Source organism: Elgaria multicarinata, chromosome 9, assembly GCF_023053635.1.
Source record: "Elgaria multicarinata webbii isolate HBS135686 ecotype San Diego chromosome 9, rElgMul1.1.pri, whole genome shotgun sequence".
Classification (NCBI taxonomy): Eukaryota; Metazoa; Chordata; class Lepidosauria; order Squamata; family Anguidae; genus Elgaria; species Elgaria multicarinata.
Genome location: NC_086179.1, coordinates 5,227,242 through 6,108,389, shown reverse-complemented (window position 1 = coordinate 6,108,389; position 881,148 = coordinate 5,227,242). Strand labels below are relative to the sequence as shown.

Here is an 881,148-nt window from a genome sequence, read left to right as displayed (position 1 = left end):
GGGGAGGGGGGAGAACTACGAGTCCCAGAATGCACTGGGGGCAAGGGAAAATGGGAGCCGCCCGCCGCAAGGCAAGCCGGGTAATGTGGTCTCGACAGAAGTACCGCGGAGACGCTGGGCCGTGGAGACCGCGTTGCATTCTGGGTCGTGTGTTTAGAACGTGTGAATGCAGTTCCTGGCACGCACGAAGGCGGCGGCCCTCATAGCACCCGTGTACACGGGAGTAAGCCCCATTAAGTTCAATAGCACTTACTTCCGAGTATTCATAGGATCGTGCTGCAAGGGTGCATTTCTGAACATACAGGGGCAGGGGGAAGGGAACCCTGTGGTCCTCCAGATAATAAAATTATATATATATAAATCACAATTTATTTCTTACCCACCTCTCCCTCTGGATCGAGGCGGGGAACAACGCAGAGTACAAAAATATTATAAAATACATAAAACTGATTAAAACTTCTAAAACTAATACATTATTAAAATAACAGCCAGACATGTTGTGAACTCTAACTCCCATCAGCCCCTGCCAGCACGATGGAAGTTGGAGTCCAACAACATCTAGAGCGGCACAGATTCTGCACTAGTAAACAGCACTGGCGAAAGTGTGGGACTTGCTTGGAGTAAACGTGCTTAAATTTGGGCTGTTCCTCTGGGATTCCCGGCACACTTTACATGGGAGTAAATACCTATGAATCCTCTGGAAGGGACTTATTATTAAGCGTATTTAACCATGCTGCAGATGGTCCAAAAGCCTCATCCATCAAAAACCACTTTAGAGTGTATTTGGGGGAAATCAGCAGGCTGCATGTTTATTCAGAAGTAATCCTACTTTGTTCAATGGTATTGACTTCCCAATAAATGTGCATAGATTGCAGCCTACAGATGCAGTCTTATGAACACGTCCTGAGAATAAGTCCTGTTTAACACAATGGGACAAGTAAATATGCTGAGGTCCGGGCTGCCCTAAATGCTTTTTGACACTGCAAAGTTTCTCCATATGCCTGCTGCAAAAGAGCCAGTGGTTCACCAGCAATGCGTTCGCATAACAGTGTCTAGCAGCAATTTAAAGACCTAACACATTTACTGTGGATTTTGATGCATGAAGAGAAGCCTGCATTACAATGAGCAGCACATGGACAGCACATAGCTCACTTGGTCTCAGAGCACACGGAAACAGAGGGCTTCTATCACTGACTGTACAAGGCCATTGTGCAGCGATTCCACCTACTTTTCCTTAACAGATTTTTTTCCCCTGGTAAGAAAAAAGACAGAAGATGTGGTAGGAAAATATGCACCGCTTAAAAATGTATTTAATTATTTATTATTGCATTTATATCCCGGCTTTTTTCCTCCAAGGAACCCAAGGTGGCATTCATAATCCTCCTCTCCCTTTTATCCTCAACAACAACAACCCTGTGAGGTAGGTGGGGCTGAGAGTTTGTGACTGGTCCAAAGTCACCCAGTGAGTTTCCATGGCCGAGTGGGGACTAGAACCCAGAACTCCTGACTCCCAGTCTGACACTCTAGTCACTACACCACACAGGCTCTACACCACACTTGACCTAGATGATGTGACAAAGTAATGGAGGCAGTAGTATTTTAGACTAGAACCCGAATCTCCTGACTCCCAATTCTACACTCCACCCATTTCCTCTCCCCCCGCTGTAGCCTGCTGCATGGTTACGATGGTGACAGTTGAAGGAGGCACCTGATGGCATGAGCTGGTGGAATAGTTCCGCTTCTGCTTCTACAGAGGAATTTCTAAACTTTTCATTATCTTACTTAATTAGTTGCATTAACTGAGTGGCATTTGAGTATTGCATCCAGTTCTGGGCACCACACTTCAAGAAGGATGCAGACAAGCTGGAGGGGGTTCAGAGGAGGGCAACAAGGATGATCGGGGGTCTGGAAACAAAGCCCTGTGAGGACAGACTGAAAGAACTGGGGCTGTTTAGCCTGGAGAAGAGAAGTTTGAGGGGAGACATGATCGCACTCTTCAAATACTTGAAAGGTTGTCACACAGAGGAGGGCCAAGATCTCTTCTCGATCCTCCTAGAGTCCAGGACATGGAATAATGGGCTCAAGTTCAGGAAGAATCAGGAAGCCAGATTCCGGCTGGACATCAGGAAAAACTTCCTGACTGTTAGAGCAGTACGACAATGGAACCCATGACCTAGGGAAGTTGTGGGCTCTCCCACAGTAGAGGCCTTCAAGAGGCAGCTGGACAGCCATCTGCCAGGGATGGTTTAGGGTGGATTCCTGCATTGAGCAGGGGGTTGGACTCGATGGCCTAATAGTCCCCTTCCAACTCTACAATTCTATGATTCTACTTATTGATTTAATATCTTGCCTTTCCACCCAAAAATGGCACTCAAAGTCTTTAACAATAATAAAATACAGCCGAAACCAAAATCTTAGTTGAAACATTGCATAAACGCAAATTAAAAACACAACAATGAAAGAAATAGTTGGCCCACAAATAAAAAAAAATCCCTTTAGCAACAGACCTGCTTACACGCCAAAGGCCAGCCTGAATAAAAAGGTCTTTGCCCCCTCAGCAGGGACCTCCAGAGCTTGGGAGCACTCTCACATCCCCACCAAACATGCCTCCAGAGCCAGTAGGACTAAGAAAAATGCCTCCCCAAAGATCTCAAATCCTGGGGGAAGGTAGTCTTTCACATAACCTGGTCCCAAGTAGCTTTTAAGCAACCTTAAAAGAAAAAGAAAGAAAAAAACAGTGGAGAATTTGCCTGAATCTTGAAGAGGTAAAACATTAACAATTTACTCAGTGTTCGAAGTGGCGGCAAATACATTTATTTTATTTTATTTATTTATTTAGAATATTTATATACCGCTCCCCATTGAAAAATTTTGGAGCGGTGTACAAGGTATAAAAATAAAAACAGAATAAAACAGTTAAAACAAAATTTAAAAGAAGCAAAAACAGAAATCCAAGGCTGCATGTTAAAGAAAGGCTTCTTGGAATAAAGATGTTTTCAGGAGGCGCCTGCCTGACCTCCAGAGGCGGGGAGTTCTACAGGAGGGGGGCCACCACGCTGAAGGCTCTTCCCCTGGTGGATTCCAATCAGAGGATGGGTCTAGGTGGAACCACCAGGAGCAGGCCCTCGGATGACCTCAGTGACCGGGCAGGTTGGTAAGGGAGAAGGCGCTCTCTCAGGTATCCTGGTCCCAAATTGTTTAGGGCTTTGTACACAAGTACAAGAACCTTCAACCTGGCCCGGTAGCGAATAGGCAGCCAGTGCAGCTCCCTCAGTAGAGGAGTTCCATGCTGGAAAGGGGCTGCTCCAGACAACAGCCGAGCTGCAGCATTCTGCACTAGCTCCAGCTTCCGGAGCAGCTTCAAGGGCAGCCCCACATAGAGCGCGTTGCAGTAATCCAACCTTGAGGTTACCAATGCCTGTACCACCGTGGCCAAGCTATCCCTGTCATATACTTACCATGTTAAGTATATGAAAAGAAATACTTGCTTTGTCATTAAAATTGTGTGTGTATGGCTATCTCAGGGTTAAACAGAGAAAGTCTATCTGTGGGCAATTACCTTGAGATAGAGGCTGTTCTGGGAACCTTGCCAAGATTCTAAGTTAGCCTCATCACAGCTGTATGTAATGTAGATAAGAATTGTGTAAGATGTGTATATAGTTTCTCACTTGTGTAAAATGGAACTGATCACTGCTTACTGATCACTGCTCTCTGATCACTGCTCTCTGTGTATGCCTCAGTGTGCTGATCTGAACTGAACTGCACAGAAGCCTGAAGGAAATAAACCAGCTCTGCTGTGTAAGACCTGCGTGATGTGTGTTTGTTCCTGAGCACAAACAGAGTTCCAGAGAGAGAAAAGTTCTGGCACAATAACCCAACAAAGGTTATGGGCCCAGTCCAGTCCAGGCAGCCTAGAGCCAGTCTAGCCTAGACCAGCCTACGCCAGCCTAATCCAGGCAGAAGAACCAGAACTTGATGGGAACGGTGCAGTGTCAGAACCAGGAGTCTGCTAAAACAGAAAACTGTTGATGAAGGAAGACATCAAGCTAAAGCCAGTGCTGCAAAGTGAGGAAAAATCTCAGTCGGCTGACTCTGAGGGGGACTCTGAGCAGGAGGACGGTGAGATACCAATTCCTAAAAAAGAGGAAATGGCAGGAGCTAATATGTCTGGTTTGCATCAATTGTTAGAAAAGCTGAATGACTCTAACTATGCATTATGGTCTTACAAAATGCAAATGTATCTGATTCAGGCTGAACTGTGGTATGTAGTCACAGAGGATCCACCAGATAGAGCAGATCCACAGAATGCTAAATGGTTTAAGGACGATGCAAAAGCAATGGCAGTTATTGCATTAGCTGTGGAAGACTCTCAAATTTCCTTCATTCAGTTTTTGAATACATCAAAAGAGTGCTGGAATGTGCTACAAGCTGTATATCAAAGAGAAACAGCGGGCAGTAAAGTAATTCTAACCCGGAAACTGTATGGAATGAAGCTGAAACCAGGGGAGTCTATGTCAAACCATTTGAAAAGCATGAGAGAAATCTTCAATCAACTCAGGGCACGAGGGATGGAGTTTACAACTATACACCAAGTCTATGTGATTTTGTCAAGTCTTGATTCATCGTACGACGCGGTTGTCACCATGATGGAAAGTCAAGAGGAGAAAAATTTAACCCTCGAGTATGTAGCTGGAAAACTACTGGAAACCTATGAAAGAAGGCAAGCTTCAAAACAACAGAGCTTTAAACTTCCTGTGGCTGAATTTCAACAAAGCCATAAATCTTCTGACGTGGTGGCTGCATTAAAGGCAAGGAAATGCTTTAATTGTGGTTCCACAGAACATTTACGGCGGGATTGCAACAACAACAAGAAGAAAAAGCAGTTGACAGCAAAGTGGAGAGAAGAAAACAAAATGAATGAAGCTGAATCAACAAAGAAGTGTCTTCTAGCAAGAGTCAAAGAGACAATGAATCCTTGGTTTTTGGACTCTGGGGCTTCAATAAGTATGGCAAAAGACAAACTTTCATTTGTAACCTTGGAAACTTCTACTTCAGAGCAAAAGTGTGTTACCCTTGCAAATGGAACAAAAATCCAGATTTGTGGTGTGGGTAATGTATATTTTGATTGTCTGGGAGTTGAACTACAAAGTGTTTTATATGTACCAGAATTAGAAACAAACCTTCTAAGTGTGTTTCAGTTAACAGAAATGGGGTATGAGGTTTGTTTTACTGAAGAAAATTGTACTATAAAACAGGGAAACAAGGTGTGTGTGCAGGGAATAATGAAAGAATCTTTGTATGTGATTAATACTTGTACAAAAAATGAAGTTGTAGCCAGCAAAGTCACAACAAAAACAATAGCCAATTGCAAACCACACCAAGAGTGTATCCATTTAACTCATAAAAGGTTTGGTCACGCCAACTATAAAATAATTTCTAAGATTCCAGAATTGTGTGAAGGGGTGAAAATCAAACCATGTTCTAACTATGTAGAATGTAATGTATGCAGTGAAACCAAGTGTCATAAGTCAAACATTCCAAAACATAGTGAGAGAACAACAAAAAGAATTTTTGAATTAATTCATGCAGATCTTGCAGGTCCTTTTGAGACAAGTCAAGGAGGAAACAGATTTTTCTTGTCTATTGTTGATGATTACAGTAGATTTGGATTTGTGTATGTGTTAAAACAGAAGAGTGAAACTTTTGGAAAGTTTAAAGCCTTTGTTAAGTGGAGTAAAAATAGATTTAAAGAACCTATAGCTAATCTAAGAACGGACCGGGGAGGTGAATTTCTTAGCAACCAATTAAAAAAATTCCTCAGTGATGAGGGTATACAACATGACCTTACTGCTCCATATTCACCATTTCAAAATGGAGTTGCAGAAAGGAAAAACAGGACCTTGCAGAACATGTTAAGAGCTCTATTGAAAGAGTCAGGATTGTCTAACCTGTTCTGGGCAGAAGCTTTGTCCACCTCAAATTATTTGTTAAACAGGCTTTACCACTCTGTACATGAAAAAACTCCATATGAAATGTTTTACAAAAGAAAACCTAGAGTGTCACATATACGGGTTTTTGGAAGTAAATGTTTTGCTCATATTCAGAAAGAAAACAGACCAGGAAAGCTAGCTCAAAGAGGTTTGGAATGTAAACTGTTGGGATATGATACACAAACAAAAGGCTATCGTTTGTGGTCTCCATATCACAAAAGTGTAATTGTGAGCAGAGATGTAGTTTTTCATGAACAAATGCAGGAAACAAAACAGTATGTAAGTTTGCCTGTAGAACAGAAAGCTGTAGAAACAGAAGAAATTCCTGAACAATCTCAGCAAGAGAGGGAGGGGGAAGAAACTGTGGAGGAGGAAACTATGCCTGTAACTATGCCAAGACGATCAGAAAGGGAACGCAAAGCTCCAATTCGTTATTCAGATGAATACCAAAGCAAACAGGTTTCTCATAGAGCATTACTAATAGCCTATGAACCTACTTCATTTGAGGAAATTCAGGAAATGGAACCTACAGAAGCTCAGGGCTGGCATGAAGCAATGTCAGAGGAAATCAGAGCAATGGAAAAAAATGAAACGTGGAAGCTAGTACCTTTACCTGAAGGTCGTAAATCCATTACCTGAAAATGGGTATTCAAAGTAAAACAAAATGAGAAAGGACAGGTGGAACGTTACAAGAAAACAAAATTGTGTAACAACCTCTAGTGCAGAAGCAGAATATATCAGCTTATCTCTGGCTTGTAATGAGATTGAGTGGTATAAACAATTATTTGCTGATCTAAGGTTGGAAATTGAGACACCAGTAACCATATTTGAGGATAATCAGGCATGTATTAGTATGGCTACATCTGAAAAGTGTAAACCAAGAACTAAACATGTGGATGTTCGTTATTCTCATGTGAAAGATATAATTCAGAAGGGCTGGATTAAGCTTGAATATTGTCCATCTGAAATGATGTTGGCTGATTTATTCACAAAACCAGTATCAATGGTAAAACACAAAGAGATGCTTTTAAAGCTGGGTCTCAGATTGTAACACAATTTAAACAACATGCGCAAGAGGAGGACTGTTAAGTATATGAAAAGAAATACTTGCTTAGTCATTAAAATTGTGTGTGTATGGCTATCTCAGGGTTAAACAGAGAAAGTCTATCTGTGGGCAATTACCTTGAGATAGAGGCTGTTCTGGGAACCTTGCCAAGATTCTAAGTTAGCCTCATCACAGCTGTATGTAATGTAGATAAGAATTGTGTAAGATGTGTATATAGTTTCTCACTTGTGTAAAATGGAACTGATCACTGCTTACTGATCACTGCTCTCTGATCACTGCTCTCTGTGTATGCCTCAGTGTGCTGATCTGAACTGAACTGCACAGAAGCCTGAAGGAAATAAACCAGCTCTGCTGTGTAAGACCTGCGTGATGTGTGTTTGTTTCTGAGCACAAACAGAGTTCCAGAGAGAGAAAAGTTCTGGCACAATAACCCAACATGCTCCAGACAACAGCCGAGCTGCAGCATTCTGCACTAGCTCCAGCTTCCGGAGCAGCTTCAAGGGCAGCCCCACATAGAGCGCGTTGCAGTAATCCAACCTTGAGGTTACCAATGCCTGTACCACCGTGGCCAAGCTATCCCTGTCCAGGAGAGGCCGTAGGTGGCGAACCAACCGAAGAGGCACTCCAAGCCGTGGTGGCTACTTAAGCCTCCAACGACAGAAATGGGTCTAGGAGTACCCCCAAACTACGAACCTCTTCTTTCAGAGGCAGGGCCACCCCATCCAGAACAGGCCATGAGCCTGTCTCCCGGACTCGGGAACCACTCACCCACAGGGCTTCCGTCTTGCCAGGATTCAGTCTCAGTTTATTGGCCCTCATCCAGCCCATTTCTGAGTCTAGGCACTGGTCCAGGACCTGCACAGCCTCACCTGATTCAGTTGTCACAGGGAGATAGAGCTGCGTGTCCTCAGCGTATTGATGGAATTTAGCTCCAAATCCCCTAATGACCGCTCCCAACGGCTTCATATAGATGTCAATGTCATCATAGAAGCCTAAAAGGGAAGTTTTAGGCAGAAGAAGGAGAAGGACATGCCAGCCCCTTAGCCTCAGATACCCACCCCAAGCATTTGCAATAAGAGTTAACAATACTGGCCTATTGGCTTCGGAAACTATAAAGCTCTATTTGCATGTTCAGCCTTCCCCAACCTGGTGCCTTCCAGATGCAGAGCTGGCTGGGGGATTCTGGGAGTTGTAGTCCAACAAATCTGGTGGATACCAGGTTGGGACCAGCCAACCTACATATTATTTAGAGCTCCGGCTATTGGGCGGTATAGAAAAGTAATTAATAAATAAATAATAAATAAATAAATTTACCAACAGCTTAGCTCTGAAACACAACTGAAAACCACCCCATCTACAGAAACGTTTTACTGATATATTTTCCCCTTTATCATAATTAATTGTTTCCTCTTGCCCCAACAGGCCCACTTCCATGAAAATCTCACATCCCTTGCCCCCAACAGAACTGCCCATGCATCCTTGATACATTTTCAAGCCATTTGCATTTAGATGCAGGATGCCCTAGCACAGCCTTCCTCAACCTGGGGCGCTCCAGATGTGTTGGACTGCATCTCCCAGAATGCCCCAGCCAGCAGAGCTGGCTGGGGCATTCTGGGAGTTGTAGTCCAACACATCTGGAGCGCCCCAGATTGAGGAAGGCTGTGCCTAGCGGATGGCTCTTCAGCAAACTTACCTTCCTTGGAGTTTTAAGGCATCACGGAATCACTAGAACGCTTGACTGTCAAGTTACAAGTGTCTTCTTCAGAACATAGCAAGGATGTGCAGGCAGCCTTTGCGTGATGTCAACTAGAAGCTGCCCTTCAATGGAAGCTTCCGCTCATGCCAAATACAGCCAAATGCCTTCTGATTCAGGTGGGCAGCCAAACTCACATTGCACTGGCAGTCTACCATCTGCAGTGACTTTCCCCATTCTTCCCCATAGCAGGCTGAAAGGATATTGACAGGGGTGGATGGGTAAAGAAGATGTCTATCAGAAGAGCAGAGACCTGAAGTAAGAGCAGTTTGGTCAACTGTGTGTTACAAGGAAGGAAGCCTTTGCACCGTTTGACTGCGAACCATTAAAACACACACACACACACACACACACACACACACACACACACACACACACATTCCCAGCACTGCAGAGAGACATCCAATTTGCAAAACACAAGGGGGTCTTTTTTGGCATCCTGTACAAATTGACGCATGAAGTTGAAAATCAGACACGCCGTAGCATTAAGCACCGAAAACACCAGGTGGAAGAGATAAGGTTCAAAAGCAGCTCAAGGGGAAGAAGCTATTAGTGGTGGGTTCTGGCATTGTCTCTCCCTCATTTGCCACAAACAGAAAACCAACTTCCGATTTAATTTGAGCCCGTTTCCTCTGCTAAGAACCTCTTTGGGATTTGAAGGCTACGTACAAACATACATCAAAACAGCAATTGCTGCGGGTGTTTCTTTCTGTCTTTCTTTCTCGGAGACATGAACGCTCACAAAAATAATTGTTGTAGTTTAGGCTCGAATTAAGACTTGTTTTCCCAGGCTGCCTCCTATACATCATTTTCCTAGACCAAAAAAAAAAAGGGGGGGGGAAGCAGAAGCCAAAGAGAAAAGGATACTCCCTTCCTCAACCATGAGGCAGTTCCTGGAGAAAGGCAGCCCACCTTCTTAGGCATAGAATCGTGGAATAGCAGAGTTGGAAAGGGGCCTTCAAGGCCATCGAGTCCAACCCCCTGCTCAATGCAGGAATGCACCATAAAGCATCCCTGCCAGATGGTTGTCCATCTGCCTCTTGAAGGCCTCTAGTGTGGGAGAGCCCACCACCTCCCTAGGTCACTGGTTCCATTGTCGCACTGCTCTAACAGTCAGGAAGTTTTTCCTGATGTCCAGCCAGAATCTGGCTTCCTGTCACTTGAGCCCGTTATTCCGTGTCCTGCACTCTGGGAGGATCAAGAAGAGATCCTGGCCCTCCTCTGTGTGACAACCTTTCAAGTATTTGAAGAGTGCTATCATGTCTCCCTCCCACAGATTATTTAAAGATGCCCAGATTCAGTCCAGTAGAAGCTGGTGGCTCCGATGTCAGTGAGGCTGCGAATCCATTCCAGGTTTCAGTCAGAACTCTAAACGAGCTATCCAAGGTGTTCCTTGGATAGTCCTTTAGAGTTCTGACTGGAACCCAGAGCAGATTCACTGCCCCACTGATGTCATAGATACCAGTCCCCACTGCCATTAATATGTAAAGTGTGGAAGAGCTTTAAGACCAAAAGGCCCAGAGTCTAAAGGAGCCCATAGCCCTGGCTATGGGGGGCGGCATATAAGTGTAATAAATAAATACATACATACATACATACATACATACATACATACATACATGCATAAAATGCCCCAACCGTACCACTGCTCTGGAAGACCACCAGGGCAAGCGCCCGGCTTTTAAGAGCCTTTGGGCCAGACCCCCTCCATGGACTCCCTCCTCAGTGAGTCTACCATCTCACCACCGTTGTCACCAGCTGCTTTCACTCCTCCTCCTCCTCCTCCTCTTTCTTAACATGGCTACCACTTGCTCGCTTGACAGGCAGAGAGCAAAGGAGCAAGTAGGCCGTGGTGGCATCTCCGGAAGCTGGAGCTAGTGCAGAAAGCTGCAGCTCGGCTGTTGTCTGGAGCTGCCCCTTCCCAGCATGTAACTCCTCCTATTCGCTACCGGGCCAGGTTTAAGGTTCTTGTACTTGTGTACAAAGCCCTAAACAACTTGGGACCAGGATACCTGAGAGAGCGCCTTCTCCCTTACCGTCCTGCCCGGTCACTGAGGTCATCCGAGGGCCTGCTCCTGGTGGTTCCACATAAACCCACCCTCTGATTGGAGTCCACCAGGGGAAGAGCCTTCAGCGTGGTGGCCCCCCTCCTATGGAACTCCCTGCCTCTGGAGGTCAGGCAGGCGTTCCAGGACGCCTTTCCTTAATGACCAGCCATGGTTCACAGTCCACTATTCCCTTTTCATTTTACTTCTTTTAAAAATCTATTTTGCATTTTATTCTATATGGGTTTTTTAAATTTTATTTTATCTTGTACACCGCTCCAAAATTTTAAATGGGGAGTGGTATATAAATGTTGTAAATCAATCAATCAATCAATCTACTGCTTTTCCTTCTCTCGACCACTGTGAACAAGAAGGTTGCCATGGTGAAAAGGAGGAGCTTCTCCCGGGGGCTCTGTTCAGTGGGGCATTGTTGGTGCGGGGGCCCTCAGCCAGGGCCTGGCCATGTTTACCTTCGATGGACCAGTGCCAGTGATGAAGAGGGAATAGTGGGCCAAAATGAATAGAAAGGCTGGCCTGGTATAAAGGCACCTTCCTAAGGTCCAACGTTTCAAAGTCCTGCAAAAACTTCATTTTCCAGCTGCCTCGTTGCTTGGAAACACGCACATATGTATCCTTCCCTTTTGTGAATTGAAATCTGTCGCCCAGCAGCAGACAGCTCCAAATCCGTCTCACCTTTTACTGCCTGCTTGTCACTGGGGTGTTGGACGGGCTCTTTCACACAGGTGTTGTGGCTCTGCAGGTCACCAATTCAAAAGTCCTGTAGGCAGAGGAGGTGACATTCACACTTGAATGCTCTTGAGTGATTGGTGGATTTTCCATGGTCTCCCTCATTGGCTGGCTTTGAAGTCCTTGGCTTCATCGATTGGAGGCGTTCTCAGTCTCCCTGGGAGATTAAAACAGGGGGCGGGGGCTTCTTTAGTATGAACCCCAATTCTTCAAGTATAGGTTAATTCCCATTTTCTCTGTGCCTGTTTGCTCTGGGGCTGTATATCTTGGGTTCCATTTGAGAAATATGGTGAACAGAGGTCTCTTTGTCATAACCAGAGAGCTTCGGCTATTGGGCTGTATAAAAATGTAATAAATAAATTAAATAAATAAATAAACTAATCCCATACATACTTTCCTGGGAGTAAGCCCCTTTGAATTCAATGGTGCTCACTTCTGAATAGACACACAGAGACTTATTATTCTTTATTTTTTTATTACATTTCTATACCGCCCCATAACCAAAGCTGTCTGGATTACTTGCAAAAGATTAAAGCATTAAAAATGATGTACAAAATTTTAAACCATGAAAACATAAGGCAACATAATTTAAAAACAACTTTGAGCTCTCAGCCAAACCAAAAAAAAATAAAAAATAGATCTGGGATCAATTAAAAACAACATATGCTGCTAAATCCCTGGGAGAAGAGAAAAGTCTGGACCTGGTGCTGAAAAGATAACAATGTTGGTGCCAGGCAGGACTCGTCGGGGAGATCGTTCCACAGTTGGGGGGGGCACCACTGAAAAGGCCCTCTCCGTTATTGCCATAGGTAAATCTGAGCATCTTTTTTGGTCAAATATCATACATCAGGTACTGTAGGAAGCTTATATTGTTATGCTTGTATTGCCATTTTTAGAAGCTTTCTTTACTTTTAATACCATGTAAAGTCTATATATTTTCTTAAATATATTTTATTTTCTTTATACCTATAAATCCATGTGTCAGGATCATTCTCCCCTCCAGACTTCCGCCAAACTGTTGCCCTGTATATGTGTTGGACTACACCTCCCATTATTCCCACCCAGCATGACCAATGGGCATGCTGGCTGGGGATAATGGGAGTTGTAGTCCAACACATCAGCAAGGCGAGAGCGTGGGGAAGGCTCATGCTACTCTTTGGCCTAATATTCCCAATTAATATTTGCAGCTTTCATTAGAAGGTTTGAAGGTTTTTCCAGCTGTCCATTTAAACGTTGGACTAGAGGCAGCTAATGGGAGCTCTTTGGGTCTTTTGTTAGGGCTGTGACAACTTAGGAAATAGCTAGAATTTAACCGCACAGCTTGTCACAACATGGAATGGAACTGAGTTTTCAATAGAATTTAAGAGTTCATGTCCAGAGATTTTTTGTATTTGATTGTTGGCAACCAACTTAGAATTTGATAGCATTTGATAGGTGACATGCAATAGTATTTTACATTAACAATTTATGTATTTATTCATTACATTCATGCCTACCCATACTTCAAGGAGATCTGGGCAGCATACATGGTTCACTCCCTACCAGTTTATCCACAACAATCCTGCAAGGTAGGCTTAATCTAGTGAGAGCTGGTGACTGCCCCAAGATCACCAAGTGACCTTCATGGGTGAGTAAGGATCGGAACATGATTCTCCCCAATTCTAGTTTGATATTCTAACCATATACCATGAAGGGGCTCAACAACATTTAGAATTAAATGATACTTAATAATTGGTTGGTATTTTGTACTGACACTGTCTAATAGTTGGTACACAATGGTATTTTGTCTGGTAATTGGCATGCAATGGTACTTAGAATTTCAAAGAATGTGATACTTGCAATAGTATTTTGAATTTGATACTTGGTGTGCAATGGTAGCCATACTTGATAGTTGGCATATGGTGTTATTTTGTATCTGACAGGTGAGATATGAAACATCAAATATTTTATACTTGCCACAACCAAGGAAAGCCAACAAATCCCAAACACTGAAATTTCAAAGGCCCAGGTTAAAATCTGATGTGAAATTTGGAACACTTACAACTAATAGAAATGTGCCATTTCACCTCTTGGCACGAGGCAGGCATACAGAAGGATTAGACCGTATCATTAAGTTGACTCATAATGAAGACATCTCATTAGATATTCTCTCGGCACTCGGAAGCCCAAAAGCCTGTTTTAAAAAAGAAAGGAAAGATGGATTTCATCAATAGTCAAATTCAGGCCTGGATATTAGAAACTAGACTGTATTCCGAAATTGTAGGACCTCTTTCTTGAAATATACACTAACCCTTTCATTCCAGAAATGGTCTGAGAGATGCAAGTAAAGGGAAAGGCTGGAATCCATATTGCCATTCACAAAACAGAGAGTCCAAGGGAGCGGGGACAGAACCACTGGCGATATTAAGACTCCAAAGCTTGATGGTCTGATGCCCCGCCCTTTTAGGCAGCCATTTTGTATTCATTTTGCTTCAGTTGTGAAATACACAACTAACATTCCTCTACCCCCGACCCCACCCCACCCCTTGCCATTCCGTGTTTTACAACTACATCCCTGACCCATTGGAGGAATAAAACCCTGTTTGCCAGCCCTGATGAAAAAGATATACCCTGAGCAAGTGCAGGTTCCCATTTTAAAGGCGCTTAATTCATAGCACCGGCGTGGCTGTGGGAATAAAATGAAGTCTGCTGCCCTGATGCAAAATGCATTAAGCTGGTGATAAGAATCGTTTTGTTGAAAAGTATAATATGTTGTCCATGTAAAAATTAAGAAAAGAGACATCTGAAGGCATGTGCGTGCCTGGCTGGACATCTCTTAATTTTATTTATTTATTGCACTTATATACCGCTCCCATAGCCTGGGCAGTTTACAGAAATTCTAAAATTAAGATAAAAACAAGTATACAAAATTTAAAATTCTAAAACACAGAACATGCACACATAAAGCATTAAAAACTTTTTTTAAAAAAACTAAACATGTGGGTGATTAAGATGTGCCGCTATATGCCTGGGCAAAGAGGAAAGTCTTAACCTGGTGCCGGAAAGATAGCAGCGTTGGTGCCAGATGAGCCTCGTCAGGGAGATCATTCCAGAGTATGGGGGCCACCACTGAAAAGGCCCTGTCCCTCATTGCCACACTCCGAGCCTCTCTCGGAGTAGGCATCCGGAGGAGGACCTTAGATGTTGAACGTAGTGACCGGGTATATTCACGTCGGGAGAGGCGTTCCATCAGGTATTATGGTCCCAAGCCATGTAAGGCTTTATAGGTCAAAATGTCTTTTGAGGAAGAGAGGCTGCTGAGGTAAGCAGTGTCAGCCTCACCAGTCCCCAGCCCATCTATGGTAGCCCAGCTGCCAACGCCAGCCCATTTGGCCACTGCTCCCATTACCTGCCATTCTCTGTGAGGTCATTTGTGGGACCCTGGATACTGGCCCTGAAGTCCGTCCCTAGCTGCACCATTGGCTAGACCCACCCAGGATCCACCTCCTATGAGAGTCACATGGCTACTGAAGGCTGGACTTGGCTAGCGGTGGGATCATAGAATCATAGAATAGCAGAGTTGGAAGGGGCCTACAAGGACATCGAGTCCAACCCCCTGATCAATGCAGGAATCCACCCTAAAGCATCCCTGACAGATGGTTGTCCAGCTGCCTCTTGAAGGCCTCTAGGGTGGGAGACGCCACAACCTCACCAGGCAACTGATTCCATTGTCATACTGCTCTAACAGTCAGGAAGTTTTTCCTGATGTCTAGCTGGAATCTGGCTTTCTTTAACTTGAGCCCGTTATTCCGTGTCCTGCACTCTGGGAGAATCGAGAAGAGATCCTGGCCCTCCTCTGTGTGACAACCTTTTAAGTATTTGAAGAGTGCTATCATGTCTCCCCTCCGTCTTCTCTTCTCCAGGCTCAACATGCCCAGTTCTTTCAGTCTCTCTTCATAGGGTTTTGTTTCCAGACCTCTGATCATCCTGGTTGCCCTCCTCTGAACACGCTCCAGCTTGTCTGCATCCTTCTTGAATTGTGGAGCCCAGAACTGGACGCAATACTCTAGATGAGGCCTAACCAGGGCCGAATAGAGAGGAACCAGTACCTCACCTAATCGTTCCAACCGTGTTTGCTGCACCACAGTCGGTTTAGTAAATAACCCACCACCAACCCGGCTGAGCGAGGCAAAGCAGCCCAGAGCCGTCTTGCCACTTCAGAGTACAAAGCAAAAGGGGATGTAGCATTTAACATCAATGTCAGCAGAAATGTTTCTTGACCTTCAACAGGCCTCCTGTTCCCTGCAGAGTTATTCATCACCAAAAAGAAAATAAAAACCACACACACACAAAAACCATGACCAAGCTGTAGCATCATCTCAGACACGTTTGAGAGCCCTCCCGCGGAGAGCATCAAGGGCTGGCAGCTCGAGCAGTGATTATCCTCTCCAGCCGAAGCTGCAAGGATGCTCTCGATGCGTTTGATCAGACCATTCCGTTCTGTCTTGGGGGTGAGGGGTGGGGGAAGCGAAGGGCCTTTCCTGATGATTCAAAACACACACACACCATGGAGTTTTAGTGGTCGTCTCCCTGGAAACTCTCCATGGTCCTGAAACCCCTCTGTTTGACTCTCCTTGTTCTCCAGTCTATGATTTTGGACGTTAGGGTTGATACAGACCCTGCCTGTGTGTTGATTACTCCCACCCTCAACTCGAGACACTTGGCAGACTTCCCTTGTTCCTCCCAACACTTCAGCAGGCTTGGCCAAGCCAGAACCGGATGCTTCTTCTCAGGAGCTATGCTTCACTTAGCTGGGCAAATCAGACTTCAGTGCCATGGACTCCTCCCAAGATGTATCATGGGGTGGGGAGGAGAGAGGGGGTAGCTTACTAGCCCCAGCATGGATTGCTCAAAGCCCTGAGTTGCATCCTGCTCTATAGATCCTTACCTGTTGGGTGCACCACACACAGTGCTGAGCCTTAGAGAGTCTGTGTGTTCCCTTTGAATAGATGCCCACCTGTCTGTTACCTGTTTGCATGTGGCAAGGCCATGGGAGAGGTTTCCCCAGGTTACAATAGGCTGTGAAGCAGCTGCACTCTGGCAGCCTCTGTGACATCACAATAAACCTCTCGCGTGTGTCATGCAGAGGAGCTGGTGCTGCAAAGTGCCTTGAGTCAGCTACAAACAGGGCTGTCTCATCTTATCATCAGGAGCAGGGCATGGGGTCCCTACCGTTGAGAACGGAGTTTGACAAAGTGTCTCTGCAGAGTTCTGAATATCAGCCCTGTTATCAGATTTGCAACTTCAGGATGTAGAAGCATCTCAGAAGACAATCAAATGGGAACCCGAACTGTTAACCAAGCTATGAAGCAGGAACATATTTATTTATTTATTACCCTATTTCTTCAATTCTAAGACACACTTTTTTCCCCATATAAACATCTCTAAAAATGGGGTGCTTCTTAGAATCGCGGGTGTGTCTTAGGGGTTTTTTTTTTTCTGTTGGTGGTACTGAAATTAGTGTGTGTCTTACAATCAATGGCGTCTTACAATCAAAGAAATACGGTATTGCATTTATATCCTGCCCTTTTTCCTGCAAGGAACCCAAGGTTGTGTACATAATCCTCCTCTCCTTTTTATCCTCTCAACAACAACCCTGTGAGGTAGGTTAGGCTGAGAGTCTGTGACTGGCCCAAAGTCACCCAGTGGGTTTCCATGGCTGGGTGAGGACTAGAACCCGAATCTCTCAACTCCCAGTCCGACACTTTAGCTACTACACCATACTGTCTCTATTGTATTCCTAAAGCTGCCTTCCTCCAACCAGGTGCCCTCCAGATGTGCTGGACTGCAACTCTCATCATTCCCAGCTTGCATGCAGGCTGGGGATGATGGAAGTTGCAGTCCAGCACATATTTATGTATTTATTTTATTTTATTTAAGCATTTTTATGCCGCCATTCAGCCAAAAAAGGCTCTCACGGCAGCTTACAAAATATTTCTTGACAGTCCCTGCCCACAGGCTTACAATCTAAAAGACATGACACAAAAGGAAAGGGGATTGGGAGGGAGGAGGAGGAGGGGGGACACTTACAGCACATCTGGAGGGCACCAGGTTAGGGAAAGTTAACTTAGAGGCATCTGGGTAGACAATGTCGCAAAATGGAGATTGGAAGAGGTATTTTTGAACTGATCCAGCCATGTTTTTCTCATGTTCTTGTGTCTCTGCCACTGGATGTGCGAACTCACCAGCTCGTGGTGGGCAGAGCAGAGGAGTTGGTCTCAACCATATGCAGAGTTCCGCCATTTTAAACCATTCCAGGTTAAATCCAGGATCTCGAATGTTGGTGGAAACACGCTAGAGCCGATCTTCCCAGTTTGACAACCCCCAGACTCATTGGACCACAACTCCCATAACCCACAGCCAGGGCACCCTGGGTGGCTGGGGATGATAGAGGCTGTAGTTCAACACGTCTGCAAAATACCAGGGTGAGAAAGGCTGCACTACAGAATGAGAGACCAGATGCTAAAGCGTTGTTACTGTACACTTTATATAGCAACCCGCTACACAGCGGTTGTACTTGCTTCCAGGAGCAGCCGTTTCTGCAGTGCTGCCTTCTGACCCACTGGGGTTCTCACGTTTGTGCTGACTGCATCTTAGCTGCCCCAGGTGTAATTCCAGCAGTTTTATCGGCTTCCACTCCACGTTCAGTTAACTGCTTGCATGTGCAGAAACAAGCCAATGCTATACTTCTTGCCTACGGGAAGTTCAAGGTTTGCCAATTCCCCCGCGAAATAGCAAATTGATTAATTGTATGCGACTAGAGCAGATTATTTACTCAGTCAGGGGCCAACGTGATGATCTCTCTCCCTTTCTGCAGCTCCGTTGGTTAAGTCTGTTTGATTTGGCACTTCGATAAACAACAGGTTAATACAATTTCAGAATATTAAGCTCATGCAACGGTGACAGTCAGTCAGACAAAAGAGGGAGCAGATGGCACCTTTCTCTTAACCGCCCTTGCAGGCAAGAAAATTGTAAATGGACAAGGAAACAATAGTGACCTTTTATATATAACTATTTGGTTTAGAGGGGGAAATAGGACAAGTCAAGCTTTAAAAAGCTACAGTCGGGCACCGCTTGCTCCCTCAGTGGGGGTTGGGAAGCTGCCATAGTGCGATTCCAACCATAGAATCATAGAATCATAGAGTTGGAAGGGGCCTCTAACGCCATCAGTTTAAGCGGGTGTTGGTGGGCACATTTTGAATTTTGTGACAGTGTCACGGGCGCTCTCACAAAATGGTTGCCATGGTGGGCATGGCTGGTTGCAAGACACTCATTTCCCAGAAGGCAAACTCTTGAGAGCATAAGGGCACAATCCTATCAATGGGGCCTTCGGTGAGCGGAAGCCCCCGAAGCTAGAAGCTTCTGGTCTTCAAGGGCAGGTTGGGAGGAGCAGCAGAAGACGGCCATCTTTGTCTCCCTACAGATTTTGCTATGTGGACTTTATAGCACACTTTAGTGACACCACTTTGGAAGGGGAGGGAAAGTGTCTGGAAGGATAACTTGTCTCCACCCCTCCTTGCCCATCAGAATGCCCCCTTTTCCCTGTCTCCAAGCAATTTTCCAGCCTCAGAGGAGAGCCGGTGTGGTTTTTTCCATACCAGCTGGGAGGATGTGGACAAGGGGACAGGTCAAATCTCCAACTCCCCCTTCTGAGGTCACAGCCTACCCCTGACCTCGGAAGGGGAACGGCGGACAATCCTATGGTCCCTGGGAGGTTCGCCCAGGGACCGCAGAATGGCTCCCTAAGAAAAGTAACTTGATCAATAGCCTAAGTACGAGGCAGAAGTGAAGTCTGAATCCCATCTTTGACTTCACAAACCACAACAACATACCCATTTTACAGACGTCTGTGATGCTCAGAGAAACACAAGAACACACACACACACACACAAGGCAAAAATGCACTCAGCACAGGCAAAACACCCCATCTAGCTGCCAGGACACTTCCGACCAACCCCACTCACCTTTTATTTATTTTCTCTGGGTGGCTGGGAACCATTTTTATTTTCTAAGAATGCTTTCTAAGTGGGCAATCCTATGGTCCCTGGGTGAGTCTTGTAAAATTGACTTTGGAGATGGGAGGAAAGGGGGCATTCTGGTGGGCAGGGAGGGGAGGCAGCTGAAGAGGCCAGGATGCGAGTTATCCTGAGCCTCTTACAGCCTCCTTCCCTCAACGGACCCACAAGCATTCTTGGAGATCATCTCAGGTAGACTTTGCCATTTGAGCAAGACTCAGCTGGAAACGGAAGTCCCCCATGCACCCTTCTGCCCGGGAAGAGCCAATGATCTACCTGCCCAGGCAGGTGCAGCCAGATGAGATCTAGAAGGGGCTTCCTTGAAAGGCTGAATTTACATGGTTCACCACATGGGGCAGTGCTCAGTAGTTCCTGACACAGGTTTACTAGCCTCTTCCATCTGGCATCTCCCTGGATCCTGCACCCTTTCCTTCACACAGATACCTTGGCTTTGAGTGTACACAGTGAATGAGTTGGTTTTAGACCAAGCAATCCCTTTCTTCACATTGCCCTTAGCCTAAAACATATAGTTTCCAACAGATTTTGTTCAGTCCATTTCTTTGTGTTCTATAACACTGGCAGGAGAGAGGGGGGGCACATGTGCTCCCAGCAATGGAGGAAGTCAGAGAGGGGGGGAAGGGGAGGAAGAGGAGAAGCAGGAAACCACATCATAGGCTGCTAGCTGTGCCCAAATTCCCATGAGCAACACTGCAACACTGCCCCCTTCCTGTAATGTGAAGACAAAGTTGCAATGTTCCCAACATGGGCCCAACCCTGCAATACCCCTGATGCCACCCCTGCCACCCAAGGAAGGACATCTTGTCCAAGGGCCGTCCAGAACATGGAGTCCATACCAGAGCCACAAAGGCCATCAAAGCAGTGATCTATTGGTGGACCATGATAAGACCTCTGACCAAAAGGCATTGTAAGAATGAGTCCTGCTTTCAAAAGTCTTGCCGCGCACCTTGGTCCTGCTTTTTACCTGGGCGACTTTCCCTTCTGCTGGAGTCCAAGCTATTGGACTACCTCTCTACATGGACTTGCCTGCTGACCTTCTGCTTCTGTTGTTGCCCACTGGGACACCTTCTCTCAGCCACTCAACCGACCCTGACCTCTGCTTGCAGGCTTTCTACTGAGGAATGCTTCCGTCCACTGAAGTTCGGGGTCCCCCATTGACTCACTTGGATGTTTTCCTGGAGAGACAGAGCCGACAAGGAATTCTGGTGTTTTCACAATTCAAAGAAGGGAACAGATTTCTACATAGGCGGGACTCGGGGGTCCAGTAAGAAGGCATTGTTTTCTCCTCCATTGTGTAACGGATGCCCAGAGAGATCTCCATCACGAAGGTCTGTAGAGATTCCAGAGCCAGACTTTATGTAAATTCCGTTTCTATTTTAATACTTTTGAGGTAGCCATCAGCAGATGGTGTGCTGAAACACTCATAATTTTAGCCAGTAGAATTGCAATCACCAACTGTCCACTTTAGCATGCCGCAATTAGAGATATTGCTATTAATAATCCTCCAATAATGAAATGAGATGTCCGGTGCCTTCAGCCCCTGGTTCTACCAGGAGAATGGACATGCAGTGTTGCTATTCTCCCTGGTTACACATCTTGCACTGGCCAAGAATTTGTATGCATCCACCAGTTGATTTAATAGCTGGTTTTTTTAGCTTGGTGGAACACGGGAAAGAAGGAACCAATGATTACCATGAAATGTAGTGACGGCCACCCATTTGGATGTCTTTAAAAGGGGGTGTCACGACACAGGCCTCACACACCAGGCCTTGATGCACACAAACCCTCCTCAAGCCAAGCGCCACCACTTGAACAACCTGAGGGTAGGGTAAAACTAAGGTGACCATATGGAAAGGAGGACAGGGCTCCTGTATCTTTAACAGCTATACTGAAAAGAGAATTTCAGCAGGTGTCATTTGTATGCACACAGCACCTGGTGAAATCCCCCCTTTGTCACAACAGTTAAAGCTGCTAAAATATAGCTAGAGTTACCAGATACAAAAGAGGCAGGGCTCCTGCAGCTTTAACTGGTGTGATGAAGAGGAAATTTCACCAGGTTCTCCATATATACAAATGACACCTGCTGAAATTCCCCTTTCAATACAACTGTTAAAGATACAGGAGCCCCGTCCTCCTTTCCATATGGTCACCCTAGTAAAACGTGACCTTTCCCTCCTATGAGAGGGTAAAGGCTAGAATCTGAAAAGGTTTTACTGTGTATGTAATAAGTTAAAGGTTATATATAAAGTGTTTACGATAGTAACTGTTGAGCAGGTGATAAAGCCAGGCAGACACGTGGTTTGAGGTAACAAAACAAAATGTTTATTTTACTTAAAACTCAAGTTAACCTGCTTAATCTACTAGTTTTAATAATAACAGTAATCTTAAATCTCTTAAAATCTTATCTCCTTTCACTCTCCACACCACTGACAATCCTAACTGACACTCCCCACTGCCAACCAACTAACCAATAACCAACGCTCTAGACTCCCCCATTTATACTCCTCCCCCTTTCACAGCATCATCAGCCACACCCACTCTGTCCAACATTCTACGCTCACTAGACATACAAAGCCCAGACATACCTAAGGGAACAAAACTGTGGGGTAATGCCACAGGGGATTAGACAAATTGCTGGAAGAGAAAGCTCTCAATGGCTACTAGTCCTAATGGCTATGTGCTACCTCCATTATCAGAGGCAGTATGTCTAGGTACACTAGTTGTTAGGGAACGTGAGCAGGAGGTGCTGTTGCTTGTGGGTTTCCTGTTGGCAACTGGGTTTTTAAAATGTATTTATTCATTACATTTATATCCCAGCTTTTTCCCTCCTTAAGAACCCAAGGTGACGTGCATAATCCTCCTCCTCTCCCCTTTATCCTTACAACAACAACCCTATGAGGTAGGTTGGGCTGAGAGTCTGTGACTGCCCCAAAGTCACCCAATGAGCTTCCATGGCTAAGTGGAGATTAGAACCCAGCCCTTCCAACTCCTAGTCCAACACTCTAACCACTACATCACAATGGCCACTGTGTGAACAGAATCCGGGACTAGATGGACCCTTGGTCTGATCTGGCGTCAGGGCTCTTCTGATGTTCTTATGAACTTCCATTGCACTGTTTCCAGTCGCTGCCCAGCATGGCCCAAACTAGAAAAGAGGAAGCCATGGCTCCGTGCACAATTGCCTCAGGCGGTGAGCTAGGGTGACCATATGAAAAGGAGGACAGGGCTCCTGTATCTTTAACAGTTGCATAGAAAAGGGAATTTTAGCAGGTGCCATTTGTATATATAGAGAAGCTGGTGAAATTCCTTCTTCATCACAACAGTTAGAGCTGCAGGAGCTATACTAGAGTGACCAGATTTAAAAGAGGGCAGGGCACCTGCAGCTTTAACTGCTGTGATGAGGAGGGAATTTCACCAGGTTTCCCATATATACAAATGACCCCTGCTGAAATTCCCTTTTCAATGCAACTGTTAAAGATACAGGAGCCCTGTCCTCCTTTTCATAGGGTCACCGTAGGTGAGCTACTTTGGCCACCACAGGTTGGAGCTTTACCCTGAAGACTAAAGGGTTCCCTGTGTCCTGATCCTCCTCCTAAGCAGCAACTTGTACCCTGATTCCAACCAAGATGGAGAAGGGCCAGCCAGATCATCCATACCAGCAGCACTGGAGGAAGAGGTCCTAGTTATTTATCCCAGCCCCAATACCAGGCCTGATCAGTCAGCCAGAGCTCCCTCAAGCCAGTGTCCCCACCACAGAACCTCTAGAGACAGTGAACCCCAAGCCTCCCCCTCCCCCTCCCCCTCCCAATGAACTGCCCCCATCCATGCCCATCAGAGCCAGCAATGGGTCCAGAGGGAACTAAGAGAGAAGGTGGTTTGCAGGTTGGAGAACTAAGAAATGTAGTTTGGCTGAAGACATTTTGTGGGTGCCATGCCTCTCTCTCCGGGATCTGAGGTGGGGTAGTGGATCCAGTGACTTGTAGGGTTATCTACTACAACTGGGGTGTTGAACCCCTTTCAGCCCAAGGGCCAAATTCTCTTTTGGAGAAGATCTCGGGGGCCACATTCCAGTGGTGGGCGGGACTGTAGGCGAAGGGGGCATGGCCCAAAATCCTGGCATATGTCAGTTTCAAGCTCTTCCTGCCTGTCACTACTCCTTAGGAGAAGCATTTCAACCTTTTAGAATGGAGGGGAAATGGCACAAAAGTTTGGAAACCGCCAGTGATTGGAGTTTGAGGGGAAAGGGGTGGTGCCCGGGGAAGGGGGCATACAGTAGCTATCTGGGGAACCAGATCAAGGGCCAGATCGAGACCCCAGGTGGGCTGGATGGTGACCCGGACCTGAAGATCTTAGGGTGTCCCTATGGAAAGGAGGACTGGGCTCCTGTATCTTTAACAGTTGTGTAGAAAAGAGAATTTCAGCAGGTGTTATTTGCATGCAGGCAGCACCCAGTGAAATTCCCTCTTCATCACAACATTTAAAGCTGCAGGAGCCCTGTCACGCTAGTATAGCTCCTGCAGCTTTAATTGTTGTGACGAAGGGGGAATTTACCAGGTGCTGGCTGCAAACAAATGACCCCTGCTGAAATTCCCTTTTCTATGCAACTGCTAAAGACACAGGAGCCCAGTCCTCCTTTCCATAGGGTCACCCTGGAAGAACTGCACCACTGTGATCCAAGGAAGAGGGGAACCTATGACCCTCCAGATGTCGTTGAGTCCCAGCTCCCCTAGACAGCATGGGCAATAGTCAGGGATGATGGGGGTTGTAATCCCACAACACCTGGAGGGTCACCAGTTGTCCACCCCAAGGATTGGAAGGCTTTAAAGCAGCCTTCCTCAACCTGGGGCGCTCCAGATGTATTGGACTGCATCTCCCAGAATGCCCCAGCCAGCTCGTGCTCTTCGCTCCTCTGATGCCATGTTTCTCGCCTGCCCAAGGGCCTCTACTTCCCTTGCTCGGCTCCGTCCATTTTCTTCTGCTGCCCCTTACGCCTGGAACGCTCTTCCAGAACATTTGAGAACTACAAGTTCAATCACAGCTTTTAAAGCTCAACTAAAAACTTTTCTTTTTCCTAAAGCTTTTAAAACTTGATGTTGTGCAGACTTTATACTGTTAGTTTTACCCTACCCTGTGCCTGCTTACCCTACCCTGTGCCTGTTTGCATTCTCTTCCCCTCCTTATTGTTTTACTAGGATTTTATTAGATTGTAAGCCTATGCGGAAGAGTCTTGCTATTTACTGTTTTACTCTGTACAGCACCATGTACATTGATGGTGCTATATAAATAAATAAATAATAATAATAATAATAATAATAATAATAATAATAATAATAATAAAGGCACAGCTTTCTGACCTGCAGCCTAGCACCCCTATTGTTTGCCCTCGCTTGTGCTCTTCCTGTATATTTGTAAATAATGCAAATATCACTCTTACATCTCCAGTGCTCTGTGCTCCAACAGATGCTAAATCCTGCACCACCAGCCCTACCTCTTCCCAATACGTGGAAGCAGTAACAGCTGCGTGGAGCATTGTGCGTGGTTGCCTCGCCTCACTTCCAAGAGGTTGGCTTGCAGCCACTTGCCTGGCCGTTGGTGCCACCATTCATCTGTCAATACAGCAAGCAAGAGGGGAGAGTAGAACCAGGGCTCAAGCCCCGAGACATTGACCTGCGTCGAGATCCTTATCATCAGCATTTTGGATCAGAATTTCCCAAGAGGAAAAGCAGCAAACATGAGTCACCAAGGCAAACTGATTTGTATTCCACGTGGCGTTTTCAGTCGAGAGTCGGAGGTAATGATAATCTCGGATGAGAGATGCTTCTTCTTTTTTAATGTGTTTCTCTCTCTCTCTCTCTCTCTCTCTCTCCATCACTTCAAGAGATTTTAATTAAGTCAACACCTGATTATGACTTTGGCAGCCAAATTATAGTTTGCAGGGCTTTATCACCAAAAGTGATTGTTCTCCAGGACTGGCAGGATTTCTAAATCTATTCATCAGTATTGCTCACTGCTAAAATCTAAGTGACAGACATGTGTTTAATATCATGTGCACATAAGGCGGGGAGGGTTTCTTTTTAAAGATCTTTGGATGAGTTTAGCTTGATTTATTGGTAGCTTTCCCTCCTCAATGAATTTTACTTTATTTATTTGCCATATGTGAATACTGTCTCTTGTCTGATTAATTTTACTGTAACACTCTTTCCTCTTCCCTTAACTGTGGAGAATTTAGGGTGACCATATGAAAAGGAGGACAGGGCTCCTGTATCTTTAACAGTTGTATTGAAAAGCAAATTTCAGCAGGTGTCATTTGTATGTATGGAGAACCTGGGGAAATTCGCTCTTCATCACAACAGTTAAAGCTGCAGGTGCCCTGCCCTCTTTTAAATCTGGTCAGTCTAGTCTAGCTCCTGTACCTTTAACTGTTGTGATGAAGAGGGAATTTCACCAGGTTCTCCATATATACAAATGACACCTGCTGAAATTCCCTTTTCTATGCAACTGTTAAAGATACAGGAGCCCTGTCCTCCTTTTCATATGGTCACCCTAGTGGAGATCAACGTCTCCACACATGCAGACATTGTCACCCCAACAGGCAGGTAAGCTCTTTCATGGGTGTCCACAGAGGGGCACAAAGGGGAGTGTTCCCCTCCCCCAGGATCCTAAATGTTATCTAGGGAGGTTGTGGGCTCTCCCACACTAGAGGCCTTCAAGAGGCAGCTGGACAACCATCTGTCAGGGATGCTTTAGGGTGGATTCCTGCATTGAGCAGGGGGCTGGACTCGATGGCCTTGTAGGCCCCTTCCAACTCTACTATTTATTTATTTTATTTATTACATTTTTATACCACCCAATAGCCGAAGCTCTCTGGGCGGTTCACAAAAATTCTATGATTCTATGTATTTATTTATACGATCACATCCTACTTCATTGTAACTTTTATCAAAACCTTAGATCTTTTCTTATAACCCCACTCATACAAAAAAATCCAGATAGGCCGGATGAATTTTACCTAGAGTATCTCTTGTCAGACCGGAACTTTCAGGTCACAGCTAAAATGGCTCGATTTTGTGCGGCAGCCATAAACTGTCATAGAGAGGTGACAAATTAACATTGTTAAACGTTCTACAGATGGGTTTCTCCTGTTTCTCCTGTTGATGCTTGTATATTTTGACTTTTAATCTCTCAATTTTAACTCTATTTTGTTGTTGTTTTTAAACTGTATTTTATTATTCATTTGTTCTGATATGCTGCCTGTTTGCCGTAATAAACTTGATTGATTGATATTTATTTATTTATTTTAATGTACAGACGCACGCATCAACATGCTGCTCATCAACAAGGTGCAATCCTATGCCGGTTTAGACAATTTGTATATTCTTTCTATCTCCACTTATCACCTTTGTGGAATCAATAAACTGTTAAACTTGATCCATTTGAGATTCTGTATCACTTTAACAGATATGAATCAGGTTTAATTGGGACTGAAGTAAATCAGGACACCAAAATCAATACAGCACCCACCAGTACTGTAGAACTTGAATGCCAGGAAAAGCTAGTTATAGGGAACCATGTATCAAAGCCAAATCCTCTAACAAATGTGATAACATTTGAGCTGCTTATATAATGCTGGACCCCTACAGAAAGATACAACTTCAGGCATGACAATATGGGTCCAAGAGCTTTTCACTATGCATGGATTTCTAAATATTCTCCTTGGTTAGTATGTTGTTTATTCGTTCAGTCACTTCCGACTCTTCGTGACTTCATGGACCAGCCCATGCCAGAGCTTTCTGCCGGCTGTCGCCACCCCCAGCTCCCCCAAGGTCAAGTCTGTCACCTCCAGAATATCATCCATTCATCTTGCCCTTGGTCGGCCCCTCTTCCTTTTGCCTTCCACTTTCCCTAGCATCAGCCTCTTCTCCAGTCTTCTCCTGTCTTCTCATTATGTGGCCAAAGTACTTCAGTTTTGCCTTTAATATCATTCCCTCAAGTGAGCAGTCTGGCTTTATTTCCTGGAGTCTGGCCTGGTTTGATCTTCTTGCAGTCCAAGGCACTCTCAGAATTTTCCTCCAACACCACAGTTCAAAAGCATCTCTCTTCCTTCGCTCACTCTAACATAAAAACATTAGAAGAGACATGCTGGATTAGACCAAGGGTCCATCTAGTCCAGCACTCTGTTCGCACAGTGGCCAACCAGCTGTCAACCAGAAATCCACAAGCAGGACATGGTGCAACAGCACCCTCCCACCCATGTTCCCCAGCGACTGGTGCATACAGGCGCCTTTGATACTGTAAATTCTAATTAGCCATCCGGACTAGTAGCCCTTGATAGCCTTCTCTTCCAGGAATTTTCCAACCCTCTTTTAAAGCCATCCAAATTGGTGGCCAGCACCGCATCTTGTGATAGCGGATTCCATAGTTTTATTGTGCACTTTGTGAAGAAGTTCTTCCATTTTTCTGTCCTGAATCAGCCACCCATCAGCTTCATGGGATGACCCCAGGTTCTAGTATTACGGGAGAGGGGGGAAATGTCTCCCTATCCACATTCTCCACACCATGCATGATTTTGTACACCTCTGCTGTTTTGAAAGGACCTGGATGTCATTTATCACATTTTATTTCCCCAGGGCACATTCATTACCAAACTTTGTACCAAGTACAAAGACGTCAATGAAGCTGCAAGAGAGCACTCAAAAAGTGGATAGCAGAGGGGTTCACATGAAGCCCGGCTTCTAACTTCCTTTCTGTCACTTACAGGAAAAATATAATTTTTCTATAAATTATTTTCTATAATTTCAAACATTGTGTATTGTGGGTCACATGAGCTTGCTCTTCGTGGTAAGACCAGTACCACACGATAGACCTTTATTTTTGTGTTGAGCCAGGGGATGAAGCACACCTCTTCAAAAATGCAGAATGGATCAAGAAGCCATAGTTTTAAGGGAAGATATTGTTGTATAGGCTAAAGTTTCCATGAGATCCTCAGCTTCAGCAGATGAAACAGCAGATTTTTCTGGCAGATATTTCACTAGGTGTAAGATGTGATGTGTTCAGAGGAGGGCAACTAGAATGATCAGGGGTCTGGAAACAAAGCCCTATGAAGAGAGACTGAAAGAACTGGGCATGTTTAGCCTGGGGAAGAGAAGATTGAGGGGAGACATGAGAGCACTCTTCAAAGACTTGAAAGGTTGTCACACAGAGGAAGGCCAGGATCTCTTCCTGATCCTCCCAGAGTGCAGGACACGGAATAACGGGCTCAAGATAAAGGAAGCCAGATTCCAGCTGGACATCAGGAAAAACTTCCTGACTGTTAGAGCAGTACGACAATGGAATCAGTTACCTAGGGAGGTTGTGGGCTCTCCCACACTAGAGGCCTTCAAAAGGCAGCTGGACAACCATCTGTCAGGGATGCTTTAGGGTGGACTCCTGCATTGAGCAGGGGGTTGGACTCGATGGCCTTGGAGGCCCCTTCCAACTCTGCTATTCTATGATTTTATGATTCTATGATTCTAATAGTTTTAATATAAGAAACTCCCTCAGGGCAGTGGGATGGAGGCGGCTATGAATTAAAGGCTTCAGTCTTAAACACCAGCCTTGTTTTGGACTACAACTCCTATCAATCCCAGCCACCTGGCTATGGGTGATGGGTGTTGTAGTCTAACACATCCAGAAGATGCTGGGTTGGAGGATGCTAGTATACATTTCACGGGCATGTTGGGCTTTGAGAAACTGGCTCTTCTATGTCTTACATAGATATTATGCTTCAGGCGTCTGATACAGGGTTGCAGCAATTTCTGTATATCCATTAGAGTGACACAGGCACATATTATTTTCCTTTCTCCTGATAAGGAGAACCAGGCTGCGCAAGGCTTCTGCATCTGGGTTTTTAATGAGTTGGTTCTGATGCTGCCCCTGCGTTTGCGGTTTTGTGATTTATTAGGGCTGTTTAAAATGAGATTAGTTTGATGTTTTATTATACGTTTTCTAAATGCCGCTAACATTTATTGGATATAGTTTTACAGAAAATCAGGATAAAAATAAGTTAGACAAATAAATAAAAAATAAGTTATGGATGGATACGGGATCTGAGCACGTTCAGACTTGAAGATGAAGGGTTGGTGTCCCTGCTTTTTTGTGAGTAGGAGCCAAGAATATATGGTTCCCCCATAAGAAGGGCAAAATCAGACAATACAGCATTTTCTTTTCCCTGATGTGGAGAATTAGATTATATGCAGGCAGCAATTATGAGCAAGAAGGGCCTTAGATCATGTCAGAAATCCTATTTTTTCCAACGCCTGATCTGCAGAAGTCGGTACTGCTCCAAGTTTCAGATCTAGATTTGTGCAACATGTCTTGCCTAACATTAAGAATAACCTCATGGTACATCATGTCTTTTCCCCAGTGTGGAGCATGAAAGAATAAATGAACAGAGGATACTGGCAGGTAACACTTTAAGAACCCCAGCTATCCTTTTCTCCTGTGCCTAGGTCCGAAAAGCAAGTAGTGCCCAACACAGGAAAACTTTTATTTTTCTCGATGATGCCAAATAAATGCTTCTAATAACAAACTTATTAGGTGAGTGTGGCATTACACCCCACAAGTCAGTTCCCTAATGCATGTCTAGCATTAGTAAGTCTGTGGTGCTTAGAATGTTGACCTGAGTGGGTGGAGTTAGAATGTGTGGTTTTTTTGGGGGGGGGAGTGATATATAAGGGAATGACTGAGGGGATTGAGGGAGACTTTTTAGATACTCTTAGGCCATAGCTAGACCTAAGGTTTATCCCTGGACCGTCCAGGGGTCAAACCTGTTCATCTAGGTGACACACAGGGGATCCAGTGCTCAGGCAGGGGCGAACCCCGGATGATCCCAGGAGAAACCTTAGGTCTAGCTGTGGCCTTAGAGTCTTTAGCCTTTAGCTCTCTCTGTGTTAGCTCTATATATTAGCTCTTGGTGTGTAGAGTACTTGAGTTCTGGAGAATTTGAGGTTCAGTGCAGAGAGTAGTGTCTTTTGAAGGTGGTGTGCAGATAGTCGGTGTATATTAATCAGTACTGATAATAAAGCAAGTTCAAGAGTGAATGTGTGGGAGAAAGGAAAGCGTGTATGAGAAGAGTGAAAGGATTGGATGAGAGGTTTTAAAAAGTTTTTTTTTTTTAAAAAAAAAAAAGAGGGGGGTTATTATGAAACAAAGCTTGTGAACTTTTAAAATAAAATTTTAATCAGTTTCTTTTAACTACCGCAAAAATCCCACGTGTCTGTTTGGCAATTATCACCTGCAGTAATTTACATTTAACACCCACTCTGACAATAATTCACCCAAACCATTTAGGGCTTTAAAGGTAATGACCAACACTTTGTACTTTGCCCGGAAACTAATTGGCAGCCAGTGGAGTGGCTTTAATGTTGTAGTAATATGCTCACCCCTAGATGTACTGGTGACCAACCTGGCTGCCATATTTTGAACTAGTTGAAGTTTCCGAACTAGGTACAATGGTAGCCCTAGGGAGAACACATTGCAGAAGTCAAGCCTTGAGGTTACCAGCGCATGCACTACTGTCTTTAGGTCTTCTGACTCTAAGAAGGGGCGCAGCTGGCGTATCAGCCGAAGCTGATAGTAGGCACTCCTGGCCGTCGCGTCTATCTGGGCTGTCATTTGGAGCGACGGATCCAGGAGCACCCCCAAACTGCGAACACAGTCTTTCAGGGGGAGTGTAGCCCCATCCAGAACTGGTTGACACACCTCCAAACCTAGGTCAGAGCCCTTGACAGCAAGCACCTCTGTTTTGTCTGGATTCAGCTTCAGTTTGTTTTTCCTCATCCAGCCCATTACAGCCTCCAAGCAAGCAGGAATTTAACCCCTTTCTCCATTATTATTTATTTATTTATTTATTTATTTATTTATTTATATAGCACCATCAGTGTACATGGTGCTGTACAGAGTAAAACAGTAAATAGCAAGACCCTGCCGCATAGGCTTACATTCTAATAAAATCATAGTAAAGCAATAAGGAGGGGAAGAGAATGCAAACAGGCGCTGGGTAGAGTAAACAGGCACAGGGTAGGGTAAAACTAACAGTATAGAGTCCAAACAACATCAGGTTTTAAAAGCTTTAGGAAAAAGAAAAGTTTTTAGCTGAGCTTTAAAAGCTGCGATTGAACTTGTGGATCTCAGATGTTCTGGAAGAGCGTTCCAGGCGTAAGGGACAGCAGAAGAAAATGGACGAAGCCAAGCAAGGGAAATAGAGACCCGTGGGCAGGTGAGAAACACGGCATCAGAGGAGCGAAGAGCACGAGCGGGGCAATAGTATGAGATGAGAGAGGAGAGATAGGAAGGAGCTAGACAGTGAAAAGCTTTGAAAAGCTTTCTCCACATAGTTTGGAGAAAGGCAGTGGTTGTCCCTCGCCTCAGGCTCCTCAAGTGGTGGGGCTTAGCTTGAGCAGGGAGTGTCCACAGCCAGGCCTGTTGTTCAGAGCCTGTGTCATGGCAGTGAGTGCCAAAAGGAGTGTGTGTACACACACACACACACACACACACACACACACACACACACACACGGAGGAAGGTATGAAGTAGCCTGAAAAATGGTACAGATGGTCGAACACTGAAAAGAAGTGTCCCCATAACTTTTTGCTTCTGGTCCCATTTCCTTCATCTAAAGCAGAACTGAAGTTTCCTCCTCAGGCCATCACTCTTTTTTGTGAGGTGAAAATTTCTCACAGAAGATCCTGTATCCGTGATGGATGTCGTCAAACCCTCCCTCCCCCCCATGTCCACCTCTGTACGGAACTAAGCCTTAAACCAACTGGTGGTCCATTCCTTTGTTAAGCAGATTCCAGGTTTACTTAATAGCCCACAAGAGCTGGCTGATGGGAAATGAGTAGGCCAGGAGGGGATCTCTCTACGATTTAATTTAGTGTGATATTCATCATCATGGCTTGTGGAAGGAGGCCCTTGAAGTTGAAGGGTGCGGAGGCAGTTGTAAGGTGGAGGTGAGTGAGTGAGTGGGAAGGAAGGAAGGAGAGCGTGTTTGGAAGAGACGGAGAGAGAAAGCCAGGAATTGGCTTATATCATTAACAGCAGCAGCTTGGGAGTAGCACAGCCTCCCTCTGGGGGTCTGATGAGAAGTAGCAAACCTCACATCTCGCAGAGTGCACACTCTTTGTCTCCACTTATGCTCTGCTTGTGTATTTGTAATAAAGCTTATATTTGTGTGTTCCTCCATGTGTGTACACACCAAACCTCTCATCATATATACCCTCGACCAGTTTACAATGAACACTGAAATCAAAACACCAAGAATAAAATATAGACAACTAGGGATGTTGAAGAAATCTGCAACGGATTCAAATGAATTTGGATTTCTATGAATCCGACCTGTGGATTCTGCAGACTTGCGGACCAGTTTTTCAGTTTGGGGGGAATTTTTCACTAACTCACTTTGGGGAAAGTATTTTCACTAATACAGCAGCTTCCTATGTTCACATGCGTATTTGAGCATTTGCAACAAGTGCACATTGGCACAAATGCACACCTGCTCTAATATGCTGATATGAATCAGTGCTAATGCAAATTAGCACAAGCAGACCTACATTCTTGTTTAAATTCTGATTCCGCCAATGAGCGGACAAAAGACGCCTGACATTCTGCAAAACATAGACCAATCTGATTTAACAAAATCCATACATCCCTATATACAAGAAAACTATTATGAATAACACAAATATCTATTAAAACAAGACGATGAAAACTTTGTTTCCAGTGGTCCGATACCTTCCTGACAAAACACTAAAAAAACCAGAGGGAATAAATGTGCCTTAACCAGATGCCTAAGAGAGAATCCCATGAGCGCTAGGCAGGTCACCTTGGGGACAGATTTCCAAGACTGGGCCAGCACCACAGATGAAGGTGCCCTTCTCCTTTGTTGCCACCCACTTCACCTCTGGTGGCCGCAGTGACGGTGGTGACACTCACAGAGGAGCCTCAGTGGGTGATCTTCATGTTTAGGCAGGTTAATAGGCAGGGAACGCTTATCAAATTTGCAGATGACACCAAATTGGGTGGGATAGCTAATACCCTGGAAGACAGAAACAAACTTCAAAGTGATCTTGATAGGCTGGAGTGCTGGGCTGAAAACAACAGAATGAAATTTAATAGGGATAAATGCCAAGTTCTACATCTACGAAGTAGAAACCAAATGCACAGTTACAAGATGGAAGATACTTGGCTCAGCAATACTACAAACGAGAAGGATCTTGGATTGTTGTAGATCACAAGCTGAATATGAGCCAACAGTGCGATATGGCTGCAAGAAAGGCAAATGCTATTTTGAGCTGCATTAATAGAAGTAGAGCTTCCAAATCACGTGAGGTACTGGTTCCTCTCTATTCGGCACTGGTTAGGCCTCATCTAGAGTATGGTGTCTAGATCTGGGCTCCACAATTCAAGAAGGACACAGAAAAGCTGGAGCGTGTTCAGAGGAGGGCAACCAGGATGATCAGGGGTCTGGAAACAAAGCCCTATGAAGAGAGATTGAAACAACTGGGCATTTTGAGCCTGGATAAGAGAAGATTGAGGGAAGACATGACAGCACTCTTCAAATACTTAAAAGGTTGTTACACAGAGGAGAGCCAGGATCTCTTCTTGATCCTCCCAGAGTGCAGGACATGGAATAACGGGTTCAAGTTAAAGGAAGCCAGATTCCAGCTGGACATCAGGAAAAACTTCCTGACTGTTAGAGCAGTATGACAATGGAACCAGTTCCCTAGGGAGGTTGTGGGCTCTCCCACACTACAGGCCTTCAAGAGGCAGCTGGACAACCATCTGTCAGGGATGCTTTAGGGTGGATTCCTGCATTGAGCAGGGAGTTGGACTGGATGTCCTTGTAGGCCCCTTCCAACTCTGCTATTCTATGATTCTATGATATGTGAGAAGGCAGTCCTTAAAGGTACTGCAAAATGTAGCAAAGGTCTTCCCAATGCTCTCTCATCAAAGGAAACCAACGCTGAAACTTCTCAGTGCCCATGGAAAGGGTGGTGGTGTTGGCAACAATATATTTACAGTGCAATGTGGGGAGGGTTTCTTTTGGCCTCTATCCCTGCAAATCCCTTGTACGTGGCTAACCAAAAAAGCAAGGCAATTTCCAGTTTCTCACACGCGTTGCCTGTGAAGCAACATACACTTCTCACCCGAAAGCCGCAACAATTCCATATTAAAGTGATAAATTAATGCCATTAAACATTTAAGGAATGATGGGACAGGAAAGTGGGGGGAAGCAGTTTTTTTTAAAAAAAAACACCATTAAACATTTACTGTATACATTGGAATTAAAATACTACATTAACCGCAGTGATTTCCCCATTTGCAAGAAGGCAGCACAATTGCCCTATACATTAAAGAGCCTCCGTTCCGACACACTTGTTCCATCGGCATGGTCTTCCCTTGACTTTTATGGCACTGTGAGTTTGTCAGCGCTTCAGAGTACGCAATATTTAATTTTTATCTCACAGCCCTCGAACCCTGCTCTTCTGATAAACTGCCTGTCTTGCTGGGTTTTGTGTTGTTTGAATGCCTTTTAGAAAGCCTACAAAATCCAAAGACGCCCAACAGGGCATGCCAGCTACTAGACTCCAGGAAGCCTGGAAAAAATGGACTAGGATCCCAGGGGCTGCTCTTTCAGCCCATTAACCTGAGGATCTGCAGCATGGTATAAGAGACTGAGGCCATAGCTAGACCTAAGCTTTATCCCTGGATCGTCCAGGGGTCAAACCTGTCCATCTAGGTGACACACAGGGGATCCAGTGCTCAGGCAGGGGCGAACCCTGGATGATCCCAGAATAAACCTTAGGTCTAGCTGTGGCCTCCGTCAGGTAGGACCTACTCAAAAGTAAATCACCCACCACCAGCAGCTTCCAGTGTGTACTGGAACCAGGAGAAATGCCGTTCCCTGACTGGAGGCTCAGACAGGACACCCACTCTTTGACCCTGTCTATTCCAGGGATATTCCCCTTGTCCCATGCCTGGGCCTCCCCCTTTGCCACAGGACTTCCTGCAACAACCTCCCCTAGATCCCAAGAAAAAAGGTGCTAGCAAACCTGGACTTAGGTCACCATTAGAAAGCCAAGAGCTCTCCTGTCCGCATGAGGCTTCCTGTCTCCTCTCCAACCCTTGCTCCAGCAAATTCCACTGATAGAAGTGCTTCCAGAATCAGAACCTCCCCTGATATGCCAGGAAGGTGGGCACCTTGTGGCCCTCCAGATGCTTGTTGGGCTGCAGCTTTCATTGGCCCCAGCCAACATAGCCAATGGTCATGGGTGATGGGAATTGTACTTGACCAACATCTGGAGGTTCACAAGTAGCCCATCCCTGTGCTGTAAAAACCCTTGATGGCTGCCTGGCTGGTGCTAGCACAGTGTCAATTCTGCCTAGTTCTTTGTCTCATGGACAAGGTCCCAGACTGGTTTCCAGAAACGGTGTCCTAGATGGTGGTTCCACATCTAGCCATTCTTCCCAGTTCGACAGCTCCTGTATCTTGCTTGCAAATCTGTCTCTGTAGTCCAGGGATGGGCAAGAAATGATTGGCAGAAGGGAGAAAGGGGGCAGGGCCAGGGGAAGGGGAAAGGGGTGGGGCCATCTGTCAGACTAATCTCTGTCAGTCAAGGGCACCTCCTTAGTTCAGTAATGGTATGAATAAGCTGACCTCAGGACCCATGAGGGCCTATAAAGCCCACACATCCAAGCTAGTTCCTTAATCTGAGCATTTGGAGAAACCGAGGAACAGCTTTGCTGTGTCCTTTCTCCTTGTCTACCTGCGCCGTAATCTGGCCACTGGCCTTTCTTGGACCACATCTTCTGCCTTTAAGCCCAGCCTACCTAGTTATTGTGGAATAACTAGGTTTTCATGGAATAAATTGTTTTCAGTGGTGGATCACCCTTGTCAATGGCAGCAGTGTGTTTTCTGCAGGGTGGGTTATTGTGTGTTGTCTGAACTCAGAGTGTTTTCTGCAGGGTGGTTTATTTTCCTCGAACAAGCCACCTTGCGTACCCATGGCATGTTGTTGGGTTGTTCAGGGTGGCTAACAAGCCACGTTGCTTGGTTAATGAGCAACCCTGCGGAAAACACGCTGTGTTCAGAAAACGCAATAACCCATGGTTCAACAATAACCCACACAGGATGGGTTTCTTTTCAATGCCGAGTGAAGACCTTTTAATTTCTCCAAGCTTTTAAGTTCTTCCATTTGTTCTTAAATGTGTTGTTGCATTTTTAGATATTTCCCTGCTTCTGGTTTTTATTCTAGTTTGATTCTGTTTTAAACCTTTAAAGACTTTATATTATGTTTTATCATGTCGTATTTTAGGGTTTGAACCCCCAAGAACCATCCAGAGAGCTTTGGTTACCAGGTGGTATAGAAATGTAATAAATAATATAAAATATTATCTTGGAGTCTAAGTATGAACCTTTTACTTGTGTGATGTTAACAGAAAATTATAGATCTACTTAGGACACAATCCTATGCATATTTAAGAAAAAAAGTCTTACAAATCCCAGCACTCCCCAGCCTCGCAGTTGTAGGAATTTTTCTGTCTAGACAGGCATAGGATTGCACTCTTAGAAAATATAATTCCACTCGTGTATTCCATCTGTGAAATGGGCATATTTTTCTAGCTTCTCTTCTAAAGCATGTTGTTACACATGCTTCATTCATTGATCATACGCTGCATGTTAGCTTCTGCCCTGAAAGGCAACCAAGAAATGTTATAAATAAATAAATAAATAAATAAATAAATAAATAAATTTTGTGACTTGATGTGTGGTCTGCAGATGAGACTACGCACCTTATGGTCTTTGTGCACACTTCCAGTTCTTATTTGATGCTTGTGCACGTAGCAGTAGTTGCGTTCCATCGGTGGGAGGCCTTTTCTTCATGAGTCAGAATTCCACCGCTGACCTCATCCCTTGCTTTATCAGAATGTTTAAAGATACATGCATATTCTTCAGGTTGCAGCCTAGCAACCCTGCTTGGGAGATTCACAACAGCCAGCGAAATGGACCAATTCTCTGACTCCGTATAAAGCTACTCCTTATTCTTGCTGTAGTTTAATATAATTAGGAAAGGAGAAACCATTCCAACAGTACTCAGACTTATTTTCTCTCTCCCCCGCCCCCCACCCCGACATGGTCCCCTGCTAGTATTTTCTCCTGCTTTTGAACTTCACCACTTTGCACCCTATCAAGCTCAGTACGTACCTTTAAATGTAATAATGCAGGCTGCGTGAATTCATTTTCCACAGAGGTCAGGTTGATAAGATTGTATGGGCGGTGAATATACGCAGAGTTTTTATTAAAGAAATTTTTTTTAAAGTCTACCTGTGTTAGATTAATTAAAGATCTGTTGTAAAGAAACATCCAAAAGAGTGTGGAATTTTTCCCAGTGCAGGCAGGCTAATAGCTGAACCTCCTACAAGATTAACAGGCAGATGCTGCTGGCCGAACAATATACAGATTCCTCTCGGAGAAATCGCAGCAGCAGGCAGTGCTGTTTGCAGGCACAAAGGTCACGTTGTCCTTTCCCTGTTTCAAGGAGAAGTCGCTGTGAGAAATAAACAAGCTCTGGAACAGTACGGCCACTTACCTGACTAATTTTTTTATTGGAACTTAACAGGGTAGCGCAACGGTTGGAGGAAAATTGGCTGGAAATGCTTGGTCCTTTCTGAGTTTCTTCTGAAATTTTGACAATGATGCATAATTATGCACACACAAAAGTATCTTATTTCTCAAGGACAGACTCCCAAACTGTATTATCCAAGTCTCACTTTTGAATTCTACTAGCCCAAGACGTAATACAGACTGGGCTCACTAGGGCTTGTCCCCAAAACCTATTCATCCCCCCTCTCTCTTTTCCTAGCACTGCTCCTGTTCCATTAACAGCAGCTAGACAGACAGACATTAGGCAGGGTGGGGTCCTCCCATCCCTTTCTCACGATAGCAGGAATGTCTGTGTCAGGCTGCTGTTAGGCACAGGAGCACAGTAAATAACCCAAATGTGGCAACCTTAACATCAGTGCTGTGGAATAACTTAACTTAACTTTCTTTATTGCGATCTATAGATCCATAAAAAGAAAAGAAACAAACAACAAACAACCAAACACAAGAATCAGACATGAAATCATACAGTTAGAGCTATTATCAACTTTAGTCTAATACACAAAGAGCTCTGATCTTGGCCGCCACTGTAAGAAATTTAGCAACAGCCAAAGTTACACTTGAGGACTTATCTTCCAACAGAAACTTAACATAAAATTTGCCTGAAGTTCTGGGCAGTTTGCTCAACAATGGGGTAATCATAAGATGGCGGGCCTGATTATAAAAGCTACAGGACAGAAGGATATGCTCCATCGTCTCCACTTCCGTATTCCTACAGGGGCACCGTCGTTCCTGATAAGGGATACCAGCATATCTGCCCTGAAGTAATTCAATAGAATAAACATTGCATCTGGCCTTGGAGAAGGCAATACGATATTTAGCGACCGACAAGTTCTTTAGATAGTCAGCCAGCTGAAGAGGCCCAACGTAATGAACGTGCAATGCACTGGGAGAGCAAGAGCGAGAGCGTAAGTCGCAGAAGGCTATATCCCACAGTCTTTGTTTGATAGCTTTAAAAGCAAAATTCAAGCCCAGATTAAGGAGGAGGGAAGAGGAGAGACCGATTGAAGCTGCCTTCCTGGCAAGAAGCTTGGACCAGCTGTTCACGTAGTTGTCCTGAGCCAGACAGGGAAGCAGACCTGAGCCCCTCCCAAAAAGTCTAACTTCCATCCAAAATAACCCAAATGTGGCAACCTTAACATCAGTGCTGTGGAATAACGCTGCTGAGTATTTTCCCTACGCTATGCCGAGTCCACAGGGAGAACTGGGAAGGCAAAGCATGAATTCAAACGAGGAAACAGGACCATGGAGAGCGCTAAGTGAAGCTGAGCAGCAACAATAATGTAAGGATACAGACCTTCAGGAGCAACAGGCTGAAGATGTTGCTTCAGCAAAGGGCTGATGCTAAATGAGGGCTGAGGAACGCCAAGCTGGAGCAGGGGAACATAAGGCAAAGCAAGAGCAAAGCAATCCAATCATGAAGCCTCCTTCTAGGGGAACTGCACCCAACCAAACTCCTTGACAGCTCGCTCTTCAACTGTGCCCAGATTTTTCTAGCAACAACAGCTCTCTTAGCATTCTCTGCTGTTACAAGAAGAAGTTGTGTGTCCAGAGGGGGTTTCTACTAGTGTCTAAGGCAGCTATTGGAACTAATAGCTGCTACAGTCAACCAGAAACTTCTGGCCACATGAAGGCTGAGTTGAGGGCCCCTATGTGACCTGTTTCTTGAAAATAATATCAGGGGAAATAATATCAGGGATAATGGCACAGTGGAGGGCTGAGGGAATAGGTGCAAAACAACCCAGGAGGAACTTTTCTTGGGACCAACAGCAAACAGCTCAAGAAAGATAAGACGATTAAGAAGCTGGCTGGCTACAGTGATAAATTCTGTGGACAGAATCTTTGCTTTGGGTATCCAGGGTGGCCCAGACTAAAGCCAGGATATTATACCATTATGTTTCCTTAGGAAGGCTTGGGTAGCATATTTTGCTCAAGGTAAAACTCTGCCTGATCTCCATATAGAGAAAGAATGTCCCTCCCCCTCAGGGTGAGTATTGGGCCAGACTACACAAGCAATGGTTGGGATGGAAATCTGGTTGGGGTGAAGGCATCCGTGAAGCAGTGAAGCAGGATCCCAGAATGCAGAATTCTGCCCTTTTTGGTCCACAATTTGGATTTCCTGAGCACTGGTTAAGAACTTGGAAGTGGGGGGGGGGAGCCCCGCTGGATCAGACTCAGGGGATCCATTTAATGTCTTTGGGCAGCCCACAAGCAGAACTTTGATTAATTCATTTATTTATTATTGTATTTCTGAAGCCAACAAAGGCCCTTTTAGGAAAGATTTTAGAAACTTAAAAATCCCAATCAAATAAAAAACATAGTGAAACATTAAGAACCATCTTTAAAATACATTAAAAAAAATGAACAACAATTTCAAAAGCCAAGTTAAAAAGATGTGAACCCAGAGAGAGTAGGGAATGGTTGTAGCTCCGAAGGGAGTGCATTTCAGAGTCTCGGAGCAACACAGGAGAAAGCCCTTTCCTGCAGGTCAGACATGTGGGCCTCTGCAAGCAAGAGTGTCTTCAAAACGACAAAAGGGAAATTGCCAGATTCCAGCTGGACATCAGGAAAAACTTCCTGGCTGTTAGAGCAGTACAACAATGGAACCCATGACCTAAGGAGGTTGTGGGCTCTCCCACCCTAGAGGCCTTCAAGAGGTAGCTGGACAACCATCTGTCAGGTATGCTTTAGGGTGGATTCCTGCATTGAGCAGGGGGTTGGACTCGATGGCCTCATAGGCCCCTTCCGGCTCTACTATTCTATGATTTTATGATTCTATGACTCCCCAGTAACTGCTATTCAGGGACATACTGCTTCTGATCCTGGATGTTGGATATAGCTATCATGATTCTATAGATAGCTCTGGAACTCCCTTCCCAGGGAGGCTTAAAGCTCCATCACACCTAGGTAGAAACGTGCAGCTCTTGTCACTCCGATGTTGCTTCCTGAAAACAGGAAGTAACGAGGCCCATTCAGTCTGGCAGGAGAGAACAGCAACTGGACATTTTCGGGGGTGGGTGGGTTGTTGCGGTGCAAGGAAGGCCAGAAGGGGCAGAAGACACACGAGAGGCAGGCGATGTCATGAGAGCAATCCCTGAGTGCCCAGTAACGAGGGTCCAGTAAAACGCTCGTCGGATGGAGCTTTTAGACTGACTCCCTCCTTGCTAGTCTGGACCTCTGTTTATGCAATGGATTTTTTTATTTTCATTTGTGTTTTAAATGTTTTAATATTACAACAGGGTTGTAATATTATATTTGTAACTTTTGTATATTTCCATTTATATTTTTTAACTGTATATGTTTTAATTTTGTAAAACTGTGTTGTGTCCCAGTATTGGGAAAAAGGCGGGTTACAATACTACTACTAATAATAATACTAATAATACTAATAATAATAACAACAACCACGTAATCCTCCATAAAGTCTATCAATGCCTAGTATAGCCTTGCTTCGTTGTTTCCTGTTTCTGTTTTTATCACAGGGCGCATGCAGTCCTGAGAATACACAATGCTGCATATGACTCTCTAGCCTCCGTGGATGCAGGTGATGCACATCAAAGCAGAATGCAAGCGTTTCCTTTCGGCGTCTGCTTCCAGAATATCAAACAGTGCTGGTTCCAGGCGCACCCCTACAGAATCTACCGTGCTCCATGGGGCCCTTCTAACAGAAATGCTCTCGAGCGATTAGAGCGGCTGGCTCAGTGGGGAAGGGATTGCGCAAATCACAGAAAACCAGATTTGAGGCGGAGAGAGAATTCCTCACCGTGTCAGTTTAAAATGATAATTAAGGAACAATGCAACACTTTGCAGAGGCCCAAGGCTAGCAATACCACATGGTTACACTGCAGAATAATGCGGCTTTTGTACAGGCATCGCTAATTAATTGAAACAAATATTTGTTGTATTATGTCTAATGTGAGCATGTGATGCGAGAAAAGGCGTCTCACAGCTGGAAAGCCGGCTAAGAATATTGTGGCTGCTTTAAGGAGCATCTGCTAAGGGAGAAACAAAAAGGGGGGGGGGTATTGAAGCAATTGTTAATAAACAATAACACCCCTGTTCTGTGTAGAAATATTGCTTATCTTTTAGGATACTAGCAGCGCAATCCTATATATGTTTGCTCAGGAGTTAAGTCCCAGTACGTTCAGTGTTTTTGTTGTTTATTCGTTCAGTCGCTTCCGACTCTTCGTGACTTCATGGACCAGCCCACGCCAGAGCTTTCTGTCGGCCGTCGCCACCCCCAGCTCCCCCAAGGTCAAGTCTGTCACCTCCAGAATATCATCCCTCCATCTTGCCCTTGGTCGGCCCCTCTTCCTTTTGCCTTCCACTTTCCCTAGCATCAGCCTCTTCTCCAGGGTGTCCTGTCTTCTCATTATGTGGCCAAAGTACTTCAGTTTTGCCTTTAATACCATTCTCTCAAGTGAGCAGTCTGGCTTTATTTCCTGGAGTATGGCCTGGTTTGATCTTCTTGCAGTCCAAGGCACTCTCAGAATTTTCCTCCAACACCACAGTTCAAAAGCATCTATCTTCCTTCGCTCAGCTTTCCTTATGGTCCAGCTCTCGCAGCCATAGGTTACTACGGGGAATACCATTGCTTTAACTATGCAGACCTTTGTTGTCAGTGTGGAGTCTCTGCTCTTAACTGTTTCATCAAGATTTGTCATTGCTCTCCTCCCAAGAAGTAAATGTCTTCTGATTTCCTGGCTGCAGTCAGCGTCTGCAGTAATCTTTGCGCCCAGAAATACAAAGTCTGTCACTGCCTCCACGTTTTCTCCCTCTATTTGCCAGTTATCAATCAAGCTGGTTGCCATAATCTTGGTTTTTTTGAGGTTTAACTGCAACCCAGCTTTTGCACTTTCTTCTTTCACCTTTGTCATAAGGCTCCTCCTCGCTTTCAGCCATCAAAGTGGTGTCATCTGCATATCTGAGATTGTTAATGTTTCTTCCTGCGATTTTAACTCCAGCCTTGGATTCGCCAAGCCCAGCACATCGCATGATGTGTTCTGCGTACAAGTTGAATAGGTAAGGTGAGAGTATACAACCCTGCCGTACTCCTTTCCCAATCTTAAACCAGTCTGTTGTTCCGTGGTCTGTTCTTACCGTTGCTACTTGTTCGTTATACAGATTCCTCAGGAGGCAGACCAGATGACTTGGTATCCCCATACCACCAAGAACTTGCCACAGTTTGTTATGATCCACACAGTCAAAGGCTTTAGAATAGTCAATAAAACAGGAATAGATGTTTTTCTGGAACTCCCTGGCTTTCTCCATTATCCAGCGGATATTGGCAATTTGGTCTCTAGTTCCTCTGCCTTTTCTAAACCCAGCTTGTACATCTGGCAAATGGCATGCATCACCTTGACAGCATCATCTTGCAATATTTTAAACAGTTCAGCTGGGATACCGTCATCTCCTGCTGCCTTGTTATTAGCAATGCTTCTTAAGGCCCATTCAACCTCACTCTTCAGGATGTCTGGCTCTAACTCACTGACCACACCATCTGAGCTATCCCCGATATTATTATCCTTCCTATACAGATCTTCCGTATATTCTTGCCACCTTTTCTTGATCTCTTCTGTTTCTGTTGTTCAGTGTACATCAAGGCAAATAGCCCAAGGCTGCAATTCTATGTGTGCTGACTTGGAAACTACCCCACTGTAGTTCCATTAACAGCCACTGCACTAGCATGCTTAGAATTGGGTGGCAATAATTCTTCAACACATAGAATCATAGGGCAGCATCCAACGGTAACATTCTGCAAACTGAAATTGAGTTAGCGGAGCGCTGCTGAACCTTTCCGTTGCGCAAGTAGCTGTCCATTCCTCTCGTGCAACCAGTTATGCAAGTAGCCATGCAGCCAGTTGAACCACTAGTTGCACTACTGGTGCAAAACAGTTCTGCAACCAGTTGCACATCAGGTGCAACCAGTTGCATAACCCAAGCGGAATGCACACAACAGGTTGCAGAATGGTTGCGCAAATGTAACTTTAGGCAGGCTCTTCTCTTGCGCATCGTTCAGAACCTAGTTTCCTCTAGCACAATGTCATTTGCACTAATGGAAGGATACATGTAGAAGCCGCCCATGGAGTCAGAAAGGGCCTCAAAGGTCATCTAATTCAACCCCCTGTCAACGCAGGTAATCTGGTGCTACAGTATCCCTGATAGGTGGCCATCCAGTCCTGGCTTAAAAGTCTCTAATGGAGAGGCCATCAGTCTGCTAATGTTGAACAGCTGGTACCACCATGAGGATGTTCCAGAGATAATCCAGGTCCTGGGGTGGGGAGATGACATGATCTTTGTCCACTCTTCCTGCATCCCAGCCCCCCTACATAAATGCTGTCAAATACATAGCATAGCATAGTTAAGTACATGGCATATCAACATTATTTATTTATTTATTTAGAATATTTATATACCGCTCCCCATTGAAAAATTTCGGAGCGGTGTACAAGGTAAAATGAAAATAAAAACAGAATAAAACAGTTAAAACAAAATTTTAAAGAAGCAAGGCTGCATGTTAAAGAAAGGCTTTATGGAATAAAGATGTTTTCAGGAGGTGCCGAAAGGAGTACAAGGTTGGCGCCTGCCTGACCTCCAGAGGCGGGGAATTCCACAGGAGGGGGGCCACCACGCTGAAGGCTCTTCCCTGGTGGATTCCAATCAGAGGATGGATCTATGTGGAACCACCAGGAGCAGGCCCTCGGATGACCTCAGTGACCGGGCAGGTTGGTAGGGGAGAAGGCGCTCTCTCAGGTATCCTGGTCCCAAGTTGTTTAGGGCTTTGTACACAAGTACAAGAACCTTAAACCTGGCCCGGTAGCGAATAGGCAGCCAGTGCAGTTCCCTCAGCAGAGGAGTTACATGCATTACATGTAATAAATGCATTACACTGGTCAGCATATTGTTTTTAATGAAGATAAATTCATTAATACTTTATTTATTTATTTATTTATTTATTTATCTTCCTTTTATCCAAAATCTCTGACCATTGGGATAATTGTCCCCATCCACATTCTCCTCACTGAGCCTAATTTTATACCTCTCTATCATGCTGCCCCTTTCTCATCCTTGCCCCCTCCTAACCCTAATCTAGGTTGGTGGAGAATATCTCTTGCTCTGCTCCTGTTAATTTCTGTTGGCCCTGCAGCTCCCATCGTGCTCTTGAGTTTTTGGTTCATTTCAGAAGCTGCATGGTGAACATTATAGAATCATAGAATCATAGAATAGCAGAGTTGGAAGGGGCCTAAAGGCCATTGAGTCCAACCCCCTGATCAATGCAGGAATCCACCCTAAAGCATCCCTGACAGATGGTTGTCCAGCTGCCTCTTGAAGGCCTCTAGTGTGGGAGAGCCCACCACCTCCCTAGGTAACTGATTCCATTGTCGTACTGCTCTAACACTCAAGAGTGAGTATAGGGACAAAGTATCTGCCCAGTGCACTTCACAACATGCAACTATCTCCTGACATGGAAAATAACCCATTGCACGATGACCACCAGTCAGGGGAGGCATCACAGGTAGGCACCATTGGGCACGCGATGAGGGCCACACCTGCAGGGGCCCATTGCCAAAGCCCCAGTTCTCCTGGTTTCTGCTGCTGTTGCTTGTCCTTGCTGTCTTTGACCATTGACCTGCCATCTCTGAGCAGGCGAACAGTGGCAAGAGTAAAAAGACAGAGTGCCTTCAGTCAGTTGCCTTGTCCTCTCTCTCTCTGGACAGTGATACAGGCGGATTCCAGAAGGAGGCAAATAAAAGGAAGGACTTCTTCACACAGCGCATAGTTAAATTATGAAACTCACTAACACAAGATGTGGTGATGGCCACCAATTTGGATGGCTTCAAAAGGGGGTTGGATCAATTCCTGGAGGCGAAGGCTATCAAGGGCTACTAGCTCTGATGGTTGTGTGCTATCTCCAGTGTTCGAGACAATACGCCTGTGTGCACCAGTTGCTGGGGAACATGGGTGGGAGGGTGCTGTTGCACCGTGTCCTGCTTGTTCATCCCTGGCTGATGGCTGGTTGGCCATTGTGTGAACAGAGTGCTGGAGCAAATGGACCCTTGGACTCATCCAGCATGGCACTTCCTATGTTCTTATGTTCTTATGAGAGGTCAAGTGAACAGGCAGTGAGAACAGAAAGGAGGAGGAGGTGAACCCACTCAGGGAGGGGGCCCATTGACCTCCCCCCCAAAAAACCTGAAGTCTGCCCTGGCATCAATAATGGCTGATATGTGGCACTTAAAACCAAACAGAGGCAAAATGAAGATGGCAGGAAAACCGTATCTGTGCCAGGAAACAGAAAGCTATGGATGGTGGACAAATTGAAACCACAAGGACACTTGAGCATGCTGTGGACTGAGGCAAGGCGCTAAATAGTCCTGATTTAACTGGAGTTGCCAGTATATCCGACTCAAAAATACATGATTGTAACTGCTCCTTGGTGTGTCTTTCCATTTCCATTGGAAAGAAGGATGGAAGATAATAAACCACAGCAACATCCCATGAGCTCAGAGGGTTTAATGAAGAATTAAGGCAGTTGTAGCCGCACAGCTGAAATAATAGGAAGGAAATTGAATTATGCTCCCCATATTAAATGCATATATTCTTGAGCGATTCTGCCAAAATTACTTTGCTAACCCCTGGTGTGAAATATAGCCTGTTTTCACTGGGGTGCATTAAACAATGATGCCCTGCTTTCCTGCAATGGATTTGCAGGGGATGGAGGGGTAGTGGAGGAGGAGGAGGACGACGACGACGACGAAGACAGGGGTGCTGCACTCAGGTTGAAGAAGCGTACCCAGCTTATGGGGATATCAGCTCTAAATCGTCTCACAGCTGTTTCTGGCTCCATTAGACGGGAGACTGGGTAATTTATGGAAGTCATTTTAAACTATTTGATTGTTGGTATATATCTGCTGAATTGATTGGCTGGGGAGACAGATCTTTATTTTTATAATAGCAATAACATCCTTCGCACATTACTGCTCAATTTATCCCTGATGTTAACAGCACCAGCCTGCACCTATCAATTTATATGGGGGGTTGGGGGGGTTGATATGCTGCTATTTCTTAATTAGCAGTCTAATTGTGAGAGAGGAAAACCCAGCACACCAGCAGAAGAGCTCGGCTGGACACACAAAACTCCCAAGTCCGTAGGTCAGTCTTACCCACCTGGTGCTTCCAGATGTGCTGGACTGCAACCCCCACCATTCCCAGACAGCATGAAGACAGAATCAGACTGTGCAGGGGCACCATGGCTGATTTTCCTTCTTCTCCCATCTCTAGATGCCTTTAAAGTGGTCTGCAACTCTGTGGGCCTTGGAGGACACCTGCCTTGCTTGCCATTTTGTTTTTTGAAATCTACCAAGAATGGCCTCTTAATTAGGGCTGTGCACAGACCCCCCAAACCACTTTGGGTCGATCCGACCCTCCCCCGTGAGATCCAGAGGGGCGGATTGAGATTTTGCCCCCCTTCCCTACTTACTTGCCTCTGCAGCGGGCAGCGGAGGCAGGTAAGTGGGGAAGGGGGGACAAAATGGGGGCTGAATAAGCCCCCTCCCCCTTACTTGGCTCTGCCACCATCACCGCATGGACTGCAGCGGCGCCGGCACCAGGTGAGCCCCCCTCGCCCAACACTTACCTGCGTTCGGAGCTCCAGATGGAGGCGAACCACTTCGCCTCGATCCACAGCTCCCCCGACTCGATTCGGATCTGCCTTTGGTGGAGGCAAATCGGGCTGCTCTGCTCCTGTTTCTACGACCCAAAACAGAGCGGATCACAGCCCTACTCTTAATGATACCAGCCACATGTCCGATTCACACCACAAAAGCATTATGAGACACAAACACACACACCCTCATGGCTCACCTCCCCACCCTACCCCCAATACAAACTGCTCATTTGTTCCAATCCAAGCATGGGTACCGTCTGCAAGGCATGGCTCTTTGTATGTACCGTGGAGCTTAAAGTGTGAGGAAATTTCAACAATATTTTTTAATATAATGAAAATCCTCAGGGCTTCAGGATGGAGGAGGCTATGAATTAAAGGTTGCAATCTTATACACTATCCTTCCATGCCCTGGTGCCCTCCGGATGTGTCAGAATAGAACTCCCATCACCCCAGCCATCTGGCTGGGGATGATGGGTACTGTAGTCCAACACATCATGCAGTGCATAGTTAAACTATGGAATTGGTTACCCCAAGATGTAGGGATGGTCACCAATTCGGATGGCTTTAAAAGGGGGTTACACAAGTTCCTGGAGGAGAAGGTTATAAAGGGCTGCTGGTCCTGATGGTTATGTGCTACGTCCATTATCAGAGGCAGTATGTCTAGGTACACTATTTGTTAGGGAACGTGAGCAGGAGGGTGTGGGTTTCCTGTTGACAGCTGAGGCAGTAAGCCTATATACACCAGTTGCTGAGAAACATGGGTAGAAGGTCCTGTTGCACACATGCCCTGCTTGTGGGTCCCTGGCCAACATCTGGTTGGCCATGGTGTGAACAGAACGTTGGGCTAGATGGACCCTTCGTTTGATCCAGCAGGGCTCTTCTTATGTTCTTATGTAGGCACCAGCGTAGGCAAAGCATATGCCAGTGGGTTCAAAGCATAAGCCAGTGGGTTTCTTGCAGAGTTTATCAGTGTTCCTCAATGAGAAAATCAGTAATGGCAAGGAAGCATCTCACATAAGGCAGCTTATCCACTGTTCCTCATCTCCCCCTACCATGTGCAACCACCTCCTGATTCATCATAGCAAGCTCTATCACCATGAGAAGGAGGCGTCCCAAACAAGTGTGCAGAGAAGCAGGCTCAAGACTGTCCAAGCCAGCTTAGTGCTGCCATGACGTCAGACCCCAGATAGGACCAAGGGGATGGGGCCACAGCCAACCACCCTGCAGCTAACAATAAGAGGGATTAGTTGACCAAGCAACACTAGCTTGTTGCAACAGCCAGAGTTTTATAATCTGGTTTGAGGATCTGGGGGTGTCTCTACATTAAGGGAAATTGTGTTGTTTACCAAGGGCTTTTGTGCTTTCTGGTTCTTTGGCACAATTATTATGGGCTGCATTGCACGGGAGAAGAGGGTTGACAAGGGGTTTGAATTGAATACTTCCCCTTGGTTCAGTTCCATTGAGTTCTATTGAGACAGCACCATCTAGTGGCTGCCCAGAAGGTTTGACCATATAACACCTGCTCTGGTCCACTTGCACTGGCTGCCTGTATGTTTCCGAGCCCAATTCATGGTGCTGGTTTTGACCTATAAAGCCTTACACGGCTTGGGACCACAATACCTGACGGAATGCCTCTCCCGACGTGAATATACCCAGTCGCTACGTTCAACATCTAAGGTCCTTCTCCAGGTGCCTACTCCGAGAGAGGCTCGGAGTGTGGCAACGAGGGACAGGGCCTTTTCGATGGTGGCCCCCAGACTCTGGAATGATCTCCCTGACGAGGCTCGCCTGGCGCCAATGCTGCTATCTTTCCAGCGCCAGGTTAAGACTTTCCTCTTTGCCCAGGCATATGGCGGCACATCTTAATCACCCACATGTTTAGTTTTTAACGGTTTTAATGCTTTACATGTGTATGTTCTGTGTTTTAGAATTTTAAATTTTGTATACTCATTTTAATCTTAATTTTAGAATTTCTGTAAACCGCTCAGAGAGCCCTGGCTATGGGAGCGGTATGTAAGTGCAATAAATAAATAAATAAATAAATAGTGGCAGGGGATCTTGCTGTTTCCCTGTTATCACCACTATAAAAGTGGTTTATTTTATCCCAGAATTTCCAGAGGACTCCGTGGGAGACATCCTGGTTGTTGATGACATCATGAAATTGACCCCAAAACTTCTGTGAGTGGCCAGTCACGAGTGTGCAACAAATCACTCGTTTAGAGGAGCCCTAGAGCAGCCCAAGGGCTGAATTCAATTTCAGAGCAGCTCTCGGGGTGGAGGTGCACATTCCAGGGATGGACAGGGCCAAAGGAAAAAGGGGAGGGCCAAATACTAGTATATTGTAGCTGAAGGCTCTTCCTGCCAGCAATTAAGCCATAAGAGAGGCATTTGGGAAGCTGCCACATGATCATGGCTGGGGTGGGGGAAGAGTGGGGCCAGGGGAAAGGTGTGTGGTCATATGGGAACCCCAGAGGCTGGATTGGATCTCAGGAAGCCTGGATTTGGCCCCTGGTCTGAGCTCCAACAGCCGTGATCTAGACAGAAACCTCACCTCCTGAGTGCTGGCACATGCCCGGTGAAGGATTGTTGTCCTTTGGTCTAGCTGTTGGCTCCTTCTAGGTGGCAACGTTCAGGACTTGCAGGGACTTCACCATCTGATGCTCTGCAGGGCTTCCTTTATCCTCTGAGGTTTACCTAGTCCATTCTCCAGAGTCCATAGGCAAAGGTATTTCTCAGGGGTTCGTTGGGGGGTAAGTATGGAATCTGATGCTCGTAGTTCTACTTAGAATGGGACACGGAGTGGATCCATCTCCTCTCTGGGGCTACTACTATTGCTTGGGCACTCTGAGTGCAAGGGCTAAGAAACTGAGGCCATGACAAGCCATAGGACAGCGTTAGAGGAATTCTACACCACATTCAGTCAACGCAGGGTGACAATGAGGTACAACAGACCTAGCCAGCCATGGGTGACCTAAGCGTGTACCCTGTAAGAGAGACTTCCAAACGTCCTACCTTCAGAGAATCCTTTCTGCAGAGGCTTGTCGGCTGGGGAACCTCTGGGCATTTGTCATGGGACCTTCTGCATGCTGTATGTTCTAGGACTCATACTTGGTACAACTCTGCGATTTCTCGGAACATCATTTGACAACGAATGCCTTGTCCTAGAGACCATTGTTTCCCATGGAGCCTTGAGTGCGGAATTCAAGCTCCATGCCTGTTTTTACACGATGTTTTTTTTTTTAAATCAAATGTGAGAAAAAGAGATTCATCCAGCCAAGCCCAGAGCTTTGAGTCCTTCACTCTTAGATGTGTGGGTTTGAATCCCTGGTATTCAACCACGTTTATGGGACTGGATTTAGGATCACCATCTTTTCACCTCATCTTTAACAGCTACAGTACATGCAGGCAGTATCACCATGATCCTCTCCATGCTGGGAATCACCGTACCTAATGAGTTTGGCCAGTGCAGATTGGTAAGTATTTCATGTTAGTTTTTTTTCTTTGTTTGTTTTTAAAATAAGAACTTAGCAAAATCCACAAATTCCTTTATATGTGGGGCAGAACGAACTTGAGAGTTAAACCATCCAAATATGGGAGAAAGCAAAACTGACACTCTTCTGTCCCTCATTTAAATTCATAAGCCCTGCCAAACTGGCAAAGTTATTCCCAATTAGTGTTGCAACTTTTCTCCTGAGCGATGGTAATACCAGCCCCTGAATATGGAGATTGGGGTGCGCAGTCCTGGGACTTGTCAGGACAAATCGGAAGCAGCCGACCTTCAGCGTTGCAATGTGCGGGTTGTTAAGAAACTCTCAAATCTAATTTATTAAGAACACATTTGTCTTTGAGAGTACGAGACCCCTGATTAATTTCCAGCATCCAGCCTTATTTAATGCCACAGGTTGGATTGTCATTTTTGATCTTCCAAAGAATGCCTGATTGATAGGAGCGATTGTGAAGATGCTCCTTGGGTGTATTGTTCTTTTCAAAGAACCACGTATTGATGAAAATGGAGCAGCGTCTTTTATATCAGGCGAAGTCGTCATATTAATAGATCATGAGTAGTGGGTGGGTGCGGGCGGCACGTGTGTAAGTTAATGGCAACTAAGTAAATCACACACCGTGTTATTATTGCGTAAGAGATAACGATGAGCAATTTAACTGCAATATTCATTTCGCAGTTGGCACCATTACCAATTCATTTTTTTGCCCACCCCTCCAATGAAGTGACTCAGATCTCAATCGCCGTTGGCTGGTCACACTGTTCTGCTTCATGCATCATCTTGTTGAATGGCTGGGATGTAAATCAATGTAAATGAAGCTTTGCACTTGAAAAACAACACTCTCTCTCTCCTCCCCAACCCCTTAAAAGGAATTATATATTATTTATTTATTGATTGATTGATTGATTGCATTTCTATACCGCCCAACAGCCAAAGCTCCCTGGGCGGTTTACAGAAACTAAAAACATTCAAAGTATAAAATAAACAGTATAAAAACATGATATAAAATACATGTTAAGAAGTGATTAAAAACGTACCACGCATGATTAAAACATCTTTAAAACATCCTTAAAATGTTCTAAAATTTCACTGGATAGGCCAGTGAACAGCTCACTACTGGTCATATAACCTGGATTGAAAACCTTGCACTCATTTCAGGGTGCTTCCAGATAAGGAAGATAGTTCGCCATTGCTCTGCCTGATTCATGGATGTTTATGGAGGCTCTAGATGTCATCATCTTCTACTTGTGACCAGGGATGTTGGAAAAATCCAAAATGGATTCAAATGAGTTCAGATTCCTATGAATCTGACTGGCAGATTCCACAGCAGACTGAGGCCAAAGCTAGACAGGGTGAAATCCTGGGGCAATTCCCAGGATCATAGAATCATAGAATCATAGAATAGCAGAGTTGGAAGGGGCCTACAAGGCCATCGAGTCCAAGCCCCTGCTCAATGCAGGAATCCACCCTAAAGCATCCCTGACAGATGCTTGTCCAGCTGCCTCTTGAAGGCCTCTAGGGTGGGAGAGCCCACAACCTCCCTAGGTTATTGGTTCCATTGTCGTACTGCTCTAACAGTCAGGAAGTTTTTCCTGATGTCCAGCTGGAATCTGGCTTCCTTTAACTTGAGCCCGTTATTCCGTGTCCTGCACTCTGGGAGGATCGAGAAGAGATCCTGGCTCTCCTCTGTGTGACCACCTTTCAAGTCCTTGAAGAGTGCTCTCATGTCTCCCCTCAATCTTCTCTTCTCCAGGCTAAACATGCCCAGTTCTTTCAGTCTCTCTTCATAGGGCTTTGTTTCCAGACCCCTGATCGTCCCTGTGCGTTCATGTGATACACAGGGTATAGAATCATAGAATCACAGAATAGCAGAGTTGCAAGGGACCTACAAGGCCATCGAGTCCAACCCCCTGCTCAATGCAGGTATCCCAGGATCAGGGAGGGATGATCCCCCCCTTTGCCCCGGGATCTCGCCCTACCCTTTGAGCCCAGTTTTTTTGCGGTCCTGGGCTGAGCCCGAGAACGTGGAATGTGTGACCGGGCATCGCAGTTTGTCCCAGTTCCTCACAAGAAGCCGGGACCTGCGCACAGGGCCCGGAGCTCCTCAGGAGCACTGCGCCCATTGGAGGTGGGGTAGGGGGAGCGGGGAAAATACTTTTAAAAAAAAAAACCTTACATTTTGCGCATGAGCGCTCGTGCACATCTTCCCCTATGAACCGCCCAGAGAGCTTCAGCTATTGGGCGGTATAAAAATGTAATAAATAAAATAAATAAATAAATAAATAAATATAAGAAAAATAACACAAAATGGCGGGTGCAACGCCTCTCCCTCTGACGTTGTTGCGTGCTGCGTGTGAACAGAGGGAGATATCTCACGATAAAAATATCACCGGATCTTCACCCCTCCGTCATGCTAGACCGCTAGGTCTAGCTGAGGCCACAGTTTTCAAAGTGTTAGATCCCGCTTGGTGTATCTCTGGCTGTGGATCTCCCCATTCAGGCACCTGGTTGGCTCCTGTGGGAAGCAGGATGTTGTCCTACATGGACCTTTGAGGTCTGATCCAGCAGGGCTCCTCCGATGTAATCTCAAGACTCAGCTTGATGGGACTTGCTACTTATTTCCCTGTATGTGAAGGTCGGAAACACCTGAAGGTGAACTGGAAGAGATTTATCTCAGGAGCACAGTCTAGCGATGTGTTTGATAGCAGAGGAAATAGCCTATGCATAGAAATAGGCATGCTTACCAGTAATCAGCGAGTAGAATCCTGATGAGTCACAGAAGTTAACGTTCTCCCCCCGGTAGAGGATCCCAGCGGTTTGCAGAGCCTGTGGCGCGAACTTGGTAATGACAGAACACGATGCTTGAAGAGTCCTGAATTCCTAGAATTTTATAGCCAAGACCCCTGTGCCAAATGAACTCTGCAAATTGATAGAATTAATGCAAATGCCTTGATTTGCATAAGCTTTTCCTTCATTTGCACATCTTAACTTTTTCAGAGATGTATTCTCTCTCTCTCTCTCTCTCTCTCTCTCTCTCTCTCTCTCTCTCTCTCTCACCAGGTAGTGTTTTAGTTTAAATCAGGGAAGCGCTAATGAAATAAGACTGTCCCAAGACATTTTGGTGCCTAAACTGGAGTATCAAAATGGCACCTTCACAGGAGAAATGATTTACTGTTTGGGCTGGCCCAAGGTATTTTGCTGTCTGAGACAGAAGTCAAAATGGGCACCCCTTTTTATTCCACATGTGAGGTCGGTGCCGTCACAGTGACCTAAGTGTACGGGAAGATTGATGTTGGATCAGGCACTCCGACAGGTATTTGAGTTCCAACCCTTGTAGGGCCATTGAAGAGTCGACCTGCCAAGAGACACCACTCTCATCTTGGTTCTCACCTGGTGCAGAGACCTTCAACCTGGCCTGACTATGCAGTCAGGACACACCCCAGAAACCTCTGTAAACTGGGCCGGTGCAACCATAGAGGCCACTCAGGCGGCCGCCTAGAGTGCTAAGGTAAGGGGGGCGACGAACACCACACCTGGAAGCCGCTCTCTCACAGCGGCTCTGAGAGGGCGGCTTCCGGGCACGCCGTTCCGAAGCCGCCCGCCCACCCCAGCGTCCAGGCTTTGCTTCGGCTAGGCGCCCACCCAGCCGAAGTGAAGCTGCCCCCGACCCCCCACCCCAGCGTCCTGGCTTCGCTTCGGCTGGGCGCCCACTCAGCCGAAGTGAAGCCATGCCCGCCCCCACCCCACCCCAGCATCCTGGTTTCGCTTCGGCTGGGTGGGTGCCCAGCCAAAGCAAAGCCAGGACGCTGAGGCGGGCGGCTTTGGAATGGAGCGGCGGGAAGTCACTCTCCCAGAGCGGCTTCCAGCTGGGCGCACCGTTCCGAAGCCGCCGCCCCCCCCAACCCCAGCATCCTGACTTCGCTTTGGCTGGGCGGGCATGATGGCGCCCAGCACCCAGGTACACTGGGGTGGGGGTGGGTTGAAAGCAGTTCACCTGCCTAGGGCGCAAAATAGTCTGGCACCGGCCCTGTCTGTAAAGGCCTAAAAGATTCTGTAGCATTCTCAATTACTTTGAGCACCCTAGAAACTACGTTTCCCATCAGGACAGTTTTAGGATTTTTTTATTCACTCAGTATTTTAACACTTAATTTTAACTTAAATTTAAATTATACTGTTTTAACTCTGTATTTTAACCTTATATCGATTTTGCTGCATGGTTTTATCTTGGTTGTGCTTTTTATATTGTATTTTGTATTTGTGTTTTTAACTTGTTGGTTGTTCTATGATGGTTTTAATTTTTGTGAACCGCCCAGAGAGCTTCGGCTATTGGGCGGTATAAAAATGTAATAAATAAATAAATAAATAAATAGGATCATCACAGATCAATGCTGCCAAAGGTCCCTCAATTTGTTGGAGCCCCACTTCAACAAAGGGTCTCATTTATTTGAACCCCTTCTCCAAATCCTAATTTTCCCAGAGTGAATAGGAAAGGAAAGGAACCTCTCGTGCAAGCACTGAGTCATTGCTGACACTTGGAGGGACGCCAGCTTTCACTGACGTTTTCTTGGCAGGCCTTATAGCAGGGTGGTTTGCCGTTGCCTTCCCCGGCCATTATTACCTTTCCCCCAGCTAACTGGGTACTCATTTTACCGACCTTGGGAGGATGGAAGGCTGAGTCAACCCGAGCTGGCTGCCTGAGAACCGGCTTCCACTGGGATCGAACCCAGGCCATGGGATCAATAAAAGAAGAAAGTTCAAGTTACTAAAAGTGGGGCGAGGAGGATGGAAACACCGCTTTTATTTTAAATCAGTTGATTTTCTGGCATACAACACTCAGGTTCACTATTAACGTTAGATTAGATGGTTCAATCAGTTAATTATGTAATATACACAGATCACTCCATGTACAGCAAGCAGACTTGACAAGGAAGGGCCACTTGGCTACATGTAGCGGAGCAAACGACTTTCAAATGTGAGTAATTCTGGAATTCTGGCAATGTTTGATTCATTCAGATGTTGGCCTGCATCCAATAGCCTGCTCTTTGCATTAGCCAACATCCAATATCCTGCAGAAATATAAGAAATATCTCAGGAAAGCTGGGCAACATTTTCAAAACTCTCAGGCAGGCTAGGGTGAAAATATCAAAATGATATTATTATTATTATTATTATTATTATTATTATTATTATTATTATTATTAAAGAAAAAGTTCTTTACTGATGCAAAGAACCTACCTTGGATTATCCAAGCGCTCATTCACAGAACTGCAGTTTTAACACAGCAAAGTTAACACAAGTTGACGTTTTCAGTGGTTTCAATGTGCAGAACGGATCCTGTGAATGCTTCCAAGCATGTTCAGATTTGTCTTTGAGACGCTTGATTCAGAGAGAGGAAGTGTGTTGTGTACATCTAAAATCACTAGCGTCAACCAGCCTGCAATCAAATCAAACCACAACAGCAATGTTGTAATTAAGATTTTGTTTTTAGCTGTATTTTATTATTGTTACAGACTTTGAGTGCCATTTTTGGGTGGAAAGGCAGGGTATTAAATCAATAAGTAGAATCATAGAATCGTAGAGTTGGAAGGGGCCTCTGAGGTCATCGAATCCAACCCACTACTCAATGTAGGAATCCACCTTAAAGCATCCCTGACAGCTGCCTGTCCAGCTGCCTCTTGAATGCCTAGTGTGGGAGAGACCACAACCTCCCTAGGTCATTGGTTCCATTGTCACACTGCTCTATCAGTCAGGAAGTTTTTCCTGATGTTCAGCTGGAATTGGGCTTCCTGTAACTTGAGCCCATGATTCCGTGTCCTGCACTCTGGGAGGATCGAGAAGAGATCCTGGCCCTCCTCTGTGTGACAACCTTTCAAGTATTTGAAGAGTGCTATCAAGTCTCCCCTCAACCTTCTCTTCTCAATCCACAAACAGGACATAAGTGCAACAGCATGCTCCCACCCATGTTCCCCAACAAGTGGTGTTCAAAGGCGCACTGCCTCTGATACTGGAGGTAGCACATAGCCATCAGGACTAGAAGCCATTGATTGCCTTCGCCTCCACGAATTTGTCCAAACCCCTCCCCCCCCTTTAAAGCTATCCAAAGTGTTGGCCATCACTGAATCTTGAATGGACAATTAAGATCTGTAAGCTTTTCAAAAGAGCCACTCCTGGGGGGAGGTGAAAACTACTAGGACTGGTTTGTTGATATGGATCAACACAGCAGCCTGAGTTTTGGCGCTTTCCTTGAATAGGGGCGTGGCTATGGGGACTGTCACGAGGAACATTTGCACTTTAAACAACCAGGATGATCAGGGGTCAGGGATGATCAGGGGTCTGGAAACAAAGCCCTATGAAGAGAGACTGAAAGAACTGGGCCTGTTTAGCCTGGAGAAGAGAAGATTGAGCGGAGACAGGATAGCACTCTTCAAATACTTAAAAGGTTGTCACACAGAGGAGGGCCAGGATCTCTTCTCGATCCTCCCAGAGCGCAGAACACAGAATAATGGGCTCAAGTTACAGGAAGCCAGAGTCCAGCTGGACATCAGGAGAAACTTCCTGACTGTTAGAGCAGTACGACAATGGAACCAGTTACCCAGGGAGGTTGTGGGCTCTCCCACACTAGAGGCATTCAAGAGACAGCTGGACAAGCATCTGTCAGGGATGCTTTAGGGTGGATTCCTGCATTGAGCAGGGGGTTGGACTCGATGCCTTGTAGGCCCCTTCCAACTCTGCTATTCTATGATTCTATGATCTCCACTACATCACTGTTTCTCATCTCGTTCTTAAAACCTTTGTCCATTCACCAGCACCCTCTCTGCCTACAGTTACCCAAATCACTTAATATTCCAGGATTTATGGCCATTGTTTTAATCTATGATCTTTCTTCAAATTCCATCAGGTCTCAGATTTAAAAAGGATCTTGTTTATGTTGCATTAGCTTTCTGATTTTCCTTTTTAAACAGATCAAGATTACCTGTTTGATCAAAAGATGACTATGAATTCATAAACTTGTGCTGCGCTCTAAGCTTTATCGGCTTCAGATATAGATTTTTAATATGCAAAGGCATAAGCAGGGTGCACATTTCAAAAACCAGAAGGAACTCAATTAGGTCAATCTGTTCTTCAGATGGCAACTTATGGACTTATGGCTCGATTGGAACCCTCCAGGAGAAGAGCCTTTAGTGTGGTGGCCCCTTCTCTGTGGAACTCCCTGCCCCTGGAGGTCAGGCAGGCACCAAGACTAAGTTGCTTCCAGCACCTCCGGAAAACAACTCTGTTTTGAGAAGCCTTCTCCAACTGACTAGCCGCTGTTTTTTCTGGCTCCTTTCTTTTTAAATTGAATAATTTTAATTTGCTTTTTTAATCGTCTTTCTTTTACTGTTTACCTTTGTTCACCGCTCTGGAATCTGTGTTAGATAATTGATAATACTAACAACAAGAAGTATCATACTGTATCGTAACAGTATCATACTGCCCTTATACAATCTACGGTGAGACCACACTTAGAATATTGTGTACAGTTCTGCTCACCACACCTAAAAAAGGGCAACTAAAATGTTTAAGGGGCTGGAGCACCTCCCCTATGAGGGAAGGTTACATCAACTGGGATTGTGGAAAAAAGGAGGCTAAGGGGAGACCTGATAGAGGTGTACAAAACTATGCATGGTGTGAAGAATGTGGATCGGGAGACATTTTTCACCCTCTCTCAAAATACTAGAACCTGGGTTATCCCATGAAACTGATTGCTGGAAGATCCAGGACAAATAAAAGGAAGAACTTCTTTATACAGCACATAGTTAAATTATGGAACTCACTACCACAAGATGTAGTGACGGCCACCAATCTGGATGGCTTCAAAAGGGGGTTGGATAAATTCCTGGAGGTGAAGGCTATCAAGGGCTACTAGCCCTGATGGTTGTGTGCTATCTCCAGTATCAGAGGCAATAAGCCCGTGTGCCCCAGTTGCTGGGGAACATGGGCGGGAGGGTGCTGTTGCACCATGTCCTGCTTGGTCTGATCCAGCATGGCACTTATGTTCTTAACAACAACAACGAAGTTCTTTGCGTTCCCCCTAAAGAATCCTGGAGTGTATACTTTGGGGAAGATGCTGACATTTCTGTGTCTAGAATCTTTAGCCCCTTCAAAGAAATACAGTTCCAGTAGCTAATATACAACTAGAGAACTCAGTAGCTGCACAGCAATAAAATCTTGGCAGCTAGATTCACTTGTAACAAGAACATGTCTTACACTTTTGGTTTTTTTGAAAACACACACACGTTTTTCTCCCCTTTGGAATATTGAATAGCTTTACAAATAAACAAATGCCTATTAAAATTAATTTCTCATGAATTGAAAAATAATAATAATAATAAGAGAGACTAACCAGTTAGATATTATCCTTTGTGTTGCTTTTTTTAAAACAGTCAAATGCTGCCTGCGTCCCTTTGCCAACACTTCAGCTGCAAATTTACACTTCCACAGAACTGTGAAAGGAAACAAATCTCATTATTATTTCCCCCTTTTTCCTTTCAAAGCTATCGGTCTGCCATTGTGCCAGCTCACCTGGTACACAAATGCAATTTTTAAAATCCCTGCTGCAGCACCCCGTGGAGTGAACATATGCCACAGTCTCCGAATGTGATGCCAGCAGCTGTGAAGCAGATCGAAATAAAGTCCAGATATGCCAAAAAAATCATCTGACAAACAAGCCATTAAGAGATCTTTTTTGAAAACCCACTAAATACTAAATTGCAATGAGGTTTAATGACAGCAACGAACGTCTGCCCAAGTGCTGCCCTGATGCAAAGGCAGGGTGTTGGAGAAGAGGAGAGGCGTGTGGTTCTGCACTGCGGCATTCTGGGATTGCTGTGTTTCTGTTTTGTCAAAAGGATGCAAAGGCATGAAGGTTGGTCACTACGAGCGTAAGAAGAGCCCTGCTGGATCAGACCAAGGGTCCATCTAGTCCAGCATTCTGTTCACAAGAGGCCAACCAGCTGCTCACGGGAAACCCACAAGCAGAACATGAGTTCAACAGCACCCTCCCGCTCATGTTCCCTAGCAACTGGAGCACATGGACATTCTGCCTCCGATTTCTGGAGGTAGCATGGAGGCCTCAGCAGGACTAGTATTCAGCGATAGCCTTCTCCTCCAGGAATTTTGCTTGCCTAATCTCTCACTCTGAAGACTCTCCGTCGATCGGGTGGGCTGTCTGGCTGTCTGAGCTGGATAAGCCCAAATGCCGTGTCCTAAGGGGCCTTTCCTTAAAGCGAGGCATTCTGGGTGAGGTGTCTATGAAATTCGCCTGTGCTGCCATGGCACAGGATATCTCCAGGGCCCCTTGACAAGAATGCCTCACTTTAAGAAAAGGGCCCTCAAAGTCTGGCATAGAAGGGGAGGCAGGCACCAGGGAGATTAAAGAAGAGGAAGAGGAGGGCAGGGGAAATCGTAGCAAGGGTGGCAGTGGCCAGTGTGGGGCATAAGAGAGGGGCATGGCTAGGCGATGAGGCAGAGAGAAGTGAGGGGGCAGTGGAGGCTTGTCACAGCCCATGGCGCCCCCTGATTGGTCACCATGAGCTGGAAAAGGAATGGGGCGGACCTCAGGAGAGGCCTGTGCCCTGTGGAAAATGAAAATAACAACAACAACAACAACAACGGGGAGTAGGAAGAGGAGAGGAACAGGGCCCATTCCTCCCTCCTTTTTAATTGTTATTGTCTGTATCTGCGCAGCTGCATAGTTACAGATGATTAAAAAAAAAGGAGGGGAGAAGGAATGGACAGCCAGACAGAGGTCAAGGGCAGGAGAGGTAGTTTGGGCACCCGGTGTCCCTCTCCTCGTCCTCCTGGCTGCTTTGTTCCTGCTCCCTCATTCCTTTCCCCCTCAGTGCTGCGGTGAAAGTTCGCACTCACGTTTCTTCCTGCGCACATGCCGGGAAGGAATGCAAGTGTGGGAGCCAGATGCCTCACGGGCCTGTTGTCAACCAATGGGCAGCACCCAATGGGGCTGCTCTACCTTCACTGGTTCCATTGCACTCACAGGACCCACATGAATGTTTCTGCTCACCTTGAGTTATTTTTTGAAGCATAAAAGCCCTGTTGCCCAAGTGGAAGGTCCCGCAAGTTCACAGCCACAATAGGATACTACCCAGTGAGTGGAAGTTTCATAAAAATGACATTGTAGGAAACTGACTTCTACTGAATCCAAACATTGGTCCAGCTACTTGTTGTGTCTCTCAGTTGCTCATGCTTTCAATGGGAGGAGAAATGAGGAAACTTGCTAAGTGATCTACAAAGCTTTATTTCAAGCAACAAGCTTTTCTTTAACTTGTCTAGATGCCACTGCTGGCACACGACCCCCTAGGCAAAACTATGCAAACTAAGCAAGACAATTGTCCGTTCAAAAAGAAAAGAAATAGCGTCTCAAATGTCCATAACTTCAAAGTGGCTGGTGCGGTGGTAGTTTCTGGTGTAATCTCTCCAACTTTCTCACGGCCTCTGTCCGCGCTGAGCGTTTTAGCTTCCGGCAGACCCTAGCATCAGCATGTCGGAATGCTCACCCCCGGAAGCTCCCTCCCTTTCCACTGAGCTTGTAGGATTTGGCCTTGAAGAGATAAGCTCTGGAGGGGGGTGATTTCCAGCTGAGGCCTCTCCCATGAGAGCTTTCTCCCCCACTGGTACAGGCTGGCTGGTGTCTGGCACTGCGTCTTCTAGTTCAGAATCTGATTCTGATTGATTACCTGAAACACCTTCTCCCGACACAGGGGCATTAGGGTTAGACATGACACTACTCAATATTTATTTATTTATTTATTGCATTTTTATACCACCCAATAGCCGAAGCCCTCCAGGCAGTTCACAAAAATTAAAACCATAATAAAACAACCAACAGGTTAAAAACACAAATACAGAATACAGTATAAAAGCTATTGTTGACATTGACTTGCAGCGGCCTTCTCCAAGGGTTCAGGCAGGAGTTTTTCCATCCATAACCTGGAGATGCTGGGGATTATTTATTTATTTATTTATTTATTTATTTATTTATTTATGTAGCACCATCTGTGTACATGGTGCTGTACAGAGTAAAACAATAAAATAGCAAAACCCTGCCACATAGGCTTACATTCTAATAAAATCATAATAAAACAATAAGAAGGGGAAGAGAATGAATGCACCAAACAGGCACAGGGTAGAGTAAAACTAACAGTATAAAAGTCAGATCAAAATCAAGTTTTAAAAGCTTTAGAAAAAAGAAAAGTTTTTAGCTGAGCTTTAAAAACTGCAATTGAACTTGTAGTTCGCAAATGTTCTGGAAGAGCGTTCCAGGCGTAAGGGGCAGCGGAAGAGAATGGACGAAGCCGAGCAAGGGAAGGAGAGACCCTTGGGCAGGTAAGAAACATGGCATCAGAGGAGTGAAGAGCACGAGCGGGCAATAGTGTGAGATGAGAGAGGAAAGATAGGAAGGAGCTAGACTGTGAAAAGCTTTGTAGGTCAACAGGAGAAGTTTATATTGGATTCTGAGGTGAATTGGAAGCCACTGAAGAGATTTCAGAAGTGGAGTAACATGGTCAGAGCGGCGAGCCAAGAAGATGATCTTAGCAGCAGAGTGGTGAACAGAAACCAACGAACTGATGTGAGAAGAAGGAAGGCCAGTGAGAAGAAGGTTGCAATAGTCCAACCGAGAAATAACCAATGCATGAACAAGAGTTGAACCTGGGACGTTCTGCGTACAAAACAAATGCTCTACCACTGAACTACAGCCCTTCTTAAGGAGGAAATGTTGCTTTTGTTCAAGATACTCAAATACTATTGCCAGTCTGTACCCTCCCACACAGCTACGAGGAAGCCACATTGTATGGTTCTGGGCCCTTGATTGACTTTTTTTTCTTTCCAGTTTAGAAGTTTCAGGTTTTGCTCTGGCCATCCTATTGTAGCAAAAAGAAATTGCATTGATGTGAAAGTGCTGCTGGATCTTGTGTGTTTGTGTGTGCGTGTTTCCACCTGAAAGTTAATCCAATTAAAACAAAACGACCAACCAGGCACTATACTGTGCCTCCCCCATGGTTTGAATGTCAAGGATTTCATTTTGCATTCCTGATTGTTTTGGCATTGAGATTGCTTACAAATGCCCTTGTTTCAAAGGGACGGAAGCCCAGCGTCAGCGCTGAGGTGCTAAGTAGCCAGGTCAATGACACGCTATGGTAACTTTAATTATTATTAAGCTTACTGAGCCCATATGCTTTGGATCAACAAACAAGGTCAGTGGGTCACATGTCCTGACCGCTTAAACTGATTATTATTATTATTTTAATCTCTCGGCAGATGGTATTAGAGTCAGAGGACTGATTAACCTACTCTCTTAGTTCTTGGCATGGCAAATTGGAGGCTGGAGCATTCCTCACCTCGTTCAGCTTTGGCCTGCACAGATCTCAGCTGAGCCATACCAGTGGCATAGTAGCAAATTTTGAAGTGCAGACACTCATCATTATAATCCCATAACTACGCCCCCTTGGAGAGTCCAAAAAATGGAGGCAATTGTCGAATGCCCTCCCCTTGGAGGCCCGACTGGCGCCAACGCTGATTTTATTCCGGCGCCAAGTGAAAACATGGCTTTTTAACAAAGCCTTTAATGGTTAAAAAAGCCACGTGTGGCGCAAAGCGGTAAAGCAGCAGTTTCTGCAGCCGAAACTCTCCCCACGGCCTGAGTTCGATCCCAGTGGAAGCTGGTTCTCAGGCAGCCGGCTCGGGTCGACTCAGCCTTCCATCCTCCCGAGGTCAGTAAAATGAGTCCCCAGTTAGCTGGGGGAAAGGTAATCACGGCCGGGGAAGGCAACAGCAAACCACCCCGCTATAAGGCCTGCCGAGAAAAAGCTGGCGTCCCTCCAAGAGTCAGTAATGACTCAGTGCTTGCACGAGAGGTTCCTTTCCTTTCCTTAATGGTTAAATTCACTAAGATGGCACATTAACTGTTTTAATTGTTTTTACAGCTTTTAAATTACATATTGTTTTAACTTGGTTCATGGTTTAATTTATTTTTAGCTGTGTATATTTATTGTTTTATACTGTATGTTTTTATCTGTATGCCGCCCTGAGATCTTAATGATATAGGGCGGGATACCGATGTTTTAAATAAATAAATTGTGTTGATGCATACCAGCAAACCAGATCTATCAGTTTTCATCTTTACTAGGAGCATCCTTTTGGAAAGCTAATGAATCTTCAGGCGTAATCCTATGCATGTTTAGACGGGGGGGGGGGAAGTCCTACAGCTCCCAGCAGGCTGGGAATTGTAGGACTTTTTTTCTGTCTAAACATGCATAGGATTGTGCCCTAAGAGAGCAATCTTGTAGCCCCTAAATACAGCATCTAGGGGGCCATAGGGTACTTCAGATTCCCGGATGCGAGGTTGGAGACACTGCTCTGACCTCGGAGACAAGAATCCACTCTCCCTGCCCCTCTCACAGCTGACATGGAAAGAATTGCACTGGCTGCCCTTCTGAGGTTGCAAGAGTGAAGAGGGGATAGAGGGGTGTTCTGGAGTGTGGGGAGGGGAGAGGTTGGATACGAGCTAAGCAGCAACATAAACTGCTGCAGGGTAAAAAAAAGGGGGGGGTACAAGGAAGGCAAGAGCAACAGTATTTTACAAAGGTTTCTACTTGGTTCATAATGTCTGCAGCCGATTGACGAAGACGCGATTGAACGATCAAAGAGATGTTCATAACCCAGGGCTATACACTTATTGCTTTTTCCCTTAGAAAATAAAAGTCAATATAGCTTTTATTACATCCTCTCCAGTCCTTCTTCTCTTCACTCAGTGCGAAGGGGGTGCAAAATCACACTGACAGTCGTGTTATTCACCCCTGTGTTTCTATTGATTATTTCCTGTTTATCTTCTTGGATTCATGGTCTGTTATGAATCCTGCTTATCTGATCCGTTGCTTGTCTCAGTGCCCACACATGGCTTGCAGGGAAGGCTCATAGCAATGGATCCTTTCCTCTCACATGGCAGTTCATTGCTAAGGATGTCACACTTGAGCCACGAGCCTAGCCCACAACTTTAGATTGATAACCCCATCTCTGAAGTGGGTGGGTGCAATTTGCCACTTCACTGCTTGTGCAAAGCAAATAGCAAGCGGCCATCGAGTGAACATGGGAGGGGGGGGAGTGAACCTATGCAGCAGTCCATCGAAAGTGATGGACTGCAAGTCCCATTGTTCCAGTAGCCCTGCTGACTGAGAATGATGGGAATTACATCTCAACACATCTGGAGGGCATAAGGTTGGGGAAAGTTTCTGGATAGCAGAGGTGGGCAGAAGATAGTTTATTTATTTATTTATTACATTTTTATACCGCCCAATAGCCGAAGCTCTCTGGGCGGTTCACAAAAATTAAAACCACAGTAAAACACCCAACAGGTTAAAACACAATTACGAAATACAGTATAAAAAGCGCAACCAGGATAAAACCACACAGCAAAGTTGATATAAGATTAAAATACAGAGTTAAAACAGTAAAATTTAAATTTAAGTTAAAATTAAGTGTTAAAATACTGAGTGAATAAAAAGGTCTTCAGCTGGCGACGAAAGCAGTACAGTGTAGGCGCCAGGCGGACCTCTCTGGGGAGCTCATTCCACAGCCGGGGTGCCACAGCGGAGAAGGCCCTCCTCCTCGTAGCCAGTTTTGGATCTATTGAAGATCCCTGGGTGATTGGCAATAGATCAGCAAGAGTTTTTGACTCCCAGTTGTTTTAACAACAGCAACAACAAAAGGTCCATTTTCACCTAAATGAGGCTGCTGAAATAGGAACCAGGAATGGACTTTTATGTGAAAGGATGGTCTATGCGCTCTGTTCACTTCTGGTAGAAAAAAATCAAATGCCAAAGCTCAGAGGCGCCCGGTTTTCTAGCGGTATATCTTTTGCACCAGGTTGATGGATCTTCAGATTCCTATAAAAACAACAAGTAGATCCAGCTACCCTGAAGTCTGCCCACATTTGCTGTATAGCAGCAGTGTGCTGTGGCTCTGTTTAGCGTGGCTCTGTATAGCAGAGCCAGTGTGGAGTAGTGGTTAGCGTGTCAGACTAGGGCAAGAGAAACCCAGGTTCAAGTCCCCACTCAGCCAGGAACCTCACTGGGTGACTTCAGGGCAGTCATCCACTTGCAATGAAACTTACCACACAGGTTGTTGTGAGGTTTAACCAGGGTGGACAGAATTATCTGTCTGGTCACTGAGGTCATCAGAGGTCATGCTCCTGGTGGTTCCACACAGACCTATGGCCCGATTGGAGTCCACCAGGAGAAGACCCTTGTGTTTTAATGCATTTGTTTTATTCTCATTTTAATCAAGTTTTATTTGTGTATGATTGTAAGCTGCCATGAGTACTATTTCTTCGGCAAATAGGCTACAAATCACATAAAGAAAGAAAGGAATAAAAATGTCATTACCGTATTTCTTCGATTGTAAGACACCATCGATTGTAAGACGCATACTAATTTCAGTACCACCAACAGAAAAAAAAAAAACCTAAGACACACCCGCGATTCTAAGACGCACCCCATTTTTAGAGATGTTTATATGGGGGGAAAAGTTGTCTTAGAATCGAAGAAATAGGGTATTAAACTATTATTTGTGACTGGTTGCAAAATCTGAAGCTGTATACATGTTGGTTGCATCCCTGAAGAATTTTGCAACCCCAGTCTCTAAGACAGGATCTATACCAGTAGGGTGCCCATATGAAAAGGAGGACAGGGCTCCTGTATCTTTAACAGTTGTATTGAAAAGGAAATTTCAGCAGGTGTCATTTGTATATATGGGGAACCTGGTGAAATTCCCTCTTCGTCACAACAGTTAAAGCTGCAGGTGCCCTGCCCTCTTAAATCTGGTCACTCTAGTATAGCTCCTGCAGCTTTAACTGTTGTGATGAAGAGGGGATTTCACCAGGTTCTCCATATCTACAAATGACACCTGCTGAAATTTCCTTTTCTATGCAACTGTTAAAGATACAGGAGCCCTGTCCTCCTTTTCATATGGTCACCCTAATACCAGTGCTTTAAAACTGTTTATAACAGGAGTAGTACAACTGTTGGGGCCCAGGACACACTCCATAGACAGTTTCCAAACTGTAGATTTGGCTGCCCAATGGCCAAATTCATTTTCAAAGAAGCTCTTGTGACCCCCATTCAGTGGTGGGTGGGACAAAAGGCAAAGGGGAGGAGCCTAATGCAAAGGTGTTTTAAAAATACCTAAAATACCAGCATATTTTAGCTTAAAGCTTTAGTGTGGGTGACTAAGGCCACAGCTAGACCTAAGGTTCATCCTGGGATCATCCAGGGTTCACCCCTGCCTGAGCACTGGATCCCCTGTGTGTCACCTAGATGAACAGGTTTGACCCCTGGATAATCCAGGGATAAACCTTAGGTCTAGCTATGGCCTAAGACATAGGAGGGGTATTTCAACCCTCTAGAACAGGGAAACACACAGGGCTCATCTACACCAAGCAGGATATTCCACTATGAAAGTGGTATATAAAAGGCAGGAGCCACACCACTGCTTTATAGCGGTATAACCAGTTACCTAGGGAGGTTGTGGGCTCTCCCACACTAGAGGCATTCAAGAGGCAGCTGGACAACCATTTGTAAGGGATGCTTTAGGGTGGATTCCTGCATTGAGCAGGGGTTGGACTCAATGGCCTTATAGGCCCCTTCCAACTCTACTATTTTATGATTCTAAGTGCACTGCAAGATCTACACTACTGCTTTATAGTGGTACTGAAGTGTACCTACAACTGTTGGGGCCCATGACTCATCTACACTAAGCTAGGGTGACCACATTTGGGAAACCAAAAAAGAGGACACCTAGTGTGTGTGTGTGGAAGCAGCTTTCTGAGTCCTGCAGAAAGTACGTTATTCCCCCGCCACCTTAAAGAACTCGATTGGAGTGGAGGAGGGGAAGGATTTCATTCTGCACCACCACCATCCACTCCAATTGGGGCCTTTTCTATAATGTCCACGAATGGCCCACTTTCCCCTTTAAGACCTCAATTGGAGCTCGGGGTGGGGGAATGATGTGCCTCAAGAAAGCATGTCATTCCCTCCTGCCATGCTAATGGCAGCCTTAAAGGGGAAGGTGTGTCATTCCAGGAGATAATTGAAAATTATAGAAAATCCCCCCTGACACCATGGAAAGAACAAAAACCAGGACAAATCCGGGGAAATCCTGACAGTTGGTCACCCTACACTAAGCAGGATATAATGCTATGAACATGGTATATGGCCTGTGTCAATGGGCCCCAGCAGTTGTCAGTGCACTTCAATACCGCTATAAAGCAGTAGCGTGGCTCCTGCCTTTTATATACCACTTTCATAGTGGAATATCCTGCTCATCAGAACATTCCGATGAGCCCACAGAAAAGCTGGAAAACCACTAAACAATCTGCAGTTGAGGGAAAGGGGACGTGGCCATCTGGCCTTGGCTTATGGGCCTGAGTTTCAACACCCCTCCTCTAATTCATAAATGGAAGGGGTAATCCAGAGAACCTATAACCTAACGCAGGCAGATGGTCTGGTGGAACCCATAGCCCATTGACACTCACTGTTGCCCTGGACCAGGGGGTGCAAAATCTGATGGGGCAACCTGTTGGAATTTGCAGTCCGCTTCTCTGATTAATTGGTTAATGTAACTTCCTTCTGACACATACAAGAGCAATATAAACAGAAGTCCCAAAGCAGTCAAAACCCACTAAAAGCAACATGGAAGGCAACAAGTGAATCCTTACAACTTTTTAGGTGATTGTGCAGGCCATCCTGTTTACCATTTCTGCTGTGACATCTCTCTGGACAGGAAACTCCGCAGTGCCTTCATATCAAGGAAGGTTCAGCCTCTTGTTCTTAACCGTGTTCTGTTCATAAAGAGACGTGGAGCAAGACCTCTCCTGATGACCCTAACACTGACCCATCTTTTAAGTAGTGAGGGCCTCATGCTAGGGAGCTCTGCTGACATCACAATGAACCAATAGTAGTATTGTGACTCCAAAGGCCCATGTCCAACATTCAAGCTTACAAACCTGCTTGAATTAGACTTGGCAGCACTTCATCTAAAGTACTGGTAGCTCAGGAATCACAGTTGAACAAGGATGATGTCAACCTGGAGATGTTTCAAAGAAGCTGCTACAAGAATAAAAGGTCTAAAATGTGAGTCATAAGAGAACATAAGAAGCGCCATGCTGGGTCCATCTAGACCAGCACTCTGTTCACACAACCAGCCATTGGCCAGGAATGAACAAGCAGGACATGGTGCAACAGCACCCTCCCACCCATGTTCCCCAGCAACTGGTGCACACAGGCTTATTGCCTCGAATACTGGAGATAGCACATAGCTATCAGGGCTAGTAGCCATTGATAGCCTTCACCTCCAGGAATGTATCCAACCCCCTTTTAAAGCCATCCAAATTGGTGGCCATCACTACTTCTTGTACTACTGAGTTCCATAATTTAACTATGCACTGTGTGAAGAAGTCCTTCCTTTTATTTGTCTTGGATCTCCCACCCATCAGCTTCATGGGATGACCCCAGGTTCTAGTATTTTGAGAGAGGGAGAAAAATGTCTCCCTCTCCACATTCTCCATACCATGCAATTAATTGTAATATTAATAATTTTTATTATTTACATAGAGCCATCAGTGTACATGTTATTTTATGGAGTCATGTAATCAAAATATTATAGATCCCTGCTCCGTGGAGGGGCCATGGCTCAGTGGTAGAGCATTTCCTTTGTATGCAGAAGGTCCCAGGTTCAATCCGTGGCAGCATCTCCAACTAGGGCAGGAAAAATTCCTGCCTGGGGAGCTGCTGCCAGTCAGTGTTGACAATACACAGCTAGATGGACCAATGGTTTGATTTAGAATAAGGCAACTTCTTATCTTCCTAACCTACGGCATAAATGTTGATGGGGTTGGATATTTACACTGGAAAGGTCAGTAAGGGCGAAATGAACAATGGATGACTGTGAGCACATAGCACAAATAGTACTTTTGCTTCCTTTCAGCTGATAAGTTTTATTTTTATTTTTTTAAAAAATTAGGTTTAGGCTGCTGTAGATCAAGATTGTATCCCTTGGGAATAAATCCAACTGACCTTACTAGGAGTTACTCTGAGTAAACATGCAAATCAACTCTCTCTCTCTCTCTTATGATGATGTCATCAACATTATGATGTCATCAACAATCCCATTTTAAAATCCCGCTTTCCCTGAAAGCAACACAGCCCCTTATGGAGCAATCATATGCTGCTACTCAGAAGCAACTCCTATTGAGTTGAATTGGGCTTACTCTCAGGTAAGTGGGTTTAGGATCGCAGTCTTAATCCTCTTCACATACCCCATTGTAAGTAAGAGGGCCTAAGTATGTGTAACTACAATAAATACATATTGCTTCCCAGCTACCATTTCCTTCCACTTTCTCTGTTATTTCCCCTGTGCTGAATTTTAGATTATATGCTCATTGGGACAGTTAACTCTGAAAAGCACAAATTGCACATTGATGGCTTATGCTTATTATTATTATTATTTGAAGTAACAGCAGTCATAGTAGTAATCAGAGTTAACTTCCTCTTTTTTAAGGATGGATTTATAAATCAAGTTGACGGGACTGTGAGATTCACTTTGCTCATAAACTTCTGGAATAATAACTTTGAAGATAAGTTGCAAAAGTATGTTGCTTTGTTTTCTTTTCATATGATGATTATGAAGGGTTCCTTTTTTCTGTGTTTATGAGTATATTTTGTAATTATCAATTTCATACAAAACTCATCATCATCCTATCCTCACCACACAAAAACAGTAAATAACATTATTATTATTATTATTATTATTATTATTATTATTATTATTATTATTATTATTATTATTTGTATCCCGCCATTTGCCCAATGCTGGGCCTCAAGGCAGCCTTACAAAGTTTAAAACATACATGGGGGGAGGGAAACAAAACCATAAACATTTAAAATACACAACAAAATTATAAGACATTAACATAGATGGAGGGCCAGATTATTCTCCAAAGGCCTGCTGGAACAAAGAAGTTTTAGCCTGCTTCCAAAAGTCCATCAAGGAGGGAGCCAGCCTAGCTTCCCCGGGAAGAGAGTTCCAGAGCACTGGAGCAGCCACCAAGAAGGCCCTCTCCCATGTCCCCACCAGGCGCGCCTGTGAAGATGGTGGGACTGAAAGAAGGGCCTCTCCAGTAGGGTGACCATATGAAAAGGAGGACAGGGCTTCTGTATCTTTAAAACAGTTGTATTGAAAAAGGAATTTCAGCAGGTGTCATTTGTATATATGGAGAACCTGGGGAAATTTCCTTTGCATCCAACAGTTAAAGCTGCAGGTGCCCTGCCCTCTTTTAAATCTGGTCACAGTATATCTGCAGTATAGCTCCTGCAGCTGTGATGAAGAGGAAATGTCACCAGGTGTGACATGCATACAAATGACACCTGCTGAAATTCCCTTTTCTATGCAACTGTTAAAGATACAGGAGCCCTGTCCTCCTTTTCATATGGTCACCCTACCAGAGGATCTCAAAGCACAGGCAGGCTCATTTTATTTTATTTATTTATTTTATTTAGAATATCTATATACCGCTCCCCATTGAAAAATTTCGGAGCGGTGTACAAGGTAAAATGAAAATAAAAACAGAATAAAACAGTTAAAACAAAATTTAAAAAGAAGCAAAAACAACAACAACACAGAAATCCAAGGCTGCATGTTATAGAAAGGCTTCTTGGAATAAAGATGTTTTCAGGAGGCGCCAAAAGGAGTACAAGGTTGGAGCCTGCCTGACCTCCAGAGGCAGGGAGTTCCACAGGAGGGGCGCCACCACGCTGAAGGCTCTTCCCCTGGTGGATTCCAATCGGAGGATGGATCTAGGTGGAACCACCAGGAGCAGGCTCTCGGATGACCTCAGTGACCGGGCAGGTTGGTAAGGGAGAAGGCGCTCTCTCAGGTATAAGGGAGAGGCTCATAAGGGAGAATATGGTCTTTCAAATAACCTGGACCCTAGGGTGACCATATGAAAAGGCGGACAGGGCTCCTGTATCTTTAACAGTTGTATTGTTAAAGCAATGTCCTCCTTTTCATATGGTCACCCTAGTGTAACCCCATCCAGCACAAGCTGAATCCTTATTCCCTGATCTGCCTTTCGACTGACCAGGAGCACCTCTGGCTTATCTGGATTAAGCTTCAATTTGTGAACACAATAATATGAACACGAATGCTGTTTGGCATAGCTCCATCAACAGAAATGGGCTCAAGTTTATTACTCGCTTCCCTAGAGCCTGTTGGCGCTCCGCTGCCTAATTCTCGCATCTCTTTCACCTGACAGCCCTCACCTGCCAGGCCCCTGGAAACTACAAGTCCCAGAATGCCCAGCGCCGGGAGGCTCGGCGGCAGGGCGACGTTTCCCCGCCCCTCGGCTGCCGCGATAGGGCGATCTTTGTCCGGCCCGCCCGCGGATTGGCCAAGAGGCGGCGAACGGGGCGTTCCCCGAGCCTTGTCACTCAGGCTGAGCCCAAGATGGCGGCGTCTGAGGCGACTGGCCGATACAGGAGCACTATGAGCAAAAGCAAGGACCCCTCCGGCCTGCTCATCTCCGTCATCAGGTAGGGGGCGGCGTCACCCCTCCGGGGCTCGAGGGGCGGCCTCTCTCTCCCCCCACACGCCCGCCTGTGAGGAGGCCTTGGCGTTGCCCCCCTCAAGCAGGGGGGCAGAGAGAGAAGGGGACCACTCCCCTGCGCCCCAGTGGCTGTGCCTTCATGGCTGCCCCTGGGAGTGTGGGTCAGTAGCCACGGCAGCCCCTTTCCCAGGCCCCTGCCATGGTTGTGGTGCTGGCTTCTGGTTGTGGCCCTAGAGATACCTTGGGGTGTGTGTGGCCATTTTGGGGGTGCTTGCAGCCAAAAGGTACAGAAAGGGGCCACTGAAGTGATTTAGGGGCTGGAGCAACTCCCCTATGAGGGTGGGTTATAATTAGGGTGACCCTAAGGCAGCGGTTCTCAACCTGTGGGTCAGGACCCCTTTGGGGGTCGAATGACCCTTTCACAGGGGTCGCCTAAGACCATCGGAAAACACATATTTCCGATGGTCTTAGGAAACTGTATTGACTGAACTATGTCATGTATCATCTTTTGTATTATTAAAGCTATTGTTATGTATTATTTTCATTAGCAAACCATCCCATGACAATGGATCGTTTAGAGAAGAACGAAAATAATTTTATGGTTGGGGGTCACCACAACATGAGGAACTGTATTAAAGGGTTGCGGCATTAGGAAGGTTGAGAACCACTGCCCTAAGGAAAGGAGGACAGGGCCCCTCATTATCATTATTTATTTATATAGCACCATCAGTGTACATGGTGCTGTACAGTGTAAAACAGTAAATAGCAAGACCCTGCCGCATAGGCTTACATTCTAATAAAATCATAGTAAAGCAATAAGGAGGGGAAGAGAATGCATACAGGCGCTGGGTAGGGTAAACAGGCACAGGGTAGGGTAAAACTAACAGTATTAAGTCCAAACAACATCAGGTTTTAAAAGCTTTAGGAAAAAGAAAAGTTTTTAGCTGAGCTTTAAAAGCTGCGATTGAACTTGTAGATCTCAGATGTTCTGGAAGAGTGTTCCAGGCCCTGTATCTTTAACAGTTGTATTGAAAAGGGCATTTCAGCAGGTGTCATTGGTATGCATGCAGCACCTGGTGAAATTCCCTCTTCGTCACAACAGTTAAAGCTGCAGGAGCCCTGTCCTCTTGACCAAATACAAAAGGGGGAAGGGCTGCTGCAGCTTTAACTGTTGTGATGAAGAAGGAATTTCACCAGGTGCTGCATGTATACCAATGATACCTGCTGGATTTCCCTTTTCTGTACAACTGTTAAAGTTACAGGAGCCTGGTCCTCCTTTCCATAAGGTCACCCTGGTTATAACAGCAAGGGATGTTTAGCTTGGGGGGGGAAAGGAGGCTAAGGGGGGACCTGATTGGGGTGTACAAAATTATGCGTGGGGTGGAGAACGTGGATGGGGAGACATTTTCCTCCCTCTCCCATAATACTGGAACCCAATGGGGTTATCCCATGAAACCGGGATATTTTTATTTTTTATTTTATTTTATTACATTTTTATACCGCCCAATAGCTGATAGCAATGCCATCACCACCACCCATCTCCTGTACTTGTGAATTACTGTGGGCGTAATGGATATAAGACCTCCTCATTGGGGAGGTGCAGAGAAGTAGTGAGGCAAGACTTGAGACCACATTGAAAGGGAGCAAAGGGGCGTAGCGGTGTGGTAGAGCACGTGCACAGCTGGGGAGTTGGCTTTGTCCAGTGGCCTAGAAATACCCTGGTGTGGCTTTGGGGGGGGGGTCCTTGCAGCTGCAGGCTGCCTTGACCCACAGCTGCCTCCCCTATATTCTCTTGCATCTTTCACATTGCCTCTTGTATCCACAAGTGCTGAATGTAGTGGGTGATGTGAAGCCAGGATAGCACCACCACCTTATCTTATGTACTTGCAAATTGCTGGGGGTGCAATGAATTTTAAACCTCCCCAGAGATGCAGAGATGACCCGAGGCAGCCTAGAGCAGTAGAGCACTTGTTTTTTTGCAAGCACCTTGATACCTTTATCCAGAGCTGGGAAAGTCCTCTGCCCCATCTGTCCCATGCCCCTGGTCTGATATCCTGGAGAACTACAGCCAGTCAGTGTAGACAAGGAGTCGGCAACTTGTAGCAGCTGTTTTGACCCACAACTCTCATCAACCCTAGCCAGCAAAGCTGGTGGTGAGGGATCCTGGGAGTTGTAGGCCCAAACTTCTGGAGAGCCACATTGCCCACCACTGGACTGTAGACAATGCTGAGCTAGATGGACCAAGGTTTGACTCAGTAAAAGGCAGCTTTCTGGTTCCCTATGAGGCAAAGAGGGGAGCAAGATGCATATATTCTGTGTGGGGTGATCCATTCCTTTAATCACACTCCTTAGAATTGAATATGGTTGGGGTGGAAAGGCAGCTCTCCCTCATACCGCTGCATCCCTTATTCCTATGCTAAGGACCTCTCTTCCCCAAAATGTATTGCCTTCCTTTATACAGATGTTTATGGTTGGCAATGCCAGGGGTGTAAGGTCTTCCTGCCCACAGTTCCTATACTCCATATTCCTATGCAAAGACACCCCACAATCTACAGTTTTCTTTCAGCCTGTGTGTGGTTGAGAATGCCAGTGGAATAAGTCTTCCCTCACTCTGCATCTTCATTCCTATATATAAATGGAGATGAGAAGGCAGCCTCCTTTTTCCTGACCTCTTGTATCCTATTTAGTTGAGGTTACTGAGAGCATCTGCCAGTCTTATCACCCTTAAATAGTTCTCCCTAGGTATGGTTGGAGGTGTCAAATCCTCAGGCTCCCACATATGACTTCTTTTAATTGTTGTTATTTTATGTTTTATTTATTTTAGTAATATCACTAGCTAGCTTTTGAGTCCACCTGCAGCTCCTGGGAAGAGCCTGGAACTTGGACTGTATCACCAATTACCATTGCAATTTGGAGTGCTGTTTACCAACTTCAGAGAGCCTCGTGTGGCGCAGAGTGGTAAAGCAGCAGTTTCTGCAGCTGAAACTCCCCCTGGCCTGAGTTCGATCCCAGCGGAAGCTGGTTTCAGGCAGCCGTCTCGGGTCGACTCAGCCTTCCATCCTCCCGAGGTCGTTAAAATGAGTACCCAGTTAGCTGGGGGAAAGGTAATAACGTCCGGGGAAGGCAACGGCAAACCACCCGGCTATGAGGCCTGCCAAGAAAACGTCAGCGTAAGCTGGCGTCCCTCCAAGAGTCAGTAATGACTCAGTGCTTGCACGAGAGGTTCCTTTCCTTTCCTTTTACCAACTTCAGCTGGTTTGTCAACTATGGCCTCTCCTAGACAGAGATAGCTTGGCTATAATGGTACAGGTGCTAGTAACCTTAAGACTTGATTACTGCAATGTGTTCTTCGTAGAGCTGCCCTTAAGGCTGCTCTGGAAGCTGGAGCTAGTGCAGAATGCAGCAGCTCAGCTGTTGTCGGGAGCTGCCCCTTCTCAGCGGGCAACTCCTTTGCTGAAGGAACTGTACTGGCTGCATATTCGCTACTGGGCCAGGTTTAAGGTTTTGGAACTAGTGTACAAAACCCCCAAAAAGTGGAACCAGGATTCCTGAGAAAGCACCTTCTCCCTTCCCAACCTGTCCTATCACTGAGATCTGAGGACATGCTCCTGTTGGTTCCACATGAACCTATGGCCCGATTGGAGCCCACCAGGAGAAGAGCCTTCAGCATGGTGGCCCCCTTTCTCTGGAACTCCCCAGCGCCTCCTGAAAACAGCTCTATTTCAGGAAGCATTCGTTAAATGACAACCACGATATTTATTAGCATTCCGGTTTTTTAATTTTTTAATAATTTTAATGATGTTTTAAACTTTGTATCTTTTACTGTTTTACTTCTTATGTTCACCGCTCCGGAATCTGTTTCAGATGTGGAGTGGTATACAAGTTTTGTAAATTTATATGTATGTTAAGCATAGTGTATGGGTAGGTTCATGTTGGGAGAGGCGTTCCATCAGGTATTGTGGTCCCAAGCTGTGTAAGGCTTTATAGGTTTAAACCAGCACTTTGAATTGGGCTTGGAAATGTAAGTGGGCCAATGCAAGTGGGCCAGAGTTGGTCTGATATGCTCGAACCTTCTGTTTCCAGTTATCAATCTGGCTGTTAAATTTAGCACATGCTGCAGCTTCCGAACCGTCTTCAAAGGCAGCCCCATGTAGAGTGCATTGCAGTAATCTAATTTGGAGGTTACGAGAGCATGGACGACTGAAGCTAGGTTATCCCTGTCCAGATAGGGGCGTAGCTGAACCATCAACTGAAGCTGGTAGAAGGTATTCCGTGCCACCGAGGCCACCTGAGCCTCAAGTGACAGAGATGGTTCTAGGAGAGCCACCAAGCTACAAACCTGCTCCTTCAGATGGAGAGCAACCCCATTCAAAACAGGTTGAGCACCCACTATCCAGTCAGAAGAACCACCCACTAACAGCATCTCAGTCTTGTCTGGATAGAGTTTCAGTTTATTAGCCCTCATCCAGTCCATTGTCGCAGCCACATCCACAGCTGAAGATGAGAAGAGAAATAGAGCTGCGTGTCATCAGCATACTGATGACAATGCACTCCAAAACTCCAGATGACCACACCCAATGGTTTCATGTAAATGTTAAACAGCATGGTGGACAAGACTGACTCCTGCGGAACCCCATACTGGAGAATCCACAGAGCTGAGCAATTGTTCCCCAAGCACCATCTTCTGGAGCTGACCAGCCAAGTAGGAGCAGAACCACTACAATGCAGTACCTCCTACTCCTAACTCAGCCATTCGTTCCAGAAGGATACCATGGTCGATGGTATCCCTTTGGATCTCCCTTTGGATTGAGGCGGGGAACAACATTAAATACAAAAATACCGTGAAATGCATAAAACTGATTAAAAACATATTTACTGTTTTACTCTGTACAGCACCATGTACATTGATGGTGCTATATAAATAAATAATAATAATAATAATAATAATAATAATAATAATAATAATAATAAAACTGATTAAAAACATATAGAACTGATACAATATTAAAATAACCGCACATGTGGGTTGCCCTGCTGGAAGAGATCAGTCTTTACGGCTTTCTTAAATTCGGACTATTAAGTTGATGAATCTCTTCCGGCAGGCCGTTCCACAATCTGGGAGCGGTAGAAGAGAAAGTCCTCTGGGTAACACTTGTCAGCCTAGTTTTGGCTGACTGGAGTAAATTTTGTGTGGGATGGATTGTATGGGAGAAGGCGATCTCGCAGGTAACCTGGACTCAAACCATGTAGGGCTTTAAAGGTAATAACCAACACTTTAAACGCCAAGTGGTGGGGTCTCAGCCTTGGTAACCTACTTGGCATACTTTCAGGCTAAATGAATATTGTGTAGGGCTTTGAGGCCTGTACTGTCACGAATCCTATGTTTTTGGATGAATGCCCACAATGACTGGAAGGGGTCTTATATGGCTGAGTTGTGACTCAAGGGCAGGGAATTTCCTGCTTCCCTTTACAGTGCCAAGAGACAGTGAATTACATCCTGAAGTTTAGCTTGTTGTTGAGTGGCCACTGTAGCCAGGTTTGTCTATTCTTTGCATTTTAAAATAAATATAAACCTGGAAAACCTTCACTGGCTGTGTTTCTGCCCTTTCTACAAGTCCCTTAAGAAAAGCAGTCTTGCAGATAGTGCTTGTGCAGATCAAGGTTCTGAATCGAAAGCAGAGAGGCCATAGCCCTGTAGAAGTTATAGGAGAGTTTAAGGAGCCTGGTGGAAGGGACCAGAGGTTCTCCCAGGACTACATTTGAGGGAGCCTCTATTCAGAGCCAGCTGTGGAGCATATGAAATAATCGCAAAAATGCTACGCATTTCAAAAATGAAACAAGGAGAGGTTGTAGCTCAGTGGTGGACCACTTGCTTTGCAAGCAGAAGCCTGGAGAACTGCTGCCAGCCAGTGTTGACAATTCTGGGCTTAAATGGACCAGTGGTCCAACTCAGTATAAGGCAGCTCCCTATATTCTTATTTACTGAACATGCTCAGAGTGCCTTTCTTGGATCGCAAAGTATCCACAGCCTACTCCCAAATATCTGGCATTAGGAGGAAGAGGTATAATTTGCAAGCAACAATACATTTAAGAGATGTACCCTTTTGAGCCTGTCGGATTTCTTTGTGTTTGATTTTTCTTTTACCACTTTGGAGGAAATCTGATGATAGCAGATTTCATCTGTCCTGCCTATGTCTTGTGAGTAGGCTGGCTGGAACCTTCCCACATAGTTGGTTTCTGATATCAGCATTTTCCCACATTTGTTGTTTGGCAGTGTTCTAATTTGCTGCTCCTGCCCACTCGTGGTGTATTGTGACTTTCCATCTACGCGGAGTAGCTGTCGTGCTAACATTGCTTTATAAAACGTTGGTGGATGGGTGGCACTTGTGATCACACACTTCGTTGGAATAAAATCATGTCATCCTGTATTTATATAGAATCTCTTTGTTATGAATGCAAATGGACTGCTTTAGCATTTCAGTTGCAGTTGAGAAGTTCGTCTTTGCTTAATTATGGGACCAAGTAAAGGAGGGATCTTACAGCACCATGTACATCGATGGTGCTATATAAATAAATAATAATAATAATAATAATAATAATAAATTTATGTATCTTAATGAATGTAGCCCATCCTATCCCAAAGTTTAGAGGCAGGTACCTATAGGTTTTTTAAAAAAAATCCTGTCAAATCAAGATTCAGCTGGACAGGTCAATATTCCAAGTATGTTAATCTGAGTAATCTACTAAACTGTGGCCTCACAAATAGGAAAACAAATCTGATTTCATTTCTGTCATTAGCTAGGGTGCAAAAGAAGGTAGTTCGAGGCAGCCACAATGGGACTTAATATATAGGATTTGAGGGATAAAACAGAGGAAAATCTGGCTGCATGCAGAGCCAATATTCATTCCAGGCATAGGTACAGACAGTGATGCAGAAAAGGAGTGAGGGAAGACTCTAAGCCACTTGGAAATGGACCTTAAGAAATGTAAACAGCATTGGAGTATAGCAGTTTGCAAGCTTCCCCCCTCATGAAAGAGATGTGGATAAGCAAAAGTATAAGCTCTGATGAAAATGTCCACCCAGTGTGCAGCAGCTGTAAAGAAGGCAAACTCCATGTTAGGCATTATAAGAAAAGGAATTGAGAATAAAACTGCCTTTATACAAATCTATAGTGCGACCAGACTTAAAATACTGTGTACAGTTCTGGTCACCACACCTATTAGAGAACTGGAAAAAGCGCAGAAATGGGCAACTAAAATGATTAAGGGTCTGCAGCATCTCTCCTATGAAGGAAGGTTACAACAGCTGGGATTGTTTAGCTTGGAAAAAAGGAGGTTAAGGGGAGACCTGATAGAGGTGTACAAAAGCATGCATGGTGTGGAGAATGTGGACAGGGAGACATTTTTCTCCCTCTCTCAAAATACTAGAACCCAGTGGGGTCATCCCATGAAGCTGATTGGTGGGAGATTCAGGACAAATAAAATGAAGTATTTCTTCACACAGCACATAGTTAAATTATGGAATTCACTACCATCAGAGGCTATGTATTCAAAATGGCAGTTGTTAACCCATGATTTCCCACTGTTATGTGCAAATGGGGCCACAGCTGAACTTGAACCTGGACTTCCATGCTAAAAACTGATGCTCATGTTTCTTCATACCTTTGGTTTTGGAGAAGTGGGAAAATGCTTGCTCATTCCTCATGTGCAAAATATCAGCCCATGGTTCAGCAGTCATATGGTGAGTCATGAAGTGGATGCATGGATAAATTCTCCTGCATTTGTTTATTTTATTTTAAAATGCTTCCATATTTTGGATGTGGTTTTAGAGACCTAATCTAAGGTGATTCATATCCGTAACTTAGGTTGGAAATGTAAGTTAAAACATTACACAACAGAACTGTTAATGAAAACTGATCTCATGAGTGCTGACATTTAGGGTACAAAAGAAATCAATTGAAATAGTTGTTATGTGGGCACTGGAAGCTTGCTCCCGCGGTGTTTGCTATCGAGGCATTGCGATGCCGAACTACAGGATGAGATTTTGAAAGTGAAATTGACTGGAAATGAAAGCTGACCTATTAATTTTATTGTCCAAGCTGACTGCAAAAAGTAAATGGCACAAAGGAAATTAAAGTGGATGTTCTTTTACCAGGAGTGTGGGTAAAAAAGAAAACAAAAGGGAACATACTGAGCGATAGACACCATTTCCCCTTCCTGTTATGAAATTCTTAGAAAATAAGTTCTCGTTCATGATGACTGGATTCTGTGATGGAGCTGAAATAACTTATTTGCAGTGGATGGCCACATTGAAAACCTATCGTGTCTAGAGTCCTGGGGTTGATGCACTTTTTGCTAAAATGTGCTGAAAATTGGATGCATAGATAGGACAGATGCCACTGCATCCTCAAAATGGGCCGCTTTTTGCCTTGCCCGGCATTTCATTTATTTAAACAATTTCTGACTTGTTGCAAAGAATAACGGGTTCATTTCTCCAGCTGAGTCTTCAAGTCATTTCAGATGGTGCCGTTCCCTTATATTGGAAGGAATGTCTGAAGAAGAAGAGAGAAGCAATGTAGTTGAATGGGGAAAGTTGCTTAATGCAGGTGTGGGCAGAAAGTAGAGCAGAATCTACTGGGTTGATCTCTGGGTGATTTGTAGTAGATTGGCAATGATTTGCAACTTTCAGTGGTTTAACAGTAGCCCATTTTCTTCTTAAACAAGGCTATCAAAATCAAGGAGGCTTGGAGGAGAAATGGGAGTAGATCTGTGTGTGAACTGTAGTTCTGGTACTGAAATGAATTCCTAGGCTTAGTATGGGCTCTAAGGCACCTTATACTGCAATTTGATGTCTGCCTTCTTGAGCAACTTGTTTTCACCTGGCTCTGGTGGGTGAACCTCAGATTTCTAGTGAAAAAATGAAGTATATCCTCAAAGCCTAAAGTCCCCCTCCTTCTGACTTAATGTATAACTTTGTAGTGATCCAGCTTTTGTTTCAGGAATGACATAGTGCTGCAGTTCTTACTGTGCTGTATAGTACTTCTACTTCTGTCCACCCTAATTGCTTTGGTGACCTGGTGAGACCTGGGGACATGCATATAGGTGATCTTTCTCTTGTAATTAGGCCCATGGTCTCTCCTGCTCCTGACCAAGTGTTTCATGACACGCAGGCCCCCTCCCTACCCTGCTCCCATGTTGTCTATGTCATTTCTAGTACCCATGCTGCAGGTTGGCTTCCATTGATGTACTTGTAGTCCTGATTATATCATCATAGGAGGGCAACCAGGATGATCAGGGGTCTGGAAACAAAGCCCTATTTATTTATTTATTTATTTATTTATTTATTACATTTTTATACCGCCCAATAGCCGAAGCTCTCTGGGTGGTTCACAAATGAAGAGAGACTGAAAGAACTGGGCATGTTTAGCCTGGAGAAGAGAAGATTGAGGGGAGACATGATAGCACTCTTCAAATCCTTAAAAGGTTGTCACACAGAGGAGGGCCAAGATCTCTTCTCGATCCTCCCAGAGTACAGAACATGGAATAACGGGCTCAAGTTAAAGGAAGCCAGATTCCAGCTGGACATCAGGAAAAACTTCCTGACTGCTAGAGCAGTACAACAATGGAATCAGTTTTCTGGTGAGGTTGTGGGCTCTCCCACGCTAGAGGCCTTCAAGAGGCAGCTGGACAACCATCTGTCAGGGATGCTTTAGGGTGGATTCCTGCATTGAGCAGGGGGTTGGACTGGATGGCCTTGTAGGCCCCTTCCAACTCTGCTATTCTATGATTCTATGATTTGATCAGTGTTCTAGCAGGTCTATTCCTAATGGGTGAAAATTAAATTGAAGATTGTACATATTGTGAGAAAGAATGTGCTGCATAGCACATGATTTAAAGAAAAGCATCTGGAGCAATTGAATGTATGGCCAACCTGTTGATCTTTCAGAGATGAAGAGTACATGGGGATCTGATGTGCAGAGGTCTACACATATCAGCTTGACTTCTTAGCCACACACCTATCCATCCTTGCTACCAATTCTACCCCCACCCTTCTTCCAAGCACAGAGGGCTTGGGAAAGAAATGGGCATTTTTTCATCTGCAGGAAGCTTTAGAGAAGAACAGAAGCAAATATTTCTTCCAGTGTTTTGATTTTTCTCCAAAGCTTCATGAAAGGGAGAAAAGAACCCGTCTTGCCCTCTAGCAGGAACAGTGGGCATCAGGGAAGCCTGGAGACGTGCCTAATTTGTAGGGAGCATTGGTAGCAGAAAGAAACAGCAGGCTTATTTCCTGTTTCTGTCCTCCGAAGTTTTTTGCAAGTCAGGGAAGGCTCTTTTTCTCTCTCACCAGCCCTCTGACAAGCATGGAGGGTTTGAGGGATGGATGGGGTCTTTCCAGCTGTTTCTTTCTGTTGCCATTGCCTCCCGCAAGATTGGGAACAGACAAAAGGAAGTTCTTCACACACTGCATAACTCATTTATGGTATTCATTGCCATAAGATATGATGATGGCCACTAGCTTAGATGGCTTTAAAACGGATTAGACAAATTAATGGAAGAAAAAAACTGTCATTGGCTTTTAGTCATGGTGCCTGATGATTATATGTCACCGCCACATTTCAGTGGTAGAATGTCTTTTTAGCACCTGTCGCTGGGGAGTAATAATGAGAGAGAGCGTGAGTGAGTTATGGCTTTCTTGTCCTGCTGCTGTGCTTCCAAGAGGCCAATTGGGAAACAGAATGGCCATACTTTATTGGAGCAGCTTTTGTTTTCTGAAACAAAGACTAGATGGATCTTTGGTCCAATCCTGCAGGCCCCCTTCTAATGCACAGGGAGCGCATGCGCTACCACTGAGCCATAGGTCCTTCCTCTAAAAGGCTCTTTGCTGCCTTTGAGGCTCAAAATCTGAACGTTCAAATTATGAGATTGATACCTACTGGTACAGACCCTCCTGTACAAGAAAATGGAGGCCGACAGTGTGTTGATACCTGTATTCGGGATGAGAAAGAGAATTCCCCTTCTTGCAGCAAATTTCCTAGTAGCTTTTGAGTGCAGTTTGGTTTCTGGTGTTTGTGGCTTTGCTCCCAAGCTTGACTCATCTGACACAACCTGTTTTGCAGGCATCATTGGCATGATACATCTCGTCAGCTCCTACTCTCACTGCTTGTGGCACACAATGTCTGGATGATGCAAGATCGCTCAGAATGTGGGGTGGTCGTGGTTAATTTGTAAAAAGTCACACCGTGGAATCGGTGTTGAATTAGCTGAACCTTGCATCTTGCTGCGTTAGCAACCTATGGGGAATTCATAAGCTTGTCTTTAAAGACATGCTGTGAATTAGGAATCATAAGTTCTGGGGAAATGGCATTTGGGTTCGTTTACCTTTCAATCCCCATGGCTTACAAATGGCTTCCCTTTTCAAGCCTAGCTCTGTGCCCATAAAGTGCTAGTGAATCATCCAGTGACCATTTCTTTCTTTTTCTGTTATAGTCTCACAATTTCTCTGCATTTTATATTCTCCACACAGACTTGCAGTGGGGCAAAAATGTGCTGGGAATAGTTTCAAAGCCATGGATGACAGCTACCTAATAGGTGTTAAAAGCCTAAAGGCCATTGTTGTAGCTGCTGTCCAGAATCCTCTTGGTAGACTGAATGTTGGAGATGCAACTTGATTTGGATTTATGTCTTTGAAATGTAGTGCACTGGATGGAGAATTCCTGCCAACTGATGGACAATTTGGAGAATATTGTCTTCTAGGGGGTTTCGGTACTTCTATTGATTCCTCCCCTAACCTTTTGTTTTGTCCATACTTGATTGGAGCAGCTTTTGTTTTCTGAAACAAGCTAGTTGGCATTTAGCAAATGCTATTTCTTGGTGAGAGCTTGTCAGATTTTATTTTTAAATTGCTGAATGTAACTTCCTTTTATTTATTGTTAGGAGTTTCTCTGTCCAATTAAGGCTACAGTCTTATTCACACTTACTTTGGAGTAAACCCAACTGGATGCAGTGGGATTTACTTCTGAGTAAACGTGCATAAGAATGGGCTGTAAAGGTTCCTTTAACAACAGTAATGCTCTTGATTGCCTTATTTAATTGGATAAAACAAACTTTAGCTAAAACGTAATGAGACCGGTTTTGAAACTATAGTGCTATCAGCAAGGCAGTTGAGGTAAGCATCATGGCGAGGCAGAAGCTCCCAAATGATGTTCTTCATTAGGTTGTGAGTGACTCCCCCCCCCCCCGGTCCTTGGCTTGAACTCACCTGGAGATTACCAAATATTCCCTTTCCTATCTTCCATGGATGTTGCATGACCATGTTGCATGACTATGTTGAGCTGCACAATTGGGTAAGGACAAGGATTTCAGGTGCCCTAACCCCAAAATTCAACCAGCCAGCTGTGTATTTGTATGTTTTATGTATAGTCAGTCCAGTCAGTTTGTACTTGGTGTGGTGTGTTCAAGGCCTGAGCTAGGAACTCTCTAGTTCAAATATATCTCCAGCCATAAGTTAACTATGTGGCCTTAGGGAAGCCTTTGTCTCTCAGTTCCAGCGACTGACTTCCCTCACTTCTTAGTCTGTTCTACCTGACTGTCTGTCCTGACTGTTAGAACAGTACGACAATGGAATCAGTTACCTAGGGAGGTTGTGGGCTCTCCCACACAAGAGGCAGCTGGACAACCATCTGTCAGGGATGCCTTAGGGTGGATTCCTGCATTGAGCAGGGGGTTGGACTCGATGGCCTTGTAGGCCCCTTCCAACTCTGCTATTCTAGGATTCTAGGGCTGCTGTAAGAAGTACCGAGATAATATATGTGAAGCATGTGCACTTGAAAGGTACTACCCAAATGCTTTGAATTGGAATTACTATTATTGGCTATGGTGATAATAACACTCTCGTTTCAAATGTTCACATTCCTAACCCTCCCAATACTGAAGATGCTGAGGTGATGGTTGGGGATGGGCTGAGATTGAGAGAAGAACTGCTTTCCTAAGGCCACCTATGGTGTTGACAGCTAAGCTGTGCATTCTCTGGCAGGACAATGCTCTACAATAGAACTCAAAATACAAAACCGCCTTCTGGTGAATCACCCTCCGTTTTTGAGCCTGATGCAAGGGAACGGTGAGCTTTCCGTTCTGGCAATGTGATAACAGTTGACAGCGCATCCTCCTCCCTGGGAATGGGAACTGTATCGCAAACTCCACTGAGGAAGGGATTTCAGTTGTCTCCATTGATACACCTAGTTCTCACAGTCCATCTCTATTAACAGGTACAAACTGATATTCCTTCTAGCACATGCCTGGTTCCCCAAGGTGCATATTTTATCTCCCAGACATTTTAATCTGTAGCCTTTCAAGATGCTCTCTCCTTTTTTCCATGCCTGCACTCCCCACGAATTCTTTTTTAAATAGCTTTGCTAAATGAAATTGGAGAAATAATAATGAGATAATGTGTTGTGTGTGTTTGGTTAAATCACCAAATAACTGCATTCCCTTTATCTTGGGTATCCTTTAGCTTATCCCCTCTCCTCCGATGATTGTAATTGCTTCAATGGGATTTCAGAATATAAGATTTGTATTTTGAGGTTAAGTACTGCCAGAAGCAGTAGATAATTTCACTTGGGACTTATTCTTAAAAATAACTTTTCAATTATAAAATTCAAATAAGATTTCTGCATTTTGAAAGTGGTGCAGAATACATACAGCGGGGCACAGTGTTAGTAGAATATTCACCACCTGAGCTTCACAAGATGATGTTGTGAAGATGTAGCTCTTTTGGGGCACAAGAGTGGCTGTGGTGGAATTGGATTGATGATCAAGTTCACCGTTATCTTTTAGGGATGATAGGCAGCGTGAAGCACCCTCCCACCCAAAAAAAGTGGTCATGAAGCTTAACACTTCACCTATGCAGACTACATCTGTCAACACCACATCCACAACCCAAGCTACTGTCACCCATTCTGTCCCCTCTATTATTCTTATTGGTAAAATGTATTGCCAAATTAGCATAAATAAATGTATAGCTAACATGTGTTTCTAAAGATGTAATCCTTAGAAGGTTCCATTACACTCCACTGACTCATTTCTGTGGCCATTGACCATTTTTCCAATTCTTGGCTTTCTTAAAAACAATACCAAAGGTGCTGTTGAAATATTCTCTTAATATTTAAGAGATTGCAGTTGGGAAGAAAGGCTTGAAAATGTGGGACTTGCAGCAAAACCTTGCAGTGTATCTTACCTCCCCCCTCCATTCACCCACACACTAAAAGGGGTACTTCCATTCAGGGTTTCATCCAGCTTGGAACGCAAGTCTTGTGCTCTGAGCGAGGGGCGAATCTCAAGAGTGAGGAAAGCCCTTCTTTTTTCTCTCCCTCCCACCCTCCAAGGCCTTATCTTTTCCCTCCCCAGTGTGATCAGTTTGAATTTCCCCCTTTTGAATAACTGTGGGCTTTAGGGAGAAAAGTACCCATTGATGGGGTGGGTCCCATGGCCCTGTCTCTGAAGGCTCATTGTCTCCCCAAAGAGGGTACTGGTTGTCCTGCTTCAGGGAGGACCCTTAGGAACCCAAGAATTTGGCCCTCCCATTAGCCTCAGCCTCCAAAATGATTTCCCCAAAGCCTCTCAGATCCCTTCTATAAGAGGATAAGGGTATAGAAATGAGCATGCAGTCAATGTCCAATGAGAGGTGCAGCTTCTGAGGGACCTGAGCTGACTGGCCTACTTCAGCCCTCAACTCCTGATAAAGTCGCTTGCTCGAACAACAGCCCATAGCCTACCAGCTCCTGCAGAGTGCTGTCCATGGTGCTATTAGTCTTTGCCTTGCTGTGCTCATGTTTACCCAGCATAACCTGGTCTGGCCAGTTGTAGTTTCCTTCTACCAGAGCCTACTCTAGTACTAGATAGACCCCGGGGCCCCAATCCTAGCCACAACAGGGAGTGGAGTTTGTTCTAATTGTGCTGTAATTAGGAGGAAGGATCATCCCTCCCCCCACGTGCCTGTAATTTACTAAGAAAACAGACAACAGATTCACAGCGGCATGCTGCGTATCTAGAGAAGGTCTGTGTTGGCCCTTACTATAAACCGCTGGGTCCTTGAGGTCAATTGAGGGCAACCAGGATGATCAGGGGTCTGGAAACAAAGCCCTATGAAGAGAGACTGAAACAACTGGGCATGTTTAGCCTGGAGAAGAGAAGATTGAGGGGAGACATGATAGCACTCGTCAAATACTTAAAAGGTTGTCACACAGAGAAGGGCCAGGATCTCTTCTCGATAATCCCAGAGTGCAAGACACGGAATAATGGGCTCAAGTTCAGGAAGAATCAGGAAGCCAGATTTCGGCTGGACATCAGGAAAAACTTCCTGACTGTTAGAGCAGTATGACAATGGAACCAGTTACCTAGGAAGGTTGTGGTCTCTCCCACACTAGAGGCATTCAAGAGGCAGCTGGACAACCATCTGTCAGGGATGCTTTAGGGTGAATTCCTTCATTGAGCAGGGGATTGGACTCCATGGCCTTGTAGGCCCCTTCCAACTGTGCTATTCTATGATTCTAATTCTCTTCCTCTGTTCTCTCCCCCTCCACTTCGCAGCTAACATATGAACAGTACTAGTTCAGGATTTGTTTGAAATGAAAAGCAGCATAAATATTGCTAAGAAACATGCTGTGTCTCAACAGCTATCATAGACTTGTTGGTAGATTCATATAGTCTGCCTGACATCTGGTTTCTTTAGCCCTTTCTCTCTTTGTCTCTGTAAATTCAGCTGCCATCTATATTTTGTAAGGTCACAGGTTCCATCAGGCTTCAGGTTTTTTTTAAAAAAATATTTTATTTCCATCACAAACCTATGTACCTCTCCATACATAGGATGTCACCCCACATATGCAGAAGCCCTTATATTATTCTTTTGAGTTGTCCCTTTTTGCTTCCAAGCTGATAGGTACTCAGTCACCTGAGTTTGGTACTAGAGGGAGTGACAGGTTTAGGGAGTCCTCAGTTCAATGCATTTCTCCCATCTTATAGGCAATGAAAATACCATGAATAAACTTGTTAATTATTGTTCAAAAGCTTTTAAAGGAAATACTGGGGATGATTAGAAAAGGCCTACAATGTATTCATTAATTCAGATGCATCTATGTTGTTTTTAGCATTGCTCTGTCACCTTATGGAAAAAGAAATGATGTAGAATGTGTTATCATTTTCTGTCCCCCCTCCACCCTCTTTTACACTTGAGAGACTTGATGTATAAGACACATGACCTGGAACTCACCCCTTCTTCCTTGATCTTGTTTGTAGGCTGGAAGCTAGAGAAAGCCCTGTCCTGTTTTTTCAACTTCTTGTCAATTTCTCGGCCTTTGAATGAATTGGCCGAGATGAAAAGTGTACACACTTCAGTGCTTCTTAAAAACACTTAGTAGTCAACTGGCAACATGGCTGCTTCCATCCTTTTTACATTTCAATTAAAAATAACATCATACTTTTTAAACATGGCATCTTGGTGCCATTATTGAGTTTGTAGTGTTGTCCCCCCCTTTGTTTCTTTATTTAAAAATGTATAATCCACTTTTCAACCAAGTCTTCAAAGTATTTAAAATAATCATAATCTACACAGATAATAAATACACTAAGAACACAGAGTTGATCCAATATACGCTCTGATGAAATAGGAGATGAAGAGAGACTGAAAGAACTGGGCATGTTTAGCCTGGAGAAGAGAAGATGGAGGGGAGACATGATAGCACTCTTCAAATACTTAAAAGGTTGTCACACAGAGGAGGGCCAGGATCTCTTCTCGATCCTCCCAGAGTGCAGGACACGGAATAACGGTCTCAAGTTAAAGGAAGCCAGATTCCAGCTGGACATCAGGAAAAACTTCCTGACTGTTAGAGCAGTACGACAATGGAATCAGTTACCTGGGGAGGTTGTAGGCTCTCCCACACTAGAGGCCTTCAAGAGGCGGCTGGACAGCCATCTGTCAGGGATGCTTTAGGGTGGATTCCTGCATTGAGCAGGGGGTTGGACTCGATGGCCTTGTAGGCCCCTTCCAACTCTGCTATTCTATGATTCTATGAGATATAACCCAAAGCTGCTTTTTATAAAGATTATCTTTAAAGAATATCAATAATTAAAGATCAAGTCTTGCCTAAACAGAAAAGTCTTAAACTGTCTTCCTAAATGGAACCAGCTTGCAGATCTGTGCAATGTTCTAACAAAGCACTGTATATTTCATTTTTTAAAAGATAATAATTTTATGAGTCGCATTTCAGCCCAGATAAGGCTCCCAAGGAGACTTACAGTTAACATCAAGTACACAATCCAGTTAAGACTTGACTAGATTATGCTGGTAGTTTTGAAACAGAAAGGTGAAAATGTGTTCCTGAAATATCAGTTCTAGGGTTCACCCAGGTTGGTTAATATTTGGATGGTGAACAGTCTGCGTGTTATGTTGCTTTGTTTTTCTCAACAAATCTGCTAGTCTGAGATAGGCAGGCTTAGTATGCACACAGATATTCACTCAGAAGGGGCTACAGGTGGCCTTGTAGGAAGTGAGCTACTGTTTTGGAAAAGAGACACTTACTAAAGCAAATCAGCCTTACTGCAGAATACCCCCATTAAGTATCCCACAAGTGCTTCATGCACTGTGCAAATATATATATGATCTAGATAATTCATAAATTCCAGTACAATAATTTCTGAGGCATTTAGTTACCAGCAAATCATCAAGTTTAAGTATACATCAGCATTTAAATATTAATGTATTTATTATCTTGTCTTCTGTTTCAGAAGTTTGAAAGCAGAAAAGTTTTCTTCCCAGAGCAAACACTTGATTTCAACACCCCCCCCCTGCCAATTTGCATGCACTTTGTTGACTTTCCTCCAACCAACATTTTAGTGGGACTGCAGTGAGTGTTCAGATTCCCTTCATTTATTTCTCTGCAGTGTCAGCAGGAATGTGTGTACAGTCCTGAGAATATTAAGTATCTCTTGCCTTGTTTGCATGGAATGACAACTCAGGTTTTTCTTCTTTTAAGGCCCTGGATTGTCATGAATGAGACAGTGGGCTAATGCATAATATCCGATTGCTCCCACTGGAAGCAGGAGCAGCTAAAGAAACAAGGGTTTAACCTGAGGTTCCCTTGAGAAGCCAGAGTTCCTGGTTCACACATCATGCTAAACTATCCCGGGGTTGTGTAGCTGTTCCCGCTGCAAGTATTCTCATTAATTTCCAACAACCCAGGGTTAAAAACAAAACAAAACAGGGTTACTGTGACATGTGAACAGGGACAGTTTTTACATCTGCCTAGTTCAGACACTTCTGGTGATTTGGGGAGGATTTTGCAAGACTGATTTTAAAAGGTGGGGAACTCAGTTACATTACCTTGGAGTGATGTTCTAGGGGTCAGAGCTGGCAGATGGTGGGGCTGGAGTCCTCCTCCTTTCCCTCCTAAGAATCGTGTGTGTGTATAATGGTGATGATGACAGTCTAGTGTCTCTTGCTGATAATATCCATTGTCCTGATACTTTTCAAACTGAAGAGTGCTTCCTAGTGTTCTAAAATACCAGGGACATGCAGAATGCAGATAGTATTTGGTTGGTCAACAGCTTGTGAGTGACATTGCTTTGGTTTTTAGAGAGGTAGTGTGCCAGATTCGGTTGTGCTGTCTGCTGCATCCAGCCTGTGGTTCAGTGGCTCCCTGCTCTTTTATTAGAGTATAATAACAGGCTAGAGGTGAAGAAAGCCTTCTGTATTTACAAAATAAAATAAAAACAGAAGCGTTTTAAAAAGAAATCTTATTCCCGGATAGTTTGAGATAGGATCTTATCCTGGACCAAAAAATGATTCTTAGTATAGTTTTAATTTTGTTGTCGATTAATAAAAACCAAGTAGGGGGCTTTGAAAATCTTTCATAGTTCAAAGGGATCAGTGGTGGAAATTGGACTGAAAGAGTGCATGTGTCCCCTTAGGTCAGCCTTCCCTAACCTAACTTGGTGCCCTTGGTGTTTTGGACTTCGATTCCCATCAGTGCCAAGCCAGGGTGCACACAAGCTTACTTCCTCCAGTATCTGTGGCTGTAAGCCTGTGTGCACCAGTTGCTGGGGAACATGGGTATGAGGCTGCTGTTGCACCATGTCCTGCTTTGTTGGTCCCTGGCTGACAGCTGGTTGGCCACTGTGTGAACAGAGTGCTGGACTACATGGACCCTCAGTCTGATCCAGCATGGCACTTCTTATGTTCTTATGCTCATACCCAGTGACCAGGAATCCTGCTACTTGTAGTAAAAAAAACAAACATCTGGAGGTCACCAGGTTGGGGAAGGCTGTCCTAGGTCAATTCATCTTTCCCACGCTGTCCCTTTTGCTATGAAGGGGCTTTCCTCCCTTGCAGTTGGAGAGAAGAGTTGGATTTGAGTCCCTCTTCTCAAGCTTTCTGAGCTAAACAAAACAGAAAAATGGGTGATCAGGAAGGTTCTATTGGCTTATGTTGGTGGGTGCTTCAGCTCCCATCTGTCTTGAAGGCTGCCTGTTCCTTTACATGCTACCATGAAAAGTCAATGAAGAGCAAGCAACCTCTTGAAAGTGCCCTCCCTCTGTCAAAAATGGTCACCTAGCTAGGCATTTCTTCGTTTACAACTTCATTGTGAATGGCTGAGATATTTTATTCTATTCAGCAATATATAAATGCCACAAACAATTTAAAAAATGCAATGTCGTGATTCCCTTTTGAAGGCTTGCTAAAACTCGGAACATCTTTCAGAGGTGTTCCTCCTATTTAGTGGCATTTGGTGGAACAGGTTAAGTGGTTATTTAAATTGGCATCTTTAATGTTCTTCGATTAATCTTATCTCATAAATGTTGTGCAATGTTGTGTAAATAATGGTTTAAAAAATCACTTTGAAAGATAGACTGCTGCACTTCTTCAGCATAAGGAGGTCTTTCATTCTGCCGTCATTCTTATTCCTAATGTCTGTAATGAACTCTTTGGGCTACGCTTGAAAAACTATGTCTTCCCTGTTTTCTCAACTGTAGGCCCCTTGCCATCCACTCAGTACTGCTGGTGCTGTTATTTCAAAAAAACCGGGCTTGTCATTTGACCGCAATTGGTTCCCACTTTCTTTGATATGTCACCATTGCAGCCCACTGTTAGCTTGACATAGTTTCTGTTGTTTTAACAGGTCCAGAAACTAAGCCAAATTGTATAGGAGTTGAGACCTTCAGTGATTTTCTCGTCAAACCCCTTGACCTATTTGCGCAAAACTACGTATCTGACTGAGAGGATCTTGGAAAGGAAATAGAGAGACACTTTTGCTCCTGCACATGAATCATAGAATAGCAGAGTTGGAAGGGGCCTGCAAGGCCATCGAGTCCTTGGGTTATTGGCAGGTCAGAGAGGTGATAGCCATTCTCTTGTTCTTGATGATCACTCTTAAATACCCTTCAGTGGTATAATCCCTTCCAATACTGTACAGTACTGTACAATAAAAAGCACACAGGACACTGAAAGGTCTTGAGACGTACAGCCATACTTTGAGGAGAATGCATGCTTATGGCTTGCCGTTCATGGCTTTGTTATCCTTTGAGATCCTGAGAAGTTCATGCATGGATGTTTTTTCTATGAGGGTTATGTCAATGCCATTTGTTTATGCACAAATGCAGGTTTGCTATATAAAAAAAGAAAGAAAGCCTGGGAGAGAATACTAGCCATCCAGAGAAGCTGAGACCTGCTGCTGTTATTGGCTCCCAAAGTTCAGAATCATACTTCAGGGGTTGAAAAATAATAATGAGATCAGGTTAGAAATAACAAGATTCTGTAACAGAACCTTTCCCACCTGAGTGCTTCCACATATGTAGGCTGCTGTAACACATAGACAACAAGATAACCCATGGTGGGTTAACCCATCATGGATTTTTAAACTCATTGTGGGTTATCATGTTGTCTGTTGGGAATTTTTAAACCACGATGGGTTATTTGCTTGAAATAACGCATCGTGATAACCCATGGTCTGTAGTAGTGGTTATCTAATCCACAGTCTGTAGTAATGGGTTATCGTGTCATCTGTTGGGACATTTGTGTGCTTGTGTGCACCAGTTGCTGGGGAACATGAGTGGGAGGGTGCTGTTGCACCAAGTCCTGCTTGTTCATCCCTGGCCATTGGCTGGTTGGCCACTGTGTGAATAGACTGCTGGCCTTGGTCTGATCCAGCATGGAACTTACCTTCTTATGTTCTTATCTTGAGTTCATGGGATGGAACTGGATAAAAATATGTAAAATATAATCAGAAGCCCACAGGTAATAATGGTGGGAAGTCCTTTCTGATCTGATGGTAGCTAAAGCTCATTTGTCCCTTTTGTATGGCACCTAACAAGAATTTCTAAGGGAGCACTAGATCATGCAGTGTGTGGTGGTGGTAGGTCTGGATGCAGGTCTGTGTTGTTGTGCAATATAATTCTCAGTGAACGATAAAGAGCAATAAAGTAGTGGCAGCTTTCCAAGCTGGAAAACGTCCCAAAATTCTGTCCCGTGAAGCCGATTCTTCAGTTGCTTTTCCTCTCCTTGTTCTTTAGGACATTGTCCACCAGCGATGACGTTGAGGACCGGGAGAATGAGAAGGGTCGCCTGGAAGAGGCGTATGAAAAGTGCGATCATGGTTTGGATGAGCTGATTGTTCAGCACTACACTGAGCTCACGACTGCTATCCGCACCTACCAGAGCATCACGGAGCGCATCACCAACTCCCGCAACAAGATCAAGCAGGTGAAGGGGCACTGCAGAGCAGAAAGTGCCTGCTGCCAATGTGCACTTGGCTTTTCCTACGCAATGCAAGCCTTTGTTTATATACTTACTGAGCTTACTATTACCTGCTTTCCTACTTTAAAAGTACCAGTGTGGCGTAGTGGCTAAAGTGTTGGACTGGGAGTCAGGAGATCTGGATTCGAGTCCCCACTCGGCTATGGAAACCCATTGGGTGACTTTGGGCCAGTCACAGACTGTCAGCCCAACCTACCTCACAGGGTTGTTGTTATGAACCGCCCAGAGAGCTTCAGCTATTGGGCTGTATAAAAATGTAATAAATAAATAAATAAATGAAGATAAAATAGGGAGGAGGATTATGTGTGATGCTTTGGTATTCCTTGGAGGAAAAAGGCAGGTTATAAATGCTATAAATACAAATACATACCCCAAAAATTATTGTTCAAGTAAAGCATTTAATTGATTACAATGAAATCAACACACTTCCTCCTTCTGTTTTGAAATTTCAGGTGTGAGTGCCGATCTTTGATTATGTAGCCAAAATGGCACAATCCAGACACAAGAGTAGACCTATTAGCATGTTTGGGAGTTACTCCAAATCTTTCAGACGTATATAAATGTTTTTTTTAAAATGTGGTGGCAACTCCCCACAAACAGAAAAACAATGACTGCGTAAGTGTTCAATTACAGAGAAGCAAAGAGAAGGAGTTTAGAGAGATTACATACCCTGTAGCTTCCCTATCTGTGAAGGGGGAACTTTGAAGGTGTGGATTGCGATGCCTGACAGTCTGCACCTTCAAGGGCTCCAAACTGAGAAATTCCACAAGGTAGGTGCCATGAACGAAAAGGCCCTGCTCTTCACCATTGCAGATAAAACACGTAACTCAGTGTAGAGGCTCTCCAGCAGAAATCCTTGAATAAGAAAGAAGCCTTCTCTTTTGTTCTCTAAGTGCTGGGGGTAAAGTTATAATGACTGAGAAATTTGGGCTGGATTAATTGTTTACTGAAACAAGGCTTCGAAATTAATTTGAATTTAATAGCTAAGAATTATACTGAAAATGTGAAAAAGGAACTAGTCTGCATCGCAAAGTCATGTTTGGGCAGTGGTTTCTGAACTGAGATCCTTCACAGACTAATGGACAAGGATTAATTTATTGTCTGTGTTTCTTGAGTTTCTAGCATACCTGGAAGCTGTGCTCCCTAATTAGATATTCAGGTGGGCTGTGGCTATTTGGTAGTGAGGAGAAGAGACTGCACACATGTTCAGAGTTACCCATATGTTTATTACTTCACTTGTCTTTGGGTGAGCCTTGGGATTCAGAAGAGGAAAGCAGTCCTGCCTCACTTGGCTAGAGTGTACCTTGCATCCATAACATCCTGGACTCAGTTCTCAACACCAAATTAAAAGGATAGTAGTTAGCAGGGCTGGGAAAAGACCTCTCCTTGAGTTCTTTGACAACAGCTTCCAGTATGTGTAAACCAGGAATGGGGAATGTGTGGACTGCAACTCCCACCATCCTTCCTGATTGACTATGCTGTCGAGGGCTGATGGGAGTTCCAGTCCAACAACATCTAGAAGACCACGTGTTCCCCACCCCTGGCGTGAGTATTTGGCTAAGTGGACCAGTCATCCAGTTCAATATAAGGCAGACATAAGGCAAACTTCCTGACTGTTAGAGCAGTATGACAATGGAATCAGTTGTCTGGTGAAGTTGTGGGCTCTCCCACACTAGAGGCCTTCAAGAGGCAGCTGGACAACCATCTGTCAGGGATGCTTTAGGGTGGATTCCTGCATTGAGCAGGGGGTTGGACTCAATGGCCTTGTAGGCCCCTTCCAACTCTGCTATTCTATGATTCTATGCGTTCAAGAAGCACTGGGCTCATAGCTGGTGCATCCTGACTCTTAAGTCCTGCTGTTAGGGCCTGTGCAAACTGGGGAGGAGAGGTGGGTGCCCGGGGAAAATGAAATGCAGGCTGTAGGAAAGGTATGTGTATTTGCCCCCAAAGTTAGGGAGCCCTGGCCTTCTGTTCAGGTACCTGGTTATCCAGCAGCCTAACCAGGCTCTTTGAAATTTAGAATTATTTATTCAGCCTGACTAGGGCTGATGAATAAAAATATGGAATTCTCTAGTTAAATAGTGATCTTGGTGGTGGAAATAATTTTCCAGCCCTGCCTGGATGCTTGATGTGTGCATTGCGTATATGCACAGAAAGTCAATAAACCTGTCAGTAGAATATAGATGGGGATCTGTGGTGACATGGAAGGTAGGTGGATCTGAGTAAACTTTATCCGGAGCCAAAGGCATGCAAAGTGGAGTACCTGAGCAAATACCAACTGGTCTGGACATTCTGTGAGCAGAATGGAACAATCTGCTTCCCCAGGAAGAAAAGAGGGCTTCTTTCAGATTGGCATTCTGTGAACAGAAGGGCATCACCCCTCTTGAGACCATGCACAGTCACCCCTTTGAACTTCCAAATTCATTTAGTATTTTCAAAGGGGAGTAAGGCTAGTCTGATCCCTTCCAAGGGTAGGAGTTCATTTCAGGGATTTATGTACAAAGCTCAACTCTCTGTGAAGGGAGAGATCAATTACACGAAATTTGAAATAAACTATAGCTCAAGCTTACTCAATACAATTAAGCTCTGCGCAGGTCAAAAGCAAATGTATAGGCGTAGTGACCTTGAGATACCACCTTAAAATAAGCACAGAGGATGAAGGACCTTTTGGTATTTACTGTTCCTGATTAGATTCAGTCAACATGTATTGAAGGGGCTTTTCTTTAACCTCTTGGGAAGTGACAGACAGCATATTAGGTCTGTTTTCTTTTCTTCTTTCTTTTCCTCCCAATCGGTCTGTTAAATTAGCAGCCTTTCCATTTCTGTGTCCTCATCCTCTCCCCCATCCCCACCCACTATAAGAAAATAGATTTTACCGACCAGGAGAAAGTTTTTGCACTATATATATATAGTTCAATCTTCTTTCCCTGTGTCCTTGGAGTAGTGGGGAGCTTAGACAATTGCTCTGGTGTTTACTTTGTCTGTGCTTTTGAATTTTCTTAGTATTACGCACTACTTTATCCCACAAAAGTCATTGTGAGTTATCAGTTTCTCCTACATTATCGTTCCTATCAGCCCCAAGAATTAGGTAGGGGTGTGTGTGTGTGTGCGTGTGCAAAAGGGGGAGAGAAACCACGACAGTGCTTTTATAGCACCATCACTTTGCCTTGATCACAGAAATAAATTTCTGGGTTGTGTGTGTCCAGATTCCATTGTCTCCCATTCTTAAACTTCCCATGTTTTGTCACTGCTTTACAATTGCTGCACAATTGCTTCTAATTGGCAGCACAAGGAGCCCTCTGACTAGAAAAAACTGTCTGCCAAACTCAATGCGCTGTCCGTAGCATAATGCTCGAATCATCCTCTACTTTCTTAATTTTAGAATCACGAAAAAAAAACACATTCACCTGTGAATGGATTAAATTATTAGATTAATAGCAATTAGTTTGCCATTATTATAGGGTGTCTGTTTCTTCTGCACAGAAATCAGAATTTTTGGTTGTCCTGGTCACCAGTTGAGCCATCTGAATTTTACAGTCTATATTCCTATTCAGAACTCAAGTGTATGCTGGAAGGAGTTTGTGGGGGCTGCCCCGCAACTATGGAAATCCTTTCTCCTGAACACCTTTGGGTAGGCTAGAGGCAATGCCACTCAGAGATTTGGGAGCTGCATAGGTCCTATAGCGAACAGCTGATTGGCACACTCTTCGGATTTGATTTGAGTTACCTTTGTCAGTGGCCAGCACTAATTTAAGATTTCTCTCCATACTTGTGGCTATCATTTGCAAACCACTTGGGGAGTGATTGCATTTGTGGAACTGGCCACCCAATCAGATGAATACGCAATGGCTGGGGTGTAAAAACATTTATAAAACTTTTGAGGCAGTTGGGAGGGGGTGCGAAGGGACCTGCTTCTTCTTTCTGCAGCTACCAAAGGGCTGTCTACTAGGCCGGCTTGCTTTTTTAGGTATTGGTAGCCTTCTTTATGCTTGGATTTTCACACACCCCGTTGCATAGATGTGGTTCGTGTCAATGATGCTATAGCAGTGTACTGTAAGCCCAGTGGCTGGCATCGAAAGAGCTACTTTAGGTATCCCCCACCCAAACTGCAGAGCCCTGTACCATGTATAGAGCCCTATACCAGGCAAATGCTATTTTGGGCTGCATTAATAGAAGTATAGCTTCCAAATCACGTGAGGTCCTGGTTCCTCTCTATTTGGCCCTGGTTAGGCCTCATCTAGAGTATTGCGTCCAGTTCTGGGCTCCACAATTCAAGAAGGACTCAGACAAGCTGGAGCGTGTTCAGAGGAGGGCAACCAGGATGATCAGGGGTCTGGAAACAAAGCCCTATGAAGAGAGACTGAAAGAACTGGGCATGTTTAGCCTGGAGAAGAGAAGATGGAGGGGAGACATGATAGCACTCTTCAAATACTTAAAAGGTTGTCACACAGAGGAGGGCCAGGATCTTTTCTCAATCCTCCCAGAGTGGGAGGATTGAGGGCTCAAGTTACAGGAAGCCAGATGGCACTGTAAATAAACTTTTGTAAATATTTCGTTTTGAAGATTGCCTGGTTCTACCTTTGCCTTTGGCTTCTTTTTACTCCCACACAGAGGAGGGCCAGGATCTCTTCTCGATCCTCCCAGAGTGCAGGACACGGAATAACGGGCTCAAGTTAAAGGAAGCCAGATTCCAGCTGGACATCAGGAAAAACTTCCTGACTGTTAGAGCAGTTCGACAATGGAATCAGTTGCCTGGTGAGGTTGTGGCCTCTCCCACACTAGAGGCTTTCAAGAGGCAGCTGGACACCCATCTGTCAGGGATGCTTTAGGGTGGATTCCTGCATTGAGCAGGGGGTTGGACTTGATGGCCTTGTAGGCCCCTTCCAACTCTGCTATTCTATGATTCTATGATTCTGTGTAACAAACTGCATTTGAAAGTTCCCTCGGCACACCTTGACAGCACACCTCTTGGCAGGTGTGGAGCTAGCTGTGTTGTTCTTTGGATCCTGGCCAATGTAAGGAAAAGCTTTCTTTTCATTGCTGGCCTTTTCAACTGGAAGCAAACTACATTTTGCAAGATTTCATAGCAGCCGCAGTGTGGAGGTGTACAAGATCAAGACCCTCGGAACACATTTTCATGCATTTGTCGTGTCTCCATATTTGAGCTTCAACCTATTTCATTTCCCACTGCCTGATAATGACCCCACCAGGGAGGTGTTGCTTGCCTGTCAGCCACCTGTTAACGGGGCTGGTGTGTGTCTGTATCGGCAGGAAGAGAAATCTGCATTTTAGACAAGGACTGAGGGAGGAGAACAGTTGCCAGCCTGCAGATCACAGCGTTTTGGAGTAAGAGTTAAGGTATTGGGCACAATCCAACAAAAGTTAGTGCAATCAATAGGGTTTCAGTTAGTTATGGCTAAATTCCATTCTCAAGCAGCATATACACAACCCAGTATCCGTGGTGTTAACTCTTATTTTTATTTTTAAAAGTCCTCCTGTTGGAAACTTGCCAGAGCCTAAATGTAAGCCCCTCTTCGTGGACTGGTTTTAGGAGAAGGGGGAAGCCAGCAGAGAGTGAGGAGTTTTAACATAATGTGTTTTTAGAGTTTTTTTTTAATGAGTGGGGGGCTTTCAGCCAAAGATGTGGGTAGTTACTTTAAACTGACACATAATTCCTTGCTTCCGAATCTATCTCCTCTTCCCATTCTAACTTTGTTTTCTTTCTACTCCTCTCCGAATCCTCCTTCTGGCCTTTTATCTTTATTTTTATTATGAGAAATGAAACCTCCAGTTTTCAGAACTACTTTCTAAGTTCCTACCCCTCATTTTCCTACGTCCTCATTTTCTGAAGTCTGGTTCTACAGATCAACCATATTGCCTTCACATCCCAACCAGGTGGGATCTGCAACAATATGTTGCAGTTTTGAGTGCTTCTTTTTCAATGTTCCAGTCAGCTAGCCGTGCTCCCCTCCATGACACTCCATTCCATTCTGCCTCTCAATTGGTTTCCTGGTTTCCTCCCAACAGCCAGTCAGAATCTGTGGCCACTGAGCATGCACAATCCTCATTCAGTCTCTGTGGGGGGGTCTCCTCCTTAGGGTCTCTCCCCCCCCCTAAGGTTTTGTTGTACTTCTGCAAACCTTGGGGTTTCCCCAGCCTGCTGATACCTCTTTCTTGTGTGTGGATGCTGCTGTTTGGCTAAACAAGCAATGGCACTCAAAGCCTGAACATTGGAAATAGAAGGAAGGAAGATAATATATACCTTAAGATCATCTACAGGGGCCCTTCCCCATGACCCCTGCCAAAGGAAGTGAGGCAGGTGGCTATTAGGAGCGGGGCTTTCTCTGCTGTGGCACCCCGGCTGTGGAATGAGCTCCCCAGAGAGGTCCGCCTGGCGCCTACACTGTACTCTTTTCATCGCCAGCTGAAGACCTTTTTTATTCTCTCAGTATTTTAACACTTAATTTTAACTTAAATTTAAATTTTACTGTTCTAACTCTGTATTTTAATCTTGTATCAGTTTCTGCTGCGTGGTTTTATCCCGGTGGTGCCTTTTATACTGCATTTTGTACTTGTGTTTTTAACCTGTCGGTTGTTTTATTATGGTTTTAATTTTTGTGAACCGCCCAGAGAGCTTCGGCTATTGGGCGGTATAAAAACGTAATAAATAAGATAAATGAAATAAACATCCTGGTTTGACATGGGCAGGGAGGCGGTGCAGGCTGGCTCTAGCGCTGAAGCTGTCACACTGTTCCGTGTTGCCCTTTGCAGGTCAAGGAGAACCTGGTGTCCTGTAAAATGCTTCTGCACTGCAAACGGGACGAGCTGCGCAAGCTGTGGATCGAAGGCATCGAACACAAGCACGTCTTGAATTTGCTGGACGAGATTGAGAACATCAAGCAGGTGCCCCAGAAGCTGCAGCAGTGCATGGCCAGCAAGCACTACCTCACTGCCACGGATATGCTGGTAAGAGGTGATAGCCGGTGCTTGACAGACAGCTGTCCGATAAGTGTCCACTAGATCTGCTATCTGGGCCTGAGTAATTAGATCTGCCATTTACTCCCTTGCTGTATTGTTCTCCTTGCCTGTCTCTTTTGCCCTCTTCTGTCACTCTCTCCTTTTTTTTTTTTGGTCTTCAGTCTATTAACCTCTTTGGCTGCTTTGAAAGCTCTGCTGACTTTGACCTTGTGTTCTTAACCTCCATCCCTGTCCTTCCGTGTGTAGTTCCACGTCTGGCTTTTCCTCCTCCTCCTCCTTTCCAGTGTTTCATGTCTCTGTTACTATGCTCTTTCCTCCATGGAACCTGCCTGCTCTCTTGTCCATGTTTCGCGCATCACTCTTTCAGACTACGGCACACTCCTCACTGCTAACACTTCCCTCTAGTTACCCCTCTCTTTGCCAGTCAATTCACAGTTGGTCTTTCTCTACCATTGCAGGGATCACACCTCTATTTATTTATTTATTTATTTATTTATTACATTTTTATACCGCCCAATAGCTGAAGCTCTCTGGACGGTTCACAAAAATAAAAACCATAATAAAACAACCAACAGGTTAAAAGCACAAATACAAAATACAGTATAAAAAGCACAACCAGGATAAAACCACGCAGCAAAATTGATATAAGATTAAAATACAGAATTAGAATAGTAAAATTTAAATTTAAGTTAAAATTAAGTGTTAAAATACTGAGAGAATAAAAAGGTCTTCAGCTGGCGATGAAAGGAGTACAGTGTAGGCACCAGGTCTCTGGGGAGCTCATTCCACAACTGGGGTCATTTGTCTTTGCACTGTCCTCCCTTGCTCTTCACATTTGTCCCAAACTCCTAGTTCCAACATGGTAAAGATCTCAATCCCTTGGCCTTTAATGTTGGATAAATTCAGTGAATGAGTTTTCCATGATGATGTTGCCTTCCGTGTGTTACTGATGAATGTGAGAGGAATCTTAGGGCATTGCAGAAAACTTAGATAGTTGTTGCTGATCAAAAACCTGTTTCTCACAAAGATCCATTGAGTGTTGAAACTTTATTGATGATCTCGCTTTACTAAAGATGCTCTTGTGCAAGGGGGGAAAGCACTAATTTGAGTGTACCACACACCTTTTTGTCCACTTCTTCATTCTGAAATTTGCCTCCATGGCCTCATCTACACCAAGCAGGACATTGCACTATGGAAGTGGTATATAAAAGGCAGGAGCCACACTACTGCTTTATAGCAGTACTGAAGTGCACTGATAACTGTTGGGGCCCATTGACACTTACCATATACCGCTTTCATAGTGCTATATCCTGCTTGGTGTGGCTCCTGCCTTTTATATTGTTCTGAACCAGTGCCTGGGCACGGTAATGGACTGGATGAGGGCTAACAAACTGAGACTCAATCCAGACAAGACGGAGGTACTGTTAGCGGGTGGTTCATCTGTCCGGCGAGGTGATGTTTGCCCTGTCCTGGATGGGGTTGCACTCTCCCTAAAGGATCGGGTCTGTAGTTTGGGGGTGCTCTTGGATCCAGAACTGTCACTTGAGGCACAGGTGAACTCAGTGGCAAAGAGTACTTTTTATCAGCTTAGGTTGATATACCAACTACGCCCTTATCTGGACAGAGATAGCCTAGCTACAGTTATCCATGCTCTGATAACCTCTCGTTTGGATTACTGCAGTGCGTTATACATGGGGCTTTCTTTGAAAACGGTCCGGAAGCTTCAGCTGGTACAAAACAGAGCAGCCCGTTTACTAACAGGGTCCTTCTCCGTGAGCCCCTGCCAAAGGAAGTGAGGCAGGTGGCTACTAGGAGGAGGGCTTTCTCCGCTGTGGCACCCCGGTTGTGGAATGAGCTCCCCAGAGAGGTCCGCCTGGTGCCTACACTGTACTCCTTTCGTCGCCAGCTGAAGACCTTTTTATTCTCTCAGTGTTTTAACGCTTAATTTTAACTTAAATTTAAATTTTACTGTTTTCACTCTGTATTTTAATCTTATATCAATTTTGCTGCGTGGTTTTATCCTGGTTGTGCTTTTTATACTGTATTTTGTATTTGTGCTTTTAACCTGTTGGTAGTTTTATTATGGTTTTAATTTTTGTGAACCGCCCAGAGAGCTTCGGCTATTGGGCGGTATAGAAATGTAATAAATAAATAAATAAATACTGCTTTCATACCGTGTTCTTAGTGCAATATCCTCCTTGGTGTAAATTAGGCCTGTGTGTTCTGTTCTTCTATAGTCTTGCATCCTCTCATGATCCCATATTCCCCTTTCTGCAGTGTTTTTATTTATTTATTTTGTTTATTTATCATATTTATACCCCGCTCCTCAGCCAAAAAAGGCTCTCAGAGCAGCTTACACTTAGCAAAAAAGACACAGTGTAAGTAAGTGTTAACTTACCCTTTCCTCTTAATTCTTTCTCAAAGCCCACTAAGAATTATGCTCAGTGAAAGAAACCTCTGCTTATCCGAACTCTTTCAGTCCCTTCAGTGTTTATCGCTCTTCATATTGTGATTAGACGTTGCACACATTTAGTCTGTTTAAAATTAGGTCTGAAGAACTCCCAGCTGACTGGTAGAGGGGAACCGTAGTACTGTTAGCTTTTGGCATTTGAGGAAGGACTGTATAATATCTCAAAATACCAGAGGGACAGGACATTGCCTCAAAGTTTGGTGAAAGTAATAAAAGGTATCCAGGAAATTACAGGCCAGTTAGCTTGAGGTGTTTCAACATGTATATTAATGTCAACTTAGTGAACAGATGAACTGGTTAAAAGTCAGATGGATAAGAAGCCACCAACCAGTTGACAGCCTCAGTTTACTATGCAGCACTTTTTAATTTGTAAGTTGCTTTAAAAATGTTACTGTTTTGCATCATTATTCCGATTTGGGGGGACCTTGTTGTGGAGAGTCTTGTGCTGAATCTCACAGTGGTTCTCCATAGCCAGCAGTGGAATTTGAATTTCCAAATCACGTGATGTACTGGTTCCTCTCTATTTGGCCCTGGTTAGGCCTCATCTAGAGTATTGCGTCCAGTTCTGGGCTCCACACTTCAAGAAGGATGCAGACAAGCTGGAGCGGGTTCAGAGGAGGGCAACCAGGATGATCAGGGGTCTGGAAACAAAGCCCTATGAGGAGAGACTGAAAGAACTGGGCATGTTTAGCCTGGAGAAGAGAAGATTGAGGGGAGACATGATAGCACTCTTCAAATACTTAAAAGGTTGTCACACAGAGGAGGGCCAGGATCTCTTCTCGATCCTCCCAGAGTGCAGGACACGGAATAACGGGCTCAAGTTAAAGGAAGCCAGATTCCAGCTGGACATCAGGAAAAACCTCTTGACTGTTAGAGCAGTACGACAATGGAATCAGTTACCTAGGGAGGTTGTGGGCTCTCCCACACTAGAGTCATTCAAGAGGCAGCTGGACAACCATCTGTCAGGGATGCTTTAGGGTGGATTCCTGCATTGAGCAGGGGGTTGGACTTGATGGCCTTGTAGACCCCTTCCAACTCTGCTATTCTATGATTCTATGCAGGTGTTCCACACCCAAGCCTGTCTCTCTATCCACTGATATGAATAACTATGCACCACTGTAGCTATATGGTTTAAAGGGAAAATACCTGAGATTACTTCATTCCTTTGAGCTGTAGTGGATTGACTTAAAATCAGACTCCTCTCTGTTTTGTGTGAATGCAGCCCTCTATATATATATCCCCCAGGATGGTCTTGCAATTCCCTTTATATATATCCTTTCCCCCACTATAGCAGGAAGTTAAAGGCATCAAGAATAGAGCTCCTTGGCTTCAGCTTTCTTTAGCTTGCCTCTATCTCCACAGCAGAACGATGCTATAATTGTGCTCTTGCTTTTGGGTAATTCCATTCTCCTTCATTGTATCATCTGAGTAGTGTGTAAAATAATTATTAAACTGTCAGGGATGCATAATGTTTCTGGATCTCCTTGTCCTTTGTCCTCAAGGTAAACAGCTGTTGGCTTATCAAAAGCCAAAAATGATCCGACAAAGACGCCGATATCTCTCATGTTGAAATGAGAGAACTGATAAATATTGTTGCCTGTAGCTTTGTGATATGTACAGTCTAAATTAGACCTTTGCAGTCATTGTGTGGGCTTGATGCAAGCGCATTAATGGCATAATTTCTGGTTGCTGCATCGCATTTTTGCAGTCTGTTCTTTGTATTCCACTCACATTAATTGAAGTAATTTTGCCACTGAAGCGTGTTTCCAACCTCTGCATTTAAATTGAAATTTTAATTCCCTTATTGTTTGGCAAAGACGTCTGAAGATGGCTTGTTACAGGTTTCATTATCACTCAAAACACTCCAGCTGGTTCTAATGTACAATGATTAATTCTGGGAAGACTTACTAATGTAAGAAAGACAACCTTTCCCCAGAAGCAGGAGCAAAGAAGCAAAGGTATTTGATGATGGCTGGTATTTATATGAAGCTAAGTGAAGAAAATAGTTGTTTGTAGCTGGCAGCTGGCAGTCTAAAACTTGCAGAGGTGAGCTTTCCAAATTATTTGGAGAAAGTTGTGTATTCATTTCATGAATGAATCCAGCAAGAGTATTAGGCTGACCATATGGAAAGGAGGACAGGGCTCCTGCATCTTTAACAGTTGTATTGAAAAGGGCATTTCAGCAGGTGTCATTGGTATATATGGAGAACCTAGTGAAATTCCTTCTTTATCACAGCAGTTAAAGCTGCAGGAGCTATACTAGAGTGACCAGATTTAAAAGAGGGCAGGGCACCTGCAGCTTTAACTGCTGTGATGAAGAGGGAATTTCACCAGGTTCCCCATATATACAAATGAGACCTGCTGAAATGCCCTTTTCAATAGGGTCACCCTAAAGAGTATGCTTACAATGCTACGGCAAGTTGCCAGTCATGCACAAAAATGATGCAAGTCCCATTAGCTAATTGGATGCTTATATAGGGAAAGAAGCCCTTTGATTAAACATATTGGGAGAAAATTGTAAAGTATTCTGTTCCTAAGGATTGCCTTGTTTAGGGTGACCATATGAAAAGGAGGACAGGGCTCCTGTATCTTTAACAGTTGTATTGAAAAGGGAATTTCAGCGGGTGTCATTTGTATATATGGGGAACCTGGTGAAATTCCCTCTTCGTCACAACAGTTAAAGCTGCAGGTGCCCTGCCCTCTTTTAAATCTGGTCACTGTAGTATAGCTCCTGCACCTTTAACTGTTGTAATGAAGAGGAAGTTTCACCAGGTTTTCCATATATACAAATGACACCTGCTGAAATTCCCTTTTCTATGCAACTGTTAAAGATACAGGAGCCCTGTCCTCCTTTTCATATGGTCACCCTAGCCTTGCTACAAAGCCAGACCATTGACCCATCTAGTTCAGTAGATTGGCTGAACAGCCAATGTTGTTGTCAGTTGCGTCAACAAGGGCGTTTTATTTACAAGCCCAGTTCATACACAACAATGGCCCTGTTGGGACGATTGCAGTGGGGGAATTAAGCCGCCATGACTTATTTTCCTGCTGTGCATGCTGGTCACATGCTAGGGGGTTGGGTGGGGGCTAGGAGGGACTAGCATAATTTCCCTTGGCAGCACAGCTTCCCATTTCATGTGAACCTGGCAAGGGTGGCTTGTTGCCATGCTTAACAAGCAACCCCAGAGCCCTACAGCAGCCCGTGGGTTCTGGGTGGCTTGTTAACCATGGCAACAAGCTACCCTGGCCGGGTTTGCATGACATGGGAATCTGCACTGCCAAGGTTCATCATGTTAACCCCCTCCCCAACATATGACTGGCATGTATGCAGGATGGTCAACAACCCACGGTGGCTTATTCACCCTGTGATTGTGCAAACCAAGTCAGTGCCTTCAATCCATAGTTGGTATGCACAACAAGGTATATGACAATGTCTAAGAATCATGCATGCCCTGCCTCTCCCTGTGCATGTACTGAACTATGTGATCTGCTTGTACATCTTTGCATGTGTATAACATCCCACTTTTGGACTTTGCCTGTTTGTATGAAGGCTTAAACTGGGTAGGAGGGACAAGGCCATTCATGTCTTTGCAAGGAGAACTCTCTGCATGATCAGGGCCCCTGCTATTAGTGTTTGTTTGTTTATTTATTTATTACATTGACATACCGCCCCACAGCTGAAGCTCTCTGGGCGGTTCACAAAAGTTAAAACCGTAAACATTAAAAAGTATACAAAATTTAAAAACCATCAGAAACATAAAAACAACAGTATAAAAACAACAGTATCCATTTAAAAGACAACAGTTCTGGGGTCCATTTAAAAACAAACTTAGCATTGTTAAAAGCTGTTAAATGCCTGGGAGAAGAGAAAAGTCTTGACCTGGTGCCTGAAAGATAACAGTGTTGGTGCCAGGCGAGCCTCATCAGGGAGATCATTCCACAGTTGGGGGCCCACCACTGAAAAGGCCCTCTCCCTTGTTGCCATCCTCCGAGCCTCCCTCGGAGTAGGCACTTGGAGGAGGACCTTACATGTTGAGCGCAGTGTATGGGTAGGTTTGTGCTGGGAGAGGCGTTCCATGAGGTATTGCGGTCCCAAGCCATGTAGAGCTTTATAGGTTAAGACCAGCACCTTGAATTGGGCTTGGAAACATATAGGCAGCCAATGCAAGCGGGCCAGAATCGGTGTTATATGCTCAAACCTCCCTGCTCCAGCTATCAATCTGGCCGCTGCATTCTGCACAAGCTCAGCTTCCGAACTGTCTTCAAAGGCTGCCCCATGTAGAGGGCATTGCAGTAATCTAATTTGGAGGTTACCAGAATATGGACAACTGAAGCTAGGTTATCCCTGTCCAGATAGTGGCGTAGTGGTAGAAAGCACTCCATGTCACCGAGGCCACCTGAGCCTCAAATGACAGAGATAGTTCTAGGAGAACCCCCAAGCTACGAACCTGCTCCTTCAGGGGGAGTGCAACCCCATCCAGAACCGGTTGAACACCCCCCATCCGGTCAGAAGAACCACCCACCACCAGCATCTCAGTCTTGTCTGGATTGAGTTTCAGTTTATTAGCCCTCATCCAGTCCGTTGTCGCAGCCAGGCACCAGTTCAGCACATCCACAGCCTCACCTGATAAAGATGAAAAGGAGAAATAGTGCTGTGTGTAGAATGCCCCTTCAGACTTCCCTTCTTCATGCATTGAGGTTGGGAACAGAGGGGGTAAGGGCTGGAGTTCAGGTTGGGGGGACATAGGGGCTCTGTTCTCCTGCCTAGTTGAAACTGGCACATATTCAGATGAAATACCTGAACAGGGCTAACCTACCTGCACTATCTGATTACTGCAAAATAGGGGAGATGGATAGCACGGGTGCACAATGGAACGCTCTTCCTGGAACGCTCTTCCAGAACATTTGAGAACTACAAGTTCAATCGCAGCTTTTAAAGCTCAGCTAAAAACTTTTCTTTTTCCTAAAGCTTTTAAAACTTGATTTTGTTCTGACTTTATACTGTTAGTTTTACCCTACCCAGTGCCTGCTTACCCTACCCTGTGCCTGTTTGCATTCTCTTCCCCTCCTTATTGTTTTATTATGATTTTATTAGAATGTAAGCCTATGCGGCAGGGTCTTGCTATTTACTGTTTTACTCTGTACAGCACCATGTACATTGATGGCGCTATATAAATAATAATAATAATAATAATAATAATAATAATAATAATAATAATGTTTTATATAGGGAAGTGCTCCTTACCCCACTGCACATACGGTCTGCATGATCAGGGTGTGGGGGAAAGGGGCACTATATAAACTGTCTCCAGGACTTGGGTGAGACGTGTTCTTTTTGGGTGCTTTTGTTCAAGAAAGCTTTGAACGATGGGAAGGAGGAATTCAGAGTTGAGCAGCAAAGGCGAGAAAGGGTCTAAGTCATGTGTGGAATTTCTAACATAACCAGGATATGCCTGGTCTGTGTCCACAAAATAAACATGAAAAGCAAAAATTCGCTGCCGCATTTACACAGATTTTGGACCAAGAAAAGCTAAGTTTGGTGATTGTATAAGCTAAGCAGACCAAAATACAGTTTGCACAATTCTGCTGCTTCTATTGGGAAAGAGAGGCAAGGAGTTATTTCATAGATTGAATCCTTGTATTGCTCACTCTCGGCTGCATTTATCTTTGGTGAATGAGATTCTGGCCCGTTCCTCAGCTGTGTGGCATTAAGCACCATTGTTGTGGCTTTTCTGCAGCTGTTAAAGAGCACGCAGTTCTTTATTTCTGCTTCCAAAGGTGAATAATAGCATTTAAAGTTCCCCCTGAGCTACATTTTTGCTTTTTGGACCAAAGCCTACATTGCTGCCACCTTCTGTTTCATTTCTGGAACTGAGCAGGTGGAGCCATCTCTTTGCTGTTGTGTTCGATTGGAATGTGTTCAGCCTAAGATAATTTGTTCAGAACAGGAGCCTGCTTGCTTGCAGTCACATTCGCTCGTTTTGTATTGTTGTCCTGACACACCAAGTCTTAAGCATGGCAAGTTTTCCCGCTGCACCTTTTTGTTGGCAATATCTGAATCTTGGCTTTAAAGTCTACCTTATTAACTGTGAGATTGTTTTACCCATTTCTGGCAGACTGCATCTCTTTTCTTGGTGCCATGGCTAAGAAATTAGATATTGGCCGGATTGTCCAGGAGCCTTTACTCATTCTTAACGGCAAAGCAGATCCTCTCTTGGACAGAGGCAAACGGTGTGCCCATATAGCTAGTGGTCAGGTTCTGGACCAGATCAGGTTCAGGCTAGAGGCAGATTACATGGGCTGGTGGTCAGATTCTGGAGTGGGCAGTGAAGGGGGCAAGTTAAGGCAAGAGGAGGTGGTTGCTACCCTCTCTCATAGTTGAGTAGCTCAAACTGGGATGCACAGCCTAGTAAGTCCTTTTGTAAGATCAACATGGCCGCTTAAGCTCCCCAGGTCACCTAAATCCTCTGTGGCTACAATCTCACTTCCCACCACTGTCATGGATTGTCAGGGTTCCTTTATGATCTGGACTCCTTGAACAACTCTATAAGGATCTATGCCTCATTAGGACTCACGCCTTTCTTCTTTTTACCTTCCCCTTCCCAGTAACATGTAGTTTAAGCTGTAGACATGGGGTGATTGGCACACCAGACTCTTGAGGATTTATACAACAGTTTTCTTAGTATATTAGCTGTACCTGGCGTAACATACGCTATTGTAGCATATCTTAAAGTTTATTAATTAAATATCATCACATTTTATTTATTTATTCATTCGCAGCAGGCGAGCGGCCAGCCACCAAGGGCCCCGGTCGTGCCTTGCTCATGCTCTGGACCGTGGCGTTGGCCGCGAAGAGGCAGAAAGGGGGGTAGGATTACCTTGGAAAGCCTGGAGTCAGAAGGGCTGGAGGGGGGTGCGGGCTGCTTGGAGGCCGCCGATACAGCGCCGTCTGGCAGACCTGGGGGACAGGGAGGTCACAGGGAGGGGGAGCAGGTGTCCCCCTCTCCCCGGGGTTCCTGTCAGCCTTGGGCCGCCCACCCAGCTCACATGAGATTAGGCCGGGGTCTTGGCTCGCAGCAGGCGAGCGGCCTCCCACCCGGCCACCAAGGGCCCCGGCCGTGCCTCGCTCATGCTCCGGACCGTGGCTCTGTCCCCTTTGTGGGGGGGGGAGCAAAGAGGCAGAAAGGGGGGGTAGGATTACCTTGGAAAGCCCGGAGGAGTCGGGTGAGGGGCTTAGCAACCTGTATCAGCTGATGTTACACGTTGTTACTGTTGTTTAGCAACCTGTATCAGCTGAAGCTATTCTAGAATTCCTGAAGGCAAAGTGGGCGTGGCAAAACGGTAGCACACCTAAGCGTTTTATATATATAGATAAATTAAATCAAGCAGATTACAATTAACGGTATTTAGTCAATAGGGCTGAATGTAAACACTGAAAAGAAATGGTAACAACTTATGCAGGTCCCAGAAAGCCTACTGCAGGTAAGAGATTGGCCACTATTAGGTTTGCACCGGCCCCAGATAAAAACCACTTTTGCCAGATTCTCTTCTTAGCAGCCAGCTTATTAAAAAATTGGGCAAAATGATATCTTGCCTCTAGATGTGACATGAGGTATTCATAGAAATTCTCTGCATTATGGGAAAGTTCTATGTGTCATCAGACATAGAAGCGTTAAAGTAGCCTTCCCCCAGCCTGGTGCCCTCCAGATGTGTTGGACTGCAACTCACATCATTCACATCCAACATGGCCATTGGAAAGCACCAGGTTGGCGAAGGCTGCATTAAGGCTTCACTCTGCAGCAACAAAGCTTATTCCCGTTGTGGCTGACAATTTTATGAATCCTTAAGATTCAGATGATACATAGATCATCCTCTTGCTCCCCCGCCCTTGCAGAGAAGTGCCTGCATTTACAAAAAGGACAGAAATGTGCTTTAAAAACACACACTATAGATTTTCAATATTGTAGAACACGCCAGATTGCTGCACTAGAAGCTAGACTCTGCTGTTTGTGATGTATTCACTAGGAGCCCGTTTTCTGGGCTTTTCAACAAGTGAAGAGACTTCTTTTTTTTATTTGGGTGCAGGGATGTGGTCAAGGCCACTTCTGACAAGGCTTTTTAGCTACGTGGAGGATAAGCTGTGCAGAGGGATATGCGTGTGGGCACCATGATACTTGCCACAGTGTTGCGGAGTTTAATTGAGACAGGAATGAGGTACAAGGGATTGGGGAAAGATCCTTCTTGACACAGATGTGGGGAATGGGAGATAGACCCCCACCCCACCCCACCCCACCCCCCGTTCATCAAGGAAATAAGACCTTGTGATCTGTACAGGTTGTTCTGCTCAAACGAGGCTGGAGTGAGATGTGAATACCTAGCTGTGGTACTAGTATACAAAGCCCTAAACAACTTGGGACCAGGATACTTAAGAGAGAGCCTTCTCCCTTACCAACCTGCCCAATCACTGAGGTCGTTGGAGGGCATGCCCCCGATGGTTCCACATGGACCTGTGGCCCGATTGGAATCCACTAGGAGAAGAACCTTCAGTGTAGTGGCCCCTTCTCTGAGGAACTCTCTGCCCCTGGAGGTCAGGCAGGCACCAACCCTAGGCTGCTTCCAGCGTCTCCTGAAAACATCTCCGTTTTGAGAAGTCCTCTCCAACTGACTAGGCGCTGTTTTTACTGGCTGATTTGTTTTTAAATTGAATAATTTTAATTTGCTTTTTTAATCTTCTTTCTCTTACTATTTATATCTATGTTCACTACTCCGGAATCTGTGTTATATAATTGAGTGGAATAATAATAATAATAATAATAATAATAATAATAATAATAATAATAATAATAATACCTCCCCACACCTTTACTCAGTGGCCCTTGTTGGCTCATATAGGCACAGCTGTGGGGAGGAGATTTATTTATTTATTGCACTTATATACCGCTCCCATAGCCAGGGCTCTCTGGGCGGTTTACAGAAATTCTAAAATTAAGATTAAAACAAGTATGCAAAATTTAAAATTCTAAAACACAGAACATACACACAAAAAGCATTAAAAACCATTAAAAAACTAAACATGTGGGTGATTAAGATGTGCCGCCATATGCCTGGGCAAGGAGGAAAGTCTTAACCTGGCGCTGGGAAGATAGCAGCGTTGGCGCCAGGTGAGCCTCGTCAGGGAGATCATTCCATAGTCTGGGGGCCACCACCGAAAAGGCTCTGTCCCTCGTTGCCACACTCCGAGCCTCTCTCGGAGTAGGCACCTGGAGGAGGACCTTAAATGTTGAACGTAGTGACCGGGTATATTCATGTCGGGAGAGGTGTTTCATCAGGTATTGTGGTCCTAAGCCGTGTAAGGCTTTATAGGTCAAAACCAGCACCTTGAAATGGGCTCGGAAACATACAGGCAGCCAGTGCAAGCGGACCAGAGCAGGTGTTACATGGTCGAACCTTCTGGTTCCCGAAATCAATCTGGCCACTGCATTTTGCACGAGTTGCAGCTTCCGAACCATCTTCAAAGGCAGCCCTATGTAGAGTGCATTGCAATAATCTAACTTGGAGGTTACCAACTTGAAGGCTAACTTGGAGATTGGGTGTACACTGCTTTACTGTTTCCCTCCCTGGCTCACATAGTTCTTTCCTGCTTTTCTCTCAACCGTGGATCCCCGTCTGGTCTCTGGTCCTCACATGTCTGCTTCTCTTTTCACATAGCTGCGTCTTTTTAGTGTCTCCGACCCTCAGCAACCTTCCTCTCCCCACATCCCAAACCTTCTTCCCTGAACTGGGCAATTTCCACTTGTTGTTGTTTATTTGTTCAGTCGTTTCCGACTCTTCGTGACTTCATGGACCAGCTCACGCCAGAGCTTTCTGTCGGCCGTTGCTACCCCTAGCTCCCCCAAGGTCAAGTCTGTCACCTCCAGAATATCATCCATCCATCTTGCCCTTGGTCGGCCCCTCTTCCTTTTGCCTTCCACTTTCCCTAGCATCAGCCTCTTCTCCAGGGTATCCTGTCTTCTCATTATGTGGCCAAAGTACTTCAGTTTTGCCTTGAATACCATTCCCTCAAGTGAGCAGTCTGGCTTTATTTCCTGGAGTCTGGCCTGGTTTGATCTTCTTGCAGTCCAAGGCACTCTCAGAATTTTCCTCCAACACCACAGTTCAAAAGCATCTCTCTTCCTTCGCTCAGCTTTCCTTATGGTCCAGCTCTCGCAGCCATAGGTTACTACGGGGAATACCGTTGCTTTAACTATGCGGACGTTTGTTGTCAGTGTGGTGTCTCTGCTCTTAACTATTTTATCAAGATTTGTCATTGCTCTCCTCCCAAGAAGTCAACATCTTCTGATTTCCTGGCTGCAGTCAGCGTCTGCAGTAATCTTTGCTCCCAGAAATACAAAGTCTGTCACTGCCTCCACGTTTTCTCCCTCCATTTGCCAGTTACCAATCAAGCTGGTTGCCATAATCTTGGTTTTTTTTGAGGTTTAACTGCAACCCAGCTTTTGCACTTTCTTCTTTCACCTTTGTCATAAGGCTCCTCAGCTACTGTCCTCTAATTTCCTTGCTGGATCTAGAGTCCTGGGAAACTTTCCTATCACATTGGAGCAACATGAGTGGAGCCCAGTTCAAGGGAGGTGGTCTTAAAAAATATAAGGCACATCTTATGATTCATACCATCGGCACTGCAGAATGGTGGCAAATCCTTAAATCAGCCTTCCCCGACTTGGTGCCCTCCAGATGTTTTGGACCGCAACTCCCATTATTTCCAGCTAGCATGACTATCGGGAATTGTGCTCCAACACATCTGGAGGGCACCAGGTTGGGGAAAGCTTCCTTAACTGAACATTTCATTCACACAGCTTTCATTCCCTGGCTTCAGTGTTGTCCTGCCACGGCAGTCCCATCCTGGAATGAAAATAATATTTAAGTTGCACTCATTTTAGCAGTATAAAATGAGATTTTGGTGAATCTGGATGTGTGAGGTTTAAGATCGCAGAATAACCTGGAAATTGTATGTATCATCTGTATGCCGATGATACACAATTATATCTTTCGTCTCCGGAACTTTCTCCTGATGTTCATGATCGTATCTCAGCATGTCTTTCAGATATCTCAGCTTGGTTGCTCCATCGTCGTTTGAAACTTAATATGGCAAAGACTGAATTGCTTGTTTTTCCTTCTAAACCTTCTCCTCATCTCTCATTCTCTCTTACTGTCAATGATGTTACACTTACTCCAGTCAAGGAAGCTCGTAGGCTTGGCTTTTTATTTGACTCCTCGCTCTCCTTTATTCCTCATATTGAGGCAGTAGCTAAATCCTGTCGTTTTTTCCTGTATAATATTGCCAGGATTCAATCATTTTTGTCTGTCTCTTCTGCCAAGACTCTTGTTCATGCCTTGGCTCTTTCTCGGTTGGACTACTGCAACCTTCTTCTCACTGGCCTTCCTTCTTCTCACATCAGTTCGCTGGTTTCTGTTCACCACTCTGCTGCTAAGATCATCTTCTTGGCTCGACGCTCTGACCATGTTACTCCACTTCTGAAATCTCTTCATTGGCTTCCAATTCACCTCAGAATCCAATATAAACTTCTCCTGTTGACCTACAAAGCTTTTCACAGTCTAGCTCCTTCCTATCTTTCCTCTCTCATCTCACACTCTTGCCCGCTCGTGCTCTTTGCTCCTCTGATGCCATGTTTCTCACCTGCCCAAGGGTCTCTCCTTCCCTTGCTCGGCTTCGTCCATTTTCTTCCACTGCCCCTTACGCCTGGAACGCTCTTCCAGAACATTTGCGAACTACGAGTTCAATCGCAGTTTTTAAAGCTCAGCTAAAACCTTTTCTTTTTTCTAAAGCTTTTAAAACTTGATTTTGATCTTGCTTTTATACTGTTAGTTTTACTCTACCCTGTGCCTGTTTGCATTCTCTTCCCCTCCTTATTGTTTTATTATGATTTTATTAGAATGTAAGCCTATGCGGCAGGCTTTTGCTATTTGATTGTTTTACTCTGTACAGCACCATGTACATTGATGGCGCTAAATAAATAAATAAATAAATAATAATAATAATTGGCTGATACTCCCCCTGCCTTTGCTGCTACTTTAATGCAAACAACTTTTCACATAGGTATCCTCAGTTTTCCCCATATGCTAAATGGGGATAGTTCTGAACGAAACCCTCTAAATGTTCAAATGACAAGCAGCAAGAGACTCCTTCTGAGCATGTGGTGCAAAATATATCTTAGAAGTGCTCAGCATTAAACTCAGCCGGCTTTTTCATTATTGCTTCTAATCCCATTTTCTGATCCTCTTCAAGTTTTGTTTTGTTAATTCCATCATCAAGATGTAAAGATATTTTGAAAGCAGAAACGCATGAGTGGAGGATTTTTTCGCCTTTGTAACATCTTATCGCCTCCTCTGCCTTTAATATACTTATCAATAACTTCATCTCTTTCCTTTTAATCTTGTAAATTCCATTATCAGAGGCATTCTGTTGCATTAAACGGCTAGTGCCTCCCATTGCCTCATTTGCATTGACACGTGCTTGACCTCGCCCCCGCTCCTCTTTTCGTTAATGCATCAACAAGCACTGATATCTCTCTGGAGCATTATCATTTGGCTGTTAGCTCAACTAATAACAACCATTCATTTAAGCTGATGAAGGTTTATTAAATAAAAATGGGCGGTAATGAAGGTGGTGGAGTAGTGATAGCTAACATGCTCATTTTTTTTTCATGGCAAGGATGTACACAGTCTCCATAAAGTGAATCGGCTTCAGAGTGGAAGTTGATGGGGGGATGCCAAGATAGGTATAACTGTATTGTGGAGCCAGGCTAAGGCGGAACTAGGTGTGACACTGATCATAGGGTTGCTCCCAACGGCAGTAATCTCGCAGCTAGCTCTCCTTGTATGAGTAAGGGGCATGTGTTTTTCTGGCTATCTACCCAACCCAGCAGCAGCCAGTGTGAAGAGACAGGCAAAGAAAAATACAGTGTGATGCTGTCATGTCATGCATTTCTCTTTATACCATTATGAGGAAAGACGGGGAATAGAATTTGAGTTTGTTTCCTTTTGAAGACAGTGCTGTGATAAGCATCACACTGAGTTCTGCTGTATCTGGTGGCTATACCTCAATTAGGAGGCTGACTGGGTTGATTTTTAAAAATCTTTTAACATGCCTGACGACGAGGTATCTTTTAACCTCCCCTTACAGTCTGTGAGATGGATCCAGTGGTGTCATTCTGCTGACAGAACTGCTTATGCCGCTGGAACTGGGGACATAGCTAGACAGGGCTTTATCCCAGGGTGATCCCTGGGATCGTCCCTGTGTATTCACATGACGCACAGGGGATCCCAGGATCAGGGAGGGATGGTTCCTCCCTTGCCCTGGGATATGGCCCTACACTTTAGGCCTGCTTTTTCCATGGTCTAGGGCTGATCACGAGACCACGGAATGTGTGGGCAGCTGTCCCGGTTTGTCCTGGCTCCTCGTGGTTACTCACGAGGAGCTGGGACCCGCCCATGGGGCGCAGTGGGGGGAGCAGTTTTTTAAATTTTTTTTTAAAAAAACACCTTTTGTGCACTAGCACTCGTGCGCTCCTTCCTCTTTAAAACACACACCACCAAAATGGCGGGTGCAACATCCTCTCCCTCTGAGGTTGTCGCGTGCTGCGTGTAAACAGATGGGGAGATCTCGCGATAAAAGTATCGCGAGATCTTCACTCCTCCGTCCTGCTAGACCAGTAGGTCTAGCTGAGGCCTGGGAGGGAGGACAATTTCCCCGCCCTCTGGAACCTCTCATGCGCTTTCAAAATGTGCTCCAGAGTGTTGGGGACTCTTTGGAGCAGATCTTCAGGTGGTATGGAGGAGAGAAGGAGAAATTCCTGTTATTCTGGTTGTTTTCTGTTAACGTGATGATGAATTTAACCCTATGAGTTTGGTTCCATTTTTGGTAAAGAAAAAAAAAGGGTAATTTGAAAGAACAGTTTTGCTGCCAGCAGAGTTGGATATATTTTTGATATTGTTGTGATGAAGACGATGATGATGTTATTATTATTAAATTTATATCCAATGCAGTTTAGTACAGCTCAGTATGGCTCACAAAAAAGTTTCATTACATTACAACAGTTAAAAAAAAAAATCCAACAGCAGTAAACCTTGAACTGCTTCCAGATATTAGTTAGTATTAGCTAGTTACAGCCTTCTTCAACCTGGGGCGCTCCAGATGTGTTGGACTGCACTTCCCATAATGCCCCAGCCAGCCGAGCTGGCTGGGGTATTCTGGGAGTTGTAGTCCAACACATCTGGAGCGCCCCAGGTTGAGGAAGGCTGAGCTAGTACAAGCTAGTTTCCGTTTGGTGCCCATGTGTTCCAGATGCTAACATACGGCTGGCCATTGTGGTACAGAGGTCTTTACTATACTGGCTGGAAGGTTCATAACTGGTGATGACTTGCATTTTAGTTCAGCAGGAAGATGTCAGATTTGTAGCCAGCATCATCTATAAGAAAAATAATAATAATGAAAAGCCACCTTCTGCCACAGGGACTTCTGAGAGATTTTATTATGAGGCTAATTTGTTAAGGCTTCTGTTATGAGACATCTCATTTGTAACTACTTCAATTTCTCCTAGAGTGCAGCTGCGAAAACATTTTCTGGAACTCTGATGTTATTTTGATTGTTTCTCAAGCTCTGATTTACGGGGTTATAATTTTGTCCGAGTAAACGAATGGAACTCATAGAAAGGGACAGGAAATGCTCATGATCTTGGGAATAACGGAGAAACAAAGTACAAAAATCTGCCAGAGAAACTAGATTGCCTTTTTAAATTTAAAATTGCACAGTTGTTTAAACCCCTCAAAGGACTTGGAGAAAAAAATGGTAGTTGGATTGTATAAAGGGATGTATAGAATCGGAGTTGGAAGGAAGATTTGGTGTGTCACCTTTTGCAGCCCCATGTTTTAAGACAGAGTAACTTCAAATTGACCCTGGAAATGGTTGAAAACAGAGTTTTCAATCTCTGTTCTTACAATGAGGAAGAATTTAGTTTGTTACATCATCACCCTGATAAGAGCATTATGACTTTTTCTAATGCTGATCTACTCTTACGGTCAGAAATAACTTCTTAATGTTTAGCATGTTTAGACCCTCACATACATTTTCAGACTTGTATTTTTAGAATATCTTTCTAGCCATCCCTTCTTCACTTTCCCCCCTCTTTTAATTCATACTGCTACTTCTCATATGTAAATGTACTCTTATGCATACCATCAACATACCCCACATCACAAATGTACACTGATAGTGCTATCTGTCCTGTGCTGAACTCATTCTCACAAGTTGTGCATAGCCCTCTCAATGCCTAGACCTTGTGTGCTCAGTTTTAAAGCTCTCACAATGTTGGAATGTTTATAAACATTCCATAACACCCACAGCAACTGAGCCAATGGTTAGGATAATCACATTTCACTCTACTAAAGCCACAGCTCTTGCAGCTCTTCCAAAGACCAATCTGTGTTTTACCTCATTGCATCCCCCACCCCACTTTATGTTAAGGTTATCTGCTGCGTGTGTTGGCGGAGGGCAGGAATTGTTCAGCCAGCTGTGTGGTCATCTGTGTGTCCTGTTCTTAAATCTGATACATCATTCATCTCTCTGTGACCATGGCAAGTGCTCTAAAAGATCTCCAAAGCTGGTTATCTACCTTCCTCTAATTTTAAACCTATTCCTTGTCTTTTTTTGGATCATTGATTTATTTAGTACATTAATATCCTGCTTTAGCTTCATCATGCTGTATATAGTTAGTCAGGTTACTCTTAAATGTCCTCCTATGGGCAGTTGCTGCAAATCTGTCACAAATATATCTTCAGTCTGTAGAAAGAAGATTTTGCATGGTACTTGTGGGTTCTTTCTCTCTATTGCCATGGACCTGTCTGTTCTGGCCCAGAGTTTTTCCTTCTATGGGTCCCAATATCATTCCATTTCCTCCTTTCCTATACTAGACTGATTGCCCGGCACTCTGTGTATGTCATTCTCTTCTGTTCTTGTGGATTTTCTATGCCTTGCTTTCGAGGTGTGACTCTCTCGTCCTAACTTAGGAAGGAGCCTGCTGTGCTTCCTAGCCCCTGCCCTCCCTTCCACGAATAAAGTTTTATTCGGAGGGATCTTTTAAAGAAGGCAAAGCAAGAGAAACTGGGAAGTTTTAATGAAGTTTTAATGAAGGCAAAGCAAGAGAAATGGAGACTCTGCATTCTGTAGATTTCTAACTGGGCGACTGATTAAGCAGATCGTCTGGTCGTTCAGTGGAACAGCTCCGGTTTTGCCCAACAAAAGCACGCCCTTGACAGCCCATGCAGGGCCTCGCTGCTCCGGAACCAACGGTATGTTTCAACTCGTCACAGGACAAGCAGTTCAATGCACATTCTTTTTGGTATTTCGAGTAGAAGAACGGGGAATCCTGAAAGGACAAACTTTAAAAAGTATTCTTCCTGGAAGTTTATGTCTCTGTGTTTGCACAGCAGATTGCTCTCAGATAGTTATTTATTTATTTATTTTACTGAACAAACGCCCAGAGAGCTCCGGCTATTGGGTGGTATAGAAATGTAATAAATAAATAAATAAATACCGCCCCATAGCCGAAGCTCTCTGGGCGGTTTACAGAAGTTAAAACAGTGAACATTAAAAAGTACACAATTTTAAACCATCAAAAAATATAAAAACAACAGTATCCATTTAATCAAGAACAGTTCTGGGGTCCATTAAAAACAAACTTAGCATATGTTGTTACATGCTGTTAAATGCCTGGGAGAAGAGAAAGGTCTTGACCTGGCGCCGAAAAGATAACAATGTTGGTGCCAGGCAAGCCTCATTGGGGAGATCATTCTATAATTGGGGGGCCACCACTGAAAAGGCCCTCTCCCTTATCTCTTAGAACTTGCTGCACTGTAAATGGGATACCACAGCTGATTCCTAGATCTTGATAAACTCACAAAAAAGCATAACTAGCCATGATTTCATCACGTGATAATTAGGAGGAATAGAACCGTGATGCCCTTTTAAGCCTATAAATTAGGTGGCCACACGAGTGGAAATATCGTAGGCTTCAGAAATTGCCGTATTTAGATCCGTCAACTTCGTCACGATGGCCTCGGTTCCTGAAGTGGTCTTGGCTTTCTTTCCAGGCCTTGGATGTTGTCTCAGTAGGACTGTTCTGCTTTAGAGATAAGTGTCTTGGTAATGGATAGTAATGAAGAATGAAATACGCGGGGGAGGGGGGTGCGAAGACTGTTTAAACGGCGTTTGTCGAAGCGTAACTCTGGCTCTTAAGCGCGAAGCCTGTGAACGTTGCACCTTGGCTATGCTGTTTACCTCAAGAATTCAATCACTCTAAAAGCGGCATTACCAAGGCCATAACTCCCCAGCTTGTGTCTCTGCAAATATGAAGTGTCACACAGGCAATTTTTTTAGAAAAAAGATGGCTGCGTTTTCTACCGAAGAAGAAAATTAAAGCTCCGTTGGCTTCTTCACCCCTCCTTTTAATACTACAGTAAGTGATTGACTCTTCTGTTTTCTTTTTCTCAAGGCTTGCTTGAGAGCTTTATGTTGATATAATAGTTTAGTGTTTGTACAGAGCCATTCCTTTAAAACATGGAAACCAAATGGGGGACAAAACCCTTGCGAAGAGAGTGAAAAACGACATTAGCCACAGCTTCGGTGGCAGACCTGGGAACTCCCTCGCCCTTCCAAGCCCCGTTTAACTCTCACCTTCCAGAGCCTCGGAGTTTTGTTCTCATGGATTCTCAGGATCACTGTCAGTAAATTTAATTGAACCCAACTAGGAGGAACAAGCAGGAATGAATAAGTAAAGGAGTTCAGACACTATAGTAGCCCATTCCCAGCCTACCCGGACCTTAAGATCATCTACAGGGGCCCTTCTCCATGAGCCCCTGCCAAAGGAAGTGAGGCACGTGGCTACTAGGAGGAGGGCTTTCTCTGCTGTGGCACCCCGGTTGTGGAACGAGCTCCCCAGAGAGGTCCGCCTGGCGCCTACACTGTACTGCTTTCGTCGCCAGCTGAAGACCTTTTTATTCACTCAGTATTTTAACACTTAATTTTAACTTAGATTTAAATTTTACTGTTTTAACTCTGTATTTTAATCTTATATCAACTTTGCTGTGTGGTTTTATCCTGGTTGCGCTTTTTATACTGTATTTCGTAATTGTGTTTTAACCTGTTGGGTGTTTTACTGTGGTTTTAATTTTTGTGAACCGCCCAGAGAGCTTCGGCTATTGGGCGGTATAAAAATGTAATAAATAAATAAATAAATAAATAAATAAGAATGCCTGTGTTTAAAGTCTGCCCTAATTCAGAGAGTTTGTATTGTGGCCAAAGGAGGCTGGCTTGAAGGCTACTGGAAACCTGAATAAAACCTGGTCCTAGCATAGGATGTTAGAGCTTCTTGCATCGTTGAACTCCTTGGTCTATGGTAAATATTTATTTATTTATTTATTTATTACATTTTTATGCCGCCCAATAGCCGAAGCTCTCTGGGCGGTTCACCAAAATTAAAACCATTAAGAACACAATAAAACATCCAACAATCTAAAAACCCAAATACAAATCCAATATAAAAAGCACAACCAGGATAAAACCACACAGCAGAAATTGATATAGGATTAAAATACAGAATTAAAACAGCAAAGTTTAAATTTAGGTGTTAAAATACTGAGAGAATAAAAAGGTCTTCAGCTGGCGACGAAAAGAATACAGTGTAGGCGCCAGGCGGACCTCTCTGGGGAGCTCATTCCACAGCCAGGGTGCCACAGCAGAGAAGGCCCTCCTCCTAGTAGCCACCTGCCTCACTTCCTTCGGCAGGGGCTCACGGAGAAGGACCCCTGTGGATGATCTTAAGGTCCGGGCAGGTACATCTGGGAGGAGGCGTTCCTTCAAATAACCTGGCCTCAAGCCGTTTAGGGCTTTGTATGTTAGTACCAGCACTTAGTACTAACTTAGTTTGAACTAGGACTTGTTCTCCATGGCAGGCTCAGCTTTGGGATATATTTCCATGTTACATAAAGTAATGAATTGTCCCTCTGAGCATATGTAGATGAAATATCTGCAACTTTCACTTCTGGCTGAGTAACCACAGCCAACCCCAACACGTCTGGGATTATAGAGCAAGTATTTTTGTTAAAACCGGCAGTTTCAAGACAGACTTTAGCTTCAATACCTCTTTTTAGAACTCATTATTAAAGCAATGAGTCCCTGGGTAAATGCCTCTGAGTCCAGATTTTGGTAACTGCTTCCATCATCCTTGAAGCCTATGACTCTTAGTGAACTTAAAACTGTGTGTCAAAATGAAGTTTATTTCTCATACTAATGACGCCTTGGATTATTAAATGAAATACCGTTTAATTTGCTACAAGCTATTTATGCTTACAGCTTACCTTTTTTTGCATTTCTTAAGGCATGAACATTGAATTCCTACAAAATGAGATTTTCTTTTCTGTTGCCGGTCACCTTTGTTTTAATTGCTTCATGATGAAGTATTTCCAGTGCTGCAGGGGAATAGTTACACCCCACAAGTCAGTTCCCTAATGTAGGGCTCCCCAACTCCCGGGCCACGGACTGGTACCGGTCCGTGGCCTGTTAGGAACCGGGCCGCGCAGGTGAGCTGCTTTCAACCAACCCCACCCCCTCACCCCCACCCCAGCGTACCTGGGCACGGGGCGCCATCTTGCCTGCCCAGCCGAAGCGAAGCCAGAATGCTGGAGTGGTGTGGGGCAGCTTCGGAACGGTGCACCCGGTCAGAAGCTGCTCTGGGAGAGTGACTTCTGGGTGCACCGTTCCGAAGCCGCCCACCCGCCCCAGCGTCCTGGTTTCGCTTCAGCTGGGCGCCCACCCAGCTGAAGCGAAGCCAGGACGCTAGAGTGGGGGAGCGGGGGGGGCTTCCCAAAACCATCCCCTCAAACCACCACCACCCCGGTCTGTGGAAAAATTGTCTTCCACGAAACCGGTCCCTGGTGCCAGAAAGGTTGGGGAGCGCTGCCCTAATGCATGTCTAGCATTTGTAAGTCTGAAATGTAATTCTTACATTTGTAAGAATGTTGACCTGAGTGGGTGGAGTCAGAATGTCTTGGGAGTGGGAGGAGTGATATATAAGGGAATGACTGGGGGGATTTTGAGCTCTCTGTGTGTTAGCTCTCTGTGTGTAGAGTACTTGAGTTCTGGAGAATTTGAGGTTCAGTGTAGAGAGTGGTGTCTTTTGAGGGTGGTGTGCTGATAGTCAGTTGCTGTATATTAATCAATACTGATAATAAAGAAAGTTCAAGAGTGAATGTGTGAGAGAAAGGAAAGTGTGTATGAGAAGAGTGAAAGGATTGGATGAGAGGTTTTAAAAAGTTTTTTTAAAAAAACTTTTATTACGAAACAAAGCTTGTGAACTTTTAAAATAAAATTTTAATCAGTTTGTTTTAACTACCACAAAAATTCCATGTGTCTGTTTGGCAATTATCATCTGCAGTTATTTACATTTGACACCCACTCTGACAATAATTCACCTCAATACATATAATTCACAGCACTTTAATTTATTACTGAAATCCTCCCAATTTAACCCCTTTCTCCACATAGTTTGGAGAAAGGCGATGGTTGTCCCTCACCTTTCTCCCTCGCCTCAGGCTCCTCAAGTGGTGGGGCTTAGTTTGAGCAGGGAGTGTCTGTTAGCCAATTCTCCTCTGTCCATGTCTGACACGTAGGCCACGTCCTCCACGCTCCGGTTGCAATCTTGCCAAGTCCAGAAACATGATTACAAAGCTTTTAACCCTTTACAATCATTTAAACCTCTGTGGGTAAAATTCTACTCAACAGTTCAGAGCCTGTGTCATGGCAACTACATCCTCAAAAACCACTTCTTCTGTGAAGCCTTTTGACTTACGTAGCTTCTTGGCCCTTGCCTCTTACTGAAGCTTAGGCGAAGTATCTGTAAACAAATTGAACACATATTCTTCTCATTACCCTCCTGTCCTCATCTCAGCTCTTCTAGATTACCAGCTCCTTGGGGCAGGGACCTGTCTTCTGGTTTGTTACTCTGGAAAATCTCATGCTCATTGATGCTGTTGTCATAATAGTATGACCTAGGTAAAAACTGTAAGCTAAGTGAAGCATTGGGCCGTGGGAATTTTAAGAAGTAGTTAAAACATACCATAAATATTCTTCACAGGTCTCGGCAGTTGATTCCCTAGAGGGACCCCTCCTTCAAGTGGAGGGACTAAGCGATCTGAGATTGGAGCTTCACAGCAAGAAGATGAATATGCATTTGGTTCTGATAGATGAACTGCACCGCCATCTTTACATCAAATCCACTAGTAGGGTTGGACAGCGGAACAAAGAAAAAGGGAAAATAAGGTTGGTCTGAAGATGATTCTAATGCAATAAAGAAAGACTCATTCTTATGATGAGAAAGACATTCTTTTAGAAAGTGCTGGGCAGACTAAGTCAATCCTGAGTGAACATTTGGTTGCTCAGAGGAAAAGTTGAGCCTGCTACTATGAGTCTAATTTCCTCTTTCTAGATGTCATGTAGGCATTTTTGGAGTTTGTCCATAGGTGCTTGTTGTCTGTAGCTGGTGGTTAACCATTAACTTGCTACGCAAAAATTCAGAGCCCAGGTGGCTTTCAGAAGTGCTTGTAGGGCCATTTATAAGATATTAGGCCTACCTGGCCCAGTAATGTCAATATAAACCATCAGAGGTTCTCCAGGGTTAGGGTTAGAGTTTCGCCTAAAATATGCTGGTATTTTGCCCCCGCCCTTTGCCTTTTTGTGTTTAGGCCTGCCTAGCCCTGTAATGCTCGGGTCCAGGTTATCTGAAAGACTGTATTCTCCCTTATGAGCCTGCCCATGCTTTGAGATCTTCTGGAGAAGCCCCTCTTTCAGTCCCACCGTCTTCACAGGCCTGCTTGGTGGGAACACGGGAGAGGGCCTTCTCGGTGGCTGCTCCTGTGCTTTGGAACTCTCTTCCTGGGGAAGCTAGACTGGCTCCCTCCTTGATGGGCTTTTGGAAGCAGGCAAAAACTTGTTTGTTCCAGCAGGCCTTTGGAGAATAATCTGGTTCTCCATCTATGTTAAGGACTTGTAAAGTTTATGTTTTAATATTGTAATTTTTTTGTATATTTCTTTTCCTAGGTTTGAAATGTATATGTTTTAAATTTTGTAAGGCTGCCTTGAGGCCCAGTATTGGGTAAAAGGCGGGATACAAATAAATATAATAATAATAATAATAATAATAATAATAATAATAATAATAATAAATGTGCCCCCTTAGAACTTCTCCTAAATAGAATTTGGACCTCATTCTGAAGAGGTTCAACAACCCTGTTTTAGGCTATGCAGAACTTAGTTGCTTCTTTGAAAGAAAACTCCAAGCAATGCACCTTCATATTTTTTTAATGGTGGTTGTGTGGTTAGAGGCATGAAAATGGCACCCCCAATAGATTCTGCTACTTGAAGTGGCTGCTTCATGACATAATGCATAATGGAGCTTTGCATAATGGAGCTTTGTGGCTGAAGAGGTGTCAAGTTATGTTCCATTTGTTTTCACTGCAGTTCACTTGTGAAGGATGTCTCTCCTGTGCCTCTTCTCGATGTAACTAACTTGACCACTCCTCGTAAGTTCCTGGACTCCTCTCAGTTCAGCACTCCAGGAAACTCCAGTGGTGAGTTGTGAAATAATAACAGTTATTTTCATATGTCCCTTTTTGTTATGCTTGTGCATGGCTTTATCCAGCTAGATAGGTTTTGAAGATTGTTTGAGGGGCTGGGAGACCTTTGGGCTGAGAAGTGTAACAACTGTTACCCAGAGGACCTTCTCTTCTGCTGTTCCCAGACTGTGGAACGGCCTGCCGGAGGAAATAGTCAACTTGACGGTCTTTTAGAATTTAAAAAAGCAATAAAGACTGATCTATTCCAGCAGGCCTATCCAGTGAAATTTTAGAATGTTTTAAAAATGTTTTAATGTTTTAAAGATATTTTAATAATGTATGGTATGTTTTTAATCAGTTTTTAATGTGTATTTTATATCATGTTTTTATACTGTTTGTTTTATTCTTTGAATGGTTTTAGTTTTTGTGAACCGCCCAGGGAGCTTCGGCTGTTGGGCGGTATAAAAATGCAATAAATCATCGTCATCATCATCATCATCATCTTAGCTAGAGTTAGAGTTAATTTTTCCCCCAGGGCTGTTTTCAGTGCAGCCCGTACAACAGAGGCTGGTGACATATGATGTACAAATTTGTGTATTGGAGACCCAACCCGTTTTGTATTTGTTGAACTATGTATTGGAGGCATGTGTGAGGTGGAGATGCAGTAGCAGGGGAAAGTGAGTTTTGCTTGCATAATTCAGGTTGTGGAATTAAGATTTTCTAATGAGAAGATGGTGGGCTCCATCCGACGGGCGTTTTATTGCGTGCTGGTTACTGGGCACTTACTGATTTTTCGCAGGTCCCTCATATGACGTTGTCTGCCTCCTGCGCGCCTTCCATCCCTTCTGGCTTTCCTTGCACCACAAGAAAAAAACAACAAAGTCTGAAGTACTTTTAAAACCGGAAGTTGCTGCTCTCTCCTGCTGTGTGCAGGAGAAGCAGCGTGATTAGAACGCCCGACTGAATGGGCCTCGTGCTCGTTGTTTACTTCCTGTTTTGAAACAGGAAGTAACTGAGCAACGAAAACAGGAGCGGAGAAGCAACGGTAGGGAGTGTGTTTTCCCAAGTGTGATGAAGATCGGTATTTTGTGTGTTTAGTGAAACATAAATGCACCCCTGGTTATAGTAAGGACTTGGTGGCTGGGCCGCTTGGCCTGGCTTTCTCTCTTGGCTGGTGCCCTAGCAAGGATTTTGCATTTGCTGCCCAACAAGGGGGCAAATAGGAGGTTGTCTGTGTGTAACAACCTGTTCCCTCCAACTATGAAAATGACACTGGCCCAGCAGAAGATGCTGTCTGTCACCATTTTGAAAGAAGCACTCTCTGCTGCCCACCCACCCGCCCCGGCACCCTTTCTTGGTAGTGTTTTGAGAGTTTGTTTCTTCTATGGTGTCATATCCTGAAGGCTTCCCTAGCTGGTCACCACATTTAAACTTATGGTTGCTACTGGCAACCATATATGTGGATCGCTGTTCCTTGCACTGTGGTATCATTAGTTGCATATGTGTAGCAGGAAAATCCATGATAGCTAACGGCAGAGGATGAAGAACCCAACAAGAATCCTGCTGGAACAGATCAAAAGTCCATTAAGTCCAGTATCCTGTTCCCAGCAGTAGCCAGCCAGATGCCTCCAAGAAGCCCCTAAGCCAGGGTATAATGGCAAAAACCTTCTGCTACTGTTTGCCCTCTAGAACCTGATATTATGCGTTGTGTGAAGGGCTTGGTTTTGTCTGACCTGCATTTACTGCCAATGCATTTCATTTTGGAGTTCTAGTGTGAGAGAGGAAGGAAATTCTTGATGCATAATTTTATCAACTTCTATAATGTCCTCACCTTAGTCATTTTTTTCTAAACCAAAAGCCCCCTTTCCAGCATGTAACTCCTCTGCTGAGGGAACTGCACTGGCTACCTAAAGAGCTTCGGCTATTGGGTGGTATATAAATGTAATAAATAATAATAACAACAACAACAACAACTACCAGGCCAGGTTTAAGGTTCTTGTACTTGTGTACAAAGCCCTAAACAACTTAGGACCAGGATACCTGAGAGAGCGCCTTCTCCCTTACCAACCTGCCTGGTCATTGAGGTCATCCGAGGGCATGTTCCTGGTGGTTCCACATAGACCCATCCTCTGATTGGAGTCCACCAGGGGAAGAGCCTTCAGCGTGGTGGCCCCCTTCCTGTAGAATTCCCTGCCTCTGGAGGTCAGGCAGGCGCCAACTTTGTATTCCTTTCGGCACCTCCTGAAAACATCATTATTCCAGAAAGCCTTTCCTTAATGACTAGCCACAGTTTACTGTACATTTTTCTTCTTTTAAAAATCTATTTTAAAGTGTTTTATTCTGTTTTTATTTTATTTTATCTTGTACACTGCTCTGAAATTTTCAATGAGGAAATTGAAGCGGTATATAAATATTATAAATAAATAAATAAATAAATAAATGCTTTAGATTGACATAAGGCATAATGTCGCTGTATCATTTCCATCCCCTTTTCTAATAATCTGTAGCATGGATTCTGTCCTTCTCACTGCCATTTCAGCTGATTTGATATTTTTGAGTGAGTTTGCCATTTGCAACCAAAAGATCTCTTTCCTAATTAGTCATTGACACTATCATCCTATCAGCTGCCTTGAATGCCATTTTTTGGGGGACAGAAAGGCGGAGTATAAAATCAGCCAGTCAATCAATCTACCAATCAGCCAGTCAATCAATCAGCCAGTCAATCAATCAGTCAATCAATCAATCAGTCAGTCAGTCAGTCAATCAATCAATCAATCAATCAGCCAGTCAATCAATCAATCAATCAATCAGTTAAAAAATCAGCCAGTCAATTAATCTACCAATGTGCATGTGAAATTAGGATTTTCCCCTCATTGAAGCTCCTTTTCTGTTTTGCTATTCTGGGTTAGGTGGGTGTTCGGGAGTTGGCTCCAACTTCTGTGTTCCACGTATCAGAATTTGTGGGAAATTCTTGAATACGATCATGTTCGGAGCACCGCTTAGAAGTGGAGAGGGGCAGGAAATCGTTCGGACGCTTTGAAGCGCCCATTCCATTTGTTGCTTATTGGCAGTGCATCTGGGCATGGGTAGAAGTTCAGCAATGGAAATTATGCTGGCAAAGGGCTTTTTGAGAACTCTCAAAGTAGACCGGTGGGGCCCCATGAACCTCTGTCCTTCTAGATAAAAAGATCCGGTGGAAGCAGGGGCATAATCTGAGAAAGCATAAATTATGCAGAGTATGGCATAAAATTTTACTAGCTGCTCGTAAAAAGGAGACAGCTAGTGAAATGCACTCTGATAAATAGTAGCAAAATTTGATCATCCGCACGACTGTAAAAAACAAAAAAACAAAAACCAAGACCCAAGAGGGTGTTCCTTATCTGATATGTTCTTGATGTTGTTTTGGGCTGGAGGGCAGGACTTTGGCAGTTTTATTACTGCCATGTCCCTCCCTGTTTAAATGCTGTATCATGCAGATTAGTCTGGCATTGAGATAGGAAATCTACTTTTATGGGATGGATCATCAGTGTCAGAAAGGAGTAGGGGAAATTGTTAGAGAGTGAAGAATTCATTGATTTCTAGAGAGTTTGAACACAGTGTAAATACATCCTTGGTTCAGATTTTTGTTTTGTTTGTGCCATGAAGTTATCAGAACTGTGATTTTTGTCCGGGATCTGTGTGTATTAAGTCAGGAATATGCAAACTTAGTCTGTAGGTTGTATCTAGGATCCTGCACTACTGTTAGATCTCCAATGGGCCATAAATACCTGTGAGTGTAGGACAATTCCAATCCTGCACTAAGAGGGGCTGTAGCTCAGTGGTAGAGCTGTTGCTTTGATGGAGAAGGTCCCAGGCTCAGTCCCTGGCTTCTCCGGGTAGAGTCCTGCTTGGGACCCTGAAGAGTTACTGCCAGTCAGTGTCGACTAGGGATGTGGTCCGCTTCTTCTCAGACCGGAGAAGCAGGAGCGGATCGGGGGGCTTCGCCTCCCCTTAAGGCGGAGGTGAAGAGGATCGGGGGAGCTGCGGAGCGTTGCAGAGCGGATCGAGGTGAAGGCGGATCCTTCGCCTCGATCCGGAGCTCCGCAAAAAAGGTAAGTGGGGTTTACTTGGCCCTGCCGCTGTCGCTACTGCCCATGTGGCGACAGCGGCAGGGCCAGGTAACCCCCCCTCCCTCCTCTCCCTTACCTGCGTCCGTCCGCGGTCCCGCGGCTGCTTCAATTGAGCCCGAGGCTCAACCAGGAAGTGTAGGCCGCAATCGGAGCCTACAGTTCCTGGTTGAGCCGTGGGCTCTAGTGAAGCTGGGACACAGGTAAGGGGGAGGAGGGAGGGGGGCCTTACCTGACGCCACTCCCCACCACTGCGGAGCTCCGATTCGGAGTCGGAGCTCCGCAGCGGAGCGGAGTGGCCCCCAGGTGGATCGAGGCGGGGCGGAGCGGGCCTGATCCGCAATTTGCGGATCGGGCACGAAGAGGATCGGGGGGGGGTCCGTGCACACCCCTAGTGTCGACAGTACTGGGATAGAAGGACCAAGGGTCTGACTCGGTATAAGGTAGCTCTCTATGTTCTTATGTCCACTGTCAGGATCCAAAGAACCGTGGGTCTTGTTCCACCAGCACCTGATGTCTTTGGCCTTGATTTTTTTTCAAAGTGCAGTCCACTTTGAAACTGAGCAAACTTCCACAAAGCAGTTTATGATAGAGCATAGAGGCCTGCTATTCAAAGAACAAAAGCCCTTGGGCATACCTAAAGCAGCTCTTTATTTTTATGTTTCAGGGAGAGATATCAGCTTGATGGAAATCAAGGAAGACTTAGATCTGGATCCTGAGGAGAACAGCTCTGTCTTTATGGGCATCCTCATCAAAGGCCTGGCCAAGCTGCGGAAGATTCCAGAGACAGTGAAGGCCATTCAGGATCGGCTGGAGCAGGAACTGAAGCAAATTGTTAAGAGATCTACCACTCAGGTGGCAGACAGTGGCTACCAGAGGGGAGAGAACGTAGTCCAGGAAAACCAGCCTCGGTAAGAGCATTGCATTTAACAAGGCCTCAGAAAGAAACAGCACACCTGGCAGGAATAGGAACCTTTGGGCTGTGAGAACATTTCTCTGCCTTGTATTTGGCACAGAAATGTTAATCCACACCACCATTTTGTGCATCTGTTCTTGTAATCCTCGTCAATATGATCTGCGCTGCTGAGCATTTATAGTATCTTGTAGAAATGACCTCTCTCTCTCTCTCTCTCTGTTGTCCTTTTGAAGCTCTGCTACCTGGTTGAATATTTCCAGGCCAAAGTTAGCAGGGATCATTGGACTTCAGCGCTGTAGAGCAGGTGTGAAGAATGCCGCTTGATCTTTGGTTTGGCATATGAATTGCACCTTTGCCATACTCTCAATTGACCTTGGCGAAGGATGCCACAAAAAGAAAATGTGTCTCGTTCTCCAGATTTCAGGAGAAATATTGGGGGGAAAGTGATGGTTTAATATATGATTGAAAGCAAGAAGTCCAAAGTTCATTTTGACTATTCACATTCAAAGGTAACAATTTCAGAATACAAATATATGCTAATGCCGCATGGCCATAAATGGTAGTTTCAATATAAACGGAGGCAGTGGTTGAAGCAACAAGACACGAAAAGAGTGTGCAGCACTCAACCACATGTAAACCAAACAGACAACATTATGTGTCGTCAACTTTTTCATCAGAATTTTTCACTTCGTAAAGATCGCATTCAAATATTTCTTAAACGTAGATAAGTTCTTCACAATATGGATATTTATCCAGCGTATATATATTTTCCAAACAGACAACACTTATAATGTATCCACAACTTATTCACACATTTTCTTCAACATAGGTCATATCTTCACTATACAGATATTTATCCAGTATATATCTGTATTGTCTATATAGATATTTACCCAGTGCATATATATTTTAACAGGTGACCAGATACATAAATCCTGTTTTCGCATCCGCTTTGTCAGAAAAAACGCTGCAATAAAATAGATAATATTGAAGGTTATCCTAGTGTAAGGGTCATTATTCAATATAATGAATGAAAGAAATAGAACAAACATCCCCACCTCTTTTCGGGCTAAAGCCGTGGATCTATAAACAGGGTCATATCCTCCAGATAAAACAGTCTGTAACAAAATACACTTGCGCACTCTTTTCGTGTCCCATTAATAGTAGCTTGGCATCTGCCACGTTCATGGAAATGATGTGCAAATCATGTTAATGGCATACTTACACAGTGCAAATTCCCCGTAACATTGTGCCATGTGTGTAATTTCTGATAGTGCCCCAGAGCCCACAGTTCTTCTTCGTGGTCTCTGTGCATCACACATATGGGCTCTGCGCCTGCGCGAAGCCCCGCTTTGGGAAATTTCGATAGCTAAGAGCCATTTTGGGCGGGAACCCTCCCGTCTCCATTGCGCATGCGCAGGAGGGTTCCCACCCAGATCCCCAGTTCTTCTTCGACTGTCTTCATGACTGCCTCGTCGGGAACTCTCTCTCTGTAAAAAAAAGACAAAACAGCTAAGACTTAGCTTATTCGTTCATGGAAATGATGTGCAAATCATGTTAATGGCATACTTACATAGTGCAAATTCCCCGTAACATTGTGCCATGTGTGTAATTTCTGATAGTGCCCCAGAGCCCACAGTTTCTCCTTTTCTTTTTAAAGAAAAGGTGACTGATAGGTTGCAGAGAAGTCCTTCCAGATGGAAAGTGTGAGTGAAGCAGAGCTGACGGTCTGAGTTAACGGGAAGCGTGAAGCTGTTGACACTGAAATGGGGTCTGTCTCGTTTAATTCCAAGAAGTGCTTCTTCAGGTGCCAAGGATGGTACTTTTAAGGGTCTATGCTGCTGTCGGTCTTGCTCATTGTCAAGGCATGTATCAATGCAGAGGGGCAGCTCTTAGACATTGGCCAGTTGGAGGCTTAGGAAATCAGGAGAAAGACTTGTCAAGTTTCCCCAAATGTAACAAAAATGCAAACTAAGTTATCCTGTTGTTTGTTTATTTGTTTAAAGCATTTTTATGCAGCTGAAAAGACTCTCAGAGCAGCTCACATAAATCAATAAAACGAGAGAGTTCCTGCCTGCAGGCTCACAATCTAAGATACCTCTCAGAAGGGGAAAGGAAAGAGGGGAAAAGCAAATGGTTATGAAATAGTTAAATAGTACTTATAATGACCAGCTGGAATAGAAACAGGGAGTGGAGGAGCCCAGTGGAGCTGATCTTTCAGCGATGCTGATGGAATGGCCCTACTTCCCATCTCCTCGTTCTGTAGCTTGGTGGAATGTCAGGAAGGGTCTCTACCCTTTTATAGCAACTGTCTTTGGCTTCCCATCTCACATTTTGACAATTCTAGACCTGTAAGAAGAGGAATCTGACTCTTAATGCCTATCTGTCCTTCAAAAGGCCTGGCTTTTGTAAACTATTCAAAGCTAGCCAAGAGCCTTGGAAATACATATATATATATATATATATATATATATTTTAAAAATGTGCCTTATTCCCCCCACTCCCTGTGTCCTCCATCTGCCATTTTTCCCTTTCCAGCTGCTGCAATGTTGCTCTTTCCTGGAGCAGAAGATGTGTCATGGTTCTATCAGTGTGGCTGTTCTTTGGCCAGAAGAGGCAGCTGTGATGCGTGCTTTTAGCCCTAACATAAATGTTTCCTAGGAAATATAGGGAAATGTGTGAGGACTCAGTGTTCGGAAAAGATGTTCTGAACTTTCAACAACAAGAAATAATCAAAATATCTTGTGTGTGTTAACTTCTTGCTAGAAAAAAACACGCGCCTTGATAACATGACTAGATAAAAAGGCTTAAAAGGGTAAGAAAACAAAAAGATAAAGATTAGTTTCCTAGCAGAGCAAGAAACTCATGATAAATGGGGCATTATTCCATGGACCTCCAAGACAATCAATCAGTACAAAGGAGGGCCAAATATATTTATACCTTGTATGCTGAATCACAAGATAGCAATCAAACTATTCAATAATGTATTTCCTGCCCTTGGCTTACATACAAACAGTTAAGGAAAAGCAACTGGGATGTAGTCATGTGAGTAGCTGACCTACAAGGACCTCATGTGACCTTGCCAGCTGACCTTCAGAAGCATCATGTGGGTGGGCCGTGAGTATGGAAGGGACAGAGCTGGATAAAGGATATAAAATATGAAATTCTTATATGAGAAGTTTGTGCTCAGGGAAGGAGTTTGTTCCTGTTGGAAGATGCTGTAGGCAAGAGGTAAGGTTTGTAAGCTGAGAGAGCTTTAGGGCAAGCATTACAGCCTCCAAGAGAAGCAAAGTGATTACTCTTGGAATCAAATGTCAGACGAATGAAGTTAACACCAAGGAGTTCCTGTTTCCCCAGTGGAAGCTAAATTCAATATGTTAATGTTACAAATTCATTAAGTTAAAACTTGAGCAGGGTGAACTTCTGACAAGACTGCTTAAATTTTTAACAAGGTTTTTTTTTTGGGGGGGGGGGGGCGTTGGTTGGCCCTCGTATCTTATGACCTCAAGACTTGGCAAGGGTTTGGTTTTAGCTCATCTCAGCCCCAGCATCCTGCCTAACAGCTCTGGATCTTTTTCAGTCACTGAGCACATTGTCTGTCTGGCTACTGTACTTAAAAACATAAAAATATTATTGCTGCCCAATAAAATGACTAATAAAAAGTGACAGTCCCAAAGGGATCTTATCACCTTGCTGTGCTAAATCCCAGGCAGCTTGTTAGCAGCAAGTATCCGTTCAACTGGAGCAAACTCAGCAGTGCTATTTCAGCAGGGTTGGTGTGTTGCTTTTTTGATACCCCGGGAACCTGTTTGGAAAGCCTCCAAAGAAGGTCTCCATTGTTTTCAGGAGAGGGCTGTGTTTTAAAGAAAACAATTCGCCTTCCTGACTTCTAACCAGGGCTCTTAAGGGATCACATCATTTCCTGTTGCAACGGTATAGTGCCTGCATGGAGACTAATAAGAAAATGCCTTTTGATTGCCGCCCCTGAAAATGCAAGGAGTTACACCAGCCTTCTCCAACCTGGCTCCCTCCAGATGTGCAGGACTGCACTCTATGATTCCCTACTGGCCAGGCTAGCTGGTTATTATAAGAGTTCCAGTCCCAACACCTCTGGGGGGCATCAGACTGGGGAAGGCTAGGTTACACCATCAAAGGGAGGGCTTATGAACCTGAATTTACCATGGGGAATACTGGTTGGCCAGTGGTTTTGAACACCAGCCCCACAAACCTGTTCCTGGCAGTTTGTGCTGATGATTGGGTAGCTCCTACTCTCTCGTTCTTCTGGCAGCAAACCTGCTTGTCTACTCGGTAGTCAGCTCACTCTGGTATGGCTAGGGCTTTTAAAATTAATAATAAAAGATTCCTCCTGTGCTGTTTCATGAGACCCTAGTAGGTGAATGTAGATTTCTGTTTGTCTGATTTGGTCCAGCATCATGAAGTGGTGGAGCATATCTGTTGAGGACTTTTATTTATGGTTTGACTGATCCTACCTGTTCTCTTATTCTATGTTTGGGGCTCCGAAGTCCTATACCAGCAGTTCTGCATTGTTTATGTTATGGTTTTTGGGAAGTCATTTCAGCATTGATTTTCAGACTTCTTCTTAGTAGGTCTTAAAACAATTTTATGAGCCCAGTTTCCCATTTTATTGGCTTGCAATATGAAGGGACAGTAGTTTATAAAGTTCACAGTGTCAAAAATCAATTGCATATCTTTGTTTCTCTATCAGTCTAACTGTTGTTGGGTTTTTACAAATAATGGCGAGGCTTCGCCCAAAGCCACTTGTGAACAGTTCTTGCCCAGTTTAAGTCAGTACTTTCACCTCTGAACGTGTGATGCTACAAAGGAAATACAATGAATGTTTCCTCTCAGCAAGTGTAATTATCCTGCCTGATTTAGTTCAAGGCACCCAGAGTTGCTATTATTATTATTATTATTATTATTATTATTTATATAGCACCATCTATGTACATGATGCTGTACAGAGTAAAACAGTAAATAGCAAGACCCTGCCGCATAGGCTTACATTCTATTAAAATCATAGTAAAGCGATAAGGAGGGAAAGAGAATGCAAACAGGCACTGGGTAGGGTAAACAGGCACAGAGTAGTGTAAAACTAACAGTATAAAGTCCAAACAGCATCAAGTTTTAAAAGCTTTAGGAAAAAGAAAAGTTTTTAGCTGAGCTTTAAAAGCTGCGATTGAACTTGTGGATCTCAGATGTTCTGGAAGAGCGTTCCAGGCGTAAGGGGCAGCGGAAGAAAATGGACGAAGCCGAGCAAGGGAAGTAGAGACCCTTGGGCAGGCGAGAAACATGGCGTCAGAGGAGCGAAGAGCACGAGTGGGGCAATAGTGTGAGATGAGAGAGGAGAGATAGGAAGGAGCTAGACCGTGAAAAGCTTTGAAGGTCAACAGGAGAAGTTTATATTGGATTCTGAAGTGAATTGGAAGCCAGTGAAGAGATTTCAGAAGTGGAGTAACATGGTCAGAGCGGCGAGCCAAGAAGATGATCTTAGCGGCAGAGTGGTGGACAGAAACCAACGGACTGATGTGAGAAGAAGGAAGGCCAGAGAGAAGAAGGTTGCAGTAGTCCAACCGAGAAATAACCAGTGCATGAACAAGCATCTTGGCAGAAGAGACAGACAAAAATGATCGAATCCTGGCAATATTATACAGGAAAAAACGACAGGATTTAGCTACTGCCTCAATATGAGGAATAAAGGAGAGCGAGGAATCAAATATAAAGCCAAGACTACGAACTTCCTTGACCGGAGTAAGCGTAACATCATTGACAGTAAGAGAGAATGGGAGATGAGGAGAAGGTTTAGGAGGAAAAACAAGCAGTTCAGTCTTTGCCATATTAAGTTTCAAGCGACGATGAAGCAGCCAAGCTGAGATATCTGAAAGACATGCCGAGATACGATCGTGAACATCAGGAGAAAGTTCCGGAGATGAGAGATATAATTGTGTATCATCGGCATACAGATGATATTGGAGGCCATGAGATTGAATAAGCTTGCCCAAGGGCAACATGTATAAGGAAAACAACAACGGGCCAAGCACCGAGCCTTGCGGAACCCCTACTGAAAGGGGAAAGGAGGAAGACGAGCTGCCATTAGCCAACACGCTGAAAGAGTGACCCGCTAGATAGGAGGCAAACCAGTTATAGACAGAGCCACAAAGTCCAAGGTCATGAAGGGAATCTAAGAGAAGATCGTGATCAACCGTGTCAAAGGCTGCAGTTAGATCAAGGAGAATAAGAGCGGAATAAAGGCCTTTAGACTTGGCAGTAAGGAGATCATTGGTGATCTTAGTAAGGGCTGTTTCAGTGGAATGCAAAGGACGGAATCCAGATTGAAAAGGATCCAGAGCAGAGTTACTAGAAAGAAAGTCAAGACAACGAGAGTAGACCACACGCTCCAGGATCTTTGAAACAAAAGGCAACAAAGAGACAGGTTGGTAGTTAGACAGAGATAGCCTATCAAGAGTAGGTTTCTTGAGGATGGGAGAGATTGTAGCATGTTTAAAAGCAGAAGGAAATGAACCAGAGGACAGAGAAAAATTAATAATATGAAGCAAGGAAGGGAGGATAGCGGGAATAAGATTTATAAAGACGCGAGAAGGAATCGGATCACGAGAACAAGTGGAAGGCTTCGAAGAGCGCAGTACTGTAGACAGTTCATCAGCTGAAACCGAAGGAAACGCAGAGAAATTTGCAGGAGGAACTGACAGAAGAGGAACAGGAACTGGAAGAGGAGCAGAGCTGGCCAGATCAGAGCGAATAGTTTGGATTTTAGCATTGAAAAAAGAGGCAAAGTTATTAGCAGACAGAGAGGCGGGGAGAGGCATGCACAGCATGTACAGCAAGGCATGTACTGGCAAGGATTTGGCAAGTCGGTTCAGTTCAGTTCAAATCCAGCTCAGTCAAGTCAGGTCAAAGTGGATCCAGTACTTTTTTTCTCTCAAGAGAGAGTTACTTCGTAACAGGAAGTTACCTTACGTGAGTCAGGCCATTGGTCCATCCAACACAGTATTGTCAACACTGACTGGCAATAGCTCTCCATGGTTTCAGAAAGGTTTTTTCCCTGCCCTACATGGAGATGCTGGTGGTTGAACTAGGAACCTTCTGCATAGAAAATGTGCTCTATCATTGAGGTATGGTGCAGAGGTGTGGCTTGGGAATTCACCTGGATCTGGCATTGTTTCTGGATACATAGGGTGGTAAGTAGTGCGTTTACCCAGTTTGGGCTAGTGTATCATCTATAGTCTTTCCAGAAGAAGGCAGACCTTGCCACTGTTACCTGTTTTCTACATCCAAACTGAAGTCCTGCAATGCACTCCACTTGGAGTTGCCTTTGTGAATCTTCTGAAACTTCACCTGCTGCAGGTTGTTGCAGCCAATTTGCTGACAGGAGTCTGATCTACAATTATTTAACACCTTTATTGTACCATTTTTGTTGGCTCCACATGTGTTTCTGAGCCAATGTCAAAGTGCTGGCATTGGTCTTTAAAGTTCTAAATACTTCATGACCAGGATACCTGAAGGACGACCTGCTTCCATATGAGCCAACCGAACTGTGATTTTCAGCCTGTTCCTTCTGTGGTTCCTTGAGGCTCACAGTAGATACTGGAAGATAAGGCAAGAAGAAAACAAGACATTGGATAGCTCCAATTTGGTCCTTCTGGTTGGAATTTTCTCCTACTAGAAGAATAACAGAATATTGTCTCAGCGGGGAACTAAAGCCAACTTGAACCCTCATGTAGGCTGCCAAGACCTGTGGTGTGGTCAGGTCTACCCCTCCTGGAGGAGATGCCTGGATTGCTTTTGAGTTCTCCAGAACTCTTCATCAGGCAAGATGGTAAACAAAGCCAAATAGATGGTCGTGGTGTCTTGATATTCAGGCCTAGGAGTCTGCCTTTGGTTACAGTCTTAAGATGGAAAGTGGGAGGAGACTGCAGACATTCAGATTAGGCACTACCAGGTACAAAGATGGGTTCTGGTTGCTCTGGGAGGTTCTCGAATATTGCTTGGAAGAAGAAGCAACAATAATAATTCATCACCAATTCTAAAAATATAAATTCAGCTGTTACTCAATTATAAACACAATAAAATAATTGAGATGCACAGGAATTTTGTTCTTGTTCACAAATCATGCAAACACATCCCATTTGTAAGCCCAGATGCAAACATGAGCAGGAACAAAAAACTGTCTTTTTTGCTAAGTGTAAGCCGCTCCAAGAGCCTTTTTTGGCTGAGGAGCGGGGTATAAATATGATAAATAAAAATAAAATAAATAAACTTAATTCTTGGGATTTTATTTTTTTTGGCCATTTATTGAACTTGCATTTGCTTTCGAAGGTGTATACTCATGCATGTTGTGCACTGGGGCAGATCGCCCAATTTTTGATCGTGAAAAATGTGGATTTTCGATTGGGAAAAATTGTGCCCTTGTGAAAATGTTTTCCTGTTCGAAAAATGCACATTTTTCCTGATTGAAACAAAAAGATGCTCACATTTGGGAACTCAAAAGAGGCAAAACAAGCTTCGAGGAAGAATTCAGAAAACCTCAACGAAGTTGAACATTGCATGTTTGCGCATCCCTAAATAATAATTCATGATAATACACTTTTGTTAATGACAAGCATAAAAGCAATCAATCATCCTTATCCATATGATTAATTTTGACTTGCCAGACATATTTCAACCATATGGTCTCCTTTGTTGCCTCATATTTACTTAGGGGAAAATTGTATAGCTTTAAGCTGAAGCAAAGAGCCGGAGTGGAAGAAGGTTCAAGGCCCAGGAATAACTTTGATGGATGGGCATAGCAGAATGCATCAGAAGAAGATGGATAAAAGAAAGATGCTAAGGAGCCTGGCCTGGATGTGTCATAAGTGTAAATGTAAATTGTTTCAGAGCATAATCTTCCTACTTCTATATGAAGCTAATGATCTTTTGTAAACTGTCATGGAAGAGTTTTGCCCTGAAAAGCAGCACATAAGTACTTCCAATAACTAAATACTTTGTGATTAAAAAGGAATGAGACAAATTCTTGGTGGATAAGGCTATCAATGGCTAGTCGTCCTCATTGCTATGTGCTGCCCTCCAGTATCGGAGGCAGTATGCCTATATACACCAGTTGCTGCAGATCATGGGCGGGAGGGTGCTGTTGCACCAAGTCCTGCTTGTGAGTTCCTGGTTGACGGTTGGCCACTGTGTGAACCGAACACTGGACTAGATGGACCTTTGGTCTGATTCAACATGGCCCTTCTTATGTTCTTATAATTGCAGTTTATGTAGACAACTTCAGAGTCTTCCTTAGGCCCAGTTAAGCATTCTTGAGTCCCGTTCCATCCCCCACCCTGACATTCAGAATGTGCTTAACTTCCTTATAAAAAAAAAAATCAATGGAAAATTAAGCATGTGCTGAAATCTCTCTTATTGAAACCAGTGGAACTTAATGCATAACTTTGTGCCCTGCATGTCTTTAAACATACTATTAAGACAAAAATTCTTTTATTGCAAAATGCTCTTACAAAAAAGGCTGAAGATCTTGTGTTCGAAATTCTGTTCCTGGAACTTAAGGAAAGTAATAAACACATACAGTGACAATTAAATGTTATACAGGAAAATAAAAAATATAAAATATTTCTCAGTACTAAAAAGATCTAGTTTGCAATATTAATTTTAAAGCAGTTTTTGTAATGTCGGTATTGTATGTTCAGTTGCAGGATGTAAATACAGACATGTGAGGGAACATCTGCGGAGTATTATACATGATTTCAGCTGCACTGTTAACAGATCTGGGGTATAAAGCTAAAAAAAAAAAATGCAATGTGAAGCAGTCCTCACAATGGTCTAGGTTATGCAGTTGGTTGCATCCAGAAAGACAGGATGAAGTCATAAGTGTGTGTAGACTGAAGGGGTTGGAGATGAATTGGATACGCATCTCCTGTGCCCTGTAAATCACTATATAGATGGACCTGAGTTCACTCCATGGCATCCTTTTAAAACTGTAGATCAGTTCCAGTCTGTGCTCAAATGCTAACCATCATTCAGGTACATTGATCAAACCCTTTGCAACTTTTTGTTACTTAGTCAATTTGAGTTCCATGCCCTTTCCAGCTCATGCTGAGGAAGGTTAGCCTGGTCCAGAAAAGCATGTTGACGATTGCAAAGTGCGTGAATCACCATTGGTGACCTTGTTCGGGTATCAGCAGTCATGTTGCATCAAGTTATGCCCATTTATTGCCCAAACATGTGGAGCAGCCTCAGGGCGGGTGTCACTTTCTGTCGACATATTTACTGTGTTTTTGTGGCAATGCTATGAACTTGGACTGTCAAACTGCCCAAGTGGACCTTTGTCAGTGTAGATGGATGCTCTATGGAGGTCACTTGTCCTTAAAAGAAACAAAACAAGTGTCATCATTCAGGCACAAGAGAGAGAGAAATATTCCTTTTTGCAGCAGTCTTTGGTTCCTTTGGTTTTGGGTCATCTTGTCTCCAAATTTTAGGAAAGTTCCAGAAAAAAAAAAACCAGCTGCAGGGATGCTAAGAGGATTTAGGGGTGCTTCACTGTGAAGAGTATGAAGAGATAAAGGGAGCATTTTTAGATTGACAGAGAAGGAGGATATTTAATCAAGAGTAATTACTGTAATAGAGTGTCACTTGAGAACTGCTATTCAACTCATCCCGTAGCAGGATGAGAAAATTGTGCCCGAGAAAATAGGCACAATATGATATATTTAAATAACTTGGGGGTGGGCATTAGTGGTGGAGACTTTCAGCCATGTGTTTGGAGAGTTATTTCTAATGGGTATGTGAAGTCTAGCTGCGCCCCTTCATAGAATAGTAGAGTTGGAAGGGGCCTATAGAATCATAGAATCATAGAATAGCAGAGTTGGAAGGGGCCTACAAGGCCATCGAGTCCAACCCCCTGCTCAATGCAGGAATCCACCCTAAAGCATCCCCGACAGATGGTTGTCCAGCTGCCTCTTGAATGCCTCTAGTGTGGGAGAGTCCACAACCTCCCTAGGTAACTGATTCCATTGTCGTACTGCTCTAACAGTCAGGAAGTTTTTCCTGATGTCCAGCTGGAATCTGGCTTCCTTTAACTTGAGTCCATTATTCCTTGTCCTGCACTCTGGGAGGATCGAGAAGAGATCCTGGCCCTCCTCTGTGTGACAACCTTTTAAGTATTTGAAGAGTGCTCTCATGTCTCCCCTCAATCTTCTCTTCTCCAGGCTAAACATGCCCAGTTCTTTCAGTCTCTCTTCATAGGGCTTTGTCTCCAGACCCCTGATCATCCTGGTTGCCCTCCTCTGAACACAAACATAAGGCCATCGAGTCCAACTTCACTTAACTCTCCATCCTCTTCTTCTTCTTCTTCTTCTTCTTCTTCTTCTTCTTCTTCTTATTATTATTATTATTATTATTATTATTATTTATTTATATAGCACCATCAATGTACATGGTGCTTCTTCCTGACAACACAAAATTCTTCCTGTTTTTAGACACAATTTGAGGGTTTCCCCCAAACCTAACCCTGGAAGGCCAGATTCTGGCCAGCAGAGGGCTGGATTTGGCCCCCTGTGTTGAGGTTCTGCACATGTGTGCTTTGCGATGGGATGTTGGATTTGGATATAGGGAACCAGGGTTGGAAACTGTGTTGAAATACCTGCTCATCCAAGAAATCCAGCGTGTGGCATTGAGTCTCTCTCCTTGCCCTCACTCACATGCACATGCGCACCACCTCCCCTTTACTAGTGACCTGCCTGGGGCCACCCACCTCTCTGGGATATCTGGATCGCCAAGATCCCAATCCCAACCTTCTATTTCACTGGAATCCTTGGGTTCTGTAGTCTCTCATTGTTTATATTTCCATCTTTATCTATTAAAAAATCCAAAAAGATATGATTAGTGACAGATCTCATAGAGTCTGTAGCTCTGAGGATGAATGAGATTGCTAAGCTCTAATATTGTACTAATAAATAACTTCAAGAATAAAAAGAACAATAAAAAGAAAATAGCAGTTCAGAGCTCCGGGACTTAGGGTAATAAACGGCTGACCTTCCCAAATGGCACAAGCACCATTACGATATCTAAGGGAATCTGCCTGTTTCTTGCGAAAGATTCCAAGACCACCCAGCCAATCTGCACTGGCAGGGTAGTGCTTGGCATGAATACAGCTCTTGTAGGCCTTGGAATGTAAAACCAGACTCTTCCCATTCCTCCGAAACAGCCATCTGTGTGGCCAAGGTTTATGTTGCCTTCTCTGACAACACAGGCTGTGGCATGGGCAGCTGACTTACTTGCAAATGTAATAAAGGCCCTAATGTGACATCAAGGGGCTACTGCAGGCAGAAGATGAATGGAAATAGCTGATGGAAATAGCAATCAGGATGATTAGGGATCTGGAAACAAAGCCCTATGAAGAGAGGCTGAAACAACTGGGTCTGTTGCTTTGCTCCCAGAAATGCTGTGCTATTATAATCCCCTCTCTGGCCTCGGCACGGGGCTCAATGGGATGGGGCGGGGGGGAGGTATCTATGGACAGACAAGCTGGATGCAGACACGCTGGAGCGTGTTCAGAGGAGGGCAACCAGGATGATCAGGGGTCTGGAAACAAAGCCCTATGAAGAGAGACTGAAAGAACTGGGCATGTTGAGCCTGGAGAAGAGAAGACGGAGGGGAGACATGACAGCACTCTTCAAATACTTAAAAGGTTGTCACACAGAGGAGGGCCAGGATCTCTTCTCGATCCTCCCAGAGTGCAAGACACGGAATAACGGGCTCAAGTTAAAGGAAGCCAGATTCCAGCTGGACATCAGGAAAAACTTCCTGACTGTTAGAGCAGTATGACAATGGAATCAGTTACCTAGGGAGGTTGTGGACTCTCCCACACTAGAGGCCTTCAAGAGGCAGCTGGACAAGCATCTGTCAGGGATGCTTTAGGGTGGATTCCTGCATTGAGCAGGGGGTTGGACTCAATGGCCTTGTAGGCCCCTTCCAACTCTGCTATTCTATGATTCTATGATTTAATTGCCTTTTGGAATTCAGCTGGCCGAAAGGACGAGTGAAAAGGGCAAGTTCACAGAGCAGACAGAGAGGGAGGCAGGTAGCACAGGCCTACTCTGCTGGTAAGCCTATGCTCATAAAGAGTTTGTGGCTCTCAGGCTTCAGGTGTGCTGAGCAGTTATGATATGGCAGCCACTCCTAGGTTTCTGGTTTGGCTAATAATATGAGCATTGTGTGCTCCATAGCCCAACCCATGGTGGTGAATGTCTGTGTAACATGCTTTCAGAAACCATGTTCTACAAGGTCAGTGTACATTTTGCTACTTAAAGTAAAACGATATCTAGAGCAGCCCTCCAAATCAAAATTATAGTTCCGAAGACTCATTTTGACTTATTGTATCATTGGGGTCAATAGAAGCAAGGCACTCTGTTTATCTATGACGCTTTTGACATCAGTACCTTGAAATATTTACATTTACTCCTCCATGGTGGAGTTCATCTTCATTCCTATACCTAGCTATATACACAATTATCCACAGTAATCCTGAAGTTAAGTTATTCCCTAGTTGTCTGACGTCCCATTGATGTCAAAACTATTCCTGTAAGCTCGCATCTGTCTGTTTAATGAAGAAAACAGCAATAGGCACAGGAAAATTTTCAAAGTAATGGTAAATTTCCAGTGTGGCAAGTTGCTGCCTGACCAAAAAATAGGGTTTTGCATGGTACATTAATTACAATAATTGAGCTCTTAAAAAGGCATAGGGACAGCTAATGAGAGAGACATTTTGATGAGGATATAGCAATAAACACCTGATGTATAATAGTAAAATCTTGGTAATTGGTACAGCTGATGAGCCTTGAGACTTCTGGTCTTGCGTTTTAAGCCCCTTCTCCAAACATTGCAAACAAATAGGGTTTCTTTAATTCTAATGAAAGAACATTATATACTTTTAAATGTTGCCTCTTTCTCATTAAATCTAAAGCATAACATCTATTGTATTTGACTAACTTCTCTTGGCTAAAAATGCTTTTGTGGTTTGCGAACGTTCTTCAGATAGAATGAAACAACATTAAGTTGTATATACAGCCAGCGATATGAAGGCCCAGAAAAATGGTGTGTGTGTGTGTGTGTGTGTGTGTGTGTGTGTGTGTGTGCTTTTCTTATTTTTTTCCCCAGTGGAACAATGGGAAGTTTGGAGGGAAATAAAAAAACAACAACAATTTTTATTTCAGTTTATTGGATTAAACTTCAGACTATATCAATATGCACACAGTTTTAGAAACAACACATAATTATAAACTTCTACTAAAACATAAAAAATCCATATTTAAAATTCAAATCACTAAAAGAACAAATCACACAGGCATTAGAACACCTCTTATGGACTATTTTCTCTTTTAGAGTGATGTGCGAAATGTTTTCTTAAGGCAAGTTTCTAAAATATTGTTAGCACAATGCTAACAATACTTTTTAATAATTATGTACAATAGTCTACTGCAGCCTTCGCCAACGTGTTGACCTCCAGATGTGCTGGAGTGCAATTGACTGGGAATTATTGGAGTTGTAGTCCAACACACCTGGAGGGCAACACGTTGGGGAAGGCTGATCTACCATTTCAGTCAGGTACAATTACCATATACTATAAACATGTATTACTCTCATTTTGCCTGGTTAAGGTTCCTCCATCTTCTGCACCATGTGAAAGAAACTGATCTTTTCTTGGAAAAACATGTAAAAGAGTAGAGAAGCATATTTCAATCCACGCAGACCTTCAGTTCTTGAGGTTCATGGAAATATAAATGAAAATGAATCGGTCTTTCAAAAGACTGAGAAAAAGAGTGTGAGATGGTAGAATTTTCAAGGGTATATAATTATTTGACACTGTGGATTTTATACTTGGCTCACTTCTGGTAAAGAGGTGTTGCAGTGTTTTGTACTGTGTCTTCTGTTTCTGGGTAATGTTGACAACACGGAGAGCCATTGTTAGACTGGAACTTGGGAGATCCTCGTTCTGGTTATTACTCGACCGACGACTGTAAATCTCACTGGGTGACTTTGGGCCAGTCATTGACTCTCAGCTTATCTTCACAGGCTGTTAAGATGATAAAATGGAGAGGAGGTGGATCATGTATGCCACCTTGGGTCCCTTGGAAGAGGAAAAAAGGAGGGATATAAATACAATAATAAATGAATGATTAAATAAATAGAGAGGAATCTATTTCCAAGTTAAGATGGTTTCTATATTCAATTCTTCCCCCATGCCCAATTTTCCAAAAGGGCAAAACCTAAGGTATTACTTTATATCTTGCCTTTCTTCCATGGAATTCAAAGCTGTGCACACAGGTTTCATCCAGGCTCTGTTCGAACTGAGAGCTTCAGCAAGCTTGATGTATCATGTTCTTTCATACAATATTTTCAGTTATGCTTAGGTACCTTAGGGTTGCTGCTTCCTGCTCCATGTCTGACACTGAGTATACGAATAAAACTAAAGCATTTCAGAAATATACCAAAGATGACATTTTACCTACAATGTGTAGCATGTTCATAAGGCAGCCAATTAAGTTTAGATCCCAAAATAAACATTGCATACTTTCAGTTCTTCCCAAAATTTCCAGTTCTGTTTTCTGGCGGCCAGGAGCAGGGTGCTGAAAAAGGTTGAAAACATTCAGCCTCAAAATTCTGGAAATCTTTTACATTTTGACATACAACAGAAACTGGACAGTCTGGTAATATACATTACTTCCTGTTTTCCTTCAGACTGGTTTTGTTAAAAAACACTTAGGACTTCCAGTGGAATATGAGCCAGAAAGGAAGGAACAGGCCACATAAAGGAACCCAGTGCATCCCCCCCCCCCATATTTGTGTGTTTATTTTTCAGATAGTGCTCCGGGAGTTGGAAATGTGTATTTTGTCTCAGAAACTGACTCCATTACAAGTGGCCAGGCTCTTTGATACAGTTGGCATCATTTGGTAGTCAGGGCTTCACAGTTATGGAGTGCATATGTTCAAGCATTACATAGAATACCCAGAGAAAGATGGCACCACTGAATTCTCTTACCTTACGATTCCATTTTTCCTCCTGACTCGGTGGCTCCTTACCTGCTATGTTAGTGGCTAGGTTCATTGCTTGGGGTCCTGGAAGGACTGTTGCAATGCTGCTCTGTTAACTTAGTACCCTTGAAATGAATGCAGAATTAAGTGATGAAACACTTACTTCCTTCTCAAAATGATTTTTAGGTTACTCCTGGAGCTTCTGGAACTTCTCTTTGACAAATTCAATGCTGTCGCTGCTGCTCACGCCGTTGTCCTGGGGCATCTTCAGCAGACTGTTGCTTCTCCCTCCAGTCAGTATGATGGGGACATAAAGTTATATGACATGGCAGACGTGTGGGTGAAGATTCAGGATGTCTTGCAGGTAAGAAAGTCAAAAACACACACAGTTCGCAGTGCTACCTCCCACCCACCCCCTTCTTTCTAACACAAGCTTTGGAAGTCCATGATCTGCCTGTAATTTGGGACATTTGGCTCCTAGTCAGTATTCAAGGTACAGCAGTAGAGGTTTACTGGATTTTAGGTAACAGTGAGTACATAGAGTTTGAGATGCCATGTAAAACAGAGTTCTCATTTTCCCCTCCCAGAAAGATTTAGGAAAACTTGTGCTGCAACGTGATGCCATCTGGTAGTGAATTTTGCTGCCCCCGTTCCTCAGGTTTGGCTGCTGTGGGTTAAGGACAAGGAAATGGGATGTGACTCTCTTTCATGTATCCTAGTGGCACTTTTAATGTGTGGACTGTAATTTAAGATGTGCTAACAAACTACAATAATGCAATATATGTGAAAGATACAAAGATTACAGGAAAAAAATACAATTGTAAAGCCACAGAATGACCTGAATCTCCCAAAAGATTCCTAAGTAACAGGAATCACATACAGTTTATGTGGTGACCTGGTATGGGTGGAATCCTCAGTGTGTCCGGACTGTAGGAGCTGAAGGAGCATTGGACACCATCTTCTGTGTGGACACTTGCTCTCTGCTGCCTCATATGGTGTGACTTGCATTCACCAAACAGTGTAAATGTGCACAATGCAGAATTTATACTTCTGTTCTCAGGTTTTCCAGAGACTGCGTGTGTAAAACTCTCCTTGACAGTACTGTATGGATTTGCATTCAGAGCACGAAATCTTTTGTGTGTCTTTCTGAAACATCATTTAGTATATGGAGGGTTCTGTCTTGTTTGAAACTTACTGAGGCCTCGAGGGTATTAATGCCCTCAGCAGCAGCATCCTTTGCTTTGTACTAATAGAATCTGAAGAGGTAGAGGGGTGTGCTTGCTCAGTTATCGAAAGATGCATCAGCAGATTTCAACCTGGCTGTTCTTGACGTTAGGACTTCCTCTTGTCTCTTATGAGAATGCTAGAGCTTTAAAACACTTGTCTTTCCTGTCATCATGCTTCGGTTATAGCTGCTGGATAGATGCATGCTGAGATCTCCGGCAGAGAATTGATTTTTGGCTCTTTTCCGAAATATTTAATGTGGAGCTGCTCTATGGTTCTGGCCAGTCTCTTTCTTAAATATCACTGCATAGCTGAACCCGGACAACAAAGGGACAAACAACCAAATATCCCAATGGGCGATATCCAGTATTGGTGTCATTGTTCCTTCCATGAACAGCTAGTGAATAGCTCTCAAAATATGAAGTGGGTTTGATAACGGGAGCTTGGACAATTGGATATTGTGAGCTCCCTTCTATATACCACATCCATTTAATTTTTAAGTTGTTGCAGGCTGCTGGCTTATGCATTCATCCAAATCAGCAGGTCAAGCATTTCTTGGCCAACAGCCACTTCTGGCTAGATTTGAGGGTTTGAATGTTCCCTCAAACATAGGGTGGAACTCCCTGTAGAAAGCCTGCATGCTAGGGACAGTCTAAGCTAGATCCTTGTCCCCAAAGGATGGTGCACACAGGCTTACTGCCTCGGGTACTGTGCTACCTCTGGTATCTGAGGCAGGAAGCCTGCGCGCATCAGTTGCTGGGGTACATGGGTGGGAGGGTGCTGTTGCACCATGTCCTGCTTTGTTGGTCCCTGGTCAACAGCTGGTTGTGAACAGAGTGCTGGACTAGATGGACCTTAGGTCTGATCCAGCATGGTGCTTCTTATGATCTTCTGATGTTCATGTACATTCAGGGATGTAGGCCAGCCTCTCCCAACTTGTTGCCCTCCAGATGTTTTGGAGTATAACTCCCACCATTCCTGACCATTGACCATGGCTTGGGCTGATGCCAGTTGAAGTCCAAAACGTTTGTAGGCCACCAGGTTGGGGAAGGCTGACGTTAGGCCATTTAAATTAAGGTTCCATATGGCACTTTTTTTTTTAACCTTTTCAAGGGAAACCGTGGTTAAGACAAACAAAATGAGTCTTTGCCCAGAAGCAGAATCCAGTCTGCACCAAGAAAACGGTCTGTATGTAGGACCGGAAATTCTGGTTAACTCTCTGCCTGTTATTTGACGGTGTCTACCGTATTTCTTCGATTCTAAGACGCCATCGATTCTAAGGCGCACCCCATTTTTAGAGATGTTAATTTGGGGGGGAAAGGGCATCTTAGAATCAAAGAAATACTTCCCTCACCGCCCAGCCAACCTCCTCCCCCCCCTCCACGCTTTCTTCTAATGGTCGTGTCCTTTTCTTTTTTCCCTCTGTGAGAGAAGAAACTGCCGTTTGCGCGGGAAGAAGGGGGGGGCGTTGAAACAAAGAGTAAACTTAACTCTCCAGTCCCGCTCTTTACTTGTCTCTGCACCAGGGGACGACGACACGCGAGTAAGTCCCATGGAAATCGATGGGACTTACGAATAAATTTGCCTAACAAAAAACCAGGCGCTTACCCAACCAGCTCCTCGCTCGCATGGCTCAAGGCTGCTGCAGGAGCTCCCTCTTTTCCTCTTACCGTATTTCTTCGATTCTAAGACGCCATCGATTCTAAGACGCAGTCCATTTTTAGAGCTGTTAATTTAGGGGAAAAAGTGCGTCTTAGAATCGAAGAAATACGATAGTATTGGCAGGAATGGGGGCTCCTTGCCCCCTCCCTATCTCTGCAGGTTCCCTTCTCCCTATTTCTGTAAACCGCCCAGAGAGCCCTGGCTATGGGAGCGGTATATAAGTGCAATAAATAAATAAATAAAATAAAATACCTGCTACATCAGCCTTCCCCCATTTGGAGCCCACCTCCCAGCATAGCCTAGCCAGCATGACAGTTGTAGTTCAACACACCTGGAGAGCGCCAGGTTGGAGAAGCCTGCTTTACTATCTCAATTGTAAGCTCTTCACAGCAGGGACTTGTTGTTTGCTGACGTTACCCTGTAAATAGCCATAAACATTGATACCACATTTCTTCGATTGTAAGATGCCATCGATTGTAAGACGCACACTAATTTCACTACCACCAACAGAAAAAAAAAACCCTAAGACACACCCGCGATTCTAAGACGCACCCCATTTTTAGAGATGTTTATATGGGGGGAAAAGTGCGTCTTCGAATCGAAGAAATAGGGTATTATTGTTCATATAAATGCCTCCTATACAAATCATAGAAATAGAGTTCAGGAGGAAGCATGAAACAAACTCCTGCAAGCTGTCATCACAAGAGCCCAGGAATCAAGAGCATCCTAACGTATGTTACATTTGTGATTGGGAAAATGAGCCTCCGTGTTGCATGGCCCAGTGCTTTTAAAAGCTTGCAGGAAGCACTAGGCTCTAGAGAAATTTAAAAGGCTATACTTTTAATAATTAGCACATTTCTCTCTTTTATTAAAGTAATGCTTCCAGAGTATGACTTGACGTTATTTGACTGATTATTGACTGGTCAATTGACCAAGTTTTTAGTGCCTGCTCAAAAGCTCCCTAGAATTCCTCTGTCATCCTAGCTAGCAATTCAGAATAATAACCCCAAGAATAATAACCCCAACTGCAGAATATTGGTTGTGAATGCTGTCATAGAATCATAGAATAGCAGAGTTGGAAGGGGCCTACAAGGCCATCGAGTCCAACCCCCTGCTCAGTGCAGGAATCCACCCTAAAGCATCCCTGACAGATGGCTGTCCAGCTGCCTCTTGAAGGCCTCTAGTGTGGGAGAGCCCACAACCTCCCTAGGGAACTGATTCCATTATCGTACTGCTCTAACAGTCAGGAAGTTTTTCCTGATGTCCAGCTGGAATCTGGCTTCCTTTAACTTGAGCCCGTTATTCCGTGTCTTGCACTCTGGGAGGATCGAGAAGAGATCCTGGCCCTCCTCTGTGTGACAACCTTTTAAGTATTTGAAGAGTGCTCTCATGTCTCCCCTCCGTCTTCTCTTCTCCAGGCTCAACATGCCCAGTTCTTTCAGTCTCTCTTCATAGGGCTTTGTTTCCAGACCCCTGATCATCCTGGTTGCCCTCCTCTGAACACGCTCCAGCTTGTCTGCGTCCAGCTTGTCTGTCCATAGATACCTCCCCCCCGCCCCATCCCATTGAGCCCCGTGCCGAGGCCAGAGAGGGGATTATAATAGCACAGCATTTCTGGGAGCAAAGCAACTTACTATTTTTTGATGTTTTTCTTATACTGAATTGTTATCAGCTTCATCTTGAGTGCTCATAATTCGAGGATAACCTTAACACTTTTGGAAGAGCGCACCGTGCAGCATAGCTCTGACAGGTGGGATTGGCTTTGTGGGTGTCTGAATCTTTCCTAAACATTGATGTGTTGATGCATTTGTGAGCAGATGGGAGTGGTGGGCAGGAAACGGGTGAAGAAGCAATTGTCAAGATTAGTGCGATCACGCCTACGTGGCATGCCGTGTGCTTTACCTCACGGATGTGTTCCTTCAGCTTAGAGATCGTATGTTTCAAAAGAAAACTCTCAACCTATTAATACCCATCATTTTTTTGAAACCGTTTATTTGGATTTTTAAGTGGTGGGTCTTGGGTAAGGGAAGGAACCTTGGAATATAATCAAATTAAATAAATAACGATGGGTTTAACTGAGTAACAGATGGGGGAAAGAATACGAGGGCGACGGAAAGGGAGACCAAGGTATAGATGGCCGAAGTCTGCTAGGAATGAACAAAACCTTTCAGTTCGCTTCCTCTTTGCACTTTTGTCTTCTTCGTAAATGTGCCTTCCTGCCCCACTTCGTAGGTGTCGTTATTTTAGATTGAAAACATGTAGGGCAGGGCTTGTTTATAAGATTTTAGTTTTATATGGTGCTTAGCTAATGTTGAGGTGCTTTCTGGAGCTGGCACATTGGTGTGCCTCCTTGTTGAGGTTTGGGAAGGTTTGCAATACCCATTTTTAAAGCAAGCATTTGAGAAATCATCTGTTACTTCTTTTTATTGTAGATCTGCCCTTGTTTTTCTTGTTTTGAAATGAGTTTTTATTTTATAGCTGCAGACAGATGGATTTGGGGGCAAGATGTAACCAAAGCTAAACACTTTTAAGTCACATTGATTTCAAGGATCTAATCATATGACACATCTTAGATTTTAAAATGCTTTTGAAAACTCATCTGTTTTCCATAGCTTTTGGTATTTTAGCCTGATTTACTGTTCTCATTGCTATGGTTATTCCCTTATTTCTGTTTTGTGTAACCTCTTCCCCCTTCTTTTATTAGAATGTAAGCCTATGTAGCAGGGTCTTGCTATTTACTGTTTTCCTCTGTACAGCACCATGTACATTGATGGTGCTACATAAATAAATAAATAAATAATAATAATAATATGCTTTAATGTGATTTTACACTGTAAGCCTCTAGGCAGGATATTGCTGTTTTATTTGTATATTCTGTACAGCACCAAGTTCATTGTTGGTGCTATATAAATAAAATAAATAAATAAATAAATAAATAAATAATAGCAGGCGTGGTGCCACAACCGAAAAAGCTCTGCTGCCTGCCTGCCATGCTTCTGTCAGATGCAGTATTTTGTTCTCAGCTGTTGTTCAACCAAGTGCAAGAATATATTTCATAGGAAGTGACTCCCTGGAAGAGAGTCAACTTCACCTGATAGGGCTTTCTCTTGGGATTTACATTGTGACTCGCTGCAGATAATTTACTTTGCTCTGCTTAACACCTCCGCAAGTTCACTTACCTTTATTCTGAGCAAATGTTCTTCCGTGTTTGTGGCAGCCTCCCAGATGGATCTCTGCTTCTGCACCCTCTAGTAACAGAGATATTAGATTTTTCTCTCTGACATTTTAGGCATGTTGCTAATTTAGTTCTTTAATTTAGCAGTTCGTTGAGAGCATAATTACTGCAGTACTAAATATTTGATTGAAAAGAACAATAAGACACCTCCAGTTAAAGATGTAATAGCATGGATAAGCTGTTTCAGGATAATATGATTAATGGAGTTGCAGGCTCTTCTGATACAATTAAGATGCTTCTCTGAAATCCTCACATACCAAGTTGTAGAAAGTGTTGCCATTTCATTGAGGGGTTCTGGGAATAAGGTTTGAATGGAGCACAGATCTAGATTCATGCTAAAACACTCTGGTTCCGTTTCGAGCATTCTAGGGCCTCTCCGTATCACATTATTTTGCTGTGTACCTAAAGTGCTTTAAGCATACAGTGTGGATGTGACCAATACACATATACTTGTCAGTGAACCAGGATTGGCTGCAGCTCTGTGTGGATTGTATACTTGGTAGCAAACCCAGATTTGTTTGGTATAAAATGTGAAATGGCCCTTAACCAAGTCCTTATTTTGTCTTTATTATTTATTTATGCATTTCATTTCTATACCGCTCCATAGCCGAAGCTCTGTGGGTGGTTTACAACAATTCATTAAAATAAGAAATACATTTTTAACAAAGAAAAATTAAAACAATGTAAAAGGCTAAAGACAATTTAAATAAACAGTGTTTGGAGTATTTTACTGTGACATAGAGTCGCATCTGCAAGACCTTGAAGACTTTAGCCTGTATAGTGAAGACAATACACTGTCCGTTGGGTTACATGTTCTGTGGTGTTGTTAGTGGCTTAGAAATGGATTACAGCCCTACGTCAATAGATATCACTACTCCTTCCTCTTTGCAAAGTGGAGAATAGTATCATTTCATCCCTTGTCCTTTCCTTCTCTCCAACTCTCCCCTGACAGTTCATTAAGATCATAGCTTTATATGGAACACGAAAGGCTGGACCAGAAGAGGGTATTGGAGTGGGTTGCTGGCCAGAGAGTGGAGCCAGCTTGGTATCTTATCAAGTCAATATGTCAGGTCCATTGCTCAATAATCTAATACTGGAGTACAACATTGCTCACAAGCAGTGGAAGGTTAGAGAGAAGTGGTTGTGGTGTTAACGAGAGTGCAGTCAGGCAGGGGTTAGTCAGGTGTATGTATTTTAACTTTTTCCAAGAGAGTTCTGATCAAGAGAGGAATTTGGTGGCAACTTCTGATTGGTGACTACATCCACCTGATTCATTGCTTCAGCAAGTCCCTTGGTTTTATTTCACATTCTGCCAGATCAAATGCAATTCCCTGATCCGGCTTAGAGATATAGTTTGTAGGAACCCTCCTTTCTACTACTACTACTACAACAACAACAACAACAATCATAATAATAAAACATAGCAATACCGAATGACAAAAATGTTGTTGAAAAGGAAGAGGAAAAGAGAGAAGAATATACACCACTGGCCATGGAAGTCAAATAATAATAAATTTATTTATTGCTCACCCGCCTCTCCCTCTGGATCGAGGCGGGGAACAACATTAAATACAACGTAATAGATAAAACTAGTTAAAAGAGCATATAAAACCAATACAATACTAAAATAACAATCACAACATCTTAACATTCGTTTAAAATTCATCTGGGTAGGCCAATAATAAGAGTTTGTGTCCCTGTAGTGCCTGACTCGGTAATTTTGGTATTGGGCAGTTACAGCTGTGTGATTAACATGTTTGATGTGCAGGCATCCCGTTGCCTGTGCTATGCACAGGGCCAAGAAAAGCTCTTGCAAAACCACAGGTACGTCCACCACCTGTAGTATCTGGGACTTGTTCAAGGTCACTATGTTTACCTGAAAAGTATTGGAAAGTGGAGATTGCTGGGGTTGGTGTAGGAGTGAGATGAGCTGGCAGGGGTTGCAGTTGGGCTCCACTAATTTTAGAGGGGACTCTGGCTGTCGCTTTTAATATTACTCCTAATATACAGGTCTACAACATTCCAGCAACGTAAATGTATTTCATCCCCATGTTGTATTAAGCTTAAGAGCAATATAATATTGTGACTCATGCTATGGGGGTTCTCTTGATTCAAGAACAGAATAAACTTTATTCCACAGAAATCTGTGGCATTGAAGATTCCTCCAAAATGGAAGTGATCTTCTTCTCTCGATTTAAGAACAGAATAAACTTTATTCTTTAGGCCACAGAAATCTGTGGCATTGAAGATTCCTCCAAAATGGAAGTGATCTTCTTCTCTGTTGCCTTCCACATGGCCTCAAGTGTGCTGCATTGGTGCCCTTGAAATCCTGAATGCTGTGGTCTCATTAACATTATTCTTCCATTTAATTGAGAGGGAAGCTGGTTGATGGTGATTGACAGTTGCTGCAGTTGAGGAATGCAGCAGAAGGCAGGGATGAGAACAAAACAATACCCCTGAGGCCATTCGGCACTTTAAAGTGAGACTTCCAAACTTTTAGCCCTGGCCTCTTTGATATTTTTTGTTTCATTTCTCAAAAGAACACGTTTGCCTCTCTTTAGCATTGCTTTAGCAAACTAACACAGTGATACTTAAAGCAATGACTTCCTTAGATGATGTGACTTTAAGGTGTTCTTTGCAGAAAAGTTAAAATGGGACAAGTTAGACAATGACCTTTAAGAATGGTATAACCTTCCTGAATCTAAGAAATACAAGTTCCCTTTAAAGGAAGATTAAAACAAATCTGGGCTTTCCATTTTTCTTTCTAAAATGTTACTGATTAAGGCTAGAATATGCAGAGTGATTCTTCATTTGGCTCCTCCTTATTACTCCCAAGCTGTTGACTGTGGTGACCTACCAACAGAATTATCTTTGACACACACAGAATTCTGTCCTGTTCCTTGAATCCAGAGCTGGTTGGTCCAAAAGCTTTTTAGGCTAACGTTTTGTCCTGTCACCTGGTGCTCCCAGGTCCTTGTTTTGGGGATCACCTACAAACTATTTCTCTCTCTCTCTCTCAAAAGGATATCCTCTGCCAGCCTGACATTTTGGCTTTGAACAAATGTATATGAGTTTATGGAGACATGCAAAAAGACCTTTCCAAGGAATGAGTTTTGGAGAGGGGTTGTAGCTCTGTGCTGGGGCAGGTGCTTTGCATACAGAAGGACCCACATTCAAACCGTAGCATCTCCAGGGGGAAAGTATCTGGTAGTGGTTGAGGGCGCAAAACACTGCTGGCGATGTTGGAGAGATGATGATGTGACTAATGGAATAATTGTGACCTTTTCCTGTTGCCATAGTTCTTTGACTTCCATGTCCAGTGGTGTATATTTTTCTCTCTTTTCCTCTTCCTTTTCAACAAAATTTTTGTCATTCAGTATTGCTATGTCGATGAGGTATATGTGTTTTTCTTTTTTGTCTATGACCGTTATGTCTGGTCAGTTTCAAGGTATTGTTTTGACAGTATGAATTGTTCTGTCCCAGTATATTTTATGATCTGCATTTTCCAAGATGGTTTCGGGTGGGTATGTATAGTATGGTGTAGGTTGTTTGATAAGGTTGAATTTGATGCCCAGTTGTTGGTGAATTATTTTTGCAGCTGTATTGTGTTTCTCCAGATAGTTGTTGTTGATGATGATTTGTAGCCTGCGTTTTTCTCAATACTGGGACTCAAGACAATTTTACAGTTAACATACACAATTAAAACATATAAATAGAAATATACAACAGTTAAAAAATTAATTAAACCTGTTGTACTATTAAAGCAAAAATAATTAAAACAACAACACCTAAGCAGAGGCCCAGACTATTCCCCAAAGGCCTGCTGGAACAAAAACGTTTTTGCTTATCTTTGGAAGTATAGCAAGGAGGGAGCCAGTCTAACTTCCCTGGAAAGGGCGTTCCAGAGCCCTGGAGCAGCCACTGAGAAGGCCCTTTCCCGCGTTCCTACCAGGCATGCCCGTGATGGTGGTGAGACCGAGAGAAGGGCTTCCCCTGAAGATCTCAGAGCACGGGCAGGCTTGTAAGGGAGAATATGGCGGGGGTGGACGGTACATCAACAGAATCCCTATTCTGTCCCGGGCACTGACCTTCAGGTACACACACTCAAACCTAGCAGACTGTGGGATAGGGCACCTCATCAGGGGGATGGAATCCTGATGGACCTCCCTGCCCCCCAGACCTTGCCTGCTGCTGGACAGAGGACCTTGGTGGGCAATGCTGAGAGAGATTTTCCCCCATCCCCAGCTTCGTCCAACTAGGTCCCTGTGATACAGGCCAACTTGCTGTGCTCATCCAGGATCAAGACCTGGATAGCTGTTGTTTTACCATTCACTGACCTGGCATTCACCATCAGCAATTTCAACCCAGGGAGCTGAAATTGCTGTTGCCAGGGCCATCCAGGTTATTTGAGTTGGGAGACAGTTTGGGGACAGCCAGATGTTGCCACTTGGAGCAGACCAGCCTTCCCCAGCTGGGTGCTGGCTGGGAATAATGGGAGTTGTAGTGCAACTCCCATTTGGAGGATGCCCAGTTGGAGAAGACTAGAGTAGACAACACCAGAATAGATGGATTCATGGTCTGACTTGGTACAACATTATGTCATAATTTTCAAATGGCCTTATGCGAACTCTCAATTCAGCTGGCTTTAGGAATGATTTTCAGAAGCCTGTCCAGATGAGACTCTCACCCTTACCTTAGACTGAATCTCCAGTTGTCAAAATCCTTTAATATACGAGGCTGTTAATCTGCTATATCTACTTTCAGTTCCATCACAGAATTGAGATCTGAGCATTATATGAAGAGCATTTCCTTTCTTGCTTTTCCATTATATAAGCTCTAGGTGGCACTGTGATATAGCAGAATAGTGCTAATACACAAGTGAAAAAGTGCTTTGTTTCACTTTCACAAATACCACATTTTCCCTGCTTTCTTTCTTTTTTTTAACCTCTCAGAAAGTGCTCTTTACACACATAAAACTGTAAGTTCTCATTGTTATCTAAAGAACTGGTAAATAACCATGCATGGAGAATGATGAGTGCATAACAAATGCCTCATATAGAAAACCTCAATGATTCAGTGACTAACTACTGCCTGAAAGCAGTGTGTATATTAGTTAAGTCCAAGTTCTGCAAAACTGAAGTAAAACTGCTTAAAGTTCTTATGAAGCATTCTGTGATATAAAAGTATTGCTGCTAAAAAAAAAGCAATAAGATGAAACAAATTCCCCTGTCAACTTGTGGTGTCAACCGGATGTTCTTGTATAAACCATTATCCCAGCCAGTTTCTGTTTTTTAAAAAGTGTGGATAGAAAAATAAATATGGTACAAAAGCTTTTTGCACATTAGGAGCGCTATATAAATGATTGATAATAATAGAAGTCCCTTGTTCCTTTTCATTCGAAAAGCATGATGTAGATACGAAATGATTAACTTTTTTGGTCCATTTGTAGAACCTCTCCCTCATCACGAGGGCGTCGGTGTACCATCTATGCCTTGAACGCAAAAGTCATATTAATTTTAAGCTCCATTAGAGATGCAAGAAGGAAAAGAAAGATGTTCATCAAATGGGAAAGGACTAAATTAGTAAGGGATTTTTTTAATTTCAAGGTTCAGGAGAGTAGTACAAATAATGGAGTTCTTCTTTGTTTTGTTTAGGAGGAAAAAAGCTCCATCAAAACTTGTATTTTTCGTCCTTGTAAATTGAAGCTCATTTATATTACTGCCGTGCCTACAACTCGCATCCAAGATCAAGGCTGTAGAAGCCCATAGTAAGAAATACTTTTCTCCCTGAAGAGTTTACAATATTAGAGGGGAAAACACAGAACTAGATTGGTAGGGGGAAATGGCAATTTATCAGCTAATGAGATCAACGGAACCAACTTCTCTTCCGCCCTTAGAATCAGAGAATTGGAAAGGGCCTGTAAGGCCATTGAGTTGAACCCATTGCTCAGTGCAGGAATCCACCCTAAAGCATACCTGACAGATGGTTGTCCAGCCGCCTCTTGAAAGCCTCTAGGGTGGGAGAGCCCATCACCTCCCTAGGTCATTGGTTCCATTGTCATACTGCTCTAACAGTCAGGAAGTTTTTCCTGATGTCCATCCGGAATCTGGCGTCCTGTCACTTGAGCCCATTATTCCGTGTCCTGCACTCTGGGATGATTGAGAAGAGATCCTGGCCCTCCTCTGTGTGACAACCTTTTAAGTATTGAAGAGAGCTATCATGTCTCCCCTCAACCTTCTCCAGGCTAAACATGCCCAGTTCTTTCAGTCTCTCCTCATAGGGCTTTGTTTCCAGACCCCTGATCATCCTCGTTGCCCTCCTCTGAACCCCCTCCATTTTGACTGCATCCTTCTTGAAGTGTGGTGCCCAGAACTGGGCACAATACTCAAGATGAGGCCTGACCAGTGCTGAGTAGAGGGGAACCAGTACCTCATGCGATTTAGAAGTTATATTTCTATTAATGGGCTCTCTCTATATTCTGCAGATAATGGAGTGCAACCATGGAATCTGATTTGGTCACAGAACTCAAGAGTTCTGAAAATCTCAACTTTCATTTAAAAAAAACCCACCCGCCCTCACATGCATCCGAAGCATATTAATGTTGCAATAGTTTTGAAAATGTGTGCCTGAGGAGAAAGGTGGATTATAAACTTTAACCAAATAAACCAACAGAGTGGTGGGCAACGCAAGGAACTCCAAGGATCAAAGGATGGGGCTTCAGTGTCTTGTTCCCTTTGCATCTCCACAGCTGTCAGAAGTAGACTACATTATACAAAGCAAACTACTATGGCAACCATGCATATATGACAAACTACAATGGCAATTGTGAGGCAATATTCAGGTTGCAGAATATACACGTTACAGTTTTGGGACTCTTATTTATGTGCAAGGTATACAAAACCCTGATTTTGCATATTGTTTGTGTATTGTTAGTTGCTCTTTGAAGAACAAGCAGTAGTTTCCGGTTTGTCAGGGGAAGGGGTCAGGCTCCCATCTGACCCAAGCCTAGAGGAGACCTCTTCGGAGGAGGAGGAGGAGGATTTTGATCCCTCACTACACCCAAGGAACCCATTCGACCTTAGCTGTGCTATGATTCCTCACGCTCCTCCTTCATCCCATGGCTCACTGGTGGTCATGGACCAGGTAGGACACTCAGAGGCAGAAGATAATTTAGGCAAGGCATTGAGCAATTCTTCCACATTTGTGGTCAGGGTTTATTAGGATAGTAAACTCTCAGTCATTTTGGAGGTCTGACCTAATTTGTGCTTTGGCTGTTGGTGATGAGATTGAGAGGTGATGAGATCTATACTTCCTGGCATCTGAAACAGCGCACTTGAAATGAAGGGAGTCGTGCTGACCGTTTCCATGTTGCTGTGAGCCTAACTGGCCATGTGAGCTTGATGACCAAGCATGAGGGGTATGGATTGGATCTAAATCAGAGTTTGGGGACCTGTGGCCCTCCAGAGGTTGGATTCCAACTCCCATCACCCCCAGCCTGTGTTGCCAATGGTTAAGGATGACGGGGCTTGAGAATTCAGCAGCATCTTGAGTGCCACAGGTTCTGTAGCCCTGATAATCCAAATCATAAATCTTGCCTTCCAGTTTGAGATTGGTTTCTGTTGTGACCCTTCTTGTTTAATATTTTGCCTCCCGTAGCCTAAAACGGGAATGGCGTTTAGGATTTCCCGAAATACTTTAATCTCAGAAGAGCACGATTAGAATTAGAATTGTGGCCTTGAAATTACTGAGGGAGCTTATTGGCTGCAAGAGCTGGTTTCACAACAGCTGGAGGACCTCGGAGTTCACGGAACAAAAATTGGTATGACTGCAATAGCAAATCTGACTTTTGAACAACTGTGAGATATTTATACTCCCCCTTGTACCTCATTCCCAAGAGACAGTGTTATTTCACACATGCGTGTTCATCAAGGCATGTCTTTCGTGTATGGGTAAACCATCACACACCGAACACCACAAATGCAACTTTTACATCAACGTGCATCACCTTGATATGATGGGCTTTTTCAGACTGTTAATCAAGGTTCAAATTTGCATTCTAGTGGATAAAGCCAGTGAAGATCAGTGACTCCAGATAATAATTGAAATTAATTAAACGGCTTATTGATACACAATACAAGAGCAGATTTATTATTGTAGCCCCAAATTAACTAGTCAGGAACGTCAAGGGAAAGCCCATCTAGGGCAGTGCGATGTGATAATCAACAGCATACAGAAACGGTGAACAAATGAGGAAATGATATTGTATTAATGTGAATAAAGAAATGAGAATATAATAATACTCTGTTCTCAATAGGCCCTGCACTGCATCTTGCTACAGCCTCCATTAGCCCATCTAGTTAAAAGCTTCCTAAATTCTCTAGTTATTCCTAATTGCATAGCTTTATAGCATTGTGTTCAAGAGAAATTCATAGCTACCGATACAGTGATGTGAGTCAGAGGGCCCAAGGATTCCTTAATCTCCAATGGAACCGTGCAAAGCAGGAGCAACAAAAAAAGAAAGAGCAGAAAGAAAAGAGAACGGGAAAGCAATAGATAGTCCAGCATGGTGTTATTCCACTAGTCTTGAAAAAAGGGAACATTTCAATGCATGGGGAATGGGACCAGATCTTTAAATCAATCTGGAACGGAACCTAGCGGTGGACACTAGAACTTCTCCACCTTCATACATGCTCAGAATTTTGCAGGGAAAGTGTAACTAGCATCCCTACAATAAACGTATTGTCACAAGTCACAGACACGTTTCATGCCAGCATCTTCTCAAAATAAAAACCAAGTTTATCATGGTTTCCCCATTTACTGTGCTGCCTCACAAAGTTCTTCTCAGCCTCTTAGCAGGTACAGTGTTTTTCTCATTCCTCTTGTTAATCTGGGTGCCAAGGTCTCACCCTGGCCACCTCGTTGCCTCAGCAGCTGGTGCAGAGCTGTTATCCTGTTCAGCTCAACATGGCAGCTCAGGTGTTTGCTGAATTCAGTGATTCCTTGGGCATAGTAGGACCATATTAGTAGACACGAAATACCAAACCATGGTTTGCCTTGTACTTGCCCACTCCAGTTCAGTTAGTTGTCTCCCCTTGGCTGCAAATCCTAGGGGTTTTATCCAAATTTAGTCATGACTAAACTTGAGTCCCATTACTTTCAGTAGGTCTACCCTAACAACAGATATAATCCATACCTTCTCAATATGTTTGAACTGGCAAACTGCAAGTTGCACTTGTGTGCCAAACCAGGATTGGAACCTCCTTTCAGTCATGGTTTGCAATTAGGCTTTGGAGAGCAAATGAAAAACATAATTCATCACTTTGGATATATTGGCAAGTTCTGGTTTTGTGCTAAAGTAATGTATGGCAGGGGAGGATAAACTCCAGCTTGTGGGCCTAATCCAGCCTGTACGGGGGCCTAATCCAACCCGCAGAGGGTTGAGTATCCTCCATGGCTTTTGCCCCCTGTCCTCCCAAAGCCCCTCCCCACATTCTGGCTGGACATCAGGAAAAACGTCCTGACTATTAGTACGACAATGGAACCAATTATCGAGGGAGGTGGTGGGCTCTCCCACACTAGAGGCCTTCAAGATGCAGCTGGACAACCATCTGTCAGGGATGCTTTGAGGTGGATTCCTGCATTGAACAGGGGGTTGGACTCGATGGCCTTACAGGCTCCTTCCAACTCTACCATTCTATGATTCCACTAGCTCAGCCCTATGGCAGAGAGGAGCCCCCATGCTATCTCCTATTGGAGATATCAAAGGGATCCCCCTTTATGCTGCTGCTCCTCCATCAGAAGACAAGTCTTTTCTCATAGTATTCCGCTTTGGCCAGCGCTTGCAGGAGCCAGCTCCTTTCCACCTGGGCTGAGTTGACTCTTCCCATTCAGATTGTGCCCCAATTGGGATGCAGATGGGAAGGAGCCACTTGACTTGGCTGGTGCTTGCAGGAACCGGCTCCTGCAAGCGTGCTGCTGGCTGAATCCTTTCCTACCACCACCACCCCGGCAAGCACCAGTCAGTCACTTTCCATGCTGAGAGACACACAGAGCTCCATGCCTCTTTCTGCATGTAAAAACAACTGGGTAACAACTGGTGCCAATGATGTCATTGGATGGAGAGGAGCCCGGCCCCCTTGATGTCATCTGGGCTGCCAGGCTTGGTCCAGGGAGCAATCCGGGCCCTGGATCAAAAGAGGACACACACCCCACAACACATGGGGAGGGGTTGGATGGGAACTGAGCACACGGTTTGTTCGCATAGTGTGAAACCAGGATTCGGCATCACATCTGGATCAAGCGGGTGCCCTTTGTTTGAACCAGGCCGTTGGTTCACATGCATTCATGCATCCTTTGTTGCTTTACAGCCTCAGTATTTTGAAGATAAAATCCACCATTAACAAAAAGCATAGTCATTTTTGGAGCTGATGGAAACCGATAAGTATGAACACCCTTGTTTTGTTCTGTTTACTCAAAACATCCCAGTGTGTTTTCTTCAGTATTTCTGACAGGGTGCTTTTGTGCTTTAATTAATAGCTGCTGTGTTTGTCTTGGATGAAACATTTAAATTACTGTTATTTTTAAGGCAAATAACTTTGGGAGAGGACAATCACAGTGATAGTAATGAGCGCTACAGTGGACATGGTTTTACCCAAAGGTGAGGGGTGGGCAGGGAATTACTTAATTAAATGTGAACTGAATGATGTAACTGGTAATTAAATCCCTTGCAAGGCTTTATTGAGATGCAGGGTTACCAGGAAAGGGTGGTAGGACACCCTAATTTATTAGCAATAGTCTTAGAAAGGATCAGTGAAGCAGTGAGTTGGAATCTTGTCTTTTTTTTAAGTCAAGAATGAGTTGGCAAAGTACTATTTACTTCCAATTATAATAGGAGCTGTGCTCTGTTCTTAACTCAGACCATATCTCAGGGGCCATAAAGGTGTCAAAACTTAATCAGCATACTTAAAAAAATAAAATAAGGATAGTGTTCCTTTTCTTTTTAATTCCATTTACCTTCCATTCTGTTGCTATGGCTCCCATGATTTTACTCTGAATGTTCCCTAATTATATTCAATTACTTCTTGGGCGAAATATAGACAAATATTTATGCATATGAGGCTAACGGTAGTAGGTAACTGGGATTGTGCTTGGCCAGTAGTGCACCTGTCTGATCTCTGGGTCTACTGGATTACCATGCATTGGATATGACACTTGCATAGGACCTGTGTATTTGGAGTCTTCTATGACATCCCACCCCCTAAGGCAAGCTTTTTCTCCTGGGGACCAGCATGGGCTGGTTTGCGTGTGCATGTGCAAATGAACCTGTGCTCCCTGCCTTAATTCTTGGTTACAGATGTGGAGCACAGATGTTCATCTTCATGAAAGCCCCTCCTTGATACTTCATGACAACCCTAATTGACATTTTAATGGTTTCAGTGGGCTAGGCTTAAGGGGTCTGGAAACAAAGCCCTATGAAGAGAGACTGAAAGAACTGGGCATATTTAGCCTGGAGAAGAGAAGATTGAGGGGAGACATGATAGCACTCTTCAAATACTTAAAAGGTTGTCACACAGAGGAGGGCCAGGATCTCTTCTCGATCCTCCCAGAATGCAGGACAAGGAATAACAGGCTCAAGTTAAAGGAAGCCAGATTCCAGCTGGACATCAGGAAAAACTTCCTGACTGTTAGAGCAGTACGACAATGGAATCAGTTACCCAGGGAGGTTGTGGGCTCTCCCACCCTAGAGGCCTTCAAGAGGCAGCTGGACAACCATCTGTCAGGGATGCTTTAGGGTGGATTCCTGCATTGAGCAGGGGGTTGGACTCGATGGCCTTGTAGGCCCCTTCCAACTCTGCTATTCTATGATATGGCTAATTCTACATGTGCTTATGGGGCATAATATTGGCCGGATCGTGCCCTGTGTTCAGTCAGAAGCATTGTTACTGGCCCTAAACCTTTGGGACAGGTCCCTGTAGAAATGTAAACAAATACCATGTTGAAGGTGATGTGTACGCAGAAGGGAGGGGGGAGAGTGGAATAAGGGTGAAATCTGCCAGAGTCTAGCCAATTGATTGCTTTGTCACAAATTTTAATCTTTTCAGTATATTTGCCCTCTTACCTTAAGCTCTGGTGGGGTTTCTGCATGTGAAACCTTTGTATAATCCAAATCAGATACAGCTTCCCAGCAGGTTGGTAAATAGATAAATCATTCTTTTCCCTTAAGCATAATATTCTAAGTCTTCCCCTATTGCCCACAAAAGGCCATAAAAAATGAACCATCAGTTTTACAAATGATTAGCTGGGACACAATAAATGGATGATCTCACTTTATTACAGTGATTTGGTGCTGCATTTCCTTGCCGTTTAATCAGAATGTCACATGTCTGATACCACGTTAGAAAAATTGCGTTTCCTACTCGCAATAGCTGCCAAAATGATAAATGATGGCGCACTTGAAATTGTTCTCCCTTGTGAGCTGCTCATGATAACTTACCTTTATTGGTAGTGATGTCTTTTCCTTACAACCCAGGGTGTCCCGTTGTTAGAATGAATAAGCTCTTATAATTTGGGGCCACTTTCAACTTTGTGGTGGTAGGTATAATGAGTGTATCTCGGGCTCTACATGTGTGAGGACACGGGGAATAAAATGGCCTCTTCTCAGCCAATGCTCTGCTAGCAATTCCATCTATGTGCTATTCAAATTGCTGTACCCACCCGAGGCTGTCTATATCTTCCATTTTATCAATGATCTTTTAAAAAAGTGTCTAGCCTTTTCACTTACGGAGGGATAAGGAAGAAGAAAAAACAGGTCACTTCTTTTGATGGTGCCCCCCTTCCCCCCTGCCTTTTGCAAGTTGTTATATTAAGAGTAATAACCTGTGAAAATGACCCGGGTTCAGGCAACACAGTAACTCACAGTTCAACAAACAACCCACAGTTCAACAATAACTCACACTCAACCACTTAGGGTCATTGGGTCTGTTCAGACAACACACTAAGCCATGTTTAGGCTACTAACCCTTTTTCAGCAAGTGGTTAGTGAGCATGTTTAAACCATGTTTATTTAGGCACCATGGTTAGTAATGGGTCACATGACACAGTAAGTCATGGTTTACATGACTCTCTAAGCCATAGTTTAATTCAAAATGCTTAACCATCATGTCTAGTGTGTCATCTGAACAGGGTCAATGTGTGTTCAGGACAATGGTCCTCAGAAGTGGATATATAATTTTTACGTGATTAGGATTTTTCATATAGATTGTATACATGCTGGCTGGCAACCCAGCATCAGTTCCCCATTCAAAGTATTGACAGTCTCGCTACTGCCAGTGATGTGTTTTTCCCACAAAATTTTCTGATGCCCTAAACCTATTGCGATCTGGTTTAGCATGTTTACTTGACTTATTTCATAAACCATACTAAAAGTATGCTATTCTGTTTATGTGCTGTATAAATATCTCTCACACCACCCTCCAAAAGTAGTTGAACTGAATTATTTGGGTGGGAAAGTTCAGTGAAGTGCACTTAATGTGATTTAATTCAACCAAATGCAAAGCTTTACTTGTAAATGTATTTTTATGGCATTGCTTTAAAATAATTTAAGATGACAACTCAGTAGCATAAGCTTTCCTTACATGTTTAAATTATAAGTGGGAGACATTTAAAACTGTTCACATACTAATTTTAGCTTGCCCAAAGAGCCGTGTGATATGTCATTAATGGGTAAAATCCAGCGTAAGTCCTGCTTAGAGGAGACCCATGGTAATAAATGAGACTTCAGCTAGCTGTGACTAACTCAGATCACATTCATTTTGGTGAGTCTACTCTACATAGGGTTTAGGTTGGATTTTACCCTTTGTCGCCTAGCTCTGCTTGTGACTGATTCAAGTTTAACAATTAAACTGCCTAATTTGACTAGTAGCATACTTGCTCAGTATGTTATTGATTAATTTTATGACATAACACATTTTAAAAAATGGCGGAAAACTTTCTGCCTCACATCCCTGATTATCAAATATGTTGATTAAACATCTGAACATTCTGTGAAATTGGTGTCGAGTCCAATCCTATACATGTTTACTCAGAAGTAAGCCCCACTGAGTTCAAATAGGGAAACTATATTTATTTATTGGGTTGCAACCCTACTTCTGCAATATCACATTTGCCCCCATGAAACTGTGAAAACTGATCACATCCACGTACATTGTGCTGGCAGCCTGGCTAGCTTCAAGAGCAGAGTACCGTTTTTATTGTGGAACATTTCAGCTTTCGACGAAATGGAGTGGGTACATGTGAGGCAATCAGATGATGCTGTTTGTGGGTCATATACTTACAGTAGCAGCAGTGTCATAGGAACATGGAGCTTGGACAGGTCCGTGCAACCACCTCTGCTCTGGATCCTTGCCCCTCTTGGCTAATAAAAGCTAGTAGGGATGGAACAGCCGGCTGGGCCAAGGAGGGGATTAATGCCTCTCTACGAGAGGGAGTGGTCCCAGACCGTCTGAAAGAGGCGGTAGTGAGACCACTCCTAAAGAAAACTTCCTTGGACCCGGAAAATCTTAGTAATTACAGGCCGGTAGCAAATGTTCCATTCCTGGGCAAGGTCCTTGAGCGGGTGGTGGCGGGACAGCTCCAGACACTTTTGGATGAGACTGATTATCTGGATCCATTTCAGTCGGGTTTCAGGCCTGGTTTTGGCACGGAAACAGCCTTGGTCGCCCTGTATGATGACCTATGTTGGGAGAAAGACAGCGGGAGTGTGACTCTGTTGATTCTCCTTGATCTCTCAGCGGCTTTCGATACCATCGACCATGGTATCCTTCTGGAACGTCTGGCTGAGCTGGGAGTGGGGGGCACTGCATTGCAGTGGTTCCGCTCCTACTTAGCAGGACAGCTCCAGAAGGTGGTGCTTGGGGGACATTGCTCGGCCCCGTGGACTCTTCGGTATGGGGTTCCACAGGGGTCGGTCTTGTCCCCCATGCTGTTTAACATGTACATGAAACCGTTGGGTGCGGTCATCCGGAGTTTTGGAGTGCGCTGTCATCAGTACGCTGACAACACGCAGCTCTACTGCTCCTTTTCAACTTCATCAGGTGTGGCTGTGGATGTGCTGAACCGGTGCTTGGCTGTGACAATGGACTGGGTGAGGGCTAATAAACTGAAACTCAATCCAGACAAGACTGAGATGCTGCTGGTGGGTGGTTCCTCTGATCGGATGGGGGGTGTTCAACCGGTTCTGGATGGGGTTGCACTCCCCCTGAAGGAGCAGGTTCGTAGCTTGGGGGTTCTCCTAGAACCATCTTTGTCACTTGAGGCACAGGTGGTCTTGATGGCACGGAGTGCCTTCTACCAACTTCGGTTGGTGGCCCAGCTACGCCCCTATCTGGACAGGGATAACCTAGCTTCAGTTGTCCATACTTTGGTAACTTCCAAATTAGATTACTGCAACGCCCTCTACATGGGGCAGCCTTTGAAGACGGTCCGGAAACTGCAGCTTGTGCAAAATGTGGCGGCCAGATTGATAGCTGGAACAGGAAGATTTGAGCATATAACACCGATTCTGGCCCGCTTGCATTGGCTGCCTATATGTTTCCGAGCCCAATTCAAGGTGCTGGTTTTAACCTATAAAGCCCTACATGGCTTGGGACCACAATACCTGATGGAACGCCTCTCTCGACATGAACCTACCCGTACACTGCGCTCAACATCTAAGGTCCTCCTCCGCGTGCCTACTCCGAGGGAAGCTCGGAGGATGGCAACAAGGGAGAGGGCCTTTTCAGTGGTTGCCCCCCGACTGTGGAATGATCTTCCCGATGAGGCTCGCCTGGAGCCAACGTTGTTATCTTTTCGGCGCCAGGTCAAGACCTTTCTCTTCTCCCAGGCATTTTAAGCAGCATTTAATAACGTTAAGTTTGTTTTTAATGGACCCCAGAATTGTTGTTTTAAGTGGATACTGTTGTTGTTTTTACACTGTTTTTATGTTTTTTAAAATTTTTGTGTACTTTTAATGTTTACTATTTTTAATTGTTGTAAACCGCCCAGAGAGCTTCGGCTGGGGGGCGGTATATAAATGTAATAAAATAAATAAATAAATAACATAGGGAGCTGTCTTGTATTGTATCAGACCATTGGTCCATCTACTCCAGTATTGTCAACTCTGATGGGCAGCAACATTTCATGCAGGAGTTTTTCCAGCCAGATGTCAAGGATTGAACCATGCAGCACAGCTAAACTATGGCCGCTTCCCTGTAATCTCAATATATTCAGCATAGCGACATGAAGGCCTGGCCCAAGTCATGGAAGTTAATAGGGTGTTGTGCCAGTAGTGAAACTGGCAAGCTTACAGGAGCTGATGGTGGAGATATAGCCTAAGAGTGCTTTAAGCCTATGCGGCAGGGTCTTGCTATTTACTGTTTTACTCTGTACAGCACCATGTACATTGATGGTGCTATATAAATAAATAAATAAATAAATATAATAATAATAATAATAATAATAATAATAATAATAATAATAATAATACACTACTGGGTTCCAGCCTGATCTAAGGTGGGTTGCAGTAGCAGCAGCACTTCCATCATACAAATATTTAGAAAAGAATGAAGAAGTTGGTCTGCAAATGCATGTTTGGAGTAAAGGTGGGTCCCAGGTCTGAAAAGGTTGAAAACTCTTGTACCAAGAACATCTCAGTCAGTGCCTGAACAACAGGCTGGTCACAGTGAGAAGTCAGGCCATAATAAGCGGCTTTATGGGAAGAGATTGAATCGCATTGACCCCTTGTGTCACTTGAGTATGTGCAATGCCACACTCTGGCCGTCTCCCGTCAGTGGTACTGAAGTGTAGCCAAAAGCAGGGGCATCAACCCTTTCTAGGGTTGGGGGAGAAACTCATTCAGTTTGCATTTTAATGCTAACTTAGCTAATTTTGCACTTTTAAACCACTATATGAACCAAAACTCAGACGTTTTCAGCACTTGTCTGGGTTTGCAATGGATTTCTCCAATCAAATCTGTATATTAGGAAAAAATAACTTTCAAAACTGCATTATATTGAGAAAATTGCTCGCCAAAATGTGGGTATTAGGCAAAAATGGACGTAAAATTACATGTATTCAGAGAGATGTGCAAAAATTCTTATTAATGTTTATGCAAACTTTTTCTAAAAAGAATCCTCAAAGTTTGAGATTATGAACCAAATTTAAGACTGGAAAAATGTGAAACAGAGAAAACAAGATAGGCAGATTCATCCATTCCCTGTTCCTCTTCCTCTGGTAAGACATTACTATTAGAGTCCCAGGTTTGACACCCTGACGCCTTCTGTGGAGTGCCCAAACTGGAACACAGCATTACAAATAAAACTTTAACTAGGCAAAGTACATCATAAGTACGGATGGAAGTAACTGTTTTCCTAACCGAGCAGATTTTCCTTGAATAGTATACTAGCTGTTTAATAGAATAAGTCAAAGCACTAGTAGCAGCAGAAACTTATGGGAAAGTACTGAGAAAGCCTTCTGCACAAGCTGCGAGTCATAAATATGAACTGCGGAGGTTGGTTGTGCAGGAGCGATTCACTGCAGATTGCATCGTTTTTGTGTATGAGCCACAAGAAGAGAAAATGCCATCACGCGCACAGATAGTATCCCGGAACTTCTGCTTTTTCACTGGCAGCATTAGCCTGTTTATTCAGGAAGCAGTAGGAAAGCATTTTTCTATTCATGCTCTTGAAAAACAACAATGAAGGCCATTCGTTACAGGTTGGAGGTCTTGTTGGACATTTTTTCTCTCTCTTTTGTGTTTGGGCTTTTCCACTGACAGTGTAATTAACAACCCCCTTGGAGATCTGAGTGATAGTTCCGCCCGCATTAACTGAAGCAACAGAAATCTGGTCCTTCAATTGTGTATTCATCATGTCCTTTAGATTACAGTATGATCTATTTACTCCGGATGTGTCACACACCTGTCACATTAATAATCCCCTGAATTTCTATTTCTCATCCTGAAGCACTCTATAAATTCAACCCACAGGCATACATGGATCCCTGTAAAAACCAAAGAAATTTGTAGCTGCCTGCAAGCTGTTTAACAGTCCAGTGTTGAACAGGCTGCTTGCACAGGACACAAAGAATTATTGTCGATGGTTAAAAACTGTTTATACGTGCATGCATACATGTGTGTGTATGTGTATTTATATTGATATGTTGTTTGTAAGTGGTTTTTATATTATGCGGCTATGTTGAATTTTTAAGGTATGTTTAGAGAAATTTGTAGGATTTCTCAACAGGAATCCCTAAGAGTTGAGCAATGGGGAGGTGTCAGAAGTGCCCCACCCTCTCCCTCCCACACGCTCATGAGAAACACAAAGATGACAAAAGGAAAGCTGCAAGTCATATGATTGTTCCAATTCCTAGACGCTCAAGGTCCTTGCAGCAAGAGACAGCACTCTCGAAACAATGAAATAAGAAGCTTTGGCTTAATGCATACTTATTGCATCATGACTGACTAAAATCCCTTTGATTTTAATGGGTCTGCTCTTAACTACGACTAAGTCTGTATCCACCCTAATGCAGTTTTCAACACCATTACAACTATTGTTAATGTACCTCACCACTGGCAGTACAAGTGAACGTTCAATTTCATCTGCTACTCAAAGGCCTTTTTTTTTTTAGCATCCTGCTTCCCCTGTTTACATAAAGATCTCATGGTTATTTTACTTTGACTTTGTTCTCCAAATAAGAATGGAGTTTTTTTGTGATGATCAGCTCCGGTTTGTTGAAAGAAATCTTTAAATAAAGTGCAGTCTTCTGCTTTTCTTCTGCAGATAATCTTGTTATCCATACCCCATAAGTTCGGTCTGAAGATGTGTGTGCTTGAGTAGCTGACCTCTTTCAGCAAAAGATGCTAAGAATGTATTTGGGTGCTTTTATTATTGTGAACTGCCCAGACAGCTTCGGCTATTGGGCAGTATAAAAATGTAATAAATAAAATAAATAATAATGACTTGTAGAAGCAGATGGTTCAGGATGGAATGGAAGTGATACCCATGTTTTCATTTGAATGACAGTCACTAGATGTTTGGGTATTTAACGTGAATGAGCCATCATGTCTTTGTGAATAGATATGGTGTTAAATTGGAGCATTTTTGGTTCACCAGTTGCTGTCTCCACCAACTTGGGCTCTTCTGGTGAAGGTGTGAAGTTTTACAACAACTTTAGGTGGAGGGAGAGCCGTTTTTGGAGGCTGCCCTCTTCTTTCTCATTGTTCTGCCCAGAATGAACTGTTGGATTAGGGGTGGGTGGAGATCATCTTTGTACTGGCACAGGGAAAACTGAATGCCAGTGCTAAACCTCATTTCTTCTGCATCAAAGCTAAATCAATGCTGGTTAGAGGTGTGTTGTTGTTGTTTTTAAAAATACCTATTGCACATTTTCATTTTCAATAACAATTACATAAAGACAATATTTTAAAATAAGTACATACGCTTAAATAACGGGCAGCTCCGCGAGCCCCTGCCGAAGGAAGTGAGGCAGGTGGCTACCAGGAGGAGGGCCTTCTCTGCTGTGGCACCCCGGCTGTGGAATGAGCTCCCTAAGGAGGTTTGCCTGGCACCTACATTATATGCTTTTAGATGCTAGGTGAAGACCTTTTTATTCTCCCAGCATTTTAACAGCCTATAAGTAAATTTTAACTTGGTGTTTTAAATTCGTAATTTTGGATTGCTGCTGTTTTGATCTGGTTGAGCTTTTATAGTGTATTTTATATTATGGTTTTATACTTTGAATGTTTTTAATTTTTGTGAACCGCCTAGGGAGCTCCAGCTATTGGGCGGTATAGAAATGTAATAAATAAATAAATAAGCAGAAAAGGAGAGAGAGAGAGAGAGAGAGAGAGACCCATCACCATTACTACCAACAGCAATAAAAATAACTATATCCAATAATTACGCTATACAACTTAAACTAATGATAATACTAGTCTTGGTTCTGCTTATTCATACAATGCTGGTTGTATCCAATATTACCAGCAGCCCTAGTGGCTTATTGACACGGCTTCCGTGGCCCGCTGGTGAGTCCCAGCCCACGTGTTAGAATTTGCTACTGTTGTACTTTGTGTTGTAGGTGTTGATTCATGCTTGCACTGGATACATGGGTTGGGTGTTTCCAGCAGATCTACTTCTGTGTTCCCTTTTGGGAATATCATTTAATGACTGCTTCCCCCCCCCTCCCTCCATTATGATTATGCAGATAGGAAGGTCTGATTATGTTGCTCTTTATGTTGATTACTGGCATTATAAGAATTTTTTTTTAATTTATTTTTTTGCATATAGCACTATCAAGTACTTACCACCTGCCAAGTGTCAGCACTCGGCGCGGCGTGGAGGATTAACTTTAGAAGGAAAGCGTCAATTCAAGGCAAAAAACAATTTGTGTAAATTATTTTTTATGTGACGCCAGTGCAAGCTAGAGACCCATCCAATCTGACTGATTGTTTTCATCACGGGTATAGTGGGCCTGTAGACAATTATCCCCACCAGGTCAGCGCCAAAGGGTAATTTTTATACAAATGTAGATTTAAATCTGATTGAGTGTGTGGGAGATGTGAGCCCCGCCAATCAAGGCAAAGTGAGAGGTGGAATGTTTTAAAAGTCTCAAGGGCCAGAGTGTATGGTCTGTTGTTAAAATATCCCTCATCGAGGCAGTGCAGGAAAATAATGATTAGTACCCGGCTTGGCCTACTTAATCTATTTCCTTTTCAAGGGCTCCTCTCCTATGGTGGTTTGTGATGAGAAATATTTGGCACTGAGGCTTAAGCTTGCTTGGAGGCTTCAGCCTCTGACCTGGAAGATTACTAATCTTAGATAAGCAGGGGCTGGTTTTAATTTCTCACCGATAACGGAAGGTGTTCTGCGCGTTATTAAAATAATCTCTCGCCCTGTTGTTCCAGGGATGCGTGCTGCTAGCGAACCTGAAATTAAACTGAGATGAAGCAATTTGTTAAACTTTTTTCCTTCATTCATTTAAAAGATTTTTTTTTTTTGGCCACCCTTCAGCAAATCTGTCAGGGCGCTACAGCAAGAATGAAAATATCAGTACGAAATCACAGTTAAAACCAAACACACTGTAAAACGGACACAGGCAACACTTTTTGTGAACCGCCCAGAGAGCTTCGGCTATTGGGCGGTATAAAAATGTAATAAATAAATAAAAATAAATAAATAAATAAACACTGCCACGGACCAGAAATAGACTGATCCACAAATCCCTATTTGAGGCTGTGGCCGACTGTGAGTGGAGGGGCGGGTGGGGTGGGGGGAGAGGAATCATTAATTTAAATGGATGTTGTTGTTTTTATGCTTTTGATGGTTTTAAATTTTTGTATATTTGTTTTTAATGTTCACTGTTTTTAACTTTTGTAAACCTCTCAGAGAGCTTCGGCTGGGGGGAGCGGTATATAAATGTAATAAATAAATAAATGAGAGAGGCCGAATTCATGTACTTACTTGGCAGGTGGTCAAAACACTTTTGCGGAACCACAATAAATGCAGTCTTCCCTTTTCTTTTTTATAAATGTTAAGAACCGTGCAAACGGGAGTAGTGTGCACCGCACACATATTTGTTCAGTTCAGACTACATGTTTCTCAACGGTGCTTTTAGAACTCCACAGTGGAGTTTTTACACCACCGTTGAGAAATGTATTGTCTGGCGGGAAAGCTCCACCCCACAGTGGAGTTTTTTTGGAAAGCACTCCGCACTGAATATCCACGCTGTGCAGAGGGGGGGTTCCTGCACAACCAGTGTGTTGAGTGTTGTATGGAGGGCTTCATAGAGTTTTCTGTTGAGTTGACTTTTCCCACTGGCTACAAAGTTCCATGGCAAGAGTGGCGAAAGGAGGGCGTGCCGCTCTAGGAGAGCTTCCAGGATTCTTTTCCCCCCCAGCAATGGGTGATGGGATACCATCAGGAGGACCAGGGGAGGAGAGAGGGTGGAGGAACTATTTTTTTTTTAATTTAAGGTTGTTAAAACACAAAGGGATTATGAAGAGCTCCAAAAGTTTCTCTCCAAGCTGGGAGGGTGGGCGTCCAAATGGCAGATGCGGTTCAATGTGAGCAAGTGTAAGGTGATGCACGTTGGGGCAAAAAAACCCAACTTCAAGTATAACCCAATGGGATCTGAGCTGTCAGTGACCGAACAAGAAAGAGATCTTGGGGTTGTGGTGGACAGCTCGGTGAAAATGTCCACCCATTGTGCGGCCGCTGTAAAGAAGGCAAACTCCATGTTACGCATTATAAGAAAAGGAATTGAGAATAAAAGGCCAGTATCGTACTGCCCTTATACAAATCTATGGCGCGACCACACTTAGAATACTGTGTGCAGTTCTGGTCAACACACCTCAAAAAGGATATTATAGAGCCGGAAAAGTGCAGAAAAGGGCAACTAAAACGATTAAGGGGCTGGAGCATCTCCCCTATGTGGGAATGTTATATCAACTGGGATTGTTTAGTTTGGAAAAAAGGAGACTAAGGGGAGACATGATAGAGGTGTACAAAATTATGCATGGTATCGAGAATGTGGACAGGGAGACATTTTTCTCCCTCTCTCAAAATACTCGAACCGGGGTTAATTTGGTTGGCTTTAAAAGGGAGTTGGATAAATTCCTGGAGGCGAAGGCTATCAATGGCTACTAGCCCTGATGGTTTGTGCTATCTCCAGTATCTGAGGCAGTAAGCCTATGTGCCCCAGTTGCTGGGGAACATGGGTGGGAGGGTGCTGTTGCACCATGTCCTGCTTGTTCATCCCTGGCTGATGGCTGGTTGGCCACTGAACAGAGTGCTGGACTAGATGGACCCTTGGTCTGATCCAGCATGGCTCTTCTTATGTTCCTATTTTCTATGAAGTGTCAATCAAACTTCACAATGGATTTTACTCAACTCCACGGTAGCCCACAGTCACACAACGGTGGCGTTAGAACATGTTGTGTGGGGAATACTTCCTAGAAACTTAACCGCTGCATGGAGTTTTTACACTAACATGTCTGAACTGAGCCATTGATACGTTTCATGGTGGAGGAGAAAGGCCCACACCCATTCCTGCATCAGATGAAGAGGATGGCCATCCCTGTAAGTGTATGAAGCAAAATATTCTCTCTTTGGTTGCGATACTATACATAAATATGGACTCATCTAAACATTTCCTTCTGCTTCTGTCAATCTGGTATTAATTTCTTGTTTCTTTGGAAAGAAAGGAAGTCCTATTTCATTTCCTGTTGTCATTTGCTTAGAAAACACAGAGGTCTCACTGTTTTTGTTTTTAAATTTGGTGGTGGGGAGGGCCATAAGGCGTCTTATCCACAGTATTTGAATAATGCTTCCCAACCCCCCCCCCCACACACACTTCCAGTAATTTAATTACCCTCTTTCCCTACCCAGCATTCTGAGCTTGGATCTTTCTTTGTCAGTACATTACTCTTCAGAAGATACACTTATCGATTCCTTTATAGGCTAATTCCTCAGAAACATCATGATTATTTTGAGAATAAAAAAAGCAGGTTAGCTGATTGAGGTCTTTGATTCTGAAAGCTTGACTAATTGTTTTGAAATAGCATATATGTATGTATGTATGTACCTGGCGTAAGATACACTGACAGATGTTTGTCCAGCTGCCTCTTGAAGGCCTCTAGTGTAGGAGAGCCCACAACCTCCCTAGGTAACTGATTCCATTGTCGCACTGCTCTAACAGTCAGGAAGTTTTTCCTGATGTCCAGATGGAATCTGGCTTCCTTTAACTTGAGCCCGTTATTCCGTCTCCTGCACTCTGGGAGGATTGAGAAGAGATCTTGGCCCTCCTCTGTGTGACAACCTTTTAAGTATTTGAAGAGTGCTATCATGTCTCCCTTCCATCTTCTCTTCTCCAGGCTAAACATGCCCAGTTCTTCCAGTCTGTCTTCATAGGGCTTTGTTTCCAGACCCCTGATCATCCTGGTTGCCCTCCTCTGAACACGCTCCAGCTTGTCTGCATCCTTCTTGAATTATGGAGCCCAGAACTGGACGCAATACTCTAGATGGGGCCTAACCAGGGCCGAATAGAGAGGAACCAGTACCTCACGTACTGCCAGTTATTTGCCAGTTATCAATCAAGCTGGTTGCCATAATCTTGGTTTTTTTGATGTTTAACTGCAACCCAGCTTTTGCACTTTCTTCTTTCACCTTCGTCATAAGGCTCCTCAGCTCCTCCTCACTTTCAGCCATCAAAGTGGTATCATCTGCATATCTGAGATTGTTAATGTTTCTTCCCACGATTTTAACTCCAGCCTTGGATTTATCAAACCCAGCACGTCACATGATGTGTTCTGCGTACAAGTTGAATAGGTAGGGTGAGAGTATAAACCCTGCCGTACTCCTTTCCCAATCTTAAACCAGTCTGTTGTTCCGTGGTCTGTTCTTACCGTTGCTACTTGGTCATTATACAGATTCCTCAGGAGGCACTTAACCTCTTGCCAATGTACATTCTCTGCTTTATAATGTAAGGCAAAGACCAAGATTTACAATCAAGATCATTGAACATCATGTAAATGGGGACTCAGACACATAAAGGCAGCTTAGTAAAACAAATTCCCTTTCAGAAGGAAGAAGTTTTTGATGGAAATGGGTAAGTGGAGTAGGATTTTGAGATGTCAGATTGAGGCTCTAACACAGTGTTTCAACATTTGGATAGATTTATCCATGACGGGTTGTTGGTCCTGAAAATGTAAGGGACAGACAGAAGTAATTGAAGGGGGAAATGGTGTGGTGGATAAAGGAGGAGGCAGCTAATAGAAGAACCATGTTTATATTTATAGCCCATCCTATTTGAAGCAAACCCAAGGGGAGGCTTTTGAGCCAGCGTGGCAACTTGTGGTTTCCTCCCTGCCCTCATGGTGGAGTCATCCACGGACTATTAAATCAATTAAATGAAATGAAGAAATAAGGAAGTGCTTCTCAGCTCCTGGGGTTGTTATAGAGGCGAGGTTTCAGGGGATGACAATTACACTTGTGCTTTGATTGGGGTGGACATTTTAACAGGTAGAGAGGCATTGCCTCAGCGCAGTGGTTCATAATGTCAGGTCGCTAGGTGCTATGGCAGGGGGTGCTAAACTGCTTTCAATCCAAGGGCCAAATTCCATTTTGGAGAAGCTCTCGGGGACCGCATTCCAGTGGTGGGCGGGGCTGAAGGCAAAAGCGACGGGGCCAATATTACTGGCAGAATTTAGCTTAAATCTTTTACTGCCAATAACTAAGATTAAGGAGAATCATTTCAACCTTTTAGAATGTGGAAAAACTGCACAAAGGCCGATGAACCATTAAATCAGTGGTTCCCAAACTTTTTCAGGTAACCACCCCCTTGGTTCCACAAACTCACGCCCAGTGCCCCCTGCACACAGCCCCTTTAAATGGGAAGCACCCGCCACAGGTTTGGCGAGGGAGGGAGGGAAAAGAGAGCGAACGCCTCTGTTTTGCAGCCGGCATGGCGGGGCACGCCAAGCAGGGTATGTCTCTTCATTAGCGTTTTGGTGCTTTTGAAACATTTCAATTCACCGTTAAAAGGACTCTTCTTAAACAGTATTAATACATGTGTGGATTCTTCCCCTATATGGCTTGGGACCAAACTACCTTCTCCCATAAAAATGTCCCTGGGTCTTAAGACCTACTGGAGAGGCACTTCTCGGAAAAGACCACCTCAAGCGCCCCCCTGCCAGCCACCCCTTTGCCTCTTAGCACCCCCCTATGCAATGCCACCGCCCCCAAGGGGGCAGTACCACCCACTTTGGGAACCACTGCATTAAATGATCGGTGGTTGGAGGAATGGGGGAAACCTATCTGTCTCTCAGGTGGGCCAGTTTTGACCAACTCCTTCCCCAGCCTGAGATTCTGCATCCCTGTGCTATGATATGTAAAACTGGAAAGCTGCAAATGGAACAGTCCCTGTTTCTACTGCAAAGAACACTTCTCTCCCCCCCCCCCCACCCCCGGTTTTAATAAACCAACATTAAACCAGGATTCCCTCTTTTGTATGTAATGGGGATCTTCGGTTTAAACAGATCAGGATTGCAGCACCACATCTGTGAGGGAGCGGTAGGACAGGGAAGGGGTGAGGGAGAAGTTTGCGGACCTGATGTTCCCAGGGCCAGGATTGGTACGTCTGAAAGGACCCATTGTTTCGCTCTTCCATCGCTTCTCTTGTAAGAAGAGAGACTCATTGGTTATAGGAAGTTTTATGGAGGATAGTCCAGTATCAGCTTAAGCACTGAGAGTACCATTTATTTCAGTGGAAGTGTTATGCACATGATTACAATTATCCCACTGAAATCAGTGGATCTAAACAGGATCAGTTTGATGACTGGTGCATTTGCAATATCTGTTCATACAAATATACATATGCAGGCAGGGGAGCAGTCAGTCAGAAATAGGGTTAGTCTTCATAGAATCATAGAATAGCAGAGTTGGAAGGGGCCTACAAGGCCATCGAGTCCAACCCCCTGCTCAATGCAGGAATCCACCCTAAAGCATCCCTGACAGATGGTTGTCCAGCTGCCTCTTGAATGCCTCTACTGTGGGAGAGCCCACAACCTCACCAGGCAACTGGTTCCATTGTCGTACTGCTCTAACAGTCAGGAAGCTTTTCCTGATGTCCAGCTGGAATCTGGCTTCCTTTAACTTGAGCCTGTTCAAAGTAGCATCGGTTCTCCAAGAAGCACAGCAGTACAGTGTAGGGCTGGGAGCCAGGAGATCCGGGTTCTAATTCCCACTCGGCCATGGAAACCCACTTGATGACTTTGGGCTAGTCACAGACTCTCAGCCCAGCCCTACTTCACAGGATTGTTGCTGTGAGGATGAAATGGAAAAGAGGAGGAGGATTATGTACGCCGCCTTGGGTTCCTTGGAGGAAAAAAAGTGAGATATAAATGTAATAAAATAAATAAATATGATGCAGCCTTCCCAGATGCAGAGACTTCTGTAAAGTTTCCTTCAAAACTGCCAACTCCCTTTCTCCTGCCACAGACAAGCAGAACGCTGGTCTCGGCGCCACCTTTCCCCACTGGTTGGTGTAACTTTGTTTGACTCTGGAACATACATTGAGAATTAGTATTCTTTAATCAAGCTCTGTGTCTTTTGCAGAGAAAATACACATTGTTAGTAATGACATTTTTTTTTTTTTTAAAAAAAAGACCTTGTTCCTTCAGCAAAGAATACATTTGGATCATTGAGGTCATGCAGGGTGCAGGAATTGTGCTGAGCTAGGTTGACACACTTCAAGAAGTGCGTGTGTGTGTGTGTGTGTGTGTGTGTGTATTAAACAAAGAGATGACTTTGAACACCTCATAAGCAGGAGTAAAATGACTGAAATGAGTATTTTGCTGAGATTGTGCACTGGAATGTAAGTAGCAATTAAAGAAGGCAGGAGACACATTCTTTCTAATAAAACCAGAGATAAGATGACGGACTGACCTGACACATGCAGGCAGCAGTGAGAAGGATCCTCTGTTGGCCGCCTCTTTTTTTTTTCTTTTTTTCAGAAAGAAGTAAGACAAGTTTAACAAAAGACTTTTAACATGAACAATGCATCTCTACAAATATAACTCAGGGGTAGTCTCTGAAATGGAGCAGGGTATTAATAAGAGAAATGGGGAAATCGAAATGGCGTTGGTGTCTTTGCAAAGAGATATGTAGTGGAATCACACCTTGGAAGAAGCATGGGGACCTGCAGAAATTGGGATTGCTCTCTCTCTCTCTCTCTCTCTCTCTCTCTCCCCTTCACCCTGGGTAATGTGGAGGGAAACTCTCTTCTGCCCTCCATTTTTGTGATTTTCTTGCTTTTTTATGGAGCAGCCAAGGAAGGGATTACATCACTGTTTTTAACTTTTGAAAACAGCCCAGAGAGCTTCGGTTATGGGGCGGTATATAAATGTTAATAATAATAATAATTACTAGTCAGGGTGAGTTTTACTACATCTTACCGAGGGTGCAGTCATTCCACCTATAGGCACTGGATGAGAGCATGGGAGGGGGCAGTGGGCATAGACTACCAATTTTATTATATTCCTGTAGTCTGCAACAGATTGTGTATTTAAGATGTTTTTGATTGTCTATGTTAGAGAAAGAAAGAAAAACCCTTCTGCCTGCAAGGAAATGGTGTGTGCATTCATTGATTTGCACGCATTTTTTTTATTTTTATCTTTGGGATTCATTATTCAACATTCAGAGATTTGTTTTTGGTCAGTGAGAAATAAATTATGAAGCAATGTGCTTCTGGCACTGGATGGTACACAGGACTGGTCAAAGGTTGGATATAGAGTAGGAGAGCCGAGCAAGAAGCAGTGAAACCATTTCCAGGAAGAGATGAGGAATTGCAGCTGGAAATGAACTCCATCCAGACCAGATCCATCATTTCTCGACATGATCATTTCTGTTTTCTGTAGGTCGGCTGCCATCCTAGTCATTATGTGCTTCAATATAATTTGGGGTAAGCTAGCCTACACCTGACTTACTGACCTGAGAACGTCATTCCTCCTGCCTAGTAGATGCAGGAATTGCTGCTCAGTAACATAAAACAATGTTGTACCAGTGGGGAACGGTGCAAGGCGCAATAGCAATAAACATTGGAGGAGCAGAGACAAAGGCTGTTTCTACATCTGCCTTTTCCCACAGGATCATCCTGGGATCATCCCTATGCATCCAAATGCCACACAGGGGATCCCAGGAGCAGGCGGGGACGACCCCTCCATTTGCCTGGGATAATCCTTAGGTGTAGAAAGGGCCACAGAGCCAAGCTACACATCCAGGACGATCGCGTGGTGCAGCTCCTCTGTGACCAAATCACTTGGGAATGCGAGACGGTTTAGAACTTACACGTTTGCATATGTTTCCATGTAAGAAGACGCCTTGCCTCTAGAAAACTAGTGTATTAGGGAGCAGGTCTGATTGTATCCTTCTGTGATATCCTTGCAGGTGGTTCAGGCAGTTGGGAGGAATAGAAATGTAATAACTACTTAATAATTAAATAAGGTTTTCACAGGTTTCAGCACAGTTTTTGCTTTCACAGCAGCAATCTCCATGCTTGGAAGCACCCAGATAATTTCTGTCTGTGCCCCCACCCCTGTCCACCCTTTTCTCTGCCAGACGATTTTTTTTTTTTTTTTAACCTTTGGCGGTGCACAGAGGCAGAATGTGGCTAGGGGGCAGACATAAAGACTTGGCTGGTCAGTGTCATTTGAAACTGACCTATGGTGTTAAAGTGCACCTAAGCGATGTTTACCTGAAGTTAGGTGCTGCTGGAGCTGTGGGAGGGAAAACAGTGGGGAATGGCTGGGCGAGGAAATGGACATATCAGGGGATCACTCCAGGTGAATTTACACAACACTGTCTGTAGTTGTTATAATTTTTCTAACATTTTAATGTTTTTTTAAAAAACATGCTCACCTTTCAGCCAGGTTTGATTTTGGAATCTGACTTTCCCCCAGATAAGGCAAGCTTAAAAAACAAACATGCTTGTATATAGATCGCAAGCTGAATATGAGCCAACAGTGCGATATGGCTGCAAGAAAGGCAAATGCTATTTTGGGCTGCATTAATAAAAGTATAGCTTCCAAATCACGTGAGGTACTGGTTCCCCTCTATTCGGCCCTGGTTAGGCCTCATCTAGAGTATTGCGTCCAGTTCTGGGCTCCACAATTCAAGAAGGACGCAGACAAACTGGAGTGTGTTCAGAGGAGGGCAACCAGGATGATCAGGGGTCTGGAAGCAAAGCCCTATGAAGAGAGACTGAAAGAACTGGGCATGTTTAGCCTGGAGAAGAGAAGATTGAGGGGAGACATGATAGCACTCTTCAAATACTTAAAAGGTTGTGACACAGAGGAGGGCCAGGATCTCTTCTCGATCCTCCCAGAGTGCAGGACATGGTATAACTGGCTCAAGTTAAAGGAAGCCAGATTCCAGCTGAACATCAGGAAAAACTTCCTGACTGTTAGAGCAGTACGACAATGGAATCAGTTCCCTAGGGAGGTTGTGGGCTCTCCCACACTAGAGGCCTTCAAGAGGCAGCTGGACAACCATCTGTCAGGGATGCTTTAGGGTGGATTCCTGCATTGAGCAGAGGGTTGGACTCAATGGCCTTGTAGGCCCCTTCCAACTCTGCTATTCTATGATTCTATGATACCTATGTGGGGGGCGGGAGGAATTCCCCCCTTTAGCCTAAGGCAGTGGGTGATTGGGCTGCCACACAAGATGAAGGTTGTGGGCTCTCCCACACTAGAGGCATTCAAGGGGCAGCTGGACAACCATCTGTCAGGGATGCTTTAGGGTGGATTCCTGCATTGAGCATGGGGTTGGACTCGATGGCCTTTTAGGCCCCTTCCAACTCTACTATTCTATGATTCTAAGATTCTAAGGGTGAGTGCAGCTACTATGAATGCTCAGGGAAGAGAGTGCTGCACTAGAATGTAAGAGTGCTGGAATTAAGTCAGGGAGATCTGGGTTCAAATCCAATCAGGGAGATCTCCTTACTATTTGACAGAGCATATTGGGAGACGTTGGGCCAATTGCTGTCACTAAGCCTGGTTTACCCTTACAGGGTTGTTGTGAGGATTAAAAGAAGTGGGGGGACTGTGCTTGCTCTTCTGAGCTCTTTCAGTGAAGAGTGGGATAAATATACCGCCCTGGTCTGGCCTTGTTTCCTCCCAAGGAGCAGCAGGATGTGGAAGAGAAAAGAGAGGGGGATAGGTGAGCAGTGAGTGATAATGGCGACTCCCTCTTCCCTTTTGCCTGGCCTCTGGAAATTCAGAGATGGGGGGAGGGCAGTGAAAGCAAGGGGGAGGGAGGGGGAGGTGAATGGACCATGGAGGATGTAGGTCTTTTTAAAAAAAGAAAAAGTTGTGGCTATGCCAGCTTTTTTGTTGCTGTTGTTCTGAGTGCATTTGGAACTTAGCACACCAACACCTGCGATTTCTCAGCTTATGACTGAAAGGTGGGAATGAAGGAAACTCCTCCGAGCTGTAATGTAAGTGAACAGAGAAGCATTCAAAAAGTTGCTGGTTCATGCTGACACTGATTTGTGTCAGTACAGCTAAGATTGAAAACGTGTCCATTATATTTCCCCTTTTCTAGGGCAAAACCCCCGCCACTTGCCAATGGGGCCCTGAAAATAATGTGGATGGGATGGACCATATTTCTTGATTTAGAGTTAACAAAACTGCCTGCTGCCTGGGATGGTGACTCCTCCCCTCCCCCATCAGCCATTGGCTGAGCCTTTCCGATACTCTATGGAATGCTCATGAACATTCTCACTGCTGAGGAGAAAGCGTATGCCATGTTGACAAATGATGCAGAACTGTTACTGTGGGGGAAGGTTTGCTTGGCTAAAGGGCTTTGGTGCAGGAGAGTCCAGATTCAGAGTCGTAGATGATTGAATTCCAGATAATGTGGACCAAGCATGGGGGACTGTGGCTTCATGCTGTGGGTGTGGGTTTCCCAGAAGCACCCGTGTGGACACAGTTGGAAGAAAGCCTAAAAGGACTCTTGGTCTGGTTCAGCAGGGCTCATTCTTCAAACACGTGTGCTGGCTGATACGTATGTGGCCAGTTAGATGTTCTTCCTGAAAGCGGGGAAGGGGGAGCTCTTTGAGTCACTAAGTACTACTGAAAATAGGCACCGGTTCAGCTGTTAGGGTTTAGGCATTTGGAAACGCTTAGGCTATGGATGGTTGGCAAAAAGGTAGGAGAAGATAAACTGAAGAGAGGGTAGCTAGGTGCAGAGGGAGCCTAGGAGGAAGGCCGACTGAAGGAAGAAGGACCGGGTCAGCAGCGGGCTCAGTAGGAGGATGAGAAGAGGCTGAGGGGTCATGGAGGCAAGAGGAGGGGGCTGTTGCTCTCATGTCCTGCTTGTGGGTTTCCCACAGGGGGCTGGACTAGAGGCACCCTTGGTCTGATCCAGCGTGGCTCTGATGTTCTTAGAAGAAGGGTTCCAGTAGACTAAGTCTAGGCCAGCCTTTCCCCATCTAATGCCTTCCAGATGTGTTGTAGGACAACTTGCACCATCCCCAACAAGCATGTTCATTGGCCAGGCTGGCTCTGGATTGTGGGAGTTGTAGTCCAACACATTGGATGTGCACTAGGCCTAGGAAATGAGTAGTTGGGAAGGTCAAGGGGGCTGAAGTAGACAGGAGGAATTGCATACCTTTGTTTTACCACAATCTGTTGCAGGATTGTACTAAATGCATACTTGAGAGTACAGTTGCTATCAAAAGTCTTAATGCCAGCAACCATCTTGGAGCCGTACATCTTGTCCTTGTCTATCAGCTCAGCATCCTTGTGTCCGGTTCGAGCTATTAGTTCTGCTCTTGGGTTGTGGGGCACCTTTGCCAGGTAACAGAGTGTTCTCTCAACAACAGAGAGTTCAGTTGTTGTTTCCAAGGCTGTTTTGTTCTGTTTGAGTAATTTACACTTTTTGCTCCTTGAAGGCTGCTCCCCCAAACTGGTGTCTGCCTGTGTGTTTCACCAGTTTAAATAGCTATGTTTTCTCCACTGGAGATAAATGGCTGTCACATCAATAAACAGGCAGTGCTCATGGCTGCCAGCCTTATTAGATGGAGGAAGACAATAAATTCACAGACTCCCTCGTGAGTCACAAATGTCTGGAAAAAACACACTTGCCAGTAATTATATAAAGCAGAGACAAGTTAATGCAAGTTTTGCTACCTATTCATTTTTTCAACAGTTCTAATCACCATTCTGCTCTATATGGTTTGGACTTCAACTTCAATTAGCTGCTACCACGATGGCCAGTGGTCAGGAATCCTGCAAGTGGTCATAGAATCATAGAATAGCAGAGTTGGAAGGGGCCTGCAAGGCCATCAAGTCCAACCCCCTGCTCAATGCAGGAATCCACCCTAAAGCATCCCTGACAGATGGTTGTCCAGCTGCCTCTTGAAGGCCTCTAGTGTGGGAGAGCCCACAACCTCCCTAGGTAACTGGTTCCATTGTCGTACTGCTCTAACAGTCAGGAAGTTTTTCCTGATGTCCAGCTGGAATCTGGCTTCCTTTAACTTGAGCCCATTATTCTGTGTCCTGCACTCTGGGAGGATCAAGAAGAGATCCTGGCCCTCCTCTGTGTGACAACCTTTTAAGTATTTGAAGAGTGCTATCATGTCATCTAAAACATTGGAAGGGCACTAGGTTGGGGAAGGCTGCTTTAGTGGCATACATACAATATTTTCCTGGGCTAGCCATGAATAATTTTCAACAAGAGCCATAAGAAAATTTGAGGGCGTGATTGTACAGGAGCTTTCCAGTCTGAGTTGGTGCAGGGGACCTGCTTTGCGTGTAAAAGGTTCCAGGCCATTCCCTGGTTTCTTCAGTTAAAAAGGATCTCAGGTAGGAGATCTTTGGAATCAGTTACCTAGGGAGGTTGTGGGCTCTCCCACACTAGAGGCCTTCAAGAGGCAGCTGGACAACCATCTGTCAGGGATGCTTTAGGGTGGATTCCTGCATTGAGCAGGGGGTTGGACTCGATGGCCTTGTAGGTCCCTTCCAACTCTGTTATTCTATGATTCTAAGGTTATATGATTCTATGATCTAGGGGCAGTGACCGTAAAAGGCCATTGCCAGTTAGAATAGGTAGTAACAGGTGTTAGATGTACCAATGGCTTGTCTCAGTATAGGAAGGACGAAGTGTATTCTGATGCAAAACTGCATAATTTCCCTTATTTTGTATACTTTATTCTCTTATATACATTATTTTGTATATTTCTGATTTTGCTAGTTATGGGGTTGGGGAGGGTTTAGGCAGGATACTAAAGCTCTGCCCCCAACTGCTGGTAATCATGTTCAGCAACCTTTCTACTTTCTGGATTTCAGCATATACTTGTTAGATTTTCAAGCCTATTCAACCCTAGGGACTAGATTTTTTAAAAACGAAACCTGAATTCATTCTTCAACCTGTACCATATTCTGCAGGCATCCTCCGTTCCTTTGGAGACACGGCATACACACAGTCCTGATCCAGCAGAGCTGTTCTTTTGAGCAGATTTGTGCTCAAAGTGTGTACCAGTGTCCTACCTTCACCCTTTCCCATACCTCACCAGCTTCACATAGTCTTCCTGGAAAGCCACATGAATGTATTTATTTTTCTGTTGATCCAGAGGGCAGGCCTAGAACCATTAGGTGGAAGTTACAGAGAAACAGACTTTGGCTAAACTTTAGGAGAAACTTCCTAATTGATGAGAGCCGTTTGACATTGGAAGGGACTGCTTTGGGAGTTGGTGAGTTCTTTGTCGCTGGAGATATTTAAGCAGAGCCTTGACAGCCATCTATCAGGGATGCTGGAGCTGCACCCAGCCTCGTGCAGCGGGGTTGATTGGATGACCTCCGTTCTCCCTTCCCGCTCTGTGATTCTAAGTATGTAGGCTCCTGGCTTCAAATGTTAAAACCAGTACTTTGAATTGAGCCTGGATGCTAACTGGCAGCCAGTACATCTGCCTCTTCATATCCTCCAGGAGATAGAAAACCATGTTTTGTACCAGCTGAAGCCTCAGAGATTTCTTCAAGGGCAGCCCTGCCATTGAGTGTGTTGCTGTAGTCAAGTGGAGAGGTTGCAAAGGCCTTTATGACTTGCTGTGATCTCTTAGTCATGGTTGAGCTGGAACCAATGTTATGTCTGCACTGGTCCTTTGGAGCATGCTCAGATATGGCTTTGGTTGAACTTTTGATGGAAGAGTTTCAAAACAGGAGAGGAATATCAAGAATGTCCATGTACGTGGCCTTGTGGCTTGCATTTCCAGCATGTAATATACTATCAGGTAGCAGATCTCTGCTAACTGTAGAATGTGATAGGGCATTGCCAAGGAGAGTCTTAAAATGCAGAGTGCTGTGTTGACCCATATCAACTAAACAGTTCTAGAAGTTCTCATCTCCACCCCAAGCAGGTCTTTCGTAAAGCTAATGGGTCTTAATTGCCCATTCAAGACCAAACCAATACGTAATTATTATTTATTGTTATTAACGATATATTGTTGCTGGGAAAATTCATTTCTCACCAGATACTCTGAAGATTGCAGCTAAGGTCAGAGGGGACAGAGAAGCCTGAAGGGCGGTCGGAGAGGGTGTTGGCATTCCTGTTACGAAAAAGTCCTGGTTCTGAATCCCTGTGAGCCCCTGTGCCTGACTCCACTACGCCACTGGTCAGCGTTCTTCATTCTCCAGTGCCACAGCGTCCATTTCTCTCTCATGGCAGCTCAGCACTGCACCCGTACCATTTCAGCCATTGCAGGGGCTCCATCTTCTGGTGGGTCTGTGGCGGAAAAGCTGCACGGAACTTGCTGATCCATTGCCTGTCCCCTTCATTTTACTGAAATATATTAAGATCTAGGCCTCACCCATGTATAATATGGGCATAAACTTGGAGTGCACAAACAGCTGGATAATTGTCTGGCTGCACCCATCCTGCCGGTCGTTCACAATAACCATGCACCCAATCGGTTTTAACCTTTTTTTTTTTTATCTCAGGCTCCCGTGATTCCCTTGTTTGAATAAAGCAGTACAGCTATGCTCCAGGAATTCAGCGGCTCCTTTCAGACTGGCACGTCTATCTTTTTATGGCAGGTCTGTTTAAAAGCACAAAGCGAGGACTGCAGGCAAGGCTGCACACACCACCTTGAAACTAATGACAACGGCGCTTTGCCTAATCCCATTATGGGGCCCCCCAGTATCATTAGATGTAAGCGGCGCTGTTTAGCTTCACTTGATAAGTTGATGAAAGGCAGGCTGGCGAAAGGGCTCCCTGATGCAGAAACGCACTTACGCTCCTGCTGTAATGGAGCATGTTTGGAAACATTATAATCCGCTTAACGGTGGCATTTGGGTAGCCCAGTGTTGTGCTTTTCATAGCAGAGTGTAAATGACAAAAGAAGTGTGGGGTGGAGCACGAATGGTTCGTGTATGTTGTGCAACTTCATACAATGATATCTCTCCCCCCACTTTTAAAGCAAGTGTCTTGTGAATCTTCTCTTTGCTGTGAGCTCCCCCCTCTGGCATTAGTTTCCTATTTTGTTTAAGAAAAAAATCTAATAAAGCACGTAAATGCTTCTCTAGCCAGCATGAATTCGAGGTGGGCATGTTTTTGGAAGAGATGGGAAGACGTTTTTCCTGCTGTCCTTAAATGCAGCTGGCATCTGTGCAACAGGCTTGGACTTAGCAATAACTTAAGAGTGAAGGAGGCTTAGAAAATTGTCTGCTAAACAGCTCTGTCTTTATGCAACTTCTGTTTGTTTTGAAGAAGGTGGTGGTGGAGGGGAGATTCCTGGTAGATGATGCCCTAGCAGTGCAGTGTTAATTTGTGACTTTATCTGGCTGACGGTTTCCTGAAAGTTGGCTCCATTTGTGCGGCTGCTGTAAAGAAGGCAAACTCCATGTTAGGCGTTATAAGAAAAGGAATTGAGAATAAAACGGCCACTATCATACTGCCCTTATACAAATCTATGGTGTGACCACACTTAGGATATTGTGTGCAGTTCTGGTCATCACACCTAAAAAAGGATATTATAGAGCTAGAAAAAGTGCAGAAAAGGGCAACTAAAATGACCAAGGGGCTGGACATGGTGCAACATTCCCCTATGGGGGAAGGTTACATCAACTGGGATTGTTTAGCTTGGAAAAAAGGAGGCTAAGGGGAGACCTAATAGAAGTGGACAAAATCATGCATGGTGTGGAGAATGTGGAGAAGAAGACATTTTTCTCCCTTTCTCAAAATACTAGAACCCAGTGGGGTCATCCCATGAAGCTGATTGGTGGGAGATCCAGGACAAATAAAAGGAAGGACTTCTTCACAAAGGCGCATAGTTAAATTATGGAACTCACTACGACAAGATGTAGTGATGGCCCCCAATTTGGGTGGCTTTAAAAGGGGATTGGATAAATTCCTGGAGGTGAAGGCTATCCATGGCTACTAGCCCTGATGGTTGCGTGCTATCTCCAGTATCCGAGGCAGTAAGCCTGTGTGCCCCAGTTGCTGGGGAACATGGGTGGGAGGGTGCTGTTGTACCATGTCCTGCTTGTTCATCCCTGGTCAATGGCTGGTTGGCCACTGTATGAACAGAGTGCTGGACAAGATGGTCCCTTTGTCTGATCCAGCAGGGCTCCTCTGATGTTCTTGCTGTAGGGCCTTTCCTTCGTTCTGTTGAATATCCAGGTGTGTCTTGGATATTACATTAGCATCTCACTCTTCTTCTGGGGCAATCCTCTGGGTAGCATACATGGGGATTTCTTATTTTATCCTAGCAACTAGCATGCGTGAGGTAACTAGACTGAGAGCTGCTTACAGGCTCAAAGTCATCCCATGAATTTGAGCAGGTATTTGAAGGGAAGCACATTGTGCCCATTATCCGAAGGTCCAGCATTTCAGATTGTGCTGTTTTAATACCCATAATTCAGTGGGATAGATCCTAGTTGACCTGGATCTGATCCAGTTGAAAATCCATTAGAGAAAATTACCGGAGGCTATAAACCATCAGATGGAAACCATCGTTCAAGCTGGTCAGAGACCTCTGAATTTGTTAAAATTCTACTGAAGGAATTCTGGGAGATGCTTTCAATATGATATCCTGGTTTAAGCCTTTAATTATATTATTCATGTCTATCCTTATCATAGTATCTATCTATATTCAAGCCTTTTAGAAAACATCATCGTATTAGAATTTCACATTGATATTGGACAAGGTGTCATGTTTGACCCTTCACCTAACCTCCTTCAACCCCAGTAACACGTTTTAGGCTAACGCAAAGTAGCCTCGGAGAAAATTCTTGTCACATATATTTTTGAAGGATTTAGGGAAAGTGGTTTAGTCATAACATGGATCTGTATTCCAAGAGATAGATAAGACTGGTTGCTAGGAGACCATAGGGCAGGTTGACTTTTTCAGTGGGAAAGGAAAAATCCTTAAAGAGGGCCTCGTCAAGGACAGGAGTCGGTGGGTGAACTTGCCTGCCTGCTTTTGGGGACAGACTTGTCCCCCAGTTCTGTACTAGTGAGATTTAAATAGAGAGTGAAAGAAACAAGGCGCCATACTGTTTCATTCATTTTATCCTTTGTTTTAATATTCATTTTACCTTTTATTCATATTTGCTATTTATTATTATATTCTATATATAAGGTTAAATGAAGGGAAAGGATTCGTGTGTATATTTAAAGTCTGGACAATTTATATTTATTTATTTGTTACATTTATATACCGCCCCATAGCCAAAGCTCTCTGGGCAGTTTACAAAAGTTAAAAGCAGTAAACATTTAAAAAAGTATAAAAGCAACAGTATAAAAACAACAGTATCCATTTAAAAGCAACAGTTCTGGGGTCTGTTAAAAAACAAACTTAGCGTTGTTAAATGCCTGGGAGAAGAGAAAAGTCTTGACCTGGCATCTGAAAGATAACAACGTTGACGCCAGGCGAGCCTCATTGGGGAGATCATTCCACAGTCGGGGGGCCACCACCGAAAAGGCCCTCTCCCTTACTGTTCTGTAAAGGTGGCTCATTCCAACAGAGGATCTATCAGTCCCAAATAAGGGAGGATTGTTCCCTTCGTATTTTGAGAGATAGGCTATTGTTGATACATCAGAAGTGGCCCGAACCTATGAGAGGGGCTGTGCCACCTGCCCCCTCCCCCATGGCAAGAGGGGCAGGCAGGAGCAGTTTGGCCCCATCCATCAGCCAGAGCAGGAGCGGCTGCAGGGAGCTGTTTACAGGGAACAGTGTGACACCGTTGTTACAACAGTGTCACTGGCTACCAGTCTGTCTCCAGGCACAATTCAAAGTGCTGATTATGAGCTATAAAGCCTTATATGGCTTGGCACCCAGCTAACTGAAAGGCTGCCCTCTCTTATAGGAGCCTGACCAGGTCTTAAGATCTTCAGGGCAGGTCCTTCTCTTAGTACTGCCACCATCAGTGGCATCTTTGGTGGGGAAACGAGAGGGCCTTCTTGGTGGCTGCTCCCTGGCTTTGGAACTTGGATGGCTCCCTCTTGGCTCTCCTTCCTAGTAAGAAAATACATTTTTATTCAAGGATGCCTTTGGCATATAAACTGACCTGTTGGGTTTGGTGCTGCTTTTATTCTGTTATTGTTATGTTAATTTAATTGTATTTTTAATGTATTTTTAAATAGTTTTAACTACATTTTTATTTTCATTCTAAACATTTGTTTGAGTTCCATTTCTTTGGTAGAAAGGCAGGATCTAAATCCATCAGACCAACAAAGAAACCTAGGTAAAGGGGTCATATTGGAGAGTTTGGGTCCTCATTCTGAGCTGACCAGACTGACCAGTTCTTGAATGCCCATCCTGGCTTGAAAACTCGTGTTTGTCTTTGGTGGCTTCCTTGCATCATCTGGAGCTGTTGGTACTTCCTGAGGTTACCCCTGTTTTTGTCATGTCATCAGGATTCTGCAGGTTAAGCTGTGGAAGCTGGTAGGGCCCAAACTTAGGGTAGGATATGAGTTAATACATTAAAGAATCTGCAAAATATTTCATAGAATCATAGAATAGTAGAGTTGGAAGGGACCTGTAAGGCCATCAAGTCCAACCCCCTGCTCAATGCAGGAATCTACCCTAAAACATCCCTGACAGATGGTTGTCCAGCTGCCTCTTGAAGGCCTCCAGTGTGGGAGAGCCCACCACCTCCCTAGGTCATTGGTTCCATTGTCGTACTGCTCTAATAGTCAGGAAGTTTTTCCTGATATTTTGTCATACTGCTCTAACAGTCAGGAAGTTTTTCCTGATCATAGAATAGCATAGAATTTGATCTTTTACTTCCATCTTTCTTTTTCGTCAATCGGGAGAGTCGTTCTAAGCTATATCCTCTTCTGAAGGATATCAACCCAGTGTTGAATCTTACTGGCAGTGGGTTCTTCGCCTTTTGCCAAGCTGATGTTCTGCTAAATCCCCCATTTTCAGCAGTTCATTCAGTGCCACCCAGAAGTGCTAGACTCACAGTGAAAGATTTCCCCACCCCCTTTTTTTTGATGGATTTGTAAAAGAAAAAAAAGCCTGCTGGGGGATACTGGAAGTCGTAGTCCAAAACATCTGGAGGACATCAGGTTGGGCAAGACTACTCTTCATGGTAACTGATGACAGAGGTCTCCAGGAAACATACATCTGTTTGAATCAAACTTATGAAGGCTCTTGCTTTTCATTCATTGACGTGCCAAAAAGACAGTAAGGCCTCACTTGTTGATGAAAATGTTGTAGTGTCTGGAAAATTGAATAGCAGCGATACCCCAAAGGTGTAAGTAACCCAGCTGTGGACATCTGGTTGGTGGAGGAGAAAGGGTGTGTTTTAGCAGGTGCTGCAGAGTGTTTCTTACAAGGAAGGAAGAGATTTCTAAGGAGAAGCAAAGAGGCGGAAAGTCCCAAGGCACTTCCTTCCCGTCCTCTTTGCCATAGGAATATTGCGCATTTTTATTCAAGTGCCTGATTAAATTTGACATTTGAAAATAGAACTTTATGGAGAAACGAGTACTGTACTTCTCACATTTTAATTAAGATGTTTAGTTCCTGTCAAAGCTTGATAGTTCTCTCTGCTTCTCTCCCTCCACCCCCCTCCAACCTCCGGTTTTAAGGGCAATACGTCTTCAACTTCTGAAATTTCCGAAACCTGTACTTAACCTTTAATTGTCATTCCATTTACATAGGAGTCTGATTAACAACTTTTTAAAGTTCAGGAGATTGGAGTAAATGCAACTAAGCCCTTTTTTTGGAGTCTGTTATTAAGCAGTGGCATTTTAATGAAGACTAAGGGCATATATTGTTACTGTCTCGGCTGTAGTGGGCTGTCTTAAGCAATTAGTAAGAAGGATGAAGAACATGAAATAGACTGTATTATCCAAGAGTTAACATGCTTGGTATTTAAACAGTGTGCTCCCTCCATCCCTCCCTGCAACTGAGTTGTAAGTACCAGTTTCTGAATCATGTACCTGTACTAATATCACCTTGGCTCAGTCCACTGCAATGAGTTATGTTCCATGCTTTGAGCAACATGTGATCTATTGTACAGCCACACTCTTCGGGGCGTAACACCTCCATAAGGAAGGGGGTTCCTAAGAGGGACATGCACGACTCTGCACATGCCTTCCCCATTAGTGTGGATTGGCTGCTCAAGAGACCATTGAGCCAATCTCTTCTTTTTGGCAGGTTTTTTACCCATTTTGTAGGGCTCTACCAAACCCAGGTGTGCCACTGGGTATACACTCAATAGGGAGCTGCAAATAATCCTGGCTTCTTGAGGAAGATACTGACAGCACAAATTTGATAACACCAGCACCCTCTTGCTGAGAGAGGGCACAGAAGAAGACCCCGCCCAGGTAGACTATATGTGAGCTTTAACACCATGCTTCCTCATTTCTTCTACCTGTGGCTGCCCCAGAAAGACTTTTTGGGGCCAGAAAACACTGCCTTTTCACAGGCCTGGATCCCTGCCTTTGTACTCTCTTCAAGAGACCTTCTACCAGTTTCAAGAGGTTGGATCAGCTCCTGTACTTGGTGCATAAAAAGCAGGGCAGCCTGGAAGCAGGCATCAAATGGGGTCACCCCCTTTAGAGGTGAACGGGAGCAAGGCCAGCCAGTCTGTTGGACAGAGGGGAGGGACTGTACACCTGCCTTCATGTGAAAACGTAGCTGTGTTAGACGTACAATTATTGCCTCTTTGCAGGAGAAATGTGTTTTTAAAAGGCACAGAGAGGTGGAGGGCTACAGGGAACACCTATTGGAACAGTAGAGGGCAGAGGGAGGTATGGTAGCTGGGTCATTATGGGGGCATGGAATACAACAGGGTTTTGGTTGCTCCCAAGCTGTCTCCCATATCAGAGAGCCTAGGTAGCCCTGGTGCCAGTTCCCCTGGGTTGCAGGTACTGCTGTTGAATGCCAGCTCCGTGAATGGGAAATCAACCGCCATCCAGGACCTGATCCTGGATGTGCGGGCTGAGCTGGCCAGTGTCACAGAGACCTGGTTGGATGAAAATGGAGGAGTAAATTTCTCCCAGCTTTGCCCACCCGGTTCTCCATGTTACAGCAGGCAAGACCGGAAGTAGAGTTGCATTGGTTTGTTGTGATTCTATCCCCCTGTCCTGGTGCCCCCTGCCGCGGCCTTCCAAGTTTGAGTGTGTATTTGAAGCTGCGTGTTCGGGACAAGATTTGCCTGTCTCTCCTGCTTGTTCTCTTGAGATTCATTTTGGTCCGCTTGATATGATCATGTGGTAAAGGCTGTATTGCTTCAGGCTGCAGGGAGTAAACGTTTCTCAGGTGGAGAATAGGTCTGGTAATATTTCATTATATATATAGGGCCTAGTACTCATTCTAACCTGTACAGAAACATGTTTGTGGGAAGGTAGAGCAGCACCTGTTGATTGGAACTCTTGTTCCATATTGTACTACTTGTCAACAGCGATAGAAAAATAATATAACTACAACTTTGTCAACTCTTGGTCGTGATTTTATATATATATAGGAAGAGGAAAAGGGACTTGCCTGGCTGATTCCCCTCCTCCCCCTCCCTCAAATTGCAGTACTCCTTGGCTTTGCAGATTTGCCGAAACATGGCATACATCCGATTTTTCCAACATAAGTAATATCAGTGTAGGAAATCATAGTGCATAAGCCGTGCTCATTTGTGGGTGTTGGCATTAACAATTCATCTGGTTCTTAATTTGGTGGCTTTTTTTAAAAAAAAAAAAGATTGAAATTTATTTAACGATCGACTCGTTGTTGTTTTTTAAAAACACACTGTAATGGATTATTTGTCATTATATATCTTTGAGGGAAGTGGATGGGTGGTGTTTTTTTTTACTTGCTTTAAGTCCCTGTGCTTTTCTTTCATTTCTGCCTCCAACTGCTTTTAAAGTGTTTGCGACCAACACGCTACAAAGGACACAGTCATAATTAATTATTGTACTCCTGGGTTGTATTTCTTAAAAGACTTGCATTTGGTAATACACTTGAAGGGATGTTTTGATGGGGAAGGCTTTGAAGAGTGACAGCTGACAGATGTCTGGAGCTGTCTCTCTCAAGTTCTTATCCATTATCAGTTCACGTCTTCCTCTTCTCCCTGCCCATTACATACAGAGTAAAAGATTGTGTACTTCACATTCCACAGTTTGGGAGGCTTTTTGTATTCAACATGTATACCTTCTGCGGTTAGTGAAATAGATCAACTAGGTTGTGCTACTTGCTTAGGGTTGATGCAAGTTGTTGTTGTTGTTGTTGTTGTTGTTGTTGTTGTTATTATTATTATTATTATTATTATTATTATTATTATTATTATATTTATATCCTGCCTTTTTCCCAGTACTGGGACTCAAGATGGCTTACAAGATTAAAACATGTACAATTAAAATATAAATTTACAAAAGTTAAAATAGAATTAAATGTGCAGTAAAATTAAAAACATGTTAAAAAGTTTTAAAACAGTAAAAAAAAAAAAAAAACCCAATACATTAACACAGGTCCAGAACAGTTCCAAAAGCCGGCCGGAACAAAAAAGTCTTTGCCTGCATCCTAAAGCACATCAAAGAGGGAGCCAGCCAGTCTAGCTTCCCTGGGAAGAGAGTTCTAGAACCTTGGAGCAGCTACTGAGAAGGCCCTCTCCCGCGTTCCCACCAGGCGTGCTTGAGATGGTGGTGGGACCAAGAGAACGGCCTTCCTAGAAGATCTCAGAGCATGAGCAGGCTCGTATGGGAGAATACGGTCTTTCAGATAACTTGGACCCAAACTGTAGAGGGCTTTATAGGTGATAACCAACACTTTGAATTGCGCCTGGAAACAGACCGGAAGCCAGTTAAACTGTTTTAACAGGGGAGTTGTATGCTCCCTGTTACTATCCCGGGTCAACACTCTGGCTGTAGCTCTTTGAACCAGCTGAAGTTTCCAAACACTTTTCAAAGGCAGCCCCACGTAGAGCGTGTTACAGTAATCCAAACAGGATGTATCTAAGGCATGTGTCACTGTGGCCAGGTCAGACATCTCAAGGAACAGGTGCAGCTGGTGCACTAGCTTTAACTATGCAAATGCACTCCTGGCCACCGCCGAAACCTGGGCACCTGTACTAGACAGATAATTAGAGCTGCAAGCTTTCTTCAACAGATTAATCAACTAAGACTTCAGTTGGTTAATTGAGGAAGGAAAATTCTCAACTGAGGGCCTGAGAGCTAAGGAGCTGAGAGTTGTTTCTTTATGTTTTAAAGCTAGTTTGGTTCCGGCAAGGAAATTTTCAAAAAAGAAACAGAAAATGTTCCAGATGGCCTTTTCTTTCAAGGGCAATGTAGCATATTTGAATGAACTGGGTGTACGTTATCTCATACTTCCATTTTTCAAGAAGGCACCTATGTTGTGGCTTTAGCAATCAGCAAATTTATTGAAATTTATTTGATTAATTTGGTTAAAAGCCAGAACATTAACTAAACTTAATGAGCTGTTTGACAGTCCTACTGATGATGCTTAATTTTGTGTATGGTGTATCAAGGGTGCAACCCTAGTAACATTTTAGAGGTGCAGATATTGCTGGATTTGCTACTACTTGCCAGGTGTTTGCACTGTCCCAGTGGTAGCTTACTTCTTAATAAAGTTACCAGCAAAATGTGCCTAACGGGAAGTTCAAAGTGAATTCTGTATGTCCTGCCTAAGAAAACTATAGAACATGCATGCACACTTAGCTTGTCTATGTCTGGTTTCAGGGACATATCAAGGTATATTGCTGACCAAGGCAAAATTAATTTATTGCTCCCCCTTCATTTTCCTGTTTGCAGTTCTTTTCCCCTGTCACAGGGTAGAGACAGCAATGGGGAAATCCATACTAGCCCAGTACTTTGAATTCCAGTAACTGATGTAGCTGTCTGTACTATATACCGCAGGAGTGGGGAACTTCTGAATTGCCCCCCCACCAGGCCCCCTGCTCGTTGTGCCTTTTTCCATTCTGGACCTGTTTGAATGAGGCCCTGGTTAGGCCTCATCTAGAGTATTGTGTCCAGTTCTGGGCTCCACAATTCAAGAAGGATGCAGACAAGCTGGAGCGGGTTCAGAGGAGGGCAACCAGGATGATCAGGGGTCTGGAAACAAAGCCCTGTGAAGGGAGACTGAAAGAACTGGGCATGTTTAGCCTGGAGAAGAGAAGATTGAGGGGAGACATGATAGTACTCTTCAAATACTTAAAAGGTTGTCACACACAGGAGGGCCAGGATCTCTTCTCGATCATCCCAGAGTGCAGGACACGGAATAAAGGGCTCAAGTTACAGGAAGCCAGATTCCGGCTGTATATCAAAAAAAAACTTCCTGACTGTTAGAGCAGGACGACAATGGAACCAGTTACCTAGGGAGGTTGTGATCTCTCCCACACTAGAGGCCTTCAAGAGGCAGCTGGACAACCATCTGTCGGGGATGCTTTAGGGTGGATTCCTGCATTCAGCAGGGGGTTGGACTCGATGGCCTTGTAGGCCCCTTCCAACTCTACTATTCTGTGATTCTATGAATGTCAATACTGCCAACCCATGAATCACAGGAATACTGCTAACCCCTTCCAAAGCTCAGGAATTCCCCACCAGCATCATCAGTGTTCACCCCTGTGCTTGACCACCACCTCCAAACATTGGATTAGGACAGCGATGACAGCTCCTTGGATGCCTTTGTAAAGATATATAGAGCTGTGTGTCATCAGCATATTGATGACACACAAGCCCAAAGCTCCAGATGATCTCTGACACAGGCTTCGTATATACATTGAACAACATCAGATGATCAGGAAAGTGGTGGTGTTGCAACTCCTGATGCATCTTGATGAAACTGATTATTTTGACCCATTTCATTTGGGTTTTGAGACTGAGACTGAGATGGCTTTGGTCACCTTCATGGATGACCCACACTGGGAACTGGATGTGGGGAGTGCAACCCTATTCATTTCTTGGACTTCTCAATACCATAATGGCCATGATAAAACGCAGGGCTGGCTGGCTTACTTAAGTGAACTTTTTTGGGAGTTCCATTGAAATCACAATTATTCTGCCAAATAGGTTGCAACAGAACTGTTTAGATCACTATAGATCAATAAGAGTACTTCAGTACATAGCTTTCAAAGTGAGTTCTAAGGAATCTAAAGCATCCCTCCGGAACTTTTCAGAGGTTCTTTGACAATTAGAAGAGAAGGGATGGGCACATGGCTCAAAAGATGGCTTTACCTGCCCTTGAGCACACCTGGCACTCCTCTTCAGGCAGATGTATCACAGGTAAGGCATGCTCTCAGTTCACGTGGAACAGTGATGAGTTCTAACTGGTGTCTACCTTGCAACACTTCTGAGCGTTCTTTGCATCATGCAAGAATTCTTTGCCAACAAGCCCGTGTGGAAAGGGTTCCTCAAGGTAAAAATTCAAAAAAACTATTGGAGTACCTCAGTCAAAATAGGAGCACTTAAGTTACTGCCTCATCACCTCTGTATTCCTCTAATTGCTGTGATTTTGTGACAGTGTTGCTCTAAATACAGTGAAATATGAGATTCTTTCATTTCCTTAGCAGTTGTACTTCCAGAGGGGCAACACCCAACCACAGCAGGATTTTACAGAGGGAAGGATATCATCCCTTACCTACATATCTTGCATTTGGAGAATTACTCCTGTCTCCCACTTTGCAGAACAGAGATGTTTGCAGGTCTATGCTAATCGAGCAATTAGTATTGACAATGAATACAGCGGGATTGGTATTCCTTCCATTAGCCAAGCATTTCTTTGTTTAATTTCTGTTACTCTACTTGAAAATATTGCTTAGTCCTGGTATGATAATGGGCTCTGAACAGTGCATTACAGATGACAGCACTTGAGGATCTTTCCTTTTCTTTTCCTTTTTTAAAATGTAGCTTTAAAATTGAATTCCTGGAAAATGTGAAATTGCACGTATCCACAGGCTCCTCGTGGAAATAATAAACCTTTCACGTGCAGCACTGCGTGGCACTCTGGTGCAAGTCCCAGCTTTGGCCTGGGAGGATCTTTCTCACATGAGGGTTTTCCCTCCCTCCTGTTGAAGCTAAGGATGTCAGAGGAATCCAGTTGTGGGGTGGAGCTCAAGGAGCTTTCATTGCACCCCACCCCACCCCACCCCCGGACTCTGTTTTGTCTTTTGCTAGCTGGCCTGACTCAGTCTGCATCAAATTGGACTAGTTAGTGGATTTTTGGTGGTTTGGAATTTACATAAATTACAGCCAATTTGCACACATTTTGTTCGTAATTTGCACAACACTATTTGCGCAAATTATGGCCAAGATCCTCCCCACCCCACAAATTACATTAAAAGTCCCTGGAATTTGGGGAAACTGCTCTGCTTGGTTTGCAGAAGCAAGGAGAGTCAGCCATGCTGTGGACATGCAGCAGGCCCACAAAGGGCCGGATTTCCCGATGGCAGACAATTCCTAGTTGAAGGGGGCCAGAGCAGGCACCCAGTGCCCAGGACATGAGGCTTCTGTCCCCCCCCCCCAAAAAAAATGCACTTTACATTACTTCCTCATGGCTACCTTTCCTTGTTCTCTAACACCTCCAGGACACCACAGCCTTTCTCCAGCTAACACTGTAGGCCAAGATGTGGGGCAGATTTTTCCCCCATTTTAAAACTTTGTTAGTAAAAATCAATGTGTGCCAATTGCAAATACATTAGTAGGCAAACTTGGCTTCTCAAAGTTGTAATTAATGTTTTTCAGGTGATTAACCTTAGCAAGTATGTGAGAGAATACATGTACATCATTCAAATCCATATGTGTCTCCGTGTGAAATATAACTAATAGAACAAACAATTAACATGGGGGTACTTTTAAAAGCTTTTGTTTACTAAAGGCAAGTAAAATAAACATGCTAAATTGAATCTCTCTAGGGCAGGGGTGGGGAACTTGTGGCACTCCAGATGTTTTAGCCTATGGCTCCAAACAGCTCTAGCCAGCATAGCCAATGGTGAGAGTTAATGGGAGATGCAGGTCAAAACACCCCCTGCTCTAAGGCATCAGAACATTTTTGTGAACTGCCCAGAGAGCTTCGGCTATTGGGCGGTATAGAAATGTAATAAATAAATAAATAAATAAAACATTTTCCGATGCAAAAAAAAAAAAAAAAAGCCTATGCAAATGAACCTAATTTGCATTGGAAAAGTTTCTGAGACACACCAAAAAAATTCGTATGCAAATAATTGTATGAATAGACATATTTTGAATTGGAAAATTCCCCCCCCCCAAAATAAAATCGAATTCAAAATTCTCCAGAAAACCTGCATCACTGCCTGTAGGTGTTGATAGTGTATGGTTTGATTGCCACAGAGGTGGGCTCTCCCCAGGGAGTCCCCACCCTCTTGAAGTAAGGCACAGGTGACAGCTGGGGAGAGGATCATTTTCTCTGTGGTGCCCTGTTTATGTAACACTCCCCGGTGAGGCTTTGGCACCAAATGGCCTTTTTTATTTTCTCAGGCCTTTTACAGTGCAATCCCATGCATGGCATGGTCCCATTGAATTCATTGTGTCTTACTCTCCGTCAAGTGCATATCGGATTGCAACTTTGGACTGCTGTCGAATTGATTTTATTGGACATTCTTCCTTTGCTGTGTTTTTGTCATGACCCTCAGGCCTCGGATCTTCCAGTGTGCAGCAGTGGATGCTGATGATGGTGAGGCACAGGCTACATCCTTGGGGATAGGCCAGTCAGTGACTTATTCAGGGCCCTCCCGTCCAGAGGACACAGCCCTGCCATGAGTCCCCAGCAGAACCTTGATCTCCCCAGCCTTGCAGAAGTGTCAGGCTACAAAATCAGGCAAGGGGCCATTAACAATCACCAGCTCCTCTAGGAAGCGGCAGAACTGACCACGCTATAGGTACTGTCAGCCTACACAATGGCTCCTTTGGCTTTAGCTCCCTGCTGAGACAACAGCCTGCTGTTGTAGTAGGAGAGAATTTCAGCTATCAGGACTCATTCGGAGCTATCCAGGGTCCTATTTTCTTCCTGTCTTGAGCTTGCTACTGGTTTCCTCTGCCAGCCCCAAGGGATCATGGAACGGGATAGTTTTTAGATGTTTGCTTTGATACGGCTGCTATTATGTTTAACCTTGTGGGCTGTCCTAGAAACTCATGTGTTGAGAGATGGAATACAAATTTGATCAAATCAATAAAATAAATACATACCACAATTGGATTCCTCCCATTTTTTCTCTTGCTATGATCAGTATTGTTGCTAATTAGTAATTATAGAGTAATTGTAAAATTTGGCAAAATTTTAATGTGGCGAATTATTTTGCATTGTTATAAAGCGGGTTGATGGCTAGGATGGTTAAGAAACAATTTGGTCAAGATAAAAGAAAACAGATTGCTGGGAAATGCTTTGGAACTGTGAGGGAACACTTGGGCAATGGAAGTTCTCTAGGAAGATGTGACACAATTTTATCTATTTTTGAAACGCTCTTCCACTAGAGGTACTCAACATGGCTAACAATAACATAGAAAGAGAAAATAAAGAAGACAGTATCAAAACCAGCATTATAAAATACTGCAGTAATTGAATCAGCAGTTAGAATAGCAGTTTGGTTCAACTTCCAGAGCCAGGTTTTCACCAGACACCTATAGGCGTCTCAGTGGAGAGCATTCCAAAATGTCGGTGCCACACCCAACAAGGTCCTGTCTCTTGTGCCCATCTGTCCAACCTCAAGTCAACAGAAGTCCTGAAGCAAGACATCAGACGTCGCAGGGGGTGTATCGAAGTGAAATGTTCCTTTTGGTACCTAGGTCTCAATCTGTTTAGGGCTGCCTGTTCTGTAGTGACTTTTCAGAAGAAGGTGGATGATATGTGTTTACATTTTTGTATCAAGGACAGTCCAAACCTCTTAGATCCAAATGAAAATGCTATAGAAATTACATGAATATTTTTTATTTGATTGGTAGTTCGCTTTCTCCCCAAAAAATTGTGCTCAAGGCCACGCAAGCAGCCATGCGATAAGCAGCAGAAACGGGCTTTCTTCATGCTATATGGTATATGCCAACCTTTTCAGAACCAGGACTCACCTTTAACTCCAACCTGCAACACTGGCTTCTTTCTTGCTCTCTGTGCTAGTGTAAAGCCCATGTTGACATGGGTGCTAGTAGTTTGAGGGCAAAACATACTGTTCCGCGATTCCTACTACCGTATTTCTTCGATTCTAAGATGCCATCGATTGTAAGACAGACGCACACTAATTTCAGTACCACCAACAGAAAAAAAATGCTTTGATTCTAAGAAATAATAAAAGCACCTGCGATTCTAAGACGCACCCATTTTTAGAGATGTTTATATGGGGGGGGGGAAGTGCATCTTAGAATCGAAGAAATAGGGTATGTCACAGTCCTCCAGAAGCTGCAGGGAGGTTGCTTTTGTTCAACTCAACCAAGGACTTTTGGCTCTCATTTCCTCACACCCGTTGCTGCTGAACAACGGTCACTTTCGCTTCTCAGGGCTCAAATCCACCTCCTTCCCTCTTCTCCCACATTTTAAAATCCGGCTGCCACCAATATGGCCACTCCGAGCGCGGGCACGACTCCCAAAGCCCTCCCTCTGTTCCCGCCTTTGTGCAGAGCTCAACTGCCTCTTGCTCCTGGCCAGGGCGTGGAAACATACTCTTTGACTATTAAAGCTTGAGCTTTGCGTTTTTGCAATCCTTCAAATTTTCCCGCATGTCTACACTGCTCAAGCTTTAGTTTTAAAAAATGAGCAAAATTGGTCTGGTAGATCTCTAGTAATAATGCATATAACAATATGTGAATGTATTCTTGTATCGATGCCTGTCTTTCTCCCCTTTTTAGGGTGACCAGGTGCAAACGAAGACAGCCGGGGTTGGGAAGCCTCTAATAATTCAAATCATTGTGTAGAAGAGGGAATTTAAGTGGGTGCAGCTTTTCTTACTCCTCCATGACAAGCTGAACCTACTGGAAGTTCACTGTTCTGCATAAATGTTCTTCATGAGGTAGCACAGCCCTGCTGTTTCTGTTCTTTTAAAACATAGAATAGCAGAGTTGGAAGGGGCCTACAAGGCCATCGAGTCCAACCCCCAGCTCAATGCAGGAATCCACCCTAAAGCATCCCTGACAGAGGGTTGTCCAGCTGCTTCTTGAAGACCTCTAGTGTGGGAGAGCCCACAACCTCACCAGGCAACTGATTCCATTGTCGTACTGCTCTAATAATAATAATAATAATAATAATAATAATAATAATAATTCCTCTAAACATATAGAAGCCCCCTCTTGTGTGTTTCAGCCCGCCATTAGAAGCCCAAAGTCATAGGCCATAGAAACTGGTATTCTTCAACTGGTAGGTTTCTGCCTCTAGTTAGAATTGGTCTAAGAAGGTAGACTCTGTTTCAGTGCTATGCTTCCCCCCCCCTTGTGCTGTCAGCCTTCCCCAACTTGGCAACCCTCCAATGTGCTCCATGATGCAAACGCCGCCATGCCCAGCCAGCATGACACACGCTGGCTGGGGGGGTGATGGGAGTTGTAGTCCATCACATTTGAAGGACTACAGCTTGGGGACGTCTGGGCTGAGTTTACTCGGATTGATTGAACACGTGTATTTGCTTGCTATCAGTATGTGTTCATTTTTGTAGTTTCCCCTTGCAAAACACTCCCTCTCAGACCCATATATCCACACACCCAGCACCTCCACACCCAGTTCAAGCCTCTCTTAAAGTAAGGCTCTCTTATGGTAAGTTGCACCACAATAAAGGTGTTAGATTTTAAAGTGCCATGCTGCATTCTCTAGTTTTTGCTGCAATAGACTTAACAGCTATTCTTCTAGAATACATGGGTTTTAATCTTGATTTTTGAAGAAGAAAATTTATTTTTTTAATTTTTTTAATTAATTTTCTGTGCTGCCCAATAGTCGATGCAGTCTGCACAGTTCACAACAGAAGCCTCCAAACTTGGAGACTTATGTGTATCCGATGCAAAGGTGCCTCCTGCACTGCATTTAAGCTAGCGGAGGCTTTGGGGAGGTAGGGATGGGCAATAGGAAAAGGCCTCCCCACCCCCAGGAATGCCCCCTTTCCTCTGTGTCCACGCTCCATTTACTCAGCGCGGAGAGGTAGCCGGCACAGTTATCTTCCCACTGGCTACGAGGGGGAAAGGGAGAGGCTGGAGAACGTGGTTTCCTAGCTCTGAGTCTAGGGGACATAGGATTGCTCTCTAAAACCACAAAGTACAACATGATAAAATACAATATTTTATTTATAAAATCAAAAACAAAAAAAAAACGTAGCGGCAGTTCAAAGATTAAAACATAGTAACAAATTTAAAACAACAGAAACTGAAAAATAATAATTATGCCTTAGGTCTCTGGACTGTCTTGTCCAGATTTGTTTGCCATTAGTGTCTAATACACGGATGGCTAAATTCAACCTCTGTTGAACAGGAAGTCAGAAGTCCTTGTTATAGATGGATGGGATGCTTCAGACTGTACAGTCACTCATAAATCTTGCTCTTTATGCATTTGATTAACGTCTAACAAGGATTTTGATGGATGGCTTTGCAACGAATAATTAAACATTGCAGGACCAAACACTCACGGCCTTACTTCATCCTCAGGCAAATATGCCTAATCACTTCAGTGAGCAGAAAAAATGGGATTGTATAGTTTCACACATGCAGCCACACACGCCCGTCAAATTCTGGCTGTAAAATATAAGTCTAATAACTGCTGTTGCTTTTTAACTAGATATATGATGTCTATTGTTTCATATAATTTTATATAATAAAACCATTAGAAAACTTCTAAATGAGGACAGAGCAGCTGGAACGGCTGGGGTTGAGGATGGGTTGAGTGCTTAGAATAGCTAGAAGGTTGCTAGAAGAAAAATCCACAATTGGGTATTACCTTTACTAGCACCAACCAAAATGCCAAGAAAGGTTGTGCAAGCTTTTGAGTTGCCCAGAACTTTTCATCAGGTGGGATCGTACAAAAAAAATCAGACAATGGGGGAAGAACAGAAAAGTCTAAAATTTTAGGCATTTTGTAGGCGATAAACACAACAACAACTATTGCTCTCTGGACCTGGTACCACAGGGTGGTAATCAAGCAAATTCTGCAGTATTTGTTTTAAAAGACTTCCTAACTGTATAAAGATTCCAACTCAGCTTGTCTTCCTATCTGTGTTACATTTTCAGTGACCTCCTCCCCATTTCAGGTGCTGTAAACTAAGCCCTTTGAATACCACCCTTAGCTCCTTAGAAGACAAAAGGCATACTTCTCCAACAAATACAATGAATCAGAAATATAAACAGGAGCTGAACTGGAGTCTTTTTCCTCCGCTCCTTCCCCAACCCTTTATAGCAGCAGTCCCCATCCTTTTTGGCACCAGGGACCGGTTTCGTGGAAGACTATTTTTCCACGGACCGGGGGGGGGGGTTGAGGGGATGGTTTTGGGAAGCCCCCCCTGCTTCCCCACTCCAGCGTCCTGGCTTCGCTTCAGCTGGGTGGGCCCAGCCGAAGCGAAGCCAGGACGCTGGGGTGGGCAGGCGTCTTCAGAACGGCGCGCCCGGAAGTCGCTCTCCTGGGTGGCTTCCGGCTGGGCGTGCCATTCCGAAGCTGCCCCACCCCACCCCAGCGTCCTGGCTTTGCTTCGGCTGGGCAGGCAAGATGGTGCCCCCCGCGCCCAGGTATGCTGGGGTGTGGGTGTGGGTGAGTGAAAGCAGCTCGCCTGTGCGGCCCGGTTCCTAACAGGCCACGAACCGGTACAGGTCCGTGGCCCGGGGGTTGGGGACCCCTGCCCACAAGTCATTTTGAGTTTAGGTGCCAGATGCTTCGGCTATTGGGCGGTATAAAAATGAAATAAATAAATAAATAAATAAATAAATAAATAAATGTTTGTGATGGGCCGTGTGTGTGCCCAACTACCTGCCCGTGAACCTATCTAGGACATGGCTTGTCCTTATTAAATCTGTATGCCTGAGGAAGTAACTTTGGAATAACCAACCAGTAAAGTATTCCTGGTAACTCTTGGGAGGAGAAACGAACGTTTATGGCTGAGGCAGCCGAGAGTACCATGTGCCTGGCTAGCTTGCCTCCCTGATGCTCCCACTGTAGAACAGCTCAGTGATTATGATGCTTAGTTTCCTTTGCATGGATTGGGTCCAGCGCCTATTCAGCTACATCAGCCTATTATCTGATGGACGCTGTTAGCCTTTCCTTTGAATATAGCTATCCCCCCCCCCTTTCACCTTTGTGGTGATTGCTTTGTTCCTGCTGTGCTGTACATTACCCAGAAGATTGCAGTCATACTGAATATAAATGGATATCATTCTCTCCCCCACCCCACCCCCATGCAAGACTTTTCTTTCAAAAGAATACTCTACTAGTAAGACTAAGTGCCATTCCGTGCATTACAGAGTAGTATTACAGGAGCCACAGCCAATCCTAACTCTCAGCAATTCTGCCTTTAAAAGTGAATCAAGCAAGTAGGTAATTTGCCGTGAAAAATAGCCACATGCTGTACTTTCCTTGCCCTGGAATGAGGATGCATTAGAAGCCTCTTTGCTGGTGCTGTTCTAATTGAGATATTTAGGGATAGCAATCAGGTTATCTTTATTTAATTCTCAGTTGTGTCTAATTAGCAGCTTAGTACCATTGGCCTGGTTGTTATTTTATGGTAATTTGTTTAAATAAGATCCTCGCTTCACTGATATATTCCGCTTGTTACCTACAGTGCTCTTCTGTGAGGTTAGGCAGCCTCCTAGCAGGGTGAGAAATGGTAACCAATAATCGCACTGTGTTCCCCGGAGCCCCAGGTGTTGTCAGTGCCCTAATGTTTGTTGATCATCTTTCACTGGGCTAACATGGCTGAATGAGAGTAATAGACTCCTCTCTCTTGCCATCGACTGGATGGGTTAATCATAGTGACGGAGCCAGTCAGTTATATCTTAGGCCCTGTCTACACAACAAAATATAGGATTTATACTGCTTTAATTGTCATGGCCTTCCCAAGGAATTCTGGGAATTTGTCATGTCTAGCCCTGCTCCCCTTGGGCTGGGGGAAGGAGTTTCAGGCGTTCAAGTCCGAATCAGATTCTGAAGTTGGAGGCACGGCGCCAGAAACATACCCAGTGGGGGAGGCAGGTCTCATGGGCTCTTCACCAGCTGGGAATGAACCTTCTCCTAAGCTCATCTCCTCAAGTGTAAACAACACACAGTCAGTAGGAAATCAGCCTTCTTCCAAGGGGGAGGGCACTGAGAGGCTATCCTATCCTAGAGTACGCTGCAGACTAAAACAGGCAGAACTAAAGGAAGGTGAGAGAAAGTCAGCCCGTCTGGCATCTCGTCAGAAGCTGCATCAGAACCAGTCTCCCTGAAGTTAAAGCGTGCTGGGAAAAGGCTTTCCATTCTTCTTGAAAGGACATTTGTCTCGCTTAGTTTGCATAGTTTTGCCTAGAGGAAAATTCCTAGAGGTTAGACTCTCTTCAGGTGGGAAGGGATGTTTATTGCTTGAATAAAGCTTTGTGGATTATTCCGGCAGATCTCTTCATTGTCTCCCAATAAGGCGGGGGTTCTTGGGAAACACAACAGCATTGTACTTTTAAGAGAATCCCTCCTCCAAAACCACAATTTGCAAAAGAGGGAATGATGGTTGATTTAATCTAGGTTTGTAGTGTGACAATGCCCTGCTAGTCATCTGAAGACAGCAGTACAGCATTTGACCCAACACAACAGGCTGTCTTCAGATACACGGCAGCAAATTTTTTTTTAAGAGAACAGCAGGAAATCCCTGCATGTTTGGGAGTTTAGCAGAACCTTTTACTACATTCATACTGAGTTCTTTGAATTTCCCACTTGGAGTGTCTTCTACAAGGTGATTTCAGCACACGTGAAACTGGTAATGTTGGCACCTACAATATCAAACGGCTGATCGGTATTAGAAATTTACCTGTTTTATCAGTGAAGCTAAAGGTCTTCTGCCAAAAAGACTTTAATGTGGCGGTAAACTTTTGTGCAAACTGTCTATGTGTATGTGTTTGCTTTACGATGTCCCCCCTAAACTTAACTTGAGGCCTGTTTGCAAAACCTTTTGAAAATGTTTCTTGAAATACCATTGCTTTTTCCTTTTCTCTGCAGATGCTGCTCACGGAGTACTTGGATATGAAAAATACACGGACATCTTCAGAGCCGTCAGCTCAGCTTAGTTACGCCAGCTCTGGGAGGGAATTTGCGGCATTCTTTGCAAAAAAGAAACCTCAGAGGCCTAAAACGTCTCTGTTCAAGTAAGCTGCTCCGCCTCACTTTCCTAAACTGTACTTTGTGTTGCGATGGGCCAGCCCAGGAGTCTTCAGCAGTGCCCTGTGCTTGGGAGTAACCCAATATTTTGCTAGTCTTACTTTAGGCGAGAGTGCCACAGACACTCTTGTTGTGTGGAAGTCTTCCTGGCCTGAGATTTCCAGGGTCAGGATTGGTGGCAATCCTGGCTTAGAAGTGCTCAGGGAAGAGGGGAAGGCCTGAGTGCTGATGCTTCTGTGAGACCCAATCCAGCTCTTGGCTTTCCCCCTGCTTTCTCATTCTTCATATACTGGGGGCTGTAGTAGAGGGGCTGGCCAAGCTCCTTGCATAGGAGGGAAGAGCTGCTGGTTCCTGCTCTTAGCAGAAGAAATAATTGGGGTTGTCTGGGCTCCACCCCTGAAGCCCAGGTTTCTTTCGCTCTCACAAAGCTATTGAAGGACAAGGGCAAAATTGTATCTCTGTTGGCAGCTGTGCTTCCAGGCTCTTCTGATTTACCCAAGAATTTTGCCCTTGGCCCCATTGTCTTTTGATGCACTTGATCACTGCTGTTTTACACAGATCAGTCTCAGATTCATCTTTCCTGCTCCTGGCTTCTAGCCTTCATCCAGCCTTCCATTTCTAACTCCCCTTGACAGAATAGAACCCATTAGCAGAAAGTGGGATATCCATGTTTTAAATAATAGCAATAAAACTATGGAGTATGGTGCTGGTTTTAACCTATAAAGCCCTACATGGCTTGGGACCGCAATACCTGATGGAACGCCTCTCCTAACCTGAACCTACCCGTACACTGCGCTCAACATCTAAGGTCCTCCTCCGAGTGCCTACTCCGAGGGAAGCTTGGAGGATGGCAACAAGGGAGAGGGCCTTTTCAGTGGTGGCCCCCCGACTGTGCAATGATCTCCCCGATGAGGCTCGCCTGGCACCAACATTGTTATCTTTCAGGCGCCAGGTCAAGACTTTCCTCTTCTCCCAGGCATTGAACGGCATTGAACGCTAAGTTTGTTTTTTAATGGACCCCAGAATTGTTGTTTTAAATGGATACTTCTGTTTTTATACTGTTGTTTTTATGTCTCTGATGGTTTTTAAATTTCATATACTTTTAATGTTTACTATTTTTAGCTTTTGTGAATTGCCCAGAGAGCTTCGGCTGTGGGGCGGTATATAAATGTAAATAAATAAATAAATAAATATTTCTTTATTTAAATTCCTTCAAATGCCTCACAGGTGTTGTACAGAATAGCCTTCCCAATCACTCAAAACCTAGAACAGAGTCTTTTAAATGCAATCAACACATAGCAGAATACTATCGAATATACCTTAGATTACGAAACCTAAAAATCAGTTAAGAGGAACAGGAATTAAAACACGAGGGATGAAAATGGAGATCTTAAAAAGCCGGGGGGAGGGGGAACAGAAAATTCTGTTTAAATCCTGACCCAATTCTGGCTTAATACAAGCTTTGCGCAAGTCTTGTGGCCCTCGCATGCAGCCTCTTTGCTGCCGCATATTTGCACAAGTGGTGAAACAAGCCAGGAAACTGCAGTTAAATAGTTTCCCATTACATCTGAACCAGGACCTATGGTTAATGGGCTTCCAAACAAGCCAGAATCTGGAAGCCCAAGTTTTAAAAGCTCTATTAGAGTGCTCTCCTTCCTGCATCCCACCCACCCAGTGACTTGAACTGAAGTGAATTGATTAAAATTAGATTTCACGGGAAGCTAATATTCCGAAGTGGTCAGCGAGAGCCAATTATGGGTGGGTTCAAGCCTTGCTTGCCACTTCCATCAGTGCTCTTGCAAAGGGATGCGGAGCTGAGACCTTTTTTCCTGCCTAGATGTTTTCTGGGAAGAAATACTGTTTGCTGGCAAATGTGCCATGCGTTCGCCAGTGGTGTAACATCGCCAGCGGCCTGCCACTTCCCACTCAACATCTGTGGACTAGCCTCTGGGATGGGGACACCTTTCTGAGATTCCCTCGCAAGTTACCCAGAAGGTTTGAAGTACTGTAGTCCTTGTGGTCCCAGGTTACTCCTGTCCTCTGCCTCCTGTAGCTTGGCATGCTAACACATCAGCTTCATTGCTGTAGCCCCATGCGCTCGTTTCTGCCTGACGAAAATGAAGTATGGCATAATTGCTTAATAAGAAGAGCATGTCCCTTGCTGCTCATTCTCTCGTCATCGCTCTCACCGCAGTGACAACCATACTTGCTGGGATCTCTGGTTGCATTATCTCTCAGCTGTCATTACGTCCGTGGAGATCTCCGTTGAAATGGCATTCCTCATCCTGCTGAGAGATGTAGACATTTGATAATGCCTCCACCGTGCTGTGTGTTCTTTCTTCAGTGTTTGCCTCACCAGACAAGAGTAGCTGTCTCCCTTCTTCCTTCTCCATTTAGAGGGCCATCCACCTGTCGATAATACATCTGCATTTAAGATTGCCCCACTTGAGAAATAATCCAGACAGAATCATGGGTTCTCCTGCCCGGCAGTCTTAGGCAGCCAGGGCAGTATTTTTGCTGCAATCATTTTGGGAGGAATGCCCTTTTCAGTGCTGCTGATTGCATGAAGGCCCGAAGTGGGCCATGGACCTGGATTACAAATCTCACAGAAACTACTCTGCATAGTTTACCATAGCCAGGCAGATTCAGATTCTTAAAAGGAGTTGTGGTTTGGGAGGTGACCGTACACTTGGAGCGGTAAATGGCATCAGGGTCAGGGCGGGGGATAGAAATGGCTTTGTTCAATAGAGTTGGCTGGGAAATACCCATTGGTGAGAGCTTTCTATAATACCCAAGCATGTCTAAGAATTTATGCTCACCAAATATCCAAATATGTGGATCCGTGCCTGGATCCAGCTCCAGCTGAGAGCCCCCTCCCTCCTGCTACCAACTGTCTCTGGAGAGGCCACCAGTGAGGGAGGAAGCAGCAACCAGGCACCTCTCCACCGTGCCTGGGTCCAGCTCCAGCTGAGAGCCCCCTCCCTCCTGCTGTCACCTGTCTCTGGAGAGGCCACCAGTGAGGGAGAAAGCAGCAACCAGGCACCTCTCCACCGTGCCTGGGTCCAGCTCCAGCTGAGAGCCCCCTCCCTCCTGCTGTCACCTGTCTCTGGAGAGGCCACCAGTGAGGGAGGAAGCAGCAACCAGGCACCTCTCCACCGTGCCTGGGTCCAGCTCCAACTGAGAGCCCCCTCCCTCCTGCTGTCACCTGTAACTGCTGAACTTTCCAACTAAGATTGTAGTGCCTGAGTTTGCTTTCCTTTTCCCCCTCCTCCTCCCCCCTCCCAGTCCCCTTTCCTTTTGTGTCATGTCTTTTAGATTGTAAGCCTGTGAGCAGGGACTGTCAAGAAATACTTTTGTAAGCTGCCGTGAGAGCCTTTTTTGGCTGAATGGCGGCATAAAAATCCTTAAATAAATAAATAAATAAATAAATAAAAATATGTGTCTGGAGACTGCTGTTGTAATAATGGCAATAAGGTCCTCAGTCCATTGATGAACTGATGGCATGGACTTGCTCCCAGTTTTGAGTGCTCTCCAAATTCACTTTTGTTGGCCATCTGATTGGTCGCAGAGCACAGGAACATAGTTTGAAAAGTTTCTTATCTTAGAGTCAGACTTACGTGATGGACATAACTGCATCTGTCTGCCCTGTGGTAGTCATGGTCTACTTTCACATGAAAATGTCAGTGTGCCTAAGGGGAACAGAGCCTTGCTTCCCTGTGCTCCATCACGTGAAATAGTTTTTTCTGTAGATTGGCTTGCTTCTGATGGAGCTGGAATCCTTGGGCAGCAGAGTGTGGAAGGCAAGACAATGGTGCTGTTCGCACGTAACGACAACCCTTTAAGAACCAATGGGTTGTCATGCACAAGTGGGGGAAAGTGGGTGTGCTACCTGCAGTGCATCTGCCTCATCCACTCTTACTCAGCAACCCAAGAACAAACCATGGGTTAACCACTGGATTGTTTAGCTCTAAAAACTGTGGTCTGGGTTTGGATGTCACGCTTAGAAGGAGCTGATTGTGGGTTGCTGAGCTGATTGTGGGTTTCTGAGTAAAACCGCCCACTCTCTCCTGCTTGGGCACAACCTGCTTGGTTTTTAAACTGATGTGTTGTCATTACAAGTGAAACCAGGTCCGTAAGTTCAGCTCCCCTTTTGGGGCAAAAAAGCAAATCTTCTGCTTTCTGTGCAAATTGGGCAAACGATCATAGCTTTCCTCAGCCCATCTGGCTTGAGCCTTAGCTGTAGAATTAATTGTACAAAATGATAACATCTCTCCACAATACCGGGTCATTGTCAGTGATCCACAGAAGGATGAAGTTGGTTGGCTTTGGAAGGTCACTGCCAGTGGCCACACTCCCTCTTAAAAGGCTCCTGTCAATATACGATGCATTCCTTCCTGGAGCTGGCCTTGACTTGGGTTATCTAGAGGGAAAGGCTCTTGTGTCCACCGTCTATTCATAATTCGTGTTGATGTGCTGCGCTTCTTGTTTCAGGTTTGAGTCATCTTCCCATGCTATTAGCATGAGTGCCTATTTGCGGGAACAGCGGAGGGAGCTCTACAGCAGGAGTGGTGAACTTCAAGGTAGGCCAAGCTAAATAGCACATTTGATTTCAAATGAGCCACTTGAAAATGTCTGTCACTTTTACACCACCCGTTGGAAGCCGCTATCATCTAAGAAATAAATCTGAAATAAATCAGAACTCATTTGAAATCAATCTTCAAAGCGTTGGCTTAAAATTTCAAATGTAGGTATCAAAACTTTAGGTTCTGAGATGCGGAATGCCATGATGGATTTTGTGTTAGGCTCACTGAACATGGCTGACAGATTTCAATAGTAGTTGTTGTACCAAATTGCGAATGTTATTATGTTTGAATTTCACAGCCGAGCTCTCTCTCTCTCTCTCTCTCTCTCTCTCTCTCTCTCTCTCTCTCTCTGTGTGTGTGTGTGTGTGCTTTCAAACAAGTTTTCCTGGTAAAACTTGCTTTCATGATGATATTAGATTTGGTTGAAATTTTTCAGTTGTATGGTTCTGTATGTGTATGTGTCTTCTGCGATGCCAGTCTAACAGATGGTTCTGATGTAATGTCAATTTGGTGGCATGTGAACTAGTGGTGCAGAAGCTTCTGGCTTCCTCCCTCTTCCCCCCACCTTTCTTGACTTGAAGCAAATCATAGTTGGCTAATTTGGGTGAAGTGGCAAACTGTGGCTTGCCTCCGACCACAGAAGGGGTTAGAAGAAGATGGGGAAGACAAGACAGAAGGAAGAAAAACAGCTGGAGTCAGCTGGGAAATTGGCAGCTGACTCCAGCACACTCTTGAAGGATACTGATTATCTAGGCCCATTCCAGTCTGAGTTTCGATCTGGTTGCAGGACTGAATCAGCCTTGGCCACCCTGATGGATGACCTTTATCAACGGGGGAGTAAAACCCTGTTAATTCTGCTTGATCTCTCATCGGCTTTTGATGCCATCAACCATGGTATCCTCCGTGGGATGGGCATTGTAGGCATTGTGTTACAGTGGTTCTGGTCCTACCTGTGGGACCGTTTTCACAGAGTAACATTGGGTAACTATTCCTCAGCCCCTTGGCAATTAAGCTATGGGGATCCATGGGGCACCATCTTGTCCCCAATGTTGTTTATCTATAAGAAGCCACTGGGAGCAGTCTTGGAGTCAAATGCCATCAATAAGCCGATGACACGCAGCTCTATCTCCCTGTGACATCTGAATCAGGTGAGGCTGTGCAGGTCCTGGACCAGTGCCTATATTCAGTAATGGGCTGGATGAGGGCCAATAAACTGAAACTGAATCCTGGCAAAATGGAGGCCCTGTGGGTGAGTGGTTCTCAAGTCCAGGAGACAGGTTCATTGTCTGTTCTGGATGGGGTTGCAGTCCCTCTGGAAGATCAGGTTCGTAGTTTGGGGGTACTCTTAGATAGAGCTCTGTCGCTGCAGGCCCAAGTGGCCATGGTAGCTCGGAGTGTGTTTTACCAGCTTCGCCAGCTACGGCCTCTCCTGGACAAGGATAGTTTCACCACAGTGGTTCAGGCATTAGTAACCTCAAGGCTGGATTAATGCAATGTGCTCTATGTGGAGCTGCCCTTAAAGCTGCTCCGGAAGCTGGAGCTAGTGCAGAATGCTGCAGCTCGGCTGTTGTCTGGAGCTGCCCCTATTCAGCATTCAACTCCTTTTCTGAGGGAACTGCACTGGTTCCCTATTCACTACCAAGGCAGGTTTAAGGTTCTTGTACTAGTGTACAAAGCCCTAAACAGCTTGGGACCAGGATACCTGAGAGAGCGCCTTCGCCCCTCAACCTGAGGTCATCTGAGGGCCTGCTCCTGGTGGTTCCACATGGACCTATGGTCCGATTGGAGTCCACCAGGAGAAGAGCCTTCAGTGTGGGGGCCTCCTTCCTATGGAACTCCCTGCCTCTGGAAGTCAGGCAGGTGCCAACTTTGTATTTCTTCCAGCGCCTCCTGAAAATGTAGTTGTTCCAAGGTGCCTCCCCTTAATGACCAGTTGCCATTTTATCTGCACTTCGTTTCTTTAAAAAAAATGTACTTGTAATGTTTTTTTTAGTTCTGTTTTATTCTATTTGTTCACTGCTCTGAAATTCTTGAATGGGGAGTGATATATAAACATTGTAAATAAATAAATAAATATGAGAGGAAATGCCAACTGAGAGCATTTATTAAATGCCATAGGCCCAGCCCAAGAAACGGGTAGTACTGGCCAGGGGTAGTACTGGCCAAACAAGAAATCCTTTCTGTTTGTACAACAACAGGAAATATTTGAAGATATTTACATGTTGTCCCATAACTATACATCTGCTTTCCTCCCCTCTTTTATCTTCTCCTCTGCTACATGTCACTGTCATTTGTGAATTAATATTGAACTTTATTGAGGTTGTCTCTCTTGTGATATACTGGTGGTGGTGACTGCACACGCATCCTGTGATATTTATTAAAATTCTGTAACTGTTCATCCCACATGTGTATAATTGAATCTGCTAGTCAAGAAGCATAATATGGGCCTAAAAATATGTTTTTTAGAAAAATAATAATGGAGCTGTTGCCCTCTGCTGTCAAGCAGACAATTATAAAAAGGAATCCAGCCCCCAATCCTGCCCCCTCACTCCGTTCGTCTGCAGTCCATCGGGGGTAGAGACTGTGGAAAGTGACGGCACGTGGTGGAGCTGCACGACACACCTTTGTGGAGCGTGTTAAACAGGGCAGTAAGTGTTCCCTTCAGTAGCTAGCTGGTGTTTGCAGGCCACTGCCGAAAGACCTGATAGCTGTTGTGCGGCAGTTCTTGATAATCAATGTAGAGGTGAAGGCACCTGTCTTTAAGCTCCTGGTGTCACACTTAGGAAGTGTTTCATCGTTCGTCTTAGGAGCAGGAACTGTCAGCTGTAGGGACCTGGCGCATCTTTTTTCTTTTCTTTTTTTGTATCCAGGTCTTAAGGTGAGCCCGGCTTGTTGTCAGAATTTGTTTTGCGTGACATCCCTTGCAATTTCCGCTTCATTTCTTCTTCCACTTCTCCACTTCAATGCTCTTTTTGAGCCCAGTCAGCATGAAACTGGCTGTTGTGTCCTGGGATAGGTGAGGAGCTAGTAAAGAATGGTTCCTCTGAACGTGTGCAGAGTGCCATTCTATCCATCCCTGTACATGTGAAATAACAGAGCAGGAATATCTTGGCATATATGATTATATTTCTTGGCAGGCTTGAGCCCCAAGCCCTTCCCTTTTAGCCATTAGGCCGGGATTATTATTATTATTATTATTATTATTATTATTATTATTATTATTATTATTATTATTTCACCTTTTTTCCTCCAAGGAACCTAAGCTGGTGTACATAATCCCCCCCTCTCCATTTTATCCTTACAACAACAACCCTGTGAGGTGGGTTGGACTGAGAGTGTGTGACTGGCCCAAAGTCACCCAGTGGGTTTCCATGGCTGAGTGGGGACTAGAACCTGGATCTCCTGACTCCCAGTCCAACACTTTAGCCACTACACCACACTGGCTTTGTGGTGTAGACATGGGGAGGCATGTGGGGTGGTGGTGGTCTTATGATATCTCAGGGAGGAATCACAGCTAAATTGCAGAGCAGAAGGACTGGGCCTTAATCTCTAGTTTAATGACTCAGGTAGCAGATGCTGGGAACAGCCTGGACCTGGGAAACTGCTCCACTTCACTAAATGGTGAGCTAGAGGGACCAGCAGTCTGAGCTGGTATAAGGAAGCTTCCAGTGTTCACTTGAACATCTGTTATAATTTATATAGAGCAATCAATGTCCATTGCACTTTAAAGCAGCAGCGTCATGATGATGATAATGATAATAATGAGGAGAAGAAGAAGAATTAGTAGTAGTAGTTGTCTCCATTTTGAAAGCAGAGGCACGATTGGATTGGGAAAGGCAAGGGTAACAAGGGATGAAGGTGAGCAAATGCAATTACAGTTATTCATTGTGGCTGAGGTGTGTGCGTTAATGTCAAGGAAGGGGTGAGCTGCAATTAGAGCATCATCTTAATAGGGATAGGTGAGACCTTGCCTTTTCTTTGATAAAAGTGTGTAGTGTGTGTGTGTGTGTGTGCGTGTGTTCGCATATTTTAAAAATGTTGTATTCAAATGAATTTACCATTAGATCTCTAATAGCTTCCCTATTCGTTACACTAATAGTATAGTTAATTCCACCAAGCAGCATGGTCTTCAAAGAGCTGCGCTGCACAGCCGTCACCTTTCTTGTAATTAATGAGGTGCCCTTTGCATGGCAGAGACTATAGGATTTAATTACTGTTGCTACCAATGCCCCCTGCTGATTCTGACACTGCCGTAGAACGCAGAGCCAAAGTGACTTGGAGGTGGATGCGCAGAGCTTTTAGAGAAACAGCCACTGCTGCTCTCTTGCCAGCCAACCAGAGCTTCCTGCGTTTAGGAGAGCGCCGGGGAGCTCAGCGTTCGCACCAGAGCGCCAGCCTTGGTTTGCCAAGCGAACTTTGCTTGAGGCGATGTTCATTCTCTAAGGTTCCTCATGGGTTGTTGCAAGGTAGTAAAGTAGATGCTGCAGCAGCAGTTATTTCAATTCAATAAAATGTACAATAAGCCCTGTGGGTGGTGTCCAGGGAGGGAGGTCTATCCATTACCATAATGGCTGATTCACACATGATATCATCATCATCATCATCATCATCATCATCATCATCATCATCTATTTATTTCATTTCATTTAGGGTTGCCATATTCTGAATCCACAAAACCGGGACAATTTTTGGGGAGTGGGGTGGGGGCCTAGGATTTTTTTTTTAAAAAAACTGAGCAATATGTAAAGGTCTAGGGAAAGAAAGCAATCTAAGCTTTAGTTATCTAACACTGCAATCCTATGTGTGTCTACTCAGAAACAAATCCTATTAAGTTAAATAGGACTTATTCCCGGGTAAGTATGCATAGGATTGCAGCCTAAAGTACTTAAGCGCCTGCAAATAAATAATAGGCAAAGAACAGTTTAAGCAAACAAACAGGAAAAAAATATGACATTAAATTGCATTCCTCCACTAGTTCTCAAAAGCTAGAGGAGACTTCAGTGTGGAGACTGACACTCCACTGAGCAGGCTCAAGGCACCATTTTGGAGGTTGGAATTTCTCCGGTCGGCTGGAACAGGAATCTGGGATTCTTGACTGACTGGCTGGGACATTTTGGAAGTGCTTGGAAACCGTGACATTCCCGGTTTTCCAGAACATATGGCAACCCTAATTTCATTTCATTTCTAAAGCATTTAGAAGCCATTCATTTCTTAAGCTCTCTGGGCGGTTTATAACAATTCAATGAGAACAAAATACAGCATCAAAGGGCAGTACAGAATACAGCATAAAACTCCCCCACATTTTATTTATTTATTTAAGCTGCTTCTGTACCTCTTCACACCCCCAGATTTCCAAGTGGTTTACATAAAAGCACATGCAAGACGATATAAAAACCAATTTAAAACAGCCTAAAACAATAACTACCTTAAAAATATTACAACAAAGCAGTAAAATAAAGCAGCGTCATGATTGTTTACACGTCAGGGAAAGCCTCGGTGAGCAAATGCGCCAACAAGAAGCCTCAGAGAGGACAAATCCATGGTGGATCACTAGTCTTTGGTGTACGTATCTCTCTCCACAAACATTCACTTGTTACATTTGTAATGTGTGAAGCCTAAAACACGATGAGTCCCATCTTCCTTTTGCGTGGATGTGTGTGCGCACGCAGCAAGGAATATATTAGGGGCTTGCTTCACAAGAAATACTTGAATGCAGAATGATGGTGTATAGCATGGGAGGGGAGCCTCCAGCTTGGGGGCCTAGTTCAGCCCCGGAGGTACCCAACCAATTTGCAGAACCTCCTGGGATTCCTCCAGGGGATGGAGTTTGGTCTCCATGCTGAGAGAACCAAAGATCTTTGTGCCTCCTCCGGAGTGGAAGAAGGTACACCCACTGCCTCAGCACGGAGAAAGGTCACTGATGTAGTGTTCAGAGGAGCGTGTTCAGAGGAGGGCAACCAGGATGATCAGGGGTCTGGAAACAAAGCCCTATGAAGAGAGACTGAAAGAACTGGGCATGTTTAGCCTGGAGAAGAGAAGATTGAGGCGAGACATGAGAGCACTCTTCAAATACTTAAAAGGTTGTGACACAGAGGAGGGCCAGGATCTCTTCTCGATCCTCCCAGAGTGCAGGACACGGAATAACGGGCTCAAGTTAAAGGAAGTCAGATTCCAGCTGGACATCAGGAAAAACTTCCTGACTGTTAGAGCAGTACGACAATGGAATCAGTTGCCTGGTGAGGTTGTGGCCTTTTTTTTTGACCAACAATAAATGTGTACCGTATTCTTCTTCATGGAAAAATAAGACATCCCCTGAAAATAAGACCTAGTGCATCTTTGGGAGCAAAAATTAATATAAGACACTGTCTTATTTTCGAGGAAACACAGTAGCTTTCTTTATGTTCAGGGAATTTTTGAAGAGCATGGAGAAATTTAACTGCTTGCATCTGCGAGGGGTACAGTCCAATGGTATAGTCCAGGACAGACTCTCTGATTTTGCCGATTATTGTTTATAGATCAGGGAAGAAGTTCACAGCAGGAGAACTTCATAGCAAGGCCACGATCCATTGTGGCTTGTGCAATGTGGGTTAACACCTCCAATGAAAAGGCTGCCTGGGCCGACCCTTCTGCGTTCCCTGGTGACGCAAACTTAACTTGACGTTTGGAGTAATGAAAATGCAGCTCAACGTGCTTTAGAGTTGCGGTTTGATAATGCGTTGTCATTCAGAGGTGATAGGGAGGGGGGAAGGAAGAACCGGGAGGCATTCTTGTCTCATTTGAAAAGATGCGTTGTGACAGGTGGACGTCCCCGACCCCCCCCCATTTGAAAAAGGAACAAAATGGCAGAACAATCTGAAACGAAGAGCTGTTTCCACCTTGAGGAATGTAGAGATGGGACCTTGTGTTCTGTTAGGTGGCTTCGATGTCCCTCTCTGTGAAAATTGGAGTTTGATTTGAGGTTGGGGCAGAGCAATCGCTCTTCCTCGCCTTGACTGCGTTAATGCAATCATCTCATTCAGACCTTATAAGTCCACTTATTATTTCCTCTGCGTGTGGTTTTTCTGGTTTAGCGGATTAGCAGCAACCGTCTCTTCAAAGGCTATCCAATCAAGAAGGGGTTATTAAAACCAGGATGCTTTATGACTGAGAATTAATTAGAGCAGCATTTTCATGCAAAACATCCAATTTTTTGATTAGCAATGGAGCAGGGTCACAATTAACACTCTAGGAAGCTTAAATTTCCGGTATTTTGATTTTCAGGAAATGAGATTATCAAGCAGAGGTCAGATAACTTGACAGCAAAGAAAAGGGGCTGGGGGGTTAGGAAGGGAAAATCTATGTGTAAGAAAATAACTTGTTTATCCTTGTGCTTTAGACACTGCTGGTATGTTTGCAGAGAATACTGCCTCCGTGAAGGAGGACATCTATGGATGGCGTAGCTCCTCCTTTCCACATCTGGAGGCGGAGCTTTGCAGACTCGAAGCCTAACACAGGCATCTTCTGGTGGAAGGAACCCCACACAGTTTCTGTTCTGCCTTCACCAGTAGGACTAGGCTTTCTGTTCGGCTCCAGCTTGGAGACTTGTCTTTCCTATATCTTTCTCGCTGCCTTCCATTTCTTAGCTAAAGGCTGGAAAGCAAGTAGGCAAGAAAGCTAAGAACATAGGAACATAATATGAATATGTTCATATTATGAATATGAGCCAACAGTGCGATATGGCTGCAAGAAAGGCAAATACTATTTTCGGCTGCATTAATAGAAGTATAGCTTCCAAATCACGCGAGGTACTGGTTCCTCTCTATTCGGCCCAGGTTAGGCCTCATCTAGAGTATTGCACCCAGTCCTGGGCTCCACAATTCAAGAAGGATGCAGACAAGCTGGAGTGTGTTCAGAGGAGGGCAACCAGGATGATCAGGGGTCTGGAAACAAAGCCCTATGAAGAGAGACTGAAAGAACTGGGCATGTTTAGCCTGGAGAAGAGAAGATTGAAGGGAGACATGATAGCACTCTTCAAATACTGGAAAGGTTGTCAAACAGAGGAGGGCCAGGATCTCTTCTCGATCCTCCCAGAGTGCAGGACACGGAATAACGGGCTCAAGTTAAAGGAAGCCAGATTCTGGCTGGACATCAGGAAAAACTTCCTAACTGTTAGAGCAGTGCGACGGTGGAATCAGTTCCCTAGGGAGGCTGTGGGCTCTCCCACACTAGAGGCCTTCAAGAGGCAGCTGGACAACTATCTGTCGGGGATGCTTTAGGGTGGATTTCTGCCTTGAGCAGGGGGTTGGACTCGATGGCCTTGGAGGCCCCTTCCAACTCTGCTATTCTATGATTCTATGAATGGGACCCACCATTGCCACAATGAATCTTTGTCAGGAGGTGTTTTCTTCCCTTTCAGCCCTTGCTGAGCTAAGATATGGGAAGCAGTGCTAAATACCATGCCCCACTCTCCCTCTTGGTCAGTGGACACAAGTGCAACGACCATTCTGAATCTTTTAATTGATTGATTGATTGCATTTCTATACCGCCCAATAGCCAAAGCACGTGGGCTTCTCCCTGGGTGATTGCGTTTCGCCACTACTCTGAAGCCAGAGAGTTAGCTGAGCCCAGGATGTGAGGGAGTGAATCACTCCCAAAATCCTCCTCTGAAAGCATTGAATGGGGCTTTCGGTAGACATTTCTGGAGCAGTGCCAAGTAGGAGGAGATTGCAGACCAGAAGGTGGGTTTGCCATGTGCAGGGGAGGTTGTCAGAGCCTCCAAAATAAAATCACAACATCCATTGTACAGATCATTGCTACCTGAGCGGCACTGAGTATTTATCCACCATAACAAGACATTTGTACAGCTGCTGCCTGTAGGTTACCCTTCATCTTCAGGTGCAGGTACAAGGTGGGTGAATGTGCATTTGTAGAAACAGTTGTTTGTAGCTGGTTCCCACAACACGTTATGGAGAACGTGTTGTCCAGGGAGCAAATGGCACGGCCATTGCACATCCCACCCAAGGATGTAAGAGAGAAATGTTGGAAAAAGAAAAACTTTTCTTTCTTTTCTAAAGCTTTTAAATCTTGATTTTGATCTGACTTTTATACTGTTAGTTTTACTCCACCCTGTGCCTGTTTGGTGCATTCTCTTCCCCTTCTTATTGTTTTATTATGATTCTATTAGAATGTAAGCCTATGCAGCAGGCTTTTGCTATTTTATTGTTTTACTCTGTACAGCACCATGTACACTGATGGTGCTATATAAATTATTATTATTATTATTATTATTATTAATAATAATAATAATAATAATAATAATAATAATGTGTTTACCTTTAGCGGATTGAGGATACCCTGTCACTCACAGAGTTATTTGCTTCTTGTGAAAGGTTGACTAACTGATTTCTTCAGGACCCAAGAGAACCCCGGTTCCTATTTGTGTTCTTGGGGCAGGTCAGCTGTGGATTCTCTTTCCTATCTGCTTTCCTTCCTTGCTGCATTTTTCTCTTCTTCGTTTGGGCTCCACAGTTGTTTCCCAATAGTTCGATTTTTTAGAGTATCGGTCTTCAAAATGTAGCCAGAGGGGAACTAGCTTTTCTGTTTTGCATACCTGCTCCACCCCAAGGTGTGGGTGGGAAGAGCTCATCCATCCAAAGTTATGCACCGTGCAGAATGAATGTTCACCATCAGTCATTCCTTTCTCAGTATAAATTGCGTCGGGAGGGCACCTGCTTTCAGAATGGCTACAGAGCAGTCACCCCTTGCTTCATTAGTGTCCTGCTTGATAAGCAAAGCATCTTCTGCATTTTTAGCATTTAAATTACAGCAGCGCCTTATTAGTCTGCAGTGGCTGTTCTGCATTTTCCAGTAGACACCTTTGATCATGATTCCTCCTCCTAAAAGCTCAAAATATTGGTAACCTATTGGGAACAAGGAGCTTTTCTGTCAACGCACAGCTTATTCTCTGCCGCGCAAAGTGTGTCTATACTGTGTCTCTTCTTTTGTATCGTCAACCGTTTTTTTGATCTGCACTTGCTGTGTGGAACTGTTGCTCATTAAAAACAAACACAAGCGAACTCTTTCTTGGGCTTACGTGGCCCTGATAAGAAGCAGGTCATCATTATCTCTGCTGTGTAAAATAGTGAGCTGGCTTCATCGTTGTCATCAGGTGCAAGGACTAGAAAATCTGGCTTTGAGGGCTTCACAATATTTTGGGGGAGTTCTGCTGGTGTCTCACCCTCAGAAAGTACTGTATAGGGCAGATACCAATTCCATATGGGGCTACTAAGAAGTGCTGTCAATAAGGCCTCCCCCCCCCCCCTCCATATTGCCAGAAATGTGATGTCTGAGATGGGAAGGTACACTGTTTTAATTTGGAAAAGCCAGTGGAGTGGCTAAGAGACTGAGCTGTGAATCACAAATTTCTTGGTTCAAGTCTAGTCTCTGCCATGAACCTCACATAAGCCACTTGGAGGATGCCGCGCGTGGATGGTGGTGGTGAGTTCCTAAACAAGAGATCTTGGGGTTGTGGTGGGCAGCTGGATGAAAATGTCGACCCAATGTGCAGCTGCTGTAAAGAAGACAAACTCCATTTTAGGCGTTGTTAGGATTGAGAATAAAACTGCCAGGTCATACTGTCTTTACACAAATCTATGGTGCGACCACACTTAGAATACTGTGGACAGTTCTGGCCACCACACCTACAAAAAATATTGTAGAGCTGGAAAAAGTGCAGAAAGGGCTGGATCATCTTTACTATGAAGAAAGGTTACAACAGCTGGGACTGTTTAGCTTGAAAAAAGGGAGGCTAAGGGGACACCTGATACAGGTGTATAAAATGATGATTGGTGTGAAGAATGTGGAGAGGGAGATATTTTTCTCCCTCTCCCATAATACTAGAACTCACTGGGGTCATCCCATGAAGCTGATTGGTGGGAGATTCAGAACAGGTAAAGCGAAGGACTTCTTCACACAGCGCATAGAATTCACTACCACAAGATGTAGTGGTGGCCACCAATTTGGACGGTTTTAAAAGGGGGTTGGATCAATTCCTGGAGAACGCTATCAGTGGCTAACTAGTCCTGTGGCTATGTGCTACTCCCAGGATCAGAGGCAGTAAGCCTATATACACCACTTGCTAGGGAACATGGGTAGGGAACATGGGTGGGAGGGTGTTGTTGCACCATGTCCTGCTTGTAGGTCCCTGGTCAACAGCTGGTTGGACTAGATGGTATGAACCAGCAAGGTTCTTCATATGTGCTTATTAAGACCAAGTATCGTGTAGCCTCTGGTCTGCGCAAATGTAACAAGGGTTGGAAGGGGTTTTACACAGGAAGAGTCTCTGTGAGACGGTTCTTTTTTTTTAAAAAAAAAAGGCCCTCTCCTCTGAGTTGCAAGTTCTTTGTCCCAGTTTTAGCACCTGGTCCATCTGCATATAAGACACCCACTTTACAAATAGCTGTGTTTGTGGGTGACTTATATAAGACCATCATCATACATGATGCTTTCCAAAGTAACGTAGACAGGAAGGACAGGCCCAGGGCCCTGCCCCGAGGAACTTAAAAATCTAAATTTAGACAAGGGGGGAGGGGGGGAAAGGAAAGGAGAGATTGGGGACAGGTGAGGAGAAGCAAGGGATGAATGTGAGCAAATGAAGTTCTCCGTTTGTATCCATTGGGAATGAGGACTGAGGGACTGAGTTTTCATAAGAGAGTTGGGTTTTGAGGAGGGATTTGGATGGCTTGATGGAGGTGGGACTTGAGATTCTTTTGGGGCAGGCGATTTCAATTTCATTTCCCCTATGCCTGTAGAAAGCATATATGTTAAATAATGTTGAATAATCACATTTGCAAGATGTGACAGTGGTATTTTGAGGTTCTTGGAAACAGCACACTTCCTTTCTTCATCCCATCTCTGCTTAAATTGTGGGCCCCTGATATGAATCGATGGATCTAGAAGTGTGCTGTATTTAACCATAAACATCTTTGTCAAAGTTCTCTTTTCAAACATGTACCTTCCTGTCATGCTGTGCAGGAATCTCTGGCTGCAATCTGCTCCTCTTTGAAATACTCACCATCCATTTGATTTGTCGTTTTTAAAATGCTTTCTGATTATTTTCAGGTGTGTATAGCAATTTATCCAGAGTAGAATATTAGACCTTCTGCCTCGCTCAAGTGCAGAAAAATGAAGATATTTCCCTCTGTGCAGCGTGCCTTTCTTATCTCTGCCATGCCTCGTGTTGCAATTTGAAACACGTCCTTGGCCTTCTGGCCTCGTGGGATTTAATTTTTCTTAATTAACCTCAAGGACTTGCCATGCACCACCTCTGGAGTTTATCCATGTGCCTGTCTCCTTACGTGTTTGGGTGAACCGTTTTGCATTATCCTGACTAAGAAAAACATCAATGATTAGTCAACCCAGGGTGCTTTTTCATTCCCATTGACAACATGCACAATGCATGAATTACCCTTTTCTCTATCTTTACAAATCTCTTGTTTCATGGATGAAAAGTGACCATGGCCTATCTGATTTCATTAGCTGACGTGACCAGCCCATTTTCTGGCTGATGTTTCAAGTCCAACTTGTATGTGTAATAAGCAATTTCTAGTTGCATTTTCCTGTTTCCAACACCGGCCATTAAGTTTGTCTTCCTGCTTCTGCCCTCTCTCTCTCTCTCTCTCTCCCTCTCCCTCTCTCTCTCTCTCTTAGTTGCCTTTCCAGTGAAAGTTGTCCATGTTATTATAGAAAATGAGAGAGCTAGAGAAAGAGACCAAGTCTAAACGTTCACTTATGCCAAACTTATAAAAAGTAAAATAATCTGCATAACTCATTTCCACAAAATATAAATAATTATTATGCAGCTTTCAGAACCTAAATTATTAGAAACAATTTTAAAAAACCCACAAGAGCATAACAAAACAAACCACAAGATCATAATATAAGGGTTATATCCAATGTTATTCTAGCTTGTCCCATTCATTTCAATGGATCTACTCTAAGTAGGACTAATATTGGATATTATTAATTTAGTTCATTTCTATCCTGCCTGATAGCCGAAACTCTCTGAGTGGTTTACAGAAATATAACCCATTAAGTTCATGGTAATAACATAAAAGAATATATAAAAATGGGTATACAAATTATAGCATCAAAGGTCGGTGGAGCACCGTCTTCCATTGTTTGTGGCTGCCACAGAGAAAGATGCTACTGTACTTCTGATTTCAGTGTTGCCTAAAATAAAGGCAATTTTTGAAGGAATACACATGCTACTGAGATGATTTAAGGTTGACAAAAATAGTTTAGACCTGCCCTCACATTTTGATACTTGCCTGTTTTGACATCGTACATTTGCACTGATCTGTATCTTATAAAAGTGAGTGGCCCGTTACAGCGCCATCATGGTTACCACATGTTCTGGGTAACATGTGCATGGTCTTTGGAACGTGTACCCTGGTCATGCATAAAGGTTCTTTTAATACTGGGTGCTACTAGAAATAGGCACCTGGGTGTTAGAGGAATCAGGAAAGGGGAGAAAAGGATTGCAAAGGATTTATTTATTTATTTATTACATTTTTATACCACCCAATAGCCGAAGCTCTCTGGGCGGTTCACAAAATTGCTTATTGAAATTTAAAACATAGAAAAATTTAGGCAGATTATTTGAAAGCATTTAAATGAGAGCCGGCATTTACCAAGTTAACTACAGCTCTCCATAGCCTATTGAGCAGGTATAAATGATGGTGAAAAAGAAGTATAACGGGCACTCTACAATTTCCTAATGAGTGGAGGGAGAGACTATTTTCTTGCAGCATGCAATGAGGTTTCTTTCTGGAATAAAACATTCTTAAGGTTCAGTGGCCCCTCCTAGCTCCACCTTTTATCCCTAGGCCTGAGATTAATAATTAAGACAAAGGCAATGAGGATATCTCCACTCCTACTGTCTCATTGGATCTGAGCATAGAATGTTAAAAGGGTTAAGATGTGGGTGGGTAAAACTGACTCAGTGACTTTTTCAATTAAATTTTGATGAGGCTGGGGAGAGAAGTCCCGATTAACATACAAGTGAATTCATTCCTTGTGGATCACTTCTCCTGGAGGGCACCTGGAGCACCTTGCAACTTTTTAGAGGTGATAGGGAGAGAAGAAGAACAGGATCTCGTAGATTAAGTCGAGATGACAACCAAAGACTGAGCCAGAGGTTATGACACCCCTTGAAATGATGTGTTGTGTCTGGACCTCTGCTATGGTGGACTAATTTTTAGCTCTCTTCCTGAGCTTGAAAATGAGCCTTCTATCCCAGGTCTGTTCTGACATATCATTGGGGTTTAGGCATTTCGCAACATTACTTTCACCTTTCCCATCCATTTTAAAATCCAGAAGGTGCATGCATGACTACAGTGTAGTTACGATAAATATGGCAACCAGGACTGGATAGCAGGCAGAAGCAAGAACATAGATCAGCATGGATGGGGATAATGGGGCATGTTTAGCCTGGAGAAGATTGAGAGGAGACATGATAGCACTCTTCAAATACTTGAAAGGTTGTCACACAGAGGAGGACCGGGATCTCTTATCGATCATTTCAGAGTTCAAGACACGGAATAATGGGCTCAAGTTACAGGAAGCCAGATTCCGGCTGAACATCAGGAAAAACTTCCTGACTGTTATAGCAGTACGACAATGGAACCAGTTACCTAGGGAGATTGTGGGCTCTCCCACACTAGAGGCCTTCAAGAGGCAGCTGGACAGCCATCTGCCAGGGATGCTTTAAGGTGGATTCCTGCGTTGAGTAGGGGGTTAAACTCGATGGCCTTGTAGGCCTCTTCCAACTCTACAATTTTATGATTCTATGTTTCTATGATTCTAAGGATGGAAAACTATGTAAATCTGCTCGGCAGCCAATCACATTGGACTTAGTGGAACTAATATCTGCATAAGCATGCATTGGCTGTCTTGCTTGCTAGGCTAAAATAAAGACATCATGCTTGTACAAGCCTTACATGAGGCAGGCAGTCTCCTTGGGCATCTCGTTTTAATGTTGTATTGCATATTGTGCTCTTGTTTGTACTTTGCATTCCATTGTTGATCTTGGTGAACTTGGCTTGCATTAGAAGTAATCTAAACACTCAAGAGATGCCCTTTGCCAGGGTTGGATCGTACTTCTTTGTCGAGTTTCTCCGCACCAACCACCACTTCTGTAGCTATTCAGTGACCCCGTGAAGAGTGTGTTTTTCCTACTTGGTGAAGCTCAAGAAACGTTGAGAAATGTTTTTCTACATTGGCTGTTTGCATTTGTTGTGAGTGTTCCTTGGAGAGTTCAGGCAGAGGGTGTTTTTTTTTTTTACTTTGTTTTATTTTAATATAGCACATTTTAGTTTACAAATTGCTTCACAAGGACGGTCTCATTTAGCTACACAATAAACCTGTGAGGAAGGATGTTACTTACTTCCATTGCAAAATGGGGGAACTGAGGTTAGAAGATTTGTGTCACTAATTGGCAGACATCACGTGGTTAGCATTCTGCAGATGTGGGTGACAAGAAAGCCTGGGCAGGAGAAACAATGTGGTAGTGGGGTCTTTCAGTACTGTCTTTGTCAGCTCTTGAGGTTCAACCAGCTCAGAGCAGTTGGAGCAGTGCTGAGAGAAGCCACAAGTCCTTTCATGGCTACTGCTCCTACCAGTAGCTCCTCCAGCTTTCTTCCAGCTTCAACTTACTGAAAGTCTTCTGTTCTCTTCTTTGGCTCCACTCATTCTCCATATGTATAGAACTACCACTCTGAATATGTACATCAGAGGTGTGGAATCTCAGGCCTGGAGAACAAATCTGGACCATGCCTGTTCCCCCAGTCACCAATCGTTTGGTCATTTCCCAGCTTTTAGGCTGATTCTCTCCCTCCCACCCCATTCTAAAAGAATGAAATGGCCTCTCTTCAGCCTTAGTTACTGGCAGTAAGAGCTTTAAGCTACAATATGCTAGCATTTTTTACTCTATCCTATTTGGTTTTGGCCCCATCCAACGCTGGAATGCAGCCTCTCCCAGAGCTTCTCCAAACCAACCCACGGACCAAAAGATGCACATTGTGGCACTTTTCTTCTTTCCTTTAAATTCCTCCTCCAAACCCGCCATCCCTGCATGGCCTTCGGCTTGTCAACTTGAACCTCATTCGAAACCATAACCAAACCTTAAGTATGTGTAATGTCCAAAACATTGGCTTAACCTCAGTCAATTACTGGCATAAATGTCCATTTTCTTTCCCTTTCCGCCTTGATTTCATTCACTTATTACATTTCTATACCGCCCAATAACCAAAAGCTTTCTGGGTGGTTTTCAAAGATTAAAACCTTAAAAATACAATATGGTCACATGATATATAAAAAAGAACATGTTATTCTATATACATATAGAATTTTAACAACCATAAGAAATCCCAGGACCTGTTAAAAACCCTATCATATGTCTGAGAATATAGGAAGGTCTTTGTCGTGACTAGGCCTGTTCCCCTTAGGTGGGGGTGTTAGAAGGAGTTTCAGGCGATCAATTGGAATCAGATTCTGAAGCAGAAGAGACCGTGCCAAAAATGTACCTGCCTACAAGGGAAGTGGGGGAGGTGATTCTCACTGGCTCTTCACCAGCTGGGGATGAACCTTCGCCAGACCTTATCACTGAAAACATTAACAACACACAGTCTGTGGGAAATCAGTATTTTTCAGAGGGGGAGGGCACTTCAGGGCTAGCTGGTCCCAAAGTCCACCGCAGACTTAAATTGGCAGAGCTAAAGGAAGACGAGGGAAGGTCTGCCCGGCTAGCTTCTCGCCAACGGCTTCTTCAGAACCAGCCTCCTTGAAGTTAAAGCATTCTGGGAAAAGGCTTTCGCTTAGTTCTCATAGTTTTGCCTAGAGAAAAGTTCCTAGAGTTTAGACTCCCTTCAGGTGGGAAGAGATGTTTATGGCCTGAATAAAGCTTTGTGGATTACGTGACAGTCCTTCTTTATTGTTTGGGAAACACGACCGTCTTCACCCTGCTGAACTTCGCCTCTCCTGTCCTATTCCTTTGCCTTCCCTGCTCATCTGTTTGCTGTTGCGTGGAACCCTTAGTCGACAACAGAGTTTTGCTACTGTTCAGCATGGAAACTTGTGAAACAATAAATAAGTATAGCTAATGCCATTTGTGCGCCATCTTCCCTCCCATAAGAACATAAGAAGAGCCCTGCTGGATCAGACCGAGGGTCCATCTAGTCCAGCACTCTGTTCACACAGGGGCCAACTAGCTGTCGACCAGGGACCCACAAAGCAGGTCATGGTGCAACAGCACCCTCCCTCCCATGTTCCTCAGCAACTGGTGCACACAAGCTTACTGCCTCGGATGCTGGAGGTAGCGCATAACCATCAGGGCTAGGAGCCATTGATAGCCTTCTCCTCTCTCTGTTGTTTTCCCCTTTAATTGAGATTTAAGCTCCTTGGAATCGGGGACTTATCTGACTTGCCTATGAAACTGTGTAAAGGCGTCAGCGTATGCTGATGGTGTGGTATGTATAGATCAACCCATGCCACCTACAGCCTGCTCCCAATGCCCCATTGCTGTACCTTCCCTTGTCTGTTCTTCAGCCAGTCTTGAAAGCTGAAAGGCTTATCAGGGTAACAGGGTCTTTCATAATCCAGCCTTTTTGGTTTCACTGCTGGAGTCAAAGCCAGCAAGGGCTCTGAGCAAGTAGCATCTTTGTGAGCCCTTCTTAGGGCTAGTGACAGGGACCATTATGATAAGCTCCCAGTAAGTGATGTCACAATTGTCCAGTCAGTAAGATACAGCTATCGGTGAACATGCTGTTGAGCTTGTCCTAGACCCTGGGTAATGTAATCTGGAAGGTGGTTTAAAAATCCTCCTCCTCCTTATTCTTAAACGTCCATCACCTCTACTGCTCAGTCGCTCCAATTTCTGGTCTTGCTGGCTGATTAATGAGTCCCCTGCTCTTTGCCTCCAGTCCTTGATTCTCATTAATACATTTGTTACCAATGTATCACTTCACTCTAACCTTTTCTACTGCTTTCCTTTCTCCTTCTTAGTCTCCCTCTTCGCTTGTGGCGCTCACACTATGAGTTTGTCAGTTGAAATTTTCTCAGGAGCACATGATCTCCGCTAGTCGTGATGTAAATGAGACAAAACAGGGTAGATAATGTGCAGAGGTGTGAGATTCCCACCCTATCCTCCCTTGCTGTCTTCGCAAGGGAGATTAGGGGAATGGGATCACTAGGATGAGGAAGTTTAAAGCATCCCCCCAACACACACACACACACACACACACACACACACACACACATGCACTCCTAATACAGAGTCTAAAATATAGGCTGGAAGCCAATTATCCTGTGTATTCTTTCTATTTTCCATATGACTGTTGAACTCTAATCAACAATGCCTTGCAGCACACTGTTTTGCTAAATAAATGTTTAGCAGTGAGAGCGAGTCCCCATGGGCATAACAGTAGAACATGTAAGAGACACGGCAGAGGAGGGCAGCCTTTTTGCCCCCGAGGTCTTGTTGCCGCAGTGTGTAGGGTCTGGACTCCTCCTCCCCTTTCTCGCACACATACTGTCACTCCCTCCTCCCTCCATGCCTGCACATGGGGGTTTAAACCTCCAAACTCCCTTGTGTGCCTCCCCCTCTCTGTGCTGCCTAGCTGATTTTAACGTGGTTTCTTAAAACGCACCCACCCAACATTCTGCCTGCTGTCCTGTGCAGACTGCAGATGTGTGAGACATTCATTCTGTTGAATTTTGTTTTGTACAAATCTACCCAATTCACATTTCTCATATATTTCTGGCTGGCAATGTGTTGTGCAAAACAAAACACACAAAAAAGTACAACAACATGCATACATTTGAAAAATGCGCAAACACACTTTTGTTAGTGGCATGTGTGTGTGTGTGTGTATTTTTGTGCACGCAAAAATGAGCACGCAAAAAATGTATATTTGGGTGGGCAATGGGCCCATGGATTTCTGTGCTAGGGTGTGTGCTTGTGGGGTTGGTGAGGACATTGTACGGAGCAAGCTTGGCGGTAGAAAAATGAGAACTTTGACAGGATAGGGAATTGCAGATCTGTCCATCCCTGGAGCAGACCCCCAGTTGCTCCACTTTACGTTATTGACAGTATTTTTTGGAAGTGATGGGCTTTTGGGAGCTCCTAGTTGGCCACAGCTACCTGGCATTTGTGTAAGACTTGCAAGTGTGTGAAAGGGTGGGTTGCATGGTGTCTGCTTGTCCAGCTTTTGGCAGATCTACTCTTAACGCGTTAGCATGTGACAAAGTGGACCTTGGGTGTGCGTTCCTTCTATGTTGGGCTATTTTCATTTTGATTGGTTTGCCCTCTCTGCGTATAAGCTTAACAGCCATCAACAAATGACTTATTCATATGCCTATTTCTCCCTTCTTGGGTGCATAGGACCAGTACAGGCTTCAAGACCAATATTAGTTTGTCTTAGGGGCTGACTGTTCACATTAATTGTCCAGTGCGACTGCATTTCGGGCTAGATCAAGAGCAAGACTCAAGCTCACACACTCCCGCTATCGTTCCCTGTTTCCTTCAGTGCACTTAGAAGTTGCCAAGTGAACCTCGTCTCTCTGTGTGTATTTGAATGTAGGATCAAATACTTCCTGACTGGTTGCCCTCCTCTGAATAACCAGTTAACTAGGGAGGTTGTGGGCTCCCACACTAGAGGCCTTCAAGAGGCAGCTGGACAGCCATCTGTCAGGGATGCTGTAGGGTGGATTCCTGCATTGAGCAGGGGGTTGGACTCGATGGCCTTATGGGCCCCTTCCAACTCTACAATTCTATGATTCTATGATCTCCTGGTTCTGTTGAAAACTTTTGCCTGCTTTGCACAGGAGTATGTAAGTCCATGGCCCCCTTTGTTTTCATCCACAACACAACCCCATGATGAGTAAACAGGCCCTTAGTGGCTATTGTGTAATCTCCAGCAGTGTGTTTTGTTGCAGTTTCCTTGTTTTAAAAAATGCTTCCTAAACCCGGGAGTGCTCCAGCTTCCTGCAAACCCTCCATAACTCTCCTACACGAGGGCCACTGGAGAGCGTTGACTCTGTGTGTCTACTGTCACGAGTCAACTAGAAAACGCTCTGTCTCATTTCCTCTCCACTGAGCCATCCAGCCATTTTTGCCTTTCGAAAAATTTGTCGTGGGATGGCACCAGATGTTTCTGCATCATTTTTTTAGTAAAAATGCCTTCCGCCAGCTCATCTTATGTCCATTTATCCTGAGGGATTTGCAAGGGCCTTTGCTAGTTAGGTTGTGTAATGGGAAGAGCTTAAGTACTTTCTGCAGTACTCATTAATGTTTTTGGATTCTGGGGTAATTACTTGACAATGTTATAATAAAGACTTGATGGTCTGAAGCTTGGAATTTCAAGAATAATATCAAAAGTATTGTAAACGATTAGGAGCTTGGATTACTTCCCATCTTCATCTCTGGGAGTTTTAATTGCTGTGAATCAGGCAGTTGTGTTTGGCTTAATTGTCATCTTCAGCTACTGCTGAGTGTCCCCAATGTAAAAGCTGCATATTTGTTGCAACCAATACCTGTCAGCCAGTGTAACTGAATGATACTTTAATGAATATATAAAGGCTTTTGCAAGGCCCTGTTTCCTAGGCTTACAACTACCTTTTTCCTGTGATGGGAGAGTAGTTAATATATTAAAGTAAAATCCACGGGTAGGCAAAATGCCTTTTTATATCAAAAAGAGTACCCCCTTATTGATGAGGCTCCATCGCCTCATTAGTATACAGTTACCCCAAAATTCTGTTGGTTCTTTGTTCAGAATATGCTATGTAGCAGAACTACCATTTTCTTCTTCTGCTGCTGCTGCTAATTACATTTATTCAACATGTTGGTCTGGAAAAAAAAACACCTTAAAGCATCTTACAACAATAATTAAAGGATATAGCAATTCAAAACAATTTTAAGTAGCTGAAAACAATTAATAAAATGCCCAAACTGGATAAAATAACTAAATTAAAAAGTCTCATCGTATGCCTGGGACTAGAGGAGAATCTTAACATGGCATCAAAAAGATGACAGTGTTTGGGCCAGGTGGATGCTTTGAAATGGCATAATAATGCAGTTAAGCTTTTATCGCTGGAATACTCCTAGCTTAGTTTCATAAAATCATAGAATAGTAAAGTTGGAAGGGGCCTATAAAGCCATCGAGTCCAGCCCCCTGCTCAATGCAGGAATCCACCCTAAAGCATACCTAACAGATGGTTGTCCAGCTGCCTCTTGAATGACTCTAGTGTGGGAGAGCCCACCATCTACCTAGGTAACTGATACCATTGTCGTACTGCTCTAACAGTCAGGAAGTTTTCCCCGATGTCCAGCCAGAATCTGGCTTCCTGTAACTTGAGCCCATTATTCTGTGTTCTGCACTCTGGGAGGATCAAGAAGAGATCCTGGCCCTCCTCTGTGTGACAACTTTTCAAGTATTTGAAGAGTGCTATCATGTCTCTGCTCAAGTCAGTGGGCAATAGAAAGATTGGCTATCATTATAATTGGAGGCCTGGGTGGGTATGCAGGATTGGGGCCAGGAAGGGAAATATTGGTCAGGTGAATCTTGAATCTTCATCCTTCATCATCAAGGCTAAGGTGTGAAACCTCTTGTGGGACAAACAAGTCTGGAAGCTTCTGACTGATTTAACATCTTCCGGATGCACGACTGCGGACCACTCTCTCTGTATTCCCTTCCCGGTGGGACTCACCATCTTCTCCCATCATATAATAATGCCTTGCTGAGACATACTGCACATCCAGAAACATATTGCTTTACCCCACCCCAGCACACACACACACACACACTCATTCTGAAGGCCCTGTCAGTATAGTTCAGGCCTCTGGCTGTAAGGGCAGGTTTTCCCCTCAGTGTGATGTTTATTTTATTCCCCCCTGTAAGGATAATTGTTTGTTAATCGTCTACACTGGGAAAAGTTAAAGTCTGCACTTGGTGACACCATTGAGGCAGCTCCAAGCGTGTAAGTTTTTGCCCCCTTTCAACTGTCTCCTTGATTGCACCCTGTTTATTCTATCCCATAAAATTTAATGGCGCCATGAAAAAATGAGCCCCTTCCAGGCAGTATAGCACCACTCCTTCATTTGCAGTTTCCTGGGTAGGTTCTCTTGCTCAAATGCAAAGCGAGAAATGATTTCTGCTGAGATTTATTTAATGCTGTCTCTCAGAAAGTTGCATCCCATATGGGATAATCTCTGATCCTTGCTCATTTTATGCTTGTCGCAAAGCAACATGGGACTTTTGAGGTTATGATTCAGGGCAGAACGACAGGTTGCCCAAAAATATGGGGTGGCAATCCAGAACCTGCAGTTTCTGAACATTTTTTTCCAAAGTCAGCCCCGTGTGGGGCTGCCTTTGAAAAACATTGTCATAAAATGTGGACGCGGTTCTGAGGATACTTCTTTGACAGGTAGACTGAACCCATAGGATCAGACTGCAAGTTAAAGCACCTCATTTTTTAAACTGCCAATTACCCTTCAGGTATATAGGTAGGTAGGCAGGTAGGTAGGTAGGTAGGTGGGGTGTTCCTGTTCTTTCAGTTGCCCTCTTTCTTTGCTGCGTGTCTCCTGAATTAACAACAGTGCTGATGCACCTCCATGCAGACGCACCGTGGAGCTTCATTATGGTGAAGTAATGCCACATGATTGAATTACACGCAGAGAGACTATTCTGGGCCCTTTCCCCTTCTCCCTCGTAATAAGAAGTCGGATGCAAATGGTAGCGGCTAAGCAAATTCTAATACATTTTAATGAAAGTGTGTGGAGTTGGAATGATGGGGTTTGATTGTCTGTATTGGGAGTTAATGACGCAGTTGCAGAAAGTCAATGTGGTGGAGAGTGGAGCGGCAGTCGGAATGCCGGTGAAATTAAACTGGCTAATTTTCAGGCCTGGACTCAAGGTTTTATTTATTTTTAGCTATGGAGTTCTGCAAAAGAGTTATATTACAGGCTTAACTCTTTGGGCATAACAGAGAATTAAATAGCTTGTGGATATGTGCTCACCTACGGCAAGTAAAAATAACCTCCAGGTGAGCAGGCAGCGGAAGCTTTTACAAGCTAGAAGTCACTTTTTCTTTCCTTTCAAACTGTCTGATGTGCCACAAATGACCCACAGAGGGTATATTTCTGGGCTACCAACCTATATCAATAGGAATGAAATCCACAGGCATCTGGTGTCTGGTGCATTATGAACCAAGTTGTCCCTTCCTTCAGCAATTCTAAGGCTACTTGAGGGAGCTCTTTTCTTTCTTTCCCTTCTAATACCTTAAATAAGGGAAGAAGAATAACTAGTTCTTCATAAAGTGACTGTGGAATACATTGGGTTTTTTGAGACTTTGGGGTCTTACCCCTCGCCATACTGTTGCAGTTTGCCAGAAGAGAGGCCCACTGGTGCCTAAAAACATAGGAAGAACCCTGCTGCATCAGACCAAAGGCCTATCTAGTCCAGCATTCTGCTCGCATAGTGGTCAGCCAGATCATAGAATCATAGAATAGCAGAGTTGGAAGGGGCCTACAAGGCCATCGAGTCCAACCCCCTGCTCAATGCAGGAATCCACCCTAAAGCATCCCTGACAGATGGTTGTCCAGCTGCCTCTTGAAGGCCTCTAGTGTGGGAGAGCCCACAACCACCCTAGGTCACAGGTTCCATTGTCGTACTGCTCTAACAGTCAGGAAGTTTTTCCTGATGTCCAGCCTGAATGTCCGGGAAAGCTGCCAGATGGCTTGACAAAGACAAACGAGCACAGTTGGTATCTTAGCAACCAGGAATTTATTGCAGTTACAGACTTGGGAAGCAAGTGCAGGGAAAAAGGGCTTGAAAGGCAAAAGCCAAAAGACAGACGTCGTCAGACAAGGTGCAGGCTTACAGAGAGGTCAATGTCCGGTCCGAGGTTCAAGGAGCGTGGCAAAGCAGAGGTACCGTGATTCCGTCCGAAGTCAAGCACAGCCGACAGTCAGCAAGGTCCAGAGAGGCAGTCCAAAGGTCACAGGAGTAGGCACGGGCAAAACGTAGTCAAAAGGCAGTCCAAGGTCACAATAGGATTCCAGAAGTCGTCAGGCGTGGTCACGGGGTCCGGGAGTCAAGGCTGGGTTCAGGAACTCGGTATCTGGAGCAAGGTGCGTGGTCAAGAGGTCTGAGAGCCAAAGCTTCCGCCGAAGAACTCAGATAATCTCTGACAATTTGGCAGGGCTCCCGGCTGCTCTTTTATCCTCAGTCAGAGTGCTGAGTCAGCGTTCTGCAGCTGATCTCTGATTGCTTGGCGTTTCTGTTGGAGACGGCTAGACCGGCGTCGGGTGGCCTTCTCCGCCCGTAACTGGCTGAAACCGGGCTTGTCTGTCTCCTCCTCAGATCCCTGCGGCTCTTCCAGAGTCTTTGCCGGCATCAGGCCCTCAGAGCTGGCAGAGGTTCCTGCTGGCCTTGGCTCCTCTCCCTGAGGCTCTGCCACAGCCTCTGCCAGTCCATTCTCCTCTCCTGAGCCAGGCCCCTCTGCACTGGGTCCAGCCTCTGCCAACTCCCCCTCATCTCCCGACTCCGGTTCCATGCAGGGCATGACACTGAATCTGGCTTCCCATGGGAAGCCCACAAGCAGGAGATGAGGGCAATGGTCTTCTTCTACTTATGTTCCCCAGCAACTGGTGAGCAGAGGCATGCTGCCTCTCATACTGGAGGCAATATATAGCCATCATGTCTAATAGCCTTATCCTCTACAAATTTGTTAATGCGCCGCTTAAAGCTGTCTCAGTTGGCAGCCACCAGCACACCTTGTGGTGCTGGATGCCATAGTTTGAATATGTGCTTAAGCCAGCTCTTGAGCACTGCTGGTGCAGTTGGCCAGAAGGATGGCAGAGTCACCACTAGGTCTGCAGAACTTTCCTCTGACCAGGAAGGTCAAGATCCAGGGTCACGATGCAGTCTCCGGGCAGACTCTGCATTTGGTCAGGTGACTCAAGTGGCCAATGGCTTTCACCTTCTGCCCTTTAAATATCCCAAAATTTGTTTGTTTATTTATTTATTTATTTATTACATTTTTATACCGCCCAATAGCCGAAGCTCTCTGGGCGGTTCACAAAAATTAAAACCATGAAGAGCATAAAAACAACCAACAAATTTAAAACACAAATACAAAATACAATATAAAAAGCACAACCAGAACAAAACCACACAGCAAAAATTAATATAGGTTAAAATATGAGATCAAAACAGCAAAGTTTAAATTTAAGTTAAATTAGGTGTAAAAAATACTGAGAAAATAAAAAGGTCTTCAGCTGGCGACGAAAAGAAAACAATGTAGGTGCCAAGCGAACCTCTCTGGGGAGCTCGTTCCACAACCGGGGTGCCACAGCAGAGAAGGCCCTCCTCCTAGTAGCCACCTGCCTCACTTCTTTTGGCAGGGGCTCACGGAGAAGAGCCCCTGTGGATGATCTTAAGGTCTGGGCAGAAAGAAGGAAGGAGCTGCTGCCTGATTGATGTTATCTCCTCTATGCTGATGTATTGGCCTGCCCTATACCTTGCCTTGCTTGCCATCTGGAAACTCTGATTGGCTACGACCTGCTGGCTGTCTCTCGGATGACACCTTGCCTCTGGCTTCACCTTGCCGTTCTGAGAACAGAACCATCTGTTGCCCAGAACTCCATAAAAGTATAGTTTTATGCAAAAAAAAAAAAAAAAAACTTACGTGTTTTTAAACAGATGATTTCTACTCCTCAGGAAGGCAGAGATGAGTTTGAAGACATGCCACTGTTAGACGCTGCCCACAGGCTCTGCGCAGCAGTGCCAGTACCTTTCATGTATCAACTTGGCATTGGTATACATTCATTGTGGACGTATCCTGGTGGCACACAAAGAGACTCAAGTGCATTTCAAGTGGTGAAAATGCTGGCATTTCCCCACTGCACTCTGCTGTGCTTTAAAATACACAACGTTCACTGCTGCCCTGTTTCCCGGTGTGCCCCAGCAGCTCCACTGGGAGACGCCTAAGGCGCAGGGGGCAATTTGAGCCTGGAGTAAGACTGAAGCGTTGGGCTGTAATAGCCTCCCTGCGTTCTTGATGTTGCTCAGCGTTACCCTAATAGCGCTTGCCTGTTTGCTTTCTAATGTTACCAAGGGAACGGATCAGAATCATCCCTGGTTAAATTTGTGCAGCGTTGTTAGCTGCAAATAAACAAGGTTCTGTGTTAAGGCGATAGAGTGTAAAGACTGGGGAGTGTATGGGGTAGGGGTGGGGTGTAGTGGGGAGGGAGTGGACGGTTTCTCCTTCTAGCCCTGTGTTGAGGCAGGCAACTCGGAACAGGTGCTGAGGATGATAGACCTGCAGAACCTAGAGGAGAGAGGCTCCACCCAATACAGGAGTGCAGCCCTTGAGAGCTTCTCTGAAATTGAATTTGTCCTTCAGGCGGAAAGAAAGAGGTTCCCCAGACTCTGCTTACATTGAGTTTGAACATCAGGAAAAATGTCCCTGCTGAAAAATCTCATCGGGAACTAGTGGCCTGGGTATATTGTGGAACCTCATCCTTGAAATATTAGAAGACGCTGCTGTGTGCTTTCTGGTGGGAGGCTGGATGTGGGGAGACCATTTTTGTTTATTCATTCAGTCGCTTCCGACCCTTCGTGACTTCATGGACCAGCCCACGCCAGAGCTTTCTGTTGGCCGTCGCCACCCCCAGCTCCCCCAAGGTCAAGTCTGTCACCTCCAGAATATCATCCATCCATCTTGCCCTTGGTCGGCCCCTCTTCCTTTTGAACTTATCCTCTGTTCCTCCCCAGTAGCATTTTGACTATCTTCCGACCTGGGAGTCCCATCTTCCGATGGTATACCGACAGCTTCGGCTGGGGGGCGGTATATAAATGTAATAAAATAAATAAATAAATAAATAAATATCTCTGGTTGTACTGATCCATTTAGTTTTCACGGCAAGAATACTGGGGTGGGTTGAAAAATTGCAATTTCCCGTCCCATGAGGTTGCACTAAATGTCTTTCTAGTATCCTTCCTTGATCTATGTCTTCGCGATGTAAGCATGATTAATGAGGGTTAAGCTTTGACACATTTTAATTCTCTTCTTTGTCTATACAAACAAGGTGCTCAAGCCAAGTTTTCTCCATGATTAGATCATGGGGGTTGTTGCAGTAGAACCCTGCACACCTTTCCTTAGGGGACTTTAAAATGCATCTAAACGCACAACAAACCAAGAAGCATCCCCTGCAAGAGACCAAAGATTTTAAAACGACAACAACGTACAACCCACAGCAGCAGGCTGCAAGTTCTAGTCCAACCTTCCCCAGTCTGGGTCTCTTTAGATTACAAGGCCCATCAGCCCCAGCCAGCATGACCAATTGTTGGGGATGATGGGAGTTGTAGGGGTTTTTTTTTAAAAAAATTGTATACTTTTAATGTTTACTGTTTTTAACTTTTGTAAACCGCCCAGAGAGCTAATAAATAAATAAACTTGGTCCCTCCCTGCTCTTAACCTTGGTGGGAGACTATGCTGGCATACGGTGAGTTTAGCAATGGTGTAGGGGCACTGTGCTCATAGCCAGTTAGGAATCCATCCGTTATGCTGAATCACTGCTTGGTTTCTGGACAGGGTGCTTGGATGATCTTTTAGTACAAGTGGGCTGAGCCGGGAGAAGAAGAGGAAAGGGGTGCGTGCTTTCCTCACATTGTTTAAAGCCAGTGGAGGCTGGTGGCTCCGATGTCAATGGGGGCAGTGAATCCACTCCGGCTTTCAGTCAGAACTCCCTTTAGAAGAGCTATCCAGGGTTCTGACTGAAATCTGGAATAGATTCTCCGCGCCACTGACATTGGTGCGACCAGCTTCCACTGGCTTTAAGGCAGGGGAGGGCTACCTAATGCCCACCTGATGTCTTGGACTACAACTCCCATTATCCATGACCACTGGCCATGCTGGTTGGGGCCAATGAGAGTTGGAGTCCAAAACATCTGGAGCTCACCCGTTTTCTTACCTTTGCTGTAGGACCATACGCCTTGGCTCCCAAGAAAAGTGAGTTGTATAGAGAAGGGCCAGAGGCAGTGATAGTGGCCAGGAAACAGGGCTGAGGGGTTTTCTACAAGGCTGAAGAAGGACACACACACACACACACACACTGAATGCTGTACCAAACCAAAGCCACCAGTGATAAACCACTGCAATTATACTTGAATATAAAGATAACAGGAATTAAATTGTTAGGATTTTTTTAGCATATAAGGTAAACATGGTTTTGGCTTTGTTGCAGTAATTTGTAAAGCTGGGGGTGATGAATACTGCACACAGTCAGTTAAATGTACAAAGCAGAAAATCCCCCACAATCAATTAAGAATTTTACACAAGTTTGTTTTTTTGGGTTGCCGTTCTTCCCTTTCTTTTTGGGTTGGTATTTCACTGTCACTGAGATGATAAAAAAGAGGGTGAGTATACAGTAGTTGAAGGTGTGGCTGTGTAGGAATGGATTTACTGCTCTATGTAATTCGACTGTGTGGCAAAACCTTTGCGTTGTTATTTACTTCCTCCTGCTGCGTTTGCCGCCCCTCTGCATCACTTCCATCCCATCACCTTAAAAGAGACATAAAACACTGCAACTGATATTAAATGTAGTATAAAATAAGGAGTAGAAGGGACGAAAGCCGTCTTCTTCACTTATCTGTTGATGGGGTTTAATGGTTCCTGGCCTTCCAAAGCAAGACTTGTTTTTGTGTGAACGTCGTAGGAAGCTTACCGGACACACCGTGTGCCGTGGCAATGTCCAAGGCAAATTCAGAGTCAGGAAATACTAGGAAAATAAAACTGGAAAAATACTGTCGTGTCATGATATAAATCTGCTATGCCAGCCTTTCCCAAGCTGGTGCCCTTCATAGCTGTTGAATTACTCACAGACAGGATTGTCCCAACACTGGCTTCTGCTAGGCTAACTGATCGGATGGTTCTGTGTTTGGAGGAAGGGCTGTTTCCCCACCCCCCCTCCAATGGTGGGTGGCCAGCCAGGTTCTCAAGGAAAGCCCCCAAGGAAGGCTGCAGCCTTCCGTTAGAGGAAAAAAATACCCGACTAGGTAGACCTTTTGGTCTTGCACCAGCATGGCAATTCGTACTGTTTAAAAGTTCAGCATTTAAAATGCTTTCCTGAAAAAGCCATTTTATATAATGGCTGATGCTGGTTAAAGCTGTCCTTGAGAAAGAATAATAAGTATCTGTTGCAGCGCTGAGAATACATTGGAGGGTCAAGGCTATGAGATGGATCATTGCTTTAACTTAAATCAAGATATAATTTTGCTTCTTCTGCTGCCAGTTGGGGAAAAAAAAACTAGTCTTGGCTTGCATAGACTTGGGAAGGGATTAAAGGGGCGAAATCCCTCACTGGATCTCTGTGGGCTGTTGAACGTACCCCTGCCCATGTCTATTTATTGGCTGGACTGCTCAGAAATTACAGGGAGGTTTCACAGTCTTACGATGCTGTTACCCACAGCTTAATCCTTGGCTTGTTCAGTTGTGTCAACTTCTGTATGCCATATGTGAGGACATCTGGAGGTTGATCAACAAAGCCAGACGGTGGGGTAGGGAAGTAGGAGTAGATGCAGGAATAAGAAATTCAAGGCTAATAGGTGAAGAAGTTGGAAAAAATGAGCCTCAGAAATTGTAGCTCTGTGAGTAGACGAGGGATCTAATATTTTTATTTATTCATTTATTTATTACATTTATATACTGCCCCGTAGCCGAAGCTCTCTGAGCGGTTTACAAAAGTTAAAAACAGTAAACATTTAAAATATACAAAATTTAAAACCATCAAAAACATAAAAACAACAGTATCCATTTAAAAACAGTTCTTGCAGGTGTCTCTGGCGTAAATTTTAATAGCATCTCTACTTTTGGAACAGATATAATGTGCAAGCAGACTCATAGGAAATGTTCATACAACCAGTTATCCTTTAAACATATGGATAATATATGAAGAATTCATCTGAGGCCTTGCTTCATGTCCCACCACCACCGGAGGTGTAGTTAGTAGGGACAGGGTCCCTTTTGGTGGTGGCCCCTACGTTGTGGAGCTCTTTCCCTGTGGAGACTCATGTGATTGCTATAATGCAAGTTTTGAGGTGAGATGTAAATACCATTTTGTTTCACTAGGCCTTGACCTTGATTTATATTTGTAATACTGTGAAACACTCTCATAGTTTGACAGTTGGTTGTGCTACTGCTTCCATTTGTCATTTTTATTTTACTGTTTTATTATGCTTTTGTATGTCATTGTTTTTTTAGACTGTAACCCACTTTTAAGTCCTTTCGAGGGGGGAGCAGCCTAGAAATATGAATATACATAAGTAAATACACATGAATATATGGAACTTGAGTAAAACCACTGAACCATCTAGCCCAGAGACTAGATTTGAACAGGGCCTTATAAAAAGGACAGGCTATATCCTGTTATCCATGGCAGCATAGGAATTCAGTGTTTTGTCATCAGTTGTCTTATGACATCATGCCTTTACCTCACAGTGGGAGCCTAAGCAAGTTGACTGTCTTCTGCTGCACCAAAGGGGAGATATGATAGCACTCTTCAAATACTTAAAAGGTTGCCACACAGAGGAGGGCCAGGATCTCTTCTCAATCCTTCCAGAGTGCAGGACACAGAATAACAAGCTCAAGTTAAAGGAAGCCAGATTCTGGCTGGACATCAGGAAAAACTTCCTGACTATTAGAGCAGTATGACAATGGAATCAGTTACCTAGGGAGGTTGTGGGCTCTCCCACACTAGAGGCCTTCAAGAGGCAGCTGGTCAACCATCTGTCAGGGATGCTTTAGGGTGGATTCCTGTATTGAGCAGGGGGTTGGACTCGATGGTCTTGTAGGCCCCTTCCAACTCTGCTATTCTATGATTCTATGAAAGTGATTCCTTTTGTGAGCTTTGAATTTGTGAGGTTTGCCAGAGAGAGGATACATGAACACAGCCAGGAGATAAAGCTGGAGAGAAAAGCTTGCCTGTAAGAACTAGCTGCCTCATGGAACAAATTCCCAAAGAAGCTGATGGAATTGATCTTGAGTTAGGTGAGTGTATGTCAGGGATGGCTTAAGTATAATCAGTACGGGGTTAAGTAGCCCAGGGGGATGGAGGAGCTATTAGTAAGCCTTGCCTAATATTCTACGTTTTTGATCTTTTCCCTGAAAAATAATGTAGCCTCTCTTGTTGGGCAGCTAATTTTCATATGTAACTTCTGAAAATTCTCCCTTTATGTACTGTGTAAAGGCTGGGATGCAGTTGAGAATTCAGATAATCATCATCATCGTCATCATCATCATCATTTATTTATTACCCGCCAGAGATAATAAATAAGAGGATCGAGGCAGGGAACAACATAAAATACAAAATATTGTACAATATATAAAACTGATTAAAACATATAAAAACTAATACATTATTAAAATAACAGCAAGACATCTTAAAATTCGACTGGGTAGGCCTGCCTGAAGAGACCAGTCTTTATTGCTTTTTTATATTCAGAAAGACTATTGAGTTGGCGGATATCTCCTGGCAGGTCATTCCACAGCAGCGAAGGTCCTCTGGGTAACAGTTGCTAGATGAAGTAGATTTTTCCCAGAGGACCTGACTGTGGGGGGTGGATTGTACGGGAGAAGGTGATCCCGCAGGTAGCTTGGACCCAAACATGTAGGGCTTTAAAGGTAATAACCAACACTTTATACTTCACCCGGAAACTAATTGGCAACCTTTACACGGACTAAAATTCCTCCAATGTTTCTGTTGAATATTTATTTAAACAGAGGTAGATAGATTCTGGTTCTATGAGCTTCTGTCTTTCATCTTAAGGTCAAAGGAGAGATGTCCCCACCCCTTTCAAGAAGCAAAACACTTTCCACGGTAATTGTATTAGTTTGTCTAGATTTTTGTTGCAAAAACATGAAATTTGGGGAGGTCCGTAACTTGTCCATACTTTCTACGGTTGAAATGGTTCATGTTACTTATTCCGCAGGTAATTTTGAATCTCAATTTTAAGCAATCGTATCATCTCCTTTCTACTTTTTTTAAAACTATTAGTTAATTATTTTGGCACGCTAAGCAAGGTAATCTTTGCTCCCTTCCTCTGTGTGCAATGTGTGGGTTGCTAGGCATGCAAATATTTATTTATTATTTCAGAATTTGTTTATCACACCTTTCCCTTCCAAAGAAGGAGTTGCCCAAAGAAGCTTAAAAATATAAATGCGTAAAATCAATGATAGTGAAAAAGCATTGAGAAGCTCAGGTCCCAGCTTAAGTCTGGGACCCTCTTTGCATTCACATGTGGGAAGCTGGATGAGGAGGAAGACACCACTGTGCATCTGGGGCTGCACGGCTGTCTCATAGACTACACGGAAGTTCTGGGATGCCATACAGAGCTTCTATGAGCAGGGAGTTTTGAAGAAGACAATCAGTGTCGCTGATAGGCAAAATCCTGGGAGGAGGATCGGAGAAAGGACGCCTCTTCTCTGGACCGCTCCCACAGAAGAAAAGGCAAGCGTCTGCATGGCTCCCAGCAGAAGAGACCCACCCTCTCAGAAATGGTTTCACTGCCATTGACTATCAGTTAGGAACCTTGGAAGCTGCCTTATACTGAGACCATGGGTCCATCTAGCCTACTGTTGTTGACACCGGCTAGCAGTGGCTTGCCAGGGTTTCAGGTGGGATTCTTTCCTTGCCTTACCTGGAGAAGCCAGGGATCGAACTTGGGGCTCTATCACACTGGGCTATGGCCACTCCCTGTTAGCTGCTGGTCGACAGGGCTGGGAAGGAATTTTACTAGGGGTGTGCAATCGGCAACTGCACACACACACACACACGGGCAAAGAATCGGTTACCCAGAAGCCTCTGAGTTTGGAGGCTTCCATCTTCCAGGGGCACAACCTCGTAGGCTTGCATGCTCAATAAAATTAAAACGCAGCAGCGTCGACTGCTTTTTCAAAGAGAAATGCAGCCCCTGACAGCTTATGGCCAAGGGAATGAGAACCACGGTCCTGCCAGAGGTCATGTCACATAGACCATTCTGCTTTGAGTGCCAGGCTTTGCTTTTAAGATGGCACACTCCTTCTGTGCTTTCCCAAGCAGGAATGAACTCTCCTTTTCCTTGCCAAAAATAACAGAACATTGGAGTGTCTGGCAAGTAGGATTGGGCAAACGAGTGATGTTTTAGCTCACCAAGATTTACTGCTTGTCTCTCCTCAGTTTGTTCTTGTGTTTGCCATTGCTGTTTGTTTTGCACAACCGGGAAAATTGCACGAAACAAACAGCTATTGAACCTGAAAGCTGCGTAGGCAAATTCCAAGATTTGCACAAATCCCCTCCGTAGATTAAAGTATAGGTGACTTAAAAGTGTTGCTGCATTTTGATAAACCCGCACATTTTCAAGTACATGTTTTGTGAACACTAACACAAGTTCGGGAATTTGCAAACTTTTTCCCCCCAGAGAAAATGCACTCCCATTCACATTCAGGATTCCATACAGGTCAGCTTTGAGTGATTTGCAAACTAAAATGACATTCTCATACATCCTTACTGGCAGCATCACCTTGGGCACCTCCGATATCTTGATCATAGAAATGATGCTGACATCAGCCTTTCCCAGTGATTGGATGGGCAATTCAGGCTTAGTTCTGTGATAGGTGAACAGGCAAATTTGTAATCATTGTCAAGAAGTCGAAATTGCGGGGTAAATAAAATGCCAGGAAATAAAAGGACCATTCCCACTTCACAAAGTAAAAGTAACAAACCATTCTTTTGCCAGAGCTTAGATTTTCGTTATTTATTTATTTACAATATTTATATACCGCTCCTCATTGAAAATTTCGGATTGGTGGACAAGATAAAATGAAAATGAAAACAGAATAAAACACTTAAAACAGATTTTAAAAGAAGCAAATACAGTGACTCATGGCTGGACATTAAGGAAAGGCTTCCTGGAATAAAGATGTTTTCAGGAGGTGCCGAAAGGAGTACAAAGTTGGCACCTGCCTGACCTCCAGAGGCAGGGAATTCCACAGGAGGGGAGCCACCACGCTGAAGACTCTTCTCCTGGTGGACTCCAGTTGGAGGATGGATCTATGTGGGACTGCCAGAAGCAGACCCTTGGATGACCTCAGTGACTGGGCAGGTTGGTAGGGGAGAAGGCGCTCTCTCAGGCCACTGCCAGAGCAAGCTTTCCTTGAGTTCAGTTTTCCCAGATTCTTAACTTATTTATTTATTTATTTATTTATTACATTTTTATACCGCCCAATAGCCAAAGCTCTCTCGTCTTTCTAGGAAGCTGGTTTTGTTAAAACAGCATAACCAAACCCCAGCTCTGCTTAACTCGCATTTTATTACCTCTGACTTGAAGAGAGCTGCTATTTTCCTGCTGCTTAACCCATAGAATTTACCCGGCTGTGCGACAGGGCCTCCTGAAATTACCACCCAGCTGCAAATTAGTTGGAATGGCCTTAAACCATCCAAAGTTGCTTGTTCCTTTTATAAACAAAATATCCCTTTGTTCGTAATATAATTTTCTAGATTAGCCATTATTAACATTCTCTCTCAAAACTGAATTTACATCTGAATTATCTCATTACTTCCCAACCAGCCAATTATTGTCTCTAGTGAACAAAATAATTATACTGGTGCCTACTGCTCTCAGGGTTTTCCTCTGAGATCCTTAAACATTGACAGCTCCCGAATGTTCTGGCTACACAGGTTCCAACACGTGCCTACAACTGTGTGAACGGACATGCCAGTGTACTCGGAAGGGGTGACAGAAGGAATTCCTTTTAGGTAATTCGCACACATAAGCAATTACCGGAACATGATATTGGCTTATTGAAAATAACCTAAGCTGCTTCACCAACCTGCATACCAAGTGAGGGGAATTTGAGTGGTTCTATTCCGCCCTCTTCTCCCTGTCGTAATGCTGTCAGGCAGACTACAGTTTAAACTGGGAACCTTGTGGTATAAGGCTGCAAGCTCAGTGGATCCACTCTTTTTTACTCAAGCCCCAGAAGGGAATCAAAATGTGAAACATCAAAATGTGAGATGAGCAGTCCTTTGGATAGACTAACTGTTAAAAGCCTGGTATCTGGTCCTTCCCTTGTCTGTCTCTTCCCTGATGTGGGTCAGGATTTGGCACAACCCCCCAGCTAAAGCAATTGACTGCAAAGTTGAAGAATACACATCTCCCCACCCGGTTTCGAGTGTGCTTAGTCCCACCAGCATCCAAGCTCTACCAGCCTCGTCTGCGGGCACAGATTACTCTCTCTACCTTGTAAAAAACACATTCTTGTGTTGAGCAGCTAGTGAAGAAGACTCACGTTCGACCATTTGAAGCTTGTGGTCAACCCAAGCCTAGCAAATCTTGCTTCTCCAGATCTCACTTGCTTGTCATTCCTTGTTTGTCCATATGCTGCATGCCTCTGCCATGTGTTTCGAGATGAGGATATATTATGGGGAAATCTGCCAAGCCCAACCTCTCAACCAGTATGCATTAAATTGTTGGTTAGCCCCATCCTCTGTGGTTCCAACAACTACTATTATTATTATAATTCGCATTTTCATACTGCCCAATAGCCGAAGCTCTCTGGGCGGTTCACAAAAACTAAAACAATTCAAAGTGTAAAACAAACAGTATAAAAATATGATATAAAATACGATCTATACATCATCTTATAATTTTTTCCTTTAGTCTTGTACTTAATGTGTAATTTAAACTTTTTGTCCACATATTTTTCCATAATTCATTTGGAATTTTATGCCCCACATTGTTTTCCCATCTGACCATACAGTCCTTCATTTGTTCTTTCTCCCCCTCCAGCTGTAATAACAGTTTATATACTTTACCAATAAGATGTTCATCATTAGTACATAATACTTCTTCAAACAATTGTTTTTAAAGTTGTTATAGTGGTTTTAAATGTATGTGTATTTTGCTTGTTTTTGTGGTTTTTAATCTTTGTATATTGTTTTTAAGTGTTTTATCTTATGTGAACCGCCCAGAGAGCTTCGGCTATGGGGTGGTATACAAATGCAATAAATAATAATAATAATAATAATAATAATAAACAACAACAACAACAACAACAACAATAATAATAATAAGGTCAAGGAGGGCTGGGGTTGCTGTGGACCTCAGAAGTTAGGCCTCATTAGGCTTCTTGTCCATTCATGTGCCAGTCTTGAGTGTTTGTATCTTAAGTTGACTGCCCAGGACAGGTCAGGGGTTCTACTGGTGTACCACCCACCCTACTACCCATCAGTCTCCCTGTCTGGGCTGACAGAGGTGGTCTCAGATTTGGTGTTGAGGATGATGGTTCTGAGGGATCTCCATGTTGTACTCTTTTCGGCACCTTTTTGCTTTCCTAGGCATTTTAGTTTTTCATGTTTTGTTTTGCTACTGTACCTTTAAACTGTTAAATTGTATTTTATCATGTTGTGTTTTATGGTTTTAATTGTTGTGAACCAACCAGAGAGCTTTAGCTATTTGGAGGTACAGAAATGTAATAAATAAATAAATAAATGATGCAATATTCTATGTGCTATTGGAGAACATGCTTCCAGATCCATAAATCTACTGGGTTAACAGGAAGCGTGTTTTTACACAGGAGAGAGAGAGAGAGAGAGAAGCATAAATGAGTAGGGTTATGCACATGGCTTCTCCTGGTGCAACTCATACAACTATGTTTTGGCTTTAGACAGAAAGAGAATAATGTAGAGGTCTTGCAGGGGAGTAATATGCACAAATGCCTTAATTGCCTTCCTTTTCCTATGATGAGTAAATACATATTGCTCTTTTTGCCTAGATTGTAAGGTTGAAGGCTGGGCTCCCATCTCTTCATTTTTGTAGCCCTCCACAGGAAAAAAAGCAGGGGTGTGTGTGCTAATTTTAATCAAGCCTCAGCCTGTCATTTTGGCTTATCATTGTCAAACGGCTGCATCTTTCTTGTTCATCAATGTCCTGTTAGGAGTGAATCTGAACTCTTTGATTATTAAAGTGGATAGAAAATAACAGCTCTGTGTGTGGCCAAATAGCTACTCATCAGCTGGATTTTTTGATGGGTCCTGATGGTTTAATGCAAACCTTAATCAAGGGCTCAAAGTTGTTGTTTTTTCTGCTGCCTTTTAACTTCATGGTTGGAATTACTTTCATTCTCATTCTTATTCTCTCTCTCTCTCTCTCTCTCTCTCTCTCTCTCTCTCTCTCTCACACACACACACACACACACACACACACAGAGAGAGAGAGAGAGAGAGAGAGAGAGATGTACGTAATTTCACTTACACGCACTGGCCAAGCACTGGCATTCAAAAATCACAAAATTCCAGAGCAGTAGCCATGTTGTTCTGTGGCAGTCAAAACAACCAAGTACCTTAAAGCAGCCTACCCAACCTGGTGCCCTATTGATGTGTTGCACTGCAGCTTCCAGTATCCCCTGCCAGCATGGCCCTGCCAGCTTCTGGAGGGCACCAGGTTGGGTAAGGCTGTTCTAGTCAGTGTCGATTTTGCTAATGATTTCGGAGTTGGACAAACTTCAGGTCTGCTTCAGAATATCCTAGAAGAGTAAAGGGCTTTCCCACTGGTTTCTGACAGTTACCATTTTTAATATCTGCCTCCAAAATGATGCTTATATTCATTTTTTGTTTATAGCAGTAATGTTTGTGTGCTAGGAGAAAGAAATCTTTGAATCAAAATCCTATTTGGTAGAGTTGCTGCCAATGACTCCAGACAATGGATTGGATCCAGATTAAATTCCCTTGATTTCAGTAGCTCTACTCTCATTATGACTAAATCTGGATCCAACCGATTGGATGCAGGCAGTTCTTAAGATGAAATTCTGAAATAAATATTGATTTTTTTCTACAGAAAACATATATAGAAATGATAATAAATATTATAACTGTCTTTTCTTTCTCCTGATCCCCTTTTCTATCATGTTTTTTAGATTGCGAGCCTAAGGCAGGAAACGTTTCTATGGAATTTATTTAAGCCACTTTTACTATAGCAGGGTAAAAATGCTTCCAATAAACATCTACAACTACTACTACTTCTTCTACTTCTTCTTCTTCTTCTTCTTCTTCTTCTTCTTCTTCTTCTTCTTCTTCTTCTTCTTCTTCTCCCATTCTTCTCGTGCATCCTAAAACACCTTGAGCTTCATGAGCAAGGTTGTGAAGCATGCATTATGCTGTGAATTACTGTGTCATAACCTATTACATTCAACCATATGGGCTTCCTGTGAGGCCATTCTACTTTGGACCAGTATTCCCCAAATGTTGGTCATTATCATTTTATAGAATAATAGAATAGCAGAGTTGGAAGGAGCCTACAAGGCCATCGAGCCCAACCCCCTGCTCAATGCAGGAATCCACCCTAAAGCATCCCTGACAGATGGTTGTCCAGCTGCTTCTTGAATGCCTCTAGTGTGGGAGAGCCCACGACCTCCCTAGGTAACTGGTTCCATTGTCGTACTGCTCTAACAGTCAGGACGTTTTTCCTGATGTCCAGCTGGAATCTGGCTTCCTTTAACTTGAGTCCGTTATTCTGTGTCCTGCACTCTGGGAGGATCGAGAAGAGATCCTGGCCCTCCTCTGTGTGACAACCTTTTAAGTATTTGAAGAGTATATATTATATAGGAAATATATATATATATTTGCTGCAGTTTGCAGTTTGCAACTTGAAGAGGAGAAGCAACTTAGCTCTCTGAGAAGCCATTGAGCAACATTGACTAACTGCCATTGTTCTGTTTGAATTGCAGCTTCTGCTCCTCCCCCCTCCTTTTCAGGTCCTTCAAGCCTCCAGTTTGCTGGAGGCGCGAGCCGAAGGGCGAGAGCACAAGGGCTCTCGGCCTGTGGCTCTCAGCCGTGGGGCGAAGCCGGTCAAGCGGATCCTCTACTCTGGAGGAAAAACCCCAGCCACGGTCCGGTCGCTGCCTCTTTCTGATTCAGGTCACGATCTTCTCATTGTCTCCTCTCAGTTCTTTTCTCCTCATATCTGTTCCTTATGGCTCGTTCCAATCTCGTCTCTCCTAACTTAGTTCCTATCCGGTGTCTCCCCTCTTCTCAGCTGCCTTTTTCGTGTTCCTTATGGAACTGTCGCTCTCTTGCTTCTAAGGCCCCTGTCATCCAGGACTTGTTTATCTCTAGGTCTCTCCACCTCCTTGCTCTTACTGAAACCTGGCTTCCTGCCCATGATACTGCCATCTCTGCTGCCCTCTCTCTTGGAGGACTCTCTTTCTCTCACACTAGTCGCCCAGAGGGTCGGGGTGGTGGTGTGGGTCTTTTATTATCTAGTTTGTGCCAGTTCCAGCCTCTTTCCATTCCACCTTCACATTGCTTCTCCTCCTTTGAGGTACATGTGGTGAGGCTCTTCGCTCCACTGCGACTGCGGGTTGCAGTTCTGTACCGCCCCCCAGGCTCGTCCTCAAAATTTATCTCTGATTTTGATTCGTGGCTGTCCTTTTTCCTCTCTGACAACTGTCCTACTCTTATCCTGGGTGATTTCAACATTCATGTGGATGACCCTCAAGATGCTGCAGCTCTACGATTTCGCTCATTATCTTCCTCTTATGATCTTAAGCTTTGGTCTGATGCACCCACACATTCCCTTGGACACTGTCTGGATCTTGTTCTCACTCGGAATTGCTCTGTGTTGGACTTTTCTACTGCTCACTTTCCGCTGTCAGATCATCACCTAGTTTCTTTCAATATTACTCATAATCCTCCTCCTTCACGTCCCGCTTCTCGCTCTTGTCGTGACTTGCAATCTATCAATTACGAGGCTTTTTCCCAGTCCCTAGCCTCCTCCCTTCCTTCTGTCTGTTCGGCTGTCTCCTTGGACTCAGCTGTCTCCTTCTTTAATTCCTCCTTATCTTCAACTCTTGATAATCTTGCTCCATCTACAACTCGGATAGTTCGCCCTTCTCAACCCCAACCGTGGCTCACCTCTTCCCTCCGCTACCTTCGCTCTTGTTCCCGGGCAGCTGAACGCCTTTGGCGTAAGACCAGGGACCGGGCAGACTTTGTCCATTACAAATTTGTACTTTCCTCTTTCTCTTCTGCCATCTCACTGGCCAAACAGCAGTACTACTCAACGCTGATCCAGTCAAATGCTAGGCATCCTCAGCGGCTCTTTGCATCCTTCAATTCTCTTCTGAAGCCTAATCCGCCATCTCTCCCCGCCTCTCTGTCTGCTAACAACTTTGCCTCTTTTTTCAATGCTAAAATCCAAACTATCCGCTCTGATCTGGCCAGCTCTGCTCCTCTTCCAGTTCCTGTTCCTCATCTGTCAGCTCCTCTTGCAAATTTCTCTGCGTTTCCTTCGGTCTCTGCGGATGAACTGTCTACAATACTGCGCTCTTCGAAGCCTTCCACTTGTTCTCGTGATCCGATTCCTTCTCGCGTCTTTATTAATCTTATTCCTGCTATCCTCCCTTCCTTGCTACATATTATTAATCTTTCTCTGTCCTCTGGTTCATTTCCTTCTGCTTTTAAACATGCTACAGTCTCTCCCATTCTCAAGAAACCTACTCTTGATAGGCTATCTCTGTCTAACTACCGACCTGTCTCTTTGTTGCCGTTTGTTTCAAAGATCCTGGAGCGTGCGGTCTACTCTCGCTGTCTTGACTTTCTTTCTAGTAACTCTGCTTTGGATCCATTTCAATCTGGATTCCGTCCTCTGCATTCCACCGAAACAGCCCTTACTAAGATCACCAATGATCTCCTTACTGCCAAGTCTAAAGGCCATTATTCCGTTCTTATTCTCCTTGATCTAACTGCAGCCTTTGACACGGTTGATCATGATCTTCTCTTAGATTCCCTTCATGACCTTGGATTTTGTGGCTCTGTCTATAACTGGTTTGCCTCCTATCTAGCGGGTCGCTCTTTCAGCGTGTTGACTAATGGCAGCTCGTCTTCCTCCTTTCCCCTTTCAGTAGGGGTTCCACAAGGCTCGGTGCTTGGCCCGTTGTTGTTTTCCTTATACATGTTGCCCTTGGGCAAGCTTATTCAATCTCATGGTCTCCAATATCATCTGTACGCCGATGATACACAACTATATCTGTCATCTCCGGAACTTTCTCCTGATGTTCACGATCGTATCTCGGCATGTCTTTCAGATATCTCAGCTTGGCTGCTTCATCGTCGCTTGAAGCTTAACATGGCAAAGACTGAATTGCTTGTTTTTCCTCCTAAACCTTCTCCTCATCTCTCATTCTCTCTTACTGTCAATGATGTTACGCTTACTCCGGTCAAGGAAGCTCGTAGCCTTGGCTTTATCTTCGACTCCTCGCTCTCCTTTATTCCTCATATTGAGGCAGTAGCTAAATCTTGTCGATTTTTCCTGTATAATATTGCCAGGATTCGATCATTTTTGTCTGTCTCTTCTGCCAAGACGCTTGTTCATGCACTGGTTATTTCACGGTTGGACTACTGCAACCTTCTTCTCTCTGGCCTTCCTTCTTCTCACATCAGCCCGTTGGTTTCTGTTCACCACTCTGCCGCAAAGATCATCTTCTTAGCACGCCGCTCCGACCATGTTACTCCGCTTCTGAAATCTCTTCATTGGCTTCCAATTCACTTCAGAATCCAATATAAACTTCTCCTGTTAACCTTCAAAGCTTTTCACGGTCTAGCTCCTTCCTATCTCTCCTCTCTCATCTCACACTATTGCCCCGCTCGTGCTCTTCGCTCCTCTGATGCCATGTTTCTCGCCTGCCCAAGGGCCTCTACTTCCCTTGCTCGGCTTCGTCCATTTTCGTCTGCTGCCCCTTACGCCTGGAACGCTCTTCCAGAACATTTGAGAACTACAAGTTCAACCACAGCTTTTAAAGCTCAACTAAAAACTTTTCTTTTTCCTAAAGCTTTTAAAACTTGATGTTGTGCAGACTTCTACTGTTACTTTCTACTGTTAGTTTTTCCCTACCCTGTGCCTGCTTACCCTTCCCTGTACCTGTTGGCATTCTCTTCCCCTCCTTATTGTTTTACTATGATTTTATTAGATTGTAAGCCTATGCGGCAGAGTCTTGCTATTTACTGTTTTACTCTGTACAGCACCATGTACATTGATGGTGCTATATAAATAAATAATAATAATAATAATAATAATAATTATATAGGAAATATAGTTTCCTATATAAGGTGAAGGAAATCCAAATTAGCTGTATTTTTCTCCCCCGCCCCCTATTTTGGCTTTTTGAACTGGTCTTTTGAGTGTTCCAAGATGTGGTCCCTAGATCACAGCTCACCATCTTTGGACAGTGTTCTAAGAGCAGGTTGCACCTGGCCACCATGAGCTACAGTGAGATATTTCTTGCAGGATTCACAATTCTTCAGTGTACAGACATGAACTTGGTATGCCTAAGAACAGTTGTGCAATTCTGCCCTCTATGTCGTTGAACAGGGTAGTTTGGGATGAGTATTGGTATGCTTTTGCTGAAGTAGCTGTTCACCCTGACATCTTTTCTAGCCAATTAATTCCCGTTCTGGTGTTTGAACAACCAACCATTCTTGGGGTTGAGCAAGTATTTTTGTCATATTTTATGGAGCTGTGGTTTCCTGAAATCGTTTTTGCTTTAAAAGGAAAAGTTTATCAGATGTCCTTAAGGCCTGCTTGACAATTGAATTTCCACATCCTGGAACTAAACCAAATTGCCTGCAGGTATATCTGCCCTTGCTGGGTTAGAGGCTCTTTGCATTACATTTGCATGCCTGTTCAAAAGCTTGAGTGGACCAATTTGAGATCAGCCCTTCTAACCTCAGCACTAATCTCTTGTCATCCTCAAGCACTGGGTTTCCCAGGCCGGTGAGAAATCTTAAGGTGGAAACAAAGATCATGTCTTCATTCGGTAATTTCATGAGTGAGCTGGCAATGAGATGGATTTTTGCCCTTTGGGGTGCTTCCAGCAGCAGGGTATTTGAATGCACGTGGTGAGACGAAGGTGATGGGATGAAGGAATTTGATGGGGTTGTGAGGGTGTGAAGAAGTTGATGGGGTGTGAAGGTCTTCACAAGTGGCACGTTATAGCGAAAACTGCTGCTGCAGAGTGTTGATACTTGGACATGGTGCACCCTTCTGCCCTGAAAAACATGCAAATTCCATCTCCCTATTTCAGGAATGGACTAGTGGTAACCAAATGCCAGCTTTGTTAAAGAAATCTCCATAAATGACAAAATTAAGCCATAGTCGCTACAACCAAAGCAGAATGAATTCTTGAGTAGATTGTGAGCTTTAAATTAGAGTGGAATGGCTGGTGATCACGTTTAGCATTTTCCTGCAGTCATTGTGAAAACATTTGCGTCTTTGTTTTCACTGCCCTTACTTACTCTCCCTCAGTGATGTCATAATGTAGTCAAATTTGATTGGTTAAGTAGTACTGTGACATCCCATTCATTTCCTGATTCCTGATTGGATAACTAGTCCTGGGAGGAGGAAAGCACAGTCGGAGGGTGGTGTGGTGCAGAAGAAGAAGTCTCCCGAGGGATTGAGCTCAATTGGAAGGGGTGCATATTTGCACAAGCTAAGTGATTTTCAAGACAACTTAAATCCCAGTGAAATTGTTAGTTTCTACCTGAAAATTCAGTGCAGCTGTACTATTAAGTGGTTACAAACAATATACATAGATACATTAAATAGATTAAGCAATTAAGCAGACTCCCAGGAGAGAGGATGAGGCAGGCAGGCAAAGATAGCTGATGGCACACCTTTCCCAACATGAACCGAACCTGTACACTATACTCAACATCTAAGGTCCTCCTCTAGGTGCCTACTCCAAGGGAGGCTCAGAAGACCGCAACGAGGGAGAGGGGCTTAGCCCTGGTGGCCCCCCAATTATGGAACGATTTCCTGGACGAGGCCTGCGTGGAGCCAACACTGCTGTCTTTTTGGCGCCAGGTCAAGACTTTTCTCTTCTCCCAGCTACACCGATCCCGGATCTAATTTTAGGATTGGCGAACAGCTTAAACTTGTTTATAGGTGTTTTTAGATGTATGTTTTTGTGTATGCTGCATGTTTTTATGGTTTTAAATTTTGTATATCATTTATTATTATTATTATTATTATTATTATTATTATTATTATTTATATAGCACCATCAATGTACATGGTGCTGTACAGAGTAAAACAGTAAATCGCAAGACCCTGCCGCATAGGCTTACAATCTAATAAATCATAGTAAAGCAATAAGGAGGGGAAGAGAATGTAAACAGGCACTGGGTAGGGTAAACAGGCACAGGGTAGGGTAAAACTAACAGTATAAAGTCCAAACAGCATCAAGTTTTAAAAGCTTTAGGAAAAAGAAAAGTTTTTAGCTGAGCTTTAAAAGCTGCAATTGAACTTGTGGATCTCAGATGTTCTGGAAGAGCGTTCCAGGTAAATAATTACATAAGATAACTAAATATAGTTAATAGAACAGAAAAGAAGGCTGGGAGATATGCTAGAGAAAAGAGGATTAGTCATTTATCTATTTATTTATTACATTTTATGCCGCCCAATAGCCGAAGCTCTCTGGGCGGTTCACAAAAATTAAAATCATGAAGAGCATAAAAACAACCAACAATCTAACAACACAAATACAAAATACAATATAAAAAGCACAACCAGGATAAAACCACACAGCAAAAATTAATAAAGGTTAAAATATGGAATTAAAACAGCGAAGTTTAGGTTAAATTAAGTGTTAAAATACTGAGAAAATAAAAAGATCTTCAGCTGGCGACGAAAGGAGTACACTGTAGGAGCCAAGCAAACCTCTCTGGGGAGCTCGTTCCACAGCCGGGGTGCCACAGCGGAGAAGGCCCTTCTCCTCCTAGTAGCCACCGGCCTCACTTCCTTTGGCAGGGGCTCACGGAGAAGGACCCCTGTGGTCATGTGGTCAAATGGTACCAGGTGAAGAGAATGAATAAGCGAAGGGTATCATTGCTCCTTTCCCAAGAGTCCCTACTTTCTCCGAGGCTGGTTTTCACAGGCCTCTAAAATTTCCTCTGACATCTTGAATGATAAATGCCCGCTCATCTTCTTATAAGTGTCAGCTTATGTTCAGATACTGGCATTTTCAAAAAATCCCCCCCAAATGCCATTCATACTACAACCCCTTTTGGCCAACTGAGCCTGCTTCATTTCTTGCATGTAATTTTGCTAACCTAAGCAATACTCACATTTGCAAAAAGTGAGTCAAACAAGTAACTTTTTCAGATTCCTTGTCATGGTCGATAATGCTGACAAATTAATGTTCCCAGTCTTATAGTTAACCTAACGTATGCTGGGTTAAAATTAGAGCACAATACTTCATCCCTCGGTTCTGTTTAATTCTTGCTTTTTGCTAAATATCACAGGTAGAGGGTTTGGGTACTTATAAACTTACATCAGTTGCTGTTGGGATCCTGTAGTTAAAAATGTGCTACATGCCTGGAATGCTGCAGATGGTCAACAGATGATGCTCTAAGAATGATAGCCTTATTGCTCATTAAAATATGCTATGCAAGTTAAAATGTGTATATCACTGACTTCTTGCAGAGAATTTCATTGGCAGACCATAACCAGCCTTCCCCAACCTGATGCCCTCCACAGTAGCATCCTGTATGAAGCACATGAGATACATGAAAGTTGCCTAAATGCTTACAATATAATTATTACCTACTTGCTGTCATAAAGGGACTGGTTTACATCAGGCCTACACAACTTAAGACCTGTCAGGCACTTGACAGTTCTCTTTTTGCCATCCTGGGCAGACAGCAAAAAAGTTCATGAGGTTCATGAAGCCTTTAGCAGTGGGACATTGTACATTGTACATAGTTAAATTATGGAACTCGCTACCACAAGATGTAGTGATGGCCACCAATCTGGATGGCTTTAAAAAGGGGGTTGGATCAATTCCTGGAGGCAAAGGCTATCCATGGCTACTAGCCCTGATGGTTGTGTGCTATCTCCAGTATCCGAGGCAATAAACCTGTGTGCACCAGTTGCTGGGGAACGTGGGCGGGAGGGTGTTGTTGCACCATGTCTTGCTTGTTCATCCCTGGCCGATGGCTGGTTGGCCACTGTGTGAACAGAGTGCAGGACTAGATGGACCCTTCGTCTGATCCAGCATGGCACTTCTGATGTTCTTACAGTAATTTTTGCAGGCCTGCGGAGTGGGGCAGGGTGTTGACATCAACAGAACTGGACCCATGGAAGCAGAGCACCCCCCACAAAATGGCATAAATTGTTTTGAGTTCTGTCCCTCTTCTCCAGCCAGGGCCAGCTCACATATGAGACATGGTGAGACTCCTGTCTCAGGTGGCAGATCTGGGGCGGGGACAATTGACACCTCCTCTGGCCTGCCCACTGTTTGCTGACTCCAGCCAATAGCATTCAGGACCACCAACCAACCAACCAACCCCAGTTTTGCTCTCTGCCGCTGCTCCCCCTGCTGCCCCCTCTGGCTCTAGCCGCTTCCTCTCCACTTCCTCTTCCCCCCTGCAGAGAGCGCTTCACAGACAGGTGCCACCACATCCGTGGCACAAAAGCTCTTTGTGTAAGATCTTAATTCTGAACATTTGCCATTTTGGAAACGTTTATCCTTTATCATTCACAACAATTATTTACCTCCCTTCTTCCTCTCTGCTGTGTTAATTTTGGAATACCGTGTCTTAGCAGTGTTCGGTTTTCAACTTGTTCCAAAATTGTGAAGTGCATAATTTTGCTTTCATTGGGACAATTCTGTAGCATCCAGATAAAATTAGCAAATATGACTGCATTTAAATCTTTTGTCTAGTGCAAGCAAAATTAACATCCCCCTAAAGCAGCCTTTCTCAACCTGGGGCACTCCAGATGTGTTGGACTGCATATCCCAGAATGCCCCAGCCAGCAGAGCTGGCTGGGGCATTCTGGGAGTTGTAGTCCAACACATCTGGAGCGCCCCAGGTTGAGAAAGGCTGCCCTAAAGGATAAGCTAAAGGATACTGAGCAACCGGGTAGTGTAGCTTTTAGGGGGGGGGGAATTATCTTCTGGGTTTATTTTTCTCTCTCTCTGACAGCTTATGCTTTAGTTCTTTGCACTTAACAGTGTGAAAGAAGATGGAGATCTGGTTTGGGTTATTAGGAAGGCAACTTTTGCCCTTCATTCTCTTCGCTGTGATTTCCCCTTATAATACCGATAAAAGCTTTGGGATCTGAGGCTGAGCTTGGCTTGGAAGTTTCCAGCCTCTGAAAAGGTTCTTGTTAAATGTCTATTTTGGATTAAAGTGAGATGCACAAAAAGGAATTTATTTTTTAAAAGTTGAATATGTGCGTATTGCGGCTTCTGTTGGTTTCTCTGGTGCTGAATTAAAGAGAAATAATTTTGGCACAATCCACCTGAAGCTGCTTCTGTGAAATGCACACAAATTGTGAGAGAACGTGCTGATCATCTTGGTGAACATCCATTAATTTCAGTGGGGGTTTGTTTACACAATAGAGGATACAACAACGCTCACATCAACAAGAGGAGAAAGAGGTGTTATTTCTCGCTAAAGTCTGATTGGTGTTTAAGCTGAGAACAAACACAATTATATATCAGTCAAAATGTATTATGACGTTCTATTTATTCGTTCTATAAATTTATATTCTGTCTTTCCACTGGGGAGATCAAGACAGCATATGTGACCATATCCTATTTTAATCCTCATAACCCTGTGAGGTAGGTTAGGCTGAAAGTCAATGGCTGGCCTAAGTTCACCCAGTGGGCTTTATGGTATGCAGAACACATCATGCGACATGCTGGGCTTGACGAATCCAAGGCTGGAGTTAAAATCGCAGGAAGAAACATTAACAATCTCAGATATGCAGATGACACCACTTTGATGGCTGAAAGCGAGGAGGAGCTGAGGAGCCTTATGACAAAGGTGAAAGAAGAAAGTGAAAAAGCTGGGTTGCAGTTAAACCTCAAAAAAACCAAGATTATGGCAACCAGCTTGATTGATAACTGGCAAATAGAGGGAGAAAATGTGGAGGCAGTGACAGACTTTGTATTTCTGGGTGCAAAGATTACTGCAGACGCTGACTGCAGCCAGGAAATCAGAAGACGTTTACTTCTTGGGAGGAGAGCAATGACAAATCTTGATAAAATAGTTAAGAGCAGAGACACCACACTGACAACAAAGGTCCGCATAGTTAAAGCAATGGTATTCCCCGTAGTAACCTATGGCTGCGAGAGCTGGACCATAAGGAAAGCTGAACGAAGGAAGATAGATGCTTTTGAACTGTGGTGTTGGAGGAAAATTCTGAGAGTGCCTTGGACTGCAAGAAGATCAAACCATACTCCAGGAAATAAAGCCAGACTGCTCACTTGAGGGAATGGTATTAAAGGCAAAACTGAAGTACTTTGGCCACATAATGAGAAGACCGGATACCCTAGAGAAGAGGCTGATGCTAGGGAAAGTGGAAGGCAAAAGGAAGAGGGGCCGACCAAGGGCAAGATGGAGGGATGATATTCTGGAGGTGACAGACCTGACCTTGGGGGAGCTAGGGGTGGCAACGGCCGACAGAAAGTTCTGGCGTGGGCTGTTCCATGAAGTCATGAAGAGTCGGAAGCGACTGAACGAATAAACAACAAAGAGGACTTGAACCAGATCTCCAAAGCCTTCGTTTGACACTCTAACCGAGCTTCCCCCCCCCGGATGGGAGGGGCTCGGAGTTGTAGCCCAACACATCTGGAGAACACCAGTTTGGAGAAGGCTGCTCTAACCACTCCACATTTCCAAAAATATTGGAATTTATACATAAATCTTAAGATCAGGTGTTTTTTGGTTTTTTTTTTAAAGATCCTTCCGTCTATCTTGTCAACATATTTTGAAAGTTGATCCTGCCCGAGCATTAACTCATTTTATTTGATCTGTTTATCTGTCTTTCTTTGATTTATACCCTGCCTGCCAACAGGTCCTCAGGGTCACTTACAAAAAAAAAAAAAAAAAAAAAATCAGTATAAAACATTTAATTTTAGTGTATCACCCAGACAATTTTGGCTATTGGGCAGTATGGAAATAAATTAATAGCCAAACAAATGTTAAAATGCCACAATATAAAAGTAGTTTGAAGTTTCAAAGACAACACACACACACACACACCAGTGACATACAATTAATGTACAGAGGATTAAAAAGCCTGGGAAAATTAAAAAAAAATGTCTTGGCTTGCCACTGAAATGACATCAAAACAGAAACCCCCCAGGCAAGCCTTCTGTGGGGAGGGAACATTGCTCTGTCCTGATGCCACCATTGACTAGATCCTTTGCTCTGTAGCCACCCGCCGCATCACAGATGACAAGGACACCCAAAGAAAGGCCTCTGCTGAAGGTCTTAGTATCCAGGCAGGCACATTTGGATCAAAGCGGTCCTCCAGGTATCCTGGTTTCAAGCCAGGAAGGGCTTCAAAGGTCAAAACCAGTACTCTGAACTGGGAGCCAATGAGTGCAGTTGGAATAGCACAGGCACAATATGATCCTAATACCTTGTACTAGTTAAGAGTCTCGCAGCTGTATTTTGGACTAAATTCAGTTTCTGAACTGTCTTCAACTGCAGCCCCAGGTATAATGCAGTACAGTAGTCTAATGTGGAGGTTACCAGGGCATAGCTCATTGATGTCAGCCTAGGGTCATGGCTTATGCACCAGCTGAAGCTGCTGGAAGATGCTTCCAGATCAATCACAAAAACTAAATATCAAGTTTCAGAGATAACTCCTCTGAAATTTAATTTCTGTGTGAAGATTAGAAAGAATGTGGAAACAGTTTCCCCAACCCTTTCTGTTGCTTCCAACAGAATTGAATTTCCCTACCCTGGAGATCTTTTAAAAACCAACCAGCCAACCACTTTTACCAGTTCAGAAAGGGCAACTCTCATGACATACAATTAGGTGCATGAGACGTTGAGTCATCCTCATTCCTGAAGTGTTCCTTCTCACTGTTAAAATGGAAGATAATAACTGGGATGCGTTAAAGCCACTGAATAATAGCTAAATGAACATGAGAAATCAAGGATGGCTTTCCTGAGTAATGTGGTGTACTGGGACTCTGATTTAAGGACCTCAGAGGCATGGCTCCGTGTTGCTTCCATTCGTGAAGCAGAGGCGGGTAGATGGTGGATCTATCTTTGAGTGTTCCCTACATAAAAATCAATAATAATAATAATAATAATAATAATAATAATGCTTCTTCTTCTTCTTCTTCTTCTTCTTCTTCTTCTTCTTCTTCTTCTTCTTCTTCTTCTTCTTCTTCTTCTTCTTCTCCTCCTCCTCCTCCTCCTCCTCCTCCTCCTCCTCCTCCTTATTATTTCTTACCCGCCTCTCTGTTTGGATTGAGTCGTGGAACAACAATAAATATAAAATACATAAAAACATAGTATACATTATAAAAACATTCTAAAATTCCGCTGGATAGTCCTGCCGGAATAGATCAGTCTTTATAGCTTTCTTGAATGCTAGTAGACTGTTAAGTTGATGAATCTCCTCCAGCAGGCCATTCCACAGTCTGGGAGCAGCAGAAGAGAAGGTCCTCTGGGTAATGGTTGTCAGCCTAATTTTGGCAGACTGGAGTAGATTCTTCCCAGAAGACCTGATTGTGTGGGGTGGATTGTACGGGAGAAGGAGTACAAGTTGAGTGCGTTGGAGAAAAACTTAGAGGTGAGCTTCTTCCCTGCATGCTAACTTTATACTTGGCAGGGGCTTTTGTTTTTTCTTTGTGTGTGTGTGTGTGTGTGTGTGTAGAATTAAAATGGTTTCTGCTGGTACAGGTCTATTACAACATTTGATTCTGCAATCTTATTCTACTGCTTATGTCGACCAGGCCTGGCAGATTGCCAAGGGAAAATCTTGTTGCTTGCTAGATACAGCCTAGAATGCCACGCAGTAAAAATGTATAGGAAGTGGGCTGAAACCTGCACATAATAGGTGCATTGCCCATTAGTGAGTAAAAGAAACCTTCCTGTTGCATAGATGTAGTGGCCAGACGGCGGGGGACCAAGGTGTGCCCAGGAGCTGCCAAGAGGACTAACAAGTGCTCAGTGCAGCATTGCATTTAGGACAAGAGGGACTATGACAAGCACACGGAGTAGGTATGAGTGCCACTTGTTACAACTTCTAAAAGCCTAACTGTGGACAAAATCTTAAGATGCTGAAGTTCGTTGAAGTTGGATTTTGTCAACCGTCAGTGAGCTTTGGATGCGTTCATATCCCAGGGTTCTCTCAAATAGGGATTCAGAGCCAAAGCATAAGGATCTACATACGGTGTCCCTTTCTGGATTTATTCTATCCAAAGTTGAGTTTGTTTTATTTAAAAATAAATAAATCACAAAGCCTGCGGAAGGGAGGGGGAGACAGGAGAAAATAAGTATTGTAATGAAAATTAGGCAGCACTGTTCAGCTACTGACAATTTGATGAGAGTTACCTTTATTACAGCCGTTACTACAGAGGGAGAGGAAGTACTTAACCAGCACAGCATTAACACACAACCTATTGCCTCTCCTGGCATCCTGTTAGATACCATTTATCTCTTAGAAGAGCTGGAAATCCATTTGGTTTTGAGTTGAGTTTGGGGTTTACCTTATTTTGAACAGCTTTAAAGGTAACAAAAGGGCTAATGTAGCCTTGGAGACAAGCATACAAAAGGTACAAGTCTGAAAATAATTTTTACAAGTGTTGTGAGGGTTGGCAGAAGAGGAACATAGAGATTTATTTCTCTTCTAGTGACTACTGCATGTCCACACTGGGCATGGGGCAGTGTCCTGGCCTACTGCCCCCCCCTGCCACTGGGCATGGGAGGGTGCTGTTGCACCATGTCCTGCTTGGTCATCTCTGGCCGATGGCTGGTTGGCCACTGTGACAACAGAGTGCTGGACTAGATGGACCCTTGGTCTGATCCAGCATCAGGGCACTTCTTATGTTCTTATGTCCTGCTATGGCTGGGTCACTCTCAGCCTTAGAACAAACTAAGGGCCAAATTCCATGGCAAGTCAGTAAAGGGACAAAAGGTGAATGTCCAGCAACAGGGCAGTTCAAGGCAAGAGCAGTTAGTAAAGAGCTAAGAGTCAAAGATTCAGTAATACCAAGCAAGAAGGCGAATTCCAAGAGAAAGGACTGAGGCATGGCCAAGGTCCAAGCACAGGTAAGCAGTCAAACACATATGCAGTCCAAGAAGTAGAGTCAAGCAGGACTTCAAAGGTCATCAGCACAGAGGTTCAGCTAGAGAAACAGATACTAGAAGCTGAGGTAAGGTGTGGTTCCAGCGGCTAGTAGGTCTCCACTCTAATCTTATACTTTGGAGCTGCAGAGCTCCACCTAGGATTCTGCTGTATTACATCAGATGTTTGTGTGAAGAGGGCCCTACTCATGAGCAGCCCTCTTTGGTGGTGCTCTCCTTTACCTAGCCACTGTCCACGCCTGCATCTTAAAGGTGCCAGGATTCTCCTGGGCTAGGTAGTGGGCTCAGCATTCCCCTCTGCCTCAGAAGCTGAGCTCTCTGTCCCTTGAAGAGGCAGATTTGATGATATCACCCCTGAAGTCTCAGGGCCATCTTGGGTAGTGCCAGTGTCCTCTGAGGCAACCTGTTCCCTGGGGAAATCTGGCTCCAAAGGGTCAAGGCCTTACCTCCCAGGGGAGTCATGACAGGGAGGGACTCTCCTCCTGGAGCAGCCCACTTGATAGCTACACTGGGCGCCCAGGACACACACAATACTCTGTTCCTTCCCTGCTCAGTCTGTTTGCTTGTTTGCATGCAATTCCGTTCACATGTTCAGGCAAGCCTTCATTGCCAATGTCGGCCTCCTCAGTCTCCAACTCAGTCTCCTCCAGATGTCTTGGAGTACAACTCCCAGCATTTCCAGCCAGTCCATCACGTCTGGAAGGCACCAGCTTGGGCTGTGGCTTCCAGGTCATAGAATCGTAGAGTTGGAAGGGGCCTCTAAGGCCATGAGTCCAAACTCCCTGGTCAATGCAGGAACCCACCTTAAAGCATCCCTGACAGGTGGCTGTCCAGCTGCCTCTTGAAGGCCTCTACTGTGGGTTCCATTGTCATACTGCTTAAATACAAACCTGGAATGGATTTAAGCACAATTCCATGGATCAGGAAGAACGTTGTTATCAAAGATAAGCTGCGTTTTGGGGTTTCCTTGTTCCCTCACCCCCACCCTTCTTAAATAAACGATGGCAAGCTGATTTGTTCATCCCTGGCTGCACTCCTGTATGGTTTGCTTTTGTTTATTTTACTAGATCTGTGTTTTTCAAACTTCTTGCTCTCTTTTAAGTCACCCTTTCTGCATGACTTGTGCCGTACACTCTCTCACAGGACGTCTGAGCCCTCCTCCCGGACCGTGGCAGTTCTTTCTGCTAAAACCTCAAATTAAGCATTGCTACAATACAAATGAAAAACTAGAAAATGGTTTGAATCTTATTCGGGGCGGTGGTGGTTGGGGGCTGGCTAGTACTGTGCTTTTAGCATCTCGATAGTGCTTCTATATCCATCTGGCGATCTTGAGTGTTTTAAAGTATATGCTAGTGTTTAATAGGTGGTTTGGAAATGCATAATAGGCAGGCAGTGTTCTGAGGATTTCTTAATAATAGCCAGCAGAAGGCTGTGCTTTTCTATGCTATTAAGAGAGGGATGCATTAATAGAAGTATAGCTTCCAAATCACGTGAGGTACTGGTTCCTCTCTATTCTGCCCTGGTTAGGCCTCATCTAGAGTATTGCATCCAGTTCTGGGCTCCACAATTCAAGAAGGACGCAGACAAGCTGGAGCGTGTTCAGAGGAGGGCAACCAGGATGATCAGGGGTCTGGAAACAAAGCCCTATGAAGAGAGACTGAAAGAACTGGGCATTTTGAGCCTGGAGAAGAGAAGATTGAGAGGAGACATGAGAGCACTCTTCAAGTACTTAAAAGGTTGTCACCCAGAGGAGGGCCAGGGTCTCTTCTCGATCCTCCCAGAGTGCAGGACACGGAATAACAGGCTCAAGTTAAAGGAAGCCAGATTCCAGCTGGACATCAGGAAAAAACTTCCTGACTGTTAGAGCAGTACAACAGTGGAATCAGTTGCCTGGTGAGGTTGTGGGCTCTCCTACACTAGAGGCCTTCAAGAAGCAGCTGGACAACCATCTGTCAGAGATGCTTTAGGTGGATTCCTGCATTGAGCAGGGGGTTGGACTCGATGGCCTTGTAGGCCCCTTCCAACTCTGCTATTCTATGATTCTATGATTCTATGATGCAGAGTGTTAAAAGCATATACGCTAACAGGAGTTTTTTTCCCCTAGAAAGAAAGGTAATGCCTTTATACTATACATGATTGTGTTTACATTTGTGTAAAAGAAACTGTAAATATCAACCACGACTGCTTACATGGTTTTTAACATAGATTTTCTTTCTTACTGTCAGGTATTAATGTTGTCATATACACTTATGAAGGCTTGAGAACACTTACTCAGCCAAGGGATTGGCTGACCATAGTAGACTAGAGACACTGCAGTGATTAGTGAGCTCCAAAGGTTGATTCTAACCCTCCTCCTGAGTTGGTCAGGAAAGATGGGGATCTCTGGAACTGCCTGATGATGTATTTACTCCTTTGATTCCAAGATACAGTCCATTTCTTCTGCAATCTTTAGCACAGCAAAGAACACAGTCAAATCTGTTAATTATTTCTTGGGAATAGTTTTAACCCAGAGTTCTCAAAATGGTGCAATGTAAGTAATCACAATGGGTTCGGTCCAGGCTTTGTCATGCTCAGAATAGCTCCATTGAAGTAAATGGGACTTTAGCTATGGTTATCTTCTCCCACTGATTTCAGTGTGTCTACTCTGAGCGTGGTAAAGCCCGGCCCCAACCCAGTGCAAATAAAACACCTGCCGCAGTTTGATCCATGAAACTCTTTCCAATCATCCTGTGCTTGTTGAGGGATCTTCATATGCTTCTCTTTTCAGCAGTGCTGCTGCCAGTTCAATTTACTTTCTTTTCGATTGCCGTCAGAGAAGCTGTTGTACAGACAGCTACCTTCAGGGTCCTGTAATTTAAGATGACAGTTCTTCTGGCTGAAAGGGGGGAGGGTAAGCCAAAGCAACTGTTGAAGCTCCTGGATGATAGATAGAGCCAGGCTGGTCTCCTTCCTCTCCTCCCCCCCCCCCCCAATCACTGGATCCTCCGTTTTGAATGAGAAAGGGCCATGGCTCAGTGTGAGAACACACGCTTTGCATGCAGAAGGTCTCAAGTTCAATCCCCAGCATCTCCAGTAGAGATGAAAAAACAGCTGCTTGAAACCCTGGAGAGCCACTGCCAGTCGGTGTCAACAATACTGGGCTAGATGGACCAATGGATAATGCAGTTCCTATGAATGTCTTGCCAGTGTTCTGGGCAGCAAGGAAATGGCTGGATCATAACAAACTGTGGCAAGTTCTTGGTGGTATGGGGATACCAAGTCATCTTGTCTGCCTCCTGAGGAATCTATATAACGAACAAGTAGCAACGGTAAGAACAGACCATGGAACAACGGACTGGTTTAAGATTGGGAAAGGATTACGGCAGGGTTGTATACTCTCACCCTACCTATTCAACTTGTACGCAGAACACATCATGCGACGTGCTGGGCTTGACGAATCCAAGGCTGGAGTTAAAATCGCAGGAAGAAACATTAACAATCTCAGATATGCAGATGACACCACTTTGATGGCTGAAAGCGAGGAGGAGCTGAGGAGCCTTATGACAAAGGTGAAAGAAGAAAGTGCAAAAGCTGGGTTGCAGTTAAACCTAAAAAAAAACAAGATTATGGCAACCAGCTTGATTGATAACTGGCAAATGGAGGGAGAAAACGTGGAGGCAGTGACAGACTTTGTATTTCTGGGCGCAAAGATTACTGCAGACGCTGACTGCAGCCAGGAAATCAGAAGACGTTTACTTCTTGGGAGGAGAGCAATGACAAATCTCGATAAAATAGTTAAGAGCAGAGACACTACACTGACAACAAAGGTCCGCATAGTTAAAGCAATGGTATTCCCCGTAGTAGCCTATGGCTGCGAGAGCTGGACCATAAGGAAAGCTGAGCGAAGGAAGAGAGATGCTTTTGAACTGTGGTGTTGGAGGAAAATTCTGAGATTGCCTTGGACTGCAAGAAGATCCAACCAGTCCATATTCCAGGAAATAAAGCCAGACTGCTCACTTGAGGGAATGGTATTAAAGGCAAAACTGAAGTACTTTGGCCACATAATGAGAAGACAGGATACCCTGGAGAAGATGCTGATGCTAGGGAAAGTGGAAGGCAAAAGGAAGAGGGGCCGACCAAGGGCAAGATGGAGGGATGATATTCTGGAGGTGACAGACTTGACCTTGGGGGAGCTGGGGGTGGCAATGGCCGACAGAAAGCTCTGGCGTGGGCTGGTCCATGAAGTCACGAAGAGTCGGAAGCGACTAAACGAATAAACAACAACTAGTTGGCCAACTGGGCGTGTAATACCACAGCTCTTTAGAGCTGCCTCCAGGGCCAAACTCCGTTCCCGATATGTAGGCTTTCAGTATGGCAGGCTTATTCATCCAGGTTAAAAACACACACGCACAATGGATAGGCCCTAATCACTTTGAATTGTGGACAATTATCTGTTGCACCTGACTTATTACACACATCACATTACCTGTATCTTCTTTTTTTTTTCTCTTCCTTCCTGCTGAATCTGTGTTTTATTATATTATGTCTTAAACATCGATGCTATACAAAGCAGGCTGCTCTGTTTGTCAAAGTGAAGACCTCTGCATAACATGGAAGTATGGTTCATTCTGTGAATTTTAGTCACAAAGCTGAACAGGCTGAAATATGCTTCTGGCTGCTAAGCTAAGCAGAAGAGACAGTCCTCTGGAGAACAAAAATAACAAGGCGATTTTGGGTCTCATTATCCAAAAGGCGCTTGCTTCACAATGAGAGATTTTTCACAGTGGGATCCATGTTAGATTGATGTCAAGGCACCTTGGATAGAGAGAAGAATGCAGTCCAGGCCTGGGATCTGAGGTTAAGACAAATATGTGCTACTTTTCTTCTATTTCTGCTGTCATTCACTGTTGATAAGCTTTCAGATCTATTGTGCAAAGTGTGTTTATCTCTCCTGTATTTATTGCATTTACTTATTTAAAATATGTATATGCTATCTTTCTACCAAAATGGTATTCAAAGCAGCAAATGAAATCAAGTAAAAAAATACATTTAAAAAATAACTATTTCAGAACACCATTACAACAGATATAAAACAGGTCAAAATAGTTTGAACTAGAAACTGTTCAGAGTAATTACAGCACTTCAAAACCATTTGAATATGTATTTATTCATTTTAGAATATTTATATAATGTTTCCTATTTTAAAAAAGCCCGAAGCGGTTTACAACAAATTGTAAAACAATACAATATCATAAAAGCACAATAGAGGACAACCACTGCCACAGTTACAACAATACACAAGCGAGTTATACAAAGCCAAGGAAAAGGAAAGGAAACTCTTGTGCAAGCACTGAGTCATTACTGACTCTTGGAGGGACGCCAACTTTCGCTGACGTTTTCTTGGCAGGCCTTATAGTGGGGTGGTTTGCCGTTGCCTTCCCCGGCCGTGATTACCTTTCCCTGGATGCTAACTGGATGCTCATTTTACCGACCTTGGGAGGATGGAAGGCTGAGTCGACCCGAGCTAGCTGCCAGAAACCAGCTTCCGCTGGGATTGAACTCAGGCCGTGGGGAGAGTTTCAGCTACAGAAACTGCTGCTTTACCATTCTGCGCCACACAAGGCTCTTATACAAAGGCAAACCAGATGGATTTTACAGATGGGGGCACTGAGGCTGAGAGAATGGTGTGACTCGGGGCTAGTAAAGAGAAAACAAGACATGGCGAGGCCAGGGATTGGAGAACGAGTGTGCAGTTGTGGCAAACCAAGGATGGAGGAAGGACTTAGGAGGCAGGTGGTGGTGGTCTTGAAATGGATGTGGAGACAGCTTGATGAAGAGAAGGGGCATGACCAATGCTTATAGGAGCGTTTGCTAGGTCACATCCCAAAAGTCCTCTGGTAATGCTTTTCCCAGCTCACGACTGTGCTAGAATAGCCCTGTGAATCAGCCTTGAGGAATTGTCCATAATCTACATGCCAATCTCTCAGGGAAGTTTATTATTATTATTAATATTATTATTATTATTATTATTATTATATAGCGCTTTATTACAAAGCGCTGTACATAAAATAAAGTAAGTCACCAGTTTACAATACAATAAAAACAACAATCCATTCAACTATCTACTAAACGGAAGTTTACAGCAGAAATACCACAAAAACATTCAGCAATACACTACAACAGTATTTAACAATGTACTAAACAATATCACCACCATATTCGAAAATATACTAAATACAAGTTTACAGCAAAACAGAACAGATAAGAAAAAATAACTTGGTTGGAATAGCATCTCTCCTTCTGAAGCAGGGCCTCCGAAACTGCAGGTCTAGCCTTGCTTTTGAAGTCTCCAGGTGGGGTTGGGGCGGGGGAAGCAGATGGAATAGCTCACCTTTGATGGCACAGCACCTCTCCCCCTGAAGCAGCGCCTCTTTGATGTTAAGCAAAGAGAATCCAACTGGACGCCAGATTGTTAGACTAGAGAAGCCTTCCCCTCTCTGGTACCCTTCCAGATGTGTTGGACTGCAACTCCCAGGATTCCCAGCCTACATGGCCATTAAGAACATAAGAAAAGCCCTGATGCTGGATCAGACCAAGGGTCCATCTAGTCCAGCACTCTGTTCACACAGTGGCCAACAAGCCATCGGCCAGGGACCAAGCAAGACATGGTGCGACAGTACCCTCCCATGTTCCCCAGTAACTGGTGCACACAGGCTTACTGCCTCGAATACTGGAGATAGCACACAACCATCAGGGCTAGTACCTATTGATAGCCTTTGCCTCCAGGAATTGATCCAACCCCCTTTTAAAGCCATCCAAATTGGTGGCCATCTCCACATCTTATAGAATCATAGAATCATAGAATAGCAGAGTTGGAAGGGGCCTACAAGGCCATCGAGTCCAACCCCCTGCTCAATGCAGGAATCCACCCTAAAGCATCCCTGACAGATGGTTGTCCAGCTGCCTCTTGAATGCCTCTAGTGTGGGAGAGCCCACAACCTCCCTAGGTAGCTGATTCCATTGTCGCACTGCTCTTACAGTCAGGAAGTTTTTCCTGATGTCCAGCCGGAATCTGGCTTCCTTTAACTTGAGCCCGTTATTCCGTGTCCTGCACTCTGGGAGGATCGAGAAGAGATCCTGGCCCTCCTCTGTGTGACAACCTTTTAAGTATTTGAAGAGTGCTATCATGTCTCCCCTCAATCTTCTCTTCTCCAGGCTAAACATGCCCAGTTCTTTCAGTCTCTCTTCATAGGGCTTTGTTTCTAGACCTCTGATCATCCTGGTTGCCCTCTTCTGAACACGCTCCAGCTTGTCTGCATCCTTCTTGAATTGTGAAGCCCAGAACTGGACGCAATACTCTAGCTGAGGCCTAACCAGGGCCGAATAGAGAGGAACCAGTACCTCACGTGATTTGGAAGCTATACTTCTATTAATGCAGCCCAAAATAGCATTTGCCTTTCTTGCAGCCATATCGCACTGTTGGCTCATATTCAGCTTGTGATCTACAACAATTCCAAGATCTTTCTCGTTTGTAGTATATCTTGTGTATATCTTGTGGTAGTGAGTTCCATATTTTAACTATGCGCTGTGTGAAGATGTCCATGCTGGCTGAGAACCATGAGAGTTGCAGTCAAATGCATCTGGAGGGGTACCAGGTTGGGGAAGGTCGGACAAGAGGGAATACAATTATATTTTGTCTTTCAGAATTGCATCACTCATTGCTTTGCTGCTCCATTTCCCGCAATGTCTCTAGGCCAGTTAGCACTTTCTGTTTTCGCCTATAAGAACAGCATTTTAATGAGCATGAGATGGTTTAAAGAATGACAAGGCTGTTTGTTTAATAAAGGGACTGTAACGAACAATCCAAATTGCTCCTTTGCGGGGGGGGGGGGAACCTAAGTGTGCAAATGAGAGTTGGACCACGTCAGGGCAGAGCACAGACCAGTGTTGTCTTCCTACGACGTGTTTGATGGTGGAGTTTATTTTCTTACAGCTGCACATCATTGAATCATTTAAGACACAGCAGCCTCCCAGTACCTGTGACCAGATACATTGCTAAATGGATCGTTGTACCTTTAATGAAAGCTGCTTTGGCTGAATCACTAAACTTGCCTTTCCCCCCCTGGAATGTTCGTTATTGGGACCTGACGGATCACCTCTGCTTTGCTTCCAGACGGCCCGGCTGTCTAATTCTTCTCCATAACGAGTTTTGTGCTGCATGATAAAATATTCATGTTCAAATAAGTTCTAAACTAATTATCTGCAGCCAGAAGTTGCCTCTGCAGTCATTTGCTGTGAGCTTGGCTCAAGTTAATGGCTTATATTTCAGTTTCAAACAGGCCCTCCTGACTGTTCCCTGCCTCTGATTCTTATCCTAAATGAAATTTCCACACACATCTAGCACTAATTTTTCTGGTTCCAAAAGAGGTTTTACTTCTTTGCAAATTCTGAAGTTTAGTCCGTGCTATGTTGGTTTTCACGCAGTGTCTGTAAAAACATATTGCTCTGAAACAAGTGCTCAAGAGGTCACTGTTTGCCTTCAGTGTGCTATATTTTAAACCGCCATATTCCTGGAACAGACTTTCCACCCAATAGATATCACTGACCTATATACAAAACAAGTCTGACCTTTTCCTTTTTTACATATGCAAGCTCTTTCTCTATCTCTCAGAGATGGGGAGGAGAAAGAAAGAAAGAAAAAAAGAGAAAGAACCTAATTTAGAAAGTTAAGTCAAAGAAATTATCTTTAGTAATTTCAACAGTGGAAGGGTATTTAATTTATTTTTTTAAAAAAACCCATTAGAAAAACCGCTGATGATTTTTTAAAAAAATAGAAACTTAATTGTATAGCATCAAAAAAAAGTTTTAACAACTTTTCTATTGTTCTTGTTAGGCATATTAAAGTACAAGTACTATAGCTATAAAACCTGATGAATATAGGTTTGCATGCTGTTTGTTTGTTCCTTTATTTGGGCTACTGTTAATATAACACGGAACCATATTTAAATAAAGTTACAGCAAAGGTTTGCTGTAACAACTATGAAACATTTCTTTGAAATGTAACAGAGAGCTGTAAAATATAATATGAAAAAGGTAACCTGTAAGATATCCAAAATAAAAATAACCCTGTGGCTGAGCGTTGTATCTGAAGAATAAGATCTTGACAAAATTTCAGGGGGTGCAGAGACACTCCCAATCTGTATCTCCCTCACATGGTAGCACCCAGTAAAAGAAACTCTTATGTGACTTTGCATTTGTGTCCATGGATACCCTTCATTGGTTGATCCTTGCAGGGTTTGGGGAAACGTTGACTGCAATATTGTCATATCACTCTTCTGATGATGATGAACATAAGAAGTGCCATGGTGGATCAGACCAAGGGTCCATCTAGACCAGCACTCTGTTCACACAGTGGACAACCAGCCATCGACCAGGGATGAACAAGCAGGACATGGTGCAACAGCAGCCTCCCACCCATGTTCCCCAGCAACTGGTGCACACAGGCTTGCTGCCTCAAATACTGGAGCTGGCACACAACCATCAGGGCTTGTAGCCATGGATAGCCTTTGCCTCCAGGAATTTATCCAACCTCCTTTTGAAGCCATCCAGATTGGTGGCCATCACTACATCTTGTGGTAGTGAGTTCCATAATTTAACTATGCGCTGTGTGAAGAAATACTTCCTTTTAACTGTCCTGGATCTCTCACCCATCAGTTTCATGGGGTGACCCCGGGTTCTAGTATTTTGAGAGAGGGAGAAAAATGTCTTCCTATCCACATTCCCCATACCGTGCATAATTTTGTACACCTCTATCATGTTGTTGTTGTTGTTGTTGTTGTTGTTGTTGTTATTATTATTTCTTACCAAGGAGTTGTTTGCTGCTATAATGTTTATTTAGATTCTAACATTATTTTTTAAATTGTGGTATTTTTAAAATATATATATATATATATATATATATATACACACACACACACACACACACACACACACACACACACCATTAAATAAATACCCGGAACTGGGGTTACATCCATCAAAAAGCCCTGTACCAAAAGTGGGAAATGTATTTCAGTCTTAGGGCTGAATTCAATTTCAGAGAAGTTCTCGGGGCCGTGTTCCAGTGATGGCCAGGGCTGAAAGCAAAGGGGGTGGAGCCAAAGGCAAAAGGGGTGGGACAAAACACAAACTTATACTAGCATACCTATATCTATAAAACGCTAAAATGATGCCTGGCACGGAACTTTGTATGCTGGAGGTTCTGAGCTATGAGAAGAACTTTGTGTTGCTAAGCAACATAATATATAAACACTGCTGATTCAGCTGGCATTGAAACATATCATTGCTGAACCAGCAGTAGGGTGGGTGTGGGTGGGGGGTGGCTGTCCAATGGACTCCTGGTAGGCCTCCTGGCTTGACGTGCGTGGAGGCCTCAGGGTGGATTCCTGCAATGAGCAGGGGGTTGGACTCGATGGCCTTGTAGGCCCCTTACAACTCTGCTATTCTATGATTCTATGAAGTCAGTGGGTCAGCTGGCGAGTGGTGTTGGGGAGCCCAGAGAGGAGGCCGAGGTGTGTGTGCTACTGAGCAATAAAGTACTAGCACGCAGATGGTTTGCACGAGTCAGGCTAGTTATAGCTTAAAGCTCGGACTTCCAGTGAGGCATTTGAGCCTTTCAGAATGGGGGGAAAGGTGCACAAAAGCTTGAAAACCACCCAGTGATCAGTGGTTGGTTGGGTAGAAAGGGGGTGGGGCCACAGGAAATGAGTGGGGCCATAGATTTGGCCTTTGGGCCCAAGGTTCCCCACTTCTGCCCTACATCTATACCTAGTTCTATTTATTTTTTTCTGACTGTTTTATCTATTCCTTTGCTTGGTTTGGTATGGTATTTTATACCATGTTTGGTATGGTATTGTATTCTTTTGTATTTTTAACTGATCGCATTTGAGTCGTAATTGTTATAGTCTGGCCAGAGAATGTTGCTTATTGGGTGGATTAAAAATACAAGAAATAAATAATTATTCCATATATAATAATATATATAATAATTCTTGATGAACACCTGCTTCATCTGGATTAATGTTATTTTAGTACACCAGGAATGCTCCTCAACTGTCGCAATGTGTAGTGTGTTTGTAGTCCCATATTCTTTTTCTTGTGGCTTATTTTTAATCTTACCAAAGGTTGCCAAGTACTGCTCTAACTTCCTGACTGTTAGAGCAGTACGACAATGGAACCAGTGACCTAGGGAGGTGGTGGACTCTCCCACACTAGAGGCATTCAAGAGGCAGCTGGACAACCATCTGTCAGGGATGCTTTAGGGTGGATTCCTGCATTGAGCAGGGGGTTGGACTCGATGGCCTTGTAGGCCCCTTCCAACTCTGCTATTTATTTATTTATTTATTTATTTATTACATTTCTATACCGCCCAATAGCCGGAGTTCTCTGGGTGGTTCACAAAAATTAAAACCATTCAAAGTATAAAACAACAGTATAAAATCATAATATAAAATACAATATAAAAGCTCAACCAGATAAAAACAGCAGCAATGCAAAATTACAAATTTAAAACCATGTTATTTAAAATTTATAGATTGTTAAAATGTTGGGAGAATAAAAAGGTCTTCACCTGGCGTCTAAAAGCATATAATGTAGGTGCCAAGCGAACCTCCTTAGGGAGCTCATTCCACAGCCGGGGTGCCACAGCAGAGAATCCAAAATGGATTCACCTAAGCACTCGGCCTAAAGCACAAACTAGAGTGACATCCTTCGTGGCTTGGAGTCAGGACTGCATTGTCGATCCAAGTGGCCTGCCGCTTTCCCCTTCCGCTCCTTTGCTTCAAGCTTTGGATTATATCTACTTTTAGTCCTACTTAGAGTAAGAACATAAGAAGAGCCAAGTTGGATTATATTATTATTATTATTATTATTATTATTATTATTATTATTATTATTATTATTTTTATATACCGCCCCATAGCCGAAGCTCTCAGGGCAGTTTACAAAGATTAAAAACAGTGATCACACAAAAACACTGTCTCATCCTGCATTCTGTTCATACACTGTGGGAAAACCTTCAGAAGGGTATAAGCACAATAGCCCCCTATTTATTTATTTATTATTTCATTATATCCCGCCTTTTTTCCTCCAAGGAACCCAAGGCGGCGTACATAATCCTATCCATTTTATCCTCACAACAACAACCCTGTGAGGTAGGTTGGGCTGAGGGTCTGTGACTGGCCCAAAGTCACCCAGTGGGGTTCCATGGCCGAGTGGGGACTAGAACCCGGATCTCCCAATTCCCAGTCCAACGCTCTAACCACTACATCACACAGTCTCTCGTGTTCCCCAGCAACTGGTACACAAAGGCATACTGCCTCTGACACTGGAGGTAACCATCAGAATTGGTAGCCATTGACAACTATCTATCAATTTAGACCCATTGAAATGAATGGGACTTGAGTTAGGCTTGTCTTCCCTAACCTGGTGCCCTCCAGATATGTTGGACTACTAAAATCCCAAAATGGGATTCTGAGAGCCGTAGTCTAGCACATGTGAAGGACGCTAGATTGGAGAAGGCTTTATTTGTTTGTTTGTTTGTTTGTTTGTTTGTTTTAAAGGCGAACATTGTTTGTTTTAAAGGCGAACACTTAATGCTCAATCATTAAGGACATTATTTTTATTCATTTACTCATTAAACATTGTAGACCCTGATGCCTTACTTCACATTTGGCTTGCCTGACCGTTGGAGGCCGTTGCAGGAGGGGTGGGGATGAGGGGACACTCCTTAAACCCCAGCATTGGTGGGGCTTTGTGGTGACACTGGCCGGAGGAGGGGCTTAAGAGGCGATATTAGCCTTTGAGGTCTCTTTGACGTTCGGCTCCCATCAGAGAGGTGCCCAGCAGAGAGATTCCTTTTTACTTCTGCTGCCAGGAGCAACAGCACATTGTTGTGGGTTAGGGTGGCAGCGGAGCAGCCGGAGGGCCATTACTCCCACATGGATGACATTTCATAGAATCATAGAATAGCAGAGTTGGAAGGGGCCTACAAGGCCATTGAGTCCAACCCCCTGCTCAATGCAGGAATCCACCCTAAAGCATCCCTGACAGATGATTGTCCAGCTGCCTCTTGAAGGCCTCTAGTGTGGGAGAGCCCACAACCTCCCTAGGTAACTGATTCCATTGTCGTACTGTTCTAACAGTCAGGAAGTTTTTTCCTGATGTCCAGCTGGAATCTGGCTTCCTTTAACTTGAGCCCGTTATTCCGTGTGCTGCACTCTGGGAGGATCGAGAAGAGATCCTGGCCCTCCTCTGTGTGACAACCTTTTAAGCATTTGAAGAGCGCTATCATCTCTCCCCTCCATCTTCTCTTCTCCAGGCTAAACATGCCCAGTTCTTTCAGTCTCTCTTCATAGGGCTTTGTTTCCAGACCCCTGATCATCCTGATTCAGCATGTCGTGTGCCCGGTATCATTTACACATGCCTCTGTTGGCACAAGGTCAGTCAGCACAGCCGCTCCAGCACAGCCCGAGAAGGCGCAACTGCCAGTTTCTTCTCTCTCCTGCTGTTGGGACCAACAGTGCTCTCTTGGAGGTAGTGGTTCTTCAATGTGGCAGCAGAGCAGCTGGAGGGCAGCTGGAGCTCCCCTCAATTCAGCATTTATTGCTTGAGGCATTAGGGTGTGCCTGGGCACACCTGGCAGACCCCTTGTGCACACCTATGCAAGAAGATAGAGGCTGGAAGTCCTCTGTAGCTCTGTGATTCAGAGCCAGAAGCTGAATGCCCTTCAGCTTTTTAAGTATTGGCATAATACTGCCAATAAGTATTTTAAGTACTGGCATATTTAAGTACTGGCAGAAGTATTGTCGGGAAAGTATTTCTGATTTCCCCACAGCCCCTGTTATTTCGGTGGGGGTGTATTCTGTGACACAAAGAAAAAGTGCTCTTTAATCTTCCTGCCACTTAATACGAGCTTTTAACTTTCATTTCCCAAGTCATCACATTTTTGTTGCTTTGCTAGCCCCCTGTGGCCAAAGCAAATACCTCCCTAATTAATTTTAATAATAGAGAGGCTCATTAGCGACATGTGCCGGTCTGCTGGGAGAGGCCATGATTGATATTGATACAAATGGGTTTTGGTGTTTCACTGGGGCCTCTTCCGGAAAAAAGAGGGCATGGCAGATCAGAAGGCATATTGGGGCGGGGAGGCGTGACGAGACATGTATATGCCATGCTATAGATGCTATGAAAGGGTTAACACTGGCATTAACCAGAGAAAAAAGGCCACTCCTAATTAGATAAATACTCTAAATTCTCTCTCTATATATGGTTTTAAACCTGTCTTTTAAAGCCTGTTGTACGTTAGATGGATTTTTTCATAAAACGGGACTACTATATCCAAGGTGTGAATGCTGCTTCGCCTGTAAACATTAACACCTGATCTCTAGCTGATGTTCGTTTATGGGATTTGGGAGGCATGTTCCTTCCCTCACCTCCCCGCTATTTTTCTGTTTCACTTGGTATTGCATATGCTGCTTCTTGTTCGTGCTGGAACTTTCCTGAAGTAATTAAAACAACCTCTCAATTCCCCTCCAGAAATGTGCTTTAGGTTCCTTCTTCTTTTGCAAACACCTGTTTGAGGCTGCTTTTAATTGGGCTGCAGCTGGTACAGAATCCACACAGGGAGGCCTTTGAAGGGCTGGTTCCTTCAGTCTCCTTTTGCACACGCCTGCTCCCCTCCCGATTATGGACATTAGTTATGGCATTCAGAGTCAATGCTCTGGTCCTTCCCTGAAGAACTAGGAACCCGGGCAATCTTTATGAGATGCTTATCTTATGGATGAATGGATGTGGAGCAAGTGTGGATTTTTCAAGCAGTGTGGGATACAATTAGCAATGTTAATTGTTCCTCTAAGTTGGGACGGGACGATCTGCCAGGTCCATTTTCACAGGTTTCCTCCATTTCCCATCTCCAAGTCTGTTCCATGCAGATTTTTTTTTTAAATGGGAAAATGTATGTTCTTTTTCTGGGCATTTTTTTTATTTTCTGAAGTTTTCTACACACCCATCCCCTGACTTAAGCATATTTGTACACGTTTTTGAAATTTTGCATCTTTCCTTTCATACACTTTTTACAGAAATGTGCACATTTTATCGGAAATGTGTTTCTTGTTCTGTGGAACGCATCGCAAGGCCTGAAATGTACCGATCCACAAATGCACAATGCATCTGTCTCCTGGCGATGCTGATTGGAGAAATCTGCCCCCAACTCTGCCATCTGAGCAGCTGCCTCACACATCTCTTTCTCTAACACCTTTCAGGATTTAAAGAGTTTCCCAGTCCTGAACCTTGCAGCAATCCTCTGGTGTTCTACTTCTAAATCTAGCCAGGGTTTGTCCCCTAAGCTGCCTAAATGAAGGTTCATATGCAAGCTGTTCTGTACTCTGTGGAGGAAGCAATTGCGGCCACGGGGTGTTTCCCCAAATGGAAGAGCCAGTATTGCTCTCCCAAGGGGGTGGGAGAGCAAGGCACCACTGCCTCATGCACTCCCTCCTGCTGTTCCCTCGTGTGTGGGGAACGTACTCTACCGATACCTCCTGCTGCTGGAAAATAAAGGGTTCCATGGCCACAACCTTCTCCTGTCTCAGATAGTAGGCTGCAGGGAGCATTGCCCAGGAGAAGGAGGAAGCAGTGATGGAGTAGCCAACCATGTAGATACAGCTTAGCAGTTTTCCATTTGCTGCAATGCTGTAGCTGTTTTACATTTCTAAATGATCCCAAAGTACGTGCCCGGCCACACTCTGAGACTCTCTTTGGTGTACATAGGTCTTTACCCAGTGTAATAGATAAATTGCCCACAGTCGCAAGTTGAATGGTCAAACACAGCGGTAGCAGGATTTGTTTGCTAACTGAACCCAGACATTTGTCACCCTGGCTGTGGAATTGAGATTGTATTGTGCCAATACCGCGACAGGTTTCAGAACCACTTCAGCATCCCATGGTCAGAGGAGTTGCTTGTGTGCAACTCCCATCACATATCATGCATCCAGACAGAGTTTGATCATCTGAGAATGAGTTCAGGCTTTGTGTGACTCCTTTGAAGAAGGCTTGTTCCATAGATTAGGCCCCTGCTGGCAGGAAGCCGTGGGATTTTTGTGTGTGGCCCAACTGTATAAGGAGAAGATAGCTATCCAGTGTAGTCTCTGGCTTGCCTTTTTATGGTGAAATGTTCTGGGTCTCGGGTTAGGGCCATGGAGCCTTGGATTCAATTCACCATTCAGCCATGAAGCTCTCTGGGACAGTCACATTCTCTCACCTTAACCCACCTCATTGGGTGGTTGTGCAGATAAAATGGGGTAGAGGGAGAATCATGTATTCCTGGGCTTCTCGAAGAAAGGGCAGAATAAAAAGGGATTGTAATCCAACATAATAATGATGTAACAGTTCCCGTGTTCCTCTTGGGTAAAGAGATGATCCATGCACTCCTAAGATTTTCAAAGAATATACAATTATAAACTTTCATTTATGTTGGGTTTGCTCATCCATCAAAGCTTTCCTTATGCCACATGCAGCCTCCTTTCCCCCTCTTCTCTCCCCCCTCTCATTATGGGCATGTCTAGACCAGGGGAGGGAGGGAGGAGGATCTTGCGATATGCTGATCGCGAGATCCTCCCCCTGGATTCACACACAGCGTGCGACATTCAGGGAGGAAGCAGGACGTCGCACCCGCCATTTTGTTTTTTAAAGAAACAGGAGCTGGAGTGCACCTGCGCTCCAGTGAAAAAGGACGTGGTGGTGTTTTTTTTCAAAGCTCCAACCCCGCTCCCCCCAGTCCCCGATGGCCCTGGACTCCCCCCAGCCCGGGTCCTTCCCTCTGATGACCCCCTCCACACCACCCTTGATCCTTGGGATCACCCCAGGACCGCGGGGAAAAACGCAAAAAAAGTGTATGTCGATATCCCAGGGAAATGGAGAGATCATCCCTTCCTGCTCCCGGGATCCCCTGTGCATCATCTGGATGCACAGGGACAATCCCGGAACAATCCCCAGGATAACACCTGGTCTAGACATGCCCCATGACTCCACTGTTTAGACCTCACGGCTTCCAAGACTGTTGAGTGATTATTTGGAGAAGACATATTTAACTCTTTAACAGTATACACATCAGCTCAAGCTTTGCAGAGCAAAGAAGCAATTAGCCAGCTGATTTTAGGGCGGCTGGGGTGGGTGGGGGCAGGATGGCACTCTGTAGAATCAGCACTTGCTCTAAGGAGTCTGCCAATGAAGTAACAGCACCCAAATGAAAAGTGAATGTATTTGCAGCATGTTGCAGTTCCTTCTCCTATTAAATTATTAGTGTGGCTGTTGCCTGGGTCTGCAGTCCTGGCAAAATGCATTCCACCAATCTGTCTGATATAAAACTCCGGAGCTGATGTGCTCACCCTTGATTTGAAGTACTTTTCTCAGTGAAGTACTTGGTTTGCAAGACAAACTTTTTGCAGATGCATTCTTCATCAGCGATGAGCGCTTAGGCACTCCAGTTGGTGCTAATACTTGTTCAGCACCTTTTCATTTGATCAGTGAAGGCCTTGTACAGAATCCTCATCTTGCAAAATCATAGAATCATAGAATAGCAGAGTGGAAGGGGCCTACAAGGCCATCAAGTCCAACCCCCTGCTCAATGCAGGAATCCACCCTAAAGCATCCCTGACAGGTGGTTGTCCAGCTGCCTCTTGAATGCCTCTAGTGTGGGAGAGCTCACAGAGGAACTGCTGTGATGAGCAAAGATTTTAGCTAAATGGATCCTGTTTTCCAAGGTGGCTTCAAAGGAGCCTTTTACATCACTGTTTCAGCCTCTTCCTCTATGGGCTGGGCACATCCCTCACACCAGGGGAGATCCTTTTCAGTAATGTATTTTCCTCTTTATGGGTTCAGAATAGGCTGCAGAAAATGTATTTTTCGTGCCATATGAAATGGGAATTTCAAAGTTAGGTTAAGAGTCAATACAGCAGAAGGTGTGTGTATGTAAAGATATGAAATATTTTTCTGTTCAGTCAGTGCTGTTCTTCTACTGCCAGTTGCACCTCACCATATAGAACAATCAAGAAAAACAAGAATGAGAGGTTCTTTCTTTCTTTCTTTCTTTCTTTCTTTCTTTCTTTCTTTCTTTCTTTCTTTCTCCCTGTTCCTGCTTTTTGATTATAGGTTTCCCAAGGCCTTCACAGTCCCTGCATTCTCCTGAACCTGACAGTCTTCGTACTTGATAAATGGGGGAACTGAATTGTCCAAGTTCCTCTAACAGCTGGGCATGCATTTTCGACGGAAAGTTCATTGGTGCTAGCAGCCTAGTAGTGATACAGATAGACATAATGTTGGCTCCCCTTTAATTGTGGTTAAGCAATTGGAAGTCAGCTGGGGTGGGGGTGGTACATGCACTCCCCGCTCTCCTTGCACAGTCAAATTCTCCTCTCCTGCCTTAACTGTGGTTAAGAGATATGGCAGCACTGAAGTTAGCCTTGCTTTAGATTAACCAGGGTTCCCATTTAACTAGAAATTGAAGTTTAATAGGCATTCAGTGGGGACCTGGTTAGCTTTAACTATGGCTAATGTCATAGAATCATAGAATAGTGGAGTTGGAAGAGGACTATATAAGGCCATTGAGTCCAATGCTAAGGAGCCTTTGTGGCCTCAGGCTTAATGGTAAAGCACATGATTCACATGTGCACCTTCATAGAATCATACAATAGCAGAGTTGGAAGGGGCCTACAAGGCCATCGAGTCCAACCCCCTGCTCAATGCAGGAATCCACCCTAAAGCATCCCTGACAGATGGTTGTCCAGCTGCCTCTTGAAGGCCTCTAGTGTGGGAGAGCCCACCACCTCCCTAGGTAACTGGTTCCATTGTCATACTGCTCTAACAGTCAGGAAGTTTTTCCTGATGTCCAGCCAGAATCTGGCTTCCTTTATCTTGAGCCTGTTATTCTGTGTCCTGCACTCTGGAAGGATTGAGAAGAGATCCTGGCCCTCCTCTGTGTGGCAACCTTTTAAGTATTTGAAGAGTGCTATCATATCTCCCCTTTGGTGCAGCAGAAGACAGTCAACTTGCTTAGGCTCCCACTGTGAGGTAAAGGCATGATGTCATAAGACAACTGATGACAAAACACTGAATTCCTATGCTGCCATGGATAACAGGATATAGCCTGTCCTTTTTATAAGGCCCTGTTCAAATCTAGTCTCTGGGCTAGATGGTTCAGTGGTTTTACTCAAGTTCCATATATTCATGTGTATTTACTTATGTATATTCATATTTCTAGGCTGCTCCCCCCTCGAAAGGACTTAAAAGTGGGTTACAGTCTAAAAACACAATGACATACAAAAGCATAATAAAACAGTAAAATAAAAATGACAAATGGAAGCAGTAGCACAACCAACTGTCAAACTATGAGAGTGTTTCACAGTATTAAAAATATAAATCAAGGTCAAGGCCTAGTGAAACAAAATGGTATTTACATCTCACCTCAAAACTTGCATTATAGCAATCACATGAGTCTCCACAGGGAAAGAGCTCCACAACGTAGGGGCCACCACCAAAAGGGACCCTGTCCCTACTAACTACACCTCCGGTGGTGGTGAGACATGAAGCAAGGCCTCAGATGAATTCTTCATATATTATCCATATGTTTAAAGGATAACTGGTTGTATGAACATTGTATGAAATGCTAAGGAGCCTTTGCGGCCTCAGGCTTAATGGTAAAGCACATGATTCACATGTGCACCTTCATAGAATCATAGAATAGCAGAGTTGGAAGGGGCCTACAAGGGCATGGAGTCCAACCCCCTGCTCAATGCAGAAATCCACCCTAAAGCATCCCCGACAGATGCTTGTCCAGCTGCCTCTTGAAGGCCTCTAGTGTGGGAGAGCCCACAACCTCCCTAGGTTTCTCCAGAAACCACCTTCTCCAGATGGGGCTAGGAAAAAACCCTGCCCCCAACCCTGGAGAGCTGCTGCCAACCATTGTTGACAATAGAGGGCTAGATGGACCAGTGCTCTGACTCAGTATAATCCAATGTTAAAGTGGGGAGGAGGAATTTGCTCCCAGCAGAGAGGAGGTTTCACCTACACCCACAGATGGCTCCTGATCCCTTAACCATGATTTAGAGCAGCCTTCCTCAACCTGGGGCGCTCCAGAAGTGTTGGACTACAACTCCCAGAATGCCCCAGCCCTTCTTTTTACTCCCCTCCAAACCAGGAATTTGGGGAAGGAGACGATGGGGAGCATTCTCCTTCCCCAACAGCCACCAAAAATATAAAACAAAACAATTTGAAAGAGAATTGTATATTTCCTTTTCAATTTTGAGGAACGGAGCGAAGTTACATTTGGAAAATCAAACCTGTCCCATGTCTTAGCAATAGGGAGAGGAGTTGAAGAAAGAACTGGAACCTCCCACCTGTGCCTGCTAAATTTGATGGGCCTTTTGCTAGCAATTAATAGGAAAAAAAAGTGCAAGCCATGTTTCTGCTTACCTGAAATGGTTTGTTGATTCAAGCTTTGCCTTATGTTTCTGCATCCTTCACAGCAGGCATGCTGGTTGATAGCTTCTGACAGTGGTTTTTCTCTCCCCCCCCCACCACCCTTTTTGTGTGTGGTAGTTTTAAAAACATATAAGTCAAAAAACCTTCTTCCTTTTTGTCACCTGCATCACAAAATGACGGACTGCCCCTGGGAGCCAAGGCTGTTTGGGATGACAGTCGCCTGGCAAATCCTCCCCATTCACCTGCTCAGGTGGACTGATCCCTACTCCCAGAAGACCGATCTGCTTTCATATTCTTTGGCCTGATGCCTCTTGGCAACGAGACAGGCTGTGGTTGACGGCTTACGTCTGAAAAGGGCTTCGATAATTGCTCGTTCTGTTCGGCGACTTTGTCAGTGACAGATGGTCACACTGAATGTTTAAAATGTTCAGGACCTCTGGATGCTCCTTATGCTTCGGAGTGCCAAGCTTTGCCAACATTTTTTAGCTGGGCGCAGGCAGGGGGGCTGGATCTCCACATTGCTATTCTTCCCCTTTCCTCCAGCCCCCCCCCCCCGGCCATCGGACAAGCTCCATTCGGAAGTGTTTTTCTTCAGCGAATTGTCATTTCTTTCTTTCCTTGGTCTCTCCCTCCTTTCCTTCCTTAAAGAAAGTATCAATATGTTAGTGCAGACGGGCATAGAACGAGTGCCAACTCCTCTTGTAGATGTGTTAATGGAATTACTTTCTCTTCTTCCTTTTTTTTGCCTAGTAACTGCACATATGGCCTGGAGTGAGAACGCTGGCCAGCAGGGAGCTGAGCCGACATTTTAGCAAGGCTATTTAAAACCCATTTTATTTTTTGAGTTATCGGGAAATGTATTTTACCCTCTGTGCACACGATGCCCCCTCCTCTTTAGCTTAAACCCAGACATACTGTGCCCTCAGTCATGAAATTAACAGACCACTTTGGAAACATATCAGGGTACAGGATTAATCGCAATGAAATGGAAACTATGCCAGTTAGGTGAAGCCACACGACTAGCTCACAGGCTATATTCCTGGAAGGCTGCTACGTGAGGATCTCTATCCCCAGAAAAGTAAACGAAACAAGCAGGCTTTATCTAGATACTGTATTAAAACAAATAGATTCAGAGTAGATCAAACAGGCAGGTATCTTAATGAGTCTATGGGGTAATGTGAACACCCTAAAGATGAATTTCACGCAACGGTGGAGCGTTTTGGGAAAACACTCCACACCGAATATCCACGCTGTACAGAGGAGAGTTCCTGCACAACCGTTGTGTTGCGTGTTGTGTGGCGGGCTCCGTGGAGTTCTCCGTTGCCTTGAGCTGAACTTTTGCCACTGGCTACAGGGTTCCTTGGCAAGAGCGGTGAAAGGCGTGAGTGCTGCTCTAGGAAAGCCACCTGGATTGGGGTTTTTCCCAGAAATTTATTTATTTATTTATTTAAAATATTTGTATCCCGCCCTATATCACTAAGATCTCAGGGCGGCATACAGATAAAAACATACAGTATAAAACAATAAATATACACAGTTAAAAACAAATTAAACCATAATCCAAGTTAAAACAATATATAATTTAAAAGCAATAGATGCAGTTAAAACAGTTAAAACAATGTGCCAGGGAGTTTAACCATCAAAGGCTTTGTTAAAAAGCCATGTTTTGACTTGGCGTCGAAATGCAATCAATGTTGGCGCCTATCGGGCCTCCAAGGGGAGGGCATTCCGCAGTCGGGGTGCCACCACAGAGAAGGCCCTCTCCCTTGTCCCATCATAGCGTATATGTTGCGTTGGTGGGATGCGGAGAAGGGCTCCTCCAACAGATCTAAGGTCTCGGGCAGGCATATATAAGGAGAGGCGCTCTCTCAAGTATCAAGGTCCCAAGCCGTTTAGGGCTTTAAACGTCTTTGCCAGCACCTTGAATTCCGACCGGAAGCGTATAGGCAGCCAGTGCAGTTCCTTTAAAACTGGTGTTATGTGGGCTCTGTAAGATGTACCCGCCAGCAGTCTAGCTGCTGCATTTTGCACTAGCTGCAATTTCCGCGTCGTGTTCAAGGGCAGCCCCACGTAGAGTGCATTGCAGTAGTCTAATCTGGAAGTTACCAGCGAATGCACTACTGTGGCTAAGCTGACCCCAAGTACTCCATCCCATCAGCCACAGTAATGGCTGATGGGATACCATTGGGAGGACTGGGGGAGGAGGGAGGGCAGAGGAACTGTCAATCAAACATTGTGATGGATTTTACTCAACTCCCCGGTAGCCCACAGTCACACAGCGGTGGAGTTAGAACATGTTGTGTGGGGAGTATGCCCTAAAAACTCAAACGTTGAGTGAAGTTTTCACACTGCGTTGACTAATGTGTTGCCTGAACTGAGCCATAGACTCCTTCACATCTTTTCAAGTCAAACTGAATTTGACTTGCCACATGACATTTGCATGGCAATTCAAGCCACTGTCAATATGTATAAACTTGGATTTTACATTACACAGATGGGCACTGAAGCTGTATCGTTTTGAAGCCATTTTGCTCTGTTATGTAGATTCCATATTACAGATTTTACAAAAGGATGGCTTTCTAACTATTTTGAAGTAGATGAATTATATGAGATCATGTTGATTTTCCCCTGTAGTGAAGCTGTGTGTTGGACTTAAGGGTGGGTTCAATTTGTTTTATGTTTTTTATTGATATATATATATATATATATATATATATATATATATATATATTATATATATATATCACCCTGGGACCCTAAGGCTATAAAGCCAGGCTATAAATTTAAATAATAAGTAATAATAATCAATAAATTATTAGCAGCAGCTTTTGTCATACGCATGGATTGCAGCGATTTGCGTCCAGTCGTACATTGAAGCTGTAGTTGTGGAAGAAATCAGGTGGGTAACAAAAAAAAAATGTAAAAGAAAAATGTGAAAGCTTGGTTTGACATTGTTGCCTTTTGTGTGTTGTGGTAATGGCTAATTCCAGGAGATGCAGGTAGGAAAAAAATTTCATAATGACCTTATTCATTCAAGCATACAAGGCACTGTATACATGGGTGTGTGTTTCCTAATATATAGTTACTGTTACAAATCAAAGTAATATAGAATTTAAGAAGTTGGCACTTCGATCCATCACATCAAGCAATCCATTTTTGCTTTTGCTGAAGCCTTCTTGGGGCCTGAAAATGATGAAAACTTTAATAACTTTTGCCTGCGCGCATTCTCCCCCTGGGCTTGTGGTAAATATCAGGTACTAAAGATACTGTTGAAATTAACTTGAAAACATAAAAATGTAAGGCGTCCCTCCCCCATTCCTGCCATCTTCAATGTCACGGAAAAGGTATGACTTCATGACACTCTTCATAATAACGGTGCTCCCCCCAAACTCAGAAAATGCCAGCTGCCTTGAAAAGTGCTCTTGTTAATCTGAAAATAAACCGGAAGGATTACATAAATAATGAAAGAGCTAAAAATGCTGTAGTTTTGTAATGTAGATGAAGGCAAGGTGTCATGTCAGGATCACATTTGCATACTGGAATGATTTAGTTATCATGCTGTCTATTCTAAAGAAGCCAAAATGGCTATGAATATTCATAGGTTTCAATTAAAATATTAATGACACGCCAGTACTTTTGTGGACTCTGAGCGTCCATAAATAGTTTTGTTCGGAACAATGGAAGGATCAGGTGGGAAGGAAACAGCAGAATAGCACACCTATAGATGGGATGGCAGTTTGTATTTCTCCCGGAAACAAGATACGGGCAGTTATTTGTTATACATCAGTTAAACACTTGCAAATGTTGCCCACCCAGGATTTCTAAATAGGCTGTTAAGGTGTGTGTGTGTGTGTTTTATTGAAGACAGGACATAATCACAAGGTGCCCTTGACGTTTGCATTCCCATTTCACATATGGTTTAGGGACATAGTGGACACTCCATCTATGCGAAAATGTACATTTGTTACTTCCTCTAGAAGAGAAGTAGGCAGTGGTTTCATAGAATCATAGCGTTGGAAGGGGCCTAGCAAGGCCATCGAGTCCAACCCCTTGCTCAATGCAGGAATCAATGTAAATGGGGTTCCCTGGTAGTCCCCCTTCCAGAAACTGCCCAGGTCTAGACCTGCTTAGCTTCATCAAGGTTGCAGCATCCCATGCCATTGTTAGAAAAAAAGAGCTATGTTAGCCAAAGTGAAGCCATTTCAGAAAAGAAGTAGAATTGCAGCCATTTCACAGCAAGCGAGAAGTCACGTCTATCCATAGGTGTCAGCTTGTTTCCCCCTTTATCTAACAAAAACAGTTACTCCTAGCTCCGGCCTGGAAGGTCATTGTTGATGTAGAACAAAGGAACAGTGTTGGTTGTTGTAAGACGAAAGGAATACAGAGCAAGATAACTGTTATGCTAAACTCTATGTTCTGATTGGCTAACACTGTCACTGGGCAAAGCCCAGACACTAACTATATAAGAGTACTTAACTTTCGTTTTCTCTGTCTGACCACTCGCCTTTTAGAGCTCAGATCTTGATTTAAATCAATAAAGCGCTTTTTGAACCCTCTGTCGTTATGAAAGTAGAGTCGTGCTTTGGGGCTAATTAGATCTCGCCCCTGGGCAAAAGAACCTTTGTCTAACACCATCACACCAGTGTTCCCTTGGGCACCACTGTGCCCCAGCACCTTTTTTGAACTCCTCCAAGGTGCCCTACTCTCACTTTTTAAAAAAAACACACTTTTTTTTTTTACTGGAAGTTGGGGTTGCTGAGAATTAGGTTTCGGTTGCTGCTAAAACCATTGTTTGTTTAGTGTGCTGGGGCTCAGAACCCACTTCTGCCTTGTAACTCCATCTTCCTTTGCCACTGAGACAACCATTTTCTCGGTTTCTCAAATTTCTTACCTCTGCTCTAGCGTGTAATTCCCAAAATGTCAACCTGAGAATTTTCTGACTTCAGCCACTCTTAAGTAGCGATGCGTGAGAATTTCAGTTCTCAAACCACTTTAAAATGCCCCATTCACAATGGCAAATGGGTGCTCAGTTTCTCAAAAAACGCCCACAAATTCATGAACTTGCGTATACATTCGCAAAATCTTTACTTGAAAAATGCGTAACTTTCTCAAAATGCGCAAATTCTGAAAAATGCATAGCTTTCACAAACTGCACAATTTTCTCAAAATGCACAATTTTTAAATCACTTACACTTTATGGGGCAAATTTGGGATTATTTTGCACACCTTTCGTGTTCAATAGCTGTTTGTTTTGCACAATTTTCCCATTCACAGAAAATGAACAGCAGTCACAAATGTGAGCACAAATTGAGGAGAGATGAATAGTGAGCTGAAGTTTGAAGAATCTTGGCAAGCTCAGACATCGCTTCTTCACTCATCCCTAGGTGACAGGCAGGCTTCTCTTTGCCTGCCATTTGCCCTGCCTCAGTTTCCCTAAGTCAAATGCATAGCACACATATTCTAAACGCCTTGATAGCCTCCTGAAATATTTCGGATGCATTGATTGAAGGTGCCCAGAAGTATCTAGCGCTCCATAATTCGATACCTCTTCAATCACACAAGCTTTTGCAGGCCAATCTTTGGTAAAACAAGATAGAAGATTATCAGGGTTGATAACCAGAAGGTCAGGACAAGATAAGACAGAAGCAATGTTGATTTTGCAGAAAATAAGATCCATCATATGTTTAGTCTGTGCTTCATGATTTACTCCAAAAGGTTATAGTCTTTCCCCCTACACGTATGGCTAATAATTCAGGCCTAGACACATATTCTCTATGTAGCTCAGTAGAGCTTTCCTTTATTGTGAACACATCACCAAATGATGAATATTCTCACAATGGGGCCCCCTCCCCACCTTCATGAGTGCCCCATATGACTTCTTTAGTCTCTCTTGATGGACGATTCCCCACCTCTAACAAGCTCTCAAAAATGCGTAGTACAGTTGCATTTCTCCTAGTTGGGCAGCCCATAATTTTGGGGAAAGTGTCAAGATGGAAAGGGGAATTGTGCTGTTCAAGGTAGAAACTCACCAACCACAGCATTCCAAATCCCTCCAAATAATTCCAGATAATTCCAAACAATGATCTTGCTTCTGATTTTGAGGCTATATGGAGACGAAGGAGTGATCATCTTTTGCAACACAGCAAACAGAAGGCAGAAGAAAAGGTATCCCAATTGCTGGGATCAGGAAATTGAGCTGCAGAGGCCGGGTCTTTCCTCTGTGTGGCAGTCTAATGGCAAACCTTGCTGCATTGGATCAGCCCTTGTTCCTGCTAACCTCACACAGCTTTGCCTGCCTGTCTTGGGTCATCCTCAGATGGATCCCCAGAGAGTCTTTGCCCTGGATTCACCCTCTGTTTGGGTCACTCTTTTTCCTGTTTGGGAATTCTTGCCAGGCTCTGACATTCAGGTAGCTGATGGAAGCCTCTGTAGACCTGTCTATCCTGACCGTCAGCCTCTCATCAATATCTCAGGAAGAACTTTCTCTGCTGGTTTGTAGCTCCTCTTGCCTTGTTTCCCACATTTGATTGCACTCTTTTTTCATTTCATTCGAACAGGATTTTTTTAAAAGACACCCCTACAAAAATACACTCCCTCTCCCCATAAAGCATGAACATGTGCATTTTTTAAAATGTGCATTTTTCCTACCGTGAACTGGGAATTTGCAAACATTTTCAGAGAACATGTTTTCCTACTTGCATTTGTGGTTGCGAACGAGACACGTTCTTAGGATTTGCAAAGATAAATTCTCGTCCATTTCTAGGTGCAAGTTTGCCTACCCCTGGTATAGACAATGGGCCTGTTCAGACGACACCTCAGGCTTTCTGGTTAGTGAAACTGTGGTTCTCTGGGTTTAGTACTAACCACAAGCCATGCTGCCGCACACATCACCTTAAGCCATGGTTAGAGCCGCTAACTCTTCCGCAGATGGTCCGCCTTGGGTTAGTGAGTGAGCAGGGTTTAGCAAAGCACATTGCACAGGACACCTTAAAGGCTTTTGCTTAACCAAAAGCCTTAACCAGCAGGGGTTTAAGGTGTCTTCTGAACAGGCCCACATTGACCTAGATCAACCTTCCTCAACCTGGGGCGCTCCAGGAAGGCTGACCTAGATGGATCATTACACCAGCTTGATATAAAGCAGCTTCTTATGCCACAGGCAAAGCATGTGCTTCTACCATTGACTCTGTTTTCTCCATGAGACACCATACTTCTTGACTCCATTTTGATGCCGAATGCTTGTATCCCATTTTCCACTGTCAAGCCACAATTCAAATAGTTGTGCCTTGAGTAGCATTTTCAATAATATGTTAACCTTTAGATAACATTCATGGTGTGACTTTGGTGAAGTGGGCCTGAAGCAGCAGACAGGATTTTACTCCAAATCCAAATCCTCCACTCATAGCCAATGGAAGCCATATTATATAAATACAAAGGATTGGGAGAATAAGATTGAGGTTGATTTGGGGCTCACAGAAAAAAGGTTGGTCTTGATCATGGTGGACAATTTGGGACAACTGACTGGAAATGTAAATTTTCTAGACTGCTGAAACAGCTGCCCATAATTAATTGATAAATGCTTTTTTTTAGTTCTATCCAAACGTTTATTGCTCAATCCACAGATCATTACAACACAAACAAACTTAAAAATTTACAATACTGTTATACAATATCAAAAGTTACACATAAGGTTAAAACAACAGAGCTATGAAGTACATAAAATTCTTAGCTGTAATGATGGTAAGGTGGGTGAACGACAAACATACAAAACCCTTTAATAACCAATCAGTCAAATTATATTCATATCTCTGAATCTTTATAACGCTTCAAACCAATAGTATGCAAAAACTTTGTTCTACATCTAGTAGCTTTCACTGGAAATAGTATACCCCTCTGTATCACGTATGGGTTGGCTGAATGTAATAAATATCTTAGTATCTCAAAAGGGGGTTGGATAAATTCCTGGAGGCAAAGGCTATCAATGGCTACTAGCCCTGATGGTTGTGTGCTGTCTCCAGTATTTGAGGCAATAAGCCTTGTGCACCAGTTGCTGGGGAACATGGGTGGAAGGGTGCTGTTGCACCATGTCCTGCTTATTCATCCCTGGCCAATGGCTGGTTGGCCACTGTGTGAAGAGCATGCTGGACTAGATGGACCCTTGGTCTGATCCAGCATGGCACTTCTGATGTTCTTATCTCCTTAACACTCCTATATATCACTCTCTTTAAAAGGGGTTCTAAATATTTTTTTTCTTATATCTGTATATAATGGGCAGTCATGCGGCAGGGCCTTGCTATTTACTGTTTTACTCTGTACAGCACCATGTACATTGATGGTGCTATATAAATAAATAATAATAATAATTATAATAATAATAATAATAATAATAATAAGTACGTAATGTGTCATGTCCTCTACAACTGGATCTCCACAAACACACAACCTGTCTTCTGGTATGCCGTAAAATCTCCCCCATTTTGTCATAGTTTCCATTTGTTCAAATCTTAGACGTGTAAGGGCTTTCCAGTGTTCAGTTTTCATGGGCACAGATAAATATTTCTCAAATTGGTGCAGCTTTCCCTCCCATGAGTTGTCAAAGACTGAACAATCACAAATTCAATAGAGTACAATATTATGGCCAGACTTCAGTGAAATTACTCCCATTGTTCAGTGTGATATGGCCAAGTTGCTGCAGTATCGTAATACCCTATATCTATCTGGCTTGCTTACCTACTGCAAAGGACTAGACAATTTTTAAGATCTTTCCAGTTCTGAGATCCTCTTCCTTGGTTGTATTATTAAGCTCCTCATATGCAGTTGATGTTGTTCTGGACACCAGCAAAGTAGCATAATTGAAATCCTGTTTCCCTTAATAAAATTAAAGTGTTCCTTTAAAGGTTATCCTGGGTTGAGCAGCTGACTGATACCTCTTATGAAGGATGCACAGACTGCTGGTGAATGGAAAACTTGCATTGGGCATGTCACATTTTTGGCTGCGGAAACCTAAGAATCTGAGTAGCCTAAAACCCCAAAGAAGTTGTGTTCCTTGTGGATCTTTTTTTATTGGGACCAACCACCAGACATTTCCATTGACTGCACCAATTTACAGGAAAGAAATAAAAATATTCGTGAAGGCAGAATGGAAACTGAGCAGCAGATGGTCCAGCAAATGTCAATGAGGCATACAGATTGAAATTTTTAAGAGAAAAGGTCAACTCGCTAAGAAAAAGACGAATAGGAGTCTAACACAGGAGAAGGGGCACAGAAGTCAAACCATTATTTTCCATCTTTCGTAGCAATTTCTGAAGAAGAAATGGGTGCTATCCGCTTGCATAAAAATGGATAGGAATCTCTCCCAAATTAAATTGCGTGGTGAATAATGTAGAAGCCTTTACATTGCCCTGGGATAATCCGGAAATAATGTCTAACTGAAACAAGATGGTGTGTTGCCCTTTTCCCGTACTGGCTAGTAGTATCCTTATGGTAGACCACGTTCCTCGCGCTAGAGACAAGAACTCACTTCTCTTCTGCCTTCAAACCTGCATGCTAAATTGGCAGCCATGTTTATACTGAATACTGCTCCGTTGTCTCCAATTAAGGCCTGACCTGAAATTTCAGAACTCAGGAAGGGGGGAAATACTTCGTTTGTTCACTGCAGGGAGCACCAGAGGGTGTGGGGGGGACAGCTCCCTGCCAGGCTAGTGCCTTGCCTCCTGCCCCAATTGCTGGATTCCTGTGGTTACTTTCTTTTTTAACATTAATACTTTTATTACATTTCCACACAAACAGAACACACAAGGAAAGGTAAAACAGCAATACAAACTATACAAATAACATCACAACATAAAGAGCTACTAAAATGGTCACAAATACATAAGGCTATATTCCATTTAAAGCGATCTTCATGTCAGACGGCAAATATCATATTTCTAGTTTACCAGATCTGGATTTCATAAGAGCAAGCAAGTATATTTATCAAATGCAAGAATACAAGTTATATATAAAATCCACATACAAATAAATCATCCTTTTGCAGTTCTTTTATATATTCAATAAAAGGTTTCCAGTCCATTACATATGAAGCTATTGTTCTTTCTTTTACTAACGCCGTTAATTTTGCCACCTCCGCCAATTCCAACACCTTGAGGAGCCATGCTTCCGTTGATGGTACTTGTGGTTTTTTCCCAATATTGCGCATATAACAATCTTGCCGCCGTTGTCATATATTGGAATAACAATCTTTTCTCTTTTAATTGATCATCCATCAGTCCAAGCAAAAACATTTCTAGTTTCATTTCTACATTTACTTTTAAGCTGTTTTGCATTAATGCATGTATTTTAACCCAGTATGCCTTTGCCCTTTTACAAGACCACCACATGCAGTAAAATATTCCTTCTTGCTCTTCACACTTCTAACAGTCCCCCAAACAACCACTATACATTTTTTGCTAATTTTGAGGGGGACATATACCATCTATACATCATCTTATAAAAGTTCTCATTTAATCTGGTACTTAGTGTATACTTTACACTAAGTGTAAAGTGTATACTTTAAAGCTTTTGTGTATACTTTAAACCTCCCTGCTGTGGAATGAGCTCCCTAAGGAGGTTCGCTTGGCACCTATGTTAAATGCTCAAGTTAAAGGAAGCCAGATTCTGGCTGGACATCAGGAAAAACTTCCTGACTGTTAGAGCAGTATGACAATGGAATCAGTTACCTAGGGAGGTTGTGGGCTCTCACACACTAGAGGCATTCAAGAGGCAGCTGGACAACCATCTGTCAGGGATGCTTTAGGGTGGATTCCTGCATTGAGCAGGGGGTTGGACTCGATGGCCTTGTAGGCCCCTTCCAACTCTGCTATTCTATGATTCTATGAAATGACACACAGAGGATCCTGGGAGCAGGCAGGGACGACCCTTGGACAATCCCGGGATAAACCTTAGGTCTAGCTAAGGCCTCTGTGTGTGTGTGTGTGTGTGTGTGTGTGTGTGTGTGTGTGTGTAGATAGGTAAAATTAGCTTTAAAGTGACATTTCCAGCAGCTATCAAGTCAAGCTTACAAGAAGACATTATTGCATTTATTTCAAGCTTAAAGAAGAAGAAGAAAGCAAGACAACAGTTTGATTAGTTTGAGCAGCGTCCCCCCTAAGGGCTGAATGAGGAATGAAACTTCATTATAAAATATAGTGCCTGGACTTCAGTTTGACTCAGGGTTGCTGTGTCTGCCTGCCAGTCCTTTGGGGAATTGACATTTCTTCACGCACAAATCTCTCCCGACCAAGCTCTCCTTCCGATCTTAGACTAGCTTATTACCCCTAAACAAAATTGTAAATTTTACTTCCTTGCAGCCAGAGATGGCCCAGGCTAGCTTAAATGGGCTCAGTAGGTAGAAAGGAAAGACAGATCATTAAGCAACAATGGCACCCCAGGAAACAGTTAGTTCCGGCAAGATGATTCTGTAATCAGTTTAAACTGATATTTCCTTGAAATGCGGTTGGGTTTTGAAGAATAAATACTGGTATTGTAGGAGGCTCTTAGGGATTTGCTGAAGACATGAAATGTTCATCACAGCTACATCATCTCCATTTTGGTAATAAGGATTTTGTGTGGTTTCTGTAGCATCTAGTTTTTAGAATAATAACCCTGAAAATCGGGGGCTCTAATCAGGCAGTGGCCTGTAACAAGAAAATGCCTACATTTTTGTGTGATTCCTTGAAGTGTCTGGCCATTGTTTATCTCTGTTGAATCTACCACTACAGACTATCTGGGCTAGCAGTCTTGAGTGGTTTTGTACCAGTCCCCCAGCGTTTCGCTCATTAGCCTCCCTCCCACCAGCTCTCTGGCTTGTGAATGCGTCTGTTACTATCTTTACATTTATTTGATGGTCCCAGCAGCATGCAAAGTGTTGGATGGAATGCAAAGAGACACAGGCCCTACTCGAAAAGACAAAAGCCTTAGCTAGACCTAAGGCTTATCCCAGGTAAATGGAGGGGTCGTCCCTGCTTGCTTCCGGGATCCCCTGTGTGTCATTTGGATGCACAGGGATGATCCCGGGATATAGGCCTGGTCTAGCCATGGCCTAACAGCCAAATAAAATGGCTGTTATTCTCTTCAAGGGTGGGGACCTAATAAGGTAGGAGTCCACCCCCAGAGATGAATGGATTCCAGAGGGCTTGGTGTGTGTGTGTGTGTGTTCTGACTGGTATGGTTGGTGATCATGTTGACGCTGTTGTTGATTTGGACAATGCAGACAATACCCGGGAGATTAGCACGATCAATTCCAAGCAGCCTTGTGAGTTGGGGGTGAAGCAAGTTGCAAGATGTCTAGAACCCAAGTAGAGGAAATGTCAGAGCGAATACAAGCATGACACTAGTATGAGTTTGTTATTAAGTCTGTGCAGTGACAGTTACGGTGTGTCAAGAAAGCGAGTTTTCACCACCGTTGCATCTTCTCAGTGCTTTTCCACGCGGTCCAAGGCATTTTAACATCTGGCCCCAGTGGTGATGTAAAGAAGCCCTCCGTGGCAGGCTTGTGATAGTTTTGCAAGATCTTTTGAGGGTAATATTGCTTTGAGGGTACAACAGCTTAGACTCTGCAGTTGGTACACATCACTCTGGGGAAGGGATCTAGAAGGATCTCAGGTGGCTTCTGTGGCACTGAGTGCCTTTTACCAGCTTCTTCTTCTTCTTCTTCTTCTTCTTCTTCTTCTTCTTCTTCTTCTTCTTCTTCTTCTTCTTCTTCTTCTTCTTCATTTGTATCCTGCCCCTTACAAAGTTTAAAATATACATGGGGGGGGGGGGAAACAAAACCATAAACATTTAAAATACACAACAAAATTATATTAACATAGATGGAGGGCCAGACTATTCTCCAAAGGCCTGCTTGAACAAAAAAGTTTTAGCCTGCTTCCGAAAGCCCATCAAGGAGGGAGCCAGCCTAGCTTCCCCGGGAAGAGAGTTCCAGAGCACCGGAGCAGCCACCGAGAAGGCCCTCTCCCATGTTCCCACCAAGCGTGCCTGTGAAGAAGGTGGGACTGAAAGAAGGGCCTCTCCAGAAGATCTCAAAGCATGGGCAGGCTTATAAAGGAGAATATGTTCTTTCAAATAACCTGGACCCGAACCATATAGGGTAGGGTGACCATATGAAAAGGAGGACAGGGCTCCTGTATCTTTAACAGGAATGTAGAAAAGGGAATTTCAGCAGGTGTCAATTGAAGAGGGTGAACTTCCCTCTTCATCATAACAGTTAAAGCTACACTAGCTATAGTAGAGTGACCAGATACAAAAGAGGGCAGGGCTTCTGCAGCTTGAACTGTTGTGATGAAGAGGGAATTTCACCCTCTTCAATTGACACCTGCTGAAATTCCCTTTTCTACATTACTGTTAAAAATACAGGAGCCCTGTCCTCCTTTTCATATGGTCACCCTAATATAGGGCTTAGGCTGGCTTCCCAAACACAACCCTATCTGGTAGTGGATAACCTGGCTGCAGTGATCCATACTTTGGTAACCTCCAATTTGGATTACTGTAACACGTTCTACATGGGGACGCCTTTGAAAATGGTTCAGAAACTTCAGCTGGTGTAAAATATGGTAGTGAGAATTTTAACTAGGCCCTGTCTTGCCGGCACTGGCTTCAGATTCATTTCCGAGCCTGTAAAACCCTACGTTGCTTGGTACTTTGGTACCTGAAGGGATGCCAGGTTAAGAAATCATGGTTCTCCCAAGCTTTTAAAGAACTGTTATTTTAAGCCATGTGGCATGTTTGTGGGTTTGGCTCCTGCATTTATTGGTTGATTTCATATCTTTGATTTGTATTGTATTCAACGTGTTGGTTTTACTGTTTTTATAGTCTTAGATTTTTGTTAAGTTTTATTGTGTTTTTCTCTTTTAAAGTGATTGTACAGTGCCTAGGGGAATGTGTTTTATAGGCCTCTCTTAAATACAAATAATAAAATGAAATAAATAAACTTGAAGTCAACAGTTTGCTTCTGATCCTTTAAACATGTTTAAGAGATTGGCAGTGTTACAGCTACAGCGGGTCCTTAGACAATCACATTACCCGTCTCCTGTTGAATCCAGGGTAGCAGTAAATATCACTGGATATTGACTGTATGTTCGGAATATAGTAGCTTGAACCAACCATCAGTGAGTCCAGCCCAGAGCAGGAGTTCGAGGCCTGAAAAACAAGCGTCCACTGCTCAGTCTAGAGTCCTGCTATCAGAAAGATGCTTTCAGCTTCAAGCAGCGTGTTTAATACACAAAAACACGCTGTCACAGGGCTGGTTCAGTTGCTTTCGGACACTTGTTGGTTAAGAGTTTCAAATCTTTCAAAACCAGCTTTTGTCAGCCGAGACAGAGAGAGACTGGCTTCTTTTGTGAAACTAAGCTTCTGTTTCCATGTGCCATTTTTTCACGCCCCCTTTTTTCCCCTTGTTGCTTTATATTCAGCGCCAGAATAAGCAACAAAATTATTACTTCCTGCTCTGGCTGACATGGAGTTCTCTGCCCTTCTCCTTGAAACATCGCAAGGGGAGAAAAATAGCAAAAGAGGGTGGGGGATTAGATCGTTGTTGTTTTCTAGAGGACGGTGTTATATACGAGCTGCGTTCCCAATGTAGGAGCGGTGTTTTGTTGCCTTTGGTATATTTCACCCAGAAATCTGCAGAAAAGTAAACTTTTTCCTTTCCCCCAAGAGTTTACTAAATTAGGGTTCAGCATGTTTCTGACACAGTGACTTTTATGAAATTGGTTTTTATTAAAGTCTGCAGGTTGCTCTGGTTCCCGCCATGGCTTTGATTAAGCATGGTATTAGGATCATATCCTAGACTAACACAATTTCCACATCCCTGGCTGTGTTTTCAAAGAATTGTGATTAAAGTTCTGGCTGCTTTCCCACAATTGCTAATATCTGTTGAGGAGTTGAGGAGCCATCTTGGTTATTGGTGCTCAGGTTTCTTTTACAAATGGGCCTCTCTCTGCTTCCTCACCAATATCAGTAAGCTGCGTCTTTAGGGGTGAGCTACTTCTGCATTGAAATGCAAGGATTAAAGCTGTAACCAAATTAACACCGGGGTCTAGGGAACCAGAGTGTTGGATGCTTTCGAATGCCTAATGCACCTTTGATTGAATCTTGGGCAAAACAAAGCGACAAAATGAGGAGGTGGGGAAAAGCCCATCTGAAAAAGATTATGGATGAACAGGTTGAGTAATGCCATCTGACAGCTCAAATTCTGAACAATCTGATCATTTCTGCTGCAGATGGGAGTTGAAGCTTTGTACTTTGTGCTTCGCTGGCATACACAATCCATTTAGGGTGCCCTCTGGGAAAAGCCCGTATTATTACCCAGATTCTATGTACACATTACTTGATAATGAATTAATTCAGACCCCCTTTGTGTTCATGGAAATAATGGCCGTCTCCCACCCACCCCCTTGTTGTTGCAGATTGATAGAGATATCACAGCTCAGAATAGCCAAGCAGGATTTTCTCTTGTTTGAGCTTTGATGTAACAGATTTCAAGCCAGGCCGGTAATGCTTTCTTAGCCTGTTGAGGACCCAGCAAGTTTACCAGCATCGGGACCAATTTGTTAAACTTGCCCCTGGAGGGTTCCATAGTCCCTGTGACCCTGGAGCTGGCAAAATCTTTAATCTTTGGGCATTGTTCCAATCCCATAGCTGCCATTTTTAATCAACCTAAGATTATCTGCGTAACAGGACACACGGCGTATGGGTTTTATTGACCCGGATTGCATGATTAGGATAACAGATAATAGATTTGCTGATTTAAGATTACTATTCTGACGAGGGGGAGAATCCATCCTGTCTACACCAACAAGAACTTACAGATTCTTCAGTGACACTGCATAACTGTTTCTGGTCGTCCTCAGGTCATTTTGTGTTTGGTGAGAATTCTGCCATTTTTGCATACCAGAAAATAGACACCCTTTAAGGTACAACAGAACAATGTAGTCTTTCCTCCTAGCCCACAGGTCATCTGCCTCAGTGTCCTGCTAAAGCCAGGTCAAAACCCCTTGGGCAGAGAGGGGCAAATTCACATACCAAGGTTTGGGAGCAGGCTGAGGACAGAAACATGTCCAGAAGTAGGGATAGTCCCAAAAGCAACTTCAAGGTCTAACTATAGTGAAGCAGTCCAGAAGCGAGCATACTCTGGAAAGCAAGGTCTTAAGCAGAGGTTCAAAAGTTAGTAGCATAAGAGAGAGGTCAAGAAGCAGAGCACAGAGGACAAACCAGGTAAGCTGTTTTGCAAAAGGCTAAGAGCTGAAAGACATTTGTCATTTCAGCAGCTACCTGACCTCAACCGAGGGAGTCTGGTCTCCTGGACCCCAGCTGTAAGCACTCAGCTCTGCTCTCAAATGGACCTTTATTCACAAGGAGATCTGATACCTTGGGATTTCATGCTCCTTTGCCAGATTGTCATTTGAGCCTGCACTTTTTGGCATGACTTTTATTTTCTGGGGCCAGGAGGCAATTTACCCCCTTCCCTCTCGACTAGGAAAGGGGTTCTTTTGGCACTGGTGAGCTGGGCACCCGCCCCAGGGTTCTTTTCAGAATATCCTCTGCAGAGAGGACAGATTAGGTCTGTCCTTGGATACTGAGATCTTCTTGATCAGAGTATTGGATCTTGAGCAAATCATCTTTCTGCAGTGTTTGTGCCTTCTGCCTTTGTTTGATATTTCATATCTTCATCATCATCGGCTATTGGGTGGTATAGAAATGCAGTCAATAAATAAATAAATAGCTATACCAGCCAATAACCGAAGCTCTCTGGGCGGTTTACAACATTACATAAGATAATAACCACCCAGGGAGCAATAAATAAATAAATAATACCAGGAGGAGGGCCTTCTCTGCTGTGGCACCCCGGCTGTGGAATGAGCTCCCTAAGGAGGTTCGCTTGGCACCTACATTATATGTTTTTAGATGCCAGGTGAAGACCTTTTTATTCTCCCAGCATTTTAACAATCTATAAATACATTTTAACTTGGTGTTTTAAATTTGTAATTTTGCATTGCTGCTGTTTTGATCTGGTTGAGCTTTTATATTGTATTTTATATTATGCTTTTATACTGTTGTTTTATACTTTGAATGGTTTTAATTTTTGTGAACCGCCCAGAGAGCTCCGGCTATTGGGCGGTATAGAAATGTAATAAATAAATAAATAAATAAATGAATAATAAAATACAGCATATAAATACGGCATAGAATACAGCATAAAAATGTAAACATACAAATTATAAAACACTTCAGACAGCTAAAACGGTTTCAATAAAATACTAGATCTTTTTAGATGACTAGTATAAATGCCCCATCATAAGACCTTCATGTTCAAGCGCATTACAGTCATTGCCTTGTGCATACCCACAATGCACCCTTTGGTCCAGCTCATTATTACGGACATTTCTTCTCTTCCCAATGGCAAACTGAGACTGAGAGAATAAGGGCCAAAGGTTCTTCCAGAAGGAGAGCTCCTAGCCCTACCAGTTAAAAGACAACGTGGAGCTTTTCCATCTTTCCTCCCTTAGTGGGTTTTCTATGGTAAGAAAAAAGGTGGAAAAACCAGTGAGGGCTATAAATGGAAGATGGCATCAGCTGAACACCCACCCACCCCCGGGGCAGGGGCACAATTGCACACAAGCAGCACAATACACAGCTGATTGCACAGTAAAAAAAACACGCTTCTCTAGAAGCACCCCAAAAGACCATAAGTTACAACCCTTTGTCTGAAGTCAGGACCAGCCAAGAACCAATCAACCCAGCCATGGGTCATTCCATTTAGTCTATTTTGACTGTGATCCTAAACTCATTTACCAGAGAGCACGCGCCTTTGAGCACAGTGGGGATTACTTCTGAATAAGCGTGCATAGGATTGTACTGTTAGTTCAGTGTGCTTCTTTCCCAGTGGATCAGGCTGGGCAGTAAGAATATAAGAAACAAATAAAATATTCAGTTTAAAACGTGAGAGAGAGCGAGAGAGAGAGAGACTTGTTGCTATGAGGATACGTTGGCGAAAATACTGAAAAAGTAAATCATAGAATCATAGAAATAGAATAGCAGAGTTGGAAGGGGCCTACAAGGCCATCGAGTCCAACCCCCTGCTCAATGCAGGAATCCACCCTAAAAGCATCCCTGACAGATGGTTGTCCAGCTGCCTTTTGAAGGCCTCTAGGGTGGGAGAGCCCACAACCTGCCTACGTAACTGGTTCCATTGTCGTACTGCTCTAACAGTCAGGAAGTTTTTCCTGATGTCCATCTGGAATCTGGCTTCCTTTAACTTGAGCTCGTTATTCCGTGTCCTGCATTATGGGAGGATCGAGAAGAGATCCTGGCCCTCCTCTGTGTGACAACCTTTCAAGTATTTTAAGAGTGCTCTCATGTCTCCCCTCAATCTTCTCTTCTCCAGGCTAAACATGCCCAGTTCTTTCAGTCTCTCTTCATAGGGCTTTGTTTCCAGACCCCTGATCATCCTGGTTGGATGGAGGAATGGATAAAGAAACTGGGATCTATTACATTTAAGAACAATAATTCCAAGTATTCGGAGCGGGGGACTTTTACTTTGTTCTGGAATGGCAGCAGGCCAGACGCTAATCTAAAATGAGAAGTGCTACTCATGACCTAACAGCATGCGGCGTTTATGTCCAATTTACATCAGGACTAAAAGTACTGCTACGTTCTTCCAGTTGAGTTTGTGGTGAGGTGAGGGATTATGCTACAGCCGTGCTGTGCTATGGCATTTCCCCCTACGTGTGAATTCAGTGTACATTGGGATTTTAGGGAGCCCAAACAAAGCAATAAATATGAGAAATGACAAATACATTAATCATTCCTCCTCCTGCTGGATCCTGGGTCAGAAGAAAAGCTTGAATTTTAAACAGATTATAGAGCTGAAAGGAGGTTTTCTATATGTGCCTGATGTTCTGATCAAATGATAAAGTACAGTCATACTGAACTTCAACCTTTTGTACAGCCTACACAAGTGAAGGCACACACCGCAGCAATTCAACCCCCCGCTCATTTTTTGAAGCAGATGGAGTGAGAGTATCTAATAAATCAGGTTTTGAAATATTAAGCAGCAGCTTATTGGAATTCACGTGGGGGGTGAATCTGAGATGATGGCAGCTTTGGGGAGCAGCACTACAGTTGCAGGATGGAGATATTGGCAGAGCCATCTCTGCGCGTTGAGGGCATGACCAACTTTGCATACATTATATGCTATAATGCTCAGGAATCTAATCAATGGAGGGTAATCTGTTTGTTGCAATAAGCGTGGGATGGACAACCTGTGGTCCTCATCCTTATTTCAAAAGCCCTCTGCTTTTGATCAGTTTAGACCTCTGGCAAGACCATTCTGTCCCTCCACAGGAAGCCCACTGGCTGGGGTGAGAGAGAGAGAGAGTGAGAGAGAGAGAGAGGTGCCAGAAAGAGAAAAGGGGTGACTCCCCCAGTTTTGACTCTAAGGGTTCATCTACACCAAGCAGATATTCCACTACGAAAGTGGTATGAAAGCAGTATATAAAAGGTAGGAGCCACACTACTGCTTTATACTGGTATTGAAGTGCACTGACAACTGTTGGGGCCCGTTGACACGTACCATATACCACTTTCATACCACTTTCATAGAGTTATATCCTGCTTGGTGTAGATGTGTCATGGGCCCCAACAGTTGTCAGTGCACTTCATTACCACTGTAAGGCAGTAGTGTAGATCCTGCAGTGCAATTCAATACCACTATAGAGCAGTAGTGTGGCTCCTGCCACACTTTCATATACCACTTTCATACCACTTTCATAGTGGAATGTCCTGCCTGGTGTAGATGAGCCCTAACTCTGTCCACGTCTGGCTACAGCCCTGCCTACGATGAACAAATTACCCATGAAGAAATGTGGCCCTCAGCTGAAAAGAGGTTGTCCACAACTGCATTAACCACTGGAGCACCACTAGCTTGCCAATATGTGCATGAGATGACATGATAGAGGTGTACAAAATCATGCAGGGTATGGAGAATGTGGATAGGGAGACATTTTTCTCCCTCTCTCAAAATACTAGAACCCAATTGGAGGCTGATTGGTGGGAGATCCAGGACAAATAAAAGGAAAGACTTCTTCACACAATGCATAGTTAAATTATGGAACTCACTACCACAAGATGTAGTGATGGCCACCAATTTGGATGGCTTCAAAAGGCGGTTGGATCAATTCCTGGAGGCAAAGGCTATCAAGGGCTACTAGCCCTGATGGTTGTGTGCTGTCTCCAGTATTTGAGGCAGTAAGCCTGTGTGCCCCAGTTGCTGGGGAACATGGGCAGGAGGGTGCTGTTGCACCATGTCCTGCTTGTTCATCCCTGGCCGATGGCTGTTCGGCCACTGTGTGTGAACAGAGTGCTGGACTAGATGGACCCTTGGTCTGATCCTGCAGGGCTCTTCTGATGTTCTTATGAGATGTGATGAATTGAAACAAGCTGTTTTAATTCCAGTTTCGCATATTGATAATTCCAAGTGTTTAAGTCAGGACCCCAGGTAACTGGATTTTGGGGTCCTGTTGATGAATTTCTGAACATTTGACTGCTGATAGAGCCTACTGCATTTCAGGGTCAGCAAGAGCAGCCATGTTGAGTAGGGGCCATAGCTCAGCGACGGAGCACGTGCATTGCATGCAGAAGGTCTCAGCTTAATCCCTTTCATTTTATTGTTCGTGATTTTTAATTTTTGCTCTCCATTGTAGGCCACCAAGAGAACCTTTCTTATTAGGCAAACTATTAATAATCCAAATAAATAAAACCTCCAGTTTAAAGGATCACGTACTTGGTTAAAAAAAAACACCTTTCTTCTGCTTGAGACCCTGGGTGTTGCCACTGCCTGTCAGAGTTGACAATATTGGGCATCCTGGGCAAGTTGCTTTCCCGGGGGCGCTCCCCAAAGCCCCCCTCAGCCCTCCCTCCCTTTCCCCTTGTTAAAATGTATCCCGTAGTGGTGGGGATGGCAGTGGAGGTGGTGCCACCTTCGCCTCCTCTGCCACTTCCACCCTGCCCACACTGGAAATGCCTTTTTCAGACGCTCAGCTGATCCTGCAGCCAGGGTCAGTCCAGGAGGAAGGAGAGGGAGGAGGACCCACCATTCGCAATTCCAGGGGGTCATTTGGGGGCCCTCAAAACCCCGGAGCCCGGAACTTGCACCGTTGACTGGGCTAGATGGACAAAGAGTCTGTCCTGGCGTGAAGCAGCATCCTATGCTCTGTGTTCCTTGGCGGAGGGTGGGGGTGGGAAGAGTATATGGCCTACGCTCCTTGGCATTCTCAGGTCCTCATTGTATTTTGAGGAATGATGCAAAACCATTTTATTGGTTTCCTTGTTTGTTATAAAAATATTTATACGCCAGCTTTTGGCCCTAAAAAAAGCGCACCCCCCCAAGGTTGTTTACAAGCATTCAAATATGTTACAATTAAATCCTTGTACAAATTATACTTCTGTATTAAGCATCAAAAGCTTTTGCATGTCATGTAAATGAGCGTTGCTCCTGGACAGAGAGCCTCCCTTCCAGGTAAGGCATGACAAAGATGAAGGGAGGAAACTATAGGATAAATATGGAGGCCAGTGGGGACAGTTAATGGAGAACAATTAACACTGACATAGATGCATGAAGAGCAGGAGGAACCTCAGCGGGTTGCTATTTTAGGGGTCACCAATGAAGCAATATACAATTTCAGTGTTTTGACAGAGCATCTTCTGGGACTTGGAGTGAGATTGTAGGACATCATCCTTGGATTATCCAGTGTAGCTGCTTGAGGTAGCAAAATGTCTGGGATGTGCAGAAATTCCTGGATCCAAGCAAGATGGTTCAGAGATTTCGGGGTGGGGTGGGGACGGGGTGGGGACATTTCCAGTTTTAATTTATTTATTTTTGTAGCATACCCCTGCCATATCTTAAAATCCAAGACCACTTTTGACAGTAGTAAAACAAGGTCAAAAAAAGAGGACACGTAGAAGCATCGGTAGAATATTCCGCGTCCTTCTGCTTCAGTTGTGTTTAAGAGAGACGATCTCCAGCTTAATATGAGGCACATTTATTCTTTATTGACACTAAAATTTACAGCTCCTCTTTCTGCAAATGCACAGCACTCAAGGCGGCTCACAAATTAAAATGACATTAAAATGACAATAAAACTGCAGCAAACTCAAAACACGACATCATAAAAACAGATGCCAAGGTGGGCTGTTTTTCTTTATTGTTATCCCAACTGTATACTGGGCTTCATACTAGCTGGATTTATAGAAGGTGGGAAGCAGGCATGACTGCAAATGGGGAGACCTGGCACTGCCTCCTTCTCAGTGGGATGTCTGGCTGGAATGTCTGTAAAGCCAGGGTTTTTTGGAGTAAGGATGCAGCCTTCCTAATATGTCACAAAAGATGCATGCTCCTTAGAATCTCTCTCTGCCTGAGACTTTGGAGAGCCACTGCCAATCAGGGTTGACCATCCTAGGCTAGATGAGGCAGCCATTTGACTCAACACAAGGCATATTCATATGAGAGAAAGACTTAGGCCCTAGCTAGATCTAAGGTTTATCCCGGGATTGTCCCGGGGTCATCCCTGTTCATGTAAATGACACACAGGATATCCCAGGAGCAGGCAGAGATGACCCTGGATGATCCTGGAATAAACCTTAGGTCTAGCTAAGGCCTCAGTTGGGTTCAGAAGAAGTGTGACAACATATTTTTATGTATGTATTTTTATTCTCTGGAGAGGCCACCAGTGAGGGAGGAAGCAGCAGCCAGGCACCTCTCCACCGTGCCTGGGTCCAGCTCCAGCTGAGAGCCCCCTCCCTCCTGCCACCAACTGTCTCTGCAGAGGCCACCAGTGAGGGAGGAAGCAGCAGCCAGGCACCTCTCCACCTTGCCTGGGTCCAACTCCAGCTGAGAGCCCCCTCCCTCCTGCTGTCAACTGTAACTGCTGAACTTTGCAACTAAGATTGTAGTGCCTGAATTTGCTTTCCTTTCCCCCCTCCTCCTCCTCCCTCCCAATCCCCTTTCTTTTTGTGTCATGTCTTTTAGATTGTAAGCCTGTGGGCAGGGACTGTCAAGAAATACTTTTGTAAGCCGCCGTGAGAGCCTTTTTTGGCTGAATGGCGGCATAAAAATCCTTAAATAAAATAAAAATAAATATGTAGCTTAGAGCTCAGACTTCAAGGTGGTTTGCACAATTTGTGATAGGAAAGGTGATGGTCCCAGCAGAGGTGGTGTCCTGTGCCCATCCTTTGGCGCAAGCAAATTCTGGCAAGTTGACACAAAACAGCAGCAACAGTGAGAACTTTTATTGGAAACAAATCAGGTTTCATAGACGAGCTTCTTGGCTCCCGCAGCAAAAGCTGAATGATTGCAACTCTCCACAAATTATATAACTGATGGCAATTAGCTATAGGCTCAATACCGAATTCAAAGAACAGTCCGAAGCAAATAACTATAACCGGGTCAGAGATCCATACAACTTGGTTTCCCCATTGCAATTTCCCTGGTTCAGAATACAGGGAAAAGTGCTCGAATAATTCCTGACCTAAACCATTCCAGGCAGACAAAGGCAGTGGTTCTAGAGAAAGACCTAAGTAAAGCCACACATGCAGAGGTTTAGTCCAGCCATGAAAGTTGGGCAATGTGTGGCCCTCCAGATGTCTTTGGCCTACAACCCCCATCAGCCCTAGGCAGCACAGCCCACGCTGAGGGATGATGGGAGCTGTAGGCAAAAACACCTGGGCGGTAACACGTCGTTCAACCTGTACAAAAGGGAAGGCCGCTTAAGCCTCACTCTGTGTGTGTATTCTGTTTTGTTCTCTTTGGAACGTGACAAAGATTTTTCGAATGCTTGCCCCAAACTTTGATTTCTGAAAGGGGAGGTGGCTGTAGCACCTGAGAAGAGCACATCCTTTCATGTAGAAAGTCTGAGTCACAGTCCTTGCATCCCCAGCCAAAATAATCTGAGGTTGTAGGTTTAGGAAAGGCTTCGCTCTACTTGCTGTCCTGAAACGCTGTAGGTGGTACGGGGTTAGATAGATCGGTGATCTGACTCAGTGTAATGCAACTTTTTGTGTCCTTTAGTGAGTCAAGGACAGTTTTACAAGGAAGCCTCATACACTGACATCCTCTACTTTTTGCTAGTATTCAGTCCAAATGGTTGTAGTGCACCGGACCATGTCAGACATTGTCATATGTGTGGATGTGCACTTACTTTTCTTCTTCGTGATCTCTGTGCATTCACACATATGGGCTCTGTGCCTGTGCAGAGCCTCGTCTGAGAAACTTAGAATCATAGAATCATAGAATAGTAGAGTTGGAAGGGGCCTATAAGGCCATCGAGTCCAACCCCCTGCTCAGTGCAGGAATCCTCCTTAATGATAAACATAAAAAGACGAACATCAAATAATGAACATCAAATGACAAACATCTGGAAGTTCTCTAAATCTACAGTGGTTGAAAGTGACGGCCTGCCCACATTATGCCTTTTAAATGTAATGTTTGCTCCAAGGATTATTCAGATCCTTCTCAATAACTGCAGCCATTTCTCTACTGATGATTCTGCAATGCCAGACAGCCTCTACATTAAAACTTGTTTCCCTCTTCCATTTGTTCATGCATCTTCCTGTTGTTCTTTTCCTAGCTAGTGAAAGGCTACCTACTAACTTTGGCCTGAGCTATACCACTGAAAATGTCCTCAGGGTAAAGCATGCCCAAAAGCAACAATGGCTTTCTGTTTATTAATTTGATAACCAAAAGAAGGGAAGAAAGAAAGAAGGAAAGAAGTTATAGAGAATACAATTTCACACTATCATTTCCAAAAGTAAATAAAGAAGATCTCATATTAAAGAAACCTATGCTTGATTAACACAGATGTGCACAAGTACAATTTATTTATTCATGGTATTTATGTACCACTGAATATATTAAAACCCCTCAGCATACATTTAGATATAGTATTAAAAACACAACATCAAAAGAGAGCTCCGGCTATTGGGCGGTATAGAGATAAAATAAATAAATAAATAAATAAATAAATAAATAAATAACTTCCACAGCTGAGGTGTTTTAGGCGGGAACCCTTCCCCCCACTTCCCACTGCGCATGTGCTAACAGGTTCCTGCCTAATACCTCAGTTCTCTTTCGTACGCCATTGTGGCAACCTCATGGAGAACTTTGTTCAGGTTTGGAAAAAAATGTCGACTCCTGTGACGTTATTCTCATCGTGTCTCTTTTCTATCCTAGCTAGTACTTTCTGCCTTTTAAAGTACCACCTTTTTAAATTATTTTTTATTTATTTTTTGCCATCTTTGATCGCCCTACGGGGGGCACATGGCCCTCAGGACTCCATTCCGCAAGTGCTCAAAGTCCGGGAGTTAATTACCACCTTCCGAAGGAGGACGTTCTCTGTGCCTTCTTTGTCAAGGAGAAGGCCACGTAGTGGTCATTTTCCTTTCTAGCTAATGTGGTTGGTTCATGTATCATACCACCTCTGCCGTATTGTTTGCATAATAATTACTTCATAGAATCATAGAATAACAGAGTTGGAAGGGGCCTACAAGGCCATCGAGTTCAACCCCCTGCTCAGTGCAGGAATCCACCCTAAACATCCCTGACAGGTGGTTGTCCAGCTGCCTCTTGAAGGCCTCTAGTGTGGGAGAGCCCACAACTTCCCTAGGGAACTGGTTCCATTGTCGTACTGCTCTAACAGTCAGGAAGTTTTTCCTGATGTCCAGCTGGAATCTGGCTTCCTTTAACTTGAGCCCGTTATTCCGTATCCTGCACTCTGGGAGGATCGAGAAGAGATCCTGGCCCTCCTCTGTGTGACAACCTTTTAAGGATTTGAAGAGTGCTCTCATGTCTCCGCTCATGGAGGGGAGTGAGAGTGAATTGAGTTAAAAGCTCCTGATCTTACCATGGATTGTTGATTATCGTTTAGCTCACCTGAAGCTCTGATTAATACCTTCAGTGTATTTTTTACAAACAAAAGCAGTTGAAGTGTCAACAAGCATGTGAATGGAGAAGTTCCAGTAGATATTGTGTACTTTGACTTTCAAGAAGCTTTTGACAAAATCCCTCCTATCACTTATGGGATAAAAGGACAGGATCCGTAACTGGTTTACACAGCAGGAAGCTGAGAGTAGGAATAAAGGCAAAGTTCTCAAAAGGAAGAAGCACTTTTTAATGTGGTCATAAATGATCCGGGAGTTAGGGGTGAGCAATGAGTTGGCCAGGTTTGCTAATTATTCAGGAAGGTCTAATTATTCTTAGAGCCTCGTGTGGCACAGAGTGGTCAGCGGCAGTTACTGCAGCCGAAACTCTCCCCATGGCCTGAGTTCGATCCCAGTGGAAGCTGGTTCTCAGGCAGGCAGCCAGCTCAGGTCGACTCAGCCTTCCATCCTTCCGAGGTCGGTAAAATGAGTACCCAACTAGCTGGAAGAAAAGTAACTGCGACTGGGGAAGGCAATGGCAAACCACCCCGCTACAAAGCCTGCCAAGAAAATGTCAGCGAAAGCAGGCGTCCCTCTAGGAGTCAGCAATGACTCAAGTGCTCGCACGAGAGGTTCCTTTCCTTTTCTAATTATTCAGGAAGGTAAAAAGAAAATGGGATTGCGAAGAACTCAGATATGATCTATCTGGACTGGGTGAATGGGTATTAAAATAGTAGGGTGACCATATGAAAAGGAGGACAGGGCTCCTGTATCTTTAACAGTTGCATAGAAAAGGAATTTCAGCAGGTATCATTTGTATTTATGGAGAACCTGGTGAAATTCCCTCTTCATCACAGCAGTTAAAGTGTTAAGAAACATGTCAGTGAGGATAAAAGAGAATTATTATAAGATTATATGGAGGTGATATCTAACCCCGGTGAGATTAAATAAAATAAATAAGCGGAACTCAGCAAATTGCTGGAGAGGATGTCAAAAAAAAGGAACGTATTTACATATGTGGTGGGAATGTGAATTTGTTCAAAAATTGTGGAAAATGGTATTTAAAGAGATAAAAGATATTGTTGGAATGGAGATTGAAGAGACACCTATAGTGGCATTGCTATCATTATATGGAGAATTAAATTGTAATAAAGAAACAAAAGAACTGATAACGAATTTGCTGACAGCAGCAAGGTTGATCATATCTAGGACCTAGAAGATACAAGGAGATTATCATGTCGAAGATTGGTATAAAGAGATTTGGGATATTGCTATAAATGATAAATTGACATGTAATATAAAAGTAAGAAGAGGGATAACAAAAACGAATGATTTTGAGGGAATTTGGCATCAGTACCTAGAATATGTATTATCTAAGGGGAGTGGAAAACCACCTCCAGAAGAAACAATGAGATTTTGGAAACAGGAATAGATCCCGGGGTGGGGGTGGGGTGCACTTTATGTTATGGGATGATGTGAAAATATTAAATTAGAGATGTTATAAGGTCATTCAATTCTATGCATTATGATTTTAATTTGTAAAAAAAAAAAATTTTTTTACTGTATTGGTGTATGTTTAAGTTTAATAAAATATATAATTTTTTTTTAAAAAAGCTGCAGGAGCTATACTAGAGTGACCAGATTTAAAAGAGGGCAGGGCACCTGCAGCTTTAACTGTTGTGATGAAGAGGAAATTTCACCAGGTTCCCCATATACAAATGACACCTGCTGAAATTTCCTTTTCAGTACAACTGTTAAAGATACAGGAGCCCGGTCCTCCTTCCCATAGGGTCACCCTAAAAATAGTAAATGCTGTTCAATGTCAGTAACTGTAAAGTGAACTATCAGTGACTGACCAGCAAAAGGGATCTTGGTGTTGAGGTGGACAGCTTGATGAAAATAAGAGCAGTGGCTATGGAAAAGGAATTACGTTAGCGAGTATCAGTAATGGAATAGAAAATGAAATTGCCAACATTGTAACTCCTGTTTTTACAAATCTGTGGTGCAACCACACCTGGAATAGTGTGTACAGTTCCGATCACTGACTCTCAAACAGGATATTGTAGAGCTGAAGAAACGGCAGCGAAGGCTAACCAAAACGACCAGGGGGTGTATCAACACTTCTGTGAGAAAAAGATACAACGTTTGAGGTTCTTTTGTTTAAAAACATATAATTAAGGGGTTGGACATGATGGTGCAGAGTACAGAATTATGCATGATGTGGAGAAAGTAGACAGTTTTTCTCCCTCTCAAACGCTACTAGAATCTAGGGGCCAGCCAGTGTTCAGGACAGATCAAAGGAAGGACTCCTTCACGCAGCACATAGTTAAAATATGGTATTTGCTACCACAAGACATAGTGATGGCCACCAATTTGGAATGGAGAAATGGCCCAGGAGGCTGACACAATTTTTCCTGAGGGCCCTCACTCTCTTTGTTGAGTCAAATGACCTCTCTGCTTTTCCCCCCGAGGTTCTTAGGATAATAAAATGTGTAGGATGACAGCTAGAGTGACCTTGGTGAAAGACTAAGGACAAGCCTGAGTAAACATGAGCCATGGGCTATTTCAGGGCTTGTTCCATGGCAACGATGATGGCAAATAAATACATATTTCTTATCTGGTACCATTGTGTCTGCACAGAGACACCCAGCAGACCTTTTCTGGGGAGTCTGCATGGTCTCAAAATCGGTGGAGTGGGGTGGGGTGCATCTTCAAAGAAGAATAGAAGCCCCGTGGCTCTTGTGTCGGCTTTCTTAGTTAAAGTTATGGCTCTTTTGCCAGCAACAATACTCGTTTCACTGTTTTATCCAGATATCATTAGAGAACTGTTGCAAGATTCCCACTCCTCTATTTTTCAATTGAAATATTTAGATCCTCCACTGAGTAGAAATTTCTTCCAATTATTACAGCCAGCAGGATATGCATGGGAATGGTTTGGGCAGGTTTTAAAATTAGAAGCATCTATATCCTTGCTGAGAGAGGGCAACAGAGATGTGTAACATGATTGCCTGGACCAGTTCCCCTTGAACTCTAAAACAGCATCTGTTCAAGCTTAGGATTTTATGCAGCAACATTTTATTCCCTTCTCCACAAGCAATTCTGTTGTTCAACTTTGTCCCAGATACCCACGTTTTCTGCATCTCCACAAGTGGTTGGCTACAGTATGAACAGAGTGCTGAACTAGATGGGCACTTCGTATGTTCTTAAGGGTTATTTTATGTTGGGACTTGCAATATGTTCACTACAAAGCCTGTTTTCAGTGGCTGGGCTGACCCCTCTTGTCAGGGTTGCTCTAAGGATAACCGAGTGTATATGAATATGAATGACTCTGAACACTTGAAATGTGCTATAGTTGTTGTCAAACATTCCCAGCTTTGTTTTGTTTATTAATACGATATTTATGCCTTTCTAAAATCAGACATTTTTTGCTGCTTGCTTAAAAGCGAGCTGTGAAGAGCTTGGGCATGTTCCAAATTTAGGACTCCACAGCTGGAAAGGCACCATCACTGGTACCAACCTGCTGCACTTAAGGCAGTGACAGGACCCTAAGAAGGGCCTCAGAAGACGAATGAAGCCCTAGTGTGAATGAAGCAGTTTCTTTTCAGGCTTAAAATTAGTGGTCCACTGCACTCTTACACCACCACGCCAATTCAAATTAGTGGTACACTGCACTCGTACACCACCACCACGCAGTGCTGGCATGCCTGCTGTGCATGTCGAAGGTCGCAGATTCAATTCTTGGCATCTCCAGTTAAAAGCATGAACCAGCAGGTGATGAAGAAGTCCTCTCTCTCTTGAGAAGCTAGAGAGCTTCAGCTAGCTGGAGTTGGAAATACTGGGTAGATGGACCAATGGTCCTGACCTGGCATAAGGTAGTTCCAAGTCTCCTTAACAGTGACCCACTCTGAATATTTCTGTATGAGTTACTGATCCGGACTTGCCCTCTAACAGAAGCAAGCAAGCCGAGAACAGTGGCATGTAGAGATTCAGTGAGCAGCTTCTCCTGACAGTGGGCAATTCGGCAAGAAGTCTCCACATTAGATGCAATTAGATCATTCAGTCCTGCCCAATGCATGTAAAGTAGCAGAAATTGGCCTATTCTATGGAGCTCAAGAGAGGAATTGTTCTTTGGAAACAGGGATGTATAAAATCTGTTCCACTTTTCGTAGATTCTCTGGCGATTTTCATCCCATTGTCCACTCATTTGGCATGTCTACACCAGGGAAGGGGAGGAGAAGGATCTCATGATAGGCTAATTGCGAGATCCTCCCCCTGGGTTCACACATGGTGTGCAATATCCAGGGAGGAAGGGGGATGTCACGCCCACCATTTTTTTTTTTTTAAGAAGAAGACAGGAGCTGGAGCGCACCTGCACTCCAGCGAAAAAGTAAGTTCAAAAGAAGAAGCCCTGACCCCACTCTCCACCCATCCCTGATGGGCCTGGATTCCCCCTGTCCAGCTCCTTTCCTCTGATGACCCCCACTACTCGCGGGGAGGAGAGAAAAAGCCAGGATGGGTGGCCACACCACCGGCGGGCCTCGGGATTGTGCCAGGACCGCGGGAAAAAAGTGTATGGCAATATCCCAGGGAAATGGAGGGATCATCCCTCCCTGCTCCTGGTATCCCCTGTGTGTCATGCGGAAGCACAGGGACAATCCCAGGATGATCCCTGGGACATTGCCTGGTGGAGACATGCCCATTGATGGAATTGGATTTTTTTTTAATTAGAATGTCGTTCAAATTGTGTCAATTCACATTAGCAAAGAATCACATTAGCACTAATGTTTTTTTGTTTTGTTTTTTCATTTTACCTTGTACACCGCTCCGGAATTTTTCAATGGGGAGCAGTATATAAATATTCTAAATAAATAAATAAATATTAATGTACACTTGCGCAAATCCCCCTTAGAAGTAAAAAAGACTGGCCTTCAAGTCTGCAGAATCCACGTGACATGGAAAAGGCCGGTCCACTGTGGAATCCACAGGCCAGATTCAAAGAAATCTGTATTCATTTGAATCGGTTGCGGATTTCTCCAACGTCCCTATCTGGAAGTATTGGGGATCTTGCTCGTATATATATCTGCTGTTTATATGTGCAGTGGTGGTGCTGTTTATATATCTGCAGTGGTGGTGCTGAGTCTACAAGCTTTTGACCCTAGCACAGCACTGACATTACAGGCTCCATTACGGAAATGTACAGCTATATTACTAATGGCCCCCCATCCAGGGCCGGCGCTACCATAGAGGCCACTCAGGCAGCCACCTAGAACACCAAGGTAAGGGGGGCGCCGAACGCCACACCCGGAAGCCGCTCTCCCACAGCAGCTCTGAGAGGGCGTCTTCCAGGCGTGCCGTTCCGAAGCCGTCTGCCCCAGCGTCCTGGCTTTGCTTCGGCTGGGCGCCCCCCAGCCGAAGTGAAGCCTCGCCCGCCCCATCCCACCCCAGCATCCTGGCTTCGCTTCGGCTGGGTGGGTGCCCAGCTGAAGCGAAACCAGAACGCTGGGGTGGGGGCGGGCGGCCTCGGAACGGCACGCCCCGAAGTCATTCTCCCAGAGCGGCTTCCGGCCGTGTGCGCCATTCCGAAGGCGCCCCCTGGGGGTGGGGGTGGGTGGGTGAAAGCAGCTCACCTGCCTAGGGCGCAAAATAGTCTGGCACCGGCCCTGCCCCCATCACTTGACTCACAAAGATAGTCAGGTAGGCACACTTGCCTGAGAGCGCACCACAGGGAAGCTATCCTTGAATCTGTAATAATTTTTTGCTTTACCTTCTGCCCCTCCTACTCCCCAATAAGAAACCTTGTCATTTATTACCAGTCAAATTAAATCAGCAAGCACTCTTCCTTTATACAGCAGCTGGAAAACATTTAAGGTCTTCTTTTTTTCTTTTTTGCTTGCTATGAAAAGGAAACCATAATCCATTTTGAGCCATAAAGACATGAAAAATAAAATAATTGTTGTTACGCATAAGAGATTTCTAGGAATGGTGAGAAGGCTGCAAAAGCCGCAGCTCCTGGAATTTGTTGGACGGACGACATCCCTGGGAGTTGTAGTCAAGCACACCTGGAGGGCACCATTATTATTATTTATTTATTTATTTATTTATTTATTTATTTAGCACCATCAATGTACATGGTGCTGTACAGAGTAAAACAGTAAATAGCAAGACCCTGCCGCAAAGGCTTACATTCTAATAAAATCATGATAAAACAATAAGGAGGGGAAGAGAATGCACCAAACAGGCAGTATAAAAGTCAGAACAAAATCAAGTTTTAAAAGCTTTAGGAAAAAGAAAAGTTTTTAGCTGAGCTTTAAAAGCTGCGATTGAACTTGTAGTTCTCAGATGTTCTGGAAGAGCGTTCCAGGCGTAAGGGGCAGCCGATGTAGGCCTGATTTGAGGTTTCTGGGAGCGTGATTCTACCTGCAAACAAGGCACACATTCCTTGCAAGATCACTACACCTTTTGCTTTTGCAGTTTCAGCAAATTCAGCGGGGGCAGGAGACCTGCAAAAATGGCCAGGGAAGCTGCATGTGACTGGCGAGTGGCATGTTACCCACCCCTGATGCAGGACTCTCTCTCTCTCTCTCTCTTGCTTCTCCATGGGGTTTTTAAGGTTGTTTTTAATGTTTTTATTTGAGTATGGTTATTATTTTCTGATTTTTTTGTAAACGGTCTTTGTTGGCTTCAGAAAGGGGGTGTACAATCAACCAGTGTTGTGCCTTAGAATCATAGAATCATAGAAAAGCAGAGTTGGAAGGGGCCTACAAGGCCATCGAGTGCAACCCTCTGCTCAATGCAGGCATCCCTGACAGATGGTTGTCCAGCTGCCTCTTGAAGGCCTCTAGGGTGGGAGAGCCCACAACCTCCCTAGGTAACTGATTCCATTGTCGTACTGCTCTATGGAATCAGTTACCTAGGGAGGCTGTGGGCTCTCCCACACTAGAGGCCTTCAAGAGGCAGCTGGAGAAGAACACCCTTCTGCATAAGTTGGGTTGTGACTGGGATGGGTGGAGTGCATTTCCTGGTAGCAAGTGGCTCACCCGTGTAGTCTTGCAAATAAATCCATAAACATTGCTAGTCCGTGTGCCTACACATATCAACGTCCCAAAAGTTGCGTACTGGTGGGAAATCCGATTTTTAAAAAGGTACATTCTGATCCTGTTAGGCAGGAAAGTGCGCCGTGCCAGAAAATAATCATGTTGTTGTTTTGTGTGTGCTTCTTTTTAAGGAGGACCTGATGACAACTTGATAGAAGGTGGTGGGACAAAGTTTGTCTGCAAGCCGGGAGCCCGAAATATCACGGTCATCTTTCATCCACTTCTGAGGTACCCTTCTGTTTCGTATAGTGTGTGTGCGTGTGTGTGTGTGTGTTTGGCTATGTAAAATACAGAGCCATTGTATTATTTCTTGGGCTGTGTTCATACCTTCAGTTTGTTGCAACAAAATTTAAGTCTGTTCACACAAACACAACGTAACCATGGTGTTGTGCATAGAATCCAGTATCTTAAGATCCTCTTCTTCCATTAGAAAGAAACAGCCAGGTTTCCAGCCATTATTATTATTCAGCATTTTAATCCCACTGTTAAACTGCAGATGTCTCCCCGAATGACTTATTTATTTATTTAAAACATTTGTATCCCACCCTATATCATTAAGATCTCAGGGCGGTGTATTAACTTACAAAGGTTAATATTAAGACTGCCTCTGCCACGAGGCGTATGCTCTAAAAGGCATGACACAAAAGGAAAAAGGATTAGGAGGGAGAAAGACGTTGGGAAAGTCAAACTGAGCCACTAGTTCTTAGTTTAAAAGGTTTAATACAGTGGTTCCTAAAGTGGGCAGTACCGCCCCCTTGGGGGCAGTGGGATTGCATAGGGGGCGCTAAGAGGCAAAGGGGCGGCAGAGAGGTGCTTGAGGTGGTCTTTTCCGAGAAGCGCCTCTCCAGAAGTTCTTAAAACCCAGGGACATTATTTTGGGAGAAGGTAGTTTGGTCCCAAGCCATCTAGGGGAAGAATCCACACATGTATTAATACCGTTTAAGAAGAGTCCTTTTAACGGTGAATTGAAATGTTTCAAAAGCACCAAAATGCTAATAAAGAGACATACCCTACTTAGTGTGCCCTGCCACGCTGGCTGCAAAACAGAGGCGTTCGCTCTCTTTTCCCTCCCTCCCTCGGCAAGCCTGCGGCAGGTGCTTCGGCTTTTGAATAAATATTCAATTAATTGTTACTGTTTTGAATTTTATTGTTATTATCTTCCTTAGTGGGTCGTTGAGAACCACTATTCTGAATAATGATTTTTATAGGGTTGGGGGCACTGAGTTTGTGGAACCAAGGGGGCGGTTACCTGAAAAAGTTTGGGAACCACTGCTCTAATAAGTCTTAAGCCTGTGAACAATGGCCGGCTGGGATATGGCCGGCTGGGATATGGCAATATGGAGGATACTGGATTAAGGAAAGCTGTCCTTGCCCTTCAGTAAAAAGGGGCAAGCAATAAATATAGTGCACTGGCTACTCAAGAGTGCAACTGTTCCCCAATTGCCATTTCTTCACTTCAGCTAGCCCATTCCTCCGCCCGCCCCCACGCCAAGAATTTCTCTTTGAACGAGAGTGTTTAAAATTGTTTCATTTGCGTTGCTATACAGTACATGAGTGAACGCTGAAACCAAGCCCAGCCTTACATTTCTTGCCAAAAGAGTCATAGGCATATGTGAAGTTAAAGCTTTCTCCATTTGTGATGTATTCACCTCTTTGTAGCGACATGTTCACGCTTCTGTCGTATATAGTTGTGTCGCTTTCCTGATAACCTTGCTTCAAATGCAGTTTCTTGGCTTCTTAAAAACTCAATAGCTCTCTTGCTGAGTTTATTTGTCTTTTTGACCCCCTTTGGCAGCAAACAATGTAATTTATTATTGATCAGGAGTGGGGAAAAGTTTAGTTGTGGCTCATAGCAAATTGTTTCTCATTCACTGCCAGTTATGATTAATAAGCAGCGAGTGAACGTTGCAGCCGCTGCAAGGTAAGCTGATTTCTTGATAAACAGGTTTCAACTTTACAGGGCTGCAAATGAAGGCCCCTCTGCCTTCGGAAGCAGAGTGTCAATTATTAAAATACATTAGAAATTCTCAGCTGGAAACTCAACAGGGGCTGCTAGAACTTGCAAATACCTGAGCTGAGTAAGGTGGAAATGGGAAGCTTATTAGAGCGCTATTCGGTTTTAATCTCCCTACTTCTACCTTCCAGTTTGATGATTAATTTTCTTTTTAACATCAGTGTCTAAGCAGCAGAAAGCGTGTTTTCGTGCTCAGTGCGTAATAGGTTTTGCCTTCTTTCTGACGTCCATGTGCTTCCCCAGTTTAATTTATACATTTAGTTTCTAACATTACGTATTATATTGGCATGGGTCTTAAGATCTGTTTTGAGTACCGCTCTTGAAAACATTAGATTTGGCTGAAATGTTCTTCTAGCAACTAGTCCTGGTTTCTATATTTGGGCACAGGTATTGGGCTGAAAGAGAGAGAGAGAGATTTTGTTGAAGCCATTTATAAACAATAAAAAATGCCTCCTATCACACCATAAGTGTTAAACCAGTGGTCTTCAACCGGTGGGTCATGACCCAAAAGTGGGTCGCAAAATCAGTCCAGATGGGTCGTAGTAAAACTGTGGCTGCCATGTTGGGCAATTGTGAAATTGTAAAAGTGAGTCTCGTGTTGCAGGTTGGGAGTCTAAGGTGGGTCTTAGATCTGGACCAGTTGAAAACCACCGTGTTAAACAGTTTATATAATCATAGAATCATAGAATAGCAGAGTTGGAAGGGGCTACAAGGCCATCGAGTCCAACCCCCTGCTCAATGCAGGAATCCACCCTAAAGCATCCCTGACAGATGGTTGTCCAGCTGCCTCTTGAAGGCCTCTAGGGTGGGAGAGCCCACAACCTCCCTAGGTAACTGATTCCATTGTTGTACTGCTCTAACAGTCAGGAAGTTTTTCCTGATGTCCAGCTGGAATCTGACTTCCTTTAACTTGAGCCCGTTATTCCGTGTATCAATGCAATATCAATACAAAGGAATCCATATGTCACCCATTGTAAATGGCCACTGTTAATGAGCTAAATTATATATATATATATATTTATTTATTGTTGTTCTGCTAGTGCAGACAATCATTTTGAACTTTTTTTCATACAACAAGACCAATGCAATATACATACACCGTAATCAATAAAACACCCCTTCTCTCAGTCACTTAAATAAGGTAGTTTCCACACTCATTTACATGCATTTTATGTTTCTTATACAGGATCCAAAATTACCAATAAAGAATTTTCTCTTCTTTATATACCAAACAGATTGGATAAATAACTAAATCAAGTGGTTGAAAAACAGAATTGAATATTTGGATATATTGGTTTACTTCTACAAAAATTAATAAAATGTCCAAATTTTGGTGAATTTGTCTCCTCTTTGTCTTTTTCTGGTGTTCTGATATAATGACCCTGTTCAGATGACATGTTAAGCCATAGTGGTTAAGCATTTTGACCTAAACATAGGGCCTGTTCATCATGCTAAGCCATGGTTAGGCTGCTAATCCTTTTGCAGCAAATGGTTAGTGAGAGTATTTAAACCGTGGTTATGTAGACACCATGATTAGGAACGGTTCACCCGACATGCTAAGCTCAAAATGCTTAGCCACCATGACTTAGTGTGTTGTCTGAACAGGGTCATTATGGCTTAACATGTCGTGAGAACCATGACTTAGCTTGTCACATGGATCATTCCTAACCATGGTGGCTACATAACCATGGTGGCTACATAACCATGGTTTAAAGGAGTAGTGTACAGCAGCCCTGCAATCTAATCCACTGTTAATAGTGCAGGTCAGAGGTGGGGCTGCTTAAATTTTCCCCTCTGACCTCCTCGGAGGCCAGATCACGCACTCATTTGCATTGCAGGATTCTCGTGCTCCGCTGACTTGCATGCAGACTGGTTGCACTTTTAAATCTTCAAAAACTAAGAAATAAATTTTGCATGTGAAGCAAGACCCAAGTTAGAGCCGGTCTCGTGCCTTTGATGCTAACGTGTGTTTGTGTTTTCCAACGCCCTCACCCGCAGGCTCAGGTAACACAGGCACACTGAGGATACGCTGCAACATTTTATTGTGGCAACCCTACTTGTTACCCTCTAATTGCAGACTGGGAGTGAGGCTGAGCTTACAGCTGCTTGTCTACAGCCAGCGAGCGAGTTCATGGCAGAGATGTGCGCTAGGGAATTCCTGGCCCACGCAGGGTCGCTGCTACAATAAAGTTGTCAGGGATGCTTTAGGGTGGATTCCTGCATTGAGCAGGGGGTTGGACTCGATGGCCTTGTGGGCCCCTTCCAACTCTGCTATTCTATGATTCTATGATTCTAAGTGGGCCTATTGTGTAGGTCTTATCAATGCATGAATTAGACCAGCCTTCCCCAACCTGGTGCCCTCCAGATGTGTTGGACTGCATCTCCATCATTCCAAGCTAGCATGAAGACAGAATGGTTGAGTCTCCTTCTTCTCTCACCCACCACTTGATGCCCTTAAAGTGAAAGCAATGTTGATTTGGGAACCTGCGGGGCCTTGCTTTTTTGGTTTCAGGTTTGTTTGTTTTAAATTGGTCGACAGGCGATTTGTTTAGATTCTTTGCGTTTGTGAAGTACTCGCAGCTAATGACTGCAATGTCAATGGACTCTTGCCGGCTTGGAGCGTATTTCATGCCATCGTCAACCGCCGCGTTGTGACAGGGAAGACGACAGTTAGGGAAACGCTTTTTTCCGAAGTGACCGCTTTGCCGCGGCATGTAGTCCTGGCTGTTCATCTTTAGCGTCTCTGTCAGCTTGTCACGGGCAATCAGAGATTATCTTCATTGCTGACATTCAACAAGCGTGTCAGACATAATGAAAACTTCCTATTCCGCCCCCACCCACCCCGTTTCTTTCCCCTCCCCGCTACGCGCCCCAGCCTGTGTCGAACACAGATGACACATTTTGAATAGCAATTTTCATGACACACGTTGGTTTCATTTCCAGCTTGATGGGTAGGCAGTGGAAATAATGCATGTCACAAAAACGGTTAGGGCAAGATTTACGACGGAAAGATCTCCTCCACATTGTACAACGTGCTTGTCATACAGGGGAAGGGGGGGGGAGATGGCATTTGCTACATCTTAACCTACTTTTCTTTTCTATTATTATTATTGCGAAGTAGCACATCAATAACTGCTAGTGAGAGAGGAAAAATGGTTTCGCGACAGAAATCCTCGTACTCCAGCATGCCGTGTTGTGGAGGCAGAAGGGCCTGAGAAAGGAAAACGGGCTTGGGCTATGAATGTTTGTTGAGTGTGATGCTACCAGCGGTATCTCTCAAGATGGTAGATCAGTTTGCAAGAAACCTGGTTTGGTTTTGTGGCTGCAGCAGCTGCAATACCGTGCTATGACGGCCAAGTGGTTCATCATCAGAAAGGCTGGGGGTTTGCAGAATTTGAGGTTGAGGGCAACGGGTCGGAAAACAACGCCACCCACCACCCATCTTTCTCGGTGCCTGCCAAGATGCCCTTATACGTTTTCCTAGCGCCAGCTGGGATTGCTGTGAAATATGTTTCTGTTGGTGCTGAAAACTGTGGAGTTATTTAGTGCATCGGGGGCTCAGAACGTATCTCTGCCTTATGATGAGTCTTTTGGGTGGCTTACTTGTTCTTTGTTTTTTGTTTTTACCCTGCCTGTAATAGCAGCCATTTTGTAGTGGTACCCAGGATACTCTCTTCAAATACCAAAGGTGCTCATGACTTGAAAAGATTGCCAATTGCTGCTTTACAGGGCTCTAAAGGAGAATGTATTTATTTATTTATTTATTACATTTCTATACTGCCCAATAGCCGGAGCTCTCTGGGCGGTTCAGAGACTTGTGGGTCTCTGGAAGACTCACAAGTATGTGACTTGTGGGTCTTCAAAGGCTTGTTGACAGAACCAAAGCCCTATAAAGAGAGACTAAAAGAACTGGGCATGTTTAGCCTGGAGAAGAGAAGATGGAGGGGAGACATGATAGCACTCTTCAAATACTGAAAAGGTTGTGCTGTTAATGAGATACTTGCTGTGCATCTCAGAATGGATTGAACTCCACCCCCACACGCCAGACACGTATTACACCCTGCAACAACGGATTGCGTATAGGTGATAAGGGATAAAGTTAACCCAAGCATTCTCATCTGCAAAAATGTAAATGAACCTGAAGAGTTGCATCCGTATCTCTCAATGTTTCATTGAGAATAGCAAACCAGAAATGGGAAATGGAGAAGGCCGTGTTGGCCCTGGGGTGGCCAACCTAATTTCCAGCAGGACAAACGTAATGCACGAAGGCCCAGATTAATTACCAGTACTAAATGGGACTCACTTGCATATAATAAATGAGTTGTGGATATTATTTTCTAGCTAGCAAGTGGTTCTTTGAAAAGAGTTGATTCCTGGGAATAGGTTTTTTGGTGTTTTTTTTTTACAAAGTCATGAAAAGCTAATTAGACATACAGCCTGACGACAAGTATGCGCACATGATTTTCCCTTGATTGGATATTGTGGGAGGTACTGAAGTATGAAAATTAGGACTACGAAAGAAGTCTGGTGGCTGCCGCTGTTGTCCATTGATAACCAACATCTGCTCAGATACTGATATTTCAGGCGGGAGGCGGTGTTGATCGACGGTTGTCATTTCCAGTGGTGGGAAGGAGATGGGATTGACCCAAATGTGTAAGCTGGTGGGTGTATTAAGGCAACTCAGCCTGGCCAACAAGCCTCGTGTAATATTTGTTCAACATCGATGAGTTTTTCTTTTGTTGCTTTCAGCTGGCGTTTGAAAGACACTTGGCTCTTCAGGGTAATAATAATTTTACATATGCTTTATGGAGTATGTTTATTACCAGACAATTGGATAACAGATGTCTGCAGTCTTGAGGCTGGTGGAGGGAAGGCAGTGAAGGAGCTGAAGTCAGGAGGGAAAGAGACAGGAGACCGTGATGTTTCAGGCGGCAGAAATGTTATTATTCCTAATCCTTTTGAATGCTGGGTGCCAAGGCCGCTAGGATGGTATCAGCCACACTTCATTAATATCAGGCAGCAATTAAAAATTGTTGCAGTGAAGGAGCAGAGAGAAAAGGGGTTCATTGGCCGGAAAGGAGAAGTCCTATCGAAATCATTTTGAACGTATGTCACAGAAAAGGTGGAGAAGTTAAACTATCCTGGCACCTCCGCTTTCCTCTCTCTGTCTTGGAGGATGCAGCATCTGTCAGGCAATGGACTGCCTGGATGGAAAGCTGACAGAGGTACATTCTTCAGTAATTCTTGGGTTGCTACCTCTGATTTAGTGAGGGAAGGCTAAATTGCCACTGAAATCTTCTCTTGGATAAACTCAATAACTGGCCAAAAGCTGCCATCCTCAGTCATGTAAACCATTTGGATGTAGCAAAGAATGCCTCTTGAAGCTGAAAAAAGAAGAAGCAAATTTTCAGACCAGGCCTGTTCTCCCTAGTATGGGGAAAAGGTCAATCAGATTCAGAATCTGAAGAAGAAGCAGGACTAGAAATTTAGCCGAGACAGTAAGTGGGGGAAGAGATCCTCCAAGACTCTTCGGGAGTCAAGGAGGAATCTTCCCAGGAGCTTATCGGAGAGAATGCCAATGACTCAGAGCCCATCCTTCCTCTAGTCCCTGGGAACTCAGCCTCTCTCTTGGAGGGGGAGGGGACTTCAGAGCTGACAGATCCCAGAGTCCACCGCAGGGTCACGCGGGCAGAGTTGTGAGCAGGTAAGAGGAAGTCTATCAGTCTGGCCACATGCCAAAGGCTTCTCGAGAAAGACCCTCCCTGAGCTAAAGTGGTTCTTGGATTGGACTGTGTGGGGAAACTCTCCCGTTTAGCTGAAAGGGCAACTGCCTAATTAAGCTTCAACAATAGCTCCTAGCATTTTCACTTTCTTCAGGTATGAAGAGGCATCTATTTACTGAATAAAGCTTTGTGGATTACATGGCAGGCCTCTTTATTGTCTCACATCATAGCGGGAGGGCTTGGAATCACGCTAACAAATCGGAGAAGGCTTTTGCTCTCTTGCTTTGAAACCCGCACTTGTAATGACACACAACTATTTTTGGGGTGTCAGTTTCACAGTGTCAGTCCCTATTCCCCTCTTTCTCCATTAATTGTTGATGCACGTTGTAGCTCTTTTGTCCTCCTTCTCTTCTTGTTTGAAGAAAGATCAGGGACAGACTCCATTACATCTTTCTGATGCAATAGCTAAAGGTATTACCCATGGAAGATGAGGTAATTTCGAAAATGGAAAGCCATTAGCAGTAGCCACAGATATATAAACCATTAGGAAGTGATCAATGCCAAATCATACAAGCACGGTTCACAGTCATATAAATACATTCATGAGCTGAAATCAACCTTATTTCTTCATTTCTAAATGTTTTATTAGTACCTTGCTAAGCTGCATCTTGGATGGTGATAAGTCCAGCTACTTTTGTATGTAGTTTTAATTCTCCTAATGGAAACAGTAATGGACAGTTGTTTGCCATTAATCAAGAAATGAAATGTTATAATAATAATAATAATAATAATAATAATAATAATAATAATTTCACCTAAGTCAGGTGGACAACTTGTAGCCCTCTAGATCAGTAGTTCCCAAAGTGGGCGGTACTGCCCTCTTGTGGGCGGTGGGATTGCATGGGGGGCATTAAGAGGCAAAGGGGCGGCAGGGGGGAACTTGAGGTGGTCTTTTCCGAGAAGCGCCTTTCCAGAAGGTCTTAAAACCCAGGGACATTTCCATGGGAGAACGTAGTTTGGTCCCAAGCCATATAGGGGAAGAAACCACACGTGTATGAATACCGTTTAATAAGAGTCCTTTTAATGGTGAATTGAAATGTTTCAAAAGCAACAAAACGCTAATGAAGAGACATACTCTGCTTTGTGTGCCCCGCCACGCTGGCTACAAAACAGAGGCATTCACTCTCTTTTCCCTCCCTCCCTCCCTCCGCAAGCCTGCGGCGGGTGCTGCAGATTTTGAATAAATATTCAATTAATTCTTACTGTTTTGAATTTTATTGTTATTATCGTCCTTAGTGGGTCATTGAAAACTGCTATTCTGAATAATGATTTTTATAGTGTAGGGTAGGGGGTGCTGGGCATAAGTTTGTGGAACCAAGGGGGCGGTTACCTGAAAAAGTTTGGGAACCACTGCTCTAGATGTTTTGGCCTACAATTCCCTTCATCCCTCTGCTACCTAGAGCTATTGGGAGTTGTGACCCTGAAGATAATACTGGTCAATCTCTTCCTCTCTGCACATCATTTTGCAGTGCACACGGTGATAAATAGAACCTAGTAGACTTTTCAGCTATATCATTGCTTCCCACACTATGTCATTGAAGATGAAGCAGGGCAGATTTGGATTGCAGAGGTCTCAGAAGGGTATAAACTCAAAGCAAACCATGAGTGTCTTCCATTGAGGACTCCTTGGCTGTTGATATTAAACACTTTATTTAACAAGCAGAAGTTTATTCTGTTCGCTGACACATCCTGTCACACAAATAAACAAATGCACACTTGCACACAGTATAGACACACACACATAGCAAATCATGTGGAGGCACCAAGTGTACAAATCAATACCTCCATATGGTGCCCATACAAGATACATGATCACAGCAGTGCAAAAAGCAAATTGTTGCCGTGATCACATCAATTGAGGTTGGCTGTATGTATAGGGATGAATTCTGTTCTGGATGGGGTTGCACTCGCCCTGAAGGAGCAGGTTTGTAGCTTGGGGGTTCTCCTAGAACCATCTCTGCCACTTGAGGCCCAGGTGGCCTCGGTGGCATGGACTGCCTTCTACCAGCTTTGGTGGGTGACCCAGCTACGCTGTTATTTGGACTGGGATAACCTGCCTCCAGTTGGCTATGCTGTGGTAACCTCCAAGTTAGATTACTGCACTGTGCTCTACGTGGGACGGCCTTTGAAGACGGGTCGGAAGCTGCAGCTTGTACAAAATGCAGCGGCCAGATTGATAACCGCAACTACAAGGTTCAAACATATAAGACCGATTCTGGCACGCTTGCATTGGCTGCCTGTACGTTTCCGAGCCCAATTCAAGGTGCTGGTTTTAACCTATAAAGCCTTACATGGCTTGGGACCACAATACCTGACAGAACGCCTCTCCCGACATGAACCTACCCGTACACTTCGCTCAACATGTAAGGTCCTTCTCCAGGTGCCTACTCCGAGGGAAGCTCAGAGGATGGCAACAAGGGAGAGAGCCTTTTCAGTGGTGGCCCCCTAGTTATGGAATGATCTCCCTGATGTGGCTCGCCTGGTGCCAAGATTGTTATGTTTTCGGCGCCAGGTCAAGGCTTTTCTCTTCTCCCAGGCATTTAACAGCATATGCTGAGTTTTTTTTTTAACTGACCCCAGAATAGTTGTTTTAAACAGATATTGTCTGTCTGTTTGTATTTTATGCTTTTTATGGTTTAAAATTTTGTATATTTATTTTTAATGTTCATTGTTTTTAACTTTTATAAACCGCCCAGAGAGCTTCGGCTATGTTTCTATGGGGCTGTCTGGCTGTGGGAGAGGTTTAGAACCGTCTCTCTCTTCCATTCCCTTACTAATCCGTCCTTCTGGGTCTCCAAGTGCCTGGGTGTACGTAGCTGAATCGTAAAAGCACATTTAAATTTAAAAGCAAAAGCAAAAAACACACACACATGAGTTGTTTTGACATTGCTAAGAGGTTATGAAACAGGTCATTATAGAAGCAGTGTATATCTATGGTGAGGTTCATTTCTGTGCCATTGTTAATGCTTTATGAGAGCTGACAATCTTGCCGCACAGGCCTTATTAGAGGTGACAGCTTATGAAAATCCTTCAGGTGAGGCTGTTCATTTCCTCCCACAGCCAATAAAGCTCTCCTTCCTCTTACTGACACGCAAAGCACCTGGAAGCTGCAGAAACAAAATCCCCTTTCCTGCGTGAGGCATTTGTCTTGTTCCCCCATCTTGTCAAGGAAGACGCTACATCTGATCAGTCAACTTTGGATTTTGCAAAGATGTTTTGCCGGCGCTATAAATCAAGACAGCCTGTCATGGTTTCCCTCTCTCTCTCTCTCTCTCTCTCTCTCTCTCTCTCTCTCTTTCCCCAAAACAAACTTGGCGCAAGACTAAATAATATACACATTTTGACACATCTTGTAATATGTGTGCCTGACAGTCATACGCGGTGTTCAAAGTCTTCACTGGTGGCCCAGAATTGCAAGGTTGCCTGACGTGCTCTTACCAACGGAAAACGATTGAGGTTGAGGGTTTTGGCTAGTTTTTCTTCCCAAACTATTTTGCCGAACAAACTTTGAGCTTAACCATTTTGAGCCCACATGAAAAAGAAAGAAATGAAAGGGGGGGGGGAGAGAGAGAGGGAGCAAAAGAAAAGAACCCCCCTGATTCTGGTGGGAAATCTGAGGCACAAAGTTTGACTAGGAAACCTTTGACTTTTCGTGCCAACTTTGTGGTACGACACTATGATACAAAATGTGCAGAGGTTGTAGGTAAGCACATCTGGGTGTATAGAGGGCCAGAACAAAGCAACTATCCTGTTTGTTCACTGCTCGGAAATCTTTGGATAGGGAATGGTATATAAATATTGTGAATAAATAACTGAATTAAATTAATAAATAAATAAATAGCCTCTCGTTCTTTCAGGGTGTCAGATGCTGTAGACTTGGGGCTTGTTTACCCACTACTGTGGCAGGCCTTTACCTGTGATGGGGTGTGGGAGTGAGCCTTGGGTTGGTGCGCCCTCTGGCACCACTACAGAACCTTCAGGGTGGCTGTCTGGCAGTCCCTTGCTCCTTCAGTGGAAAGTGGAAAGCTTTTGTGTTTATTCTTGTTATATTATGAGCCTAAATTTGAATCCCTTACTGGAGTGACAAAGGACCGGTTAGTGTCTTCAAGTGGAACTGGAGGCTACATGTTTCTGACCCCTAGGACAAAGAAACAGAATACGGTGAAAACCTTGTCCCAACGACTGCAGGTCTTTTGCTTTTGAAGGCCCTTTTTCACATGCTCCTTTCCCAACATATCAGGGCCAAACATGTGCATACTTCAGTATGATTTCTTATAGAATCATAGAATAGCAGAGTTGGAAGGGGCCTACAAGGCCATTGAGTCCAACCCCCTGCTCAATGCAGGAATCCACCCTAAAGCATCCCTGACAGAGGGTTGTCCAGCAGCCTCTTGAAGGCCTCTAGTGTGGGAGAGCCCACAACCTCCCTAGGTAACTGATTCCATTGTTGTACTGCTCTAACAGTCAGGAAGTTTTTCCTGATGTCCAGCTGGAATCTGGTTTCCTGTAACTTGAGCCCGTAATTCCGTGTTCTGCACTCTGGGAGGATCGAGAAGAGATCCTGGCCCTATTTGAAGAGTGCTGTCATGTCTCCCCTCAATCTTCTCTTCTCCAGGCTAAACATGCCCAGTTCTTTCAGTCTCTCTTCATAGGGCTTTGTTTCCAGACCCCTGATCATCCTGGTTGCCCTCCTCTGAACACGTTCCAGCTTGACTGCGTCCTTCTTGAATTGTGGGTCCCAGAATTGGACGCAATACTCTAGATGAGGCCTAACCAGGGCCGAATAGAGAGGAACCAGTACCTCACGTGATTTGGAAGCTATTATGAACCGCCCAGAGAGCTTCGGTTATTGGGCGGTATAAAAATGTAATTAATAAATAAATAAATAAATAAATAAATAAATAAATAAATAAATAAATACTAATGCAGCCCAAAATAGCATTTGCCTTTCTTGCAGCCATATCACACTGTTGGCTCATATTGAGGGGCTTCTAGGGCTCGCCATGTCACCCTATCTGTGGTGCAACCGATGAAAAACCAGGGATGTATCGTCTGACAGTTTATTGCATGTATATCCCGTGGAGCTCAACATAGCAGACCTTCTTCCATTTTATCTTCACAAGGTGTTTTAGGCACACACAGAGAGACTGGCTAGTCACCCAGCAAGTTTCATCTTAACCAGTGGGTTAAGCAGGGGAAAGACCAATCCAGTGGAAATTCCCTCTGCATGAGAACAAAAAGAGTCCATGAATGATAGAATCATAGAAAAGCAGAGTTGGAAGGGGCCTACAAGGTCATCGAGTCCAACCCCTTGCTCAATGCAGGAATCCACCCTAAAGCATCCCTGACAGATGGTTGTCCAGCTGCCTCTTGAAGGCCTCTAGTGGTTCCATTGTCATACTGCTCTAACAGTCAGGAAGTTTTTCCTGATGTCCAGCTGGAATCTGGCTTCCTTTAACTTGAGCCTGTTATTCCGTGTCCTGCACTCTGGGAGGATTGAGAAGAGATCCAGCCTGCTGGAAGAGGGGGACAGTCATCTTGCTTGGGAAATGAAATGAATCATGGAATCTTTTTTTCCCTAGAGATGCCAATGCTGGGGCATTATCGAAAGTGAGAAAGCACCTGAGTGGTGGGGAACTTCAGACCCTCCTCATTTCAGCTCCCACTTCCATCATCCCTGGCCATTGGCCATGCTATCTGAGCTGATGGGAATTGTCATCCAAAACAGCTGGAAGGGAGTAGGTGGCTTACCCTCAAAGTAGAGTACTCGGAGCTGTAGTTTTAGGCGCTTGCTGTCCGTAGAGGCGGCTTCGCAACCAGCCACTTTTCAACTTATCTTCATGGGCTGTGTGCCCAGACTGGGAAGACCGCCAGGTACCAGCAAACACACCAAATGAAGAGATAACACTTAATTTGTATTTCTCACACAGTTCAAAACATAAAGAAACAGAACCGTCTTTCTGTGCTTACGCCGAAGTCAAAGCCAGTCCATAAATCCATCCAGTTGTCATAAAGGGTCCGGGAGAGAGGGTCACGAAAGTCCACAAAGCCAGTCCGAGTTCCAAAGGGCAGGAGAGAGTCACAGAGTCCAAGAAGTCCGTAGTCCAACCGGTATAGCAGAAACACGACAAGGCCAAGGTTTCAAGGTCCAGAGCTTTCTCAGGCAAACCAGATTAAGTCTGACAAGATCCTGGCCTGCGCACTGTTACTTAAATACCCAAGCCCAGAATCACAGCTGTTCCCTGTTTATCTGGCGTTTAGTAGCAATACGCTTAGATCTGCGTAACACCTCCTTCTCCGCCCTTTGTTGTTTGAACGATGGCACCGGTAAGATGTTTGTTTGCTCTTCCTCTAAGGCTGAGCTGGAGGGAGCCTCTGCTAGCTGCTGCCCAGCCATGCTGGTACTGGGTCCAGCCTGCGGCTCTTCATCCCCAGACTCCTCATCGTCAGATACCTCACAGTTTCTAACACTTGCGTCCCACTTTTCCTCACTGTTCTCTTAAATTCGCTAAAACATTTGTTTCACTCTTAGTTGGCCTGAAGTATTGTGTTTAAAGAGTGAAGAACTGAGAGTGGACGAATGCAGCCTTTGGCTTTTGTCCCAGGCACGCCTCTGGCTCCCCAAAGAGTAGAAGCCAGGCTGGTGGAGACCTAGAGGAACTCGCTTGTACTTCAGAGTAGCTGTGATCAAAGGCAGTGGGAGTGATGGCTAGGAGAGGGTGAGTGGAAGCTCACTGTGGTTTAGGGAGCTGCAGGGCTTGCCTGGACTTGGGGCTAATAATAATAATAATAATAATAATAATAATAATAATAATAATAATAATAATAATAATATTACATTTATTTATTTATTACATTTATAAACCGCCCCATAGCCGAAGCTCTCTGGGCGGTTTACAAAAGTTAAAAATAGTAAACATTAAAAACAAATATACAAAAATTTAAAACCATCAAAAGTTTAAAAACAACAATACCCATTTAAAACAAAAACTATTCTGGGGTCAGTTAAAAGAGAAAACTCAGCATATGTTGTTAACTGCCTGGGAGAAGAGAAAAGTCTTGACCTGGCGCTGAAAAGATAACAATGTTGGCACCAGGTGAGCCTCGTCGGGGAGATCATTGCAGAATTGAGGGGCCACCACTGGAAAGGCCCTCTCGTTGCCATCCTCCGAGCTTCCCTAGGCACTCGGAGGAAGACCTTAGATGTTGAGCGTAGTGTACGTGTAGGTTCATGTCGGGAGAGGCAGTCCGTCAGGTATTGTGGTATTTAAATAAATAAATACCGCCAGGTATTTGTTTCTTACTTGCCTCTCCCTTTAAATCGAGGCAGGGAACAACATTAGTACAACAAATCAACACATCTTAAAAATTCTTGGTTTCACATTCATTTGGGTAGGCCTGCTAGTCTTTAAAGCTGTGTTAAGTTGAGAGAGAGAATTAAGTTTACGAATCTCCTCCAGCAGGCCATTCTACAGCCTGGGGGCGACAGAAGGAAAGGTCCTCTGGGTAACCGTGGTCAGCCTAAGTTTGGCTGACTGAAGTAAGTTCTCCCCAGAGGACCTGAGTGTGCGGGGCAGATTGTATGGGAGAAGGCGATCTCACAGGTAACCTGGACCCAAACCATGTAGGGCTTTAAAGATAATGACCAAGACTTTATACTTCTCCCAGAAACTAACTGGCAGCCAGTGGAGTGATTTTAATGTTGGGGTAATATGGTCACCCCTAGATGTACCGGTGACCAACCTGGCTGCCATATTTTGAACTAATTGAAGTTTCCGAACTAGGTGCAATGGTAGTCCTATGTGCTGCGCATTGCAGAAGTCGAGCCTTGAGGTTAATAAAGGGGCGTGTTTGTTACCCTTGAAGGTAACAGGGTTGGACTCGATGGCCTTGTAGGCCCCTTCCAACTCTGCTATTTTATGATTCTATGATATGCAACAGGAAGCTGTTGCATTTATTAGCTGCACAGTTTGTGTATCCAGCCTGGAAAACATACTTGCACTCATGTCACCCTTACATTATCAGGTAGATGCTTTATGTTGAGAGGACGTAACGTGTAGTAATGTCCTTATTTCTAGCAGAAGCATGTGGTTATTGAATGTCCCTTTCCTCCTTGGCTGCAGTTGTTCCAAAAATTAGAGCTAGACTTTTCCAGGTAGTTCTTTGCCCTAATCTAAGTATCCAGCAGGGTATATCAGTCATACCGGTTTGTTGATCCAGACACAATTGGCACCAATTAAGTTGCCAGTTGAGGGCAGAAGTTTTACCATATCTTAAACATATTAAGTGAAATGCAAGCATCCTTGGACACCTGCTGTGGAAGCATCTGGTGTCTCTCTGAAACTCTTCTGAATTGCTTATTGTAATCAGATGGATCAGATCATTAATGAAAGCAAAAGAACAACATTGTCTGTGTTGCCAGATTTGACAGGGAGGAGGAAACAGCCCTTGCATTTGGGCATGTTTAGCCTGGAGAAGAGAAGATTGATGGGAGACATGAGAGCACTCTTCAAATACTTAAAAGGTTGTCACACAGAGGAGGGCCAGGATCTCTTCTCGATCCTCCCAGAGTGCAGGACACGGAATAACGGGCTCAAGTTACAGGAAGTCAGATTCCAGCTGGACTTCAGGAAAAACCTCCTGACTGTTAGAGCAGTACGACAGTGGAATCAGTTCCCTAGGGAGGTTGTAGGCTCCCCCACACTAGAGGCCTTCAAGAGGCAGCTGGACAACCACCTGTCAGGGATGCTTTAGGGTGGATTCCTGCATTGAGCAGGGGGTTGGACTCGATGGCCTTTTAGGCCCCTTCCAACTCTGCTATTCTATGATTCTATGATTCCTATCATGGTTCAAGTGTGCTTGGTCAGACCACATGTAGCCAAGCCTCAAAATGTAGCATTGTATTTTATTTTGTTCACAGAGATGGTGATGGAGCGAGTTTCCTTCTGTCGTCGTCTGCTTACAGAGTAGCTGGTTGTAATGGCCTTTGTGACAGGAGGGGGGCCCTTTCCTCTGCTTGGGGGAGCAGCAGCAACTGGAGGAGGGAGAAATGGCAGTATATATGAGTACAGGATGCAACCGACCAAGGATTAGATCAAAATTAGGGTGATGAGGCTGCCAGGGACCAACATTTAAAGTCCTGGCTTCAGCTTTTCCTCCTTACTATGTGGTTCTTTCTTGAGTTCGTAGCTCTCAAAACTACGCTTTGTAGGGTTGAACTAAAAATACCCTCTGTTCTGTTAGAACGCAAAGTCACAACTGAAACTGGGCAGAGATTTCCAAATCTGGTATAATGAACAATCAACAGTTGTTTTATAGGCTTACAATTAGAGCTGCACCAAATGTTCATAATCTGTTTGATTTTAATGCGAAAGTTGCCATTTCACAGGTGGGGAACCATTTGCTGAAAGACCAACTACACTATATCGATATCTATATCGATATCGATATCGATATCGATATAGATATAGATATAGATATAGATATATTATAGTTAGCCCAAACCCACCCTGTCATGCATTGATTACTCCTAGTTAAGATGCATAGGTATCTCTTGGCACTGCAATTACCACAGTGGTCCAGGTTTTCAGCATGAGCTTCTATTATCATGATGTCGCTCTGTGAGAATGCAATTCATTTAAAACTATGCAAAGAAAGGTTTTGCCTTTAAAAAACAACAACTCGGATGTGTTCAGTGCATGCAAACTTTCGTGTGTATGTTTTTGTTCACAGAGAGGGCTAGGTGAACTTGAACCCAAGGTTTCTCCCACCTTTTTGGTGTGGAAAGCAGTCTGTGGTTCAAAGGATCCATTTCAGGTGCATCTTTTCCCCCATTTACCTGACTTAACTCTGTTCCTGAATATTTGCAGATAGGGTTTGTTGTTGCAGGTAGCGGTGGCATTTTCAGTGCAATTGACCAGAAACATTTTCTTCCTTTTTCAACCCCTGCCTCCTCAATGTAAAGTGAGGGACACATGCAGGACAGTGTAAACATGTTCTCGAAAATTGGTCCTGTGTCACGTAAGCTTTATTTACAGCTCCATCTCATGATAACCTTGCTTCTTTTTTTCAACCATTGCCCATTGAATGTAAATACATGTACACATAAAGGTTTTAACGACTGACAGTGACACATCTACGTTATACTCCAAATTTGCAGTCGGGCAGTGCCTCTATTGTGGGTTGGGTCCAGGTTATCTGAAAGACCGTATTCTCCCTTATGAGCCTGCCCGTGCTTTGAGATCTTCTGGAGAGGCCCTTCTTTCAGTCCCACCATCTTCACAGGCGTGCCTGGTGGGAACATGGGAGAGGGCCTTCTCGGTGGCTGCTCCAGTGCTCTGGAACTCTCTTCCCGGGGGAAGCTAGACTGGCTCCCTCCTTGATGGGCTTTCGGAAGCAGGCAAAGACTTCTTTGTTCCAGCAGGCCTTTGGCCAATAATCCGGGCCTCCGTCTATGTTAAGGACTTTTAAAATTGCCATGTATTTTAAATGTTTAATGTTTTAATATTGTAATATATTTAATATATTGTTAACTTTTGTATATTTCTTTTCATAGGTTTTAAAATATGTATGTTTTAAATTTTGTAAGACCGCCTTGAGGCCCAGTATTTGGCAAAAGATGGGATACTACTACTACTACTACTACTACTACTACTACTAATAGCCAGAATGTCACAAAATAGTGAGCAAGCTGTGAATTTCTTCAGAACTCTGAGACTGGCTGTTAAGCAAAGCAGGGGGCACAGGGGAGATGAAAAAAGCTCTCTAAATCCACAGCCTGCATTTAGTCACGGTCTTAAAATGGAGTGTAAGAGGAGACTGAAGACTCAATTGGATTAGGCTATATGCCGGTTTCAGATTGCCAGGCCAAAGAATCACATAGTGGCTGGTTCCCCCATGTTTCAAAATATAAAAGCCAGCTGTTACCCAGATCTGTCTTCCGCTTTTAGTGAAACGAGCAGGTTCCTTGTTAGCTAGAGAACAGAAATAATGAGCAGCACGGCGGTTTTAATAGTAAGAAAGCTGGAGATTAATTTTAGATGGTATACTAAAATTCTGCTATTTTTCTCTCTCTACGTTCGCCATTGGCTAACATCTTAATATTGTTTTCTTTCCTTCACATTGGACCGTTAGGTACCGCTCTCAATGTTCTCTGACAAATTTATTTATTTATTTATTTATTTAAGGATTTTTATGCCGCCATTCAGCCAAAAAAGGCTCTCATGGCGGCTTACAAAAGTATTTCTTGACAGGAAATCTAATAGGATAGGAGAGATACAGATGTGGGAGAGCTTTCCTGGGCAATGTAGGGACTGGCTGGCGAGATCACATCACGCCAGTCCTTCTCCAGCTTCATTGGCTGCCAGTCCAGGTCCGGGCCCAATTCAAAGTGCTGGTATTGACATTTAAAGCCCTAAACGGTTTGGGGCCAGGTTATCTGAAGGAACGCCTCCTCCCGTATGTACCTGCCCAGACTTTAAGATCATCTACAGGGGCCCTTCTCCGTGAGGCCCTGCCAAAGGAAGTGAGGCAGGTGGCTACCAGGAGCAGGGCCTTCTCCGCTGTGGCACCCCGGTTGTGGAACGAGCTCCCCAGAGAGGTCCGCCTGGCGCCTACACTGTACTGCTTTCGTCGCCAGCTGAAGACCTTTTTATTCACTCAGTATTTTAACACTTAATTTTAACTTAAATTTAAATTTTACTGTTTTCACTCTGTATTTTAATCTTATATCAACTTTGCTGTGTGGTTTTACCCTGGTTGCGCTTTTTATACTGTATTTCGTAATTGTGTTTTAACCTGTTGGGTGTTTTATTGTGGTTTTAATTTTTGTGAACCGCCCAGAGAGCTTCGGCTATTGGGCGGTATAAAAGTGTAATAAATAAATAAATAAATAAATGTATGGTGAGCAGGGAAATTGGCACAAGCAAGCAGTGAGTAGGGTGTCTTCTGGTCGCTCAGTTCCAGTGACTGAGCACAATGCAGCAGCATATTGCATTGCTGAACAGCTCTTTTGACTCCAGAAAGTCTTCCTAATGTTGAACTGAATTTGCTTCCCTGCAGTTTGAAAACGGCACCTTTGTTTCCTCAGTTGAAAGGGTGACTACTAATTGGTCTCATCTCTTCAATCGTTAGCCGTAGCAAAGAAGCTAACCTGTACTTTATGTAGCTGGGTCGCAAAGCATTTATGTGCCCAGCGTGATGTTAGCAGCTGCGTGCTGTGATGGTGTTTTGACACCTTTCATCTCATCTTAAAGCCACTTGGATGCATTCAATAATTAAGATTTAATTCAGTAGTATTGTGCAACATCCACCGTTGACCCACCCCACAGGCTGTAATGGCTATTCGTCTAATCCTGAAGGTGCCAGAAAGACTCTTTGTAAATCTTGCTATTTTCTACATGTAGATATTGTATAATTTCAGATATGTGAGAGCAGAGGTCAGCCCTGCAAAGGTAGTGTGGTAGCATATGTTTAAAACTGAAGAATGAAAACGTTAATCAGTTAAACATTTCTTTTGAAGAGGTTTTTTTTAAAAGAATTTTGAAATGGAATGAATTTCATGAGGAAATGAAGCAGATCCCTGCAGACGCATAGGAATTGTTGAGGATCTGGCAGGCAGGAGAGCACTTAATAGGGCATAGCTAGGACATCTATCTGACTTTCTGTGCCAGGAAGACCTAAACCCATCTCTCAAAGTTAGAGCTTGACTATGCAAAACTTTGCTTTGGGACTGGAGATTGCAGCCCTAACTGGAGGTGTTTCCGAAATTACAAGCCCTTTGATTAAGGTACGGAGCGTATTCCATGCTATTTACGAAAATGATTCCTTCAGCTGGCCTGTTGACCATGTGCTCTGTTGTGGGTCCCAAAGTCAGGACAAGTTGAGGACTTGGCTCATTATGTTCTTCACTGCCACCTTTATAAATCACCACGGACCAAATTCATTCTCCCCATTCTAAACTTCCTTGAAGGCCACACGGAAGAGTTCAAAATCAGGTGGTTGCTGGCAGACACAGACAACTTTGTAAGCTACAGGGTGGCCCTATTTGCCCTAGCAGCATTAAAGTTAAGGAGAGCTTTTGTGGCAGGTCTGGATTCTGACCTTGGGTAAGGTAGACAATAACACAAAGAGTATGGCATTGATTTAAGATAACGTGTTTTATTGCTGCTCTATTTTGCTTAATGTGTTAACTTGTCCTACCTTTTCAACAGTTTTAATCAGATTAATGTTTTAATGTTTTTAATGTTTTTAATGTTTTAATGTTTTATGATGTTGTGATGGCCATTGGCTACAAACAATAAAGAATGATTGATTGAATTCACAAGCGGGTCCCAAAGCACACACATACACACACACACACACACACACACACACACACACACACAGAAGAAACACCACTGTGGGTGTGTTTATTAAAATAAAAGTTATTGTCTGGATTGTAAGTGAAACATTCTTTTATGGAAACTCATTTAGTGGTTGTGTGTTGTTGGAAATCGTTTGTGTATGTGTATTTAATAGCACATCTCATCTGAAAGGCTTGGGGACAGGCAGCATGTTAACGTAGCTAAGATCTTGTAGACAACAACTGGGCAAACATTCGGATTTTTCTGTTTCTTCTCTCCATCCCTTGCTTTTTGTACCACCTAGCCCGATGAAGAGTTCTGTTGGACTTGAAAGCTTGTACATTTTTGTGGAATTGTGGTTGATCCTAATAAAGGTATTGCCTTAATAAAGGTATTGGAAAGCCATCTGAAATAAAAAATTATACCACTTTCGGAAGACACACAGTTCCAGACTTGGCCAGACTATAGGCTATTCTATACATAAAGGAAAACACTATATCCCTCAAACACTCACACTCCTGAGATGCGTCCATCCAATTCACCAAAGCTGGAGCCTCTGTATTTGAGACCTCTGTTTGGGGGATAATTTTTGGTAGCCACTTTAAAGCTGGGAGTTGAGTGACGCATCTACTTTAGTTCTATTGTCTGTTTGAATTAGATTTATCATTGGATACTTCATGTATATATGTGTAGTTAATAGTAACATATCCCTGTTGCTGGGATGGAATTGTCTATTAATTTAAATAAATGCATTTCTTTCATGCTGATCGAATGAGAGAGACCACCCTGGCTTTTGCTTTTTCCATAATGTGAGCAGGGGGGAAAGTTGGAACTCTAGAGAATAAAAATGTGTTGGTTTTTTGTTAAACCTTCGTAGGATTGTAGGATTGTAGGATCAAGCTAGCAGGGGATTCTGCTGTTCTTCTGAATTCTCCTGTTGGAGAAACAGAGCGTAATTCACCAAGAATGTCTCCTGTGTAGGCACTGAAATAAATGAATTAATTAACATGCCCGTTGCCCCTGCTCTGATTCATTTCCATGGGGCTCATGCCAGCGGTGTTCCAGATGGGCTTCACCCTATCTCTTGTTCTTTCTTAACTTTCTGATCAAAGTGACGGCTTCTTTGAGTCTGAAAGACTTTTTACAGGGAAACATTCCCAGTGAATCACAGCTTACGTGGCGAACCGTGATTACCAATAAACAGTTTTAGCTTCTATAGGAAGCCTGGCCGGTACAGTACAGCCAGGATTTAATTTGTGAAATGAACCTTTAAATTCAATTGTGCCAGTTGATAGTGGAAACGGTGTGTTGTAAAAGCCAAGGAGCACAGTTTAATGTCACTGAGTTAGACTTATTTATCTCATTTGGGTTGCTGTATTGCTTTTGAGTTTTTACTCCCTGCAAATACTGTGAAATAAATGGCACAGAGGAATGCAAGAGCATTACCTTTTTCTTTTTAAAAATGACATCTTATGTGCTACTTCGTAGAACAGCACTTAGAACTAATGAAGTGGGTTCTCTGTGATGCCTTTTAGACTATGGAAGAGCATCTTCTAATAAGTTTTTATAATGGCTTTCCTCAAATGGGCTGCTATAGAATGAGAGTCCTGCTGGGGAATAAAACGCCAGAAGTGGTATTTATACTGTGACTGTTGGCCTGCAGAAATAACTATCCCCCCCCCCCCCACCCATATCCCAACCACTAGCAACGCATCAATGACTGCTACACATGGAATTATTCACACAATGGGCATGTCTAGACCTGCCGATATCTCGGGGATCATCCCTGGATCATCCCTGTGCATCCACATGACGCACATGGGATCCCGGGAGCAGGGAGGGATGATCCCTCCCATTCCCTGGGATATTGGGCACCCCCTTTAATCCTGACTTTTCCCACAGTCTTGGGCTCGTCCTGAGTCCATGGGATGTGTGGCTGGGCGTCCTGTTTGCATCCCGGCTCCTCGCGAGACGCCGTCGCGCGCCGTGTGTAGACTGAGGGAGAAGATCTCACGGTCATCGTATCGCGAGATCATCCCCCTCCAGTCCACCCCCCTCGTCTAACCATGCCCTTTGTGTCTGTGGAGGATCATTTGACCAGATGAGATCTGGCTGCAGCCCCAATATCTGCCTAATTGTTTGGAGTCAATATACATGCGATTCAAGCCCTGCGACATTCTCAGCTCCCCCTGTCCCTTGTATAGCTCAATCCCCCTCGGCTCCCACACCCGCGCCAGCATGAGGTCTGCCTCTCCGCTCCTTCTTACATTCTTGGCCTCTCCTCCTTCCAGCTGACGGCCATATCTTTCCTCTACTCTATTTGTAGATCCATGCTTCTTTTCCCGCTGTCTACTCTGCTGCCCTTTCTTCTGCCATAAAATGGCTCACGTTTCTGGCTTTGTCATTCTTATTTATTTATTTTATTTATTTATTACATTTATATATCGCCCCATACCCAAAGCTCCCTGGGCGGGTTACAATAGTTAAAAAACCTGAACATTAACAAGAGATAGAGCGTCAAAAGTATCCAGGAAATCTAATCTGCAGAGATAGGAACCGTCAGTCGAATACTTTGTTATGTCTATGTGTGGGTTAAAGAAGGCAAAATTTTGATGTTCTTTCTAAGGGACTGATGAAAAGGTGATGTGGCATCAAAAGGAGTCTTGAAGGTTGCAACTAATTTTACTAAATACAGAAACGCAACTCACTTTCTTGTACTACACACGGCAGTTTTCTCAAGTATCAACACAGAAACAATCGTTTGGGACTGAGCTCTAAAATGATATTCCATTGTTTGAAACATGAACCTTGGAGGCTTCGTGTAATGCTCAACCTTATCTGAGGTTGAGTATTACAACCACATAGCTTGTCCTCTGACTCAAATTGTATTTTGGGCTAGAAAAGGATGCCTAGTTTCCATCCACCCCAACTCACTCACTCCTCTGCTAGGCTATGGTGGCAATGAGTAATGATAGTGATAATAATAATAAATTTATTTATTACCCACCTCTCCCACTGGATCGAGGTGGGGTACAACACCAAACACAATATAATACATAAAATTAGTTAAAAGAACATATAAAACCAATACAATATTAAAATAACAATCACAACATCTTAAAATTCTTAGGAATAAAATTCATCTGGGTAGGCCTACCGGAAGAGACTAGTCTTTACAGCTGTCTTAAACTCAGAGAGAGCTTTAAGCTGATGTATCTCCTCTGGAAGGCCATTCCACAGTCTGGGGGCAGCAGAAGAAAAGGTCCTCTGAGTAACAGTTGCCAGCCTAGTTGTGGCTGACTGGAGTAAACCCTTCCCAGAGGATGTGAGTGTGTGGGGTGGATTGTACAGGAGAAGGCAATCTCGCAGGTAACCTGGACCCAAACCATGTAGGGCTTTAAAGGTAATAACCAACCCTTTATACTTCGCCCAGTAACTAACTGGCATCCAGTGAAGTGATTTTAAAGTTGGGGTAATATGGTCACCCCCAAGCTGTGAACGCAGTATTCCAGAGAGAGTGTAACCCCACCCAGAACCGGTTGACACACCTCCAAACCCAGGTTGCAGCTTTTGACAGCGAGCACCTCCATCTTGTCTGGATTCAGCTTCCGTTTGTTTTTCCTCATCCAGCCCGTTACCGCCTCCAAGGATTCATTCAGAGGAGGCACACTATCCTTAGCTGACGCTGTTGTTGAAGGCATAGAGAAATATATTTGGGTGTCATCAGCATACTGATAGCACCCCGCCCCATGCCCCCGGATGATCTCTCCCAGCGGTTTCATGTAGATGTTGAACGGCATTGGGGATAGGATGGCGCCTTGTGGTACGCCATACAACAGCTCCTTCTTTGAGGAGCAGCTATCTTATGTTTAGAGTTGATGGGTCCCTTCTTCCTTTCCCGTCTCTGGCACATATACTGGAGATTGCTGCTAAAGCAGCACAGACATGGAGAAAATGTTGAAACTTTAAACAAGTTAAGAGTTCGAGCTTTGGGCAGCTCGGCAAGGGAGAAGAGAGAGGGCTTGAGGCAAAGGGGAAGTTAATGGGTATGCTCCACACTGTGCATATAATGTAACATGTGACACCGTGTGTGTGTCTGCACGTGTAATAATGCTCCCTCCTGTGAGATCTTAGAGTGCTGGGCCAATGGAACGACAGGCACAGAACGTTGGGGAATGGGCAGAAGAAAAGTCAGTGGGTGGTAGTTAGAGGAGGAGGAAGAGAAGCTGAGTAGGAAGAACTGAAAGGACACCGGAGGGAGAAGAGAGAGAGAGAGAGAGAGAGAGAGAGAAAATACATCATGTGTTTTCGACCTCAAGCTTCAAGAAATGGTAAACAGTCTTTTTAAACTGGCCCACTTGCATTGGCTGCCTGTACGTTTCCGAGCCCGGTTCAAGGTGCTGGTTTTTGTGAAGGACATTGACCTGGGTTCTGCTTTAATTCGCGGTTGCCTTTTTGTGCCTGCCAGAATGTATACATTATTGTGTTCTGAGTTTCGCTGTCCCCGGCTCGGGTGGGAGGGAAGGAGCTGGGCGCGCCTACCAAGGTCATTTTTGCCTGGAAGTTCCAACTCCCCCTGTAGCACCTGGAAATTAGCAGAAGTGCTTAGAACAGCCTTCCTCAACCTGGGGCGCTCCAGATGTGTTGGACTACAACTTCCAGAATGCCCCAGCGGGGCATTCTGGGAGATGCAGTCCAACACATCTGGAGCGCCCCAGGTTGAGGAAGGCTGGCTTAGAAGCTAACTCGCTTCACCTGTGGGAAAGAATGTGGGTCTCGCTCCTGTTGGGAGGGGTCATCCGGCGCCCAGGAAGGGCAGTGGTTGGTTGGTGTGGATCATGGGGCCAGGTGGCCGAAAAGGGATAAAAGAGTTTAGTGCTGGAGGGTGGCCATCTCCTTTGCTGGATGACACGCGTGTCAAGGGAAGATCAGGTCCAAGCAGTCAGGGGGGATTGCTTGGAGTTAGTTAGGTTTTTCTTATGTTTTAAGTGTTGGGGTATCTTGGACAAGGTCAGCCGCCGCTGCGGCTGGGTGGTGGAATGACTGATGGTTTTATTGGGGTAATTGCTAGCTTCCTTTCCTCAACTTCGTTTCTCACCCCCTTTCCCCCACACCCTTCCCCAACCTTTTCTCTTCCCCTTTTGCTTAGCTGTTACCGACCAAGGCCTTACATGTTAGTCTTAGTGGTGTTAATAAACCTGATTTGGTCCCTAGTGTGTGTTTGTGCTTTATTCTTGGAACATCTGGCTCATCCTGGTTGTGGAAACGGCTAGGGAGGCAGGTTGCCTTGGAGTCTAGGACATTTGGTCCAGGAGCCTACCTTGCAGAGATGTCGGGTGGACCCTGACTTCCGTTACAGTTTTAACCTATGAAGCCTTACACTGCTTGGGAGCACAACGCCTCTCCCAACATGAACCTACCTGAACACTACGTTCAACATCTAAGGTCCTCCTCCAGGTGCCTACTCCAAGGGAAGCTCGGAGGGTGGTAACAAGAGAGAGAGAGCCTTCTCTGTGGCAGCCCCCCAACTGTGGAACAATCTCCCTGACGAGGCCCACCTGGCGCTGACATTGTCATCTTTTCGGCGCCAGGTCAAGACTTTTCTCTTCTCCCAGGCATTTAGCAATATGTAATGAGCCTGGGTTTGTTTTCTGGCTCATCGTTTTTAAAGTTGTTATAGTGGTTTTAAACGTATGTGCATAATGCATGTTTTTGTGGTTTTTAATTTTTGTGATTGTTTTTAAGTGTTTTTATCTTATGTGAACCGCCCAGAGAGCTTCGGCTATGGGGCGGTATACAAATGCCCAAAACAAAACAAAACAAATAATAAATAAAATGAACATCTCTTCGTTTGTTTTTCACCTTTGCACATTTATTTTAAAAGTGTAAAGTTGTTCAAGCTGTAAGGGAAACGGGCAAACATATTTTTATCCAATCATTCTCAGACTACTAGGATACGTGGTGACATGGGATTCAGGCTAATAATAACAATAATAATAATAATAATAATAATAATAATAATTTCAGGTGTTTTTTTAATCAAAAATCAATAATCTCCTCCTCCTCCTCTTCCTGGTAGGTTGACTGTCCTGCCTTGACCCACTGGTGAATTTAAACTTGACAATGTGCCCTACATTGCAAGGTAAAAATCATTGCTCCTGTTAGCAATGATACAGCATTGTTGAGTAATGAGGCCAGCTCTGGCCTTGGTTTCTAGGAAATCTTCAATATCCTTGCAGTGCTGAAATTATGGATGAAATGAAGGAGAGTGTTCTGTCAATATCATTAGTGTGATTATGAGAAACCACTTTGAAGCCTTCTGGAAGTCACACCAAATGTTGTGAGAACGAAGAAAAGATCCAAAGAATTGCCAAGTCCAGTTTTCCTCTAATAGGTCTCCAGAGCTCCAGGTAAAACTCGCCCTTCTGCCAGTTTTCATTTTGATGAAAGCAGCTGGCTGCGTTTTTTCCGAGAGCCCGGGTCTAGTTAGGGCCCAGGCAGCAAAGGATCACAGCGGCACAGATCAAAACACCCTGGTGCACAATGGGAAAGTTTTGAAATTTACCCAAGTTTTGAAAAGGTTTGTGGAAGGCGGAGGAAGCCGAAGCAGGGAGGGGAAAATGTCCTCCTTGCACTTCACCTCCACGGAAAGGCCGCACTTCAGTCCAGAAGCAAGTTTTCCGCTCTTTATTTATCATATGCTGCCAGCTAGGCTTCGCTTTCCCTCGCGTCTTTCCAAGTTTACGTTTCACACAATAAGAGATGGTTGCCTTGAATGGAAAGTTGTCTTCGGAGGAAATTCATTTAAAAGGCTGCACTCGGGACCTTTCCAGACAATGAGGAGGAAAGAGATTGATTCTCTGCACTAACAATGGATTGGGTGCTACAGCAAAATATCCAGTCCTCATGCAGTGTATTTAGGAGTTTGCTATGGAGAAGGAGCCTTAGGACGACAGGATAACATTTGCTGCTTTGCTCTCCATTTTTATTAATTATTTTAATATCATATTCTCTGTCCCCTTCTCTCATTCTCCAGTCTTTCTAACTTCTTCTTTTTTTTATGTAGATGCAAATGTTCTTGTTAAACCTTGCCTTCTCTCACTTCTTTCCCACATCTGTCTGTTTTTCAATTCTGGCACCTTACCCCCTGGAATTCCACACTGCTTCATCTACTTTTAAAAATAAAATAAATTCCTTAAACAACTTTTCTCTCACACTTTTTAAAATTGAATTTTTCTTCAACAACTCCATCTTCACTTTTCGGAAACACAACTGACCTATAGCTGAGATGCCTAGGTGATTTTTTTTTTTAAGCGTGCAACACTGAGAGCATCATCAGATGAATGTTTTATTACACACTCATTACTCGCCACTTACGCATGTTCGCGGGTCCTTTTGATGACCACGTCTGCCTCCCATGCCTCTGCTCCTACTTTTCGCCTTCTTTCTGTCACAAAATAGACCCCTTTAAATCCGATTTTTTTTAAAAAATGGAATGTGATGCCATTTCCTGCTGTGTGCAGGAAAAGCGGCGCAGTAAAAACAGCCATTGAATGGGCCATGTGGACATTGTTTAGTTCCTCTTTCTTCCCCTGTGTGAAGAAAGCGGAAGTATCATGGGACAGAAGTGGCAGGAAAGTGATGGTAAGGAAATGTGATTCCCCACCACCACCACCGTCTGATGATGTTCTGAGTCCGTTCTAGAATTGTGAAATCCTTTTCTGTGCCTCACTCCCCACTTACTTTTGAACCTGGGAAAACAAGGACTTAACATTATATGTTTGTATGGAGCCTAATGGGCACAAAGCCCTCTCCAGCTGATGCAGGCATGTGGGCACCATCTAAGGGCCATGTCAGTGTCACCTGAGGACATTTGTGATGGCCTGCTCTGTGTTTCGTGGCAAATCCCAGCAGCTCAAGGCTGAAGAAAAGTCAAGCTGTCAGAACTGTGTGGGATTGTCACTTCAGAGGCCTCCAGGAAGTCACCCTTGTGGAATGCCCGTCTTCGTCTCCTTGAAGTAACTAGGACAATCAACTCTAGCGTCTCGGTAAGTGCAGCTGCATGTCTGTGGCTCTGAAGGTTTCATTTTGCCAACAGTGGCAAAAGAAATTGCATTTCCTAGTTAGGATGTTTGATGTCACTTTTCTGAATTGAATTGAATAAGTAGAATCATAGAATCATAGAATAGTAGAGTTGGAAGGGGCCTATAAGGCCATCGAATCCAACCCCCCTCTCAGTGCAGGAATCCACCCTAAAATGTATTGTTGGTACATTTTAAGGAGTTGCCTTTCGACTGTTTCATTTGGGATCAGATCCTCAGTACCTATGGGCATACCTCTGTGGAGAACGTCTTGTTACGGTGGCCTACTCTAACCCCTTATTAGCTTTCTGGTTACAGTCCAGTGATAGCCAGGCCTTGTTCTGTGAGTAAAGAAAAACCCGCGAAATGGTGTGACCCACTCTATTTTGCTCTTCCCTTTCTGTGATCTTTTCCAGTGCTATCAGGTGGACATTTTCCATTTTCTGGCTGTCTCAGAGAACCACAGTTCAGAGTTCGAACACTGGCTGTACACACAGAAAGGTCAATTCCTGGCATCTCTCTGCCTGAGACAATGTAGAGTAAAGCCATGCTAACTGGGAATTATGGGAATTGGAGGGGGCCCTGTTGGGGAAGACTGCTGTAGAGCCAATGCCGTCTGAGAACAGATGAAACGGCCCATGGCCTGAGCTGGTGTAAGACCATTTCCTGGGTCTCTGGACTACTCAGCCCTGCACCTGCTTAGCTTCTGCCATGCTACAGCATCAGGTTCTCTCAGACCATTCATGGCCCATACAACATCAGGTTTTAACTGAATTCAGGGACCTCTGAAGGCAAACATGGCTCTGTCACCCTCTTCCATTGCCATCTTCCTGGTTACTTTCCTGCCTGTAGTTTAGACTGAAAGAACTGGGCATGTTTAGCCTGGAGAAGAGAAGATTGAGGGGAGACATGATAGCACTCATCAAATACTTAAAAGGTTGTCACACAGAGGAGGGCCAGGATCTCTTCTCGATCCTCCTAGAGTGCAGGACACGGAATAACGGGGTCAAGTGACAGGAAGCCAGGTTCCGTCTGGACATCAGGAAAAACTTCCTGACTGTTAGAGCAGTACGACAATGGAATCCGTTACCGAGGGAGGTGGTGGGCTCTCCCACACTAGAGGCCTTCAAGAGGCAGCTGGACAGCCATCTGTCAGGGATGCTTTAGGGTGGATTCCTGCATTGAGCAGGGGGTTGGACTCGATGGCCTTGTAGGTCCCTTCCAACCCTACTATTCTATGATTCTATGATCCTTTAGAAACAGGAGGAGCGCTAAGCTAAATCTGATGAAGGGGAACAGAGAGAAATCAGAGCATGCAGATAACTTTGAAGTTGACCTTGGAGAGATTTGGTTTTACTGTACTTTTTTTTTCAATAAAAAAAAATCCTGTTCATCTCTGAAAGGGTGAGGGGCACGTTCTCCCTGCACATGAGACTCCTCTGTGCGCAGGCCGCGTGTCACAGGCCATTAGTGGACCTGATTTTGTAACTCAACCTGTCACTTCTCCTCCCTTTGGCGAGCTCGACAGAGATCCCTCTTGCAAAAGGGAGCATTGGAGGGGAAGGGCCACTGTGAGCCTTTGCGGCTAGAGGCACTGTCGGTTGAGCAGCATGCTGCGGTGGTCATTGGCCCCGAGGGGCTTCGCACTGGGCAGCTGGAAAGCCTTGCGTGGCGACACTTTGGGAGTGGGTGTCATTCAGAGATGCACGGAAGCCTTGCTCCGAGCGCAGCCCTTCAAAGCAGGAGTGTGGTCAGTTCATGCGGCAGGAGAAGAGAGAGGCCCCCGTGCCGTCCGAAGGCCATTTGTCAAGTGCAGCTGCTGTACGTGCCAGAGAGATGGTCAACTGTGCATTGCCGCCTCCCGGGGCTTTTGAGTGACTTCATTTCAAGTTCCTCTCTCCTCCTTCTCCAGCTGAGTGCTTGTCCATGTATAAAACAGCACATCGAATCCAAAAGTGACGTTCGCTGCCCAGCTATGTCTCCCCACCCCGGTATCTTGCACATACTGTTTCACCAACTGCCTGAAAGAATGTATTCAATTCTTAAATATGAATAATAATGGAAAGCAAAAGGGAGAAACAGAAATGCTTTTTATACGTGTCCTGCATGAAGCTTTGGATGGCTTTAAAAGGGGGTTGGATAAATTCCTGGAGGCGAAGGCTATCAATGGCTACTAGCCCTGATGGTTGTGTGCTGCCTCCAGTATCCGAGACAGTAAGCCTGTGTGCACCAGTTGCTGGGGAACATGGGTGGGAGGGTGCTGTTGCACCATGTCCTGCTTGTTCATCCCTGGCCGATGATGGCTGGTTGGCCACTGTGCGAACACAGTACTGGACTAGATGGACCCTTGGTCTGGCTCTTCTTATGTTCAAGGCATCTGGTGTCCTTTGGGCCGGCGAGAGCCATTCCCAAGCAGTCAGTGTCGCAGGTCAGTTTTGCACAGCTTCTGCATTGCCGTGGCTTATATGTTTGATTATTTTTGTAAACCTCATTTTTCGTTTCCCTGCTTAGATGAATCCGTTAAGCCCTCAAATTTAAAGTTAAACCGCACAGACTTGATGTTCTTGCTGCTTTAGTTCCTGTTGGGTTGGACTGCAGCTTCCCAGTGCACTAGTTTGTAGGCTGATGCAGAGGGGCTGCTGCAGCAGCCTTCGCCAACCTGGTGCCCTCCAGGTGTTTTGTACTACAGTTTCCATCAGCCCTCACCAGCATCTTCAGGAATGCTGACAGTAGTGGTTTAAACATCCGGAGACCCCCAGGTTGGGGAAGGCCTGGCTGCTGGTAGGTCTGTCCTCCATCTTTGACAGTTGTGTTCTTCTGAAAGCTGTGCACCCGCTGGCTGTCTCTGCTCTTCTTTCTATAGTCACCATCTTTTCCCTCTAGTGGCTGTATCCTAGCTGTTCTCCCTGTACTGGGTTGTTTCAGTTTCAATTGATCGCTCATAGTCAGTTACAGATCGATCTCTTTGTCCTCTCTTTCACCCCCACCCACCCACCCACCCTTCACTGCTGCACTCCTCTAACAGAAGTCCCACCCTCAGTTTCTGGTGATACTGGTGCACTGAGACCTTTGGGTTAGGGTTCCATTCCTTTTTCGAACATTAAGAGTTAGACCATCAACACTTTGGTCATGCCTCTCTTTCTCTGCCCAACTCTACTATTTATTTATTTATTTATTTATTTATTTATTTATTTATTTCACTTATATACCGCCCCCATAGCCAGAGCTCTCTGGGCGGTTTACAGAAATTCTAAAATTGAGATAAAAACAAGTATAGAAAATTTAAAATTTTAAAACACAGAACACACACACATAAAGCATTAAAAACCGTCAAAAAAATAAACACGTGGGTGATTAAGATGTGCTGCCATATGCCTGGGCAAAGAGGAAAGTCTTAACCTGGCGCTGGAAAGATAGCAGCGTTGGCACCACGCAAGCCTCGTCAGGGAGACCGTTCCATAGTCTGGGGGCCACCACCGAAAAGGCCCTGTCCCTCGTTGCCACACTCCGAGCCTCTCTCGGAGTAGGCACCCGGAGGAGGACCTTAAATGTTGAACGTAGTGACTGGGTATATTCACGTCGGGAGAGACGTTCCATCAGGTATTGTGGTCCCAAGCCGTGTAAGGCTTTATAGATCAAAACCAGCACCTTGAATTGGGCTCTGAAACATACAGGCAGCCAGTGCAAGCGGACCAGAGCAGGTGTTATATGGTCGAACCTTCTGGTTCCCGAAATCAATCTGGCCGCTGCATTTTGCACGAGCTGCAGCTTTCGAACCGGAAGCTTCCAAACTATTCTATGATTCTATGGTGTTCCTCTACTACGCAAGGGTAAAGTGGCCCCATAACAAGGCTACATTTTCCAGCTGCCCCAAGAGCATGGGTGGGCAATTCGTGGCCCTCCAAATCTTTTGGCCTCCACTCCCATCAGCGGTAGCCAGCAATAGCGAATGGTGAGGGACGATGGAGTTGTTGACAAAACATCTGAAGGGCCACATGTTGACCTCCCCTGCCCTTGAGTGTGTGGCTTAAATCACTAGCTTGTGTTATCTGGAGCAAAGTATTCTGAAAGCATCTTTATGGGATGCATCTTCTGCTGCTCCATGTTTTGGAGAGCTTCTGATGTGCAAATGAGCCCATAGCTTTAGAACTGTAGTTGTACAGCTGAAGTAAAGTCTCCCATCTTGATAGTGAAGTGCTGAGCAACAGTATCCCTTGATCTCAAGACTTGTTTCATTCCTCCAAGAAGAGTGAGGTGCTAGGCTTCTTTCAGAGGGAATACGGAACTGTGGGTTATCCAAAATCATCACCTTGCCAAGAAATGACATTTGTCGCTATGAAGCTTTCCATGTGCCCTCCAGATATCTCTGACACAAAGTAGTGAACATGATGTTCCTTTTGAAAAGGTCAAAAATGACATTGTTCTTTGACATTAAACTGCACCTTTAGATTCGTGTTCAGACAGTTAAGTGACAACCCTTTAACTGCCAGAGGCTGGGTGCTGGCAGATGGGAAATTGCACCACAATTGACCTATTTCTTGTACTTTCACTCTGAACCTTCTGATGTTGGCCAGTGCTAGTTGCATGATGTGGGACTAAACTGACCGTTTGTCTGGCCAAGAATACCTTTCTTAGTAAGGAGGCTTATGTTAGAGTATAAAAAGGGAGGCTTGTAGTAAGCACTGCTAACAGTGGGATAGAGGCTCAAGGCATCTTTTATGAGGATTGGCTATCCACAGAGATTAAGTCAGTGCATGTACTCAAAGATGCTGTAGGTTGCAAAACAGTTCTTGAATACAGATAATTCCCATGTTTGCACTTCCTTGAACAAGAGAGTCAGTGTGGTGTAGTGGCTAGAGTGTCAGACTGGGAGTTGGGAGATCCGGGTTCTAGACCCCACTCAGCCATGGAAACCCACTGGGTGACTTTGGGCCAGTCACAGACTCTCAGCCCAACCCAGCTCACAGGGTTGTTGTTGTGAGGATAAAGTGGAGAGAAGGAGGATTATGTACACTGCCTTGGGTTCCTTGCAGGAAAAAAGCCAGGATATAAATATAACAACAACAACAACAACAACAACACTTGATTAACATATTGTTACTAGATAAATTTATAAAGCATAGGACTATCAATGTCTTGAATCCAGATAAAGCAACCTAGTGCTTTAGTCCAAATGTTTTGGATGAAATCCCCAGAATCCCTGGATATTGGCCATTCTGGCTTGGACTTCTGGGAGTGGTAATCCAAAACATCTTGAAGGGATCTGGTTGCTCACTCCTGGTTAAAGCCATAACTGGTTAACACAACCTCCCATTTTCACAATATCTTACAAAACTGACTTTAGAGTGAGCTACGGTAGAGTAGTTCGCATAACATTGCTACTATAGTCTGCTGCATAGAAAGCTGATTGGAGCTTATAGCTTAAGTTTCAAATGAACCATCAATATATTAGTTGAGCTTGAGCAAACGATTGTCTTCCAACCGTTTCAGCTCTCTGTAAAATCAACAGTCGTGACACCTTAAAGGCTAAGAAATTTGGCATGATGTAAGATTTCACAGGTCAAAGCCAACTTCATCAGAGGTACCTGTACACTTTTATGATGGTTTTGGAAGGCTGGCTCACACATTGGCAAATTTAGCAGTTCCGTACAGACTGTTGCTTACGGACCAACTTTGGGGAGTGTGTGTGTCAATGGATTTATGCATACAGTTCAGCCCACTATGTACAATCTCAACTGCATAGTGGTGGAAGGAGATGTGGCACTATGTGTATATGACTGAAGGAATCCCCAACATGTAAACTTACCCCGAGAGGGGGAGTATTGAATTCCATCCTCTCTTCACATGATGGTGTTAGCCTTCAGAGATCTCAGGTCAAGGCAATATAAAGTATCAGAAGGATATCGGGGTTCTATTGATTAATTAAAAGGGATTAGCTTAGTGCAGCTCCTGATCTTGGGGACCCTCAGGCAAGGCAGTGGGTCCGATTAACCTAGAGGAGATGTGGCATGGAAACAGAGGATTCTCTAATGATGCATCTGAACACCTTGTGTGTCCCATGCACAGCGAGGATAGTATCACTGTTGAGACAATACCTGGCTTGCCACCCTCTGGAGATGGTCCTTGGCCAGCTGGCTTGCCATTAATCGTCTCTCTAAAGTCACCTTCACATGGGCTGTTTGGTAGAGTTAATAATGGGAACTTTGCTCCTTATTGTGTTTGTAAGTCTGGAATTGCTTTGCAATTCCAGACTTACAGGGGGTTGGACTCGATGGCCTTGTAGGCCCCTTCCAACTCTGCTATTCTATGATTCTATGATATCAGATGGAGGGACAATCCAGCGAATAGCAACATTCTTGGTGAGATTCTGTACACCAAGAGATACTGGCATGAATTTGCATGCTACCTTCTGAATTGCATACAAAGCAGGGAGCGTGATCTGAGACATTCCTTAATAAAACAAATGTTGGAAAGGACATGACCCAATTATCTTCTTTTCCCCCCTCAGCTCGATGAGGCTTTGGGCCATATAGTTTTTACATACACACACACACACATTCAATTTTGCCATTCATCTCAGAAATTTCCATAGTTTCAACATTCACAGGAGGAGGCTAGGAAATGCGTCTGTAGCTCATAATTATCTGATGATATGCAAATGACATCTCCCAGGTAGAAAGTCAAAGCTTCACTCAGGAGGCTCGGCTGATATTGATAAATCTTAAGAAAACTTTGGTTAACCTAACACTGTGCAGGTCCCTAGATAGGTAGTAATAACTTGTGAAACATTAATAGATATTTAGCTTTGACTTCAAACTTATTAATCCCAGTCCCCCTCTCACTCACAGTATTATTATTTTTTGCCGCTGTGTAAAGTTGATGCCTTTTAGTTCAAGGGCAAAAATGGAAGCAGAAAAAGATTGTGATGAGTTAATCTGAACTGAATTTGAAAAAAATAGACTTGAAATGTTAATTGCATGCAAAGGAGAGTTGGAAGTAAGTCAGAAGAATTTGGGAAACAAGTTAGAGGAGCTATTCTTCCTCCCACCCACAACAAACAATGAGCTTAGATTTATTTTAGCAAGTTATGAAGCTTCCATAGAATCACAGAATTATAGAATAGTAGAGTTGGAAGGGACCTACAAGGCCATCGAGTCCAACCCCCTGCTCAATGCAGGATTCCACCCTAAAGCATACCTCACAGATGGTTGTCCAGCTGCCTCTTGAATGCCTCTAGGGTGGGAGAGCCCACAACCTCCTTAGGTAACTGGTTCCATTGTTGTACTACTCTAACAGTCAGGACGTTTTTCCTGATGTCCAGCCGGAATCTGGCTTCCTGTAACTTGAGCCTGTTATTCCGTGTCCTGCACTCTGGGAGTATTGAGAAGAGATCCTGGCCCTCCTCTGTGTGACAACCTTTTAAGTATTTGAAGAGTGCTATCATGTCTCCTCTCCATCTTCTCTTCTCCAGGCTAAACATGCCTAGTTTTTTCAGTCTCTCTTCATAAGGCTTTGTTTCCAGACCCCTGATCATCCTGAATATGCTGTGAACATGTATGTTGATCCGAATGCATTGCCTAGATAATGCAACACAGTTGATAGTATTATATTTTCTTAAAAAGTAAAACAAATGTAAAGTGTTACTTTACCTTGTGGCTGGCTGGGATCTGCTTAAAACAACAAAATACAATCGCTGGAAGTAGTCGTCATCTGTTTCCTATATTGCTGCCCTCAAGAGCAAACCAAATTAAGTTTGCAAGGTTTCCAAACAATGTTGAGGGCTCAGCAAATTTCCAAGGGTTAGGAAGTTTCACAGTGAGCTGGCTTGGCGTAGTGGCTAAGAGGGGAAAAGTAGTCAGCTGGAAAGTCCCCACTTCCCAGCTGACTGCTTGGCCATGAATTCACCAGGTGGCTTTCCATCAGCCACTCTCTTGCTCGTTCCATAAAGCCTATTATATAGAGATGCTGTGAACATTAAGGGAAGCGCCTTGAAAGTCCCATTGTTGTGAGTGCCATCTGAGAGCCTTGAGGTGGGGGAGCAAAAGGTGGTGTTGATATTAGCAAACATTCGTTGTGGGTCAATCACATGGAACCCCTGTCTGACTGCTCTTGTTGATTTAATATGGTGCCCAGGTGCTAGTGTTAAGAACATACCCTTCTCTGATCTTACAACTCACAATGGGAGTAAGGGGGCAGAGATGTTCTCTTAAAGTTCTCTTAGATCAGGGCCGGACCTGTGGTATCTAACCCCGGTGAGATTAAATAAAATAAATAAGTTGCATTCAGCAAATTGTTGAAGAGGTTGTCAAAAAAAAAAAGGAACGTATTTACATATGTGGTGGGAGTGCGAATTTGTACAAAAATTATGGAAATGGTGTTTAATGAGATAAAAGAAATTTTAGGAATGGAGATTGAAGAGACACCTATAGTGGCATTGTTATCAGTATATGGAGAATTAAATTGTAGTAAAGAGACAAAAGAATTGATAACGAATTTGTTAACAGCAGCAAGGTTAATGATATCTAGGAACTGGAAGGTTCAAGGGGATTATCATATAGAAGATTGGTATAAAGAAATATGGGAGATTGCTATTAACGATTAATTAACATGTAATATAAAAGTTAGACGAGGAATGATAAAAACGAATGATTTTGAGGGAATATGGAAACAGTTCCTAGAATTTGTATTATCTAAGGGGAGTGGGAAAGCACCTCCAGAAGAAGCAATGAGTTTTTGGAAACAGGAATAAGATCCCGTGCCGGGGGTGCACTTTTATGTTAAGTATGATTATGTTAATAGAATAAGCTAGAATATATGCTATCAAATGTTACCTAATAATTTATGTATTATGTAGTATTGTTTTTATTGTATTGATGTAAGTTGAAGTATTAAATAATTTTAAAAAAAAATAGATCAGGGCTAGATCTTTTGGAGCTTCGTAGATAAAGAACACTTTGAAGCACTTTTCAGTATGCTTTGAGGAGGAAACGAATCCAGTGCAGATGTTGTTGGAACACTGATTTAGGCTGCAGTTCTATCCCCGCTCAACTGGGAGCCTAAGTTGCATTGAGCCTAAAAGGACTTACGATGGATTAGATATGTATAGTTTGAACCCCTAATGTGTTTCAAGCATCCTGTTCCCATCAAATGGTACTCCTTAATATCTTTGCTGGTTGTTAATGTCTGGACAGTCATCAAGGGGTACCCCCTGTAGTCTGTATTGCAGTAGTCTTAGCCCCTAAGGTTTCAAACGTATGAACACAAGTTACTGGATCCACATCCCAAAAGTAGGGTTAGAATCTTCTCAACAAGTGGAGATGGCCGAAGGTGCTCCTGACCATGTCCTCATCCTGGAATTCTCTGTGCAGTGCTGGATTTAACATTTCAGGGGTGTGAGCCTGAGTGATTAGGAGAGGCTCAACCCCAGCAGTTACCAAGTGCCCCTCTACCTTTCCTCCAGTGTTGGGTGTCTCCCAATCAAACAGGCTAAATCCCCTTCCTAATCCAGGCCTTTACGAGTTGCGACATCCCCAGACACAGTGCATCAAACGCAGTCTGAGTGTGGCACCCCATCAGGGACTTGATAAAAACTTCTTTCTTTGCAATCTGCTCTCTGTGGACGATTAAGGAGGACAGTTTAACACTGTTTAACATTTTATGTTAATGGAATGACTGATGCTTCTCTGAAGCTGTGTAATAATATAATGTAGAAGCCATGTCATTGTTCCTGTTGTGTGTGCGTCCTCACCGACATATAAACAGTATCTTATGTGAGGCTACCGAAAGTTATTCTCAGACTTGGTCCAGCTTAGATGCTTGTTATGACCTTGAAAGTGCTTTCGCAAAAGTACTCAAGAAAGGCCAGCTGCTTGATGCTTCCAAAAGTAAAGAACGCTCTGGCCGGTATATCTTAGTCTTCCCAGAGTGCCTGCTGAAGACCAGGTTCTTTCTGTTACTAACTTCTGTGATTACTTTGGAATTTCACCACCACACTTCCTACCTGCCATGTGCGAAGTGTCAGACGAAATTAAAGTGCTCCGGAGTTTAATTATTTGCTTTCATATGGCTGAGACACACTGAATGAATGTCTCTTGACATATGATTTGTTCAGTGTGTGTGTGTGTGTGTGTGTGTGTGTGTGTGTGCATGTGTGTTGTGGAGTGTGGGACGGGACGGGGGTAGATTGGCAACTCTTTGTTTGTTATGACATTTGAAAGCCTGTATTTAGTGATGGCAGCATTGAAAACTCCAGACAGCACAACTATGGAACTCTTATCCCCTCGGAGGTGTGCCAAATTTCCATCACTACATACAGATTCCAGTAAGACATTTTAATAAAGAGGAGCTTGATCTGTTTTGAGTCAGTGCCTTGGTGACCTAGCTGAGATAAACCTGGTCCGTGTAGCTTGACCCTTTGCCTCCCATCCCAAGGTTGATCAGGTCCTCCACAGGGTTATACAGTGTCTAGAAACTGCACTTCCTGGCCTCTGAAAATCCTCCATTAACCTCTGGATTGTGATCAGTTCATACCTGTTGGTGCTTTATTTTCCTTGCATCAATAAGTACTAGAAACTTGCTTTATTATCCTGTTTGAGTAGGCAGTTAGGCCAGATCACATGTGACAATTTGTATAATGAATTACATTTGTATACTGGATTCCATGCACACAATGCAGGCATAAAAATCATAGCCTGGCTTGAATTTTTTCAGAGATTCCACGGAAAGGAATCAAGCAACCCTTGACCCAAAAGCCTTCCTATATGAAGGTGTAGTGAGAATGCCAAGGCCGACGACATGGGCTGCTAAAATATCCCTCCTTTCTGTTGTGCATTATGAAGGATTAATTGAGTGGGGATATGAATTGTTTTCGTGCCCCCCCCCCCAAAAGAGAAGTATTTTGGAGGACGGGGATGAGTATTATTGTTTCGTTCCCTCTCGCAGCAATGCCTCAAGGTCTCTAAGCAATACTGATTTTAAAGGCACACACAGCTAAGTAATGATTTAAATTTAACATTTTCAAAATGACAGCTGCCAAGAATTTATCAAAGCCAGGGTGTTGCGCGGCTGGGAGGTTACATCAGCAGGCTCGGATGTCAGACGTACGACGGTAACACGGGCTCACATGCAAAACATGCACTCCCACAGAGGCGCTGCTGGTATTCCAGCTGCCTTGTTTGATCACATCTATATTAGGATTACCGTGTCTTCCTCGCCCCCAACACACACACATCCCAGTCTTTTATGGAGTGCCGATTAAGAGCATTTGCCAGAGTTAAAGGAACAACTGCAGTCTCGGAACACAATTCATTTTGAGGAAGACATTTGATGCCATTTATTTACTCAGCACTATAAAACCTTAATGCAATAAATAATGGGCCCCACTGGGGCGTGGAAGGGTAAAGCTAGTTATCTTCTTCTCTGCAGGCAGGCGAACACGGCTCAAGCAGAGAAATAATGACCCAAATCTGCTCCCGAGGATGCCACTTACATTCCTGATGGCAGGTGCAAATGCAGGGCTCAATGGCGGGATCTGGGCGTAATGAGGCAGAGAGGAGGAGGAGGAGGAGGAGGAGGAGGAGGAGGAGGCGGCGGCACAGTGACTTTGGGGGAATCGGTATTTGTCACACCAGAGGGCTCCATGTCAGTTGCTTACCTGTATAGGTGGGGTAACCTTTCCCATGCACTTTGCCCCTGTAGACACAGTTGTCTCTTCACACTCCACAGCTCAGACTGTGGAGTGTGAAGCCTCATCTGTAAGGAAGGGAAGGTGCATGAAGCCAGGCTGGCCCAAGGTATTTTAGGTCCTGATGTGGAAAATCCAACCAGCACCCCGGTCCCTTTTGCTAATTAACAACCGGCATAATCCGCTGGCAAGTTCTCCTGCACAAGCCACACGGAACCATGCACAAACTTGCTCTCACGCAGCTCCGATTCATTTCACTGGGGTTTGCAGACAACTTGCCAATGGATTGTGCCCCTTTGGGTTTAGCTCCGCTTGGTTGCCTCGTCTGTCGCCCTTCATTGTCCCTCAAATCTGATGCTCAAAAGGCCTTGCCTTGTGCTGGAGCTGTCTCTAGCATGTGGCGGGAAAAACTGTGCAAGAGGTGGGGGCAACAGGCCTTTCTCTTTTCTATATTTCAGGTGCTTCCAAATGAGGATCTTATTGTGCAATCGCTCTACCTCGGTCACGGGGTTTTGCACAGGGTCCAGACATTGTCATCATCAAAGCTAAAGCTCAGCTAAAAACTTTTCTTTTTCCTAAAGCTTTTAAAACCTGATGTTGTTTGGACTCTATACTGTTAGTTTTACCCTACCCTGTGCCTGTTTACCCTACCCAGTGCCTGTTTGCATTCTCTTCCCCTCCTTATTGCTTTACTATGATTTTATTAGATTGTAAGCCTATGCGGCAGGGTCTTGCTATTTACTGTTTTACTCTGTACAGCACCATGTACATTGATGGTGCTATATAAAATAATAATAATAATAATAATAATAATAATAATAATAATAATAATAATAATAATAAAAAAGTGTAACCTCCAGTGTTTTTCCACCATCATGCTGAGCATTCAGGATAAGTCAGGATATATGTCCCCCTGTTTATTTGCCATAGGCCCTTTCTACGCCTAAGGATTATTCTAGGAAAACGGAGGGATCGTCCCTGCCTGCTCTTGGGATCCCCTGTGTGTCATTTGCATGCACAGGGATGATCCTGGGATGATCCCTGGAAAAATGGCAGGTGTAGAAACGGCCATAGTTTCATCCTACCCATCCTCCAGGCAGCAGTGAGTGTCATACATGCTCTCTCCCCTAACCCTGTAATCGGTTCCTAAAATCTCCTTAATATTTTCTTTTCCTTTTTGTGGAGGCCACAATACATGTATCCAATGTTTGCAGAGAGTAGCCTCCCATTGTCATCCAATCCCTTGCATGTTAACACCTGTCCCACACTTTTACAACTTCAAATAAGCATAGGTTTGTTTTTCTGCCTGCATCAGTTTTCATCTGCTACTTTCATTCTGCTGCTTATTTATCTGCTCTGGAAATTTTATTTATTTATTTACTTATTTATTTTTATGAAAACATTTGCATCCCACCCTATGTCACTGAGATCTCAGGCCAGTGTCCAGATAAAATGTAAACATAAATATACGCAGCTTAAAAAACATTAAATTATTAACAAATGAAAACCTGCAGAAATTTTTTTAAAGCAGTAAAAAGCTCGGTGCTTGGCCCGTTGTTGTTCTCTCTATACATGCTGCCCTTGGGTAAGCTTATTCAATCTCATGGCCTCCAATATCACCTGTCTGCCGATGATACACAATTATATCTCTCATCTCCGGAACTCTCTCCTGATGTTCACGATCATATCTCGGCATGTCTTTCAGATATCTCAGCCTGGCTGCTTCATCGTCGTCTGAAACTTAATATGGCAAAAACTGAACTGCTTGTTTTTCCTCCTAAACCTTCTCCTCACCTCTCATTCTCTCTTACTGTCAACAATGTCACACTCTCTCCGGTCAAGGAAGCTCGTAGTCTTGGCTTTATATTTGATTCCTCGCTCTCCTTTATTCCTCATATCGAGGCAGTAGCTAAATCCTGTCGTTTCTTCCTGTATAATATTGCCAGGATTCGACCATTTTTGTCTGTCTCTTCTGCCAAGACTCTCGTTCACGCACTGGTTATCTCTCGGTTGGACTACTGCAACCTTCTTCTCTCTGGCCTTCCTTCGTCTCACATCAGTCCGCTGGTCTCTGTCCACCACTCTGCCGCTAAGATCATCTTCTTGGCCCGCCGCTCTGACCTTGTCACTCCACTTCTGAAATCTCTTCATTGGCTCCCAATTCACTCCAGAATCCAATATAAACTTCTCCTGTTGACCTTCAAAGCTTTTCACGGTCTAGCTCCTGCCTATCTCTCCTCTCTCATCTCACACTATTGCCCCGCTCGTGCTCTCCGCTCCTCTGATGCCATGCTTCTCGCCTGCCCAAGGACCTCCACTTCCCTTACTCGGCTTCGTCCTTTTTCTTCTGCTGCCCCTTACGCCTGGAACACTCTTCCAGAACACCTGAGAACTACCAACTCAATCACAGCTTTTAAAACTCAGCTAAAAACTTTTCTTTTCCCTATAGCTTTTAAATATTGAGTTTGTTCTGACTCTATACTGTTTAGCTTCACCCTACCCGGTGCCTGTTTACACTTCCCTGTACCTGTTTGCATTCTCTTCCCCTCCTTATTGTTTTACTATGATTTTATTAGATTGTAAGCCTATGCGGCAGGGTCTTGCTATTTACTGTGTATAATCTGTACAGCACCATGTACATTGATGGTGCTATATAAATAAATAAATAATAATAATAATAATAATAATAATAATAATAATAATAATAACAACAACAATTAAAACTATGTGTGACCATGGAGAATTTAGCCCTCAAAGGCTTTGATAAAGAGCTATGTTTTAACTTGGCACCGAAATGAAACCAGTGCCAGTGGGGCCTCCAAGGGAAGGGTATTCCACAAGCGGGCTGCCACCACAGAGAAAGCCCTCTCCCACCATAATGTACGTCTCACATTGGTGGGATGCAGACAAGGGCCCCTTCAACAGATCTCAAATCTCAGTCAGGCATATATAGGGAGAGGCACTCTCTCAAGTATCGAGGTCCCAAGCCTAAGAACATCAGGCCAGTGGTCCATCTAGACACCCATCCCCTTCTTTTCATTGGCCATCCAAATGCTTCCTGGAAGCCCACAAGGATGAAGGCACATCTGGGTATTTGAGAAGACCCCCACCCATCCCCTTTTAGACATCAGTGGGGAAAATCGGAAGGCCTTGAATAACTGCAAATAGCCATCATCAAAAACTATCCTACCAGAACTTCTTCTTTTTTTTTTGAGGAGGGAGGTCAAAAATCACCTCACTCCTCAGGCTTTTCCACCTCATATCTGTATGATCAGGCTACATGGAGGGGGTTAAAAGTTGTCACAGAACTATGTAGAAGCAATTTGGCCTGGCATGTCAGAATCAATCTCTCTCTGCTAATATCTCTCTGTTATTACTGGACGTTGCTTATGGGCTTTTGAAAATGAGAAAATCTTGCCTTCTTGATAGTATAGTTGAGTTTTGCGTTTGGTATGAAACCTCTAGCAACATAAAGATAACTTTCCATATGTGGCCATCCTGGAGAATAACCAAAGAAATTGGGTGATGGTGGGGAATGGAAGGGGCTAACTAACTTTACTTCTATACCTGCCGCCCGAAATCTTTGTTGATGTAATACATCACAAGCTGGAAGCAGAATAATGAAGACAAGAAATTCCTGGCTGGGTTATAAGTTCTGCATTATGACTCCTGGCAGCGGCCAGCTCAGCATCTCAGAAGTTTTTAAGTAGGACTTGATGGGAATATCTATTCCAGAGATAGGCAGTTTGATGCCTCCAGATTTTGGGGCTACAAATCCCAGAATCCTTGATCATTGGCCATGCTGGGTGAGGCTTGTGGGAACTGGAGTCCAAAACATCTGGAAGGCCCGAGGTTGCCTACCACTTTCTATCCCTTTTTGTTCATCCTCAAAATCTAGAGCTCAGAGATAGACTGTTTCTCGCCATGGAGGCAGAACGTCTAGCTATAACTCCTCATGGTATCTGTTCCTAAAGCCGTTTATGCTAGTGGCCATCAGCACATGCTGTAGCATGAATTCCATTTTCTAATTGTGCTCTGTTCACAGTAACCCTGTGAAATAGGCAGCTGAGAGGGGGGGGCACGTCCCGGGATCATCCCTGTGCATCCAAATGACACATAGGGGATGGGATACCAGGAGCAGGCAGGGATGATCCCTCCATTTTCCTGGGATAATCCTTAGGTGTAGAAAGGGCCCTAGAGAGACGCCTAATCTACACCAAGCAGGTTATTGCACTATGAAAGTGGTATATAAAAGACGCGCCACACCAAGCAGGACACAGCACTATGAAAGTGGCATGAAAGCGGCATATGGTATGTGTCAGTGGGCCCCAACGCTTGTCAGTGCACTTCAGTACCGCTATAAAGCAGTAGTGCAACTCCTGCCTTTTATATCCCGCTTCCGGACTGCTTTCATAGTGCAATATTTTGCTTGGGGTAGATTTTTATTTATTTATTTATTTATTTAAGGATTTTTACGCCGCCATTCAGCCAAAAAAGGCTTTCATGGCGGCTTACAAAAGTATTTCTTGACATAGATTAGGTCAGAGAGTATAGAGCAGTGGTTCCCATACTTTTTCAGGTCACCGCCCCCTTGGTTCCACAAACTCATGCCCAGTGCCCCCTACCTTACACTATAAAAATCATTATTCAGAATAGCGGTTTTCAACGACCCACTAAGGAAGAGAATTTATTTATTTATTTATTGCATTTCTATACCGCTCAATAGCCAAAGCTCTCTGGGCGGTTTACAAAATTGTAAAAATAATAACAATAAAAATTATCAACAATAAAAATTATAAAAACAATAACAATAAAATTCAAAACAGTAACAATTAATTGAATATTTATTCAAAATCCAATTGCATTTTTTTTAGTTTATTCAATTAAACATAATTGATGGACTTGATCCAGTGATATCATCTTTTCAAAGTCTGATAGTCATTTAGCAAGAATATTAGATATCACATTTAGTAACTAGGGTAGAGTACCTCACTATTTTGTAAATTCTTAATGTGATGGATGGGCTTCTTAAACGGTATTAATACGTGTTGTTATTATTATTATTATTATTATTTATTTATTTATTTATATAGCACCATCAATGTACATGGTGCTGTACAGAGTAAAACAGTAAATAGCAAGACTCTGCCGCATAGGCTTACAATCTAATAAAATCATGGTAAAACAATAAGGAGGGGAAGAGAATGCCAACAGGCACAGGGTAGGGTAAAACTAACAGTATAAAGTCCAAACAGCATCAAGTTTTAAAAGCTTTAGGAAAAAGAAAAGTTTTTAGTTGAGCTTTAAAAGCTGCGATTGAACTTGTAGTTCTCAAATGTTCTGGAAGAGCATTCCAGGCGTAAGGGGCAGCAGAAGAGAATGGACGAAGCCGAGCAAGGGAAGTAGAGGCCCCTATATGGCTTGGGACCAAACTACCTTCTCCCATAAAAAATGTCCCTGGGTTTTAAGACCTTCTGGAGAGGCGCTTCTCGGAAAAGACCACCTCAAGCGCCCCCCTGCTGCCCCCTTGCCTCTTAACACCCCCCTATGCAATGCCACCGCCCCCAAGGGGGGAGTACTGCCCAGTTTGGGAACCACTGGTATAGAGTATATCTTGTCTCAGGCCATCCAGTGAACTTCAAGGCTGGGTAATAATATACTCACTCCAGTTGTAGGCTGCATCCCCAGTTCAGCACGCTCTCTCTGCTCTACCACTCTGATTCCCACCTGTTGTTTACGCTGCAAAAGCTGCCTGTCCTCTTTCTTTCTTTTACTTTGTTTTGCAGCCTTATCTTGTGGACACCGGCAATCATCCAGTCAATATTTTATTCCGTGATTTAAAGTTTTACAAAGAAATATCTGCCATTTGAATAACTTCTATATAGCTTCCCTCTCATCCCCCCTCCCAGTTTTCTGAATGACACCCCACTGGTTGTGCAATGGCTATTTTATTCATGTTGAACAATGGCAGGTGCCCATCAGAATCGGTACGCAGACGTGCACGTAATTATTCCCACCTCCCCTGCTCTCTCAAGATTGATGCCAATTCAATAAGCTTGCCTAGCCTAGAAATAGTAGGGTTTTTTTGCGATCGATTTTATCTAGCTTTGCTTCCAAAATATGTATAAGTAAGAATAAGTGGACTTTTTATGAAAACTGCCCTTTAGATCTCTTTTGCTATAGTTAGCAATTGAAAACATCTGTGCAGTTACTAATTCCCAGGCAATCTAGTTCAGTGCCTTAGCTTTAGCTCCTGTGTACAATCTGTGTTTTGCACAGGTGTGTGTTTGTGCTCTGTATATGGTGAGTGGATTTGGGTATTATAGAATCATAGAATAGCAGAGTTGGAAAGGGCCTATAAGGCCATCAAGTCCAACCCCCTGCTCAATGCAGGAATCCACCCTAAAGCATCCCTGACAGATGGTTGTCCAGCTGCCTCTTGAAGGCCTCTAGTGTGGGAGGGCCCATGACCTCCCTAGGTCATTGGTTCCATTGCTGTACTGGTCTTACAGTCAGGACGTTTTTCCTGATGTCCAGCCGGAATCTGGCTTACTGTCACTTGAGCCCATTAGTCCGTGTCCTGCACTCTGGGAGGATTGAGAAGAGATCCTGGCCCTCCTCTGTGTGACAACCTTTCAAGGACTTGAAGAGTGCTATCATGTCTCCCCTTCATCTTCTCTTCTCCAGGCTAAACATGCCCAGTTCTTTCAGTCTCTCTTCCTAGGGCTTTGTTTCCAGACCCCTGATCATCCTGGTTGCCCTCCTCTGAACCCCCTCCACCTTATCTGCATCCTTCTTGAAGTGTGGTGCCCAGAGCTGAATGCAAGACTCAAGATGAGGCCTAAACAGTGCCAAATAGAGGGGAACCAGTACCTTGCACGATTTGGAACCTATACTTCTATTAATGCATCCCAAAATAGCATTTGCTTTTTTTGCAGCCACATCGCACTGTTGGCTCATATTCAGATTGTGATCTACCAGAATTCCAAGATCCTTCTCACTTGTAGAATTGCTGAGCCAAGTATCCCCATCTTGTAGCTGTGCATTTGGTTTCTTTTTCCTAGAGAGAGCAAGTTGCACGTGGCAGGGAGCAAAACCCAGCAAGGGCTTCAGTACCTAGGACAGCTCCTCCCTGGGCTAGATTTGCTACACAGCTCCACCGCCTAAACAGAAGCAGCAAGGAATTTAAAGGGCATAACATACTCATTTATATATTCAAATGTATACATTTACCCATCCTGGGCATTCAAAATGGGACAGAGGATTTTGCTTATTGAAAATGCTCTGCCTCTCCATCCATCAGGATTTGTAAGATGGCTTAGCAACAACATAAAACATAACACAGGAATATAAAACAATCAGCATAGTCAATAAAATCATAGCACCAGCAATAACACTGTTTTAAATGGGGGAAAGGTACCAAAAGAGGTCAGACCTTCCTTCCTGGAACCCAGCAATGATGAGGCCAAGTGAATCTCCCTGAATATATTAGTACAGTTAAATAAATGGAATGTAAAATTGCTGCTGCCCGTAACCAGCTTAAATAAAGACATATGGCAAGACTCAGATTCCAGCTTTTAGGGAGTTCCATATTCCTTGTCTATTTACCACCACCGCCCTGCACGGTACTTCACAGAGCACTTTATGAAAGGAGGCAACACTGAAGGAAGAAGGCTTGGGGCCAAAAATACCAGCATATGTAACTTAAGTTTCTTACTGCCAGTTACAAGGGCTGTGCGAGATTCGAACCTCGGATATTCAAATCCGAGGTTGGAGGCCATTTTGTGGCAGATCCGCCATTTTAGGACGGGATCCGCCATTTTCTTGCACAGTCCTAGGCCCTGGTACAGCCCCCAGCATGCAGCCCCCAGGAGCAGAGGGCAGATATGTCCTCACCTGTCATGCCCCTACTGGAGGAGTCCTCCTCAGAGGAGGAGCTCCAGGCTCCAGAAGCCCAGGGTGCCCCAGAAGCTGAAGCCCCAGACCCAAGACCACCATCAGACCCCTCCCTCAGGGGAGGTAGTTGCAGGACTATCCCTGCCAGGAGAAAGGGACTCTGCCTCTGGGGCAGAGGCTGAGCACCCCCCTGGCCCCCAGGAGCGACGTCGCCTCAAGCGACAGGCGAGTAAGGCTCCTGTGTGACGGAGTACTCGCCGGCAGAAAAGGTCTCCTCAAGGAGAAAGGGTCTCCTCAGGAGTAGGGCTCTGAAAGGAGAGCTTTGATTACTGCAGTTGAGCTCTGGGTGGGGTCCAACAGGGCTTAAAAGCCTGCATTTGGAATCAGCCAGCGTTGGAACAACTTTGGTCCACCCACCTTGTATCGTGTTTCCTGTACCGTGACTCTGCCTGATATCCTGTTAGAATCATAGAATAGCAGAGTTGGAAGGGGCCTACAAGGCCATCAAGTCCAACCCCCTGCTCAGTGCAGGAATCCACCCTAAAGCATCCCTTAGAGATGGTTGTGCAGCTGCCTCTTGAAGGCCTCTAGTGTGGGAGAGCCCACAACCTCCTTAGGTAACTGGTTCAATTGTTGTACTGCTCTAACAGGAAGTTTTTCCTGATTTCCATCTGGAATCTAGCTTCCTTTAACTTGAGTCCATTATTCCGTGTGCTGCACTCTGGGAGGATTGAGAAGAGATCCTGGCCCTCCTCTGTGTGACAACCTTTTAAGCATTTGAAGAGTGCTATCATGTCTCCCCTCCGTCTTTTCTTCTCCAGGCTAAACATGCCCAGTTCTTTCAGACTGTCTTCATAGGGCTTTGTTTCCAGACCCCTGATCATCCTGGTTGCCCTCCTCTGAACACGCTCCATCTTGTCTGCATCCTTCTTGAATTGTGGAGCCCAGAACTGGATGCAATACTCTAGATGAGGCCTAACCAGGGCTGAATAGAGAGGAACCAGTACCTCACATGATTTGGAAGCTATACTTCTATTAATACAGCCCAAAATAGCATTTGCCTTTCTTGCAGCCCTATTGCACTGTTGGCTCATATTCAGCTGCCTGCCAACTCTGCCTCCGGACTGTGTAACGTACTGACTGTTTACCTGCTTTTTGACCTTTGCCTGTTTTGTGACTACTCCTGTTATTGCCTGACATTCTGGACTGATTGACTGCATGTGCTCTGGCCTCGGCTTGGATTGATCACCCCCCTGTTTACATCTGACCTGCACCTTCGAGCATCCTACAGGCCAGGCAGGACATCACCATGCACAATCTCGCTTTCCCCGCTGCCATTGCCGGCTTCCTCTCGCGAGATCGTGTCCCCTCGTGAGATCATCGGCAATCTCGCGAGTGGATGCCAGCGATCTTGCAAGAGGAAGCTGGCAATGGCGGCAGGGAAGCCGGCGATCACGCCGAGGAGCCGGTGATCGTACGTGGTGACCCACTAAGTCCAGCCCTCCCAGGCACTGCATACTGGGGGCTGTTGCCTGTCCCGGGGCCCAGGGCTGTGCAGGAAAATGGCGGATCCCGTCCTAAAATGGCGGAGCCCATCCTAAAATGGCAGATCTGCCCACAAAATGGCCTCCAAGCCTCAGATTTGAATATCCAAGGTTCGAACCTTGCACAGCCCTACTAGTTACTAAGCCTCAGGTGATGCATTTCATCCTTTTAGGGTGGGAGCAGGGGAATTGTGTGGAGAGCTAGTGTGGTGTAGTGAATAGAGTGAATAGAGTGTCAGACTGGGAGTCAGGTTCTAGTCCCCACTCAGCCATGGAAAACCACTGGGTGACTATAGGCCAGTCACAAACTCTCAGCCCAGCCTACCTTACAGGGTTGTTGTTATGAGGATAAAATGGAGAAGAGGAAGCTTCTTGGGTTCCTTGGAGGGAAAAAGGATGGGATATAAATAAAATAAATATAAAAGCTGGGAAACCACCATACAATCAACCGTTGGGAATGGGGAAGGTTGGGTGGCCTTCAGGGAAACACCAGAAGGCCAGAGTGGGATCCCAGGTGAGCCAGATTTGGCCCCTGTACCTGGAGGCTCAACATCCCTGGAGTAATATGAGCCAAATGACAGGACTTTTGCCTAGAGAAGCTTGCAGTCTACATGCTGCCAGTGGGGAGGCAAGTGTTCACGCTCTGGTAACATCCTGGTTGGATTACTGCAATTGGCTTCATGTGGGGCTGCCTTTGAAGACAGTCCCGAAGCTCTGGTTAGTTCAGAATGCAGCTGGTAGACAGGAGGTAAGGATCACATCACACCTCTTTGGAACCAATGCCATTGGTTCCGAGTTCGTTTCTGAGCTCAGCTCAAAGTGCAGCTGCTGCTGAGGGTATTTATTCACTTATTTTTTTATTATTGATTAGGGTTTCACCTTGTGCTGCGCTGCTGTTCATGATGCTTGGTGAATTGAGGGGGTTCATTCACAGAAGTTGTCATGAGTCGGTCATTACCCCGGATTAATTAATGTGGAGTGGGAGAGCGTGGCCGTATGCGCCTGGCGTTCGACAGCAGGATGCGACAGGAGAGGAGGAAGAGGCCGCTGAAAGCCTGGCTAAAAATCACACACAAACAACCAGCACTTACACACCACAGGAGCTATTTTGCTAGGAAAGATGACATTTGTATGGAGGGAGAAATAAACCGAGGAATCTTTTGATGTCTCCATTTCCACTGAAACGCTTCAGTCTCCCTGGTTCGTTTTCTGCCGGCACTGTGACCCCCTTGCCTTCCTTCCCTTGCGGATCCTGCCTTTCCTGAACCGTCTTCCCTTCCTTTGTGATGCTTTCTTCCTCGGCTTCCTGATGGGCAGGTGCGCGTGCGGGGATGTTTGGCTCACCTTAGCTGACACCTTTTGTTCGTGGTAACAGATGGATGAGGGACACTAACAGAGATAACCTGAGTGTACTGGGGCTGGGGGGGGGGGTGGCTGGACAGGGGAGAAACGCGAACACCGTGCAGTTGATATCTATTGTAAGAAGAATGAACGTCGTTTGCGAAGCAGACCTCAGATCCATTCCAGTATAGGAACAAAGAGTTCCAGTATTGAGTTGGAAATAGACAAGAGCTTAGATCAGCTTTCCCAATCTGGCACCCTCCAGATATGCAGGACTGCAAGTCTCATCTTTCTCTGCCTGCATGGGAGTTGCAATCCAACAGATTTAGGGGATGCCAAGTTAGGGAAGGCTATACTAGATGATGGGGACTTTAAATAATCCCCCAGTAGCAGCTCTTACCATGTGGGAGAAGTGGTTGACGACTATTATTATTATTATTATTATTATTATTATTATTATTATTATTATTATTATTATTATATTCTGGAGGTGACAGACTTGACCTTGGGGGAGCTAGAGGTGGCAACGGCCGACAGAAAACTCTGGCGTGGGCTGGTCCATGAAGTCACGAAGGGTCGGAAGCGACTGAACGAATAAACAACAAATATCCCGCCTTTTGCCCAGTACTGGGCCTCAAGGCGATCTTACAAAGTTTAAAACATACATTGAAAAAAACCCCCACAAAAACATAAACATTTAAAATACACAACAAAATTATAAGTTATAAACATAGATGGAGGGCCAGATTATTCTCCAAAGGCCTCCTGGAACAAAAAAGTTTTAGCCTGCTTCCGAAAGCCCATCAAGGAGCTAGCTTCCCCGGGAAGAAAGTTCCAGAGCACCGGAGCAGCCATTGAGAAGGCCCTCTCCCATGTCCCCACCAAGCGTGCCTGTGAAGAAGGTGGGACTGAAAGAAGGGCTTCTCCAGAAGATCTCAAAGCACGGGCAGGCTCATAAGGGAGAATACGGTCTTTCAAATAACCTGGACCCGAACCATATAGGGCTTTATAGGTCATCACCAGCACTTTGAATTGTGCCCAGAAACAGACTGGAAGCCAGTGGAGCTGTTTTAACAGGGGAGTTGTCTGCTCCCTGTAACCAGCCCCAGTCAACAATCTGGCTGCAGCTCTTTGAACCAGCTGGAGTTTCCGAATAGTCTTTAAAGGCAGTCCCACGTAGAGCCCGTTACAGTAATCCAATCGGGATGTAACTAAGGCATGTGTCACCGTGGCCAGATCTGACATCTTTAGGAACAGGCGCAACTGGCGCACTAGCTTTAACTGTGCAAATGCACTCCTGGCCACCGCCGAAACCTGGGCATCCAGGCTCAGGGCTGAATCCAGAAGCACACCCACGCTGCGGACCTGTGTCTTCACAGTAGGCTCTGGCCATGTTGTAAGCCAAACGTTAGCATGCTTTCTCGGTTGGTTTTCCCGCTTTGCTGTTTCTGATCCAACAGCTCCTCTTTCCTAGGTTTGTTTATTTCATTTTAATATTTCCCCGCCTGTCAAACAAATCGACAGTGGGCACCCTGGAAGGGTGGCTCGCCATGTTGATTTGTGGGATTGTTCCATAATGGTTATACATTAGCACCCACTGGCCCTTTAGTGCTTTGCCATTTCCATAAATCTCTGATGCTCTCAAGGGGTCTATGTATTTTGTTCTTGTCAATAGTACTGAGAGCGTTTTTCAGCTTCAAAATTACCCATAGCTCACGTGTAGTTGTGGAATGTTTGCCCGTATTTAAGGGAAGCCCAGGTCTGCCTTGACAGCTTTTACAGCTCCAACAAGAGAGAAGGCATCACCAGGCAGAGCTGAGCAGGATGGTGGGACAAGGGGGTCATGTATAGCTTCTGGTACAGAACTATGTACCAAAACTATGGCTATGTGCCACCACCAGTATCTGCGGCAGTAAGCCTATAAACACCAGATGCTGGGGAACATGGGCAGGAGGATGTTTTTGCAACTGTGTCCTGCTCATGGGTTCCTGGTCAACAGCTCGTTGGCCACTGTGAACAGAGTGCTGGACTAGATGGACCCTTGGTCTAATCAGCAGGGCTCGTCTTATGTTCTAACTGATGGTGTTGGTTGTGTTGGTCATTTGCCAGCCGAACCCATGACTGACTCACACGTTTCCTCCCCCCCTTCCGCCATCACACAGTTGAGCATCCATATCACTTCACTGCTGTAGGTGGGTGCTAGTGCACACACAGTCTACATCTGTGTGCCCACATGCCGAGAGAATTTTCTATTGAACATTGAGCTAGAATTAAATGTGATAGTATATTTATGCAACTCCTTTGCATCAAGCTATCCAGTCTTCACCCTAGTCCCTGGCAGATGGGTCAATTGCGTGTATTCATTACTAGCAAAGAGACCTGGCTTCACCTGGGATGGCATAGTCCATAGTTTGATAGTCCAGCAAAGCCTTCAAAGCAAAGGTACTCAGCTGTCAAGAGCTGGACGCATTGTGCCCACCCTGTCTGAGTGACGGCACACCTGCTAGCATGGTTCCTGCCATGGTGCACGTCCATGTTTCTATGCTCCTCTAGAATCATAGAATTATAGAATCATAGAATAGTAGAGTTGGAAGGGGCCTATAAGGCCATTAAGTCCTACCCCCTGAGGGAGTATCCTGAGGGAGAGGTTTATACATGCTATTCCACCGAAAGGGGTCTGCTCCACTGTAACGGGGAGGGAGAAGCCATATAATTCTGATTCTTTCCCTGCTGCTCCGTCCATCTTCAAACTGTGGGCTGCAAAGCTATGCGCTCATTAGGAAAGGTCACATCCCGTGGCTGAAGATGTTACTTTAGGGTTCACCCACATGGACATATTTAAATTAATTTAGTAATGCAATTTAAAAACAAAATGCAAGTGGATAAATATATGGATATTTGCTCTGCTTTTCTTGAAATCTTTGTATAACTCCCCCCTTTTTAACAGTTCATATGATGGAAATGATGATAATTCTATATACACAGCATATGGGTCCCCACCCCCACCCCACCCCCATTTTCATAATGTATTTTCTGTTTTGTTTCTTGATATTCTCAATACAAAGAAAAAAGGAAAAGAAAAAGAATAAGTAAAAAAAATAAGCCCGAGATGCACACCCCTAGGGTTCCCTTAGTAAGCATAGGGCACTTTCAGATGTCTACATTGGGGGTCCCCAACCCCTGGGCCACGGACTGGTCCTGGTCCGTGGCCTGTTAGGAACCGGGCCACGCAGGTGAGCTGCTTTCACACACCCTCACCCCCACCCCAGTGTACCTGGGCGTGGGACGCCATGTCGCCTGCCCAGCCGAAGCAAAGCCAGGACGCTGGGGTGGGGTGGGGCAGCTTCGGAATGGCACGCCCAGCCGGAAGCCACCCGGGAGAGCGACTTCCGGGCGCGCCGTTCTGAAGCCGCCCGCCACCCCAGCGTCCTAGCTTCGCTTTGGCTGGGCGCCCCAGCCGAAGCGAAGCCAGGACACTGGAGTGGGGGGCGGGGGCGGGGGGCTTCCCAAAACCATCCCCTCAACCCCACCCCCCCAGTCCGTGGAAAAATTGTCTTCCACGAAACTGGTCCCTGGTGCCAAAAAGGTTGGGGACCGCTGGTCTACATGTCATAGCCTTGATGCTATGGCGCTGACAGATGATCAGACACACACACCCTTTTTCGATGTGAACCCGCACTCTGTCGTTGGGTCATTTCCACCTGGCATCTATACAAGTGTTGCACTTCTATAAGGGAAAGTATTGCAAGACAAACAAAAGAACCCAGCCTTTCGAATTCCATCCCTTATCACCTAGAAGGACTAGAAACATTAGACCAGGTATCCAGAGCTGCATATTATTCAGTAAGTAGTTTAAAAGCTAATTTGCACCTCATTAGTGTAGTGTGAGTGGGTTGCGATTAAGTGGCAGTTATCCTGAAGCGGCTTCATTCACACTTCAACCGAGAGTAGGTGGCGAACCCACAATTCACGGTGCCCAGTTAGATTTTGGGTATAGGCCTTCCGTTGGTGTGAATTAGCACAATCCTAGTGATGTCAGTGTGACTATCTTGCTAACAACTGAGGATTTGGGCCATTTGTGGTATTACATCCTTTTCTTTTCTTTTTAATTGTCTCTAGGCCTTCTTGGTTACATTTTAAGGTATGATTTGTTCCATTTTCGTGAACGTAGGTAGCGGCAGCACAAACAAATTGGATCCACTGCACCAAACTTGAACGTTTTAACTAAAAATGCTGTCTAATCTAAAAAGAGCACCCTTCCAGGAATTGTGCCGTTCGGTAACAGACCTCAGAAAACGCCACATCACATTAGGTCCCTGCCACGGGTAATCCATTATGTGGGGAGAGGTGTGTGTACCTAATGAGTTTGTGTGTATGTTCCTCTAATCTATTTTATTTATGTGCATTTAATGTAATTGGAGAGGCTTCTACATGGGGGAAATGGATCTTGAACAGGGAGAGGGGGCACATGTGGAACAATAGCTCCCAGCATTTTTGCTGAGAACCCCAGTGGATTAGCGGTAGTCGTTTGCATTAGCAATGACAGTTCAGAGATGATTACTCTTCCCTGGAGAGCGGCAGAGACTGAAATGGCGCTCCATTATGCTGCTCATTAGTATTCGGCGCGGTAACTGTCACTGCAGGCTGCGGAGTCCAAAGAAGAGAATCGAGCAATAGCTTTTAAATGAATAAAGTTTTATTTGAAGGGAGATGAAATTATTGACACGAAGATGGTGTTTGCTTTGTGCTGAAGTGATGAAATAAATCTCTTTCGTAACACAGGGCTTCATTATTATTATTATTATTATTATTATTATTATTATTATTATTATTGCTGACCTTAACCCCTCCGTTGAAAAATTATTGGGGTTCCCTTCTATTAGTACTATTTAAATTTACCTAGTATAAGGCAGGAAGATGTCAGAACAGTGCATCACTTCCCCTGAGTAGCCTAGAATTTAAGAGCATTTGTAGGTGGGAGCCGGAGTTTTGACAAATAGCTTCATCCCACGTACCTGTTTCCCTCGAATTATCCCCTACAGCGCTAAGCTGGTGTTGTTGCTAAATCACACCCCGGGCGGGTGTGCGTTGTTGCTAAATCACACTCCGGGCAGCAATGTCCCTAAAATCCTTTGCAAAGGGTTTAAGGGAGGAAACGTTAAAAAATCATTAAAAATCAATGGATGACCCAACCCAATTCAAATTTGGTATGCTTAAAGCTCTCCTTAATATCTATCACTGTGCCAATTTTGATGTCTTTATCTTTAAAGCTTACGCAGATGTAAGCATTTGGTTATTTTTTCTTTAAATCCTGCTCCTGCGCCCCAGTGGCCGCTCGGAAAACAACGAACGATTTGCTCAAAAACTACTAGCAAAATACCCTGATTCTTTCCCCTTTATGGCACAATTAAAGCAGGATGCATGGGAGTACTTCACTGTCAAAGCAGATTATAAGCTGGAAAACTTCGGGGTCCTTTGCACGCAATTTGAAGTGATTGCACAGTATAACGCTGGTGTGATAAAGCTCAATGTGGGTCTCACGCGGCAGTGGATGAGTCTGGTAAAGACTACCACCCAATTCCCAGAATCCCATGTGCAACTCAGTATACAGCTAATAACTTTTCCCCTGCCCTGTATGTAATGTTAGATTGTAAGCTTACTGGTAGCACCTTCTTTATATTGTACCTATATGAGTAGCCCTAGTATATCTAACATCTACATTTTATTCTCTCAGTATTTTAACACTTAATTTTAAATTAAATTTAAATTTTACTGTTCTAATTCTGTATTTTAATCTTATATCAATTTTGTTGCGTGGTTTTATCCTGGTTGTGCTTTTTATACTGTATTTTGTAATTGTGCTTTTAACCTGTTGGCTGTTTTATTATGGTTTTAACTTTTGTGAACCACCCAGAGAGCTTCGGCTATTGGGCGGTATAAAAATGTAATAAATAAATAAATAAATAAATGAAACCGCTGGGAGAGATGATCCAGGGCAGGGTGCTGATGGCACACAAATGTATTTCTCTATGCCTTCGATAACAGCATCAGCTAAGGATAGTGTGTCTCCTCTGAGAATGCTTAGAGGTGTAATGGGCTGGATGAGGAAAAACGAAGCTAAATCCAGACAAGATGGAGATGCTTGCTGTCAAAGGTCATGACTTAGGTTTGGAGGTGTGTCAACCAGTTCTGGGTGGGGCTACACTCCCCCTGAAAGACTGTGTTCTCAGCTTGGGGGTGCTCCTGGTTCTGACACTCCAAATGACAGCTCAGATAGATGTGACAGCCCGGAGGGCCTGCTATCAGCTTCAGCTATTGTGTCAGCTGTGCTCTTTCCTAGAGTTGGAAGACGTAAAGATGGTAGTGTATTTGGTAACCTCAAGGCTTGACTTCTGCAATGAGCTACCATTGTACCTAGTTCGGAAATTTCAATTAGTTCAAAATATAGCAGCCAGGTTGGTCACCAGTACATTTAGGGGTGAGCATATTACCCCAACATTAAAATCACTCCACTGCCTGCCAATTAGTTTCTGAGCGAAGTACAAAGTGTGGGTCATTACCTTTAAAGCCCTACATGGTTAGGGTCCAGATTACCTGCGGGATCGCCTTCTCCCATACAATCCGCCCTGCACACTCAGGTCCTCTGGGGAGAATTTACTTCAGTCAGCGAAAACTAGGCTGACAGCTGTTACCCAGAGGACCTTTTCGTCTATAGCCCCCAGACTGTGGAATGTACATTGATGGTGCTATATAAATAAATAAATAAATAAATAAATAATAATAATAATAATAATAATAATAATAATAATAATAATGGCCTGCCGGAAGAAATTCGTCAGCTTTATTTATTTATTTATTACATTTTTATACCGCCCAATAGCCGAAGCTCTCTGGGCGGTTCACAGGAATTAAAACCATGAAAAGCATAATAAAACAAACAACAGTCTAAAAACACAAATGCAAAATACAATATAAAAAGCACAACCAGGATAAAACCACACAGCAGAGATTGATATAGATTAAAATATGGAATTAAAACAGCAAAGTTTAAATTTGAGTTAAATTAGGTGTTAAAATACTGAGAAAAAAAGGTCTTCAGCTGGCGATGGAAGGAGTACAGTGTAGGCACCAGGCGAACCTCTTTGGGGAGCTCGTTCCACAGCCAGGGTGCCACAGCAGAGAAAGCCCTCCTCCAAGTAGCCACCTGCCTCCCTTCCTTTGGCAGGGGCTCATGGAGAAGGACCCCTGAGGATGATGTTAAGGTCCGGGCAGGTACATATGGGAGGAGGTGTTCCTTCAAATAACCTGGCCCCAAGCCATTTAGGGCTTTGTATGTTAGTACCAGCTCTTTGAATCGGGCCGGACCTGGATTGGCAGCCAATGAAGTTGTAAAAGGACTGGTGTGATGTGGTCTCGCTGGCCAGTCCCTGTTAGTAAATGGGCTACCCTGTTTTGTACCAGCTGAAGTTTCCGGACCGTTTTCGAAGGCAGCCCCACGCATTGCAGTAATCCAAACGAGAGGTTATCAGAGCATGGATAACTATAGCTAGGCTATCTCTCCGAATTTAAGACAGCTATAAAGACTAGCCTCTTCTGGCAGGCCTACCCAGATGAATTTTAAACCTAAGAATTTTAAGATGTTTTGATAGTTTTTTGATATCGTATTGGTTTTATATGCTGTTTTAATTAATTTTATGTATTTGATTCTATTGTATTGTTGTACTAATGTTGTTCCCTGCCTTGATCCAAAGGGAGAGGTGGGTAAGAACTAATTTTATTTATTTATTTATTATTATTATTATTATTATTATTATTATTATTATTATTATATCAGACTTACAAGGAGTCACTTCCTGTCATCTGTGAGAAATACGATTTGGCTCTAGGCAATCATGCAGAGAAAGTTTTGTAAACTGGGTAAAAGTTGGGAAGCTTTCCTTCCCTTTCAGGCCATTAATATACTATAAATCCTCATCATCATCATCCTCATCATATATTTATTTCTTACCTGCCTCTCCCTTTGGATCGATGCAGGGAACAACATTAGAACAGGAATCAATACATCTTAAAAATTCTTGATTTTACATTGATCTTGATAGGCCTGCCGGAAAAGGCTAGTCTTTAAGGCTAGTCTTTATTATGATGTGTATGTGTGGGCAGACAGGTTAGTAACATTTCTGGTCTTATTTGGAATACCGTGATATATCATATGCAATATATAAATGAGGATTAACTCAATTTCAGCTCGATAGTGTCTTTTTCTTTACTTGTCTGTTTTGTTTGGTGGGGAGAGCACTTTGCATATGGGACAGAGGGACGTTAAACGTTTGAGATCCGAATGCATCTGTTTAAAATATTAAAGGTCAGACTTTTCTTCTATCTAGTTTAGACACAAAATTGGTAAAGACAGCTAGACTCTCCTTCTGGTTTATTGGAAGCTTTTCTATAATAAGCTTCTAAAGCAGTCCAAGTTTGAAAGAATGTCACCTTTAAGCCCCTGCGAGATGGAGATTGACTCCTCCTCACCCTTGGTGTATAATCCGATTGAGATTGAATTGGCTCTCCACAAAACATAATCCAAGTAAGGCATTCGGTTCCATGGCTTGCTGCGCTCTGAGAGCTGGATTGACATACAGCCAAGCAGGTCTGAACATTTCAAGGACACAAGCCCACTTCGTTTTTGTTTCTTAATTACAGCTCAGAATATCCCCTGAAAACGTCGTGGTGTTGATGTTCGGTACAATGGACTGAGTTCTTCAGTTTGCCCGCAGCAGGCAGGGCTGCAGCTGTGGGCCTTCCCCAGACTTGGGTCCCTGCTGATAAAAGAAGGCACTCCACGCCCCTCTCTATATGTTTGTTTGCTTGAGGTTACCCAGGGGTCCGTGAGAGGGTTTGTTTCACCGTCCTCCACTCAAAAATTCTGTCTTCTACTGCAAATTCTATTTTTGCATTCCGCACTGTGCAGGGCTCTGGTTTTTTTTTTAATAAAGCAAGAGGGCACAACTGTTTTGGCGCATCGTGGTTGTATCCAATGCCTCATGGCACGCCTCTGCATGTCTACTCAGAAGGAAGCAGGACCAGCCTCAGACATGAGCAAGAGTGAATCACTCAGCAACATCTCTCCAGGCCTCACCCCCTCTTCCCAGCAGGGAAAGCTCTTATCTCTGATCAGTGGCTGATCGAAGATGAGAGCGTTCCCTGCTGAGAAAGGCAGCCTTTTCCAGTGCTCAGCAGAGCTAAGAGCTTTTCCCCACTGAGACGAGGGCGCAAAGCCTGGAGAAGATGGTGTGGGGGGATGGTGTGGTGTAGATCGCAAGCTGAATATGAGCCAACAGTGCGATATGGCTGCAAGAAAGGCAAATGCTATTTGGGGCTGCATGAATACAAGTATAGCTTCCAAATCACGTGAGGTACTGGTTCCTCTCTATTCGGCCCTGGTTAGGCCTCATCTAGAGTATTGCATCTAGAGTATTGCATCTACTCATCTAGAGTATTGCAGTTCTGGGCTCCACTATTCAAGAAGGATGCAAACAAGCTGGAGCGTGTTCAGAGGAGGGCAACCAGGATGATCATTGGTCTAGAAACAAAGCCCTATGAAAAGAGACTGAAAGAACTGGGCATGTTGAGCCTGGAGAAGAGAATATTGAGGGGAGACATGAGAGCACTCTGCAAATACTTAAAAGGTTGTCACACAGAGGAGGGCCAGGATCTCTTCTCGATCCTCCCAGAGTGCAGGACACAAAATAATGGGCTCAAGTTAAAGGAAGCCAGATTCCAGCTGGACATCAGGAAAAACTTCCTGACTGTTAGAGCAGTACGACAGTGGAACCAGTGACCTAGGGAGGTTGTGGGCTCTCCCACCCTAGAGGCCTTCAAGAGGCAGCTGGACAACCATCTGTCAGGGATGCTTTAGGGTGGATTCCTGCATTGAGCAGGGGGCTGGACTCGATGGCCTTGTAGGCCCCTTCCAACTCTGCTATTCTATGATTCTATGATTCTTACCTGGGCTGTGTGAAAAGGTGTGAGAGGTCCTGCTGACTTCACAGCTGCACTAGAAATGGCTGAGGGTCACAGTTCTGGACCCCTGTAATGAGGACCTGGCTTGCTATTGGTCCCCTGCATTGTCTTATAAAGCCATGTTCTTGGTTGTTTCTAGGCAACAGGTTGACAACACATGTGAGGTCATTATCCCATTGTTTGTAATCTGAAGCCTGTAGGAGCCAGGATAGCCTTGCACCCCCTCTGAGATTCCAAGTGACTATGACCACACAGGAAGTGGAGCTCCAGATGTTCCACTTCCGCTGAAACAAGGTGTATTTCTACCGGCTCTGACTAGGAATAGGCAAACATGTCAGTTTCGCTTTCTCCTTCATTGGTTGTGGCTGTTTTAAAGCTAGAACTTCATGAATTTTGGCAAATTCATCTCAAAACAAATAGAAACAAAATTCTGGCTCATTATTATTATTATTTATTTATATAGCACCATCAATGTACATGGTGCTCATCTGCACAAACCAAATTCAATAGGTACAGTATACCTGTCCAAAGGGAGAGGCGGGTAAGAAATAAAATGATGATGATGATGACGATGATGATGATGTGGTGCCTTGCTGCAATCTAGCAGTTAAGGATGAGAAGCCAGTCAAAAAGAAAGAGGTGACAACCCCTAATTAAGCACTAACAGAGGCCCTTTCTACTCCTAAGGATTATCCCAGGAAAATGGAGGGATCATCTTTGCCTGCTTCCAGGATCTCCTGTGTGTCATTTGGATGAACAGGGACTATCCTGGGACGATCTCGGAGGTGGGGGGAGGGAAGGCAGGTGTAGACATGCCCAGAGTTGAATACACAGGAATTCCCACCCAACTCAAAGCCCTGTGCATGGATGGACAAATTGATCAGTTTTGGCTTCCCCCACACTCTGATTTTGTTAATCTCATGTTCTTGTTATCTAAAACATAGAGAACTTTGTGAATTTTGGTAAATTACTATCAGAGTGAAAACTGAAACTGATTTCTAACCCACACCTAAGCCTGGCTTTATTTCTTCCTCTTCCTTCTGATAATTGCTCTAAGTCTATCCCTTGCACCCCTGTGTAGATTACACTGGGCCACTGAAAACCAAGTTCTGCCGATTGCACTCAAGACTCTGGAGATTGTCTTACCATGTCTATTGCACCATCTCTGCACTTCACTTGGTGCATCATAAATCCCATGCCTCTTAGAATCATAGAATCATAGAATAGCAGAGTTGGAAGGGGCCTACAAGGCCATCGAGTCCAACCCCCTGCTCAATGCAGGAATCCACCCTAAAGCATCCCTGACAGATGGCTGTCCAGCTCTTGAAGGCCTCTAGTGTGGGAGAGCCCACCACCTCTCTAGGGAACTGATTCCATTGTCGTACTGCTCTAACAGTCAGGAAGTTTTTCCTGATGTCCAGCTGGAATCTGGCGTCCTTTAACTTGAGCCTGTTATTCCGTTATTCTTCTCTTGATGTGTGACATCGTTAGGATTGGGAATTCTCTGCTGCAGGGGTGGGCATAAAGCAGACTCTCAGACGTTTTGAACTTCAGCTCCCAGTAGTTTGGCCGTACGTTGGCAGGGGCTGCTGGGAATTGAAGTCTCAAACAGGATAGCCAGTGTGTTTAATTGTGATTTTAATGTACTTGTGTATTGCTGTTATTATCAGTGATTGTAAGCCACCTTGAGTGCCATTTTTGGTAGGAAGGCAGGATATAAATAAAATAAATAAACATCTAGAGATCTACCTTTATCCTATGTAGATAAATAGAACCTTGGCTATGGGGCATCATCATCATCATCATCATCATCATCATCATCATCATAATAATACCTTCTGTCATCATTTGGCCCCAGTGCTGAGAAGTGGTACAGTAATCTATTATTCCTTTCAGTAAACATTTGTTTGAAGTTTTCAGTAATTTTTAATTGAAAACGAACAGATGCTATTAAGCAGGCCCACCTTTCCCCAACCTGGCACTATCCAAATGAGTTGGGCTACAACTCCCATCATTCCGGGCAAAGTACAAAGTGCTGTTCATTACCTTTAAAGACCTAAACGGTTTGGGTCCAAGTTACCATACAGTCCACCCCACACACTCAGGTCCTCTGGGGAGAACCTGCAGTCAGCGAAAACTAGATTGGCATCAGTTTCCCAGAGGACCTTTTCTTCTGTCACCCCCGGATTGTGGAACGGCCTGCTGGAGGAGGTTCGTAAAATTTTAAGGCAGCTTTGAAGACTAGCCTTTTCCAGCAGGCCTATCCATATCAATGTAAAATCAAGAATTTTTAAGATGTGTTGATTCCTGTACTAATGTTGTTTCCCGCCTCGATCCAAAGGGAGAGGCGGATAAGAAATAAATATATTATTATTATCATCATCATCATCATCATCATCATCATCATCATCATCATCATCCCCAGGTAGGATGCTGGGAAATCAGCCATTCAAGATTAAGCCAAGAAAAGTGCCTTTTTATTGATTTTGTTCATTTAAAGTAAATCACAAAATCTCCTCCATTTCTATGACTACCAGTCTCTCTGCTCCACCTATCTCACAGGATAGCCGTGAGGATAAAAGTGCCTAGGGCCATAATGTATACCGCGTGAAGTTCCTTGGGGGATGGATGGATAAAAATGTAATAATAAATAGCAATAAATAGCTCTCTCGGAGATGATATTGTGATGAGATGAAACTGAAAGTCATCTATTGCCCCCGAAACACACACACACACCTTGCAGTAGCCACAAAGGCGGGGTGGGGAGGGGGTCGCTTACATCTCAGTAAAATCCTCCTTTGATTTAAGCTGATTGCGGTGGAGTTTCTTGCATTGGCCTGGAGACCAGATGCCCAATCTCCAATAAATTACAGCACAGGCAACCTCTTCCCCTTTCAGGGAAATAACATTGCTGTTGAGAAGCCCTCTCAATGTTGCGGTGGGGATCGAGTACAAAAGACAGCTGCCTGGGAGCATATGGGGCCATTATATTAAACCACAATCAAAGGATTGTGTTTAACTAGAAGCAGATTGGGCTTGTAAAAATTCAATACCTGGCACACAATAAAAGGCCAGAGGGATGATAGAATTGGGCAGGCCCGCAAAGGTGAAAGAGGTGGCGAAATCCCATGAATCTTTATGAAGAATCAAGAGCAACAGTCTTATTTTCATGTCAAATGGAAGACAGAACGGTAAAAAAAAAGGTATGGAATTTCCCCCCTGCCACCTAATTTAACTGCAGAATAAGGATTGCTACAAAGTTTTAAGTGTCCTTCAGAAGCTACAAAAGTCTCCTCATCTCACCCCCTTTCCAATTCCATTTTGATATTAAAATCGGACAGAGATGGAAATGACAACCTTGTGGTTGTTTCTGACTCTTAAGTAAGCTTACCTTACCTGGGAATCTTGCAAGTAAAGTGTGATATATTAGCTGCTGCATATTAATAATTCTACGGAGTCCCATTCTGCAGAGAAACAGGATGCATGACTCCTGCGCACCGTTTCTCTGCAGCAACAGCAATTCCCAGCTGAATTGCCAGTTTTTTGGTAGTGCGGTAGCAACCGGGGTGTGTGTATGTGTGTGTGTGTTACATAAATGGCCACTGTGGGTCATGTGTTGCCCACTGTGATGTTTTACCATTTGTTGCTATTTATCTATGATGTAAGTGCTGTTTGGGCTTCGAATGGTACGGATAGTAAGTGCTTAACTCTTGGGAGGGGGAGTGAGTGAATGGAATGTTGGAGTGAACGCTGATTGGCTGTTGGATTCAAGTGTTTGAAGGGGAGTGGCAATTAGCAGTTAGTTAGAAGCAGCGTGAGTTGAGTGTGGAGAGTTGACAGAGTAAAAGAGAGTCTGGGTTTGTCTGCTAAAGGGGTTAGATCAGAGTAGGATCAACGTTTTATTGTTTTGGGGAAAAGAGGAAATAGGAGGAGATAGATTTGACTAGTGGATAGAGTAGGCAAGGATACATGATATATACTGTATTGTAACAAACAAATATTGCAACAAATGAAACTACAAGGTAGATAAACTGCATGGACTTACTTATTGTTAAATAAAAGTTATTTTGTTTCATAAACTGGATTGGATTCTTAAAGTATGAAAGACCGTATTCTCCCTTATAAGCCTACCCGTGCTTTAAGATCTTCTGGAGAAGCCCTTCTTTCAGTCCCACCATCTTCACAGGCGCGCCTGGTGGGGACACGGGAGAGGGCCTTGATGGGCTTTCGGAAGCAGGCTAAAACTTTTTTGTTCCAGCAGGCCTTTGGAGAATAATTTGGTCCTCCATCTATGTTAATGACTTATAATTTTGTTGTGTATTTTAAACGTTTTGTTTTGTTGTTTTGTTTTGTTTTTTACATTTCTTTTCCTAGGTTTTACAATGTATGTTTTAAACTTTGTAAGACCGCCTTGAGGCCCAGTATTGGGCAAAAGGCGGGATACAAATATATATAACAACATATGGTGGCAGCGGTGAAGTGAAAGGGTGAATAGAGCGTAGCACAGAGTGCTGGGCTTGTTGCTGTGGGGCCCAGAAGGGTCAGAGAAACACAGAACCAGTGAGCAGCGGTATTCCAACTGGGTCCATGTTTGGGATCCTTTATAGAAAGAGGTAAAAAGGAAACCCAAAGGGAGCAGTCGTGACATCCACCCCTGAGTTTATTTATTTACAAAATTTGCATACCTGAAACAGATTTGCATACCTGAAACAGATTTGGGAGCAATGAACTTAAGAATTAAAACAGTAAAAGATGCAAAAATGAAAACACCGTTATACTATGACGTTGTACAATGTCAATAAAACCGTGGCGGTCAGTCAAGAAACGCTTCCTGGAATTAGACTGTTTTCAGGAGGCACCGGAAGCAACACAGTGTTGGCACCTGCCTGACCTCTAGGGGCAGGGAGTTCCACAGAAAGGGGGCCACTACGCTGAAGGCTCTTCTCCTGGTAGACTCCAATTAGACCATACGTCCATGGGACCCACCAGGAACATGTCCTCTGATGTCCTCAGTGACGGGGCAGATTAGTAAGGAAGAAGGCCCTTTTTCAGCTATCCTGGTCTCAAGTGGTTTAAGGCTTTGTATGCTAGTACCAGAACCTTAAACCTGGCCCGGTAGCAGCCAGTGCAGTAGCCTCAGCAAAGGAGTTGCATGCTGAGAAGAGGCCCCTCCCGACAACAGCCGAGCTGCTGCTGCTGCTGCGTTCTGCACTAGCTCCAGCTCCCGGAGCAGACTTAAGGGTTAAAGGGTCTTGGATAAACAAGGCTAGGAAAGACCTTTGCTGGAAGCCTGGGGAGCTGGTGTCACTCAGAGTACATAACGTTAGCCTAGATCGACCAGGACTCTGGCTCTGGCACATGTGATTCCCTACATGTGTTTTATGGAGGCTTAACCGCCAATCTACACCAGTCGTTATTTAGAATTGAGGAGGGAAAGGAATTCCGATCATGGACAGTTTTGGCTTGCTTCTGTGTTGGGATGAAATCTTGCTTGTCAACTAGCCTTCTTCACTTTACACATTAGCAGAGACGAACCAGTGTTGGTCCCCGAGTGTAGACTCGAGAGAAAGCTGCCACCAATCGCAGCCCTCTGATGACTGGACCCAGGTGATGCAGGTGTCTGCAAATGTGTTTATCTCATTCTTACTTAACATTTTTAGGCATATACCTAAAACTATATATAGTGGCTTGCATATACAACCCAGGGCTGGAGTGTGCCGACCTCAGGTTGTGTTTTGCTCTGACTAAAGCAATGCTAACTTCCCAGTTCCCACACCGTCTAGTCTTCAAATAGCCTATTTCTCCTCTGTGTGTGTGTGTGTGTGTTTAATGCATGTATTACTGTGGAAGATTGCCCACTGCCTTGGTTAGCTCATGTTTTTTGAGATGCTTGTGAACATCATCATCATAATAATAATAATAATAATAATAATAATAATAATAATAATAATAATAATAATAATTAATAAAAAGTCCCATTCTCCTGGATGAATACAAAGGAAGAACAATGACTGGGATGCACATTAGTTGTCTATTGTAGCAGTGGGTTCCCTCAGGGGGCTCTTAATCCTGCTGCTATCAGACTCACACTCCGATACAGAAACAAACAAAAGCGCTGCCCCCTCCCTTCTTTCCACCAGGGATGCACGGGGGGGGGGGGGGGAACAAAAATGCTTTGCTTCCTAGGGGCAGATAAGAGCCTTTGGAGCTGCCTTTGAAAATACTTTCTATCCTCTTTCCTCTTCTTCTGAAATGCTTTTATAATCATGTCAGACAACACATTGTTGCGATGGCCACTAGCCAGTGCTTAATTTTATGAAATGCTGCATCTTGGTAGGAAACCGTCTGCCCTAATACTACATGTGAAGAATCCATTTGCGTTGCTGTGTTGTAAGGCAAAGGTACTTGGTACACGCTGAAAGGACCTTGGTTCCTTTGTACATGTCTCAGGGTTTAAGAACGGCACTGCTGTAGGTCCCCAACTCTTAGTCCTGGTCTAAACTGAATGGTATTCCCCGTAGTAACCTATGGCTGCGAGAGCTGGACCATAAGGAAGGCTGAGCGAAGGAAGAGAGATGCTTTTGAACTGTGGTGTTGGAGGAAAATTCTGAGAGTGCCTTGGACCGCAAGAAGATCAAACCAGGCCAGACTCCAGGAAATAAAGCCAGACTGCTCACTTGAGTGAATGGTATTAAAGGCAAAACTGAAGTACTTTGGCCACATAATGAGAAGACAGGATACCCTGGAGAAGAGGCTGATGCTAGGGAAAGTGGAAGGCAGAAGGAAGAGGGCAAGATGGATGGATGATATTCTGGAGGTGACGGACTCGACCTTGGGGGAGCTAAGGGTGGCAACGGCCGACAGAAAGCTCTGGCATGGGCTGGTCCATGAAGTCATGAAGAGTCGGAAGCAACTGAACGAATAAACAACAAAAACTGAACCATGCAACCATTGCAGCCTGTCTTGCAGTGAGGTGGGGTGGGGACCACCCATACATAATATATCGGGAATGTTAAACTTCAACCCAAAGGCCAAATCTGGGGTTCCAAACTGGTCCTCTGGGATTCCGCCATGCACCCTGGCCCTGGCCCCATCACCTTTGATGGTTTCCACCAAGCTTTTGATGCTTTCCTGACTTCTGCATGTTTTCCCCCCATTCTAAAAAGTTGAAATGCCTCCCCTAAGGCTTACCTACTGGAAGTAAGAGCTTCACATTCTTATGGCTCAGTAACTGATTAAAGAACAGAAAGCAGAGAGTTGCGATAAATGGTCAATTTTCTCAATGGAGGGAAGTAAATAGTGGAGTCCCACAGGGATCGGTATTGGGACCAAAGCTTTTCAACCTGTTCATAAATGATCTGGAATTAGGAGTGGCCAAGTTTGCTGATGACACCAAATTATTTAAGGTGGTTAAAACGAAAAGGGATTGTGAGGAGCTCCAAAAGGATCTCTCCAAACTGGGAGAATGGGCACCTAAATGGCAAATGTGGTTCATTGTAGGCAAATGTAAAGTGATGCACACTGGGACAAAAAATCCCGACCAAGTATAGCCGGATGGGATCTGAACTAGTGGTGACCAACCAAGAAAGAGTCCTTGGAATTATGGTGGACATCTCAATGAAAATGTCAACCCAGTGTCCGACCATTGTAAAAATGGCTAACTCTACGTTATGCATAATTAGAAAAGGAATTGAGAATAAAACTGTCAATATCCTACTGCCCTTATACAAATCTATGGTGCAACCACACTTGTTGGGAGATTCAGGACAGATGAAAGAAAGTACTTCTTCACACAGCGCATAGTTAAACTGTGGAATTCACTTCCACAGATGTAGTGATGGCCACCAGTTTGGATCGCTTTAAAAAGGGGGTAGGACAAATTCATGGAGGAGAAGGCTAACAATGGTTTGTTTATTTATTTATTTATTTATTTATTTATTACATTTTTATACCACCCAATAGCCAAAGCTCTCTGGGCGGTTCACAAAAATTAAAACCATAATAAAACAGCCAACAGGTTAAAAGCACAAATACAAAATACAGTATAAAACGCACAACCAGGATAAAAACCACGCAGCAAAATTGATATAAAATTAAGTTGCTAGTCCTGATGGCTCTGTGCTACCTCCAGGATCACAGGCAGTAAGTCTATAGACACCAGTTGCTGGGGAACATGGGTGGGAGGGTGTTGTTGCACTTGTGGCCTGCTTGTGGGTCCTTGGTCAACAGCTGGTTGGCTGCTGTGTGAACAGAGTGCTGGACTAGATGGACCCTTGGTCTGATCCATCAGGTAAATACACTGGTATTTTAAGTATTTTTGGCCCCGTCCCCAAGAGCTTCTCTGAAATGGAATTTGGCCCTTCGGTTGAAAGAGATTCAACACCCTAGTAATACATGATGGGAGTAATTTAGTTAGTGGCTACAAGCCATTATAGCCAGAACTGCTGCAGGATTCACCTGCCTACCAGGTGCTGCATATTAACAACAGGGGGGGGGGATGAGTGCAGAGAGGGAGTCTGGCACTGGTAGAGCCCAGGCCTTGCATGCCGAAAGTCCCAAGGTCATCCTTTTCTGGACAGAGATAGCCTAGCTCTGATAACCTCTTGTCTGGATTACTGCAATACGTTTTATGCGGGGCTTCCTTTGAAAATGGTCCAGAAACTGCAGTTGGTCCAAAATAGGGCAGCTAGATTATTAAAGGAGACTGGCGAACCTGATCATGTTATGCCAGTAGTTTTCCATCTGCACTGGCTGCCAGTCCATGTTTGGGCCTAATTCAGAGTGCTGGTGTTAACATTCAAAGTCCTAAATGACTTGGGACCAGGTAACCTGAAGGACTGTCTCCTTTCAGATAAACCTGCCCCAACTCTCAGATCAACTTCAGCAGCCCTACTCTGGGAGCCCCCTCCAAAGGAAGTGTGGTTATTAAGAAGAGGGCCTTTTCTGCTGTGGCACCCCAGTTGTAGAATGAACTTCTCAGAGAGACTTGCCTAGCTCCTTCATTGTGCTCTTTTCGGCGCCAGGTGAAGACCTCTTTATTTCCCCAAGCTTTTTTGTGTTTCAATTTCTGTTTTAGATCTGGGATTGTATTTTGAATCTTTGCACTGTGGCTACATTCTGTTTCATTATTATTTTTATTTTTATACTGTAGTTTAAAAGTATTGCACTTTTAAAAGAATTTAAAAGATTTTTTATATTTTATTTCATTGTGCTGTATTTTATGGTTTTAATTGTTGTGAGCTGCCCAGAGAGCTTCATCTATTGGGTGGCAAAGAAATGTATTTATTTATTTATTACAAACTGAGACTCAATCCAGACAAGACGGAGGTACTGTTAGCGGGTGGTTCATCTGTCCGGCGAGGTGATGTTTGCCCAGTCCTGGACGGGGTTGCACTCTCCCTAAAGGATCGGGTCCGTAGTTTGGGGGTGCTCTTGGATCCAGAACTGTCACTTGAGGCACAGGTGAACTCAGTAGCAAAGAGCGCCTTTTATCAGCTTAGGTTGATCTACCAACTACGCCCTTATCTGGACAGAGATAGCCTAGCTACAGTTATCCATGCTCTGATAACCTCTCGTTTGGATTTCTGCAATGCGTTATACGTGGGGCTGCCTTTGAAAATGGTCCGGAAGCTTCAGCTGGTACAAAACAGAGCAGCCCGTTTACTAACAGGGACTGGCTGGTGAGATCACATTACGCCAGTCCTTTTACAACTTCATTGGCTGCCAGTCCAGGTCCGGGCCCGATTCAAAGTGCTGGTATTGACATTTAAAGCCCTAAACGGTTTGAGGCCAGGTTATTTGAAGGAACGCCTCCTCCCATATGTACCTGCCCAGACCTTAAGATCATCTACAGGGGCCCTTCTCCGTGAGCCCCTGCCAAAGGAAGTGAGGCAGGTGGCTACTAGGAGGAGGGCCTTCTCCGCTGTGGCACCCTGGTTGTGGAATGAGCTCCCCAGAGAGGTCCGCCTGGCGCCTACACTGTACTCCTTCCGTCGCCAGCTGAAGACCTTTTTATTCTCTCAGTATTTTAACACTTAATTTTAACTTAAATTTAAATTTTACTGTTTTAACTCTGTAGTTTAATTTTATATCAATTTTGCTGCATGGTTTTATATCCTGGTTGTGCTTTTTATACTGTATTTTGTATTTGCGCTTTCAACCTGTTGGTTGTTTTATTATGGTTTTAATTTTTGTGAACAGCCCAGAGAGCTTTGGCTATTGGGCGGTGTAAAAATGTAATAAGTAAATAAAAATATACTGCCCAGTAGCTGGGGAGGGGCTGCTTTCTGTTCCTCCACCTCTGTTGCAGACCTGGAAGCAACCCAAATTCCCCCAAGGTGGTCCCTGGATGGGGGCAGTTGATCCACAGCTTCTTCCTTCAGTTCTGATGTGAACACAGGACTGGACTGGTCATTTCGTTTGCACCGCAGCCTTCAGACAGCGATGGTTTCTACTAGCTGTGAATCTCTTCTGTTTTATTGAAATCGTAAATTTCACATAATTCTAAAGCTACGATTTTCTTTACAAGATAAATCCTTAAGTGAAATCTTTGTCCTATTGCTGGATGCCTATCAGGCATTGTAGTTTTTTGAGGAAGTGGAGGGGGTGTGCAGCTGCTTCTGTGTGTGTGTGTTTTAAAGACGTAACTTTTCAATGGAACAGCCATTCATCAAAAGAGCTCTATACAGAAAATAAAAGTTTTTTTTAAAAAAAAAGGATGGGGGGAGATATTAGCAAAGTTGTTGATAAAACCTGCATGGAGGATGCACTGACTATTGAACAAAGGCAATAGAAAGCCAACTGTATTATTTCTCACTCACTTTGTTCAGTCAGTGATTGAGGCATTTCAGAGCACAACCAGGAAAATAATAGGTTGCTTTCACAATGGCAGGAGTTTAACAAATGCTCAGTCATTCATCCGACATCATTGCCATCTTGTGCATGAGAGCTTTACCATATGATATTGATGCCGGCCTTCGTTCTTATTGCCGTATTCTTTTCAGATTCAATCTGTCTGCAATGGACCACTAAACATTTCAATTTGCTACCTGTAGAGCCGGATTGAAAAGCTCAGGCGACAGTGAGCCGGGGGGGGGGGGGATTATTGGGGGGAGGGGGGAGAGACAAATCGAGTAGACTCCTTGGCTTTATGAATAAGGCATTGCATCCACTGGAATGCGAAGGCAGACACACAGTTTTCTTGTGAATGTCTCCCATACACACATGGGGGGTAGGCAACGACTCAGTAGTGCTCACAGAGAAATAAGCATAATCTTTCCTGCCTGTTGACAACATTTTTCTTGTGTTCTGTGCTGTTTCCTCAAACATACAACCTGGGAGGAATTTAGAACAGGAGTGAGCTGATTTACATAGTTTGCTTTAGAATCCCCCATGGTCCACATGGGTCCACAAATGTGTATGGTACATTTACGGAACAAAAGTGCGTACTAGGTGTTGTTCTTTCTAACAGTTCAGGCATAACTACGTTGTCCTAACAACAATTTGATATAGGGCAAATAATACATGGAATAAAAGAAAGAAAGAAATAATAACTAGCCCGTGGTAAGTGATCCTCAGTAGCGGCTCATAAAGAAGAGCTGGATCATTAGCTGGATTAAGCTAATGTCCACTTGGTACAGCATTCTTTGCAAGATTCCTAGTACAACGTGGGCTGCCAGGAAGTGGTCCACTAATGGTCCAGGATCTTCCTTCTGCCTATCTCTGTTTTAGAGCATAAGATAAATAAGTGTTGGAAAAGGAAAGGAACCTCTCGTGCAAGCACTGAGTCATTGCTGACTCTTAGAGGGACGCCTGCTTTCGCTGACGTTTTCTTGGCAGACTTTGTAGTGGGGTGGTTTGCCGTTGCCTTCCCCGGCCGTGATTCCCTTTCCCCCAGCTAACTGGGTCCTCATTTTACCGACCTCGGGAGGATGGAAGGCTGAGTCGACCCGAGCTGGCTGCCTGAGAACCAGCTTCAGCTGGGATCAAACTCAGGCCGTGGGGAGAGTTTCAGCTGCAGAAACTGCTGCTTTACTGCTCTGCGCCACACGAGGCTCAAGGAAAGGAACCTCTCGTGCAAGCACTGAGTCATTACTGACTCTTGGAGGGACACCAGCTTTCGCTGACGTTTTCTTGGCAGGCCTTATAGCGGGGTGGTTTGCCGTTGCCTTCCCCGGCCGTGGCTACCATTCCCCCAGCTAACTGGGTCCTCATTTTACCGACCTTGGGAGGATGGAAGGCTGAGTCAACCCGAGCTGGCTGCCTGAGAACCAGCTTCTGCTGGGATCAAACTTAGGCTGTGGGGAGAGTTTCAGCTGCAGAAACTGCTGCTTTACCGCTCTGAAATAAGTGTTACCTTGATAAAATTGGATTGATGCAGAAATTCATAAAATCAAAAACAACAAAGAATCTTGAGGCACCTTAAAAGACTAACAAATTTATTCCGGCGTAAGTTTTCATGGGCTGTAGTCCACGTCATCAGATGCACGGAGTATTATGAAGAGTTTGAGGTGTTTAAAGAGTACGTATAGTGTGTGTTTGCGGTGGGATGTGTGCGTGGAAAGAGTTGTACCATTGTTAATAATGTGACTGTCACCATCAGTATTTTCTGCATTGAATTGCCTTCTGACTCACTATTTTCAAATGAAAACCTGACTTCAGTAGCACTGCATCAAGCTACAATTCACAAAAGTGGTTACGTAAGATACTGTTTAAATTGATCTGGTAAAATACATCCTGTACTTTTATGGATTAAGCAGAAGGGGAAAAAGCAGTTGAGAAATACAGTAAGTTGGCATGAGAATTTGTCTCTGATGATAAAGCATAGAGAAGTATCAGTTGACGTGGTTTGGGGCAGGGGTGGAGTGGTGAGCTGCAGCCGTTGGCCTAATTTCGTATGGTCCTCGGCCTCATTTCAAAAGCCTTCTGCTAGCAGCCTGCCAGGTGGTGAAGGGGGAAAGGGAAGTGGGGAGAGAGATTAAGGAAGTTGTGAAAGGAAGGAAGGAAGGAAGGAAGGAAGGAAGGAAGGAAGGAAGAAAGAAAGAGCCCTGCCTTCTTTTTAGCTCTGACCACACTGACCAAGAACATGCAGCTCTTGGCAAGTTATCCCCGAGGCAATGCGTGGCTTGACAGAAAGAAGGTTCCCCACACCTCCCTTAGGGTATATTTGGAAGAGTTCCCTCTCATATCTCAATCTGCCGTGTCCGAATCCATTTGGATGTGCTGTTTAATGCTTCCTTTCAAAAGACTAGAATACTAGTCTAGAGGCATTCAAGAGGCATTCTAGAGCAGTGGTTCTCAACCTTCCTAATGCCGCAACCCTTTAATACAGTTCCTCATGTTGTGGTGACCCCCAACCATAAAATTATTTTCGTTCTTCTCTACACGATCCATTGTCATGGGATGGTTTGCTAATGAAAATAATACATAACAATAGCTTTAATAATACAAAAGATGATACATGACATAGTTCAGTCAATACAGTTTCCTAAGACCATCGGAAATATGTGTTTTCCGATGGTCTTGGGCGACCCCTGTGAAAGGGTCATTCGACCCCCAAAGGGGTCCCGACCCACAGGTTGAGAACCGCTGTTCTAGAGGCATTCAAGAGGCAGCTGGACAACCATCTGTCTGGGATGCTTTAGGGTGGATTCCTGCATTGAGCAGGGGGTTGGACTCAATGGCCTTGTAGGCCCCTTCCAACTCTGCTATGATTCTACTAGAAGAGTAGTGTTGGAAGAGGCCTATAAGGCCATCGAGTCCAACCCCCTTAAAGCATCCCTGAAGCATCTTGAAGGCCTCTAGGGTGGGAGAGCCCACCACCTCCCTAGGTCATTGGTTCCATGTTCGTACTGCTCTAACAGTCAGGAAGTTTTTCCTGATGTCCAGCCGGAATCTGGCTTCCTGTAACTTGAGTCCATTATTCCATGTCCTGCACTCTGGAATGATCGAGAAGAGATCATGGCCCTCATTTGTGTGACAACCTTTCAAGCATTTGAAGAGTGCTATCTTGTCTCCCCTCAATCTTCTCTTCTCATGGCTAAACATGCTCATTTCTTTCAATCTCTCTGCATGGGGCTTTGTTTCCAGACCCCTGATCATCCTCAACTAAGTTAGTTGCCCCCATAACCATGTTTTCTGGGATAACCACCATGGTCCCAACATTCTTAAACAGAGTTGCTCACTTCTCCTGCAGGGCCAGGATCACGTAGAATTTTTCAGATGATAGATATGCACATCTGACGTGGCAGCCAGTATCACTTAACAATGTAGCATTTGGATATGTTCTGGCTGGAGCAGTAAGTGGGCTTGCATTCCAGAACTAAGGATTTTTTACATAGGTTTTTGGTACACCACAAGAGTAAAATCTTGTGTGGATTTCAGATGCTAGAAATGTAACATGCAGATGGAGACGCAGTGCAAGAGTGTAGGGAATATTAATGACATCTCACCAGTTTTAAAGTGCACATCTGGAATAAACCAGGAAAGAGGAAGTTAGCAGCTTAATCTTAATGGAATTGTGCCTGTGGGTACTGCAGAAGTGAAGTAGCTAGTAGTGGAAGTAAGACCAGCGGGGCAAACAAATACACATATGGACATAGTGGTGTCCGTACTACAATAGGAATCATGCTTCCTCTTGTGCTTTGGGTATGGAGGAAGGTTCCTGCTGCACCTGTCTCCAGGGGATGTACAGTCAGAAGGTTAAGGGATAGAGGGCATTTCTTCTGCTCAGTGAGACTTGGGGAGCTGTGATTCACAAACAAGACCTGCTGTGAACTCTCTCTAGGTGACCGGTATGGGGGTCACAAGAGACTCATGAATTGGAGAAAGCGGCCCACTGTTGTGGAAACCCATCAGTTGTGACTTCATTAGTGTCCAAATTGCATTGCAAGGCCTGTTTTCCTCCCTTTTGCCTTTTGGGTGAATTGTCTCATACTGATTCCATTCCTTCTCTCATTGAATTCTCCCCTCCAAGAGATATATTTCATAGGTATCTGCTGCTGGTATAGGAAAGCAAAGCCATAATAGGTGTGTGTGTGTGTGTGTATAAGCATTCAAACAGGTCTTTTGTTGTTACTTCCAAATGCCTGCAGCAGAATAATGCCATTAGCCGAACCTTGAGAATTGTGGACTGTACTCAAGCACATTATCTATGGATTGTCTGCCTCATTTGTTAATCAATACTGCTATCTACCAGCCCGCAGCCCTGCAGAAAGATGGACATTTAAATCCGAGCATCGCTTCTGGCTGGGGAGTATCTTTCATAAACTCTCATAAATTATGGACTGTATTTTGCACCCTCCCTTTTTCACATCCCTCAGGATTTGTACTTCCAGCTATGGGGGAAAGGAAAAAGACAGATCAAGTTGTTACTATGGTTCTTGATCAAGTCAATAAAACCAATTTGTCCTGCTAAGCAAGCAGCTCCTGTTGAAATGTTGAACAATCCCTAATTTCAAACGAAAGAAATGCCCAAGAATAAATGATCATGAATAGTCTGAAAATCACCGGGAGCCAAGCTTCTTGGCTAACCATGCATCTGTATTAGCTGTTAAATGAAATAAGCCCTTGGCATTGGCATTTTAGTGTTTCGAGGAACTAGTTATAGTGATTCTAAAAAGAATGTGCTTGCTTCCCATGAGAGGGATGTAGGGCTTACCTACACCAAGCACGATATTCCACTATGTAAGAGGTATATAAAAGGCAGGAGCCACACTACTGCTTTATAGCGGTAAAGAAGCGCACTGACAACTGTTGGGGCCCATTGAGACATACTATATACTGCTTTCATACCGCTATATCCTGCTTGGTGTGGCTCCTGCCTTTTATATACCGCTTTCATAGTGCAATATCCTGCTTGGTGTAGATGAGCCCATAGTTTCTTAAATACGGTTACATCTAAGGCCTAATCTACACCAAGCAGGATGTAGCACCATGAAAGCAGTATGAAAGCTGTACATGGTTTGTGTGTCAATAGGCTCCAACAGTTGTCAGTGCACTTCAATAATGCTATAAAGCAGTAGAGTGGCTCCTGCCTTTTATATACCGCTTTCATAGTGAAATATCCTGATTGGTGTAGATTAGGCCTAAGAGTCATTCAGTTGATGAGTTATTTGAGTGATATTGATCATGGTCTCTTGGCAACTGGCATAATTCCTATTTTTTAAAAACAACAACCACAACATCCTTTTCCAAAATGAGACCTCTAGTGCCATTTAATCTTACAGCAGAGACCAAAAAGAATTAGAGACGGCCAAATCTGAATTCTGCATCGTGCAGCTTCTTGAATTTCAACATCTGTAAATTAGAATTTTGGATTTGGCATTCATTTTGGACCCTTCTGTTGGGTCTTGAAAGAAAAACAGATGTGGTTTGTCAGCCTCGAGCAAATCTGGCAAAACGTGGAGACGTCTAGTTTGGTTCACATTCCGATTTCGACTGTAGCGTTGCTGTTCTTAAAGCCATGTTTTTGAACCAGACATTTGTCAAGGCCTTGCCTGCTCTACTCTAAGCTAACTTTCTACTCCATTCCTCACTCTCTTCCACTCCTTCCTCAATACCCTTTTCTCCCTCTTGAAATCTGTACCAAAGCCTTGCTTTGTCCATCAAAAACCGATCGGAAACTCATCGTTTTGGGGATGTGTGCAAGACTTTTGATGCTAAACTAAACGTTTACCAGTGATAATAGGAGTAAAAAAAAAAACCTAGTAAAGATGGTGTGAGTAAAGAACTAGAAAAGATAGTAGGAGTAAAGTGCTAGATTGTCTGGAGGGTGGGATTCTTCCTAGAGGAATAACCAGAGGTAGAGAGATTGAAGAAACCCTCTCCCTTTCCCCCTTTTTTCTTATGAATTCTGTAGTGTCCTGTCTTGCTGATAGATCCAATTAAAGGGAGACTAGGCTATAGAGGGGCCTAGATCTCATTCTTTGCAGAATTCATCGTGGGTCTTTTGTGTTCAGGTGCCAGCACCAGTCCCTTGGCTTCCTTTCTGCAGAGCGATTAAGAGCAACCTTCTTAATTTGCACATGTATCAGCTGCTTCATCGTCTTGCAATGTACTGCTTCCCTCTGCTTGAAGAAACCTATTATAAAGAGGCAAGCCACAAAGCTGTCTCAATGGAACCAAGGGCAGGGATAACTCCTCCCTCCCTCCCTCCCCCCCTTTTTGGCTTTTAAACCTGCTGGGATTTAAAATTAGAAACGAAAAGACCATTGCAGAGAATGACAGCTCCAAAATTTAATCCTCTTTGGTAATAATAGGGTTTTTCTCTAACTTTTCCTCCTGATCAGGAAAAACCTCTCTAGCTCTCCAGAGAGAAGGTGCAACCTTGTTAACACCTGACCTCCATCACCACAGACACCTGCAGACTGGGCAGCTTTGGGGCCTTTTTCCCAATCAGGATTTCTCACACTAAAGCCAAGAATTTAGTGACAGGAGTCATCGCCTATTTGCCAGTGCAGTTCTCCTTTCCCCCAGAGAGACAACTCCAACTTTCCATCCCTGCATCTTGGGATGGATCCTCTTCCTAGATGCTCTGTCTAGGATCCTATTCCATAATAACCATAGTGTGTGATTTTTCAAGGAGGAATATAGATGAAGAACTGGTTGACTTGTTACACTCATGGCCCTTGCTCGTTCGTGTGGGCAGTGCTGTGTTGAAGCTTGATGCTAGCCACGGCAATTCCCGTGATCTCTGAAACTCCACGATATACCAGAAATTACAGAAGGTTAAGTCACTTTTTAATGTATTAATATACATTTTAAAAAAATATCCCTCAGCCTCTCCCTGTAACTCAGTGTTACAGCATCTGTTTGGCATGAAGAAGGTCTCAAGTTCAATCCCCTCTGTGGCAAGTTGTTGTGATTCCAAAACCTCCTGCCAAGATGTGAGACAATAAAGAGGTCTGCCCATGCAATCCACAAAGCTGTATTCAGTAAATAGTCTTGTTGTTTATTCGTTCAGTCGCTTCCGACTCTTCGTGACTTCATGGACCAGCCCACGCCAGAGCTTTCTGTTGGCCGTTGCCACCCCAACTCCCCCAAGGTCAAGTCTGTCACCTCCAGAATATCATCCCTCCATCTTGCCCTTGGTCGGCCCCTCTTCCTTTTGCCTTCCACTTTCCCTAGCATCAGCCTCTTCTCCAGGGTATCCTGTCTTCTCATTATGTGGCCAAAGTACTTCAGTTTTGCCTTTAGTATCATTCCCTCAAGTGAGCAATCTGGCTTTATTTCCTGGAGTACAGACTGGTTTGATCTTCTTGCAGTCCAAGGCACTCTCAGAATTTTCCTCCAACACCACAGTTCAAAAGCATCTATCTTCCTTCGCTCAGCCTTCCTTATGGTCCAGCTCTCGCAGCCATAGGCACCTCTTCAAAACTGAAGGGAGTGTGAATGCTAGGAGCTATCCTCTAAGCTGAATTAGCCTAACAGAGCAAGGTAGTTGCTGAAGAACTAAATGGACGGTTTCCCTGTCATGCCCAACAGGCTTTTTTCTGAATCACTCCTTCAGGGAGGATCCTTAAGTTGAAACCTCTGCCAAGTGGCTAACCTAGTGGACGACCTCCCACCTCCTCTTAACGCCACCCACTTCACTCTGCAGCAGACTCTGGGGTCTGTCAGCTCCCATGTTCCCTCCACCTCCGACAGAGACTGAGGCCATAGCTAGACCTAAGGTTTATCCCAGGATTGTCCCAGGGTCATCCCTGCCTGCTCCCAGGATCCCCTGTGTGTCATTTACATGAACAGGGATGACCCCGGGATGATCTCAGGATAAACCTTAGGTCTAGCCAAGGCCTCAGTTCCCGGTGGGGAAGGTAAGGTTGATCTCTGTCCAATCAGTTCCTGGGAAGATTCTTCCTTGACTCCTGAAGATTCTTAGAGAACCCACTTCCTGTTTAGACCGGTGTATGTCTCTGAGCCTCTGAGTCTCATCCAGGTTCTGAAATCAGTTCCCCCCGCATTTGAGAGCTTGATCCTGACACAAGTGATTGAAATCAGCAGGTCACAAATTTCCTTTATGTATCTATAATATTCTTGCGTCTGGGTAGTTCAAGGAAAAGTTGCTGTCGTCTCTTAATTTGTATAACCGCTTTTCCATATTCTCTATGCTCCGAGCGGTCCACGACACAGATGCCAAAAAAACTGAAAAGAAAACAGTACGTTTCTCTCCACAATAAAGAACATTCCGAATGATTTTGCAATAACAGATATGTAATAAAAACATCAATATCAAAACCATTAATAATTCCATTGTCATCGAGAAGAAAGCGCACACGGCCTCTGGTAGCAATGGTAGAGCGAGGCCCTGAAAAAGAAAACTTCAGAGGGAGACAGGGCCCATTCTCAGTCCCAGGTGTGAGTAGGAACAGGGTGAAACACCCCCCTGGCAGGGCCAATGTCCAGGGCTGGCATGGTTGAGCATCTACCAAGGGCCACACTCTAGTAGGGCCAAGCTCCCTGGAGTTGCACCTCGTCTTCCCCATTGCAACCTGCTTGTTCACCTGTCTTTCACTCTGGCCCAGACAATAGTGGTAGTGAGGAGGAGGAGGAGGAGGAGCATCAGTAGTAAATGCCCCCTACTGCGGCCCCATTATGACAACACGCTAAACTATGCTTCATAACCACAAAATGGTTAATGGTCCTACCTACGGGGTCGTTTTCAGAGAGTAGCATTGGGTGGGCAATTGAGCTATGGAGTGCCGCAGGGCACCATCTTGTCCCCAACGTTATTTAACATCTATATGAAGCCGTTGGGAGCGGTCATTAGGGGATTTGGAGCTAAATGCCATCAATACGCTGATGACACGCAGCTCTATCTCCCTGTGGCAACTGAATCAGGTGAGGCTGTGCAGGTCCTGGACCAGTGCCTAGACTCAGTAATGGGCTGGATGAGGGCCAATAAACTGAGACTGAATCCTGGCAAGACGGAAGCCCTGTGGGTGAGTGGTTCCAGAGTCTGGGAGGCAGGCTCATTGCCTGTTCTGGATGGGGTGGCCCTGCCTCTGAAAGAAGAGGTTCGTAGTTTGGGGGTACTCTTAGACCCATTTCTGTCGTTGGAGGCTCATGTAGCCGCCATGGCTCGGAGTGCCTTTTACCATCTTCGGTTGGTTCGCCAACTACGGCCTCTCCTGGACAGGGATAGCTTGACCATGGTGGTACAGGCATTGGTAACCTCAAGATTGGATTACTGCAAGGCGCTCTATGTGGGGCTGCCCTTGAAGCTGCTCCGGAAGCTGGAGCTAGTGCAGAATGCTGCAGCTCGGCTGTTGTCTGGAGCTGCCCCTTTCCAGCATGTAACTCCTCTGCTGAGGGAACTGCACTGGCTGCCTATTCGCTACCGGGCCAGGTTGAAGGTTCTTGTACTTGCGTACAAAGCCCTAAACAACTTGGGACCAGGATACCTGAGAGAGCGCCTTCTCCCTTACCAACCTGCCCGGTTACTGAGGTCATCCGAGGGCCTGCTCCTGGTGGTTCCACCTAGATCCATCCTCCGATTGGAATCCACCAGGGGAAGAGCCTTCAGCGTGGTGGCCCCCCTCCTGTAGAACTCCCCGCCTCTGGAGGTCAGGCAGGCGCCTCCTGAAAACATCTTTATTCCAAGAAGCCTTTCTTTAACATGCAGCCTTGGATTTCTGTTTTTGCTTCTTTTAAATTTTGTTTTAACTGTTTTATTATTATTTTTCATTTTACCTTGTACACCGCTCCGAAATTTTTCAATGGGGAGCGGTATACAAATATTCTAAATAAATAAATAAAGGAATGCATTAGGCATTCCATTAACCATTTTGTGGTTAAGCAGCATGGTTTAGCGTGTTGTCTGAACCAGGCCTGCCTGTCATGCCAGTAAGCAATGATGAGAAAGAGGATGGAGAGCAAGCACAGATGGGGACAGTCAGACAGAAAGCGAGCTGTGGGAGGGTGTCTTTTGCCCAAGGGCTCTCAAAAGCCTGAAGCTGGCACTGACTCCTGGGCAGGATCTACACTACTGCTTTAAAGCGCTATAAAACTGTTATAAAGCGCTTTAAAGCAGTAGTGTATTTATTTATTTATTTATTTATTTATTTATTACATTTCTATACCGCCCATTAGCCGGAGCTCTCTGGGCGGTTCACAAAAATTAAAAACATTCAAAGTACAAAACAACAGTATAAAACCATAATATAAAATACAATATAAAAGCTCAACCAGATAAAAACAGCAGCAATGCGAAATTACGAATTTAAAACACCGAGTTAAAATTTATTTATAGACTGTTAAAATGCTGGGAGAATAAAAAGGTCTTCACCTGGCGTCTAAAAGCATATAATGTAGGTGCCAAGCGAACCTCCTTAGGGAGCTCATTCCACAGCTGGGGTGCCACAGCGGAGAAGGCCCTGCTCCTGGTAGCCACCTGCCTCACTTCCTTTGGGCCTCACGGAGAAGGGCCCCTGTAGATGATCTTACGGTCCGGGCAGATATATATGGGAGGAGGCGTTCCTTCAAATAACTTGGCCCCAAACCGTTTAGGGCTTTAAATGTCAATACCAGCACTTTGAATCGGGCCCGGACCTGGCCTGGCAGCCAATGAAGCTGGAAAAGGACTGGCGTGATGTGGTCTCGTCGGCCAGTCCCTGTTAGTAACCGTGCTGCCCTATTTTGTACCAGTTGAAGTTTCTGGACCAGTGTAGATCCGGCCCCGGCCTAAAGAGTAAGCAGCAGGTTGCAGAGTTGTCTCTTCTGGTGACCATAGGAAAAGCAGCAGCAGCAGAATGACCCATTCTGCTGGGGAAGGTGGGCCCAATACCAGATGTGGGTCTGCACAGAGTGAAACCCCCTCTGACATCAATGGTAAGCAGCAAGTAACAAAGCACTCTCTCACTCTCTCCCCTTTTTCACGCCACCATCTCATATCGATTAGAACATCTGGCCTGACTCCCCCCCTCCTAAATCTGGAGTGAGCACTGCAAAGAGACCATGCACACGGAGAAGTTATTTGCATAAGTAAACCAGCAAATATTATGGCTGAACTAGGCCTTCGACTGCCCCATACAAAGCAAAAAGTTAACACACCTGACCTGATGTGTCCATTGTTCCGTTGCTACAGATTCTCATCCGGATTAGGGCCTGTTACGCATTTGAAAAGGAGCAGTTCAAGAACAGTAAGCCTGGGACCAAGTCCCATTGAACTCAATGGGACTTACTACTGAGTAAGCCAAATTTCGCACTTATGATGGACCAAGAAAAGGCCGTAGCCATCACTCCGTGCTACAAACGACTAGATTCTAATATATGTGCTGTCTGAGGCCAGCAGACAGAAAGTTCTTGGCAACAGGGGCATCAGAACACAGAACGCAGACCTCCTCCCAAATATCTCCCCATATGTCCAGACATATCAACGTAGGGTTCCATCAACACACTGTTTGCAGATTCATAGACGTGGAGTGCAGTTTTGCAACAATCTTGGACCATCTTGAGTGAGGCTGGTGTTCAGAATTCATCAGTAGGAACTGTAATTAAGGTTCACATCACCTATTATCATGTGATCTTGATTGTTTGCTGCAAAAGGCCTTTGGCCATAAGCTAGGGTGACCATATGAAAAGGAGGACAGGGCTCCTGTAGCTTTAACAGTAATGTAGAAAAGGGAATTTCAGCAGGTGTCAATTGAAGAGGGTGAAATTTCATCTTCATCACAACAGTTAAAGCTGCAGAAGTCTTGCCCTCTTTTGTATCTGGCCACTCTACTATAGCTTTAACTGTTGTGATGAAGAGAGAATTTCACCCTCTTCAATTGTCACCTGCTGAAATTCCCTTTTCCACATTACTGTTAAAGATACAGGAGCCCTGTCCTCTTTTTCATATGGTCACCCTACCATAAGCAATAAAGGTTTGATCTGCTCTGATCTTCATTGTTTGCATGGCTGCGAAGCCCAGGAATTGTATCTCATTCAGAATGTCTATGGCAAGGAGACTTGCAATTCTGCCATAATTGCAACAGTGCTCATAAATGCTTGTATGTGTAACATGAAAATTTACTCTGTTTCTGGGAGACCTTCTGTTACATTTTCTCACAGGAGCCTTTGTCTTGTTTGTTGAACCCACCATGCATTCTCCTTGATTTCAATGAACAGAAGGATAATCTTGCTGGAAACTGTGGTGTGAATGTGCAGTATGGCTCCTTCCAAGGGAAGCTTCCATTCATCACAAGTCTTAGCTAGACCTAAGGTTTATCCCAGGATCGTCCCAGGGTCATCCTTGTTCATGTAAATGACACACAGGATATCCCAGGAGCAGGCAGGGACGACCCTGGGATAAACCTTAGGTCTAGCTAAGGCCATAGAATCATAGAATAGTAGGGTTGGAAGGGGCCCATAAGGCCACCAAATCCAACCCCCTGCTCAATGCAGGAATCCACCTGACAGATGGTTGTCCAGCTGCCTCTTGAAGGTTTCTATATAAAAGGCAGGAGCCACACTACTGCTTTATAGCAATACTGAAGTGCACTGACAACTATTGGGGCCCATTGACACATACCATATACCACTTTAATACCGCTTTCATAGTGGAATATCCTGCTTGGTGTAGATGAGCCCCTAGTTTCAGAGCTCAGTCCATGCACCACAGTTGTATGTTCATGGGTATATTCCATATAGTCATTATAATAACAATGGTCTCCGATTGGTGTATGTTCCTCTTTTTTTCATAGAAGCTGTCCCCGCCCCCACCTCCACTCCGAGCAATTTCTATAATATTTTGTTCCGGCTAGCCTTGTGTCAGAGAACAGCAATCAAATGTATTCTGCGACAGGAAAGAAAATGTCATTTTAGAAGGGAAAAGTGGTACTGCTAAAGAGAGATTTGGGTAATTAAGTGTTCCTATCTGTTGCCCGCGAGGTTTTTTGATAGGTCTTTCAAAGCTTCGGCTGTATTGATATTAAAATTGTTGCCATAAGCAGAGGTGATAACTATTGTGCTATTTAATGCAACTTTCCCAGGCTCAGGAGAGGTCAAAAGAAGGGAAAATCCATGTACAGCCAACATTTTACGAGCCGGGTTATTTAAAGATCAATCTTAGAATTTCTCAGCTGATCGCAATGCAAAATGGCACATAATATCACCGCTCTAAATTGGCCCAAATTGCTGCATATTCTATGATTCTATGATTCTTTTCTTTTCTTTTTTTTAAAGAGAGGAATCTGAACTGCCTTTGTTTGAGTAATGGCTTCACCAAGTGTACTTTGTCTTGTCTATTGGATTATTTCAACTTTGGTGTCATAGAAAGAAAAATGACGGCACGTCAGTGTGAATTGCAGGTTTACATACATTATTTAACAGTGTGCGAAACCTTTTCCCCAGGTCAACCGTCATCTGCTTTCAGAGCACTTCTGTTCTTATTCCTTCGAGGGAGAAGATGGTCTTCTTTATGGATATTATTTATGAGCCAAAATGTTGCTTTAGCATTTACATTTAATTCTAATGCATTATTAACATGTTTAGGAATTTTTGAGTTTAGTGTGTCAAAACTGACCCAATGCATGCTGGGTAATTTGTTACCACTATTTCTATTTTTTTAGAATATTGGTCTCATCCAATTATTGCAAAATCACACCAGCGTTATACTGTGCAATCACTGCGAATTGCATGCAAAGGACTCAGAAGTTTTCCACCTTATAATCTGCTTTGATAGTGAACTACTCCCAGGCATCCTGCCTTAATTGTACAATAAAGCCAAAAGATTCGCTGTATTTAGCCCCTACTTTTTGAGCGTATCTTCCGAGCCGCCGCTGGGGTGCAGGAGCAGGATTTTAAATAAATGCTTACATCTGCGTAAGCTTTAAAGATAAAGGCACCAAAATTGGCACAATAATAGTAATTAGGGCGAGCTTTAAGTATACCAAATTTGAATTGAATTGGGTCATCCGTTGATTTTTTAATGATTTTTTTACATTTCCCCCCTTAAACTCATTTCCTGGTATGCAAAGGATCACAGTCGCCCGGTAGCAAAAATAACAACCGCGAAAGCTTAGCGCTATGGGGATAATCTGAGGGAATCAGGTACGTGGGATGAAGCTCTAAATGTGATGGCCATTTGATACTTCCAGCCACCTCCCCCCATCCTTAACCCTGCCTTCACGGCGCTGCATTGGGGCCGCTATGCCACCAAATCCCGCAGTATCGCTGCTGCAGGATGGCAGTGAGTCATCCTAACTGGACAAGGCAGCGTATGCTTTCCAGCAGCTGTTTGGCTTGGTGGGCCTGCGCCCTGCCTCACCCAGCTTCCAGCGACCAATTGGAGGTCACCTTTCACCCTAGAACGCCCCCCCCCCAGTGTGACGCCAGAGCGAGGCCAAATGGCGGAAGAGCCATAGTGACCTTGCTTCAGCAGGAAAAATTAGAGTAACCAACGTAGCACCACCACACAGCCACCACGAGGCTTTTAAAACATATACACAGCCCCTCTGGTCTTATGAGCTGGTGTTATGGAGTGGCTTAGAGAGCATGGGCTCTGAGCCAGGAAGTTCCAGGTTCAAGTCTCACCTCGGCCAGCGACTCTCTGGGTCAGGGATAGGCCGAATTGAATTTCAGAGAAGTTCTTGATGGGCCCTTTCAGTGGTGGGCAGGAACAAAGGCCAAGCAAGCAGAACCACTGGGGCTGGGGCCAAAAGTATATTATTGTAGCTTCGATTAGCTAACTTTTAGGAGAGGCATTTCAGAATTTTAGAATGGGAAGGAAATGGCACAAAAACTGGGAAACCATAAAACTATCAGTGTTAGGGGGAAAGACTTAACCATGGATTAGTGTGTTGTCTGAACAGACCCAGTGTGTGTGTGTGTGTGTGTGTGTGTGTGTGTATGTATGTATGTGTGTGTGTGTGTGTGTGTGTATGTTACCAAGGTGGTTGTAAGGATGCTTTCATTGCCCAAGGAACACTGCATACATCGTCGTAGTCATCACCACCACAACCACCCACAACACTAGGGTTACCATATGAAAAGGAGGACCAGGCTCCTGTATCTTTAACAGTTACATAGAAAAGGGAATGTCAGCAGATGTCATTTGTATATATGGGGAACCTGGTGAAATTCCCTCTTCACCACCACAGTTAAAGCTGCAGAGCTATACTGTGACTAGATTTAAAAGAGGGCAGGGCACCTTCAGCTTTAATGGTTGTGATGAAGAGGAAATTTCACCAGGTTCTCCATATATACAAATGACACCTGCTGACATTCCCTTTTCAATAGAACTGTTAAAGATACAGGAGCCCTGCCCTCCTTTTCATAGGGTCACCCTACACAACACCAACACCATTTCCTATGCAAAGGCATTTTTGAATGCCCGTCTCTTCTTGATTAAACCAAACTGATGCAAAAGCTGAGTGAGGTTCTGCTCACGAAACACAAAACCCGCCTCTATGCTTTGAATGCCTTTGCTTTTTGCTTCTTGTTCATCCGTAACATTTATTTAATCTGTTTCACCTTAATCTTGCTCTGTCTCCAACGCGATACAAACCAGCAGCAAGAAAACGGCGATACCCCCCCCCCTCTCTGCAACAGGAAAAAGCCTCCTCGGCTGCCATCTTCCTGGTCGAAAGGCAGGGTAGAAATCAAATAAATAAATAAATAAATAAAAGGCACATTGGCAACGCATGGCAAGAAGCAGCAGTACGTCTTTGGAAGGCGTCGGGGGGCCCTTTTTCTGGACGACTCTAGCAGCTTGCAGGCAGGCATGTTGTTGGTGGAGGTGTGAAGGGGTTGACGTCTGACAGACTGACAGCTGCTTTTGTGACAGGGCCCGTTGGGCGCGGAGAAGCTTTCACCACTTCACAAATATGTTGCGTTGATGTGGGAGGAAGTAACGGATTGGACTTGGCATGCCATTTCTTGAGAGGCTGCTGCCTGGCACCACTGGCATTAGTTGGTTCTTGGAGTTTGTGAGGGACGAATATTCCAGTCCTGCTTCAGTCCTTCTTTCCTGTTGACAGAAAGCCTCACGTTGACTGGCAAATGCTGTCCAGCTGAGTCAAGTTATTTCATTCAGAGAGATTTATAGCCTATCCTGTCTCCGAAGGGGGCATCTATACGGTAGAGCATCATGTTCTCAATACATTGCTTTATTGCTCAGGGTCTTGCTGTACAGTTGCTCATCTTGGGATAAGAACTCCTGAACTCACTGCAGCCTCGGATTGATTGTTATGGTGGCATTTTATTTATTTATTTATTTATTTATTTATTTATTTATTTATTACATTTTTTATACCGCCCAATAGCCGAAGCTCTCTGGGCGGTTCACAAAAATTGAAGCCATAATAAAACAACCAACATGTTAAAAGCACAAACGCAAAATACAGAATAAAAGGCACAACCAGGATAAAACCACGCAGAAGAAATTGATATAAGGTTAAAATACAGAATTAGAACAGTAAAATTTAAATTTAAGTTAAAATTAAGTGTTAAAATACTGAGAGAATAAAAAGGTCTTCAGCTGGCGATGAAAGGAGTACAGTGGAGGCGCCAGGCGGACCTCTCTGGGGAGCTCGTTCCACAACCGGGGTGCCACAGCGGAGAAAGCCCTCCTCCTTGTAGCCACCTGCCTCACTTCCTTTGGCAGGGGCTCACGGAGAAGGACCCCTGTGGATGATCTTAAAGTCTGGGCAGTTACATATGGGAGGAGGCACATTTGTTTTAAATGCAGCCGGGTTGGGTGGGTTATTGTGTTCCAGGAAAGTTATGATTCAAAACAATGCTGGTGAAGTGATTGGCAGTTCTGTAGAGACCAACTATGCATCAACCACTCAAGATAGTGAACAAAGGTGTGAGAGCGAAAGAATTCGGGATTTCTCTTTCATGTATTTGATGTCTTTTTTCAATCCCCTCCCCTCCCTATCTTGGCATCCCATCCTTGGGGCTGGAAGCCATGTGTCAGGTGTGTCAAATCCAACGGTAGAAGATGTGGGCAGAGCTTGGTGGTGAAACTCATGCCGTGCACAGAGGAAGGCCCTGGACTCACATCTCCAGTCCTACCCTTTAGTGTTGCCTAAGAATCATTCACAATCAATCAATCAACAAATGGAATGCACAGAGCAGGGCTGGAAAATATGCCTATCTGATTAGGGTGACCATATGGAAAGGAGAACCGGGCTCCTGTATCTATAACAGTTGTATTGCAAAGGAAATTTCAGCAGGTGTCATTGGTATAGATGGAGAACCTGGTGAAATTTCCTCTTCCTCACAACAGTTAAAGCTGCAGGTGCCCTGCCCTCTTTTAAATCTGGTCACTCTAGTATAGCTCCTCAAATGTAACCAAATGTAATCAAAGTGCCTCAAATGTAATCAAACTATTGCTCCATCTAGTCCAATGTTGTCCCATCCGACTGGCAGTTGCTCTCCAAGGTCATTCCAGCTATTTACGTGAGATCTTTTTAAATGGCAATGCCAGAGATTGAAGTTGAGACATTATTATTATTATTATTATTATTATTACTATTATTATTAATATACCACTCCATATCTAAAATAGATTCCGGAGCAGTGCACATAGTAATGAAACAGAAAAAAATAAAGTTTAAAAGCAGCAACTTGGAATTGTTCAATTCAAAACAAAGGACCGATAAAAACAGTGGCTGGTCAGTTGAGGAAGGCTTTCTGGAAAAGAGTTGTTTTCAGGAGGTGCCAGAAGCAGCATAGTGCTGGCGCCTGCCTGACCTCCAGGGGCAGGGAGTTCCAAAGAGAAATGGCCACCACACTAAAGGCTCTTCTCTTGGTGGACTCCAATCTGGCCAAAGGTCCATGTGGAACCAGAAGGAGCATGCCCTCCAGTGACCGGGCAGGTTGGTAAAGGAGAAGGTGCTCTCTCGGGTATCTTGGTCTCAAGTTGTTTAGGGCTTTGTACACAAGTACAAACCTTAAACCTGGCCCGGTAGTGAATAGGCAGCCAGTGCAGCTCCCTCAGCAAAGGAGTTATATGCTGAAAAGAGGCAGCTCCCGACAACAGCTGGACTGAGGTGTCATCAATATGCGGATGACACCCAGCTCTACCTTTCCTTTTCATCAAACCCAGGTGAGGCAGTGACTGTTCTGAACCAGTGCCTGGGCACGGTAATGGACTGGATGAGGGCTAACAAACTGAGACTCAATCCAGACAAGACGGAGGTACTGTTAGCAGGTGGTTCATTTGTCCAGCGAGGTGATGTTTGCCCTGTCCTGGACGGGGTTGCACTCTCTCTAAAGGATCGGGTCCGTAGTTTGGGGGTGCTCTTGGATCCAGAACTGTCACTTGAGGCACAGGTGAACTCAGTGGCAAAGAGCACCTTTTATCAGCTTAGGCTGATATACCAACTGTGCCCTTATCTGGACAGTGATAGCCTAGCTACAGTTATCCATGCTCTGATAACCTCTCGTTTGGATTACTGCAATGCGTTATACGTGGGGCTGCCTTTGAAAACGGTCCGGAAGCTTCAGCTGGTACAAAACAGGGCAGCCCGTTTACTAACAGGGACTGGCTGGCGAGATCACATTACGCCAGTCCTTTTACAACTTCATTGGCTGCCAGTCCAGGTCCGGGCCCGATTCAAAGTGCTGGTATTGACATTTAAAGCCCTAAATGGCTTGGCGCCAGGTTATTTGAAGGAATGCCTCCTCCCATATGTACCTACCCGGACCTTAAGATCATCTACAGGGGCCCTTCTCCGTGAGCCCCTGCCAAAGGAAGTGAGGCAGGTGGCTACTAGGAGGAGGGCTTTCTCCGCTGTGGCACCCCGGTTGTGGAATGAGCTCCCCAGAGAGGTCCGCCTGGCGCCTACACTGTACTCCTTTCGTCGCCAGCTGAAGACCTTTTTATTCACTCAGTATTTTAACACTTAATTTTAACTTAAATTTAAATTATACTGTTTTAACTCTGTATTTTAACCTTATATCAATTTTGCTGCGTGGTTTTATCCTGGTTGTGCTTTTTATATTGTATTTTGTATTTGTATTTTTAACTTGTTGGTTGTTTTATGATGATTTTAATTTTTGTGAACCGCCCAGAGAGCTTCGGCTATTGGGCGGTATAAAAATGTAATAAATAAATAAATAAATAAATAAATAAATAAATAAATAAACTTCTGCATTCTGCACTAGCTCCAGCTTCCGGAACAGCCTTAAGGGCAGCCCCACATAGAGCGCATTGCAGTAATCCAGACTTAAGGTTACTAATGCCTGTACCACCGTGGCCAAGCTATCCCTGTTCAGGAGAGGCCGTAGCTGGTGAGCTAGCTGAAGCTGGTAAAAGGCACTCCGAGCCGTTATGGCTACTTAGGCCTCCAGCAACAATGATGTATCTAGGAGTACTCCCAAAGTACGAACCTGATCACAGTGCAGGCAAAGCACTGAGCTGTGGGCCCTCCCTTGCGCTGGAGCACAAACTGTTGAAGGAATAAGCTGGGCATGGAAAACCTTTTTTTGGAGGAGGGGTGGCTTCTTCCAGGTGACAGGAGCATGTTACTTTTAAGTGGAATTAAACACTCCAACGAAATGTCTGAAACCCTACTTTCAATTATAACTCTGGCCATTGTTGGCTACTATATTGTTGGCTTTCCAACAAAAACTATTGGCATATCTCATTAAGCCTGCTAATTGCACTCAGGAATACTTTCGGAGCAGTCCATTAAAAACCGCTTAATAAAAATTGGAAGGAAAATATTAATATTGAGGGGTTTTATAAAAGATTGTTTTCCCTCTGGCTTCCTAGCGTAGCCTGTCCACAGCAAATACCTCTATTATGAGCCTATACGTGAGGGTATTATCCTGCAACTATAAAAACCCAATTTTGCAGCTGGGATTTCATATTAAAAATGAGGAAATTAGCATAAAATCCATTATTTGAAATGGATTATTATTGCATTAATAACAAATATTGCATCCATTACTCTGGTGGTGAAGTGTTGCTTCTTCCCTCAACCCTTCATTGAATGGAGAGGCCAGAAAGGTAAGAACACAGTGAATATTGTTGGGGACTTTAGTATATAGAGGGATTTGAGACATAAGTAGTAGGACTTCGGAGAAGACTGGGACATTCTGGCAACTAAGGTGTCCATGGCTGATTGCTAGGAACTTCAATGGTCTCTTGCTTTTCAAGCTGGTTTCATAAAATGAATATTTACCCTTACCAATTATTTCTGTTATTTTATTTATTACTAGCAAACAGACCCAGCTTCGCACAGGTTGGAATAATCCATAAATTGATACAGCAAAGCCTTCAAGCAAACGTAAACAACTGTCAGAGTTGGACATGTGCCCAACCCATCTGAGCGATGTGGTGACACATGGGACTCCTAGCCAAGGCCCCTGACATGGTGCACCCCTACAGGCCCCTGAAGGAAGGGCCTATCCACTCCGTTCACCGGGAAGGCCTACAACTCTGTCCCCCCGGCAAATAATCTCCGCTGGCTTTACACTCTATGGCAGAGCTTTCCAAACTTTTCATGTTGGTGACACACTTTTTAGCCATGCATCATTTCGCGACACCGTAATTCAGTTTTACTAGCAAACCGGAGGTTAAACTAACCCCTTATAAGAGATACGGACACATACATAAATTGTAATAACGAAATGTATGGGGACGCAACATATCTCATGAAAACCTTTCATTTATATTTTTTAAAATATATGATTTGCAAGATAATAACATACATTTCCAAGACTTTTCACATTGAACCAATTTTGTCGAGCGGCGATCGAGCGGCGGTTGAGATGGTGTTCTATCAAAAAACTGGACCCATGGAATTTCTCGAATGTGTCACTTCAGGTGCAGCCGCGTCACTGGAAGTGACGCGGAATCAGCTGTTTTGACCCGATTATGCATACTGCGACTGTGGTGTGCATATACGGATACGACGGAAAGGGAATATACTAGTGCACCATACTAATCGGCACCTTTGCTGCGTAAAAATGCATGCAAGTTGGTATTGCTTATTTCACATAGACTCAGAGGTTTCTCGTTACGTTCGCGTGACACACCTACACACTGCAGCGGACACACTAACATGTCGCGACACACAGTTTGGAAAGCTTTGCTCTATGGTCTGAAAGGGTATGTGCTAGTTAGGGAAGTCTGCCCGTAGTGGCTGAAGATGTTAGTGCAATCTTCAAACACATGGACACATTAATATTAATTAAAATTAATATGTTTAAAAACAAAATAACACAGAGGTTCACATCCCTAGGGTCTCCTTCGTATGCATCCCAAGTTTCAAGTGTCTCGGTACCATGGTGCTGACAGACAGGCAAATAGACACACACATTGTCTTTTATTATTATAGATTAAATTTACACCCCATATTTAAATGCACATTTCCATGGCAGCTCTGTGGCCACGGCTGGATGCATCCCTGCTGCCCATCACAGCTTCCACCTGGCTCCTAAAGTGGATTGCAATGACTGATACCTCTCCCGTTCTTGCAAACTTCCTCTAATGTGAAGGGTGCCAGCCGCTCTTGCGAACGGGACGCAGGGTTAGATTCGTTTGATCCTTTAACTGTGACACTCATACAGTGGAGTGAACGGTTGAAATGCACTTTCATCTGATTTCAGATATTGCCAAATTGGGCGAACTCTGAAAATGAAAACAAACCAAAAATGATGAAGGTGATTCTGCAACCCCTGCCATCGACATTCTGTCATGGTTGATATTTTAGTTTTGCTTCTGCTGGGTTTGATATATGGATTTTTATCCAAACCATTTACCGAGCTCTGGAGGACAGCACCACGGCCGCGTCAGATTGGAGAGAGTAGATGAATCTGTTCGTTTTAGGTTGCACGAGGGTGGCAGTCTGGCTGCTGAATCCCTTCCTCCCTGCCCTGGTGTTCAGGTTGTTTTTATTGAAGAAATCTTGCAAATTTACCTGCACACTTCGAGGTGGGGGTGGGGATTGGAATGGCCTGAAATGAGTTTTCATCTCCCGCAATCATTAACACATTAAGCAAGATGGGAGGAGAGTGCTTCATAGATGCCATTTCCATTTTGCTTAAACAAGAAGTGGCAGAATTTAAATGGGATCTTTTAGAGCTCGCTTACCTGGAGATAATTTGTCAGGCACTTCTTGCTTGCACGTTGACAGCAAGTGTTTTGACCCTGCTTATATATATGACAAATGGAGTCCTAGCTTGAAAAGTAGGCAAGGTGGTCTTGGGGGCAGCCAGGTCTCCAAGGAACGGTGTAGCACAGGCCTGTGGGCCGTCTTCTCTAAAGTGGAACATTACCCCATCGACTGTCTCCACTGTGCATCAGAATAACAACATCCTTCAAAATCCAATCTGTTTAGAATCATAGAATCATAGAATAACAGAGTTGGAAGGGGCCTACAAGGACATCGAGTCCAACCCCCTGCTCAATGCAGGAATCCACCCTAAAGCATCCCTGACAGATGGGTGTCCAGCTGCTTCTTGAATGCCTCTAGTGTGGGAGAGCCCACAACCTCCCTAGGTAACTGATTCCATTGTCGTACTGCTCTAACAGTCAGGACGTTTTTCCTGATGTCCAGCTGGAATCTGGCTTTCTTTAACTTGAGCCCGTTATTCCGTGTCCTGCACTCTGGGAGGATCGAGAAGAGATCCTGGCCCTCCTCTGTGTGACAACCTTTTCAGTATTTGAAGAGTGCTCTCATGTCTCCCCTCCATCTTCTCTTCTCCAGGCTCAACATGCCCAGTTCTTTCAGTCTCTCTGCATAGGGCTTTGTTTCCAGACCCCTGATCATCCTGGTAGCCCTCCTCTGAACACGCTCCAGCTTGTCTGCGTCCTTCTTGAATTGTGGAGCCCAGAACTGGACGCAATACTCTAGATGAGGCCTAACCAGGGCTGAATAGAGAGGAACCAGTACCTCGCATGTTTTGGAAGCTATACTTCTATTAATGCAGCCCCAAATAGCATTTGCCTTTCTTGCAGCCATATCACACTGTTGGCTTCTATTTAGCTTGCGATCTACAACAATTCCAAGATCCTTCTCGTTTGTAGTGTTGCTGAGCCAAGTATCCCCATCTTGTATCTGTGCATTTGGTTTCTATTTCCTAAATGTAGAAATTTCCTAATTTCTTTCCACACCAAACCCAACTCTGTATCCACTCCTCTGTGGCTGAGAAGGCATGTTTTCATTCCCTATCTAGCCTTGGAGTTAAAACAGAAGCCCATCTCCGCGCTAGAGCGTGCGCTTTGCATGCCACACATCCCAGGTTCCATCCCTGGCATCTTCGGTCAGAATGATCTCAGGCAGGAAGACTGGGAGAGACCTTTGCTTGAGATCTTCCGGGGCTGCTGCCATTGAGAGTGGATAGTTCTGGGCTTGATGGACCACTGAACCGATTTGGAATTTGGCTGCTCATTTCAGGCTTCAGGTGGTGGGTTATCGTTTGAATGTAAGGCCTTAGCTAGACCTAAGATTTATCCCAGGATCGTCCTGGGGTCATCTCTGTTCATGTAAATGACACACAGGGGATCCCGGGAGCAGGCAGGGACGACCCCGGGACGATCCCAGGATAAACCTTCAGTCTAGCTAAGGCCTGAGAAGAGCCATGCTGGATAAGACCAAAGGCCTATCTAGTTCAGCCCTCTGTTCACACAGTGGCCAACCAGTTGCCCATGGGAAACCCAGAGTGCAACAGCACCCTCCTGCCCATGTTCCCCAGCAACTGGTTTCCATTGTTGTTGTTGTTGCTGAGTGTCATCTTTCAGACCCCTATCTTGAGGGTCTGCAACCTATAATTTAACACAAGGAAGACAGTCTCTACACATACAAAATCAGCATGCTGTGCGAATGGTTCTTGGATAGATCTTTTCCCTAACCTGTTAGGGTGTTTGTAAAGCTTGGTTCTCATGTCACAACAACCCAGGGTTTGTTTTTTTAAAACCCTGGGGCGGTGCTGTGAACGAAGTGGGGATGGGTGAGCATGCTACCACCCAATCCCTCCTGCTGGCGCTAAGCAAACCATGTGGCTTAAAATTCTGGGTTGTCCCTCCCCCAACAACAGAGAAATCCTGGGCCGGATCTACACTATTGCTTTAAAGCGCTTTATAACAGTTTTATAGCACTTTAAAGCAGTTAAAGCACTTTATAACTGTTATAAAGCGCTTTAAAGCAGTAGTGTAGATCCGGCCCTGGTTCACACATTACGCTTAACAACCCAGGGATGGGACGTCCCTGGGTTGTTTTGCCTCTCCCGCTTGTAGCAGGGTGGGTGGGGTGATCAGGTAGCAGGAACCAGCACGCTCGCTTTCTCACACCTGCTTTCTCGAATGGGTTCTGCTTGTCGGTTTTAGCTCTTAGCCTCTCCATGAAAGCTTGCCCGCTAGTGGTGAAGCTGTCGTGTCAATAGGCGGACATCTGGGATCACCAACACAACAGCAGCCAGAAGGAGGCCGTGGCATCCTGTCTGTAAATACTCCACCCCGTGGCGATGTTTTCTGCACTGTGTTTGTGAGTTTGCAAAGGTGCGGCTCAGTTTTTAGGGTCACTTAATTGCATTTTGTTTCTCACAGGCTGCTGTTCTTATCGCCACAACGGCAGGCTTGCCCGAATTCAGTCGATAATTGTACATTCACTGGAGGCAATCAATACAAAAATTAAAAAGGCAAGTTGGGGTAATTAGGCTAAAGCTGTGGCTTATGAGTTTTCAATAATTACTTTAACTTCCTCCCTCCACCCCCACCCCACGGCTTGAGAAAAATGGGGACTGATTGAAGGAGTGGATAATGTTTGGCTGAGGACATGTCAACATTTTCACAAAGGGAAGCAGGAAGTAAAATTAGAGGCTTTTTGTTTTTGGTGCATCTAGTGGGGGCTACATGGGATGGCAGGGAAATAATAGTGTTGATTTAAACCACGTTGCCACACAGCTGTGCTGTGCTGAATTACCTGTTTAGACTGGGGGTTTTGACATTAATGGTTTCAGGCAACATAGTCTGTTGATTTACCTGCCAAGGAAGCCCTCTATGTCTGCCCAAACATCTCTGTGGGTTGAAGAGGACTATGGGTGCATTTGATGTTGCCCCACAAGAATTCAGCATGTTCTCTAGAACGTGCTCCTAACACTCAAGGAACACAAGAAGAGTCCTACTGGATCAGGTCAAAGTCCTATCTAGTGGCCGACCAGATGCCTCTGGAAGCCCGCAAGCCGGACTTGAAGACGAGGGCTCTCTCCAGCTGTTGTTTCTCAGCAAATTATTATTCAGGGGCATGCGATCTCTGGTTCTGGAAATACTATAAAGCTACCTGTAGCCATTGAGCACCCCCTCTCTTCTACGAATTTGGCTAATCCCCTTTTAAAGTCCTCTAAGTTGGTGCCTACTACTACATCTTGTTTTAGAGAATTCCATATTTTAACTATACACTGTGTGAAGAAGTTACAGGAAGCCAGATTCCGGCTGGACATCAGGAAAAACTTCTTGACTGTTTGAGCAGTACAACAATGGAACCAATGACCTAGGGAGGTTGTGGGCTCTCCCACACTAGAGGCCTTCAAGAGGCAGCTGGACAACCATCTGTCAGGGATGCTGTAGGGTGGATTCCTGCATTGATCAGGGGGTTGGACTCCGTGGCCTTACAAGCCCCTTCCAACGCTACTATTCTATGATTCTATTCCTTTCTCTATCTTGAATCACCCAGCATTGAATGACTGCACATTCTAGTATTACGGGAGAGCAATCTATCCATTTTCTGCACCTCGTGCATGATTCCATATATCTCTGCCACGTACTTCGTTCTTTGGTTGTTGTTTTTCTTAAACGAAAATGTCCCATACATTCTAAACTTTTGTCATAAAGGATCTGCTCTGGCCCCCTGATTGTTTTGGTTGCCATTTTCTACATCTTCCCCAGCCCTGCATTATCCTTTCTTTCAAATACTGCAATGCGCTTACATAGGGCTGCCTTTGAAGACGGTTCGGAAGCTGCAGCTCATGCAAAATGCAGCGGCCAGATTGATTTCGGGAACCAGAAGGTTCGACCATATAACACCTGCTCTGGTCCTCTTGCACTGGCTGCCTGTATGTTTCCGAGCCCAATTCAAGGTGCTGGTTTTGACCTATAAAGCCTTACACGGCTTGGGACCACAATATCTGACGGAACGCCTCTCCCGACGTGAATATACCCGGTCGCTACGTTCAACATCTAAGGTCCTCCTCCGGGTGCCTACTCCGAGGGAGGCTCGGAGTGTGGCAACGAGGGACAGGGCCTTTTCGGTGGTGGCCCCCAGACTCTGGAATGATCTCCCTGACGAGGCTCGCCTGGCACCAACACTGCTATCTTTCCGGTGCCAGGCTAAGACTTTCCTCTTTGCCCAGGCATATGGCGGCACATCTTAATCACCCACATGTTTAGTGTTTTTTAACGGTTTTTAATGCTTTATATGTGTATGTTCTGTGTTTTAGAATTTTAAATTTTGTATACTTGTTTTTATCTCAATTTTAGAATTTCTGTAAACCGCCCAGAGAGCCCTGGCTATGGGAGTGGTATATAAGTGCAATAAATAAATAAATAAATAAATAAATAAATAAATAAATAAATAAATAAAATCTGGCTACTAGAAACACAGCTCATCAGCACCTATAGTTGCACCATAGGTGATGATGTTGATGTTCTATTATTACATTTCATAATGTAATTGTTTATTACATGTCATAATAGCTATGTGGTATTGGCAGTCTTTGACCCCACTCTTAATGATCTCTAACGTGGAACTACAGCTGCCGCATAGCGGACATTTTCATCCAACTAACCCCACCACAAACCTTAAGATTCCTTTCCTAGTCATTCACTGCCAGCTCAGCCCCCAAGAGTGTATTTCTTTCTTTTTTTTGCCCTCATTTGTATCACTTCACACATACTTACATTGAACCACATCCGCTCTTTTATTGCCCATTCACCTATTTTGGATTTTAAGATTGTACACCACATTGGGAGGGTTTTCCCTAAAAGCAGCTTGTAAATCTCTTTTAAATACATAAATACATTTTGGATCGATCCTACTAGGGCTCTTCACAATTTCTCGTTGCTCATTAAAGATAAATAATGTGAAACAAGCTGCCTTTCAAGGAAAAATGGTTGATGTTCTTGTCAAAGGCACTTAGAGAAGCTTCCAAGTCACTGTAGTTGAGGTGGACAAGGAAAGGGAAGGACGTAGAATCATAGAATCATAGAAGAGCAGAGTTGGAAGGGGCCTACAAGGCCATTGAGTCCAACCCCCTGCTCAGTGCAGGAATCCACCCTAAAGCATCCCTGACAGATGGTTGTCCAGCTGCCTCTTGAAGGCCTCTAGTGTGGGATAGACCACGACATCCCTAGGTAACTGGTTCCATTGTTGTACCGCTCTTACAGTCAGGAAGTTTTTCCTGATATCCGGCTGGAATCTGGCTTCCTGTAACTTGAGCCCACAACCTCCCTAGGTCACGGGTTCCATTGTCGTACTGCTCTAACAGTCAGGAAGTTTTCCTGATATCTGGCCGGAACCTGGCTTCCTGTAACTTGAGCCCACCACCTCCCTAGGTCACGGGTTCCATTGTCGTACTGCTCTAACAGTCAGGAAGTTTTCCTGATATCTGGCCGGAACCTGGCTTCCTGTAACTTGAGCCCACCACCTCCCTAGGTCACGGGTTCCATTGTTGTACTGCTCTAACAGCCAGGAAGTTTTTCCTGATGTCCAGCCGGAATCTGGCTTCCTGTAACTTGAGCCCGTTATTCCGTGTCCTGCACTCTTCTTAAGAACATAAGAAGAACCGTGCTGGATCCGACCATCCAGTCCAGCTTTTTGTTTGCGAAGTAGCCAACCAGCTGCCAGTGGGAAACCCACAAGTAGAAAATGAGTGCAATAGCACCCTCCTCCTCATGTTCCCCGGCAACTGGTGTATATAGGCATATTACCTCTGATATCAGGACTAGTAGGCCTTGACCCTGTTCAGATGACATGCCAAGCCATGGTGATTAAGCATTTTGAGCTAAACATTAAGGCTTAGCGTGTCGTGTGAACCATTCCTAACCATGGTAGTTACATAACCACAGTTTAAACAAGTTCACTAACCATGGCCTGCCAGAGGAGGCCTGCTGGAGTGGAATAGCCTGCCAGAGGAGACTCATCAACTTAGTCTTTTCACATTTAAGAAAGCGATAAAGACTGATCTATTCCAGCAGGCCTATCCAGTGGAATTTTAGGATGTTTTTAGGATGTTTTAATAATGTGTGCTATGTTTTTAATTCAGTTTTATCTATTTTATATTTATTGTTGTTCCCGTCTCAATCCAAACAGAGAGGCGGGTAAGAAATAATAATAATAATAATAATAATAGTAATAATAATAATAATAATAATAATAATAATGGCTTAGCGTGTTGTCTGAACAGGCCCATTGATAGCCTTATCCATTACGTATTTCTCCAATCCCCTTTTAAAACGATCACCAAATGGGAGGCCATCACTACATCATGTGGGAGCAAATTCCATAGTTCGACTCTGCATTGTGTGAGGAAGATAATGGATCCCTGGCCCATCTTTGGGTGGAGAGGGCTTTGTAGAAAAACAAACACCTACAGATGGGTGCTCACCTGTCCCCTCCAGGTCCAATACCCACATCAAATGCCCCTCTTGTCCAATCAGTGCCCTGCCCTGACAATATGGAAATAAAGATAGATATTTTCAGTAGAGAGGCACGTTTCATTTAATCTCGCATTAAAGGGGCATTTCCTGTTTTGGAGTGGATCGAACAAAAGATGGCCGCCAGGTGTTTTATGTGGCCGACATTAGTTTCATCCACTAACGGGATAACTGTTTATCTTTCCCTCCTTACGTGCCAGCCCTGCTGAAGGTTGTCTACCTCAGAATATAGAATGTGTGTGCATGTTCACACAGAGGAAAGCCATGTTTCATTACCGCACATGCTTTTTTTGCTTCTCTGTCAAAATTGACCTGTCACCCCAGGGTTCACAGAAAGGGCCTTGTATTCCCAAATCTCATTTCCCAGGCAGGTTGAATCACAAGAGCAAAATACAAAGCTCCTGGCTGAGGGACCCGATAGTGGAGCTAATTCAGAAGAAATGTGCCGAGTCCCTTTCATTTTCTCTCCAATATTTCAAAATCCCGGGGGGTGAGGGAGGAAGAGAGAGAGAGAGAGAGAACCAAGTTGCCTTTTCCTCGGTATTATCCCTCTCTGAGTGAAAACAGCGGCGCTCGTACCGACTGCTTTAGGGCCATGAAATGGAACATGCTGCTCTCTGGGTTGATATCTCTTAACTGCAACTGCTTTAAAGGGAAGAGATTTGTAATATCTGTATTTATTACGTTCTGGCCGTCGTCCTCTTAGCCTCCCCCCCCCCTTCCAAGCACTTCGGTGTCTGTGTGGGAAGTGTCAGAATTAATTTAAAAGTGTGAGTGAGAAATGTTGCGCAGAAGGGTCTGGGGCTGCCAGAACGCCGACGTCTGTGGAAGACGGTCAAGACTTTATTATTTCGTTTTATTAATAATACACTCTTGCTCCAGTTTTTAAATTGGAAAACCGAGCCCAGCCTGAACCCATCGGGGCCTTGCCTCAGTGGGGAGATCGCACATGCTTTGCATGCGGAAGGTCGTCACTTCCATCCCTGACATCTCGAGTTTAAAAGAATCCCAGATAGCAGGGCTGAGAGAGGTCCTGAGCTCTCTCTGAGACCCCAGAGAACTACTGCCAGTCAGGGGATGGAGCTCGATGGACCGATAGGATGAGGCAGCGCCACATGGTCAGGGAAGAAGCTGAAATTCTGCATCACGTGGCCAGGGCAACCGCCTGCCGCCTCTTGGTCCCGTTGACCAAATGTGAGATAAAACTGTGAGACTGCAGCTTAATTGATTAGCTAACGGCAGCATTAATGTCAATTCTGGCTGAAGAACTGGAAGAGGAGGAATCCCACAGAACGTACAAATTGGCTAAGAAAGTTGCGAGACACAAAGAAGGTCACTTAACGTCGTTTCTGCGTAAGGAGAAAAGAATCATAGAATCATAGAATAGCAGAGTTGGAAGGGGCCTACAAGGCCATCGAGTCCAACCCCCTGCTCAATGCAGGAATCCACCCTAAAGCATCCCTGACAGATGGTTGTCCAGCTGCCTCTTGAAGGCCTCTAGTGTGGGAGAGCCCACAACCTCCCTAGGGAACTAATTCCATTGTCGTACTGCTCTAACAGTCAGGAAGCTTTTCCTGATGTCCCGCCGGAATCTGGCTTCCTTTAACTTGTGCCTGTTGTTCCGTGTCCTGCACTCTGGGAGGATCAAGAAGAGATCCTGGCCCTCCTCTGTGTGACAACCTTTTAAGTATTTGCAGAGTGCTCTCATGTCTCCCCTCAATCTTCTCTTCTCCAGGCTCAACATGCCCAGTTCTTTCAGTCTCTCTTCATAGGGCTTTGTTTCCAGACCCCTGATCATCCTGATTGCCCTCCTCTGAACCCCCTCAAGCTTGTCTGCGTCCTTCTTGAATTGTGGAGGCCAGAACTGGACGCAGTGCTCTAGATGAGGCCTAACCAGGGCCGAATAGAGAGGAACCAGTACCTCGCATGATTTGGAAGCTCTACTTCTATTAATGCAGCCCCAAATAGCATTTGCCTTTCTTGCAGCCATATCGCACTGTTGGCTCATATTCAGCTAGTATGCTTAGACAGCGTGGTTGCAAACAAGATTGCATCCTTAATGTCGAAAAGGGACAAAACGGATCAGCTGTATTCAGACTGAATGGGACTATTTATTTATTTATTACATTTCTATACCGTCCTAATAGCTGAAGCTTTCTCAATGGTTCACAAAGCAGAACTAAAATCATTAGATCTAAAAACCTAAAACATAGTATTAACCCATAATTATAAACATAATAATATTCAGCTTTACAGTAAAACCAAATTAAAACCAAAAATGGTGCCAAGGTCTAAAACAACACTGTTGTTGTTTTTTAAACAAACAAACAAACTCAAGGACTAAAAAGCCTGGGGGAATAAAAAGATCCTCACCAAGCACTGGAAAGACTACAACATAGGCACCAGGTAAGCTTCTCTGGAGACGGTATTCCACAATTGTGGTGTCACCACTAAAAAGGCCCTCTTCCTGCTGGTCACCCATCTCATTTCATTTGGCAAGGGCATCCAAAGAAGAGCCTCTGAAGATGGTCTTAGTCTTAGGAACCAAGCAGGCATATATAGGCAAAACTATGCAAACTAAGCGAGACAATTGTCCTTTCAAGAAGAATGAATAAATTTATTACGGTATAACAACCAGCACACCAATCAAACACCATACAATTTAAGAGCAATAAAGCAGCAGTTTCTGCAGCTGAAACTCTCCCCACGGCCTGAGTTCGATCCCAGCGGAAGCTGGTTTCAGGCAGCCGGCTCGGGTCAACTCAGCCTTCCATCCTCCTGAGGTCGGTAAAATGAGTCCCCAGCTAGCTGGGGGAAAGGCAATAATGGCCGGGGAAGGTAACGGCAAACCACCCCGCTATAAGGCCTGCCAAGAAAACGTCAGCAAAAGCTGGCGTCCCTCCAAGAGTCAGTAATGACTCAGTGCTTGCACGAGAGGTTCCTTTCCCTTTCCCCTTCCATAACGTTACAGTGCCTTTCCCAAGACACGTTAACTTCAGAGAGACTAGTTCTGAAGCAGCTTCTGATGGGTTGCGAGCCGGGCTGACTTTCTCTCGCCTTCCATTCGCTCCGCCCATTTTAGTCTGCAGCATACTCTAGGAGCAGCTAGCCTTGAAGTGCCCTCCCCCTCGGAAGAATACTGTTTTCCCGTAGACTGTGGGTTGTTGTTACCATTTTCAGAGATGAGGTGTGGCAAAAGTTCACTCCCAGCTGGTGAAGAGCCCGTGAGAGTCACCTCCTCCACTCCCCATGTAGGCTGGTATGTCCCTTGCGCCATACCTTCTGCTTCAGAATCTGATTCTGAATGGTCGCCTGAAACTCCTTCCCCCAGCCTAAGGGGAGCAGGCCTAGTCATGACATTTTCTTTGCAATCGAGGTGCCTGACACAGCTTTGAGATGCAGATCATTCTGGGGAATGTTGAGTACGTTGAGCATGAGTGTCCCAGATGGTGCAACCGTGCTGAGTTTCATGTGCAGATGACACAACGTGGCTCTGTTTTGTTGTATATTTGTCATACAAGGGATATCCCCACCCCACCCCACCCCACCCCACCCCAATTTATCAGGCAGCCCTCTTTGGAGACCTTTTATTTCATCTGCAAATGAAACCGTCAAAATGTTTTGAGGGCAGTTCATTTTCCTGCATGTGCGAGGGCCCCCCTGTAATTGCTCACATTGAAACCATCTCTTGTCTTCCTCCTTCCTAACAAAGCTCTATGTATTAGCATTTCTATGGTTGTTATTTGTAATTGCCTTGCCGTTCCTGATGCCTGCACATTGTAATTAAATCATTTCAGATTCCTAGTTACAGCCCTAAAACAGCTGCACCAAATTACAGCCCAAGACTTATGCTGGAAATATGCAGTTCCAATTAGTTAAATATCTGGGGCATCGTTTTTGGGGGTGGGGGGTGGGGTGGTGGTGGAGGAAGCACCAAAATAAAACAAGAGGCCAGGAATAGGTTGCAGCTTTTCATCTACAGATTTCTTCAAAGAGCTGGGTTGGGTTGGGAGACTTGGAGCTTCTTTCAAAACGAAGTCAGAATCCTAGAAATAACAACTATGACCTACTCCTTGGGGCAGGATAAAGATCTTTTTATGATTCTAAGCTGCCCCAAAGGCCTTTTGCTAGTTTATTTATTTATTTATTTATTTATTACATTTCTATACCGCCCAATAGCTAGAGCTCTCTGGGCGGTTCACAAAAATTAAAGACATTCAAAGTATAAAACAACAGTATAAAACCATAATATTAAATACAATATAAAAGCTCAACCAGATAAAAACAGCAGCAATGCAAAATTACAAATTTAAAACACCAAGTTAAAATTTATTTATAGACTGTTAAAATGCTGGGAGAGTAAAAAGGTCTTCACCTGGCGTCTAAAAGCATATAATGTAGGTGCCAAGCGAACCTCCTTAGGGAGCTCATTCCACAGCTGGGGTGCCACAGTGGAGAAGGCCCTGCTCCTGGTAGCCACCTGCCTCACTTCCTTTGGCAGGGGCTCGCGGAGAAGGACCCCTGAGGATGACCTTAGGGTCCGGGCAGGTACATATGGGAGGAGGCATTCCTTCAGATAGCCTGGCCCCAATAGCCTGGGTGTGTTGGACCATGACTTTCAGCTGTGCTGGCTAGGGGATGCTGGGAGTTGTAATACCAACACTTTGAATCAGGCCCGGACCTGGACTGGCAGCCAATGAAACTGGAAAAGGACTGGCATGATGTGGTCTCGTCGGCCAGTCCCTGTTCGTAACCGTGCTGCCCTGTTTTGTACCAGTCTAAGTTTCTGGACCATTTTCAAAGGCAGCCCCACGTATAACGCATTGCAGTAATCCAAACGAGAGGTTATCAGAGCATGGATAACTGTAGCTAGGCTATCTCTGTCCAGATAAGGGCACAGTTGGTATATCAGCCTCAGCTGATAAAAGGTGCTCTTTGCCACTGAGTTCACCTGTGCCTCAAGTGACATTTCTGGATCCAAGAGCACCCCCAAACTACAGACCCGATCCTTTAGGGAGAGTGCAACCCTGTCCAGGACAGGGCAAACATCACCTCGCCGGACAGATGAACCACCCGCTAACAGTACCTCCGTCTTGTCTGGATTGAGTCTCAGTTTGTTAGCCCTCATCCAGTCCATTACCGTGCCCAGGCACTGGTTCAGAACAGCCACTGCCTCACCTGGGTTTGATGAAAAGGAAAGGTAGAGCTGGGTATCATCCGCATATTGATGACACCTCAGTCCACATCTCCGGATAACCTCCCCCAGCGGCTTCATGTAAATGTTAAACAGCATAGGGGATAAAATAGAGCCCTGTGGAACCCCGTGGCTTAGGAGCCACGGCACAGAGCAATAATCCCTCAGCACCACCTTCTGGAATCGGCCATCCAAGTTGGGCGGTATATAAATGTAACAAACAAATAATTTCCCTTTTTCATGTAAATTTCTCTATAAAGCAGCCTTCCCCAACTTTGCGCCCTCTGGGTGTGTTGGACCATGACTTTCAGCTGTGCTGGCTAGGGGATGCTGGGAGTTGTAGTCCGACACATCTGGAAGGCTGCTCTAAATTTTCTCGTATGTTGCTGTATGATTGGGCTGGTGGTGTACACGCAAGCAGGTGGCAGCTTTTTATAGGGCCGGCTGGAAATGTATTGGCCCCTTGTGTCACCTGGAGCCTGCTGAATGGGTAGCTGAACTATCACCCTCTGGTTATCCACCGTGCCGGTCACTCCTTCCTCCAGCATGCTGGGGCTTCACTGGCTCCTGTTTCTTTTTACCCACAGGAGTCACTGGTAGCGTGGTGCCTTCTGGTGTTCTTTCTGGGGCTGTTTCCTGCTACCAGTCTTCCCCATCCCCTTTATCCTCGAACCCTTCCTCAATAAAAGAGGGTCTGATGCCTCCACCATGACAGCCCACCGTGTGCAAATTGATATAACAACTCAAATCAGAAAATCAGATCTTTTACATGTGGTGTAGTGGCTTAAATGTTGGACTGGGAGTCGGGAGATCCGGGTTCTAGTCCCCACTCAGCCATGGAAACCCACTGGGTGACTTTGGGCCAGTCACAGACTCTCAGCCCGACCTACCTCACAGGGTTGTTGTTATGAGGATAAAATAAGGAGGGGGATTATTTACGCCGCCTTGGGTTCCTTGGAGGGAAAAAGGCGGATATCAATGCAATAAAGGAAATAAATCAATGAAAAGAAAGTAGGATGTGCTGGTCTATAAGAAATAAATCCAAAACTTGTGGGTCAGTCAGTGCTTTTACAGAGATGTAGACACTCCAGACTGCGGCCTAATCCAGCCTGCCGAGGTTCTATATCTGGTCCACAGAGCCACCTTGGATTTCTTCTGGGGGCGGGTCTTGGCCTCCAAGCCCCGCCCCTGGAAGAACCCCTGCTGTTATCTCTGATCTCAGGTTGGAGATAACAGCATGGACGCGGCAGCGACGGTTTCTGACAGTGCTGGGAGGAGCAGCTGTCATCTCCAAGCACCATCCAGGTTCCGTTCTCTGTATTGAGAGAGGCACGTGCTGAAAGAGGTGTTTTTTAAGAAATAATAGCAAAGCTGGAGATTAATTTTGCATGGGTGCACTAGGTTTAAAAAAGTCAGTAGAAGCCAAACTGGGTGACGTTAGCTAATAGTTGAAGGGAAGGAAACCCTCAGAATATAGTCCAATTTTCCGTAGTACGTGCTTGTTTTCTCCAGTTATAGAATCCTGCTCCTGAATGGCTAAATAGCCGATTATTATTACTAGGTTCTTATACCTCACCTTGTGAGACAGGTGAGGCTGATAGAGTGACTGGCCCAAGGTCATCCAGGGAGCTTCATAGCTTCATGTGGAGCAATTGGATCTGACCAGAGTTACCCATGCCCTGTTTACCTTCAAACTAGATTACTGCAATTCACTTCAAGTGGTGTTATCTGTGAAGATGGTTCAGAATCTACAGCTGGTTCAAAATGTGGCCAGATGCTGAAAATTATGTGCGAGACAATCATTCACAAGGAAACTTTGTGTTAATTGTCCACATCAGCAGAACAACCGTATTCACATTGGAAATTGGAAATGGTGGATTACCATGACATCCCTTGTTTAAAATATTATTTAATTGTGCTAGTAGTATTTTTAGCTGCTACTTAAATGCTACTCAAACAGTAATGGTGTCTTCCAAAAAAGAGAGAGAGAGAGAGAGAGAGAGAGAGAGAGAGAGAGAGAGAGAGAGAGAGAGAGAAAGTTTCTTGAAGCATATGGTGAAATTAACTGTTTGGCCGGCTTTACAAAAGGAAGGATGCACATTCCCTGCATCCTTCTGGTGACTTTTTTATAAAAAAATTGTTTGTGTTAAATTGCGTATTATAGATTTTTGCCTTTTGCAAGAGAGAGGATAAGCAAGGGCTAACATCCTGGTTTAGCATGGATGAGGATCATCTTTAATCCAGGGTGAGCGTCTTTCACAGAAAGATAGCAGAATCCTGGCTCTGGAATTAGATTAGGGCTGGGAAGGGATTTTGATGCCAAAAGTAAGTAGTTGAATATAATAGTACTTTAGAGCTGTGGTTAAGCAGCTCAGTCTGGTGTTTTTTTTTTCTGGCTTCTTCTCCCCCCCCCCCCTTTTTTTTTTTTAAAGGAGAGGTGAAATAAGAGGAACAGCAGCAGCAAATGGGTTTAGGAAACTTGAGGCTTTCTATTTTCATTCACAGCCTCTCTGTGCTGGCTGCTTCTGCGGTTCAGACATTTGACAGGTACCAGGAGGATTCTACAGTGCATAAGTGATGCCCAACATTGGCAGAGATACGGAGCAAGAGAAATTCTCTTGTGGCACCAGGTTTAAAATCTGTTAGTCAGATTTCTAGGTGAAAAGAGAAGTTTACAAAGCGATTTTCCCTTTTGAAGTTTGAGAAGGGCAAAGTCAGCCTGGCAAGGGAGTTGAGCTGGAGTCTCCAGGTACACGTAAAAAGTGCAAATTCTGCAGTGGGGGGGCGGGGAAACATGATTCTGGGATTCTTAGCTTACCTGTATAATGGCAGCGCCTCCTAGTTTTGGAGCCTTTTCCTGGATCTCAAGGTAGGGTGTCCCCCATTAGTAAATGTCAGGGGTTTGGGTGGTGGCGGGGGTCAAAATCTCTTTGGCTCTAGCTTATAGAATCATAGAATAGTAGAGTTGGAAGGGGCCTGTAAGGCCATCAATTCCAACCCCCAGCTCCATGCAGGAATCCACCTTAAAGCATCCCTGACAGATGGAAGTACAACCTACAAAGATTATAGGCTGAAACCATGTCTGCTTCAGCTGTTGCTAGGAGAGTTTTGACAAACAGTTGTGATTTATTTATTCTTTCTTTCAAAACATTTCTTGGCCACCTTTCAGGGCAGAAGCCCTCTTGCAGCGATACATAAGAACAGTTAAAATATTCAAAGCAATAAAGACAGTAAAATAACAATACAAACAATACAAACCAGCAATAAAACCAGTAACAACAATGACAGCAAGAACAGCAGTCGTATCAAGAGAAAACCATGGTTAAATAATATGTTTTCAAGGCCTTCTTAAAAGCCTACAGTGAGGGAGCATAGTGGATCTCCAGTGGCAAGTAGTTCCAAAAGTGTGGGGCCACTGCAGAGAAGCCCCTGTCATGTGATCACCCGCCTAGCTGCTCTCACAAGTGGGCAAATGAAAAGGGCCTCTCTTTTTGATCTTAAAATGGGCAGGCTGATAGGGGTGAAGGCGGTCCTTCAAGTGACCTATTCCCATTTAAGGGTCTAAAAGTCAAAAACAGCACTTTGAATTTGGCTGGGAAACACATCAGTAACCAGTGCAGCTGGCGCAGAATAGGGGTTATGTGATTGAATTGCCTTGATCCCGCCAACACTTGGATGACTGCATTCTGCACCAGCTGAAGTGTATGAACCATCTTCAAAGACAGCACCACGTATAGCACATCACAGTAGCCCAGCCTGGATGTCACTAGTGCATGGATAACAGAGGCAAGGTCCATCCTCCCCAGACAGGGCCACAGCTGGCGTACCAGTCTAAGGTGGTAAAATGCACTCCTGGGCACTGCAGCCACCTGGGATTTCTCAGTTAGCTCAGAGTCCAGGAGTCTCCCAGACAGCGCACTTAGTCTTTTAGGGGGAACAACCCCATCTAAGCCCAGTTGTAAACCTCCATCCGAAGTAGTTGGTTTCCTGACCCACAGTACCCACAGTACCTCTGCCTTGTCTGGATTAAGTTTCATCTTGTTCATCCTCATCCATCCCCAAACAATCTCTAGACACAGGTTCAAGAGTTCTACAGCCCCCCTGGGATGTGCAGATGGAAACGAGAGGTAGAGCTGAGTGTCATCCGTATACTGACGACTTTTCAGCTTAAACCTCCTGATGACTTCCCCCAGCTGTTTCATGTAGATGTCAAAAAGCATTGGGGGGGAGGGAGATAGAATTGCTAACGGCCATGGGGTGGAACAGAAGTCCTCCAGCACCCTCTTCTGAGACCACTCCTCCAGAAAGGACCGGAACCAGTTAGAAACTCTGCCTCCCAAGCCCAATCCAAACAAATGATCCAGAAGGATACTATGGTACTGAAAGCCACTGAGAGGTCCAGAATAACTAACAGGGTTGCTCCTCCTCCATCCTTTCCCCTGCATAAGTCATCAACCAGGGCAACCAGGGCTGTTTCGGTCCCATAACTAGGCCTGATTGGAATGGATCTAGGTAATCAGTTTCATCCAAAACAGCTTGGAGTAGTGAGACCACTACGCACTCCAACACCCTGCCCAAGAATGGCAGACTTGACAAAGAGTGGTAGTTATCTGAAATCATAGGGTCTAACTTCAGTTTCTTCAACAAGGGCCTCACCACAGCTCCTTTCAAATCTGCAGGGACCTCACCAGTCCTCAACGAGCCATTTACTACCTCAGAGGTACAAATATCCAGCCCAGCTCTGGCAGATTTCAGAAGCCAGGATGGACAAGGATCGAAAGGTCAAGTAGTAGGTCTCAGCCCTTCAAGTAGTTTGTCCACATCCTCAGGTTGCACAAGCCGAAAGGTATCAGACTCTGTTGAAACGGTGGGATCCAAGCTGGCATGAATGTGAGCGCTTTTATCTGCAAAGTGTCTGGCAAATTGTTCACAGAGGGCCCTTGAGGGTTCAAGTTGTTGTGTTTCAAAGCCTGCACCCAAGAGGAGTTTAAACACACGAAAGAGTTCCTCTGGACCACACTGAGCAGGCACAGTGGTGGAGAAGTAGGATTTCTTCACTAGCATCACCGCCACAGAATAAGATTGCAAACGGATTCTTACCTGTGTTCAGTCGTATTCGTTCCGAGTCGTCTGCCATTTGTGCTCTAATCCACACAGTTTCATCACCTTCAGCCGCTTAGAATACCAAGGTTCTACAACTAGGAGCGTGTCTGCACCAGCCATTTATCCCGGAATCATCCCTGTGCATCCAAATGACACACAGGGGATCCCGGGAGCAGGCAAGGACGATCCCTCCATTTCCCTGGGATAATCCTTAGGTGTAGAAAGGGCCTAGGTTGAGGACATTTGGGAGCGATCATATTGATAGCCTGGGTCATCTCATTCCAAGTGGTGACCAGGCCCTCGGCAGGATCGCTGCATAAGTCTGCAGGAAAATCCGGAAGAGACTTCAAAAATCCATCCAGATTCATCCGCTTCCAGGGGCAGACCATCAAATGTGGTCCCCCACCCCTGCATGGATTACAAGTGGCCTGAAGATCAAACTGATCAGATACTGATCTGTCAGAGAAGTCACCACTGGCTCCCCAACCCACATTTTGTCTTGCATGGAGATCATAGAATCATAGAATAGCAGAGTTGGAAGGGGCCTACAAGGCCATCGAGTCCAACCCCCTGCTCAATGCAGGAATCCACCCGAAAGCATCCCTGACAGATGGTTGTCCAGCTGCCTCTTGAAGGCCTCTAGTGTGGGAGAGCCCACCACCTCCCTAGGTAACTGGTTCCATGGTCGTACTGCTCTAACAGTCAGGAAGTTTTTCCTGATGTCCAGCTGGAATCTGGCTTCCTTTAACTTGAGCCCGTTATTCCGTGTCCTGCACTCTGGGAGGATCGAGAAGAGATCCTGGCCCTCCTCTGTGTGACCACCTTTCAAGTATTTGAAGAGTGCTATCATGTCTCCCCTCAACCTTCTCTTCTCCAGGCTAAACATGCCCAGTTCTTCCAGTCTCTCTTCATAGGGCTTTGTTTCCAGACCCCTGATCATCCTGGTTGCCCTCCTCTGAACATGCTCCAGCTTGTCTGCATTGGAGGTTGGAGGTTGTCTGCATTGGAGGTTGGAGCTTTTCTGCATTGGAGATGATTGGAGGTTTCAGTGTCTTGAAGTAATATTGCAGTATGAACAGTTCTGCCTGTGTACTTTCTGCCAGGCCTGCATGATACCTGTTTTTTTTAAATTCTTTTGCACCAATACCTTGTAAAACTCCTGAAATCCTGTAAGGCATGCGTGCTTAAATCATCCAGATGTTTATGCAGCCTTCAGACTATAAAACCATGATGCAGTGTGACTGTGAGTGAAATCTGCACGTGGTCCCCCATCCAGTCCCCCTCCCTGGCAAGAAAAGCACTATTGCCATTAAGGGTCACTTACTTGAAGTGAGCAATTGCTAATTTCAGAGGAACCGCAATGAAAATGGAACTGGCCAGAATTCAGATAGGCAGATGGATTCCTCACCAAAGTCTATTATTTGGGGCCAAGGCAAGAGATTTGATAATTAAAATCCACCTGCAGGTTTTGCACATGCCAAATAAATAGAACTCCAAACAATTCAGATAAAAGTAGCTACGCCCGCCCTTCCCATGTGGACACTGATGTCTTATCTGGACAGAGATAGCCTAGCTACAGTTATCCATGCTCTGATAAACTCTTGTTTGGATTACTGCAATGCGTTATACATGGGGCTGCCTTTGAAAACGGTCTGGAAACTTCAACTGGTACAAAACAGAGCAGCGCGGTTACAAACAGGGACTGGCTGGCGAGACCACATCACGCCAGTCCTTTTCCAGCTTCACTGGCTGCCAGTCCAGGTCCGGGCCCGATTCAAAGTGCTGGTATTAACATTTAAAGCCCTAAACGGCTTGGGGCCAGGTTATCTGAAGGAACGCCTCCTCCCGTATGTACCTGCCCGGACCCTAAGGTCATCCTCAGGGGTCCTTCTCTGTGAGCCCCTGCCAAAGGAAGTGAGGCAGGTGGCTACCAGGAGGTGGGCCTTCTCTGCTGTGGCACCCCGGCTGTGGAATGAGCTCCCTAACGAGGTTCGCTTGGCACCTACATTATATGCCTTTAGACTCCAGGTGAAGACCTTTTTATTCTCCCAGCATTTTAACAGTCTATAAATATTTTTTAACTTGGTGTTTTAAATTTGTAATTTTGCATTGCTGCTGTTTTTATCTGGTTGAGCTTTTATATTGTATTTTATATTATGGTTTTATGCTGTTGTTTTATACTTTGAATGTTTTTAATTTTTGTGAACCGCCCAGAGAGCTCCAGCTATTGGGCGGTATAGAAATGTAATAAATAAATAAATAAATTTGGCAATTTGACATGGCACTCTGTGTCTTTGCAGAGTGATGCCAACAGTGCTTCCAGAAAAAAAGATTTGGGGGACATATTGCCACTGAAGTCATGTTACAAGGAAGATCTTTATATCTAGCCATGGCTAGTGCAATGCTGTGCAAATGCAACATAGATGTAAGAGCCAATCTTTCTCACATAGTGCCAAGAAAAGAAAAGGGGGGGGGAATTAAAGCTCTGTATGTACACCCGAAAAGCCCCTCAGGCAGGATCACACTCCAAATAACAAACAATGCAAATAATCGTAGGGAATTCATTGTGGAGTGTTGGTGCGCATCGCCGGAGGCAGAAAACACTCGAATGAGCAAAGAATTCAGCCTGAACAGCGCATCTTTGGGGGCTGCGGCCTTCGCTGCCTGCTGAGCGTTCTGTTGTTATGGTGGGACTTGTTTACCTTGAAGCTCATGAAGCACCGGAGAGTGAGTTATAAGAGAAGCCCCAAGGAGTGTTTTGAGAGAGGTCCAAGTGCCACACAGCTGAATTGATTTAATTAGCCTCTAGAAGACGTATTGTGACAAAGGCATCAGAAACGTTAGCGCAACACAGACAGCATGATGTGGTTCGGTTCATTGTAGAGCTTGACGTGTGAGCTGCGTGACAAAAATGTGGGGTTGCTGCATACTATGACAGACACCACGCTCTCAAAGCTAGGAGATTGTTGGATAGATGCTCGCCCCGCCCCACACATAGCTTCCAAATCACGTGAGGTACTGGTTCCTCTCTATTCGGCCCTGGTTAGGCCTCATCTAGAGTCCAGTTCTGGGCTCCACAATTCAAGAAGGATGCAGACAAGCTGGAGCGTGTTCAGAGGAGGGCAACCAGGATGATCAGGGGTCTGGAAACAAAGCCCTATGAAGAGAGACTGAAAGAACTGGGCATGTTTAGCCTGGAGAAGAGAAGATGGAGGGGAGACAGGATAGCACTCTTCAAATACTTAAAAGGTTGTCACACAGAGGAGGGCCAGGATCTCTTCTCGATCCTCCCAGAGTGCAGGACACGGAATAACGGGCTCAAGTTAAAGGAAGCCAGATTCCAGCTGGACATCAGGAAAAACGTCCTGACTGTTAGAGCAGTACAACAATGGAATCAGTTACCTAGGGAGGTGGTGGGCTCTCCCACATTAGAGGCATTCAAGAGGCAGCTGGACAACCACCTGTCAGGGATGCTTTAGGGTGGATTCCTGCATTGAGCAGGGGGTTGGACTCGATGGCCTTGTAGGCCCCTTCCAACTCTGCTATTCTATGATTCTATGAACTCTTGGTCACCTCAGTGAGTGAGGGGAGGAAAAATGAGGCCAATTCCTGCTCTGCCAGATTGCTTGCAAATAGAGGACTTTGTTGAACACCAGGACTGAACTACTGCAATACATTGTAAATGGGGCTTTCCTTTGATGGTTCAGCAACTGCTAATAGTGCAAAATGCTTGATGTATCTACTGATGGGGATGGACTGGCAGGAAACCTGCTCCCAAATTTCTAGCACCTGGTCTGGTCCCCCACTGCCATCTGGGCTCAGTTCCAAGGTGTTCATGATGTACTATGTGTTCCTAAACATAGAATCATAGAATCATAGAATAGCAGAGTTGGAAGGGGTCTACAAGGCCATCAAGTCCAACTCCTTGCTCAATGCAGGAATCCAACCTAAAGCATCCCTGACAGATGGTTGCCCAGCTGTCTCTTGAATGCCTCTAGGGTGGGAGAGCCCACAACCTCCCTAGGTAACTAGTTCCATTGTCATACTGCTCTAAGAGTCAGGAAGTTTTTCCTGATGTCCAGCTGGAATCTGGCTTCCTTTAACTTGTGCCCGTTGTTCCGTGTCCTGCACTCTGGGAGGATCGAGAAGAGATCCTGGCCCTCCTCTGGGTGACAACCTTTCAAGTATTTGAAGGGTGCTATCATGTCTTCCCTCCATCTTCTCTTCCTTGGGCTTTGTTTCCAGACCCCTGATCATCCTGGTTGCCCTCCTCTAAACACGCTCCAGCTTGTCTGCATCCTTCTTGAATTGTGGAGCCCAGAACTGGACACAATACTCTAGATGAGGCCTAACCAGGGCCAAATAGAGTCCAACATCTTGAGTCCAACATTCCTGAGAGAGTTCCTTGATTTTTATGTCCCATCTTCTCTGAAGTTCCAGCAATGCCATCCTCTGACATTTCGATCCATGCACCAAATTAGTTCTATAAGGGGACACAGAGAGGCATTTTTGGTCACTGCCAATTTCCTGTGGAATTTTCCTCCTTGGAAGTCACCAAAACACATGACTGTGTGAGCCAATTTGATTCATATATTCAGTTGCTAATGTAGTGTCTGGACGCAGGAATTTGAGGACTGTAGGAACATCTGACATCCTTCATATGGGGTAGATAATTGGACTATTCAAATTACCACTCATGCGACCCCAGGAAAATGAAAGTTCCTTAAGGATAATTAGTAAACTGCTGATGTGTCATATAATGTGGAACACCCCCCGCCCCAAATGTCCTGGTTGTGATCCATCATTACAGTTATCAGGTACATTAAACTTAAAGTACCTAATGACCCAATTCAGATGTAACGGTAAACTCATGCTCAAACAACATGCTAGTGAATATTTATTTATTTATTGCACTTATATACCACTCCCATAGCCAGGGCTCTCTGGGCGGTTTACAGAAATTCTAAAATTAAGATAAAAACGAGTATACAAAATTTAAAATTCTAAAACACAGAGCATAGACACAGAAAGCATTAAAAACCGTTAAAAAACTAAACATGTGGGTGATTAAGATGTGCCGCCATATGCCTGGGCAAAGAGGAAAGTCTTAACCTGGCGCCGGAAAGATAGCAGCGTTGGCGCTAGGCGAGCCTCGTCAGGGAGATCGTTCCATAGTCTGGGGGCCACCATCGAAAAGGCCCTGTCCCTCATTGCCACACTCCGAGCCTGATCACTCCCGCTTGGCTTCTCCTGCAAGCGGAAGCAACTAAACAAGCCATGGGCCTTCCATCCATGGATTGGTTATCATTACATGCAAACTAGAGAACTCTGGCTTGTCTCTCCCAAAACCAAGCCACTCACAAGTCATGGTTTGTTGTCCTATGGCTTTGGCTTCTTCCCCCTGAAGTGGAACACTTATTGTCTGAGCTAAATGTAAATTATCTGGAGAGTTCCAAGTCAAGCTGTTGATTAACTAAGTGCTACTAATTAAGAAAACGACCTTACAATATCTTGGACATCTTAAGCGTCAAGGGCTCAATTTTAAACTATTAAATATAACCAGAAGATTGAATTTATCTGCATGAGGTAGGGTGGGGTGGGGTGGGGTGGGGGTCATAGTTATTAAAAGAAAAAAGTTTGAGCAATGCGATTATATAAATATTTCAAAATAAATTAAAATAGCCAGGATACTCACTTCTTTTCTACCTTTTAAGACTGGCTTCTCTTAGTCAGTGTTCCTTCTTTCAAAATACACTTGCTTTTTAAAAATTGCAGACGTTTGCTTATTTCATTCACCTCTACATCCTCATTGCACAAACATTCAGCTAGATTTAAAAGAAAATTAGGACCCCTTCCTCCCTGTTTAATTTGGGAGGGGGGACAAAACCGTTCAGGTCCGTGAATTTTTTCATTAATGCAAGAAAACGTAGTGTAGCATGTTTTGAATTCCCTGTTTGTGCATGAGAACCTTAAAGCTATCCTGCAGCCAGCTTCCATAAATTAACTGGGTTGTGATTTTGGCTTTCTTCTTCCCTTCCTTTAGAAGGTGTGTAGTTGTACTGGCTATGTTGTGTCAGGCCTACTTTTGATTTCTTACAGGGTTCCTCAAAGTTCACTTTAATAAGGGCCATAGAACAGAACAAACTTTGAAGTGGCATAAGAATACGCCAGCAAGACAAAGCCCAGTTACTTTGTCATGCATCTTGTTATGTTGGTGTATTAGTTTAATTAAATTCCTTGCTAATTAGCGCCGTGTGTACTAGCGTTAATTATTATTTGTTTACCACAGTCAACAGTTTAATTCTTCTTAGAAAAGCGGCATGCTTCCGAGTTCAATTAGTGATTTCACTTGCTTGAAGAGTGGTTATATCATTTTTGTCCAATTTAATGTAACTAAAATTCACTCTATTCAGAATGTAGTCTTTTAAGACACAGTACTTTATTAATTAATTAATTAATTAATTTCTTGCACTTATATTCTGCTCCCATAGCCAGGGCTCTCTGGGCGGTTCACAGAAATTCTAAAATGAAGATAAAAACGAGTATACAAAATTTAAAATTCTAAAACACAGAACATACACACATAGAGCATTAAAAACCGTTAAAAAAACTAAACATGTGGGTGATTAAGATGTGCCGCCATATGCCTGGGCAAAGAGGAAAGCCTTAACCTGGCGCCGGAAAGATAGCAGCGTTGATGCCAGGCGAGCCTCGTCAGGGAGATCGTTCCACAGTCTGCGGGCCACCACTGAAAAGGCCCTGTCCCTCGTTGCCACACTCCGAGCCTCTCTCGGAGTAGGCACCCGGAGGAGGACCTTAGATGTTGAACGTAGTGACCAGGTATATTCACGTCGGGAGAGGAGATTTCTTTTCTTAGAAAGAAAAAATGTCCTACAACCCCCAGCATTCCCCAGCCAGATTTTTTACTGTCTAAACATGGATAGGATTGCGCCCTCAATCACTGAGTTTAACATATGGGAATTATTGTATCCCTCTTGCACAGTAATACTCAGCGATCAGAAAAAGGAATAAGATGCCTCCCTGCTGCATGATCCCATTCTTTTACTTTGATAACCTGAATTATACGTTTAAATTTTAAAGGCATGCAATAGCACGCGCTATCACAGGGCTTTGTTTTTGCCTTTCGTGTCGGGCTGAATCTTAACAAGATAATTCATTCAAATAGAACTGCACGGAATATCCTTTCCCAACCTGGTGCCCTTCAGTTGTGTTGGGCTACAGCTCCCAGATGCTGGCTGGAAGATGTTGTGTTGTATATGGTGACCATAGGAAAAGGAGGACAGGGCTCCTGTATCTTCAACTGTTGTGATGAAAAGGGAATTTCACCAGGTGCTGCATGCATACAAATGACACCTGCTTAAATTCCCCTTTCAATACAGCTGTTAAAGATACAGGAGCCCTGTCCTCCTTTCCATAGGGTCACCCTAGTGTTGTAGTCTAACACAGCGGTCCCCAACCTTTTTGGCACCAGGGACCGATTTCGTGGAACACAATTTTTCCACGGACCGGGGGGTGGTGGTGTTGAAATGATGATTTTGGGAAGCCCCCCCCCCCCGCCCCCCCCACTCCAGCATCCTGACTTTGCTTCGGCTGGGCAGGCGAGATGGCGCCCCACGCCCAGGTACGCTGGGGTGGGGGTGGGTGGGTGAAAGCAGCTCACCTGCGGTCAAGGAAGCTCGTAGCCTTGGCTTTATATTTGACTCCTCGCTCTCCTTTATTCCTCATATTGAGGCAGTAGCTAAATCCTGTCGTTTTTTCCTGTATAATATTGCCAGGATTCGATCATTTTTGTCTGTCTCTTCTGCCAAGACGCTTGTTCATGCACTGGTTATTTCACGGTTGGACTACTGCAACCTTCTTCTCTCTGGCCTTCCTTCTTCTCACATCAGTCCGTTGGTTTCTGTTCACCACTCTGCCGCAAAGAACATCTTCTTGGCTCGCCGCTCCGACCATGTTACTCCACTTCTGAAATCTCTTCATTGGCTTCCAATTCACTTCAGAATACAATATAAACTTCTCCTGTTAACCTTCAAAGATTTCACGATCTAGCTCCGCCCTATCTCTCCTCTCTCATCTCGCACTATTGCCCCGCTCTCTTCGCTCCTCTGATGCCATGTTTCTCGCCTGCCCAAGGGTCTCTACTTCCCTTGCTCGGCTTCGTCCATTTTCTTCTGCTGCCCCTTACGCCTGGAACGCTCTTCCAGAACATTTGAGAACTACAACTTCAATCGCAGCTTTTAAAGCTCAACTAAAAACTTTTCTTTTTCCTAAAGCTTTTAAAACTTGATGTTGTGCGGACTTTATACTGTTAGTTTTACCCTACCCTGTGCCTGCTTACCCTACCCTGTGCCTGTTTGCATTCTCTTCCCCTCCTTATTGTTTTATTATGATTTTATTAGATTGTCAGCCCATGCGGCAGAGTCTTGCTATTTACTGTTTTACTCTGTACAGCACCATGTACATTGATGGTGCTATATAAATAATAATAATAATAATAATAATAATAATAATAATAATAATAACCTGCACAGGCCGGTTCCTAACAGGCCACGGACCCGGACCGGTCCGTGGCCCGTGGGTTGGGGACCTCTGGTCTAACACACCAATAGGGTCACCAGGCTGGGCAAGAATGGCCTAGAACATCAACCCCAGTGAGTGGCTAAGACTGGTGCCTGCCCCCCACGCACAACCCAGAAGTCCCACATAGGCACTTTGTGGGTCTTCTCCAAGTCAGTCGCTTAAGACCACAGCCACCCCTGGAAGCTTCTGATAGGAGCAGCAGAAGAGGAGTGGGCTGAGGGACTCGTCATCTCTCACCCCTTCACTCTGGTGGTTTGCATTGGACCCTGAAGAGCCCAGCTTTACATTAAAGGGGACCTGCCCAGGACATTGAGGTCAGAGAGCAGCTGAGACTGTGCCAGCCTCCTACTCTGCATTTGGAAATGGGTGATCGTGGCCCTCCAAGTCAGGCTACAAGGTCCCAGAGCCAGTTGCCGCTGGTGAGATAATGCCAAAGGCTCCTCTCCTTTTGGGTTGGCCGTTTGTGGTAGTTTCTGGACAGTCAGCTGTTTCTCATGTGTGGCTTTTAATGCTCTTGTTATATGTTTTGATCTCACCCAGTGAGAGTGAGCTTCGTACTGAGAGGTGGTAATTAGAATCGAAACAGTAGGGCTGTGCATTGCCTCGGGCCAAGGCCCCAAATCCAAGCCGAGGCGGGCGGATTTGGCCCGCCTCGCCTCAGTTTTGAGGCGGTTCTGGCTTAGCCCGAGGCGTCCCAAGCCAAAGCCAATCATATACTGCTTTATATTGCTAGTTTTACCCTACCCTGTGCCTGTTTGGTGCATTCTCTTCCCCTCCTTATTGTTTTATTATGATTTTATTAGATTGTAAGCCTATGCGGCAGGGTCTTGCTATTTACTGTTTTACTCTGTACAGCACCATGTACATTGATGGTGCTATATAAATAAATAAATAAATAAATAATAATAAGAAGAAGAAGAAGAAGAAGAAGAAGAAGAAGAAGAAGAAGCTCCGAAGCCTCGGGCCACCTCAGAGCAGCACTGGGGCCTGGCCTTACCTTCCTCCTCCTCCAGAAAAATCCAAGGCGACTCGCAGGGCCCGAATCTCGCTTCGCACCAAGGCGAAGCAGGCAGCCCCCGAAACACCCACGAGGTGAATTGGGGCTGCTTAGGGGTCTCCGAACCGGCCTCCGAACCGAATCGGGGGTCCCTGCACAGCCCTATAAAATAGCTCTTTTAAAGTTATGTAGCAATAGTGTTATATAGCAACACACTAGTTAATTTAATTAATTTTAATTTAATTAATTTAATTTTTAATTTAATTACATTTATATACCGCCCCACAGCCGAAGCTCTCTGGGCGGTTGCTGGGGAACATGGGTAAGAGGATGCTATTGCTCTTGTGTCCTGCTTGTGGGTTCCTGGTCAAGAGCTGGTTGGCCACTGTGTGAACAGAGTGCTAGACTAGATGGATCTTGGGTCTGATCCAGCAGGGCCCTTCTGATGTTCGTCTGATACTTACATCATTTGTAACAAAGTGCTTTATAAATAATGTATTGTTATTTATTATTATTACCCTTCTGTTTCCACCCTCCACTCCCTTCCATATCTCTGCATATGTTGATAGTGGGGAAATAATGAAAAGGCGGAGGGGGGGATAGATGACGCAGGACGGGATATGTCTTCAACTCACGCTTATGAGAAGTGAGAAGCAGTAACTGTTCCTTCCCACCCTGTTGAGTCGGTTTCAGCATTCATGCCTGCTGTGATCTATCCAGTCACACAGCAAGGTAGCTAGGAGGTGTGCTAGCTGTCATCTCCTGCTTTGTTGTCCATCATGACATACACTTTGAAGCTGGAACAGGGCTAGGCACCTCAGGACATCTATGCTGCTGTGGAACTGGAGTGAGGACCCAAGGATGCCATTGCCTTCAGGAGCCCAAGTATTCCTTTTGATGCAGCATTTCTGCCCTGAGCTACCTGACAGCCCTCCTTGCAGCTGCAGGAGGTGACGCTGGCAATCCGTCCGTAGGGACGTATGCCTTTCCCCCTTCTTCCAAAGATGCTTGATGTGGCTTGCACTATAACACATAAACAACAGAAGGTCGCTCTTTCCTTTAATAATGATAAAGAATTGTTTTAATAATTAGACTATAATTGGAATGGTGAGGAAGAAGAGAGATGTGGCGCTGTGGAGAAGGGTAAGTGGAGTTGGCAGAGAGGACTGAGCCCCCGGGGGTCTCCTCTCTGTTCAAGAAGCAATGTGAGCCTCCCTTCTAATGGACCTTCCTTCCAGAGCCAGCTGCTGGTTAACATTTAAGTTGACGGTAGCCAAGGCATCAGTACCGCATGATGTAAGTGGCGTGAGTGGCCTGGGAGGGTGATGAGAAATGTTTTCTGCTGCTGCTGCCTCACCAGTGCATTGAGCAGAGCTGTTTCACTGTAGGTGGTAAAACAGGAGAGGTCATGGTTGGTTTTGAGCGTCATCACACAGGGGAAATCGTGTTTGCTTCCTGTCGCTTCTCCGCCCGCGCGTTTGTCCCTCCTGACTTCCTCTTTCGAAAGAGGAAGTAAACACCGTGCACGCGGCCATTTTGATCCCACTGCTTCTCCTGCACGCAGCAGGAGATCGCGGCAACTTCCATCTTTAAAAATAAGTCGGACTTATTGGGGTGTTTTTTGTCGCGGGAAGAAAGCTAGAAGAAGGGGCGGCAGGCAGACGTCGTCGTGCAAGGCACCCGCGAAAATCCGTGCCCGGTAACAAGTGTGCAACGAAACGCTCGTCTGATGGAGTTCTTAGTATTCCACTTCCCATGGGGGCAAGCCCCAAGGCACGCCAGCTAATGAGGGGCTGCTTGAATGTTCAGTTCTTCCCTGCACGCCGCCGACGCCTCCTCTTCCAGGTTGGCAGCCGCATCGGTCAGCCCGCTGGGTGGCCTCATCCAGCGAGGCAGGAGAAGAAATGCCGTGGTAATTGAAATGTGAACAGCTCCCCGTCCTGCCAGCCACTTGAACGGAGGCAGAGATTGATTAGTCTCTTCCTTCTGCTAATTAATAAAAGAGGAGGAATCCGGTCCAGCCGTGAGGTGCTGTACTGAGAAAATAAGCCCCGTAAGCGGTTGCGGTAGCTGTTTGGGTATAATTGTTTCATTAGTCATTTAATAGTTTTGCAGACAGCTTCCCCCTTTCATGTCATATCTGCGTTCTGATGCTCCTCCATGTCGGCAGAGTAGGGAGCCGGCAAGGAAGTTGTTGTTTTTTTAAAAAAATCCATCATTCTCTTTTCTCTTTCTCGATTTGAAACTCAAGCGGCAGAAAACAGAGACAGAAGGGGAGGGGGAGAGTTTGGGGAGAGGAAAGGATGCAAAAGGGAACAAGTTGTTTAATAAGACAACAAGATTCATTCACCAGCTTGGCAAAACGAAAAGGGACTTTTTAATATTCTAGAGCTAAATTAGACAGCGGATCCGGCATAGGCCTCGGGGTTTGACATGTGTTTTATAATGACAGTTAATTAGATGTTGTCTACAGCAATCATAGGCTGTCATTTCTAATACACGTCTAGAAACTTGAAGGACAGGAGAGAATCTCCCTTCTTCTGTCCTCCACTCCCCCCAATAGTTTTCCCCCCTTGAAACGAAATCAGTTGGCAAAATTAACAATGAATATATGAAGTGTTAACTTGACAATTAATCTAGACTCCCTTTTGCATGCCAGCCAGTGGGAGCCCATTTAATCAGTTTCCTCTCCGCTTCCAGGCCGCGCTGCGCTCTCGGGGAGAAAGCTACTTTGCCTGCATTAAAGGGTATTGCAATGATTCCACCTTGCCTTGCTCGTTCCAGCCATTTCCAGAGATCTGTTACCCATTACAGAGTTTTAGCATCCAAGGACCGTGGAGTCCCACAGATCTCTTCCTGTTGAGCTCTGCTGCTCCACAATCATGGGGCAAGGAAGTCATCACCATTGAGGATTTGGCTCAGACCATCTGAATGAGGAAGCACTTTTGCTGGTGTGCTTCTCCGGAAATCCTGATTCTCAGCAGGTTTTTGGGGGTTTTTTTTGCTCTTCTGCCTGTGTTTAAGAGAAAGAACTATCATCGTCCCCTGGTCATCTGCCTTTTCCCTCTTTCTTCTGGTTGTGACCACATTGATCTTATAAGGCTATGCTTGGGCGTTCCTTAAGCTTACGGGTCCAGTTTCTTGCTTGGGTTCAGGCATTTGTGGACTTTCTTTGGTGAGGGGACAAAAGCTAAATACATACTGTGTAGTTTCTTCCCATTATAGAAAGAAATGTGTGGCTGTGTTAAAAAAAAATACTGGGAAATAGTAGGGCTGGATTACTGGTAAGGGAAATCCCCCCCCCCCCATGAAATACAGGAAAATGGAAAAGTAGGGACAGCTATTTGCAACACAGTGGCCCTGTTCAGACGACACACTAAGGCCTTAGCTAGACCTAAGGTTTATCCCGGGATTGTCCTGGGGTCATCCCTGTTCATGTAAATGACACACAGGATATCCCAGGAGCCAGCAGGGACGATCCCGGGATAAACCTTAGGTCTAGCTAAGGCCTAAGCCGCGGTGGTTAAGTATTTTGAGTTCAACATTACGGCTTACCGTGTCATGAGAACCATGACTTAGCAGGGCTTGTGAACCATTCCTAATCATGGTGGTTACATAACCACAGTTTAAACATGCTTACTAACCATTTGCTGCAAAAGGGTTAGCGGCCTAACCGTGGCTTAGCGTGTTGTCTGAACAGGCCCAATCTAGCGTATGGTGCAGTATTGTCTAGATGCCACTGCTCTCAAAAAAATAACCTATCACTAATAATAATAATAATAATCTAATGGGAATTGCACACTTTCCAGGGGAATTGCACACTTTCCAGAGGCCCTGGAAAGTGCATTTTACCTTCTTCAAATACCTGAAAGGTTGTCACACAGAGGAGGGCCAGGATCCCTTCTTGATCATCCCAGAGTGCAGGACACGGAATAACGGGCTGAAGTTACAGGAAGCCAGATTCCGGCTAGACATCAGGAAAAACTTCCTGACTGTTAGAGCAGTACGACAATGGAACCAGTTCCCTAGGGAGGTGGTGGGCTCTCCCACACTAGAGGCCTTCAAGAGGCAGCTGGACAACCATCTGTCAGGGATGCTTTAGGGTGGATTCCTGCACCGAGCAGGGGGTTGGACTCGATGGCCTCTCCCAACAAACACACCCCACACACATATTGAAACCAATGGGGGGATTTTTTTAAAAAATACCTAAGGGAACCAAGAATGGAAAAAACACCCTATCCCCAATGCCCTCCCCCTGGAGGCCCAACTGGCTCCAGCACTGGCTTTATTTCAGTGCCAGGTTAAGACATGGCTTTTGAACAAAGCCCTTGATGCCTAAATCCACCAGCCTGCACGCTGTCTTGTTTTAATTGGACTCTCCTGTTTTAAAACTTCGTATTGGTTTTAACATTGGTTTAATTTGCTTTAGAATTGTGTATTCTATTTTAGGGGTTTATCTGTACGCCGCCCTGAGAGCCTTGTGATGTAGGGCGGGATGCCTTGCCCTGACCGGCGCGATCCGGCGGCACTTTTGGAAGTGGTGGGTCATCCACCACCTCTTTCCCCACCCACCCCAGTTACGACTGCTCTTCCCGGCTTGTTCCGCCGCGACACGGCACATCGGACGCGCCCACTCCGTCCAGCATGCGGACGGCTTACCCCGAAGCAACATAATTGCGGCAACCGCCATGTATATAGCGCCCCCTTCCGTCATGGAAGCAAAGAACCGCCTTGATCTGAAAACAGTTGGGCACAGTGTTTAAGCTGCTTGCTTGCTTGTTTATTTATTTATTTGCACCTCAGTTGGGTCCCACTGAGGTCAAGGCAAGCTTTGAGTGTAAATGTCATCCAAAGTTTGGGAGGCTCTTTGTCTTCTTGTTCTTCTGGCAGCCTCGCAGAGGCATAAAGAGGCTGGCATCGTGAAGCCCGTCCATATGGCGCTCAGAAGCTTTAGGAGGCTGTTCAATAGCACAGCATATGCCAGTCCCCCGCGACCATCATGCTTATGACAGTGGCGTATCGGGCACAGAAGAAGAGAGCCGTGTTGGATGAGGCTAAAGGCCCATTTATTCCAGCCTTCTCTTCTCACAGAGGCCAGCCGCACGCCTCTGCGAAGCCCACAAGTAAGACATGGGGGGCAACAGCACCCCCCTCACTCAGGAGCCCCAGCAATAGGGAGAGGAACTTTGCCATTTCTAGCCCTGAGATTCTGGGGAGCATGAAATACTGATGGGTTGGCATCCAGGGCCGGTCATTGTAAACCATTCTCCTGGATGTGTAAAGCCTCCTTAGCCATGGCGGGGGTTCAATGGCAGACATACCCTCTGCAACTGTGCCCCAAATTGTCCACAGTATGGGGTGGGGCTTCTCTAGATCCCACTACAGTACATAGGGCCCCTCCCTGTGCGTTGAGTTGCCTTACCCTCCAGTCTGCTGAGCCATGGAGTAAGCTGCAGTGCAGCACAGTAGTAGCAAATTGAAGTACGCGTCAAACGGTTTCCCATAGCCAGCCCCATAAGCCCTTCTGCTCCTGTTCAGGCATGCCCCCAAAGATTCAGCTACCTCTGGAGCCCATGCCACGGGTTGTACATCCATGCCCCAATCATAGAATCATAGAATAGTAGAGTTGGAAGGGGCCTCTAAGGCCATCAAGTCCAACCCCCTGCTCCATGCAGGAATCGACCCTAAAGCATCCCTGACAGATGGTTGTCCAGCTGCCTCTTGAAGGCCTCTAGTGTGGGAGAGCCCACCACCTCCCTAAGTAACTGGTTCCATTGTTGTACTGCTCTAACAGGAAGGATTCTGGATTCTGGATTCCTGTAACTTGAGCCCATGATTCTGTGTCCTGCACTCTGGGAGGATCGAGAAGAGATCCTGGCCCTCCTCTGTGTGACAACCTTTTAAGTATTTGAAGAGTGCTATCATGTCTCCCCCTATAGAACAGGTGAGAGAAGATGCTCACATCCAGCCCTTGAATTAGTGCGATTGTGTACGTATGTTCCTCGCAAAATATCTCTGAGAAACCGTACTGCTGTTTGTTGCTAGCCAAGGGTTAACGTACAGTTATTCAGTTGTTGAACAATAAGACTTCTACTCTAGTGTGGGCCATAATACCCTGGTCTTTAATGGGCACCCCACCAGCTACATCAGATATTCCGAGCCTCTCTAACTAGGGCAACAGTCCTCTTTCTCTTCCTTGGCCACCACCCCTTGTTTCGGCAGGTTACAACAGCTGTTGGTGTGCCAATTCTGAAGGCATATGAAGTCGTCATAGAATCATAGAATAGAAGAGTTGGAAGGGGCCTACAAGGCCATCGAGTCCAACCCCCTGCTCAAGGCAGGAATCCACCCTAAAGCGTCCCTGACAGATGGTTGTCCAGCTGCCTCTTGAAGGCCTCTAGTGTTGGCTCATATTCAGCTTGTGATCTACAACAATTCCAAGATCCTTCTCGTTTGTAGTATTGCTGAGCCAAGTGTCCCCCATCTTGTAACTGTGCATTTGGTTTCTATTTCCTAAATGTAGAACTTGGCATTTATCCCTATTAAATTTCGCTTTGCTGAAGCTAAAGTCTGGTCAGTGCTTGGAGGGGAGACCACCTGGGAACCATATGTAGTTCCATAATGGAAGAAAGGGGGATATAAGTATAATAAATAAATAGATAAATAAAATCCCAGCTTCCGCGTATTCTTATGCTGCTCTTCGTGCACACATCGGGGGCTTTGCCGTTACCTCTGCAAACCTAACGAACTACTGCTTACACTTTAATTGCTTCATCTGATCCCTTTATTAGTCTGTAACACGATTTGTGTTCAGTCGGAGACACTTCTGTTTAATTTAAATAAAATGCTAACAATATTCCGCTCCTAATTTATCCCCATCTGGGATGCTTTTGAGACTTATAAGTAGATTGTTACGGCATTAATTATGATTTCACGGCAAGGGCCGTGTTCCTCGGTAGCACTGATGGGATTGTGTCCCCCACTGCGCCTTCAAACAAGGAATCTACACACATCTCTGTGAAGTCTCCTTCCCCCTCCAGAAGATTTGAAATAATGGAGGGGTGATGAAGCAATCAAGCCCAATCCTATTTACCCATCCCTGTGAGTGTAATTCACGCATCACCAGGCATCGTGAATGGGAAATTACCTTGGGAGTTTAAAATTTCCATTCCAAAGTTCCACTATAAGATTATTGTTTTCATGTTTCCTGATGCGCTGCAGGGTTTGCGTATGTGCGTACATGCGTGTGTTGCTTTTGCCAATGCTGTGAAATGTCTATCCACTTAACATTTCTTTCATTGTATGAGCAAAAGTTTAAATACAAATATTAGAATTTCCTAGTCTGTGAAAATTAGCTTCTTAAAGACCCTTTCTTCCCTTTCTGTTACAATTAGGGATATACGGAGTTTGTTAAGTCTGTTCCATCTGTGTTCCGCAGATCGTCAGGTGTCTTTCATTCTGTCATCCTCTCATTAGCGGAACTGGATTTTTATTTTTATTATTTTTACCAGAGGTTTGTTGTTCTTGCTCTAGCATTAGCAGTAATGCACATGAACTAATGTGGATTAACGCATTTGCCCAAATGTGCGTTGCACTTGTGCCAATGCACTATTGTGCATCAGTGCAAATCCTCCTGCAAAGTGAAAAACCGGTCCGCAAGTCCATGGAATCCACGTGACTTGGAAAAAGCCGGCCCACTGCAGAGAGAGAAATCTAAACTCATTTGAAACCACTGTGGATTTCAACAAAATCCCTAGTTACAACCAAGATGATCCGTGTCTTTCAATTAAGATGAAACCGTGTGTTACAATTTGGATGAACCGTTCTCTCTGAGGTCAACATTTCTAAAAAGTCCCTTCTGTCATCCTGGCCACGACAAGAAGCAGTGGTTTTAAATTTCCAGGATGCAGGCTGAAGTTCAACGTTAAGATAAACTTCCGTGCCATGAACCTCTTGGGGCTAGGCCAAGCTGCCCAAGGAACTTGAAGGATTCTCCTTCCTTTGACATGTTTTCAGGGAATGGCTGGCCTTGGGAGCACTTCCAGTCGATGATATTCTCTCTTAGAGACGGGGCTTAGATGATCCCCTTATGGCCTTAAGGCTTGAAATGAAGGCTTTCCGTTGTGAAAGCAGCAATTCACATTTCTCTCCTGTTCCATGCTTTACAACTGGTTCAAAAACAGCAACGAATGTTTGCCAACCCCGATAAAAGAAATACTTTCAGCATGTTCAGTTTCACATTGTAAAGCCACTTAAAGCAGAGCACCATCATGACTACAAGAATAATAAGGAGTTTGCCAGCCCAGGTGCTGATCCATTTGCAACGGTCTCTCTCATCTGTTGCTCTCTGGTTGGTCTTCAGGGCTGCAGGTCCTTGAATGTTGGCCCTGATCCAGCCCTAGCTGCACCACTGCTCACCGTTCCTGAGAAAATGCAGGCCCTTCCCTCCTCCTCAAAGGCCCTAAACATGCAACGAGGCACGAAGATGTGATGGTAGTTTGAGAGCCAGTCTGAAAAATACTGGGATTGTGTGTGATTTTGAAGAGACCCATACCACACTTCAACAAGGATGCAAACAAGCTGGAGCATGTTCAGAGGAGGGCAACCAGGTGATCAGGGGTCTGGAAACAAAGCCCTATGAAGAAAGACTGAAAGAACTGGGCATGTTTAGCCCGGAGAAGAGAAGATTGAGGGGAGACATGATAGCACTCTTCAAATACTTGAAAGGTTGTCACACAGAGGAGGGCCAGGATCTCTTCTCGATCCTCCCAAAGTGCAGGACACGGAATAATGGGCTCAAGTTAAAGGAAGCCAGATTCCAGCTGGACATCAGGAAAAACTTCCTAACTGTTAGAGCAGTATGACAATGGAACCAATGACCTAGGGAGGTTGTGGGCTCTCCCACACTAGAGGCCTTCAAGAGGCAGCTGGACAACCATCTGTCAGGTATGCTTTAAGGTGGATTCCTGCACTGAGTGGGGAGTTGGACTCGATGGCCTTATAGGCCCCTTCCAACTCTACTATTCTATGATTTGTTTGGGGGCTGCTTCCCCCCTTTTTTTCTTTTTTGTTTGAAGTGAAGGCTTTCAGACTTCCTGCAGATTCCTGAGAATATCTGGCCGTATTCTGCAGTTCCATGCAACCCTGGCTAGTCTTCATTACAGTTCAGAAGATTTTTAGAATTGAGCATAGCCCCTGGGGGAAAGGCAGAAACTTTAGTTGCCTGGTTTGTCTTTTCATTTACAGCACACACACTCCTCCCGCACCCCCCCCTTTTTCCTACGGAGTCATGCCCGAGCAATATGGCATAGTTTGTGCTTTCCATCTGGAGAGCTGTGAGCACCGGCTGTTTCCAGCCATACTTTCAGCTTTCTTCCTTTTGAGTCTGTAATTAAAACAACATTGTTGAGCTTCAAATGTGCCAGGAGTAAAAGTTAAGGGGGCTAAAACATAGCCTTAAAGGGAAGGAACGTGTTCTTGTTGTTAAGAAGATGCTCAGGTTACTGAGCTGCCCCTTGGCGACTCCTGGAAAGCCAGGTGTTAAACCTGTTGAGAGAGATGCATTCCAGAGAGATAAGGAAGAGGATTAGCTTTGAATAACGTGAAATATCCTGAAAGGGATTAAAAAAACAAAAACCCGCACCCTGGAAAAGCATAATAATAATAATAATAATAATAATAATAATAATAATAATAATAATAATAATAATCTTTTCAAAGCGCTGTGTACATGATTTCAGTAATCTGTACAACAATCCTGTAAAGTGGCAGTAATCTGTACAACAATCCTGTAAAGTGGACCAGTATTATTATCCCCACGTTGCTGATGAGGGTGGGGGCTGAGGCTGCCTAAGACCACCTAGTGAGTTTGTAGCTGAGGCAAGACTTGATCTGGAGGTTTTCAGCTTACGCTCTTAGATACACCAGGGCCGGATCTACACTAGTCTTATAACGTTGCTAGTGTCCGTTTCTAACGTGGTTATCTGTATCGGTTCTCTGTATCACGGGGCACACTAGCATCACTTACGTTTTGCTGTAACGGTGACCATTTGAAAAGGAGGACAGGGCTCCTGTATCTTTAACAGTTGCATAGAAAAGGGAAATTCAGCAGGTGTCCTTTGTATATATGGAAAACCTGGTGAAATTCCCTCTTCATCACAGCAGTTAAAGCTGCAGGAGCTATACTAGAGTGACCAGATTTAAAAGAGGGCAGGGCACCTGCAGCTTTAAGTGTTGCGATGAAGAGGAAATGTCCCCAGGTTCTCCATATATACAAATGACACCTGCTGAAATTTCCTTTTCGATACAACTGTTAAAGATACAGGAGCCCGGTCCTCCTTTTCATATGGGCACCCTATGTAACGGTACTTCAGGGCACACTGTTCAATCCTTTCCATTCTTCCTCTTCTCTGAGAGTAAGCAGAGCTGCTTGGTTTGCTCTGCCCACTTCCTGCCTCGTTCCTAGCCAGCAGTGCAGGGCAATAGTTATAAGCACACACAAACTCCCTCCCGTAACATCTTAACACAAGTCCCAGGGAATAGCCTGAATGCGTAGGAGCAAGTCACTTTGCTGAAGCTAAGAAGGTCTGGGTCTTGTCAGGGTTTGGATGGGTGACCAAATTGAAAAGTTTTAGCAGTGCAGAAGAGGAGGCCTGTTTTTGGCAGCCCTAGCTGTCGGGATTATTTCAAACACACCATTTAAGCCCCGCTGGTTAGAGTTTTGGACTGGGAGCAGAGACCCGTGTTAATTTTCCTGCATGGAGCTACGGAGATCTTTTGCTTACCAGGAAGTGATTTGAGCGCTCCTCAGCTCTTTTGCAAAGAGGGGGGAAATGTAAAAAAAATAATCAACGGATGACCCAATTCGATTCAAATTTGGTATGCTTAAAGCTCTCCCTAATATCTATTACTGTGCCAATTTTGGTGTCTTTATCTTTAAAGCTTACGCAGATGTAAGCATTTGTTTTAAATCCTGCTCCTACGCCCACAGTAGCGGCTCAGAATTAGGGCGAATCTTTTGCAAAAGGAGCACAATTAAGGCAGGGTGCATGGGAGTACTTCACAATAAAAGCAGATTTTAAGGTGGAAAACTTCTGAGTCCTTTGTATGCAATTGTCAGTGATTGCACAGTATAACGCTGGTGTGATAAAGCTCCAACTGCTGTAGCGGCTAAGATAGCAAACGGGACAAAGCGAAGGAGGGAGAACAGGAAGTGGGCAGAGCAAACCCAGCAGCTCTGCTACTCTCAGAGAAGAGGGAGAGGAAAATTACCGGTAGAACGAGGCGCATGGATCAGTAGCAGCGCTACAACTAAGCAACAAGAAAGGGGACAACGAAATAGAACCAGTAAGTACAACTCATTTACAACGTTGGAGATACAGGGTCACGTGACGCTGTGCGTCACAGTAACCCATTCAAAACGTTAGAATCACATCAGTGGAGATTCTCACCAGTTGTCAGTGCAATGTAGGAAAAAGAAGCAAAAGGTATATCTCTGAGTGTGGGAGTGTGGAGATGTGTGTCACGGTGGCCACGCGGTTAGCATTTTTGACTACATTCTGAGATGTTGCAAATTCAAGGCTTAGTTGGGCCAACTCTTGTCAGTCTTACTGTAACTAGCAGTCTAGGTCCATTGGGTTACTTGCCAACCTGCTAGGTTTCTTTTCCATTCTATAGTCCTTCCTTCACTCATTGCAGAGTAAGACCCTCCATCCATTCTTCACTCCACAGAAGGGACGTCCTTGGTCCCTGCTCTTCCCTCATCTAAATTCTGTCCTTATCAGTCACCTAGGATTGCTTAGCACAACCTTCCCCAACCTGGTGCTTTCCAGATACGTTGGACTACAACTCCCAGGTGCTGGCTGGAGGATCCTGGGATTTATAGACCAACGCATCTAGCAGACACCTGGCTTGGCAGGAAGACTTACAGGATGGCCTTATAGGCCCCTTCCAACTCTACTATTCCATGATTCTAGGACTGGCTTTTTTAAGGAAGGTCCCAATTCATAAATTAAGCTACATGGACACATGATTAGACCAATGGCCCTTGTGTTGCCATTCTTAGAGTGATGGTTGTCAAAATATGTGGGCAGTGGCTGTCAGAAGCCCTCTTGAGTGTGGGATTTGATAGAGCCGAGGGATTTGTTTCCCCAGCTGTGCTATAAAGAAGACTCTATATCCCACCACCTGTAAAGCAGAACCATTCTGGGAGAGATCAAAGGGTTCTGGTCCAGCATTCTGCTTGAAGTATGTTGGGGATCCCTCCACATTTCATAAGTATATTTTCTTTTTCCAGATTGCACCGAAGTTGAACACTAGGCAAACTGCTTTTTCTCTGGACTTGGCAAGTCCTCTGTCTTCAGTCCTCCATTTCTCCAATAAACTTATTCAGGCTTAATCTACACCAAGCAGGATATTGCACTCTGAAAGTGGTATGAAAGCGGTATATAAAATGCAGGAGCCACGTCAAGCAGGATACAGCGGTATGAAAATGGTATATGGTATGTGTCAGTGGGCCCCATTGCACTTCAATACCTCTATAAAGCTGCCGTGTGGCTCCTGCCTCTTATATACCACTTTCATACTGCTTTCAGAGTGCAGTATCCTGCTTGGTGTAGAATTAAGCCTCAGTCTCATTTTGAAGGACCATATAAGGAGCTCCAGTAGGTCAGCATGAACTTCAATGGTTTAGCGTATGCCTCTGCCTAGGGCACACAATCCACTTCGATTACAAAGCATGTGCTTGCTGTTGGTCACCCTCTAAAGGAGCCCGTAGTGAACGTGAAAGACCTGAGAGAGAAATAGCCTGGTAAGGAAGGGTGCAGGTTTTTTTCCTTAATGTAGAGTCACCCTGAATAACTTCACAGCCTGGACAGTGTTCTTTCTGATTTGCAGATCAATTTAGTAGCCATTTACAGACCCCCATAAGAAATCCTTCTTGTCTCCAGGGGAATGTGTACCTCTCTAAAGAGAGACAGGCTTGAGAACCCTGCATCCTGCCATGTTTCCCAGAACGCTCGTACTTTCCGAGGCTTGCTAAGTAATCTACAAAGCTTTTATTAAGCAACAAACGTCTCTTCCACCTGAATAGAGTCTAACCTCTTGGAAACGTCACCCTAGGCAAAACTATGCAAACTAAGCAAGACAATTGTCCATTCAACAACAAGAAGAAGCTACTTCTCAAAATGCCCGTAACTTCAGAGTGCCTGGTGCGGTGGTAGGTTCTGGCGTCATCTCTTCGAATTTCTCACAACTTCTTTTCGCGCCGTGCGTTTCAGCTTCCGGAGGACCCTAACATCAGCTAGTTTTTTGGGACGCTCACCCCCGGAAGAAAACTCACTTCCCCCTGAGTGTGTAGGATTTGGCCTTGAGGAGATAAGCTCTGGAGGGGGCTGACTCCCAGCTGGGGAGAGCTTCCTCCCCCACTGGTACAGGCTGGCTGGTGTCCGGCGCTGCGTCTTCTAGTTCTGAATCTGATTCTGATGGATTACCTGAAACATCTTCTCCCAAAACAGGGGCAGTAGGGTTAGACATAACACATCCAGTGCCACGCTGGCTCTAGCTAAATCAGCAGGTGGGACACTACTTGGATTGGGTGGGAAGGAGATGCTACAGGCTGTGTTATGACTTGGGATTCTAACGCAGGGCCCAGTGGTAGGTTATCTCTCTGGCAATTTAGCCACCACTGTCCGTTACGAAAGTAAACATGCTTCACTCCTCCATCCCAGATGTGTGGAAGTGCATTGAGAGGGGGAGCAGGGAGGGCGCTCGATCTCAATTATAACCACGTTGGTATGCTGGGCGCAGCTTTTGCCTCTGCCCTCTGGCATTTGCCCTCTGGAGTTTTCAGATGGCGAACACCTGATTGCATTGATTTCTGAGCCCACCCACCCCCCGCCCTCCGTGCTGCGCACAAGCGGCTAATCAGTCAGCTGAACGATAATGAAAGATCTTGCCATCTGTCTGCTTTATTTAATGGAGTGTCAGCACATCCCAAATAGGAAATAATTGGATTGACAGACACACAGCCAGTTATTAGACTGTTTGTTATCTGATTAGAAAAGGGGGGGCATGAAGTGCGAAGTGGGAGCAGCAGGCAGGGGAGCTGAGAACGGTAATTGAGTTGATCTGATCATGTCTGACATTGTCGGCATGTGTATCCCACCATGGAAGCATTTGCCATTTGAACGTTTCTCAGCCACTTTGAGTTTGGGGAGAGTTTCCATTTCTTCAGAAATGCCCTGATTACAGTACACGTTTTTATAGTGCACTCTAATTTGTGGCCAACTGCCCAAAGGTGGCCCCCATTATTCATGACTTTATTTATTTTAAATATTTTTTTTATACGTCCTTTCAAGGCAAAGCCTCCTGAAGGCGTTGGGTTTTTTTTTCCAAGTTAAAACTTTGAAACCCCAGTTTATGAAATAAAAATGGGTATCCATTCCTTTAAAATCAAACTGAAAAATCCAGGTCTTTTAGGCCTGTGTAAAGACAGTCAGGGAGGAAGCCACATGCAGGTCCCTTGATATAGGGCGTTCCACGAGCACCACAGAAAAGGCTCTACCACTTATGCCCACCATCTGAATAGATCTCACGGGTGAGCATGTGAGCAAGGAAGGCCTCTGTGGCCGGTCTCAGGACTTGGGCAAGTTCATATAACCTGGGATGCTCAGAAGGTAGCAGTAAGTGAGAGGGCCTTTGCGGCGGTGGGCCCCCAACTATGGAATGAGCTCCCTTCTGAGGCCCGCCAGGCACATGGTCATCTTTTTGATGCCAGTTAAGATTGCCCTCTACTCTCAGGCGTTTCATGGCATATAATGGAACACTTACGTCAGCTGTCTTGAACAGGTGTATTATTTTTTTTAAAAAAAAATATTGAAATTGTTTTTAGTCATTTGAATAGTCTTAAACTTTGTATGTGAATTTTTTTAGACTCTGTTTCTGTCACAATGTTGTATTTTAATGTTATTTTTTTGTAATTTTTATGAATTCCTGTGAACCACTTTTAGAGCTTTGGCTACTGGGGAATATAGAAATGAAATAAATATTTATTTATTTATTTATTTAATTTATTTATTTATTTATTTATTTATTACATTTCTATACCGCCCAATAGCCGGAGCTCTCTGGGCAGTTCACAAAAATTAAAAACATTCAAAGTATAAAACAACAGTATAAAACCATAATATAAAATACAATATAAAAGCTCAACCAGATAAAAACAGCAGCAATGCAAAATTACAATTTTAAAACACCAAGTTAATACAAGTTTTAATACAAGTATGGGCAGTCTCTGAAACAACCTGTGCTTAAGCCGTTTAAAGGTGCTCAGTTTAAACCACTTTAAATTGGATCCAGAAATGCACTGGCAACTAGGACAACTCATGCAATAATAATAATAATAATAATAATAATAATAATAATAATAATAATAATAATAGGTTATTTATTACCCACCTCTCCCTCTGGATCGAGGCAGGGTACAACATAAAAGCTCGGAACATGGCAACAAGGGAGAGGGCCTTTTCAGTGGTGGCCCCCCAATTATGGAATGATCTCCCGGAAGCCTCAAGGGAAGCTTGGAGGATGGCAACAAGGGAGAGGGCCTTTTCAGTGGTGGCCCCCCAATTATGGAATGATCTCCCGGAAGCCTCAAGGGAAGCTCGGAGGATGGCAACAAGGGAGAGGGCCTTTTCAGTGGTGGCCCCCCAATTATGGAATGATCTACCGGAAGCCTCAAGGGAAGCTTGGAGGATGGCAACAAGGGAGAGGGCCTTTTCAGTGGTGCCCCCCCAGTTATGGAATGATCTCGACGAGGCTCGCCTGGTGCCAACATTGTTATCTTTTCAGCGCCAGGTCAAGACCTTTCTCTTCTCCCAGGCATTTAACAGCATTTAACAACCTATGCTAAGTTTGTTTGTTTTTTAATGGACCCAAGAACTGTCATTGTTTAAAATGGATACTGTTTTACATTGTTGTTTTTATATTTTTGATGGTTTAAAATTTGTATACTTTTTTAATGTTCACTGTTTAAACTTTTGTAAACCGCCCAGAGAGCTTCAGCTATGGGGTGGTATATACATTTAATAAATGAATAAATAAATAAATAAAATATTATACAATATGTAAAACTGATTAAAACATATAAAAACTAATATATTATTAAAATAACAGCCAGACATTTTAAAATTCTGCTGGGTAGGCCTGCCGGAAGAGACCAGTCTTTATTGCTTTTTTATATTCAGAAAGGCTATTGAGTTGGTGGATCTGTCCCGGCAGGCCATTCCACAGTCTGGGAGTGGCAGCAGAGAAGGTCCTCTGGGTAACAGTTGTCAATCTAGTCTTTGCTGGCTGAAGTAGATTCTTTCCAGAGGACCTGAGTGTGTGGGGCGGATTGTATGGGAATTGGTGAGATATACCCAGATTGCCTAGCTAGCTTTATAAAATTGTTTTATCTGACACGTTAAATTGTGCTTTTTAATAAAATGGGTGGCTGGTTTCCATGACCTTTTCCACCCTAGGGGTATTCTGAACACTGCAGGATCAGTAGAGAGCGGCAATAGAAATCATAGAATCATAGAATAGCAGAGTTGGAAAGGGGCCTTCAAGGCCATCGAGTCCAACCCCCTGCTCAATGCAGGAATCCACCCTAAAGCATCCCTGACAGATGGTTGTCCAGCTGCCTCTTGAAGGCCTCTAGGGTGGGAGAGCCCACAACCTCCCTAGGTAACTGATTCCATTGTCGTACTGCTCTAACAGTCAGGAAGTTTTTCCTGATGTCCAGCTGGAATCTTTGCTAATGGCACCAGGGATGACTGAGCTTGCCAAATTCTGGGGATATGCCCTTTTCCTCATCGAGAGCTTTGTGGTACCAGGAAGTATGGAATACCTTGATCATGGAGAAGGCGTTTCACCAAATAAGGCATGGCAAGGTCAAATCCCCAAAAGTCGTGGCAAAATCATGCCTCGTACTAGATCGCATACAAAAGCTACCTCTAGAAGCCCTCCACCCCTCCGGGCCCAATAATTGGTATATCCCTGACCTATAGAATAATGGAATTTTATATCACACTTAGTGGTAACATTGATTTACTTAATGTGATTGTCAGTTATATTTAATTGTCCAAATCATCATTGCTCAGAGTTAAAACTTCTTAGTAAAAGTACTTTGGAGGGGAATTTTTGTTTTTTTAAAGATTTCTGCTCAGAGCAGTGTACATGCCTGCCCCCACCCCCATCCTTCAAAAACCTGGTGTGGTAGCGTAGCTCAAGAGAGAGAGAGAGAGAGAGAGAGAGAGAGAGAGAGAGAGAGAGAGAGAGAGAGAGAGGCGCAAGATCACCCAGTGAGATTCAGGGCTGATTGGGGGAATTTGGCCTTTAGCTACCTGAAATGGAAAAAGTGTAGAAGGTAGACAGGGGTCAATGGTATCACTGCTGTGCTCTAAGATGAAGGAGGAATAGCTCACTGGTCGAGCTCTTATCTTGCATATCAAAGGTCTGAGGACTGGTCCTTGACATCTCCAGCTAAAGAAATCAGTCTGGGGATGCTGGAATTGTAGTTCAACACATCCGGAGGGCATCAGGTTGGAGAAAGCTGGAGCAGACATTTCTGGTCTTGATCAGCTAACAGCTTAGTCTAAGGCAGCTCCATGTGTTCATAAGAAGAATGTCAAAAAGAGCATTACCAAACGTTGGTGCTTGTCGACAGTTTTTCAGGGTCAGACAGCATCTGGATTGCGGGGTTGCCTTGGCAGGATGAAGCCTTTGATGGAAGCAGCTCCAGACCAGAGGCAAAAACATGTTCTGACATACCAGCGCAATCCGCAAACAGAAATGAGAGACAGATTAGGGACGCGAGCAAAGCAGAAACAAGGGAAGGTGCTACAGAGGCCTGAGTTTTGGGGTCAAAACCTTTCAGACGATGGTATGTCTGTACTTTCCTTTCCAAGTTCAGTCTGACATGGTGTCACCTGTGAACTCATCTCCCTTAACTATGTCTTTAATGTAGATGTTGAAAGCTGTTTGGGGAAGGGGCAACGTTTTTATGATCTTTTAAGTTATCCTTTATTTCTCTTTTTTTAATTTTTACTCTATACTTTGGCACAGACAGTTCTTACCTAGTTCTTTCTGTATTTGTGTTAAATTTACTCGACTGTGTTCTGTAAATGTAACCCTCTGCCCCATACACACTAAAATAAAATACCTTTTTGAAAAGACATCTGGATAAGATCAAATGGCCACCCAAAAAGACTGGGCATAGCTAGACCAGCCGATATCCTGGGGATCGCTCCAAGATCATCCTTGTGCGTCTACATGATATCGGCATAGCCTTTCCCACCGCTTTTTCCACGGTGGGCGGGCGTCGTGGGTTGTCCCAGCTCCTCGTGAGTAACCGCGAGGACACGGGCATTTTTTTAAAAAAAACTTCACGGTTTTCGCACGAGCGCTCGTGCGCTCCTTCTCATTTAAAAAACAAAAAACAAAATGGCGGCCGTGATGTCACAAGGACGACAATCTCGCAATTATAAAATCGTGAGATTGTCACCTTTCGACCCCCTCGTCGAGCCATGGTCATTCTCTGCATTGTGCTCCCAGGCCATACTAGCAAATTCGAGTGAGGAAATTGGCCTCTCAAAGTAGCCGGTTTTCTGCAAGAGCATGCGAATAGGGGTTGAATAACTAGGCCACAGACATTTTCCTCTTACGTACATTGTTGACAAGAGTATAACTAGGGCTGAGCAAAACCGCCACACGGTTAAATGTTTCAAGGTCTTGCTTTAATTTTCTTAGTTGCTTCACTATTGGTTTTGAATCTTTGATTTGATCCTTGGTGCCAGCATCTCAACTCATATCAGCTACCCAAGAGGTATAGTGATGCTATAGAACAGCCTTCCTCAACTTGGTCCCCTTCAGATGTGTTGGCCCCATAACCTCCATTGGCCATGTTGGCTGAGGCTGATAAGATTTGGAGTTCAAAGCATCTGACAAGCACCAGGTTGGGGACGTCTTGTGTAGAAGGCCATTTATGTCTGGATTGGAGACAGCAACGGAGACAGTAGAGCAGGGGGTGATATCTAGGTTGGATCTTGCTACCGTTTGCAAGACACTGATTTCACTCTGCAAGCTCCATTACTCCTGTAATGAAGCTACCTCCAACACTACTTTCAAAGAGTCTTAAGAGGAATGCTGCTAAAATAGAAGCCATTTGTGCTGGCACCTGGGCCATTGCTTATTAATGAAGATTTCCTGTGGTAGGAGAAGTGGACCGAAAACTAGCTTCACCATGAGCCAAATCCTTCTGCTTTATGAAGTCCTTTCATCCTTCAGTGCATGTGCTTCACTCTCATTAAGGCTAATGGGAACGGATTGAGTGCGCGGGGAGGGGGGAATTGGGCCGTCTGGTGGTAATGCTGTGTGTGTGTGTGTGTGTGTGTGTTTGTGTTGCGGGGGCAGCCAGCATGTCAAGTTACATTTGCTCAGCTGGAAACGCTTTGGCCTGCAGCGGGATGGGTGACTACACGTGGATGTTGTCCGCTATGGATTATTCACACAGGTAAGAGTAAGCTAACAGGCCCGAAATCTTTAATAGATCAGCTTGGGCAATGGACATCTCTTAGGCCTCGGGTGTGGAAGGCCCTGGTTCATGCCATGAAGGAAACTTTAGGCTGGCCCCGGATCCAATGTTTGGGGTACAATCATTGGCTTTTCTTTTTTGGATTAAGGAGCTGGTTTCTCATCTTTAGAGGGGTTGTTCTACATGGCTTCTCAGTGGTCAATGCCACCTTATCAGCTCTTATAGAGAAAGGCAGCCTTGCCAGGCCATCTCCCACCTGATTTTTCCATTTCCAGAAGAGATGCTATTAATGATCATAGAATCATAGAATAGCAGAGTTGGAGGGGGCCTACAAGGCCATCGAGTCCAACCCCTGCTCAATGCAGGAATCCACCCTAAAGCATCCCTGACAGATAGTTGTCCACCTGCCTCTTGAAGGCCTCTAGTGTGGGATTGCCCACAACCTCCCTAGGTAACTGGTTCCATTGTCGTACTGCTCTAACAGTCAGGACGTTTTTCCTGATGTCCAGCTGGAATCTGGCTTCCTTTAACTTGAGTCCGTTATTCCGTGTCCTGCACTCAGGGAGGATCGAGAAGAGCTCCTGGCCCTCCTCTGTGTGACAACCTTTTAAGTATTTGAAGAGTGCTCTCATGTCTCCCCTCCATCTTCTCTTCTCCAGGCTAAACCTGCCCAGTTCTTTCAGTCTCTCCTCATAGGGCTTTGTTTCCAGACCCCTGATCATCCTGGCTGCCCTCCTCTGAGCACGCTCCAGCTTGTCTGCGTCCTTCTTGAATTGTGGAGCCCAGAACTGGATGCAATACTCTAGATGAGGCCTAACCAGGGCCGAATAGAGAGGAACCAGTACCTCATGCGATTTGGAAGCTATACTTCTATTAATGCAGCCCAAAATAGCATTGGCCTTTCTTGCAGCCATATCGCACTGTTGGTGTAAGGAAAAACAAGCGAGGTGCTTTCCCCGATCTGTTTGGACATCTTCATTTTCAACCACTGTCATTGGCTGCTTAAGGACATTTAGGGCACAATACTATGCATGTTTTGACTGAAGAAACACCCTACAGCTCCCAGCATGCCCCAGCCAGCATAAGGACACCAGAAGAACCCTGATGGATCAGACCAAGGGTCCATCTAGTCCAGCACTCTGTTCACACAGTGGCCAAACAGCTGTCGACCAGGGACCAACAAGGCAGGACATGGTGCAACAGCACCCTCCCGCCCATGTTCGCCCATGTGCACACAGGCTTATTGCCTCGAATACTGGACATAGCACACAACCATCAGGGCTTGTAGCCCTTGATAGCCTTCACCTCCAGGAATTTATCCAACCCCCTTTTAAAGCCATCCAAATGGGTTGCCATCACTACATCTTGTAGTAGTGAGTTCCATAATTTAAGTATGCGCTGTGTGAAGAAGTATTTCCTTTTATTTGTTCTGAATCTCCTACCAATCAGCTTCATGGGATGACCCCGTTGGGTTCTAGTATTTTGAGAGATGGAGAAAAATGTCTCCCTATCCACGTTCTCCATACCATGCATCATTTTGTACACCTCTGTCATGTCTCCCCTTAGCCTCTTTTTTTCCAAACTAAACAATCCCAGTTGTTGTAACCTTCCCTCATAGGGGAGATGCTGGCTGGGGCGTGCTGAGAGTGGTAGGACTTTTTTTCTGTCAAAACATGCATAGGATTGCATCCTAATACACTATCGCCCCGCTCGTGCTCTCCGCTCCTCTGATGCCATGCTTCTCGCCTGCCCAAGGACCTCCACTTCCCTTACTCAGCTTCGTCCTTTTTCTTCTGCTGCCCCTTACGCCTGGAACGCTCTTCCTGAACACTTGAGAACTACAAACTCAATCACTGCTTTTAAAACTCAGCTAAAAACTTTTCTTTTCCCTATAGCCTTCAAATATTGAGTTTGTTCTGACTCTATACTGTTAGCTTCACCCTACCCGGTGCCTGTTTACACTTCCCTGTGCCTGTTTGCATTCTCCTTCCCTCTTTATTGTTTACTACAACTTATTAGATTGTAAGCCTATGCGGCAGGGTCTTGCTATTTACTGTGTTATCTGTACAGCACCATGTACATTGATGGTGCTATATAAATAAATAATAATAATAATAAGAAGAAGAAGAACACAAGAAGAGTCCTGTTGGATCAGACTGCAGATGTATCTAGTATTATATTTTATTTAGTGTTGTTCCCCGCCTCGATCCAGAGGGAGAAGCCGGTAATAAATATAGTAGTAGTAGTAGTAGTAGTAGTGCTGCAACCTCTTTCCACAGTGGCAAAACAAATACTTATTTATTATATTTATTAGATGCTTTATAAAACAAGTTTTCATACTATACAATTTTTAAATCAATGTTCTGAACTCTACTTTCCCCCCCATCTTTGTTTTTCTACCCTGTCTTTCTTTTGGGTCCTATCTATTAGATTGCAGTCCATTATGTCCATAAGGAATGTCTCTATTTTATTGTTATACAGCACTTAGTGGAATTCTAAGTGCTTAACAAATATTATAATGCCCCTGGCTCCACCTGCCAAGTGCAAGATACTTCTTTATCAGTGAATATGTAGAGTTAGACTGCCCTTGTCAACACCACCTAAAATGGCCTTGTTCTTTTTTTAATGCCAGATAGAAATGTGGTATAAAGTGAAATGCGAAAGAAATTTAAGGGTTCCTCCTTATGTGGAACAGCTGAGAAATTTCAAAGGAATCCAGAAGACCGTTGATAAGTCTATCACAGTTTTCTCAGGGCAATCACATTGCACATCCAAAACTTGACTCATAGTCAGTTTATTTACTCTAGCTTTAACCATGCTCATTATCACGGCCAGCGTCAAGGTTAGGCATAATCAGGCACCTGCCAAGGCCCCACACCACAGCTAGGGGCCCACTGATTTAAGCTTGCCTCCCTCCGTGCGAGATTATGCCTTTTTCTTGGCACACTTGCAATCCTTGAAGCTGCATAATGGTCGTTTGTGTCTTTAAAAAGCGCCGTGGTCCAAAGCACTTGAGTTTAGTCACCATTCAATTTAGCTAGAATGGCCATCTCATGTTGCTCCCCAGGCTCCATTTTATTTTTATGTACCATGATGGTTTATTGTTGTTAATAACGTGATAGCTTAGCACTCCCCTGGTCAAAGAGAAAGGCTGCAGTTAGAGAGATTTGTCTAAAAAGATGGATGAATTCTACCGCAGGGGCTGCCTTGATGCCTTGCCCCACTGCGACTGCCGGGTGAATTTGACAATGGTCTTCCTGTGAAACGCTGCTCAGGCGGAGCCATCATAGAATCATAGAATATAGAATACTAGAGTTGCAAGGGGCCTATAAGGCCATCGAGTCCAACCCCCTGCTCAATGCAGGAATCCACCCTAAAGCATCCCTGACAGATAGTTGTCCAGCTGCCTCTTGAAGGCCTCTAGTGTGGGAGAGCCCACAACCTCCCTAGGTAACTGGTTCCATTGTCGTACTACTCTAACAGTCAGGAAGTTTTTCCTGATGTCCAGTTGGAATCCAGCTTCCTTTAACTTGAGCCCGTTATTCCGTGTCCTGCACTCTGGGAGGATCGAGAAGAGATCCTGGCCCTCCTCTGTGTGACCACCTTTTAAGTATTTGAAGAGTGCTCTCATGTCTCCCCTCAATCTTCTCATCTCTAGGCTAAACATGCCCAGTTCTTTCAGTCTCTCTTCATAGGGCTTTGTTTCCAGACCCCTGATCATCCTGGTTGCCCTCCTCTGAACACGCTCCAGCTTGTCTGCGTCCTTCTTGAATTGTGGAGCCCAGAACTGGATGCAATACTCTAGATCAGCGGTTCTCAACCTGTGGGTCGGGACCCCTTTGGGGGTCGAATGACCCTTTCACAGGGGTCACCTAAGACCATCAGAAAACACATATTTCCGATGGTTTAGGAAACTGTATTGACTGAACTATGTCATGTATCATCTTTTGTATTATTAAAGCTATTGTTATGTATTATTTTCATTAGCAATCCATCCCATGACAATGGATCGTGTAGAGAAGAACGAAAATAATTTTATGGTTGGGGGTCACCACAACATGAGGAACTGTATTAAAGGGTCGTGGCGTTAGGAAGGTTGAGAACCACTGCTCTAGATGCTCTTTCCAACCTGGAGCCCTCTGGAGATGTTGAATGACAACTCCCATCGTTCCCATGGCCATTAGCCATGTCGACTGGGGATGATAGGAGTTGCAGTCCAATACATCTGGCTTGCACCAGGGTGGGAAAGGCTGCATTAAAAGATTATCCGCTTTCACATGACATGACAGTCTTTGAATTCCTCCGTGACTTCATAAGCCTTTCTCGTACCATCCAAACCTTTCCATTCCGCGTTCTCTGTTCTCCGTTGCCCCTTGATCTTTGCTGTACTCATTGTCAAGAACACTTCAGGAAGATACTGCTAGCAAACTATGAAAGGTGTATTTAATCAACAATAAACCCCCAATCACCACTGGATAAATCCAGAAACAAACGGTAACAATAATAATACACAAATTAATACGGAAGTAATTCAACGTAACGAATCATCACCAAATATAAAAAATATACATCTTCATCATATGGGGGTACAGGGGGATATTGTCAAGGTTCTTGGAAAATTCAAAGTGTCTTTCAGGGATTCAAAGTTTGAAGCGGGTTTGAAGAGAGGTCCATCTGCAAATTCAAGGCATAAACTTACTCTGTCGGCCAGCTTGAATTTGGCTCAATAAAATCTTCATGAGAAGTCTGTAAAAAAAATAAAATTATAAAGCATAGCATAACACTCCTGACTAATCCCCGTTTTCTCTCTCTCCCCCCTTTGCCCCCGATTGAATGTTGGTTGTAAGACTTCCGGGTCACTTTTGTGCTCTGTGCACCACCAATCATACCACCTAGGTAAAAGAGGCCGTCGCTCAGTGCTGGAGGGTCAGTGTGGCATTGTGCTGGACTTAAGACAAGAGAGATCTGAGTTGGTTCCCTGCTTAGGGTCTTGCTATTTACTGTTTTACTCTGTACAGCACCATGTACATTGATGGTGCTATATAAATAAATAAATAAATAAATAATAATAATAATAATAATAATAATAATAATAGTTAGGAAGCTCACTGCTGGGTGGCCCTGGAGAAGTTGCTGTTTTTTGTTCTTCCTAACTTAAAGGGTCGTTGTGAGATACAGTGGGATGGGAGCAGGGGGTTGGACTTGATGGCCTTGTAGGCCCCTTCCAATTCTGCTATTCTATGACCCCAGATACCTTACCCCAAGCACCATGGAGGAAAGATTGGATATAATAGTGCAGGGATGGGGAACCTCTAGGCCATGGAGGTTCATCATCCAGCATGTCAACTTCTTCCCCAAGCCCCACCTTCTCTCCTGACAGGCAAAAACTCTTAACTCTGATGACAGATAAGAGCATTTCCCAGCTGCACAGTGAGAAAGGGCGCCCCAGTGCAGCAGAGCAAAAACTCTTCTCTCCGATCAGCAGTCTATAGGAGATACGAAGTTTTCACTGAAGTGGAGATGGGCAGGAGAGGAAGTTGCAGAGTGATTCACTCCAGCTTCCATCTGAGTAAATATGTAGCTCATGGTTATTGCTGAGTAGAACTGCAGAGGCTAAGTATTTGGGATGCTGTTTGGAAGTGCTGCTGAGTGAGTCAGTCCTGCTTACTTCTGAGTAGGTTTTAAAGTGGTAATTATCAGATTTTGGCCAGGCCTACTTTGATTTTGGCCGTACCCACAGGTGGAATGCCTCCTCCTCTCCCCACCAAGGCCTTTTCCAGATTTGAATTCATAGAATCATAGAATAGTAGAGTTGGAAGGGGCCTATAAGGCCATCGAGTCCAACCCCCTGCTCAATGCAGGAATCCACCCTAAAGCATCCCTGACAGATGGTTGTCCAGCTGACTCTTGAAGGCCTCTAGTGTGGGAGAGCCCACCACCTCCCTAGGTCACTGGTTCCATTGTCCTACTGCTCTAACAGTCAGGAAGTTTTTCCTGATGCCCAGCTGGAATCTGGCTTCCTTTAACTTGAGCCCGTTATTCCGTGTCCTGCACTCTGGGAGGATTGAGAAGAGATCCTGGCCCTCCTCTGTGTGACAGCCTTTCAAGTATTTGAAGAGTGCTATCATTTGGCCCTCAGGCTGGGAAAGGGTCCTCCGCTCCTGCCACAATAGATGGCGGATGGAGTAGTTGCCACCTCTAGCTGCAGCAGCAGCATGAGAACAGTTTCCCTATAGTCCCATGCAGCTCCAGTAATGCACGTGAGGAAGGGACCATAGACTTCCAGTTCATAGCTCATTGTCTTTACTGCTACCCTCTTGTCTGCTCATCACAATGGGCCAAACTGGGTGGTGTACATGAATAGTCCCCCTTCAGGCAAGATATTGGACTCCGGGAATTGTTAGGTTTCTTCCGGCCATAATACTTTGTGATGGGTTGTGGTTGGGAAAACTGGAGACTCCGTAGAATGAGCACTGTTAAAGTAGGGGGATTGAAACCAGGGGAACTTTGGGAGCACTCAATGGAGAAGGAATGGCTTATCCTTGCGTGCAACGAAGTATTTGTCATCAGCTTGTTCTTAAAAGCAATATCTGTTCTGTAATAAGTGATAATACTGTAGCCCAATTCCCCAGCGTCTAGTTTTCCTCTGCAAATGCTGTGCATTCCTCCTTTTAGTACCTCCTCAAGGAATGTGCCTTCAGTAGCAAATGATCTCTGGCGAATCCAGTAAGGCGGAGGTTTTACGTTCGTTATATTTATTAAGCTACGTGCATGTTTAATCGTCAGTATCCTCTGACACTTCTGGAGTTTCAGTAAGATGTCTTTTTAGCAAAGAAAAGATGGGGAGAGACTGCAGGGGAGGATCTAGGAATGCAACAAGAAAGGAACTTCCACTTTTCCATCATTTTGTCAAATGCAGCTTTGTCCACTTGAAACGGCTGCTGTATTTTTGGCAACTGAAAAAGCAAAATGGTGTTCGCCTTGTACACAAAAGGAACCATTAGCACTTTGCTTATTGGGTGGGACGTGGCCATTTTAGAATGCTTCAATCAATGTTGGATTCAGCTGCAGCCGCCTAAGGGCCTTGAGATCACATACTAAAGACTATATTATTCTCATAAAAGGGGAAGACGCACAGTCCTAGGTATTTGGGGCTCGTAAATAACCTCTGAATCTCAATTGTGTATAGGTTATTATCCCAAGGAAAACACCTTCTGCTAGTACCAACCAAAGAGTTCCAACAGGTTTCAGTCTTACACACTCTTCCGATTATCATAGGTCATTGAGTTTCTCTAGTGAATTGCAATCTCAGTGCACCATAGATAACAGTTCCATTATTGTTTACGTGGTTGTATAAGGAAAGGAGAATAGTCCTTTGGTGTGTAAGCAATTCAAAGGTTGAAGTGAGTTCGAGAGTTTTATCCCAGGGTATCTGATAGTGTGAACGGCCCTCGGTTGAGACCTTTTCCTCTGGAACGGTTCACTCTAACTAGAAAGAGTTCCTGGGTCCATTCAGACATCATTTCCCATTCAGATTATGGCTTTTGAAAATACTCCTGTGGGTGCCTGAAAATGAGGCTTTCCTGCTGCCAGTTTCATGGGATGGGCACTCCTGAGAAATTTTGGTTGAAAACAGAAAAGGGGAAAAAATATCCCTGGCTGCTGCAGCTATATGAGATGAATATTAGAATCACATTTCCTGGGCAATCACAGCGTGAGAAAAACCCACACGATTAGTCGCGTCCGTGTGGCTCTTGCATTCAGTCACATACTGCAGCAGTAATGTTGTATATCGTTATAGGGAAAGGACGACCACACCACTGATGTGGAGCTAAGGAAGAATTACGTGCCTCCCTTGGCAACAGGGAAGCTGCTTTATTTTGCAGAGTAGCCTTCCTCATCCAGTCAGAACCATGGCCTGGGAGGAGGGATGGAATGGAGTCAGGCCCGTAAAAGAATGTCAGGACGTGCACATCTGCACCAAATGCATGCTCCCCATGTGAATCGGGGATGCCTCCTAGAACGCAGCCCCAAATGTGCTGGTCCAGGGCAATAGGTAAGGATAGAATCATAGAATAGTAGAGTTGGAAGGGGCCTACAAGGCCATTGAGTCCAACCCCCTGCTCAATGCAGGAATCCACCCTAAAGCATCCCCGACAGATGGTTGTCCAGCTGCCTCTTGAAGGCCTCAGGTGTGGAAGAGCCCACCACAACCATAGGCCATGGGTTCCATTGCCGTATAGAATCATAGAATAGCAGAGTTGGAAGGGGCCTACAAGGCCATGGAGTCCAACCCCCGGCTCAATGCAGGAATCCACCCTAAAGCATCCCTGACAGATGGTTGTCCAGCTGCCTCTTGAAGGCCTCTAGTGTGGGAGAGCCAACAACCACCCTAGGTCACTGGTTCCATTGTCGTACTGCTCTAACAGTCAGGAAGTTTTTCCTGATGTCCAGCCAGAATCTGACTTCCTGTAACTTCAGCCCGTTATTCCGTGTCCTGAATTCTGGGAGGATCGAGAAGAGACCCAAGCTTCCCTCCGCCCTCCAGCTCAATTTTGAATATTTAGTCCACGGAAAGTTCAGGCTCAAAGAAACCGAACAAGGCCTCTCCAAGCTTCGGTCCCTCACCATTGCCTTCCGGTGCCCTTCGCAGACAATACTTGGAGGGCCAGGACACTTAGTGATCCATAATTTTAAGGGACGGTCCCTAAAACTCTGATGATCTAGTCCACCAAATGTACTTCCACCTTGCAGCAGATCTTGAGGAGAAAATCTCCCTTGATTCTCTTTGCCTTGTCAAAGCTAATATTTGTGTTTCAAGCCTTTGTCTGAGCCCTTAGTCCGTGTCCTGCATTCTGGGATGATCGAGAAGAGATCCTGGCCCTCCTCTGTGTGGCAACCTTTCAACGACTTGAAGAGTGCTATCATGTCTCCCCTCAATCTTCTCTTCTCCAGGCTAAACATGCCCAGTTGTTTGAGGCCACAGCTAGACCTAAGGTTTATCCTGGGATCATCCAGGGTTCACCCCTGCCTGAGCACTGGATCCCCTGTGTGTCACCTAGATGAACAGGTTTGACCCCTGGATGATCCAGGGATAAACCTTAGGTCTAACTATGGCCTCAGTCTCTCTTCATAGGGCTTTGTTTCTAGACCCCTGATCATCCTGGTTGCCCTCCTCTGAACACGCTCTAAGGACCATAGAGTTGGAAGTGGCCACTTAGGCCATCTAGTCCAGCCCCCTCCTCAGTCCAGAAAACCAGTTTAAAGCATCCCTGACAGGTGGCTGTCCTTTCTCTGCTTGAATACCTGCAGTGATGGAGAGACCACCACCTCCCTAGGCTGTTGGTTCCATTGTCTGACTAATCTGACAGGAAGTTTTTCGTGATGTTCAACCTAAATTTGTCTTCCTGTAACTTAAGCCTATTATTTCATGGCCTACAGTGTGATATAGAACAGGTTGCAGCCTGCTTTTGTATGACAACCCCTGAGGTGTTTGAAAAGTGCTGTCATATCCCCCTCAGCCTTCTCTTCCCAAGGCTAAACATACATAATTCCTCCAATCTTTTCTTGTAGGACTTTATTTCTAGTCCTCTGATCATTTTCATTGCCCTTCTCTGAACGCATTCCAATTTTTTGGAATCCTTCTTAAAGTGTGGAGTCCAAAAAACAGACAGAGTATTCAAAGTGAGGTTTGACCAGTGCAGAGCAGAGTGGAGTTATTACTTCCTGTTATTTTGAAACTGTTGGTGCCAACTGCATTTGCCTTTTTTCAGCAACATCACACTGTTGACTCATATTCAGCTGGTGTTCGACTACAGCTCCAAGGTCCTTTTCATATGTGCTGCTTTTTCTTAAATGAAGGACTTTGAACTTGTCCCTGCTGAATTTCATTCTGTCTTTTTCTGCCCAGTTTTCTAATCAATCATGCTGAGTTTTGTTTCTAGCTTCTAAGGGATTAGCTATCCCATCCAATTTTGTGCCAACTGCAAATTTGATAAACATTCTCCCACCGCTTTCTCCAAGTCAATAATTAAAATATGAAAGAGTACAAGGGCCAGGTCCAAACCCTTCAGCATCCCATGCAATGCCTTCCTCCCATTTGATGAGGAACCATGGCTGAGCACTCTTTGACTATGGTTCTCCACCCAGCTGTGGATTCTCCTAGTAATAATGCCATCCAGCCCACTCCTTATCAGAATATCATGGTGTCCTTCGTCAAATGCCTTTCTGTAGTCAAAATATATTATGTTCACAGCATTTCCACAATCTACTAAGGAAGTTACCCAATCAAAAACTGAAATATGATTCCTGACAACTCTATGCTGAATTCCAGAGATCTCTGCGTTAGTGTCTAGGTCCCTACGGATCCGATCTAGAATCTTCCCAAGTATTGATGCTGAACCAAGTTGTCTGTAGTTCCCCAGATCTTCCTTTCTGCCAGAGAGACATTTGCTCTCCTCCAGGACTTCATCCGTTCTCTGGGATTTCTCAAAAGAGAATAGATAGAGGTTCTGAGAGCCCATCTGCCAGCTCCTTCAACACCCAAGGATGCAATTCATTTGGACATGGTGACTTGAGGTTTTCAAAGATGCTTAGATATTTCCTGACCATTTCTCTGTCGTCGTTATTATTATTATTATTATTATTATTATTATTATTATTATTTATATAGCACCATCAGCCTCAAGCAGCACTCCTACCCCTTCACCCTGTTTGTCACATATTTATTATTTATTTATTACATATTTATACTGCCCAACTCTCTGGGCAGTTTACAACTAAAACGATAAAATCCAGATTAAAACTTTTAAATCACATAAAACCAGAATAAATTACAGTCCAGGGAAGGCTTGTTTAAAAAGATATGTTTTTAGGAAGCATTTAAAAATCATTACATTTCCTGCCTCCTGAACCACAAGAGGGAGGGTTTTCCAGAGGGTAGGGGCCGCTACAGAGAAGGCCCCGCCATCGAGGTTCTTCATGGCGACATTCCCTTCATGTTGGGATGACGAGCAGGGCCTCCTCTGAAGATTGTAAATGTCGCCTGAGTGTATATAAGGGAAGGCAGTCTGCTAGGTATTCTGGTCCCAAGTTGTTTGCCAGATGGGACACTGATCCTCTTCTGGGAGAAGACTGAGCCAAAATAGGAGCTGAGCAGGTCTGTCCTCACTTTGTCACCTGTCAGCATTTTGCCATCTTCGTTGAGCAGCTGCTCTACCGTTCCTCCTGTCCTCCTTTTACTTTGAACAGATCTGTTGGGGAGAACAGGCTGTGTCCAGGGAAGCTTGTTTGCTCTAATTGAGGAATGTCTGGTAAATATTCCAAGGAACTCATTCCAAGGAACTCCAGCCCTTCCTGCAACTCAGGCCTTAGCTAGACCTAAGGTTTATCCTGGGATTGTCCCGGGGTCATCCCTGTTCATGTAAATGATACACAGGATATCCCGGGAGCAGGCAGGGACGACCCCAAGATAAACCTTAGCTCTAGCTAACCCCTTAGTCTGAACACCAGGAGCAAATCTACACAGAGTCGTTGGGGTACCCTGAAGGCGCTTGCGTGCGCCTCCAGGGCGCCCCGAAACTCCTAGTATAGATAGAGGCGGAGGCGGTGGCGGTGGCCCCGCACCGCCCCTCGCGGGGACGGGGCGAAAAGTTTCCGGGCTCTCCAGCCCAGTGTTAGACTGACCTCTCCTTCTCGCCACATATTTCTCCAGACGCACGCAAGCGCCTTCAGGGCGCCCCGACGACTCTGTGTAGATCCGCTCCAGTTCCCCGTGCATAAACGCTGAAACCCTCCCAATTGTAGGATCAGGCTGGCAGCTTCATCAACCCCTTTTGTGCAGGGCTGGAGGTGGAATTCTGTGACTGGGTCTTGGCAAAAATGCATTTTTAAACATCTCTTAGATAAGGAGGTGTCACAACCAAAAGCAGAAACAGACTTATATTTTGCAAAAAGTTAATTATCATCGTTGGGTTCTATATCAATCCCCATCTTATCTGTATTACAGTTTGGCTAAGGCAGTAGAGTTGGGAGTTAAAATGACTTAAGTTTTAGAAAACAATAAGCATATATATATATATATATATATATATATCTCCAGTGACTTGTCATTTGCACACACAAAATAAAGGAAACAGACTTGATTTTACCTAAAGTGCTTTCCTGTCTAGAGGGACCGCTTAATTGTAGTCACAAATCACCTTGAATGCTTTTCTAGAAAGATAAAACAAGTTAGATTTGTATATCACTCGGCAAGCGCTGTCTTCGGAATTGGATATGAGATGGAGATTTTAGTTTCTCCCCCACCCTACACCTTTAGGGCTCCTGCCCAGATCTTTTTCTTCTGTTTGGAAATTTCATAGCAGCCAGGGAACAGGAAAGCTGATTTCTTCCCTTTTAGCTTCATTAAAGGTTTTGGACTCCCCTGTCCCCCCACTCCCCGCCAAGCATCATCTGGGGCCACGGTCCAGCAACCCAGAGATGTACCTTGTTTTGCATTTTGATTTGCAGAAATCTCCTTAGCATTTTACAAGAATGAGCGCTGCGGTTGTTATGTTAAATAAGTGTAATTACCATGTGTTAAGGGGATTTTCTATCCTTGACTTGCCACATGACTTGCTCTCTCACACTGTGAAAATACACCCCGCAGCGCTTCCCCACCCTCACCCCCCACCCGTTTTGTGTGTGTGTGTTTTTGTACCTCCGTGGGTTTTTCCTCCATTTCCCCTTGCCCACACGAGACGGTTTCAATTTGGACTGCTGAGAATGGAGTCTGATCCCCTTGTAAATTTACATCTGGATGGTTCTTTCCTTGATGAACCGGTTTAATGAAAATTATCTGCGCGGGCCTGGATCACGTTGGACCCCTTCGGGCCACGCGTTGAGCGTCAGCCTTTTAGCGAAGCCTGCCGGTTATTCGATCAACGCCCTGGTTTTGTGGCCTCCCTGCTTCAATTAACGGGTGGGCTGCCATGATGCCCTGGTGATCCTGTCTTTCAAAGAAAGCCTGGCCGCCTGGTCGTGCCAGTTTCGACTCAATGGACACATTGCGCAGATGTATTCGTCATCTCTGCGTTTGCATTTTGAAATAAAGATCGGCCCCCATGGGCTGTGAGTCTGAGCAGAGCCAGGGTGCATGGGAACTTACCACTTTCCAATTTCCAGGTTTCAGAGGACCCTTGGGCCAGGCACCCTCCATGGACCCCCTCCCTCAGTGAATTGACCTTCTCACTCTCATTGTCATCAGCTGCTCTTGCTTCTTCTCCTCTTTCTCATCATAGCTGCCGCTTGTTTGCTTCACAGGCAAAGATTCAGGGAGCAAGCAGGCCGTGGCATCTCCTGGTTCTCCTCACCACCACCGTTGTGGTGGTGGTGAGGAGAAGGCAGGTGAGCGAGAGGCAGGTGAACAAGCAGGTTGCAAGGGTGAAGAGGAGGAGGAACTCCAGGGGACACTAGCTGGCGAGATCACATCACGCCATTGGTTCTGGTCAATGACCGTAATAAATTTATTCATTCATTCATTCACATCACGCCAGTCCTTTTACAACTTCATTGGCTGCCAGGCCAGGTCCAGGCCCGATTCAAAGTGCCGGTATTGACATTCAAAGCCCTAAATGGTTTGGGGCCAGGTTGTCTGAAGGAACGCCTCCTCCCATATGTACCTGCCCGGACCTTAAGATCATCTACAGGGGCCCTTCTCCGTGAGCCCCTGCCAAAGGAAGTGAGGCAGGTGGCTACCAGGAGCAGGGCCTTCTCCGCTGTGGCACCCCAGTTGTGGAATGAGCTCCCCAGAGAGGTCCGCCTGGTGCTTACACTGTACTCCTTTCGTCGCCAGCTGAAGACCTTTTTATTCTCTCAGTATTTTAACACTTAATTTTAACTTAAATTTAAATTTTACTGTTTTAACTCTGTATTTTGATCTTATATCAGTTTTGCTGCGTGGTTTTATCCTTGTTGTGCTTTTTATATTGTATTTTTTGTATTTGTGCTTTTAACCTGTTGGTTGTTTTATTATGGTTTTAATTTTTGTGAACCGCCCAGAGAGCTTCAGCTATTGGGCGGTATAAATATGAAATAAATAAATAAATAAATAAATAAATAAATAAATAAATAAATAAATAAATAGTCAATGGCCCCCTGCTAGTGTGTGGGGCCTTGGCAGCAGGGCTGGATTAAGGGCAGCTGATGCCCTCAGCACAGCCCCATAATGGTGCCCCATTGGCCCTTCCATTGCTTTGCCGGCAAGACATTAAGACTCTATAAGTGCTGAAGTTTTCTCTTTTGCGCACCACTTAATTGAACATGTTTCAGCTTGGGGTCTGAAAAGTACAGAAGCAAAAGTAAAAACACTCACACTCACACACATACACACAAGAATATGGATCATATATATTTATAATGCTTATAAAAACACTGAAATTCATGCAGAAAACGTTGGTAAGACATTCAAACATACCGAACTCCAGGTATATGTTGAGACAAAGGCCATAGCTAGACCTAAGGTTTATCCCTGGATCGTCCAGGGGTCAAACCTGTTCATCTAGGTCAGCCTTCCTCAACCTGGGGCGCTCCAGATGTGTTGGACTACAACTCCCAGAATGCCCCAGCCAGCTCTGCTGGCTGGGGCATTCTGGGAGATGCAGTCCAACACATCTGAAGCGCCCCAGGTTGAGGAAGGCTGATCTAGGTGACACACAGGGGTCCAGTGCTCAGGCAGGGGCGGACCCTGGATGATCCCAGGCTGTGGCCGAAGATTGTCAGAAAGTTCTCTCAGATGTCAGATGACGTCATGGGACGCATAGAGCGTAAAGCTGCTTGATTGGGTGTAATTTTAAAAAGCACAAATAATAAAAATTTGCCACTCTTCGAATATGCCGCTAGGCCCTTTATATGAATCTGGAATTCCTTAAAATTAGACGGCTACAGCTATGGTACCGGTACTCCGTGGTGCCCGCGTTCCCTTGGGGCCCGAAGCACGTGCTGATATTACTTAAAGGTAAATCAAGGGCTACTTGGCAAGTAACTGACCATGCCTAAACTTGTCATAAGAACATAAGAACACGAGAAGAGCCCTGATGCTGGATCAGACCAAGGGTCCACCTAGTCCAGCACTCTGTTCACACAGTGGCCAACCAGCCATCAGCCAGGGATGAACAAGCAGGACATGATGCAACATCACCCTCCCACCCATGTTCCCCAGCAACTGGGGCACACAGACATATTCATGGCCTTTTCTGTCTGGCCATTTTTCAGCGGAAAATGGCTTCCCAGCACTGGTTTTTCACCCATAGAGGCAAGAAAGATACAGGGTCCCTGTATTCCACTTCCCCCCACATTTTCCCTTTGCAGATAAAAGGGAAAGCAGACTGAGAAGGGCAATTTTGAGGAGAAAAACAACCAGATAGGAAAAGGTTATGCATCCTCTCCCCCCCGCCCCCCCATGCCCAGGCTCGTAGCCTGTGCAGGCTGGCTCTTGGGTTTTTTTAGTAATATTTTTAAATGCAGCAAAATGAATCCTAGAGCAGCTAGACAGGGTTTTGTAGACAATGCAGCACAAAATGGTCCAGGCATGGTTGATGGGACCGCATTTTCAAAGTGCCGGGATGGCTCTGGAGCTGGGTAGGCAACTCTCATATGCCCCAGTCAATATAGCTAACAGCCAGGCATGGTGGAGCCTGTAGTCCAAAACATGTGGAGGGCAGCATTGATTTTTGGAGCTTTGATCTTCATTGTACAGAGTGCTTAAAGAGGCCCTAAAATGAACAGTATCCATTACTTGAATACGAGCTGTCATGTTCTAGAACTTTCATGTTCTAGAACATGGCAGGGCCTTTTCGGTGGTGGCCCCCAGACTGTGGAATGATCTCCCTGACGAGGCTCGCCTGGCACCAACGCTGCTACCTTTCCGGCGCCAGGTTAAGACTTTCCTCTTTGCCCAGGCATATGGCGGCACATCTTAAAAACCCACGTTTAGGGTTGTTTTTTTTAACGGTTTTTAATGCTTTATGTGTGTATGTTCTGTGTTGTAGAATTTAAAATTTTGTATACTCGTTTTTATCTTAATTTTAGAATTTCTGTAAACCGCCCAGAGAGCCCTGGCTATGGGAATGGTATATAAGTGCAATAAATAAATAAATAAAATGTTCTAGCCCTTTTTTGTAAACCATCCAGAGAGGTTCTGCTATGGGGCGGTATATGAATGCAATAAATAAATAAATAAATAATTGGACACCTGTTAATTCTAGTGGAGCTTATCTCTGAACAACAGGGTAGGATGCAAACTATCTTGATTCTTCCACCCCGGAAATCACTGGCTTAAATGTAGTTCCATTTGGCTTGGCCAACCTAGTAATGAGATCCTTCTCCTCTTCTGATGTCTTTCAGATTTATTCAAGAGATTGAGCATGCTTTGGGACTCAGCCCAGCGAAGCAGTGTCCACTCCGGGAATTCCTCACCATGTATATCAAGAACATCTTCCTTAACCAAGTCCTGGGAGAAATCAACAAGGAAATAGAAGGGGTCACGAAGATCACCGACCCGCTGAAGATCTTGGCCAATGCGGACACCATGAAGCTGCTGGGTGTGCAGAGGCCTCTCTTGCAGGTAACAGTGCGGAGCGGTATGCTTCTGATAGGGGCTTTCCGCTTAGGCGTTGGTGAATCTTTGAGGGAAGGGCGCTCCACACCTGTGGAAGAAACAGCAAAGGCAGCTCACCATGTGTCATCTTTGGATGGATGTGAACGTGCCGTTGTTATAGGATGGGTCCGCACGCCTACCAGGCAGCAATTCCATTTTGTGTGGTGATGCGGGTGTTGGTGGTAAAGACAGTGTCTCCTCTTTCTCCCCTGCACCTAATTTAGCATATGATGACGGTCATACATGGGTAACCCTGATTTCTACAATCTTTCCGTCCTTTGTTTAAAGGGGGAGATTTCTGTGAATCAGGCCTGGACAAGACCTCCGTGTGTGTTTCTGCATCATGTGTTACATTACATGCATGGTGGAAGTGGACAGTGTCCATGAAACCTTATGCCAGAATAAATAAGTTTGCTAGTCTTTAAGGTGCTCCATAACTCTTTCTTGTTTTTGCTGCTACATACTAAGGTCCTTTCTACACCAACGGGTGGAGAGAGAGGGAGAGGGGGTGATCTGGACTTACTTTCTTCAGGGATCGTCGCCCTCAATCTAAACGGGCTGCTCGACGTCACGGACATCATGCCCGTCATGGGCGCCATTTTTTTTTAAAAGGGCCAGAGCTGGACCGCACTCGTGCTCCAGCGAAAACCAAAAGGTAAGGGGGGGGGAAGACCCGCTCCCCACCCCTTCCCCGAGGGCCCTGGACTCCCCGCCACATCCCGGCTCCTTCCCTCTGATGACCTCTGCTACTCGGGGGGAAGAGGGAAGAAGCAGGGGCGGGCACCCACACCGCCCACGGTCCTCGGGATCATCCGGAGACCGGATGTAAAACTGGAATAACTGAAGTCTCAGTTATCCCGGGGATATGGAGGGATCATCTCTCCTTGATCCCAGGATGATCCCTCCAAAAAACTGGTGTAGAAAGGGCCTAACATGGTTAGGTCTATGATGGGAGTGAGGTGGGGGACAGAGCAAAGAAAGAAAGCCTTGCCATGCACCATAACCATGCACACTGGCTACGTGGACAGCGTAGTTGAGAAGGTACCATAGATATCACAATGTGACATTGTCTGTTTCCGGCTTTATAGATCAAAACCAACCTATGTTTGTCGTCGTATTTATTTTTAAAGAAGAAGACCTACTTCTACACTTACATGCGAACACAGGGCCTGTTCAGACCACACGCTAAGCCATGGCTAGGCGGCTAATTTGCAGCAGATGGTTAGTGAGTGTGTTTAAATTGTGATTATGTAGCCACCATGGTTAGGAACGATTCACACGACAGGCTAAGCCATAATGTTTAGCTCAAAATACATAACAATGTGGCTTAGCGTGCCATCTGAACAGGGGCATCTTGGATGATTAAGCCATGGCTCATGGTCAGTGGAAATCGCACCCCATTCCTGACTCTTTAAAGCACAAGTTTTGGTAAAGCGATTGTCCCTTTAATTCATTATCTCTTCTAACAACAACTGACCGTAAAAACAAAGCCAGTGTAGGATTTTTTTGTATTTTCAATTCTTGGCAGACATTAAAATAAAAATAAAAATCTGACTTACTGTGCAGAAGGTAGGTGGTTCAAGAAAATCTCTTGCCGGTTTTCCTCTATAAACAGTGTATATAGGAAACTCCCCCAACCTGGTCCCTGTAGGTGTTTTGGATTACAGCTCCCAGAATTCCTGACCATTGTCCATATTGGCTGGGGCTGATGAAGCTTGAAGTCCAAAACGTCGGATTCGCACCAGGTTGGAGTAAGGTGGGTTTTCTACCTTACTAGAAGAGCCTTGTGGTCAAAAATGGGAATTTGTCTTTCAGTCGCTCTGGGAATTTTCCCAATGACTGCTCCCCTGTTGCTGGGTTCTAGCATGACTTACATTACAAAACTGCAGAGGAAAACGGCTGTTTTGTGAATATGGTAGCAAGTCAAGTTTCCAAAAGGCATTCTTGGCTTTCAGCTGGAGAGCAAATTCACATGTAAATGGAAAATTAGACATGTGGCAAACTGTTTTTTTGTTTGTTTGTTTGTTCAAGATTATCTAGCTGGTAGTACATTGTCCCTTTGGTGTGTGTTCATATTACATAAGAAAATATTCTGTCCCATATTCTTCGTGAGGATCCTGTCTGTCCCTCTTTATCATCTCTAGTTAATTGCTCTTCTGTGAAAATCTAGCTATTCTCTGAAAGAGGACCTTGTCATTAGAGCTGTTGTGAATTCTACATGACCAAATTGCCAAGCATAGACAACTGTTTTTAGCATTCTACACATCATTTTAATAAATCAAGTTTCTGTTCTTCATGTGATTGGTAAATAAAACTTTAGACTTCCATGGGTAGATAGTGAAGGCTACAGAAACCGAACTTATCAGACCATTAGCAAGGAAGAATAGTTGAGTTCAGATGGGTAGCTGGGGCACTTCTACAATATTGGACTTTATTTATTTATTTATTTATTTATTTATAATATTTATATACCACTCCCCATTGAAAAATTTCAGAGCGGTGTACAAAATAAAATGAAAAATAAAAACAATAAAACAGTTAAAACAAAATAAAAAGGAAGCAAAAACAGATTCAAGGCTGCATATTAAGGGAAGGCTTCTTGGAATAAAGATGTTTTCAGGAGGCGCTGAAAGGAGTACAAGGTTGGCGCCTGCCTGACCTCCAGAGGCAGGGAATTCCACAGGAGGGGGGCCACCACGCTGAAGGCTCTTCTCCTGGTGGATTCCAATCAGAGGATGGATCTATGTGGAACCACCAGGAGCAGGCCCTCGGATGACCTCAGTGACCTTTCTACACAAGGCTTTTAGTGTATGCTTGTGATTGCTCACTCATGGTATTTTGTAGGTCCCTTACATGACGTCATCATCCTCCAGTGCCTCCTGTGCTTTGCAACCATTATCGCAGGGTTTCCCCCCCCCCAAGTGTGGTATTATTTAGAAATGGTGGAATGAGAGTCTTGTGAAATTGCGCAATTCCACTATACCACAGTGCCATCTAATGGTTGCATAATGAAACAAACAGAAAGGCAGAGAAAAACCCAGGAAAAAGCACGTGCAAAGGAGACGATCTTAATCCCACAAAGACAGCAATGGTGCGAGGTAAAAGCCTCATGTGGAAATGCTTTTATTCGCCAGGGGTGGTTGTATCCATTTTTCAGCCAATGCACAACCATCCCGAGGCATTTACACAGCAAGCCAGGAACTGTGAGGGCCGTCCAGATGGCAGTGCAGTGCAGTGGGTTGCGTGATCATGCCACCCCAGTGTTTTCTTTCATGCTGCTCTTTCCTGAGATGATGCACTTTACAGTTCCTTCTTCTCCCGCCTGAGAGCTGGCAGTATGCGTCCTTGGGACGACTGGGCCTTCTTGACGCGGCTCTTGGATGTCCCAAGGCTGGTAAAAAATAAATGTGATTCCTAGCTACCTTTGAGAGAAGCCATCCTTTCGGATTCGTCCTACGTGATAGACCGTAAGCGTTTTTGACAAAGGCATCACGATCGCGGACAGACTAGTAAAACTCATTCTGAAGGCTGCCTGAGCAGCTGCTGCTGCTTCTATAATGACTTGCTTGAGATAATGAGGCCGTTGCCGGGATTGGCTTTCTCTCTCGCTTCTGGGGGAGATCACTTGTGGCTCTCCCAAGAAAACGTCGCTACCAGCCGTGAAGGCATACTGTTCTCATCTTGTCAAATCACTGTACATTAATCAGATGGATGTTGGGGACGAGCAGCGTTCAAATGGCCACTGACTGCTGCCAAGCGAGTTTTGTTGTTTAGCGCCGTAAACAAATGAGTTTTCTTTCAGGTCCATTTGCAGCCATAATCAGAAACTATTAGGGCTGCAGTTGTAGCCGGTCAATCGTGCGTCCCTCGCTTCTCAGGGGTGAACGTGACCTTTGAGACAGGAGTGAAAATTCTGATCAATAAATAATGCTTTGCAGCAACGTGGGTAATTTTCAGTCTTCTCAGAAGGGCTTGTTTGAATATTTGCACGCACGCACAGGCGCTCTTCCCATTATTGGTAGCTAAACTGAGACACCAAGAGGTGGTTCCATAGCCAGGGAAAGCTTAGATCCAGTCGTAGACGTAGCTGAAGGCAGTGCTGAGGATTAATTGATGCAGGGTTCCTTCGTTTCTTTGTTTGTTTGCTTGTTTTACGGCTTACGTTTTCCCCCTTTGCTCCCGGTTTAGATCCCCACAGCAGCTAATAACAGGAGTAGAAAAAATAACACCTTTAAAAGCAAGCTCAGTAATTACTGCTAATTTATGAAGGCCAGTTTTGCATCAACGGAGATTTGGTCAACACGTCTGTGGATTTTTGAAATGAATTAGGCGCAGTTCCTCTGGCGCTTTATTATTAAATCAGGACTGAAGCACGTACAAGTAAATTCAGTGGTGGTAATGAGATTTGCGTATGTTTTGGAGGCCTCTGAGCTGGCTCCCTACAGAGTGCGTAAGGCTGTCCGGGAGAAAGGGATACCTACAGTGCCTATTCCTGAGATAGCTGCAACGTTCCAATGTGCTGCAACATGGAATTGCATGCACTCGGAGAAGCTCAGTGCGCTTTAGTTGTGGCTCAGACTGGAACTAGATGTGACACCGTTATGGGATGGCTGCCAGCAACCGCCACCTGTGCCAAGTTCCCGCTACTCTCCCCATAACATGTAGGGAAGGAAACACGTCAACCACCACCCCAACCCTCCCCAGCACCACACACACACACACACACACACAAATTCAAGAGCTCCCAATAATGTGCAGTGGGGCTAGAAGAAAGCATGATGCAATGACCCGTTCCCTTGCCTACACTTTACAGGTAGAGGTAGGGGAACTCAATAACTCAATGGCAGATTGCCATTTCCATTTGAAACCCTGTGGTCGTTGCACTGTCTGGTTCCATCCTTAGTTAATTATCTGGGCGACAGTCAGATTCCTCCCCTAGTCTGTCTGGCGGCTTTGGAGTTTCCTAAGTACTTAATGCTCCCCAGCTGCTGCTGCTGCTGCTGCTGCTGCTGCTGCTGCTGCTGCTTCTTCTTCTTCTTCTTCTTCTTCTTCTTATTATTATTATTATTATTATTATTATTATTATTATTATTATTATTATTATTATCTCTTCCCCACTCTCTGCCTGCCTTAATTCATTATGTGCACAGTCAGGGTAACACTCGCCAATGAAGGATGATCGGGGTCTGGAAACAAAGCCCTGTGAGGAGAGACTGAAAGAACTGGGCATGAAGACTGAGGGGAGACGTGAGAGCACTCTTCAAAGACTTAAAAGGTTGTCACACAGAGGAGGGCCAAGATCTCTTCTCGATCCTTCCAGAGTGCAGGACACGGAATAACGGGCTCAAGTTAAAGGAAGCCAGATTCCAGCTGGACCTCAGGAAAAACTTCCTGACTGTTAGAGCAGTACGACAATAGTACTAGTGACCTAGGGAGGTGGTGGGCTCTCCCACCCTAGAGGCCTTCAAGAGGCAGCTGGACAAGCATCTGTCAGGGATGCTTTAGGGTGGATTCCTGCATTGAGCAGGGGGTTGGACTCGATGGCCATGTAGGCCCCTTCCAACTCTGCTATTCTATGATTCTATGAAGCCTTATAGAGAAGAAGAAGAAGAAAAAACAAGGTGCTAGTAGCTAGCAAGTAGAGAGCTTCAGCTATTGGGCACTATAGAAATGAAATGAAATGAAATAAATAAATAAATAAATAAGCAAATATATTCCAAAAGTTTGTCACATTCAGCACACAATGCACAAATGCCAACTTGAAGTACAGAGTCACATAGGATGCAATAATGACTTCATGACAATAGAATATTTATTTATTTATTTAAAACATTTGTATCCCACCCTATATCACTAGGATTTCATGGCGGCAGAATACAAAAGTATATTCTTATATCAATAATCTTACTGCATTATGTATGGCTCCTTGTGTATCAAACATGCCTTCACCATGTTGTTACTCTTTACCAATTTTTTCATTTCTACTTTTGTAAGCAATTTATTTGGATAATATTATTTGGGGACTTGAGGGCAATCCCCTGCCTCCTCTTTTGTTAGCTGTCTGATCTTTACCCTCTGTATTTATTTATTTATTACATTTCTATACCGCCCAATAGCCGGAGCTCTCTGGGCGGTTCACAAAAATTAAAAACATTCAAAGTATAAAACAACAGTATAAAACCATAATCTAAAATACAATATAAAAGCTCAACCAGATAAAAACAGCAGCAATGCAAAATTACAAATTTAAAATGTAGCTTGGATCACTTGCTTGATACAACTGGAGCTAACCCTGTGGCCTGGATTATATCAATCTGTGGAGAGTTTATATAGAAGTTCCTGCCTCAAGATAGAGGGTTGGTCTTTATGACCTACATGGCCATTTCCCTACTCATAGTTCTGTGTTATACCTGTGAAAAACAGAAAAGTTCCAGCCCCCCCCCCCCCGGATCCTTCCAGAACATCATCAGTATTGTGGGAGATCAAGTTAGCCCATCTGGGTCAATGGGCACATGTGGATAAAGAACCAAGAAAGAGGTGTGTCATGGCCCCAGAGTCCAGCAGTGACGTGGACTCAAACACAGAAGCTGGGGCACCAGTGACGCCATTGGAAGAGGCACCGTGACTGAGCACCGCTGCAGAACTGAAGACCCCTGAGTTCAAGATGCCATAGATGCCAAAAACTGCTGCTCCTGAGCCCAATTCCAGCAATGGGCCGGTATACCCTCCTCCAAGGAGCCAACGCACTAATGTAGGCAGCGCACCCCACTGTGAGCTTTTGGAGGGAGGAAGGTGTGCGAGGCTCCTTTAAGGCTGTCCACATTGCAAGGAAGGGGTGGAGCCTGAGAAGGGGTGGAGCTGTCCAGCCATACCAAGCTTCAGCCTTGCTGGAACAAGTAGCTCACTCGGAGCTCTCCTTGGTGCTGCAGCAACTGCCCTGCCTTGGGATAACAACATGACAAAGTGTCTCTGTAAGTAAATTGGCATATAGACAATACAGAGAGGAGATAACAAATGCCTGTGGAAACTGCTCACATAGACAGGACTTTCTTTGAACATGTTGCTGTTGTAATTCCCATTGCCAAAGAGACGAGCTGTTTTTTTAAAAAACCGAATGGTTGCTTGTCTCTTCAGCATTAGGAGCTGGCGGAAATGGCAAAGAAAGCTCTGGTTGCATTCTTCTTTTTATTATTTACTTGTTAACCCATAACCGTAAGATCACTAGGTGATACGCAATTAACAGGTTAAAACAAATTAAAAGCACAATGTGTCCATATAATGCAATCGGGTAGAACGTTAAAATCAAATGAAACACAAACCAGAACTGAAAACAGAGAATAAACATAATACTAGTCTCAGTCTTATGACCTAATCAAACAGAAAACTCAAAACAGCTTCGTAAGGGCTACAATGTATCCCAACTGCCATAAAAACAGAGACTATAGTATTATCAATATTTAAGTGAAGTTAAAATAATAATAATAATAATAATAATAATAATAATAATAATAATAATAATATATTTCTTACCCGCCTCTCCACTTGGATCGAGGCGGAGAACAACAGTGAATATAAAACACATTAAAAATAGCATAAATGAATAAAAATCCTTAAAACTAGGACTGTGCACAAACCCCCTGAACCGCTTCGTGGCCCGATCCAAAACTTTCGGATCGGGTCGATCTGCTTCGGGTCAATCTGCCCCTGCGGATTGAGATTTTGCCCCCCTCTTCCCTACTTACTTGCCTTCATGGCGGACGGCGGAGGCAGGTAAGTGGGGAAGGGGGGACAAAATGGGGGTCGAATAAGCACCCCTGCCCCCTTCCCTGGCTCTGCCGCTGTCGCCGCACGGACTGCGGCAGAGCCAGGTAAGCCCCCTCTCCCCCACTTACCTGCCTCCATCGCAGTCCGGAGGCAGACACAGGTAAGCCCCACTCCCCCCTGCCCCCTTACCTGGCTCCATGGCTGTCACCGCACGGACTGCGGCAGAGCCAGGTAAGCCCCCTCCCCCCCACTTACCTGCCTCCATCGCAGTCCGGAGCGGAGCCAGGTAAGTCCCCCTCCCCCCCACTTACCTGCCTCCGTCGCAGTCCGGCAGCAGACACAGGTAAGCCCCACTCTCCCCTACCCCCTTACCTGGCTCCACGGCTGTCACCGCACAGACTGCGGCGGAGCCAGGTAAGCCCCCCTCCCCCTCACTTACCTGCCTCCATTGCAGTCTGATGCAGGCTTCAACTGAGGCCCAGGCCTCAGTTGAAGCCTGTGCCGGACCGCGACGGACATAGGTAACCCCCCCTGCCCCCTTACCTGTCACCGCCGCTATCGCCACACGGACTGTGGCGGCGGAGCCAGGTAAGCCCCCCTCCCCACACACACTTTGTCGGAGGCAGATTGGGTCGTTCCGCTCTGGATTTGCGATCTGAATCGTAGCAGAGCACAGCCCTACTTAAAACATCCTAAAAACATTCTTAAATTCTACTGGATAGGCCTGCTGGAATAGATCAGTCTTTATTGCTTTTTTAAATGCTAAAAGACTGTAAAGTTGACGAACCTCCTTCCGCAGGCCATTCCACAGTCTGGGAGCCTGAGGATAAGTAAGTATTTGCCTGGCACCAGAAAGAGCCACCAGGTGAGCCTTTCTATCTAAGAGAGCATTCCATAACTGGGGGTGGGGGTTATAATTGAAAAGCCCCCAACCCTCTCTCTCTCTCTCTCTCCCCTCTCTCCTCCCTCTCTCTCATTGCTTGCATGATTGTCACCCATTCACATATTTCTCTTCTTTGGATCATAGTTTGTATAATGTTGTTTGCGGAGTGTGGGTGTGAGGCATTCACTAATGAATTTCCTTTGATCATGCTTGCCAGAGTTGCGTGTGTATGCTCTTTTCTCACCCGCCAACGCAGTGGCTGAATGTTCGTTTTTCATGCAGGCGCACTGAGAAGCTACATTGATGCAATTCTGCCTGGCCTGATGCCCTTACTGACCCTCCGAATAAGCTGACATCTTTTGTTCCATCCTAGTTACACTACCAGCTGAGATCTCTTGCACGTTGGAGGGCACTTATGTAAGTCCACCTAGCCCCCTCACACCACACCACCACTACCTGCCCTCAATCCAAAATTAAGGCACTAAATAGAAAGAAAGCCTTTTACAAACGGAACATGCAGCAGGTGCTATGACATCAGTGCAAAGTGGATCACTGCTTTGGCTCTAAATTCATTGAAAAATCACCAGTAAAAGAACTGCAACTTTTTTCACAATTTGGTACTTTACAAACATACACACACACACACACACACACACGTATGTGTGTTTTTTCCATCAGCACCTCTTGACATTTGGTTTATACCCAGCTTTTCATCTGACCTGGCCTCAGACACACACACTGTGTGATGGATTATTTTAATTAGCCCAGCGGCATGGACAAGCTTGCCTTCACGAGGCAAATATTGTGCTCATAAATCTTCATTTTTAGCCCTTCGACCAGATCTGTGTGGCTGCTCTCATCGCCTTGTCCACAGCCAGGAGCTGTTTGGCTGGGAACTGCTCAGATTTGATTAAAGGTGGATCTCAGTAGCCTGTTTCAATCCATACAAAAGCCAGCATGACCAAGGATGAAATTTGGAGAACAAAAGAGCACACTCTTAACCAGACCAGACCAGACCAGTGGCCCACCATTGCTTAGTACCAGATACTATGGAGAAGTATTAATGATCACATAGAATCATAGAATAGCAGAGTTGGAAGGGGCCTACAAGGCCATCGACTCCAACCCCCTGCTCAATGCAGGAATCCACCCTAAAGCATCCCTAACTGAAAAGTATCGTGCCTGAGTTGGCATCAGGTGAGATCATGGTACACATTCCAGCTGATGCTGTAGTTGACCATGCACATGTGAACTAACTGGTAAGAGCATTTTCACACATTCCACAATGGCACCCTGGGTTTGCCACCAAAAGCAGCCTTCTCAAGCTCCGGGTTTATTCTTAAACTCTCCTTGGCATGCACCCAAAAAGAAACAAAGCAAAATGTAGAAACTGACTCCTTGAGTCATTCATAAACACTTCTGAGTGTGACAGTAATGTTGGCTCAGACATGGTAGTCAGTCTCTGGACATTCTTGGTGTAATTTCTGTTTTATGAAATATTTTCGGAAACACAACCCTGGAATCCTGTGTGGAATTGTTAGCATTATTTCTTTCTCGTCGTCCATCTGTTTGAGGGACGGAATGACTTGAGGGTTGAAAATTACGTTGGACCTTAACATTATTTCCATTTTCAATCATTGCATTACTCAGAGTAGAATATAATTGCAGATCATAGAATCATAGAATAGCAGAGTTGGAAGGGGCCTACAAGGCCATCAAGTCCAACCCCCTGCTCAATGCAGGAATCCACCCTAAAGCATCCCTGACAGGTGGTTGTCCAGCTGCCTCTTGAATACCTCTAGTGTGGGAGAGCCCACAACCTCCCTAGGGAACTGATACCATTGTCGTCCTGTTCTAACAGTCAGGAAGTTTTTCCTGATGTCCAGCTGGAATCTGGCTTCCTTTAACTTGAGCCCGTTATTCCGTGTCCTGCACTCTGGGAGGATCGAGAAGAGATCCTGACCCTCCTCTGTGTGACAACCTTTTAAGTCTTTGAAGAGTGCTATCATGTCTCCCCTCCATCTTCTCTTCTCCAGGCTAAACAGGCCCAGTTCTTTCAGTCTCTCTTCATAGGGCTTTGTTTCCAGACCCCTGATCATCCTGGTTGCCCTCCTCTGAACACGCTGAACAGATGTAGCATTGGAGGCAAGCAGAAGACCTTCTGCTAGACTCTACAAGTTGTAAAATGTCTGCTACTCTTTAGCTGCTGATTTCCAAGTTCCTCCCTGCTCTAAAAGCACATAATTATACCTGGGTGGCGTGGTTTTTGGTTTTTTTTTTTAAAGCGCAATGTGAAATGTGACAGCAAACTCTTGCAGAGACAAAAGCAAGATTAATCGCTTCTCAAACGGAAAGCTAAAGAAGTTGTCTTCTGAAGGGACCTCCCCCCCCCCCCCTGCTGACAAGGGAGTATTCAATGAAGGGAGGATTGAAAGAGCAATGAGTTTTGAAGCAGGAGATTTTGCCACTCCGAGAATCAAAAGCAAAGCTGAAGTTTTGCAGGCGTCGCGTTCCAAGCATCCATTCCTAATGTTTCTGCTAAATTACATCTTAACTAATGTGAGGCCTGCGAATTAAAATTATTTGCCGCGGCAGAAAATAACCACCTTTTGCTTCAGAAAGAATGCGCAGATACCTGCCTGCATAGCTGTCTGGCAGGAGGGCTGGAGAACTGGGCTGTGATGTTGTGTGGATTGCCATCTAAAGATACAAAATAGGGTGGCATCATAGAGACGACCTGAAGAGTGTGGCACGGACTCTTGATTTGTATGAAGGACAGCTGCGGTCGTTCAAGTGCAGGCCGCCTCTGCGTCTCCAAAAAAAGAGAGGAGATGCATCACCAAAAACGAGGGCAAAAGGGGATGCAGATTTGGCAATACTGAAATAGTTACTAGAATTTAAATAGAAAGTGCAAAAGCTGGGTTGCAGTTAAACCTCAAAAAAAACCAAGATTATCGCAACCAGCTTGATTGATAACTGGCAAATAGAGGGAGAAAACGTGGAGGCAGTGACAGACTTTGTATTTCTGGGCGCAAAGATTACTGCAGACGCTGACTGCAGCCAGGAAATCAGAAGACGTTTACTTCTTGGGAGGAGAGCAATGACAAATCTCGATAAAATAGTTAAGGGCAGAGACACTACACTGACAACAAAGGTCCGCATAGTTAAAGCAATGGTATTCTCCGTAGTAACCTATGGCTGCGAGAGCTGGACCATAAGGAAAGCTGAGTGAAGGAAGATAGATGCTTTTGAACTGTGGTGTTGGAGGAAAATTCTGAGAGTGCCTTGGACTGCAAGAAGATCAAACCAGTCCATACTCCAGGAAATAAAGCCAGACTGCTCACTTGAGGGAATGGTATTCAAGGCAAAACTGAAGTACTTTGGCCACATAATGAGAAGACAGGATACCCTGGAGAAGAGGCTGATGCTAGGGAAAGTGGAAGGCAAAAGGAAGAGGGGCCGACCAAGGGCAAGATGGAGGGATGATATTCTGGAGGTGATGGACTCGACCTTGGGGGAGCTAGGGGTGGCGACGGCCGACAGAAAGCTCTGGCGTGGGCTGGTCCATGAAGTCACGAAGAGTCGGAAGCGACTAAACGAATAAACAACAACAACACAGAGTATCTCACCATAGTGGGGAAAACTGTCACCAGGTGATCTTTGGGTCTGCTCTGTTGTCCTACCCAGGTACTCCCTGTTGAAGGCCCCTGCCTCTTTTCCCTTCCTATGGTTCCTTATACTTAACTTTATGTTATGTATTTAAGGGTTAAGTCCTCTCAAAGTGGCTTCCAATGGTTTGTTTGTTTGTTTGTTTATCTCACTGATATCCCACACTTTCAAGATAAATTTATATTTCCAGGATAGCTGACAAAATAGTAAGAAGCAAGAAAATTATAATAAAAATAATAAAATAGCGACAATGGACTGGATGAGGGCTAATAAACTGAAACTCAGTCCACACAAGACTGAGATGCTGCTGGTGGGTGGTTCCGCTGATCGGATGGGGGGCGTTCAACCGGTTCTGGATGGGGTTGCTCTCCATCTGAAGAAGCACGTTCATAGCTTGGTGGCTCTCCTAGAACCTTCTCTGTCACTTGAGGCTCAGGTGGCCTCGGTGGCACGGAGTGCTTTCTACCAACTCCGTTTGGTGGCCCAGCTACGCCCCTTCTGGACAGGGATAACCTAGTTTTAGTCGTCTATACTCTGGTAACCTCCAAATTAGATTACTGCAATGTCCTCTACATGGGGCAGCCTTTGAAGACGGTCCGGAAGCTGCAGCTTGTGCAAAATGCGGTGGCCAGATTGATAGCTGGAACAGGGAAGTTTGAGCATATAACACCAATTCTGGCCCGCTTGCATTGGCTGCCTATATGTTTCCGAGCCCAATTCAAGGTGCTGGTTTTAACCTATAAAGCCCTACATGGCTTGGGACCGCAATACCTGATGGAACGCTTCTCTCGACGTGAACCCACCCGCTCCCTGCGCTCAACACGTAAGGTCCTCCTCCGAGTGCCTACTCCAAGGGAAGCTCGGAGGATGGCAACAAGGGAGAGGGCTTTCTCGGTGGTGGCCCCCCGACTGTGGAATGATCTCCCCAATGAGTCTCGCCTGGCGCCAACATTGTTATCTTTTCAGTGCCAGGTCAAGACTTTTCTCTTCTCCCAGGCATTTTAACAGCATTTAACAACGTTAAATTTGTTTTTAATGGACCCCAGAATTGTTGTTTTTAAATGGATACCATTGTTTTTATTTTTCTGATGGTTCTTTAAATTTTGTATACTTTTAATGTTTACTATTTTAATTGTTGTAAACCGTCCAGAGAGCTTCGGCTGTGGGACGGTATATAAATGTAATAAAATAAATAAAATAAAATAAAAATGAAACATTTGAACTAACACAAATTATAATAGCAACAGCCCATTCAAACAGAGCAGCTAAAATACGAGCGTTAGCTGACATTAACGTGGAAAACATCCGTAACACCAAATTATATTGGTAAGAAATGCTTATTTTTGAATCCATTCAATTCCTACAGTAGGGAACCAAAGTAAATCCCACAACATATTAAAAATGTCCTCTCCTTCTACCAAATATCAGAGTTCTTTATCAACACATCTCCATTTTTCAGAATTAAGCCCCAGCATGAGAAACAGATGCCGGGGTTCAGTCCCGGTGAGCCCTTGCTCAGATTAGAGCGTGGGTAACTGTCGCCTGTGACAGGTGTGATGAACAATAAGGAACACTTGAGATATGGGGAATAGTGAAAGGAGTGGTGGTTCTTCTTAGCCCTATGAAGAGAGACTGAAAGAACTGGGCATGTTGAGCCTGGAGAAGAGAAGATGGAGGGGAGGCATGAGAGCACTCTTCAAAGACTTGAAAGGTTGTCACACAGAGGAGGGCCAGGATCTCTTCTCAATCCTCCCAGAGTGCAGGACACGGAATAATGGTCTCAAGTTAAAGGAAGCCAGATTCCAGCTGGACATCAGGAAAAACTTCCTGACTGTTAGAGTAGTACGACAATGGAACCAGTTACCTAGGGAGGTCGTGGGCTCTCCCACACTAGAGGCATTCAAGAGGCAGCTGGACAACCATCTGTCAAGTATGCAGTAGGGTGGATTCCTGCATTGAGCAGGGGGTTGGACTTGATGGCCTTGTAGGCCCCTTCCAACTCTGCTATTCTATGTGATACGTCCGGAGCGTGGGCGGCAGGGAGCTAGGCTGGGCTGCCGGGACCCAGGGGAGTGAGGTAGAAGAGAACACCTCACTGAAGCGGGATCAAGAAGGGTTCAGCTTTATTGGCTGTTACTAGTGTGTGCCAGAGCCAGTCCAAGGGTCAGGAACCAATCAGGCATGGCAGCAGCAGGGGGCAAGGCAAAGTCCAGAAGTCAGGAACCAACAAGGCAGAGGCAGAGGCAAGGCGAAGTCCAAAGGCAGTCCAGAAGTCAAGAACCAACAAGGCAGAGGCAAGGCGAAGTCCAAAGGCAGTCCAGAAGTCAGGAGCCAACAAGGCGTCAGGAAAGCAGGAGCCAAGCACCACAGGAATAATATTGCTGTGGCAAGGGTTGAGAGAGCAGTGCTGTGCTTAAATAGCTCTTACCCTGGCCCCACCCAGCTGGACTCCAATCACAGCCCCTGCGTGTAGTTAGTCAGGGGCCTGAGGCTTGCAAACACCCCAGCAGGACAGGTCCTGACCGAAGACCTGGGTCCTGCAAGCACTCAGAACAGCATCAATCCTGACACTATGGTTCTGTGACTTGCCTGCCTGCTTCTGAAGGCAGCATGTCACCACTCCATGAACACACATGTAAAATCTCTCCAGCACAGAGATGGGTGCGAGTGTAGGGGGCAGGTGAGAAGCGTACCTGCTTGAGCCATCTTGCCCTTTGTCACATCCAGCCCCTGCCATATTGGCCAGGCGTAAGAGAGGAGCAAAGTAAGAGAGGACCGAGGCCATAGCTAGACGGGGCGAAATCCCGAGGCGATCCCCCGGGATCCCGGGATCAGAGAGGGATGATCCCTTCTTTGCCCCGGGATCTGCCCTACCCTTTAGGCCTGTTTTTTCAGGCAGTCTCGGGCTGAGCCCCAAACTGCGGAACATGTGGCTGAGCGCCACGGTCTGTCCCAGCTCCTCGCAAGGAGCCAGGACCCGTGCACGGGGCGCAGAGCTCCTCGGGAACTCTGTGCCCATCAAGGGTGGGGTGGGGGGGGAGCGAGGAAAGTAATTATTTTTTAAAAAAATCACCTACCTTTTGCGCACGAGCGTTTGTGCGTGGATGTTCCTTTATTTATTTATTTATTTATTTATTTTATTACATCTATATACCGCCCCACAGCCGAAGCTCTCTGGGCGGTTTACAACAATTAAAAATAGTAAACATTAAAAGTATACAAAATTTAAAAAACATAAAAAACAGTATAAAAACAACACTATCCGTTTAAAAACAACAATTCTGGGGTCCATTAAAAACAAACTTAGCGTTGTTAAATGCTGTTAAAATGCCTGGGAGAAGAGAAAAGTCTTGACCTGGTGCCGAAAAGATAACAATGTTGGCGCCAGGCGAGCCTCATCGGGAAGATCATTCCACAGTCTGGGGGCCACCACCGAGAAAGCCCTCTTCCTTGTTGCCATCCTCCGAGCTTCCCTCGGAGTAGGCACTCGGAGGAGGACCTTAGATGTTGAGCACAGTGTACGGGTAGGTTCATGTCGGAAGAGGCGTTCCATCAGGTATTGTGGTCCCAAGCCATGTAGGGCTTTATAGGTTAAAACCAGCACCTTGAATCGGGCTTGGAAACGTATAGACAGTCAATGCAAGCGGGCCGGAATCGGTGTTACATGCTCAAACCTCCCTGTTCCAGCTATCAATCTGGCCGACGCATTTTGCACAAGCTGCAGCTTCCGGACCGTCTTCAAAGGCTGCCCCATGTAGAGGGCTTTGCAGTAATCTAATTTTGAAGTTACCAAAGTATGGACAACTGAAGCTAGGTTATCCCTGTCCAGATAGGGGCGTAGCTGGGCCACCAACAAGCAAACTTAACAAGCAAACAAAAATGGCGGGTGTGACACCTTCCCGTCTGAGGCCGTTGCGCGCCACATGTGAACAGAGGGGTTGGATCTCATGATAAAAAAATCATGAGATCTTCACCCCTCCATCCCGCTAGACTGGTAGGTCCAGCTAAGGCCCTAGTTGGGCCAGGTGAGTTAGCCCTGTGGCCAGAAATAAGCAGAGTTACTTTGTGGCGTCGGCATCACAGTGGAGTCCCCCACCTGACATCTCCAAGGCCCCAAGCCCAGGACTCTGTAAGTCTGGGACCCTTTAACCTCTGGGACCTCCCCTCCCCACCCCCCATATCTCTTTTTGAATCTCAGGAGAGGTCTATCCTGCAAGGTGCCGCTCTTCTCAGTGAGAACCTTGTGGAGAATTGGCTACATCTTTTGTCTCTTTTAGGGAACGGGCAGACTCTGAAGAGAAAGCCAGGGGAGGGGGCCCGTGGCAGCAAGGCGAGGAAGAGCACGGCAGCTCAGCCAGTTTGGGATTATAACTCAAGTGTTAATTAATGTGGGATTTCTCCAACCATGTTCCTCCATCCCTGAAATCGTTAGCGGAGAGATTTATTTCTCTTTAAAGGGAAATGCATGAAATCAGACGTTACTGGCCCACTTGTATTGATTCACAACCCAGGCAATGCAGGCCAACTTAAATTCTTTCCTGACGTACGGCAAGCCACTAGCGCAGACGAGCCTGAGGTTTTTCATGGCGGGGATGGAGGACCTCCAGCCATGGACCTCATCTGGCCTGCTGAAGCCCCCCCCCCCATCCGGCCCACAGAGAACTGGGCTCCCACCGCAGGCCCTGTTCTCTCTCCAAGCCCTGCGCCCCTACCCTGGAGGCTATTGGGGACGTAGGGAGGAGGTGGAGAGAGGAGGCAACAAGGGGATACCCCTGGGGTAGTGGCGTGTGAATTGCTGTGCCCTTGGCCGGTTCTTGCAGGAGCTCCTGCAAGCCCCATCCAAGTCCATTCCCTTCATGTGCTGTGCCCCGCCCCCTTTGAGATGGCGCACGGCACGTGAAGGAAGTGGCCAGCAGTGGCTCCTCCGAGCACCCGTCCAAGGAGGTGGCCTGTCTCAGCCGGCGCTTGGAGGAAACTGCCATGTTTCCCAAGACCTTCCGCCTTCTTGGGAGACAATAACGAGGCCTGCTAAGTAATCCACAAAGCTTTATTCAAGCAATAAACATCTCTTCCCACCCGAAGAGACTCTGATCTCTAGGAACTCTCCCCTTGGCAAAACTATGCAGACTAAGTGAGACATTTGTCCTTTCAAGAAGAATGGAAATCCCTTTCCCAAGACACGTTAACTTCAGAGAGAATGGTTGTGATGCAGCTTCTGATGGGATGCCAGCCGGGCTGACTTTCTCTTGCCTTCCTTTAGCTCCACCCCCTTTTTATTCTGCGGCATACTCTAGGATTGGCTAACCCCCCTGTGCTCTCTCCCTTGCAAGAATACTGGTTTCCTACTTGATGAGATAAGCTCTGGACAGGGCTCACTCCCAGCTGGTGAAAAGCCTGTGAGAGCTTCCCCCCCCCCCCCCGCCACTGGTACAGGCTGGCCTGTTTCTGGCGCCGTCTCCTCTACTTCAGAGTCTGATTCTGATTGATCACCTGAAACACCTTCTTCCAACCCAGGGGGAGCAGGGCTAGACATGACAGAAACGTTCCTCCAAGCACCAACTTGGAGTACCGGGGGGAGGGGTGGGGAGAGAAAGGAAAAAGGGGTGGGGGGGCTTTGGGAGTGGGGCCCTGCCCAGCCCACAGAACAGCAACAGTTCCCTTCCCCTGTTTTAGGGAAAAGTCCCTGTGTGGCTTTAGCTATTTATTTATTTATTTATTTATTTATTTATTTATTTATTTATTACATTTCTATACCGCCCAATAGCCGGAGCTCTCTGGGCGGTTCACAAAAATTAAAAACATTCAAAGTATAAAACAAGAGTATAAAACCATAATATAAAATACAATCTAAAAGCTCAACCAGATCAAAACAGCAGCAATGCAAAATTACGAATTTAAAACACCAAGTTAAAATTTATTTATAGACTTAAAATGCTGGGAGAATAAAAAGGTCTTCACCTGGCGTCTAAAAGCATATAGTGTAGGTGCCAAGCGAACCTCCTTAGGGAGCTCATTCCACAGCCGGGGTGCCACAGCAGAGAAGGCCCTCCTCCTGGTAGCCACCTGCCTCCCTTCCTTTGGCAGGGGCTCGCGGAGAAGGACCCCTGAGGATGACCTTAGGGTCCGGGCAGGTACATACAGGAGGAGGCGTTCCTTCAGATAGCCTGGCCCCAAGCCGTTTAGGGCTTTAAATGTTAATACCAGCACTTTGAATCGGGCCCGGACCTGGACTGGCAGCCAATGAAACTGGAAAAGGACTGGCGTAATGTGATCTCGCCAGCCAGTCCCTGTTAGTAACTGTGCTTCCCTGTTTTGTACCAGTTGAAGTTTCCGGACCGTTTTCAAAGGCAGCCCCACGTATAACGCATTGCAGTAATCCAAATTTTTCTCTACATTCATGAGGGCTAGTGACGTATTTTGTTGTCGTTGAAAAAATTAAACCCAATATTCTCAAGCCTGTGTCTTGTGCTCACAGCTGCACACCATGCCCCGTAATGTAGAAAAGGCCTGAAGGCTCCAGACGCCTTGACGATACGCGGTGCGGCTGGCGTGTCTCATTGCCAGCTGTCCAAGAGGTCTGATGACATTTTTTGCGGGGTGACAAAATATCTGGCCAGTATAAATAATCCTCTGACCTTAAGAACTGGCCGTGACAAAAGGCTGGAAAGGTCAGCCAGATGGACTGAGACGCAGACACTGGAGGCCTTGAACATATACAGAAGGATCCTTCAAAAATGCAGTTTGGGCTCGGTGTCACAGAACAGGCCATGAATAAACTTCCACGGGCTCCAAAGCCTCTGTCTGGCTGTAGCGGCCTGTGGAAACCAGCCAACCAGCCCCACCTTTGCCCGTTCGCACTCACACTTTGAAAGCCCAGCCAGATGCTGCTGAAGGGGAGGGCTGAGAAAGATGCTACACTTTCTCTGTCCCTTTTGTCTTGTTTCTCATGCCAGGAATTAAGAAAGTTCCTGGCAGTGGCTGTAAGAGAGGGTTGGGAGGTAGGGTGACCCTATGGAAAGGAGGACGGGGCTCCTGTATCTTTGACAGTTGCATAGAAAAGGGAATTTCAGCAGGTGTCATTCGTATATATGGAGAACCTGGGGAAATTCCCTCTTCATCACCACAGTTAAAGCTGCAGGAGCTATACTAGAGTGACCAGATTTAAAAGAGGGCAGCTTTAACTGTGGTGATGAAGAGGGATCTTCACCAGGTGCTGCGTGCATACAAATGACACCTGCTGAAATTCTCTTTTCTGTACAACTGTCAAAGATACAGGAGCCCTGCCCTCCTTTCCATAGGGTCACCCCATTGGGAAAGGGCTCTCCGCTGAAAACGGTTACAGTCACCTGAAGGCTTCTGACCATGTGGACACTCATTATAGTTTGGCTATTCGACTAGCTGTGTTGTATTTGGCTTCCGTTTTTCCTGAGATGCGGCACTCATGAGAATCTGATTCTAGCTGGGGCGAGAAGAAGAATCTACCTTTAAAATGGCCTAACTCAACCCGCTGCCAGTAGACACAGAATTCACTGCTGCTCTTGCCCTATTTTGGGGGTAGGAGAATGAAATGAGGATGGAGCACCACTAGGCATCCCAAGAAGCCTTCCCCCCCCCCCTTAAATGGTGCCAACTTACTTCTGGATCGCTCCCCTTTATCGCCGAGGAGTGCTTCCGAAAGATGACTAGTGCCTGAAGATGAATTACCTCCATTCCAAGTTAATTTCTGTTTCCCAGCAGGACCCCAGCTGGACCCCGCTGGGTTTGGAAGTGCCGTTGATTGGGTAATGGATGAGTGCTTTGCAGATGGCTGTGCCCGCGCTCTCCTGGTGCCAGCTTAGGCTTCCCCGATGCCCTTCATTTCCCGCTTTGCAGCCAGCGTCGCTCGAGCTAAATGGGTTTTTTCACAGGACAGTAACTTGACTGTCGTTAGCATGGGGGAAATAATGTATGAGCACAAGACGGAATTGAAATGCTTACTCTGTGAAATCCATGACTGCCTGGGAATTCTGTCGAGCGAGATCGACGGGAGGCCATCTGCTCTGGTGGCCGATATAAATCAAGAAGGGAAAAGGGCCGGCCGTCGAGGGGGCTTGAGAAAATGCCCATGGTGTTCTGTACAGACCCTCGGCCTGGCCCAGTGGCAAAACCAGGAAGTTACGGTTCACACTAAAGGGCTGCCTTCCCAAACGTGGTGCCCTCTGGAGGTATTAGACAACAACTCCCATAATTCCTAGCCAGCTTGGCCATTCATAGAATCATAGAATCATAGAATAGCAGAGTTGGAAGGGGCCTACAAGGCCATCGAGTCCAACCCCCTGCTCAATGCAGGAATCCACCTTAAAGCATCCCTGGCAGATGGTTGTCCAGCTGCCTCTTGAAGGCCTCTAGAGTGGGAGAGCCCACAACCTCCCTAGGTCACTGGTTCCATTGTCGTACTGCTCTAACAGTCAGGAAGTTTTTCCTGATGTCCAGCTAGAATCTGACTTCCTGTAACTTCAGCCCGTTATTCCGTGTCCTGCACTCTGGGAGGATCGAGAAGAGATCCTGGCCCTCCTCTGTGTGACAACCTTTTAAGTATTTGAAGAGTGCTATCATGTCTCCCCTCAATATTCTCTTCTCCTGGCTAAACATGCCCAGTTCTTTCAGTCTCTCTTCATAGGGCTTTGTTTCCAGACCCCTGATCATCCTGGTTGCCCTCCTCTGAACACGCTCCAGCTTGTCTGCGTCCTTTTTGAATTGTGGAGCCCAGAACTGGACGCAATTAGACAACAACTCCCATAATTCCTAGCCAGCTTGGCCATTGTGGAAGGCTTGTAAAGAACATAAAAATCACCTGACCGGGCCATGTACTCAAGGTCCATCGTGTTCCATTTCTGGAAGATTTTTTTTTTTTTTTACAGATTTCCATTACTAAAGTCAGGGATGGTTACCCCCTTATTTTATCCCAAGAATGAAGTGTCCAAGGCCTTTCGATCGTTTTCACCTATTGTGGCCAATAGACATAGATTGGCCAAAATCCTCCCACCCTTCTAGGGTGAGTTTGACCTCCACAAATCCTTCCCGCCCGTCCCAATTTGCCAGAGAGCACCTCTGAAACTCAAGATACCTCTGATACCTTTTGGCTTCGCCTTAGGATAGACCTATCTCCTCCTTCACCCTCCAACATCATCTGTGCCAGTGGCCATCACCACATCTTACAGAAGTGAATTGTTTGTGTAAAGTACTTCCTTTCGGCCCTCCTAAGCCTACTGCCAGGGCTCATCTACACCAAGCAGGATATTCCACTATGAAAGCGGTATATAAAAGGCAGGAGCCGCACTACTGCTTTATAGTGGTACTGAAGTGCATTGACAGCTGTTAGGGCCCATGACACATCTACACCAAGCAGGATATAGCACTATGAAAGCGGTATGAAAGAGGTATATGGTAGTGTCAACGGGCCTCAACAGTTGTCAGTGCACTTCAATACCGCTATAAAGCAGCTGTGTGGCTCCCGCCTTTTATATATTGCTTTCATGTCACTTTCATAGTGGAATATCCTGCTTGGTGTATAATAGGGTGACCATATGAAAAGGAGGGCTTTCTCCGCTGTGGCACCCCTGTTGTGGAATGAGCTCCCCAGAGAGGTCCGCCTGGCGCCTACACTGTACTCCTTTCGTCACCAGCTGAAGACATTTTTATTCTCTCAGTATTTTAACACTTAATTTTAACTCGAGTTTGAATTTTGCTGTTCTAACTCTGTATTTTAATCTTGTATCAATTTTGCTGCGTGGTTTTGTCCTGGTTGTGCTTTTTGTACTGTATTTTGTAATTGTGCTTTTAACATGTTGGTTGTTTTATTATGGTTTTAATTTTTGTGAACCACCCAGAGAGTTTCGGCTATTGGGTGGTATAAAAATGTAATAAATAAATAAATAAATAAAAAAGGAGGACAGGGCTCCTGTATCTTTAACAGTTGCATAGAAAAGGGAATTTCTGCAGGTGTCATTTGTATATATGGAGAACCTGGTGAAATGCCCTCTTCATCACCACAGTTAAAGCTGCAGGAGCTATACTAGAGTGACCAGATTTAAAAGAGGGCAGGGCACCTGCAGCTTTAACTGTTGTGATGAAGAGGAAATTTCCCCAGGTTCTCCATATATACAAATGACACCTGCAGAAATTCCCTTTTCAATGCAACTGTTAAAGATACAGGAGCCCGGTCCTCCTTTTCATAGGGTCACCCTCGTGTATAAACCTCTGCCTTACAAACTCCTTGTTTTTCTATGAACGAGGTATCTGGCAGGCTTACAGCCCAGATGTTCAATGGGAGCTCTCAATAACAAATTACTCAGCCCAAGTTAGGGATTGGTGAGAAATTTGTTCAGTTCACGTTTTAATGCAAACGTATCTAATTTTGCAATTTCAAACCACTGTGCAAACCAACACTCCATTTCCTTCAAAATGCGTACTTCTCTGAATTTTGCAATGGACTTCTCCCATCAAAAAATGCACACCCAAAAAGAATATATTAAAGGAAATAACGTTCAAAAATGCATTATATTAGAGAACTGTCTCTTAAGGAAAAGGGCGTACAAAAATGCATATATTAAAATGTGCACAATAATGCTAATGCATTTTCAGGCAAATTTTAAAACATCTCAAATTTCAGAATTAATCAAACTTAAGACAAGGGAAATTCTCAGAGTTCAAGTCGAATCAAATTTAAGATTGGAAAAATAAGATACTGACAAAACCTGACATTGACAGATTTGTCTATCTCTACACTGAGAGTGTGCAGGAGACCTTGCGGCTTTATCACAGGTGTTGGCAGTACAATTGACTCTTGCATCCCAGGAACAAAGGACCTTGGCTTCAACAACCTGCAGTCCATTCCTCTAACCATTATCCCTGGTTGTGCACAGGGTAGCAAGGAATTGGTGCACTACCCATAGGGCTCACATCCTGGTTCACGCCCTGGCCTCACCATGATCCTCCTTCAAGGATTCTATTGGAACAAGACATGTTTCTCAGACGTTGCCAACATTTTATTATGTGCCTTTCCTGCACCTCAGACACATACTAGAAGGTTTTGTCACATTCTCAACACTCACTCATTTTCACTTGCTAGCAAACGATGATCCATTAGTCGATGGAAATAATCTCAAAATTGCAACGGGCAATTTTGCCGGAGGTTTAAAAACCGACGGGTGGTGTAGACCCAGGTGGCTGAACCTGGGCTGGGCCTTGAGGCCAGACAGAAGGATACAAGCATTGCTCAAGCATTTTTCCTCCAGCACTGCCTTTCTTAGCAATGTTCACACCAAGGTTGAAATCCTGTCAATCTTTGTTAATATCACAAAATGGATGTCGTTGCTTCAAGCAATTTCACCCCACTGTTCCAACTGAAAAGGCACCCAGAGCAGCTTACGTACAGTCACTAGTAGAAGACCGTCGCTGCCCTCAAATTTACTGTCAAAATGACACAACACCAAAGAAAAATGGGGTGTGGAGGGAAGAGAGCAAAAAGCAAACTCAGACACCAACTTTTCAAGTTTAGTAGTAGTTCTTATAACTAGCTGTTCCCGGTGTAACATACGCCGTTGTAGCATATCTTAAAGTTTATTAATTAAATATCATCGCGGGGGCGCGGGCTGCAGCGCTGTCTGGCAGACTCGGGGGGGCAGGGAAGTTAGGGGGAGGGGGAACAGGTGTCCCCCTCTCCCTGGGGTTCCTATCAGCCTTGGGCCGCCTGCCCAGCTCGCATGAGATTAGGCCGGGGCCTAGGCTCGCAGCAGGTGTGCGGCCTTCCACCCGGCCACCAAGGGCCCCGGCCGTGTCTCGCTCATGCTCCGGACCGTGGCGCTGCCTCCTTCATGGGGGGGGGGGGAGCGAAGAGGCAGAAGGGGGGTAGGATTACCTTGGAAAGCCCAGAGGAGTCGGGCGAGGGGCTCAGCAACCTGTATCAGCTGACATTACACATTGTTGCTGTTGCTTAGCAACCTGTATCAGCTGAAGCCTGTACGGAAACACCTAAGCGTTTTATAGAGAGAGAGTTAACTGGCTGTTCAGGGAGAGGAAGGTCCAGCTGGTCTCTCTGCAGAGGTGATGAAGTGGTCCAACTTCCCATCTCTCCCTCTGCTGCAGCCTGATGGAATGGCTGTTGCCAGGTTACAGTTCCAGGAGGTCACTGAGGACTCCAAGAGAGAGGTGGGATGGCTAGCTGGGTCTGTTTATCGTGAAATCACCTTGGAATGAATAAAATGGAGGAGGCACCAGCAACTAAAAGTGTACTCTGTGCCAGAAACCATCCCAGTCTGCACCACCAACAAGCTTGCCTCCCTACCTGAATTCTGTGATCAGAACAAGTTTATTTATTTATTTATTACATTTATATACTGCCCCGTAGCCGAAGCTCTCTGGGCGGTTTACAAAGGTTAAAAACAGTGAACATTAAAAACAAGTATTTGTTGTTTATTCGTTCAGTCGCTTCCCACTCTTCGTGACTTCATGGACCAGCCCACGCCAGAGCTTTCTGTCGGCCGTCGCCACCCCTAGCTCCCCAAAGGTCAAGTCTGTCACGTCCAGAATATCATCCCTCCATCTTGCCCTTGGTCGGCCCCTCTTCCTTTTGCCTTCCACTTTCCCTAGCAACAACAAAAAACAACAAAAAACAAATATACGAAAAATTAAAACCATCTAAAGCATAAAAACAACAATATCCATTTAAAACAACTATTCTGAGGTCCGTTAAAAACTCAGCAGATGTTGTTAACTGCCTGGGAAAAGAGAAAAGTCTTGACCTGGCGCTGTAAAGATAACAATGTTGGCAGCAGGCGAGCCTCGTTGGGGGGGATCATTCCATAATTGGGGGGCCACCACTGAAAAGGCCCTCTCCCTTGTTGCCATCCTCCGAGTTTCCCTCGGAGTAGGCACTCGGAGGAGGACCTTAGATGTTGAGCGCAGTGTATGGGTAGGTTCATGTCGGGAGAGGCGTTCCGTCAGGTATTGTGGTCCCAAGCCGTGTAGGGCTTTATAGGTTAAAACCAGCACCTTGTTCTGCGGGTGCTGCCAATACTATGTGTAGTTGCTGTTTTTAATTGAGTAGCGATATTTGGGATTTTGCAGAATTTGGAGGAGTTTGGTAAGGAAAGAAGCGTTGCTTGGGAGGGGGCATTAGGAGCCGGAGAATGAGAACCAGGTTGCTGGGAAGCCCAACTCCTTGATTTCCTGGAGCATCGTTTGAAACCTGCTAAGGCTAAGCCTGTGGCTGGGTTCACACAGCCCAGTAACCCACCATGGGTTATTGTGTTGTCTAAATGCAGTGCATTTTCTGCAGGGCTGCTTGTTAACCATGCAGGGTGTTTTATTTTTCTCGAACAAGCCACCTTGAGAACCCATGGCTTGTTGTTGGGTTGCTCAGGGTGGTTAACAAGCCATATTGCGTGGTTAACGGGCAATTCTGCAGAAAAAGTGCAGCATTCAGACAACCCAATAACCCACCCTGCAGAAAATGTGCTGCGTTCAGGCAGCACGCGAACTCATGATTCAACAGCCACCCACACTTGGTGGGTTAGCATATTGTGTGAAGCCAGTCTGTGTCTTCTCTTTGTGTGTGAATTGAATGGCCAGGTGAGTTTAGAGTAGGGGTGTGCGCCGCTTCTCTTCGGTTCAGAGAAGCAGGAGCGAGGCGGCCTAATTCGCCTCCGGAAAAGGCGGAGGCGAAGAGAGTCAGGGGGGCTGCGGATGGAGGCGAAGAGGATCGCCTCAATCCGGAGCTTCGCCTGCAGGTAAGTGGGGGGGAGGGGGACTCATCTGGCGCCAGCGCCGCCGCCATCCATGCAGCGGTGGCGGTGGCGGCGGCGGCAGGTAAGGGAGGAGGGACGCTTACCTGGGCTTCAACCGGGGCCTCAATTGAAGCCTGTGATGGATGCAGGTAAGGGGGCGGGGGTGGTGGCTTATCTTGCACAGCCGCCGCTGCCACTGTCCATGTAGCGACGGTGGCGAAGCCGGATCTCGCTCCGCAGAACGGAGCAGGAGACGGGCGGAGCGGCGCGGAGAGGATCGGGCCTGATCCGGGTTCTCCGGATTGGGCCACGAAGCGGATCAGGGGGTCCATGCACACCCCTAGTTTAAAGTCTCTTGAATTCACCTTCTCTGCATCTTGCGACTGTAGAAGCAAACAAAAATCCCTCGCAATCCAAGAACTCCCTTTCTGCCTGGGGACTCTGGAAGCCCAACCTTGCAAAGCCTTCCTTGCTTCTGAAAGGTCTCACAGTTGGCATGTCCGATACAGAAGTCTGGCGATGATTGTAGAAAGGGATTTGAACAAGCAACATAGCAGAGCACTGGAAGCAGAATGATGGGGAATGAATCTCGGGGGTGGGGGTGGGGCGGGGGTGGGGCAGAATGAGGTTTGGATACAGGGCAGAGACCTGGGGAAGATGTGGACTGGTTGATTGGTGGGAGATCCAGGATAAATAAAAGGAAGGACTTCTTCACACAGCGCATAGTTAAATTATGGAACTCACTACCACAAGATGTAGTGATGGCCACCAATCTGGATGGCTTTAAAGGGGGGTTGGATCAATTCCTGGAGGCAAAGGCTATCCATGGCTACTAGCCCTGAGGGTTGTGTGCTATCTCCAGTATTCGAGGCAATAAGCCTGCGTGCCCCAGTTGCTGGGGAACATGGGTGGGAGGGTGCTGTTGCACCATGTCCTGCCTTGTGGGTCCCTGGCCGATGTGTGAACAAAGGGCTGGACTAGATGGACCCTTGGTCTGATCCAGCATCAGGGCACTTCTGATGTTCTTATGGACAGACTATTGCTGTCGTACGACACTGCTTTTTGCTGATTTGATGTAACTTCACATTCATATAGCGCTTTGAACAGTGGGGGCACTAAATCTGCTCCGGTTGTCCGTCAGAACCAGTTGGGACTCTAAAGGAGCTATTAGAGTTCTGACTGAAACCTGGAACGGAGCCACCAGCTTCTACTGCATCCAGTATCCTTCTTCCCACAGTGAGCTGTCAGATGCTTCTGGGTGTACACAAGCAGAGCATGAAGGCAGTGGCCTTTCCCTAGGGACATCCAGGGCCCCCCTTCGGCCCCTGGTATTCAGAGGGATGCTACCTCTAAAAGTGGCGCTTCTGTTTAGCAGTCGCCGTTAATTGGGGTTGATAGAGCTGTCCTCCACGTTAAGTGGCACAGTTTTTCAACCGCTGCCCTCGTTCCCAGGAGCCTTCACTCCCTTGAGCTGCCTCTCAATTTCTCTGCACTTCGCCCCGAAGCCAGAGGGAGAAGCTGGAACCCGGCCGATCGCAGAGCGGCTTGGTCAGCCCAATTGATTGCTGCGCCGTCCCCGCCGCCGATGACAGGTGACATGGCATGGAGTGGAACGAATCTGTGTGTATCGCACATTCCCACTGGGTCAGGCCAGGGTTCCCGCCTCTGACATGTTGATTTATATATTTTCAACTCCCTTCCCTAATGAGTAGGGCCTCATCGTGGGTCGCCGGAGCCCCCTGCTGTATGGACTCCACCGGCGCCACGGCGAGGGAGCGAGTCGTGTTTCCCAAAGCCTTATGCCATGCATTTAATGGTGCTTGAGCACCAGCAGGAGGGGAGCTGAGGAAAAGTAATTAAACCCGCAAGCAAACGAGGAGAACCGCCCCCATAAATGGTTCTGCAGAGAAATCCTATATATGCTGATTTCTGTGAAATGCACAGCTTTGATCTGCTTGGCTTTCAAAATCCACCACCCTGGTATGAGGTGCGATATCTGTGGGTCCGAACGTCTTTTAAACAGTCTGGCACAGCTTTGCTGTGGGATAGATGGTTTTAAAAGGGCTGCAAACCCAATTGAAAACCAAGATTTCCCTCCCGTCCGGGGACCAGCCAATCCCTTGTTTCCCTGTTCTCTGGCCAGACTTCCCAACTGGCCAACAGGAACTGTTCCAGCAGCATGAGGCAGAAGGAGCATTGCTGAGCCAAGGCGCCATGCGTCCATGTTGCTGCTCATGGAGTGTCACCTTGGTCGCCGTGTCAGCCAGGGCAAGTTTCTGTAGTATCACGACTCTCTGACATCTTTCTCTTCGCCTGGAGGGGGTTCAGAGGAGGGCAACGAGGTCTGGAAACGAAGCCCTATGAGGAGTGACTGAAATAACTGGGCGGGTTTAGCCTGGAGAAGAGAAGATGGAGGGGAGACATGAGAACACTCTTCAAATACTTAAAAGGTTGTCTCACAGAGGAGGGCCAGGATCTCTTTTCGATCATCCCAGAGTGCAGGACATGGACTAAGGCAGCCTTCCTCAACCTGGGGCGCTCCAGATGTGTTGGACTACAACTCCCAGAATGCCCCAGCCAGGCTGGGGCATTCTGGGAGATGCAGTCCAACACATCTGGAGCGCCCCAGGTTGAGGAAGGCTGGACTAAGGGCTCAGACAAAGGCTTGAAACACAAATATTAGCTTTGCCAAGGCAAAGAGAAACAAGGGAGATTTTCTCCTCAAGATCTGCTGCAAGGGGTAGGCCACTAATTTGCAGCAAGTGGTTAGTGAGAGTGTTTAAACCCTGATTATGTAGCCACCATGGTTGGGAATGGTTCACACGACATGCTGTCATGGTTCACAGGGCACGCTAAGCCATCACGTTTAGCTCAAAATGCTTAACCAATACCCCACGGCTTAGCGTGTCGTCTGAACAGGGTCATTGTGGGGTGAGGGTAAGTCACTCCCAGTGTAGTCTGTTAAACAAGGATAGTTACTATACACCAAGCTATCTTGCCCAGGTTCTTCAAGCTTCTACTTGATTCACGTTCCCCGGGCAAAACAGAAATAACTGGAGACAAGGTGCTAATAAAATACTTAAAAAGACAGCAAGGCTGAGCTTCTCGGTAGTAACCATTTTACAAAAGAGGCAAAATCTATTGTCAATAAGGCAGTGGGGTTCAATCCGTTATTTATTATTATTATTATTATTTATTTATATAGCACCATCAGTGTACATGGTGCTGTACAGAGTAAAACAGTAAATAGCAAGACCCTGCCGCATAGGCTTACAATCTAATAAAATCATAGTAAAACAATAAGGAGGGGAAGAGAATGCAAACAGGTATACGGTAGGGTAAGCAGGCACAGGGTAGGGTAAAACTAACAGTAGAAAGTAACAGTAGTAACATTTGATATTTCGCTTCCAAACTGTTGTTGGACAATCCAATTTCTAACCAAGAGCAGACAGAAGTTTATTGATTGATTAATTCACAAATAGAAGGCAAACCAATTAACCGAATATATTAACCAGTCGTCTAATATCAGCAAAGCTGGGAATTCCACACAATTAGCAAAACTGCACGATAGCCTTGAGTGACTGTTGGTTGTGGTCCACGGAGTTTATTTATTTATTTATTTATTTATTTATTACATTTTTATACCGGCCAATAGCCGAAGCTCTCTGGGCGGTTCACAAAAATTAAAACCGTAATAAAACAACCAACAGGTTTAAAAGCACAAATACAAAATACAGTATAAAAAACACAACACGCACAATAATGTGTGTGAATTTTCCTGCAAACTTTAAAATAATATAACTCTCAGTGTTCAGGATCAACAGTACTTAAGAATGGGGAAATTTGCAAATTTGGGACAAACCAAACCTAAGATTGGAAAACTGAAACGTGGAGAGGAGGCGAAATGGGCCAATTCTGCCAATGCTCTTGTGACCCACCACCATCCAAGGGTCACCTTGCCAGCTTCTGGTGATCTGGATTGTCCCATCCCTAGATGGGAGGCTCAAGTAGCCACCACGGCTCGGAGTGCCTTTTACCATCTTCGGTTGGTTCGCCACCTACGGCCTCTCCTGGACAGGGATAGCTGGGCCACGGTGGTACAGGCATTGGTAACCTCAAGATTGGATTACTGCAACGTGCTCTATGTGGGGCTGCCCTTGAAGCTGCTCCGGAAGCTGGAGCTAGTGCAGAATGCTGCAGCTCGGCTGTTGTTTGGAGCTTTATTTATTTATTTATTTATTTTATTTTTTATTTTATTTATTTATTACATTTCTATACCGCCCAATAGCCGGAGCTCTCTGGGCGGTTCACAAAAATAAAAAACATTCAAAGTATAAAACAACAGTATAAAACCATAATATAAAATACAATATAAAAGCCCCTTTCCAGCATGGAACTCCTCTGCTGAGGGAACTGCATTGGCTGCCTATTCGCTACCGGGCCAGGTTTAAGGTTCTTGTACTTGTGTACAAAGCCCTAAACAATTTGGGACCAGGATACCTGAGAGAGCGCCTTCTCTCTTACAAACCTGCCCGGTCATTGAGGTCATCCGAGGGCCTGCTCCTGATGGTTCCACCTAGATCCATCCTCCGATTGGAGTCCACCAGGGGAAGAGCCTTCAGCGTGGTGGCCCCCCTCCTGTGGAATTCCCTGCCTCTGGAGGTCAGGCAGGCGCCATCCTTGTACTCCTTTCGGCGCCTCCTGAAAACATCTTTATTCCAAGAAGCCTTTCCTTAATATGCAGCCTTGAATCTCTGTTTTTGCTTCTTTTAAATTGTGTTTTAACTGTTTTATTCTGTTTTTATTTTCATTTTATCTTGTACACCGCTCCGAAATTTTTCAATGGGGAGCGGTATATAGATGTTCTAAATAAATAAATAAATAAATAGATGGGCTAGGGTTACGGGAGATGGCCTTCAGCTCGGCGAGTCATCCGTCGTGCAGGCCCGGCTGTGGAATATCAATACCTGCGCGGAGCTGAAGTCCTTTTCACCGCCGTGGCTTCCCAGCCAAGGACACTCTCTGCAAAGTGCCTTTGACGACTGTCAGGCCTCCCTGGGAATAACGTGCCGCACATGCAAAGGGCCACGTTGCAGCACCGAGCGAGGGTGAGGCTTCCTGATTCTTTTTAGCAGGTGGGAGAGCAGAATCAATTCCTGTCACTCAACGGCAAATCTGCAGGAACAGGATTATGGATCTGGGTCCTTCTTGCAGCGCTTTAATCTTAAAATCGATGCGGGGAAGGAAGCCAGGCTTTGGGGGAGCGGGAGGGAGAGGCTCTAACTTTGACTCTGATGAGGTTTTGCAACTTCAGATGCAAAAGCATCCGAGGGTCTTGCCTTTGCGGTGACTACGGCAACGGGAGGGCGGGGGACAATTCCTCACCAGTCACAGTCGATGGAATCTACTGCATGGAGTACTTTTAATTCAATATGTAAACCCAAGCAAGCCGTGGAAGATGCTTCAGGCTCTTGCTTTTAAGTGCACCGCGCAGGAAATAATCTTGTGGAGCTAATGTTTCCTTGGGATTTTAGCTGCATCAGCGCAGGCTCACGTGAAGGAGAGCTGTGTGCATTTGCAGGTTGCATGAAAAATGCCGTAAAGCTAAAGCTGCTCCCCTCAGGATAGCTCACGCACCATTATTGGACAATTTTGGTGGCAGGATGCCGTGGGAGATTCAGCGTAGGCAGGTGTTGGCAGAGGAAAGGGGAGGAAACCCTGGAAGACAGAAACAAACTTCAAAGTGATCTTGATAGGCTGGAGCGCTGGGCTGAAAACAACAGGATGAAATTTAATAGGGATAAATGTGAAGTTCTACACCGAGGAAAAAGAAACCAAATGCACAGTGACAAGATGGGGGATACTAGGCTCAGCAATCCTATAAATGAGAGGGATCTTGGGATTGTTGTAGATCACAAGCTGAATATGAACCAACAGTGTGATGTGGCTGCAAAAAAAGTAAATGCTATTTTGGGCTGCATTAATAGAAGTATAGCTTCCAAATCGCGTGAGGTACTGGTTCCTCTCTGTTCGGCCCTGGTTAGGCCTCATCTTGAGTGTTGCATCCAGTTCTGGGCTCCACAATTCAAGAAGGATGCAGACAAGCTGGAGCGTGTTCAGAGGAGGGCAACCAGGATGATCAGGGGTCTGGAAATGAAGCCCTATGCAGAGAGACTGAAAGAACTGGGCATGTTTAGCCTGGAGAAGAGAAGGTTGAGGGGAGACATGAGAGCACTCTTCAAATACTTAAAAGGTTGTCACACAGAGGAGGGCCAGGATCTCTTCTCGATCCTCCCAGAGTGCAGGACACGGAATAACGGGCTCAAGTTAAAGGAAGCCAGATTCCAGCTGGACATCAGGAAAAATGTCCTGACTGTTAGAGCAGTACGACAATGGAACCAGTTCCCTAGGGAGGCTGTGGGCTCTCCCACCCTAGAGGCCTTCAAGAGGCAGCTGGACAAGCATCTGTCAGGGATGCTTTAGGGTGGATTCCTGCATTGAGCAGGAGGTTGGACTCCATGGCCTTATAGGCCCCTTCCAACTCTACTATTCTATGATTCTATGGAAGGATTACCGTACTAGTGTCTTCAAATCAAAAATGATATTGTAGCGCTTGAAAAGACGCAGGGGGGAAAGCAAACTGATCAGGGAGCTAGAGCAATCTGCAAAAAGCTTGGGCTTTTCTTCTTTCTTTTCTTTTTCTCTTTAGGGGAAAAATGACAAAGGAAGGGACATGACAGAGAACACGGTATGGATGAAGTGGACAGGACTTTCTCTGCTTTCCTTATAATAGCAGACTTTGGGGATCATTCATTGAAATAATGGGCAGTGGACTCAAGACAGTCAAAAGACAGGACTTTGCCACATGACACGTAATTAATTTTGGGAATTCGCTGCCCGAAGATGTGGCGACAGCCGCTAGCTTAGATGGCCTTAGAGGGGAATTTGACAAGCTGAGGCCTCTCAGCGGCCGTTTGCCCCAATATTCATTAACGCTCAGAGGCGGCATGGGCCACGCAGTAGAATTTGGTGGTGGGCGAACAGCAGAGGAGGGTGTTTCACTTGTGCCCTGTTTGTGAGGTTCCCAGTAGCATCTAGTCAACCTCTCTCAGGATGCCTGACCAGACCAGACCCCTGATCTCATCCAGTAATGCTCCTCATAAATTCTTATGAGTTCAGAAACATATAGAAGGCTGTAGCCGGGTGGAAGGTGGCTCTTCAGGTAGTGTTTCCTTTCGGTAGATGCAAATTGTGCTGCAACGAAATTCTGAGCGTCCTTCTGTCTCCATCCTTTTCTGCTGTGGTTGCGTTGCCGTGCTCCTTGCAGGGCAAGGGTAGGCAAGGTTGGACACATGAAGGACCACATCCCAACAGGAGCCCACTGACAAGAGCTGCTAGGAATTGCTCCTCCTCCTCACCGTGGCAACCTGCTTTCATAGAATCATAGAATAGCAGAGTTGGATGGGGCCTACAGGGCCATCGAGTCCAACCCCCTGCTCGGTGCAGGAATCCACCCTAAAGCATCCCTGACAGATGGTTGTCCAGCTGCCTCTTGAAGGCCTCTAGTGTGGGAGAGCCCACAACCTCCCTAGGTAACTGGTTCCATTGTCGTGCTGCTCTAACAGTCAGGAAGTTTTTCCTGATGTCCAGCTGGAATCTGGCTTCCTGTAACTTGAGCTCGTTATTCCATGGTCCTGCACTCTGGGAGGACCAAGAAGAGATCCTGGCCCTCCTCTGTGTGACAGCCTTTTAAGTATTTGAAGAGTGCTCTCATGTCTCCCCTCAATCTTCTCTTCTCCAGGCTAAACCTGCCCAGTTCTTTCAGTCTCTCCTCATAGGGATTCATTTCCAGACCCCTGATCATCCTGGTTGCCCTCCTTTGAACATGCTCCAGCTTGTCTGCGTCCTTCTTGAATTGTGGAGCCCAGAACTGGACGCTTTTCCTCGGTCTCTTGCTCTGGACCAGTCAATGGTGGTGGTGGTGGTATCATGTCTAGCCCTGCTACCCCTGGGTTGGAATAAGGTGTTTCAGGTGATCAATCAGAATCAGACCCTGAAGTAGAGGAGTTGGCACCAGAAACAGGCCAGCCTGTACCAGTGGGGGAGGCAGCTCTAACGCGCTCTTCACCAGCTTGGAGTGATCCTTCTCCAGAGCTTACCTCTTCAAGGGCAAATAATACACAGTCAGTGGGAAGCCAACATTCTTCCGAAGGGGAGAGCATGGAGAGGTTAGCTGATACTAGAGTACGCCACTGACTAAAACGGGCAGAGCTAAAAGAAGGTGAGAGAAAGTCAGCTCGGCTGGTATCTCGTCAGAAGCTGCATCGCAACCAGCCTCTCTGAAGTTAACGTGTTTTGGGAAAGGGCTTTCCATTCTTCTTGAAAGGGCCATTGTCTCGCTTAGTTTGCATAGTTTTGCCGAGGGGAAAGTTCCTAGAGATTAGACTCTCTTTGGGTGGGAAGAGAGGTTTCTTGCTTGAATAAAGCTTTGTGGATTACTTAGCAGGCCTCATCATTGTCTCCCAAGAAGGCGGGAGGTTTTGAAAACACAAGAGGTGGTGAGGACCAGCAGCAGATGCCTCCACCTACTTGCTCATTTGCCCTCTGCTTGTCAAGCAAGTGAGTGGAAGGAATGATGGGAAGGAGGATGAGGTCCAAGAGCAGCTGGGGACAATGGCGGTGAGACGGTAGACTCACTGGAGCCGGTACTGCTTGGGAGTTCAGCCTTCCCCACCTCTTTCTCCCAACATGGCAGCTTTTTACCATGGCTCCTGCCTGGCTGCTTCTATGAGTTCCAGCCAGAATCCAGCCCTTCCTTCTTCTCCTTCAGGGCCCATCCGGTGGGGAGGAAAGTCCTCTTCATCTTTGTGGTGAGTTAGAGGCATGGTGACTATTTGGGGACCTTCCATATATAACTCCCTACTTTCCCCATCCCAGCACGAGAGATGCTGTCCATTGTGACATCACAACGGAGTAGGGGGTGGACAGATTATTATTATTATTATTATTATTATTATTTATTTATATAGCACCATCAATGTACATGGTGCTGTACAGAGTAAAACCTTTAAATGAGTTTTATCTTAACAATATGCCTTTCTAAATGAGTTTTTGAGAGCCAGTGTGGTGTAGTGGCTAAGGTGTTGGACTGGGAGTCGGGAGATCCGGGTTCTAGTCCCCACTCGGTCATGGAAACCCACTGGGTGGCTTTGGGCCAGTCACAGACTCCCAGCCCAGCCTATCTCACAGGGCTGTTGTTGTGAGGATAGCATGGAGAAGAGAATTATGTACGCCGCCTTGGGTTCCTTGGAAGGAAAAAGGTGGGGTATAAATGCAGTAAATGAAATAAATCAATGAAAAGAAAGTAGGATGTGCTGGTCTATAAGAAATAAATCCAAAACTTGTGGGTCAGTCAGTGCTTTTACAGAGATGTAGACACTCCAGACTGTGGGCCTAATCCAGCCCGCAGAGGTTCTATATCTGGTCTACAGAGCCGCCTTGGGTTTCTTCCGGGGGTGGGTCTTGGCCTCCAAGCCCCGCCCCTGGAAGAACCGCTGCTGTTATCTCTGATCTCAGGTTGGAGATAACAGCATGGACGCGGCAGCGACGGTTTCTGACAGTGCTGGGAGGAGCAGCTGTCATCTCCAAGCACCATCCAAGTTCCGTTCTCTGTATTGAGAGAGGCACGTGCTGAAAGAGGTGTTTTTTAAGAAATAATAGCAAAGCTGGAGATTAATTTTGCATGGGTGCACTAGGTTTAAAAAAGTCAGTAGAAGCCAAACTAGGTGACGTTAGCTAATAGTTGAAGGGAAGGAAACCCTCAGAATATAGTCCGATTTTCAGTAGTACATGCTTGTTTCCTTGGAGGAAAAAAGGCAGGTTAATAATAATAATAATAATAATAATAATAATAATAACAACAACAACAACAACAACAATAATAATTTTCTCTTGAAATATGTGCGTTTCGATATATTGTTTGAGCCAGGAATTGCATCAGAACATTTGGGAAGTTCAAAAGCCGATGGTTAAGTTCTGATCTGCACATGATTCTGGGAGGTGATGATTATTAGATTGGTTTTGTGCTGGAATTCGTTAAGATCAAATTCTTCAAGGTTTCCTACTGCGGGGTGGGTGGGCATTTTCTCTGCTGTTCCTTGGCAAGGGAGGGGGCCTTCTTTATCAGCCAGTTCAGTAGAGGAGTGGTCTGTCTTATGGTATTGAACTCAACTGCTGCCTGTACATAAAATTAACAATTGCATTCTTTTGTTACTTTTACCTACTTGGGGAAGCTTGGGGAAAAAATACTTTCCTTGACTGAGGCTCACTGTATTCCTTTTTCTTCTTTGGTCAGAGCACGGTAATTGTGGAAAAAACAGTCCAGGACCTCATGAACCTGATGCATGACCTAAGTGCGTACTCTGACCAGTTCCTCAACATGGTATGCGTCAAACTCCAGGAGTACAAGGACACCTGCACTGTGGCCTACAGGTAAGGCTTGACTGAGGGTGGAGCGCAGAGAGGCATCTTTCAGGTATGGATGTGTTGTCCTCTATGAAAAATGGATGAGGGTTAGAGAAAAGACAACTAAGGTGAGACGTGATAAAAGTCTCTCGGATTTGAGTGAGTATGACAGCAGCCATGAGCTCCATGAACCAGACCACATTGCATCACTAAAATAAAGAGCAGGAACAAACAAGGTAATACTATGCAAAGAGACCATGCAGAAGGGAGATCCCTGTGCCGCAGAAAGCTATTCCTCTATTGTCTTTGACCTCGCTCACCATCCATCCGTCCCTGCTACCCCTCCCAGGGGATGGCACCTGCTGCGTTGCAATTAGGACAGCTCTGATTCTGATGACCGAGCTCTGATTACAGCAGGAGGAAATAAAAGTACAGAGAGAACGACCTATTTGATGGGCTAACGGATGCTAGATACAAATCGAAATCATTATACCGTTACGTGATTCAGAAGAGCGTGATGGAAGGGAATAAGAGTGTGTGTTTGCAAGTGTGTGTGTATGTGAGTGGGGCGGGGGAGAGAGAATAGGGGAGAATTAATATATGAAGCTGCTTTAGACTGAGCCACACCTTCGGTCCATCTGTCCAGGTTCCCCAGCCCAGTGACCTGAAATCCTTGGTAATGCCAAGGATTGAACCGGCGACCTTTTGGGTTATAAAACATTTGCTCCACCATTGAATTTGCTCCTGCATTGAGCAGGGGGTTGGACTCGATGGCCTTTTAGGCCCCTTCCAACTCTACTATTCTTTGATTCTATGATCCTATGAATTGGACAGATGGACAACCATATGTCAGGGATGCTTTAGGGTGGATTCCTGCATTGAGCAGGGGGTTGGACTCGATGGCCTTATAGGCCCCTTCCAACTCTACTATTCTTTGATTCTATGATCCTATGAATTGGACAGATGGACAACCATATGTCAGGGATGCTTTAGGGTGGATTCCTGCATTGAGCAGGGGGTTGGACTCGATGGCCTTTTAGGCCCCTTCCAACTCTACTATTCTTTGATTCTATGATCCTATGAATTGGACAGATGGACAACCATATGTCAGGGATGCTTTAGGGTGGATTCCTGCATTGAGCAGGGGGTTGGACTCGATGGCCTTATAGGCCCCTTCCAACTCTACGATTCTATGATTCTATAGCCCATCCTCACGTCATATGAAGCAGTGGAGGCCAGTGGCTCCGATGTCAGGAAGGTGGTGAATCCGTTCCGGGTTTTGTCAGCCCCAGTCAGAACTCTAAAGGAGCTCCTTTAGAGTTCTGACTGTGGCTGACCAAAACCCGGAACGGATTCACCACCTTCCTGACATTGGAGCCACCGGCCTCCACTGCTTCATATAAAAGCTAGCGTATATTGAGTCAAACCCTTGGCCCATCTTGCCCAGTAATGCTTTCCCAGTGGCACTAAGTTAGGGATGAGAAACCTGCAGCCCTTGTTAATGAATGCACCTCTCGAACACATGCACACATTCCAAGATACACCCGTCTTAAGGGTTCTTTTAATGTTGGCAGCAGCATGTCTTGTCAGATTTGTCCCTATGGTGCGTACACACACACACCGGTACGTCCATTCCAAACAGGAATATTCCAAATTTAACACACAGGCATCAAGACATAGACATAGTATTGATCATGTTGGGAATTAGCTGAGTGGTGAAAAGCACTTTATGAACTCAAAGGTTGATTTATTCAGTTCCTATACAGCGAATAATCTGAGGAATATTAAACAGATAAGGCCGAAAACAAAATGAATTCTGTTGACTTCCACGCACAGGACTCCAGCGGTGGGGAAATTAGCTTAAAGTCCCCGGTGGTGTCTAGACCAAGGATTGCTATGCGTAGAAGACTGGGCCAAGTACATACATGGTGGATCTGGGTCTAAGTAGGCCGGGTTATGGGTCTTGGGTGTTGTAAAAGTTTGGTCTAGACAACTTGGGACTCTGTGATGGACCTGGGAGCTGGGGCAACTCCTGTGGTGGCTGTAGGAAAAGGAGCCTTGAAAAAGGCTATAGGGGAGTTGTTGTTTCAGCAATAAGTGGGGACCTAGGCCTTAGCTAGACCTAAGGTTTATCCCGGGATTGTCCCAGGGTTGTCCCTGCCTGCTCCTGGGATCCCCTGTGTGTCATTTACACGAACAGGGATGACCCTGGGATGATCCTGGGATAAACCTTAGGTCTAGCTAAGGCCTTAGGTAGCCAAAACAGGGTGTTTCGTGGGGGAAAGGCTTGTCGAAGCTCCCTGGCAGAACGCCGGATTCTGTGGCATGAGACTGAATTCAGCAAGGAGAGAGAGAGAGAAAGAGAGAGCAGGGCTGGTGCCAGACTATTTTGCGCCCTAGGCAAGGCAATCTACTTGCATCACCACCACCACTACCACCACCAAAATTGCCAACTCTGATTTTTAAGAACAGATGTTTTGTAGGAAAAACAAAAAGCACAAAACTTGAAACTGCTAAATTTATTTTAAAGTGCAAGAATAAAGTAATAATCAATTTTTGATTATCTTTCGCAAAAACAAAAAATATTTTGGCACACAAATCGTTTTGAACTAAAGGGCACTCGGTATAATGCATACCTCCGCCATTGGCAACACAACATTAAAACCTTTTACTTCACACACCTTTAAGTATATATACTATTTAAGGTTACTGTTAGGGTTAACAGTAGGGCCTCGTGTGGTGCAGAGTGGTAAAGCGGCAGTCACTGCAGCCGAAACTCTCCCCACGGCCTGAGTTCGATCCCAGCGGAAGCTGGTTCTCAGGCAGCTAGCTCAGGTCGACTCAGCCATCCATCCTTCCGAGGTCGGTAAAATGAGCACCCAGCTAGCTGGGGGAAAGGTAGCCGTGACTGGGGAAGGCAACAGCAAACCACCCTGCTACAAAGTCAGCCAAGAAAATGTCTGCAGAAGCAGCCGTCCCTCTAGGAGTCAGCAATGACTCAAGTGCTTGCGTGAGAGTTTCCTTTCCTTTCCTTTCCTTTCCTTTCCTTTCCTTTCCTTTCCTTTCTTAGGGTTAACAGTATTGTTCGTTACAAACTAACAATGAACTATTATATTTTCCTTTTATTGTTATTTTTTCTTAAAACAGCTAATTTGTATAAAACTGTGACCCTTAAAGGTCAGTACCGCGCCCCTCTGAGGTCTGCGCCCTAGGTGGCTGCCTAGTTGGCCTAATGGTAGCGCCGGCCCTGAGAGAGAGAAAGCCAAAAGTACTAAATGTGCAGTACCAAAATTTTGGGAGGCACAGGCTTGGGTTTTTATAACGTTCAGACAAAGCATGTGCCTGGGCAAACTGAACGCTGAAAGAATTCTTCTTTCTGACGTCTCGGAGGTCCTTTGTCCAACTCTAATCAGGCCAGGGTTTCCCAGGGATTGCTGTGCAGGAGGGCACTGCCTGACTACCATACTTATCCCTAATTATGCCACACTGAGGAGGTGTGCGGCTCTTTGCCTAGTATTCACGCCTATCTCCTGATTACTGTGCTTAATCTAATGGCGAGGCACTCCATTTTAGTGTGCTTGATTAATTCCTACTGCTGATTCTTGACTGAGTACATGACCGGATGCTAATGACCAGGGAGGCACGCACTTATTGGCCTGTCTTCATAGAATCATAGAATAGCAGAGTTGGAAGGGGCCTACAAGGCCATCGAGTCCAACTCCCTGCTCAATGCAGGAATCCACCCTAAAGCATCCCTGACAGATGGTCGTCCAGCTGCCTCTTGAAGGCCTCTAGAGTGGGAGAGCCCACAACCTCCCTAGGTAACTGATTCCATTGTTGTACTGCTCAAACAGTCAGGGAGTTTTTCCTGATGTCCAGCTGGAATCTGGCTTCCTTTAACTTGAGCCCGTTATTCTGTGTCCTGCACTCTGGGAGGATCGAGAAGAGATCCTCGCCCTCCTCTGTGTGACAACCTTTCAAGTATTTGAAGAGTGCTATCATGTCTCCCCTCCATCTTCTCTTCTCCAGGCTAAACATGCCCAGTTCTTTCAGTCTCTCTTCATAGGGCTTTGTTTCCAGACCCCTGATCATCCTGGTTGCCCTCCTCTGAACACGCTCCAGCTTGTCTGCATCCTTCTTGAAGTGTGGAGCCCAGAACTGGACGCAATACTCTAGATGAGGCCTAACCAGGGCCGAATAGAGAGGAACCAGTACCTCATGCGATTTGGAAGCTATACTTCTATTAATGCAGCCCAAAATAGCATTTGCCTTTCTTGCAGCCACATCGCACTGTTGTCTCATATTCAGCTCATATTCAGCATATTCAGTCTTGCCTATTCAGCCGGGGAGGCGAGCCTTCCGGATGTTTCTTTTCGCAGGGGGCCAGGCGGAACCTCTTAAAGAGACAGGGCATAATATCTTGAAAGACTGAGACAAAATGTCTCTCAGGTTTCTATGACGGGTTGCCTGCCAACACCCTCCAGACGCTGTTGGATTCCCATCAGCAACTGCCAGCATGACCAATGGTTGAACCTAATGAGAGTTGTAGTCCAACAACATCTGTAGGGCCAAAGGTTCCCACCTCTACTTTAGGTGAATGTATTAGGGTGTGTTGAAACTCAGACCTTCTGGGTCCAAATCATGCCAATGGGGGCTGGTTGCTCCAGTGTCAGTGGGGCGGAGAATTCGCTCCAGGTTTCAGTCAGAACCAGCCAAAACTCACCTAACACACCTAATGCTTCTTTTATTCATATGTTTGGGCAATGCCCACTAGTTGCCCCCTTTTAGGAGGAGGTCATGATACGGATGAACTTTGTATTGAAACAGTCTTTTATAAGGAATGGTGTGCATGTCATAGAATCATAGAATCATAGAATAGTAGAGTTGGAAGGGGCCTATAAGGCCATTGGTTCCAACCCCCTGCTCGATGCAGGAATCCACCCTAAAGCATCCCTGACAGATGGTTGTCCAGCTGCCTCTTGAAGGCCTCTAGTGTGGGAGAGCCCACAACCTCCCTAGGTAACTGATTCCATTGTCGTACTGCTCTTACAGTCAGGAAGTTTTTCCTGATGTCCAGACGGAATCTGGCTTCCTATAACTTGAGCCCATTATTCCGCGTCCTGCACTCTGGGAGGATCGAGAAGAGATCCTGGCCCTCCTCTGTGTGACAACCTTTTAAGTATTTGAAGAGTGATCTCATGTCTCCCCTCAATCTTCTCTTCTTCAGGCTAAACCTGCCCAGTTCTTTCAATCTCTCCTCATAGGGCTTTGTTTCCAGACCCCTGATCATCCCGGTTGCCCTCTTCTGAACACGCCCTCCTAAAGTACCTACCGGTTTCTTGGAAGTTAACGCATGGTCAGCACAAATGGGTTTTCCGAGCCCTGATGACAGCTAATAATAATAATAATAATAATAATAATAATAATAATTTTATTTGTTACCCGCCTCTCCCTCTGGATTGAGGCGGGGTACAACACGAACGCAAACAGCATATAACTAATTAAAACATTTAAAACTAATACATTATTAAAAGCTAAAAGACTGATATTATCACATTGGAAGGATAAATGTTCACTCCCACAATGCAATGGACAGAGGATTTAACAACATTATCAACATTTGAACGGGTGGTATATATAGACACCACTTGTGAGTGGATAAATATATCGATGTTTGGCCTGCTTTTCTTGACACCTTTGCATAACTATATCCTTTTTTTTCAAATGAATGGTATATCCTATGCTTGTTCTTTTTTTTTCCTACCCACAATTTGTTTTCTGTTCTGTTTCGTTAAATTCACAATAAAATAAAATAAAAAGCAAAACCAGCCGGAACTCCAAAGGAGCTATTCAAGTTGCTTCCCCAAAGCCTCACCTGGAACGCTCTGCTTCGCGCCTTGGAAGAACTCCTTTAGAGTTCTGAGTGGTTCCTACTGAAACCCGGAGCGGATTCACTGCCCCCCCCGACCTTGGAGCCATCACGCTGTCTACTAGGGAGCTAGCCCCCCGCCCTCCCTCTAGCCCCCTGGCTCTGTTGCATGGCATGAGTTTGGGGCACCAGGGCAGAATCGACTCCTGCTGACGTCAGACTTTACGTACTTGGAAATGCGTTTGTCACGCAATAAGTTTCCCCTTATCAAAGGCCCCGGCCCCTATGCCGTTTCATTTCCAGGGACTATTAGCAGCCAGCCAACCAGATTTTGGAAGCCGTGCAAGTCTGGCTTTGCTCCGACGGCTCAAGCAGATGTCTCGCGCGCTCAATGCGCTGAGCTGTGGAGGAAGGGAGCCCTTTCTTTCTCTTCAATGCCCTGTCACCTGTTCGTATGTTACACCCTTTTCCCCGCCCCCTCCTGGGAGCCAAATACAACACAGCCACACAGATGGCTCCGTCTGTGGCCCATTGAGCCAAGAACTAATTATGAGATTGTCACGCTGGTGGTAATGATTAACCCTATTACTGGAACTGGGAGGCGGGGGGAATGCATTGCTAGCTGCTCTGGAGTCGGGGATGGATTCTGGAATGAATTTTAGATTACAGTTCTGTTCCTATTTATTTATTTGCAATATTAATCTACCCCTTCTCGTTTGGATCAATCCCAGAGCAGTTTATACCAAAAGAACTGGATAACTGGAACCAGAATTTCCGAATATATAACACCAATTCTGGCCCGCTTGCATTGGCTGCCTATACGTTCCCGAGCCCAATTCAAGGTGCTGTTTTTAACCTATAAAGCCTTACATGGCTTGGGACCGCAATGCCTGATGGAACGCTTCTCCCGACATGAACCTACCCGTACACTGGGCTCAACATCTAAGGTCCTCCTCCGGGTGCCTACTCCGAGGGACGCTCGGAGGATGGCAACAAGGGAGGGGGCCTTTTCAGTGGTGGCCCCCTGACTGTGGAATGATCTCCCCAATGAGGCTTGCCTGGCGCCAACATTGTTATCTTTTTGGCGTCAGGTCAAGACTTTTCTCTTCTCCCAGGCATTTAACAGCATTTAACAACATATGCTAAGTTTGTTTGTTTTTTAATGGACCCCAGAACTGTTGTTGTTTAAAAATGGATACTGTTTTATACTGTTGTTTTTATATTTTGATGGTTTAAAATTTTGTATGCTTTTTTTATGTTCACTGTATTTAACTTTTCTAAACCGCCCAGAGCGCTTCGGCTATGGGGCGGTATATAAATTTAATAATTAAATAAATAAGAGTATTGCCCCATGATATCATATTGGGAGGTTGGTTCATAGATTGGGGGAGAGAAAGCCAAAGTAAACAGATATGTTTTGAACAGACTCTTAAAATATGCTGGCGTTGAGACCTGATGTACCTCCAGGGGAGATCATTCCGCAGGGAAAGTGTTGCTGCCAACCAGAAATCCACTAGGCCATATGAATCCCATAATACCTCTGTGCCTCCCCCGCCCTATCCCTTAATGCTCCTTGCATTTCCTCTGCCACGTTTGGCAGCTGTCATCATCCCAGGCCCAGCTCCCACAATTCCCATTTCATACTGAGCATGTACGTGATCATAAAGAAACATGGCGGACAAGGTCCATGTTTTGGGGGGCTTCAGAAGCAACAGTTGTGTGAGACAGTCAACGTGTTCATTTTTCTCGAGAAGAGGAATTGCCACGTCCACGTGACGCTCTCCCAAAGAGCGGTGTGGGTGAACGTCACAACCATGTGGGGAGGGCTAAGCATGCTGGTCTTCGTACCCTGATTAGGAAAGGAGCATGCTGATCATGTGGGAAAGGCCCACCCAGGGCCGGTGCCAGATTTTTTGCGCCCTAGGCAGGTGAGCTGCTTTCACCCACCCACACCCACCCCAGTGTACCTCAGCACGGGGTGCCATCTCACCTGCCCAGCCGAAGCGAAGCCAGGACGCTGGGGTGGGAGAGCGGGGGGTGGTGGCTTCAGAACGGCACGCCCGGCCGGAAGCCACTCTAGGAGAGCGACTTCTGGGCACGCAGTTCCCAAGCTGCCCCACCCACCCCAGTGTTCTGGCTTCGCTTCGGTTGGGCGCCCACCCAACCAAAGCGAAGCCAGGATGCTGGGGTGGGGCCAGCTGGCCAGCGGCTTCGGAACGGCGTGCCCACCCGGAAGCTGCTCTGGAAGAGCGACTTCTGGGTGCGCCATTCCAAAGCCGCCCGCCCACCCCCCTACCGCAGCGTTCTGCCTTCACTTCAGCGCCCACCCAGCCGAAGCGAAGCCAGGACACTGGGGTGGGAGGGCAGCTTCGGAACGGCATGCCTGGAAGCTGCCCTCTCAGAGCCGCTGTGGGAGACCGGCTTTGGGGTGCGGCGGACGGTGCCCCCTTTACCTTGGTGCTCTAGGCAGCCGCCTGAGTGGCCCCTATGGTAGCGCCGGCCCTGGGCCCACCATGCCATCGGCTCTACCCACGTGGTTGCATTACGTACTGGAGCCACGTGACATAACTCACCAGAGATGCAGCTCCCGCGTGGCTAGCTAAATTTGCAAAGCGGGCTTCACAGTTGGAATGAAAGACCCTCACGTGCTCACACTAACTGAGGAAATTGCTTTTCTCAGGCAGGCAACCTCAGAAGCTTCCAATTGGGATGGAGTTTTGTATAAAACCAGACAGCAATACCGCTGTGACAAAATACCTGATTTGGTACTTTTCCAAGGGCCTCCTTCTCACCACACCTCCTTGAATTATTACATAATATTTGAATTCGTGGGAGGGTGTGTTCCAAAGGCTTATGTGTAGCAGGCACGAAGGGCCAAACTAACCCATCTCCGAGGTGCAAAACTGAGGAGGAAATAGTTGTATTTGCTAGACTGTGAAATAAAGGCCCCGGAGAAGTCACAGGGTCATTGGTGTTGTCATTTCAGACCTGAGTAGTCAAAACATACTGGTTAACGTAGTCTAGCAAAGAGACCTTCATCGACAAGGAAATGGGGAAAATGACGAAATTTTTCTCTTCCATCTCAAATAACTCTATTTTTCTGATATTGTTTTAGCAGAATACTAAGAGGAACCATTAGATTGTTCTACAGTATGCGCTTGAGGGCTATTCACTGTTCAAGGCAGTTTTTACTTTTATCTCATTTTCAATTTGGCATTGTTTTTTGGGTGTAGCTCAGGGGCTGATAGTTTAGGAAATGCGAAAGCACATTGTTCCAGAGAGTGGCGAAAGCTGAAATGGAAATTTAGGCTCGGGGAACCTGCAGCAAACTGTGTCATTTTGCTTTCGGCAGATTAAACTTAACAACTGCAAAATGAGTAGGGACGGTATCTTACTGTACCGACCAGTTGATTAAAAGACTTTACAAGCTTTTGAGTTGCAAAGAATTCTTCATCAACACAGCTGATTCCCAGTTATTCAGAGAACAAAGCTGATTATAATTGTCTCGACAGCATGGCGTATGGACACGCATACCGGGCACCCATCCCATGCGGTTAGTGGTGACGCTTATAACGTGCGCTGGAATATCAGATAATCAGGCAGGCAACACTTAACAAATTGACCTTACTTCTCCCTAACTTCACCGTTGCTCATTTGTTTTAGGAGCATTGTTCAGTCCGATGAAAAGCTGGTTATTAGTGCGTCTTGGGCAAAAGACGATGATATCACCAGACTCTTGAAATCTCTTCCGAACTGGATCAACATGGCACAGCCCAAGCAACTGAGGCCTAAGAGGGAGGAAGAGGAAGATTTCATCAGGTAACTTCATCCTAATCCGGTTTAAAATGATGCCAACTGCAATGACTAGAACAGGCCTTGACTGGGTTTTCTTATCTTGCCGTCTATGTATATAGAACCCTAAAGTATTATTATTATTCATGGAATCATAGAATAGCAGAGTTGGAAGGGGCCTATAAGGCCATCGAGTCCAACCCCCTGCTCAATGCAGGAATCCACCCTAAAGCATCCCTGACAGATGGTTGTCCAGCTGCCTCTTGAAGACCTCTAGTGTGGGAGAGCCCACAACCTCTCTAGGTAACAGATTCCATTGTCGTACTGCTCTAACAGTCAGGACGTTTTTCCTGATGTCCACCTGGAATCTGGCTTCCTTTAACTTGAGCCCGTTATTCCGTGTCCTGCACTCTGGGAGGATCGAGAAGAGATCCTGGCCCTTCTCTGTGTGATTTTTAATGTATAAAGGATGAAGTGCTTTGGGGGTTGCTTGTTACCAGGAAGTAGGGTTGGACTGTGGAATGTTCCCTTTGGGTATTGTAAGTTACTTAATAATGTGCGTTACTTTAGTGGATGACTCAATGTTTGACCGTCTGACCTCCTGATCAATTTTGCGAGCCTCCGCTGTCCAGCCGCCCACCGCCCCCCAACCCCCCGGGACAATCGGAAAAGCCTCTTCATGAGCTACTAAGTTGTTTTAGAAATCCCTGGTGACAAATGAGAGGCTTGTTATTACAACTTACCGGAATCCATTAGGAAAATTATGTTAAGGAATTCTTATCCCGTCCATGTGGGCTGGAGCCAGCCCAGGGTGACGTTGAAATTGGTCAGTCTCCTTGACGTGCTTTAAAAGAAAGCTTGGATTATTCTATTGCTGTGCCATTTGCTAACTGCTTTGAAGTATGATTGTTTGCTTATTGTTTTTAATGTTTGGTTGCGAGCAGCTTTGGGAGGCTTTTAGCTGAAAAGCAAGATTAGAATATTTCAAATAAAATAAAATAAAAATGCTTTGGATCTAGAGTAAAGCAGTCCCTCGTCAATCCCATTAAAATCAACAGGAGAAGTTACAACTAACTTATTTATTTATTTATTTATTTATTTATTTATTTATTACATTTTTATACCACCCAATAGCCGAAGCTCTCTGGGCGGTTCACGAAAATTAAAACCATAATAAAACAACCGACAGGTTAAAAGCACAAATACAAAATACAGTATAAAAAGCACAACCAGGATAAAACCACGCAGCAAAATTGATATAAGATTAAAATACAGAGTTAAAACAGTAAAATTTAAATTTAAGTTAAAATTAAGTGTTAAAATACTGAGAGAATAAAAAGGTCTTCAGCTGGCGACAAAAGCAGTACAGTGTAGGCGCCAGGCGGACCTCTCTGGGGAGCTCATTCCACAACCGGGGTGCCACAGCGGAGAAAGCCCTCCTCCTAGTAGCCACCTGCCTCAGGGGCTACTTGGCAGGGGCTCACAGAGAAGAGCCCCTGTAGATGATCTTCAAGCCCCATGGATTTCAATGGGACTGAAGTGTGAGTATCTCAGTCTGGATCCAACCCAATATGTTCAAGAACACATCCAGGTTGACCTCGTACCTGGAATTGAGAGCAGCTGATGTGTCAGTATAAGACCAGCATGTGCTAAGATCAGAGCACATGTAACATCCAAACCCAGGAAAAGCTGGCTGGGGAATGCTGGGAGTTGAAAAAAAATATCTGCCTAAACAAGCATAGGGCTGAGCCATAAGGCGATTCTTCCATTAACTGTAGAATCATAGAATCATAGAATAGTAGAGTTGGAAGGGGCCTACAAAGCCATCGAGTCCAACCCCCTGCTCAATGCAGGAATCAACCCTAAAGCATCCCTGACAGGTGGTTGGCCAGCTGCCTCTTGAAGGCCTCTAGTGTGGGAGAGCCCACCACCTCCCTAGGTCACTGGTTCCATTGTGTTGTTACATGTTTGCATTTGCCATGAACTTTTGTTGTTGTTCCAGAACTGCCTTTGGCAAGGAGTCTGAAGTGCTCATTGGGAACCTGGGCGATAAACTGATTCCCCAGCAAGAGATTCTTCGTGACGTCAGTGACCTGAAGGCCTTGGCCAACATGCATGAAAGCTTGGAGTGGCTCTCTGGTCGTATGAAGGCAGCTTTCTCCAACCTCCCAGTGGCACAAAGTGAGTAAACTCTGGAGACAAAGGGATATGACAACCAGCTTTCTGGCCATGCTGGCTGGGGGTGATGGGAGTTGTAGTCCAGCACATCTGGAGAGCATGAAGTTGGAAAAGGCTGGGTTATGTAGCCATTGCTACGGCTAGAACCCTGCATCAGGACATAGAGTAGAGACGTAATTATTTATGGCATTCTCCGCCACAGAATGTTGCGATGGCCACTGTCTTAGATGGCGTTAAAATGGAATTTGAAAAATTTACAAAGGAAATGTCTGCCAGTGGATAATTAGACACAATAGTTAAATGGATCCTCCATTTTTAAAGACAGTATTCCTCTGATCTCAGTTGCTAGAAGCCAGAGTGGGAACCAGCAGGAGTAGGCTACTGTGTTCCTGCCCTGCTTCTGGACTTTCTAGAAGCATCTGATTGGCTAGTGTAAGAAACAGGACTGCGGGACCAAATGGACCTTTGGCCTGGTCCAATAGAAGTTTTCTTATGTCCTTACACATTCAGCATTGGCTCAGAGGCAGCGGTGCTTTAGGCATTTAATAGGGATAAATGCCAAGTTCTACATCTAGGAAATAGAAACCAAAGGCACAGTTACAAGATGGGGGATACTTGGCTCAGCAATACTACAAACGAGAAGGATCTTGGAATTGTTGTAGACTGCAAGCTGAATAGGAGCCAACAGTGCGATATGGCTGCAAGAAAGGCAAATGCTATTTTGGGCTGCATTAATAGAAGTAGAGCTTCCAAATCACGTGAGGTACTGGTTCCCCTCTATTCGGCCCTGGTTAGGCCTCCTCCTGAGTACTGCATCCAGTTCTGGGCTCCACAATTCAAGAAGGACGCAGACAAGCTGGAGCGTGTTCAGAGGAGGGCAACCAGGATGATCAGGGGTCTGGAAACAAAGCCCTATGAAGAGAGATTGAAAGAACTTTGCATGTTTAGCCTGGAGAAGAGAAGATGGAGGGGAGACATGATAGCACTCTTCAAATACTTAAAAGGTTGTCCCACAGACGAGGGCCAGGATCTCTTCTCGATTCTCCCAGAGTGCAGGACACGGAATAACGGGCTCAAGTTAAAGGAAGCCAGATTCCAGCTGGACATCAGGAAAAACTTCCTGACTGTTAGAGCAGTACGACAATGGAATCAGTTCCCTAGGGAGGTTGTGGGCTCTCCCACACTAGAGGCCTTCAAGAGGCAGCTGGACAACCATCTGTCAGGGATGCTTTAGGGTGGATTCCTGCCTTGAGCAGGGGGTTGGACTCGATGGCCTTGTAGGCCCCTTCCAACTCTGCTATTCTATGATTCTATGATTCTAAACAGATTGGATTTTGAAGGATGTTGTTATTCTGATGCACAGTGGAGACAGTTGATGGGGTAATGTTCCACTTTAGAGAAGACGGCCCACTTGTAGGCCCCTTCCAACTCTGCTGTTCTATGATTCTATGACTCTATGAATGGCAAGTGGAAATGGTGTGGTGAACTACATGAGATGGACGAGATGGGGTTGGGAGAAGGTGGAAGATTGTGAAAAGCACTATTTTTAGTGGAAAGGCAGGATGTACATTTCATAAATAAATAAATGCAGAAAGGGCAGAGCAGGTATTTTGAGGAGGCCAAGACAGGGTGAGAATACGAGAAGTCTTGTTGGAGAAATGGGGGCTTGAGAAGGATTTTTGAAGGAATTGAGAAACAGAAGTTGGAGGCAGTTGCAGGGGAAGGCACCAGCGTGGGCGTCAGATGTGCAGATGGCAGCAGGCGGCAGATGAGAGATGGGATGAAATGGGCAATGGGAAAGTTCTGGTCACCACACCTAAAAAAGGATATTATAGAGCTGGAAAATGTGCAGAAAAGGGCAATTAAAATAATTAAGGGGCTGGAGCATCTCCTCTACGAGGGAAGGTTACATCAGCTGGGATTGTTTAGCCTGGAAAAAAGGAGGCTAAGGGGAGACATGATAGAGGTGTACAAAATCATGCAGGGTATGGAGAATGTGGACCGGGAGACATTTTTCTCCCTCTCTTAAAATACTAGAACCCAGTGGGGTCACCCCATGAAGCTGATTGGTGGGAGATTCAGGACAAATAAAATGAAGTATTTCTTCACACAGCACATAGTTAAATTATGGATCTCACTACCACAAGATGTAGTGATGGCCCCCAGTTCGGAAGGCTTTAAAAGCAGGTTGGATAAATTCCTGAAGGCGAAGGCTATTGGCTGCTAGCATGGCTGGTTGTATGCTATCTCCAGTATTCGAGGCAATAAGCCTGTGTGCACCAGTTGCTGGGGAACATGGGTGGGAGGGTGCTGTTGCGCCATGTCCTGCCTTGTTGGTCCCTGGCCGATGGCTGGTTGGCCATTGTGGGAACAGAGTGCTGGACGAGATGGACCCTCAGTCTGATCCAGCAGGGCTCTTCTGATGTTCTTATGTTCGTAGAAAGGGGCTGATCTTGGAGGGACTCTGAGGATCTTTGACAGCGGTTCAGGTCAGGAGGCTACTAGCCCTGATGGCTACTAGCCCTGCTGGTTGTGTGCTCTCTCCAGTATTTGAAGCAGTAAGCCTATGTGCACCAGTTGCTGGGGAACATGGGTGGGAGGGTGTTGTTGCACCATGTCCTGCCTTGTTGGTCCCTGGCCGATGGCTGGTTGGCCACTGTGGGAACAGAGTGCTGGACGAGATGGACCCTTGGTCTGATCCAGCATCAGGGCTCTTCTCGTGTTCTTATGTTCTTATGAAAGGATTCTGGCATCTTCTCATAGCTTAAAAAGAGGAAAATGCTCCGTTTCTGAAATCCGTCCTAGATCAACCAGAGGAAACTCAGACAATCGGCAATCATTGTGTTTCCTATTGGATATTCCACTAGAGTTTTATTCAGGATTGATTTGATTTAAATCAAATTGATTTACATCATGATCTAAATTGATTCTCTGAAGGACACAGTTTTAATGATTTAAATCACAGTGTAAATCACTAGTGAGGAAGATTCTATGTATTCCTTTTTTAGTAGAAGTACATTACCGTTTAATATAACCTTAATAGATATTCAGAGAGGTAGGTTTCTTTAGAAAGGTGGTACACACTGAGCAATTATCCCGATTTTTTCCCCCAGATTTTTTTTTTATCAGAAATGCTAGGTGTTTCCGTTCTACAGTGGAGGATACATGAAGCAGAAGTGTCCTCAGGAATCAGGGCTGCATGAATGAGTTCGGTTCACTCTTGGGCCATAGGGATCATCCCTGTGCATCCACATGACGTACAATGGATCCCGGGAGCAGGGAGGGATGATCCCTCCCCTGCCCCGGGATCTCACCCTCCCCTTCGAGCCTGCTTTTTCCACGGTCTCGGGGTGATCCCGTGGAGCGAGTGTGTGGGTGTTGCAGTTTGTCCCGGTTCCTTGTGAGGAGTCGGGACCTGCGCACGGGGCGCAGAGTCCTCAGGAGCTTTGCGCCCGTCGGGGATGGGGTGGGAGGAGCAGATATTTTTTTTAAAAAAGAAGACTTACTTTCTGCGCACGAGCGCTCATGCGCTCCTTCTTTAAAACAAAAAAATGGCGGCCGCAATGTCACATGCTGCGTGTAGACGGATGCGACGATCTCGTGATCATAAAATCGTGAGATCGTAGCGGTACAACCCCCTGGTCTCTTCCCCTCCCCTATCCCTTGCATTTATATCCAGACTCCTCTTTGTTCAGATCTACTCCACCTCCCCAAATTCTCTATTCATTGCCCTTCTCTATTTTTGCACTCAGGGAAAGAAGCAAGGCTGTGTGTGTGTGTGTCACAGAGAGAGAGAGAGAGAGAGAGAGAGAGAGAGAGAGAGAGAGAGAGAGAGAGAGCTTGGACTTCTGTACACCCCCTGCAGTGCAGAATAGGACCAATCAGGTTATCTTCTGTCTCCATAAATTGCCGTTAACGTATTCATAGTGTACAATTAGAAGCTGTATAATTAGCATTCATGATGCTATCTTTGACTTAGGCTCTGTTCTCTTACTAATCGTTTTTAAGAAAATTTCAAAATCTGATTTAAATTTTAAAGAGCCAATTTAAATTTTTAAGGACGCCGATTTAAATTTTAAGAAAGCCGATAATCGTTGATTTTTATCAACCCTGAGTTTATTAAGTATCTCCCTTTGGTATTGTTAATTATTATTATTTATTTATATAGCACCATCAGTGTACATGGTGCTGTACAGAGTAAAACAATAAAATAGCAAAACCCTGCCGCATAGGCTTACATTCTAATAGAATCATAATAAAACAATAATTAATTATGCAAATAGACTTATTTACCTAGCCACATCTAGGAATAATTTATCAGGGAGTTTCCAAACATTTCTGAGCAAACAGGCCTTGGACATCCCATGAGCATGCAACAAACCTTTCTGTTGACTCTAATGGACCCAGGGTGTGTCTAGACGATGCCTTATCCCGGGATCATCCTTGTGCGTCCACATGACGCACAGAGGATCCCGGGGGCAGGCAGGGATGATCCCTCCATTTCCCCGGGATTACCGGGACAGCTTTTAGCCCGATTTTCCCCGCAGTCTCAGGATCGTCCCGAGACCGCGGTAGGTGTGGGCAGCCATCCCAGTTTAGGCCCTGCTCCTCGCGAGTAAACGCAAGGAGCCGGGAACCAGGCACAGAGCTCTTCAAGTGCTCTGTGCCCATCGGGTGGGGAGGGGAGTGAGGGGGCTTTTCTTTTTACTTACCTTTGCGCTGGAGCGCAGGTGCGCACCAGCTCCTTTTCTTTAAAAAAAATGGCGGGCGTGACATCTTCCTTCCTCCTGGGACGAAATGCACCACGTGTGGACTGCGGGGGAGGATCTCGCAATCAGCATATCGCAAGATCCTCCCCCCCTCTGCCGGGAGGTGTAGACATGCCCTCTGATGTCCAGTGAAAAAGATGGTATTACCTGAAGGCAGCTTTCCTCTGCATAAGGAAATAGAAACCAAATGCACAGTCACAAGATGGGGGATACTTGGCTCAGCAATACTACAAACGAGAAGGATCTTGGAATTGTTGTAATCACAAGCTGAATAGGAGCCAACAGTGCGATAGGGCTGCAAGAAAGGCAAATGCTATTTTGGGCTGCATTAATAGAAGTATAGCTTCCAAATCACGTGAGGTCCTGGTTCCTCTCTATTCGGCCCTGGTTAGGCCTCATCTAGAGTATTGCGTCCAGTTCTGGGCTCCACAATTCAAGAAGGACGCAGACAAGCTGGAGCGTGTTCAGAGGAGGGCAACCAGGATGATCAGGGGGGGTCTGGAAACAAAGCCCTATGAAGAGAGACTGAAAGAACTGGGCATGTTTAGCCTAGAGAAGAGAAGATTGAGGGGAGACATGATAGCACTCTGCAAAGACTTAAAAGGTTGTCACACAGAGGAGGGCCAAGATCTCTTCTCGCTCCTCCCAGAGTGCAGGACATGGAATAACGGGCTCAAGTTAAAGGAAGCCAGATTCCAGCTGGACATCAGGAAAAACTTCCTGACTGTTAGAGCAGTACGACAATGGAATCAGTTACCTAGGGAGGTTGTGGGCTCTCCCACACTAGAGGCCTTCAAGAGGCAGCTGGACAACCATCTGTCAGGGATGCTTTAGGGTGGATTCCTGCCTTGAGCAGGGGGTTGGACTCAATGGCCTTGTAGGCCCCTTCCAACTCTGCTGTTCTATGATTCTAAGGGATTTATGGTTTGAACACCTGAGCTCCAGCTTACTTTTCAGGCTTGTTCAGGATTTGGGGTTCTGGCTTTTTAAAAGTATTTGCACAATATACCAACTGGGATGGGTGACTTTATGGTTAATCTGTCAAAGGCCGCCCCTTCCCACAGATAAAAATTCAATAACCTTTTTTTCTTTCTCTCTGCCACAATTATCACTCTTTTAAAACCAACCCAACTAATGGAGTGGGTTTTATCACGACCTGCCGTCTCTGCCTTCTTCATTATTTAGTGTTTGCTAAGCTGATGGCACTTCTGTGGCTCTCGCCTTATCTGCGCTTCTTCAGAATTGGATTTTTTTTTTTTTTGTATTTTCTAAACCAGTCCGATATGACGCAGTCATTTTTGTCTTCTGCTGCTTTTTCTTTCTTTCTTAGCCTTTCTCCTCCAAGGAATATAAACTTCACTCTTAATTAGGGATAGACGAATTTGTCAGTTTGGGGTTTCCTTCAGTTTCTCATTTTTCCATTCTTCAGTTCGTTTCCGTCCCATTCCTGCATCAGTTTGCAATCTTTTCCCTCAAAAGTCTGCATGAAAATTTATGCACATTTTCGTGTGCCTTTCTCCCAATATACACGCTTTTGTACACAATTTCCTGTATACATTTTTGCAATCAATTTCCCCTAACGAATACATTTTTGTACAGATTTTTGCCCGATATACACGTGATTGTCTGCACTTTCCCCTAATCTGTGCATTTTTGTAGACATTTTCTGATCCGGAAACTGCACCACAAAATTCAGGGAAGTGTTTTGTTTCGCTTAACGTTTTGAGAGGCGTGAGTTAGGGATGTTCGCTTTAAAACACGAACCAAACAAATTTCTCCCCCAATCCCTACGTCTTAACCATCAACATTTGGAGGCTAACTTTGCAGCACACGGTTGCATCCAACGGAGTGATCAAGCACATTTTTATTCTTTCGTAGTTTTCAACTTTGGCTCTACCACTTTCTGAAGGCTTGGGACTGATAGTGGTATTAGAAAACAAAACAGAAAAAATTGACATTTAAAAAATCTGAACTGTATTGTACTTGTAGCAGTGAAGCCACTGATACTCATTAGCTGAGCAAGTGTGTTGGCTGAGAATATGGAGTTGCTTGGGAAACAAGGAAATTTGCAGACCACTTATGCGAGGAAAGGGCAAGTTGTAAGTTTTGCTGGGAATGAAACACAGAGGCAGACCGAGGACGAGGAAGAAGAGGTCCCATGGTGTAGTGACAATGAAAGACAGGGAGCTGAGACGAAAGGCCGGTGGACTGCAAAGAAGGAAGCCAAAGGATAGAGAGGTGGCTTGAGAAGATGTGGAACTGAGGGAGAACCAGTGTGCCCCAGTTGCTGGGGAACATGGGTGGGAGGGTGCTGTTGCGCCATGTCCTGCTTTGTTGGTCCCTGGCCGACGGCTGGTTGGCCACTGTGGGAACAGTGCTGGACGAGATGGACCCTCGGTCTGATCCAGCAGGGCTCTTCTGATGTTCTTATGTTCGTAGAAAGGGGCTGATCTTGGAGGGACTCGATCTTTGACAGCGGTTCAGGTCAGGAGGCTACTAGCCCTGATGGCTACTAGCCCTGCTGGTTGTGTGCTCTCTCCAGTATTTGAGGCAGTAAGCCTATGTGCACCAGTTGCTGGGGAACATGGGTGAGAGGGTACTGTTGCACCACGTCCTGCCTTGTTCATCCCTGGCTGATGGTTGGTTGGCCACTGTGTGAACAGAGTGCTGGACGAGATGGACCCTCGGTCTGATCCTGCATCAGGGCTCTTCTCGTGTCCTTATGTTCTTATGAAAGGATTCTGGCACCTTCTCATAGCTTAAAAAGAGGAAACCAGACAGGACATGGGGAGATGTGTGATCAGATACCTCCCTTTTCAAGTGACCGTGTGGGATGGGACTCTAATTTTGATTGGAGGCGTGTCGTAGGGCGAGGAAGGTGCTAACCCTTCCTCTCCTGCATTCCTCTTTCCCACCAACGCAGAACACACTCCTAACAGCCTCAGTTGTAGGCGGGGGAGAGATAGGGACTTGTATTGCGTTTCCACCGCAACCCCAGTGGGGATAGCTGTAGCTGTGGGGAGAGCTTAATCACTGTTTGAGAAGGGGTGGTGGAGAAGGTTTAATGCCCTCCCCCCCTGCACCACCACTCCGATCAAATTTCAAGCCGTGCCGTCAACACGCATACACACACACACACACACACACGCGTACCGTGCATCACCTTTAAAAGAGGACATGGTTAGATAATCTGCTCACGGATCTCGCCTGTTTTCGGACCTGGGACATTGGTTTTCAGCTTTGCCTGCAGCTCTACGGATCTCTAACTTCAAGCAGCCAGCCAGGCGCCGCACGGAGAGAGAGACAGCCAGAATGAGGGCAAGCGCAGCAGCCATGATTGCCTTTCCTCCCCAGAGAAACCGCGAGGAGCTGGGTTGGGACCGTCGCTTTGCCTGGCATGTTGATATGCATAATCCTGTGTATACCCAAAGATTTATTGTGCCCAGCCTAATCACTCATTATGCGTGTTGTCTCTGTGTCTTGTCCCTATTTAGGAAGGATTACAGGTGGTTTTAGGTTAATAAGCCTTGAATATTTCTTGGATGGGGAGGGAGGGGGAAACCAGGATCCTATCGTTTCACCCCATAGGGCATGCCTCCCAGTTCTCCCAGTGCAAAGATCCCCAGGGGTCTAGAAACAAAGCCCTATGAAGAGAGACTGAAAGAACTGGGCATGTTTAGCCTGGAGAAGAGAAGATGGAGGGGAGGCATGAGAGCACTCTTCAAATACTTGAAAGATTGTCACACAGAGGAGGGCCAGGATCTCTTCTCGATCCTCCCAGAGTGCAGGACACGGAATAACGGGCTCAAGTTAAAAGAAGCCAGATTCCGGCTGGACATCAGGAAAAACTTCCTGACTGTTAGAGCAGTGCGACGGTGGAATCCGTTACCTAGGGAGGTTGTGGGCTCTCCCACGCTACAGGCCTTCAAGAGGCAGCTGGACAAGCATCTGTCAGGGATGCTTTAGGGTGGATTCCTGCATTGAGCAGGGGGTTGGACTCGATAGCCTTGTAGGCCCCTTCCAACTCTGCTATTCTATGATTCTATGATTCTATGAACTTTGGGCGTCTTGAGAATTGCCCCCTCGTGTACAAACCTGTCTATCTGGGAACATTCCTCAGCTCCCGAAGCCTTCCTTGTTGTCGCTCCACTGGCAGGGATGTGGTTGTTGGGGATGAGAGAAAGGGTCTTTTTGGCCATGGCCCCCAGATGGTGGGATGACCTCCATGAAAAGTTAGATCTGACTCCTCGTTGCCCACTTTTTCATGTGCACTTAAGGCCATTTTGTTTCACCGGGCATTTTTTACTTCGGGCCCTAAGACTGCAATCCTATGCACTTACTTGGGAGTAAGTCCTATTGACCTCAGCGGGACTGACTGCCGAGTAGACATGCACACAGTTATACTATCAGTGGTTTCTTTCTTTGCTGCTTTGGCGGATTCTCACTGCAGTATCTGTTCTTTTATTGGATTTTCATGTTTGTAGTTAGATGGCTTTGTTTTAAAACAGGGATGGAGAACCATAATTTGGGTGGGCGAAGGACACACGATCCCGTCCCACCCTCCACAGGCCTGATGGCATCAGGGGCTGTGGCCATGGCCCCCGGCTTCATTTCCCCCTCCCCCACATATATCAAAGCTGGTTTCCCAGCCAGAGCACTGTCTTTTGTATCTGGTGAAGAGGGCAAGGCTCCTGCAGCTTTAACTGTTGTGATGAAGAGGGAATCTCGCCCAGTGCTGCATGCATAGAAATGACACCTGCTGAAATTCTGTGCGCTCCACAACTGTTAAAGATACAGGAGCCCAGTCCTCCTTTCCATATGGACACCCTAGGCTAGAACCTTCTCTAGGATGTGCTAGCTTTACATGTGAAGAGAGTTCTTGCTCTTGGGAGAGGATTCGAGGACTCACACCCACACCCAATCAGAAATGGTGCAGTCCCTGTGTACGGAGGTTTTCCCCTCTCAAAATTTGATTCTGCGCTCGCAGACAATGGCTGTCAGATACTCCAGGTGTGACAACAAGGATCTTTTGAGGCGAAAGGCGAGGTGAGGGCGAGGGTTGACTTCTTTCCTTGTACGATAAGTAGAAGAGGCAGCTTTTGCCTTGGGAGAAAGGGAAGCAGCTGCTGTTTTGTCAGGCAATTAAAGGTGGCAATGGGTTGTGCAGCCAACAGGCACTGATACGGAGCACCGAGAGGTGGGCGGCGTGTGATAAAAGGTTTCCATCCATCAGTCCAAGAACCATCTCAGGTTGACGGCCAGCCAATTGGCCGCTTCTGTGTGCTTCAGGAGCAGCTCCTTGGCTGTTCGCAAAGGGACCCGGAAGCTTGGAACATGCCCCTGTCAGGCAAGGCACATCTCCAAAGATCCCCAGCAGCAGGAAGAGGAAATGGCCGGCTGGAGGAGAACTGAACACACACGCGTTCAAAGGACAGTTGACCTTTCCCTTTGTTTGCACGGCCATTTGTTGCACAGCAACACCATAAGAACATAAGAAGAGCCCTGATGCTGGATCAGACCAAGGGTCCATCTAGTCCAGCACTCTGTTCACACAGTGGCCAACCAGCCATCGGCCAGGGATGAACAAGCAGGGCATGGTGCAACAGCACCCTCCCACCCATGTTCCCCAGCAACTGGTGCACACAGGTTTACTGCCTCAGATACTGGGGATAGCACACAACCATCAGGGCTAGTCGCCATGGATAGCCTTCACCCACACGTCCTCCTTGAACATTTTGACTTTCCAAGCTGGAGAATCCAGACTGTGGTTCTAAACTATTGCAAGTTACCTTGTACGTTCCTACTGGGATGCTGGGTCATAAGCAGTCCCGTGAGCCAGCAGAATGGGGTGCAGGAGGCACAAGTCCCCAGTGCCGGGGCTTGTGGGGAATCCAGCAGACAAGAGAACAAGAGCCAACGCTAGGAGCCTGGCAGGGAAGGCCACTGCTGACTTTGCCCGGGCAAAGGCCAAGCCTGGCTCAGAAGCCTCTGTTGGAGGGAGTCACCTTGAAGTTGGGAGGGCGCCATAGCCCTGGGCGCTCACTGATGTGCAGCAGAACATAGATCTAAAGGTTCCCAATTCTAGCCCCAGCAGCTCTTGACGCTTCGAAACAAATGTCCTTGTGTCCATTCGTCAGGCTTGCATGAACGAATGCATGCAGATCGCCACTAAAGATGAATGTCTATTTGTTTATTTAAAAGCCTGCATTCATAGTGATGTCTTGGTTGTCTGGGATCCCTATACCCATTTCATAGAATCATAGAATAGCAGAGTTGGAAGCGGCCTACAAGGCCATCGAGTCCAACCCCCTGTTCAATGCAGGAATCTACCCTAAAGCATCCCTGACAGATGGTTGTCCAGCTGCCTCTTGAAGGCCTCTAGTGTGGGAGAGCCCACAACCTCCCTAGGGAACTGATTCCATTGTCATACTGCTCTAACAGTCAGGAAGTTTTTCCTGATGTCCAGCTGGAATCTGGCTTCCTTTAACTTGAGCCCATTATTCCGTGTCCTGCACTCTGGGAGGATCGAGAAGAGATCCTGGCCCTCCTCTGTGTGACAACCTTTTAAGTCTTTGAAGAGTGCTATCATGTCTCCCCTCAGTCTTCTCTTCTCCAGGCTAAGCATGCCCAGTTCTTTCAGTCTCTCTTCTCTCATGAACGTTAAGGCATAAGAACATCAGAAGAGCCCTGCTGGATCAGACCAAGGGTCCATCTCGTCTAGCCCTTCCCTTTTGTTGAAAAGACAGTTGTCTCACATAGTTAACCCAAGTTTTAGCCTAGAAGAAAGTTCCTAGGGTTTAACCTCTTTTCAGGTGTGAAGAGGTGTTTATTGGCTGAGTAAAGTTTTGTGGAATACTTGGCCGACCTCTTTATTGTCTCGCACCGCAGCGGGAGGGGCTTGGAAACATGACGGGGAGGGTCAATGCATGATTTCAGCAGGGTTGGAAAGAAGTGAAGGGCTCGATCCTTAGTCCCGTGTCTCCCTCTTTCGTATATTTCCTGATATGGCATTCCTTGAGTAGGCGAGGCAATTCCACACCACCAACCAGTCGCCTCTGATGGAACCCAGGTATCCTATTTCGGGGGGACTTGGCTGCTCAACCTTTAACCAAGAAACCATCTTACTTCTCATCCTTGTGCAGTCTGGCTCCAATTATGCCACTTGCCCCTAGATTGATTCACTGATCGTCTTGTGGATATAGTAACTAGAACAGGAGCATGTACTTGGCTTTTTAGCAGAGTGTGTTTGTGTTTTCACACGTCTAGCTGAATTGTGTATTCTTTTTGTGGAAGAGGCTTCATATCTCCTGTTTTATCTGTGGCTTTTGAGTAGAGCTTGCGTTATGCATGGCATGGGTCTGCTCCCAAAACAGGCCTCCATACTAATATAGGAAGAGTCCTTCTGGATCAGAGCAAAGGTCCACCTAAGCCAGGGGGTGAAGAAGGTCTTTCAGCCTGAGGGCCAAATTCCATTTTGGAGAAGCTTCTGAAGGTCCCATTCATGGTCCCAAATTGTGCGTCCCCTTGCCTCTGCAGCATTGGTTGAGGTGGGGGCATGGGCAAAGAAATACAACAGTGGGGTGACATCAAGGGGCAAGGTTCTGGAAGGGGAGGTTGGGGGACAGGGGGGAAGGATGGTGATCTTGTTGGCAGCCCCATGTCTCAAGTAAGTGCTTTATCCATCCTAAATGCCTCTTTGTAAATGCAGTAAATGGTTCTTGTAGACCTAATTATCCTGCCTTTCAATTTGTTAATAATTCTTGAAGTGCCTTACAAATTAAGATTTTAAAAAATGGATGTTATTATTACATAATGATAAATAGCAGAAGACAGCATAGAAGAGCCAAAGTAAAACATAATAGCAGCCATTAAAATCAATCACCGTTCAATGACAAATGATATCCTTTTCACCCGGCCTCTAAAGCTTCACAGGTTTGGCACACCACCGTAGAGAAGTCCCTATCCTCGGTAGCGACCCACTTAATGCCTGAAGACAGAAGAGGGCCTCCAAATTAGAACTGGACTAACTGCACCCCCAAATATTTTGGCCCCTTTTGCAGGTTGGGAATTAAGGAGGGGGCGTTTCTCTGGTTTTTGATGGGTTGGAGTGTTCTGGAATTCATCCCTTTTATCAGTAGGGGCAGCTTCTTCTATTTTTAGTTCTAACTTTACGTTTATTTTGCTAGCGGCTGCAGCCATCATGTTTTTATTGCAACTGTCAGGATGCCAGTGGAGATCTTTTAATCTTGGTGAGATACAATCTACCTCTCTTGTTCCGGCCAGTAATCCAGCTGCTGTATTTTGCACCAGCTGAAGAGTAGTCTCCACTCCAATGCCGCCATATGCAACAAAGTGTCTTACGTTCATGCTGTGATGTACTCTGGAATCCCTGGGTCCAGGGGCTTTTCTATGGCTAAAGGAACTGTATCCTCTGTGTTGTCCATCAATGATACTTCTTCCTATTTCCCGGCATAAGGTGCAGCTGAAGTTTCCTAACTCCATGCCCCGGGGATGTCTGTGATCCTGGCATTGAAAATGACCACAACCAGCCGCTCCTTTTCTATATCAAACTCCTTGGTGGCATGTTCAGAGTTCAGATGCATCATGGCTTCTCAACTGTGGGTTAAAAATTCAGGCAATCAGTAGTGCGATTAATTGAGAACGGCAGATTGCAAAAATCAATAGAAAAATAAAATCCTGCAGATAGTTCTGGAACCTAGTTGGATCAAACAGCCTCCAGACGGTGTGTGTGTAAAGCATCTAACACACACACACACACACACACACACAGAGCTGCCCAAGTTGGTATGATTCTCAACATGTTTCAACCCTTCAAAAAGGGCAAAAAGGAGGAACCTGGGAACTACAGACCAGTCAGTCTGACATCTATCCCTGGGAAAATTCTGGAGCAGATTATAAAGAAGTCAATCTGTAAGCACCTTGAAATCAATGCAGTGATTACTAGAAGCCAACATGGATTTGTCAGGAACAAATCCTGTCAGACTAATCTGATCTCATTTTTTGATCGGGTAACCTCCTTTGTGGACTGTGGGAATGCTGTGGACATCATATATCTTGACTTCAGCAAAGCTTTTGACAAAGTGCCTCATGACATTCTGATTAACAAACTAGCTAAAAGTGGGCTAGATGGAACAACTATTAGGTGGATTCACAGTTGGCTACAGAATCGGACCCAAAGAGTACTTATCAATGGAACCTTTTCAAACTGGGGAGAGGCAACGAGTGGGGTGCCGCAGGGCTCAGTCCTGGGCCCAGTGCTCTTCAACATTTTTATTAATGATTTGGACGAGGAGGTGCAGGGAACGCTGATCAAATTTGCAGATGACACAAAATTGGGTGGGATAGATAATACCCTGGAAGACAGAAACACAGAAAACTTCAAAGTGATCTTGATAGGCTGGAGTGCTGGGCTGAAAATAACAGGATGAAATTTAATAGGGATAAATGCCAAGTTCTACATTTAGGAAATAGAAACGAAAGGCACAGTTACAAGATGGGGGATACTTGGCTCAGCAATACTACAAACGAGAAGGATCTTGGAATTGTAGATCACAAGCTGAATATGAGCCAACAGTGCGATATGGCTGCAGGAAAGGCCAATGCTATTTTGGGCTGCATTAATAGAAGTATAGCTTCCAAATCACGTGAGGTACTGGTTCCTCTCTATTCGGCCCTGGTTAGGCCTCATCTAGATTATCGCGTCCAGTTCTGGGCTCCACAATTCAAGAAGGACACAGACAAGCTGGAGCGTGTTCAGAGGAGGGCAACCAGAATGATCAGGGGTCTGGAAACAAAGCCCCATGAAGAGAGACTGTGGAACCAGTTCCCTAGGGAGGTTGTGGGCTCTCCCACACTAGAGGCATTCAAGAGGCAGCTGGACAACCACCTGTCAGGGATGCTTTAGGGTGGATTCCTTCATTGAGCAAGGGGGTTGGACTTGATGGCCTTGTAGGCCCCTTCCAACTCTGCTATTCTATGATTCTATGAAGAACCCTTGATCACATTTTTAACTGTGCAATGCCCAGAGAACTTTGGCTGATGGTCAGTATCAAAATGTAATAAATAAATAAATTCCTAGATATTCCTCAAGAACAATTGTTTGGAACAAAAGTTCATGCTGCAGACAGGTGTGCTTTGCATTGCTGCAGCATTAAATCGTGTTTCAGGAAGGTGTCATTAAAGAACCTAAACACTTCCCCCTTGATAAAGACTTCTTTGAAGCACGTTGGGAACCGATCTGTGCAGCTCTTGGTGTTTGGTGTCTCTTTCTATGGCTGCACCCGCTCCCCCTCTTTTTGTGGGTGGGTGTATGTGTGACGCATCCTAACAAGGCCTTTGCCCTTGTGGGTGGTAGAAACCCAAACATTTGAGTTTTAACCAAGAGCTAAGGTTCCTTAACCAAGAGTTTTAACCACAGTGATGAGAGTGAGTTACAAATACAGAAGCCCTTGAGTGCCATTTTTTCTTGGTAGAAAGGTAGAATACAAATCAAATCAAATCAATAAATGATCTGAACACCATGAACTCATGAGGTGGCCTTAAGGAAGCCCCCTGCCTCCTCTGCAATACAGGAATAGTATCACTGACCTCCCTTACACATTTGTTGTAAGAATTATTTGTTTATTTGTTCGTTTGTTGCACTTATATACCGCTCCCATAGCCAGGGCTCTCTGGGCGGTTTACAGAAATTCTAAAATTAAGATAAAAACGAGTATACAAAATTTAAAATTCTAAAACACAGAACATACACACATAAAGCATTAAAAACCGTTAAAAAACTAAACATGTGGGTGATTAAGATGTGCCGCCATATGCCTGGGCAAAGAGGAAAGTCTTAACCTGGCGCCGGAAAGAGAGCAGCGTTGGCGCCAGGCAAACCTCGTCAGGGAGATCATTCCAGAGTCTGGGGGCCACCACCGAAAAGGCCCTGTCCCTCGTTGCCACACTCCGAGCCTCTCTCGGAGTAGGCACCCGGAGGAGGACCTTAGATGTTGAACGTAGCGACCGGGTATATTCACGTCGGGAGAGGCGTTCCATCAGGTATTGTGGTTTAATAGTAACTCTATGAACACTCTAAAAGGCTTGATGGTATAACTATCTGCCCATGACAGGCAGAGCACTTCTTCTAATGCAAACGATGAGGCTCCACCTACGCCTTGCTGTGTGCCACAGGGCTGTGAACCAGATAGATGGTTTTCATTGGCAAGTGAACTTTCTGAGTTGTTTTCTTTCGACTTTATCACACCACATTTATTCGTCACCTTGAAATTTGTTGGGGACATCTAAATTTGATCAACGCAAATAAACGTGGCATGGGGGGGAAAAGGGCCGTTTTCCGGCTCGTAGGACGAGGATAATTGTTTGCACTGGGATTTACGGAACTTGCGAAATGTTTTGGGAGTCTCCACGTGAGCTGGTTAAATCTGATTAATTCCACATGAGCTGGAGTTGGTTGCTGAGCAAGAGAAGGTATTGTTTCTCTCCTGCCGTGAGACACGCGCTCTAGTTCGTGAACCTGTCACCCTGAAGTCTGACCACGCGGTCTCTGCTGCTGGCGTTTTGATTACACCATCAACTGAGCCACCTATTTATGTGATAGTTCTCTACACGCAGGGCTGGAAGGTTGGCAGAGTGGGGGGAGGAAATTGGGAGAAGGAGCAATTAGCGCAGCCGTAACCTCAAGCGGAAGCGTTGATCTCAAGGCACAAGTTCGGTCTCCAGGAGAGCACTGTGTGCAAGGTCTGGGAAGGAAGGCCATCAACTTTGTGCATCTGAGGCCGGGCAGCTGCTTCCTCATTCTCTTGCTGTTAAATATTTGATGCAAAGGGTTCAGGAGGGCTCTGGCTGTTAATAACCGTGGCATCCAACTTGTTCTAAGGCGCCATCAAGATTCTGGGCCTTTCTGAGGGAGGAAAAATCCAGAGGAATGTCCTCTGTTCTTAGTAGGATAGGCCGAGTGGCTGAATTTTCACCGGTGGGCCAGATTGGAAGAGGGCTACGGGTTGTTTGCTTTCGTTGCAGTTCCAAGGATGTAGTTGGCAAAACCCACTTTTGGTTCATTGGTCGTTCAGCCACAACTGTGCAGAATGCGGTACAAAAGAAATTGGGAACGGCCAGAGGAAAAGTGCACCTGGAGGAGCACTCAGTACTTAAGTTTCCTAGGACATTGTGTGACAGTGGTATCTGTGGGAACTGGGAGAGACGTAGGGGTCGTTCCCCTACACAAGTGTATGACCTAGCTCCTTCCTAACTGGATGGGGCCCACCAAGTAAACCAACCCTGCTTCAAATAATAGCCCTGAAATACCACCATTCGCAGTCCCACTAAATGAAGGTGTGACCCAAGACCTTGGCCTCCTGGTGTGTGGACTTGGGTCATGTTCCTCCACCTTCCTGTTAAGACCAGCCCAGATCCACAACTGGATGAGACCTTGGAAGAGGGTTCCTCCACCAGCTGCAGCAAATACCTGGGAATAAGGGATTCTGTGTACCCTGACAAACATTCTAAGACCGCCACTCCAGAAGACAGTTCACCCAAGGGGTCTGCATAGTCAGTGGAGCCAATGAGCTCCTACTGCTACATTTTCCCTATTCACAATTCTGGCTTTCCCTATTGGTGTATGTGTGTCAGCCTTTTATTGACATAGGAAAAAGTAAAGGAACATACTCAGGGATCCAGTTGGGGCAAAAGCTGTCACATAGGGATCTGTCCCCTCACCAATTCAAGTCCACTTGGTAACATTTAAAGAAAATGCACAGCATGATGTTATTGCATTCAGGATTTATCTCTCCTTCCCCCAACTGAGTCCCCCGTAAGTGGCATCTAGTGAAGTGAAGCTGGATGGGTGAAAGCCAAGTGCAAGGACTTCATATCAGAGGTCATCTTTAATGTTACTGGGGAGACACAGGAGGACAAGTGGACCAATGGCAGCCATCATTTATGGTAGCGTGTAGTTTGTTCCTCTAGGATAACCTCATTAAAGTGACCATCCATGTCACCAGCTAGGGACCATCCATGTTCCTTTCCATGGGACTTGAGCAGAAGATGTTTTCCAGCAGATGGTGCCCATGGCTTTTAGCTAAATATGGAGGTCAAAGAAAATTGAATATGTATGTGGAAGATGCATTATCTGCTCATGAGAGTTCTTGATCACTCTGTGCTGTCAGTAGAACAGAAATTTGCCAGGGAATAAAAAGTACTTGAAATATATTAGTTTGAAATAATAATAGGTGATTTACATTGGCCAGGGGAAGGGATAGGACACATAAAACTCCTTTTAAAATCCACATTTATTGCAGTAATTCAACAGCAACATTCATTAAGACTGGCTGTTGGTGTTTGAGGTCAGACAGACGCTAAAGAATCTTTAATTCTGGCATGAAACCAAATTACGTATTAATAAAATTACATATTAATAGTTTAACTCTTAATGGGGCGGGAGAGGAAGAAAACCTACTTCTCATGCTAGAGGTAGCACACAGCCATCTGGACTAGTAGACATTTTAGCCTTATTCGCCATTAGTTTGATACCGTATTTCTTTGATTGTAAGACGCCATCGATTGTAAGATGCACACTAATTTCAGTACCACCAACAGGAAAAAAGCTTTGATTCTAAGAAATAATAAACACACCTGCGATTCTAAGACACATCCCGTTTTTAGAGATGTTTATATGGAGGGGGAACGTGCATCTTCGAATCGAAGAAATATGGTAAAACCCTTTTAAAGCAGTTTTAAGTTGGTGGACCTCACTGCATCTTGTGGTTGCGATTTCCAGTTTAACTATGTGCTGAGTGAAGAAGGACTTCCTTTTATCAGTCCTGAACCTCCTACCATTCCACTTTATGGGATGACCCCAGGTTCTTTTTAGTATGAGAAAAAAACATATCTCTATCCATTTTCTCTACACAGCGCATAATTTTGTACACCTCTGTAACGCCCTCTTCACCACCCGAACTGCCTTTTCCTAAATGAGAATAGCCCAAAGGTCCCAACTTCTTTTTCATAGGTGGGTCGCTTCATCCCTAGTTCATTTGGGTTATCTTTTTGTGCTCCTTTTCCCATCTCTACACTATTTATTTATTTAGAGTATTTTTTATCCTGCAGCTCAGCCAAAAAGGCTCCCGGAGCGGCTTACAATTGATCGGTAAAGAGGACAGTCCCTGCTCTCAGGCTTACATTCTAAAAAAGGCACGACACACAAGGAAAAGGGGATGGGGAGGGAAGAGGGAGAAAATAAAAAGAAATTAAGGAGACTGTTCAAGCTGGTGGGAAGGCCCTGCTCCCTCCTCTCATCTCCCAACAGAGGGGCAGACCAACAGCTCTTTCTTCTTCCCCACAGGATGAAGATGACAGTTAGCCCGGGGTGGGTGGGTGGGGGTCCAACTGAAGCAGGCTCTGATGGTCTCTGCCTGCTCCTGCCTCCCTTGCTTCCGTGAGGTGTGGCGACCAGCGCCGTAGACAGGATTCCAAGTGAGGTCACAATGTAGTTTTTTCTAAAGGCATCACGACATTGCCAGTTTTATTTTATTTTATCCTTTCCTAATGGTCCCTAACATAGAATTTTCCCTTTTCACAGCTGGTGCACACTGCGCCAATGTTTTCATTGACCTCATCTGTGTAGATGTGAAGTTAGGGCTTTTTGCTGCCATGTACATCACTTTACACTTCCTTACATTTGCCATTTTATTGCCCGTTCACCCAGTTTGTCAAGATCCTTCTGGAGCTCTTTACAGTTCCTTTTTGTTTTTAACTATACTGAATAATTATGTGTCATCAACAATCTCACTGTTCACCCTTATTTCCTGATCATTTATAAATAAGTTTAAAAGCTGTGGACGCAGTACAGATCCTTGGGCGGGGGGGGGGGGGACCCGCTGTTTAGATCTCTTCATTGTAAAGGAAAGGAAAGGAACCTCTCGTGCAAGCACTGAGTCATTACTGACTCTTGGAGGGACGCCAGCTTTCGCTGACGTTTTCTTGGCAGGCCTTATAGCAGGGTGGTTTGCCGTTGCCTTCCCTGGCCGTGATTACCTTTCCCCCAGTTAACTGGGTACTCATTTTACCGACCTCGGGAGGATGGAAGGCTGAGTTGACCCGAGCCGGCTGCTTGAAACCAGCTTCCGCTGGGATCGAACTCAGGCCGTGGGGAGAGTTTCAGCTGCAGAAACTGCTGCTTTACCACTCTGCACCACACGAGGCTCAAGGAAAGGAACCTCTCGTGCAAGCACTGAGTCATTACTGACTCTTGGAGGGACGCCAGCTTTCGCTGACGTTTTCTTGGCAGGCCTTATAGCGGGGTGGTTTGCCGTTGCCTTCCCCGGCCGTGGCTACCATTCCCCCAGCTAACTGGGTACTCATTTTACCGACCTCGGGAGGATGGAAGGCTGAGTTGACCCAAGCCAGCTGCCTGAAACCAGCTTCCGCTGGGATCGAACTCAGGCCGTGGGGAGAGTTTCAGCTGCAGAAACTGCTGCTTTACCGCTCTGCGCCAGAACTGACCAATTATTCTTGCTGTTTGCTTCCTGTTCTTAAACCAGTTACCAATCCATGAGTACCCATCCTCTTGTCCCATCATGAGTGCCAAGTTTAATCCAGAGTCTTTAATGGGGGACTTTTTGAATGTCCAGATATACAATCTTTTCCAGATTAGCCCTCTCTACGTGCTTGGTTTTGCTCTCAAAGAATTCTAAACAGTCATTGAGACAGGACTTACTTTTGCAGAAACCATGTTGGTTCTTCTTCAGCAAGACCTGTTCTTTTGTGTGCTTAATAATTTTATCTTTAATCACGTTTTCCAGCAATTTACCCAAAATAGATGTTAGCTAACAACCTTAGAATTTCCTTGTTCTCTCTGAAACTCTCTCTCTCTCTCTTTCTCACTCTCTCTTATTAATTGAGACAATTTAGATATTTTTGCTAAGAGATCAGCAATTTCACCTTGAGTTCTTTAGGGTGGAAATCATCTGGACCTGGTGATTTGTTAATTTTTAGTTAGAGAGTCTTGGCTATTGGGTGATATAAAAACGTATTAAAATAAATAAATGAACAAATAGTTTCTCAATAAGGCTTAAAACTTCATTTCTTGTCATTATTGTTTATTTCAGTTCTTTAGACTCCCTTCTGGAAAAAGTCAGCTCATGCATGGGTATCTACCATACAATGTCTGCATTAAGCCTCTCTGAGGTTTACTTATCCTTCTTTAATTCCCTTGTCAACTAATGGTCCAAATATCTCCCTAAGCAGTTTACTGCTTCTGGTGCTTTCCCTATTGTTTTCATTTGGGCAAGACCCGTTTTCTGAAGAAAGTCGCCTTGCCTCTAATAGCTTTCTTGACTCAGGGCCTTGCTAGACCTACCTTAGAATCCGTGTGGGAGGAGGGGCCAAGCCGCGCTAGAAGTAGCGCGGCCTGTAGGCCCCGTCCACACGTGAGACGTGACGGGGCCGAGGGAAGCCCCGTCGCGTCCGCCATTTCCCCCCTGCCTTAAAGCGGCTGCGTGCGCAGGAGCGCACCAACGGCCAAGGTAAGGGTTTTTTTAAAAAAAGAATAGGGACCCCTGCCCCCCTGTCCCGATTCCCCCCCCCACGACGTCTCCTGGCCTCCGATCCCTCCCCCTGTTCCCACCTGCTGTGTCCTGCTGTCTCCGATGTCTCCAGCCGCCCTGTCCCGCTGCCGCCACTGTCCCCAGCCGGCTTTTCCTGTTGTCGCCATGCCCAGCCTGTGATGCCTGCTCAGCAGGCATCACAGGCCGGACATGGCAACAGGGATCGCCATGTCCTGCAGGCCGGACATGGTGACAACAAGAAGAGCTGGCTGGGGACAGTGGCGGCAGCAGTGGCAGCAGAGGACACAGCAGGTGGGGACAAGGGGGTGTGGCGAGACATGCATGGGGGGACAGGGAGGGATCGGAGGCCAGGGGAGGTCGTGGGGGGGAATCGGGGGAAGGGGGGCGGGAGCGCTGCAGCCCGTCCGCCGCTTTTCCCGGCTACTCATGCGTAAGTGCAGGAGCCGGAAAAAGCGGCGGAACAGTCCACACGCCCGCGGTCCTGGCCTCAGCCCGACCTCAGACCGGGACCGCGGGAAGACCCGCACTACAAACGGTTCCTGTTAGCGCGGCGCCAGGGCGGCTCGAGTCCTGGCTGAGGCCGGGATCCCCTGTGCGTCATCTGGACGCACAGGGACGAGCACGGGCCTCGCACCACGCTAACCCGTGGTCTAGCAACGGCCTCACTTTTAAATAACACCCCACCCAAGCATTCTAGAGCATTTTAACCTTCTTGACTTTCCCTTTCAGCTTCCTTTTTACCAGCCCCCTCATTTTTAGACCTTTCCTCTTTTCCTGGTAACTGTGTTGGACTTGCTTGGCAACTGTCCACTTATATAGGGACTGAACTTGATAGCGCTGTGGTCACCATTTCCAAACACTGCAAGATTACTTGCATCTCACGCTAGGTCTTGAGCACTACTTAAGATTACGTCCAGGATTGCTTCCCGGCAGGATGTTTCTGTGATGAACTGTTCAAGGGCACAGCTGTTTAGGGTATCTAGAAATTTTACCTCTTTATTGCGACCAGAACATACATATACCCAGTCTATGTGATGAGGTTAACTGAAGTCAGCCATTGTGACAACGCTTTCTTTTGGGGATGCTTTTTGGGGATGCCTGATTTCGTTCTCCTTCTTACGATCACCCTGAGCGTTATGATGACAGCGAAGTTTAATTTATGATTAGCAAAGTGCTGCAGTACGAGATTAAGATAGTTATCCTTAAAAACAGAAGATCCAAATGGCGGTTAAAGTGAGAGGCTGCAGAATTAGTATCCATTAATAAATCTGACAGTATTCTTCAGGCCTGGAATAAAAATTACAAGTGCTTCTCTCTGAATGGCAAGTTGTTCATTTCATTCATTTCATTTATTGCGTTTTTATACCGCCCAATAGCCGAAGCTCTCTGGGCGGTTTATAAAAACTGTGGCATGGGAGCTAGCCGTAGCTCATCCTGCTTTGGTGCTGTGACGCTGTATCGTATGCATGTTCAACTCTCTCTGGACATGGCTTTTGCATTCCTTTGACCTTGAGCGCTTATTTGGTTGTCTACGGCTTCTCTTCGGCTTCATTGCTGCAGATGTGGTTTGGAGTAGCATCCCCTCTGCAGCTTTTGTGTATGTAATGGAAAGCAGCCTTCCCAACCCTTCCAGATGTGTTGGACTGTAACCCCCATTATGCCCAGGCAGTCAGTATAGACCTATACTGGTATAGAGGCATGAGACTTAGGGATCATCTACACCAAGCAGGATATTCCACTACGAAAGCGATATGAAAGCGGTATATGGTATGTATCATGAGCCCCAACAGTTGTCAGTGCATGTCAATACCGCTATAAAGCAGCCGTGTGGCTCCTGCCTTTCATATACCACTTTCATATCACTTTCATAGTGGAATATCTGCTTGGTGTAGAGGAGCCCTCTGTGTTCATGTGACTTTTCATCAGTCTAGGAAGGTATTCTGGTTTGGGTAACTGACTCCTCCCATCTGCACCACAAGCAAATTATGGAAAATTTGGTGTGGCCCAGTGGGAGAAGCCCCCCCTAACCCTAACCCCAATTCTAGTTCTGCCTGCCCTCTTACTACCAGTAGCTAACCCTTACGAGAGGCGTCTCAACTTTTAGAATGGGAGAAAAACATGCAATTGCTGGAAAAGCATCAAACATTCAGGGGGAAGGATGGGGCCATCAAGCAATAAACATCTCTTCCCACCTGAAGAGAGTCTAATCTCTAGGACCTTTCCTCTAGGCAAAACTATGCAAACTTAAGCGAGACAATTGTCCTTTCAAGAAGAACGGAAAGCCCTTTCCCAGGACGCATTAACTTCAGAGAGACTGGGTGTGAGGCAGCTTCTGACGAGATGCCAGCCGGCTGACTTTCTCTCAACTTCCTTTAGCTCCACCTGTTTTAATCTGCAGTGTACTCTAGGATTGGCTAACTTCTCCGTGCCCTCCCCTTCGGAAGAACATTGGCTTCCCTCTGACTGTGTGTTGCTTACCCTTGAGGAGATAAGCTCTGGAGAAGGTTCATTCCCAGCTGGTGAAGAGCTCATGAGAGCTGCCTCCTCCACTGGTATAACCTGGCATGTTTCCTCTACTTCAGAGTCTGATTCTGATTGATCGCCTGAAACACCTTCCCCCAACCCAACGGGAGCAGGGCTAGACATGACAATCCTCATTCCCCAAGGGTCCACCACCCCTCCTGATGTTCTGGATGGATGCAGTTCTACAGAGCAGCCTCCTGGGAGAGCAACAGAAACGTTTCTTTACCAGGCGGCAGAGGAGAGGACCGCTTTGAAGAGCAGCTCCTGGGAATGCTGGAGTGGAAGCCTGAAGGAGGTCTTCCTTAGACCAAGGGTCCCCGTGGGAGGTGGTCTTTTACTCCATCATCTCCAGTTTTGCCAGCAGCCCTTCAAGCCAGTTCCCGAGACAAACCCATGGAGACGTTTCTCCCTTGCTTTCCCAGTGGAGATCCTTTGAACGGCTGCTCCCGAGAGGGAGACTGAACAGATTCCTTCCGGAAACCATTGCAGTTTTTCCTGACATTTTTCAAAAAGGACCCAGCGCATTTCCAAGCAGGGGCAGTTTTCCCATCTCTAACGTACACTATTACATAGCATATAACATATGGCAGATGTACACACCGAGCTCAGCAGCTGGGAACGGCCAGTTGTTAAAAGGAGAGACCAGTGTCTGGTTTTCTTACCCTCCGGTCCTTCACTCCCATGCAGCGCCTCGGATCCAGAGACAGGATATGAGCGGCCATCTGTGTGACACCTACAGGTGTCGGGGGGGGGGAGCTCCTGAAACTACTGATCCAGAGGCGCTGGGCAGCCGTTCCCCCTTTTTCTGCAGTAAGAAAAAAGATGGAAGACCGGGGGGGGGGGAAGAGGGAGAGTAACAAACAGAGGGGCGATCATGGCTGTACCCCTCAAAGATTCTGTGAACGAAACCGGACCATGCCGTGATGAAAGCTGTGCCTGGAACCTGCTGTGTTTTCCAAGGATTAATTTGTATTTCACGTCCTCTCTGAGCGACCATTCTTTTCTTTCAACCTTAGTTCACAATGTGCAGATTGACACATGTCTTCCTTCCTTCCTTCCTTCCTTCCTTCCTTCCTTCCTTCCTTCCTTCCTTTCTTTCTTTCTTCCTTTCTTCCTTCCCTCCTTCCTTCCTTCCTTCCTTTCTTCCTTTCTTTCTTCCTTCCCTCCTTCCTTCCTTCCTTCCTTCCTTCCCTCCTTCCTTCCCTTCTTCCTTCCTTCCTTCCTTCCTTCCTTTCTTCCTTCCTTCCCTCCTTCCTTCCCTTCTTCCTTCCTTCCTTCCTTCCTTCCTTCCTTCCTTCCTTTCTTCCTTCCCTCCTTCCTTCCCTCCCTCCCTCCTTCCTTTCTTTCTTTCTTCCTTTCTTCCTTTCTTCCTTCCTTCCTTCCTTCCTTTCTTCCTTTCTTTCTTTCTTCCTTTCTTCCTTCCTTCCTTCCTTCCTTCCTTCCTTTCTTCCTTCCTTCCTTCCTTCCTTCCTTCCTTCCCTCCTTCCTTCCCTTCTTCCTTCCTTCCTTCCTTCCCTCCCTCCCTCCCTCCCTCCCTCCCTCCCTTCTTTCTTTCTTTCTTTCTTTCTTTCTTTCTTTCTTTCCCTACTTCCTCTTCAAACGCTGCCATCTTCTCTCTCCTCCCCAGCAATAATCTCTTTCTCGGGGCTGTATATTTGCAGACACAAACGGAAAGCAAACCGTGTTTTTTCCCAAGGAATTATGGCCCTTTAAAAAAAAAAAAAAAAGCGCTAATTTCCTGGTGAAATTTATGCCTGCCAGCAGAGGCGGCCCAGGAGCACCCCAGGCAGTTCTAACGAGACAATTCATTAGCCAGAGGAGTGTACACACGCCATAAAGAACATTAATTCGCAAAATGAAAAACTAATAGAGTGTTTAGCCGGTGCTTTATCACTGGTGACAGTCGGCACTCGCCCAATCATTAGTGTTTACTTGAACGGATGTGGGCTGCCCCCCTGGCCTGGCTTATCGCCACTCATCTCAAATGAGATTGCCGCGCGTCCCCGGCTCGGCTGGTCTGCCTCTCTTCTTCCGCACCTTCAACGTTGCAACCCGCTGTACTTAGCTGCATAGATTTATGGGCTCCTACTCTTAATGCTGGAAGGGGAACAGCTTTCTCTGTTGTTAACATTTCAGCCGCCTTCTGCAACACCTGGAGAGCCCCTCTCTAACTTGCCTGCCTGGACGATTTCTCAGCTGAGCTGTTTCCATCCCACCCAGTCCCAAAGATTTGGGGCAGGTTAAAGGCAGACATTAAAATATCAATTAAAATCAAGCAAAGTGAAGCACATAGTGCGGCCTCATTTCCACGCAAAGTTGCCATTTCCGTTGTAGAGGCCGCAGAGAGGCAAGACTGAGAGCAGGTGGGCAGATTCCCACTGAGCCACAAAATTTTCTGGGTGAACTTGGGGCAGGGATGTTGTTTTGTTTTGTTTTGTTTTTACACAAGGCTCCTTTCTTGCCTCTAGGTGGCACTGTGGTACAACGGAATAGCATACACAAGAGGAAATTCCACTTTCTTTCGCCAATCATAAATAATACCCCATTTTCCATACTATAAAAACAATGGTGGAAGGTGCTGTTTACAAACAGAAGTGAAACTGGAGGGTCACTGCCACGTCTAAAGAACCCATAAGCAACCATGAGTAGGGATGATGAGTGCATGACAAATGCCTTGTGTAGAACAGTTCACACACTCTCTCTCTCACCTTAATCCTACCTTACAGGGCTGTTATGAGGATAAAGGGGGGCATGTATGCTGCCTTGGACAGGATAAAATCCTATGAACTAAGGCCACAGCTAGACCTAAGGTTTATCCTGGGATCATCCAGAGTTCGCCCCTGCCTGAGCACTGGATCCCCTGTGTGTCACCTAGATGAACAGGTTTGACCCCTGGACGATCCAGGGATAAACCTTAGGTCTAGCTACAACCTAAGAGTAAACTCAGTATTAATTCTTAATCTACTGGATTAACTCAATGTGAATTCTTTGTAGCCAAAACAGCACAAAGAAAGCAGGGGGTTGGACTAGATGGCCTTATAGGCCCCTTCCAACTCTACTATTCTATGATTCTATGATTAATTACCAGGCCTGGGAGAAACCTCAAGGTTTCAGAAGTGTAAACAACTTTTCAAGGAAAAATCCTAAGGGAGGGGAGACTCAGAAGCATAAGAACATAAGAAGTGCCCTGATGCTGGATCAGACCAAGGGTCCATCTAGCCCAGCACTCTGTCCACACAGTGGCCAAACAGCCATTGGCCAGGGATGAACAAGCAGGACATGGTGCAACAGCACCTTCCTGCCCATGTTCCCCAGCAACTGGTGCACCCAGGCTTATTGCCTCGAATACTGGAGGTAGCGCATAACCATCAGGGCTAGTAGCCATTGATAGCCTTCTCCTCCAGGAATCGGTCCAACCCCATTTTAAAGCCATCCAAATTGGTGGCCATCCCTACATTTTGTGTTATTTATTTATTTATTCATTGTTTATTAATTACATTTCTATACCGCCCAATGGCCGGAGCTCTCTGTGAATTCCATAATTTAACTATGCACTAAACATCTCTCTGAAGACCGAGCCATGCTTTGCTTTGAAGGAAAGGGGTTTGTGACTAATTTGCACTACAGGTACATAAACACATGTAATTATTTATAATCATAGTACTGGGCAGTTGTCCAGAAAATACTGGGCAGCAGGGTGAGCGAACTGTGGACGCAGGGCTGGGATCCAGGACACCAGCCATCACGTATTTTTGGAAGAGGGTCTGGTTTGGCCGATTATCTAAGGAAACAGAATTCCATATTTGCAAGGAACAATTGCGTGTTGCCGCTCTACTTTCCCCTATGCAAAACCAGTGCCTGGATAAAACGGATCAGGTGAGAACCCCGGAAGCTAGGAAATCACATTGGGAGGAAACAGTCTTTTAAGCCTTGCCGGGATCTGAGCCATTGACTTACAATAAAGGTATCTTTAAAAAATCAACAGCAAACAAAGCACAGCAGGCAGTTACAACCAACATTAAACAGAGGAAGAAGGCCCAAAGCTGGAAAACTAACAAACTAAAAAGCCTTGAAAGCTTGGGGCAAAAAAATAAACCTATTTTTTTCCACCTGGCACTGAAAAGAGGAGAAATATGTGACCAGGAGAAAAGGGAGCTTTGAAGGCAGGGTGCCACATCTGAAAAGACCCTGTCCTCGCCCACTTTCATTTTGGAGCTTTCTAATTAGAAACAAGACCTTGATTTGGGAGATTGTGGAAAGGGTAGAGATTGGAGTACTATTGTAATGCATGTCACATCAAAGGGTTTCTAGAAGACCTCCCTCTCAGAGCCCTCTCCATTGAAAGTGCAACTATTATTTGAAGCAGTAAGCCTGTGTGCACCAGTTGCTGGGGAACATGGGCGGTAGGGTGCTGTTGCACCATGTCCGGCTTGTTGGTCCCTGGCCGATGGCTGGTTGGCCACTATGTGAACAGAGTGCTGGACTAGATGGACCCTCGGTCTGATCCAACAGGGCTCTTCTGATGTTCTTAACTACCTTTTCAAATGCTGGCTTTCTCTCGTTTCGAAGTTATGTCAGGAGGAATTCGGAGGAACAATTTGTGTGCATGTACAAGATGGCTTCTGTTATACTTCTTAAAACGCACGGATTTCGCGGTGTGTTTCCAGCAAGCCAGAGTCTGAAAACCCTCCTTGATTTTCTTCCCATTCCTATTAAACTGTTCAAAAGTCTTCCCCCGACGTTCTGTTCAATCAGGAAGTGGTCCACAGACTTTCACAATGGGCCTTGATTGGCTGCATAGCTTTTGTGTTTCAGGAGCGCTTCGGGTTGTGTGTCATATTCCCGAGGTCCTGTCATTTGCATCCGTTGATTTACAAGGCGCGATCTTTCAAGAGGCGCTGCCGTAGCTTCAAGTGACGAAATGATTGAAATCCCTGGTGACAACCAGCGCAAACGACTTAATTTTTTTCCCCTCCCCTTCACTTTGCCAGAATGAATTATTCCTCTGTTTGTCAGAACAGGTTATTGTAGCGGCGTTTAGAGCCATCAAGAAAGGAACGTTCATTGACTGAGAACCCACCTCACAAATCAGTCCTAACAGATACAATTGTTGACCGCTGAACTAGTTGCTAGCTGGGAACATTGGCTGATGAGAAGACCCCGTAGTTGGGGATGCGCCGAAGCCATAACCATGGCAACCAGCATGGAGCTTTGAGAATCCGCCCTTTTTGTGGGGGGGGGGTGTTTTAAAAAGAGCAATTTTCTAGCCCTCATCATTTCCAAAGAAAGCTTTATGATGCAATGACATTGATGGATAAAAGTCTTGGTTAGGGAAGGGAGTTTGGGTAGGACTTGGTTTTTTCCAAGGAAATTTCATCCTTCTGTCTCTTTCACTATTTATTTATTTATTTATTTATTACATTTTTATACCGCCCAATAGCTGGAGCTCTCTGGGCGGTTCACGAAAATTAAAACCATAATAAAACAACCGACAGGTTAAAAGCACAAATACAAAATACAGTATAAAAAGCACAACCAGGACAAAACCACGCAGCAAAATTGATATAAGATTAAAATACTGAGTTAGAACAGTAAAATTTGAAATTAAGTTAAAATTAAGTGTTAAAATACTGAGAGAATAAAAAGGTCTTCAGCTGGCGACGAAAGGAGTACAGTGTAGGCGCCAGGCGGACCTCTCTGGGGAGCTCATTCCACAGCCGGGGTACCACAACAGAGAAGGCCCTCCTCCTAGTAGCCACCTGCCTCACTTCCTTTGGCAGGGGCTCACGGAGAAGGGCCCCTGTAGATGATCTTAAGGCCCGGGCAGGTACATATGGGAGGAGGCGTTCCTTTAAATAGAAATGTCATAAGGAATGTCATGATGAGGTCCCAAGCGTTCTCCTCCTCTGCCATGGAAATGTAGGCCTGGTCTCTGGTGGACAGAGGGTGGATTTCAAATGACCAATTTGCAGAGCGGTGCTGCATAAAACAGACTACGTGGAAGTCATAACTGCATATATTTTTTCTGTTCTAGTGTGGCCTTGAGCCACTTGGCATGGCAGCCTGGGTTGAACAATTGTGATGGATAGACCTGTCCAAGGCCAACCTGGAATAAATCCAGAGGAAACAGATTAATTACCCAAACATCCACAGGTGCTCAGAAAATTTCATCCTGATCTTGGATTGGATCTAGAGGTGATTTGGCCCTTCTAGGCAGCATCACCATAGCTCAGGAACCTGAGTGTTTCCAGCCACCTGCCCTTGTTCACGCCATTTACTAAGGGGAGTAGGAGAACCATGGAGACCACGTCAAAGCACCAATGGGATGGGGAAGAATTGCCAGTCAGTTTGCAGTGGGTGTGGAACCACATATGAACTGAACCGGATAAAATCCAGCGTATGACACACACACACATCCCCCATTACAGAGTCCACCCCATCACTAGAGGAAATGTGTAGAATTTAAAGACCTGGAGTTTAGGATTTCCCCCATTTACTGCCTGTAAAACATCCTTCCTCAACCTGGGGCGCTCCAGATGTGTTGGACTGCACCTCCCAGAATGCCCCAGCCAGAGCTGGCTGGGGCATTCTGGGAGTTGCAGTCCAACACATCTGGAGCGCCCCAGGTTGAGGAAGGCTGCTGTAAAAGAACCTTGAATGTACCAAGCTACCATTTAGCTTGGGCAGGGGTTGCTGAGATGGGCTGGTATCACCTTGGAGAGAAGCAGCGTCTGTGCTACTCCACTGTAGCAGATACAGTTCCAAAACTGAGGCCTCACTATTTCCCTTTGTCATTCCATGTCACACTCAGGAACGAGTTAATTCTTACACACACACACAAACACACACACACACACACACACACACACACACACACAGAGGGGTGTATGTGTTGTTGCAGTATGAATTGCTGTTTTTGCAAGTATCCCCTGGCTTTATTTTTTCACATCATAAATTTCAGTGAACTCTGAGGGGCCTTTATTTATTTATTTATTTATTTATTGCATTTATATAGTGCTCCCATAGCCAGAGCTCTCTGGGCGGTTTACAGAAATTCTAAAATTGAGATAAAAACGAGTATACAAAATTTAAAATTCTAAAACACAGAACATACACACATAAAGCATTAAAAACCGTTAAAAAACTAAACATGTGGGTGATTAAGATGTGCCGCCATATGCCTGGGCAAAGAGGAAAGTCTTAACCTGGCGCTGGAAAGAGAGCAGCGTTGGCGCCAGGCGAGCCTCGTCAGGGAGATAATTCCACAGTCTGGGGGCCACCACCGAAAAGGCCCTGTCCTTCGTTGCCACACTCCAAGCCTCTCTCGGAGTAGGCACCCGGAGGAGGACCTTAGATGTTGAACGTAGCGACCAGGTATATTCACGTCGGGAGAGGCGTTCTGTCAAGTATTGTGGTCCCAAGCCGTGTAAGGCTTTATAGGTCAAAACCAGCACCTTGAATTGGGCTCGGAAACATACAGGCAGCCAGTGCAAGCAGACCAGAGCAGGTGTTATATGGTCGAACCTTCTGGTTCCCGAAATCAATCCGTCCGCTGCATTTTGCATGAGCTGCAGCTTCCGAACCGTCTTCAAAGGCAGCCCTACGTAGAGCGCATTGCAGTAATCTAATTTGGAGGTTACCAGAGCATGGACAACTGAAGCCAGGTTATCCCTGTCCAGATAGGGGCGTAGCTGGGCCACCAACCGGAGTTTGTAGAAAGCCATAAACTAAGCTTGCCACAAAAGCGTCCCCTCTCCCTAAAAATAATAATGATACACTGCCATTCCTTTAGCAGTTATTATAGTATATTAAATACACACTACGTTAACTGTATCGGATTGTTCTTGTCATTAAATTGTTTCATTTTAAAGCCCAAAATTCTCCTTTGCTATTTAGCCCAGTATTGTCAACACTGACTGGTAGCAGCAGGCCTTCAGGGTTTCAGGCCGGATTCCTTTCCTCACCCTACCTGGAGAGGCCGGGGATCGAACCTTCTGCATGCCAAGGAGGTGCTCTGTCACACTGAGCTACAGCGCCTCCTACCCGTAATTGCTTTGCTAAATGGCATTTTACAGATTGCAAAGGAAGATTTCGGCTAGGTCCTGTAGGGCTCAGTCAGTTGCTTAGGAACTTCGATGCACCCTAACCTTGGAGATTCGAGGTGATGTAAGCGTCCCTTGCCCGCCCCCACAAGAGGGCGGGGAAATCAGTAGATGCGCTTGAGAGGGCATAACTGGTGTGATGGGATGTGTTCGCAAGCACTGATTGCGTTCCTCCTTGTCTTTCATCTGCAGTGTCACCTGGCCAAGACGGTCACGCCAACATGGATCTCCCGCCCGTGTCCGAGCAGATCATGCAAACCCTCACCGAGCTGGCCCGATCGTTCCAGGAAATGGCTGACCGCTGCTTGCTGGTCCTGCACTTAGAAGTCAGGTATTGCATTCGACAGGTGGTGTGGGAAGCCAAGTGATGGCTCATGGCCAGTCTTGAGCGTCACAGCTGTATTCGTCACCCGTGCCTGGACATTCAGAGGAGGGCAACCAGGATGACGAGGAGTTTTTGCGCTCGTGCGCTCCTCTCCTTTAAGAAAAACAAAATGGCGGGCGCAACGCCTCTCCCTCCGAGGTTGTCGCGCATTACTTGTAAACAGAGGGGGAGATCTCGCGATTAAAGTATCACGAGATCGTCACCCCTCCGTCGCGCTAGACCAGGTAGAATCATAGAATCATAGAATAGCAGAGTTGGAAGGGGCCTACAAGGCCATCGAGTCCAACCCCCTGCTCAATGCAGGAATCCTGCTCAGGTAGGTCTACCTGCTTAGGTCTACCTACCTCAGGTCTACCTACCTGCTTAGGTAGGTCTAGCTGAGCCAGGATCAGCCCTTGGGTTTTTTTTATTGAAATGCCTCCAAAGGATGTATTTGCTGAACCAGCATGTACAACATCAGGGGAGTGAAAAGAAAACATTTGGCAATTTACCTGTGACAACATGCACCATATCTAATCTACAAGGGTCTTTATGTGTATTTTCCCCACGGGGGGTCACGGGTTTGAGGGCAGGAGAAATGACAGGCTGAAGCAGTGGATATGTTTAAAGCAGAAATCACCAACCAGGTTTTTTCCCTGTTATTATTATTATTATTATTATTCACCTATTTGAACTTTAAAGGGAAAATACGAAGTTGTCATTTTGTTTTGCGAATGTCACCTTTATCAGGCAGTTTTGTGAAATAAAAGGTCTACACTTCAGGGGGCTTTTAGTGATTTGGCGCCAGCCATAGATCACTGTTAATGGTCCCGAGGATGCGTTTTGCAAAAATCAACCTTCCCGCTGTGCAATCAGCAATGTTTTCAGAAAACCTTAATGCCAAAGTTGCATCAAGGTCAATGCAGAGATGTCAGCGCAGAGACAGGGAGGGACCTCTGGGGCGAAGACATGATTTGTCTTTTGTGCTTCATTCAGTGTTTCCACAGAATTGTATTGGGCTGACGTAGATGTGACTGCAGGCCACAGATCAATAGCCCATGTTAGGGGCTTCAGTTCTCTCCCTGGAGCAAATTCTGCACTCACCCACCCACCACAGCCTTCCTTCTCCTCCTTACCTTTGGTTAAGCCGTTTGTCACCACGGTCATTAACTGTGGTTCAGGTTAAGAGGCGTTCCTGTTTAGCCAGAACGTGAAATGACTGAATTCAGGCCCTGGGTTAAGGGAAACCCTGAGCATGTCTAACCGCGGTTAACAGTGGTGCCAATGAGCTGCTTAAATGTGTTCCAGGAGGACATTTTGCTGCGGAGGAGAGGGGCTGTGGGGAACGGAGCTGGTATTCCCAAGGCTGGCTGCCAGTCTGTTAACGCCAACCTGCTAACGCCACATCTGCATCAGCCTAAAGTTGTATGACCGAGTGGCCGCCTTGTCCAGCCCCTGGGACCTCCCCTCATCACAAACAGTGCCAAGAACCCTGGTCAGAATTCCAGATCTGCACAGCCCTCCACAGGGCCGGCCCAAGTTGTTTTGTGTCCTGTGGACAACATGGCGCACCCTCCCATGCCATGTACAAAAGGTGGCTGGCCTGGCCGTGGAATCTGTCTTCAACCCTGGCAATGGGACAGCATCATTGGTCATACTTGAAAGCAGCAGGCTAACTTAGGGGGCAGACAGGGCCAGCTGCTTTCACCCACCCACTCCCACCCCAGCGTACCTGGGCACGGGGCGCCATCTCGCCCGCCCAGCCAAAGCAAAGCCAGGACACTGGGAGGGGGGCAGCTTCAGAATGGCGTGCCTGGCCAGAAGCCGCTCTGGGAGAGCAACTTCCGAGCACGCCATTCCGAAACCGCCCCCCCCCCCCAGCGTTCTGGCTTCACTTCGGCTCCCACCCAGCCGAAGTGAAGCCAGGATGTTGGAATGGGGGGGGGGCGGGCATGGCTTCGCTTTGGCTGGGTGGGTGCCCAGCCGCTGTGGGAGAGTGGTTTCCGGGTGCGGCGTTTGGCGCCCCCCCTTACCTTGGCGCTCTAGGCCGCCGCCTGAGTGGCCTCTATGGTAGCACTGGCCCTGGGGGCAGAGGGTCGGCTGTGTGGCCCACAGCTCTCTACTCCAAATGCTTGCTGCCCCCTGAGGTGACTGCTTCCCTCTGCCCAACGGTAGGGCCGGCTCTGTGCTGCCCTGTCTTGCAATCAGGGAGTGTCAGGTATCCCCAGGCTTGAATCAGGAGCCTCTAGATGTGAAGCCAAGGCCCAGCCAAGCGAGCTGTCTTCTGTACTTGAAGAGGGTCCTGAACATAAGGACATCAGAAGAGCCCTGCTGGATCAGACCGAGGGTCCATCTAGCCCAGCACTCCGTTCACACAGTGGCCAACCAGCCGTCGGCCAGGGACCAACAAAGCAGGACATGGTGCAACAGCAGCCTCCCGCCCATGTTTTATTTTATTTATTTATTATTTCTTTTATATTCCTTTTTTCCCCTCCAAGGAACCCAAGGCGGCGTACATAATCCTCCTCCTTTCCACTTTATCCTCACAACAACAACCCTGTGAGGTGTGTTGGGCTGAGAGTCTGTGACTGGCCCAAAGTCACCCAGTGGGTTTCCAGGGCCAAGTGTGGACTAGAACCCGGATCTTCCGACTCCCAGACCAACAATCTAGCCACTACACCGCACATGTTCCCCAGCAACGGGTGCACACAGGCTTACTGCCTCGAATACGGGAGGTAGCACGGAGATCATCAGGGCTAGTAGCCCTTGATAGCCTTCTCCTCCAGGAATGTATCGGAGTGTGGGCTTCAGAGTTCTTTCCAGATGCAGGAGGGAATAGTGGCTAGAGACAACATTCCCCCCCTGTGGTTGCCTAGCAGTGTGAAGCCTCCGGACTGGTCTGGCCAGGTATAAATACTAGCAATTTCTGCCTGTTGCTGCAGCTCTGGTTCTGGCTCCAGCCACTGGCCCCCAGGACCCTTGAATGGAGAACACACACTCAGATGACACCAAATTGGGTGGGATAGCTAATACCCTGGAAGACAGAAACAAACTTCAAAGTGATCTTGATAGGCTTGAATGCTGGGCTGAAAACAACAGAATGAAATTTAATAGGGATAAATGCTAAGTTCTGCATTTAGGAAATAGAAACCAAAGGCACAGTTACAAGATGGGGGATACTTGGCTCAGCAATACTACAAACGAGAAGGATCTTGGAATTGTTGTAGATCGCAAGCTGAATAGGAGCCAACAGTGCAATATGGCTGCAAGAAAGGCAAATGCTGTTTTGGGCTGCATTAACAGAAGTATAGCTTCCAAATCACATGAGGTTCTGGTTCCTCTCTATTTGGCCCTGGTTAGGCCTCATCTACAGTATTGCGTCCAGTTCTGGGCTCCACAATTCAAGAAGGACGCAGACAAGCTGGAGCGTGTTCAGAGGAGGGCAACCAGGATGATCAGGGGTCTGGAAATAAAGCCCTATGAAGAGAGACTGAAAGAACTGGGCCTGTTTAGCCTGGAGAAGAGAAGATTGAGGGGAGACATGATAGCACTCTTCAAATACTTGAAAGGTTGTCACACAGAGGAGGGCCAGGATCTCTTCTCGATCCTCCCAGAGTGCAGGACACGGAATAACGGGCTCAAGTTAAAGGAAGCCAGATTCCAGCTGGACATCAGGAAAAACTTCCTGACTGTTAAAGCAGTACGACAATGGAACCAGTTCCCTAGGGAGGTGGTGGGGTCTCCCACACTAGAGGCCTTCAAGAGGCAGCTGGACAACCATCTGTCAGGGATGCTTTAGGGTGGATTCCTGCATTGAGCAGGGGGTTGGACTCGATGGCCTTGTAGGCCCCTTCCAACTCTGCTATTCTATGATTCTGTGATTCTAGGCCTGGATTCTGTCCCTGTTGCCGAGGTGGACCGCTGCAACTTTCTCCCGATGCGAATTTGCCCTTTTCCTTCCTCTCCCAGCTTTACATTCTTGCTACAGAGCTGCGCCTCATTCAAGCAATCAAGGCAACCACAAACCCCATAATCTGCAATTGGAATGCATTATGGAAATGGGGCCCATTTGCATAAATGTATGTAATTGACACAGTTTACGAAATTTGCCTTTTGTACAGTTCAGTTCAGTTCAGATGCACTTTGGACGTCCCCACGAAGGCGTGAGGAAGGAAGCGCGAGCGACGTGTTCCCCTCGGTATATCGTTGAGCCTCTTCCAAAAAGGGGAAGAGACACATTTCCCCTCTTCGGTCAAAACCCAGGCCCTGTGAAATACGCAGTAGGATCTAGCGGTACAGCTTTTCCTGGACTCTACCACTTGAGACTGCCCGTTAGGGGCAGGAAGGAGAGCTTTGTACTGAAAAGGCTTGGTCAGAGATAAGGAAAGACTGTGAGGAGAAGAAAGGGAAATCGGTTTGCGAGCCGAGTGAGATATTAATTCTATCAGTGCGTATGGAGAAAACTAGGGCTGTGCAGGGAGACACCCCCCGATCCGCCTCGGAGGCCGATCTGGAGTCCCCGAAGCAGCGCCGAGGCGAAATTTGGGCCCTCCAAGGTGGCTCGGAGTTTTCTGGGTGCCGGCTGCGCAACCGGGCTGCTCAACCGGCACCCAGAAAACTCTTCCCACTTACCTGGTGCCTCTGCTGTCCACCGCCACGGATGGTGGAGGCACCAGGTAAGCCCCCCCCCACTTACCTGCATCCACCGTCTGCCGCCACCAGCTTGCATCCAGCAGCTTCCACCTCGACAACGCTAAAGCCCAGAAGTAGGCGTTGGACACAGATAAGCGGGGGAGGGGGCTTACCTGCTGCCTCTGTCGCCACCATCTTCTGGCGGCTTCCAGTGCCGCCAGCGGAAATGAAAGGGAGTAGGCCACGAGATATCTTAAAATTGCGGTGCCCACTCCCTTTTATTTCCAGCGTCGTCGTCACTGGAAGCCGCCAGAAGGAAGATGGAGGCAGCAGGTAAGGAGACTGGTGGGGGCTGGGGTGTAGGGGCAGCTCCAACGCGCTGAGGCTGCCCAAAGCTTCGGAGCCAATTGGCTTCGGCTTCGGGCCGCCTCGGCCTTCGCCCGAACCGCCTCGGATCCGGTTTGGAAGGGTCCGAACCACCCCGATCCGCTTCGGATTCGGGGTTCGGATCCGAGGTGGTGCACAGCCCTAGAGAAAACCCTAATAAATATCCAAGACGACACTTCACACGTTGCAATCAAGATGAGCCTGGTTTAAACAAAATACAAATCCTTATCTGACAGTCTAGATGATGTCACCTAAGTGTTCAGGGAGAGACGTGGCTGTAGCTCCTTTGGGGCATAAACCTTAATCCTTCCCTCCCTTGGATCATCAAGTTCATGCCAGGAATAAAGTTACTAGCTTCTGCGGTATAAAAAGCTCCGGCATCCATCCCAACATTTCACAGAACGCCCGTGCGCCAACGAGAGTTCCATACGCGCATAGTCTGCCTTTGCCTTTTGCATGAGTGGTTTCCCTGTGCATGAACGGAGCATCCCTCGGGTCATAAAAGAGAACGGAATGATCCCATTATGTCCATATACCCATGGGAACCCCCTACATGCATGCCCAAATCACTGGGTCTTGGCCACTGTTGACTAAGCTCAATATTTTCTTTGGCTAAATAAGATGAATGCGTTGCACAGCTACCATTGCCTTCTTTTTCCCAGGGTTCACTGCTTCCACTACCTGATCCGCTTGGCGAAGCAAGAAAACTATGCCATTGTTGCCAACGTGGAGAGCATGGATTATGACCCCCTGGTGGTGCAACTCAACAAGGACATCAGCGCCGTTGAAGAAGCCATGAGTGCCAGTCTCCAGCAACACAAGTTCCAGTACATCTTTGAAGGTCAGGTGCTGTCCAGCGATTGGGGGGTAATGGGCCCTATAGAGCTGGGCAGGGAGGCGAGGATTGCCATTTTCTGAGCGACGGCAGGCCTTAGCTGGGCTGAAAACAACAGAATGAAATTTAATAGGGATAAATGCCAAGTTCTACATCTAGGAAATAGATAAATGCCAAGTTCTACATCTAGGAAATAGAAACCAAATGCAAAGTTACAAGATGGGGGAGACTTGGCTCAGCAATACTACAAACAAGAAGGATCTTGGAATTATTGTAGATCGCAAGCTGAATAGGAGCCAATAGTGCGATATGGCTGCAAGAAAGGCAAATGCTATTTTGGGCTGCATTAATAGAAGTATAGCTTCCAAATCACGTGAGGTACCGGTTCCTCTCTATTCGGCCCTGGTTAGGCCTCATCTAGAGTATTGCGTCCAGTTCTGGGCTCCACAATTTAAGAAGGACGCAGACAAGCTGGAGCGTGTTCAAAGGAGGGCAACCAGGATGATCAGGGGTCTGGAAACAAAGCCTTATAAGGAGAGACTGAAAGAACTGGGCATGTTTAGCCTGGAGAAGAGAAGGTCGAGGGGAGACATGATAGCACTCTTCAAATCCTTAAAAGGTTGTCACACAGAGGAGGGCCAGGATCTGGAAGCCAGATTCCGGCTGGACATCAGGAAAAACTTCCTGTTAGAGCAGTACGACAATGGAATCAGTTCCCTAGGGAGGTTGTGGGCTCTCCCACCCTAGAGGCCTTCAAGAGGCAGCTGGACAACCACCTGTCAGGGATGCTGTAGGGTGGATTCGTGCATTGAGCATGGGGTTGGACTTGATGGCCTTGTAGGTCCCTTCCAACTCTGCTATTCTATGATTCTATATGGAATTGCAGGCTGAGTCAGGTTAAGCCATGAAATGAGCTCATAATGGCTGCCATTCAACTGAGCTGATTCTCATATAGGGAGTAATTCTGTCCTGTTTTGTTTCAGATTGCAAGTGAGAGGGTGTGGGAGCAAATCACAGGGTTGAAAGCCCTTCCGTGTGAAGAAACTCCCTTCACACGGAAAACGTAGATGCCCTTGGAGAAGGCTTGAGGTAGACCCTTCCTTAAGGGTGCACTTAAAGTACAATAAGCAGGGCGCAAGACACAATCACGCAGAGCTAGGCAGAGGATTACTTGGTTCAGTTCAGTTCATTTGAACCCCATCCTCATCCTGAGGGCCGCTTGCACACGGGCAGAGCCCCGCGGTGGCTATGGATCTGCGCCCCGTCGGTTAGACGACGCAGGCGCAGGTTCGCAGCCATCATGTGGCTTCCGCACGATACAGTGCTTTGAAAAAGTCAGGGAGTTACCCCAACTTTTTCAAAGGGAGCAATGACAACGAGGCGCCCCGTGGCCAATCTGGGGTCTACCCGGGGCCGGAGCCTGGTGGAAGGTGACTGGTGGTGGTGGTGGTAGGGTTCATGCAGTAATTCTGGGCAAAGTATAAAGTGTTGGTTATCACCTTTAAAGCCCTACATGGTTTGGGTCCAGGCTCCCTGCAGGATCGCCTTCTCCCGTACAATCCGCCCCGCACACTCAGGTCCTCTGGGAAGAATCTACTTCAGCTAGCAAAAAACTAGATTAACAACTGTTACCCAGAGGACCTTCTCTTCTGCTGCTCCCAGACTGTGGAATGGCCTGCCGGAGGAGATGCGTCAACTTGACAGTCTACTAGCATTTAAAAAAGCAATAAAGGCTGATCTCTTCCGGCAGGCCTATCCAGTGGAATTTTAGAATGTTTTTAGGATGTTTTAAAGATGTTTTAATCAGGTATGGTATGTTTTTAATCAGTTTTTAATGTGCATTTTATATCATGTTTGTATACTGTTTGTTTTATACTTTGAATGGTTTTAGTTTTTGTGAACCGCCCAGGGAGCTTCGGCTGTTGGGCGGTATAGAAATGCAAATAATAATAATAATAATAATAATAATAATAATAATCCCAGAGCGAATTCTTTTATGTACTGAAACTGCTCTGACTCCATTGATGAAAGGTTTTTTGTTTTGTTTTGTTTTGTTTTGTTTTAGGGTGTGTGTGTGGGTGTTTTAGGAAAGGAAAGGAACCTCTCGTGCAAGCACTGAGTCATTACTGACTCTTGGAGGGACGCCAGCTTTCGTTGACGTTTTCTTGGCCGACCTTATAGCGGGGTGGTTTGCCGTTGCCTTCCCCGGCCGTTATTACCTTTCCCCCAGCTAACTGGGTACTCATTTTACCAACCTCGGGAGGATGGAAGGCTGAGTCGACCCGAGCCGGCTGCCTGAAACCAGCTTCCGCTGGGATCGAACTCAGGCCGTGGGGAGAGTTTCGGCTGCAGAAACTGCTGCTTTACCGCTCTGCACCACACGAGGCTCTTGTGGGTGTTTTAACTGCCTGTAAATTCCATTTTGTAAATGCCCAGATAGAAAAGGACTAATAAGGGTCTGGAAGTGAGCACAGACCCCAAGCAAAATCAGCAGAGACCCCGGGCATGCAATAAACGCCAGGCTTTTTTAGTCGTTTCTGCTGATTCTCTCTTTCTAGCATCCAGCGCAGCCAATACTGCCCTCGCGGTTCCCCTGCTCCCACCTGCAATACCCTTTCCCTCTGAATTTCATCAGGCAGGGCAGCCAAAACAGTCATGTTTTGTAAAACAAATTCCCCATTGCAGGCGCGTGCTGGAATTTTTTTATCATGTTTGCCCCAAGGAGCAGCTGCTTTGTGAACAAATCAGGATGTAGCCTTTTTGTGTGGCCTGTGAGGCTGAACCTAGTTATTTCATAACTGTTTTGCTGAGACTCTAAAGAAGAAAACAACCTTTTTTGTTGTTTTAATCCTTTCTCCTGGCTGGTTGCCTATAATGCGAAACGTCCCGTTTTCTGTTCCTTCCAGGTTTGGGCCATTTGATTTCCTGCATCCTCATAAACGGGGCCCAGTACTTCAAGCGCATCAGCGAGTCGGGCATCAAGAAGATGTGTCGAAACATCTTTATCCTTCAGCAGAACCTGACCAACATCACCATGTCCCGGGAGGCAGATCTGGACTTTGCCAGGTGGGAGAGAAACACTCCGTGTCGTGGCCCAGCTGCTGACCGTGAACATTTTGTTGGGGAGTTGGCGGGTGCCCTCCTAATGTGTTGGACTACAACCCCCATCGTTCCCAGCTGGCTATCGGAAAAGGCTGGCTTAGGCCGTTGCTAGACGAGGACTTCGCCCGGTGCGAGGCCCGGGCTCCCTGCTGTGCATGCAGATGACGCGCAGGGGATCCCGGGGTCAGGCTGGGCTAAATCCTCCCTTGACCCGGGATAACCGGATCCGCTTGTGGCCCGGTTTTTCCGCAGCCCCGGGCTGAGCCCGGGACTGCGGAAGGTCTAGCTACTTCCATGGCTTTTCCCGGCTGCTCACTTACTCACGAGTAGCTGGGAGAAGCCGCACACTGGGCACAGCACTCCATAGGAGCGCTGTGCCCATCGGGCTGGGGGAGGTAAAATCACAGGGGGAGATGGGGGCCAGGGGGGAAAGAGTGAACCCGGCAGGAGAGATTGGGGGGGGGGGAGAGCGGAGCCGGGGGGGGGAGATCACGGACGGGAGGGCACGGAGGGGGCATCGAACATGGCGGGCGGGTGATCAGGCGGGCATGGCAAGCGGGCTGGCGAGCGGGCATGGGGGGCATCAGACATGGCGGACGGGGGGGAGAAGAACGGGGCCAGGGCAAGAGATCGGGGACAGGCGAGCAAGCGGGGGGAGGATGAGCGGGCGGGGGGCATCAGACATTGTGGCGGGGGGAAATCGGGGGCAGGGGGAGCAGGGAGCCCTTTATTTTTTTAAAAAAAGCCTTATCTTTCCGTTGGTGCGCTCCTGCGCACATGGCCCCTTTAATTAAAAAAAATGGCCGACGTGACAGGGCTTTCCCTTACCCCATCGCGTGTTATGTCTAGCTAGGGGCGACGGCCCGCGCTAGCTGCAGCGCGGCCTCGCCCAGACTCCCCACCGGATTATCAGGTAGGTCTAGCAAGGCCCTTAGTGGCCGAGCAAAAGTGTTGCATCTCTAAAGGTTGCAACAGCTGGAATTGTTTAGCTTGGGGGGGAAAATGCCTGGTGTGGAGAATGTGGATAGGTAGAGATTTTTCTCCCTCTCTCAAAATACTAGAACCCAGTGGGCGTCATCCCATGAAACTGATGGGTGGGAGATCCAGGACAGATAAAAGGAAGGACGTCTTCACCCAGCACATAAACTATGGAATTCACTACCACGGGATGGAGTGATGGCCACCGATTTGGATGGCTTTAAAAGGGGTTGGATCAATTCCTGGAGGAGAAGGCTATCAATGGCTAATAGTCCTGATGGTTATATGTTACCTCCATGATCAGAGGCAGTAAGCCTGTGTGCACCAGTAGCTGGGGAACATGGGTGGGAGGGTGCTGTTTCACTGTGTCCTACTTGCGGGTCCCTGGCCGATGGCTGGTTGGCCACTGTGTGAACTGAGTGCTGGGCTAGATGGACCCTTGGTCTGATCCAGCAGGGCTCTCCTTATATTCTTAAGTTCTTAAGGTCTGGTTTCAGTCACCGACGCTCCTTGTTATGGTTCCTTAGTCCTGTTCGCACATGATGTTGGAGTAAGGTTTCCCCCCCACCTGTAAGAAGTCATGGTCCCGTTGATATTTGCATGAATTAACATAATGAGGCAGCTGGTAGCTCTCTAGCTGGGCAATTTACATGTCCTCAGATATGTGTCAGGAGCCACCTGTACCCAGATCCCAGGTCTGAGGAGACTGAGGATCTTTCTCCATGATCCTGGTCAAAACTGGGACCAACCACAAGCAATTAACACTCTGAAGGACAACCTGAAACTGGCACCTTGACCCAGGAGGGGGTGATGGTGGAGGGTCCGCAGCTGGGATTCTGGACTAGAAGGCCCTGGGGAAGTTGAATTTTGAGGCTGGCTGCCAGAACTGGGCTAAATGTTTGCAAGTCAAAAGCAATGTTGTTCCACCCAAGGTTCTGGACAATATCATTTCAGCCCCAGTAGCTGATCTGTAGCTCAGCAGTAGAGCTGGTGCCTTGCATGCAGAAGGGATCTCCAGGGCTCAGTCTGTAGCATCTCCAGTGAAAAGGACCAGGTAGCAGGTGATGAGAAGAAGGGCCTTCTCTTCTTGAGACCAGTGGAGACTGGTGGCTCTGATGTCAGTGCCCCATTGGCATCGGAGTCACCAGCCTCCGCTGTCTGAACCCCAGGAAAACTGCTGCAGGTCAGACCATCCTGGGCTAGCAAGGCGTCCCCTTCCCATGCTTTTCTCCTTTCATATGGTTGGCTGCAGGGGGGCGCCTTTGGCTCTGTGACCAACCCCACAAAAAATGTGGGGATAATGCTTACGGTGTTGCGGGGTTTCACTTGGCTAAGATCTAATGCATTTCTTCCCCATTCTTGAAAACGATTGGGTGCTGAAAACCACCTACAGACAGCGTATCCATGATTCACAGAGACACTGCGCAGATCTGTTATAAAAATATGTTAGCATTTCTCAGATGAACTGTGTGCAACCTGTCACCTGTCGCGTGTGACTTGGCTCGCTTGCTCGAGCCCTCTGCGCCGTGGAGTCACGACACCGCTCCTTGCGCGGAGCTGCCCTTTGCTCGGTCCAGCGGTCTGTCTGTAGCGTGCCGAGATGCGCTTGAGGCGGCCTCACGACCGTCAACGCGTGGCGGCGTGGTTATTACTCTGTGTCACACGCCTCCAGACCGAGAGCAAGGATTTGGCTTAGGCGGCCTCTCCAGGCACAACCGTGCAGTCGTTCCGTGGGGGCCGTGGACTGGCGCTCAGGTTAATGAAAGCGTGCATCAACCGGCTTCAGCCCCACCAGAAGGATTGCATTGATTTTGCAAGCAGATACAACAAGCGTGAGCTGCATCTCACTGGCCAATTGTCTCTTTAATCTCGGCGTCCGTTATTTCAACGACGGGCAGCTGAACGGATGAAATATTCATAAGGATATTTTTGGGGTCAGGAATCAAAATGCCTGTCTGGACTGAGTAGAAAAGCTTTTGTGTCCCGTCCCCCCGCCACTTTGGACTTGAATAATCCACCCATAATGGAACGGGGAACTCACCGCCTTTTGTGCCTTTTTTCCTTCCCCGAGACCGAATTAGATGGGTGAAGAAGTCTGACTTGAGCAGATTTAGGGCGAACAAAGTCCGCTGGCGAGCTTCAATTATTTGTATTCTCATATGGGGAATGATCTCATTATTGAGTTAGCCTATTCATAATAACATTGACATGGGGAAATTACAAAACCCCGAGGCAGGGTGGTGGTGAATTGGGGGGGGGGACGCGGGGGGCAAGGTTCCATTACCAATTCTCTCTGGGATATAATTCTATAATTCTCAAATTCAATCATTTCCTTTTTAAATGATTTTTTTTTTTAAACTCGAAATGTTAACTAAATTAGCCCAGGTTTTTGGCAGGCAGCACAGGACTTGAACATGTGCTGACACCGACTGGCACCCAATTCGGAGACCCGAGTGCAAGGGAAGGTTGGCATCGTTGAAGCGGGAGGAGGAGCGAAAACAAGAAACGGGCAGCGTTGTGGGGCTGAACTGGCCGTGCCTTTAAGCCTGCACCTGTTCGGGGCGTTTTTCACATGCTGGTATCCCTTTCTGCATTCCCGACCGGCCTGGCACGGCCATCGTAATGCCCGGGGTTTCAATAAGACGTGGTCATAGAACACCTGCGGTCATTCTCCTAGTGAGGCCAACCTGGCTTGTAAGATGGTCTGTTGCTCCTTTCCTTCACTGCCGTCCAACGTTGTTCTGCCCGACCTGTGATGGCCCTCCCATGCCATTTCCTGAACTATTGTGCCTGTCCAAGACAGCCGTACGCCACACCTATAGCCGGGCAGTTCTCCGTCTACCATCACCACAGTCAACACAGCTCCATCCTTCTGCAGTCAGGGGTCATAGAATCATAGAATCATAGAATTGCAGCCTGCAATTCCATATAGAATCATAGAATCATAGAATAGCAGAGTTGGAAGGGACCTACAAGGCCATCAAGTCCAACCCCCTGCTCAATGCAGGAATCCACCTTAAAGCATCCCTGAAAGATGGTTGTCCAGCTGCCTCTTGAATGCCTCTAGTGTGGGAGAGCCCACAACCTGCCTAGGCCATGGGTTCCATTGTCTATAGAATAGTAGAGTTGGAAGGGGCCTACAAGGCCATCGAGTCCAACCCCCTGCTCAAGGCAGGAATCCACCCTAAAGCATCCCCGGCAGATGGTTGTCCAGCTGCCTCTTGAAGGCCTCTAGTGTGGGAGAGCCCACAACCTCACCAGGCAACTGATTCCATCGTCGTACTGCTCTAACAGTCAGGAAGTTTTTCCTGATGTCCAGCTGGAATCTGGCTTCCTTTAACTTGAGTCCATTATTCCGTGTCCTGCAGCTCCGACCACTGATTTTGGTTTACACATCAAGGTGGTCTCCTATCCAGGCATCTCTGGCCCAGATCCCTCCACCCTCTTCAGCAGTATCGTGTTTGTTTGTTTGTTTACTTATTTATTTATTACATTTATATACTGCCCCAAAGCCAAAACTCTCTGGGCGGTTTACAAAAGATTAAAAACAGTGAACATTAAAAACAAATATACAAAATTTAAAAGCATCAAAAGCAGAAAAACAACAATATCCTTTTAAAACAACTGTTCTGGGGGTCAGTTAAAAACAGGAGTCTGTCCAAATTGCCCTGACTCCATCATCCCCATCACACCGTTCCAGAGGAAAGGGGACGTTTTCTTGGCCCCACACCCAAAATCAGGCCTGCTGCCTGGCCCCAGCTGCAGATATCCGCACATGAACTTGGTTGTCTAGAGGGAAGGAGCCTACACGTGAGTAGGGATCGGGACGCAAGGCAGCCGCCCCTTCAGACAGACATCGGGAAAAACTTCCAGACTGTTAGAGCAGTACGACAATGGAATCAGTTCCCTAGGGAGGTGGTGGGCTCTCCCACACTAGAGGCCTTCAAGAGGCAGCTGGACAACCATCTGTCAGGGATGATTTAGGGTGGATTCCTGCATTGAGCAGGGGGTTGGACTCGATGGCCTTGCAGGCCCCTTCCAACTCTGCTATTCTATGATTCTATGATTCTATGACAACGTGAACACGCGGGCATCTGTAGAAGGCTCCCAAGAGTTTTCCCAGGGGCATGCCCAGGAGCGTGGCCTTGCTCCTCAGTCATCGTGTGAGTAATGTATGAAGTAATGCATGGAGCAGGGCTCAGGTTCGATGGCCATTCTTAAAAGCAGACCCACGTTTTCCTTTGCTGAGCATCTGTACCTAAATTAGACAGTTCAAATAGGCCAAAAGACACACTTCTTCTTGTACAAGATCATAGAATCATAGAATAGCAGAGTTGGAAGGGGCCTACAAGGCCATCGAGTCCGACCCCCTGCTCAATGCAGGAATCCACCCTAAAGCATCCCCGACAGATGGTTGTCCAGCTGCCTCTTGAAGGACTCTAGTGTGGGAGAGCCCACAACCTCCCTAGGTAACTGATTCCATTGCCATACTGCTCTAACAGTCAGGAAGTTTTTCCTGATGTCCAGCTGGAATCTGGCTTCCTTTAATTTGAGCCCGTTATTCCGTGTCCTGCACTCTGGGAGGATCGAGAAGAGGTCCTGGCCCTCCTCTGTGTGACAACCTTTTAAGTATTGGCAGAGTGCTCTCATGTCTCCCCTCCATCTTCTCTTCTCCAGGCTAAACATGCCCAGTTGTTTCATTGTGTTGACCAAGTTCAGTAGAGGAGTGTGCAAGCTTTTGAGTTTCTCAGAGCCCTTTATCAAGCAGAACCGAACAAGTAAGGGATGTCACTGAAGTGGGATTGTATGTGTGATGCTCAGGAGTTCAGCGGTCAATCATACGCCCTGCATGCAGAAAGTTTGTGGGTTCAACCGCTGGCATTACCGGTTGAATGAGTCCAGGTAACTAGCTAAAAGTGGGCTAGATGGAACAACTATTAGGTGGATTCACAGTTGGCTACAGAATCGGACTCAAAGAGTACTTATCAATGGAACCTTTTCAAACTGGGGAGAGGTAACGAGTGGGGTCCCGCAGGGCTCAGTCCTGGGCCCAGTGCTCTTCAACATTTTTATTAATGATTTGGACGAGGAAGTGCAGGGAACGCTGATCAAATTTGCAGATGACACAAAATTGGGTGGGATAGCTAATACCCTGGAAGACAGAAACAAACTTCAAAGTGATCTTGATAGGCTGGAGCGCTGGGCTGAAAACAACAGAATGAAATTTAATAGGGATAAATGCTAAGTTCTACATTTAGGAAATAGAAACAAAGGCATAGTTACAAGATGGGGGATACTTGGCTCAGCAATACTACAAACGAGAAGCATCTTGGAATTGTTGTAGATCGCAAGCTGAATATGAGCCAACAGTGCGATATGGCTGCAAGAAAGGCAAATGCTATTTTGGGCTGCATTAATAGCAGTATAGCTTCTAAATCACGTGAGGTTCTGGTTCCTCTCTATTCGGCCCTGGTTAGGCCTCATCTAGAGTTCTGGGCTCCACAATTCAAGAAGGACACAGACAAGCTGGAGCGTGTTCAGAGGAGGGCAACCAGGATGATCAGGGGTCTGGAAACAAAGCCCTATGCAGAGAGACTGAAAGAACTGGGCATGTTTAGCCTGGAGAACAGAAGATGGAGGGGAGACATGACAGCACTCTTCAAGCACTTAAAAGGTTGTCAAACAGAGGAGGGCCAAGATCTCTTCTCCATCCTCCCAGAGTGCAGGACATGGAATAACGGGCTCAAGTTAAAGGAAGCCAGATTCCAGCTGGACATCAGGAAAAACGTCCTGACTGTTAGAGCAGTACGACAATGGAATCAGTTCCCTAGGGAGGTTGCGGGCTCTCCCACACTAGAGGCCTTCAAGAGGAAGCTGGACAACCATCTGTCAGGGATGCTTTAGGGTGGATTCCTGCATTGAGCAGGGGGTTGGACTCGATGGCCTTGTAGGCCCCTTCCAACTCTGCTATTCTATGATTCTATGATTCTAGGTAGCAGGACTAGAAAAGGCCTCTGACTCTGAGTTCGGATAGCTGATCCCAGTCGAAGGAGACCGCTCTGAGCCAGGTGGGCTTTTGGCCGGGCTCAGTGTAAAACAGCTTCCTGTTGTGGTGCGTGAGTCTGCGTGTGGGTTGAAGTGGTGGTTCAATGAAGCAAACACTTCCCTCTGCGACATTGCTGTTAAAATGGCAGCTCCTTCTACAGGCTGTGATGAGATGCTTGATCAGCAGCAGCCTGAGCGTGAGACGGGCTGAGACGTTTTGGATCCCGTTCAGCCTCCGTCGAAAGATTTGGCGCCGTATCGCTTGATTTTGACGAGGGCCGACACGCCAGCGCACGTCCGGTTGAGCATCCAGCTCCGTGGCCCTGCTGGTGCTGCGCAGCAAATCGCGCCAGGTTGCCAAGGTCCCTTCTATGCTGTCATTCTGCGGTTCTCTTGTTTTTAATTTTGGTCTGTAGTAAAGCTGCAGGGCTTTTCCTCTGGAGACTCACCTAATGTGTCTGTTCTGGCACAGCCAGTTGGGTAATGTAATGCTGCCATCTACTGGCACGTTCTGGCAGTAGCCGGACATTTATTTCCTTACTTTTTAATTTCCATGCTCCCCATTGACCAGCGGCGTTATGCAGGCTCATCTCCATCTTACCCACACAACGACCATGTGAAGCAGACTAGACAAAGAGCGCCTCTCGCCGAAGGCCAGCCAGAGAGCTTCGTGGCTGAGCTCAGGGACCCCGGGTTCAAATTCACTGCTCCCTGTGCCACATTCAGTGTGGTGTAGTGGCCTAAGTGTTGGAGTTTTGGGTTCTAGTCCCCACTCGGCCATGGAACCCCGCTGGGTGACTTTGGGCCAGTCACAGACTCTCAGCCCGGCCTACCTCACAGGGTTGTTGTTGTGAGGATAAAATGGAGAGGAGACGTTCCTTGGAAGAAAAAAGGTGAGATATAAACGCAATAACTAAATGAACATCCCACTAGCGCAACAGCAGGCAAAGGTCTATTATTTATTTATTTATTGCATTTCTATACTGCCCAATAGCCGGAGATCTCTGGGCGGTTCACAAAAATTAAAACCATTCAAAGTATAAAACAACAGTATAAAACCATAATATAAAATACAATATAAAAGCTCAACCAGATTAAAAACAGCAGCAATGCAAAGTTACAAATTTAAAACACCAAGTTAAAATTGGTTTATAGGCTGTTAAAATGCTAGAAGTTCTTCCGCCTCCCTCGGCTTCCTCCTGGAGGCGCGGTTTTTTGTCTCACCAAATTCGTACAGCCCCATCCTCACCTGCATCTGTGAAGGAGTTAATACAGTCCAGCCTTACAGAGATGGAAGGGTTAATGAGACTGTGTATGGGAAGCACTTTGATCATATTAAAGCACTATACAAATGATTGTTTTAATATTTTGTATTTATTTATTTATTTATTTATTACATTTTTTACCGCCCAATAGCCGAAGCTCTCTGGGCGGTTCACAAAAGTTAAAACCATAATAAAACAACCAACAGGTTAAAAGCACAAATACAAAAAATACAGTATAAAATGCACAACCAGGATAAAACCACGCAGCAAAATTGATATAAGGTTAAAATACAGAGTTAAAACAGTAAAATTTAAATTTAAGTTAAAATTAAGTGTTAAAATACTGAGAGAATAAAAAGGTCTTCAGCTGGCAACGAAAGGAGTACAGTGTAGGCGCCAGGCAGACCTCTCTGGGGAGCTCATTCCACAACCGGGGTGCCACAGCGGAGAAAGCCCTCCTCCTAGTAGCCACCTGCCTCACTTCCTTTGGCAGGGGCTCACGGACAAGGGCCCCTGTAGATGATCTTAAGGTCCAGGCAGGTACATACGGGAGGAGGCGTTCCTTCAGACAAGCTGGCCCCAAACCGTTTAGGGCTTTGAATGTTAATATCAGCACTTTGAATCAGGCCCGGACCTGGACTGGCAGCCAATGAAGCTGGAAAAGGACTGGCGTAATGTGATTTCTCCGGCCAGTCCCTGTTAGTAAACGGGCTGCCCTGATTTGTACCAGCTGAAGCTTCCGGACCATTTTCAAAGGCAGCCCCACGTATAACGCATTGCAGTAATCCAAACGAGAGGTAATACTTTTTCGTATTATTATGTTTTACTCACTGTACTTAACGATAGTTGCTTTAGGATGGGGCTATTTTTTTATTACTGATAACTTATAATTTTACCGATACATATTTGCCTGTTCAAGTGTGTGTGTGTGTGAGAGAGAGAGTGAGTGTGCGTGCTGACATTTCCTCTGTGATGATGAATTTGGAGATTTTGTCTGGAGATACTTCTGTTTATTGTCTAGGACAGCCTTCCTCAACCTGGGGCACTCCAGATGTGTTGGACTACAACTCTCAGAATGCCCCAGCCAGCTGGCTGGGGCATTCTGGGAGATGCAGTCCAACACATCTAGAGCGCCCCAGGTTGAGGAAGGCTGGTCTAGGAGGTGGTAAACCTCAGTTTTCGCTACAATGAGGGCATATCCTGAAGAAACATTTCACACGGGAAAATTACAGGTGAAGACCCGCACGTGTGTACCCCACCATGTGCACAACTGATGTGCGAATGAGAACTAGAACAGACCCGCCAACGTTCTGCTGCCTTCCTTTGGTTGTGAATGAGGCACTGAACAGGAACAGTTTGGAGTAGGGTGTGTGGGCTCTGTCATTGGGTCCAAAATTTATGTATGTATGTATGTATGTATGTATTTATTTATTTATTGCATTTATATACCACCCCATAGCCGAAGCTCTCTGGGTGGTTTCCAAAAGTTAAAAACACTAAACATTAAAAACAAATACACAAAGTTTAAAAACATAAAAAGCATAAAAACTACAGTATCCTTATAAAAACAGCTATTCTGGGGGGTATGTTTTCGGTCTAACCCGTGTGTCTTCTGGGAAACGAGTGTTTTGTAATTGGCCACGGCAGCCATTTTTCATGACTATGCAAAACAACCTCCCTCGGGCTGCCATTTTGTGAGAGTGCCCACGACTCTTTCAACATTCCAAATGTCCCCTCTGGCTAAAAAAAAAAAAAGGTTGGGGAGCTAAAAGGCAGGGCCCCACGGTTTCTGCCTTAGGGTTCCAAACTCTCCAGTTGCCCTTCTTCTCCCCACTCCCTCATTAGCCAATACATTGCACAGCCCCACTGAAAGTTCCATTGCGGATTCCCCAAGCAGGTCTTCCAAGCAAGGCCATAAGGAATGGAGCTGCATCCCTCCTCCTCCTCCTCCTCCTCCTCCTCCAAATGCATGTTTTGTGGGTTTTTATAAGGAAAAAAAACCATATTCAAACATCTGTACCAGGGGTGTGGAACCTCTTTGAACCCTGAGGGCCGCATTCCGTTTGGGTGGGCTCTCGGGGGCTGCATTCCAGGGATGGGCGGGGCTGAAGGCAAAAGGGGCGGGGCCTTCTTGAGGGCCTGATATGGGCCCACAGACATACAGGCTGGATTGGGACCCTGGGTTTGGCATTCTTCCCCCACCACCACCACCCCTGATCTAGCCATCGCTCCTCAGGTGTAAGCAAAGTCTCAAAACCATAAAAGCCAGATAAAGCCTTCAGACCCTGGTTGAAATGTACCCAAACCCTGGGCAAAGAAGAAGGCCTTCCCCTGGCGCTGAAAAGATCACAGCAGCATCCGCACCAGGCAAAGAGGCCCGTGGGATGCTGAAAGCATTGAGCAGGGGGTTGGACTCGATGGCCTTGCAGGCCCCTTCCAACTCTGCTATTCTGTGATTCTATGCTTCTATGCTCCCCGAAGGCCCTCCACGCCCAGCCGCCTCTCCTCAGATCACAGAGGGCCTCAGTGCCTTGGCAGGCTTGAGAAGGGAGGTGGCCGCCCCCCCCCTCTCTTAAACGTATCCTGGCCCACAGACGCGTTTAAAAAAGATTAGGATCACTCGCAATGGACTCTGCCTGGATTTTGCTTTACGTTTGTGCCGACGAACACACTTCACTCGGTTTCCCCGTCAAGGACTTGGCTCCCAAAAACATTTCCTTTCCCTTTTGAATTCTCCCCCTCGCGTTTGTCGTCTTCCCTGTAGTTTCTGCTCAGCTCTGATCTCCGCGTAGCTTTAATTAGCTCTAATTAGCACTTGTGCGACATTAACTACTACAACAACAACAAAAAAGCCCCAACCGTGGTGGATTAAGGCTGAACCCCCTCTTGCTTTGCTCTGCCTTTTCTCGTTGTTGTTCCTGTTCGCGCCGGGCGATCAAAGGGCCGGCTCCCCACTGATGCAGGCAACAAAGCGGAGTTGCCAGAGTCAGTCTGTGGAGCTGCCTCGAAGGGAGCGTTCGGGGCAGGAGACAGCTTCTCCTCTCCCCATCTTACAGCAGGGGGTCTCGAACTGGGGGTCCCTCCCGTCCACTACTCGCCGGATCTGTTGCAGCGCCACCCATGTCATGGCCAGAGGCGGTACGGCAGCCCAGCTCGACCAGGTGACTTGAGGAACCAATGGGAGCCTGGTCGGCCATATATGACTCTCGCTCCCGGACGGCTTGGTTCCCTAGTTTGAGCAGCTCATCCCTGAGAGATGCTGTGGAACAGGTTTCGCCTCACCGCCTCGCTTGCCGGCTGTAGAGCTGGACCACCAGCTGGCCAGAGAGAGACCCGTGTCCTGTTGCTGTGTTTGGCTAAAGTAGGGTGACCCTATGGAAAGAAGGACAGGGCTCCGGTGTCTTGTGTGGAAAAGGGAATTTCCATCCATGCAGCACCTGGTGAAATTCCCTCTCCATCACAGCAGTTAAAGCTGCAGGAGCCCTGCCCTCTTTTGTATTTGGTCACCCTAGCTATAATTTAGCAGCTTTCACTGTTGTGATGAACCATAGAATAGCAGAGTTGGAAGGGGCCTACAAGGCCATCGAGTCCAACCCCCTGCTCAATGCAGGAATCCACCCTAAAGCATCCCCGAGAGATGGCTGTCCAGCTGCCTCTTGAATGCCTCTAGTGTGGGAGAGCCCACAACCTCCCTAGGTCATTGGTTCCATTGTCGTACTGCTCTAACAGTCAGGAAGTTTTTCCTGATGTCCAGCCGGAACCTGGCTTCCTGTAACTTCAGCCCGTTATTCCGTGTCCTGCACTCTGGGAGGATTAAGAAGAGATCCTGGCCCTCCTCTGTGGGACAACCTTTTAAGTATTTGAAGAGTGCCGTCACGTCTCCCCTCAATCTTCTCTTCTCCAGGCTAAACATGCCCAGTTCTTTCAGTCTCTCTTCATAGGGCTTTGAAGAGGGACTGTGACCAGGTGCTGCATGCATGCAAATGACACCTGCTGAAATTCCCTCTTCATTACAGCTGTTAAAGATACAGGAGCCCTGCAGTCGCCCTACCTGTCTGAAATTCTGTCTTCAGAACGCCTTTCAAAATGCACGAAAGACGTGCCCTGCATCACACTAAACTGTACTCTGAAATGCTGCAGGATGTCCTCTTAGCCGGTGCTGTGCTGCCCTCAGTCGCTCCAGCCTCTTGTGTCTTCCTTGGGCCATTTCTAGGAGTTAGGCCCCAGGCAGGACACTCTCTCATAACCGGGCTTCAGTCTTCTGAAACACTTCAGGGGCTCTCCCCCATCAGCCTGGCTTCTCCTGCTGCTGGCTTTCACCAACCTTCAGCTGTCTCGCAGGCATAATGGACCTTGCAGGCAGGACTTGAGCTCTCGAAGGCCCTCCGGGTCTCTCCTCTCAGCCGGTTTCCCTCCCGCTGACACGGCTCCTGCGAGCGGGTTTTCTCTCCGGCTTTTCTTCTCCGGTATGACCCCTACGCTGCATTTCCTTGAAGTGCCTCTCGCCTTCTGGAACGGGACGGAATTAGACGTACGAGTTGCCAAAAGCAGTTTTGTTTTATTTTTAGTTCAGTGAGTAGCCTGTCCTGTTCTGAAAGGCACAGAACAAGTAAGGACGTTTAAACATGTACGCATGTGCGCGCGCGCGCACGCCGTGAACTTTATGAGAAAGCCTTAAAATGCTGAAGGAGCTGAATCATTGGTTCATAGAATCATAGAATAGCAGAGTTGGAAGGGGCCTACAAGGCCATCGAGTCCAACCCCCCACTCAATGCAGGAATCCACCTTAAAGCATCCCTGACAGATGGTTGTCCAGCTGCCACTTGAAGGCCTCTAGGGTGGGAGAGTTCAGTTCCAGCCCACAAAAGACAGTCCAGAGGCTTCAGGTAATTCCGGGGTGAGTTTTACCCCCATGAGCCTGCTTCCCTTGACACCCTTGCTTGGATCAGACCAAGTGTCTGTGTTTCTCAGCAATCTGTCTCTGACAGTGGCCACCAGATGGAATGCCTACAAGCAGAGCCTTTTCGGTAGTGGCGCCTAGGCTTTGAAGACACTCCTCGTCAAAGCTCTCCAGGCGCTTTCTCTCCTTCCTGTAAGATGGCCTGTGAGAACTGTGCGCTTTGGGCCTGCTTGTGAAGGAGGAGGACTTCGGAGGGCAACGCATGCTCTAGGGAACTCTTTGCTGCTTTGTAGACTGTATTTTTTTTTTTAAAAAAAAAAAACAAACCTGCTCCCATTTTGGACTGATGTTTTATTGGCTGCCATTTCTTTGACTGTGTCTGTCGTTTTATGGCGACTAGAGGTGGAAGGGCTGCTGTTTCCAGCTGGGCCTTGACAGCCGCTGTTTCTACAGAGCAACACCCGAAAGCGCCCACGCCTCTACTGTGGCACTTTCTCCCACAAATTAATTTTGAACAAGCTTTGCATTGATCCCTTGGGTGAGCGTTTTGCTGGTCTCTCCTTTCCTGAGAAGTAATGAGGGGTTTCCATGAGGGGGTGGGTGGGGAGTTGTCTAAAGTAGGGTGACCATATTTTGGAAACCAAAAAGGAGGACAACATGGTCGCCATGTTAAAATTATTTTTAAAAAATAATTTTAAAACCTCAAACTTTCTTTAAAAATCCTAAAACTCAATGGATGGACAGATCTGTTTCAAACTTGGCATAGCTAAAGTCCTTGTTAAGAGCAATCATGGTGCCAAGTTTCATCTCTTGATCTTTAAAAATAACATTTTTTTAAAAAAAAATTAAATCCTCAAATTTTTAAAAAATTCCTAAAAATCAATAGATAAACAGATCTGTTTCAAATTTGGTATGGCTAAAGCTCTACCTAAAAGCTATCATGGTGCCAACTTTCATCTCTTTATCTTTAAAATGACGATTTTAAAAATAATTTTAAAACCTCAATTTTAAAAAAAATCCTAAAAAATCAATGGATGAACAGATCTGTTTCAAATTTGGTATGACTAAAGCCCTTCCTAAGAGCTACCATTGTGCCAAGTTTCATGTCTTTATCTTAAAAAATGACGGAGTTATAAGCATTTTTGTTAATTCCCATTAGAGCTGCTCTTTGGGAAAATCTGGATTTCCCCTCCCCCCTCCCGGCTTTGTCACCAAAAAACCCGGGCAAATCCGGTCATATGGTCACCCTATCTAAAGTCATTATGCCTTCTTATTTCATGTATACCCTTTTCTCTCTCTCTCCCTCCAATGATGCCATTTATTTATTTATTATATTTATTTATTTTTCACATGTTTATACTGCCCATCAGCCGAAGCTCTCTGGGCAGTGCACAATTAAGAACCATAAACTACAAGTATAAATTTAAAACATTCAAAGTTGAAAAGGCAATGTAAAACCAGCTACAGTAAAGCCCAGGGAAAGCCTGTGTAGAAAATGGTATGTCGTCAGGAGGCGTTTAAAAGATGTTTAAAAAGGCGTTTAAAAGATGGAATGTTTTCCGTCTCCTGAACCGCATGAGGGAGGGTCCTCCAAAGGGTGGGGGCCACCACAGAGAAGGCCCTGCCACCGAGGTTCTTCATGGCGGCATTCCGTTCGTCTCGGAATGGCCAGCAGGGCCTCCTCTGAGGATCGTAGTTGTTGTCTGGATGTATATAAGGGAAGGCGGTCTGCTAGGTATCCTGGTCCCGAGTTGTTTAGGGCTTTGTAGGATAAAAACATAATCTTGTATGTGGCTAGCACTAGCCACAGTAATGAGAGGGTGAGGTTCCTTGCCTTGTACTCAGTTTCTTGGCCAAGTTACTAATCTCTGAGCCCTCATCCAAACTGGGTGTTGGAACAGAAATGTGGGGTTCAAAGGTGTGGTTTTGTATCTCTACCTCACCTCTGCCTTATACTTAAGGTTCTTGCGCAAGTTAATTTTCTTTCAAGCATCACCAGTTTGCCTTCTAGGAAAAAGGTTTTGTGTGACTAGTCACACCCTCCATTGGAGCCATTTTGTGAGAGTGCCCATGACACTCTCCAAATCCCAAATGGGCCCACTGACCCCCAAAAGTTGGAGACCTCTCAAATAGATTATTTGGACCCACCACCATCCGTACCCCTGGACACCTTTTAATGGACGTTAACGACGTTAATGGATGTTAATGACACCTTTTAATGACAAAGAAAAGGCTGAAGTGCTCAATTCCTACTTTGCCTCGGTCTTCTCCCAAAAGCGGGTCTATGACCCCCCTGGAAAAAGTGAAGCAGAAGTTGAGGGGGCAGGATTGCAGTTTGAGATTGATAAACAAATGGTCAAAGAACACCTAATTTCCTTGAATGAGTTCAAATCTCCAGGGCCCGATGAACTGCATCCAAGAGTAATGAAGGAGCTAGCAGAAGAACTCTCAGAACCTTTGTCTATTATCTTTGCAAAATCATGGAAGACGGGTGAGGTGCCGGACGACTGGAGGAGGGCTAACGTTGTCCCTATCTTCAAAAAGGGCAAAAAGGAGGAACCTGGGAACTACAGACCAGTCACTGACATCCATCCCTGGGAAAATTCTGGAGCAGATTATAAAGAAGTCAATCTGTAAACACCTTGAAATCATTGCAGTGATTACTAGAAGCCAACATGGATTTGTCAGGAACAAATCCTGTCAGACTAATTTGATCTCATTTTTTGATAGGATAACCTCCCTTGTGGACTGTGGGAATGCTGAGGATGTCATATATCTTGACTTCAGCAAAGCTTTTGACAAAGTACCACAGGACATTCTGATTAACAAACCAGCTAAAAATGGGCTAGATGGAACAACTATTAGGTGGATTCACAGTTGGCTACAGAATCGGACTCAAAGAGTACTTATCAATGGAACCTTCTCAAACTGGGGAGAGGCAACAAGTGGGGTGCCGCAGGGCTCAGTCCTGGGCCCAGTGCTCTTCAACATTTTTATTAATGATTTGGACGAGGAGGTGCAGGGAACGCTGATCAAATTTACAGATGACACCAAATTGGGTGGGATAGCTAATACCCTGGAAGACAGAAACAAACTTCAAAGTGATCTTGATAGGCTGGAGTGCTGGGCTGAAAACAACAGAATGAAATGTAATAGGGATAAATGCCAAGTTCTACATTTAGGGAATAGAAACCAAATACACAGTTACAAGATGGGGGACACTTGGCTCAGCAATACTACAAACGAGAAGGATCTTGGAATTGTTGTAGATCACAAGCTGAATATGAGCCAACAGTGCGATATGGCTGCAAGAAGGGCAAATGCTATTTTGGGCTGCATTAATAGAAGTAGAGCTTCCAAATCACGTGAGGTACTGGTTCCTCTCTATTCGGCCCTGGTTAGGCCTCATCTAGAGTATTGTGTCCAGTTCTGGGCTCCACAATTCAAGAAGGATGCAGACAAGCTGGAGCGTGTTCAGAGGAGGGCAACCAGGATGATCGGGTCTAGAAACAAAGCCCTATGAAGAGAGACTGAAAGAACTGGGCATGTTTAGCCTGGAGAAGAGAAGATTGAGGGGAGACATGAGAGCACTCTTCAAGTACTTAAAAGGTTGTCACAGAGGAGGGCCAGGATCTCTTCTCGATCCTCCCAGAGTGTAGGACACGGAATAACGGGCTCAAGTTAAAGGAACCCAGATTCCGGCTGGACATCAGGAAAAACTTCCTGACTGTTAGAGCAGTACGACACTGGAATCAGTGACCTAGGGAGGTTGTGGGCTCTCCCACACTAGAGGCCTTCAAGAGGCAGCTGGACAACCATCTGTCAGGGATGCTTTAGGGTGGATTCCTGCATTGATGTTGGACTCGATGGCCTTGTAGGCCCCTTCCAACTCTGCTATTCTATGATTCTATGAAATGAGGAGGCAGACCTTCCAATTGAGCCTTCCCCTCTGTTTTGCGTGTGTCCTGCAGCCTAGCTCCCTCTTTTACTGTCCTCCAGCGTGTGTACGCCCAGACCTTTCTGTTTAGCAAACCTCGAAGGGAAATGTGATGTCACAGCCTCCTTTGACAGGTCAGGTCAGACCTGGGCTGATTCCACCCAGCAAAACTCAGAGCTGCCTTGGGTACCAGTGAAGCAGCAAGAGATTTGAGAAAGGCACCCAGAATTCTCATAGAAATAAAAGCAAAGGCATCAAAACCGTTGCTGCCAAATCATGCATTTCAGAGGGTTGGCAAAACACAAGCAGATACTTTGAAAGTGGCATTGAGCAGAAGCCAGAAATCCGGGGCAGCTTTTGGAGAAAGTGCCAACAGCAACTGAAAATACGAGAGCAATTTCAGCTCAGGCCGGTTGTGTCTTACCCTGGGCTGTTTTTCTCTGTGTGCACAGCTGCTGAGTGAACCAGAATCTCAGTCTAGCAGCGTTGTGTGTGCTCTAGACTTTAAAAAAAGAAATTATATCCTTTACCTCTACAATCACCATTCTGTGCCAAGAAAAGCCGGATTTTGTGACCCATGTGAATTACCCAAATTGGGTAAATTTGCATTTGCTTACTATATATGAGTCTGCTTTATTGTGTAATTTCCGTGGGGTGTTTAGTTTGTTTTTAAATATGGAAGTAGCGTTCTGCACTTAAGGCTCCCACAGAATTGAGGCATATGCACAGCCCTGGTTTCTGGTCCTGTGGAAACTGTCCTTTTTTTGCAACAGTTACCCCAACATTTCTGATGTCAGAACAGGAAAGACCCATCAGGGCTTGGATATGTCACTCTTCATAGAATCATAGAATAGTAGAGTTGGAGGGCACCTACAAGGCCATCGAGTCCAACCCCCTGCTCAATGCAGGAATCCACCCTAAAGCATCCCTGACAGATGGTTGTCCAGCTGCCTCTTGAAGGCCTCTAGGGTGGGAGAGCCCACAACCTCCCTAGGTCACTGGTTCCACTGTCGTCCTGCTCTAACAGTCAGGAAGTTTTTCCTGATGTCCAGCTGGAATCTGGCTTCCTGTAACTTGAGCCCGTTATTCCGTGTCCTGCACTCTGGGAGGATCGGGAAGAGATCCTGGCCCTCTTCTGTGTGACAACTTTTTAAGTCTTTGAAGAGTGCTATCATGTCATAGAATCATAGAATCATAGAATAGCAGAGTTGGAAGGGGCCTACAAGGCCATCGAGTCCAATCCCCTGCTCAATGCAGGAATCCACCCTACAGCATCCCTGACAGATGGTTGTCCAGCTGCCTCTTGAAGGCCTCTAGGGTGGGAGAGCCCACAACCTCCCTAGGTTATTGGTTCCATTGTTGTACCACTCTAACAGTCAGGAAGTTTTTCCTGATGTCCAGCTGGAATCTGGCTTCCTTTAACTTGAGCCCGTTATTCCGTGTCCTGCACTCTGGGAGGATCGAGAAGAGATCCTGGCCCTCTTCTGTGGGACAACCTTTTAAGTTTTTGAAGAGTGCTATCATGTCATAGAATCATAGAATCATAGAATAGCAGAGTTGGAAGGGGCCTACAAGGCCATCGAGTCCAACCCCCTGCTCAATGCAGGAATCCACCCTACAGCATCCCTGACAGATGCTTGTCCAGCTGCCTCTTGAAGGCCTCTAGGGTGGGAGAGCCCACAACCTCCCTAGGTTATTGGTTCCATTGTTGTACCACTCTAACAGTCAGGAAGTTTTTCCTGATGTCCAGCTGGAATCTGGCTTCCTTTAACTTGAGCCCGTTATTCTGTGTCGTGCACCCTGAAAGGGTCGAAAAGAGATCCTGGCCCTCCAGGAACTACAACTTGCAGTATTCCCCAGCCAGCCAAACATGTATAAGATGGCGCTCTTAGTGTAATAATGCACCCACCACTGCTTGCACCTACCTTGGCCTCTTTCACCTACAATCTTTCTGTTGATGTAATTGATGGCTTTCTGCCCTACCAATTTTTTTTTTAAAAAAATCTTTTCGCTACCTGTTGGTTTTTAATCTCTGCCTTTTTTTTTTCTTCATAGGTTTTGATAAGGTTTTTCTTTTATTTGGTATATTTTGTAACTTTATTGCTGGTTGCCTTATCCAGCCTGGGATGGCAGGCTGTAAGTTGTGATAATAATTTTTTTTTTTTAATGGCAGCTTTAAAACTCATCTGATTCCCAGGAGAAAAGGTTGATCCTTTCCAGCGTACCACCAAACACGTACCTATCCCTGTAGTTCAGACAGTATCATTTAAAAAAAAAAAGAAAGGACGAATCAAAGCTTCTGTTCTCTTCCGTTGCTGCACCTTTGAAACAAAAGTAAGGAACATGGCATTGTGGAGGCAGATTATTGATTTTCGTCCTCAGATTAGCATATCTGGCAGATGGAGGCTGTCTGAGAACAGTTCAGAGTAGCATCTGTGGGCTGCCTGATGGAAACTTCCTGAACTTCACACATCAGATGTGGGATTTCATCTCTCTCTTTCTCTCTCGTCGTATGCAGCAACACAATCCACCTCACCACCGACCAGCTCTATTTAGCCAGAATAAAATGTTACTCCAAGCAGAGATTTCAGAAGAAAATCCCTCATTTCTTCGTTCTTGCCACGGAGGATGCAAGGACCTGGGGAGGTTAAAGCAAAGTATATTGCGCTATGAATGAACATCAGTCAACAGAACAGATAAGCTCAGTGCGATCCTGATATGCATCTGTCTTACCTGGCAGACAGGCGCACGGTGACTATATTAGCTTAAATCTAATTACTTGTAAATTGCGGATAAGCTTATATTTGTCAAATAAAGCCCGGCCTGCAATCCGGTTAACTGGCTCACTACTTTCTTTACATTCGTCCTTCAATCCTGTTTGCTGAGAACTGGATTAGCTGGTGAACGGAGCTCGGGGCCAAACGCATGTCTGGCAGATCACAGGGTACACAGCAGATGCACGTATGTGCCTCCAAGAACATTCTCCATGTGAACTGGGGTCTGTTGCTTCTGCCTCCCTCCGATCACGCGTGCTGACGGCCCAGCGCGTCCCTAAGGCCACCCTCCTTTGCTTACGTCATTGATGGCTTTGTGCTGGTAGGAGGACCTTACGCCAGGGAGAGGCAGGAGAACTTGGGTGCCTCCATGGCTTGTTTCTTGGCATCCTGCTGGCTGATTTTGGAAACGGGACAGTGTTCCATTGGTCTGATCTATCAGGGCTCCTCTAATGTTCTTTGCTACGGATGAACCAAGAGCATTGGAGCTGCCCCTTTCCAGCATGTAACTCCTCTGCTGATGGAACTGCACTGGCTGCCTATTCGCTACCAGGCCAGGGTTAAGGTTCTAGTTACTAGTATACAAAGTCCTAAAGAACTTGGGACCAAGATACTTGAGAGAGTGCCTTCTCCCCTACCGACGTGCCCGGTCACTGAGGTCATCCGAGGGCATGCTCCTGGTGGCTTCCACAGATTGCAGTCTACCAGGAGAAGAGCCTTCAGCGTGGTGGCCCTCTTTCTGTGGAACTCCCTGCCCCTGGAGGTCAGGCAGGCGCCAATTTTGCATTCCTTTCGGCGCCTCCTGAAAACGTCGTTCCAGGAAGCCTTTCCTTAATGACCAGCAGCAATTCACTTTTCATTTTGCTTCTTTTAAAAATCTATTTTAAAGTGTTTCACTGCGTTTTTATTGTATTTTATCTTGTACACTGCTCCGAAATTTTGAAATGGGGAGCTTGGTATATAAATATTGCAAATAAATAAATGAATGAAAATAATTTCCCTGCTTCCTTTAACACTTCAGGCAGCCCAGGAACATGCGTTTGGGTGCTTCGTTAACTGCTGCTACGGTTTTCACCGTTCCACTTGCTCCAATTAGATCTGATCAATTAGATCAGATTCCGGCTGGACATCAGGAAAAACTTCCTGACTGTTAGAGCAGTACGACAATGGAACCAGTTCCCTAGGGAGGTGGTGGGCTCTCCCACACTGGAGGCCTTCAATAGGCAGCTGGACAACCATCTGTCAGGGATGCTTTAGGGTGGATTCCTGCATTGAGCAGGGGGTTGGACTCGATGGCCTTGTAGGCCCCTTCCAACTCTGCTATTCTATGATTCTATGATCTACTTCTTGGAGCCGGAAATTGAGTGGACAGGGGAGAAGGGGCTTGCCTCCTGCAACCCCTGTGTGAACCTTTTCCTGAAGCTTCCTACCTAACTCTGTAGTCCTGTCTCTTCTCTTACTAGTTTGCCTCTTTGTCTTATAATGGGCCTGATCCCATCTCTTCTGCCTGAGGCCCAGTGTTCCACCTCTGGACAAGAGCTCAGTGGCAAAGTGGATGTTCAATCCCAGGGTAAAAGGCCTCAGGTAAGAGGGCTGGGAAAGTCCTTCACCTGAGCCCTTGAAGAGTGTCTTCTTGTCAGAGCAGACGAGGCTGGGCCAGATAGATCCATTGTCTGACTCTGTACCAGGGAGCTTCGTTTGTTCCTACGGTGCGGCAAGTCACCCAGCTATCTCAAGCTGAATATGAGCCAACAGTGTGATGTGGCTGCAAAAAAAGCAAATGCTATTTTGGGCTGCATTAATAGAAGTATAGCTTCCAAATTATGTGAGGTCCTGGTTCCTCTCTATTCAGCCCTGGTTCGGCCTCATCTAGAGTATTGCGTCCAGTTCTGGGCTCCACAATTCAAGAAGGACGCAGACAAACTGGAGCGTGTTCAGAGGAGGGCAACCAGGATGATCAGGGGTCTGGAAACAAAGCCCTATGAAGAGAGACTGAAAGAACTGGGCATGTTTAGCCTGGAGAAGAGAAGATGGAGGGGAGACATGATAGCACTCTTCAAATACTTAAAAGGTTGTCACACCGAGGAGGGCCAGGATCTCTTCTCGATCCTCCCAGAGTGCAGGACACAGAATAATGGTCTCAATTGACAGGAAGCCAGATTCCGGCTGGATATCAGGAAAAACTTCCTGACGGTTAGAGCAGTACAACAATGGAACCAGTTACCTAGGGAGCTTGTGGGCTCTCCCACACTAGAGGCCTTCAAGAGGCAGCTGGACAACCACCTGTCAGGGATGCTTTAGGGTGGATTCCTGCATCGAGCAGGGGGTTGGACTCGATGGCCTTGTAGGCCCCTTCCAACTCTACTATTCTTTGATTCTATGATCTCTCAGCCTCGGTTCCCCATCTGTAAAATGGGAGCAAGCTTCTCCTGAAGGCAAAGGCGATAACTATAACAAAGCACCCACTATACAAGCACTGTGTATGTATGCGATGAATGGTAGTAGCTGTAGAGATTTTTTGTTCCGGCGTCAGGCTTCTGGATGCGGTTCCGAAACAGTTCACCGTACGCACGGCAGGCCTGCGTTTGTTGTTCCCAGCGGGCAGCTAAAATTGTATTATATTTTCTGCTGACTGGCGCACTCTTTGAGTCGCCTTTTCCACCAAAGTGCTGACTGTCTCCTTCCTCTTCTGGAGGGTGGCATTTCATTTCCACCTCTCCCTTCATTTGCGGGGAGGGAAGTCGCTTAATATTCTTTATAAACTGGCATCTAGTTCAGATAATTTTTGTACTCCGTGCAGTAAAAATGCAAATCCCTCTGACTTACGTGCAGCGGCAAGCATTAATAAGTGATGTTTAAATAGAGTGGATTAGCAGTTTTCCTGATATACGAACAAGATCCAGGCTTTCTCTCCCCCCCCCACCTCCCCTCCCCTCCAATAATTTGCACATGCAAAATCAATTTGAATACAACACACTAAATTGAATTTAGTTTTTGTGTAGGAAATTGCACTTATCGGCCTCAACCATTAAATTTACTGTTTAATATGTACTTTCCAGCCCACTTGGTTAGAATTCCATTGCCCTTTATCTGTATAAATTTAATTAGGCCTGATATCATCAGTATATTATAGAACTAATTAAAGATTTAGATAAGTGTGGAGGGTGTTTCTTTAATGCCCTATAAAGTTCCACTTTGCGAAGGAGGGAAGGGTTCCTCTCAGCTTTGTCGCGGCACCGAACGTACGGCAAGCGGGACCTTCCCTCAGAGGGTGCTTTGAGAAGCAGCGTTTTGCGGGTGTAGTTGGTTACGTCCTGCCTCTCCTGAGCGCTTCTCCTTAATTATCCTGCGGTGCAGCCCAGAGAGAAGACTGTGCTCTTTTTAAAAATTATTTCTCACTTATCGTGGGGTTTCCCTACGTGAAGCCTGCAGACAGAGCATGACTGCTGCTTTGTGGTGTGACAGTTTGCTGACTCATCCGATCCCGCAAGCACTCGGATAGCCCGTCGGGGCCGGCTGCTTCGCCATGTGACTTTCCCCGGCCAAGCACATTGCATCCAGTTCTGGGCGCCACACTTCGAGAAGGATGCAGACAAGCTGGAGCGCATTCAGAGGAGGGCTAGGATCTCTTCTCGATCCTCCCAGAGTGCAGGACACGGAATAACGGGCTCAAGTTAAAGGAAGCCAGATTCCGGCTGGACATCAGGAAAAACGTCCTGACTGTTAGAGCAGTACGACAATGGAATCAGTTCCCTAGGGAGGTTGTGGGCTCTCCCACACTAGAGGCCTTCAAGAGGCAGCTGGACAACCATCTGTCAGGGATGCTTTAGGGTGGATTCCTGCCTTGAGCAGGGGGTTGGACTCAATGGCCTTGTAGGCCCCTTCCAACTCTGCTATTCTATGATTCTATGATCCAAACAAAACAAAACTAAGGGGGTGTCTATATGCCCCATATATCCCATTGTGGCTGCTCAGTGCTGCTGCGTCATTTATATGCTGCAGCGACCAACTCGCAGCCACGCTGAACTTTTACCCTAGGATTTGTGCTTTTTTGCGGTGTGGTTTTTACCGCGATTTTTGTCGTTGTTGCTCCGAGGTCACCACGTTGTTTCTCCACCTGAGGGTGGTGGCCTCGGATTGATTAAAGCCCAGTGGGTGTTGCTGGGGGCGGATCCAAGCCCAATTGTGATCACCCCCCCCCCATCCAGGTAAACATGGAAATGCAAGGCAGGAGACCATGATGAGCCATGGTTTTCTGGCCGGATAGCCCACATTCCCTGCTGCCATCTATATTTATCAGTTCTGCTTCACAGTAGTGATGTTGTGGTGTTTTGAGGGAGTCAGCTCCAAAGCCGTGGCATATAGATACCCCCTAGATAGAAGATTGAAATGAGCACCATGTTATAGACCTGCTGGAGCATGTTCAGAGGAGGACAACGAGGATGATCAGGGGTCTGGAAACAAAGCCCTATGAAGAGAGACTGAAAGAACTGGGCATGTTTAGCCTGGAGAAGAGAAGATTGAGGGGAGGCATGAGAGCACTCTTCAAATACTTGAAAGGTTGTCACACAGAGGAGGGCCAGGATCTCTTCTCGATCCTCCCAGAGTGCAGGACACGGAATAATGGGCAAAAGTTACAGGAAGCCAGATTCCGGCTGGACATCAGGAAAAGCTTCCTTATTATTATTTATTTATTTATTTATATAGCGCCATCAATGTACATGGTGCTGTACAGAGTAAAACCATAAAATAGCAAGACCCTGCTGCATAGGCTTACATTCTAATAAAATCATAATAAAACAATAAGGAGGGGAAGAGAATACACCAAACAGGCACAGGGTAGAGTAAAACTAACAGTATAAAAGTCGGAACAAAATCAAGTTTCCTGACTGTTAGAGCAGTACAACAATGGAACCAATTCCCTAGGGAGGTCGTGGGCTCTCCCACCCTAGAGGTCTTTAAGATGCAGCTGGACAGCCATCTGCCAGGGATGCTTTAAGGTGGATTCCTGCACTGAGCAGGGGGTTGGACTCGATGGCCTTATAGGCCCCTTCCCGCTCTTCTATGCTGTGATTCGATGACAGACGATTTGGGTTAATGGTAAGTTCAGAACGGTTGCTGGCTAGGTCTGAGTCCTATTATCTGCCTACAGAGGAAGAGCCATCCACCCTCTAGGGCAATACCAGCTTGAGAAGAGGGGCAGCCTGCAGTGCATACTGTGATCTGTCATCGGGCTACGTAGGCATTACCTGGGGGTCCACAGGAGGGGTGAATGACGGCTGCAATTGCTACTGCTACAGAACATGTTGAACGTGTCCCCTAACCTGCCCTAAATCCAGAACTCATTGCTTTCAGGATTTATCTGCCATGCATTGAAGGATCAGATTATTTTTAATTAAAATAAACCATTATTATGAAGAGGGGAAATGTGTGGACGGGAAAGAGAAGCTTGCATTTTTAATGGTGTGCAATTAAAAACGCCGCCTCTTGTGGCCGGCCGTTGCCTTTGGCCAGCCGGCCGACACACGTGGAATCACTCATTCGATTAGCAGCTCAGCTCAGCTTTTGCCTCCCCTGGCTTTGAAAAGTATTAATAAATATTGATCAGGCGTGCTTCCTGTTTGCTTTTGCCAAGGCAATTCTGATAGGCCTTGTCCTCCTGATGTTATCAAATAATGAAATATGGAAGAGTAAGTGGAATTTGCCACTTAGCCGGCTTTCATTCCCTTTTTATAGTTTTTGCCTCCAGCCATTAGAACAGGGTTATTTATTTATTTTTTAGGAGAAGCTGGGGACACACGTTCTATCGGGTAGCACCACTTGATTAAATCATCCAGAAGGCTCCCTAAACTGCGTGCTGCATCTCCTGGCCTTGGGGCTTCATTCTCAGGTACTACGGAGCTGACACCCATGAACGGGGGAATCACATGTTTGAATGCCTCCCCAAATGAAAATTTCCAGCACATACAAGCGAAGATCATAGAATCATAGAATAGCAGAGTTGGAAGGGGCCTACAAGGCCATCGAGTCCAACCCCCAGCTCAATGCAGGAATCCACCCTAAAGCATCCCTGACAGAGGGTTGTCCAGCTGCCTCTTGAAGGCCTCTAGTGTGGGAGAGCCCACAACCTCCCTAGGGAACTGGTTCCATTGGCGTACTGCTCAAACAGTCAGGACGTTTTTCCTGATGTCCAGCCGGAATCTGGCTTCCTTTAACTTGAGCCCGTTATTCCGTGTCCTGCACTCTGGGAGGATCGAGAAGAGATCCTGGCCCTCCTCTGTGTGACAACCTTTTAAGTATTTGAAGAGTGCTATCATGTCTCCCCTCAATCTTCTCTTCTCCAGGCTAAACATGTCCAGTTCTTTCAGTCTCTCTTCATAGGGCTTTGTTTCCAGACCCCTGATCATCCTGGTTGCCCTCCTCTGAACACCAGGGGGGAAAAATCCTTCCAGTCTAAATGTGCCATCTCCACCTGTGGTCTGCACTACCATCAGTGGTGGGCAATTTGTGCCCCTCCAGATGTTCTGGCTTACAACTCCCATCATCCGTAAGCAGCATAACCAGTGGCAAGGGATGGTGGGAGTTGTAGGCCAAAACATCTGGATGGCCACATGTTACTCCCCCCATCCCGCCCTCACTACATGATTCTCCTGGTGATGGGTTTGAGCTCAGCATTTCTTTATCCTGCTGTACATGGCATTGCATGGTTTTTCTACCTGTTTAGAAGTTCACTCAGCTTGGGGGTAACTGCGGTGCTCATTGTTGTGTCTCTCAGAACACTCGTACTTTCGATGGGAGGCAAATGACGAGGCTTGCCAAGCAATCCACGAAGCTTTTATTAAGCAACAAAGGAAGGGTGGCCATATGAAAAGGAGGGCAGGGCTCCTGTATCTTTAACAGTTGTATTGAAAAGGGCATTTCAGCAGGTGTCATTTGTATATATGTAGAACCTGGTGAAATTCCCTCTTCATCACAACAGTTAAAGCTGCAGGTGCCCTGCCCTCTTTTAAATCTGGTCACTCTAGTATAGCTCCTGCATCTTTAACTGTGGTGATGAAGAAGGAATTTCACCAGGTTCCCCATATATTCAAATGACCCCTGCTGAAATTCCCTTTTCTATGCAACTGTTAAAGATACAGGAGCCCTGTCCTCCTTTTCATATGGTCACCCTAAACAAACGTCTCTTCTACCTGAATAGAGTCTACCTCTTTGAAACGACCCCCTAGGCAAAACTATGCAAACTAAGCAAGACAATTGTCCGTTCAAGAAGAGAAAGAAGTTACTTCTCAAATGCCCATAACTTCAAAGCGCCTGGTGTGGTGGTAGGTTCTGGCGTAATTGAACCAACTTTCTCATGGCTTCTTTACGCACCGTACATTTCAGCTTCCGGCGGATCCTAGCATCAGTTAGTATTTCGGAACGCTCGCCCCCGGAAGCTGAGTGTGTAGGATTTGGCCTTGAGGAGATAAGCTCTGGAGGGGGCTGACTCCCAGCTGGGGAATCGCCCGTGAGAGCTTCCTCCCCCACTGGTACAGGCTGGCTGGTGTCCGGCGCTGCGTCTTCTAGTTCTGAATCTGATTCTGATTGATTACCTGAAACACCTTCTCCCAAAACAGGGGCAGTAGAGTTAGACATGACAATAATGATGAACTTTATTCTTACGCATTTTCATCAAGAGTTAGACATGACAGTCATACAGGGAATGGGTTGGAGAAGTGGGAGAATCTTGGCAGGTCAGTGGGAGACACTCTATGGACTTAATGTGTCAATGAGCCATCTGTTGGAGACCAGGGCTCTACAACCTGGAACGTCAGAGATATCATAGCCTTGCAATGCCTTTATGGCCTCCTTTCGCGTATGAGCAGTGAGAGAGACTCAGTGATGCAGTCCCACAATGTTGGAGGAATATGCAGGTGGTCACCTATATGGACCAACCGTATTGGTCTTTCCCAACTGATTCTGATCCAACTGGAAGAGAGGGAGGCAACTATGGTGGGAAATCCCTATGCAGTTACGTCCGACCTCATTCTGGCTGCTTCGTTCCCAGAGTGACATGGGACATGGTTGCAGGGGAGTTGGCTCTCATGCTGCGGAGTGGTTGGGGACCTCCATGGAACTGCAAGTACTACAATGAAAGCTGATGCTCCGGTCTGAAAGCATCTCGTTGAACCGATCAAGAAGTCGGTGTTGGGAAAGATCTTCAGACTATGTATGGCAGGGTGGGGAACCTGTGCTCTCCCCCCCCCCCCCCAGATGATGCTGTACTATAACTCCCATCATCCCTGGTCATGGTTTATGCTGTCTGGAGCTTACGGGAGTTGGGAGTCCGGCAACACCTGGTGAACCACATCCATGTTGTCATTGAAGGCAATACTGGCCTACAAGGACCCACGGTCTCACTCAACAACATTGTGCTTCTTATCTTCCTAAAAAATAAATGCTTGACGCTGGAGTAGAAAAGGCAGGTGTAGCAATAATAGCAACAGCACCAACACACCACTAATTTTGACAGACCTCATAAGAGATTCCGAAGGGCATGTTTTGGGAAGAGCAGAACCTAGTGAGAAGACTTGTATTGGTTGCATATATGCTGAACTACAAGTAAAAAACATTTTTTTTGCAAATAAGAGAAACTTTTGGAAGATCTTGGGTGATGCGATATAATTTTAAGAGGCGCTTTTAATGGATTAATCTCCCCTAAGAGAGTTGGAACATCTTCTATAGATAACAGAACTGGTAAAGCTTCTACAGAATTTCTTTGAATTTCTTTAAAAAGCTGAACGATGAGTGTTGGAGATGTTATGATCCTAACATACGAGATTCCCGTTTCTCCCTCATTACCAATCAATTACCAATCACTTACCAATCAATTACCAATCAATTACCAATTACCAATCAATTACCAATCAATTACCAATTACCAATCAATTACCAATCAATTACCAATCAATTACCAATCAATTACCAATCAATTACCAATCAGAATTACCAATCATTACCAATCAATTACCAATCAGAATTGATTTTGGTGTTCGTTTGTTTTACACCCTCAGCTACATTAGGAAAAACGGAAGAAACCAAAATAGGAATTAAAATTTATGCTGATCATTGCCCATAAAATATGACTTGGATAAATGGCAATAATAAAATTAATATATGACCTATGCACCGACTGTGTGTCAATCCCTCCAGGGAAGCAAGAGAAAGATGTGTTCCTGCCCCAAGGAGAATACAGGCTTGGGGGGGGGGGGAGAGAGTAGAGGGATAGAAGTAGAGTCTGGTGACTCCAATGTCAACGGGGTGGTGAATCCGCTCCACGTTTCAGTCAGAACTCTAGCTATCATAGAATAGTAGAGTTGGAAGGGGCCCAGAAGGCCATCGAGTCCAACCCCCTGCTCAATGCAGGAATCCACCCTAAAGCATCCCTGACAGATTGTTGTCCAGCTGCCCCTTGAAGGCCTCTAGTGTGGGAGAGCCCACCACCTCCCTAGATAACTGATTCCATTGTCGTACTGCTCTAAAAGTCAGGAAGTTTTTCCTGATGTCCAGCTGGAATCTGGCTTCCTGTAACTTGAGCCCATTATTCCGTGTCCTGCACTCTGGGAGGATCGAGAAGAGATCCTGGCCCTCCTCTGTGTGGCAAGCTTTTAAGTATTTGAAGAGTGCAATCATGTCTCCCCTCCATCTTCTCTTCTCCAGGCTAAACATGCCCAGTTCTTTCAGTCTCTCTCCAAGATGCCAGAGTGGATTCACCAGCCCACTGGCATCGGACCCACCAGCCTCCACTGGATATAAGAATTGTTTTTCTTTGGCACAGTCAGGTAACAGACAGAGCAGGATCCGGGATGGGAACTGCAACAGGCAAGGCGGCACGCACCTCTTTCCATGGAGGAAGCAGGCGATGACAGGGGAGCTGCTGCTTCACCGGTATTAAATGCAAAGATTTTTCCCTTGAGAAGAAATCGAATCTTACCCAGATCAGGATTCAATCAGGAATTCCCCTGGCCACCTTCCGAAGCATTTTTATTTATTTATTTTGCTTTGTTTTGTTTATGCAGGCTGGTCCCGGGTTAGAGGTCAAAATTAGCATTTAAATGGAGAGAAGTATTGATGGCACTCAAGGGAGATTGTTTCATCGTGGTTGCTTTTCCTCTGAGATTAGTTCTCTCTTTTTCTTGTTCTTTCTTTTTTTTTAGTATCTAGGAACTTTCCCTCTGAGCCAGGCCGTTCAAGATATGTGTGACAACCATGATAGCAAGAGTGCTCTCATGTCTCCCCTCCATCTTCGCTTCTCCAGGCTAAGCATGCCCAGTTCTTTCAGTCTCTCTTCAGAGGGCTTTGTTTCCAGACCCCTGATCAACCTGGTTGCCCTCATCTGAACACGCTCCAGCTTGTCTGCATCCTTCTTGAATTGTGGAGCCCAGAACTGGACGCAATACTCTTGTTATATATCTCTATCCGTCGTAGCCCCCTTGTAGGAGACGACCCTTCAGCTGAATGCCAGTATCAGGCAGAGGGAAGACAGTGTCACAGAGTTGTTAGGTGAACCCGGCTCTTTCTGCTTTGCATTGCAGGCAGTACTACGAGATGCTGTACAACACGGCGGACGAGCTGCTGAACCTGGTGGTGGATCAAGGCGTGAAGTACACTGAGTTGGAGTACATCTATGCCCTGAGCTTACTGCACCGCAGCCAGACAGGCGTTGGGGACCAAACAACCCAGAACATGCGGCTGCAGCGCCTGAAAGAGATCATCTGCGAGCAGGCGGCTATCAAGCAGGCCACCAAGGACAAGAAAATCACCACGGTGTGATTCACACCCGCGTGGTCCTTTCCGTGGCGGAACAGGGCTGCTGCTGCTGCTGCTGCTTCCACGCAAGCCAGAGTAGCTTCATGCTTGGTTGCAACTGATAAGAATTACATTGTTATGGGAGGTGTTTGTATTGCTAGAGCAAAGTGTGTGGGGGAGCTGTATCTATGATGTCATATTTGGGTAGGGTGACCCTATTGAAAGGAGGACCGGGCTCCTGTGTCTTTAACAGTTGTATTAGAAGGGAAATTTCAGCAGGTGTCATTTGTATATATGGAGAACCTGGTGAAATTCCCTCTTCATCACACCAGGTAAAGCTGCAGGAGCCCTGCCCTCTTTTAAATCATGTCACTCTAGTATAGCTCCTGCAGCTTTAACTGTGGTGCTGAAGAGGGAATTTCACCAGGTTCTCCATATATACAAAGGACACCTGCTGAAATGCCCTTTTCTATGCAACTGTTAAAGATGCAGGAGCCCTGTCCTCCTTTTCATAGGGTCACCTTAATTTGGGCCTTACGCCCTTGTCGTGAAAAGCTTCTATGGTGTTATGGGGGGGCGGCAGGGGGAAGAGTTTGTAGACCATTTCTCTGGCAAGAGGGGATTCCCAAATGTTTGTCACCAAGATGAAATTGAATGCAAATGACTGGTGAGTTAGGGTGACCCTATGAAAAGGAAGACAGGGCTCCTGTATCTTTAACAGTTGCATTGAAAAGGGAATTTCAGCAGGTGTCATTTGTACATATGGAGAACCTGGTGAAATTCCCTCTCCATCACACCAGTTAAAGCTGCAGGAGCTATACTAGAGTGACCAGATCAAAAGAGGGGAGGGCACCTGCAGCTTTAACTGGTGTGATGAAGAGGGGATTTCACCAGGTTCTCCATATCTACAAATGACACCTGCTGAACTTCCCTTTTCAATACAACTGTTAAATATACAGGAGCCCGGTCCTCCTTTTCATAGGGTCACCCTAGGTGAGTTGATTATGTTGGAGTTCTGATGGATTTCCTCAGTCGGATGAGGGGTGGGGAGCAGGAAAAGGAAGGATTTCAGCCCTTCATGGGATCCAGGGGAATCTACAGTCTGGAGAAAAGCTGGTGGACAATTTCAAGACAACGTTGATCCTTCCCTGTGAAAACTCTAGGAAATGGCATGGCTGAGTTTCTACCCCCTATTGAGGGGTTCCAGATTTTGCCAATGCCACCATGATATGCAGCCTGCACTTGTTCCCAAGATGTCCTTTTCCAGATAAGCTCATTATGGCGTTCGTCCGCCATCTTGAATCATATTTCGATTAGTTCATATGGAAAACTGATTCAGTTCATGCCAGAAAGTGAAAAGCAGAGGTGTACTGGAACGTGGGGAGGAAAGGCCACATTGGTCCACGCTTTGGATGTACGCAGACGGTCATTTACCGAGTAGCAATTTATCATGGTATATACAGCTTTATTGTCCAGCCAAGCAATGGAATTTTGCAGTTTTTCAATGAGTTGTGGAAAGATTCGCAGGGCTGCTACAGTTGACCAGCTGATTTACATACATACTGTACATGTATGCGTGCGTATACCGTGGAAAGTTATCACTCGGTAAACGGTCTTCTACATTCATTATCATTGCGCTGCCCTGGAGATGCCAAACCAAAATTTACAGAGGCCGTTCCCTCTCCGATAATGGTGGATGTGGGCGGGAATTGGTCACCCTCGGGGGCGGAGGGGTCTTTAGTGGTTTCTCTCTCCACTTCGCTTCGACACTTACAAACCAAGGGCGCTTTTGGGACTGCAGCAAATCTGAGAGTTCAGGTTGAGCACAAGTTGGTTGAAGCCACAATGTGGTGGTAGGGCAGCCTTCCTCAACCTGGGGCGCTCCAGATGTGTTTGACTGCATCTCCCAGAATGCCCCAGCCAGCTGGCTGGGGCATTCTGGGAGTTGTAGTCCAACACATCTGGAGCGCCCCAGGTTGAGGAAGGCTGTGGTAGGGGTTACCGGGAAGGCCCTACCTCCGCCTTCTCCAACATGGTGCCCTCCAGCTGTGCTGGATTGCACTTGCTAGCATCCCCAGGCAGGTCGGGAAGACTGTCACGGCTGGATACCGAGGAGACATTCACTAGCGTCCCCCTCACACATTACTGCCGGTTAGCTCAGATCTGCTCCTAATCGTGCCACCTTCCGGCCATCACCCAAACGTACCTTTGCTTCCCCTTTGGCGGGCCAGTGGTTTTCAGCTGCTTCGCTGTAAACGTTGTCAAAATGCAAGTGCGCGGACTCAATCCTGACAACAGCAGGGTGGGTTCTGTTGGCTTCAGATAAGCTGCACGCTGCCTCCACCTACAGCTTGAAGCGGGCATCAGACTCGCTGATCTCGCTCCGTGTCCTCTTTTCCCCCAGCTGCTTAACACTGCTTTCCTCTTGGTTCGACTGGAAAATTAAAGGATAATTTTGGAACCATTAATTATTGTATTGTGATTCGCTTGGATGCACTGGTGCTCTTCTAGGCTAATTCAGCATCTTCCGTGCAGGGACTTTAAAGAAGGAACAGTAACATTGGAGGCAAGGAAAGGAGACAGACTTGTCTAAGGTCACGAGAGCCCAAAAGGTCTAACTGTAGCACAACTTCGGCCGCACACGTTAGGAAATATTTTAGAAGAATTGGGATATCTAGGGTTTGTTTTAAAGTGGGGATACTGGGGGAAAGCGAGATAGATGTCCTGGAGGTTCACGATGTTGTGTAATGTACCCACAAACTTCCTTGAGTGGCCAATCACGGGCGTGCAATAAATCGCTTGTGTACAGACAGGCTTAGTGGGAGGTTCCCCCCCCCCCCCCCGCTGGAAAGTCAGAAACCAAAAGTTAAGTTTTCCTTTGGGAAAATTTGCCCAGTGGAGAAGGTTGAGGGGAGACACGATAGCACTCTTCAACTACTTGAAAGGTTGTTACACAGAGGAGGGCCAGGATCTCTTCTCGATCCTCCCAGAGTGCAGGACACGGAATCATGGGCTCAAGTTAAAGGAAGCCAGATTCCAGCTGAACATCAGGAAAAACTTCCTGACTGTTAGAGCAGTAAACAATGGAACCAGTTACCTAGGGAGGTTGTGGGCTCTCCCACACTAGAGGCCTTCAAGAGGCAGCTGGACAACCATCTGTCAGGGATGCTTGAAGGTGGATTCATGCATTGAGCAGGGGGTTGGACTCCATGGCCTTAGAGCCCCCTTCCAACTCTACGATTCTATGACTTCTCCCTCCTGCTGTATTCTTCCATTCTTATTAACTGAGCACGTACAAATGCAATAAAAAAATAAGTGCAGTAGAGCAGGGAGTAAGATGGTTGCGCTGTCCACCCCCTCCCCTCCAGTGCCATGACTACCTCTCCCTCAAGATGCTACCGGCGCTGGGTCAGTGCTAGTTCTATAGCGCTAAGAATGCAATGATTGAGACCGGAGCCATTTTTTTACTGAGCCAAAGGCACTTTTGATGGCACTTCTGTGTATCCTAGGTGTATCTTGTCGCCCATCCGTATTGCACAACTACGAAGCCTGAGCAGGTGAGCACGTCTTGCTTTGAGCTTAACGTGCCCATCAAAAGCCGTCCCGCATATAAAGGCCTCCCAACCCGCTGAAAAGCGGCAGGCTTCCAGAATAAGGACATTCTGCGACAGACAGATGTCGCCTCGTTCTCCGAATGGACTGTCGTTGGGAGGGCTCTGTGGCCTTCCTTTTCTATGTAATCAAGAAACATTTGCTGAGACGCCCAGGAGATGACAACCGCGTCCCAGGCGGAGGCAGCTTTTCGCTGCTAGAAAGCACAATTTAAGGTTCGTCCAAGAACAAGCAAGGGCGGCTTTCTAATAGAGCAGCTGATGATTTGCCAGACGTATTTTGCTGCACTGCTCAGTGCGGGAAATTGCAAATGCTCGCATCCAAAACCCTAACAAGCCAATCTTCTCCGTTGATTGCCACTTGCTAAGGGAGTGAACTGTGAACACTGGTGCACTGAACAGCCTCATAAATTGCCACTGATGAAAAACAAATTTGATGATTATGGTTGGGCAACAGGCTCCCTGGATTGGGTTTATTACTGCCTCCCAACACACCCACGCACCCACCCCGCCTCCCGGCTTGGCTCAGTCTGACCGAAACAGTAAAAGGAAAGGCAAAACACAGCTGGAACTCCACCTCTGCCCACTGGGGACCTGGGCTGATCTACGTTTTATCCCTTTATTTCCAGTGTAGCCGGATGAGTGGAGTGCTGAGTCTAGATGTGGGAAGGAAAGGGAAGGGAAGGAACCTCTCGTGCAAGCACTGAGTCATCGCTGACTCTTGGAGGGATGCCAGCTTCCGCTGACGTTTTCTTGGCAGGCCTCATAGCGGGGTGGTTTGCCGTTGCCTTCCCCGGCCGTGATTACCATTCTGGGTACTCATTTTACTGACCTCAGGAGGATGGAAGGCTGAGTCAACCCGAGCCGGCTGCCTGAAACCAACTTCTGCTGGGATCGAACTCAGGCCGTGGGGAGAGTTTCAGCTACAGAAACTGCTGCTTTGCCGCTCTGCACCACACAAGGCTCTTCTAGATGTGGAAATCCTGGTTTAATTCTTTGTTCAGCCATAAACCTCACTGAGGACCAGTTTCATGCGATGCAGGAAAACTAGGATCGGATCTGCCAATATGTCTTTCCTCTTTTCCTAAAAGTAGCCGTGTGTTGTGTGTGTGTGTGTGTGTGTGTGTGCGAGAGAGAGAGAGAGAGAGAGAGAGAGAGAGAGAGAGAGAAATTTGCATCAGGACCACAGAGTACGTTGGATAATCCTACCACCACACACACACTGCAGTTCGTTTTTTAAAAATATACCTCTGCCATGTCCGATGCCCCCCTCACCCGCCCGTGTGCCCGCCCACCATGTCCGATGCCCCCCTCACCCGCCCACGTGCCCGCCTGCCCACCATGTCCGATGCCCCCCTTGCCCACCCGCCTGCGCGCCAGCCAGCCAGCCATGTCCGATCCCCCCCATCGCCTATGGGCCGCGATTCCCCCCCCCCATGTCCCCTGGCTCTACTCTTCCCCTCCCCGGCCCCATCTCTCCCCCTCCGTGATTCCCCCCCCCCCAGCCCGATAGGCAAAGCCACGGAACTGGCTAGACCTTCCGCAGCCCCGGACTGAGCCCGGGGCTGCGGAAACACTGGGCCACAACTGGTGCCGGTTATCCCAGGCCAAGGGAGGGTTTAGTCCGGGCTGACCCCGGGATCCCCTGTGCATCATCTGGACACACAGGGGTGAGCCCAGGTATCAGCCCGGGCTAAACCCTCATCTAGCAACGGCCCAATTTGCCTGCTGTAAGTCCAAGAAGCAGCAAGAGTCAAGATACTTTGAGAAGTTTCCTTGTACCTGAACAACAGATAGCCGGCCAGCCACCTTCGCAACTTGAGAGTGCTACACAGACTAAGGCCCTTTCTGCACCCAAGGGTTATCCCAGGAAAATGGAGGGATCACCCCTCCCTCCCCTGGGATCCCCTGTGTGGCATTTGGATGAACAGGAACGATCCAGGGATGATCCTGGGGGGAAAGGCAGGTGTAGAAACAGCCTAAGACATTGTAACTTAGCCTTCCCCAACCTGATGTCCTCCAAATGTTTTAGACTACAACTCTCAGCATCCTTGATCATAGAACTATAGAATAGTAGAGTTGGAAGGGACCTACAAGGCCATTGAGTCCAACCCCCTGCTCAATGCAGGAATCCTCAGTGCAGGAATCATTGGACATTCTGGCTGGGGCAGATGGGAGTTGAAATCCAAAACATCTGCAGGGCTGTAGGTTGGCGAAGGCTGCCCTAACGTGTTCTAGTTGAACCATGGAGAAATCCACACCCATCCAAGGTGGGGCCGGAACTGCCATTTCAAGCTAGACATTCTACAACCTAGAGACCGATCGTATATCCTACAACAGAGAGGAAAACCTATATGTTTTCATATAGTACTGGGTTCTCCTATGACCCTGGATGCATCGCTATCTCTGTCTAACAAACTCACTTTGGAAGGCGCTTGCAAAAGTAAAATAAGAGAGGAAATTTTGTGCAAAGAACTGGAGTACCGTACTTTTGTCCTCTGTTCTGCAAAGAAGCAGGGACAGGTGGAGAAACACCGGGAAGCTGGAGCATGGCTACAAACCGAACCACAGCCTGGGTGGGAACTGAATCATAGAATAGTAGAGTCGGAAGGGGCCTACAAGGCCATTGAGTCCAACCCCCTGCTCAATGCAGGAATCCACCCTAAAGCATCCCCGACAGGTGGTTGTCCTGCTGCCTCTTGAAGGCCTCTAGTGTGGGAGAGCCCACAACCTCCCTAGGTCACTGGTTCCATTGTCGTATAGAATCATAGAATAGCAGAGTTGGAAGGGGCCTACAAGGCCATCGAGTCCAACCCCCTGCTCAATGCAGGAATCCACCCTAAAGCATCCCTGACAGATGGTTGTCCAGCTGCCTCTTGAAGGCCTCTAGTGTGGGAGAGCCCACAACCTCCCTAGGTAACTAGGGAGGTTTTGTGAACTGCCCAGAGAGCTCCGGCTATTGGGCGGTATAGAAATGTAATAAATAAATAAATAAACTGGTTCCATAGTCGTACTGCTCTAACAGTCAGGAAGTTTTTCCTGATGTCCAGGTGGAATCTGGCTTCCTTTAACTTGAGCCCATTATTCCGTGTCCTGCACTCTGGGAGGATCGAGAAGAGATCCTGGCCCTTCTCTGTGTGACAACCTTTCAAGTATTTGAAGAGTGCTATCATGTCTCCCCTCAATCTTCTCTTCTCCAGGCTAAACATGCCCAGTTCTTTCAGTCTCTCCTCATAGGGCTTTATTTCTAGAAATCCTTGCTCCACTTAGAGCATTGACACTTCGCACTTAAGCATGTTCCTTTTTCTTGTTCCTGTTCTCATCGCTCGTCCCATGGAATAGGTTTCTGCTCTTCCCATTTTACAGATGGGGAACTGAGGCTCAAAGAGAGAGGTGGGAGGGAAAGAGTTGCCTAAGGCCACACGCCATTAGACCATGGCAAACGGCTCCCAACGGACGTCTCCCTTCACTCCTGCTGCCTCCTAGCTCCCAAATCAACCCACCAAAAGAGCATTAAAGTGGATTTTAATTGACCACTTGGCAAAGCAGAGAGGCCCAAAGCCAAATTCTGAGAGAGAAGAAAGCATGTGTTGCGGGGTGTGTGTGTGTGAATGAGGAACAAAACCCAGCACAAAAGGGGTCTTTTTCCAAAATAAAAACAGCTAAGCGTCTTGTGGCACCTTAAAGATTAACACATTTATTATGACATACGTTTTAGCAGATGCATGAAGTAGTGTGTGTGTGTGTGTGTGTGTGTGTGTGTGTGTGTGTGTGAGAGAGAGAGAGAGAGAGAGAGAGAGAGAGAGAGAGAGAGAGCACGCAGTCACACTCCCCTGTTCCACAGGCTGTGTGAATACTCAGTCTTTATCCTGAAATTGAAGCCTGCTGAGATGTTAATAAGGAACAGCCAGTGAGTGAGATTGGAAAGATTATTTAGATATGTATAATTATGGCTCAGGTCTGCACCCATCAAGTTTCAACTGTGCGTCTTTAATGCAGAAAACAGGAGCTTTCTAATTATCCTTGTGTTCTTGTGGGTATAAAGCAGAGACTAGTGATAATTCTGTCATAGTATATCAGCCAACTGTTGGATATTAAATAGGAGTCTACCAGTTGTTTTGGGACTATACCTCCCAGCATTCCTGACCTTTGGGGCTGATGGGAAGTGAAGTCTAGAACACCTGGGAGGAAGAAGTCTGATTGAGATTGATTGATAAAGATATACGCAGTAATATTTAACAGAACATACGATCAGTATTAAATGCAGAAGGAGTTCATGACATTAAAATAGTTCCATCATGCAACCTCGGAATCTTCTCCTGGAATCTAGGGCCAGGCTTCCCTCCAATGAATGACATCCAATCAGTCTTCTTAAGAGAGCAAGTGTGGTTTATTGCAAGCCTCCTCAACCTGGTGCACTTCAGATGTGTTGGAGTACTACTTCTATCATGCCCACACGGCACGGCTTTAGAGTGTGGGACTAGGACTGCGGAGACCCAGCTGCAAACGTCTGTCCAGCCATGAAGCTCACTGGGTGACCTTGGACTAGAAGCCCTCTCTCGGCCTAGCCTACCTCAGAAGGTTGTTATGAGGATAGCATGGAAGAGGAGCACATGTGCTGAACTGATGGAGGAAGGTGGAAGAGACATCTAAACCAATTTGTTCCTAGCCAACTGGATTGTAATTTAAACTCGCCTCTGGCTGGGGTCAGGAGTGGGGAACTTCTCTGGTGTGGTCAGAGTTTTTGATATGCTGAGAACGGTCTGGGATCTCACAGGGGGCGGGATAGGTGTTGCTGCAACACCAGCAGTGCTTGTGTCCATCTGCTGCTGGACCTCTTGATGCATCCTTGCCCAGCCTGGTGCCCTGCAGATCTGTTGGACAACAGCTGCCAGAAGGCTGGGGCATGCTGAGAGTTGTTGTCCGACACATCTGGAGGGCACCAGGATAGAGAAGGCTGCCTTCATGCATCCATTTGGGTCACGATTCACCAGAGACTTCCATTCTTCCATTTGTAGATGCATTTCTGAAGCCCTGGTGGTGGCAAATCTCTGTGTTGGCATGCGGCGTGCCCTCTGGCGTTGTACCAGCTGCTGTGGGCAAACAACGGGAGATGCCTACCCCTTCTGCGCCCTGTTTGTGTGCTTCTAGAGATATTTGGCTGGCCGCTGTTGGAATCAGAATAGTGGGTTGTCTGGACTTGGGTTCGAGCCAGAAGGGCGCTTCTGGTGCTCATGCGCTATTCTGAACTATCGCCGTTGAAATGGATGGGAATTTTAATGAGATGTGTGTGGGAAAACATCCCAGCAAATTGTGCTTTTTATTCACAGGAAAGTGTACAAGGGGACTCGTCAGTTGGGCCAACAGTGGCTTGGCCACAGCCTCACGGGGGAGGCGTTCATTCGGATATCTTTTGGTTTCTGGATTGCTGTTTGTTTGTTTTCATAGAATCATAGAATCATAGAATAGCAGAGTTGGAAGGGGCCTACAAGGCCATCGAGTCCAACCCCCTGCTCAATGCAGGAATCCACCCTAAAGCATCCCTGACAGATGGTTGTCCAGCTGCCTCTGGAATGCCTCTAGTGTGGGAGAGCCGACCACCTCCCTAGGTAACTGATTCCATTGTCGTACTGCTCTAACAGTCAGGAAGTTTTTCCTGATGCCCAGCTGGAATCTGGCTTCCTTTAACTTGAGCCCGTTATTCCATGGTCCTGCACTCTGGGAGGATCGAGAAGAGATCCTGGCCCTCCTCTGTGTGACAACCTTTTAAGTATTTGAAGAGTGCAATCATGTCTCCCCTCCACCTTCTCTTCTCCAGGCTAAACATGCCCAGTTCTTTCAGTCTCTCTTCATAGGGCTTTGTTTCCAGACCCCTGATCATCCTGGTTGCCCTCCTCTGAACACGCTCCAGCTTGTCTGCGTCCTTCTTGAATCGTGGAGCCCAGAACTGGACGCAATACTCTAGATGAGGCCTAACCAGGGCTGAATAGAGAGGAACCAGTACCTTACGTGATTTGGGAGCTATACTTCTATTAATGCAGCCCAAAATAACATTTGCCTTTCTTGCAGCCCTATCGCACTGTTGGCTCATATTCAGCTTGCAATCGACCACAATTCCAAGATCCTTCTCGTTTGTAGTATTGCTGAGCCAAGTATCCCCCATCTTGTAACTGTGAGTCGTGTGTCAGCTTCGGTGTGGCCGTTCTTTTGGGGTTTGTTTTTCATGGAGGTTGTTTGCACCCCGGTGACGTCCTACTCATTTCCCGGCCCCCTCTCTGCAGCTTTCTAAACTCTTCCCTCCGGCAGCGGTAACGCGTCCTGTATCCGAAATACATACAGCTCATGCGATCCAAATGGCCAGCCATGGCAGCGAAACACTGCGGAGGAGCCGTTCTGCTGGCGATGAGCAAGGAGGCAGCCACAGCTGAGCAGATGGCTGGGAGGGGGGTGTGTGTGTGTTGGTTGGTTCAATCCTGAAGGTTTTAATAATCCCTTTTCTTGGCTGAATCCTTGCAAATCCCAGCGGAAGGGGCAGGCATCTTCCAGATGGTGGGAAATAAACCCTGGAACACTTCGGTGTGGAGAACTCATTAACCTAGTCTGGCGAGATGCCCAGTTCCACCGAAGTTCATGGAGCCCGTCCCTGGGGCCAAGGGCTCTCTTTCGTCTGCTCCCACCCAGACAGCAGCTCCAGCCTCCCGGGGAGGGTTTGCCAGCCTTGCGGTAAACGTGGCTGTGGGTGGCCTCTTCCGCCGAGGGAGCCCGGCTTCTCCGGACGGAATTCTCAGCACGGTTTTTAAAAACAGACCATTTAGAAAACCTGCTTGCTTAATGATTACCTCCCCTTCCCCCCGTCACCATGCCTTGAGCTGAAAATTTTATCAACTACACAGCCAAATGAAACCCAAGCCAACTTTATTTGAGAAGAAGAGTGATCCAATAAAAAGGGTTGGAAGGGATGGCCTCCCTCCACCTTTTTTTTTTAAAGGTTTCCAATCAAGGCTTTAAACGGACCAATTTAAGTTACCCTCGTGGGTGGTTCAGCTAGGGCAGGTACTTGATAGCTAGGAAGGCACCTGGATACATCTGGAATGCTTTGTAATTCGCATGGCAGCAAATCCTGTTAATTAAATTTGAAGAGACACATTTTGATCATTGGGTCCTTTAGCTCTACTGCCTATACCAGCCTTCCCCAACTTCATAGTATCATAGAATCGTAGAGTTGTAAGGGGCCTATAAGGCCATTGAGTCCAACCCCCTGCCCAATGCAGGAATCCACCCTAAAGGAGCCCTGATGGATGGTTGTCCAGCTGCCTCTTGAAGGCCTCCATTGAACTCCATTGAACTTATCAATTGATAAGTACTCAAAGAGTACTTGTCAATGAAACCTTCTCAAACTTGGGAGAGGCAACGAGTGGGGCACCGCAGGGCTCAGTCCTGGTCCCAGTGATCTTCAACATTTTTATTAATTATTTGGACGAGGAGGTGCAGGGAATGCTTATCAAATTTGCAGATGACACCAAATTGGGTGGGATAGCTAATACCCTGGAAGACAGAAACAAACTTCAAAGTGATCTTGATAGGCTGGAGTGCTGGGCTGAAAACAACAGAATGAAATTTAATAGGGGTAAATGCCAAGTTCTACATCTAGGAAATAGAAACCAAATGCACAGTTACAAGATGGGGGATACTTGGCTCAGCAATACTACAAACGAGAAGGATCTTGGAATTGTTGTAGATCACAAGCTGAGTATGAGCCAACAGTGCGATAGGGCTGCAAGAAAGACAAATGCTATTTTGGGCTGCATTAATAGAAGTATAGCTTCCAAATCGCGTGAGGTACTGGTTCCTCTCTATTCAGCCCTGGTTAGGCCTCATCTAGAGTATTGCGTCCAGTTCTGGGCTCCACAATTCAAGAAGGACGCAGACAAGCTGGAGCGTGTTCAGAGGAGGGCAACCAGGATTGTCAGGGGTCTGAAAACAAAGCCCTATGAAGAGAGACTGAAAGAACTTGGCATCTTTAGCCTGGAGAAGAGAAGATGGAGGGGAGACATGAGGGCACTCTTCAAATACTTAAAAGGTTGTCAAACAGAGGAGGGCCAGGATCTCTTCTCGATCCTCCCAGAGTGCAGGACACGGAATAATGGGCTCAAGTTAAAGGAAGCCAGATTCCAGCTAGACATCAGGAAAAACTTCCTGACTGTTAGAGCAGTACGACAATGGAACCAGTTACCTAGGGAGGTTGCGGGCTCTCCCACACTAGAGGCCTTCAAGAGGCAGCTGGACAACCATCTGTCAGGGATGCTTTAGGGTGGATTCCTGCATTGAGCAGGGGGTTGGACTTGATGGCCTTGTGGGCCCCTTCCAACTCTGCTATTCTATGATTCTATGATTCTAGTGTGGTGTGGGAGAGCCCACCACCTCCCTACATAACTGATTCTATTGTCATACCACTGGTTGGGTCAATGGGTGGAGGAATGAGGCACAGCTGGAATCTGGGTGGGGTCATGCTGGCAGGGCTTGAAAAGGGAAAAACTGACCGCTGGTCCGGTGTAGCAAACACCTTTCGTTCCTCTGGTAGCTACTGTGTCCCCATGCCTTGCCTCTTGACCATGACTTTGGATTCCTGACCTGGACCGGCTTGATTGACTCCGCTTGAATGTTTAACCCTGGCATTTTGGACGACTGACTTGGCTCTTGACATAGGACTGGACTGGACTTTCGCTTGCTCTTGGCTCCTTGACACCAGCACCCTCTGTTTGGTTCTTCGACCCGGATCGGTAGGCTTGCGCTTCAGAACTTGTCTCTGGCTAGAACTATTGGACTCTATGCAAAGGACTGTGTTTCTCTTAAACAGCAGCAGTCTCCTCCTGCATTCTTGGCCAGAGATTTGTGGCTGAGTAATTGGCAATAGAACACTAAAGTAATAAATCATTTAGCAGAACGCTTTGACTTGCGGCTGGTCACTGAAAGTGGGGTGTTTTTTTTAAAAACAATCCCGCTCCGCCCACCCTACCCCCAATGGGTGCAGAGCTCCTGAGGTGCTCTGCACCCCGTGCGCAGGTCCCAGCTCCTGGGCAAGTAACCGCAAGGAGCCGGGACAAACCGTGACGGTGGCCAACACTTTCCACGGTCTCAGGATCATCCCGAGACCACAGAAAAAGCGGACGTAAATTGTAGGGCCATATTCTAGGGCCAGGGAGGGATCATCCCTCCCTGATCCTGGGATCCCCTGTGCTTCACGTGAATGCACAGGGATGATCCCGGGGATCGCTTCAGGGGAAAAAACCCGTCGAGCTACGGCCCTTGTGTTCTTTTGCTCACCTTAGATTGGTGGGCAAGAAAACTGGCAGAATATTTCTGCACCTGAAGAATTAAACGTCCCCACCACTTCCCTGAGACTGAAAAAGACACACACACACACACACACCCCTCTGACGTTGCTGTCTCAACAACTTGGTTTCTTTAACACCTTGAAAAAGCATTTGATGCTTTCTTAATATTCCTCAAGTGCTTGGAGAGGATCCAGTCTTTTGTGTTGTATTTCCCCTTTTAAATTGGTTTTAAAGAGGTATGTAATGTGGTTTTAATTTCTGTGATCATAGCCTCTTTATATAATTTGTCCCAAGTGCCAGTTACTTAGGGCTCTATATAAATAACATTATTACGCTCATAGAATATTCCAATTGTTTTCAGTCTTCACTTAACTAACGGGGCGAGGGGAAGATTATTTTATTCCCCAATTAAATTCTGTCAATTCGACAAAGTTTCCTATCAGGATGGCAGGTCTGGACGATTAATGTTTTTCAACCTGTTCCAATCTTTAGGGATTATTCACGCCTGCATTGACATCACTTGTTCGTTGCAAATCAAGCAACGACTCGCATACATGAATGTTTAATAACCACAGATTAAATTTCCTTATCACCCCCAGTCTCGGCTCAAGCACGCCATGCTCTTCAGTGGGGACATCTCGCACTTTTGGCTGAGACTCATCATATGATGAGAGGCTGTGTGGGATGGATTTGGTTGTTTGAAGCAGATCTAAGTGCAAGCGTTGGGAAATCCAGTCCAAATCTTTACTTGACAGGTGTCAGGAGTCGTCTCTTGCCCTAACGTACCTCACAGGGCTATTGTGGGACTCTAATGGTGTGCCCAGCTGTTTTGGAGAGGGATAGCATATAAATAAAATACATTTTACATAGCTCATTTGTTTTATTTTTCATGCAAGGGGAGTGTTTGAACTCCACTGCAGCTACTCTCCTAGGCCTAATCTACACCAGGTAGGATATTGCACTATGAAAGCGGTATGAAAACAGTATATAAAAGGCAGGAGCCAAACCAAGCAGGATATAGTGGTATGAAAGCAGCATATGGTATGTTTTCAGTGGGCCCCAGCAGCTGTCAGTGCACTTCAATACCACTATAAAGCAGTAGTGTGGCTCCTGCCTTTTATATACCGCTTTCATAGTGCAATATCCTGCTTGGTGTAGATTAGGCCCTAGATATAGTTGAAGTGGGCTGTAGTCTATAACACTTATACCAGAATAAACTTAATAGTCTTTGGGGTCCTCTAAAGGAGCGATTTATTGCATCCTCTTGACTGGCCACTCACTGATGTTTTCGGGTCCATTACATGACATTGTCAACGACCAGGATGTCTCCCCTGGAAATCCCGGTATGAAAAGTATCACTTTTAATGTGGTAATATCAGGAGGGGGAAATGGATCTTCCACCACTAGATGGTGCTGTCTCATTAGAAGTGAAGGGAGGGGAAATATTCAATTCAAAGCATGTGGTTGCCCCTCTCCTCCTGTGTAACGCATCCCATAACAATCGTGCCAAAGAACCAGGAAGCACAAAGACCCGGGTAAGCAATGTGATTTCCCCTTAATGTAGAGATATTCTTTAAATTGCCACAAAAAGCTTTTTTGATTTTGTGGCAATATGGCTGCCTTCTGGAAGCATAAGGAATATGTCCTTTTGAGACTTTTCCCCCGTAGAATTTTTTTTCCAGGCACCACTTTCCCACTGTGCATGTACTATTCATAGGAGAGCACATACACCTTGGGGTGGCCACATTTTGGGGTCTCCAAGCTACTAAGAGACCAAGTGTAGCTACAAGGCTGAGCTACAAATCAGGAAGTTTCCTAGTTTAAGAATTCTTTCAGACAGCTCTTGGTTCCTGCTTCTCTTCCGCGATACAGACGAGAAGAATCACACAGGGGAGAAAGTATGCAGAAACCACATGGTCCATTCAACGGAGTGGGACAGCGCCCTCTAGTGGGTGTTCTCTGCACACGGCAGGTAAAGGTGACAAATTTTGCAATCAATCAGAAGAGTCGCCGTTTTGGTAGATTATTTTACCACAAAAAAATAGCAGAAGGAGCGGGAGACCAGTGGAATATGTGCAGGAGGAACACAGTGTTGTCAAAAAGACCCGTCAGTAACGAGCATGCTATAAAACGATCGTCTGATGATGCTCGAAATACCACCTCTGTCCTGAATCCACTAGGCGGCCTTAGGGAAAGCACTGACTCTCCGCCTCATGCAATTAGGGATATATGTGATCATAGAATCATAGAATAACAGAGTTGGAAGGGGCCTACAAGGCCATTGAGTCCAACCCCCTGCTCGATGCAGGAATCCACCCTAAAGCATCCCTGACAGATGGTTGTCCAGCTTCCTCTTGAATTCCTCTAGTGTGGGAGAGCCCACAACCTCCCTAGGTAACTGATTCCATTGCCGTACTGCTCTAACAGTCAGGAAGTTTTTTCTGATGTCTAGCTGGAATCTGGCTTCCTTTAACTTGAGCCCGTTATTCAGTGTCCTGCACTCTGGGAGGATCGAGAAGAGATCCTGGCCCTCCTCTGTGTGACAACCTTTCAAGTATTTGAAGAGTGCTCTCCTGTCTCCCCTCCATCTTCTCTTCTCCAGGCTAAACAGGCCCAGTTCTTTCAGTCTCTCTTCATAGGGCTTTGTTTCCAGACCGCTGATCATCCTGGTTGCCCTCCTCCGAACACGCTCCAGCTTGTTTGCGTCCTTCAAATTCCTTTGCGTCCTTCCTACTCATTTCAGTTTGATTTTGACCAGAATTTAAGCAGTTTGCACTTCCCTGACCCATACACGGATTCAAACACAATCTGTGGTTGAGGTCCAAACATTTCCGAGCATGTGATGTGTGATTGGTTCATCAAAAAAAAAAAAATGTGTTAAACATGCAGGAAAAGTGTGTACTTTATAAAAGTGTTCACAACATGCTTTAAGCAATGGGAGAAGTATGCGTATATTTTTAAAAATGTGCACAATTAATGCGTACATCTGGAAAAAGGGGCATTAAAGTATGCACACGTTTTCATTTGAAAAGAAAAAATGGAGCTTGCAATCTGATGCAGACACAAATCGTAAGGAGCTTTGAAGTGAGATTCAGAAAACCTTGACAAGCTCATGTTTTGCTAATTTACAGATCCATCTCTGCAACATGGAGTATAATAACAGAAATTAACCTGCGTTGTTGTAAGGACGGCAACCTGATAATGAATGTGAAAGTCCTATGTAAATCTTATTTTTATTTATTTATTTATTTATTTTCATTTCTATACCGCCCAAAAGGCGAAGCTCTCTGGCTGGTTCACACAAATTAAAACCATCAAGTCCAATCCACAGTATAAAACAAACCATAATATAAAGAGCACAGTATAAAAGTACAATATAAAAGCACAACCAGGATAAAACTGAGCAGCAATGCAGAGATTTATACAGATTTAAAATACAGGTTTAAAACAGCAAAGTTAAAAGCCTAAGATAATAACGGCAAAGTTAAAAGCCTAAGAGGTTGTTTTATACTGTTGTTTTTATATTTTTTGATGGTTTTAAATTTTGTACACTTTTTTAATGTTCACTGTTTTTAACTTTTGTAAACTGTCCAGAGAGCTCCGGTTATGGGGCAGTATATAAATTTAATAAATAAATAAATAAATTTAATAAATAAATAAATGGTTAAAATACTGAGAAAATGAAAAGGTCTTCAGCTGGCGACAGAAGGAGTACAGTGTAGGCGCCAGGCGGACCTCTCTGGGGAGCTCGTTCCACAGCTGGGGTGCCACAGCAGAGAAGGCCTTCCTCCTGGTAGCCACCTGCCTCACTTCCTTGGGCAGGGGCTCACGGAGAAGGACCCCCGTGGATGATCTTAGGGTCCAGGCAGGTACATCGGGGAGGAGGCGTTCCTTTTCTATGAACTGAGGAAACCCTCTCCCAGCCCCAGATGCTTGGGGCCACATGGTCCAGGGCATTCTGGGAGTTGTAGTCCAACACATCTGGAGTGCCCCAGGTTGAGGAAGGCTGGTCCAGATCATAGGGAGCAATTATTCTCTGTGTCTCTGCACAACTCTTTGGCATTTCCTCTGGGAGGAAAAAGCAATACACTTACAATAACAAAACAAAACCCAAATCTTCAGGAGCCAAGTTTGAGCAATGCTTTCCTTCTGAAGTTCATGTGCCTTCCAGTATTTCCCAGCATGCATTGCCTAGACATATACCATATGGAGGAAAGACTTCCCCAGGGCAACTTCTCAAGTAGGCAAAAGGGCGCTTAGTTGAAAAGGAGTCTCTCTCATTAAGGGGCTTTTCACATTTATTGCCAGCGAGATAATGAAAGAAAGTCATTTGGGCGACTTTTATTGCCGCTGTTATAACATTTCCCTGAAGCGCAGAGATAAAAGTCATGGATGATGTCCACAAGGAGAGGGTTTTTTTTCCTCCCATAACCGACAGGCACAGCAATCAACGATTATTCTGACATTATGATTGCTGGGTGGAGGGAGAGAGAGAGAGAGAGAATCACTCAAAGCACGGCATGGCTGCAGAAATCAATGGTCAGGGGGAAATGGGATGTGCAAACAACAAATACCAGAATATACTGTGTACAAAATGAGCATCACAATTCACATATAGGAGCAATACATAGAATGTGATTTATCGTCTAAGAATATCTCTGGCAACAGCATTTTTGCTTATTATTATTATTATTATTATTATTATTATTATTATTATTATTATTATAATAATATTTATTTATATCCTGCCTTTTGCCCAATGCTGGGCCTCAAGGCAGCATTACAAAATTTAGAACATATACATTAAAAACCTATAAATAGACATTCTTATCATGCACTTAGCTAAGGTTATTGACTCCATCTCCACTGTGGGAAGCATGACTAGATAGACCTTTGTTCTGCTTTAAGGTGGATTCCTGCATTGAGCAGGGGGGTGGACTCGATGGCCTTAGAGGCCCCTTCCAACTCTACTATTCTATGACTCTATGATTTTGTGATCCAGTGTCTCACTCCTTTTCTTCTTATGTGCCATTTTCCAACCTGGAGATGGGAAAAGGTGATGGGAGTCCAACTGCATCTGTTGCATACGTTTTGCGTGTGATGTGGTTTTTCAAGGTCCGGAGTGTCGGTTAATCGATTTTCATTTTTTTAAGGGGACACCGGGAACTGGGTGGGCAGAAAGGGAAAGACGTTTCAAGCCTTGCGCATACCTTGTTTTAAAATGGGAGTGGGCAAAGGGACCAGGGAGCAGATATTCTTCTGAGGATCAAAGAGGGACAAACGAGCCGGTGGAGGGAGAAATCTGTTCTCAGCTGCTGAAAAGAACTCATTGAAGAATTATATATACAAGGAGGCTTAACACAAATGTTGAGCGGAGAAATTAAGAGGAGCCTGTGCCAGGTTTCTAAGTGAGCAATAATGTTTAATTTGAAATGTTTGGTTTGGACGGCATCCATGGTCTCAGGCGGGCTTTCTTTTTCACAGCAATTTCTTCTTCTTTCATTCAGAAGCAAAGCAAGAGAGTTGAGTCATTCCCCAGAGCTGTTCTGTCAGCTTGGCAAAGCTTCTCCTACCAGCTTTCTGTCTTCAGCTGATTCAAGCGGTACAGGTATTCCCGGACTGTACCACTTTGGGCTGCAGTGCAAGGGTACACGTTTGAATCCTTACCCTAGTAGGGAAGACTGTGTTACTTACCTGCAACTCCTCGTGAAAATCTACCTGCACATTTGATCATTCAATATTTTGAATGTGCTCCCAATATTTTCCTGTGCTGCTGCATTTCTCTTGCAAGTAAGTAACACATGAAACTGGAGCTGGAGCTAGGTTTTTGTGGGCTCCAGGAAAGACTCGCCCATCGTGCAAATTCTTTCCTCTCCACACACCCTTTCCCAGGGATCACTGCCGTTTTCCATCCTGGTCTGCCTGCACATCTTCCAAGAACCCATCAAACTATCTTGCCTACACATGCTGATGGCATAAGGCAGTAAAATGGTCTCCACTACTTCAAACTGCAGCAGGCGGGTCGCATTTTTAAATGCTACACTACATTAAAAATTCCCTGCAAATAAAAAGGCAGAATGGAGAAGGCCATATTCTTTACATGGAAGCACATCCAAAAGTGAAATACCCTCCATCTGGCATTGAACATAAGAACATCTAGAGAGCCCTGCTGGATCAGACCAAGGGTCCATCTTGTCCAACCTTCTGTTCATACAGTGGCCACCTAGCTGCCTCTGGGAAACCCATAAGCAGGACATGAGTGGAACACACCCTAGCACCCATGTTCCCCAGCAACTCGTGTACTCTGATATTGGAGGTAGCACACGGCCTCTGATAATGGAGGTATGCTGCATGAAGAACACACCATTCTACCACCTTAACATCTCATTTGGCTGCACGTGTAGCTTCTGCTTGGGTGATGAGGATGGGGCAGAGAACGGAGAGAGAGGAAGAGAGAGGAAAAACTGTAGTCAAAGGTCCACCAAGTCCAGCCTCCTGCATTTGCAACAGTAGCCGGCTAGAGATGCCTCCATACTTCCTTCGGTGGCCACTTAGACATTACCCACAAAGAGGACAACAGAGGATATCAATTTACATAAAATGTGCCTATGCGATGTTAGGGAAATTCCCCTAACCTGGTAGGAAAGGGACGACTTCACAACCGGTCCAGAAATAGAGACCCTTTATTTACTGTGCACACAGGAGACAGCCCCTTACCTCGTACAAATCGACGGCAGAGACTCTCTAACCATCAGCCACATCGGCATACATTTATACTTCATCCAAGTTGCTTTGATGAAGTCATACTTTTCCCTCCTCCCTCCCGTGACTGGTCACAAGTCCCATACATGTTCCATAAACAGAAACCCATTCTTACATAAACAATGCCATATTTTTGCAGCCTATGACTGGTACAAAATGTTGCATTCTGTTCCTTGATAAGCACCTCAAGGAGAGATAGGAATTCCAGAGTATGCTCTGACCCTTCAGAAATTCCTGGTCAGATGGCTTTCAATGGCAAATAGATTAAACAATGCGGATCTCCAAATCTGTGTTCCATGAGATCGAAACAGCCCTGGAGTTTTCTGTATCTTGTTGTCTGGAAAGGCACAAAGGTGGGAGCTAGAGGGAAAGTGTCACCTCAAATTGAGGGGCTTCAAAGGGACATTTTCAGATTTCTCTGTCAGCTAATTGATAGATAGATAGATAGATAGATGCAGATGTAGAGATCAAGACTGTCCTTTTTAAATAGAGATACAATCCCTGTTACCCTAGTGGGGAAGACTGACCAGGCGACCTGTGTGCCTCCTGCTCCGTCTACTGTTAGATGCTAACTGGTGATGTGCCACGTCCAACCTGCTCTCTTGGCTCTTTAACTTTAAACCAGACTTTGTCTGGGCAGCCCTTCAAATAGAGGACTGACCTCTGTAAAGCAGGACGTCCAGACACCCCCATAAACCTTCCATGAATGTGTCTAGTCCGCATTTACTATTTTATTTATTTATCTAAAACATTCCTTGGCCACCTTTCAGGGCAGAAGCCCTCACAAGGCAGTTTACAACAATAAAATACATTAAAACAGTTAAAATATCAAAAGCAACAGAAACAAATGCAATAAAATAGCAGTTAGAAACAATAAAAAGCCAACGATAAAACCAACATGAACAACCATGGCAATAGCAGCGTTGGTACAGTCATGGTTACATCTTGTGGCAGTGAGTTCCACAGCCCAATGCCACCAAGAGGGGGGTGGGGTTCCACAGGTCCCCTCATTCCTCTTTATGGAAAAAGCCTGGAGCGGTTCTACAAGAGGGAGAATTTTATACATCTCTGACTTCTTCATACACATCTTAGTGTTTATTGAATAAGAAGAATAACAAGAACAGTTTAAAAATACTAGTAGGGTGACCGTATGGAAAGGAGGACAGGGGGCTCCTGTATCTTTAACAGTTGCATTGAAGAGGGGAATTTCCACAGGTGTCCTTTGTATACATGCAGCACCTGGTGAAATCCCCTCTTCATCACAACAGTGAAAGCTGCAGCGAAAGCTGTATTGAAAAGGGAATTTCAGCAGGTGTCGTTTGTATACATGGAGAAGCTGGGGAAATTTCCTCGTCGTCACAACAGTTAAAGCTGCAGGAGCCCTGCCCTCTTTTGTATCTGGTCACTCTAGTATAGCTCCTGCAGGTTTAATGGTTGTGATGAAGAGGGAGTTTCACCAGGTGCTGCATACATACAATTATTATTATTATTATTTATTTATTTATATAGCACCATCAATGCACATGGTGCTGTACAGAGTAAAACAGTAAATAGCAAGAACCTGCCGCATAGGCTTACATTCTAATAAAAATGACACCTGCTGAAATCCCCCATTTTTATACAACTTTTAAAGGCACAGGAGCCCCCCCATCCTCCTTTCCATAGGGTCACCCTAAAAAATAGGTGCTTTAAAAAACACACACAGACAAAAAAAACCACCTGACAGGCCGAACTACCATTCCCATGATGCCCCGCGGGCCTCCTGAGCGCCATTCCGTCGGAAGGAGAGTGCCTACATATCCCGGCAGGCCCTGCGCCGCACGCTCCTTTGTTGCCGGGCAACGGCCTGTAAACAAGATGGCGTCGCCCGGGCGGCCTTTTTTTCGCTTGAGGGAGCCCCGCAGGGAAGGAGTTTGTTTGTAAAAAGCGAGCGGACACGGACACACACACACACACACACACACACACACACACACAAGCCCCCCCCCGCCCCCGCCCTCCCCATGCATCCTCGCGGCGGCGCCTCGGCCAAGCCAGGCTTCTGGAGCAGCCATGTCGGCGTCGGCGACGAGAGCTTCATGCGCTCCTGGGCGACCTCGCCGTCCGTCACCTTCTCCCTCCTCCTCAACCGCTTCGACGAGCGGATCCCGCGGGACCACGACAGCCAGAGCCTGGACGACCTGCTCAGCCCGGAGGAAGAGTTCGTGGAGGAAGAGGAGTCCACCGAATCCGAGCCCGAGCCGGAGCCCATGGAGGTGCTGCAGGCGACAGCGGGGTCTTCCCCCTCCCCTAACACCCCACCCCACCGTCACCCCACCCCCCCAAACCCGGCTGCCCCTTTTGTCTGGGGTCGGTCCTATTGCGGGATCCTCGCTTTTGAGGGGTCGCGCTACTCGCATACTTACGGGAAGGGGTAAGGTTCCTTTGGGGACAGGCGCCCCTATAGGGAGCATTACGGGAGTCCTGTGTTGGGCTGGGGGGCGGGCGTCGCGCTACCCCGGTTCTCTTGGGACAGGCGCCCCTATAGTGAATATTACGGGAGTTAAGTGTTTTGGGGGGCACCGCTACTCGGATAAATATGACAAAGAATAAGATTGGGACAGGCGCCCCTACAAGGAGCATTATGGAAGAGGAGGGGGGGCGTCGTGCTACCCCGGATCTCTTGGGACAGGCGCCCCTATAGTGAATATTACGGGAGTTATGTGTTTTGGGGGGCACCGCTATTCGGATAAATATGACAAAGAATAAGATTGGGACTGGCGCCCCTACAAGGAGCATTACGGGAGAGGAGGGGGGGGCGTCGTGCTACCCCGGATCTCTTGGGACAGGCGCCCCTATAGTGAATATTACGGGAGTTATGTGTTTTGGGGGGCACCGCTATTCGGATAAATATGACAAAGAATAAGATTGGGACAGGCGCCCCTACAAGGAGCATTACGGAAGAGGGGGGGCGTCGCGCTACCCCGGATCTCTTGGGACAGGCGCCCCTATAGTGAATATTACGGGAGTTATGTGTGTGTGTTTTTTGGGGGGGGGGCAGACGCGCTACTCGGATAACTGTGACAAAGAGTAACATTCCCTTGGGGCAGGGCCCCCCTATAGTAGGGTGACCCTATGGAAAGGAGGACAGGGCTCCTGTATCTTTAACAGTTGTATTGAAAAGGGAATTTCAGCAGGTGTCGTTTGTATACATGGAGAACCTGGGGACATTTCCTCGTCGCCACAACAGTTAAAACTGCAGGTGCCCTGCCCTCTTTTAAATCTGGTCACCCTAGTATAGCTCCTGCAGCTTTAACTGTGGTGATGAAGAGGAAGTTTCACCAGGTTCTCCATATATACAAATGACACCTGCTGAAATTCCCTTTTTGATACAACTGTTAAAGATACAGGAGCCCTGTCCTCCTTTTCATAGGATCACCCTACCCTATAGGGAGCATTACGGGAGTGCTGTGTTTGGCAGGGTGGGGGGAGTGGTGCTACACCCATAACTATGGGAAAGGATGGGTTTCTCCTTGCACAGGCACCTCTATAGCGAGCATTACAGGAGTTATGTCTTTTGTGTGTGGGGGGGGGTCGCGCTCCTTGGACAGCTGTGGGAAAAGATAGGGTTCCCTTGGGACAGGTGCCCCTGCAGAAGTGCTGCTGTGGCTTTTGAGGGGTCGCACTATTTGGTTAATTACAGGAAGAGGGAGGGTCCCCTGGGACAGGCACCCCTATAGAGAGAATTACGGTAGGGTTTATTCTTTTTGAATTTGTTTATGTATGTATTGCATTTCTCTACCCCGGAGTTCTCCAGGTCGGTTCACAACAATTAAAACCGTAAAATGCAATAAAATATAATACAAATGTTTAAAACTGCAGTCTGAAATAACGATAAAAACCAAAGTGAAACCTAGCAGCATTGCAAAGGTTTAAAATGCAGGAACCGATTTGAAATAACAGAAACGGAAAGATTAAAATGCCTGGGGAAATGAGGTCTTCACTGGGTCCTGAGAAGAGCACAGCGTAGGCATCAGGTGGGCCTCTCTCCGAAACTTATTCCGCAGCTGGGGTGCCACAGCAGAAAAGGCCCCCTTCTTATCAACCACTCAACTTACTTCTTTTGGTGGTGGCTCCCAGAGAAGGACTACTGAAGCCGGTTATTTTCAGGGCGGAGGCGATGACCCCACTAGGCAGATAAGCATGGGAAGAGTCAGGGATTCTTTGGTGGAAGCGCTTCTATGGGAATTAGGAAGGCTGGGCCTAGAGGGACTTAGCCAGTGGAAAGTGGGGAGAAGGACGGTCTGAGTAGCAAACTATGTGAAGGGAGAGCTGCTCATTAAGAAGATGTGCAGCTGCATCTGATCCATGTTTACTCAGAAGTAAGACCCCTGTATACACTGGCGCTTTCTCCCAAATAAGTGTGCCTAGGATTATAGCTGAAGTGGCGTACCAGGAGCTGTACATGCGGACGGGATGGCGGCCAATTCTCTAGTCTGGTCTTCATAAGAACATGAGAAGAGCCCTGATGCTGGATCACCACAAGGGTCCATCTAGTCCAGCACTCTGTTCACACAGTGGCCGAACAGCCGTCGGCCAGGGATGAACAAGCAGGACATGGTGCAACAGCACCCTCCCGCCCATGTTCCCCAGCAACTGGTGCACACAGGCTTACTGCCTCGAATGCTGGTGTCCCCCAGAAGTGTTGGATTGCAGCCCCCATCATTCCCAGCCGGTGTGGCCAATATAACAAAAAAGGGTTAGCTAAAATAAGCTATGGGGTGGGCACCAGGTTGGGGACAGCTGCTCTAGCCTGTGTATTTGGGAGAAGGAGAATAAGTGTGTTAATATTTCTAATATGAGGGGAAGAAACTGTCCCTACATTTAGTCATGAGCATGGGGAGGAAGGAGCAGTTCAAACATGTAGATGATACTAGGAATGAATGGCTGAAAACCACAGCTCTACCTTCTCCTATGCCCTGAGCAAGAGCTCTTAGTTTTAACAGGCCTGAGTTGTGCCTTTAACTAGGGAAGGGTTGGTACTGTAGAGGCCGAGGCCACAGCTCCAGCTGAGCACATGCTTTGCATGCAGAAATTCTGGAGTTCACTTCCCGATATCTCCAGGTAAGGCTGGCAAAGGCTCCTGTCTGGGCCCGTGGGAAGATGCCGCCAGTTAGCATAAGCGATACTGAACGAGTTGCACAAATAGCCTGAGTTGATGTATGGCAGCCTCCGCGTATGTTCTGTTTAACTGCACTTATAAATGAGCACTTTATGGCCGGTCGTACTGTTTCCATCTCCAAGTGAGGACCTATTAATGCTAGTGTAGTTCTTATGACGGTTCGGGTGGGCGGGTGTTACAGCCTCAGGCCTCATTGCAGGCACTTGAGAAGAGGCAGCAGATGGCGGCTTGAACCAGGTTTAATTGTGCAATTAGTGTCTTTGTGGCTAATTAGTTGTCTTGGAATGCCACTGCTGTAGTGCGGTTGAAGCTAAACCAGGTGTGGACGTGGTCAGTGTCTGGACTGGGGGCCCCAGAGCAGCCTCACTGAGCTCACTCACGCGTGTTCGTTCCATACCTATTGTATCCTATGGTTTTTTTGCTATTTATCTGTGTTATCTGTACAGCACCATGTACATTGATGGTGCTATATAAATAAATAATAATAATAATTTTGTGAACTGCCCAGAGAGCTCCAGTTATTGGGCAGTATGGAAATGTAATTAAAAAAATAAAACTGCATTATTAATTATGGTTTAATTAGGCTGGGTAAAATAAAATATTTCTTTACTAACAGGGACTGGCCGGCGAGATCACATTATGCCAGTCCTTTTACAACTTCATTGGCTGCCAGTCCAGGTCCGGGCCCGATTCAAAATGCTGGTATTGACATTTAAAGCCCTAAACGGTTTGGGGCCAGGTTATTTGAAGGAACGCCTCCTCCCATATGTACCTGCCCGGATCTTAAGATCATCTACAGGGGCCCTTCTCCGTGAGCCCCTGCCAAAGGAAGTGAGGCAGGTGGCTACTAGGAGGAGGGCTTTCTCCGCTGTGGCACCCCGGTTGTGGAATGAGCTCCCCAGAGAGGTCCGCCTGGCGCCTACACTGTACTCCTTTCGTCGCCAGCTGAAGACCTTTTTATTCACTCAGTATTTTAACACTTAATTTTAACTTAAATTTAAATTATACTGTTTTAACTCTGTATTTTAACCTTATATCAATTTTGCTGCATGGTTTTATCCTGGTTGTGCTTTTTATATTGTATTTTGTATTTGTGTTTTTAACTTGTTGGTTGTTTTATGATAGTTTTAATTTTTGTGAACCGCCCAGAGAGCTTCGGCTATTGGGCGGTATAAAAATGTAATAAATAAATAAATAAATAAATTATTCCGGATGTCACCACTCTCTAGTAAGGGCTGGGACTCCTGCTCCCCCTGGCATTGACTCTTCTTTCTCTTGGGGAAAGAAGCGGAGCTTTTGCCATTTCGAAACGTCATTCTACTATAGCAGCTTTTTCTTTGATTGTTTTAGTACCATTGAATTGTGCCCTTCCCTCTCTCTCTCTCTCTCTCTCTCTCTCTCTCTCTCTCTCTCTCAGGAGGAATTTGATGGTGTGCTCGTTGAAGATGCTGTTGCCGAAGCCCTGCACAGACTGGGGCGCTCAGCCCCCGGCACAGAACATGTCTACCTTGATCTGTCGCTTTCGGTGAGTTAATGTCAAAGAGTGCAAGCTCCGATATTCATAACTCGCCCCATCCATGAACTCACTAAGAGGCCTTAGATAATTCATAGAATCATAGAATAGCAGAGTTGGAAGGGGCCTACAAGGCCATCTAGTCCAGCCCCCTGCTCAATGCAGGAATCCACCCTAAAGCATCCCTGGCAGATGTCTGTCCAGCTGTCTCTTGAAGGCCTCTAGGGTGGGAGAGCCCACCACCTCCCTAGGTCATTGGTTCTATTGGCCTACTGCTCTAACAGTCAGGAAGTTTTTCCTGATGTCCAGCCAAAATCTGGCTTCCTGTAACTTGGTCCCATTAGTCCTGGACCTCCTCTGTGTGACAACCTTTCAAGTACTTGAAGAGTGCTAACATGTTTCCCCTAAGTCTTCTCTTCTCCAGGCTAAACATGCCCAGTTCTTTCAGTCTCTCTTCATAGGCCTTTGTTTCCAGACCTCTGATCATCCTCGTTGCCCTCCTCTGAACGCACTCCAGCTTGTCTGTATCCTTGAAGTGTGGTGCCCAGAACTGGATGCAGTACTCAGGAGGAGGCCTAACCAGGGCCGAATAGAGGGGAACCAGTTCCTTGCACAATTTGGAAGCTCTACTTCTATTAATGCAGCCCAAAATAGCTTTTCCCTTTCTTGCACCCATATCGCACCGTTGGCTCACATTCAGCTTGTGATCTACAACAATTCCAAGATCCTTCTCGTTTGAAGTGTTGCTGAGCCAAGTATCCCCCATCTTGTAACTGTGCATTTGGTTTCTTTTTCCTAGGTGTAGAACTTGGCATTTCTCCCTATTACATTTCATTCTGTTGTTTTCAGCCCAGCACTCCAGCCTATCAAGATCACCATGAAGTTTGTTTCTGTCTTCCAGGGTATTAGCTATCCCATCCAATTTTGTGTCATCTGCAAATTTGATAAGCTTTCGCTCTACAACCTTGCAGGATTGTTGTAATCCTTAGAAACCTGTTGAATGCTGTTCTAAGAACTTATTATGAATATTGCATGGACTATGTGATAGAGCTCATTCATTTGCAGATCAACCTGGATGAACGTCCTGGTCATTTGAAAAATGGGTGTGCTTGTTTTATTGGGCAGGAACCAATGGGGGCCTTCTGTGTGCCACCAGCTCTGCTAGTCCCAGTGCACATGTGGCCAGCCCTGGTGCACATGCGGTCCTCACCACTGGCAGCAGTGAGGTAGCACTTTGGGGACAAGCCCCGAAATGAGCATGAATGCTCATTTCTGGAAAGGGCCAATTGCTACCTATCTCCCACTCTGCCTTCAAAAGAGTTTGTTGCTTAAATGCCAGGTAGCTCACATTGGCCCTGTTCAGAAGACACCTTAAACCACAGCTTTAATCAGGTTGAATATGGCTTTTGGGCGTATTCACCGTGGATAAAACCATGGGTTTAAAGTGTCTTCTGAACACTGTATTCGGTAGAACTGTACCTGGGTTTATCCTTGAGAGAGAAGGCAGGCATCAGGACAGGCATACTAAATTCTCTTTTTCTTCCCACAGAACCGCAGTTTAAGTGACATTCAAGTTCTCTGCAGATACGTACATCTTGAAAAGCTAGATCTTTCCTACAATAAAATTAATGGTACGTAGTCACCACTTTTGTAAACCCCTGGGCTGTAGAACCATTTCAGGTAAAAGGAAGAATGTGGTGGAGCACACAGCACTCTTAGTACCAAAGCAGTTCTTTGGCTCTGATTACGTGGCTCTGCAGAAAATGAGGGGACGGCCACGCTCAAGCTCATGACATATGGTCAGCGTCTGTAATGTAAAAATTATTGTCCGTTTTATTATCTGAAAATAAAATGCAAACAGCCGTGTTAGTTCTGAAGCTGGAGCTAAGATTGAACATTAGGAGCAGACTTGTACTGAGTCAGACCATCGGGCTATCTAGCCTGCTGCTGTCCATGCTGATTAGTAGCCACGCATCTAGGTGCCGGCAGATGTCTTTCCTAGCCCTGTTATCGGAGATGCCAGGAATCAAATCTCGGAACTCCATCACACAAAGCCTGGGGTCTCCCGCTGAGCTGTGTCTTGGGTCAGGTGACAAGCGATGTCTAGTTACGTTTCCTGTAGGTCTTAAAGGATTATAGAATCATCGAGTTGGAAGGGGCCTCTAAGGCCACCGAGTCCAACCCCTGCTCAATGCAGGAATCCACCCTAAAGCATCCCTGACAGATGGTTGTCCAGCTGCCTCTTGAATGCTTCTAGTGTGGGAGAGCCCAAGACCTCCCTAGGTCATGGGTTCCATTGTCATACTGCTCTAACAGTCAGGAAGTTTTTCCTGATGTCCAGCTAGAATCTGGCTTCCTATAACTTGAGCCCATTATTCCATGTCCTGCACTCTGGGATGATCAAGAAGAGATCCTGGCCCTCCCCTGTGAGACAACCTTTTAAGTATTTGAAGAGTGCTATCATTATTATTTTACATCAGTTTTCCTGTCTGTAAAATGGGACTGATAAACACTGCAGCACTTTTTGGAATGAAAATAGCAACGGTCCTTTGGCCCTGTAGTGAATGGGAGAAGAAAATTGCATGAGCGTCTAAGAGAGGGCGGGAGGGTGCCGTTGCACCATGTCCTGCTTGTTCATCCCTGGCCGATGGCTGGTTGGCCACTGTGTGAACAGAGTGCTGGACTAGATGGACCCTTGGTCTGATCCAGCATCAGGGCTCTTCTTATGTCCTTCGGTGGCCTATACACAGGTCTATGACTGTGTTATGGCTTCCTGAAAGTGCAAGAAGGCTCACCGTGGAATTATTTTCAGAGTTCAACTTCCTAAGAACCTTAATTTATTTGCTTAAAAAGTAACTTTCTAGCCCTTATTCTTACAAATCCATGTTTAAGCAAATGTGGCTCACACTTTTGTTATTTCAGGAGCCAGTGGAATTGCTGAATAAGGTTTATAGTGGGCAATGCTTCAGTCCTCTGCATACCTATTTCCTCACCTCATTGTTAGCGAGAGCAGACGTATTTAGAATCGCGAAAATTGCAAGATAAATTATGCAACGGAACATAAATCATTGCCAATCCACTCCATACAGCTGAGCTTTTCCGATCCCAGGGTAGCTACTTATTTATAGCAGCCAGTCCACACTGCCCCAACAGTCAAATTAAGAGCAATGCTGGCATAATGGTCCATGTATTTTGCTTTATTCTTTATTCCGCCTCCCGCTCCCTGCCCATATTATGTTCTTGTTTCTTATTTCCAGATCTCTCCTGTGTCAGTTACATGCCTTACTTGTTGGAACTGGATGTTTCCCATAACGAGCTGACCACGTACTTTGACTTCATACCACCTGAGAACCTCCAAGTAAGAAACAAAATACAACGTTGTGGGCTGTATTTCAGTTCAGGTCACCTCAGTACAACTAGCTAGAGCCAGTGTGGTGTAATAATAATAATAATAATAATAATAATAATAATAATAATAATAATAGTAAAAAAATATTTCTTACCCGCCTCACCCTTTGGAGTGGGCTGGGAGTTGGGAGATCCTGGTTAGGCCTCATCTAGAGTATTGCGTCCAGTTCTGGGCTCCACAATTCAAGAAGGACGCCGACAAGCTGGAGCGTGTTCAGAGGAGGGCAACCAGGATGATCAGGGGTCTGGAAACAAAGCCCTATGAAGAGAGACTGAAAGAACTGGGCATGTTTAGCCTGGAGAAGAGAAGACTTAGGGGAAACATGTTAGCACTCTTCAAGTACTTGAAAGGTTGTGACACAGAGGAGGGCCAGGATCTCTTCTTGATCCTCCCAGAGTGCAGGACACGGAATAACGGGCTCAAGTTAAAGGAAGCCAGATTCCAGCTGGACATCAGGAAAAACTTCCTGACTGTTAGAACAGTACGACAATGGAATCAGTTGCCTGGTGAGGTTGTGGGCTCTCCCACACTAGAGGCCTTCAAGAGGCAGCTGGACAACTATCTGTCAGGGATGCTTTAGGGTGGATTCCTGCATTGAGCAGGGGGTTGGACTCGATGGCCTTGTAGGCCCCTTCCAACTCTGCTATTCTGTGATTCTATGATCAGGAAAAACTTCCTGCCTGTTAGAACGGTACGACAATGGAATCAGCTACCTAGGGAGGTGGTGGGCTCTCCCACACTAGAGGCCTTCAAGAGGCAGCTGGACAACTATCTGTCAGGGATGCTTTAGGGTGGATTCCTGCATTGAGCAGGGGGTTGGACTCAATGGCCTTGTAGGCCCCTTCCAACTGTGCTATTCTATGATTCTATGATGCATAGAGAAATTAGGAAAGATACACCTAGGGAGGTAGGAGCATGGAGACATTTGAAAAGAATGAAAGTGATCTCCAATTAGTGGTGAGCTTAAAAGCATGGGGCCAGTATCCTGTCCTGCCACTGTGCCTCCAACGGATCTGTTGTGCTGCTAGCACAAGAGGAACTAGCGTTTCTGAAAGCAACTCCGGAAGTGAGTGGAAATGCTTGTTTCTGGATCTGTCAGTGGAGCTCCCATCTCGGAGATCCACTAACCCGACCTGTTCCGGAAAGAGGCGTTTCCACTCCTTCCGAGTGCTTCAGGATCTGCTAGCGTGAAACGACTCTGAATCTCAAGGAAAGGTGCTCCATCTTTCTGCCACTGCTTCTTCCCTCCTTGGTATGTTTTGGGGGCGTCCCGAACGTGCCATGACATTGAGGTGAGCCCTGTGTTCATTGGTGCTCGGGTGTCCCTGGTTCAAAACAGGTGTTTGCAAGTGGAACGCAAGCCATATTTCGAACCATTTTCAATGTGCGAGTCCTGTTTTGCAAAATACGTTCGTTCTCTCTAAACTTGCGCACCAATGATGCTCATGCTTCGACTTTGCGCCCAAGCTGAAAGGTCTCGGTGCAGCAGGGGAGAAAAATGGAAGGAAGGCTGTGGCAACTTGGTGTGTTCTTCCACCCCACCCCTTTCCAGGTAGTGAATTTTTCGTACAACGGGATTCTGGAAATGCGAGATCTTTCTGCCTACCAGTCACTTACAAAGCTTATATTGGACAGTATCCTTTTTTTTTTTGGAGAATGGAGTTTCTGGAGAGACGTAGAACAATATAGAGCCCCTTGAACAAATATAGGATCATTGCTAGTTTGGCCCTGATATCAATTTAATTTTGATCCTAACCTCTAACCCTAGCCAGAGGGTTAAAGTGTGGCTTCTAAGTGTGTCTTTAAAAGAATGTACGTAAACCATGGATTACCATACAATTCAGTTATAGAGCATTAAACGCTCCGTGTCTTTGTCGGGTTTTACTCCTGAAAAATCCAGCTTTTATCAGCAGTTTCTAAAGGCAATTGAGATTGCGCCGTCTGTATTGTATATGTTTCATACAAGAGGATTGTGATGAGTTGTTCTGTATCTTCTTTGAATTGCCTGGGTAGTGGGTTTGACCCATGGTGAAAGGTTCCCTTGAGAGTTATTGCTGTGTCCGGTGAGAAGAGAATTGCATATCCAGAAAGGGAGGGGACATAGCTCAGTGGTAGAGCTCATACCTTGCAGGCAGAAGGTCCCGGGTTCGATCCCTGGTTTCTCTAGGTAGGTGTAGGAAAGAATCCTGCCTGAAACCCTAGAGAGTCATGGCTGCCCGTCAGTGTCTAGAAGACTGGGTTAGATGAACCTTCAATGGAACCTTCTCAAACTGGGGAGAGGCAACGAGTGGGGTCTCGCAGGGCTCGGTCCTGGGCCCAGGGCTCTTCAACATTTTTATTAATGATTTGGATGAGGAGGTGCAGGGAACGCTTATCAGATTTGCAGGTGACACCAAATTGGTGGGATAGCTAATACCCTGGAAGACAGAAACAAACTTCAAAGTGATCTTGATAGGCTGGAGTGCTGGGCTGAAAACAACAGAATGAAATTGAATAGGGATAAATGCCAAGTTCTACATGTAGGAAATAGAAACCAAAGGCACAGTTACAAGATGGGGGATACTTGGCTCAGCAATACTACAGACGAGAAGGATCTTGGAATTGTTGTAGATCGCAAGCTGAATATGAGCCAACAGTGCGATATGGCTGCAAGAAAGGCAAATGCTATTTTGGGCTGCATTAATAGAAGTATAGCTTCCAAATCACGTACTGGTTCCTCTCTATTCGGCCCTGGTTAGGCCTCATCTAGAGTATTGCATCCAGTTCTGGGCTCCATAATTCAAGAAGGACACAGACAAGCTGGAGCGTGTTCAGAGGAGGGCAACCAGGATGATCAGGGGTCTGGAAACAAAACCCTATGAAGAGAGACTGAAAGAACTGGGCATGTTGAGCCTGGAGAAGAAAAGATTGAGGGGAGACATGATAGCACTCTTCAAATACTTAAAAAGTTGTCACACCGAGGAGGGCCAGGACCTCTTCTTGATCCTCCCAGAGTGCAGGACACAGAATAACAGGCTCAAGTTAAAGGAAGCCAGATTCCAGCTGGACATCAGGAAAAACTTCCTGACTGTTAGAGCAGTACGACAATGGAACCAGTGACCTAGGGAGGTTGTGGCCTCTCCCACACTAGAGGCCTTCAAGAGGCAGCTGGACAACCATCTGTCAGGGACGCTTTAGGGTGGATTCCTGCATTGAGCAGGGGGTTGGACTCGATGGCCTTGTAGGCCCCTTCCAACTCTGCTATTCTATGCTTCTATGACCAATGGTCTAACTCAGGATAAGGCAGCTTCTATGTAAACAGAGATTTCCGTGGTGGCAATTCTTCCAAACAGGTAGCCCTGGGTTGGAGGTTTCAAACTCATTGACCGTGTTCACACATAATGCCAACCCTTTGGTTTCAAAACTGATGGGTTGTCGTGTATGAGTGGGCCAGCGTGCCCCGCTCATGCACAACAACCCATTGGTTTTTAAACCAATGGGTTGTTGTCACATGTGAACCAGGTCAATGTCTATCCCAGTCTGCTGCCAATAGCTTTTCACACACACACACACACACACATTAGTCGTTGACCTTGGACATTGTGATGATGGGCAAATGGGAAATGGGTTTAGGGCACGTAGCCAGAAAAAGAAGGCTGTGAACTGTAGAAGAAGCTCATATTAACGTGTAAAACACGAGCGCTTGCAATTGCACAATGAGGAGTGTTAAAGATCTACGATTCATGCCTTGTCAAGAAAATGCAGATCTTCCGCAGGGATGCTGGCCCTGCGTCATTCTCCCAAGAGTCTCAGACAAGAAGGATAAACAAGCCTGACGGTCTCTCTGCACCACATAGATACAGGACACGCCTGCCTTAACTCTTGCGTTCCTGATTTTTTCCTTCCCAGTTCCCATATTATCAGTAGTATATTCATATTTAAAAGGTTTTATAAATGGGTAACTCGGTGAAGATACGCACGTTCTTCTACAAAACCTTGTAGATCACTTGGTAAATGTTTTGGTTGTTAATACACCATTCTCATACAACCAAAATATTTACCAGTGGTAAGAGCCATAAAAAAATCCCCTTTTAATTTACCAAGAATGTTTTGATTGTGGAAGGTTTGAGTTTAGCTTTCCTACTAGTCAATTGAATGGTCCTAGAAAACTTTTGTAGAATATTTAAAAGTTTTACGACAACCCCCCATACACAAAACTCACACCCCTTCTTTATCAACAATTCTCATATCATATATATATATACCTAACTTCCAATAAAATGACTACAATGAACTTACCCTTTCAAAAATTTTAACAGTTATTCCACATCTGGCTAGTCTTTCTATTTTTACTACTTAGCATCCTTTCAATTATTATTCATTAGTTTAATCCGGCTCACCACTCGTAAAAATGGTCTTTAGTAATATTTTTTTAAAAAAAACATTTAAGCAATTAAAAACTATTTAAGGATATCTTCCTTCCCTATTCTTCATCCAGTAGGTTAATTTTACCCATTTAATTTCCCAATTTATTTATTTATTACATTTTTATACCGCCTAATAGCCGAAGCTCTCTGGGCGGTTCACAAAAATTAAAACCATAATAAAACAACCAACAGGTTAAAAGCGCAAATACAAAATGCAGTATAAAAAGCACAACCAGGATAAAACCATACAGCAAAATTGATATCTCAGCCTGGCTGCTTCATCGTCGTTTGAAACTTAATATGGCAAAAACTGAACTGCTTGTTTTTCCTCCTAAACCTTCTCCTCACCTCTCATTCTCTCTTACTGTCAACGATGTCACGCTTACTCCGGTCAAGGAAGCTCGTAGTCTTGGCTTTATATTTGATTCCTCGCTCTCCTTTATTCCTCATATCGAGGCAGTAGCTAAATCCTGTCGTTTCTCCCTGTATAATATTGCCAGGATTCGACCATTTTTGTCTGTCTCTTCTGCCAAGACTCTCGTTCACGCACTGGTTATCTCTCGGTTGGACTATTGCAACCTTCTTCTCTCTGGCCTTCCCTCGTCTCACATCAGTCCGCTGGTCTCTGTCCACCACTCTGCCGCTAAGATCATCTTCTTGGCCCGCCGCTCTGACCATGTCACTCCACTTCTGAAATCTCTTCATTGGCTTCCAATTCACTCCAGAATCCAATATAAACTTCTCCTGCTGACCTTCAAAGCTTTTCACGGTCTAGCTCCTGTCTATCTCTCCTCTCTCATCTCACACTATTGCCCCGCTCGTGCTCTCCACTCCTCTGATGCCATGCTTCTCGCCTGCCCAAGGACCTCCACTTCCCTTACTCGGCTCCGTCCTTTTTCTTCTGCTGCCCCTTACGCCTGGAACGCTCTTCCAGAACACTTGAGAACTACAAACTCAATCACAGCTTTTAAAACTCAGCTAAAAACTTTTCTTTTCCCTATAGCTTTTAAATGTTGAGTTTGTTCTGACTCTATACTGTTAGCCTCACCCTACCCGGTGCCTGTTTACACTTCCCTGTGCCTGTTTGCATTCTCCTTCCCTCCTTATTGTTTACTACAACTTTATTAGATTGTAAGCCTATGCGGCAGGGTCTTGCTATTTACTGTGTAATCTGTACAGCACCATGTACATTGATGGTGCTATATAAATAAATAATAATAATAATAATAATAGAACAGTAAAATTTAAATTTAAGTTAAAATTAAGTGTTAAAAAACTGAGAGAATAAAATGGTCTTCAGCTGGCGAAGAAAGCAGTACAGTGTGGGCGCCAGGCGGACCTCTCTGGGGAGCTCATTCCACAACCGGGGTGCCACAGCGGAGAAAGCCCTCCTCCTAGTAGCCACCTGCCTCACTTCCTTTGGCAGGGGCTCACGGAGAAGGACCCCTGTAGATGATCTTAAGGTCTGGGCAGGTACATATGGAAGGAGGCGTTCCTTCAGATAACCTGGCCCCAAATCGTTTAGGGCTTTGAATGTCAATACCAGCACTTTGAATCGTGCCAGGACCTGGACTGGCAGCCAAAGAAGTTGTAAAAGGACTGGCGTAATGTGACCTCGCCAGCCACTCCATGTTAGTAAACAGGCTGCCCTGTTGTGTACCAGCTGAAGCTTCCGGACCGTTTTCAAAGGCAGCCCCACGTATAACGCATTGCAGTAATCCAAACGAGAGGTTATCATGGATAATTAATAACCTTTGGTGCTTCTTGCTGGCTGGGGATGATGGGAGTTGCAGTCTAACACATCTGGAGGGCACCAGGTTGGTGGAAGGCAACTGGAAGTGTTTAAAGGAAAAGAAAATGGCAGGTCCAGGTAGCACTTCCTTTGAGAACGGAGGAAAGACCTCGTTGGAGCAGTCCACATGGGTTCCATGGAGCCGAGCTCCCTGTTTACAATGCAGGGGGATGACGACGACCAGGAGTGAATCTATCTACACAGAGTCGTGAAGGCGTCCTGAAGGCGCTTGCGTGCGCCTCCAGGGCGCCCTGAAACTCTTTGTGTAGATCCTGCCTACCTGGACAGAAGAGACAGAGGAGGAGGAGGCGTCGGCGGCCCCGCATCGCCTCTCGCGGGGACGAGGCGAAAAGTTCCTGGGCTCGGTGGCTTCGCTGGGGAGTGGCCGCCGCCGCCGCCATCGTCCACCTCCCCACCGGCCTCCTGCTGCCGGCGAAAGAGCCACCCGGCTTGGAGAGCTCGGCGGAAGAAGCACGCAAGCGCCTTCAGGACGCCTTCACGACTCTGTGTAGATCCGCTCCAGGTTTTTCTGGAAGAACACACAGCAGCATATGAAAGGAAGAGCCCTCTCTGCGCTACCCGCTGGCAGGGGGTGTTCTTGCTGTTGTTTCTGCCCATAGCCTACTTTTGCTTTGCCCCAGAGTCATTCTTCCTTCTCCCACTGGCTGAGCACACGGTGGGACCTCACGTCATGCTTGACAGATTCTATTTCAGACGTTTTTTAGCTCGGCGATAGAGAGCTCAGTCCTGGGCGTTCAGGGTTACATTATTGGCGTGTTTCACAAGGTGTTCGGCTGACATCGTTCTTGTCAGCTTGGGGCCTAGCCGCTCACTCCCTTTGCATTTATAATTTCCCACTGCAGAAGCCGAAATAATGTGACAGGAATGAAATTGGGGGGGGGGGGGCGCTAAGGCTGATTATTGCTCATCTGAATAAAAGGAGGGCATTAAAAGAATTGCTTTGAAATGCAAGCACCTCACTATCTGTGCTTTGCTCATTCGTACTGTCGCCAGCAGCGTGGCGAGATCAGCAGTGGCGTGTGCAAAACCACGGAGATTTGAACTCGCCGAGCTAAGAAAAGGCTCCCTGCGCCCTTCCCCTCCGGTTCCAAATTGACAAAGCTTCGTCAGTTGAGTAATAGGACCGTAATGAAGAGAGGGGTGCAGAGGTAGAAAACGACTGGAAATATACCTGGTTGGCACTTCAGATACTGAACGGAAAGCCATCGTTGGCCATGATGTTCTATGAGTGCCTTTCCTCAACCTGGTTGCCCTCCAGACAGTTTGGACTACAACTCCCATTCAGCTCCATCCAGCATGGCCAATGGTCAGGAATAATAGGACCTGTTGCTCCAACTGACAGCCCAGATAGAGGTGATGGCCAGGAGTGCCTACTGTCAGCTTTGTGCTAGTAACCGCGACTTCTGCAACGCGCTGTACATAGGGCTACTTTTGTGCCTAGCCTAGAAACTTCAACTAGTTCAAAATATGGCAGCCAGGTTGTTCACCAGTACACCTAGGGGTGACCATATTACACCAACTTTAAAATCACTTCACTGGCTGCCAATTAGTTTCGGGGTGAAGTATTCCTCTCTATTCGGCCCTGGTTAGGCCTCATCTAGAGTATTGCGTCCAGTTCTGGGCTCCACAATTCAAAAAGGATGCAGACAAGCTGGAGCGTGTTCAGAGGAGGGCAACCAGGATGATCAGGGGTCTGGAAGCAAAGCCCTATGAAGAGAGACTGAAAGGACTGGGCATGTTTAGCCTGGAGAAGAGAAGATGGAGGGAAGACATGATAGCACTCTTCAAGTACTTAAAAGGTTGTCACACAGAGGAGGGCCAGGATCTCTTCTTGATCCTCCCAGAGTGCAGGACAAGGAATAACGTGTGCAAGTTAAAGGAAGCCAGATTCCAGCTGGACATCAGGAAAAACTTCCTGACTGTTAGAGCAGTACGACAATGGAATGAGTTACCTAGGGAGGTTGTGGGCTCTCCCACACTAGAGGCCTTCAAGAGGCAGCTGGACAACCACCTGTCAGGGATGCTTTAGGGTGGATTCCTGCCTTGAGCAGGGGGTTGGACTCGATGGCCTTGTAGGCCCCTTCCAACTCTGCTATTCTATGATTCTATGCACAGCGAGCACACGATCGCACACGATCGCAGGATTATCAACCCGTCTCCTCAGAGGCGTTGCCTCAAAGCCGAGAAGAGGGATACATTCCCCTTAGGCTCCGGTACCTGACGAAGCATTTGCAGTGGGCCGTTAATACTCCCCAAATTGGTTTGTTAGCACTGCTGACTGAATTCCCACACTTTATTGATAACCTCACTTCACATTTAAAATCGCCCTGGATTTCAACCGGCTGGTGTTTCTGCTTTGGTGATATCGTCCCCATTCTCAGGGCAGCCTCGTTACAATGAGAACAGCAGGGAGTATTTTTCTGCTTCTAGGCAAATAGATAGATAGTGAATCCAGATTGGAACATGGATTGCAAACCTTTCAGATCCATGTTTCACAGCTAATGTTTAACAAGGTGTTGGCAATGACCTTTAAAGCCCTAAACAGCTTGGGTCCTCAGTACTTGAAGGATAGCTTCACCCTATATATGCCTGCCTGAGATTTGAGATTGTTGGAGGAGCCCACCAACGCGAGACTTCCATTATGGTAGGACGTGGGAGAGGGCTTTCTCTGTGGTGGCACCCCGCTTGTGGAATACCCTCCCCTTGGAGGCCCGACTGGCACCAACGCTGACTTTATTCTGGCGCCAAGTTAAAACGTGCCTCTTTATCAAAACCTTTGGAGGGCTAAATTCTCCATGGTCACACATACTTTAAATTGTTTTTATTGCTTTTTAAAAAATTATACGGTTTTTAATTTGTTAACGATTTAATGCATTTGTAGTTGTATACATTATTTATGCTTATATTGTTTTGATTTTAACATTATGCCGCCCTGAGATCCCAGTGATATAGGGTGGGATACAAATGTTTTAATTAATTAATTAAAATAATAATAATAATAATATTATAAAGCGCAGTCACTAGCATCTGGACACAGGTAAATTAATCCATGCCTACAAGTATGGTTTGGTGCAGCCATTAGAACATAAGAAGAGCCCTGCTGGATCAGACCAAGGGTCCATCTAGTCCAGAACTCTGTTCACACCGTGGCCAACCAGCCATCGGCCAGGGATGAACAAGCAGGACATGGTGCAACGGCACCCTCCCACCCATGTTCCCCAGCAACTGGGGCACACAGGCTTATTGCCTCGAATACTGGAGATAGCACACAACCATCAGGGCTAGTAGCCATTGATAGCCTTCTCCTCCAGGAATTTATCCAACCCCCTTTTGAAGCCATCCAGTTTGGTGGCCATCACTACATCTTGTGGTAGTGAGTGCCATAATTTAACTATGCGCTATGTGAAGAAGTCCTTCCTTTTATTTGTACTGGATCTCCCACCCATCAGCTTCATGGCATGACCCCACTGGGTTCTAGTATTTTGAGAGAGGGAGAAAAATGTCTCCCTGTCCACATTCTCCACACCAGGCATGATTTTGTACACCTCTATCAGGTCTCCCCTTAGCCTCCTTTTCCCCCCAAGCTAAACAATCCTAGTTGATGCAATCCCAGTTGAATCTCCAATCAGATGCCCTCCCACTGTGTAGTTGTCTGAGAGATTATGGGAATTGTTGTCAGCCCATCCGGAGGGCACCAGATTACAGAAAGCTGGTTTGGTGGATACAGTGTTAGCCTAAGAGAGAGCAGGGTTGAAGTCTTAGCCAAGGCTGAAATAGATCAATTGGGCTCAAGACATTTGCCATCCCTAAGCAAAAAGTCCAAGTGGGCACCTACAGGTGCACTAATCAGTCTATTTAGTTCAGAAACATTAAAATCCCGTATGTACCTGCTTGAACTGTAAGAAAATCTTCAGGAGTCCTTCTCCGCGAGCCCCTGCCAAAGGAATTGAGGCAGGTGGCTACCAGGAGGAGGGCCTTCTCTGCTGTGGCACCCCAGCAACGGAATGAGCTCCCTATAGAGGTTCACCTGGCACCTACATTGTACTTCTTTTGGTGCCTGGTCTACACCAGGTGCCGAAAGATGGGCGAAAAGGCCAAATTTCAAGCTAAATTTAGCCTTTTTACTGCTCCATCTCATTTTACCTGCACGTTGTCCACCCCTGCACGTTGTCCACCCCTGTGTGAAGATGATGTTCAATGAATCCTTAACCCATAGTACACGTGAACAGGACGTCTGAAGCTCCTCTGTACCAAGACTTCCTTGCTGGGCTGGGCTCTTGACCATCCACTATTGTGCAATGCAATGTTATTCCTTAAATCTAATGCTGATGTACAGATAACGATATCAAAGAGATTCGAGGCCTAGAGAAGTGCCACAGCCTGACTCACCTGAGCCTGGCAAACAACCAGATCACAGCCATCACTGGCCTGAAAAACCTACCAATCAAGACCCTCTGCCTGGTGAGTCTGTATGACTTTTTCTGAGAAACTCTTGCCATGAACGAGTGCTCGAAATTAGCTCCTTACCATGTGGACAGGTTGCCAGCAGCCTCCCGAAGCAAAGAGCGGGTATCCTCAGAGACGTGGATCTCTGTTTAATGAACTTCTGTGCTGATTTTCCAGTTGTGGTGACAAAGAGAACAGGAGGCCACTTGACCATGTATGTAACGTTGGTAACTTACCCTAGGCACACTTACTTGGAGTAGGTTTTGCCCAGTGGGATGTACTTGCAAGTCAGTATGCATAGGGATTTATTTTATTTATTTATTAAAACGTTTGTATCCTGCCCTGTATCACTGGATCTCAGGGATGAGCTCTGAGTCTTTTCAAACGTTTTTATTGCTTAATTATATGGCACAATTGGTGGCCCTAGTGCTTTAAAAGTGTAATTCAACAAACAAATCAAGCCTGATGCCGGTGCGCAATATCATCAGACCGCTCCCAGCATCTGGCAAGACCTGTCTGGTCTCAAGAGGGTTGAGGCTTCAGTGCCACAATTCAGCTGGGAACTGCCATGTTATTTTCCCCAGTGTTCCAGTAGTTGTATTTGTACAGAGCAGGCTTCCCCAACCTGGTGCCCTCCGGGTGTTTTGCACTACGGCTGCCTGCATTCCTCACCATTGACCATGCTGGCTGGGGCTGATGGGGGTTGAAGTCCAAAATATCTGAAGGGCATCTGTTGGGGTTGTGGGCTCTGTGGGAGGGGGGAATTGTTGCCCGGTATTTATTTATTTATTTATTTATTGCATTTCTATACCGCCCAATAGCTGAAGCTCTCTGGGCTGTTCAAAAAAATGTAAAAGAAAAACATGGAGACAATTCAAAATATAAAACCAACAACAGTATAAAAACACAGTATAAAAATGCAATAATGAAAACACAACCAGGATAAAACCGAGCAGCAATGCAGAGGACTCTAAACATAAAGATAACACAACAGCATCGCCACCTCCACAGTCTGAGGCTGCTGAAACAGACTAGACTTCTTTAAAAGAGGAGGCCTTGGTCAGTATGAAGGTGGGGCTAACCAGCCTAAAGGAAACTTAAACCATACTTAAGGCTCATTCTTGACCTGCTGTTTGTTGGAGTAATGGACAGGCAAGCTTATCTGACTTCCAGGACAAGCATCACTTGGTGCTGTCCATGGTGCTGCTTTGTCCTCGCCTCTGTGGGAAACCTGACTCCTGCTTGGTCGGCATCCAACTGAACCTGACTTGCCCCAAGATCTCAATATGAATTAGATCCATAGTGGATATCCTGTAACCCAGACCTGAAAGTGCCCAGTGCTGCTGGGTTCTGACTGGGACAGGGCTCACTGGCTGAAACAGAACAACCATGGAAGCAAATGCAGTTACATGTGTGCTGAGGCTTCGTTTCATTTGCTTTATAAGGACTAAGGCCAGATCTACACCAAGTAGGATATAGCACTATGAAAGCTGTATGAAAGCGGTATATAAAAGGTAGGAGCCACACTGCTGCTTTATAGCGGTATTGAAGTGCACTGAGAACTGTTGGGGCCCATTGACACAGACCATCTACCTCTTTCATAGTGCTGAATCCTGCTTGGTGTGGCTCCTGCCTTTTATATTCTGCTTTCATACTGCTTTCAAAGTGCAATATCCTACTTGGTATAGATCTGGCCTGAGACATAAGCGAAGAGGTGTGTTTTGGAGAAGGTTTCGATGGAAGAGAGAGATGGCTCCACCACGTAGGTGTTCAGGGTAGCCATGGCTACAGGCATAAGGGGCAGCAAAGGAAAATGGACGGAGTTCTTTAAGACTTATAAAAGTCACCTGGAGGTCTAGTGAATTCATTGTTGTAAGAAAGAGTGGTCTGGAAGAGAGAATGGAGAGAGAGAGAGAGAGAGAGAGAGAGAGAGAGAGGAGAACTGCACAAGATCAGGAGCTACAAAGGCAAGCTGAGCCGAAATACACATATTGCTTTGAAATAACGGCACAGTTTCTGGCTGCAAACCTCTATTCTGGAATTAATGATGGTTGCTGAAAAGCTGGACAAACTCCGGCATGGCAAGGGGCAGCTCCCCAAGACAGCCTTCTCTCTTCCTCCACCCCGCTTTATTTTTACATATTCTCCTTTGTGTGTGTTTTGGACCCCTCTGGGCAAAGCTGCCGCCCAGCAGTGGATTCTCAAACAGCAGCATCACGGGGATCAGGCAAGAGGCGAGAAAATCTCCTTGCCATTAATAGCCTGATTAAACATTTAAAAACCAGGGGGGGAAATGTCAAGGGCGAACCAGCCAGCCAAAATTACAAGAAGTGTCCTCCTGACATTACTGCTTCCTAAATATTTATTACCCGAATATGAAGGTCCCAGGAGGTTTCTGTACAAAAAATGAAGGAGAAATGTGGCGGGGAAGGTGATAGTTGCAGAAGTGCAGAGGGCTTAGCTTTTCTGCATTGAGAGTAATAATAATATTGTATTTGTTGCATCACTAATCTGGGTGGAACTTTTGCAAGACTGAATTGTGCAAATGCTAAGCTGAAATGTTGGTCCAGCCCTGCAGGCTCTGCAGGCTCAACTGACTGACAACTGCTTAGAACATAAGAAGAGCCCTGCTTGATCAAACCAAGGATCCATCTAGTCCAGCAGGGATGAACAAGGCCGGACCTACACTACTGCTTAAAAGCACTTTATAACAGTTTTGACAACTGTTGGGGTGCCAGGACACACTGCGTATACAGTTGTCAAAGCTGTGATAAAGCGCTTTAAAGCAGTAGTGTAGGTCCGGCCCAAGCAAGACATGGTGCAACAGCACCCTCCCACCCATGTTCCCCAGCAACTGGTGCACGCAGGCTTTTTGCCTCAAATACTGGAGATCGCACACAGCCATGGATAGCCTTTGTCTCCAGGAATTGATCCAACCCCCTTTTGAAGCCATCCAGATTGGTGGCTGTCACTACATCTTGTGGTAGTGAGTTCCATAATTTAACTCTGCGCTTGAAGAAGTATTTCCTGTTATTTGTCCTGGATCTCCCACCCGTCGGCTTCATGGCATGACCCCATTGGGGTCTAATATTATGGGAGAGGGAGAAAAATGTCTCCCTGTCCACATTCTCCACACCATGCATGATATTTGTCCTGAGTATAGTTATGAAGTGGCATGGTGTGGGTGTGTTGCTACAACTTGAAGTTGCAATGACTGTGTGATTTACTATCCAGTAATTGAGCTCCTCACCAATGGGGTTTTATTCCTTGGATCCTGTCACTTTCCTTCTCTGTAGCCTTCCCCTGCTATTGTTCCTCTTTCTTCTGACCCCAATTTGCCTTGCACCATCAGGGTTGAAACCCCTGATAAAATATTAAACGCAGTCACAAAATTGATGGGACAGGATGAAGGACGAAAGAAATCAGCAGGTCCCGGGCTTCACTCCATCTTCGCATTACCCCAGAAATCCCAGCTTTGGATTTGACTAATAATTGAAAAACCAGATTTGCCGGGTGGAGAATCAAGAGGGAACCGAGAAGCGGAGAAGACAAAGAGGAAAAGATAAAATGTGATCAAACGCAGGATCTTAAATTAATTGAATCGCAGCACATGAAACGAGATGGCAAGCCTTTCCTGTCCTCTGGTTAAAAATAATCCTCATGGATTTATTAATTCGTGACACCTTTGGTACCATGCTGGCAGCCATCTGTGAAAAAACATTGCCCACAGGGAAGGTGGAAAATATGCGTCATTCCATGAGATATTTTCCAACCAGAAATATTTACACTCTGAGCCATTATAATGTTTAACTAAAAGAACAAGCTATAGATTAAGAGGATGAGCTGCAAGGTGGCCCGAAACAAGCCATGATCAACCTCCACACGTGCAATGTGAGGATAATGATAGTGACCTACCTTACAGGGTGGTTGTAAGGATAATAGGAAAATCATGATGCAAAGTGATTTGAACATTCAAAGATTATATATGTGCGCTAAATGACCCAGTTCACATGACATACTGGGCTCATTGGGGGTTGTTTATCCCATAAGCTGAGCGACATTTTGAATACGCAAACCCTCGGTTTGTTGCAGGGATATGCGAGCATTCTTTAACTCTCAAATAACCTTTTGGTGGCCGGGTTCGCAGGACCCAGCACCGCTCAAGGCATTTGCGTATTCAAAATGGCACCTGGCACACGCCACTGCTGGATTAAACTACTTCCGCTGTGCGCGTGTCATGCGAACCGGGCCAGTGTGTTCAACGCCAGTAGGGGAAGTTTGCAGTAGGATGAGGAAATTGAGAGAATTTGGTGGGGTTGACTTGCATGAGGGGGTGCGCCTTTCTGCTGGGGGGATTATGGGAGTTGTAGTCCAAAACATCTGGAGGGCCACAGTTTTGTGGGCGGCTGGCAGGGGTGGGCAGAAGACACATCTCCAGTTATTTTGAACTTCTACTTCCAGTCAATGGCCAGGAATGCTGGGAATTGAAGTCCAAAATACCCAGAGAGTTACTGTCTGCCCACCATAGGTATAGAGAAATAGAGTGATGTTCAAGCATGTGTGAAACAGACTTTATGGTGAGTTTGGTTAGACTAAGAGGCAGTCGTTTGCCCTAAGGGATAATCGCGTTCATAATTTCTGCTCTCAAGGATTTTACAAGCTTCGAATTATTTTTGTAGAAATCAAACGAAATAGAGAAAGCTGTTGGCTTGGAAGATCTAAAAGTTCTACAGATCTTGGACTTGTCCGGCAATCGGATCAGCAGATTGGAAGGTCTGGAAGAGCACAATCTACTTGAGGAGATCAACCTAGAAAATAACCAGGTAATATGTTACATGCTGCACGGAATTGTTTTACTAGCTCTACTCCTAAAACTTTGTGTGGTATCTTACAACATTGCAATGATGATATAGTAGTCAAAGGGGCAGTTTATACAGTCAGAAGACTCGAATGACAACGGGTTTTTTTCAGGATTGTAAGGATTTATAGTTTTAAGGAAGCGTTAGAATATTACTACAATCAAGTTCTAAATAAATTAGGCAAATTGAGCACTTTCTCATCAATTCTCTTGTTTTGCATAATTTATTCCACAGCTGCTATTGTTTTATATACATGTTAGTAAAGTCCCACCACCTAAACCCCTGGGAATCTTATGTAGCTACCTCCCTAGTTTCTGAGATTTCAGATGCCGTTGCCCACTCACTTCAAAGCTATCTTCAAGCCCTTAAGGACTAGGAACTTGAGTTCGTTTTTGAAATGTTTAAATGTATTTGAAATGTTTAAATGTATTCACAAGCTGAATTCTGTGCCCAGTGCCATGTTTGGTGCATTTTCTACACTCCCATAAAACGGCGGCATCCACAAAATGGAATGGTTCCCTACTTTTATTTATTTTGAATAAAAGTGCTGTTTTTAATCAAAGTTTTCCTGCATCTTAACTAGGTGTCTGAACTGAGTGAGCTGGAATATATTGAAGACCTGCCTCTCCTCAGAGTGTTTAATCTGTTAAACAATCCAGTGCAGGTGAGAGACTCAAAGAAGGGGAAGCATAAATTTAAACTGCTGTCTCAGAAAAAGTGTCGAATTCTCTCCTATGACTGCAGAGCTGGGTTGCATCACAGAAATGGGGCGTGTCTTCTTTTGTATTGTTGTGCATTCCCGTAAATGCTGGGAAGTTCCAGCGGCAGGGTTTGGTTTATTTGGATGGGAGAATCATAGAATAGTAGAGTTGGAAGGGGTCTACAAGGCCATCGAGTCCAACCCCCTGCTCAATGCACGGATCCACCCTAAAGCATCCCTGACAGGTGGTTGTCCAGCTGCCTCTTGAAGGCCTCTAAGGTGGGAGAGCCCCCAACCTCCCTAGGTAACTCATTCCATTGTCATACTGCTCTAATAGTAAGGAAGTTTTTCCAGATGTCCAGCTGGAATCTGGCTTCCTTTAACTTGAGCCTGTTATTCCGTGTCCTGCACTCTGGGAGGATCGAGAAGAGATCCTGGCCCTCCTCTGTGTGACAACCTTTTAAGTATTTGAAGAGTGCTCTTATGTCTCCCCTCCATCTTCTCTTCTCCAGGCTAAACATGTCCAGTTCTTTCAGTCCGTCTTCATAGGGCTTTGTTTCCAGACCCCTGATCATCCTGGTTGCCCAGAGAGCATTGGTGACTTACAGCCTTTTGTAATATTTGATTCATTTACAAATATACAAATGCAGCCGAACCACAGGCAATCCTACAAGCACTTGATTCCCAGAGACAGATCCTGTATCCCAGTGTGCTCCCAGCTTTTTCACATCTCTCTCTGTCTCTGCCTTGGCATGTAAGGTGTGTGTGTGTGTGTGTTTGTGTGTGTGTGTGTGACTTTTTCCAACCCCTGAAAGCCTTCAAAACATTCAAGTGAGATCTCCATTCTCCAGGTCTGAGGATACCATTTTTTAACAGTGAGCTCACAAAGAGGAAACATTGTGGTCTGTTAATTCTCAGTTACTAATGGTGTCAAATAGTTGGGCGGTGTTAGGCCCACCAATGGCATCAAACACACTGGAAACATAAACTTGGTGCATCCATGTCCCCTTTCAAAAAGCTGTTACGAGAGAAGATGGTTTTTGAGCCGTTCTCCTTTAGAATCTGGGTGCAGTTTCTTCAAGACGGACTTCCTTCTCGTTCGAAGGATTTGACAATCTCTCCTGATTAACCAGCCAGAGCACCACATTCGTCAATGACAGTAACATTTAGAGCCGAGTAAAATCTCATGTATCAACCTGATGCAGCAGATGTTTATAACTCGTCCTGAGCAGTGTGGAAGATTAACAGCACTAGTATCTTGGTTTGATGGCTTCTAGATACTCTTTGAAAGGATTTTTCCAGGGGTGCACAAAAGAAATATTACACCTTTCTCAGCATTTTCGTGGTTGGAAGATATTGCCTGGCACAATCCACCAAAGATTTCTCCTGTGCAAAGTGCACCTGTTTAATTTTGACTGAACCTTCTGTGTGTGTGGAAAACCTCCTGAATGACTGGGTTTGTCAGTTTCTGTATGTTTGTCTGTGAGAATAATGCAGATTGTTACAGCTACGTTTATTCCATATCTGGAAATCCACAAAGCGTTGCCAAAGAAGCCTAAATATGCTTTGAATAAATGTTTCAGGCTCCAGAGCATTGTCCACATGGCGTCATTGTAAACGTAGCTCCCTATTATTATAATCGTAGAATAGTAGAGTTGGAAGGGGGCTACAAGGCCATCGAGTCCAACCCCCTGTTCAATGCAGAAATCCACCCTAAAGCATCCCTGACAGATGGTTGTCCAGCTGCCTCTTGAAGGCCTCTAGTGTGGGAGAGCCCACAACCTGATTCCATTGTCGTACTGCTCTAACAGTCAGGAAGTTTTTCCTGATGTCCAGCCGGAATCTGGCTTCCTGTATCTTGAGCCCATTATTCTGTGTCCTGCACTCTGGGAGGATCGAGAAGAGATCCTGGCCCTCCTCTGTGTGACAACCTTTCATATCTTTGAAGAGTGTTATCTTTGAAGCATGTTATCATGTCTCCCCTCCATCTTCTCTTCTCCAGGCTAAACCTGCCCAGTTCTTTCAGTCTCTCTCCATAGGGCTTTGTTTCCAGACCCCTGATCATCCTCGTTGCCCTCCTCTGTACACGCTCCAGCTTGTCTGCATCCTTCTTGAAGTGTGGTGCCCAGAACTGGACAAGTGTGGTGCCCAGAACTTGTTAAGAGGGACTTGCCCCAAGGAGCTTACAATCTCACATTTGACAGCGGGGAGCAACAAGACAGAGAGAAAGGCTATAGGCAACGGAGAGAGATGGGGAATGCCCGGATAAGAAGGTGTCCTTGTGAGCAAATGCTCACACCCCTTGTGGGTGCATTGTATTTCACACATACCAGTGTCCCAGAGGGATGTTCATTTTGCCAATGAGCGCCCCGGGATGAAAAAATACATCCGTATAGTGAATTAAAATGTCAAAGAAGATTATGTACACCGCTTTGAGTTCCTTGAAGGAAAAAAGGCTGGATATAAATGCAATAAATATTTTTTAAAAAATACCACTGCCGAAGGCCACAATACTGAGCGTGCTCATGTTTTGAGCAAGTCCCACTTAAATCAGTTAGGAACAGGCTGGATTCTTAGGCGAGAGACTTTTAGGAACATTGAGGGAGGGGCAGAGTGAATAGGCCACTGTTGAGCCAAAGCCTGCTTTCCCGTATTGGAGAAAATGAACTGTATGTGTAAGAGGTGAAATTCACCCTCTGCCTCCTGCCTGCCTTTCTCCCTTCCTGAGCAATCTTTTGGGGCCAAAACTAAGTTTTATTTTTATTTATTTATGATTGCATTTATATCCCGCCTATTTTCCTGCAAGGAACCCAAGGCGGCATACATAATCCTCCCCCCTCTCCATTTTATCCTCACAACAACAACCCTGTGAGGTAGGTTGGGCTGAGAGTCTGTGACTGGCCCAAAGTTTATGGTGAACACAAGGCTGCCACTGAAAACGGCAATCCCGTCTTCCTCTCCCTTCCGTTACAGCCAGGCGAACTCGTCATACGGCATCATGTCATCGCACGCAAGAGTTTCCCCACTGTCTCAAGCAACAGCCAATGTCGTCGCTTGATAACAGGATGACATTGCGCATGAGGGCTGTATCTCTAAAGGTTACAGCGGTGGTGGTGGGGAAAGCAAAGGAGACCTGGGCCGGCTGCTTTCAGTGGCAAACTTCTCTTCGTGGTAACATCACGTTTCAGCCTGATAGCCTTGGTAGGCTTTCATGATCACTCCCCAACCATATCCACCCACAGTGGTCCATACTAATCCCACCCATGCAACATTTTTGGATACGGAAGCCATTTTCCAGACTTCTCCCCATTTATTTATTTATTTATTTCATTTCATTTCACTTCTATACCGCCCAATAGCCGAAGCTCTCTGGGCAGTTCACAAAAATTAAAACCATGAAGAGCATAATAAAACAACCAACAATTTAAAAACACAAATACAAAATGCAATATAAAAAGCACGACTAGGATAAAACCACACAGCAAAAATTGATATAGGTTAAAATATGAGATTAAAACAGCAGAGTTTAAATTTAAGTTAAATTAGGTGTTAAAGTACTGAGAAAATAAAAAGGTCTTCAGCTGGCGACAAAAGGAAAACAATGTAGGCACCAAGCGAACCTCTCTGGGGAGCTTGTTCCTCAGCCGGGGTGCCACAGCAGAGAAAGCCCTCCTCCTAGTAGCCACCTGCCTCACTTCCTTCGGCAGGGGCTCACGGAGAAGAACCCCTGTGGATGATCTTAAGGTCTGGGAAGGTACATACGGGAGGAGGTGTTCCTTCAAATAACCTGGCCGCAAGCCGTTTAGGGCTTTGTATGTTAGTACCAGCACTTTGAATTGGGCCCGGACCTGGACTGGCAGCCAATTAAGTTGTAAAAGGACTGGTGTGATGTGGTCTCGTCGACCAGTCCCTGTTAGTAACCGCGCTGCCCTGTTTTGTACCAGTTGAAGCTTCCGGACCATTTTCAAAGGCAGCCCCACGTATAACGCATTGCAGTGATCCAAACGAGAGGTTATCAGAGCATGGATCACTGTAGCTAGGCTATCTCTGTCCAGATAAGGGCATAGTTGGTATATCAGCCTCAGCTGATAAAAGGTGCTCTTTGCCACTGAGTTCACCTGTGCCTCAAGTGACAGTTCTGGATCCAAGAGCACCCCCAAACTACGGACCCGATCCTTTAGGGGGAGTGCAACCCCGTCCCCATGTTGTAAGATGGTAATATATGATGAGCACATCCCTAGCTGAAAACTTCCCTTAAGCTCTTTTAAGCCTCACTAGACAAAGCTCCTCAGAACAGCCTTTCGCCTTGTTTTAACATCTCTCCAATTACTCTGCAGGGCTTTTCAGTTATTTTTATGAACAGAAGCAGCAATTATGTTAAGACAGCGTGGAATCGGTTTGAATGTCAGTGATTTAGTGTGACTCGTCTTTTCTGAGAAAGCCCATCTAATCAAACTCCCAAGACGTTAGTTTCCTTATTGACGGTTAATTACTGTTTCTCTTAAAGTTATACTTCAGACATCTAAACTTTATTTTTCGTTAATTCACAATTCACTTAGTGTCTACATTTTTATTTTGTCTCGGGTGGTGAGTCCCCCCCCCCCCCTTATAGTTCCTGTGACATTCCCTCACAATTAAGGAGATGGGACATTTTGACCAAATTTCAGCTTGGATCATTAAACCTCATCTGCTACTTTTTCTTGAAAACATTTCAGTTTCAGATGGCATCTTCAGGCCTTTTTACCCAATCAGTTGTCATAGGATAACCCCTAAATTAGTTCAACACATTCGAGGAGTGATCACCTCAGAAAGAGATTGAAAAGGAACCAACTATGATCCCGTACAGGTGATCATTTTACTCCACCCTCTCCCAACCTCGGGGCTGCCATATATATTGGACTGCAACTCCCATCATTCCTAGCCAGAAGTTGAAGGAAGTCCAGTAGGAGGACTAGGAAGGACCTCTCTCTGTTTGAGTTCTTGTGCAGCACTGCTAGTTAGGGTAGGGTGACCAACTGTCAGGATTTCCCCGGATTTGTCCTGGTTTTTGTTCTTTCCATGGTGTCAGGGGGGATTTTCTATAATTTTCAATAATGTCCTGGAATGACACACCTTCCCCTTTAAGGCTGCCATTAGCATGGCAGGAGGGAATGACATGCTTTCTTGAGGCACATCATTCCCCCACCCCGAGCTCCAATTGAGGTCTTAAAGGGGAAAGTGGGTCATTCGTGGACATTATAGAAAAGGCCCCCATTGGAGTGGATGGTGGTGGTGCAGAATGAAATCCTTTCCCCTCCTCCATTCCAATCGGGTTCTTTAAGGTGGCGGGGGAATAACGTACTTTCTGCAGGACTCAGAAAGCTGCTTCCCCCCCACACACACTAGGTGTCCTCTTTTTTGGTTTCCCAAATATGGTCACCCTAAGTTAGGGTAGACAGTGCAAGATGAGATGGACAAGGCAGCTTCCTGTGTGCATAAATAAGCTCTCAGAGAGCTAAGGTAAAGGAGTTTGTGCCGGATGCCAAATGGTTCAGCAAACCATGGAAGGGATTGGAGGAGTGGCATCACATAGTACACATGTATCTTCTGGGTTTTTAGTGCCATGTTGCCCTTCTTTCATAGAATCATAGAATAGCAGAGTTGGAAGGGGCCTACAAAGCCATCGAGTCCAACCCCCTGCTCAATGCAGGAATCCACCCTAAAGCATAATAGAATCATTTCTGTCAGTTCCTTTTCCCATTTGGAAGAAGGAGTGATGAAGAGGGCACATGTTCAGAGGAGGGCAACGAGGATGATCAGGGATCTGGAAACAAAGCCCTATGAAGAGAGACTGAAAGAACTGGGCATGTTTAGCCCGGGGAAGAGAAGGTTGAAAGGAGATATGATTGCACTCTTCAATAATTGAAAAGTTGTTACACAGAGGAGGGCGAGGATCTTTTCTTAATCCTCCCAGAGTGCAGGACACAGAATAATGGGCTCAAGTTACAGGAAGCCTGATTCCGGCTGGACATCAGGAAAAACTTCCTGACTGTTAGAGCAGTACGACAATGGAATCAATTCCCTAGGGAGGTTGTGGGCTCTCCCACACTAGAGGCCTTCAAGAGGCAGCTGGACAACCACCTGTCAGGGATGCTTTAGGGTGGATTCCTGCATTGAGCAGGGGGTTGGACTCGATGGCCTTATAGGCCCCTTCCAACTCTGCTGTTCTATGATTCTATGACAATATACTGGATTCACATGGATTGTTCTCTTATTTTCTGTTCTGTCCTAATATCCTGTGTCAAAGTATGATAAAATGGCCTTTCACGTATCAGTGTGAAGAGCTGAATTTAGATATTTCTCTTTTAAATGAAAGTAAAACCAATTTGTTATACCTCTGATCAGGAACACGCGGATTATTGGCTCCTGGTCATTTTCATGCTGCTTCGTCTTACGGAGCTGGACCACAAGAAAATCACAGTGCAACAAAAGGCAAGTGGCTCCATTTTTAGTAGTGCCGTCTAGCTTGGGAATTATAAGCTTATTTGCCACAGGACAAGACCAGAATGACCCGAGTACTCTGAGCACAGCTGGTGCTTTATATTTATTTATTTATTTATTTATTACATTTATATACCGCCCCATAGCCGAAGCTCTCTGGGCGGTTCACAAAAGTTAAAAACAGTAAACATTAAAAGTTTACAAAATTTAAAAACCATCAGAAACGTAAAAACAACAGTATAAAAACAACAACATCCATTTAAAAACAACAGTTCTGGGGGCTGTTTGAACACAAACTTAGCGTTATTAAATGCTGTTAAATGCCTGGGAGAAGAGAAAAGTCTTAACCTGGCGTCTGAAAGATAACAACGTTGGCGCCAGGCGAGCCTCATCGGGGAGATCATTCCACAGTCAGGGGGCCACCAACGAGAAGGCTCTCTCCCTTGTTGCCATCTGAGGCACTCGGAGGAGGACCTTAGATGTTGAGCGCAGTGTACGGGTAGGTTCATGTCGGGAGAAGCGTTCCATCAGGTATTGTGGTCCCAAGCCATGTAGGGCTTTATAGGTTAAATCCAGCACCTTGAATTGGACTCGGAAACGTATAGGCAGCCAATGCAAGCTGTACCTTCTCAAACTGGGGGGAGGTAATGAGTGGGGTACTGCAGGGCTCAGTCCTGGGCCCAGTGCTCTTCAACATTTTTATTTTGCCTAAGGTTGTATTGGGGGGGCGTTGGGGGGGCAAATGGGGGGCTTTTGGTTTCATGCCTTGTTCATGGCCTTCCCTGAAAGCACCTGGCTGGCTATTGTGAGAAAACGGGATCCAGGATTAGATAGATCCTTGGTCTAATCCAGCTGGAAGCTTCTTATGTACATTGTTTGTTGTGTAATGGTTCGTTTATTTATTTATTTATTTATTTATTACATTTATATACCGCCCCATAGCCAGAGCTCTCTGGGCGGTTCACAAAAGTTAAAAACAACAGTTCATTGTTTTCCATTGCTGGCAACAGACCTTGCCAGTGGACGGCATTCACTGGATGATAAACATGAAACCACAGGTGATTTGACCGTGCCTCGATTTTGACTCCTTTTGCTCTTCCGTAAGCTGTCTGGAAGAAACGTAGAAGTGAGGAGACCGGAGTGGTACCATCATATGATAAACCTGTCTCGAGGATGGAATTCGGTTTGACCTCAAAGCGGTGATAAGACCATGAGTAATTATTGCCTTCCTGGATCAGTCCAAGACCTACTGTATCTAATCCATCAGCTGGTGCCCCAAGAGTGGTCAGGGATGGCCCCAAAAGTTCATGAGCCAGTCATGACGGTGGTGGACATCTCACAAGTGCCTCCAAGCATGGTGGTTTCTTTCTGTGATTGTGGTTCAAGGTAGACCTATATCCTTCATGAAAATTCACAAGAAGTTTATTGATTCCAAGGTAAAAAAAAAATCCCAACATATACATTAATCAGGAAGGATTCTGACCATAAACGCATGGAGCTACTCTTGCTGACGGAAGCATTCATGTCATTAATTAACGGACCCCTTTCTCTTTAATTACCGGGAGCAGGTTGCAGCTGTGAACAAGTACGACCCTCCTCCCGAAGTGGTGGCCGCCCAGGATCACATGACCCATATCATGTACAGCATGATGCAGCCGCAACGGATCTTCAATAGGTAACCTTGTCTCCAGTTCTCCTTCCGCCCTGTAGGTGGCACTCAGGTAATGCTGTTGCAAGCGTGGGACCTTTCGCTCTTCCCAAAAAACGCAGGCTGCGTTTTAGACACGCCATGACTGTCAGCATGGAAACTAGGCAAATCTTGCTTGGCTGAGCAGATTATGAAATGAAGTTAGGCACCCACCTCCGAACTCCAAGACAGATTGCCCACCACTCCCTTCCTTTTAAACAATCTGTCAAAGCAGATGGCCGTTCACACCATAAATGAGAGATGCAAAAAACCCCACCGCTCTTATCAGTACCCAGTGACGATGAAGACCTCTTCAGGGAGCAATGAGCGCTTGCAACTGTAGCTTCTTCAGGCTGTCTTTAACCCTCTCTCCCTTTGGAGGGGTGGCATCTCGTGGCAAACAAAATGGCCACCCACCTCTTCTTTGTGGATTGCAGCACGATTTCCGGAGGCCATGAATGGGACGGTCACAAAACTCCCCATTGAATAAAGGCCTGATAAACACGACGGCCAGGAGTGCCTACTGTCAGCTTCGGCTGACACGCCAGCTGTGCCCCTTCTTAGAGTCAGAAGACCTAAATACGGTTGTGCACGCTCTGGTAACCTCAAGGCTTGACTTCTGCAATGCGCTCTACATAGGGCTACCATTGTACCTGGTTCGGAAACTTCAACTAGTTCAAAATATGGCAGCCAGGTTGGTCACCAGTACATCTAGGGGTGAGCATATTACCCCAACATTAAAATCACTCCACTGGCTGCCTATTAGTTTCCGGGCAAAGTACAAAGTGTTGGTCATCACCTTTAAAGCCCTACATGGTTTGGGTCCAGGTGACCTGCGAGATCGCCTTCTCCCATACAGTCCGCCCCGCACACTCAGGTCCTCTGAGGTGAACTTACTTCAGTCAGCCAAGACTAGGCTGACATCAGTTTCCCAGAGGACCTTTTCTTCTGTCGCCCCCAGATTGTGGGACGGCCTGCCGGAGGAGATTCGTAAAATTAACTCTCTGTGTGATTTTAAGGCAGCTTTAAAGACTAGCCTTTTCCGGCAGGCCTACCCAGATCAATGTAAAATCAAGAATTTTTAAGATGTATTGATTCCTGTTCTAATGTTGTTCCCCGCATCGATCCAAAGGGAGAGGCGGGTAAGAAATAAATAAAATTATTATTATTATTATTATTATTATTATTATTATTATTATTATTATTAAAATCAAAAATCCCTAGCACCTCCTTGAAGGGATTTGACTCTCCACCTGTCCCCTTCAGCCTGTTTTTTAAATAATAATAATCTCATTTTTGAAAATGAAATATGACTGTGTGGGCATTTTCTGGGCCGTTTTCACGTTGCTGAATTTGGTGCCGTTGGGGTCACTGTTCCCAAGCAGCCCTGCACTGCTCATGTGTTTCACTGGATCCAACACATTGCTGAGGATTAAAGCAATGGTCGCTGGTCCTCTCCTTCCGTTGGCACCAGGATCTTTTATTATTTTGTCTCCAAATTTATATACCACCTTCCACAGAGTTATCAAAGCGGTGAACGTGCAGTCGTGGGACTGTTCTCACGTAATGCTGTCAAATTGTGGGTTATTTCTGTATTCAGAAAAAGATGCAGAAATTAATTAACCCAAGATTTGCCATGGCACATGCCGGGCATGTTCCACACAGCCTATTTCAATATCCAGCCCCCAACCGGAGTTTGCTATGTGACGTCCAATCCCAGACACTATAGGCTAATCATGGGTTAAACAACCCACAGTTGACTTAACTACTAATTGTAGGTTCACTGTGGGTTGTTTAATTCATAATTAAGTATCTATAGGGCCGCTAGGGGAAACTCACTTGCATGTCCCTTATTACTGTAATAATTCCCTCGAAGGTCAGGAAAATGTGCAAGCTTTGTGAATCCCATATCTCTGCATCCAGCCAGATGTTACGAAAAACTTGGGAACAGGAGTGGGGGTGGGATAAGCTGACAATGTTGAAGTCATGATGCCTGCGTGGTCATTGGGCTCTACCAGGTGATGTGATGGTTTCCGGAACTGCTCTTAGGACCACGGGGAACAAGAAAGAAGCAAACAATAATTAATATCCATTTCTAAAAATATAAAATCCAGCTGTTACTCAGAACTGTTTCCAATCCTGGGTGAAACACTTTTCCTTGAACAGTAGAAAACAGGAGAAGAAACTGGGCAGTCTTTATATTCAGAAGGCGAGAGATAATTTTACGTGCTGTACTGGGTAAGAAAAAAGAACCAATAGGTGGTCACGTGCCTTAGAACCATAGAATCATAGAATAGCAGAGTTGGAAGAGGCCTACAAGGCCATCGAGTTCAACCCCCTGCTCAATGCAGGAATCCACCCTAAAGCATCCCTGACAGATGGTTGTCCAGCTGTCCCTTGAATGACTCTAGTGTGGGAGAGCCCACAACCTCCCTATGTAACTGATTCCATTGTTGTACTGCTCTAACAGTCAGGAAGTTTTTCCTGATGTCCAGCTGGAATCTGGCTTCCTTTAACTTGAGCCCGTTATTCCGTGTCCTGCACTCTGGGAGGATCGAGAAGAGATCCTGGCCCTCCTCTGTGTGACAACCTTTTAAGTATTTGAAGAGTGCTATCATGTCTCCCCTCCATCTTCTCTTCTCCAGGCTAAACATGCCCACTTCTTTCAGTCTGTCTTCATAGGGCTTTGTTTCCAGACCCCTGATCATCCTGGTTGCCCTCCTCTGAACATGCTCCGGCTTGTCTGTGTCCTTCTTGAATTGTGGAGCCCAGAACTGGATGCAATACTCTAGTTGAGGCCTAACCAGGGCCGAATAGAGAGGAACCAGTACCTCACGTGATTTGGAAGCTATACTTCTATTAATGCGGCCCAAAATAGCATTTGCCTTTCTTGCAGCCATACCGCACTGTTGGCTCATATTCAGCTTGCGATCTACAACAATTCCAAGATCCTTCTCGTTTGTAGTATTGCTGAGCCAAGTATCCCCCATCTTGTCACTGTGCCTTTGGATTCTATTTCCTAGATGTAGAACTTGGCATTTATCCCTATTGAATTTCATTTTGTTGTTTGCAGCCCAGCACTCCAGCCTATCAAGATCACTTTGAAGTTTGTTTCTGTCTTCCAGGGTATTAGCTATCCCACCCAATTTTGTGTCATCTGCAAATCTGATAAGCGTTCCCTGCACCTCCTTGTCCAAATCATTAATAAAAATGTTGAAGAGCACTGGGCCCAGGACTGAGCCCTGCGGTACCCCACTCGTTGCCTCTCCCCAGTTTGAGAAGGTTCCATTGATAAGTACTCTTTGAGTCCGATTCTGTAGCCAACTGTGAATCCACCTAATAGTTGTTCCATCTAGCCCACTTTTAGCTAGTTTGTGAATCAGAATGTCATGGGGCACTTTGCCAAAAGCTTTGCTGAAGTCAAGATATATGACGTCCACAGCATTCCCACAGTCCACAAGGGAGGTTACCCGATCAAAAAATGAGATCAAATTAGTCTGACGGGATTTGTTCCTGACGAATCCATGCTGGCTTCTAGTGATCACCTTCTGTGAGCGGCGTCCCTGATGGCCATGTAAGAAAGCTTACTGAAGCCCTTGTTTTTTCCTCCTCTCCACACAGCACCCTGCCTAGTCTTGATGCTCCGTACCCCATGTTGGTGTTGACTGGACCCCTGGAATGCTGGAAACGAGAACTTTGCCACAGGCTCTGCAGGAAGTTCAACAACTATTTCAGATACAGGTATAATCCCTTCCATACATATTCATCAGCCGTTTGGGAGTTGCTGGATTTAAAACAATGCCAGTTTTCTCAAGGAGATAAAAGCTTATGGACGGCAATTAAATCGCTCTCTCTTGTACCAGTTCTAATATTCTCCTCTCTTCGTCTTATATTGCCCTCTGCATGGGATTAGGGGGAGAAAAGTGCAGTTTAAAGGGTTGGATTCCTTTACAGAAGGATCTCTCAGCAAATACTACAGGGATCCAAATTTTATTTATTTATTTATTTATTTAATAACACTTTCCATCCCATTGTGGGGGGTGGAGAGAGTGCAGCATTGCAGGATGATCAGGGGTCTGGAAACAAAGCCCTATGAGGAGAGACTGGAAGAACTGGGCAAGTTTAGTCTGGAGAAGAGAAGGCTGAGGGGAGACATGATAGCACTCTTCAAATACTTGAAAGGTTGTCACACAGAGGAGGGCCAGGATCTCTTCTCAATCCTCCCAGAGTGCAGGACATGGAATAATGGGCAGAAGTTACAGGAAGCCAGATTCTGGCTGGACATCAGGAAAAACTTCCTGACGGTTAGAGCAGTACAACAATGAAACCAATGACCTAGGGAGGTTGTGGGCTCTCCCACCCTAGAGGCATTCAAGAGGCAGCTGGACAGCCATCTGTTAGTGCTGCTTTAAGGTGGATTCCTGCATTGAGCTGGGAGATGGAGTTGATGGCCTTATAGGCCTCTTCCCACTCTACTATTCTATGATTGGACTCTCTCTCTCTCTCTCTCTCTCTCTCTCTCTAATCCTTCCTTCCTGTGCTTCACCCCACATGAAATCAGGCCAATGTCCTGATGCAGGTTGCACCTTTCCCATGCCAAAACTTAACATAAAGGAAGGTTTTGTTAAGGGTGGTTAAATATAATATTTATTTGTAGACAAAATACAACGAATCTCAATGTAAAGTTCATATCAATGTTATTGCACTGCCCTCTCACGCACATCTTGGAAAAGCTAAGAATCTCTGCCAACCAGCCTTTTGATATAGGGTGACCATATGAAAAGGAGGGCAGGGCTCCTGCAGCTTTAACCATTGTGATGAAGAGGGGATTACGCCAGGTGCTGCATGCATACAAACGACACTTGCTGAAATTCCCTTTCTGAGACAACTGTTAAAGATAGAGGAGGCCTTTTCATATGGTCGCCCTACTTGATAGGATTTTTCAAAAAGCAAATTTGTTCCTTGCACTCCCCGCTACCCCATCATTCACCTCAAACCATGATGCCCCTTCAACTAGGTGATGCTACTTTAATCATATAGTCTCAGCAGTTCTAGTTTCTGGATGATGAAGGCTGGGGACTCCCAGATGTCCCCAGTTTTTTGTATTTGTGTTTTTAACCTGTTGGTAGTTTTATTATGGTTTTAATTTTTGTGAACCGCCCAGAGAGCTTTGACTATTGGGCGGTATAAAAATGTAATAAATAAATAAAATAAATAAATAAGTGTCCACATCCACCCCCACCCACCCTACCCACTTCCAAAACACAATAGCTCATGATTGATCCAGAAATTAGCTATGGCTGGTTTAAAATGCATTGGTGCTCCTGGTTGTACAAAAGCTTAAATTGTACCTGTGGGCCTCTGTGCTGCATCGGTTTCTCTAATTTAGATCTTCCATCACAAGCTTTCCTGCACATTTTAGTTCTATAGATAATTGTCTTTGTCAACCCTTCAGCCAGACAGATTCCTTGTAAGCCAAAGACTTAAATATAAACCTTCTAACTGAAGAAGAAGAAGAAGAAGAAGAAGAAGAAGAAGAAGAAGAAGAAGATCAAATATAATACATATTCAATAAATTATCCCGTATGAAAAGCCTGCCTGGAATTTCCAAATAATTGAAAACTGGAGGGGATTTTCCAAGGGCTGTACCTTTTCCAGGAGCCTTGTTGTGTTTCGTTTTATATTTCATTCCCTCGTTGGTTTTATGCATATGAAGAACAGAGGATGACAGAATCTTAGCAGAGCAGAAAATTGCTACCATAAAACAAAGTTGCATTTTAATTATTCAGTGGAGATTTCTGTAGCATTGGTTCCTTAAAATTTTAAACATGCCACTTGTTAAAAATGCATTTTTATGGAAGATACCGGGCCAGTTTGAAAGCAAACACACTCCTGCTGTTAACAGGGGCTTGTAACATGCTGATTTTTAAAAAAAAGTGAATTAGGGCATTGGAAACATCTGGCCAGTGCCCAGAAACAGCCTTTCAAGATATTTATACAGTTGTTGAGAAAACCAAGCCTTTGAAGTTTAAGCTTTATCAAGTCCACGTGTCTCATACTGTTCTCATTTGACACAGCTTAGGACAGCCTTCCCCAACCTGCTGCCCTCCAGATGTGTTGGACTACAACTCCCATGCTGGTTGGGGGATGCTGGGAGTTGTAGTCCAACACATCTGGAGGGCACCAAGGGGCTGCCTATACATGGGGAAAGACCTGGGGTGGATCTAATGTGGCGTTTATACGACACAGCAGCCACTGCGGAAACATCCCGGGGCATTCCCTCGGAGCTCCTAAATAAAAAGGTTGGGGACATAGACTGACTTTTGCCTCCGGAGTGAGGTGAGGATTTATTTATTTATTTATTTAAAGCATTTACATCCCGCCCTATATCATTAAGATCTCAGGGCAGTGTACAGATAAAAGCCTACAGTATAAAACAGTAAATATACACAGCTAAAAACAAATTAGCTAAAAACATCCACTGTCTATCGCCGCTCCAGAGTGAGGCGGAGGCATTGGCTGGGCGGATGGCGACACCTGATTGGTTGCCGTCCACCTGGGCAGGGGAGAGGTGGGCTGGCAAGCCAAATGGCTGCCAGTACGCCCCCGCGCAGTCTCCGGTATGAGTAGAAGAGTCTCCCTTTTGTTGGGGGAAAGTTCTCCAGTCCCTTTGCTTTAATCTATGCGAGGTAAGTGGGGGAAGCCAGGGAGGGACGGGCGGCAGCAGCAGCTCCCCCAATGATCCATATAAACCTTAGCGTGGGGATAATGTGGAACAACCTCGCAGGAGCTTAACTGCAGAGTTTAGGGGGCTGGAGGCGCCAATGCACCATCCTCAAGATAGGACCCAGGTAGAAGAAGGACAATCAAGGAGCGAATGGTGCCTGAATATCCTTCCCCTGGCCAGCATTGATATCCCCTAGAACAGGAGTGGGCAGAAGATGGATCTCCAGATGTTTTGGACCTGGATTCCCAGAAGCTCCTGCCTGCAGGGCCAATGGTCAGGAATACTGGAAGTTGAAGTCCAAAACATCTGGAGATCTCCTTTCTGCCCAGCCTTGCGCCAGAACAGTTCCTGCAGAATTGGGATGAGGCATCCCTCTAAAGGGCAGAAGAATTCCATGCCTTCCAACATTTCACAGATAAACATGGAGAAGACGACTCTCTGCTCTGGTCTCCTCCAAGGTCTCTGTATGGACCATCACTGCCTGAGTGCTCTTCTTCCATTATTTTCCATGACTGATGGCTCTTCCCTCCTTGCTTTATACATTTACTTTGCAAGATTCTGCTCTGCACTGCTTTAAACGTCAAGAGTTCAAAAGAAACTGGTCCAACTTCATGAAATGGCAGCCCACGTGGTCCACATAGCTTAACTGCCATTCTATACCGACCTACGAGAGAGCAAGCGCCATTCAATCATTCCCCTTTAATGGCTTCTTTTCTTCTTACACTGCTTGTCTTTCAGTCCCTGCCATACATCGAGGGCTCCTTATTTTGGAGAAGAAAACAGATTAGATTACTACTTCATGTCCCAGGAGGAGTTTGACAAAATGGTGACCATGGTAAGAAGAGCTCCGATTTCCTATTCTGGGGTTCAGAGAAAGATACTCGGAGCTCCCATCACAGCTCCCTTTATGGGCAGGGAAATCCCCCAGGGCTTGGAGAAAATTTATCTGTGGCACTTTGAAGGTGTATTGATTTCTTTTTTTAAAAGCCCGGTCCAGTTGTTTCTTAATTTAGATGTTTTCAGCTCATTTTTAAGTTGTGGTGCTCCCTATTCTGTGAGAGAGTTGTACATAATCCTTCACATAAGCCATAAAGCTGGATTCTTAGGCCTTAGCTAGACCTAAGGTTTATCCCAGGATGGTCCTGGGGTCAAACCTGTTCATCTAAGGCCGTAGCTAGACCTAAGGTTCATGTCAGGAGAGGCGTTCCGTCAGGCATTGCGGTCCCAAGCCATGTAGGGCTTTGTAGGTTAAAACCAGCACCTTGAATTGGGCTCGGAAACGTACAGGCAGCCAATGCAAGCGGGCCAGAATTGGTGTTATATGTTCGAACCTCCTTGTTCCAGTTATCAATCTGGCCACTGTGTTTTGCACAAGCTGCAGCTTCCGAACCGTCTTCAAAGGCTGCCCCACGTAGAGGGCATTGCAGTAATCTAATTTGGAGGTTACTAAAGTATGGACAATTGAAGCTAGGTTATCCCTGTCGAGATAGAGCCGTAGCTGGGCCACCAACCGGAGTTGGTAGAAAGCACTCCGTGCCACCAAGGCCACCTGAGCCTCAAGGGACAGGGATGGTTCTAGGACAGCCTTCCTCAACCTGGGGTGCTCCAGATGTGTTGGACTGCATCTCCCAGAATGCCCCTGGGGCATTCTGGGAGTTGTAGTCCAACACATCTGGAGCGCCCCAGGTTGAGGAAGGCTGTTCTAGGAGGACCATCTCTTGCGCCAACTGTGGCCAAACGAACTTTGCTTTTTCACTTAACGGGTTTCAAATCGAAATTGTGCACCTTCAGAAAGCACTGGAAGGGGTAGCGCTAGTGAATCCTTTCTTCTTTGCGTGTCCAGCTAACGTGCAAAGGGGGGCATTCTGTGAGGCAGTTGCGTGAGCTTTCCCCATAGCTGGAGTTCACGGTGCTCGCTGTAGGAGAAGATACGCTCCTTTCTTCTTCGCAGATCGCTTGGGAAATTCATAAAAGTGGAAGTACAACTCATTCACGTTTCCGCTTTCACTGCCTCCTCCAAACGTGAAATCCAGCCTTACGTGACCGTGTGTCCTCGATCGCATGTGTATGTGAAGGTGTGCGTGTAAACATGCACCTGTATGCCTGCCCTCGAGATCCCGTAATAGCACAACGTGTTACATTTGCAACGTAGTGCTTCCTTGCCCTTTCATGTAGCCTGGGCTTCATTCTTTTCATTTCAGGGGAAATTTATTGCCACTTTTAAATATAGCGGCTTCTACTACGGACTGGGCCGAGACACCATTGAATCCATCGCTCGGGAGGGTCTTGCGACCTGTGTCCACATGGAAATAGAGGTAAAGGTTTCCCTGGGTGCAGAAGCATTTTGAATAGAAGCCATGGAGTCGTAGAGTCATACAGTTGTGGAGTTGGAACAGACCAGAGGATCACCAATACTCTGTGGTGTGCAGGGAAAACAGTTAAACCACCCATGAGAGGTGGCTGTTTTAAGGATGGTTAATTGGTTACATGCATAATATGGGTTTAACATTAAACATGTACCAATTAACCAACATTAAACTAATTGGTTTAATGTCGGTTACATGTGTCTCACTAGATAGCTCCATCCCTAATTTAGGGTGACCCTATGAAAAGGAGGACAGGGCTCCTGTATCTTTAACAGTTGTATTGAAAAGGGAATTTCAGCAGGTGTCATTTGTATATATGGGGAACCTGGTGAAATTCCCTCTTCATCACACCAGTTAAAGCTGCAGGAGCTATACTAGAGTGACCAGATTTAAAAGAGGGCAGGGCACCTGCAGCTTTAACTGTTGCGATGAAGAGGGAATTTCACCAGGTTCCCCATATATACAAATGACACCTGCTGAATTTCCATTTTCAATACAGCTGTTAAAGATACAGGAGCCCTGTCCTCCTTTTCATAGGGTCACCCTACCTCATTGCAGCAATGTCCTGCAAGGTGGCTCTAATGTCAGTGGGGTGATAAATCCGCTCTGGGTTTCAGTCAGAACTTTTGAGGAGCTATTCTGGGTGGATAAGTGTCATAAATCACAGGAGTTGCAAGATAAACCACAGCAAGAATCGTCAATTAACAATCCAAATTCAGTATGCCAGGAATATCTGTCGAGAGCCAAGTTAAGCAGTACAGGTTTAAGGGACACGCAGAAGTGTTGTCGAGGTCTTTCCAGTGTCAGATAACATTCAAACAAGTCAAGGAGATGGTAGAGAAGCATCTGGAACAAAGCACCAAACAAGATAATGGTTTCCAGCAATCAGACAGCGTCTTCTGCTTGCCTCATATCGGGATATTGATGATGGATTGAAGCCAGCTGCATTGGGCTGGAACTAGCTTCTGCCTGCTCGTGTGAAGGGCCTCTCCCCAAACACTCCCAGGCTCAGCTGTTCCGCCTTCCTCCTGAAAGAAACGTAGAGCCTATTTATTTATTTATTTATTCATTCATTCATTCATTCATTCATTGCATTTTTATACCGCCCAATTGCCGAAGCTCTCTGGGCGGTTCACAAAACTTCATTGCCCCACGGCATCGGAGGCACCAGCCTCCGTTGGTTTGTGTAGTTGTTTTTGCACATGGTGACCTGGGTCCTGGGCCTGGAGCAAGGTCTGGCGGATCAGAAGCAGGAGGTTCTGGAGAACGGCCTGGGAACCGACGCCCTGCTGAGAGCCACGAGTTGTCACGTAGAGGTGGGTGGTACTAGCAATTGCTGGCTCCCAACTGGGAGTTTAAATTAGGAGTGTGGGATTGCCTTCAGCCCAAATTTAATTTTTAGAGATGCTCTCAGAGGAAGGGGGGCACATTCCAGTGGTGGACGGGGTTGAAGGTCAAAGAGGGAGGGCCAACAATGCCAGTGTGTTTTAGCTTGAAGCTCTTACTCGTGTGGTGCAGAGTGGTCAGCGGCAGTTTCTGCAGCCGAAACTCTCCCCACGGCCTGAGTTCGATCCCAGCGGAAGCTGGTTTCAGGCAGCCGGCTCAGGTCGACTCAGCCTTCCATCCTCCCAAGGTCAGTAAAATGAGTACCCAGCTAGCTGGGGGAAAGGTAGACGCGACTGGGGAAGGCAACGGCAAACCACCCCACTACAAAGTCTGCCAAGAAAACGTCAGCGAAAGCAGGCGTCCCTCTAGGAGTCAGCAATGACTCAAGCGCTTGCGCGAGAGGTTCATTTACTTTCCTCCTTTCTTACTGCTAGTCACGAAGCTTCAGGAGGGGGCCTTTCAGAATTGGTGCAGGGGTGGGATAGGAAACTGCAAAAGTTTTGAAACTACCAATTGGGGGAAAGGGGGGATTGCAACCTGGGGAACTCTGGAGGGCAAAATCACACAGATAGTGCAGGGGTGGGGGCAGTGGGGGCAGTTGGCGTGAGCCTACGATTTTGAGGGGGGCCTACTCCAAGTCCCCCTGGTAGAGGCAAAGGGGGACCCTTTGGTAAAGATTAGATACAAAGTAGCTCTCCTGTGAGTGAGCAGTACTGACTCCATTTTGAGACAGGTGTCTTCACCCCACTCTCATCTCCAGCAGAGATGAGACAAAAGCATGTAAAGCATTTCTGAATGTGAAGAAGTGATGTCTTATACACATCTTGAATAACAGTGCTTGCCATTACCTTTTTATAAATCGTTCTAGTTCATATGTATTTAGAACTGATTAAAACATACTTAATGAGCAGTTTCCCATCTGCTTTGCCCGGCCCTGGTGCCTATTATTATTATAGAAGGATCTTGGAATTGTTGTAGATAGCAAGCTGAATATGAGCCAACAGTGCGATAGGGCTGCAAGAAAGGCCAATGCTATTTGGGGCTGCATTAATAGAAGTATAGCTTCCAAATCACGTGAGGTCCTGGTTCCTCTCTATTCGACCCTGTTTAGGCCTCATCTAGAGTATTGCGTCCAGTTCTGGGCTCCACAATTCAAGAAGGACGCAGACAAGCTAGAGCGTGTTCAGAGGAGGGCAACCAGGATGATCAGGGGTCTGGAAACAAAGCCCTATGAAGAGAGACTGAAAGAACTGGGCTTGTTTAGCCAGGAGAAGAGAAGATTGAGGGGAGACATGGTAGCACTCTTCAAATACTTATAAGGTTGTCACACAGAGGAGGCCCAGGATCTCTTCTCGATCCTCCCAGAGTGCAGGACACGGAATAATGGGCTCAAGTTAAAGGAAGCCAGATTCCAGCTGAAATTCAGGAAAAACTTCCTGACTGTTAGAGCAGTACGACAATGGAACTAGTTCCTTAGGGAGGTTGTAGGTTCTCCCACACTAGAGGCCTTCAAGAGGCAGCTGGACAACCATCTGTCAGGGATGCTTTAGGGTGGATTCCTGCATTGAGCAGGGGGTTGGACTCGATGGCCTAGTAGGCCCCTTCCAACTCTGCTATTCTATGATGTGTTGTACAGATGGCATTGCCCACAGACTTTGGTTGAGCTGAAGCCATTTTCCAGATCATTCGTTCACTGCTCCACTTCAGAGAGTTACGATCCACGTGGGAATTGTTCAAAGGGAATCCAGCCTTCTGAGCCTGGCTTAGCACCATAATTTGAAGTACCCAAGCTCCACACTTCACTGGTTAAACAGCACCTGGTGCCTTTTGTGTCAGGGATGCTTTAAGGTGGATTCCTGCATGGAGCACGGGGGTGGACTCGATGGCCTTATAGGCCCCTTCCAACTCTACCATTCTCTGATTCTATGATCTGGGGTACTGTGTGTGATTTAACATCTTCAGTCGAGACCCACAAAGTCTGAAGCAAATAATGACCGAGCAACGTCTTCTCTATTAAAGGGTGTGAGAAGTTTGAAGAATTCCTACTTCGAACCACGTTACATCTTACTGATCCCAATGAACAAAGAAAAATACGGGGGTCACCTGCGAAGGAAGGGGCTTTTCAGTAGGCCAGAGATTGATGAAGCCGTCTGTAGAGTGGACATGTACATCAAACTGAACCAGGATTTCCCAGGGTTCTTTGATGCCGTCATCAGCGTAGGTTAGTGGTTGCTTTTCGAAACTGATTCTTCTGTACTAGAGTGTTGACAGTGAAATCTTCTTTTGAAGTAAACGGAGGAAGCCGAGTTTATGGCAACACGCCAAACTATTGCAAGGCAAGCGCTATAACCTTGCGATTTTCCTCTCTTGCATGATATGCTAATAGAGTTAAAGTGAGTTTCCAGGACATGCATCAACACCCAAATGACCTGGGCAGATACTGCCCAGAGCCTCATGGCCAAGAATGTAATAAGTGCTACCTTGGGTCAGGCTTGGTGGTCCACCAAGTCCAGCATCCTGACTCCTGACAGCGTGAGAGGGTCTGGCAGCAGGACCCAGGCATTGTAGTGGCTGCATCATTCAAGAGCTTTAACAGAGGAGTTCCACAGAGCCTTCACTTGTCCCAACAGCAATTCCTAGAACCTCCACGCGGGAGGTAAGAGCAAACTGGGGTGTTGTGGTGACAGTGTTGGATAGGGTGACACTATGGGAAGGAGGACAGGGCTTCTGCGTTGTTAATAGCTGTATTGAAAAGGGAATTTCAGCAAGTGGCATTTGTATGCATGTAGCACCTGGTGAAATTTCCTCCTCATCACAACAGTTAAAGCTGCAGGAGCCCTGCCCCCTTGAACAGATACAAAAGAGGGTAAGGCTCCTGCAGCTTTAACAGTTGTGACTAAGAGGAAATTTCACCAGGTGCTGCATGCATAAAAATCACACTTGCTGAAATTTCCTTTTCTACACAACGGTTAGAGATACAGGAGCCCTGTCCTCCTTTCCATGTGGTAACCCTAGCATTGGAATAAGTCTGGGAAGACTGGATGAAAATCCCCACTCAGCCATTAAGTTCACCAGGTGACCTTGGGCCAGTCACGCTCTCTCAGTCTCACCTGCCTCGCAGAACTGTTGTGAGGATAAAACAGGGAGGAACTATGCAGACTACCTTGCGCTCCTTGGAAGAAAGGCAAGATAGGACGGTAACCAACAAAGAGTAGTGGAACTACGTAGGAAATTAAATGCAACAGGCAGGCTAGAGGTTCCACTTTGTGGCAGTGCTTTGAAATAAGTGTGCCTCCATGCCCCAAATGTTCCTTTGCTTACTGATTTGAGCCTGCTTCTGCCATGATCCAGGACAGAGAAAAGGAAGGTCTTCTTCACACAACACATAGTTAAATTATGGAACTCACTACCACAAGATGTAGTGATGGCCACCAATCTGGATGGCTTCAAAAGGGGGTTGGATAACTATCTGGAAGAGAAGGCTATCAATGTTAACTAGTCCTGATGGTTATGCGCTACCTCCAGTATCCGAGGCAGTAAGTCTGTGTGCACCAGTTGCTGGGGAACATGGGCAGGAGGGTGCTATTGCACCATGTCCTGCCTTGTTGGTCCCTGGCCAATGGCTGGTTGGCCATTGTGTGAACAGAGTGCTGGACTAGATGGACCCTTGGTCTGATCCAGGAGGGCTCTTCTGATGTTCTTATGAGCTGTTGGAAAAGATCTCTGGGAGCGGGGTGGGTGGGGTGCGGGGGTCTTTAAAAAAGGAAAAACAAGTCGAAGCTGCTGGTTAGCATGGCCAGAAGAACTCCAAAGCTGGCATTTGGTAGGTGAGTGCAGCTGGCTTGGTATATTTAAGAGTTACACATGACCAGCACGTTGGAAACTCGGTGCTCCAAATAATGCTATCCAGGTAGCAGAACACAAAGCAACATTTTGCTCCCAATTCAAATTACATTTGCTGGCTTGGGCAGTTTGAAGGAACAGCAAGAAAAGAAACGCAGAGCTGACCAGAATGAAGAGGGTGATTCTGAACAGTTCTTAGAGACAACGGTGCATATTTGATCCCTGCACCCTGCTGGGGCCAAATCAATGATGCCAGGCCCCACCGGCCGCTTATCGGAATGACCTTCCACATGATAGTGTTGGGCTTTCCCTAGGAAATCTCCTGGGCCTCAAAAAGGGAGACATGAGAGCACTCTTCAAGTACTTCAAAGGTTGTCACACAGAGGAGGGCCAGGATCTCTTCTCGATCCTCCCAGAGTGCAAGACACGGAATAATGGGCTCAAGTTAAAGGAAGCCAGATTCCGGCTGGACATCAGGAAAAACTTCCTGACTGTTAGAGCAGTACGACAATGGAATCAGTTCCCTAGGGAGGTTGTGGGCTCTCCCACACTAGAGGCCTTCAAGAGGCAGCTGGACAACCATCTGTCAGGGATGCTTTTAGGATGGATTCCTGCATTGAGCAGGGGGTTGGACTCGATAGCCTTGTAGACCCCTTCCAACTCTGATATTCTATGATTCTAAGTCATATAACATTTAGAAATTCAACAGGTGCAGCCTCTCCCACATCTGTATCTCTCCTGCAGGGAAGCCTGTACCTGTTCAACTTCTCCGTCAACATTTTTAAAAGCATAGGAGCCCTCTCTCCTCATATTTAAACAATATATAGCTCATTTCCTATTTTGGGGATAGAGGACGTAATGCTTCCAGAGCCCTGGAATGAAATAGGGGCTGTAAGTTACACTTGCACGCCTTTTAAATCTGAGGTGATCTGTAGGATTCACCTGTTGAACTTCTCATCTGTCAATTTCTGTTGAATTTCTGCCCATTGCTCATATTTAAATGCTCAAGAATCCTTGTCGAACTTTTTTGGTATTATCTTTAGAGAGAGGACATGATTATGTCAAAGAACTGCAGCAGATGGGAGCCCTGAACCCTGCCTATTTTATTCACATTTCCCCATTCATTCGTATGTATTCCCACCATTCCTGCCTTGCACATGGAGGATTCTGGGAAAAAGCACCTGGGAACCACACATTCCACTGGAGAGACATTTATCCCCAGCTCCTCCATATAATTGGCTGTCACTGCTGGGGACAGGGTCAAAGTTTGTCAATGTAAATACGTAAGAATCACGTGAGGTCCTGGTTCCTCTCTATTCGGCCCTGGTTAGGCCTCATCTAGAGTATTGCGTCCAGTTCTGGGCTCCACAATTCAAGAAGGACGCAGACAAGCTGGAGCGTGTTCAGAGGAGGGCAACCAGGATGATCAGGGGGTTGGAAACAAAGCCCTATGAGGAGAGACTGGAAGAACTGGGCATGTTTAGCCTGGAGAAGAGAAGATTGAGGGGAGACATGGTAGCACTCTTCAAATACTGGAAAGGTTGTCACACAGAGGAGGGCCAGGATCTCTTCTCAATCATCCCAGAGTGCAGGACATGGAATAACTGGCTGAAGTTACAGGAAGCCAGATTCTGGCTGGACATCAGGAAAAACTTCCTGACTGTTAGAGCAGTACGACAATGGAACCAGTTACCTAGGGAGGTTGTGGGCTCTCCCACACTAGAGGCCTTCAAGAGGCAGCTGGACAACCATCTGTCAGGGATGCTTTAGGGTGGATTCCTGCATTGAACAGGGGGTTGAACTCGATGGCCTTATAGGCCCCTTCCAACTCTACTATTCTATGATTCTATAAGAAGAGCTCTGCGGGATCAGACAAAATTCCCATCTAGTTTGACATCTTGCTTCATGCCGTGGCCAACCAGATGCCTCTGGGACGACCCCAGGTGGTATGGGAGGGCAAGAGCCTTCTCCCGCTGCTGTTCCCCAGCTGCTAGTCACTCCGAGGTATACGGCTTCTGTACCTAGGGCCAGCCATCATGACTGGTAGCCTTTGATAGAGTTTTCCTCCATAAACTTGTCTCATTCCCTTAAGCTGTTAGCCATCGCCATTTCTTGTGGTAGTGAAATTCCATAAAGTTGTCCTGTTAGGGCAATCTCACGTTTGCTGCCCTAAGCCTTCAACGTGTTGCAAGAGCGTGGGCAACCCATCACCTTGCGTGACTCTTCTCTTTCTCTCCAAATGACCGTTTCTTCATGCTCTTCAGACGACTATGATGAAGCCTTCACCAAGCTGAGCCGCCTCATTGAGGAGTTCCTGGGTCTAAAACAGCCTTCAGAGCCTGAGGCCACAGATCCAGCACCAGGCAGCAGTCTCCTCTCAGGTATTCAGCACAACGCTGCTAATCTGCTAGCTCAGCAGTAGCCTAGCAGCCCTGTGGCTTGTAGGAAGCGGAATGGAAAGTCGCCATCTATAGCTTTCTGCTTCAGGTCTTTGCACTGAAGCTGCTCCTCAGTTTAAAAAAACTCAGCATATGCTGTTAAATACCTGGGAGAAGAGAAAAGTCTTGACCTGGCGCTGAAAAGATAACAATGTTGGTGCCAGGTGAGCCTCGTCAGAGAGATCGTAATTGGGGGGCCACCACTGAGAAGGCCCTCTCCCTTGTTGCCATGCTCTGAGCTTCCCAGAGTGCAGGACACGGAATAATGGGCTCAAGTTAAAGGAAGCCAGATTCCAGCTGGACATCAGGAAAAACTTCCTGACTGTTAGAGCAGTACAACAATGGAATCAGTTACCTAGGGAGGTGGTGGGCTCTCCCACACTAGAGGCCTTCAAGAGGCAGCTGGACAAACATCTGTCAGGGATGCTTTAGGGTGGATTCGTGCATTGAGCAGGGGGTTGGACTCGATGGCCTTGTAGGCCCCTTCCAACTCTGCTATTCTATGATTCTAGGCTCCCAGAGGGGGACCTTAAATGTTGAGCATAGTGTACAGGTAGGTTCATGTCAGTTGCGTCAGGTACTAGACATGCTGGCGATTTTGGCTTTGGACCGGGCATTATTATGACATGTTGCAGGTGTTTGAAAATGCCCTCTACCAGCCTTCCCCTACTTGGCACCCTCCAGGCGTGCGGACTGCAACTCCTCGCATTCCTGGGAGATGCAGTCTAACACATCTGGAGGGCCACAGGTTGGGGAAGGTGGCATCACGGCATGCAGAGAGGATTAATCCTTCCTGCCCCTATTGCTATCCAAATTCAGATCCCGCCCCCACAGCTAGGATTTACACTGAGGAAGTGGGGGAAAGTGTATGCAGTTTGTGTGTGTGTGAGAGACAGAAGGAGGGAGGGAGGAAGGGAGGGATGGTACTGATTTTAAGAAAGAAAGAGAGTAGGGGAGACACCAGCCACTATCTGTCCATGGCCCCCAAGGGAATGTGGCCTTCAGTGTAAAGATTGAGTCCCTGCTGCTGGTGCACATATAAGTGTCTGGGACCCAAGGATGAATGCCGCCTCCTGGTCTTCAGTTCTGTTTCAGTGCCAGCCTCTCAAACAAGGATGGGCAGAAAGTAGGTCTCCAGGTGCTTTGGACAAACTCACAGCATTCCTAACCACTGGCCATGCTGGCAGGGGCTTCTGGGAGTTGACATCCAAAACATCTGGAAATCTACTTTCTGCCCACCCCTGGAATAGAAGACTAGAGATGGATTTTAGCCAGGCTTCCACCAGCAAGACCATTTTGCTGAAAATAATATGACAGACATTCCCCAACGTAGTGAGAATCAGCTGTTTTGGGAACCTTCGAAGATGGGACACCTGGATGCAGTCTTTCAGGGTAGAACTACATGTTCCATCTGATGCAGGATGGCCACTGAACAAGGCACCAATGGGGTCCTTTTTTAAAAGCCCAATTCCCACAGGTTATTACCTTTAAAGCCCTACATGGTTTGGGTCCAGGTTATCTGCGGGATCACCTTCTCCTGTACAATCTGCCCTGCACACTCAGGTCCTCTGGGAAGAATCTATTTCAGTGTGCCAAAATTAGGCTGACAACCATTACCCAGAGGACCTTCTCTTCTGCTGCTCCCAGACTGTGGAATGGCCTTCCGGGACAGAATCGCCAACAAAGCAGTCTTTCTGAATTTTAAAAAAGCCATAAAGATGGATCTCTTCCAGCAGGCCTACCCAGTCAAATTTTAAACTGTTTTAAAAGATTTTAGGATTTTAATAATGTTTTGGTTTTATGATTTTAGTCAGTTTAATGTATATAATATTTTTGTATTCAATGTAGTGCCCCGCCTCGAGCCAGAGGGAGAGGCAGGTAAGAAATAAATATGATGATGATGATGGGGGGGGGGGGGTTCTCACTGGGATCACATCACTAAGAAAGGATTAACACCCCCCTCCTCATGTGTTGTGATTGTGACATGACACTCACCCACCCAGTAGTAGCTAGTGGGGTGGGTGGGTGGACCTCAGGAGAAGCTGGTGGACTGGATGGAGAGGCCCTGCACGACAGGGTTGGCTGGTGGACCAGCAATTCCTCATCCCTGATCTATACCATGCCCGGGGGAATCTGCTGGGGTGCTGGGCTGAAAACAACAGAATGAAATTTAATAGGGATAAATGCCAAGTTCTACATTTAGGAAATAGAAACCAAATGCACAGTTACAAGATGGGGGATACTTGGCTCAGCAATACTACAAACGAGAAGGATCTTGGAATTGTTGTAGAACGCAAGCTGAATATGAGCCAACAGTGCGATACGGCTGCAAGAAAGGCCAATGCTATTTTGGGCTGCATTAATAGAAGTAGAGCTTCCAAATCACGTGAGGTCCTGGTTTCTCTGTATTTGGCCCTGGATAGGCCTCATCTAGAGTATTGCGTCCAGTTCTGGGCTCCACAATTCAAGAAGGACGCAGACAAGCTGGAGCGTGTTCAGAGGAAGGCAACCAGGATGATCAGGGGTCTGGAAACAAAGCCCAATGAAGAGAGACTGAATGAACTGGGCATGTTTAGCCTGGAGAAGAGAAGACTGAGGGGAGACATGAGAGCACTCTTCAAATACTTAAAAGGTTGTCACACAGAGGAGGGCCAGGATCTCTTCTCGATCCTCCCAGAGTGCAGGACATGGAATAATGGGCTCAAGATAAAGGAAGCCAGATTCCAGCTGGACATCAGGAAAAACTTCCTGACTGTTAGAGCAGTACGACCATGGAACCAGTTACCTAGGGAGGTTATGGGCTCTCCCACACTAGAAGCCTTCAAGAGGCAGCTGGACAACCATCTGTCAGGGTTGCTTTAGGGTGGAGTCTTGCATTGAGCAGGGGGTTGGACTCAATGGTCTTGTTGACCCCTTCCAACTGTGCTATTCTATGATTCTATGACACTCACCCACCCAGTAGTAGCTGGTGGTGTGGGTGGGTGGACCTCAGGAGAAGCTGGTGGACTGGATGGAGAGGCCCTGCAGGACAGGGTTGGCTGGTGGACCAGCAATTCCTCATCCCTGATCTATACCATGCTCGGGGGATCTATCCATCCCACTATTACTGTAGTGGGATGGCAAGGAAAACAAGGAAATAACCTTTTTTGCTGCATAACTGAATCCAGAAATGGTAGGTCTACAGAAAACAACAACACAAAATGGTAGGGATTTATGGAAGATGGCAAGCAGGAGCAGGTGTTGAGTAGGCATTTGTGGAAGAGTAGGGCTGCAGCTGCAGATGAGAGAGTAGGGAATGCAGGAATTGGTGGCTGATGGGAGGCAGGAGCAGATGAGAGTTTATGAGGGCAGATGGAAGGAGGGAGGAGTCAGACTCCAAGGTGGTGTGGAGGTGAGGGGAGCCAGACTCAAGGAACACAGAATAGGAGAATGAGCATAGAACACCTGGCTGTGAGAAGATGCATGGTGGAGGTCCACCAGGAGACAGATGATCATAGAATCATAGAATAGCAGAGTTGGAAGGGGTCTACAAGGCCATCGAGTCCAACCCCCTGCTCAATGCAGGAATCCACCCTAAAGCATCCCTGGCAGATGGTTGTCCAGCTGCCTCTTGAAGGCCTCTAGGGTGGGAGAGCCCACAACCTCCCTAGGTCCCTGGTTCCATCGTCGTACTGATCGAGACAAGGCAGAACGGGCCGCTTAAGCAACGCTGTGATTTGGTTCATTGCTGCCAGACGGCCCCAGCTTGAGGGCTGCATCTGACAGTAAGAACCCCAGCAGAAAGCCTTCTTCACAAGAGGCCTTCAGTGGGCACGTGAGCCAAAAGTTTACAAAATCCATCCTGTTCTTTTCAATGCATGATTGAGGAGGGCAAAGGAGGACACGAGTCTCTTTTGCCTCACCGCCGTGTGTCACGCCATAAACCATCTGACGTTCCTTGAAGGGGCTCTTAATGTCTTAATGCCCTCTCACGTCTTGCCGTCCTGTCAATTTGCATTCCTTTGCCAGTCGCAGCAACTTCATTAAGAGTGCTGAGTTTGGGCAATTCCGCTGTCCATAAAAGTAACTTTAAAATTTACTATGCTTCATTAAATTCATTTAGAGCTTCATTTGTTGGTGTTTCAAATAAATGTAACGATGCTATTTGGGAAGAGAGAGCTTCTTTCCTTATGGATGAGGCTTTTATCAAAACAAAACAAAACTTGCCTCAAGGTTGACTCTTAATATGAACATTTGCAATAAGACCGTAATAGGGGAGATTGGTTGTTTGATAGAACTGAAGGCTATTTGATTTTTTTCCCCTCGTTTTTTTTTTTTTTAATGAGCAGACACCATCCAAGAGCTTTCGTTAATGGGCAGAGCAGAGACACTGGGAGAGATGAAAATGGCGATCAAGGGAGAGATTAAGGCGGTATAATTGTTGCCCGCGGTCACCTCTAGCCCAAGCCGTTTTGGTGCTGGAAGATCTAAACGGCACTTAGGAATTGCGTCCCTCTGCCTGAGCCTCACTGAAATGAATACGTATAAGTTTCTGTTCGTTTTAAAGGGGCTTGGACAAAATAACATCATGGTGATGGTGTCCAGGTAAGCCCAAGCATTGGTGGGGGGAGGTGAGGTTGAACAGGTAGACTTTACCGGGGACTGATTGGGGGTTCCAAGGGGGGGGCTGCGTCTTCAAGCCAATTACAAGAGGGGGAAATGAGGCTCATCATAGATCATGCCTGAGGACGTGTATTGAATCTTGCTTTCATAGAATCATAGAATAGCAGAGTTGGAAGGGGCCTCCAAGGCCATCGAGTCCAACCCCCTGCTCAATGCAGGAATCCACCCTAAAGCATCCCTGACAGATGCTTGTCCAGCTGCCTCTTGAAGGCCTCTAGGGTGGGAGAGCTACCACCTCCCTAGGTAACTGATTCCATTGTCGTACTGCTCTAACAGTCAGGAAGTTTTTCCTGATGTCCAGCCGGAATCTGGCTTCCTTTAACTTGAGCCCGTTATTCCGTGTCCTGCACTCTGGGAGGATCGAGAAGAGATCCTGGCTCTCCTCTGTGTGACAACCTTTTAAGTATTTGAAGAGTGATATCATGTCTCCCCTCAATCTTCTCTTCTCCAGGCTAAACATTATTATTATTATTATTATTATTATTATTATTATTATTATTATTATTTATTTATTTATTTATTTATATAGCACCATCAATGTACATGGTGCTGTACAGAGTAAAACAGTAAATAGCAAGACTCTGCCGCATAGGCTTACAATCTAATAAAATCATAGTAAAACAATAAGGAGGGGAAGAGAATGCAAACAGGCACAAGGTAGGGTAAGCAGGCACAGGGTAGGGTAAAACATGCCCAGTTCTTTCAGTCTCTCTTCATAGGGCTTTGTTTCCAGACCCCTGATCATCCTGGTTGCCCTCCTCTGAACACGCTCCAGCTTGTCTGCATCCTTCTTGAATTGTGGAGCCCAGAACTGGACACAATACTATAGATGAGGCCTAACCAGGGCTGAATAGAGAGGAACCAGTACCTTACGTGATTTGGAAGCTCTACTTCTATTAATGCAGCCCAAAATAGCATTTGCCTTTCTGGCAGCCGTATTGCACTGTTGGCTTATATTCAGCTTGTGATCTACAACAATTCCAAGATCCTTCTCGTTTGTAGTTTCTATATGGGGTGTCCAGATCTTGGATGGTTTTCCGGAGTTAATGGAAGCTGTGTCAGAAGAGAGGAAGCAAAGTTCTGAACAGTGAGCTCCTGGCCCTCATCTAGGAGGAGGAGATTTAGCCAGGAGCAGGGGGTGATTTTGTAGACAGTCGTAGAAGGCATATAGATGTGCACCACCTTACATGACATGTTATCGTGTTGTCTGAAGTGCTTACAAACCATGGCTTGTTAACCATGAACAACCCATGAAGAGAACCCATGGTTTGTTGTTGGGTTGTAAACTATACGTTGTTTGTGGTTAACAAACCAATTATAAGCTGTGCTTTTATACTGTGTATTTTATATTATGGTTTTATACTGTTGTTTTATACTTTGAATTGTTTTAATTTTGTAAACCGCCCAGAGAGCTTCGGCTACTGGGCGGTATAGAAATGCAATAAATAAATAAATAAATAAATAAATAAATAAATAAAATGCTAACAGGCACACAACTGCGTAACAATTTTAACAATTAAATCAGACCATAGTAGTATCAAGAGTCAAAATAAGTCATTATTTTGACTCTTGATACTACTATGGTCGTTTTAATTGTTATGCAGTTGTGCGCCTGTTGGCATTTCTTATTGGTTATTATCAACTGCAGCCTTCGTGTGTTGTGGGGGGATTCCACACGTCGTAGTGAGGCCGCTTCCATGCGGCCCCAGTGTGACCCCAAAGCGATCGTGTAGCTTGCCCGGAGAAGAGACGAGGAAGAGGCGTCCTTGCCGCCGCCGCCACCCACCTACCTCTTCGCCGGCCGGGACGGAGAGCTCGGCGGAAGAAGGCGGGGTGGAGAGCTCCTCGTTGCTTCTCCGGGCAAGTTACACGATCGCTTTGGGGTCGCACTGGGGCCGCATGTAAGCGGCCTCAGTACGACGTGTGAAATCCCCCGTGGTTAACAAACCACCATTTATCACGGCTGGGTTCAGACAACACGATAACCCACGTTTCAATTACAACCCATGGTTCAGCAACAAACCAAACTCAAACTACCCTCAGCCCATACTCAACTCCTGAGTCTGGGTTATCGTGTTGTCTGAACCCAACCAATGTCTGAATCAACCTTTTTCGATACCGGTGCAGCATCAGATTGTAGCACGGAATACGTATTGTCTGATTAAACAAACCAACTTTATCAATGTTTCAGAAAAATCACAGAAGCAATGGACAAAAGCTTAATCTCCTTTGATATCAATTTCCACCAACCCCAAGGCTTTTATAACATCTAAGTAGCCAAGTGGAGGGATAGGAGATTTTGCAAATGGAGTCTGGGCAATTTAGAAAGAACTGGGACCGAAATGGAGCTTGCACGCAATGGATGTAGGGGCATGAGGAAAGAGTGGTCAAGGCTTCCATGGCCTGAGGCAGTAGGCAGAAAGAAGGGGGGGCAGCTAGGAAAAGAGGAGGGAAGGAAGCCGGGGATCAAGGGAGAGAAGGGTGGAGGAGAAAGGGTACAAAGGAAGAGGGTTTAAGAAGGAAGGAGGCTGAATCAGCTCAAAAACCGCCTGAAGAAAATGTCATTTTTATAATAAGCAGGAGCCTCGTGTGGCGCAGAGCGGTAAAGCAGCAGTTTCTGCAGCCGAAACTCTCCCCACGGCCTGAGTTCGATCCCAGCGGAAGCTGGTTTCAGGCAGCCGGCTTGGGTCGACTCAGCCTTCCATCCTCCCGAGGTCGGTAAAATGAATACCCAGTTAGCTGGGGGAAAGGTAATAACGGCCGGGGAAGGCAACGGCAAACCACCCCGCTATAAGGCCTGCCAAGAAAACGTCAGCAAAAGCTGGTGTCCCTCCAAGAGTCAGTAATGACTCAGTGCTTGCACAAGAGGTTCCTTTCCTTTTATAATAAGAGGTCATTTCTTTGGATCTTCCGGGGGCAGGGGCAGCCTACCTCGATTATAACATGGGAGATGTGGCATTCACTCTGGATCTAATGGCTCCATGTTACAACGAGAGCACAAGGTATGAATGGGCTGCAATTTTTTAAAAATTATTTTTTTATGGAGCCAGTAAACACGTTAATATTTTTTGCCAGACTCTCTAAGATAATTTTCTCTTTCATAGCTCCGAGCAAATCATCCTCAGCAGTCCTGAAAACGGCCGATGTCAAAGGCACCGACGGAGTAGCACCGTCGCCCACGCCCAATGAATTTCTGGACTCCTCGGCCAAAAACTACTCTGCCGTGATCTCAGCCAAGCTTTCAGCACAGAAAACACCTGTGGTAAGTAGAGCGGGGAGGGCGGGGAAGGGTTCCCGTGATCAATCACACCGTACGTCACCGTTTCCCAAAACGGACACGGATGAAAGTAAAGATAAATCCATATGGTTTTCTTCAAAGGACATTGAAGTCGAAGAACGGCAGCCTGGAGAATAGCTCCTGTCTGGCTTGGAAGGAAAAGAAAAAAAGACACACACACACACCCCAAGGGGAGGAACCTCAGTAGTCCAAAACCCCATGACAACATATTTATTTATTTGTTTGTTTGTTTGTTTATTGCAGTTGTATACTGCCCCATAGCCAAAGCTCTCTGGGCGGTTCACATAAGATTAAGACACTTAAAAAACAATATATAGGGTGACCCTATGAAATGGAGGACAGGGCTCCTGTATCTTTAACAGTTGAATTGAAAAGGGAATTTCAGCAGGGGTCATTTGTACATATGGAGAACCTGGTGAAATTTCCTCTTCATCACAACAGGTAAAGCTGCAGGTGCCCTGCCCTCTTTTAAATCTGGTCACTCTAGTATAGCTCCTGCACCTTTAACTGCTGTGATGAAGACGAAATTTCACCAGGTTCTCCACATATACAAATGACACCTGCTGAAATTCCCTTTTCTATGCAGCTGTTAAAGATGCAGGAGCCCTGTCCTCCTTTTCATAGGGTCACCCTACAATATACAAAAAATAAAAACCACAAAAATGTACAATATACACATAGTTTTAAAAACCACTATAACAACTTTAAAAACGATGAGCCTAAAAAACCATACCCAGGGCTCATGACACGTTGCTAAATGCCTGGAAGAAGAGAAAAGCCTGGACCTGGCACCAAAAGGATAACAATGTTGGTGCCATGCGGACCTCGTGTGGGTTGTTATTTAATCGGTTCTTCTGGACGCAAAGTCCTCACAATCCTTTACTTCGTATGGATTTAGGCAAGGCCGCTCTCAGAATCTGTGCAGGAAGACGTTCTCATTTGGGAAGCCTGGAGGTCCCCGTCCAAAAACTCAAGTTTGTCAGATTTTGAATTTGCCCATGGCTATCAGATGCAGACATATACAGCATTTCAAAACCTCTGTTTTGAATTTTGGAGGCTAAAGTTGCATTCAATCGTTTTAATCTGACGTTTCGGTCTCAAATCGAGCTAGGTTTCTTGATGGTTTAGGGAGGGTTTTCAGCTGTATCCATTTTGAAATTAGAGGCCTTCTGTCAAAGGGAGATAGCAAGTGTGAGAGGCTTATAACCCTGGACCTGATTGGGCAGGGAGCACAATCAGGACACTTGTGAGGTCATAGAGTAAATTCGACCAATGGGACATCTATTAAACCTGGCAGAAGCTTTGCAAGGACTTTCCTCCAGCTGTGGCTTGTGACTCCTTTAACTAGGGGTGCCAGAGACAGCATTATACTTTCAGGGTTGGATCGAGGGCAATCCTGAGCATGTCTACTGAGAAGTAAGCCTCACTGGGTTCAGTTTGGCATGTTCTCAGGTAAGTGTGTCTTGGAGTGCAGCCAGGTAGACTAGTCGTAAGAGCAGCTGGGGAGGAGCAGAGGGACAGATCAACCACCTCTCCTGGAACCCTGCTGGATTGCGCCAGCCAGGGCAGAAGGCACAGGTGTGGCTAGGCTGGGTGGGGCGTTCACCGGGCTGATGGATCCGGCGGTTCCCTCTATTGCCAAATCCTCACTGCCACACTGACAGTAATGGGGTGGGCGGGCGGAATTAGCTGTGCCAACTCTCGGATGGACAGGGCCAAATTGGACCCATTTAGTGGAATCCCTGCCAAGGGAAGTGAGGCAGGTGGCTACCAGGAGGAGGGCCTTCTCTGCTGTGGCACCCCGGCTGTGGAATGAGCTCCCTAAGGAAGTTCTCCTGGCACCTACACTATATTCTTTCAGACGCCAGGTGAAAACCTTTTTATTCTCCCAGTATTTTTAACAGTCTATAAATTCAATTTTAACTTGGCTGTTTTAAAATTTGTATTTTAAACTTGTCTTTCTGCACTGCTGCTGATGTTATCCTGGTTGTGCTTTTATATTGTATTTTTATATCATGGTTTTATACTGTTTGTTATATAAACTTTGAATTTATTAATTTTGTTGGTGTTAATTTTGGGGAACCGCCCAGAGAGCTCTAGCGGCTATTGGGCGGTATAGAGATGCAATAAATAAATAAATAAATAAATCCAGTGGAGCACCCACAGCAATCCCCCACCCCATTTTAGTCCATTCTGCCAACTACACTGATGGCAGCACCTGCCCAAGCACTGCAGGGACGTCCACTGTGGCGGTTCTCCCTCCACCACCGGTGGTAACCCTCCCCACCAGAAAGGGGCACCAGTAGACCATCTTAGCTCACACCGGCTCAGATTGTGTCCCAAGTTAGTCGTGGTTTAAGTCCCATTCATTTCAGCGGGAACTAAATGCGGTCAACGTATTCTTGACCCAACTCTTGGAGTGTGTTCTCCCCCACTGAGTTACGTCCCCTTGTAAATAACCCTACGCCTACCTCACAGTCTTGCTACATTATGTTTCCCTCAGCTTCAACCATTTGGGCTTGGATTGGAGGAGCAATTCCTCTTGGGTTTTTTTGGGGGGAAATCTCACTGTTTTCTGCCAAGGGACGGCTTGTGAAGGGGCGCAATGCAACGCAACCATCCCTGTGCACTGAAATCTAAACATTGTATTTGAGTGGGGTGGGGCAGGAGGAACTGTGGCATTACCCACTTTTCTGTTCCCTTAGGTATGTCTGCGTGAGTATGTCTAGAGCAGCCTTCCTCAACCTGGGGCGCTCCAGATGTGTTGGACTACAACTCCCAGAATGCCCCAGCCAGCTCTGCTGGCTGGGGCATTCTGGGAGATGCAGTCCAACACATCTGGAGCGCCCCAGGTTGAGGAAGGCTGGTCTAGAGAGTGCGGAATGTTGGCCTGGGTGGGTGTGGCCGGTGATGCTGTGGAAAGGGGGATTAGCCTATATATGGGGGAGCGGAGTGGTTTGAGGGGTTCGATTGGTGATGGGGTTTGGAGGGTAGATGTGTTTAGCTGAGTGATTTCTTCTTGTCAGGAGTTGTGTGAGGAGTGAGTGAAAATAAGATCACAGGGGCTAAGGATTCTTATTATTAGATTGGTTACTACCAGTATTATTAAGAATAGGCAGGATTGGAATATAATTCGAAGGAACTAAGGACTGTAAAAAACAATAAACATTTTCTTTATTTTGCTACCATAAAACCACGTGTCAGTTTGGCTGTGTCTCCTTCTCTATCTTCTATCTTCTATATAAATAAAAATGTAAATGTTCATTTGTTCCTAATCTAAAATCTCCGAAAGTTCTTCACCGATTGCTTTGAAATTTTGACACAACGTTGCAATCGAATACGCGCGTGTTTTTATGTAACTATATTATAGATGGGGACAAAAGTGTGTCTTAGAATCGAAGAAATAGGGTATATAAAAGCCCAGAGGCCTCCTCCAAGCCACTTATGCAAATGGGAGAGAAGTCATTGTGACATCACCAACCAGTAGGCCAATCCACTGCCTCTGCCTTCTCTCCTATTTCCATGTTCTCTCCTATTTGGCGCATCTAGCGATGTTTCTCGGAACTGCGGCCTTCTATGGAAGTTCCAAGTTCTGAAGAAAGGTAACTCCCAGGAGATTCCGGCCTAGCAGAGGGGCCAAAACCCACTAACCTCCTCACCACACCTGTCACAGGTAAAAACATGCTTTTTTTTTGAAAAACAGCACCATCTGTTGGACGTAAAAGCAACACATGCTGGTCAGGCTGGAAGATACATAAGCAGCAATGAAGCTGTATGGCGAATTCTTTCATTTCCCATACATGAACGAAGTCCAGCTGTTGTTCACTTAGCAGTACATCTAGAAAATGGACAACGTGTTTATTTCACAGCTGCAAATATGCAACAAATAGCCCTGAATCCACCGGCTACAACGTTAACTGCTTTCTTCACATTATGTCAAAATGATGCGTTTGCGAAAACACTGCTGTATTCGGAAGTGCCTACGTATTACACATGGAATGCGAGTAGAAAATCATTTGAACGACGCAAACGAGGAGAGCGAGTCAACGGACAACCTGGCATATTCAAAGAAACTACGATAGGCAGACTGTACACCATGCATCCTAATCAAGATGAATGCTTCTTTCTTTGCATGCTGTTGGTAAATGTGCCCGGTCCAATGTCTTTCCATCAATTGAGAATTGTCAACGGCGTTACACATCCCATTGACAGTGCATGTCAAGCTCTGAATTTATTGGAGAACGACCGACACTGGGATGTATGCATTAATGACGCGTACAACACGTTACATCCAAATCAAATTCGTGCATTGTTTGCAATCATATTGACCGCCTGCTCTCCTTCATCTCCAACAGAGTTATGGGAGAAATATAAATCGCACATGGCTGAAGATATTTTCCGTCGAATACGCAAGGAAAATTCAAATATGAACATGGATTTCACAGCAGAAATCTACAACGAAGCGTTGATAATGATTGAAGATTTGTGCTTAGAAATCACGAACAAAGTTCTCAATTGGGAATGCCATCACCGAATCGATCTGCTCCTGCTTCGTTCGATGTAGAATTGCGTCGTGAACAAAATTACAACACGGGTGATCTTTTGTCACATGTGCAATCAAATATTCCTAAGCTAACGCTTGAGCAAAATGGCATTTATGATCAAATAATGCAAACTGTCAATTACGGGGTTGGAGAAATCTTCTTCTTAGATGCGCCAGGAGGAACTGGTAAAATGTTCCTAATTAGATTGATTCTAGCAGCAATTCGATCCCAAAATGACATAGCCTTAGCTCTTGCGTCGTCCGGAATAGGTGCGCCATTGCTACCAGGTGGAAGAACTCATTCCGCTTTGAAATTGCCATTGAACATGCAATTCATTAAAACTCCCACGTGCAACATTTCCAAAGCATCCGGCATGGGAAAAGTATTGCAGAAATGCAAACTTATTGTTTGGGATGAATGCACAATGGCGCAAAAAAAATCGCTCGAGGCTCTTGATCGCTCATTGCAAGATTTGCATGGAAACATCAGACCATTTGGGAATGCATTAATATTGCTTGCAGGAGATTTCAGGCAAACATTACCTGTAATTCCTCGATCGACACCAGCGGACGAAATAAATGCTTGCCTGAAATACTCTACTTTGTGGCGACACGTAAAGACTTTAAAATTAACTACAAATATGCGTGTCCAGCTGCAAAACGATCGATCAGCTGAGATAGTCTCACGTCAATTGCTGGAAATTTGGAACTGAAAGGTGCCGGTTGATCTGACCTCAGGACGAATTTCATTGCCTCATAACTTCTGCAATTTAGTGACGTCAAAAGAAGAATTCGTTGAAAAAGTATTTCCCAATATTCAAACCAATTATAAGAATCACGATTGGTTGAGTGAACGAGCTATTCTTGCGGCCAAGAACAAAGACGTCTACGAACTTAACAATATTATTCATTCTAACATTCAAAGCGAGGCAGTCACATACAAGTCCGTCGACACTGTTGTGGAAGCAGATGAAGCGGTTAATTATCCAACACTTGAATTCACTCGATCTGCCAGGGATGCCACCGCACGTACTGCAATTGAAAATCGGCGTGCCAATTATCATGTTGTGAAATATCAATCAGCCAAAGCTTTGCAACAGCACGCGGCTTGCAGTAAAAAAATTACTGAGCAACATCGTAGAAGCAACAATCTTGACAGGACCTTTCAAAGGTGAAGATGTCCTCATTCCTCGCATTCCTATGATTCCAACGGATATGCCATTTCAATTTAAGAGATTGCAATTCCCAATTCGATTGGCGTTTGCAATCACCATCAACAAAGCTCAGGGCCAATCTTTAGAATTGTGCGCTTTAGATCTAGACACGGATTGCTTCTCACATGGACAATTATATGTTGCGTGTTCTAGAGTCGGCAAACCAGACAATCTCTATATCTACACAGACAATGGAACAACTAAAAACCAGACAATTTTTGTTGTTCCATTGTCTGCACAGACAATGGAACAACAAAAAATATTGCATATCCACAAGCATTGTGAAATTAAACATATTACAAACGTGCGCTTTCTCTTTTCTTTCTTTTCCATTTAACCAAACCGAGCCACAGCAACGCGTGGCCGGGTACAGCTAGTTCATAAATAAACACTTACCTTTAAACATTCAGCCTGCTATATTCACAGAAAAACCTTTTCCAAATCACGTTACCTTTTCCCTCTGCTATAAGGGAAAGGTTATACTTTCCTTTTTACCCCTTTCTCGGGTATTTAAGTGGTGGTGTTTAGCCTGAGGGAGGGGTGCGCCCGTCAAAGCCTTGTGTGTGAGGTGGGGGCATCGCAGGAACCTTATGGGATTTTAGCACTGTGGTCACTTTAAATGTTCCCCAAAGGCAGGGTCTCCCTCCTCACCCATCCTGCCCATTTGCTGACCCTTAAAGGCCCACTTAAGGGTTCCCCATTGCAAACCATCTGGAGAAAGGACTACAAGCAGTAGAAAAAAACTGCCATGTAGGTTTCTGGATCATCACTGCCTGATAGAATAGACCATCCTGGGGAGATGGAGTCACAGTTTGACTTGGCCTAAGGCAGACAGGTTAATATCGCTGGTTTGTGGTTAGTTTTCTTTAGTGGAAGGGCCATAGCTGAGTGGTAGAGTACTCGTTTTGCATGTAGAAGGTCCTGTGTTCCATCTCTGGCTTCTCCACTTGAAAGGGTAAGGTAGCAAAGGGATAGCAAAGACCTCAGCCCGAGACCTGGGACGAGGGCCACTATAGACAATACTGCACCAGGTTGGCTAGTAGTCCGACCTGGTAAAAGGTAGCTTCCTATGCGCTTAATATTTTATTTATTTATTTATTGCATTTCTACAGTGCCCAATAGCTGAAGTGGTTTCCCAGAACCAAAAATTAAACCACAATGTAAAAGCTCAATATAAAAGTACAACCAGAATGAAACTGATCAGCAATATAAAGATTTAAAATACTGCGGTAAATAACTGGCAAGGAGTCCAACTGCATGAAGATGAGGCATCCCAAACAGGTCGCCCCGTCCTGATTTTATTAAGAGCGAAATGGTTACATTCCTTGTTCACAAGCTATGATTGGTTGTTGAATACATGACTACCTCGTGTACAGAAGGTGCTTGTTAGCGTGTGTTCAGCATGAATATACCATATATTATTATTATTTTTAATAATATTATAATAATAATATTATTATAATAATATTATTATAAGGGTTAAGGAAACGCGTGATCATGGTTCCTTCAATACTGTATTGTTTTATCTGTGGCTCTTGCGTCAGCACATTCTCGGCATGGTTAGCCAGTGCCAAGAAGTTCCTTAGCAAGGCCTCTCTTATCATTGTCCTCAGCACATCTCAGTATGGTCTGCCAATACTGAATGTGTGCCAGAGAGGAACAACAATAACCCCCACTAATACAGATTTAAAACAGGGATGTTAAAAGACTGAGCTAAAAATGTTAAAATGCTGGGGAAATAAAAAAAAGGTCTTCACCTGGCGTCGAAAGGAGTATAACGTAGGTGCCAGGCGAACCTCTCTAGAGAGCTCTCAATCCACAGCCGGGGGGGCACAGCAGAGAAGCCCCTCCCCCCCCGGACGACAACTGGCCAGAGCAAGAGGAGGAATCCAAGGGGTGGGAAATGCCATTCTAGAATGATGGTGTCATAATGCTGAAACTCCGCTCAGCAGGCCTGGCAGCTGTGGAGTTATTACCACCATACCTTATTGCTAAGACGACGGAGTCCCGTTTTCTGACCTCCAGAGTTACTGCTCCAGATGGAAAAGAGAAGCCGGAAGCTTATCCCCTACCCACCGATAAGCAAACGGCTTTCATTATTGTGGAGAGAGGTAGGGCATCGGTGTGGGAAGGAGCAGCACGCGGGCGGCTGCCTCCCTGTTTCTGTTCCCTTTACAGCAGCCTTCCTCAACCTGGGGCGCTCCAGATGTGTTGGACTACAACTCCCAGAATGCTGGCTGGGGCATTCTGGGAGATGCAGTCCAACACATCTGGAGCGCCCCAGGTTGAGGAAGGCTGCTTTACAGGATCTTGACAGGCAGAAGTCAAGCAGGATGTTTCTCCCCGGCACTTTTATTTCCATGCCCGGGAAAGCTGCACCCGCTTAATTTTGTGCCCCAGGCTGCTGGAAAAAGGCACAAGGGCAGAGCCAGTTAAACATAAGAACATAAGAAGAGCCCTGATGCTGGATCATACCAAGGGTCCATCTAGTCCAGCACTCTGTTCACACTGTGGCCAACCAGCCATCGGCCAGGACAAAAAAGCAGGACATGGTGCAACAGCACCCTCCCGCCCATGTTCCCCAGCAACTGGGGCACACAGGCTTATTGCCTCGAATACTGGAGAATAGCACACAACCGTCAGGGCTACTAGCCATAGATAGCCTTTGCCTCCAGGAATCGATCCAACCCCTTTTTGAAGTCATCCAGATTGGTGGCCATCACTACTTCTTGTGGCAGTGAGTTCCATAATTTAACCATGAGCTGTGTGAAGAAGGCCTTCCTTTTATTTCTCCTGAATCTCCCACCCATCAGCTTCATGGGATGAGCCCATTGGGTTCTAGTATTATGGGAGAGGGACAAAAATGTCTGCCTATCCACATTCTCCACGCCATGCATAATTTTGTACACCTCTATCATGTCTCCCCTTAGCCTCCTTAAAATGTGGCAACCTTGAGTGATGCGAATGCTGATAGAGCAGGACAGAATCTTTTGATGCTGGCAACCTCCTTGGGAGCCGCTGGCCTAAGTAGTTAGCCAGCACCATTGACTGAGCATGTTTTGGAGCTGCGGAGACCCCAGGTCCAAAGCCCATGCTTAGCTCTTTGGATGACCTAAGGCCAGTCACCATCTCAGCCTAACCTAACTTCCAGGTCCAGGGTTGTTGTGAAGATAAAACGTGGAGCGGGGAAGGCGGTGTCAAGGACACTTATGCTGATCTGAGCTCATTGGAGAAACGGTGGGATATAATGGGCAATTTTAAACAGAGTATGATGCTTTAGGGTCCTAGGTTTTTCTTTCACTGAGGGGATAAATCTGGGTTGCACGACTTCAGATGGGAGGCAGGGTGTCATGTAATTGCTCCTCCGTACAGCTGAGCGAAGGAAGAGAGATGCTTTTGAACTGTGGTGTTGGAGGAAAATTCTGAGAGTGCCTTGGACTGCAAGAAGATCAAACCAGTCCATACTCCAGGAAATAAAGCCAGACTGCTCACTTGAGGGAATGGTATTAAAGGCAAAACTGAAGTACTTTGGCCACATAATGAGAAGACAGGATACCCTGGAGAAGAGGCTGATGCTAGGGAAAGTGGAAGGCAAAAGGAAGAGGGTCCGACCAAGGGCAAGATGGAGGGATGATATTCTGGAGGTGACGGACTCGACCTTGGGGGAGTTAGGGGTGGCGACGGCCGACAGAAAGCTCTGGCGTGGGCTGGTCCATGAAGTCACGAAGAGTCGGAAGCGACTGAACGAATAAACAACACACACACACACAACGAAGCCCAAACAAAGAAACCTCGATAGGGGAAAAAGTGGGATACAAATGTAATAATAAATAAATAGAAAATGTTCACTTAACAATTTATTTTATTTATTTATTATTGCATTTATATCTCGCCTTTTTTCCTCCAAGGAACCCAAGGAGGCATACATAATCCTCCTCCTCTTCTCCATTTTATCCTCACAACAACCACCCCGTGAGGTAGGCTGGGCTGAGAGTCTGTGACTGGCCCAAAGTCACCCAGTGAGCTTCGTGGCCGAGTGGGGACTAGAACCCAGACCTCCCGACTCCCAGCCCAACACTTTAACCGCTATTTATTTATTTATTTATTTTATTGCATTTATATACCACCCCATAGCCGAAGCTCTCTGGGCGGGTTACAAAAGTTAAAAACAATGAACATTAAAAACAGATATACAAAAGTTTAAAACTTTTTGATTTAAAAACAATAAATCTGCACTCCGGACAATGCAAGATACCGTCATGGAAAATTAATTGTATATCCATCACTGTTCTAATATTAACACCAAATATTAATGACCCCCCAAAAGCACACCAGCCTCTTGATTACGTGTGAAAATCCATACTGTATGCGACATACGTTGATTTATAGTACATGACAACGGTCATATTCATGTACCTATTTTATGGATAGGTAAAGCACCGTCTTGTTTTAATTGAATTTTACTGTTTTAAAATTTCATATTGGTTTTACTATATTCATTTTTATTTTATTTATTTATTTATTTATTACATTTCTATGCCGCCCAATAGCCGGAGCTCTCTGGGCGGTTCACAAAAATTAAAAACATTCATAGTATAAAACAACAGTATAAAACCATAATATAAAATACAATATAATACAATATACAAAATTCATGGTTTAATTTGTTTTAGAGTTGTATATTTATTGTTCTATTTTATATGTACGATTTTATATGTACGCCGCCCTGAGCTCCTTGTGATATAGGGTGGGATATAAATGTTTAAATAAATACAGTAAATAAATAAAAATAGATGTCAGGGAATAGAGCTCCAGGATGTCATGCTTCATCCTGACATCCAGGTTTTTCTGTGAAGGGACTCGGTTCTGAGGACCATCTTACAGAACCCAAACCTACACTTTGAAGTGATGTAGCCCAGACGTGGATTGCTCTCTTTCTCATTTTAGGCAGAGAGGTGGTGGCCACCACCTCTCTGCCATTTTAAAGACCCTCGCAGCGCCAGGAGACTTCCTTCTAACGGGGCGGTTGTGCTTCTTCTTCAGGAAGAGGCGTCTCTGCAGAGGCGGCAACGTACAGCCAAGCAGGGCCTGATGGGGAAGGCCATTAGCTCATACTCCCAGCTGTTTCAAAGGTAAGTCTAGGCAGCAGCAGGGGCTGCCTTGGGTGGGAGAGAGAAACAGAACCCTAAAGATCTGAGCAACCAGAAAGCAAAGTATTTGCGCTCGTCTTCTGGGGGAATTGGCAGCCACACCTCACAAGTCAGGTGTAGCATCAGTATCACCCATTTTTGCAGGCAACTGTCCACCTGTTTTCCAGATATGATTCAGTCACCATGAGGGCCAGAAACTTGGTGATTTTTTTTATTATTAATGGCACCAGAAACTCTAAATTGGGCATGTTCAGATGACACTTCAGGCTCTGTACTTAGCAAAACTGTGGTTCTTTGGGGTTAGCACTAACCACAAGCCATGCTGTCACACACAACACTTTGAGCCATTGTTAGAGCTGCTAACCCTGCTGCAGACGGTCCGACTGTGGTTAGTGAGTGAGCCGGGTTTAGCAAAACTCATCGCACAAGACACCTTAAACCCCGCTGCTTAACCAAAACCCTTAACCAGCAGGGTTTAAAGTGTCTTCTGAACAGGCCCTGTATGTTGCATTCTACCTAGAATTCTGTCTGTGACTAAAGATGGAGGAAAAATTCATTCAGTTCACAATTTTATGCGAAGTTACCAAATTTGAACTACCCAAATCCAAACATTAACCAGATCTGCACTTTTCCAAAGTTTGGACATTAAAAAAAAAAAGTACAAAAGTGCACGTATTACAGAAACGCGAGCATGAGAACCCTATCTTAGGGAAAGTCACCTGCAAATTAATGCATATAATTTGAAAAACATGCACAAAATGCATATGTTTTGAGAAATGTGCATGAAAATATGTACCAATTTTCACCTGAACTTTACAAAAAAATAATAATTCGCAAACTGGAAGCAGGACAGAACTAAAGTAACTTTGGAAATCCGAGACAGTGAGCAAGACTGAATTTGACATGTTATGATAAAGAGGGGATTTAACCAGTTGCTGCATGCATAACAATGACACCTGCTGAAATTCCCATTTCTTTGTAACTGTTAAAGATACAGGAGCCCTGTCCTCCTTTCCATACGGTCACCCTAAGAATCTTAGGTGCATATTGTTTACTCATTCACACACTACTTAGGAATTATTCATGGAAGAAACTGCAGGGCAGACTCAAGCCCAGAACTAGCCTGTCAAATATTTATTTATTATGTTTTTGTAATTCGGAAGACATTACAAATACCAATACTCTTAAATGTTGGCTACTACTTACTGGAAAATCCTCTGATGTCAAATGCTGAAACTGAATAGAAAGCATTCTCCAAATATTAGCAGCCAGTGAATAACTGGAGAATCTATTTCAGGACTAGTTAGTGAAGACGTTACCGGTGAAGGATGGAGGTGCTATTTGCCCGCTAACTTCAGCACCATGATCAGGACACACCCTTCTGGAAAAGCTTTACAGAATTATTTTCGTTTCATTCTAAATTTGCTTTATTTTGATGCCAAATTTGGAAATTTGGGCAGGCACTAAATACACAAAGCTTTGATCAGCTCGGATCTGGAAAGGTTGCGCTTACTTTAAATGTATCCCCCACCACCCCGCCCCAGACACATACAGACACAAGGCATAGGTGAGTGGAATGTTTGCTCTTTGTGAATGTTTAGGTCAAAGGAAAAGTCAAACTCTCTGAAAACTAATCGTGAAAAGCTTCAATAGATAATTCTGCCTTTTTCTTCTCCCTCCCCACTCCCTGACTATGCTCTTGGGGGGGGGGGTGGAACACACCACCTGACTTAATTTAGAACAGAAAGGCCTCTTTCACAGAAAATGCTTCTTTGCTCCCCAGAGTTCAGCAATGGCACCTAAGCGAGCTCCATGCTTCTCCGTTCAACCACTCTGTTGCCAAGAGACGGGATAGCTTTTTATCGAGAGCTCATGGCAAGACAAAGCGCTGAGTTCCTTTTTCCTGGGGGTGCCGTGATAGAGAACTAATCTAAAGCCATTTGATCGGTAAAGGGCGCTAATAGGCTAAAGGGAGGCGCACGACGCTGGGTCATGTTTACTCCGGACGCAAGTGGAAATGCAGGCAGGGAAATGGCCGTGAAGGACCAACTTGGCAAGGAGACATTTTACACGTCTCTCCTGGTGATGCTGGGTTAAAAGAGCTCAGCCATCTTAAAGTGGAGGCTGACATCTTATGTGCATTTTAGTTTAAAGTCGGCCAATTTCCTCCTAAATGCATGAAGCCTTTCGAAATCTGCAGAGCAGTGGAAGTGATGCTCGGGGGGGGGAGAGTTACTGGTCCAGGTCCGGGCCCGATTCAAAGTGCTGGTATTGACATTTAAAGCCCTAAACGGTTTGGGCCAGGTTATTTGAAGGAGCGCCTCCTCCCATATGTACCTGCCCGGACCTTAAGATCATCTACAGGGGCCCTTCTCCATGAGCCCCTGCCAAAGGAAGTGAGGCAGGTGGCTACTAGGAGGAGGGCCTTCTCCGCTGTGGCACCCCAGCTGTGGAATGAGCTCCCCAGAGAGGTCCGCCCAGCGCCTACACTGTACTCCTTTCGTCGCCAGCGGAAGACCTTTTTATTCTCTCAGTATTTTAATACTTAATTTTAACTTAAATTTAAATCTTACTGGTCTAACTTTGTATTTTAATCTTATATCAATTTTGCTGCGTGGTTTTATCCTGGTTGTGCTTTTGATACTGTATTTTGTATTTGTGCTTTTAACCTGTTGGTTGTTTTATTACGGTTTTAATTTTTGTGAACCGCCCAGAGAGCTTCGGCTATTGGGTGGTATAAAAATGTAATAAATAAATAAATAAATACTGTAGCTTCAGCTGTAGCAGCCCCTGAGCACCAGCTAGTTTGTGGGTAAGGCACAGTTCTAGGTTCAGTTTTGGGCTGGGTAGCCTTCCCCAACCTGGTGACCGCCAGAAGTGTTTGACTACCAACACCCATCATCCTTAGCCTATAGGGTTGGTGGCCATGCTGTCTGGGCCTGAGGGGAGTTGTAGTCCAACACAAATGGAGGGCACCAGGTTGGGGAAGGCTGGGCCAGAGGATTGATTTGATTTGATTGATTACATTTATCTACCGCCCCATAGCCAAAGCTCTCTGGGCGGTTTACAAAAGTTAAAAACAGTGGACATTAAAAAGTGTACAAAATTTAAAACCATCAAAAACATAAACAGTATAAACAGTATAAAAACAACAGTATCCATTTAAAAAACAACAGTTCTGGGGTCCATTAAAAAACAAACAAACTTAGCGTTGTTAAATGCTGTTAAATGCCTGGGAGAAAAGTCTTGACCTGGCGCCGAAAAGATAACAACGTTGGCGCCAGGCGAACCTCATCAGGGAGATCGTTCCAGAACTGGGGGGCCACCACTGAAAAGGCCCCCTCCCTTGTTGCCATCCTCCAAGCTTCCCCCGGAGTAGGCACTCGGAGGAGGACCTTAGATGTTGAGCGCAGTGTACGGGTAGGTTCATGTCGGGAGAGGCGTTCCATCAGGTATTGCGGTCCCAAGCCATGTAGGGCTTTATAGGTTAAAACCAGCAGCTTGAATTGGGCTCAGAAACATATAGGCAGCCAATGCAAGCGAGCCAGAATTGGTGTTATATGCTCAAACCTCCTTGTTCCAGTTATCAATCTGGCCGCTGCATTTTGCACAAGCTGCAGCTTCCGAACCGTCTTCAAAGGCTGCCCCACGTAGAGGCCCTTTTTATCTGCTAGTGTGCTCACTCACGAACCACAGTCAGACCGTCCGCAGCAGGGGTTGGCGGCTCTAACCGTGGCTAAAAGTGTTGTGTTGTGTGCGACCACACGGCTCGTGGTTAGCGCTAACCCCAGAGAACCACAGTTTTGCTAACCACAGAGCCTGAAGTGTCGTCTGAACAGGTCCATAGAAGGCTTAGGGAGATATCACAAGCAGATTGGCTTAAACCTACAACGCCATTTTCCAAAATGGCTGCCAGTCATCCTCTCACAGCGCCTATTTCATGAACTGTGACACCGACATCCATAAAAGCTACGTCAAATTACGGGTTCTGAGGTGTGGCAAAACCACTGGCAACCCTTTATCAGTGAAAAGGTTGATGTTATACAGCAAAGTACTGCAATCGATGTGAGCCAAAGGTACATCAGTCTCATTATTTAGCATCTTCACAAGGGGTCGTTTCTTGTACTAGGACCACAGGGCTGCCTTTTAGACAGAGTCAAGCCACTACTAGGTCCTCACCACTCACTATTTCCTCCACTGACTGGCAATAGCTTAATCTGGCAATATGGCCAGCCAGGGATTCTGTTCTTAATCATACCACACCTCATTACTGCATGGAATTCCCTGTCATAAAATTTTAAAGGGAATTACACAAATTCATGTAGGCTCGGCAGATCCATTAGTTTTGTCAGCCCTAACAGCTAACTCAGCCTTCCTCAACCTGGGGCGCTCCAGATGTGTTGGACTACAACTCCCAGAATGCCCCAGCCAGCTGGCTGGGGCATTCTGGGAGTTGTAGTCCAACACATCTGGAGCGCCCCAGGTTGAGGAAGGCTGGGCTAACTGGAATCTCCATGTTCAGAGGGCAGTATCAGTTGCTGAATATCAGTTGCTGGAAGGCAGGGCCATTGCTTTCATACCTATTCCAGTTTGTGGGCTTCGCAGGCGCTTCTGCCTAGCCCCTGTGAAAAGCACGATTAGATCCAGCAAAGTTCTTCCCAGAGTTCAGGACGCGGAATAACGGGCTCAAGTTACAGGAGGCCAGATTCCGGCTGGACATCAAGGAAAACTTCCTGACTGTTAGAGCAGTACGACAATGGAACCAGTTACCTAGGGAGGTTGTGGGCTCTCCCACACTAGATGCCTTCAAGAGGCAGCTGGACAGCCGTCTGTCAGGGATGCTTTGAGGTGGACTCAATGGCCTTATAGGCCCCTTCCAACACTAGTCTTTTAGGAATTTATTTATTTATTTATTTATTACATTTCTATACCGCCCAATAGCCGGAGCTCTCTGGGCGGTTCACAAAAATTAAAAACATTCAAAGTACAAAACAACAGTATAAAACCATAATATAAAATACAATATAAAAGCTCAACCAGATAAAAACAGCAGCAATGCAAAATTACAAATTTAAAACACCAAGTTAAAATTTAGTTACAGACTGTTAAAATGCTGGGAGAATTAAAAAGGTCTTCACCTGGCGCCTAAAAGCATATAATGTAGGTGCCAAGCGAACCTCCTTAGGGAGCTCATTCCACAGCCGGGGTGCCACAGCAGAGAAGGCCCTCCTCCTGGTAGCCACCGGGCTTGCGGAGAAGAACCCCTGAGGATGACCTTAAGGTCCGGGCAGGTACATACGGGAGGAGGCGTTCCTTCAGATAGCCTGGCCCCAAGCTGTTTAGGGCTTTAAATGTTCTATGACCTTAGGAGTGGCTGTAGCAGAGGCAAAGCTTTCCCTACTGATGGCTCCACACCATCATTAGTGTAGAAGAATGGCAAGGAGGCATCTACCTTGAGCCATTTTTTGATAAATAGATAATTCAGGGAAGCTCCTTCATTTCCCAGGAGACTAGCTACAAATAATCGAGTTCCTGGTGGATGTGGACATGTTTGAACATACCATTTTAAAGAAAAGCGTACACATGTCCTGCGAACCTATTCTGTGTGCCGTACAAATGAAAGGCTGCATCCTCCTCCACGGCCTTTTTCTGCCTGGGAAATGCTTTTGCTCCAGGCATGTTTCCCAGGTGTGACTACAGGTGTACTCGCACACCTGCCCGATCATGCCACAAATGTAATCTGAGCGCCCTGTAGAGTTATTTTGAAGATGGGCCCAAAATGCCGTGGATATGAGCCTTTTCAGAGCATAGAATGTGGCTGGTATTCTTTTGTTTTGTTTTTTGAAAGAATCTGAGGTGAGGCACCTTCAGGGCAATTAGAATCTTAAATTGTTGGGATGTGCATATACCAACAACAGAACTATATATAGAAATAGGTTTGTTTGACGTATTTTCTGGTTATTTTGTCTTCCCTCTTCCGGAAAGCAGTTTTAAAATAATTTTCTTTTGCCCTCTGGAAGGATGTCACAAATGCAGCCATGGAACTTTTTGCCTCTGTGTAGGCGTTCAGAAAAATTGCTGTACGGAGGTTTGAGAAAAGCAGAGGCGGACGGGGAAAGAACAGGAGAAGTTATGAGGTTGCAACAGTGCGGTGGGGAGGATTGGAACTGCTGCTTCTTCCCAACAGCTCAGGAGCTGCCTTCAGGGGGTGGAAGAATCATAGAATCATAGAATAGCAGAGTTGAAAGGGGCCTACAAGGCCATCGAGTCCAACCCCCTGCTCAATGCAGGAATCCACCCTAAAGCATCCCTGACAGATGCTTGTCCAGCTGCCTCTTGAAGGCCTCTAGGGTGGGAGAGCCCACCACCTCCCTAGGTAACTGATTCCATTGTCGTACTGCTCTAACAGTCAGGAAGTTTTTCCTGATGTCCAGCTGGAATCTGGCTTCCTGTAACTTGAGCCCGTTATTCCGTGTCCTGCACTCTGGGAGGGTCGAGAAGAGATCCTGGCCCTCCTCTGTGCGACAACCTTTCAAGTACTTGAAGAGTGCTCTCATGTCTCCCCTCAATCTTCTCTTCTCCAGGCTAAACACGCCCAGTTCTTTCAGTCTCTCTTCATAGGGCGGGACCATTGCTTCCTCCTGTGGGTTCCATACTGGTGGCATCTCCCAGTTCCAATGTTCTGTTTTCCCGGCCATAGGAACGAATGATAACCTTCCTTTTATACGACATGACACGATTAGATCCAGCAAAGTTCTTCCCAGAGTTCAGGATGCGGAATAACGTGCTCAAGTTACAGGAGGCCAGATTCCGGCTGGACATCAGGAAAAACTTCCTGACTGTTAGAGCAGTACGACAATGGAACCAGTTACCTAGGGAGGTTGTGGGCTCTCCCACACTAGAGGCCTTCAGGAGGCAGCTGGACAGCCATCTGTCAGGGATGCTTTAGGGTGGATTCCTGCATTGAGCAGGGGGTTGGACTCGATGGCCTTAGAGGCCCCTTCCAACTCTGCTATTCTATGATTCTATGAAAGGCAAGGTGTTGGAGGAGAAAGCAGGATACTGGAAGTGAAAAGCCAGCTACACAGATGGTAGCACTGGGGATTTTTTGATTTCTTGGGCCACGATATCAAAATGTAGGACTCTTGGAAGAAGAGGTGCACCTCCCAAGGACTGGGGAAGGGTGTGTGTTCGGAAGGAGCCTCGTAACACTGACCAAGTGGGCTTGAAACTCATAGAATCATAGAATAGCAGAGTTGGAAGGGGCCTACAAGGCCATTGAGTCCAACCCCCTGCTCAGTGCAGGAATCGACCCTCCCCTACTCCTGTAGGTGAGGGCAGCAAAAGTCCAGAGCTGACTAGTGAGCCAAGTATCAGGGACAAAGAGGAAGGGTAAGCGCCGCCTGGTCATTTGTCAGTAAATTCAGCATGAGAATCAGGAATGTGGTAAGGCTCATGACCTCCAACGTTGAGATACTAAAGCCTGAAGTGTAGGAAACAAACAAGATGAACTTGAACTCCTAATACAAGAAAGTAAGTGTGATCTGATAGTGATCTGATATCACTGAAATGGTGTGATGAGACTCACGATTGTAATGTCGTAATTAAAGAGTATAGCTTGTTCGGAAGGCATGCACTCAACTGAAAGGGAGGAGAAGCATAATAGAGGAAAAGGAGATGGATACTGAAGTAGAATAGAGTAGAAGAACAATATGTTTTTAAAAAAATGCATGAAAAATCATGAACCTGAGAGTGGAAGCCCCGTTGAAAGCATCTGGATAAGGATAGCAGAAGAAGGAAAAGAAAGGAAAGGAACCTCTCGTGCAAGCACTGAGTCATTACTGACTCTTGGAGGGACGCCTGCTTTCGCTGATGTTTTCTTGGCAGGCCTTACAGCGGGGTGGTTTGCCGTTGCCTTCCCCGGCCATTATTATTACCTTTCCCCCAGCTAACTGGGTACTCATTTTACCGACCTCGGGAGGATGGAAGGCTGAGTCGACTCAAGCCAGCTGCCTGAAACCATCTTCCGCTGGGATCGAACTCAGGCCGTGAGGAGAGTTTCAGCTGCAGAAACTGCTGCTTTACCACTCTGCGCCACACGAGGCTCAAGGAAAGGAACCTCCCGTGCAAGCACTGAGTCATTACTGACTCTTGGAGGGACGCCAGCTTTCGCTGACGTTTTCTTGGCAGGCCTTATAGTGGGGTGGTTTGCCGTTGCCTTCCCCGGCCGTGATATTGATGTGGAAGGATACGACAGGCCACTCAGCCCACTGGAAGTTAGGGATGATGCTTTCCTGAAACAGGTGAGAAAACATCCATAGATGTGAACCCTCTCAACTTATTCCACGTACCGCGTCCAACGATTATGAGGACGTTGCCATGCAGTGCCGTCAACGTAGGGTGCATGCTCTTTGAACGTGTTTTGTCGTCGTTTGTGTATCGTTCCAGGGATCTCGTCGGCAGCGCCACATCGGGCAGCGCGCACGCTCGGTTCCTGGAGCCTCCGGCTTTCGCCTCCCTGCTTTCGCCTGGAGGTTCTGCCAGCCAGGTCCCGCCCACGAGCCCAGACCGAAGGTACTTTGTCCCACTCATGAGCCAAGACGTGCGATGGGCAGGTTCTCCGTCCATGAAACTTTACCTGCAATGTAAATTGGGCTGGGATGGTTTTAATCCATGTGGTACGCCTGGCTTCCTCCCCATTTTTTGAATGGGCCTTAAAGACTTGGATGCTTCTGTTCCCTTTTCTTTGATCCTGGCCGAGAGACCATGTTTTATAGTTTTAACTGTCACTGACATTGAACATCACGTATTGGTTCAAACTAACCAGCCAAATTTTTACTCAGACTCTGAGAAGTAAGGCTGTGCAGGGACACCACCTTCCCGATTTGCCTCGGAGGCTGGTTCAGAACCCCTGAAGCAGCCCTGATTTGCCTCGGGGTCCTTCGGGGGTTGCTCGCCTCCCCTCGGTACTGAAGCCGAGGCGAGATTCGGGCCCTCCGAGGCGACTCGGCCTATTCTAGGTGCCGGCTGTGGAGCCAGCACCCAGAAAAGCCTCCCTTTCCCCACTTACCTGCTGCCGTCACCACCGCCTCCTCTTCTTCGCTCCTACCGGCTTCCAGCGCCATGTGTGAGAAGAACCAGGCCGCGCGTGATTTTAAGATATCACGGCGTCTCTGAGTGATTAGTACCTCTATGGCCACCGTAGTTTGTGGCCATGGCCACAAACTACGGTGGCCATAGAGGTACTAATCACTCAGAGACGCCGCGATATCTTAAAATCACGCGCGGCCTGGTTCTTCTCACATGTGTCAGCAGTGCCGGAAGCTGGCAGGAGTGAGGAAGAGGTGGCAGCAATTGCAGCAGGTGAGGCCCGCTCCAAAGTGCCTGGAGGCTCCCCAAAGCTTCAGAACCAATTAGCTTGGGCTTCAGGGTGCCTCGGGCTGAGCCAGAACCGCCTCGGAACTGAGGCGAAGCGGGCCGAATCAGCCCACTTCGGCTCGGCTTCGGGGCCTCGGCCCGAGGCGGTGCACAACCCTGCTGAGAAGCAAAGTCAAATGTATTAATAATGTTTCTTCAGACGTCTCAATCCAACTATTCTTGGATTTGTTGTTTCTTTATTTCCATGACAACAGCATCTCCCCCCCACCCACCCAACACGCACACTGCCTGCTTGCTCCTGTTTACATTATTCTAATTAGCCAGCTGTAAAGATCTTGAATCCGGCTGTGGCTGGGTTTTGCATCTTCCCTGCTTGCGCTGACAGAAACGGAAATGTGTGATTGAGCTGGGGGGTGTTAATAGGCTGCTGTGGGATTATCTATCAGCTGTCAACACCGCTAAAGAGGTGAGGCCCGTGTCAAGCAGGAGGCTGCAAAGAACTGGGAGGTTCCTGCGTTCCGTGGTGCGCGGGGGAATAATATTTTTGTCTTTCCACTTTGTCACATTAAGGGGTTTTAACTCTGCAAACGTCTGCATTTAACGCTCTTAATATCCTTGAGGGAAATCAGCTGTGGGGCATGCTTGCAAGAAATCAGGCTGCTAATAATGCATGTGTCTGTCTGCGTGTACACATGTGTTATGGTGGGGCTGCAACAGCTGCAGTCCCCTTTTGAGGAAGAAACGAAGAGTGAAGTGGAACCCCCTCGGGAGGCATGTGATGGTTGCCATCAGAGATGGCCGCTCCTTCCTGTCCTTTAGTTGTGATTGGAGCCAGCGAGGATGGACCAGCCCACTCTACAGCATGGGGAGAACCCTGCTGGAGCAAACCAACTGTCCCATCTCCTCCAGCATCCTGTTCCCCACAGTGACCAACCAGATGCCTCAAGGGAAGCTCGGAGGATGGCAACAAGGGAGAGGGCCTTTTCAGTGGTGGCCCCCCAATTATGGAATGATCTCCCGGAAGCCTCAAGGGAAGCTCGGAGGATGGCAACAAGGGAGAGGGCCTTTTCAGTGGTGGCCCCCCAATTATGGAATGATCTCCCGGAAGCCTCAAGGGAAGCTCGGAGGATGGCAACAAGGGAGAGGGCCTTTTCAGTGGTGCCCCCTCCCAATTATGGAATGATCTCCCCGATGAGGCTCGCCTGGCGCCAACATTGTTATCTTTTCGGCGCCAGGTCAAGACTTTTCTCTTCTGCCAGGCATTTAACAGCATTTAACAACGCTGTTTGTTTTTTAACAGACCCCAGAACTGTTGTTTTTAAATGGATACCGTTGTTTTTATACTGTTTATGTTTCTGATGGTTTTAAATTTTGTATACTTTTTAATGTTCACTGTTTTTAAACTTTTGAAAACCGCCCAGAGAGCTTCGGCTATGGGGCGGTAGATAAATGTAATCAATCAATCAAGGGTGCCCACAAGCAGGACGCGGAGGGAACGCTGGCTCCTTCTTCTTGTTTCTAGCAGCCGGTACTCCGAGGTATATTGCTTCCGAACCTGGGGACACTTAGCTAGTCCTTCAGTCGTTCTAGCCCTGGAAATGGCTGGCCACATCTCTCCCGGAAAGGATTGGAGACTTGGCCCAAGCGCTAGTCAGAACCTCTTTCTCAAAAGTAACACCTCTTTCTTTTAAATTGCACGCTTCCATCATTTGGGATTGAAGAACGGGTAAAACAAAAAATCTGTCTTGGTAAGTGCATGCAAAAGCCTCAGCACATGCGAGTCAATAGAGGTATTTTGGGGGACTTTGCTGATTTATCATGACTGATTAGTTTGCTTGATTTACTCTTGGCATGGAGTGGGGGCTGAGACCCACAAGGCAGGGCCCAGAGCCCAGAGCATTTTCGACACTCAGCTAAGCCAAAATGTCCCAATCCCAAGTGTAGTGTGCCAGAAGCAGAGAGCGAGGTAGGCAATACCTGGGCAGGTACGGCATTCCTTCTGCATCGTTTATTTCATTGGTTCTAAAGAGGTGGTAAAATCAGGCAGGAGGGGGATGCGGGATGGAGCAAGGTTAGGGTGACCTTATGGAAAGGAGGACCGGGCTCCTGCATCTTTAACAGTTGGATAGAAAAGGGAATTTCAACAGGTGTCATTTGTATGCATGCAGCACCGGGTGAAATTCCCTCTTTATCACAACAGTTAAAGCTGCAGGATCCCTGCCAACTTTTGTATCTGCTCAAGAGGACAGGGCTCCTGCAGCTTTAACTGTTGTGATGAAGAGGGAATTTCACCAGGTGCTGCATGCATGCAAAGGACCCCTGCTGAAATGCCCTTCTCTATGCAACTGTTAAAGATACAGGAGCCCAGTCCTCCTTTTCATAGGGTCACCCTATCCTTGCTCCATCCCGCATCCCTCTCTTGCTTGATTTTATCACCTTTTTAGGACCAATGAGGTAAACAATAGGGGTGTGCAAGGACCCCCCACTCCATCCCGCGGGACGATCCGAAAATTTCGGATCGGCCCGCTCCGCTCCGCGCCGCCCATACTCCGCTCCTCTACGCCGCGGAGCTCCAGCTCTGAATCGGAGCTCCGCAGTGGAGGGGAGTGGCACCAGGTAAGGCCGGGAGAGGAGGGCGGGGGGGTTACCGGGCCCTGCCACCGTTGCCGCCTGTGCAGCGATGGCGGCAGAGCCCGGTAAGGGACCAAGGGGGAGGGGGGCCTTACCTGCCTCCGTCCACGGTCCATCGGCTTCTTCAATTGAGCCCGCGGTTCAACCAGGAAGTCTGGGCCGCAAGTGCGGCCTAGACTTCCTGGTTGAACCGCGGGCTCAATTGAAGAAGCCGACGGACCGCAGATGGACGCAGGTAAGGGAGAGGAGGGGGGGTTTACCGGGCCCTGCCGCTGTCGCCACATGGGCGACAGCGGCAGAGCCCGGTAAACCCCACTTACCTTTCCAGCGGAGCGAAGGATCGAGGCGAAGGATCCGCCTTCACCTCGATCCTCTTTGCCATGCTCCGCCGGCCCCCCAATCCTCTTCGCCTCCGCCTTAAGGGCAGGCGAAGCCCCCCGCTCCGCTTCTAATACGCCGGTCCGATTAGAAGCGGAGCACATCCCTAGTAAACGATGCAGAAGGAATGCCGTACCTGCCCAGGTATTGCCTACCTCATTCTCTGCTTCTGGCACACTACACTTGGGATTGGGACACTTTGGCTAAGCTCAGTGTCGAAAATGCTCTGGGCTCTGGGAAACAACCCAAGCAGTCACAGGGGCAGTTGGTCTAAAGATGCCAGCACATCCGCAATCCGCCTCCGTGGGGCCCAGCTCCCTCCCCAGGGGGGCTAGAGGCCCACCCCCTCCTCTTTGTCTTCCAGGCAGCTGGTGATGAAATCACCATTCTGCCGATTTTAGTAGTTAATGCCAGACTTTTTATTTTTACATTGATTCCTTGCCTTGAGTGCGCCCTGAGCGGAGGGGCGATCCCAAATTATTAACCGGCATCGTGACGCCAGTCGCGGGCCCAGAGGCCGCCTCTTGACTGTGCACAGCTGTGCATCATCTAGGATAGCCTTCCTCAACCTGGGGCGCTCCAGATGTGTTGGACTGCAACTCCCAGAATGCCCCAGCCAGCTGGCTGGGGCATTCTGGGAGGTGCAGTCCAACACATCTGGAGCGCCCCAGGTTGAGGAAGGCTGATCTAGGAGTTAGTTGTGCACCAGCCCCCACGGGCCAAGCTGGCTGAGCATGATGGGAGTTGCTGTCCGACACATCCAGAGAGGACCCAGTTGGGGACGGCTGCCCCGACCGTGCGGCACGGCTGCCCCGGGGGTGCAAAATGTCTCAGGGCAGCTTAAGCACAGTAGGGTCGCAAAGAGGGAACTTGCAAAGCCCACCTTGGTTTTGCTTCCCTCCGTTTTGAAACGGCCTCGCATACGAATCGCCCTTTCCTTTCTCAGCTCCAAAGAACCAGGCCGGCGTTCGCTCGCTTCCCCGGCTGGGGCCTTTTCATCCCGTGGGTCGTCTCCCCGGTCCTCAAAGGGCTTCGCTGTTCCAGCAGCTGACGAGACCGATGGCGATCAGGCGGACCGAAAAGGTGGGGAGAGTGGAATCGAACGCCCTGCGCGCTAGGTTGAGTGCAGGCTCTGCCTGCGTCAAGGTTGACCTGACGGACCTCGAAGTCCCAGAGTGCAGGACACAGAATAACGGGCTCAAGTTAAAGGAAGCCAGATTCCAGCTGAACATCAGGAAAAACTTCCTGACTGTTAGAGCAGTACGACAATGGAACCAGTGACCTAGGGAGGTTGTGGGCTCTCCCACGCTAGAGGCTTTCAAGAGGCAGCTGGACAGCCATCTGTCAGGGATGCTTTAGGGTGGATTCCTGCATTGAGCAGGGGGTTGGACACTTGTAGGCCCCTTCCAACTCTGCTATTCTATGATTCTATGACCCAGAGCAGCAGGGGGTCTGCCTTGGAAGCGCCCTGGCCCCGACACTGATTCAGATCCCTCCCTCTTCGGGGTCACGCTCTGAAGAAGCCAGCAGTGAAGGCAGCTGTGGGCAGGACTGGCGCCACGAGTGGGCAGGGTTGGGCCCCTGCTGACGGCCTATTGCTCAGTGGGGTCCCACTGACAAGAGCTTCCGGGACTTGCTAGTCCTGCTCACTGCTACAGCCTGCCTCTACTCTGGTCCAGGCAGCGGTGGGGGTAGCTAACCCTGCCGCCTTGCTCCCTGGCTCTCATCCTATCAAGCAAGGAGGTGGTAGCAATTATTAGAACATCAGAGGAGCCCTGCTGGATCAGACCAAGCGTCCATCTAGTCCAGCACTCCTTTCACACAGGGGCCGAACAGCTGTAAACCAAGGACCAACAAGCAGGACCTGGTGCAACAGCCCCTCCCACCCATGTTCCCCAGCAACTGGTGCACACAGGCTTACTGCCTTGAATACTGGAGAAAGCACACAACCATCAGAGCTAGGAGCCATGGATAGCCTTCACCTCCAGGAACTTATCCAACCCCCCTTTTAAAGCCATCCAAATTGGTAGCCACCACTACATCTTGTGGTAGTGAGTTCCATAATTTAACTCTGCGCTGCGTGAAGAAGTCCTTCCTTTTATTTGTCCTGGATCCCCCACCAATCAGTTTCATGGGATGACCCCGGGTTCTAGTATTTTGAGAGAGGGAGAAAAATGCAGTGATGGAATATTGAGGAAAGAGCACTCTGCACATGCTCGCGGATCCTCTTTCCCCCAGCCACTCTACATTTGGAAGGGATAATCAATCCAGCAAACAAACTCAGTGCAGCGAGGACCTTAGTTCTAGAACAGGCATTTAGAACATGTTTCGAGGCTTGGTCCTGCTAAGTCCCAAATGCAAAGGATGCATCAAGGCAAATTGCTGTCCATTCTCAAGCCCAAATTTAGGCCTCTGATTGTCTCAGAGTCTAATTTAAGTCCAGCTCCGGAACGCGGTGTCGGTGACAGGCCTGCTGGCTGGAATGCCTGCAATAGTAGCAGTAAAAAAAAGGAGCGTTTCTACGGATAGGCAGAACCAAAGCCAGGCCAACACGTTTGGGACGGGTGAGCAGGGTTTCCGGGTGAGGGCAGGGACCTTTCTGCTTCTCCAAGACAGGTGCCGCTGTTCATTCCCCAGAACTGCTAATCAAACCAGTTTTTCCTCCTTCACAGATCCAGATCATCCTGAGACCAAAGAGAAGAAAACCCCAAAATCCAAAACGGCTTCCCCAATCGTCTCGCAAGTCACTCTCCGCCCCGGTTCCAACACCAAACCCGTGCTCCCTCCCATCCCGTCGGGGCGGAAAAAGCCCAAACCCCTGGTGTCCGAAAGCCACGTCTCTTCCCTGTTCCCCAGCCCAAAGCCTTAGCTGGAACCACTCCGCTGCCCCTTCGAGGAAGAATCCTCACCGGAGTCCTCGGTTTCTGAGTAGGCCCCAATAGCTCGTCTTTTCTGAAAGTCTGGTCGCAGTTCTCAAAGGTTTTGCAACACACAGGCTGTGCAAAACGGGGCTTCTTCTTTCTGCCCCTCTGGTGCCATGGCGCTGATGCGGGCGCCATTCCCGCTGGGCGGTGGCGAATTCCTAGGCACATTTTGGGTTTTCCCTACAACGGGAACGGTATAATCCCCCATGTGAATTCCTTTTGGAAACGGCAAGGGTTTCCCTTCAGCCTTAGCACCCCGACAAGCGTTTTGTATCTGCTTCTAGATTGCAGGCTTTGTGGGAGAGCGGCTGGCTGGCTACGGGCACTCAACGGAGTATGATGAAACTTCGAACTATATGTGTTCCTGCTGTGGCTCTTGTTTCGCTATAAAACAACTGAATTGGACGTGCAGCTACTGTATTATTTCAATCGAACACGCTTATTAGTAAAGGGGGGGCATATTGTGTGCACTTCTATCAGCTTGAAAGAGGCCGTTTGCCGAGTTGTCAGTAATCCAAGTGGGCAAAATGGTATGGGAAGAAGCGATAGTAAGGGCTAGTTCCCGTATAGAGAGCTTCTTGCCATGGCAAAAGCCACTAGGGTTGTGCAAGCTTCGAGCCGAAAGTCCGAATAACAGTGGCCATTTTCTGGCGGATCCGCCATTTCCTCTCACAGCCCCAGCCCCCCCCCCCCCGTGCAGCCTACAACTCCCAGCATGCAGTCCTGGGAGGGCTGGACTTACCAGGGCTCAGGAGCAAAGGCTGTACGTGTCCTCACCGCCACCAGTGGCGCCGTCAGGATTTTCCCGGATTTGTCCTGGTTTTTGTTCTCTCCTGGGTGTTGGGGGATTTTCTGTGTTTTTCTATAATGTCCTGGAACGACGTGCTTTCCCCTTTAAGGCCACCATTAGAGTGTGTGTGTGGGGGGGAGAGGCATAATTCCTGGAGGTGCGTCATTCTGCAGCCACGTCATTCCCCCACCTCCCACTGTTCCAAACAGGACCTTAAAGAGGAAAACAGGTCATAGCTGGGCATTATAGAAAAGGCATTGGAGCAGAGACGGGGTGGGAATGGCACACTTTCCCCTCCCATCGAGGCCTTTAAAGTGGCAGGACGAACAATGCAGTTTCTGGAGGCACCAGAAAGCGGCTGGCCCACCGACCCCCCCACCCCATGGGCTGTCCTCTTTTTCCCAAATACGGTCACCTTGCGCACACCCCTAAAAGCCACGAGAAGATCGCGCCTCAATTTCACCTGGTCAATATTTTTTTGAGTGCACGCTCAGGTGGCAGCAGCTGGCATTTCATGGGGCGGGTAGATTTTTAAAATATTTATTATTGCATTTATATCCCCCCTTTTTTTTCCTCTTAAGGAACCCAAGACAGTGTACATAATCCTCCTTGCCATGTTATGCTCACAACAACAACCCTGTGAGGTAGGCTGGGCTAAGAGCCTGTGACTGGCCCAGAGTCACCCAGTGGGTTTCCATGGCTGAGTGAGGACTAGAACCCGGATCTCCCGACTCCCAGTCCAACACTTTTAAACTACACCACACTGGTAGTTTATCTCGCTTCCACACCACTATTCCTAGGTTCTGTCCTGGTTGCCTGTGGCCAAGAAAAACGGATTCTGGTGTTTTTCCGGTGGATTTCAGATGAAACAATCGCAGCCTGTCCCCTGCCAGTAGATGAGACTTTAAAAACAAATATTAGGTTACGCATCTACAGACCTTCCCAATTATGAAAGGCCAATGCAGTAGTTTTATTTAGCTGTCGCTGAAAATAAAAATTCTGAAGTTGAGGGAGAAAGAACCACTCCTTCCACTCAGAGAAGTGGGATTTTGAAATTGAGCAGCTGATCGGCTTTGCAAGTCAGAACCTCTATAAATACGTTTGAAGTTTAATTTTACTATTAATATTAAATTGTATGCCTAGAATGCAGCAACTCTTTATATTCTTCGAAAACCCGCCCCTTTCCAAAGCGTTTAACAAAATATAAAGAACAAAATGTATAAAACCTTTGAAACAACTCTTTGGTTCGTGTTTTTTCCCCCCCTGCAGGCACACAGCGGCACTCATTCAAAAACACAAAGCAATGCTTCTCTGCCCAGTAAGACATTTACAGTGAAAAAATATATACAATTATTTTAAACTTAATGGGTGTATCCTGTTAAAACAAAACCTTTTTTTTTTGCTTCTGAACTACTTTGATTCAAAGCAACTGTATGCAGATTTAGTTAGTTTGTTCTTCAGTTAAAAAGATAACCTTTTACCAGGGAGTAAGCTGCATTGAATTCAATGAGACTTACTTCTGAGTGCAGGATTGCACGGTTACTCAACTAAGATTCCTTTCAGTGGTTGATAGCCCTAAACGTTTCACATCCTGATAGTTTAAAACAAAAACAGTTGTTCGCGGCAAGACCCATGTGTAGTAAAAAGAAGTCAAAATGGGTTAGCTATGCACCTTTTGCAATGATCTTAGAGGATGGCAACAAGGAAGAGGCCTTTTCAGTGGTGGCCCCCCCAATTATGGAATGATCTCCCCGACGAGGCTCGCCTGGCGCCAACATTTTCAAGACTTTTCTCTTCTCTCAGGCAGTTAACAACATATGCTGACGTTTTAACTGACACCAGAATAGTTGTTTTAAATGGGTGTTGTTTGTTTTTATGCTTTCGATGGTTTTAAATTTTCGCATGTTTGTTTTTAATGTTCACTGTTTTAAACCTTTGTAAACCGCCCAGAGAGCTTTGGCTATGGGGCGGTATATACATGTAATAAATAAATAAATATTTGCCCTGAGAGGAGAAGGGCTATCTTAGCATCCAAATTAGAAATTTTTTTTAAAAAACACCCCGCCCCAGTATTTTGGTGGCCCACTCCGGTTCCTCTGGTTCCCGCGTGCCCCCCGGAGGTTTCTGGAATTTTCCGGCACCAATGGTCACCCTATTAAAATGCTGTCTTGTGGTTGTCATTGAATTGTCAGCCATCATAAAAAAAAAAAGCACAGAAAACAAATCACTCCCAAGGCCAAGTGCGCGAAGCACAGAATATACACCTTTTTAACCTCCTAAAGACCAGCTTCATCTCTCCGGCAGCTGAGAAGCCGGCATAAATCTCCAGAGGCTGAGAAGAGGGTTAGAGATGAACCAGCTGGGAGCCATTAGGCAGACAGGTTGCTTTCAAATGCCAGAAGTAGAAAGCAGAGCCTGGGCAGCTTTCAAAAGCCATGCACACCTGCTATGCGCCTCTCACTTCATAGGCATGATTCAAGGCCCCCAAAGCCTCGCGCCAGCTGGCTCCTTGAAGCCTTAAAGTAAAATTGCTGGGAAAGAAAAAGGAATATGCCGTGCGGCTTTATGTATTTTGCTACGTGAAGCCTCTTTGCTATTCACAAATATGTCTTCCTGGTGTAAATATATGGGCTGAACTGGTGTAGCGGTTCTACCAGAAGTAAATGCATTATCTTCCTTGTGTTGCGTTAAAAAGAAATGTAAGCGAATGAAATACGGTTATGAGTGCACATCCATCAACATAAAATCCAGTTTTTCATGCTGTTCAACAATGGGCACAGAATATTAACAGCCAACAAATGGTCAGTAAAAAGGGTTGTGTATGCAGTTTGTGATACTTTTTGCTGTTGCCAATCCTTGCTTACCTCCCTATGCTACTCACACAGTTCGTTCTCACAAACGTTACTCATGCCTCATTCTCAGACACTCAACTAAACAAACCATCCCTTGCCTTTTCACCCCCTCCCTCCGATCCGGCAGCTGCCTCTGACCTTAGAAGGTCTGGGGCAATGTCATTCCCCAGCTATCGGAACGCACATGAGCGTTCCGCGACATCACAGCAGCTCAGCCAATGACAGCCAAGGCTTCAATTTAATCAAACTGAGGACCTCACAGCCAGAGTGCAGGACAGAGAATAACAGGCTGAAGTTACAGAAAGCCAGAATCTGGCTGGACATCGGGAAAAACTTCCTGACTGTTAGAGCAGTGCGACAATGGAATCAGTTCCCTAGGGAGGTGGTGGGCTCTCCCACACTAGAGGCCTTCAAGAGGCAGCTGGACAACCATCTGCCAGGGATGCTTTAGGGTGGATTCCTGCATTGAGCAAGGGGTTGGACTCGATGGCCTTGTAGGTCCCTTCCAATTCTGCTATTCTATGATTCTACTGAGCCTCGTGTGGCGCAGAGTGGTAAAGCAGCAGTTTCTGCAGCTGAAACTCTCCCCACGGCCTGAGTTCGATCCCGGCGGAAGCTGGTTCTCAGGCAGCCGGCTCGGGTCGACTCAGCCTTCCATCCTCCCAAGGTCGGTAAAATGAGTACCCAGTTAGCTGGGGGAAAGGTAATCACGGCCAGGGAAGGCAACAGCAAACCACCCCACTATAAGGCCTGCCAAGAAAACGTCAGCGAAAGCTGGCGTCCCTCCAAGAGTCAGTAATGACTCAGTGCTTGCACGAGAGATTCCTTTCCTTTCCTTTTTCATGATTCTACTGCAGCTTGCATGTTTATCAGGTTTTGCTTAACAGTCCCATGACTGGGCCAACAAATCAATCATCTCATTTAATGTGATCATATTTCAGGCACAAATAAAGTGTGGAGGGGGTTTGATCATAACGGCCCACTACTTCATGTAGAGCAAATGGCACATTTTCACCCAACAAATATTTGAAGTGAAGGACTCAAAATCCACAAAGCATTATATTATGATGCCACAAAGGTTTAGATCATAATGATTTATAGTCAACTAACCTCACAGGATTATTCAGACCCCAGGTTATTTCTGATCTCCATATATGTCTGCGAAAGTCGCACAATGAAAAAAGCGAATAGGAAGATCAGCGCCTTTTAAATGTGTTATCGAAGGAGAGTTTTGCAGATACCGCAGACCATTAAAAAGACAAATTAGTGGGTTCTAGAACAAATTAAGCCAGAACTCTTACTAGAAGTGAAAATGCTGAAACAGAGACTATCATAATTTGGACATATAATGAGAAGAAATGACTCCTTAGAAGAGACAGTAATGCTAGGAAAAACAGAAGGTAGAAGGAAAAGAGGAAGACCAATCAAGAGATTGGTTGACTCCATAAAGGAAGATATGGACGTGAAGTTACAAGATCTGAACAGGGCGGTTTACAACAGATGCAACTGGAGGTCGCCGATTCATAGGGTCGCCATAAATCGAAGTCAACTTGAATACTAACCTCACACATGACATACTAAGGCGAATTGGATTGGAAAGGTTCTGTGCTGGTTAGCCCATCCCATCCCCACTGCAACGAGTTTTCTGTAAAGGTGGGTCAAGCCCTTTTTTAAAAAACAAGGGGGCAGAGGGGAAACAGCTGTATGAAAGGCACTGTTGATTACACACCTAAACAGCCCGTCAAGTCAGCATGGAAGTAAACTGCTTTGTAACAACTCAGAGAGATGGTCCATTTGTCCAGAAAGGTCAGATCTTGGGATCAAAGATGTCTTTGCTGGTCCCACCACACAAGTTCTCCAGCCGGAGCTTGGGATCTTCAGACATTCGAGGCATGTGTTCCACAACCGAACAGTGACTTGACTGTTCTCAGACTCTTGATCTACTGATGCCCAAATAATTCCAACTTTCCCCAAAGTTTACTAATTAAAATAGTGATCAAAAGCTATTTAGATTCTTTGTTTTGATGTGTTTGAGGCTGGGCCCACAGCCAACGAACAGGGCTTTCCCCCATTCAACCCAGAAAACTAGTTTCCTTAGGCCATTATTTATGTTTTCTGTAAAAACAAGAGCAGCGAGAAAACCCAGGGTATGTTTGGTGATTTACAAAGACATCTTTACAGCACCCCAAAGACCCCTTTGCCTTTTCCATGTAATTTAGGTGACAGGCATCTATTTTGTGCTTTGAAAGCAATGAGGATTCAAACTAGACAACCCAGGGATTTTCAAAATGTAGCTTCCAGCCAGCCCCCCACCCCACCGCCTTAATGAGAACACCTCATTTCTCAAGCCCGTTGAGCAGGATAGATGAGATGCCAGAGAAGGAACCAAGAGAGACCTTAGAAACAGTCCAGACGCAAGAGGCAGACAAAGAAAGCTCTTAAGCTGCATTTTGTAGCTTCAGGACAAGCTCCTCCTGCTGCTGCTCTCTCTCTCTCTCTCTCTCTCTCTGTGTGTGTGTGTGTGTGTGTGTGATGTAAAAGAGACCTAATAGGGTGATTATATGAAAAGGAGGACAGCTCCTGTATCTCTTAACAGTTGCACAGAAATGGGAATTTCAGCAGGTGTCATTTGTATGCCTGCAGCACCTGGTGAAACTCCCTCTTCATCACAACAATTAAAACTGCAGGAGCCCCGGCTTCTTTTGTATCTGGTCAAGAGGGCAGGGCTCCTGCAGCTTTAACTCTTGTGATGAAGAGGGAGTTTCACGAGGTGCTGCAACCATACAAGTGACACCTGCTGAAATTCCCTTTTCTAGACGACTGTTAAAGATACAGGAGCCCCGTCCTCCTTTCCATAGGGTCACCCTAAGCTATAACACCTTCGCAAATCGAGCAACGCAACCCCCCCCCCTCGAATTTCCAGTTTTGCCAGTCACAATTTTGAATGTGAAATTCTGACCACAGCATTGGGAGTATCCTGTTTTCCCGGACATCGAATATGAAATGTAATAAGCAATCAAATACTAAACACAATTGCATGTCATTTATCAAATACTAGAACAGAGGGAGGCAACATTTCATGGGCACATTTTCCCCCACCCCAGTACAACAGACACAGTGGCTGAGTTCGGACGTCACACTAATCAACAGTTGTTTCCCATTCTGTTCTTATTACCGCCTCCCCACCAAAAAGGTTGAATAGCGTGTCGTCTGGATTCAGCCATTTTCTGACCCCTTCCTTCCTACTCAAGGTCATCCCATTCAGCAGGATCCCCTGACACTGCAGCATTTTTTAGGCAGGGAAGGAAAGGGCGAGGAAGTTGATCAAGTGTATATCTGGATCCAACCCCTTTATTCAGCTACAACCCTCTTGTTCATGCCTTGGTTATCTCTCGGTTGGACTACTGCAACCTTCTTCTCACTGGCCTTCCTTCTTCTCACATCAGTTCGCTGGTTTCTGTTCACCACTCTGCTGCTAAGATCATCTTCTTGGCTCGACGCTCTGACCATGTTACTCCACTTCTGAAATCTCTTCATTGGCTTCCAATTCACCTCAGAATCCAATATAAACTTCTCCTGTTAACCTTCAAAGCTTTTCACTGTCTAGCTCCTTCCTATCTCTCCTCTCTCATCTCACACTATTGCCCCGCTCATGCTCTTCGCTCCTCTGACGCCATGTTTCTCACCTGCCCAAGGGTCTCTACTTCCCTTGCTCGGCTTCGTCCATTTTCTTCCGCTGCCCCTTACGCCTGGAACGCTCTTCCAGAACATTTGAGAACTACAAGTTCAACCGCAGCTTTTAAAGCTCAACTAAAAACTTTTTTTTTCTAAAGCTTTTAAAACTTGATTTTGATCTGACCTTTATACTGTTAGTTTCACTCTACCCTGTGCCTGTTTGGTGCATTCTCTTCCCCTTCTTATTGTTTTATTATGATTTTATTAGAATATAAGCCTATGCGGCAGGGTTTTGCTATTTTATTGTTTTACTCTGTACAGCACCATGTACACTGATGGTGCTATATAAATAAATAATAATAATAAATAAATAATCATGGCCGCATTCCTGGCCCAGCGCTTATATTTTGTAGGCCTCTCGCTAGCGGGAAATGCATGCCGTAACTGGTTTGTAGACCACGCTGAGACCCAGTCAGGGATAACCCGAAGAGTTCACCTTTCTCAAGACTACATTTTAAAGCCAGCTTCAAACCTGTCTTTTGCCAGAGACGTGAGGATTCGAGGGAACAAACACAGAAGAAATGAAAACAGAACACGTCTACGCTGTCAAGTTCTTTATTTAAACCATATGAATTCTCCCCATTTCAAGTAAGCAGGAAGATTACACCTCTAGCCTGCTGTTTGCTCCTCTCTCCTTGTACAAGTTTTGTTCAGGTCACCCATAACCCCTTGAACGTTGGGCGAGTCTAAACCCCAGTGATATACTTATTAAAACTTTGCCCCGTGGGAGTTATGTGAGGAGCTGCAGGCTGCCAAAAGAAACTTACAGAAACACAATTCCCAGAGGGTGCTGTGGTTGAGGAAGGGGGATCCCTAACAAATAAGAGAATAATAATATTACTATTAATACTACTAAATAATAACAATAATAACAGCAATCAAAACCGTAATGACAGAGACTTGTCCATCAACCTTAACAGTCACCCAAACCGGGACGTTACCTGAGGGCACTCACCTGTCCTGTGCACCTGATTATCACCGAGACAACTGGCACGCCAAACACAGGTGATCCATTTTATGTGCATGCGCCCCCATGCGCGCTCTCAGAAAGAAATACACCAGCCCTCGTGATATGTGAACATTGGAAGATATGGGGGCAAGGTCATTGACACATTATGTCTATTCTGGCAACTAGCGGACTTGGAAATATGTCTTTTGCAAATAAACAGTGCACCCTTGCACGTATACAAGTCCCCGACGGATGGACGGACGGCACCCCAGAATGCTGCAATGCTCTTAGGACACCAGAACATCAGCAATTGGATATTCTTAATACTACATTGCACACACTGAAGGCGCCTTCACAGTGCGCGGGAGGAGAAAAAGGAAATATTCCTTTTTCTAAATATGGGGGAAAGAAAGCAACTCTGTTATTTATAGCACTAAAGCCGATTGTAAACACAGTTTCGTATATAAATATGCATGGACGTGTTGACAACGTTACTTAAAAAGCCATAACGTTAAAAACCTAAGAGAACCAAGTGCAGAAGAATGGATTTAGTACGAGGTGCCACACAGGCACCCATAAATTCTATCTATGTACAAGTTACCCACGCACACATCATGGAGTAGTCTGAACAGAGACGTATCTGAGGGAGACGTTTCACAGCTCCTTTCAAATAATAACCCCACACCAAATGAGGTTCCTCGCAGAACCTTCTCACCGTTCCAAAAGATTATTTGGTGACGAAAACTATTTCACAGATGCTTGATTGTAATAGCTTATCTGGTCCTTTAAGGCCAGTGTCTCAACCTAGCAGCGCCTCAAGCATCTACAAAACAGTACAGCACCTGAGGAGTGTAACTGCGCTACTCTAACACAGGAGCGGCTGATCGATTCAGGCTAGCAGACGTGGTACCTGGCACATTTCACGCCAGAAATGAAATAACTCTGATGTTGAACGGACGGGGCTTCCCCTTAAGGAACCCTGGGAATTGTAGTTTGGGGAGTGTTCAGCATTAGAGGCCCATTAATCCAACCTCCAGATGTGTTAGGCTACAATTCCCATGATCCCCAGCTAATACAGCCAATGGCATGGCTCCCACTTAAGGTCAGACTATGGCCTTAGCTAGATCTAAGGTTTATCCCGGGGTCGTCCCTGCCTGCCCCCGGGATCCCTTGTGTGTCATTTACATGAACAGGGATGATCCTGGGACAATCCTGGGATAAACCTTAGGTCTAGCTAAGGCTTTGGAGACAAAATGGATACAGAACTGGAAAATGGAGACACCCCTCGCCTCTCCCTGGATGATATCTTGGCCTCCCAGCCCAAAAAAAGTATAAATAACAAAGCCTTGCATTTCGAAAACTAGAGTGTCAGGGTAAATGACAGGCTAGAACCTTTCTCCTTGGCATCTAGTTCTCTACGTGCAAAGAACCAAAAAGCAGTTTGATCACAGTTTAGAATTCTGTTGAGAAGGATCAGCAACTCCAATGTGGATCTTCTACTAATGTTTCTGTAGGAGGGCTTAAATTCCCTCACTTATACACATAAATGCTAATAGGGAGTGTGTGTGTGTGTGTGGGGGGGGCATAACAGAATGCCTGGGCATTGAAGCCAAAGTCTAAGAGGGCAAAGAATGTCTGTCCCCTAGATTTTTTACCCTATGGAGTACCGCTCTCGGCTGTCATCTTCAACTCCTCTTCGCCTGGCACATTCCTTCTGAACTAACATGCATGTTGAAGGCAGCCACCATAATTTACTTTCTCAAGGCCGAAATTTGGCCTAGTGAGCAGTGGTAAACATGGGGTATCTGGGCCTCCCTAAAAGGAAAAAAGGAACTTGCACGCAAAAGCTAGCAGGTCAAGTTGAAGAAAGGTTAGAACCTTTCTCCCTGGCATTCAGTTTTCTATATGGAGGGATTTCTTTTTTCTAGGGAGGAACATTCAGTCATGGGAGCCCCCCATCTGCATTTAGCTGAGCCACTTGACACAGGCTGACCAACTCAGCGAGGACTGTGCCTTAGTCAATTCAAGTTTTGTGCCATTTCAGTTCGCTAGCGCCGAAACCATGCCCAAAGCTGCACCGTACACCAGCTGTCTGAACGGCACCTTGACCTGCAAGCGACATCCTCTGAAGAGAACCAGAAACCAACACGTGAGGACAACCTCATGAGTTTAGTCAATCTCCCCATACCAAATCCAAATAGTATTCGACCCAAAGCTTTGCGTTGGTTACTTTAGAACGACACCATGTTGCCACGTGCTTTGGTGTGGCGCATAATCTCTCTGCGGGCCTATTATGCACCACAATGCCGAATGCGGCTTCCCAAACCACGAGGCCGCACCGGCCCGCACGTATTTACTACAGAACAGAGATGTGTCACGAGTGACCTCGCGGTGGCGCTCACACGTTCACTTTCTAGATGTGGCAGTTCGGCGCGTCCGACTTTGCACGCTTTTGGTTTTCCCAAGATGGCCACCGTGACATGAAACATAAGGAGGAAGTTTACCCTGAAGGTTTGCTGCACAAGACACCCGGCGTAAGAACGAACTGCCCCTCTTAACACGTTGCACCAAAAGCAATCATGGTACTAAAACCAGGCCTGGAATGCGCTAAACCATGTCAAGGTTCACCTCGTCAAAGTTGTTTGAAACCGCAGCAGCCATTAAAAAAAAAGGGGGGGGGATTGGATCCCAGTTTTGTCATACTTAGAGCAGAAATCACAATAGGTCACAGGTAAATAAGGTCCCATTGGTCTACGTGAAGTATGGTCATCGGGGGATCCAACCCAAGTTCTTCCCCGCTTCAGGGGACACATTCATCTGCTTGGCATAGCCAAAATCAGTTATTTTTGTATTACAAATATCCACCCCCCACTTCCATGAGAAGGGAATCCTCTGCACCGTAGGAAGAACCGTTGGAAAAGGTCCCACTTTCCAAGGAGAAGCTGCGAGCTTCTCCAAGGCTGCCCCACAGTTACGCCCGCTTCTGTTTCTCCTCCTCCTCCTCCTCCACTTTCTTCCACTTCTGGTCCAACACGGGCCTCAGGTTGTTCCACACTTCCGTGTACATCAGGGTTCCCACAAAGACAAACGACGTGCCCATCCAGTGCCAGGCGGTGAAGGGGTTCCGGAAATACAGAATGGAGATGATGAGGCTGACAAACTTCCGCAGCGTCACCACCAGTGTGACCGTCAGGGAGGTGCACTCGGTGGTCAAGATGAAGACGCCCCGTATGCAAACGTATCTGAGGAAGGGGGCAGAGTTAAGGAGAAAGAAAACGGGGCGGGGCGGGAAAACAAGGGTGCTTGGCCAGAGGTGCGTGCATGATTTGGATCGATATATCAAGACCAGGTTTTATAGGTCCTTGAGAGAGACGTGGAAGTGATGCAGGGTTGCCTTCCTTAGGCTACGGAGGTTGGTGGGCTGCAGAAGAGGGCACAGAACAGCTTTCCTCCTGGTGCCCTCCAACTGACCAATTCCTCAGCCTGGTACCCTCCAGATGTGTGGGTCGGAAACTCCCATAATTCCCAGCCGATGTCCATGCTGGCTGGGAATTATGGGAGTTTCCGTCCAGCACATCTGGAGGGCACCAGGCAGAGGAAGGATAATTCTTTTAAGAAGTTATAGTTCCCTCAAATGATCTGAGAGAAGTTCCTAACTCTAAAAACAAAGCAAAAAAGGACTCATGACCAACATGTTATTCATGGGCAGAATGCCAGCAGCCGAAAAAAACACCCCCACTACAATTTCCCCGGGGGGGGGGGATGGCTTCAGAAAAATATGATTTGTTACAATTACGAACAATACTACTGCAATGACAAATGAACATTCTGGTAGATTTAGTGCAGTTGTTATTCGTGGAAGATCGTCGCGTGCTTGTGGACTATTGGAAAAATACATTCAGGCACGGCACTGTCAGATCATTAGAATTCTCTGTTATGATCGTCCAAGTTGCATTTTCCAGGTGGTACAGGAAGGATCATTATTATTATTATTATTTAGAATATTTATATATCGCTTCCCATCGAAAATTTTCGGAGCGGTGTACAAGGTAAAATAAAAATAAAAACAGAATAAAACAGTTAAAACAAAATTTAAAAGAAGCAAAAACAGAAATCCAAGGCTGCATGTTAGAGAAAGGCTTCCTGGAATAAAGATGCTTTCAGGAGGCGCCGAAAGGAGTACAAGGATGGCGCCTGCCTGACCTCCAGAGGCAGGAGTTCCACAGGAGGGGGGCCACCACGCTGAAGGCTCTTCCCCTGGTGGATTCCAATCGGAGGATGGATCTAGGTGGAACCACCAGGAGCAGGCCCTCGGATGCCCTCAGTGACCGGGCAGGTTGGTAAGGGAGAAGGCGCTCTCTCAGGTATCCTGGTCCCAAGTTGTTTAGGGCTTTGTACACAAGTACGAGAACCTTAAACCTGGCCCAGTAGCGAATAGGCAGCCAGTGCAGCTCCCTCAGCAGAGGAGTTACATGCTGGAAAGGGGCAGCTCCAGACAACTGCCGAGCTGCAGCGTTCTGCACTAGCTCCAGCTTCCGGAGCAGCTTCAAGGGCAGCCACACATAGAGCGTGTTGCAGTAATCCAATCTTGAGGTTACCAATGCCTGTAGCACCGTGGCCCAGCTATCCCTGTCCAGGAGAGGCCGTAGGTGGCGAACCAACCGAAGATGGTAAAAGGCACTCCGAGCCATGGCGGCTACTTGAGCCTCCAACGACAGAAATGGGTCTAAGAGTAGCCCCAAACTACGAACCTGTTCTTTCAGAGGCAGGGCAACCCCATCCAGAACAGGCAATGAGCCTGTCTCCCAGACTCGGGAACCACTCACCCACAGGGCTTCCGTCTTGCCAGGATTCAGTCTCAGTTTATTGGCCCTCATCCAGCCCATTACTGAGTCTAGGCACTGGTCCAGGACCTGCACAGCCTCACCTGATTCAGTTGCCACAGGGAGATAGAGCTGCGTGTCATCAGCGTATTGATGGCATTTAGCTCCAAATCCCCTAATGACCGCTCCCAACGGCTTCATATAGATGTTAAATAACGCTGGGGACAAGATGGTGCCCTGCGGCACTCCATAGCTCAATTGCCAGGAGGCCGAGGACTGGTCACCCAATGCTACTCTCTGAAAACGACCCCGTAGGTAGGACCTGAACCACTGTAAAACAGTGTAATAATAATAATAATAATAATAATAAGGATAACGTGTTGGATTTGGAGGAGGGGCCATAGCTCAGCGTGATGGAGCACATGCTTGGCATGCAGAAGGTCCCAGGTATTTTATCTCCAGGGCGGTGTACACAATCCTCCTCTTCTCTTCTTGATCCTCCCAGAGTGCAGGACACGGAATAACGGGCTCAAGTTAAAGGAAGCCAGATTCCAGCTGGACATCAGGAAAAACTTCCTGCCTGTTAGAGCAGTACGACAATGGAACCAGTTACCTAGGGAAGTTGTGGGCTCTCCCACCCTAGAGGCCTTCAAGAGGCAGCTGGACAGCTGCCTGTCAGGGATGCTTTAGGGTGGATTCCTGCACTGAGCAGGGGGTTGGACTCGATGGCCTTGTAGGCCCCTTCCCACTCTGCTATTCTATGATTCTATGATTCCTCTCCATGTTACCCTCACAAGAACTACCCTGTGAGGTAGGTTGGGCTGGGAGTCTGTGACCGACCCAAAATCAGCCAGTGGGTTTCCATGGCCATGTGGGGACTAGAACCCAGGATCTCCTGTCTGCCTTAGCCACTACACCTTAGCCACTACAGCACACTGGCTTTCTTCCCTCGCTCTCAGGTAGAGCGAGGAAAGAATCCTGTCTAAAAACCTAGAAAGCCGCTGCTGCCAGTCAGTGTCAACAATACTGGGCTACAGGGACACACTATAAGGCAGCTTCCTCTGTCCCTCTTTCAAATACTTTTGTTTTGTTTTTTAACTTGGTGTTCCCGCGTTGTTGTTTTCTGTTGCTTGTTTTTACGACCTCCAGTAGAGGCAATAAAACTATGTACACCAGTTGCTGGGGAACATGGCCGGCAGGGTGCTGTCGCACTCGGGTCCTACCGGTGGCTTTCCTGTGGGCTGCTGGTCAGCCGCTGTGTGAACAGAGGGCTGGACTAGATGGATCCTTGTTCTGATCCAGCATCAGGGCTCTTCTGACGTCCTTATGACTGTCTCAAGATGTAAAATATGACCATTGTGTATGTATTTTTGTACGTATGTACATTAAAAGGGCATAAAGCTTTACATAAGCTTCTTTCTCTTTTCCTTTTTGAAATGCAAAAAATGTAACACGTTCCTTGCCACACGACGTCAATAATTTAGAACGTGAGCATCTTGGGAACAGATGTAACCATCCAATTCTCGCTGTGTGTGTGTGAAAATGTGTGTCCATAGCCACATGGATAAAGCAGGAAGGAAAGGAAAGGAACCTCTCGTGCAAGCCCTGAGTCATTACTGACTCTTGGAGGGACGCCCGCTTTCGCTGACGTTTTCCTGGCAGGCTTTATAGCGGGGTGGTTTGCCGTTGCCTTCCCCGGCCATTATTACCTTTCCCCCAGCTAACTGGGTACTCATTTTACCGACCTCGGGAGGATGGAAGGCTGAGTCGACCCGAGCCGGCTGCCTGAAACCAGCTTCCACTGGGATTGAACTCAGGCCGTGGGGAGAGTTTCGGCTGCAGAAACTGCTGCTTTACTGCTCTGCGCCACACGAGGCTCGGATAAAGCAGAATATGTATCAATTCAGAAAACTCCCCATGAATTTGTGTGGTGGCGAAGTAATACGCTCACCTGCGCACATAGGTGTCAAATATGAGCCAGACACCCCAGGCAGATGTCCCATGCGCTTGACTGTCTACTTCTCTTCCCAGCCCCCTACTTTTTAGAGGGGGGGTTGAACATGCTGGGCATCAGCACAGCTCACACATGACATCTTCTATATGGAGGGAGAGGACAGATGCTCATTGACCATACAAAGGGTGCGGGATAGGCAGCCGAATTGGAGCTGCGTCTAACGAGAATTGAAAAATTAGTTCTGCAGAACCTGAGATTAGGACAGGGGAGAAATTCGTTCAGTTAGCATTAAAATGTTGCACTTTTCAATCGCTGCGCAAAAGAATGAACTCTGTTATCCTTCAACATTCACGTATTCCGAATTTTGCCAAGGAGTTCTCCAATCCAAGAACGTGTACAAAAATGGGTATATTTGAGAAAATAATGTTCAAGCGTGCATGATATTAGGAACGCCACTTGCATACGTTTTGTATATCAGGCAAAGATGCATGTATTAGAAGAAATGCACATAAATACACACTACATCAGTGTGGTGTAGTGGCTGAAGTGCTGGACTGGGAGTTGGGAGATCCGGGTTCGAGTCCCCACTCGGCCATGGAAACCCATTGGGTGACTTTGGGCCGGTCACAGCCTCTCAGCCCAACCCACCTCACAGGGTTGTTGTTGTGAGGATAACATGGAGAGGAGGATTGTGTACGTTGCCTTGGGTTCCTTGCAGGAAAAAAGTCGGGATATAAATGCAGTAATAAATATTTTCATGCAAACTTTTTTTAAAAAAAAAAAAAAAATCTCAACGCTCAGGAGGAACCGAACCCAAGACGGAGAAAAGCTGGAACTGAACCAGCCTTAAGATTGGAAAAATGCAGAAACTGAGCGAAACTGAAACCGAGAGATTTGACCATCCCTATGTGAGATTCAGAAAACCAATCCACCTGCACGGGATGGACGTCTGTGAAAAGGATACTGAGTTATGACGTTCATGATGAGGTAGAACCACATTATGGGCAAAGTGAGCCCAACCAGTGGCAGCTGGAATGGTTCTGCAAAAGAGGAGAGAAATATGAGGACGCCTCTGATGACTGTTGCACCCGTGTCCTGCTTTGTGGTCCCTGGTCAACAGCTGGTTGGCCACTGTGGGAACAGAGTGCTGGACTAGATGGACCCTGAGTCTGATGCAGCATCAGGGCTCTTCTGATGTTCTTACGACCTCTTTCTCTCCCCAAGGAGAGAAGGCTATCAATGTCTACCAGCCCTGGTGGCTATGTGCAACCTCCAGTGTCAGAGGCAGGAAGCCTGTATACACTAGTTGTTGGGGAACATGGGTGGGAGGGTGCTGTTGCACCATGCCCTGCTAGTGGGTCTCTGGCCGACGGCTGGTTGGCCACTGCGGGAACAGAGTGTTGGACTAGATCAGTGGTTCCCAAACTTTTTCAGGTCACTGCCCCCTTGGTTCCACAAACTCATGCCCAGTACCCCCTACCCTATAAAAATCATTATTCAGAATAGCGGTTTTCAACGACCGACTAAGGAAGATAATAACAATAAAATTCAAAACAGTAACAATTAATTGAATATTTATTCAAAGTCCAATTTTTTAGTTTATTCAATTAAACTTGATCCAGTGATATCATCTTTTCAAAGTCTGATAGTCATTTAGCAAGAATATTAGATATCACATTTAGTAACTAGGGTAGAGTACCTCACTATTCTGTAAAATGCTTAATGGGATGGAGGGGCTTGATGAAGTGATACCAGTTTCCCAATGTCTGGTTTAAAGTCACTTAACATGAGTCTTAAATCACCACGTTTAGTAATCTGGAGTTGATTTCTTTGCTTGGAGAGAATTAGGCAGACCACACTAAAACCACATTCCACCAAATATGACGTTGGAAATGCAACCAGGAGCTTCTGAACCACTCTCCATAGTGCAGGATAGCAGGGCACACCAAGCAAGGGATGTCCCTTCATTAGCATTTTGGTGCTTTTGAAACATTTCAATTCACCGTTACAAGGACTCTTCTTAAACGGTATTAATACATGTGTGGATTCTTCCCCTCTATGGCTTGGGACCAAACTACCTTCTCCCATAAAAATGTCCCTGGGTTTTAAGACCTTCTGGAGAGGCGCTTCTCGGAAAAGACCACCTCGAGCGCCCCCCTGCCGCCCCTTTGCCTCTTAACACCCCCCTATGCAATCCCATAGCCCCCAAGGGGGCAGTACCGCCCACTTTGGGAACCACTGGACTAGATGGGCCTTTGGTCTAATCCAGAATCAGGGCGCTCGTCTTATGACTTTGGGCAGCTATGCAAAAGGTGGAGGAGAGAGAGGTCCACCAGACCACCCACCCATCTGCTCTCACCTCCCAGCTCTGTTCTCCTGGGCACTGAAAAGCAACCCCCCAAAACCCCAAACCCACCCAATAAAAAGAAATCCCCGAGACAAAAATTCTCGATTACATTCTTCGTTATCTTTCTGACCGATCTTCCCTTGAGCAAATCTGTATATTTCTAGCTGGCAATAATGTATTCATTACTGATCTGGTTGCAAAATTCGCCTTAGCCGGCAAGTAAGTTGAGAGCCAGGCACCAAGACTCCCGACAAGTTTCATAATGGAGAGTTGGAGGTTTCGTTCCGGTATATGTACTGATCTAGTTCCCCAATTGCGAGTCCTTAATGTATATTAATGTGATTTTTCTCTTTATATTCCAATTGTGTTCATTATTTTAATTTTAATTTTTGTTATCCATTTTAACCTATTTAACTTATTTATTTTAGCTTACCTTTTCACTTGTTTTTATTTATTTATTTATTTATTTATTTATTGTCAATTTTTTATTATTATTATCATGTCAAATTGTGATGGCTTATCGCTTTTAGCAATAAAGATTTCATTCATCTAGATGGGGCCAAGGCAGGGGGGCTGAACGCCAGGTCCGTGGGTCAAATCCGGCCTGCCTGGGGTCCAAATGTGACCAGCTCCGCCCCTTCCTGCCAACCTCCAGTCATTTTTTGATTTCCTGGTTTCCCAGCAGTTCCCTCCCCCCCATCTAAAAGACTGGAATATCAATCCTAAAGCTTAGTTACTGGCAGTAAGAACTTTAATCTACAATATGCTGGTATCTGGGGGTATTTTTTGGCCCCACCCTGTCGTCTTTAGCTCCGCCTCCTTTCGCCTCTGCCCCCTGCCCACCACTGTAATGTGCACCCCCCCACACACACACACAAGAACGTCTCCAAACTTGAACTTGTCCCCTGGGCTGAAGGAGGTTCAAACCCCCCCAGGGCTAAGTATTCATCTAGTCCACAGTTCCAGCAGTAGTTGTGCCACCTAGAAGGCCAAACAAGCCCCTGGCCTGAGGGTCCGGAGCCCTGCGGTCACAGGAAGCAGAATACCCGGCCTCGGATGGGGGGAAGCAGCCCAGGAACAGAGCCCAGCGCACGGGACAACCACGAGGAAGCATCCGACTTACCGGAGTGGCTGAAGAGCAGCGCGTGCTTGCAGATGTCGGGAGCCAGGAGGAGAAAACCCGGGATGGGGAGCGCGTGCTGTCACAGGAGGAAAGGCGGAGAAGGGCTTTAGAGGGAGGCCAAATGGAGAACCTGACCAGGTCACGGGGGCTAAAGGAGCAGCCGGTGTTTCCTCTCTTTCATGCACCCAGTAGCCCTTCAAAGGCTATTCCGGAGAAGGGCCGAGACTCAATTCAAGAAACCTTCACCATGGAATCATGGAGTTGGAGGGGGTCTTGGAGGCCATCTAGTCCAACCCCCTCCCCCACTGCGTGAAGCAGGAAACCCAGAGCTGGTGCATCTCCAACAGATGGCTGCCTGGCCGTTGTTTGAAGACCCCCAGTGAGGGAGAGCCCATAACCTCCCCTTTAGCTCATCAATTCCGTTACTGAATGACTCTTACCCTTAAAAAAGCTGCCCCTAATGTTCAACCGAAATCTGCCTGCCTGTGACATAAGCCCGACAGGAGGGGCTGTGGCTCAGTGGCAGAGCATCTGCTTTACATGCTGAAGGTCTCGGGTTCGATTCCACGGCACCTCCAGGAGGCCTGGAAAAACTCCTGCCTTAAACCTTGGAGAGCCGCTGCTGCCAGTCAGTGTTGGCATTACTGAGCTGGATGGACCAAGTATCTGACTCAGTTCCTGTGTTCCTATGACAGATGTAGTCTTGCCCTCTTCGATGTGACAGCCCTGCAGGGATTTGAAGATGGCTGCCATGTCTCCCCCCCACCCCCCACGCCTCTGTCTCTTCTGCAGGCTAAACATGTCTACTTCCTTCAACCTTTTTTTAGGGGCCTCGTTTTCTACACCTCTGACCATCTTTGTGGCTCTCCTGGGTCCCTGTCTGTCTCCTTCCTAAGGTGCAGCACCCAGGACCGGACGCAGGACTCCAGGTAAGTGATAATGCATCCAGTCAATTGGGTTTCGATTTATTTATCGGTCAATTGCTCAAATCTGCATAAGACTCAAAAAACAGGTTTGAAGAAGAAAAATGCACACATCTTATTTTGTAGATGGTGCGTGTATGTATTCGGGATGTCAGAGAGGTCCGTTCAGGGGTGGCGCTCAGCAGGTTTTGGCTTTCTCACCCTCCCCCAGACTCCAGCTTGCGTGATGTGTCAGACCACTCCCAAGTTTTTTTCAAGGGGAGGAGGGTATTTGGGCAAATTGCAACCTGCGCAAAATTGCAGCCTTAAATAGCACAATTTGTGGGTGCAATTAGTCCAGTTTGCAAAAAAAATGGTGGCTGTAAATGGTCTAATTCACGCGAATTAGACCATTTTTGCCTGCAATTTTGTGCAAATTGCTTCCTTGACGGACGCCATTTTGCGCAGAAAAGTGATTTGCTGAGTTTGTTTGTGGGCCTCGTTTTTAAACGGCTGCTCTGTATGTGCGCTTCTTCTAAACCCTGTCTGTGAGCTGCAGTTTTTAGATGCACTTAGCTTTTAAAAAAAGAATACAAAGCCAAATTAAATCATAGAATCATAGAATAGCAGAGCCGGAAGGGGCCTACAAGGCCATCGAGTCCAACCCCCTGCTCAATGCAGGAATCCACCCTAAAGCATCCTTGACAGATGGTTGTCCAGCTGCCTCTTGAAGGCCTCTAGTGTGGGAGAGCCCACAACCTCCCTAGGTAGCTGGTTCCATTGTCGTACTGCTCTAACAGTCGGGAAGTTTTTCCTGATGTCCAGCTGGAATCTGGCTTCCTTTAACTTGAGCCCATTATTCCGTGTCCTGCACTCTGGGAGGATCGAGAAGAGATCCTGGCCCTCCTCTGTGTGACAACCTTTCAAGTATTTGAAGAGTGCTATCATGTATCCCCTCAATCTTCTCTTCTCCAGGCTAAACATGCCCAGTTCTTTCAGTCTCTCTTCATAGGGCTTTGTTTCCAGACCCCTGATCATCCTGGCTGCCCTCCTCTGAACACGCTCCAGCTTGTCTGCGTCCTTCTTGAATTGTGGAGCCCAGAACTGGACGCAATACTCTAGATGAGGCCTAACCAGGGCCGAATAGAGAGGAACCAGGACCTCACGTGATTTGGAAGCTATACTTCTATTAATGCAGCCCCAAATAGCATTGGCCTTTCTTGCAGCCCTATCGCACTGTTGGCTCCTATTCAGCTTGCTATCTACAACAATTCCAAGATCCTTCTTGTTTGAGAAGCGTCGCGTCTGCTTACGTTGTAGAAAAGGGCCTCCTTGGAGTGCTTGCCAAACTTCTTGTAGAGGGTTTCCTGAAAGATCCCCATCCGGGCGGACATGAGAAGGGCGAAGGTCAGCGCAGCGATACCTGCAACGCAAAGAGCGGCCTGAGTACGCTGCGTTTGCCGCTGGTAGCAATCGCTTCTGTTGGATGGGATTTGCTCCCAGGATCTGCACTGGTTTTCATCCCTCTCCCCATGGCCAGCAAAAGCAGAATTAAGGATGCGTATACATGTGCACTTAAATGCCATTCTTTTCAGTGGAAAGGCAGGCTACAAATCAAATAGGTAAATGAACAAATGTGTACGCTATCAGAAGGTTTAAGGCAATTTGAAAGCGCACACTCTGCCTTGTATACAGACATACAAATTCCCTTTCCGGGATCAGTTGCAGCAGATAAACAGAAACCGGTTATGCACAGCACCAACTGGCTGGCACTCGTGACATCACAAACCCATCGCCCTTTCCATCCCTTAAATGGTATAGCAGCTTTTTTAAAAAAAAGTTCCTTAAACGAAGTGATGAGTGTACATTTCTATGAAGCTGAGCTTAATTAAAGCCAGGCAGCCCAAGTCTGGAATTGGGGGAGGATTAAGTTAGACAGTAGGTAAGTGTTTGATTCAGTACGGCTGTTGAATCTGTTGTGAAGATGAAGGAGGAAACCAGGCTGTTTTCTTGAGAGAATAAACGGCAATTAAGTTTTGTATAGGAGTATTTATTTATTTATTTATTTATTTAATTTCTATACCGCCCAATAGCCGGAGCTCTCTGGGCGGTTCACAAAAAGTATGTTTGCACGCACCTTGTTATGGAAAATGTATAATATATTTGCAGAATTCAAGGTGCCCAATTCAAGGTGCTGGTTTTAACCTATAAAGCCTTACACGGTTTGGGACCACAATACCTGATGGAACGCCTCTCCCGACGTGAACCTACCCGTACACTGCGCTCAACATCTAAGGCCCTCCTCCGAGTGCCTACTCCGAGGGAAGCTCGGAGGATGGCAACAAGGGAGAGGGCCTTTTCAGTGGTGGCCCCCCGACTGTGGAATGATCTCCCTGACGAGGCTCACCTGGCACCAACATTGTTATCTTTTCGGTGCCAGGTTAAGACTTTTCTCTTCTCCCAGGCAGTTAACAACATCTGCTGAGGTTTTTTTTTAACTGACCCCAGAATAGTTGTTTGTAAATGGATATTGTTGTTTTTAAATTTTTGTATATTTGTTTTTAATGTTCACTGTTTTAATTTTTGTGAACTGCCCAGAGAGCTTCAGCTATGGGGTGGTATATAAATGTAATAAATAAATAAATAAATAAATAAATAAATTCAGGTTGCAAAGTTTGGCTCAGAATTTGAATCCCTTTGTGGTCCAGAGTACGCAGTACCTTTTCCCCAGCCAAGCAGTTTCTGGGCTACCTTGTCTTACAAATAAGCCCCCAAAAGCTACTATCCCACAAACAGTGTTACTAGCCTCATGGCCACGCATTCGAATGCTAGCCATAACAGGAAAAAACAAAAGAGTCCAGGTTTTGTACATTTTCTCAGCTTGGTCGCCTCTTATTCACCCTGGGTGACCAAGCAAGGATTGTAAGCCTGGATTATTCTCACAAAACCGTTAGTTCATCACATAATTATCATTATTTTTAAAAGAGGGAAAATCCATTTAAAAAAGAAACAGATGGAGAGAAATGTTCCAAAGAAGGGAGATGGGTTGGCGATATCTCAACCACTGGCCTATTTGTGCTGTGCATTTCCGGCTTCTGCTGCCAACGGCTCAGAAAGGAATTAGGTTTGGGGCAGTTACAGACCTAGCAGCCACCAGATGAAGGCAGACACGCTCTCTTCGTCTTCACTTGCGCTCGACATGGAACTCTAAAGAAGCAAAAGCGAGAGAAAGACATTTTTTAACCTTTACAAGTTTGCATTTAGATAGAGGGTTAGGCTGAAGCCAGACTTCCTACAGGCTGAAGCCAGACTTCCTACGGGCTGAAGCCAGACTTCCTACGGGCTGAAGCCAGACTTCCTACGGGCTGAAGCCAGACTTCCTACGGGCTGAAGCCAGACTTCCTACGGGCTGAAGCCAGACTTCCTACGGGCTGAAGCCAGACTTCCTACGGGCTGAAGCCAGACTTCCTACGGGCTGAAGCCAGACTTCCTACGGGCTGAAGCCAGACTTCCTATAGCTGAAGCCAGACTTCCTATAGGCTGAAGCCAGACTTCCTATAGGCTGAAGCCAGACTTCCTATAGGCTGAAGCCAGACTTCCTATAGGCTGAAGCCAGACTTCCTATAGGCTGAAGCCAGACTTCCTATAGGCTGAAGCCAGACTTCCTATGGCTGAAGCCAGACTTCCTATAGGCTGAAGCCAGACTTCCTATGGCTGAAGCCAGACTTCCTATAGGCTGAAGCCAGACTTCCTATAGGCTGAAGCCAGACTTCCTATAGGCTGAAGCCAGACTTCCTATAGGCTGAAGCCAGACTTCCTATGGCTGAAGCCAGACTTCCTATAGGCTGAAGCCAGACTTCCTATAGGCTGAAGCCAGACTTCCTATGGCTGAAGCCAGACTTCCTATAGGCTGAAGCCAGACTTCCTATAGGCTGAAGCCAGACTTCCTATGGCTGAAGCCAGACTTCCTATAGGCTGAAGCCAGACTTCCTATAGGCTGAAGCCAGACTTCCTATAGGCTGAAGCCAGACTTCCTATAGGCTGAAGCCAGACTTCCTATAGCTGAAGCCAGACTTCCTATAGGCTGAAGCCAGACTTCCTATAGGCTGAAGCCAGACTTCCTATAGGCTGAAGCCAGACTTCCTATAGGCTGAAGCCAGACTTCCTATAGGCTGAAGCCAGACTTCCTATAGGCTGAAGCCAGACTTCCTATAGGCTGAAGACAGACTTCCTATAGCTGAAGCCAGACTTCCTATAGGCTGAAGCCAGACTTCCTATAGGCTGAAGCCAGACTTCCTATAGGCTGAAGACAGACTTCCTATAGCTGAAGCCAGACTTCCTATAGGCTGAAGCCAGACTTCCTATAGGCTGAAGCCAGACTTCCTATGAATGGCTAAATGTGAAAGGAAAAAAAAATTGTAACACAAGGGCAGCTTGTTAGGGTGGAGGGACACTGGCTCAGTTCAGACAAGACGTTTCTCTACGATGGTTTTGGAATTCCACAGTGGAGTTTTTGCACCACCGTTGAGAAATGTGTTGTCTGGCGGGGAAACTCCATGCAACGGTTGAGGGTTTTTTTAAAAAAAACAAACACTCCACGCTGTGCAGAGCAGAGTTCCTGCACAACCATTGCGTTGTGTGGTCGGCTCCATGGAGTTTTCCGTTGCGTCGAGTGGACTTTTCCCACTGGCTACAGAGTTCCCTGGCAAGAGCGGCGAAAGGAGCAAGTGCCACTCTAGGAGAGCCGCTGGGATTGGTTTTTTTGCAGCAGTGGCTGTTGGGATACCATTGGGAGGACCAGGGGAGGAGAGAAGGCAGAGGAACTGTCAATCAAACATCACAATGGATTTTACTCAACTCCACGGTCACCCACAGTCACACAACGGTGGCGTTAGGACACGCTGTGTGGGAAGCACCCCCTAGGTACTCAACCATTGAGTGGAGTTTTCACACTGCGTTGACTGTGTTGTCTGAACTGAGCCACTATCTATCAAATATCCATCTAGGAACAAGCTGAGCATCTCACCAATAGACTCAAGAATAAAGCGGATACTACCAAGATGTAAGGAATTCAAAGCTATGGGGCGCATGTTCGCCTGTGTAGCTGGAACGCTACACTACACACAATCTCCAAAGAGAAATTAACACAAAGACTCGCCCCTTTACTACTTACATGGATTCCTCCCCGCCTCCCCGTTTCCCTTATAAACATTCAGAAAAGAAACAAAAAAACAGCCATGTTTACAAAGAGGTTGAAAACACTCGAAAAGGAGGGCGGCGGGTTTGTGACGTCTCACGCGCTGGCCAATCAGTGCTGGGCATAGCAACTTGGCAAGACAATCAGAAAAAAAGTCAGGTAGGAGCAGCAGGGGCCAGATAGAAATGCTTTGGGAGGCAGTTTGCAAGCTGCCCATCACTGCCACGAGGAATTGGGGGAGGAGCCCATCCCTGGTTTAGGACAGGGAACTGGACAATGCGGATTTCTGATTGTGAGTTGCATGAAAGACAAAAGTTGTGAGCGGGGGTGAGGGGAGAAGGCATGCAGCTACTGATATCTTGGGGAGGGGAGAGGGACCCATGGCCACCATTACCACTTGTTTCGCGGACATGAAGGTGCAGGTGAAGATCCCCAAGGACACCAGGGCTATGGAGGCGTATTTGGAGACAGTATACCTGTGCAAGAGGAGGACAGGAAGAGCGTCAGCAGAACAAGGGCAACCCAGTACCGTGCAGCAAGCCCTAAATCTGGAGCGCCCAGGTACAGGGAGGGTGAATGTAGACACCTGCATTGCCAGGGTCAGTGCACAAACCGGCATCGTTCAGTTCAGGACCCGGGATAGAAAAGCCTTGAGCAGCCTAATCCAAACTGGTGCCTTCCCGGGAGGGGTTGGGGTGTGTGTGTTTGGGACTACAAATCCCATTGTCCGCAACCACTGCCCCACCCACCTAGGAGATGCCAAGTTGGGGAACGCTGGCCTTGAGAATCTCCTTTTTCAGTTAAGAAAGAACAGGCAGGAGAAGCACTTTCCTAGTCCTCATGGGGGTGTGGACATCTCATACTCAACGCAAGGGTTAAATCTGCACAGGGATTTTAAGCGGGCTTTTCAAAGCACTTCGCGCGCATCGTCTCGGTGTAACCTTTACGACGACCCTGCAAAGTAGTTCAGTATGACTGCCTCCATACTGCAGGTGGAAGGGTGTGTGTGCGCTAAAGCTGGAGAGCAGCGTTTCTACCGTCAAGTAGTGAATTCCTGGTACAGGCAAGATTCAAACCAGTGACCTCCTCTTTGTAGCCCAATGTCATGGGAAGTGGAAGAGCCTAGAGGCCAGGGCCTCGTCAAAGCTTTTAGTTCTTGGTCAAGGATGGCCACTAGGCAACCTTCATGAACTGCCCAGGCAGGTGCTTTGAAGATCACAGCAAGCGGAAGCCAGTGCGGCACAAAAGAGCAACGGTCATCGGCAACCAGAAGCCCATGGAACTAATCCGGCCCACAGTTGGGTTCCTCTTGGCCCATCACACCCCTGGGACCTCGTAAAGTCCGATGTGTAGCACCTTCCCCGTGGTCTGCAACAGCAACTAACCACCACCCATTTAGGATCAGCGGGGAATGGGCTTCTGGGGCAGATGGTGTAAGTTCTAGGCAGGCTGGAGCCCCAGAACCTGTCTTACGAAGTCTTCCACACAGCCCTGACCTGACCCACCCCGGCACACAAATATACACGCTGCCATTTGTGGATCAGCCAGTAGAGGGAGACAAAGTGCACGGCATTCATCTCCTGGTGGCTGCAGTGAAGGCTGCCGGCTCCGATATGCAGTGGGGTGGTGAATCCGCGCCGGGTTTTAGCCAGAACCAGGCAGAACTCTAAAGGAGCTATCCAAGCCACCTTTAGCATTCTGACTGGTTCTGACTGAAACCTGGAGTGGATTCACCGCCCTACTGCACATTAGAGCCGCCGGCCTTCACTGGGTTCCAGACTTGATTCCAAACTGCTTTCAGCTATAACAACATGAAGCCAACCTACCTTTTCTTCAGAATAATGATGCCTAGAGCCATGTTGGCTATCAGAGACCCCTGAAGGGAAGGGGGCGGTCAGACAGGAAGGGGAAAGAAAGAAAAGCAAGATGTGTCAACAGCGATTACAAGCTGGCAAAACACTTATCTGTCTATTTCAGTGGTTCCCAGTTGGTGGTCCGTAGACCCCAGGGGGTCCACGTAACCCACCCAGGGGGTCCGTGGCACCTTTCACATATTCACCATTCATTTCTGGAGTCCACTGACAACGAATTCCTACCAGAAGTAAAATATAACATCACTGAGCACCTGCGTGATTTAGCGACTAGCTTCAGAGATTACTTCCCTGCACCTAATCCTGAAAACTCATGGAGAAGGAATCCTTTTGAACGTGGTGATGTACAACTAACAACTCTCTCTGCGGAAGAGCGAGATGCACTTGTAGACGTGACTTGTGATGGTTCATTGAAATCATTTTTCAAAGAATATAGACTGGACCAGTTCTGGGTGAAGGTTTCTCCTGATTAGAAGAAGTTAGGTGAAAAAGCTTGGAAACATCTAGTTCCCTTTTGTTCCACATATCTTTGTGAACAAACATTTTCGGCATTTTGTTATATGAAGAACAAGCATAGAAATCGGCTCAATGTTGATCCAGATTTGAGATTAAAAATAGGAAATATTGAGCCAGATGTTGAAGAGATTGTTCGGGACAAAAAGAGGCACGATTTCTCCCATCACATTTAGGTTTAGTAGCTGCTAGACAAGTCATAATTTGTTCAACTGTAAACTAGACGTTAGTAAAATTAAATTCGTCTTTATATTCCTAACTAAATCATTGGCATTTTTGCATGGTAATATCACACATTTTATGGTCAGGTTTTTAGTATTCCTAAAATCCTTTGCTTATTAGGAGCTACCCCTTATTTTCTCCAAAAAATTGCTCTGCACAGTTAACTACCAGAGAGATAACATTTTTTTTCAAAAGTAGGGGTGGTCCATGGCTTGGCAATTGAAAAACAAGGGGTCCGCAGTACTTAGCTAATTGGGAACCACTGGTCTATTTGTTGCTTTCATACCCTGCCTTTCCTCCAAGAGGGTGGATGGTTAGAAGGAGTTCCGGGAAAGATTTGTATACTGCAAAACCCAGGGCATTGGTGGTACAATGTGCCCCTGAAAGAGATGCATAGGGTGATCATATGAAAAGGAGGACAGGGCTCCTGTATCTTTAACAGTTGCATAGAAAAGGGAATTTCAGCAGGTCTGCAGGATCTATACAAGAGTGACCAGATTTAAAAGAGGGCAGGGCACCTGCAGCTTTAACTGTTGTGATGAAGAGGGAATTTCACCAGGTTCCCCATATATACAACTGACACCTGCTAAAATTCCCTTTACTATGAAACTTTTAAAGATACAGGAGCCCGGTCCTCCTTTTCAGAGGGTCACCCTACATTGTACCATTCTGCAGGATGCAATGTACGAGATGCTGTCCACACTGGAAAAGAATCCCCCAAGAACAGGGGTGAATGGCAGCTGCCAAGTTACACAGGAGACCAGTACAGTTCTGGTCACCACACCTTAAAAAAAAGGTATTATAGACCTGGAAAAAGTGCAGAAAATCTCTCTGCAGATGGAAAACTAGCTGGTTCATTGTACGGACTACTCGTTAATGTTAAGAATTGGTAGAATCATAGAATAGTAGTAGAGTTGGAAGGGTCCTCTAAAGCCATCAAGTCCAACCCCTTGTTCAATGCAGGAATCCACCCTAAAGCATCCCTGACAGATGGCTGTCCAGCTGCCTCCTGAATGCCTCTAGTGTGGGAGAGACCACAACCTCCCTAGGTAACTGATTCCATTGTCGTACTGCTCTAACAGTCAGGAAATTTTCCTGATGTCCAGCTGGAATCTGGCTTCCTTTAACTTGAGCCCGTTATTCCGTGTCCTGCACTCTGGGAGGATCAAGAAGAGATCCCGGCCCTCCTCTGTGTGACAACCTTTTAAGGATTTGAAGAGTGCTATCATGTCTCCCCTCAATCTTCTCTTCTCCAGGCTAAACATGCCCAGTTCTTTCAGTCTCTCTTCACAGGGCTTTGTTTCCAGACCCCTGATCATCCTGGTTGCCCTCCTCTGAACACGCTCCAGCTTGTCTGCATCCTTCTTGATTGTGGAGCCCAGACCTGGAAAAAGTGCAGAAAAGGGCAACTAAAATGATGAAGGGGCTGGAGCGGGCCAAGTATCAGGGCTGGGAGAGAAAAATGGTTCCCTTCTTCCATTCCCCCCTTTGCAGGAGCAGCATCAAAGCTATGGGAGGAGAGTCTGGGGGCAGATGGGGGAAGGAAAGGTTGAAAAAGTTCTCACTAGCTCAGATTTCAGCTTGAGCAAGAGAAGACCTTCCAGGCCCATAATACTGAAGCGAGTATTTACAAGTCCCCCTGGATCCTTATTTCTGTGCCAAGAAATGCATGTTTCAGGTGTGTCACTGGTTTATAACCGATTCATGGGTTAGGTTAATTGTTTGAAAGCCTTTTAATGGATCAAGAGCTTTGCTGTTTGCATAGCTTGATCTTGCACTCTCTTTCTTGATTGTTCTGAACTCTGACGGAATACTGGGGAAAGGTGCAGATTTATTTAATTTATTTTTTAAAAACATTTCTTGGCTGCCTTTCAGGTCAGACGTCCTCACAAGGCAGCTTACGATAAAATACATAAAACTTTAAAAGTAATAAAAATTTTAAGTCAAAAAAGCAATGAAAACATGACCACAATAAAACAGCAATTAAAACAATCAAACTGATGGTAAAACCAGCAGGAACAACAATAGCAGCGATAACAGTATCCATTTATGGGAAGGCCATGGTAAAATAAAGTGTTTTTAAGGTCTTCTTGAAAACCTGCAAGAGTGGTGCATTGGCGGACCACCGATGGGAGTTTGTTCCAGACGTTTGGGGCCACCACAGAGAAGGTCCTCTCCTGTGTGGGCACCCACCTGATTGCCCTCACAGTGTTAGATCCTGGAATGGATCTTGGTTTTGTTTTTCCATTGTTTTGACAATTTCCTGAGGACCTGGAAAAAGTGAGGACTCAGCAGAACTTAAAGGTCAACTTTCCACCTGGACACTGAGTGTAATAATTGAATTATTGTCTAAGGGGCTTTCCATCAATTAAGGGTTGCAAAGAGTTGCATCATTGTACAGGTTGTCTATAAAAGTAGATGTGTTTTGCATGTTCACTTCCTTCCACTTACCCAACTTGATGTGTGCTGTATTGATTGACCGTTTGTAAGAATTTGTATCTGTATTGCCATAACTAAATTATGTGTATCTGCCAGTAAAGGATTTATTTTAACCTACAAGAATCCTTTGCCTTAATTTATGTCTTTGCTGTCTCTTGGCGGAGAACTGCTGCAACTCTGCTAGTCTCTGGTTTCCCAGACAGAGACTTATTACAAAAGGTTATGTGCCAGAGTCCCAGTCTGAGCCGTAACTAAACAGCTTACATAGCATAACTCAACACACAGGTGGGCAAATAAGAAGGGCCTCTCTTTCTGATCTTAAAGCGCAGGCAGGCTGATATGGGTGGAGGCAGGCGGTCCTTCAAGTAACTAGGTCCAAAACCATTTAAGAGTTTTAAAGGTCAAAACCAGCACTTTGAATTGGGCTCAGAAACACGCTGCTAACCAATGCAGCTGGTGCAATGTAGGCGTTATATATTGCCTCGCTCCTACCAGTACTTGGGTGGCTGCATTCTAGCACCAGTTGAAGTTTCTGAATGTCTTCAAAGGCAGCCCCACGGACAGCACATTATAGTAGTCCAGCCTGGATGTGATTAGTGCGTGGATAACTGAGGCAAGTTTCATTGGGCAAAGCCATTCCCAATCCTCATTCGTCCTCACATACACTTCTGGTAGGACATTTCAGGAAGTTATGATCCGTCTGGAAATTTCTGAGTATCTGCCTGGAAAACCTATGATTTGCAAGAAGTTAGATGCTGCTCAATATCCTGGATTTTATACTGTGCGTGAAGAGGTGCAGAATGTGGCCTAGACTGAACACACACAGCGGAAAAGCCTGTTTCACCGGTGGAAGGAGAGAGGTGACCTGACAGAGAGTATAGACAGCTGTCTGGGTTACAGGAAGCGGTGGATGAGCAAGTTGGGGTTATTTGGGTAAAAGAGAGGGACAGGTCGTTTAATGTGGGACAGTTTAGGATAACTTGAAAAGAGTTCACACGTTTGTGGAACGTGTTAAGTGCACCAAAGACGATTAACCGTGATTATAAATGGAGCCCCCATGCTTAGATATTGTATACCCCAAAAAAGTAGATGGAGAGGACAATCTACAGGGGACATCCGCCATCTACATGCCCTGCTTTTGACTTTCCTTGGCCATTGGACTGAGCTGTTATAGGAAAACACACTAGGAACAGCACATTTGATTCAGCCAGGCAATTATGTTGTGAAGGAACGCTTCCTCCCACATGTACCTGCCTGGACTTTAAGATCATCCAAAGGAGTCCTTTTCCGTGAGCCCCTGCCAAAGGAAGTGAGGCAGGTGGCTACTAGGAGGAGGGCTTTCTCTGCTGTGGCACCCCGCCTATGGAATGAGCTCCCCAGAGAGGTTCGCCTGGCATCTACACTGTGTTCCTTCCGTCGCCAGCTGAAGACCTTATCATTTTCTCAGTATTTTAACACCTAATTTAACTCAAATTTAAACTTTGCTGTTTTAATTCCGTATTTTAATCTATATCAGTTTCTGCTGCGTGGTTTTATCCTGGTTGTGCTTTTTATATTGTATTTTGTAATTGTGTTTTTAGACTGTTGGTTGTTTTGTTGTGCTTTTCATGGTTTTAATTTTTGTGAACCACCCAGAGAGCATGAAATGAAATGAAATGAAATGAAATAAATAAATAAACTGGAGTTAGGAAACTGGTGATCCTCCAGAGACCGTTGGACTACAACTCCCATCATCCCCAACTGCGGGCTGTGGTGGCTGGGGGCTGATGGGAGTTGCAGTTTGAGAACACCAAAAGGCACACCATCTCTCCACCGATTCTAAGCTATTCCCATAGAAGATGCTCAGGAGGGGACTTACCGATCTAAATATCATATGCAGCGGCATCGCAATGTTCAAGTTGAGGGCGTAGTTGTTCACCACGCTGACGGTGAAGAACATGGCCACCATGATCAGGTAATACCTGAAAAGGAGAAGCACAAAAGGTTTGACAAGGTCAGACTTAAGGCGGCGATGTGGGTTTTCCGGAAAAAAAAATCTTGGATTGGACATTTTTCAGAAATGGTTTTCGCTGCTCTAGACCAGCCTTCCTCAACTTGGGGTGCTCCAGATGTGTTGGACTACAACTCCCAGAATGCCCCAGCCAGCCACTGGCTGGGGCATTCTGGGAGGTGCAGTCCAACACATCTGGAGCACCCCAAGTTGAGGAAGGTTGAGGAAGGCTGCTCTAGACGGACTGAGGTCTGATTTAATATGTACCTAGTAAACAAAACTTCAATTAAAGAAATGTGCCATGCTAATTTTACTTGCTTTAGACATAACTGAAACGTTGTTGTTTTTCCTGGTAGCCAAATGCAGATCAACTGAATTATGTGATATGGGGAAGGGATTTAGAAATTCAACGCTTTGGCTTTGAAATTTTTTTTGTTGGAATACTTGTAGATGTTTTTACAGGGATGACAACTCAGACATTTCCCGTACATTGGGTTGTATCCGATGTTAGTCCTACTTAAAGTAGACACCTTGAAATGTATGGGGCTTCAGTTAGACAACTGGGGTACAACCAAGTATTTTGATAGTAAGAGTGGAAAAGGACCCCAAAACTATTAAGAAACTTAGGGTGCGATCTTATGCATCGGCTGCCTATACGTTTCCGAGCCCAATTCAAGGCGCTGGTTTTAACCTATAAAGCCTTACATGGTTTGGGACCACAATACCTGATGGAACGCCTCTCCCGACATGAACCTACCCGCTCCCTGCGCTCAACATTTAAGGTCCTCCTCCGAGTGCCTACTCCGAGGGAAGCTTGGAGGATGGCAACAAGGGAGAGGGCCTTTTCAGTGGTGGCCCCCCAATTGCGGAACGATCTCCCCGACGAGGCTCGCCTGGCGCCGACATTGTTATCTTTTCAGCGCCAGGTCAAGACTTTTCTCTTCTCCCAGGCAATTAACAACATATGCTGCGTTTTTTTAACTGACCCCAGAATCACTGTTTTTAATGGATATTGCCGTTTTTATGCTTTTAAAATTTTGTATATTTGTTTTTAATGTTTACTGTTTTAAACTTTTGTAAACCGCCCAGAGAGCTTCGGCTATGGGGCGGTAGATAAATATAACAAATAAATAAATAAATAAATGAATAGGCACTACATATTACATATGTAATCTACATCCTAAGCACACTTACCACGGAATAAGCGCAAATGAACACAGCTGAATATAAATCTGTGTTAATTACATAGGATCGCCCTGCTAGTTTGCTTGAACAGCTTTGCACATGAGTAAGGGCACAGTTCTATGCCTGTTTAGACGTGGCTGGCAGCTATAGGAGTCTTTTTTCCCCTTCTAAACACGCACTGGCTTGTGCCCTAAGTGCGCTTTCAGGATAGTCACCTGAAAAAAAAGTAAATTCTAATTCTGGTTTTAAATTGGGCCAGTACTGGAATCATTCCCATTGACTTGCATCGCATTGGTTCGTTCTCTTAGCAATTTTTATTATGAAACAATGCATTTCCATGGGAAAGGCCAGTGTAGCGTAGTGGCTAGAGTGTTGGGCCGGGAGTCAGGAGATCCGGGTTCTAGTCCCCACTCGGCCATGGAAGCTCACTGGGTGACTTTGGGCCAGTCACAGACTCTCAGTCCGGCCTACTTCACAGGGTTGTTGTTGTGAGGATAAAATGGAGAGGAGGAAGATTATGTACGCTGCCTTGGGTTCCTTGGAGGAAAAAAGGTGGGATATAAATGCAATGAATGAATGCAATGAATGAATGCAATGGATGAATAAACACAGTTGAGGAAGTTTTCCCGTAAAAACTTTTCCACTCCACATTGCTGACATCAGGAAGAAAGACCCTTTTCCTGGCAGGAATTACAGACCAGGCGCAGGTGAGATTCTGAGCTACCCTCCCAACACGGAGAGAAACCACATCAACAATGTTGTGCAGACTTCTACTGTTACTTTCTACTGTTAGTTTTACCCTACCCTGTGCCTGCTTACCCTACCCTGTACCTGTTTGCATTCTCTTCCCCTCCTTATTGTTTTACTATGATTTTATTAGATTGTAAGCCTATGCGGCAGGTTCTTGCTGTTTACTGTTTTGCTCTGTACAGCACCATGTACATTGATGGTGCTATATAAATAAATAATAATAATAATAACAATAGTATTTGGCAGGCCAGAAAAGTAGCTGTCCCCTGACACACCCACCCACCCACCTCACCCGCTGCTGCTTGGGCCATCTGCTACTAGATAAAACTAAGGTGCAGCAAGAATTACAAACAGAAGGCAACAGATCCAACTAGGAAGAAATCAGAACCAATGGAGACGAAGCCCCTCCCACCATGCCACCAAGTTGGGTAACATTCCATGTCAAGATCCACCATACTTGATTGGGATTGTGGGCCGTTTCCTTCCGAAGTTTGCTTCGAAGATGAAACCCTCCATGGCGATGAAGAAGAACTGGGCAAACGTAACCAAGTTCCCACATCCTGGAAACTCCCTGCATTTTTGAGAGAGAGAGAGAGAGAGAGATGGGGGTAGGGGGAAAGAAGGACAAATTATGCATGAAAATATTGCAATTTCGTGGGAATAGCAAATTTAATTCCGTTGTCCCTACAGCATGTAAAATAATAGGCATTCAAAACCAATAGGGTTGAAAACTGTTTTCAGATCCCTCTGGTCTAGCATCAATATTTTAGGAACCTGGGTGAACTGGTACTTGAGGTAAATCCATCTCCATAGACAGGGAAAGGTGGGGGGGAAATGGGCCTGTTCAGATGACATGCTAAGCCATGGTTAAGCCGCTAGCCCTTTTGCAGCAAGTGGTTAGTGAGCATATTTAACTGCTAACCCTAACTGTGGTTATGTAGCCGCCACGGTTAGGAATGGTTCACATGACATGCTAAGCCATAATGTTTACCTCAAAAGGCTTAACCGCCATGGCTTAGCGTGTTCATAAAATCATAGAATAGCAGAGTTGGAAGGGGCCTACAAGGCCATCGAGTCCAACCCCCTGCTCAATGCAGGAATCCACCCTAAAGCATCCCTGACAGATGGTTGTCCAGCTGCCTCTTGAAGGCCTCTAGTGTGGGAGAGCCCACAACCTCACCAGGCAACTGATTCCATTGTCGCACTGCTCTAACAGTCAGGAAGTTTTTCCTGATGTCCAGCTGGAATCTGGCTTCCTTTAACTTGAGCCCGTTATTCCGTGTCCTGCACTCTGGGAGGATCGAGAAGAGATCCTGGCCCTCCTCTGTGTGACAACCTTTCAAGTATTTGAAGAGTGCTATCATGTCTCCCCTCCGTCTTCTCTTCTCCAGGCTAAACATGCCCAGTTCTTTCAGTCTGTCTTCATAGGGCTTTGTTTCCAGACCCCTGATCATCCTGGTTGCCCTCCTCTGAACACGCTCCAGCTTGTCTGCGTCCTTCTTGAATTGTGGAGCCCAGAACTGGATGCAATACTCTACATGACTCTTCGTTCTCGCCTTGCGTCAACAGACAACACAAGCAAGCTACGGACAGACATGTGCACGTGAATACAGAGACATCTGTGCACACAGTTAAATCAAGAGTTATTTTTGGTGGATGCTTTTATTGCTGCCGGCAATGCCACTCGCTTCTGGCAACAGAGTGAGATGACAACCGTTCATGACAGTAGTCGGGGCAGTTCAGCGATTCTCTGGAAAAACCAGTGCTTATAGGGGCAAACTCAAGAATTGCTGCTTCAAGCAGTTCCGCTTCTCTTATTAAGGGTATCCCACAGGAACTAGTAGTGAAACATACGAGCCAGGGGGAGATTAGAGAAAGCTCCATCGCTCCAAATGACAGCCCAGATAGAAGCGACAACCAGGAGTGCCTACTATCAGCTTCGGCTGATATGCCAGCTGCGCCCCTTCCTAGAGTCGGAAGACCTAAAGACGGTAGCGCACACGCTGGTATCTTCGAGGCTCGACTTCTGCAATGTACTCTACATAGGGCTACCTTTGTGCCTAGTCCGGAAACTTCAACTAGTTCAAAATATGGCAGCCGGGCTGGTCACCGGTACACACCTAGGGGGGACCACATTACATTAGTTTTAAAATCTCTTCACTGGCTGCCAATTAGATTCCGGGCGAAGTATAAAGTGTTGGTTATCACCTTTAAAGCCCTGCATGCTTTGGGTCCAGGCTACCTGCGGGATCGCCTTCTTCCATACAATCCGCCCCGCACACTCTGGTCCTCTGGGAAGAATTTACTCCAGCCAACAAAAAAAAGGCTGACAACTATTACCCAGAGGATCTTTTCTTCTGTCGTTCCCAGTTTGTAGAACGGCTTGACGGGAGAGATTCATCAACTTAACAGTCTTCCGGATTTTAAGAAAGCCATAAAGACTGATCTCTTCCGGCAGGCCTACCCAGTTGAATTTTAAGATGCCTTTTAATGATGTATTAGTATTAAATGTTTTAATTATATGTATTTTATGGCATTTGCATTTATGTTGTACCCTGCTTCAATCCGGAGGGAGAGGCGGGTAACAAATAAATAAATAAATAAATAAATTATTATTATTATTCAGCCACTGCAGGTGAAAGACGCAAGACCTATTAGACCAGGAGAGGGATATGGCTCAGTTCAGACAACACGTTAGTCAGCGCAGTGTGAAAACAAAGCCCTATGAAGAGAGACTGAAAGAACTGGGCATGTTTAGCCTGGAGAAGAGAAGATTGAGGGGAGACATGAGAGCACTCTTCAAATACTTAAAAGGTTGTCACACAGAGGAGGGCCAGGATCTCTTCTCGATCCTCCCAGAGTGCAGGACACGGAATAACGGGCTCAAGTTAAAGGAAGCCAGATTCCGGCTGGACATCAGGAAAAACTTCCTAACTGTTAGAGCAGTGCGACGGTGGAATCAGTTCCCTAGGGAGGTTGTGGGCTCTCCCACACTAGAGGCCTTCAAGAGGCAGCTGGACAACCATCTGTCAGGGATGCTTTAGAGTGGATTCCTGCATTGCGCAGGGGGCTGGACTCGATGGCCTTGTAGGCCCCTTCCAACTCTGCTTTTCTATGATTCTATGGTTCTATCAGTGGCTAAGGAGTGGTGACTGTTGGGATTTGAGAATTGATCATGATTCTATGAACTCCACTCAATGGTTGAGTTTTTAGGAAGTACACCCCACACAATGCGTTCTAACACCACCGCTGTGTGACTGTGGGCTCCCGTGGAGTTGAGTAAAATCTATTGGGGCGTTTCCCCCTCCCTTAAGATCCATCTATGTATCACGTCCTTTTTTGTTTTTCTGACTGCTGATGTCTCACTCTTTCATTTCATAAGCTTGGAGGAATACCCGTGCTCTGCCTATCCGCTGTACGTCTTTAAACAAATTGCTATGTTCGATTTCACTTCAAAGCTGGCTTTGGTCCTTCTTGACACAGCGTCCTACCTCACTGGGAGCATTTAAAAACCAACAATATCTAGAACGACAACGTTTTTCAGCTTCTTATACTCGATAGGTAGTTGCGTTGCCTCACAACCAAGATCTCCATCCTCCACCAATGTGTTTTCGTTGCATATACTAAAGACCTCTTAACAGTTTGTAACTGGATTCACACAACATGATATCCCACACTCAGTGTTGTTTCACTGCAGGTTGTTTGCTGAACCGTGGGTTAGCATGTTGTCTGAACCCAGGTCCTTTTCTACATGGCGGCTTCTTAACCACGCAGTGGGGCTTATTTTTCTGAAACAAGCCACCTTGAGAAACCAAGGTTTGTTTGTTTAATTGTTCAGGGTGATTAACAAACCACACTGTATGGTTAATAAGCCACCATGTAGAAAATGCTCTGATAACCTCTCGCTTGGATTACTGCAATGCGTTATACGTGGGGCTGCCTTTGAAAACGGTCCGGAAGCTTCAGCTGGTTCAAAACAGAGCAGCCCGTTTACTAACAGGGACTGGCCGGCGAGATCACATTACACCAGTCCTTTTCCAGCTTCATTGGCTGCCAGTCCAGGTCCGGGCCCGATTCAAAGTGCTGGTATTGACATTTAAAGCCCTAAACGGTTTGGGGCCAGGTTATCTGAAGGAACGCCTCCTCCCGTATGTACCTGCCCGGACCTTAAGATCATCTACAGGGGCCCTTCTCCGTGAGCCCCTGCCAAAGGAAGTGAGGCAGCTGGCTACCAGGAGCAGGGCCTTCTCCGCTGTGGCACCCCAGCTGTGAAATGAGCTCCCCAGAGAGGTCCGCCTGGCGCCTACACTGTACTGCTTTCGTCGCCAGCTGAAGACCTTTTTATTCACTCAGTATTTTAACACTTAATTTTAACTTAAATTTAAATTTTACTGTTTTAACTCTGTATTTTAATCTTATAATCAACTTTGCTGTGTGGTTTTATCCTGGTTGTGCTTTTTATACTGTATTTCGTAATTGTGCTTTTAACCTGTTGGGTGTTTTATTGTGGTTTTAATTTTTGTGAACCGCCCAGAGAGCTTCAGCTATTGGGCGGTATAAAAATGTAATAAATAAATAAATAAATAAATAAAACGTCCTGGTTTCAGACCACACGCTAACTCACAGTCAACAAACAGCAACAAGGGAGAGGGCTTTCTCGGCGATGGCCCCCCAATTATGGAATGATCTCACCAACGAGGCCCACCTGGCGCCAACATTGGCATCTTTTCTCATGAGTTTTAATCAATTTGTTCTAAGGTTTGGCTGATTGCTCAAAGTTGTTTTTAGATATACTAGCTGTACCCGGCGTAACATACACTGTCGTTGCATTCTGAGGGGACGTGGGGGGATGGTGGCCTCCAGCCACTCATGAGTGCCACAGCCACAAAACATGTGAAGGCAAGAAAGGAAAGAACTGAGGGCAGTCTGTGTCAAGACACTTTTCTCTGCCCACTTATTTATTTTACTAGCTGTACCCAGCGTAACATATGCCGTTGTAGCATATCTTAAAGTTTATTAATTAAATATCACCGCGGGGGCGCGGGCTGCTTGGAGGCCGCCGATACAGCTCCGTCTGGCAGACCTGGGGGGCAGGGAGTTCAGGGGAAGGGGGAGCAGGTGTCCCCCTCTCCCCGGGGTTCCTGTCAGCCTTGGGCCGCCCGCCCAGCTCGCATGAGATTAGGCCGGGGCCTCGGCTCACAGCAGGCGAGCGGCCTCTCACCCGGCCACCAAGGGCCCTGGCCATGCCTCGCTCATGATCCGGACCGTGGCGCTACCCCCTTTATTTATTTATTTATTTATTTAATTACATTTATATACCGCCCCACAGCCGAAGCTCTCTGGGCGGTTTACAACCGCTCTCTGGGCGGTTTCATGGGGGTGGAGGGAGCGAAGAGGCAGAAAGGGGGGTAGGATTACCTTGGAAAGCCCGGAGGAGTTGGGCGAGGGTCTTAGCAACCTGTATCAGCTGACGTTACACGTTGTTACTGTTGCTTAGCAACCTGTATCAGCTGAAGCCTGTTCGGAAACATACCTAAGCGTTTTATATAGATAGATAGATGTTGTCTTTGTGTATATTACCTATTGTGTATTTTTTTAATGTTTTTACATTTTGCATATTGTTTTCATGTTTTTAATCTTCGTAAACCACCCAGAGAGTGGTTTACGAATACAAATATAATAAATAATAAGAAACAACATATTTCAACAAGAACTCACACTCAGCCACTGAGTGTGGGCTACCGTGTTGTGTGAACAGCTCCGTGTAGAACTAATACAGGTGAACTGATCCCAAGTTGGCATCCTTGCCTAAGCACAGACAAATTTCCCTGCTGCAGGACTATGCCGATGTCTAACTAGTCTTCTGGTATCTTTTGCAAGAATTCCAGCAACCAGGAAGTGCCAGGTGGGTGAACCACTAGCAACTGTTCAGTGGTTCACCTTCTGCCCATCCTTGCCCTGTTCTCTGTAATTTTAGGATACTGGTTAACTCACTCAAGGGAGAAATGATCTGCTCCCCTCCAGTCTCCTTGTTAGTACACAACCCAACACACTATTTGTTTAAAAAGTAAAGGCAGTTGTCATGGCCATAAGAAAAAAATATCCAAAATCCTTATTAGCATAATACCTTTACTAAGCCAATTTAATAAACATCTTTTGTTGTAGTTCTGTTGCATTGAGCAGGGGTTTGGACTTGATGGCTTTATAGGCCCCTTCCAACTCTACTTATTCTATGAAAATCTTGCCTGATGAAGAAATCTGGAAATCTCAAAAGCTTGCACATATTTGTGATCTTTGGGTTGGTCTAATAAAGGTATTTAGAATTATTTATACCCTGTCATATGCTACTGAGGAACATAAGAGGAGCCCTGCTGGATCAGACCAAGGGTCCATCTAGTCCAGCATCCTGTTCACATAGTGGCCAAACAGCTGTTGACCAAGAACCCACGAGTGCAACAGCAGCCTGTCAACCATGTTCCCCTGCAAATGGTGTACATTGGCATCGTACCTCTGCTACTGTAGCACACACAGCCATCCGGACTAGCAGCCATTGATAGCCTTCTCCTCCAGGAATTTATCTAACCGCTTTTAAAGCCATCCAAGTTGGCGGCCATCAGTACATCTTGTGGTAGTGAGTTCCATAGTTTAACCGTGTGAAGAAGGTCTTCCTTTTCTCTGCCCTGAACCTCCCACCAATCAGCTTCATGGAATGAATCAGGTTCTAGTATTATGAGAGATGGAGAAAAGTATCTCCCTGTCCACCTTCTCCGCACCATGCATAATCGTGTACACTTCTTTCATGTCTCCCCTTACTTGCTTTTCTTCTAAGCTAAACAATCTCAGATGTTGTAACCGTCCCTTATAGGGGAGACGCTCCAGCCCGTTGATCATTTTAGTTGCCCTTTTCTACACTTTTTACAATTCTACAATACCTTTTTTGGGGCGGGAGATGAACAGAACAATATTCTGAGTGTGGCAGGTTTTTTTCTCAATTCCTCATAACATGGAGTGTGTCTTCTTTACAACAGCTGCACACTGGGTTGACATTTTCATAGAATCATAGAATAGCAGAGTTGGAAGCGGCCCACAAGGCCATCGAGTCCAACCCCCTGCTCAATGCAGGAATCCATCCTAAAGCATCCCTGACAGTTGGTTGTCCAGCTGCCTCTTGAAGGCCTCTAGCGTGGGAGAGCCCACCACCTCCCTAGGTCACTGGTTCCATGGAGCCGTCCATCACAACCCCAAGATCTCTTTCTTGTTCAGTCACCACTAGCTCAGACCCCATCAGCTTATCCGGTGGGCCACTTTGTGAACAGCGTCCTGGACTAGACGGATCTTGTTCTCATCCAGCAGGGCTCTGATGTACCCTGACCGGTGGCGTCTCCCCACGTTCTCAGGTTCAAAGCTTCAGCTATGGGACAGCATAGAAATGCAGTTATTCTTCTACCCTCTTCGATTCTAAGACACACTTTTTTCCCCATATAAACTAGGGGTGTGCACGGGCCCCCCGCTCCGCCCCGCGGGCCGATCCGAACATTTCGGATTGGCCCGCTCCGCTCATAGTCCGCTTCTCTTCGCCGCGGAGCTCTGGCTCCGAATTGGAGCTCCGCAGTGGAGGGGAGTGGCGCCAGGTAAGGCCCCCCTCCCTCCTCTCCCTTACCTGCGTCCGTACGCGGCCCCTCGGCTTCTTCAATTGAGCCCATGGCTCAACCAGGAAGTCTAGGCCGTGCGGCGACGGCGGCAGAGCCCGGTAAGGGACCAAGGGGGAGGGGGGCCTTACCTGCGTCCGTCCGCAGTCCCTCGGCTTCTTCAATTGAGCCCGTGGCTCAACCAGGAAGTCTAGGCCGTGCGGCGACGGCGGCAGAGCCCGGTAAGGGACCAAGGGGGAGGGGGGCCTTACCTGCGTCCGTCCGCGGTCCCTCGGCTTCTTCAATTGAGCCCGTGGCTCAATCAGGAAGTCTGGGCCGCAAGTGCGGCCTAAACTTCCTGGTTCAGCCGCGGGCTCAATTGAAGAAGCCGAGGGACCGCAGACGGATGCAGGTAAGGGAGAGGAGGGGGGGTTTACCAGGCCCTGCGACAGCAGCAGGGCCCGGTAAACCCCACTTACCTTTCTTGCGGAGCTCTGGATCGAGACGAAGGATCTGCCTTCACCTCGATCCTCTTCGCAACGCTCCGCCGGCCCCCCAATCCTCTTCACCTCCGCTTTTAGGGGAGGCGAAGCACCCCACTCCGCTTCTAATTCACCGGTCCGATTAGAAGCGGAGCACATCCCTATTATAAACATCTCTAAAAACGGGGTGCGTCTTAGAATCGCGGGTGTGTCTTAGGTTTTTTTTTCCTGTTGGTGGTACTGAAATTAGTGTGCGTCTTACAATCGATGGTTTCTTACGACCGAAGAAATACAGTAATTTATTATTATTATTTCTTGCATTTTTATACCGCCCAAGAGTCAAAGCTCCCTGGGCGGTTCACAAGCTCCATGGGCTTATTTCGTTTCTAGGCCACCCTATATAGGGTGGCCTAGAAACGAAAAGGAGGACAGGGCTCCTGTATCTTTAACAGTTGCATAGAAAAGGGAATTTCAGCAGGTGTCATTTGTAAGCATGTCTCACCTGGTGAAATTTCCTCTTCATCATAACAGTTAAAGCTGCAGAAGCTATACTGCAGCTATACTGTGACCAGATTTAAAAGAGGGCAGGGCACCTGCAGCTTTAGCTGTTGTGATGAAGAGGAAATTTCACCAGGTTCTCCCTATATACAAATGACACCTGCTAAAATTTCCTTTTCAATACAACTGTTAAAGATACAGGAGCCCTGTCCTCCTTTTCATAGGGTCACCCTACCCTATAGCCGAAGCTCTCTAGGCGGTTTAATAATAATAATAATAATAATAATAATAATAATAATAATAGATAATTTTACCTAGAGATGACGAGGTCTGGACTTTGGACCTGCTGCATGGGCAGAATGTGCTCAGGCCCCTCCCCAGTCCAACTCATACCTACCTGCTCCCTTCCTTCTTATGGCACACCTGGGCACCCTCACCTGCCCAGGTGTGCATCTACATTCCCTGCAGGCTCAGTGGTCGGTCTGTCTGCCCCCCCTCGGCATGGGCAGATCTGGGCACAGACCCTTACTCCTGCCCCCCCCCCCAAACACCCACCTGACCAGGAGCTCCAGGAAAACCACGTTGCTGCAGCACCCGCCGAACACCAGCCCCACAGCCAACGCTGGATGCATCCTGCCGACCCAGGGAACCCGCGTGTTCACTGCCGGGCGCCTCCAAGCTCTCAGCCCCGTGCAAAGCCGGCACAGGGAGCTGGCGCCGCGCCTCCGCTTCCTCCTTCGGTCCCACCTCCCACCCGCCCGCGGCTGTAGTTTTTCGGCCTCCTTTCTCCCGTGCCACCTTATGGCTCTCGGGCACGTCACGGACTACGACTCCCACAAAGCTCCGCGCCGCCCCCGCTGCCCGGTACACGTGTCCGCCTCTCGTTGTGCAATGGTCTCCCCGCGAGCGGGCTTCTGGGAGTTGTAGTTCTGGCGCTTTGGTCTGGTTGCTGGAAGTAACAAACTAGGGTTGCTAAGTCCTCGCCCATGGAAGAAGCTTTGACTGCAGCAGGTACAGATAATAATAATAATAATAATAATAATAATAATAATAATAATAATAATAATAATAATAATAATAATAATAATAATAATAATAATAATAGCAGCAACAACACTGTGCCTGTTTGGTGCATTCTCTTCCCCTTATTGTTTTATTATGATTTTATTAGAATGTGCGGCAGGGTTTTGCTATTTTATTGTTTTACTCTGTACAGCACCATGTACACTGATGGTGCTATATAAATAATAATAATAAGAATTAATAATAATAATAATAATAATAATAATAATAATAATAATACCTTTTCATCTCTGCTTTTATTTTGTTGTTCGTGAGCAAAGTTGCAAACTCTGGGATTTTACTCCTTCATTTCACCGCATACATAATTACAGGTGTGCAGCCTTACTCAGGAGTAAGCCCCAATGACTTCAGTGTGACTTACTCCCAAGTAGCAACAGAGAGGAAAAAAGAAGGCATCAAGACTTTTAAGTAGGGTGACCCTACGCAAAGGAGGACAGGACAGGGCTCCTGTATCTTTAACGTTTGCATAGAAAAGGGAATTTCAGCAGGTATCAGGGTATCGGTTTTATTTGTATATTTTGTACAGCACCAAGTACATTGTTGGTGCTATATAAATAAATAAATAATAATAATAATATATGGAGAACCTGGTGAAATTCCCTCTTAATCACAGCAGTTAAAGCTGCAAGAGCGATACTAGAGCTATACTAAAATTAACACTTAATTTTAACTTAAATTTAAATTTTACTGTTCTAACTTTGTATTTTAATCTTATATCAATTTTGCTGCGTGGTTTTATCCTGGTTGTGCTTTTTATACTGTATTTTTTGTATTTGTGCTTTTAACCTGTTGGTTGTTTTATTATGGTTTTAATTTTTGTGAACCGCCCAGAGAGCTATTGGGTGGTATAAAAATGTAATAAATAAAGAAATAAATAAAGTGACCAGATTTAAAAGAGGGCAGGGCTCCTGCAGCTTTAACGGTTGTGAGAAAGAGGAAATTTCACCAGGTTCCCCATATATACAAATGACAGCTGCTGAAATTCCCTTTTCAATACAACTGTTAAAGATACAGGAGCCCTGTCCTCTTTTTCATAGGGTCACCCTATTTTAAGTCACACAGGACTCCTCTTGAGGGTGGTTTTTTTTTTAAAAAAATGAAGGTAAACAAGGAGACAAGATGGTTTTGAGTAAAGTTGTGTTGTTAATCCCTGCCTCATTCGTGGAATTTTGTGGGGAAGCCAGCCCATGGCATCTTCCACTTGTAACCCATGTTTCTCCACTACTTCTGTCTTTCTCCTCACCGCAGAAATTCCATTAAGAAAAGAGAGAAAAAGGCAGAATTGCTGCACGGCGGCTTCTCATTGGTAGTGCTAGGAGCCCTCTGTCTAGAAGCACCCCTCAAGGCTGCCTTCATGGCGCTGGGTTGCCGCCGCTTTCGGGAAAACCCCGTGGTAATTCCAACGCAGAAGGCAGCGTGGGCTTTCTGGGGGCCATTCGGCTTGCTAGGCCCGCCTCCTACCCTCTGCACAGGCTTCCGACAACCAATCAGGGGTTGCCATCCATTCAGGAACGCCTCTGACTTGACGCCAGAACAAGGTCAGCCAGCGGAAGGACCGTGGTCACCTTCAGCATACAAAATCGGGGCAATCACCCAACTTTTTTTAATACGCAGCTTTGCGCAGCCGTGGTGGCTGCGAGGTGGCCGCTACGTCGTATAACCGCAGGGATTTAAAACGTGTAGACAGCCCCCTGGTTTCACCTATCACCCACATGCTGTAATATTTATATCCTGTTCTCCTACCAATAAGTACCTAGAGCAGATTACCCAAAAATATATGAATGCATTAAATATACATCACATACATTTAATATATGGTACATTAAACGTAATCATGTAATGTTAAAAGCCTTAAATATTAAAACCAGTATAAAAAAACCTAACAAGCTTAAAAAGCAGCATTCAAAATAGCAGTGGAATAGATATTCATAAGAGCATATGAACATAAGAAGAGCCCTGCTAGATCTGAAGCTTAATATGAGCCAACAGTGCGATATGGCTGCAAGAAAGGCAAATGCTATTTAGGGCTGCATTAATAGAAGTATAGCTTCCAAATCACGTGGAATCATGTATGGTTAGGCCTCATCTAGAGTATTGTGTCCAGTTCTGGGCTCCACAATTCAAGAAGGACGCAGACAAGCTGGAGCGTGTTCAGAGGAGGGCAACCAGGATGATCAGGGGTCTGGGAACAAAGCCCTATGAGGAGAGACTGAAAGAACTATTTAGCCTGGAGAGGAGAAGATGGAGGGGAGACATGAGAGCACTCTTCAAATACTTAAAAGGTTGTCACCCAGAGGAGGGCCAGGATCTCTTCTCGATCCTCCCAGAGTGCAGGACACGGAATAACGGGCTCAAGTTAAAGGAAGCCAGATTCCGGCTGGACATCAGGAAAAACTTCCTGACTGTTAGAGCAGTATGACAATGGAACCAGTGACCTAGGGAGGTGGTGGCCTCTCCCACACTAGAGGCCTTCAAGATGCAGCTGGACAACCATCTGTCAGGGATGCTTTAGGGTGGATTCCTGCATTGAGCAGGGGGTTGGACTCGATGGCCTTGTAGGCCCCTTCCAACTCTGCTATTCTATGATTCTAAGTCTGGCTGTTATTTTAATAATGTACTAGTTTTATATGTTTTAATCAGTTTTATGTATTTTATAACATTTTTGTATTTTATGTTTTTCCCCGCCTCAATCCAGAGGGGGAGGTGGGTAAGGAATAAATAAAATTATTATTATTATTATTATTATTATTATTATTATTATTATTATTATTATTATCCTGCTCAGCATTCTGTTCACACGGGGGCCAACCAGCTGCCCACAGGAAACCTACAAGCAGGGGTGGTGGTATCCAGGCAGGTTCACGTAGGAGAAGGTGGATGATGCACCAATTAAAACATTCGAAATGGAATTCGCTACCACAAGATGGCCACCAATTTCGGTGGCTTTAAAAGCGAGTTAGATAAATTCCTTGAGAAGAATGCTATTGATGGCTATTAGTCCTGATAGCTATGTGCTGCCTCCAGAAGCAGAGACAGTAAGCCTATCTACACCAGTAGCTGGGGAACATGGGCGGGAGGGTGCTGTTCTACTCTTGTTCTGCTTGTGGGTTCTGGGTCAACTGCTGGTTGGCCACTGTGTGAACAGAATGTGGGACTAAATGGACCCTTGGTTTGACCCAGCAGGGCTCTTCTGATGTCCTTATGGAGGGGCAGCTAGGGAAGAATCCCATGGTGTCCGGTCGCCAGCGCTATTTACATTGCATCAGCGGAAACCACGCTTGCGCCATGTCAATAACATTTGCTAATGCAATGGGTTCCCTGTTGCGCTAATAAGCGCTATTGACATTGCGTTGGTTTCTGCTGGAGCAACATAAATTGCACTTGCAGCCAGTCACCTCCTTATAGATTCTGTGAAGCTGCCTTATACTACATCAATTTATTTGTCCGTCTAGGCCAGACTTGTCTGTTTTGACTGGCAGCGGCTCTCTAGGGCAGACAGAAGAAAGGGGTCATTGCTACCCCCTGCCACCTGACCCTTCGAACTGGAGGTGCTGTGGACTGAACCCGAGACTTCCTTGCTGTTGGTCTTCCCCTTTTGAAGTCGCTTGAGTTGGCCAACATGGCACACAGAGAGTTCTGGGCAGCTCCCGTCAGGCAACTTCTGTGCTTTGCGTTATTAAAACGTCTCACAGCCCATTGGAGGAGAACAAAGGGCAACGTTCCTCTTTGGAGTGTTCCAACATGCCCAGGGCTTATTAAACGGCAAAACTTGAGGTCAGAATGATTGATCTCTACCCTCCCCTGGACATTAATAACCCCAAGGTCTGCTTCGGCTTTCCTTTTGTCCTTCTTCACCTTTCTTGTGTCAGAGGTGCGCCTCCCTTTAATAAATGGGCTGCCCTTCGGCCTGCTATACTGGCAGAAAGCCACTGAACTAATTGCTTCCTTTGAACTACTTTTTCTATGGAATTAAAAACAACAAGAATCAAAAAGGTCCTTGGTTTTATAAAGCACTACTGGCACATGCCAGGTCTGTTTGAAGTGGTGCAGCAGAGCAATCATCCCTCTGCATTTCGTATTTCTCCCGTTATAGTCCCTTACTGTGGTTCAGTGACAATGTGGGATCTCAGGAAGCCAGAACCGAAGTCGGTATTTGGTGTTTTCTTAAACGTCTTCCGATTTTAGGCTCGCAGGTTGGGAGTGAGTACACGAGATAGCATCAATGTCCTTGTGTCAAGGGGTGATAGGGCTTGATATGGATTTATTCATAGAATCATAGAACAGTAGAGTTAGAAAGGGCCTAAAAGGCCATCAAGTCCAACCCCCTGCTCAATGCAGGACTCTGCCTTAAAGCATCCCTGACAGGTGGTTGTCCAGCTGCCTCTTGGTTCTATAACCCTGAACATAGATATAAACAGTAAAAGAAAGAAGATTAAAAAGCAAATTAAAATTATTCCCTAAGCTTGAGTTTTACTACCAGGAATGGGAGAGGTGTTTTCCTGTCTCATGTGCCAAAATAATTTGGGTACTGTGCTGTTTGACCTCAGCAGCAAAATGTCTGAGGCTGGGCCGGATTCTGATCACAAGCCGAACAGCCCTGATCCTGCTCGTAAGGGAAGCCCATAAGCAGGACATGAATGCAACAGGACCTTCCTGCTTCTGTTCTCCGGCAATTGGTATACAAAGGCCTTAGCTAGACCTAAGGTTTATCCTGGGATCGTCTCGGGGTCGTCCTGCCTGCTCCCGGGATCCCCTGTGTGTCATTTACATGAACAGGGACGATCCCGGGATAAACCTTAGGTCTAGCTAAGACCTCTGTCACTGAAGGTAACATAGAGCCATCAGGGCTAGTAGCCACTAATAGCCTTCTGCTCCAGGAATTTATCCAACTGTGTCGGTTGTTAGCCATGAGCAATTTGCTACATGAACGGCTTGAGTGTAATTTCCTTTAGGGATGTTTGAGATAAAAGACTGTATCTCTCTCTCTCTTCTTGTCCCTGGTTCATGAAACCCCGAAGGCGGTGGTGATGCACGGAGGCTGTGAACTCTTGCTAAGTGGGCGTCAAAGCCTTCAAGTTGAATTACCCACTGCATGTTTCAAAATCCTTTCCTTTAGCTATGCCTGAGCACTGGGCTGCTGTGGCAGCCTCGCAGGGCGGGTTCGTCCAGGTTCCCTGCTGAAGAAAAAGGGCTTAATTCGCTTCAAGTGAGGACTTGAACAGGGTTTGGAACACAAAGCCACGGCTTATCCACCTACTGAGGAAGTTAAACTTGGGTGGCTCTTTCATGCCAACTGCAGCTTTGAGGAGTTTGAGTGCAACATGACCCGGCCTTTCTAGAACGTTCCTATTCAAAGTCTAAAGCAGGGGTGGGCAACGTGAGAGACGCGTGCAACTGGGTTTGTCACTGGAAATCAGCGAAAAATCACCAGTATTTTGCACCGCCAAATTCATAAGAACATCAGAAGAGCCAAGCTGGATCAGACCAAGGGTCATAGAATCATAGAATAGTAGAGCTGGAAGGGACCTACAAGACCATCGAGTCCAACCCCTTGCTCAATGCAGGAATCCACCCTAAAGCATCCCTGACAGATGGTTGTCCAGCTGCCTCTTGAATGCCTCTAGTGTGGGAGAGCCCACAACCTCCCTAGGTAACTGATTCCATTGTCGTACTGCTCTAATAGTCAGGAAGTTTTTCCTGATGTCCAGCCGGAATCTGACTTCCTGTCACTTGAGCTCATTATTTCGTGTCCTGCACTCTGAGAGGATTGAGAAGAGATCCTGGCCCTCGTCTGTGTGACAACCTTTCAAGTCTTTGAAGAGTGCTCTCATGTCTCCCCTCAATCTTCTCTTCTCCAGGCTAAACAGGCCCAGTTCTTTCAGTCTCTCCTTACAGGGCTTTGATTCCAGACCCCTGATCATCCTGGTTGCCCATTTCTCATACCTGCCCTTCTTGCCCTGTTAGGGCCATTTTTTCCACTGACTTATAAAGAAAGGAAGGAAATGTTTAATATCTGAAGAATGATACATTTTGTAATAGATATATTATGTAATAGTTATAATATTATCAGTGATTTCCTTTGGGAAGGGGGAGGGAAAGGGAGGAATATCACATTTAAACTTATTTTGTTTTGTTTTCTGTATGAAATTTTGTGAACTGCCCAGAGAGCTTCGGCTATTGGGCGGTATAAAAATGTAATAATAAATAAATATATAAATTTTAAATAAATGTATAATATATGAACGGGAAAAAATAGTACAACTTAAATAACAGCACACATGGCTTTAATCTTTCCTGAAGGCGCCAGCTCCACTCATTCGCAACAGATGAACCGTCAGTTCGTTGAAGACCGGATTGTGGAGATGGACCCTCTTCCTCTCGTCTGGAATGTGGAACTATCTGGTCCCCGTTACTCTCTGTGTGTGAAAATGTCGCGGCTTAAGCGATTAGCGTTCGCTTTTGAGTTTGGATCTGTGAACCCCAGGTAAAGGACAGACAAGCACAGGAGAGCCTACGTTGCGCTCGGTGCGTAACGCATGAAAAAGGGACGTGTGGAATAAATATGTTGTCGTGTTCACAGTTGACCTTTTTAGGACTCAGTTCAGACAACACGTTAGTCAACGCAGTGTGAAAACTCCACTTGACGGTTGAGTTTTTAGGGGGTGCTCCCCATGCAACATGTTCTAACTCCACCGTTGTGTGACTGTGGGCTACTGTGGAGTTGAGTAAAATCCATTGTGATGTTTGATTGACAGTTTCTCTGCCTTCTCTCCTCCCCTGTTCCTCCCAATGGTATCCCATCAGCCATTGCTGCAAAAAACTCACAACAATCCCGGCGGCTCTCCTAGAGTGGCACTCGCTTCTTTCGCCGCTCTTGCCAGGGAACTCTGTAGCCAGTGGGAAAAGTCCACTCAACCAACGGAAAACTCCACACGACATGCAACACAATGGTTGTGCAGGAACCCTCCTCTGCCCAGCGTGGATATTCTGCGTGGAGTGTTTTCCAAAATAACCCTCTACCGTTGCGTGGAGTTTTCCCACAAGACAACACATTTCTCAACGGTGTTGTAAACACTCCACTGTGGCGTTGTAAAACCACCGTAGAGAAACATGTTGTCTGAACTGAGCCTAGGGGTGTACTTAAAAAATAAATAAATTCTTAGGGTTAGTCTAGACCAGCTTTCCCAAACTGGTGGCCAGGTTAGATGGGGATGATAGGAGCTTGGCCCAACCTTTGATGAGAGCTTGCTCTTTGACTTTAATCACTTCACCACGGATTATTACAGAGGACTTCTTTTTTTTCTGTTCTAGACAGTCATTCCCGAAGACAGAATTTCCTGAACGGTAAGTAGGAAGTCTAAGAGAGCTTCGGCTATTGGGCGGTATAAAAATGTAATAAATAAATAAATAAATAAATAAATAAATAAATAAATAAGACACTTGAGCTTTCAAAAAACCCAGTAAAACGTGTGGGAACTGAGCAGAGGTACAATACCTCCCATTGGGTTGTATCCAATGTTAGTCTGACTTACACTAGACCCATTGAAATGAATGGGTCTTAAGTTAGGCCAAATCATTCACTCGAAGGGGATTGCACAGGAGAATTCCACCATGGATGGTGCTCCAAATCTTCCTTTTTAAGACAGTCTAGTGAGAATGTCTCCATCAGAACTCCTTTTTTAAAAAGCTCCACCCATCTCATAGAATCATAGAATCATAGAATAGCAGAGTTGGAAGGGGCGTACAAGGCCATCGAGTCCAACCCCCCGCTCAATGCAGGAATCTACCTTCAAGCATCCCTGACAGATGGTTGTCCAGCTGCCTCTTGAAGGCCTCTAGTGTGGGAGAGCCCACTACCTCCCTAGGTAACTGATCCCAAGGTAACTAATCCCTAGGTAACTAATCTCCCCACCTTCTGCCTTACGTCATATGAAAGTTCTGGAAGAACAGGCGCAAAGTCGGAACGGATAAACCCAGTTGTGCAGGTGTCTCAGTCGTGTGGAGTCCCTATGGGGGAACAACCGTTCAGTGCTCGGGTTCCTTTGCAGAAAACCACACTCAGCGTGTGGATGTCAGAGTAAGGAGATGGGGCATTGTGGGCAAAACTGAAATGGTGGCCTTGCTCCTCCTTTGATATGAAAATGACCTGCACATAAGTAGCATAAAAGTAGTAGGGCATTGCAGAAGAGTGAAATCCAGTAGATGGTGTGAATAATCTTGATATAGTAGAAGACAAATAAACTAGCTTGAGAAGGATGACAGACCACCCAGGTCAATCTGACATGGCCAGAAGAGTTATGGGCCATCTGTTGATAAGGTATAATGAAGAAGTTTTCTTTGATCAGTCTTTGTTTTGCTTTAGAACCTTGCTCACTCCTAATTGGTTAAGATGCGACTGTGTATAAACAGACCTGCTTTTCACACTGCTAGTTGAGAAAGTCTTTGTCTGTAGGGCTTTCTCCATACAGCTATATTGCACTCAATAAAACAGAGTTGCCTTACAACCAAAGTGGATTTTTGTCTTTGACAATGGGTATATTCATATTGGAATTTGAAGCAGGCCTCACAGGTTTGAAGCACCAGGACCTTTCCCTTAGCAGGGATGATGGTGCAGTGGAGGCTGGTGGCTCCGATGTCAGTGGGGTTCTGAATCTGCTCCGGGTTTCAATCAGAACCAGTGAGAACTGTAAAGAAGCACCTTCGGTAGCTCTTTTACTGTTCTGGCTAAAACCTGGCCCATATTCACCTCCCCACTGACATCAGAGTCACCAGCCAGTACTGCAAGCAAATACCAGCGACGGGGCCTTTTCCCTTTTGGCCCCATCTTTGGAATGCCCTTGCTTGGGAAGTGCAGATGGCCCTCTTTTTGCTGGCCTATTTATTTGCTGGACTCTATTTATTTCTTCCAGTTTACGCTTGGTTAATTTTAGTATGCTGTGTGTTTCAGTGGCGTTTCATCAGCTACTGCCGTCTTTCTTGTTATACCTGATTTATTTTCATGATTCATGTACTGCACATGCATTGTTTCAACAGGTTTCATTATATATATATATATATATATATATATATATGTATATATATATCTTAAAGTAAGCTTCAAGATGCTTTGTGATGGGTGGTTTTTCAACCTTGAAAATCTGTCTATCCACTAAATAATAAAATTAATCAATAAATGTTTTTTCTTTCCTGACCATCAACCACTAAACATTCCCTGGGGCCTCAGTCGGTGCAAAGCTCCTGTAGAGTTCTAACTGGTTCTGACTGAAACCCGGTTCACTGCCCCACTGCCATTTGATCCATCTCCTCAGGCTGCCATGTTCCCCCGGGCTACAATCTTCACAGTAACTGTGGGGAAATGGATTTGCCCAGCAACGATTTATTTTTGTGAATTATCCCGATGGTTGTAATGAAAAATATTTGGGGGCAGCTTGGTCTAGAATGGGCAATAAAGACCCACAAGCTCTACAAAAAACTTGCTCTTGGTGGCTAGATCTGGTTTGTTCCTACATTTATTTATTTATTTATTTATTTATTGCACTTATATACCGCCCCCATAGCCAGGGCTCTCCGGGCGGTTTACAGAAATTCTAAAATTAAGATAAAAACAAGTATACAAAATTTAAAATTCTAAAACACAGAACATACACACATAAAGCATTAAAAACCGTTAAAAAAAAACTAAACATGTGGGTGATCAAGATGTGCCGCCATATGCCTGGGCAAAGAGGAAAGTCTTAACCTGGCGCCGGAAAGATAGCAGCGTTGGTGCCAGGCGAGCCTCATCAGGGAGATCATTCCACAGTCTGGGGGCCACCACCGAAAAGGACCTGTCCCTCGTTGCCACACTCTGAGCCTCTCTCGGAGTAGGCACCCGGAGGAGGACCTTAGATGTTGAACGTAGTGACTGGGAGAGGCGTTCCATCAGGTATTGTGGTCCCAAGCCGTGTAAGGCTTTATAGGTCAAAACCAGCACCTTGAATTGGGCTTGGAAACATACAGGCAGCCAGTGCAAGCGGACCAGAGCAGGTGTTATACTTTCGAACCTTCTGGTTCCCGAAATCAATCTGGCCGCTGCATTTTGCACGAGCTACAGCTTCCGAACCGTCTTCAAAGGCAGCCCTACGTAGAGTGCATTGCAGTAATCTAACTTGGAGGTTACCAGAGCATGGACAACTGAAGCTAGGTTATCCCTGTCTAGATAGGGAAGTAGCTGGGCCCCCAACCGGAGTTTGTAGAAGGCATTCCGTGCCACCGAGGTCACCTGAGCCTCAAGTGACAATGATGGGTCTAAAAGAACCCCCAAGCTACGAACCTGCTCCTTCAGGGTGAGTGCAATCCCATCCAGAACCGGTAGAACACCCCCCATCCTGTCAGCGGAATCACCTACTAACAGCATCTCAGCCTTGTCTATGTTTATTACTTGTACATGTTTATTACATTTATAGCCCGCCCTTTTTCCTGCAAGGAACCCAAGGCAGTGTACATAATCCTCCTCCTCTCCATGTTATCCTCACAACACCAACCCTGTGAGGTAGGTTGGGCTGAGAGTCTGTGGCTGGCCCAAAGTCACCCAGTGAGCTTCCTTGGCTGAGTGAGGACTTGAACCCGGATCTCCTGACTCCCAGTCAAACGCTCTAGCCACTACACCACACTGGTTCCTATGAGTCAACACAGCTGCCTGAATTTTTAGGCTAATGTGGTGAGGGGGTGGTGTGGGGTGTATGTGCTAGCACGATGAGCACCTGTCCTTCAAAATTTTCCACCAGCCCACTGGGCATGTGAAAAAATCGAATTCCTCAAACATTCAGAAGTTCAACTAGCTTCAAGTGTGCCAACTGCATCAGGCCTACACATGACTCTTTGTTCCGCCATGAATATTTTGGGACCAATACCTGTTCGAAACATTTCAGTCCGCAATTGCCGAGGACATCAGCTCCTTCGCTGTGTTGCTACTTGTCGAATGCCCGGGTGACATCATTGGCCAAACACTCAAGAAATGATGGCCATCGTCAATAAGGAGAGTTGGAAGGAAGGACTGGTAAGAGTTCTCAGTCTCTCTTTTTCTCCTCCTCCCCCCCATCCCATCTCCTTGTTCATCCCTCAGGATTGTGAAACTTGACGTCTCTTTAAACGAACTCCAAGAACTTCCGCCTGAAGCGCTTTTCCCTTTTGAGAACCTCGCTGAGTTAGACGCCTCGCTGAACGCTTTAAGCTCGTGAGTGTGACTTGATGGATGGGATTTTGTAGGACGAGGGGGGTGGGTGGAATTAAAGACTTGTAAGAGAGGAGATTCTCGGTCTTGCTCTTGAGCGGGCAGGATCGTGAGCGAGGCGAAATGTTTGGAGATGGAGGCCCTTGGCTGGTATCACGTAGAAAACTGTCTTGTAGTGCATCAGACCACTGGCCCGGCTAGCCACGTATTTCCTGGCTGAGGCTCTCCCAGGTGAACAGAATCCAGCCCTGCTGCCTCGGGTCCTTTTCACTGGCAACACCAGGGACCGAACCGGGAGCTTTGTACTTACTAGGCTTTAGCCAAAATGCCCCCCCTTCGTTTCGTGGGATGGGAGGAGGGGTTGAAATGGGGAGGACATTTTGGCAAATTTTTAGTGGGGCAGAAAAAGGGGCCGTAATTTTAGTGGCGACAACTGTGACACTTCTCTCAGTAGCTGGCTGCTGCCATTTTGCACATAAGTAGGGTGACCGCATGGAAAGGAGGACCGGGGTCCTGTGTCTTTAACAGTTGTATAGAAAAGGGAATTTCAGCAGGTGTCATTTGTATGCATGCAGCACCTGGCGGAATTCCCTCTTCATCACAACAGTTAAAGCTGCGGGAGCTATTCTAGAGTGACCAGATACAAAAGAAGGACAGGGCTCCTGCAGCTTTAACTGTTGTGATGAAGAGGGAATTTCAGCAGGTGTTGTTTGTATGCATGTAGCACCTGGCGGAATTCCCTTTTCATCACAACAGTTATTATTATTATTATTATTATTATTATTATTTATTTATACAGCACCATCAATGTACATGGTGCTGTACAGATTACACAGTAAATAGCAAGACCCTGCCGCATAGGCTTACAATCTAAAGCTGCGGGAGCTATTCTAGAGTGACCAGATACAAAAGAAGGACAGGGCTCCTGCAGCTTTAACGGTTGTGATGAAGAGGGAATTTCAGCAGGTGTTGTTTGTATGCATGTAGCACCTAGTGAAATTCCCTTTTTATCACAACAGTTAAAGCTGCAGGAGCTATTCTAGAGTGACCAGATACAAAAGGACAGGGCTCCTGCAGCTTTAACTGTTGTGATGAAGAGGGAATTTCAGCAGGTGTTGTTTGTATGCATGCAACAGCACCTGGTGAAACTCCCTCTTCATCACAACAGTTAAAGCTGCAGGAGCCCTGTCCTTCTTTTGCATCTGGTCATGCTAGGCACGGCTCCTACAGCTTTAATTGTTGTGATGAAGAGGGGATTTTTCCAGGTGCTGCATGCATATCTGCTGAAATTCCCTTTTTTTCTACAACTGTTAAAGATACAGGAGCCCTGTCCTCCTTTCCATATGGTCACCCTACACATAAGTTCTCTCCCACATACACACACACACACACACACACACGTGAGGCTCCTTGGAATAATGCTAAGAGGTGTTGTCATTATATTCTGAGCGGACTTGTGTGTGAGGGGGGAGATGGTGGCCTCCAGCCACTCAGAGGAGTGAAGGCAAGGAAGGAAAGAACTGAAGGCGGTCTGTGTCAAGACACTTTTCTCGCCCCACTGCTTATTTATTTTATTTTCATTCATTACATTTCTCTACCCCCCACATTAGCCAAAGTTCTCGGGGAGGTTTACAAGACAAAGCTTAAAACCATAAAACACAATAACATTGTAAAACGTAATATAAAACCGTAAAGTTAAAAACAGAATAAAACCAAAGTAGTAGCCAACATCAAAGCCAGCATCAGTGTAAAGATCTAAAAATGCAATAAGGGAACAATTCTGTGCACGTATAGACCAAAAAAAGCCCTACAATTCCCAACATTCCTTGGCTAGCGTGGCTGAATGCTTAACGCACAGAATCATAGAATTGTAGAGTTGGAAGGGGCCTATAAGGCCATCAAGTCCAACCCCCTGCTCAATGCAGGAATCCACCCTAAAGCATCCCTGACAGATGGTTGTCCAGCTGCCTCTTGAAGGCCTCTAGGGTGGGACTAGCAATACGACTAGATTCCATTGTCGTACTGCTCTAACAGTCGGGAAATTTTTCCTGAGGTCCAGCTGGAATCTGGCTTCCTTTAACTTGAGCCCGTTATTCCGTGTCCTGCACTCTGGGAGGATCGAGAAGAGATCCTGGCCCTCCTCTATGTGACAACCTTTTAAGAATTTGAAGAGTGCTCTCATGTCTCCCCTCAATCTTCTCTTCTCCAGGCTCAACGTGCCCAGTTCTTTCAGTCTCTCTTCATGGGACTTTGTTTCCAGACCCCTGATCATCTTCGTTGCCCTCCTCTGAACACGCTCCAGCTTGTCTGCGTCCTTCTTGTATTGTGGAGTCCAGAACTGGACGCAATACTGTAGATGAGGCCTAACCAGGGCCGAATAGAGAGGAACCAGTACCTCACGTGATTTGGAAGCTATACTTCTATTAATGCAGCCCAAAATAACATTTGCCTTTCTTGCAGCCATATTGCACTGTTGGCTCATATTCAGCTTGCGATCTACAGCAATTCCAAGATCCTTCTCGTTTGTAGTATTGCTGAGCCAAGTATCCCCCATCTTGTAACTGTGCCTTTGGTTTCTATTTCCTAAATGTAGAACTTGGCATTTATCCCTATTCAATTTCATCCTGTTGTTTTCAGCCCAGCACTCCAGCCTATCAAGATCACTTTGAAGTTTGTTTCTGTCTTCCAGGGTATTCGCTATCCCACCCAATTTGGTGTCATCTGCAAATTTGATCAGTGTTCCCTGCACCTCCTCGTGCTAAACATGCCCAGTTCTTTCTGTCTCTCCTCATGTTTGTGTGTTCTCCATTTCCAGCGTGATTGGCACTGGGGTTCTTCCGAGCCTTGTGGTCCTTGACCTTAGTTATAACCGACTCAGAGAGACGAAGGAGCTGGGGAACTGCCCACACCTGTCCATCCTGCACATGTCTTACAACCAACTGAGGACTCTCACGGATATCCCTCTCCTGAATAACCTGACGCAACTTCATTTGTCTTCGAACAAGGTATTTTCTTCGGTGTGCTGGGGACTCCCAAACAGGGTAGCTACAGGTCAGAGGGTGCAGAGCAGGAATGTGCACTGCATGGCCCATTGTCCACATGTGACACCCCCTGGCCTTTTGAGAAACACCCCCCCCTTCTTACTGACCTCCCTCGGCCACCAACAAATTTACCACTGAAATTTGGGGTCACGGCAGCAAAAAGGGACTTATTTTTCCTTCAGTAATGGAAAATAAGTTGGAGATTTTCTGCTAAAAGACAGCAGTGCCATGGCGCCGGATTTCAGCGGCAAATTTGGCAGAGGGGGTGGTTCCCAGTGGGTTCCGTGGCAGGAAATTGCCCCCTGAAAGTTATCTGGTATAGAGCTTGGGTTGGGAATCACCAACCTAATTATTTAATTTATATATTTACATTTATATCCCACTTTTTTTCATCCAAGAAACTCAAGGCAGTGTACACAGTCCTCCCTCTCTCCATTTTATCCTCACAACAACAACCCTGTGAGGTAGGTCAGACTGAGAGTCTGTGATTGGTCCAAAGATATCCAGTGAGCTTCTATAGCCGAGTGGGGATTAGAACCTGGATCTTCCAATTCCTAGTCCAACACTCTAACACAGTGGTTCCCAAACTTTTTCAGGTAACCGCCCCCTTGGTTCCACAAACTCATGCCCAGCGCCCCCTACCCTACACTATAAAAATCATTATTCAGAGTAGCGGTTTTCAACGACCCACTAAGGAAGATAATAACAATAAAATTCAAAACAGTAACAATTAATGGAATATTTATTCCAAAGCACTGCCGCAGGCTTGCCGAGGGAGGGAGGGAAAAGAGAGCGAACGCCTCTGTTTTGCAGCCGGCATGGCGGGGCACACCAAGCAGGGTATGTCTCTTCATTAGTGTTTTGGTGCTTTTGAAATATTTCAATTCACCGTTAAAAGGACTCTTCTTAAACAGTATTAATACATGTGTGGATTCTTCTCCTACATGGCTTAGGACCAAACTACCTTCTCTCATAAAAGTATCCCTGGGTTTTAAGACCTTTTGGAGAGGCGCTTCTCGGAAAAGACCACCTCGAGCGCCCCCCTGCCGCTTCCTTGCTTCTTAACGCCCCCCTATGCAATCCCAACGCCCCCAAGGGGGCAATACCGTCCACTTTGGGAACCACTGCTCTAACACCACACTGACTATATCCTGGTCCGGTCTGCAGATCCTTTAGTCGATCCAGAGGGAGAGGCGGGTAATAAATATATTATTATTATTATTATTATTATTATTATTATTATTATTATTATTAAGTCCTGCAGCTTCAATGAGGTGTTTTTTTCCCCAAGCCAAATTGCCAGGTGGGGATTTCCTCTGTCTCTCTCTTTATCTTTAAAATGTACGCAGATCTAAGCATTTGTTTAATTTGCACTTTAAACATATCAAATCATCTCACGTACCTGTTTCCCTCGAATTATCCCCGTAGTATAAAGCTGTCGTTGCTGTTGTTAGCTAAATCACACCCCGGGCGGCAGCGCTCTTAAGATCCTTTGCATACCGGGAAAGGATTTAAGGGGGAGAAATGTAAAAAAATCATAAAAAATCGATGGATGACCCAATCCAATTCAAATTTGGTATGCTTAAAGCTCTCCTTAATATCTATTACTGTGCCAATTTTGATGTCTTTATCTTTAAAATGTACGCAGATGTAAGCATTTGTTTAATTTGTACTTTAAACATATCAAATCATCCTCCTGCGCCCCCAGTGGCCGCTCAGAGAACAACAAATGATTCGCTCCTAAAGAGGTAGTAAAATAGGGTGGTTCTTTTGGCTAAGAAGCACAATTAAAGCAGGATGCCTGGGAGTACTTCACAGTCAAAGGAGATTATAGGCTGGAAAACTTCAGAGCCCTTTGCACGCAATTCACAGTGATTGCACAGTATAACTCTGGTGTGATGAAGCTCTGCGTGTGTGTGTGTGTGTGTGTCTCTGTCTCTCTGTCTTGGGCACGCTGTCATCTTTGAAAGTTGCAGTCTTTGGAAGGTGTGCAGAACCTCCCTCAGCTGTCTGAACTGTACGTGCAGAAGAACCGCCTGGGCAGCCTGCTGCCTCTGGCATCCTCGCTGTCACTCAACATCCTGGACGCCTCCAGCAATGACGTTGGTGGCCTGCCAAAGACTCTGCATGTGCTCAGAGGGCTCTGTAGGCTGAAGCATCTTGCACTCAAGGTAAGCCGTGAGCCTCGCGCAAACTATTGACCAAGAAGTGGATAAAGCACTGGTTTTCCCACATGGCTGGAGCCTGTGATGTAGTGGCAATGGAGTTGGACCAAGGTTCAAATCCTACCTTATCCAAGCTTTCAGCAGGTGTCCTTTGACATCCATTTTGGTTTTCCTCCTCTAAACAAGTGGGACTTGCAATGAAGTGTTGCAGTGTGAAGTGCTGCTCTTCGGTGTCCCAATCAGTTAGCCATGACTTCTTTTGGGATACTATCCTATACCTTCCTCATAATGGTCTCTGAGTATGCTCAATCATAACAGGCCACATCTTGTGGCAGTGAGTTCCATAAGTTAATTATGCGCTGTACCTGGAAATGCTTTCCTGAAATTTTATGTAGCAGTGGATACGGGGGGACAACCAGGAGTGGGTGGAGGAAATGATGGAAGGAAAATAGAGGGCGATGTTTCCTAGATCCCATATTAAGAAGATGGGTTGAGACTTAACTCCCCACTCCCCTTTTTCTCTTCAAAATTTCCCCCTCTGTTAGAGCACACATAAGTGCTGATCCCAGCCGCACACAACATACCTGTTCTCTTCCACTTCTGCTGTGGTGAAGGCTTAGCATTATTTAGGTGGTGGTGAGGCCTGGGTTACAAGGATCACATATGGACTGGGTTTTTCAGAAAGGTCAGGTTTCTGGAGCAGAATATGGAAAGTTGGGGCTGGAAGCCAGGCAGGCTTGTCTGTACGTTGCTCCAACAAGCAGCAGATTATGAATGAGCCTTAAGTAGGGATTTGACCGCCTTTAGGATGGTGAGCCCTGCTGCCCCCACAATGACTAAGGCCTTTTCTCTTAAAGGGGCCTGGTCTGCTTTAGCAGCCTCACGTTGCAATGATATGAGAGCGGTTGTGGCATGTTGAGAACTGGGTTGTAAGGAAGTGCAAGCTTCATCATGCCTTTCCGTACCCAAGAACTCTCCCTGAACAGTTAACTCAGGAGCTTCTTTTCCTGAGGACAAAAGATTGGAATCCTCTGAAGATGAAGGTTCCAGTTTCTTGAGGGAAAGGGGCGGATCGTGTCACTATCCGTACTCACATGTACTGCAGAGGTAAGTGAGATATTATAAAAACTTTTAAATATACTGATAAGTTACACTAGTTCCCAAAGTTCAGGCGTACTTCCACTGTAAAGCTGTAGATTATATCATTAAAAAAGCACAGACAAGTACTCAAAGACCATTTAGAAAACACTCAAAGAACAAAACACCCAAGGACCATACGCGTTTCCACCCAACAGAGGTCTTCTTCAGTGGTCACATGAACTATATATGCACATGAAAAAGCTAAGAATGATTTTCAAATTGCCATTGCCTGAAAGTCAAGAAAAACATAGAATTAGCAACATTCATATCTGTGCTAAAGCTTCTTGCCCATAAACATGTCCTTCAAATGTGCCTTTTTGCACATTTGAATTTAGAAAAGAGGTTCCTTGCTAGCAAAATACCATATTAGCAGGTGGGACATGCAGTCTCATTCCAAATTTTGGATACTAGCTAAAATATAGTAGCCCACTATCCATTCCAAAAGGCAAGTGACTGTAACATCACTTCATCGTCGTTTGAAACTTAATATGGCAAAGACTGAATTGCTTGTTTTTCCTCCTAAACCTTCTCCTCATCTCTCATTCTCTCTTACTGTCAATGATGTTACACTTACTCCAGTCAAGGAAGCTCGTAGTCTTGGCTTTATATTGGACTCCTCGCTTTTCTTTATTCTTCATATTGAGGCAGTAGCTAAATCCTGTCGTTTTTTCCTGTATAATATTGCCAGGATTCGATCATTTTTGTCTGTCTCTTCTGCGAAGACTCTTGTTCATGCCTTGGTTATTTCTCGGTTGGACTACTGCAACCTTCTTCTCACTGGCCTTCCTTCTTCTCACATCAGTTTGTTGGTTTCTGTTCACCACTCTGCTGCTAAGATCATCATCCTGGCTCGCTGCTCTGACCATGTTTCTCCACTTCTGAAATCTCTTCATTCGCTTCCAATTCACCTCAGAATCCAATATAAATGTCTCCTGTTGACCTACAAAGCTTTTCACAGTCTAGCTCCTTCCTATCTTTCCTCTCTCATCTCACACTATTGCCCCACTCGTGCTCTTCGCTCCTCTAATGCCATGTTTCTCACCTGCCCAAGGGTCTCTACTTCCCTTGCTCGGCTTCGTCCATTTTCTTCTGCTGCCCCTTACGCCTGGAACGCTCTTCCAGAACATTTGCAAACTACAAGTTCAATCGCAGTTTTTAAAGCTCAGCTAAAAACTTTTCTTTTTTCTAAAGCTTTTAAAACTTGATTTTGATCTAACTTTTATGCTGTTAGTTTTACTCTACCCTGTGCCTGTTTGGTGCATTCTCTTCTCCTTCTTATTGTTTCATTATGATTCTATTAGAATATAAGCCTATGCGGCAGGGTTTTGATATTTTCATAGAATCATAGAATAGCAGAGTTGGAAGGGGCCTACAAGGCCATCGAGTCCAACCCCCTGCTCAATGCAGGAATCCACCCTAAAGCATCCCTGACAGATGGTTGTCCAGCTGCCTCTTGAAGGCCTCTAGTGTGGGAGAGCCCACCACCTCCCTAGGGAACTGATTCCATTGTCATACTGCTCTAACAGCCAGGAAGTTTTTCCTGATGTCCAGCCAGAATCTGGCTTCCTTTAACTTGAGCCCGTTATTCCGTGTCCTGCACTCTGGGAGGATCGAGAAGAGATCCTGGCCCTCCTCTGTGTGACAACCTTTTAAGTCTTTGAAGAGTGCTATCATGTCTCCCCTCAATCTTCTCTTTTCCAGGCTAAACAGGCCCAGTTCTTTCAGTCTCTCTTCATAGGGCTTTGTTTCCAGACCCCTGATCATCCTGGTTGCCCTCTTCTGAACACACTCCAGCTTGTTTGCGTCCTTCTTGTATTGTGGAGCCCAGAACTGGATGCAATACTCTAGATGAGGCCTAACCAGGGCCGAATAGAGAGGAACCAGTACCTCACGTGATTTGGAAGCTATACTTCTATTAATGCAGCCCAAAATAGCATTTGCATTTCTTGCAGCCCTATCGCACTGTTGGCTCCTATTAAGCTTGTGATCTACAACAATTCCAAGATCCTTCTCGTTTGTAGTATTGCTGAGCCAAGTATCCCCCATCTTGTAACTGTGCCTTTGGTTTCTATTTCCTAAATGTAGAACCTGGCATTTATCCCTATTGAATTTCATTCTGTTGTTTTCAGCCCAGCACTCCAGCCTATCAAGATCACTTTGAAGTTTGTTTCTGTCTTCCAGGGTATTAGCTATAACAATATATAAATAACAATAAAACAACAATAAATTAGCTATTTTATTGTTTTACTCTGTACAGCATCATGTACACTGATGGTGCTATATAAATAAATAAATAAATAATAACAATAATAACATCTAGTGGTAAGTGGGGTTTTTTTTTAAAAAAAAAACTTTTTAGGTGAACCAATTGAAGGACGTGTTTATGGGCAAGAGGATTTAGCACGGATATGAATGTTGCTAATTCTGTGTTTTTCTTGACTTTCAGGCAATGGCGATTTGAAAATCATTCTTAGCTTTTTCATGTGCATATATAGTTCATGTGACCACTGAAGAAGACCTCTGTTGGGTGGAAACGCGTATGGTCCTTGGGTGTTTTGTTCTTTGAGTGTTTTCTAAATGGTCTTTGAGTACTTGTCTGTGCTTTTTTAATGATATAATCTACAGCTTTACAGTGGAAGTACGCCTGAACTTTGGGAACTAGTGTAACTTATCAGTATATTTAAAAGTTTTTATAATATTTCACTTACCTCTGCAGTACATGTGAGTACGGATAGTGACACGATCGGCCCCTTTCCCTCAAGAAACTGGAACCCTCATCTTCAGAGGATTCCACTCTTTTGTCCCCAGGAGAAGAAGCTCCTGAGTTAACTGTTCAGGGAGAGTTCTTGGGTACGGAAAGGCATGATGAAGCTTGCACTTCCTTACAACCCAGTTCTCAACATGCCACAACTGCTCTCATATCATGGCAACGTGAGGCTGCTAAAGCAGACCAGGCCCCTTTAAGAGAAAAGGCCTTAGTCATTGTGGGGGCAGCAGGGCTCACCATCCTAAAGGCGGTCAAATCCCTACTTAAGGCTCATTCATAATCTGCTGCTTGTTGGAGCCTGCCTGGCTTCCAGCCCCAACTTTCCATATTCTGCTCCTGAAATATATATTTATATATTATAAATATATTTTTATAATATCTCACTTACCTCTGCAGTATATGTGACACGATCCGCCCCTTCACTGCCTTGATTTTAAGGGGCCTGGATAGGCTTCTCTTTGCTTATCTGTGGTTCCAGTTTCTTGACCATGTCAGCACCTTAAGTTATAAGTACCTCACGGCTTCCATTTCCCTCTGTTATTATCTGCCCAACCTCCCTCAAAGGATAATCCGGTGGCCCGAGACAACCGCTACATCACTGCCATCAAGGAAACCACCGCCGTGGAGATCTTGGACGGAATGTTTCTCCGGGATCCGTCAAGGCTCTCTGCGCTCCCTCTGTGCATGTGGCCCTTCCTCCAGGAGTCAGCATCTAATTCGACCAATGTAGCTCAAGCCAAAGTGGACCTGGAAGAGGTGGCCAGGAGGGTCTTCGGTGAAAGACTGCAGCAGAAGAAAGAGAACGTGGGGAGCGCCGTGCATCACTTCCACTCCCGAATCCTGTAAGGCGTTTCATTCTTCACACCTGGAGAGAGTGTAAAGGCTTGGAATGATCTAATTAGCTTAATTAGCCAAACAGTGCAAGGCAGCTGCCTATCAACTAAATGGACACTTTCCCACTGTGCCTGGCAGGCTTTTACTGGGCTCCTCCTTCAGGGAGGGTCCTCATGCCACGACTTCTCACGTGTGGCTACTGTGGCGGACTGGCCTCCCTCTTCCTCTCAACTTCGCCCGCTTCACTCTGTAGCGGACTCTGGCTGTGTTCAGAAGACACCTTAAACCAGCAGTCCCCAATGTTTTTGGCACCAGGGACCGGTTTCATGGAAGACAATTTTTCCATGGACTGGGGGGGGGGAGGATTTTTGGGAAAAAACCCGCCCCCCTCCAGCGTCCTGGCTTCGCTTCAGCTGGGTGGGTGCCCAGCCGAAGCGAAGCCAGGACGCTGGGGCGGGTGGGCGGCTTCAGAACGGCACGCCCGGAAGTCGCTCTCCCAGAGCGGCTTCCGGCTGGGTGTGCCGTTCTAAAGCCGCCCCGCCCCACCCCAGTGTCCTGGCTTCTCTTCGGCTGGGCAGGCGAGATGGCGCCCCACGCCCAGGTACGCTGGGGGTGGATGGGGGTGGGTGGGTGAAAGCAGCTCACCTGCGCAGCCCAGTTCCTAACAGGCCATGGACCGGTCCCGGTCCGGGGTTTGGGGACCCCTGCCTTAAACCATGGTTTTAACCATGGTGAGTAAAGCAAAAAAGCCTTATTCACCATAGTTAAAGCTGTGGCTTAAAGTGTCTTCTGAACCTGGCCTCTGAGGCCTCTGATGCTCCCTCCCCCTTTGACAAAGACTGAGTTCCCAGGGCAGCGGGAGGGGAAGACGACTTCTGAGCCTGGGCCTCTTGTTCGGTAAGCCCCTGGGAAGATTCTTCCTTGACACCTGGAGAGTATTTATTTATTTATTGCATTTATATTCCGCCCCATAGCCAAAGCTCTCTGGGTGGTTTACAAAAGTTAAAAACAGTAAACATTAAAAACAAATGTACGAAGTTTAAAAACATAAAAAGCATAAAAGCAACAGTATCCTTATAAAAACAACGATTCTGGGGTCCATTAAAAACAAACAAACTCAGCTCATGTTGAGCTGAGAAGAGAAAAGTCTTGACCTGGCGCCAAAATGATAACAATGTCGGCGCCAGGCGGGCCTCGTCGGGGTGCCACCTCTGAAAAGGCCCTCTCTCTTATTGCCATCCTCCGAGCTTCCCTCGGAGTAGGCACTTGGAGGAATACTTTAGATGTAGAGTGCAGTTTAAATTCTCGAAAGGATTTAAATCCCCGACTCTTGGCTGGGCTTCTTTTAGTTCTGACTCAGCATCTGAAAGAGAAAGAGAGAGAGAGAGAGACATACACAAGCAGATTTTCCTTACAGGCAGCAAAGTACATTGTTTAGAGGGTTTAGTGCAGAGTTGTTGAACACATTTTAGCCGGAGGGCCAAATTCCATTGGGGAGAAGCTCTCGGTGGCCGCATTCCAGTGGTGGGCGGGGCCAAAGACAAAGGGGCGCGGCCAAAAATACCAGTGTATTTTGCTGCCAGTAAATAAACCTTTGGAGAGGCATTTCAACCTTTAGAATGGAGGGAAAGCGTCACAGAAAATAGAAAGCCGCCCAATGGTCAGTGGTGGTGGGTGGAAGAGGGCGGGGCCAGGAGAAGGGGCGGAGCCATCTGGGGAACCCAGGAGAACGGGACTTTGCCCCCAGGCAGGGCGGTTTTGGCCCCTGGTTTAGTGAATGAACTGAGCACCAAAGGCCAACATCGGGAAGTTTTGGCCGTCGGACTGAGGTTCAAGAAACAGAGGAGATCTGTCTTCCCCTGTAGAGCCTTGCTGGGGAGGGACAGTGGGGCTTTCCTGCCTTGAGCAGGGGGTTGGACTCGATGACCTTATAGGCCCCTTCCAACTCTACTATTCTATGACTCTATGACTTCGACGTCATTGTAGGCCGAGAATTGAGGAGCGAACATTGTAGCTTGAAACCCATCCTATTTTAAGCCCTGGCAGAGAGCCACTGTCGGAGCAACATCATGACTTTGCTCTGAGCAGTGCATGTCAACGAAAGGCCCAGCCTCAGGGGGTGATTTGTTTTATTGCTTTTGCTAGATCAATGTTCTTCACCCAGGGACGAAATCCAATTCAGCCCCTAAGCACGACTCCACACTTCCAGCGACAGAGGGTTCAAAAGCGCTTTATGGATTATAATCAAGGTCTGGTCTCTTCAAAGGGAGCAATCAGACAAAGACATTGGGAATTCAGCACAGCATTTGAAGCATGAAAGGGGCAGTTCTCAGTAGCAGCATAAACCAATCAGAACATAACACTGGAGCATAGCTAATTTTGCTAAACAATCCCCTTTGTTCTATAAACAATCAGTAAGCTAACTTTGACACAGGAGCACTGGAGCCGAAGCTCTTGTTTATGTTAGATAAGACATCATTATTATTATTATTATTATTATTATTATTATTATTATTATTTATATAGCACCATCAGTGTACATGGTGCTGTACAGAGTAAAACAGTAAATAGCAAGACCCTGCCGCATAGGCTTACATTCTAATAAAACCATAATAAAACAATAAGGAAGGGAAGAGAATGCACCAAACAGGCACAGGGTAGAGTAAAACTAACAGTATAAAAGTCAGAACAAAATCAAGTTTTAAAAGCTTTAGGAAAAAGAAAAGTTTTTAGCTGAGCTTTAAAAGCTGCGATTAAACTTGTAGTTCGCAAATGTTCTGGAAGAGCGTTCCAGGTGTAAGGGCAGCAGAAGAAAATGGACGAAGCTGAGCAAGGGAAGTAGAGACCCTTGGGCAGGTGAGAAACATGGCATCAGAGGAGCGAAGAGCACGAGCGGGGCAATAGTGTGAGATGAAAGAGGAGAGATAGGAAGGAGCTAGACTGTGAAAAGCTTTGTAGGTCAACAGGAGAAGTTTATATTGGATTCTGAAGTGAATTGGAAGCCAATGAAGAGATTTCAGAAGTGGAGTAACATGGTCAGAGCGGCGAGCCAAGAAGATGATCTTAGCAGCAGAGTGGTGAACAGAAACCAACGGACTGATGTGAGAAGAAGGAAGGCCAGTGAGAAGAAGGTTGCAGTAGTCCAACCGAGAAATAACCAATGCATGAGCAAGAGTCTTGGCAGAAGAGACAGACAAAAATGATCGAATCCTGGCAATATTATACAGGAAAAAACGACAGGATTTAGCTACTGCCTCAATATGAGGAATAAAGGAGAGCGAGGAGTCAAATATAAAGCCAAGACTACGAGCTTCCATGACTGGAGTAAGCGTAACATTATTGACAGTAAGAGAGAATGGGAGATGAGGAGAAGGTTTAGGAGGAAAAACAAGCAATTCAGACAGGTGCAAGGATGCACTCAAGGAGATATTCTCGCATACATGACATTTTGCCTGCTGTATAATGGCTACTTCACAGCTTCTTTTAGAAAATGGAGGCACCTATGTTAACACTTTTTTGCACCGACCGAAAAAAATGAGCCTTCTCTTCTGGAGGACTCTGCTCTTCTCAGCCCCCGCCAGGAGGCTCACGTTACAGAAAAGTGTGTGCACGCAGCACATCCCGCGAGGTTGAGTTTACCTTCCGCACGCCGATTGTGACGCAGCCAGCGGAGGCTGGTGGCTGTGGTGCCAGTGGGGCAGCGAATCCGCTCGGGGTTTCAGACAAGACTCTATCAAGGGCGCAACCCGTTGAGGCACTCCTTGCAGAACCAGTTGTGCAAGCGTCATGGGCAACAGCTTGTGCGGTGGTGGAGCTGAGCTAGCGCTACATGCATTTGTGGAATGACATTTTTATTTATTATTGCATTTATTTATTTTTTATTGATTAATTTCATTTCATTTTTATACCGCCCAATAGCCGAAGCTCTCTGGGCTGTTCACAAAAATTAAAACCATGAAGAGCACAATAAAACAACCAGCAGTCTAAAAAGCACAATGACAAAATACAATATAAAAAGCACAACCAGGATAAAACCACGCAGCAGAAATTGATGTAGGTTAAAATGCGGAATTTAAACAGCAAAGTTTAAATTTGAATTAAATTAGGTGTTAAAATACTGAGAAAATAAAAAGGTCTTCAGCTGGCGACAGAAGGAGTACAGTGTAGGCGCCAGGCGGACCTCTCTGGGGAGCTCGTTCCAAAGCCGGGGTGCCACAGCAGAGAAGGCCCTGCTCCTGGTAGCCACCTGCCTCACTTCCTTTGGCAGAGGCTCACAGAGAAGGACCCCTGAGGATGACCTTAGGGTCTGGGCAGGTACATATGGGAGGAGGCGTTTCTTCAAATAACCCACCTTTTTTCCTCCAAGGAACCCAAGGCGGCGTACATAATCCTCCTCTCCATTTTTATCCTCACAACATCAACCCTGTGAGGTAGGGTGGGCTGAGAGTCTGTGGCTAGCCCAAAGTCACCCAGTGGGCTTCCATGGCCAAGAGGGGACTAGAACTCGGATCTCTCAATTCACAGTCCAACAATTTAGCCACTACACCATACTGGCTCTCACACCATACTGACATTTTTAGATATTGCCTCCTGGTCCATGATTCCCTTTGGATTGTGAAGGATCTGTGTCTGAGGTCCTTTCTTCTCTCTCTTAGGGAAATGCAGGAAGAGTTGATAGAATACGAAGAGAAACTCAGACTGGAAATGGAAGGGTGTATAAGGTAAAGGAAGTTGTTGCATGCTGGGAAAAAAGCAAAGCCATAGCTCTGTGGTAGGGCACGGGATTGCATGCGGAAGGTCCCACATTCAGGCCTTGGTGTCTTCGCTTAAAGCAGCCTTCCTTAATCCAGCACCGTCCAGATGTGTTGGACTACAACTCCCAGCATTCCGGCTGGGGATGCTGGGTGTTGTAGTCCAAGACATCTGCCGGTCACGCAGGTTGGGAATTGTGGGGATCATCATAGGTGTTGCGCTTCTGCTGACAATTCTGCTTTAGGGAACTCCAGGTAGGGCGGAGAACCAGGACAGTGAACCCAATTTAAGCACGTTGGTCTTGAGGTAGGGTTTGACAGCACGCGGAAGGAAGAAGAAACCTTTTTAACGGCGCGTCAACCGTTGTTCTGCAGATACATACAAACGCTTCCATTGGGAGATTTCTTGGATAATCCCGGGAAGATCTCGCAAGCCATGGACAACTACCTGTTCACCAAATTCTGGGCAAAGTGGCAGAATGGAAGAAGGAAACCAGCCAGTCTACCCTACAAGGAGTTGACCAAGCCAGAGGATGTACGTAAGAGCTGGCACTGCCCACGTGCTGCACAATTTGTAAATAACATGCCAACAACTGAGCTATCCGTTTTTCCGGAAGGAATTCCTACCGGATTGGTCCCAGAAATGAGCGGTAGCAAAATGTCTGCTTTGATTGCACTGACATCTCCCGGTGAGTAACACTTTAGGGCAGTGGTGTTAAACCTCTTCCACCCGTGGGCCGAATTCAGTTTCAGAGACGCTCTTGGGGGCGGTCACAGCCCAGTGATGGGTGAGGCCGAAGGCAAAAGGGGGCGGGGGCAAAATGCGAAACATACCAGGATGCTTTAGCATACAGCTTTTATTTATTTATTTATTTATTACATTTTTATACCGCCCAATAGCCGAAGCCTACTATTGCTATTAATAATATTGCCAGTATTGCCTGTTTCCGCCTTGAGGCCTGGGCCTCAGTTGAAGCCGCCGCCTGGACCACGGCGGACACAGGTAAGCCCCCCTCCCCCCACACTTACCTGCATCTGGAGCTTTGGAATGGTCCAAACTGCTCTGCGCAGATCCGCACATCCCCCGATCTGCTTCGGAACGGGGTTTCAGAGGTGCGGATCGGCCCGCTCCGCTTCGGATTCGGGGATCCGAAACGGAGCGGAGCACCGCCCTGAAAACAATCAACAAAACACCATAGGAAGCATAAAACCAATCAATAAAACCGTACAGCCTAAAAACGATAAATAATGGTCAGCAATAAGGTTCTAAAAAGGGAAGGCCTGCTGGAATAATAGAGTCTTTAATTGCAGAGTCTCTTTCTCCCTCCCTTGTTTATCTAGTAGGGCTGTGCACCGCTTCGGATCCGAACCCCGAATCCAAAGCGGATCGGGGTGGTTCGGACCCTTCTTACCGGATCCAAGGCGGTTCGGGCGAAGGCCGAGGCAGTCCGAATCCGAAGCCAATTGGCTCCAAAGCTTCGGGCCGCTTCGGGGCCAGCCCCACCTCCCCCCATCTCCTTACCTGCTGCCTCCGTCGCTGCCGCGGCCTGCTTCCGGCCTTCAGCATCCTCGAGTAGAAGCCGCCTGACGCAAGTCCGCAGCGGCGGACCCAGGTAAGCCCCCCTCCCCCTTCACCTGCACCCCCCCTCTCCATTCCCTTGAATGAAACATTACTATAGTGTCATCTTCAAGGTCTACCAGACCTTCTGGGTATTCGCGTGCGTCACCCTGGCCACCTTTCCCAAGGGTAACATTTCACCTATTAATCACTTTCCTTTTCTACAGTGGCTTTCAAAGGGCCCCATCAAGGCGCAGGTGTGTGTGGAATGCAAATACCAGCCCAGGCAAAAGGTGGTGAAGGATCTCGCCCCCCTCCCCCACCCCCCAGAACGGCACGTTGAGCACACCCAACAATGTTAGGAATCTGCTGTGCTCTGTGGTTTACTTTAGAGCGGGTGTGTGTGTGTGAGCCAGAGAAGGCCACGGGGCGAATTCTGCACCACCTTGCATCTTTCGTGGTAATTTGTAGGGTCCCCCCCTTTCAGGATATTTTCATAGATGATCATATTTTTAGATAAGGGGGGATTCCACACGTCGTACTGAGGGCGCTTCCATGCGCCCCCAGTGCGCCCCCAAAGCGATCGTGTAGCTTGCCTTTCGAAGAGACGAGGAAGAGGCGTCCTTGTCGCCGGCAAGTTACACGATCGCTTTGGGGGCGCACTGGGGGCGCATGGAAGCGCCCTCAGTACGACGTGTGGAATCCCCCAAAGTTGTTTCTGCCGGGACAACAGCCTTTGAACGCACATCAACCACAAGCGACAGCAACCCGTAGATTCATTGTAAGAGGTAACTTTGGGAGGAGATATTTATTTATTTAATTACATTTATATAACACCGCATAGCCGAAGCTCTCTGGGCAGTTTACAAAAATTAAAAACAATGAGCATTAAAACAGATATACAAAATTTAAAACCACTAAAAGTATAAAAACAACAATATCCAGTTATAAAATCAGCATATGCTGTTAAATGCCTGGGAAAAGAGAAAGGTCTTGACCTGGCGCCGAAAAGATAACAATGTTGGTGCCAGGCGAGCCTCGTCAGGGAGATCGTTCTAGAATTGGGGGGCCACCACCGAGGAGGCCCTCTCCCTTGTTGCCATCCACTGAGCTTCCCTCGGAGTAGGCACTCGGAGGAGGACCTTAGATGTTGAGCGCAGTGTACGGGTAGGTTCATGTCGGGAGAGGCGTTACGTCAGGTATTGCGGTCCCAAGCCGTGTAAGGCTTTATAGGTTAAAACCAACACCTTGAATTGGGCTCAGAAAAGTACAGGCAGCCAATAAATAAATTCTTATTTATTATTAGCAAACAAACCTGACTTCACGTAAGTTAGAATGCTCATTATTTTGATACAGTGAAGCTTATGCAGCAGTGAGAACTAGATGCATTGTGTTCAAACTGTCTGAGCGAAACCAGATCTGCTGGCACCCCTAAGCGCGGTCCCTGCTGTGGTTCAGCCCCGAGGGAGGGATCTGAACACTCCATTCCCCTGGAGGGAGGGCTGCCCCACGGCCATGGGGAGGAGGCAGGCATATAACTCTGTACCTTGACCTACTAATCTCCCCTGGCTTCAAACTGTATGGACTGCAGAATCAAGTGGTGGTTAGGGAAGATGTTGGTACAGCCTTCAGCCACATAGATACGTTTCAGAGAGTCATAGAATAGTAGGGTTGGAAGGTGCCTATAAGGCCATCAAGTCCAACCCCCTACTCCACACAGGAATCCACCTTAAAGCATCCCTGATAGATGGCTGTCCAGCTGCGTCTTGAAGGCCTCTAGTGTGGGAGAGCCCACCACCTCCCTAGGATATTGGTTCCATTGTTGTACCGCTCAAACAGTCAGGAAGTTTTTCCTGATGTCCCACCGGATTCTGGCGTCTTGTAACTTGAGCCCATTATTCCACGTCCTGTACTCTGGGAGGATCGAGAAGAGTTCCTGGCCCTCCTCTGTGTGACAACCTTTCAAGTATTCGAAGAGTGCTATCATGTCTCCCCTCAGTCTTCTCTTCTCCAGGCTAAACATGCCCAGTTCTTTCAGTCTCTCCTCATAGGGCTTTGTTCCCAGGCCCCTGATCATCCCCGTCGCCCTCCTCTGAACACACTCACAGAGAAGACAAGGAGTGCTAGGCTCCTGCCCCTTTAAGGACTTCTGCTTCTCAAGGAAGGAGCAAAGCCTGAGCAGGATGGACTGGATTTCCAGGTATAAAGGGCTTCCGTTTGGTCTCAGACATTGCCTGAACGAGCTGCTTACCAGGAACTCCCTTTACCAGGACTGAAGAACAAGATGAGAAACATAAGACACATCCATGTGCAGGCAGACCTTGTGGCACGAACCAAGTTCCACCGAAGCAGCCCTCCTATGCTCCTTCCTGACCAGGAGGACCAAACGGTCAGCCTGGAGTGGAGTCACTCTGCAAAGTTCTTCACTGAGAAGCTGCAGTGGTGTGGCTCGCCTCACAGGGGCAGTGGTCAGGAGTTCCTGACGGCGGGTTTCCAAGTGGTCTCCCATCCAAGTGCTGATCAGGCCCAAACCGGCTTAGCTTCAGCAAGGTGACCCCAGGGGGGCCTTTGTTATTCTCCTTTGTTGAGAGGTCCTCTTTATGGTTCCCCTGTTGGCTTTCCTGGCCAAGATGGCCAACATTCCACCCAACCTACCGTCTTCGGATTCCCTTTCCCCTCCCATTGTTTTTCGTTTGGGCACCTTTCTTCTTGGGAGCTGAACTGGAACTACTCAGCCCGACGTTTCACGCCAAACGATCGCTCAGCGGCCTGGAGTGAATGGACCCTTTCGCTCGCCAGACGGCCCGGCCCGATTGGGAACCGACGACCCAAAGGTTAAATATTCTGCGTCTTGAGCCGTCTCTGGCACTGTACGCGACAGCTCCTTTGAACAGCCTGAGCCCGCGGGAAGGAGCTGGTCGTGAAGAATGTGCTTGCTAACGTTGCACTGTTGTAAACGTCTCTCGCTAGCTAATTTATTAGCTGGCAAAGCTCTGAGTGGCCTGACGGGGTTCATTGATTCCAGACAATGCTGGCGAAGGTTGTTACTAAAACTCTTCGGCGTCTGAACTGGCAATCGTTCAGTCGTAGGTGCCAGGCATGGTGGAATCATACCGTGCAACGGGGGGGGGGGTGCCCCTGTGCCCCTCCAGATGTTTTTGGACTCTACCTCCCATGCTGGCTGGTGCTGATGGGGGTTGGACCTCCGTTTGTGTCCAAGGACATTTTAAAAATGTCATTTTAAATGTTTAAATATTGGAATATGTTTAATATAATTAACTGCCCCGGGAAAAGCTCCTTTATACTTAACTTCTGTTACCTCACATGAGTTGAGATGGTTATTTACCCGGTGCAGGTTAAATTCACTCCAGAGGTGAAAGCGCGTTACAGGACCCATCCACGCGCTAAAGCTGACTGCCCAGCCGGCTGCCCCCAAACTGAGGACATGACACACTTTCTAGTTGAGTGTCCAGTGTATGTCGAGCTGAGAAAGCAATACCTTGTGCCCCAGATTCAACCACATTTCACCTAAAAATGTAACTCAGATATTATTGTTAGGCTCTGATCATTATATATCGTTCAGGACTGCAAAATTTGTACAGCGGGCGCTGGAGGTACAGAAGCTTCTGTTTGCCATATAGGATTAAATTTTACTAATCTGAGATTACATGCGGGCCAGTACTGGTACTGCAATTGAGCCTACTATCAGTTTTATATTATTATCTTGTATTATTCTTCTGATTGTGGTGAGATGGTGTATGGACATGCTATTATGTTATTATGTTAACATGTTATTTTGCAACTATTTTATTTGTTTGCGAATGGCCTAGTTGGCTAACAAGCAATAAAGATATATATCTGTTGTATATCTCTATTTATAGTTTTTTTTTATGTATATGTTTTAAATTTTGTGATGCCGCCTTTTGGTCCAGCATTGGGCAAATAATTATTATTAATTTAATAATAATAATAATAATAATAATAATAATAATAATAATAATAATGTAACATCTCGAGAGCCACAGGTTCTGCATTTCTGATGTACAAGTGAGCAGGAAGACCTGCAATACTAAAGTGGTGTAGTAGATCATAGAATTATAGAATAGTAGAGTTGGAAAGGGCCTCTAAGGCCATCGAGTCCAACCCCCTGCTCAGTGCAGGAATCCACCCTACAGCATCCCTGACAGATGGTTGTCCAGCTGCCTCTTGAAGGCCTCTAGTGTGGGAGAGCCCACAACCTCCCTAGGTAACTGGTTCCATTGTTGTACTGTTCTAACAGTCAGGAAGTTTTTCCTGATGTCCAGCTGGAATCTGGCTTCCTGTAACTTGAGCCCATTATTCCGTGACCTGAACTCTGGGAGGATCGAGAAGAGATCCTGGCCCTCCTCTGTGTGACAACCTTTCAAGTATTTGAAGAGTGCTATCATGTCTCCCCTCAATCTCCTCTTCTCCAGGATAAACATGCCCAGATAAGAGATTATGGCTGGAACCCCCTGAACCAGTGGGGCTTACTTCTGAGTAGACATGTATAGGATTGCACTGGGGCTTACTCCGTAGTAAGTGTATCTTGGATTGCATCCTGAGCTAGGAGGTCCCTGGTCCAAATCTTGCCACAGCTGCACTAGATTGTCTTAGGGTAGTATTGCCTTCATCTCCTGTTGTAGGCTTCTCAGAGGCATCTGGTAGGCCACTGTAGGACGCAGGACGTTGGACAGCCTAGGCCTTTGGCCTGGTCCAGCAGGGGCTCGTCTTATGTTCTTGTGATGGGCGTGTACTGAATTGAAACATATCACTGGAGCTTACCAGCAGTTCCACTACTTTGACTGGTGGAGGGGCACCTTGTGCCTTTCCCAACCCTATTCCCTGTGGTCTTTTGTCTCAGTGGTGGGGAAACTATGGTCCTCCAGATGTTCTTGGGCTCCATCATCCTTGGCCATTGGCCATGCTGGCTGGCTGGGGCTGATAGGAGTTGGAGTCCAACAGTATCTAGCGGGCTCCACGTTCCCCAGCCCTGCTTTAGATGAAGATGACGGTGAAGTCTGCAACAAATTAGACTGTACTACAAATGGTTCACTGCTCAGAATACTGCCTTTACCCTCACTCTGAATGTCTCAACTCCATTTCTAATTAATGACGGCTCTTTCATGTCACCTGCCTTACTTTGATCCTCTTACCTGAAGATGCTAGGAGCCGAATCGGGGCCATCCTCATCTTTCCGCCAAGGGAGGAGAAACATGGAGAATTCTAGTCTGCACACGAACCATTTTTTAAAGGCATCCCTAATATCCTCCCCCCCAAAAAAATAAAAAATAGGGGCAAATAGAACCAGAAAAATAGGACGTTGTAGACTAAAACATCTGGAGGCCCACAATTTGCCCACTCCTGCTCTATTCCAGCATCCTGTCTCCACAGGAGCTGTCAAGATATTTTTGAGAAGTCTTACACACAGGGCCAGAAGGTAGTGGGCCAGCCCATCTGTTGTTTCTCTGCTCATGGTGCTCAGTGGCATGTTTAGCCTGGAAATATTTAGCCTGGAGAAGAGAAGACTTAGGGGAAACATGAGAGCACTCTTCAAATACTTGAAAGGTTGTCACACAGAGGAGGGCCTGGATCTCTTTTCGATCCTCCCAGAGTGCAGGACACGGAATAACGGGCTCAAGTTAAAGGAAGCCAGATTCCGGCTGGACATCAGGAAAAACTTCCTGACTGTTAGAGCAGTATGACAATGGAACCAGTTACCTAGGGAGGTGGTGGGCTCTCCCACACTAGAGGCCTTCAGGAGGCAGCTGGACAACCATCTGTCAGATATGCTTTAGGGTGAATTCCTGCATTGAGCAGGGGGTTCGACACGATGGCCTTATAGGACCCTTCCAACTCTACTATTCTATGATTCTATGATTCTACCACCTCTTGACTTTGGAGGTAGGAAAAAGCCAGGGTGGTGTAGCGGCTAGAGTTTTGGACTGGGAGTCGGGAGATCTGGGTTCTAGTCCCCACTCGGCCATGTAAACCCACTGGGTGACTTTGGGCCGGTCACAGACTCTCAGCCCAGCCTACCTCACAGGGTTGTTCTGAGGATAAAATGGAGAGGAGGAGGATTATGTACGCTGCTCTGGGTTCCATGGAGGAAAACGGCAGGATACAAATGCAATGCAATGGACTATCATCGCAACCTGTAGTTATTGATGGCCTTGTCTTCCGTGAATTTGTCAATCATCTGATGCTTGAACTCAGTGGGTGAAACGTTCTGCCACCCCTTTCCAAATTAACTATCTCCTCCATGTTCTGGACATAAAATAGAAAACCTGGATTAGAACCTGTGCTCCACCCACGAATGTCATTTGCAAGATCTTGGCAGGGGTAGCAGCCTACCCACCATTTTTGCCACTCCTTCATAGAACTGTAGCCGGCGAAGGTTTTCCTGGGATCAACAAGATGGCCGCCCTCCTGTTTAGCCTTGAGATGCCAGCCTCTTTCTAATCCGTTTTTTTGTCTCTTCTCTATGACAGGTAGTGAAAGCTGCCGCTTCTCTGTTGTTGAATCCACCAGGCTGCTTCTCCCTCACTACATGAAGCCGTCTCCTTGGAGATTCTTGCACAGCCCAGAATCCTGTGGCATGCACAGCTGGCTTGGCGGCCTATGGGGATCATTTTGCTGCTGGATAGACGCTCTGGAGCATTTTGATTGCGGATGGTGATTGGAGTACACAGTTTATGTTATTAAAATTATCCATTGTTTGGCACCGAAAGTGATCTCAAAGTAAAGGTTTGCACCTGGAAACACCCACCTGCCCCCAGACTTTAGGGGTAACCTCATAGAATAGTAGAGTTGGAAGGGGCCTATAAGGCCATGAGTCCACCCCCTGCTCAATGCAGGAATCCGCCTTAAAGCATCCCTGACAGATGGCTGTCCAGCTGTCTCTTGAATGCCTCTAGTGTGGGAGAGCCCACCAACTCCCTAGGGAATTGGTTCCATTGTCATACTGCTCTAACAGTCAGGAGGTTTTTCCTGGTATCCAGCCGGGTAACGTGAGCCCATTATTCCGTGTCCTGCACTCTGGGATGATTGAGAAGAGATCCTCTCCCTCCTCTGTGTGACAACCTTTCAAGTATTTGAAGAGTGCTGTCATGTTGGACTTGATGGGGTTGGACTCGATGGCCTTATAGGCCCCTTCCAACTCTGCTATTCTATATCGCCCCCTCAGCCTTCTCTTCTCCAGGCTAAACATGCCCAGTTCTTTCAGTCTCTCCTCATAGGGGTTTGTTTCCAGACCCCTGATCATCCTTGTTGCCCTCCTCTGGAAATATGTCTACGTCCTTCTTGAAGTGTGGTGCCCAGAACTGGACGCAATACTCAAGGTGAGGCCTAACCAGTGATCCCCAGTAACCTCAGCCAAACCTTCTTCCCCTACTGCAACCCCAAAATAATAAGTAGTTGAGTCACAACGGGACGATAGGAAAAGGAAAAAATTAAAACTGCTGATATCACAATGCTCTTATACAAATCTATGATGCGGCCAGTCTTGGGATCCTGTGCGCAGGTGGATGTTGTAGACTTGAAAAAGGTGCCAGAAAGGGCATCCGAAAAGCAGCTGGAGCAGCTTCCCTCAGAGGGAACAACATCTGGCATTGTTCAGCTTGGAAAAAAGGAGGCTAAGGGGAGACATGATAGAGGTGTACAAAATGATGCATATCAAGGAGAACGTGGATAGGGAGACGTTTTTCTCCCTCTCCCATAATACTAACGACAACAACAGTTTATTGCAGTCAATAGACCATTCCAACAAAAATCACATACAAAAGGACTGAGCATACAATTAGCTATTAAAAAGACAAGTAATCCTGGAGGATCTAATAGGAATGGCCAAGTTCACAAACTTGGCCGCTTGCTCGGTGATTGATTTGTCTGAGTTCCGAAGTAAAAGGGACATTTGGGTGACCAGGAAAAGATTGTAAAATGGGGTTCAGAAGATCATTCCTAGCCCCTTGGTAAAACCTACACAACAGTAACACGTGTGATACGGTTTCCACCTCAGTATTGTTACAGGGACAGCATCTGTTGAGCAGTGGGGTTTTGTTGTATCTGCCACCTGAAAGTTTAGAGGGAAGGACGTTAAGTCTGGCTAGTGAGGATGCTTTCCTGTATTTGGGGATTGTTAACCAGCGCAGGTAAGGCATCCCATCTTTACAAAAGGAGACTGGTAGTCCTAGGGCAGCCTTCCTCAACCTGGGGCGCTCCAGATGTGTTGGACTGCATCTCCCAGAATGCCCCAGCCAGCTGGCTGGGGCATTCTGGGAGTTGTAGTCCAACACATCTGGAGCGCCCCAGGTTGAGGAAGGCTGTCCTAGGGACTGGGGGGAGCAGGGCCCCCGAGCAGCGCTCTGGAGGACTTGCATGTCTATATCAAGCAGTGATTTGGCACTAGCTAGATCCCTTGATAGTAACATAGGGGATGATAGGCCTACTGCGTTGATTTTACTTGTCATGGCCTTTGACCAGGGAGGTCCAAAATGGTCTGACGGGATCTTGGATACCAGGGGATTTGTTGGAAGTGCCAACTTGCAGCGAAGCCAGAAATGGATCGCATGGATCCAAGCCGGACAGTTAACAGAATTCAGACCAGCCTCTAATATTTTTTTTAACATTTTTATTTATTTTCTACAATACTTAAACATACACCATTACAATTAAAGAAAACAACATACTACATAAATGTTGAATAAATGTTGAATATCATAATATCATATCTACATAACATAATCAAACGTAACATATAAGTGCACCCCCCACCTTGGGATCTCATTCCTGATTCCAAAATCTCATACTTTCTTCTGCTGGCGGTTTCCCACTTCCCTTAGAAAGCACAAATATTAGGAACTGTTTCCAAATTCCTTCAAAATCATTTGTTTTAGCTATACCTCTTCTCCATTTAATATTACAAGTCAGTTTATCATTAATAGCTATATCCCAAACTTCTTTATACCATTCTTCAATACAATAATCCCCTTGAATCTTCCAGTTCCTAGCTACAATCAATCGTGCCGCAGTCAGCAAAAGACCAGCCTCTAACTTAAGGACACCTCCAGAGACACACTTGGGAACACCAAATAACACCCTAAGGAAAGAGGACTGAATGCCCTCATAGGAGCATTTAGAAACTCCCATAATACTAGAACCCAGTGGGGGTCATCCCATGAAGCTGACGGGTGGGCGATTCAGGACAGAGAAAAGGAAAAGACTTCTTCACACAACTGTGGAACTCACTGCCGCAAGATGTAGTGAGGGCCACCAAGTTGGATGGCTTTAAAAGGGGATGGAATAAATTCCTGGAAGAGAAAGGCTATCAATAGCTACTAGTCCTGATGGCTCTGTGCTATGTCTAGTACCAGAGACAGTATGCACGGTTGCTGGGGAACATGGGTGGGAGACGGTGCTGTTGCATTCATGTCCTGCTTGTGGGTTTTCCCTTAGGCAGCTGGTTGGCCACTGTATGAACTGAATGCTGGGCTAGACCTGAATGCTGGGCTAGCTCCCAGTTCCCTAGGGAGGCTGTGGGCTCTCCCACACTAGAGGCCTTCAAGAGGCAGCTGGACAACCACATGTCAGGGATGCTTTAGGGTGGATTCCTGCATTGAGCAGGGGGATGGGCTCGATGGCCTTGTAGGCCCCTTCCAACTCTGCTATTCTATACGACAATGGAACCCATGGCCTAGGGAGGTTGTGGGCTCTCCCACACTAGAGGCCTTCAAGAGGCAGCTGGACAACCACCTGTCAGGGATGCTTTAGGGTGGATTCCTGCATTGAGCAGGGGGATGGGCTCGATGGCCTTGTAGGCACCTTCCAACTCTACTATTCTATACGACGATGGAACCCATGGCCTAGGGAGGTTGTGGGCTCTCCCACACTAGAGGCCTTCAAGAGGCAGCTGGACAACCACCTGTCAGGGATGCTTTAGGGTGGATTCCTGCATTGAGCAGGGGGATGGGCTCGATGGCCTTGTAGGCACCTTCCAACTCTACTATTCTATACGACGATGGAACCCATGGCCTAGGGAGGTTGTGGGCTCTCCCACACTAGAGGCCTTCAAGAGGCAGCTGGACAACCACCTGTCAGGGATGCTTTAGGGTGGATTCCTGCATTGAGCAGGGGGATGGGCTCGATGGCCTTGTAGGCACCTTCCAACTCTACTATTCTATACGACAATGGAACCCATGGCCTAGGGAGGTTGTGGGCTCTCCCACACTAGAGGCCTTCAAGAGGCAGCTGGACAACCACCCGTCAGGGATACTTTAGGGTGGATTCCTGCATTGAGCAGGGGGATGGACTCGATGGCCTTGTAGGCATCTTCCAACTCTACTATTCTATACGACAATGGAACCCTTGGCCTAGGGAGGTTGTGGGCTCTCCCACACTAGAGGCCTTCAAGAGGCAGCTGGACAACCATCTGTCAGGGATGCTTTAGGGTGGATTCCTGCCTTGAGCAGGGGGTTGGACTCGATGGCCTTGTAGGCACCTTCCAACTCTGCTATTCTATGATTCTAGATGGACCCTTGGTCTGATCCAGCGTGTGCCTCCTCTTACATCCTTAATGTCATTTGGAAGGGGTGGTGAGGAAACCAAACCTGCCGCCCCCTTATCAAATTGGGCCCTCCAGCAAACGGAATTGCTGACCATAGGAACAATCTGGTGGGCTGTAATGAGCTCCTCATTGAAATGAATGTAAACACAGGGTGCATTTTTGATCTGCATTTAAATCTGGTTTTATTCATTGCACTTGCAAGGGAGTTTGTTTATTGATTTATTAAATTTATATACCGCCCCATAGCTGAAGCTCTCTGGGCGGTTTACAAAAGTTAAAAACAGTGGACATTAAAAAGTATACAAAATTTAAAACCATCAAAAATATAAAAACAACAGTATAAAACACCACAACGGTTCTGGGGTCCATCAAAAAACAAAGAAACTTAGCATATGTTGTTAAATGCCTGGGAGAAGAGAAAAGTCTTGACCTGGCGCTGAAAAGGTAACAATGTTGGTGCCAGGCGAGCCTCAGTGGGGAGATCATTCCACAGTCGGGGGGCCACCACTGAAAAGGCCCTCTCCCTTGTTGCCATCCTCCGAGCGTCCCTCGGAGTAGGGACTCGGAGGAGGACCTTAGATGTTGAACCCAGTGTACGGGTAGGTTCATGTCGGGAGAGGCAATCCGTCAGGTATTGCAGTCCCAAGCTGTGTAAGGCTTTATAGGTTAAAACCAGCACCTTGAATTGGGCTCGGAAATGTATAGGCAGCCAATGCAAGCGGGCCAGAATTGGTGTTATATGTTCGAACCTTCTGCTTCCAGTTATCAATCTGTCCGCTGCATTTTGCACAAGCTGCAGCTTCCAAACAGTCTTCAAAGGCTGCCCCACGTAGAGGGCATTGTAGTAATCTAATTTGGAGGTTACCAGAGTATGGATGACTGAAGCTAGGTTATCCCTGTCCAGATAGGGGCGTAGCTGGGCACCAAACGGAGTTGGTAGAAGGCACTCCGTGCCACCGAGGCCACCTGGACCTCAAGTGACAGAGATGGTTCTAGGAGAACCGCCAAGCTATTGACCGTTGGCCAGGTAGGCTGCCGTGAGCTGTCAGCTTTACAGCTGGCAACGGAAGCCTGTTCCGGGTCTCCCTCCGACAGAGGTTCATGGTGGTGAAAATAAACATTTAATGTGGAAGGGGGGGGGGAATTAGTAGCTGCCATCACTTCCTGCCATCACTTCAGTATCCACAGATACATACACACTGATGATGATGATGACGACAACTTGCAGAAAATTTCACTCCTCGTTGGATTTTTCTTTGGGTGGGGGGGCAGGGACAAAATCCCTCCCAACTGAATTTGAAAAGATATTTTGGGAAAATGATATGTTTGGCTTCACTGTAGCTTTTTTTTTACAATGTGGAGGACTTTGATATTCCTGACTGCTGTCATCTGTTCTTACAGCTGGTATTATTATAACAACCGAGACCTGCAACAAAACGTTTCACTGTTGAATGTCCCTATTCCAGTATACTCTGTTCCATCCACGCCATCCCAGAATAGTCAGCATTTCATGGCCATCCCCTTCGGGGAGCGGGGAAGCCTTTCACAATTTTTTTAATGTCTGCAAAGCTTGGAGTCTCCCCAAACTCATGTGCCTGGATTGTGGGGACAGAAGGAATTATAGAATTTCATTACCTTGTTTTGATATTGTCTGTGCCGTTGGACATCTGGAGTTCCGAGTGGAAAATAAAAGTGAGAGAAAGTTTCAAAAGAAAATCAATACATTCTACTATACGCTTATGCTGTTCCCGTTAATTTCAACAGGGCATGAAAGGGGGAAATTTAAGAACGTAAGAAGTGCCCTGATGCTGCATCAGACCAAGGGTCCATCTAATCCAGCACTCTGTTCACACAGGGGCCAACCAGCCATTGGCCAGGGACCAACAAGGCAGGACATGGTGCAACAGCACCCTCCCACCCATGTTCCCCAGCAGCTGGTGCACACAGGTCAACAGCTCTTAGTGTTAGAACATTAAAAGCTCTGCTGGATCAGACCAAGGGTCCATCTAGTCCAGCACTCTGTTCACACAGTGGCCAACCAGCCATCGGCCATGGGTGAACAAGCAGGACACGGTGCAACAGCACCCTCCCACCCATGTTCCCCAGCAACTGGTGCACATAGGCTTACTTTCCCACGGACCAGTGCCTCTCCGACTTAAAACATCTGGGATGGGGGGACCACTAAGCACATTGACTTTAATAAGAGGATTGCATGGCAACAAAATCTTTTTTAAAAAACAGCCAGGTAGAAAAGCCAGCTGGACGCCACATGCAGATATGATATTTGACTGATTCTAATCCATAACCTTTCCCAGCATATATTCTAGTTTTCCTGTCAACAGAAGACTCATTAAAAACAAGGGGAAAGGATCATGAATGGGAAAGTTCCCCTTCTCTAGCTTTTTTTGGGAAACGTGTCCGTGGTCTAGAATGTGTAGGAATTCCGATACCACCACAGAGATGTTCTTTTTCTCACCTTCACCTGGAGTGAAGAATGCACTGGTACAGTTCCAAGATAGGAGAGAGGACCGTACCACTTTCAACTATGTGGTGTGTGTGTTTTTAATCGGCTCCCTCATGGAAAAACAAAAAGTCTCCCTGCAAGCAGAAAACAAGAACATCAGGGAAAGCGGTTCTAGCCTAAGCCTTTCCCTGCCATGCTAAATTTCTACCAGCAGGGACAGTTATTAAAAAAAAAAAGTGTTTTTGTTTTTGAGTTTATATCTTCCCACAGTCAGAAGTGGTACAGTCTTACTATGCCCATGCCCATGCCGCATTCTTAAAACCGGCTCTCCACATTTGCAAACAAGGCCCTTTCTTTGGGGTTGCTAAATCTCAAATTCTTTAAAATGGGGGGTGGGGTGTCATTATTCGCTGTCTGACTTGGCAGCAATTTCCCTCAAATGCCTTTGTTTCTTGGCCTCTTCCTCAATCTTCACCCCCCCCCCCCACACACACCCAGCTTTTTTCTTCTTCTCTCAGTCGCTGATCGCTCTGATGGTTGAAGCATGCTTCTCTTGGAAGCCGGCCAAAAACGTTTCAGCTCCGTTTATTTTCACATCTCGGCAGTCTTCATTTTGCTTTGACAAGCGCCTTTGACAAGTTTAAGTTTCAGCTTTCCCCCCCTGCCTGGTTGGGAGAGTTGCATGGAGGGAGGAGAGATGGCCGGGAGCCAAGGAGATTTGGCTTTTCGGAGACAGGGTTGTGAATGGGCCCAACTCTTGCCTGATCCCAGCAAGTTCTAGCCAAAATCTCAAGAGAAGGTGCTTCAGGGTTTGTCGTTTTTTTTCGGGGGGGGGGGCTTTTGGCAACAGCAGCTGCAGCACCTTCACTTCTGTGCCACAGCTTCGTGGTTGGGGACAAGGAGCACTGAAGCCAGAGTCTTCGGGGGTCAACAGATGGCCCTCTCCTGAGATGTGGGCCTCTGCACCTGCCCAACGATACCGACCCTTAACGCCATCACGGAGATGCTTTCTTAAAGGATCCTGATCAAAGGTGACAGTTCACCTTAATGGTAAGATTGCAATCCTGTGCCCACTTAGAACCATAGAATTGTGGAGTTGGAAGGGACCACAAAGGTCATCTAGTCCAACCCTCTGCAATGTGCAGGAAAATCAATTAAGCCATCCATGAGAGGTGGCTGTCCAGCCTCTTTTTTAAAAAAAAAAACCCTCCAGAGATGGAGAACCCACAACCCTTGTAGGTAGACTGTTCCACTGTTGTACCGCCAGGAAGTTTTTCCTTATATTTAATTGGAAGCTAGGCAGCTGTAACTTACGCCCATTATTTTTGATCCTAATTTCTGTGGCCGTGGAAAATAGTTCTTCAGTGGACGAAGCCCCATTGAAGTCAATGGGACTTGTGTCTGAATAGACATATTGTAGGATTGTGGTGTTATAAGCAGAAGATGGACAAGGAGAGCCCAAACCACGCATACACACAGATATGCAGAGTCAGAGACGGTTCACCAAGTGAGCCCCAATGGAATGTTTAGTGATTTAGTGGTTGGGGAAGAAAAACCCTTGTCTTGATTAATGCTATTATTTAATAAATTGATAGACACCTTTCCAAATTGAAAACACACACACCCATCACAAAGCGTCATGCAGCTTACTTTAAAATGCAAAATGCATAATGAAACCTGTTGAAACAATACATATTCATTACCTGAATCATGACAATAACAAATCAACTATAACGAGAAAGACAGCAGCATCTGATAAAACCTCGGTGAAAAAGCACGGCATACTAAAATTAACCAAGTGCAACCTGGAACAAACCACAAGATGTAGTGATGGCCACCAATTTGGGTGGCTTCAAAAGGGGGCTGGATCAATTCCTGGAGGAGAAGGCTATCCATGGCGACTAGCCCTAATGGTTATGGGCTACCTCCAGTATCCGAGGCAGTAAGCCTGTGTGCACCAGTTGCTGGGGAACATGGGTGGGAGGGTGCTGTTGCACCGTGTCCTGCTTTGTTGGTCCCTGGTTGACAACTGGTTGGCCACTGTGTGAACAGAGCGCTGGAATAGATGGACCCTTGGTCTGATCCAGGAGCGCTCTTCTGATGTTCTTAGAGCCTTTAAATTCCTTTTAAGGCGGGCAAAGAGAGGGCCATTTGCACTTCCTGGACAAGGGCATTACAAAAGATGTGGGGCCAAAAGAGAAAAGGCCCTGTCGCTGGTATTTGCTTCCACACCTTGGATAAACCCTTTATGGTTCAGACTGAAATCTGGAGCGGATTCAACGCCCCACTGACATTGGAGCCACCCGCCTCCACTGCTTGCCTTTCTCACAGCTCTTACTGGTGGCCCCCGGAGCACAGCGGCAGACGCTGATCCGAAAGCTTAAAAAATCCTTCTTCCCATCTCAACAACAGATGAAGTCAGCACATGCCAGAGGCTGAGCAACTTGTGTCCATTCAGGCATGTTGGCCTACAACTCCCATCGTCACTGGCTGGGGCTGATGGGAGTTGTAAGCTAAAACACCTGGATGAGCTACCACTGGCTTCTACTGACACAGACCGTTGGCTTGGAGGCCGCTCTCTAACATGGCCTAGCTGTTGCCGGCCAAAATACCAGCACATTTTAACATAAAGCTCTTACTGCAAGTAACTAAAGCCAGATCTACACCAAGTGGGATATAACATGCTGAAATCAGTTTGAAAATGGCATTTGGAACGTGCCCTGGGCCCCAACAGGTGTCAGTGCACTTCAAAACTGTTATAACGCAGAAGTGGAAAACCTGCCTAAGCCTTAGGAGAAATTTCAACCTTTTAGGATGGGGAGAATGATAGAATCAGAGAGTTGGAAGGGGCCTCTAAGGCCATCGAGTCTAGCCCCCTGTTCAATGCAAGAATCCACCTTAAAGCATCCCTGACAAATGGTTGTCCAGCTGCATCTTGAAGGCCTCTGGTGTGGGAGAGCCCACCACCTCCCTAGGTCATTGGTTCCATTGTCATACCGCTCTAACAGTCAGGAAGTTTTTCCTGATGTCCATCCGGAATCTGGCTTCCTGTAACTTGAGCCCGTTATTCCGTGCCCTGCACTCTGGGATGACCGAGAAGAGATCCTGGCCCTCCTCTGTGGGACAACCTTTCAAGTATTTGCAGAGTGCTCTCATGTCTCCCCTCCATCTTCTCTTCTCCAGGCTCAACATGCCCAGTTCTTCCAGTCTCTCTTCATAGGGCTTTGTTCCCAGACCCCCTGATCATCCTCGTTGCCCTCCTCTGAACCCCCTACAGCTTGTCTGCATGCTTCTTGAAGTGTGGTGCCCAGAACTGTATGCAGTACTCAAGAGGAGGCCTAACCGGTGCTGAATAGAGGGGAACCAGTACCTCACTCGATTTGGAAGCTATACTTCTGTTAATGCAGCCCAAAACAGCATTGGCTTTTTTTGCAGCCCCATCACGCTGTTGGCTCATATTCAGCTCGTGAGCTATAACAATTCCAAGACCCTTCTCGTTTGTAGTATTGCTGAGCCAAGTATCCCCCAAAATGCACAAAAATCCAGACCTGCCCCACGTCCAGGTCAGTTTTGGCCCATCGGCCTGAGATGCAACATCCCTGCTGTAAGTTTTAAGTATCCCCTGACCCTTTAAAAGACCGGCCCAAGACATCCTATTCCTCTGAGAAGTGCAGCACACGCAGTGGGTTTCTCTCTTCCTTCCATGGCCTCCTCTTGCCTCCCCGTCCCTCAGGTGTTCCCTTTGATCGATGCTCACTACCGGGCTGTTTCCACAGAGGAATTCCTCATGTATGCCGTTATGGATGTGTTTTGCCCATGAGGTATAGGGCCCCTTTCCCCCCTCCCTCCCTCCTGCACATTCCTCCTTGTGAGCTTCACGCAGAGAAACGGGACCCCCGTAAAAGCCAGTCTGACAGCCTAGCTTCATCCCAGCGCGGAGAGTGGCGCACGGCAGCCCCTCCTCCTGCCTTGCAACTTTTCCCAACTCTGCTTGGAGTTCTTCTTCTTCTCTCTCTCTCGGCTCTGACCTGAACATCGTATGCTCTGCTGTGAATGCTGGAACTAGAGACATCTGGGGAGCCGTGGAGGGCCAGCTTTGCCTGCCTGCTTTGAGCCGATTTTGCTTTTTGAAGCCCCGACGACAGTGTCGCTGAAGGAGATTGAGTTGAGCCCTTGGCCTCAAAGACAGACAAGACACCTCTAGACGAGTTCCTGTGATTATAGGGTTGCTCTACTGTGGGGGATTCTTACACAAGCCAGCCCAAGGCAGGTAAGTAGTGCTAATATCAACTCCTTCTCCCAGTGAAGCAAACCGTGGAATTACAACCGCAAGGCGCACGGTCCAGCCAACATTCAGCGCTTCATAAGCCCGTGGATTTCAGTGGGAGTGAAAGCCCTCCTGTTGACATCAATGGGACTTGAACAGTGCTGCCTGAAGTGATGGGAGGTAAATCCCCTTGTGCTTCATGGAGCTTTGTGCTTCATGGACTGCAGCCAAACAGTGCAACCGTACGCATGTCTACTCAGTGGGACCTAATCACAGGTAAATGAATAGTGGGTTGCAGCCTACAGTGCTTAAGGTTGGATGGGTCATGATCCGTGTTTTAAAAGAGCATCTTAGCTATTTGTTCTGTTTTATACCTGCTTGAATCCTGATTGGTGTGAATGAAAATTGATGACATGATATATGTAAAACTTTTCTTTCCTTCCTTCCTTCCTTCCTTCCTTCCTTCCTTCCTTCCTTTCTTTCCTTCCTTCCTTCCTTCCTTCCTTCCTTCCTTCCTTCCTTCTTTCCTTCCTTCCTTCCTTCCTTCCTTCCTTCCTTCCTTCCCTCTTTCTTTCTTTCTTTCTTTCTTTCTTTCTTTCTTTCTTTCTTTCTTTCCTTCCTTCCTTCCTTCCTTCCTTCCTTCCTTCCTTCTTTCCTTCCTTCCTTCCTTCCTTCCTTCCTTCCTTCCTTCTTTCCTTCCTTCCTTCCTTCCTTCTTTCCTTCCTTCCTTCCTTCCTTCCTTCCTTCCTTCTTTCCTTCCTTCCTTCCTTCCTTCCTTCCTTCCTTCCTTCCTTCCTTCCTTCTTTCTTTCTTTCTTTCTTTCTTTCTTTCTTTCTTTCTGAATAACATTTAGGCCACAGCTAGACCGAAGGTTTCTCCTGGGATCATCCCGGGTTCGCCCCTGCCTGAGCACTGGATCCCCTGTGTGTCACCTAGATGGACAGGTTTGACCCCTGGACGATCCAGGGATAAACCTTAGGTCTAGCCATGGCCTTAGAGTCTATCTAGAGAGTGTCAAACGTGTGACTACAACTATGACATAACTTTCACCCTGAAATCATAGAAATTCAACCCACCCCCACCCCCAGCACAAATTCGGGGGAGTGCAGGTTTCCCAAATGGACTCACCATCTTGGCTTTTCTATTGGTGGATGGCAGACCACTGCAGGGCCGTGGTGCGTCCAGGGCAGGGCTTCACCACTAACATCTATGGTGTCACTCAGCAGAATCAACAGGAGAGTTGGCTTATTCTTTATAGTACTTGTATCCTTCCCTTCAGTCAGAAAGGCTCCTAGAGTGACTTACAAAGTTCAGAAATATGACACTATCTGCCCACTGGCTTACAATCAAAAAGACACAGCACAAAAGGGAAGGGGGATTGGGAGGGAGGAGGAAAAAGCAATCACATTCAGGCACTAGATTCTTAGTGCCTAAGAATCTAAAGGGGGCATCAGATCATTATGTCTAGAGTCTAAAAGTTACCTATCAGGGGCTACTAGTCATGATGGTTGCATATTACCTCCAATATCACAGGCAGCGTGCCTCTGAATGTCAGTTTCTTGTAGTGGTGGCCACCAATTTGGATGGCTTTAAAAGAGGGTTGGATCAATTCCTGGAGGAGAAGGCTATTTATTTATTTATTTATTATTTTATTAATTACATTTCTATACCGCCCAATAGCCGGAGCTACTAGCCCTGATGGTTGTGTGCTATCTCCAGTATCCAAGGCAGTAAGCCTGTGTGCACCAGTTGCTGGGGAACATGGGTGGGAGGGTGATGCTGTACTGTGTCCTGCTTTGTGGGTCCCTGGCTGACAGCTGGTTGTCCTTTGTGTGAACAGAGTGCTGGACGAGTTGGACCCTTGGCCTGATCCAGCGTCAGGACTCTTCTTATGTTCTTATGCCCAATATTGTTGCAGTTACGTTGTGCTTGTGGGCATCCTGCATTAAGCAGGGGGTTGGGCTCGATGGCCTTATAGGCCCCTTCCAACTCTACGATTCTATGATCTGGTTGGCCATATGGAAAACAGAATGCTGGTCCAGAAAGGATTTTGGTCTGATCACGCATGGCTCTCCTTCTGTTCTTAACTGAACCACTGTTGCAGGGTAAACGAACAGAGCATTCAGCAGCATGGTGGGTCATCAGTGTGTGAGGAGGTGGGGGCTTTTCGGTGTGGTTTGATGTGACAATAGGGGCGTTAGGAGTGTTTCCGTACTTTTATCTGTGAAATGCTGAGTAAACAAGATGAGAAAAGTGGAGGACTTTGAGCTATAGATTTCAGGCGGGCCTTATGTACAGTTCTTAGCGGGAGGGGAGAGTCTTCCTAAACTGTTTCCCAGTGCCTGTTTGGTTGTGTGTATGTATGTGTTGCAGGCCTGTCCAAGGTGGGGGGAATGGGGCGGTTTGCACCAGCCCCCCCCCCACAGAAGACCCCCATAACAAGTGTGTTTGTGTGTCTGAGGCCATAGCTAGACCTAAGATTTATCCCAGGATCATCCCGGGTTCGTCCCTGCCTGAGCGCTGGATGCCCTGTGTGGCACTTAGATGAACAGGTTTGACCCCAGGTCAATCCTGGGATAAACCTTAGGTCTAGCTATGGCCTGAGAGAGAGAGAGAGAGAGAGAGAGAGAGAGAGAGAGAGAGAGAGAGAGAGAGAGAGAGAGAGGGATATTCCATGTCTCCAGATTATTATTTGTGTCGAAGAAGCAAGAGTAGCGACTGGGCATTCTTCCACTTGGAAAGCCTGTGGCAGAGGTGTTGAACCTCAGGCCCATGGGCCGAACCTGGCCTGCTTGGGGTCCCAATCCAGCCCTCCTGGATTCCCCAGATGCTCATGAAAATCAATCATTTGCCCTAAACGTCAGTCATTTGGGGATTTCCTGGCTATTGTGCCACCTCCTTTCCCATTCTAAATAGTTGAAATGGCAGGAAGAGCTTTAAGATAACATACGCTGGCATTTCGGCCCCACCCCCTTTTCCTTTGGCCCCGCCCAACCCTGGAATGCAGCTCCCTCCCGACGGAGAGTTTCTCTGTAATTGAATCCAGCCCTCGGGCTGAAAGAAGTTTCATATCCTTGGCCTATGGGATGGGGCACCGTCTTTGTCATCCCCTCCTTGACAGTATGATCAAAGGGCAAGCTGGGATGCTTCCTCGTGAGTAAACCCAAAGCTGGGATGCTTCCTTGTGAGTAAACCCAAAGTACCTCATCCTGTCTGTTTAAGATCTGAATGAAACATTACAGCAAAGTGGCTCCTCTTTAATGGGGAATACATTTTCTGTCACTAGTCCATGACCCCCACCCCCAGAAATTATTATTATTATTATTATTATTATTATTATTATTATTATTATTATTATATTTCTATACTGCCCCATAGCCGAAACTCTCTGGGTGGTTTACATAAGATTAAAACAATTAAAAACAATATACAAAATTTAAAACCCCAGAAACATGCAACATACACAGAAAGATATATCTAAAAACAATTACAAACAACTATAAAAACAGATCCAGGATCGATGAAGCTTGTCACATATTGCTAAATACCTGGGACAAGGGGAAAGCTTTAACCTGGTGCTGAAAAGATAGCAATGTTGGTGTCAGGCAGGCCTGGTTGGGGAAATCGTTCCATAATTGGGGGGGCCACCACTGAGAAGGCCCTCTCCCTTGTTGCCATCCTCTGAGCTTCCCTCGGAGTAGGCACTCAGCGGAGGGCCTTAGATATTGAACATAGTGTACAAGTAGGTTCATGTCGGGAGAAGCGTTCCATCTGGTATTGTGGTCCCAAGCCGTGTGAGGCTTTATAGGTAAAACCAGCAACTTGAATTGGGCTCAGAAATGTTCAGGCAGCCAGTGCAAGAAGTCCAGAGTCAGTGTTATATGTTCAAACCTTTTGGTTCCTGTTATCAATCTGGCCGCTGCCTTTTGCACAAGCTGCAGCTTCTGAACTGTCTTCAAAGGCAGCCCCACGTAGAGGGCATTGCAGTAATCTAACTTGGAGGTTTCCAGAGCATAGACAACTGAAGCCAGGTTATCCCTGTTCAGATAGGGGCGTAGCTGGGCCACCAACTGAAGTTGGCAGAAGGCCTCCGTGCCACCGAGGCCACCTGAGCCTCAAGTGACAGAGATGGTTCTAGGAGAGCCACCAAGCTACGAACCTGCTCCTTCAGGGAGAGTGCAACCCCATCCAGAACAGGTTGAAGACCCTCCATCCGGTCAGAAGAACCACCCACCACCAGCATCTCAGTCTTGTCTGGATAGAGTTTCAGTTTATTAGCCCTCATCCAGTCCACTGTCGCAGCCAGGCACCGGTTCAGCACATCCACAACCTCACCTGATGAAGATGAAAAGGAGAAATAGAGCTGTGTGTCATCAGCGTACTGATGACAACGCACTCCAAAACTCCGAATGACCGCACTCAATGGTTTCATGTAGATGTTGAACAGGGATGACGTGGGTGGAGGGGAGTTTGTGCAACCCCACCCCCTCCAAAGTCTGGATACTTTCTTGTCTGTTTCAGAGCAGTGCTGCCCATTTCCTTCCAGGCTTGCCTTCCCATCTGTGTTTTTCCAAGATCCCGTCCCGGTTTATCCCAGCTGTTTATCCTGGTCAGCTGCCAAATGTCCCCTTTCTCCAGATACAAGAGCCGTGGGCTCTGCCTTGGTGCCTTTCAAACGCCATATTAAGAAAAAGTGAGTTTGGTCTTGCGCGCTGAAAACATATCGTGTACCAACAATTCCAAGGCTTAATTTCATGCGCCGCCATCAGCGAGGGGATGGAGTTATGAATGAGCGGCGTGGTTTATATGCAGCCTGATCTTTTGCTCGACACTGTAGCCTACGAGGAAGGGAAACCCGGAGCGGAAACATCTGGGAAACGGCATCCTTGGGAGACGTTTTCTTATGTGTGAAGTGGGCTGCTGATTGAGCAGAGCTGTCTCGGATTTGTTGGGGGCCAGAGCGCAGCTGCTAAGGTTTTATTGGTGCAAAGGAAGAAGACAGGTTGTGGAAGGAAAGCTGCAGAAATCCTCATCATGGACCACTGGAACACTTATGGGCTTTAGGATTCCTGCACTGAGCAGGGGGTTGGACTCTATGGCCTTATAGGCCCCTTCCAACTCTATTGTTCTATGATTCTAGGTATACATTGGGCTGGCCTGAAATGTCTCTCCATTTTGATACTCCATTTGCAGACACTGTGGGGGGATTTGGGGGAGGGACCTAAAAGGGACATATGGGACCGACAAGCTTACTACTGGTGCTCTTGGGTGTTGCCATGGCTAGCAATACTACAAATGAGCAGGATCTTGGAATTGTTGTAGATCACAAGCCGAATATGAGCCAACAGTGCGATAGGGCTGCAAGAAAGGCCAATGCTATTTTGGGCTGCATTAATAGAAGTATAGCTTCCAAATCACGTGAGGTACTGGTTCCTTTCTATTCGGCCCTGGTTAGGCCTCATCTAGAGTATTGCGTCCAGTTCTGGCCTCCACAATTCAAGAAGGACGCAGACAAGCTGGAGCGTGTTCAGAGGAGGGCAACCAGGATGATCAGGGGTCTAGAACCAAAGCCCTATGAAGAGAGACTGAAAGAACTGGGCATGTTTAGCCTGGAGAAGAGAAGATTGAGGGGAGACATGATAGCACTCTTCAAATACTGAAAAGGTTGTCACACTTAGGAGGGCCAAGATCTCTTCTCGATCCTCCCAGATTGCAGGTCATGGAATAACAGGCTCAAGTTAAAGGAAGCCAGATTCCGGCTGGACATCAGGAAAAACTTCCTGACTGTTAGAGCAGTACGACAATGGAACTGGTGACCTAGGGAGGTTGTGGGCTCTCCCACACTAGAGGCCTTCAAGAGGCAGCTGGACAACCATCTGTCAGGGATGCTGTAGGGTGGATTCCTGCATTGAGCAGGGGGTTGGACTCGATGGCCTTGTAGGCCCCTTCCAACTCTGCTATTCTATGATTCTATGTGGCCTCTTTTACAGAGCAACAACAACAATAATATTTATTTCTTACTCGCCTCAAAAATATAAAATACGTAAAATTGATTAAAAACATAAAACCAATACATTATTAAAATCCTAAAATCTTTAAAGAAATTTAAAAATCCGACTGGGTAGGCCTGTTGGAAGAGATCTGTCTTTACAGCTTTTTTAAATTCAGAAAGACTATTGAGTTGACGGATCTCTACCGGCAGGCCATTCTACAGTCTGGGAGCAGCAGCAGAGAAGGTCCTCTGGGTAACAGTTGTCAGCCTAGTTTTTGTTGGCTGGAGTAAATTCTTCCCAGAGGACCTGAGTGTGCGGGGCAGATTGTCCGGGAGAAGGCGATCCCACAGGTAACCTGGACCCAAACCATGTAGGGCTTTACAGGTAATGACCGTCACTATATACTTTGCCCGGAATCTAATTGGCAGCCAGTGAAGTGATTTTAAAGTTGGTGTAATATGGTCACCCCTAGATGTACTGCTGTATTTATTTATTTATTTATTACACTTATATACCGCCCCCGTAGGCAGAGCTCTCTGGGCGGTTTACAGAAATTCTAAAATTGAGATAAAAACAAGTATACAAAATTTAAAATTCTAAAACACAGAGCATACACACATAAAGCATTAAAAACTGTTTAAAAAATTAAACATGTGGGTGATTAAGATGTGCTGCCATATACCTGGGCAAAGAGGAAAGTCTTAACCTGGCGCCGGATAGATGGCATTTAATGTATTTAAAGGGCTGACAGAGGACCATCCTTTATTTGAAGCCATCCGGAAGCTGTCTTATATTGAATCAGGCTATTGGTCAGCCTAGAGTGCTTCGGCTATTGGGCGGTTTAAAAATGTAATAAATAAATAAATAAATAAAATAGCACAGTATTGTCTTCTCTGGGCCTGTTCAGACGACACGCTAAGCCATGGTTAGGCCGCTAACCCTTTTGGAGCAAATGGTTAGTGACCATGTTTAAACCACGGTTATGTAGCCACCATGGTTAGGAATGGTTCACACGACATGCTAAGTCATGGTTCACACGACACGCTAATCCGTGATGTTTAGCTCGAAATGCTTGACCACCATGGCTTAGCGTGTCGTCTGAACAGGGTCACTGACTTGCAGTAGCAATACAGTGTCTCAGACATGGGTCTTTCCGTGGGCCTATTTCCTACCCAGGGCCGTCCCTACCATTAGGCAGAGTGAGGTGCCTGCCTCAGGCAGCTGATATTTTGTGTCGGGAAAGGGCAGCAAATTGTTAGCGATGGAATGTATTGTCGTTGTATTTTTACGCCCGGGGAGAGGCGCGTGTGGGATCTCCTGCCTCTGGTGCCAAAATAACTTGATTAGTCTCGGATAATTAACACCATTATTTGTGTGTGTGCGTGCGTGCGTGCATGTTGTGTGAGCATTTGGTGTTCTTCTGCCTCAGGCACCCAAATGTCTTGAGCTAGCTGTGGTGTTACACCCCACAAGTCTAATGCATGTCTACTAGCATTTGTAAGTCTGGTGTGTTTAGAATGAGTAGGTGGAGTTAGAATGTCTTGGGAGGGGGAGGAGTGATATATAAGGGAATGAGTGAGGGGATTGAGAGAGACTTTTAGGTACTCTTAGAGTCTTTAGCCTTTAGTGCTTGAGCTCTCTGTGTGTAGAGTACTTAGGTTCTGGAGAGTTTGAGGTTCAATATAGAGAGTGGTGTCTTTTGAGTGGGGTGTGCAGATAGACAGTTTGTGTAAAATAAACAATACTGATAATAAAATTCAAGAGTGAATGTGTGTGTGACAGGAAAGCGTGTATGTGAATAGGTGAAAGGATTGGATGAGAGGTTTCAAAAAGGTTTTGAAATGGGTTTTTTTGAAACAAAGCTTGTGAACTTTTAAAATAAATTTTAATTGTTTTGTTTTAAAGTACCACAAAAATCCCACATGTCTGTTTGGCATTTATCATCTGAAGGTTATTCATTTAGCACCCACTCTGACAATAATTCACCTCAGCACATATAATTCACAGCGCATTATTTTATTATTGAAATCCTTCTCCATTTAACCCCTTTCTCCACATAGTTTGGAGAAAGGCGGTGGTTGTCCCTGGCCTCAAGCATATCAAGCGGTGGTACTTGGCTTGAGCAGAGAGTAGCTGCGGCCAGGCCTGGTGTTCAGAGCCTGTGTTGTGGCATTAGCCCTGATCCTATCTGAAGTTGCCAGGGATTGAATCTGGGCTAACAACAATTGATAGAACTATCTTACATGAATCTTTTTAGTTCTCATTTAAAACCTATTTAGACTAGGGGACTGAGTGAGCAGTGGAAGCAGGAACTCTAAAGGATCTATCCAATGTGCTGAACCTGTTTGGGAGATAGGTTCCAACCTTGGATAGCTTCTTTAGAGTTCTGGTTGGTTCTGTCTGAAACCTGGAGTGGATTCACAGCCCCACCAAAATCAATGCCACCAGCCTCCTCTGGTACAAGGCCTAGGGTTATATGAGAAATTTGTTTCAGTTCATGTTAGACCAGAATTTATCCAGTTTTAGAAAGACTATTCATACTTGGGTCATTTATTTCTTTGTTTATTTCATTTCACTTCTATACTGCCCAATAGCGGTCCACAAAAATTGACGGACTGCATAAAATATAATATGGAAGCTTAAAACTACAGTATAAAATAAAAGTACAACCAGAATAAAACCAAGCAGTAATGCAGAGATTTAAAATACAGATTTAAAATATAGATATAAAACAGCAGAGTAAAAAAAGACTAGGATGGTAAAATACTAAAATACTGGAAAAATAAAAAAGTGTTTCTCTTGGAGTCGAAAAGAGTATAACGTAGGTGCCGAGCGAACTTCTCTAGGGAGCTCATTCCACAACCGGGGTGCCACAGCAGAGAAGGCCCTCCTCCTGGTAGCCACCTGCCTCACGTCCTTTGGCAGGAGCTCGCGGAGAAGGACCCCTGAGGATGACCTTAGGGTCCGGGCAGGTACATACGGGAGGAGGCGTATTTTTGCTTTGTTTGTTGCTTTGTAATGTCTTTTATTCATTGGTGTTTGGAAATAATAAAAAGATTAAACCCCTGAATATTCACAATGGCCTTCAGCACATGCCACAATCCGCTATGACTTAAATAAGCCACAGTGGGCGACAGTGGTCGTGCAAATGGCCCAGGGTATATATCCCTAACCATTTAGCTGACTACTTCAGTGTGGGAAAAAATAGGCTCTGACCGTCAAAAGTTCACACCACAATACATCTTTAAACCCTCTGTTGCTTTGGCTTCCCTCAGCTACAGACCCAAGTGGGTAGGACAATTTAGGGTTACAAAAATGGAAAGCCAAATCTTCTCCTTATTCCAGCATGGGATGCGATCTGGCAGTGAAGGAACCAGCTGGAGGCGTTTTCTGCATGAGAACATCCTCCCAACAAGACCTGCTGTCAGCTCGAGTGAATGGAAGTGTCATTTTCAAAATCCACCCCGCAGCCATGGATCAAGTGATTCCCCACTATCACCACCACCATCTCCCATTTCCCAGTGTAAGAGAATCCACTCTTATGGATTTTCTAGGCCTGGGATTTAGGCTTGGTCTGCTCATTTTCTCCTCTGGCAAATACCGAACAGATATTCCAATTTACCAAGGCGAGCACCTGGTTTGCTGGCAAGATGGCTGCCCGTGGCAGCCTGGGAATTATTCAGGCCGTTGCTAGATGAGGCGTTAGCCCGGTGTGAGGCCCGGTCTCCCTCCTGTGCATCCAGATGACGCACAGGGGAGCCTGGGGTCAGGCCGGGCTAAGTCCTCCCTTGACCCAGGATAACCGGATGCGGTTATGGCCCGGCTTTTCCGCAGCCCCGGCCTGAGGCTGGGGCTGCGGAAAGTCTAGCAGGGTCCGTGGCTTTTCCCGGCTGCTCGAGTAGCTGGGAGAAGCCACGGACTGGGCACAGCACTCATAGGAGCGCTGTGCCCATTGGGCCGGGGGGGATCACAGGGGGGGGATGGGGACTGGGGGAAAGACCGGACCCGGCAGGAGAGAGGGGAGGGAGAAGAACGGGGAAGGGCATCAGGGACGGGGACAGGGTCTGGTGAGCGGGGACGGGCATCGGGGATGGGGGGGACAGGGCATGGCAGACGAGGGACGGGCATGACGAGCGGGGACGGGCATGACGAGCGGGGACGGGCATGACGAGCGGGGGGAGGACAGGCAAGCGAGCGGGCAGGGGGGCATCAGGCATTGTGGGGGGGGAATCAGGGGCAGGGAGACCGGGGAACCCTTTATTTTAAAAAAAAGCCTACCTGGTGCAGCGGTGCGCTCCTGAGCACATGGCCCTTTAAGTGTAAAGAAAATGCCGGACGCGATGGGGCTTTCCTTTACCCCGTCACGTGTTACGTCTGGAAAAGGGTGACGGCGCCCGCTAGCTGTAGCGTGCTGTTGCCCTTACTCCCCACCGGATTATGTGGTAGGTCTAGCAAGGCCCTCAGTCTTTTGTATGTGGCTTCTATCAGTCTCATTGGTTACATTTCTCCACCAACTGGGCTACAAATTACTGCAAGGGGGCAGTGTTGTAGTTAGTTCATGGGGATTTGGGGCATACCTAGCTACAGGATCTCTATAACCTGTGTGGTTTCCTGTGATTTCTTCCTTTTGCTCCTCCCCTTCTCCCCTCTCTGACTTCCACCATTACTGGGAGCACACTTCTGTTTGCGCTCTTGCTCCTGCTGGTGTAACGGGACACAAAATGGACTGAACAAACTTCTTTTGAAACTCTATGCTGCGCCTGCATTGTACATGCAAGAATACATGTGAGCAAACGGTTCTCTTCCTTTCGCTAAGGAAAAGTGTGGCCTCTTTTATTGTGCTAAGATAGCCTGTGTGCATGTCGGATTGGTACACGTTCATTCTGTTTTAGCTTTTTTTGTTTTCTCTCTCCGCTAATTGCCTTTCTAACAGGAGGCATCCTTACTAAATTCTCAAATCCTTGGGATGGCTTGACTTGAGCTTCTTTCTCCTTCCCACATTTAATAGGAATGCCACAAAAAGCTGTGCTTTTTGGGTCCTTAACTGCCCATAAATATCTAAACAAGACAGTATTGTTATAAGATTAAGAAGGAGAGGGGCCAGAACCCCTGCTTAAAGTTGATCAAATCTGCAGTCCAGGCACACCCTTTTGTTAAATAAAATCTTGTCATAGCAACATAGCAACTGCGCCCTTATCTGGACGGAGATAGCCTAGCTACAGTTATCCATGCTCTGATAACCTCTCGTTTGGATTACTGCAATGCATTATACATGGGGCTGCCTTTGAAAACGGTCCGGAAACTTCCACTGGTACAAAACAGGGCAGCACGGTTACTAACAGGGACTGGTCGCCGAGACCACATCACGCCAGTCCTTTTCCAGCTTCATTGGCTGGCAGTCCAGGTCCGGGCCCGATTCAAAGTGCTGGTATTGACATTTAAAGCCCTAAACGGCTTGGGGCCAGGCTATCTGAAGGAACGCCTCCTCCCATATGTACCTGCCCGGACCCTAAGGTCATCCTCAGGGGTCCTTCTCCCCTGCCAAAGGAAGTGAGGCAGGTTGCTACCAGGAGGAGGGCCTTCTCTGCTGTGGCACCCTGGCCGTGGAATGAGCTCCCTAAGGGGGTTCACTTGGCACCTACATTATATGCTTTTAGACGCCAGGTGAAGACCTTTTTATTCTCCCAGCATTTTAACAGTCTATGAATAAATTTTAACTTGGTGTTTTAAATTTGTAATTTTGCATCACTGCTGTTTTGATCTGGTTGAGCTTTTATATTGTATTTTATAGTATGGTTTTATACTGTTGTTTTATACTTTGAATGTTTTTAATTTTTGTGAACCGCCCAGAGAGCTCCGGCTATTGGGCGGTATAGGAATGTAATTAATAAATAAATAAAATAAATATCACCGATGGGGGCTGGGGGCTCTGATATTAGTGGGGCAATGAATCTGCTCCAAGTTACTGTTAGAACCAGTCAGAACACTAAAGGTGCTATCCAAGGTGTTGAATGTAAATTTGGGGGGAAGCAGATTGCGTTCAGCACCTTGGATACCTCCTTTAGCGTTCTGACTGGTCTTGGCTGAAACTCAGAGTGGATTCACAGCCCCATTGACGACGTTGTTGGGGGGTCTCCAGCTACGACTGAAGACCCCCTCAACAAACAGGTAAATTTCAGCAGCGGTTGGTTCTCATTGGGGTTGCATGCGTAGATAGCTCCTTTAGAGTTCTGACTGGAGAAGAAGTATTGGAGAGATTACAAGAGAAAAATTTAATGTGGTTAAATTATTTTCAATTAGAACAATGGACAAAGAAATGGTTAAAAGACAACGGAGAGTGTAGAGTGATTACGAAATTTGAGGAGCTGATCTTAAAAAAAGAAATGGAGAAAGGGGGAAATAAATCAATAAAAGGGTTAACGAGTTAAATATATGGAATATTAGTTGGGGAGGGGGTGACAGAAAGCTTGGGTAAGGTGGTTTGGGAAACTGACTTGAAGGAACAAATAGGGCAACAGAGCTGGGAAGGAATATGGAAACAAAGAGTGTTGAGAAACATGTCTGTAAGGATAAAAGAAAATTATTATAAGATGGTATGGAGGTGGTATCTAACCCCGGTGAGATGAAATAAAATAAATAAGCTGAACTCAGCAAATTGTTGGAGAGGTTGTCAAAAAAAAAGGAACGTATTTACATATGTGGTGGGAATGTGAATTTGTACAAAAATTATGGAAAATGGTGTTTAATGAGATAAAAGAAATTTTAGGAATGGAGATTGGAGAGACACCTATAGTGGCATTGTTATCATTATATGGAGAATTAAACTGTAATAAAGAGACAAAAGAATTGATAACGAATTTGCTAACAGCAGCAAGGTTAATGATATCTAGGAACTGGAAGGTTCAAGGGGATTATCATATAGAAGATTGGTATAAAGAGATTTGGGATATTGCTATTAATGATAAATTAACATGTAATATAAAAGTGAGAAGAGGAATAACAAAAACGAATGATTTCGAGGGAGTATGGAAACAGTTCCTAGAATTTGTTTTATCTAAGGGGAGTGGGAAAGCACCTCCAGAAGAAACAATGAGATTTTGGAAAGAGGAATAAGATCCCGTGGTGGGGGTGGGCACTTTTATGTTAAGTATGATTATGTTAACAGATTAAGCTAGAATATATGATATTAAGGTTATCTAACATTTATGTATTATGTTGTTTTCTTATTGTATGAGTATGTTTAAGTATTGAAATAAATAAATAAAAATATTAAATTCTGACTGGTCTTGACTCAACCACAGAGTGTTCATAGGAAGCTGTCTTATACTGGATCAGACCCTTAGTCCATCTAACCCAGTATTGTCGACACTGACTGGCAGAAGCTCTCCAATGTTTCAGGCAGGAGTTTTTCCTCATCTTTCGATGAGATCAAACTTGGCACCTTATGCATGGAAAGCGTGTGTTCTAACAGGGAGTTATGCCCCCTTGCCCGCAGGTTTTGAACACTCTTCATCTTCTGGCCCTTTCTACACCTAAGGGTGTAGAGCAGCCTTCCTCAACCTGGGGCGCTCCAGATGTGTTGGACTACAACTCCCAGAATGCCCCAGCCAGCTGGCTGGGGCATTCTGGGAGGTGTAGTCCAACACATCTGGAGCGCCCCAGGTTGAGGAAGGCTGGTGTAGAGGGATGCAGGGGAGACAATCCCAAGATTTCCAGCTTCCGGGATGCATCCGGACGGCCGCGCAATGTCCCGGAAGTGAAGAGGGATGTCACGCCCGCCACGCCCGCCATTTTTAAAAAAAGTAACAGGAGGCAAAATCCTCCAGCAAAACATAAATGTGTTTTCTTTTTTTAAAAAAAGCCCTGAACCTGCTCCCCACGCCAACCCTGATGACTCTTCACTGCCCCGGCCCAGCTTCCTTCTTCTGCTGACCCCCACTACTCAAGGGAGGAGGGAAGAAGCCGGGGTGGGTGCCCACGCCACCTGCGGTCCTCGGGATTGACCCAGGACTGCTGGAAGAATCGGGTTTTCCCAGGGTTTCTTTATCCCTGGGAAAACCCGTGCCCATCCCCCCTGCCCCCAGGAGTCCCTGTGTGTCATCTGGAGTACCCAAGGACAACCCCAGGGGAAAAGGCCTTAAGAAGTCTGTTCATCTTCTACCCTCCTGTGTGGCTCACAAAAAAACCCAGGTGTTTCCCAATCTGAAAAGCCCAAAGGAAAACTCAGCAATTTTGCCCGGTTTCACTGAGATCGGTTAAATAGTCTCCCCAAAGGAACCAGAACCAGAACACAGCTTTTTGTGGGACTCGCTTGTTGGCCAGTAGTCGTAAGAGAGCTCAGCACGGAGCACCCAGCCAGCCACCATCTCCCGTTAAAGTGTCTCGGGTAGCCAGTGGCGTGCCTGCTCAGAAATGCTGCCAGTCAGAGTAAGCCCCTATCTGGACAGGGATAACCTGGCTTACAGTTGTCCATGCTCTGGTAACTTCCAAGTTAGATTACTACAATGTCCTCTACGTAGGGCTGCCTTTGAAGACGGTTCGGAAGCTGCAGCTCGTGCAAAATGCAGTGGCCAGATTGATTCCGGGAACCAGAAGGTTCGACCGTATAACACCTGCTCTGGTCCGCTTGCACTGGCTGCCTGTATGTTTCTGACCACAATTCAAGGTTTTGGTTTTGACCTATAAAGCCTTACATGGCTTGGGACCACAATACCTGACGGAACGCCTCTCCCGACGTGAATATACCCGGTCACTACGTTCAACACCTAAGGTCCTCCTCCGGGTGCCTACTCCGAGAGAGGCTCAAAGCGTGGCAATGAGGGACAGGGCCTTTTCGGTGGTGGCCCCCAGACTATGGAACGATCTCCCTGACGAGGCTCGCCTGGCACCAACGCTATCTTTCCAGCGCCAGGTTAAGACTTTCCTCTTTGCCCAGGCATATAGCGGCACATCTTAATTACCTACATGTTTAGTTTTTAACGGCTTTTAATGCTTTATGTGTGTATGTTTCTTGTTTTAGAATTTTAAATTTTGTATATTCGTTTTTAATCTTAATTTTTTAGAATTTCTGTAAACCGCCCGGAGAGCCCTGGCTATGGGAGCGGTATATAAGTGTAATAAATAATAATTAATAATAATAATAATAATAAGTAACACAGGGCTAGATGGACAAACAGAAATCTGGTATAAGGCAGCTCCCTTTGTGGAGTCTATGAATCAGCTAAACCCTTCTAAAATCTTCAGAAGTTTTGCAAACGGATGCTACATTGCTACATGTGTGCTCTGTGCCCACCGAGATTTTTTAGCGAGAATGTCTCAAACGCAAAAGATCTGGTTCTGTTCATGCACAGCTGAATTCAGTTGGGAGCGCATCCTCCTTGAGGCAACGTTCTCATATATAAGATCAGAGCCATCATGTTATATAGGGTGTCAGAGTGACTTTTACAGAGCCCTATAAAAAGGGGGAAAGCTGCCCCCAATCAGCGTTTGCAAGGAGCAATAAAAGATCAAGGGCATTCCTGAGATGCCGTCCGAAGCCCTTCAGTTTATGGAAATGGTTCCTATCCCCACTGGATTTTGCTTTCCATTTTTGTAACCCTAAATTGTCCTACCCACTTGGGTCTGCAGCTGAGGGAAGCCAAAGCAACAGAGGGTTTAAAGATGTATTGTGGTGTGAACTTTTGACAGTCAGAGCCTACTTTTTCCCCACACTGAAGTAGTCAGCTAAATGGTTACGGATATATACCCTGGGCCATTTGCACGACCACTGTCGCCCACTGTGGCTTATTTAAGTCATAGCGGATTGTGGCATGTGCTGAAGGCCATTGTGAATATTCAGGGGTTTAATCATTTTATTATTTCCAAACACCAATGAATAAAAGACATTACAAAGCAAAAAACAAAGCAAAAATACGCCTCCTCCCGTATGTACCTGCCCAGACCCTAAGGTCATCCTCAGGGGTCCTTCTCCACGAGCCCCTGCAACAAAGGAAGTGAGGCAGGTGGCTACCAGGAGCAGGGCCTTCTCTGCTGTGGCACCCCAGCTGTGGAATGAGCTCCCTAAGGAGGTTCGCCTGGCACCTACATTATATGCTTTTAGACGCCAGGTGAAGACGTTTTTATTCTCCCAGCATTTTAACAGTCTATAAATAAATTTTAACTTGGTGTTTTAAATTTGTAATTTTGCATTGCTGCTGTTTTTATCTGGTTGAGCTTTTATATTGTATTTTATATTATGGTTTTATACTGTTGTTTTATACTTTGAATGTTTTTAATGTTTGTGAACCGCCCAGAGAGCTCCGGCTATTGGGCGGTATAGAAATGTAATAAATAAATAAATAAATAAATAAATAAAAATGAACAAACAAAAAACACAAAAATAAAACATTCTTCCAATATTCTCCCCAGCAAAAATATGTGACAATGTTGTTGTTGTTATTATTTTCTTACTCTGTCACTGTCAAATCCAAATCTCTAATTTCTCTCTTAACATTTCCAACATTATTGGTTGTATCCACAGATATATTTATCTCATCCCTTCATAAAATTTACAAAAGGTTCCCATTCAGTCATAAATCTTAAAGTTGATTTTTCTCTCATTATTGCCGTGAGTTTTGCCATCTCCGCTAGCACAAACATCTTCAGTAGCCATTCCTCTGTTGTGGGAACTATTTTGCCCTTACATCTTTGGGCATATAGTAATCTTGCTGCTGTCGTCATATATAAGAATATAGTCCCATGGTTCTTTTTCATCTGCTCATCCATAAATCCCCCCCAAAAGTATTCCGGTTTCAGTTGGATGTTAATTTTTATTATTTTTTGGATTACAGAATGGATTTGTATCCAGAAAGTTTTTGCTTTTTTGCAGGTCCACCATGTCTGGTAGAATGTTCCTTCCTGCTCTTCACAGTTTCAGCACAATCCTGATGCCCCTTTATACATTTTAGCCAATTTTACTGGTGGCATATGCCACCTATACATCATTTTGTAAAAAAATTCTTTAAGGTTGGTACTTAACGTAAATTTTAGCCCTCTTGTCCACATATTTTCCCATTGTGCCATTGGTATACTAGATGCCATATTCTGAAGGCCGTTGTTCATATTCAAGTTCCCACAGCTTATCGTGATGTCTGAATCTGGCAAAGGCAGGTTGTTACCATGGTTAACAAACCACTCACAAACCATGGGCTGTTTGGGGGTTGTGGGTGGTTTGTTAACCACAGCAACAACCCACCCTCTGCTGAGTTTGCATGCCATAATAATTGCCCTCCGTGGCATGGATATTCACAATGGCTGCCAGCTAGCACCGCAACCCACCATGGGTTAGATAAGCACTGGCGGGCTGTGACAATCGTGCGAACCAGGCCTCTGAATTATGGAGAGGAGGAGGAGAAACAAACATTTTTATAAATTCCGTTTAAAAAGCCAAGCAATCCCAGTGATGTCTGTAGGTGTGTCACAGTACGATGTGGAGCACAAATGAATACAACATCCATTCAAAGCAATACTCAGCATCAACGTGATTCACTCCCAACTGTAATGAATAAATATAAGGAGATCAATAGTGTAAATGAACATGTCAGAGAGACTTTCTGTAGTGAGCTTAGAATTCCAAGTTGAGACCAGGTTTCACAGTATCAGATTTGCTAATGAAATCCAATTTGGAAATGGTTTTTTTTTTGTTGAAGCACAGAGATGAAAGCCAATGGTTTTACCTCAGAAGTGAAAAGAAAGCAACTTACAACCCACATATACATGTACTAATTATTATTATTATTGGTTATTAATTTATTAAGCTCCTCAAATGCATTAGATGTGCACAAATCACACAGTGAATGGTCAGATCTCTGTAAGGCAGATCTCCCTGAACACAAGGAAATCATAGAATCATAGAATAATAGAGTTGGAAGGGGCCTATAAGGCCATCAAGTCCAACCCCCCGCCAAATGCAGGAATCCACCCTAAAGCATCCCTGACAGATGGTTGTCCAGCTGCCTCTTGAAGGCCTCTAGTGTGGGAGAGCCCACGACCTCCCTAGGTAACTGGTTCCATTGTTCCAGATGAGGGCCAGGAACTCTTCTCGATCACCCCAGAGTGCAGGACACGGAATAATGGGCTCAAGTTACAGGAAGCCAGATTCCAGTTGGACATCAGGAAAAACTTCCTGAGTGTTAGAGCAGTATGACAACGGAACCAGTTACCTAGGGAGGTCATGGGCTCTCCCGCACTAGAGGCATTCAAGAAGCAGCTGGACAACCATCTGTCAGGGATGCTTTAAGGTGGATTCCTGCATTGAGCAGGGGGTTGAACTCGATGGCCTTATAGGCCCCTTCCAACTCTACTATTCTAGGATTCTAATCAAGTGGCATGCATTAATGCAACTAGATGGTTCGTAATGTTCTCCATGTCTCATTTCCTTGTAGGCCAATGTAGGCCAACTTCCAACTGTACTATTCTACGATTCTATATCTTCATTTTCACATAATCAGGTAATGTGTTAGTTGAGCCATAGCAAGTTTTCTAGCACCAAATTCAAGCAACACTTCATTTTCCGTTGCAGGAGATCAACTTTCCAGGACGTTCAATGATGTTTCTGCTATAGGAAGATGAAAACATCACCTGCCAACCTCCTCCTGATTCTAGTGGCTATTCTGGCCCAGTGCAAAGCCCTGACCCAACAAGAAAGTAAGTGTGCAGCTTGCATGGTTTCTTCTTGAAGTAGGACATGTCAGGGCACAGTGCGAAATGGGACTATACATCCTGATGCCAGCAAGAAATTTAGCAGAATCAGCTGGGTCCTCTTTGTAGAGAAGGCAAAGAAATCTGTTCAGTTCACATTTTAATGTGAACATACCCAAATTTGCACTTTTGAATTACTATGTGAACGAAAATAAAAGTTATCCTTTAAAATTTTCAATGGAGTTATCCTTTAAAATTTTCAATGGAAAATCTTTAAAATTTTCAATGCAGTTCCGTCGAAACCTGCCCACAAAAATGTATATATGAAAGAAAATAATGTTCAAATATTTTATTTATTTATTTATTTATTTATTACATTTCTGTACTGCCCAATAGCCGGAGCTCTCTGTTTGTTGAGGGGGGTCTCCAGTCCTAGCTGGAGACCCCCCAACAACGTCGTCAATGGGGCTGTGAATCCACTCTGAGTTTCAGTCAAGACCAGTCAGAACTCTAAAGGAGGTATCCAAGGTGCTGAACCCAATCCGCTTCCCCCCAAATTTACATTCAACACCTTGGATAGCACCTTTAGTGTTCTGACTGGTTCTAACAGTAACTTGGAGCAGATTCATTGCCCCACTAATATCAGAGCCCCCAGCCCCCATCGGTGATATTTATTTAATTTATTTATTTATTTATTACATTTCTATACCGCCCAATAGCTGGAACTCTCTGGGCGGTTCACAAAAATTAAAAACATTCAAAGTATAAAACAACAGTATAAAACCATAATATAAAATACAATATAAAAGCTCAACCCGATCAAAACAGCAGCAATGCAAAATTACAAATTTAAAACACCAAGTTAAAATTTATTTATAGACTGTTAAAATGCTGGGAGAATAAAAAGGTCTTCACCTGGCGTCTAAAAGCATATAATGTAGGTGCCAAGCGAACCTCCTTAGGGAGCTCATTCCACAGCCGGGGTGCATATATTAGGGAAAAAACACTTTCAAAAATGTTAATATTAAGCAAACATGCATACAAAATGCATGTATTAGGAGAAACGTCCACAAAAATGCTTATGGATTTTGGCACAAAATTTTATGTTAAAAAGTTCTCAAAGTCCAGGATGAATGATCGGAATGTAAGACTGGAGAAATTCTCAAGGTTTGTGATAAACCAAATGTAACACTGGAAAAAAGAGAACTTGAGAGAAACTGAAATTGAAAGATTCCCCCATTCCTATGTCCCTATAGCAATTTCCTTGTCTTGACCATCAGTGGGACGCCGGAGAGGGCAAAGGGAATTGTACATCAGTCGTGTTTCACCAGATATTTTGGATGTCGCCTTTTGCAAAAAGTGGACTTTCCTTGGGTTGAATCCAAACTTAATCGTACTCAGGCCATAGCTAGACCGGGCAAAATCCTGGGGCAATCCCCGGGATCATCCCTGTGCCCGGAATCAGGGAGGGATTTATTTATTTATTTATTTAATTACATCTATATACCGCCCCACAGCCGAAGCTCTCTGGGCGGTTTACAACATTTAAAAATAGTAAACATTAAAAGTATACAATTTAAAACCACACACACACACACACACATAAAAACAGTATAAAAACAACAGTATCCATTTAAAAACAACAATTGTGGGGTCCATTAAAAACAAACTTAATGTTGTTAAATGCTGTTAAAATGCTGTTAAAAATGCCTGGGAGAAGAGAAAAGTCTTGACCTGGCGCCGAAAAGATAACAATGTTGGCGCCAGGCGAGCCTCATCGGGGAGATCATTCCACAGTCGGGGGGCCACCACTGAAAAGGCCCTCTCCCTTGTTGCCATCCTCCGAGCTTCCCTTGGAGTAGGCACTCGGAGGAGGACCTTAGATGTTGAGCGCAGTGTACGGGTAGGTTCATGTCGGGAGAGGCGTTCCATCAGGTATTGTGGTCCCAAGCCATGATCCCTCCCTTGCTCTGGGATCTCGCCATCCCTTTTAGGTCCAGTTTTTCCGCGGTCTCGGGCTAGACCACGGAACGTGTGGCCAGGCACCACAGTTTGTCCCAGCCCCTCGTGGTTACTCACGAGGAGCTGGGACCTGCGCACGGGGTGCAGAGCTCCTCAGGAGCACTGCATCCATGGGGGATGGGGTTGGGGGAGAGGGGAAAATATATATATTTTAAAAACTTACCTTTTGTGCATGAGCTTTCGTGCGCTGCTGCTTCTTTAAGAAAATAAAAAATGGCGGGCATGACGGCTCTCTGTCTGAGGTCGTTGCACACCGCATGTAAACTGAGGGAGGATCTTGCGATAAAACCATTGCGAGATCTTCACCCCTCCATTGCAGACTAACAGGTAGGTCTAGCTAAGACCTCAGAGTAGACCCACTGAGATTAAAGGCAGTTCAGTTAGTCATGGCCCGTTGATTTCGATGGGCGTACTCTGACTATGACAAAATCTGGACCCAGCTGCTATTAAGTGAACAGTCCTCCTTTCCCGAAAAGTTGTTTTTGGGGGTGGGAAAAACTAACACGTCACATATTTATCAGCTAAGTTGTTCAGATTCGTAACCTAGGATGACCTCAGCTGATGGGACTTAACATAGAAACAGCAATAATGCTTTCAGATGCTAGCTTGGATCACGAGTTTTTCCAGCGTGTGGCTTTCAACTTCAGGAAACCCATCGAAAGGGTTAAAGAGAAGCTTCTGCACCGGCTACGGAATTTACCCATATTAAATTCTGAGCTGTCAATTAAGCCAATATACTTGACTATAATGCTGTTTAATCCAGAGCCGGGAATGGCGCCATAAATCAGCGTCTCCAAGTGTCCCTAGCAAGCGTTTGATTTATGAATCTGAGTAATCTGGGAGGCGCACGGAAATTCTCAAATAAAATCATATCCCCCCCCCCTTATGATTAATATAGCTGTCTTCAGCTGGTATTTGGTTGCAGAAGGGTACCAGTCTAAATGGGCATAAAAACGCACCACAGAGTTGCTCTTGTTGTCGGGCTGTTCTTTGGGTGAATCTGAAATGGAGAATGGTTTGGGGCAAGGCGCATCGGCACACCTACGTTCCTTTTTCAAACCGCCTCCCCCCAAATTAACTTCCGTAGGCAATTACTTGATTTTTGTGTCGAGTGACGGATGCCAGGGTTTTGGTGAGTTTTGAGTGACTTCATCAGACACCCCCTTCACTGGGAGGTGGCAGAAGGGTGGAGATGAGGGGGCAAAGTGGTGGAATAGGGTATCTAGCATTACCATAGACATCAGGTAATCATCCTGGTTGCCCTCCTCTGAACACGCTCCAGCTTGTCTGCGTCCTTCTTGAATTGTGGAACCCAGAACTGGACGCAATACTTTAGATGAGGCCTAACCAGTATGTTTCATTACTTATCCACTAGGTGGTGCTATGGTACAGCAGAATTGCACAAATACAGTAGAGTTCATGCTAGTCACCAATAATCCAGATTTTCCTTGTTTGGGAAAAAAAGAAGCTAAAATAGTTGCAAGGACCAAGAGAGGCCCTGAAGGATGACAACGTCATGTATAGCACCTGCAAACTACTGTGAGTGAGGACGCATGAGCTCACAATAAATGCCTTGTGGAAAGGCTCTTATATAGCTTTAGAAGAGGGTTTGATAAATAAATGGAGAAAAAGTCTACTAATGGCTACCAGTCATAATGGCTATATGCTACTGCCATGATCAGAGGCAATATGCCTCTTAATTCCAGTTGTTGGAGAATGATAGCAGGCTAGAGATATTTCGCTGATATCCTGATGGTGGAGTTCTCAGAGGTATCCAGTTAGCACAGTATCTTTTGGGAAACGGGATCTAGGGATTAAATAGATCAGGAGTCCAGACTGTGGCCAAATCTAGCTCACCTGAGGTCCCTATGCAACCCTCCAGGTTCCCCAGAGATCCATGCACCCTTCCCCTCGCCTTAACAAGAGAAACCCCAGTTTTTCCATACCTAGTGGTAGTAATAGCAAGGAAAACCTTTTGCTTACCTGGTGAGGGATCAGAGAGAGAAGGGAAGGTGTTCCCTTGCTAGCACTAACAACAGGCTTGTGAGTGTGCACATATGTGTGCAAGCATGTTTTGGAATTTTGGGAGAGCCCTTAGCTCTGACCATCTGCTATATGAATTTCTGACGTTGGTAACCATTAAGCTTTTACCATTGTATTTCCTGCAAGAAGAAGTCTCACTGATTTGGGTGTCCCATGTCAGTTTGCCAGAACATAAGAGTGTGTGAGGGACTGGGAGATACGACAGTTAAGTAAGGCGTTGTTGGGTTTTTAAAGATGGATAGATTAAATGTCCCGTGAGGAGAGACTGAAAGAACTGAGCATGTTTAGCCCGGAGAAGAGAAGGCTGAGGGGAGACGTGATAGCACTCTTCAAATCCTTAAAAGGTTGTCCCACAGAGGAGGGCCAGGATCTCTTCTCGATCCTCCCAGAGTGCAGGACACGGAATGACGGGCTCAAGTTAAAGGAAGCCAGATTCCGGCTGGACCTCATGAAAAACTTCCTGACTGTTAGAGCAGTACAACAATGGAATCAGTTACCTAGGGAGGTTGTGGGCTCTCCCACACTAGAGGCCTTCAAGAGGCAGCTGAACAGCCATCTGTCAGAGATGCTTTAAGGTGGATTCCTGCATTGAGCGGGGGTTGGACTCAATGGCCTTATAGGCCCCTTCCAACTATTACTATTCTATAATAGTAGAGTTGGAAGGGGACGATAAGGCATTTATTGTGAGCTCATGCGTCCTCACTCACAGTAGTTTGCAGGTGCTATACATGTTGTCATCCTTCAGGGCCTCTCTTGGTCCTTGCAACTATTTTAGCTTCTTTTTTTCCCAAACAAGGAAAATCTGGATTATTGGTGACTGGCATGAACTCTAGTGTATTTGTGCAATTCTGCTGTACCATAGCACCACCTAGTGGATATGTAATGAAACATACTGGTTAGGCCTTATCTAGAGTATTGCGTCCAGTTCTGGGTTCCACAATTCAAGAAGGACGCAGACAAGCTGGAGCATGTTCAGAGGAGGGCAACCAGGATGATCAGGGGTCTGGAAACAAAGCCTTGTGAAGAGAGACTGAAAGAACTGGGCATGTTTAGCCTGGAGAAGAGAAGATGGAAGGGAGACATGATAGCACTCTTCAAATACTCAAAAAGTTGTCCCACAGAGGAGGGCCAGGATCTCTTTTCGATCCTCCCAGAGTGCAGGACGTGGAATAACGGGCTCAAGTTACAGGAAGCCAGATTCCAGCTGGACATCAGGAAAAACATCCTGACTGTTAGAGCAGTACAACAATGGAATCAGTTCCCTAGGGAGGTTGTGGGCTCTCCCACACCAGAGGCCTTCAAGAGGCAGCTGAACAACCATCTGTCGGGGATGCTTTAGGGTGGATTCCTGCATTGAGCAGGGGGTTGGACTCGATGGCCTTGTAGGCCCCTTCCAACTCTGCTTTTCTATGTTTCTATGATTCTATACAAAAAGGCAGAGAAAGAAAGAAAAACAGGAAAAAAAAACATGTAAAGGAGCTGATCTTAATCCCACATAAAAATCTGGAAGCAGAAACCTTAGTAAAATGACAGGTTAAAAGCCTCATATAGAAAAGCCCTAAGTCGCTGGCCAGACATCACCACATCTTGTGGCAGAGAATTCCATAGTTCAAATTTACACTTCCGGGCTCCATTGCTTTGGCTATGAGTAGGCTCGTGTTTCCTCGTGGCTCCCTTCTCCAGTAGCTCTCCATTTTTTCTTCCTATCATGCACTGGGGGGCTTTGGCAAGATGGAGGTGTGCCCCCCAACCTACAGAGCACAAGAGATCTAGAAATGGTTTATTGGATCATGAACAAAATGCAAGTTTTTCAGTGACACCCGATTCTTCATCGGGCAGGGCCCCTCGGGATTTGTGTATCTCACAAGCATGCACCTTTAGCGAAAGGAAGCAGACCCCCTAACAAATATTATTCTCCCTTGGTTGTCTCACGATGTCCAAGTCAGTGATGGATGCACCTCCTGAGAAACTTTCCAGTCGGTATAGACGTGAAATAAGTGGAAGAGCAAAGCCATTTTAAGCATTGAGGGGACAGGCGAGTCAATTTCAATTTCCACAAGTCTTTGCAAAATAGGTTGAGATCCGGAGGGAGCAAACGACATTTTTAATAAATTCCTAGTGGAAGCAGGAGGAGGGAGGGGGGAGAGGAGGAATTCACCTGGACCTTACCCATGGAATATCGTTTGCGCAGACGGTGAAATCCAATTAAAAAAGATTAAACACTTTAAGGGCTGGAAAATGCTTTGTCACTGCCTTAAGTGATGTTCTCATTAGGCCAGCTACGTCCTGGCCAGCTGTTGCAGCCCTAGGACAGTGTTGCTCAATTAAACTGCAGGACAGCCTGGACATCCACCTTTGCTATTGACCTGGCAGCTGTATACTTTCTGCTCATGGTGACTGTATTATTATTATTATTATTATTATTATTATTATTATTATTATTAATTTATATAGCACCATCAATGTACATGGTGCTGTACAGATTATACACAGTAAATAGCAAGACCCTGCCGCATAGGCTTACAATCTAATAAAGTTGCAGTAAACAATAAGGAGGGAAAGAGAATGCAAACAGGCACAGGGAAGTGTAAACAGGCACCGGGTAGGGTGAAGCTAACAGTATAGAGTCAGAACAAACTCAAAGTTTAAAAGCTATAGGGAAAAGAAACGTTTTTAGCTGAGTTTTAAAAGCTGTGATTGAGTTGGTAGTTCTCAAGTGTTCTGGGAGAGCGTTCCAGGCGTAAGGGGCAGCAGAAGAAAAAGGACGAAGCCGAGTAAGGGAAGTGGAGGTCCTTGGGCAGGCGAGAAGCATGGCATCAGAGGAGCGGAGAGCACGAGCGGGGCAATAGTGTGAGATGAGAGAGGAGAGATAGGCAGGAGCTAGACTGTGAAAAGCTTTGAAGGTCAACAGGAGAAGTTTATATTGGATTCTGGAGTGAATTGGAAGCCAATGAAGAGATTTCAGAAGTGGAGTGACATGGTCAGAGCGGCGGGCCAAGAAGATGATCTTAGCGGCGGAGTGGTGGACAGAGACCAGCGGACTGATGTGAGACGAAGGAAGGCCAGAGAGAAGAAGGTTGCAGTAGTCCAACCGAGAGATAACCAGTGCGTGAATGAGAGTCTTGGCAGAAGAGACAGACAAAAATGGTCGAATCCTGGCAATATTATACAGGAAGAAACGACAGGATTTAGCTACTGCCTCGATATGAGGAATAAAGGAGAGCGAGGAATCAAATATAAAGCCAAGACTACGAGCTTCCTTGACCGGAGAGAGCGTGATATCATTGACAGCTCGTACACAAGTCCCAGATGTGTGTGTGTATTTAGTATTTCATTTCATTTCAATGCCGCCCAATAGCCAAAGCTCTCTGGGTGGTTCACCCAAATTAAAAACTTAAAGTACAGCTTAACCTATAAATTATGGACACTTAAACCACAATGTAAAAGTGCAACCACAATAAAACTGAACAGCAATGCAGAGATTTTACAGGTTTAAAATACAGAGTTAAAACAGTAGACTTAAAAGACTAGGATGATAAAAGCTAAAATACTGGGGAAATAAAAAGCTCCAGCTGGTGCCAGAAAGAATACAATGTAGAGGCCAGGCGAAGCTCTCCAGGGAGATCGTTCCACAGCCGGGGTGCCACAGCAGAAAAGGCCCTCCTCCTGGTTTAAATTATATCATATAATAGCTTTAGGGTGGTGGAGATTTTTGGTGGGAAAAGAGTAGAAGGGAAGGGAGTGCATGGCGTCTGGGTTCCCCAGAAGCCACTTACGTACACAAATCTCCTGGTTTCAGCCTTCCACATGATGATGAGATGAACTGCATTTCTATTCAAGTTATAGCAATCATTTCTGAATTTGCATCTCGACATATAAGCTAGCGGATGTAAACCTTGCGCAAATTGGTGTTCCCTTTCGTCCTCTTTCTTGGCGATTCATATGTGGATTATTATTATTATTATTATTATTATTATTTATTTATTTATTTATATAGCACCATCAATGTACATGGTGCTGTACAGAGTAAAACAGTAAATAGCAAGACCCTGCCGCATAGGCTTACAATGTCCTAAAGACTAGTGTGGGGGGGTTGCCCTCGGTGCGATCCCAATCCATCAGGGATCCACTTGTGTCCTTGCGTTGAGACTTCAGCCTGCTCTGCACCTGCGGCCTCCCGGCTGTGATGTCTTTCTCTTCCCTCAGCTTGTGGCACGGCAGAGACGGCAGACGTCTTGTTCCTCGTGGATGAGTCCTGGAGCATTGGGGAGAGCAACTTCCGTTTGATCAAAGACTTCGTCTACAACGTCATCCGGACGTTCGAAAATGTGGTGGTGGGAAAGGCGGGCATTCGTCTCGGTGTGGTGCTCTATGGGGATAAACCAAGGTGGGCAGTTAGAAGATGCGTCTCCTTCCAACCTCAGGGTTTTCATGCTCCTGGAATTTGTTTTTGAATCTACTACACATATATTCTGTTCTTCTCCAACCTGGTGTCCTACTGTTCGATGGCAACTCCAATTATCTCTAGCCAGCATGTCTAACAGGATCTTCTTCTTAGGATGGCATCTCTGATACAACAAATTCTATAATAGGGAACCTGCATAGCTGTTGGTTTCAAAGACAAAACCAACTTTAGATAACCTTCTAGGGTACTTACAGTAACTATGGCCATAGACAAATGGATCAAGGTTGACTCTAAGGGCAGAGCTAGACGGGGTGATATCCCAGGGATCACCCCTATGCATCCACATGATGCACAGAGGATCCCGGGAGCAGGGAGGGATGATCTCTCCCTTGTCCCAGAATATCGCCCTACCCTTTTAGCCTCCTTTTTCTTCAGTCTCGGGATAATTCCAAGACTGCAGAATGTGTGGCCGAGGGTTGTGAGTTGTCCCGGCTCCTCGAGAGCAACCGTGAGGACCCAGGACCTCAGGAGCTCTGTGCCCATCGGGGGTGGAGGGAGTGGAGAATTTAAGGTTTTTAAAAAAATAAAACTTACATTTTGCGTTTGAGCGTTCGCTCTTTCTCCTTAAAAAAACAAAAACACGAAATGGCAGGCACAACATCCTCTTCTTCCTGGGATGTTGCACGCCGCGAATAGACAGAGGGGGGAGATTTCACGATAACCATATTGCGAGATCCACCCTCCTCCGTCATGCTAGACCTGGTAGGTCTAGCCATGCCCTGAAATACAGTACACACAGATTTGCAGGGAAATAATGTTTTTGCTCGTCTTCCAACCCTTGATAAACCCAGCAAAGCCCTCAAAGGTATCTCAGGGTGCAGATTGTGAAAGCGCTGTAGCTATTCGGTAGAACAACTCTGGCTTCCCTCACTACTGGCTCAGTGGCTGAGGCGTTATGGAATGTTCATGAAAATTCCAACTGCTCAGGAAACCTGTCAACTCAAGAAACCGAAAGAGGAGATGATATTGAGCGTTGTTGGGTTTCATCATGGACAGGAGGAAGCGATGCACAATTGAAGTATTGTTGGAATATGTGCGGATGTTTGTGTGTTTTATTTATTTATTTATTTATTTAAGTCTTTGTACGCCGCTCCTCAGCCAAAAAGGCTAGTCCTTGCCGGCAGGATTTCAATCTAAAATGAAATGACACACAAGGAAAATGGGACGGGAAGAGAAGAGGAAAAAATTAACTCGTATTTCAGCAGAGCTGTTGGAATGGCTTTGCTCCCCTTATCTCCCTCTCTGAAATATAAGAGAACTGTGTGATCAGTGTGTGTGTGTGTGTGTGTGTGTGTGTGTGTGTGTGTGTCATGTATATACGGGCATTGTGAGTGAATATTGTGAATAGGGCTGAAATAATGAAGATCACGGAGCTATTACATACAGGAAAAGAAATCCTACACCCTTGAATTTATAATGTGGCTTTCCTCCCAAATATGATGAAATAAAAAATATTACTGATGGCATTTCCTTCTAATAATGAGTGATTGCACAAGAAAACCTGCCCTCAAAATTGCTCCTTTGTTGCAGTTTTGCAAAATTCACATGCAATCAATCCATCAACTTAAAAGCCAACCGGTTCATTTTATTCAAATATGTCATTGGTTGACGTAACGATTTATTTAAATTTGTTTCTTTGAAAATGAGTTATTCCCCTTTGTTTCACCTGCGGGATCGTCTTGTGTTGTTTTCAGGATAGGAATTGAACTGACCGACTACATCACCATAGAGGAAGTGTTGGTGGCCGTCAGGGACCTTTTCTTCAAAGGGGGTAACGCAAAGACGGGGAACGCTCTCTCCTTCCTAGCTGACACAGTGATCCGTGGGGGAACGTTGAGAGAAGATGCAGCCAAGGTCAGCAAACTCGCACGGGGCAGCCGGCTACAACGCTTGGGTCATTGTGATCTGTTCCTTTTAGCTGGAATAGGCTAGGGATGGAAGGACCAAAAACTTTCAAGCTTGCTGAAATTCTCCCAAATGCTGTTTCAAGCTCACTTTGCCTCGATCTTGTTTTGAAGCTGTTTTTCAGCTCGCAAGAACAGGAAAAGTGTGCATTTCAAATGGGAAAACGCGCATTTCTGTGGGTATTTTTTCAAAAGTGTGCAAATTCCCTTATTGACTAAAGCAGACAAATGTGCATTTTCCAAACATGATTGCAATTTGTATTATTATTATTATTATTATTATTATTATTATTATTATTATTAATAATAATAATAATAATAATAATATATTTCTTACCTGCCTCTCCAATTGGATCGAGGCAGGGAACAGCGACAAGTATAAAATACTCAAAATACTGATTAAAAAACATGGGATACACTGTTTAAAAACATCCTAAAAACATACTAAAAATATCCTAAAATTCTACTGGAAAGGCCTGCTGGAAGAGATCAGTCTTGATAGCTTTCTCACAAAGAGTTTTGTAAAAAATAAATAAATCCACTGCTTCATTTGGGGCTGCGAACATGACATTTTCGGATGATTTGTGAACATCAACAAAATTCTTGTTAAGTCCCTAGAATATGACTTAAAGCAGAGATAAGTAGGCCAATAGCTCCACCTGCTGTCAGCTAAAGAAATAACCTCCTCAATGAACAAATCATCATATACTAACTTTTCCCAATCTGGTGCTCCCCAGATGCATTGGACTGCTGGTCCCAGAATTCCCAGTGAGCACGGCCAGCGGCCAGGAATCCTGGGAGTTGTCATCTAAACATCTGGCGGGTACCAGTTTGGGAAAGGCTGATATGTACTAATAGCAGCCAAAATGGCATCATCCACACACAAGTGGGATGTATCAGGAGGACTGGGAGAAATCCAGGTTTTGCAGAAGTAGAAAATATCAGGGGTGTGTGGTATTTTACTTTAGGCACACACCCCACTAGATGGGGTGTGTGCCTAAAGCAGCCCAGTGGGGGTTGTATGTCTTCAACAGTGAGCCAACAGTGTGATATGGCTGCAAGAAAGGCAAATGCTAATTTGGGCTGCATTAATAGAAGTAGAGCTTCCAAATCACGTGAGGTACTGGTTCCTCTCTATTCGGCCCTGGTTAGGCCTCATCTAGAGTATTGCGTCCAGTTCTGGGCTCCACAATTCAAGAAGGATGCAGACAACCTGGAGCGTGTTCAAAGGAGGGCAACCAGGATGATCAGGGGTCTGGAAACAAAGCCCTATGAAGAGAGACTGAAAGAACTGGGCATGTTTAGCCTGGAGAAGAGAAGATTGAGGGGAGACATGAGAGCACTCTTCAAATACTTAAAAGGTTGTCACACAGAGGAGGGCCAGGATCTCTTCTCGATCCTCCCAGAGTGCAGGACACGGAATAACGGGCTCAAGTTAAAGGAAGCCAGATTCCAGCTGGACATCAGGAAAAGCTTCCTGACTGTTAGAGCAGTACGACAATGGAATCAGTTCCCTAGGGAGGTTGTGGGCTCTCCCACACTAGAGGCCTTCAAGAGGCAGCTGGACAACCATCTGTCGGGGATGCTTTAGGGTGGATTCCTGCATTGAGCAGGGGGTTGGACTCGATGGTCTTGTAGGCCCCTTCCAACTCTGCTTTTCTATGATTCTATGGTTCTATCAGTGGCTAAGGAGTGGTGACTGTTGGGATTTGAGAATTGGTCAATCAGAGGGGCACAAGGAATGCAGTGAAGCACATGGAATCCTGAACACTCCACACTGCAAGTTTGTTTGTCGTTGCAGGACCCACCTGTACATCTAAATATTTTCCGTGTTACTGTCTTTTATTGCAGGTAGTAATTTTAATTACTGATGGGAAGTCTTCAGATTCTGTTGAGGAGCCTGCAGTGAACCTTAGGGATGAGGGTATAACAGTGTTTACAGTGGGTATGTATAAGAGGAATCAGGGTGCTCACAACATCGCCATCGTCACCACCACACAAAATTACAGAGGTCCGCAGACACATTTGGAAAGTGTCATGGGTGCCACTACTTAATGGTTGTTGGGGGCGTGGCCAGACATAAAACATTGGGAGTGCCCCCCATTCGCTCTCTCTGGCTAATTTCACTCATAGCGCCTGGAAGATCCCCCGACAGACATTGTGAAATCCCGTGAGATCTCACAGCTGGCACAAAATCTCATGAGATCTTGCAATAATTGTGACGTCACAGACCCTTACACTAGGCCCGTCGCATATATCATTCTCAGGCCAAGCACTACCACTTGAAAACCAGAGGGATTGTTAATTGGAATCTGGAAACAAAGCCCTATGAAGAGAGACTGAAAGAACTGGGCATGTTTAGCCTGGAGAAGAGAAGATGGAGGGGAGACATGATAGCACTCTTCAAATCCTTAAAAGGTGGTCACACAGAGGAGGGCCAGGATCTCTTCTCGATCCTCCCAGAGTGCAGGACACGGAATAATTGGCTCAAGTTAAAGGAAGCCAGATTCCAGCTGGACATCAGGAAAAACTTCCTGACTGTTAGAGCAGTACGACAATGGAATCAGTTACCTAGAGAGGTTGTGGGCTCTCCCACACTAGAAGCCTTCAAGAGGCAGCTGGACAACCACCTGTCAGGGATGCTTTAGGGTGGATTCCTGCATTGAGCAGGGGGTTGGACTCGATGGCCTCGTAGGCCCCTTCCAGCTCTGCGATTCTATGATTCTATGATTAAAACCTTTCCCCTAGCTATGAGGGAAACGGGTTTAATTCAGGATCTGCTCTGAATATACTGCGGGTATACTCTGGTGTGGGTGTTTAATAACTGTAAGGCCGGTAAATAATGCCAAGCTGACATGTGGTATTTGGTAGCTAACAAAATAATAATGAGTTTATTGTTATTTAAAACCCTAAAAGCTCTAAATGAAAATATAATACTTTCAATCCTGCCTAATCTAAATTCTCCACACACCAACCACCTCACTCTCTTCACACAAAGCCTAAGTCTCTAGAATACAAATTCTTTTTACTGTCCTCACACACACTCAAAGTCACACCACCAACCACAAACTCCCAACACTCTCCTTATATACTCCTTTCCCCCACCTATTACATCATAAACCACGCCCACTCAGTTCTAACACTCCCTACTTACCAGACACACTAATCCAGACATATACAAGATAATCAATTGTGGGGTAACGCCACAATAACCCCTTTCCCTGTTCAGAATTTTGGGAAGCCAGAGTGAAGAGGAGCCAGAAGCCTCACATGGCTCCATGAGGGCTGCGCTGGGAATCACCACACTATTGCATACCCAGCAAGGCACGAGATGTTCAAAAAGTAACATACAAGAGAGGTATCTTAAGTGTGCCGTTCAAAAACAGGAACTGGCCCCAGCGCAGAAAAATCCAAGCCAGGGAGAGCAGACTAAGAGCCAACTTATGAGACAGTCAAAAAGGCTGAAGTGGCTCCAAAAATACCTTGCTTGATCAGACCACCATTTCCAACTACTGTAGCATTTTGTTTCCAAATGCAGGCAGAAAGATTCTTCCAGAAATTATACAACCAGGCCATGAAAAAAGATTACGGGCCCTTTTCGTTCCCAGTCATGTCCCCCGGTTTGGAGAGTCTGAATTACTCAGAGGAGAACTTGGATTCAGATAGGTTACAGGACATCCCACTTCAAGGAGAGCACTTGGCAGCCCCTTTTATTGCGTCCCAGCCTGAAGACATAACTCTCCCATCATCTGACTCCAAGGAGGGCTTCCCTGTAGGTTCTCCTGCCCCTCAGCCATGCAGGAGCCTGAGATTGCAGAAACAGACACTGGCCCTTTAAGAACCCCAGCCAGTATCCAGCAGGGGTGGAGCCACTGAAAGCCCAGGCTCCACCCCTGGTTGGCTGCAGCCCTTTGCTGCGACAACAGCTCCTCATGGGAGAATAGTCCAGCCACTGCTTCCTGCAGTGCGCTATCCAAGGTGCTGAAGTGACCCCTGCCTTCCCTGAAGTGACCCAGAACAGAGAGTGAGTGCTGGGTTACAGTCTGGGCCTCAGACCTCATCAGAACATCCGTATCTGTTCCTTGGAGGTCTTCTGAATAAGGAGATTCCACTCTTATCCATCATGGTTAATAGTCATCAATAGGCGCCTCTTCCAGGGCTCTATATTCAGCAGTAGGAAGTCAAAACAAGACTCCAGTCATGGCGTAGATGTCTCTTCTTTGATCATGGGTGAGAAATTCACTACGTCGAGGTTTCCCCCGCTGAATTTACCCAATTTGAACTTCCTGGATCCAAATGTAATTTGCCATTGGAAATCCATACATTTCTGAGCTTCCTTCTGGGGGGCGGGGAAATAAAAAAGGTGTTCAACACATGTACATTTGAAAAAACATGCAAAGGAAATTGTACATTTCTAAAAGGTGCACAAATTCACTTTAGTCAATGGTTGAACACCCACCCACACGCACACAAAATGTGTAAATTTGAAGAAATGATGCAAGATACACGGATTTGAAAGACGCACACAAAAACGTGTACGTCTGAAAAATGAGTACAAATATATATATATGTATAGATATGGCGCAAGGCGATAAAGCAGCAGTTTCTGCAGCTGAAACTCTCCCCACGGCCTGAGTTCGATCCCAGCAGAAGCTGGTTCCAGGCAGCCGGCTCGGGTCAACTCAGCCTTCCATCCTCCCGAGGTCGGTAAAATGAGTAGCCAGTTAGCTGGGGGAAAGGTAATAACGGCTGGGGAAGGCAACGGCAAACCACCCCTCTATAAGGCCTGCCAAGAAAATGTCAGCGAAAGCTGGCGTCCCTCCAAGAGTCAGTAATGACTCAGTGCTTGCACGAGAGGTTCCTTTCCTTTCTATTTACTTATGGGGCAATTGGTATAGGGGTTCATTAGGGCATATTGCTGGGGCAGAAGCTGAATCTTTTCCTGACTTCAGATAGCCCAGCGTCAGGAGCGATGGGCAGATTTGGGCCAGATCTACAACTTGTGTCAAATCATTATGAAAGTGGGGATGGGGGGAAGCCGGAAATAATTCTTTATTTTATTATTTATTTTTATTATTAAATTTATATACCACCCCATAGCTGAAGCTCTCTGGGTGGTTTACAAAAGGTAAAAACAGTGAACATTAAAAACTATACAAAATTTAAAACCATCAAAAATATAAAACAGTATAAACTGTATCCATTTTAAAAAACCACAGTTCTGGGGTCCGTTAAAAAAGAAACAAACTTAGCATATGTTGTTAAGAAAGGAAAGGAACCTCTTGTGCAAGCACTGAGTCATTACTGACTCTTGGAGGGACGCCAGCTTTCGTTGACGTTTTCTTGGCCGACCTTATAGCGGGGTGGTTTGCCGTTGCCTTCCCCGGACGTTATTACCTTTCCCCCAGCTAACTGGGTACTCATTTTACCGACCTCGGGAGGATGGAAGGCTGAGTCGACCCAAGCCGGCTGCCTGAAACCAGCTTCCGCTGGGATTGAACTCAGGCCGTGGGGAGAGTTTCAGCTGCAGAAACTGCTGCTTTACCGCTCTGTGCCACACGAGGCTCTAGCATATGTTGTTAAATGCTGTTAAATACCTGGGAGAAGAGAAAAGTCTTGACCTGGCGCTGAAAAGATAACAATGTTGGCGGCAGGTGAGCCTCATCAGGGAGATCATTCCACAGTCGGGGGGCCACCACTGAAAAGGCCCTCTGCCTTGTTGCCATCCTCTGAGCTTCCCTCAGAGTAGGCACCCGGATGTTGAGTGCGGTGTACAGGTAGGTTCATGTCGAGAGAGGCGTTCCATCAGGTATTGTGGTCCCGAGCCATGTAAGACTTTATAGGTTGAAACCAGCACCTTGAATTGAGCTCGAAAACATATAGGCAGCCAATGCAAGCGGGCCAGAATCGGTATATGGAATGTAGGTTGTACCCCAACAGTTAGCAACGCACTTCTATACTGCTAAAGCAGTAGGGTAAATCGAGCCATAGGGCATGTCTACACTTTAAGGGTGTAGAGGGAGGGAGGGGGGAGGATTGCAGACTTACCTGCTTCTGCGATCCTCCCCCATCATCTTGACGGGCATGCAACATCCCGGAAGGAAAGAGGGACTTCACAGCCGCCATTTTTTTAAAAAAGGGAAGCCGTGCATGTGCCGGGGGTGAAAAACAAGGTAAATAAAATCCCAATGCCCAATCCCTCCCGGCATTCCTGGGATGGTGAAATTGCTGCCCCCCCCCCCATGGGCACAGAGGCACCCCACGTGGCTCCGTGCCCATTTCAAGCTCCAGGAGTGTGCGTCACACTAGCCGCGGTCCTCGGGATGGTCCTGGGATTGCGGTGAAGGTCAGGATAACTGGACAACCAGTTATCTTGGGGAAATGCAGGGGGCATCCCCACCTGCCCCCAGGATCCCCTGGGCGTCATGTGGACACATAGGGATGATCCAGGGACAACCCCAGAAAAAAGGCCTGGTGTAAACATGCCCTTAATCTCCATCTTAGCTTCATTTCCTTTCTCCCTTGGGACATCATGAGTAGGGCTGTGCTCTGCTTCGCTTCGGTTTGGAGAAGCGATAGCGGAGCGGTCTGATTCGCCTCCGACAAAGGTGGAGATGGATCGGGTCGGGGGTGATGGTTGCGGATTGAGGCGAAGCGGTTCGTCTCAATCCGGAACACCGGATGCAGGTAAGTGGGGGGAGGGGGACTTACCTGGCACTGGCGCTGCAGTCCGTGTGGCGACAGTGATGGAGCCAGGTAAGGGGGCAGGAGGAGGGGGGCTTACCTGTGACCATCGTGGGCTTCAATTGAGACTCTGGCTTCAAGCTGGAAGCGGCCGCAGCCTCCTCTTCCAGCTTTAAGCCGGGGCCTCAATTGAAGCCCGCGACGGACCGCGATGGACACCGGTAAGGGGGCGGGGGGGAATTGGGCTTATCGGCCCTCATTTTGTCCCCACTTCCCTGCCTCCGCCATCCGCCACGGAGGCAAGTAAATAGGGAATGGAGGGGGCGAAATCCCGAACCGCCCCTCTGGATTTCACTCTGCGGAGTGGCGGATGGGTGGATCAGCCCGAAGCAGTTCGGGGGGTTCCGTGCACAGCCCTAATCATGACAACCACTAAGACGTTCTAAGCCTGCTTGCCTTTCTTTACTGCTCCTTCCGGTATTTCCATTAGGAATAAAAAATGCAGACAGGAATGAGCTGAGGCGAATAGCGTCCGAACCCACCGAGGAACATGTGCTCTACGTCGAAGACTTCCACCAGCTTGGCAGCCTCTCGCGAAAGCTCTCCCGGAGGCTTTGCGTCACCGCGTCGGAGGCCCCGCAACCTGCCAAGCAAAGAGCCCGCGGTGAGTCCAGAACCCCCTTTCATTTCTGCAAACGCACTTTCAACAGAACGTGACTCCGGATTCACACCCAAATGAGCATCCAGTGTGGATGCTGCCCTAAGCTTTCCAGGGGACGTAGGTTTCAATGTGTATTCAGAGGCACGGAGATGTGCAAAGCCCTCGTGCATCTAGCAGCAGTACATTTTCCGCCTCTCTCCATGGAAGGAAAACCAGGTAGAATCAGGTTTTAGGTAGGTTTGGGATCGTTGTCTATGAGCTTTTCTACACAAGGTTGTTAATCTACTGCGTCTACTTTTGCTTTCATCTCAGAATTGAAATACAGGCATTACATAAGGAGTGTTTCCTTTCCTGCTTTTCTACTACGTAACCTCTAGGTGGCACTGTGGTATAGCTGAATAGCACAAATACACAAGAGGAAATTACGCTTTCTTTTGCTTTCAAATTGCATGCTGTTTTTTTTAAAAAAAAATCACTGAAAGTGTTGGTTAGGTATGGGAGTGAAACTGGGGGGTCACGAGGTTGTCTAAAGAACCCATAAACAACCGTGAGTAGGGAATGATTAGCACACAATAAATACCTCACGTGGAAAAGCCCAATAGGAGTTTCAGATGATCAAAGTGCTGGACTGCCCCATTGCCGACCAAGATTTGAACAGACCAGTTCATCACAAAGGTTGAACCCAGCCCCAAATTAGCTTCCGTACCTTGGAGAGTTCCTTTAGAGATCGTAGTGGGACCCACCGGAAGACCTTTGTGCGGCTAGGAGGTTAGGATTTGATGCATACAATAAATCTTCTCGATGCCTAAACCTTTGCTGCACCCAGGACCAGGGGCTTGGGGCTAGAAACAATGAGCTACTCAGTGTCAGTTAAGGCCAAAACACCTATATGATGAACAGGCAATTTACGCGGCAGTCACCGGTGGAGGGGATATAAACCCAAAGGAATTCCTCCGAGGTGAACCTCGCCGTGGGCTGGGCTGGTGTCCCACGGCATGCTGCCTGTGCTGATAGCTCCTTTAAAGTTCTGGCTGCTTCTGACTGAAACCCAAAATGGACTCACAGCCCCACTGAAACCGGAGCCACCAGCCTCCACTGGATATGAAGGTGCCTGGTTCCAGCCCTGAGGGCCCCTGACTCTCTGTGAGTGTCAGGAGGGTCAACGCCAATTTCAGCGCAGCCTATAGCAAAAGCGCTTCGTCCTCCCTTCCTCCATTCCCCGCCGGCCGGCCGCTTGACCTGAAGAGGTTCGCTTCCCTTGTTTCTCCTTGTAGCTGAGAAGATAACTGGGCCTCGGGACCTCACCGTCAGTGAGCAAAGCTACAGCTCGCTGAGGCTTAGCTGGACACCAGCGACTGGGAAAGTGACCGGCTACCAACTCCTGCTGGATTCGCTCTCGGCTACTGGGCAGGTGGTCGCTCCAGAGGATCAGCGGCAGGTAGGGTCACGCTTCCGACTCTCAGGCAGCCTCTTTAGGAGTCAGTGATCTGCACAGCTGTTTCAGAAGGGTGGCTTTAGAGACATCTAGACATGAGCAGGGCGTCTCAGAGGGTTCGGGCCTCCCCAACTTGTTTAGGTCCTGATGCATTTGCAGGGGACTTGCAGCGAAGGCTGGTGGCTCCAACGTCAGTGGGGCCATGAATCCACTCTGGTTTCCAGCCAGAAGCAGAGGAGTTATCAAAGGAACTCTCCAAGGTGCTGAATGTTGGGGGGGATGCAGGTGGGGTTCAGCACCTTAGATACCTCCTTTAGAGCTCTGATTGGTTGTGACCAAAACCCAAAGTGGACTCACAGCCCCACTGATATCGGAGCCACCAGCTTCTACTGGACTCCAGTAAGGCCAGAGTTCACCAGCAGCGTTTGCTTCAAGAGCCCTAATTGTAGGTAATCAGAGTGGAAAAGAGGACTTTCGTCTCCCTCTACATGAAACATTAAAGGGCTGCTGTCAAGACTCGATGGCCTTGTAGGCCCCTTCCAACTCTGCTATTCTATGATTCTATGATTCTATGAATAGGAATAGACAGGATTGGGCTCGCTGGCCAGTGGTGGGGCATAGCCACGTCCGAGGTTCCATCCCATCTCTCGTGGTGAAGGATCTCTGCAAGGCTGGAAAGTACCTTTGCTTAGGCCAGCCTTTCCTCAGCATGGCAGCCCCCAGGTGCTTTGGACTACAGCTCCCAGAAGCCCCAGGCAGCAGAGTCCCTGATCAAGGCTGATGGGACATGTGGTCCAAACATCTGAAGGGTGCCATGTTGGGGAAGGCTGGTTTAGACGTTAGAGAGCCCAGTCAAAGTGACTGCACTGAGCTCAACAGACCGTCGATATAAGACAGTTATCCAGGGCTTACCGGCCCTCCCGTTAGGCAGGGTGAATCAACTGCCTCTAATGCTGGAACAAGAAGGGCAGTGAATCGTGTGCAAATGCCACATAGAATCATACAATCATAGAATAGCAGAGTTGGAAGGGGCCTACAAGGCCATCGAGTCCAACCTCCTGCTCAGTGCAGGAATCCACCTTAAAGCATCCCTGACAGATGGTTGTCCAGCTGCCTCTTGAAGGCCTCTAGTGTGGGAGAGCCCACAACCTCCCTAGGGAACTGATTCCAGTGTCGTACTGCTCTAACAGTCAGGATGTTTTTCCTGATGTCCAGCTGGAATCTGGCTTCCTTTAACTTGAGCCCGTTATTCCATGTCCTGCACTCTGGGAGGATCAAGAAGAGATCCTGGCCCTCCTCTGTGTGACAACCTTTTAAGTATTTGAAGAGTGCTATCATGTCTCCCCTCCATCTTCTCTTCTCCAGGCTAAACATGCCCAGTTCTTTCAGCCTCTCTTCATAGGGCTTTGTTTCCAAACCCCTGATCATCCTGGTTGCCCTCCTCTGAACATCTCTCATTCTAATACGGTCCTTAGATCCTTAGAGGCAGAGATCAGGCAGGCGTCCCTCCAGAGCAGATGTTGAGTATGGTGATTATTATTTCAATTAGCAGGACTGCCAATTCTTGCTGGCACCACACAGGATATTTTTTTGGCAGAGAGCTATAAACCAGAGCACTGCTCAGGTACAGACATCCCCAGGTTCAGTTCCAGGTGTCTCCAGATAGAACTGGGAAATACTCCTGCCTGGAACCGCACAGAGCCACCCACTGCCAGTCAGTGCAGAGACCACTCTAAATGCGATGGATCAACAGTCAACCATCTGACCCAGGATAAGGCAGCTCTGTTTTCATGAGACGGTCTGGGAGCCACCACAGCTGCACAGCTGTGTAGCATCAGCAGGGGAGCTGAGAAGCAGCGGATATATGCAGGGTTGGAAAAGGGTGTGTTAGTCTCCTTTTGACCCAAATCCAATGTGGAGCTCCTGTCATTGAAGTGCTAGAACCTCTCCTTGGTTTTGCAGCTGCCTGCCTCTTAAAAAAAATCATTATTTGAGCATAGTGTTCAGCAGATGCTAGTTTGGTTGCTCAGCCAAGGGAAACTTACCAAGCAATCATAGAATATAGAGTTGGAAGGGGCCTGTAAGGCCATTGAGTCCAACCCCCTGCTTCATGCAGGAATCCACCTTAAAGCATCTGGAAACAAAGCCCTATGAAGAGAGACTGAAAGAACTGGGCATGTTTAGCCTGGAGAAGAGAACATTGAGGGGTTATACTCATACATGTATATGGGATGTTTAAAACTTGTTTAAAGGGCTGACAGCCTGCCTGAGGAATGGGGAGAGAGATACAACTCATGGCAGAAGCTGCATTTTGCTTGCTGGGATAGACATGACATACATTTTCTCGGAAGCAGCCATGTGTAACCTGCCAGTTGAGAATTCTGTAGATTTCTCTGGAGGCAGGAAGAGAAAGCTGGAGGGATGTACTTGGCTCAGCAATACTACAAACGAGAGGGATCATTGTTGTAGATCACAAGCTGAATATGAGCCAACAGTGCGATAGGGCTGCAAGAAAGGCAAATGCTATTTTGGGCTGCATTAATAGAAGTATAGCTTCCAAATCACGTAAGGTACTGGTTCCTCTCTATTCGGCCCTGGTTAGGCCTCATCTAGAGTATTGCGTCCAGTTCTGGGCTCCACAATTCAAGAAGGACGCAGACAAGCTGGAGCGTGTTCAGAGGAGGGCAACCAGGATGATCAGGGGTCTAGAAACAAAAAAGCCCTATGAAGAGAGACTGAGGGCGTTGCTAGACCTACCGGGTGTTCCGTCGTTGAGGAGCGGTGAAAGCGGCTTTTCCCGTTCAGCCGTGACGCCTCATGATCCACACCTGCCTTCGATTTATGGCGGAAGTTTGCGCCGGTTGTGCTGCTGCCGCCGCGAGCACGGTTGCGCAGCCACACCGGCCTGATTGCCGCGGCTTTTTTTTTCGCTCGCTGCACGGTTTGCGCACGTCCGAAAGACCGCAAACTTGCGCAGCCGTCAGCGATGCCGCCGCCGGCCCTGGCGGCGGCAGCGGCGGCAGTGCCAGTGCCAGCTGAAGTGCTGCTGGTGCTGTTGAGGGTCAACATTGATGCGCTCACTTCCTGATGGGGGTCGTGGCGGGTGTCATATGACCCGAGGTCAATCGTCTGCATGGCCACTCTGTGCCTACATCTCCCATCATGCCTCTGAGGTGTCGGCGGCGATGACCGCCTCTGTGCCCTGTGCCCCATCCCAAGGAGCCAACCCACATCTGGCCGTAGCCATGGCAGCAGCCCACAAACAGCTCTGCCCTCTGCCAGCCTGGTACCCACACTAACAGGCAGCGTACAGCACCGCCATTATGCGGCCACGGTAGCTGCCCACCGCAAGGAGTCACCAGCCACTTTTGCGGTCCTCCGTTCCTGCGCAAACTGTCACTGGGGAAATAAAAAAAAAAAGCCGCTCCGCCGCGCTGCCCCAGCTGGCGGACTGCGCGCAAATGGCGGAGGCGGCTTGACCGAAGCCGCTGACCACTCCCCCTTAGCACGCCTTTTCCTGACCAGTGCCGACCGCAGTGACCTCACATCCTCCCACACGTACTCCGAATTACCGCGGGACAGCAGGAAAAGGCGCACTACAACTCACTTTTTTAAAGTCGGGAGAAAGAGGCTTCACCGCGGGATAACGGCGGATCCTCGTGAACGTCATCTGGAAGCCTCGACGTGGCTGCGGAAGGTAACGCGCGCTACAGCCTCGTCTAGTAACGCCCTGAAAGAACTGGGCATGTTTAGCCTGGAGAAGAGAAGATTGAGGGGTAGCACATGGTAGCACTCTTCAAATACTTAAAAGGTTGTCACACAGAGGAGGGCTAGGATCTCTTCTCGATCCTCCCAGAGTGCAGGACACGGAATAATGGGCTCGAGTTACAGGAAGCCAGAATCTGGCGGGACATCAGGAAAAACTTCCTGACTGTTAGAGCAGTATGACAATGGAACCAGTTACCTAGGGAGGTTGTGGGCTCTCCCACACTAGAGGCCTTCAAGAGGCAGCTGGACAGCCATCCCTCAGGGATGCTTTAAGGTGGATTCCTGCATTGAGCAGGGAGTTGGACTTGATGGCCTTCTGGGCCCCTTCCAACTCTACTATTCTATGATTCTATAATACTATGACGGATGGCTGTCCACTGCCACTTGAAGGCCTCTAGTGTGGGAGAGCCCACCACCTCCCTAGGCCATTGGTTCTATTGTCGTACTGCTCTAACAGTCAGGGAGTTTTTCCTGGTGTCCAGCTGGAATCTGCCTTCCTTTAACTTGAGCCCATTATTCCGTGTCCTGCACTCTGAGATGATCAAGACGCGATCCTGGCCCTCTTCTGTGTGACAGCCTTTCAAGTATTTGAAGAGTGTTATCACGTTTCCTCTGATGCTGGAACAAGAAGGGCAGTGAATCATGTGCAAATGCCACATAGAATCATAGAATCATAGAAAAGCAGAGTTGGAAGGGGCCTACAAGGCCATTGAGTCCAACCCCCTGCTCAATGCAGGAATCCACCCTAAAGCATCCCCGACAGATGGTTGTCCAGCTGCCTCTTGAAGGTCTCTAGTGTGGGAGAGCCCACAGCCTCCCTAGGGAACTAGTTCCATTGTCGTACTGCTCTAACAGTCAGGAAGCTTTTCCTGATGTCCAGCTGGAATCTGGCTTCCTTTAACTTGAGCCCGTTATTCCGTGTCCTGCACTCTGGGAGGATCGAGAAGAGATCCTGGCCCTCCTCTGTGTGACAGCCTTTCAAGTATTTGAAGAGTGTTATCACGTTTCCCCTCCATCTTCTCTTCTCCAGGCTCAACATGCCCAGTTCTTTCAGTCTCTCCTGATAGGGCTTTGTTTCCAGACCCCTAATCATCCTCACATGTGTCTATGTTCTTCCTCTTTCTTTCTTTCTTTCTTTCTTTCTTTCTTTCTTTCTTTCTTTCTTTCTTTCTGTACATCTGTGTTGTATATGGCAGATCATTTTGGATGCTAACAAGAGCACAGTGCTGGTGACAGATCTGAAGCCGAACACGAAATATTTCTTTGTCGTCTTGGCTGTCTACGCGGACGTTCTCGGAGAGCCAGCAACCATCAAAGGGAAAACAAGTGAGTTTGCCCTTTTCAAACACATGCTTCTGGGTAGTTTCTCTCTCTCTCTCTCTCTCTCTCTCTCCTGTTGACAGGACAGGCAAAGAAGGCAACCAGAAAGCTTCCTAGTTCTTGGGTTGAGTTGTAGCTTGACTTAGTTCATACAGAGAAACGGATGCCTCATTTACCGACGCTAATATCATGGACAGACCAGTAATGTTATGATGGGGAAGGAGCAGAGCTTGGCACCAGCAGTGACAGCTACGGAGCAGGGATGGGAGAGTTTCAGGTTTGAGGAGGGGGGTGGGGTAGGGGGCACACCCCTCCCCCTTCCCACTGCTACGCCGCTGAATGTGCCACTGACATTCGGCAGTGGTGGCCCAAAAGTGGTTGTTTTTGCTTGAAAACATGGCGTGTTCTCCCATGCGCCTTGTTTTAAAGTACGCTGGGCCTTTATTTGGGGGGTGGGGTGGGGCACACCACCAAGTCTTGGTGGCAAACCACTAGGTGTTTTTGGCTTTTTGCTACCATTACCACCAGAGAAACTTCAGCACTAAAAGTCAAAGTCGATCCGACAAGCCTGAAGTTGGGGCCTTCACATAATTCCCCCACACTGCTCGACAACCGTGGACTGGGCCGTATCGGAAGTGTTGCATCGCACCTCAGAGGCAGGTGCTTCTGCTTGCCAGATGTGTCAAGAGAGGTGTGGATTTCAGCAAGTCTTAAGCTGTGTTGCCTGTGTGTGTGTGTGTGTGTGTGTGCGCCTTTGGAATGGATCCTTCTTTCTCAGATACGTCAGATGGATGTTTAATCCAGACTTGAGATATTCCTCTTATGCGCTGTTCTGCTTTCACAGAGGAGAAGATGTAATGGCTTTGTAGCATAGGGCATTTCTTCTTCTTCTTCTTCTTCTTCTTCTTCTTCTTCTTCTTCTTCTTCTTCTTCTTCTTCTTCTTCTTCTTCCTCCTCCTCCTCCTCCTCCTCCTCCTCCTCCTCCTCCTCCTCCTTCTCCCCTTCTTTTCCTCCTCCTCCTCCTTCTCCTGCTCCCCTCCTCCCCCTCCTTCTTCTTCCTTCTTCTCCCCCTTCTCTTCCTCCTCCTCCTCCTTCTTCCTCCTTCTCCCCTTCTCTTCCTCCTCCTCCTCCTCCTTCTTCGTCCTTCTCCCCCTTCTCTTCCTCCTCCTCCTCCTCCCCTCCTCCTCCTCCTCCTCCTCCTTCTTCCTTCTTCTCCCCTTCTCTTCTTCCTCCTCCTCCTCCTCCTTCTTCCTCCTTCTCCCCTTCTCTTCCTCCTCCTCCTCCTCCTCCTCCTTCTTCCTCCTTCTCCCCTCCTCCCCTCCTCCTCCTCCTCCTCCTTCTTCTTCCTTCTTCTCCCCCTTCCCTTCCTCCTCCTCCTCCTCCTTCTTCCTCCTTCTCCCCCTTCTCTTCCTCCCCTTCTCCTCCTTCTTCCTCCTTCTCCCCTTCTCTTCCTCCTCCTCCTCCCCTCCTCCTCCTCCTCCTCCTCCTCCTCCCCTTCTCTTCCTCCTCCTCCTCCTCCTCCTCCTTCCTCCTTCTCCCCCTTTTCTTCCTCCTCCTCCTTCTTCCTCCTCCTTCCTCCTCCCCCCTTCACTTCCTCCTCCTCCTCCTCCTCCTCCTCCTCCTCCTCCTCCTCCTCCTCCTCCTTCTAATACCTAGCTCTGGCAAGGTTTCTAAATTGTGTTTGGGGAAACCAAAATGGAATCTCACATTTTACTCTGGGGTGCAGAGCTGCCCTGTCTGTAAAGCACCCCAAGTGGTTCACTGGTGCGGCAAATGAAACCACACGTGTTTGGAGAGGTGACCCCTGCATCTCTTACAATATCATGGCGGATGCCTAGGGAGGCATCTTTGATAGCACACTGGTGGCAGCTTTCTGCCCCTGGCTAGGGATGGGTGAGAAATTTGTTGGGTTCACATTTTTATGGGACAATGCCCAAATGCGCACCTCCCAAGACTGAACACAGCAGCCCACTAACAAAATCCAAGCTCTTTTAGAGTTCTGACTGAAACCCGATTCAGACATCGGAATCACCAGCCTGCATGCTACGAGTTCCTTGTCATACACAGGCCCTCCTTCCACTCATCTACCACAAATCTTAAACCTGATCATTTTGCTCACAAGTAATGCAAGTGATCATATTCTGTGCTGCAATCCAGGTCGTGTTTCATCTTTCCACCGTGATGTGCAGTTCTAACTAAGCGGTATTGCTCATTTGGTCTTGCATGGTGGAACCATTCTTTGACCTGTGCCCTCTTGTCTTAAAGCATCCATACCTCCAGTGACCAATTTCAGGGTCATAGAAGAAGGACTGTTTAGCCTCAAGGTAGCCTGGACTCCTCCTTTAGGGAAACTGGAAGGCTACAAGATCTACATCCCAAAATGTAAGTCAGTCAACCGAGACCCAGCTAGATCTTTGTGAACTTTTGGAATAAGCAACTTCAGGAAGTCGGGGGGGGGGCGATTTCAACACTCCCCCCACAGGCCCTCCCCCTCATAGTGCTGAAATAAATATGTATGTTAAGTTTGCCACTTGGCCCCACCTCTTTTCACCCAACCACTGATCAATTGCACAGTGAAAGCTTGAAGCGACAATACGTTGTTATGTTTGGTATTTTAACTCCGCCGCTTTTGCCTTTAGCTTCAGAGGGCTCTCTGAAGCGGAATCCAGCCCTCAGACCAGAAGAGGTTCAACTTGTCTGATTTATTTATTTATTCATTCATTTATTACATTTATATACCGCCCCACAGCCGAAGCTCTCTGGGCGGTTCACAAAAGCTAAAAACAGTAAACATTAAAAGTATACAAAATTTAAAAACCATCAGAGACATAAAAACAACAGTATAAAAACAGCAGCATCCATTTAAAACAACAGTTCTGGGGTCCATTAAAAACAACCTTAGCGTTGTTCAATGCCGTTAAATGCCTGGGAGAAGAGAAAAGTCTTGACCTGGCGCCTGAAAGATAACAATGTTGGCGTCAGGCGAGCCTCCTCGGGGAGATCGTTCCACAGTCGGGGGGCCACCACCGAAAAGGCCCTCTACAGATTGAAACTTTACCCGCAGGAACCCACATTTCTGTTTATGGAGGGCTTTAGAGTTGACGATAGGCCGGGCCGTGAGCACCTGCTCTTACAATCAGCCCTAAAAGGATTTGTTAAATATATTACCCAACTCACCCTGGGAGATTTACAAAATTTGAATGCTGAATGATTTTGATGTCCAGAATACTGATTCCAAAATTTTAAATTGTGCCATTATTCTTTTTTTCAAATGCAGGGTGGAGGGAGAGAAATCATTGCAGTTCCTCTGCAGGCTTTATTATTCACCTGTCTTTTTATTGACTGTCATGCAGCAAAGAAGCCTGGGATGACCTCGGAAAAGATCTTGGGCAGCGATGTCTCCTCGCATGTCCTTGATAACTTGCAGGAGGACCAAGACTACACGGTCAGCATTTATGCCGTCTATCCGGAAGGGCCAAGTCAGCCGGTGTCAACAACTGGCAGAACGTGTAAGTCCAGGGACTGGTGTTGTTTTTCAGGGAGGTTTTTGAACTGTGATTGAAATGCAGGCAGGGAGCAATTTCACTAGGTCCGTTGGCCCAGGCCTAGCAAATGAGCGTGTAGCATCCTGCAACAGCTGCCAGAGCCAAAACGGTAGGCCGCCCTGGGGAGCTCCCTGCACCAGGCTCCTGGGGCTTATGGGAAATTAAAATGGCCGACCCAAATTGACTGATGGATCGGAATCTCTACACCAGGCGAAGGGAATTTGTGGCCCTGCAGATGTTGTTGGACAGCAGCTCACTAAAGCTGTGTCACTAAGGCTTCTTCACACAGCACATAGTTAAATTATGGAACTCACTACCACAAGATTCCAGCTGGACATCAGGAAAAACTTCCTGACTGTTAGAGCAGTACGACAATGGAATCAGTTACCTAGGGAGGTGGTGGGCTCTCCCACACTAGAGGCCTTCAAGAGGCATCTGTCAGGGATGCTTTAGGGTGGATTCCTGCATTGAGCAGGGGGTTGGACTCGATGGCCTTGTAGGCCCCTTCCAACTCTGCTTTCTATGTTTCTATGATTCTAAGATGTAGTGATGGCCACCCATTTGGATGGCTTTAAAAGGGGGTTGGATAAATAAATTCCTGGAGGAGAAGGCTATCAAGGGCTACTAGCCCTGATGGTTGTGTGCTATCTCCAGTATTCGAGGCAGTAAGCCTGGGTGCACCAGTTGCTGGGGAACATGGGTGGGAGGGTGCTGTTGCACCATGTCCTGCTTGTTCATCCCTGGCTGATGGCTGGTTGGCCACTGTGTGAACAGAGTGCTGGCCTAGATGGACTCTTGGTCTGATCCAGCATCAGGGCTCTTCTGATGTTCTTATGTGTCTACACCAGCCTGATAGTCCGGGCTGATCACAGCTGAGTCCCTGTGCGTCCAAATGATGCACAGGAACTCCAGGGGCAGGGGGGACGGGCATGGGTTTTCCTAGGGATAAAGAAAAACCTGGGGAAACCCGATTCTTCCCGCTGTCTCAGGATCGTCCCGAGACCGCAGGACGTGTAGGCGCCCATCCCAGCTTCTTCCCTTCTCCCCTGGGGTCAGCAAAGAAAAGGAATCAGGCCGGGAGCAGTCCAGGGACAACAGGGCTGGGGTGGGGGCATTCCCGCTTGCCAATAGGAATATTGCAGTCCCAAATGCAATATTTAGGAGCCTATTTATTTATTTATTGCATTTCTAGACTGCCCAACAGCCGAAGCTCTTTGGGTGGTTTACAAAAACTAAAATCATGAAAAGAAAGGAAAGGAAAGGAAAGGAAAGGAAAGGAAAGGAAAGGAAAGGAACCTCTCATGCAAGCATGGAGTCATTACTGACTCTTGGTGGGACGCCAGCTTTCACTGACGTTTTCTTGGCAGGCCTTATAGCGGGGTGGTTTGCCCCTGCCTTCCCCGGCCATGATTACCTTTTCCCCAGCTAACTGGGTACTCATTTTACCGACCTCGGGAGGATGGAAGGCTGAGTCGACCCAAGCCGGCTGCCTGAAACCAGCTTCCGCTGGGATCGAACTCAGGCCGTGGGGAGAGTTTCAGCTGCAGAAACTGCTGCTTTACTGCTCTGCGCCACACGAGCCTCTTAAAACCATGAAAACCATTCAAAATTGAAAAACAAACAACAGTATAAGAGGATATGCTTTGGGCAGTGCACTCCTCTTCTAAAGATATGTACTGGTACGGACTCAGGCTAATAAACAGGTGGTTAAGTATAATGGGTTTTGATGTAAGGTCTTATTGAAGATCTAGCTCACTATTTTCTTGAATGTTGTATGTATTCAAAATGTAGAGAAATCTATCTATCTATGTTTTTTAATACGCATGAGAAACTGGACAGTGAAGGATAAATTGTCCTTCCTCCTACGTGGTTCTAATTATTTTGTGACTCAGAGGGTTGCCCTGTTTGCTCTCAAAGCAGCCAGCATAAGGAAAAAAAGAATTAGGAAAATGGCTTAATAAGATTTTGTTAAATCTCGCAACACAAGGGGTTTTATTAACTGTTAGTCTTAAATAATACATCATATAGGAACTGTATATTGTTTTAAATTGTAAATTTTAATTAATGCCTGTATGTTTTTAATGATGACGTGATCTTTTGAAATGGTCGGAAGACTTATTCAATAAAGTATTATTATTATTATTATTATTATTATTATTATTATTATTATTATTTTATTTTATATACTGCCCCATAGCCGAAGCTCTCTGGGCGGTTTACAAAAGGTAAAAACGGTGAACATTAAAAAAGTATACAAAATTTAAAAACATTAAAAATATAAAAACAACAGTATAAAACAGTATCCATTTAAACAACAACAGTTCCAGGGGCCATTAAAAACAAACTTAGCATATGTTGTTAAATGCTGTTAAATGCCTGGGAGAAGAGAAAAGTCTTGACCTGGCGCCGAAAAGATAACAATGTTGGCACCAGGCGAGCCTCGTCGGGGAGATCGTTCCATAATTGGAGGGCCACCACTGAAAAGGCCCTCTCCCTTGTTGCCATCCTCCGAGCGTCCCTCGGAGTAGGCACTCAGAGGAGGACCTTAGATGTTGAGCGCAGTGTACGGGTAGGTTCACGTCGGGAGAAGCGTTCCATCAGGTATTGTGGTCCCAAACTGTGTAAGGCTAAACCAGCACCTTGAATTGGGCTCGGGAACGTATAGGCAGCCAATGCAAGCGGGCCAGAATTGGTGTTATATGTTCAAACCTTCTGGTTCCACTTATCAATCTGACCTAATTATCCACCTGATTACTTTTTGAGTAGCATATTTTTTTTGTCTCTTCCAGTAAAGCTATTGCCGGTGAAAAGCATCTCACTCCAGAATGAGACAACCAACACTATCCAGGCCAGGTGGACGCAAGTCAGGGGAGCATCAGGATACAGACTAACTTGGGTGTCTTCAGGTAGAACGTCCTAAGTTGTTTTTCTCGGGTTCTTTAAAGAAATGTGTAGTGGAGCATCTGGAAACTAGTTCACTGATGTGACTTGATAACCTTTGTAAACTGCCCAGGGAGCTTCGTCTATGGGGCTGTATACAAATGAAATAAATAAATAAATAAATAGTCAAACTGAAATCAGAAACATAGGCTATGTTTTTGACAGGGTGGATTCCTGCATTGAGCAGGGGGTTGGACTCGATGGCTTTATACAATCTACTATTGTATGCTTCTATGTCAGGGCAAAGTCCCCACAGGGTGATTTTTTAATACTCATTTTATATTGTTAGGAAGAATGACAGGCAGTGCTGCTACCTGGTTTTGGCATATTTTAAAGCAGGGGTGGGGAACTTCAGGATCTGGAGCAAATCTTACCCATCTGGGGTCCCAATCCAGACCTCTGTGGTTTCCCAAAAGTAGAATGACCCTATGAAAAGGAGGACAAGGATACGGGAGGATACAGGAGTATCATTAACTGTAGAATAGAAAAGGGATTTCTGCAGGTGTCATTGTTATGCATGCAGCACCGGGTGAAATTCCCTCTTCATCACAACAGCGAAAGCTGTAGGAGCCCTGCCTAGCATGACCAGATACAAAAGAGGGCAGGGTTCCCGCAGCTTTCACTGTTGTGATGAAGAGGGAATTTCACCCGGTGCTGCGTGCATACAAATGAGACCTGCTGGAATTCCCTTTTCTACACAACTGTTAAAGATAGAGGAGCACCTGTCCTCCTTTCCACAGGGTCACCCTACATGGTGCAGTCCAGGCCCGCATGCTATTTTGGAATGTGAATGCTGACAGGCAATCTGCACTCTCAGAAAAGGCATGTGGTACAGCCCTGTCCAGACAGTTCCACTTCAGAATGCAGATGGTGGAGTTCGTATGTGTTTGTTTTTGTTTTAAAATGTGTTCCTTCGTATTGCAAAATGGTCATGTCTAACCCTACTGCCCCTGTTTTGGGAGAAGGTTTTTCAGGTAATCAGTCAGACTCAGTTTCAGTACTAGAGGAGGTGGCTCCAGACACCAGCTAGCCTGTACCAGTGGGGGAGGAAGCTCTCACGGGTGATTCCCCAGCTGGGAGTCAGCCCTCTCCAGAGCTTATCTCCTCAAGGCCAAATCCTACACACTCAGTGGGAAGTGAGCTTTCTTCTGGAGGAGAGCACCCTGCCAAGCTAGCTGATGCTACCATCCGCCAGAAGCTAAAACGCACAGAGTGGAAGGAAGGTGTGAGAAAGTCAGTCCGTCTAGAATTACGCCAGAACCTGCCTCCATACCAGGCTCTCTGAAGTTACGGGCATTTGGAGAAAGGCTTCCTGTTTTCCTTGATCAGACAATGGTCTTCCTTAGTTTGCATATTTTTGCCTAGGGGGAAGCTTCCAAGGGATTAGACTCTCTTCAGGTGGAAGAGATGTTTGTTGCTTAATAACAGCTTTGTGGATTAGCTAGCAGGCCTCATCATTTGCCTCTCATCAAAAGCAAGAGCTTTCAGAGAAACACAACAAAAATATCTACAAAGGGAAGATTTGCAAGTCAGGCAAGTAGCTAGACCAGAATTCTTTTTTCTTGGTAGTTTTCTATTATGTTTGTTATATGAGAGAGCACCTGTGGTCTCTAGCGGTACAGCCCAGGGAGACCAACGTGCCTTTCCTGAATTTGTACATTGCTCTCAACAAGGTTCATTACTTCCAAAGCTCGGAAATGTACAAGTGAGCATACAAAAAGCAACTCTCATACAACAGAGGCAAGTTGTTTGTTTTACCTCTATGCCCCAGAGACACCTGGTGCAGTTGAGTTTGAACAAGAAGTTTCATGATGGAGATGAGATTTCAGAAGCCAGGCTAGGAGGTCAGGATAAATGAGAAAGAAGAAACATTTGCAGTGCAAACGTTTGCATTGCTGCCATCTGTAAAATAAGGCCGTGATGCCACCTAGTGATGGAATTAAATATCACCATCTCCATAACATCAGGAAAAAATCAGATACCATCCGGTTCTGGATGGGGTTGCACTCCCCCTGAAGGAGCAGGTTCATAGCTTGGGGGTTCTCCTAGGACCATCTTTGTCACTTGAGGCTCAGGTGGCCTCGGTGGCACGGAGTGCTTTCTACCAACTCCGGTTGGTGGCCCAGCTACGCCCCTATCTGGACAGGGATAACCTGGCTTCAGTTGTCCATACTTTGGTAACTTCCAAATTAGATTACTGCAATGCCCTCTACATGGGGCAGCCTTTGAAGACGGTCCGGAAGCTGCAGCTTGTGCAAAATGCGGCGGCCAGATTGATAGCTGGTACAGGGAGGTTTGAGCATATAACACCGATTCTGGCCCGCTTGCATTGGCTGCCTATATGTTTCCGAGCCCAATTCAAGGTGCTGGTTTTAACCTATAAAGCCCTACATGGCTTGGGACCGCAATAACTGATGGAACGCCTCTCCCGACATGAACCTACCCGTACACTGTGCCTACTCCAAGGGAAGCTCGGAGGATGGCAACAAGGGAGAGGGCCTTTTCAGTGGTGGCCCTCCGACTGTGGAATGATCTCCCTGATGAGGCTCAACTGGCACCAACATTGTTATCTTTTTGGCACCAGGGGGGGATCTACACAACTGCTTTTAAAGCGCTTTAAAGCACTTTGAAAACGTTTTGAAAACTGTATATGCAGTGTGTCCTGGGCCCCAACAGTTGTCAAAACTGTTATAAAGCGCTTTAAAGCAGTAGTGTAGATCTCCCCCCAGGTCAAGACTTTTCTCTTCTCCCAGGCATTTTAACAGCATTTAACAACATTAAGTTTGTTTTTAATGGACCCCAGAATTGTTGTTTTTAAATGGATACTGTTGTTTTTATACTGTTTTTTATGTTTTTGATGGTTTTTAACTTTTGTATACTTTTAATGTTTACCATTTTAAATTGTTGTAAACCGCCCAGAGAGTTTTGGCTGTGGGGCGGTATATAAATCTAATAAAATAAATAAATAAATAAATACTCCTGCAATATTGAAAGACCTAAAGGCCAAACAAAACTCAATGTGGGGGAGATCTATGAGCATGACCTCCTGTGTTTGTAGAGTTAGTAAGCCTTTTCCTTGTTATTTTCTTAATTTTTTATCTCCTCCAGGTTGGTATTTGCCCCATGGAGTGGGAGGGGGCATAAGGGGGCCCTTTATGAATTGCCAAAAAAGAGGAAATGCATCACACACACACACACACAGATGAAAAAAGGACGGAAGAGGGCAATGATTTGCATAACCTTGGTATCATTTTGTCCTCTTTTTGGGGACATGTATTTCCTCTTATTTTGGCAATTCATAAGAATCACACTATCTATTTGCCTGCATAGTACCTGTTATTGTTGTACCTGTGTAAACCGCCCAGAGAGCTTCAGATATGGGGCGGTATATAAATGTAATAAATAAATAAATAAATAATTTAACTAGAAATTCACTAAATCTCACTGAGGAAGGGAGCCCATGGCGCGTGCCTTGGGCAAGCCCCCTCCGAAACCTAGAGCCAAGACTAGTGGGAATGACGGTTAAAATGATATTCAATACTACAAACGAGAAGGATCTTGGAATTGTTGTAGATCGCAAGCTGAATATGAGCCAACAGTGCGATATGGCTGCAAGAAAGGCAAATGCTATTTTGGGCTGCATTAGTAGAAGTATAGCTTCCAAATCGTGTGAGGTACTGGTTCCTCTCTATTCGGCCCTGGTTAGGCCTCATCTAGAGAATTGCGTCCAGTTGTGGGAACCGCAATTCAAGAAGGACGCAGACAAGCTGGAGTGGGTTCAGAGGAGGGCAACCAGGATGATCAGGGGTCTGGAAACAAAGGCCTATGAAGAGAGACTGAAAGAACTGGGCAGGTTTAGCCTGGAGAAGAGAAGAAGGAGGGGAGACATGAGAGCACTCTTCAAATACTTAAAAGGTTGTCACACAGAGGAGGGCCAGGATCTCTTCTCGATCCTCCCAGAGTGCAGGACACAGAATAACGGGCTCAAGTTAAAGGAAGCCAGATTCCGGCTGGACATCAGGAAAAACTTTATGACTGTTAGAGCAGTACGACAATGGAACCAGTTACCTAGGGATGTTGTGGGCTCTTCCACACTAAAGGCCTTCAAGAGGCAGCTGGACAACCATCTGTCAGGGATGCTTTAGGGTGGATTCCTGCATTGAGCAGGGGGTTGGACTCGATGGCCATGTTGGCCCCTTCCAACTCTGCTGTTCTATGATTCTATGATAAACCAATATATGTTTGTAGTGAAGAAATGCCCTGCAAGGCTACCAGGGCAGTGGTGGATTTCCTTGCTAGAGAGAATTGATTTCTGGTTTTCTGTTAAAACGTTGGGAAGTTTTCTTAGTTGAGGTTTCTCTCCCACCCCCACCCACTCCAGCTTTTTGACAGAACAACTGATTTAAAATGTATTTGCTTAACATCAATGATACGTAAGTTGTCTACATGTGTTGATCATCATCATCATCTGGTGTTTTCCAATAAATTAATTGGTGCATAGGTAGAGTAAGCAGCTTTGTGGTACCAGATGAAACCTGATTGGTTCCTAGTGTCACCTGATCTGCGCTGAACGGATAGCTGCAATACCACCTTCTGGCCATCTGCAGTGGTGGCACTGTAGTACAACAGAGGCTAGGAGAGTAGGTTCCATCTCTGGTGAGCTGCAGCAATGGTACAATAAGTATGGAGCCCAGATGAGAGTTACCAGGGGCATGTCTACACCTAAGGGCGTAGAGGGAGGGAGCGGGGAGGATCACGGACTTGCCTGCTTCTACAATCCTCCCCCAGCATCTAGACGGCCAAGCAACGTCCCAGAAGGGAAGAGGGATGTTGTGGCCGCCATTTTTTAAAAAAGAGGGGCCGGTTGCATGGCCCCAATCTGGGGAAAAGGGTAAGGGAAAAAACCGCGCCCACCCAGCCCCGCCACCCCAGGGATGGCAAAATTGCTGTCCCCACCCCTAATGGGCACACAGCCCCCCGAACAGCTCTGTGCCCATTTTGATATCCATGGTTACTCGCAAGGAGACGGGAAGCCGGGATGGGCCCCGACAACCCCACGGAGCTCGGGATCTTTCCGGGACCATGGGAAAAATTGGGATAACTGAGGTCTCTGTTATCCCGAGAACATAGAGAGGTCATCCCTGCTTGCCCCTGGGATCCCCTGTGCATCATTTAGATGCACAGGGATGACCGTGGGATGATCCCGGGGGGAAAAGGCTGGTGTAGACATGCCCAACTCAGATCTTATATCTGAAACCGGACAGTAAAACCTGGAAGAGCAGGGAATGGGGGCCGGAAACATTTGTTAATGCCTAGAAACCCTGGCCCAGGTTCCACAGTCAGAGCCTGTTTGTTCCTTTCAAAATGGGGGTGTTAACCCATGATTCCCTTGTTATTTCTCGGATGGTTACAGATGGCAGCGTTCAGAATGTGAACTTAGGTGACACCTACAGCTACTACATGATCCAAGGGCTACAAGCTGGCACCGAATACATTGTTACGGTGAATCCTATATTTGGAGACACCGAGGGACCGATAATAACCGCAAAAGCAACTACCCGTAAGTCAACGCACGCACGCGCATCGTGTGGTATTTGTGTAAATCTGCAGGCAATATTTGCTTTTATTTTATTATCCTGCCTTATTCACACATAGGGTAGCCAGGGGCAATATCCAGCTGTGGAGTTTCTAGGGCTGTGCACCACCACTCCAAACCAGTTCGGGTCGATCCAATGCTCATCCGCTCCAGAACCGGATCCGGAGCAAGATCCAGAGGGCCGGTTCGAGATTCGGACCCCATTTCCCCCCCCTTCCCCACTTACTTGCCTCCGCAGTGGATGGCAGAGGCAGGTAAGTGGGGAAGGGGGGACAAAATGGGGGCCAAATAGGTCCCCCTCGCCCCTTACCTGGCTTCGCCATCTGCCGCCGCACGGACCACGGCGGTGGCGGGCGGCAGAGCCAGGTAAGTCCCCTTCCCCCCCACTTACCTGGTGCTGCCACCACCACATGGACAGCGGCACCGGCGGTGCCAGGTAAACACCCTCCCCCCGACTTACCTGCATCCGTCGCGGTCCGGGCTGCAGCTTCAACTGCGGCCCAGGCCTCAAAGCGGAAACAGGTCGCGGAAACAGATTCAGTGGCGCTCTGCTAGTGCTGTTTGAGTTTGTGGAATGACACTGTTGGATACTGCCCCAGGTGTCCTCTTTTATAGAGAAAGATCCTCTATTTGAAGGGCCGACAGATTTGAAGTTAAAAACACACACACACACATAAGAGCAGTTGCCTGTCAACCATTAGTATCTGAATAGCAGACTGAAAGGAAGGAAAGGAAAGGAAACTCTCGTGCACGCACTTGAGTCATTGCTGACTCCTAGAGGGAGGCCTGCTTTCACTGACGTTTTCTTGGCAGACTTTATAGCGGGGTGGTTTGCCGTTGCCTTCCCCAGTCGCAGCTACCTTTCCCCCAGCTAGCTGGGTACTCATTTTACCGACCTTGGAAGGATGGAAGGCTGTGTCGACCTGAGCCGGCTGCCTGAGAACCAGCTTCCGCTGGGATCGAACTCAGGCCGTGGGGAGAGTTTCGGCTGCAGTAACTGCCGCTGACCACTCTGCGCCACACGAGGCTATTTGAAAGGCTGACAGATTTAAAGTTAAAAAAACACACACACACATAACAGCAGTTGCCTGTCAACCATTAGTATCTGAATAGCAGACTGAAAGGAAGGAAAGGAAAGGAAACTCTTGTGCACGCACTTGAGTCATTGCTGACTCCTAGAGGGATGCCTGCTTTTGCTGACGTTTTCTTGGCAGACTTTGTAGTGGGGTGGTTTGCCGTTGCCTTCCCCGGCCGTTATTCCAGCTAACTGGGTACTCATTTTACCGACATCGGGAGGATGGAAGGCTGAGTCGACCTGAGCCAGCTGCCTGAGAACCAGCTTTCGCTGGGATCGAACTCAGGCCGTGGGGAGAGTTTCGGCTGCAGTAACTGCCGCTGACCACTCTGCGCCACATGAGGCTATTTGAAAGGCCGACAGCTTTAAAGTTTTAAAAAAACCACAAACACAAGAGCAGTTGCCTGTCAACCATTAGTATCTGAATAGCAGACTGAACAGGCAGGCAAAGAGGTCACCTGCTTGAAGGCTTCTGCAGTATTATGAGATAGACAGTATTTTGATTTAAATTTGAATTAACGTCTCTACATTTGGATCTGTACATAAAAATCGGGGCATGCAAATGTTATGCAAATCATGGCCCTCTTTTGTCCTCTTTGGTTGGGTGATGGCTATCCCCTTTTGTGGGGAGGGGGCTGATTTGTAAGTGGCTAACACAATTTCAAGAGAAAACATATCAATATTAAAACGAGATACAACCATTTTTAAAGGAAGAAGAAAAAGCATTCTTTAAAGCAGGGCTAAAAAGCCCTGCGGAGATAAAAACAGCCACAACAACAGGTATTCTGGATAAAAGGCCCTGGGCACATAAGGATTTGAGTCCCTTGGTTGTTCATCACCCCAGCAGAAATAACCCTTGGAGCAAAACGTGTGGTTGTTTTTTCCTCATCGCTTCCCACCCCTTTTTCCTTGGGTGTTGTGTCAGTACGTTTCCAGCCATGGATTCTGGGACCGGCAGTCCCTGTCCTCTGCAGGAAAAGATGTTCCGTTGGGGCTAGGCAAAGTTTCTAGGCCCTGGGGTAGGAGAAGAAGAAGGGCATGGAAGAGGTGAATGCTTTGCCCGTGGACTTTTGCCATTGTTCTGTTGAATACTTGCAAAGGTTCAACCCAGGCCTCAGCTAGGCCAGGTGGTTTTTACGGCAACAATCTCGCAATTTTAGGATCGCGAGATCATCGCCCTGGTCTACACGCAGCACGCGACGTCGCGCCCACTATTTTGGTTTTTTTTTAATTAAAGCAGACGGAGCGCATGAGCGCTCATGCGAAAAATGGTGAGGTTTTTTTTTTAAAAGAAATACTTTTTCCGCTCATCCCACCCCACGCCCGATGGGCACAGAGCTCCTGAGGAGCTCTGCATCCTTTGCACAGTTCCAGGCTCCTCGTGGTTACTCGCAAAGTGCCGGGACAAACTGTGACGCCCACACACACGTTCTGCGGTCTCGGGATCAGCCCTAGACCGCAGAAAAACCAGGCCTAAAGGGTAGGGCGAGATCCTGGGGAAACAGAGGGAACATCCATCCCTGTTCCCTGGATCCCCTGTGCGGCATGTGAACTCACAGGAATGATCCCTGGGATATCGCCCCATCTAGCTATGGCTCCAGTTTGGGGTGATCAGGAGGGTGTTCATGGATGCCTACCCGGGATAAACTTCTCCATCCATCTAGCCCAGCCTTCCTCAACCTGGGGCGCTCCAGATGTGTTGGACTACAACTCCCAGCTGGGGCATTCTGGGAGATGCAGTCCAACACATCTGGAGCAGCCCAGGTTGAGGAAGGCTGATCTAGCCTGTTAGAATAGTTATCCATGCTCTGATAACCTCTCGTTTGGATCACTGCAATGCGTTATATGTGGGGCAGCCTTTGAAAACGGTCCGGAAGCTTCAGCTGGTACAAAACAGGGCAGCCCATTTACTAACAGGGACTGGCTGGATAGATCACATTACGCCAGTCCTTTTCCAGCTTCACTAGCTGCCAGTCCAGGTCCGGGCCTGATTCAAAGTGCTGGTATTGATATTCAAAGCCCTAAATGGTTTGGGGCCAGGTTATTTGAAGGAACGCCTTCTTCCATATCTTAAGATCATCCACAGGGGCCCTTCTCTGTGAGCCCCTGCCAAAGGAAGTGAGGCAGGTGGCTATTAGGAGGAGGGCCTTCTCCACTGTGGCACCCCGGCTGTGGAATGAGCTCCCCAGAAAGGTCCGCCTGGCGCCTACACTGTACTCTTTTCGTTGCCAGCTGAAGACCTTTTTATTCTCTCAGTATTTTAACACTTAATTTTAACATATTTAAATTTTTCTGTTCTAACTCTGTATTTTAATCTTATATCAATTTTGCTGCGTGGTTTTATCCTGGTTGTGCTTTTGATACTGTATTTTGTATTTGTGCTTTTAACCTGTTGGTTAGTTTTATTATGGTTTTAATTTTTGTGAACCGCCCGGAGAGCTTCGGCTATTGGGCGGTATAAAAATGTAATAAATAAATAAATAAATAAATAAACAAACAACCGCTGGACCCTCCTTTCTTCTCCTTCTGTCAACCTATCTTCTCATTACAGTGTCCTCAAGTGCTGTGCAGATTTTGAAAGCAACAGATATCACAATCAATTCCGCACTGGTTTTCTGGAACTCAGTGCCTGGGGCTACAGGTTACCGAGTGACGTGGGGCCCAACTCCAGGTAATGGAACCATCAAAGCAAAGAGTTCTGATCACTTGGTCAAGAATCTCTCTCTCGAATAGCTTAGTGGTATCACAACTTTGCTGCCTTTATCTGTGTGACGAACCGTTGTTTGTGTTACAGACATACATCTCAGTCTTATTTCCGAGTTGTGTCGGTTTAGCGCGTAGTCATTCATAAATCCGTTCCATCCCATTTCAGCATTCATCTGTCAACTTTTAAAAAACCTGCTTGAAAATTTGAGATGTCTGAATACTGAACAATAACTGTGTTCAATATTAGTCCATGGGCTGCACATTAGGTCATTTCACATCGAAATGCAGGCAGAATAAAATTCCCACCCATTCCCAGTTAGTGTCAACATTTGAAAGTTACCTACTCCGTTGAAATTTCTACATTTATGGCAGGCTACAATACAGCCTGCCACAAAATATAGCACAAAAAGAAAAGATACCCAATTCAGAGAAGGTTAAGCGTACCCGTGCCCCATTAAAAGATAGGATGGAGAGAGATGAAACATATTTTGAGAAATGTGATCAGTTTGGAAACAGCTTCACTGCTTTTAGCATACATATATATTTCCCTACAGTGAGAATGAACCGGGTTGTGAGCGGCACTGATTGGCTAGCACCAGTAATGTCATCCAAACACCGCTCTCACAATCCTCAGAGTAGTTTTGCAACAATTTTTTTTTAAAGAGTTGCATCTTTTTAATGAGGTGATGAATAAACTCATACATGTATATTTGATGTTTAAAACTTTTTTAAAGGGCTGACAGCCTGCCTGAGGATTGGGGAGAGAGATACAACTCATGGCAGAAGCTGCATTTTGCTTGCTGGGATAGACATGACATATATTTTCTCAGAAGCATTGTCATACTGCTCTAACAGTCAGGACGTTTTTCCTGATGTCCAGCCGGAATCTGGCTTCATGTAACTTGAGCCCATGATTCCGTGTCCTGCGCACTGGGAGGATCGAGAAGAGATCCTGGCCCTCCTCTGTGTGACAACCTTTTAAGTATTTGAAGAGTGCTATCATGTCTTCCCTCAATCTTCTCTTCTCCAGGCTAAACATGCTTATTTTTTATTTTTTTTATTTTTTAGCAACTTATTTTCCCCACGGATTGAGGAGAGGACCAGGAGTAGGGACAACAGACTGCTCAAAGAAAGATAATGTTTACTGTTTAATGTTTACTGTTTTAACTTTCGTGAACCGCCCAGAGAGCTTCAGCTGTGGGGCGGTATATAAATGTAATAAATAAATAAATAAATAAATAAATAAATAAATAAATAAATAAATAAGAGAAGCAGAGCAAAAGAGATGGATGGAGAAAGGGGGACTAGGGGTTCCCTGCATTTTCACCTCAGGGATTATCTTGAGCAGGGGGTTGGACTGGATGGCCTTATAGGCCCCGTCCAACTCTACTATTCTATGATTCTATGATTCTTCCAGTCTCCAGGGAAACTTCAGAGTTCTAATGGTCAGAGGCAAGGTGCTTACTTGGACTTGATGATGGTGATGAACACAATGTGTATCCAAGTTCCAAATTGTTAATTAAATGTTTGAAATGCATAATTTCCATTATGGAGTTTAGATAGCTGCTCCTCGCACCTCTCTATTAAAAACCCATCAGAATTGCTATAATTAAGAGACCGCTTCCAGAAGTGATGCTAAGACCTCTTTTGCTTTCCTGTGGGATTTGGGTTTTGGGGTAATGTGAATAAAGGCTAATGCTGTCTTCATTACATAAAACTTTTAATAAATAATAATTATTATTATATTGATAGCCTATTCACCTTCTTCTTCTTCTTCTTCTTCTTCTTCTTCTTCTTCTTCTTCTTCTTCTTCTTCTTCTTCTTGCATTATATCCCACCTTTTTTCCTCTAAGGAACCCCAAGGCAGTGTACATTATCCTCCTCCTCCTCTCCATTTTATCCTCACAACAACAACCCTGTGAGGTAGGGCTGGGCTGAGAGTCTGTGACTGGCCCAAAGTCACCCAGTGGGTTTCCATGGCTCAGTGTGGACTAGAACCCGGATCTCCCGACTCCCAGTCCAACACTTTACCCACTACACCACAATCTAAGATTACATTTCAATTACGATTGACCAGAAATGGTATGTAAAATGAAACAACAGTTGTGATGGCTTCATGTGGTTGCCCTTCCCCTAAGCTTCTTATGGGGATAGTAGCGTTCCATGAATGCATGGGATAACAGGAACATTTCTCTCTCCATATATGACTGGGAGAAAAGCACACATAAAGGTTGAGTTCACACAACACGCTAACCCACACTCAGTGGTTGAGTGTGAGGTGTTGTTGAACCGTGGGTTAATGCGTTGTCTGAACGTAGGGCGTTTGCAGCAGGTGGATTATTAACCATGCAGTGCAAGTTGTCAACTTCCTCAACCACCCTACAACAAACCATGGGTTCTCAAGGTGGCTTTTTTTTTAAAAAGAAACCACACTGCATAGTTCACAAGCCACCCTGCGGAAAACACGCTGCATTCAAATGACACAATAAGCCATGGTTCAGCAACAACCCACACTCAACCACTGAGTGTGGTTTAGTGTATTGTGTGAACCCAGTTAAAAAATGACCTCTGGGTAGAGCTAGGAAAGAACCCTGCCTGAAAATCCTGGAGATCTGCTGCTGCCAGTCAGAGTCAACTATACTGGGCTAGATAAGGCAGCTTCCTGTGTTCCTGTCTTTACCTGTTCTGTCTGTCTCAAGAGTTCTTTGGCAGAGACAGACCACGGCAGCTTGCTCTGAACAGTTCCAGCACAGCTTACCACCTGCGAAACTTGGCCCATAATACGGAATACGTGATTTCGCTGTATGTCCTCTTCGGTTTGGTAGAAGGTCCTGGGATCACCATCACTGCAAGGACATGTAAGTACAGTGGATTTACAGAAGAAGACCTCAGCCTTCCGTTTGTTGCCTCTCCTGTACAAGATCTCAAATAGTCTTTTTACAAATTCGCACCATACTGGCTGTCAGGCACTTGGTATACAACCCACGGCTTCTTATTAGAAACCTGATGATGGCAGCTTTCGTTATTATAAAACTTAAGTTTCTGTCCCTCATTGTTGCCAGTGTTGGTTTTATGGAAAACCCAATGGCAAACCTGATAAATAATAAACATATTTTCAACTTGGGTGTGTGGCCCCCCTCACCATGAAATGACCCCCCTCTCCCCATTTCTGGTAAGTTTATGTACCCTTTTGGGTGATGGTCATCTACACTGCATTAGTTACAGCAGAATTACATCCCAACACAGGAGAGTTTTGACTAGGGCTGTGCACAGACACACCCCCCCGAACCACTTCGTGGCCTGATCCGGAACTTTCGGATCGTGCCCGAACCGCTTTGGGTCAATCCAAACCTCCCCCGCTCCGCTCCACTTCAATTGAAGCCTGCGCCAGACCGTGATGGACACAGGTAAGCCCCCCTCCCCCCTGCCCCCTTACCTGGCTCCATCGCCAGTGCCGCCAGGTGAGCCCCCCTCCCCCCCCACTTACCTGCATTCGGAGCTCCGGATGGAGGCGGACCACTTCGCCTCGATCCACAGCTTCCCCAACCCGATTCAGATCCACCTTTGGCAGAGGCGGATCGGGTCTCTCTGCTCCGGATCCGCGATCCAAATCAGAACAGAGCACAGCCCTAGTTTTGACCCAGTTTGCTCAGCAACAAGGACAAATGGCTTCCAACCCAAGCAGTAACAGATGACGGGAACAATCATGGTGGGCAGATGTGAATCATGCAAAGAAGACCGGGGTGGTTTGGTTGGTTTTTTGGTGATTACTTTCATGGCCCTGAAATGACAACATTTGCAATGAAAGCCAAACCAGACCAAAATCTTGCACAGCGCTATTGTAGCTGTGTGAATTTTTCTAACTTCGGGACCACAGCGGCATCACGGCGTCTAGGGCCAGGCCCTTGCCACCAGCAGAAGGGGTGCAGCCTGCTGAGCTTGGGCAGCTGTTCAGCGCATGGCTTTCCTTTGCAGCTCCCCTGGGCTATGTGTCTCATTTCAAGGTCACCTCTTTCACGGACACGGCCATCTCTCTGTCTTGGAGCGCCGTCCCTGCTGCCACGAAATACAAGATCATCTGGAAGCCAGCAGGCGCAGGGAAAGGTACGTAGCAAGTGCTCAGCCGCCATTTTGCCTGGTAAAATGCCACCTGGAAGCAGATGCCAAATTATGCTGCATTTGCCAGGTCGATTTGTATGAAGTACGGCCACAAGAGAGACTGCTTAAATTCTGTGACTGGCCCAAAGTTCCCCCAGTGAGCTTCCGTGGCCGAGCGGGGACTAGAACTCAGCTCTCCCATCTCCCAGTCCAACACTGCACCACCCTGGGCATGTCTAGATGATGCCTTCTCCCGAGGATCACCCCGGGATCATCCCTGTGCGTCCACACGACACACAGGGGGTCCCGGGGGCAGGGAGGGAAAATGCCTCCATTTCCTCGGGATTACCGGGATGGCTTTTAGCCCAGTTTTCCCTGCGGTCTCGGGATCGCCCAGAGTCTGCAGGAGGTATGGGCAGCCGTCCCGGTTTAGTCCCTTCTCCTCACGAGTAAACACGAGGAGCCGGGAACCAGGCATAGGGCCCCGAGCTCTTCAAGTGCTCCGTGCCCATCGGGGGTGGGGAGGGGAGTGTGGTGGGAGCTTATTATTATTATTATTATTATTATTATTATTATTATCTTCCTTTTAAGCAGGAGCACAGGTGCATTCCAGCTCCTTTTCTTTAAAAAAAAAATGGCGGGCACAATGTTCTCCTTCGTCCCAGGACGTTGCACCCTGCGTATGGACTGAGGGGGGGACCTCATGATCAGCATATCGTGGGTTCCTCCCCTCCTCTCCGCCAGGAGGTATAGACATGCCCCCTGACTCTCTACATTTACGTAGTTTGGGGGTGCTCTTGGATCCAAAACTGTCACGTGACGCACAGGTGAACTCAGTGGCAAAGAGCACCTTTTATCAGCTGAGGCTGATATACCAACTGCGCCCTTATCTGGACGGAGATAGCCTAGCTACAGTGATCCATGCTCTGATAACCTCTCGTTTGGATCACTGCAATGCGTTATACGTGGGGCTGCCTTTGAAAACGGTCCGGAAGCTTCAGCTGGTACAAAACAGGGCAGCACGGTTACTAACAGGGACTGGATGGCGAGATCACATTACGCCAGTCCTTTTACAACTTCATTGGCTGCCAGTCCAGGTCCGGGCCTGATTCAAAGTGCTGGTAGTGACATTCAAAGCCCTAAACAGTTTGGGGCCAGGTTTTTTGAAGGAACGCCTCCTCCCATATGTACCTGCCCGGACCTTAAGATCTTCCACAGGGGTCCTTCTCCGTGAGCCCCTGCCAAAGAAAGTGAGGCAGGTGGCTACTAGGAGGAGGGCCTTCTCCGCTGTGGCACCCCAGCTGTGGAACGAGCTCCCCAGAGAGGTCCGCCTGGCGCCTACACTGTACTCCTTTCGTCGCCAGCTGGACCTTTTTATTCTCTCAGTATTTTAACACTTAATTTTAACTTAAATTTAAATTTTACTGTTTTAACTCTGTGTTTTAATCTTATATCAATTTTTGCTGTGTGGTTTTATCCTGGTTGTGCTTTTGATACTGTATTTTGTATTTGTGCTTTTGACCTGTTGGTTGTTTTATTATGGTTTTAACTTTTGTGAACCGCCCAGAGAGCTTCGGCTATTGGGCGGTATAGAAATGTAATAAATAAATAAATAAATAACTTTCCCTAACATTTTTGCATGCAATTATGGAGCAGAGAACTGCACTGCAACATTTGGAGAACAAGGCAAAGGCTAAGCGTTTCCCAATCTGCATAAACATCCAGGAACTGCAAATTAGCTCGGTTTGCTTAAAAAAACGTGAGCCGCTCTCTCGCGCTCTCTCCCATCCCTAATAGTCTTTCTGTTTCAGAGAGAAAGACTGCTAAGAGCCAGCTCCTAGACGGCCAGGTGCTTGCTTACCTACTGGCGAATCTGCTGCCTCACACCCAGTACACCATCGGCATTCGCGCTGTGTTTGGAACCTCGGAAGGAAAAGTAGTAACTCTTACTCAAAGCACCGGTGAGTTAAGTGCTGTCTCAAGGCTGTCTCTGTTCCGTCGCTGCCTCTGCTAAGGGCGTCAGAGGTACGCTACAGTCTGGGCTTGCATTCTCTACGTCCTCGCAGAGGTTTTCTTAACCAACATGCAATAAACGGCACAAAAGTTTATTCGAAAGCGAATCTTGCATCTCTTTGTATAACTAGGACACAGGGGTGCACAGATTATGTTAAATCCACTCTGTGTTTTACAGAGGACATGTCTACACCGGGTGATATCCCGAGGATCGTACAGGGAATCCTGGGAGAAGGGAGGGAAGAGCCCTGCATTTCCCCGGGATATCGCCATACCCTTTCTTCGCGTCTTTTCCCGCGGTTCCGGGATGATCCCAAGCACCGCGGGTGGTGTGGCCATCCGTCCTGGCTTTTTCCCTCTTCCCTGTGAGTAGCAGCTGAGGGAAGGAGCCAGGACGGGAAGAGTCCAGGGCCATTGGGGGTGGGGGGTGGTGGGGAGCAGGGCTGGGCCTTTTTTTTAACTTACTTTTGCGCTAGAATGCAGGTGCGTTCCAGCTCCTGTTTTCCTTTTAAAAAATGGCGGGCGTGACATCCTCCTTCCTCCCTGGACGTTGCGTGCCGTGTGTGAACACAGGGGGAGGATCTCACAATCAGCATATCATGTGATCCTCCCCCCTCCCTCCCAGAACTCCAGGAGGTATAGACATGCCCAGAATATTCAGGTATTTTTCATTCCATCGACTGCTGATTGATGGAACTGCTTGTTTGCTTTTTAGGGACATATAAAATTTCTTTCCAATTATGCAAATGCGCATTAGTGCTACTGGACACTTGTGCGAAACCCACCCAAAAGTTTAAAAAATGGTCTGCAAATCTGCAAATCCGTGTGACTCGGAAAAAGCCGCTCGACTCCAGAATCCACAGGTCGGATTGATAGAAATCCAAATTCATTTGAATCCATTATGGATTAGGAGAGAACAAAAGAACTTCCTGTTTATCTGGTTTGCACTGCGTTGCTTTCTGTTTTCCCGGAATTCTGGTTCATCCAGGGAAATTTCTGGAGTTAATTCTGCAATTGGAACTTCTGTAATTTATTACAGATTTCAGTTCCTTCAGCTAAAGCTGGACCAATATCCCCCCCCCCTTTTGATGGGAACACTTGTCAACTGTGTAAGTGGGGCAGATATATGGCAACTTGGGGGGGGGCGCAGGCAAATTCTAAAAATGAACGGCATTATCTTTAAATACAAGGTGTCTGGGATCTGGTGTGATGGCATGGAATGCTGCAACCTTGATGAAGCTAAGTGGGTCTAGGCCTGGTCAGTTTCTGGAAGGGTGACTACCTGGGAACTGTTGGAAAATCACACTCTGAACCAGAGTTGAGTAGAAGTAGCAGCGGCTTTCAGTTTAGGATGCAGCAAAGACTCAAAGAGGCAAAGGATTTTTGTAGTTAAAATAAATCCTTTACTGGCACTTGAAATAATTTAGCACACACAAATACTCACAGACGATCAATATACAGCAGCATACATCAAGATGGAGGTAATAAAAAGCATACAGAACACAGCTACTTATATAGGGTAGACCTGTACAATGATGCAATCATAGAGCTTCGGCTATTGGGCGGTATAAAAATGAAATAAATAAATAAATAAATAAATAAATAAATAAATAAATAATGCAATCATTAATTGATTAATTGCAAAAAATGCTTCCATACAATAATTCAATAATTCAATAACTGTCCAGCTGAGACCTTGACATTTAAGAGAATACATGTTCTGCTGACTCCTCATTTTCTTCGGGTCTCTAAGTACTTGTAAAAACAGTGGAAAAAGAAAAACCAGATCCAATCCAGGATCCAACAGGAACCCCATGTACATTGATTCCTGCATTGAGCAGGGGGTTGGACTCGATGGTCTTGTAGGCCCCTTCCAATTCTATGATTTCTTTCTTTTACCAAGTTATATATATATGGATATAAGAAAGAAAGGGAAGTCCTCAGCCTCCTCATATTTAAAGGTAAATTGATAGATTTTGCCCATCCATTGAAAACTAGAATAATCTTTAAGATCATTTTCACCCTACCCTCTGAAAAAGTCTAGAATTTGTCCAACCTCTGGAAGCCAGCATAACCTTCAAGGACAGTTTCACCCCAAATTTGTGAAAACGGCTGGGCTGAATATTTCAGCCCTATTTCAACTAATTTGCTCCGCTGACTTACCTCCTACATTACCAGCCCTCATGGTTGCATTGATAAAATGCTGCAAAAAATAGTCTTAGCAACACGGGAAGCTGCCTCATACTGGGTGAGACTTTGCTCCATCCAACCCAGTACTGCCAACACTTTGGCAATGCCCTTGTGCGGGACACAGGAACAGTAGCCAGCCAATTGTTGGGAGGCAACGCATCCGTCAGAGGTGTACTGCCTCACTCTTTCGGAAGCCAGTTTTTGTACTGCAATTTATGCTGGAAACCTGTCAGAAGATGCCTTTTCTTCCTGGACGTTCTTATGATTATACAAGTTGGGCAAGAGATAATGGTGACGATGATAATTCGGGGATCCGGTGGGGTAGAAGAAAAGGAAAGGAGTGGAGAGGTTACAGGAGGAGAAAGCGGATGGGCAGAAAAAGTGGAGAGAGGCAGGGGAGAAGGAAAAACCAGAGGAAAGGTCCTACTCTCTTTTTACATAAATTAGCATTCAAGGTGCTGGTTTTAACCTATAAAGCCTTACACAGCTTGGGACCACAATACCTGACGGAACGCCTCTCCTGACGTGAACCTACCCATACACTGCGCTCAACATCTAAGGTCCTCCTCCAAGTGCCTACTCCAAGGGAAGCTCAGAGAATGGCTACAAGGGAGAGGGCCTTTTCAGTGGTGGCCCCTCAGTTTTAGAATGATCTCCCTGACAAGGTTCGCCTGGCGCCAACATTGTTATCTTTTCGGCACCAGGTCAAGACTTTTCTCTTCTCCCAGGCATTTAACAGCATATGCAGAGGGTTTTTTTTTAACTGACCCCAGAATAGTTGTTTTAAATGGATATTGTTTTTGTTTGTATTTTATGCTTTTTATGGTTTTAAATTTTCATACATTTGTTTTTAATGTTCACTGTTTTTAACTTTTGTAAACAGCCCAGAGAGCTTCGGCTATGGGGACCTATAAATGTAAATAATAATAATAATAATAATAATAATAATAATAATAACAACAACAACAACAACAACAACAACAACAACAACATTCAAGAATATGACCTGTCTACAGCCACCGGATTTGGTGCAGTCCAGAATTCTACCATTTATTCTATGTAGTGTGTTGAAAGGATGTCCCCTATTAGCTTTCCATGTTATTATTATTATTATTATTATTTATTTATATAGCGCCATCAATGTACATGGTGCTGTACAGAGTAAAACAGTAAATAGTAAGACCCTGCCGGTTTTGTTTTTCCAGTGGGATATCGTGGGAATCTATCCATTCCAGTCACATCAGCAAAACCTGCTACGACGAAACGTCTGTCGATGAGTTCAAGCCAAATAAGTCTTCCAACGGCCCCTCCTCTCGGGCCAAGAGTTACCTCTGCACATACAGCTAGGATCACTAAGACGCCGTCCCCCTCAGCAGCCACTCCTGGCCCATGTGAGTTTATTTGCAAGCGTTTCTGAACCGTTCATGAGTTTATTTCAACAGCGTATAAACTGCCCATCTGCAATCCACTCTAGGAGGCCTGCGGGGATTAAGAGCATTAAAATTAACTCTTCAAGACCTATTATTGAAACCAAAGTCAATCAGAACCCCATGAATTAGCTGCATTTATAATGAATCAAGTCAAGTGTCTTGAAGCATTTCATGAACATATGTAGACTTGAGGTCAGGTAGGTCTCTCTGAGAAGCAATGGAGGTCAGGTCAGGTAGGTCTCTCTGAGAAGCAATGGAGGTCAGATCAGGTAGGTCTCTCTGAGAAGCAATGGAGGTCACCTAGGTCTCTCTGAGAAGCAATGGAGGTCAGGTAGGTCTCTGAGAAGCAATGGAGGTTAGGTAGGTCTCTCTGAGAAGCAATGGAGGTCAGGAAGGTCTCTGAGAAGCAATGGAGGTTAGGTAGGTCTCTCTGAGAAGCAATGGAGGTTAGGTAGGTCTCTCTGAGAAGCAATGGAGGTCAGCTAGGTCTCTCTGAGAAGCAATGGAGGTCAGGAAGGTCTCTCTGAGAAGCAATGGAGGTCAGGAAGGTCTCTCTGAGAAACAATGGAGGTCAGGTAGGTCTCTCTGAGAAGCAATGGAGGTCTGGAAGGTCTCTCTGAGAAGCAATGGAGGTCAGGAAGGTCTCTCTGAGAAACAATGGAGGTCAGGTAGGTCTCTCTGAGAAGCAATGGAGGTTAGGTAGGTCTCTCTGAGAAGCGATGGAGGTCAGGTAGGTCTCTCTGAGAAGCAATGGAGGTCAGGAAAGTCTCTCTGAGAAGCAATGGAGGTCAGGAAGTTCTCTCTGAGAAGCAATGGAGGTCAGGTAGGTCTCTCTGAGAAACAATGGAGGTCAGGAAAGTCTCTCTGAGAAGCAATGGAGGTCAGGAAGTTCTCTCTGAGAAGCAATGGAGGTCAGGTAGGTCTCTCTGAGAAACAATGGAGGTCAGGAAGGTCTCTGAGAAGCAATGGAGGTCAGGAACGTCTCTCTGAGAAGCAATGGAGGTCAGGTAGGTCTCTCTGAGAAACAATGGAGGTCAGGAAGGTCTCTGAGAAGCAATGGAGGTCAGGAACGTCTCTCTGAGAAGCAATGGAGGTCAGGAAGGTCTCTCTGAGAAGCAATGGAGGTCAGGAAGGTCTCTCTGAGAAACAATGGAGGTCAGGTAGGTCTCTCTGAGAAGCAATGGAGGTCAGATCAGGTAGGTCTCTCTGAGAAGCAATGGAGGTCAGGAAGGTCTCTCTGAGAAGCAATGGAGGTCAGGAAGGTCTCTCTGAGAAACAATGGAGGTCAGGTAGGTCTCTCTGAGAAGCAATGGAGGTTAGGTAGGTCTCTCTGAGAAGCGATGGAGGTCAGGTAGGTCTCTCTGAGAAGCAATGGAGGTCAGGTAGGTCTCTCTGAGAAGCAATGGAGGTCAGGTAGGCCTCTCTGAGAAGCAATGGAGGCTGGTGGCTCTGTTGTCAATTGGATGGTGATTTCACTCCAGGTTTCTGTCAGAAAAAGGAGCTATCCCAAGTTCTGACTGAAACCTGGAGTAGATTCATAACCCCACTGACATCAGAGCCACCAACTGCCACTGCCAGGAAGGCTGTTCACAGTTATGGGGCCAACATCAGAAAAGTCCCGCTGGGTTGTGAAAAGGGCGTGTTCATACATCTCTAATTTCAGTAGCCAGCCTGCTGTGGAAAAGCAGTGACTTACGGGTTGATCAAATGTGCAATCTTCATCTCCAGACAGAGCCCTGTGGGGAATTTATTTTTTTCGGTTTGCAGCAGAAATGTCTGGCTGGGAACCAGTGAGGTTACTAACCCACTTTCCAAAGCAGTGAATCCACCTTTATTAAAAATAAAAACAAAAACAGACAGGACAGGGAAGGGGACACGTGTATATCCTCTGTGACTGACCAATGCCTCTGCCTTCCATTCTCCCTCCCAGTCTGTAGCAAATTCAAAGCCGATGTTGCTTTCCTGGTAGACGAGTCTTCAAGCATTGGCCAAAGCAACTTCATCAAAGTGAAGGACTTCCTCTTCCGCATTGTCTCTTATTTCCCCAAAATTGGGCCCGAAAGTACACAGGTAAAAGCTTGTCAGGTGTATTGTCTTTGGGACTCCTCCAGTTCTTGCTAGGGTGGCCATGTGTCCTCCTTTGCAAAGGACAATCCTCTGTTTGAACGACTGTCCTGACCAATCCAATTTTAAAGATAAAGGGCCTTTCTAGATAAGGCTTTTTAACCCGCTACTTCTCCTTCCAGATTCTTTGCAGGATTAAAATTGGATCTCTACACACAGTTGTGTTTTTTTTTCCGTTTGCACCTTTTGGTATATTCTGCTCAATAAACTCTAGGTGGCACTGTGGTATAGCGGAACAAAACGGAATGATGCAACTAGACCGGTGGAAAGTTGCGCTATGTTTCACAATTCCAAAAAAGACCGCATTCCCCCCTCCCCCCTAGACCTCTGGGAAAGTTGTTAAAAAACACAGAAGAGAAATTGTGATGTTCCCGTAAATCAGCATCAGTGAGGAATGGCAAGCGCACAATAAAAACCTCATCCAGAAAAGCCTAAAGAACCATAAAAACTGTTGCCCATCCTGAGTTAGCACCTGGACAGTAGACTGAAGGCCCAAAGCTCACCTGGCCACAATTTTCCATACCATGGTGAGATGTATGGTGTTCCTATTGAAATTACAATAATCATCTCTTAATTTGCATGTGTATATATAAACTGTTGCAAACCACCCAGAGAACTTTGGCTATTGGGCGGTATAGAAATAAATAAATAAATAAATAAATAAATAAATAAATAAGTAACACATGCAAATTCCATGCAAATTGGTGTCCTTTTTTGTCCTCTTTTTTTGGTGATTCATAAATAGCCACCCTAAGGGGCCTCATAACCTTACTCTTGGCCTATAGTCTTTCCCTGGTTCACCAAACATCTGTTGGGAACTGGGAAAATTAATACAGAAAAAGTTTCCTTTGGCTCCCTTTCAAACAATAGAAGCCAGTGGCTCCGGTGTCACGGGGTAGGTGAATCCGTTCCGGGTTTCAGTCAGAGCCAGTGAGAACTGTAAAGGAGCTATCCAAGGTGCTCCTTTAGAATTCTGTCTGGCTCTGACTGAAACCCGGAGTGGATTCACCACCACCCTGACATCGGAGCCACTGTTTTCCAGCTTTCAAACCGAACTCAGATTGTGACAACTTTTTTTGCTCGCCAGATTGCTGTAGTTCAATACAGTGAAGAGCCCAGGACAGAATTCCACTTCAACCGCTACAAAGACCGGAATAGTGTCCTCAAAGCTCTCAAGAGACTCCAGTATGCCGGGGGAAACACAAAAACTGGTGAGGATTGCCTCTGAGCAACATTTATTTGCATTCATTATTTCTCTTTGAACTGATGATCAACCACCCCCCCCCTCCTGAAAAGTTGGCTGGGTTACAATAAAAATGGAAAACCCAGATCAATTAATATATTGCCGAAAAATGTCCAATTCTAAGTCAGCCACTTGGATGTCCAATGGACCCTAACATCCCCACCGGGTAGTCTCAATTCCTTCTCGCAGATCCCAGGCCCCAATCAAGGTCCTGTTCAGATACTTACCAGGTGGCAATGCGCATAAAGTGTGAACATGAGCCAAATGTCCATAAACCTTGGTTGACCCAATCATAGAATAGTAGAGTTGGAAGGGGCCTACAAAGCCATCGAGTCCAACCCCCTGCTCAATGCAGGAATCCACCCAAAAGCATCCCTGACAGATGTTTGTCCAGCTGCCACTTGAAGGCCTCTAGTGTGGGAGAGCCCACAACCTCACTAGGCAACTGATTCCATTGTCATACTGCTCTAACAGTCAGGTAGTTTTTCCTGATGTCCATCTGGAATCTGGCTTCCTTTAACTTGAGCCCGTTATTCCGTGTCCTGCACTCTGGGAGGATCGAGAAGAGATCCTGGCCCTCCTCTGTGTGACAACCTTTTAAGTATTTGAAGAGTGCTATCATGTCTCCCCTCCATCTTCTCTTCTCCAGGCTAAACATGCCCAGTTCTTTCAGTCTCTCTTCATAGGGCTTTGTTTCCAGACCCCTGATCATCCTGGTTGCCCTCCTCTGAACATGCTCCAGCTTGTCTGCGTCCTTCTTGAATTGTGTCCTTCTCCCCTCCTTTGCTTTTTATTATTATTGAGAGCAGAATTGTTCAAACATCTACAGTGCATCACAATTTACATTAGATGGTGAAGGAGGAATGAATTCATGGCTGCTCCTTCAGCGGAATTGCCCCCACCCTTCCAGCAAACATCTGAAATGGGCTAGGGTCAAACTGCATCATGGGTGGAAGATGTGTATATATTCTCCTATGGAAAGGAGGACTGGGCTCCTGTATCCTGAACAGTTGTATTGAAAGGGGGAATTTCAGCAGGTGTCCTTTGTATGCATGCAGCACCTGGTGAAATCCCCTCTTCGTCGCAACAGTTAAAGCTGCAGCATCCCTGCCTAGCATGACCAGATACAAAAGAAGGCAGGGCTCCTGCAGCTTTAACTGTTGTGATGAAGGGGGAAGTTTACCAGGTACTGAATGTATACAAATGACACCTGATGAAGTTCCCTTTTGAATACAACTGTTAACGATACAGGAGCCCGGTCCTCCTTTCCATAGGGTCACCCTAATTCTCCTGATAGACGTGCTCTCTAAAACTGGAAAAGCAGCAGTAGAGGGATTACAAGGTGGAGATTTTAGGTTGTTTAACCTCTTCCCCTACTGCTAACTGTTTGCTCAAAATTGCCCTCTCTGAGCTGTTTTTCTGTCTGGGGGGCATAATGTGGGCCCTATATTTCTCCCAATTATTATTATTATTATTATTATTATTATTATTATTATTATTAATTATCCGCCTCTCCATTTTGATCGAGGCAGGGAACAACAGTAAGTATAAAATACATAAATACATACATCCCCAGGTTTATGGAGGTCAATTTTGAGCCCCCCCCCCCAAAAAAAAACATGGCACAAAGGGAAAGAATTAAACAGTCTTCCTTTTCCATTTTCTGCTCTAGAGGCTTTGGCTGCTGCTTTTCAATTGAAACACACACACACCTCCCCAACCTGGAGCCTTCCAGATGGTTTGGACTCCCAGAATCCCCAGCCAGTACAGTGTGGCATATCCATTCCTTGACACAAGCCACAGTTTGCTCTGGGCTAACCATACTCTTCTTCTCCACCCCATTGGCAGGGAAAGAGAAATCCTGGAAGGAAGAAAAACCGTCCACCTGCGGCTGTACATAAGCAACGAACTATAGAATTATTCAGTTCTACACATCTGTTAAGCTTAGATTTAATTTCAAGAGTCCGAGGAACATAAACACAACGAACAGGCCTTTGAAAGATCTCTTTATTCATATGGTCTAGAAACTTGTTTTCTTTCCCATTCTTTTCAAAACTAAACGCTGGGCCTGTTCAGACAACACACTAAGCCATGGTTAAGGGGCTAACGCTTTTGCAGCAAGTGGTTAGTGAGTGTGTTTAAACCATGGATATGTAGCAACCATGGTTAGGAATGGTTCACACAACACACTAAGTCATGGTTCACATGACACTAGGGTGACCATATGGAAAGGAGGACAGGGCTCCTGTATCTTTAACAGTTGTATAGGAAGGGAATTTCAGCAGGTGTTATTTGGATGCATGCAGCACCCTCTTCATCACAACAGTTAAAGCTGTAGGAGCTATACTATAGTGACCAGATACACAAGAGGGCAGGTCTCCTGCAGCTTTAACTGTTGTGATGAAGAGGGAATTTCACCAGGTGCTGCATGCATGCAAATGACATTGGCTGAAATTCCTTTCTCTATACAACTGTTAAAGATACAGGAGCCCTGTCCTCCTTTCCATAAGGTCACCCTACATGACTCCCTAAGCCATAATATTTAGCTCAAATGCTTAACCGTCATGGGCCAATGAAAACTTTAGGACCCTGCACCAGTTTCTCCAGTCGGTCATCTGGGCTTATTTCCTCTTGATGGTGTTCTCCTTCGCTCATGTTTCTATGCTTTCTCCCAGGTAGAGGCCTCGGCTATGTGTTGAAGGAGATATTTCAAGCCTCCAAGGGCATGAGGCCCTCTGTGCCTCGCACCTTGGTTTTGCTCACGGATGGTCCATCTCAAGATGATGTGATGCCTCCAGCCAAAGTGGCCCATGTCATAGGTAAAGTGATGGCTTGAAGGGCGTCTGGGTCCCGTGGTTCTCAGAACATGCATCTCTCCCCACTTCAGGCAATGGGGAAAAACTTTAGGGGAAAATAGATTTGCAAGTTTTCCTTGGTTTCTTGTACTCCGCTTAGCTCGGAACCAATACCAAGTAGTGGTTAGACTGTTGAATGAAACCAGCATAGGAAAAATTCCCAGATGGGTGATCATGTGTAGCATAACCCTATGGAAAGGAGGGTAGGGCTCCTGCCTCTTTAACAGTTGTGTAGAAAAGGGAATTTCAGCAGGTGCCATTTGCATGCATGCAGCACCTGGTGAAATTACTTCTTCATTACTACAGTTAAAGCTGCAGGAGCCCTGCCCTCTTTTGTATCTGGTCACAGGGGCAGGTTTCCTGCAGCTTTAGCTGTTGCAAGGAAGAGGGAACTTCACCAGGTGCTGCATGGATACAAATGACACCTGCTGAAATTCCTTTTTCTATTTAACGCTTAGACACAGGAGCCCTTTCCATATGGTCACCCTAGGAGTAAGGCCCAATGGATGCAATGGGACTTAGTTTTGAGCAGACATGTGCAGAATTGCACTGTTAATTAATCAATTAATTAACTGAATTAATCCAATTGGCAGTTCTACTTTCAAGCAATAGCGCTGTAAAACTTGCCCATGTCATTGTGGTTTTGCAATGTATATATTTCAGTAGGGGGCGGGAAAGACCCCATTTTAAAGCTGTTTAAGATTTGAACCTTTCCCCCCGCCTCAGGAATTCGCGTGATTGCCGTGGGCGTTTCGGGGGCCGATCCTGAGGAACTGAAAAAGGTCTTGCTGCATCGGAACCTGTACAACCTTTTCTATGTCAGCACTTTTGATGATCTCCCGCAAATCATCCGGGAACTAATCGAAACAATTTGCTTTGGCTCTCAGCAAGGGGGCGCCGTGCTGCAGCAGAGCGGGGTGAGCGTCTTTCTGCTTGATCACCATAGAGTCCCTGCTCTATGGTGTCATCGCAGGCATCCACGTCTTTGGGAAATAACGGGCCATTTCGATCTATGACTGTAGTACCTATCTATACACCAACATGCCTCAACCTGGTGCCCTCAAGACTCCAACTCCCATCAGCCCCGGCCAGAATGGTCAATGGTCAGGAATGCTGGGAGTTGTAGTCCAAAATATCCAGAGCGTACCAGATTGGGGGAGGCTGCTATAAACGCTTGCAAGGAAATACATCCCATCTAATTTAGTGAATCTTACACCCAAGTCGACATTCACAGGAAAACACTGTAGGAGAATAAGGGGATCCTCAGATGAGCGTTTTATAGCAGGCTCGTTACTGGGCACTCACGGATTTTCACGAGTCCCGTTCGCCTTCCACATGCCTCCCGCTCCTTCTGCTCATTTTTTTTTTAAAAAAAAGACCCCGGAAAATCCGTTTCCTCCCCTGCTACAGCGAAATGTGCCGTCATTTCCAGCTGCGTGCAGGGAAAGCAGCGCGATAAAGTCGCCCACCGAATGGGCCACATGGTCGTTGTTTTCGTCCCCTTTCTTCAGCATGTGAAGAAAGAGGAAGCTGAAGTCCCTATTGTGAGACAAAAGCACGAGGCAGAGCGACAGGACAGAAACGCGATTTCCCCCCGTCTGAAGAAGCTCTAAGGTTGCTTCCCTATAGCCATGTACATAGGATCATAGAAACGTATAGTTGGAAGGGGCCTATAAGGCCATCAAGTCCATCCCCCCTGCTCAGTGCAGGAATCCACCCAGAGAGCTTTGGCTGTGGGGCGGTATATAAATGTAAATAAATAAATAAATAAATAAATCCACCTTAAAGTAGGGTGACCATATGAAAAGGAGGACAGGGCTCCTGTATCTTTAACAGTTGCATAGAAAAGGGAATTTCAGCAAGTGTCTTTTGTATTTATGGAGAACCTGGTGAAATTCTCTCTTCATCACAACAGTTAAAGCAACAGGAGCTATACTAGAGTGACCAGATTTAAAAGAGGGCAGGGCACCTGCAGCTTTAACTGTTTGAGGAAGAGGAAATTTCCCCAGGTTCTCCATATATACAAATTACACCTGCAGAAATTCCCTTTTCACTGCAACTGTTAAAGATACAGGAGCCCTGTTCTCCTTTTCATATGGTCACCCTACCTTAAAGCATCCCTGACAGATGCCTGTCCAACTGCCTCTTGAAGGCCTCTAGTGTGGGAGAGCCCACCACCATCCTAGGTCATTGGTTCCGTTGTCATGCTGCTCTAACAGTCAGGACGTTTTTCCTGATGTCCAGCCGGAATCTGGCTTCCTGAAGCTTGAGCCCATTATTCCATGTCCTGCACTCTGGGATGATTGATCCTGGCCCTCCTCTGTGTGACAACCTTTTAAGTATTTGAAGAGTGCTCTCAGGTCTCCCTTCCATCTTCTCTTCTCCAGGCTAAACATGCCCAGTTCTTTCAGTCCCTCTTCACAGGGCTTTGTTTCCAGACCCCTGATCATCCTGGTTGCCCTCCTCTGAACACGCTCCAGCTTGTCTGTGTCCTTCTTGAAGTGTGGTGCCCATTTACTTCTGAGTAGACTGAACAGCACTCCCCCAACTGTCTTTGGGAGAGAATATCCTAACCAAAATTCTTTGATCTCAGCCTACCAGCAAGGAGATGGAGAAATCGGAGCTGCTGTTTGATGGGAAAGGGAGACCCCCCGCCTTCAGTCCTGCCCCCTTGGCAGTCCAGACCCCACAAGGACCTTGTGACCCTAAATGCTCAAACGTAAGCCAGGCATTGCTGTACTGTGGGGTGGGTTGCCATTCTTTTGATTTATTCCTTATTCGATTTATTGTTTTGGTTGTTATTGTATTGATGTTTGGGGTCTTCTTTATGATTGTAAAGTACCCTGAGGAATCTGCCAGTTGGATGGCATCTAAATCTAATCAATCAATCAATCACTCAATCAAGAAGGGCAGAATCCTATGCATTCGGGGTGTGCACGGACCTCCCGCTCCGCCCCGTGGGACAATCCGAAAATTTCAGATCGGCCCGCTTAGCTCTGCGCCGCTCCGCCCATACTCCACTCCTCTTCGCTGCAGAGCTCCAGCTCCGAATCGGAGCTCTGCAGTGGAGGGGAGTGGCGCCAGGTAAGGCCGGGAGAGGAGGGGGGGATTACTGGGCTCTGCCGCCGTCGCCGCATGTCGGCTTCTTCAATTGAGCCCGCGGTTCAACGAGGAAGTCTGGGCCGCAAGCGGCCCAGACTTCCTGGTTGAACCGCGGGCTCAATTGAAGAAGCCGATGGACCGCGGATGGACGCCGGTAAGGGAGAGGAGGGGGGGTTTACCAGGCCCTGCCGCTGTCGCCGCATGGGCGACAGCGACAGCGGCAGGGCCCGGTAAACCCCACTTACCTTTCCAGCGGAGCTCCGGATTGAGGCGAAGGATCCGCCTTCACCTCGATCCTCTTCGCCATGCTCCGCTGGCCCCCCAATCCTCTTCACCTCTGCCTTAAGGGCTGGCGAAGCCCGCCGCTCCGCTTCTAATTCGCCGGTCCGATTAGAAGCGGAGCACATCCCTACTATGCATGTTTAGATGGAGGGAAAGTCCTACAACCCTCCCGGTGTGCCCCAGCCAGCTATGTCAAACATGCATAGGATTGCACTCTAAATAAATCTTAAGCAAGTCCAGGGCCTGCAGGGGGTTCCAGGTTCGAATCCAGGGTACAACCACAGTCTGGAAAAGGTGGCGAGGGGCCTTCCACATGAAGGCACTGCGGAACCAACCATGCACTGCCTGGGCCAGTCGCCTAGGGCCACCAGCTCTCTTGACACACCCTGCCTCCAGGCTGTTAGCAGAACTTGGGCTACAGGTCACTGAACATGGAGCTGAAGAGTTCATGTGTACCTGAACAAGTTGGGAGGGGATTGCTGGGATATTTGGTTTTCCCCTTTCCTGACTCCTCCCTCTACTTCCTTCTTCTTCTCGTTCCCTGCCTCGTGGGTGGCTGACCGCATGGCTGAGCTCAGCCATCCTACCCCAGGATGGAAAGTTACTTATTCCTAAAGTAACGTTTCTCCCAGACCACCACTGGAGTGTTTCTTTCGTTGACACGTGTGGCTACTCGCAGGGAGCTGATTCGGACGACAGCACAGGCTACCCATGTGACCATTCCAAATGGGGAAGCTAAAGGGGGGGGCAAGGAGCCCTGTCAAGTAGCATCCGTGCAGGTCTCTTTGCCCCCCCCTTACCGTCCTCATCTGACAACTCTGCTCCCTTTTAGCTGCTCCACCAGCCTATCTTTGCCTGCAAAACAGCTGCATCAGCAGAGTCCTTGACAGGCACATCTGGAGCATCCCGCTGTGTATCTGTCATGGTGGCAGCCTATCTGGTATTCCACCAGTGTACTTGGGCTACTGCTAAATTCCAAAGTATAGGGGGGGCAGCCTGTATGGCTTCAGCTAGACCTACAGGTGTATCGTGACGGAGGGGTGAGGGTATCGCGATATTTTTATCGCGAGATCTCTCCCTCCCTCGGAGGGAGAGGACGTCGCACCCGCCATTTTGTTTGTTTTTATCTTAAAGGAGAAGAGCGCACAAGCGCTCGTGCGCAAAAGGTTAGTTTTTTTAATTTAAAATGATTTTTCCCGCTCCCCCCACCCCACCCCCCGATGGGCGCAGAGCTCCGGTTCCCGGCTCCTTACGAGTAACCGTGAGGAGCCGGAACAAACCGTGACACCTGCACACACATTCGGTGGTCTTGGGATCAGCCCAAGACTGTGGAAAAAGTGGGCTACCACTCTAGGGTGATATCCCAGGGAAAGGGAGGGACCATCCCTCCTTGCTCCCGGGATGCCCTTTGTATCATGTGGATGCACAGAGGTGATCTGGGACGATCCCCGGGATATCACCCCGTCTCGCCGTGGCCTATAACTCAGGTACAGGATTGCACCCACAGTTTCCTACTTCTTGGGGTTGTTGTGAAAGTGATAGCCCCAACAGTTCAGGCAAATTGTTTTAAGGTAGCCTATCAATGGCTGTGCTGGCTGGGGGTGATGGAACTGTAGTCCAAGGTCGGTGAAGGGTGGCTTAGGGTAAGAGACTTGTTTTCCCCGCAAGGCTATGCTGCTAGCAGGTTTTCTGTTCTTTGTCTACAGGCTCAGAAAGGAGAGAAGGTAAGCTTTACACTCGGCTCAGAGGTTATTTGCCCTAGCTCACAAGCTTGGGAGACCTCAGAAGTTTTACAGCGGGGGAAATATGAACCTGTGCGAGGCACGCTGATGATGAAATAAGCCTCTGGACTGGAAACAATTAGGATGATAGTAATGATCGTTATGAAACAGCCTCCGGTTCTTAAACTGTGGTCTGGAGAAAATCAGTGGTCCTTAACATCTTTCCAGCTGTTCACTAAGACCGTGATCACAAATCGTGAGAAATGCAAGTAAGCCAGAGACTTCATAAAAACCACATGCTAAAGAGGCAAGCTGCTTTTCAGTGTAAATTATGTAACCCTCAAACTGAAATATGGCTTGCCTTTTCAGCCATGCAGCAGAAATGCCAAAGAATGGAATGATAGTGACTGGAACCAAATGGACAGGATGGGGTTCCATAGTGGGAGACATTTATGCAAGGGACTAGGAAATCTGCAAGGGAATTTATCCTTTCTTGCAATATGCTAAAGAAAAGGAAGGTTATCATGATACAGGGGACCAAGTGGACAGAATCAGGTTCTCAACTATGAAGCAACTGATTAGTCTCATATGGCAGTCATATTACAGCAGGGCTGGGTGCCTTGTAGCCCTCCAGATGTTTTGGTCTACAGATCCCATCATTCCTAACCAATGGCTATGCTGGCTAGGGTAGGGTGACCATATGGAAAGGAGGACAGGGCTCCTGAATCTTCAACCGCTGTATTGAAAGGGGAATTTCAGCAGGTGTCATTTGTATGCAAGAGTATAGCTAGAGTGACCAGCTACAAAAGAGGGCAGGGCTCCTGCAGCTTTTATGGTTGTGATGAAGAGGGCATTTCACCAAATGCCGCATGCATACAAATGTCACCTGCTGAAATTCCCTTTTCAATACAACTGTTAGATACAGGATCCCAGTCCTCTTTTCCATATGGTCACCCTAGGCTAGGAGAGCTGTAGGCCAAAACATCTGGAGAGCCACAAGTTACCCACCCCTGAACTACAGTAATAATATGGCCGTCCCTAAAGAAAAAAAGAACACTAGCATAACAGCCGTCATTACAATTTATTTATTGCATTTGTATATAAGCTCTCTGGGTGGTTCACCGAAGCTCTCTGGGTGGTTCACATACAATTCAGGTTAACAACTAGTGGATTCTGCAACTACGAGTAGATTGGAGGACGGAAATTGGGAATAGTAGTTTTCCTGAATGCACAACCAGTTCTGGATATCCAATGAAATTTGATGAGCAGCTCAGTAAACAGCAGGCAAAAGGCAACAGAGTCATCCAAATGATGGCTGAGCTGTGGATCTGGCTTCCAGTTGCTGTAGCCGTTTCAGAAAAGGTAGCAGAAAGTGATATTCTACCGTATTCCTTCGATTCTAAGACGCCATCGGTTCTAAGACGCACCCCGTTTTAGAGATGTTTATATGGGGGGGGGGAGTATTCTGCCATGCATGGGGAGCGGATTGCAGGCAGGTAAGGGAAGAGATGTGGCCAATTCTGATTGGGCCAACGGTTTTGGCGCCACAGGGCTGGGACAGGTTACAAGGAAGCCAAAAACGAGGCACTTACCCCTAATGTCGCAGGCCCACGTTGCCTGGTGGGGTGGGCCCTGCCGGGCGGAGGGTACCTGCCGGAGGTGGGGGCCAACCGGGAAGCACATGCAAGGGCCCGGAGGCTTTACCAGCTGCCACCACTTCTTGCAGGGAGCGGGAGGGGGTCGTTCGCGAGGCGCCCACCTTCGGGCCAGCTCCAGCTGCCAGTGCTGAGGGGCCTCTGAGCATGGCTAGATGGGCTGTGGAAATTTCCCGAGGTGCGAAGGAGCCGGCCGCACGTGCACTGCCGCCCCTGGCCCAGCGGTGGTGGAGAGACCCCCCCCCCGCCCCACAGGCGCCCTGGGCTCCTCTCCCACACACGTTGCGTGAGAACGGCGCAGCTGCGAGTCCCGGAGCGCATCCCGCCCGCACCCTGGCCCAGCAACTCACCTCCCGGGCGTCGCTTCCGCCTTCCTGGCCGGCACTGCTGCGCCTCCTCCGCCTCACAGAACCAGCAGCCGCAAGAAGCCGGCGGCGCCCGCCCGCCTCGCACAACCCTCCGCGAACCCGGCGGCGTCCGCCCATCCGCCCCTGCCCCATGCGCAAGGCCTGACCCGGCCGGAGCCGCATAGCCATGCCCACTAGGCCCAACCTGGCTGGCTGTCCTCGTGGTGTGGTGGGCGGGGCCCGCTTAGGGCTCAGAGCTCCGTTGGCATGTGTGTGAGCCCAGTTAGCTCTGGGGAGCACAAATAGGCCCAGGGCAGCCGCGGATCGTCGCTGAGGCCCCCAATCAGGCCAAGCACATCCCCCAGCCTACATGGTGAGTGCAGAGCCGCTTAGGTGCTCAACAAGCCCTTGAGCCGCCTGGACATCGTGAGCAGGGTGGAGGGATAACAGCGCACTTCGCAGGCGATTCTAAGACGCCATCGATTCTAAGATGCAGCCCGTTTTTAGAGATGTTTATATTGGGGGAAAAGTGTGTCTTAGAATTGAAGAAATACAGTATATGGGATGGAGATCCGGGTAGGGAACCATTATTGCATAAAGCGGATGCCCTCTGTCACTTTTAGATTGCTGCTATAGATCATTGCCTCCTACCCCAGTACACAAATACCTCAAAATGGGAGCCAAATTATAAGAAGCAATGGCTTGTGAAGGATCGTCATGTGGCGAGGTAATGGGTGAAAGCAGTTTGTAAGGCACCGGAATCTCGAACAAGAGACCCTAACAAGAGGACCCAGGTGTCTACAACATGGTGGAAGCTTCTTGAAAGACGGACCTGCTGGCCTGGTCTCTGCTGCACTGCAGCGCCACCATTCTGAAGATGGCCAGATGCTGGTATTGCAGCTATCCACTTAGCAGGGATTCAGGTGACACAAGAGTCCAATAGCGCTCCATCTGGTCGTATAAAGTTGCTGATGCCAGTCTTGCTCCTCATTCTCAGCAATTCCTTCGACCAGTTGTGTGTTACAGCTACTTGCCTCAAGACTATCTGTCCTGAGATGCTGATATAATTGAATTAACTCCTCTCATAAAAAGGCCCTCTGCTCCTAACATGACTTTTTCTTGATTATTTGCTCAGGGAGACCAAGGTCCGCCTGGAGATATGGTAAGTGATCATAGAATCATAGAATAGCAGAGTGGGCCTACAAGGCCATCGAGTCCAACCCCCTGCTCAAGGCAGGAATCCACCCTAAAGCGTCCCTGACAGATGGTTGTCCAGCTGCCTCTTGAAGGCCTCTAGGGTGGGAGAGCCCACAACCTCCCTAGGTAATTGGTTCCATTGTCATACTGCTCTAACAGTCAGGAAGTTTTTCCTGATGTCCAGCCGGAATCTAGCTTCCTTTAACTTGAGCCCATTATTCCGTGTCCTGCACTCTGGGAGGATGGAGAAGAGATCCTGGCCCTCCTCTGTGTGACAACCTTTTAAGTATTTGAAGAGTGCTCTCATGTCTTCCCTCAATCTTCTCTTCTCCAGGCTAAACATGCCCAGTTCATGTTTAGTGGGAGCTTCCTTTGGGTGGAAGATACGTGATCCAGGGCTGAGATGGGCAAAGAGATTTGTTAAAGGCCATGCAAGAGACCCAGGCTAGATCTATACTACTGCTTTATAGTTGTATTGGAGTGGAGTGATAACTGTTGGGGCACATTACACCTTCCGTATACCACTTTCACAGTGTTATTTCCTGCTTTTTATTCTATATTATCCAAAATACTGTAACAAATATCGTTGGGCATGTCTACACCTTAAGGGTGTAGAGGGAGGGAGGGGGGAGGATCATGGGCTTACCTGCTTCCACGATCCTCCCCCAGTGTCTTGACGGCCGAACGACATTCCAGAAGGATAGATGGACATCGCGGCCGCCATTTTATTTAAATTTTTAAAAGTGGAGCTGTGCGCACGGGGCGATAAACAAGGTAAAAAACACACACCCTGCGCCCAAACTCCCCCGCTATCCCTGGGATGGCAAAATTGCTGCCCCCCCCCATGGGCACGGAGCCACCCCATGTGGCTCCGTGCCCATTTCAGGCCCCGGGCGCCCATGGCGCACCAGCCACGGTCCTTGGGATGGTCCCTGGACCGCTGCAAAAATCAGCATAACTGGGCAAGGGGTCATCCCTGCCTGCTCCTGGGATCCCATTTGGGCACACAGGGATGATTCAGGGATGACCCTGGGAAAAAAGGGCTGGTATAGACATGCACATTGTGTGTCCTAAGAGGTATAAATGCCCAAGCGTTACCATGACGGGATCGTGACGATCTGACACAAGTGTAGATGGCCCCCTTGTAGACAAGATGGCTGCCTATCCTCCATTGCCAACAGCCCTTTGGGCCTGCTCAGCTTGGGCTGAGATTCCTTCCCGTAAAGCTTCAGGTGTACCTGGGACCCCTTACACCTACCTTCCTCGACTTGGGTCCCTCCAGAAGGCCATGCTGTAACCCCTCACATCTGGAGGTGGGCCAGGCTGAGGAAGGCCAGGCTGAAAAAATGTGATCCGCTTCTAAGGATTGGAGGACTAGGTAGGCATCGCGAGATGATGGGTTGATGTGCAGGGCCAGTGCCAGACTATTTTGCGCCCGAGGCAAGGCGAGCTACTTGCACACACACCCAAATTGCGCGGAATTCCGACCGTGTGCACCGAGAGGAGAGCTGGGACTGGCTCACTTCGATCTGGGACCGAGCCGTCTGGAATTCACCGGGACTTACTTCCGTGCGAACGCAACCCGCTATGCAGCCTGGCGTCCCGATCCCCTCCGTACGTTTACTCGGGGGAATAAGGCTTCCGAGAAAGGAGGCATAGGCGGATTGGGCCGCACTAGTGCCTCTTGGTGCAACGCTTTCTTGGATGCAAGTCCCGTTGATCCATGCGCGCAGGATTGGGAAGTGGGAGAGTTTGCCTTGCAAGGAGTCCACAAGTCCCTAGCTTTCCTGGGGGAAGGGAGAGGGAGTCCCATTTGCCTGCCTGCCTGGACATTGCGGCCTGTTTGAGGAGAGAGGCGAGGCCACCCGGTGCCCTTTCCTCGGGAGTAAGGCAGAGGCTGGCTTGAGCCAGGGTCGAGCTTGCCACGTGCTTTTTCTTCTTCTTCTGGCGGTGGCCTCCCGGCTCTGGGAGGGCAGCTTCTGGGTGGCTAGAGCGGCTCTGGGATGCGGCTTCCAGGCAGAAGTCTGAACGTGGAGCCGCCCCACCCCAGCATCACTAGCTTCGCTTTGACTGGGCGGGCGCAGGGCACCATCTCGCTCGCCCAGGCCCAGCTGAATCCTCGTGCCGGGCCGGCTTACAGCCAACAACGCGCGTGAGTGCTGCACAGCGCCCCTCTTAGCTTGGCGCTCTAGGCAGCCGCCTGAGTGGCCTCTATGGTAGCACCGGCCCTGTTGATGTTGGAAAACAAGGGAGAGGATGAAGCTAAGATCTTCAATGGCACTTCTTTGTGACTTCCATTGCCAGAGCTTCACAGGCCTGCGTGCCGGAGGGGGCTACGACCCATTTAGTTTCGCCACCAAAGGGGAGAAAGGCGAGCGGGTAAGTGGCATGCTGGGATCATTTTGCGAGCTTTCTGGAGGACCTATGTTATGGGGTGGGTATATTAAGTAAATGTGTAAGGGGGCAGTGCTATGCATGCTTAGACAGAAAAAAAGGCTTACAACTCCCAGCATGCCCCAGCCAGCCATGTAGGCCTTCCCCCCAATCTAAACATGCATAGCACTGTGCCCCAAATATATTTATTTATTTTTATTTTTTAAAAAAACGTATGCCATTCCATATCTGAAACACATACTGGAGTGGTGATCATAAAAAAATACAACAAATAAAAGGAAGGACTTCTTCAAACAGCGCATTGTTAAACTATGGAACTCACTACCACAAGATGCTGTGATGGCCACCCATTTGGATGGCTTTAAAAGGGGGTTGGATCAATTCCTGGCGGAGGAGAAGCCTATCAAGGGCTACTAACCCTGATGGTTGTATTCTATCTCCAGTATTCCAGGCAGTAAACTGGGTGCACCAGTTGCTGGGGAACATGGGTGAGAGGGTACTGTTGTACCATGTCCTGCCTTGTTGGTCACTGGCCGATGCTGGTTGGCCACTGTGTGAACAGAGTGCTGGACTAGATGGACCCTTGGTCTGATCCAGCATCAGGGCACTTATCATAGAATCATAGAATAACAGAGTTGGAAGGGGTCTACAAGGCCATCGGGTCCAACCCCCTGCTCAATGCAGGAATCCACCCTAAAGCATCCCTGACAGATGGTTGTCCAGCTGCCTCTTGAAGGCCTCCAGTGTGGGAGAGCCCACAACCTCCCTAGGTAACTGGTTCCATTGTCGTACTGCTCTAACAGTCAGGAAGTTTTTCCTGATGTCCATTAAAAGATACAAAGATTAAAACAGCATTAAAAAAATTTTAAAAACCAGAATGCCACTAAAAACTGTGGCTGTTCAGTTAAGGAATGCTTCCTGGAGCTGTTTTCAAGAGGTGCTGGAAGCAACACAGTGTTGGCATCTGCCTGACCTGCGGGGGCAGGAAGTTCCAGACCAAAGGGGCCACCATGCTGAAGGCTCTTCTCCTGGTAGATTCCAATTGGACCATAGGTCTATGTGGAACCACCAGGAGCATGCCCTTTGATGACCTCAGCAACCGGGCAGGTCGGTAAGGGAGAAGACACTCTCTCAGGTATATCAATGCTTTGACATGTGAATGTCAGTTAAAAAGTAGGATTGAGAACCTAAACGACAGCAGACATTTTTGCAGCTTTCCCCAAGAGGTTCCTCAGAATCTGACTTTTGCTGTTTCACCATCATTTAGGGGCTTCCTGGGAAAGATGGAATACCTGGACTCCCCGGCAGGCCTGGGCGATCCGGTCCTCCAGGTTCCCCGGGACTGATGGTAGCTATCTGGACACTGACTCGAAAGCACCTTTAAAAAAAATTCCTTGATTATATCCAGCCTTTGTGACGTCTACTTTCCTTTCTCTCTCTTGATTGACAGGGCCTCCCTGGTATCCAAGGAGATCATGTAAGTTGGTAATATCCCAATGCGAGTCCTATTCCATCGCCTGCTCTCTCTCTCTCTCTCTCTCTCTCTCTCTCTCTCTCTCTCTCTCTCTCTCTCTCTCTCCAGTTTAAAAGCAGAAAACCATCAGTTGATTCTTACAGGTCTCCTGCAATAGTCTTGCATAGCGTGTGGATTGGGGACTTCACTAGATCTCTTAAATATTCATTCCTTTGCTAAAAGATCAGACTTGACTCAGTGGCAGAAGGCAGATCTCTGCATCTCACCATTCTGCAATTGTCACTGCACAAACGCAAATGCAGGATTCGGAATTTGGTGCAACATTTGGCGTTCTGACACTATCATAGAATCATAGAATCATAGAATAGCAGAGTTGGAAGGGGCCTACTAGGCCATGGAGTCCAACCCCCTGCTCAATGCAGGAATCCACCCTAAAGCATCCCTGACAAATGGTTGTCCAGCTGCCTCTTGAATGCCTCTAGTGTGGGCAAACCCACAACCTCCCTAGGTAACCGATTCCATTGTCGTACTGCTCTAACAGTCAGGACTTTTTTCCTGATGTCCAGCCGAATCTGGCTTCCTTTAACTTGAGCCCGTTATTCCGTGTCCTGCACTCTGGGAGGATCGAGAAGAGATCTTGGCCCTCCTCTGTGTGACAACCTTTTAAGTCTTTGAAGAGTGCTCTCATGTCTCCCCTCAATCTTCTCTTCTCCAGGCTAAACATGCCCAGTTCTTTCAGTCTCTCCTCATAGGGCTTTGTTTCCAGACCCCTGATCATCAAGTTCCTTTCATTCTTTAATTATTAAAAAGGAAGCCAAGGCTGAGACAATAGGATTGCAAGTGTTTGGGCAACTCTTGGGAAAATATCATAAGCCACAGAGAAGGCTAAACAGAAGCTCCAGTTGTCATGGGGTATTTTACTCTTTGACTTTCTCCATACAAATAAACTGTATTGCATTTGTGGCAGTGAAGACTCTAGTTGAGCTAGCCTGCATGGTATTGTGCTTGGGGCAGCAAAGCCTCTGACACTGTTCAGCAAAGCTGGTGCGATGGCATGGAATGTTCAGGGAACATGGCTGCAGAATGTTTGCAGTCCAACTTCTGGGAGAGATGGGGAAGTTATCCATTTGGTTGCAATTAAAACCGAAGTGTCGCTTTGTGAAGGCAAGCTAATAACTGGGAAGAAGTCCTGTGAGGTAAGGAAGTTAAGGGCTTCTAGATTATATGGGTTGCAGGAATAGGGTTTTCTTGGTGTAGAAATGTATGTGACACCTTGGCACAGAAATTAAAACACAACGTGCACACAATCCATGCTGCCTATCTTATCAGTGCAATAATAATAATAATAATAATAATAATAATAATAATAATAATAATGAAGAGCAAAAGAGAGAAAAATATACACCACTGGCCATGTAAGTCAAAGAACTATGGCAACAAGAAAAGGTCACAATTGTTCCATTTGTCACATCAGTCACTGGCATCACATCACAAAACTATACAGAAAACCTTCAGAAACTGGGCCTACCAAAATACATCCACACCAACATCCAGAAAGCAATCATACTTAAAACATGCTCAATTGTCAGGAAATTCCTGAAGCTGTAAAAAAACAGCATGACTTGGCAATGCCTGTCATGTCCATCTAGAAAAACAAGAAAGAGACAACAACAACAATAACAATAATATATTTATTTATTTATTTATTACCCCTCCCTCCCTCTGTGGTAAGTCATTAACCCTTCTCCCTGTGAATCACTAGAACTGATCCTAGAATGACATCAACAAAAACAGCTTGAAGTTGACCTGGGACAATGTGAACTCATCCTACCCCATTCCCTACCCCATTTTGCTCTATCCCTTTAAGTTTAGGGGTCAGACGAATGGACAGGACATTGCAGCTGCTAAGGAATGCTTGCCTAGCAGCCATGAAGGTCTGGAGATATTGAAGACTCTGTGTGTGTGTGTGCATATGTATGTGTTAGATTTGGATATTTGTTTATATTGCTTGTGAGCTCCTTGGCTTTCAAATTTTCTGTTGTACAAGCAGCCTAATCCTCCATTCTTTCTTTGGAATTTTAGGGGCCTCCTGGATATCCGGGTCCTACAGGGCCGAAAGGCGATAGGGTGAGTTTCTCTTGTGCTGCTGCTGCTATTATTATTATTATTATTATTATTATTATTATTATTATTATTATCCTCGTGTGGCGCAGAGTGGTAAAGCAGCAGTTTCTGCAGCTGAAACTCTCCCCACAG

At 45.7% G+C, this 881,148-nt stretch overlaps 4 protein-coding genes across 6 annotated transcripts; 3 read left to right on the top strand and 1 right to left on the bottom strand.

The window, feature by feature from the left end:
* Positions 1 to 73,088: 73,088 nt before the first annotated feature.
* EXOC4 (exocyst complex component 4) lies at positions 73,089 to 598,996 on the top strand. Of its 2 annotated transcripts, none has more exons than XM_063134612.1 (18): positions 73,089 to 73,181; positions 94,754 to 94,943; positions 101,769 to 101,963; positions 125,649 to 125,833; positions 127,031 to 127,140; positions 131,899 to 132,142; positions 148,399 to 148,576; positions 210,461 to 210,606; positions 215,111 to 215,199; positions 321,069 to 321,165; positions 478,077 to 478,296; positions 514,766 to 514,902; positions 524,408 to 524,563; positions 526,539 to 526,717; positions 558,887 to 559,025; positions 564,740 to 564,918; positions 567,819 to 567,978; positions 598,488 to 598,996. In XM_063134612.1, the coding sequence occupies exons 1-18, from the start codon at positions 73,096 to 73,098 to the stop codon at positions 598,723 to 598,725; spliced, it is 2,928 nt and encodes a 975-aa protein (XP_062990682.1). In that variant the 5' UTR covers positions 73,089 to 73,095; the 3' UTR covers positions 598,726 to 598,996. The 2 variants fall into 2 exon arrangements, with proteins under 2 accessions (XP_062990682.1, XP_062990681.1); XM_063134611.1 differs by having other exon boundaries at positions 127,028 to 127,140.
* A 21,416-nt stretch (positions 598,997 to 620,412) lies between these two features.
* Positions 620,413 to 703,823, top strand: LRGUK (leucine rich repeats and guanylate kinase domain containing). The gene is made up of 20 exons (XM_063134508.1): positions 620,413 to 620,664; positions 624,988 to 625,095; positions 626,633 to 626,714; positions 628,341 to 628,441; positions 630,045 to 630,126; positions 639,048 to 639,172; positions 643,837 to 643,980; positions 644,600 to 644,680; positions 651,101 to 651,187; positions 652,765 to 652,871; positions 656,505 to 656,624; positions 660,349 to 660,445; positions 661,812 to 661,925; positions 665,382 to 665,583; positions 669,470 to 669,586; positions 677,410 to 677,567; positions 688,404 to 688,492; positions 696,959 to 697,084; positions 701,844 to 701,980; positions 703,570 to 703,823. Exons 1-20 carry the CDS (start codon positions 620,413 to 620,415, stop codon positions 703,764 to 703,766), a joined length of 2,526 nt encoding a protein of 841 aa, XP_062990578.1. The 3' UTR covers positions 703,767 to 703,823.
* An 11,220-nt stretch (positions 703,824 to 715,043) lies between these two features.
* Positions 715,044 to 746,778, bottom strand: SLC35B4 (solute carrier family 35 member B4). The gene is made up of 10 exons (XM_063133982.1): positions 746,627 to 746,778; positions 737,921 to 738,034; positions 735,397 to 735,499; positions 730,320 to 730,369; positions 728,888 to 728,969; positions 726,440 to 726,503; positions 724,610 to 724,719; positions 722,395 to 722,470; positions 719,889 to 719,964; positions 715,044 to 715,389 (listed from the first exon to the last, which is right to left on the bottom strand). The coding sequence occupies exons 1-10, from the start codon at positions 746,701 to 746,703 to the stop codon at positions 715,119 to 715,121; spliced, it is 1,023 nt and encodes a 340-aa protein (XP_062990052.1). The 5' UTR covers positions 746,704 to 746,778; the 3' UTR covers positions 715,044 to 715,118.
* Positions 746,779 to 747,035: 257 nt separating this feature from the next.
* LOC134403813 (protein phosphatase 1 regulatory subunit 7-like) lies at positions 747,036 to 781,177 on the top strand. 2 transcript variants are annotated; one of them, XM_063134302.1, is made up of 9 exons: positions 747,036 to 747,082; positions 753,455 to 753,638; positions 754,466 to 754,498; positions 758,259 to 758,369; positions 761,182 to 761,371; positions 763,378 to 763,578; positions 768,044 to 768,321; positions 772,969 to 773,034; positions 781,132 to 781,177. In XM_063134302.1, the coding sequence occupies exons 1-9, from the start codon at positions 747,058 to 747,060 to the stop codon at positions 781,133 to 781,135; spliced, it is 1,092 nt and encodes a 363-aa protein (XP_062990372.1). In that variant the 5' UTR covers positions 747,036 to 747,057; the 3' UTR covers positions 781,136 to 781,177. The 2 variants fall into 2 exon arrangements, with proteins under 2 accessions (XP_062990372.1, XP_062990373.1); XM_063134303.1 differs by lacking the exon at positions 758,259 to 758,369.
* Positions 781,178 to 881,148: the final 99,971 nt, after the last annotated feature.

Bases quoted from the DNA above. Each gene is read 5' to 3' on its own strand.
- EXOC4 (XM_063134611.1), top strand. From the start codon at position 73,096: ATGGCGGCGTCTGAGGCGACTGGCCGATACAGGAGCACTATGAGCAAA. The intron at 101,964-125,648 runs GTAAGAGGTGAT...TATTCTTCACAG, and splicing joins TCACTGCCACGGATATGCTG to GTCTCGGCAGTTGATTCCCT. The intron at 215,200-321,068 runs GTAGGCCAAGCT...CTTCTTTTTAAG, and splicing joins CAGGAGTGGTGAACTTCAAG to GAGGACCTGATGACAACTTG.
- LRGUK (XM_063134508.1), top strand. From the start codon at position 620,413: ATGCATCCTCGCGGCGGCGCCTCGGCCAAGCCAGGCTTCTGGAGCAGC. The intron at 661,926-665,381 runs GTAAAGGTTTCC...TCTCTATTAAAG, and splicing joins GTGTCCACATGGAAATAGAG to GGTGTGAGAAGTTTGAAGAA. The intron at 688,493-696,958 runs GTAAGTCTAGGC...GTATCGTTCCAG, and splicing joins TACTCCCAGCTGTTTCAAAG to GGATCTCGTCGGCAGCGCCA.
- SLC35B4 (XM_063133982.1), bottom strand. From the start codon at position 746,703: ATGCATCCAGCGTTGGCTGTGGGGCTGGTGTTCGGCGGGTGCTGCAGC. The intron at 730,370-735,396 runs GTAAGTCCCCTC...CCTTCCCTTCAG, and splicing joins TGCATATGATATTTAGATCG to GGGTCTCTGATAGCCAACAT. The intron at 726,504-728,887 runs GTAATGGTGGCC...TTGCTTCTTTAG, and splicing joins TCATGTCCGCGAAACAAGTG to AGTTCCATGTCGAGCGCAAG.
- LOC134403813 (XM_063134302.1), top strand. From the start codon at position 747,058: ATGGAAGAAGCTTTGACTGCAGCAG. The intron at 753,639-754,465 runs GTAAAGGACAGA...TTTCTGTTCTAG, and splicing joins TTTGGATCTGTGAACCCCAG to ACAGTCATTCCCGAAGACAG. The intron at 763,579-768,043 runs GTAAGCCGTGAG...CCTCCCTCAAAG, and splicing joins TGAAGCATCTTGCACTCAAG to GATAATCCGGTGGCCCGAGA.